The sequence below is a fragment of the Bubalus bubalis genome, chromosome 3 (genome assembly GCF_019923935.1).
Source record: "Bubalus bubalis isolate 160015118507 breed Murrah chromosome 3, NDDB_SH_1, whole genome shotgun sequence".
NCBI classification, from domain to species: domain Eukaryota; kingdom Metazoa; phylum Chordata; class Mammalia; order Artiodactyla; family Bovidae; genus Bubalus; species Bubalus bubalis.
The window spans coordinates 50,666,334-51,794,446 of NC_059159.1; the positions used below are offsets into that span (position 1 = coordinate 50,666,334).

General features: G+C 41.5%; 6 protein-coding genes, 4 long non-coding RNA genes, 2 other non-coding genes and 2 pseudogenes across 28 annotated transcripts; 10 read left to right on the forward strand and 4 right to left on the reverse strand.

The window, feature by feature from the left end:
* Window positions 1–14,376: 14,376 nt before the first annotated feature.
* On the forward strand, window positions 14,377–26,155 carry C3H17orf64 (chromosome 3 C17orf64 homolog). Its single transcript, XM_006065461.3, has 6 exons — window positions 14,377–14,517; window positions 16,642–16,743; window positions 16,990–17,165; window positions 18,805–18,904; window positions 22,466–22,661; window positions 25,899–26,155. Exons 1-6 carry the CDS (start codon window positions 14,440–14,442, stop codon window positions 25,976–25,978), a joined length of 732 nt encoding a protein of 243 aa, XP_006065523.2. The 5' UTR covers window positions 14,377–14,439; the 3' UTR covers window positions 25,979–26,155.
* A 12,389-nt stretch (window positions 26,156–38,544) lies between these two features.
* Window positions 38,545–97,455, reverse strand: APPBP2 (amyloid beta precursor protein binding protein 2). Its single transcript, XM_006065460.4, has 13 exons — window positions 97,012–97,455; window positions 78,862–78,950; window positions 76,503–76,654; window positions 72,374–72,497; window positions 60,289–60,457; window positions 56,289–56,378; window positions 53,881–53,948; window positions 53,695–53,800; window positions 52,700–52,824; window positions 49,585–49,670; window positions 47,773–47,963; window positions 46,313–46,478; window positions 38,545–43,539 (listed from the first exon to the last, which is right to left on the reverse strand). The coding sequence occupies exons 1-13, from the start codon at window positions 97,147–97,149 to the stop codon at window positions 43,286–43,288; spliced, it is 1,758 nt and encodes a 585-aa protein (XP_006065522.2). The 5' UTR covers window positions 97,150–97,455; the 3' UTR covers window positions 38,545–43,285.
* A 53,833-nt stretch (window positions 97,456–151,288) lies between these two features.
* On the forward strand, window positions 151,289–154,542 carry LOC123332392 (annotated as a pseudogene).
* A 31,124-nt stretch (window positions 154,543–185,666) lies between these two features.
* Window positions 185,667–246,915, forward strand: PPM1D (protein phosphatase, Mg2+/Mn2+ dependent 1D). Of its 2 annotated transcripts, none has more exons than XM_025281157.2 (6): window positions 185,667–186,322; window positions 206,088–206,316; window positions 214,877–215,001; window positions 232,518–232,708; window positions 240,556–240,798; window positions 245,139–246,915. In XM_025281157.2, the coding sequence occupies exons 1-6, from the start codon at window positions 185,851–185,853 to the stop codon at window positions 245,694–245,696; spliced, it is 1,818 nt and encodes a 605-aa protein (XP_025136942.1). In that variant the 5' UTR covers window positions 185,667–185,850; the 3' UTR covers window positions 245,697–246,915. The 2 variants fall into 2 exon arrangements, with proteins under 2 accessions (XP_025136942.1, XP_025136943.1); XM_025281158.2 differs by having other exon boundaries at window positions 206,091–206,316.
* A 1,753-nt stretch (window positions 246,916–248,668) lies between these two features.
* On the forward strand, window positions 248,669–254,925 carry LOC123332708. The gene is made up of 2 exons (XR_006549682.2): window positions 248,669–249,780; window positions 254,779–254,925. It is a non-coding gene; the product is annotated as an uncharacterized LOC123332708 (long non-coding RNA).
* A 1,750-nt stretch (window positions 254,926–256,675) lies between these two features.
* Window positions 256,676–256,778, forward strand: LOC112584064. Its single transcript, XR_003108420.1, has one exon. It is a non-coding gene; the product is annotated as a U6 spliceosomal RNA (small nuclear RNA).
* Window positions 256,779–259,526: 2,748 nt separating this feature from the next.
* Window positions 259,527–849,361, forward strand: BCAS3 (BCAS3 microtubule associated cell migration factor). Of its 13 annotated transcripts, none has more exons than XM_044939593.2 (28): window positions 259,527–259,955; window positions 261,354–261,441; window positions 265,868–265,922; window positions 274,084–274,159; window positions 289,174–289,280; window positions 316,782–316,863; window positions 352,505–352,577; window positions 395,155–395,262; window positions 395,973–396,049; window positions 410,186–410,262; window positions 413,686–413,769; window positions 420,809–420,979; window positions 432,230–432,323; window positions 458,907–459,040; window positions 475,438–475,702; window positions 483,455–483,508; window positions 502,434–502,584; window positions 514,062–514,106; window positions 523,587–523,711; window positions 525,908–526,073; window positions 528,881–528,981; window positions 556,327–556,427; window positions 558,835–559,031; window positions 565,007–565,104; window positions 825,520–825,693; window positions 836,821–836,886; window positions 845,301–845,391; window positions 848,558–849,361. In XM_044939593.2, exons 2-28 carry the CDS (start codon window positions 261,371–261,373, stop codon window positions 848,592–848,594), a joined length of 2,880 nt encoding a protein of 959 aa, XP_044795528.2. In that variant the 5' UTR covers window positions 259,527–259,955; window positions 261,354–261,370; the 3' UTR covers window positions 848,595–849,361. The 13 variants fall into 13 exon arrangements, with proteins under 13 accessions (XP_044795528.2, XP_044795529.2, XP_044795534.1 ...); XM_044939594.2 differs by having other exon boundaries at window positions 825,520–825,687; XM_044939587.1 differs by lacking the exon at window positions 845,301–845,391 and having other exon boundaries at window positions 259,528–259,955.
* Window positions 307,489–307,561, reverse strand: TRNAE-UUC. The gene has a single exon. It is a non-coding gene; the product is annotated as a tRNA-Glu (tRNA).
* Window positions 620,826–631,126, forward strand: LOC123332709. Its single transcript, XR_006549683.2, has 2 exons — window positions 620,826–630,791; window positions 630,897–631,126. It is a non-coding gene; the product is annotated as an uncharacterized LOC123332709 (long non-coding RNA).
* Window positions 849,362–856,420: 7,059 nt separating the features above from the next.
* On the forward strand, window positions 856,421–865,976 carry TBX2 (T-box transcription factor 2). Of its 2 annotated transcripts, none has more exons than XM_025279005.3 (7): window positions 856,421–857,138; window positions 858,264–858,531; window positions 859,499–859,645; window positions 860,845–860,921; window positions 861,026–861,189; window positions 861,624–862,264; window positions 864,545–865,976. In XM_025279005.3, exons 1-7 carry the CDS (start codon window positions 856,744–856,746, stop codon window positions 864,998–865,000), a joined length of 2,148 nt encoding a protein of 715 aa, XP_025134790.1. In that variant the 5' UTR covers window positions 856,421–856,743; the 3' UTR covers window positions 865,001–865,976. The 2 variants fall into 2 exon arrangements, with proteins under 2 accessions (XP_025134790.1, XP_044795536.2); XM_044939601.2 differs by lacking the exon at window positions 856,421–857,138 and adding an exon at window positions 857,200–857,827.
* A 39,553-nt stretch (window positions 865,977–905,529) lies between these two features.
* On the forward strand, window positions 905,530–908,671 carry LOC123332393. The gene is made up of 3 exons (XR_006549185.2): window positions 905,530–905,633; window positions 907,233–907,321; window positions 907,607–908,671. It is a non-coding gene; the product is annotated as an uncharacterized LOC123332393 (long non-coding RNA).
* Window positions 908,672–911,305: 2,634 nt separating this feature from the next.
* TBX4 (T-box transcription factor 4) lies at window positions 911,306–944,227 on the forward strand. Of its 3 annotated transcripts, XM_025281161.3 has the most exons (9): window positions 911,306–911,812; window positions 915,611–915,823; window positions 916,588–916,682; window positions 925,017–925,136; window positions 926,696–926,843; window positions 937,881–938,033; window positions 938,978–939,066; window positions 939,193–939,428; window positions 941,605–944,226. In XM_025281161.3, exons 2-9 carry the CDS (start codon window positions 915,614–915,616, stop codon window positions 942,225–942,227), a joined length of 1,674 nt encoding a protein of 557 aa, XP_025136946.1. In that variant the 5' UTR covers window positions 911,306–911,812; window positions 915,611–915,613; the 3' UTR covers window positions 942,228–944,226. The 3 variants fall into 3 exon arrangements, with proteins under 3 accessions (XP_025136946.1, XP_025136944.1, XP_025136945.1); XM_025281159.3 differs by lacking the exon at window positions 911,306–911,812 and having other exon boundaries at window positions 911,854–915,823; window positions 941,605–944,227; XM_025281160.3 differs by lacking the exon at window positions 911,306–911,812 and having other exon boundaries at window positions 911,855–915,823; window positions 941,608–944,225.
* On the reverse strand, window positions 944,214–947,510 carry LOC123332710. Its single transcript, XR_006549684.2, has 2 exons — window positions 946,059–947,510; window positions 944,214–945,416 (listed from the first exon to the last, which is right to left on the reverse strand). It is a non-coding gene; the product is annotated as an uncharacterized LOC123332710 (long non-coding RNA).
* Window positions 947,511–1,045,747: 98,237 nt separating this feature from the next.
* LOC102395999 lies at window positions 1,045,748–1,046,130 on the reverse strand (annotated as a pseudogene).
* Window positions 1,046,131–1,128,113: the final 81,983 nt, after the last annotated feature.

The window sequence follows — 1,128,113 nt, forward strand, 5'->3', positions numbered from 1 at the left end:
TTCTCCTTCTGCCCTCAATCTCTCTTTTTTTTTTTTTTTCTGCCCTCAATCTTTCCTAGCATCAGAGTCTTTACCAATGAGTCAGCTCTTCACATCAGGTGGCCAAAGTATTGAGTTTCAGCTTCAACATCAGTCCCTCCAATGAACACCCAGGACTGATCTCCTTTAGGATGGACTGGTTGGATCTCCTTGCAGTCCAAGGGACTCTCAAGAGTCTTCTCCAACATCACAGTTCAGAAGCATCAATTCTTTGGCGCTCAGCTTTCTTCAAAGTCCAACTCTCACATCCATACATAACCACTGGAAAAACCATAGCCTTGACTAGACGGACCTTTGTTGGCAAAGTAATGTCTCTGCTTTTGAATATGCTATCTAGGTTGGTCATAACTTTCCTTCCAAGGAGCAAGCGTCTTTTAATTTCATGGCCGCAATCACAATCTGCAGTGATTTTGGACCCCCCAAAATAAAGTCAGCCACTGTTTCCCCATCTATTTGCCATGAAGTGATGGGACCAGATGCCATGATCTTCATTTTCTGAATGTTGAGCTTTAAGCCAACTTTTTCACTCTCCTCTTTCACTTTCATCAAGAGGCTCTTTAGTTCTTCTTGGCTTTCTGCCATAAGGGTGGTGTCATCTGCATATCTGAGGTTATTGATATTTCTCCCGGCAATTTGATTCTAGCTTGTGCTTCCTCCAGCCCAGTGTTTCTCATGATATTCTCTGCATATAAGTTAAATAAGCAGGGTGACAATATACAGCCTTGACGTACTCCTTTTCCTATTTGGAACCAGTCTGTTGTTCCATGTCCAGTTCTAACTGTTGCTTCCTGACCTGCATATAGGTTTCTGAAGAGGCAGGTCAGGTGGTCTGGTATTCCCATCTCTTTCAGAATTTTCCACAGTTTATTGTGATCCATACAGTCAAAGGGTTTGGCATAGTCAATAAAGCAGAAATAGATGTTTTTCTGGAACTCTCTTGCTTTTTCTATGATCCAGTGGGTGTTGGCAATTTGATCTCTGGTTCCTCTGCCTTTTCTAAAACCAGCTTGAACATCTGGAAGTTCATGGTTCATGTATTGCTGAAGCCTGGCTTGGAGAATTTTAAGCATTACTTTACTACCATGAGAGATGAGTGCAATTGTGCGGTAGTTTGAGCATTCTTTGGCATTGCCTTTCTTGGAACTGGAATGAAAACTGACCTTTTCCAGTCCTGTGGCCACTGCTGAGTTTTCCAGATTTGCTGGCATATTGAGTGCAGCACTTTCACAGCATCATCTTTCAGGATTTGAAATAGCTCAACTGGAATTCCATCACCTCCACTAGCTTTGTTCGTAGTGATGCTTTCTAAGGCCCACTTGACTTCACATTCAAGGATGTCTGGCTCTAAGTGAGTGATCACACCATCGTGATTATCTGGGTCATGAAGATCTTTTTTGTAGTTCTTTGTGTATTCTTGCCACCTCTTCTTAATATACATATACATATAATATACATATACCATTATACATAGGATGGATAAAAAACAAGTTCCCACTGTATAGCACAGGGAACTATATTCACTCTCCTGGGATAAACCATAATGGAAAAGAATATGAAAAAAGAATGTGTAGGCCTCAGAGCAACTGAGCCCTTGCACCACAACTGCTGAGCTTGTGTTCTAGAGCCCCAGAAGTCTTCCCTGATGGCTCGGCAGGAAAGACTCCTCCTGAAAAGTTCCACAGAGAAGGCTGGTGGACTATCGTCCAAAGTGTTGCAAAGAGTCAGACACAACGGAGCAAGGAAGCTAGGGTCTGGGAACCACAGCTACTGAGCCTATGAGCCCTAGAGCCCGTGCTCCACAAGAGAAGCCACTGCAGTGAGACGCCCACACACTCAAACTACAGAGTTCCCCCCTTTGCCACAACTAGAGAAAAGCCTGTTCAGCAACGAGCACCCAGAGTAGCGAAAAAGAAAAATGAAAAATAAAGAAAGCATGTATAGATATGTATAATTAAGTACAGCAGAGATTGGGACAACACTGTAAATCAACTATACTTCAATTTAAAAAATAAATGTAAGAAATAATATATATATGTATAACTAAATCACTTTGCTGTAAGCAGAAATTAATGCAACATTGTAAATCAACTATATGTCAGTACATTTTTAAAAATCCATTCCTGTTTATGGCTGAATAAAATTCTATTGTATCTGTCTACCACATTTTCTTTGTCCATTCATCTGTTGATGGACACTTGAGTGTTTGCACCTTGTGGCTATTGACGATAATGCTGCTTTGAGTACAAGTATGTATTTGAGTCCCTGCTATCAATTTCATTTAATGTCTGTGTTAAACAAACGGCTGGCAAAATTCCTGGAAATTTACCCATTGGCTCTGGTGAACCTGTTAAGAGTCTGTCAGAGCTGGTTCTAGAACAATGCTGGAGAGCCCATTATTTAACAAATTGGACCCAGCAAGGGTCAATCTGGGATTCAACTCCAGCATTTTTTGAATGTGCCTGATGATCAGAATCACCTGGGGCATCTATTAAAATATTGATTCCCAGGCCCTCATGGGAGATTCTGATTCTTAAGCTCCAAGGTAAAGTATCGTACTCGTCAGAATTTGTCTAAGTCTGGAAAACCTGATATGAACCTCTAGTACAATCAAATCTAGTCCTGAAACCGAGCGGTACAAATATAGTACTCTAAAAAAGAGGAGGTAAGAGTAAGTCGTTTGTGGGGAACTTGCTGGAAATTTGGGGGTGTCATTTTTTTCTTTCCAAAAATCCTTCCCAACTCTAATATTCACTGACCACACAATTCTCTCCTGGTCATCTCCCTGAATCCCATCTTAGGAAAGAACAGCTTCCAGAGACAGCCACGTGGAAGTCATCAGGCCCAGCAATTTATTTTCCTTTCTATAAATTTTTAAAAATTAATTAATATTTAAATTTTTGGCTGTGCTGGGCCTTTCTGCTATGCAGGCTCTTCTCTAGCTGCAGTGAGCAGGGGCTACTTCAGCTGCGGTGCCCGGCCTTCTCCTTGCGGTGCTTCTCTTGTTGTGGAGCACGGGCTCCAGGAACACAGGCTTCCGTAGTTTCAGCTCTTGGGCTCAGTAGTTGTGCCTCAGGAGTTTGGTTGCTTCACAGCATGTGGAATCTTCCTGGAACGGGGATCAAACCCTGTGCTGGCAGGCAGATTCTTATCCACTGGGCCCCCAGGGAAGTCCAGGCCCAGGAATTTGACATGACCACAGAAGCCTACATATCATTCAACTGTTCAGAAAATGCTCTGAAGTTCTCAGGGTGCCGTTCTGCAGTGTTATTTTGATGCCCTGATAGAGATATTCTTAGAGCACATAAAACCCAAAATAAAACATTGCTACAAAAAAAAAAAAGTGAAATTAATCTAGGGTTCCATTAAATGGAAATCTATAGTAAATATCAGATAGGAGTGAAGAGAAAAAATGTACCGAACATTTTTGAGATCTGTTTTTCTGAAAAGAGATGGCGAGATGCAGTGATGTGTCTGGGTCTTCCCAGGGATGGAAGGCAGTCCTGTACTGACTGGCTGTCACCCTTATATTAGTGTGACAGGTGCTTCCTCCCCACTGCTAAAGTCTGGATGTAGGCCCCTGGCAGGGGACACAGAGTTTCAGCTTTACTGCACTTGGTCAAGCCTTCTGTTTCATCCCTGGCTTCTTGGGTTGGGTCTGGAATTGATTAGTTAGGCCTAAAATGGACTTCTCTGGTGGCTCAGTGGTAAAGAATCTGCCTGAAGTTCAGGAGATGCGTGTTCGATTCGTGGGTCAGGAAGATCCCCTGGAGAAGGGAATGGCTACCCACTCCAGTATTCTTGCCTGGAGAATCCCATGGACAGAGGAGCCTGGAGGGCTACAGTCCATGGGATCGCAGAGTCAGACACAACTGAGCAACTAATACTTTCCTTTTTTTTTCAGTCCTAAAAATCCCTTGCCTTCTTCCTCCATGCTGTTTCTCTCCAGACCATGTTTCTAGCATTTCTCAGTATCTATTTGAGTGTTTCCATGAGCTCAGATTTAAAGACCCATCTGAAAAACTACTGCTGAGAAATAGGTCCATACGCTTAGGATAGACCTCTTAGATCACTGGTTCCCAACTTTCTGGGGGCTATCGACTTCTCTGCTTGATGAAGGCTGTGGAGCCTCACATATATTTTACTAGCTAGAATTTCTTTCTTTCTTTTTATATTTATTTATTTGACTGTGCTGGGTCTTAGGTGTGGCTTGCAGGATTTTAGTTGCAGCATGTGAACTCTTAGTTGCAGAATGTGGGCTCTAGTTCCCTGACCAGGGATTAACCCCAGGCCTCCTGCATTGGGAGCATGGAGTCTTAGCCACTGGACCACCAGGGAAGTCCTTCATTAGAGTTTCTAAGGATTTGTTGACTCTTTCAAGACTGTCAGTGAATCCATGTCAAGATACTCCTTCGGGGGACTTCCCTGGTAATCTAGAGGCTAAAACCATGGGCTCCCATCAGGGATATCCTACATGCAGCAAGCAAAGAGTTCACATACTGCAACTAAGATCTGGCACAGCCAAACAAATAAATAAAATTTTTAAGATACTCTTTTGGGCATTAAAATATGCACACTACTATCCATAAAATAGATAACCAACAACGACCGACTGTATAGCACAGGGAACTATACTCAGTATCTTGTAATATCCTATAACGGAAGAGAATGTAAAAAAAGAATGGATATATGTATATACATATATATGATTAACTGAATCACTCTGCTGTACACATGAAACTAACACAATATTGTAAACCAACTATATTCCAATAAAATCTAAAAAAGACTGTGTCTTTGGTGGTGACTCAGACCCTGGTAGCCTTGGAGTACGGATGCTGTGGTCCTCAGCTGGGAACTGTCTCAAGCCTTGCAGACTCAGCACCCAGCTATGACAGGAATTTGAGTGGCCCTCTTTTTCTTGAAGTCTTGATAGAATTCTAATCGGATAATTGGTTATTCAGAGCAAGATCAAGAGGCTTCTTCTGGCAATGCTCAGATGCTCTTGGGCTCTTATCAAAGAGAGGAATAGAGCAGAGTTCTTTGGGGGAAAAAGAAGGCTCTGAGTCACTGTTTAATGAACCGAGAGAGATGGGAAAATCTTCAAGTCTTTGAGAGGAAGTGTAGGCAGTAGACGCTCAAGTCATTTTCCATGTCTACTGAATTCACAGCGTAGAGTTCTGTGACCGCTAGCATGTGCTCCTGGGGTGAAGGGGTGGGGATGGAAAAAGCAGATAGGGTAGGGGGTCCCTGGAGAAAAAGAACCAGTCATGATTTTCTTGACATAAAAAAAAACAGTTAGGCTTAAGCTATTTTGTCATCTAAGCCTGGCTGTGCTTGCCCTTGATCAGGTCTCAGCAATTAATGATCTTAAAACAGGAGAGGGAAAGCAAGGGTAAAGGAAAAGCAGTCAAGAAACAATAGCTTGGACTTCCCTGGTGGTCCAGAGGCTAAGAATCTGCCTGCCAATGCACAGGATACGAGTTCAATTCCTGGTCCAGGAAGATTCCACACGCCTCAGGGCAACTAAGCCCGTGCACCACGACTGAGGCCACATGCCCAGAGCCTGTGCTTTGCAACAAGAGAAGACCACACATTGCAAAGAAAAGCAGCCCCCTCTCTCTGCAACTAGAGAAAGCCCGTGTGCAGCAACAAAGACCCAGGGCAGCAATAAAGCAGAGTCCTGGTTCCCCCTCAAGGGAACCACAGAACAAGTTGATAATTACCTCTGAGTTCCACAGAATCTAAGGCCCCTACCCAAGTAGAAGTTAGAATGATGATGTTGACCTTAATGATCCTCATGTTGCTGTTGTTTAGTCGCTCAGTCATGTCCAACTCTTTGAGACCCTATGGACTGCAGCACACCAGGCTTCCCTATCCATCACCATCTCCCAGGGCTTGCTCAAACTCATGTCCATCAAGTCAGAGATGCCATCCAATCATCTCATCCTCTGTTGTCCCCTTCTCCTCCTGCCGTCAATCTTTCCTAGCATCAGGGTCTTTTCCAATGAGTTGGCTCTTCCCATCAGGTGGTGAAAGTATTGGAGCTTCAGTTTCAGCATCAGTCCTTCCAGTGAGTATTCAAGACTGATTTCCTTTAGGATTGACTGGTTTGATCTCCTTGCAGTCCAAGGGCTTCTCAAGAGTCTTTTTCAACACCACAGTTCAAAAACATTGATTCTTCGGTGCTCAGCCTTCTTTATGGTCCAACTATCACATCCATACATGACTACTGGAAAAACCATAGCTTTGACTAGATGGACATTTGTCAGCAAAGTAATGTCTCTGCTTTTTAATACACTGTCTAGGTTTGTCATAGCTTTCCTTCCAAGGAGCACGCATCTTTTAATTTCATGGCTGCAGTCACCAGCTGCAGTGATTTTGGAGTCCAAGAAGTAAAGTCTGCCACTGTTTCCATTGTTTCCCCTTCTATTTGCCATGAAGTGATGGGATCAGATGCCATGATCTTAGTTTTTTGAATGTTAAGTTTTAAGCCAGCTTTTTCACTCTCCTCTTTCACCTTCATCAAGAGGATCATTAGTTCCTCTTCATTTTCTGCCATAAGGGTGGTGTCATCTGCATATCTGAGGTTATTGATATTTCACCCAGTAATCTTGATTCCAGCTTGTGTTTCAGCCAGCCCAGCATTTCTCATGATGTAAGTTAAATAAGCAGGGTGAAAATATACAGCCTTGACGTACTCCTTTCCCAATGTTGAACCAGTCCATCATTCCATGTCCGGTTCTAACTGTTACCTCTTGACCTACATTCAGGTTTCTCAAGAGGCAGGTAAGGTGGTCTGGTATTCCCACCTCTTTAAGAATTTTCCACAGTTTGCTGTGATCCACACAGTCAAAGGCTTTAGCCTAGTCAATGAAGCAGAAGTAGATGTTTTTTTGGAACTCCCTTGCTTTTCCTATGATCCAAAGGATATTGGCAATTTGATCTCTGGTTCCTCTGCCTTTTCTAAATTCAGCTTGAACATTTGGAATTTCTCAGTTCCCATACTGTTGAAGCCTAACTTGGAGAATTTTGAGCATTACTTTGCTAGTATGTGAAATGAGTGCAATTGTGAGGTAGTTCGAACATTCTTAGGGTTCCCTAGTGGCTCAGTTGGTAAAGAATCTGTGCAATGCAGACCTGGGTCGGGACTGGAGAAGGAAATGACAACCCACTCCAGTATCCTTGCCTGGAGAATTCCATGGACAAAGGAGCCGGAGCTACAGTCCATGGGATTGCAAAGAGCCGGACATAACTGTGTGGCTAACTTTTTTGAACATTTTTGGCATTACCCTTCTTTGGGATTGGAATGAAAACTGACCTTTTCCAGTCCTGATGTTGCAGGAAGCGGGACCCCTTCCAGGGCCCAAAAGTGGGCTCTTGTCTAACACTTGGAAATGAACTGTCTGAGGAGACACATCTGCTGACAAAGCAAGAGACTTTATTGGGAAGGGGTGCTGGGTGGAAAGCAGGAGGGGAAGGGAACCCAGGAGAACTGCTCTGCCACGTGGCTCTCAGTCGCGGTTTTATGGTGATGGGATTAGTTTCCGGGTTGTCTTTAGCCAGTTATTCTGACTCAGGGTCCTTCCTGGTGGTGCACGCCTTGTTCAGCCAAGATGGATGCCAGAGAGAAGGATTCTGGGAGGTGGTCGGACATGTGGTGTCTCCTTTTGACCTTTCCTGAACTCTTCCGGTTGGTGGCAGCTTATTAGTCCTGTGTTCCTTACCAGGACCTCCTGTCATAAAACTACTCATGCAAGTGGTTACTATGCTGCCTGGCCAGGGTGGGCGGTTTCAATCAGTGTGCTTCCCCTAACACTGTGGCCACTGCTGAGTTTTCCAAATTTGCTGGCATATTGAGTGCAGCACTTTCACAGCATCATCTTTTAGGATTTGAAGTAGCCCAGCTGGAATTCCATCGCCTCCACTAGCTTTGTTCGTAGGGATGCTTCCTAAGGCCCACTTGACTTCACACTCCAGGATGTCTGGCTCTAGGTGAGTAGTCACACCATCGTGGTTATCTGGGTCATTAAGATCTTTTTTGTATAGTTCTGTGTATTCTTGCTACCCCTTCTTAATCTCTTCTGCTTCTGTTAAGTCCATACCATTTCTGTTCTTTATTGTGCCCATCTTTGCATGAAATGTTCCCTTGGTATCTCTAATTTTCTTGAAGAGATCTCTAGTTTTTCCCATTCTATTTTTTCATTATGACCCTCTACAACATCGATCAAGGGAAGCATGGACTCTGTCGACCTTTGCCCCAGTTCTATGCTGAATTCCTCTCTAACTCCTGATCCGTATCATCAAGGAACATGCTAGCCTGCAGAAAGTCAAGGGTTAACATGCTCACTTCCACCCTTCTCCACACCCAGCCCCTCCTGCTTAAAGTATGTGGCACTAAGGATTTTTTTTAATTAAATATTGGAGGAATGACTCTATTGAAAGAGTTGTCCTGCTCCTCATTTTATGCTGACCAATTGGATTTTAAAGAGTGTCTCCCAAAGGCAATGGAGTTTTGCTTTGTCTTAGTTAATGCTGAGCATTGAGCATTCGTGGCTGCTGTTAGATTTAATTGTCTCTTCAGGCTACTTCCTACGGTTTATAATAAAACCATTATGAAAATAGGGCAGTCATCCAGAGTATAGGATTTGCTGGCGGCTGTGGGAGGGAAGAGGAGGGGTAAGAGTAGGGAGCAGGCAGAGACAAACAAGCTTTGGGGTTCTGATACTTACCTCCCCCTTCTGAATTTTAGATATTGTTTGGGGCTGGTGGAGGAATAAATGTACAGATATTCTTTGTTTCTTTGTGTGTGCGTGTTTTCTACCAGTCTTGGTCCATATTCATATCCACTTACCTAAGTTTGAGTTATAATGTGACAATCTTTTGTGTAGTTTTTCTTTTTTTTTGGCCACGCTGTGTAGCACGTGAGATTTCATAGTTGCCCAACCAGGAATCAAACCTACATCCCCTGCATTGGAAGCACAGAGTCTTAACCAGCAGACTACCAGTGAAGTTCCCACGTTCTGGTTTTAAACTTGGCGTTATATTACATTTTTAATGATGTTACTTATTCCTCATGCTGTGCTGTGTGCTGTGTACTCAGTCATGTCCTACTCTTTGCCACCCCATGGACTGTAGTCTGTCAGGCTCCTCTGTCCATGGGATTTTCCAGCCAAGAATACTGGAGCAGGTTGCCATTTCCTCCTCCAGGGGATCATCCCAACGCAGGGATCGAACTTCCTGCGTCTCCTACATTGCAGGCAGATTCTTTACCACTGAACCACTAGGGAAGTTTCCTTATTCCTTATGAGTAGTTTTTAAAAACATACACAGCTTTCCTTTCTTTCTGACTGCAATTGTAAAGTATATTCATCATTCTTAAAAATGCAGACAATATGCAAAGAAAGTGAAAAATCACCCTCAATATTTTGGAGTGTATCCTTCAAAACTTTTTTCTATATATATAGTGATAGTGAAGTCGCTCAGTCGTGTCTGACTCTTTGTGACCCCATGGGCAGTAGCCAACCAATCTCCTCCATCTATGGGATATTCCAGGCAAGAGTACTGGACTGGGTTGCCACTTCCTTCTCTCTATATATAAATACAAAAATGGGATCATACCACCCTGCCAAATTACCCATGACATTTTTCACAGAACTAGAACAAATAATCCTAAAATGTATATGGAATCATAAAAGATCCAAATTGCCAAAGCAATCATGAGGAAAAAGAAGAAAGTAGGAGGCCTAACTCTCCCAGACTTAAGACAATACTACAAAGCTACAGTATCAGAATAGCATGGTATTGGCACAAAAACTGACATATGGATCAATAGAATAGAATAGAGAAATAAAGCCACACACCTACAGCCAATTAGTATTCAACAAAGGAGGTAAGAATATACAAATGGAAAAAAAAAAAAAAGCATTTCTCCAAGCGGTGCTGGGAAAGCTGGAGAGCCACAAGCAAACCAATGAAGTTAGAACACACTCGCACACTGTACACAAAAATAAACTCAAAATGGCTTAAAGACTTAAATACAAGACATGACACTGTAAAAACCTCTAGAAGAGAATATAAGCAAAACATTCTCTGACATAATCATACCAATACTTTCTTAGATCTGTCTCCCAAGGCAATAGAAATAAAAGCAAAAATAAACAAATGGAACCTAATCAAACTTAGAAGCTTTTGCACAGCAAAGGAAACCATAAAGAAAATGAAAAGACAACCACGAACTGGGAGAAAATATTTGCAAATACTGTGACCAACAAGGGCTTAATGTCCAAAAGAAACAAACAGCTCATACAACTTGATAAGAAAATAACAAACAACTCAATCAAAAAATGGGCAGAACATCTAAATAGACATTTCTCCAAAGAAGACATACAGATGGCCAACGGGCACATGAAAAGATACTCACATCACTAATTATTATAGAAATGCAAACCGAAATCACAGTCAGCTACCACCTCACACTGGTCAGAATGGTCATTATTATTATTTTTTAATCTACAAATAAAAAGTGCTGGGGAGGATGTGGAGAAAAGGGAACCCGCCTACACTGTTAGTGGGAATGTAAATTGGTGGAAATGGAAAACAGTATGGAAGTTCCTCAAAAATGAAAAATAGAGTTGCCACATGATTCAGCAATCCAACTCCTGGGCGTATATCCAAACAAAAACCATAATTCAAAAAGACACATGCACCCCTACGTTTATATCAGCAGTATTCAGAAAGCCAAGACATGGAACAACCCAAATATCAATTGACAGATGAGTGGTTAAAGAAGATATGACACATATATATACAATGGAACACTACTCAGCCATAAAAAGGAAAGAATGCCATTTGCAGCAATATGGATGGACCTAGAGATACTAAGTGAAGTAAGTCAGAAAAAGTAAGACAAATGCCATATAATATTGTTTATAAGTGGAATCTAAAATATGGCACAGGGGCTTCCCTGGTGGCTCAAGTAAAGAATCCACCTGCCAATGCAGGAGACATGGGTTCCGTCCCTGATCTGGGAAGATCCCACATGCCACGGAGCCATTAAGCCCATGTGCCACAACTATTGAGCCTGTGTTCTAGAGCCTGAGAGCCAGAAATACTGAGCTCACGTGCTGCAACTCTTGAAGCCTGAGCACCCTAGAGCCCATGCTCCAAAACAAGAAAAGCCACCAAAATGAGAAGCCCGTGTACCACAATTAGAGAGTGGCCCCACTCTCCGCAAATAGAGAAAAGCCTGTGTGCAACAGCAAAGATTCAGCACAGCCAAAAAAAAGAAAAAACTAAGCTAAAAATAGATACAATAAAATTTAAAATTTTTTTAATAATAAATGTATTTAATAATAAATAATAAATTTAAATTTTAAATAATAAATAATAAAATATGACACAAAGGAACTTATCTACGAAACAGGAATAGACTCACAGAGCAGACTTGTTGCCGTCAGAGAGGGGTTGTGGGGGAAGGGTGGCTTAGGGGTTTGGGATTAATAGATGCAAACTATTACACAGAGCATGGTAAATAGGGAGCTATATTCCATATCCTGTGATAAAGCATAATGGAAAAGAATGAGAGAAAGACTATATGTCTATGTATAACTGATCACTTTACTGTACAGTAAAAATCAGCATAACATTGTAAATCAACTATACATACACCAATAAAATAAATTTTAAAATAAATGGGATCATACCATACACGGTGTTTTAGTTTGTTTTCCACGTCATTAAATATAGAGTAGTAATTTAAAATTTTAAAAATTTAATTCATATTTAATCTAAATTATTCATATAAATTTAATTTGTATAGTGAAAATCAGTCATATTTTAATAACTGGGCTTCTTCCTTCATGGCTCACATGGCCAAGAATCTGCCAGCAATGCAAGAAACTCGCATTGGATCTCTGGGTGGGAAAGATCCCCTGGAGAAGATCCAGTATTTTTGCCTGGAGAATTCCATGGACAGTGGAGGCTGGCGGGCTATAGTCCATGGAGTCACAGAATCAGACATGTATTTTAATAATCAGTACTATTTTAGTAGTGAAGTAGTTTTTAATTGATTTTAACTTTAATATTAGTATAGTATTTTTTAAAGTATTGACGTGCCACAGTTTATTTACCCTTTCCTATCCATGACAGCTGTTTCCAAACTGTTACCACCGTAACTCCTCATTTACATCTCTGCTGCTGCTGCTGCTGCTAAGTTGCTTCAGTCGTGTCCGACTCTGTGCGACCCTATGGTCAGCAGCCCTCCAGGCTCCTCTGTCCATAAGAATACTGGACTGGGTTGCCATTTCCTTCTCCTACATCTTCTCTCCATAGGGCTAATTCCTCTAAGTAGAATTGGGAAAGAATCTGCCTGCAATGCAGGAGACACAGGCTTGACCCCTGGGTTGGGAAGATCTCCTGAAGAAGGAAATGACAAGCCACTCCAGTATTCTTGCCTGGAGAGAATTCCATGGACAGAGGAGCCTGGCAGGCTACAGTCCATGGAGTCTCAAAGAGTCAGAGATGACCGAGCGCCTACACTTTCAGAATTTATGGGTCAAAGCAAATGCCTATTTAACATTTTGTAATACATTTTTTTAAACTAATTACCACTTCCAATAGAAGTGTGCCAAAGAGGTCCTCTCCCCTAACTCTTGCCAATATAATTACCCTTCTTAAAACAGCCGAAAAATAATCTTGAATTAATGTTCAGAGAACACACCTTCCAGTCTGGAAACAAACCTACCTTGTCCTCTAGGAAAGTCAAAGTGCAGTCGCTCAGTTGCGTCCAACTCTTTGCAACCCCATGGACTGTGGCCCACCAGGCTCCTCTGTCCATGGGATGCTCCAGGCAAAGAATATTGGAGTGGGTTGCCATTTCCTTCTCCAGGGGATCTTCCCGACCCAGGGATCGAGCCTGGGACTCCCTCATTGCAGGCAGATTCTTGACCATCTGAGCCACCCGGGAAGCTTACAACCGCTAGTTAAATATTCCTGTCACTCGCAGGTACCGCCGCCAGATGGCGAGAGAGAGGCCTGGGAAGACCGTGCGGCAGCAAGTGTTGGCAGACGGCGCGCTGACCCCTGCCGTCGAAGGCGGGGGAGAGAGAGGACCAAACCGAGTGGAGAAAACCGGACCCGGGCCCAGAAAACAGGAAGGGACCGGCCAGGAGAGGGTGTCCAGCGATCCAAAGAAGATGCTGGTTAGGTGAGGGGACCGGGGCCGCAAGGTCTTACCACCGCCCTGACCCGCACGGCGAGCTGATGGGGGATGCAAGGGGCCGCGTAAGAGACGAGGGGGTGGCGTAGCCCCGCACCCTGGAGCGCCTCCAGGACAAGCCCGCTGGAGAGACGCGGGGACCCCACCAGCCCCCTCTACGCCTGTGGCCTGGCTTCCCCCGAGGGCGACGCAGGAGGGAAAAGCCAGGCCGGACGGACTCCTACCCGAACCTCGGCGCTGCCCCTCGTGGCGGCTGAGCCAAGGCAAATGACGGGAATTCTGTGCTTCTCGGCTGGTGTTCCAGGAAATAGGATCACGACTGAGACCTGGGGCTTCCCAGTCGTGATCCCGGGGCTTCCCTCGTGGCACGGTCGGTAAAGAATCCAGCTGCAATGCAGGAGATGTAAGAGACCTGGGTTCGATCCCTGGGTCAGGAAGATCCCTTGCAGAAGGAAATGGCAACCCACTCCAGTATTCTTGCCTGGAGAATCCGATGGACAAGGAACCTGGCAGACAACAGTCCGTGGGGTCACAAGTATCGGATACGACTGAGACTAAACCACCACCACCCCTGGGACCTACCCCGGGGAAGAGGTATGAGGGTTAATTGAGGTAATACTTGGTGGCTAGTATTTTTGTATACTCCCTAAAAACACCACAACCATCCACCCATCATCCAACACAGTGGGCTCCCTCCCTCCTGGAGGCTACGGACGATGGAAGAGACGATGCATCCCGGGAGAGCTTGACGATGCTACGTTCTCCCTGCATCCTCTACCGCATTGTCCCCGGTCCTAAAAGGACGGCTAGGAAACCTCTTCTCGCTCTCCTCTAGAGGGAAGCCCACAGGGTAGCCCACTCTGTAACCAAGGGGGCTTGAATGGTACGCAGGCAGGAGAATTATTCCTAAAGCCTTACCCACGTTCAAAATCGAGAGCACCCGACAGTTCTCTTGGGAGAAGGGGTGCCCGCCCCTCTTGGGCAGCTGTGTGCCCCGACAAAATCCGGGGTGTGCCTGGCCCAAGCTGCTGGCTTGCAGGGCAAGCTCCAGGGCACCCCGAGGACCCCGGGCCGCGTGGGGGAGGGGCGCTGGGCTCTGTGTTGGCCGTTGCCATGGTTTTGCCCCGAGTTCCGAGTGCCACTCCCTGAGTCACCGGGGACAAGGGGACCCGGGGAGTGCCGCTATGAAGCCCATCAGCGCTCCTGTTGAGATGGAAGCCTCTGATGGGCAGGCGTACGAAAGGGAGAAGCCACTAGAGCAGGTGAAGTGGGGCTGGGGGTGTGAGGGGGGAAGGAAAGGAGGGCCCTGCAGGGGCTGGCTTGGGAAGGCAGAGAAGATAAGTGTCAAGGAAGAAGAGAGGGGGAAAAAATGGTGAGGTTCACCAGTTGGTAAGAGACTGAAAGAACAAGAGAAGGTTAACTCATCCAGATGTTTATCCAGGACATAGATACCTGGCAAGATGATGGGGGGGATTCCTGGCAAGATGATTGTCAGTTATGAAGACTCACAGGCTGGTGTGTGTGTGTGTATGTACATGTGTCATGGTCTGTGTAGTTTGTATGGAGTGTTTATCCAGTTGACCAGCCAGGGTTCCCTCTCTCTGGAGTCTGGAGAAGCCTGTCCTGGAACTTCCCCGTGCCCCCTGAACACAGGCAGGACTTAATGCCCACTTGTGTTTTGACTCCCCCACGAGGCATGCAGGATCTTAGTTCCTTGACCAAGGATTGAACCTGTGTCCCCTGCAGTGGAAACTTGGAGTCTTAACCACTACGCCACCAGGGAAGTCCCTACGCTCCCTTTTCTGGGAGGCTTTTTAAAAGGCAGGTGTAAATCTCATGTCAATCTAATCCTGTGCTCTGACTTCAAGTGTTATTCTGAAGTCACCTCATTGTGATTCATTTTCAACTTCTTTTGCCCCAGCTTGCTGCCAGAAAGTTCCTTCTCATCATCACCATTACTGTCAGCCACTTTCCTGAGTGCCTGTTAGCCTGGCAAGAAGCTAAAGATTAGGAATACAAAGAAGTGGACCTGGGACTTAGGAACTCAATAAGTGTTTGCTGAATGAGCAAGTAAATGAAAGATGATCATTCTGCCATGGAGTTACTTAAGCATCTCGGGTACCCTCTGCTCATCTGTAACCAAAAATAAAGAGTTCTAGCCTTACAGAATCTGTGGGAGAATAAAATGAGTTAATGTTGGTACTTCCTTGATGGTCCAGTGGTTAAGAATCCTCCTTGCAAATCAGGGGACATAGGTTCCATCCTTGGTCCAGGAATATCCCACATGCCTCAGAGCAACTAAGCCCCTGAGCCTATGAAGCCTGCAAGCCCTAGAGCCATGCTTCACAGGGGAAGCCATTGCAAGGAGAAGGCTTCATACCCTAACAAAGAGTGGCTCCTGCTTGCCACAACTAAACAAAGCCTACATGCAGCAATGAAGACCCACTATGGTCAAAAAAGTAAATAAATAAAAATTTTTTTTAAAAAAGAATCCACCGTCCAATGCAGGGGACCCAGGTTCCATCCCTGGTTGGGGAACTAAGATCGCATGTGCTGTGAAGTAACTAAGCATGCTCACTGCAGCTAGAGAGCCCAAGCTCTGCAACTAGAGAGAAAGCCCACAAGCCACAGTGAAGACCCAGTGCAGTCCTCCCCGCAAAAAAAAAAAGAAGTTAACCATACACAGAAAGAGTTCAGTTTAGTCACTCAGTTGTGTCCAACTCTTTGCAACCCCATGCACTGCAGCACACCAGGCTTCCCTGTCCATCACCAACTGCCAGAGTCTCCCCAAACCCATGTCCATTGAGTCGGTGATACCATCCAACCATCTCATCCTCTGTCATCCCCTTCTCCTCCTGCCTTCAATCTTTCCCAGCATCAGAGTCTTTTCCAATGAATCAGTTCTTCCCATCAGGTGGCCAAAGTTATTGGAGCTTCAGCTTCAGCATGAGTCCTTCTAATAAATATTCAGGACTGATCTCCTTTAGGATGGACTGGTTGGAAATCCTTGCAGTCCAAGAGACTCTCTCAAGAGTCTTCTCCATCACCACAGTTCTAAAGCAGCCATTCTTTGGCACTCAGCTTTCTTTATGATCCAAAACAAAAAGAGTTAATGTTTGTCAAGTGCTTTGCAAAGTTAGTTAGTATACAGAGCTATAATATTATAAAAGAAATGGATTAGGTGTTCTTGGTTTTCTAAGCAGGGAGTCTCAGAGATGGGTTTCCTTTGCCCAGGGCTCACTGGCCTGAGAGCTGGGTCAAAGAGGAGGTCACTGGGAAAATGGAGAAGGGCTTTGGCTGGCATCTGGATCAGTGATTGCCCAGCACTGCCTCTCAGGAGCAGTAGCCCTAGGCCCTCAGCTGACTGCTGCCCCTGCCTCCTCCAGGGGACGAACGCACCCAGTTTAGAGAGGCGCTCCAGTACTGCCCCAGCCAAAGACTCCCTTGTGCGCCATGCCAAGGGCCTCGACCGGGACACCTTCAAAATTGTGAGTAAGGGGCCAGCCTGGGACCCGTACCCTGTTCCCCACAGGTCAGGAGACCTGGGTCAGAAGCTGGAAGACCTTAGATCCATAGTTCCTGGCCCCACTGGACACCCTCTTGGGAAGGAAGTGGCCTTCTCACATAACACTGGGTCGGAAGGGCTGCAGCTGGGCCACCTGCTGGCTATGTGGGGCTGTCCAACTTTCTCTTCTTTCTCCTATGGCCCCTCACTTCCCCTGTTGCCTCCTCAGTGTAAAGAATATCTAAGGCCACTGAAGAAGTTCCTGCGTAAGCTGCACCTGCCAAAGGACCTTCCCCAGAAGAAAAAACTGAAGTACATGAAGCAGAGCCTGGTGGTCCTAGGGGACCACATCAACACCTTTCTGCAGCACTACTGCCGAGCCTGGGAAATCAAGCACTGGAAGAAGTAGGACAGCCTCCCTACCCTGACCATGACCCTCTATCCTGGGCAACTCCCTCCAGAATCGAGGTCACTCCTTAGGGAAAATCTCCTAGTCCTTCATCTTAGTGTGGAAGGGTCAGGATCCTGGAGTGAGTGCGGTGAAGAGAGGTGGAGAGAACAGCACCCTCTAGTGACTCAGGGCAGCACTGAATGGATAAAGGACTCTCCTCACCCGGGGATAGTTCAGTTCAGTTGGGTTGCTCAGTGGTCTCTTTGCAACCCCATGGACTGCAGCACGCCAGGCCTCCCTGTCCATCACCAACTCCTGGAGTTTACTCAAACTCGTGTACATTGAGTCGCTGATGCCATCCAACCATCTCATCCTCTGTCATCCCCTTCCCCTCCCACCTTCAATCTTTCCCAGCATCAGGGTCTTTTCAAATGAGCCAGCTCTTTGCATCACATGGCCAAAGTATTGGAGTATTTCAGCTTCAGCATCAGTCCTTCCAATAAACATTCAGGACTAATCTCCTTTACGATGGACTGGTTAGATCTCCTTGCAGTCCAAGGGACTCTCAAGAATCTCCAACACCATAGTTCAAAAGCATCAATTCTTCGGCACTCAGCTTTCTTTATGGTCCAACTGTCACATCCATACATGAGCACTGGAAAAATCATAGCCTTGACTAGACGGACCTTTGTTGGCAAAGTAATGTCTCTGCTTTTGAATATGCTGTCTAGGTTGGTCATAACTTTTCTTCCAAGGAGAAAGCGTCTTTTAATTTCATGGCTGCAGTCACCGTCTGCCGTGATTTTGAAGGTGTTAGCTGCTCAGTCATGTCTGACTCTGTGTAACCCATTGGCTGTAGCCCTCCAGGCTCCTCTGTCCATGGGATTTCCCAGGCAAGAATACTGGAGTGGATTGCCATTCTCTCCTCCAGGAGATCTTCCAACCCAGGGATTGAACCCAGGTCACCTGCATTGCAGGCAGATTCTTTACTATCTGAGCCACCAGGGAAGCCCAAACAGTGATTTTGGAGCCCAAAAAAATAAAGTCTGACACTGTTTCCACTGTTTCCCCATCTATTTGCCATGAAGGGATGGGACCGGATGCCAAGATCTTAGTTTTCTGAATGTTGAGCTTTAAGCCAAGTTTTTCACTCTCCTCTTTCATTTTCATCAAAAGGCCCTTTAGTTCCTCTTCACTTTCTGCCATAAGGGTGGTGTCATCTGCATATCTGAGGTTATTGATATTTCTCCCGGCAATCTTGATTCCAGCTTGTGCTTCCTCCAGCCCAGCGTTTCTAATGATGTACTCTGCATAGAAGTTAAATAAGCAGGGTGACAATATACAGGCTTGACGTACTCCTTTCCCTATTTTGAATCGGGGTGGGAGGAGTGGGGGAAAGAACTCTGATAGAATAACTGCTGTGTGCTGTGGGGGCTCATCACCAAATACAGGGGATTCAAGCCCTGGAGAATCCTGCCCTCCATGCGCCCAACCAAAAATTCAGGGGGCAGGGGTGGTCCATATCTCCGGGGGTGGTCCTGGCCATAAGGCAGGTGCGGGAGGGAGAGGGGCTGGGCTCCTCCCCGCTCAGCCTCGGCCCCGCCCCCTCAGCCTCGGCCCCGCCCCCTCAGCCTCGGTTCCCCTCCCTTGCAGGATGCTCTGGCGGTTTGTCTCCCTCTTCTCAGAGCTGGAGGCGAAGCAGCTTCGCAAACTCTACAAGTATACCAAGAACAACCAGACCACCAAGTTCCTGGTGAGCCTCCTCCCTGGCCGGCAGAGGGCTGGGCGGCGTGTTCTTGAATTGTAGGGGGAGGTCTGAGCCTGAAGGGCTGTGTTTTTTTTTTTTTTTTTTTTTGGCCACAGCATGTGGCATGAGGGATCTTAGTTCGCTGACCAGGGATGGAATCTGGTCCCCCAGGGGTGAAAGTGCGGAATCCTCAACACTGGACTGGCAGGAAATTTCCTTAAGAGCCCTCTGATAGAACAAGTACTCTTTAGTCCTTCCCATGCTCATTGCCTGAGGAAAACTCCACTGCCTCCGGGGTGGGCACAGAGTGGGCTCACGAGGCCAGAGACTCAGCTTCACCCTCCACCTCCACACCCTGAGCAGGAGCAGGGACGTTCCTGAGGAGCCGTGGGTGGGGACGACCCAGGCCAGGCAGAGAGGCATAGCCAGCTTGGGGGAGGCTATGGAGACCATTGCAAAGGCCCAGGATAAATATCCCGGGGAGGCTTTGCCCCAAAACAGTGATTCTCAAACATTATAGTCTCAGATCACTTCTCCCGTCTTAATTTTTATGGTGCTTAGTTGCTAAGTTGCATCTGACTCTTTGCAACCCCATGGACTGTAGCCTGACAGACTCCTTGGTCCATGGGATTTCCCAGGAAGGAGTGCTGGAGTGGGTTGCCATTGCCTTCTCCAGGGGATCTTCCGACCCACGAATCAAACCTGTGTCTCCTGCATTGGCATGCATGTTCTTTACCACTGGGCCACCAGGGAATCCCATAACCCCCCAAAATGTGTTCATATAGTTTACATCTGTTGATATTTGCCCTACTAGAAATTAAAGCTAAAGAAAAAATTCAAAATATGTACCTGCTAATCATTTAAAATCAAGGAGCCCATTATATGTTAACATAATTTTTATGAGAGATAACTGTATTTTCCAAAACAAATTTAGTGAGAGGAGTGACATTGCTTTCTATTTTTGCAGATCTCTTTAGTGTCTAGCTTAATAGAAGACACTTGGCTTCTCATATCTGCTTTTGCTCAGTCTCTTATGATATAATGATTTGGTACATAAGAAAATCCAGCCTCCTACTGATATATATATATATATATAATTATTAATAGAAAGGAGAGTAGTATTTTATTAGCGTTTTCAGATAAAGGTGAATATTTTTTGACACCAAAACTCAGCAAGTGGCAGTTACTTAACTGCAATGTTGACTCTGAAACCATATCAATGAATGTTGTCTATTAAGCTGTTTGTTTTCGTTTTTTTTACCACATCACACAGCTGGATCTTAGTTCCCTGACCAGGACTGAACCCATGCTTCCTGCAGAGCAAGTGCAGAGTCCTAACCACTGGACCGTCAGGGAATTCCTTCAATGAATGTTTTAAAATAGACTTTTTTTCAAAAAGCAGTTTTAGGTTTATAGAATAATTGAGGGTAAAGCACAGAGTTCCCATATTTACCCTTTCCTGTTTTCCTTATTGGGGCTTCCCTGGTGCATTGGAGAGGCACATTCGTATCTTTGATGAGCCAATATGGATACACTGTTAATAAATAATGTCCATGGTTTACATTAAGGTGCATTCCTTGTTTTGTACATTCTGTAGGTTTTGACAAATATACAGTAACATGTATCCACCATTACAGTGGACAAAGGAAGTTTCATTGCCCTAAAAATCCCCAGTGCTCTGCCTATTCATCCCCTCCTCCCCTCACGGAGAAGGCAATGGCACCCTGCTCCAGTACTCTTGCCTGGAAAATCCCATGGATGGAGGAGCCTGGAAGGCTGCAGTCCATGGGGTCACGGAGAGTCAGACACGACTGAGCGACTTCACTTTCTCTTTTCACTTTCACACATTGGAGAAGGAAATGGCAACCCACTCCAGTGTTCTTGCCTGGAGAATCCCAGGGATGGGGGAGCCTGTTGGGCTGCCGTCTATGGGGTCGCACAGAGTCAGACACGACTGAAGTGACTTCACTTTCTCCCCTCAAGGCCCTTGGCAACCACTGATCTTTTTACTGTCTCCATAGTTTTTCTTTTTCTGGACTGTATAATTGGAAGGTATAGTTGGAATCATACAGAATGTAGCCTTTTCAGATTTGTTATCAATGAACTTTTCACACTAGGTTACATTAGAACCCATTGATTTCTCTCCTGCACTCTGACTGGATCCCACTTTTCAGGCAGTCTGTGAGGTTAGAATATTTCACAGAGCACCCTTTGAGAAGCACTGTCCAAAAGAATAATTACAGGGAACAGTTTTTATGTACTGGGAAACTTTTTGTTCCTTCATGTCATTCTTCAAAAGTAACCCTAGGTGGTAATTAGAATTGTTGTCCACAGTGTATAAATGAGGGTGCCAGATCTAGGGAGGTGAAGGAACTTGATCCAGACCATGCAGCAAATGGGAAGGACAGAGCTGGGTTCAAACATAATCTCATTCAAAGGAGAGCCCTGCTCTGACCTTATCCTGCCCATTGCTCCAGCTGGGCAGCTATAATGGCATCCTCCATTGGTAAAGAATCCTCCTGCAATGGAGGAGACCCCAGTTTAATTCCTGGGTCAGGAAGATCCCCTGGAGAAGGGATAGGCTACCCACTCCAGTATTCTTGGGCTTCCCTTGTGGCTCAGCTGGGAAAGAACTGCCTACAATGCAGGAGACCTGGGTTCAATCCCTGGGTTGGGAAGATCCCCTGGAGAAGAGAAAGGCTACCCACACCAGTATTCTGGCCTGGAGAATTCCATGGACTGTATGGTCTATGGGGTCACAAAGAGTTGGATGTGACTTTCACTTTCTCTGAGGGTCTTTGTTTCACTCTCTGAACATGAATGTGGGGATAGATTCAGTGATTCCTTTTAAGACTATGAGGAGCTGCCATTTTAGTCATTCCTAGATTTCAGCAGCCAAGGAATTTTCAAAAGATGTTTCCAGGCTCTCGATTTCAATTTTGCAAAGGACTTTCAAAAATAAGCACCAGGATTTCCCTGGGGGTCCAGTGGCTAAGACTCTGCCCAATGCAGGGGAGCCGGGTTCAATCCCTGGTCAGGGAATTACATCCCACATGCAGCAACTAACTAAGAGTTCTCATGCCACAACTAAAGATCCCACACGCTACAGCTAAAACCCAGCACAGCCACGCATGCCTAGGTACTTCAGTCGTTCGTGTCTGATTCTTTGTGACCCAACGGACTGCAGTCCGCCAGGCTCCTCCATCCATGGGGTTCTCCAGGCAAGAATACTGGAGTGGGTTGCCATGCCCTCCCCCACCTAGCACAGCCAAATAAATATTTTTTTTAAGTCCCATTGTTTCATTACAAACACATAAGACACTATGCTCAAAAACCAGAGGGAGGAGATACTGCAAAGAAAGAACCACCCAAGAAGACAGAGTTGGCAGCCTGACCTCAAGATCCCCATGGTCCCCCCTCTGCCCCCCAACATCTGTGGTCCTCACTCCATCCTGGCTGTCCAAGCATGAGGTGCAGCCTGGCTGCAGCAGCTTCCTAACACGGGCAGGGCTTGGGCTCTGGCAGGCGGGCCCCTCTCTCCTCCTCAACACTCTGGTCCCCTTGCAGATGGCCTTCTGCCCCTTGGACGCCCCGGAGAGCTCCTTGCTGGTTGACCAGGAGGACAGTCTGCCCAAGCTCTGCACTGCCTGGGGGCTCCGCAGCCACCTCAACGGCATGAAGGAGAGGCTGTCCAAGCTGCAGGCCCCGGGCCACCCGGCCTGCCTGCTGAAGGAGCTGAGAGCCAGGAGCCCCTGCAGGAGAGGTATGCCCGGAGGAGCGGCTCGTCTGCCCCCGGGAGCGCCTGACCTGGTCCTCTTCCGGCCGCCCCATCTTCTCTTCTGCCCTGCATTTCTCTTTGTCCATTTTCCTTCCCCTTCTCCACTTTTTCTTTTCTCTTTTTTCCCTCCTTCTCTTAGGTCGGCCCGCTGTAGGAAATTTGAAATGTTTCTGCATGCACGCTCAGTCATGCCCGACCCCATAGACTGTCGCCTGCCAGGCGCCTCTCTCCCTGGAATTTGCCAGATAGGATAAAACAGAAAAGTCACCCATCACCCACAGGCAGGACTAATAATCATATTTAGGTGTGTTTCCTTCCTGTTCCATCTCAGTTTCCCCCTGGAGGTCTCGGGAAATGTGCCTTTTCTAGCTAACAGGTAAACAAAGGCATGCTCCTGTATGATCAGAAGCAGAGCCATTTCTAGTGGCCAAGAGCAGGGACTCCCGGGAAGTGGCCAAGCAGCAGGCTGTGCCCTCTTGGTGTTGGGTGGGCCGTGGGTGGAAGGAAGGGGTCACTCCCCCAAGAAGGAGGCCGTCCAGCCAGATGGCCTGGGAACAGCCTTCCCAGTGACCATGGCCCTTGGACAGAGGCTGTGGGCTTAAAGGACAGAGTCTTCAGTGAGGGCGACCCAGCAAGGCTGGAATCTGTGAAGGCCTGTTCCGGGCACTAAGGGTCAGAGAAATGTTAGACCTCCTACCTCTCACCCTTCTGGAACTGGTTTCTGGGGCCACATGTAGCTGTTCTTGCTTAGCTCCTGTGGGAGAAAATGAAGGCGCACAGGGAAACCTAGGACCCCAGAGCGTGGTCCTAAACTGGACCCAGGGTGTGTCTCTGAAGGCCGGGCCGTCCAGGGCCGCGCTCAGGGCCTTTTCAGCGGCTACAGCTGGACCAGAGGGAGCAGGGAAGTGAGAATGGGTCAGTGAAGAGAGCCCAGGGCCCTGAACCCAGATCTGTGCCTGAGCTCTGTGGGGGCCCGTGGCCCTGGTGCCTACTGCTTAGATTGAGGAAGTGAAACATACGGTGGAATGAAGGGCAGTCGGTATCATTAAGATGATTTGGATCAGGCAGTCCATGAATCAGATGAGGAAAGTGAGGTTCAGGCTTCGGAGCCAGCATCTCCCTGTACCACGTGCATCGTGTCTCTTAATTTCACCCACCCCTGCAGCACCCGGAAGAGCTGGGCATGACCATCCCCCTTTCACTAATGATCAATCTCAGGTCATAGGGCAAAGGGTAGGTCCGGAGGTTTGGAAGGAGGTAGGTTTGGGACAGGCTTTAGAGAAAGGAAAAAGGAGAGAGACGGGGGAGACAAAGAGGTGGAAGGGAGGTCTGTGTGGAGGTGAGGCAGTGAGCACACAGGCCCTGCTTGGAGGTGAAGGGTGGAGGGAGAGGGGTAGAGTGGCAGGGAACAGGGAAAAGCTGCAGATGGCGTGTTAAGTTGGGCTTGAAACTGTGCTTCTTTTTTTAAGTGTTTTTTAAAAAACGGCTTCTTTATTTGGGTCTTCGTTTCGGCACTCAGGACCCTCAGTCTTTGTTGCAGCATGCGGGACCTTTAGTTACAGCATGTGAATTCTGTAGAGGCATGTGGGTTGCAAGTGGAATCTAGTTCCCTGACCAGGGATGGAACCCTGGCCTCCGCCACTGGGAGTGCACAGTCCTAGCCACTGGGCCACAAGGGATGCCCCTGAAATTGTAATTCTTAAAATAACAGTTGATTACAAACACAAGCATACCCTAGAAAATTAGATAATACAGGTTAACAAAAAATAAGAAAATATAAACATCACATTGTCCACCACTTTCCAGATGCTTTTCATGTGTATAAACACCTGTATTAAACCAAAATGAGACCATGCTGAATGCGTGGTTTTGACTTGAACTTACTTTTTTCAGATAATTATAGAAGCCTTCCATGTCAACATCTTCATTGAATTAAATACTCCATTTTCAAATTTTCCCAATAGTCAGATCCCTTTTGCACTTAATTTCCCAAACCATGCATTTCACCTGGTTATGTCTCTTAGGTGAGGTGAAGTTACTCAGTTGTGTCCGACTCTTTGCGACCCCACGGACGGTAGCCTACCAGGCTCTTCCATCCATGGGATTTTCCAGGCAAGAATACTGGAGTGGGTTGCCATTTCCTTCTCCAGAGGATCTTCCCGACCCAGGGATCGAACCAAGGTCTCCCGCATTGTAGACAGACGCTTTACCATCTGAGCCACCAGGGAAAAGTCTCTTTTAACCTGAGTCTCCCTTTTCTTCCACCCCGACATGTTGAAGAGATCAGGTTACTGTTCTGCAGACTGTTCCACCTCCTGCTCTTTTCTTGTTGCTTCCATTTGGCATCTTTGAAGCTTGTTTCTCTCGGAGCAGGATTGTAGGTCAAGGGTCCCATGGATTCGTGTTAAACACATTTCTGACTGGCATACGTTTCAGATGAGGTGCTATTCTTCCTACTGTGTTACATGAGAAAACGCATACTACCAGGTGGGGCCTCCACGACCGGGTGAATCACTGAGTCTATCATGAAATTAAAAGTGACCTGTGCGGGGGCTCCCCTGGCAGTCCAGTGGTTAAGAATCCACCTTCCAACGCAGGGACTGCAAGTTCGATCCCTGGTTGGGGAACTAAGATTTCACATGGCTCAGGGCAACTAAACTCTCACACCCACAGGGGCAACCAAGATCCCACATGCTGCAACGAAGCGACACAGCCAAAAATAAATATATATTTCTTTTTTAAAAAAGAAAAGATCAGTGAAATTGACACCATCCCCCCAAATAGGACCTTCATGGTGTTCCTTGGGCACTGTGTTCATGAATCAGTTCTTTACTTTTTTCATGAGTCAGTTCTTAAGTGAAAAGATGGCAGTGGTGTTTGCAAACAACCCAGCAGCAAAGTACTGGAAACAGGGGGGTGAATGGAGACAGGAGTGGAGAGGAATCACAGAAGCCGGAGGTCTGTCCTGACTGTACCCCTGGCTTAGACTTTGAGCAGCCCATTTCCTTACTCTGCGTCTGCGTGCGATCCCTCAGCTGTAGACTGGGGTGATTCCATCTCCCTACCCAACAGGGTTTCTGTGAGAAAAGGGTAAGGGACTTAGGTTGAAAGCAAGGTAAGCTTTTGCTGCTCTTCCCACCATAGCCGGCAAATGTTACAGGCTGAGACTCTCTTACTATTTGTGATGTCATCAGCGCTGTCTCCGACCTTCCTCTTTTTCAGGTTCTAAGCTTCCTCGAGAGCCGAAACTCAAGAGAAGGAGGATTAAGGAAGCCCCAGACACTCCAGAGACCTGTCTGTAGAAGACCCAGTTGGGGCTGAGGGCCAGCTTGCCCTGGATCCTAGAGCACTTGCACTTGAGGGGAGGGGGATATGAGGGACCAGTGAGGGGGAAGAAGAAGCTGTCTTTATCAAAAGGATGCTCAGTCTTAATTGTGTATAAATGGGACAAGAAAATAAACATCCTTTAGACAGTTCAACTTGGCTAATCATCATCGTTCATTTTTTAAAAGTCATTTATTTGGTTGCACTGGGGCTTCACTGCTCTCTGCGGGCTCTCTCTAGTTGCAGAGAGCAGGGGAGGTCTCATTCTTTTTTTTTAATTAAAAATAAATATTTGCCAGCCACCTTCTAAATAGCAAATGGCCCCCATATACACAGGTGAGTAAGATGCAGTTGCTGTGTCAAGGACCGTCACAGTCTGGGGGAAACACACACACATATAGGCGTTATAACAGGGTAATGCCGGTGTCTGGGGAGGGCCTTAAGGGAGGTGACGGAGGCCTGATATGTGTCTGCCAGGAGAGAGCACAGGTGGGAGGAGAGTGGGCCAGGAGTCAGTCGGAGGGTGACAAGTCTGGTCACTTCTTAAATCGTCTGCCCTTGATCCTGTGGGAACTTAGAGGGGACAGTGACAAGGGAGATGCCAGGCGGGGGAAGGAGTTGATGTGACGTGGGTATCAAAAAAGTACGTGGAAGTGAGAGAGGGTAGAGTCAGGAGACCAAAGAAGGAACTGTATTAATCGCCCCAAGGGACTTACCTGGCTGTCCAGTGGCTAAGATTACACGCTCCCAATGCAGGGGGCCCAGGTTGGACCCTTGGTTGGGGAACGAGATCCCACATGCCATAACTAAGAGCTCACATGCTGCCACTAAAGATTCTGCATGCCACATCCAAGACCTGGCTCAGCCACAAAACAATTTTTTTTTAAAGGCAGCTGCACTTCTCTGGAGAAGGCAATGGCATCCCACTCCAGTGCTCTTGCCTGGAAAATCCCATGGACGGAGGAGCCTGGTGGGCTGCAGTCCATGGGGTCGCTAGGAGTCGGACACGACTGAGCAACTTCACTTTCAGTTTTCACTTTCATGCATTGGAGAAGGAAATGGCAACCTGCTCCAGTGTTCTTGCCTGGAGAATCCCAGGGATGGGGGAGCCTGGTGGGCTGCCATCTCTGGGGTTGCACAGAGTCGGACACAACTGAAGCGACTTAGCAGCAGCAGCAGCAGCACTTCTCTAGGGCATTTTGAATGACTAAAGTAGAACTTCTTTTAAAAAGTCAGTTGCCAATATTAACTCGGTACATTTCACATTAGAAATAACAACAGTTTGAAAAAACTGGCCACGCTCCAGGCAGAGCATCTGGCGCCCATGAAGGGTGGAGGGCGGGGTGGGGGTGGGAAACCAGAATAAATGTGTGTGACCCTTTTTCCTCTCCTCCTTCAATTTGTATTCAGGAGTAAATATTATCAAAGGTTTTAAATGGTAAAATGAACATCAGTCTAGACCTGAAGGCCAAGGACAGGAACGCACCAGTGGGGAGGGAGGCAGCCACCCCATCTCTTTGGTCCTCCCACCCACTGCCTCCTAGAGGCGAGATGAGAGACGTTAAGGCAGGGGCCAGGGGTCAGCCTCATTGGGTGGTCCCCACCAGTCCTGACAAAGCAGGGAGGGTTTGTGAGAGAAGAGCAGCAGGTCGGGGGGTGTCTCAGGCAACTGGGGGCTCTCCACTTTTCTCCCAAGCGATGTCACTGACAAGGTCGCAGGGGAAAAGCTGGGTGTTTAGGGAAGAGACCAAAATAAGGAAGTGACCTCTGTGTGTGAGGCAACACTGCCCCCTACAGGAATTCTGGAACTCTACAGCCTTCTCCTGTGCAAAGAGCCGGAGACCAGGAGCCAGTGTGGGAGATTCCTACCAGCCTCGAGGACAATCGGGAAGCCTGGAGGTAAAATGTACAAGAGGTGAGCTTGGATTTGGAGGCTTTCTTTTTTTTTTTTTTTGGCTGCATCAGGTCTTAGCTGTGGCAGGTGGGCTTAATTGCCTTGAGGCATGTGGGACCTTAGTTGCCTGACCAGGGATTGAACCTACATACGCTGCATTGGAAGGTAGATTCTTAACCAGTGGACCACCAGGGAAGTCCCTTTTTGGGAGGGTGGGGGAGGCCTCTTAACTCTTTCCTTAAACTCAGTAGGTCTCAGAATTCTAAAAAGACAGATCACATGACATTGCTCTGCTCAAAATACTCCAATAGCACAGAGGAATTTTAGAGCAGTGAAAATACCCTGTGTGATACCAGAGTGGTGGATACATGCCATCATACATTGGCCCAGACCCATAGGATGTGTGACACCAAGAGCAACCCTAATGTAAACTGTGGACTCTGGGTGATAATTCTCTCTCAATATAAGTCCATCGGTTGTAATCAATAACCGCTCTGGTGGAGGATGTGGGTGTCGGGGGAGGCCGTGCACGTGGAGGAGAGCAGTATACAGGAAATCTCTGCACTGTCTGCTCAGTTTTTCTGTGAACCTAAAACTGCCCTAAAAATAACAAACAAACATATACAAACCCTCCAACAAACAAAACCCTCCAACAGCTCTTTATCTCCTGCAGATTAAAAGCCAAAGTTTTTGCAAGAGCCTACAAAGCCTTATATGATTTATCCCTGTCCATTCTGGGACCTCTTTGCCCTCATCCTTGCTTTTCTCATACCAGTCAAGCATACTGCTGGGGACTTCTCTGATGGTCCAGTGGCTGAAACTTCATGATCCCAACACAGGGGGCCCATCTCTGGTTTGATCTCTGGTCAGGGAACTGGATCCCACATGCCGCAACCAAAAATCTCATGTGCTCCAACTAAGGCCCGGCATAGCCAAATAAAAATAAAATAAAATAATTTAAAATATACTCCTGCATCAGCCAAATAAATAAAAAAAAATTAAAGTATACTCCTGCCTCAGGTCCTTTTCACTGGCTATTTCCTTTGTCTGGAATATTCCTTTATTTTAAAAATAGCCATTTATTTATTTATTCCACATGCCGCACCTTTAGGCATGTGGATATCTTGGTTCCAGGATCAGACAGGGGGTGGAACCCATGCCCCCTGCAGTGGGAGCGTAGGGTCTCAACCACTGGACCGCCAGGGAAGGCCCTGTCTGGAATGTTCTTTACCAAAATATCCACTTGGTCATTTCTTCTTTCCCTTGAAATCTTTGTTCAAGTATCACCTCCTGAGGGTAGCCTACTGTAATCCCCTATTTTAAAGTCCAACAACCTCTGCACCCCAAATATCCTTTACTGTTTTTATTTTCCTAAAGTACTAATACCTCTCAAATATTACATAATTTAGTTAATGATTATATTTCTTGTTTATTGATGTTCTCCTCCCATTAAAATAGAAGTTCCACAAAGACAGAGCTTTTTGTCTGTTTTGCTCACTGCTGTATCCCAGGACAACAGGCCCAGCACACAGGAGGCACTTAACACACATTTGGGGTCCTTGTCTTTAATTTTTGCTATACCCAGTGGCATCGGGACCTTAGTTCCTCAGCCAGGGATCAAACCGCTTCCCCTGCATTGGAAGGCAGAGTCTTAACCATTGGACTGCTGGGAAAATCCCTTAACATATTTGTAGAATGAATGATTGGATTCCATGACTCGGGAGATGGCAAAGTGCTTTCTTTGTATCCATCCTCCTTGGATCTTCATGTCAAACTCGTCAGGGAGATTCTGCCGCATTACGGAGAAGAAAACAGAGGCTTAGGGGCTGCCACAGCTGAGTTGAGAGACGGACTTCCCAGGTCTCCTGGCTCCACATCCAATGCTCCTTAGTTTTGACTTTATGATTTTTCCTTCATGCATGCAGACATTTTTTGTTTTTATAAAGTAAAATTATCAATCTTTTCTTAAATGGTTTCTTCATGACTTTGAAAGATCTTCCTCACTCAGAGAATATTTAAAATTCTATCTTTCGGGCTTCCCTGGTGGTCCAATGTTCTTAACCCAATGTTAAAAATTCACCTTGCAATGCAGGAGTCACCGGTTCTACCCCTGGTCCGGGAAGGTACCCCATGCCACAGAGCAACTAAGCCCACGCACCACAATTACTGAGCCTGTGCTCTAGAGCCTATGAGCCGCCGCTACCGAAGCCCGAACACCCTAGAGCCTGCTCTCCACAACAAGAGAAGCCGCTGCAATGAGAAGCCTGCCACCACAGCCAGAGAGTAGCCCCATTCGCCGCATCTAGAGAATAGGCTGGAGGTAGCAACGAAGATCTAATGAAACCGAAAATAAATTTAAAAAATTCTATCTTTCCTTCTTCTAGCACCAAGATTTGAGTTTCTACATTTAAATCTTTGATCTATCTGGAATTTAAAGTTGTGTAATTGGATTCCAATATTTTTTTTTCAGATAGCTAAATGGTTATCCTTGCACAAGTGGGAGTGTATTGATAGGATATAATATATAGGGGAAAAAAACCATTTTCTACAGTTTTGAAATGTCATCCTTATTATATATTAAGTTCCTGATTTATTTGGGTCTATTTCTGAACTTTTTGTTCTGGGCTATTGATCTGCCTGCTCATGTAGAGTTGGGTTTTACTGAAAAAGGAGAAAAAGACACTACAATAATGAAACTGGATATGATAGGAAAAGAGTATTCAGTTTCTAAAAAGAACCAAATGAAATTTCAAAAATAAAAAATAATCATTGGTATTGAAACCCTAATGGTCAAGTTAAACAGGAGACAACATCTGAATTCACAGATCAATCTTAATATCATAAAGCAAAATAACCAGACATTTATGGGCCTCCAGCCTAAGCAGTATGTTGGCAAAAAATTCAAACCTGAATCTGATCAAATTTCTAGATCTAATTACCAGCTCATAAGAAATACAAGGGACTGGGGAGCATATTAAATGATACCATGGGGACAGAATCAGCAAACTTCTGTCAAAAATTTTTTATTATTTATTTGTTTTTGCCTGCACTGGGTCTTCATTTCTTAGCTCAGGCTTCCTCTGGTTGCGGGCTTCTCACTGTGTTGGCTCCTCCTGTTGTGGAGTATAGGCTCTGGACACTCAGGCTCAGTGGTTGTGGCCCTGGGCTTAGCTGCCCTGCGACATGTGGGATCTTCCCAGACCAGGGATCAAACCTGTGTACCCTGCATTGGCCAGGAAAGCCCTCAGCAAACTCTTGACTATGTGAAGATCCACAGAGTAAACAAACCAGTTACTTTAATAAATAAACTTCAAAGGGGGAAAAAAAGAGGGAGAAGAAATCTAAAAATTAAGAGATTGAAGAGATATGACCAAAGGACATGGGAGGACTATGTTTGCACCTCAATTAGAACAAACCAGTTCTACAAAAACGTTTAGGAAACATTCAGGGAACTTGAACGTGGACTGACGATTTGATGATGTAAAGGAATGTTAGTAGTTCTTGAGTTTAGTAATAGTATTTTGGATTTTTATATATATATATATATATATATATATATATAAGTCTTTATGTTTTAGAGATAAACAGTAAAATATTTGTGGATAAAACTATGATTCTGGGATTTGATTTAAAATATCCAGTGGAGTGGTGATCATTTGGGAATGTATAGAAACATCGAATCGCTGCGTTGTGTAAGAGGAACTAACACAGTGTTGTATGTCAACTATACTTCAAAACCCAAATAAACCTGTAGAAAAAGAGGTCAGACTTGTGGTTATCAGAGGCAGGGCTAGGAGGAAAGAGGAACCAGAGAAAGGTGGTCAAAAGACACAAACTTCCAGTTATCAGATAAACTAAGTATTTGGAATATAACATTCAACATAATTAGTATAATTAACACTGCTGTATATTCCATATGAAAGTGAAGAGAGTAAATACTAAGTGTTCTCATTGTAAGGAAAAATTTCTCTTCTTTTTCTTTTACATGAGATAATGGATGTTTACTCATTGTGGCAATCATTTCATGATGTATGTAGGTCAAATATGATTGCTGTTCATCTTAAACTTACACAGTGCTGTATTATTTTATCGGTTAATCTCAATAAAACTGAAATAAGATATTTGGGTCACAAGGGCAGGGTGCATGGTGGCTGAGAGAACAGTCGTAATGAGACTGGCCGCGTATTTATAAGCTGGATGAAAGCTGTAAGGGAGTTCCTTTTACTAGTCTCTCTACTTTTGCATGCTTACAAGTTTCCAAGACAGAAAGTTTCAAAAGATTAGCCAAACCATTGCCTCTTTCCTAGTTCCCAAAGAGCCATAATTCTTTTGGCTTAAAACAGGATAGTCTTGGGATTTCCCTGGTGGTCCCATGGCTCAGACTCCACGCTCTCAATGTAGGGGGCCTGGGTTTGATCCCTGATCGGGGAATTAGACCCTATATGCCATAACTTAAGAAGAAGGCAATGGCACCCCACTCCAGTACTCTTGCCTGGAAATCCCATGGGTGGAGGAGCCTGGTGGGCTGCAGTCCATGGGGTCGCTGAGTCGGACACGAATGAGCCACTTCATTTTCACTTTTCACTTTAATGCATTGGAGAAGGAAATGGCAACCCACTCCAGTGTTCTTGCCTGGAGAATCCCAGGGACGGGGGAGCCTGGTGGGCTGCTGTCTATGGGGTTGCGCAGAGTCAGACACGACTGAAGCGACTCAGCAGCAGCAGCAGCATAACTTAAAAATCCTGCATGCTGCACCTAAGACCCAATGAAGCCAAATAAATTTATTTTTTAAAAGATATAGAATTAAAACAAGCAAGGTAGTCTTCAGCCTTGATATTTGGTCTAGAAGCTTATTCTACCCAGACCTCTTCCCCAGGATTCACTTTCTGCAAGGAGATGGGATGAAGGTCCAGACTGGAGTTCAAATCAAGTCTTGATTTCTGATAGCTGGTAAGTTTCCAGAGAAGAGAGACAGGAGGCTCAGAGCCTTAGGAGATGGTCTGTAATAAGAAATGTTCTTCATGCAGACAGAACTGAGTTAGGGATGCTCCTTACCAGCAGGAAGATCCTGACAGTTAAGACCCTGAAAAGTCAACCAGTCACAGACCCCCAAATGCATAGCCTTATTACTAATCCAAGAAATGCAAATGAAAAGAATAATTCTGTCTTTGTATCATATTAGTAATAAAAAAAAATCATAAAGGCCCCGTGTGGATGTGAATGTGGAAAAAGAAGCATTCTGATACATTACAACCTGAATGGAAACTGATACAACCCAGCAACTCCACGACTAGGGATTTATTTCTAAGACAAGAATCTAAGATGTGCTCAAAGCTTCATTGTCAAGGATAATATCAGGGAGAAAATTTACAATGGGGAGAAACTGGAAGCAATTTAAATATCCAGTGTGGAGGTTTGAAAATACATCCACAAATACTTGGACTTCCCTGGTGGTCCAGTGGTAAAGAATCTGCCTGGTAATTCAGGGACACAGGTTTGATCCCTGGTCCAGGAAGATCCCACATGCCTCAGTGAGCCCCAGATACTGAGCTCGAGAGCCTATGTTCTGCAACGAGAAGTCACTGCAATGAGTAGCCGCTGCTCACCACAAAAAGAGAAAGCCCCCACGCAGCAACAAAGACCCAAAGCAGCCATAAGTAAACAAACAAAAATACATATACTCACAAATTCTGATATTCCTTCTTTCAGGACAAGGGTTTTAATTCCCCTTCCCTTGTGAGCTGTTCTTGGGGAGGACCAACTTCCAATGAATAGAGTATGGTGAAAATGAGGAGTTATGACTTCCTGGGGTAGGTCATAAAAGATACTGTGGCTCTTTCTGTTGGAATGATTTGTCCTGGGGTAAGTCAGTGGCTGTGTCAAAAAGACTCACAGCCCCATCAAGCGGCCCACACGAGGAGGAACTGAGACCTCTTGCCAACAGCCGTGTATGTGAGCCAGCTTGGAAGCAGATTCTCCAGCAGCAGCCAAGTCTAAGGTTGCCATAATTACCGTCTCATGAGGTCCGCTGAGCTAGAACAACTCGGTGAAGCCACTCCTGAACTCCAGTTCCACAGGAGCTGTTCATTAATATTTTTGGTTTATGCCAATTAAGATTTGGTATAACGTGGCACTGTTAACCAAACTTTTAGAAACAAGGGACCAAACTGAAATAAAAAGGTGTGTATTTGGGATTTGTTAGGACTGCAGCCTCAGAGACACAGATTCAAGAAGCACTTGAATTGTCTTCCACTGGCCTACAAAACGGGGGCGGCTTATAAAGGCAAAAACTGCAAGGTTAGTTACATGGGTTTTTTATCATGAATTTTTTTATTATATGTATTAATTATATTGGAAAATACTATACAGTACTTTTTTAACACCTGCCACTCTACTAATAAAGAGGTAACCATATTTAACATATTGGCATATATGCTCTTTTTTCTGTTTCATTCATATTTTGTATTGATTTACATTTTGACCTCCAGCTTTATTTCTGTCATGACCTTTTCCCCATACTATTATATATGGTAAGTGTAATTTTTAATGACTATGCACGCCACTGGGTGGATGGGCCATAATTTAATGCATCCTCTATTGCTGGAATTATTATCTATTGCTGTATAATGATAACAAACTGAAATTATAATGGAGCAATCACAGTTCATGTGTGTGTACTAAGTCACTCAGTCGTGTCTGACTCTTTGCGACCCTATGGACTGTAGTCTACCAGGCTTTTCTGTCCATGGGAGTCTCCAAGCAAGAATACTGGTGTGGGTTGCCATGCCCTCTTCCAGGGGATCTTCCTGACTCAGGGATTGAACCCCTGTCTGTTGCATCTCCTGATTGGTAGGCACGTCCTTTACCACTAGCACCACCTGGGAAGCCCCACTTACAGTTCATGTGTGAAAGTCGCTCAGTTGTGTCCGACTCTTTGCAACCCAATGGACTATACAGTCCATGGAATTCTCCAGGCCAGAATACTGGAGTGGGTAGCCTTTCCCTTCTCCAGGGGATCTTCCCAACTCAGGGATCGAACCCAGGCCTCCCACATTGCAAGCAGATTCTTTACCAGCTGAGCCGCAAGGGAAGCCCAAGAATAACTGGAGTGGGTACCCACTCCCAGTCCAGGCACACAGAAATGGAGTGGGTGACCACTGAGGATTTGGTCTCAGCCACATCCCTGCATCACTGAAAACCTTGAGCTTTCTTTGAACTGCACCAGACCCCAGGTCATTGCCAGCACCTGCTGCTGTAACCCTATGATCTCACGGTCTCCCCTTGTAAATATGCAGCCATTTGGATCCCAACCGGTTCTAACCAAGCACTCTTACTTCTGTCCAGCTCCATTTCTAATTCTTCATTTTTATCATAAGCACCTTGGCTCCCTGGAACTCTCACCTTCTGATAAGATTTATCTAAAGCAGCTTTTAGTTCTAAAAAGTTAAAGATTTGATTTGTCTGATCAAATACATACTAGGTAAACTTCCTCCTGGTCAAAAAGTGCCAAGGGTGGTTTTTTAAATAACTAGTCTTTTTTTTTTTCCTTTTTCATCTTGTATAGAGATCTGTGATGACCCTAACAGCAACACAACAGTTGTAGAATGTGGACTGGCGGCGGGCCACAGCCACTGACAGACCAGAATACTCAAAACTATTTAAGTAGCCACAGCCACTGACAGACCAGAATACTCAAAACTATTTAAGTAGCAGCATGAGTGAAAATAAAGCAGAAATGGATGTTTTCTGGAACTCTCTTGCTTTTTCGATGATCCAGCGGATGGTGGCAATTTGATCTCTGGTTCCTGTGCCTTTTCTAAAACCAGCTTGAACATCTGGAAGTTCACGGTTTACGTATTGCTGAAGCCTGGCTTGGAGAATTTTGAGCATTACTTTACTAGCGTGTGAGATGAGTGCAATTGTGCGGTAGTTTGAGCATTCTTTGGCATTGTCTTTCTTTGGGATTGGAATGAAGATTGACATTTTCCAGTCCTGTGGCCACTGCTGAGTTTTCCAAATGACTGTGTGGATCACAATAAACTGTGGAAAATTCTGAAAGAGATGGGAATATCAGACCACCTGACCTGCCTCTTGAGAAACCTATATGTAGGTCAGGAAGCAACAGTTAGAACTGGACATGGAACAACAGACTGGTTCCAAATAGGAAAAGGAGTACGTCAAGGCTGTATATTGTCACCCTGCTTATTTAACTTATATGCAGAGTACATCATGAGAAACGCTGGGCTGGAAGAAACACAAGCTGGAATCAAGATTGCCGGGAGAAATATCAATAACCTCAGATATGCAGATGATACCACCCTTATGGCAGAAAGTGAAGAGGAACTAAAAAGCCTCTTGATGAAAGTGGAAGAGGAGAGTAAAAAAGTTGGCTTAAAGCTCAACATTCAGAAAACAAAGACCATGGCATCTGGTCCCATCACTTCATGGGAAATGGGGAAACAGTGGAAACAGTGTCAGGCTTTATTTTTGGGGGCTCCAAAATCATTGCTGATGGTGACTGCAGCCATGAAATTAAAAGACGCTTACTCCTTGGAAGAAAAGTTATGACCAACCTAGATAACATATTGAAAAGCAGAGACATTACTTTGCCAACAAAGGTCCGTCTAGTCAAGGCTATGGTTTTTCCTGTGGTCATGTATGGATGTGAGTTGGACTGTGAAGAAAGCTGAGCACCAAAGAATTGATGCTTTTGAACTGTGGTGTTGGAGAAGACTCCTGAGAGTCCCTTGGACTGCAAGGAGATCCAACCAGTCCATTCTAAAGGAGATCAGCCCTGGGTGTTTTTTGGAAGGAATGATACTAAAGCTGAAAACTCCAGTACTTTGGGCACCTCATGAGAAGAGTTGACTCATTGGAAAAGACTCTGATGCTGGGAGGGATTGGGGGCAGGAGGAGAAGGGGACGACCGAGGATGAGATGGCTGGATGGCATCACTGACTCGATGGACGTTGAGTGTGAGTGAACTCCGGGAGTTGGTGATGGACAGGGAGGCCTGGCGTGCTGCGATTCATGGGGTCGCAAAGAGTCAGACACAACTGAGCAACTGAACTGAACTGATGAGTGAAAAACCACCTGAGTCTGTGCTAAGCAGGAAGTTAAATGCCAATCTATTTTGACATGTTACATCAATGTTCTAATTCACAAATGTATCTCACAAGGCTTATCAATATACTGTCTGGAAGAGTACACTCACACTCTTTTCAAACTTCATATATCATGCCTGACTTAACTGCTTTATGCAGTTATCCAGAAACTTTAAAAAATTATAGTAACTCATAAAATTTACCATTTTAACTATTTGTAAGTGTGGTGTTAATTATGCAACTGATCTCCAGAACACTGTTATCTTGCAAAACTGAAACTCTACACCCATGAAGCAGCCACTCCCCATTTTCCTCCTCCCCAGCCTGACAACTATCATGCCATTTTCTGAGCATGACTAGCCTAGATACCTCATGTGAATAGAATCATAAACACCATTTACTTGCTTTCCCCTTTGTGACTGGCTTATACAAACATAATGCCCTCAAAGTTCATCCAAATTGTAGCAGGAGTCAGAATTTCCTTCCTGTTTAAGGCTGAAGAACATTATGCTGTGTGTATGGGCTACCTTTTGTTGCTTTCACCTTTTGGTTATGGTGAGTAATGCTGCTGTGAACACGGGTGTACATACGATCATACGACAATGGCTTTAACAAAACTTCAAATAAAATGCTGCATAACTAAGCACCAAGTGGCAACTCAAGCTTCCCTTGTCCTTTCAGCCTGATGAGAGAGTTTATGCAAGAAATGGCATTTTCAGCAATAGAAGAGCATGTTCAGAGTCATGGAGATGGAAAAGGAAATAAATTTAAATTCAGTAACACCAGGGAATTCCCTGGTGGTCCAGTTGTTAGGACTCTGCCCTTTCACTGCTGAAGATGCAGGTTCAATCCCAGGTCAGGGAATTAAGATCTCGAAGCTACATGGCTCGGCCAAAAAAAAAAAAAAAAACAAACTGGTGATATATATATATCACCAAAGGTGGCAGGTGATGGAAGTCAATGCTGACCATTCCAAATGAAGGTGGGGCTTTGCCTAACATTCATCAGTTTTCTTCATAATCTGGTTTCATTTCCTGTCATTGTTTTCAGTGCTTTAGATTCATGCTGTTTCATGGTGGATTTTGAAAAAGACCTAAGCTGACCCCACCTTTCATACGAGGAAATGAAACACAAAGAGGCTTATAATGACACATCTCAAATTCCTAGCGTTAAGAGGCAGGGCTGGAAGCATAACCCATGCCCAGGGTACTCGCCCCTGACAGACACCCAGCAGAGCTTTATCTGTCTCATCACCCTTCCTCAGCCTTTGCGTGAGCCGAGGGAAAAGAAGGGTGTGATTACTTTTGTAAAGTCCCCAAAGCCCTCTGCATTCATGCAGTGCGTGTGTTTCCAAAGTACTTTCATAAGCGCCGTCTTAGGTGCTGTTACCAAGCGTCTCCCCTGCCACACGTCTCACCAGAAAGAGGGCACCGCTGCTCTAGTTCTGGCCGTTTCTCTCGTGTTGTTCACTAACAAAAGAGTCTGTGATGTTTAAACAGTCCCAAGTCCCAACCAAAAGTAAGCACAACTAAACTGGAAACAGATACACTGTGAGTGCAGGAACACTATATTTATTAAGTCGATAATTCATTTTTAGCAATACAAGTACAGAATATATCACAATGCTGGTTACAAACATACTTAGTATGGTATTAATGGTTACAAATAATGGTGGGCACTACAAGTTTGTGGTAAGGGTGATATGAAAGGTCATTCTGACACAATGAAGAATTGTCTTTAAAAAACCCATCGATGACCTTAGATATTTCTATAGAAATTACTGTGGCACTGTTAGTGGGGATTTTCATGTAAAGAATTGATAGTGATTTGCTTTTGTTTCCGTAAGAGCTTTTTGAGTCTATTAAACTAAAATCCCCGGTTGCTTAATAAAGTATAAAAATAGTACTGACCTGGTAATATTTAATAAAACATAGCATTCATTCACATCATAAAAGTAGAACTAAAGTGAAAAGTTTTTAGTTACCATGGCAACAGATCTTCCCATAAAAGGAATCGACAGAAATGAGTCATGTTACAGAAACGGTACCTGCAGTTATTTAGTGATCCAACACGTGTGCACCACAAACCAAGTTTTCTAGATATCTATATAGAGCATATATTTTTAATCTTAAATTTTACTTTTGAAAGAAAAATGTGCACTTCAACAAACTCACTAAGGCCACTCATGCTATAGATGCCTAGGATTGCAATTAAAGAACAGCAACTATTTTAACAAATCCTCAAGCACACTCCTTCAGGTCACCAACAGGGTAAAACCAGTTTTCTGCCTAAAACATTCCTGAGATTTGTGGACAACTACTAATGTTCAAGCTGGAGATGAATTAAAATGTCAGATTAAAAAAAAAGGAATTTTCTAGCAAGAACTGAGGTCCTCCAAGAGGTGAAATATATATGCTAATTCTTAGAGCAAAAATAAAAGTCTTAGAGACGCTTTTACTTATAAATATTTTTCCAGTAGTAACTTTGCCATCCAGAAAAAGAACAGTTTGGAAGTAGCCAGGCTACAGATTCAGGGGGAAAAAAAATAGAGTGACAGTTTAATACAAGTATCCTCCTCTTTCTGAAAGTTCACTTTATCCTACTTTGCTTTTATCAAAGACCTGCATTAGCGCCTGTTTTTACTAACCGAAAACAGATCCAAAAACCATCACTTTCACAAATAAAGGTGAACAGCAAAAATGGCGTTCTGCGTGTGTCTGCACACGCATGGCTGTTGAGGAGGCAGCAGCAGCGAGCAGTGGGAGGGCACCGCCACGCTCCTCTCTTGGAACTGCGTTCAGCACCTCAGCTTCAAGCCGCCACAGCTTTGCCCGTGTGAGCTTCTGTGCTTTCTGTGTGTATTTTGTGCATCGACTGGCAAGATGTGCCCTAAACTAACTGCCACTCTGCTGTTCACCTATTTTGGCTTACAGAGGTTTCATGGGAACACTCTACTTTTGGATAGTGGGGAAAGCCTGCTGTCCCTCCTCCTACTTAGCAGACCATTCTTTCTGTCTGTAAAGTATGGTCCAAAGTTTCCATCATGTTCTAGGCGTGTGTTTACTGTTCAGCATTCTGTCTGCACTGTCAGGGGCAGCCAAATGGCACGCTATTTATAAGACTGCAGCTGCTTGATCTGGTTTTCTCAAAATTATGAACTCTAACAGGCTAAGAGTGTTACAAAGGTCTTTGTCCAATCTTTCATTTTCACAAAACAAAGCACACCTGTGTGGAGGCTATTCCAAAGCAACAGCCAGCTGTTTCTGCTGAACAGAGACAGAGCTTTGATAATGTAAGGGTCCTAATGCTTTGGGCAAAGTCAGCTTTGGCGACCCATAAAAATTATGGTCTAAAAAACCCTCAACTGGCTCTCTGAAACTGAAGAAAGGAGTGACTGGCCACCTGTGTGGTACAGGAGTGTTACAGGGCTCCCTGATGCACCCAACTTGAGCAGCACCAAACTTTAGGGGAAAAAACCCGAGTACAAGAGAGAACAAAGCCAGGAAAGGACAAGACCAAAGGCCTCTTACTTAATATTACTTTGTTGAACTGCCAGAAAAATCTTTTAAGTTGGTCTATGCTTTCTTATACACAACCCCACCATATACGAAAAATCTGTTCAAGCAATTGGTTATTGTGAAGTAAATTTTACTCTCTTTGAGACTGTTTTCCCCTACCCCCATAAATCATGATGATATTCACCTCTCTAACTTATCCTAAGCATTCCAACTAAAAGGATAAAACCCACACTTAAAATTATTAGGGTATTATTCTTCATTAGAACCAGAAATAATAGCATATTAAGTTATATCACTATCAGAAACTGGCAATCTCTTTTCTCAATCTAGAGTGTCTGCATTAAGTATATGGATTTATAGAAAACTACATTAAAGCAGTGGCAATATGGCAAACTATTAACAATGATTTTTTTTTTTTTTTTTTAAGAAAAACTGGCTGTCATTTAACATCACCCTGTGATCCTAGGCTTCTAAATATCATGTTGCTTTATCACTGAGTGTGATCTGAGTTCAAACTGAATTAGAGAAGATGAGGCCTTAAGTCATTTGCTGGATTTTATCCTAGGAAATGCTGTATATGCACAAAACCAAAAATACAGATTAAAAAAAAAAAAACTTCATATGAAAACATAAGTTTCAAAATATTTATTGAAAAACAATTTACCATGACATTCCTATACCACAAACATACCACAGGACTCTAAATAACCAACAAAAGTATACAAAGCCTATCCTTAAAATCTTTGGAGGTATTAAATATATAGGCCCATGAGGATAGAGCTGAGTAACTTAAAAATGTTAGTCCTTGGTCACACAGACTATTTGGTAATTAATAAAGAGGTGCCTCTTGGCATTAGATTGCAATTAACTGGGAGGGGGAGGGGAAGGTGTGCCAATGCGCTCTTTTCAATTCAAAATAATTCAGTATGAGCATTAAACCCAGCGTTCGAAATCACACAGCTATCATCTTAAAGACATCTGGGCTTGTTTCATTTCTTCTACCTCCCCTAGGGAATCCTCTCCTGGGAACTTAAAAACGGTGGGATCATAACTAACAAGATGGCAAATAACAGCTTTAAACAAGGTTATATTTGGGAAGGCCAAAAAAGTGTTTAAAATTGAATTGATCTGAAATTTCCAATTACTTCTTCTGCACTCCACGTGGTGGGCAGTCTAGATTTCCCCCCCTCCCATCCCAACACGCCTGTTAGACAGAAAACCTAAATTCAGCACACATCCACCCACCCACAGACCACTCCAAGCATTAGCCAGGAGCAACAACTCTTAACAGCCAAGTCATGAACCCCTGAAAATAGGGGGGAAAACCCTGATTCTTAACTATAGAGGCACCAAACAGGCCACTATAATAAGAACTGAGGTAAGGGCAACAGACCTTTTTTGTTTCTTGAATTGCTACATGTTACAACTTCTCAAATTTGAATATCACCTCAACATTAAACAACTTGACTGGCTTAAATGAAAAATCAAAACCCAATAAACAGAAAGAGGAGTTAGTGAAATAGATATATCATTAGGGGAAATCTTTACATTTGACTCTTGAATTTCATATAAAATGATCTATTGCTTGCATTTTTTTTTTATCATAAACATGAAGGATTTCTAAGAATTGCTTATTAGGCGGCATTTGTTTTTCCATTAATCCCCATAAACCAAACATTGACCTAAAATTCCCATCTGGACATGAGCTATTTCATGACTCAGCCAATATACTTGCACACTGCGTTATTAGGGTAGCATATAAAATGAGAGGGATGGCTGCAGCAGATATTTATAGACTTGCTTAGGGCACTGCCGTCTGTGTGCCTTGACTGAAGATATGCCACTGAAACGGCCAAATTTCCCTAATCTGGTGTCTATTACATGAATACAATTTTTGTATTATCAGTTTTCATAATACATCTAAATGAAATCATTCTACGATAAAAGTAAAGGCAGGGGCTAAAATAATCATCTAAAACCTCTGGTCCAAATAACCCCTTTCTACATTAGGCTGGTCCTTTTCAGATCCTCCTGGTCCTGTTAGCAAAAGCGATCAGAGCATCTTGCCTTTTTGTACCCCCCAAAAACACAACAAAACCAAAACAACCAAAGAGTTAAAACTGCTGGTTTATCAGCTTTTCTATTACTTACAGGTCAACACTGGTCCAGTTCAGATGAATCTGACAGTCCTTCCCCCTTGTCATACAGCCCTGGAGTGGCTGTATGCATTTCTCTAGGTAAGGTTGCCAAACCTAAGTCAGGATGTCCCTCTGCTCTTAATAGTTGTGTTAACTTTTCTATACTGTGTATAAAGATTTTCCCCATAAAATTTCTTTACAGTACAGTATTGAATACCTCCTCAAGGAAGAATTATATGTTAAAAAGTTGTTAAAATCATCCTTACATAATAAGAATGCAATTCTTTTAAACTCTTAAATAGTTTTATTTAGGGGTTCTTTTTTTCTTTCAGGCTTTCTGCAAAATGAATTACTTTTTTTTAAAAAGAGAAAACAAAAAATTCCTGTTGTTTGTTCTACGAGGTTGAAAATATGGGCCAGACTACTTATACATGCGGTACATGCTGAATATAACTGAATATATGCTTATTCCTACGGACACTCTGCAAGAAAGGGATCACCCAAATAGGGTCAAAGGACTGGACCAGTGTTTCAATGCAAATTCCAGCCCCCTAAAAAACACGGTTTTGATTTCACAGTATGAATTCCCTGGAATCTGGGAAAAGGTAAGTTAGTGAACTGAGGTCTTCCCTCAGCAGCTCGGTCCCTCGACATTCTGCGCAATCAGGAAGGACTGCACCACTTCTTCAGTGGACTGGGGGCTGGTGTTGACGTCCTCAAGAGCATCGGTCACGGAATACTGCCGATCTCGTAACCGGTTCCAGTTAGACAGAACATTGTGATACTCAAACACTTTCTCATAATTTCCAATGGAGTTGTAAAGTTTAATGAGACCTCGGTAATCATATTCCAGTCCACTGTAGCCTTCACCAAAAAGTTTCTTCCCTGAAAGTAAACAGAAAAAGAAAGGAAGCTCAAATAATGAAATAACAAGTAGTTTCTACAATACAAGCTTAGTTCTTTAAAATAGGGTGTCTTTGTTTTATTCCTTTTAAAAGGAATAGATTCAATTAAAAAAAATTTTACTGGAATACAGTTGCTTTACAACATTGTGCTAGTTTCTTGCTATACAGCAAAGTGAATCAGCCATGCATACATGCTGTGTAATGCTGATCACTTCAGTCGTGTCCGACTCTGCGCGACCCGAGACGGCAGCCCACCAGGCTCCCGCGTCCCTGGGATTCTCCAGGCAAGAACACTGGAGTGGGTTGCCATTTCCTTCTCCAATGCATGAAAGTGAAAAGTGAAAGTGAAGTTGCTCAGTCGTGTCCAATTCCTAGCGACCCCATGGACTGCAGCCTCCCAGGCTCCTCCATCCATGGGATTTTCCAGGCAAGAGTACTGGAGTGGGCTGCCACTGCCTTCTTCGATATATATATGTCTCCACCCTTTTTTATATTTCCTTCCCATTTAGGTCACCACAGAACATCGAGCAGTGGGTTCTCACTAGTTATCTGTTTTATACTCAGCAGTGTGTTTATATCAGTCCCAAACTCCCAATCATTCCACCCTCAAGTTGAAAGAGATTCAATTCTTTTATCAGGGTTTACGGACACAGTCTTACTCACAGCCTACTTCTAAGACTTAAAAAAAATTCTCTTGTCTAAGGTCATTGGTCTCTCTAGAATAAAATTATAAAATTTCAGTTTGAAGGGAGTTTATGAAGACCTCCTAGCTCATTTACAGGGCATACTGTTTTTAAAAAAGCAAAGTATCTGGAGTATGCCACCTTTTATGTAAAGTAAAATATTTATGTCTCTGAACTCTTATGCCAGAAAATATACAGAAGCGCGACACTGGTAGTCCAGTGGTTAAGAATCCACCTGCCAATGCAGGGAAAACAGGTTCGCTCTCTGGTCTGGGGGGATCCCACATGCCTTGGGGCAACTAAGCCAGCGAGCCACAACCACTCTACCGAGTCCAAGCTCTAGCGCTGAGAGACACAACTACGAGGCCACGTGCCCCAACTACCAGAGCCTGCATGCCGAGAGCCCGTGCTCAGCAACGAGAAGCTGTGCACAGCAACAAGACCCAGCACAGTCAAAAATAAAAAACAAAAACAAAAAACACAGGAAAAATAGATGAGAAACTAACAAGACCAGTTACTCACAGGAATGACTGGCGAGGAGAAATTAAGGGCAGTCACACTTCTGTGAGAAGACCTTTCTGCATAGCTGACTATTTTTTTTGGTTATGCCGTGTGGCTTGTGGGATCTTAGTTCCCTGACTACGGATCAAACCCAGGCCCTCAGCAGTGACAGTGAGGAGTTTTAACCACTGGACTGCCAGGGAACTCCACAGTTCTAACTTTTCAGAGTATTAATATTTCACAGTCAAATAATTTAGCAGACTAAATAAAAACAGGGGAATGTTACACAAACATAAGCAAATGAACCTAGTTCTCTCCTAAATGAGTAACTTAACTGATAGCAGGTGGCAGGGAGATAAGCAACCTAAGTAAATTCTGAATACAGTATTCTGAGTATATACCTTCAGGTTAAGGACAAGGTAAAATGTAAATGAATTATTAGGCTCTAAGCAGTAACTCTGGTGTTCATAGTACTATGGGTTAACAATTCTAAAACTACTTTTTGTGTATTGTAGGGTTAAGCAAGATACTCTATTATGGATAATGAGGAATCTTCACATACACGGATATATGATTTGAGGCAAAGGTAGCACAGCAGAGGGGAAAGACAGTGTTTTGAAAAAACGGTCCTGGTCAACTGTATATCCATACAGAAGGGAAAAAGGAAGAGGGGAAGAAATTTGATCGCTACCTCACAAATTTCCAGAAGATAATCTCCCGAAAGAGTATCTTCTGACTTTGGGGTAGAAAAATATTTCCAAAACACAATTTAAAAAGTGTCAACCATAAAATAAAAGAGCAATAATTACAATATTATATGTAATTAATATTACATTAAATTTTAAGAACGTTTGTTCTTTGAAAGGCACCGTTAAGAAACAAGCAGTACAGGGACAGTTATCTGCAACACGTTTAACTAACAAAGGGCTTGTTACATCTAAAGTATATAAGGAACTTCCATAAACCAAGAAGAAAGTGACAGACAAATTCAATAAAAACATGAGAAGAGTTTTAACAGGCACAACATTAGATGATGACCACAGTACTTTATTTTGTGATCGGTCTGAACTGAAAACAATTCAAATATCAACTAATAGTAGAATGGATAAATAATGACATATTAATTCAATACAATATTACAAGGCACTGGAAATTAACAAGCAACAGGGATATGAACAACACTGATGTATTTTACAATTGATGTTCACCAAAAGAAACAAAGCATATAAAAAGATACATTGTATTTCATTTATATCAAGTTCTAAAACAGCTAAACTTTGTCTAATTTAAAATCAGGAGAAGGGTGAGGATGGGCTAGAGGTAGTGTTTATACAAATTTTTAAAATGACTATTCTCGCCTTTACTTGACACGCTACTGTCATATTTCTTATTCCTGGCTTCAATTATCGGTAAATAATCTTTAGCAAAATGTTTTAGAAGACTTCTCAGTGGCTCCTGGAGATCCTGAGCAGCTCTAAACTCATTTAAGTCTTAATAATAACACTTCCCTATACAACATATAAGACATGTTGATCTCTCATCAATTAAAACAATTTTAAAGTAACATACCAATTGCTATAGATCGCAAATAAAGTTTCTCAGCATTTTCATACTGATTCATGTCATAATTATATAAAGAAGCCAGATGTCCCACCGAAAGGGCTACTTCATAATCTTCTTGACCAAGAAGTTGTTCTTTAATCTGAATTGCTTTGATGTGCATTTCTTCAGCTTCCTGAAAAATAATCAAGCTGTATTAACCATTAGGTTATACTTTTTACTATGTCAACAACTCTTATCCAATTAGTAACATTCTTCTAAATGCCAAAAACAGCTTATGGATGGCGTAAGGTAATCCGATCAGAGAAGACACTACATTGTTCCAAAAGCTGCCTATGGGAAGCATCACTGGCTTCGGGAAGCTATGCACATGAGCTGACAAAACACTGAAACACACCAAAAGGACAAGAGAAAACGTGTCCATGTAATGAAAAGCTGTTAGAAGAAATTAATATCAAAATATTCTAAAATGAAAACTTCTTTCAATTTAACACACTTCAAAATTTAATTGAACTGTGTTAAGAAACTATATTATTTTACATAGAAGTATATTTTATTATTTCATTTTTTGGAGTTTTGACAATTTTTATCTCAATAAACAGGTTAACTGAGGAATGTGTAAACTGATTTTCAGATAAAAATGAATGTCTTAGATAGCAACTCTCATTCCTTTCTTACTGTGACTCTATAAGAATTGATGCTTTTGAACTGTGGTGTTGCAGAAGACTCTCGCGAGTCCCTTGGACTGCAAGGAGATCCAACCAGTCCATCCGAAAGGACATCAGTCCTGGGTGTTCACTGGAAGGACTGACGCTGAAGCTGAAACTCCAATACTTTGGCCACCTCATGCGAAGAGTTGACTCATTGGAAAAGACCCTGATGCTGGGAGGGATTGGGGGCAGGAGGAGAAGGGGACGACAGAGGATGAGATGGCTAGATGGCATCACCGACTCGATGGACATGAGTGTGAGTGAACTCCGGGAGTTGGTGATGGACAGGGAGGCCTGGCGTGCTGCGATTCATGGGGTCACAAAGAGTCGGACACAACTGAGCGACTGAACCGAATGAACAGTAATAAGAATTTATAACCTAAAGTTCTAAAAGGAAACTAAATTCAGTATATTTTTACCACTACAATTATACAATACTTGCATTATCTTACATTTCTTGCACATCTAACTATGTGTCAGGCATTCTAAGTGTTCAATTTAAACTATTAGCTAAGAGCTATGTTTTAAGTCTGATATATATTTTTTTCTATGGTTTGTATTTTTGAATTTTATTTATATTTTGACTGTTTTATACTAGCTATTTTCTCAATTCTTATGTGAAATAATATGGAAGTACAATAAATGTATACTTCATAATTTAAGATTACTGAGGAAGCATTACTTAAGATTTATTATTCACATTATACTTTATTACCTAAGATTACTTAGACAGAAAAATACAGTAAAATGTGCTCCTACCTTAAATTTTCTCATTGACTGATAAAGTCTTCCAAGGTTTCCATAGTGTTTTGCAGTCTGTACATTAAATTCTCCAAAAGCTTTTTTAGCTAGTTGGAGTGAAGACAGGTGCAAATCATGAGCTTCTTGAAGCAGCCTCTGTTCAGTTTCTTTATTATGACAGTCAATAGCAATCTCCTCTAAAATAAGTGCTATGAATAAGAAGGCAATAAAATCAGTGCACTTTCAAACCATGTATCAAAGCTCATCAGAACATAAACTTTAGAATTGAATTTTATAAATGTTACTTGTATACACTTATATATGTTTATGGTTTAGAACCATAAACCATATAACATACCAAAGAACTGGTAAAGATGAGCGTATTCCATTTTAATGAAAAAACAAAACAAAACACTTTTGGGGTCATTCTATTTTGCATAGTATAATGGATTTCAAATGTAAGAAAAACAACAGTATACAACAAATTATTTTGCAGAATTACTATTTTACCAGATCGGTTTGCTCTGCTGACGTGAAATTGTTTTTTAAGCAAACAGAAGAAAGACAAGAATGAAAAGGCAAATTTTTTTAAATTGTGAAACTGTGTCAAGGACTACCTAACCACTCTTGAAAACTGTGAAACCACATTTGCAAACTATATAACCTTTAACCAAATAGAAGTAAAAGAACTGGTTTCCTCCTAACTCACTTGACCAGTCAATCAGATAAGAAGATAATTTAACTTCAAAGTCCTATTTGAGACCCTCAAACTCCATTTAAAGTCTTACAAATACATATTCTTTAACCGTGCAATTTTATTGCTAGGAAAATTGTTCATATGCACAAAAAGTAAGAGATTTAGCTCACTGTAGCATTTTTAAAGAACAAAAGATTAAAAAAAATTTAGAGGTCCAATAAGACATGTGCAGTTAAAAACATTAGAAAACTAGAAAAAACATCAGAAAAAAGGATATATACCTACATGTATTGAAATGAGAAAATGTTTGTACTACATCGAGTGAACAAAGCAGATTACAGAACTAAAAAAAAAATTATTCACTCATTTCAGTCTTCGAAGAAAGAAAAGCCTAAAAAAAATATTTGTCCACATGTTGATTCTGGATTGATGAGATTTCGATTAACTTAACTTTTTCTCTTTTAATTCTTGACATCATGTATTACTTGCATGACTTCAAAAATGCAAACCTAAAGGGGAGGTAAAGCCTAGTTCCAGAATTAAGGTAAAAGTTCTTCATCATGCAAGGAATTACCACATGGGTGACCCAATCGTCAGCAAAATGAAAGGCCCTTGGTAAGTGACTGCAGAAGAGTTAAAAAGTAAAGAAGAAAGTGGCATGTGGTACGAGCCTTGCAACACTGAAGGTAACCTGATATGGAACCGAGTTTCAGAGTCTTGCACAATAAAGGTGAAGGCGTGTGAAAACCCATCTGCAGTGTCATGTGATTCTTCAATCCTCCCCTCAAAAGAAAGGCATGAATGAATGAAAGGAAAGAGAAAAAGGAGGGAAGAGGCAAGTAGAAGGAAGGAAGAAAGAAGGGTACTCCAGCTTACTAACAATGTTGTATGAGAGAAGCAAACAACTTTTCATTATGAACCACTGGAAAGTCTTAGAGATGTGGGCAAATATGTTAAATCAGTGATTGTCTGTTTTAGTAATATACAGTCTAATTCTGAGGAAACAAACAAATATTCCTATTTTAATCAATTTTAAAATGTCAGAGAGTAGGCATCTATTATAATTGACAGCTAAAGAAGTCTTAAAATACATCTATCTATCTATCTATAGGAGACTAGATTACAAAGGGTACCTTTCACCCTCTTTGAAGAAGCCAAAAGAAGATGATCTTCAGGTAGGATGTGGGTAATGATACCAATAGCTCTTTCTGCATGAAACCTGCAATACAGAAGATAAATCCTGGCATTTCTTTTATGTTACAAATAATTTAGGCATTAAAAACCCCCATAATTTATAACATAATACTGGTAGAATTTCTAAAACTAGCTGTGGTAAAGGACAAGTTTTTTGCTTTAACATTCCAATCTTTTGTACACTGAGTTTTTTTCCCTCCTTTATTTTTATTTGAAGGATAATTAAATGAACTTTTAAACACCCAGTGGATTCCCATCTATCTCCCTCATAACCAACTGTGAAATTACTATCACAGCCTACAAGGCTTAATACAATATGATCTTTCACTGGGTTACCTCTCTGACCACATCTCCTACCATTATCAGAAGTAATTCCTTCTTTCCCTTCTAGCCACATAGGAACAGCAGTTTTCTGAACATGTAAAGCAGTTCTAGCCCAGGATTCTTGCATTTGTTTTATTGTCTCTCTGGAATGGTTGTTCCCTGAATATCCACATGGTTTACCCTCAATGAACTCTTTCCAGATCAGCCTATACAGAAGACCCTAAAAAAATCTACCATCACTCTCTAAACTCTTAGCTTATTTTATTCTTCTTCACAGCATGTATTCTCATCTGACATGTTTGGTTATTGTTTCATGGCTCATCCTGTCAAACAGAAGGCAAGTTATTTGTCTATTTTATCTACCAGTTCCTTTCAAACAACTCTACACTTTCTATTCCCATCTTTCTTGGACTGCAAGGAGATCAAACCAGTCAATCCTCAAGGACATCAGTCCTGAATATCACTGGAAGGCCTGATGCTGAAGCTGAAACTCCAATACTTTGGCCACCTGATGTGGAGAACTGACTCATTGGAAAAGACCCTGATGCTGGGAAAGATTGAAGGCAGGAGGAGAAGGGGACGACAGAGGATAAGATGGTTGGATGATATCACCAACTCGATGGACAGGAGTTTGAGTAAACTCCAGGAGTTGGTGATGGACAGGGAGGCCTGGCATGCTGCAGTCCATGGGGTCGCAACGAGTCGGACATGACTGAGCTACTGAACTGAAGCGATCATCAATTTTCTCAGATCTATCTTCCAATCTGCTGTCTCTTTAGTTGTATCTAATGCTATTTAATTTGTCTACTGAGTTTTAATGTCAATGACTATTTTCTAATTCTAGCTATTATAATTTGTTTTCATAATAAGTGTTTATTAACATAATTCATACCACCACTATTTAAAGTGTACAACAGAAGGTTTTTGGCATATTTCACAGTTATGCACATATCACTATTAATTTCAGAATATTTTCATCCCCCCCCAATAGAAACTTTGTGCCCATTAGCAGTCACTTCATTTTCCTCCAACTTCCCCAACTCTAGGCAACCACCAATTTACTTTCTGTTTCTACAGGCTTGCCTAGTCTAGACATTTCATACAAATGAAATTATATAATATGCGGTCCTCTGTGGCTGGCTTCTTTCACCTACACATTGTTTTAAAGATTCATTCAAGCTGCAGCATGTATCGGTCATTTTATGTTACTGTGTATTTCTGGCTGCTCCAAGCGGCATGTAGGATATTAGTTCCCCAACCAGAAATAACTCAAGCTCCCTGTGGTGCAAGTGTAGAGTCTTAACCACTGAACCGCCAGGAAAGTCCCATTTATTTGTGTTATTGAAGTATACTTGATTTACTGTGTGTGTAAGCGTTAGGTATATTGCAAAGTGACTCAGACATACATATAGTTCCTCAGTTTATTTTTATATCTGCCTTTTTTCCTTAAGTTTCCCTCTAAAGCATTATTGATTCCTTCTTTTATATCAGTGTCAGCAATTTTTTTTTTCCTGTACAGGGCCATACAGTAAACATCTCAAGATTATGCGGTACACACTCTGTCCCAACTATTCAACTCTGCTGTTGTAGCATAAAAGCAACCACACCCAAAACAGGAGTGCATGAGCACTGCCAGGTTCCAATTAACCTTTATTTTGCCTTCAGGCCATAGTTTGCCAACCCATTTATACCCTTAGTCATCTAAGAATCCTTACTTTATAGCATCAACCAAAACATTCTGTTAACTGATATTTTTAGTGTTCTAATCTTGTTCATCATGCCTTCTGACTCACTCACAGAGAAAATGTTCCCTTATTTAAAAACATTTTTTATGGTGAGTTCATCTTAGTTAGAGTTAGGTCTAAGGGAAGTCTGTATGGCTTGGACTGAAGGTTAACTATTACCAAGAGCTTTGTATTTTCTCCTTAAAAGCATCCTAAAAGAAATCAGCAGTCTCAAAGTACTTCTTAATGTTTTCCTTGGTTTGGGGTTTCCTGTATGCATGATGCCCAAATACAAGGGAGAAGTCGATAGCCTGTAAATTCCCCCATGAGGCTCGTTTTGTTCAACTGAGAGCTCAGCCTAAGATGGACAAACTTCCATGTCACCTCTCTTGCTAGTGGGCAGTTTTTTCCCTGGTCTACCCTTTCCCTGAGGGTGTAGCTTTGATCTTGGCTTCAGTTTTAAGTCACAGCCTCCTGTGGGCTAAATGCCTTATCTCTTAAAACCAGGACTGGTATTCAACCAAGGTTACAGAAACTTCTAAGGCCTTCCAAGCCTTACCACCCCAGAACAGTTACACCATAGTTCATGCCTACCCTTTTGGGTTTTAGTCCATTATTGGCCATTGGGAATTTCCTCTCTCTCTCTTACAAGCTCAGTTATGCATTAAAAAAGATGACTGTCAGTCAGTATTTCTGCATGTTATGATCAGGTTTGTACACCACTGTATTAGTCAAGGAAAAATTACTGAAGGGGATACTTAAAAAAAAGACATTTTATATGATGATATAAAAGTCTCAATGTCAAACCACATACGATCTAAATGAATGGCTTATAAATTGGGATGATTTAAATGACTTAAAGAACATTTTAGGGATCTTGTTAAAGTTCCAGGACAACTTTAGTCCATTAATTTATACATTAAATAGTACTGTGTTAGGGAAAAAGCAAAACAAAACAAAATAGCAATAGCATTTAATTCCTCATGAAAAGGAAAGTAGAACTTACAGCGCATTGTCAAATTTCCCAGAGCTATACTGGTGAACATAAGAAGAATACGCCAAGTCTTCATGAGCTGTTGCTACGTGAATATTTTTGCCACCAAACACTGACTGCCGAATGTCAAGGGCTGCCTGAAAGAGTCAAGAAAATAACTGATAATACTGTGAATGCTTAGAAAACACTACCTAGTTAAACTAAGCAGTCTAGTGACCTAAATATATATTTTATATACTCAACCCCATCAGTTTTGGAAAAAGTTCTGCTGTAGTTAGATCACATGTATGCTTAGTGGCTTCAGTCGTGTCCGACTCTCTGCGACCCCATGGACCATGGCCTGCTAGGCTCCTCTGTCCATGGGATTCTCCAGGCAAGAATATTGGAGTGGGTTGCCATTTCCTTCTCCAAATTTAGGTCACAACAGAACATAAAAGTCACTCACGGCTTGATTTTCTGAAGAGTAAGTCTGAATTAAAAGGCAATGGCTTACTAATAAAAGTCATTCACATGTCTTAGGAATTACATTAGTGTTTTTTCTCTATATCCTCCTCAGAAATAAACTATAAAATCAGGGATACCTTGTCCAGAGTGATGGCATAACAAATCATGTACCTAAGATTGACTAAGGCCTAAAATAACTGTTATCTACCCTTCTTGCTACTACAAGGGCACTATAATGATTTGTGCTCAAGTAACAACAAAGACATCATCTGGGTAAATGAAAAAATTGAAAACTACTCCTAAATACTGACCCACAACTCCAAACTTTTTCCCTAGATGAGCCTCTTTAATTCCTAAAACAGTAAGTCTTAAGAAGTTTTACTTCTTTAATTCCTAAAGAAGTTAAGTTTTACTTCTGTTATTATTTAGTAAAATAATGGTGTGCCATATATGAGAAAGGGCTCCGAAAAAGTTATTTTTAGAGAGTAGTTTATACACCATAAACAAATTATAGGTCAGCAAGTCAATTTAGGTTGAAAGAAAAAGTGTAACTATTAACATACCTGATAAATTGCAACAGACTGACAGATATTATCTACATTGAGTAAGTAGAACCCATAATCTAGCAGTGTATCAGAATATTTTGGGTGTTTGGATCCAAAATGATCCCTATAAAAAGATACAAAACTATTAGGATATAAAGTAGAGAGAGACAATTTTAAATGGTATTTTTAATAACAATCACGTACCGTGCCAAATACACTGCATGTTTAATTAACTGCTCTGCTTTCTTAAATTCACGTTTTACAACACAAGCCTAAAGATGAAATGAAAAATTGTTAAATAACTCACAAACAGTTAATGAATGTGTTAAAACAAATACGATTTATATATTCAAACTACAATGGTTAAAAAGAAAAAAACATCTTCAAACATAAATAGAATGGATCTATTTGTAATTTCTTTCCTTCCAAGTATTTGAAAATTCCATTATAAACAGATGTGTACATATCCTGAGTAATTATAAAACTTAAAATTTTCAGTCATGCCCAGAACTAAACTGTTATAACAAAGGTATCTTAAAAAGCTCATATATTCCCATTCTTACATGTTATTAAAATAGTGGGGGGGGGGGGGGTTGCGTGTGTATTTTTGAGATTAATTGTCAGTTGCTTCATTTGCTATTATTTTCTCCCATTCTGAAGGCTGTCTTTTCACCTTGCTTATAGTTTCCTTTGTTGTACAAAAGCTTTTAAGTTTAATTAAGTTCCATTTGCTTATTTTTGGTTTTATTTCCATTACTCTGGGAGGTGGGTCATAGAGGATCCTGCTATGATTTACATCAGAGAGTGTTTTCCCTGTTTTCCTCTAGGAGCTCTATACTTTCAGGTCTTACATTTAGATCTTTAATCCACTTTGAGTTTATTTTTGTGTATGGTATTAGAACGTGTTCTAGTTTCATTCTTTTACAAGTGGTTGACCAGTTTTCCCAGGACCACTTGTTAAAGAGATTGTCCTTTCTCCATTGTATATTCTTGCCTCCTTTGTCAAAGATAAGGTGTCCATAGGTGCGTGGATTTATCTCTGGGCTTTCTATTTTGTTCCACTGATCTATATTTCTGTCTTTGTGCCAGTACCATACTGTCTTGATGACTAGCTTTGTAGTATAGGAAAAAAAAAAAAGAAAAACAACTAAATGAAATATATTGCTTAGCTCTACTAAGCAATGTCCTGGGTGTTTTACATGCTCTGCTTCATTTAACTGAAAGGAAAAATCTACAAGTAAGGTCTCTTCAAAATTCCCATTTTAAAGAGAATGAAACTGAGGCACAGAGACATTAATGAAGTTAATAGTATTTCAAAGAGATGCTTTTTTGGTGAGCGTATTTATCTACACTTAGAAAACTTCATGGGAAAGGGCATTTTCCATCTAGATTGTTGGGGAACAAACCCGCTTTCAATTCTATCTATTAAAAAAATTAAATATGTTATTTACATCCAAAAATAAATAAATAAAATAAAATAGTGGGGGTGTGGTGGGGGGAGACGGTTCACCGTTATTTCCTAAAGTACTTATTTATATCCCAGTGGCTTAAAACTATTTGGAAGTTTTCCATCTAATAATCTTTAAATGTACAGAATTCCAAGTATTCCTATTACTTCTTAAAATGTTCTGATTCATGGGAAAGTCAGTAGACTTTAACTAAGTATCATTTAAATACAGAAATATAAATCTTGCACATAAATTAAGCTGTCTTTATACTAAATGCATATTCAATGTTTTAAATTAAAAAACATATTACTGTCTCTTCTAGCTCTAATGATTACCTGAATATTTATGCTATTTACTTGCTCTAAAATGACTTAATAAATTTTACAGAAATCTTAAGACTCTTCTAAATCTGTCATTTTAGAAAAATTCTTCTAACTGAAATTTCCGTATATAAAACCAGCCAAAGTGGAATATTCAAAATGGAAAAGCTCTGGGAAATACTGTATCTGAAAATGGTATCAATGCTTTAAAGCTTCAGTTTACTAAAGCAGCAATTTAAAAATATTACTAAATGATTTCAAAGACTTAATTCATTCTGTTTTTTTTACCCAGTAAGAAGAAACATCATGTAAGTATTGCCTATCAGGTCAAGAACAGAAAGCTATCACACTGTGAGACTGCAATACTGTGACTGAAAGATTTAATACTAGGCTATCCTTTAGGAGAAAAGTGACCAAAGCCCATACAATCACGGCATAAGGAATTCAGGTTGCTGTAAAGGTTTAAGAAGAAGCCAGATTCCTGAAACTGAGCATAAAAATTTAGAAAATAGATGTTGGTATCCATGAGTATGCAACACTTAATTTTTTAAATAGCAGGTGGTGGTTGTTGCTGTTCAGTCACTCAGTTGTGTCTGATTCTTTGCGACCCCATGGACTACAGCCCACCAAGGCTCGTCTGTCCTTGGGATTCTCCAGGCAAGAATACTGGAGTGAGCTGCCATTTCTTTCTTCAAAAGATCTTCCCAGATCAGGGATTAAATCTGTGTCTCCTGCACTGGCAGGCAGAGCCACCAGGGAAGCCCCCAAACAGTAGGTTAATTAACACAAATTTGAAGCTTATTAAACTCTATAATCCATTTAATAATTTTAACATTATATTTACCTTAGAAGCTTGTCTTAAAACATCCACCACGACTTTGACTGGTAAGCTTGTTGTGATTTCTTTCATTGCCTCAATGCACCATTTGTATGCCTAAAAAAATTTACAGAAGAGCAAACCCTGTGATGTATCAAATTGACAGTATTCAATGAAATGCTTAAGAATTTTTCCCGCAAGCTTTCAAGTACCTGAATAAGGAAGACACACAAAATATTTACACTTAAAATTTCCTCTCAGAGGCTGAGTTTTCTTTAAAGTATGCTCGTTACATTTTTCTTTGGATATGTGACACATATTCAGGACATCAGAAGCATGTTCTTTCTGTCCCAGAGCCTCTGCACATACCATTTCCTCTGCCCTAAGATACATTCCCCTCCTTCCTCTAACCCCCTAAACCACCTAAGCTGTCCTTCAGGTTTCCGCTCCAGACAAGGTTTCCTGTACTTTCCTCCCCCTACTGTAACACTTCTTTGTGATATTGTTCTACTACAATCGCTTGTGTAGTTGGGTGCTCACTTTGTGCTAGCTCTTGTTCTAAGCTTTTTATGTGCAGTGATACAGTTAACCAACACAACACCTCTTTGAGACAGTGTCACACAATGTGCTAGGGCCTAGGTATCTAGTAGGGGACAAAAATAGAATGGCGTTCATCTCCTAGTGCTTAGTAGGGTGGAGGGTGGGGAAGCAAAATGAATTATTCTGGATAGTAAGAACTGCTTCAAGGAAACAAAAAATATTACAAAAGGATCATAAAAATGTGGGGAAAACCACCTGAAAATTAGAAAGTAAACATTTGTTTTCTTCTATAAGCTTCCACCTCTTTCATTCCACCTAAAAGATGTTAACTCTTCAGAAGCAATTTTGATGCAAAAATGAAACAGGAAAAAATAAGAAAAAATGATTTGGGTTAAAAAAAACCTGGTTTGTAAGATACTAAATAAGCTGATTTTGCCCCAGTAAGAATGTAAAATCTGTGGTAAATTGTAATACTGCTTTTAAAATATTTACTGCCCCTCTTTGAGGAAAGATACGGAGAAGGCAGTGGCACCCCACTCCAGCACTCTTGCCTGGAAAATCCCATGGACAGAGGAGCCTGGTAGGCTCCAGTCCATGGGGTCGCTAAGAGTTGGACACGACTGAGCGACTTCACTTTCACTTTTCACTTTCATGCATAGGAGAAGGAAATGGCAACCCACTCCAGTGTTCTTGCCTGGAGAGCCCCAGGGATGGAGGAGCCTGGTGGGCTGCCATCTATGGGGTCGCATGGAGTAGGGCATGACTGGAGCGACTTGGCAGCAGCAGCTTGAGGAAAGATAAACTTCCCTTTCACATTAAAGATTTCCTTTAGCCAAAATATTAATTAAAATATAAGCAGAGTTCATGTGAAATGTGCCATTTCCAGGAGAAAGCTTCAAGAACCAGTAATTCCTTCCCCATACTGTTTTTGCCTTTGCTCCAATGCTGGTAAAGTTCTAGACAGAGGCCGCTCCACAACATGCGGGTTTTGATCAACGTGTAGATATGATGTGAAGCAGAGCCACAGAGAGACCAAGACAGGAAGCAACATGAGCAAGAAATCAACTGGTGTTATTCCAAGTCAGTGCTGTTTGGAAGTTGGTATTATCTTGGTATATCCTAGACTATATGGACTCAGAGCAGAATATGGTGATATTTCATCAAACTATATCCTCAAGATTTGTGTACTTTTCTGTAGGTATCAATGACAAATTTATAAACTATCAGAATTACACAAGAAACATCTCTAGACTTAAATGTTCCTCATGAATGTGCAGTGAATTCCAAAGATTATGAATAAAATATAGTATGTTGCTGTTGATTGCCATTTAGTTGCTAAGTCGTGAATGATTCTTTTGCAGCCCCATGGATTGTAGCCCATTAGGTTCCTCTGTTTATGGTATTTTCCAGGCAAGAATACTGGGGTAGGTTGCCATTTCCTTCTCCAGTATAACACCCCCCAATTCAAATGTTCAGAAAGAAAAAAACTGTCACTTAAACAGTAACTGCTGGTAAATAAAGTGGGAACTGGTGAATAAAAGATATTTCTGTTCCACTGAATACACTGGTGAGTCTGGACAGAAGAAGATGGGCCTGGAGCTGAGTACAGGAGTAAAAAATGGCAAGACATGATTTACTTTACAGAACAGAAAGAAGGATGCAGGGGAGTATGAGAAACAGATGAAAAGAAACAATGAAAGAGCAATCAGAGACGGCCAAGATGAGGAGGACATATGTGGAGAGATAAAGGAGGGTCATGGTGGAGCACCTAAAGAACTTTTTTTTTTAGCCATGCCTCATGGCTTGCAGGATCTTAGTTCCCCCACCAGGGACTAAACTTGGGTCCTCTGCAGTGAAAATGCCAAAGTTCTAACCACCAGACGCCAGGGAATTCCCAGAACTTTTCAGGCAGGCAAATACCATTGCTGTTTACTTCATTCTCATTTCCATAAAGGCTGTCCACACAAAGGCCTTTTGTGAATGGGGTTCTTTGTTTTTGGTGTGTAAAACAACAGAAAAGGGCCAAATTCTATATCTAGACTGACATGCTTTGGAACAGTTACTGCATAAAGGGGGCAGCAAAACAATTCATCAACAGAACTAATTCAGCAGACACAAGAATTCAGCATCAAAAAGAACCAGAAAAAAAAATATAAACCTCCTGAGAAAATGCAGGCATGCCAATTAGTATTTTAGATTTTAACAAATAAGCTTGATGACTAAAAAAAGTTTCCCCCCAACTTTACTGAAGTATAGTTGACAAAAATTGTATATATTTAAATTGTACAAGATTTGATATACATACACACTGTGAAATGAGTATCACAATCAATCCAATTAACACATGCATCACCTCAGTGTTCTCTTTTTTTATGTGTGATGAGCACATTTAAGAGCTATTCTTAGCAAAGTTCAAATATACATATAGTATTAACTACAGTCAGCATGCTATAATTAGATCCTCAGCACTTACTCATCTTAGAATGAAATATTAAGCTTTGAAAAATAGTTAATGTAAACAATGAGGCATGCCTCTTTAGAACAGCCAAAATCTACAACACTGACAACATCAAATGCTGGCAAGGGTATGGAGTAACAGGAGCTCTCACTTCTTCCTGGTGGGAACGTATGCTGGTAGAGACAATCTGGCAGTTTCTTAAAAAACTTAACAAACTCTCACCATACACTTCAACATGTTCAACACTTCCAACATTTTCTGATAATGCCTTCTTTGATAAATATTAAAAGCGGGATGATCCTAGCTTTGGGGTTGTAAACATCACTTTACAGTTATTCTAGAATTCTCTAATTTCACTTCTAATGGTCACTTTCCTTTAAATGTGGAACATATACATATATATTTACATTGCAGGGCAAAAATTGATATTAGGGCAATTTTAAAATATTAAAGCTAAATGACAGCTATCTGACAGTGCAAAATAATTATGATACTCTTCCATAAATAAAGTAACCTTGTAAAAGAGTTAGGCCCACACAGCTCACTTTTCAACTATGTATTCATTAGCACCAAAGCCTTAATTTAATAGTATAAAGCCAAAATGGAGGCTACTACTTTCTGATAACTCAGAGATAGAAGCAAAACAATGCAATTAAAGTATAAATAAAATCTAGGTTCCCAATGAAATGAATGCCTTCAAGTTATGCGAGTTCACCCAGAGCTACACAACCAATAATAAAGCACCCACTAAAGGTTCATTTAACTGAGCACGCTGTCAAAATAATTTAGGCAGAAGTACATTTAGTCAAATTAAAAACAAACGTAAAATTGTACACGTGTATGTTTAAAATCCATCTCACAGAATACTCCTTTTGCCTATTTAAAATATTCCATTACAAATGTATATTGCTTTAAGTAAACGCATTATGTGAAAATGAGATCTATTAAGACAAATATGAGGTTATATGACTTATTTTCAGTTTAACAGATACTTACTGGTTATAATGAAATATACTTCAAAACACTCACCTCATCATAGTGACTTTTTGCAAACAGGAGTGCACACAGTTCTCCATAGAGTGCAGCTTTGTTTGCTTGCTGGCCATGTTTTGAGAGTTTATCCATATATGTCTGAGCTAACTTAAACGTTTCTTCACCCAAATGGTATTTGCAGTTTCCATTTCGTACATGAAGCAATCTGCAATTGCACAAATAATATGAGCCTATTTCTGATAGCTATTTTCTATATGGTAGACTTGGTAACCTCTTACAGATGGCTACATAGCACCCAAATGAGTTAAGGTCACCAGACAGAAGAAACGAGGCAGTACTGGAAAACAACTGTCTGGCCCAAGCTGGGACTGACTAACACACAGAAAGAAGTGTATGTTCATCCCAGAAAGCTACCGGTGATTAATCTGATCCAACGTTGATTCCTTATCCTCTCTAAATATTTTGTATACTTTGTGCACTTGTCATGTACTACATGTATTACTTAACTCTCTTTGTTCCAAATCCCAAAGTAATACAGTTTTATTATAAGAAATCTGGAAAATAATGAAGACAATAAAGATCAACATGAAATCCTATTACCTATCATTACTTTCCATTCTTTTTTCTAGTATAGTCTGCAACCTTTGATCAGCTGCTGCTCATTTTATGTTGCTTTATAAAAATGCTAATTCAATTATCTTTCTAGTAAGACAAGTTCACTGAAAACTGTGGTACTGCCAGTTCTTTCTTTCATAACCTTTATCCTCTATGATGGAAAAATACAGAATTTTTTACACACAAGTATCTGCAAAACCATGCTGATTATCAAGTGATATGTAAGAGTAGTAAAATGCTTTAGGTCAGACTGAGGTCAAGATAGCAACAGGCTATACATCTGTACGAACCACATATGAGACAGAACACTGTGAGGAGCTGACATATATTTAAGAATCTATTATGATGTTGGCTAAAACATTATGTCCATATATCATGCCAATATAATTTTATGAAAATGCTCAGCTCTGAGAGGGAACAAGGTATAAACATCATTTAAAAGAAAAACAAGTGGAAAATAAATAAATGAATGAAAATCAAGTTAAAAAAAAAGAAAAAGAAAACCAAGTATGGAGAGGTTAGGAAGCATTCTTCAGGAGTATTAAATGAAACCCAGATACTTAATATCTAACTTTTATATCTATTCCAAAAATACTAACATATCAATGACCCAAGATGAGAGAGATGGTAACAATCTTCTGATCTCTAGCTTTCTGTTGTATAGTCAGGAAAAAAGAGAGTAATTTTATTATTGTTTTTTAAAAAGTGAAGTATAGTTGATTTACTATATTGTATTAACATAATTCCCTATGCTATACAGTAAGACCTGTTGTTTATCCATTCCATATATACCAGTTTGCATCTGTCAATACCAAACTCCCAATTCATCCCTCTCCCTCCCCCTAGGCAATCACCAATCTATTCTAAAAGAGAGTACTTTGGGGGACTTTCCTGGTGGTCCAGTGGTTAAGACTGTGTGTGCTCCCAAGGCAGGGGGCCCAGGTTTGATGCCTGGCCAGGGAACTAGATCCCATATGCTGCAAAGAAAGATCCGACATACCACAAGTAAGACCCAGCGCAGGCAAAAATAAAAAGAGTAATTTTAAATCATCAGGATTATTCAATAAGGTGGAACATTACACAATGTGCATCCTTCCAACACTCACCATACAATTAACTGCTTTTAGAAAAGACTAAAACCCTCATATAAAACAACACAGTATATCACTCTAATGGCAGAAAACAAAGAGGAACTAAACAGCCTCTTGATGAAGGTTAAAGAGGAAAGTGAAAAAGATGGCTTTAAAACTCAACATTCAAAAAACTGAATCATGGCATTCAGTCCCATCACTTCATGGCAAATAGATGGGGGACAAGCTGAAACAGTGATAGATTTTATTTTCTTGTGCTCCCAAATCACTGTGACTATAGCCACAAAATTAAAAGATGCTTGCTCCTTGGAAGAAAAGCTATGATAAACCTAGACAGTGTATCAAAAAGCAGAGACATCACTTTGCTGACAAAGGTCTATATGTATAGTCAAAGCTATGGTTTTTCCAGTAGTCGTGTATAGATTGGAGACTTGGACCATAAAGAAAGTTGAGTGCCGAAGAACTGATGCTTTTGAACTGTGATGGTGGAGAAGACTCTTGAGAGTCCCTTAGACTGCAAGGAGATCAAACGAGTCAATCCTAAAAGAAATCAACCCTGAATACTCACTGTTAGGACTGATGCTAAAGCTGAAGCTACATTACTTTGGCCACCTGATACTAAGAGTCAAATAAGACCCTGATATGGGGAAAGACTGAGAGAAAGAGGAGAAAGGGGTAGCAGAGGATGAGACGGTTAGAAAGCATCAATGACCCAATGGATATGAGTCTGAGCAAACTCTGGGAGATAGTGAAGAACAGGGAGGCCTGACCTGATGCAGTTCATGGGGTCGCAAAGAGATAGTGATGACTAAGCAACTGAACAACAGCAACAAGGTTAATCAAACATTCTAAATTAAGTATTTTTCATGATACCAAATTTCTTTTTTTTTCCCCCATTTATTTATCTTAGTATTTATTTGGCTGAACAGGTCTGAGTTGCAGTATGTGGGATGTTTACTTGTGGCATGCAGGATTTTTTTTTTTTCTCTTAGCTGTGGTGTGCAGGATCCAGTACCCTGACCAGGGACCGAACCTGGGCCTCCTGTACTGGCAGCATGGAGTCTTACCCGCTGATCACCAGGGAAACCCCAAAATTTCAACTTGAAGAAAAAATATATGTAATTATCAGATGAGTTGATTGGATTTATATTTTAAACCAGAAATATAAAAGTAGAAAAACATATGTTTTGGTATACAGACTTTTCATGCTAAAGTAATACAAAATAAAGAGACACTGTCACTTGACAAATTGCTCATTTAATAACCCAGAGTTTGCAATGATCCCTGCCACAATGAAAAAAAAGTGAAATTTAGTAAAGAGAGAAAGAATCTATGACCATCAGGAGCTTCATTCTAACTATGCAGGCAATATATAATGGGGAAGACAGCCTTTTCAATAAATGGTGTTGAGAAAATTGGACAGTAACCTACAAAAGAATCAAACTGGACGACCTGCTCACACTATACACAAAACTAAATTCAAAACAGATTAAAGGCCTAAGTGTAAGACCTGAAACCATAAAACTTCTAGAAGAAAACATAGGTAGTAAGCTCTCTAACATCAATCTTAGTAATTTTTTTTGTTACTATGTCTCCTCAGGCAAGGGAAACAAGAGCAGAAGTAAATACAAGGGAACACATAAAACTAAAAAGCTTTTGCACAGCAAGGAAATTATCAAAAACCAATTCAGATCACCTAGGGAATTGGAGACGATACTTGCAAACAATGTATCTGATAAGGGGTTAATATCCAAAATATACAAAGAATCCACACATCACCAAAACAAAGAACCTGATTAAAAAATGGACAGAAGTTCCTGGGTATTCATCCAAACAAAAACATTAATTAGAAAAGAGGTATGCACCCCTATGCTCACTGCAGCATTATTTACAATAGCCAAAATATGGGCACTACCAAAGCGCCCATCAATAGATGAATGGATAAAGAAGATGTGGTATATATACACAATAGAGTATTAGTCATAAAAAGGAATGAAACCTTGCCATCTACAATAACACAGATGGACCTAGAGGGTATTATGTTAAGTGAAATGAATCAGAGTGAAAGACAAATACTGAATGACTTCACTTATACTTGCAATCTAAAAAACAAATGACCATTACAAACAGAAACAGAGTTAGACACAGAGAAGGAGCAGGTGGCTGCCAGAGGGGAATGGGGTACAGAAAGAAACAAGTGAAGCAGGTTGAGAGGTACAAACTTCTGGCTGCAGGAGTCACAGGTATGTCATATACAATATGGAGACTATTGTCAATAAGTTTGTAAAATCTCTGTATGGTGACACATTATAACTATAGACTTATCTGGTGATCATTTTGAGTTATATAGAAATATTGAATCACTATGTTGTGTAACAGGAACTAACAGAGTATTGTGGATCAATTATACGTTAAAAACAAACCCATGGAAAAAGAGATCAGATTTGCGATTAGCAAAGGTGGGAGGTAGGGGGAGAGGAAGTGGACGAAGGCAGACAAAAGTTACTATTTCCAGTCATAAGTATGAGGAATGTTAATTTAATGATAAAAGAACATTACTGTATGTTAAACCTATAAAAGTTGTTAAGTGTCAATCCCAAGAATTTTCATCACAAGGAAAAAATTATTTATGCTGTAGGGACAACACAGTCTAATAAAACCAACTGAAATGTTCCATATCTGCTCTACTCAATTTAGTAGCCACAAGTGGCTAATGAGTATCTGAAATATGCCCAGTGTGACTTAGGACTGACTTTTAATTCTTAATGTTAAATAGTCACATGTGGTTAATGGTTACCATATTAAATAGTGAAATTTTAGAAAGACAGCTGTGGTTATAGCATGCAGAATGGATTACAGTAAAGCCAAGACTGGAGGTAAGGCACCCACAACAGAAGAGATTACAACAGTCCAGGAAAAAAAAAACCCTTGAGAAAAAAGGACTGGTATAAGAAAATACAGATTTGATAGTTATCCAAATGGCTGAACGAGGAAAAAAAATTAAATTTAGAGAATGAAACATGCTCACCAGTCATTTCTACAATACTAGTAACTGCATTTCCAGCAAACTTCACTGTAGGTAGTCTCCCTAAAAGTAAGTTTCTGAAAATTAGTAATTGGAATATGATGGGGGTAGCAAACTAAGTATTTCATGCTAGAAAAAGCACAGCTTGATCTCTTCTCCAGTCTCTGCTGATTATCTATTGAAACAAAAGGGCAAATTCAACATATGTAGACTCTTCAGGGTCTGTGTGTTCATCTGGGCTTACAAATGAGCAGGATGCAGGATCCAAGAAACTTCTGGTGCAACCAAGGATCTAATTCTATCTCAGTGTTCAGCCTAAGGAAAAGGCAGGCTCTCAAGGTTCTCCAAACGTGGCATTACCATTAAGCACAGTCTTTATTTTAATATTTTTTAAAGATAGATTTTATTTTTTAGAGCCGTTTTAGGTTCACAGCAAAACTGAGAAGATAAACAGACTTCCCGTATACCCACAGTCCCACAGTATTTTATTTTTATGACAACATAAAATCATAGCTACTTGATCAATAGCTATTATCAAAAGCAACCATTTAATTAATTAAGTTACTCATTGTTTGAAGTGGAAAATATACAAATCTAAAAGCCACACTACTTCCCTGATAGCTCAGTTGGTAAAGAATCTGCTTGCAATGCAGAAGACCCCGGTTCGATCCCTGGGTCAGGAAGATCCCCTGGAGAAGGGAAAGGCTACCCACTCCAGTAGTCTAGCCTGGAGAATTCCATGGACAGTATATGGGGTCGCAAAGAGTCAGACACGACTGAGCGACTTTCACTTCACAACCCCTGGTCAAAGGCCACTAGTTTATAAATATATTTACTATAAGATTGAGCAAGATAACTAGTTTTAGACAGACATGACCAAAGTATGTTAAAAGTAAACGTGAAGGGGAAAAAAAATTCTCTCCCGCTTATCCAAGTGTATTTTTTAATGAATCATCTTGCATTTCCATAACATTTTCATCACCCCAGACACTCTATAATATACAATAGCTTCCCATTCTCTCTGTACATCCCCCAGCTGCTGGTAACCTCAATCTACCTGTTTCTATAAATTTATCTATTCTAGATATTTAAGTAAAATCATACAGTATTTGTGGTTTTGTATCTGTCATATTTCACTTAGAATATTACTTTCGAAACTCACCTATATTGTAGCATATATCAAAGTTGGTTGAATATTATTTTGCTGTATATCCACAACTGACTCTTGAACAATTTGGAGGTTGGGGCACTGACCCTTTAGGCCAGTAAAGAAAAAAAAAATTCTCATATAAGTTTACAGTCAGGCCTTTGTATCCATGGATTCAACCAACAGTAGACCATGTAGTACTGTATTATGCATGTACTGAAAAAAAATCTGTGTATTAAGTGGACACTCAACAGTTCAAACCCACGTTGCTCAAGGGTTCTTTTGTCGGCGGATACTTGAGTCATTTCTACGTTCTGACCAGTGTGAAACATTCTGCAATGATCACTAGCATACACTTACCTGTTTGCATCCCAGTTTTCAATTCTTTGGGATATATATATCTAGGGCTGAAACTGCTGGGTTATATGGTAATTTTTGTGTTCATCTTTTTAAAAAACCACCAAACTATTCCATAGCAGCTGCTCCGTTTTACATTTTCATTAGCAATGCATGAGGATTCTAGTTTTGCCACATTTTTTAAAAAATTATTTAAAAAATTTTCCTTCTGGTCCTGGACTTTTCTGATTTCTGATTCTATCAATTTGCTCTAGATTTCATTAAGAATTTCTATTTTTTTCTTGGGTCAGTTTAGGTAACTCTGTATTTCTAATAAATAACCTATCTGGTGTGGTTTTAATTTTAAATGGGGGAGCAAAGCACTGTGCGAGGAGACAGATACTGCTGGTTCCCTAACCAAGGCATTTTCCTCATCTCATGCTTATTGGTAGAACCCTGATTTTGTGAGGCACTGACTCCTTTCTTATAGGACTCATGAGTAAATCATTAGTTTAAGCCAATCATTTAAGCCAATCCTAACATAGTGATCCTATTCAGATTGCCAGTGACTGATTCAGAGGTAAACAAATGATCTAGCTCTGCCTAATGAGACACAAGGGTAGGTCAGCTTGGTGGTTTCCAAGAAAGGCTCTTTTGTCATCAGAGATAAAATACAGTCTGTCTTCTGCTGGACAATGCGGAATCTGCATGGGATACCTCAAACCACAGGAGCATTCTTACAGCCACTGGAGATTAGAGGAGTGAAAAGATGGGGAAAACCTAGTACCCTGATAACCTCTATGAATTCTGAATTAACCTACTTTGGAGATACTTGACTTTTACATATATTTTTAAAATCAAATTCTTTGTATTTTTACAGTGTACTGCTTACGTGCCCATGTGTGTGCATGCTCAGTCAGGTCTGACTCTCGGTGACCCCATGGACAGTAGCCCGCCAAACTCCTCTGTCCAAGCCATAGAGGGCTGATACCTGGGTTTGTGACCTTTTAGTTTGTGGATTGTACGTTTTATTATCAACATCCTTTTTAATTAACTAATGGGTTTTTTATACTGAATTCTGCTTTTATTGTTGATATTACTGTTTGAGGCTATTTTCTTTTAACAGTATATAGCCGGGTTTCATTTTTTCACCTTCTTGGCAGTCACTGTCTCTAGATAGGGGAATTGAACCCATTTACATGTACTGTAATGACACTTGTATTTGATTTTGTTTCACATTTTTCATTGATCATACTTAGTTATGTCCTCTATTCTCTTTGCTTGTATCTTGCTTGGACACGTCTTCAATCATTCTTACCACTCTACTCTCACTATTCTAATTTGGAATGTCTATCATGTTTTTCCATTAATCAATTTATTATATACCCCTCCCTAAGCACTGACAATGTTTGAACATTAAATAATGACAGCCATTCATATTCCCTGCACCAAGATGAGACTGTTATAATACTTCCTTATAGTACTACATTTTTCCAAATACATACTTTTAAAATAGGCTATCATATATGCCCAGTATAAAGCAACCTGAACATAATAACATCAGCCTCCACCTTCTATCCAAAAAGGTTTTCTGCCAACTTGAACATACTAAGTTTTAGGGATATATATGATAAAATTTTGAAATCTCTAATATTTAAATCATCTTTATGTTATAAATATTTTAAACCTAAAATTTTAAAACTTTTCTTCCTTGCAATTTATGAAATGTTAGTAAACTGTTCACATGCATCTTAAAACATTTATTTTCATCATCAAACTACTTTTTGAATCACCTAACAGTTTTTCAGAGTAAAACATTTTCACTTGTTTGAAAATTAGCACTTTTGAGCCTGGTATAATGTCACTAGAAATTTTATCCAAAGGTACCATCAACCATTTGCAAAGAATTAAGACCACTGGGCTTTCTCCTTCTGCCTAAGACAAGTGGACATCCATAATTTCTGCAACCAAGTCACTTAATCCATTACATTTCAAAGAAATATTCAAGAAGCCAGTTAATAAAGATATCTAACACATCTATAAGGCTATGATTTCCAGAGTAATTCTTAACATATTAAATTCCAATACTTTCTTTCTTTCTTTTTGGCTGCATGGGGTCTTCCTTGCTTGCAGGCTTTCTGTAGCCGCAGTGCGCAGGCATCTCACTGCAGTAGCTCCTCTCATTGTGGAGCACGGGCTCCAGAGCACACAGGCTTCAGGAGTTAGAGCACATGGTTTCAGGAGTTCTGACACTTCAGCTTCAGTAGTTGCCTCACATGAACTATAGAGCACAGGCTCTGTAGTTGTGGAGCATGGGCTTAACTGCCCCAGGGCATGTGGAATCTTCCCAGACTAGGGATCAAACCCATTTCCCCTGCATTGGCAGGCAGATTCTTAACCACCGGACCACCAGGGAAGTTCTTCATTACTTTCTTAAAAAGAAAATTGGGGCAGGTGATCTCTATGAGTTTCCCAATGCTGGCACAGGCTAAGTTTTCAGGTTAACATTTCTTTCCCAAATAGTATTTTGTTGTTTAAAACAACAGACTTGAAAGAACATCACATAATAAGAGGGGCTTTGTAAGGCAACTCTTCAATTTTCAGGTGGAAAAAGAAAATCATCTTACATTTAGGTGGTAACTGAGAATTTATTTCCTTATTTTAAAAAACACTTATTTCTTTGGCTATACCAGGTCTTGGCTGAGGCACTAAGATCTTTGACCTTCCTTGTGGTACGCTGGATCTTTCAGTTGCAGCATGTGGGATCTATTTCCCAACCAGGGACTGAACCCACACTTCCTGCACTGGGAGCTTGGAGTCTTAGCCACTGAACCACTAGGGAAATCCCTGTTTTTTCATTTCTATAATTTCCTTTTCATTTCCAGTTTGAAAAAAAAAAATCCTTATATAAGACATATTACAAATTCACAATTTGTTCTTCATGCTCTTTCTACTCCATTATGTCTAGTATATATTACAATACTCACTATTTATCACTGTTTCTACACTACCTTCCCCTACCTTGAGATTTGCTATTACTGAACTTTTATCTGGTTAGAGAAATTTCTTGACTGTTTTCCTTAGGAAAAAGACATGGAGGTATATTTGGTCTCTATACACTTGAAAAATTTGAATTTTATCCTAAATGTTGTATAGTATTTTCAGAGTAATTGAGATACTGCTATTGTCTCCTAGCTTCTAATTTCTACTTATTCTTAGATTTCAAGAAATTCATCTTCCTAGGGCTCAGGGTTCTTTCTTCAATCTAGATTCAAGTCTTTTCCTCTCGGTTTGGCAAGTTCAATTTTTCACTTAAAATCCCCCAAATATACCAAAATAATAACTGTGGTTATTTCTGGGCAGCAGGGTTACAGATCATATTTATTTTCTTCTTCATAGATTTCTGAATGTTTTCGATTTGTTTGGTAATTGACACAGGCATACGCAGAACAAAGTTATTAAATAGAAAAATTAAAGTAAGAGAAACTAAGTCGTGTCTTCAAGGAAAAAAACAAAGACTGAGAAATGGTACCAGGTTTAACAAGATGATTCTCCAACATCTGCTCTATACTGCTTTCATTCCATCCCAATTAGAAACTGATTTTGTGCTATTAAATTTAAAAACACACTCTTAGATTAGGCTCAAAACTCCTGGGGCTGGCTAAAGGATTTCATTAGCATCTGTTCTCCAAAACAGAGTTTTCCCAACTCAAAAGCTAAGAATAATTTAATCTTTTTTTCAAACAATACTACTATAATACTAAAAACTTTATGTATGCCTATCATGACCAAGAATTTATCAAGTATAGCTGTGCAGAAGCCAATTTTATTCTGAAATTTCAAATTCTTAAGAACAAGATGTCTAGGTATACAGGCAGTAAGCTAGTATTATAAACAGATGTTTCTTGGCACAGGCATTTTTCTATTCATATGTGTTTGTTCTAAAGACAGCCAAAACAGTAACTGAATTAAAGTAACCTATCCAATATTTTCCTCTCTCCTCCTTCCTTAATGTAGACCCATGAGTTCATTTGGAGCAGTAAAATGCACAATTAAAAACGTTCTGCTCCCCAGACCACGTTATACTGGTTGGGGGATATGCAGAGTCTGTCCAGCTTTCTAGTTTCGAAGAGAGGTAAGCAAAGAAGACAGGCCTAGGCTTCTAGGAAAACTATTTTTTCTGTCTGAAAAAAAGAACTCAGCTGGCATGAGCCTTTTGCCCTTCTCCTTGCCTGTAACATTTACCAACATAGTGAGCTACATGCTAAAGTTAATAAAAGACAGGAAAGAGAAGAGGAGCCCTAGTCCTGGGAGAAAACAAAATCTTTTGGTTATATTGATGTAAAATTTATATAAGAGCCTTAAAATCAGACAGACAAGAGAAATGTTAGCTATCCAAAAGAAATAAATCTGACTTCATGAGTAAAAAGCAAGCATATATAAGAAGAAAATGTTATACCTGTAGGTCAAAAGACTGCCTGCTATGAAAGAGGAATCTACAATGACATCATACAAAATGGATTGTTAAAATTCTAAGTTAACTAGTTCATACACAAAGAAACATTTAGCTAGCCCCTAAAATCCCATGATATATAGTCAAGTTTCCTATTCCTAGGCAGAAGTGGAGAGGAAAGATGACACAGATTATTTTTTATCAGTACTACAAAGTATAGGCCCAATAACCAATCCTTTTATAGCTTCTGCACACAATTATTATTATTATTATTATTGGAGCTTCCCTGGTGGCTCAGATGGTAAAGAATCTGCCTGCAATGCTGGAGACTAGAGTTCGATCCCTGGGTCAGGAAGATTCCACTGAAGAAGGGAATGGCTACCCACTCCAGTATTCTTGCCTGGAGAACTCCACGGACAGAAGAACTTGGTGGGCTACAATTATTGGGGTTGCAATTATTACTATAATTTATCATAAAATATCTCTGGGCAATTGTCCTAAGCTTCTAAAATATTATTTATAACTAAGTTTCTACATTATACTTCAGGATTTGAAGTTCTGTCTAACACAAGTGAGCCCTGTATAAAACAGTATAATAACCTCAAAAGACTGAGCAGAGAGCATTAGTAAATGTTAATATAAATCAACAATGGTTTTATGTAAAAGAACCTATATTCCAGCTCTCAAGAGGTTCAGATTTAATTAACTCATTTCTAAGATACACAAGAAATATCATCACTTATTCAGTAAAAATATAATAAATTCAGTAAATTGACCAGACTCTGGTTAACTTATGACAAAGAATTTCTTCATTATTTTTTAAACTTTATTTCAACTTTCCTTTAGTTTTATATATTAAAAAAATTCTTTTAAAGAAATGTCAAATCAAATTGGGGGGGGACACAGAGAAAACCTACATGAAAACAGCTAAAACTAAATGCTACATGTACAAAAAAATAAAGATCATAAAAGCACCGAGTCCTTCTGAATTTGCTCGCCTTTAAGTATATCTGTTAAAAAATGAATTTTCAAGAAGTTATTTATAAGTAAAATATTAATCAGGTTATGTACGATTCCAGAAATGTAAACAAACATTTCTGTTTGTTACAAGCAAACAAAAAAACACCCAAGAAAAAAGTATATTTCTTCTCCAAGCATCCAGTGCCTAGTGCAGCATTCTATAAATATTTGTTGAATGAATGAACAAACGAGGTCTATGACAAAGAAAAGAGATATATATAAAACACAGTCTGGTTCATAATACTTCAATCTAAGCTGTCTGTAGCAAGATAACTGTGTTTTGGAGATGAGAGACAGGAGACCAGACTAGTGAAACTGACACATGAATGTCATCTCAGAAGGTTAATCAAATGTTGGCGTTTGCTTAGATGAGCTAGAACTAGAAAAGCCACTAACACCATTACAGCATGTAACACAGGACCACTCCAACTTACCTCACACAACATTCTACTGCACGAAACCAATGAGGCATCTCATCGTGTAGAGTACACAACTGAAGGCAAGACAGAAAAACCTTCTCGGCATCACTGTACCAGCCTGCGTCTGAAAGAAAGCCACCTGAGGACAAGAGAAACCAAAATCTTCAGATAATTTAACAATCACCTGAAAGCATGCTTACCATGAACGTTATCTAAAATGGAAAAAACCTCTGTGCTTTCTAGTCCAAAACAAAGACACCAACTATGAAATTTAAAAAAAACTTTCAAACAAACTAGCGGCATTAGATCCAAGTTGACACCCTGAATAAGGAATCAAGAGTTTTAACCCTCTAAAAATATTCCACTGACATTTTCCAGTTAATTAGCCACTATATTTAGTGATTTTTCTAACATTTTCATCATGCAGGGTTAATGTTAACTTTTCAAATAAACTTCATCTTCTTACAATAAACCACATTACAGAGGACACACAGATTAAAAGAAACAGTAGTGCTAGATCATCTCAATTTTTTTTTTTTTTTTAGCAAAAAATCAAATCGCTGTCCTTCAACAGTCCTAATGCACTGAGCATCTGGGCATCACCTCCTTAGAATAATACTGTCCATCTTTTTTGAGGCTCATGACCGCCTCCTAGTGGTTTAATACATTTTTTGATTGTACCAACTAGTCTTAATAGTGTCAACAGGAGCTGGGTTGAAGAAAAAATATTTTGCTCAGTCTGGTGTTTTATGTTTAATTGTGTGTAATGAAACAAATATTTTAAATGGAGAGAAGTGTTCTTTAGAATATTTCTTCCCCTAAATATGATTATTATTTTAGGGTGCTCACTAAATGACTGGATTAATGAGATTGTAATATTCATATTAAGCAATCTCCTACTCACCCTCTCAACATACTGGGCATTGTGCTGGTTATTAGGCTATCATGTTTTTCAGCTTCAAACCAACCCTTCTAGGCTTTGATGACACAGGGCTAGGACTCTATTATCACATTTCTCCTTTGCCAGTTGGTTCCCTGGTAGTCTCTACCAAAGAAGGCATTAGAGAGAAGGCTGCAAGACTGCAGGAGTAAGAGACACTCCCCAGTACCTTCCGGTTTCTGTCAGAAAGGGCTCTGCTGACAGTGCCCACAGGTAACGCTTCTTTACTCGGGCAGTGCAAATCATCTCTGGAAGTCAATTCCAGTTGCAGATTTCCAACACTTACAGCTCTAGATGCACAGTATCCCATCAAACAACTAGTCACTGAGGTGCCCCTCCTCGAGGTCACGATTCTAGACCCACGGGCCCTCTTCTCAGAACTCTGAGGCACCCGCACCAGTGGAGCAGGGGCCCAGCTTTGCGATGACCGTGCAGCTTGTGGGATCTTAAGTTTAAAAACCTTTGAACTGTATACTTTGACTGGGTAAACTGCGTGGCCCATGAAGTACATCTCAATAAAGCTGCAATTTTAAAAAAAGTATACATCACACAGACTTCTGGTATGAAGTTTTTTCACTGTTTCAGTAATTTTAGGATCAAGACTGATAATATAGTTGTTCAATCTGGCTCCTTAAAGAGGGCAGATTGGTATGAGTGTAGAGACAACAGAAGAGCTCAGTGAATATTAGCCTTCCTGCCTTTCATCTTCCTTGATACTAAAAATCTACCACACAGATATTTACAAGACCATCTAGGACTAAATGGATGTCAATATTAACATTCATCAAGATCACAAACAGTCTACTGTTAACAGACATTCTTAAGTCATAATTCTGTGTTGCAATTTATAGTCCATGGGACTATCAAAGGATAAATGCTGAAAATTCTTTTTGGAAAAGAATGTTGAATTCCTCCAGCAAACTGTCTATGACCACTACAAAAATTTTTCTCTAATATTGAAGGAAATGATCATGAAAACTTGTTGATGAAGAATATATGTGGACATGCAAGAGAGAAAGAGACATACACGTTAATGTGAGAAGTTAAAAATGAATGGTAGACATATGTAAAATACACGACCAGGGCAAGTTTGATGCATGAAGCAGAGCATCCAAAGTTGGTGCTCTGCGACAACCCAGAGGGACAGGGTGGGGAGGGAGGTGGGAGGGAGGTTCAGGATGGGGGGGATGACACATGTATACCTGTGGCAGATTCATGTTGATGTATGGCAAAAACCATCACAATATTGTAAAGCAATTATCCTCCAATTAAAATAAATAAATAATTTTTTAAAAAAAGAATGGTAGAATGTGATGATGGGACAGTCCTGTATCCTGATGGTAATGGTGGTTATATAAATACTTACATGGAATCAACTGCATAGAAAAAGCACACACGACAACTCAAAAATCAAACACTCCAGTTAAAAATGGACAGAGAACCTGAACAGACATTTTTCCAAAAAAGACTTACAGATGACCAACAGATACATGAAAAGATGCTTCTCATCACTAAATATCAGGGAAATGCATATCAAAACCGCAATGAGATATCACCTCCTACCTGTCAGGATGGCTATTACCACAAAACAACAATTAACAAGTATTCATGAGAAGGATCCTCCTGCACTGTTTGTAGGATTGTAAATTGGCACAGCTACTATGGAAAACAGTATGAAGGTTGCTCAAAAAATAACAAATAGAACTGCTATATGATTCAGCAGTCTCACTTCTTAGTATTTACCCAAAAAAAGGCAAACACACTAATTTAAAAAGATACATGCACCCCAATGTTCACTGCAGCATTATTTATAACAGCCAAGATATGGAAGCAACCTAAATATCCATCAATAGATGAATGGATAAAAAAGGTATGAGATACATTTATACACACATAGAGTACTATCCAATCACAATTTTTTTGAAAAGGAGAAATCTTGCAACAACACAGATAAATCTAAAGGTTATCACGCTAAATGAATTAAGTCAGAGAAAGAAAAATATCATATTACCTCACTTATATGTAGAATCTAAAACCAAAACAAAACGAAAATAGAGTCATAAATACACCAACCAAACAGCTGGTTGCCAGGGAAAGGAGGTAGGGATGGGGTGAAATAGGTGAAGGGGATTAAGAGGTATGAACCTCCAGTGAGAAAATAAATAAGCCACAGGAATGTAACATACAGCCTAAGAAACATGGTCAATATTACTGTAATAACTTTGTATGGGGACTATACTTGTCATGCAATCATTTCATAATGTACACAAATTCCAAATCATTGTGCAGTATGCCTGAAACCAACATAATATTGTAGGTCAACTACATTTAAATTAAACACACAAATGAGTATATATAAAAATCAATGAATGTTAAATATTGGATTGGTCAGAAAGTTCCTTTGAGTATTTCTGTAAGATGTTACAGAAAAACTCGAACAGACGTTTTGGTTGACCTAATAGGTTTGTAGTCTAGGTAAAACTATTAAACCAGTATCAATTTCCTGGTTTTGATAGTGTCAGTGAATCCACAATCATTTCAAAATATTTGACAAAAAAGGGTAGCAATAACTTCAATAATAAGTGCCTGAAACATATTTACCTATGTAAATAATTTATAAAAGGCATATTAAAATGTTATGCAAAAGGTAAACAATAGTTTTCTGTACGTGTAGCATAAAAATCTTTTTAGAATCCTTTTCCATTTATGTTTTCAATATTCTTGAATATGCCCACAAGAAATGCAGATTTACCCTCATTTTAGAGATGGGAAAGCTCAGGTCCCAAAAGAACTTTGCCCCATGTCACAGCTATGAAAGAGGTTTGGTAGCAGTTTGACACAGTGGGAAGGTAAGTGGTTGGAATCACAAACCCACAGGGCTCTAAACTTAGCTCCATTACTATGTGACTTGAGCAAGTTACTCAACTTTTCTGAGTCTATTTCCTCATTTGTAAAATGCTATTAATACCATCACATCACTGGAATTTCACGAGGGTTTTTTTTGAAAGATAGTATTTAAATGCATAGTATAGCCCGTAGCACAAAGTTAATGTTCAATGTATCACACCTAGTTCTTCTGATGTTTCTCTCATAACCTCCTTATGTTGACTTTGGGAATGTACTGGGAGAATCCTTTAATGCCAGCAGGTTTAATTCTGAGTCATGTCACAGGACAAAACACTCCTCTATTTCACCATCACCTACCTAAGACAAAGCCAACCTGAATGGCTTTCTCCTTTACTGCAGCATCTGATTCTGCTATGTAAGAGCACCGTCTACTGAATGAGTAGGCTAAGACTGAAGCAACTTTCACACCATGATCCATCAAAGCCTGGAAACAATGATGAAGCAAATGTCTGAAAGAGAAGGAAAAGGTCATTATTGTTATTATAAAGGTAACATATTTTGTCCTTTTTGAAAACACGTGCCTTTTTGAAGTAATAATACCATTATTTTCAAAGATGGGATAAGATAAAAAGCAGCTTTTTGCCTATGATGCCATAATAATTCACAGTTAGCCTAGTATTTTTCACTCAGTGGATCCAGTGATTCTGTATGTGTACACTGATGACTGTGAAGGATAAAATGAACTTCTAACATCAATTTTAAAAACCAAATTATCTTGTAGTTCAACAATGACCCAATTTAAAAATGGGCACTAGATTTTAACAGAGATTTCCAATGGCCAATAACCACAAGAAAAGATACTCAATATCATTAGTCATTAGGGAAATGCAAATCAACTCACAAATGAGATACCACTTCACACCATCTAAGATGGCTATAATACTACTTAAAAAAAAAGTGATGGCAAGGATATGGAAAAATTTGAACCTTCATACATGGGTGCGTGTATGAGTGCTAAGTCATACTAGTTGTGTCCGACTCTTGCGACCCTATGGGCTGTAGCCCACCAGGCTCCTCTGTCCGTGGGGATTCTCCAGGCAAGAATACTGGAGTGGGTTGCCAAGCCCTCCTCCAGGGGATCTTCCCGACCCAGGGATCAAACTTGGTCCTCTTGCATTGGCAGGTGGGTTCTTTACCACTAGCGCCCCCTGGGAAGCCCTCATACATGGTAGCAGGGACATAAAATGGTGCAGCCGCCATGGAAAACAATTTAGGGGTTACTCAACCTAGTTACATATGCACACAAGACAACGCTATGTCCACACAAAGTCTTGTCCATGAGCACTCACAGCAGCATTATTCATAATAGCCAAAAAGTAGAAACAACCCAAATGTTCATCAACAGATGACTAAATAATCAAAACACAGTACATCCACATGACGGAAAATTATTCATAAAAAGGAATGAAGTACTGAAACAACCACGAATGAATCTTGAAAACATTATAAGTAAAATTCAGTCACAGAAGAGCATATATTATATGATTCCATTTATATGAAATGTCTAGAGTACATACATCCAGAGACAGAAAGTAGATTACGGGTCAGCCAGGGACTAGGGGTAAGGGGAAACAGAGTGACTGTTAATGGGTACCACATTTCTTTTTGGGATGATGAAAATGTTCCAGAATTAAACAGTGGTGATAGTTGCAAAAACTTGTGAAAATACTAAAAACCACTGAATTGTACAATTCAAAATGGTGAGTTTATGGTATGTGAATCATCTCAATAAAAAAAATTGTTTTAAACAAAACTGTAAATAACCAAGTCACTGCTTTGGATAAAGGGGAGGAAAAGTCAAACTACATGCTTTTAGTTTCACAAATACATTAAACACTTACCAAGGGATTTGGACTTGGTGAAAGATAACCTGAGAGATGAAAGAGAGGTAGTCCACTAAATCTTTACAATGGCCATCTTTAGAACTGCACAGAGAAATTCAAATCCCAGAAAACTAACCTTTTCTTAAGGGATTTTTTAGGCAAGTTTTCCTATAGCCTTCTTGTCCCAAAATGAAGTTCTCATCTGTTATTTTTCTATAGACTAATTTTAATTAATCAACTAACCAAGAAATTTCTCTTAGGCTAAGTACACAGGCCTCATTCCCAAGGCATCCCTAAACAGTGAAAAAATGTGATTTACTTGTTGATTACTGTATTATCCCTTTCTAAAATACAAACTCCATGAGGAAGAGACCTTGAGGAACTTAATCACTGCTGTAACCAACATCTAAAACAGTATCTGCACATACAGGGATTCTAACAAGTATTTACTTAATTTTTTGAACAAATGAAACAACTTGCCAATGTTCATACTAGAGATTATAGAGTATTTTGTAAAACTATATTCTTATTTTCCTAGAAATGTAGGTTAGGAAAAAGAAATGCCATTTAAATTTAGGGAAGAATAACAGCAAGAACAATCAAAGGCCATGTCACCTACACCTTCATATAACTCCTACCACATAATAGCCAGAACACGGAAGATGAATTCATTTTTGTTTTTTGAACGCAGAAAGCAAGGGTGGTATTGATGGTTTCAAAACAAAATGAATGTAGTTAAGGCTACTGAATTGTAAACTTAAAAAATGATCACAATGGTAAAATTCAGAATATGTATAGTATAGTTTACCACAATTGTTACAAAATGAATTTACCTTTTATCCAAAGCTCTCAATACTTTACCAAAAACTTCCAATTCACAAAATTCACTGCCCAATTGACACAAGCGTCCCTGTTGGTATAGCTGAAATTAAAAACAAACAAAAAATAGATCACTGAATAAAATTTAATGCCAATTTCTACTTAAATGATACTTATGAATATAATTTCATGGACTTAATATTTCATGAATTATGAATACTGCTCAAAGTTACAATTACACAGTAATATCAGAAAATATGCTTATGCTAAGAGAAATGTAATACAAAACTAACAAATCTCTGTAATTCACATAATAGCTAGATATTAATATTTATAAAAGAGTATCTGGTAAACACTAAGTAACAAAAAGTCCTATATACTGTAATTATCTATTAAACATTAAAACAGTTATAGTCAAGAAACAACTTTTTTCCTTAAAACTGGATAAAGTAAAATTATCAAAATAATAGCAAAGATAATGTTCAGAAGCCAGAACTAGGCACTATGCCCCATTAAAGGCTCTTCAGAACACAAGAATCTCAGATCAGTACTGGGCATGAAACTTCACAAGCAGACTAACAGTACATCATGTCTAAAGCAATCCAGTATGGCACAATTTCTAATCATGTCACTCATTTATTCCTTTTGCCTGACTTTCTAAAACTTCCATTTAAAACAGTATTTAAATAAATGTATTAAATGTTTATCCCAAATAATACATACACACAGTTAAAAAAAATACTATTGTCCCTCTTTCCCGTGCCTCAACTTCACATGTTACTCAATTTATATTTGCTATACAGCGCCTTATGGAAGGCAGAGATTTTGCTCCATCTACTCACTTTTTACATTATAAGCACTTAACACTTAGCTCATTTGACAAAAACATGGGTTTCAGAAAGAGGACATACTTCTGAATTCATTATCCAAATAGGCTAGTTAACTTGGTGCAGGGAAAACATACTTCAAACTCAGCCAGCAAACTCGGGGATAAATCACTAGTCATGATGGTGGTGGAGAGTGTGTGTGTGTGTTGGTGGGGGGATGTATGGGGGGGGGGGTGTTAGTCGCTCAGTCGTATCTGACTCTTTGCAACTCCATAGATTGGGGCCCGCCCAGCTCCCCCACCCATGGGAATTTCCAGGCAAGAATACTAGAGTGGGTTGCCATTCCCTTCTCCAGGGGATCTTTCCAACCCAGGGATCAAACCCTGGCCTCCTGCCTTGTAGGCAGACTCTTTACTGTCTGAGCCACTAGGGAAGACTGCCAGTCATATTAGGTAGATATAGGACTACCATGCAACAATGACCACTTTGCAGGGACTTCCCTGGTGGTCCAGTGGTTGGAATCCTCATTCCAGTGCTGGGGATGAGGTTCGAACCCTGGTCAGGGAACCAATATCCCACATGCCACAGGGCAACTAAGCCCGTACCACGACTACTGAGCCTGCATGCTCCAGAGCCCATGCTTCCCAGGAGAAGGCCACGTAAAACAACCAAGACTCATCACAGCACGCACGTCCCCCACCCACCGCCCCGAAGACGTCTGTGAACCATCCATGATGACTGCTGGGGGGGAGAGAGGGTAAGAACTACCTCCCACATGCTCAGGAAGGGGAGGCAGAAATGTTACCTTCACACAGTGGTTGGGTACTCATATTAACCATAAACCTTCCTAAGAAAAATTTGCTATTTTTGGACATGATTATGTTTTCTGTGGTAAAAATAAATAATAAAAGAGCTTCTGGGAATGCATATGATAAAATTCACTACCATCACATACATCTTCACGATTAACCAACAAAGGAAAAACTCAGGAAAAATAAAGCTGAGAATCTATAATCAAACCCCTATTTTGGGACTTACCAGTATGATAAATTTCTGATTTAGGACAGAAAAATGCAGTTAACAAAATACATACATATACACACTTCAAAAAGAGTTTAGGACAAAAAAACCTTAGTCTCTTATCAAAATAACCCATTAGTAAACGTAATGCTTAGAATTTCTTTTATAAAATATAAGAAATGAAAGTTATACCACTTTTTTGCCTTTCACTAGTCAAATAAACAATTAAACTGTATGTTCTATAACTATATGTTCTATAACTCATAATATCCCTTTAATTCTGAAAATTTCCTAACAAAAGGGGTTTGAAGGAAAGCCATAAGCTTAGTTACCATTTTAAATATATTAAAAGTATGCCTATTGATAAACACAAGCTTTTTTTCTTTTTTAATCTCTCAGCAGTTCACTTTTTCTAGCTACAAATGGGTCCACATTTAAATTGGAGGTAAAGAATAGTGATTTAACTGTTTCAAATCATCCAATTATCTTTTCATGCACAGCAGCCATACTTCAGTTAAAAAACAAAACAAAACACCTTATCAGGCTTCTCCCCCCAAATGCAAATTTATACATTATATGAACAGGACTTTTGAATACCAATCCAAAATAAACAGCATTTACTGTGCCAGGTACTGTTCTAAGCACTTTTCCTAAGCAACTCATTCTGTCCTTCCACAGATAAGGAAACTGAGGCATATAAAGTTAAATAACTTGCTCAAAATCATACAATTAAGAAGAAGCAGGGTGACAATCTGGCTCCAGGCAGTCTGTCTTTACATCCATGTTCTTTATAACTTATACTATAATACTTTTCAAAGGTATTATATCAGGAAGTAAGAAAGAGTATAAAACAAGCAATTTAAAACATTTTTATAGAAATAATAGAAGACAAATCCCTTCATAGATTCATGTATCTTATAGAGTAGAGCTAAGAAGAAAACTGAGGCTCTAGGTTCTTTGATAATGAGTCTTACATCAGATTTTAAAAAATTTGACTTATTTTAGTTCATTATTACATAATGTATTTTAATATTAAATTCTCTACCCACTGAGTAAGGAGGTTATAGACTAGCAACTACTTTTAGCTATTGATACCTTAAAGAAAATAAGAAAGAACAAATTTATTTTTTAGAAGTATGTAAACTATCTCCCAACAGGTACGAAAACAGACAATAAAAATACAACTAAAACAATATTGTACAAGTATGAAGATAGACCAATCAATGGAACAAAATGCAGAGTTCAAAAGCAGATCTTAGTATACATAAAAACTTAACATTTGATAAAGGGAGCATTTTAAAATCATTAAAAGAAAAAAATAGTTAATAAAGAATGCATAAAAATGCAGAAACAAAGTAAGGTACCTCCTGATAGAACAAAAATAAATCCCAGTCTTATCCAAGTTCTAAATATTAATATTAAACAATTAAGTAACATCCATGTTAAAAGTTATCTTGTAACACTGCCCTTCTAAAAGCATTATATACTACAGGTAAAATCATAAAGGAAGAAGAGATATGTGATTTCATAAACACCGAAAATGTCCATGAGTATAAAATACTGTAAACAAAAATTAAAAATATAACAAAAGTAAAATATTAGGAACACACTTATGTAGGATTTAATATCTTGAATACATAAAGAGGTGAAACTCCTGGTGATGTTTCAGAAGCAAGGGCTTTCAGACACTAAACATTTTTTCTATAAAAACTGAGGGCAGCTATTGCAAGGGTAATGCAAGACAGCCTCAAACCCAGAGAACTTTTTGGAAGATAAAGATGGAGATGAAAGCCTTCCTTAGCCCAAGACATTCTGAACTGACATACCTGCTTTCTCAGCCAATCCAAAATTAGCAGGCTGAGTGAACAGTTTAGCGTTAATATCAAATAAGCAAACAAAATAATCTAGGCTAATTCCCAACAACAAAAACTTCAGAAAAGTTTAGAAAAAGACATACAAGAAACAGCCCAAAACTATGGTCTAAGAATAACTATGAAGTCACAAACACACTCACCCACACATACTCTATGAAACTCATGCATCTCACTCACGTTTGTTGGAACAGTTACCCCTCTCTTTCAGTCACTGAAGAACTGCTGATATTGCGCTTATGGTAGAAGCACCAAGCGGAACGAAAAAAGAGAGAAGGCAGGACGCAACAGTCCAATAATCCCTGAGCATCTATGGTACAGGATTTGTATTTCACATCTTTTACCGGATTACTGCAAATGTTTCGTAAAACTAGTCTTTCCATCAAACCAGTCAATCCTAAAGGAAATCAGTCCTGAATATTCATTGGAAGGGCTGAAGCTGAAGCTCCAATACTGTGGCCACCTGATGCGAAGACCTGACTCACTGGAAAAGACCCTGATTCTGGGAAAGACTGAAGGCAGGAGAAGGGGACGACAGAGGATGAGACGGTTGGATGGCATCACCGACTCAATGGACACGAGTTTGAGCAAGCTCCGGGATTGGTGGACTGGAGCCCACGGGGTTGCAAAGAGTCAGACATGACTGAGCGACTGAACTGAACTGAGTCTTTCCATTACCGTTCTTGTTCTCCTCTAATCAATGTCCACATAGCAGGCAGAATGAACTTCTGAAAAAGTGAATCATTTCATGCCATTACTGTTTGAAAGCATGCACCTTCAATGTGTACGTAATCCAAAATTGTTAATGTGGTCTACGAGTCTCTAAAAGTCATCTAACGCCTACTAGTTTTCAAACCTCATCTTTCACCATTCTTTCTCCCTGATCCCCTACACATTTCTGCCATACTAACTTTCTTTTATTCCACCTCCTGACTTTTTGTACACAAACCTACTGCCTGCACATGGAACACTGATGCCATGATTCTTTATTTGGTTAATTTGTAACCATCCTATTGGTCTCAGCTAACACGTCACTTTTTCGGAGACCTTCCCTTGACTCCCCAAACTAAGTTCTGTTCCCTGTTATATTTGCTCATAACACGTATTTTTCTTCCACAGGTGCACCAAGGCAGGCATACACACATTCACTTAAGTGATAATTTGTTGAACATGTCATTCCATTCCATTCTACACTCTGACCACTTTCACCACTATATTCTCAATGCCCAACACAATGCCTAGGAATAGACATATATTCAATATTATCTGAATGCAAAATCCAAACTGGCAGCAATCTGCTCTGGGTAGAACTCAGAATCTTAGAGGAAAAAACAAACAAAAAATCAAAAACATACTCTCTACCTCTGGAGCTTATCATTTAGAGAATAAAGTATTTAATACTGCTATTCTATAATTTTTTATTGAAATTGCCCAAATTCATCTGATGAATCTGACATTAAGGGAAAAACCCTGATTTTACAGTTATTTACTGTCTCCTCAGTCAGACTGTAAGCATCTTAAAGCGACATCTGCTAGGCTCCCGTCCTGTCCTCTACTGTACTGACACACCGTGCCCATAAATAAACTCTGAGAGCAAATCTGAATGCAAACTTAATAAACTACAGTGCAGAACATAAGGTGCTAGTATCTGAATGTAAAAATCAAGAACAAATTGTAATAGCTCCTTAAATTTATAGACAAAAATAGGTGTTCCCTAATTTGACATCTGATCTTTTACCAAGTACCTGGTGCATTCATTGTATTAAACTCTCAGCTTACTGAACCTGTTTAACCTTTGTAATTTTCATATCAAAATCAAGATTATTATAGCTAGGAACATTCTACTTACTTTTTAAAATTAACTTAATAAATATCACGAACATTTGTGTACGGCAGATTGTCCTAGGTCTGGAGAATATAGTGGTGACTATGGTCACCACATACAAAGACAGTGAGAACCGCTGTGTGATTTCAGGGACGTCCCTGGTGGTCCAATGATTAAGACTCTGCACTTCCACTGCAGGGGTGCGGGAAGCGTGGGCTCGATCCCTAGCTGGGGAGCTAAGATCCCACATCTTAGTTCCCACATCCCACGCGTCATGTAGTGTGGCCAAAATTTAAAAAAAAAAAAAAAAAAAAAAGAACTGTGATTTAAAATTCAGAGGCTGTCAGGTAGGAAAATAAATGATGTTCAGATTATACAACCCAGACAGGCAGTGTTTTAGGAACACAAATAAAAAACCCAGACCAATGAAGAAAGCACTTTGGCAGAGATTTGAAAAGGAATGGGAGTCAAGCTTCTGGCAATATGGCAGATAGCACCGACAAACAGATAGAAACTTTGCAGCCTCTTTCCAAACAGAGCAATGCTGGATAAAACATCACAAAACAACTTGGGGATAAATAGCCGAGTTTGAAATTAAGAGCAGAAACTTCACAGCTGCCCCAAATTAAGGAGACATGAACTCAAGAACAGCTGAAAAGAAAAACAGAATAGTTTTATAGCTCCAAGTGGTTGTGGACCAGAGTGCAATGACCAGATAGATAGGAAGGATTAAGGGCAGCAGATCCTTTTAAGCAAAGGAATCTGGCACTGAACTGACTCACTAAACCCAGGAATAAAAGTCTAGAACATCTCCCACAGCCTTGGCAAAGTCTGCTGTGAAAAACTAAAACTAGCCTAGGACATTTGTAAGTATGCAGTCCAAATTCATACTACCTAGATAATCTACAGCCCCCAAATCCTGAATTTGGCTTTAAAAACTGGTCTGAAACCAGTGAAACCTATGAAGTATTCACAAGCAAAAAGGCTGAAACATCTACAAGGGATGATGAAAATGTTTTAGAGGTCTATCACTGGAATCTCACAACCAAAGGAAACTCTGTAGAGTCTAAAGGAAAATGGATCCTGTTTCTTCAAGAAATAAGTTGCAAAGATAAGAAAACAGATGGATAGGGAATCTACAGACCAACAGAGCCTTAAGAGATATATCAGCCAACACCCAAGGCACAGATCTTACCTGGATTCTGATCCAAACAAACAAACTGTAAAACTATATACATATTTGACATTTAAAAACCGAAAATTTGAATGACTGGCAATTTAATAAAGAATTACTATTAATTTTTCTTTGGTGTTATAATAGTATGATGACAACTAAGATATTTACAGATGAAATTAAATGATGTGCTTCTAAATACTATATGAAAGGGGATTGGAGAAAATAGATTCAGCAGTAAAACTGGCCAAGAATTGGTAACTGTTGAAGCTCAGCGATGGACGCATGGAGATCCATTCTATTCCATCTACTCTTGTGTTTAATTTTTCCATAATAAAACGTTTTCTAAAAATAATGCATCCATTACCGCTAAACAAGTACATCCTTTACCTCTAAGGTAAATAAAAGTAGCAATATTTTGTTTTGTTTAACACACGTAAGATACATTTATTCTTGTTCTCTAATCTCAAAGTTCATTTGAAATTTAGCTCTAAATAAATTCACTTTGGAATATAATTTAAATTTCTTTATTCTATTTTCATATTACACTGTATATTACATGTAATGTCCTTTACCTGTTGCTTGAGTGCACTGTGATCTCAGATTATACATTCATGGATTAAAGCAAGTACTATAGAAGTATCTTAATATAATGCACATTTAATTAAAAAAGAAATGCTTTCTTCTGGAGGTAAACCAACATTTAAATTTCTTACTTCTTATGGGATTTCCCTGGTGGTCCAGGGGTTAAGAATCCACCTTACAATACAGATGAGGTGGGTTCGATTCCCAGTCAGGGAACTAAGATCCCACACGCCTCAGAGCAACTAAGTCCATGAGCTACAGCCATTGCGTCCGTGAAGCTCAACGAAAGATTGCACAGGATACAAAGAAAATCCCACGTGCTGCCACTAAGACCTGATGCAGCCAAGCAAACAAATTTATTATTGCTTTTTATAACATTTTAATTTCTCAGCTGCTCCACACTCATTGGTTCCATTATACTTAAAAAATATATATATACAACTGACCAACATATGATTATTTGCATCTTGCAGGGCAAAGTGCTCTGTTTACTGATAAGTGAGCTAAGTAGACATATTCACATTATTTAAAGTACAAGGAATAGTTAACCCTCAAATGGGAATGTAACCCTTTCCTAACTTTAAATATACTGTCCACATATATGATACTAGATTCACCATCCATTAAAAGAGAAATTAAAGAGTTTTTTCCCCAATCATTACAAGAATGAACTTACTTCTAGAACCCATATTCTCTAATTCTCTCATTTGGTGGGTCAATGGAACATTTTCAAGATAACATGATTGTGTTAACGGTGGAAGATGCTATCATGATACAAATGGAAAGTCAAAACAAAAGTCTGAAACTGAAAGTGACACGCTCAGTCATATCCAACTCTTTGGGACCCCATGGAATATACAGACCGTGGAATCTCCAGGCCAGAATACTGGAGTAGCCTTTCCCTTCTCCAGTGGATCTTCCCAACCCATGGATTGAACCCAGGTCTCCTGCATTGGAGGCGGATTCTTTACCAGCTGAGCCACAAGAGAAGTCCAAGAATCCTGGAGTAGGTAGCCTATCCCTTCTCCAGTGGATCTCTCCAACCCAGGAATTGAACCAGGGTCTCCTGCATTGCAGGTAGATTCTCTACCAACTGATATGAGGAAAGCCCCAAAAGTCTAGTTAGATGAAAAATCTAGCCAACAATGATAACCAGTCATATATAACCAAATAGGTATCAGGGATCTCTGTATGTAGGTAAGAAGTTTCTTGACTTCTCTTCTTAAAGCATCACTACCAACCTTGGTGAAAATCAGGAGTGTATCCATGAGGCAGTAGAAAGAAGACAGTATGGTTTTAAGAGGGGCTTCCCTGGTAGTTCAGATGGTAAGGAATCTGCCTGCAATGTGGGAGACCCAGGTTCGATCCCTGGGTCGGGAAGATCCACTGGAGGAGGAAATGGCAACCCACTCCAGTATTCTTGCCTGGAGAATCCCATGGACAGAGCAGCCTGGCAGGCTACAGTCCATGGCTATAAGAAAACATCTGTCTCTATATGAGATGTCATTCCCTGTACTTGAAACACTGTAAATTAACTACACTGCAATTTTTTAAAAATTAGGGGAAAAAACCTTAAAAACAAAAAACCTCATTCTGTATTCTAGATAGCCAACTTTAAAACATTTGTTTTGGGGACTTCTGTGGTGATTCAGTGGTTAAGACTCCTCCCTTTAATCCCTGATCAGGGAACTAAGGGAACTGAGATCCCATATGCCATGTAGGCAAAAAATAGAAACAAATATTGTTTCCTTTGATTCCAGCAGAGATGCCCTTTTTTTTTTTTTTTTTTTTTTTTTTAAATTAGAAAACATAGAAAGGAACTTATAAAAAAGAAAACCAGGGCTCCCCTGGTGGCTCGGTGGTAAAGAAACTGCATGCCAATACAGGAGATGCAGGATACTCTGGTTCGATCTCTGGATCGGAAAGATCCCTCAGAGGAGGGCATGGCAACCCATTCCAGTATTCTTGCCTGGAGAATTCCATGGACAGAGGAGCCTGACAGACTCCAGTTCATAGGTCACACAGAGTCAGGCACAACTGAAGCAACTTCGCTCACATGCAGACATAAGCACCCTAGAGCCAGTGCTCTGCAACAAGAGAAGCCACCGCAGTAAGAAGCTCTTTGACCTCTTTGCTGAAAACAGAGGAGCCCCCGCTCACTACAACTAGAGAAGTCCTACAATCAGCAATGAAGACTCAGTACAGACAAAAATAAATCTTTAAAAAAGTATCAATAGTATCAACTATTCTTTGACTATACCCAAGATAGTTTAATAATGTGGGAGTTTCGTCTGCTGTGGAGGCACGTGGACAAAGGGGAAAATATAATTTAACTTCTTTTATGGTTTTAGTCTATCAACTTCTCTTTGGTTATTTGTACTTTCCTAGTCGGAAAGATCCTCTGTAAGAGGAAATGGCAACCCACTCCAGCATTCTTGCCTGGAGAATCCAATGGACAGAGGACCCTGATGGGCTACAGTCCACAGGGTTGCACAGAATCAGACACAACTGAAGCAACTTAGCATGCATGCATACAAGCTATGCTACATCTAAAGCGAATGATGCTACAACTTAAAAGACTATTTTCCCCCTTTCCATTGTATCCATGGTTATTTTTACTTTCTCATTCCTAGTTTTGAGAATGTAAGCTTTCTCTCACATTTCTTGATGTGGCTAACTAGTGAATTAATGTGGCCAATTAACTACTTAATTAGTTGACTTATTTTTCTTTTAAACCAATCACCTTGACCTACTTATGTGAAAGTAAAAGTGTTTAGTCGTTCAGTCGAGTCCGACTCTTTGCGAACCCATGGACTGCAGCCCACTAGGCATCTCTGTCCATGGAATTCTCAAGGCAAGAATAGTGGAGTGGGTTGCCATTCCCCTCTCCAGGGGATCTTCCTGACCCAGGGCTTGAACCTGGGTCTCCCACATTGCAGGCAGATTCTTTACCACCTGAGCCATCAAGGAAACCCCTGAAAACAGAAGACCCAAGGATCAAACCCAGGTCTCCTGCATTGCAGGCAGATTCTTTGCTGTGCCATCTGACTTCTTAGTCACACTAATATTTTAGAGTATCAGCTTTTAGGCTATTCCCCTCTTAGTACAACTTCATGTGACAGATAGGTTGTTCTTAAAAATTCAATTTTACTTATTTTATACAATAAAATAAATCATAAAAATTCTAGTATAAAAATATACAGAGAATATATGTACAAAGTTAAAAACAACTACAATTCTTTCCCTTGAACAAATATTAATGAAATTTTGTGCTCCTCTAGGTTTTTTTTCAACATGTACTCAAATGTACACATATATTCGCTCATTTAAAAACAACAAACATGATTGTTATTCATACAACTTTGTGACAAGCTTTTATTCTCCCCGTGTACTCTTTACACCAATATATCCAGCATTCTCATTCTTTCTAAATGATGTACAATATTCCATTCCTGATTGATGAGCAAACAGTTGTTTTCAATTTTTGCCACCATAAACAATACTGTACTTAACATTCCTGAACAGAATTTCCTGTACAGTCAACAAGCATTCCTACAGGAAAATTTCATGGTATTGTAGATTAAAGGATAAGAGTTATTTGAATCATTAAACCATGCTAATCTGGCAAGTGAAGAGGAATGGTAATTTTTAAACCTTTTTACTGAAATATGACATATACACAGATGAGTGCACAACTTATATTTAAAATGTAAAGCTCTAAGAAGTACAAACTATTACGTATAAAATAAGCTACAGGAACATACTGTACAACACAGGGAACACAGCCAATATTTTACAATAATATAAATGGAGTATAACCTTTGAAAATTGTGAATCACTATATTGTATATCTGTAACATATATAATATTGTACATCAATTATACTTCAATAAAAAATACATAATTTTAAAAAGAAAAATAAAAGAATGCAAAGTTCAATAAATTTTCACAAAGTGAACATGCCCAGATACCAACATGCAGATGCCATTAACGAAACCGAGCACCACCAGAATCCCAGACATCTCCCTTGGTGCCCTGCTCTGTCACTATCCGCCAAGGGCAGCCTCTCCAGACTTAAAACACTTTTAATTTTTTAAGCCTGTTTTTGAACCTTATGTAAATGGAATCACACATTATATATCCACATTTTCCAAGCTGCACCAAAATGTCCTGGGGCACTGTAAGATATTTTAAATTTGAAAGGTACAATATTCAACATTTATATTAAACCATGCCAAATACTAGACTGCTATATTCCTTTCAATGACATCTTATCTTTGTGAAGCAGCATTTTCAGTGGTTGTTATGATAAAAGGAACGTGCAAAACTCACATAACAGAAAATAAGAATGGTAGTTTCCAATTCAATTTCAAGATCTGAGAAGTTGTACAGTGTCTGACACATACACACATTTCAGTAGTAAGTAATCATGCTTATTTAAGAATGGAGTAAAATACTCTTTCAATTTCTGTTTATTCATTTTTTTTTAATGGTTCTTGTGTTGTTAGGACCTAAGCATTATTCAGTTTTTTATATCTAACTACTTAACTAACAGAGCTGTCAGGTATTTCTTTTAACCTAAAGGTGCTGTGAAGGGAGAAAGTTTGGGAGCCTCTGGTATATACTCCTTTGCTGATCTCTTTCACTTAATGTCACCTGTGAGATATATCCATATGGTTTCGCAACTGCAATTCATTCATTTTCACTGTAAAATATTCCTCTACATGACTATTTCACAATTTATAACTCTCCTACTGATGGCTATTGGGATAGTTTCCATTTTTTTGGTTATTATGAACAGTGTTGCTATGAACATTACTGTTATAATCTTGAGGAGGAATTACTGGGTTATACGGTGTGTGTATACACACACACACACTTTATAGCAGATAATGTGAGTTTTCCAAAATGGTATATCAATTAACACTTCCACTAACAGTTTATGAGAGTTCTGATTGCTCCATATCCTTACCAACACTTCTTTTTCATTTAGTCATTCTGAAGAGAGTATAGTAGAATAGCAATTTCCCTGAAGACAAAATGAGGTTGAGCATCTTTCCAAAATGTTTCACTGGACCTTTGAATGTCCTCTTTTTGGATGTCTATTGAAATTATTTTCTCATTTTAAAAAAATTAGCTATTTCTTGTTTATTTCTAGTCTTTTAGATGCAGGATGAATCTTTTATGAGATAATATGTGCTGCAACTCTGTGGCTTTGCTTTGCACTCTTTTAATGGTATCTTTTAATAAACAGATGTTCTTAATCTTAAAATAGGCCAATATACCAAATTACATTTAGCTCATTTTTTGTATCCTATTTAATATATTTTTGCTGACACAGTGAAAACTTTTTCCTAAAACACCGTTTTCCACATTTAGATCAGCAATCCACCGAAAATGGTAATTGTGTATAAGATCATGATCTTTCTCCCTCTACATGGATATCCAATGGACCAGCACTATTTATTTGGTCTTCCTTTCCCCACTGTACCACTATGTCACCTTTGTCATAAACCAGGTGACAGTACAGGTGTCAGTCTGTTACTGGACTGAACTCTTCCACTGGGCTATTTGTCTATTTATATGGCAATCCCGTATTATCCTATCTGTTACAGCTCCATATTGGACGGTGTAAGTTCTCCAGATTTCTTCTTCATGATTGGCTTGGCTTGACATTGCACTTTAATTTGCATTTCATTTGATGTTTATTAGCCATTCATATTTTCGTGTTCTGTGAGCTAGCTCTTCAGGTCTTCTGGAAATCAGTTGGTTGTACTTTATATACTGATGAACATCAGATCTTTCTGTATTAGGAAATTCATCTCTTACCTGACAAATGTCATTTGCATCAATTCAGTTCAGTTCAGTTGCCCAATGTCTGACTCTTTGCGACCCCATGGACTGCAATACGCCAGGCCTCCCTGTCCATGACCAACTACTGGACCTTGCTCAAACTCATGTCCTTTGAGTCGGTGATGCCATCCAACCATCTCATCCTCTGTCGTCCCCTTCTCCTCCAGCCTTCAATCTTTCCCAGCATCAGGGTCTTTTCAAATGAGTCAGCTCTCCGCATCAGGTGGCTGAAGTATTGCAGTTTCAGCTTCAACATGAGTCCTTCCAATAAACATTCAGGACTGATCTCCATTAGGATGGACTGGTTGGATCTCCCTGCAGTCCAAGGGACTCTCAAGAGTCTTCTCCAACACCACAGTTCAAAAGCATCAATTCTTCGGCGCTCAGCTTTCTTTATAGTCCAACTCTCACATCTAAACACAACTATTTGAAAACCCATAGCTTTGACTCTAGGACCTTTGTTGGCAAAGTAATGTCTCTGCTTTTTAATATGCTGTCTCTATGCTCATTTGCATAGTCTTTTTAAAAAAATGTGCTTTCAATTTCCCCCCTAATTTTTAATGTATTCAACAGAATCCAGTTCTTTTTTTCATCCTGGGTTTTGGTTTCATGCTTAGAGAAGCCTTCGCTAAGCCAGGACAGTATCACAGTGTTGGCAAGATGAATAACAGAGGACTTCACATTCTACATTACTCATTTTTGTAACATTTGACACTTTTTAAATTTGTAAATTATTTTAAAAATAATTTCTTTAAAGAAGAATTTCAGTCATCCCCACTGTAAGATACTGACCCAGTAATTTATTTTGGTGCTTTTAAGATATCATTTGCCATATTTAAATCTTTAATTTGCTTGGAATTCATTTTGGTGTAAAGTGTTAAGTAGAGACCCAACACTCCCTCCAGATAACCAACTTCCTCCCAACTGTTTAAATACAGCATTGCCCTATAACTTTAGTATATAAACAAATTCTTATATATGCTTTAGCTTCCACGTAGACTGTCTACTATGTCCTAGAAATCAATTTCCTTCTTTGCTCTTCTTTTGCCAATACTATATTGTTTTAAAATATATATGGTCTTCTAATATACTTGACTATCCTAAATGTTGTACATTTAACTTTTTCCTTGGCTCATTTATTCTCAGGTAATTAATTCCTCCATGTAAGCATCATATTTAGTAAGTTTCCTATATCTAGTAAAATCCTGAGATTCTGATTCAACTTGCAATAAATTCAAAGCTTAAACTGACATGAGCTGACAAATTTATAACATTATTACCTTTCCATCCATATACAGGGTGTGGCTGCTGTATGTTCTTTTATGCCCCACTCCCACTAAAGTTTTTGCTATTTATTTATTTATCTTTGGCCACACCATAGGACTTGGCGATTCCCCAACCAGGGATCAAACCTCGGTCCTTGACTGTGAAAGTGCAGAATCCCAACTAATGGATCACCAGAGAATTTCCTGTTCTCAATTTATTAATCCTAAGAGCTTTCTAATGTGAAAAAACATTAACTCATTGGTTGTCAAATATGTTGCAAGAAATTTTTTTGCAATTTGTTACCAGCCAATTTAAAAAGATTATGAGAATATTAGTTGAGAGTGACGATAACTAAGAATAGAAATAAACACAAAAAAATGAAGAAAAAATACAATTCTAATACTAAATCAGGAATTCATTCATATGTTTTTTAGCAGAAGACTTACAATAATAATTTTTAAAACCCCCAAATTACTAAGTTAAAGACTGAAAACAAAAAATAAAACACATTACTGACACACTTCACCTGGTCAAAAGTTAACTCTATGGCAAATTCTGTCACTGGAACAGGATACAAAACAGACCATTCAGCAGTTACAATAAAAAGATTACAAACTTCATCTTTGAGGAACCCAGCCCTTCACTCTATTTGCTTTCACTTGGTATATAATTTCACAATTCTTTCTATTCGCTTTATCTACTTCTGTTCCCAAATCGTTGAGTGCCCTTAGCGAAACATCGATCTGAGTCAGAGACATTATTCAGTACTGTTTTATTGAACCATCTATATCTTCTGTCAATGTTTTAAAAAACATATTTTTAGTGAGCGTCCCTTTCTATCACCTTAGCAGCCATTCCAACTTCTGTTTAGCCTTTCTACATAAAAGCTGCCACTCCTGTCCCTTACTGCCAGCAAGCGATCTTATCCTAATTCCTTACAACCATTCTTCGCAATCTTACTTATGTTTATACTTCATGTCTTTACCTCTTTCCATCTGATCTTAGAGGAAGAAGAAGTATTCCCCAACTCCAATGTAAGACTGGTACCTTAATTTATGGATGGTGAAAGAAGGGGCAAAGCTCATTCAATTAACGTCTCTATTCAGGGTCTCTGCTCCATAACTTATTTCCTGCCTCACTTGTATATTCAACCTCTCATTCTGTTTTGATGTCTGTCATTCAGACAAGAAGTATATTTTAACATCTCCCATCCTTAAACTTTAACAACAACAACTTTCACATTTTACCCTTCTACAGATCATCCCTCTCTCTCCCTTTCCTTCTTAGGAGCAGTCAGCACCCCTGCTTCTTCGTCTCCTATTTATTCCATAACCCCATTTTCTAAAGCTGCACCTGAAGCTACTGACAAACACTAATCGAGTGACAGTGAACTACAGTGAATCAGGATGGGGGAATTTTTGATGCACAAACACTATAATTTTGTCTGTGACTATGCCTATTGATGGAAGTTGGGGCAACTGGAGGGATCTGATTATGGGTTCTCCTTGGAAACTATAAACTGGAGAAAACTGGAAACAGTCAACAGTAAGCAAGAAAGCAAGGTAAAGAGAATACTGGGTATGCTGCTGCTGCTAAGTCGCTTCAGTCGTGTCGGACTCTGTGCAACCCCATAGACGGCAGCCCACCAGGCTCCCCCATCTCTGGGATTCTCCAGGCAAAAACACTGGAGTGGGTTGCCATTTCCTTCTCCAATGCATGAAAGTGAAAAGTGAAAGTGAAGTTGCTCAGTTGTGTCCCACTCATAGCGACCCCATGGACTGCAGCCCACCAGGCTCCTCCGTCCATGGGATTTTCCAGGCAAGAGTACTGGAGTGGGGTGCCACTGCTTTCTCCATACTGGATATGAGACCCTGACTAAATTACTTCACTTTCTCACCTATAAAACAAGTTAATACCCTAATTTAGTTTAATTGTGAGGCTTAAAATAACTGTGTAAGAGCACTTACAGTTTCAGGCATATGTTAAGTACCTTCCTTTCCACATTCCCAACAGGCAGACAACTATTAAGGAATAAAAAGTGTACCCAAAAGACGCCATATTAAAACTCTGTGGACTATATGAAACACAAAATGTGGCCACAAGCACCATCTGTTCATTCACTATTAATAATGCTCAAATGAAAAGCTTCAATTAGAAATGAAAGTTACTAGAAAGATATCCAAGTACTTTGAAGAAATTCAACCACTGAATGTACTTTGATTAAATTTCCAATGATTTTCTCTAAAAAGTGTAAAAGGTTACAACATAGGATTTAATAAAATGGATACAGTTAGCATACACACAAAGTTACAGTTTCCCAGGCTGCGAAAGAACTCTTAACTCATCCTTCCTGCGAGGAATACATTGTAAACACACAAAACTTCCTTAGACACACACAAAAGCAAATCAATGTATCAAAGGGATCTGGAATAAAGGGAGATTTTTCCTTAACCCCCAAATAATAATATAAATGACCAAAATGAATATTCTCCAAATATCTAGGGGGTAAAAATTGTTAAACTGGTGTAAAGCAGCTGTATTTAGTAGATAGAATGTAGCAAGTCAGCAGCTATCTGAAAAAATATTCTGGGGTGGAGAAAGCGGGCAACCTTCCCAGTGAAACAACTGCCATAAAACACCATATATATGTAAGAACATATACATCTGTTAAATCTTAGTTTACAATGTTCCAGCCAACTTACAAATCAAGAGGAAGTGTTTAGATCTAAAAAATAAATCATACTTTTACTTCTGGTCAAATTCTGCGTGGGTGGCTACTGGAGAAGAGATATCCACGCCGATTCAAGGCAAAGAGGACTGAATAATAAGGCCACTGTTCACATTCAAATGTGGGGGGAGAGGAAAAGGGAGGCTCCGAGTCCATAAAGTTCTCCTCCCTCTCTAAACACTGCAAGACTGTCCACGTCTAAAGATACTTACCCTTGAACCTCCTTGGAGACTGAACTTGGAGGCTTTTTGTTCAGATTTTTGAGGGGGAGCGATTTAGGAATGCTGCAAGATTACAACTTTCAACTACAGGAACATGATTTAAATTCTCAAGTGTTTTTTGTTTTTTAAAAAAAGAAAGACTTTCTTCCTTTCAGGTAGTTTATCACCATTCCCGTATTAATAAAACCGCCTATTCAACCGCAAAGATCAATATAAACAAAAACCACAGCTTCAAAGGATACGCGAATAAGGCACACCATTACTTCCAATAATTCCCCAACTTCCTCCCAATGACCGACGAGAAAGGTGACACGAAGCAAGAAAAGAAAAATACTTGCAAAGGAGGGAGGCGAGAGGAGAAGGCAGAAAGGAGGGGGAAAGACCAAAACAAAAGTCCAGCTGATGCTGACACTTAATTGGGGAAGAGAGGGCAGAAAATATTCCAGAAGTCACAGGCTGGAAGGCAAGGGCTGAGGGGGACAAGGGCGCAATAGAGGAAGTCCACGCAAAAGAGGCCTACCCCAAAGGGGCCCCGAGGTACGAGGGAACACCAAAAGCCGAGGGGGGGAAAGTCTCACTGCGAAGAGGTATCCCATCCATCAAGGCCCGAGAGTTGGAGACACAGAAGATAGCAGATGGAGCGTTTCTACACCGGACAGCCCAGCACCGCCCCAGAGGTCTCGGGGCGCCGATCCCACTACGAGGGGTGAAGGGTTAAACGCGGGGGTTCGTGGACGTGGAAGGGGGTGCGGCCCCAGGGGCTGCGGCGGGAAGAGCGGGTCCACGGCCCGTACCTTGTAGTACACGTCGAACTGGATGTTCTCCGGCAAGGAGCGGATGTCGCGGCGAGAGCGGATGTAGTTATCCACCACAGCGGAGATGGCGGTGTTATAGAGAGTCTCTGGGATCCACTCGAGCTCCACGGCCGCCATCTTCCTTCTCTCCGCCTCCTCCGCCTCCTCCGCCTCCTCCTCCCGAAGGCCCCCGCCTCCCTCCGTAGCGAACTCCTCAGCGGCCCCGGAGGATTCCGAGGGGCGGCGGCGGCGGCGGCCACGCGGGCACACGGCAGAAGGGCGCGGCCGCCCTGACTCCTCCCGGCTAAGCTGCGGGCGGCGGGCGCAGGCCCGGAGGGGAGAGCTCGCCAGAGAAACGGGGCCAACCGCTCCAAGGCCTCACATTCCGGGTCTGCGAGCACCCCGGGCTCCGTCCCAGCGCTGAGCTCTGCAGGGGCAGGACTGCGCGCGCGCGGCGTCATGACATCAGCGCACGCCGACACACCGGAGGGCAGGAATGCGGCAGGCGACTCGGGAAGGAAAGATCCCGCCCACGGGATACAGAGTTTTTCCATGGGGACCGGGGCTGGGTGGTTGAGGGGGAACTTTTTTTCGCTGGGGCGAGTTATGACAGGTTTTTACCAGCTGCTGCCGAGTCTCCAGCTTCATCTCTCCTTTCAGCCAGTCCTTCTTCGGGAGTTCTCAGGACCTTTTCGAGGTGCAGGCAAAAGTTTGGATGCACAATTATCAGTCCACTGAAGATCGCACGTTCAGAGAATCCACATTGCTCTGGCAACATTCCCTTAGGCTCCGGTTCCTAAATCGAGTTAGGAACCTTCGGCCTAGAACTAGGGATCAGGATGAAAGGGAGACTTGCGTTGTGTAACCATTTGCACTGTTTCAACTTTACTGTTTCTTTTTCCTGATGAAATTTACCAGAAAAAAACACACAGAAAACAAAAAGAACCACTTTAGAAAAATCTGGTGGGGCGGTTAGCCTGATTATGGAATTACAAATAGTGGTGAGAGAAAAAGGGCTAAGTGGTGGCCGTGATATGACTTACTGGTAAAACAGAAAGGAAGATTTCAACTTTCTCCCGTAGTTCTAGTCCCAGCCTCAGGGGAGAAATAATTGAGAGTTGTTGTTACAGCTCTCTTCCATCCTCAGCCTGAACATCTGCTAACTTATGTAACTTAATTTCCCGTGTCTTAGATTTCAAGAACTTCATGCAACATCTTTCTGCTCTAGTTTAAGGAAATTGTCGTAATTAGTGACACTGTCGGTCTCAGAGTCATGCTGTAGCAATGTAAAACCTGAAAACAACGACGATAATAATGTGCTGACACTTAAGAGCTAAAAGAACTGGAAGCTGCTCTTCCAGTTCACCCCGGTATGTCAATGTTAAAAGGTTAAATAGTTTGGTAAGAAAGAAGGAAACAAACACACTTAGTCCTCTTCTCAGTCTACACCAGTATTTACTCTGTAATCAATGAACCAAGGAAAGCTGTGGTTGGCCTTAAATAGGGTTACCAGAAGTGGCAAGTAAAAGAATACCCAGTTATTTTAATTTCATATAAACAACCAATCCTTACCTTAAGGTGCTAATTCCAGAATTGGAATCCATTTGCAGGCCCTTGTGAACTGGCTGAACAGAGGAGAAAGTGGAAAACTAGGCCATTTTTGTTGCAGTCTGCCCTCAATTGAAGGAAGAAAGCCTTTCAGTTGTACTCTAGAAAATTAATGAGTCCCAGCAGAGCTGGTATTTGAACTCAATAATTATATAAATGCTGCCTTTCATATTTTGGATGATAGCATAGCATCTGAGTTTTCAGTGGTCAAGGTCAGATCATGAACGTGCTAATGTGATGCTGATGACCTTGGACTTTATCTTAGAGATGATAGGGAATCCTTAAAAGATTGTAAGGTAGTAAAAGAATCAGATTTGTGTGTCAGCAAGAAGACAGTAATCATCTATGACCAGCAGAGCCAGAAGAAGATCTTAAATCATGCACTCCTGGCTACAGAAGGATAGAAGACAGAGGAGGCCTGCTAAGCTGTCATGGCCACTGATACATTTGGGTGGACGAGGTCCTTTGTATCACAAGGGTATCCCCACAGTCCACCAAATCTCCTTTAAGCCTTGACTACTGGTAGCCTCAAATTTGGCAGAAAGCCTTCCACTCTACAGAGCTATATGAAACAGGAACTTGGTCCAAAAATCCTGAGAATTCTAAGAGGCAATACACATTGTAACTTTTTTTTCTTTGGCTGAGCCCTGCAGAATGTGGACTCTTAGTTCCCCAACCAGGGGTTGAACCCACGTCCTCTGTGTTGGAAGCCCAAAATCTTAACCACTGGACAGCTAGAGAAGACTCTGTAACCCTTTTTAACTTGCAGTTATCTCCCTTCATTGAGATGTTGGAGGGGGCGTCTAAGTACCTTGCTCTTGAATCTGATTGGCTTATGTCTGCTTCAATAAATGGAGTACAGCAGAAATGATGCTAAGCCAGAAAAGGCCATACAGAGTCTACCTTCTTCTCTGGAATACTCCTGGATTCCTGAGCCAGCTTGTAAAAAGATGAACTACTCTGAGGCAACAGTGCTCTGAGTAAGCCCAAGCCACATGGAGAGGCTACATGTAAGCACTCCTGGTCAACAATCCCAGCTGAATGCAGCCTTTGAGTCATCCCTGCTCAGGTATCAGTTGTTTCTGTGAAGAAGCCTCCACATGATTTCTCAATCCTAAGACGTGAGTTGGGCTTCCCTCATAGCTCAGCTGATAAAGAATCTGCCTGCAATGGAGGAGACCTGGACTCGATTCCTGGGTCAGGAAGATCCCCTGGAGATGGAAATAGCAACCCACTTGAGTATTCTTGCATGGAGATTCCCAGGGACAGAAGAGCCTGGTCGGCTACAGTCCACAGGTATGCAAGAGTTGGACATAGCTGAGCAACTAAACCACCACCACCAAGACATTTGCGTTACCCTCTGCCTTTCCTGCAGAGAAGACAATGGCACCCCACTCCAGTACTCTTGCCTGGAAAATCCCATGGACGGAGGAGCCTGGTAGGCTGCAGTCCATGAGGTGGCTAAGAGTCGGACACAACTGAAGCGACTTAGCAGCTGCAGTAGCAGCAGCCTTTCCTGTGGAAAATTCTGAAAGAGATGGGAATACCAGACCACCTGAACTGCCTCTTGAGAAACCTGTATGCAGGTTAGGAAGCAACAGTTAGAACTGGACATGGAACAACAGACTGGTTCCAAATAGGAAAAGGAGTACGTCAACCCTGCTTATTTAACTTATATGCAGAGTACATCATGAGAAACACTGGGCTGGAAGAAGCACTAGCTGGAGTCAAGATTGCCGGGAGAAATAAAAGTAACCTCAGATATGCAGATGACACCACCCTTATGGCAGAAAGTGAGGAAGAGCTAAAGAGCCTCTTGATGAAAGTGAAAGAAGACAGTGAAAAGTTGGCTTAAAGCTCAACATTCAGAAAACTAAGATCATGGCATCCAGTCCCATCACTTCATGGCAAATAGATTGGGAAACAGTGGAAACAGTGGCTGACTTTATTTTTCCGGGCTCCAAAATCACTGCGGATGGTGATTGCAGCCATGAAATTAAAAGATGCTTGCTCCTTGGAAGGAAAGTTATTACCAACCTAGACAGCATATTGAAAAGCAGAGACATTACTTTGCCAACAAAGGTCCGTCTAGTCAAGGCTATGGTTTTTCCAGTGGTCATGTATGGATGTGACAGTTGGCCTATAAAGAAAGCTGAGCACCGAAGAATTGATGCTTTTGAACTGTGATGCTGGAGAAGACTCTTGAGACTCCCTTGGACTTCAAGGAGATCCAACCAGTCCATCCTAAAGGAGATCAGTCCTGAATGTTTATTGGAAGGACTGATGTTGAAGCTGAAACTGCAATACTTCGGCCACCTGATGCGGAGAGCTGACTCATTTGAAAAGACCCTGATGCTGGGAAAGATTGAAGGCGGGAGGAGGAGGGGATGACAGAGGATGAGATGGTTGGATGGCATCACCGACACAATGGACATGGTTTTGGGTGGACTCCGGGAGTTGGTGATGGACAGGGAGGCCTGGCGTGCTGCAGTTCCTGGGGTCTCAAAGAGTCGGACATGACTGAGCGACTGAACTGAACACTCTTGCCAGATGAGGGTCCAAGCATCAGTAAGCTAAGTGAGACAAGTGTCCTTACTCTGCTCTGAAATCCTGACCCACAGAAACATAATAAGATGGTTCTTCATTTATATCACTAAGGTTGTAGTGGTTATGCCACAGCAGGTCACTGGAACACCCCATTCCAATCCCCTATAGTTCCCAGGAACCCATCACTTAATAGACTCCATAATCAACCTATTCCCTCTCTGAACTATACATTACTAAACATATGAATTCATTCATGAGAATGAGACAATTCATATCCTGTGTTGGACAATTTTCTTAATTTTCTGACAATGGCTATGCTGCTGCTGCTGCTGCTAAGTCGCTTCAGTCGTGTCCGACTCCATGCGACACCATAGACGGCAGCCCACCAGGCTCCCCCATGCCTGGGATTCTCCAGGCAAGAACACTGGAGTGGGTTGCCATTTCCTTCTCCAATGCATGAAAGTGAAAAGTGAAAGTGAAGTCACTCAGTCGTGCCCGACTCTTAGCGACCCCATGGACTGGAGCCTACCAGGCTCCTCCGTCCATGGGATTTTCCAGGCAAGAGTACTGGAGTGGGGTGCCATTGCCTTCTCCAATGGCTATGCTACACTACCTATAAGAGTGAACCGCCTAACCATAGGTATCAGAATGGAGAAAAGGATTTTTTCCTTTTTTTTTTTTTTAGATTATTTATTTTTGGGTGCGCTGGGTCTTCGTTGCTGCATGCAGGCTTTCTCTGGTTACGGCCAGCAGGGGCAGTCTCCAGATGCGGTGTGTGGGCTTCTTGTTGCCTGGGCTTCTCATTGCGGATCACTGCTCTAGGTTCGCAAGTCCAGTAGTTGTGGCTCTTGGGCTTAGTTGCTCCGTGGCGCGTGGTATCTTCCCGGACCAGGGATTGCACCTGTGTCCTCTGCATTGGCAGGTGAATTCTTAATCACTTGACCACCAGGGAAGCCTGAGATAATGACTCTTGTGCTAAATTTGTAGAGGCTTTTTCAGAGACCTTCAAGCCTAAATCCACATAGTCAACACCCATCAACCACAGACCAACAATCACATGGTCCTCATAAATAGTCATCAAGACACACCTATGGCATCACACATCACAGAGGCAAAATGACTGGATCCTATAACTTGCAACCACCAAAGAACAGAGCAAGGCTTTCCAACAAGTTATCATCACTTGGGGACACAATGCAGGTAGGAAATTCTGCCCCGTTCTCATCTTTTAGTACCATTACCCGTATCTGCAGAAAACTCAAAAGCTTTTTTCTGTACATGTTCATGGTTACGATCCATCTTGTCTGGACCTCTTTAAATTCATCCTGCTTGCTACATGTGGCTTCTTGTCTCCAAAATTAATCCAAACTGCTACTTGCTAGGATGCTCCCCCAATCTTGTTCTCTACTGTCTTCATTAATATTGACCCTAAGACCAATAGCAAATATAATCTATCATTTGCCAGTCCTTATTTTGAGGAAGCTCCCTTAAAACCTACCCTGCACAAAGTCTACCTACTTACCCTGACAATCAGAAGTAGAGAATCACATGTTGATGTTTGGCAGAAACCTACCCAATATTGTAAAGCAATTATTCTTCAATTAAAAATGAATCAATTTAATTATTAAAAAAATTAAATGTAAAAAGAAAGGAAGTACAGAGTCAGCATAGAAGGTCTGAGTGGTTTTGTATTTTGCTGCTAATGCTGGTCCAATACAGAATAAATGTTTAAGGGTCATTCTTGAAAAGACAGACATATAATCCATAATCACAATACAATGTGAGAAACACTGTGATAGAGTTTCCTTGGGATGTTATAAGAGTAGTAAGGAGATAATGAGTTGGTTTTGGATATAATAGTTACATAAAAGTTCTAAAACAGGTCAATTAAAGCATTTTCAGTTGCAGTGAAGTTCATAGGATAATAAACAGATTTACTTGAGCAATTATAGGTGAGTTCATTTCACCTTGACACTATATCTCCAATTTCTAGGAAATTTTCTAATTATCAGAATGCTTAAAATACATGCAAAAATTTGAAACAGAGTTATGGTTCTTTATGTGAAACAGTAAAAAGTTTTAACTTTTTCAATAAGATAGAAAATAGGAACAAAGTAAACTATATGCAAAGTGATATAGTCATGTAACCACCTCATGTAGCCATCTGATTCGGGTATTAGCCTACCTAAGTGCATTCCAACCACATCCAACTCCCCACCAAACTGTTTAGTCCAAATATACAAATGATACAGATTTTTAACTTAGAAGACAAAATATGTGGTGAGATCATCTACTGAGCTTAACAACATACTGACAGTTTGGGTCCAGTTTTGAATTTTTTAAGGATAAGGTTTCTATAACATACACAGGCAGACTTGGGATAGGTTTCAAGACTGGGGGGAAAACCTGAGTTTTTGAAGATAGTCAAGTATGAGAGAGTAAAAAGAGTATATCAAAAGAGAAGAAGAATGTATAATTCAAGAGAAAAGCAAAATTGAAAGATCACAATTATAAACTGCCATGTAACATCCCTTATAATGATATGTTACAATTTAATTATATCATGGGTGGATGCCATCTCCCCAGCAGGCCTGTAAGCTTCTTGAGGACTAGACAATATCATGTATTTCAGATACCAAGTCTACTGAAGACAGAGGGTGAGCATTCAGTAATTGTATTAATAAATGAATAGGTCTTCCTACTTCTCTTTTGGAGGGAAAAAACACAGAGTTCACTGCTTCCAAAAATTTACTTCCTTTAAACTCATACTTTGAAAAGCACACACTTTAAAATAGTTAATTTTTCCTTTTAAAAAAATGTTGTGAAATATACAAAACATTAAACTTAACTATTTTAACCATTTTAATGTACAATGTCTTGGCAATAAGTACACTAAGATTATTTTGCAACCATCAACATTGTCCATCCAGAACTTTTTCATCCTCTCAAAAACTCTGTACCAATTAAACAATAATCCCCCAATTTCCTCCTCTTCTCAGCCTCTGGTAACTTCTAATCTGCTTTCTGTCTCTATGAGTTCACATAGTCTAGATACCTCATATAGGTAGAATCATACAATTTTTGTCCTTTTGTGTCTGGCTTATTTCATTTAGCATGTTTTCAAGGTTCATCCATGTTGTAGCTTGTATCAGAATTCAGTTCCTTTTTAAGATTAAATAACACTCAATTGTATGTATATACCACATTTGTTTATCCATTCATTAGTTCATAGACATCTGGGTTGTTTTCACATTTTGGCAATTATGAATAATGCTATGAACAGAGTATACAAACATCTGTTTGAGTCATTGTTTTCAATTCTTTTGGGTGTATACCTAGGAGTAGAATTGCTGGGTCATATGGTAATTCTCCCCTTCATGGATCACTGCCTTGTCGTGGCCCTTGCATAACTCGGTGAAGCTATGAGCCATGCTGTACAGAGCCATCCAAGACGGATGGGTCATAGCGGAGAGTTCTGACCAAATGTGGTCCACTGGAGGAGGGAATGGCAAACCACTCCAGTATTCTTGCCACCAGAACCCCATGAACAGTATAAAAAGGCAAAAAGATATGACGCCAAACGATGAGCCCCCCAGGATGGAAGGTGTCCAATATGCTTCTGGGGAAGAGCGGAGGGCAATTAATAGCTCCAGAATGAATGAGGCAGCTGGGCCAAAGCGGAAACGACACTCAGTTGTGGATGTGTCTGGTGGTGAAAGTAAAATCCCATGCTCTAAAGAACAATATTTCATAGGAACCTGGAATGTTAGGTCCACAAATCAAGGTAAATTGGTCGTGGTCAAGCAGGAGATGGCAAGTGTAAACATCGACATTTTAGGAATCAGTGAACTAAAATGGACAGCAATGGGTGAATTTAATTCAGATGACCATTATATCTACTACTGTGGGCAAGAATCCCTTAGAAGAAATGAGTAGCCCTCATAATCAAGTCCAAAATGCAGTACTTGGGTGCAACCTCAAAAACAACAGAATGATCTCAGTAATATCAAAGGTACATTTCAGCAAGGAGGGGAAGGTTAAAGGATGGAAACGGCAAGGACCTAACAGAAGCAGAAGAGATTAAGACATGGTAAGAAAACACAGAAGAACTGTACAAAAAAGATCTTGATGACCTGAAAACCATGACGGTGTGATCACTCACCTAGAGTCAGACATCCTGGAATGTAAAGTCAAATGGGCCTTAGGAAGCATTACTACCAACAAAACTAGTGGAGGTGATGGAATTCCAGCTGAACTACTTAAATCCTAAAAGATGATGCTGTTAAAGTGCTTCACTCAATGTGTCAGCAAATTTGGAAAACCCAGCAGTGGCCATAGGACTGGAAAACGCCATAGGACTGGAAAACGCCATCCCAATTCCAAAGAAGAGGAGTTCAAAAGAATGTTCAAACTACTGGGCACTTGTGCTCACTTCCCATGCTAGTAAGGTTATGCTCAAAATCCTTCAAGCTAGGCTTCAGCAGTACTTGAATTGAGAACTTGCAGATGTACAAGCTGGGTTTAGAAAAGGCAGAGGAATCAGAGATCAAATTGCCAATATTTGTTAGATCATAGAGAAAGCAAGGGAATTCCAGAAAAACATCTACTTCTGTTTCATTGACTACACAAAAGCCTTTGACTGTGTGTTTCACAACAAACTGTGGACAATTTTTAGAGATGGGAATACCAGACCATCTTACCTGTTTCCTGAGAAACCTATATGCTGGTCAAGAAGCAACAGTTATAACCTTACATGGAAATACCGACTGGTTCCAAATTGGGAAAGGAATATAACAAGGCGGTATATTGTCACCCTGCTTATTTAATTTATATGCTAAATGCCAGGCTGGATGAGTTACAAGCTGGAATCAAGATTGATGGGAGAATATCAACAACCTCAGCTATACAGATAAAACCACTCTACTGGCAGAAAGCAAAGAATTAAAGAACCTCTTGATGAGGGTAAAAGAGGAGAGTGAAAAAGCTGACTTAAAACTCAACGTTCAAAAAACTAAGATCCTACATCCAGTCCCATCACTTTATGGCAAATATGAGGGGGAAAAGTGGAAGCAGTGACAGATTTTCTCTTCCTGGAGAGATCCCAGAAGCATTGCAGCCATGAAATTAGAAGTTGCTTGCTTCTTGAAAGGAAAGCAATGACAAACCTAGGCAGTGTATTAAAAAGCAGAGGCATTACGTTGCCAGCAAAGATCCATCTAGTCAAAGCTATGGTTTTTCCAGTAGTCACGTATGGATGTGAGAGTTGGACCATAAAGAAAGCTGAGTGCCGAAGAACTGATGCTTTTGAATTGTGATGCTGGAGAAGACTCTTGAGAGTCCCTTGGACAGCAAGGAGATCAAACCAGTCAATTCTAGAGGAAATCAATTCTGAATATTCATTGAAAGGATTGATGCTGAAGCTGAAGCTCCAATATTTTGGCCACCTACCTACCAATGGCACCCCTCCCTCTCCAGTACTCTTGCCTGGAAAATCCCATGGACGGAGGAGCCTGGTAGGCTGCTGTCCATGGGGTCGCTAAGGGTCGGACACGACTGAGTGACTTCACTTTCACTTTTCACTTTCATGCATTGGAGAAGGAAATGGCAGCCTACTCCAGTGTTCTTGCCTGGAGAATCCCAGGGACGGGGGAGCCTGGTGGGCTGCCGTCTATGGGGTCGCACAGAGTCGGACACAACTGAAGCGACTTAGCAGCAGCAGCAATGTGAATAGCCCACTCATTGGAAAAGACACTCATGCTGGGAAGGATTGAAGGCAAATGGAGAAGAGAGCAGCAGAGGATGAGATGGTTGGATAGCATCACAGATTCAATGGACACGAACTTGGGCAAACTCCAGGAGACAGTGAGGGACTGGGAGGCCTGGCATGCTGCAGTCCAAGGGGTCGCAAAGAGTAGAACATGACTTAGCGACTAAATAACAACAACATGGTAATTCTATTTTAAACAAATAATTATCTATTTATTTGGCTGCTTTTAAGTCTTATTAATAGTGTGTCATGCGCGATCTTTCATTGCAGCACACAGGCTCTCTAGTTGTGGTGCTTGAACTTAGTTGCTCTGCAGCATGTAGGCGCTTAGTTCCCTGATCAGGGATCAAACCTGGATCCCCTGCATTGCTAGGTGAATTCCTAACCCTGGACCTGCACAATGGTTCCAATTTTCCCACATCTTCACTCTTGTTATTTTCCACTTTTGATAGTCATCCTAATGAGTGTAGGAACATCTTTATACATATATCTATTTAAACAGGTGAGGAAACATCTATAAATTAAGGTGCAATTTTTACTTTTTTAAGGCTCTAGATATGTATTGCCTAAACATTTTTTCCAACATAACTTTATTGTCTTCAGCTGTATATTTAATACACTGCCTTCTTATTGGGCTAGCTGATCACTGTGTTGTGAATTTTTGTGAAATACAAAAATGTTTTAATACCAGTTCACACTCATTGAATATTAAATAGGTAGCTGAAGACTTTCACCACCAAACCCCTGCATGGATCCCAGAGTAAAAATGAAATATTTGAGGGGGCTTCAGTACAGAGGGTCTACTTTCCTTTTTATTTATTCTTTATTTTTGGCCATGCTGCTCGGCTTGTGGAATCTTCCCTATCGGGTCGAACCCAGGCCCTCGGCAGTGAGAGCACAGAACCCTAAGCACTGGGTGAATGCGTGCTCATTCGCCTCAGTCGTGTCTGACTCTTTGTGACCCCATGGAGTGTAGCCCGCCAGGCTCCTCTGTCCGTGGGATTTTCCAGGCAAGAATACTGGAGCATGTTGCCATGCCCTCCTTCAGGGGATCTTCCCAACCCAGGGACTGAATCCATGTCTCCTGTGTCTCTTGTACCACAGGCGGATTCTTTACTGTTGAGCCACACCAGGGAAGCCCCCCTAACCACTGGACCACCAGGGAATTTCCCAGAGGGTCTGCATTCATAAGTCGCATCCAGAAAGCAAGTAAGAACACAGAGTAGGAACTGCGGTTTGATAGACCCAGGGAGATGGGTCTTAGAGAACATCACAGGGCACCCCAGCCTGACATGGGAGCGGCATGTTGTCATTCAGTCCCTCAGTCGTGTCCAACTCTTTGTGACCCCTGGGCAACCCAAGAGTTGCTCAGAACAACAGAATGATTCTATGTACCCAAGAGCCTGGAACAGCCTCCCAGAACTGGCCACTGGCAGCCTGTGACACAAAGAGGTAGACAATTCCACTGTAGCAGAGAGGGCCCATGAAGGAAGAGAGAGAGAAATCTGAGATCCAAAAGTAGTGATGGGCATGGACCATCTCGCAGAGGCTGATCACTAGCAGGATAAAACAGCTCCCACTGTTTTTTGGTCCTTGGATCACATGACTCAATAGTAAAATTCCAAGGGCAGAAAGTCATACTGGCTAACTTGGGTCACGTGTCCAACTTTGGTCAGAGGGGACAAGGCGATACATATGACTGTTCATCAAGATTACGCCAAGTAGGAAACCAGTAACTATGTGAGAAAGTAATGTCAGATGAAAATACCAAAGATGAGGTCAGAGAGATCTGGCAAGCAAAAACTACAGATGTCTAAGTGAAGTCACCAAGTAGATTTACCCTTCAAAGATATAGTAAGCTTTGGAAAATGGCAACTTTATTAAGGCATAATTTGTATACAATAGAAGTGAAATATCTTAAGTTGATGACTTTTGACAAATGTACACATGTATGTAATCACCACTCCCAAAAAGTGTACATTTTCATCTCCCCAGAAGTTCCTTGATGCCCCATTTGCAGTCAATCTCTCCAACTGCTCCACTCCTGGAACCCATTGATATGATCTTCTCGTACTATTGATTAGTTCTGTTTTAGAATTTCTTATAAATGGAATAATAATCTAATATTTAAAATTTTTCATTTTATTTCTTACTAGCTTAACTATAAGCTTTTTTAAATTACTTTTTTAGTGTTTCCTCTAAGGCTAATAATATTATTATTTTTTTAAAGATTGATTTATTTATTTGGTGGTGCCAGGTCTTAGTTGCAGCACGCAGGATCTTTTAGCTGTGGCATGTGGGATCTAGTTCCTTGACCAGGGATTGAACCTGGGCCCTCTGCGTTGGGAGTGCAGAGTCTTAGGTCCTGGATCACCAAGGAAGTGCCTAATAATCTATATTCTTAACTTATCAATCTATTTAGAGTCAGTACGATAGTTCTCCACACTTCCCACTTTGAACTTTCTATTCAGTCCTTATCCCTACTTATCTGACACTTCCTACTTCACAATGAAGCAACTTTACAATAAAAATTTACCAATAAATTCACCTGCTCTTCTATACTGAATCTGATTGTTGTCATATCCTTCCCTGGGACACTTATTATAGGCCCATCCTTAACATTTATTTTGTTCTGTTGTAACAGTTATTGTCTTTTAAGCAAGTTACAAAAAAGGAAACAGTCTTTTATATTTTCCTGCTTACTAACAACTCCTGACGCTCTTATCTTCCTTCCTGTAGATTTGACTATCTGGAAAGTATTTAATACTCTATTTAAATTTACGTTCCTGCCAGTAGTAGCAGTGACTTTCCTGTATACAAACTATAGCAAGTTAGGAAATAAAGTGGAAAGAAAGATTATAAAACCACGGAAAACATAAACTACTGAATAAAGATTAAGAGTAAGGAATAAGAACAGGACTTCCCTGGTGGTACAGTGGTTAAGAATCCATCTGCCAATGCAGGGGACGTGGGTTCCAGCCCTGGTCTGGGAGGATTCCCCGTGCCTGGGAGCAACTAAGTCCATGTACCACAACTACTAAGCCTATGCTCTTGAGCCTAGGAGCCACAGCTCCTGAAGCCTGCAAGCCTGAGCCTGTGCTCCACAGCCAGAGAAGCCACCGCGATTGGGAGACCTGTGCACAGCGGCCAGAGTGCAGCACTCCACTCGCCGCAACTAGGGAAACCCAAGCAAAGCAACGCAGACCCAGCATAGCCAAAAAGCACATTAATAAATTGGTTAACTAGTTTAAAAAATAATATATTCTTTATTCATTAAAATGTATAACTTACATAACTGTAAAGTTAATAAGAAATATGAATGGCCTATGTCAGAAAAGCCGCAAAACACTAAAGATGCAAAAGAGGCTTTTAATGAAAGGAAGGACATGTTTTATTCCTAGAGAGAAAGACGGTCATGTAGAGATGTGATTTCTACTTTGTTCTCAACAATTCTATGTCATTTTTGTGGTCAATATAACATATATACTAGAATTTACCTTTAAAAAGAATTCATGTATTAATTACTGGTATATCTGATTTTGCTCCAGCAATCAAGTTTTACATTTTCCTTCGTATATTCTTATTTTCTTTCTTTTCTCTGTGACTTTGGCTATATAGGTTTTTTAAAAATGTACTGTTATTTTTCCAGCACTGCATTCTATTTTCATACTTCCAGTGGCAAACTTTGTCTTTTATAAAAAAAAAATAGTTTTTATTTTCTGATTATAAAAGTAAGACATACCCGTGAAAGAAAACTTGGAATAAATAGGAAACTAGGAAAAATTTTACTATAATTCTACCATGCAGAGATAACCACTGTTAATGCTTTAAACTTGTTTTGTCTTGAAATTACTTTTTTCCCTAAAAGCAAAGTACACTTCCTGTAACAATTTCAAGTAACACAGAGGCACTATAGTTGACATCTTTTATTTTGTCTTGTCCAGTATCTATTCCTTCTTCTTCTGATAACAATACCCTGATTTTGGGGAGGGAACCTGTATCTCCCCCACTTTCAGCTCATGTGTCTCAGATGGTACTGACCCAGCCCCTCAGCTCTAAGGGCTGGTACAAGACCCAGGTTTGATCAGAGTGATAATGACCCAGGCAAGCTGACACGAAATAATCCTGCAGCTTTGGTTGAAATTACATATCGGGAAAAAGAGTTTCTTTTCTACTGTGCCTCACATCTAACAAGCAGAATATGATGACAGAGATGCTATGTGACTTCAAGGGACACAGTTTCTACTCTGCCCTCTCCCTCTTGAGTCAGCCATTCATGAGGAAGCCAGTCACCATGTTGTGTGGATACCCAAGCAGCCTCGTGGAAAGGACCCTGAAGAAAGGAACTGAGGCATCAGCCATGTGAGTGAGTCACCTTGGGAAGGAATGCTCCCGCCTCAGTTGAGCTTTCAGAGGACTGCCCCTGCACCTCACTGCTTGGCTGAATCTTCATGTGAGATCCTGAGCTCCCAGCACAGCTCAGCTAAGCTGCTCCTGACCCACAGAAACCTTGAGAGATCATAAATATTTATTGTTCTTTTAAGCCATGAAGTTTAAGGGTAATTTGTTATGTGGCAATAGATAACTAATACAAGATTGGTTTAGGAATATAGAGCTAAGCCAGTCAGAATGTGGCATTCCCAGTAAGCTTTATTGATTTAGGAATAGGCAATTTACTAAACTGTCTGAATTAGACCAAAGGGATGGGCTTCCTTTTTTACAAAACAAAGAAAGAAAAAAGAAAAACAAAACAGTTGGGTAAGCCACTCTCTTCCACTGCCCATAGACATGAAAATCCATATTCAGATTGTAGTTGGCAGCCATCTTGTTGTCATAAAAGCCAACTTTAGGATAAATACAATATTTCACGCAAAGATGGGCTCGATAAAGGACAGAAATGGTATGGACCTAACAGAAGCAGAAGATATTAAGATGAGGTGGCAAAAATACACAGAAGAACTGTACAAAAAAGAGCTTCACGACCCAGATAATCATGATGATGTGATCACTGACCTAAAGCCAGACATCCTGGAATGTGAAGTCAAGTGGGCCTTAGAAAGCATCACTACGAACAAAGCTAGTGGAGGTGATGGAATTCCAGTTGAGCTATTCCAAATCCTGAAAGATGATGCTGTGAAAGTGCTGCACTCAATATGCCAGCAAATTTGGAAAACTCAGCAGTGGCCACAGGACTGGAAGAGGTCCGTTTTCATTCCAACCCCAAAGAAAGGCAATACCAAAGAATGCTCAAACTACCGCACAATTGCACTCATCTCACATGCTAGTAAAGTAATGCTCAAAATTCTCCAAGCCAGGCTTCAGCAATATGTGAACCGTGAACTTCCAGATGTTCAAGCTGGTTTTAGAAAAGGCAGAGGAACCAGAGATCAAATTGCCAACATCCGCTGGATCATGGAAAAAGCAAGAGAATTCCAGAAAAGCATCTATTTCTGCTTTATTGACTATGCCAAAGCCTTTGACTGTGTGGATCACAATAAACTGTGGAAAATTCTGAAAGAGATGGGAATACCAGACCACCTGATCTGCCTCTTGAGACATTTGTATGCAGGTCAGGAAGCAACAGTTAGAACTGGACATGGAACAACAGACTGGTTCCAAATAGGAAAAGGGGTTCGTCAAGGCTGTATATTGTCACCCTGTTTATTTAACTTATATGTAGAATACATCATGAGAAACACTGGACTGGAAGAAACACAAGCTGGAATCAAGATTGCCGGGAGAATTATCAATAACCTCAGATATGCAGATGATACCACCCTTATGGCAGAAAGTGAAGAGGAACTCAAAAGCCTCTTGATGAAAGTGAAAGAGGAGAGTGAAAAAGTTGGCTTAAAGCTCAACATTCAGAAAACGAAGATCATGGCATCTGGTCCCATCACTTCATGGGAAATAGATGGGGAAACAGTGGAAACAGTGTCAGACTTTATTTTTCTGGACTCCAAAATCACTACAGATGGTGACTGCAGCCATGAAATTAAAAGACGCTTACTCCTTGGAAGGAAAGTTATGACCAACCTAGATAGCATATTCAAAAGCAGGGACGTTACTTTGCCAACAAAAGTCAAGGCTATGGTTTTTCCAGTGGTCAGGTATGGACGTGAGAGTTGGACTGTGAAGAAGGCTCAGCGCCGAAGAATTGATGTGTTTGAACTGTGGTGTTGGAGAAGACTCTTGAGAGTCCCTTGGACTGCAAGGAGATCCAACCAGTCCATACTGAAGGAGATCAGCCCTGGGATTTCTTTGGAAGGAATGATGCTAAAGCTGAAACTCCAGTACTTTGGCCACCTCATGCGAAGAGTTGACTCATTGGAAAAGACTCTGATGTTGGGAGGGATTGGGGGCAAGAGGAGAAGGGGACAACAGAGGATGAGATGGCTGGATGGCATCACTGACTTGATGGACATGAGTCTGAGTGAACTCCGGGAGTTGATGATGGACAGGGAGGCCTGGTGTGCTGCGATTCATGGGGTCGCGAAGAGTTGGACACGACTGGGCGACTGATCTGATCTGATCTGATCTGTGGATGGCAAATCAGATAGACCATATAATTTGGGTCTTTGATAAAATTATTGAGCTACAGAAACAAATAACCATAAACTCCACCTTAACTTGATTTCTTTATTTTTAAAATATTTATTTATTTATTTGGCTGCACCGCGTCTTAGCCTCGGCAGGCAGGATCTTTGAGCTTCAGTTGCATCATGTGGGCTCTTAGCTGCTGCATGTTAGGATCTAGTTCCCTGACCAGGGATCAAACCTGGGCTCCCTGCATTGGGAGTGCACAGTCTTAGACACTGGGCTATCAAGGAAGTCCCCCCACCTTAAATTTAGTCTCCAGTTATATGAGCCCATGCATTTCCTTATCATTTTAGTCATAAAAGCCATCCTTTGGTTAGCACATGCTTTGAAATGAACATCTCCCTTTACTTTCAAGGTTTCTTAGTCATGTTGTTTGAGGTGCCTCCTTAGGTGGTGTTTTTTCTTATCTCAACCTGTCTTTGCCTTTGGAAGAATTTATTATGTTTGTTTTTATAGTGATTAGTTACATATTTGTTTCTTATTCTGACTCATGCATTCTGTGTATTTTCTTTTATTCTTGAGTAATTTTGAAGTCCTATATCAGAGGTTGCAAATGATATAGCTTTATATCCAACCCACAGATATGGTTGGGATGTTTGTCTCATAGGGTATTTAATTTTTTTTAATCAACATTGAAAAAATCTGGATTTCTTATACAGAAATTGAAATATTTTTCTAGCCACACTTGAACAATCAGGTCTATAACATGGGGTCCCTAGCCTTATGTGGCAACAATCGCCTGGAACTGAATGGCGGCTGGACCCCCTAGAGGAGGTGTGTCTCCTCTGGTCCACTAGAGCCCCTATTTTGTGTTCTTTTTCCAAACTGGTGAGCGAATTGCATTTTATATTTATAATCTTTGCTTTTACTATTGTTTTCTTGTGGTAGAATATGCTCCTGTTTGCATGGTGCTGTCAGTTTTATTGAAGACCTAAGGACTGTTGTTGTTATGGACTGAAATGTTTCCCTATCCCCAAAATTCATCTGATGGAGTCTTAACCCCCTCCCCTTCTCCGCCCCCTCCCCCCGAAATGATGGTAGATGGTATTTGGAGATGATGCCTTCGGAGATAATCAGGTTTAGATGAAGTCCTGAGATTGGGGCTCTCTTGATGGGATTAGTGTCCTTATAAGAAGAGAAGAAAAAAAGAGATAGGGACTTCACTGGTGGTCCAGTGGTTAAGACTACATGCTCCTAATGCAGGGGGCCTGGGTTCAATCCCTGGCCAGGGAACTAGGTCCCACACGTCACAACTAAAGATCCTGCATGCCAAAACAAAGACCTGGCACAGCCAAATAAAGTAATTTTTTAAAAAAGGAGAGATACCCCAGAGCCCTCCCACCTGACTGCAATCCCTGTCTTCTTCACAATATGAGGATACATCAAGAAGACAGCTGTCTACAAGTCAGGAAGACTGCTCTCACAGAACCTGATGATGCGGGCACCCTGATCTCAGACTTCCAGCCTCTAGAACCATAAGGAAATACATTTCTGTTGTTTAAGCCAACCAGTCTATGGCATTTCGTCATGTCAGCTCAAGCTAACTATAGTATACTGTTTTCAAACAAAAAGAAGTAAGAATGTCTACTTCTATATTACCTCTCTGGCCCCTGTGGACATTTGGGTTTGCGATTTCTGTTTAAATCCTTTTCAGTTTTACTTGTGGTGGCCCACAATCTGTTAAGAATTATGATCTGATCTAATATTTTTATGACCATCAAGATCTGTTATCTATAATTTTGCTGCCCTACCCAGGATAGTTGGAACAAGATTTCATTCCCCATTACCTTATGCCTCCACTTTTATTGTGATTTAGTTCAAGATTGTTATTACTTTTTCTTATTTTGTCTCTTCAGTTTTAAGATCTCTTCTGAAGAATTGGATTAAATTTCAAAATCACTTTATCAATGATGATTTATACTTAACTGTCAGCTTCATTGGTTTTTTGGCCTATCATGGTTTCTAATAAATCATGCTTCCCTTTTACGATGTTTTAATTGTGATTTGTGTTTTATTTTGCTGCAATCCTTCCTCAAAGGAGAAAGAAATCTCTGTTGATAGATGGTCTGCACTCCCTCAGAACACGTGTCAGTCACTCTTTCCACCAAGGAAGGCCTCCTGCTCCAAGGCTACATCATCCTGTTGCAGGCTTTACCCTGGGAGGAGAGCCCTGGGCATGGAGCAGGCCCACAGGTGAACACCCTCCCAGAGCAAGAAAGTAAGGGAAGTGCTGGAGTCTTGAGGAATTTCACTGATGTGATTTGATTGAGCTTTTTTTTTTTTTTAATTTTTTCTTTCTCTGTTTGTTGTAGTTGACAAAAATTAGTCGAATTTCAGGCAGTTAATCTGACTGCCAAGGTAAATTGCCATGTCAGAGGGAGCCAGGTATAGCAGTCTAGAATCATGATCCTCTTCCCTTACAATAGCCAATGCTGGACTTCCCTGGTGGTCCAGTGGTTAAAAATCCACCTGCCAATGCAGGAGACACCGGTTCGATCCCTGGTCCCAGAAGATCCCACATGGGGCAACTAAGCCCATGTGCCACAACTACTGAGCCTGCGTGCCGTGGCTACTGAACGAAGCTCGCGGGGTCCTTAACAAGAGAAGCCACCACAATGAGAGGCCCGTGCACCACAAGTAGAGAAAGCCCCTGCACAACAACGAAGACCCAGTGCAGCCAAAAATAAATAAAACAAAAAACAGCTAATGTGCTCCATTGTCACTCTGCATCTACTGTTGAAGATGAGAAAGCATGGAAAGTTATGAGTTTCTCTTATCTTTGGAATACAGAAAACTCACCAGGAGTCACTTGGCATCATCTTTGATTCCTTTCTTTCTCACATCCCCACATCCTACCCACCAAGAAATCTCATTGGTCCTGCCTTTAAAATAATTAAAATCTGATCACCCTTTACCATGTCTATTGCAACCACCCCAGTCTAACCCTCTATCATCTCTCATCTGGATGACTGAGATAGTCTCCTAAAACAATCGTACTGCATTCACTCAAAGTAAAAACAAAATTCCTCACATTGGCCACCGTGACTCCATACGATCCGAAGCTCCCTCCACCCCATGTCACCGCCATGACCTGATCTCCTACTGTTTACCTCCTCATTCTATTCCAGCCACAGTGGTCACCTTGCTCTACTGTTCTCTCTTCCTGGAACACTCTTCCCACAAATAATTTTACTATTAACTCTCTTGCCTTCTTTAAGTCTTTGCTCGAATGATGCCTTTCAAATGAGACTTTCCCTAATCACCCTAAATAATGTTGTAAGTAGCCCTCCAACCCATTTGCTTCTGATCCTCTCCATTATCTGCTTAGCACTTACCATCTTCCAACGTACTAGTAATTATTATGTCGATTACCTCTCCTCCTGCTGGAATGTCACTTCTACTAGTGTGGAGATTTTGCCTGTTTTGTTCACGGTTTTATCTCCAATGTCTAGAAGAGTACTCAACAAACACAATTAGGTGCTAAATGAATATTTGTTGAATATAATGAGTCATATACATTTTTAAAAATTTATTATCTGTTTTAATCTTTGGCGTACCGAGTGGCATGTGGATCTTATTTCCCAGATCAGGGATCAAACCCAGGCCTTCAGCATTGGAAGTGCGGACTCTTAACCACTGGACCACCAGGGAAGTCCCTATACTTTTTTAGATTAAAATATTTTTCATGGAACTCTGCTCAATGTTATGTGGCAGCCTGGAGGGGAGGGGAGTTTGGGGGAGAACCGATACATGTATATGTATGGCTGAGTCCCTTCGCCGTTTACCTGAAACTATCACAACATTGTTAACCAGCTATCCCCCAGTGCAAAATAAAAAGTTTTAAAAATAAATAAAATAAGAATTTTATCATGTGATTTAAAAAAAAACCCAGAAAACAAAAACATAATAAATTGCCACTTATACATTATCCAGCTACAATTATTATTGACATTTTGCAATATTGTTGAGTACACTATATTTAGATGTGGCTTATCTTTCAGTAACCTAAAATAAAGACGATATCAGCTAACATTTTTCCCCAAATTAATCTGTGGGAAAGCCTTATTTTTCATTCTAAAATGAGATAATCCTAAACTTTAAAAAATTACTTATATAAGAAATTGCCTCTTCTAATTCATGTTGATGTTTGGCAGAAACCAACACAATACTGAAAGCAATTATCCTTCACTTAAAAATAAATGCATTTATTTAAAAAAAAAATTGCCTTTTTCCAAACCTGTCATGTAACTCAGCTCCAATGGGAATTATTTGAAGAATATATAAAAGGAGTTCTTCTTCAGTTTTCAGACACAAGCTAAAATTTTTCCTTTTCACAACTCTTGAATCATTTTATCAAGAAGTTGGAGAGATAGGAAGTAGAATATGTGTGATTCATTGACTATCTTAGCCAATTCAATATCTGCTTTATACTAATTTTTCTAACAGTATTTAAAATATTCCTGACTTCTAGTTAAAAAGGTAGCTTGGAAAAAAAAAAGATAGCTTGAAGAACTGTGGTGGGTTGTTTTTTGTTTTTTTGGGTTTTTTTTGGTCAAAATGTTCCCTCTTGCCAACACTCCATTACAGCAACAGTAAACTTTTTTAAAAATATATATTTATTTGGTCGCCTTGGGTCTTAGTTGCAACGTGTGGGATCTAGTTCCCTGACCAGGGATTGGACCCACATCCCCGCATTGCAAGGTGCGTTCTCAACCACTGGACCACCAGGAAAGTCCCTAAACTTTTTGTTTTTTTTAAGAAGCATAGACTGATAAGAATAAAGAAAACAAGAATGGAGGCAATAGCAACAATGTTTTGGCAACTGGAATGTAGATGAGATGGATGGGTATTATCTGACTTAGTAGATCTAAGAAAGCACAATCTTCAATCAGCAATGGAGAAAATAGAGAATTAATCTGATTTGTGTCAGAGAACTCACAAAAGACTCAGGAATTGTTGGCACCAGATGCCTCTGGAATTGGGGGGAAAGGAGTGGATAAAAACAGGAAGATTGACTGAAAATCTGACTAGGAAATGTTAGGCTCCTACGTGCTCACTTCCACACATGCTGACAAACAGCTCTGCTTGTTCTTAGAAGCAGAGAATGGAATCTTATTCTTTCCAGAGGGTAAAACACAGGGTGTCTGGTCTAGGGGATACCAGGTTCAGCTGAAGGTAGGAGTTTCATGCTAAAAACAGGTTCGATGAGTGAAAAACATTTTATTATAAATGTTCAGATGCTTCTACTACCCACTAGCCTTCTTCTGCTTTCCCAGAATGCTGACAGCCAGGTCTGTACCCTTCATGCAGGAGAAGGGGCTTCTCTAGGGAGTCTGATTAGCCCAAAAGAACTACAGAGAGCAACATCAACAGAGTTCCCTGGTGGTTCAGTGGCTGAGACTCCACATTCTCCATGCAGGGGACCTGGGTTCGATCCCTGGTCAGGGAACTAGATCCCACATGCTGCAATTACGAGTCTGCATGCTGCCACTAAAGAACCTGTGTGCTGCTACTAAGACCTGGCGCAGCCAAATAAATACATATTTTAAAAAAGAAAGTGACATCAGGGTTCCTCAGCAAAGGTCAGTAAAGGCCCAGAGTGAACAAGTCCCACCTGCAGACAGAGCCTGGTGGCATCTCAATTAAATATGAGCATGCAGCCATGCATCTAATATAAAACACAGTAACCAGAGCAAACAGAAAAAGCAACTTGGAGGAAACCTATGTATTGAGGAAGGACAAAACATGCAAAAACTATGTCTCATATCTTCAGATATACTTTATCTGTAAAACAAGAGTAAGATGTAATTTTAAAAGGGACTTTAAATTCTAAACTTTAGAGAGCAATAAGCATAGGCAGCATATTAAAAAGCAGAGACATCACTTTGCTGAAAAAGGTCCGTGTAGTCAAAGCTACGGTTTTTCCAGTAGTCAGGTATGGATGTGAGAGTTGGACCATAAAGCAGACTGCATGCCGAAGAATTAATGCTTTTGAAAAATGTGGTGTTGGAGAAAACTCTTGAGAGTCCCTTGGAATGCAAAGAGATCAAACCAGTTAATCCTAAAGGAAATCAACACTGACTATTCATTAGAAGGACTGATACTGACGCTGAAGCTCCAATACCCTGGCCACCTAGTAAAGCTGACTCACTGGAAAAGCCCCTGATGCTGGGAGAGATTGAAGGCAAAAGGGGAAGGGGGTGGCAGAGGATGAGATGGTTAGATAACATCACTGACTCAATAAACATGAATTTGATCAAACTCTGGGAGATAATGAGGGACAGTGAGGCCTGCTGTGTTGCAATCCATGGGGTCACAAAGAGTTGAACACGACTTGGTGACAGAACATCAACAAATATCTTGGAAATTAAACAGATGATCCCAGAAGTTAAAATCGCAATAGTAGTTTTGGAAGTGAAAATTGAGGAAATCTCCCAGGAAGCTGAAAAAAACTCATAGGAAATAGAAAAGAAAAAAATAGGGAATCAGGCTGAGAGGAATGACATTTTCAAATATTAGGAAGTAGAAAAAAGAGAAGAAAATATAGAGAAAAATAGAGGGGAGAAAATAATCCAGATATAATTTAGGATTGTTTTTCCAAAATATAGGACATGAGTTTCTAGACAAAAAGGGCCTACCAATGGCCTAGAAAAAATGAATGAAAATGAACATCCACCAAGGCTCATCACCATGATATTTTAGAACATCAAGGACAAAGAATAAATCTTTCCAGGAAGATTTTGAAAAACAATCAAAGTGACATCAAACTTATCAACAGCAATACCAGTGTGAATATTTTTATTAGTGTATGGTGTCAGAAAATTCCTTTGAGGGAAAATTATTTCCAACATATAATTCAGTGTATCAATTAAGTGTAAAAGTAAAGGAAAAATATTTTCAGACATAGAACATCTCAAAAAAAATTGTTCCTCACTTACCTGTCCTCATAAAACAGCTAAAGAATGGACTCCACCAAAATGAAGGAATAAACCAAGAAAGAGAAAAGAATAGGAAACAGAACTGAAAAATTGAGGAACCAACCAAAACAGAGCTAAGGTAAAGCCTTAGAATGATAGTAATAGTAAAGGCAGAAACCAACGGATCAGTGGCAGAGCCCTAGAGAGGAACCGGTATAGACTAGAGCCCATCAGAAGACTCTGGAAAAGGGACTTCCCTGAGGTTCAGTGGCTGAGACTCCGAGCTCCCAATGCAGGGGGTCCGGGTTCGATCTTCTCAGTCAGGAAACTAGATCCTGCCTACCACTAGATTCCACACACTGCAACTCAAACAATCCTGCATGCAGCAACTAAGAACCAATGCAGTCAAATAAATAAATATTAAAAAAAACTTTCCCTCTAGAAAAGATGTCTAAAATAAGGTTAAATTGGAAGAATATTATTGCTAGAATACTACTATTTTTAAATGTTTCAAGAGGAGATTTACATAACCAGAGGAAGTTTGGGATTTAATTAATAAATAAGTAGAAAGTTAAATAAACTAAAATCAACAGTATAACCCCACAAAAGGCAAAACATGTAAGAAAAAAAGAGAAATCACAGTGTAATACTAAACTTGAAAAAAATAGCATTTACATGTTGATCTATTGAAATTATAAACTAACTATATGGGAAGGATAAGGAAATGGGAAGGGTACCTAAAATGAAGTCGCTCAGTCGTGTCCGACTCTTTGCAACCCCATGGACTGTAGCCTACCAGGCTCCTCTCTCCATGGGATTTTCCAGGCAATAGTACTGGAGTGGATTGCCATTTCCTTCTCCAGGGGATCTTCCCAAACCAGGGATTGAACCCGGGTCTCCCACATTGTAGACAGACAGTTTGCTGTCTGAGCCACCAGGGAAGTCTGGTAGAGATGGTAGACGAGTTAAATCCTGGGACTTAGCTGGTGGTCCAGTGGCTAAGACACTGCACTCCCAATGCTGGAGGGCTGGGTTCGATCCCTGGCCAGGGAATTAGATCCCACATGCTGCAACTACAGATCCTGTGTGCCACAAAAGAGGCCTGGTGCAGCCAAATATATAATTTAAAAAAAAATTTGCTAATTTAAAAAAAGAGTTAAATCCTCATCTTCCATGAAAGGAAGACAATAGCTAATGCCTGAATTTGAAAAAAAGAAGCACCAGTGTAGGTTATTTTAGAGATAAGATGAATTCCAAAAAGAAAATCATTTGGGAAGGTGAAAATTGGTGGCCAATTGGGAAAATATTTCATAAAAGAGTAGACGGATAACAAGAGCATCAAATTTCCCTATAGGAACACTGTTGTTGGCCAAGTCTTAATTAGTGTATAGACTCGGTACATGACCTAGAGGGAAAAAGTAGTTTCCAATCTTAAACAATCTGAGAACAGAAAACTGAAAGGAGGATTGCTGTTTTACATAATAAAACTATAATAGAACTATTTGACTCTTAAGTGAATGCATAACTTTAAAAAAACTAATTACAAAACACACAATTCTATTAGGGGTACTAAGTTAAAAATTAAGTAACTCATATGGCTAAATTAGTTGGTGTATTATTATTCTTAAATGGAAATTAAAAGCCAGTCTTTCTCCTTGATAAAGTAACTAACAAATTATTAAGTTAAAACATGAAAATGTTGGCCTTCCCTGGTGGTCCAGTGGTGAAGAATCTGCCTGCCAATGCAGGGAACAGGGGTTTGATCCCTGGTCAGGGAAGATCCCATATGCCATGCTGCAGTTAAACCTGTGAACCACAACGACTGAGCCCATGCATTGCCACTACTGAGCCTCCGTGCCTAGAGCCTGGCTCTGTGACAAGGGAAGCCCAAGCTCTGCAAGGAAAAGACGTTCCTGCTCACTGCAACTAGAGAAAGCCTGCATGCAGCAACAAAGACCCAGCACAATCAAAAATAAATCAAGTAATCTAAAAAATAAAATGTTTACTGCTGAATGAATTCAGTGAACTTCTTTGACCCAGTTAAAGAAAAGAATATAATGTTCATGAAGTAATAACTGAAAAACCTTCAAAAGAGCTGTTGTGTAGTTCCACATTAATTTAGCTTTTCTTTTTTAATATGCCTTCATTACAAGAAAAAACATCTGTCAAGCCTGAGAAAAAGGAATGAACTCTTTGGTCTTCAGGCAATCCCTGCCCCCCTCCTCCTGCCCCCCATGTGCTGAGGCCATATAAGTGGTTGGAGTTTAGTGGAAGCTGGGAAGGGTTGATAATGTCTGCCTAACCAAAGGTATCTTTTCTACCTGGCTGTCAAGATGTCAGAAGAAAGTAATAAGCATCTTCATGCTTATTACTCTTTTATATGTGGACATGTGGGCCTCCTGTTAAAATGAAAATAGTTTAACTGGGAGTGAATCTACGAAGTCATCATCACCTATTAACAATTTAGTTTATCTCTTAGCATACTCCAGGCATTAAAGAACACAGAAATAGGGACTTCCCTGGTGGTCCAGTGGTTAAGACTCCACACTTCTAATGCAGGAGGTTAGAAGTGTGGAGTCATAAAATCCCATATGCCTGCCACAGAGCGAGGTGCCCCAAAAAAGGACATAGAAATAGTAAGCATTGAACAGGAGAGAAGAATGATCTGAATCAGCACTGTCCGATAGAAACATAATACCATCCACATATGCTATTATGAAATTTTCCAGTAACCAATAAAAAGAAACAAACCAACAAAGACCTACAGTATAACCCAGGGAACTACACTCAATATCTTGTAATAATCTATAATGGAAAAAATCTAAAAAAGATTTTATATTTTAGTATTTTGCTGTACACCTGGAACTAACACATTATAAAGCAAATGTATTTCAGGAAAAAAATTTAAAAAGTAAAAAGAAATGGGTGAAATTATTTTTAATGTATTTTCTTTAACCCAATACATATATAAATGTTATGATTTCAACATAGAATCAATTAAAAAATTACTAAGGAGATATTTTACATTCTTTATTTTTCTACGTCTTTAAAATTCAGTGTGTGTTTTACACTTACAGCAAGTCTCAGTTTGTACTAGACACACCTGAAGTGCTTAATAATCACCTGTGGCTAATGGCTCTCCTATTAGACCAAAAAGGTTTAAATCAGTGGTTTTCAAAGTGTGGTCCCTGGACCAGCAATATCACCATCACCCTAAAACTTGTTAGAAATAAAAATTCTCAGTCCTTGCCCCAGATCTACTTCATGCGGGCTTCCCTTGTAGCTCAGTGGTAGAGAATCTGCTTGCCAATGCAGAGACACAGTTTCGATACCTGATTCTGGAGGATCCCATATGCCCTGGAGCAACTAAGCCCCGGCACCGTGACTACGGAGCCTGTGCTCTGGGAGCCGCACCTACGGAACCCCGCACACCCTACAGCCTGTTCCACGTAACAGGAGAAGCCTCTACAATGAGAAACCCTTGCACCTCATACAACTAGAGAGCAGCCTGAGCAGCAGTGAAGACCCAGCACAGCCAAAAATAAAAATAAATAAATAAAATTTAAAAAGAAAGAAAGAAACGTATAATAGGCTTCAGTTTCTTCCACCTCATTAGCTCTGATTCAAACGCATTCTTCTTAATAGCTGAGTAAAATACTCCATTGTGTATACGTACCACAGCTTTCTTATCCGTTCTTCTACAATGGACATCTAGGTTGCTTCCACGTCCTGGCTATTGTAAACAGTGCTGTGATGAACACTGGGGTACACGAGTCTCTTTCAGTTCTGGTTTCCTCAGTGTGTATGCCCAGCAGTGGGATTGCTGGGTCGTATGGCAGTTCTGTGTCCACTTTTGTAAGGAATCTCCACACTGTTCTCCATAGTGGCTGTACTGTTTGCATTCCCCCCAACAGTGTAAGAGGGTTCCCTTTTCCTGCACCCTCTCCAACATTTATTGTTTGTTGACTTTTTGATAGCAGCCATTCTGACCGGCATGAGATAGTACCTCATTGTGGTTTTGATTTGCATTTCTCTGATAATGAGTGATGTTGAGCGTCTTTTCATGTGTTTGTTAGGCATTTATATGTCTTCTTTGGAGAAATGTCTGTTTAGTTCTTTGGCCAATTTTTTGATTGGGTCATTTATTTTTCTGGAACTGAGCTGCATGAGCTGCTTGTATATTTTTGAGATTAGTTCTTTGTCAGTCACTTTGTTTGCTATTATTTCTCTTACTCTGAAGGCTGTCTTTTCACCTTGCTTACAGTTTCCTTCATTGTGCCAAAGCTTTTAAGTTTAATTAGGTCCCATTTGTTTATTTTTGCTTTTATTTCCATTACTCTGGGAGGTGGGGATCATAGAGGATCTTGCTGTGATTTATGTCAGTGTGTTTTGCCTATGTTTTCCTCTAGGAGGTTTATAGTTACTGGTTTTACATTTAGATCTTTAATCTATTTTGAGTTTATATTTGTGTATGGTGTTAGAAAGTGTTCTAGTTTCATTCTTTTACTGGTGGATGAAACTGGAGCCTATTACACAGAGTGAAGTAAGTCAGAAAGAAAAACACCAATACAGTATATTAATACACATATATGGAATTTAGAAAGATGGTAATGACAACCCTATATGCGAGACACCAAAAGAGACACAGAGATAAAGAACAGACTTTTGGACTCTGTGGGAGAAGGCGAGGGTGTGATGATTTGAGAGAATAGCATCGAAACATGTTTATTACCATATGTGAAATAGATCGCCAGTCCAAGTTCGATGCATGAAACAGGGCACTCAAAGCCGGTGCACTGGGACAACCCAGAGGGATGGGATGGGGAGGGAGGTGGGGGGCGGGTTTGGGATGGGGGACATGTGTACACCTGTGGCTGATTCGTGTCAGTGTATGGCAGAAACCACCACAATATTGTAAAGTAATTAGCCTCCAATTAAAATAAATTAATTTTAAAAAATAAAAATAACAAGATTTAGCAACAAATGTATTTTTCTAAAGTAGTCATCACAGTTGATAAACTCTGGGTACACGTTTAGTTTATTGACATATTTTGCATTCATTGTATATTCATTTTGGTTTAAAATATACTCCATGAAGTTCTTGAGAAGTGAATAATTAAGTCAATAAACAGGTATACTCCTATTTATAGAACTAAATAATAAATGAAACTGTTTTAAATGCTTTCCCTTATTTTCACAAACCAGGTTCTTATTGAAATGCTTATTCAATGATTTATGTACTGAGTTAAATACCACACTAGTCTATTTCATTTTGTAATTAGTTCTTTCAAAATATAGCCTAACCAGAGAGTCATGGATATTTGTTCATTTACCAAAAATCTTATCCTATAATAAATACTACTTATTTTGGCCAAAAAAAAAAAAATATGATGGTGTGGGCCCACAATCTGTTTTAACAAGCCTTTCAGATGATTCTGAAACATGCTAAATTTGAGAGCTAGCAGTCTAAATCATGGGGAGCTGATAGGAGAATTTTTTTCCTTAACTCTGTTAAATACATAATCTGCTCAATGTGGGTCAAAATTTTTAAAGTACAAAAGCATACACAGGGAGAAGCCTCCTTTGCTGCTCCGGCCCAAACCAGCTCTAGAAACAATCAAGATAGTCTGTTTGTAAATAGCCTCCAAAATGACCCTCAGGGATCCCTGCCTCCTAGTAGCTACTCCTCTGACATTGTGATACAAGTCTAAATTTGGGTTTTCATCCCTAGCCCTTTGGTCAGAGCAATTTTTTTTTTTTGGAAGTTGCTTTACACTGCCGCATCACTTTCTACTGTACAGCAAAGAGAATCAACTATACATATACGTACATGCCCCTTTTTTTGGATTTCCTTTCCATTTATGTCACCAGAGAACGCCAAGTAGAGTTCCCCGTGCTATACTGTGGGTTCTCACTATTTTATACATAGTCGTGTATATAACATCAATCCCAGTCTCCCAATCCATCCCACCCACCCCCCCTTCCCCTTTGGTATCCATATGTTTGTTCTCTATCTCTGTGTCTTTATTTCCGCTTTGCAAATAAGATCATCTTTATCATTTTTCTAGATTCCACATGTATGCATTAATATACAATATTTGTTTTTCTCTTTCTGACTTACTTCACTCTGTGTGACAGTCTCTATGTCCATTCATGTTTCTGCAAATGACACAATTCTGTTCCTTTTTATGGTTGAGTAATATTCCATGTATAAATGTACCATATCTTCTTTATCCATTACTCTGTTGGTGGACATTTAGGTTGCTTCCATGTCTTGGCTATTGTAAATAGTGTTGCAATAAACATTGGGGTGCCTGTATCTTTTTGAATTTTCTCAGGGTATATGCCCAGTAGTGGGATTGCTGGGTCATGCGGTGAAAGTGAAGTCGCTCAGTCATGTCTGACTCTTTGTGACCCCGTGGGCTGTAGCCCACCAGGCTCCTCCAGGCAAGAGTACTGGAGTGGGTTGCCATTTCCTTCTCCAGGAGATCTTCCCAACCCAGGGATTGAACCCAGGTCTCCCTCATTGCAGGCGGACGCTTTAACCTTTGAGCCACCAGGGAAGCCCATGGGTCATTTGGTAGTTCTATTTTTAGTTTTTAAGGAACCTCCTTCCTCTTCTTCATAGTAGATGTACCAATATACATTCCCACCAACAGTGTAAGAGGGTTCCTGGACAGAGCTATTAAAACCTTTGTAATTTTCTAAGTGATAAAGGTGCTAGGAACATTTTTTCTTTTAAAACTTAGTCTTTGACCCTGATTCTTGACACAGAGCTCCTCAATCCCTGGAGGTTGGATGGCAGGAGCATCTTTTGCTCTAATGAGGTGACTCTTGGTCGGATTCAGATGGGAGCTGGTCACCTTACAGGCTAAGCCATCATTAGAAGCTTGGAACTTCCAGCCTTACCTCCTACCTGAGGAGGGGAGATGGATTGGAGATCGAGTTACTAACCAATCATGTGTGTGTGATGAAGCCGCTATAAAAATTCCACAACTACAGGGTTCAAGGAGCTTCTGGGGTGGTGAACACATACACGTGCTGGGAAGGAGGCACACCCCAACTCCACAGGGAGAAACTCCTGCACTCCAGGACCCTTCCAGACCTTCGCCTATGCACCCCTTCCTCTAGCTGTTCATCTGGGTCCTTTATCATATTCTTTGCGTGTATGCGTGCGCTCAGTCATGTCCGATTCTTTGAGACCCCATGGACTGTAGCCCACCAGGCTCCTCTGTCGATGGAATTTTCCAGGCAAGAATACTGGAGCACATTGCCACTTCCTATTCCAGGGAAACTGCCTGACTTAGGGATGGAAGCTGCATCTCCTGAATTGGTAGATAGATTCTTTACCACTGAGCCTCCAGGGAAGCCCATCATATCCTTTATTATATAATAGCTGGTAAACATAAATAAGTGTTTCCTGAGTTCTGTGAGTTATTCTAGCAAACTGTTAAGCTTGAGGAGAGGGCGATGGGAACCCCAATCTATAACTCATCAGTCACAAGAAGTACAGGTGACAACCTGGGACATGAGATTGGTACGTGGAGTGAGGGCAGTCTTGTGGGATCAAGCTTAACTTATGGTATCTGATATCAGCTCTAGGTAGTGTCAGAACTGAACTGAATTATCGGACACACAGCTGGTGTTGGAATATTGGTCAATGGGGGAAAACCCCACATACTTGGTGACCAGTTAGAGTGTGAGAATAAGGGAAAACAGTTCATTTTCCGAAACAACTCCCTGTATAATCCTCTCTCACATTGGCTCAGGGCTGCTCACACAGACCATAGACTGTTGTAGTAGTGATGGTGTGTCCATGCTGAGGCTGCTGCTGAGTCGCGTCAGTCGCGTCTGACTCTGTGCGACCCATAGACGGCAGCCCGCCAGGCTCCCCCGTCCCTGGGGTTCTCCAGGTAAGAACACTGGAGTGGGTTGCCATTTCCTTCTCCAATGCATGAAAGTGAAAAGTGAAAGTGAAGTCGCTCAGTCGTGCCTGACTCTTAGTGACCCCATGGACTGGAGCCTACCAGGCTCCTCCGTCCATGGGATTTTCCAGGCAAGAGTACTGGAGTGGGGTGCCATTGCTTTCTCCATTCTGAGGCTAGGGTATAATAAGACATGGCAGTTGCCTGCTGTCTCTGATATCAGTCACTGGAAAGGCGGGTTGGAGGGCGGCTACCATGCTGTGAAGACACTCAAGCATTATAGAGAGGTCCACGTCGTCGGGAACCGAGGCCCTCAGCCAAGAGCCCATAAGAAACTGAGGCCTCCGCTAATAGCTGTGTGTGTGAACCACCTTGGCAGTGGATTCTCCAACCCCAACAAGTCTTAAAATGACTGCAGCCCCAACTGACATCTGAATTTCAATATCATGACAGATCCTAAGTCAGAACCACCTAGCAAAGCAGCTTCTGAATTCTTAACCAACACACGCTGTGAAATTACAAATATTTGCTATTTTAAACCATCAAATTTTGGTATATCTTGAGCTGCAGTAATAAATAACTAATCTGCTGCTGCTGCTGCTAAGTCGCTTCAGTCGTGTCTGACTCTTTGCAACCCCATGGACTGCAGCCTACCAGGCTCCTCCATCCATGAGATTTTCCAGGCAAGAGTACTGGAGTGGGGTGCCATTGCCTTCTCCAAATAACTAATCTACCATGTTGTTTAGAAGAATTTTGAAAGAGTTACTTGAGGTCGGTACAAACACTAAAACGGCCTAATGAATCTAAACTGCTGCCTTAAGAATATATTCTTTACGTTAGCTTTTGTATAAACAAAACCAAAAAAAACACAATTATTTCTTAAAGATTTTAAGATTATAAACATAATGAGCCTTTCTTATTACACACACACACACATACACACACAGAGTACAGAATTATGTAAAGTAAATAGGACAACTCCCCCACTTCTATTTCCTTCTTTTTCATGAAATACAGTTTATTTTACGTATATTCTCATTTTCCCTCCAAGCCACCCAAAATCTGTTTCTTTTGCTTGCAATTAGAAGAATTGTAATAGAGTATAAAATATATATATCATAATTTAAGCTGTCTTGTCCTTGGACATTTAAATTACTTCCAGTTTTTATTATTAATAATATTGCAATCAAACATTCCCTACATATCTTTGCCTACCTGTGTATTATCTTTAAGATAAATTCTTAGGGACTTTCCTGGCCATCCAGTGGTTAAGACTCTGTACTTCTAATGCAGGGGGAGTGAGTTCCATATCTGGCTGGGGAACTAAGATCTCACATGCTTTTCAGTGTGGCAAAAATAATAATAATAATAGTAAGTTCTTAGAAATGAAATTGCTGACTGAAAAATGTATGTTCATATAAATACTTGATGTGCTGTGTGCTCAGACCTCAGTTGTGTCTGACTCTTTGTAACCCCATGGACTGTAGCCCACCAGGCTCCTCTGTCCATGGAATTTTCCAAGCAAGAGTACTGGAGTGGATTGCCATCTCCTACTGAAGGGGATCTTCCCGACCCAGAGATCAAACCAGTGTTTCTTGTGTCTCCTGCATTGGCAGGTGGAAAAACTTGATAAATACTGCCAAATTTCCTTCAATAAACATCATACCAATGTACACCTTCATGAATAGTGTTGCTGGGGACTTTGGATGCTCCTTTCCCACCTCCAACTCCAACTCTGATTAATGAAGAACATACACCGAAAAAAAAAAAAAAGGCCAAAAGGGAATAGAAGTACAATTGCATAAATATGGACAAGATCCCAGTGCTCCAATGCTAAGCTGTAATTTTGCTGAGGTCTGAGGCCAAAGTAAAGACTTTTATTGCCAACCTGAATCCAGCCCTTGTGACCCACACACTCTGGCTTTTTTGCAGAGAAAGCAGTCAAAAAGTGAAATTCCCTTCCTCTTATAAATTAAAGTTCCAAAAATCTATCCTTCCCAATTTTCACTGGTCCTGATGAATTTGATTTCCAATAGCAGGACCCCTTTCCCACCCAAAAAAGTGAAGTTCCTTTGAAATATCTTCAAAGTGAGAATTATTCCTCCCAGTAATAGTTGAAAGAGATATCCTATTTGATTCATTATGAGGAAACACTTACTAAGAAGTGGTCCTGAAGGGTTTTTTTTTTGTTGAGGAAGAGAACGGAGGTCTTTCTCTCAGAGTTGGTTTGTAAAATAATTGACTGAGGATTGGAAGGGCTCATCTCTGCCTTACTGTTGGTCTGTTAGCTCATTGGATAGATGGGGAAGCAGACACCTGATTTCTGTGCCAGTGGTTATATTAAGCTGTATTTCTTCAGGGAAATAACTAGCAAGATAGGGTGTTAACTGTTAACATGGCTACTGATTGTATTTCTAAAGTACAAATCTATGATTTTCAGTTCAGTTGGTCAGTCGTGTCCAACTCTTTGCAACCCCATGGACTATAACACGCCAGGCCTCCCTGTCCATCACCAATTCCCGGAGCTTACTCAAACTCATGTCCATCGCGTAGGTGATGCCATCCAACCATCTCATCCTCTGTCGTTCCCTTCTCCTCCTGCCTTCAACATTTCCCTGATTAAAAACTTCTGATGATTCATCATTGCCCAAATCATAAAGTCTATGCTTCCTAATTTGGCTTTTTAAAGCCCTTCACAGTCCAATCCAGGAGTTTCCCTGATGGCTCAGTCGGTAAAGAATCTCCCTGCAAAGCAGGAGACCCGGGTTCGAGTCAGAAAGATCCCCAGGAGAGGGAAATATCACCTACTCTAGCATTCTTGCTAGGGAAATCCCGTGGACAGAGGAGCCTGGTGGACTACAGTCCAAAGGGTTGCAGACAGGACTTAGTGACTAAACCACCACACCCATGATCTAGTCCAAACCTCCATTTTCATCTCTTTCACTGTTCCTACCTGATCTCCTACCCTGCTCCCCTATTTCTTGGAATCTGGTCTTCAATCATGCCAAAAAATCGGCCACTGCCTAATCAGTCAACGCACAATGAGTCATGCGCCCCATGATTTTTTAAAAATAATTTTCTTTATTCATTAATTATTTTTGGCTGTGCTGGGTCTTCGTTGCTGCGCAGGCTCTTCTGTAGTTGCAGTGAGTGGGGGCCACTCTTCGTTGCAGTGCTCGGACTTCTCACTGTGATCACTTCTCTTGTCGCCGAGCAGAGGTTCTAGGTGAGTGAGTGGGCTTAGCAGTTGTACAGGGTTAGCTGCCTTGATCTTCCTGGATTAGGGATCGAACTCGTGTCTTCTGCATTGACAGGTGGATTCGTTACCACCGAGCCACCAAGGAAGTCCCTCCTCACGTTCTTCACACGATTTATCAATATCGAGACCACCTATTTACCCTGAATTAGAATATATCCTGCCTAGGCTATCAGACAGCTCCAAGTTAAATTTGATGCCAACTCACTGAACTCCCATTAGCCTAATTGTCTTTTCCAATTCTTTGGACCAGATCTCTGTCCTTATATATAAGACTTTACTTTATAATTTTCATTTATTTATTTATTTATTATTTTTGGCCACACCATGCAGATTTGAGACTTTAATTCCCTGAGTAGGGATCAAACCCATGTTTCCTCCAATGGAAGTGTGGAGTCTTAACCACTGGACTACCAGGGAAGGCCCAAGATGTTACATTTTTAAATTACAAAATCAATGGAATATAGAGAAGAAATATAGATTTAGTTTGTTAAAAAGAAATAATGCTGTTATTAAAAAAACAAGTACTTAAATGTATAAACTATACAACTCTCCATTCTTCCCTAATCCCACTTCCTTGATATAGCTGTTGTTAAGCATAATAAATATAACTTTGACTTTTAAAATATTTTATTTGGGTGCCCTGGATCTTAGTTGTGGCATGGGGGATCTAGTTCCCTGACTAGGGATTGAACCTGGGCCCCCTGCATAGGGAGCACAGAGTCTTAGCCACTGGACCACCGGGGATTTTTTAATATAAACAACTGATACTCTCATACATTGCTGGTGGGAATATAAATTGGCACAACCATTTTGGAAAACTATTTGGCAGTATCTATCAAAACAATGTACACATAAAAATACAAGAGTTTACTCCTAGGTGTATACCCAACAAAAATGTAGACTTACATGAAAATATATAAAAGGAACTTGCATAGAACATTATTCATAATAACTAAAAACTAGAGACAACCAAGTTGTAGAACAGATAAATAAATTTTGGTATATCTAGTAAAAATATCATGTAGCAACAGAAATTCGGAGAAGGCAATGGCAACCCACTCCAGTACTCTTGCCTGGAGAATCCCAGGGACGGGGGAGCCTGGTGGGCTGCCATCTATGGGGTTACACAGAGTCGGACACTTCAGTCGGACTGAAGTGACTTAGCAGCTTAGCAGCAACAGAAATTAACCAGCTATAGCAACATTTAATATGAATCTATCTCATAACAATGACCAAAGAAGCCACACACAAAAGAAAATATGCTATGGTTACACTTACATGAAGTTCAAAACGGGCAAAACTAATGTATAGCAATAGAAACCAGGATGAAGTTACCTCTAGAGAAGATGCTCGTGACTACACGGGTGCACAAATGGGCATCGGGGCTGTTAACAGGTGTAACTGCTTTGTAATAATTTATTGAGCCAAACATTGATGCAGTTAAAATATATGTTTTTAATGGCTCCAGAGTCTTCCACTGAGTGGATGTTTACTAATTCACTAATTTTCTCTATTAATTGGACATTTACGTTGAACTTCAGGTTTTTATTCCTATTATAATGTGGCAATGAACAAGCTTGTGCATGTACCTTTTTCCATTTGTTTAAGTATGTCTGTAAGATACGTTTCTAGTAGAACAAATGATGCTTTAAAAGGAATTCGTTAGGAATTCCCTGATGGTCCAGTGGTTAGGATTCATCTCTTTCCTTGGTCCAGGAGCCCCAAGACGCAGCCAAAAAAAAAAAGAAAAGAAGGAATACACATCGTGAAGGTTGATGGGCATTGTTTTATAACTCGGCAATAAAGCTCTACCAATTTGCATTTGTACCAACAGGACGTGATGTCTTAATTTTCATAACCTGGAAATTCACTGGGTAGAATTGGACTTTCAGCTGCTGCTTCTCTAGCATGTGAAAACATTTCTTTCTTTTGTAGAATTTTATTTTTATTCATTTTTTTTTTACTTTGGCTGTGCTGGGTCTTCCTTGCGGTGTTCGGGCTCAGTATTGCAGAGTTGCCCTGACGCATGTGGGATCACTGTTCCCTGACCAGGAATTGAACCTGCATCTCCTGTGTTGGAAGGCGGATTCTTAACCATCTTAACCACTTGGACCATCAGGGAAGTCCCAAAACATTTCTTAATTGTTGTGTTCATTTGTACTTTTATTTTATTTAACTTTTTGGGGGAGGTCAAGCCATTTTATTGAGGGGCTTCCAGGGGAGTTGAAGGGATGGGAGGACCGTGAGCTCTGATGTCCTTCTCCCAGCCAGGATTCCCCAGGTTCATAGTCGCTGAAAAGCCATTTTCAGTTCTTTTAAATTATTGGTGAAATTGAAAACTTTTCCACGTTAACCATTTGTTAGTCTGTTTTTCAGCCAACGGTGAGGAATATGGGATCTTAGTTCCCCGACCCGGGATGGAGTCCATGCCTCCTACAGTGGAAGGGAGGAGTCTTAACCACTGGACTGACTGCCAGAGAAGTCCCTGTTTATTATTTTTTATGAGCCGCTTATTTACGTTTTTCTCCTTCTTTTTCCCTTAGGGAGTGCTTTACTTCTAATATATGTGTTCAGAATACTAACACTTAATCAAGTGGTGGAAATTATTTTTCCTGGTTTGTCATTTGGAGTATGTTTTCATTTATGGAGATTTTTGGCCTTAGGAAAACTATTTTAAATTTTCATGTGTCCTGTTTTATGTTTTTAATGTTTTCTAGTATCTTGTCAGACTTGAAGTCTAGCAGGCGAGTTTTTCAGGATATGTCTTGTGTTGACTATTGTATATCAGTTTTTCCTGGAACACAGCGTACTCTGGGATGTTCTAGGGGAGGAGATCAAGGTAATAGACAAGTTCTGCCCACACATCCTGGGCCAGCCTCCCAGACACTGGTCTGGAGTAAATAAGACAGGCAGTCTAGCTCCTCCAGGCCTTCGTGAATGCCTCTTTGATGCTGGCCTCTGAAGCCTTTGAAATGGATCAAGGCACAACATTCACTTTTTAATACAACAGCCTCATTATATACTACATGAGATGTCACACCTTATTTCCGGCTCAGTCGTATTTCCAAATTTAGTTTATTGACTGACATCACCCAAATAACACCATAAATCATCTATTTTTAAAAACTGCCACATTTGGAACTTAACATAGTGATCCTTCTCTCTTATATTTTAAGAGAAATTGATGTACCCAAAGAAGCACTAAAATCCCCAAATTTCCCCTTTCCCAATTCTCCTTATTCAAGGCTTTAGTAGGAGAGGTCTCTTTCTCAGTCAAGCGCCAGCTTATTGTCAGAATTCTTTCTTGGACAACTGCAGCTTTATCCATCTCTCATTGGACGGCAGCGGTTCAACCCACCTCTATACTTTTCCTGAGGTCTAGATGAACATGTGAAAATATTTCAGCATAATCCCCTTGTCCACAAAACTTCACCTCCTTATGCAATAGTGATTTTCCATAATCTAATAGCAATCTAAGTCTATAGGCTGGGAGCCAACCATTGGCTGTAGCAGAATTTTTTGGGGGGGGATAAGAGAGTGGAGGCAATAAGAAAGGGCTTCCCTGTTTCAGATTTGTCTTGAATCTTATCAGTCCATTCCAGATGTTTAGAGCACACCATCTGTGAAAATAAAACTCAACTGGGAGAAGATCCACAATAAGGAGTCATGACCCTGGGACTTCCCCGGTGGTCCAGTGGTTGAGACTGTGCTTCACTGCAGGGGCAGGGAGTCATTCCCTGGTTGCAGAAACTAAGATCCCGTATGCCCTGGGGTGCAGCAAAAAAAAAAAAAGAGTCAAGACACTAATCTTCCGATAGCCTGAAAAGAAAAATTTACCTCGCATGTAAACTTCCAATTCCCATACAGCAGCATTTGAATTACTTTTGTCTCCTTGCAAAAGAAAAAAAAAAAAGGAAGGAAGCTTGTCATGGTTATTCCAAAGACTCACACTAGTGGACTAACCTCCACCATAGTGAAAGAAACTACTTCACCTCCCACTACAGAAACCAAAGAGGCCAATTCTCCCTGCCCTCTTCCCCTTGCCAGCACGAAGACAAATGCTCCTGCCCTGGAATTTGAGTCTTGTGTATAGTTATGAAAAAACGACGTCAGAATTCACTCGCAAGAGGGGTTACGCTGGCAATGCCTTGCCATGGCAGGGTCAGTAAACACTTCTTGATAACAGACAGCCGTGGTGACTTCTGCTTCTTAGGCCAGAGTCACCACAGACAACTCAGTTGTCTTGGCCTCTGCTGGTTTTCTGAGCCTGATTCTCCAGAATTGCATTGATTCTGGGGGCCAATCACAAGACTATCTGAAGTGAAGAAGCCAAGAATGGAGGGACTTTGTTGGGGGTCCAGTGGCTAAGACTCTGCACTATCCAGTTCATGGGGCCCATGTCAGGGAAATAAATCCTGCATGCCGCCATGAAGACTTGGCACAGCCAAATTAGAAAAAATTTTTAAAAAGAAGGAGGATTGATAGTGTACTGTTAAAAATAGTGACACAAGGTTTACTACATCTTCTTTTTGGTTCCTTTGTGTTTAACTCATGCATAAAACCTATGAAGTTCCATTTCATCTTTGGGTCCTATATTCCTGGCACAATGCCAAAGAGAGTCTTACGCTAAGTCCTCCACTTTCCTTTAAGGATATGATTCCATGTTTTAATAAAAGGCATATCTCTGGGACTTCCCTGGTGGTCTAGTGGTTAAGAATCCACCTGCCAATGCAGGGAACATGGGTTTGATCCCTGTACCGGGAAGATTTCCCCTGCCACGGAGCAATTAAGCCCAAGCAACACAACTCCTGAACCTGTGCTATAGAGCCCATGAGCCACAACTATTGAAGCCTAAGAGCCCTAGAGCCTGTGCTCCACAACAAGAGAAGCCACCGCAATGAGAAGCCCTCAGTTCAGTTCAGTCACTCAGTCATGTCTGACTCTTTGGGACCCCATGGACTACAGCACGCCAGGCCTCCCTGTCCAACACCAACTCCCAGAGTTTATTCAAACTCATGTTCATCAAGTCGGTGATGCCATCCAGCCATCTCATCCTCTGTTGTCCCCTTCTCCTTCTGCCTTCAATCTTTCCCAGCATGAGGGTCTTTTCAAATGAGTCAACTCTTCGAATCAGGTGGCCAAAGTATTGCAGTTTCAGCTTCAGCATCAGTCCTTCCAATGAATATTCAGGATTTCCTTCAGGATAGACTGGTTGGATCTCCTTGCAGTCCAAGGGACTCTCAAGAGTCTTCTCCAACACCACAGTTCAAAAACATCAATTTTTTGGTGCTCAGCTTTCTTTATGGTCCAACTCTCACATCCATACATGACTCCTGGAAAAACCATAGCTTTGACTAGAGGGACCTTTGTCAGCAAAGTAATGTTTCTGCTTTTCAATATGCTATCTAGGTTGGTCATAGCTTTTCTTCCAAGAAGCAGGCGTCTTTTAATTTGGTGACTGCAACCATGAAATTAAAAGACGCTTGCTCCTTGGAAGAACAGTGCTTAGCACTTAATAATTGTTCAATTACAAGCCAGACACCAAAAGCTACATACTGCATGCTTGCCTTTATATATAACTATAGGAAAGGCTTCCCTGGCAGCTCAGATGGTAAAGAGTCTACCTAAAATGCTGGAGACCTGGATTCAATGCCTGGGTTGGGAAGATCCCCTGGAAAAGGGAATGACAACCCACTTCAGTATTCTTGCTGGAGAATCCCATGGTCAGAGGAGCCTGGTGGGCTACAGTCAATGGGGTCTCAAAGAGTTGGACACGACTGAGAGCTTATGCTTTTATGTGAGTGAGTGAGTGAAGTCGCTCAGTTGTGTCCGACTCTTTGCGACCCCATGAACTGTAGCCTACCAGGCGCCTCCATCCATGGGATTTTCCAGGCAAGAATACTGGAGTGGGTTGCCATTTAAGGCAAATGTTAAGATATGGTAACAGAAAACAGATCAGTGGGTTTCTGGAGCTGCAGACAGGAGGATTTGCTACACAGGAAGATAAGAGAGCTATTTTGGAGTAGTTAATGGTAATGGTTCCATGGGTATATGCGTGTGTGCCTACTTAGTCAGTCAGCTCTTTCATGACCCCCATAGACTGTAGCCCCCAGGCTCCTCTGTCCATGGAATCCTCCAGGCAAGTAGATTTGGAGTGGGTAGCCGTTCTCTTCTCTAGGGGACCTTCCCAACCCAGGGATCGAACCCAGGTTCTCCTGCATTGCAGGCAGATTCTTTACTGTCTGAGCCACCAAGGAAACCCTCCATGGGTGTATACATTTGTTTAAAAGCACAGAACTGTGTAGTTAAAATGGGTGTATTTTGGGACTTCTCTGGCAGTCCAGTGTTTTAAGATTCCATGCCTCCAATGCAAGGGGCATGAGTTTGATCCCTGGTCGGAAAACTAAGATCCACATGCTGTGTGGCTAAAATATAAAAATAAAATAAAATGGGTGAACTTTATAGTATATAAATTATACCTTAATAAAGCTAATTTTTTTAAACGTTCTAGCACTGAACCACCTATACTTTTTTCTCTACTTTCAGGCATTAATAAGGTTGAATTGTGTCCTCCCCCCAAAAAATTTGTTGAAGTTCTCTTCAGGATGTGACCTTACTTGGAAACAAGGTCTTTGTGATTGTAATCAAATCAAGATAAGTTCATACTGGATTAGAGGGGCTCTAATCCATGGCTGTTATCATAGAAACAAGAAAAGGAAATTTGAACAGAGACATAGACAGGGAAAACATATTCAATAATGGAGGCCAACATTGAGGTTGTGTGTCAGAAAACCCAGAAACGTCAAGGACTGCCACCAATGACCTGCTAGGAAGAGGCAGGGAAGAAGCCTCCTAGAGCCTTCAGGGAGATGATGGCCCTGTTGATGCCTTGACTTTGGACTTCTTGCCTCCAGAACTTCGAGAGAACAAATTTCTCTTGTTTAAAGATATCCAGTTTGGTTCCCTGGTGGTTCAGTGGTTAAGAATCAGCCTACCAATGCAGGGGGCACAGGGTTGATCCCTGGTCCCGGAAGCTCTCACATGTGACAGAACAACTAAGCCCACGCACCACAACTGCTGAGCTCCATGAGCCTAGAGCCTGTTCTTCTCAACAAGAGAAGCCACTGCACTGAGAAGCCCGAGCACCGAGCACCACAAGGGAAAGTAGCCCCCGCTGGCCACAACTAGAGAAAGCCCTTGCACAGAAGTGAAGACCCAGCACAGCCAAAAGGAAATATGTAATATAAATAATATATAAATAACTTTCAAATAATAAAGATATCCAGTTTGTGGTAATTTGCTACCATATCCCTAGGAAGCTATTACCGGAACATAGAATTATTTTCATAATTCTGTCTCCTGCCTTGAGGGGCTCTTCTAAGAGGAAGCTGTGAGTCAGTGAGCTTGAGGTCTGAAAACTTCCTCCTGACCTTGCACAGACTCGGTCAGCCCGCTGTCAGCCCAGCGTCCCTCCCAGTCTCACACGCGACCGTCTGTGGGGCTGTCATGTGTGGAGACGTCTGGCTCCTATTTCATGGGTTTCAACACTTGTGGTTTCCCTCCACTTCGTATCCTAAGCCCAGCTTCATATACAGCCCAAGCACGATACTTGTAACACACGCCATTGTATGTGTGATGGGCTATAATACTCCAAACGTTAATGTGTATTTCCTTACCCTCCAGATCATCTTTTTTTTCTTCTCCTTCCAGAAGAGACTTTTCACAACCTATAATTAGCTCTAAATTTCTGCCGGCTTTCGGGAAATGAGGGTGGAGGGTGAGGATATCACTGTGCAAGGTCAGGAACAAAAATCAATACATTTTTGTTTTTGTTTGTGTTTGTTTTTGTTTTTGACTGCGCCGTGTGGCATGCAGGATCTTAGTTCCCTGACCAGGGATTGAACCTGTACCCACTGCAGTGGAGGTGTGGAGCCCTAACCAATGGACCACCAGGAAGTGCCAATACAGGTTTATTCATAAGCTCAAAAGCTATTTCTGTATTGCAAAGCAAAAAAATATTGAGAAAGGTGATGCAAAGTAGAGGACCAGACAGGTGTGAGTTCTAAGTTGCTTCAGCCATGTCCGACTCTTTGCAAGCAGACAGGTGGAGACTGAGAATTTGACACTCTCTCCTCACTCCCACCCCCATGCACAAGACTCTAAACTCCAAAGGGGAGAAGGACCAAGTAGCAACAAATCTAAACACACTGTATTTTAAACAGGCATTGAGATCTAATCGAATTTGACTGTTTGCTTCAAAAATTGGCAAGGATGGAGACTTGAGATTAGAAATTGCGATTGAATAGTACTTCTATTTTGTACACACCGTATGCTTGTACGGAGAAGACAATGGCAAGCCACTCCAGTACTCTTGCCTAGAAAATCCCATGGACGGAGGAGCCTGGTAGGCTGCAGTCCATGGGGTCGCTAAGAGTCGGACACGACTGAGCGACTTCACTTTCACTTTTCACTTTCATACACTGGAGAAGGAAGTGGCAACCCGCTCCAGTGTTCTGGCCTGGAGAATCCCAGGGAGGGGGAAGCCTGGTGGGCTGCCGTCTATGGGGTCGCACAGAGTCGGACACGACTGAAGCGACTTAGCAGCAGTAGCAGCAGCAGCATATGCTTGTAGGGGGCTTTCCAGGGTGGTAAAGAATCCACCTGCTAATGCAGGAGATCTCTGGGTTGGGAAGATCCCCTGGAGGAGAAAATGGCAATGCACTCCAGTATTTTTGCTGGGAGAATCCCATGGACTGAGGAGCTTGGCAGGCTACAGTCTATGGGGCCGAAAAGAGTTGAACACGACTGAGTGTCTGAGCATGACATCTGTAGGTCCCTAGGACTGAGCACCTTTTTTTATTTAATTAAATTATTTCCCATGGGATCACAGTTTCCTGACTAGGGGTGGAACCCACACCCCCTGCATTGGGAGCACAGGGTCTTAACCACTGGACCACCAGGGAAGTCCCCATGAGCACGTTTTTAACTGCTCACTGTCTCACTTACCTAACCCAAGTACCAGCCCTGTTCTTTGTTTGTTGCTTTTATTGATACCTTTCAATGATTTCCTGAACTTTGGGTTTTTTTTCTGGGGGAGGATTCAGCTACTTGTGGAATTACTACTTGACCACTCCTCTGCCAAATCTTCTGAGGTCCCAAACATCTCTGGGGCCCCTGAAATAGTAAAAGTTGATAGACTGCCTGTTTTCTGAACTTTTATATCTGAGTAAGAGGTTCTTCGTATTTCCCTTTCACTGTAAGAGCACAGCCTTTCTTTCTGATAAGCGCCTCTCTCTCCTGTTGATGACCTATAGTCTACTCTCTGCCTATTCTGTACAAAAACCACTTGTTTCTTTGTTTCAAGTTTCCTGTAAGTGACTCTGCCCTCTGCCAGAGGTCCTTCTTCCACCTCTCTCAACCGAATTCATAAAGCTAAGGATTTCAAATGCAGATTTGCTTCTTCTTTTTAAAAATTGTATTTATTTTTGGCCATGCTGGATCTTCATTGCTGCGGGGGTTACTCTCTAGTTGCAGCCTGCTGGCTTCTCATTGCTGTGGCTTCTCCTGTTATGGAGCACAGGCTCTAGCATGCTTGGACTTCAGTAGTTGCGGCACATGGGCTCAGTAGATGCAGCTCTCAGGCTCTAGGGCACAGGCTCAGGAGTTGTGGCACACGGGCTTAGTTGTGCCTTGACATGTGGGATCTTCCTGGACCAGGGATTGAACCCCTGTCTCCTGCATTGGCACTTGGATTTTTCACCACTGAGCCACCAGGGAAGCCCTTCTCCCACCTTTTTTCAAGAAGCTAAACACACAGTTCCCATAGATTCTTCCTATCTGTTGTGGTTGAACCAACACTGTAGACTTTTAAAATCCACAAATTCAAGGGCTTTTCTAATGACCACTCAGGATTCCTAATCAGCAAAGAATGGGAGGTTGATAGTGGTGTATCAGTCAAATTCCTTTGAATTTATAAACAGAAAAAGGACTGCTACATGCTCAGGGGAGGAAAGAAAAAAGGAAAGGAATTTGATAAAGTAGCTCAGAAATCGTGGAAATAATAGTAGTTTTTTTTTTTTGTTATTGCCATTTTGACCATTTTCAAGTGTACCTCTCAGTGGCACTTAATTAGTGCCAAATCACAATATTGCCCAATTGTTACCACTATTTCCAAAACTTTTTCATCATCCCAGACAGAAACTCTGCACTCATTGAGCAATTGTTCCCCATTCTCCCAAGCCCCTGGTAAACTCTACTCTACTTCCTGTTTTCTACAAATTTGATTAGTCTAGGTACCTCACATAGGTGGAATCATACAATATGTTTTCTTTTGTGGCTGGCTTATTTCACATAGCTTTCAAGGTTCATCCATGCTGTAGTATATATCAGAACTTCATTCCTTTTTAGCTGAATAATATCCCACAGTTTACATACACCACATTTGTTTATCCATTCATCTTTGGATGCACAGTTGGGCTGCTAGATTTTTGGCATTATGAATAAAGCTGCGGTGAACATGGATGTACAAATATCTAAGTCCTTGTTTTCAGTTCTTGTGGTATATACCCAGGACTTGTTGATCATATGCCAATTCTGTGTTTAATTTTTTTGAGAAACCACCATAGTGTTCTCCATAAATTCATTTTTAAGTAATATTTCTTTCTTTCTTTTTTTATACTGATTCTTTATGTGATTTAGAAAGTATTTCTCAAATGTGAGCATATCAGAACACTTAGAATGGATAAAATAATCTTACCCTTCTCCATTTCTGCAAAAAAATTGGGATTTTGCTAGAGATTGCATTGAATCTGTAGATCCCTTTGAGTAGTACCAACATCTTAAACAATAGTAAGTCTTCCAATCCATTAAACAGGATATCTTTCCTCTGAGTTAGGTCTTTAATTTCATCCAGCTTTGTGTATAGTTCTCAGTTTACCAAGTTTTGTACCTCTTTGGTTAAATCTATCCTGAAGTATTTTATTCTTGTTGAGGAGCTATTGTTCCGTGGACTTTTAAGGTTTATTTTCTTAGCAACTTTCAAATATGCAATACAGTATTGATAGGGACAAAGTGGGTGATTAAATGGTTAATCCCAGGAATTGTCTGGTGGTCCAGTGGTTAAGAACCCGTCTGCCAACGCAGAGGACATGGGTTCCATCCCTGGTCTGAGAAGATATCACATGCCTCAGGGAAACTAAGCCCATGCACCACGGCTGCTAAAGCCCAAGTGCTCTAGAGCCCCTGCTCTGCAACAAGAGAAGCTGCTGCAATGAGAACCTTATCACAACTAGAGAGAGTCATCCTGCTTGCTGCAGCTAGAGAAAGCTCACGCACAGCAACGAAGACCCAGTGCAGCCAAAAACAAGTAAGTAAAAAAAAAAATTTAAAGGGGAGAAATTGTTTGAAAAAATAGTTAATATAAGAAAAAGTAGAAAAAAATATGGGAGACCCCTGTGAAGTAATGATTACTTAAGAGAGCAGGTTTGCTTAACTACAAAACCAAGCAGGATTGCTTAGTAACAAAACCATGCAACAGAAACACGAGATACGCCCCCAAACAATGAAACAATGGTGGCATGAGACACATATCCTGCCCAGTGAGCTCAGCAAGTTAATAATCCCTAGGACATGCTCTCTGCACACATAAAAAAACCCAATAATTTATGGACTTAGTTTGACCGCACAGGGACAAGAAAACTCCCCTGCCCAACCTGGAGAAGGAGCTGATGATGGAAGCATGGTGTCTACTCAAGAAAGACAAAGAAGTTCTTCTCTCCCTCCCCACTTTTCCTTTGATTATAAAACGGTAGTCCAGTAAGTTCTTGGAGCATGGCATCCCCTCTCCCACCTGCTTATAAACCTCACAAGTGTCCTATTCTAATAAGTGATTTTTATAATCATCATTTGCCTCTTGCTGAATTCTTTCTGCACTGAGACATAAAGGACTGAGGTACCAGAGCTCTCTGGGGCCCCAAAATAACACCAAATGGTTTCACAAATTCTTGACTATAGTCACCATGCTGTGCATCACATCCCCATGACTTCTTTGGAATTGTTTTCTTAATTTCCTTTTCATATTTTTTATAATTGGTATAGAGAAATACAACTGATTTTTGTGTGTTTACTTTGTATCTTGCAATTTTACTCAAATTACTTATTAGCTCTAACAGTTTTTTAATGTATTTTTTAGCATGTTCTACATAGAAGATCATATCATCTGCAAATAGAGGTCATTTTAATTCTTCTTTTCCAATTTGGATACCTTTTATTTCTTTTTCTTGCCTACTTACTCTCCCTATATGGCAAAGAATTGACATTAGAAGAGTCCAGTCACCTCACAGAACTTCTCTTTAGGATACTGCCATAAGGCATCTCTATCCTAAAGTTTTTTATGTGTCTGCATTCAAGGTTGCAAACCTGGGAGACAGAATTGGCACCCACTCCAGTGTTCCTGCCTGGAGAATCCCAGGGACAGGGGAGTCTGGTGGGCTGCCATCTCTGGGGTCGCACAGAGTCGGACACGACTGAAGCGACTTAGCAGCACCAGCATGACTTTTGGGCCAGTGGCCTCATCCTTGCAGGTGAGATGTTGTAAGATTAGCCTTGCTTGGGCCATAGACCTTCTCTCTGCCTAGAGAGTAAGTCTGACACCAGAAGAAAGCAATGGAAGCGATGCCCAGAGGATAAAACCGATAAGTACTTCGGTACTTGAGAGTCCACAAACAAATCACCAATCTGATCTGCAAAGGTTAATCTCTAGGTGTCTGCTTTCTTATCGATTTGCTGGAGATAAGTAAGAAGTCTGATGTTGGTACTTTCCTGTCCATTCAAAGTGGAAGACGATTTCTGTGAGGCAATAAGCAAATTGTCTGTTTTGGATCAAAGCATTATGTGAAATGTCCAAGAGAGAAGGGGGAGCTCTGGTGCCCCGAACCATACAGAACCTGTCTATGATCCTAAGAAAAATCAGGGTCAGCAAATACTTCCTGTACTGAGACCTGGAACCCAGATGACACTTGAGCTTCTGTAGCTCACCATGGACTGGCAACAGAAATCTCTCTTACTTCCTGACCTTAAGTAATATCTTTCTTGTCTACTTAAAGTATCCTCAAAGGACCTGGTTTCTTAGAAGCGGCACACCCTCTTTGAAACTAGATGTCTTCTTTGTAACTTTGGATCATTCCCCATTTAGGCAAGAGTAAATCTTGCAACATAATTTTATACATATATATGCTATTTTGCAAATGTCCCCTGGTGGACAGAACTAGTATAACAGTTCAGTTCAGTCGCTCAGTTGTGTCCAACTCTTGCGACCCCATGGACTGCAGCACGCCAGGCCTCCCTGTCCATCACCAACTCCTGCAGTTTACTCAAACTCATGTCTATTGAGTCGGTGATGCCATCCAGCCATCTCATCCTCTGTTGTCCCCTTCTCCTCCCGCCTTCAATCTTTCCCAACATCAGGGTCTTTTCCAATGAGTCAGTTCTTCGCATCAGGTGGCCAAAGTATTGGAGCTTCAGTTTCAGCATCAGTCCTTCCAATGAATGTTCAGGACTGATTTCCTTTAGGAAATTAGGGTTGACTGGTTGGATCTCCTTGCAGTCCAAGGGACTCTCAAGAGTCTTCCCTAACACCACAGTTCAAAAGCATCAATTCTTTGGCACTCAGCTTTCTTTATAGTCCAACTCTAACATCCATACATGGCTACTGGAAAATCCATAGCCTTGACTAGATGGACCTTTGTTGGCAAAGTAATGTCTCTGACCAAAATGTCATTTGAGGATAATAGAAAGGACCTGGGGATGAACAAACTCTCCATTTGGGTCTACTCTCAACACAAATCAGCCCTAAAGAGCTTCAGATGACTCCACCATCTTTTCTCTTTGTCTCTTCCGCTCCCCTCCAAGTTAATCACAATACAATCATTAAAAGGAAAGTATTTGTTTTTGCAATTCATCTTGTCCAAGTTCTTGCTTATTGTGATAAGCAAGATATTTGGGAAAAATATATGGAGTAAAGGTTCAGGTGCTGAGCAATGTTGTTGTTGTTTAGTCACTAAGTCATATCTGACTCTTTGGAGACCCCATGGACTGTAGATCACCAGGCTCCTCTGTTCATGGGATTTTCCAAGCATGAATACTAGAGTGGGTTGCCATTTCCTTCTCGAGAGAGTCTTCCTGACCCAGTGATGGAACCCGCATCTCCCGCATCGCGGGCAGATTCTTTTACCGCTGAACCAACTGAGAAGCCCCAGGCAACGATGGGAAGTTAGTAGTGGATAAGTTCACTCTCCAGCAGTATAGAACACTCATACCCAACAGGAAAATCAGTAAACCAAAAATCCCATGTATCATGTGAGAATTCAATAGGTGCCTTATTATTTACAAAATAATGTAAGTCATCACTTTTTCTCCCCATCCATAATAGTAGTAACTAAAACCTCTGAAAACTTTTTAAACAAAGGTAAGAAGTATTCCATGACCTCTGACATAGAACACTTCTAGACAAGATCCTTCAAATCTTCTCTTGAGAAATATCACAGTAACACTGAAGTCCAATTTCTGGACTTAGGCGGAAAACTTATCTGAAACTTACGCAAGTACTTGAAACTCCAAATTATATATAATTTGACCTTTACTGAGCCTTATGGCAGAAAGTGAAGAGGAACTAAAAAGCCTCTTGATGAAAGTGAAAGTGGAGAGTGAAAAAGTTGGCTTAAAGCTCAACATTCAGAAAACTAAGATCATGGCATCTGGTCCCATCACTTCATGGAAAATAGATGGGGAAACAGTAGAAACCATGTCAGACTTTATTTTTTGGGGCTCCAAAATCACTGCAGATGGTTACTGTAGCCATGAAATTAAAAGACGCTTACTCCTTGGAAGGAAAGTTATGACCAACCTAGATAGCATATTCAAAAGCAGAGACATTACTTTGCCAACAAAGGTCCGTCTAGTCAAGGCTATGGTTTTTCCAGTGGTCATGTATGGATGTGAGAATTGGACTGTGAAGAAAGGTGAGAGCCGAAGAATTGATGCTTTTGAACTGTGGTGTTGGAGAAGACTCTTGAGAGTCCCTTGGACTGCAAGGAGATCCAACCAGTCCTTTCTGAAGGAGATCAGCCCTGGGATTTCTTTGGAAGGAATGATGCTAAAGCTGAAACTCCAGTACTTTGGCCACCTCGTGAGAAGAGTTGACTCATTGGAAAAGACTCTGATGCTGGGAGGGATTGGGGGCAGGAGGAGAAGGGGACGAGAGAGGATGAGATGGCTTGATGGCATCACTGACTCGATGGACATGAGTCTGAGTGAACTCCGGGAGTTGGTGATGGACAGGGAGACCTGGCATGCTGCGATTCATGGGGTCGCAAAGAGTCAGACATGACTGAGCAGTGACTGAAATGAACTGAACTGAATTGAGCCATGACAGGACTTCTCCGTGGCTCAGCCATAATGAATCCACCTGCAATGCAGGAGATGCAGGACACTCGGGTTCAGTCCCTAGGTTGGGAAGATCCCCTGGAAAAGGGCATGGCAACCCACTCCAGTATTCTTGCCTGGAGAATCCTATGGACAGAGGAGCCTGGCGGGCTACAGTCCGTGGCGCACAAAGAGTCGGACACGACTGAAGGGACTGAGCACACACACACAAGCCATTACAGACCTTTTCTGTTTCTTTCCCCTGTTGCTGTATCCTAGATTTAGGGAAATTGTACATTTTCTCCCTCTCTGCCAGCCAGAAATTTCACATTTGAATTTCAACTAGAGGAAGTGACACAAATAAACACCCATCTCAAGCTGTGTCATCTATAATGGTTTCTTAATTTTTAAGAAAATTTTTAAAAATTTATTCTTTTTGGCCACACCACATAGCATGCAGGATCTTAAGTTTCCTGACCAGGGATCAAACCTGCACTCCTGCAGTGGAAGCACAAGTCTTAATTAACCACTGGACTGCTGGGAAAGTCCCAACAATGGTTTCTGATGAAAATTTTAAAAAAATTAGAGGAAGGGACTGTATTTATGCATACATGAACATATTATTGTACATAATTCTCAAATTACTAACTACAACATTAAACTTAAAACTGTAACCAAAAAAAAAAGAGAGAGAGAGAGAGAAGGAGACTTGCCTGGTGGTCTGGTGGTTAAGAATCCGGCTGCCAATGTAGGGGACATGGGTTCGATCCCTGAACTAGAAGATCCCACATGCCAGGAGGCAACCGAGTCCATGTACTACAACTGCTGAAGCCCGAGAGCGCTAGGGCCCTTGTTCCACAAGAGAAGCCCCTCAAGGAGAAGCCAGAGCGCCGCAACTAGAGAGTAGCCCCCACCAGCCACAACTGGAGAAAATGAAGTAGCAACAAAGACGCAGCTCAGCCAAAAATCAAAACAAAATCAGAGGAGGGGACCTGGCAGACCCTCTGGGTTCTTACAGTGAGTCCCGTGGACCCGTCTCTGCTTTCAGAGCAGCTGTAGTGCTTAGTTCCGTGTGAGCTCAGGTATACCTAGCACTGACTGACGAGATAGCCCATGACTACATATTCTGCCCCAGGACATTTCCCCGTGCCACAGGAACCTGCTAGACCCATAGACAAAGTGTAGTCTGGAGCAAATTCATCCAAAGGGGAATGGGGGTGGATGCTGATCCAGCCTTCCATCCTTCAGATGCACCATTCTGGGAGGCATGCTATAGTTTCTCGGGAGTAGTTTCTCTGGCTAACTGGAGCCCCTGATGCCCACAGCAACCATCTAGATAATGACCCTTATGTGGCCTCTTCCTTCTCTGTTTCATTCTCCTCAGGCCCTCCTGGGATCATCTTCCAAATAAACTACCTTCACTCAATTCTTTGTCTCAGGCTCTGCTTTCAGATGAACTCAGGAGTCATTATTGGTATTCTCGGTACAGGGACTTAGATATCTTGGCACCTGGTCTCTCTAAGGAACCATGGCTGGGGATGGTTGTGAGTAGGAGAGAAGACCGCAGAGAACAGAGACAGATAAAGCAGAGGACTTCCCCTGGCTGAGACTCCATGTTCCCAACGCAGGGGTCTCCGGTTCGATACCTGGTCAGAGAACTAGATCCCACATGCTTCGACTAAGAATTCACAAGCCACAATGAAGTCTCAGCCACAGTCAAATAAATAAACAAATATTAAAGAAAAAAAGGATGAGGGGGGAGAGAAAAGAATCCAGAACTGGACAAGGCAGAAGAGGAAAGGCTTTGGTGGAATGGGGAAGAGGGTGAATGGAGATCCTGGACCATCCAAAAAAGAAGCACCGACCTTCACTCCAGGGAGGAGCCCAAGACGGTGCTGAGGCTATGGTGACATATGGTGTGCCTCCCTGCTGTCCTAATTCTTACTCTGATAGCTCTAATGATTCTGTGAGTCCCCGACAGAGGCAAAAGCATGCAGTCATGGCTATTGCCTCCACTCCAGAGATGATACATGACAAACACGAAAATTCTAAGGACAGAAGGGCATGCATGGTCCAGGCGCTATGCCCAAGGATCCCTAGTTCATTCCTACTCTTCCTTAGCCCCTTGTTTCCCTGCTTTTCTTGATACTCCCAGCTGCCCATGGGGCTTGCCCAGTAGCTCAGCGGTAAAGAATCCACCTGCAATGCCGGAGACGCAGGAGACATGGGTTCAATCCCTGGGTCGGGAAGATCCCCTGGAGGAGGGCATGGAAATCCACTTCAGTATTCTTGCCTGGAGAATCCCACAGACAGAGGAGCCTGGTGGGCTACAGTCCATGGGGTTGCCAAGAGTCAGACATGACTGAAGGGACTGAGCACCAGCTGGCCATAGGGTAGATTTTCATGGTAAATTAGAGGAAGGCAAAGGCCACTGCACCTCTTCACTTTCCCCCTGTGGATTTGAGTCTCAGGTTTGGGAGTGGGGGCCCAGTCTCAGTGCCAGGGTCACTTTTGAATCTTCGCAGGATCACACTATTGTGTCACTTTCCCTTTTCACCCTCTGGACTTCCCTGGTGACTCAGACGGTAAAGAATCCACCTGCAATGCAGAAGATCCTCTGGAGAAGGGAATGGCTACCCACTCCAGTATTCTTACCAGGAAAATCCCAAGGACAGAGGAGCCCGAAGGGCTACTGTCCATGGGATTGCAAAGAGTTAGACAGGACTGAGCCTCACTTTCATCCTCTAATTTCTCCAGAGGAATAATTCCCCTCTTCTCACACTCCTTGAGAATGAGGTTCTAGATCTTGTTATTCATGCCCTAAGCTTATGAAGAAAAGTTAAAGTTCATTAGGTGAACTTTCCTTGCAGTCCAGGGATTAAGCCTCCAAGCTCCCAATGCAGGGGCCAGGTTCGATCCCTGGTCAGGGAACTAGATCCTGCTTGCTGCAACTAAGAGTTTGCACGCTGGAAAAAAAAAGATCCTGTTTGCCACAACTAAGACCTGGTGCAATCCAATAAAATTTTTTAAATTACTTAGGAACAGGAGGTACCCTTTACCGTGGATATCCGTGTGGCTTTCACCCTTTACCAAAGGAATCTTGTGAGAAGGCATGCCTTCAAACTATAGGCAGTTTACCGGATATCCTTAGCTTTCACTTTTGTTTTGCAAAGAGCCTGAAAGTCAGAAATCAGTGACTAAGACCTTCTCCATTTCCACGTCTCTCCTGTGCAAACCTTGTGCATTCACACAGCCTTTCAGAATCCCTGGAATATGTTAGAGGTTTCCAGAGTGCCCCATGATTATCCAGTTCTCCAAGGTATACTCAGATTCCCAGCCTGCCTCTCGCTAACCTCCCCTGAAAGCAGAGCCTCAGGGAGCTGCTATGTTGCCAGTGGATGGCTATTGTTTTGATAATGCCCTGGGAGCAGGGTTATTTTGTTCTGTTGCGCTGAACTCTGAGTCAAATCAAACAGCCAAAACTACCTAAGAATAGAGATTTTCCAGGGAGCTCCAAGTTCAGACAAAATACTGACTGTGCTCTGGGGGTGTTGCTTTTCAATGAGCTCCACAAGAGGTCAGTCCTCTCCATCGGCTGTGAGACTGCTGGCTTTTTGTGGCTACCACCCACCTGAGCTGGGGAGGGAGGGGATGGAAAGAGTAGCCCATTCACAAATTAAAACACCACTGATCCCATTTTCTAAGCACAGTCCTGTTGTTTCTCTCGGATAGATGATTTTCAGTTTGTTCTGTGGCTTCGGTTAGTTTCCCAATTTCTAAAAAGGTTGATGTTAGTTGTTTTGCTGGTATTTTCACTGTTTTTTTTGTGGGAGAGTTTGTTCCCTGAGGTCCTCACTCTGTCATTCTGGAAGCTGATCTCCAGGCAAGCTCATTCCTAAACATGGTTCGTTCTCACGTATCCTCCACCTCTCAGCAGAGTCTTTACTTAGAGTTTGTCCTGCTTCCATCAAACTCAGAGTCAGTTGTGATTTAAACTTATTCTGGTGTGGACTGTTCCAGTTATCCTTCAGGTGTACAGTTCTCTTAAATGGAACTTCCAGAAGTCATTGTGTTAGGGGAAGCACACTGATTGAAGCCTGCCCACCCTGGCCAGGCATCACAGTAACCATTTGCATGAGTTGTTTTAGGACAGGAGATCCTGGTAGGGAACACAGAACTAATAAGCCACCGCCAACCAGAAGAGTTCAGGAAAGGTCAAAAGGAGACACCACATGTCCGACCACCTCCCGGAATCCTTCTCTCTGGCATCCATCTTGGCTGAACAAGGCGTACACCACCAGGAAGGACTCTGAGTCAGAATGATTGGCTCAAGACAACCTGGAAACTAATCCCATCAACATAAGATCTGAGACTCCAAGCCATGTAGCAGAGCTGTTCTCCTGGGTTCCCTTACCCTGCTGCTGTCCACCTGGGTGCTCTTTCCCTATAAAATCTCTTGCTTTGTCAGCACATGCGTCTCCTCAGACAGTTCATTTCTGAGTGTTAGAGAAGAGCCCGGTTTCGGGCCCTGGAAGGGGTTCTCTTCCTGTAACAATTGGAATGTATTCATCAGATCATCCCACTTCCCTGGCGATCCAGTGGTTAAGAATCTACCTGTCCAAAAAGAAAAAAAGAATCTGCCTTGCCAATGCAGGAGACACAAGTTTGATCCCTGGTCTGGGATCTTCACATGCGAGAAGCAACGAGGCCGGTGTGCTCCAACTACTGAGGCCCAAGTGCCCTAGAGCCTGCACTCAGCAAGAGAGAAGCTACCAGAATGAGAAGCCTGTGTGCCTCAACAAAGAGTAGCCCCTGCCACTAGAGAAAGCCCACGTGCAGCAACAGAGAGGCAGTGAAGCACGCCACCCCCCCGCCCCCACAATAAAATACAATAAAATAAACCATCCCACTAGCCTGCTGCGCAGCAGAAGAATGCTTACTGAAACAGCACCCTGGGCAGAAGGTGATAACTTGAGAACTGTTAAGTTCCCTGTACAAGTGCCCTGGCTGGAACAAATCCCAGTAGCTTCTTCCTGTTCTCGTTTTTACCCGGCTTGTCATCCAGGGTGTGTTCTTGATCCACCATTGCTAACTATGGGGAAGGAAATGCATGGTGGGCTATTTGGGAGGAGGCGCTAATCTCTCCTACTTAGCTCTGGACCTTTTGCCTGGCATTAGTGAAGCCAATCAATAATATCTTATCTCCAGATGTCTCAGTCCTTCCCCTAAGAATCAGTTCAGATTGTTTCCATGCCATTCATGACTTTACTACTGGGACATGAACTGTGCCTTTTTGGGATCCCAGTTGATAATCTGACAAAAGTTTTTTGTCATTAGTGAGTTTTTGTTAACCTCCAATGATTGAGTGTGAGTGAAAGAAATATACACCAACTCCTCTATCTCCATGTAATTGATTTAAATAAAGGAATATTAACATCAATAATGAAAATACACGTCATTGATGGAAGAAGGGAAGGGAGACATGGATATATACCACAATCATTTCTGCTGGATGATTGTCACCTGGGACTCAATTTAAGACTAAAACCTACACCTTTCATTTCCAAGAGATTAGTGTTGTGTCATGAAAATTGAATAGAGGAAATCCTAGCAAATCCTCACTAATACCCACTAAACAGAGAAATATAGTCTCCTAGAAAAAGCAGTTTTTGTGTGTGTGCATGTTTTTGAGAGATGGGGCCATTTCCTACTTGGAATTTCTTTTAATGCAATAGATTAATAGCACCTGTGTATAGCTGAGGAACGAAAAGGAGGCCATGAAAACAGAAAAACCTGTGGAGAGGTGTTTCCCTGACTGTACATCCCATCAAAGCAAGAAGCTCATCTCAGGGCTGAGAGAAGTTCCCTTATATTTAGGGGCAACTGACCCCATGAGGAAATTCAACTTACAAAACAGCCAGGAAGGAAGCCATAAACATGAACCTGAAGCAGAAGCAGAACCAAACGAGAGAATAGATACCAAAAACAATTACCTGGAACAGAAATTTGAACAACAGATAAAAGTCAACCCAGAGGAACTTCTAGACAAGACAACCCATGACTCGAACTTCCTCTCAATTCTGTGCAGGAAACTGACATTCCAAACTTAATATTTTAAACCCACATAATGAAGGACTCCAAGAGCAGCCAGGTAAATAGTGAGAGACCCAAGGAAAATAAATGCAGAATATTTATAGTCAATTATCAAATCTTTCTAAATCAGAGATTGGCAAAATTTTTCTTATAGGGCCAGATGGATAAACATTTTAGGCTTTGTGGGCCAAGAGACACAGTGAAAGCTCTTATTATTTAAAAATATAATCATTAAAATGTAAAAACTATTTTTAACCTGTGGGCTGTTAAAAACAAAATTAGCCACTGGCCAGATATGGCCCACGGGCTGTAGTTTGCTGGTCTAGACTTGTTGATATTGTTTAGTCGCTAAGTTGCATCCGATTCTTTTGTGATCCTATGGACTGCTGCCCACCAGGCTCCTCTGTCCATGGGATTTTCCCAGGCAAGAATACTGGAGTAGGGGCCCTGCCAAAAGGAGTCTGCCCATCTCAGAGTCCATGCACCCACCCTTGCCCACGCAGCTTTAGTCATGGCATCCAGCAACGCTCATATCGGAAAACCCGCCCTGGAATTCCAGGTTCCCCCAGAGGTGGATGGCGCCTTCAAGAAGGTGAAGCTTTCTGAGTACAAAGGAAACTACAGGGCCCGCTTTTTCTCCCATCTGCAATTTACCTCTGTGTGCCCCACGGAGACCATGGCTTTCAGCAATGTGCTGTGGAGTTGCACAAGCTGGACTGCAGGGTGCTGAGCGTCTCCGTGGACTCTTAGTTCATTCACCTGGCTTGGATCAACACCCCCCAGAAGGAGGGAGGCTTCGGCCCTGGAACATCCCCCTGCTGGCCCATGTAACCAGAAACTTCTCCCATGATTATGGTCCCAAGGAAGATGAAGGTATTGCCTACAGGGGCCTCTTTATCATTGATGGCAAGGGTGATCCCTAGATCACCCTCAGTGATTTGTCTGTGGGGTGCTCAGTGGATGAGGCTCTGTGGTTGGTCCAGGTCTTACAGTTCACAGAGGAGCATGAGGAAGTCTGTCCCACTGGCTGGATGCCAGGCAGTCACACAGTCAAGCCCAGTGTGAACCACAACAAGGGAATCTTTCTCTAAACACAACCAGGCTGGCAGATGGGTGGCAATCTTGGGCTCTTGGCCACCATCTGTGCCCCGACCTGTATGTGCCCCTTACTGACCCAGGAAAGGCCAGACCTGCCTCTTTAGACTCGACGGTCCAAGATGGAAGAGGGGCTAAGCCAAAGCCTTCTTAATCTCCTAGCTGAGAGCTAGGTGAATGGTGACCCCCTCTTTGGAGCCCACATAACTGGGAACAGGCCTAGAGGTGATTAATAAAGTATTAGTGTATGTGTGTGTGCTAACTTGCTTCAGTTGTGTCTGACCCTTTGCAACACTATGGACTATAGCCCACCAGGCTCCTCTGTCCACGGGATTCTCCAGGCAAGAGTACTAGACTGGGCCATTTCCTATTCCTGGGGATTTTCCAACTCATGTCTCCTGCACTGGGAGGCTAATTCTTTACCACTGAACCACTAGGGAAGCCCGATCTAGACTTATCCTCACTCAAATATGAAAAATGAGGAAAATCACTGGATCTGTGACTGTTAATGAAACACAGCAGGAAAACGATAGACACAGCATACAGAGAGAGACAGATATTAGCAAAGATACTTTAGGTCATGTCAGAAATCCAATTTAAACTATCTTCAGGGAAAAAGGATTATTAGCTCAAATAACTGAGCAGTGCTGGTGGGTCAAAAGGGGGAGCAAAGTGATCTTTTTCTTCCATCTCTTTTGTCAGCTTTTCTCTATGATTCAGTCGCTTTCAATCTACAGATGTAAAAGAAATATATTGGAAATCTGGATTAAGCAAAAGATTCAGGAAAAATAAAAATAAGTAAAACTGACCAATAAATATCTGTATAGATGCATAACGTGAAAATGACTTAAAAACTGGCGAAGAGAGAATTCCTAGTGGTCCAGTGGGTAGGACTCCGAGATTCCACAGCAGGGGGCTTAGTTCCTGGTGGGAGAACTAAGATCCTGCATGCACTGTGGCACCTTTAAATAAAAGCAAAGAAAAAATAAGTGCCAACATTTAATAGTTAAGGTTGGGGCTGGAATGTTCTGGACTTGTCAGCCAGGCCGCATCAAAAAAGCAGTTTAAAAACTAGTTAAAAAAAAAAAAGCTAATGAGTAGGCTCTGGGTTTGAGAGGGCTTGAGGTGCGTAGGGGAAGCTTGGAAAGGGAGAGAGAATGGAAGAGAAGGAGAATCGACTAAAGACAAGGAAGGAGGTTCTTGAGTATTGTTCTGGGTGTACAGATCCAGAAATTTGAGGCAGTACTTATCCTTGTAGCATTCCTCATCATTCTCGGTACAGGAGCAGAGAAGACAGCACCGGATTTGTTCTCAAGATGGTGTTGGATGTCAATTCATAGCTCAGTTGATAAAGAATGCGCCTGCAATGCAGGAGACCCTGGTTCGATTCCTGGGTCGGGAAGATCCCCTGGCGAAGGGATAGGCTACCCACTCCAGTACTCTTGGGCTTCCCTTGTGTCTCAGCTGGTAAAGAATCCACTTGCAATTTGGGAGACCTGGGTTCGATCCCTGGTTTGGAAGATTCCCCTGGAGAAGGGAAAGGCTACCCACTCCAGTATTCTGGCCTGGAGAATTCCATGGACTACAGTGCATGGGGTCTCAAAGAGTCGGACTCGACTGAGCAACTTTTTCACTTTCCGATAGTAAAACAGAGCAGGACCATATGGTCCTTGCTCACTCGATCCCCTCACTGCCACCCACAGTATCTTCTGCCTGCCTTTTGCCTGTGAAAAACTTCACAGGTTTAATAAGTTTAATCAGAGAAGTGAGAAATACTGAAACAAAGGAAAACAGTCCAAGGAGACTAAATAATAATAATGCAGTCATTAAGCATAGTCAAGGACCTTTAATATTTTCTCAAGGGCTATAGCTAATATTCTGAGCCATACCCTGTGACTTGTCTTATAGCTGTCTTATAGATACCAAAACACCAGGTGGAGAAGTTAACTACATGATGACCAGACTGTGCCCAAGACTTGAGCTGCCACAATTCTGAGAACTGACCGCAAAGAAATGGGAACGAGTGCACCCCACTGAAGATTAACTGTACCTACAACCACCAAGATGATGCTGGTCAGACCACTGATGACCAGTTTGAAGATGACTGTTAGAGATGACTATACTCTTTCTGCCTGTAATCCCCCCCCAACTCTGTCTATAAAAACCTTCACCCCCTGATTGTTGGGCTGGGGGGAGTCAGCCTTTGGACAGGGTCGGCCGCTCTCCCTCCCAGTTGCCGGCATCTGAAATAAAGCAAACTTTCCTTTCCAGCGACCTGGCCTGTTTACCGGCTTTTGAGTGGCAAGCAGACCTGTATACCCCCACACACACCTTTCAGTAACAACAGAAGAAGGAAGGGATGCAGAAAGTGAGAGTGCTCCTGAAGGACTAGTTGAGGTGATAAACCAGGGAGGTCAGACTACAGAGTAAGGGAAGTATGGCAGTAATGGAGCTGATGTGTTGAGAAAAGAAAGATCAAGAACCTACATGTCTCTAGAAATTTACACAACATTGTATATCAACTATACTTCAACAAAATAAAAGAACCCCTATGCCTTTTTTGGGTCGGTCAAACCTCAAAGCTGGCAAAAAAAAAAAGAACCTACAGGACTCTGTACAATATCAAAATAGTAATAAAAGCTAGGGTTTGGAAGAGGTAGAAATAGAGAATGGTAGGTACACTGAAGTCAAAGATCTCCATTTCATTTTATTATTATTTTTACTTAATATTTGGCCACACCTTGCAGCTTGCAGGATCTTAGTTCCCCGACCACAGGGTTGAACCAGGGCCCCTAGAAGTACAGACTCCTAACCACTGGACTGCCAGCTGCTGCTGCTGCTAAGTCGCTTCAGTCGTGTCCGACTCTCTGCAACCCCATGGACTGCAGCCTACCAGGCTTCTCCGTCCATCGGATTCTCCAGGCAAGAACACTGGAGTGGGTTGCCATTTCCTTCTCCAATGTATGAAAGTGGAAAGTGAAAGTGAAGTCGCTCAGTCGTGTCTGACTCTTAGCGGCCCCATGGACTGCAGCCTACCAGGCTCCTCCATCCATGGGATTTTCCGGGCAACAGTACTGGAGTGGGGTGCCATTGCCTTCTCCCAGTGGACTGCCAGGGGATCCCCCAAAGATTTCTAACAGGGAGCAGTTTCTTGCATGGTCATGGGTGAGTCTGCTTGACCTGGAGTGAAACTATATGTCACTTGAGTTGCATAAGTCACTGAAGTGTGGCTCATAACCATGAGGTTTCATGTTTCTTTCAAGGGAAGATGAAGTTATCAGGGTGCTGGCAAGGACGGGGGTTAGCAGTAGACAGGAGCCAGGGGCTACAAGCTCTTATAAATGTAGTCTAGAACCATAAACCGGTGGATGAGAAAGAAGAGTGGTGGAGGAATTTTTACCCATCTGAGAGGAGTACTGGTTTGGTAGTAATGGAAATGAAAAAAAAAAAAAAAGCAGAACTCCCTCCAGCCCCTATGATGTATGGATTGTGGGAGGTCTTGAGCCACCTAACTTCAAAAGAGTAGTCCCAGAAGTAGGATTTTCAAGATAAAACAAAAGGGAGGGAGGGAAGATTATAGAGGAGAAAAGAATGTGGAGGAGTTTGTTTATAATGGGAGTAAATATCCAGAAGGCACAGCAGAAAGATATTTTGGGGAAGGGAGCGTGGGAGGATGAGTCAGGAAAGAGAGAGTAAAGTGGCATTGGCCCGAAAGTACAGGAGAGGAAAAGAAAAGTATGGGAACCCCCCCGGCAGTCCAGTGGTTAAGTCTTCATCTTCCAGTGCAAGCGGTGTGAGTTCCATCCCTGGCCAGGGAGCTAACATCCCACGTACCTCAGGGCCCAAAAAAGAACCCCAAATATATTATAAAAACAGAAGCAGTATTGTAATAAATTCAATAAAGATACTTTTTAAATGGCCCACATCAAAAAAAAAAAAAAAAGGAAAGAGAGGGAGATACAGAAGTTAAAAGATGAGCTGCCCATATTTGGGATAAAACCCAAGAATGATAAGTGAGTTCAGTTGGCTTCTACATGAAACTCTAGTGCCCTGTTCAGGTTCCTCTGATATTCTGAGTATAGCTAGTTTCAGATAAGGTCTCAGTGGATTCTGTATCATGACATGCAGGCTGGGGAGCTGGGTGATCGTGTTGGAGCAGGTCTAGTTTGGCTCTATCGCTCAGTAACTTCCAAGCCATTGTGGACAGTACGTGTTCAACGTGTGTTCATTTCTTGTCCAATGAAAGAGGGACTGGGTGTGACCAAAGAAAGTAGATGAAGTCACCAAAGGACTGAAAAGCCTAGAAGATCTCAGCTATTCTTCCTTCCTTTCCCATTTCAAGAGTCAGAAAACTGGGGGATGGGGTGGGGCTGAGATTCTCCTGCCTCAGAGAACAGGAGGGGCTGAGTGACTATCCTTTCATCTTGAATTGGATAGGAAGGTATGTCTTTTGAAAGGGAGGTGGGAGAGGAACTTCCCTGGTGGTCCAGTGGCTAGGACCTCATCCTCCCAACGCAGGGACCCCAGGTTCGATCCCTGGTCAGGGAACTAGATCCCCCACATGCCCCAACAAAGATTCTGCATACTGCAACTAAAGATCCTTCATGCCTCATCTAAGACCTGGCACCGCCAAATAAATAAGCAAGTGTTTTAAAAAAGAAAAGGAGGTGGGGAGGAGAGGAAGAATTCTTCATCCTCCGTCCCATGGAACATGTCCCAAAAAAGTCACTCACTGAAATGTCTGTATGAGGTTCAAGCTTCTGAAATGAAAGTGGGGAAATCAGTCCATTGACAGATGAGGTGGAGGAAAATGTCTTTCTTTTAAACAGAGACTCTCCCTGGTCCCCCTCACTCCCTACCATCATCTTCATCAAATTACCCAACAGTTCTGACATATCCTCATTTCGCTCCATCTTCTGAATATTTTCTCAGGTCTAATCTCCATGACACTGTCACTGGTCCTTGGGGATTTATGTTTTTGTACTATATTTGTTAACTAATTTGTTTCCTCCTGTCTCTTTACTATTCTTCCCTACTATGACTTCCCTTGTGGCTCAGCTGGTAAAGAATCTGCCTGCAATACAGGGGACCTGGGTTCGATCCCTGGGTTGGGAAAGATCCCCTGGAGGAGGGAAAGGCTACCCACCCCAGTATTCTGGCCTCGAGAATTCCATGGATTGTACAGTTCATGGGATCCTAAAGAGTCAGACAGGACTGAGCAACGTTCACTTTTTCACTTTCTCTTTACTATGCTGCGGTAGAAAAAGTGGTGAATAGGATTACCCTTAACTACTCAGAACTGGATGTTAAATAACACCTCAAAAACTGAAGGTAAAGCCCTGTTAGGGAGATTGATAGATCCCAAAGTCGGGAAGTGTGTGTGTGTGTGTTAGTGGCTCACTCAAGGTTCAGTGTATAATACTTTGTTTAGAAATAATCTTTTTCCATCTAAAATTTGGGAAATAGGGAAACTTTGTTGACCTCAAGCAAAAAAAAAAAATTTTTTTTTTGTTTTCTTTTTTTGGCTGTGCCTAATGGCTTGTGGTGGCTCAGATGGCAAAGCATCTGCCTGCAATGTGGAGGGTTCGATCCCTGGGTTGGGAAGATCTCCTGGAGAAGGAAACAGCAACCCACTCCAGTACTCTTGCCTGGAGAGTTCCACCGACGGAGGAGCCTGGTAGGCTACAGTCCATGGAGTTGCAAAGAATCGGACACAACTGAGCGACTTCATTTTTACTTTCAGTGGCTTGTAGGATCTTAGTTCCTCAGCCAGAGATGGAACCCAAGCCCTGGCAGTGAAAGCGCCAAGTCCTAAGCACTGGTTCGCTAGGGAATTCCTCACTTCAAACAAAATTTTAACTTCAGATTTTTGTCTGTTAAAGGATGTATTACTATTTACCTTTGCAGAGCTATTATATTAACCCTATGGTATATTAGGGATCTAGCATGAAATAGGCCTTCAACAAATAGTAACCATTATTATGGGCTTCCCAGGTGGCTCAGTGGTTAAGAATCTGCCTGCAGGCTTGGCCTTTTCCAAAGCAGATGCTTCTAGTTACCAGCCACAGGAAAATCTTAATAAAATCTTAATCTTTCTTCCACTGCACCACATAACTTTCTGGTCAGCTTGTCTGGATGAAGTAATTGAAAAATGTTCCTTTAATCAGTAACAAAATAAATTGACTTTTTGGGTTACGAGAAGGGCTAATTGGAAAGTCATAAGCCTGCACCTAATATTTACAGCTCCTTATCCCATCAATCGCTCCCTTGCTCTCAGCTGACTTCACTTCTATTTCACTGAGAAGGTATAGGCCAATGGGCACTAAATTCCTCAGCCTCCTGTGCTGTGCTGTGCTTGGTTGCTCAGGTCGTGTCCAACTTTTTACGATCCCATGAACTGTAGCCCACCAGTCTCCTCTGTCCATGGGGATTCTCCAGGCAAGAATACTGGAGTGGGTTGCCACGCCCTCCTCCAGAGGACCTTCCCAACCCAAGGATTGAACCCAGCTCTCCCTCATGGCAGGCGGATTCTTTACCAGCTGAGCCACCAGGGAATCCCAAGAGTACTTGAGTGGACGGCCTATCCCTTCTCCAGTGGATCTTTCTAACCCAGGAATTGAACCAGGGTCTCTGGCATTGCCGGCAGATTCTTTAGCAGCTGAGCTACCAGGGAAACACCTCTCAGCCTCCTACCGTCCCCCAAACCTACAAACTTGTCTGCATTTTCCTTATCTCCTCAATGGTGAAGCTGTCTTGCTTCTAAGGTGATTCTCTTCACTTTTATGCTGAATCGATGGCTCTCAGATATGCTCCCTGGACTGGGAGCATCAGCAGCACCTTGGAGCTTATTATGTGCCCCATTCCAGAAGTACTGAAGCAGAAACTCTGGGAGTGGGTCCCAGAAACCTGTTTTATTAAGCCCACGAGGTGATTCTGATGCACCCTTCAGTCTGAGAACCACTGCTCTAAATTCTTTCTATTCAAAGTGGAGCCCATGATGCATCACTAGCATCACCTGGGAGCTTGTTAGACCCGTTGGTTCAATCCCACGTTTGAGTCCAAGATCCCCAGGTGAATAATAAAGTTTGAGAAACACTGCTGTAGATAGGATTCTCTTCTCAGGGACCACCCACACGCCCTCTCTCTATCACTTTTTACCATCTTTTGGGTATCTCCTGTAGCATTTTTTAAAAAAATTATTTTTATTTATTTTTGCCCATGCTAGGTCTTCATTGCTGCATGAAGACTTCCTCTAGTTGTAGTGAGTGGGGGCTCCTTTCTAGTTTCAGTGAATGTTGTGGGTAGAGCTGATTAACAATGTTGGAATAGTTTCGGGTGAACAGTGAAGGAACTCAGCCATACATATACATGTGTCCATTCTCCCCCAGCACCTATCCTTTGGATCACCACGAACTGTGGAAAATTCTGAAAGAGATGGGAATACCAGACCCCTGACCTGCCTCTTGAGAAATCTGTATGCAGGTCAGAAAGCAACAGTTAGAACTGGACATGGAATAACAGAGTGGTTCCAAATAGGAAAAGGAGTACGTCAAGGCTGTATATTGTCACCCTGCTTATTTAACTTATATGCAGAGTACATCATGAGAAACGCTGGGCTGGATGAAGCACAAGCTGGAATCAAGATTGCTGGGAGAAATATCATTAACCTCAAATATGAAGATGACACCACCCTTATGGTAGAAAGTGAAGAAGAACTAAAGAGCCTCTTGATGAAAGTGAAAGAGGAGAGTGAAGAAGTTGGCTTAAAGTTCAACATTCAGAAAACTAAGATCATGGCATCCAGTCCCATTACTTCATGGCAAATAGATTGGGAAACAGTGGAAACAGTGGCAGACTTTATTTTGGGGGGCTCCAAAATCACTGCAGATGGTGACTGCAGCCAGGAAATTAAAAGACGCTTACTCTTTGGAAGAAAAGCTATGAGCAACCTAGACAATATATTAAAAAGCAGAGACATTACTTTGCCAACAAAGGTCCTATAGTCAAAGCTATGGTTTTTCCAGTAGTCATGTATGGGTGTGAAAGTTGGACTATAAAGAAAGGTGAGCGCCAAAGAATTGATGCTTTCGAACTGTGGTGTTGGAGAAGACTCTTGAAAGTCCTTTGGACTGCAAGGAGATCCAACCAGTCCATCCTAAAGGAGATCAGTCCTAGGTGTTCATTGGAAGGACTGATACTGAAGCTGAAACTGCAATACTTTGGCTCCCTGATGCGAAGAGCTGACTCATTAGAAAAGACCCTGATGCTGGGAAAGATTGAAGGCTGGAGGAGAAGGGGACGACAGAGGATGAGATGGTTGGATGGCATCACCGACTCGATGGACATGAGTTTGAGTAAACTCCGGGAGTTGGTGATAGACAGGGAGGCCTGGTGAGCTGGAGTCCACGGAGTTGCAAAGAGTTGGACATGGCTGAGCATAAGAGCATACGGAACACCTGTTTCTCTGACCACTCATTACCAGCCCTCCCATACCCAGGCTGGATGCTTCAGAGAAGTGAGTCTACTTGGTCTAAAACAGGGTTCCCAGTGTCAACACTCTTGACACTTTGTTTTTATATTTTTGGCTGTGCCTTGGGGCTAGCGGGATCTCAGTTCCCTGACCAGGGATTGAATCCATGTCACTTGCAGTGGAAGTGCAGAGTCCTAACCACGGGGCCATCTTGGAATTCCCCGACACTCTTGACATTTTGGACAGGATAATTCTTTGTTCTGGAGCTTCGGTGGTGGGGGAGGGTGGTGTCCTGTGCATTGCAAGATGTTTAGTAGCATCCCTGATCTCTACCCAACTAGCATTAGATGCCAGTAGCACCCGTTTATCCCAGCTGTGATAACCAGAAATGTCTCGAGATATTGCCCAAAGTCTCCTCAGAGAAAACTGCCTTGTGGTTAAGAACCACTAATCTAAAAGTAATCTCAGACTTCCTCGGTGTTCTAGTGGTTAAGAATCCACCTGCCAATGCAGAGGACACGGGTTCAGTCCCTGGTGCAGGATGATTCCACATACCCAAGGACAACAAAGATGATAAGCCACAATTACTGAAACCCGTATGACCTAGAACTCTGCAACAGTAGAAGCAACCACAATGAGAAGCTGAGCTCTGCAGCCAGAGAGTAGCCCTGGCTCACTGACACTAGAGAAAGCCCTTGCTCAAAGGGCTTTTTTTTGGCAACAAAGACCTAGTACAGGCAGAAATAAATTTAAAAAATTTTTAATATTTATTTATTTTTTAGGCTACATCCGGTCTTTTGTGGCATGTGAACTCTTAGTTGTGGCCTGTGGTAATCTAGTTCCCTGACCAGGGATCAAATCCGAGCCTCCTGTGTTGGGAACAGAGTCTTATCCACTGGACCACCAGGGAAGTCCCCAAATATTTTTTAAATGAAAATTTCTAAAAATAAAAGTTAATCTCACGTAAGCTACTTCAAATGAACACCAAGAGAGGTTTGCTGAGGATTTCTGGGAAAGTTCTTCACTTGAGATGGGGAAGGCAATGGCAACCCACTCCAGTACTCTTGCCTGGAGAATCCCAGGGACGGCGGAGCCTGGTGGGCTGCTGTCTATGGGGTCGTGAAGAGTTGGGCATGACTGAGCGACTTCACTTTCACTTTCACTTTCTTCACTTGAGAAAGAGTTGTGGAAAGTCACTCTTCTTCTCTCACCACACTGGGGAAGCGTGCAATGTGGACTTCCTTATAACTCAGAATGAAGAAAGCGAAGGGTCCCACCACATCACTGAATCACCGGATCAACCAAGCCTAATGTCTGTCCTTCCTCTGGATTTAATTTTGAATAATAAACCTTCTAAATGCGCTTACTCATCTTGTTGACTCTTGTTTGTCTCCTTCCTTTGTATCTGTTTTTTTGTGTGTCTCAGTCTGTTCCCTTTAGCGTGACATTCTGTTTGCACTGTTAGTTTGGTTTTCTACTTCAGTTTCCCAGCAGATACTAACTTTAACTCTTTCTCCACTTAAAAAAAAAATGTATTTATGTCTTTATTTGGCTGTGCTGGATCTTAGTTGCTAAACTCAGAATCTTTGATTTTCATTGTGACATGCAGGATCATTCGTTGTGGCATGTGAGATCTAGCTCTCTTGCCCAGGGATCAAACCCAGGCCCCCTGCGTTGGGATCACGGAGTCTTAGCCACTGGACCACAGGAAAGTCCCTCTCCATGTTTTTCAGGAAGGCTAGTTATCTCACCATGGTCACGATGACTCCCAACTCTAGGCCTTAACCTGAACGACTCTCTGCACACCTGAGGGGCACCTGGAACACAGAAGTCAGAACAGAGGTCTGACTGGGCTCCAGAACGCTCTTTCATGGCTCCTCAGGCTCATTGGTGCCCTCTGCTGATACTAGGTCAGGAGTCTGCACCGCTCCAACCTAAAACCAATTTTCTCTGGAGTTGGAAGACCTTCACTCTAACCTGTAGAAGAAGTGGAATTGAGAAATAGAAACAGGAAGTCCAAAAATTTTGGGCTCTTGGAATCAAAAGAACATGTCAGTTCGAAAGGCTTAGACGAACATTTTGGGGATATGTGTTCTTCTCTAGCCACAGTGCCTTGAACAGCCTTAGTCCAAGGTAAGAATTCAATACATATTTGCTGAGTGACTGTGTGCTGATGAGCAAATGAAGGGCTGGTCTGCGGAGAAAGGCATAGTTGACACACCTTATGCTTCTAGAAAGATAAAAAGAACAATTGTCTTGGTTCCTGACAAGTCCCTATTCAAGGTCCTGCCTTCAGGTTCCACGAGACACTCCTGTATTTGTATAACAAATCTGTAACTGGGCAAGACCCTAGGGGGTCTTCCCAGGACAGATCCCCCACATACCCTCTGCCTGCCTCTTGTCTGTAGAAAACTTCAGCCTTCTAGGTTTTCTCTGAGTTTCAAAGCTTTAATTTAATCAGAGAATTGAGGACTTCCCCAGTGGTTCAGTGGTTAAGAATCTGCCAACCAATGGAGGGGACATCGGTTTGATCCCTGGTCCGGGAAGATTCCATGTGCTGCGGAGCAAATAAGCCTGTGCACCACAATTATTGAAGCCTGCCTACCTAGAGCCTGTGCTCTGCAACAAGAAAAACAGCTGAAATGAGACGCCCAGATACCGCCCCCACTCACCAAAACTAGAGGAAGCCCACGCACAGCACCAAAGACCCTGTGCAGCCAGAAATAAATAAGTAAAAATAATTTTCAAAAATCAGGGAAGTGAGAAAATGCAGAAAGGAAGGAAAACAAGCGAGGCAAAATAATAGTACTTTAGCCATTAAATGAGTCAAGGACTTTTAGTTCCTCCTCAAGGACTATGGATAATATTCTGAGTCATGTCCTTTGAACTATTTTGCAGAGACTGGAACCCCACCCAGCGAAAAAAGTTAACTGTATGCTGCCTACAGGGCTTCCCTGGTAGCTCAGCTGGGAAAGAATCTGCCTCAATTCAGGAGACCCCAGTTCGATTCTTGGCTGGGGAAGATCCCCTGGAGAAGGGATAGGGTTATCTGCTCCAGTATTTATGGGCTTCCCTGCTGGCTCAGACGGTAAAGAATTCCCCCTGCAATGCGGAAGACCTGAGTTCAATCCCTGGGTTGGGAAGATCCTCTGCAGGAGGGCATGGTAACTCACTCCAGTATTCTTGCCTGGAGAATCTCCATGGATAGAGCAGTCTGACGGGCTGCAGCCCATGGGATCCCAAAGAGCTGGACTCGCCTAAGTGACCAAACACAAGCAAATGCTGCCCACAAACATGTAGACAAGACAGGTTAGAATCAAGTTGCTTTTTAATATGCTGTCTAGGTTTGTCATAGCTTTTCTTCTAAGGAGCAAGCGTCTTTTAATTTCCTGGCTGCAGTCACTGTCTGAAGTGATTTTGGAGCCTAAGAAAATCTGTCACTGTTTCCACTTTTTCCCCACCTATTTGCCATGATGTGATGGAACTCAGTGCCGTGATCTTCGTTTTTTGAATGTTGAGTTTTAAGCCAGTTTAGAGGGTAAGGTTTAGAGGCTGGTGATTACTTTCCCAAGGAAATGAGACACATCCCCTACTGCATCTGATCCTCAAACAATCTGGAGGAATTCGGTTGACTTTCCGCAGGCTTAGCTTTGCAAAGAGGATGAGGCACAAAATGAAAGGGTCTCTCGGACACACCCGGCATCTAAGCTCTGAAGTTTCTCCATTAGTTGTTCTCCTCATACAGCCTGTAGAATCATTCACTTTGTCTCTTTGAGAAAAGTTTTTAAATACAGAAAAATATAGAGAGTAATAAAATGAACACCTTGTCCTTACTACCAAGGATTGAAGATTGTTACCATTTTTGTTATACTTTTTTGTTCTGTTTCAAAGAAGAAAAATATCACAGATGAATTTGACGTCCCTTTACCTCTCATTAGGCATTCCAGAGTGTTACGACCTGTCTCCTCTCCTCCAAAAATATCACTGCCTTGATGTGTTTGTACTTTTTCAGTGCACTTTTTAGATTTTAGACTTTAAATTACCTTATATTTTCTGTATATTACCCAAATTATATTACTTTAGCAATGTAAAGTATTGCCTTACATGTGTTCACATTTGTATAACAATGTGCTATGACCATATCAATTTGTTTTCATTTAACATTATTCATTTTATATCTTGTAACATTATTTTTGGTCTTCCCAGGTAATGCAATGGTAAAATCTGCCTGCCAATGCAGGAGACACAGAAGACTCCTGGGTTGGGATGATCCCCTGGTATGTGTGTGTGTGTGTGTGATCACTTGTGTCCAACTCTTTGTGACCCCATGGACTGTAGCCTGCTGAGCTTCTAGGGTAGGAAATGGCAACCCATTCCATTACGGTTGCCTGGAAAATTCCATGGACAGAGGAGCCCCTTGGCAGGCTACAGTCCAGGGGGTTGCAAAGAGTCAGACGTGACAGAGTGACTGAGTACACACGGGACCTTACTTTTGAGATATATCCATATTGTTACAGTGTACTACTTAGTGATGCTTTTGGCTGAGAATAGTGTAAAATCCAACCAAGAATTACTTCCCTGAAGTAACTAGCTCAGTTGGTAAAGAATATGCCTGTAATGCAGGAGACCCCAGTTCGATTCCTGGGTCAGGAAGATCCCTTGGAAAAGGGATAGGCTACCCACTCCAGTATTCTTGGGCTTCCCTTGTGGCTCAGCTGGTAAAGAATTCACCTGCAATGTGGGAGACCTGGGTTTGATCCCTGGGTTGGGAAGATCCCCTGGAAAAGGGAAAGGCTACCTACTCCAGTATTCTGGCCTGGAGAATTCCATGGACGTTATAGTCCATGGGGTCGCAAAGAATTGGACACAACTGAGTGACTTTCACTTTAAAAAAAAAGTTACTTAAACAAGGATTTTTTCCCCCACATAGCAAATACTCTAGAGGTAAAGGGATGTTGGCATTTTTTCCATGGCTCAGTAATGTTAGGACCAGAATCTCTGTATTTCTTTTGGCATTTCCGTTCCTTTCTGATTGTATGCTGGGAGGGAAAGGCAGTGCCAACTACATTTGTCTTCAAAATCTCCCAACAAATTTCCATTTATATTTCATTGATCTTTTAAAAAATATTTATTTATTCATCTCACTGTGCCAGGTCTTATTTGGGGCAGGTGGGATCTAGTTCCTGGTCAGGGATTGAACCTAGGCCCCCTGCATTGGGAGCATAGAGCCTTAGCTACTGGATCACCAGGGAAGTCCCTGTATTTTCTTAATCTTTATTATCCAAAGATCCAGGTGCAATGGAGTTTGGGAAGGGAGTGGTGAGCTTTTATATCTTCTCCAGAGGAGATGGCAAATGGAGACAGGAGTTAGGAATGTCAGTAAGTCAGTCAAATAATGTCTGACATACTGTTCCTGAAAGAACATACCTTCCAACTGCTATCACAGTCATATGAGTACACTACATACTCGTATCTATTCCATTTTTGATGGATGTTTTTTATTTTCGCTATTGCAAACAATTGTGCAATGAATATTCTTGCATTTGTCTTCTAATTTTGTAAAATCTTTATCACCTTCATCAAACACAAAAATTGTTTTAATCGCTAAATCATGTCCAACTCTCTGTGCCTGCATGGACTGTAGCCCTCCAGGCTCCCCTGTCCATGGGATTCTCGAGGCAAGAATACTGGAGGGGGTGGCCATTTCTTTCTCCAGGGGATCTTCCCGACCCAGGGATCGAACCCATATCTCTTGCACTGGCAAATGGTTTCTTTACTACACGGCCACCAGGGAAGCACCCCGCCCTACCCCGCCACGAAAACTGGCTCTAATGAATAATATATTTTTGCTTAGCAAGGATTTTGAAACAAAAAGTTCGCTATTTAACTTTTTTCCTCCTCTAGCCTCACTTTCTTGAGGTATAAACTTGAAGTGAATTTATGAGTTTCTCCTTGGGGTAATAGGAGTTTCTGGGTGTAGAAAGCCAGTAAACATATGAACAATTTCCTGCTACACATAAATCAATAAAGTCTAAGTGTATAAAGACCATAATTTGAATTAGTTAATAAGCAAAGACTAGGATATATCAAAAAGAAACAAAATGAATCAGAAATCTCAGAACAGAACACATGGAATGAAAGTAACACGGCAACACAGAAGAGCACAGGGCGGTTCAGAGCCCAGCAAACAAGGCCAACCACACTGGTTCCGGGCCGTCCCCAGTTCCTTTCAGGAGAGGAACAGGAGATTTCTACTTTTGTCAATGGAGATTCTTCACATTGCAAGTGAAGAAAAATTCAAGAGAAACTGATTTCATTAAAAAGGAAAACTGAAAAGACCATTGGTGGGTCCAGGGATAATCGTAATATTATTCAAAGCTTGATGCCACAATTAATACTCAACACAGCCAAAAATAAATAAATATATTTTTTAAAAACCCATAAAGCTCAAATACTGTGACCAGACCTAGCTCTCAGATCTTCCTCTTAGTGTTAAGCTTCATTTTCAGACTGGTTTCCGTTCAATCCCTGGGAACTAAGATCCCACTTGTCAAGAAGCAATTAAGCCTGGGCGTCGCAACTAGAGAGTCTGTGCCACAACAAAAGCTCTCGCAAAGACGGAATAAAGATCCCGAGTTCGGCAACTAAGACCTGACACAGCCAAATAAATAAATATTTAAAAAAGAGTATTGGAAGATATTTCATTTTTATTGTTTACAATAGTTTATTGCAGTAAGTAAGCAGAGTAAGCTATGTTATTCTGATTACAAAGCCAGTCTCAGTCATTTTTTATGAATTCTTTGACTTTGCCACCTCATTTTTCATGAAAGTTCTTTCAAGAATAATTAGACAATAGAAGCTCTTTCCACCACTTAGCACCACTTACCTGATTAATCAGTGCTCTCCTCTGCCTCCAGAGAGGACACGGATGTCCAGACGCCCACTGCACACTGAATCTTTGGGTTAGACTTTGATTCTGCTAGACATTTCTGCTCCCAGGTGTTGAGTCAACGCTGGTTCACAAACCTGTTTGTTCCAGTTGTTCTAGTTTAATTAAATGTTGCATAACATGATGAAGTATGAGTGGAAGAAAAATAAAGTTCTCTCTATTAAAAATTAAATGGAAAGCTTTATTAATAACAAAGGCAAATCAGTTTTTAAAAACTTGTGAATTAGGTGTGGGTGAGAGAGACACTTGGAAAAGGTGGATGGTGAGTTGGGTAAGTTATAAAACCCAGCAGAATTCTGCATCAAGAGCACTCTGTACCAGTTTTGAAGGTCTTGTTCACTTTAAGGAAGTAAAAACTGAAAGTCATAGGTGATACACTATTGATGTGGTTTATGGCAGAAGGAGGTGTGCTGAACCCCAAACAGTAGACTCATATTCAAAGTAAAGGTCTTGGCCCTACATCAAAAGACTGGCAAATGAATATATGGGAGTGTAAGTTAAAATGTTTAAAGTACATATGTATACGTGTGGCGAAAGCTACAAATCAAGCAGAGAGGTCGATGAGCAAGAGAAATGAAATTGAATTAGTAAGCAGAATTACTTCTTCTTAGCAGGTAAGAAGTAGATGTTTCAGGAAAGTAAAGAGGATGGAGCTCAGATTATAGGAAAGTAAGGTGAAAAAATAAAACCACTGAGAAAATTTAATCAAGAAGCTTGATAGAAATAAATCACTACTAATGATGATAAGAACTAACATTTATTGAGTGCTTATTGTACGCAGGTACTATCCTACCATTTTCTATGCACTATATATATATATTTTTTTTTTACAATTCAGGAGATAGTACTAAGTAACTTGTGCCAGATTAAACCGCAAGAAAGTGAAACTGATTTTTCTGGTAAAGCGCATGCTGGAGGGGAAAAGCTCAGGATTTTTCTGATGAGAGGATATTCCAGAAATAAAAATAAAAGGATTAAATCAAAAGCAAATTATAAGTCTTAAGTGTTCTTGCTAGTTGACCAATATTCCTTAAAAGATACAAGCTTCCTGGACTTGCCTGGTGGCGCAGTGGATAGGAATCAACCTGCCAACACAGGAGACGTGGGTTCCACCCCTGTGCTGGGAAGATTCCACATGCTGTGCAGCAGCTAAGACCGTGCACCACGACTGCTGAGCCCAAGCTCTAGAGGTCGAGAGCTGCGGCTACTGAGCCCACACACCGCAACTTCTGAAGCCCGTGTGTCTAGAGCCTGTGCTCCACAACAAGGCGAAGCCACCAAAAGAGAAGCCCGTGCACTGCAATCAAGAGTAGCCCCTGCTCATGCAACTAGAGAAAGCCTGGGTGCAGCAACAAAGACCCAGTGCAACCAGAAATTAAAAAAAAAAAAAAAAATAAAAAAAGAAAGGATAGACAAGAAGGTCCTGGTGCATAGCACAGGGAACTATATTCAATATCCTACGATAAACCATAATGGAAAAGAATATGTGAAGAATATATATATGTATATGTGTTACTGAATCACTTTCCTGTAGAGTAGAAATTAACACAACACTGTAAATTAACCATACTTCAATGAAATAAATTGTTAAAAATAGCTTACCTTTAAAAATCAACTCTGAACTCCTTTCTAAGTTCACTCAAGTCCCACAGACTGGACAGAAAAAGAAAATCTGGGGGAAAAAATTATGATATACCTTACAAGTTCTGCTCAACACAGAGGAGGCAGTGAGTATTCTAAAATGCTCTGCTCCTGCCATAGCTCAGAAACCAAAATTATGATACTAGCACCTCTAAATAAATCAACTGCTTAATTTTTGCTAGTTTCTATCTTAAAGTGGTCTTCTCTGATTTTGTCTCTAATTATGAAGGGCGCACTATTTGGAGGTTGGAACTTCCAACAGAAGCATAGTAAGCAGTTGTTGTTCAGTCACTCAGTCATGTCTGACTCTTTTCGAGACTGTGGACTGCAGCATGCCAGGCTTCTCTGTCCTTCACCATCTCCCGTAGCTTGCTCAAACTCATGTCCATTGAGTCAGTGATGACATCCAACCATCTCATCCTCTGCTGTCCCCTTCTCCTCCTGCCCTCAGTCTTTCCCAGCATCAGGGTCTTTTCCAATGAGTCAGTTCTTCACATCAGGTGGCCAAAGTATTGGAGTTTCAGCTTCAGCATCAGTCCTTCCAGTGAATATTCAGGGTTGATTTCCTTTAGGATTGACTGTTAACTAAAACTAATAGCACACAGTACTTCAAGGGTAAAATAAAATGCATTCCTCAAAGTATTAAATGACTTTTGTTTAACTTTTCAGAAACTGATAAAATGGAAATTTTCATCAAGGAAAAGCAATAACCAATCCAAGAGTAGGCTACATCTCTTTAGAAGAAAAGCCTAAGTGGGTAAGTAAAGCTATCTAAAGTGAAAAGGTATGACTATTCTTTCCACACTAATGACAGCAAAACCAGTTAACTGCAGAAAACACGACAGATTGAATTTCCATGGCTAATTAAGAACACACACAAGTTTGACACCTTTGGGACTCTGGCAGCCGTGATTCTAATTTTGTGTCTCCTACCAATTTACATTTGCACATGATGAATGAAACAGTGGTAGCCAGATTAGACTGCTTGTTTTGTTAAATGCTGAGTTGCAAAAACAACAGGGTCAGAGTAAAAGCAAGTTTAAGAATTTAACCTCTTGAGACACAGTATCTCATAACTCTAATTACGAAGGGTGACTCTAATAGGTGAGCAATGGACTATTAGCCATAGGAAGAAACAATAGCAAATTAATTAGTGTCTTATTTTTCTTCTAAGATTAATTGTTACAGTATATGTTTGAAGATTTTGAACTCAGTCATTAAAAGCAAGATATGACTCCCAAGTCAACAAATTAGTAAGAATAGGGAATACTGAAATAGATTCAAGTATATGAAAAACTTCCTGTTTTAATAATGGGAATATCACTAACTGATATATCAAAAAATAAGGTCATTGCACAAAAGACATTGGGAAATATACCTAGTTGAAAGAAATTCAAATCTAATTCATGCCAAAATAATTTCAAATAAATGTGAATGTAAAAACACATTTTAAAACATAAAAATACTAGAAGAAAGCATGAAATTTTAATCCCATTTAACTGATCTCAAAAGTGAAAAGGACATTTGAAGCACAAACCCACTGGAAATATAAAAAAGAAAAGCTCAAGGTGTTTTAGTATTTTCTATCCCATCTTTTATTCTAGCATTTAAAAAATATTTATTCCTTCACTGTTATGAGCAATGCTTCTACGAAAATCTTTATATGTGTACCTCTTGCAAACATACTCTATGATGAATTACTAGCAGTGGAGCTTCTAGGTCAAAGCATTGCTGCTGCTGCTGCTGCTTCAGTCGTGTCCAACTCTGTGCGACCCCAGAGACGGCAGCCCACCAGGCTCCCCCGGCCCTGGGATTCTCCAGGCAAGAACACTGGAGTGGGTTGCCATTTCTTTCTCCAATGCATGAAAGTGAAAAGTGAAAGTGAAGTCGCTCAGTCGTGTCTGACTCTTAGCGATCCCATGGACTGCAGCCCACCAGGCTCCTCCGTCCATGGGATTTTCCAGGCAAGAGTACTGGAGTGGGGTGCCATTGCCTTAAATTTCATTTGATATGGACTGAAGCTAGAAATAAACTAAAGGTTTATGAGAGTCTCCACATCTTTCCCACCTCTTATTATCAATCTTAAAAGGATTTTGCCAGTCTGATAGGTAAAAATTTCATTGTTTCTTCTTGCACTTTTACATTTTTTTCCCCTTAATTTAGCTCTTTAATCCACCTGCCATTTTATTTTAGAGTTGGTCTCAGTTAAGGGCTTCACCTTTTCTCCTCTTCAGAGATGGTGAGTTGTCCCAACAAATGGATAGCCAGGTGTCCTAATGTCAGTTCATGAATCATTAGGCCTTTATTCAACTGTTTGAAATGCCACAACTATCATATATTCTCTTCACATATATATATTGATCCTTTTCTGGACTCTCTGTGTTATTGTCTCTTGGTCCATTTACCCTTTCTCTGCCACACCCAACTTTATAGAATATTCAAGTACCTTCAGGACAACTGTTCATTGTAATAGTCTTCATTTTCGATAACATGTTGGCTATTCTTATGTTTTCTCTTTTTGATACATTTTATGTGTATTTTTTAAAACATTTATTTATTTATGGCTGCACTGGGTCTTTGTGGCTGTACTCAGGCTTTCTCTAATTGCAGCGAGCGAGGGCTACTCTCCAGTTGCAATGCTTGGACTTCTCATTGTACTGGCTTCTCTGGTTGCAGAGCACGGACTCTAGAGGGCTTCAGTAGTTGTGACACATGGGCCTAGCTGCCCTGAGGCATGTAGAATCTTCCCACACCAGGGACTGAACCCATGTGCCCTGCACTGGCAGGGGGTTCTCAATCACTGGACCACAAGGAAATCGCTGGATAAATTTTAAAATCAACTTGTCAAGTGAAAAAAAATCCAGTTAGAATTTTGATTAAAATTTATAACAAATGTGTAGAATGAATTATAACAAATTAAGTGTCTCATCTAGGAATATGACATGTTTTTCCACTTATTCAGGGAATTATTTTTTCCTTTGGTAAAGTTTCATTGTTTTCTTCACATAAATTTTACACATTTCTGGCTAAAAGGATGAATTAATCAACTCATATAATGACTTTTTGTTCTAGACTCAGGGGATATAGAAATGAACAAGACAAGTTCTCTGTTCTTCTGGAGTCTGTATTCTAATTGAGAGATGCGGTCAACAGACAAACGAATAAAAAAGATGACATAGAATTTCTCTGCAGAGAATTAGAGTTATATAACAGAGATATAGGGAGGCTAGGGGCTTCCCAGGTGGCACTAGTGGTAAAGAATCCACCTGCCAACGCAGGAGAAATAAGAGATGCAGATTTGATCCTTGGGTTGGGAAGATCCCCTGGAGGAGGGCATGGCACTCACTCCAGTATTCTTGCCTGGAGAATCCAATGGACTGAGGAGCCTGGTGGGTACAGTCCATAGTGTTGCAAAGAGTCTAACACGGCTGAGCAACTTAGTATGCACGCATAGGGAGTCTATTTTAGATAGGATTAGTAAATTGAGATCTGAATAGCAAAAAGAAGCCATCCTTTTGAAGATAGTAGAGGTGGGGGTAGCATTCTAAGGAGATGGAATGCTGCTGCTGCTGCTAAGTCACTTCAGTCATGTCTGACTCTGTACGATCCCCATAGATGGCAGCTCACCAGGCTCCGCTGTCCCTGGGATTCTCCAGGCAAGAACACTGGAGTGGGTTGCCATTTCCTTCTCCAATGGCATGAAAGTGAAAAGTGAAAGTGAAGTCGCTCAGTCATGTCCAACTCTCCGCGACCCCATGGACTGCAGGCTACCAGGCTCCTCCGTCCATGGGATTTTCCAGGCAAGAGTACTGGAATGGGCTGCCATTGCCTAAGGAGATGGAATAGCTAATGCAAAAAGTCTTAAGGCCCTTAGAAACTTGGCTGTTTCAAGGAACAGAAAGGTCACTGAGGCTGTGAGGGTAGTGGGGAAGGGGGAATTAAAAGTTATTAAATGCTCCAAACATTTAGGGACAAAGAAGATCATGTAGACCTTCATAAGGAGTTTGTATTTTATTTTAAATGTGATGGGAAGTCACTGAGTGCAGTGAGTAGGGGAATGACTTGATCTGATTTATGGTTTTGAAAGATCATGATAGTAGCTAGTGGAAAAGGGATTGCAGAGGTGGTTGTGGTTTAGGTGCTAAGTTGTGTCTGACTCTTGGGACTCATGGACTGTAGCCCGCCAGAGTCTTCTGTCCATGGGATTTCTCAGGCAAGAATACTGGAGTGGATTGCCATTTCCTTCTCCAGGGGATCATTCCTGACCCAGGGATCAAACCCACGTCTCCTGTGTTGCAGGTGGTCTCCTGTGTTGCTGGCGGAGTCTTTATAGCTGAGCCACCTGGGAGGCACTTACAGAGGTCCAAGAGTGAAAGAAATTAGACTTGTGAGAAGAGTGATACAGTGGCCTAAGTGAGAGGTAATAGTGGCTTAGAATGGAAAGGTAGTGGTAGATGAAGTGAAAAGTTGTGGGTTTGGTATTGATTTTGAAGATTTAGTCAAATGGATTTGCTGATAAATTAGATAGGAAAGAAGGCTGAATGCCGAAGAACTGATGGTTTTGAATTGTGCTGGAGAAGACTCTTGAGAGTCCCTCGGACTTCAAGGAGATCAAACCAGGCAACCCTAAAGGAAATCAACCCTAAATAGTCATTGGAAGGACTGATGCTGAAGCTGAAGCTCCAATACTTTGGCCACCTGATGCAAAAAGTCGACTCATTGGTAAAGACCCTGATACTGGGAAACACTGAGGGCAAGAGGAGAAGGGGGTGACAGAGGATGAGATAGATAGTATCACTGACTCAGCGGACGTGAATTTGAGCAAACTCTGGGAGATAGTGAAGGACAAGGGAGCCTGGTGTGCTGCAGTCCATGGGGTTTCAAAGAGTCGAACACAACTTAGCAATTGAACAACAACAATAAAAAGGACAGAAAATGGAGGAAAGAGAGGAATAAAAAACTCCAATGTTTTTTGACTTGAACAGCCTGGTGGATGATGATGCTTTTTGATATTGGCAAGACGAGGAGGAGGAGATATGGGGAAGAAATCAAGACTTTGTTATTGCCATGTTAAAATGAAATGCCCATTTGACACTCATGTGGAACTGTCAAGTGTGCAGATGCATTTAGAATCTGGGATTCAGTGTGAAGTTCAGACTGGAGATACACATTTGGGAGTCATCAGTGAATGGTTTGTAGAACATTGGTCCTGAATGCTGTTGCCTGGGAAGTGTGTACAGGAAAAGAAAAGAGCCTGTGACAAAGCCCTGAGTACTCCCAACAACCTGAAGGCTAGCTGGTGTTAAATAAGCAAAGGAAAATGAAAAGGGGGGTCCCTTAATGAGGAAAGAAGAAACCTAGTGTGGTCTCTCACAAGCTAAGAGAACCAAGTTTCCAGAAGGAAGCATATTAAGTTTCAAGAAGGAAATAGTGGCTGCACTTGCTGCTTCAGCTGGAACAGAAGTCAGGAAGTTCAGAACAGGCATCATAAGCTTTGGAAACAGAGAGGTCTGGTTATGACATAAAAACAGTCTTAGCATTAGGGGGATGGTTGCTTAACTGGATTGGGTTAAGGAGGAATTATGAGGTAGGAATTGGAAGTAGACTCTAGAAAAAGACAAATCTTTAAAACTTTTTTTAAGGGAGGGAGCAGAAAAATTGGGTAGAATGAGACAAGGCAGCTTTTGTCATTGTTATTTTTGTTAAAATACAAGCCAGAACATATTTGTACAAAGATGGAAATAATCCGGTAAAAAAAGAGAAACCAATGAGGTAGTAATCTCGGAGAGACAGCAGTGACCGGTCCTGAAGAGTGATCTTAGCTCCTTGTCCAGGGATTGAACCTGGGTAGCCTGTATAAAGGAGAAGGCACTGGCAACCCACTCCAGTACTCTTGCCTGGAGAATCCCATGGACAGAGGAACCTGGTAGGCTGCAGTCCATGGGGTCGCTAAGAGTCTGACAGGACTGAGCGACTTCACTTTCACTTTTCACTTTCATGCATTGGAGAAGGAAATGGCAACCCACTCCAGTGTTCTTGCTTGGAGAATCCCAGGGACGGGGGAGCCTGGTGGGCTGCCGTCTATGGGGTCGCACAGAGTCGGATACGACTGATGTGACTTAGCAGCAGCAGCCTGTATAAAAACCAGGAATCCTAGCCACCATTCCACCAAGAGCTAGAGGCTAGAAGCAAAGTAGCCCTGGCCCTTTCCCACATTTAAAAGTAAGAATGTTTCAAGGAGGCAAAAACTGTAAAAACAGGAAACTTTATTATTAGAGACACAGCACAGTGTGTGGGAGAGCATACAGAGAAACAATTTATGTCAGAAACTAGGCAGAAATACACACCCAGAGAGAAGTCTAGGCATCTCGAATGAGGAGCCCAGGAAAAGCGTAACTTAAATCACTTACATAATACACTCTTTCTGGGTCTTTGTTTGCACAGGCTAATTATCTTGTTTCTTTCTTCACATGTGACCAGTCCTAGGATCCTCCTCAAGATGTGTGCACAACATTTTTTAAGATGGATCCCATTGCAAAGGCCTATGGGTGCATGTCCACACTTATTGTCGGGTGGAATCCTCTCACTTTTCAACCCCCAAGAAAGCCTCCTTGCTCATGTGCAGACTAGTAAGTCTTCCTTGACCTCAGGAGTGGGAACCTTATCACTTTAGCAGAGCTCAGCTTTTGTCACTAGCTTTGTCCTTGGAGTGTCTGGGTGAGAACAAAGCTTGAATTTTACTCCACTTGACAAACACCAGCTGTCCAGCCCAGTTCAGTTCAGTTCAGTTGCTCAGTCCAACTCTTCAGTGTCCAACTCTTTGTGACCCCATGGACTGCAGCATGCCAGGCTTCCCTGTCTATCACCAACTCCCAGGGCTTGCTCAAACTCATGTCCGTCGAGTTGGTGATGACACCCAACCATCTCATCCTCTGCTGTCCCCTTCTCCTCCTGCCCTCAGTCTTTCCCAGCATCAGGGTCTTTTCCAATGAGTCAGTTCTTCATATCAGGTGGCCAAAGTATTGGAGTTTCAGCTTCAGCATCAGTCCTTCCAGTGAATATTCAGGACTGATTTCCTTTAGGATGGACTGGTTGGATCTCCTTGTAGTCCAAGGGACTCTCAAGAGTCTTCTCCAACACCACAGTTCAAAAGCATCAATTCTTCGGTGCTCAGCTTTCTTTACAGTCCAACTCTCACATCCAAACATGACTCCTGGAAAAACCATACCTTTGACTAGACGGACCTTTGTTGGCAAAGTAATATCTCTGCTTTTTAATATGTTGTCTAGTTTTGTCATAGCTTTTCTTCCAAGGAGCAAGCATCTTTTAATTTCGTGGCTGCAGTGACCATCTGCAGTGATTTTGGAGTCCAAGAAAATAAAATCTTTCACTGTTTCTATTGTTTCCCCACCTATTTGTCATGATTTCCCTATCTATTTGCCATCTATTTGTCCAGGCCAGGGGCCCACCTATCTCCTACCTTAGTAAGAGCAAGAAAGAATAATTGGTGGAGCAGAGCTCTTGAGAGTACAGCAAACAGGAACTAGAATACAAATTGAGGGGATGCTTTTAACAGTAACAAGGCCTGTAATGGTAACAAGGAGGATGAGGTATGGAGAAGCCAGGGTGTTGGATGGAAAATTTGATGAATATTTTGAAACATAAAGTGGCTGAGAAGTGATAAGAATAATGGAAGAAGGGAAGACAGTGATCCACGAACAAATGAAGGGAGTTAACAGGGATCAGCTGGTGACAACATCTTGGTGCAGTGGCAGCTGGCATTACCTTTAAAAGAGTTTGTGTAGTGTTGAGTTAAAAAAATAGTCACAACCTAAAAGTTGACAGTTATGTTTTATTTGGTGGGAATTTTTAGGACTTCAAGCCTGGGAGATAGCATTTCAAGTGACCCTGAGAGAACTGCGTTGGGCAGGGGGAGGAGTCAGGTTATATAGAAGTTTGCAACAAAGGGTAGGTAGTATGAACATCAGAAGTATTTTCATGAATTAAAGAAAACCAGATATCTCAAGTTTGGGAACTTAGCACTTTTCTATGTATGGCAAGATGCAAGAGTCTGGGCTCACTTTTCATATTCATCTCCACTATCTGGGGCCAGTATCATGTTTCTCCTCAGTGCTCACCGTAGGGAGTGGCTACAGCCTGAAAGCGGCTGGATGGTAGGTGTTGTTCTCCTTCCTGGTTGCCCTGGAAGGCTGGAATTGCTGATGATTTTGACACCCTTGTTTATTGATACAGGAGGAAATACTCCATTTCTCAGTTGAGACTTCCCTTGTGTTCTAGAGGTTAAGAATTCACCTGCCAATGCAGGGGACGGGGGTTCGATTCCGGATCCAGGAAGATCCCACATGCCACAGGGCAACTAAGCCCATGTACCACAACTACTGAGCTGGAGTGCCCCAACTACTTAGCCTATGCTGCAAATACCAAAGCCCACATGCTTAGACTGACTGCAATGAAAAGTGGCTTGGGGGTTTCAAGGAGAAAGGAAGAGAAATGATGAAATGATTTGGGGCAACATGAGAACCTGGTTCAAATATAAGAATACCTATGAGAGGAATAATATTCTCTTGTACTTGAAATGCTGTAAGGGAGGTGAGAAAAGAGAATTTAAAGACAAAGAAGAAAGGGAAAGATATACGCATCTGAATGCAGAGTTCCAAAGAACAGTAAGGAGAGATAAGAAAGCCTTCCTCAGTGATCAGTGCAAAGAAATAGAGGAAAACAATAGAATGGGAAAGACTAGAGATCTCTTCAAGAAATTAGAGATAACAACAGCACATTTCATGCAAAGATGGGCACAGTAAAGGACAGAAACGGTAAGGACCTAACAAAAGCAGCAGATACTAAGAAAAGGTGGCAAGAATACACAGAAGAACTTACAAAAAAGATCTTAATGACCCAGATAACCACGATGGTGTGATCACTCACCTAGAACCAGACATCCTGGAATGTGAAGTCAAGTGGGCCTTAGGAAGCATCACTACAAACAAAGCTAATGGAGGTGATGGAATTCCAGCTGAGCTAGCTATTTCAAGTCCTAAAATATGATGCTGTTTAAGTAATGCACTCAATATGCCAGCAAATTTGGAAAACTCGGCAGTGGCCACAGGACTGGAAAAGATCAGTTTTCATTCCAATCCCAAAGAAAGGCAATGCTGAAGAATGTTCAAGCTACTGCACAATGGCACTCATCTCACATGCTAGCAAAGTAATACTCAGAATTCTCCAAGTGAGGCTTCAATAGTACATGAACTGAGAAATTCCAGATGTTTAAGCTGGATTTACAAAAGGCAGAGGAATCAGAGATCAAATTGCCAACATCTGTTGGATCATCAAAAAAGCAAGAGAGTTCCAGAAAAAATCTACTTCTGCTTTATTGACTATGCCAAAGTCTTTCACTGTGTGAATCACAACAAACTGTGGAAAATTCTTAAGGAGATGGGAATACCAGACCGCCTGACCTGCCTCTTGAGAAACCTATATGCAGGTCAGGAAGCAATAGTTAGAACTGGACATGGAACAGCAGACTGGTTCCAAATAGGAAAAGGAGTATGTCAAGGCTGTATATTGTCATCCTGCTTATTTAACTTATATGCAGAGTACATACTGCTAAATGCCAGGCTGGATGAAGCACAAGCTGGAATCAAGATTGCTGGGAGAAATATCAATAACCTCAGATATGCAGATAACACCACCCTTATGGCAGAAAGTGAGGAGGAACTGAAGAGCCTCTTGATGAAAGTGAATGAGAAGAGTGAAAAAGTTGGCTTAAAACTTAACATTCAGAAAACTAAGATCATGGCATCTGGTCCCATCACTTCATGGGAAATAGATGGGGAAACAATAGAAACAGTGACAGGCTTTATTATTTTGGGCCCCCAAATCACTGCAGATGGTGACTGCAGCCATGAAATTAAAATATGTTTGCCCCTTGAAAGAAAAGCTATGACCAACCTAGACAGCATATTAAAAAGCAGAGACATTACTTTACCAACAAACGTCCTATAGTGAAAGCTATGGTTTCTCCAGGAGTCATGTATGGATGTGAGAGTTGGACTGTAAAGAAAGCTGAGTGCTGGAGAATTGATGCTTTTGAACTGTGGTGTTGGAGAAGACTCTTGAGAGTCCCTTGGACTGCAAGGAGATCCAACCAGTCCATCCTAAAGGAAATCAGTCCTGAATATTCATTGGAGGGATTGATGCTGAAGATCCAATACTCTGGCCACCTGATTTGAAGAACTGACTTGTTGGAAAAGACCTTGATGCAGGGAAAGATTGAAGGTGGGAGGAGAAGGGGACAGCAGAGGATGAGATGGTTGGATGGCACCACTAACTCAATGGACATGAGTCTGGGCAAGCTCGGGGAATTGGTGATGGACAGGGAAGCCTGGCATGCTGCCGTCCATAGGGTCACAAAGAGTCAGACATGACTGAGCAATTGAACTGAACTAAAGGGAGGTTTCTCATGATGTACTCTGCATATAAGTTAAATAAGCAGGATGACAATATACAGCCTTGATGTACTCCTTTTCCTATTTGGAACCAGTCTGTTGTTCCATGTCCAGTTCTAACTGTTGCTTCCTGACCTGCATATAGGTTTCTCAAGAGGCAGGTCAGGTGGTCTGGTATTCCCATCTTTTTCAGAATTTTCCACAGTTTATTGTGATCCACACAGTCAAAGGCTTTGGCATAGTCAATAAAGCAGAAATAGATGTTTTTCTGGAACTCTCATGCTTTTTCCATGATCCAGCGGATGTTGGCAATTTGATCTCTGGTTCCTCTGCCTTTTCTAAAATCAGCTTGAACATCAGGAAGTTCACGGTTCATGTTTTGCTGAAGCCTGGCTTGGAGAATTTTGAGCATTACTTTACTACCATGAGAGATGAGTGCAATTGTGCGGTAGTTTGAGCATTCTTTGGCATTGCCTTTCTTTGGGATTGGAATGAAAACTGACCTTTTCCAGTCCTGTGGCCACTGCTGAGTTTTCCAAATTTGCTGGCATATTGAGTGCAGCACTTTCACAGCATCATCTTTCAGGATTTGAAATAGCTCAACTGGAATTCCATCACCTCCACTAGCTTTGTTTGTAGTGATGCTTTCTAAGGCCCACTTGACTTCACATTCCAGGATGTCTGGCTCTAGGTGAGTGATCACACCATCGTGATTATCTTGGTCGTAAGGATCTTTTTTGTACAGTTCTTCTGTGTATTCTTGCCACCTCTTCTTAATATCTTCTGCTTCTGTTAGGTCCATACCATTTCTGTCCTTTATCGAGCGCATCTTTGCATGAAATGTTCCTTTGGTATCTCTAATTTTCTTGAAGAGACCTCTAGTCTTTCCCATTCTGTTGTTTTCCTCTATTTCTTTGCATTGATTGCTGAGGAAGGCTTTCTTATCTCTTCTTGCTATTCTTTGGAACTCTGCATTCAGATACTTATATCTTTCCTTTTCTCCTTTGCCATGAGAAACGCTGGGCTGGAAGAAGCACAAGCTGGAATCAAGATTGCTGGGAGAAATATTAATAACGTCAGATATGCAGATGACACCACCCTTATGGCAGAGAGTGAAGAAGAACTAAAGAGTCTCTTGATGAAAGTGAAAGAGGAGAGTGAAAAAGTTGGGTTAAAGCTCAACATTCAGAAAACTAAGATCATGGCATCTGGTCCCATCACTTCATGGGAAATAGATGTGGAAACAGTGGAAACAGTGTCAGATTTTATGTTTTTGGGCTCCAAAATCACTGCAGATGGTGACTGCAGCCATGAAATTAAAAGACGCTTACTCCTTGGAAGGAAAGTCATGATCAACCTAGATAGCATATTCAAAAACAGAGACATTACTTTCCCAACGAAGGTCCGTCTAGTCAAGGCTATGGTTTTCCCAGTGGTCATGTATGGATGTGAGAGTTGGACTATGAAGAAAGCTGAGTACCGAAGAATTGATGCTTTTGAACTGTGGTGTTGGAGAAGACTCTTGAGAGTCCCTTGGACTGCAAGGAGATCCAACCAGTCCTTTCTGAAGGAGATCAGCCCTGGGATTTCTTTGGAAGGAATGATGCTAAAGCTGAAACTCCAGTACTTTGGCCACCTCATGAGAAGAGTTGACTCATTGGAAAAGACTCTGATGCTGGGAAGGATTGGGGGCAGGAGGAGAAGGGGACGACAGAGGATGAGATGGTTGGATGGCATCGCTGACTCGATGGACGTGAGTCTGAGTGAACGCCGGGAGTGGGTGATGGACAGGGAGGCCTGTCGTGCTGCCATTCATGGGGTTGCAAAGAGTCGGACACGACTGGGCGACTGAACTGAACTGAACTGACTGAAGGGAGGTAGTTCTGCTAGGCTATAAACCAGTCTTCCCAGGTGGCTTAGTGGTAAAGAATCTGACTGTTAATGCAGGTGATATAGGTTCAATCTTTGGGTCAGGCAGATCCCCTGGAGTAGGAAATGGCAACTCATTCCAGTATTCCTGCCTGGAAAATCCCATGGACAGAGAAGCCTGCTGGCTTACAGTCCATTGGGTTGCAAAGAGCTGCACACTACTGAACACACACACACAAACCAGCTTTCTGCCGGAACAGGAAGTTGATGGAAGATTTAGAGAAGAGGTGAAGTATAGAGGAAATGGGTGATAACAGATGTTGAAATCTAAAGGGTGGAGTGAAATGGTTTAGGATGGTTGGTGAAGAGCAGGTTACTGAATCAGATGAAAAGAAATAGGGAGTAGCATGGAGATGTTAATCAGGGTAAAGATAGATGACCCTGAGGCTACCCGGTTGTGACTGAGTAAAAAGGATTGTAGAACAGTAGGGATTATCTTTTTTGTAATCTCTTGGAATGGAAAGGAAGGTGGGTAAACTGTTTAAGAAGAGTAGTACAGAGCTATACAAGATGTTCTCTCAGGTGGTGTTGCTGAGGACACCGGTCTAGAATAGTTAATATTTCACTCGGGTTTTTTTCATTTATTAATAGCTATGAAATATAGGCTATCATTTCCTTCCAGTGTTATAATTGTCAGGTTTTGATGACAGGATTATGATCATCTTTCAGAACACGCTGGATTTTTTCCCCGAGTCTTTTTACACTCTGGAACCACCTGGCCTAGTGCATTTTGATGCAGGGTATTATCTTTGAGTATATTTTCAATTTAATTGATCTAGTCAGAGTTGCTACATTTTGAAATGATTTTTACTTATATTTTATTGGTAGAAGGGTTTTTCCTATTTTACGTCTGTGTCACATGTCAAAAAATGAACATTTTCCCCATTCCCAGTGCTAGCATCATTCCACTTGAAAAATCTCCAAGGCTCTACTGGAAAGAACACACAGGAGAGCTGATGGTGAAGCGGTCAAAAACTGACAAAGTGAACTTTAAATTGATTCCCAAGAACGTTCGTTGCTGACAACATGCCAACCTGCCCACTCCGAGGCTTGCTTTAGTGCTGTTGAAATCCGTGCAAAGGTTTTAGCTCACAGATTGTAACTTGCTGGGAGAAGACGCGGGAAGGTTACCGAACTGTTGGAGCTCTGTAGCACTGGGCAGTTTTTGTAATCTATTTTCAAGTGATCCCACCAAAGGAGTAAAATGTTTGCACCCAGGGCTCGTGGGAAAAACTATTTTCAACAAAAGGTGAAAAGATGTTTAAAAAAAAAGTTAAAATATAAGTCTTTTCAGTCTCCGACGTACGTGAAACGCGACTGGGTAGTCGACCAGACGGAAATCGCAAGTTTCTTAACACAGGTTAGATTTGCGCTGTCAACTGCCGGTCGGATCCATCCCACCCAAATCCAGCTCGGCGGTGGCATGCTTTTTTTCCCCCAGCCTGTTCGCAAACCACCTTCCGAAGTGAGGTTTCCCGCCATTTCAGTTCAAGAAATGAAAGGTCTCTTCCCGGCAGATTCTCCGGACTTGCCGGAGGCCCGAGCCCACACGGCTTTCCCCGCAAGTCAAGCAGCGGCACGCCCTGGGCGGCCGCATGCATCGTGATCCCAGGGACTGAGCCAAAAGGTGCCAGCAGACTAACAGATAAAGCGTTTTAGCACCCGCCGAAAAAGCCGGACGGCGAAAACCGCCAGCTGTGGCGAGGCGTAAGCCGGGCATATCGGGCGCGCCCCCAGCGCCCGCGCGGGTCAGGACGGAGGAGCGCGGCCGTTGCAGGGAGGGGCGAGGCTTGGGGGCGGAGGGCGGGCGCGCGCGCCAACTCGACTCCGGATTGGTCGGCTCCGCAGAGCCGAGTGACGTCAGCCGGCGAGAACGTCGGATTTGTGTGGTGGGCACGGGCGGGCGGGGGAGGCCTACTGCGCAGGCGCAGCGGCTGGGCCCCGTCCACCCCCGGCTTTCGGGCCCAGCTCTCGCGGACAAGTCCCGACATCGCGCGCGCCCCCCCTACCTCCGCCCTCCGGGACCGCCCCCTCCTCCGGCTCGGCCTCGTCGGAGATAAACAATAGTTGGCTGGCGAGCGCCGAGGGTGCCTCCCGCCGCTGGGACTCGGCGGGCCGCGCGGGACCGGCGGGATCGCGGCCAGCCGGCCATGGCGGGGCTGTACTCGCTGGGAGTGAGCGTCTTCTCCGACCAGGGCGGGAGGAAGTACATGGAGGACGTTACTCAGATCGTTGTGGAGCCCGAGCCGGCGGCCGAGGAAGAGCTCTCGCCGCGGCGATCGCCCTCGCGGCCGCCGCCTCCGCCGCGGTCACCGCCGCCCCCGGCCAGCGGCGAAGTGGCGGGGAGAGGCGCCGCGGGGGCCGCCCGGGAGGCTCGCGCCGCGCCGTCCGACGCCGGGGCCTCGCCGGCTCCCGGCCGCTGCTGCCGCCGCCGCTCCTCGGTGGCCTTCTTCGCCGTTTGCGACGGGCACGGCGGGCGGGAGGCGGCGCAGTTCGCCCGCGAGCACCTGTGGGGTTTCATTAAGAAGCAGAGGGGCTTCACGTCGTCCGAGCCGGCGAAGGTGTGCGCCGCCATCCGCAAAGGCTTCCTCGCCTGTCATCTCGCCATGTGGAAGAAGCTGGGTGAGTTCCCCGGCTTGCCGCTGCCTCCCCCCTCCTCTGCTCCGGGCAGTTGGGGGCTTTCTGTCGCGCCGGCCCCGCGAGCTCCCCAACCCCCGGCCACCGAGGGCGCTCGGTGTGTCCATCGACGGGAGGGAAGACTCCAGGGTCTCTCAGCGCACTTTCCAGGATGGGGGGCTCCGGGCAAAGGAAAGTGGCTTTTCGGAAGGAGAGGGTTGTGGTCTCCTTTCAGACATCCCTCGCTTTATTCCCCCCCCCCCCCCACCCCGGCCAGGATCGGTGGGGAGCCGTCCCCTCGCCCCTTCGCTACTCCACTCTGATGGCAGCCAGCCGGAAAGCGTGTTTGAAACCTGGCGCCAGATTTTGGCCTAAAGATGCACTGAAGACGGGTTGCTACCCAGGACGCGCGAAGGAAGCGGGAGATGGCGGAAAAAAAAAAAAAAAAGTATCTCCTTCGAATCTGTCATAATTTTGCTCTTGAAGGACTTGTTCCTATCGGTGGCCGCCTACCGGCGGTGTCAGGCCTCCAAAATTGACCCCGGGTGGCTGGTAGTTGGAGTAAGCTGTTGGCTATAGTAGAGAGGCTAAAAAGTTATCATCCAGCGACTTAGTCTTGGGAAAGAATTCGGTATGGTGATCATCAGATGTTTCTAGGATCTTTATGCTTGTACTGCTTATGAAAAACAAAAGCATGGAATGGGTTCTTACCACTTAAACTGGCCCCGTTAGCGGGATGTGTTAAATTCAGTTTAGGGCTTTTCAAAAGCGCACTTTTTTTTTTTTTCAGCCCTTTGGTACTTGCCTTGGCTAATTGATGTCAGAGGTTCTCAACAGTTCCCACGTAAAAGTGCTTGTAAATTGTAGATACCGGTCAAAGTAGGAAGAGATAAGGAATTACTGATGTGCCAAAAGGAATTGGAGATCCTAATTTCTAAAAATTCGATGTAGTTGTAGTTTCATCGAAGCTTTGAATGTGTTCTAAAGCAGCCGATGTTTCTGTACCCAACCTGTGTTATCATACAGAGTTGTAGGTGCTTAGGCATTGCTGTGAATGAATGGCATGAATCTTTTTTTAGAGAAAACACAATACCACTCCTGTTATTTAAGAAAGTCCTCTTGTTTAAGGTAGCATAATGTTGCTTTATTTTCAGCAGAGGAACAGAGACATAGAGAAGAGTGTAAAGGTTAATCAAATACAGAACATTTTAAAAAGGTATTGTCATAGAGTTGTGGACTAGCTTCTTTCAAAGTCTGTTTTCTGTTTGCCTGGATTTCTGCCAAGAATTGTTTGATTGACTCATAGAACCTCCAGTCCGCCTGTGGGAGGCTGTTTCATCCAATCCCAGAGGCCCCTATTATGGATTTGTTTTGTTTTTGTGTAGGCAGAGCACAGCTGAAAGCACCAGCAGCATATTCCAGAAATTTGTCATTTCATTGCTTGTAGGGCAAGTGGGAGTGGACAGCAAAACAAGATAGAGGAAAATTAGACACAGAGAACATTTAGAGTCCTGTGTATTTTGGAGTACACTTGGAGCAACATAAATTTGCCATGTGTTTTCACTGAAAGGATAAAATACAAACCCTGTTACTTGAACATTTTTTAATAAAGCAGAAATCCTGCTGTTAAATGTGAATGTGTATGTCCTTCGACATATATGTACTTTTTGAACCAAGATTTATACACCAAATGTTAAAGCTTACTTTGTTCCCACAGTTAGCCTTATACTCCACCATCAAAACTTGCAGAAAAAAAGAGTAGGCTACATAAATGGAAGTCTTGATAGTCTTCCTGTGTGTCAGGCTATAGTAGTGGGTCTCAAACTTTTTGCTATCAGAACCCTTTGTACTCAAATGATTCAGGGTTCTAAGCAGCTTTTGTTTATGTGGGCTACATCTATCATATTTAACTGTATGAGAAGTTAAAACTGAGAAATTTAGGGGCTTCCCTGGTGTTCCAGTGGTTAAGAATCTGCACTGTAGTGCAAGGGACGCCAGTTCCATCCCTGGTCTGGGGAGATCCCTCATGCCATGGAACAACTAAGCCTGGGAGCCACAACTGCCTGAGCCCCTGTGCTGCAGCTACTGGAGCCTGGATGCCTAGAGCCCGGGCTCTGCAGCAAGAGAAGCCACTGCAATGAGAAACCCAAGAACTGCAATGAAGAAGAGCTCCCTGTCGCTGCAACTAGAGAAAGCCCACATGCAGCAACAGAGACCCACCGCAGCCAAAAAACAAACAAATAAATCTTTTTTTAAAAAAAGAGAGAAATTAATGAAATTTAACCTATTAAAAATAAGCTTATTGTGTGTTGACATTTTAAAGTGAAAAATCACTTTTCCCCCTAAAATAAATATTGAAATAACTATTCTAATCTTTTGCCCATTTTTTGTTTCTTTGAGCTTTGAGAGATCTTAATACATTCTGAATACAAGACGTTAATTAGATATACAATGCGAAAACATTTTCTTCTAGTCTGCACTTTGTCTTTTCATTATTTTAGCATTGTTTTTTAAAGAGAAATTTTTAATTTCGATTAAATCAAATTTATCAAGTTGCTATATATGGCAGTCTCACACACATATGTAGTAGAAAAAGGGAGGAATAGTTTGTCTTTTCAGATAATTGTGGATATTCCACCCCAAAGTGGTAGTTTCTTAAGATTAGTCAAAGTGGAATCTGAAACATCATCAATGAACTTTTCTATTTTAACAGTAAGAGCCATTGGTTTCTCTTGCACTTTGAATCAGCCTTTTACCCACATATGTTCTTGTGGCATGTATATGAGTCATTTGGAAAATAATGGTTCACTGAATTATGTAGATCTTCCAAGTATTGATGCATTTCATTATACAATCCCCACATTTGTTACTATCACTGATCTCATCAGAGAAGTCTTAAGATTGGGAAGTTACCAAGTTTATTGTCATCACTACCAGGTAGTGGACACATATATTCTAAAATAGGAGATTTGGGGACATCCCTGCTGGTCCAGTGGTTTTGAATCTGCCTTGCAATGCAGGGGACTCAGGTTCCATCCCTAGTAGGGGAACTAAGATCCCACTTGCTTCAGAGCAACTAAGCCCACGGGCCTGTAAGTACCGAGCCTGCATGCCACAACTAGAGAGGACATGCCCCGTGAGGAAAGATCCCACGTGACGCAACAAAGATCCCGAGTGTTGCAACTAATGCCCAAAGCAGCCAAATAAATATGAGGTTTTAAGCAGCAGTTCGAAGTTTATCACTGGCAACAAATACTGTCAGCTTTTCTTGAAAAACTTCATTTTGAAAAAAATGTATGCCAGATGCCCAAGTCTTTCTTTTTTTTGGCTGTGCCTTGTGGCTTGCAGCATCTCAGTGTCCTGACCAGGGACACAGCAGTGAAAAATCACAGACCTGGGACTTGCCTAGTGGTCCAGTGGCTAAGCGCCTTCCCAGGGCACGGGGCCCAGGTTTGATCCCTGGTTGGGGAACTAGATTCCACATGCCAAAAACTATGTTCTGGAGACTAAAAAAGATTCCGTATGCTACACTGAAGAGTAAAAATCCCACATGCTTCTACTAAGACTTGGAGTGAAAGTGTGAAAGTTGCTCAGTGTCCAACTCTTTGCGACCCCATGGACTGTATAGTCCATGGAATTCTCCAGGCCATGATACTGGAGTGGGTAGCCTTTCCCTTCTCCAGGGGATCTTCCTAACCCAGGGATCGAACCCAGGTCTCCCACATTCCAGGCAGATTCTTTACCAGCTGAGCCACAAGGGAAGCCCAAGAATACTCGAGTGGGTAGCCTATCCCTTCTCCAGCGGATCTTCTGGACCCAGGAATTGAACCGGGGTCTCCTGCATTGCAGGTGGATTCTTTACCAACTGAGCTATGAAGAATGAATAACTAAATAAGACCTGGAACAGTCAAATAAATAAATATATATAAAAAGAAAGGCAAGAATCCTAACCACTAGACCTCAGGGAATTCCCTGCTCAGGTCTTACTAAGTCATTTTTATCAGTCTTTCAAGTAAAAATGATGGTCTGTGAAAATTGTAGCTACTTCTTTCCATAATTCACTCAATCACAAGTGCTTTCCCTCTTCACAGGCATACTATGCAACAGAAGCCTTTTATGCACCTCCCCTCTTGTTTTACAGAAGGTTAAAGACACGTATTCATGGGTGGAGGTTTAATAAAATTAATTTTTATTGCATCATCAAGGACATTCATAAGTTAAACTGGTTTCCCTTTTTTTTTTGCCAACTGAGCCACAAGGGAAGTCCTCCCTTTTCTTTTTTTAAACTGGAAGTGAGTGGCTATGTTTTGCTGACTTTGAGGCATGTGGGGTCTTTAGTTTCCCAATCAGAGATCAAATCCGACCCCCTGCACTGGAAGTGCAGAGTCAACCACTGGACTGCCAGGGAAGTCCCTGGTTATAGTGCATATAGGACCACTAGTCGGAGAAGGCAATGGCATCCCACTCCAGTACTCTTGCCTGGAAAATCACATGGACGGAGGAGCCTCGTAGGCTGCAGTCCATGGGGTCGCTGAGGGTCGGACACGACTGAGCGACTTCACTTTCACTTTTCACTTTCATGCATTGGAGAAGGAAATGGCAACCCACTCCAGTGTTCTTGCCTGGAGAATCCCAGGGACGGGGGAGCCTGGTGGGCTGCCGTCTATGGGGTTGCACAGAGTCGGACACGACTGAAGCGACTTAGCAGCAGCAGCAGGACCACTAGTTCACTTTGGTACCACTGCCTTGCTTCCTGCTAAGGCAACAGCAGTTTTACTAGCCACCGCTTTTCAACCATCAGTACAGATGTCAACACAGTGAAAAGGGCGAATAAACTTAGAAGTATTATGAAAATGCTTTTGGTCTTGTGGAATCCCTGTAAAGATGATTCGCACCATTGTGAGATAACTGCTGTGTTTTGTCTGTTTCTCGGCTAAATCTTGGGGTCTTCGGGAGCAGAGATGCTGCCTTACACATCTTATAGTTAATCTTCTAGGGCTTTGCCCAAAGTCGCTGCTAGTTTAGTTGAATTTCTGTGGGTGTGGTGGTTAAATGGGTGTTTTTACCTTTTTTTTTAATTAAAAAATTCCCACCTTTAAAAATTATAATGTGTATGCATATGATTTACCATTTTAGGCAGGTTTAGGTGTATAATTCAGTGGCATTAAGTATATTCATAGGATTGTGCAACAATCACCACTCTACATTTTCAGAACTCATCCATTATCCACACGGAAATTCAGTACTCATTAAACAGTAATTTCCCATTATCCTCTTCTCCAGCCCTGGTAAACCTCTATTTTACTTCCAGTTGCTGTTCACCTCTTCTAGCTACCTCATATAAGCAGAACCATACCACATTTGCCCTTTTTGAATTTTATTTCATTTAGCATGATGTCTTTAAGGTTTGTCCAAATTGTAGCACGTGTCAGAATTTTCTTCCTTTTTAAGGCTGAATGATACTCCACTGTATATACACACATTTTATCCATTCATCTATTGATATTTGGGTTGTTTCCATCTTTTAATGCTGCTATGAACTTGAGTGTAGAAGTGCCTGTTAGATTCTCTGTTTTCAGTTCTTTGGGGTCTAAACCTGGAAGTGGACTGGCTGGGTCATTTGGTAATTCTGTGTTTAACTTTCTGAGGAATCACCAAACTGTCTTCACAGCAGTGGTACTGTTTGACATTGCCACTAGCAGTTCTCCAAGGGTCCTGATATCTCCCTATTCTTGCCACCATTTAATATTTTTCTTTTCTTAAAAAATAATAGCCATACCAGTGGGTGGGGAGGGCTTTCTTATATTTTTAAAGAATGCCTTCTTTGTCTTCCTACACCACACCCTCTTATATTTTTTGGCCACTTCTGACCTGCAATGTCTTGGTTTCTCAATCTGGGATGGATCTCACACCCCCTTCAGCAGAGGGTGGAGTCAACCACTGGACCGCCTGGGAAGTCCTCTAAGGCCTTCTTCATTTATTTAATTACCATTAAGGTTGACCTCTCTAGCATTGTTCAAGTACTTATATACCCTTGCCAAATATACAAAGGAAAACTTGAATTATCTAAAAATTTTTATATGACTTATTTTTGTCTTGAGGCAGAGGGACTTGATAAATATAGCATAGAGTGAGAGAGAATGTGAATATATCCTTTTTTTTTTTTTCTTTTGGCCATGCCATGTGGCTTGTGGGGTCTTAGTTCCTCAACCAGGGATTGAACCTGGGTCCCCAGCAGTGGGAAGCTTGGAGTCCTAATCACTGGACTGCTAGGGAATTCCCAGCATATCCTCTTTTTGAAATGTATTTATTTTGGCTGTGCTGGGTCTTGTTGGGGCTCATGGCCTCTGGAGCACACAGACTGAGTAGTTACAGCACAGGCCTAGTTGCAGTGTGTGGGACTTTAATTCCCCCACCAGGGATTGAACCCAGGCCCCCAGCATTGGGAGCATGGAGTCTTATCCATTGGACTACCAGAGAAGTCCCAACATATTCTTTAAAATTTTTTTTTCATTTTATTATTACTTCTTGATCTTAAGTTACAGTATATGTCTAATTTATTTATGTTCCTATGTGTGGATTTACTGTTCCTGTGTTATGCTTGTGTTCTAAGAAATAATGTTTCAAAGTTTATGTGTACTTTTTTGTAGGTTTATTCATTTGAAATAATGTTCTTATTATCCTTTCCAATGCCACTGCAAATGATCTTCAAGAGAATATTAAATGATGGGATGGTTTTTATGATTAAACACTCTCAGAAACTTTTTAAGGCAATGGCACCCCACTCCAGTACTCTTGCCTGGAAAATCCCATGGACAGAGGAGCCTGGTGGGCTGCAGTCCATGGGGTTGCAAAGAGTCAGACACGACTGAGCGACTTCACTTTGACTTTCCACTTTCACGTGCTGGAGAAGGAAATGGCAACCCACTCCAGTGTTCTTGCCTGGAGAATCCCAGGGACGGGGGAGCCTGGTGGGCTGCCGTCTATGGGGTCGCACAGAGTTGGACACGACTGAAGCGACTTAGCAGTAGCAGTTAGATAGTTCAGAGAAGTTAGTGAACAACATGCAGCTTTTATTCCTTTGAATCATAGTTCATTGACTTACGTTATCAAGAGAACCATTAGAAAGGTAACAACATACACTTGAAATGAATGAAGTGTGAGCTCTGATGTGATTACAGGAAGTTTGCCACAGTATTTGTAAAGGACAATGAAATATGGGAAGTTTTATTTTTTTTTTTAATTTGTTCAACTGAAAATCAGAGCATTTACTTAAAAGAATATGGCCAAAGGAATGAATTATGAAGAAACTGGTCTTAATCTAAATTGTTGATTCTGTGTTTGGCAGATAGTTTTCATTATCTTAAATTCAAAGACAGAAACAGAGATGGACAAATGCAGAAGAGGGGCAGAAGGGGTAAAGGGAAACAAGAGAAAGCCAGATAGAACTGGAAAGTGTTTATCGCTCTGTTGTGTCCCACTCTTTTTGACCACATGGACTGTAGCCCACCAGGCTTCTCTGACCATGGCATTCTCCAGGCAAGAATGCTGGAGTGGATTGCCATTCCCTTCTCTAGGGCATCTTCCAGACCCAGGGATTGAGCCTGGGTCTCCTGTATTGCAGGCAGATTCTTTACCATCTGAGCCACCAGAATCTTCCCCAAATTTGAAGAAAACTTTTTTAAATCATGGAATTTAAGCTTGTATCATTAGTTTCATATTTTTCAGTTTTTAGTATCAAGGACCTTCGTTGTCTCGCTCATCACATGTGCTGAATGAATTTGCCATATTTATCAAGTACTGATTTTTTCTATTTTTGTTAATCATTCATTACTTCCCATCAGTATTAGATAATCTCTGCTGCCGCATGTTGCATGTAGTTCATTCCTTTTTTTCCTTCTTGCTGAGTGGTATTCCATTGCCTAGATATACCACAGTTTGTTTATCCATTCACCCATTGATAGGCATTTGGATTGTCCACAGCTTTTACCTGTTACAAATAAAGCTGATGTAAAGCTTTTCTTTACAAGAGTGAATGTAGAAATAATGATGGAACTAGAAAATTTGATTTGGTAACCATCATAATTGTTGATTCAGCCAAGAAACATCAATAAATACTAAAACTAGTAGGTAAAACTTGGAGGAACAGAATTGCTGTAATGAGTTCCCTAGAGGGGTGGTTAGCACACATTGGCTGTCTTAAAAACAACATAAATTTATTCTCTCATGGTTCTGGAGGCCAGAAGTCTGAAATCCAGGTGTCAGTAGGGTTGATCCCCTTTTGGAGGCTCTGAGGGTGAATCTGTTCCATCCTCTCCTCTAGGTTCTGGTGTCTGGCAGCAATTTTTGGCATTTCTTGGCTTGTTCAGTGTCCACTGTCTTTATATCCGCTGTGTCTTCTCCCCTTCTGTCTTAAGGACACTTGTCTTTGGATTTAGGACCCACTCTAATCTGACTGATCGCTTCTTAAGATCTTTAACCTAATTACATTTGCAAAGATCCTTTTCCCGAATTAGGTCACATTCACAGCTTCTGGGTGGGCATATCTTTTATTGGTGTTGGGCGGGGGCACCATTCAATTCACTCCAAAGGATATTAATGTTGTCTCAGATAATCTCCCTGTGAAAGGTATTAATTACAAAAAGAAAAAGATTATAGGGAGAAACCTGGCAGACACCACCTTAATTGAGTGATTCAAGAGTAGCATCACTTTTCATGGGACAAATTGAAATTGTATACTGCCTGCAGGGAGATGATCATATTTCTGTGATGTTCCTGCCAAAAATGCATAATCTGGTTACAAACATGAGGAAACATGAAACAAACCCAAACTGAGAGACATTCTTGAAATGACTGGCCAAGTGTTCCTAAAAAGCATCGAGGAAACACTGAGGTTCCAAGTTGGAAGTGACTAAAGATACATGCTAAGCAAATATAACAAGGGGTCCTGAATTTTATCTTTTATTATAAAGCATATTGTTAGGCTAGTTGATGAAAATGAGTGAGATCTATAGATTAAGTGGTAGTATGCTCTCAATGTTAATTTCCTGATTCTGATGGTATAGGAATTAGGGCTTTCCCAGTGCTTATATTGCAATTCTGTTCCTCAAATTTCACCCTCCAGGCAAGGAATCCGCCTGTAATGCAGGAAACGCAGAGACTCGGGTTCGATCCCTGGGTCTGGAAGAATCCTGGAAAAGGAAATGGCAAAACCATTCCAGTATTGTTGCCTGGGAAATTCCATGGACAGAGGAGCCTGGCAGGCTACAGTCCATGGGGTCGCTGAGTTGGACTTGACTGAGAGACAGGAATTAGATACTATACACAGGAATTAGATACTATAATAGTATTTGGGAGTGATGGTATATTTTGTTGGTGGTTGACTTTCTACTGGTTCAAGAAAAAAGTTCTTTGGATTATTCCTGAGGGGGCGGGGAAGTAAACCTGAAGAAGCAGGTGTCTGATCGGAAGAGGATCTAGGTAGCTGTTTCATCAGAGCCCTGCAGTTGGATGCATACCAGATAACCAAGGTGTGTTTATTTGTTTCGGTAAAGAGGATAAATCAAAACTGCAGCAATATTTGGCATCATCATTTGATTATAATCCCCTGTCATTTTCTAAGAGCTGTCAGACTTTTGTTGTAGTCAAACTATATCAGATCATCCCCTCTGCTCATGCTTTAATGGTGACACAAATCTTTGTGGTTCTTTGGGAGATGTGATAATGCTTTTAACTTGCTGTTTTGGAAGAGAGTGCTATTGGTGGTCTTGCACTTGGCCTTTTCTACCATAATAGACTTTCTGACCAATTACTGAAGAACCATGAGAGGAAGCTGTTAGTTGCTGAGGTTATTTGGGGACCAAAAGCTGTGGGATAGGTTTGGGATTCCAGTGGGTCTCAGGTAGACTGGATTGAAAGTCTTTTTAGAACCTAACCTCCATGGGCCTTAGCTCTTATTTATCAGTGGACTGAGGCTGTATTCTGTAGCTCCAGAATTTTTAACTTAGAGTTGTTGTTCAGTAGTTACTCAATGTTGTGGGTATCTCCTTTACCTCCGTGTTTAGCTGCGTGTGAAAATGGCCACATACCACTTTGAAGATGGTTAACAATTCTTTAAACTTGGAAGATTGTTTTGTTTCTTGTTTTTTGTTGAAAGACCATTCTGGAGATCCAGTTTTTCTTCTCCCCTGTTGTCAGTGAAGTAACCATACCAGATTTTCTTTGGGTAATTAACTGCTCACATCTGATCTCCATCATCTCAGGATTTTCCCACCCACAGAAATCAGGAGACCCATTTTCATGGCAGCCTCTTCCCTTAGTATTTCTTGCTTAGAGAGAGAAGTCAGTAAAATGTGTTTAAAAGATTTTGGTGTACCATATATAAAATAGATAAACAGTAAGCATATCTGTATAGCACAGTGAATGCATTCAATGTCTTGTAATAACCAATAGTGGAAAAGAATAAAAAGAATATATAGGAACTTCTTTGGTAGTCCAGTGTCAAAGACTCCAAGCTCCCAGTGCAAGAGGCCTGGTTCGATTCCTGGTCAGGGAAGTAAGACCCTACATGCCACACAGTGTATCCAAAAAGAAAGAAAGAAAAAAAAATATAAAAAGAGATATAACCAAATCACTTTGCTGAATACCTGAAACTATCACAATATTGTAAATCAGCTATACTTCAATTAAAAAAAGGTTTTGGTGTTAATTACTTTAAGTACTGAAGTTGAAGAGAGTCTTTTCAACTTTTCTTGGGGTGGATAAGTGGGATGCATATTCATATAATAGATTTAATCTAAGGTCCCTATTTCCCTAAATCTTTGAATTGTTTCCTTTATATCATTGTGTTTGTTTTCTGGAACTTCCATAATAAAGTACCAAAAATTGGTTGACTTAACAGAAGTTTCTTGTCTGGAGGCCCAAGCGCAAAATCAGGGTTCTGGCTGGGCCGTGCTGTTTCTGTCTTCTCACAGCTCTCAGAGGAAATCCCTTACCTCTTCTAGCTTCATGTTTACCAGGAATTCCCGCACTCCCTGGCTTGCAGAAGCATCCCTCTAGTCAAACGACTCTTTCCCTTATGTGTTCAGCATCTTTTCTCTGTGTGTTTGTCTGTCTCTATGTTCGTATTTCCCCTTTCTGTAAGAACGCTGGATTAGAGCCCGCCCTCACGACGCTTTAACTTGACGGTCTCTGTAAAGACCCTCTTTCCGAGTAAGAGCATGTTCTGAGGTGCTGAGTATTAGGATTTCAGCATATCTTTTTTGGAAGGACACAGTCCAGCTCCTTAAGAGTCATGTCAAATTGTTTGTTGTTTCTCAGTCATGGAATCTTAGGCCGGAGTTGGATCTGTGTTTGCAGTTTTATTACCGTAATTCTGAGCTAGTATGCTCACCGTAGACTTTCCACTTACTGTTTATTGATAAATTCAGCCCTGTCTCACCACTGGTTACTACCTGGAATATGAACAAGAGACTCAATGTCTTCTATCCCTTATTGGTTCCGTAACTAATTGACATTTTTCTGAGACTCAGTTGCCTGCAGCCTGCTCTGTGGTACTGGTTTTGTGTTACTATTCTTTGAAAACAACACAGTGACTCAGTCTACGATGAGGGAAAAGAGCATGGGAGTTTATTAGAAGGATGTTAGGCAGCTCACAGAATCAGACTAAAGGCTAAACCAGGTTTCACAGTGGACAGAAGCCGGGATCTCTGGGGCTGTAGGTGATAGGAACTAGTGGACATTCATTGAAAGGTTTTAGTTTCTGGGGTGAATCAGCTCCAAAAGTTGGCTTTATGCCTTTCTATCTAAAGATGCAAATATATGAAAGAGTGACACAGGTCATTTGCCTACACCTAGGCCAGGAGCAAGCAGGTTTTCTGTTCCATTCCTAAAGCCTGCATGCAGTGGAGGCTGTGAACTCCAGAACAAAACTGGGATGCTGGTATTAGAAGCGGGAATGTGTGTTAGACACATGTGTACTGTATTTTAATACTGTCAGTAAAGGCTAAAGTAAAAGCAACATAAGGGCTTGCCTGGTGCCTCAGTGGTAAAGTGTCTGCCTACCAATGCAGGAGAGGTGGGTTTGATCCCTGGTCTGGGAAGATCCCCTGGAGAAGGAAATGGCAACTCACTTCAGTATTTTTGCCCAGGAAATCCCATGGGCAGAGGAGCCTGGTGGGCTACAGACCATGGGCTCGCAGAAGAGTTGGACATGACTTAGTGACTAAAGCAACGACAAAAGCAACGTAGCCTTTTCCTCCATTCGGATATTTCCTCAGGAAAAAAAAATTCCGAAAGCTGAATTATTTGGTTGAAGAATATGTTTTATCTTTTGACGACTCTTGATACATGTTTTTCAAATTGCTTCCTGAAGGCTTTTACTGTTCTGTACTATTTTGATGTTAGAATGCTGTAAAAATTCTTAGTGCAGTGATTAGGACTCTGTTGAATTGCCTGGGTTTAAATCCCAGTTTCTCCATTTACTGCCTGTGTGACCTGAGTATCCTCATCTTTAAAATAGAATCAAGATAGTACCCACCTCGGACTTCCCTGGTGGCACAGTGGATAAAGAATCCGCCTGCCAGTGCAGGGGACACAGGTTTGATCACTGGTTCAGGAAAGTCCCACATGTTAAGGAGCAACTAAGCCCGTGTGTGACAGCTACTGAAGCCTTCACGCTTAGAGCCTGTGCTCCACAAAAAGAAGCCACTGCAGTGAGCCCATGTACCACACTGGAGAAAGCCCTGGGGCAGCAACAAACTAAAACACTAGCAGTCAAAACTTAAAAAAAAAAAAAACAGCGCCTACCTCTTGAGAGTTAAATGAGTCTCAGTTCAGTTCAGTTCAGTCGCTCAGTCGTGTCTGACTCTTTGCAACCCCATGAACTGCGGCACACCAGGCCTCCCTGTCCATCACCAACTCCCAGAGTTCACCCAGACTCTTGTCCATCGAGTCAGTGAGGCCATCCAGCCATCTCATCCTCTGTCGTCCCCTTCTCCTCTTGCCTCCAATCCCTCGCAGCATCAGAGTCTTTTCTAATGAGTCAACTCTTCGCATGAGGTGGCCAAAGTACTGGAGTTTCAGCTTCAGCATCAGTCCTTCCAATGAACACCCAGGACTGATCTCCTTTAGGATGGACTGGTTGGATCTCCTTGCAGTCCAAGGGACTCTCAAGAGTCTTCTCCAACACCACAGTTCAAAAGCATCAATTCTTCGGCTCTCACCTTTCTTCACAGTCCAACTCTCACATCCATACATGACCACTGGAAAAACCATAGCCTTGACTAGACGGACCTTTGTTGGCAAAATAATGTCTCTGCTTTTGAATATGCTATCTAGGTTGGTCATAACTTTCCTCCCAAGGAGTAAGCGTCTTTTAATTTCATGGCTGCAATCACCATCTGGAGTGATTTTGGAGCCCCAAAAAATAAAGTCTGACACTGTTTCCACTGTTTCCCCATCTATTTCCCATGAAGTGATGGGACCAGATGCCATGATCTTAGTTTTCTGAATGTTGAGCTTTAAGCCAACTTTTTCACTCTCCTCTTTTTTTCATCAAGAGGCTTTTTGGTTCCTCTTCACTTTCTGCCATAAGGGTGGTGTCATCTGCATATCTGAGGTTATTGATATTTCTCCTGGCAATCTTGATTCTAGTTTGTGCTTCTTCCAGCCCAGCATTTCTCATGATGTACTCTGCATATAAGTTAAATAAGCAGGATGACAATATACAGCCTTGACGTACTCCTTTTCCTATTTGGAACCAGTCTGTTGTTCATGTCTAGTTCTAACTGTTGCTTCCTGACCTGCATACAGATTTCTCAAGAGGCAGGTCAGGTGGTCTGGTATTCCCATCTCTTTCAGAAGTTTCCACAGTTTCTTCTGATCCACACAGTCAAAGGCTTTTGCATATGAGTCTCAGGATATATTAATAGATATTAATACATGTTAAGTATATAAGTACCCCCAAATTTAAACTTATTATAAAGAACATATACTTTCTATACATGTTTATAGTAGCTTTACTTCATCCATAAATTTTACATTCTTGTGTTATAAAATTTATTAGTCTTTGTTTTAATGACTTACGTACATATTCTAAAGGATGCTTAAATCAGAATTCATATACTATCTGATACTGTTTTTAATATGCTCCTAGTTTTAAGTCATTTTTGTTTTTTGATTGAAATGTAAAGTAGAAAACAAGAAAGGCTAAGGAAGACATTATAAAGAGGCAGGTTCCTTAATGCATAAAGTCATTGCAGTTTGAATCAGAACCTCCACAGGGTGGAGGTTACTTCTGAAGTTCATGTGGAAAAATACTTCAGAGAATATTGAGAAAGAAAAATAATTGGAGGACACTTAAACTCCCAATTATTAAAAAGCACCATAAATAGATTAGTAGGATGAGTCTAGAAATAGATCTGAGGCAAGATGTAACATATGATAAAAGGTGACATTTCAAATGAAGAGGGAGAGCAGGAATTATTCAGTATTTTTAGATCATTGCAGAATATCTTTCATAATATATTAGTGCTTTTGACAAAAAACGTGATTTAAACATTAACATTTCTTTGAATACCCTTTTTATTTTTAGCTTTTTTCCTCCCCTTTCATCTCATTTTAGGTGCTTTTTGCCAACAGCTGAATTACTTGTATACTGTAGGTAAATTTTGTTTTTCTGAATGTGCTTAAGAACTCTTTTTTTCTGGGAGTTCACTTTGTTCTCATTATATTTAGCTGCAGAAAACAATCTTTTCCAGTTTCTTTAAAAAAAAAAAAAGGAAAGGTTTTACCTAGAGCCATAAAATAAAGGTCTAAAGAAACATACCATACTCTAGGCTGAGCTTCTAAGGAATGATGTCTATAACCAGACTGCAGAACTGCATGGTCTATAGAGCTGTCTGCTGGGATCTATGTTTGCAGAATTGATGCCTTTTTCCTGCTGCTTTTTTTTTTTCTTTAAACTTAAAAAAAAACCCTGAAATATAGCATGCATACATAAAAGGCCGTAACACATAAATGTACATAATAAATAATCATAAAATGAACACCATCCAGTTAAGAAAGAGAACATTGCCTGCACCCCAGTAGGCCCTTCTGATCTCATATTCCTCGCTTCCCCCAAGGGGCAACCAGGATCTTGACTTAGGTGATTATAGTTCTGTAGTGATTTACTTACTTTTCTTCATAGTTTGCCTGTTGCCTGTAAACATGATATATATATATATATATATTTTTTTTTTCCTGAAGAAAAGCATGCTGTATGTATTCTTTTATCTCATACTTCTTGTGAGATTCTTACCCATGGTGTGTAGTATAATCTATTGTTATCTTGAAGGACATTTGAGTTGCTCCTTTTAAGCCCAGATGAACAGTGCTGCTGTGAGCAGTCATAGGTATTGTGTGCACATGGGCATTAATTTATAGTGTATACCAAAGGGTAATGAACAGAGTATGCCTATCTTCACCTTTACCATATAATGCCTAGATGTTTTCTAAAGTAGTTGTACCAGTTCATACTCCTACCAGTAGTTGATGATAGAACATGTTATTCCACATTCTTAACTTACTATTGTCAAATTTTATGCAGTCTGATAATTATGTGTGTTATCTTGTTGTGGCTTTTAATTTGTATTTCTCTGATGATTAAAGAAGCCAAATATCTCCGCGTGCTTCTTGGCTGTCTGCATGTCCTTGTTTGTCAAAGCCTGTTTAGGCTCTTTATCTGTTTTTCTGTTGAGTAGTCTTATTGATTTGATTTGTGGAGCGTTTTTATGTATTCTGGATACTATTCCTTTGACCCATATATGTTACAAATGTATCCTCTTCCATTCTGTGAGTTGTCTTTTCACTCTAGTATCTTTTAATGAATAGAAAGTCTTGATGGTAGTACAAGTTCACAATCATTTTATTTTATATGGCTAATCCATTTTTTGTCTTTAGGAAATCCTTCTTTACCTTGAGATCATGAATGTAGCTTTTTGTGCATTTTCTGAGCATTTTAACTTTGCTTTTCACGTTAGGTCTTTTTTAAAAATGAGTTTACTTTGGCTTTGCTGGGCCTTCCTTGCCGTACGCAGGCTTTCCCTAGTTGCGGTGAGCAGGGGCTACTCTGTAGTTGCGGTGTGCAGGCTCTCACTGCGGTGGCTTCTCTTGTTGCGGAGCACGGGCTCTAGGGCCCGCAGGCTCAGTCGTTGCGGTGCATGGGATTAGTTGCTCTACTCAGTTCCAGGAGCAGGAATTGAACTCGTGTCCCCCGCATTGTTCAACCTGGATGAACCTGGCGGGACTGTGCCACCAGAGAAGTCCCTCATGTTAGGTCTTTAATGTATCTGGAATTGATTTTTTGTGTTTGGCATCAGGAACTTCGAGTTAGTATTTTTTAAATTTTGTCTCAGTTCCATTTACTGCATGTCTGTCTTTTCTCCACTGTTCATATATCAAGTGTCTAAATATGCATGGATCTGTGCTGTTTTATTTGTTCACTGGTTTTCTACTTTTCCATGAATGTCTTATTAGAGATTTGTTAGCATTGTTCCCAGATATTTCATACCTTTTGCTGTTACTGTGGATGGGATCTTGTTTTTAAAGTTACATTTTGTAATTTTTTCTATTTTACAGAAATAGAATTGATATTTTATATAAGTATTGATATCCATTGACCTTATTGAACCTTATCAATGCCAGTAATCTAGCCACAACTGTTTTCTTTGGGGCTTTTTTTTTTTTTTTGCAACTCCACTTGGTGTCTCTCAGGCTGTTTGCTTTTTTCTTAAATACATAATGGTAATAACAACAACTAGTGTTTTTAAAATTTATTTATTTATTTTATTTTTGGCTCTGCTGGGTCTTTGTAGCTGTGCAGACTTGTTCTCTAGTTGTGGTGAGTGAGGGCTGCTCATTGCAGCGGCTTCTCTTGTGGCTGAACACAGGCTCTCAGGCTTCAGTAGCTGTGGCTTTCAGTTTTCAGAGCACAGGTTCTGTAGCTTAGTTGCTCTGTGGCCTGTGGGGTCTTCCTGGACCAGGAATTGAACCCATGTTCCTGCATTAGCAGACAGATTCTTAACTACAGAGCCACCAGAGAAGCCCGCAAACCAATGTTTATTGACTACTCACTATGTGTCTGGTACTGTTGCAGATGGTTTTACGTGTGTATGTGGCATATGCACATGAATTTCTAGCTTCGTCAGTATTGGTAGCTGTTGTGGTTTCCCTCAGCAGTTGTTTCCTGGGCTGCAAGAAGCCCTCTGTTGTGAGTGACAGGTCACTCTGGAGGATGGATTCCTGTATCATGTGATGGGCCGGGGAGATGCACTGTAAGGTTCAAGAGATGGCTTTCAGCATATATAATTTTGGAAAAGAAAAGAACTAGTCCGTCTAGATATATTAGAGGAGGCTCATGGCTGTAAAAGTTGAGTGGCACCTCATCCACTTGGCGGGGGTGGAATTTATTTCTTCTCCCACATCCCCTTTGAGATCCTGTTGTTCCCATCGGCAGACGCACCACTTTCCTTAAAAGAGAGCAGAACTGAAAGAGACACACGTACCCCAGTATTCATGGCAGCACTATTTACAATAGCTGGGATATGGAAGCAACCTAGATGTCCGTTGCCAGATGAATGGATAAGGAAGTTGTGGTACATATATACAATGGAATATTACTCAGCTGTAAAAAGGAACACATTTGAGTCAGTTCTAATGAGATGGATGAACCTGGAGCCTGTTACACAGAGTGAAGTAAGTCAGAGAAAGGCAAATACTGTATATTAATGCATATATATGGAATTTAGAAAGATGGTACCCATGATCCTACATGCAGGGCAGCAAAGGAGACACAGACGTAAAGAACAGACTTTTAGACTCAGTGGGAGAAGGCGAGGGTGGGATAATTTGAGAGAATAGCTCTGAAACATGCACATTACCACATGTAAAATAGATGACCAGTGCAAGTTTGATGCATGAAGCAGGGCACCCAAAGTCAGTGCTCTGGGACAAGCTAGGAGGATAGGGTAGGGTGGGGAGAGAGGTGGGAGGGGAGGTCAGGATGGGGAGGACACATGTATACCTGTGGTTGATTCATGCTGATGCATGGCAGAACCATCACAATATTGTAATTATCCTCCAATTAAAATAAATTAATTAATTAGAAGAGAAGTATTATAGTTAGTACTGAGGCTTCCCAGCTGGTGCTATTGGTAAAGAATCCACCTGCCAATGCAGGAGACATAAGAGATGGAGGTTTTATGCCTGGATTGGGAAGATCCCCTGGAGGAGGGCACATCAGCTTACTCCAACATTCTTGCCTGGAGAATCCCTGGACGGAGGAGTATGGCGGGCTACAGTCCGTAGGGTCACAAAGAGTTGGACATGGCTGAAGCGACTGGCATGCACGCACTGTCGTTAGTACTGGCATCTTAGGCACGTAAATGTGTCACCTTTTACCATGTGGGGAGTTTAGGCACTCAGTTTAAAACTCCCACAGTTTTAAATGAATCTGCCAAGCTTCCAGCATCCATTCCTTACTTCAGCCTTTGTCACTGCCTCTTTGAACTTTCCTGGAACTCTGTTAACAAGGAATACTGATGTACTGCCTTCTTTACTGACTGCTTTTTCCTCATGTTGAATTACAAATTTTGCATTCTGATTTTTTTCCCCTCAATACAGTTCCATTTGTTTAAAATTTCAGGAATTCCTCAGATTTCTTATGACCCTTCTCTGTGTTTCATGACTGTGTTTCAGGACTTTTTATTATTTGTAATCTGTCCTTTCAGTAGGATTTCCTGGGGAGAATATGTCAGTGTTCAGACTTTGTTTGCTATCTTGAACTGTAATTTGTTGAATGTTATAGAATATTTTATTCTTGTAGCTCAGTCGGTAAAAAATCTAGCCTGTAGTGCAGGAGACCTGGGTTCAATCCCTGGGTTGGGACGATCCCCTGGAGAAGGAAATGGCAACCCACTCCAGTATCCTTGCTTGGAAAATCCCATGGACAGATGAGTCTGGTGGGCTGCAGTCCATGGGGTTGCAAAGATTCAGGCATGACTGAATGACTGCACTTCATTTCATAGAATATTTCAGAAGTTTTAAATGATAGTGAATATAATCAGTATATGTTTTGGAATTAGCTACATGGGATCTTTGCTGCTTAAAATATTTGAGTTATTTTGAGCAACTTTCTTAACCAAAGTTTTGGTTTCTTCATCTGCAAAATTAAAATAATGGAACTGATCTTAGCTTATTGTTAGTGTTATGAGATAATACAGGTAAAGCTCTTAGCACAGGTAAAGCTCTTAGGAAGTGGTATCCAGTAGGTGCTTGGTAAATGTTATTTATTAGGTTATGAATATTCAGCAGAGTTATTTTAAAAACAAATCAAGTGGCTTTTTCTGAAAATCTTTTTGGAGAAAAATTAATATAAACAGATGATAAGCTGCTGCCAGTATGCTATCAAACTTTTAACATATCCTTGCTACTAAATGTAGTTAAGACTAAGACTTATGTGGAATTACTAAACCTATGATGTAACATTTTTCTCCTAAGATTGCCTTGATGGTCACAATATAATTGCATTATCTATAAAATTAATTTATTAATGTAAGAATGAAGGGATTAACATAAGTCCTTCTTTAATAGCTTTCAAAATACGTTTCTTAAATATTTTTGTGTGCTAATTCAGATTTTAATATGCTAACTCAACATAAGTTGCAGTTTTTATTCTGCCACAGTAGTTATGTATACACCTGAAAGTAAAATTTTTTCTTTTCTATTACAGCAGAATGGCCAAAGACTATGACAGGTCTTCCCAGCACGTCAGGGACAACTGCCAGTGTGGTCATCATCCGAGGCTTGAAGATGTATGTTGCTCACGTGGGCGACTCAGGGGTGGTTCTTGGAATTCAGGATGACCCCAAGGATGATTTTATCCGAGCTGTGGAGGTGACACAGGACCATAAGCCAGAACTTCCCAAGGAAAGAGAACGAATTGAAGGACTTGGTGGGAGGTAATGATTGTCCTCTGTCTTTCCTCTCTTGGTTCTATTTAGTCCTTTTCTGCTTTACTTACCACATTGACTTACTTCTCCCTTTTAATGAAGTTACAGATTTTTAGCTTGCCTGGTGAAGTATCCATGTATATTCATAATTATTTTATTATTTTGAATTGACTGATTTATTTCTGATAAATGGCTCCAAAAGGAAATAATATCCTAATGGCACTCAAGTAACAAAACATACAGGGATTTATTTAAAGCCTTTTGTATAAACACTAATCAGCATGCCCTTCAGAATCTGGACAAAGCAGCCCTCAGAGTTTCAGAATAGAACAGTTTGAATCTATTTTGGGGAATAGAATTTTGTTAGAATTAGCCTTCAGTTTTCCCCTTTGATTTGTAAGTTTCGTACGCGGCAAACCTCTGTGTTATGTTCTCAGTGTGTTTTGAGACAGTTTGTAAACTATGAAGTGAATTTGACTTAAGCATAGTATTTTTATGATACAAACTAAAATGCAAGGTTATTCTAAAAGCAGAGGAAGGAATAACGTAAGAAAATTTAAAAATCATTCCAATACTAATTTTTAAAAAATCAAGGATCTGAGGCAAGTTAACAGAATCCAGGTTTTCTAAGTAATCATTTAACTCAAGTCTTACCATAATATTGTTACTTTTTTCTCCTTTCTTGTTTTTATTAAATAAAAATTTTTTTTTTCAGAGAAATAATAAGCTGAAGGAAAGAATTAACATCCTTAAATTACCAAGAGTTCAAAAGATCAGTAAGAGAAACAGTAAAACCCTGCCAGATTCAGATGGCATAAAGGAGAAGTTTGAAAGACAGAAAAAATTAAAAACAGTAGTAGAAACATTTGAAAAATATTTAACATTGAAGCGAGGTTCTATTTTTTGTTATTGAGTTAGCAATATTTTAATTGTAATGGGTATCCTGTTGCTAGGATTATATATTGGTATGACCTATACAAAATACAACATACCACTAACTTTAAATTTATATAGGCTGAGTAATTTCAGGAATCTCCTCTAAAGAAGGAATATGAAAAAAAAAAAAGAAGGAATATGAAATGTGGACCAAAATGTCTAAATAGAGTTACTGATTGCAGCAGTGTTTATTGACTGTTAATTTAGCTGAAAATAACTTGAAGGCCCAACGTCTGGAAAATGGTTAATTACATTTAATTATATTCATAACAGTGGATATGATGTGAACAAAATTTTTAAAAATCATGGTATTATGAAAATTTTCAAACATTAAAGTAAAGGTCGGGGAATTCCCTGGTGGTTCAGTAGTTAAGACTCTGCACTTTCACTGCTGAGGGCCTAGGTTCAGTCCCTCCTCAGGGAACTAAGATCCTGCAAATTGCATGGCACGGCCAGAACAAACAGACAAAAAAGTAGAGGTAGACTAGTATAATGACCTCCAATACATATGAGGAAGTTTTTAAAAAATACCATTTTCTTGCCTGTTGTGCTGAGAGATAATTGACATGTTACTGTGTAGATTTAAGATGTACTACATGATAGTTTGTTTTAATTATATTGTGAAATATTACCACAATAGGTTCAACTAATCTCCATCTTCTCATATAGATACAATTTTTAAAAGGAGAGAAAGAAAAAATAAAGGGAAAAAAGTCTTGTGATGAGAACCCTTAGGATTGATTGTCGTAACAACTTTCCTGTGTATTGTATAGCAGTGTTCACTACACTCATCATGTGGTACATTACATCCATAGTACTTACTTACCTTATAACGGGAAATTTGTACCTTTGACCAGTTCCCCCTTTCCCCTGCCAGGAATTTTTAATAATATAGGAGAATGCTTTTTGGTCACAATATAAGCAGGATATAAAATTACATTGGTAACTATTTGTCTCCATGGAGATTGTACCAGTTTATACTTCTATCAGCAATATATGTGAATGACCCTGACAACATAATTATAGAACTTGTTGATCATCACCAGTTGTAGGTAAAAAAAAAAAAGTCATCTTAGTGATGCTTTCATTTGAATTTATCTTGAGAAAAGTTGAATTTTTTTTTTATTTGTTGAAAAGCCATATAGACTTCGTTTTCTGTGTGTTTTTGTGTATCATCTTTGTTTATTTATGGGGGAGAGTAGTCAGCCTTCTTTTTGTATTAATGTATAGGAGCCACATATACATTAGAGAAATTAGACTTAAGTATGTGATGAATTTCGGATGTTGTTTTCACAGTTTGTCTTTTGATTCTGCTCCTGGAATTTTTTTTCCATGTGGAAGTTTATTTTAATGTAGTTAAATTTATCAGTGTCTACCATTATGACTTTTGGTTTTTGTGCCATATATATAATTCCTTCACTCTGAGATTGTTATAAAGTCTTCTATATTTTCTTCTTATACAACAGTTATAAATACTTTGGTCTTAGGAACACTTTACATTCTTAAAAATTGAGGCCCTCAAAGAATTTTTTTTGTTTATATGGGTCAGATGTATTGACTTAACCGTATTAGGAATTAAAATGAAGATGTTTTCAAATATTTGTTAATTTATTGAAAAATAACAATATTAAGCTCATTATGTGTTAACATAAAGAACTTTTTTCTATGAAAAAATAGCTGTTTCCCCAAAACAAACATTTGAGAGGATTGGCACTGTTGTACAATTTTGTAAGTCTCTTTCTTGTCTGGCTTAGTAGGTGACAGCTAGATTCTTATGTTAGCTTCTGCTTTCAAATTGTTGTGATAAGGTATTTTGGTTGCAGTATCTAAAGTAAAATCATATTTTACATAGATATATAGGTGGAAAAGGGAGACTGTTTTCATTTTTCATATTTTGTGGGCATTTTTCTTTGATACCGTTCTAAAATTCATGAAGAGGGAATTTCTTAAAGATTGATAATGTGGTGTCTGAAATCTTACCAGTAACTTTTTCATATTCTTTCATTGAGAGCCATTGGTGTATCAGTTAAGAGCCATTGGTTAAATAATATCTTTATCCATGCATGATCTTTTTAATAGACTTTTATTTTTTGAGCAGTTTTAGATTCATAGCAAAATTGAGCAGAAAGTACAGGAGTCCCTGCCTCCTTGGTGTGAATAGTCTCTTCCACTGTCAGCTCTCTTCCCCAGAGTGGTCATTTGTTATGATTGATGACCCTACATTAACACATGGTTATCACTCAAAGTCAATAGATTACATTTGGGTTGCTTTTGGTGTTGTACATTCTAGGGTTTGACAGATGTGTAATGACAGATGTCTACCGTTACAGTTTCATATGGAACAGTTTCACTGTCCTGGGAATCCTCTGTGCTCTGCCTCCTTTCCCCTTCCCCCCTTTCTATTCCTGGCAGCCACTGGTCTTTTTATTATCTCCTTAGTTTTACCTTTTCCAGAGTGCCACATAGTTGGAATCATAAAGTATATAGCCCCTGTGCATGATTTTGAAACCTAAGTATTGGTCACTTGTAAAACATTGGTTAGCCGGGTTATGCAGATCATCCAAATATTGACATCTTTTATCATACAATATATCAAGTTCTGTAGCTGTTTAAAAAGTCCACTGTATGCACATGGTCTTAGTATTATTAGGAAAATAATTTTTTGACCTTGCAGATCCCCTGAAATTGTCTGGGGGACTTCCAGGGGGGTTCCTGAACCATGTTTCAAGAGCCACTTTTCTAGTATTTGTATGGTTTTGTCATTTACATTTTAATCTTATAGCTCTGGAATTTTAAAGTTGTGTAGTAGGGATTGAAGTTAATATTTTTTTCTAACTGGCTATCAGTAGCCACTTGAACAATTCCACAGCCATTCCTTGCTGATTAGAAGGCTTACCAGGCATAAAACCCTTCTATAGTGGGAAGATGACCTGGAGTTTATCCTCTTCTAGCACTCTTTCCCTGGTTAAGATAAATATGGAATGTCAGCTCTGTTACAAGGCAACATTGCTCGTTGTAGAAGGATCCTCGAATGGAACTGCAGGTGGATAGGAAAGATTGCTATGGACCACAGATTTCCCTTGGAAAGCAGGGACCTTGGCTGCCCTGTGTGCCTGCAGCTGGACTTGTGTGGGACCGGGAAGTCAGGGGCTCTCGAGACACAGATTCCTGTGGCCTACGAAGCTCACTTGTGGTGGCTGAAAGTTGGCTCCTGGATTTCTGTAAGGGGCAGTGCTGAGGGCGGCGCTACTGGAGCTGCAGTGCTGCAGCCTGTTTCCTGTCCTGTATCCTGCAAAGTCAAGTGAACCTTGTTTCATGCTATAGTTTATTAGGTCCTGTAAGTGTGTAGGTCAGTGTGTATCTGAGACCACTGCTGGTAGTTATGTAAGGTGAGCTTTGCAATCATATTTATTGGGCTGGCCAAAAAAAAAATAATTCCTTCAGGTTTTCCCATATGATGCTATGGCAGAACCTGAACGAACTTTGTGGCCTACCCAAATTTGGGCCTTTTCTGGGTGTCCTTAAATACCGGTACCATACTTTGTTTAAAATTGAGGCTTTATTATAATTTTTAATATTGGTAGGCCTGATTCCTCTCATTAGTCTTGTAAAAAATCTTTTTCTTTACCATTCTTTTTCTCTATGAATTTTTAATATGTATTTATATTTAACTTTAATTTTTGAGTTTATGCTGTTACTTAAAATACCATCTGGACAGCTGGACGAGCTCTTTGCCATTTGAGAGCAGGTGTCTTTTTGCACAAATTGAGCTGTTTTGTTATAAGGTATTTCCTCCTTTCCTTCTGTCCTCACCCTAGGCAGCTGGCCAGTGCTCTGTATTCCCAGCCTTCTGTTGCCTCTCAGTCAGCCCCTGCATATCAGGCTGATGCTTTTGTACGCCTTTTAATCACACAGGACAATGGCAGGAAGTGCAAGAGAAACAGCATCTTTTACAGCATTGCTTTGGGTTTTTGATACTGGGTATAAAACTTTTAGCCAGTGCTCTTATTTTGTCATTTGTTCCTCTGTCGGTGTTTATGCTCAGAGACCATAACAACTTTGAATATTACGTGTCAAGAGAGCTCCCAGGAGTGTTATATTGAAAGCAATGTGGGTAGCTACTGTAATTACTTAATGTTAAGCCTGACTTTGGGGCTTCCCTTGTGGCTCAGTGGTAAAGAACGTGCCTACAATGCAGGAGCCACAGGTTTGATCCCTGGGTCTGGAAGATCCCCTGGAGGGAGGGCATGGCAACCTACTCCAGTATTCTTGCCTGGAGAATCCCATGGACAGAGGAGCCTGGTGGGCTACAGTCCATAGGGTTGCAGAGTTGGACACGACTGAAGTGACTGAACATGGCACACACGCAAGCCTTACTTTTTAGGCAGCAGGTTTAGGAAAGAGCTACAGGGCGTAAGGTGTTAGGAAGGCAGAATGCTGGTGTCTCTTTTCCTGGAACTCTTGTGTTTCATAGTTTCTTGTGAATGGTATTTTGGTTGGATATTAGCAAAGATTTGGACAGCAACAAACACTTTTTGTCTCTCTCTCTTTTTTTTTTGGTCACGCCACACAGCCTGGGGGATCTTAGATCCTGACCAGGGATAGAACCCAGCCTCCCTGCATTGGAAGAGCAGAGTCTGAACCACTGGACTGCCAGGGGAAGTCCACGAATGGTAGATGTAGTCTTGACTGTTTGCTTTTTGAGGGTCAGCTTTGAAGAAAGCATAAAATAAAAAGTAACCATCCCCCAACTCAGCCCTCCATCTCCCCAGGGGCTTCCGTCTGGGCGAGGTTCCCCCAGCCCCAGCCCAACCTGCCTGGGCAGGGGACGGAACCCCTAGCAGCCGGGCTTCTGTGTCTCTAGGACTGACCCGCTTGCTTTGCGGGGGCGGCAGCGAGTCCCTAGTCTCCTGGGCTGCTCAGGAAGCCCCTTCCCCACGGGAGGGCGAGGTCCTCAAGCAGACCCAGCTGGCCCAGGCCGGGCCCCCAGACCCCAGGCCTCTGGCTTCAGCCTTCCAGCCTCAGCTCCCTAGTAAGTGCCCGCTGTGTCCCTCTTCGCACCCCAGGCAGGCCCCAAGGACGCAGACCTGGGGCGGGAGATAGACCCTCCTGGTGAAAGGCTCGCCATTACCCAGCGCTCAGGCGTGCCAGCCAGGTACGGCGGGGCCCCCGTAGGCTTCTGCCCCCCGAGGCCTGCGGGACACCCCTCCCCCGGTGCTGCCTACCTGCCTCTCCCAGGGAGCCTCAGCCCGGCCCGGGACGCTGCCACGCTGCCGGGGCGGTCCAGCCGGTGCCGCAGCTCCTGCTCCCTCGCCCGGGGCCCTGGCGGCTCCGCCCCCGCCTCCTCCGCCCTCGTACTGAGCATCGCCTGTTGCCCTTGCCAGGGGAGGTGGCACGTGGAGGCGCCGGGCTTTGCTGCGGAACACTCACCTGACCACGGCGGGCCTGCCGCGCTCGCCCCAATAAAAGCAATTCCAACCTCAAAAAAAAAGACAACCGCCTTTGCTGACTCTTATATGACCTGGAACAGTGTTTCTTTCAGTACTACAAATTCTCAAAAGGGAGAGTAAATGAGCAACTCTCTTGATATTTCTCTTCTATGTTAACATTGGCCAAATTTTCTACCATGTTCTTTACTTGTTTCATTCCCCTCCTGTTCTGTCTGGTTATTGTAGCCCCATGTGGCTGTTTGAACTTAAATATAAATTAATTAAAGTTAAATTAAAAATTCAGTTCCTCATTTGCCCTAGCCACATTGACAGAAGTCAGTAGCTGGGCATGGCTGGTGGCTGCTACATGTTCGAATGTGCGGAGTGAACGTTTCCATCACTGCTGAAATCTGGTGAGACAGCGCTGCTCAAGGCGCCTGGCCTGCCCTTGTCTCATGAGGTTTGTTTTCTACTTTAGAAAGATGGTTGCGGTTCTTTTCCTTCTGCTATATTCATGTTTTTCTGGACTCAGGGAGATTTTTTCTCATTTGTATATATTTATGCTTTTGTTTGGAGAAGGCAATGGCACCCCATTCCAGTACTCTTGCCTGGAAATTCCCATGGATGGAGGAGCCTGGTAGGCTGCAGTCCATGGGGTTGCTAAGAGTCAGACACGACTGAGCGACTTCACTTTCACTTTTCACTTTTCATGCATTGGAGAAGGAAATGGCAACCCACTCCAGTGTTCTTGCCTGGAGAATCCCAGGACGGGGGAGCCTGGTGGGCTGCCATCTATGGGGTCACACAGAGTCAGACACGACTGAAGTGACTTAGCAGCAGCAGCATAGCATGCCTTTGTTTCTGTTAGAACTTTTATTCCATTTGTTATCTCTAGTATCTTCATTCCTTTGAAGTTAGAGCAGAAGTAGAAAAGCCATAGATGGAGGGGAACTGGCTGGCTGCTGCTAATGTCCACAGCATTTCTTAGCGACATTCCTGTGGAGATGGTCACCATTGTCTGTCCCATTTTCTGTTTAGTTTCTGGGTTCATCACATTTAGGGGGACAGAGTCATGCTACTCACAGTCAACATAGTAAACTATTGAGACTCAGGTTTACATCAGGATGGCATAGTACTCATTAATAAGGAGAAGAGTAACTGACGAGAAGACCACAGATGATTGTCAGCTGACCTGCCATAGACGAAATGAAATTTCAGACTATAATCAGAGGGTTTCAGTGTACACGTGGGACCTGAGTGTAAAGACTTAATTTGATGATCTTAATGTCATCTATCGTTGAGAGTCAGGAATCCGGTCTTGTGCATATATCTCTCTGTCAGGTAAACCTGATATCAGGCAGGCTAATACTTGTTTCTTGGAAATGCTCTTTCCCCTCTTCCCCCCAACTTTTTTAAACCTTCCAGGGAAACATTTTTCTTTCTTTTATTTATTTTTTTAATTGCAGGCAGATTATGGTTAAATTGATTTAAGGGCCAGTTTCCCATTTCAGTCATTCGGGCATAGGTTGAGAGACCATCTCTACTGTGTTTTTAGTATTACTTTTTTGCTGAAATATTTGACCATATTTCAATATGTTAGGCACCCTGGAGTATACTAACTACTCTGTGTATTAATTACAGATTTCTCTTGCTCCTACACCAAATTTCTAGGAGGGTTTTCTTGTTCTCAAACTCCCAGATCTCTCTCTCTACAGCTGATCTGTTTCCATGGTCTAATCTCACATTTCTAAATACAGAAATATCTAAATACATAGGTATTTCTTGTGAGGCATTTCTTATTAATTCCTCAGATCAAAAATACTAACGTGGAAGTTCTGTTTTCAATACCCTTAAATCCTTCAAAAACTATACAACCTTTTTGACTTCTTTTATGCATTTTTCCCTCTTCTTTTATAACTACTTCTTCCTCCCCTCAGTTTTCTAAGTTATCAAATTATCTTGCTTTTATATACATGCTATCTACTCATTTCTTTTCCTTTGTGCTCCCTAAATAATCTCCAAATTCTCATCTTAATCTACCCTGTTTTGTCTTTGCCTTATGAACAGAAACTTTGATTTATGCATCTTCGTGTCTAAAGCAGATGATAATACAATCTGATTGTAATAGTTATTTAACATGTGGAACTACTTGAGTTGATATAGTGTGATCACTTACTGTATTTCTGTGAACTCTGGTCTTTCAGTGTGATGAACAAGTCTGGGGTGAACCGTGTGGTTTGGAAACGGCCTCGGCTCACTCACAATGGACCTGTGAGGAGGAGCACAGTCATTGACCAGATTCCCTTTCTGGCAGTAGCCAGAGCACTTGGTAAGTAGGACTTCGGTTTGGTGAAACTATCTTGGATGTTCTGCAGCATATGGTGGTAAAATAAAAGACAAGACTGAGAATTAAACCCTCATTTGGCACATTCTGAGTGTATAAATAGATACTGTAGTAAATGAAAACCTAATTGAGAGGAAGATTAAAGTATGGATTTCAGTGCCATTTGCTCTTTTATCCTGAGTTGTGTTCAATGTTCTGATAGTTTCCATTTCTTCCTAAAGAAGTAAATGTATGCCTAGGTTTGATGTTAGCCTTAAAACTATTTCTAAATGTCCTTTCCTACTTCAACCCTTCAAATTTCTCTTCAGAGCCTTCAAAGCTCTTTTTTCTTTTTCATTAGCTAGCAGAGTAAATTGTGACAAAATTAACACTTTTTTTCTGTTTCATCTTGTTTTGGAAGGAAGGCTAGAGTATTGTAACTATAGAAATATCTTACTTTGGATATACTAGTTAAATTTTCTTCTAAAGAAAATTTCTCTTAGAAAACACCATTTTTGTTCCTTCTCTCCTTCTTCCTCTAGAGCACTAGAGCTCTTGGTTCCGGGTACTGTATTAGGATTTGGAGTGATGATACAGATACACTCTGCCCTCAGGGAGCAAGAATAAATAGTTGGGGAGATGGGTGATAAAGAAGTAAACCTGTTCTGAACCTAGTATAATATTGCAGGTCAATTATAGTTCAGTTTTTTTAAAAGGTAAGCTTGTGCATTGTAAAAGGTAAGCATATACATTGTAAAAGGTAAGCATATACATTGTAGAAGGTAAGCGTGTACATTGTAAAAGGTAAGCGTGTACATTGTAAAAGGTAAGCATATACATTGTAGAAGGTAAGCGTGTACATTGTAAAAGGTAAGCATATACATTGTAGAAGGTAAGGGTGTACATTGTAGAAGGTAAGCGTGTACATTGTAAAAGGTAAGCGTGTACATTGTAGAAGGTAAGCGTGTACATTGTAAAAGGTAGCTTGTACACTGTACTGTAAACAGTGAGAGACTTTATTTTTTTGGGCTCCAAAATCACTGCAGATGAAAAATTAAAACATAAAATTAATAATAATGCCATAAAATTAAAACACGCTTGCTCCATTGAAGAAAAGCTATAACCAACCTGGACAGCATATTAAAAAGCAGAGAGATTACTTTGCCAACAAAGGTCTGTCTAGTCAAAGCTATGGTTTTTCCAGTAGTCATGTATGGATGTGAGAGTTGGACTATAAAGAAAGCTGAACACCGAAGAATTGATGCTCTTGAACTGTGGTGTTGGAGAAGACTCTTGAGAGTCCCTTGGACTGCGAGGAGCTCAAACCAGGCAACCCTAAAGGAAATCATGCCTGAATATTCATTGGAAGGACTGATGCTAAAGCTGCAAATGCAATACTTTGGCTACCTAATGCGAATAACTGGCTCATTGGAAAAGACACTGATGCTGGGAAAGACTGAAGGCGGAAGGAGAAGGGAATGACAGGATGAGATGGTTGGATGGCATCACCAGCTTGATAGGTATGAGTTTGAGTAAACTCTGGGATTTGGTGATGGACAGGGAAGCCTAGCGTGCTGCAGTCCATGGGGTTGCAAAGAGCTGGACGTGACTGAGCGACTGAACTGAACTGATTTGTACATGAAATAATTACAGATTAGGAAATATGAAAGAAAGAAATCACAGGGGTCCTGTGATAAAGAATAATTTAGAAGGGAAAATCTATCTTAGGTAGTGTGATGAAAATGCTCCTTTTAGGAAGTGTTATTTTAGCTGAGATGTGATGGCTAAGAATCAGATTTTGTGAAGAGCCTGTTGAAGAATAATCCTAGGCATGGATCCTGAATTGGGAAAGAGCTTGGCATGTTCTAGGAATTATCAAAAGTTGGGAGTTAATTGAGGCAAATGTAAACATCAGATATTTTTGTTCTAGACTAAGGTTACTGGGAAACATTGAAGGATATTAAGCTAAAGAGTAATATTATCTCATTTGCATTTTTTAAAACATCATACTACTGTTGCTTGTTCATCTTTGGTATTTGATCAAATACATGTAGTCCCAACCTTCATGGACCCTATAATCTAATGGGGAGAATTGATAATAAGCAAACAAATGATAAAATTCTTTTCAAAAGCATCAAAAAGGAATTAAGCAATATGATATGCCAGTAGTTGGTGGGAGGGATAGGTGGTGGCCAGGAGAAGAGGTACTTTGGAGAGGATGATTAAGGAAGATTCTTTTAAAAAGTGGTGTTTGAATAAGACCTGAAGGAGGAAAAGGGGCTAAGTCAAAGCAAAGGCATAACACTTGCAGAGGCCATTAGGCAATTGGTGGACATTTGATTTGGGAGGAATGGTGGTGGGGGTTGTTCAGCACATATTCTTTTTTCCTATTAAATAATGCCCTGACTCCCTTTTGGGAAACTCTATCTCCCCTACTCTGTGCGGTCTTAGTTTAGACATTCCTGTTCAGGGTCCTTTAGTAAAATATAAATGGTCAGGCATATGACCCCAGCTGGATCGGTTAGATTCCCTGTTCCATGATTTTAAATTGTGAATCCAGTAAGGATCAAAATTAAAAACCAAGAAACCTGGTTGGTATGAATACGTCCAGGTGATAATTGACCTCCTTTGGCAGTGCTCATTGATGTGATTGGGTTTTCCTGCCTAATTGTTTGGAAGTACCCTAAGTTAACCTGAACTGGAAATTGTCATTTGTTTGCAAAGAACCCTAACGCTGGAAGGAAAGGACTCCTTGTCTTTAGTGAGAGAGAGAAGGTAGGGATTTAAAATGACGGTGGAGATGAGGATGCTTGCCTGATTGAGAAAGGTGGTACAGACTAAGGAAGGAAGTGTGATGAAGACATTATGGGTGGTAGGCAAGGACTAAATTCTGCAAGACTTTTTAGAGCATGATAAGGAATTTTATTTAAAATGATTTTGGGAAGGGATTGAAGAGTAGGAGAGGAAATAAACCCCAGTGGTTAAGAGGTAGACTGTGGAGCCACAGTGCCTAGGTTTCTAATCCCAGTGTTGTCCTTTACTGCACAGACTTGGGAAAATTACTTAATATATTGTGACAGTTTTTTCAGCTGTGAAGTGGGGCCTGCTTCATACTGTTGTGGGTATTGGGTAACTTAACACATGCAAAGTGCTTAAAATAGTGCCTGGCACATAGTAAATGCTCTGTAAATGTTGTTGTTATTATTTTTGTTTGTTTTTAAAGGATCATAATGGCTAAAATTATAGGGTAATAACATTGGAGGCCAGGGTGCCATTTAGGGGGCCTGTAGCAGTTTCTAAGCACTTCACCTATTTTATAGATTTTTGTCTTAGTTCCCCAGGCCATTCACTCATAGTATATATGTGATATAATTGACCCTCCAGTTGTTAGCAAGGAAAAAACAGGGGGGAAAGTGATAGCTTCTCTTTACTTTTCAGGTAGATGGCAAATTTCAAGTTAACTATTGCCATTTGTAGCATTAGTGAGCTCCCGAGGGCATGGGAGGCAAGGAATTAATATTACTGAAGAGTAAAGAGGAGTTTCATGGGGAACTCAACATGGACTGAGGGCAAGGTCTTACTGCAGGTTCAAAAGTAAGGTGAACTTCAGTTTAGAAAAGCAGATGCCAGTTTATCTGGTGTATGTGGAGTGTGTGTGCCTTGCTTTTCACGTAAGCCTTGAAACCCTTACGTGACTACAGAAAGGAGGAGAAGGAGCAGGTGAAGGAGCAGCAAAAAGAGCAGAAAAACCAACTGGTGTTCCTGTTTCTAACATTCCTGCTCTGTTCAGGTACAGTGCTGGAGTAATTCAGGTAAGTAATTCAGCACACATGAATATCTTCCGTAATCTTTACTTTATGTTTTTAAGGACAAATTGTTGCATTATTAGACAGTCCATGAGTTAAAATCTGTCTCCATGAAGCTTTCAGACAGGGCAGTGTATTTACCTTTTCTTTTTGCATAATGACAGTCATTTACCTATTCAGAATTGGCTAGCGTGTTTCTCTAGGCTAATTTCAGATCTTCCATTAGTCTTGTCCTATCCCTCTGGATGTTTCTCTCAATAAATGTGATTCCAGACTTGAGAACACTGCAAGATGTGGTCTGATCAGTTTGAAGTACAGTGGAAATATGTACTTCCTGCTCCCTGAGCATTGTACTTGTAATAATGGAGTTTTAGAATTATGACTGCCATTAGCTTTTAGTAATCTTTTCACGTTAGTTGGCTTATTAAGCTCAGATCTCTAGATATTTCTCTTATGAACTGCTACTAAGTCAAGTTTCTCCATTACATACTCTGTTGGTTTTTATTGGGATGGTGTAAGGGTGGGGAAATGGCAGAAAGTGAAGAGGAACTAAAGAGCCTCTTGAGGGTGAAGGAGGGGAGTGAAAAAGCTGGCTTAAAGTTAAATATTAAAAAAACTAAGATCGTGGCACTCCCCACTCTTTCTTGGGCTCTAAGATCTCTGCGGATGGTGACTGCTGCTGTGAAATCAGATGACTGCTTCTTGGCAGGAAAGCTATGACAAAGCTAGACAGTGTGTTGAAAAGCAGAGACATCACTTTGCAGAGAAAGGTTCATATGGTCAAGACTGGTCTTCCCAGTGGTCACATACGGTTGTGAGAGCTGGACCGTAAGAAGGAAGAATGCCCAAGAGTTGATGCCTTCAAACTGTGGTGCTCGAGGACTCCTGAAAGTCCCTTGGACAGTAAGGAGATCAAATCAGTCAACTGATTTGATCCTGGGAATTTAGGATCAAATAAATTCAGGGAAATTAATCCTGAATATTCATTGGGGGGACTGATGCTAAAGCTGAAGCTCCAGTATTTTGGTTATCTGATGCGAATAGCCGACTCACTGGAAAAGTCCCTGATGCTGGGAAAGATTGAGGACAGAAGAAAAAGGGGGTGTCAGAGGATGAGATTGCTGCATGACATCACTGATGCAATGGACATGAAATTGGGCAAACTTCGGGAGATGGTGAGGGACAGAGCAGCCTGACTTTTTGCAGTGCATCGGGGCACAAAGAGTCGGACATGACTGGGCAGCTGAACAACAACAAGGGTGCGAGGTGGAGGCTGAATAATTCCGTTAGATGGGTTTTTTTGCAGGATATATTAATCAATACAAAATTAGTAGATTAGTGTGTAGTTGAAGAGATCTTGAGTGATGTGATTTTTTCCCCCTTAGCTTAGTTTCAACATTTGTTAACTATCTAGAGAAAGAAAGAATGTGTGTAGTTCTCAATTTTGTGTATTATGCATATTCAGAAGTATGTAAGCAACAGAATATTATTAGCATTGTTTAAATACTTTTAGTTGCCAGAGAGAAAAAATAGTAATTAGAGAGTAGAGAAATCAGGCAACACATTGAATGATGAAAATTCCCGTCACTAATGAGGACATTGTCTGCCTCCAGACGTGTGATACACACATCCCCTAGGTAGTACCCTGGTCAAGAGTGCATAGCTACAATCTAGATGAAGGAGGCTAAAGAAATGTTCTAAGCAAGTGCTATTCCGGCTCCTCAGCTGCCTGTAAAGGATATTATTAGGCCATCTAACAATTCAGAATATGAATGGTAGGTGGTATATTAGGTACATATTATATTAATATAAATTTATGAAGCTGGTAACTGCAGTGTCCTTATTCTTAGAAAATACACTTTGAAGTATTTAGGGATGAAAGACCATTATTTAAAACACTTTTGTTGCAAGGTTACATGCACAGAATCTTTATACATATGTAGATCGAAAACAAGCAAATGGGGCAAAATGTCAGCAATAATGAATCTGAGTAAAGATGGGGGTTCTTTGTTATGTTTTTATTTTTATCACTTTATACATTTGAAATGATCTCCAGATGAGATTTTTTTTTTTTTTAATAGGCTGGCAGTAATAATATGAAATTCAATATAAGTAAGTAAAAAGTGCTAGGTTTAAGTTCATAATATGCTTTGGGAGATTATCTGCTTTCATAGCATTTCATTTAAGAGACAATTAGGGTTTTTTGTTTTGCTTTCTTTTTCGTTGATTACTAATGAGCATAAGATAATTCTACAGTGATAAGTGCATGCATACTCAGTTGCTTGGTCATGTACAGTTCTTTGCAACTCCATAGACTGTAGCCTGCCAGGCTTCTCTGTCCATGGGATTTTCCAGGCAGGAAACTGGAGTAGGTTTTCTTCTACGCCATTTCCTTCCCCAAGGTATCTTCCTGACCCAGGGATCGAACTCATGTCTCCTTCATTGGCAGGAGGATTCTTTACCACTGAGCTACCTGGGAAACCCCTAGGTATAGTTTAGCCATAAAAAATTAGTATAGTCTTAGAATGCAGTCATACCGTAGACTGTCCTACTTGTCTTAGAATGCAGTCATACAGTAGACTGTCCTACTTATCAGTTAAGAAACTGCCTTTCCAGATTAGTCAGTCGATCAAGTCTATGTAGGTGGGATTTTGTGTACAGCTTTGTTCAACTTACAAGTATAAGTTTGGACCTTCCCTGGTGGTCCTGTGATTGAGAATCTGCCTTTCAGTGCAGGGGATGCAGGTTCAATCCCTGGTCAGGGAACTAATCCCTCACACTGTAGGGCAACTAAGCCTGCGAGTGTAAATAAGACCTGACGCAGCCATAAATATTTTCCCCACTCTTTCCACTGGAATCTGCTGCCACTCTCTTAAACTTAAACAGGATAATTGGGCAGAATACAGCCTGGAATCAAAATACTGAGGACATTTATAGCTGGGTTAGTATTTGTGAAGTTTTGTCGTCTAGAAGAGAAGTTAACCTGATTTTAAAAAGGTGTTGCGAGTTCCCTGGTGGCCTAGCGTTTAGGATTCTGGGCTTTCACTGCCATGGCCTGGGTTCAGTCCCTGGTTGGGGAACTGACATCCCACAAGTGTGGCTCAGCCAAGTGGGGTAGGGGGTGGGGAGCTTCCAAGTACTGAATGTTTCAAAAAACTGAGCATGCAAAAATGAGAGCAACAAGTGAAAATTCTCAAAAAGAAAAAAGGTGTGATGAACTATAAAAGAGAGAACCATATTTTAGCTCAGTAAAACAGAATTACTACGGATGATAAAAAATAATAAACAACATTATTTTGTGAACTGTAGTGAGCCTTTCCTTCACTTGAAGTGCTTGGGTGGTTGACATAGATGTCTACATTGGCTCAGAAGCTGGAGAATATAAAACTGGGTTTCTTACAGTTCTGAGAGTGCATGGTAATGTTAAAATAGTTGATTCTTGGTAAGCTTTCCATTGTATTCAAAACAGCTTTTCCAACTAGCTATTTTTTCACTGTGCATTGTTTTTCGATTTATCCATGTTTATGTGATTCTAGTTCATGCATTAACTGCTGTACATTCAGTTCCAATATGAAACTATATTTTTTCCCTCTGTGCCCTGATTGGTGGACATTTAGGTTATATGCACACATTTGCTATTATAAAAAATGCTGCAATAAATACCTCCTTGTGTACATATATGAGATTTATTTAAGGCACATAACTAGAAATGGAATTGCTGGGTTATATTACATTACTTACCAACTTTTAAAATACCATGACACACAAATAATAAGATAATATCTTAGAATAAACAGGGAAGGCTGCTCAAGGCTGTGGGCAACTGACCTAGAGGTTCTAGCCACTCAGGACCTACCCTGCTGACCCACAGTCACACTTAAACCATCCACGGCATATCACTTGGAAAGTGCAGTCCAAGATGTATAAAGATATGTATATCTTTAGCATTATTATGTGATGCCAAATTTCTCCCCCAAGTGATTATACCAAGCTATTAAAATCTCACTGTATTAAGAATCTATTGCTGTCTTAACAGAATATTCCCAAACCTAACAGTTCAAAACATTTATCATCTCCCATGGTTTTTGTGGCTTAGGAACCTGGCTTAACTAGGTGGTTTTGGCTCAAGGGTCTCTCGGGTGGTTGGAGTCCAAGTGTCAAGTATGACTGTGTTCTGAAAGCTTGAATGGGGTGGGGCATTCACTTCTAGGACAACCTACTCACATGGCTATTGCCAGGAGGCCTCCATTCCTTGCCCAGCGAGCTTCTCTGTAGGGCTGTTGGCTGCGTCTTCATGCCTTGGCAGCCGCCTTCCTGGAGCGAGAGACGACAGGATAGCAGCCACGATGTGCTTTTATGATCTAGTGTCAAAAACAAGTGACATCTCATTACCTCCTCCATATTTTTTTTTTTTTTTTGGTTAGCTGTGAGTCACTCAGTCTCTCCTGCCCGTAAGTGGAGGGGAATTAAGCTCTACTTCTTAAAATGTATCAGTATGTGCAAATATTCTAAAACCGCACACAGAGTCCCCGCTTCTTCATGATTGTTTATTCATTCACCAAGTATTTATTAAATGCCTGCTATGTTACAGGTACTGCTCTAGGTTTTGAGGATTCTGCAGTGAACGAAACAGGTGAAGATTTCTTGACCCATGGATCTTACTTTATAGTAGGGGGAAACATGATAAACTAAACTAAATAAGTAGAATATATATTGTATGCAGTGAAAAGTGCTGGCATGAAAAATTAAACAGGAAACATTGTGGGAGGCAGGAGTCATAATTTTAAATGGAATGGTCAGAGGAGGTCTGAGAGATGACGCTGGAGTGAAGAGATGACGGCCTGGGGGTGACTGGGGCATGAGAATTCAGGCAGAAGGAGCCGCAGTGTCCTTTTCATGATTTTTTTTTTTTTTTTAAACTGAGGAACTTGAAGAGTTGCCATTAACTGATGTAGCAAAGACCAGAGCGGATTAGTAGAGGGTGGTCAGGAGTTCAGTTTCAGACAAGTTACATTCAAGGTGCTTATCAGGTATTGAAGCGGTGATACCCATTTGGCTTCTGGTTATGAGAATCAGCTAGTGAGAGCTAGGCTAAAGACATCAGTTTGTGGCTGAATCAAGGGATTGAGTGTAGGCAGAAAAGGGGAGGGGAAGAAGCAGGGAAAGGTCCAGGGACTGAGCCCTGAGATACTCTCACTGTTCAGAGGTAGGGGCATGAATGGAGGAATGGGGTCAGACAAGACAGAAAGAGCCACAAGTGAAAAACAAGATAGTTTGGGAGAGTGTCCTAAAAACTAAGAGAATAAAGTATTTCAAGAAGGTGAGTATTTCCTTATATGTCAGTTATACCTCAATTTTAAAAAAAATGTATTTACTGTTGAAAGCTCAGGTAAAGCAAAGACTTGAGAGGTGATGTGAAAGTCATTGGTGACCTTGATAAAGTGGCTTTTGGTTGGATAGTGAGACCACAGTCGTGACTGGAGTTGGTTTAAGAAAGAGCGAGAAGAGGAGATTTTGATATAACAAGTTTTAGACACTCTTCCTAGGAATTTGGGAAGGAGAGCTGGGGCTCTAGCTGGAGTCAAAACCCAGGAGAGGGTTTGCTACTGTTTTTTTAAAAAGGGAAGAAATAGTCAGAGTTTATGGGAAAGATCCACTCACCCGGTGCAAAACACCATGTAGGAGATAAAATACAGTTGTTACAGTGATGTCCTATGACAGTTGCATTAACATAATTTTGTAAACAAATGTATGGAAATAAATGGATCGTTTCATATAAAAAGACATGTGGGAGAGATGATACTGTTTCAGTAATGAAAAACATCAGTTCTGCTTTTTCTCTTGGTTTTATTTTTCTATCCCATATTTTCACCTCAAATACCTTTATTCAGATTTAGCTGACCTACAGTACTGTATATTGAGTTTAAGGTGTACAGCATTAAAAAGATAATATCCTTTAGATTTGAATATTTAAGCTAAAAGAAATGCTTTGTTACAATCACTTTACCTGTCTTTATTCTGGCACATGGGGGAAAATATAAAAAATTAAGTTCTAGCTTTTGTTTTTAAAGTTTAACTTGTTGCATGGTAATTCTTATTGGCCCTTAGTAAAATTAAATTATAGTATTTAGTACCATTCTTATGGTTAATAGTCATTTTTCTTCTAGCTTTTTGGGAGAGAAGTTTGCTTATCAAAATTTGTACTGTTGATCAAAATTACTTGAGTGCAGATGTAGCAAAGGTGCCCCCTAGTGTCTCCCTGGTGGAATTGCATGTGCGTCTTACAAACCATTGATTCATTGTACAGATACCTGAGTGCAGACACCCTGATGCTGGGAAAGACTGAGGACAGGAGTAGAAGGGGGCAGCAGAGGATGAGATGGTTGAATAGCGTCACCGACTCAATGGACATGAGTTTGAGAAAACTCTAGAAGATAGTGAAGGACAGGAAAGCCTGGTGTGCTGCAGTCCATGGGGTTGCAAAGAGTCAGACCTGACTTGGCGACTGAACAACAGTGTGCCAAACACAGGTCTTTGCCCTCATGGAAGCTTATGGTTTAGAGAAGGGGAGAGGCGTTCGTCAAGTGATCACAAAAAGAAGGAGGAGTATTTTACCTAACTGGAGAGCCACTGAAGTGATGTTTGAACTGAGCTTTGAAGAATTATGAAGAGCTAATAGAGAAAGAAAATGTGTTCTTGGCATAAGAACTGCATATGTGAACAGCTCTGTGATAAGAGGAGGCCTGGCGAATATAAGGGACTCTGAATAGGGTATGTGGAACAGAGATATGAGAAGAAGAGGCATTGATCAAGTGAGAAAATACTGCATTTTTCTAGGCTGTGGTTACGAGTTATGCAAGAGTAAACTATTGCAGAGTTAGGGAAGCAACTAGGTTGTGTGTGTGTGTTTTAATTATGGCAAAAGACCTATAACAAAATCTACCATTTTAATCATTTTAAGAATTCAGTTGAAGTATATTAAGTACATTTAAATTGTTGTGCCGCCATTAGCACCATCTGCCTTGCTAAGTCGCTTCAGTCGTGTCTGACTCTGTGCGACCCCATAGACAGCAGCCCACCAGGCTCCCCTGTACCTGGGATTCTCCAGGCAAGAACACTGGAGTGGGTTGCCATTTCCTTCTCCAATGCAGGAAAGTGAAAAGTGAAAGTGAAGTCGCTCAGTCGTGTCCGACTCTTAGCGACCCCATGGACTGCAGCCTACCAGGCTCCTCCGTCCATGGGATTTTCCAGGCAAGAGTACTGGAGTGGGGTGCCATTGCCTTCTCCAACAATCCGCCTTAAATCTGTGTTTTAAAGAGATGATTTTGGTTGAGTTTTGAGGGTGGATTAGGTGAGACAAAAGTTGTTGGGAGCCTCTTCGTGGGAAGCCACTCAAGGAGTGAGGTGATGCTGAAATTCCCTAGGGATAAGGGCTGCTAGGTGTCCTGCACCCTACTGGCCACAGTGTGCCTCAGGAGCAAGCAGAGAACACACTGAACCCCAGAAGAAAGGCCTCGTTCTCATCTGGTATCATTCCAGTGCCCCTAGTGAGAGTAAAAGGGAAATGGCCATTGAACGGGCAACCAGCAACATCTGCCATGATGTATCCCTCCCTTCAATATGTAGAGGAAGAACATTCTGTGCCCATTTAATGGTGTACAAACCCTAGACCAATGATAAAAATACTTAGCTCAATTCTGATTCCTACTCATTTGATCTCAGGTAAAGCCATGGGAAATAATGGAAACAGTGAGAGACTTTATTTTTGGGGGCTCCCAAATCACTGCAGATGGTGACTGCAGCCATAAAATTAAAACACTCTTGCTCCTTGGAAGAAAAGCTATGACCAACTTAGACAGCATATTAAAAAGCAGAGACATTACTTTGCCAACAAAAGTCTGTCTAGTCAAAACTATGGTTTTTCCAGTAGTCATGTATGGATGTGAGAGTTGGACTATAAAGAAAGCTGAGCGCCGAAGAATTGATGCTTTTGAACTGTGGAGTTGGAGAAGACTCTTGAAGGACCCTTGTACTGCAAGGAGATCCAACCAGTCCATCCTAAAGGAAATCAGTCCTGAATATTCATTGAAGGGACTGAGGCTGAAGCTGAAACTGCAATACTTTGGCCACCTGATGCGAAGAGCTGACTCATTTGAAAAGACCCTGATGCTGGCAAAGAGAAGGTGGGAGGAGAAGGGGATGACAGAGGATGAGATGGTTGGATGGCATCACCGACTCGATGGGCATGAGTTTGAATAAGCTTCAGGAGTTGGTGATGGACAGGGAAGCCTGGTGTGCTGCAGTCCATGGGGTCACGAAGAGTCAGACACGACTGAGCGACTGAACCGAACTGAAAGCCATGTAGAAGACTTCTCTGGTGGCTCAGTGTAAAGAGTCCACCTGAAGTGCAGGAGGACTCTTTATTCACCTGAAGTGCAGGAGGACTCTATCCACCTGAAGTGCAGGAGGACTCTTTATCTCTATGGACTCCCTAAGTCCATACTGATACAAAAAGATTATAAAGAAGTAGAAGAATGGAAAGCTTTTCTTTAGACAAGATAACTAGGTAGGGGCTTGCCTGGTGGTCCTGTGGTTAAGAATCCACCTACCAGTGCAGGGGACACAGGTTCGATCCCTGGTCCAGGAAGATTCAACATGTTGCGGAGCACCTAAGCCTGTGTGCCACGACTCCTGAGCCCAGGCTCTAGAGGCTCTGCTCTGCAACAAGAGAAGCCACCGCAATGAGAAGCCCGAGCACTGCAGCTAGAGGCTACACCCACTCGCCGCAGCTAGAGAAAGCCTGTGTGCAGCAACGACCCAGTGCAGCCAAAGATACATAAATAGGGAAAGACAACTAATAGATGTTAGTGTTCTGTCTTCAGTTTACAACTATTACAATAACATGTGATTTGTGCAAGAATCATTAATGGATGCTAAAAGCTGGCATATTTTGGTAAGGAACAGGATATTTTACACAGTCTCCAACCATCACCCTTCAGATTACTTGGGGATACCTTTACAGCGCTGGTGGACAGCAGTTTAACTGAATAATCAAACTCGGCATTGCCAATGGCACAGACTGACACTGTACCTCCTAACGTGATTAGCTGAGAAAGTGGTATTCCGGCCAGAACCAAATTTAACCTGAACACAAGCCTTTATATCTTGCAGAACACAAAGACGCAAACAGAAAGCAAAACCCTAAATCAAGGGTCATTCTGCAAAACAGCTGGCCTGGAGACTTTTGACAATGGTCTGTCAGTGTCATGAAGGACAGAAATCACGAAACCTAGAGAGTTGTTCTGGGTTAAAAACAACTAAAAATATGCCAACTAAATGTAAGGAATGATCCTTGAGTGGATCCTGGACATTAAAAAAGGGGTTGTTGGACTTTCCTCATGGTCCCGTGGTTCAGAATCTGCCTGCCAATGCATGGGACCCAGGCTCGATCCCTGGTCTGGGAAGATCCCACATGCCGGGGAGCGACTAAGCCTGTGTACCACAACTGCTGAGCTCACATGCTGCAGCCACTGAGGCCCGAGAGCTCTAGAGCCCATGCTCTGCAACAAGAGAAGCCACTGCAGTGAGAAGGCCCTGCTTGCTGCAACTAGAGAAAGCAGCGACAGAGACCCAACGCAGCCATAAATGTTTCTTAAAAAAAAAAAAAAAAAGAATTGTTGCGAAATTCCCTGGTGATCCAGTGGTTAGGACTCAGCACTTTTACTGAGGGGGCCCGGGTTTGGTCCTTGGTCAGGACACACAGTGTGGCCAAAGACACTGCAAGACACGCAGTGTAGCCAAAAAAGAGAGACATTATTGAGATAATTGGAAAAATTTGAAGATAGGTTTTATATTACACAATTCTGGATCAGCATGACATTTTCTGACTATGGTTCTATAGAAGAAATACCCTTATGCTCAGATTAAAGAAGAAATACACCATATTGTCAGGTTGGGAAATATAATATTGTTAAGATGGCATTTCTATCCGAATTGATCTATGGGTTCAGTGTTCAGTTCAGTTCAGTCGCTCAGTCGTGTCCTACTCTTTGCGGTCCCATGAACCGCAGCACACCAGGCCTCCCTGTCCATCACCAACTCCCGGAGTCCAACCAAACTCATGTCCATTGAGTCGGTCATGCCATCTAACCATCTCATCCTCTGTCGTCCCCTTTTTCCTCCTGCCCTCCATCCAGTATCAGGGTCTTTTCAAATGAGTCAGCTCTTCGCATCAGGTGGCCAAAGTATTGGAGTTTCAGCTTCAGCATCAGTCCTTCCAATGAATATTCAGGACTGATTTCCTTTAGGATGGACTGGTCCAAGGGATTCTCAGGAGTCTTCTCCCAACACCATAGTTCACAAGCGTTCAATTCTTCGGTGCTCAGCTTTCTTCACAGTCCAACTCTCACATCCATACATGACCACTGGAAAAACCATAGCCTTGACTAGATGTTGTTTGTTGGCAAAGTAATGTCTCTGCTTTTTAATATGCTGTCTTGGTTGGTTCCTTCCAAGGAATAAGCGTCTTTTAATTTCATGGCTGCAGTCACCATCTGCAGTGATTTTGGAGCCCAGAAAAATAAAGTCAGCCACTGTTTGCACATCTATTTGCCATGAAGTGATAGGACCGGATGCCATGATCTTCGTTTTCTGAACGTTGAGCTTTAAGCCAACTTTTTCACTCTCCTCTTTCACTTTCATCAAGAGACTCTAGTTCTTCTTCACTTTCTGCCATAAGGGTGGTGTCATCTGCGTATCTGAGGTTATTGATATGTAGTCCCATTCAAAACCCAGAGTTTGGGACTTCCCTGGTGATCCAGTGGTTAGGACTTCTTGCTTCCATTCTAGGGGGCACAGGTTTGATCCCTCGTGAGGAAACGGAGATCCCACATGCCAAGTTGTTGTTTAGTCGCTCTTTGGTGATGCCAGGCTCCTCTGTGCCTGGGATTTCCCGGGCAAGAATACTGGAGTAGATTGCCATTTCCTTCTCCAGGGGATCTTCCCGACCCAGGGATCAAACCCGTGCCTCCTGCTTTGGCAGGCGGATTCTTTACCTGCTAAGCCACTAGGGAAGCCCTTTCCTCATGCTGCGTGGTATGGCCAAAAACAAAAAAATTAATTAAAAAAAGAAACAGTTTCAGAAATTTAAGGTAAAAGAAATGTATGTTTCTTCTGGAAATGTATTGAGGTTTAGTGAGAAAGAAAAGAGATGAACAGCATATTGGGGACTATGGGAGTTGCAAGCTTGAGAGAACATATTTGGGAGTTGCAAGCTTGAGAGAATGATTTTGTAGAAGGAGTATACATATATACTTGTATATATATCCATAGACATCTCTAGAAGAATACATGAGGACAACAGTTATTCCCTCAGTGGAGAACCAGAAAGCACATGAGTGGGAACAGAGATTTTTGTATCTTTTGGTTTTTGTGCTATGTGAAATAACTTATTTAAAAATATTTTCCAATTTATAAAGATATTGTTAGTTTATATATGAGAAATTGTGACCCTTCTTCAAGGTTATATAGTTTGCATTAGATTGAAAGTTGGAATTTCTTTTTTTTAACCTAGATTTTAATTTTAGACATATTAGGGATTCTGCTGTATGTAAATTTATGTTCTTACTTGCAATGGCAATATAAATTCCAAATATTGGGGGAAAACTACTTTTGAAGGCTTTTAACATCACGTATGAACCCTGTAATTGCTACTTTAATATTTATTTTAACTGTTTTTCTGTCCATGTTCATTTTTATAGTTTCAACCAGGGATTTTTCTTTTACTGGTATAAATTGATGAATGTGTCTTTGTGTGTTGGCCTGGATTATAACTAGCTTTTAGTGGTCACATGTGTTCTCTTTTGTTACTCTGAAGAATGAATTGCCCCTTTCAAGAGGCTGGTTTAGCAGTGAGTTCCTATTTTATATTAGAGTAATTGCTTTGAGCTATTCTTTCCTTCGGCTCTGAGCATAGTTGAAATGGCCAGTATTTCTGATGGGAATGTATGGTAAAGTTTGAATAAGGAGAGGACAGAGAACTTCCTCTTATTTAGCAAAAGTCAGACCTGCTTAGCAACGGCAAACACAATTTATCCTCTTGTCTGAAAACTTTTTGCTCTTAATTTAAGGTCTTTCCCCAAAGAATATCACAGCAAACAAAAGAGGCAGACATTTGTTTTCTCCATTCCGTCCCCCCCTTCCTGTTTCGGGGAGCAGAAGAGTTTATACTGTCCTATGTAGTTATCTTGTGCATCACAGAAGGATAGGTGGTTTCTGTAAATTTCCTTCCTGTTTGTTTTATTGATCTGTTGATGACCTGAGTCAACTAAAGGTTTTTTTATGTTGAACATTCTGAGGTCTTCATCCAGTGGATCCAAAAGGCAGAAGTTGTAGGCGTTGTTTTATGTGGAGCTAATCAAGGAGAGGATAACCATGTAAGAGTCTTCCTTTACTGGCTCACTGGAAGGGTGAACTGTTGATCTCCAAAGACTGGTTAAAACTTTTTAGCTTCCAAAGATAGGTTAAAAGCATAAAGATGCTCATTTTTATCTCTGCAGCTTTCTTCCAAGTGACTGGCACTCATCCTTTCCGATTTGATGTAGGGGGTTACATCAAATTTTCTTGACCTAGGGGGTTAACAGATTTTTGGCTAGCCACTAGAACTCCTACTTATAGAGCAAGTTCTCCCCATTTTATCTTTTCTTCACAATTATCTTAGTTAATCTTGGCCATTTGCTCTTCCCTATACATTTTATTTTTTTTTCTACTTTTCAATGTATTTTTAAAATTTGTTACTGAAATATAGTTGATTTGCAATGTCATGTTAGTTTCTGCTGTACAGCAAAATGAATCAGTTATACATATATCCACTCTTTCTTAGATTCTTTTCTCATCTAGATCATTACAGAGTAGTGCTTCTTTCTCATACAGATCATTACAGACTGTGGAGTAGAGTTCCCTGTGCCATACAGTAGTTCCTTCCTATACATTTTTGAATCAGTTCGTCAAATTCTACAAGAATCCTTTTGGGATTTTAGTTGGAATTACACTGACATTATAGGTTATTTTTGGAAGACTTAACATCTTCATGATCTTCCTATCTTTGCTTATAATTTATTTCTCTGTGTATTTAGATACTGGAATCTAATTGTATAATTTTGTCCATGATAAATTTGCATACCTTTTGTTAAACTTTTCAGTACCTTGCATTTGGTTCATTGTTGTAAATGGAATTGTTTAAAATTTTATATTTTCTGTTTCTTGCTGTTATATAGAGATACTGCTGACTTTTATTTATTATTTAGCAACCTTGCTAAGTGTTCCTGTTCCAGGATAATTTATCTAAGTTCTTTTTGATTTCCTATGTAGAAATAAAATTATCTGCAAGTAATGATAGTTTTATTTTCTCCTTTCTAATACATATATATGATATATTTTTATTTTCTTACTGTGTTGAGAAGGATCCCTCATATAGAACTGGAAGAAAAGTGGTGATAGAAGACATGCTTTTATCAGGTTAATAAGAGAGTTAACTTTTAAAATTTCTAGTTGGCTAAGAATTTTTCTTTTTTAAAATCATGAATGGATTTCGAATGTTATCAAATGCTATTCTGCATCTTTTGAGATGAACATATAGGTTTTCCTCTTTAATCTGTTGATGGGATACTACTCTCTTGGAAATAATGCTTCTGGCTTTTTCTGCCTCCTGCTCCCCAGGTGATTTGTGGAGCTATGATTTCTTCAGTGGCGAGTTTGTGGTGTCACCTGAACCAGACACAAGCGTCCACACTCTTGACCCCCAGAAGCACAAGTATATTATCTTGGGAAGTGATGGACTTTGGAATATGATCCCACCTCAAGACGCCATCTCCATGTGCCAGGACCAAGAGGAGAAAAAATACCTGATGGTGAGAAGTAACTCAATTCAATATGATCACCTACACATTGTTCTGGTGCTTTCGTCAGGAGTCTTGAATATGAGCTAAGCGTGTTCCCGTGGAGTAGGTCTTTGCATTTGCCCTAGCTGGAGAAGAAGTAAGGTATAGATTTCTGCAGCTCATTAGGGGAATGATGGATCCTTGAACTGTTTCCACTTTTTGGCTATTTTGAATGCCGCTGCTATTAACATTCACAGACAAGTTTCTGGACATGTTCTCGGTTCTCTCATATCGACCTGGGAATGGAATTGCTGGGTCATGTGGTAACTCTGTTACCTATACTGCTGTTACCTATACCTACACTTTATTTACCTATAAACCTTGAAACAACCGTCAGTGAGAAAATTCTTTTCTTTCCTTCATGGCTTGCTTGAAAATTGATCTCTTTATTCTGAGCAATGACAAAGGAAGGAGATTTGGGAAAGTGTGATGTTATTGAAAGAAAGGAAAAGAGGGTGTTTTTGGAGCAGTAGCCAGCAATGTCAAATTCTACAAAGTAGAGACAGATGGATGAAAACAGGGTATTGGGTTTTACAGTTAGGATCTTGTAGTTTTGGTGATCTTTAAGGATGCAGAGTTTCAGTTGAAGTGATGGGAGCATTAGCTGGCAGGTTGGAGTGATGATGAAAGAAGACTTTGTGAGCCTAGGAAATAGATGTAGTGAGCGTTCAGCAAGACAAGGGAATTGCCATTGTTACCTTGAAAAGACAGGGTCTTGAAAGCAGTTTTATAGTCTTTACAAGAAAGATTGATAGAATAAGAGAAATAAGAGATGAAGGTCCAAAGCACATGGAAATAACTGGAATCAATGGCTCCTTGGAAGAGATGATCTTTTCCTAAGATGAGAGGATCGGTGAAGCTAAATAAGGAGACAGCATAAAAGAACTTGTATTAAATTGCCTGCATTTATTCCCTCAGCTAGCATGTTAGGCACTAGGTACACAGGATGCAAAGGTAGATAGAATATGGCCCTTGCTCAGCATTTGCCATGTTATCGCAACTAGGACGTATAGATAGCTATCAGTACCATTTGACTGTGAGTTGTTTGATGATAAGTGCATGCGTGCATGCTCAGTCATGTCTAACTCTTTGCAACCCCATGGACTGTAACCTGCCAGGATCCTCTTGTGGAATTTCCCAGGCAGGTATCCTGGAGTGGGTTGCCATTTCCTACTCCAGGGGATCTTCCTGACCCAGCAATCAAAGCTGCATCTCTGGCATCTCCTGCGTTGGCAGGCAGATTCTTCACCATCTAACAGTCATGTGTCTATTCAATTCTACAAACTCGGGTCTAGCATGATGCATTTGGTCAGTGATGTTAGATGTAAACCAAAGATTAAATAAAATAAATATTATTTTGTTTGGCTGTGCTCGCTTGCAGGATCTTAGTTCCCTGGTCAGGGAACCTGGACCCTTGATAGTGAAAGCATGCAGTCCTAGCCACTGAACTGCCAGAGAATTCCCATGTCTGTTGGATTTATAATTCTTTTTTTTCTGGCTGTGTCACCTTTTAGTTGCAGCATGCCAGCTCTCTGGTTGTGCCATGCAGGCTCAGTAGTCATGACGCATGGGCTTAGCTGTCCCGTGTCTTGTGGGATCTTAGTTCCCTGACCAGGAATTGAACCCACGTTCCTTGCATTGCAGGGCAGATTCTTAACCACTGGAACTACCACGGAAATCTCTGGATTTATAATTCTTTAATGATGAGAGAAAAAGAAACATTTCGGTGGCATGATGAGGCCATAAACCAGTTTTATTGGGCTGGAAGAACCTATTCATAAACACCTAAATGAGTATTGAAAGAGCATCTATAGAACAATATTTAGAACAGATGTTGAGAACTGAGAGAGAGAGGATAGGAAACTTGAGGATTGCATAAGGAAGTTTCATGGGTGAGACTCATATTTGAGCAAGTCTTAAAGGTGGAGTTGAATTTACCAGGTTAAGAAATCAAGGGAGGAGAGTGAAGCTTTCCAGACAAAGGAATAGAATGTGTAAAGTCGAAGAGACAAGTCTACAATACATTCAGGTTTCACAAGTAACTTGATGTGATTGGAAAACAAGAGGCAAAAAGGTTTTGAATGGTTTGTTACGAAGTTAGGTCTTTGTAACCAGGCAGTGGAGAGCATTGAAAAGCATTTTAGAAAGCATACTCATTGCAGAGTGGAATATAGAATAGAGGGTAGATGATAATGGATGTGAAGATTGTATTTATTAGGATGTGCAGGAAAACCATCTGACCTCTTAATAAAATTAAACCGGCAAAGTTGGCAATGAAAGAGAATGAGTGTCAGCAGTGATTAGTGAAGAATCCCTGCGAGAAGGTGAATTTCAATGAATAGAGTCATATCTATAAGATCTGTCTTCATCTCTCTTTACATGTTGATTTTTACTGCCAGTGTATTTGATTTGATTTTTCTTAATGAGTTTATTAGGCTTCTTCTATGGAGGCTGCTGTTACGTTCTAAATGAAAATTTTTGCAAGCTTGAATCTAAGGCAGCAATGGAAAAACAAAAAGACTATATACGCTACACACACACAAGCAAAAAAGAAATACATTAAATGATAGGATTGACAGAACTTGGGTTTTAAGAAGGGAGAGTATGATACCTAAATTACTTAGTGATGGCTGGAAGCTGTTTTGAAGAAGAAACACATCATTTTGTGAGGAGGGATGATTAGTTTGTATGTAGGCATGTTGAATAGGAGGTGCCTTTGGTTCATCTAGATAGATATTTTCAGTAGGTAGTTTCTGAAAGGCACTGCCTGGAAATGCTAATTTCAGTGTTAATAGGAGTAAAGTAAAGCCACAACAATTTGTGACCTCATCTAGTGAGACAGTATGGTGGAAGAGAAGGACACAGTATTATGGAGTGGCCCAAGTCAACAGGGGCTTCCCTGATGGCTCAGTTGGTAAAGAATCCACCTGCAATGCAGGTGACCCTGTTTTGACTCCTAGGTCAGGAAGATCTGCTGGAGAAGGGATAGGCTACCTACTCCCAGTATTCTTGGGCTTCCTGTGTGGCTCAGCTGGTAAAGAATCCACCTGCAATGTGGGAGACCTGGGTTCGAGCCCTGGGTTGGGAAGATCTCCTGGAGAAGGGAAACGCTACCCACTCCAGTATTCTGGCCTAGAGAATTCCATGGAGTGTATAGTCCTTGGGGTTGCAAAGAGTCAGACACGACTGAGCGACTTTCAAGTCAACAGAATCAGTGAGTTGAGGGAGAAGGCAAGTAAGTTAGTAGAAATGGCTGATATAGATTCCCTTTTTGTGGAGCTTTGCTGGGAGGGAAACAGGCACACAGAAGTGAAAGGGAGAGTCCTTCAGCGAGTTCTCAGGGCACTGGTGTTTGGCGAGTGGTGCAACATGCACGTACACTGGGGGATGTGATAGACTGATGTTATGTTATGTTAAGTTGCTTCAGTCATGTCCGACTCTGTGTGACCCCCATAGATGACAGCCCGCCAGGCTCCACCGTCCCTGGGATTCTCCAGGCAAGAATACTGGAGTGGGTTGCCATTTCCTTCTCCAATGCATGAAAGAGAAAAGTGAAAGTGAAGTCGCTCAGTCGTGTCCGACTCTTAGCGACCCCATGGACTGCAGCCCACCAGGCTCCTCTGTCCGTGGGATTTTCCAGGCAAGCATACTGGAGTGGGGTGCCATTGCCTTCTCCAGATAGACTGATGAGTTACAGATTAATGCTGCCTTTCATCAACTGAGGTGCGTATTTTTCATATTAGAAGGGGAGCAAGCAGTGTTTTCAAACATCATTACACGCAATGCTTTTCTTAGGAGTGCAAGGATGGCTTAACACTAAGATTTTAAAGCAGCTGAGATGAGTTTTTGCAGTTTGCCATCATTAATGTATTGAATACTGTAATATGACCAAGAGCAGACAACCTCAAATAAAAATGATTACCTGTTTCCCAAGGAGAGAATGAAAAAAAACCCAGTTCTTTATTCAGTTTGAATATATAAACTTTAGGGGTAGAGCTGACAGTTAAATGACATGTGTGTAATATATATTTTAATGAAGTATTTATAGTACTGTAGTAGATTATATATTATTATATAGTATACATTACAGTATGTTAATATTTAATCTTGTAACACATTAATCTATCATATTAAGTAAAATTTTCTTTCAGCTTATAGTTCATGGCACATTTCTTTTTCAAACATTTCTACTTATTTTCATTATTCAGCTGTTTCTAGAGGTACTTTTAAAACAGGAAACTCTTTTCTGGAGCACATCACTTTTCGTTTCTGTTCTTTGAAACTTAACAGTTATAAATCCATTGTATGATGCTTTGGGGGCTTCCCTGGTGGCTCAGTGGTACAGAATGCACCTGCCAGTGCAGGAGATGCGGGGTTGATCAATGGGTCAGGAAGATCCCCTGGAGAAGAAATGGCAACCCACTCCAGTATTCTTGCCTGGGGAAATCCCATGGACAGAGGAGCCTGGCAGGCTACAGTCCATGCGGTTGCAAAGAGTTGGACACAATTAAGCAACTAAACAACAACATAATGCTATTAGTCTTATTCTTTTTTTTTTTCCCCACTCACTCATACTTATTAGTCTTATTCTAAGCCACATTTATTTGTATAACATGAGATTGTTTAATTTGTTTTTTTCCTTTTTTACTGTTTCTGTTGGTATATCAGTTCAGTTAGTTCAATTCAGTTGCTGTTGTGTCCAACTCTTTGTGACCCCATAAACTGCAGCACGCCAGGCCTCCCTGTCCATCACCAACTCCCAGAGTCCACCCAAACCCATATCCATTGAGCCGGTGATGCCATCCAACCATCTCATTCTCTGTCCCCGTCTTCTCCTACCCTCAATCTTTGCCAGCATCAGGTCTTTTCAAATGAGTCAGCTCTTCGCATCAGGTGGCCAAAGTATTGGAGCTTCAGCTTCAACATCAGTCCTTCCAATGAACACCCAGGACTGATCTCCTTTAGAATGGACTGGTTGGATCTCCTTGAAGTCCAAGGGAAGACTTGAAGTCCAAGTCTTGTCCAATATTACAGTTCAAAAGCATCAATTCTTCGGTGTTCAGCTTTCTTTATAGTCCAACTCTCACATCCATACATGACCACTGAAAAAACCATAGCCTTGACTAGACGGACCTTTGTTGGCAAAGTAATATCTCTGCTTTTTAATATGCTGTCTAGGTTGGTCATAACTTTCTTCCAAGGAGTAAGTGTCTTTTGATTTCATGGCTGCAGTCACCATCTGCAGTGATTTTGGAGCCCAGAAAAATAAAGTCAGCCACTGTTTCCACTGTTTCCCCATCTATTTCCCATGAAGTGATGGGACTGGATGCCATGATCTTTGTTTTCTGAATGTTGAGCTTTAAGCCAACTTTTTCACTCTCCTCTTTCACTTTCATCAAGAGGCTCTTTAGTTCTTCACTTTCTGCCATAAGGGTTGTGTCATCTGCATATCTGAGGTTATTGATATTTCTCCTGGCAGTCTTGATTCCAGCTTGTGCTTCCTCCAGCCCAGTGTTTCTCATGATGTACTTTGCATATAAGTTAAATAAGCAGGGTGACAATATACAGCCTTGACATACTCCTTTTCCTATTTGGAACCAGTCTGTTGTTCCATGTCTAGTTCTAACTGTTGCTTCCTGACCTGTATATAGATTTCTCAAGAGGCAGGTTAGGTGGTCTGGTATGCCCATCTCTTTCAGAATTTTCCACAGTTTATTGTGATCCATACAAAGGTTTTGGCATAGTCTGGAACTCTCTTGCTTTTTCCATGATCCAGCGGATGTTGGTAATTTGATCTCTGGTTCCTCTGCCTTTTCTAAAACCAGCTTGAAGATCTGGAAGTTCACGGTTCACATATTGCTGAAGCCTGGCTTGGAGAATTTTGAGCATTAGTATACTAGTGTGTGAGATGAGTGCAATTGTGCAGTAGTTTGAGCATTCTTTGGCATTGCCTTTCTTTGACCTGGAATGAAAACTGACCTTTTCCAGTCCTGTGGCCACTGCTGAGTTTTCCAAATTTGCTGGCATACTGTTGGCATACAAATATATACATACATATATTTGATCTCTGTACTATAATGACTTGTATTGCTTTTTTCTTCATATAAGTGACATTAACCTTTTATGTATGTATATATGTATGTATGTATGTATGTATGTATGTATGTATGTATAAGCCTTTGACTGGGTGGATCACAACAAACTGGAAAATTCTTAAAGAGATGGGAATACCAGAGAACTTTACCTATCTCCTGAGAAACCTATATGCAGGTCAAGAAGCAGTAGTTCGAAATGGACATGGAACAACAGACTGGTTCAAAATTGGGCAAGGAGTACGTCAAGGTTGTATATTGTCACTCTGCTTATTTAACTTATATGCAGAGTGCATCATGTGAAACGCTGGACTGGATGAATCACAAGCTGGAATTAAGATTGCCAGGAGAAATACCAATAACCTCAGATATGCTTTCACCCTAATGGCAGAAAGTGAAGAGGAGCTAAAGAGCTTCTTGGTGAAGGTGAAAAGAGGAGAGGGAAAAGGTGGCTTAAAACTCATCATTCAAGAAACTAAGATCGTGGCATCTGGTTCTACTGCTTTCTGGCAAATAAATGGGGAAAAAAATGGAAACAGTGACAGATTTTATTTTCTTTGGCTCCAAAATCACTGCAGACTGTGACTGCAGCCATGAAATTAAAAGATACTTGCTCCTTGGAAGAAAAGTTATGACTTACCTAGACAGTGTATTAAAAAGCAGAGACATCACTTTGACAAGAAAGGTCCATATAGTCAAAGCTATGGGTTTTCCAGTAGTCACGTATGGATGTGAGTGTTGGACCATAAAGAAGACTGAGCGCCGAAGAATAAATGCTTTCAAACTGTGGTGCTGGAGAAGACTCTGGAGAGTCCCTTGGACAGCACGGAGATCAAACCAGTCAATCCTAAAGAAAATCAACCCTCAATATTCAGTGGAAGGACTTTGATGCTGAAGCTGAAGTTCTTGGCCACCTGATGCAAAGAGCTGACTCATTGGAAAAGACCCTGATGCTGGGAAAGATTGAGGGCAAGAGGAGAAGGGACTGACAGAAGATGAGGTAGTTGGATGGCATCGTCACCTCAGTGGACATGAGTTTGAGCAAACTCCAGGAGATAGTGAAGGAAATGAAAGCTTGGTGTGCTGCAGTCCGTGCGGTTGCAAAGAGTTGGACATGTCTGAGCAACTGAACAGCAACAGTATACATATATATATATATGTATATATAGCTAAGAACCATTTATATTTCTTTGTCTCTATAGTTTGTTCATGTCCTTTGACATTTTTTTATGTTGGGGTTGTCTTTGATTTGCACAATCTCTTATTTTAGGAAATTGGCCCATATGCAGTGTGGGTTTTTTTTTTTTTTGCCATGTATGATTATTTCATTTGTGAATTATTTATTGTAATACTTCTTAAAATTAATTTTTATTGGCGTATAGTTGTTTATCTGTAATATCTTGATGTTTACTTCCCCCTTTTAGATAATTTCTGTTTAACTGTATAACTTTTCTTAACTAAGGTTACAATGGAGACCAAGTTTCTTGCTCCCCAAAAGATAAAAATACAGATGAAATTTAACCACAGGATAAGGCTTTGTTTTATTGATTGATTTTTTAATTTAGAGCAATGCTGTCTTAACATAGTTATAGGAATTGTGGATAAGGTTTGAAATTTTAATTATTTATGTAGGCCTTGTTGAACATTATTAATTTGTATTAATTTGATACAACCATAGTGGTAACGGAGTCTGAGTTATCTTCTTTTCTGTTGTTTTAAATACAGGGTGAGCATGGACAGTCTTGTGCCAAAATGCTTGTGAATCGAGCACTGGGCCGCTGGAGGCAGCGAATGCTTCGAGCAGATAATACTAGTGCCATAGTAATCTGCATCTCTCCAGGAGTGGACAGTCAGGGACATTTCACCAGTGAAGACGAGCTCTATCTGAACCTGACTGATAGCCCTTCCTATAACAGTCAAGAAACCTGCGTGATGACTCCTTCTCCGTGTTCCACACCACCAGTCAAGGTATACAGTTCTCTAGTATTTAAGTTGTAATAGATGGAATTTCTTTGATTAGTATTACATGAAAACAGTTTTCAGATTCTTTATAAAATAGGATTTTGGATTTTGTTGTGTGACTTCTTATCAGTACTTATTTAGTGCTTCTTATTTAGTACCCAGAGGTACTAAAGTGCATGCTGGATCTCCGTAGAACACCTAATAGACAGTGACTAGATGTAGCCCCTGAAGACTATTAACAGTATTAATATTTGGAACATACTGATTCCTTTCTAATATTATGCACATTTGTAAGCATTTAAATTAAAAGCTTGTGATGGACTTTCATATGTGGCATTTCATTTGAACCTCATAACCCTGGAAGCTAAATAGTGCAGATAATTAATTCCATTTTATAGATAATAAGACCGAGATATTAAGCAATTTGAATAAGATACAGAATCAAGGCTGAACTGGACCTTAGGATATCAGCCTTTAGAATTGGTTGTCTATTAACATGAGTTAGAAACATCATTCCTATTTCTTACCCATATTAATATTGAATGAATTTAAGATGTGCTCAGAAATAAGTTTAAATGCTATAGTATTTCCCTTTTTTCTGATTTCATCCCAATTTTTTCCTACTTTTTTCCAATCTTCTACTAATAATTAGTAATATTGATAACCACTGTGATATACCTGGCCTTCTGAGAACGTGCTTTCAGAAGAATGACCATGAAAATGGGAAACACAGTGGAATTTTATGTCATGTATTGGGACAGTTTTTTAAGATGATCAAAGCTACACAGTACAAAGAATTTATTTAATTTTGGGTATTGTGATCCTATATAGAGTACTTGGAAGTTTTCCATTATTAATTTCCTATTTTTACTTCACATATACATGGCAACTTAATTTTCCTTACATGGACTCTTCATTTAGAAATTGACAAATTAATATTTTATGCTTATTTTCCTAAAAGAATTTCTTGTGGAAACTTTCTTTTCTTTGAAAACTCTTGAATAATAATGCAGGTTGAGATCTTTTAAAGTCTCTTCATTCTCTTTTGAGTGTTGTGAAGGAGCTTATGTTCATTTCAGAATTCACCAGTTTCTGTATTTGAAAGTATTCATTACTTTTGTGTTCCCTAAAGTGTTCGTATTTGTAACGGAATTGTAGGTAGTGTAGAGGTGCCATAGGATGGAGGTAAGAATGGGGGGAGAGAAGATACTGTAACAGGACATTCTTAATGTTAATGTATGGATTGGCATTAGTAAAATTGTACAGAAATTACACCAAGGAATAAGTTTAGAACATTTTTTAAAGATTTACTTTCGGCTGTCCTGGGTCTTTGTTGCTGTGCAGGCTTTCTCTAGTTGCAGCGAGCAGGAACTGCTGCTACTCTTCGTTGTAGTGCGTGGGCTTCTCATCGTGGTGGCTTCTCTTGGTGCAGAGCGCAGGCTCTAGGCACGTGGGCTTCAGTAGTTTTGGCTATGGACTTAGTTGCCTTGCAGCATGTGGAATCTTACCAGACCCAGGATGGAACCCTGTCCCCTGCATTGGCAGGCAGGCTCTTAACCACTAGACCACCAGGGAAGCCCTTTAAAACATGTTTTACAATTTTGAAAAATAATGATCTAATAATTATACTAAAGTAAAGATTAGGAGATTTATGTATGGACTAACTTCTGTGTAGGCATGGTTATTTGTTAACCATTTAGCCACACCTAAATATGAAAAAATATTTAGAGCCATTCAGAATAATCACTATTATAGGCTCTGGCCTAACAAGTAAATAAAGACAGATTTCTGCTCAAGAGATTGTGTTTTGTTTTGTTTCTTTTATCTTAGTTAACCATGGCTACTCATAAGTATCTCTGATTTATTTCATTGTTATAATAATAATCCTGTGTTTAGTGGCATCTAGATAAATATAATGACATTTTGGTTGATTTTGAATGGTTTTTAAGACTTACCCATATTTAGATTAGGCACTTGAGACTAGGTTACCTGTCTACATACATGCAAACTTCTGTTTGAATTGTTAGCTAAATCGGTACTCAAATCTTTGTTTTGGGACAAAAATACTAGAAATACTTCTGTTTAAGTGATATATTACTATGGCACACCTTTCTTTCTCCATCTTTCTTTAGGGCAAAATTAATTTTAGCTGTTTTTTAAGTAAGCCAAGAGCTCTAGGAAGGAGGAATGAGGAAGAGAGTTCTTTCAGAGGATTAGCACTTAGTTGCATTCTAGGCACAATTTGTAATTAGCTGTTTACTGTTGGATTGTAAATATATGGAGCTCTCAAAGTGGATCTCTGAAGTGAAACTTTGCAAGTGTGAATTTTTAGGATGTAAGCTCTCAATATCATGTGTTTTATGAACACATAAGAAGGCTTAGCATACAGGTGGTAATTAATCTGAGATGAGTCTCAGAAGTCTAAGCGGTTGGCTGCGCAAACAGATGCAGTATATTTCCACAGAATGCCAATAAAAAGAGAAGGAAATGGAAAAGTTAAAGGAATAAGTAGGGGAAGAAAAGCCAGTGCACCTGTGGTATCAGAATAATAGTTTGTGAGTTTAAAAGAACACAGCACAACAGAAATTACAATAAATTGTGTTAACTCTAAAATCATCCCATTATTTTCCTTTTGTAAAGAAATTCCATCTAATGTCTAAACCTCTTTGTACAAGCTAGAGCAGTTATGTTCTATTCCTATAAGTGGCCTAATTAGTATCTTTTTTTCTTGTCCCTAAATTAGTAATGTGCTTGTTTGGTAGTAGGAAGTCTTCTGTCTACAGAATTTATCTGCTGCCTGGTCTTGTTGCAAATCCTTTTTCTCTATTAAAGCAAGATGAACCTTTAGTCAACAATTACTTATGGTGAGGTATAGTTTTCTGTGATCAGTCAGTACATGCTTGTGATCAGGGTAGACATTGGAATCAACCTAATGCAGAGGGGATAAATTCACAGACAGGTTGTCATTGATATTGCTGAAAGCCACATGTGAATGTTCTAGAATAGAGACTGTTCTGTTATCCATTCTCAACACCGGTACTTCGAAATAAGACTGCTGCCCAACATCTAGTCAGTGTTAAAACAGATAAGAATTGGGCTTTCCATAAACCATGCAATGTAAAATAAATAGATGGACCAGTGACCTCAGAAAGAAAGAAATATACTTAGTTTTTTTTTTTTTTTTTCTTTCTTAAGGGTCTTTCCTGATGGTCCAGTGGCTAAGACTTCAGGTTCCCAGTGGCGGGGACCTGGGTTCAATCCCTGGTCAGGAGACTAAATCCCACATGCTGCAGCTAAGACTTTGCATGTCACAACCATTCTGCACGCTGCAACTGAGACACAGCACAGCCAAATAAACAAATCAATAAAAGCATTTTAAAAAGCATGGCAGTATTCTATTGGGGCAGTACTACGTTAGGAACGTCAGAGTTTCTCCTCTCTAGCCTGCAGTGGACCTAAAGTCGGTTTATTTTTCTTAGGAAAACGTGTTCATGTTTACGGTTAAATTGAAATGCTTTTAGATTCCTACAGTTTCCCTTTTTCTTCTTAATTCTAGAAACATTAAAGGAAACATTACTTTTATAAATATGCTTTTTTATAAAGCACTTTTTCAAAAGGTGTTTATTCCTAGGGGATTTTATATCAGAAGGTGACTAGTAATATATCTTTATTTACCATTCTAAATACAAAAGGATTTACTTAGGCTTTTTGGAAAATATTTTAATAAATTTGATTTGGCTGAAAGAGGAAAGATTGAGGGAAATGATACACATTTGGGGAAGAGGAAGTATTGATGCTTAAAATTTGTCCTTGAGAAAGTTATTAAAATAGTGATTTTATAAGATATTAAAATAGTGGAAGATTTTTATTTGATGGGAAGAATGTCCTCCCATCTCTTGTCTGGAGATGGGAGGATATTCCGAAAACATTTAGCTTCGGGGCACTGCACCTAAAGTAGTGCACAGCTGTGCCTCCCTGTGAAGCTTTTAAGAAACAACCTGCAAGTTCCATATGACTTTCGTTTGTATTTTTGCAAGTTGCCCTAGCCATACTTAGCACAGTCCCATATATCCTATTTTCTCAAATCCCAGAACAGCATCTAGTGTTCAGGAGATGGGTGCAAAGCAGCAGTCTGAATTTCCATTGTGACAGAATTGCTTTAATGTCACACTTTACGTTTTCCACACTACTAAATATTCAGAAATTAAATATAGAAAGTAGGAAATAAACCCCCCAAGTAAACAGTTTTGTCATTTATTCTAATGAAACCCTTTCATTTCCTCAATGGTTGAGCTGAATCCTGGGATAAATTATTTCTCACTTGGTCTTACCTTCCTGTTTTTCAGCCCCTGGAGGAGGACCCATGGCCAAGGCTGAACTCCAAGGACCATATACCTGCCCTTATCCGTAGTAATGCCTTCTCAGAGAATTATTTAGAAGTCCCACCTGAGATAGCTCGAGGGAATGTCCAGGCTGCAGTCATATCCTCAAAAGATCCAGAGCCACTAGAAGAAAATTGCACTAAAGCCCTGACTTTAAGGATACACGATTCTTTGAATAATAGCCTGTCCGTTGGCCTGGTGCCTACCAATTCAACAAACACCATCACGGACCAAAAAAATGTGAAGATACCGAGCCCAGGTCAAATGAAAGCCCAAGATGTTGAAAGAACCCCTCCGGCAAACTTCAAAAGGACATTAGAAGAATCCAACTCTGGCCCTCTAATGAAGAAGCACAGGCGGAATGGTTTAAGCCGTAGTAGCGGTGCTCAGCCTGCAAGCCTCCCCACAGCCTCCCAGCGCAAGAACGCTGTTAAACTTAGCATGCGACGCAGACTCAGGGGCCAGAAGAAAATGGGAAATCCTTTACTTCACCAGCACAGAAAAACTGTTTGTGTTTGCTGAAATATGTCTGGAAATTTTTTCCAAACTTCTTAAGAGGGCTTTTTTGAATTTGGTGCCGAAGTTGAACTTTTTTTAAGGGGACAAAATAAAAATAGTATGAGTTTGACTTTTTGGAATTCAACAATTTTAGCCTGGCCTTGTACTTGCTTGTATTATAAATGTGAATTTTGTAGATGTTAGGGTGTAAGTTGCTGTAAAATGTGTGTAAATTTGTATCCTTCACACAAACTCAGTCGGTTACTCTGATACACAGTAAATGTATCAACAGGGCTAAAGGTTTAAAAAAAAAAGGAATCTATTAGATTTTAGAAATACATTAAAACTTTTAAAAATGCTTATTGAGAAATTTGTATGTCACTTGTGATGAAAACTACACAACTTTTTAAAGTAAATTATTAAGCAAACTGGAAAAGTGATGTATTTTCATAGTGACCTGTGTCCCACTTAATGTTTCTTAGAGACAGCTAGTGTCTTTTTTAAATTATTTTTTATTTCTAATTTCATAATCCAGAACTAAATTTTTCATAGAAGCCGAAGTGTTGAGCCATGCAAAAGTAGCTGGGTGTTAGTCTCCTTGTCCTAATTAAAATACTATGCAGTATCTCTTATTTCATTCAGTAGCATTTTTTCTAAAACATTAACCATCATATTTGCTCACCAGATCTTTGAAGTAGAAGGAGGTATGTTTGCCTAAGGAGATGCCCTTTTCAATCATCCCAGACATTCAGTGGCATTAATAAGTCTTAAAATAGTTATATCCTCTTCTTGTGTTTGCATAAAATATGTGAAGTTTTTCTTGCTATTTCATTAATGGATGGTGCTGCTAATTCCCAACATTTGTTAAATTATTTTATATATCGTACAGTTTTCATTGATTATATGGATATGTTTGTTCATCTAATAAATCAGTGAACTGTTACTGATGTTGCTGAATTATTGTTATTGGTTTGTTTTAATGATATATATTAACTTTGTGTTATGCCATGATCAAGCTTTAGAATAACAACTTAAAATGTATGTAATGTTCATTTTTGCACTCTTTAATTTTAACGGAGAGTACATCAACTCAGGCTAAATATACAACAATAAGAATATGATTAGGTCAGTTATGGTTTATAAGTTATGGTTTGTAAGAATTTGATGAAATATTATGTAGCAATTGAAAGTGAATAAAACTGTATTATTTGAAAAAACTAAAAGGAACTAATACTGAAATACTAAGAGTATGTCGTTTTGGTGTGATGAGTTGCTTTACAGAGAGAACTTTTTAAAATGTATGACTTTAGAATAGGACTCTAAATGAGACATTGAAGAGTTAACTCATGCATTCAACATTGGCTATGTACCAACAGTAGGCTAGGAACTGTGCACTTGGAAGCATACTAGCTGTAAGAGGATTAATTGAGAACAAGTGCTCCAGGTGAAACATTAATTTTGGCTAGTTTTTCAAGACTAGAGATAGATTCTGGTGGCTCAGACAGTAAAGAGTCTGCCTGCAACACAGGAGACCCAGGTTCGATCCCTGGGTTGGGAAGATCCCCTGGAGAAGGAAACGGCAACCCACTCCAGTGTTCTTGCCTGGAGAATCCCGTAGACAGAGGAGCCTGACAAGCTACAGTCGATGGGGTTGCAAAGAGGTGGACGTGACTGAGCGACTAACACTTTCAATTTCTTTTTTCAAGACTACAGTTTGTTTTTCAGATCTTTCCAAGATAATGACAGCAAGTAGCAAACACTTTTGGACTCACTTTTTTGTGAAAGATTTTTTTCATCTTTATTTTTCAGATCAACTTTTTAATGTAAAAATGTCAGAATTTTTCCTAGATTATATTTTTAGTATAATAGAGTCCAGTTTCATACCATACTAGTAGCTATCTAATACGGTAAACATTTTTGGTTTGAGATACATAACTGAAAGGTAAAATTAACTTTTTTTTTTTGGTATGTGTTCCTAGGGCTGTTTTTAGGCCTGTTCTTTAAGGAGGTAAAGATGTCATGCAATTGCAAATAATGTTTTAATGTTTCTATTTTTATTAAATTTTATTTGCTTATCACATATAGATCAGAAGTGTAATGCATGATGGGAACTTCATAATGTATAAAATGGGTACATAATGAATACACCCTCACTTTTGTCCTCAGGGTAGCCGACAAGTCTACACAAAGACCTACAGCTTTACATGTATTTTTCTCTTAATATATATCTTGAAGAGTTTTCCATATCAGGACATCACAGAGCCTCCTCATTCTTTAGTATTCTACCCTGGCTATGTTATTTAACTATGCTACTACTTAACTGGGTCTTCCCAGGTGGTTCTTGTAATGCAGGAGACGAGAGTCTGACTCCTGGGTCGGGAAGATCCAGTGGAGAAGGAAATGACAACCCACTCCAATATTCTTGTCTCAGAAATACCATGGACAGAGGAGCCAGCAGGCTGCAGTCCATGACTTCACAAGAGTCGGACATGACTTAGAGACTAAACAACAACTACTACTTAACCATGTCCGCTGAAAGAAAAACAAACACAATTTCTTCCTTTACTGAAGGTGCCAGATGTGTGGGTTTTCCTATACCAAGGAATGCTCCAATATTCTGCAGATACCAACTGGGTGTCCTACAATTTATTGTGACAGTGTCCATCTGATCCCACAAGGGCTCAGTCTCGTAGTGCTGCCTACACTTAAGATACCAATTGGAAGTCCCAGATTGTCACCTACATTTCTCCTTTGTTGTTCAGTCACTAAGTTGCGTCCAATTCTTTGTGACCCCGTGGACTGCAGCATGCCAGGCTTCCCTGTCCTTTGGTATCTCCTGGACTTTGCTCAAACTCACGTCCATTGATTCGGTGATGCCATCCAACCATCTCATCCTCGTGTCCCCTTCTCCTGCCCTTCATCTTCCCCATCATCAGGGCCTTTTCCAATGAGTCCATTCTTCTCATCGGGCCAAAGTATTGAAGCTTCACCATGTCTTTCCTATGAATATTCAGGACTGATTTACTTTAGGATTGACTCGTTTGAGCTCCTTGCTGTCCAAGGGACTCTAAAGAGTCTTCTCAAGCACTGAAATTCAAAAGCATCATTTCTTCAGTGTGTACCCTTTGTTATGGTCTGACTCACATCCATAATAGCTACTGGAAAAACCATAGCTTTGACTATACGGACCTTTGAAGTGGTTGCGGCACAGGTTGCTGCAAGCTCTTCCTGCGCCAGACGCTTAGTGACCTTTGGAACAAGGAGGGTGAGGGTCCTGGCACCTTTTCCCTTGGTGCCGGTTTTCTCGAAGCCTTTGCTAGCCAGGCCTCGTGGCCGCCTCCATGAAAACCACTGACGGGTGGAGCCCCACGTGGCCGGCTGTACTGTGCTGCTGGGCCAGACGATGGCCAAGAAGCTGCTGCTGAGGGCCCCTTCTCTCCGTGTCCTCTGCTTTCCAAGCCCCCCAAGCCTGCCCTGCTGCCTGCCAGCCCATGAACACCCGCCGCACTGGCTACCAAGTCTTCTCCGTCAGCTCCATGGCCGCCAGAACCGAGATAGACAAGTGTTCTGCTGCTTGCTGCTTGAAAACATACTCAAGAGATTAGTGTTTGTTGGAAAGGAAAAGTTGATTTATTCAGGATGTCAGCAACCTGGGAGAAGGCCGACTGGTGTCTAGTGTCGAAAAGCCAACTCCAAAGATTCTGCTTGACCATGAACGTTTTCAAAGGGAGACTCATTTGAGGAGGAGGGATACGTGTCTTCCTTATCTTCCCCTGTGCAGACTTTCTTCTGATTGGTCAGTGGTGAGGTAGAAGGTTCCAGGAATCTGGTGCTCAGCCTTAAGATACCATTCTCCACCCCGGGTGGGGCCTCATTCCTACTGAAGAACTCAAAGGACATTGTTATACGCCTTGAGGAGGAGCCACGACCCTGCCCCGCAGCTGCACTATTACTTCTTGACTGTTCCTCCTTTGTTTCTGCTTCCCCTCCCTTCCCTGATAATAAGCACCTGTTTAAATCTGCGGAACTCAGGGAAGGTCAGGAGGCTGAATGAACCCTGTTTCCTACAAACAAGAAATGGGGGACACGGAAAGGAGTGTATCAGAGGGTATGTATCAGGTAGTTATATACGCCCCTTGGGGAGGAACTAGGACACTCTCATCACTGAACTATTGTATCTTGACTGCTTTTCTATTGTTCCTGTAGTCCCTTACTTCCTTAAATGTCATTAGTTACTGACACCTGTTCAAGGGCACGCATTGCAGCCAGGCTTAGATTACACAATGGCTTGGGCCAAAACTGCGTCTCTTCTGTCGAGAAAACCAGGCCTGGTTTTCTTTCTCGAGGGACTCCCTACCCTTTCTGTTCTTCTTTGTATCCTCTTTTTTTTGAGATTTTCTTTTTTTTCCATTCATGTCAAGAGTGTTCATAATTGCTTGCAAGAGCATTTGTGTAATTTTGCTTTAAAGTGTCAGATATGATTCTTTGTCATTTAAGTATTGTCATCTGTTGATTTTTGCATGTGAATTGAGATTTTTCCTGGTTCTTTGTATACCACGTGATTTTTAAAAAATCATTGATTTTTGGCTGTGCTGGGTCTTCATTGTTATGCATGGGCTTTCTTTAGTTGCAGCAAACGGGGGCTACCCTTCCTTGTGGTGTGCGGACTTCTCATTGTGGTGGCTTCTCTTGGTTCAGAGCATGAGCGCCAGAGCGCATGGGGCTCAGCAGTTGCTGCATATGGGCTCAGTAGTTGTGGATTGAAGGCTACAGAGCGCAGGCTCAGTAGTTGTGGCACACTGGATCCCAGACCAGGGCTTGAACTGGTGTCTCCTGCATTGCAAGGTGGACTCCCAACCCCTGGGCCACGGAAACCCCTACCATGTAATTTTGGATTATATCCCAGATTCTTGACTAGTATGACACGTTATTTAGCTCTTATGGAGAGCATTGATATTTTTGTTTTAGTAGGCAGTCAATCCGGTTAATTCATGCTGTTACAGGAAAGAAAGTGGGGCACGAGAGAATGGTCACTTGCCACGTCTCAGGCAAGTCCCAACGATGGCTGCTAAACGTGGGTTCTTGGCTTCATGAGGGAAAGGACTCAAGAGCCAGTCATTGTAGATGAAAGGTTTATTCAGGGAGACACTCCACAGACAGAAAACGGGCCATCTCAGAAGGTGGGAGGTTGTCAGTTTTTATTAGGGTAATGAGTGATAGGATTATTCCAACTGTTTTGGGGAAGGGGCAGGGGTTTCCAGGAATTGGGCCACTGCCCACTTTTCGGCCCTTTATGGCCAGCCTTGGAACTGTCATGGTGTCTCTGAGCAAGTCATTTAGCTCACTGATGTATTGTGCGTGTGTGTGTGCTCAGTCGATCAGTTGCTCAGTTGTGTCCAACTCTTTGGGACCCTGTGGACTGTAGCCCACCAGGCTCCTCTGTCCATGGTATTTTCCAGGCAAGAATATTGGAGTGCGTTGCCATTTCCTTCTCCAAGAGATCTTCCTGACCCAGGGATCAAACCAGCATCTCTTGTGTCCTGCATTGGCAGGCAGGCTCTTTACCATTAGCACCACCTGGGAAGACCTGCTGATGTATGACAGTGAGCATATACTGAGGCTCAAGGTCTAGTGGAAGTCAGGCATCCGCCATCTTGGCCCCACCTTGGCTCTTACTAGTCTATATTGGTTCTTCAATGGCTGTCATTCTTTTAAAGGTTGTGCCCTCCCCATTCCTGTCTCAGTGCTGCATATTTTAACACACCTTCCGTGGGTTGTGGTTTCGGTCTCGATTCATTTTTCCAAATCCTTTGCCGTTGTGTAATTTTATCTGTCCCTTGTATGTATCACCCAGAGGCTAGTTTGGGACCTGGGCAGTGATCTATCTGCCAGTTTAGTTCTCAGAGTCTTTGATATGCTGATTAGGATAAGATTCATGCCTAAGGTATTCAGTGGAATCACTTTCCAGAGCTGCCCCCTCTCTAGAGTCTCCATGAGCTTTCCCTTTCTTTGGGGGTTCCTCTTTTTCAGGCAGAAAGCTGAGGTTCAGGGACCATGCAGTTCTGTCATTGTGCCTGCATTTGGTGTTTAAATGGATTAACATCTTTGAGTCTTGGTCCTCACGTGTAAAATGCAGAGCAGCATACTACAATGACTGGTATATACAGCTAAATAAATGTTTCTTAATATTAAATTTTTAGCTTCTCAAAACTGTTACTACAGATTCAGTTTTCACTGATTTAAGCAAACTTTATCCAAGTTTATGTATGGGAAGGGGAAATAAATTATGCCATGGGCATCAAATAAGAGTTGATGAAACTAATTTTTGGTCTTCAATCAATAGTTTTAATTTCTAGTGTCTTTAAGTATAAATGTGTGTGTGTGTGTGTGTTGGTAAGTCATGTCCGACTCTTTTGCGACCCCATGGACTATTGCATGCTAGGCTCTTTTGTCCATGGAATTTCCCAGGCATGAATACTGGAGTGGGTTGCCATTTCCTTCTCCAGGGGATCATCCCACCTCAGGGATCAAACCTGTCTCTCCTGAATTGGCAGGCAAATTCTTTACCACTGAGCCACCTGGGAAGTCCTTAAGTATAAACACCAGCTCCAAATTGTAAGATAAATTGTTGGGGTTCTGACACCTAATTTTTCCTGTTAGTGAATAGAGTCTTAAGGGGAATATAAATGAAACACAAACAATCCCTTCTGTTAAAGAGTTTACATTTTAGCTAAATAGACAATGCGATTATACATTAATCCCGTAGAAAACAGTTACAGAGTAGTACTAATGTGTCAAAGATAAAGGGCAACCATACTTCATGGTTTACCTTATTTTTCTTTGGCTTATTTATTTTTTAAGCCACACCATGTGGCATATGGGACCTTAGTTTTCTGGCCAGGGATCGAATCCATACCCCTGCATTGGAAGCACAGAGTCTCAACCACTGGACCACCAGAGAAGTCTCTGTCTTAATTATTAGTAGAGCCTCACTTCATGAAGCTTTCCTAGCTAGAATGACAAATTACATGACCACTTTATAGATAATAGTTTTAAGAGAATGACAAAGTGAAAGAAAATTATCACTGTATTTTCAGAAAGTTGGCTGGGCCTGAGAATGAGCAGAGTGGGCTAAAAAGATCTGTGGGTTAGGCTGAAGGCACCAAGATAATAAACAAATACTTAGAATTTTGAATAGCAATGTGGGAAATGGTGTTTCAGAAACCACAGTTATCTAGTAATATCCAGGGCAGAAAAATGGCAGGCACTGTTGTAATTAAATAGATATGAAGTGATATAACCTTGGATTATGTCGGTTTTGTAATTCTAAAGTTTCAAATTCTAATTTTTAGAGATTACCACAAACGATAGTGTGCAAAGTTTCAGCCTAATGAACGCATCAGAATGCCCACGGAGTGAATAAGTAATGTACTTGTACTCACAATTGGAGGATTTTAGAGAAATATAATTTCTTATTTTAATTTCATTTACTTTTTAAATGGATTTTTTAATGGGCATGTAATTGTTTGACAATGTTGTATTAGTTTCTGCTGCACAATAGGAATGAGCTATAAGTATACATATATCCTCTCTGTCTTGAGCCTCCCTCTTACCCTCCCCAGAGAAATGTAATTCTTTTAAACATTCATTAATTTTATTTATTTACTTATTATTTTTGGCTGCACTGGGTCTTGGTTGCTGTGCACGGGTTTTCTCTAGCTGTGGCGAGCAGGGGCTACTCCTCTTCAGGGTGCTTTGGCTGCTCATTGCGGTGGCTTCTCTTGTTGCAGAGCACAGGCTCTGGGGTGCGTGGGCTTCAGTAGCTGCAGCACACGACTTAACTGCTCTGTGGAATTTTCCCAGACCAGGGATTGAACCCATATCCTCTTCATTGGCAGGCAGATTCTTAACCACTGGAACACCAGGGAAGTCCAAAATGTAACTTTTTTAATAGACATTTTTAAAGAGCAGTTTCAGGTTTGCAGCAAAATTAGAATGGGAAGGTACAGATTTCCCACATAAGTCCCCTGTTGTTGTTCAGTCACTCAGTCATGTCCGACTCTTTGTGACCCCATGGACTGCAGCACGCCAGGCTTTCCTGACCTTCACCAGCTCCTGGAGCTTGCTCAAACTCATGTCCATTGAGTCGGTGATGCCATCCAGCCATCTCATCCTCTGTCGCCCCCTTCTCCTCCTGCCTTCAATCTTTTCCAACATCAGGGTCTTTTCAAATGAGTCAGCTCTTCACATCAGGTGGCCAAAGTATTGGAGCTTCAGTTTCAGCATCAGTCCTTCCAATGAATATTCAGGACTGATTTCCTTTAGGATTGACTGCTTAGATCTCCTTGCAGTCTAAGGGACTCTCAAGAGTCTTCTCCAACACCACAGTTCAAAAGCATCAATTCTTTGATGCTCAGCTTTCTTTAGGACCAACTCTCACATCCATACATGACCACTGGAAAAACCATAGCTTTCACTATACGACCTTTGTTGGCAAAGTAATGTCTCTGCTTTTTAATAAGTCCTCCACATACAAATTCTGTTCTCAAGGCGTGTTTGTAGGTCCAGTTTGTTCATAACAACTCAACACAGCTGGCTATACAGTACTGTACTATAGTATGTTTATAATGCTTTTCACAAAAATAATACATATAAAACAAACACAAAAAATAAAGACAACATTTTTAAAGTTACAGTACAGTACCTTGAAAAGCACAGTAGTACCAGCTACATCCGCGCTGCTTTCACACTTGTTTCCAGACTTGCTGGGTGTGAAATAAAGATACTGTATTACTGTATTCTATACAATACTGTGCAGTAAAGTACACGAAAGCACAACCACTTGTAGAGGACGCACGCTCATGACAATGTACACCTGATGCATGAACTAACCTACCTTATTAGACATAGAAATGCACATTGGCATCTCTGAACGTTCACAACTTGCGGGTTTGTATGTAGGTGATTTACACTGTATGTCCTGCCTTAACACATGTACAATCACCCTTGCTATCAAAATGCCCAACCAGAGAGAGAAAACTGATGAGCATGATTTTTTTTTTAACCTCTGTGTTTTTCCTTTTTTTTTTTTTGGCCTCTGCTCCAGGCTTACAAGATCCTAGCTCCCCTGTCAGGGACTAAACCCGAGCCCTTGGCAGCGAAATCGTGGAGTCCTAACCGCTGGACTGCCAGGGAATTCCTCCTTTGTTTTTCCTTATATTTGACTGACAATTAAATATTAATGTTCACCATAGTTCTATGTGAAATCAGATTATTTCACCACTGCTTAAATCACATAAGTATTGTCCATGTGTTTTTGTGGCCAAAACAAGGGAGGCAATGGCTCGTTTGAGGCTAAAAAAAGAATTCTAATCCTATCAGACAAAAATAGAGGAGAAAATATTAACTGGTCCTGATGTTTGGTTTGCTTATGGATAGTTCCTTGACAAATCTCAAACTTTTGATTCTGGACTGCAGGGCCACGGGATTTTAGTAATCAGTGATTTATTACAATGGGCCATTATAGCAACTGGAAGAAAACAGGACTCTAGCTTGAAGTTACTTTTACACTGAAAATGAGTTTCCCAGCTGGGATTGCTGAATCCAAAGAAGAGACTATTGAAAAGTTTCTCCATGACCCAGTAACCTGAAATGACTCATGAACTAACAATATGTACTAAGCCTTCCACAAGTCATGTTCATTCAAAAAACGATTACCACAGGACTTACCTGATGGTTGGGTTGGTTGTGAGTCTGCCTGTTAATGCAGGGGACAGGGCTCAATCCCTGGTTTGGGAAGCTTCCACATGTTGTGGGGCAACAAAGCCCATGAGCCACAACTACTGAGCCCGTGTTCTAGAGCCCGAGAGTTGCGACTACTGAAGCCCGAGTGCTTTCGAGTCTGAGCTCCATAACAAGAGAGGCCTGCGTGCTGCAACTAGGGGGCAGGCCCCATTTGCTGCAGCTGGAGAAGGTCCAAGCATAGCGGTGAAGACCCAGCACGGCCAAAAAGTTAAAACATGATCATGACAAATTCAGTTTTCTATTTGAGGCCCATGAGTGAATCGCACACCATCTCTGTGGAGAAAAAAAAAATGGAGTAATTAGAAATAGCTGATTTTTTGTTGTTGTTTTCTCGGTTTACTGTAGCACTTTTATCTGGCAATGACGCATTTCTGGGGCCTAATGTTCTCACATGACAGTGGAAAACCAAGTCTGTTGTCGTCAAAGAATTGAGAATTGCACACCAAAGCCTTACATAAAAGGATGAATAAATATACAGATGTGAATGCAAACTGTTTTCTAGTTCAAAGCAGATAACAAGCCTCTGTGTTCTGGCAGGAAAGCTTCAATAAGAAAGGAAAGTAGGTCCTAAGGCTTGGAACTTTCTAATCCTGTAAGACGGACAGGAACTAGTTAATTTGTACACATTTCTAACTGGTTCTGAGAATTTTAGTTTTTAAAAAAATATTTATTTATTCGGCTGTGTTGGGTCTCAGTTGCAGCACACGGGAGCTTCATTCCATCCTGCAGTGCTCAGGGTCTCTAGTTGTGGTTTGCAGACTTAGCTGCCCTGCAGCATGTGGGGGTCTTAGTTCCCCAAACAGGGATCTAACCCACGTCCCCTGCATTGCAACGAGGATTCTTAACCACTGCACCACCAAGGAAGTCCCAAGAATTTTAAATTTATTTACACCTCATAAAAATCCCATGAGGCTGATGCTTGCTTAGGCAACACATACACTCCAAGTCGGAGAAGGCAATGGCAACCCACTCTAGTACTCTTGCCTGGAAAATCCCATGGACAGAGGAACCTGGTAGGCTGCTGTCTATGGGGTTGCATAGAATCGGACACGACTGAGCGACTTACTTTCACTTTTCACTTTCATGCATTGGAGAAGGAAATGGCAACCCACTCCAGTGTTCTTGCCTGGAGAATCCCAGGGACGGGGGAGCCTGGTGGGCTGCCGTCTCTGGGGTCGCACAGAGTCGGACACGACTCAAGCGCCTTAGCAGCAGTACACTCCAAGTGGAATGATACAGAGGAGTTTAGCATAGCCCCTGCACAAGGATGACATGCAAATTAATGAAGCATTCCATATTTTTCAGTTATTGAATGTGTGTTTTTGTGTATGCGATGTCTTTGCAAAGATGAAGTAGTATAAAACATGATGTAAAATTGTACCAATTGATACAGAAATAAACAGTACCAGCATTAAACTTTTCAAAGTTTTAAAACTTAAAAAAATATATTGGGAATTCCCTGGCAATCCAGTGGTTGGGACTCCTTGCTTCCACTGCAGGAGCACAGGTTCAATCCCTGGTCTAGGAACTAAGATCCCACACGCCAAAAAAACAACCAAAAAAAAAAAAAAACCCAATAAAATAACATACAAAACAAAACACACCTCCTACCAAACCATCACATTACTAAAAAAAAATCTTAGGAGGAGCATAATACTCTTTTTACAGTTTACAAAGGAAGAAACCAAATCACAGAAATTCTCCTCCACTAAAAAATGTATGACTTCAAGAGGGTTCATCAGATCCATAAAATGGCATTCCTCAGTTGCTCAAGCCCAAAACACAGGCAGGATCTTTGATTCTCCTTTGCCCTTCTCTTATACACCCAACCCATTATCAAGTTCTTTCAATTCTGTCTTCCAAAATATTCTGAAATTGATTACTTTTCACCTCTACTGCTTCATTTCTAGCCCCAGGTCTAGATAGCTCTCCCATCCGGTCTCTTGAAATAGCCTCCTTACTTGACCCATTGCTTCCACTCTTGGCCCCTCCCTAAAGACAGTTTATTGTCTGTTTAGCAGGTATAATGGTCTTTTAGACATGTAAGTGTGATCATGACACTTCCTAGCTGGAAGTCTTCCAGTAGATTCCCACCCTAGGATAAAACTAAAACTCCTTATAATTCTATACACTATACTCCATTTGGCCACTGCTTACCTTTCCTAACTAGTTTGCTATCATTTTCTACTTAATCTACTTTGGGGTTTTTTGAACACATTTATTTAGCTATGCTACATCTTAATTGCGGCACGCGAACTCTTAGTTGCAGCCATGTGAACTCTTCGTTGTGGTGTGTGAGCGCCAGCTCTCTGACCAGGGGTTGAGCCGGGGGCCCCTGCATTGTGAGCACAGACTTAGCCACTGGACCACCAGAGAAGTCCCAATCCACTCTGTTTAGCCACACTATTTTTCCCATTCTTCTTCAACATTCATTCCTTTCTTAAGGCCTTCGTACCTGTTGTTTGTTTTGTCTAAACTGCTTTTCACTCAGCTGCTTAAAACCTGCTTCACTGAAATCTTGGTTCAAATGCCATCTCCTTAGAGGCCTTCCTTTACCACATTACCTAAAATAAGCTATCTCTTATCTCTATTTATCTGGCTTATTTTTTTCCCCCATAGCATTTTACACTATTTGAAGTTCCCTCTTTGTCTGTTTATTTCTGTCTTCCTATCAGAGTGCAAATTCTTTGGTTGAAGAAAGACACATTGGTTGACTTATTTATTGCTGTATCTCCAGAGTCTAGAACATGACTGACACTTAGTAGGTGTTCAGATATTTATTGATTGAATGAGTTTGTGTTTATCATATTTGTCTCCTTGTTTCTCCCATAACTGAAGAGGAATAGTGAAAGAGTTACGGAGTTTAAAAATGCATATACAACAGTTAGACTGAAACACTTTATACAAATACTAGTTACTCTACTTGTGATTGTTACCTATTGGTCTCTGGATTTCGTCTTTATTCCTTTTTGTGGGTCAGAGACAACATGAGAATAATAATGATTTAATTAACTAACTCTGAATTTTGAACTATCTGTTGTATTCAGGCCTGTTAGGTGTTAAGGGGAATTCAACAATATGAAAGCCTTAAGTCTACTCATGCCTAGGTGGAGTTTAACTTTCTGTGGGAGAAAATAAGACATAATTTAGGGAAATAACCAAAAAAAAAAAAAAAAAAACAAAACATTTTCAGAGACAAGTAAGCCAGGGACAGTAAAAGATCAAAAAGAATTCAAAATATTGGGAAAGATTCCTTCCTTATAGGGTTTTGTGTAGGAAGCAAATCATAAAAGACTGATGGTGCTGGGCATTTGTGTAGTGGAAGAAGATAAATTTTCTCAAAATCTTTCATTAGCCTAATGTTCAAACATTGGGCTGATAAATATCACTTTGGGTGTCCTTTTTTACTGGCACTAATTGAGCGTCATAATCAAATGGGTGGCTTCTTGGCTATATCTATATTTATCTCTCCAACACCTGATTAACTGCATATTTCCGGTGAGACAGTTTCACGACTAAACTTGTTCCTTCTCACGGTGCTAAAACCTTTTTAAAATTTTTATTGAGGTATCAACACCTCTGTTACAAACCCCATGGCTATTAATGATCCATAGTCTCAGGGGACTGTCAGAGGTATTAAATTTGATAGTGCTTATGAAGTGCTTAGGTCTTAAACAGAACAATAAATGTTATCATTATTATAAAAAAAGATGTCACTGACGGAATGACACCAGGGAGATCTCCATCTGTTCCTTACGGGAAATGTAAACAAGTGAGGAAGGAGTCAGGCGTGGTCCACCACCTAGGTCAAACAGACAACATGACAGCCGCACCCCTCATTCAGATCACCACCCCGGCTCGGGAGCCCACCGGGGGAAAACCAGCCTCAGCTCCCGGAAGGTAAACACATCGAAAAAGGCGGGGCAGAAGGCGGGTTCGGAATGGCTGAGTGGCCAGCGAAAAGTGATTGGCAGCTGCCATGTCCACGTGCTTTGAGCTTCGAACCAGCTGTCGCGAGAATTCGATGTAAACACACCCGTCCCGGTGTCGAATCTGACTGCTAGCCTGCGACGCCCAAGTGAGGGGTACGGGCTTCTGCAGCATGACGCTTTGTGACTGGGCCACGAAGGCGCTGGGCACAGAGGAAAACAGACGTGTTTGTAATTCCCCGCCACCTGCCTGCGTTCGCAACCGAACCTGACACCTCGGCTTCACTCGAACTCGACATACTGTTTTGTTTTCCCTCGAGCCCCACCGGATTGGGTCAATTCAGGAGGCGGGCCCGCCTCTTTCCTACTTGCTGGTTGGCGAAGCTGACCCCTGAGGGCGGTGCCCGGCCGCGGCCGGTGTGCTTCTGGGATTGGCTGGAGAGGTAGTTCCGCTGAGGCGTGGTAGGAAGTGGTAACCGTCAATCACGAGGGGGCGACTCCAAACACTGAGCCCTGAGCTGGAGAGCAGCGTTTACCGGCGGGGCGGCCGGTGAGAGGGCTGGCGGTGCCGTGTGGCTCGGGGGAGGCTGGGCGAGGACCAGGGCCGGGCAGCGTGAGGGCAGGGGGTTTGGCTGGCGGGGATTCGGCGAGGAGGGGCTGTGGAGGTCGAAGGGGGAGGGGAGGCAGGGCCAGGGGCCAGAGGGCGGCCGGGGGCAGCGGCGGCTCGGTGTTGGAGGTTAAGTGGGTAGCGCCGTGCTGATGTCTTTCAGGAGAGTGGGGCCTGAGGGGCTGGCGAGGGTCGTTCTCGGGAGACAGGGTCCTTAAGGACAGTTTCTTGGGAGGCTGTGTTTCGAAAAATAAAGGGTGGAATGGAAATGAGAGGGCTGAGAGGCTCGAGGTGAAGGTCCCTTCTGAGGAAGGGGTCCCTGGGCTAGCTGGGGCAGAGGGTCTTTTGCTTGTAGCAGATGGGAATCGTCTGTGGGCGAGATTTCCATTAAGGTGATAGAATGCCCCTTGCTTAAAAGAGGTGGCTTTAGGTGCTTTCAAGCATGATTAGCTCCAGGCTATGTGCTGTCTCCTAAGATCTTTCACATTGCTGTCTCTTTTAACCTTAACCAAGTGTGTTCCATGCTTTTAAAACCTCCCAAGTGATTCAGATGCTTGTTAGACATTCAAGAATCAGGATGAAGTGATGGGACTGGAAAGGATAAAGGGCTTCTAATGTCATATAAGTTTTTATTACTTACTTAGACTCTGGTGATTAGGTTACAATAGCAAAGGGGTTAACATATGATTTTGAAAATCTTGTTAAATTGTGACCATGCAGTCTCTTTTTAAATATATAATTGACATAAAGTATTAGTTTCAGGTGTACCCATAATGATTGATATTTGTATATATTGTGAAATGATCACCACAATAAGACTAGAAAACACCCATTAGGATACATATGAAGTCTTACTCATAGATTACCAAAGATCTTAGTTGGAAGGTGATACCTCACTGCTCCATTTGGTCTGAAAATACTGTACCTTGTATATTTTTTATTATCTCAACATTAGAGTTCAGTAAATTCTCTAATTTTGGCTCACAAAGGTAGCACATTTGTTTGTATAAAGTGATCCTCTGCTAGACTTTCCATCCCTTCCTAGTTGATGTTAACAGGAGCTCAGCGGGTCCTACAAGAATCTTAACTAGTTTTGTGGTTCTGAGGCTTGGTCCAAATAAGAAGACCTCACAGTAGTTTGAAAAGTACTTTTGTCTATTTCTTCCTATTCTGCCCTCTGCCCTTTCAGGTATAAGAGGAATTGCTGGGAAATTTTCCTATATTTTATGTATTTTTTGACAACGGATCTCTAGCGAGCAATCATATATCTTTCTTGTTATCCTGAACAGTAATGACCCTTTTTTTCTTTTTTTTTTGGCTGTCTGTTCATTCTGGAAACAGGTTTTGTGAATGAAGAAATGGCTACAGACTCCCCCAGAAGACCCAGTCGTTGTACTGGTGGAGTTGTGGTTCGCCCTCAGGCCGTCACGTAAGCGAATTTCAGATGAACCTGATAGGTGAAAGAAAGATTACTCAGAATAGTAACTAACAACCAGCTTTCTTTCCTGAGCAGTGCTTGCTTTTGAAAATCTGTTTAACTTGGCTTTACAGGATGACAAATATCATTGATTGCCAAAGCCAAATAAAAGCAATAATTGGAGGGTCAAGTTGATGTGTTTAGCACATTTATAGAGTACATGAAAAACACATGAGTACTGTTTTTTCAGACCTCAGTTTTAACAATTAGTGGGTCATTAAATCAGTTTAGTCGATCAGGACCATTTAAAAAATAGAATATAATAGAAAATATAATTGGGGGTTAGTAATGTGTTCTGACAAGCACATAGATGTATTCATTCACATGTATGTGTATGTTTACTACGTGTGTGGATGTGCTCAGTTGTGTCCAACTCTTTGTGACCCTGTGGACTGTAACCCACCTGGCTCCTCTGTCCATGGGATTTTCCTGGCAAGAATACTATATTGTGATGTAAAATATATCACTCTAGGTCTCAGTCAGAAAGTTTCAAAGTCAATGTCAGAGTACATTTCTATATTTTAAGCATTTTTTGACAAAGCATGTCTACTTTCTAGGAGCTTATAATCTAATGTAGTTTAAGACGTGTATACTTGTAAGCACTGTAATGAATAAAAAAAGATGCCAGCAAAACAGCATGAGAATTTAGAGGGAATATTTTAGGGAAAGTATTTAGTTGGAGTACTTTAGATCTGAAAAGGTTTTGTTAAGAAGCTAACATTTATAATGTACTTTAAAAGTAGAATATAATTTGGGCAGTTAGAATCAAGGGCTCATTTTCAGCAAAGGGGATAGAGTGAGCAGATATGGGAAAGGGAAGCTGTTTTCATAAATGAAATCTTAGGGAAGTTGACCTATTTAAAGGAGGTTGGGGTGGACAATCAAGACCCTTGAATAGCTGGCTAAGGAGATGAAATTTGTTTTCTGTCTTTCAAAAATGTTCGTAAGGGAATTGTAGCATTTTGGATTATTTCCCATGGACAGTTTAGCATGTTACATAAAGATTCCCTTTGTAGATTAACAGAAATACATACATACTATGATAACTTACCATTAAACTTCCCTTATTTTCCTCTTGTATTTCCCAGGGCTGTATATTCCTTCACTAACTAAGGACCATGGCGATAGGTTAAGCATATTATTAGCTATGAGTTAGGTACTATTTCAGTCTTCGTTTTACAGGTGAGGAAACCAAAGCAGAGAGATACCAGTTTTCCTTGATAACAGCCAAGAAAGGAAACCTGGATCAAACCCAGGCAGTTTGTGTCCAGAGTCTGTGCGCTTTATGCACTGTTCTATGCTGCCTCACCATATGGTATTCCACATATATTGCTTTCGTTATGCAACATGTAATTTTAGTGTTTTTTTGAAGTTCTTTAATTTATTCAGTGTTCTCTTAACAACTAATGCTTGAGCATCTACTCTGTGCCTAAATATTGACTTATGGATTCTGGAGATAAAAAGTAAATATGAGAGAGGGATTCCTTTCTGTAATAAGAGTTTACATTCCAGTGGGGGACACAGTCCATAAAGTAATTACAGGCTGTGATCAGTGCCCAGTGTGCTCTGATGGAGAGTGACATCGGAGAGTGTGATTTAAGGCTGTCAGGGAGGACCTCTCTGAGGAGGCAACTCTAAGGCTGGAGATCTGAAAGAGAAGAGTTTGAGAAGGAATCCATGGAGAACAAAAGCTGATGTAAAGGTCTTGATTCAAAGAAGAGCTTGGTGTGGTCTAGGAATTGAAGTTGCATGTGACTGAAGCAGGCTAAGGAGAGGGGGAGAAAAATGAGGTTGGAGAGGAAGGCCTAATCAGTTTTTATAGGTATCTAAGGCCCAGGGACGGGGGAGCCTGGTGGGCTGCCATCTATGGGGTCGCATAGAGTCGGACACGACTGAAGTGACTTAGCAGCAGCAGCAGCAAGGCATATTGCCTTTTTTAAAAATAGGATTTAGAATAACTCACATTGTTTCCTCTAAATGTGATTTTTCACATTTCTCTAAAATGAAGTTGATTTGGTGTTTTGAATAATTTTTTTTCTCCATTTGCTGATACCCATATATTTCACATTTGAAATATCTTCAGGATCCTTAATATGGGCTTCCATGTGGTTTAGTGGTAAAGAATCTGCCTGCCAATATAGGAGACACAGGAGATGTGGGTTCAATCCCTGGGTTGGGAAGATCGCCTAGAGGAGGGAATGGCAACCCACTAAAGTATCCTTGCCTGCAGAAATCCTATGAACAGAGGAGCCTGGTGGCTGCAGTCCATGGGGTTGCAAAGAGTTGGACATGACGGTGCACACGCGCACACACATGCAGTGTCCTTAATAGTTCTTCACTTTTATGCATTTTGATATTTTCCCATGTCTTACCTATGTCAAGAGTTCTGTGAGGATTTCTTAATAACTCCTAATGCCTGCTGCTGCTGCTGCTAAGTCACTTCAGTCGTGTCCGACTCTGTGAAACCCCATAGATGGCAGCCCACCAGGCTCCCCCGTCCCTGGGATTCTCCAGGCAAGAACATTGGAGTGGGTTGCCATTGCCTTCTCCAATGCATGAAAGTGAAAAGTGAAAGTGAAGTCGCTCAGTCATGTCTGACCCTCAGTGACCCCATGGACTGCAGCCTTCCAGGCTTCTCCATCCATGGGATTTTCCAGGCAAGAGTACTGGAGTGGGGTGCCATTGCCTTCTCCACCTAATGCCTGCACCTGCATCAAAACAGATTCATTTTGCTGTATATAGGTAAGGGATTAGGATTAGGTTCATAACCAATTTAAACAGAAGGTCACTGAATACTGAGTCATCAGCAGTAGTTTTTCTGGCTCTAGGGCATTCTTCTGCTCTGACTTAGGAAGATCCTGCTTTAGTCAAGTCTTCTCTCATCACTCCTTTGGTATGAGTTAAAAGTTGTATCTATTGGGTTGGCTAAAAAGTTCATTTGGGTTATGGAAAAACCCAAATGAACTTTTTGGCCAATCCAGTATATCAATATAAGAGACCATGTGGCCATAAAAATGAATGAGATATTGCCATTTTCAGCAATATTGATGGACCTAAAGGTGATCATACTGAGTGAAGTAAGCCAGGCAGAGAAAGACAGATCTATGATAGCACTTATATGTGGGATCTAAAAACAAATACAGATGAACTTATTTATAACTCACAGATAAAGAAAGCAAACTTATGGTTACCAAAGTGGAAAGAGAAGGGGATTAACAGATATACACTATGCTATGCTATGCTAAGTCGCTTCAGTCGTGTCCAACTCCGTGTGACCCCGTAGACGGCAGCCCACCAGGTTCCCCCGTCCCTGGGATTCTCCAGGCAGGAACACTGGAGTGGGGTGCCATTTCCTTCTCCAGTGCATGAAAGTGAAAAGTGAAAGTGAAGTCGCTCAGTCATGTCCAACTCTTAGCGACCCCATGGACTGCAGCCCACCAGGCTCCTCCGTCCATGGGATTTTCCAGGCAAGAGTACTGGAGTGGGGTGCCATTGCCTTCTCCGCAGATATACACTAGTAGACATAAAGTAAACAATAAGGATTTGCTATTGTTAGCCCAGGGAACTGTATACAATACCTTATAATAACCTATAATGGAAAAGAACTGGGAAAAAATAGAAAACTGAATCACTTTGCTTTGTACACCTGAAACTTACACAGTATTGTGATTCAACTATGAAGTGAAGTGAAGTGAAAGTCACTCAGTTGTGTCCGACTCTTTGCGACCCCATGGACTATACAGTCCATAGAATTCTCCAGGCCAGAATACTGGAGTGGTAGCCTTTCCCTTCTCCAGGCGATCTTCCCAACCGAGGGATCAAACCCACGTCTCCCACATTGCAGGCAGATTCTTCACCAGCTGAGCCAGCAGGGAATCTACTCTTTGCAACCCAGTGTTCTGGAATTCTCCAGGCCAGAATACTGGAATGGGTAGTCTTTCCCTTCTCCAGGGTATCTTCCCAACCCAGGAATGGAACTGGGGTCTACTTCAATTTAAAAAAATGGAGGGACTTCCTTGGTGATCCAGTGGTTAAGACTCTTTGCTTCCATTGCAGGGGGCACAGATTTGATCTCTGGTCAGGGAACTAAAATCCTGCATGCAATATGGCACAGCCAAAAAAAAACCCCAAAAACCAAAAAAACAAAAAACATGACTTTTAAAAAGAGTTAATGTTTGAAAGAAATTTAAAGCTCATTTGCGTTTAAAAACATACTCAGAAAAATTAAGAAAGTAAGTTAGCAGAATTCCCAGGTGATGAAAGTTGTTTTTTTCTTTTTTAAGTATTATGAATAACTGTTAGAGCTTGTATAAAGAGCTTTTCCTTGTTTTATATTTAGCTGTCATGTTAAATTTTCTCCATCTCACTCCTTTTTCAGGGAGCAGTCCTACATGGAAAGTGTTGTGACTTTTCTGCAAGATGTTGTGCCTCAGGTAAGTATCTCTGTGGTTTCGGGAATAGCATGTCTTACTCTTGGCCAGGGAAGTTCTGAAATATTCTGTCCCCTGAGTTTGACACCAGAATCATCAACTTAAGAAAGACTTTTGATGTTTTAGCATCACGAGCACTGGTAGTATGGAACTGTTCCTGCTGTTACTATTAGTTATGCCTTAGTTTTATGCTGATGTTGTCATAAGTATGTTTCTTTAGAACTTGATTTCCTAAGAGGAATCAAGTTGAGGTACTAGTTGAGAGATGGGGCTTGGGACTGCCTATTTGGGTTCTATTTCCAAAATCTTTCTCTTGTCTTAAATGTTGCCTGTTGAAAGTGAAATAAGCAATATGTGCTTTGCATTTGGTTAACAAGATATTATATTAACCAAATACTGAGTGCAGATCTGTATCACTTTCATATTGAACAGTAGTTTTATGCCAGTTAGAGCTTGTCTTGTTACTCTAGGGCTTCCCTGGTGGCTCAGACGGTCAAGAACCTGCCTGCAGTGTGGGAGACCTGGGTTTGATCCTGGGTCAGGATCCCCTAGAGAAGGGAATGGCTGCCTACTTCAGTATTGTTGCCTAGAGAATTCTGTGCACAGAGGAGGCTGGAGGGCTACAGTCCATGGGGTTGCAAAGAGTCGGACACAACTGAGTGACCAACAGTTTGTTACTCTAAGAGAGTAAACCCTTTACTGTTCACTCTGTAACTGTGAGAATAAAGAATGAGAGCAACTCTCCTGGGATCATCTCTAATGCACCGTCACCCAGACTTCAATTAACATAGGTAACACTTGGCACACTAGTTAAAAATAATAATTTCCAGCCCCATCTCCAGGTGAGTTTGTCTTAAGGGAATTGAGGCAGCCTCCAGTAACTTGTGTCTCTAGGAAGAATCTCAGGTGATTCTTGAGAAACAGTATCTTTGGGAAGTTGCTGGTTAGTGGAGTTCCTAAAGGGGGAGGGTTCTGGTTTTCCCTGGTACTGTCAGTGTTCCGACTGGCATGATATCTGTAATTGTAGTGATGAAAAAGGGCATTCATAAATCCAGTGTCCCAGCTTTAGGAGAAGGTCCTGGAAAAGTCTAAAATCCAGATTTCAATTGTATTACACCAATTGTATTCTTCAAGTAAGGGAAAATATTAAGGCATATATGATCTTCCTTTATTATATTCAGTCAACTTTGATGAAAAAATAGGTCATGATGGCAAGATCTCTGGGGCCTGTAAGGCAATATAAATGCTTTGTTTTCTTGAGGAGCTTGGTTAAGTAGGGAAGTCAGTGGCTTGAAACAGTCAGAGATAGTAGTAACATATCAGTAAGTGCTGCACCTGGTAGTAACAGGCTGAATATTTAATTGCTCAGGGAATGCACAGCAAAGGAAGAGTGAAAGAGTCAAGTTCCAAAGGACATTGGGAGTGGGGTCAGTTGAAATGAATGGAAATGTGATGGTGAAGGAAACTGCCCAGCTGGGGATGGTAGGCAGCAGAATTGCTGTGGCTGTAGAGACTCTTGTATAGCCCAGGCTTAGAGAGCGATCAGGGCCAAAATCCAATTTGGTCTTCTACAAACTGTACCTTTCTCTTAACCCCTGAGCCTTGATATGAGGCTAGTTCTAAGGGAGGAGCGTTTGAACATCTTGATAGTCTACCTTCCCATTAGAATGCCCCTTTATAAAATTTTTCAAAGGCACCTTTTGTGCTCATGGAAACCCTGCATAGCAAGCAGTTTTTTGTCAGCTGGAAGAGAGAGGCTGCGATCAGAGGCTTTGAGGGACTAGTTGGAGAGTTTTCTAGAGAAACAAGAATACTGGATTGAGCAATAGATTGAAAATAGGGGGCTGCTAAAACTGATTGGGTTTTAGCCAAGAATGTTATGATGGTGCAAGGTGGAAGATTAACTTAGTTTTTATGAGGATTATACATCAGTAAGGGGATGAGCTATGCAATTGATTGTGAAGATTGGGATCAGAGTTAGGTACCTGTGGAAGTAAAGATGTAGTTATAGATCTAAGAAATAGAATAGTCATTTAAGAAGTTTGCATTGTCTAAGTCATTATTCTAGTGACTATGGAAAGAAAACAAAAATTCAGGCAGCAGACTTTACTCAACAGGCGCCACCAGTCAGGTGCTGTGTTAAGTTAAGGGATGCTCAGTGCCTGTCCTAAAGGCTTCATAGTCTAGAGACCTGCCTGGTTGTCCAGTGGCTAAGACTCCATGGTTCCAATGCAGGGGGCCTGGGTTCTATCCCTGGTCAGGGAACTAGATCCCACATGCTGCAACTGAGTTCATATTCTTCACCTAAAGATCCCATATGCCACAACTAAGACCTGGAGCAGCCAAATTAAAAAAAAAAAAAAGCTTCTTGGTCTTGTGCAGTAGTCAGGCAGACCCTTTTTTTAAAGGGCCAGAGAAGTTTTACAGCTCATACAGTCTTTGCTGCAGCTGCTCAGCACTGCATTTTACATAAAAGAAAGGGTATGGCTGTATTAAAATAGAGCTTGATTTATGAACACAGGTTTAGTAACTAAGTCATGTCCTACTCTTTGACACCTCATGGACTATAGCCTACCAGGCTTCTCTGTCCATGGGATTTCCCAGGCAAGAATACTAGAGTGGGGTGAGATTTCCTTCTCCAGTGAACACAGGTGGTAGACCAGATTCGATGACCCATGGTCCCTTTTTTCCACATTTAATCCAGAATAGAATGGGAAAGACTAGAGATCTCTTTAAGAAAATTGGAGTTACCAAGGTAATGTTTCATACAAAGATAGGCCCAGTAAAGGACGAAAATGTCAAGGACCTAACAGAAGCAGAAGATGTTAAGAAAAGGTGCCAAGAATACACAAAAAAACTGTACAAAAAAGGTCTTAATGACCGAGTTAACCGAGTGATGATGTGGTCACTCACCTAGAGCCAGACATCCTGGAGTGTGAAATCAAGTGAGCCTTAGAGTCTTACTACAAACAAAGCTGGTGGAGGTGATGGAATTCTAGCTGAACTATTTCAGATCTTAAAAGATGATGCTGTCAAAGTGAATGCATTCATTATGCCAGCAAATTTGGAAAACTCAGCAGTGGCCATAGGACAGGAAAAGGTCAGTTTTCATTCCAGTCCCAAAGAAAAGCAATGCCAAATAATGTTCAGGTTACCCCACAACTGCACTCATTTCACAGGCTAGCAAGGTAATGCTGAAAATGCTTCAAGTTAGGCTTCAACAGTACGTGAGCCGAGAACTTCCAGATATACAAGCTGGATTTAGAAAAGGCAGAGGAAACAAGATATCAAATTGCCAACATCCGCAGGATCGTAGAAAAAGAAATGGAATTCCAAAAAAAAAAAAAAAAATCAACTTCTGCATCATTAACTATGCTAAAGCTTTTGACTGTGTGGATCACAACAAACTGTATAATATTCTTAAAGAGATAGAAATGTTAGACCACCTTACCTGCCTCCTGAGAAACCTGTATGCAAGGACAAGAAGCAGCAGTTAGAAGTGGACATGGAACAAAGGACTGGTTCCAGATTGGGAATGGAGTACGTCAAGGGTGTACATTGTCACCCTGCTTATTTAACTTATATGCAGAGTACATCATGTGAAATGCTGGACTGGATGAATCACAAGGTGGAATCAAGATTGCTGGGAGAAATATCAACAACCTCAGATATGCAGATGATACCACTTCAGTGGCAGAAAATGAAGAGGAACTAAGGAGCCTCTTGTTGAAGGTGAAAAAGGAGAGTGAAAAAGCTGGCTTAAAACTCAACATTCAAAAAACAAAGATCATGGCATCCGGTTCCATCGCTTCATGGCAAATAAGTGGGGGATATGTGCAAAAAGTGTCAGATTTCATTTTCTTGGGCTCCAAATTCACTGCAGACAGTGACTGCAGCCACAAAATTAAACGACTCTTACTCCTTGGAAGAATAGCTATGTCAAACCTATACAGTGTTTTAAACAGCTGGAGACATCATTTTGTGGACCAAGGTCTGTCTAGTCAAAGCTATGGTTTTTCCAGTAGTCATGTATGGACCATAAAGAAGACTGAGTGCCGAAGAATTGATGTATTTGAACTGTGGTGCTGGAGAAGACTCCAGAGTCCCTTGGATTGCAAGAGCAAACCAGTTAATTTAAAGGAAATCAGTCCTAAATATTCATTGTAAGGACTGATGCTGAAGTTCCAGTACTTTGGCCATCTAATGCAAAGAGCTGACTCACTGGAAAAGACCCTGATGCTGGGAAAAATTGAGGGCAAGAGGAGAATGGGACAACAGGGAATGAGATGGTTGGATGGCATCACTGACTCGATGGATATGAGTTTGAGGAAACTCTGATAGGGATGGACAGAGAAGCCTGCCTTGCTGCAGTTCATGGGGTTGCAAAGAGTCAGACACAACTTAGCGACTGAACAACAACAAATCCAGAATCTGCCATTTTGCATTCAGCCACTTGGAAAATGATACATCTTTGCTGAGGTTATGTTCCAACTCCTGCTTTATCCTGGGAATCACTGAATTCATGGAACCTAAAAATTATTCTCTGGGTTTCCAAATATCCCTCAGAGGGAGAAAATCTGTTGTCAGACTTATATCTGTTTCTTCAGATGTCACAAATAGTGTGAATTCCCACTGTGTTTAACAGATGTCATTGATGGCTGATAGAAGCCCTAAGCTGTGCCCTTTGATTCAATAATTGTACTTAAGAAAACTTACTAAAAAATTATCAGAAAAAAAAAGTTACAGCCGAGAACTTCTGAGTGAGAAATTTTGACATTTTTCAGTGTGAAAAATTGTAGCCACAGGACTTCCCTGGTGGTCCAGTGGCTAAGACTCCGTGCTCCCAATGTAGGGGGCCAGGGGCCAGGGTGAGATCCCTGGTCAGGGGACCAGATCTCACATGCTGCAATGAAGACCCAGGGCAGCCAAATCAATCTAAATAAAATTATAGCCTGCCCAAATGTCAGTAATAGTCAAGCAGATTATATGTGGTCTCTGTAGAATAATTTGCTATAATTAAAAGTAATACTTTTGACAAAGAGCATACAATGGAAGTTATTTTCTCTCCAGTGAAGAAAAAACATACCTACAGTGATTGTTGCTGTGTTTTTTTAAATTCAGTAATAACTCTGTGCTTATGAATGTGTGTATGTTTTAGAAACCAGATAAGGAATTAAAGGAGAAATAACAAGTCCTGTATCAGTAATGGGATAAAACCTTCAAATCTAAATAAGAGAGCAGTGCTGTTGGATCTTGACTGAAGGAGGGCTAAAAATCAGTGCTGGGGGAGAAATTATGTGTCAGTACACTGACCTCCAGTAAGATAGCAGATAAACCTGAATGGGGGCCTTCCCTGGTGGCATAGTGGGTAGGAAGCTGCCTACCAATTCAGGGGACACCAGTTTGATCCCTGGTCTGGGAAGATCCCACATGCAGTGGAGTAACTGAGCCCGTTCACAGCTGCTGCCGCCTGCACTCTCTAGGGGCCTCCAGCCACAACTAATGAGCCCCTGTGCCTAGAGCCTGTGCTCCGCAGTAAGAGAAGCCACCTCAGCAAGAAGCCTGCGTACTGCAACTAGAGAGTAGATCCACTGTCCACAACTAGAGAAAGCTTGTATGCAGCAACGAAGACCCAGTGCAGCCAAATAGAGCGGTGTGTACAGATCAAAAAAAAAAATCTCAATCGGCACCTGGTGAGTCTATACTTCACTGACAAACGACTCAAACATGAATAAAGGATATCATCAAAAGCTGGGAGGCAAAATGACATGATGTCACTTGCCTTCTAGGATGCCAACCAGCAGGAAGGCAAGCAATATGCTTCAGTCAGCTTCATAGAATTTTCTCAAAAATGCTTAGTAGAGAGCAGTATGTCTGCTGAGGAGAGATGAAAACCTGAAGACGTAGCAAAAGTGTTGCAAGCCTTGTGAAAGTCTTGTTTCTCCCCGAAGGGGAAAGAGAAGTCTTAAGAATCCCAATCCACTGAAAAGCCTCTTTTAACCTTGTTTCGTATTGCATGTTGGCCAGAAGTCAAAGGAGAGCATCATGCAAATGTTGCAGAGGAATTGGGAGAATGTTGATTAAGGAGATGATAAGCTGCCTTAAGGGTTCCCTGGTGGCTCAGCAGTAAAGAATTCGCCTGCAGTGCAGGAGAGGTGGGTCCAATCCCTGGTTCGGGAAGATTCCCTGGAGGAGGAAATGGTAACCCACTCCAGTATTCTTGCCTGGAGAATCCTGTGGACAGAGGAGCCTGGTGGGCTACAGTTCATAGGGTTGCAATGAAACTGAAGTGACTTAGTGCACACGCACACATAAGCAGCCTTATGCTAAATGGAAGAAGATTTGGAAATGTATTACTGCTTTACCAGGTTAATGGAGAGCCTGACATAGGGAAAAAGGGGTCGTCCTAAATGCAGTGTGGTATCCTAGGCTGAGTCCTGGAGCAGAGAAAGGACATTAGTGGAAAAACTGCTGAGATCCCAATAACAACTGGGGCTTAATTAGTAGTAAAGCACCCGTGTTAAGTCACTGGTTTTGACAGAGGTACCATGGTAAGGTAAGATTTGGTTAGATTAGATAGTTAATAGTAGGTGAAATTGGTTGACTGGTATATGAGAGCTCTCGGTGCTATGTTTAATAATCTAAAATTATTCCCAGGTGAGAACTTTATTTTTAATAGGCAAAGCTTTGTTTTGTTTTTTCTAAAGATTTTTTATTTTTGGCTGCACTGAGGCTTAGTTGCTCCTGCAGCATGTGAGATCTTAGTTTCCCAACCAGGGATTGAACCTGCCTCTCCTGCATTGGAAGGTGGTTTCTCAACCACTGGACACGCAGGGAATTTCCAAGAGTTTTCAAGGATAAGAGAGCAAGACAGGAAGAAGAGGAAGAAGATGAGGATGAGATGGTTGAAGATAAAGTAGATGAATTAGTTAGTTCTAGTACAGATTTTCCTTTTCTCCAAAGGAATTAATTGTACTATACATATCTCAGGTTGTTGTTTTTTTTAAACAAAGATAATTGAAATCACATGAATGTGTAAGATAACATTTTCTTTTTGTTTAATAAACCTACTATTAAAATGATCCTGTCTTTTAGTAATATCTTTAGTGGCCATTAACATTGTGTAGTACAGAAAAAGGCTGTAAAGTGACATGGAAATTTAAAGCAAGTCATGTATAACACATTATATATCAGATAGTAGTTTTTGTAAACTTTTGATACAGTTTATATTAAATAACTTATGTGAACTGAGTATCACTGTATAACTGAAAATGTTGCAGCTTTCTGTTGACATGCTCAGTGCTTGCAAGTGTATACAACCTAGAAAACCTAGATACTTTTAAATGAAAGCGTTTGCTTTGTGGAGAGATGACTCCCTTTGAATACTGAGGGAGACTTCCCTGGCCCTCCAGTGGTTAGGACTTCACCTGCCAGTGCAGGCGGCGCAGGTTCAATCCCTGGTCAGGGAGCTAAGATCGCACATACCCCACAACCAACAAACCAAAAGATAAAACAGAAACAATATTGTAACAAATTCAATAAAAACTTTAAAAATGGTTCACTGTAAAAAGAATGCTGGTGGATACTGTTGATTCTTTCCCAGTGACTTCACAGCAGTTTGTGCTTATCTTCGTGACCCTTATGGGCTTGCAAGAAAGCTTATAGGTTGGGTCTAGAGGCAAAAGAGACTGAAAAAGTAATATGTTTTTTCCATCCCCAACTCTGGCCAGCACCCTCCACCTGGAACTGGTGGTTAGTGGAAAGGAATGATCTTGATAATTTTAGGTAGAGTATAATTGCTTGATCCTAAACACTTGGAAACTAAATCAATATATGTGGTGGTTTGGTTTATTTCTTCAGCTTTATTTGTTGACCAGTAAAGGAGATGAGTTTTTTGAGTGTCTTTGAATTATAGTGACACTTCCAGTAGACTCTGATCGTTGTATTTTAGGTTTCTGCAGTTCTTAGGCTAAAAACCCTTTTCCGACCAAGATTATCAGACTCCTAGATAGCTTTCTTTGAAAATAAAAATATTACAAAATGTGCCAGTTCTCAAGATGTAGGATTGGTGAGGTTGGAGGGGTTCAATTACTCTTTGTTTTGAACATCACTAGTATTTGTGCTATAAAACATTCTCATTCAAATATTTCTGTTTACTATACAGGCTTACAGTGGAACACCTCTAACAGAAGAAAAGGAGAAAATAGTCTGGGTCAGATTTGAAAATGCAGATTTAAATGGTATGCTTTTAACTTTTGGTGGGGGGGCATATGAATTAAATGTTTGAGGTTGACCTGATTCCAAAAAGAGAACCCTTACCTTATGTCAGGTTACTTTTAATTAAGAGTTTTTAAGTTTTCAAAAAACATTTATTTTCAACCAGAGAAACTTGATTAGAATTAATATTGTACAAGTCTTAGAGTCACTGTACATGTAGTGCCTAGCCTTAAACTTTAAGTCCAAGTAAGATAACAATTTCTTAGAAAAAAAAGTTTTTCTAATTCAAGTTTGGTCCATTGTATGGGATTTATAACAGCACAATAAAAATTAGTGTTGAACTTTTTAGACTTTGAAATATTTTTCTGGACTTCCCTGGTGGTCCAGTGGCTAAGACTCTGTGCTCCCAGTGCAGGGGGCTCAGATTCAATCCCTGGTTGGTGAACTAGATACCACACGCTGCAACTAAGAGTTCGAGTGTCCCAGCTGAGGATCCTGCATGCTGCAAGCAAGGCTTGGTGGTGGTGCTAGTTTGGTTTAGTCACTAAGTCGTGTCCGACTCTTGCGACCCCATGGACTGTAATTCACCAGGCTCTTCTGTCCATGGAATTCTCCTGGCAAGAATACTAGAGTGGGTTGCCATTTCCTTCTCCAGGGGATCTTCCCGACCCAGGAATTGAACCTGGGCCTCCTGCATTGCAGGCAGATTTTTTACCAACTTGAGCTATGAGGGAAGCCCAGGCTTGGTGTAGCCAAATAAGTAAATAAAAGGGAAATTATTTTTTAAAAACATTATATTCCTGAGCAGAACTTATGCCAGTCCAGGGCCTGTTTGTTCTCAGACACCTTCCTTCCATGTCATGGAAGGACATTGCTCCTTCCTGCTCCCTCTTGCAAAGAGCCGCTCCTTGTCTGTTGTCTTCTGGCTGAGTTTGGGAGGCACTAGTAGGAGATCGGAAGGGAGGATGGGAGCAGGGAGAGTATTATTCCCTCTCCCTCTCGTTTGGCAGCTGCATTTCCTCCGTGCTTCTCTCTTCCCCTGGGCAGCTCCGCTCGCCTTTCTGTGGGGCAACCCCAGCACCCTGCTTTCCTCCCTGTCTTCTGGCTTAGGGGTGGTATTGGCTTCCTGCTGTTGCTAATTCAGTAGGCCACCATCTGTGGAACCAGTTGTCTGTATTTAGTTCCCAATTATGAATACACTGACTTGTTTTCATTTCCTAGTTGGACATTGATAGGTACCTTACTCTTGAGACTTTGTCTCCTCTGGGACGTTTAAGATTCCGCATTTTCCTTTAAAAACTACTGTCCAGAACGCAGGAGGCTGTCACTTCCACAAATCGGTTTCTTTTGGATTTGGATTCTCTGTCAGGTGGTTTGTTTACATGGCAACTTGTTATGCCGTCCGTGCAGAGTAACACATTCGTTTGTATAGGTTGTTATTTATGATACATAACCTCTTCCTACAGTATTGCTCTCTGAAAGGTTTTTATATTCAAAATTTCCTTTCTCTTCACGACTGTCAAATTTCCTTGTTGCTAGTGTATTCTTCCTTTTCTTCTTTCCCTTCTTTATTAAGAACTACTTACGTGTTTGTCATCTTTTGTTTCCTGTCACCATTTCCTCATGAATTCAGACTCTTTTCTCTTCTGCAAGTGTATTTGCTTTGTGGATGTCAATGTATTAGAGGACTTTCTTGATTTAATAAGAAAGGAAATGTGGTCATGGTCTTGAAAATATTAGACAATAGCAAAAAATTATAAAGCTTATGCAGAGTGTTAAAAGTAATTGATTTTTAAAAGGTTTATGTCAGCCGTAAAATGACTTTAGAAAAAATCACGTAATTGGGACATTCCTGGCAGTCTAGAGGTTAGGGCTCTGCACTCTCACTGCCTGGGGCCCAGGTTCAATCCCAGGTCAGGGAACTAAAATCTTACAAGTCTCATGGCATGGTCAAAAAAAAAAAAATTCACAAAATTAACTTTAAAAATGTCATCAAAATAATCTTTAGGAAAGTTTTTTTTTTTTTTTAACAGCAAATAAGAATTGCTGGGGTAATAATGCTTTATAAAGCCTTTGCATTATTGAAGTGCAATGCATTTGCATCTGGAAATGTAAATGGATACCACTTATTTGGGACTTTGTGTTCTATTGAACTTATAATGGTTGTCCTTAAGAGTATCCTGTATCTTAGTTGATTTATTAAACTTTTAAATTTATACATCTTCGTGTTAAATACTTTAGCACACTCCCATATCCTTTGGTCTCTCCTTTCTATGTCATATTGATAGTGTATGAAATTTTGTCCTGGATTTTTATGGATACTCTTTTTATCATCTCTGGCCCTGGGGCTGTGTGTGCATGTGCACACAGGTATGTGTGTGTTTTAAAGCCATAGTAAATATTACCAAGATACTGGATCATCCTTAACTTCCCCAGTCTCTTACAGCATTTCTTGGATTTGCCTCTTATTTGTGTTCTTTCTTTAGGAATGTTTTATTTAGGTGTTTGTATGGCAGACCTTTTGAGATATTTATGATTGAAAGAAAATTTGGCATGGGAAAGGAAAAGTAGGGTTCCCTGGCTGAAAGTCCAGCATCTCTCTGAAGAAGGCTGTGTGTGTGCGTGCTAAGTTGCTTCAGTTATATCCGACTCTTGCAGACTATTTGTACTGGAGCCCTCCAGGCTCCTCTGTCCATGGGTTTCTCCAGGCAAGAATACTGAAGTGGGTTGCCATGCCCTCTTCCAGGGATCTTCCCGACCCACAGTTTGAACGTGGGTTCTTGCGTCTCTGGCGTTTGGCAGGCAGGTTCTTTACCACTAGCTCTGCCACTTTTCCATTGCATTAGAGATTCTTGATCAGCCATCCTGCCCTTCCCTGGTTTTGTCTTCCGCAGCTGGGATGTGATTCCTTGATCATTGTCTTTTGTCTGTCATGACATCGTAAGGGAGACAGTGGAGAGGCTGCTTCTGGCCGCAGCCATAGTACCTCAGCAGCCTGTTTTTTTGTAGAGCAGTTGGGTACCCAGAGATTGTGTTAGGTATTTAGGCTTCTCTTTGCTAGACTTGGAGTTTTTTCTGGCAAAACAATTTAGAAGTCTTTTACCTGTCCATAGATTTAAGTTATTTTATAATATTAATGAAACTCTATTAGCTGTTAATTTAAAACTTGCAGTCATTGAATTGAACTGTGCTCTGGTGATTCCTTTCTGTTTGTTCCAACAGGCCTGAGAACTCTGCTTTTCATCATGAAATTATTAAATGCTGCCACTTGGCCCCTTGCCGCAGGGTTGCAGCCCGTTTGATTACGGGCTTATCAGAGTTGGGGGTGGAGTAGGTAACAGCTTATAGAAGAGATACTTCTGAGGAATCTGGGTTATTGGGATTCTCCTTTCCTGAATCCTTTTAGGTATCTCCGTTCCTAATCTGGACTGCGACTGTTGGAGTTTAATAGAAGGAGGATTAAGGCCCTTTGTGTCATGGTTATCGTTTTGTTTCTGCTTTCAGGGAGTCTCGTTTATACCCAAGATTGTTTTTCTTGAGGCACTCACTGTACTGAAAAAGATATAAGAAGTAGCCAAAGCAGGTTAATATCCTGACATTTTCTGTCACGTTCTCTAAAGGTGAGCATGTAGTGAGAGTCCCAAAACACATCAGGTTTAATCAGCTGGTTTGCTCCAGTATAAGAACTGCCAACTTTCTAGCCTTTGTGGGGGTAATTCTTACTATCCTGAGTTGGTCAGTTCTAATATCAAGGTTTAAGAATACACTTAGATATCAATTTTTCTATTCAACAGGATTTTTTTTTTTAGTTGCATGTGATCAGTTTAAGGGAAAAAAAGGTTTTAATTGTGGTAAAATGTGCTTAACATAAAACTTACTTTCTTAACCATTTTTGAGTGTACTGATCTGTAGTTGTAAATACATTCACATTGTTACACAACCAATCTCCAGAGCTGTTTTTATCTTGTAAAACTGAAACTATACCCGCTAAACAACAACTCTACATTCTCTCCTTCTCACTAACTCCAGGCAAACACCATTCTGCTTTGTCTCTGAATTGGAAGTACTTAAGCCACCTCATAAGCAGCATCATTCAGTGATATCATCAGTTCAGTTCGGTTCAGTCGCTCAGTCATGTCCGACTCTTTGTGACCCTATAAATCACACCATGCCAGGCCTCCCTGTCCATCACCAACTTCCAGAGTTTACTCAGACTCATGTCCATCGAGTTGGTGATGTCATCCAGCCATCTCATCCTCTGTCGTCCCCTTCTCCTGACCCCAATTCCTCCCAGCATCAGGGTCTTTTCCAATAAGTCAGCTCTTCACATGAGGTGGCCAAAGTATTGGAGTTTCAGCTTTAGCATCAGTTCTTCCAATGAATACCCAGGACTGATCTCCTTTAGAATGGACTGGTTGGATCTCCTTGCAGTCCAAGGGACTCTCAAGAGTCTTCTCCAACACCACAGTTCAAAAGCATCAATTCCTCAGTGCTCAGCAGTTCAACTCTCACATCCATACATGACCACTGGAAAAACCACAGCCTTGACTAGATGGACCTTTGTTGGCAAAGTAATATCTCTGCTTTATAATATGCTGTCTAGGTTGGTCATAACTTTCCTTTCAAGGAGTAAGCGTCTTTTAATTTCATGGCTGCAATCACCATCTGCAGTGATTTTGGAGCCCCCAAAAATAAAGTCTGACACTGTTTCCACTGTTTCCCCATCTATTACCCATGAAGTGATGGGATCAGATGCCATGATCTTCGTTTTCTAAATGTTGAGCTTTAAGCCAACTTTTTCACTCTCTTCTTTCACTTTCATGAAGAGGCTTTTAGTTCCTCTTTACTTTCTGCCATAAGAGTGGTGTCATCTGCATATGTGAGGTTATTGATATTTCTCCCGGCAGTCTTGATTCCAGCTTGTGCTTTTTCCAGCCCAGTGTTTCTCATGTGATATCATACATGTGTCTAAATGTCCTTTCTAAGTCTGTGTGATATTCTGTTTTTTTTTTAATCATTTTATCTTTTCATAGGTGATCGTTTGGATTGTTCCCACCATTTGGCTTTACAAAGAATGCTGCTTTTAGCAGTTATTTTTGCAAATACCTCTTTGAGTCCCTGCTTTCAGTTCTTTTTGAGTAATACCCATAAGTGGAATTGTTGGCTCATAAGTTCTTTTTAATTTTTTGAGAAACCACCGTACTGTTTTCCATATGGTATTCTTTTTAAACCTGCTCCCATGGCTGGGAAGCATAGTGGCTTAATCCCTTGAGTCTTTCGCTTCTCACTGCTCCTCTCTGATGCTTACTTCTCTTCTCTGACTTCTCTAACGAGGTTGGAGCAGTGATTGCTCAAAGCTCTCTGTTCATAACTTTATGATCAAAGAGGAAAAAAGAGTCCTTTGGGCAGCCCAGCATGTTCAGTCTGGATTACCTTCCAGTTATGGGAATAGTTGCAGTGGCCAAGGATATGGTACTGGCACTGGCCCAGCTGGTTATGTGCCTGTCCCTGTGCTTGATGCAGGGGGGGTAAGATCAGTAATCAGAAAAGGAGGAGGTGCAGAGCAGGAAGCGTGTGAGGCCGCAGGGAGAGCAGAGGTTGTGAGCCTCTGCTGCCCTAGTGTGCCTGGGTCCCCATTTCAGTGGCCTTCTAGACATCTTCACTTAGATATCCCCAAATGCCTCAAACTCTTAATCGTTTCCCATCTAACTATGACGCTTCAATATCTATACTTTAACCTCACTTGCCTTTCAAAAGTCACTAAAAGCAGAGAACTTTTTATACCTTGGAATCTTTGCACAGGGGATCTTCTGGCTGAAATGAGCATTTCAGCCTTAATCCTCATTCAGCTGTTGTGTGCACGTGTGTGCCCTCAGTCACTCAGTCGTGTGCAGCTCTTTGCGACCCCATGGACTGTAGCCCGCCAGGCTTTTTTGTCCGTGGGATTCTCCAGGCAAGAATTCTGGAGTGGGGTGCCATTCCCTCCTCCGGGGGATCTTCCCGACCCAGGGATCGAATGCACACCACCTGCGTCTCCTGCACTGGCAGCATCTTCATCGTTGCGCCACCTGGGAAGCCCCTCATTCACCTGTTAGCACTACTAAAAGTGAATTTCCAGATTTTAGACTGGGTGTTGGTAGGATATTGCTGCTATCAACATGCATGTGAAATACAGAAGAAGCTGGTTTGGGAGGAAAATTAATTTTACTTTACACCTTGATTTTTGAGGTGAGCAGAAAGTCCAGGATCCGCCTCTCGTCCTCCCAAGTGCAAACAGTTTTCCAAGGAGGGAGAGTATACTGAGTGTGCTAATAGGTGAGGTTAACAAATAAGATAGACTGTAAAAAAATTTTATTGAAATATAGTTGATTTACAGAGTTGTGTTAATATCTTCTGTATAGCAAAGTGATTGTTATACATATCTATACATTCTTTTTCATCTTCTTCTCCATGATGGTTTATCACAGGATATCGAATATAGTTCCCTGTGCTATACAGCAGGACCTTATTGTTTATCCATCCTATATATAATAATTTTATATTATATATAATACTATATATATTTGGCACATCTGCTAGTGCCAAGCTCCCAGTCCTTCTCTCCTCTACCTCCCTTCTCCTTGGCAGCCACAACTGTGTTCTCAGTGAATATAGACATGTTGTTGAAGGATGAGTGAATCAAAGGAAAATGTTGTAGTTATCTAAAACCACAGAGGAAATGCTACATATCTCTATAGGAAAAACTGTAAAGTCCATATTTAGGGGAGAAAAAAGAAACCAGTGAAAAAGGTAAAGAGCAGTTTTAGAATAACCAGTGATGGTATGATAAAAGACATAAAGTCAAAGAATAAGGATTACTTAAAGCTGTAATAGTTCTGAAGAATAACCTAAAGTTTTTACAAAATTAAGAGCTTCACTTAAAAGTAATGAAGTCTGCTCTACCACCATCCAGAGAAAGAAAAAGAGCACAAGTGACTAAGCAGAACCTAAAGTAAGATAAAGGAGATTTTTGTATAATGACCTCAGTGTTTTATATGTGGCATTTGAGGCCTTCTAAAAGTGACAACCTGTGATCAAGGTGGTAGCTGTGGTACAAAGATGACTGAATATCAAGAGTCCTGAGATTGCTCTTCAGCTTTGAGTAAATTATACCCACCTTGTTCTTTATTTTTGGGTGGGGGGGCTTCCCTGATAGCTCAGTTGGTAAAGAATCTGCCTGCAACGCAGGAGGCCCTGGTTCGGTTCCTGGATCAAGAAGATCCTCTGGAGAAGGGATAGGCTACCGCCTCTAGTATTCTTGGGCTTCCCTGGTGGCTCAGCTGGTAAAGAATCTGCCCGCAATGTGGGAGACCTGGGTTTGATCCCTGGGTTGGGAAACTCCCCTGTTCTTTTTAAGTTTTTTTCTTTTAGGCCACACCATATGGCTTGTGGGATGTTTGTTCCCTGACCAGACATTGAACCTGGGCCCTCAGCAGTGAGAGCACAGAGTCCTAGCGGCCGTACAACCAGGGATTCCCCGAACTTGTTCTTGTCAGTGATAAAATGAAATCGGCTCCTGCTCTATGTATAAAACAGGACTTTTGTGCATCAGATTAGATAATGTATATATAAAGCAATGGAATATTATAAAAGAACATTTAAATGTTAGATGTAAAGAGAATTGGGCTTCCCCCGTGGCTAAGTGGTAAAGAGTCTGCCTGTAGTGCAGGAGACGCAGGTATAGTCCCTGGGTTGGGAAGATCCCCTGGAGAAGGAAATGGTAGCCCACTCTAGTATTCTTGTCTAGGAAATTCCCTGGACAGAGGAAGCTGGCAGGCTACAGACCATGGGGTCACAAAGAGTTGGACACGACTGAGTGACTGTTGATGTTCAGTCACTCAGTCATGTCTGACTCTTTGCAATCCCATGGACTGCAGCACACCAGGCTTCCCTGTCCTTCACTATCTCCTGGAGTTTGCTCAAACTCATGCCCATTGAGTTGGTGATGCCATCCAACCATCTCATGCTCTGTCACCCTCTTCTCTTGCCCTCATTCTTTCCCAGCATCAGGGTCTTTTCCAGTGAGTTGGCTTTTTGCATCCGATGGCCAGAGTATTGGAGCTTCAGCTTCAACATCAGTCCTTCTAATGAATATTCAGGGTTGATTTCCTTTAGGATTGACTGGTTTGATCTCCTTACTGTCCAGGAGACTCTCAGAAGTCTTCACCAACACCACAGTTCTTTGGTGCTCAGCCTTCTTTATGGTCCAACTCTCACATCTCTACATGACTACTGAAAAAACCATAGCTTTGACTAGATGGACCTTTGTTGGCAAAGTAATTTCTCTGCTTTTTAATACACTAAGTTTGTCATAGCTTTCCTTCCAGGGAACAAGCGTCTTTTAATTTCATGCTGCAGTCACTGTTCACATCGATTTGAAGCCCAAGAAAATAGTCTGTCACTGTTTCCATTGTTTCCCCATCTCTTTGCCATGAAGTGATGGAACCGGATGCTATGATCATCTTTTGAATGTTGAGTTTTAAGCCCGTATTTTCTCTCTACTCTTTCACGTTCTTCAAGAGGCTCTTTAGTTCCTCTTTGCTTTCTGCCATTAGGGTGGTGTCATCTGCGTATCTGAGGTTACTGATATTTCTCCCGGCTCTCTTGATTTCAGCTTGAGTTTTATCCAGCTCTGCATTTCCCATGATGTACTCTGCGTATAAGTTAAATAAGCAGGGTGACAATATACAGCCTTGTTGTACTCCTTTTCCAAGGTTGAACCAGTCCATTATTGCATGTCCAATTCTAACTGTTGCTTCTTTACCTGCATACAAGCTTCTCAGGAGGCAGGTCAGGTGGTCTGGTATTCCCGTCTCTTGAAGAATTTTCCAGTTTGTTGTGACCCACACAGTAAGAGGCTTTAGTGTAGTCAGTGAAGGAGAAGTAGATGTTTTTCCTGGAATTCCATTTCTTTCTCTATGGTCCTGTGGATATTGACAATTTGATCTCTGGTTCCTCTGCCTATTCTAAATCCAGCTTGTACATCTGGAAGTTCTCGATTCATGTAGTGTTGAAGCCTAGTTTGAAGGATTTTCAGCATTACCTTGCTAGCATGTGAAATGAGTAAAATTGTAGGGTAGCTTGAACATTCTTTGGCATTGCCCTTCTTTGGGATTGGAAAGAAACCGACCTTTTCCAGTCCTGTGGCCCCTACTGAGTTTTCCAAATTTGCTGGCATATTGAGTGCAACACTTTAAGAGCATCGTCTTTTAGGATTTGAAATAACTCAACTGGAATTCCATCACCTCCACTAGCTTTGTTTGTAGTGATGCTTCTAAGGTCCACTTGACTTCACATTCCAGGATGTCTGGCTCTAGGTGAGTGATCACACAATCATGATTATCTGGGTCTTGAAGACCTTTTTTTTAAAGTTCTTCTGTGTATTCTTACCACTTCTTAATCTCTTCTGCTTCTGTTAGGTCCATACTGTTTCAGTCCTTTACTTTGCCCATCTTTGCAAGAAATGTTCTCTTGGTATCTCTAATTTTCTTGAGATTGCTAGTCTTTCCCATTGCATTTTTTCCCTTTATTTCTTTGCATTGCTTGCTTAAGACTGAGGGACTACACAATAACAAAAGAGAATTAATTATGCCCTTAGGTTAAATAAGTTATGATTCTGAATTTTGCTGGATATAGAATCACGTGCTATTAATTTTATGCTAGTGAATTCCTGTCAAAGGAAAATCAGCATAAAAAATAACTGGGACTTCCCCGATGGTCCAGAGCTTAAGACATTGTGCTTCCACTGCAGGGGGCACAGATTTGCTATCTGGTTGAGGAACTAAGATCCCCCATGCTATGCCTTGTAGCCAAAAAATAGGAAGAAAAAATTACTGATTTTGAGCTGTGTTCAAGATTTTGATCTTTATATTTGAGCGATGGGAAGTCACTAATGTCGAGGACAGAAGTGAGTAGGTATGCCATTTTTTGGTTTTTTTTTTTTTTTTCAGCTGTGCCTCTTAGCTTATGGGATTTTAGTTCCCCAGCCAGGGATCGAACTGTGGGCCGATGGCAGTGAGTACAGAATCCTAAATACTGGACTGCCAGGGGATTCCCTAATATGTATATTTTGAAAAGATCGCTCTGACTCTAATACAGAGTTTGGTGGACAGTGGTGGAGGCAGAAAGTCACTCAGGCTTTTGCAATAGATGTTGTAGACAGAGGTGGTGGTGGTGTAAGCAGAGAGCTATTTAGGAAGCTTGCTCATAGATTTATTGCTGGAGGGAAGGAAGAAGGCGGTTCCTGATTTTGCTATCTGGATAGATAATCATGCTGTTCCCCAAAATAGGAAACCCTGGAAGATCATGTTTGGGGAGGAAATCCTGATCTTTAAGTGGAATTTGATCTTCTGTTGAGACATCCAAAACCCATACTGAGGAAGTCACTAGCAGAAAGTAACTGAAGCAATGGTTGGAATGCGGTCACTTAGGGAGGGTTAGTGTAAGAAGAAAAGGGAGTTTAGGAATTTGCTTTGAGTAACTCTAATATTTCAAGAGAAGTTAGAAAAGGATGAGCCAGTGGAGAATATGGTTAGCATTGGTTATAGCTGCTGAATAATCTTAACAAGATGTTCTTAAAAACATATATTGGATTCAACAACTTGGAGGTTACTGATGACCGTAGTAAAAGTCACCTGGGAGGAGTGTTGGGGCAGAAACACGTTCTGAAATAGGTAGGGGTGAATGAGAGATGAAAAACATGGCAGTTATAAACAAAGAATTCAGCTCCTAGAAAGAGAGGAAATAGTGAAGGCAAATAAAGGGAGAGGGATATTACTGGTTTATGATTTTAAAAAAACCCTTATTTAGGGACTTGCCTGGTGGTCCCTGGTGGGTTAAGATTCCAGGGTTCCTTTGCAGGGGTTGTAGGTTTGATCCCTATTCAGGAAACTAGGATTTTCACATGCTGCCTGGAGCAGCCAAAAATACAAAAACAAACCACCTTATTTACTGTGCAAATATATCATGATAAATAGCACAAAAGTATGGATCACTGAATTTTTACACATTGTAAATCTGTGGAGCCATAACTAAGGTAGAAAATAGAATGTTGCTACCTAATTGCCTAGTGATTCTGAATTTCATATAAAGAGAATCAGTCAGTGTGTAGGCTTTTGTGTCTGGCTTCTTTTGCTTATTATGTCTGTGACGTCCATCCATATTATGGTATATGGTAGTAGGTCATTTTTTTCCTGTTGCTGAGTAGTGTTGTATTGTACATTGTATCTGTGTACCACTGTGCTTGTCCATTCTCCTCTTGATGGACTTTGGGTTGATTCCAGCTGTAGTTACTTGAATGCAGTAATATTGTGGTAAGCATTCTTGTCTCTTGGTGTATCTGTGCTGAGGCTTCTAATGAGTTTATACCTAGAGTGGAACTACTTGGTCAAAGGGCATGGGATCTTCAACCTGAGTATATATAGTCTGTTTTCTCAAGTGGTTATACTGATTTACATTTACTAGCACTAAATAAGCAGCCTCTTCACTCCATACCCTGCCAACTCGTGGTTTTGTCATTGTGGTTTTAATTAACACTTCCTTGATTACAAATGAGGTTGAGCCACTTTTCATGTTCACTGATGATTGATTTGAATATCCTATTTTTGAAGTGTTTTTCATGTCTCCTGCCTATTTTTCTAATGACCTACCTTTTTCATATTGATTTTTAATTTGTATATGACTTAGCAACTATATGTATGTATATATGTATGTGAATTAGACAAATCCTTGTGGGGTTATAATTGTCTCTTCTCCCAGGCTCTGGCTTGGCTTTTCACTCTCCCGGTCAGGGTGGCTCATGAGAAACAGAAATTCTCCATTTTAATGTAATAAATTTAATGTAGTAGAATTTGCCAGTTTTTTATACTAGGAATTTTTTTGTGTTCTGTTGTGAAGTTTTTTCCCTGTACCATAATCATGAAAATACATTTCTACAGTGTTCCTCTAGTGTTTTGTTAATTTTAGCTTTGTCATTTATATCTAAGATTCACAGGTATTGATTTATTTGAAAAATTTTAAAAGATAGACACTTTAGCATGTTTAAATACTCATTGGGAGTATACATTACGTGGAAGGAATGGGAGATACAGGAAAGGAAGGGTTAGAAAAAGAGCCCTGAGAAGGTGAGAGAGAATAGGATCCAAAGCAGAGTGATTTACTTTATTTTTGTTTGTTTGGAAAAGTTCTATTCATCCTTCAAACCCTATGTCATTGAGGCTCTATGGAGTCTCTCTGGGTACTCCAACTTTATCATCTCTCCATGATGTTAGTCATCTCTGCCCTAGCACCTCCATTTATTGTTGCCTTTTTCATGCTGTTTCAGAATCATCAGCTTACACATCTGTCTCCCTCGTCAGACTGGAGGTTTCTCACTTTAAAAATTATTGGAGTATAATTGCTTTGCAGTGTTGTGTTAGTTTCTGCTGTATAACACAGTGAATTAGCTGTATGTCTACATGTATCCCCTCTCTCTTGGACCTCCCGCCCACATCTCCCCCCTCTCCACCAACCCTCCCATCCAGGTCATCACGGAGCACCCAGCCGAGCTCCCTGTGATACACGCAGGTTTCCACTAGCTATTTTACACATGGTAATGTATTTATGGGCTTCACTTGTGGCTCAGCTGGTAAAGGATCCGTTTGCAATACAGGAGACCTGGGTTCCATCCCGGGGTTGGGACGATCCCCTGGAGAAGGGCAAGGCTACCCACTCCAGGATTCTGGCCTGGAGAATCCCATGGACTGTATATGTATAGTCTGCGGGGTCGCAAAGAGTCCTAATCTCCTAAATCATCCCACCCTCCCATTCCCCCTCACAGAGTGATTTACTTCAGACAAAAGGAAATAGAATTGTGTGTCATTGAGTGGAATGAGAAGAGAGTGAGTGGTACAGATGCATGTAAGTTTTTGGCAACAAAGTTTCTAGATTCCTTGTGCAGTATATGAGACACATTATCTGCTGAGTAAGGAGAGATTGGGTGGAGTCAGGGCTTGGAGAACAGTTTAAGAAAGTCATTGAAATTGTAGAAGTTTCAGAAAATTGAGTACATTTGTTGTGCAGTTTTGAAGGCTCAGTTGAGGTTTGTGGAGATAATTTATAGTGGTGACGATTGTGTCTCTTGTGATTTTCTCTGGGGCTACTTGGTTGCCATGGAATATACTAGGATAGTGGACTGGTTGGGTTCATCTAGGATTGAGGTTTTGCTGGTTGGGTGCCATGCAAAGATCCCACACAAACGGATAAGAGAATGTAGATGACTGGCAGAAGTTACTGAGATGCCTGATCAAAGACTGTTAAGGCAGGAGGAGAGTAAATATATGCGAGAGGCCTGAAGAGTAGGGAGAAGGCAGGGTTTCAGTGGATTGGAGGTCTTAATGAAGTCAGAGAGCGAATCACAAAGCAAATAGTTAAGCAAACTTGCTGGAAGATAAGGTTGTGATCTGAGAAGAAAAGTCTTGATTAGTGATTTTTGAGGTGTAATAGTTCTGTTTAGTAAGGATGATAAATGCTTAATATTCACTGATGTGAACTGGAAAAGTTGATTAGAAAAGTACACATAATTCTTTTATTGTGAACTGTATGTCCAGTGTGTTCAGATGTGTCAGGATTTACTATCCCCTGTAAGTAAAGGAACATATTTTTCTTCCATTGCTAAATTTATACATATTAGAATTCTAGATGGTTACACATCATATTTGTATTTAGTTAATTTTGCTAAATATTTTACTTTGATTTGCCTTTATAGGTGGTTGTATTCTTGGTATTAGTATTTCCTGGGTATCTAGTGAGAATTTGATTTTTATTTTAAAAAATTTCTTAATTAGAAAAATATTTTTTTAATGTAGCATGATTTTATGACAAGAGTAATCATATTGGCATAGTGCTTTTTGTGCCACCTTAACACAAGCCCTCTAGCTCTTTGCAGAGACCTTTACTCCATCTTTTTTTGGCCCTGCCATGTGGCAGGTGGGATCTTAGTTCCCTGACTGGAGATCCAACCCTCGCCCCTTGCATGAGAGCACAGAATCTTAACAACTGGACCTCCAGGGAAGTTCCCCCACTCCTCCCCATCTTGCATCTTACTCTTCCTTATCCTCTCCCCGTTGTTTCTCACAGTGTCCAGTTACAACGTGTAAACCCACACAGCTTACACTGTCTGCCTCTGCGGGCACTGCTCTGCTGTCCTTCACCCGGTGCTAGCGTCTCCCCTGGGTACTGCTGTCAGTCTGTCAGGTTCTGTAGTCTGCTCTTCATGTGTGATGGAGTGATACTTGGTACTGGTACCCTCCTGAGAGAGTTTGATTTTTAAAACCTACTTGTGCTAATTATATGTACTGTTCCCTGGTGGCTGAGTGGTAAAGAATCCTCCTGCCGATACTGGAGACACTGGTTCTGTCTCTGATCCAGGAAGATCCACTGGAGAAGGAAATGGCAGCCCACTCCAGTATTCCTGCCTGGAAAATCCTGTAGACAGAGGATCCTGGCTGGCTACACAGTAGTCCATGGGGTCACAAAAGAGTCAGAAACGACTTAGCAACGAAACGACCAAAAAAACTACTAGTTTTGTGATTTCAGCTTTCTGTTCACTTTCATTTAAATGTTTTCCAAAACTTCTGAATTTTTAAAGAAAATATTTATTTGGTTGGGTCAGATCATAGCTGTGGCACCCGGGATCTTCATTGCGCCCCGTGGGGCCTTTCATTGCGTTGGACTCTCTACTTGCGGTACTTGGGCTCAGTGGTGGTTGTGCTCAGGCTTGGTTGCCCCTGCAGCATGTGGGATCTTAGGTCCCTGACCAAGGATTGAACCCGTGTCTCCTGCATTGCAGGGCAGATTGTTAACCACTGGACCACCAGGGAAGTCCCGAAACTTCTGAACTTTTTATTGAAAAATAATTGAAGCAATTGTTATGCCAATAGCATTAAAGGAGTGTTGTTATTTTTGTTGATTGACATTGTGACTTTTAAATTTCCTCTTCTGTTATTTAATTCTAATGCAGATACATCAAGGAATCTGGAATTTCATGAAATTCATAGCACAGGGAATGAGCCGCCTTTGCTGATTATGATTGGCTACAGTGATGGAATGCAGGTCTGGAGCATCCCTGTAAGTATGAAGATGCTGACTCCCTGAAATAGAAAACTTTGCAGCGTGCTAGCTGGTGGCCATATTTTCTCTAGGGACTCCTCCATTTATTTTGCAAGCAATTGCTCAGAGACTGCTTTGTGTGGAACCCCATAGGAGGCCCAAGGAGTAAAGGGCACATGGGAACTGAACCATGCGGTAAACGGTTTGTAAAGTAGGCCAGCGATTGTGGGGATCACTTTACATGGAAGATCTCACGTCTCATCATGGTAACCCTACGAAGTAGGTATTATTATTCTCTTTTCCTGCAATTTTTACAAAAGAGTAAAGAGGCTAACCCCTGGAGAAGGAAATGGCAGCCCCCTCCAGGGGTTCTTGCCTGGAAAATCCCTTGGACAGAGGAGCGTGGCACACTACAGTCCGTGGAGTCGCAGAGTTAGCCACAACTTAATGATTAAACAACAACAAATATGCTTATAGAAGGCTTAAAAAAATTAGCGATTATTAAAAGAAAATGTTTTGAGTCCGTTAAAACATCCACGTGGTACAAAATTCAAGAGGTGTGAGTGGATACAAAACTCCCTACTGCTTTGTCCTCAGTTCCCTTATCTTGAGTAGTTTCTAGTTCCGTAGGGTTTCTAGTTTCTTATGTATCCTGATTTTTTAGCAAATAAGAACATATATATTTCTCCCTCCCTGCCCTTCCTTAACAGAAGGGAACATACTATACAACTGTCTGTACTTTGCTGTTTTTTACTTATGAATTAGTATTCCAAGAGCTTCTCTATGGGATATATATATATATATAGCCACATATAATTCTCTTATTTGGACTTTCCTTAATTTACATGACTTGTTTCCAATTATTGGAAACACTTGAGTGCACCCTCCCCTCGCCTTTTCTGATATTAGAAACAATGATGTAATACATGAGCTTGAACTAAGGTCATTTTGTGTCTGTGTATCTGTTTAGGATAAATCACAGTTTTGATAAATGTTTTAAATTGCCTAACACTGGTCCCAGTTTCCATCTTCAGTCCTCCATGTGCTTCTCTGGGATGACCAAAAGTAAATGTACTAGAAGAGGAAGAGGCTTGGTGGGGTCACAGCTCAGTGAAGTGTAGTTGGGACTACATACTTTGGCTTATACTTAGTTATATTCTGGTGTTTGGCGTGGCCTAAATATCATGTCTCTCCTGTAGATTGGGGTTGAAGGCCTAGTTGGCAGGTGGAACATCTATTGTGTAGTTTTTTGGTTTTTTTTGCAGTTGGAGACCCGGGGCCAGTTAATAAATGCATTTACTACATTGTTTGAAGGCTGTTTTGCATGGGTGGTTCAACTAGAATTTTTTTTCTCCCTTTTTGGTTCTTTTGAGTTTTATGGTTACTTTCTAAAAGATTTATAAGCAAATATATATTGCCTCAAATTTAATGAAATGCTAGATGTTCTTGAGTACAGAATTTGGCTTAAGGATTATTGCGTAATGAGTACATTGATCTTCATAATTCTTAAACATTTTAAGTAAAAATATTGTTTATTCTTATAGTATGTAAATCACTGATAATGAACTATAGTTCTTATAGTTCCTCTAATCCTATGGGGGCTTCCCTGGTGACTCAGTTGGTAAAGAATCTGCTTGTAATGCAGGAGACCCAGGTTTGATCCCTGAGATGGGAAGATCCCCTGGAGAAGGGAATGGCAACCCACTCCTGTATTTCTTGGAGAATTCCATGGACAGAGGAGCCTGGCAGGCTATTTAGTCCATGGGGTTGCAAAGAGTTGGGTACGACTGAGCTACTAACACACACACACATACACACACTAATCTTATAATAATTATGTATCATATTATTAAATATTTAGGATTTTAGGCTTTATACTTCTTAAAGATTGGCTTTATTTTGCAGAGATAGAAGAATCCTGTTGGTATGTCATGGATCGAGTGAACTTGTATTTTGCCTTTGGGGATGTGTAGTTGACATTTTTTCAAGACCTTGCAATGTTGTTTGTAATTGAGGTATCATGCCAAAGGCATAGACAAAGGATGTGTTCAGAGGAGAGGATTTTGTAAATGTAACCTTTTCTTATTAATAGAGACTATATTTTGATTCTTAAAAAAATTTATTTTTTAATGATTGAGTGATTGGAGTATAGTTGCTTTATAATGCTGTGTTAGTTTCTACTGTAGAGCAGAGTGAATCAGCTATATATATATAAATGTATATGTATCTTCTTTCTTGGATTCCCTTCCCATTTAGGTCACCACCATTTTGATGCTTTACTCTGTTTGTTGACAGACTTGAAGGCAGAGAGGAAGCTAGAGCTTTAACAGGGTTGGGCCTTGTGGATTAGGGGTGTTGACCAGATTGAGCACATTCCTTTGGTGGTGCTCAGGCTGCCCACTTGCATTGGTTATAATTAGAGGTATCGTTTTTAATAGTTGACTTATGTCTAGCTCTGAGTAACTTAAAGGTCTTCTGAGTAATTTTAATTACGTCTTTGAAGTAATTCTTATGCACAGATTGTATTTTGAGAGAACTAAATAATCTTTTCTTCGTGGAATTTTCATTAGTTGTCAGTTGTTACTATTGTAGTCGTATAGCCCAATAGTATAGCTCCCCTGAGGACTGGTTCAAGAATTAGGAGGCAGTTTGGAAAAATAAGCTCCTTCTGTTGCACTGATGGGGCTCTTACTGTGTTCAGAGCTTTATATACACATTGTCTCGTGTGTTGTATACTGTGAGGGAGAAGCTATCCTATTTTATAGGTGGTAAGGTCACACTACTTAAAGAGGAGGAATTGGAATGCAAACCCAGTTCTGTCTGACTTCACATTCAAAGCCCACTGTCTAAGGGCTCTATTTCCTCTCTGCGGTAGCAGAAGATATGCCATGCAAGTGGTATGGCAGCTTAGTGTTAGTTTTCAGGGTAAAGGTTATGGTGTACCTTCATATGTTCATCCTTTATAGACCAGTGTGAGTTACCCATTGCTCTAACTAAACCCTTCTGAAACTTATCACTAGTTAGCCATTCAGTAATCATTTAAGTGTTACCATGTGTAGATGAGGAGCTTATGTTGGTCAGTCTAGAAATAAACCTGGTTCTAAGGGACCTTTGAGACCGTAAAGCATATTTGCTTTTGAGTTAAGTGAGGGTGGGCAGAAAGTCAATCTTTGTCTGAATTTCAGCTCAGTTTTTGCTTCAAGTTTGTGCCCAAGGTTGACTTTATATAATTGTCCCACCTCTGAGTCTTAGATGAAGAAAATAAACATCCTGGCTAAACATTAAAAAAAATTGTTTATGAAGTTCATTGTTGTTGTTCATTCACTAAGTCATGTGTGACTCTTTGTGATCACGTGGGCTGTAGCAAGCCATGCTCCTCTGTCCAATGCTGTCTCCTAGAGTTTGCTCAAATTCTTGTCCATTGAGTTAGTGATGCTTTCTAACCTTCTCTTCCTCTGACACTCTCTTCTCCTTTTGCATTCAGTCTTTCCCAGCATTAGGATCTTTTCCAGTGAGTCAGATCTTTTCCAGTGAATCGGCATCAGGTGGCCAAAGTATTGGAGATTCATCTTCAGCGACAGTCCTACCAATGAATATTCAGGGTTGATTTCCTTTAGAATTGACTGGTTTGATCTTTCAGTCCAAGGGACTCTCAAAAGTCTTTTCTCCAGCACCACAATTCAAAAGCATCAATTCTTTGGTGCTCAGCCTTTTTAATGAAATGCATAAATGCAGTTGAGGCTTAGATGATATCTCAGAATCTAGCTAAGTTGAGTTAGCTCAAAACTGTGCAGAAGTGGTATCTCTATTGCCCAGTTCCTACGACTTTGTGTATGAGATGCCTGCAGGAAGACACTAGTATTCATAGCTTTCCCAAGCTGTCAGGCGCCTTCTGTCAACACATCTGATGTAACCTGAGAAAAATGATTATTTATGTTGTTGTTCTGGATAAATAGGTCCCTTTCCTACTCATGCCTAGCAGTGTCATTACCTCTTTTTGGTAATGTAAATATCAGTGCTCTTGCTTAAAATTCTTTTTTAAAAAATTTATTTTATTTTCTTTTGGCCATGGTGCGTGGCTTGTGGGATCTTAGTTCCCTAGTCAAGGTTTGAATGTGGCCCTTGGCAGTGAGAGCACAGAGTTCTAACCACTGGACTGCCAGGGAATTCCTTTAAAATTCTTAAAAACTTAAAAAAAAAATTATATTTTTTATTTGAAGGATAATTGCTTTATAGAATTGTTATTTTCTGTCAAACATTAACATGAATCAGTCATAGGTATACATATGTTCCCTCCCTCTTGAACCTCTCTCCCATCTTACCTCTCTAGGTTGTTACAGAGCCCTGTTTGAGTTCCCTCAGTCATACAGCAAATTCCCATTAGCTGTCTATTTTACATATGGTAATGTAAGTTAATTAAAAAAATCAGCAGTACATGGACTAAAGACCAAATAGGTTTATGGGATTTATATGAAAAAACAAAACAAAACAAAAAAACCCCACAGTAATTCTATACTTTTCCTTTAACTCCCATAATTCTTTTAGCTCTTGTTATCTTAGTTATTTATTTTATTTATTTCAGTTATTTTAAAATATCTAGTATTCTTGATATATATATATATATATATATATATATACACACACATATATCCTTTTTTTTTTTTTTTTTTTTTTTCAGCCAGTCTTACACATAGATTGACTGGGTACCCTGAGGAATGAGAACTTAAAAAGTGTTCATTTATTCAACACAAGTCTGTAATAAAGTATGTATTTTGAGCAAAATAGAGTCTTTTCTCTAATGGAGCTAGTAGAAGAACTGGATTTAAATAAAAATAAAGACAAATTGTAATATGAAGAAAAAAGAGATTATAATAAGGAAGTGGCATGGAAGTAATTAAATTTAGCCACAGTATGATTGGAACAGCAAATAGTAAAGTCAGAGGTTCTGAGGTGGAAATGTTCTTTACTCTATAGTTGGACATTGATTGAGATTTCTTAAGTTTTTTTCTTCTTAAGAATATTGAGATAAATATCTTTATGATTATGTAATTTAGAGAGATCAATAAAAGGTATACTAAGGCTCTTGGTAGATTTGCCAAATTGCATTCTTATAAAGCCATGCCATTTATACTTGCCTCGTTCATTCATTAATTCATTCACTCAGCAAAGATTTATTGATTGTCTTTTATATGCCAGACCTTGTTCAAGTTGCTGGGAAAACAACAATGAGCTAAACAAAACCATTATTCTTTTGGAATTTCTATTCTAGGTGGGTGGGTTGAAGAGTGGGGAAGATGATATTAAAACATGTACAATGCTTTGATAATAAATAAACACATACCAAGTGTTATAGTGGGGTGGTTGGTGTTGTTGTGGGTTGCTGTATTATGTAAGGTAGTCTTGGAAAGCCTCTCTCAGTGATTTGCAGAGCAGAAGTGTGGAGGAGTAAGTCTTGTGGGCATTTGAGGAAGGGGTGTTTAAAGGCAGTACTCTCTCATATAGGATTCTGTTTCCTATATTTAAAAATAGCAGGGAGACACTTTGGTGGAGCTTGGTGAGCAGGTGAAAAATGCTGGGTGTCTCAGAAGTGGTGCTGGGCTACAGTTTTGCAAGGTAAAACTTACAAAATGAGCTTTGTACCATTGTAAGAACTTCAAAAAGTCTGAATATAGAGCTAAGTTGTACCAATTTTACGGAAAATATATATACTCACCACCTCGATTATACCATGAAAATTTTTACTGTATTTGCTTAATTTTCTCTCTACCTATAGATCTTATTGGGTGCATTTCAAAGTAAATTGCAAAATCAGCATGGTTTCCCCTAAATACTTTTGCATGGCTTATCATTAAAGTTGAATATTTGATTAGTTTTTAATGTAAAATTTACCCACAGTTAAATACACAAATCTTAATATGTAAACTTCCTGAGCTTTGATAAATACATGGCAGCCCACATCTCTGTCAAGATATAGACCATGATTATCATTCAAGAAATTTCCCTCATGGCTGTTCTCAATTTTCCCTCCATCCCATCTGTGAAACAGCCACTATTGTTATCTTATTTTCCACTGTAGATTAGTTTGCCTGTAGATTAGTTTTGCCTGTTTTAGTTATGGCACTCAGGCTTAGTTGCTCTGCAGCATGTGGAATCTTCCCAGACCAGGAATTAAACCCATGTCCCTTGTATTCGCAAATGGATTCCTATGCACTGCACCACCATGGAAGTCCTCTCATCCTCTTTTGAAGTGCTTAATATCTTAAACAGGTATTGAAAACGTATTCATTACAGTACCTAAAAGATGAGAGTTATATGAAACAGTGTATTTGAGGTTCAATAAGTTAAGATTTATTAGGGAAAATCACTAGACCATTCAGGTATGAGCCCTTATGATTATACAGTGGAAGTGACAAATAGACTCAAGGGATTAGATCTGATAGAGTGCCTAAAGAACTATGGACGAAGGTTCGTAACATTGTAGAAGGCAGTGATCAAAACCATCCCCAAGAAGAAGAAATGCAGAAAGGCAAATGGTTGTCTGAGGAGTCCTTAAAAGTAGCTGAGAAAAGAAGAGAAGTGAAAGGCAAAGGAGAAAAGGAAAGATATCTCCACCTGAATTCCAAAGAATAGCAAGGAGAGAGAAGAAAACCTTCCTAAGTGATCAGTGCAAACAAATAGAGGAAAACAATAGAATGGGAAAGACTAGAGATCTCTTCAAGAAAATTAGAGATACCAAGGGATCATTTCATGCAAAGATGGGCACAGTAAAAGACAGAAACAGTATGAACCTAACAGAAGCAGAAGATATTAAGAAAAGGTGGCAAGAATACACAGAAGAACTGTACAAAAAAGATCTTCATAACCACAGTGGTGTGATCACTCACCTAGAGCCAGCCATCCTGGAATGCGAAGTCAAGTGGGCCTTAGGAAGGATCACTATGAACAAAACTAGTGGAGGTGATGGAATTCCAGTTGAGCTATTTCAAATCCTAAAAGATGATGCTGTGAAAGTGCTGCGCTCAATATGCCAGCAAATTTGGAAAACTCAGCAGTGGCCACAGGGCTGGAAAAGGTCAGTTTTCATTCCAGTCCTAAAGACAATGCCAAAGAATACTCAAAGTACCGCACAGTTGCACTCATCTCACATGCTAGTAAAGTAATGCTCAAAATTCTCCAAGCCAGGCTTCAACAGTGTGTGAACCGAGAACTTCAAGATGTTCAAGCTGGATTTAGAAAAAGCAGAACCAGAGATCAAATTACCAACATCCGCTGGATCATCAAAAAAGCAAGAGAATTCCAGAAAAGCATCTATTTCTGCTTTATAGACTATGCCAAAGCCTTTGACTGTGTGGATCACAACACAACAAACTGTGCAAAATTCTTTAAGAGATGGGAATACCAGATGACCTTACCTGCCTCCTGAGAAATCTGTATGCACATCAAGAAGCAACAGTTAGGACTGGACGTGGAACAATGGACTGGTTCAAAATTGGGAAAGGAGTACATCAAGGCTATATATTGTCACCCTGCTTATTTAACTCATGTGCAGAGTATATAATGGGAAATGCTGGACTGAGTGAAGCACAAGCTGGAATCAAGATTGTGGGGAGGAATATCAATAACTTCAGATATGCAGGTGACACCACCCTTACGGCCAAAAGTGAAGAGGAACTAAAGTGCCTTTTGATGAAAGTGAAAGAGGAGACTGAAAAAGCTGGCTTAAAACTCAACATTCAGAAAACTAAGATCATGGCACCTGGTCCTAACACTTCATGGCAAATAGATGGGGAACAGTGACAGACTTTATTTTCTTGGGCTCCAAAATCACTGCAGATGGTGATTGCAGCCATGAAATTAAAAGAGGCTTATTCTTTGGAAGGAAAGTTATGACCAACCTAGATAGCATATTAAAAAGCAGAGACATTACTTTACCAACAAAGGGCTGTCTAGTCAAAGCTATGGTTTTTCCAGTAGTCATGTATGAATGTGAGAGTTGGACCATAAAGAAAGCTGAATGCTGAAGAATTGATGCTTTTGACCTGTGGTGTTAGAGAAGACTTCTGAGTCCCTTGGACCTCAAGGAGATCCAACCAGTCCATCCTAAAGGAGATCAGTCCTGAATATTCATTGGAAGGACTGATGCGGAAACTGAAACTCCAGTACTTTGGCCACCTGATGGGAAGAGCTGACACACTGGAAAAGACCCTGATCCTGGGAAAGACTGAAGGCAGCAGGAGAAGGGGACAACAGAGGATGAGACGGTTGGATGGCATCACTGACTCGATGGACATGAGTTTGAGCAAGCTCTGGGAGTTGGTGATGGACAGGGAATCCTGGTGTGCTGCAGTCCACGGGGTCACAAAGATTCGGACACGACTGAGCAATTCAAGTTAAGATTCGGAGTGTTTTCTTGGATGTGCTGCAAAGAAGCAACACTAGGTGTCGCTAACACATTGGGCTAAGAAAAGTCCAGCTGTTCCCTTCAAAGAAAATATTTTTGTTAAAGCTTTTAGTGTGGCTTTTACACTTTTTGTCTTGCCTTTACATTGAAAACGTCAGAGAAAACCTGCAAGGACATATTTGAGGTGAATACCAATTAGCTTATTATTTGTTAGAAGATGGGTGCCAACTTTGCCATGTCAAGATTGCTAGCCAGGAAACAATTTTTATGGGTTTCATTTGGGAACAATCTACAGTCAGTGATTTGGGTAACTGGCAAGCAGAGAAAGTTTGAATATGGACCCAAATCAAAAAAATTGCCTTTGTTGAGAGTAGAGCCTTATTTTGTTTGGTTCAGTCTCTTATTACTGGAAAGAGAAGTAATGGATGGCTCTTTAGTCACTTGGCAGTGGACAATCTTCAGGTGTCACAGAGTGAATGAAAGCAGAAATGAAGAATAATATTGAAATAACCTGTGTAATTCTGCCAGGCTCCTCTGTCCATGGGATTTCCCAGGCAAGAATACTGGAGTGGGTTGCGCTTTCCTTCTCCAGGGGATCTTCCTGACCCAGGCATCGAACCCGGGTCTCCTGCATTGCAGGCAGATTCTTTACCATCTGAGCCACCAGAGAAGCCCTAATAAAAGCAGAAGTGAAGAAGAATATTTAAGTAGCTTGTGAAATTCACTCAGATTAGTAGAGGAAAATATTTTCTGTGGAATATGTTTCCTAAGGTATGACTTTAAACAAGTCTATATCTAAAGTTTAGTCTTGGCAGTGTTTAAATAGTGGCTTTCTGTGACCTTTGTTGATTTGAAAAATGAGTTTGAAATTTAGTATTGTAAATCGGAATCTCTTGTTTGAAATATTTTTGATATTTTTCCACTCTGAAATGGAAGCTCTTCTTTGGACACAAGCTGACCAGTGAGTGTGTGGAAGGCAGCTGTTTTTCTTACGAATTTCACTATATTAAATACCATAAAGTGCACAGATCGTCAGTGAGCAGATTGAGTTTTAATGTGTGTGTATAACTTTCTGGGCACCACTCAGATTAAGACACAGACCATTCCCAGCCACTCAGTAGTCCCTCGTGCCACTTGCTTGTCACTACTGCCCTCCTTGTACCTCCAAGTAACCACTATTCTGACTTCTGTCACCAGAGATTAGTGTTTTCTATTCTTGAACTTAAAAAAAAACAGGGTGTGTGTTGGGGGGTGGTCAGAGATAATCCAGTCTACTCTTTTGTGTCTGGCTTCTTTCTCTCAACAGTGTGACTATGAGATTCTTTCATGTTATTATATGTAGCAGTGATTTGCTCTTAATTTTGCTGTATACTATTTTTAGTGTCCTACTCTTTGCAACCCCATGGAAAGGCACCTCTGTCCATGGAATTGTCCAGACAAGAATACTGTAGTGGGTTGCTATTCCCTTCTCCAGGGGATCTTCCTGACCCAAAGATCGAACCTGAATCTCCTACATTGCAGGCAGATTCTTTACCATCTGAGCCACCGGGGAAGCCCTTCCATTATACAACTGATTAACATTTTTGTTGATTCCACTTTTTGAATATTGTGGATAAAGCTGCTCTGGTGTTCTTGTGTGTGTTCCTTGGTGGCTATATGCTGCACCCATTTCTCTGGGATGTAGACCTAGGAATGGATTTGCTGTGTCGAAGTGAACGTGTGTGTTTAACTTTAGTAGATACTGCCAATCAGTTTTCCGAAGTGGTTTTACCAGTGTGTACTCCCACCAGCAATTTATGAAAGTTTCACATGCTGCACGTTCTCATTAGCTCTTGGTATTGTCAGTCTTTCTAATTTTAACCATTCCTGTGTATATGGGTTGGTATCTTATTATAGCTTTAAAGATGCTTTTATTTTGCAATAATTTTTAACTTTCAGAAAATTTTGTACTAATATAAGGAACTCCTGTTACTCATTACCCAGATTTACTAGTGAAGGAGATTTTACTTTTTATTTATCATTCTCTCAATTTTTTCTGTGTTTGCAGATTTTTTTCTGAACCATTTATCAATAGGAGAATTTATACCCCCCTTCCATAAAAAATTCTGTGTATATTTCCTGGGAACAAGCACATTATCTTTTATAACCATAGCACTGTTATCAAAACCAGCACCTTTAAATTTGATACAAATAATAATCCAGTCCATTTTATGATTTCATCATTTATCCTGTTAGTCTTCCTTATAAGGTTTTTAAAATTTTCACTTTTTTAATGTTGTCTTTTGATGAAGGAAATCCAAATCAAATTTTAAGTGGTTTACTCTATTCTTAATGCTTTTTGTATCCTTTATTCTAAGGCCGTGAAAATATTCTGTTATGTTTGCTGCTGCTGCTGCTGCTAAGTTGCTTCAGTCGTGTCCAACTCTGTGCAACCCCATAGACAGAAGCCCACCAGGCTTCCCCATCCCTGGGATTCTCCAGGCAAGAACACTGGAGTGGGTTGCCATTTCCTTCTCCAATGCATGAAAGTGAAAAGTGAAAGTGAAGTCACTCAGTCGTGTCTGACTCTAGCGACCCCATGGACTGCAGCCTGCCAGGCTCCTCCGTCCATGGGATTTTCTAGGCAAAAGTACTGGAGTGGGGTGTTATTGCTTTCTCCATGTTTTCTGCTAGAAGATTGCTTTTATCTTTAGATTTATAATCCTTTTGAAGTTTTTGGTATATGGTTTGACACAGGGGTCAAGGCTTTTTTGAATTGAAAAAATTAAAAAATGTAATTGATTTAGCACCATTTCTTGAAAGGACTGACTTCCCAGGTAGCTCAGTGGTAAAGAATTCACCTGCCAATGCAGGAGACTCAGGAGACGTGGGTTCATTTCCTGGGTCAGGAAGATCCCCTGGAGGAGGAAAGGGCAACCCACTGCAGTGTTCTTGCTTGGAGAATCCCATGGACAGAGGAGCCTGGTGGGCTACAGTCAGTGAGGTCACAAAGAATTGGACATGACTAAGCACGCATGAACTCAGCACTCCTGAAAGGATCATTCTTTGCCCACCAAATATGAGTATGTAATTTTGACCATTTCTATGTTTTTGCTTTTATTTTTAGTCTATTTTCAAATTGATTTTTAAAACCTTTGAATTTTGAAAAAATTACAGACTCATGGGAAATTGCAGAATATTAGAGTCCTGGGTGCATTTCCCTCAATTTCTCCCAGAGGTGACATATAAATTATAGTACCATATCAAAACCAGGAAATAGACATTTACAATGATTAAAATTTTTTTTTATTGTTTGTCTTTTCCAGTTTTATTTAGATTTAGTTGACCTACTACCTTGATCTTTAACACCATGAATTATGGTCATTTTGCCAGTTTTGAACTTTATGTTGATGGATTCATAGTATATGAACTCAATCAGATTTTCATCTACAGACGCAATGATTAATCTTGAGACTAAGTCCCATTTTTTTTTTTCAGTTTGCCATATTTGAATATTCTTCACCTTGGCCTGGGGATTATTTGCAGTTTGACAAGAGTGCATTGATCACACGGTTTTCTCTTATGCCTTTGCTTTTAATCTACTTTCTTTCCTTTTTAAAAATTCATTTAAGTAGATTTATTATTGTATTTATTTATTTATGACCGTTCTGGTCTTTGTTGCTATGCGGACTTTTCTCTAGTTGCATCAAGCGGGGTTACTCTCTAGTTGCCGTGCAGGGGCTCAGAAGTTGCGGCTCTGGGGCCCTAGAGAGCAGGCTCAGGATCAGGGATTGAACCTGTGTCTCCTGCATTGGCAGATGGATTCTTTACCGCTGAGCCACCAGGGAAGCCCTGTCTTCTTTCTTTATGTATATGTTTCTGGTTTAAAAAGTACTGGTCATCTTGATGTGAACTATCAGAAGTGATAACAGAATTAACAAATGATTGTTTTAAAAGGCTGATACTTTTTAAAATAAATTAATTAAAATGAATTTTAATACATAACACATAAAAGTAGGGAAATACAAGTTATATATATTTGTGACTCATTCTTGCCATTATTGGCGTTTTGGACCAGGTGACTCTTTATTATGGGGGGCTGTTCTGTACATTGTAGCATACACAGTCACATCTGTGGCCTCTGTCTACTAAATGCCCAAACCAACTCCCTTAATTATGACAATTAAAGATGTCTCCAGTCATGGCCAAACGTCCTCTGGTTGAGAACCACAACTCCAGAGAAAATTTTGGTCGAAACTACTGGCTTAGATACATGTAATTTGATGGAAAAAGTTGTTGAGTATAGTTAAGCATACCAAAGATTTATTGTACATGTATACGTGTACACACACACACACACACTTTAGTGAGAATTATTTTTAAAATGGAATTGAAATATCTGTATTTTTAAATATTAAAATTAAGTGCTCTCCGTTATAAGCCTGTTCTTTCCCTTAATATTCATTCAGGTTGATTGGTAGTAATCAACTGTGTTCTCATTTTTTTTTCAGATGGGAAGGGTGAGATAATAGAAAATAATAGGTTTCTGGGGACTTTCTTATTGAGTGTACCGGGCGGTATGTGGGATCTGGTTCCCTGACAGGGACCAAACCTGTGCCCCACACGGTAGAAGTATGATGTCTCAACCACCAGACCACCAGAGAATTCCCCTCTGGGGCCTTTAAAAAGGAACTGAACTAGTATTTCTATCTTCTAGATTTTGTTCATAATCAATTTAATGTTTGAATTTTGAACATAGGCCCGAAGGAATGAAGTGAAGAGTTTCTGATTTCATAATTTTTAATTCAGTTTTCCTGTGTGTTTCAGTATTTTCTGGAAATCTTGATTTTACATTAGCAGTTGGGAGAATTCTTTGTAAGTGTCTCTAGAACTATGATCAGGCTTTCATGGTCTATATCTCTGGTGCCAGGTACATTGTCTGGTAGGATACGTGTGTGTGTGTATTTACATATATATTTACATATGTATGTGCACATATATATATGCACATGTATATATGAGTATATATGTTAATAAGTATGTTTCAAGATTTCAGCCTTTAGCTGGATCTTCTAAGTGTGCTAGAGAGTCAGTATCAGAAAGATTCAAAGTCAGTTTTATAATCTTTTGCTGTTTGCTTTCATTCCATTTCCGTTCCCAGTCTATCCCCTTTTCCTAAAATCTCTTTTTAAAAAAGTTAATTAGCAGAACCCTCGTCTTTCCCTTCAGCCACACTGGAACTTTAGGTCGATGCTGCGTATTAGGATGAGTGTAAGCTGAGGGCTGAGCCCTGCCTCGAGGAGATGGTGTTTTACTTGTGTGCTCTGTCACTACATGATTGCCGTCTGTGTCAGTGCTTCCCAAACGGGAGTGATTGTGCCCCCAAGGAAACATTTGTCTGTGTTTGCAGACATTTTTTATTGTCATCATTAGGAGTTGCTACTGGCATCTAGTCAGTAAAAGCCAGAAATGCTGTTAAACATCCTACCGTGTACTGGACAACCTCCCACAACAAAGATTGTTGAGTCCAAAATGTCAGCAGTACTGAGTCTGTGAGATTCATGTCACGATGGGGGTTTGAGCAGAGTGCAGTAGAGCCCTGAGCAGCGTTGGGGTGCTTTGGGGAATTTTGACGCTTGTGCTGCATAGTGAAATTTCACAATACAAATAGTAATAACTGTTAAAAAAATCAGAATGTACCACACACATTATTTTAGGCACATTACCCTTTATCGTCTTATTATCCTATCAATTTGACTAGTTGCTATTATTCCCAGTTTACAGAGAAAAAAATTGAAGTTCGTATTTAACCAGCTCAGCTTCTTTGATAGATAAGAAAAAAAAAAAGTATTTTTCAGAGCAGTTTTAGGTTCATAGCAAAATTGAGCTGAACGTACAGAGTTCCCACATCCTCTTGCCCCCACAAACACATAGCCTCCCTGTTAATCAGCATTGCACATCAGAGTGGTGCCATGTTTGAATTGATGAACCTGTGCTGACCCCACATTATCATTCACAGTCCGAGGTTTACATCAGGTTTGCTTTCAGTGTTGCACATGCTGCGGGTTTTGACAGATGTGTAATGACACGTCCCTACCATTACAGCATCACACAGAGTCTCACTGCGCTAAATGCCCTCTGTGCTCTGCCTGTGCCCTGATCTGAACATCTCGTGTGCTCCCTCCTCTGGCAACCACTGGCTTTTTACTGTCCATGTAGTTTTGCCTTTTCCAGAATGTCCTATACTTGAAATCATACAGTATGTAGCCATTTCAGATCCGCTTCTTTCACTTAGTGATACGCGTTTACGCTTCCCTCACATCTTTTCATGGCTGATAGCACATTTGTTTGCAGTGCTGGATGATACTCCACTGTCTGGAGGTACCACAGTTTCTCTATGACATATACCTTTAAAGATTACCACAAAATGTACAGATGTCAAGTCTATAGTTTGATGACTGTGTGTTTTATGTATGTTTATGTAAGTGTGTATATACGTGTTTACACATGCAAATAAATGGAACTACCATTGAGAACAAAATGTAGAACGTTTTTCTTACTCAGAAAGTTCCCCGGACAGTATTAACCCCAAGGTGATCACTCTTCTGACTGTGGATTAGCTTTGCCGCATTGGACTCTGTATAAGTAGAGGCATGCAGCATGTGCTGTTACACTTTGTGTCTGTTGCACTGTGTCTTTTTAAAAATTCATCCGTGTTGTTAGATTTTGTAGTAGTTTGTATTTTTTATTTTTTTCATGACTGTGTTTCATTCTGTGGATTGAATATACTGCAGTTTGTTTAGCTGTTCTTCTTTTGATGGGCATTTGTGTTTCTGGCTTTTGGTTATAGTGAAGAAGGCTCCTATGAACATCATTGTAGATCTGTGACTAACACTCTGTTTTTGAGTATCTACCTAGGAGTAGAATTGCTGGATCATAGGTTAGACATGTATTTAACTTTATTAGAAATTCCCTGGAGTTTTCCAAAGAGCCTGTACTGTTATACACTTCACATCTGCAATATCTCAGAATTCTAGTAGCTCCATTTCCTGCACCTTTTGGCACTGTAAGTCATTTTTTATCATCCGGTTGATCTTACAAGTTTGTATGATACCTATTTTACAGAAGAAAAACCTTAGCCTTCTCTTTGATGCAATCAGTTTCTCTTTGGTTAGTATCTACTGCAAAACTATCTTCAATCCCCAGATTATATCAGTGTAGGTTTGCAATGCCAATAAAATATGACAAGCTCAGTCTTCTAAAAGTGGAAAAAGGCTATAAGCCAAATTGGCTTATCTGTAGCGTCGTTTTCTCTCGTTCCTTTTCAATTGGACATGTTCTCAGCATGAAATAAAATGACGAGTTAAGGGGAATCCAGTTTGTGTGTCTGAGTGATTATGAAGTGTTTATGACAGCTCCTGGGCTGGCACGCTCTGTAATGGTGTTACATTGACTTCTGAACACCTTCTAGTCTGCCTCCAGGCGTGTGTGTCTGTGTAGTCTGAGTGGTTTTACATTAACATCTACCCGGGGTAAGATCTTTTGACTACAGAAGTGTTACTTGCAAATGGAAGATACCATTAGGGCCGCTTCAAAGCTCCGCGATGGTATTTGGACTGGTGGTGCTGAAGTAATGGCTGGGGTTTTGAAGTGTAATGTCTAAATCTGCGTTGCATAACCGGAGGAACGTGTGAGTTTAAACTGCTTTTCTTTGATCTTCCTTTCAAAAATCAGGATAAAGGGGAAAGGTTAAAGTTTCCTTAAGATACTCCTCTCTCTGTGTGTAAAAAAAATTTGGAAGTATGAAAATATGATTACAAGTTCCATTCATTATTTATGTTCTGCGGTTTTCATATTGTTCTTGAAACTCACTTCCTTCTTGCCTCAAGTTTTGTATTTTGAATTTAGTGTTAAGACCAAAATACAGACTTGGTTGCTGTCTGCTTTATGTGGTTAGCGATTATCTGTTCTATAAGTTGTTAGTCCTCACAAATATGCATTTTAGGTGGTTTTTGTGGTTTGCATTTTTTTCTTGATGGCATGCAGAGTAGGTTACAAAGATACTGACACTGACATTAACTGAATCATTTGTGGTTAGCTAGGCAAAAAGTAAAACAAAAAACTTGTCCCCTATTTCCTCCTACTTTTAGGAGCTTTCAAAAAATTACTTTTTTACCATTAGGAATACTTTGCTCAAAGTGTGCTATCTTAAGTTTTTGAAATTGTTGGAGAAGAGTTGTAGCACATAAAATGACCGGCTGGCAGTGTCTTGTTTGAGGGAAGAAAAAAAAAACAACTCGAGTTTAAAACCTGTTTTTGAATACAGTGTTAACAGGAGATTCTGACGCCTCTTTGATCTGGATGTGTTTTCCTTTGTTTCCGTATAAGATGAAAACACATCATCAGATCGGAGAGAGCGTGCTCTGTAGTTGTGACTGGCACTCGTGTAGCTGGGGCTAGCCTCCTGTTGCTTAGGAACCGAATATGTTAGTGTAAGGTGACACTTCCATCTCCTGCCCTGTCTCCTGTTTTATGTTTTTATTTTTACCCTTTTTCTTTAACTAAAGAAATTTTGTGTGTGTATGTATTTACCTTTCCTCCTCGATTAAAGCAAATTATTGTTGTTACTCTGTCAGTTAAAAAGGCTATTGGGAATTCCCTGGCTGTCCGGTGGGTAGGACTGTGTGCATCTGTTGCAGGGGGCATAAGTTTGATCCCTGATCCCTCAAGGGGCGGGGTTTGACCAAAAAAAAAAAAAAAAGAGAGAAAACACACAACAACAATGCAAAAATTGTCATGAACCAATCTTTATTTTAAAGACTTTGTAAGTTCAGTTGTGCTGTTTGTATGTGAGAGAACTAGCAAAGTGATAACTTATATACTTAATAATAGACCAAGTAAGGGCCTTTTGTTGCCTGAGGAACTGAATTCTTTAGTGTAAGACCTTAACGCCTCTTCATTCCTCTTTTCTGTCTCTATTTTTACCTTTCACCTTTGCAAGACCCAGAGGATTGTTAATGGCAACTGGAGACCTAATTCCCATCAGCTGGCTAAGGGCCATGCTGAAGACCTTTCTCTGTATTTTTACCTTTTATCTCTATTTTTTTCTATTTTTTTTTTTTTTTGGGTGAGGGGCTGGGAGGGTATCAGAGAAGTTTAAAATTTATTTGTGGAATCTCCACATTTTCCATATATATTTGAATAAACATTAATAGACTATTTTCAAAGCAGTTTTCAGTTCAGTTCAGTTCAGTCGCTCAGTTGTGTCTGACTCTTTGCGACCCCATGAATCGCAGCACGCCAGGTCCCCCTGTCTATCATCAACTCCCAGAGTTCACTCAGACTCATGTCCATCGAGTCAGTGATGCCATCCAGCCATCTCATCCTCTGTCGTCCCCTTCTCCTCCCGCCCCCAATCCCTCCCAGCATCAGAGTCTTTTCCAATGAGTCAGCTCTTCGCATGAGGTGGCCAAAGTACTGGAGTTTCAGCTTTAGCATCATTCCTTCCAAAGAAATCCCAGGGCTGATCTCCTTCAGAATGGACTGGTTGGATCTCCTTGCAGTCCAGGGGACTCTCAAGAGTCTTCTCCAACATCACAGTTCAAAAGCATCAGTTCTTCGGCGCTCAGCTTTCTTCACAGTCCAACTCTCACATCCATACATGACCACAGGAAAAACCATAGCCTTGACTAGACGGACCTTTGTTGGCATTAGGTTTACATAAAAGTTGAGGAGAAAGTACAGAGAATTCCCATGTATCCCTCAAACATAACCGCCTCCCCGCCCTGGTTTCTCCTGTTAACATCTTGTATTAATGATGGCAGTGGCTGGCTTACAGGCTCTTAGTTCCCAGACCAGGGATTGAACCTGGACCCACAGCAGTGAAAGTGTGGAGTCCTAACCACTGAACCACCAGGGAATTCCCGAGGTACTTCTTTTAAATTAGTGAACCAATATTGACACTTTATTAACTTAAGTCCATAGTTTACATTTTTCTCCTTAGTGAAAAAATTCTTCTTGGTATTACTTTTAACTCTAAGACTGATGAAGCAATGTATACTTATTAAGGACTTCATTTCGGTTGTGTCTATATGGCTGCTACTGTGAGACAATTAGAAAAGATTGATGTCCACGTTTGTTTATTTAAGTGGGCTGTTTTTACATCATTCTTGGTAAGAAAACCTGTTGCAGGTAAAAACTTTACATAAACACAGAAAGGTTGGAATGAGTGTGGGATGTTTGCCAGGTGGAGTGGCCCCCTGATCTTGAGCAGGAGTGTGAAGACCAGTGTGATGAAACGTGCTGCCCACAGGAGGTGCTGCTCGTCTCTTAGGCATTGGTCCTTCTCTTGAGAGCTGGAAAGCTTAGGAAGTGTTATACCAGTGGGTTCAAGAATGAGTTGTACCCAAATGTGTTTCATGATATGGTATTATAACAAATTTCCAGATATTAAATATTAACAACATGTTTTGAAAACAAGGGGCAAAGGCAACTTATGCTAAGTACCGTTAAGATTGAACGATGAGGCCAGTATAGACCTAGTCAGTTATTAATCAGTTCATTCATCCAACCAGTATCTTTCTTTTTAATATTTATGTATATGTGTAGGGTCTTAGTTGTGGTGTGCAGGTAAGTGTGTGGGCTCTATAGTTGTGGCTTGTGGCCTGTCTAGTTGTCACATGAGGGTTCAGTTGCTCCTTGGCATGTGGAATCTTAGTTCCTCAACCAGGGATCAAACTTCTGCCTCCCCTCCATTGGAAGGCGGATTTTTAACCACTGGACCACCAGGGAAGTTCTGAAAAGCATCTTCTTGATTTAACTCTCTCTGTGTGCCAGCCATGTGTTTTACATAATTTATTAGTTCAGTTAGTTCAGTCGCTGAGTAGTGTCCGACTCTTTGGAACCTGGAGTGCTTCATGGACTGCAGCACGCCAGGCCTCCCTGTCCATCACAGACTCCCAGAGTTTACTCAACCTCATGTCCATTGAGTCGGTGATGGCATCCAACCATCTCATCCTCTGTTGTCCCCTTCTCTTGCCGCCTTTAATCTTTTCCTACATCAGGGTCTTTTCAAATGAGTCAGTTCTTTGCATCAGGGGGCCAAAGTATTGGAATCTCAGCTTCAATATTTTATTGATAAATAAAACATTTTATTAATAACTATGAAATTTAGTACCATTACTTTGTTACATAGATATGTTATTACCCTTATTTTGAAGCCAAACTCAGATTTAGCCCACTTAAATAGTTTATAAACACAAATCCAGTTTATTTTCTACTGTAATAAACTGTTGGATTCCTTGATGTTGTTGATGTGATATTTGTAACTGATGGTCTCTCGTACTGTACTCACGTGGTATTGTTGCCATAGGCCATGATTTCGGAATAAGAATACAACTTCTGGGGTCCTACCTGCTGGGGGCTTTTGAAAGTGCAAGTGTTAGTTGCTCAGTCGTGTCTGAGTCTTTGTGACGCCACGGACTGTAGCCCACCAGGCTCCTCTGTCCATGGAATTCTCCAGGCAAGAATACTGGAGGTGGATGCCATTTCCTTTTCCAGGGTGCTTTTAACTCTTTTAGACTTTCTAGCTGGAACCAGAGGCAATGTTTGGAGAATGCAGGTGTGAAAGATATTTTTGACTGGAAGTCAGGATGTGCTTGAGATAAACACGAGGAATTCTATTTCTGATGTCTTTTATGTCTGATACCTTGGTCTTTTAATTTATATTTCCAGTCTAAAATTGCCCTACTATATATGTTATAGCCATTTTGAAAAATAGGTAAATTAATGCCTCTATTTAAGTTTTTTAGAGATTGAAACTTGCTAAAGTGTTTATCAAAGAAAAAGACTACTAAACATTATTTTTTGTGTTTGAACTGCTTGAGTTATAGGAGGAAGATACAGTAATTTTTTATGTTTCCTATCTTTAATAGGGACTGCATTTACTTTGAGTGTTTGTGTGAATTTTTATAAATCAACATTTTTCCATTTCACTGGCTATCACTTTGTTATAACCCAATCATTTTACCTTATATGGGGAGGAGAGCTTGCTTATTACTGGATTTGAAATTAAAATATGAATTCAATCATGGACCAAAAGCTCTAGTTTTTCCAGAGCTGCTAAAAAGAATCTCATTCATATTTTGTGCTGATTAGCATACATAACACTGGGAATCGAGGGTCCTTCAGGACAGAACTCTTATGTCATGTGCCCTGATAGAGGACCACTATACTAAAGGTGGTTTATTTATTTAGATTGAGACAGCATTGCTTTGCCAGAGAAGACTGATTTATGCCTTTCACTCACTGCTGCGTAATAGAGCGAAATCCATAATTTTTAGAATCAAGCAGCTGTGTTGGGCCAGAGACTTTATCAGGCCATTCATGAAATATTAATATTGAATTTCAATAAGCACATGAAAAGATGTTCAAGCACCTTCTTTGAAGAAAGTGCAAATTAAAACCACAGTGAGAATCCCACTGAACATCCACCAGAGTGATACCAAGTGTTACATGTGGAACAGGTAGAGAACTCTCTTATACTGGTAAGTTGTTCAGTTACTGTTTCATTAAAAATCTCCAAAAATGTGCCCATATTCCTAGTACAAAAGCAGTTTCAGTAGTATGTACTCAAATAAACATGTTCCATAAATGCCATGTGCAAGAATATTCATAGCAGTATTCCTTATGATGTTACCATTTTAAAAATGGTAAAATCATGACACTCATACAACTGTACAATGGACATGTGTCATAGATTTTATTTAACTTGTTAATGAGGTGTTAGGCAAGTTATCGCTGGTTCAAAGGAGAATCTGAAGAACAGTATAAGCAGTTAGGAATGCTGAAATGAACCTGTTCAGAAATGTGAACCTAGCTCATATCCTGTTGGGACAAAAGTGTACTGCTTGGGATCTTTTTTATGAGTGGAGTTCAGTTGCATCTCTGCTAGACAAAGTTCATTTGCATTTCTGTGGGCAATATCAATTGCCTTACTATCAGTTTTCTACAACTTAAAGTATTGTCAGATAGCCCAGTCAAGACAAAGGTGCAGGTTCTTACAGAATCAAATAGCCCCAAAGGATCTACTGTACAATTCTTGATAATCCACTGAAAGAACACACAGTAACCTTTTTCCCCTTTGAAAGTTTGTGCAGTTTTTCCTTATATTTTATGAGCCCCAAACTAGAAACAACTTAGACTTCCATCAGCCAGTGGTAGAATGGATAAACTGTAGTTATTTTTATGCAATGGAAATCTGTGTAGCAACAGAAATAATCATATGCAATAATACAAATGAATTTCACAGGCAGGTGATGTGTAAAAGAAGCCATTCACGGAAGAGTACATACTGTGTGTTTCCATTTACATAAACTTGAACAAGTAAAACTTACGTGTTAGAAAAATCAAGATATTGGTTATTGTAGTGACCCAAGGATGAAAAGAGCAGATAAAACCAAGGAGGGTCTTAGAATGCAGGAATGGAAAAACCAGACCCTTATTGTCTTTCCCTCCCCCATGTTATAACTACTAACAGATTTCAGGTCTTCCTGAGCAGTATAACCTATCTCCCCTCCTATCCCATCAGTTCAGTTCAGTCGCTCAGTTGTGTCTGACTCTTTGCGACCCTGTGGACTGCAGCACGCCAGTCCTCCCTTCCATTGCCAACTCCCAGAGTTTACTCAAACCCATGTCCACTGAGTCAGTGATGCCATCCAGCCATCTCATCCTCTGTCGTCCCCTTCTCCTCCTGCCTTCAATCTTTCCCAGCATCAGGGTTTTTTTTTCAGATGAGTCAGTTCTTCACATCAGGTGGCCAAAGTATTGGAGTTTCAGCTTCAGCATCAGTCCTTCCAATGATATTCAGGACTGATTTCCTTTAGGATGGACTGGTTTGATCTTGCTGTCCAGGGGACTCTTAAGAGTCTTCTCCACCACCACAGTTCAAAAGCATCAATTCTTCGGTGCTCAGATTTCTTTATGGTCCAACTTTCACACCCATACATGACTACTGGAGAAACCATAGCCTTGACTAGATGGACCTTTGTTGGCAAAGTAATGTCTCTGCTTTTTAATATGTTCTCTAGGTTGGTCATAATTTTTCTTCCCAGGAGCAAGCGTCTGTTAATTTCATGGCTGCAGTCACCATCTGCAGTGATTTTGGAGCCCAACAAAATAAAGTCTGTCACTGTTTCCACTGTTTCCCCATCTATTTCCATGAAGTGATGGGACCAGATGCCATGATCTTAGTTTTCTGAATGTTGAGTTTTAAGCCAACTTTTTCACTTTCCTCTTTCACTTTCATCAAGAGGCTGTTAGTTCTTCTTTGCTTTCTGCCATAATGGGTAGGGAGAAGGTATTTGGCTTACTCTTCCCACACCCAGTATATGTGCTTCATCCAATCAGCAAATGACCCGTAAGACCCCTATCTCACTCCTCGTACCTTGGGTATAAAAGTGGACTAAGGACCCCTGTTCAGGGTCGGTTCTCCCTTGAGCTGGCCTGCTGTTCTAACAGTGTCTCCTGCTCTAATAAACTTCATTTCCTTCTCATTCTGTCTCATATCTGGAAATTCTTTTCCATCCCGCACCCAGACCACGAGAGTTATGGTTGTTGTTGCCTTGGGTTCGTGAGTAGGAATGGGTGTGGGGACCTTCTGGGTGTCCGTACTGTTGTTTCTTGATGTCTGTGCTGGTAACAGATGTGTATTAACATTGCAAATTTATTAAGCTGTACATACACCTAAGATTTCTGTATTACTTCTGTGTCTGTCATCTTTCAATAAAATTTGCTAAAAAGAATCAACGGCAGACCATAGTTCTCCATTTGCAGCGTCTCAAAGGGAAGTCGGACTTCCCTGGTGGCTCAGACGGTAAAGTGCCTGTCTACAATGCGGGAGACCTGGGTTCGATCCCTGGGTCGGGAAGATCCCCTGGAGAAGGAAATGGCAATCCACTCCAGTATTATTGCCTGGAAAATCCCATGGACAGAGGAGCCTGGTAGGCTACAGTCCATGGGGTCACAAAGAATCGGACACAACTGAGCGACTTCACTTCACTTCACTTCAAAGGGAAGCTGGGGGTGTAAATATGTATTCCTGTCCTGATTCTTTGTCATTGTAAAGCGTTATTATTGTCCTTTGTGTTTGATTGACTTCTCTATTTTGTAGTCAGATGTCTTTGAAAAGTCATCAGGATTTCAGAGGCAGGTTTGGTTCTGAGGACTAGATGACCTTCGTGTGCTTTTAGGATTCTCTGAAAGCACTTACAAAGCTCCCCCACTACTTTTACAGCCTTTTCTGTGTGTGTGTGATTGTCTTCGGCTGTTATAATTTCCTCTTGCCTTCGATTGAGTTGTGAGATTCTAAACTTGTCCTCCCCTCCACCGCTTTTTGGTTTGGTATGTAATTTGCATATTTTCACCATGCGAAAGCTATTTTCTATGGTTGGAAAAGATTTTTTTCCAACAGTGTGAACAAATCATTCTTTGTTCTCCTTATTGTGCCTCCAAACTGGTACGTCCGGTTTATGCTCCAAACAACAAAAGTCTGTCATCAGAAATTAAAATGCCAGTAAGAACAAAGGCAGAGACCATGAGGAGCTATTGGAGAGGTTTCCTCCCTATTTGCTCCTCTCCCCAAGTTACTGCAGTTGCCAGCAAGTTGGAACTTTGCTTGGTACACACCTTGCTGGTAGTTCTACCCTTGTATTTATTATTAGTGCTGGTTTAAAAGTGAACTTAGAGCCCCTGGTGATTCTTCCCAGGATCAGTTAAAATCCTCATCTGTGAGGATTTTATTCTTTGCTATTTTCAACGATTTTTTTTTTTTTAAAGAAACCTAAAAATCAATTTGACACTCATTTATTTGAGAGCAATATTGCCAGTGAACATGTTGTGTAAAATGATTAGAGGTAATTGAAAACGGCAGCCAAAGTGGAGCCTGTAAGACCATATCCATTTTCTCTGTGTCCTCCCTAAAATGTGCACATCTTATCTGTATCCAAATGATTAGCACTTTTTCTGTTCTGAAATTGTATTCCAGTGTAGAATTTGCCTATATTATTTGGAGGGTTCTCTCCTCCAAGTGTCATGCTTGACATTTGTAACTCAGGAAACTTTAGAATTCTGCTTCTAACAATTTTGATTTAACATGTTCATAAATTTCTATCACTATTTTGTAAATAGTGATAGTGCTTTCCCCACTTCCTTCTCTGATGTTTTAATGAAAGATTCTAGGACCTTAACTTAGGGTTAAGAAGGACGGGGTAATGAATATGGGGATGTATTTTGTAATCAATCCTAATGTTTTTTCTTAACCTGTTGCTGTACATTTAAAGAGGGATTTAGAGTAAAAGCTTAGAATAGAATAAGGCATTTCAGTTTGTTTTAAAAGCTGTTATGCTCAAAAGCATGGTATGTTCAGATTTAAAAATGTTTTTATATATCAAAGTAAGCTCTTGGGTATTAAATCCAATGATAACAATGTGTATCATATTGTGAATGTGGCAGGACAGGTTTGTTATATTCTTTATTCTTTATTATAATTTAGTATAGCAGCTCAGGTAAATATGTTTAGACTTTTTTTAAAACTTTTTTTTTAAGCTTATTTGATAGAACCAAAAACTAAATGCTAGACTTGTGGCATATGGAAATAATATTTCAGAGCGGTGGATTTTGTGTTAGAATACTATGACTTGTTATAGGTATAATAATCCTTATTTGTGAGAAATGGTTTTCATTACTCTGAATTATAACTTCAGTGCAATATCTACGTATTGTTTTACAGTTTATTTTTCATTTCATTCTTGGTAGAAATAGTATGTATATTGAAGAATATTATTTATCCATTGTCCAACAGCAGTTTATTTTCGAAAAGTAAGTGGCTTGGCAGCTTTGGAGATAGCAAGTAATGTACCTATAATGTAATTGGACTGTATTAGCGATATACCTTTCTATGAAAGTGTTCTTAAAATCAAAGAAGTGATGATAATTTTTAAATTTCAGAGAATGTGTGATTATTTGATGGGGTGGGAGATTGGACAAAATGACCCTTTAAGGATTTTTCTAAATTTAAAATTCTGTTCTATAAGAATAAAATGTAGATTTAAAAGCTGTAACTCTAACGGCCTTCGTAGTTCATTTAGAAATTTAATGTTGACAGAGGACTTTGTAGAGAGGTAAACGCTTTAGTTTGCTCTCCTGAGTTTGCAGCTTTTGTGTGTTTAATTGGTGGTAGGTGGTGCTGTTGTTGCATAGTTAGTGGAAGAGCCTAGCGTTCCTCATAGCTTCTGCTTCCCAAGTGCTATAGAGGGATTTGCCACTGTGGCCAATAAATATATTTTAATTATTTTTGTATTATAAATGAATATGATGGCTCTTTGGGCATTACCATAATTTAACATTTATAAGAGACAAAATTATTTACAGTTTGCAGCACTTCAATTCAGGTAGAAGAGAAGCTGAAGATCTAAAAAAAGTGTTGATCTAAAAGGCAGTGCTACAGATTTATTGTCCAATATTGGAAGACTGATAGACCTTTTGTAATATATAAAGTGTTGATATTTTAAATTCCTTGTTTGGCAGGCCTGTTTTTAAAGAAATACCATCCGTGTGTTTACTTTATGGAATGTTTACCATTTTTACATCTGTTGTAAGTTTTTGGGTTTATAGAATGAGTTTTACAGTATTTGCCATTTTCTTGATTTGATGTAACATATTCCATCAAACACTTGGCAATTAAGAAAATTTATTGGGAACTACATTACCACTTACAGTACTCTGGAAAGACTTTCTTAACTAATTATGATTTAATCTGTGCAGTATTTGAATTAGCAACAGATTGTCCTTTTGAACTAGTAATTTTGAAAAGCAATTGTTTCCACACTTGACACATATATCAGTCTACCTCTTTTACTTTTGGATTAATAGACTACCCTTTATATTTGAGGAACAAATCTGATAATGACTCAAAATGAACCGATTCATATAATGTTTGATCTTAGTGTATAATAAAAATGAAATTTAAAGATGCATACATTTTTAATGAATAAAATATTGAAACTAAAAGCATTTTGAGTTTGTTTAACATCTTTATCGTCTCAACTTATAAATGCAAAGAATATAGGCTTAGAGGAGGTAGAGGAAATGTTGGTCAAAAAGTATAAAGGTTCAGTTTTATAAGTTGAGTAAGTCAGGAGACGTAATGTTTAGGCATGGTGACTGTAATTAATTATATTGTATTGAATACTGAAAAAATAGATTTCTTGGCCTTCCTTGGTGGTCCAGTGGTTAAGACTGTGCTTCCACTGCAGGGGCATGTGGAGTTCGATCCCTGGTCAGGGAACTAAGATCCTGCATGTCATGCGACATGGCCATAAAAGAAAGAAAAGAAAACTAGATAACTAGATTTCAGTTGCTTTTATCACATACAGAAGGTTACTCTGAGAAGGTGACATACATATATATATTATATACACACACACAGGTATATGTATATCAAATCTTCGTGTTGTACACCTAAATGCATACAATATTTACTAAAATATATTTAGAGAAGAAAATAAGTAATAAAGGTTTATAGAGGTTAAATGATTTACTCAAGGAGGTTAACTGCTAGGGTTGCAGAACCATAACTGGCACCCAGGTCATTCACCCTCCACCTCAGTGTTCTTTGCAACATGTTTTGCTTTTTCTCATACAGAGCACATTTGTGAACGTTACTATAGCATTTAAGTTCTGCTTTTCAGAATGTTAACAATATTTATTTTCATACATAGAAAGCTGAATACTAATAAAAATCCTAGCTGCTTTGCTCTAAAATGGAAGGCAGTCATGTAGGAACTGAACAAACTTTAACAAACTTGTAGTTTATTAAAGATAAAAATTATAGGCTTCCAAAACAGACCTTTTATTTTCCTATTCATATGAAGTGCATGCTCTTAACATTTTCTAAAAATATTTATGATAATTTAACATATCAACATGCTTAATGTGTATGGTCACCATAAGTGTGTGTGTATGTGTATATATTAACATTTGAGACCAAAAATCTTGGTAAAAATTTAGGAGATCTCTTTTTTGTATAATCATGTTCTGACCTGTGTTTTCGTTTCCTGTGTTTTTTCTGTCTCCTCCTGCAGATCAGTGGGGAAGCACAGGAGCTTTTTTCTGTTCGACATGGCCCAATTCGAGCGGCTAGAATCTTGCCTGCTCCACAGTTTGGTGAGTGTAGCCCTTAAGAAGAAACAAATCATTCACAAAGAGGTTTCTCTTTTATTGGTCTTGGACAACAGACAGCAAGAATGATAACTAAAGCCTGTTTTCCTCCAAGTGTCCATACCCCTTCCCCTCCTCCCTCCAAGATAAAGTCTTAAGTTCTGTCAGTTGAGATGGAAATAGGTAATCTTAACCAATTCAATATGGCCATTCACTTTCTGCTGTGGTTTTGATTTATCTTCCTCCTCTTTGATCTCCATTTAGTCTCTGACTTTGCAGGCTCGCTCTTGAAGGCCTCTTCTCTCTTGGTTTTCATGGCCGCGCTCATCCCAGACCCCTTCCTTGCTGACTGTGCTGCTTTTGTTATGTGGCTCGTTCAGCTTTCTGCTGTGGGTATTCCCCAAGTCTCTGATGTTCTCAGTGTCGTTGCTCTTCTCAGTTTTACTTACTGCCTTGGAGAGCTTGGTTTTCACCATTATCTGGATTGCAGATGAATCTCTTGTCTGTATTTATAGCGATGGCAGAAGTACAACTTTGGACTTTTGGCCTTGAATTTCTGCTTTAATAATGAAAACTTCTTAATGTTGTATGTAAATATTAGGTATTTTTTATTAAAAAAATCAGATATATGGTTAAACTATGTCAGTTGTTCAGAAGCCTAAATAACTCCCAACTCTAATGATCTAGGCTTTCTACAGACTGTCTTTTCTCTTTAATTTGCCAGTGTTCACTCAGTAATGTTTTTGCATGTGTATTAAAAACAATCATTTTAATACCATTTGCATACTTATAAAAGAGAATGTTAAAATATTTAAATTCTGTTATATTTTTAAAGTTTGTACAGAAGTTGGAAATCTTCCTAACACTTTGTACAATTACTTCTCTATATTGGTGAGAATGGTGTTTATTTAAACTTACTATTGTATGCTTAAGTATTATTAGAGATTGATTTAATTATGAAATCTGCTTAATCGAAATGGTAGAGGTAGAGGTAATAAGGCAACAGTATCCTGCAGTCATGTGGAGGTTTTCCCTTGTTATTGAAGAATGTGGCATTATACAGTTACCAGCTCTGTCTCTGCTTCACACACACTGTGTTATACAGTTCTCAGCTCTGTCTCTGCTTCACACACACTGTGTTATACAGTTCTCAGCTCTGTCTCTGCTTCACACACCCTGTGTTCTCTGTTGCATTTGTGTTTTGGTGAAAGTTTTGACAAAGAAGATTGTTTTTGGAATAGCCAGCTTTCTCTTTGGATGGTTGGAATTAAGAACTTCATTACTAAAGGAGTCTGCTGTGTCTTTGTTTCTTTTGTATGTAATTCACAGGGGCAGATTTTTCTCCTTTCATTTATGAAGTTCTTCTCTTTATATCAACTATTTACTATTTATTAAAAAATTTTTTGGTTGCACGGTGTGGCTTGTGGGATCTTGTTTCATGACCAGGGATAGTATCCAGGCCTCCTGCAGTGGAAGCATGGAGTCCTAACCACTGGGCCACCAGGGGATTCCCCTATTTGTGCCAATTATTAATGTTCAACTTTTCTCAAAGTTTTTACTTTGGTCAGAAATACTTCATGGGAGAGTATAAAACTTTAGAAGTTAATATTGCTATTAGGATTTGAGTTTGTTTCATTTACTTTGTCTAATTAAAAGAAAAATTTCTTCATCCACTGTAACTTTTTATACACTTTAATTTTAATATTTAAGATGTAATTTCACAAAGCTAAATGTCTGACTTACACAAAATGCATGTGTTGGTTTTATTATTTAATTTTTTAGATTTGTTTTCATTAAAGCTATACATGCAACTGATCAGATAAATTTTGTAATGGAAAATAGACTACCTAATTCCTCTCTTTTGCCCATTTTGCTTCTGCATGCATTTTGGTGGAATAAGTCTTTAATAGTTTGTGGAAAAAGGATGTGTGGTGGATCTTGTTTGTCTGAAGATGTCTTTATTCTTAATTAATTCTTGATTGTTAATTTGGCTGGATAAGAAATACTTGTAAGTAATGCTACTTCAGAAATTTGAAGGTATTCGTCTAGTGTTGTGGTTGAAGAATCTTAAGTCATTTTGATACCTTTTTCTTTGTAAATGGCTTGTTTATTTCTCTGGGACCTAGTAGAATGTTGGCTTTATCCCCAGTGTTGTGAAATTTTGCAGTGTTGTTTGTTGGTTCATATATTATTCTGGACCTCTTCAGTGTAGAAATGCAAGTATATAGTTTTGAGAAAGTTCCTTAAACTACTTTTTTGATGATTTCCTTTCCTAAATTTTCCATGTTCTCTCTGGTACTTGTGTTTGACTGTTACACCCCCAGAGTGATTAATTAAAAAATAATTTCATCCCTGTTCTCTTTGGGATATTGTCTGAATGTGGCTTGCTAACTCTTCTTGAGTAATTCTTTTCTGTTACCCTTTTTTTTTTAACTTCACCTTCTCATACCCAACACATCCCTCGCTCCCTCTTTCCCTCTCCTTCTTTCCCTCCCTTTGCTTCTGCCTCTCTCTCTCTCCCTTCCTTTGTCTTTCTTTTCTTTTTTCTTCCTCTCTCCTTTCTCCCTCTTTCCCTTTCTCTTTCTTGATGTAATTTGTTTTGCATGTAAATATTATCAAACAGAATCCAGTGATACATAGAAAGAATTATGTCAGGACCAAGTAAAAGATATTCCAGGTATACAAGGTTGGTTAACATTTGAGAATCAATCAGTGTATTTCACCATATTAGTAGAATGAAGAAGAAACACAAATAATCATCTCAATAGAAATGGAAAAAACCTTTAGCAAAATTTAATAACTATTTATGATTAAAAAAACGTTTAGCAAATTAGGAATAGAAAGAAACATCAGTATGCAAAAGAAAGTCTATAAAAAATCTACTGTTAATATTACAATCAATAATGATATATTAAATATTTTCCTTTGGAATTTGGGATGGATTTACCATTGAACTTCTATTTACCATTGAACTCAAGTCCTTGCCATTTCAAGAAGATACGAAAAAGAAAAGATGTAAATATTAGAATGAAAGTTGTAAAATCATCTTTATTCATAGATAATTTGAATGTGTATGTAGAAAATACAAAGAAATCTCCAAATGGTTAGAATTACGAAATCAGTAAGAACTGCTGCACAGCAGAATCATTAGGTCTTTGGTGAACTGATTCCCTTGCGGTGTGTTTTTCCAGCATTGTCTTTGGCCATCACCAGTGTTCCCTATCTCCACCTTCCTCTCCACAACAACACTCCTTTGTGATAGTATTGAGCTTCCATTTCCTAGGATGAGCCCTCTTCTTTCTATCAGGTCTCTCATTTTCTACTTCCTCTTCTAGAATACACATGTCCTAACTTTTGAGTTAGGACGTTATTCAGCTTCTCTTGAGTTAGGACATTATTCAGGGGCAGTAGTATGTGTTCCCATAGGATTTACTGTTTTTTTTTAAATTTTAGTTGCTCATTGCCTCTTACTTGTAGGTTTGTAGGCTGTTTTCAAATCTTTAGTACCTAACAGAGTACTTGATACAAGGTGTTAATATATATTTGAATGTTCCTACATAATATAATCTTTTGAAAGTTATTATCTAGAAGAAAAGCAAGTTTGCTTTCTGTAGGTGTTTCTGTGCAGTCTGTCTCCTAACAAAAGTGAGAAACTGAAAGATTTGGATGTTCTTTTACCCCATAGAAAGTCATTATTATATTTAATTGGCATTTACTCATATCAGCACAGTTTGTGCTTCCCAATTTTTTCATGGTCACTAATAATAATTGATTACTTTCTTAATGAACCTACGCCTGCAGTCTTCCAGGAAGCTATGACCAATCAATTGGTATTTTCATGTCAAATAAAAGCTGTTATTTATTATCTTTCAAATCCATCCTTTTTAGAAATTAATTTCAAGTCAATTCTTATTACTCTCAATGACTCTAGTAGTTTTAAGTGAATCAGTACCTGACTTGTGAAATAAAATATAGCAATATATGTGATTTAATGTATAAGTTAAAAATTTTAGATAGCTGTGGATATTGTGCTAATAATGATTATTTCCAAGGAGTGGGATCAGAGGCCACATTTGCCTTAATATGTTTTAAATTTCTTAATTTAAAGACCATACAATTAATTCTAACCACTTAAAATATTCATTATAAGAATCAAGGAATGCTGAAATGTAGAAAGTGAAAATTCATGTGATTCTATGTTTTTAGTGATAAACCCAGGTTGCCTCTTTACTTCTTTAATTTCTTCACTCAGATACTGAGTGTATATTGAGAGCTTACAGTATGCATTTCCTGTTTTTTTTTCACCCTTGAGCTATTCATACATTCTTGAAATTAACTTGTATTATATACAGTACCTGATTCAAATTCTTTACATGTATTATATGTATTTGCTTTTGGATGTGTGTGTATGTAGAACAGTTTATATTGTGAGCATCTTTCCATTTCAAAAGTTCTTTTTGAATTGCCATTTTGGCAATTGCATTGCCAAAAATTATGTTATTTCATTGTATGAACATTTATATTAATTTTAAACCTTTGCCCTGTAACATGTTACATTGTTACATACTTGTGTGTGTGTGTGTATATATATATATATATATATACACACACACATTTAAAAAGTATACAAGGAATTATTTTTAGGATAACTCCTAGAAGGATAATTACTAGGTAAAAGAATGTATTCATGTAAAAATTTGACAGATATTGTAAAATTGCTTCTCAAAGGAAGTATGCTGTTTATACATGTGAATTCCCTTTTCCCAGTTCTGTGCTTTATTGGCTATTATGCCTATGTGGTGGGGGAAAATCCTATTCTTTAGCAATTTTTTCTGTCTTTGAGTGCTAGGGAGAGTGGATAATCCTCATATTTTTTCTGTTTTTTCTAATAATACCATGCTTGTTTTGTACTACTGATTTCAACTCTTTACTAGATTATTAGTGATAGATTATTAGTGATACATTCTTATGTATGTGTGTCTGTAGATGTCCTGTATTGTTGTTCAGTCTCTAAGTTGTGTCTGACTCTTTCCCACCCCATGAATTGCAGCACACCAGACTTCCCTGTCTTTCACTATCTCCAAGAGTTCGCTCAAACTCATGTCCATTGAGTTGGTGATGCCATCCAGCCATCTCACCCTCTGTCACCCTCTTCTCCTCTTGTCCTCAGTCTTTCCCAGCATCAGGGTCTTTCTAGTGAGTCAGCTCTTTGCATCATATGGCCAAAATATTGGAGCTTCAGCTTCATTATCAGTCAGTTCAGTCGCTCAGTCACGTCCAACTCTTTGCGACCCCATGGACTGCAGCACGCCGGGCTTCCTTGTTCGTCGCCAACTCCTGGAACTTGCTCAAACTCATGTCCATCGAGTCAGTGATGCCATCCTCTGTCGTCCCCTTCTCCTCCTGCCTTCAGTCTCTCCCAGCTTCAGGGTCTTTTCCAGTGAGTCCGTTCTTTCCATCAGGTGGCGGAAGTATTGGAGCTTCAGCTTCAGCATCAGTCCTTCCAATGAATATTCAGGACTGAATATTCCAATGAATATTCCTTTAGGATGGACTGGTTGGATCTGCTTGAAGTCCAAGGGACTCTTAAGAGTCTTCTCCAACACAGTTAGAAAGTTCAAAAGCATTAATTCTTTGCCGCTGAGCCTTCTTTATGGTCCAGCTCTCACATACATGTTTTTAGTTTCATACAAAGAAAATCTTTGCATATCTTTACCATATCTAATTTTAAATCACGACTCTCTTTGAAAGTTGAAGTTTTTCTTTTTCCATTATATCTTCTTGAATGTTTTTTTTTTGCCAACCTCTGATTTTCATAGCTCTTTTGGGGAAATTTCTCCTTTGTTATATCTTACTTTAGAATCACAGGTACAGTTATTTTTAATCATTGCATTCTCTGCAGTGCCTTGTGTAATATGTGGAATATCTATAGGTGGTACCCACCAAATGGATTTATGCAGTATTTTGCCAAAGAAAAACTAAAACTCTGCTTTAGTATAATGTGTTTTTTAAAATCATTTATCACTGACCAAATGGATAGTGCCATTTTTGACTGTAACAGAGCTTGTAATTCTGTCAGGAATTATATTAGCCTTGTGCTTACGCCGTTTGCTTATTGCTTACGGAGTAGATGACCATTTTGGGTTCTCACCTGAACCAGATTTTTTAGAAATCCAGATTGAACCTTATTTATTATCCTTAGGAGTCTAATATACTGGGTGTCTGAATTTTCTTGTTTTAGAGCAAATTCTTATAAACTAGGGCTTTTACTCTGAGAGCAGATGGACTGTGGAGATACGGTTTCCTCAAGTGTCTCTGAGCCAAAATCCTGTTTCTCATCTAAAACACTGGGTAGACAACTTGGCTTATTCCTTTTAGGTTATTTTATTATTACTTACTGCCAGAAAGTTACTATTATTTTTTGTTCTGCTATGCATGGAATTCACAGTTCACATCCTAAAATATTAAAAAGGTTTTTAAAAAAACCCCAAGGTCCAATCCATTTTTCCTTACTGGAGTATAAATGCCTAGTATTTTTTGAAGCTTATAATATTGTAAACAGCCCACCCATGCAGTCAAAAACACTAATTGTAGCTGCTGTTTTATGATATGAATGGCTGAAGCTATTTTCTAGAGACAGATATGAGCAGAACACCTTTAGAATTGTTAAACTTTTTCTCATTTCCTTTTTTCTTTGCAAATTTTTGAATAGGTTGCACTTTCTATGTGTTGAATTTCATTATTTTCTCAATGTGCTGGCTACGTGTTTCATCCTTTTCAAACAAGTTTTGTCACAATCAAGGGAGAGCTGTTTGATATGTTTAGTCATATGAATTCAGAAATTCTGATTAACTTTTCCAGAAGGGTTTGTCATAATTTTTTTTTAAAACTCTAATAACTGTGGTTCAACAAGTAAACCCTCTAAACACACACACTCTCACAGCCTGTTCATCCAAAACACTAGCGCCTTTCCGAAAGTAGGCCAACTGACATTTGCTTACAGTCATCACCAGTATTTTGCAAAGAGGAAACAGGCTTATCGACATTTTAAATGGCCAAACTATGAGATTTAGGGCTTCCCTAATGTTTTCTGCTCTAATTACTTCTCAGTTTGCTTTGTGTATTTTTTTTTTTTTTTTCATAACACCTAGTCCTTATCACTGGGCCCTTTGTCACTTGGGATCATTTAGATTTTTACAAAATTTTGCGAAGCCTGTGATTTAGGTGAATCCTAACTTGGGAATGTATGTTCTGTTCACTTTAAATTTTTTTAATGTTTTTGGTCAGAAAAACAGTGTTTTTAAAAGAGAATGTTTGTTTTAGAAATACTGCTTTTTTAGTTTAAAAATCCTTTTAGTTTTTGGTGATGCCATGGTATTGAGTTAGATAAATTGATCTAAGCGTATTCTCAGTTCACACCTAAATATATGATCCCTATAGTTTGGGACTTTTCCTATGAAGGCCGTAGTGAGTAGGAAGTATACTAAAGAGAAAAGAGAGAAGTAAACGGGCAAATCAAATGTATAATATTGCTTTGATACTCTTCAGATATAATTCTAGGCTGATTATAAACATTATCACCACTTTACCACTATTTTGCAAGGTGAATACCATTACCCTATTTTATAGGTGAGGAAACTAAGCTCAAAGAGGTAGGTGACTAGCATCAAGATACATAGCTGTTAAGTGATCCAGTTGGAATTTGAAGTTTCAAGCTCACCCTTAACCATTTAGGCCTCACTGTCTTCCATTATATGATTTTTCCTTTATTACAGGAAAACAGTTTTAGCAAATCCAGGTGTTTCTAGGCTATGACTCTGACCGCGGAAATCAAACAATTTTGTATTCATTGAAATTTGTAAAAGTAGCTCTGTTTTTCTGTATTTTCATTCACACTTGAAGCTCTAAAGTATCTTCAATTGTGTTTTCATTATATTTGAAGTCCTTGGTTTTTAGTCTGACAGTGAAGAACGATGAAGATAGTCTATATTGGGACCCATATATAGTTAATCTATTTTCCTACATTAAGTACATTGAAAATTTTAAGCTGTTGGGATGAAGTATATCACAAGGACAGCTGTAATCTATTCAAGGTACGCTCACTCTAAATTAAATCAGCCCTTTAAAAGAAATGTTGGTTCCCTTTACAGGACTTGGTATAAACTATTAAAAGTACATCAGAAGGGTTAGTGACGGATATCTCAAATCAGATAAAAAGAAAGGTGTAACATGAAGCAACTAAATTACATGTGAGCTTAATGATTCTGACCCAAATAAACAGACTTGTAATGGAGATGCTGATTCTTATCAGTACAGTTTAAATGCCTTTTTTTTTTAAACTGTAGAACTATAAAGAAGACTGTAGGTGTCTTAGTGAATTGGACAAATTATGGTCTTGGAAATTGTTTGTTTATACTTAACACATTCCTAGGTGTGAAAATGAAAACTCGTAATTTTCTAAATAATAGATATTTTAAAGTAAGTCTTTTAAAGGATTTATCTTTATTGAGAAATAATTTTCATGCCGTGAAACTCATCAATTTTAAGTAGAAAATTTGATGAGTTTTGCCAGATGGATATCGTTACGTAACTATCAAAACACAAAACCTTTTATCACTGTAAGAAGTCCCCCTTTCCACTTCACACCCACTAAAATGGCTATATCCAAAAGAGAGATAATAACAGATATTGGTGGGATGTAGACTAATTGAAACTCTCATACATGGTTTCTGAGAATGTAAGATAGTATAGCCACTGGAAAATAGCTTGACAGTTATTAAACTGTTAAATACAGAGTTGACATATGACCCAGCAATTCCACACCTAGGTGTATAGCTAATAAAAATGAAAACATATGTCTACACAAAAGCTTGTATGTGAATATTTATAGCAGCATTATTCACATTAGCCAAAAACTAGAAACAATCCAGATGTCTGTCAATTTGTAAATAGAATGTGGTTCTAATGAAATATTATTTGGTCATAAATAATTGAAGTTCTGATAAATACTAAACCTGATGAACCTTGAAAACATTATGCTAATTAAAAAAACACAGCTATAAAAGGCTGTGTGTGCCTAGTGACTTAGCACACACATAGTAAGTGTCAATTTAACTTTGCAAGAAAATGCTAAATTGGAATTCCAAAGTGGCTATTCTGATTTTCATTCCCACTTGGCAGTGTTCCAGTTTTCCTAATGACTGATAATATCAATCATCTTTTCTTGTGATTATTTGCTTTTTTATTGTTTTTGTAAAATTGTCTCTCCAAATCTTTTACCCATTTTTAATGGTGTTTTTATTATTGAGGTATAAGAGTCCTGTATATATTCTAGGTAGAATCCCTCCTTTAGATATGTGTGTGTATATGTATATATAATATGTACAAAGATGTGTTCCTTCATGTGACTTACCCTAATGGGCTTTGAAAAAGAAAGACTTTACATTTTAGAGCAGCTTTGGGTTCATAGCAAAATTGAGCAGAAGGTACATATATTTCTCTTATACCTTCCTGACTCCGTACATACTTTTTCTCCCCCATTATCAACATTCCCTCAGAATACAGGTTTTTCAAAAGTTTTTACCGTTCAATTTTAATTCATTTTTATTTACCAATTTGCTGAATTTTGTGTGTGTGTGTGTGTTTTTCTTTTACAGGTTGTGATTTTGGTGTTTCTTTTTTCATTCAGGTTTTTTCCTAGGTTTCCGTGTGATTTTTGTCCTTGAACCATGAATTATTTAGAAGGATGTTGTTTTCTTTTTAAATTTTGAGAGATTTTCCTGGTACCTTTGTATTATTAATTTCTAATTCAGTCCTGTTGTTACTAGAAGGCGTAGTTTATGTGATTCTGGTCCTTTTAAGTGTTCTGAGATAGGTTTTATGTCCCAGAATATTTTCTGTCTTGTTCCTTTCTTCTATATCCCTACATATTGTCTTTCTGCTTATTCTGTCAGTTACAGGAGTTGGTTGTTGAGATCTTCCGCTATTAGTGAATTCTTGTAATTTTATGAGTTTTTGTGTTATGTGTTTTGCCATTCTGTTATTGGGAGCAAAACATTTAGGATAGTAAAGTCTTCTTTATGTATAGATATGTTTTTAATGAAGTCCCTGATACTATTTCTTGCTCTGAAACAGTCCTGCTTTCTTTTGAGTAGTTTTGGCATGGTGTATCTCTTATGGTTGTTTTACTTTTAACCTTTGATTTTCTTTATACCTGAAATGCATTTCTTGTAGGCAGCGTGTACTTGAGTCTTTTTTATCCAATATTGTGTCCTGATTATCATTGTGTTTTAGACCATTTTGTTTAATGTGTGTATTATGGGATTTAAATCATAAAATAATTCCATTTTATCTCCTGTGTTGTATATCTTAGCTATGTCTTTTTGTCTTGTTTTGTTTTTTAGTGCTTCTTTATGATTTATAGTATTTATCTTTAATTCATCACAGCCTACCTTCAAGTAATATTATACCATTTCATGTATTATAAAAAATCAGAAATACTTAACAACAATAGCAAAACAAACCCATTTTGATTGAAAAATGGGCAAAGATTTTGAATAGATGTTTCCCCAAAGAAGATATACAAATGGCTTATAAGCACGTGATGCTCAGCTAAGTCGCTTCCGTCGTGTCTGACTCTGTGCGACCCCACAGACGGCAGCCCATCTGGCTCCACTGTCCCTGGGATTCTCCAGGCAAGAACACTGGAGTGGGTTGCCATTTCCTTCTCCAGTGCATGAAAGTGAAAAGTGAAAATTAAGTCGCTCAGTCATGTCTGACTCTTCGCCACCCCATGAACTGCAGCCTACCAAGCTCTTCTGTCCATGGGATTTTCCAGGCAAGAGTACTGGAGTGGGTTGCCATTGCCTTCTCTGAGCAGCATCATTAGGGAAATGCAAATAAAAACCACAAAAAGAGAACACTTCACATCCATTATATAACACCCATTATAATGGCTAGAATAAAGAAAAGAAAAAAAGCCCCACAGAAAATGAAGTATTGGTGAGGATGGAGTTGGAAAAAATTGGAATTCATGTGCTTTGCTAGTGCAGCCACTGTGAAAAGTGGTATGGTGCTTTCTCAAAAATGTGGATTTGTGAAGAATTTTGGGTATGAAATACTAAAGAAATAAAATACATAGATATATTTGTTTTAATAGACTTGTTTTTAAAAAATTGGGACTTCCCTGATAGCTCATCTGGTAAAGAATCCACCTGCAATGCGGGAGACCTGGGTTTGATCCCTGGGTTGGGGTGATCCCCTGGGGAAGGGAAAGGCTACCTACTCCAGTATTCTGGCCTGGAGAATTCCATGGACTGTATAGTCCGTGGAGTTGCAATAATTAATTGTAACTGGAGGCTAATTACTTTACAGTATTGTGGTGGTTTTTGCCATACGTTGACCTGAATCAGCTACGGGTGTACATGTGTCCCCTCATCCCGAACTCCCCTCCCTCTTCCCTCCCCATCCCATGCCTCTGGGTTGTCCCGGTGCACCGGCTTTGAGTGCCCTGTTTCATGCATTGAACTTGGACTGGTGATCTATTTCACATATGGTAATATACATGTTTCAATGCTATTCTCTCAAATCATCCCACCCTCACCTTGTCCCACAGAGTCCAAAAGTCTGTTCTTTTTATCTGTGTCTCTTTTGCTCTCTTGCATATAGGGTCATCGTTACCATCTTTCTAAATTCCATATATATGTGTTAGTATACTGTATTGGTGTTTTTCTTTCTGGCTTACCTTCACTCTGTATAATAGGCTCCAGTTTCATCCACCTCATTAGAACTGATTCAAATGTATTCTTTTTAATAGCTGAATAATACTCCATTGTGTATATGTACCACAGCTTTCTTATCCATTCATCTGCTGATGGACATCTAGGTTGCTTCCATGTCTTATCTATTGTAAACAGTGCTGCGATGAACATTGGGGTATACGTGTCTCTTTCCCTTCTGGTTTCCTCAGTGTGTATGCCCAGCAGTGGGACTGCTGGATCATAAGGCAGTTCTATTTCCAGTTTTTAAAGGAACCTCCACACTGTTCTCCATAGTGGCTGTACTAGTTTGCATTCCCACCAACAGGAAAAAAAGCAGACATAAATCAATGGGACAGAATAAAGAGCCCAGAAAGAAACCCATGCAGTTTTAGTCAGTTAATATATGACACAGGAGGCAAGTATATACAATGGAGTAGAGACTGTTCAATAAGTGGCTCTGGGAAAACTGGACAGTTACATGTCCAGAGTGAAATTAGAACATTTTCATGTACCATATACAAAAATAAGGTCAAAATGGATTAAAGACCTAAATAGAAGACCAGAAACCATAAATTGTATAATTTTTTTTTTAAATCTGTCTTCTCAAGTAACAGAAATTAAAGCAACAGTAAACAAATGGGACCTAATTAAAGGCTTTTGCACAGCAAAGGAAACAGCAGACACAATGAAAGGCAGTCTACTGAAGGGGAGAAGATGCAGTGATGTGACTGATTCATATCCAAATATATAAACAGCTCATACAACTCAGCATCAAATAAAACAACTCATTTAACAAAATGGGCAGAAGATCTAAATAGACATTTTCCCATAGAAGATGTACAGATGGCCAACAAATACATGAAAAGATACTCAGCGTTATTAATCATCAGAAATGCAGATCAAAACTTCATGCCTCTCAGAATGACTGTCACCGTAAAGGCCACAAATAACAAATGTTGGTGAGGATGTGGAGAAAGGGGAACTCTGGTGGGAGTGTAAATTGTTGGGGCCACATGGAAAATAGTATGGAGGTTCTTCAAAAAACTAACAGTAGAACTACTGTATGATCCAACAATTCCACTCCTATGTATATATCCAGAAAGAAAAGAAGCTGAAGCATTAATTCAAAAAGATACATGTACCCTACTGTTCACAGTATTGTTGTTCAGTCGCTCAGTTATGTCCGATTCTTTGCGACTCCATGGACTGCAACATACCAGGCTTCCCTGTCCTTTACTATCTCCCAGAGTTTGCTCAAACTCATGTCCATTGAGTTGGTGTTGCCATCCAACTATCTCATCCACTGTCATCCCCTTCTCCTCTTGCCCTCAATCATTCCCGGCATCAGAGTCTTTTCCAGTGAGTTGGCTCTTTGCATCAGGTGGCCAAAGTATTGGAGCTTCAGTTTCAGCTTTAGTCCTTCCAATGAATATTCAGGATTGATTTCCTTTAGGATGGACTGGTTTGATCTCCTTGCTGTCCAAGGGACTCTCAAAGAGTCTTCTCCAACACCACAGTTCCAAAGCATCAATTCTTTGGTGTTCAGCCTTCTTTATGGCCCAATTCTCACACCCATATACGACTATTAGAAAAACCATAGATTTGACTAGATGGACCTTTGCCGGCAAATTGATGTCTCTGCTTTTTAATACACTGTCTAGGTTTGTCATAGTTTTTCTTCCAAGGAGCAAGCAAGTTTTACTTTCATGGCTGCAGTCACTGTCTGCAGTGATTTTGGAGAACCCCAAAATAAAGTCTGTTTATAGTAGTCAAGATATGGAAGCAATCTAAGTGTCCATCAACAGATGAATGGATAACGAAGATGTATACACACATACACACACAATGAAATTTTGCCATTTGCATGGTTGGGCTTGGAGGGTTTTATGCTTAGTGATTTAAGTCAGAAAAATAAGTCATACAGAAATATTGTATGGTGTCACTTATATGTGGAATCTAAAAAATGTAGTACACTAGTAAATGTGACAGAAAAGAAGTGGACTTTCAGAGAACAAACTAGTGGTTACCAGTGGAGAGAAGGAAGGGGAGAGGGGCAAGATAGGGTTGGGGACTAAGAGTTATAAACTATTAAGGTATAAAATAAGCTACAAGGAGATACGAACCACTGTATAAAAATCAGATAACAGGGTCTTACTGAATAGCACAGGGAACTATACTCAGTATCTTGTAAAAGAGTATTTGTAAATGGGATCACAAAAAGTTGAACATAACTGAGCAACTGAACAATGTGTGTGTGTGTGTGTGTGTGTGTGTGTGTGTGTATATATGGATATATAATTGAATCACTTTGCTGTACACCAGAAACTAATATTTCAATTAAAAACAAATAAGCTACAAGGATATATGGTACAGCATGGGCAATATAGCCAATATTTTATAATAACTATAAATGGAGTATAGCTTTTAAAAATCATGAATTACTGTATTGTGACCTACTATGTTATATCCCTGAAACACATGTTATATTGTAAGTCAGCTATATATCATTAAAGAAATGTCAATCTGTTCTGTCAATTGATTGCTTTTCTAATTATGAATCAGATTTTCTTGCTTTTGCTTGCCTTGAAACATTCCGTTGGATGCCAAACTTTGTGAATTTTATGTTGCTCAGGGCTGATGTTTTGTATTCCTTTAAATATTTCTGGGCTTGATTCTGGAATATAGTCAAATTACTCAGTTTTTGTTCGGTATGTCCGAAACAGCCTTCAGTCTAAGGCAGGAGTGTGCTAACATTTTCTTGCTGCTAAGTAGCTTCAGTCGTGTCCGACTCTATACGACCCCATAGACGGCAGCCCACCAGGCTCCCCCGTCCCTGGGATTCTCCAGGCAAGAACACTGGAGTGGGTTGCCATCTCCTTCTCCAATGCATTAAAGTGAAAAGTGAAAGTGAAGTCACTCAGTCGTGTCCGACTCTTTGCGACCCCATGGACTGCAGCCTACCAGGTTCCTCCGTCCATGGGATTTTCCAGGCAAGAGTACTGGAGTGGGGTGCCATCGCCTTCTCCGAACATTTTCTTAAAGGGTCAGCAAGAAAATATTTTAGGCTTGTGGGGTAAGAAAAATGGGATTGGATTTTATTTGTAGAATAGTTTAAATATTATGTGTCTTTGGGGAAGTTGAATATCGGATCATTTAAAAGGTGCAAGCATTTTTAGTTATTGTAGTTTTACTTGTGCTTTCTTCTCTCTGGTACTAGATGTAGTAGAAAAAGAAAATGATAAAAACATAAAGGGATTCTTTTTTCCTTTTGATTTCATGAATAGGTAAAGGAGGCTTGAACTTTCTCTCTCGCCTTACTATTGTCAAGGGATTACGATGATTCTTACTTTTTAGAGAATGACATTTTTTCCCTCTTTGTCTGTGATGCTTTTAATCTTAAAAAACAAGATTATTGGGCCTCAGTTGTTATCATTTGAATATCTTCTTGGCACCTCCTGTTTAACCTAGTTTTCACTAAGATTTTCCCTCTTGTCATTTTTAGTCTGTCAGTTTTTATGTATATGTATGTTCCCTCTGGGAATATTTTGGAATTTCCATTATTTCATTTGTGGAACATGGAAAGAATCTAATTTGAGGCCAGGTGACTTTATATAGTTTCACAGTTAACAGCAACAAGCAGGCACACAGACTAATCAAAACTCTCAAATTTTATAATACAAAAATGGAAAGTACAACTGTGCTTGTGTGTGTGTGTGCGCGCGCGCGTGTGTGTGCAAAGGAGTGAAAAGCACAAAATTTAGAAGAGGGGCTACCCAGTAGTGGGTGAGTGACAGGGTTTAGGATGTATGAATCTGTGTTAGTAAATGGAAACTGTTGGTAATGTTTTACTTCTTATCTTGGGTGATGGGTTAATAGGTATTTATTATATTATTAAAATATAAAAATGAAGTCCAAGCATTTAATGTTAGAGTGAACCAAGGGTTGAAAAAGTGAAAGTGTTAGTTGCTCAGCTGTATCCGACTCTGTGACTCCGTGGACTGTAGCCCACCAGGCTCCTCTGCGCATGGAATTCTTTAGGCAGAAATACTGGAGTGAGTTGCCATTCTCTTCTCCAGGGGACCTTTCCTACCCAGGGATCGAACCTGGGTCTCCTGCATTGCAGGCAGATTCTTTACTGTCTGAGCCACCAGAGAAGCCCCCCACCAAGGATTGTTAATGGTCTAATTCTTTGTATTTGGGGCTGTAAGTGGAGAGGAGAAAGGTACAAGCAAGAGAAACCATATTTGGTCAGAAGTAGAAATCAGAAATGAGAACTAAAAGTTTGGAGTGAAGAAATAAGAAGGAGGGATGTTTCTCTTTGTATATATTTTGTCTTGAGAGATTTTCTTTTATAAAAATGTATTCTTTAAAGGTGCTAATGTTTTAAAAATTTAACAGTATTAAGTCACTTCTGCATTTGTAAAGTAGTGTATTTATATATGTTTTCTCTAACCAGAATATGACTGTGGCTAACATCTGTGCTTGGTATTTTTATTCATATTTTGAACAGGCCACTGTAGTATGATTTCAAGTTCATTGTCTATTATATTTTTATACCATAGTTTTGTAGTCTTTCAAGTGTAAATGATATTCTCCTTAAAAATCTTTTTAAAATTGAAGCATAATTGATTTACAGTATTGTGTTAGCTTCTGGTATACAGAAAAGTGATTCAGTTTTATATATGTATATATACATATTCTTTTTGTCAAATTATTTTTCATTATAAAGTGAGTGAGTGAAGTCGCTGAGTCGTGTCCGACTCTGCGACCCCATGGACACCAGGCTCCTCCGTCCATGGGATTTTCTAGGCCAGAGTACTGGAGTGGGTTGCCATTTCCTTCTCCAATATTTTCATTATATTCATTCATATATTCATATATATTCATTAATATATTTCATATATTTTTCATTATCGTTTATTACATAATATTGAATATATTTCTCAGTGCTCTACAGAAGTACCTTATTATTTACCTGTTTTACATATAGCAGTTTGTATCTGCTAATCCCAAATTCCTAATTTATTCCCCATCTCTCTTTCCTCTTTGGTAGTGGTTAAGTTTGTTTTCAGTGTCTGTGAGTCTGTTTTATCTTTTATGTAAGTTCATTTGTATCATTTTTTGTGATTCTACATATAAGTGATATCATACAGTATTTGTCTTTCTCTATCTGACTTTGATTAATATGATAATCTCTAGATCCATGTTGCTGCAAATGGCATTATTTCATTCTTTTTTTTATGGCTGAGTAATATTCTGGGTGGGGGTGTGTGTGTGTGTGTGTGTGTGTGTGTGTGTGTGTGTGTGTGTATGTGTATGTGTATATGTATGTGTCACATCTTCTTTTTCCATTCATCTGTTGATGCACATTTAGGTTGGTTCCATGTCTTAGCTATTGTAAAATACTGCTGCTATGAACATGGGAGTGTTTGTATCTTTTGAATTATAGTTTTCTCTGAATATATGTTCAGGAGTAGGATTGCAGAATCATACGGCAACTCTATTTTTAGTTTTTTGAGGAACCTCCATACTGTTTTCCATAGCGTATTCGGCAAATCTTGTGTATGATGTGAGGGAGTATTCTAACTTCATTGATTCACAAGTGGGTGTCCAGCTTTCCCAGTACCCTTGCTGAAGAGATTTGTCTTTTTTCTGTTGTATACTCTTATCTCTTTTGTCAAAGATTAATTGATTGTAGGCATCAACAATATTTTTCTTTATCCTATCTCACCAGGACGAATGAAGTAAGCTATAATTTTTTTTTTTTTTTTTGAAAATGTCACTGAAAAAGTGCCTAAAATGAGCAGTTGTGAAGAGGGTGCCCCATAACCTCCATTCCACCACTGGCGGGATGGAAACAGTGGCTCTAGAGTTCTGGTGTCTTCTCCCATCTCCCTTTCTCTCCCTCTCATGCTACATTCAGAGTGTTGCTATGGGAACTTCCTTATTTCTTTTATCCTTGTTGACCTTAGTCACCATAAGAAGCCTAAAGATTATCTCTCATCCTTACAGTCTCCTCCATATATTCAGTTGCCAAACTTTTGGAATCTCTCTATGGATTCCCTTCCCCTTGTAGGCTTTTTGAGGGAGTGCTGCTGCTGCTGCTAAGTCGCTTCAGTCATGTCCGACTTTGTGCGACCCCATAGACGGCAGCCCACCAGGCTCCGCCGTCCCTGGGACTCTCCAGGCAAGAACACTGGAGTGGGTTGCCATTTCCTTCTCCAATGAGGGAGTGCCAAGACCTATCAGTGTTTTAATAGGAGAAATCTCATTTAGCACCTAGTTTCAGGCTGGTTGGAAGCCAGACCCCCAGGCAGGATCTTTTAAAGTATAGAAATATATACAGTCCTGTGCATCACATTTGTAATTCCTGCTGGCCTCCAGTCCAGGAGAGCTGTAGTTCCCTGGGTGACAGAAAAATTGAAGCTCTAGACAGTTGTGCAGCTCCTTTCTGGAAGGTCTTTTAGAGCTGTAGTAAGGTCAGAGGAGAAGGTAGGGGTGGTGTCTCATTGGGAGCACCTCTTAGCTCTGGGTGTGCGGGAAACCCGAAACCTGTCCCTCAGGCCGTAGCTCCAGGCTAAGTAAACGGGGCCTTTTCACAGGCAGGCTAGGGTTGAATTTCATTTGACTTTCTATGCAGTGCCCTGGGGGTGGTGGCCTGCCAAGAACTGTCTTTTCAATTGTTATAGTCCCCTAGAGCTCAATAATGTCGGCCTCCTTGTCCAACAGGGCTAGGCAATCAAGGGGGTGGCCTTGTGTGGATTGCACATGCCTGCTGGCTTTAGCAAGTCAGCTGGAGAGTGTCAGTGGCAGGCTGACACTCTGGCTTTCCAGAGACAGTGGGAAAATGTCTTGAGTCCACATGCCCATGGTTTCAGCCGTGCAGCAGGGGAGTGCCTTTCCTGTGTACCCCTGCCAGCTTTGGTCTGGGGGTGGGAGAATGCTGCCCGGCTCACGCTTGTCAGCCTCAGCCAGGGAGTGGCTAAATGTAGTGCTGGAATTTAGCTAGGGAGCAGTAGAGTATTTGTTCTGCTCATCACTCCAACCAGTAAAGAGGGAGTGCTGCAGCCCCCTGAGCTTTCCGGCTTCAGCAGGGCAGAGGTTGCCACCACCTTCCCCTGCCTGACTTAGCAAGGCTGGAGGGAGGCTGCTGCCTCTGATTGAGCCCAGCTCTGCTGGCAGGCTAGCAGGAGAGTGCAGTAACGGTGTCCACCAGCGCTCTCCAAGGCGAGATTCTGCTGTTCCCTGTCCCTCCAGCAGTTGCTCTTAGATGAGCAAATGAATCTCCTTCGCATATAGTCTAGGCACTTTCTAAATTGCTGTTTTTTTTCTTTTCTTGCTTGGTCTTAGTTTGAGTGAGACTGCGTGCAGACCTGTTGAAAGGGGAATTCCAGTTTTCATATAGTGCTTTGGGTCCCTTGGGGATGTCAGCCCCCGTTGGTTTTCTAAGCAAGACGTTTGGGGGGCTTGTCTTTCTAGTGCAGATCCTGAGGGTTGGGGTACCCGATGTGAGGCATCAATCCTGCTCTTCTAGGAGGGGCATTCTAGATTGGTGAGTCTTCCTTATTGGTGTTGTGGAGCCAGGGGTGGGGTTTTTGCTGAGACCTTGTCTCTGCCCCTTTTTTTTTTTTTAATTAAAAAAAATTGGCCACACTGTGCAGCATGTGGTATCTTAGTTTCCCCATCAGGGATTGAACCCTTGGCCCCTGCATTGGAAGTGTGGAGTCTTAACTAGTGGACCACCAAGAAGTCCTGTGTCTGTCCTTTTACTTGTCTGGTTGTGGTCTTTTGTTGTGGGGAAGCAGTTCATCTAGTTTTTAGATCATTTCCTGGTGGAAATGATCTTTGTGTAGCTGTAGATTTGGTATGTCCATGAGAGGAGGTGAATTCAGGATCTTTCCACATGATCTTCTTGGACTCATTTCCCCTACTTTATTTACATACTTTAGACTTTAGTCTTAGTTCATTTGTATTTTCTTGTCTCCATGTTTGATTTTTTTCTTAATTCCTTTATCCTTCTTCTCCAAGGAACCCTAATTCAATTTGACATTCTCCATTTAAGCATTCTTTTCTTCTTCTTTTAAAAAAAAATTACTTTATTTTTGGCTGTACTGTGTCTTCGTTGCAGTGAACAGGAGCATCTCAGGTTTCAAACCTCTCATTGTGGTGGCTTCTCTTGTTCCTCAGCACGGGTTCTGGCACACATGGGTTTCAGTAGTTGTGACACGTGGGCTCTGTAGTTGTGGTGCCTGGGCTTAGTTGCTCCATAGCATGGGGGATATTCCTAGACCAGGGATTGAACCTATGTCCCTCGCATTGGCAGATGGAGGGACATCTTAACCAGGGAAGCACCTCCATTAAACCTTTCTGATCAACCAAGGAAAGGTTATGTATCTGAGCTTTTTGGGTACTTTAAAAGAAAGCTTAATGCCTGTTATTTACTTTGCTTTTTATAATTTCTTACTAGTTTTCTGAGTAGTCTAGAACTTCCTACTCAGGAGAGATGACTATCTGTTTCATCTTTCCAGATGTGGCCCTGTGAGGCTTATATAATTACTACTTAATAATTGCCTGCTGTGTTTAGTTTATGGTTAAAAGTTTATTTTACCACCTTTTTAACATTAGGTCCCACAGAATTCTTTCATTTTAGTCTTACTTTATTATAATAGCTACTATTTTTGATCACTTGCTATGTTCAAGTAAGGTAGAATCTCCAGTTTACAAATGTGGGACTAAAGTTCAGAATTAAGGTCATAAACCTTAAGTCTGTTTGTGTCTGACTTCAAACTGCTCATGTTCAGATTAGTTTTTGTGACTATAAAACACATTGTCTGGTCTTTGGACATTTGAGATTAAGGCTTAACATATTATGCTAGTTAAATTCCTTAAGTGATTATATATTTATTTTTACATACTGTGTACATAAATATGATTTCTAAGCAATTTTAAGATTTTGGTATTATAGTTTTATTCTTCTATTTCAATAATTGCCAGAATTAATTTTCAATTACTTGAGCATATTTGTTCCAAACGAAATGTATTCTTTCCTGGTATATAGAGTTTCCATATTTATAAACTATGAGATAATGCCACATCTATGGTTTGAAACTATTTCTGACTTTATTGTTTCTCATTTTATGTTTGACATCCCTAGGTTTATTTATCATATGATAAAAATTGTATCATGTAAAGTGTGCTCAAACTTGGGGAGGTTGAATGACATGTGGCTGTGTGGACATAGAAATTGAATATAGTATAAAACATATACTTCATAGAACTGGTGTCAGGAAAGTATGTCAACTTCTCAAATGTGGTCAGAATTCTGTACAGAATGCAGTCAAGGCTTATAGTAAGCCAAAGTTCATAGGGTGTTTGGCTTATGTTTGGTTTCCAGACTTAAGATCTTTAATCCATTTGACATTATCTTTGTATATAGTATGAGGAAATGTTCTGAATTGCATTCTTTTACATGTAGTTGTCCAGTTTTCCAGCACCACTTATTGAAGAGATTGTCTTTTTTCCATTGTATATTCTTGCTTTCTTTGTTGTAGATTAATTAACCATGAAGGCGTGGATTTATTTCTGGGCTCTCTATTCTCTTTCTCTGATCTATGTGTCTCTTTTTGTGCCAGTGCCATGCTGTTTTGATTACTGTAGCTTTGTAATATAATCTGAAGTCAGGGAGTGATATCTCCCACTTTGTTCTTTTTTCTCAAGATTGTTTTGTCAATTCAGGATCTTTCATGGTCAAATACAAACTTTAGGATTATTTGTTCCAGTCCTGTGAAGAATGTCATGGGTATTTTGATATGGATTACATTAAATCTGTAGATTGTGCTGGGTAGTATGGACATTTTAACAGTATTAATTCTTCCAGTCCATGAACATAGTATATCATCTTTCCATGGCTTTATGTCATTTTCAGTTTCTTTGATCAGTGTTTTATAGTTTACAGAGTATAAGTCTTTTCACTTTTTTGGTTAAGCTTATTCCTAGGTATTTTGTTCTTTTTGATGTGATTTTAAATGGGATTTTTTTTTTTTTTTTTGCTTTCTCTTTTTGATAGTTTAATATTAGTGTATGGAAAAGTAATAACTTTTAAAATGTATTAATCTTGTATCCTGCAACTTTACTGAAGTCATTTTTTAGTTCTAATAGTGGTTTTTTTTGTGTGTGTGTGTGGCATCTTTAGGATTTTCTGTATGTAATACCATGCCATTTCAGATAGTGACAGTTTTACTTCTTCCCTTCCAATTTGGATGCCTTTTATATCTTTTCTTTGATTGCTGTGGCTGGGACTTCCATTGCTATAAATAGAAGTGGCAAGAGTGGACATCCTTGCCTTGTTCCTGATATCAGAGGGAAGGCTTTCAGCTTCTCACCATTGAGCATGCTATTAGTTGTGGGCTTGTTGTAAGTGGCCTTTATTATGTTCAGATATGTTGCTGTGTAAACGGTTTGATGAGAGTTTTTATCATGAATGAATGTTGAATTTTGTCAAATGCTGAATCCCATAGATATTAGAAAGCTGTGTTTCCATTTTCATTTGTCTTGAGCTGTTTTCTGATTTCTTCCTCGATTTGTTCATTGACCCATTTTGGTTTTTTAGTAGCACATTGTTTTAATTTTCCCCATTTTTCTTCCTATAATTGCTTTCTAGTTTTATACTATAGTGGTTGGAGAAACTGCTCAATACAATTCCCATTCTTTTAAGTTTGTTGAGAGTTATTTTTGGTTTAACATATGATCTATCCTGGAGAACATTCCATGTGTACTTGATAAGAATGTGTATTCTGATCTTTTGGGATGGAATGTCCTGTAGATATCTATTAAGATTAATTGGTCTAGTGTGTCATTTAAGATCTCTGTTTCCTTCTTGATTTTCTGTTTGGATGATTTGTCCATTGATGTAACTGAGGTGTTAAAGTCCCCTACTATGAATGTATTATTGTCAATCTCTCCTTTTGTGTCCATGTTTATATTTGCTTTAAATATTTAGATGCTCGTATGTCAAGTGCATATATTTTAAAATATTATATCCTCTTCTTATATTAATCCTTTTATTATTAATGTTCTTCTTTGTTATTTTTTATAGACCTTGCTTTAAAGTCTATTTTGTCTGATATGAATATTGCTACCACCACCCTTGTTGTTTCCATTTGCATGAAATTTCTTTTTACTTCTCCTCACTTTCAATTTGTGCATGTCTTTAGTTCTTTTAAGTAGAATATAGATGAGTCTTGTTTTTTAATCCAGTCCACCCCCCACCCCCACCCCGCAGCTGTGTCTTTTGATTGAAGCATTTATTCCACTGACATTTAGAAGTGTTTGTGCTTATTGCCATTTTGTTCCTTTTATTCTGGTTATTTTTATAGTTCTTCTCTGTACTTCTTTTAGCTTCTTCCATTGTGATTTGATTTTTTTTTTTTTTTTTTTTTTTTAGTGGTATGCTTGTGTTACTTTCTCTCTAGTTTTTGTGTATTTATTTTAGGCTTTTGATTTGTTACTACCGTTGGGTTCATAAATTTTGATCTTTAACTCTATCTCCTTGCTTTAAATTGGTAATGATTTAAGTTCTAACACCTAGAAGGTCTACATTTTAACTCCCCTCCCTCACATTTTGTGTTTTTGATACCGTACTTTACATCTTCATGTTAATCCTTTTATTCTAATACACTGTTGCTGTTGTTCAGTTGCCAAGTTGTGTCTGACTCAGTGACCCCATGGACGTAGCATGCCAGGCTAATACTTACTAGAATGCATATTCCAACTTGTTTCTGCAAAAAACATAAAACTTGCAGAATGGTGAAATGAATATGACAGTAAACTCATGTATACCCTTCCCCTAGACTAACTACTGATATTTTGGTCACATTTTAGATGAAAAAGAGGGAAAAGCCAACCTCTGTTCACCAGTCTAATCAACCATTATTCATGTCTTGCACACAGTTTATTTCCTTTGCTGCTGAACAACTTGCTTATTTGCTTTAATTTCTTAATGTAGGTGTAATTTACGGTAGAGAAGTGCAGAGATTTACCTGTTACAGCTTGAATTTTGACAAATGCATGCACTTATGTAACCCATACTTCTATAAAGATATTTCTGTTACCACAGAAGGTCCTTACATGCCCTTTCCCAGTCATCCTCACACCCTCGGAAGCCTCTCTTGTTCCACTTTCACTTTAGAGGAGTCGTTTTCCCTGTTCTTGACAATGTTGCATGTATCAGTACATCTTTTCTTTCTATTACTTAATCGTATTCCATTTTATGACTATATTTTTCATTTTCTATTGAGTTGAATTCATATATTTTGAGCTGTTATGAGTAAAGCTGTTGTGAACTTTGCCATAGATGTCTTCTTGTGTCATGGAGTTTGAGTCACCATTTGAGTGTGTTGTAATAGGTAAATCAATTAAATGTGTGTAATACGAGGCTCTGTTCAGTTCTTTAAAGAAAAGCAAGTCAAAATAAGGAGTGGAAGCATGATAGAGGATGATCTTTTTGATTGGAAAGTATTTTAGCAATGACCTAAAAAAAGTGTGTAAGACAACTATGGAGGTGACTAGAGTATAACTTGATAGTTCTAAGGAGATAGCTGAAAATGGAGTGTTCCTGAGGCAGAAGTGTCCTTGGCACATTCCAGTGTGGGTTAGCAGGGCAGAGAGTTAGGTCAGAGAGACACCGACAACATGGTAGAGGAGCACGGAAGGAGTTAAGGTTGTGAACAGTATTTTTTTTACCAGGAAAGTAGATGAATGGCTTCACAATATGACATTTGCTGGCAACAGTAATAACTGCATAAAGTTTATTGAGTTCTTTCTTATCACAGCACCTTGTTTAGGCCATTCCATTTATTATCTTTTTAAATCCTCACAACAATCCTATGTGAGGTACGGGTACTTACCTCCACTTTGCAGATGAGAGAATTAAAGCACTAAGCGATTATATACATTAGCCTTTATCAGTAATTTTATTTATTTTCCAGTGGAGTTCTTCTCAACCGTAACTTTCTGGCAGTGATTTTTTCAGTGAGCAAGAGAAACAGAGGAACAAATTCTGGGCTCTCTTTCTGGTTCACATGGAGTTTAGTACCACAGCAACTTGGGAAAATGATTTAGCCTCTCAAAGTCTCGTTTTACTCCTTTGTCACATGTATGATTTGTGTTTGGTGTTTGTTAAAAGGTCTGGCAAGTCAAATCTGGGAAAGAACATAAAGGGCCTGATCAGTCCTTGAAGAGAAATAATGTGACGCTATTGTATATTAAGGGATACTTCATATACTGAAGAGTTTACAGAGGAAGATAACAAAGCCAGGAAGAACTAAAAAATGTTGCCCTTAACATTTTAATGTTTTTGTGTCACTGTGGAGTCTAAAATGTATATGCGTGTTTTGGATATTTGAGGCAAACGCAGAGATGTACTTGGTGATCATGTTTTGATAAAACATATTTAAGGCAATAAGATTTCTCTTCTGTTTTTCTTGTGGTTGGTTGATGGTAGCTGCAACCTGTGTACCTGTTTCCCAGTTTCTCCCTCTTCATCGCATCTTCCATTTTATCTTTGTCTTCTTTGTACTAAAATATTCCTTACATTTTTCTCTTTTAGGTGAGAAGTAAGCATGAGGAGTAATCTAGTTCATAATGGAGATTGTTTTATAGCACAAAATAGAACATTGTCTAATAAAATAAAACTTTTTGTGGGAAAATATCTACCCAAATCTGAAATTACATACAATAAGATATACTGACTACAAACTGAATAGGATCATACTTTCTACCTAAAGTTTATATCTGCAAAATATGACTACAGCTTGAAGCTCACACTGAGAGAATCTATAAGGAAAATGGGTTTGGACAACCCCGTTGAGTTAAATATTTTCTGAAAGGATTATTTCCATAAAATAACAAATGGAATGGAAGACTTGGAAACAGTTTAACTGATAAAATGAATTAAATTGTTCAGTTTCTGCAGCAGACAATCTCAGTTAAAATTCCTTAGTGCCTACTTAACATACTTTTACGTAAAAATCTCTCTTTTCCAGGTATCATCCTCAACATCACAGAGTAGAGTTAGAGTCTTAATATCAGTTGGATGTTGATTTGCCTCTGAATATGCTTTTGGATCCATGCAGAACTGGTTTCTGTTTGGTATCTTGAAATTCTTAAGACTGATTAACGAACTTACACGCTTCAGTTTAAGTGAGTTCACAATGGTGTGTGTGGTAGGGGGTATCATTTAACATTTTCTGACATGAAAACTGTTGAATTTTGTTGAGGGGGAAGGAGTTTGGTGACTTGGTGGGCAGGCCCATTTTCATTACTTTAATTGTGCGATTTATTAGGATTTTAAGCTTTTTTATAAATGTTTTAGTGTTATAGGACAGAATTAAAAGGATTTAGAATAAAAGGAGTTTAACAAAAGGACTTTGCAACAGGATTGCAATAGTTTTTATATTTGATGGATTTAGCTAACCGCTTTTCATTTCAATCATCATGCTACATTCTGTTAAATGCTGTAGAACAGGTGTGTGTAACGTCATTCTCTCTATTGTACATGCAAATAAACACAATTTTATATATAAAAAGTTAATCCTCTACAATTTGGAGGATTACATTATGGGAGGGTGATGACTCCATTAGGCATCATGGAGAGTACATGCTATTTATATTGCAAGAAAAATCAGGTTAATAGCTACAGTGTTCATGAGATTGTAGAATTTTTATACCAACACTTTAAAAAATTGTGTTTAGTCAAACTGTCCACAACAGCATTATTTAAGGCAGAGTAAAGGTTATGTTATATAGTTTTCCAACTTTGAAAAAAATTCAGTGGACAGTGTGCCTCAAAGAAATTTGAAGGCTTTGTTATGATTTGTGTGCTTTTTGTAGACTAGTCTTTCCTATTTCTGGACAGTTTTGCTGGTACAGTGGGTGCTTTTGTCTTTATGTTGTTCTTTAGTGAGGGCTTTATTTTGTACTGTAAATTTTTTGCTTGGTTACCTTTTCTAAATATCCATGAAGAGTATAAATCTTTACTGTCAGGTGACTGACCTGGAGAGCAAATTCGGTAGGACTGTTGTAACCCAGTGTATTTTAGTCGCTCAGTCGTGTCCGACTCTTTATGACCCCATGGACTATAGCCTGCCAGGGTCTTCTGTCCATGGAATTCTTCAGGCAAGAATACTGGAGTGGGTGGCTATTCCCTTCTCCATTTGTAACCCAGTAGTTCAATGGAAACCAATGAGGTTCTTCAGGTTTGAAAAACACAAAGACAATCAAACCTTTCTTGCCAGTATTATTTGCACTTTAAAGACATGATGTGACACTCATCAAAATAGCAAATTGGTGTGTATAATACCAGGTACAAACCATAAAGACCTTGTCAAAACACCAGGAGGCAGAGGCAAAGTAGGTATTGTTAAAGGTGAAGGTGAAGAATGTAGGAGTGAAGAATTGGCCTTGTGTAGCTGAAATTCAGTTATAATTAATTTGAAGCATAAATATCCTGGGCTTTGGACTAGTTAATTTTTAACTTGTGCTTCATTTGAAAGTCATATTGTTAATTGTGAAATCTGATTTATTTGTTTAGCAGGGGGAAAAGCACACAATCCATAGTAAATTAATGTTTAGTGAAAATGTAGACACTAATTGTTCTAAGCTTCTCATAATTTAAATTGGTTATGGGGAACTGTATTCATCAATAATGTGTTTATAGTTTTGATCTTTTTAAGGTGTGATAATGCAGTCTGTGAATGGATCATATAACTTGTCTTAACCTATTTTGTATAATTATTATCACGATTTAAAAGTATATTATGTCAGAGCACAATATAAATGTGTAGCCACATTTAAACCTCATTATTTTTGGAGGGATCCATTAATGTGGATTATTAACATTTACATTACACTTGGTGTATGCGTGCATGCTAAGTCACTTCAGTCGTGTCCAACTCTTTGTGACCCTATGGACTATATAGCCTGCCAGTCTCCTCTTTCCATGGGATTCTTCAGGCAAGAATACTGGAGTGGGTTGCCATACCCTTCTCCAGGGGATCTTTCCGACCCAGGGATCGAACCTGCGTCTCCTGTGTCTCTTGCATTGGCAGGGATGTTCTTTACCGCTAGTGCCGCTTGGGAAGCCCCACACTTGGTGGATACCATCTAGCAAAGAAATGGAACACTGTTAAGAGTGCCTAAGCTCCCTGTCTACCCCTCCCCGAAATTCTCTCCATCCTAAACCCCAAAGAAGACTACCCTATCCTGAAATTGATGTTTATGTGTTTTTGTTTTTAGCACTTAAGGTTACTAAATATCTGTCTGTATATCTGCCTAATGACACATAGCCAATAGGCACACACTTGTGCAACCACACAATTTCTTTGTACCTTTTTCAAAACTGTGGTAAAAATCATAAAAGATTTACTGTTTATAAATCTTTACAAACTTCTTTTTGGTGGGAGGCGTGCAATGTGACATGCTGAATCTTAGTTCCCTGATCAGGAATTGAACTCATATCCCCTGAAGTGGCAGTGCAGAGCCCTAACTACTGGACTACCAGGGAATTCCTGGTAAACTTAATTGTAAAGCTTGGCGGTGTTAAGTACATTCAAAGAACTCCATATCCATTGAACAGCCGCTCTCTATTTCTCCCTCCATCCCTCTATCCCAGGCCCTGGTAATCACATTTTTCTTTCTGTTTCTAGGATTTGACTACTTTCAGTTCAGTTTGGTTGCTCAGTCGTGTCCAACTCTTTGTGACCCCATGGACTGCAGCACGCCAGGATTCTCTGTCCATCACCAACTCCCAGAGTTTACTCAGACTCATGTCCATCGAGTTGGTGATGCCATCCAGCCATCTCATCCTCTGTCATCCCCTTCTCCCGCCTGCAGTCTTTCCTAGCATCAGGGTCTTTTCCAGTGAGTCAGCTCTTCGCATTAGGTGGCCAGAGTATTGGAGCTTCAGCATCAGTCCTTCCAGTACATATTCAGGGTTGATTTCCTTTGGGATTGATTTGTTTGATCTCCTTGCTGTCCAAGGGACTCTCAAGAGTCTTCTCCAGCACAACAGTTCAAAAGCATCAATTCTTGGGCACTCAGCCTTGTTTATGATTGAACTCTCACATCCATACATGACGACTGGAAAAACCATAGCTTTAACTATACATAATTTTATTGGCAAAGTGATGTATCTGATTTTTAATACTCTGTCTATGTTTGTCACAACTTTTCTTCCAAGGAGCAAGTATCTTTTAGTTTCATGGCTGCAGTCACCAGTCTGCAGTGATTTTGGAGTCCAAGAAAATAAAGTCTGTCACTGTTTGCATTTTTTCCCCATCTGTTTGCCTTAAATTTATGGACCAGGTACCATGATCTTAGTTTTTTGAATGTTGAGGTTTAAGCCAGCTTTTTCACTCACCTCTTTCACCTTCATCAGGAGGCTCTTTAGCTCCTTTTCGCTTTCTGCCATTAGGGTAATGTCATCTGCATATCTGAGGTTATTGACACTTTTGGCAATTTTGATTCCAGCTTATTCTTCATCCTGCCTGGCATTTCGCATGATGTACTCTGCATAGAAGTTAAGCAAGCAGGGTGACAATATACAGCCTTGACATACTCCTTTCCCAGTTTGGAACCACTTCATTGTTCCATGTCTGGTTCTAACTGTTGCTTCTTGACTGCATACAGGTTTCTCAGGAGGCAGGTCGTTTGGTCTGGTATTCCCATCCCTTTAAGAATTTTCTAGTTTGTTGTGATCCACATAGTCAAAGGCTTTAGCATAGTCAGTAAAGCAGAAGTAAACGTTTTTCTGGAATTCCCTTGCTTTTTCTATGATCCATCAGTTCAGTTCAGTCTCTCAGTTGTGTCTGACTCTTTGCAACCCTGTGGACTGCAGCACACCAGGCCTCCCTGTCCATCACCAGCTCCCGGAGTTTACCCAAACTCATGTGCATCAAGTTGGTGATGCCATCCAACCATCTCATCCTCTGTCATCCCCTTCTACTTCTGCCCTTAATCTTTCCCAGCATCAGGGTCTTTTCAAATGAGTCAGTTCTTCGCATCATGTGGCCAAAGTATTGGAGTTTCAGCTTCAGCAACAGTCCTTCCAATTAATATTCAGGATTTTTTTCCTTTAGGGTGTACTGGTTGGATCTCCTTGCAGTCCAAGGGACTCTCAAGAGTCTTCTCCAACACCACAGTTCAAAAGCTTCAATTCTTCTGAGCTCAGTTTTCTTTACAGTCCAACTCTCACATCCATCCATGACCACGGAAAAGCCGTAGCCTTGATTAGACAGATCTTTGTCAGCAAAGTAATGTCTCTGCTTTTTAATATGCTGTCTAGGTTGGTCATAACGTTCCTTCCAAGGAGCAAGCGTCTTTTAATTTCATGGCTGCAGTCACCATCTGCAGTGACTTTCAGTTCAGTTCAGTCTCTCAGTCGTGTCCGACTCTTTGCCACCCCATGAATTGCAGCACGCCAGGCCTCCCTGTCCATCACCAACTCCCAGAGTTCACTCAGACTCACGTCTATCGAGTCAGTGATGCCATCCAGCCATCTCATCCTCTGTTGTCCCCTTCTCCTCCTGCCCCCAATCCCTCCCAGCATCAGAGTCTTTTCCAATGAGTCAACTCTTCGCATGAGGTGGCCAAAGTACTGGAGTTTCAGCTTTAGCATCATTCCTTCCAAAGAAATCCCAGGGCTGATCTCCTTCAGAATGGACTGGTTGGATCTCCTTGCAGTCCAAGGGACTCTCAAGAGTCTTCTCCAACACCACAGTTCAAAAGCATCAATTCTTTGGTGCTCAGCCTTCTTCACAGTCCAACTCTCACATCCATACATGACCACAGGAAAAACCATAGCCTTGACTAGTCGGACCTTTGTTGGCAAAGTAATGTCTCTGCTTTTGATCTAGGTTGGTCATAACTTTCCTTCCAAGGAGTAAGCGTCTTTTAATTTCATGGCTGCAGTCACCATCTGTAGTGATTTTGGAGCCCAGAAAAATAAAGTCTGACACTGTTTCCCCATCTATTTCCCATGAAGTGATGGGACCGGATGCCGTGATCTTCGTTTTCTGAATGTTGAGCTTTAAGCCAACTTTTTCACTCTCCACTTTCACTTTCATGAAGAGGCTTTTTAGTTCCTCTTCACTTTCTGCCATAAGGGTGGTGTCATCTGCATATCTGAGTTTATTGATATTTCTCCCAGCAATCTTGATTCCAGCTTGTGCTTCCTCCGGTCCAGCGTTTCTCATGCAGTCACCATCGGCAGTGACTTTGGAGCCCCCCAAAATAAAGTCAGCCACTGTTTCCACTGTTTCCCCAGAGGGCAGACTGACTGGAACCACAATCACAGAAAACTAGCCAATCTGATCACATGGACCACAGCCTTGTCTAACTCAGTGAAACTAAGCCATGCCGTGTACAGGGCCACCCAAGACGAACGGATCATGGTGGAGAGTTCTGACAAAATGTGGTCCACCGGAGATGGGAATGGCAAACCACTTCAATATTATTGCCTTGAGAACCCCATGAGCAGTATGATCCATCAGATGTTGGCAATTTGATCTCTGGTTCCTCTGCCTTTTCTAAATCCAGCTCGTATATCTAGAATTTCTCAGTTTATGTACTGTTGACATCTAGCTTGAAAGATTTTGAGCATGACTCTGCTAGCATGTGAAATGAGTTGCAATTGTGCTGTAGTTTGAACATTGTTTGGCATTACCCTTTTTTGGGATTGAAATGAAAACTGACCTTTTCCACCACTGTTGTGTCCCTATAGTTTGTCTGCCTTAAACATCTGTGCTCTACTAATTCATGCCTCCCTCCTTTTAAACTCCTGAACACCACTGATATTTTTACTGTCTCAATATTAAAAACTGACTTTTGCCTTTTCCAGAGCCATGCAATATATATTTAAGCCTCCCCTGTGTTTTTTCATGGCTTTCTAGCTAATTTTTTTTTAATCCTGAGTCATATTTCATTGTCCGGAGGCACTATATTTATTTATTTTTAATTTAATTTAATTTATTTTATTTATTTATTTTAAATTGGAGGATTTTACAGTATTTTATTGGTTTCTGTCATATTATCACATGAATGAGCCATAGATACACATATGTCCCCTCCCTCCTGATCTTCCTCCCACCCCTCTTAGTTGTCACAGAGCACAAGATTCGAGCTCTCTGAGTCATACAGCAGATTCTGGAGGTGCTGTCATTTATTTATCCAGCCATCTACTGAAGGGCATCTTGATTGCTTCCAAGTTTTGGCAACTGTGAACGAAGCTGATGTCCATATCCATGTGCAAGTTTCTGTGTGAGCAAGGTTCTCCGCTCCTTTGGGTAAATACCAAGAAGCATGATTGCTGGATCTTGTAGTAAGAGTACATTTAGTTTTGTAAGAAACTGTCCACTGTTTTCCAGCGTGACCATACCATTTTGCGTTCCCTCTGGTGATGGTGGAGAGTTCTTGTTGTTCCTCCTCCTTGTCAGCATCTGGTATTGTTGTTGTTTTACATTTTGGGCAGTGTGATGCTTGTGGAATGGTGTCTTATTGTTTTGATTTGAATTTCCCTGATGACCTTTGATGTGGAGCATTTTTTCATCTGCTTATTGCCCATTTCTATATTTACTTTAAGTGTCGGTTCAGATCTTTTCCTCATTTTTATATTAAAAATTTTAAAGATATATTTACTCGTTTAATTGGCTGCATTGGAGTCTAGTTGTGGCACGCTGGATCTTCATTGCATCATGCGGCATCATTTGTTGCGGCACCTTAGTTCCCTGACCAGGCATGTGTCCCCTGCTTTGCAAGGTGGATTCTTAACCATTGGACTACCAGGGAAGTCCCTAGAAATACAGTTGATTTTTGTATGTTGATCTTGACTCTGGTAACCTTGTTGAGCTAACTCATGAGCTCTAGGAGTTTTTGTTGTTGTTGATTCCTTGGGATTTTAGATGTATAAGTTGTGTTGTCTGCAAAGATGTGTGTGTGTGTGTGTGTGTGTGTATCTATAAAAAATCACTCAGTTGAGTCTGACTCTTTGTGACCCCATAAACTGTAGCTCTACAGGCTCCTCTTGTCCATGGGATTTACCAATACTGGAGTGGGTTGCCATTTCCTCCTCCAGGGGATCTTCCTGACCCAGGGATCGAACCCAGGCCTCCTGTAGTGCAGGCACCTTCTTTACCGTCTGAGCCACCAGGGAAGTCCTGCAAATTGGGAGTTTTATTTATTCCTTTCTTATCCATATGATTTTCCTCCCCATTCTTTTCTTTTTATCCTTGTTCTTTAATTCTACTACTTCCTTTTTTTTTTTTTTTTTTTTTTAGAGTTATTACTTTTTAAGCTTGTTTTTGGTTGTGCCTGGCCTTTGCTGTGCACGGGGGCTTTCTCTGGCTGCCGTGAGCAGGGGCTGCCCTCTCCTTGCGGTGCGCGGGTGTCTCATCGTGGTGGTTTCTCTCGCTGTGGAGCGCAGGCGCCAGGCGCGCGGGTGTCTCATCGTGGTGGTGTTTCTCGCTGTGGAGCGCAGGCGCCAGGCGCGCGGGTGTCTCATCGTGGTGGTTTCTCTCGCTGTGGAGCACAGGCGCCAGGCGCGCGGGTGTCTCATCGTGGTGGTGTTTCTCGCTGTGGAGCGCAGGCGCCAGGCGCGCGGGTGTCTCATCGTGGTGGTTTCTCTCGCTGTGGAGCGCAGGCGCCAGGCGCGCGGGTGTCTCATCGTGGTGGTTTCTCTCGCTGTGGAGCGCAGGCGCCAGGCGCGCGGGTGTCTCATCGTGGTGGTGTCTCTCGCTGTGGAGCGCAGGCGCCAGGCGCGCGGGTGTCTCATCGTGGTGGTGTCTCTCGCTGTGGAGCGCAGGCGCCAGGCGCGCGGGTGTCTCATCGTGGTGGTGTCTCTCGCTGTGGAGCGCAGGCGCCAGGCGCGCGGGTGTCTCATCGTGGTGGTGTCTCTCGCTGTGGAGCGCAGGCGCCAGGCGCGCGGGTGTCTCTTCGTGGTGGTGTCTCTCGCTGTGGAGCGCAGGCGCCAGGCGCGCGGGTGTCTCTTCGTGGTGGTGTCTCTCGCTGTGGAGCGCAGGCGCCAGGCGCGCGGGTGTCTCATCGTGGTGGTTTCTCTCGCTGTGGAGCGCAGGCGCCAGGCGCGCGGGTGTCTCATCGTGGTGGTTTCTCTCGCTGTGGAGCGCAGGCGCAGGTGCGCAGTCTGCTGTGGTTGCAGCATGGGCTCAGTTGTTGCGCCTCTCAGAGTCTAGAGCTTGGGTTCGGTAGTTGTGGCGCTTAGTTGCTTTGTGGCCTGTGGAATCTTCCTGGACCAGGGATCGAACCTGTGTCCCCTGCATTGGCAGGTGGATTCCAGTGTACCACCAGGGAAGTCCCCCGCTTTCTTTTCTGTCTTGTCTAGAACTTCCAGTACTGTGTTGAATAGCAGTGGTGAGAGTGGAGACCTTGCCTTGTTCTTGACCTTAGGGGTATGGTTCATGATGTTAGCTGTAGGTTTTTGGATAAGTAGTGTAGTAAGTATCTAGAGCAATCATTTAAATTCCTGATCCTGTCAGCAACCTTTTTTATTTTCCCTGGAGCTTCTATAGAAAATTCTTTTTAGGACTCAGTATCCTGAAATGATGGACATGTGGTTCAGCTATTGAATTTATTGTATTAGACCTGCAGGGGGCTTATAGACTCATATTTGTTTGTTCTATGAAAAATTTTGAAACAATTCATGGATTCTTTCCTCTATTTTTCTCTGTTCTTTTTGGAATTCCTGTCTATATGTTGGAACTTTGAGACGGTCCTTTAACAGTTCTCTTGTGTGTGTTTGTGTTCAGTCGCTTGGTGGTGTCTCACTCTTTGCAATCCCATGGACTGTAGCCTGCCAGGCTCCTCTCTGGGTAAGAACACTAGAGTGGGTTGCTATTTCCTCCTCCAGGGGATCTTCCTGACCCAGGGATCGAACCTACCTTTCCTGCATCAGCAGGTGAATTCTTTACCATTGAGCCACCTGGGAAGCCTGTTTATGTGTATATAAATTAATGCTGTTTTTCTCTTTTTTTGCAGGTGGGTTTTTTTTTTTTTTTTTTGACTCTGTTCTCTAGAAAATTTTCTCATATTCGGGCATTGAGTTTTTAAATAATATCTACCATCTTTTTAATTTCCCAGATCTCTCTTTCATTTCTAAGCATCAGTTTTTCTTTGCATTGTTATTTTGTTTCATGCTTAAAATATCTTCTTATATTTTTAAAAAATTATTAATGATAGTTTCAAATTTTGGGGTTTTTTTTTTAGCCACATTTCCAGGTGATTTTACCTATTTGTAAGCAGCAAACTAAAAAGTTGGTTGCAAGTGATGTATGTTTGCATCCTCTGACTTCATTCAGGGTGCTTTTCTTGTGCTGTTTCTTGGAGCTCTTTACTTGACAGTGTCTTTCATTCATTCTTCATGGTCTGACTGATTTTTATTTTCTAATACATTGCTACTCAGTTTACTAGTCTTTTTTTAGGATTTTACACTGTTGTACATTGAGAATGGCCTGAAATTTTGAGGTTTTTAAAGTTTCTGTTGTGACCTTCCTTTATTTAATTTTGACATCAAAATTATACAACTCAGGTAATTAGTTGGTGGAATTGGGGGTGGCTTTCTGATTGCATGGAGAACATGTGTAAAATGGAGGTTGTTGTTGCCAATTATAAAAAAAGATTTTAAATGTTGGTTCATTTTAGAAGCAGTTATAGGTTTATTTATAGCTTTTCTATTTTTTGTTCAATTGTATAAATATATTGAATTAAATGAATGTTTTGCTGTCTCTTTAGCCATAAATATTTTGAGAGGATGAAAATAATGGAAATATACAAGAATACTTTTTGAAGTTTTGTTTTACATTTTACTTCATGTTCCTTATCAGGTGCTCAAAAGTGTGACAACTTTGCTGAAAAAAGGCCCCTCCTTGGTGTTTGTAAGAGCACTGGATCTTCTGGGTAAGGAATTAAAAAAAAGTTTTTTGAACCACTATTAAAATTTTGTGTTATTTCAGAGGGGGAACTTTAGTGTCTTCAAGTCTTTGTTTACCATAAGACTGTGCTTTTACAGAAGGGATGGGACAGGACTTAATAACATATTTAAGGTTTTTGCCACACAGGCCACTTTATTTTTCTGCTCAACTGTTTTCTCTCAAATGTAGGATGATAGCAGGACATGAAAGAAAGCCAGCAGTATATCAGAATTCAGTCATAAAAGAGTAGCATCATTAAGAAAATATGTTTCATTTTGTTTATTTATATTTTTAGTATTTATAATGGCCTTCTACAGTGGATTAGAAGTTACTGTTAGGACATCATCATCATCAACTGTTATTAACATTTATATTTTACATTGTTTTGAGGATCTTTTAAAAAATTTTATTTTATATTGGAGTATAGTTAATTAACAATGTTGTGTTAGTTTCAAGTGTAGAGCAAAGTGATTCAGTTATATATATATACATATATCTTTTCTTTTTCAGATTCTTTTCCCATATAGGTTATTACAGAGTATTGAGTAGAGTTCCTCCTTTGCTATACAGTAGATCCTTGTTGATTATCTATTTTCTGTATAGTAGTGTGTATTCCATCATGCTTTTATAGTTATATTAGAATATCTATTATGATCCTTAGGTAAGATGTTAATAGAAGATAATTTAATATATCTTAATGGTAATAATATATAGCATAGTGTATATTGTGTATTAGCCAACAATTTATTGTTGCTGTAGCATGTGCCTAACACTGTTCTAAAGGCATTACATGAATTTTCTCTTTTTTTTCTGTTAGCAATACTTTGAAGTAGATACTGTTCTTATTCCTATTTGGTAGTTTAGAGAAACTCAGGCACTGAATTCTCACAGTGTAACTGGATTCGAACCCAAGCAACCATACTTTTTTTAAAAAATTTTTATTGAGTATAGTTGATTTTTAGTGTTTAGTTTCAGATGTACAGCAAAGTGAATCAATAATACATCTACATATATCCACTCTTTTTCTAGATTCTTCAAGCAGGCATACTCTTAGTTCCATGCTCATTGCATTTGGGACAGTAAGAGGCTTACTGACTAAGATGATTAATTGGTATTGCTCATGAAGTCAAGTTTTCCCTACTTTCTCTATATATTAAATGAGAACAATATTCTTCATAATGGCTTATAGTGATTTAGATATCACTATGTAATTCCAGTTAGGAATTGTTTTCAACTGCTGGTAAAGTTCCAATGGCCTAGATAAACCCTGGAATTGAATGACTGGGTAGGCAGTCCAGGGCCAGTGAAATGTTTCTGCCATGTGTCATTAATGATCTAGATTCTTTCCATTTCTAGCTTTGACATCTTTTAGAATATGACCCCTTCCCCTTATGATCTCAAGAAGGCTACTGTCTTACCAGTTAGTATCTCATCTTGAACTCCTAGCTACAAGGAAATCAGGGATATTACTGTGGTTTTGTTAGTAGGTAGAGGATCAAAATGAGTATTAGGCTTGGCAACCAGTAGTCCTTGCCATGTGCTTTCAGCTGATAGTGTCTGGGTCATGGATGCAGTGCACAAGGAAAGAATGTGCTAATGGTGTAACATGATTGATCTTGGAGTCTTAATTGTTGCTTTCTGGGGAAATGGTTTGACTCCATGTGTTACAAGGCAATTTTCTTCCAGTGTAAAGTTTTGGGTTGAAGTGAGCAAAAATTTACTGTGTACTCAACCCTTTGCTAGGTATGGGATAAGGATACAAAACGTGAAAACCTAATTCTGTGTCCCAAAGATTTAAGAATGTTGTTGAAAGCAAAAACATAGCACATAGAAGATGATTATGGGATAATGACATCTGTGTGCGTGTGCATGTGTGCTCCGTCATGCTTGACTCTGTGTGACCACATGGACTGTAACCTGCCAGACTCCTCTGTCCATGGAATTTTCCAGGCAAGAAAACTGAAGTGGGTTGCCATTTCCTATGCCAGGGAATCTTCCTGCCCAGAAATTGACCCCTCATCTCCTGCACTGGAAGGCAGATTCTTTACCACTGCCCCACCTGCAAAGCCCAGGGATGTCTAATTGGAATTCAAAGAAGGTAGAGGTCAGTGTACCTGGATTGATAGGAGAAAGCCTCATGAAGAAGGCACAGCATGTGCTGAACCTAAAGGAATAAGAAAGTTTGGCAGTGTTATAGAAGACTAAGAACTTCCAGAGTAGGTTATAAAGCTATAGCTGGGGAACAGAAACTGGTAGAAATATTCTTAGGAAAGATGGAGGTTTGTGACTTACAGTGAAGTTCATCTGCAAGATAGGTAATAACAACCATTTCGTTTCTCTAGAACTCAACCAAAGGCTTCCAACAATGTGAAAAGTGTTTATGTTTGAGAGACTGGTAAATATTAAGTCATAGCTGTGGGAATCTGTGGCATTCATGCCTGGAGCTGCTTGAGTCACACTCCACCCCTTCTGTTTCCAACTTGGTTGATTCATGGCCATGACATTGGTGGGGAATGTCATGGCCATGCTCAGCAGCATTGTCCATGGAACTTATGGTCATGGGGTTGTGTGGGCCCATGGCTCTTTTAGCCTAAAATCATGATCAGCTAAAGCTTCATGTATGTGCAAAGGAGCCATGAAAGCATCCTATGAAACTAAAACCTGGGAGACTTGAAAATGTCTGACCTCTGCACCCAGAGATCCTTTTGGAAAGAATGACAACCTTTATTGACTCAGGGTGGTTGAATAAATTCTCTGTGGAACCTTTGGCTAATCACTAAGCTACATAGACACAGGGGCAGCCCCCGGGGAAAGCAGGCTTTAAAATGAAAGCAAGAATTAAAAATAAAATCCAGCAGAGGCATTAGTAACTATATATCATGGAGCAAAGTAGCTTTCCAGAATTCTCATACCATATTATAAAACATGTCTAATTTCCAACATAAAATTATGACACATGCCAAGAAATAGCAAAGTATGATATGTTGAGAAAGGAAGTAGGTGATAGAAACTGTTGCTGATTGCTTCCATTGTTAAATTTTAGAGACAAGGCTTTTAAAGCAGCTGTTATACATATGTTCTAAAAACTAAATGAACCGTGTTTATGGAATGAAAGGAAAGCTTGGTAACAATGACTGAACATGTAGAGAATCTCAGTTAGAAATAAGAAGTTATAGAAAAACCAATCGGAAATTCTAGAGTTGAGGAGATAAAAAAAGGTGAAACAATAAGCTTGCTAGAAGAACACAACACTATATTCAGGTCAGCACATGGATCAGAGACCTGTTATGTTAACATGAGAGGTGAAAGGGAATTGGGGGGGCTTCCTTGGTGGTACAGTGGTTAAGAATCCATCTGCCAATGCAGGGGGCAGGGGTTCAATCCCTGGTCCAGGAGAATCCCACATGCCACAGAGCAGCTAAGCCTGTGTGCCACAACTGCTGAGCCTACACACTATAACTACTGAACCTACGTGGTACAACTACTGAACCTACGTGCTGCAACTACTGAAACTTGTACTCCACAACAAGAAAAGCCACCACAGTGAGAAGCTACCATGTGCAATGTAATTTACTAGAGAGTAGCCCCTGCTCTCAGCACCTGGAGAAAGCCCATGCAGCAACAAAGACCCAACACAGCCAAAAATAAATAAATAAATCTTTAAAGGAAAAAAAAAAAGGGAATGGAAACCGCGGAGAAGAGTTGAAGAAGTATCTGTGGTGAAAGAAACCTTCCTTGACTTCACTTTTCCTGATGTTTATTAAACCTCTGCGATTCAGGCACACCCAGTCCTGTTGAAGCCCCGCAAAAAGATGTGTTTGTGGAAGATAGTCAACTATTTGCTGAGTTTGGTTTGCAAGTATTGAAAGATTTTCCATTCCTTAGCAACCCTGCTTAACTGTATGATTAAGATTTTTTTTTTTTGCCTCCCTGTGTGGCATGTGTGATCTTACTTCCTTGACTAGGAACTGAACGTATACTCCCTGTAGTGGGAACGTGATATCTTAACCACCAGACAACCGGGAAGTCCCAAGGAGATTATTTTTATTTTTACAGGATTCATTTATTGAGGTGTCACTTGAATATATATAGTAGGTGATGAGATTATTTATTGAGAGATGACTCTGATGGTATGTGGGTTATATTAGTCTAATCCAGAGAATTAGAACCAGTGGGAAGTGGGATTATATATATGAGGAGAGAGGAAGAAGGGAATGGGGGTGTTGATTTTGAGAAATTGACTCACATGATTGTGAAGCCTAAACATCCAGAATCTGCAGACTGAGGAAAGAATTGCAATTTCTAATCCTCTTCCTCCAAGGAAGTCAATTTTTTGAAGATTTTATTAAGACTTTCAGCTGATTGGATGAGTCCCATTCAAGTTATGAAGCATCACCTGCTTTACTCAAATTCTGCTAATTTAAATATTATTTTACGTAAAAAAGTATGCTCACAGAAATATCTAGAATAGTATTTGACCAAATCTGATTATTGTGGCCTAGCCAAGTTGACACATTAATCACCACAGGGGCGATGAATATAGTTCTGATTAAAATAGCATTTGCCTACTGAAAAAAATCTATTGTAGACACTCACTTCCCCTCTCCCATGTATGCTCCTTATATTTATTTCATAGTAGGAGAATCATTCTGCAGAGAGATGGGTCTATGTCTGTATCTTTTGCTGGATTGTTTTAAGAATTGTTATTGATAAATGAATGCGAAGATATTTCCTTCTTGGTTTTAAGCATAGCACCTTCTAACTAGCACGGCCCCAAACTATTTGTTTTTTGCTAAATGAATTTTAATAAGTTTTCTGTACAGTCATGCTCATCCTTTATTTAAATATTAGTAACACTTTTTTTTAATGGTTGAGAAAGTGTCTTAATCTGAGGAACCACATGTCCTGAACCTGGGTGTTGATGTCTTCTTCAAAGGCCTGTGGTGCACAAAATCTTAGGACCCCCCTTAACCGTTTGGGACATACAAGACATGTCTGTTGCCATTCATTTCCATGAGAAATGCTTTATTGAGCACAAGGTGCTTTGGACACTTGTCAGTTGCTTATATTCACAATTAATACTGCCTAGTAAGTTTATCTTAGGGAAGTTCAGTAAAATTTCCTTTTGATGTATAAATTTTCTTAATTATAAATGTATATAGCATCACTGACTCAATGGACGTGAATGAGTAAACACCAAGAGATAGGGGAGGATGGAAGAGCCTGGCATGCTGTAGTCCACGAGGTCACAGAGTTGGACGCGACTTAGTGACTGAACAACAATCCCTTTTCAAAGAAAGGGGGGAATTTGCTATGGAAATAATCCTGATCGTTCCTCATATTTTATCCTTTAGATATTTACACATTGCAAACTGAGCCCACAGTTTTTAATACAGAGTCTTACTACATTCATGACAGTCTTTAAATGCCATTTATTTTTATATTGTATTATAGTGATGTTTTCTTTCTTCATGTTGATATGTCTATGTAGAGGGAGAAGAAGAGGGAGGGAGGAGAGAGAAACACACACACTGTTCCATCATCGCTTCAGATAAGCCATTTAAGGTCTAGGTGGGAGATAATGTTGCGTTACTGATCCAGGAATTAAGTCAGTGTCTTGTGTAATAATTTGAGGGAGGGAGGGGAAGTATGGACAACGCATTAAGGAATGTACACTTTCTTAGGAAATGAACACGTGTTGTATATTACATGCTAACCTGCTGCAGTAATGAAGTTGTTCATGGTTAGGATTTTGTTGGGTATTATGAATAACTGCAAAAGAGTATGATTATTCAGCAGCTGACTGCAGACCTTGAAGAATGTTTAATCCAGTATAATATCATCACATTATACACATTATTGGAGTGGAGATGTGATCTTTACATCTCAGAATGTTAGAATAGAAAAAACGTGAAGATCATATAAGATAAAGAAAGTCTTATCTGGAGACTCATACCATACATCTGTTTGGTGGTGGGAAATTCTTGTAAGAGTGAGAAAATTTTCCCCAGAAACAGACTCACGTATACAGAGAACAGGTTAGTGATTACCAAAGGGGAGCAGGATGGAAGGAGGGGTTGAAATAGATGAAGAGGATTGAGAGGTACAGACGTTGTAAATAAAATAAATAAGATACAGGGCTGTAATAGACAACACAGAGTATATAGTCCATACTTTATAATAATAACTTTGTATGGTATATAATCTATAGAAGTACCAAATCTCTATGTTGTACTCCTGAAACTAACCTTATAAGCCAGCTATACTTCAATTAAAAGAGTGAGAAAATGTCTTTATTTCAGTTAGTTAGGAATCTCTTATCTCTTGTTAAATATGCACTCGATGGCCGTATTTCCAAGATTGAATTTTAATAATTAGAAAGATGAAAATTTTGGCAAACCACAGACATCTTAAATTTACCTTGAAAAAAGCAAAATAATTTTAATAGTTGAACAGGAATAAAGACTTGATTTCAAAATTAAGGGCTGTTTATCAAAGAAAATACACTTAGTTCACAGCATTAATGGTTTTGCATTTTTGCTACAGATTGCTAACAAAGGTCATGTTGGACTGACAGAATTCTGTGAGACTGGTGTTTGCTAGCCACTGAGCTAAAGCAGCAGTTATTTAGGTGGAGGTTAAGCACAGTTTCACCACCCTGAAGTGTTATTGAAGAGGATTTATTTCAACTTGTGTCTAAAATAAATAAGGGTTATGTTAAATAGAACCAAAAGGGAGGCTGCTTGGGATACTGGGTATACAACAGTTCTTTTTGTCATGAAATGTCACAGAACCCTTACATGTGATGCTAACTATTTTATTTGTTTATTTTCTTGTTGGCTGTGCTGGTTCTTGGTGTGGTGCATGGGCTGTCGTCGCCATATGCAGGCTTTCTCTGGTGGCAGTGAGCGGGGGATACTCTTCATTGCGGTGCTCGGGTTTGTCACTGCGATGTGTCACTGGTTGCAGAACGTGGTTTCTAGGCTGCACAGACTCAGTAGTTGTGGCACGTGGATTAAGTATAGCCCTACGACATGTGGAATCGTAGTTCCCAGAGCAGGGATGGAACCGGTGTCACCTGTATTGGCAGGCAGATCCGTAACTGCTGGACCACCAGGGAAGTCCCTAAATATTTTGTTTTAACGTCTTTTCTTCCTGCTGTGTTGTGAGATCTGATGGAATCACAGTTTGAGCTGGCATTACTTGTGCAGATCCAAAAAGAGATTTAGGCCATTCTTCCAGTGTTCGATGCTCTATGACCTGGGCTTTTTGAGCTATTCCTTAGCCTTCCTTCAGGCACCCAGTCTTTTCACTTGCTCATCTCTCTGGTCTTTTACATTTCTGTGGGTGTTCTGCATTTTCTTCTAGCTTTCTGCCTGGCTTTTGACTCTCTTTACTGCTTTCAAAGACTGGGCTTTTCCATCTTCGATATACCATTTATGTGAGACCTGCCTCTCTGGCACAGAGATTTTTCATGAGATGGGCTGTCCGATATCATGGATTGTTCATGGACCTCTTGACTTCTAGTATTATCTTTGGACCATCAGAGCCCTCAGAGCTTGTCCTGTTTATCTGATTATGGGTGAAACAAAACCTTACAGAAATAAGATGACATTACTGTAACAGGGGAAAGTTTTTTAGTGTATTTATTTTAAAATATAATACCTGAACTATGGATGCCCTTTGGTAGTTTGCTATAAGATCATCTTTATAGACGTTGTATATTTCCTTGCAAGCCTTGAAATTGGTACAAATCTCAAATAGCCCACCAAAATGTTTATATGTAGGTGACCAAACCAAAGGAATCCTGGTTTAAATTTTCAAAGAACTGTCTTTCTTGCTATTACATGATATATGTATTCCTGAAAACCTGTGCTGTTAGGGTCCTGGCACAAATAGAAGACATATTCCAACTGGGTAATTTGAGAAGAGTTTAAGTAAAGTGAAGAGGGCCTGAGACCGTTTACCGTTTCTCAGCAAGGGGTGAGAGCCATTAGCAGAACCTGCAGTGAGAGCCGCATCAGGAGGTTACCTGGTGGAGGCCGCTGGTGGAGGCACTCGGTGTATCTGCTCTAACCTGACAGCAGAGCGGCCACCCGATGGCCCCTCAGGCTGAACCCGGCCAGAAGCTGGAGGCTGCGCTCTGAGGGGTTCGGGAGCCCACTGCTGCAGTCTGTTTGATACAGGCCAGCCAGTCTCCCAACGGCAAGGAGCCGGGTGCAGTGGAGGCAGAGTGTATTTACAGGGGACAGCATGCTTATATTCTGCAAAATTTCACACTAAAACTGAGGTTATGGGGAAAACAGATATGGAGGAAATAATATGCAAAGTAATCAGAGCAATAATCCTGATTAAAATTTTTAAAAAACGTTCATACTGATAAAAAGTTTACTAGTAAATATGGAATTTCACCTTAAAAAGAAGGTGAAGGAGCCTTGGTGGAATAGGGGTATAAGGAAGAGTTGAGACTGTTAAGTTAGAGAGGAAGGAACAAGATAAACAAAGACCAGGGAGGAATAAGCTATAACATTTATTGTTGCCTACACGCATGGTCAGACTGAGCCACGATCAGCCTGATTCCTTCTGTATTCAACTGAGCTAATGAACTCTGTGTTCAAAATATACTTTGTGGGGCTCCCCTGATGGTCCAGTGGTTGAGTATCCACCTTTCAATGCAGGGGACACAGGTTCAATCCCTGGTCAGGGAACTAAGATCCTACATGCTGCAGGGCAACTAAGCCTGTGCTCTAGAGCAAGATAAGCCTGCATGCCACATTGAAGGTTCAGCGTGACCAAAATAAAAAAATCATACCCGGAAAACAAACAAAAAACAAAATATACTTTGTATGCTGTGTTGTAGCATGAAAAACTGATCTTATTTCTGTCACTGTATATTAATTTGCATATTCTAGAGTTTTATATAAGTGGAATCATAAATACACAAAGTATATTTGTTATACTTACAAAGTATATTTGTAAGTATATCTGTTACAAAGTATCTTTATTTTGAGATCCATTCATATTGTTGCATTTATCATTTGCTTTTTTGTCGACTAGTTTCATACTGCATGAATGTACCACAGTTTGGTTGTTAAGTTCACCTGTTGAGGGATATTTTGGTTGTTTCTAGACTTTGGATTTGCAGATAATGCTGCTTTGAACCTAATGCTCAAGTCTTCATATAGACATGTGCTTTCTTTTCTCTTGGTCAAATATCTGCAAGTAGAATGACTGAATCATATATTAGATGTCTGTTTTTCAAAGTGACTGTCTCATTTTATACTCCTACCATCAGTGTATGAGGTTTCTAATTCCTTTACTTCCTTACTTGACTTTATCAGACTTTTAAATTTTAGCCACTGTAATATAAATACATAATGCTTTCTCATTGTAGTTCTAATTTGCACATGTCCTGTTATTCTATTCTCTCAACCGTCAATTGAATTCACTCTTCTTTCGTGAGAAATAAAGTGGGACTTCCCTGATGGCTCAGCAGGTGAAGAATCCTCCTGCCATTCAGGAGACACAGGTTCAATCCCTGGGTCAGGAAGATCCCCTGGAGGAGGAAATGGCAATTCACTCCAGTATTCTTGCCTGAAAAATCCCCATGGAAGGAGCCTGGCAGGCTACAATCCAGAGGGTTGCAAAGAGTTGGACATGACTAAACAAGTAGTACCTTTTTTATTGTCCCAAGCCAGTATGATTTCTAGTGGTTTGACATACAGCAGTAGATGCATGAACCGTATTATCTGTTCCTTTGTATACCTAGTGAAAAGGATGATGTGGCAGTACTTTTAATGACTGTAGTTTCTTGTTTACGGTCACTACTGTGTGTGTTTTGTAGTATTCTTGGTTTTAGTTTTTATTTGTCTCAACCAGTTTTTTTCTGTGAGAGCTTATGGTGAACCGTGTCAGATTTGTGATCTCCAGAGGAGATAATTTCACTTTGGGACCAAAGATGCAGCTTCAGTCACTCAGAGTTTCTTGTAGCAAAAGTTTTATTAAAGTGAAAAGGAATAGAGAAAACTTCTGACATAGAGGGGGCAGAGATTGTCCCACTAGTCTTATCAAGGCCTTACATACTTTTTCAGTTGGTTACTAACAATAGAAAAATCTTACCAGACCCACTCCCACAACATACATCTTAAGATAACAGGATTAGTCAGAAGGTTCTTGTTAAGAAGGAGAAACATGTCCTCGAGCAAGATACAGGGTTGTTATATAATCATTAGTACAGAGCTTAAAGAAAAACACGCAAACATCTCTGGTCCTGCACACACTCTCATCCCCCTGTTTGTGTGCATGCTCAGTCACAGTCCAGCTCTTTGCAAACCTGTGGGCGGTAGCCCGCCAGGCTCCTCTATCCATGGAGTTTTCCAGGCAAGAATACTGGAGTGGGTTGCCATTTCCTCCTCCAGGGGATCTTCTTACCCAGGGATCGAACCTGTGTCTCCTACATGGGCAGGCAGATTCTTTACCACTCACGCCACCTGGGAAGCCCCTCATCGCCCTGTTTGACTCATTAGTAACCAAGGGTGTGAGCCAACTGATCTCAGACCTGTTTGTGGCATTTCCCTACTCAGGATGAGACCCCTTTGCTTCTGAGAGCAAATCCTGGGTGGTTTAACTGTGCTCCACCATCGTAGGACTATTGCATTCTCTCCTTGTTTTGCAAGTAATCCCCCTCTGCTCTCCGTCAGCAGAGAAGGCACTTTCTTTGCTTGAACGCATGCATCCTGCGGTGGAAGCATGGAGTCCTATTCACTGGACCGCAGGAAATTCCCGGCTCTGCCAGTATTGAATCAGGATCTCCTTTTCGTCCCTTGCTCCTCTGCCTCAGTCAGTTCAGTTCAGTTCAGTCACTCAGTCGTGTCCGACTCTTTGCGACCCCGTGAATCGCAGCACGCCAGGCCTCCCTGTCCATCACCAACTTCCAGAGTTTACTCAGACTCATGTCCATCGAGTCGGTGATGCCATTCAGCTATTTCATCCTCTGTCGTCCCCTTCTCCTCCTGCCCCCAATACCTCCCAGCATCAGGGTCTTTTCCAATGAGTCAACTCTTTGCATGAGGTGGCCAAAGTACTGGAGTTTCAGCTTCAGCATCAGTCCTTCCAATGAACACCCAGGACTGATGTCCTTTAGTATGGACTGGTTGGATCTCCTTGCAGTCCAAGGGACTCTCAAGAGTCTTCTCCAACACCACAGTTCAAAAGCATCAATTCTTCGGTGCTCAGCTTTCTTCACAGTCCAACTCTCACATCCATACATGACCCCTGGAAAAACTGTAGCCTTGACTAGACAGACCTTTGTTAGCAAAGTAATGTCTCTGCTTTTTAATATGCTATCTAGGTTGGTCATAACTTTCCTTCCAAGGAGTAAGCGTCTTTTAATTTCATGGCTGCAGTCACCATCTGCAGTGGTTTTGGAGCCTGCAGAAATAAAGTCTGACACTGTTTCCCCATCTATTTCCCATGAAGTGATGGGACCAGGTGCCATGATCTTAGTTTTCTGAATGTTGAGCTTTAAGCCAACTTTTTCACTGTCCTCTTTCACTTTCATCAAGAGGCTTTTTAGTTCCTCTTCACTTTCTGCCATAAGGTAAATATTATTTAAAGTTCTTAGCTTTTCTCTCTCATCCCTCTCGTGCTTATGCTGTAGTGTGATTTCAGGGTGATTCATTTGCCTTATTTGTTGACAGGTGGTGTTTTTCAAAGGCCTTTGGTGATTCAAAGTTAGGTGGTGTTATCAAGTCAAGTCAAGTGTTAGTTGCTCAGTTGTGTCCGACCCTTTGCGACCGCATGGAGTGTAGCCTGCCAGGCTCCTCTGTCCATGGAATTCTCCAGGCAAGAATACTGGAGTGGGTTGCCATTTCCTTCTCCTAAGGATCTTCCTGACCCAGGGATCAAACCTGGGTCTTCTGCATTGCAGGCAGATTCTTTACCATCTGAGCCACCAGAGAAGCCCAGGTGGTGTTATATACTTGCACAAATGCGTTTCTAAAAATATTTGGATTGTATTGTTCTCATCTGCACCTTGCTTTTTCTTGCCTCTTGTTAATATATTATGGCATGTTTTATTTAATGATGAATATTGGTGCTACCTTATATATATTATCCTACTTAATGCATATTCCTTAATATGAAATATTAATATACACATTTAATATACACAGTTTAAAATATTAGTCACAAATGGAAAGAGCTTAAAGCTTTAAATAGGCCATCATATGCTGCCACCAGATTTAAAACTTTCTTCTTTGGCTTTTTAAGATTTTGTGTCAGAGAGTGATGTAATCAGAGAAGAAGAAAGCACTCGTGAAAGGTTTGTTTCCTATACTATCTGATTTGAAACTTGTTGAGAACAGAAATGAGCCACAGATTTTATTTAAAATGGGACCATCTCTCCCTTCATTTAACTGCTGCTTGCATTTCCTGTGGCCACGTTGCAAAGAGCTACATCTAATTCTTGTTCTGTGGTTCTACCTGATTTTAATAGAGGTTCTTGGGGAATGCATCCACATCAATTTTTGAACCTTTATTCAGAAAGTAAGTATTGAAATGCTGTCATTACAGTGAATTGGGAACATGGTGATAACTCTTTCTTTGGGATGTGTTTTGTGTGTTACCACTTCTCTTTAGGATTTATACACCTAAATTATTAGCTGGTTAGATATTCTCTTCATGTACTCTTCAAGCAGATTTGGCTATTGAGCAATTGAAACATGGTTGGTGCCAATGAAAGTGCTGATATTGTGGATATATTACATTAAATGTATTAAAATTGATTTCACTTATTTCTTATTTTTACTGTGGCTACTAGAAAATTTAAAATTACATAGCTCAATGTGTCTTTCTATTGGACTCTGTTCTCGGCTTCCTAGATGGCTCAGGGGTTAAGAATCCACTTGCAATGCAGGAGATGCAGATTTGATCCCTGGGTCAGGAAGATCCCTTGGAGAAGGAAATGGCAGTCCACTCCAGTACTCTTGCCTGGGAAATCCCGTGGACTGAGGAGCCTAGCGGGCTATAGTCTGTGGGGTTGCAAAAGAATTGGACACAACTTAGCAACTAAACAGCAATAACAAAGTTGTTCTTACCTTGCTTTGGGCTTACAGGTATACATTTCTGACTACCTCTGAGTGGAAAACCATCATGGTTTCTTATTACTTGTACAGATCTATAGATTAATCAATCCAGAGCTGTTAGCCAGGAAATTTTAGTTTTGACAAATGACAGATTTTGACATTATGATATCCTGGATGACAGTGGGTGTTCAGTGGCAGCTTCTGTAGTGCTAATCTAATAGGAACTCTATCTATAGTGATATTTATGTTTAATGGATCTGATTTTCATTTTGGGCTCTCTAATATTCTTTGCGTATGCATTTAGCCTAAGGTTGGTACCCTGTAATATTCACTGATACCCCTGAATCCATGGATAAGTATAGAGTAATGGAAAGAGCAGAGGATTGGGGTCACACAGACCTAGATATGAATTACTAGACTGAAATTATTCAATAGTTCTCAGTCTCAGTTTCCATAAGTGTAAGATGGTGTTCATTTATACCTCCTAGGCTGTGTCTTTGTGAGGCTTAAATAAGGCAGTATTTTCAGGTGTTCAGTACAATGTCAGGCCCCTATTAGATGCACCTTGTATTATTTGGTTAGAAAGATTGTAAGGGCACCCAAGGAAAACTCTTTACTAGGAATTTCTTTTCATATACATATAAAGAAATATATACATAATATATATTTATGCATAGATTGAAAGTATTGTCTGTATGACTGTTGGAAGCATGTGGCTGTGCCCAGTTTGTCCAGAATTTGTGCTACAGGTTTGTAGGCTTCATGTCCTAAGCCAGTACTGTGTCTATTAGTATCTCTGATGAACTGGAGCCCTTTATGTTCATTGGAAAATGGTAATTTGTTTATATTCCCCAAGAAAGCCCATGTTACTTATATCTTTATTGAGGTATAATTGAAACATAACAAATGGCACGTATTTAAAGTGTATGTTATGATAAATTTTGACGTATGTGCACACCCATGAAACCATCGTTCTGGTGGAGGTAGTGAGCATGTCCCCCACCCACAATGGCTTTCTCATGCCTCTTTATAATGCGGCCCTGCTGCCCCTCCCAGCGCTCAGTAGAAGCACATTTCTCTGTACTAAGTCTCTTCGAGTATCCTTGAGGTCTTTTTTGAGGGGAGATAACTTTGCTGTCATGTTGTTTAATGTGACTGTTTTATTACGTAGTTCAAAACAAAAGATGGGAACCTTGAATGCAAAGTTGTTTTTTCTTCTGCTCTGTATCTTAAACTAAAGGCCCTTTAAAAGAAGCATTTTCACTCTAGAACTGGTTCACAAAACAACTAAAGGGGTTGCAGTTTTCTGTGTAATCATTTCAAAACAACAGTTTTTTCAGCCACCAAAAGGATGCAGTCTTGACATATAAATAGAAAACAGATTGAGTTTTTGGCTGCTATTGCTGTACTGGTTTAAATGTTGGTTCAGTCAACTTCAGGCTTAGATTACAAGATTTGTAAATTAAAGGAAAACCAAAAGGAAAAGAACATCTGCATAGATTCTGACTCTGTGGAATTCCGTCCAGGCATGCTTCCTCCTGGTGGAACAGGGCATGTGCACAGTGAACAAGCCTTGAAAAGAGATCACTGTTGTGTTTATCCCAAAGACAAAATTGTTGCTGAAAACTAGGTAATTCATCATGAAGAACCATGTTAGTTTTCAAATCAAGTATTTCACAATTCTGGTGGAAATAGTTTGGTGATGTAGTTGTATGGTATTTAGCCAGAATAAAAATGTTGCTAAATCTCATAGTTCTATTACTTGAATCAAAGTACTGGGAATTGAGACAGGTAATTTGCTTTAACTAAAACTTAAATATGTTATTGTCAAAGAGTAAGCTAATTAATTGATAATAAATTTACTGCATGCCTCTGTAAGGTGTAAGGAATCCTTGTTTGCTACTACATAAATCATACCTGTGTGTATGATTTTAAAATGTTTGCTATAGATTACCTATGCTGCTATCTCAAAAAGTGCTTTAATGTTTTTCCCCCTTTTGTTCTAAGCAGGTATTTTATTCTTTGAAGAAATGTTTATGGGTACTTACATTATGGGTCCCTACTATATTTCAGCAGCTTTTATAGTACAGTAATAATCCAAGGCAGTGGCTTTGAGGTGAGAAGGAGATGAGAGGGGTGGTTTTGACCCCCAGGAGACACTTGCCAATGCCTGGGGCACTTTTGGATGTCATATCTAAGGACTGGGATGTGCTAGTGTTATGGTAGAGTCAAGGTTGCTGCTAAACATCCTATAAAGTACAGATCAACTCCTGACAACAGAGAATTTTCCAGCCTGTAATGTCAATAGGGCTAAGGTTGAGCCACTTGGATCTAAGGAGACAAAAGATCTATGTACTGACCGAGCTGACTTTCTAACAGGGAGACAGAAACAAATAAATAAAATATATATTATGGTGGCAAGTGATGTGTAAAAAATACTAGAGAACGTGGTTAGAGAGTGTTAGGGCAGTGTTCTGTGTTGATGGACATTTGGATAATTTGCTGCTTTGGTCTGTAGCGAACATTGCTGATATGAACATTTGTACATATGTGTGTACAATTTTTGGTGTCTATTTCTCTTTGGTATATGTACCTAGTAGTGGAATTGCATGGTCATAAGTTATGCTTTGCTTGATATTACCAAGCAGGTTTCTAAAGTGGCTATACCAGTTACCTTCATAAGCCTTCCAGTTGCAGTACTTTGTGTGAGAGCTTGGCCTTGATAGGCTTCATTTTAGCCATCTTGGTGAATATGCATTAGCATCTCAGGTGGTTTTTGTTTTAATTTTAATGACAGCTATGAAATTTGAATACTTTTATATATATTTTAATCTATTTCAGCATCCTCTGAAGTGCATGACCAAATTTTAAGCCTCTTTTTCTTTTGTGTTAAATGACCTTTTTTAACTCATTTGTTGGAGTAGATTTAATACATGCCCTGTCCATGCTTTTAGGATTAGTATATCTTATATTCTGTTTACCTCAAGGTCATGAATCTGACTCCAGAATGCATATGATTATCAATACAGAGGCCCAGGAATAGCCCAGATAGTTTTAAAGAACAATGTTGATAGGGTTACACTACTTGATATTTATGAAGCAAGGTGCATTGGCATAAGGGGAGACCGTTAGATTAGTGGAATATCTAGGGAGTCCAGAAACAGATTCACATATTTTTATAATAAAAAATGGCTCTGTAGTACAGAGATGATTTATGTATGGTTTTGGGTCATTTGGGTATTCATATGGAAAATGAAGAAACTTGTTTCCTATCACGTATCAAGCAAAAATCAACTTAAGATGTATTGTAGGCCTAAAGGTCAGAGAAAAAAGGAACAAAATATTTTGAAGATGAAGAAAATATCCTCATGATTTTAAGGTGGGCAGATATTCCCTAAACAGAATATAATATGTACTCACCATAAAGGAAAGCATTTATATTCTTTTGGTTTCAATATTATATAGAGAATTGCTTCATTATTGATATATGACTTATATATGATATCCTGTTATGTAAATGCAATGAAAAGCCAGAATTTTATTATTTTATGAACCTTTACTTAATGTCAGTATATGGAGAGGGGATATATGTATAATTATGGCTGATTTGTTGTTTAATGGTGGAAACCAACATGACATTGTAAAGCCATTTTCCTCTAATTAAAAAATAAATTTAAAAAGAAATAATTAGGATTTGAAATCTTAAGGTTTGATTTTTCTCCTTTGGTATTCATTTAAAAGTTCTTCTGTTTCTTAATTTATTTTCCTAGTTTAATTCCAATTATAGAATACCTTTAAACAGATCTTTAATGTTCAAGAAATGTAAATCAACTGTAATGGTACAAAGCATGATATTGTTCTATAAGTCTAGTTGGAAAACTTCCCCCAAAGATGGCAGAAATTCTTGAAGCCATCCATATCATGATCGGGGGCAGGGAAGGATGGACAAATAGGAAGTCCTGAATAGTGTGGGAAAGTAAAATAGTAGAACAGATTGGTTAATTTTTTTTTTAAGATGTGATAAGATCCTGGATTTATATTCTGTGTGAGATATTACAGAGGGCCACAATTTTCTTCTTTATTTCAGTTTGTAAAGCTGAATATACCTGTGGATATGGAGGAGCAATATACAGAAACTCCTTTGGACTTACACTCTGCCGAGAAACTTAAAATTACAGATGACTTGAAGTATTATTTTATGTTTAGAAGCAGATTACTGTTATTTAAAAAATAAATCTGGCCTAAAGGTAGTTGTCACAAACAGTATATTATTCTAGAAGCAAGATATTTTTTTTTAAGTATTTTGAATGTGTTATGTCTTAATGTTAAGTGATTTTGTCTTTGTTAGTAACTTTTGGTATAACAAGTCTTTTTTATTGGCATTCAAGTAATTTTACTAACATCTTATTTTTCAAACACAGTATCCAAAGGTTAAAACAGTTATTATTATACAATAACTGGTATGTTAATTAGAGCCTCCTGGTGTGGGGGTGGATCAATGTGCTTGTGGATAGGAATGAACAAGAGACAGAATTTTGAGTGTCCCTTTTGGAGTGTCCTCTTTAAAATTTTTTTAAAATATATTTTTAAATTTATTTTTTAATTGAAGGATAATTCAGTTCAGTTCAGTTCAGTCGCTCAGTCGTGTCCGACTCTTGCTTTACAGAATTTCGTTCTTTCCTGTCAAACCGCAACACGAATGAGCCATAGGTATACGTACATCCCCTCCCTTTTGAACCTCCCTCCTTAAAGTTTTAAGTGTTTAAATGTGTGATACATTTCGGTTTTATCACTTATTTAAGTGTAACAGTTTTTATTTATCTCTGTGGAAATAATGAAATATAATAAATTTGTGTTAAAGTAACATATATTCCCATATTAGTCTTCATTTCCCTGAAAAATTTCAGTGAACATACTGAACGCATCTGTTGTCAGTTTCGTCCATGCACCTTTTTCAAACAAGGAAATAAAAGTAAAGTTTATGATGACCAGAGAGCTTGAGGAAAACAGCTGCACTGCATACTTCTGTGAGTCACTTGTCCAATGAAGCCGCAGTATAGGAAAAATGATAATGCACCCCTCCAGTGTTAAAAACTGCTGCGATGGGGGGACGTTTTAAATTATTAAACACTGTAAACGCCATAACGTTAATTAGAAGAGGAACAAACTCCACAAAGATAAATGTGTTTTCAATATGATTCTTAGGGAGGGTACAGTAGAAACCAGTGAATAGAGAGGAAATTTATTTCTGGCAGGACTCTAGACATGGAACTGTGGCTGAACTTTTTACCCTAATTACCTCCTGCTAATGCCTGCAGCGGTCTGGAATCAAAGTGGTGCTTCAGGCCCTGGAAATTCTCTGATGTGGCAAACGTTTGTTGTGTGAGGAGGGTTTCTTAAGAAAAAGCAGAATATTGTGACAGGATTTTAAAAAAATTTCTCAGTTACCACCCACCTCACTTGTTGCCTACAAAAATAGAGTAATTGTTTGCATCTGTGTGTGCTTTTTCCCCCTAAGAAATAACTGTTATAAATCAATGTGACATAGATCCAGTGAACTGAGGCTTGCCCGAGGTACGGTCTTTTTTTTTTTTTTTTTTTTTTTTAAGTCTCTCCTTTATTTAAAAATCTAGGTTCAAAATGTAAAGAAGTTTTTTATTGATAAGTGAGAAGAAACATTCTGCCCATTTCTTAGGAGAAGTTAGATATTAAAATATACTTTTCAATATAAAGCCTTTTGGAGGCTTATAAACTTTTGGAGCATCAGACTGATGGCTATTAAACTGCTTAATCCTGGAAGCTGAAATGGGAATTTCCAGTTTCCATTTTTAGCTCGGACCAGAACCTTAGAGATACTTCCCTTTAATTTCTCTGAAGCTTTACTGGGTTCCATTCATCTGTCACCACCTGCTTTTCATCCTTTTCTTTTAAAATCGGTGTTGGTATACTATATATAGGATAAATACTTTGACCTTGTATTTTATGTATTCTGAAAGAATCTAAATTTCAATCAGTCTGCCTTTGTGTCATATGAATGTCTGTGCTAACTTTTGTCTCCTAGTCTTCTTAAATATCTTTTATATAATTTTTAAAAAATCTAATTGCACTGTTGTTTTGTAATGCAAATATATTCATGGTTTCACTTGGGAAGAAATTTATTTTGGCAGCTTTTATTTAGGTATTGTGTAGATAGCATTAGTTTGTGAAGGTAGTATATTATTAGTTTTCTTGATCCTGGGCAATAAGGACATTTTTATTCTTCATAATGAAATCTAAATCTAAGATTTCTTACAAGGTTGGATCAAAAATTCACATCTTGCTGTGGTTAAGCTGTGGTTACAAATTGCTCCAATATAACCTTAGTATTTTGTATTTTGTATAAGTGCATCTGTGGCCATTCATATAGTAGTTTTCTTTGTGAACTGTGACTAAGGATTGTTCCTCTGAATTACCCGAGTTTCAAAATTATATTACAAATAATTTATTTTCACTTTCTTCCCTATAGATGTTTATAAAAACTTTTTAATTAGTGGAAGGCAGTTATACATTTCACTTCTAAAATATTGTTTCAAATTTATGATTAGCCCCTTTGGGTGTAATATGTGTATTTCACAGCTTTGGTTTGTTTTGTGTTCCCTCTCAACCACTCCTGGTTCTGCCTACTTTTATAAGAGCAGTCAAATTAGAAAAACATTTTTCTTCTAACTACTGAAAAAAAAGTAATCTTTCATAGAAATAATGCTGTTCAAAATGGAAAATGACTCTTAATTTTTAACCATATCTGTATCTTAGGCATTTGGTGTTGCAATTTAGTTTATACTTCACTATAAAATAACTTCGCATGTTATTATAAGTATGTAAAGCATCATCGGTTTATTTTCTAAACCTGATACCATAGGAACAGAAAGGACAATCTGTGGCTTTATCAGGTATTACAGATTGTGACTATTCTTCATAGGTTTCAAACAAACATACTCTATAGTGTACAAATAATGATTTTCTTGTGTTTTAGTAAGTCAAATTAGAAGAATTGAACAATATAGTTGTGCTCTGAAAGTGTGTGTGTGTGTGTATGTATAGTGTTCTCATTTCAAGTATCTTACATTTTTCAGTTAAACTGCAGTTATATTTATCTGTTGATATGCAAAATGATTTTGTATACACTTTATCATGACAGATGAGCATTTAACAAATTAGCTTGCTTTCTGAGGAAATAAATTCAAGCAAGATTTTGCTTTGTTGGAGTGTTACTGCTTGTACCTTAAAGAACACACAAATTTTTCTAAGTGTATTTTTCTAGTATTCAAAGTTTCTTTATAATATCATGACTCAAAATTAACTTCTTTCGTTAGGGAACTGTCTTATAATCCATTTCTTAATCATTAAGTAAAATTTTAATTTTTAAATTACCCTTTTTCCTCTGTTGTTTGGTATCCCTCTGCCAATGATTTACCTTATGTTGTCCATGAAAAGGAAAAAAAAAATAGATCATAGTAGAATTTAGACTCCCCAAGTTCATATATCTTCAAAATTTATAAAATAGTAAGCAATTTTTTAACATTTCTGCTGTTATCAAGAAAAACTGATTTTCTTCTACATTGGGATTTACAAAGTAAGATTTTATTTTTTTTTAAATTTTATTGAAGTGTAGCAGATTTACAATGTTGTGTTAATTTCTGCTGTGCTACAAGTTTATTCACATGAATATTTCTTTTTCATCACGATTTATCACAGATTGTTGAATATAGTTCCCTGTGCTGGATAGCACCTTCTTTATTCATCGTATGTGTAATAGCTTGCGTCTGCTAATCCCAAACTCCCAGTCCTTCCCTGTTCCATACCCAAAGTAAGATTTTAGTATCCTGAATGATTAATTTAAAAGAATACAGTATAACACTTACACTGTAATTATGACTAATTATAATATTTACTGTGTGGATACCAGAGGCAGATTTATTTGTTTTCTGTTTGATTTTTTGGAAACTTGATGCTAGTGAGCCGTGTTTACAGCTTTCAGTCTTTGTTTTCTTTGTATCCTGTTTCTGTAAATCATTTCCCTAATCAATTAGTAAATTAATATGATAAATTTAAAACATTAACTATTCAATATTTGAAGTCTTTGCTGTTGATAGAAACGTTTTCCTGTGATCATTCATTGTTGAAAAGGCTTAATGAAAAACCTTCCTCTGTAAATAGATCACATAAGGGTTAAAGGAAATAATACATTACATTATCTTTATAACAATGGCTGGTACTTATCAAATGCACAATAATAAAAATTACAGAGCAGCCACAGCGTGGCACTTTCTTTTAGAAAAGTGAGAGTCAAAAGATAAGAGTGTCAAGCATTTTCATATCTTCATAAATGGAATTTTACCAAGTATCTCTCTTGAGTTTGTTCAGTAATGCATTGTACTTTCTATGGTTTTGGACATCTATCTATCTATCTATATATATATTTATATAAATATATATTTGGACAAACCTATGTTCTGTGGTTTTGGATAAACATGTATACACCATTATAGTATCAAAGAATCGTAGAGCATTGTTAATTGATAGCAAGTAGTTAATATTCTTCTCTTAATAGATTCTTTTAACCAGTAGTGTTATGTTCACTGTGCAGTGATAAAGTGTATTTTCTGCCCTTTAGAAGTCTTCTAGTTCTTTTGAGTGAAAGGGCATGTAAGTTCATGAAATGTATAGATGACATTTACTAGATTTGTTTAGTACCTTTGTTTGTATTCCTTCATTAAGAATGTTTTAATATCTCCCAATGATTTAAAAAAAATCATGGAAAATATTTTGGCAGAATTAATGGACAGTTCTTTTCCTTATTTGTTAGTGAAATTCATTATATGTTTTAAATGTTATTGTCATTGTCCTTGGACTAGTTGGAATTTATTAATATGGTTCATTGTTATTTATAAATATCTCATGTGTATTATTATGAATTGTCATATATTATTTTTGGGGTTTGAAATGCAGTGTTTTCTATGTGTTAAGGTTTTAGTTTTGTAACCTCAGCATTGTAATGTACTACTTCGTGTTAGATCATGTTAGTTCAGTTCAGTCACTCAGTCGTGTCTGACTCTTTGCAGCCCCATGAACCGCAGCATGCCAGGCCTCCCTGTCCATCACCAACTCCCGGAGTTCACCTAAACCCATGTCCATTCAGTTGGTGATGCCATCCAACCATCTCATCCTCTGTCATCCCCTTCTCCTCCTGTCCTCAATCTTTCCCAGCATCAGGGTCTTTTCCAGTGAGTCAACTCTTTGCATCAGGTGGCCAAAATATTGGAGTTTCAGCTTCAACATCAGTCCTTCCAATGAACACCCAGGACTGATCTCCTTTAGGATGGACTGGTTGGCTCTCCTTGCAGTCCAAGGGAGTCTGAAGAGTCTTCTCCAACACCACAGTTCAAAAGCATCAATTCTTCAGTGTTCAGCTTTCTTTATAGTCCAACTCTCACATCCATACATGACCACTGGAAAAACCATAGCCTTGACTAGATGGACCTTTGTTGACAAAGTAATGTCTCTGCTTTTCAATATGCTATCTAGGTTGGTCATAACTTTCCTTCCAAGGAGTAAGCATCTTAATTTCATGGCTGCAGTCACCATCTTCAGTGATTTTGGAGCCCCCCAAAATAAAGTCCGACACTGTTTCCACTGTTTCCCCATCTATTTGCCATGAAGTGATGGGACCAGATGCCATGATCTTCGTTTTCTGAATGTTGAGCTTTAAGCCAAGCTTTTCACTCTCCTCTTTCACTTTCATCAAGAGGCTTTTTAGTTCCTCTTCACTTTTCTGCCATAAGGGTGGTGTCATCTGCATATCTGAGGTTATTGATATTTCTCCTAGCAATCTTGATTCTAGCTTGTTGCTTCTTCAAGCCCAGCGTTTCTCATGATGTACTCTTCATAGAAGTTAAATAAGCAGGGTGACAGTATACAGCCTTGATGTACTCCTTTTCTTATTTGGAACCAGTCTGTTGTTCCATGTCCAGGTCGAACTGCTGCTTCCTGACCTGCATATAGGTTTCTCAAGAGGCAGGTCAGGTGGTCTGATATTCCCATCTCTTTGAGAATTTTCCACAGTTTATTGTGATAATCAAGTCAAAGGCTTTGGCATACTTAAATACTATAAAATGGGCTTCCTCGGTGACTCAGATGGTACAGAATCTGCCTGCAGTGTGGGAGACCTGGCTTCGATCCCTGGTCAGGAAGATACCCTGGAGAAGGGAATATAAACCCACTCCAGTATTCTTGTCTGCAGAATTCCATGGACAGAGGAGCCTGGCCGAGTATAGTCCATAGTGTCACAAAGAGTCAGATAGTACTGAATGACTAACACACTATATACTATAAAAATACCTACTCATGTGTAATGAGTATTTTATTATTTAATATTTATTTCTTTAGTTGTGATGACTGACATATATTTATTTGTTCTTCCTGGAATATGTTCAGTCTTTTAAAAAATGACTTTTCAATTATGTTTTAAAATACATGAAGCAATATTACAGCTGAAAGGCAAATAGCGAAACAATTAAAGTTAGAGATGAGCAATCCTCTTTTAGCAAATGGTGGAACTAGGAGATAGGAAATCAGTCAGAATATAGAAGACATCAACTTTTAGTACAACATCAATTTGACTCACCTGATATGTGTAGAATACTACATCCACATATTGTACATAGAACATTGACCAAGACTGATCATATGCTGGATGTTACAGCAAGTCTCAGAGTATTTTTTATAACCACCATGCAATTAAGTTAGAATTCAGTAATAAGCATGTGTCTGTAAAACCTGTACAATGTTTAGAAATTAAAAAATGGTCAAACAGAGATCAGGAGAAAATAGAGCAGATTTTGATCTGAAGGAATGAAAAACACAGCATATGGGATGTAACTAAAAAAGGGACGGGGATATTTATAGCACTAAATGCTCATGTTTGGCATGAAGAAAGGTCTAAACCTTTCACCTTAAGCATCTAAAAAAGAGGAGCAAGTTTACCTAAAATAAGTAGAAGGAAGGAAATGATAAATGGAAATTAATGAAAAGAAATGGACAAACAGCAGAAAATCAGTTAAGTGAAAAACTAGTCTTTTTAAAATACTAATATAATTGATAACCTTTTAGTATGACAATCAAGAAAAATAGAACATACCAATTATAAACATCAAGAGTAAATGAAAGGGCATTACTACAGATCTTATGGTATGATAAAGATAATAAGCAGTATTAGGAACAACTTTGGGCTTCCCTGGTGGCTCAGATGATAAAGAATCTACCAGCAGTGCAGGAGACCTGGGTTCAGTTCCTGGGTTGGGAAGATTCCCCTGGAGAAGGGAATCTACCCATTCCAGTATTTTTGCCTGGAGAATCCCATGGACAGAAGAGCCTGGCAGGCTAGAGTCCATGGGGTTTGCAAAGAGTCAAAGACTACTGATCTTGGAAAACTTAACATGAAATGTACAAATGGAAAGTCCTTAGAGAATAGTTATTGGTAAATGAAGACCAGTCAATAGAATAATGTTGCCATGGAGTAGTTCATAGTTGCAAATAGATATTTCACAATCATTGCTATACAGAGCACAAAGCAGAAATACAAGAACTTTGGGAAGGCAGGGTGAGATAATATGAGAGACATGACCTATAGGAAGAAACAGAAGGAAAAAGCCTCACAAATTCATCACAGAACTGATAAAAGGAGTTACAAAGTAGAGAAGGAAGACTAGATAGAAAGCTGAGTAAAATGAGAGCTTGGGGAAAATGGGAATAAAATTAGAATATTTGTATAGTTCCCAAATAAAGAAAAGTGAAGTAATGCAGTGGAGGAAATGTCAGGCATCAAAATGGTTAATCCCAAAATATATCATTGTAGAGTTCTATATTTCAGGAACTCAGGCTCACCTTATATTTGTCCTCTACTGAGGTGTATACTTAAAAGACCCTGAGAAAGGTCTTCTCCACACTAGAAATGGAGAACTGTGTTGCAGGGGTCAGTAAAGATTTTTTTTTTCTGTATAGGAAGCACTCAGAGAACCATATAATTTCTGTGGCAACTACTCAACTTAGCCATAGCAAATAAATAAATGTGTGTGGCTGTATTCTGGTGAAACTGGCAGTGGGGGTTGGATTTGGAATATAAATTTGTTTATCTGTACCACACTCTATAAAGTTTTGAAAATTTTTCCTAAACAAAATTTTAAGTATTGTATTTAGGAGTAGTGTTTAGTGGACAAAAATTGTTTAGGCTTAAATGAAAAACAGTATCATAAATGTGTAAATTATATAATGTTTACATTGTTTGTATATGGATATATGAACTAATCTGCAGACTTTTTTGTTCCCTATAACATCTCTCCTATAGTTTGAATTTTCATTGCACTTTTCTCCACCTTGGTATATTAAACATATTTCCTTGTGTTAAAACTATTTTCTGTCCTTAAAAACAAACCAGTTAATTGTTTTTGAAATCTCCCTGAAGGTAGAATATTTCTAACTAATCTTTGTATTTAATTGCAAACAATAGAAACTTACTTAAAAATATATATATATAGTGTGTTACGTCTTTGCTTCTTATTTAGTGTGTGACCCTATTGAAGAGCATCTGATTCCAAGCCAAATTTTACATTGCCTCCTGTTTTTGTATGGAGACTTACTCCTTCTTGCCTGGGTACCGCCCCATGTAAAAGCATCATTAATACCACTCTCTCAACTTGTAGTAGTGTTGGAAGGTTTAATTATCCAGTGTTTATTCTGAACTTTGCAGAAGAAAAAATGTTGTTATTAACTAGGCTAATCAAAAATTTAGCCTTTAATATGGTTCAGTTTCCATTTACTTGGCTTTTTCTTTTTAATTACTTAATAAATAAATGCCGCCAACTGGCTTTTGTTCTTTAGGAGCAGAATAAGAATACAAATAATGTAATACCATCAAAATTTTTCCTCTTATATTTAAAGGATTAGATTCAGTAACACATGTTGAAGGTTGTGCAGCTTTTTCCCATTTAAAAATAAGTGTTTCCATGCTTCTTGCAATTTGTGGTAGATTTAAAATGTCTTTGCTATTTTGTGTTTCACTTATACATGCACATTCTTGGAAAATGTCACTTTTTCAAATACTTTGTTCCGCTTTTCCTAATTTTGGTTCAATCTGTTAAATATAATGAATAAAAACAATAAAAGTTTTTGTAAAGGAAAATGATATTAATATTTAGAACTTTCAAATCATGAAAGCCATATCTCACATTGCCTTAACGTGATGCTCATTGTATCGCATTATAAAAAAACTTTTTAAAACATTGTCCAGAGTAAGAGATGGCTATAATTCTAATAATATATATGAATATTAAGAAAAAATATTGTTAAGAAACTTCAAAAGTAGACTCTGAGACTCAAAATTTAAGTATTTTTGATAGAAAATTATAAGTTTAGAGGCTTAATATATATTATTTGTGATTCTTATTTCTGTCAGGCATAAAAAATAGTTTGCACCTAGGTAATATATTATTTTCAGTTGTTTTAAATTTCAGCAATATAAGTCTTGGATCACCATCATCATTCTTCTGTGTGTTAAATATATATATATTAAGTGTATATATGTTTATTGTATAATTACTAATTTTATAAGTAAAAAGAAGCTCAATTACTCAGCATTATTCTAAGTCTTCACAGAAAGCCCAAGATACCTAGGTCATTCCTCATTTTCTAGATGATATTGACTGAGTATTTGACATTAGAGAAGGAATTATTGATTCTTCTTTGAAAAGATGTACTTCGATAGGAATACTTAACTAGGAATACTTAACTACACATACCTAAAACTCTTACTTAATTCCTGTTCTTTGACCAATACATGCTCCTTGCTCTGTTTAATGGTGCTTTTAATTAGGCCTCACTGTATTGCTGACTTTTGCCTTAAATAGCAATTGTTGCATTTGAAACAGACTGTCAGAATATTTCACCATGTTCACAACGTGTATAGCATTATCTGTATATAAAACTAACTGAAAAGGATACCAACAATTGTAGTGTGTTATGGAAGAACATGAGAAATGGAAGCCCACTCAGATTTGGTTCAGAATAGTTTATAATAGTAAAAATTTATTTACATGTGTGTTAATTTAACATAATTGTCCATATATGACTTAAAGAAATTAGATTGAAAGCTTAAACAGTAAATCATTACTCTAGATTGCTGAAATTTAATATTCAAATAAGTAAGTGAAAAGGCAACTGAATGTTATTTTGAAGTAGTAGTACATCTTTTTACTGTCCCCACACATTGGCCTTTTCTAGAGCGTCATATGGTTGGAACTTCATTCTTTTTAAGGCACCATAATTTTGCATTGTATGTGGATACTACAGTTTGTTAATGCACTCATCATTTAAAATGACATATGGGTTGTTTCCACTTTGTGGTTATTATGAACAGGGCTGATATGAATGTTCATATACATGTTTTTGTGTCGACACATGCTTTCATTTCTTGGTATATACCTAGGAGTGGAATTGTTGGGTCATATGGTAATTCTGTCTTCAGCTTTTTGAGGAACCACCAAACCGTGTTTCACAGCAACTGTACCATTTTGTACTTTCACCAGTAATGGACCAGGATTCTCCTTTTTGTGTGTCCTTACAAACACCTCCTCCTTTTCGGTTGTTTTGTTACGACCAACCTAGAGGGTTGTGAAGTAATATCTCATTGTGGTTTTGATCTGCCTTTCACCACTAATCAATGATTTTGATAATCTTTTCACATACTTGGCTGTTTGTATATCTTCTTTGGAGAAACATCTGTTTGTGTCCTCTGCTTATTTTGTAATTGAGTTGTTTGTCTTCTAAATGTTGAATAGCAAGAGTTCTCAATACAGTCTGGATACTAGACCCTTATCTGATACACAATTTGTAAATATTTTCTATTTTTTGATTGTTTTTTCATTTTTAAGGCAATGTCTGTGATACACAACAGTTTTAAATAGTAGTATAACATAATTTTTTCTTTGTTACTTGTGCTTTTGGTGTCATGAAAATATTGTCAAATCGAAGATCATGATTTGGTTTACCCTTATATTTTCTTCTTGTATAGTTTTAGCTCTTATACATAGGTCTTTAATACATTTTGAGTTAATTTTTTTTTTTAGTTAATTTTAATATATGATTTAAGATAGCAGTACTTCCCTGGTGGTCCAGTGGTTAAGACTTAACGCTTCCAATGCAGAGAAAGTGGGTTTGATTCCTGGTCAGGGAACTAACGTCCCATATGCCTCATGATGCAGCCAAAGTAAATAAGATAGTAGTCCAGATTTTGCACATAAACTTCAGTTTTCCCAGCCCATTTACTAAAGATATTTGGTATCTTTTTGAAAAATTAATAGATCATACATATATGGGTTTATTTTTGGACTCTGAATTTTATTCCATTGATTTATGTGTCTAATGTCAGTATCACAGTGTTTTGATTAATATAGCTTTGTTGTAATTTTTTTAATCAGATAATGTGAGTTCAATTTTTTTCTTTTTTCTTTTGTTTGGCTTTTTGGGGCCTCTTGCAATTTTGTTTCCTTTTAGGTTGACTTTTCATTTCTGCAAAGCATTGGAATGTTGGTGGAGATTGTATTGTTATTGTAACTAGAACTGCTTTCTTTTATTTTAGGTTGGTAATTACTGGTTTATATATGCTGATCTGTACACTGAAATTTTCCTGAATTTATCATTTCTAGTACTATTCTGTGACTTCTTAAGAATTTTCTATATATAGATCATGTCTGTGAATAGAGTTTTATTTCTTCTACAACTTAGGAGTTTTCAGTTTCTTTTTCTTGCCTAATTGCTTTGGTTAGATCTTTCAATAAAGTGTTGACTATAGGCATCCATTTTTTGTTTCAGATATTAGAGGAAAAACATTCAGTCTTTTGTCCCTGAGTGCAGTGTTTTGCAAATGCTCTTTATCATATTTGGATCAGATCAGATCAGTCGCTCAGTCGTGTCCGACTCGTTGCGACCCCATGAATCGCAGCATGCCAGGCCTCCCTGTCCATCACCAACTCCCGGAGTTTGACCCTTCTATTCCTAGTTTCCTGTATGTTTTTTATCATGAAAGGGTGTTGAATTTTGGCAGTTGTTTTTTCTGTATCAGTTGAGATGATCATGTTGTTTCTCCCCCTTTCATTCTGTTAATGTGATATTGACTGTTAAGAGTTTATTATTTAATTCCACATATTTGTGACATGGTGATTGTTTGAAATGCCATGTTTAATGTCACATATTTGTGAATTTCCAGTTTTCCTTTTGCTTTTGATTTGTAACTTCATTCCAGCTTGGTTAGAGAGATTGTTTTCATTGTTTTTAAATTTAGGGAAACTTGTTTTGTGGCTAACATAAAACAATGTGTATTCTGTCATTATTGGGTGGAGTCTTCTATAGGTTGGTTAAGTTTAGTTGGTATATATTGTTAAACTTAAGCTGTGTTTATTTTTGTTTGTTTTCATTCTGCAACTCTGATGTATAATTTCCCTCATCTTATTTTCAAGTTTGGAAATTCTTTATTTTGCCTATTCTGTTCTTCAGGTGTTCTTTGAAACCTTCGGTGCCTTTTTCATTTTAGTTTTTGGGCTTCCCTGGTGGCTTAATGGTAAAGAATTCGCCTGCCAATGCAGAAGATGTAGGTTTGATCCCTGGGTTGGGAAGATCCTTTAGAGAAGGAAATGGCAACCCACTCCAGTATTCTTACCTGGAAAATCCCATGGACAGAGGACCATGGTGGTCTATAGTTGCAAAAGAGTCAGATGCAACTTAGCGACTAAACAACAATAAAGTGTTCTGTTCCATTATTTCTTTGTGATTCCTTTGTCCTAATGTACCAATATCTTATTGATAGTCTTAATTTGTGAATTCATTTTTCTCCTTTATTCTTGGTCTGTGATTTCTTTCAGCTCTTTGAGCTTATTTATGACAATTGATTTAAATTCTTTGTGTAGGTTCTTCAATGTCATTTCCTCACAGTTTATTTTTGTTCTTTGGATGGGCCATACCTTCCTGTTTCTTTGTGTGCATTGCAATTCTTTATGTAACAGTGGACATTTTGAATATGGTAATGTGGCAACTTTGAACATCATATTGTGCCCCTTTCCCAGGGTTTGCTCTTTTGCTTTTTGAGGTCGATAGCCGCGCATCCTTTATTGACTTTTTCAAGCACCTTTTGTAAAGACTGTATTTGGGGCAGCCCTTTGAATGTGTCATGATACCACCTACCATTGTGCCTTAGCCTTTACCTCTGGCTTGTGAAGTCAAAAGTTTGGCCAGGGATGTAAGACTAATATCTTCACAGTTCTTTGTTGAGAAAGCATTGACTCTGGTCATATGTGCTATATTCTAGATTCCACAGCATATCATTTAGTATGCACACACACACAAACACATGTGATTTTCATTTCAAGGAATTGGCTTCCGTGATTGGGCTTGTAGAAGAAGCAGAGAAGGCTAGCTTGCTGAAAACTATCAGGTAGAGATTGACACTGCATTCTTGAGGATTATGAATTTTTATAAGTCGAATCTCTATGTTCAGTTCTTTTAATCTGCTGTCTTTCACTTCATCTTTTATTTGTTTCTTCATTCTGGAAAATTTTCTGAGGTTTTTCCTGTACAGATTCAATTTTCTGAATAAAACTTGCTGCTGCTACTGCTGCTGCTAAGTCCCTTCAGTCGTATCCGACTCTGTGTGACCCCACAGATGGCAGCCCACCAGGCTTCCCCATCCCTGGGATTCTCCAGGCAAGAACACTGGAGTGGGTTGCCATTTCCTTCTCCAAGGCATGAAAGTGAAAAGTGAAAGTGAAGTCGCTCAGTCATGTCTGACTCTTCACGACCCCATGGACCGCAGCCTACCAAGCTCCTCTGTCCATGGGATTCTCCAGGCGAGAGTACTGGAGTGGGGTGCCATTGCCTTCTCCGGAATAAAACTTGGACTTCATTAAAATTACATACTCCTATTCTTCTAAAACACAGACTGGGAAAAAGCACTTGAAAAACACATATCTGATAAAGGACTGTAATCCAAAATACACAAAGCTCTTAAAACTCAAAAATAAGAAAATGAACAGCCTGATTAAAAATTGGGCAAAAGACCTCATCTGAAGGACAATATACAAATGTCAAATAAAGATATGAAAAGGTGCTCCATATCTGTCATCAGGAAAACAACAAGGATATACTACTACACACCTGGCCAAAATTTAGTAAACTGACAATATCAAATGCTAATAAAGGGCAACAGTAGGAACTATCATTAATTTCTGGTAGGTAAAAACCACTTTGGAAGACAGTTTGGCAGTTTTGTATAACCAAGCATACTTTTACTATACAATCCAACAGTTGTCTTACATGGTATTTACCCAAAGGAGTTACATCGGTACAAAAGACTACACATAGGTGTTTCTATATACTTTCCTGATAATTGCTAGAATTTGGAAGCAACCAAGATGTCCTTCCCATCAGGAAGCTTCCATAAGCCTCTTATCTTTCTCCATCAGAGGGCAGACAGAATGAAAACCACAATCACAGAAAACTAACCAATCTGACCACATGGACCACAGCCTTGTCTAATTCAATGAAACTAGGAGCCGTGCCATGTAGAGCCACCAAAGACGGACAGGTCATGGTGGAGAGTTCTGACAAAACGTGGTCCACTGGGGAAGGGAATGGCAAACCACTTCAGTATTCTTGCCTTGAAAACCCCATGAACAGCACGAAAAGGCAAAAAAAATAGGACACTGAAAGGTGAACTCCCCAGGTAGGTAGGTGCCCAATATGCTACTAGAGAGAGTGGAGAAATAACTCCAAAAGAATGAAGAGACAGAGCCAAAGCAAAAGCAACACACAGTTGTGGATGTGACTGGTGATGGAAGTAAAGTCCGATGCTGTAAAGAGCAGTATTGCGTAGGAACCTGGAATGTTAGGTCCATGAATCAAGGCAAATTCAGTTCAGTTCAGTTCAGTCGCTCAGTCATGTCTGACTCTTTGCGACCCCATGGAGTGCAGCACGCCAGGCCTCCCTGTCTATCACCAACTCCTGGAGCTTACTCAAACACATGTCCATTGAGTCGTTGATGCCATCCAACCATCTCATCCTCTGTCATCCCCTTCTCCTCCCACCCTCAATCTTTCTCAGCATCGGGGTCTTTTCAAATGAGTCAGTTCTTCGCATCAGGTGGCCAAAGTATTGGAATTTCAGCTTCAGCATCAGTCCTTCCCGTGAATATTCAGGACTGATTTCCTTTAGGGTGGATTGGTTGGATCTCCTTACAGTCCAAGGGACTCTCAAGAGTCTTCTCCAACAAAACAGTTCAAAAGCATCAATTCTTTGGTGCTTAGCTTTCTTTATAGTCCAACTCTCACATCCATACATGACCACTGGAAAAACCATAGCCTTGACTAGACAGACCTTTGTTGGTAAAGTTATGTCTCTGTTTTTTTAATATGCTGTCTAGGTTGGTCATCAGAGAAGGCAATGGCAACCCACTCCAGTACTCTTGCCTGGAAAATCCCATGGACGGAGGTGCCTGGTAGGCTGCAGTCCATGGGGTCCCGAAGAGTTGGACATGACTGAGCAACTTGACTTTCACTTTTCACTTTCATGCATTGGAGTAGGAAATGGCAACCCACTCCAGTGTTCTTGCCTGGAGAATCCCAGGGACGGGGGAGCCTGGTGGGCTGCCGTCTGTGGGGTCACACAGAGTCGGACACAACTGACACGACCTAGCAGCAGCAGCAGCAGGTTGGTGATACCTTTTCTTCCAAGGAGTAAGGGTCTTTTAATTTCATGGCTATAGTCACCATCTGCAGTGATTTTGGAGCCCCCAAAAATAAAGTCTGTCACTGTTTCCATTGTGGTCAAACAGGAGATGATAAGAGTGAGCATCGACATTTTAGAAATCAGCGAACTAAAATGGACTGGAATGGGTGAATTTAACTCAGATGACCATTATATCTACTACTGTGGGCAAGAATCCCTTAGAAGAAATGGAGTAGCCATCATAGTCAACAGAAGAGTCTGAAATGCAGTACTTGAATGCAATCTCAAAAACAACAGAATGATCTCTGTTTGTTTCCAAGGCAAACCATTCAGTATCACAGTAATCCAAGTCTATGCCCCAACTAGTAATGCTGAAGAAGCTGAAGTTGAATGGTTCTATGAAGACCTACAAGACCTTCTAGAACTACCACCCAAAAACATGTCCTTTTCAATATAGGGGACTGGAATGCAGAAGTAGGCAGTCATAGATACCTGGCTGCTAAGCTGCTAAGTCACTTCAGTCGTGTCTGACTCTGTGTGACCCCATAGATGGCAGCCCAACAGGCTCCCCCGTCCCTGGGATTCTCCAGGCAAGAACACTGGAGTGGGTTGCCATTTCCTTCTCCAAGGCATGAAAGTGGAAAGTGAAAGTGAAGTCGCTCAGTTGTGTCCGACCCTCAGTAACCCCATGGACGGCAGCCTTCCAGGCTCCTCCATCCATGGGATTTTCCAGGCAAGAGTACTGGAGTGGGGTGCCATTGCCTTCTCCGATAGATACCTGGAGTAACAGGCAAATTTGGCTTTGGAGTACAAAACGAAGTAGGTCAAAGGCTAATAAGAGTTTTGCCAAGAGAATGCACTGATCATAGCAAATACCCTTTTCCAACAACACAAGAGAAGACTCTGCACATGGACATCACCAGATGGTCAAAAGTGAAATCAGATTGATTATATTTATTCTTTGCAGCCACAGATGGAGAAGCTCTATACAGTCAGCAAAAACAAGACCGGGAGCTGACCGTGGCTCAGATCATGAGCTCCTTGTTGCCAAATTCAGACTTAAATTGAAGAAAGTAGGGAAAACCACTAGACCATTCAGGTATGACCTAAATCAAATCCCTTACGATTATACAGTGGAAGTGAGAAATAGATTCAAGGGATTAGAGCTGATAGACAGAGTGCCTGAAGAACTATGGAAGGAGGTTACATTGTACAGGAGGCAGTGATCAAGACCATCCCCCCAAAAAAGAAATTCAAAAAGGCAGAATGGTTTTCTGAGGAGGCCTTACAAATAGCTGAGAAGAGAAAGGACGTGAAAGGCAAAGGAGAAAAGGAAAGATATACCCGTTTGAATGCAGAGTTCCAAAGAATAGCGGAGAGATAAGAAAGCCTTTCTCAGTGATCAGTGCAAAGAAATAGAGGAAAACAATAGAATGGGAAAGACTAGAGATCTCTTCAAGAAAATTAGGTATATCAAGGGATCATTCCATGCAAAGATGGGCACAGTAAAGGACAGAAACAGTATGAACCTAACAGAAGCAGAAGATATTAAGAAGAGGTGGCAAGAATACTCAGAAGAACTATACAAAAAAGATCTTCATGACCCAGATAACCACTATGGTATGATTACTCACCTAGAGCCAGCCATCCTGGAATGTGAAATCAAGTGGGCCTTAGGAAGCATCACTACGAACAAAGCTAGTGAAGGTGATGGAATTCCAGTTGAGCTATTTCAAATCCTAAAAGATGATGCTGTGAAAATGCTACACTCAATATGCCAGCAAATTTGGAAAACTCAGGAGTGGTCAAAGGACTAGAAAAGGTCAGTTTTCATTCCAGTCCCCAAGGAAGGCAATACCACAGAATGTTCAAACAGTTGCACAATTGCACTCATCTCATTCGCTAGCAAAGTAATGCCTAAAATTCCCCAAGTGAGGCTTCAGTAGTACATGAACCATTAACTGTCAGTAATGCCTAACGCGGTTCCTCATTCCGCAGGCATGGTCCCGGGATGAAGGAATTAACTTCCAGATGTTCAAGCTGGTTTTAAAAAAGGCAGAAGAACCAGAGATCAAACTGCCAAAATCTGTTGGCTCATTGAAAAAGCAAGAGAGTTCCAGAAAAACATCTACTTCTGCTTTATTGACTACACCAAAGCCTTTGACTGTGTGGATCACAACAAACTGGAAAATTCTTCAAAAGATGGGAATACCAGACCACCTACTGCCTCCTGAGAAATCTGTATGCAGGTCAGGAAGCAACACTTAGAACTGGACATGGAACAACAGACTGGTTCCATGTACAGAAAGGAGTATAGGAAGGCTGTATATTGTCACCCTGCTTATTCAACTTATATGCAGAATAAATCATGAGAAATGGTGGGCTGGATGAGGCACAAGCTGGAATTAAGATTGCCAGGAAAAATATCAGTAACCTCAGATACGCAGCTGATACCACCCATATGGCAGAAAATGAAGAGGAACTAAAGAGCCTCTTGATGAAAGTGAAAGAGGAGAGTGAAAAAGTTGGCTTAAAACTCAACATTCAGAAAACTAAGATCATGGCATCCAGTCCCATCACTTCATGGCAAATAGGTGGGGAAACAATGGAAACAGTGACAGACTTTGTTTTTTTTGGGCTCCAAAATCACTGCAGATGGTGAAATTAAAAGATGGTTACTCCTTGGAAGAAAAGTTATGACCAACCTAAACAGCATGGTAAAAATACTTAACCAACAAAAGTCTGTCTAGTCAAGGCTATGGTTTTTCCAGTGGTTATGTATGGGTGTGAGAGTTGGACTATAAAGAAAGCTGAGCGCTGAAGAATTGATGCTTTTGAACTGTGTTGTTGGAGAATACTGTTGAGAGTCCCTTGGACTGCAAGGAGATCCAACCAGTCCATCCTAAAGGAAGTCAGTCCTGAATATTCATTGGAAGGACTGATGCTGAAGCTGAAACTCCAAATACTTTTGGCCACCTGATGCGAAGAAGTGACCTATTTGAAAATACCCTGATGCTGGGAAAGATTGAAGGTGGGATGAAAAGGGGACAACAGAGGATGAGATGGTTGGATGGCATCACCAACTTGCTGGACATGAGTTTGAGTAAGCTCCGGGAGTTGGTGATGAACAGGGAAGCCTGGCGTGCTGTAGTCCATGAGGTTGCAAAGAGACAGACATGACTGAGTGACTGAACTGAACTGAAGATGTCCTTCAGTGGGTCAAAGGATAAATAAAATGTGGTACATCCAGATCATGGAATATTATTTAGGACTAAAACCAGTACATCTAAAGGAAATCAGTCCTGAATATTCATTGGAAGAACTGATGCTGAAACTCCAATACTTTGGCAACCTGATGCGAAGAACTGACTAACTGGAAATGACCCTGATGCTGGGAAAGATTGAGGGCAGGAGGAGATGGAGGGACAGAGGATGATATGGTTGGATGGCATCAGGGACTGAATGGGCATGAGTTTGAGCAAACTCCAGGAAATACTGGAGAAGAGAGGAGCTTGGTGTGCTGCAGTCCAGGAAGTCCCAAAGAGTCAGACCTGACACGGTGATTTAGAAGCAACAACCTTTCAATCTTTTGAAATCTTTTCAAAAATTTCAAAGAAAAGAAAGGGGCTGGGGTCCTTTAAGAGCATATTAGTAAGTGAAAGAAGCCAGTTTAAAAAGGTTACATACTGTGTGGTTCCAAGTAAACAACATTCTGGAAAAGACAGAAACAGCAAGACGGTAAGAAGGTGAGTGTTAGGAGAGATGCATAGGAAGACAAAAAACGGCTTTTAGGGCAGTGAGACTGTTACGTATGCCGCTATAACGTTGGATATATGTCATTGTAAATTTGTCCCAAACCCATACAATGCCTAACACCAAGAGTGAAGCGTCCTGTAAACTGTGGAGATAGGGTGACTATGTGTCATTACAGGTTGGAGCAAGTATCCCACTCCGGTAGGGGACGTTGGTGATGGAGTAGACTGTGCACGAACGGGAGCAGAGACTACATGGGAAAATCCGTGCTTTCTGTTCAGTTTTGTTGTGAGCCAAAAACTGCTCTAAAACATCAAGCACGTTAAAAAATTTTTAAATCTGATGAGAAAGATTACAGAGAAATTAAGAAATAATAAAATAAGCCACATATTTAAACGAAAATCCTTAGTGTTTTCCTCTTGGTGTTTATCTTCTGTATATTTTCAGGATTTGCTTTTAAAAAATCCAATTTAGCTATTTTATATTATATAATTGCTTAATTTATCCCTTTCATTTTGAGTAATGGAAGTTTTAAAAATTTATTCTTTCAATAATTGAAGGAAACTCTCTTCACTGAAATGAATTAAATGTGTAAATTCCATACCTTTGGCTCTGAGAGGACTAGGCCCTTGCTAATAAAGGCTTTATAACTTCCTTTTTGTGTATAGGTCATGCGTATAGCAGGTAACAGATTGCTCCAGTGCAAAAAATTTTAATGTATGTCCTGGTTACTCACTGTAAAACAAGTTACTTAGGTAAAGGAAAGGTCAGTTAAGCAGAATTTGCATTCATTTCTATTTTATATTTCATTAAAAGTACTAGATAACTTTATGTTACCCCTGTTGATTATTTATGTGTTGGAAAGGCAGTGGTTCCTGGGCACAGTTTAGAGTCCTTTAACCAATCATTTAATAAGACAAATTACATCATTTCTGCTTTTCTTTCCCACTCTGGATTTGCTTACAATAGGTTCAGTTATGTTCTGAATTAGATTCTCTACACTTCTGTGTGAACTTTTTCTCCTTAAGATATTAATTAGGTTTATCTTAAAGTGAAGTCACAACTTTAGGTTTAAATGTCAGATGCAAACCAATAAAAATGTTAACCCATTTGAGCTCCAGAAATCTAATGAAGACTTCTGTGTACAGCTTTTGACACTGCTTGGTGCACGGTAGTAATAAAGTGAAAGCTTATTTTCTTACCAGTATATTGTAGCACAACACACATCCTTTCTGTTATGGGGCTTGCATACTGCTGATGTTATGGAAAGCTTTCTCATCAGCCTACCCATGAGGAAAATTAAGATTGTCTTGCTGTGTCCCAGGGAAATAGTCAAGGCTTTTAAAAAGAGAGAAAATAGAGAACAAAAGGATATGTCAGGCGTGTACGCAACTGTCTTATTGGCAGATAGCGTGACTCCTTTATGAATGTGTGACTTTCTGAAAACTGATTTTAAATGAATTATCTTTTTCTATTAGGCATTGAAGAAGAGGTTTTTTTCCATATATAAATAGAATTTTTAGCTCTACCACGTCTTGTTCACTCAACTCTAAACTGAACCTTCATAGCATTTGTTTTGTCTACTATTGAAGGCTTTCTGCAGGAAGACTCTCAGTTGTGACATTGTATGGATGCCAGCAAAATGATCAGAATTCAAGTTTCTAGTGTACCATGGCTCTAATGAGCTGCTAATTGAAGGTGACAAGCTGTTTTTTCCTTCCCAGTTGGTCTGGCAAAATGTTAAATTTCATTCATTATTAACTCATTGCTTCTCAGCAGAGGACTGGATTAATTAGTTGGGAACATTAAGAAAAGAATTTTTGCCTTGTGTCCGTTTTGGAGTTGGGAGTTTAGGTTTTACAAGATGCTCCCCATCTTCAGTTTTGCCACTTCTGTGCAGTTGTGTGAATCTCTAGCAGAATCAATACCCAGCACCATTTCTGCCATCCTGTAAGTGGGCACCCATCATGCTGCTTTTCTGTAGCTCCCCTCCTCCTCTGGCCGCTGGCAACCACTGATCGGCCTCCTATTATTACAGTTTTACCTTTCTGGCTTTTCATTGAAAGGGACCCATAGAGTATGTAGACTTTTGTGTTTGACCTTTTTTCCCCCAAGAACTTGATGATGGTTTTGAAATTCATCTGTGCTGTTAGGTGGATAGTTTGCTCTGTTATTAATATTCTGTTGCTCGAATATATCACAATACATTTAGCCATTCACCTGTTGAGGAACATTTAACTGTGCAAAAACAAAATTATGAATAACAAAGTCCCACAGCATGACTTAGATATGTTTATGTGAAGCTGCGAAACCACTTTTCAAAGTGACTACCTTTTTGCATTCCCAGTGGCAATGTATGAAAGTCTTGCAATCTTGAATTAGCAGTCTTGTAAAATCTTAGTCGTTCTCATAGTGGTATCCCTTAGTGGTTTTAATTTGTATTTTCCTGATAATTAGTGATATTTAACATTTTTTCAAGCCCTTAGTTACTATATATGTATCTTCCATGGTAAAGTATCTTTTAAAACATTATGGCCAGGGACTTCCTTGGCAATCAAATGGTTGAGACTTCGACCAGGGCATAAAAATCAGAAGCCAGTTGATCCCTGGGTGGGAAAGAGCCCCTGAGGGGGAAAATGGCAACTCAGTCCACTGTTCTTGCCTAAAACATTCCATGGCCAAGAGGAGCCTGGCAGACTATAGTCCATGGGGTCGCAAACAGTTGGCGCACACGCCTGAGCACCTACACACATTGTTAACTGTAGTCACCGTGACGTACATTACATTCTCAGGACTTACTGATCTTATAACTGCATGTTTGTACCTTTCTACTATCTTCACCTGTTTCATACCTCCCCACCTGACCTGGGCTCTGGCATCTACTAATCTGTTCTTTTTTATTAAAATTTTTTAAATTGGATTAAAAAAAAACTTCATTTGTTTTCTTTGGTCATGCTTCGTGGCATGTGGGATGTAGGTATCAAACCCATACCCCCTGCATTGGAAGCTCAGAGCCTTAACCACGGGACCTCCAGGGAAGCCCCTGTTCTTTTTTCTATGAGTTGAGTTTTTGTTTAAATTCACTATATAAATTATATCATAGAGTATTTTTCTTGTATTTAACCTAGCATAATGCCCTCAACCTATGTTGTTGTCAAGTGGCAGGATTTCCTCTTTTCTTATACATTTAAAGTACCCCAAACTATGTTTTATGAATTTTCATAAAGATTTAAAAATTAGGTTGTTATTGTTGAACAGGAGTGGTAAGAGTAGGTCAGTACAGTTCAGTCACTCAGTCGTGTCCGACTCTTTGCAACCTCATGCACTGCAGCACGCCAGGCCTCCCTGTCCATCCCCAACTCCTGGAGCTTACTCAAACTCATGTCTGTCAAGTCAGTGATGCTATCCAACCATTTCCTCTGTCGTTCCCTTCTCCTGCCTTCAGTCTTTCCCAGCATCAGGGTCTTTTCAAATGAGTCAGTTCTTCACATCAGGTGGCCAAAGTATTGGAGTTGAACTTCAGCATCAGTCCTTCCAATGAATATTCAGGACTGATTTCCTTTAGGATGGACTGGTTGGATCTCCTTGCAGTCCGAGGGACTCTCAAGAGTCTTCTCCAGCATCACAGTTGAAAAGCATCAATTCTTCGGTGCTCAGCTTTCTTTATAGTCCAACTCTCACATCCATACATGACTACTGAAAAAACCCTAGCTTCGATTAGATGGACCTTTATTGGCAAAGTAATGTCTCTCCTTTTTAATATGCTGTCTAGGTTCGTCATAGCTTTTCTTCCAAGGAGCAAGCATCTTTTAATTTCATGGCTATAGTCATCATCTGCAGTGATTTTGGAGCCCCCCAAAATAAAAGTCTGTCACGGTTTCCAATGTTTCCCCATCTATTTGCCGTGAAGTGATGGGACCAGATGCCATGATCTTAGTTTTCTGAATGTTGAGTTTTAAGCCAACTCTTTCACTCTCCTCTTTCACTTTCGTCAAGAGGCTCTTTAGTTCCTCTTCACTTTCTGCCATAAGGGTAGTGTCATCTGCGTATCTGTGGTTATTGAAGTTAAGAGTAGGTGATTTTGCTTTGTTCCTCATCTTTCAGGAAAGTGTTGATCTTCTATCTGTGGGTTTTTTGTCGATGCCCCTCATCAAGTTGAAGAAGTTCTCTTCTATTCAACAGTCTTTTATTTCTAGGAAGAATCTCATCTAGTTTTGTATTGCTAGATTTGACTTATTTATATTTTGTTGAGAATTCTTGATGTATATTCATGAGACATTATAAATGTATATATAGTTTCTTGTGAAGTATTTGTTTATTTTGGGAATCAGGTGTTACGGCCTCATAAAATAAGTTGGTGACTTCTCTTCTACCTTTAAAAGAATTTGTGTAGGATATCTAAACTAGTTTCAAGAATTGGTAAAATTTTCAAATGAAGCCATTTTTAAGAAATTCTTTGTAAGGAATTTTAAGTTATGAGTTCAATTCCTTTGTAGATACTGGAATATTCAAATTAGCTGTTTCAAGGAATTAGGTTTAGTTTCATTCATTTTCTTCTTTTGCTTTCCCGAGTTTTATTTCGTTGATTTGTTGTTAATTCCTCCATTTCACTTTGATTTGATTTAACTTGCTCTTTTCATACTTTATTAAGGTGGAAACATTGATCTCATCATCTGTTTTAGTGTCTGGAGCACACTGTGTTTATCGTTTAAATCTTATTTTGAATGTTTATTTATGTACATTTTAGGATGAGATCTCATTTCTGGTAGATTCTTGATTAGGCTTGAATTGTATCTGTTTAGAAAGGGTCAGCCTATGGTGTATACATCCATTCACTTTGGCCTTTTTGTTTTGTTTGCTTTGTTCCTTTTCCTGTAAATGTATTGAAATCTTTCCTTTAGAAATTGAATTATTTGAGATATTCAAATACTTGTATCTTTGATCTCACTTCATAATTGTTTATCCTTAGTTTATAATAGTAGAGGTGATGTTTTATCTAGTGACCTTGATAAATCCATATATTAATTGATAATCCATAGTAATAATCAGTTTACAAATTAATGCATACATTAATGGTTAGTCTTTTATTATTATCAGGCTTGTCTGTATATATATTGCACTTTGTGTTACTAGGTTTTATACAATCAAGTTCTCAGCAAATAATGGTAGCTTTATTCCTTTCTTGTAGTAATTTCTTTTTTTTTTTTTTTTTTGTAGTAATTTCTTATGCATAGACTTTCCATACTATATGGGGTACAGTGCTATAGTATTCAAATATTCTTTTCTAATTCCTCATTTTGGGGTGAAACGTTTCAGTATTTCACATTTTTGTTGATTAGTTTTAAGGTTGGTATCCTTTATCAGATTAATGAAATATTTTTTATGAACTGGTTTTAATTCTCTCAAATGCTTTACTTCATTTATTGAGATCATCTTACAATTTTCCTGTTCTACAGTATTAATTGAGTGATGTTTCATTATTTGTTTTCATTTGGCATTCCTGAGATAAATTGATTGGAACATATATATATATAATCAGTTCGGAGAAGGCGGTGGCACCCCACTCCAGTACTGTTGCCTGGAAAATCCCATGGATGGAGGAGCCTGGCAGGCTGCAGTCCATGGGGTCGCTATAGTCGGACACGACTGAGCGACTTCACTTTCAGTTTTCACTTTCATGCATTGGAGAAGGAAATGGCAACCCACTCCAGTGTTCTTGCCTGGAGAATCCCAGGGACGGGGAAGCCTGGTGGGCTGCCATCTATGGGGTGGCACAGAGTCGGACACGACTGAAGTGACTTAGCAGCAGCAGCAGCAGCATAATCAGTTTGCGTGTATTGTTAACAAGAAAAGTTACTGGCCTTCCCACCTTTTAAAGCATAATGACTCTTGTCTTTTTTGTTTGTTTGTTTTTGTAGCACAAGTCCACCTTACTGTTGTGTGGATTTATATTCACTTCGTACTGGGGAGATGGTCAAGTCCATTCAGTTTAAAACGCCTATCTATGATCTCCATTGCAACAAAAGGTAAAGCAGTATTTCATGTGTTTTTCGTACAAGATAGCATGTAGCAATACTCTAAAGTAGCTTCATTTTGGATGCAGTTTAGTTTTGAAAACTTGTAACTTTTTCCTAGTTATTTTTAAATCTTGGACTTTGGGAAAAATACAAATTCTGATTAATTTTAATATATCCTTAATCAGAAATACCTCATTTACACTGAATAACAGTTGTCTGAGTTTTATTCCTTCCTCAGTCCTTTCCTTCCTTCTTTCCTCTTTCTTCCTTCCTGTTTTCCTTCCCTCCCTCTCTTCTTTGGCTCTTGTGTTGGGAAATTCCATAGTCATTTTAAGTGACAGGTTGTATAAATCCATTTTATGTTTAATTCCATGACTTTGAGCCAGCAGTGGAAAAACACTTTTAGTAAATAGCCAGCATTTTTTTGATCTCATACATTCTTAATGAAGATAGGTTCATTTGATTTATAATGAATTAAAATATTATAAAAAATTTTTTTATTTTGAGGTGTAGTTCTCCTATCACTTTTCTTCCTCTAATCTTGTCTGTATTGGTCATATTAAGGATTTTGTGGTTATATTTTTATATCTAAGAAGCAGATGTTTCTAGCTTATATGTTATAAGATGTGTTTGATTTTTAAAAATTGCTATGGTAGATACTGATTTAACTTATTTATGATTCGGTTTATAGTTTATGATTTTTTTCCCTCTGATTTTAGGATCCTTGTTGTAGTATTGCAGGAGAAAATTGCTGCCTTTGATAGCTGTACTTTCACGAAAAAATTTTTTGTCACAAGTATGTATCAACTTGATTTATTTCCTATTATGTGCCTTTGAGTTTATATTATTTACTTGATAGAATCAACAGACTAATTGGAATCATAGCATCAATATTTCATGCTTCTTCCGTTACTGTATTTCTCTGTTTCTGTGCACGCCTTATTTAGTAATATAATTTTATGGCATATGTGTTCAGCCCACAGCATGTTTTCTTCATGTTATTGTAGACGCTTTGTTGTACACTCAGTTTTTCCTTGTATATTCTGCTTGAGTAGTTGTGACTAATTTAGGTCTGTGTAACTATGTTGTTAAATTATTTAATTAACATAACATACTTGTGGATGTAACTGTATTATCATTCATGAGGGAAGTGTGTCAGTCTTTCACTCTTTCTTTTCCCTACCCCTCACGATTCTGCCTGGATTTGCAGAAATAAGCCCAGATTCTGGATCCAAATACACATACACACACACACACAGACACACACACACACGTAGGGCAGTCCAGCAGGGTGGAAATTCCAAGGGCTGAGTCTGTAGGAAGTCTGGAGTTAGATTTTTTTTTTTCAAATACAGTGTAGTGAAGCAACAGTTTTCCCTCGTTTATGTTTTAATGTCTTAACACTCACCATCAAAGGTATAGCTGTTTTTTCAGAGACTGTTTTGTGTATGCTGCAGAAATAGTTCTTTTGGAATAGAGCTCAATTTTGTTATGTATAGGGAATCCCAGTCATACTACTGCATCTCCTGAAATATCAAAACTGTTTACACACTTACTTATCAGATGTTTATCCGTATATTAAGCCCTGGTAGTAGACATTATTCCTTTCTGATAAGAGCTCATATTCTTGATAATACCTTGTAGTCTGTATGTAATTGCATAGATTATATAATATATATTATACATAACAATACATAATAATTCATTGTAACGTATAGTTTGTCATTTTGTAGACTATGAAGAAGAATACAGTATATAACTCATCTCCTTAATCTTGTAGTCATTTCTCTCAGAGATCTACAGAGATAATACTAGAGATCATGTTCATAGAGATATTTTTTGTTTTATGACAAGGTGAAATGTACACCATTTACCAATTTACATGAGTGTTTCCAGCACCTAGGACATTAGCTGGCACAGTGAAGGCTCTCATTAAATATTTCTTGAATGATGAATACATTGACCTACTTATCAGTCAGTTATATTGTGCTGATCAGAAATTTACTGATGTCTTAATAATTATTAAATATAGATTCCTAGGAAGGATCTTTTATTGTTTCATCTATAAATTAAAAGCTTTGGGGGAGCATAGCTTTGTTACTAACATCTTCATTCACAAATGCTGTATGTACATAATACAGTAAGCTTTGGATATTACATGGCCTGTCTTAGCATATTAATTCTTTGTTCCTATACAAACCTTATGCATTAACATATTACTTTATAATCATGTCACTCATTGTTAGAATTAAAACAAGTAGAGAAATAGAGGAATCATGTATAAATCTTTCCATCCTTCCAAGTTTGTGGGCTACAGAGGAGTAATTTGGAATGAAATATGAATATTACAGCCAGATTAAGATGCCAGTTTTTCCTGAGCATTTGTCTTTACATCTTATCAGTAGTTTTCTGTTGTTTATCGTTGATTAAAGATACATGTGCTTTGGCTTCTGAAAAGTTAGATATCTCTCTTGTGGATCCATTTTAATTTTATACTTATGGATAGCTCTTGCTGTCTCAGCTGAGTATTAAATTGGGGAGAACTCTTCAATAATTATTTGTTAAAATAGTTTATTTAAATGACAATGTATGTGTTGAAATTTAAGCCTTATTTAAACACTGTGCCTACTGCGTTTTGTATGTTGAAAGTAATATTACACTTGTCAATAGATTTCAGTTTCCTTCTTTGTAATAAATGCTAGGCTACTAAGTCAGTTGTCACAATGACTAGAGAGAAATTAATATATGTAAGTAAGTTAATAATGGAGAGTTCAGTCAGTTCAGGTCAGTCACTTAGTCGTGTCCGACTCTTTGTAATCCCATGGACTGCAGCATGCCAGGCTTCCCTGTCCATTACCAACTCCTGGAGCTTGTTCAAACTCATGTCCATCAAGTCGGTGATGCCATCCAACCATCTCATCCTCTCTTGTCCCCTTCTCCTCCTGCCTTCAGTCTTTCCCAGCATCAGGGTCTTTTCAAAAGAGTCAGTTCTTTGCATCAGGTGGCCAAATATTGGAGTTTCAGCTTCAGCATCAGTCCTTCCGATGAATATACTGGTTTCCTTTAGGATGGACTGGTTGGATCTCCTTGCAGTCCAAGGGACTCTCCAGAGTCTTTTCCAACACCACAGTTCAGCAGCATTCCATATTTATGCTGGTTTTTTTTAGTGGATAAGTAAACTATATAGATTTTTCATTGATTAGTTTAATATCCACTATAGAATTTTAAAAGAAAAAATTAAATTTTATAATAAAGAGATAGTTAAAATAATTAGATTTGTGTGTTTCATAGTTAGATTCAAAGGATAGGCTTTGTAATAATTTTGATACATTAGAATCAGTAGGCTTTTCATAGTACTCTGTTTAATTGGAGAAAATATGTAAAATTTATCAGTAATTTTTAAGCTTAGATGTTCTAATTGAATTTTGCATATAATCATGTACATATAGCCTGTATCTTTAATTGTATATATCTAAATATGAGTGAAATTTGTTTCAACTGACATGTGTCTGTTATTTACTAATGAGTGATAGAAATGCATAAGGATTTATAAATAAGATTTAAACAAAATCCTACCTCACTGTAGGCTGTAGTTACAGTTTTTAAAAAAAAAAGTTTTGTTTTTGCACATTAATGATATTTGCAGCTTTACTGGGGGAGTGTTTTGCAGTCTGAGATTTTACAGTAGGAGAGTTTGTTTTTGGAATATCCTTATTTGGGTCATCTTACATCAGATACGTAAAGCTCTTGAATCAGTTGGCAGGATCAATATAGAAACTGGCACATTAAAGAAATTCCATATTTTCATGGGGTTTTACTGTGCTTTCTCAATTAAACCATTTATAGTAGAAATAAGAGCAAAAATACCTTTAAGCAGAAAAAGATAGAGTATAATATGTATTCTTTTTCTTACTTGAAATTATGCCGTTCTTGCAGAAAGGTGAATTTTTAGTCACTTTTGATTTTCAGTAAGTTTGCATATTTGATAAATGTAGTCATTTAGTGATATGGCAAAATATTGCATTTTATTAAATTACTGAAGTCATAGATTTACCATTTCATTTCCTTTGAGTGTTTTTTTTTTTTTTTCAAAGTTTTATTTCAGGAAATATATACAGTTGTTTAAAGACAGTAGTGTAATGAACCACCATGTACTTATGATCTGGTTTCAATAAGTACTAACTTGTGGACAATCTTTTTCATTTATACCCTTCCCAAATTATTTCGAAGCATATCCCTGACATACAATTTAATCTATCATCTATGTTTAAATGACAAGAATTTGTAGAATCGTTATTTCTCTGTTGCCAAATGATCAAGTACCTTGTCGTCTAAACTGAGGTCTTTTGATTTGAACAAAGGCCATAGTTGATTTAGCTTTGGTCAACAAGTGTAAACTTGTGCATCCCTTCCAACTGAACTCCCAAGGTTTCTGACATAGATAAATGTTCTTTACCAAAATCCAGTGTCCTTGCTACATCTTTTATTTCTACAATCCTTTTTCATGCTGCTTATGCTACCTTTACTTTGAGTCACTCATGAATCTCAGCTTTTGGAGAGGCTTTGTTGCTTTGCTTCCCTGCCTGAAATGGCCTTTTCACTACCATCTGTTTCCTCATAGTGACTTAATCCCATGTGTCTTTCTAGCCCCAGTGTGCATATTAGTTCTTATATGAAGTATTTCTTGATCCCCTTAGTTTAAAGTAGCCTCTCCTCCTAAATCCCCGAAGATAGCAATTCCCAAATCTGACTGCAGAACAGTAGACCTTCAGCATGCTGTGTAAATCGGGATGCCCTGGTAAAACAGACTTAGGAAATGCTGCCTTCTGTTGGAGGATACCAGTGGTGATTAACATTTTAATCTGTTTAAATTTATTTACTACATTTCAGTATTTCCCAGATTTATCTGATTAGAGATCTCTTTTGTTACCCAGTACCCTTTGGGAATGCTCTTATAGTATTATCTCTCCCTCTGTTAAGACACTTACCTTCTGTCTTATTGTATGTGTTTTCTGTCTACTCCTTCTTTCTTTGACACCCTATAGTAATCTTCTTGCATCTTGATTTGGTTTAAGAAAATAAGGTCCATCATGCAAGGTAAAATATATCCATTATGTTCTGGCTAACTTAAAAATATTTCTGATGCTTATTTTTGCTCCTTATAATATGAAAACATTTATCACAACTGTTTCAAGTTTCGAAGCATCAGTGGTTCTTTTCCAGAATGTTTAGTTAGCCAAAATGGTTGAGAACGTAGTGCAGCACTATCAAAAGTAGTCAGATGAGAAGGAAAATTATTCGTAGAAGATCAGTACTCGTCTCTAGAGAAAGTGATACAGGTTTGATCTGGGAATTATAAATTTGGCAAGTATTTAAAGGAATGAATACATGAATGCATAGGTGAATGAGGTTTCTCCCTCTGGTCAGAATAAGGACAAAACTTTTTTAAAGTATGAGTTTATTTGAAAATTTATATCTTTGTAATGATCAGCTCTTGAGTCTCTAACCTTAGATATGCAGATGACACCACCCTTATGGCAGAAAGTGAAGAGGAACTAAAAAGTTTCTTAATGAAAGTGAAAGAGGAGAGTGAAAAAGTTGGCTTAAAGCTCAACATTCAGAAAACTAAGATCATGGAATCCGGTCCCATCACTTCATGGGAAATAGATGGGGAAACAGTGGAAACAGTGGCTGACTTTATTTTTTTGGGCTCCAAAATCACTGCAGATGGTGATTGCAGCCATGAAATTAAAAGATGCTTGCTCCTTGGAAGAAAAGCTATGACCAACCTAGATAGCATATTCAAAAGCAGAGACATTACTTTGCCAACAAAGGTCCATCTAGTCAAGGCTATGGTTTTTCCAGTGGTCATGTATGGATGTGAGAGTTGGACTGTGAAGAAAGCTGAGTGCCGAAGAATTGATGCTTTTGAACTGTGGTGTTAGAGAAGACTCTTGAGAGTCCCTTGGACTGCAAGGAGATCCAACCAGTCCATTCTGAAGGAGATCAGTCCTGGGTTTTCATTGGAAGGACTGATGCTGAAGCTGAAACGCCAATACTTTGGCCACCTGATGTGAAGCACTGACTCATTGGAAAAGACCCTGATGCTGGGAAAGATTGAGGGCAGGAGGAGAAGGGGACGACAGAGGATGAGTGGCTGGATGGCATCACCGACTCAATGGACATGAGTTTGGATAAACTCCAGGAGTTGGTGATGGACAGGGAGGCCTGGCATGCTGCGATTCATGGGGTCACAAAGAGTTGGACACGACAGCGACTGAACTGAACTGAATGATCAGCTCTTGAGTCTCTCTCCCGTATCTGGAGTATTGCTTCCCCTTTCAGGAATAGGAGCTTCTGTTTTAGAAGCCTTTGTTGTTGTTCTAGTCTCTAAGTTGTGTCTGACTCTTTTGCAACCTCCTGGACTGACAGGCTCCTCTGTCTATGGGATTTCCCAGGCAAGAATATCAGAGTAGATTGCCATTTCCTTCTCCAGGGTATCTTTCAGACCCAGGGGTTGAACCCATGTCTCCTGCATTAGCAGGCAGATTCTTTACCACTGAGCCCCCTGAGAAGCCCTTATAAGCCTTTTGGAAACACAAAATATCAGTTGATTTTGATAAAAATGAATGGGAGACTGAGATGTTATTACTTTCTTAACTTTTATTCTTTTTATTTAGTTAATGTTTTTTTAGAATCTTTGTTATATAGTCCTAAATGCTTCCCTCTGTATTGCTGGACCACTGAACAAGTATTATTAAAATATTACTTGAACAAGTGTTATTAAACTATTAGTCTCTCTTGTATTCCATGAATTGTTCATGATGGGAAGAAGAGATATGGAAGGATCACCAGATTTTTTTAGTGTTGCAGTCAGATGCTTTTTAAGTGGCATGCAGCTTATAAGTAAGTCCTGGTCAAGCAGGGTAGAGGCTCCAGTAGTGAATTTTCAATTATTTCAGATCCATTAGGATTATCATGTCTTCTGTTTGTGAAATGGCGCTCAGTTTGAAGATGCCATGAAGTCTGTTTAGTCTGCTTTGTTGCTGAGTTGTGTTCGACTCTTTGCAACCCCATGGACTGTAGCCCACCAGGCTCCTCTGTCCATGGAATTCTCCAGGCAAGAATCTGGAGTGGTGGATTTCTTTAAATCTGAAATGTATGTTACGTGTTGCAAAGTGGGGTAGTATAAAAGTACAGCTGCCATTTCTTGGTGATAAATGATGGATATAATGTAATAAATTGTGTACTAAAACCTGCTCGGTAGGCAGATTCTTTACCATCTGATCCACCAGGGGAGCCCCAACTAGTTGTCAGAATGCAGAATGCTGCATAACCTGGAAAGAGGGGGTGTGAGAAGGGGCTTTTGGGATTCTATAATATCCTGTCTCTTTTGTTTTGAGTACTGCTTATGTGTATGCATATGTTTACTTGGTTTACTTGGGTACTTCTTTATATCGTATTTATGTGTTGTAGTTTATATATAAAAAAAAGACTTCAGAAAGCATCAAAAATGGCAAAAGTTTGTGATTTCTTTCCTCACACTCTGATTGCTATTTATTGTAGCATTTCATAACAGATCCCCCCAAACCTTGCATATCGAATACTCTGGCCAGTAGTAGTTATATACCTCATTTCATACTTCCATTAAGAAGTGTTGCACTCTTGGTTACATGTTATTTTATTTTAGTTGAAAACCCTGTAGACCAGATTTATTCGAGTAATGTTAGGTTTGTAAGATTGATGATATTTGACTCATGTTTGTCTGAAGAAATTTAGCTTCTTTTCTTTGAAATGCAACTGCACCTTAAGAAATTCTTATCAATATTTTGAGCAGAATTGAGCAAGACTTAATATTTAAAATCAAGAAACAAATGGAGCCATTTTCTGACTTTAAAGAAGTTTGTTTTCCCCCAATTTTTGCAGTTTCCCCTCTCCCCCATTCCTTTAAGCAGACTGAAACTTTTGGCAGGTCGAAAGAAGCATGGTATAGGTTATGTGTATTTCTCCAAATTTGGGTTGTTCATGCCTGTAAGCCAGGGTGTAGGGGCTGGGGGACAGCGAGCTGACAGGCACACTGAGAATAGCATATGTGGTGGTCCATTTGCCTGTGCCGTGTAGTCCTCTCCCCCAACCCCCATTGACTGGTTTCTAGTTCTTAAAGAGCTAGTACTAAAGGCCATGTAGAGCGACACATTCTTAATGAGGATATTGTTTTGTTCATGCAAGCATTTAATTTCTCGAAGAGTTTGAAAAGCTCTTGTGTAATACAATCGTGATTGCCTGAGTTGGGTATGAATACAATGATGAGTCTGTAAAATAAGTAGACACAACTGTGTTCATCAGAGAAAGCATCATGGGGATTTGTGCCAAAGGGTGGAAGGGTCAGCTAAAGAGAGCCGATAAAGAGCTAGAAAGGGAGTGCAGCCAATGTGATGAGAAAGGAGACGCCTTTGTATTTGGCTCAACAGAAAAGGTGGCCTTGAGCAGCTGTCTGATGTGGAAATCCAAAACCCATGTATGATTAAGAAAACAAAAGACAAAGACTGATAGATGTCATTAGCAGTCATTTCCAGTGTGCTTAAATTTAAACTCAGATACGAAGTCTCCAGAGAGACCAGAGTATTGTGTAGTAAGTAACTCTTTCCATTGGCTTCTGTTTTTGCTTTGAGGAGGAAAATTTATTCCTTACAATCCTATTGTTATTTCTTAGTGTTACAGTGTATATTCTTCATTTATATTAGTGGTGAATAATAAAGAATGTATTTAAAGGATCTTTAAAATGCAAAATTATTTTTAATATTGAGAAGAGGGGCCTTTCTTTTTATGCTTCTAAAGAAGCTTGTAACTTCCGTAAGGAGAGATGGGCAGGTTAATGTGGCATCTAAGACCAGTTCAAGTTAAAACGCTATTCTTTTGGGTTCCCATAAATATATGAAAGACTAGGCTGCCATGATGTTTTTGTAGCCCAGGCAGGTATGCAGTATGAAGTGGATTCTAAACATGTGTGCCATGAAATAACATGCTTTCCCTATTCTCTGCACATATTAATAATTTTCACCCATTGAGCCTTTCAATGGCATTACTGTTTTATATACATAAAAAACAAAGCAAAAATGAAATCAAGATTTAAATTCAAAGCTCATGGAATCTTAAGAGGGTCATTAATCATCAGTAAGATGGTCAAATAAATCTCTGAAGTGGCATTTAATATTTTATGTCCTAATGTCTTTCTGGAGAGGTTTTTATAGTCCTTTCTGAACTTCATTCAGTGTATGGTCTTTTGTGACTCTGTGTCCTTCACTGAACATAGTAGAATATTACATTTTTAGAGTGGTTTTACATTTGCAGCAAATTGGGCAGGTGGCACAGACATTTCCCGTATGCCCCCAGCTCCACACGTGCACAGTCTCCCCCATTGTCAGCGTCCCTCACCAGAGTAGCATATTTGTTGCACTTGATGAACCTACACTGACACAAAATTATCACTCAAGTCCATTGTTTATCTTAGGACACACTCTTGGTGTTGTACGTCACTGGGCTTCGATCAATGCATAATGGCACATGTGGCTCCCCAGGTGGCCCCAGTGGTAAAGAATCCGCCTGCCAATGCAGGAGAAACAAGAGATGTGGGTTCAGTCTCTGAGCCAGGAAGATCCCTTGGAGGAGGAAAATGGCAACCCACTCCAGTACTCTTGCCTGGAAAATTCCATGGACAGAGGAGCCTGGTGGGCTATAGTCCATGGGGTTGCAGAGTCAGACACGACTGAACACACATGTGCATGCATATTGCTGTATATCCATCATTGTAATATCATGCAGGATATTTTCAGTGTCTTAAAAATCTTCTGTGCTCTGCCTGTTCATCGCTGCCCTCCCCAACCCGCACCACCCACCCACCCCGTCCCCAGCAACCATTGGATTTCCTAGAATGTCATATAGATGGAATGATAGTATATAGCCTTCTCAGATTGGCTTATTTCATTTAATAATACCAAGTTTCCTCTGTGTTGCTACCTAACTTTAGGATTTACTATAAAACTACAGTAATCAAGACAGTGTGGTATTGGCAAAAGGACAGATAAATAGATCAACAGAACAGAATAGAAAGCCCCCAGAAATAAATATTTGATGAAGGAGCAAAGGTAGCATAATAGAGCAAAGATAGTCTCTTCAGCAGATGGTGCTGAGCAACTGGACATTCATAGGCATGAAACTGAATCTAGACTCAGACTATTCATCCTTCACAATAATTAACTCAAAAAGAATCACAGACCTAAATGTAATAGGCTCAGATGGTAAAGAATCTATCTAAAATACAGGAGACCTGGGTTCAATCCTTGGGTCAGGAAGATCCTCTGGAGAAGGGAGTGGCAACCCATTCCAGTATTCTTGCCTGAGAATCCCATGGACAGAGAGCCTGGCTGGCTGCAGTCCATAGGTTTGCAATGAGTCGGACATGACTGAGCAGGCTTGCACTAGGAAAGGATTGCCTGTGGTTATGAAGATTTACCATGGTTTTGTTCCAAGCTTTAGCTTTAGTCTTCTGTTCATTTCCAGTTTGTATGCAGTGCGACATCAGGGTTCAGTTTCATTTGTTTGCATGTGGATATCCAGTTGGCCCATCATCATTTGTTGGAAGGACTATTCTTTGCCCATTGACTTGTCTTGGTAGCCTTGTTGAAAGTCAGTTGATCATAAGTGCAGACATCTGTGTTTTTCCAAAAAGGTGTGAAATCTTTTGAGTTGTTCTTTTCAAGGAAAATAAAGCAGGGTATTACAGAGAGTAGTTAAACCCTTTGTATTTCAAAATGAGTTCAGGCCTTCTCTCCACTAGGGCCCCTGTTCTGCGAGAACGCCATGTAAAATTGCCATCAGTCTTTTAGTTATGGAATCATCTTCATGTTAGCGGGGCTTTTCGTGGATCTTACCTTTATTTAAATTTGTAAACTTGAGGTTTTTTAATATCCAGTTCTCTTTTACTTTGTTCACAAACATTGTAAACTTGTTAGAATTAGTCCTAGTATTGTAGAGATTTAGGTGGTGGTGGTGGTGGTTGTTTTCCTTCACTTTGTTTTCAAAGTTTAGCTGGAGGCAGTGGTTAATGTTTAAAGGAGTCATGCTTATAAAGTTGGGATAGTTCTGAGAGGCTGATGGTCTGCTGATTCTAGCTGTAAAATGTGTTTTGGAGAGCAGAAAAACTTTGCTTTCATTCCAGTACACTCTAATTCTTGAGGTCCACTGGCTTTCTAAAAACATTGACTCAAAAAGTGAAATGACGAATTGTACATTACATTTTCCTTAGTATTCTTTAGTATTTGGAAAGCAAATATACTTATTAGGATCTGTTGAGGCAAAACTTTTATCACAGTTGAGTTAAATGGTGGCTCAGATGGTAAAGAATCTGCCTGCAATGCAGGAGACCTGGGTTCAATCCCTGGGTTGGGAAGATCCTTTGGAGGAGAACATGGCAACCCACTCCAGTGTTCTTGCCTGGAGAATCCCCATCCACCGAGGAGTCTGGTAGGCTACAGTCTGTGGGGTTGCAAAGAATCGGACTTGACTGAGCAACTAAGCACATGTTGACTTTAAAATTCAAGAGACTGCTGCTGCTGCTGCTGCTAAGTCGCTTCGGTCGTGTCTGACTCTGTGCGACCCCATAGACGGACGCCCACCAGGCTCCCCTGTCCCTGGGGTTCTCCAGGCAAGAACACTGGAGTGGGTTGCAATTTCCTTCTTCAATGCATGAAAGTGAAAAGTGAAAGTGAAGTCATTCAGTCGTGTCCGACTCTTAGCGACCCCATGGACTACAGCCTACCAGGCTCCTCCATCCATGGGATTTTCCAGGCAAGAGTACTGGAGTGGGGTGCCATTGCCTTCTCCCAAGAGATTATTCACCTCTAATATAATGCCACAATTCACAGGTATTTATTTCTGGTTTTCATTTGGTTCTTTTTTTACATTACATTTTAAAAGGGGAAATTTTCTTAGAGACCATGTTTATGCTCTTCTCTCCAGTCCTGAAAGTGTATGTGAAATATGTATATTTGTTGTTTAGTCACTAAGTTGTGTCCAACTCTTTGGCAGCCCCATGGACTGTAGCCTGCCAGGCTCCTCTGTCCATGGGACTTTTCAGGCAAGGATACTGGAGTGGGTTGCCATTTTCCTCCTCCAGTGGATCTTCCCAACCCAGGGATCGAACCCATGTCTCCTGTATTGGCAGGCAGATAAAGTACATTTTGGTATGAATTAGGTGGGAGTGTAATAATGAAATCTACTATGTAAATACTGTGTGATATATATGTTAAAGTATGTTGTCTTTGTTTATATTGTATACTAAGTCACTCAGCCATGTCTGAGTCTTTGCAGCCCTTTGGATTGTAGCCCACCAGGCTACTTTGTCCATGGGATTTTTCAGACAAGAATACTGGAGTGGGTTGCCATTTTCCTCTTCCAGGGGATTTTCCTGACCCAGGGATTAAACCAACATCTCCTGTGTCTCCTGTGTTGCAGGTGGGTTGTTTACCCGCTTAGCCAACAGGGAAGTCCTTTTTTCTATGGATATGTCCATAATGTGCATTCAGTGATTATAGTAACATCACAGTTACCCAGAAGCTGATTTTCCGGAAATCCAAGTTTTCCATACACCATCCTTTAAACTCTGAAATACACAGAAAAAATCTCTTTTAACAGTGAGCAGCAAATGATAAAGCTGGTAGTACCTTGTATTTTTGTATGACATATGGACTTTCTCTTAGGATCATATTTTCTTTATAAGTGCCTCATCTTCTTTAAAAATGAAAACTCAGGGAATTCTCTGGGAGTCTAGTGGTTAGGACTTCATGCTTTCACTGCTAAGGGCCCAGATTCAGTCCCTCATCAGGGAATCGAGATCCCACAAGGCACTCAATGTAGCCACACACACAAAAAAGAATAGTAAACTCAAAATTGATGGAGTTGAAGGAGTGGAAATGAAAATTAAAGGGTACCAGAAACAACAGCGACTTGTGCTTGTCTAGTGGTTGTGAAAACAGCAGCATTATCAGTTCAGAAATTGCTACTCAGAAGTCTTCCTGAATTCAGGGAAGCACGAATGTACAATTAAGGAAGATTTCTATTAAAAAATGGCTTTAAAATGAACACAGAAAGCCTAACCTAGAGAGTAGGCAAGCACACTTTTAGAAAAATTTTCTTCAGTAGATGACTTTTTTTTTTTTTGCCTATATGCCTTATAAATATTAAGGTTGGTTAATATTTAGGTACATTGTTTATTCAGCATTTTTATTAAGCTGTTTGTCAGGTATTATTGTAGGCAGTAGAGATTTAGCTGTGAACAAAAGACACAAACGCTTGATCTTTATCAAGTGGGAGGAAGATAGAAAATAAAGCAAAAAGATAGTTAAGTATATTACTGAACATATAAATTATTTTTATTTTTGACAGTACAAGTCAAAGTAGTTAATTACTGTTCATGCCTTGATAGCTCCCTTCCTCTCAGGATCAGTACTAGACCAAGGCTTTCTGCTGGGTCAGAGATTTTCAGGTGTGCTGTTCATGCTATTCCAATCATGCTGTTTTTTTCCAGTTACACTCATGTGTTTCGTGCAGTTTGGCTGTTTTTTTTTTTTTTTGCCATGGTAATAAAAGTTATTTTTTTATAAAAACCTGTCTCATTATATTAATTCAGATTCCAAATAGAGCCCCAAACTATGAAACGGATAACCTCAGTTTGATCTTCTAGTGGCCAACATTTTTGGCACCAGGGACTGGTTTCTTGGAAGACAATTTTTCCACGAACTGGGGAGAGGGGATGGTTTCAGGACGATTTAAGCACATTACACTTATTGTGCACTTTATTTCTATTATTATTACATCAGCTGCACCTCAGATCATCAGGCATTAGATCCCGGAGGTTGGGGGCCCTTGCTCTAGTGTACATTTTAGAGAAAAGTGTTTGTGAAATATTAATGAGATACTTGTGGAATGATAGACCTCAAATTCTTTAGGTTAGGCTTTTGGTGTCCTTTGATTCTCCAGTCTCCTTTGAGTAGTCCTTTAAAAGCAGTTCTGTGAGCCTCTGAAATATTGTCCTGTGTAGCTGATGGATGAGGACATTCTGCCCAGAGACCTTATTGGCGTAGTCAGGAGGGGAGATGAGAGCCTCAAGGATGACACATACCACTTACTTGAATGAATTGTGTTGTGTCTTGTTCAGTGGGGTTCAGGAAGATGGCATTGGTGTTTCCATGGTGTGGGTGTCCACTGTCGGGAATATGGAATTAATTTTTTTTAGGAAAAGAACCGCAAAATAATCCTTTTTACCAGTTTGTTATTGGCTTGGCTGAAAGCAAGAAGAATGAAGTTGGATGCTTAAAGGAAATGCTCAGGATTGTGTAAATTAGTTCCCCAGCATCTATTCACGCATCCTTTGTGGATTTCTTCTCCCCATTGGCCCCATACCTAACTTACTTCTACCTCCTTCCTTCCGTATTTATGTCATTTCATTTAAGGTGTACATCTTCCTTTTCTTTGCCCTTAAATTCCAGAGTCAATTGTATCCTTTTCTTTCTTCTTCAGATGATTTTGCTAGAATTTTGAAACTGTAGGGTTATAAACTTTACATGGTTCTTCTTGGCTTCTCTCTCTTATTCTAGGAGTAACTAAAAATGCCCAATTTTTGCAAAAAGCGAATACCAGTTCTTCCCAGATTTGTTTCTTATTGGAACAGAGTCAAAATCCAAAGGAAACTATCGAGGAGGAAAAAAAAGGAACCTTTTTGAGCTATTAAAATAATAGCTAGGTTATGAGAAATTAAGTGAGATTTGGGGAAAAAAAAGCACTTGATTTTTCTGTTTTTATGGCATAAAAATATGATGTACCAACAGAAAATTCATTAAGAAATTTCTTAATATTGCCCTTTGATAAATTTCAGGCTGCTACCCTTGTCCTGGACCCAACATGAATCCTATTGCTCTTGGGAGTCGCTGGCTTGCTTATGCAGAAAACAAGGTAAGCAGAGCCCATGTTGGAATATTTGTTATGGAGCAAGTGTTGAGTTTTCCAAGGGTAATTCACAACTAGTAATGAATGTGTACCTTACTAGTTTGGTTTTGTTTTAATTGGGCACCACAAAATTGTCCAATAAACTGTACCCATGTACTCTCAACTCAGCTTGTCCTCTGAACCATTTCAGAGTAAGTTGCATGTATCTCAGTGCCTCCAAAATACTTGTTATCAGCCAATTTAATGTTGATAAATTACTTTTATCTGTTATACTGTCCCTGTTCCAATTTTGTCAATTAACCCTATCTTGTCATTTGTAAAAAGCTTCTTTCCTGTGGTGCAGCATCCAGTCTAGGATCAGGTATTATATTTTGTAGGAGTGTCCCTTTCTTGCTTTGTCTTTTACAAGATTGGTAACAACCCTCTACCTCTGCCCCTTATTCTTTTTATTTTAATAGAATGATTTTTCTTTTGAGCTTTTTGATGTTTTCTCTTGATTATAACCGGGTTCTGTATTTCTGGCTGGAACAGTGCACGGGGGTTGTTCCGTAATTCCCACAGCATCACATCTGGAGGTACATGATACACATCTGTTCCTTGTTGGTGATGCTAATTTTGTCAGGGTCTTGTCCAATTTCCATACTGAATAATCACTGTTTTTTTCCTCTTGTTAACCAATAGATAATTTGGAAAGAGCAGGCTTACATCCTACTTTTCATCAATATCTTAGCCTTACCTAAGCTTAGCACCCATCGATGATTCTTGTGTGATCAGTCTTTCCTACAAATATTCCAAGTCAATGATTTTCCAGTTCCACTGTCCACCAGTAGGTATTTGGCTCTTTATTATAATCAAGAACTTCCCCGTCTTTAAAAAAATCTTACTGTATCTGTATTTTTGATATGGGCTCATGGATTCCTTTTTTTTTTCAGTAGTTTTTAATATTTTTCTGTCTGTAATTATTTTGGCTTTCAGATTGTCCCAGAGTCAATCAAAAAGAGCCCCTTTAGTCTGCTTCTTGTGACATTGTGTTGTGGCTTCATCAAAATTAAAAAAGAAATACTCTTTCCTTGCTCACTATCATAAATCTTTGTCCAGATGCATCTTGTACTTGCCCTGTCTCAGGCCTGGAATTGTCTGATTTTACTGGTTCTTTTAAATTGACAGTGATATTAGATACCTAAACTTTGTCCAGTAGACTTGTTTACTGTTTCTGGGGTCTTTTTGCTTCTAGACTCTTTCAGTGGACAGAGTTCACAAACATGCATGTTATACACCCAAACATACTTCCATATATACACATAAATAGGCAAATATACATAGATGCATATTTGTGCACCCATGTATTTCCATATATACATAATACATTTTGGAAATGAAGAGTTTACATTGGCATTTCCACAGGATTCTCTCTGTTTGTCCCCCATTTCCTATTTATATGTCCTTTGTTTCAGATAGGAGACCATGATGACATCAGCACGTTTTCTTCATCTCTTCAGTTCTGTAATACAAAAAGAAATTGTAGAATTGCTTGCTCACACTGCTACAAAAATCAAACCAACTAAAAAGAGTTCAGGATTTTTTTTGCAATTCTCTCTACTTTATTACTTCCTAAGACTGAAGATACAAGATCAAATACTGTGTTCATAGATTGTTTGAGTTAGTTTGTTCTTTGTCCCTTTTTTTTTTTGCATTCCTCCGTTGTTGTTACATTGTATTATTCAATTATGTATTGTGTACCAAATAATACGTAATGTATAAATAATGTATTATTTGGTAGGTAATTGTGTATTTTTTGTTTATATTTTATTTATATGCTTATATATTTTATCATGTGTTTGATATATATTTTTTCTTTCCTAAAAGATAACATTTTATATGTGTGTGTGTGTGTGTATAGATATATAGTGTGTATATATATATATGTTCTTTTGTACACTGCTTTTTTCACTCACCAGTATTTCCTAGAATTTAGTCGTGATAAGAGTTTTGCACTACAGAAATTTCTGATTTATCTTTCATTTTGATGTACCTCAGATGCAAATATAATTTTTGCAATGGGTCTCAGTTTTAAACAGAGTTCCGACTTAGTTATGTTTATGTAGAAATGCTAACTCAGATTTAGTTGAATTGAAGAGGTAATAGTATGGCTTCTTTTCCTTGATTATTTTAATTAGCTGAGACTGGGAGAAGATGGTAGTGTTTCTAAGATAATGTCTTTCCTTGCATGTCCTGCAGGAGGCAGCAGAGGGATAATTTTTATAATTCTTCAAATGTGTATTTGTGAATGAATGAATGAATGAGTGAGTGGGTTAATGAGGGAGATTCTTTTCATTAGCTAAAATGAGCGCCTTTCAGACTCTCTCTTTTCCCATGTGTGGAACTATATTTACCAATTACCTGTGATTTGGGAAATACCTAACCACTCTTGTTTTAAGGGATTGTTTCTTTTTAATGTCAGAGATGAAGAAAATTTTGATTTTAAAATAAAAGAATAAAAGTTCACACATTAGTTTTTATCAGGGGGGTGGTTTTAAATTATCTAAGGCATTTTTTTTTTTTTTTTGTATTTTGGGAGAGGAAGATTTTGATTTCTATAGGCTTGTAATAATTCATATCACAGTGTGGAGTTATTCTAATAGTCTATTGCCATTTTATTTAAAAACCTTTCAGTGTAAAAATATGGCTAATAATTTTTATATTTCACTTTCTTTTTTTTTTAAGCCTAAATTTAGAAAGTGTAAGGGCAGTGGAGGCTTCAGTCCTGGTTTATTGCTCAACACATGAGAGAATCATGCATTGAAACTAGTGATTCATTTTGAAAATTGGCAAGTTACTTATTTACATCAGACACGAATAAGGACATGTCTCTTTCCTTCTGATGTTAAAACTAGTGAGCCCTCTGAAGTGGACAGCTATTATATGTGTCATAGTTGATTTATGCACAATTTCTGCCGCTTTCCCACAAACACAATCGAAAATGGAAATATGGCACACTCTTTTGTCTGTTTTTCAAAGTTTCCTTTTGCTGTCTTTATGTAGGAATTAAAAGGACAAAACCTCCAATTTGCTAGCATGTTAAATATTTAATGTTAGGAAGTCGTGGCTAAGTCCTTTGATTATGTTTCTAAAATTTATTTGTGGAAAGTCTGCCAGATCTCAAATCCTACCATTTCAGTTTATGAATTCTTAAAGACTATTCATCTTGTAATTAAAAATCGTATTTGAGCATGAAACTGCCTGAGTGGCACCGATAGATTATAAAAAGGGGTAAAAGTGTCTCAGCAGGGCTTTTAGCTGTTTGTCGAAAAAGGGCTCATGCAAACATTCCCACCCATCACCATCATTCTATGTGGTAAATAAGCTCTGTCCTAAGAGCCTGTAGAGTTGAACAGTTGAACAGAATGGTCACTCTCTCTCTCTTTCCAGTTGATTCGATGTCACCAGTCCCGTGGGGGAGCCTGTGGAGACAACATTCAGTCTTACACTGCCACAGTCATTAGTGCTGCTAAAGTGAGTAGCCTGCAGTCTCGGGGAGGTTTGATTGCGTGGAGTAATTATCACATTTCTCTCCTGAATTGTATTGAGATTTTCCCTTCCCTTTTCACTCACAAGTGTCGAACAAATTTAGGAAGTAAGTCAGAATTATTTTGTCACCTGAGAATTGGTGCCTAAATGATTAGGTATTTAATCTCTTAAGGTTCCTGAATCACACTTTATTTTCTCTTGTAACGATTTTAAGGTTTGCGTTTGTCCAGTTTAAGATATTTATGTCTGTTTGCTAGGTCGAAGTCTATAATCTAATTACTTGGAAAGAAGCTTTGCACATTTTAAGTAGTGACTTCTGGATTCTATTTGTGTGTGTGTGTGTGTGTGTGTGATTTGAATCATTCTACCCATACTGACATCCCTTTGCATTTTTGAACATTTATGAATCTTCTTGACACAAAAAGAATATTAGTCATTAAGAAAACTTGAGTGAAGGCCCTGGTGCATTCAAAGACCCTTTCATGTCACAGAGCTGCCCCCTGCGTGTTTGTCAAGTGAGTTCTTTTTGTGTATGCGTGAGGGTTCATTTTGATGATGGCTCGTAAACTTTATGCTGATTATAAGGTATCCTTATAATCACCGTTCTTTTGAATTGTGAAGTATACAACAAAACAGTTCTAATAATAGGGATGACATAGTGAATCTGAATGACAGCATGTAATAGAAAGCACAACTATTCAGAAAAGAACAACAGTTTAAAACAAACCACAGGGAGGGAATCAAAGGTCACACTGTTTTATGTAAAACAAATACAGAAATACTTCAAGATTGATCACAAATGCTTCCATGATGGGGTTTGATGAGAGAAGCATTATGTATTTTTCAGTCAAAGGAAAATACTGAATGGCTTTTTGCTTACTGCAGCGTATATTAGATTTCAGAATCTTTGTAAGAATGGCTTACTTTTCTCTATTGGGTATGAAAAAGTTGTGATGGTTAGCTCAGTGAAGAGAAATCTGAAACAGTAAAGGCAGCATCGGTGTTATTTAGTTAATTTACAATATACCAATGAGATCTAGTTCTCAAGTATTCAATTTCTTTCTGACTTATCTGTGTCACACACTTTGGTCAGGATAACTCACTGTATTGTTATTCTGAATAATTTTTAGTTGTGTGACCAGCGATAATTTTCCAGCTCTTCTTTGGTATAATTGTGTGTTTGTGTGCCTACTTAAAAGGAAAGTGACCTGCTTCATTCAGTAACTGTTTAGCTGTTTAACTGTTAGCTGAAAATAGACTTACTGGAACGAGGCTAGACTTGATGTGTTTTGAAAAAAGCAAGTCCAAACTCCCTGATTTTCTGCACCACAGCGTTGTGACCGGCGAGGAGCGCACTCACGTCCCCACTGGGCCCCGCCAGGCGGTGTTGCTGGCAGCCCCGCAGCGGGCAGTGGCCACCAGCACAGCTGGTGTTGCTTGCAGTCCCTGTTGCCTCTGACAAAAGAGAAGTTTCTGCCACTAACTCCTAAATAAAGCGATCAATGTTTAATTTTTCTTTTACCTACTTTACCCTGATTTTAGTGCTTATTCATGTGCTTGCTTATACATTTATAAAACGAAGGAAAAAATATAGCCATGAATGCAAGTCACTCATTTCTTGCTAGTCTTAATTAACACGTCCTGTCATATATTGAACCCTGCTCTTTTAACTCATATTTAGCTTAAATTTCATGAAATATTTAAAAAACATTTTTCTTATATAATCTTTTTCTGTGCATTTATGGATTCCTGAATTAGATGACATGAATATTTTGAGATTTCTTTGAAAATACTGTCGAATTGTTTTCCTAAAATGTTATCAGATCTGGAATGAGTCTTCATTTCAACAAAGTGTGGCTATTTTATACGGGAAAGATTGGAAAGTTGGGATGATTTTTCCCCCAAATGTAATTTCTTCTAGTAAGTTACTCAGTATTAGTAACTGTGGGTAAATTAACCTTCTGAGATATAAGCAGTTCTAGTTTTCCATGGTAAGAACATAAACATTACTGCAATAATTAAGTAGTATAATTTGAAATTTATTATTTTACATTTTCTACATGACAATTCCTGTACTTTGTTGTTTAAGTGGGTATAAAAACTTTACTAAGTAAAACTAAAGATACCTTCAAATCTAGAAACTTTCACCAGAGAATTCTAATGTTTGCAGATGAACAATGGCATAGATAAATAATAAAGATTTACTGTTTAGCACAGGGAACTATATTGAATATCTTATAATAACCTATCATGGAAAATAACTTGAAAAGTGTGTATATGTATAACTAAATCACTTTGCTTTACACCTGAAACTAACACAATATTGTAAATCAACTATACTTCAGTTAGGAAAAGAATAAACAATGGCAATATTGCAAAGACTCATAGAATGAAAAGGTCAGATTATGCCTAATCTTGTTTCATAATGCAAGATCACTTTGATGTTGAAATTTAACAAGAGTGTTATGAAAAAGGAAAGCTACAGTCCTCTCTTACTCATTAAATCATTAACATAGATATGAAAAATCCTAAATAAAATATTAGCAGAAAAAAAATTACACAGAGGGGTAATGTGTCACAATTCATTTGGGATAATTCCATAATATAAGGCTGGTTTATTACTCAGAATTAGTGGGTCTCATTGCCACATTAACATAATACAGGAGAAAATGATAAAAATTACCTCAATCTATGTACCAAAAGGGGTTGATGAAATCGAACATGTGTGTATTGATAAAACATTTTAGTAAATACTGATAGTCTTTCGTTCTCATGAATTCAATTTTTGTCAAATTGCCAGACTATTTAAACACAGTAAACATGCTCTGTTTCTGACCATTCCATTATCTGGCTCCATTTTTGTTGTGTTTTTGTTTACTGTTTCTCTTAGTTCTCATTTATGATGTCTTGACTCTTTGTTTGCTAAAATATATTTAAAAGATCTTTAGAAAAAGTTTTTAGTTTGAGATGATATCAGAGTTCTGTGACGCGCTCAGACTTGGATCATCTTTATCCAATTTCATGGATTGAAAGTACTTAAATTATTTAAATAAAGGTCACCTGAAATAGCTGTGGGATCCTGATTAGTACAAGTTCGCTCTTATTTCTGTTTTGTGTCCCTTTATATTTCACCATGAAGCATGCAGGGAAAGCAGGACATGACAGCCTAGGTCCCACCACAAGTCTTATCAGAAGCACTACTCAGTCTCTTAGTTGTTGTTGTTGAGTCACTCAGTCATGTCCGACTCTTGAGAGTCCATGGACTGTAGCCCGCCAGGCTCCTCTGTCCATGGAATTCTCCTGGCAAGAATACTGGAGTGGGTTGTCATGCCCTCCTCCAAGGATCTTCCCTACTCAAGGATCGAACTTGCGTCTCTTGTGTCTCCTGCATTGCAGGTGGATTCTTTGGTGCTGAGCCACTGGGGAAGCCCATTATCCAGTGCATTTAGGCCTAAATACCAGCTCACATAGCTGAATTTCCCTGTTATCTTGGATTTGGACCTGGTAACTCATCACTGTTTTGTTAAATATTCAGTACCTTCAAGCAGAGTTAAAAAAAAAAAAGACTCTAGTTTTCCTACTTGTTTTCATTGGTAGGATTGATCTGATTTACCTAGCCTATCATATTGAAAATAGAAAATAAAATTTATTATTATTATTCTTACCATTTGAATAATTTCTAGGTAATATGATATTTGTTGAGCTGTAACATGAAAAAATATTTAAAAGCCATGGAGTATGCGCTCCTTAAGAAAATACTAAGTCACTTTCTCCGACAAAAGTAGTCATTGATATTTTTCTCTCTGACGACAGCTTCTTAATGTGGCTTCATAGAGGTTACCCCTTTGTTACATAGAAGGGTTAGTTATTAAACTTTTATTTCTTTTTGATGTCTCACATTACAAATGTAAATATAAATTGTATTAATTGTATGTGTGCTTGGATTGTTTTCAAGGAAATAATCTTTTTTTCCCTCCCTGGATTTTCAAATAGCACTTAAAATTCATCCTTCCAAATAATTTATTTGACTTTCCTTATAAAGAATATAATAATAATAAATTCTCTGAGGTCATGTTGAAAGAAAAATTTTAATATTGAAATTGTTCAAATTGGATTATTTTGAAACATTTATTAAATCTTGGTCCATATATTCTAGTTATCCTGCAACTGTCCTATTTGAGTTTTCCTTTTAATGTGTTTTAAACCCAGCGTGGTGAATTGATTTAATAAAAATGCCTCTGCTTTCTCTGTTATCTGATAACTTCTTAGGACAACTAACAGCTTTTGTGAGAGCAGCACCATTAGTCCTAATGGATAAGGAGGACAACTGATACGGCCTGAGAAAGGTTAAAGATGACTAGTGACCTTTGGCAAATCTCTGTGCAATAGAACAGAATAAGTACCATGTTCATTTGAAGTTTTGGTCACAGTAGATTATCTGACACATACATTATAGTCTTAGGTTTAGCACTTTACAGTCCAGATTAGTTCTGTGAATATTCTTGTAATATTCTTCAGATTGTGAGGATAGTAGTGCTCACTGGTACGTGTGATTCTAACATGGAAACAAACTTCTCCCCAAGGTAAAGGTCCTTACTAATGTAGAAAGCTTTCAGTACCCCTCTTTTACACCCTAAGACCTTATTTTGAAAGTTAATGAGCTATGGGAGTACTGTCGTGTCACTTACTATACAAATTACAGATTTGAGGCTGTTAAATTTGGGCTTTAGATTTTGGTCCACTAATAAGAAGGTGCCACCAGCAGGCCTAAGTTTTTTTTGGGGGGTGAGAAACATCATTAACTCCTCCTGTAATACTTTATTCCCCTTTGACTGTGGAACGTACTACTTTGTTTTCCCCCTCTTTCTGGAGTTTTTTTTTTTCCCAGTTCTCTTGTATTAACTGTTCCCTTTATCTTGTGGTTGCTTTGGGTACATTACTTCCCACTTTCTGTGTGCTCCAGTTATTTTAGTTTTATTCCTTTTCATTGGTATAAGAGCATGAAATAATAAGCTCAAGGGCAAATGGGGAGTATATACAATCAAAGACTTTAAACCTGAAAGGCATTCCTTTGATAAAGGGGGTAGCTCCGTTGAAGTGGGAGCATCTCCATTAGCATTAATGGAGTGAGGACATCAGCTGAGGCATCTCAGAGGTTAATCAGGCTTCCTGGCCAGCTTTTGACATCAATACACTGTGGCGCCTGGTTTTGTTGGTCCTTTGGAGGCTTTCTTGACAACACTCTAACAGACTTTGTGTAAGTCATTTCTTGTGAATTATTGAAACAAATGTTTGGCTGCTAATTGAAGAACACTAATGTGTTTTCTAATCACTGCAGTTTGAGTTTTTAGCACTAAACAAAACTGTTACAATTGATTTGTGGCTTTTTCTTGGTTTCAGTCAGCTGTAAGTTATATCATTTTGCTTGAATTCTGCAAATGGCTTTGCTGGTCATTTTATTGAAGTATTTATTAGGAAACACTATGAGAGTCTTGATTTTCCCTTTTTTCCTTCCCAGTATACATTTGTGTTCTGAATTCATGACGTGTGAGATCACAAGTAGTATCAGGAAAAGATTGCAGGGCATTACTGGATAGTGGTTTGGAGCAAGTCCTGGTTTCGAGTTCTGGCTTTGTTATTGACTGGCTGTTTGAACTGCCATTTTCCTTAACTTCTGTAGCCTCAGTTTTCTCTTCTATAAACCCGAGGTGTTTGAGGTGTTTGAGGAAACCTATCTACATCTTTGTTAAAGAGCCTTGACCAATTCCGAGTTCATAATAAAGGTTCCATGGAATATATTAATAGCTACAGTAAAATATACATATATTATGTGCATTTCCTTTTTTTAAGTTCCATCTTACTGTTGCTTAAATTATATTTAGGCCTTTATAGACAACCTTCTTTGCCTATCATTTGTAAATTAATATTTGATATACTGTGGAAGCAATATACTTTTTAAATTTAGATGTAGCATATGTCAGAATATAGGTGCATAATTATTTTAAAAGAGCAAGTCACATTATTGAAGATTAATTTAAAGTATCTTAATAAAAACTTTTCCTCACAATAATGAGGATGTGTCTGTTATATTGTACATAATTTTTGATATGTCCATGTAGACTGGACAGTTTATTTTGGCTTTAGTGGTTAGAGTTAATGTGTATGAATCATACAGCTTTCTCTTTGTTTTTGCTTTCTTCCCTTTCAGAGAAAAAGAAAAACTCCTGTTACTAAACATGATTGTTAATGGTTATGAGAATAATCAGATGAAATTCACATAAAAGAAAATATACAGATGAGTTAGTTTTTTTATCTGTTTGTTTTGAATGAAATGGAACTAAAATTAATTATGAAACATGTCTTTAATTGAAATAATATATTAGAAATATTGCATTAAATTGTTTTCTGTTTCTGGAGAGAAAAGAACCCTTTTAACTAATTTTATGACATTTCATTCATGTAGTAATTGAAGTATCTTAGATGGAGTCTGCATTACCTACATACCAAATCTTGATGTACAGTATTATGTAGCATCATGTTATAGATTTACATGAGAAAGTCGTTTTCATGTATGGATTCTATCTGTAGCTTAGTCTTTTTTATGCTAAAAAGTAGACTGAAAATTAGGTGTATACAGTTAAAAAAGAATATCACATAGTTCCTATTTCTTAATATTTCACATATTTTAAGTTACATGCATTGAGGAGAGGGAGAAAATAAATATTTTTAATAAATATATAATTGTATTCTCATGTGAAACAAACTCTGTAATTATTTACCTATGGCCTAATTCTCACCATACTGACTTGGGGGTACCTACTGATACCATTTACTCAACCTAATGCTAATTTTCTAGCTAAAATGTAAGATTGTATAAAAAGTCAGACTGAGTTTCTGTGACAGTGCACTGCTACATATGAGCTTATTAGAAAATAAAGAATTTAATCTGAATTATCAAAACACATATTTCTGTTTAGAATCCAAGTATTGATGCAAAATGATACATTTACCTTTCATTGTTTAGACACTGAAAACTGGCTTGACAATGGTTGGGAAAGTGGTGACCCAGCTGACGGGCACGCTCCCTTCAGGTGTGACGGAAGATGATGTTGCCATCCATAGTAACTCAAGGCGGAGTCCTCTGGTCCCAGGAATCATCACAGTAATCGACACTGAAACAGTTGGAGAGGGCCAGGTAAGAGTTTGTGATGCCTGTAATGTTCATTTTGTGCAGAGGATGGAGCAATTAAGAATATCATTTGGGATCAAGATCGTACAAAATGTGTTTGGCCTCAGAGATGTGTTAATTTGGAATTGTAGAAAATTAAGGTTATTTCAGGTTAGAATTTTTTTTTTTTTCTTCAAAAAATGAGTAATTATTGTACAACAGAGAATATAGCCAATATTTTGTAATAATTATAAATGGCATGCATGTGTGCTAAGTCGCTTCAGTCATGTCTGTCTCTTTGCGACCTTAGGTAGCCTTCCAGGTTCCTTTGTCCGTTGGAGTCTCCAGGCAGGAATATTAGAGTGGGTTGCTATTTTCTTCTCCAGGGGATCTTCCCAACACAGGACTCTAACCCACGTCTCTTATGTCTCCTGCATTGGCAGGCAGATTCTTTACCACTAGCACCATCGAGGAAGCCCCATAAGTGGCATTATTGTATTGTTCAGTCACTGTCGTGTCCTACTCTTTGCAACCCTGTGGACTGTAGCTCACCAGGCTCCTCTGTCCTTGGGATTCTCCAGGCAAGAATACTGGAGTGGGTTGCCATTTCCTCCTCTAGGGGATCTTCTGGACCTAGGAATTGAACCCATGTCTCCTGCATTAGCAGGCAGATTCTTTACTGGTAAGCCACTTGGGAAGCCCACTATAATTGGCATAGAAACTTTTAAAAAATGATGTTGCTCTTAGTCGCTAAGTCGTGTCTGACTCTTTTGTGACCCCATGGACTGTAGCCTGCCTGGCTCCTCTGTCTGTGGAATTTCCTAGGCAAGAATACTGGAGAGGGTTGCCATTTCCTTATCTTGGGGATCTTCCCGACCTAGGGATCAAACTTGCGTCTCCTTCTTGGCAGACAGATTCTTTATCACTGAGCCACCTGGGAAGTAACATGTTAAAACCTGTTATTTCAGACATTGTTAATGTATCAAACCTGAAGTTAAAATGGAAGTTTCTTAGAATTCTCCTGTTATCTCATCAGGACATTTGTTCCATAAATAAATAATTATATATCTCTTTTATACTGTTTAATACTGTTTCTTTTTTTTTAAATGACACTTTGTATAAGCTGAATCAGTCTAATTATAACTAATTACGGTTCCCAGGTGGTGCTAGCGGTAAAGAACCCACCTGCCAATGCAAGAGACCCAAGAGATGTGGGTTCGATCCCTGAGTTGGGAAGTTCTCTTGGAGGAGGGCATGGAACCCACTCCATTATTCTTGCCTGGAGAATTCCATGGACAGGGAAGCCTGGCAGGTTACAGTTCACAGTGTGGCAAAAAGTCAGACACAACTGAAGTGACTTAGCATGCATGCACGTGGTGGTTATAAATGACAATTATGTTAATGAATTTTATTACAAATTTTATTACCGATACTTCCTGACAAATACAAAAAAAAAATACACAAAATCTCAAAGAGTATATTAGAATACGTAAATGGTAATAACTTATTATATGTTCAGATAAAAAATAGAATATGTTCAGATTAAAAATAGATCTTATATGTTCATATAAAACAGATTTTTACAGTCTAGGTTTAGAAACATTTAAGAGTGATTATAAACATGGAAAAATATGCTATGCTTATGTAAGTCTTGCTAGAAATAAACCAGTTTGGTTTTGTTTTTGTCCCCCATGCACTCATAAACTCTTTTCTTTTGAATCATGGTTATGGATTTTAAAATACATTTCTTAAAGGAATGTAATTTTAATGGCTTGTGATCTTTGCTGTAAATACACAATCTAAAATTGATTACTAGAATGAGATAGGAGTAGAGCAAGATTTGGAAATACAAATTATTTCAATTTATATTATATTTATTTAAATATTAAATATAAACATAGATCTTATATTTAATTCTGTTTTCAGAACATAATTATGTGATCCATTAAAATATTAATCCTAAATACTGCATTTTTTTTTAGAAATCTGCTTCCAGTATATATGGTTCTGCATCTTGATGAGAGATTACATTTGGCCTGTACTCATATACTAATTCCTATAGTAAGATCAAGTGGCGTTTCAAAAAAATACAGACTGTGCTGCAGTGAAAAGAAAAAAGTCTTTGAAATTCTGGCTATTATTGAATTTGGCTATTATATTTTATTTGAAATATGAATAATATAATTCTCTGCCTTTCCCATCTTAACTTTGTGGTTAACCAGATATGTTACAGGCTTGTATTCCTGTTTAAAAATCTTTTTAATGAAGTGCTAGCAAACTTTTCAGTTGACTGTAATGACTTTTTTTTTTAATGTTGTGTTAATTAGCTCGAGTTGACAGACACATACAGATGTTCTCTTTTTAAATTGGAATTAAATATTTAAACGCTTAGTGTTTTATGAGTGTTAACAAATATTTTCTTTTGTCCTTTGATTCTTAATTAATTCACCTCCAAGGCCACCCACATTTACTAAGTAGTAACAACCCTCCTCAATATTGTCTAGTTTGGCGGGTATACCTAAGTCTGTTAAACATCTAGCATTTGTTGACAGACTGATGTGTGCTGATTTAAAAGTTGAAACTGTTATCTCCTATTATTTTTGATGAAATAGAGCTATAACTAGTTAATTTATATAATGAGTAAAGAGAATTTAATTTATACAAAAAGCATAGCCTTAGGTCTTGTGTTTTCAAATGTGGTTTTTTTTTTTTCCCCCCTAGTCCTTTGTTAACTCTTCATAACTTTCAATTGGAATTCTCACATTTGGAATATGGAAATGGATTGTAGATTATATGAAAGTTTATTTTTTCTGTGAGAAGTGCATTGTTAACATTGGAAACAACTGAAGTAGTTCATTAGGAAATAAGAATAATAAAATGTTAGCTTTTAAAAGTTAAAAAATTGAAAGTGTTGCTCAACCTGAGAAATTTTATCTTTTCTATCATTTGTTCAGAGCATAATCTCTTTTCATTCCTACTTATATTCTGAAATTTTGCTTGATTTAAAAATTCTATTAAAAGACAGGAAATAAATGAGAAGTTGCTATGTACATTTTTAAGGAATCATAAGTGTTTTTTTAAAGCAATAAGATTTCTTCAGTATAATACTGCTTTCTTTTATTAACATGAATCTGTTTTTTGTCAAGAAGACATTTTTGTCTCTGATAAATAGTTCAGTTGGAGTACAGAGCTGTTTTAAAGTTATGCTGGATTGTATTAAAAAGACTGCAGTGATTAATGTCATGGATTTATCACTTTAAGCCCTTTCCCATTGATGCTTGACCTTAACTGTAGTGTTTTTCCCTTGTCCATCTCTGTCTTAGGAACTAAAGCTGACATTATGTTCACTTTTGCTATTTAAATCCACTGAGACTTCAGTAAAGATATTTTCATGTTTACAGGGATAGTATATAAAGTTTGATTCACCATCCTTCTGATGGTGAATTGATTAGTAGTATTTGATGGTGGCAGGATCACTGTATGGTGACTGCATTAAAGAGGGATAGATTTGGTTGACTGTCTGTTTTGTCTGTGTTACTTCCATGTTTTACTTAAAAGCATAAGCAGTATAATTTGCCTTTATAAAGTAACATAATTTAAGTTAGCAGGTGGCAAAGTCTCTAATCAAAGAAAAATGCTCCAGAATGGTGACATAAACTAGAGCTATTCTTACCCTGAGTGTAAATACAAGTGTAATTCATAATAATTTAGTGGTTCCTGTGGTGTTTGTCTCTCTTTTTGTTCATATGGTAAAGCCTTATCCACCTTGTATCACTTAAAGTGCTTTGCTTTAATAATATTGAATTGTTACAGGATTTTAGCCTGTTTAGATAGTGAGTGAAAATAAAGTCTTAGGACAACTGATTTGAGATATCTTTGGTATTAATTTGATGTTTTAGGCAAGGTGATGATGCAGTGAAGACAGTCTTTTCAAAAGTATCTGGTGGTTGTTATATTTGTGAAGCTCATACAGAGAAAATTCAAAGAAGTCTATATATTTTTAGGAGGTTTTGGTACTCACCAAGATTAATGAGCCCTTTTGCTCCATGGCTTCTGTGTTAGCACCATCAAATAGAGTACTCAATACTAATTGTATTGCAAAGAGAGGGTACAGAGTTAAAATACATGAAAGATAAGAGGCTCTTATAAGAGATTGGTTTGACATAGAAAAATGGGCAAGGATAAAATATTTCACAGAAAAAAGCATATACAACTGGCATAAAATCTATAGATTTAACTTGTTATCAGAGAAAGACAAAACTGTACCAAGGTACCACTTGTCACCTATCAGTATGAGAGAAATTAAAAAGCTTGTGGCATACTCTCCATTTTTAACTTTTAATTTTGAAATAATTGTAGACTCACAGTAAGTTGCAGATATATCCATGTGCCCTTCCCCCTGTTTCCTCCAAGTTCTCCCAAACTGTGACATCTTACATAGCGGTCATAAAATGTCAGAACCAGGTTATTGACAATGACACCTTACTGTTAACTAGGCTTCTGACCATATTTAGCTCTCACCATTTGTTTTTACCTGCATTCATTTGTGTGTGTTTTCAGAATATTGAAAGAACTCCTATAGCTGGATAATAAAAAGATAAATAGCCTTATTTTAAAAGGAGCAAAGGATTTGAATAGACATCTTTCTGGAAATAATATACCAATGGCCAGTGAGCAGAAATGAGAGCCCTGGCACACTGCTGGTGGGGACGTAAAATAGTGCAGCTGCTTTGGAAAAGAGTTACCATTTGATTGGGCATTTGTCTCCTAAGAGAACTGCTCTTAGGAGGTATATAACCAAGAAAAATGAAAATATATGTGTGTGTAAAAATTTGTACATGAATGTTTATAGCAGTATTATTCATATAGCTAGAAAATAGGAGCAACCCAAATAAATGTACTTTAACTGATCAATGGACGGGTAAATAGAATGTGACATAGACATACAATGTAATATTATTTAGCAGTAAAAAGAAGTAAAGTATTAATGCTACAAAATGAATGAACCTTGAAAATATTGTGCTTAGTGACAGAACCAGTCGCAAAAGAATACATATTTGTATGAGTCTATTTATATGAAATGTCCAGAACAGGCAAATCTATAGAAAGAGAAAGTAGATTGTTTGCCTAGGGCTGGGAGTTTGAAGAAAACAGGGGGTTGCAGAGTGACTGTTAATGGTATGAAGTTTCTTTTAGGTGATAAAAATGTTCTAATTTGATTGTCATAATGGTTGCACAACTCTATGAATATGCCATGTATCCTAAAGCAAATCCTTAGTATATTTAGCAGACTTTCCTGGAGACTGCTCCTGTAAGACTTCATTTTCTTGTGTTCCTCTCTAACATTTTTGAAAATTGAATGGAAGAATGGAAAAGAGAGATGAGAGAAATAATTTGTAATGCATGTTCCCCCCCACTTGTGGGAAAATATATATAATGTAAAATTTGCCATTTAGCCTTTTTTTTAAGTTTACAATTCAGTGGTATTAAGTACATTCACAATGTTGAATAACCATCATTATCATCCATGTCCAGAATTTTTCATTATCTGTACCCATTAAATAATATCTCCCCACCCCTCTGTTCTCACAGTCCCTTTTTCCCAGATAATAAGTACATATGGACAGAAGTTTCAAAAGTAACTATTTTGGGGGGGAGGGCTCTAGAAATTGATCAGAAAGCTAAGAAAGAAGTGATAAACATAAATTCACATTTCTCTTATCTACATCTGCCAGGGGCTTGGTGAGTGTGGTAGTTTAAGCAGAGCAGAGTAAGCCATATAAACAAGCAGTTCCCTTTTAGAGGATGGATTTATTTGATTTGGAATAGAAGGTTAAAACCGAAGTCCAACAGTGTTTTCATTAGACTTGGTAGGTGATGAATAGGATAATGTGTGCTCTCGTAGTCCGAGCTTGCAATCTCAGTTTGGGGCCCATTCAAAAAGAATAGAGAGGAAGAATTGAGGACATGTAGAGAGTCTCAGAGACCTCTGGGACAGCAGCAAACACACCAACATCTGTATGTATATAATTGGAAGACTGTTTTAGGGAATACGATGCTTCTTAGTTGATAATTGACAAGACAGGAGTATCTCAAAGGAGTGGGAAAAGCAATGGAGCTGTGTTGGAGCAAGGAGCTGTAATTTATCACAAGTCTGAAATTAACCTGTAATCCTGTTTTCTATAAAGCACCTTACAGCCTGTATAGCAAATCACTAAGAAATTGCTCTCCCCAAATCAACAGAAGATAAAAATAGTAAACATTAGGAATAATTGTTTAATACAAAGGAAGAGGATCAGAGCAACAAACACCTGAGACATAAAAGTAAGTGGAAAATGGCAGACCTGAATCCAGTTATCTGTGTAATTGTATTAACTATAAATGGACTCCAGTTAAAAGAGAGTGATTGTCCCACCAGAATCACTTTAGATTCAGAGACATAATTGACTGAAGTAAAAGGTTGTAAGAAATGTACCATGCAAACAGTAACGGTAATAGAATTGGAGTGGTTATATTAATATCCGATAAAAGATTTTAAGTCAAGAAATATTGCAGAGAAAAAGAAGGACATTTTATAATGATGAGAGAGTCAATGTAATAGGTAGATAAAATGATAAACACATAGCAACATAGGGCAACAAACATAAGCCAAATCTGACAGACTGAAAGAAAAGATTCTAGCCAACATTTATAGTTTGAGATTTAAATACTGTGCTTTCAATAATTGATGGAAAAACTATACAAAATTTTTAAGAGATTGGTAGATTTAACGACTTGATTAGCACTATCAACCAAAATGATCTGAAACTCCCCATCCCCCAACCTACAGACTTCACATTCTTTTCAAGAGTATCTGGAATGTTCTCCAAGATAGACCATATGATTGGCCATAAAGCAAATCTAAAGCATGGAAATCAATAATAGAATGAAATTATGATATAAAAGAATCTCAAGAATATTAGAAAATATTTTGCATGCAATGAACATAGAAATAGAACATATCAGAAGTTATAATTGTAGCTATATTATTCCTTAATGGGAAAATTATAGCTTTAAATTCTTATAGTAGAAAAGAAAAATGGTCCTAAATTAATAACCTTAGCTCTCCATCAAGAGAGTTTAAAAACAGCAAATTATAATGAAAGCAAGACAAATGAAGTAAATAATAGAAATATGACCAGCAGTCAACAAAATAGCAGTGAAATGATGGGGAAAATCAATACTGGTTCTGTGAAAATATTAACAAATTTGATACATCTGGTATAGCAAATGAGATTGTTTTCTTAGTTTCTTTTTTTTTTAAATTAGTGTTTGTTAATATATAGAAAAAAGCTGATTTTTAAAAATTCTTAATTTTTTTTAGATTTTATTTTTTTAATATAAATTTATTTATTTTAATTGGAGGCTAATTACTTTACAATATTGTATTGGTTTTGCCATACAATTAAGAGTGTTAATTTTGTATCCTGCAGCTTTGTTGAATTTTGTGTGTGTGTGTGTGTAATCTAGAGAGGGAAGTTTCTTTAACCATTTGTATGCCTTGTATTTCTTTCCCTTTTCCCCCCCTCTCTTTTGAGTTGGTTGCTATGACTAGACCTTACAGTACTGTGTTGAACAGTAGTGCTGAGAGAGGACCTCCTTGCCTTTTTAGTAATCTTAGAGGAAAAACTTCCAGTCTTGCCCCATTTTGTATAATGTTAACTGTGGACTCTGTATACTAAACATGGTAATTTCCCAGAGTGATTTGTCATGAAAGTGGTTGAATTTTGTCAGATGGCTTTTTCCGCACTGATTGAAATCATCATGTGGTTTTTGTTTTTCAGTTTGTTAATGTGATATGTATTACATTGATTGATTTTTGTATGTTGAACCATCCTTGTATTCCAAGTATAAACCTCACTTTTCTTGGTGTATAATCCTTTTAATATGTTGAATTTGGTTTGATCCCATTTTCTTTTAGATGACTGCATCATTATTCTTCAGGGATATTGATTTGTAGTTTCCTTTTTGCCTTTTGGTATCAGGGCAATGAGGGCCTCATAGAAATATCTTATAATCCATTTTATGTCTGTAACATCAGTTTTAATGGCTCCTCTTTCATTTCTAATTTTAACTATTTGAATTTTCTCTCTTGTTTTTGTTAATCTAGTTAAGGGTTTGCCAATTTTGTCTTTTTTTTTTAAGAAAGCAAGCTCTTAGGGACAAACTTAACCAAGGAGATGAGAGACTTTACGTTGTTACAAGACATGAAAGGCATCTTTCAGATACAGAAAAGTGGAAAGACATCTCATGCTTGTGGATTTTAAGACTTAATGTTCTTAAAATATCCATAGTACCCAATGTGACATTAAATGCAGTACCTATCAAAGGCTCTATGACATTTTGTGGTAGTAGTAGAGAAAACAATACTTATGGAATCTGAAGGGACCCTGAAAAGCTGAAACAATTTTGGGGTAAAAAAATACTGCTGCTCCTGCTGCTGCTAAGTCGCTTCAGTCATGTCTGACTCTGTGCGACCCCATAGACCGTAGCCCACCAGGCTTCCCCGTCCCTGGGATTCTCCAGGCAAGAACATTGGAGTGGGTTGCCATTTCCTTCTCCAATGCAGGAAAGTGAAAAGTGAAAGTGAAGTCGCTGCGTCGTGTCCGACTCTAGCGACCCCATAGACTGCAGCCTACCAGGCTCCTCTGTCCATGGGATTTTCTAGGCAAAAGTACTGGAGTAGGGTGCCATTGCCTTCTTTGAAAAAAAAAAAAAAAAACAAACAAACACTGCCTCACTTCAAATCATATTACAAAGCAATAGTAATTAAGATGATGTGATACTGGCATAAAGATAGATATGCAGACCAATGGAAAAGAGTTAGAAAATGTGAAAATAAACCCATGCATATACATCCAAAATATTTTTGACAAGGTTGAAAAAAAATACACAGTGGGGAAACACTGTCAACAAATGAGGTTGGGAAAACTGGATAGCTAATGCAAAAGAATGAAGCTGGGCCCTTACCTTATACCATATACAAAAATGATTTTAGATTCAACCATGAGACTGGAAACTATTAAACTCCTGCAAGAAGACATAGGAGAAAATCTTTAGTACACTGGATCGAGCAATGATTTCTTGCATATAATGCCAAAAGCACAGGTAACAAAGTGAAAAATAGACAAATGGAACTACATCAAACCTTAAAAGTTCTGTGCCTAAAAGGAAATAACCAGCCATGTGAAAGGGCAACCTATGGGGTAGAAGAAAATCATTGTAAATCATATATCTGATAAGGAGTTAATATATAGTATAAATAAGGAATTTCTACAACTCAACAATTAAAATTAACAAATGAGCATAGGACTTGAATCAAGACACTTCTCCAAAGAAGATGTAGGCATGTCTAATAAACATATGAAGAAATGCTCAGAATCACTAATCATTAGTGAATCAAAACCATAGTGAAGTATCACCTCCCGCCTATCAGGTGATGACCACTAGTAACAGAACAGAAAATAACTGTTGTCAAACATGGGGAAAAGTTGGCACCCTTGGGAACTTTTGGTGGGAATACACAATGATATAGCCATTATGGAAATCAGCTTGAAAATTTCTAAAAAAATTGAAAATAGAGTTACTATGTGATCCAGTCATCCTACTTCTGCCTTTATATGCAAAATAATTGAAAGCAGGATCTTGAAGCGATATTTACACACCCATGTTCATTGTAGCATTATTCACAGTACCCAGGAGGTAGAAGCTATCCAGATGTCCACCACCAGGTAAATGGATAAAGAGAAATGTATACACACACACGCGTGCACACACACACACACACACATGCACACAGTGTAATAACATTACACAACCTTTAAAAAGAAGGAAATCTTTTCACATGTTACGGTGTTGATAAACTTTGAGGCCATTGTGCTAAGGGAAATAAGCCAGTCACAAAAGTACAAACACTAAATTCTTCCTTTTATTTTGAATTTCTAAAATAGTCAAAGCATAAAAACAAAGTTGAAAGGTGGTCACTAAGGGTGGGAGGAGGGAAAAAGAAGACTTAGTGTTTAGTGGGTATAGAATTTAAGTTTTGCAAGGTGAAAGAGTTCTAGAAATCTGTTAACAATGTGAATATATTTAACGGTACTGAACTGAATACTTAAAAATGGTTATAGTGGTAATAAAAACAAGACCTGTAGACAAAAATTTGACAGTCTGCAGCTTGACTGAATTGCAGGTTCTAGCCAGAACAATAAGGCAAGAAAATTAAGATAGGAAATTAAGATAGGAATTAAGATAGGAAAAGGATGACAAAAAAGGCATTCCTATAAAATGGATTGTTGTAACAGTTACAGTACTATATAAAAATATTGAATTGTAAACATAAAATAAGTAGTTTTTATGTAAATGATACCTCTGTAAACCTTTTTAAGTCTAAAAGAAAAATTAACCTTGCCAGTGTAGGACTACTTCCTGGATTGCTTCAGGTAAATTCTTTGAATATCATGATCCAATATTGGTATAGTAGGCGTTCCCTTTGTAACATTAGATATGTAAAAGTTTTAATTTCTTGAGCTAATTGCTTGCTTTGCAAAATGAATACATGCTGTTTTAAAACTTTTTTCCCTAGGGATAATTGAATAGTACACTCTCAATAGGCAGATTGTATGGAATGTAAATTGTATTTCAGTATGCTTATAAGAAAATGAAGGGGAATGAATTTGACATACCAAACTGCCTGTTCTACTGGTAGTGTTTTCAAAGAAGTGTTGTGTCCGTCTAAAAACTAGAGGTTAAAGACCACAGTGTTTGTACTTTAAGTATAAAATATTTGGTCATTCCCCTAAATATATATATGTGCCTGTTTGTTTGTATTTAACTTATGGTGTTTTTTTTTTTTTTTTTTTTTTTTTTTGCTGTTCTGTTCCAGTCATGGGCAAGAGTTTTTCAGCAGGCCATAACACAATAAGAACTCCTATTTCTATTTTTAGATAAAGCTGTGTAGAGCTGATTTTAGGCTTTTCATTTTTTCTGAACTGAAGCTTCAAGAAATCAGTGTCATCTGCAGTCAGGTCAACCAGTTGTGTTTAGAGGTTATGTGATTGATTCACTGGGGGCAATTTACGTCTTTTCCCAATTTCTGAAGTGGCATTCTCACCTTGTATCATGAAGAATAATCTTCAAATGTAGCGGAAGCCTGTTACTTGGTCAGGGATGTAGTGGTGTTGTGTATCTTCAAGGTCAGTAATTGGTTAACTTCCATTTGCCTTCTTCCTTTCTGTAAAGGTGCTTGTGAGCGAGGATTCGGACAGTGATGGCATCGTGGCCCATTTCCCTGCTCATGAAAAACCAGTGTGCTGTATGGCTTTTAATACAAGTGGTATGTCCTTCCCCTCACCCTTATTTATATTATGAGTTTTCGATCCAATTTTTTGGAAATAGAAAATATGAAATATATGTGTTAGGGTATATGACCTCAGTAAGTAGTTTTCAGTGATTATTGAATGGATGAATTTATAATAAAAATTTAGAAACCCTATAAAGGTTAATTTTACTGAGTAAAGTTGTGATTGAGTGGTAAAGATAAATAGTAGATGTAGAATAGTACATAAACAGTGCTGTTGAATTACATTTATTTCTGTGTTATAAGGCAAGGACTTTAATATTCAAAACTACTTATGTATGTGAATGGCATTTTCTTTGTAACTGCATGTTCCTTTTAAACAGTACAGTGACAGATGTCATGTTGATTAAACAAGTCTTCCCATTTTATATAATGTGTGTGTATGTATTTTGCTGAAATGTTTGAATGTAAGTTACATATGTGATGACATTTTACCAACTACAAATTAAGCATACATTTTCTAAGAGTAAGGTCCTTCTTGTACTTTGTAACCAAATAGTATATTATATGGAGAAGGCCCTGGCACCCCACTCCAGTACTCTTGCCTGGAAACTCGCATGGACGGAGGACCTGGTAGGCTGCAGTCCATGGGGTCGCTAAGAGTCGGACACGACTGAGCGACTTCCCTTTCACTTTTCACTTTCATGCATTGGAGAAGGAAATGGCAACCCACTCCAGTGTTCTTGCCTGGAGAATCCCAGGGATGGCGGAGCCTGGTGGGCTACCATCTATGGGGTCGCACAGAGTTGGACACGACTGAAGTGACTTAGCAGCAGCAGTATATTATATTCAGAAAAGTAATAGATTGTATTATCTAAAATCCAAGTCATAATTTCAAATTTCCCAACTGTCTCAAAAATGAGTTCTCTAACTGATTCAAATCAAGATCTAATTAAAGTTCACTCCTTATGTTTTATGTCTCTTTGTGAGTGAGTGAGTGAAGTCACTCAGTCGTGTCCGACTCTTTGTGACCCCACAGACAGTAGCCTACCAGACTCCTCCATCCATGGAATTTTCCAGGCAAGAATACTGGAGTGGGTTGCCATTTCCTTCTCCAGTTTATGTCTCTTTAGCTCTTTTTAATCCAGTTTATAGCTTTCACTTTTTCCCCCCTAACTTGCAATGTCCAGACTAGTTACCTTGTCCAAATTCTGCGTTTGTCATGTATATTTTCTTTATAATAATGTTTTCCTTTTTTTCCTTAAAGGCTTTTAAATACATTCAGGCCTGAAGATTATTTTTTTCAAACTTCCTACATATTGCTGTCTGCATCACTTCATCCTAGCAGGGGATACATTATATCAGGCTGTCTTGTCATTTATAATACTACGTTTAATCACATGAGTAAGTTAGTGACCATCAAATGTCTGCATTTTGAAAATAGATTCTCTTGTGGAGATTAGCAAGTGCAGAGTGTTACTTTGGCCTCATTTCTTGCTTTTTTATTTATTTATTTTTTTATAATTTATTTAATTTTTGGCTGTGTTGAGCCTTCGTTGCTGCACAGGCTCTTCTCTAGTTGCAGTGGGTAGGGGCTACTCTCGAGGTGTGGTGCGCGGGTTTCTCATTGCAGTGGCTTCTCTTGTTGCAGAGTACGGGCTCTAGGGCACGTGGACTTCAGTAGTTGCGATTCCCAGGCTCTGGAACACAGGCTCAATAGTTGTGGTGCACTGGCTTAGTTGCTCTGTGGCACGTGGGATCTTCCCAAACCAGGTATCGAACCTGTGTCTCCTGTATCGTCAGGTGGATTCTTTACCATGGAACCAGCAGGGAACCCTTGGTCTCATTTCTGAAACAAGTTTTTACTAAATAGTTTTGTCATTATACATTGAAGGCTATAGAATGGTGGTTTTTCTATCATATTTTCAGCATTGATTAACTTCTGTTAACTCTGTATAAAGAAAGAGTTTTCTCTCATTAACTAGAAATGAGCCACAGTTTTCCTGGATGTAAAAGGCAGGGTAAATATGTAATGCTTCCTCTTTAATTACCAATTTTCATAGTTAGGAATTGGTTTAATACTTCCAGTGGTGAAATCCTGTGGACTTATTTCAAAAATACTTTGATTATGAATAAAAGATAAAATTGCTCTGATGCTTTCAGAGCTTAAATAGTCTTCATTAGTTTGTGGACTTTTCCTTGCTTGGTGGGTCTGAGGAGACTGCCATTTCTTATTCTGCAGAATATTAGTTAAAACTAATGGAAAGACCCATCTTTCTCCTTCTTCTTTTCATCTTCAGATCAAGAATGATCATAAGAGGATAATAAAAGTATTTGAGTAATCTTCCTCCTCTTAATTACTCATTTTCAATAGAGGAAGATTTTGTAGTAATTGTTGGTCAGTGGATAGATTTAATTAATGAAGACAGATTTATTGAAATGCTCTGAATGTTGTGGGATTTAAGTTGAATTTGAAGAAACAATCTGGAAGTTATGTCACTTATAGTACTCTTCTTAGAGTAACCAGTATGACTCACTTTTGATAGTCCATCTGTTATGTCAGATCTGTTATGTCAGATCTCCTTTGTGTTAATATGTGTTTCATATGGCCAGAGTTGGGATGCTTCAGACATTTGAAGCTGTATTTTTTCCTGTCTGTGAATCTCCATTGTTATAAAAACAACTTACATAACTTAAAGGATATTGTAGTTACCTCTGTTGTCATGTAGCAGTCAGTTCTAGAAGACCATAAATTTCTGTGATTTCATAGTTTTGTTTACATTTGCCACTTGATTTATGTTTTAACTCCCAAATTTATGTTTTAATGGAAAGATTAAAGTTGTTTATGTTTATACTTAAAATTTTATTTTTTTTATTGAGGTATAGTTGATTTACAGTGTGTCAGGTACACAGAAAAATGACTCAGTTGTATAATATATATATTCTCTTTCAGCTTCTAGTGTAGGTTACAAGATACTGAATGTAATTCCCTGTGCTGTGTAGTAGGTTCTGTACTTTGGTGTGTTCCCAGCATGTTAATTGTATAACTGTATAATTTATCTTGCAGTAATAATTTCTTTAAATATTATTTTGCTAGCCTGTCTGTTCCACTTTACATTAGGATTCACTCTTGGTCTTATACATTCAAGGTTTTGACAAATAGATAATGGCATGTATCCACCATTATAAGGACTTCCCTGGTGGCTCCGTGGTAAAGAAGCCGCCTACCAATGTAGGAGACGTGGGTTCGCTCCCTGGGTTGGGAAGATCGCCTGGAGAAGGAAATTGCAACCCACCCTAGTACTGGTTTTACCTGGGAATTATACGGACAGAGGAGCCTGGTGGGCAGGAGTCCATTGGGTCGCAAAGAGCTGGACATGACTTAGTGACTAAACAATGACATCAGCAGCAACCCATCACAGCAGTGCTATACAGAATAGTTTGAACAGTCAAACAAAGTCCCTGTTGCTCTGCCTGTTCATTCCTCATTCTCTCAAGTCCTGACAACCACCGATCTTTCTTCTCTTTCCATAGTTTCAGAATGTCATACAGTTGGAATGTTACATAGTTCGCCATTTAACATTGGCTTCTTTCACTTACTAATATGCCTTCAAGTCTCCCATGTCTCTTCATGCCTACATTGCTCATTTCTTTTTAGCATTGAATAATATTCTATTGTATCATACTTTGTTTGTCATCTGTATATATTATTTACTGAGCTGTCTGTATCTTTTGTCCATTTTTAAATTGGTTTGTTGATTTTTTGATTGATCAGTTTTAAGTGTTCTTTGTATGTTTTAGATGACAGTCCTGTATCAGATATGTGTTTTGTAAATATTTTCTCCGAGTCTGTGATTTGTCTTCTCATTCTTTTGAAGTGGTTTTCAAAGATCAAAGTATTTAACTTTAATGAAGTGCAATATCAATTATTTCTTTGATCTTTCCTCTGGTATGTAATGCTTCGACACATGTAAATCGACATTTTATACTGTTGTATCTTTATTCAGTCTCACACCGAATCTTATAATTTCTTGGAAGAAAGAGAATTTTATGAGAATTGTCAACATTTTTTAAAAATTTATTTATTTTGCTGCTCTGTGTGTTGGTTGCTGCGTGTATGCTTTCTTGAGTTGCAGAGAGTGAGGGCTCCCTTCTGGTTGTGGTTGCAGCTTCTCACTGTGGTGGCTTCTCTTGTTGAGGAGGACGGGCTCCGGGGCGTGTGGGCTTCAGTAGTTGTGGCTCACAGGCTCTAGGGTAAGACTCGGTAATTGTGGCACACAGGCATAGTTGCCCCTTGGCGTGTGGAGTCTTCCCAGACCAGGGATTAAACCCATGTTCCCTACATTAGCAGGTGAGTTCTTAACCACTGGACCACCAGGGAAGCCTTGATATTTTATGAGTTTTAGGATCTCTTACATTTCTTCTTGAATCTAAAATACAGCTTCTTAACCTGGGTCTGTGAGGTCCACGGAGAATATTTAGAGAGTATGTGAACTTAGGAAAAAAAATCACATCTTTATTTTCTTTAGTGAAAGTGATAAGTGAAAGTGTTAGTCCCTCAGTCATGTCTGACTTTTTGTGACCCCATGGACTGTAGCCCACCAGGCTTCTCTGTCCATGGCATTCTCCAGACAAGAATACTAGAGTGGGTGGCCATTCCCTTCTCTAGGAGATCTTCCCGGCCCAGGGATCCAACCCAGGTCTGCTGCACTACAGGCGAAATCTTTACTGTGTAAGCTGCTAGGGAAGCCCTCTTTTCTTTAACCTTTAATGAAAATTCTTTCACTTATCAATATGTACAATAAACTACTGAAATATTAGCTTTTTTGTGAATTTGTAATATAAATAATGGATATTTTCATATCTTTTTGATGTTATTTATATAATTCTCTAATTAATGCAATGGTTCAAAATCATGGCAGAGCCTGTATTTTAATGTATTACTATTAATAAAAAATCACATATTCTGCTGCATGTCAATTTTAATAACCCTAAGTATTTTACCTTTAAAAAATATTATTCTGAGAAAGAGGTTCTTAGGCTTCATCATATTGCTGAAAATTTTCATGGCACTAAAATGTTTATGAGCCCATTTATGCTTTCCCTTGTTTCAGCTAAACACATCGGAAGCTAGACTTCATTCGCAGTGCCTGGTTCAGTCCCTACCCATGGAGTCTGCTGGTGGAATAGGGACTTCCAAAAAAAAGAAAAAAGGAAGACAAGTCCTTTGTGGAGCAAGGACAGAATGCTAGGAGATGAATATTAACTTGGTATTTTGCTTTTGGGGAAAGTTCTTCAAAAGAAAGCCAGTTCTAAACAGGAGCCAAAAGATGGTTCGGAAATAATGATTCAGTCCCTAGTAAATAAATAAATATTTGTTGAATGAATGAGGCAAGAAAAATATGGCACGGCTGACGTAGATTTTGAAGCAAGGGCTGTGTACAGTGGGCTCGTCAGTCATTATGTGGAAGATCAATTTTTCAGTGTGTCATCATTTCTGCTCTGTATCTGCTTAAAGTTTGAATGAAATGATGGGTTCATAATTCAGCAAGCACTCGGAAAATTGGTTTACAGGATCTCCTATAGAAGCTGATAGGCACAGATTTCATGCCATTGCTTACAATTCATCTTAATTATTTATTGTTTATTTCTGAGTATTTCTGCTGCTCAGAATATGAATTTTATTGCTTGAATATGAACAAGTGTATGTATAAAATATTCAATTCTCAATGATTTGAAAGTCTTGATTTTGTTTTAGCTATTCAGTAGCTGAACAGCTTCTCAGAGAAAGGCATTGGACTCAGCTGTGACTACCTATTATCCAGCTCCTATCACTAGGTGACATTTTATTTTGCTTGTTTAATTTCTGTATCATATTTCTTGGTTTATTCTAACACTCTCAGACTGAGACATTCATATGTACAAAATATTTGAGTCAAGAGGCTTCTTTGCTATTTGTAAATACCTTAGTAGTTACTGTTTTTCCCTGTAATTATTTTTGTAACACTTAAATATTTTGGGGAGATCAGATGTATTTTCTATCAAGATTTAAGTTCTCTATAAAGAGTTGTAATGACTGAAGTGACTTAGCACACTCAGCATGGACGCACAATGGCATCTAACTTAAATCCCATGCCACACACACATTTTTTTTTAAATTAAATTGGCCGTTTCAAAATATAACTTGTAGATCCTCCAGTAACACCCCAGTTTTTCCTTACATGGATCCAATATATTTCAAAATTTATTTATATTCAGCAAGTTTTAACTGACACTCCAGTAATTCTCTATTTGGTTAAAGATTTTCTCCTTGGGTCTGCACTGTGGCCAATAACAAGAGTAGTACTTGTTGGTACTACTTAGAAAAGTATAGGGAAGTTCACTTAGAAAAGTAAGTGAAACAAAACATATAAGAAAAGTTGATTGCCTGTCTTTTGTTTGTAAATCTGATTTTCTCTAACTAGTTTACCTGTATATATCTCACTGTTAAACATTTTTATTTAGAGAGGCTATCTTTAGATCACAGAGTTACTGAAATGTCCTGGATATCAAAATCCAGGATCAAACCAGGAATGTTGTCCAACTCCTAAGAAATTCTAAAAACAATTTACATGGTGGAAAAACACTGCTAAGGAAATTAAGGAGAAAATGTAGATTGCTTGACTCGGTGGCGTGCAGTTTGGCCTTGTGTGGAACCTATTCAGAAAAGAAATTAAGGGATACCATTAAAGAGAGTTGTGAAACTTTTAGTTCAGCAGCTGTATTCAGTTTGTTTTTCAATTTCTCCTTCCCATTCTTGTTTGTTAGCTGTGACTCTGAGTCCTGAATTAAAACAAATATTTTAACGGCAACATTTATGATTTGTTTAGAAGTGCCAGAGAGACCTCGTGCTTAGATCAGGGCAGCTTCAGTAGGGGTGGTGTAAGTTTGTTGCTTTCAATTATTTAGATATGCAATGAGTAACATTTTCTAGGGAACTTATTTTTTTAATTAATAAGCTTTATTTTTTTAGAGCGCTTTTAGGTCCACAGCAAAATTGAACGGAAAGTACACAACGCGCGCATATTTCTGCCTTCCCCCTCTCTCCGCCCGCGTGCCACACCCACACACATACAGTCTCCCACACTATCCACCCTCCACCTGACAGTGATCTTATTCTTACAAGTGATGAACCCATCCTGACACACTATTATCAACCAAAGTCTATAGTTTACATTAGGGCTCACTCTTGGTGGTGTATATTCTACGGGTTCTGAGAAATGACTGTTGACATGTACCTACCATTATAGCGTCATACAGAAAAGTTTCACTGTCCTAAATGTTTCTCATGAAATTTGGGACCTCTCAGTCGTTGTTTCTTTGTCTCTTTCCCCCTCTTCTTTCCTTCTGGGACTCCCGTAGACTTACCTCCCACAGATCTCAAAGGCTCTGTTCATTTTTCTTCATTTTTTTTTTTCCTCCTCTCATTCTGGATAATTTCAGTTGATTTTTTCCTGCCATTTAAATTTTCTGTTTGGGCCCCTTTATCTAATTTTTCATTTCAGTTACTATACTTTTCAACTCCAGATTTGTGTTTGTTTATTTTTATAATGTTATCTGTCTATTGATGTCCCCTACTTGGTGAGACATTCTTCTCAAACTTCCCTTTAATCCTCTAGACATGGTTTCTCTGCATCCTCATTCTCTGCCAGCATTTGGTTATCTCATCATTTTCTATTTTATGGATCCTCTCTAACATATGTGATGTGGAAATCTTTTTTCCCAGAGAGAAGTTTTTCCTTTTATCTTTTTAATAGGGTCTTTTGCAGAGCAAACTTCTTAGCTTTTTGTCAAATACATTAAAAAAATTTTTTTAGTTGTATTTTTGTGTTCATGTCTAAGAAATGGTCACCAGTCTGGGTGGGATGCAAGGATTTTCTCCTATGTAATTTTCTAACAGGATGTTAGTTTCACATTTATATTTAAATTTATAATTTAAATATTTTTGTGTTATTTTTAATGTATAATGTATCAGGTTTAGGTCATGGTTGGTCCCTGTTTTTGCTACTTCATCATTTTTCCCAAGATATTATCCTTCTTCCTTTGAATTACTTTTGCACTTTACTAAGTAACACACTTCCATTGGCTGTTTCTGGTTTCTGTGATGAAGATGACTTCTTTTAGCATTTTCTGTCAGCATCTGTATTTTGCCCATAATTTTGAGGACTATTTCAACTAGATTTGATAGTTTAGTTTGATGGTTATTTCTTCTTTCAGCTATTGTCAGCTCTCTTTGTTCACAGCTTTTGGCGTTATTAATCTTATCCCTCTTGATTAATTGGGTACAGAGTTGTATTTTTGTGGGGGCAGTGTTCTGATTTGTTACATCAGCTCAAATGGAGCCAATGAAAATTATTTAAAGGGTTACTGAGTTGTCCTTACCCTCACCTGTTTGAACTCTTTTTCCTTCTTCTGTTCTGCTCAATGTGAGAGCAGCTACTTTTAATTGCTTTGTATTGAACTTAGTTTTTAATAGTATTTTTTATAACTTTGATTTGTTTTTTCATCAGTTTCTCATAGAGCAAGAACAACAGCCTCTTTTGATTTTATAAGTCCAGCCCAAAAGACTATTTAGTGGTCATTTGAGCATGTAAAATGCTTTCTATGATACGTGGTTTAGACAATAACCTGTGAACATGTATTAGCTCAGGCTGCCAGAAGGCAGTACCATTGACTCGGTTGCTTAAATAACAGAAATCTCTTTCCTCACAGTGTTTGAAGCTGGAAGACCAGGATCAAGGTTTGGCTGATGGTTTCTCCTGAGGTGTTTCTTCATCACTAACGAATGGCCACCTTCTTAACGTGTCCTCACATGGCCTTTCCTTGATACAAGGGAGCAGGGAGAGAGAGAAAGAAAGCTATCTCTGTGCTGTCTCTTCTTATGAGGACACTAATACTCTCACATCAGGGCTTCACCCATATGACCTCATGTAAACTTAATTACTTCCATAGATACACCACCCTCCCACACCCACTTCACGTATAGCTCCCGCCCCCAACTCCACATATAACCCCAGTAGGTTTCTGGCATTTCATTATAGGAATTTAGGGGCTCTACAGACATTTATTCTATAACCATATGTATGAGAATCATTCAGTTACGCTTGTTTTTAAAAAGTCTTATTTAATCCCAGCCCAATTCTGGGTTATTAGGTTCAACTATGATTGTTGTATCATGTTCCATGTTTACTTCCATTTTAAGATATTCAAATATTTTATAAGAAATGTTAATGATACAAACATCTTTCAACAACCTTTTTATTATTGAGTGTATTGTCTAAAAGTATTACAGCATGGCACAAGCTTACCACTTCAACTTGATCGACATGTTTCCTCCCATATTTAGCCATTCTAGTTATTTTTCAGCTCCTTAAACATGTTACATCATTTTACCTCTGCCTGGAATGTTCATTTCTATGCCTCTTGTTTATCTCTTGAAAGTGTTATTTGCTCAGTTGTGTCTGACTCTTTGGGGTTGCAAAGGAGCCACTAGGCTCCTCTGTCCATGGGATTTCCCAGGCAAGAATACTGGAGTGGGTAGCCATTCCCTTCTCCAGGGCATCTTCCCAACCCAGGGATCCTATCCGGGTTCCCCTGCATAACAGGTAGTTTCTTTACTGTCTGAGCCACCAAGGAAGCCCTAGTGTCTCTTGAGTCCCATCTTAAGTATCATTTTGGGAAAACTTACCTGACCCTATGTAAGATATCATGTCCCCCCTTCACCTGGCTACTTAATAGGGCAAGTTACTTAATCTGCTTGGATCACTCCCAGTACTTTCGTTTCCTCATCAATAAAATGAGGGCTGTACTGTCATCTAAAACAATACCTAAAATATAGTGAAACCTTAATAAATATTAACTGTTGTTTTCTTTGTTGTTAACCTCCCTCATCCTAGTTTTTAATTGATTTATACTCTATCTAGAGTATCCAGTTCTTAAAATCAGTGATAAAAAAGATAACCCAGGAGACCTCCCAGGATGGAAGGAGGCTTTACTAATAGCTCTCCTCCGCATCTGTATTGCCCACAAAGAACAGGTTGGTCTTAGTCCTTATGAGATGTTATGGGAGACCTTTTGTTTATGTCAGTGACCTCTTCCTAGATCCAGAGGTTCAGACCCTCCAGTCTTATACCATGGCCATTGGACAGTCCCAACAGGATATACGCTTGTGGAGTATGAACCAGGACCCAAAATATTCTAAGGAGTCACCACTATATGCTCCAGTGACTCAAGTCCTAATTAAAAAGTCTGGAAAGATGAGTCCCCAAAGGCTCAACTCCAGCCCACATGGAAGGGCCCCTACCCTGTAATACTTTCTACCCCCACAGCAGTCAAGGTACCAGGACATGACTCCTGGATTCACTACTCACGAGTCAAGCTACGGAAGAAAACAGAAGAGGACATTCAATACACCTGTGAGCCCCTGGGAGGTCTCAGATACCTATTCAGGACCAATGAGTGCCATTCTAATGAACACCCCCAAAATCTGGTTTCTGGGAATAAGATTTCTCAAGATATCTCTAAAGAGCCAACACAGCTTGGTAGAGATAGTACTCCAAAACGGACAGGAGATAGATCTTCTGATCCCTGAACAAGGAGTGACTTGAGCCATCCTGGCGATATGAATTTAGAATTGGCTAATAATTCCCCTAATTCCCTGGTGGCTCAGATGGTAAAGCGTCTGCCTGCAATGCGGAAGACCAGGGTTTGATCCCTGAGTCAGGAAGATCCCCTGGAGAAGGAAATGGCAACCCACTCCAGTACTCTTGCCTGGAAAATTCCATGGACGGAGGAGCCTGGTAGGCTACAGTCCATGGCGTTGCAAAGAGTCGGACATGACTGAGCAACTTCACTTCAGAGTATCCTTTCAACATGTTTTCTGTTCAGTTCAGTCGTGTTCGACTCTTTGTGACCCCATGAACCGTAGCACGCCAGGCCTCCCTGTCCATCACCAACTCCTGGAGTGCACCCAAACCCATGTCCATTGAGTCGGTGAGGCCATCCAACCATCTCATCCTCTGTCGTCCCCTTCTCCTCCTACCCTCAATCTTTGCCAGCATCAGGATCTTTTCAAATGAGTCAGCTCTTTGCATGAGGTGGCCAAAGGATTGGAGTTTCAGCTTCAAAATCAGTCCTACCAATGAACACCCGGGACTGATTTCCTTTAGTATGGACTGGTTGGATCTCCTGCAGTCCCAGGGACTCTCAAGAGTCTTTTCCAACACCACAGTTCAAAAACATCAGTTCTTCGGCGCTCAGCTTACTTTATAGTCCAACTCTCACATCCATGCATGACCACTGGAAAAACCATAGCCTTGACTAGATGGACCTTTGTTGACAAAGTAATGTCTCTGCTTTTTAATATGCTGTCTAGGTTGGTCATAATTTTCCTTCCAAGGAGTAAGTGTCTTTTAATTTCATGGCTGCAATCACCATCTGCAGTGATTTTGGAGCCCAGAAAAATAAAGTCAGCCACTGTTTCCACTGTTTCCCCATCTATTTGCCATGAAGTGATGGGACCGGATGCCATGATCTTTGTCTTCTGAATGTTGAGCTTTAAGCCACCTTTTTCACTCTCCTCTTTCACTTTCATCAAGAGGCTCTTTAGTTCTTCACTTTTTGCCATAAGGGTGGTGTTATCTGCATATCTGGGTTATTGATATTTCTCCTGGCAATCTTGATTCCAGCTTGTGCTTCTTTCAGCCCAGTGTTTCTCATGATGTACTCTGCATATAAGTTAAATAAGCAGGGTGACAATATACAGCCTTGACGTACTCCTTTTTCTATTTGGAACCCATCTGTTGTTCCATGTCCAGGTCTAACTGTTGCTTTCTGATCTGCATACAGATTTCTCAAGAGGCAGGTAAGGTGGTCTGATATTCCCATCTCGTTCAGAATTTTCTACAGTTTATTGTGATGCACACAATCAAAGGCTTTGGCATAGTCAATAAAGCAGAAATAGATGTTTTTCTGGAACTCTCTTGCCTTTTTGATGATCCAGAGGATGTTGGCAATTTGATCTCTGGTTCCTCTGGCTTTTCTAAAACCAGCTTGAACATTTGGAAGTTCACAATTCACATATTGCTGAAGCCTGGCTTGGAGAATTTTGAGCATTACTTTGCTAGCGTGTGAGATGAGTGCATTTGTGTGGTAGTTTGAGCATTCTTTGGCATTGCCTTTTTTGGATTGGAATGAAAACTTACCTTTTCCATTCCTGTGGCCACTGCTGAGTTTTCCAAATTTTTTGGCATATTGAGTGCAGCACTTTCACAGCATCATCTTTCAGGATTAGAAATAGCTCAACTGGAATTCCATCATATCCACTAGGTTTGTTCATAGTGATGCTTCCTAAGGCCCACTTGACTTCACCTTACAGGATGTCTGGCTCTAGGTGAGTGATCACACCATCATGATTATCTGGGTCGTGAAGATATTTTTGGTATAGTTCTTCTGTGTATTCTTGCCACCTCTTCTTAATATCTTCTGCTTCTGTTATATCCTTATCATTTCTGTTCTTTATTGAGCCCATCTTTGCTTGACATTTTTCCTTGGTATCTCTGATTCTTGAAGAGATCTCTAGTCTTTCCCAGTCTGTTGTTTTCCTCTATTTCTTTGCATTGATCACTGAGGAAGGCTTTCTTATCTCTACTTGCTATTATGCTTTTATTTTGTTCCCAGATATTATTAGCCTGGTAATTTTCACATAGTTGATAGTAAGTGTACATTGAGTAGTTACATTAATTAGTTGTCTTATCTGTCTTTATAATCTTAGAAGTGTTAGTTGCTCAGTGGTGTTTGACTCTTTGGGACCCCATGGATTGTAGCCCACCAGCTTCACTGTCCATGGACTTCTCTAGTTAAGGATACTGGAGTAGGTAACCATTTCCTTTTCCAGGGTATTTTCCTGACCCAGGAATCAAACCTGGGTCCCCTCGTACAGGCAGATTGTTGTTATAGTCTGAGCCACTAGGTACAGGAGGCGGTGACCAAAATCATCTCAAAGGAAAAGAAATGAAAGAAGGCAAAGTAGTTGTCTGAGGAGGCCTTGCAGATAGCTGAGAAAAGAAGAGAACTGAAAGGCAAAGGAGAAAGGGAAAAATATACCCAACTAACTGTATGTAAAGTTCAAGAGACTAGCAAGGAGAGATAAGAAAGCCTTCTTAGGTGAATAGTGCAAAGAAATAGAGGAAAACAATAGAATGGGAAAGACTAGAGATCTCTTCAAGAAAATTTGAGATACCAAAGGAGCATTTCATGCAAAAATGGGCACAATAAAGGACAGAAATGGCAAGGACCTAACAGAAGCTGAAGAGATTAAGAAGAGGTGGCAAGAAGACACAGAAGAACTGTACAACAGGGGTCTTAATCACCTGGATAACCACAATGGTGTGGTCACTCAACTAGTCATCCTGGAGTGTGACGTCAGTTGGGAATTAGGAAGCATTACTGTGAACAAACCTAGTGGAGGTGATGGAATTCCAGCTGAGCTATTTAAAATCCTGAAAAATGAGGCTATTAAGTGCTCCACTCAATATGCCAGCAAATTTGGAAAACTCAACAGTGGCTACAGGACTGGAAAAGGTCAGTTTTTATTGCAATCTCAAAGAAGGCTAATGCTGAAGAATGGTCAAACTGCTGTATAATAGCACTCATTTCACATGCTAACAAGATAGTGCTCAAACTCCTTCAAGCTAGGCTTCAGCAGTATGTGAACTGACAACTTTGATATGTACAAGCTGGACTTAAAAAAGCAGAGGAATATCCATTGGCTCACCAACATCCAACAGATTATAGAAAAAGCAAGGAATTCCAGAAAAACATCTGCTTCTGCTTCATTGACTACGCTAAAGCCTTTGACTGTATGGATCACAACAAACTGGAAAATTCTTAGAGAGATGGGAATACCAGACCACCTTACCTGCCTGCTGAGAAACCTGTATGCAGGTCAAGAAGTAACAGAACCGGATGTGAAACAACCGACTGGCTAAAAATTGAGAAAGGAGTTCATCAAGGCTGTATATTGTCACCCTGCTTATTTAACTTCAATGCAGAGTACATCATGAGAAATGCTGGGCTGATGAAGCACACGCTGGAATCAAGATTACCGGGAGAAATATCAGCAACCTCAGATAAGCAGATGGTACGACTCTAGTGGCAGAAAGCGAAGAGGAACTAAAGAACCTCTTGATGAGGTGAAAAAGGAGAGTGATAAAGCTGGCTTAAAACTCAACTTTCAGAAAAATAAGATCATGGCATCCAGTCCCATCATTTCATGGCAAATAGATGGGGAAAAAGTAAAAACAGTAGCAGACTCTATTTTCTAGGGCTCCAGAATCACTGCAGATGGTGACTGCAGCCATGAAATTAAAAGACACTTGCTTCTTGGATGAAAAGTTATGACAAATCTAGACAGTGTATTAAAAAGAGACATTAAAATAAATAAATAAATAAATAAATAAAAAGAGACATTACTTTGCCAACAAAGGTCCGTCTAGTCAAAGCTATGGTTTTTCCAGTAGTCACGGATGGATGTGAGAGTTGGCCCATAAGGAAAGCTGAGCATCAAAAAATTGATGCTCTTGAACTGTGGTGTTGGAGAAGACTCTTGAGAGTCCCTTGGACAGTGAGGAGATCAAGCCAGTCAATCCTAAAGGAAATCAGTCCTAAATATTAATTATAAGGAGTGTTACTGAAGCTGCAATACTTTGGTCACCTGAGGCAAAGAGCTGACTCATTACAAAAGACCTTGATGCTGGGAAAGATTGAGGGCAGGAGGAGAAGGGGGCAATAGAGGATGAGATGGCTGGCTGGCATCACAGACTCAGTGGTTTGAAATTTGAATAAACTGAGTGAGATAGTAAAGGACAGGGAAGTCTGACATGCTGCAATCCATGGGTCGCAAAGAGTCGGACACAACTGAGCAAGTGAACAACAGCATAATCAGGGCCATGTTAAGGTATTAATTTAATGTACTTAGTTGTTTGTGAATAAAGCCAACTTTTTCCAGTTTCTGATTTGAACAAAAATTGTATCCCTCCCTCAATTGTGGGATTGTTCCATGATGCAAATTATATTAAATGCAGGTGCATATCACATGTGATTAATATTGAAATTAAAAGTATCTTGTGGAAACTACATTTTTGTGACTTGGTACACTAGATGGGAATATTATTAGTTTCATGATATTTGACATCAAAGAAGATATGTATTTTTTAATTAATTAGATTAGATATTAGAAACATAAGGAAGAAATTCTCAGCTCTCTGCAGTGTGGTCTGATGTTTCTCACACAGACCTGTTGTCTTTAATTCAGTAAATAATTGATCTGCTTTCCAGAGGCGTTACTTCTGCCAGCTGAGTAGCCTAGAGCTGTGAAGGGCAACACATCCACGTCTTAAATAATTACCCTTCCTTGGCAGGGAAATTGCTTTTCCATCCATTAATAAGAGGAAAATGGATGTTGGGTCTCTAGTAAAGTAGATTAAACATGAACCCCTCTGAATGCTTGGCTGCATCTTTAACAGACTTGGCATTTTTCTGGTTATTTAAATGCTGTATATTGAAAGGTGCTGGTGGTCTTGGGTTAATCATTTAAACAGTTGGATTTTTGTTTGTTTGTTTTTTGCAGTTTTCCAGATTGATCATAGCAAGTGGTCAGAAAAATACCTTGTCTTGATTTTTGCTAACGTTTACAAGGTCTTCTCAGTTTGTAGAATCAGGTGGCTTTAGGTTTTCCTCTCCCCTGACGGTTCTGTGTGTCTTAGTGTCAGTCACGCACGCTGTGTCACTAGCAGCGCAAAGGCAGCTGGAAGAGTTTACTGCCTCCTCCCCGACCCTGTCGTGGGGATATTTCCTTTAGAAGTCTGTGGTTACTCTCTTGTTTTTTCATCTTGTAAAGTGATATCTTTTACTCACGTAATGAGTTACTCCTTGAAGAATTTGTTGTGTTCGCTCTACATTCATTGTGGCACTGGGCTTATATATGAGAGTCAGAGGGAATTTTTCAGGTGTGATTTGCCATAAAGTACAGTAGGCAACATGCCCACAGTCATTTTAGGGCCCCACCAAAATGTTTAATTCCTTTAAAATGCAAATATATATATAAAGTTTTAATGGAATGCCTTAATATCCATAATATACATTTAAACCAGCAACTATAGTCATAAAATAGTTTTTTCATGGAAGAGGGGGTCAATGAAGGCAAAAATGTCCAGGGTATGTGAAAGTCCTAATGCAGCCCTGGATCTTGAATGTCCATCAATAAGAAGGAACCCTGCTCCTTTGCTATCACCACTGCCACAGCAAAGGTGCTCAGTTAATACTGAATGAACTAGTGAGAGATGAAGACACCGAATACGTACAATGGCATCTTTCATGCTAGTGAAAAAGATGTGAATATATACAGTGGCACAGTGAATACTGAAGGAGCCAACGAAAGATGTGAATACAAGCAGTGGCCATAGCAAAGGTACTCAGTTAATGCTGAATGGATTAATGAAAGATGTGAATATGTACAGTGGCATACCTACCATGCAAAAATGTGAGGTAAATATAAATGCCCATAACACTGCAGCTGCAAGTATTCTATTAGATCCGGTATTAAATTTTGAAAAAGGTAAAAAAGGATGTCTATGACCAAGTAGATACAGGTGAAGTAGCCAAGGCTGAATTGAACTTTTGCTTATCAGGACAACTTTAAAACGGTTAAGCCTTGACTATCGTTGTCCCTTCTCCTTTCCACTCTGCTCGTATACTCTGGCCCTTCTCCAGCTTCAGGCTTGTTTCAGTTTCCTCGTTCAGATTGGTCTATATTCTTGCCATATATTAAATATGTGTATATACATATTGGAGGCTTCCCTGGTGGCTCAGACGGTAAAGAGTCTGCCTGCAATTCAGGATACTGGGGTTCGATTCCTAGGTTGGGAAAGTCTTCCGGAGAAGGGAATGGCAACCTACTCCAGTATTCTTGCCTGGAGAATCCCATGGACAGAAGAGTTTGGCAGCCTACAGTCCATGAAGTCACACAGAGTTGGACATGACTGAGTGACTAACACTCTATCTATACATATTATATATATATATATTTTTTTAATAGTTTGAACAGTACTCTTAAAATTTTTCAAGGATAAATATATTCAAAGAACATATATTAAATTCAATATGATGTGTATTTATGGTGGGAAAAGGATGGCAGTGGGGAATGGATTTAGGAATGGAAGATGAAAAAGAAAACATAGAAACAGCAGTCTACTCAAACTTAATATATATAATCTAAACAAAGTCTTACCAACAGCATAGAAGAAATAATATTATTATTAAATAAAAAATAGACTAGATTTCCCCCAATCCCATGCCATACCTTTGATTATTTCATGGGAAGATTTTGATTATTCTTGTTGTTGTTGTTAGTCTTTCTTTTCAAATCATATCTTTCTGATGGGCTAAGAAAAATATTTGCTACATTTGCAAATATTCCTAAAGTGAAAGTGCTAAGTGATGACCCAGTTTTATCTTCCATCTAATTGTTACGCGTTACATAGTTTCTGATCTCCCCTGCTAGAATTCTGAATTAAATCTGTTGTATTTTTGTGTCTGCAAAGTGGAATTCATGAGTAATGGTGCTTTGACCATCATTTGGCCAAGTTACACATCTGAGACTTGTAGACCTCTTTCTTGACTCCTTACTCCTATGTATTGTCATTTCGTATACATCCCTCTGTGACTGCTATGTTTTTTTGATGTGTCTTTTTTTCTACTTGTAGGGGTAGAGTTTTAACTTTCTAACTGCTCTATTTACCATCTTATCATCTCTTCTTTCACTCTAGATAAAGCCATAAAAATTATCTTGTTCCCTCATCCTTGTTATTGTTTTGGTTCATCTTCATTTTTCTTGAGATGTAATTATATGATACAGATTGTGTCTACTGATCTTAAGTGTATAGCTTGGTGAATTTCTACACACACATACATACACATGTATCTACCTCTGTATACGTTCCATCCAGAAAATTTAAAGTTTTCTGTTTTCATGCATCTCTGAAGTACATCAAATGGCATTCCTTTGGAAATTCCCAGATTTCCAAATTTACCTTTCAAATTAAATCTTACAATTTTAATATGTAAAATATGTCTTCTAAGCAGACTGATCTACCAAATTCCTGTTAACCTTCATTCAAATTGTATTTTATTATGAACTTGTGGCAATGATTGTCTGTGACATTAAGTTAGTACTGCTTTTGTGTTTGTGTATTTGTATCTGTATAGGACAATAGCACAGAGAAGGTGATGGCACCCCACTCCAGTACTCTTGGCTGGAAAATCCCATGGATGGAGGAGCCTGATAGGCTGCAGTCCATGGGGTCGCGAAGAGTCGGACATGACTGAGCAACTTCACTTTCGCTTTTCACTTTGTTGCATTGGAGAAGGAAATGGCAACCCACTCCAGTGTTCTTGCCTGGAGACTCCCAGAGACGGGGGAGCCTGGTCGGCTGCCATCTATGGGGTCGCACAGAGTCGGACATGCCTGAATCGACTTAGCAGCAGCAGGACAATAGCATTGTTTTGGTACATAATAATGTCCCCAAGATAACTAGTTTATCTAAAAATTGTACATTTTTGCCATCCTAGTGACCTCTATGTTGTGATGATTATAATATTATATGATAAGAAAAATCATATATTTAGTTATGAGAGAAAACCACATTTTCATAAAGATATTTTATCACTTCTGTGCTTTGATATCCTATTAGTGTTTTGTGTTAATATTGTTCACTATTAGTTAACTTTATTAAAAGTGAATGTTTAAACCAGAAATCAACAGAAGCTTATTCTAAAATTATATGGCGATTCAAAGGATATAAAGTAAAATAGTCAAATCAATCTTGAAAAAGATCAATAAATTTAAAAAACTGACTCTGCCTAAATTTCTGACTTACTTAAATATATACTTTTTAAAATAAGTATTTAGTAATGTAGAAAGGATGGTTTTGGGTAAATACAGTCATAGACGGATGGAATAGAATCCAGGAATTGATCAAACTCTTACGATGATTTGATTTTTGACCAAAGTGTTAAGTAATTCACTTTAGGGATAGCGTGATTTTCTCAACAGATGGTCCTAGAACAACTGGAATATCCATTTGGTGAAAAGTAAACTGGTTTCCTCCAGTAATCATGTATGGATGTGAGAAATGGCCCATGAAGAAGCCTGAGTGCTGAAGAATTAATGATTTTTAATTGTGGTGCTGGAGAAGACCCTTGGACAAAAGGAGATCAAATGAGTCAACCCTAAAAGAAATCAACCCTGAATATCATTGGAAAGACTTATGCTGAAGCTGAAACTCCAGTACTTTGGCCACCTGATATGAAGAGCTGACTCATTGGAAACGAGCTTAATACTGGGAATGATTGAGGGCAGGTGGAGAAGAGGGTGGCAGAGGATGAGATGGTTGGATAGCATCACTGACTCAGTGGACATGAATTTGAGCAAACTCTGGGAGATGTTGAAGGACTGAGGAGCCTGGTATGCTCCATGGGGTCACGAAGAGTTAGATACAAGTTAGCTACTGAACAACAGCAAAACTTTTCCTTAACAGCATAGACAAAAATTTAACTCAAAATCAATCATACACTTAATTTAAAACCTAATACTATAAACCTTCAAAAAGAAAATGTAAAGATTCTATCATTATAACCCAGGAGGCATAGAGGACGATTTCTTAGATAGGACACCAAAAAAACAAACCATCAGATTGGTCTTCATTACTTGGAAACTTATGGTTAAGCAAATGAACTGGGATATATAAGCCATGAGTATATATCTGATATATATATACACACACGTATATATATTTTAATATTTTTATGCTGCTGCTAAGTCACTTCAGTCGTGTCCAACTCTGTGCGACCCCAGAGACGGCAGCCCCCCAGGCTCCCCTGTCCCTGGGATTCTCCAGGCAAGAACACTGGAGTGGGTTGCCATTTTCTTCTCCAATGCATCAAAGTGAAAAGTGAAAGGGAAGTCGCTCAGTCGTGTCTGACTCCTAGCAACCCCATGGACTGCAGCCTACCAGGCTCCTCTGTCCATGGGATTTTCCAGGCAAGAGTACTGGAGTGGGGTGCCATTGCCTTCTCCTAATTTTAATGTATATAAAATGAAGACAAAACAATTTAAAATAAGCAAAGGATTTGAACAGTAAAGTCAAGGAAATATGCAAGTAACTGTTTAGCACCCAGCATCACTGATCACCAAGGAGCATAGCATTTTTAAACCATAAGAAACCCACAAAGTACTCACTGAGGTGATTAAATTTAAGAATATCAGCAACACCAAACGTTGCAAAATTATGGAGTTCGTGGGAAAGTAAAATGATACCGCCGGCTTGGAAAAACATTTTCTCAGTTTCTTATCAAATTAAATGTGCCTTAGCTCAGTTCAGTCGCTCAGTCGTGTCTGACTCTTTGCGACTCCATGGACACAGCAGGTTTCTGTGTCCTTTACTATCTCCCAGAGCTTGCTCAAACTCATGTCCATCGAGTTGGTGACCGTTAATTTGTAATGACAGAAAGTCAATCAGTGGTTGCTGGGGCCAGGTGATGGGGAGGGATTGGACTGCAAATAGAAGAGAATTTTTTCACATGTTCTCTATCTTGGTTATGGCCTTTGGATGTGGCCGTTGGATATGGCCAAAGATATCTTCAAACGGTAACAATTTCATGTTATGTAAAGTGAAAGGAAGAAAGTAATTATTTAAATAAAGGTGTTCGAATGTTTGCAAATTACAAACTTTAATAATTTTTAGGTTTTCATCTCTACAGGTGTTGATGAGAAAGTATTAAATTTGCAATGATTAATACTAAAATGTACAGTTATTTATGAGTGATGATAATCTGAATTCCTGTAAAGATTTCCATTTGACCCAACATATCCGTGGTTATGTGTGTTTTTGGAGGAGAGTGTGAATAAGCTGGTAATTTGTCTTCCAGTTCATATGTGTGCATGTGATAAAGAACCATACAATTAGGTAGGTGTTATAAATAGGATATGGCAGAAAAGACATCCCTACTCAAGTTTCCAAGATTTTATAGCATATGCCCAGTCGAGGTTTGCTACTCTTTAATTTTGCCTTTTGGGCTAACCAGCTGACGCCCAGTTGAAAAGACTTATGTTCTTATGAGGCCACAAAAGCCTTAATGTTCAGTCTTCAGCTACCTCAGATTTTGGGGAACGCCATGTACCATCAGCAGCTTTAGTCCCTACCCTCTAATGCTAGCGCTCATCTATCAAACTTAAGGCTGAGAGTGAAGGAAAGGAAGCTTCCAGATAAACATACAGCAGCGCCTAAACAGCTAATCACTCTAGGCTTCCGCTTCCAGGCCCTATAATTAGAAGTCCTTCTTTTCCTTGTATTCCCAGATGACGCAAATGCTTTTTGTGGCTTGGCACCTCATTTGGGGCGTGGGTTTAGTTTATGGCCAGGCTGGAGTCTGGTTTAGTCTTCTGATGCTGCATAAATAGTTCTCAAGCCACAGTCTACTCTGTACAAGTTTTTCCTTTTATGTATATCTGCTTTTTAACTTGTTTTCTAGAAAAAAAAAAAAAAAAGCTTGTCATTTCTTCCTGCAGAATGTGTGCAAAAGAGGAAATTATAAATTCAAAGGAAGCATATTATTGGTATAGTACTACACTAGCTGTTTCCTCCTTTCCTCTCTATAAAATTTTTTTAAAAATTATTTTAAAGTTTTGTCAAAAAGTTGGACTTATTTCTGAGTTATGTAAGCTGTATTTGCATGAATAAGTGGAAGAAAACGTTTTGAGACAGGATACAGGAAGATAATCAGGATAGATTTTCAATGGCTAATTCTCTTAAAATTTGAAGTTGTTTGCATGCCAGTTTGAAAAACTAGGAGCATGTTGAAAAGTTTTTATTTGTGATTATCTTTCATTTGCAAAACAATAAGAGTCTTGATTTGGCTAATCGGGACTACTATGTGAATGCTAATTATGAGTAAATCATTGATATGCTAATAAAAGAAAGTGAAGTTTATGTTTGGGAATGAGTAATATATTTGTGCTATAAATACAAGTGCATCACATTTCCTGTCATAATGATATTTCCACTGAATTGTTTTTCATGTGCAGAAATAATTTTGTTGTGGGAATGTGGAATCAAAACATAGTAGTAGAATTGTGATAATTCAGACTTACTATAACTAAGCAAAAAATGGGAGTCAAGAAATACTGTCCACAAAAAAGAACATGTCCAATCTTTGAAATTTATTGTATGGATAACAACAGTATTTATTGACCTCATGCTGATAGCTATGCACAGAATGGGTGGTAATGTTAAATAAATTGTTATAGATCTCAATAAATGACACAGTTCATCATCTTAAAATGTATTCTCTTGGAAATAGCCAAGATACTGGCATCTAATATGCTATTTTTTAATCAAATATAATGACTGGAGCTGTACCATATGTTAGCCAATAAGTAGAAAACTCATATATACTTCACCTTCCCATATAAAGGCCCACTTTATCTTTCCACAGGTGCTTGATATTCTTTCAACAAAGACATTTTAGGAATTACAAAATACGATTTTGCTTCTGTTTCTCACAGAAAGCAAATATATTCTGGACAAAATATTAACAAACACACAAACATTTTAATATGTATATTTTAATTTCTGGAAAAACCAGTAAAACCAATAGATAAGTTAAATTTTATATTAAAAATAGTGAAATTATCTAAAAAAAGGGAAGGAAGCAAGAGCAGATAAAAGTAAAAACAAGGGTGAAATTTAAAAGAGATAACCAACAAAGACCTACTGTATTACACAGAGACCTCTACTCAATATTCTGTAAAATCCTAAATGGGAAAAGGACTTGAAAAATAATAGATCCATGTATAACTGAATCACTTTGCTATATACTTGAAACTAACATAACATTGTTAATCAACTGTACTCCAATAGCAAGTAAAATTTTTTAAAAAATCAAGGGGAAAAAAACTACAAGGGTACAATCAGAAAAATAATAAAAAGTAGCAAAATGGTAGATGTAAATCCAACCTTACCCACAAGTTACACTAAATGTGAACGATCTATAAACACTAATTAAAAGTTTGAGATAGGAATAAAAAAACCCAAACTGAACCCCAGTTATTATCCAAAACAGAGTCATTTTTTAATTATATTGACTGTGAAAGTAAAATAATAGAAAAGTATATATCATGCATACATCAATCAAAGCAAAGCTGAAGTAGTGATATTAATATCAGAGAAAGTTGGCTTCAGAATAAGAGAGACACTAAGGTCAAAATGGGACATTATGATAAAAGAGGTGATTCACCAAGAAGTTGTAACAATCCTAAATGTGTATGAACCTAAAAAAATAGGGCTCAAATTTAGGAAGCTTATATAACTGAAAAAAATATCCATAATTATGCTCAGAGATGTTAACTTCTACTCAATAATAGAACACAAAAGCAGGCAAACAAGTAAGGATGTTAAAGATCCAATAAGAGTATCAGTTAACTTAATTGACACTGAGAATACACCATGTGTTCAGGTGTACATGGAACACTTAACGAGATACGTTGTTCTGAGATATAAAACAAACTTTAATTTCTTATCATAATGGAATTAAATCTGAAATTAGTATATGAATGATAACTGGAAAATACCCAAACATTTGGAAACTAAACAACATATCTTCTTGACACAGTGATCTAAGCTTCAGCTTTTAAGAAACTTGAAGAAATAGAAAATAAAACTAAAGCAAGGGCAGTGAAGGAAATAGTAATAGATGGTCATGATAGCAAAAGAAGGAAGATAAATCAGTGAAATGGAAAAGAGAAAACCAGTGACACCATAATGGTTTCTTTGAGAAGTTGTAGCTAGACTGACCATTGAAGAAAGGAAATGGCAACCCACTCCAGTGTTCTTGCCTGGAGAATCCCAGGGACGGGGGACCCTGGTGGGCTGCCGTCTGTGGGGTCGCACAGAGTCAGATACGACTGAAGCGACTTAGCGGCGACAGTAGCAGCAGCTAGACTGACCAAGAAAAAAAGAGAAAGGATACAAAATTTCAATATCCTGAATGAAAAAGTGGACATTACTCAAGACCCTACAGACTATTTCCTTGAGTTACAGAGAGTAATTCTTCCAAGAAAAAACATTACAATATATTTTACATTATAAAAATTATGTTACATTTTATATTTATAAAATTTAAAGAGAAGTTAAATTACTATATCTAAAAGTCTTCACACAAACACAAAACCGGCCCACATAGTTTCACTGGAAAATTTTACTGGACATTTATTAAAGTCTAGAAATAAAAGGAACATTATACAACCATACCAGCTTTACCCTAGTACCAGAAACAGACAAACACAGTATTAGAAAAGAAAATTACAAACCAGTATCCCCCAGGAACACATTCACAACAACAAAATAGTAGCTAATTCAGTGCAGCAGCATGTAATAAAGGATTTTGACAAAGTGGCATTTATCCCAGAAATGCAAGATTGTTCCACATTTGATAACCTTTCATTATTAAAATGTACCATACTAATTGACCAAAGAAGAAAAACCACATAATCGTCTCATAGGTGCAGAAAAGCATTAGACAAAATTTGACATCTGTTTATTATTAAAACTCTCAACAAATTAGAAGTAGAAAATAATGTCCTTAAGTTGATACGGAGCATTTACAGAAAATCTACAACTAGCATCATGCTTAAAGATTGAATACTTTCTCTAAAACATGGAACAAGGCGTGAATATTGCCTCTCGTCATTTTTGTTTACCTCAGCAAAAATAGCAGGTCAAGAGAAAAAACAAGGCATGTAGGTCATGTAGTGTGGAAAGAGAAAAATCAAACTATGTCTATTCACATACTGTAGGTTTAGAAAGAAAATTCCATGTAATCTACATAAAAGCTCCTAGAATTTGTAGAGTGTGTAGGTATGCACACAGTTCAGTTCAGTCTCTCAGTTGTGTCTGACTCTTTGCGACCCCATGGACTGCAGCACACCAGGCCTCCCTGTCCATCACCAACTCCCAGAGCTTACTCATACTCGTGTCCATCAAGTCAGTGATGCCATCTAACCATTTCATCCTCTGTCGTCCCCTTCTTGTCCTGCCTTCAATCTTTCCCAGCATCAGGGTCTTTTCTAGTGAGTCAGTTCTTCGCATCAGGTGGCCAAAGTGTTGGGAGTTTCAGCTTCAGCATCAGTCCTTCCAATGAATATTCAGGACTGATTTCCTTTAGGATAGACTGGTTCAATCTCCTTGCATACAGATATTTATATAAATGTCAGTTATATCTCTATATACTGCCAAGGAAAATTTGGTAATTGGAATAGAGTACCAGTGATAGTGACACTAAGAAAATACAATCAATGTGCTAAAAGAAAAAACGCAAGACATATCAAGAAATATGTGATGTTCATAGATCAGATGACTCATTATTGTTAAGATGTTCGTTATCCTCATTATGTAGATATCGAAAAGCTGAATCTGTGTTTGTAAAGACAAAGGAATTGGAGTAGCTAAAACAATCTTGGAAAAGGTCAGAAAAGGCTTGCTCTATGTGATTTCCAAGTAATAGTTAAGAAAATGTGATATTAATGAATGATAGCACAGATATCAATGGAACAGAATAGGACTTCCAGAAAAACACCCATCCTAATATGGCCAGTTGATCTTTGGCATGTTGACATTGAATGTAGAATAAAAGATAAATAAAAGAGGATAAAGATTAGCCTCTTCCCATGGCGGATGCATGTTGATGTATGGCAAAACCAATACAATATTGTAAAGTAAAAAGAAAAAAAAAAAGATTAGCCTCTTCAAGAAATCCTGCTGAGACAATTGAACATGATTTTCAAAAAAGATAATTTCTAATACCTCACACTTTGTACAAAAATTAACACAAAATTGATGAAAGAACTAAATGTAAAATATAAAACAGTGAAATTGAACAGGAAACCAAAATTTTTGTGACCTTGTGTTAGGTGCATAATTCTTAGCGATGACATCTCATCAAAATTTGCTTTGTGAAAGACAGTAGGGAATTTAAATAAATAGGCTAGAGTGGAGACAAGTTTTAAACTGGTGAATTGAGTAGGGTATTATTAGCTCTATGTGAGTAGTACTCAAATTGGAATTTAGAATTCAGGTTTTGAGAAATGGAAAAAGTGAAAGTAGGTTTTAATTCCATGGGGGAAAATCTTTCACATTCTTTATTATCAGATTTGCTATTTTAAAATGCTTGTGAACTCTGTGATTCCAGCATTGTAAACTTTTCTCTACTAGTTGTATGAGAACATCATAAAACCTTGACATGTAAGTATGTCACTATACTTGAATACTGATATGACCTTAAGGTTTTGTGTTCACACAGGAAAAAAGTCCTGTGTTTTAATTTTTTTTTTAATTGTAGGAAGTTCTTATATATTTGGTCACTTTTTCCCTTCAATAATATTTTAAAGTATGATGAGTGCCTTGTGAAAATATTTTATCCACGTACATACTGGTGTTTATTTTTACCCTTTTTTGGTGTGTCCTTCAGGAATGCTTCTAGTCACAACAGATACCCTTGGCCATGACTTCCACGTCTTCCAAATTTTGACTCATCCTTGGTCCTCATCACAAAGTGCTGTCCATCATTTATATACTCTTCACAGGGGAGAAACTGAAGCCAAAGTAAGTTGTATATTTTTTCAGAAGGTGTTTTTGTTGTGTAATATGACATCTAATCCAGAGGTTATTTGTATCATACTGGAGCTTAATATTAATGTTGGTGTGTTCATACAGTTTTTTAGACTGGGTCAGATAATTAAGAACTTTATCCTGTTTTGGCCCAGTTAATAACATAAGCAGTAGGTGAACAATGAATGTTGATAAAACAGAAGTTCAATTTATTCTTCTCTTCCTGTCCTAAAACCATTTTTTTGTTTTCTTCAAGTCCAGTCTATTAGGCATATATTCTGCAATCATGCTGAAGTAGTTATGGGTGAAACGATATGATATGTCTGGTTTGCTTTTGAATATTCTGGCAGAACAAAGTAAACTAAGACATAAGTTGAAAACAATATGCAAAGTGTTAATAATTGTCAAAGCTAGGTGATGTTGATGTTGGTGGTTCATTATAGCAGTCTTTAGATTTAGTGTGTATTAAGAAATTCCTCTAGTAGAAAGTAAAAATAAAGCAGTACCTTTCACCAACATTATGCTGTTTTACTCACTTTTACTGTTTTATAGCAGACTTATTGTTCATTTTTGAAAACATTTTCAGCTATCGAGCATTTTTTCATTGAAATGCATTTTAGTTATGGGGTAATATAAAGAATATTGAGTTATATAAAAATATTTTGAAGTTATATAAAGAATATTTTTAAGTTTTTAATTTGAATTACATTGAAATTACATTTTAATGCAGTTAGAATTTGCATCATTAATTATAGAATTTTTGCATCTAGGAATTATTACATTTTAAAATTATTATTGCTGAGGTATAATAGGCTATATATTGTTTTGTATTAGATTTGTGTTTTCCTGCTTTGCTGCACTCTATTTTGAGATCTAATACTTTTTCAGAAAAATTTTTCTTGTATTTTATATATAGAATGTGAAAGTGAAAGTCGCTCAGTTGTGTCTGACTCTTTGTGACTCCATGGAATGTCCATGGAATTCTCCAGGCCAGAATACTGGAGTGGGTACCCTTTCCCTCCTCCAGGGGATCTTCTCAACCGCATTGCGGGCAGATTTTTAACCAGCTGAGCCACAAGGGAAGCCCAAGAACTCTGGAATGGGTAGCCTATCCCTTCTCCAGGGAATCTTCCTGACCCGGGGAGTCAAACCGGGGTCTCCTGCATTGTGGGTGGATTCTTTACCAACTGAGCTATCAGGGAAGCCCTTATATAGAACATACTTTCTGACAAGTATTATGCTGATTTTGACCATTTTCAGTTTTATTTTTGTTATTGCATTAGTTTGGAACTCTAAAGCGATGTGTAATTAAAAGTAATAATTGTGGTCTTTTCTTTGTTAATAGTACCCCCTATTTTTAAACTTTGTATCATGCTGTTTTGATTACTTTAGCTTTGTAATATAGTTTGACATTGGGAAGCATGATGCTTCCAACTTTGTACTTCTTGGTCATGATTGCTTTTGTTATTGGGGTCTTTTGTGGTTCCTACAAATTTTAGGATTGTTTTCAAGTTCTGTGAAAATGCCATTTGAATTTTGATAGAAATTGCATCGGAGAAGGCAATGGCACCCCACTCCAGTACTCTTGCCTGGAAAATCCCACAGATGGAAGAGCCTGGTAGGCTGCAGTCCATGGGGTCGCTAATGGTCGGACACGACTGAGCGACTTCGCTTTCACTTTTCACTTACATGCATTGGAGAAGGAAATGGCAACACACTCCAGTATTCTTGCCTGGAGAATCCCAGGGACGGGGGAGCCTGGTGGGCTGCCGTCTATGGGGTTGCACAGAGTCGGACATGACTGAAGCGACTTAGCAGCAGCAGCAGCAGAGATTGCATTGAATCTGTAGATTGCTTTTGATAGTGTGGATATTTTAACAGTATTGGTTCTTTTAATTCATGAGTATGGAATATTTTTTCATTTATTTGTGTCTTCAGTTTCTTTCATCACTATCTTATGGTTTTGAGTGCACAGGTCTTTCACTTCCTTGGTTAAATTTTCCTATGTATTTTATTCTTTTTGATGCAATTGTAAATGCTTTTGGCTTATATGAAAGCGCTTTCAGCTCCTCACCATTGAGTATAATGTTAGGTGTGGGCTTGTCATATATGACCTTTATTACGTTGAAATATATTCCCTCTGTACCTACTTTAATGAGTTTTTATCATGAATGATTGTTGAATTTTGTCAAATGCTTTATCTGCATCCATTGGGATGGTCATATGATTTTTATTTTTCATTTTGTTGATGTGGTGTGGATCTCAGCACCTAGATGCAGACTGATTGGGAACTGAGCCTTCAGACTGCAGCTTTTAAAGTATGCAAATATACTGCTTTCAGGGGAAGACTGGGAGAAGGACATTTTTAGTCTGCTGTCTTTGTGCTGTGGCCTGAGTGGATAGTGGGCTAGGAGAAGTCACTTAAAACTATATAAATATCCCATTCCTCATCATACTTTTTATTACATCTTTTATTTACATATATCATTTGGTTGAATAGATTCTTTGTTAAATGAGTTATATTCATTCAAAAATTATTTTAGTACTCAGAACAGTCCGGATTTGGCCTGTTGGAGCCTATTAGTTTGACATCTATTAGCTTGACATCTTTGACATCTATTAGCTTATAATATGTACATTATTCTTTGACAGTGTCCTTACATTCTGGCACAATGAAGTTGCTTTCTCCTGTTTAATAACCATTTGCTGTTACTGCTTTTGTATGGAAGTTTTCAATTAGATGAGCATTTTAGGTAAAGATTTACTATTTCACTATAAAATGTTCTGCTGGGCACATGTTATTTCTTTGAAAAGATTTTTTTCATTGATGTGTAGTTGATGTACAATATTATATAAGTTGCAGGTGTACAGCATAGTGATTCACAGTTTTTGAAGGTTATATTCCATTTATAGTTACCAAAAAATACTGGCCTTATTCCCTGTGTTGTACAATACGGGGCATGTTTTATTTCTTTAAATTTTTTAACAAGTAATTTTATTTGTTTATCTGTGGCTGGGCCCTCATGCTGCGTGGGCTTTTCTCTGGTTGTGGCAGGCGGGGCTGCTGCACTTGTGGTGTGTGGGCTTCTCAGTGCGGTGGCCTCTCCTGCAGAGCACGGGCTCTATGGCACACAGGCTTCTCAGTGCGGTGGCCTCTCCTGCAGAACACGGGCTCTATGGCACACAGGCTTCGGGAGTTGCAGCACGTGGGCTCAGTAGTTGTGGTGCGCGGGCTTAGTTGTTCCATGGCTTGTGAGATTTTCCAAATCAGAGATCCAAACTGTGTCTCCTGCATTAGCCGGCTGATTCTGTACCACTGAGCCACCAGGGAAGCCCCACATTTTATTTCTTTATTGTTTTTTAATCTGCGTCCTATCCTCCCTACTTACTAATATGCTCTCCGTCAACTGTAATCTCCAGTAATTTGAACATTTTAAGCACCCACACCTTTTAAAAAGTTTACATCCATTTTTGATACCTATTTTGCATTAACATTATTTATCATTCAATTTACCTTTATTTCTAACACGGAAACAGAGATCTTGCTTAAGCTTCTTGGCGTCTCTCATCCATAAAACAGTGCACTGCACATGGACAAATGTCGGTGGGTGCTAATATTTGCTGATGCCAATGCTATTCCTATTTAACAGGTAGGAAAACCAAACAGGCATTATTAAAATTGTGTTGTTTATGTCACATCCTATAATTTAGGAGATTGGAAATTTTTAATCCTTAAACATAAAGATCTAAGGAAACACAATTGATAACCATAAAATTAATTTTTATAAGTATATACTGAAATGATTTTGAAATGATATATAAAATTTAATACTGATGATGAAATCTGTATGGCAAGTAATCTGTCTGTCTTTGAGTATTTTAAAATCATGTCATTCTGGAATCTTCCAAGAACTCTGAGGATACTTTAATCATGCAAGGAAAAAAGGATCAAATATGTGGATCTAATTATGTTGAATTAAGTTGTTTTATGATCTATGACTTGGGATATCCTCTGCATCTGACAGTAATTTTCCTCATAAAGTACATGTGTAGTTAGCAAAATATTCTTAGTTTTCATCAGTAAAGTCATATGTAGTAAAACGTTACAGTATTTAAAAATATACTTCTGTAAAGTCTTACCAAAGCTGACACTAGTAGTTTTTGTACTTAACATGCTAATTTTGATAAATGGCACACTTGGTTTGGAAACCTCTGCGTATTAGAAACATGTTACTTCTACTTTATCAGAGCAATCCTGCAAAATGGTATGATTAATATGTTTAATTCTCAAGGAGAAAAGTACCTGTGTGTGAATGCTCAGTTGTGTCTGACTCTTTGCAATCCCATGAACTGTAGCCTGCCAAGCTCCTCTGTCCATGGGATTTCTCAGACAAGAATACTGGAGTGGGTTGCCATTTTCTTCTCCAGGGGATCTTCCCTACCCAGAAATTGAACCCACATCTCTTGTGTCTCCTGGGTTGGCAGGCGGATTCTTTGCGATGGTCAGTTCAGGAAAAAACAGCCTGTGGTACAGGAAAGGGGAACCCAAATGGAGTCTAGACTCCCTTTGTTGATGAGATATTGGTGAGTCTAGGAAGACCAAGATCATGGAGTTCCCAGGACTGAGTATCAGAGAGATGAAAGCTACAAAGAAAAAACCCTTGAGATCTGCCGAGAAATCTGCAACCATGGGAAGAACCACCATCATACCAGTAGGAAGAAGTAAAATTACATTAAAGATGACATACAGAAAATCTAATGAATACCACAAAAAAGCTAGAACTAATGGGTGATTTTAACAAGACTTCTGGGTACCAAAAGCATATACTAGAAACAAACAATTGTCAATTAAAAAAAATTGTTAAGTTAAAAACAATGAGCATATCACATGTAGGACTGTATTCTAAAACTGTGAAACATCACTGAGAGTAAAGATCTGATTAAATAAAGAGTTAAACCATATTCTTGGGCTGCAGTACATAATATTGTTAGAATATAATTTCTCTCTGAACTGATTTGTATATTCAATGCCATCTCCATTAAAATCCCAGCAGTATTAAACATTTTTGATAAAAATTAATAAGCTATTTCTCAAATTTATATACAACTGCATAGGACTTATACTGGGCAAAATAATAGTGAAAAAGAAAAAGTTGGAGCATTACCTGGTAATTAGACTTATTAAAGGTATAGTAACAGGCACATTTCCATACATATGTACAATTGATTTTTGACAAAGGTGCAAAATGAAGACAAGTTAGTCTTTTCAACAGTGGTAATGAACTGACTGGGTATTTATGTGTGAAAAATGAATGTTAGCCCATGTCTCATCCCGTATACAAAAATGAACTCATACTAGACCATAGATTTAAATGTATAAAATCTATGATTGTAAAGCTTTTAGAAGAAAACACAGGAGAAACCCTTTGAGTTAGACTCAAGTTGTCTGGTATCTACACCACATTTTAAGGGAACTCTCAAAAAGTGAATGAGTGGATGAACTGGCTCTTCCACACAGTGCTGTTGGGAATGTATAGTGGTACGGCGACTCTGGAAAACAGTTGGGCAGTTTCTGAAAATCTTAACATAAGCTTGCCATACCACCCAGCAACTTCAGTTATGGGGAGTCCATAACATAAAATTCACATTGTATACAAATTTACTGCACATTTCTTTCCTGTGCTTGTCATAACAAATTACCTTAAAATAACAGAACAAAACCAAATGGCCTTAAAATAACAGAAATCTATTTTCTCTCATTTCTGGAAGCCCAAAGTCCAAAATCAAGGTGTTGGCGAGGCTGCACTCCCTCTAGAGTTCTAACAGAGAATCTGTTCTTTGCCTTTGCCAACTTCTGGTGACTAAACATTTCTTTCCTTATGGCTAGATACCACTCCAGTATTTACCTCTGGAGTCTCATTTCTTCCTCCTCTTCTCTGTGTCTTCTCCTCTTCTTTGTATCTTTTAAGGGTACATTAATTAATTATTTAATATCATTAAATGATTCCATTTAATATTAGCACTGATAATCCATGATAACTTCTGATCTAGATATTAATCATGTATTTGTCATACAAGGTAATAGTCACTCTTTGTACTATAATGTACTCTATGTAGGTCCCACAGATTAGGATCTGGGTATGTCTTGTTTTGAGCACTGTTTACTTCATTACAGTCCACCCTCTCTGAACCCTCAAATTCAGGATAATTTCATGTGCAAAATACGTTTACCCCATACGAACATCCCTGGAAATCTCAGCACATTACAACATCAGTTCTTAACAGTAAAATCTCTTTAAAATATCATCAGACTCAAAGTTCACATCTCATCGAAAGTACCCAAATTCGGTCTAGTTGTCACCCTGTGTATGATCCATCCTGGAGCAAAATTTGTTTTGATCTGTGTAGAAGAAGGTAGAGAGAGAATGAAGCAGAAAAAAATACATGGAGAAATAAAGATGGGAAATGTTCCAGATTTAGTGAAAGACACATTTTGAATATGACAAAGCTGAAGTTTAAGAATGACATAGTAAACTTTCTGAAAACCAAAGCAAATCTTGAAAGTAGCCAGAGGAAAATAACATATACAGAGAAAAAACATTTTCAAACTGTTGACTTCTTATCAGAAACCATGGAAGTCAGAAGGCAGTGGAATATCTTGTTTAAAGGACTGAAAGAAAAAAATACTGGTAATAAAAAATTCTCCATCTAGCAAGAGTATCATTTAAGAACGACGAAGTGAACAGTAAACCTTGCAAATCCACACTGTTGTGCAGGGAGAAAGGATAACCAGAGCAAACTTGGATATTTCGGAAGTAATGAGATATCCGAGGAATGATCAATTTCATATTAAAGAGGATTTCTCCCCTTTCTTAATTCATTTAAAATATAAATGTTAACATTTTAAATTTAATGTTAAGATACTTTTTATATGTGAGAAATTTAAACATTTTCTGGGGCTTGTATTGTATACATGTAGTACATATGATACCTATAGCATAATACCGTTGGTGGTTGGGCGGGAACAGGTATATGGAATTATACTGTTCCAAGGTTCATTTGTGCTGTACCTAAAAAGACAAAACTTCATTTAAAATGGAATTCTAAAAAAATATTTAATTAATTCAAAAGTAATTTTGCCAAAAGGGAAGAACAGAGACACAAGACACAGGATAAACAGAAAACAAAATTAAATAGTACATCAAAATCCAGCCATATAAATCATATACTAAATATTAACATATTTCAGCCTAAAGAACTCCAAACTAAAGGGACAAATTACCTACTAAAGATTGTCTTTGAGTCTTTAATATAATGATAGTAAATACATGTTAAAAGGTATGTCATGCAAATAATAAACATGAATATTAAAAATTTGACTGTATTAATATAAACTAAGAAAGAGGTTAAGACAAAAGATATTACCAGAGATATTTCACAATGTTCAAGAGTCAAATTATCAGGAAGATTTAAATGTCTGTGCACCTAAAACTAAGTTTAATAACACTTCCTAAACATTTGATGTGGCTCAGACGGTAAAGAATCCGCCTGCAATTCAGGAGACCTGGGTTTGCTCCCTGAATTGGGAAGATCCCCTGGAGGAGGGCATGGCAACCCACTCCAGTATTCTTGCCTGGAGAAGCCCCATGGACAGAGGAGCCTGGTGGGCTACAGTCCATGGGGTCGCAAAGAGTCATACATGACTGGACAACTAAATACATAAGGAAAAAAGGGCAAATCTCTGAGCAGTCCTGTTAACTATCTTGTCCTGAACAGCTAACCCCCAACACCTGTAGTATATTTATGCTTTTAAGGTGTGACATCTTGTATACTTTGTATGATAGGAAGCAATGGACAGTAGATGGGCAAAGATGCATGACTGATGAATTTGGATGGAAATCACTATGCAGGGCAGGGCAAAGCGGCTATGATGAGCAGCTTGACTCTAGCCTTCCTCACCAGTGGCTGGATTCACACCTTGGGCCTTAGTGACCCAGATTCTTCTGTTACCAGCCACGATGTATTTGTACAGCTCCTGGTCCTAAAAGAGGGACATCTGCAATCTGCCGGTATATAATCTCCTTCATGGCACACCAGACCATTGGCAAGGCCATTGACAGATGCCCAAGTTTCAGTATAAGTATAGCATTTCTATTAATAGTCCTTAGGGGGATTATCTAAAGCAGGGATCCACAAACTTCTTTAAAAAGCCAGAAAGTAAAATAGCTCTGCATTCTATATGTCCTCTGTATTACTTGTCATTGTAGCACAAAAACGTCCATACAGAAATGAATGGGCATCACTGGCCCGCAGTTATAGTGATTCCTCAATTAAAGCAGAGGCGATAGCTTTCCATTATCCTGCTGCGCTGATTGATCCTTATGTTTGTCTATCCCAAGTTTTTGTTGGTGCTGTGCAGCTACTCTGGGCCTGTGGACACCATCACTATTCATCTTAGCCAAACCATCAGTGAGTCAGGCATTCAAGGGAAACTCTGTGATTCCAGGGCTTATTGAACCACTGGCATTGCTTCAGGCAGTAGAGTAGGTGATAAAGTAGTTGTAAAAACAAGGTGCTCCTGGGGGTGTTCTGGCACACATTCTGGAGTATACCCTTCCCACTTGACTAGCAATCCCTCTTGGAACCTTCTACCACACTCATCGTTGGATTGGAATTGACTTGTCCCAGTACAGGTCTGGAAAAATCACAAATCCTCCATGAGTCAGTTGTTCAGTGACAAGAACCCAGAAGCAGGTTTAGTAGCTGCCATCTAAAAGAGGGAGTGCACTTGGATGCTGGCTCAGGCAGGTGGCGATGTTGTACTGGGATAACACCTCTGCATGCTTTAGCAGCCATTAAGCCTCCACCTTCACTTTTTCCTTGGATTCTGATGTGTCTGTTACATAACGTGGGAAGAAACAGAAAGGCTAGTAGGTGAGCCCCTATGGGCTTCTGTCTTCATGGCAGAGGGTACCCCCCCGACACATAGAAGCATGTAAGTACAATCAATTAAGCCATTAATACTAGTTGTTGAGTTCAGTCACTCAGTTGTGCCCGACTCCTTGTGACCCCATGGACTGCAGCACCCCATGGTCTCCCTGTCCATCACCAACTCCCGGAGTTTACTCAGATTCATGTCCATTGTGTTGGTGATGCCATCCAACCATCTCATCCTCTGTTGTCCCCTTCTCCTCCCTCCTTCAATCTTTCCCAGAATCAGGGTCTTTTCAAATGAGTCAGTTCTTCGTATCAGGTGGCCAAAGTGTTGGAGTTTCAGCTTCAGCATCAGTCCTTCCAATGAAGACTCAGGACTGATCTTCTTTAAGGTGGACAGGTTGGATCTCCTTGCAGTCCAAGAGACTCTCAAGAGTCTTCTCCAACACCACAGTTCAAAAGCATCAGTTCTTTGGTGCTCAGCTTTCTTTATAGTCCAACTCTCACATCCATCCATGACTACTGGAAAAACCATAGCTTTGACTAGACAGACCTTTATTGGCAAAGTAATGTCTCTGCTTTTTAATATGCTATCTAGGTTGGTCATAACTTTTCTTCCAAGGAGCAAGCATGTTTTAATTTCATGACTGCAGTCACCATCTACAGTGATTTTGGAGCCCCCCAAAAATAAAGTCTGTCACTGTTTTCCCTTCTATTTGCCTCGAAGTGATAGGAGCAGATGCTATGATCTTAGTTTTCTGAATGTTGATTTTTAAGCCAAGTTTTTCACTCTCCTCTTTCACTTTCATCAAGAGGCTCTTTAGTTCTTCTTTGCTTTCTGCCACAAGGCAGAAACTGCCACTAGTTATACTCATGAACATAAACTACGATAGTAGACCCGCCTGTGGCTGAGTGGTGAAGAATCTGCCTGCCAATGCAGGAGACGCGGGTTCAGCCCCTACTTTTGGAAGATCTTCTCGAGAAGGAAATGGTGACCCACTCCAGTGTTCTTGCCTGGAGAATCCCATGGACAGTGGAGTGTGGTGGCCTACAGTCCTTGGGGTTACACAGAGTTGGACACGACTGAGCACGTGCACACGCATGCACAAGGTCACTTTAGTTCTCTGTGCTTAGGCTTTGCTCTAGGATATTTTTTACTTCTGCGCAGGTAAGGGCTGTTTCCCCTTACACGAGGACATGGACTAACGTGTTTTAAGGTGCACATGCCAGTTTTTCCAGTGACAGCTGCCAGGTCATCTCATTATCCCCTGTCTCTGCGGCCGGGGAGGCTAGCCTGCAGATACTATGGGCGCAGCCAGGAGTGTCAGCCTTTTTTCCTCATTTGGCCAAGCATTCGTGCCAGTTATTTCTGGATGAGCAGCGGTGCTGCTCACCAGTGTCCAGGGAGGATCCAGGCACAGCAGCCCCTTCCTTTCTGTCCCCACTCTTAGCACTGCCATGGTTCACACTGTAGTCCTTGGCGTTTTAGGGCCGCCCCTCATCCTCGCCTCCACACAAGTTCAAGCTCCAGCAGGAGTCGGCTCCAGGGGCACTGCTGACACCAGGGTGTCACATCCGCGTTTTGTTTGTTTCAGTTTTTATGGAAATAATCATAGATTCATGTGCACTTAAAAGAAATTGTACTAAGAGATCCCATGTACATTTTATCCAGTTAATCCCAGCACTAGCATTTTGCAAAATTAGAATGACAACCAATACACTGACATTGGCACAATGCATTGAACTTGATCAGATTTCACCTGATTTACTTGTGTTCATGTGTGTATATGTGTGTGTAAGTGTATATATTTTAATCACATATGTCGGCAGTATCTTCCACTGCTGTCAAGATACTGAACAGTCCCCTCATATTACCCTTTTGTAAGTAACCTAACTTTCACAGTTTGTATAAACATTCACCTGAACAATTTACAGTTTGCAGTATTACGAATATGTTATGTGAACATACTTTTCATTTCTCTGGCATAGATGCCAAAGAGTTCAGTGTGCTACTTATTTTAGCTCATTTTCAAATTTTTAGCGCCTAGCAGAGTGCAAGCTTTGAAAGGCTTCCCCTGAATATGTTATTGACTACATAAATGAATCTGAAGAATCGATATGGGGAGGCAGTAGGCAGATGAGTTAGATGCTATGTATGGATTATCTGTCTGTACCACATCTCCATGTAAGCAACTTATTCTCACGCCAGCTTATTGCTTTTAACCTTGTTGCTTTGTCAGAGTTAGACCATGTTAAATGAAAGTGTATTTATTAATTTTGAAAGAGAAATCATTGAACTGTTGGGTTGGGAATGTCTATGTTGTTTTTAGTTGCTAAGTTATGTCCAACTTTTTTGGGACCCCATGGACTGTAGCTTACCAAGCTCCTCTGTCTGTGGGATTCTGCAGGCAAGAATACTGGAGTGGGCTGCCATTTCCTTCTCCAGGGGATCTTCCCAGCTCAGGGATTGAACCCACATCTCCTGCATTGGTAGGCAGATTCTTTATCACTGAGCCACCAGGGAATCCCATATTAATATATTGTGTATTAATTAATGTTATATATTCATTCTTGGGCACATAGCTTGTTTTAAATATTTTCCTTTGTTTTCATTAAACATAACCTCATCTGATGGCTTGGACCTTGACCAGTTAGCATTTGTGGTATGGGACTTGTCTTTATGGTTTGATTGCCATTCTTAACAGGCTTCTGAAAGACAGTAGGTACTCTGGGATTTGAGATATTTTATCTGAGTACTCTCTGCTTTCAGGTTTTCTTTCTTTTTACAAGGGAGTTGGAAAGGGAATTGGTAATTGAATCTTTAGGCATATATTTGGCTACAGAAATAAAAACACAGGGTTTATTTTTCTCACCTTACAAGAAGGCTGCTGCTGGTTTTGGTACAGTGTCTCAGTGACTTTCTTTTTCTTGTGATCACTTTGTAATTGCCACTCCATGGGGCATCATTTCTGAATTCAAAGCAGTAAGATGAATTCACACAGTAAGGACAGCTTCAGTGATGTTAATTCCTTTTATCAGGAAAGTGGATACTTTCCCAGAATACTGCAGCAGCATCCTGCTTTTGTCTGGCTGATCATAACTGTGTCAGCGCCTGCTGTAAGAGAGGCTGTGGGCAGTGCATTGGATGCATCTGTAGTGGTGGCAGGTGAGGTTGTGAAGGCAGGAGGTCGGGTGTTCCATGTGCCATCCACTAGTTACATCTGTATAACCATAAATCAAAGTATCGTGCATTTTCATCATCTCAGAAAGTTTCCTCTGGCCCTTTTCAGTCAACCTACTGCCCCACTCACATCCTAGGAAATCATTGCTTTTACTTAATTTTTAAAAAAAGTATCTTTTACATAATTTCTAAGGTTTGGTATGGGGCTACAGGGCTGCTATTTCTGGTCAGTTTATTAATTTTTCTAGCTCCATATTAGAGACTTAAGGTCAGTAGCAGAGTCCTTATCTAAGTGTTCAAAAACTGCAGGTTTCTTGCTCGTGTCTCCCCCAAGACCTCCCAACACCTCCTGAATTGTAATTCTGAACGTGGGATCAAAAATCTGTATTTATTCTAGATAATCTAGGTGCTTCTTAGCACACTAAAGTTAGGGATTTTAGGGTGTTAAAATAACCCTAAAATTTTAAACTGCTCTTACTGGTTAATTGAGACCGTGGAGTAAATTGGTGGCATAAATTTAGAGCCTTGTGTGATGCTGATTGCTGTATGTTAGATTCTTAAATGTAATAACACTTAATTCTTATGCTCAAATACTGTTATTTTATATGTAATTTGAATTCAGCCTGTTCTATGAATGAATATATTCTTGGGGTTTTGTTTTAATAAAATGTTGAACATAATTATTCCATATATGTCTGCTATATTAGACTTTTGTGGCCCCAAATATTGTATGGGTGAGTAAATCAATGGAATTGATTTAGATTGCTGAAAAAATGCTTGTATAAAGTAGAATTACTGAAATACAGCTGTATTAAGTTTTAAGAAAAATTTAGTTTTCTACAGACCTAATTGGTTTCTCATAGCCAAATTTTTCATCATTACAATAAGAGGCAAGTGTGAGATGTTATAAATATGCCAAATAATGCATTTAAAGAGCAATAAATTATGTAACCCAATAGAAATTTGCAAAACAATTAAGCACTGTGTATTTCTCATTTATATCTTGTTAAGCATGATGACATTTGCTTATTTGAAAGCTCAAAACTGATAATAATGAGTGTCTTAATGAGGGTTCCCCATCTTTCTTATTTTTAACAATATGTGAAAAACCACCCAACTTGTTTGATAACATGGACAGTTACATCATTTTGCATTTTGTGGATAGGCGACTTGTTATCTTCTGTAACTTTATTTAAAGGATTAAACTTTCCCTAGTTTCTTGACTGCTGATGTCTTCAGCAACTCGTCTCTGCTCATTTATGTATCCTGATGTGTCTTTAAGGTCATAGAGCAGAATCACTTCTCTAACAGCAGTTTTCTAAGTAAGCATTTAGTGGGATTCTGTCTTCTTGCCTTGGTACTGTTTGTTACCACCACCTCATTGCAGAAGTATTCTTAAAAGAAGGAAACTTCTTTTCCTTGACCAGACCAAGAAGTTGTCTTGATTATAAGTATTTTGGAAAAAGGTTTTAGATAACATGGTTTAGTTCCACTGATGATGGAACATAAGTTACTCAATAAGCCTAAAGATTTTTTTATTTATTTGATTCTGGCTTGTGTTAATGCGTATGGTACAATAATATTAAATTCGTCTGGTGCTGTGTTTCTTCTCTCTTGCTTCTGCTATTTACCCTTTCCTTTGTCATGCTGCTTCCTTTTCTTTTGCTTTTCTGTTATTTGTTTAGCTGAAAGCTACTGTAGGCGAAGAAGACAAATGAGACACTTGAGGAACGACTTTCTATTTGTAATTCTAGACTCGCTGGGAGTTAAATTTCTCAGCATAAAGAATCAGGAGATTCTTTAATTATAACATTAACGTGGCATTTGGATGTGTCACAGTAATTGAAATGGGTGGGTGTGTGGTTCATTTTAGGGTTTATCTGTGTATTGATCATTTTTGCCTATCAGTCATCTTGCAATGAAATATTTGTTTGATGTATAAAACTAAAATTTCTTTTTATTTCAAAGGTTCTAGGCTCTTGTACTTTGATGAATAATTATAGCTTTTATTTATAGGATATTTCTGGAATGTTAGTCAAGATTTTGAGCTGAATTTAGGCTTATCAAAGATTTAATATATTGAAAATTAGCTTCTTAGATTGCTTGAAGAGTTTTACTTAGTTCATGTTGTTATAATGTTAGCTAATATTTTTCATATTCATATATATAGAGACACACGTGCATTTTTCATGTTAAATCCTACTCATCAGCATCTTTAAATTATCATACCTTTGTTGTCTTGTTTATTTTTTAAAATACTGTTTGACAGTTGTTTTATGTGCTGGAAAATTAGTTTATCATTTAGTCAGTGTAGAAATCTTATGTACCTGTGACTTGCCTGTTTTTCAAGAGACTGTGGTTAAAACAGTATTGAATTTTACTTGGCTATCTTTTTAAAGTATAAAAGTAAATAGAGATTTTTGTTTAAATTGTCACCATTAGACTGGTTTCAAGATAAAAGTAATAAATTCAGTTTGTTATTTTTAAAATACTGGAAATTCCATATTAGTGTCTGATAAATGTCATACAATTTAGTGAGTAACTTTACCTGGATCAGGTCTGTGGCCAACCAGTTGTTTCTGTAAAAAAGGTTTTTTTTTTAATGAACATAACTGCATGCATTGATCTATATATATTTTCTATGGTAACTTTGACCCTGGAAGGGCAGAGTTGAGTAGTTGAAATAGCTGAGAGAGAGTATACGGCCTGCAGTGTTTGCCAACCACTGCAATACATAAGTTTTTATGTTTTTAAATTGTTATCATGGCCGAAATCTTCCACTGTGTATATGTATATATCACATCTTTTTTCTCCAGTCATCTGTTGATGGGCATTTGGGTCGTCATTAGAGTGTTTTGAGACATTTTCTCTTCCTACTTCTCTTCAGGGTCCTTTAGCTGCTGTGTTTATTGAAGGAACTCCTACCTAACTTTCCTTCAGCTATCCTTATCTCCACTACACATCCACTCCCCTGCATTTCACTCCCACAGTCATCCTTCAAGAACTGAATGCTCTGTTTTTCTTTGGCTGTGCTGTGCTGATTGTGGGATCTTAGTTCTCCGCCAGGGATGGAACTCGGACCCACGGCAGTGAAAGTGCCGAGTCTTAACCACTGGACCTCTAGGGAGTTGCTCAGAATTGAAATCTTTACTCCACTCTTTTCTAAATAAAATCCAGACACCGCTTGCTCTGACTTTCATGTTGTTTCTGGCATACAGAATTACTTGCCATTCGTTTCCATCTTGAAAGTGAAAGTGTTAGTCTCTCAGTTGTATCTGACTCTGCGACCCCATGGTCTGCCAGACTCCTCTGTCCATGGAATTCTCCAGACAAGGATACTGGAGTGGGTTGCCATTCCTTTCTCCAAGGGATCTTCCTGAACAAGGGATTGAACTTAGGTTTACCATCTGAGCCACCTGGGAAGCCCCTTCCATCTTATGTTTATGCATTTATATCCAAAGTAGAATATCTTAATATGTCTGAATTAGAATGCCCTTCTCTCCTTTCTTTATAAATATATCCTACTTCAAAACTCATTTCCAGAACCCAGAACTATTCAGATCATGTTTTTTGATGCCACTCCTGATCTGTATCTACCCTCTCGAACATCTCCTTTTTGCCTGTCACAAGCAGAGTTTGTATATTCCTTCTCTTTTGTTACCACCATGCCTCATATGTAATAGTTATTTCACTTTTATATGTTATATTTTTGTTAATTTCTTATGTCTTTCCTTCCTTGTAGGCTGTGAGCTCAAGGATGATTTTATCTGCCTCCTGTTCCTAGTATTTATTAGCATGTTACTTAGCATATTTGTTGAACAAATGATTAGATTAATAACTTCACCTTGTATACATTGTATAATGTATGTTTTAATTTTTCTCTTCTATACTTTTTGGAAGGCAGATGCCTTTAAAGAAATGAATATTATCCATGTGTATATATATATATATATATATATTTTTTTTTTTTAAATATAGGTTTATAGAGTGAAACCGCCTAGGTCTTATTTTCTGATTTGGCACTCTATACAACAACAGACAGAATTAATTCCCTTTAGAATATCTAAATCTTATCAAATCCCTGATGTAAAGTTTTGATCACTATTCAGAATGAGTCTAATCTTTAAGATAAGCATTTTGAAAATATAGCCTGATCTGAGATAAATTTGGTAACCAAGCAAGCATTTCTGTTTATATTTGGAAATATGTGTGTGATATTCTTCATTAAATCTGAATAGTTTCGGTCATTTCTGTGTTTTTCCATGTTTCATTTTAGGTGCAAGACATATGCTTCAGCCATGACTGTCGCTGGGTTGTGGTCAGTACACTCCGGGGCACTTCCCATGTTTTCCCAATCAACCCTTATGGTGGCCAGCCTTGTGTTCGAACGCATATGTCACCACGAGTCGTGAATCGTATGAGCCGTTTCCAGAAGAGTGCTGGGCTGGAAGAGATTGAACAGGAACTGACGTCTAAGCAAGGAGGTCGCTGTAGCCCTGTTCCAGGTCTATCCAGCAGCCCCTCTGGATCCCCTCTGCATGGTAAACTCAGTTTTCTCTTCACTGTTCCCAACAGGCCTTCTCCCTTTTACTTTTAATTTTTGAGATCTGGGATAAGATAAACCCGTTGTTCTAATCTGTTCATACAAAGAAAATCTTGGGTTCATTTGAGGACATTCTTAATATATTAAATCATTTAATAAATTTAAATAATGGTGATGATGATCATTACCATGATATTTTAACTCCCTAACTTTTTAACTATATAAGGATTACTTGATGCCATGTATATGGAATATGTGTTCAAGACCGTTTTCATAAATTTAGAGATTGAATTTTTTATCTGTAGATCTTTTCCAGAAAACTCTGGCTTTAACCAAAGTCAGTACTGTAGTTCATTAAGAAATATCTATTGTGGGAGGGGGATAGTCTTGAGTCATACATATTTTAGAGCAGCATTTGCATTTTATTTAAAATACACCTCTGTGGGATTTCTATTAATGTGTTGCACAAAAAGCTCCCCAAATCCCAAAGACACATATAAGTTGTTACTTTATTTTAGAGAAAATACTTGTATAACCATAATCCTAATCAATCAATAAAACATCAGAACTCCATTTTTGTGCCCCCTTTCCATAAAAGCAAACCATGATTCTGGCTTTAGAGTAATCACTTCCTTTTAAAAAAAGTGAACTATAGCTCACTATTGTTTGTGAGATTAATTCATATATTTCTATGTAGGTTTAATTCATTTATTTCCATTTCTCTTACATATTCCATTTGTATAAATATATTTCTACTTATTTGTTTATTCTTTCTCCAACTGTTGATTTATATTTTGGTGGTTTCTTGTGGAGTTCTTATGTATAATGAAGATATGAAAATGTTGGTACTTGTTTTATAGTGCAAATGTGTGCTCATTTTTGTGGAAATACTAGGTTATAACGTATGCAAATCGTGACTTTGGTAGATACTACCAGAGTGGTTGTAGTTATTTTCTTGGACTCCAGAATCACTGAGGATGGTGACTGAAGCCATGAAATTCAAAGATGCTTCCTCCTTGGAAATCTAGCAGAGACATCACTTTGCTGACAAAGGTCTTTACAGTCAAAGCTATGGTTTTTCCAGTAGTCATGCACAGATGTGAGAGTTGGACCATAAAGAAGACTGAGTGCTGAAGAATTGATGCTTTCGAATTGTGGTGCTGGAGAAGACTTTTGAGAGTCCCTTGGACTGCAAGGAGATCAAACCAGTCAATCCTAAAAGAAATCAACCCTGAATACTCATTGGAAGGACTGATACTGAGGCTGAAGCTCCAATACTTTGGCCCTCTGATGGGAAGAGCCAGCTCATTGGAAAAGACCCTAATGTTGGGAAAGATTGAAGACAGGAGGAGAAGGGAGTGACAGAGGATGAGATAGTTGGATGGCATCACTGACTCAATGGACACGAGTCTGAGGAAACTCTGGGAGATAGTGAAGGACAGGGGAGCCTTGTGTGTTGTGGTCCATAGGGTTGCAATGAGTTGGACATGACTTAGCAATTGTACAACAACAACTTCTATCTAGTTCCAAATATATTTTCTTCAATTCAAACAAAAACTGCATATTCTTTAAGAAATTCCTCCCTGCTTTTCTGTGCCCAAGTCCCTAGCAGCCACCAATCTGCTTCCATCCCTGTGGATGTACCTGATATGGATATTTCATATAACTGCAGTCATAAAATATGTCACGTTTTGTCTGGCTTCTTTGAGGTACAGCCACTTTGTAGTATGTATCAGCACTTCATTCCTTTTTATGGTTGAATAGTATTCTGTTATGTGAATGTTCCACAGTATTTTATCCATTCATCCATTGATGGATATTTGGGTTGTTTCTGCCTTCTAGCTTTTGTGGATAGTGGTACTATGAACATGTGTGTACAAATACTTGTTTGAGTGTATCTTTATGGTTCTGGATATATCCTTATCCTTATTTGTTTTAGCTCCTGCTTAAACACATGTGCTTTTGTAATACTTAGTCAATTAAAGATACATGTAATAGATAAATTTAGATATATTTTTTCCTTGGAGGAAATTTTAAGATAGACTGAAAAAATATATTTGTAACTAGAATCCTGGGGAGAAATTCTGCAACTCAGAAAAGTTTGGGCCCTTTGTTGTTTTTAAGATTTTTTTGATGTGGACCATTTTTAAAGTCTTTATTGAATTTGTTACAACGTTGCTTCTGTTTTATGTTGCTTTGGTTTTATGGCCACAAGGCAGGCATGTGGAGATCTTCTCTCCCTGACCAAGGATGGAACCCACAACCCCTGCATGAGGAAGTGAAGTCCTAACTGTTGGACCACCAGGGAAGTCCCAAGCTTGGGATCTTTGTTTTCTACCTAGATGATGTTTTGTGCTTTGGTTCTATTATTTTTTATAAGAACAGTTGTGATTCATTTATATTTAACTAGTGGTCCATGAGGGAGAAGGCAATGGCACCCCACTCCAGTACTCTTGCCTGGGAAATCCCATGGACGGAGGAGCCTGGTAGGCTACAGTCCATGTGGTTGCTAAGAGTCGGACATGACTGAGCGACTTCACTTTCATGCATTGGAGAAGGAAATGGCAACCCACTCCAGTGTTCTTGCCTGGAGAATCCCAGGGACAGGGGAGCCTGGTGGGCTGCGGTCTATGGGGTCTCACAGAGTCGGACACGACTGACACGGCTTAGCAGCAGCAGCAGCAGCAGTGGTCCATGAAAATCTTTTACAATAAGTCTTGGGTGAAAACAGTCATTAAAAAAAGTATTTAGCATGTTTAAAGGTTTAGAAAGCTTTGAGATATTTATTTATTTTTTCAGCTATTTTCAGGACATTTTACTTCAGAAATGATTCCTTACATTTTTGGTGTAACTTTTGTCACATTGGGTTCCCTGTTGGCTCAGTAGTAAAGTCTGCTAATACAGGAGATGTGGGTTTGATCCTTGAGTCAGGAAGATCCCCTGGAGAAGGAAATAGCAACCCACTCCAGTATTCTTGCCTGGGAAATCCCATGGATAGAGGAGTCTGGTGGGCTACAGTCCATGGAGTCACAAAAGAGCTGGACATAACTTGAGCTACTAAACAACAACAATACAACTTTGTTCTATAATTAGGAGGTGGTATAGACTGAGCGCCAAAAAACTAATGCTTTCAAACTGTGGTGCTGGAGAAGACTTTTGAGAGTCCATTGGACAGCAAGGAAATCAAACCAGTCCATCCTAAAGGAAATCAACCCTGAATATTCATTGGAAGGACTGATGGTGAAGCTGAAGCTCCAGTACTTTGGCCACCTGATGTGAAGAGCCGACTCATTGAAAAAGACCCTGATGCTGAGACAGATGGAGGGCAGGAGGAGAAGAGGGCAACAAAGGATGAGATGGTTGGATGGCATCATCGACTCAGTGGACATGAGTGTGAGCAAACTCTGGAGATAGTGAAGGACAGGGAAGCCAGGTATGCTACAGTCCATGGAGTCACATAGTCAGACACAACTTAGCGACTGAACATTGAACAACATAGGTTCTTCAAGGGCTTTGCTTTTTGTGTTGCATATCTTTCTTAACTTCACTTTTACTATAAACTTCATGGAGAGAGATTCAGTGTGCACACTGGCTGGCTAGGTTGACCAGAGAACCAGATGTATTAGTAGAAAAATAGGGAGAATGTATAGTCTTTCCATGTGTGCCTTTTCAGAGAGCGTTCTTCTGAGCTCCTCTTTTCTTCCCACTCTTCCTTCTCTAATAAGGTACCATATACCAGGTTCTGTGTTAGACTTTAGGCATAAGATGCACAGAAAATTGAGGTCATCTCTGCTTTTGTCTAAGGGGAAAAAGCACATACTTGAGTGCTGAACAAGTACCTTTCTGTGTATTTTTGCTGAAGAGTGCGAAGTGCCAACCAGTTAAGGATTTGTCATCTGTAAAAGATCAGACCTTTGAAGAGTAATACTTGAATTCTCTGTCAAAATATATTATTTTCTCTCAGCATTATTGCTTTCACAACTTTCTTAATATTTTTGCATAAAATTAAGAGAAGACATCTCAGAGAGGAGATTATGGGTTATTGGGCAACACAGCTGTTCTTAAATTCCCCTTTGAAAACAAGGAATTCTGGGGACATTTTCCTCCTCATAATGTGTGCTGAAGTTTTATTAAGTTGGAATTTCACCTGCTTACTCTGTCATTTTTTTCTCATTTTTAAAGTGCAGACATTCAAGTGCTGGTCATTTTTCTTTATGTTCTTTTTGTACGGTACATGTCAAAACAAAGTGGGCATTGTTGTTGGCTAGTTCTAAAAATGATGTATTTACAGTTTGTGTGGATAAACAATCTGATGCTAGTCAAAAACAATGTAAACTTTTGAACGGGGAGGGATTCATCTTGAAAATGAATCATGCTTTGGCGGTATTACCGTTGTTTGTCTGTGCTCTTTTTAGCAAAGTAAAGGAAACTGTTAAATAACAGTTGATATAGGGATATTTCCTTTTTACGTTCTGGAGGCAATCCAGTTTAAGTTAGGATTATTTTATCTATTTGCCATTTTTTACTGAACAGAGGATGTTTATTTATTTGAAACATAACTCTCTCTAAATATCTCTTTCATTTCTAATCTTGTCGCCTGGACCTTAGTCTTTGTAAGGCATTCTTAAGATCCATGAACGTGGATAGGAAAATATCTCAACTTTAGGTTTATGATCCCCTACCCAAAGTTAAATGTTTTATTTTACTATGAATGTAGACAACACATGCTAGTAATAGCAGTTCTTGTAACACTGTCACCAATAAAAACACAGATGCTTTTGTATCATATACAAAAAATATATTTTGAAGTGTTTTGAATTGTTGATATATTTTGAAATATGGTTTATGCTCATCATTGCTTGAAAATTTTTATATATTATTAGGTAATATTACTGCTTTTAATATTTATTTACATGTGTTACTATAGCAGAACTTAATTTTTAAAATAAATTGCTAGCTTTACTTCAATATAATAATACAGTTTTCTTTTGTAATTCTGTGTATTGTATCCCACGCATTTGTAAGTATTATTCTGAGAAAGAATCCACAGACTTTTCTGGACTGTTGAAGTAGTCCACGACAGAAACGATTAAGGATCTCTTGTCATCATTTCTTACCTCATCTGTTTCAGTAGACTCTTGCCCTTTTTTTTTCTTTTAACTATTGGAAGCATTTTCTATGTTAACCATAAATACACTCTTCCACTTTCCTACTTTCAGTTTTTCAGTGTTTCACCATGCTTTTGGGATGTTATGGAAGGTTCTATCTTCTTCCCAGCTTCTTGTCCCACCATACCTACATTTCTGTACCCTTCCCTGAAAAGGCCACATATATTCATTTCTTGACATACTCTTCTCGAAATACTTTTTATTCCCTGAATGTTTACTAAAACCCTACTTCATTCTGATCTAGCTAACACTGTCACTTCATCTCTTGCTGCTGCTGCTGCTGCTGCTGCTGCTGCTGCTGCTGCTAAGTCGCTTCAGTCGTGTCAGACTCTGTGCAACCCCATAGACAGGCAGCCCACCAGGCTCCCCCGTCCCTGGGATTCTCTAGGCAAGAACACTGGAGCGGGTTGCCATTTCCTTCTCCAATGCATGAAAGTGAAAAGTAAAAGGGAAGTCGCTCAGTCGTGTCCGACTCTTAGCGACCCCATGGACTGCAGCCTACCAGGCTCCTCCATCCATGGGATTTTCCAGGCAAGAGTACTGGAGTGGGGTGCCATTGCCTTCTTCCCACTTCATCTCTTAAACCTCTTTTAAACATCTCTTGATGTTGTGTCTTCTTTATCAGGCTTGGTATTGGCACTGTGAACATAATTTTATTATATTTTAATATGTTATTTGTTCATTGGCATGCCTGTGTCTCCCAGTGAATTGACCTCTATGAAGAGAGGATCTTTCTTGTTCATATTTGTACCTTGGTGCCTCACATAGTATTTGGTAAAATGTAGATTCTAACTCTTCAAATGAAAGTTTTCAAACATCTATCAAGGTTTTCTAATAAAAACAATTCATTACTTGTCAGAATGAAGAACTTTTCATTCATGGTAATGTTGCTTCTCATTTTAACATCTGTAAGATTCTTTCATTTTATTCAAGAACTTTTCATTAATGTTACTATGTTCCTGAGCTCTAAGGATACAGCAGTGAATAAAAGAGGAAAACATCTCTGACTTTCTAGTGGAGTGATATGTATGATACATAGGATAGATGGTAGGTGGATGGATGGATGAATAGGTAGTTTTATGTGCTATGGAACAAAGTAAAGGAAGGGAAATAGGGTGTACCGGAGAGGACTGCAGTTTGAAATTAGGATGCTTCCGGCAGGCCTTACTGAGAAGATGACATTTGAATAGCGTGATGGAAGTGTAGGAGGAAGTCATGCAGATACCTGCAGAACGTGTGCCAGGCAGAAGAAACAGCCAGTGGAAAACCCCTGAGCTGAGAATGTGTCTGGAGTGTCCCTGGAGAGGCAAGGAGACCCATGTGGCCGAGAAACATCATGCAAGCTGCAGAGTAGAAGATGCGGTCAGAGAGGAAGTGCAGCCAGGTCATGTCAGCCTTTGACTTTTACTCAGAGTGAAATGGGGCAGCTGTGGAGGGTTTTGAGTGACATGGCAAGACTGCAGAATGGAGACGTGTACTGGAAATGCACCGTCTGCCGTCTGGTAAGATTAGAAGCCTTTTGAGACCAGTGAAGAGGGTATCGCAGAAATCCAGGCGAGGAAAGAGAGTAGTCAGGGTGACCAGTAAGGCTTTTGGCCTGAGCACCTGGAAGGGTGGGACTGCTATCACAGGAAATGAGGATCACCGGGGTGAAGCAGGTTTGGGGGTAAAGACAGGATCAGAAGTTTTGGACATGTTTAGTTTAAGAGGCATCTTGACCTAGTGATGCTAGGTAGGTAGTTGGTTTTATGAATCTGGAGTTCAGTGGGAAGGAACAGGCTGAGAATAAATGTTGAGAAGGCATAGATAAAGAAAGCCAAAGCAGGAGGAGATCACCTAATAAATGAATGAGTATGAAAAGATGGAGATGTCCCAGGTCTGAGCCCTAGGGCCCTCCGACTTGAAGTAGTAAGTGGCATAGAAAGAAAGCCACACATGAGAAATCCTAGAGCCCAAACGAAGACATTTTTTTTTTTCTTCTGAGAAAAGAGAGGGAGTGATTAATGTGTTAAATTCTGCCAATAGGACAATTAAGATAAGGACTGAGAAAAAGATAGAATGCCATTGCATTTAGTCAAGAGAGGACATGTGGCTTTGATAAGGGCAATTTTGGTGGAGCCGTGGGGGCCTGATAGGGGTGGATTTTATTAAGGATGGGAAGAGAGAAATTTGAGGCCAGCATTGACAGGCTTTTCAATGAGCATTGATGGAAAATGGGGAAAAGTTAGAGGGCAAAGCTGGAGTAGGAAATGGCAACCTACTACAGTGTTCTTGCCTGGAAAATTCCGTGGATGGGGGAGTCTGGCGGGCCGCAGTCCATGGGGTCCACAGAGAGTCGGACCTGACTGAGCACGCGTGCACTCACACTAGAGGGCAAAGAGAAGACTGCTTCTGTTTTCTCATAGAAACAGGAAGTGAGTATGGTTGCAGGTATTGGGAGCTTCAAGGAGACAGGCAAGTAGTCCTCTGGGAGATGAGGCATTCCCTTTACCAGTTAGGAAGTTTTTGCTGAATGAAGAAACCCTTTGTGCCACTATTATTTATGCTTCAAGCAAATTTAATTACTTGCTTTTGCTTTTCAGCTTCAGTCGGCACCTTGTTTCTGCACCTGAATTGCTTTCTGCTTATTTCTTCAGGTAAATGTTGAATGCATCTTGGCAGCTCAGCTCAGCTCCCAGTGTGCTTTCTCCCTCTTAACCTAAAGTGCCTAACTCCAGTATTTGTTTCTTCTGTAAGTTCTTTATCTGGATTTATTGCTTACTGCTTTCTACCTATTATTTTTGATGATCTCCATTATTAACTGTGACTTCCTTCTGGAGTCAGTTGGAGGACCTGCAGTCGGACTTCCTGTGGTGGAAGCTGGGTAACTTTCTGACTCCTTTAATTTAAACACAGTACTTGCTCTACCTGTGCCTTAATTCTCTATCAGTAAAATGGGGATAATAAAATTACCTCCCTTAGAGAGTTACTGTGAGGATCAAAGCACTTTGAATGGTGTCTGGCACATATGAAATAACTTAGGAAAAGATTAGCTGCTGTGATTAGTTTCATTATTAATTTTGTTTATTACTGATGAGGTATATAGGACCTGTTCACTATTCATATTTTTGTATAGTACCTTATATGCAGAAAAGAGAGTAAATGAAGAAATCATCCAATGATAAGTGACTGAAATATAATTGTGACCGTATTATGTATAGGATCTTATAGCATTATTAGACTCAAAATTGATAAGTTGATTTCTGACATTGTTTCTTAATGTGTCTGAGTCTTTTTGACCCCATGGACTGCAGCATGCCAGGCTTCCCTGTCCTTCACTATCTCCTGGAGTTTGCTTAAACTCATGTCCATTGAGTCAATGATGGCATCCAACCATCTCATCCTCTGTCACCCCCTTCTCCTCCTGCCCTTAATCTTTCCCAGCATCAGGATCTTTTCCAGTGTTCTTCACATCAGGTGGCCAAAGTATTGGAGCTTCAACTTCAGCATCAGTCCTTCCAATGAATATTCAGGGTTGATTTCCTTTAGTATTGACTGGTTTGATCTTCTTGCTGTCCAAGGGACTCTCAAGAGTCTTCTCTAGCACCACAGTTCGAAAGCATCAATTCTTTGGTGCTCAGCTTTCTTTATGTATGTGATACCATACATTAGGAAATATTGTTGAATAAATTAATCCATCCATTCTCTGGCCTTTGCATTTCTTCATTTTGCAAATTAGTTTTCCAGTTTAGGTTCAAGAATATGGCGGTTACTATATGATAGGGCTTTCAAAGAATTTGTTTTTTTCCTGTTTTTTTTTTTTTTTCCGTTGCATCAACAGAGAGGTTTTGGATTCACTTCTGTGGTTCTCAGAGGTGTCTCCTTCCCATTAAGTCATAAGTCCTCAAGGGAATCATAGCTTCAGGCATCTGAATTCCAGATTCTGCTTCTTTCAAATGGAATTAGTTGATAAGACTCTGAGTCCTGTAGATGGGGCCTCCAATTTCTTGGACTTGAAGTCTCCCTATTTTAATAAAGTGCTTCTAAGTAACTGGTAGCATCACTTTTCTTCTTGGCATCTACATGAGGCATTCTTTGTTTCTGTTAGAAACTCTGTTTATAGCCTTCATTTGGTGGTTTATTGTACTTACTTACTTTTGTTGATCGGTAGTTTTCTTGATACAGACCACATCACAATTGTAAATACAAAGCAACCACACGTTTCAGCCTTATATAGTTTCACGTCCTGAAGACAATCAGTAATAATGTGATGTTTCTTGACTTCTCTTTCCACATCACTGTTTACTTGTGGATTGAAGTTTCCATTTGTATGTTTTAATTTTTGCCAAGAAAAATCAATCATGTGCACTGTAGCTCTGCTTTAAATTTTATGCCTCATATGACACAGAGTATATATATAGTGTATACATGTTAAATGGATAAAAATCTTCTTTTAGGCTATCATAGTTTAGTAGTTTTTTTTTTTTAACTGGTTGCATGTACTTTTAACTGGTTGTGTGTACTTTCTTGTAGTTCTGGTGAAGTTTCTAATTTCTTTTTTTAAGTCTATTAGTTTTCCTAGTGAGTTTTTTTTTCCTCATAATTTAGTTGATAATCTTTGTCTTTACATTTCTATGCACAAAAACTATGCATACTTAAAATATTTTCATGTCACTCCCTCTTATTTCTGAGAGGGCAGATGAGTTCTTTAGGGAAAGTAGATTGAAAAGAGAGGCCTTATAATAAATACTGTCTTGAAAACAAAGTGCTTCTATTTCAGAAGCCCTAATTGAAGAAACCATCTACTAAATAAAGATAGCATGATTTTTTAATGGATTATTTTATAGAGCCGTTATAGGTTCATAGCAAAATTGAGAGGGAGTTTAAGATAAGATAGTTTTGAGAAAAATAAAACCACCTATGGAATATATTTCAAAAACTCTTATATTATCTCTAAATTTTACTTTATATTAAATTTAATACAATAAAAACCAGTCTATTTGACTATTTTATCTTTTGTCTATATCATTTGTAATATGGCATATTTTTCTCTTAAAATAAATTCTAGCTAAAGTAGTTATCACTTGAAGCAAAATTGGTACTTTTTATTTTGCTCTTTACTCTTTATGAAATATTTTGTGTTTTCTCTGTATTTTAACTTTGGCACGTCATAGACTGCAGGTTTCAAGTTTTGTTTTAAAATGGTTAATGAGACACGCCTCTAGAGGGCGATCTTTTCTAAACTTTCCCATGATTGCAGTCATGGCCGCCCTGGCATGAACCTGGTGTTCTATGGATATTGAAGCCGTCTAAGATTTTGTAATAACTTAGCTTCCTTTTTATTATGTTTTCTATGATTTATTCCTCAAAGTCTTATTACAGAATTGAATTTTTGAAATAAACTGCTGTCATTTATTATCTAGTTTTAGTATCTCATCCAGGTACCTAGCTCCTATGAATGAATTTAGGGAGTTGAATGAAGGCAAATGTTTTAGTTAATCATTGGAGGGAGTGGTGTCTGTGTGTTCTAGCAGTTCCTTTCTTTGTTTCTCTATATATTGCTACTCAAGGGTCTATCTCTGTACTTTATGGGAGCAGTGATTACACTCAACTACTGAGGCATCATTAGGCCTGATGCTTTTCTGCTGACATTTGGAGTTTTATTTTTGTTTACCTATTCAATAAAATTTTTGTACCAAAGCAGTACATACAATGATATCACAATTTTATAATGAAAAATTGCACTCTCCTGCACCCACTGCTCCTACTCAGAGGCTTCAATTCTTGATAATTTATTTCTTGCTGTTTTGGTTTTTTTTGCCCCTTTCTCAAAATCATTTCAGTTGGATAATGGATCTCCTACACTGAACCCCTAACTTCCTTTTCCATTTTCTATCTCTTTGTCTTTTTGTTTTACTTTAAAAGAATATCCCCAACTTTATCTCCTAACCTGCTTATTGCATTTTAATTTCTACAGTATGTTCTTTTTTTTATTTCTGCAGGTTTTAAAATTTCTGAAATATGCTTTTAATATCCTTTCTGTGAATGTTTCTTTATTATCTCACTCTTTGGTTATTCTATAGATGTAAAATTGTTTATCTCTTTAAAAGGTAGTTATAATTTTTGATCCATTTCTTTGCTGCTTATAAGAGGATTTGGCTTATCAATTTGCAGGTAAGCTTAGCCTTAGTTTTCCAGTGAGGAAGATAACTAAGTAGGAAAATTCTGATACTCAATGACCAGTGTCTGCAGAAGTGACCCAAGTAAACAGATTTGGAAATTATGAGACTTGGGAGTAGCAGCCATGAGCAGTCTTGAACTTAAGAATCTGAGCAGGAAGTAAAAGCCTGACTACTGGCTTGAAGTTTGCAAACTGCAGAAGGGTACAGCGGGTGGGGTCCGTGCTGTGCCAGGCTTACACAGAAATAGAAACCATAATGGTTTCTGTTGAGAAATAGAAACTATAATGGTTCTTAGCATAAAATGACATTTAGAATTTGGAGAAGGATGAGAAAAGGAAGGGGATTTAAGGTTCATTGAAAGAGTTATTAACATTGGATGATGTGTTTTTGCAGGTGAGAATATTGAAGCTAGAATGAAGCACAGGAGTGAAGCTGTTTCAGAATGGATAGAGTGGAGTTCGTGTGGGCATTGCTGTTGTTGGCAGCTTCAGACGAGACAGGCCATTCCCTTTTCAGTGCTGAGAACCTTTCCTAGTCAGGAATTAACAAATGTTCAATAATATTTCACTCCTGTCTAATTTGGAGTGGATTAAAACATGTACACTTTGATAAAATCATGGATGAAAGAAAATATAAAGCGACAGTGCTGTTCATTGAATATGCTTTCCTGGCAGTAATCCAGCTGATTAAGAAAAAGTGTCTCTGCTAAGGCAGCAGAGTCACAAGGAAGGTGGCAGTCTTCATTCTCAGGTCCCAGGTAGGGTCAGGTATCACTCTTCTTTGTGATTTTCTCCCTCAAGGACTTTCTATCAAAAGTAGTTTTTAATGTAAACAGGTAAATTCATGGTTTTTGCTTTTGGAGAAATACATTTAGAAGACAAAGACTTGAACTATTTATTAATGTTCGTAGGGTATACTTTAACTTCTTTTTTTTTCTTTTTTGGTTGGTGAACAGTTCTCTCTCACACATTGTTGATAATTTAGGCAGCTAAATTGAGTATGGGTTTCCTGTTTTCTTCTTGAGCAGAACATGTAAGCATATTTTAGATAGAATGCTATTTAAGTGTTTTTAAGCTGGAAATAAAATATATGTGAGTATAAAAGGTTTTATCTTCCCTTCTGTCAAAAATGCTGATTTGGCTCTTTTGCACAGTACTCCCATCTTTGTATGGTTGTTAAAATCTGTTGCTCTTTCCCATCTGAAGGAAATGCATCTTTGACACTTCTCATGACCTGAGTCATGATGCTGAAGTAGAGCCAGAAAATATCCTTAATGGTCATGAGTTAAAAGAAGGAAGGCTTCTATGGAGTGGGGGTAAGGGAGCGAGAAGGAGGTTGTGGGGAGCATCTTTGCTATTGCTATTTTGAATTATGTCTTTTTTATTATTAGGAAAGTTGCTTCCAGTGTAGTATGATAGTTGTTATTCAGCAGAAAATACTTGGATTTTAATATTTAGTTCTTCCTTCAGTATACGGTGTTTAACGTACTAGAAAAAGACCAGTTCTGCAAATGTTTTAATTATTTCAAGTCCTCCGAGTCTAAGAACATTACACCTTAAATCTGGCAATTTATTCAGTATTTTATCTTGTTACAGTGTTTGTTTTTATTTCAGTGCCAATTCCCATTCTTCCACATCTTATATGTTCAGTTTAAATAATAGCATTTATTTACTGAACGATGCCGATAAGTTTCTATAAGCTTTTTCCTTTGTCAGTTCAGTGCTTCTGTTTACTCTGTTGACATGATACAGAATTCATTGCAAGATATTTAAGTATGAGAGATAGGGGTGTAGTATAGTTTTAAAAGGCATTTCAATGAGGATTTATTTATACTTTGGAGAACTCATTTAATCCCAAATTTGGTTAAAGTGATGTCAGATTATGGGGTTTTTAGTTCTGGGGATTTTTTTTCACTAAGTTTATTAAAAGTCTTCACTTCTAAGACTTACTCCCAAAACTCTGCTTTAGCTCACTTCAGAAGACTGGGAAATTTTGAGGTTGCTTAAATTTGTTAGATTTAGGAATAATGTGAATCTGAAAGCAAAAGTCCCAAGATCTTTTTCTTTTATTCTTCTTATACAAAGAGTTTGCTTTGTTCCCTGTAGTGTTAAGTATAGTCCATTTAGTGTTAAGTATAGTCCGTTTACTGTTTTGATTTTTCATTGTTGAAAGAGTGGTAAACTACAATCCTAATGTTTAAAATGAATTAATAATTGCTGAAACTTCTAAAATATTAAGAGCACCAGCTCTTACAAATGTTCTTCATCTCAAATCTTAGAGTGCTGTAAGAATAATAAACTAAGGTAATGAACTTCCCAATTATGGGGAAAGATTTTAAAAATTCATTTTGTAAATTTGAGTTGGCCCTGTGAACAGATTGTGCCAGAAATAGAGTGGAAAGGAAATGTAGACAAAACATGTTCACACAATATATTTAATTGCCTGTCCCCATACACATTTTATCTCTGAAAATTTCTGGAAATATTTCTATTTCCCCACATTTGTATTTTTATGAATGTTGTTTCTAACTCTTGATCTCATCTCCCTTTCTAGGCTTATTTTTGCATTCCAAGGCTCCTTGTTCTCAGACAGCTTTAGTATCTTTTGAGAGTAGTGTAGACTGATCTTGTTCTACATATAGTTTTAGCAGCAGCTCCTTTTGACTTTAGTTTTTACATATACATTTTCTAAATTTATTGAGTTTTAGATTTAAGGAAAGAAAAACACATTTACATGAAACAGTGGTGAACACATTAAGGTAATAATTAACTGATGAAAAAGTATTCAGATGGAAAAGGAAACCACCTAGCAAATTGTATATTTGATTATTTGTAAATTTATACCTTGATAACTTTAATAATTAGTGCAGTTTTAATTCTCCAGAATATGAAGTTTTAATTCTCCTGACATTTAATAAGCACTAGTGTGAAGGTCCATGCAGCTCCTTTGTATGTGATGGGAAGAGTGATGACAGTATCATTAAAAACCTCAATCACCATCTTGCAAAAAAAAAAATTGGATTCTTCTTTTCAAGTCAATTTTGTGGGGTATTCTCCTATTTTTCTACCCTCCTACCCCTCCCCAGAGTACCTGTAGTTAATGTCTCTTGTGCTGTGTACTTGAAAAAGCAACAAGTGTTTTTGCTTGAAATGCATAAACGTTTTTACAGTATCTTTGCTTCCCCACCTATTACTCTCCAAAAAAGTTACAGGGAGAGCAAGTCAGTACCTAATCAGAATTGGCCTTGAACACTTCCTATCTTGCACTTTGTCACCAAAGCTGTTTGCTTGTTCTGTTAACAGTCTTTTAAAAAATATGGATGCATTATTCATTTTCTCCTAATTGTGTGTGTTCTGCTCGCCTTGGCTCCTGTGAACAAGCATTGCTTCCGCCCAGTTTGGTATGTGGGTCAGAAGGCGCTGTTTCTCACCAGGGCGCTGCTGTTTCCTCTTCCTACTTGAGTAGATTACAGATTATACTGGAATACGCCTGAGAAAAGGTCAAAAAGGAGGTGAAAGTCCTGGAACTGCAGCTGGGAAGCTTGTCATTCTCATCTAGGAAAGGGGAAAAAAAAGAGAAAGAAAAAGAGAAATAGACACTCTCATGTCAACCCCAAGCAGCCCACAGTCAGGAAATTCCCATTTGCACAGGATACTTTTTATATATTCGGAAAGGACTTTATTTGGTTTTGATTAAATAATTAGCGAGTGTTTAGCTGAGAAAGCTTTAATGTTAAATTAGATGGCAAGCCAGAGCTCAGTCGTGTTTTTAACTTTTCAAAGCCTAGATTTCCAGTGATTGTTTCAAAACAAGCTACCATTGTATTCCCTTTGACAGAGTCAAGAAGTTAGGAGCTTTTCAACTACGAAGTTAAACTTGGTTAAACTCATTGGTATATTTTGCATTTTTATCCCTGTCGATTCCACAGCGGGATATTAAAAGCAGACTGGACGTTTTGGTCTTCTGTGGAAAGCCAAAGCACCAAAAAATAAGCCCCATATGAACTTACTGCCAGTTTTTATTTTGGAAAGATGTGATGTTGAGTGTGAACCATTTATCTCCATGAGGTCTTAGAGCAAGGACGTTGTTGGAAGGAGGACAGTCATGGGATGTTCGGTAATAGAGTTCTTCCTGTAGAATTGTCTTCCAGGATTGGCAGCCTGTCACACACTCACTGGTTCTCAGTATGCCTCATTACTCCAGTTGCATAGCATGAGAGTTTAAAATATTAGGGGACCAAGGACGCTGATTGGAAGGCTTGTATCCCAGAACAAGAGTGGGTCCTGTGAATGGGTGATGAGAACAGAATTTGAAACTCTTGTCGGAGTCTCATTTTGTATATGTTTCTGTTGTAAAGTTTCAGGAAAATGGAGTGCCTAAAGGAGATAAGAGTGTGTCCCTGGTAAGGGTCAAAAAGTGAGAGGATAATGCAGACCTCCTAAAGCTATGCTCTCCCCTAGGGCATCATCAACTCTGCCTAGTGTCATTTTGCTTTTTTCCACGTGAATCTCTGCCATTTTTATATTTATCCCTGCATCCCTAATGACAACAAAAGACAATGCTTCTTTATCCTCCCCCCTCTCCATTTGGTCCACTTGTTTCCATTGTAGTTCTTAGTTTCTTATACCTTCTGTTCCTAGAATCTTCCTCGGACCCTCATTAGCAATAATCTGTAGCTTGTGCCTCTAGAAACTTGAAACAAGAAGTTTTCTCTTTCTCACTGATGTGATACTGTTTTAAGGTACTTTCTCATCTACAGCTCTGACCCCCTGATTGCATAATGTTATTTTAACTGCTCGTCGTTCACAGCATGGTAGGGTAGGGAAACTTTTTTAAAGGATGGGAAGGAAGCCTGTAATTGCATCTATGTCTTATTTTTCCTCTTCTGGTTTGCATTTAAGAAGAAATACATGTGTACACACAGATACACTGGTATTAACTTTAATATCGAGCATAATCTGAGATGGTCAGTAATTTCAGCTCTTGCTGCTTTAGAGACTCTCGTGCCTGGCAGTTTGCCACATCCACATGTCCTCACATCGCTGCGTTCAGAAGCTGAGAATACCAGCCTGGCAGCTTGTGGAGGACGGTAAAGATAAAACAGAAAGGAGGCTAGCTTCGCAGCCACATACCTGGGAGTTGTTGCTGATGTCTTTTCCACAAACGTTCAAGTTTGTCAAAGCCCAGTAAATCTTGGAAAGTTTATTTTCCTTGTAGCATCTGTGTTTTATAATGGGTCTTTTAATTTGTTTTTACTTTGTCTGCAGGGATTTCTTTTGTCCGGAGTTTTCAGACTCTGTCTTTTTTTTTTTTTTCCTGTGGAAGTGAGTCCGTTAATGATGACTGGTTTGGGAATATACCTCTGCGAGGCTGACCTGACAGGCTGCCGCTCCAGCGCAGCAACAAAGACCATTGTTATTTTCTGTCTTTACTTTTATCCTCAACTTCATCCATTTCCCCCCTGTGATTTTACAGTGTAGAGTGTGTGGGAAAACATACTTTGGGACCACGCACACATGATAAGGTGGCGTTTTGAAGTTAGCAGCATTTTTTAGTAAACAGAGATCACACCCTGTCCACCTCACACACGGACAGTGGTGCTGTGTACTCGTGAGGAGCCTGAGAGTCCTTTCCCAAAGCACTTGCAGGTATTCTTCATCCAGAAGGCAGAACGGAAGGAAGAAAAGAGCCCACAAGGTTGTTTTCATAATTCCTTTTTCAAAAACGCCAACTGGTACAAGGAAATACAGAAAGTCAGTAGTTAAACCCCAAAGTGAACTGTTCTGGCTTAGGACTTTGTAATGTTAAAAACAATAATAACCATTAACAAATAAACAACTGAAAACAGAATATCATTGCTTTAAACATCAAAGGATGTTTTGAACACTCTGATTTTTAGATGATTTTCTGTTCGCAAGTAGAATTCCTGCTTTGAGAAAACCATTTTATTGGAGCTTGGGATTTTTTTTTCTCCCCCAAGAGAACGCCGTCTATCTTGGGGACTGGTAAACCTCTAAAGGATCAAAGCTCTGGTGGATTTGGTTAAAGACCCGAAAGCCTGAAGGCTTATGGAAGTTTATCTATATAGAGTAAGCCCAAAAAACTGGGATGAGAGTTTTAGAAGAGCTTATTTTCTCATGAGATTTTTGGGACTTCCTCTGTTTGGGATGTGCCAGAAATACTGTGAGAATATCCACTCTCATGGCATTTGTCACTTACAGGTCTTATCCCAGCTGGGGTTTGTAAGTAGAATGGTGTGTGAAATATTACATGTATTTTAAAGTTTTATGAAGCCCACTACTAAAGCTGCCGTTAAACAACCTCTACTGTTTTCATTATGCTTATATAGTAAAGTATAGTAGAGAATGGTTGGTGAAGGTGACATTTAGAATTGACATAGTGACTCTTCACTGACCTCAGACATTTTGAATTTTAAGGTTACTATCGTATGTGTGCTTAGAAGGTGAAATAAAGAAAGGGGCACTGCTCTGCCTCTCCGTCCAAAGGAAAGCTGAAGCATAGGCTGGAGGGACACACTTAAGCCACGTCCAAGGTTTAGGATACTATGAGTTTCTTCTGCTGAATCTCATTATAGTAAGAAGCCTCAGGCTTAATGAAAAATCGTGGCTTGATGTAACCGTAAGGGAGTGACTGAAGATCTATTCTTAAAGTTACCAAACCTATGCTCCTGGTTGAGTCAACCTGAGGCTAAAGCGAGTAGTGAAAGCGATAGATTCCAGCCCCTCGCTATCTTCTGAAGTGCTTTGGGTCCCCTCCAAAATTAATTTTTTTTTTCTATAGATCATAGGGTTGTGTTTTCCTGTACTTCCTGGATATGAGAAAAAATGTATTTCCTTCCTTCATTCAGCAAACATCTGTTGAGATGTCAACAATTAGTAAGATGCTGATACTACTCTGGAGGAGTCTTCAGTTTTTGTGGAGGATAAATCTGGAAGTTTGTTAGATTCTAGCTGCATTTTCCAAGAAAATCCATGATACAGGGAGGTGATAGAATCATCTTTAAATAAAGACTTTGAGCAATTGACAGGGGAAGAAAGGATCATTATACTATTTTTGTGTATTTGATTCAATATGGACTTTCATTTTAAAATTTGGTATATTTTAATGTATAAATCATTACATGTGAGATGATGAGATTTCTTGTCTATGTGAGTTCCCTCATTTTACTAGTTCCTGAATTAATTATTCACACATCTCTCATCCATTATTTTCTAGTTGGAAATTAAAGATGGGAAGATACAAATTCTTGCCTCTGTACTCAAAATTTGAATATTTTCCATTTAAAACAACAATAATAAAAATATCTCCTTCCTTTTTTTCCTGAGACATTTTGAGGATGTCTCTCATAGCATGCTTGCTCCCTTTAAATTCTTTAAAGTCTTTCTATCTTATTATGTTATGAATTTTAGGAGTCCTGGGATTTGTTAAGCCAGGCGTAGAACAGGGCCTCATACCAATAAGGCTCCAAAAGTGTGAACTGAAAGAATGAATGTTGAATGAGTCCTTTGCCTGGTGCATTATCTCATGTTGTTAATGTCTTTTTAGCCTCCAAGTCCTTAAGTCTGTGTTCTGTATCCATTACCGTGATCATTTCCTGTTAGTATACCCATTGCTTATCCCTTTCCAGCAACAACAACAAATCTGATTTTTCGCCTCTTTAGTGAAGCTACCCTATTGAAGATTGCCATGCTGTGCTTAGTCACTCAGTCATGTCCAACTTTGCGACTTCATGAACTGTGGCCTGCCAGGCTCCTCTGTCCGTGGGGATTCTCCAGGCACAAATAGCAGAGTGGGTTCCATGCCCTCCTCCAGGGGATCTTCCCAACCCAGGAATCAAACCCAGGTCTCCTGCATTGCAGGCGGATTCTTTACCGACTGAGCCACAAGGGAAGCTCTTTGAAAAGGTAGTCTTCAACAGAAGATTACCAGAGTTAGCAGCTTTCTCTCTGAGTTTGCCTTTCTGAACCTTGGTGTTGTTTAACACATTTTTTCTTTCATTAAAGCCATTTTAAATAACTTACTTGCCACATAATAAAACATAAGTCAGACACTACCCTATTCTTATGAACATAAAATCTACCCAGCTTACTTTACTCTTTCAGATCACTGGGTTTCAGAGGCTCCATCATGAATACAGACACCAAGAATAAAAGCTCATAAATACTCAGGTGTCCCAGAAAACTGAGAAGAAGGACAGGTGTGATGTACCTTGAGGTTGTTTTTAAGCTGGTGGGGCAGTGAAGGATTTTAAGTCAACCTAACTAAACTAACTAAACCACAAGATTTGCAGCTTCTCAGTGAAAAGCTTCACTTTCTAGACCTCTCATTGTATCTCTTAAGTTCAGTGTTCTCAAAATCTGTGCTGTTCCCTTGCTGAAGAATTTAGGTGCCGAAATTTAGGTACTTCCACCTCAATTGAAATATTTCTTCTAAAACTGAAATATATTTTCTTCCCATTCTTTCCATTATAATTCTTTCTCTAGTTAAGAGATTTCGTACTCTTGCTCACATCTGTGGCATCACTTTACAATCTCTGCTCTTCATGTTATCCTTTATCCTCAGAATATTTCTTCTGTCCTGCTCTTACCCATATTTTATCCATCATTCAAAGCCTAAGTCATGTCCCATCTGCTCCCTGATATCTTCCCCAAATAATTGATCCCATGTGTACTTATCTTTAGTACTAGGCAATTAGCACTTAATTATTCCTGTTTCATGCATATTAGACTGTAAGCTTTGCAACAGCAAAGAATGCAGTCCTCACAGTGTATGATCTTCGGCTGAGGCACTCAACAAATATTTGACTGTTGTTGTGAAATGTGTGTGTTAAACATAGGCCTTGAATTTCATTAGCTTGTGACATATTTCATGTTGTGGCCTTATTTCAGCTCCAAACAGTATTCAAAGAAATTAAAGGATACTTACATAAGTGAGAAGATATCCCATGGTCTTGGCTTGAAAGACTTAATATGCTTAAGATAGCAATACTTCCTATACTGATCAACAGAGTGCAATCTCTATCAAAATGTGAGTTGGCATTTTTGCAGATAAGGACAAAATATAGGTAGAAGCAGAAAGTTTTGCTGGATATGATGATCCATCAAAAATTTGTAACAGACCACTGACTGTCTTAGAATCAAAAACAACTCAACCTGATTTTACTTTTTCCTATCTTAAGTCCCTGTGAAAACAGTTATTTGCTGTGACAGAGATACTTCACAATCCTTATTCTTTCTTGGGAAAAGGTTTCTTGGAACAAGGGTTTTTGGAGTTTTGAAAGTTAAAGTATTATCATCAGTGGGTTCTGTGTGTCTGTATTTAGGCGAGGATTTATGTAATGGCTATTTTAGAAACCATCCCGATATGGCAGAATTTCAAAGCATTACAGAAATCAGAAAAACAAACATACGGATCTAAATTTTCTAATTCCATGTGGCTTGTATCCGAAGAGGACGTTGCCAGTGTTACCCTGACGTCTGCCTTTACATTGCATACTCTTCTCTCCGGGAGATTTGTAGCTTATTTGAATTTTGTAGCAGTAGGCTTACAAGGTGGTGACACCAAATAATATAGAAATAATAAACGCCCAAATGGGTGCTTCTGCTCTGCAGTATAGTATGTTCCCTTCTGATAGTCTCATCTCTTATCGGTGACTAAGTATATTTTATTTTTATTTTCAGATAGCAGAACAAATTGGTATAACATATCAGCTCAACAAAATTTAGCTCAGTTTGTCTTTAGGCCAGGATATCAGTTGAATGGAAAAATGAGAGATTGTGGATCCCGCCTTGCCTCAGACTTAAAGTATCTCAGTATTGAAGTAATGGACATTGCCGGTACTATTTTGAGGACGCTGGTTAAAGAAACAAACAAAAAAAATCGAAATGCATGTTTGTAAGGTTGTAGTAAATGTCAGTTAAACTTCAGAGATTTTGTTTCATTTCCTTTCCTTTGTTTCATTTCATTATTCTGTTTTAAAAAATTGTATTTTCTACCTTACAATAAAGTTAACTATATCATATAAATACTATGAATCATAAAGAAATATATGTATTTCTTTAAGTTGTTTATTTTTGGCTGTGGTCGGTCTTTGTTGCTGCACGGGCTTTTCTCTAGTTGTGGCAAGTGGGGGCTACTCTCTGGTTGCAGTGCGTGGGTTTCTCACTGCAGTGGCTTCTCCTCTTCTTCTTCTTTTCTTCGCGGGCTTCAGTAATTGTGCCCTGTGGGCTCCAGAGTGCATGATCAATAGTTGTGACACACGGGGCTTAATTGCTCTGTGGTATGTGTGATCTTCCCAGATCAGGGATCGAACCTGTGTGTCCTGCATTGGCAGGCAGATTCTTTCCACTGAGCCTCCAGGGAAGTCTCATTATATTTTTGTAAGAGTAAAATATAAAAATTAAAATGTTTTTAGATTGAATTTTTATAATAAGAATGTACAAAACAAATTCATGAAGTGGAATTTATTTTAAAAAAAAATTCCGCTTGTTAAAAGATCTGTAAGAGAACAAAAAGACAAGTCAGAACAGGGTAAGAAAATACTTGAAAATCATATCTAATAAAAGGTTTATATCCAGAATATATAAAGAACTTTTAAAATTTGAGAATAAGATCCATAAATAATTTCTTACATTTTTATAGTCATTTGATTTTCAGCAGGGGTGCCAGGATAATCCTCTGGGTTGGGAAAGAATATCTTTTCAATAAGTGATGCTGAAACAAGTGGATATTCAGCATTCAAAAGAAGTGAAGTTGAACTCCTACCTCACATGATTTATAAAAATTAATTCAAAATTAGAGACCTAAATGCTAGAGCTAAAAATATAAAACTCTTTGCAGAAAACATAGTTATAAATCTTTGTATATTTGGACTGGGCAGTGTTTTTTTTGGTATGAAAACAAAAGCATAAGCAACTAAGGAAAATATAGATAAATTAGACTTCATCAAAGTTAAAAACTTGGATGTTTCAAAGCATACCATGAAGAAAGTGAAAAGATGACATAGGAAGGGGAGAAAATATTTATAAACCATGTTTTTGCTAAGGGATTTACATTCTGAGCATATGCTTAACTCTTATTTATGACTGAACAATAAAAAGACAACTCAATTTTGGGCAAATGTTTTGAATAGACATTTCTCCAAGAAGGTATATAAATTAACTAAAATGCACATGAAAAAGATATTTAAAAAACGCACATCAAAACTACAATGAGATACCTCTTCACACCCACTAGGATGGATAAAATAAAAATGATAGACCATAACAAGTGGTGTTGAGGATGTGGAAAATTTGGGGCCCTCATACACTGGTGTAGCCACAGTTTATCAGTTCCTCAAAAGGTTAAATATAGACCTAACTGTTCCACTCCTAGTCGTATGAACGCTAGAAAATTGGAAGCCCAAGTCCACATAAATACCTATGTACTAATGTTCATAGAAGCATTATTCATAGTAGCCTGTTAAAACAACCCAAATATTCATCAGCTGGTATAAGTGTGGTATATCCATACAGTGCAATATTATTCAGCCATTAAAAGGAATGAACTGTTGATACATGGTACAACATGGATAAACATTGAAAACATAATTGAAAAAAGCACTCACAAAAGGCCACATTGTATGGTTCCATTTATATGAATTATCCAGAATAGACAAATATGCAGAAACTGGACAGATTCCTGTATCAAAAGCTGATGGGTAGGGAAAAAGAAGAGTGACTGCTAAGGGTATGGACTTTCTTTTTTGGGTAATGAAAATGTTCTGAAATTAGATAGCGATCCTAGTATCATTCTGTAGAATATACCAAATACCATAGAACTGTATACTTCAAAAGGATCAATCTTCTGGTGTGTGAATTATATTTCAGCAAAAATATTAACCCAGTTTTTTAAATTGGCAAAAGCTTTACATAGGTATTTTACCAAGGAAAATAAATGGATGGCAGATAAGTTCATGAACCACAACAACAGCAACTTGTTCAGCCCATATTTGGCCAACACCCATATTTGGCCTGGAGAAGGCAGTGGCACCCCACTCCAGTACTCTTGCCTGGAAAATCCCATGGACGGAGGAGCCTGGTAGGCTGCAGTCCATGGGGTCTTGAAGAGTTAGACACGACTGAGCGCCTTCACTTTCACTTTTCACTTTTATGCATTGGAGAAGGAAATGGCAACCCACTCCAGTATTCTTGCCTGGAGAATCCCAGGGACAGAGGAGCCTGGTGGACTGTCAACTATGGGGTCACATAGAGTCGGACACGACTGAAGCAACTTAGCAGCAGCAGCTGCATATTTGACCAGAATAGCTGAAATCAAAATGAGTGACAACACCAAATTCTACTGTGGATACAGAAGAACTGAAAGTGTCACATTTTGCTGGTGGGAATGTGAATGGATCATCTCCTTTGTCAAAGTGTTTTGCATTTTCTCATAATCTTAAACATAAAATTATTATCTCCATGTAAACATTCATGTACTAGGATCAGCAACTCCATTCCTAGATATATATTTTAAAAAACTTCTGTTCAGTCGTCTCCTACTCTTTGCAACCCCATGGACTGCAGCACGCCAGGCCTCCCTATCCATCACCAACTGCTGGAGTTTACTCAGGCTCCTGTCCATTGAGTCACTGATGGCATCCAGTCATCTCATTCTCTGTCGTCCCCTTCCCCTCTCACCTTCAGTCTTTCCCAGCATCAGGGTCTTTTCAAACGAGTCTGCTCTTTGCATCAGGTGGCCAAAGGATTGGAGTTTCAGCTTCAACATCAGTCCTTGCAATGAATGTTCAGGACTGATTTCCTTTAGTATTGACTTGTTTGATCGCCTTGCAGTCCAAGGGACTCTCAAGAGCCTTCTCCAACACCACAGTTCAAAAGCATCAGTTCTTCAGTGCTTAGCTTTCTTTATAGTCCAGCTATCACATCCATCCGTGACTACTGGAAAAACCAGAGCCTTGACTAGATGGACCTTTGTTGGTAGAGTAATGTCTCTGCTTTTTAATATGCTGTCTAGATTGGACATAACTTTTCTTCCAAGGACCAAGCGTCTTTTTATTTCATGGCTGCAGCCACTATCTGCAGTGATTTTGGAGCCCCCTAAAATAAAGTCTGCCACTGTTTCCACTGTTTCTCCATCTATTTGCCATGAAGTGATGAGACCGGATGCCATGGTCTTTGTTTTCTGAACGTTGAGCTTTAAGCCAACTTTTTCACTCTCCTCTTTTACTTTTGTCAAGAGGCTCTTTAGTTCTTCTTCACTTTCTGCCATAAGGGTGGTGTCAATCCGCATATCTGAGGTTATTGATATTTCTCCCAGCAATCTTGATTCCAGCTTGTGCTTCATCCAGCCCAGTGTTTCTCATGATGTACTGTGCATGTAAGTTAAATAAGTAAGGTGACAATATACAGCCTCGATGTACTCCTTTTCCTATTTGGAACCAGTCTGTTGTTCCATGTCCAGGTCTAACTATTGCTTCCTGATCTGCACATAGGTTTCTCAAGAGGCAGGTCAGGTGATCTGGTATTCCCATCTCTTTCAGAATTTTCCACAGTTTATTGTGATGCACACAGTCAAAGGCTTTGGCGTAGTCAATAAAGCAGAAATAGATGTTTTTCTGAAACTCTTTTCCTTCTTCGATGATCTAGCAGATGTTGTCAGTTTGATCTCTGTTTGCTCTGCCTTTTTTAAAACCAGCTTGAACATCTGGAAGTTCACAGTTCACGTATTGTTGAAGCCTGGCTTGGAGAATTTTGAGCATTACTTTACTAGCATATGAGATGAGTGCAATTGTGCGGTAGTTTGAGCATTCTTTGGCATTGCCTTTCTTTGGGATTGAAATGAAAACTGACCTTTTCCATTCCTGTGGCCACTGCTGAGTTTTCCAAATTTGCTGGCATATTGAGTGCAGCACTTTCACACCATCATCTTTCAGGATTTGAAATAGCTGGAATTCCATCACCTCCACTAGCTTTGTTCTTAGTGCTGCCTCCTAAGGCCCACTTGACTTCACATTCCGGGATGTCTGGCTCTAGGTGATTATCTGGGTCGTGAAGATCTTCTTTGTACAGTTCTTGTGTGTATTCTTGCCACCTCTTCTTAATATCTTCTGCTTCTGTTAGGTCCATACCATTTCTGTTCTTTAATGTGCCCATCTTTGCATGAAATGTTCCCTTGGTATCTCTTATTTTGTTGAAGAGATCTCTAGTCTTTCCCATTCTGTTGTTTTCCTCTATTTCTTTGTGCACTGATCGCTGAGGAAGGCTTTCTTATCTCTCCTTGCTATTCTTTGGAACTCTGCATTCAAATGGGTATATCTTTCCTTTTCTCCTTTGAATGTAATAAAGCTTACATTCATACAAAAACTTGTGCAGAAATGTTTATGGCAGCTTTATTTGTAATAACCAAAGCTGGAAACAAATGTCCTTTTGCCAATGACTGGATAAACAAACTGTAGTACTTCCATACAATGAGATTATATTCGGGAATAAAAAGGAAGGAATTGATACCTGTAGGAAAATGTAGAGTGATTGAATCTCAGATGCTTAATGGTAAGTGAAAGAGGTAAGATTCAGTGTAGTACATACTTCATTTATAGAACATTCTGGAAAATGCAGAGCCATGGAATGGGAGAAAAGGTAAGTACCTAAGAGGAATTTTGCTTATTGGTGAGATGAGAGTAATTTCTCTTTATGCAGATCAGATTTTATTTCAGTTTGTTTTTCCTGGTTGTTAGTGAGCCATAGTTCTTATTTTTTTTATTTTTTTATATTAATGTGGTCATAAAATAAAGGGTTGATTCATGATTTTTAATTTTATGGTGGGTAGTGGTACATTTTGGGAGGCAGGCAATGTTTTTGCCTGTTGATTTTGGTCAGTTTCATCCTGTGTCTCTCATGGTATTCTCTGTGGATATACATCCTTATGTCTCATGTTTCTTCTGCCCTCTGGAGGCTTTATAGGTTGCCATGGCTGGAATATTCTTCCCCTCTGACTCCCTAGCTTGTTTAAGGAAACATTCCATGCTTCCTTTAGACTAATTTAGACCTTTTCATTTTTTTTTTCTCTTACTATCTTATATTTCTTTGTAACACCACAAAATTCAGTTTTATACCAATTTGTATAACCATTTAACATCTATCCAATTCTGTATCCTCCAAGCCTCCATCCTCAAAGACTATAGTCTCTGTTCATAGTCAAGTCATGTTTGGTATTACCAGAGTCCTTCCCCCACCCCCACCCCCCCTTCCATAGAGTCTTGATTCTTTTAGAATCATGTCTGCCTTTGATAATTTTCTTAAAAGATTAGTGGAGCCAGTGCAAATCCTGTCAGAGAAGGAATCTCCTCTTGGTGATGCTTTTCTTTTCTATTTTCTCTTTATAGGGAAGCTCAACAGCCAAGACTCCTACAATAATTTTGCCAACAACAACCCTGGCAACCCTCGACTCTCTCCTCTTCCCAGCCTGATGGTGTTGATGCCTCTCGCCCAAATCAAGCAGCCAATGACACTTGGTACCATCACCAAACGAACAGGGTAAGGCCTCAGGCTTGAGACTTTTTAAATAGCTATTTTAGAGGATTAAATACATAAAAATAAAGCATACTTTTTCCTTGGGTGGTTTTGATTATGTTCTTCATTCCCAGCCCACATGAGGCTTAATGTCAGCTGATTAAGTACAAAGTATAGAATGTGCGCAGACACGTTCATGCACAAGCATGTGCACACACATGCATAGAGAAAAACAAAGCAGTGACAAGTTGTGAGAACTCGTATTGGCTAATGAAAACCAGATCCATCTACTCAGTCTTGTAGTTCCTGCCTTGTGGCTTTGTCCGAAAGTAGTACAGTTTCATTTTCTTGATTTTGTGGACATGATTTGGATTTATAATGGCCCCCAAATTTTGACTAAGGAGAGAGAACTTAAATTGACAACCATGCTTCTGGTACTTTGAAAAAGCATCTATATTGAGGTACCACTTACATATAATAATCTGTCATTATTGTTGTGCTAGGTGGTAAAGTGCTGACATGAGATACTTTTGTAAGAAGAAATACTCATTCTCAGGGACCAGGCCTTTGAGCTCCAGATTTCACTGTGACACCGAAATTGACCCTCTGACTAGTGGAGTGGTGTTTTCCTATAAAGTGATCCTATTTTGAATGTAGAAATTGAGTTTGTGGTGTATTAAGGGGGGAAAAAAAAGAAGCTGGGAAACAGAAAACCTAGCTCCAAAATCTGACATCTTGTGATACAAATCATTTGGCTATATTTTTAAAACTTGATTTCCGCTTTTTAACCCTTCAGTAGTAGCTTAAGTAGAATTTTTACTTCCCTTTCCTCTTTTAGTTTCTTAATTTAAAATAAATAAGAGTGACTACGAATAGTAAAGGTGTTACGAACTTAAATTTACAGATAGCTGGCTTTTTTCTTTGGATAATGATACATTTCTGGGATATAGAATCAAATAAAAATGGGACTAAATCTTGAATCATAATCTTAGTATTTTTTCATTCACAGACGTCAGTATATAATTGTACCTTTTTTGGTCTATCTTTCCTGAATATAAGTGAAAGAACACTCAAAATTGTTCCTCATGATTTTAATTTTATTTCTAAGATAGTGACTAAAGTCTGTGCCTGAAATTGTGTGATGTTAGAATTTAATTCAAACTATTTGTGGGGAGGATTAGAAAATGAGTTTCTGGGGGCTTCCCTGGTGGCTCAGATGGTAAAGAATCCACCTGCAGTACAGGAGACCCAAGTTTGATCCCTGGGTTAGGAAGATCCCCTGGAGAAGGGAATGGCTACCCACTCCAGTATTCTTGCCTGGAGAATTCCATGGACAGAGAAGCCTGGTGGGCTATAGGGGGTCTCATAGAGTTGGTCCGTTGGGACTCATAGAGTTGGTTATGACTGAGTGACTAATACACACTTAGAAAGTGAGTTTACTTTTGCATATATTTGAAACTTCCCTTGATAAAAAGATAAACTCCATCACACGTTTTTTACTCTCTCTCTTGCTATTCTTTCTGTGTGTCCTTAGATGGGTAGAAACTATTTATCATCTAGTCTCTTCCTAAGCTACCATACTGTATGAACTTAGATAACTTTTATGTTTCCTTTTCTTTTTAAAAACTTGATTACAGTTCCTAGATTTCTTAGAGCATGTGTATTATGTTCCTTGTATCCTAGATAATTTAATAATTATTAATGAATTAAGTGATAGGAATTTTAATTGTGTTCTTTGAAATTAATATAAGTTTAAGGTACATGTATCATATTTTTTGCTGGGCTTTTATCTCAGTTCTTAAACCCTTTTATTTTTGCCAAATTTTAAAATTCTTTTTAGCACGTCCTTTCTTATAGTGTTTAGAGAGAAAAATTAATATTTGTCCCATAATGAGTACTTGGCTTTTAATTTCCAAAATTTTGATAGAGATTCATTTAGACTTACTGGGGAAAAAAGTGTTATTAGACCCGTAAAAGGAATTCCTGGGGAGGGATGTGGGAGGGAGAGTCAGGTTGGAGGGACACATACGCAACTGAGGGTGATTCATGTTGATGTATGGCAAAAACCACCACAATATTGTAAAGAAATTATCCTCCAATTAAAATAAATCAATTATTTTAATAAAAAAGGGAATTGCTGCATGCCCAGATTTTCCAAATGTTAACAGTTTAATGAATTTGCCTTATTTATCTTTTCTCACTCCATACAGACGCACTCACATACATACACATCCACCAAAAACTCATTTTATTAGTTTTTTTCTTCCATATGTCTGTTGTCTATAATGAATTCTTTACTTGTGGCAGAGCTTTAGTGCTCCGTAAATTACCCCATCCACTCTTTTTTTCCCCTTCCCTCCTACTATTCTTTTTTCCTCTTCCTATTAACACAGATTACCGTGACAAAAAACACTTTGATGATAGTATTCATAACTTATGCAGGTCACTGCTAGATTATAAGACCTAATACTCTTAAACCATTTTCTGAAGGGTTTGTTGACTGTATTCAGAAATTGCTATTGTGACATTACTTATAATTCTTTGTTGTTGTTCAGTCTTTAAGTCATGTCCGACTCTTTGCCATCCCATGGACTGCAGCATGCCAGGCTTCCCTGACCTTGTCTGTATAATTCTTATAGTACTGTTTGGTCATAGAATTTTCAGAGTGTAGTTTGTGGTTTTACTATCTCAACTCTTAGCATTTTCATTGACATACATGTATTTTGACTAACCAAAAGTAGTACTTGTTTTGGGAGAGTAAGGTATTCCTTGAATTTCCATTTTTGACATATGGTGAGATTTGAAGCACATCCCAAAGCACATCTAATGGTTTGAATCATTAGATTTCTTCCATTAGATTTTATTATTTACATTAATTTCATTTTTATTTAAATTTTTCTTTTTTTTTTTTTTTTTTTTACTGTGACCAGTTCTTAAGCTGGAGAAGGCAGAGGCACCCCACTCCAGTACTCTTGCCTGGAGAATCCCAGGGACGGGGGAGCCTGGTGGGCTGCCGTCTATGGGGTCGCACAGAGTCGGACACGACTGAAGCGACTTAGCAGCAACAGCAGCGGCAGTTCTTAAGCTGCAGTTAGCTCACTTGCATTATTTCCATCAAGTTTTATTGTGTTTCCTGAGGATTTTAATTACCACATTAAGGTCACCAGAGTGATGAGCAAATAGTCTTTTAATTTTCCAGGTCATTGTGGAAATCCTAATTTACTCTAACTTTGCTTCAATGAAAGGTGTTTTCTAGCATTTAAAAAATAAAGCTTACAGATATATTTGACAATTATGTAGAAAGAGAACACAGAGCTGACTCATTTATAGGCATAAAGTTCCAATACACCTAATATTATATCTAGTTACAAATACATATTCCGTGTCCTAGATATTTGCCATAATGGCATAAAATAAATATTAAAAAATACATTCTAGCATAGAGATTTCCAAGGATTGCTTAGGATCCTGTATTTAAATAACCGAATTTAGATGGAAACCTCAACCCAAACCTACAGGGGATAGACGTGTGCTTACCACGCTTCACATCTGCCCCCTTATTTATAGAAAGATACATCCCTGAAAGCCTGTGCAGTGTCAGGGACCATCTGTCTTACTCACAGACATTCGCAAGGCCAGTAGAACTGCAAATGGCAGAAGACAGATGTATTTACACCTTCATGTTCTGTACCTTGAAGCAGCACTGGGAGGAAATAAGGCCTATTTTGGCAACAGCTGTTGCTCAGCCCAACTGTGGTATACGCTGATGAAGGTGAAAGATGTGCTAGGAATCGTTTGGTTTAATAGCCGCTCATTCAAACAAAACCCATTTCTTCCAGTCTAAGACTAGAGGATTGGAAAGGCCTCCATCCTGTTTTTATCATGTGTAAATCAGCATAGTTCTCATCTTTTAAAAGTGAAAGTGGGTGCCAAGGGATCGCTCCTTGTTTTGGAGCGTGAATTTTTTGTAGTAGGGACGAAGCAATAGCTCATAGATGTTTGACTGAATTAATGGATCAAATACGTGATGAAGGGTTTTTTTAAAATGCTTCCTATGTAAAAACTTACTAAGTAGACAATTTTTCATCAATATGCTTAATTTTACATACATTAAATCTAAAATTATTGACATGTACATCATTTTGTGGGCACAAGCGGGGAATAGGACATTTCAAAAAGTGGTCAGAGAGATTTCCCTGGTAGTCCAGTGGCTAAGACTCCACATTCCCAGTGCAGGGGCCCGGGTTGGATCCCTAGTCAGGGAACTAGATCCCACATGCTGCAACCAAGAGTTCACAAGCCACAACTAAAGATCCTGCATTCTGCAACCAAGATCGAAGATCTCAGATGCCTCAACTAAGACCCTGCACAGCCAAATAAATAAACAAATAAATTTTTTTTAAGTGGTCTTAGTAATTTCATGGGAATAAAAAATATAGAAATTGGGAATGAAGTTACTTCCTTGCCCTTCACTAGCTGACATGTTTAGTGAAGTAACCTGATACGATTTGTTGTCTTTCACTGGTTTTCTTAAATCAAGCAGCTTCCTGCTACTTCCTCTCTCCACCATGTTTGTATGTATTCATTTTTTTGTGAACAGTTTGAGCTAGGTTAGGAACCTTGGGCCTGACTCTGGAGAAGTAGGCTAGGGAATATAGAGAAACAATACCATCTTAGAAGTCTGAAGCTCCATCTTCTTATCTTGGTTCTGCCATTTCCAGTGTGCCTACGTGAATTTCGTCATTGACATTGGCATATAGTCCTTGAGGGAGGTTTGTTCCTCTTTCTAATTCACTTTGGTCTGCCTTGGCTTATTTAGACACTTTGACCTAAGCCTCAAATCTTATAGGTGAAGTTTGAAGAATTAAATGGGAAAGATTTGGAAAAAGACACCCCTCCACCCCCTGCCCAGTTACAGTGGGGTTTGTTTTTCAGTCACTAAGTTGTGTCCTACACAAAAAGAGTGATGGTCAACTCTGTGACCCAATGGACTGCAACACGCCAGGCTCCCCTGTCCTTCACTATCTCCCAGAGTTTGCTCAAACTTGTATCCACTGACTTGGTGATGCTGTCTAACCATCTGATTCTCTGGCGCCCTCTTCTCCTGTTGCGTTCAGTTTTTCCCAGCATCAGGATCTGTTCCAATGAGTTGGCTCTTTGCATCAGGTGGCCAAAGTAATGGAACTTCAGCATCAGTATCAGTCCTTCCAATGAACATTCAGGGTTGATTTCCTTTAGAATTGACTGGTTTGATCTCCTTGTAGTCCAAATGGTAATTCTCCACTTCCTAGTCCTGTCTTATCCATGTATTATTTCTTGATAACTAAGCTATAAATGTTTCATTCCAGATATAAAATAACTAGTAATGTATATTTTCATTAGGATGGATATTTCTACATGTGCAACATACATGCACAGTTTGAGTTTCCAGTTTTTGTACTAAGTCAGTAGAGTACTTAAGCCATTCCATACTTTGTTCCCTGTTACCATAAATCTGTGAATTTTGGGGAGTGGGAATAGGGAGGAGATTAAGTCTCCTGTATAATGTATTACAAGTCAGCAAGGATTATTTTCTATGGAAATTTGGAAATCTGTGTGTGCTATTCTAGTCTCTCTTCTGCCACATCTGGCAGAAATTGAACTAGAGATTTTTTTTCTGATGAAAATCTTGAGCTTGTAGTTTAAATTTGCATGTTGAATATATCTCAGATTAGAAAATTCACCTGGATATTTCAGCTTGAATTTGCCTTCAGAACAATAATTTGAGAGCCAGTAGTGCCATAGGTCTCTTTAGTAGTTAAATTAATGAAAAATTTAGAGTAATACTTGAAAATGATATGAGGACTAACTTGCTTGTATGCACATGGGGAATGTGAGTCCATCAAAGTTACTGTTTAACACGAGGGGGTTTAGGGTGTAGCACAGTCATTGGGGTTCCTGGAATGTGGTGTTAGACTATATGGCTTTTCTTTACTATTTTACAGATAGTATTGTACAGCCCTTTCTCTGTTCAGTATGTTTAATATTTATATGGGCTCATTCTTATGTCTGTTAAGTGACAGTGCTTGAATTCTCATAGGACATGATTAGTTGGAAAGTGGAACTTTCAGAATTTTTTGTTTGTTTTTAATTGGAGAATAATTGCTTTACATTCTTGTGTTAGTTTCTTTTGTACAACAATGTCAATCAGCTATAAGTATACATATATATATATATATATATATATATATATATATATGGGGAGATATATCTATCTATCTCCCCTCTCCTTGAATCTCCCTTCCACTCCCCCCATCCCACCCGTCTAGGTCATCACAGAGCACAGAGCACCAAGCTGAGCTCCCTGTGTTGTATAGCAAGTCCCCACTAGCTGTCTCTTTTACACATGGTAGTGTATATGTCACTGCTTCTCTCTCAATTCATCCCACCTGCTCCTTTCTTTGCTGTTTTTTAGATGCCAACTATTCTTTAACTCTGAAGATGGTGAAATCTAATTATTACTGCCTTTTAGCCGCAGAGTCAGGTTATAAAGGGTTTTACCATGTTCAAATAAAATCTGATTTTATTTTCCTCTTAACATTTGAACAGTCTTTTTATTAGTCTTATTTTCAGCTAGGAAGACCAAAGCTTATGTGGTACTGTGTGGCCTTTAAAAAAAATGAATCAGAGTTTAAAGAGTTGCATAGTATTAATGATTTGATATGGGACCTCCCAGGTAGCACTAGTGGTAAAGAAACCCACCTGCCAGTTCAGGGGACATAAAAGACACGGGTTCGATCCCTGGGTTGGGAAGATCCCCTGGAGAAGGGCACAGCAACCCACTCCAGTATTCTTGCCTGGAGACTCCCATGGACAGAGGAGTCTGGCGGGCTACAGTCCATAGGGTCAAAAAGAATTGGACACAATTGATGCGACTTAGCACGCAGGCACACAATGATTTGATATATAGCACAATTCTTTCTTGTCTTCTGAGAATCTCCAGAAGAAACACTTTGAGAACCAGTGGCAATGTCACTTAATGCTGGACTAGTATTTCTGATTTGTAGTCTCTTGGCCAACCCTGATGTTTTCCAATCAGAATTCAGCTTCAGAAGGACATAATCATGACTAAGTGGATAGTTTTATATGGATTGCTCAACCTGCTGAAACTTACTAGTGTTTGGAAATATACACATTCTTAACACCTGAATATGATAATTGGAGTTGCATTTGTTAATGCAGACCATTTTAATTCAGCATGCACTCTGACTCACGTGCTGTTTTCCTCCTTCAAACCACCCCTTGTAAAACTACAGCTGCGGGATTCTGAGGGGAAAGCCATAGGTGAAGACAGCTGGATCATGGACTTGGCCTTTGTGACTTTTTATTTTCATTCTTTAACTACTGAGAAAAGATGAGGCGGGCACATTTCAAAAGAACAGCTGACACTCCCCATACCAAGTCAGTGATCACATCAGTCACTCTAATTCTTTGGTGTTTATGGGTCTTCTTTTCCATGTACGTGGCGGAGATCCCGTTTGTAGGAGCGGCTAAGAAGTGGGTGAGTATAGGCTGGGACCATGCCAGAAAGGAGGTCTCACCTGTTTCCCCCTTCCCCTGTCTTCTTCTCCTTGAGCTGGGCCAGTCTCTAGATTCTTCTTTGGCCAAAGAAGGATGACTTTTAATGCATCCAGCTGAATTGTACTGTGAACAGTGAGAGCTGTGTTGTCTTAAAGCTTGACCATGCTGCTGTTCACTGCATGCCCGCTCATTGCAGTGTCTAGAGAGTGAGAGTTAACAGTGCGTTTGGGGATCGTGAAGTTGTGGAAATCGTCTTGTTGGTAACATGCTGCTATTGCCTGGGAAGGAGAATCTAGCAGATTTTTTTTTTTAAGTGTTTAATTTGTTCAGCTAATATGTTACTTTTTATACATAAGGAAATTTAAACTTGGTAGAAGGTATTTACTGGTAAAAGGTATTTACTTGGTAAAAGGTATTTACTGGACAATAAGCTGGTCTTTTGAACTGTAGAAACTTAAAGTTTTGTTTCATTTTTGTTTGTTTGGTTTCGGGGGTCACTCAGAAGCCATTTAAGGCATAAAGGACTAAGATAAAACTTGCAAATTATTTGCAATGAATCAGCATTATTCTGATGTTTGGGTGTTTTTTTTTTTAACTTTTTATTTTATATTGGAGTATGCTGCTGCTGCTGCTAAGTCTCTTCAGTCGTGTCCGACTCTGTGCGACCCCATAGACGGCAGCCCACCAGGCTCCGCCGTCCCTGGGATTCCCCGGGCAAGAACACTGGAGTGGGTTGCCATTTCCTTCTCCAGTGCATGAGAGTGAAAAGTGAAAGTGAAGTCGCTCAGTCGTGTCCAACTCTTAGCGACCCCATGGACTGCAGCCTACCAGGCCCTTCCATCCATGGGATTTTCCAGGCAAGAGAACTGGAGTGGGGTGCCATGGCCTTCTCCAATACTGGAGTATAGCTGATTAACAATGTTGTGATAGTTTCAGGTGGACAGCAAAAGCACTTAGCCATACATATGCATGTATCCATTTTCCCCCAAACTCCCCTCCCTTCCAGGCTGCCTCTTAACATTGAGCAGGCATAGTTAGGGAGTTTGGGGTGGACCTGTATACACTGCTGTATTTAAAATGGATAACCAGGTTCCAATGGGAACCCTGTATTCTGATATTTGGAATGAGATGGGAGACTTATCCAGCTTCTATACAATGTATGGAAAAGAGCAACTCATGCCCAGACGTTCCAGATCACAAAGGCTTCTGTCAGAATTGTTTGGACTGTTTGATTAATTCAGGTGTCTGCCTAAGGAAGAAAATGAAAAGAAGTTGGGTAGTATGTGTCAACAATAACTTCTTATTTAGGCAGTATCTTAGGGGCTTCCCTCATAGCTCAGTTGGTAAAGAATCCGCCTGCAATGCAGGAGGCCCCAGTTCGATTCCTGGATCGGGAAGATCCACTGGAGGAGGGATGGGCTACCCACTCCGGTATTCTTGGGCTTCCCTTGTGGCTCAGCTGGTAAAGAATCTGCCTGCAATGCAGCAGACCTGGGTTCGGAAGATCTCTGAGTTAGGAAGATCCCCTGGAGAAGGGAAAGGCTACCCACTCCAGTATTCTGGCCTGGAGAATTCCATGGACTGTATAGTCCGTGGGGTGGCAGAGTTGGACGTGACTGAGCAACTTTTACTTTCACTTGTGGGCATGTGGAAATGTTTTGAACCTTCTGTTTTCTGATCATTATTTCATGGCATCACAGTGCCATTGAGAGATTGGTGTCTTCACATGGTCACAGTTATTTAAATTGGTGTTGGTCAAAATACAAGATGAGTTCCATTAACATTTTGTTTCTGATGTAATCAGTGAATCATGAAATCAATGGACAGGGGAATCATGGCTAACTTTTTTTTCATTAATGAAATAGAATATAATAAAATGTAATCTTGCTCCTTGTTCTTCAAACTTAACAACCTTATATTATCTAGGAGCTTGTTAGAAATAGAGAATTGAAGGTCCCACCCAGACCTACCTACCTTGTCATAATATGAATTAATCGTCACTGAAACTAAATCCCAGCATTAATGTCTACAAAACATTGAAATGGAAAAAGTAAAATTGATTACAAACACAACTCCCCACATTCATTAAATTATTTCAGTTTGTTGTGTTCAGGTACATATGAGCTTATACTTTAGTACATTTATCCCTCAGTATCCGAGGGGGATCGGTTCCCACCCTGTACTGAAATCTGTGGATGGTCAAGTTCCTTATATGAAATGGCCTAGTATTTGCATAACCTACACACATCTATAGGAGAAGGCAATGGCACCCCACTCCAGTACTCTTGCCTGGAAAATCCCATGGACGGAGGAGCCTGGTAGGCTGCAGTCCATGGGGTCGCAAAGAGTCGGACATGACTGAGCGCCTTCACTTTCACTTTTCACTTTCATGCATTGGAGAAAGAAATGGCAACCCACTCCAGTGTTCTTGCCTGGGGAATCCCAGGGATGGGGGAGCCTGGTGGGCTGCCATCTGTGGGATCGCACAGAGTCGGACACGACTGAAGCGACTTAGTAGCAGCAGTAGCACACACATCTATGCAGATACTTTAAGTCTTTTCTAAGTTGTAAATAGTTGCTGGTGCATAGCAAGTTTTACCTTTTGGAACTTTCTGGAATTTTTTTTTCTGAATATTTTTGATCTATGGCTGGTTGTGGGTATGGGCCTTCTGGATATGGAGGGCCAACTGCATATTTCCGTGGGTCATAGTCAAAACAATTTTGAAATGCATTGTTTTAGATGTGAGTGATGAAATCATATCTCTGGTTGTGGTCTTATCATTAACTGTGGGAGAGATTTCTTTGCTTTGCATTTGAATCATCTCTAAAGTTTTCTAATATCTCTGTCTTCCAACTCACAGTTTCTTCTAATATTAGTAGTCTCTTGCTTTTTTGTTCTCTTCTTCATATCTTCTGTACTTCAGTCCTCAGAACTGTACTCAGTGTTGTGTGTCCACTTCACTGGGAGATTGATGCTAATTAGCATGAGTTTTCTGTTTCAATGTTCTTGGCACCAAAGTTGAAGGAGAGAATTATCAAGTTATGCAGTGCTCTTTCTTTCTCAGTTTGTTATGTCTTCCTTCCAAATGTTAGATGCAACAACAGTATTTTGTTCTGGATATAATTAAGTCAGTCTTCTTTCTGTGCAAGTATGCATAGCATGTCTTAAATGCTATGAACAGAATATTAAGAAGAAATATGTGTAACATGGAAGTCTGCCTTTATATCCCCAGCTATATTTAAAACAAGCAATTGTGGCTTTAGTTTCCTGTATTCCAACCTAGCCTGGTATAGGCCAGATAGAGGAAGCTAACCTCTTCTGTCATTATTAAGAGAAATGCTGATTTCCTGGAATGTGACCCTAAAATGGAAGTAAATCATACCGCAGACTTGTATTTAGTGTTAGTTCCTTTGACCAGCAGTATGCAGTACAACTTACTGTAATTAAGCAGCTTAGAAAATACGTACTTTCTGTGACTCTGAGACAACTGGTGAACAGCAACAATGCTTATCAAATTTTTATCGAGTCCTCTTTCACTAGTGTTAAACATTTCGTGTCGCACAACCACACATGTGTTGCTACTGGTTCCACTCTTTTCTCCGTCCAGTTATTCCATTTAATTTGTACTTTGTTTTAAAGGGCCTCTGAAGTAAATTTTATTTTACCTTAGGAACCCTACAGGGGTGCTCCAGAAAAGGGGGAGAAACAGAGCATTTTGAAATCTGTAACCTTATGAAAATGAAGGGACTTGTTACCACACATCCTTCTGTTCAATGGTTATGTCAGACTTGTTAGTATTGACAGCAGAATTGCAAACGATTACTAATTTTTTTAGCCATTTTATCCATACTCTTTAACAGTATGATCAACATGTATTTGTTAATATTAAATGAATTTTCCTCTAATATTTTTTGTGCATTTTCCCCCCTTTTCCATGAAGGCCTTATCTGTTTGGAGCGGGGTGTTTTTCCATAAAAGCTCCATGGTGAGTCTCAGTTCAGTCCCGCATGCCTAATTCATTTGCTGTACTCTCCGAAAGTAACTCTGTTTTGTACTTTGTTTTCAATTGCATGGCCTGATCACAGATAGATGCACCGAATTACTGAGTCATTGGTAGATGTTGGTATTTATGCCTGAAAAGATTAGTTTTCTTGGTTTCATTTCATTTCTTGAAAATTTGCATTAAAAAATCATAGAATAATATTTAAAAAAAAAGAAAGGAGAAGAATTCTCTCATAATAATGCTGGTATATAAGACATGGCCAACACCCACATTTAAAGCTTTTAGTATTATAGTGATAGAAGATAGAAACTCCCTATATGACATGCTGAACTTCTGAAGACATGATTTATTTTGAAATATAAATATATTTGTTATACTAAAAATACCCTATAAATTTTTACTGCATTTTATTTGGTACCAAAGGCAAAAGAGTCCGTTCTGTTTTGAATAGTTTAGGTAGTTAAAGAGCTAGCTACATGGGGAAATTTGGGTTTTACGTACAAACTCGTAAATTCCTAAATAACTTATTATTTTGAGTTATTAGCACCTACCCACTATAACTCATTTACATTCTTATATGAGTGCATAAAATATAACTTTGTCAGTCTTAGCATGATGATCATAGAAAAGAAACAGTATATTTCATACTTTTATGTAAAGATGTGCAATAGAATGTGTCTAGAGCTTGGTGTAATATGTTTAACAAAATAGTTAAGAGTCAGAGCTCCAGAATCAGACTGTCTAGGTCTTAAATTCCAGGTCACACACTTACTACCCATATGATCTTGGGCACTTTTCTAAAGCCAGTCTATATCTTGGTTTCCTTATCTCTATTAGAGTTACCAGTAGTACCTACCTTATAGGTTCATTATGAGGATTAAATGAACCAACGTATAAATTACTTAGAACAGTCCCTGGCACATAATAAGAGCTCAGTAAATGTTACCTGCCATGCTCTGATTTCTTTTCTGGTTTAAGGGGGAAATTCCATTTTTGAGAAGAAACTTCTTTAAGTTAGATCTTTATTTTGTTTTGGTTCTAGGAATGAGTGAGCCCAAGAGACATTTTGGTTAATTTATATCAATTTTATAAATTTAGTCAGAATACATGTATGTGCAATTCTCATAACTACTTCTGAGACTTGTTTATACTGTCTTATGGTCCTAGGGAAAAGTCTTACAGTCTTTTTTCCTCTTGGACAAAAAGAAACTTAAATAATTTGACACAAACTAATTTCAGTGTTCATACGCTAATAGGAACATCTGAAAATTTCATTATTGCATTAGAGTAGGGTGATAAATCATCGTAAAGATTTACTCTTTAGAATGTAGTATCAAAATTAGTACACAGATTGTGAAACTGTGATAAGCAAATTCAGGCTATACATGAGTAAAAATTCCCTGAAAGTCAATCTTCATTCTTGTGTTAACTAGATTTTCTTCCAAAAACAAATAAGATGCATGGATCTTACTGAGGAGCTTGTAGCAAACAGTGGAGTTTTAAATGCCAGATTCAACATATGACAAGATTTCTTTGTAGACTCAATTTAGAACTGAATTCCATCTCGGGATAAATTTCTCATTTTAAGTACAAAGAAAAGAGTTTTAGTATGTTAATAAAGTTTGAAGTTTTAGCATAGATGTAAAGATGGAATGACAAATGTTGTATGTGAAATAAGAAAAGCCCATGCCTTCAACAGCTTATGTGCTCCTCAAATTTAAGCAAAAGCACTTGTCAACCAGAAATGATTTGAGGTTGAAACAAGATTAAAAGAGCCAGATTAAAGAAAGGGATATATGAAATATAGTAGACTTTTAAATCATTGCCTGTCTTTTAGAAGACTGCTTTGTGGTTTGTTTGATGCCATCGTTAGCTAGCAAGAAACTCGTTTTTAGTCACTTGTACTAGCCTAAAAGATCCTCCTTTAAAATACGTCTCTTTACTGGTGATGCATGTTTTTCCCATTAAGATCTTAATGAAACCTCAAATTAAGGCAGCAAAATGAATATAAATTTGACAACTTCTTCCATGTTGTTTATAAAAAGCTTCTTTGTTTTAAGAGTTTTTACTATTTTTCCATGTTGTTTAGCATTCAACCTGAGAATGTTTTTATTTACTGTTTTAGAATAAATATTATGTTAAATAAAATTATTTATTTCATCAAGTTTTTAGGACTTTCAGTATAGGGTAGGATTTGTATTTTGGAAGAATATGAAACTTTTATAGTTCCTTTTAAAATGTTATATGAATTTCATACAAATTTTTATTATTTTTCAGTTGAAACAGTTATATTTAGCTGAGATTTTGCTTTTGATCGATCACAATTTCTGCTCATTTCTCCATTCTTTGATAAACTGTTTTAATTGTTTAAATGCATGTGGCTTCAGATGAGTCAGTTTATAATAATTTCTTTTCCTTTGACAACCAAATAAGCTTGTTGGAAAGTTAACTATGCAGACCAACTTCAACACTTGAGCCATTTTATACATTCTGAAGATTATGTGTTTTCTAGGATTTGGGAATTTAAATGATGGTATAAATGATGTAAAAGAATCACACACATGATACACTTTTTAAATGCAGAAAATTTAAGAGAAATACAGTGAAATTTTAAAAATGAATTTTGCTTTCAATATTACAAATAAGTAGCAAGTTGTTATGGAGTTCCTAATCTGCATCTAGTAAACTTTCCTAGTTTTTGAATTTCTTAGTGAAAGAAAAAATATATGCAGAACAGTATAGACAAAAGGTAGTTCATTTGAATATATCTTTATAGTATATAAGGGTAATTTTAAAAAAGAGTTAAAACTTACGTATCAAATTATATTTAAAGTTTTAATTAGTGCCAAGTTTTCAATATGTTTATAAATAGTTAATTTAAACTAATCTAGTTATTCTGACACTACTGAAAAAAATATAAATTCATTTTCAGAAGAAAAGATTTATATGGAGAGGAGACTCTTATCTGCCGGGTTCAAAGAAAATCTCTTAGATCTTTAAAAAGAATTTGTGATAGAGTACTTTTAGATACCTGGTTAGTATCTTTTTAAAATATATAGTACTTTCATTTTCCTTCTTAGTTTTTATTTTCGAAAATAAATCTGAGAATGCGGGAAACTTCTAAATTCCTTTTGAAAGGCTAATCACAGTGAGGAATATAAAGAAAAGCTTTTTCTCTTTAACACAAGGTATAACACCACTTGTAATTCTTATATAAATATTGTCTAAGATTTGAACTAAAGTATTGCCTGTACCCTTGTGATTTAGGGAATGAAAGAAACGGTGCTTCTATCTCAGCTGAGCCCTTTTCCATGCTTGTGTCCTAAACAAGGCCCCAGACCTCATTGTTGCTTTTCATGCCATCCACAGATTCACCACTCATATCCTATTTTATAGAACATAGAAAATTATCCAGATGCACATAATTTTGCTATAATTTTAAAGCCTATATCATTAGAGTCTTGCTTTTTTTTTTTTTTGGTCTGTCTGTGGTTAGAGTGTGGAGAAAAAAACAAGCAGAGAAATTTAATATGTTTATCTGACTGAATTACATAATACAGAAGGAGCCAATGGGTAACTTCAATAGTCTTTGTAAATATTTTTAAAGATGTCATCATGTTAGTGTCCCTAGAACATCTGATGGCATTAAAAATGATTCTCTTTCTATGGTTAGATGGTTAGGTCTCCCAGAAGAAATGACGAAATATTAAAATCCTGAGTTTCAATTTAGCACTTTATTTGTTATTGTTTTTTAATCATATATTTATATTAGTTTTGATTTTGTTGTCTCTTAATAAGTTTTGTAAATGTGATGTTTTCTGATATGGTGAAGGTCGAATTCATTCTGTAGTCCATTATGTTTTGCTCACAAGTGAAGGCAAATTTTTCTTTTAATTTTTGACCTTGGAATTATTTATGGCACAGGAGAGTATAGTGCAGGAGTCATTAATGGATAGGAGTCCACCAGCTCTATCAGGATGTTTTGTATTCATTTGTAACGATGACACAATTGAATTTCTGGACCCCCGTATACACATAATTTTTTTTCTATCAACTCATAATTGAGTAAATTAGTTAAGCAGTGAGAGGCATTTGTTTTAAACTTGCAAATGTCTTATAATAGAATTTTTAAAGTCTCTTTCAGAAGATAAAGGGAGATAGATATTGAGAAGAAAGAAAAGAAGGCTAATATTGGAGTGCTTTTCTAAAATGGTTGGAACACCAATCTATAAATAAGCATGAGTTACAAGGCTAGCACTTTTCTCTTTTATTCTTTTCACATATGTATCATTTTTCAATATTTTATCTTTCTGCCAATAAAAGGTAATTTTGCAATAGAAATATTTTGGGTCATTGGGAAAAGTTCAATTCTGCTTCCACCCAATATTCCACCTGGTCTTGGTCTTTTAAAATTTTAGGATAAAGGGGAAATTGAATCAATATTAAATTTTCTTCCTTTGGATATTTCATATAGAAAATACTTTATTAATAATAATATTTTCTTTAGATTATGTCTCTTTTCTATTTTTCTGAAAATCTTGTACACATATACTGCACATATTTAAAATTTCTATTTTGCTTAAATACCATAATCATTCCAAAGGTAGATTGATGATAGGACTAACTTGTTATGACTATGTTCACCAAATATGCTAAGTACCCAATACATTGCCTTGTGTCATGTAGGAGGTGGCAAGTTATTTTCAGGGATAAAAACTTTTAATATTAAATGCGAACTTTTACTAATGTGATTTATGAAGGCCCTATCAGAAGAATAAGAAGAAATGATGAAATATAAGAATAAAAATGATAACTTTTTCATAATTTTAAGAATATTTTTAACATTAAGGTACTTATTCTCTGCAGGAAGTAATGAGTTTATGTAAAATGATACTATATTGATGGATTTTAGTCATGTGTTCAGAAACTGAGTTATGTGTAACATTAAAGAAGTCTGAGACTTCAGCTTTTGACATTGAATAATTAGACTGTAAGCCAGTAAACATACAAAATATATATTTGCTTGACTAAAGACTAAATTGATTATTATATTACAAAGGTAGCCAACTGGCCCAGTAGCAAGTTTTAAAATCTATTTAGTATACATAGCTTAGATGCACCATAGACTCTCTTAAGAAGTGGCATGCTACTTGTTTTCTGTCTTGTTGCTTCAGTTCAGTTCAGTTCAGTCACACAGTCGTTTCCAACTCTTTGTGACGCCATGGATTGCAGCATGCCAGGCCTCCCTGTCCATCACCAACTCCCAGAGTTTACTCAAATTCCGGTGTCCATTGAGTCAGTGATGCCATCCAACCATCTCATCTTCTGTCATCCCCTTCTCCTCCCGCCTTCGATCTTTCCCAGCATCAGGGTATTTTCAAATGAGTCAGTTCTTCACATCAGGTGGCCAAAGTATTGGAGCGTCAGGTTCAGTCTTGTTGCTTACCACATGATTTAAACAACAAAAACAAAAATAACTCAGGAATTTGCAAAGAACTTTGAATTTGTATATTTTGTACTGTCATTGCTCCTTGATGGTGATTCTAGTAAAAAAATAAGTCATACAGTAGAAACACCTTTCAAAAAAATTCTGGAATATTTTTCCCCCCTTCTCTCCTCAGCCTTCCAGCCTCCAGAAACTAGCCAATGGAAGTTAAAAGATGCTATTAATAGTTACAGGAACTTACAGTTCCCTGATAGCAGTTCGATAACAGAAACGAGGGCTCAGTGGTAAAGAATCCACCTGTCAATGCAGGAGACAGAGGAGACGTGGGTTTGATCCCTGGGTCAGGAAGATCCCTTGGAGGAGGAATTGGCAACCCACCCCAGTATTCTTGCTGGGAAAATCCAAGTCCATGGGGTTGCAAAGAATTGGTCATTACTGAGCGCACACACAATGGAAATAAAGACTACGAAGGAACCTTTCAAATAGCTGAGAAAAGAAGAGAAGCGAAAGGCAGAGGTGAAAGGGAAAGAAATACTGAACTGAATGTAGAATTCCAGAGAATAGCAAGGAGAGACAAGAAAGCCTTCTTAAGTGAACAATGCAAAGAAATAGAGGAAAATAATAGAATGGGAAAGACTAGAGATCACTTCAAGAAAATTGAAGATACCAAAGGAACAGTTCATGCAAAGATGAGCACAATAAAAAACAGAAACAGTAAGACCTAACAGAAGCAGAAGAGATGGCAGGGAGGGATACACAGAAGAACTGTACAAAAAAGGTCTTAATGACCTGGATAACCATGATGGTGTGGTCACTCACATTCTGGAGTGTAATGTCAAGTGGGCCTTAAGAAGCATTACTATAAACAAAGCTGGTGGAGATGATGGAATTCCCGCTGAGCTATTTAAAATCCTAAAAGATGTTGCTGTTAAAGTGCTGCACTCAACATACCAGCAAATTTTGAAAACTCAGCAGTGGCCACAGGTCTGGAAGAAGGTCAGTTTTCATTCTAGTCCCAAAGAAGGCCAGTGCCAAAGAATGTTCAAACTACCATACAACTGTGCTCATTTCACATGCTAGCAAGGTAATGCTCAAAATCCTTCAAGCCAGGCTTCTACAGTATGTGAACCAAGAACTTCCAGATGTGTAAGCGGGATTTAGGAAAGGCAGAGGAACCAGAGATCAAATTGTGAACATCGTTGGATCATAGAAAAAGCAAGAGAGTTCCAGGAAACATCTACTTCTTCATTGACTACATGAAAGCCTTTGAGTGTGTGGATCACAACAAACTGGGGAAAATTCTTAAAGAGTTGGGAATACCAAACCACCTTACCTGCCTCCTGAAAGGCCTGTATGCAGGTCAAGAAGCAACAGTTAGAACTGGACATGGAACAGTGGGCTGGTTCAGAATTGGAAAACTACATCAAGGCTGTATACTGTCACCTTGCTTATTTAACTTACATGCAGGTTAAGTATGTCATGCAAAATGCCAGGCTGGATAAATCACAAACTGGAATCAAGATCGCCAGCCTTTGATATGCAGATGATACTACCTGATGGCGGAAAGTGAAGAGGAACTAAAGCGCCGAGGAGCTCAGGTGCTGCTTGGTGAGGGTCAAAGCGGAGAGTGAAAAATTAGGCTTAAAACTCAGCTTTCAAAAAACTAAGATCAGAGCGTTCAGTCCCATCAATTCATGGCAAATAGATGGGAAAAAAGTGGAAGCAGTGACAGATTCTATTTTTGGGGGCTCCAAAATCACTGCAGGTGGTGACTGCAGCCATACTTGCTCCTTGGAGGAAAAGCTATGACAAACCTAGGCAGCGTATTAAAAAGCAGAGGCATCACTTTGCTGACAAAGGTCCATGTAGTTAAAGTTACGGTTTTTCCAGTAATCATGTATGGATATGAGAGTTAGACCATAAAGAAGGCTGAGCACCAAAGAATTGATGCTTTCAAATTGTGGTGCTGGAAGAGACTCTTGAGAGTCCCTTGGATTGCAGGGAGATCAGATCAGTTAGTCCTAAAGGAAATCAACCCTGAGTACTCATTGGAAGGACTGATGCTGAAGCTGAAGCTCCAGTATTTTGGCCACCTGATGTGAAGAGCTAACTCATTGGAAAAGATCCTATGCTGGGAAAGATTGAAGGCTAAAGGAGAAGAGGGTGGCAGACCATGAGGTGGTTATATAGTATCACCAACTCAGTGGACATGAATTTGAGCAAACTCCAGGAGATAGTGAAGGACAGAGAAGCCTGGTGTGCTGCAGTCCATGGGATCACAAAGAGTTGGACGTGACTGAGCGACTGAACAACAACATCGCAGCTGTGGCAGATGCAGCAGAGATATGACATTGTTGGTAGAAACATTCATTTTATCACAGAGTCTTGACACACACACGAAGCTATTATTTTATGCCCTGTCAGTGGAAGTCTTCGGTGTTTTAGGCATGGATGTGATTTTTATGGGTAATAACTTGGAGTGTTTAGAAAATGTTAATGTTGGAAAGAAGAGGCCTTGTCATATATGACAAGGTGCATTGTATGGATTTTGTCAAAGGCACACACCAAAAGCACCAAGCAGAGTGGCTTCTGATCCAGACATTTTGCTTTCCCTACCAGGAAGACATCAAAACAGAGGGCTCAGGAAATCAGATATGTGAGAGACTATTTCAGGTGTCATAACACCTGGAAACTGAGATTACCAAACTGAAGTCTGATCTTTTAAAAACTTAGTTGAAGACTGTGTGCTATTAAGAGATAGTTGGCATTAAGAACTAAGATATGGGAAGGCACTGCCCTGAGCGCTTTCTGCATGTTACAAAATCAGTGGTTCTTAAACCTGAGCGGTTGCCAGAATCTCCTGGAGGGTTTGTTAAAACCGATTGTCAGAGTGGGGCATGGCTTGAAGATTATTTGCATGTCTAAGAACTTCTCAGTGCCAGAGTCCACACTTTGAGAACACATGTAATATGGTAATCCTTAAAATAACCCTACGAGGTAGGCATTATGATCTTTCTATTTTATATATTGGTTGTGTGAGGTCTCAGAGGTTAAGTAACTTAAACGAAATTCACACAGGTGCTTTTGCACCTGGGATTCAGATTCATGTTTTTACCTGACCCTCAAAACCCAATCTTTCTCCATCTAACCTTCATTAAAAGACAAAGAGATAAAGGATAATGAGCAAAGGAAAGTAGAAATAATGTCATTTGACATTGGAGACTGTCTAGCAGAGTTTATAAGGTCCCTGGCGAAATTGCTAAGGAACTCTGGGGGCCGACTTTGACATAGAGAAGAGATACAGGATTGAAAGAAGACAATAGGTTGTTATCAGAAGTTGATTGTACTAGAAGCTGATTTGGGGAAAGCAAAGGGGGAAGCTTGTACTTTTTTATGGTAGTTACGTGAAGTAGCAGAAGTTACTTATTGTATTCTTAAACATTAGAAGAAACAGAACAAAAATAGACCTATCATTTTCACAAATCCACGAAGAAAAAGTACGAAATAGGAAGATCAGTGATTGCATCTAATTGCATCAGATCGGTAGATCTTCTCTCCAGATATTGTCTAACCATAGATCGCATGCGGCTGCGAGCATTGTCAGGGTTCCATTCTGTATCATCTCGTGTTTTCATACATGATGTCTCCATTCAACTGTATTGTCAGCCTCACGTTTTATATTTAACATGAAATGATAAGCTATCCTATTATTATGAGAGGTTTATGCTGGTTTTATTGTTCCACTTTGAAATATCCAGGGAAATATTATCCACTTCAAATAAGTTGACTTGGATTTTGGCAGCACATTCTTCAGAAAGAAGTCAGTTCTTCTTGGTCTTATAAGTTTCTGTTCTGATAATACCCTGAAACTTTGAACTAGTTTTGCTGCCGATCACAGTTCTACTTAAGTCAAAATGCATGTCTACATGGGGCAGAATTTTAAGGGAAATATGTCATTATCTTGAGGACTGTGATTTCATCTTGGTAATTTTTTTTCTATCATTTTATCTTTTAAGCAAAGTTAAACCACCTCCACAAATTTCACCAAGCAAATCAATGGGTGGAGAGTTTTGTGTGGCAGCAACGTTTGGGACATCCCGATCGTGGTTTGCAAATAATGCAGGTCTGAAAAGAGAAAAAGGTATGTGTTTTTACTGAAGTTAAACTTACCATATGTAATTTGTGTTTCTTGAAGAAAACTCATAGCAGTTCTCTTTGAATAAGCTTCAGCCCAATAATAGAATTTTCCCCCCACTCTGTTAGCATTGTCTTTCCTCAACTACTCAAGTCTCATCAACAGGAAAGGCTGTTCTCTCACTATAAATGTGAAATAAATTGCCCACTGAGTGTTTTTATTTTGTTTTGCTGGTGACAATATACAGGTGCTCTCAAAGTTGTCAGTCCCATATCCTTATATGTAGCTTTTACGTTCTTCTCAAACGATTTTCATGCCATTGTCTATGAAGCGTGGAGAGGAAAAATGCTGTTATCCCTATTTTAGAGATGAAGAATTTGAGTTTAGTGAGTTTAAATAATTTAGCTGAAAATGCTAGTTAGTAGGCAATGGTTATCAGTTTGAATCCAGGTTTTCTGATACATCTCTAAGAATAATCAACAACAGCTCTGCCATGTTATAAATTAAGATATAAAAACAGGCTCCCACTCAGAAATAAGGATCATCTTTTATGGTAACCAGTGTCCCTTTGAACTTATATAGTGTTGTTTATTTAAATCCCTTCTTTGACCACCAGAATCAGCTTACAGAAATACTGTATATGATCCCTTATTGTTCTTATGTAGAAAAGAGTCCCTACTTTCCTGGACCAAGTGTTTCATTTTGAATGTTAAAAATTTCCTCTTATTATTGTGATTCTGTTGAAGTAGGTCAGAAACTAAATTGTTAGCGAAGCCCTCTTCTGATGAGTTCCACAGGCTGTATTGTTCTTGGCAAAACGGCTCTCCTTGACGCTTAATACTGGCAGTCAGACATCAGCTCTTTCCCTCGTTATCGCCTTTCAGTGGCCTTTCCTTGGAAATAGGATCCTGGGCACAGCAGGCTCTTTACCTAAGTGGGGGAGGATACTGTGGAGTAGGCCAGCCTTCCATTTTCTTATCCCATCTTTATTTTTTTTGTTACCTCCTTTGCTTTAATGATGCTATCGAAATGACTTTTTGTTACTAGTTAAAACCCTCTGTGAAGCTCCATTTCAAATGCTTCTCCCTTCTGTTCTAATTACCCTTTTAACTTGCTGCTCCTTTGTGTCCCACTGACTGGTCATTAGCCATGTTCTCCAATCAGCTGTAATTGAGTCCTTTGGCAAAGAGATAAGGTGACCCGCCCAGCACTCATGAGGGATTTTATGTGCTCCTAGGTTTACTGTAAAACCCAAGATAGAGGACTAACCCTGTCTTGGTAGTGAGGACATGTGTACTTGTTACAAAGTCATTTGATTAGATCCATATTCAGCAGCTGCCCTCAAAGCATGACTGCCCTTCATTTACTGTGGGGGCCGGTGAGCCCACTGAGAGCAATGAGGGAAGAAGCTTTGGGGGAGGAGGATTTGCTCCTGTTTTTCATTTGTTTGTTTGTTTTAATCCAGAGATTTAAAGGAGAAACTTTTCTGAGAGGGAGTGTGTGAGAAGTTAGGCTGATTTAGGCACATGGAGTCTCTCATGCAGTTGAGTTGGTACCTCTGATATAACTAAATCTTAGTCCTTCCAGGGTTCCTTTTCTGTCAGTCCTTCCCTCTCTCACCTGGTATTCATTTTGCGTGTTGTGGGACAAATTACTACACTGTAGGCAAATGCAAAAGATTGTATAATATTGTTTCAGCATACTAACATTTTGAATATATTTGTGTCATTCTTGAAATAAATTGCTTAAAGATTTAAAAATATTTTGATAGCAAAGACCTTTTCACGTTCATTATTGTTGTGCTCAGTCGCTAAGTCATATCCGACTGTTTGGGACTCCATGGACTGTAGCCCACCAGGCTTCTCTGTCCATGGGATTTGCCTGGCAAGAATACTGGAGTGGGTTGCCATTTCCACCTCCAGGGGATCTTCCCGACCCAGGTATCGAACCTGCATCTCCTGCGTCTCTTGCATTGCAGACATATTCTTTACCTGCTGAGTCACTGAAGAAGCCCTTCATATTTATTAGCATCTACTATAAGAATAACCTTTAGACAAGGAGCGGGCACCACGTGAAAAAGTTTCTGCCGCCTTATTTTTGCAGCCAGCCTCAGGAATAGATTGAAGGGTCAGTAACTTGTAAAAATGAAGCTCTTCTTTTATGCCATTATCACATATCCAGCATCTGTTTTTCTGTTTGTAGATCAGTCCAAACAAGTTGTAGTTGAATCCCTCTACATTATTAGCTGCTATGGGACCTTAGTGGAGCACGTGATGGAGCCACGACCACTAAGCACTGCCCCCAAGATCAGTGATGACACCCCACTGGAAATGATGACCTCTCCTCGAGCCAGCTGGACTCTGGTTAGGTAGTATCTCTTTTTGTTTTTTATTAAAAAAAACTCAACTTTGTTGAGGTATAAAATATTAAAAGTGTACAATTTGGTAAGGTTTGACATATGTATACAGCTGTGAAACATCACCATGATTAACATTATAAATACATTGTTGTTTAGTTGCTAAGTCGTGTCCGACTCTTTGCGATCCCATCGACGGTAGCCCCTCGAGGCTTCTCTGTCCATGGGATTTCCCAGGCAAGAATACTGGAGTGGGTTGCCATTTCCTTCTCTAGGGGATCTTCCCGACTCAGGGATCAAACCCGTGTCTCCCATATCTTCTGCATTGCAAACGGATTCTTTTTTCCCTATGCCATCTCTGAAGCCCCACATTATGAATATATCCTCACCTCAGATATTTTCTTATGCCTCTTTGTAATCTTTCCTCTTGCCCCCCTTCATTCCTACTTCACCCACTGAGCCCTAGGCAACCACTGGTCTGCTCTCTGTCACTGTAGGTCAGTTTATTAATTTCTAGAATTTTATATAAATAGAATCAGAGTGAATACTCTTTTTGTCTTCTTTCTCCCAGCAAAATTATTTTGATTTATCCCTCTTATTGTCTAGTCAAAGCTATGATTTTTCCAGTAGTCACATATGGGTGTGAGAGTTGGATCATAAGGAAGGCTGAGCACCAAAGAATTGATGCTTTTGAACTGTGGTGTTGGAAAAGACTCTTGAGAGTCCCTTGGACTGCAAGGAGATCAAACTAGTCAATCATAAAGAAAATCAACCCTGAATATTCACTGGGAAGACTAATGCTGAAGCTGAAGCTTCATTACTTTGGCTACCTGATGCAAAGAATTGACTCATTGGAAAAGACCCTGATTGCTGGGAAAGATGGACAGCAAGAGAAGAAGGTGGTGACTGAAGATGAGATGGTTGGATGGCATCACGGACTCAATGGACATGAGTTTGAGCAAACTCCGGGAGATAGTGAAGGACAGGGTAGCCTGGCGTGCTGCAGTCCATGGGATCGCAAAGAGTTGGATGCAACTGAGTGACTGAACAACAAATGCCTCTTGTTGCATTTTTTTGATAATTCATTCCTTTTTAAATTGAGATATAGTTTATATTTAATGCATATAATACAATTCAGTCACTTAACGTGAATTTTCACCTGGTTTTGCACCCATCACCACAGTCAATTTTTTGAGGGTGGTGAGGTCTTCATTGCAGCATGAGGGCTTCTCTTGTGGTGCGTGGGCTTGGTTGCCCAGCAGCATGTTGGAGTTTAATTCCTGAACCAGGGATAGAACCCACATCCCCTGCATTGAAAGATGGATTCTTAACTACTGGACCACCGCAATCAGTTTTCATCACCCTCCAAAGAAACCCCATATCTGTTAGTAATCACTCCCCTCCAACCATTTTCCTTCAACCCTTCAGCCCTAGGCAATACCAGTTTACCTCGTGTCTTTGGATTTGCCTACTCTGGACATTCATGTAAATGGAATCATACAAAATGTGACCTATTGCGTCTGACTTCCTTCTCTTAGTGCAGTGTTTTTAATGCCCAGCCATGTTAAGCATGTAGCAGAACTTCATTCCTTTTTTCATGGCCAAGTGATTTATATGGATATACCATGCTTTGTTTATCCATTCATCAGTTGATGGACATTGCCACTGTTTAGCTGTCAAGAATTATGCTCCTGAGAATATTAGCCAAGTAAATAAATATTAAAATAATAATAATAAATAAAGTGATTCCCCAAGATAAAATGGCTCATGACTGTAAAAATGCTTATTAAAATCAGAGTCCTCCTTGAAAGTACATAGTCATTAGAACTTGTATAATCTAGTGTAAAGAGGGAGAAATAAGATATAGGACAAAACCCATTCAATATAGTGTATACTGGTACAGGAGAGACAGAGAAAATTGGTCCTGATGTGTGTGGAAGTATTAGTTGCTCAGTTGTGTCCAGCTCAGAGACCCCATGAACTGTAGCCTCTCTGTCTATGGGATTTCTCAGCAAGAATACTGGAGTGGATTGCCATCGCCTGCTCCAGGGGATCTTCCCGACCCAGGGATTGAACCTGTGTTTCCTGCGTTATAGGCAGATTCTTTACTGTCTGAGCCATCAGGGAAGCTATGTATGGAAGGAAACAGACAAAAATGGATATGAAAATGATCTCACTCTTTTTGACATTTAAAAATATTCTTGTATTGATTTTTGGCGGCTCCAGCACTCTTTCCTACTACTTGACTGCACTGGATTGATCTGATCAATATCTTATGTGTCAAGCTATTTAGGAGTGGGCAGATCTAATTAAAATTAGTGCACCATCATTGAAATAAGTGGCTTATTTTGGAACTCATGATAATCAGGTCTTTAATAAGTCAACCATTAACTGTGTTTTTTTAACCATTGTTTTCTGCTTTATTTTATTTTAAATGTAAATATATTCTAAGAATAGAGGGCGCTAACAATCGTCAGAAACGCTAACAATTGTCAGAAATTAGGTAAAAATTAGTTGTGACATTTGAGTTTCACACTTCCTCTCTGTTCAGTGTTTTGAATGTCTTGTCTATTATGTTGCAGGGTCGTCTGCTATTAAACTAATATTGACTCTATGTAATTTGTATGACTCACTGCCACCTTTTTATTTTTCCTAAGCAGATGGCTTTGTGTTTCAGGTTTCAGCACTCTAACAAGTTCATTTTAATGATTAAAACGATAGCGTGAATTTATATCAGTGTCTATAAGTGGTGACAGTGATAATGATTTATATTCCATCTATTAAGCCTGAATATTAATAATCTTCTGTTATTTCCTTAGAACTCCTCAATGGAATGAATTGCAGCCACCATTTAATGCGAACCACCCTCTGCTCCTCGCTGCAGATGCAGTACAGTATTATCAGTTCCTGCTTGCTGGCTGTGAGTAGTTCTTGATATTTTCCTTCCATACACTATTTTGAGCTTTCATATTAAAATGCTGACTTTTAATGCAACCATGCATATTACCAGTGGTACATAGGCCAGAGGCCATAAACAATCTGATGGAGGCAAGGAAGATATTTTAATGATACATCATGAGCTTTAGCACACATTAATTGTGCCTCTGGTTCCCTGTTCATATTCCCTGGTCATGACATATACCCTTACTTTTATATAAATTGATAGAGAATATCTGGTGGGTATTCCCCAAAAGTTTTTTTTTTAAATAAGGATTCTAGGATATAATAAAGTTTCATAAAATTGGAATCTATTTCTGACATAAAAAGAAGTTACACACTTTTTGCTGTGGAAATTATATTAGCAGGCTTTTTGCTTTGTAGGATTTTTTTGCAACATTGAAGTAGTGATTGCAGCTCCATAAGGATTTTGTTTACTTTTGATCTGGGTTCTGTTTTTACTTAAGGAGAAAAAAGTATACATTGAACTAGTAATAGCCTTCTTTGTAGGTGAGACTGGAAAAGATAATTGAATATTTATTATCCAGCTTACGGTCATAGAACTAAAAATTCTTTACAATTATAGTGCAATTCTGTAGAATTCACTGAATCCTTAATTTAACTAGATGGCTCTGAGTATTGTATGCTTTTAGGAAATTTTCTGTAAATCAACACTGACATGTTTTTAATGGAGTTTTATTCTATCAGACTTATTTTCTTGCCGGGTTGTATTATACAGTATGAAGTAAAAAATTTGTAAAACAATTTTATGTTTATAATGTGTGATATGTTATACTGGAAACAGAGCAAGTGTACTGACTTTTGCACTAAAGTTATGAAGCTCCATAACTGTAACAAGTAATTGGCGGTTTCATTTCTCTTATACGATTGAATTCACTGATTCTTCCAGCATGTATTTATTGAATGACGTCTCTGTGTCAGGAACTCATGGTTTAAATGAGAGTAGTATGTTCCTTCTGTCCTCAGTGAATTCAGTATCTAATTCAGGAGACAGATGTTTTATCAAAAGGTAGAAGAAAGTGAGGCAGGTCATCAGTGAAGGGTTATACATGTAATTGTGAAGGCACTGGCTTAAGTTGATACATTGTTTACAGAGGGATGCTGCTGCTGCTGCTGCTAAGTTGCTTCCGTTGTGTCCGACTCTGTGCGACCCCATAGACGGCAGCCCACCAGGCTCCGCCGTCCCTGGGATTCTGGTTCTCTGGTTTAAGAAGCAGAGTATATAAAAGTTCTTAGGTTCTAGGTTATCTCAGCATATATTTAACTCTATCATATGACTTGGAAAAAACATATATTGATATATAATGTCAGTGTTTATAAGAACATTTTCCCATACCTCTCTACAGAGGTAAAAATAGTTAATTGTTGAATTAAGTATAGTTGACTTTTTCAGCATTAATACCGGTTTTCTTTGTTTAGTTATTTTTAAATATACTTTGTATATATTTACTTTTGGCTGCCCTGGGTCTGCATGGCTGCAGGCGGGCTTCGCCTGGCTGAGATGAGCAGGGGCTACTCGCTCACAGCCGTGTGCAGGTTTCTCGTTGCACTGGCTTCTCTTGTTGCAGAGAACGGGCTCTAGGGCATGCTAGTGTCCTAGGAGTTGTTTCACATGGGCTTAGTTGCCCTGTGGCATATGCGGTCTTCCCAGACTAGGGATTGAACTCGTGTTCCCTGCATTGGCAGGCAGATTCTTTACCATTGGACCACCAGGAAAGTCCTCTTTAGTAATTTTGACAGGTCTCTTATAGTAGACAAATAGTAGCAAGTTCCAAACATGTAGAAAAAAGATACAGGCAAAATCAAAAAAAAAAAAAATGCAGCTATCTCTATTCCTTGACTTTATTTGTTCCAGTGAGTTAAGCTAACTTTGTTTTAACAGCTCTAAACACCTTTGTCCAATTCTTAGAACTACAAACCCCCCAGGTGCACGACGGAAGAACCACCACTGTAGCCCAAGCTGCCAGTCGTTTTCAGACATTGCAACACCACCATCGGAATTTTACCTTAGAAAGAATACACTGGCAGTGTTGTAAGAAGAGGTTCAGGAGTAGGGAAGAGGTGTGGCTGCTACGTGATACTGGAGCAAGATGGGAGGGCGTCAGTTAAGGCTTTTACAGAGAAGACAGAATAAACCTGTGAGATGTTGCACAGTTGGACTAGAACAAAATTAGGCAATTTGAAATAGTCACTGATGATTGTTTGATTTCTAAATAAAGTATATAATATAATGCATGTCATGTTAGATGTTTTGAATTCCAGATGGACTAGCATAGGAATAAGGATGAAAAGGCCAAGTTTCTAGTTCCAGACCACCTCTCATTAACTTGATAAGTATAAAGTATCAATAATAATACTTGCTCTATAAACATGTTACTGTGGTCAATGCAGTGATGCTAAGCATCATTCTGAACCTTTATTTCTTATTTCAGAAATAAATAAGAAATATTTTCAATTAATAGACTTCCAGGACTTAACAATGGAATACCTATTCTGAATCTATGATCTTGACCTTGTTGTCAGATCTGTTGTCTAAGTGACAGACTTAATATGCGTGTCCTATATCTAGGTTACATAATTGTTATGTTTCCTCTTATCTAGTGAAATGTTACTATAGATATAACTTAATTTGTAAAACACCTCAGAGATAGGTAAGTCTGTAATAATTATTATATCACTTCTTTACATTGACAGCAGAGACACAGATTTAGCCTGAATTTTGAAGTCACGTTTTCTTACATAAAGAAAGACTATTGGACATCCCTGGTGGTCCAGGGCTTAAGAATCTGCCTTGCAATTCAGGGAACATAGGTTTGATCCCTGGTTGGGGAAGTAAGATCCCACATGCTGCAGAGCAACTAAGCCCACAGTACCACCACTACTGAGCCTACACTTCACAACCGTAGTCTATGTGCCGCAATGAAAGATCTAGAATGACACAATGAAGATCCCACCTGCCACAGTGCAGCCAAATAAATATTATTTTTTTAAAGAAGAAAAAGGCTGTTTGATTTAGAGTCCTGGACAAACTAGTATATTTCATGACTGAAGAAATTAAACATTCAAGACATGGACATCTGCCTCAGAGGAGTAAAAGCTGAAATATAATTGGTTAAAGCAATGCTGGAGCTGGTTTAGAGAGAATACCTTTACCTGCCCATCTGTTGAGCCCATCTTTATGCAGGTTAGAACCTCCTGAAGAAGACTTTCTTATTACCTTCTTGCCTTCTCTCCATTTCCCTTACTGAAACCATTTGAAAAGATGATATTGTACCTGGCGGCAGGAAGTTTTTGTTTTACTTAACCATGTTGAAAATCTGCAGACTACTGATAATACAGTACTGAAAGTATCTTCAAATATAATCATTTGGAGTAAAACTGTAATGCAAACTTCTCTAGTGTCACCAGCATTTTCATTGGTTGTGTCTGAATCTTTGTATCAAGTGAAGTAGACTTGTACAAACTCCGGAAGTAGTAATAATACTGGACAAAGAATGATGTAAATGGAAATGCAAAAGACACTTTGTCACAGGGAGAAGAGACTAGGAGAGCAGGATGTTTAGCAAGGAATCCCCACCTCCCCTTCCAGCCCTGTAATCATAACAAGTACACCACTAGTTGATAAACAGAAGTTCTGCATATGTGGCCTAAGGGTCACTGATGGGCAGGGAAAGGGAAACGTGCCTGAACATTAAAGACTTCTTACCTAAATATAGTCAAGTAAGTGAAAACTCCAAATTTTGTATTCTTAACTCTAGTCACATTTACTACCCATACTAATTGAATGGAATGATTCAAAATTGAGCAATTTTGGTGTATAAATTGACTCATATGAACCTGCCCCTTACAAGGTCACTTTGGAGGTGGAATTTACTTCTTTGTTATTAGGGTGAGCCATAAGAAATTGCTGTTTAGAATAAGCCAAAAAAGTCCTATGGTTTGAGTAGATTGATTAGTTTATGTGTGTAAAGAAGATATGCAGATGGTAGTCTCATCTTGCTATCTAGCTCAGTGAGGGTAAAAGTTAAGAATCTAATATTAAAAAAAAAAGTTCTGCTTGGGTCATAAGAAATCTTAGGAATCGTTTATAAAAGATTACAGTAGTGATGATTAGTGATTTTTGTGGTAACAGTATTTTTTTTCCTTCAGAAAAAATACATAAGTATAGTTACTTTTTCTAAAATAGGCATTTTATTTCAGTGTATTCCTTTGCCAAAAACAAAAACGAGACTAACAGATATCAACCAGCTTTGAATGTGATCCCAAAATAGATAATACTTTTTCTTTAGTCTGTTTCCGAGCTTCCCAAATTGTAAATTAAAAACAGGGCTTACGGAGTTAAACTGGGGAAGTTTTATTTGGGCAAAAAATAATGTTTCCTCCTTTTCTTTCAGGTGATTTGGCAGCAGCAGTGTTTTTAAGTTGCTGACATTAACTAGCTTTGTTGGGGATAGGTCAGGCTTTGAACTTCTAAGATAATCCGTGGGTATGTGAGAAGTTCCTCCCTAGGTTTACTGAGTTTTCTTTGTTAAATGGTAACAAAGGATCATGCAAGGGAAGTATAGCTTTGATACACAGTGAAAATGGTTAAGGCCTATATATGGGGTTTTTGTTAATTATTTAACTGTCTTTCAAATATAATTGACTGTTAACATAAAAATAGTGTGAATGTACTGTGGTCTTTAAAACACATATGTGTGTGTGACAACAGTAGTATAAAGCCCAGGAGACTGGGAAATGGAGCCACACTACGGTAAGTTTTATTGTAATGGAGCTACACTACGGTAAGGTTTTATTGTATATGTGACTCCAACATTATTTGGAGGCAAATTGTGTTGTTAAAGATGTATGATGAAATGAAAAACAAACCTAAGTGCTGAAAAAGGAAGTAAAATGTTAAGAATAAGCAAGTTGATGTAACCCTAAGCATCATCAGTACTCATGTTAGTTATAAATGGCCTAAATACTGGACAAGTCAGAGATTGTCAAGTTGGGTCAAAAATTAAATATGCTGCTTAGGAGAAACTCATTTTTTTAATCAATATTTTTTTATATTGATATATAGTTGATTTTTATTGACATGTGTTTGCTGCAGGTCATGGGGTTGCAGAGTCAGATATGACTCAGCAACTGAAGAACCGCAACAGCTGTTGCTTTATAATGTTGTGTTAATTTCTGTTTTATTGCAGAGGGATTTGGTTATATTGATACATACATATACATTCCTTTTTAAAATATTCTTTTTCATTATGATTTATCATCGGATACTCAGTATAGTTCTCGGTGCTCTTGAGTAAGACCTTGGTGTTTATGCATTTATATATAAAAGCTTATATCCGCTAACTCCATTCCTGCCTCAGTCCCCACCCCCTTGGCAACCACTAGTCTGGGAAAACCCACTTTAAACTCTCACTTGCTACATTACTATCAGACAAAGTGGAGCACTCCACCCAACAACAGTAGCGTGTGCATTCTTTTCACGTGCACAAGGAACATTGACAAATACAGACCTTCTTCCGGGCCATAAAACAAGTCTCAATAAATTTCAAAGCTTTCAGGTTATACAAAGTATGTATATTCTGCAACCACAATGGAATTAAATTAGAAACGATTAACAGATCTCTGGAAAAATCTACAAATATATGGAAAGTAAACAGTACACTTCTACATGATACATGGTTCATAGGAGAAATCAAAGGGGAAATTAGGATATTTTTAGCTGAATGAAAATAAAAACAGAACACACCCCTATCTGAGACTAGATTCAGGGAGAAAAGAATAATAGGTTGAAGTATAAATACGTGCCACAAGTTGGATGATTCTCAAGGGCATCCTGTAGAGAGACAGAGTATGAGGGAGGGTTGAATATGACCATAAAGAATTCAGTAGATCTTTTATGGAACAGTTCTGTATCTTGATTGAAGCAGAGATTATACAGATAAATGTGTGTGATAAAATGGAATAGAATTACATATAAACACCCCCTCACACTCGCACCACAAAATGAGTGTATGTAAAATTGTATGTGTAAAACTAGTGAAATCTGAATAAGGTCGCTGGGTTGTACCAATGATACTTTCCTGGTTTTGAAACTAGGTGAAGTGTGTGCAAACCTTCGTTGTACTATTTTAGCAACTTGATAGGAATCTATAGTTATTTAAAAATAAAAACTTTGGAGAAAAAAGGAAAAGTTTGTGGGATGGCACTAAAATGGTACTCAGGGTGAAATTGATCAGACTAAATGCACATGTTATAAAATGAAATCAGTGGCGTCCACTTTCATATTTGGAAACTAGCAGAAGTAGAGCGAATTACAGCACAAGAAAGGAAATAGTAAAGATCAGAGTGGAAAAGTAATTAAATCATAAAATTGTGGCATGGTGTTCTTCTCCTTGGAGATTCTTTGATTTGTGGGATTTTAGTTTTCATCAGATTTGAAAATTTTAATGCAGTTATATCTTCACATTTTTTTCTCTCATTCCTCTTTGCTCTTTTTCTGACTGCAGTTATATGTATGTTCACCACTTGATATTTGCTCAGTTAAAAAATTCTCTTTCAGGGAGAGGGTGGGATGATTTGGGAGAATGGCATTGAAATATGTATAATATCATATATGAAACGAGTCGCCAGTCCAGGTTCGATGCACGATACTGGATGCTTGGGGCTGGTGCACTGGGACAACGCTGAGGGATGGTATGGGGAGGGAGGAGGGAGGAGGGTTCAGGATGGGGAACACATGTGTACCTGTGGCGGATTCATTTTGATACATGGCAAAACCAATACAATATTGTAAAGTTAAAAAATAAATGGTTTAATAGTTAAAAAAAAATCTCTTTCCCTCACTCTGTTTGATTTTGTATAGTTTGTATTTCTCTGTATTTTATATGTATATATATATATATATATATATATATATTATCATCTCTTCTGCTCTGTCTAATGTGCTGTTTTATTCAACACATTTGTCATTTCAGATACCATATTTTTCATCCAGTGCCATCTGGATGTTCTTTTATATCTTTCATTTCTTTCTTTGTCATGTACACGTTTGAACATATAGAACATTTATTTTGTAATAGTTGCTTTAGAATCCTTGTGTGCTAACTCTTTTCACCCTGGTATTGCTGGGGAGTTTTTCTATTGACTGATTTTTTTCTTCTTGGTGTGCCTTCCTGCTTCTTTGTGTACCTAATGATTTTTGATAGGATGCTGGGCAGTTTTAGTTTCACATTACTGACTAGTGGATTATTCTCTATTCCTAAGAGGTACTCAAGCTGTTGTTGGTGGTGTTCAGTCAGTAAGTTGTGTCTGACTCTTTGCAGCCCCATGGACTGCAGCACACCAGGCCTCTCTGTCCCTCACCATCTCCTGGAGTTTGCCCAAGTTCATGTCCATTGAATTGGTGATGCCATCCAACCATCTCATCCTCAGCCGCCCTCTTCTCCTTTTGCCTTCTCAAGTTACTTGGAATAAATTTTTGTTCTTTCTTTGTTTATTTTTAAGCTTTGTTATGGATGGTTCAAAAAATAGCCTTTTGCTTAGAGCTGATTAAAGAAGGAAGAAGTTAATTCTTAGTGGGGATGGAGAGAAGTGGCTGAATTTTGGAGAAATTGAACAAGTTGCATCTGTAGGATTTGGGACTATATGAGGTTACTGAAGAAAAGAAGAGAGAAATGGATGACTGGCTTGAACAAAAGGTTATATCATTCACTGAAACATTAAGAGAAATATATTGCCCTGAATAGGAGAAAAAATTGCTGATTACAGCGTTGCCTCTGTTTTGGTGTATGTAGTATATTTGTTGTTGTTCAGTCACTCAGTGACGTCTGACTCTTTGAGACCCCATGGACTGCAGCATGCCAGGCTTCCCTGTCCTTCACTATCTCTGAGAGCTTGCTCAAACTCACGTCCATTGAGTTAGTGATGACATCCAACTATCTCGTCCTCTTCTCCTGCCTTCAGACTTTCCCAGCATCAAGGTCTTTTCCAGTGAGTTGGCTCTTTGTATCAGCTGGCCAAAGTATTGGAGCTTCAGCCTTAGCATCAGTCCTTCCAATGAATATTCAGGACTGATTTCCTTTAGGATGGACTGGTTTGATCTCCTTGCAGTCCAAGGGACTCTCAAGAGTCTTCTCCAACACCACAGTTTAAAAGCATCAATTCTTTGGCACTCAGACTTCTTTATGGTCCAACTCTCACATCCATACATAACTACTGGAAAAACCATAGCTTTGACTATAAGGACCTTTGTTGGCAAAGTAATATAGCGTGGTGGTAATATTCAGTAGGTTCTTGGAGATAACTCAGAAACTCCATCTATATATACTACATATGTGTATTTATAGACTTGAGCTCCTTTCTGAGATTTTTTGGATTATAATCATTCACTGATGTAAACTTTCTCTGAAATAATTTTATCCTAGAGAGAATTTAGAGGGAAGAGATGAGGTTTCATTATGGTATAGACAGCATAACATTTAAAAACTCAATGTAAATCAATCAAAAAATCCACCTGAAATGTTACTTTTGAATAGCTGGACTGTCTATTGATATATTGACTTTTTAAAAATGTTGTTTTACTGATCACTTGGACTTCACTAGCACTTTTGTTTAAGTCTTTATGTATAATGAAGTAGATAATACCTAAAGCTAGTATTGACATTTGTCTTTTACCTAGAACTGATAAGGGCTTGAAGGACTTTCCTGGTGGCTCAGATGGTAAAGAATCTGCCTGCAGTGCAGGAGTGCCAGGTTTGATCCCGGGGTTGGAAAGATCCCCTGAAGAAAGGAATGGCAACCCACTTCAATATTATTGCCTGGAGAAGGCCATGGAGAGAGGAGCCTGGTGGGCTGCAGTCGATGGGGTTGTAAAGAGTCGGACACGACTGAGCAACTTTAGAATTATGAAAAACGCAAGTAGGCAGCATATTTAAGGTTAGATTCTAGAGATCTTGATTCTGACCTAAATTTTGTCCTGCTGGCCTACCAGCTACAACTGTGAGAGTAAAAATGGGAAATGTTTTTCCTTGTAATAAAATCACACTTTTAGGTTTAGAGTGAAGACATTTTTAGAGTATTTTACTATCTCGTTTTATTGGTTTTACAATACAATGGTGATCTATTTTGAAGATACTGGTACAAAAAGGATGAAAAAAGTACTGGTCTCCTCTACCATGGTCATCATCAGTGCCCTGGAAAAGCAATTAAACATGCAGTAATTTTCAGAGCCGCTCTCTTTAGAGTGCCACGTTAGATTTAACCTAACATCCTGGATTGCATCGCTGTTGTGGTATGTACCAAGTATGGTAGAGGTACTCAACAATATTTCCTTGCATTGTCCATAATAAATATTTGCCCAAGAGTTGGTAGGGTGGAAGGGGAAAGAAAGAAATGTTTTTCTCCTGTAGAGGAAACTTGTAATGTAGGACTTATTTATAGAGTATTTATAGTCCATTGTTGGGTCATTGGGTGTGTCATACTGCTCTGTCTAGGTCTGAATATCTGCAGTACTTAAAACACCACTTCATATTGAATTATATTTCGTGGATTCTCTTATTTATACTTAATTTTATCAACTGACATATGTCCTTCCTTAGAGAAATGATTTTAGTGAAATGGTGTTTTTCTCCATGAGACATATTATCTGTTTGAGAAATATTGACCTTGAATTTAGCCATATATATGCTGTATAACTTGAGGAACATTATGAAATTCAATACATTTTCTTCCTCAGTGAAAATATATAGTTTATCAAAACGTTCAGTTTACTTTCTTTCCCCTTGTGTTCATGGGATACATGCTTTTTATTGATACCTATAACTTTACATAGATCTTCATACCTGTGGAATAGTTGGTTGGGTTTCTCTGTCATTATTTATTGTTGAGAGGTTCTAGCATCAAAAGTCCTTTCTATTACAACATAATGACCTAGACTTCATTTTTAATTAAATCTTATTATTTCTGTCATTTGCTTTAGTGTTCATCATATGAGAGGGAAAAAGTTCTTATGTCACACCACCATCCTGTTATAATTGTTTTTTAAAATTGAAATGAAACAAAAGAACAGTTATTACAGAGGGTTGTTTTGTTCTTTTAGATGTCTTTTTTCATTTTACAAAATTATGAGTGTTATTACAACTTACTGTTCCTTTAAGTGGTTTTATGACTTGCTTTTTTTCCCCAGGTACAGTTGAGTATATTTGTTTCCATTTATGCTGTTAATATTCATTGCCATTGAATTGGCAGATTTGGCTGGGGTAGAACATTGCTTCTGATAGATTAAAGAAAAGTAATCTATTGATCATAAAGCCTCTAGTCCAGGAGTACCACTGCTTCTGATGTCATTTACTCTGTCCCACCAGAGTTTAGTGTCTCAGATGGTGAAGAATCTGCCTGCAATGCAGGAAACCCAGGTTCAATCCCTGGGTTGGGAAGATCTCCTGGAGAAGGGAATGGCTACCCACTGCAGTATTCTTGCCAGGAGCATTCCATGAACAGAGGAGCCTGGCAGGCTATAGTCCATGCAGTTGCCAAGAGTTGGACATGACTGAGCGACTAACACTTTCACTTTGCCAGAGTTTAAGGTTCTTCTCTTCAGATACTGATACCTCTGAATGTGCATTTTGTTAATTGGGTAGTGGGGATACAAGATGGAGGGTGTGGGGGGATCTGTTTGCCCTTCTCTCCAAAAATAAGGGGCCAAAAGAGAATGGTCTGTGTCTGCTCACCTGCAGTAATGTAGTGGGTTGATATTGGTGGGAGCTTGTAGTTTGATGCGCCATCACTTCCATCAGGAAGGTAAATTGCTAACAAATGACTAAATGGGAATTTAGGGGGAATGCTACAGCAGTGTGCTGCATTAGTGGTGATGGGAGTTCTGGCGCCATTTCAGGGTCACTATTTGTATCTGTCTATCAGGGTTAGGATACAGTTGTTTCTCCCAGTTTCAGCCTTCTCTATAGAATTTCTGTCAGTTGTTTGACTCCATTAAGTGTGCAGAGGAAATCAAAGCCTGAATGACCAATCCACCAGGGGCTATGGATAGACCCTTTCATTGTCCATACTCGGAGCACTGCATTAGGTCTCATTATCCATTTATAATAAGCGACCTCTGCCCCCTGGGTCATTGAAAAAGATTCAGTGTGCTTTTCTGACACATAGGGCACCTTTCTCAGCAGACACATGGAACAATGGGACGTCTGGTCGTCTGGAGGACTGGTGTACATGGCAGGTTTTAAATACGCAGCCTTGTGTCGAACTGCTCTGCCAGTGTGCTCGCTCATGGTTCATAAATGGGCTGAGGGGAGCCTAATGTCTGGGATGTGAATGCAATAGCCTTTCCTCTTTTCTTTCTTTCTTCTCTTTTTTAAAAAGTTTAGTTTTAATTGGATGATAATTGCTTTACATGTTGTGCTGGTTTCTGTCATACAACAACATGAAATTTTTTTGCCTTGTTTTTCAGTTTTGTGTTCTAGAAAGGATTTGCCTTCATCTCCGCTAGTGTATTTCCTGATAGAGAAATATGGAAAGATTTGGATACAGTGAATGGATAGATTCATCATTTTTGGAAAGTATTTGCCAAACATGCCCATGGAAGTTATCGGTGATACATTGAAAATCCCTCTTCTATTCCCTGCTCTGCCCAAACTGGTAGGGATTGAATATCCCACTAAAAAGTTGGAGAAAGAATTTGATCCTTCCTTCACCTGTCTAACCCAGATTCATTCTATCATATAAATTTGGGCCACCTACTTGAAATCTCTGCTTCTCTTTCTCCAGCCCCCAGTACATAGACAGATGTAGGAAAAAGATGGAGATAACATAGTGACTATTGGATGAAATATATATTTATATCTTATCCAATAATGAAGTAAGAAAACTGTCATGTTCAGAGCATCACACTGTGTGTACTGAAGGTGGCCTTCTAAGAATCTTGACCACTGGTTCCTGTGTGGCCTTAGTACAGTGTCTTGTTAAATACTAATAGGAATCAGTTGTTTACCTGAAGGATATTGGGATAGGAAAAATAAAAGATTGAGAGTCACTTCTTTACCAGTTCATATGAAGAAACATTATAAAAGTATTTTTTAAGTTTAAGATGCATACATTTCATAAATAAAGCCTTGTTCCTCTCTCAGAAGCTTACTTTGCATTTAGTGTCACGTATGTTGGCTTGATCAGTTTTTTAAATATATGAGACACACAGGCACTCAAAGACACCCAGTTTAGTACAGTGAACTGGCAGCTACACTGTCCAGTTGACCCCGGGTGTCTAGTTGAGTGAAGCAGCTTCCCTATTAAGTGATGAACTGTGCCGTGCTTCCTGATGCCCAGACACAGTGTCACCTCTAGAGAGTGACCGTTGAGTTCCAGCACAGATTTTTCACTCCACACCAGCTATGGAAAACCATGTAGATGGCAGAGCTCTCTCCATGCCAAGAATTAATATATTAACTGGATTATAGCACCATTTGACAAATTGCTTACTAAATACATCAAAATTGATTGGACATTCTGTATTTGAATTGACAAATGGCTGCATTAGGAGAAGGAGGGAAATCCATTAATTATAGCCGCTCTCAACCATAGGAAATATAATCATATAAATATAGATTTTGTTAAAACAAAAATGTCTACTTCATGGTGGCATTGCTTATGTGTTTACCTGCACCACTTTGCTGTTAACAGAAGAGCTGCTCTTGGCCACTGCCCTTTAAGTAATAAAAAAATAATAATTGCTGCTGCGCTCTATGTGCCAGGCTTTTATGACTGCATGGTAACTTTTAGTTCTTAGTCCAGAAGAATAGAAAATACAAGAGAAACTAAGCCTTTCTGCTCAGTTCTCAGCTGTACCTCTGTTTGTCTATCTTGCCCTTTGCATTCTCATATTATTTAAGTCAAAAGCTTTACTTTTGCTTTGATGATGTAAAAACCGTGATCATCACTCAACTTCTTTTTAGAAACAAATTTTTTTCTCACGATCTTTCTTACTGAAGGTAACCAACTGAGTGACCAAGGCACAGGGTGGTGGGTGAATGCCCTTGATTGTCCCTTTCCAGTTTGAATCTGTTCTCCTTATTGTTGTCATATGACAGGAAGCTTTCTGCCATGTGATTCTGTGGAAGTTGGTGGAGAGACGAGAAACACTGAACTGCCTTTATTGCCTTTATGCCGTTAGTTTCTTGCCTTTTCTACTGTGCTTTCTTTGTATTTTATAACCACATGAAGAGGCCTCACAACTTCCCTTATGTGATGTCAAGTTTGGGTCAGAGCTGAGATTATAAGGAATATTTGGGGGTTAGGCATTCTGTTGCCTTCCAAGGATGTTTTCTAGGTGCCAGTGGTCCTTCTATGGTTATGCCATCTATACCTTTAAGTATGAAACCAAACCAATATTTTCTAAAATGAAATCTTCGAATTCCTCAGGGGTATTATAGAGAATGTAAAGTGTGGCCCGAAGTACTTTCTTTTCTCTTACTGCATGGAAGCCTTCCTTTAATGTCTGTAACTTGCTTATGTTGAGACTTCTGGTCAAAGTCATTTTTTCCCCATTGTTTGATAGCTTTGTATGGTACCTCTGATCAAGATGCATAGATATTTATTAAGATGAGAAAATTATTAAGATATGGAATAAAGAAATCATGGAGACTAAATCAATGATACAGTTCATATTTGGGGATAAACAACCCTCAAGATGTTTTACATGAAAATTTTAGTTTAAAATACTTACAGGTAAAGACATCATTAATTGGAGACTTCCTTTGTGGTCCAGTGGTTAAGAATCAGCCTTGTGATGCCGGGGACACAGGTTCGATCCCTGGTTGGGAGCTAAGATCCCACAGCAGCTCAGCTCACATGCTGCAATTAGAGTTCATGTGCTGCAGCGAAAGAATTGGTATGCTACAGTGAAGATCCTATGTGCTGTAACTAAGACCCAACGTAGCCAAATAAATAAATAATAATAATAAAAAAGACATCATGAATGGAAGCAGTTCATACTTCAGGTTAAGAACATGGTCTTTGGAGTTTGCAGTTCTAAATTCCATTCCTGCTGTTTGCTAGCTGGATGACGTTGGGCAAATAACTTAGCCCAACGTCTGGGCTTTAGTTTACCTACCATTAACATGGACTTCCCTGGTGGCTCAGACGGTAAAGTGTCTGTCTACGATGTGGGAGACCCGGGTTTGATCCATGGGTTGGGAAGATCCCTTGGAGAAGGAAATGGCAATCCACTCCAGCACTCTTGCCTGGAAAATCCCATGGACAGAGGAGCCTGGTAGGCTACAGTCCATGGGGTTGCAAAGAGTCGGACACGACTGAGTGACTTCATGTTCACCTTATAAAATTGTTTTTAGATTAAATGAGCGAATTCATCCAAAAAGCTTGACACATTACCTTAGATAGAATAAAAAATAACTATAGATTAGCGTTGTGGGTGGCATTTACAGAAATAGTATTTTTGTTCTCCTTTGAGGTCTTTCTTGCCTCTCTGTATTCCAACGGCTTTATGACTGAGATACTGCCAGGTGGCATAGCTTTATTGTTAACAAACAACAGGAACTTTTCTGGTGGTCCAGTGGTTAAGAATCCACCTGCCATTGCAGGGGACACAGGTTCGATTCCTGGACCTGAAAGATTCCGTGTACTGTGGGGCGACTAAGTCCACGAGCCACAGCTACTGAGCCTGTGCACCCCAGCGTCTGTGCTCTGCACAAGAGAAGCCACTTTAATGAGAAGTCCATGTGCAGCAATGAAGATTCAGTGCAGCCAAAAGTGAAAATACATAAATCAATTTTAAACAATGACAGTGGAGAGAAAACATTTGTGGTAAATCCTTTCTCTTCTGTTAAGTGGTCATCCTGACAAGTAAGGTTTTAATGTGAGTATTTTCAAGGCTATAAAAAGCAACTTTACTTAGTAATTCTAATTTGTTGAAGCAAATTGAAAATTTCTCTTAGACCTGTTTGTTTCAAGCATCTTCAATCCCTTAGTAAATTATGGGAATTGGGATATTTCTTGGTGTCCACTGCATTCTGAAAGGCTTTCCTCTGGAAGTTCTTTCTGATAGTTAGTTGCCTTAAGACTCTGAAACCCAATTTCTGACATGCCAGAAGGACATTTGATTTTCTGAGATTATCATTGAAATCATTGTTCACTATTCTGGTGAGCCTTTTGTTTTTTACTCTGTATTTTTTTGAAGTTTATAATGAACCTGTCTGTGTTCCTATGGCAGGTGAATTTCTTAGAAAAGGAATGAGAGAGAGAGGAAGAAAGAGAAGGGAGGGAATAAAGGAAGGAAGAAAAAGGATGAAAGAAGGGAAAATGGAAGGATGAACTATACAGTTTGTTACACGGCACAGAAATTAAATGTTCTACAGTAAACTAAAGTCAGTATGGGCGATTCTCACGTATATGATGCTGTGAGAAAACAACGTAGTCCTGAATACGTCACACATTTCCTAGTCTTGCCATGAAAGAATCAAGGTGACTCTTTGTCCATCTGCAGGTCAAAAAATATTTGCTGTTTTTTCCATTCATGAAATAGTCTTAAGAGTTTTTTATTATGGAAATGTTCAAACACACACAGAAGTACAGTGACTAGTATAATGAATCTACATATTACCCAGCTTGAAGAATTAACAACATTCTGCCACTCTTGTTTCTGATGTTATCTTAAAATTTTATTTATTTATGGCTACACTGGGTTTCAGTGCTGCTGTGGACTCGCTCTCATTGTAGCGAGCGGGAGCTACTCGAGTTGCGGTGCCCGGGCTTCTCACTGTGGTGGCTTCTCTTGTTGCAGAGCATGGGTTCTAAAGCGTGAGGGCTTCAGTAATTGTGGCATGTGGGCTCAGTAGTTGTGGTGCATGGGCTTAGTTGCCCCCCAGCATGTGGAATCTAGTTCCCTGACTAGGGATCGAACCCATGTCCCCTGCATTGGCAGGTGGATTCTTAATCACTGTACCACAAAGGAAGTACAGAAATCTTTTTTGCTGTTGTTGCTTTTTAATGTATGGTAGATAAAGTATTATGAGAAAGCCACCCACTGTTGTATCTTTTTACCTATTTAATGCTTGCATGTATCTGTGTGTGTGTGTGTGTGTGTGTGTGTGTGTGTGTATATATGAAGCTCCAGTACTTTAGCTACTTGATGCAAAGAGCTGACTCATTGGAAAAGCCCCTGATGCTGGTAAAAATTGATGGGAAAAGCAGAAGAGGGTGGTAGAGAATGAGATGGACTGACTCCATTAACATGAATTTGAGCAAACTCCAGGGGATAGTGAAGGGCAGAGGAGCCTGGCCTGCTGCAGTTCATGGGGTCACAAAGAGATGGACATGACTTAGCTACTGAACAATAGCAGCAACACTTGCATGTGTCTAATGACAAAGACTTAATGATAAGGGGATAGCTCTTTCTAGTAGTTGTATGTTGTGCAGTATAGGAAAGAACAAGCCTTCAAAAGTGTTCTCTTGTGTTTGGAAAGAGAGAGAACCCTATGGTGCTTGTAGGGTAGTATTTTCTGTTTCATTCTTTCCCCAGTCCTCTTGGTTCTATGGATTTTCTGATTTATTTAGAGGTAAAAATCTTAATCATTTAATTTCTCTATTTTATGGAACACATCAAGGGTCCTTAATGATTGTTTGAAAAGATTTTAAATTATATTCTAAAGTATAAGTTGAAAATGTTGATGTCTTCCACAACTAAAAGCTTTTAACTCTCCATGCCAAGAGAACTTTGCTCTTCTGCTTAGGCATGGGAAAATGTGCACTTAATTCTTCCTGTTGTATAATGATCTGGTCTTATCAGGAATGTAACTAGATAATAAATAAGGGAAGCATGGAAGAAGCTGCATTAACTCTTTGCAAAAAAAAAAAAAAATGATTTTTGCCATTTTCCCATTTCCAAACAACTCCCCCGCACGCCCCCCCCCCCCCCCCCCCCCCCGCCTTTAAAATACTTTAAAAAATTTGTTTGGCTGTGCTGGGTCTTAGTGGCGGCATGCAAACTCTTACTTGTGGCATGTAGGATCTAGTTCCCTGACCAGAGATTGAACCCAGGTCCCCTGCATTGGGAACATGGAATCTTAGCTACCAGACCACCAGGGACGTCCCACAACTACCTCTCCTTTATTTTTGTTTTGTCGGACTTTGTTGTGGAGGCTAGACTGAGTAGTTAAACTCTTTGCTCTTCAACTGTGCCATTGTAGGTGAGATGGAGAATAATACATTTCCAGTACTTGGCCTCTTGCCTACTTGTGTACATTGGTTATTGAATGCAGTGATTTTTTTTTTTTTTTTACTTTCCAAGACATCAATTCATAATACTTTCTTTATAAGCGCTCCCATCTTAGTCTCTTATAGAGGATATTGTATTTTAGAGTGTTTGAATTCAGAACTGATTATTCCTGAAAGAAATGCGTCTTAACGTACAGAGGTAGCTGTGAGAATACAGTTGCCATTATCAAGAGATTACAGCTCATGATTCTGCCCAGAATTAGCGCCAGCAAGCAGTCATTTCTCTCAATAAAAACATACACTACCATGTGTATTTGATTGGATTGTTTAGTTGCTAAGTCACATCTGATTGCAATCCCAGAGACTGTAGTCCACCAGCCTCCTCTGTCCATGGGATTTCCCAGGCAAGAATACTGGGATGGGATACCATTTTCTTCTCCAGGGGATCTTCCTGACCCAGGGATTGAACCCATATCTCCTGCATTGGGGGCAGATTCTTTATTTACCACTGAGCCACCACAGAAGCCCATGTGTACTTGGGTAGTTGCTAAAAGCTGATAAACAAAGATGCGTACAGTGATTATGAGAGAAAGAGTGTGTAAAACCACTTCCATTTCCCCTTTTAAGGAAAACGTCACAAAACCTAAGGAAATAAACTCACCTTTTCGTTTCATGCATTGGTTTCCATCATTCACTGAAGTGCTTGTGATTTCTCTCTTTTCTTTTCTTGACTTGTTAGATTGATTTCACTAACCATATTACTTGTATTGTGCTTATTCTTCAACTTTTATAATTATCAAATTTTAAGTTGGTACATGAAAGTGAAGTCGCTCAGTCGTGTCCAACTCTTTGTGACCCCGTGGACTGTAGCCTCTCAGGCTCCTCCGTCCATGGGATTTTCCAGGCAAGAGTGCTGGAGTGGATTGCCATTTCCTTCTCCAGGGGATCTTCTCTACCCAGGGATCGAACCTGGATCTCCCGCATTGCAGGCAGGCGCTTTACCATCTGAGTCACCAGGGAAGCCCGGCAATGGCACCCCATTCCAGTACTCTTGCTTGGAGAATCCCATGGACGGAGGAGCCTGTTAGACTGCAGTCCATGGGGTCGCTAAGAGTCAGACACGACTGAGCGACTTCACTTTCACTTTTCACTTTCATGCATTGGAGAGGGAAATGGCAACCCACTCCAGTGTTCTTGCCTGGAGAATCCCAGGGACGGGGGAGCCTGGTGGGCTGCCGTCTATGGGGTCTCACAGAGTCGGACACGACTGAAGCGACTTAGCATAGCATAGCATAGCATAGCATACACAATTTAAATGGTGCCAAGGAATATTTAGTGGAAAATGAGTCATTCCTTCATCCCTTTCTTCCCTGAGGCAACTGTTATGTAAAGGTGAGCTTTGATAAGAATGGTTTTGTTGTTTTTAGACTTATTTTTCTGAGTAGATTATCTAACCCTTGGCAAGACAAACTTAATCTGTAAGCTGCAAGCAAGGTATTATACAGACAGGCTATGTTCCTTTAAAATAGCCAGGGTGGACTTTTCTAGTTATCTTGCTGCAGTTTAATGTATATACAATGGCATCCCACTCCAGTACTCTTGCCTGGAAAATCCCATAGATGGAGGAGCCTGGTAGGCTGCAGTCCATGGGGTAGCGAAGAGTCGGACACGACTGAGTGACTTCACTTTCACTTTTCACTTTCATGCCTTGGAGAAGGAAATGGCAACCCACTCCAGTGTTCTTGCCTGGAGAATCCCAGGGATGGGGGAGCCTGGTGGGCTGCCGTCTATGGGGTCACACAGAGTTGGACACGACTGAAGTGACTTAGCAGCAGCAATGTGGTTGTACTGTGAATTGAGTTGCCATAATACACATTAAATTGTGTGTATCTTTCCAGGTGACCTTAATTGCAAATGTTTTGAAGGGATTGTTGCAGCCTATTCAGTTCTCAGAAGTGTGCTGGGACAGTTTGAACTTTTCAGTGGAGTAGTTGATCTTGCTGATAGCATGAAGCCATTATGTTTTATTCTATCTGTCCATTTTTATGACATTTAGAGTTACATGGATGAGCAAAACTAAACTGTGAACCCTTCCAGACTCCCCCCAGGTATAGCTTGTCCAGATGCAAAATGGCAGTGGACCGTTATGGTAGCAGGAAGAACCAAACGAAAGTACCTTAGTTTATGTCTTCTGTGGGAATATTATATGATGCTTTGGGGGCAGGGCAAGGGAGAAAAGCAGGGTGGAGCAGAGATGCACCCTGTTGTCAGTTACCCAGTGGAATCTGTTATCTCATAGGCAATGAGGATACGTCATTTTTCTAATTATATATTGCCTGTGACTGTTCTTCTGGGAATGTGGAATAAAAGGAAAGTGAAACCAGAGATGTACAATGACTGACTGTTAGAAAACTTTAATAATTAATTAGGGAACATCTATGGTACTGCAGGGTCAGGGTGCAAGGAAGATCATTGATCTGTTTAATATATAGCGTAGGTAAAACCTGTTCCCTTTTATACGTGTTGGAGTGCTTCAGCTGTTGTTGCACTGGTACGAGAGATGGCTCCTAATGAACAGAGTAGCCAGTAATACATCGTGCTATTGCTAGATTATTCTGTGTGTGAAATTCAGCAAATTCCTTTACATTTAAGTGGAAACATTTATAAATTAGAAAACTTCTAGACTTCCATAGAGATAGTTAGGTGTGTTATTTTTGACCTGAAAGCCTTCTCCTTTTTACAAAATTATTTTTAAAAAGTCCAGAGTTTAATTTTTACCAGTTTGATAGTATGAAAGCATAACCTGTAAAAATTTTCAAGTCTCTGATTACTACTATTTTATATGTGTTTGTTGGCTGTTGTATTTCCTCTTCTGTGAATTGATTGTTCCTTAGGAAATGCCTTAGTCCATTTTGCTTTTGGATTACTTGTCTTTGAGCCTTTCTTCTTAAAAGGCAAATATTATTTTCTGAGCTAAGAAACTACCTTTCCAAGCAGAATTTCTTCCTCAGATCCTGAGTGCTTTCTGATCAGAAACAGAGTTTGGTAAAGAGCCTTCTCTTATTGTATGGCTGCTCTATAAATGCTGTTTTTAATAAGTACCAAAAATATATTGAAGTTTGTCCTTGGATGAGGGTTTATCACTGTTGGCCTTTGGGTGAACTTTGAGCCTGAGCTGTTTCATTCAAGGCAGCATGATGTCATTTAACTCACAAATTTCTCTGTTGCTAGAAAAAGGAATGTTGTTCCCCTAAATAACCTGAAGGACTGAATAATGCTGGCACAACATTATTCACCTCTCAGGTCTCCACTAAAGACTTCAGCATGGTAAGGGTTTTATTGTTTGCAGAGGATTTGTGGGGATATGTTAAGGAGTAGGGGCAAGCAAAAACTGAGTCTGGTCCTGAATCTGGAGAATACTTTATTCTGCAGCCCACTCAGCTGCCAGTAAGACCCAGCTCACACTCACTTTTCCAAATAAAAACCTTGGGATCCATTTTTGTTTCTTCATATTGAAAGACTCTCTAAGTTTCTTTCTAGTGCTGTTTGTTCAACATATGAACTCATTTTAGGCTTTGCAACAGCAGTTAAAGCTGAAAGTTGCATCTCAGAAAAAAAGTAGATGCCATTTGGGTCAGCCCTGCTCCACACCCCCTTACTTGAGAAGTAGATCTCTCTGATTCCAGTGGCACTGAGATTTGTTTCAGGAAGTATAGCATTTTTTTTTTTTAGCGTCTCCTAAAGTTGGGAGCTTGGAGTTCACTAGCAGCGGAGCCTGTGCTTGATCAGCAGCTGTGTCCTCTGAAGCTACAAGAATTTATTACTGGGAGTTCAAGAGATGCAGGAAAGACTAGAACAAGAACGTAACAGAATCAGATAGATTGTCCCTTCATTGAGTTTATAAATAAGTGCGGCTCATTGTGCAGCTGTATGCTTTGTGTTGTTTTTAGAAAAACGATGCTTATAACCTGTATGTGGTCAGTCTCTTTTAACTTTGAAATGTATTGTCAGCTCTTTTTCCTTTCATTGCTTTTAAGGATGAATGGTGCTGAGATCAAATAGTTATTCCTTTCATTTCTTTAATAGAGTATCTAGAGCCTCTGTCCCCTGTTGTAAACTCGGTAGTTAGGAGATCTAATTTTTCCTGAATATCCAAACCGTGGCCAATACACTTAAGAAAAGTAATTACCTGTTCTAATATAAAGTGTATAAATATTAATGATAAAAATGTACTTTCTCTCAAAACTGGAAGACTAGATTTGTTGCAGATGAACTTAGGTTATTGAGATCTAGGTGTTAGTTTCAGGGTATTCTAAAAAGAATTTGATTTCTTGGAATTGAGGATATACAGTTATTACTTTGGATAAAACAGCCTGAAATGTCAAGAGAGTCCTACCTTTCTTCAGGACTGGTAATAACTCATTCTTGGAAGCTTGACTCAAACCTATTTTTCCTAACCTTTAAGTAGTCCATTAACTAGTGTTAAAAATGAGATTTCAGAGTATCATTTTAGATATCTGTTAATACAATGTTTATAACTCTTTACTATATTTTATGTGGGTAATTTGTAAAAATTCTATGCTCATTGATCCCCTTCCTAACTTCTTATGGATTTGAGGAGCTATATTATGAATTGACATTTTCTGTTTTCAGACTGAGAATTTTGTTACGGGGCATTCAGCTATAGGGGTATTTTCAGAGGACCATTCAGTGTTTCTGTTCATAATTTTACTTCAGTTGTTCTACTGATTTGGAAATTTTGGGGGGTTTGATTAACGAGACTAACTTGCAAAGGTCAACATTGAAGATTTTTTTTTTTGTTTGCTTTGCACATAAACACGTATAAGTATAAATATATTCATAGGAATACACACATACATACACATACTCATATATCACTGTAAGACATTAAAATACACTTCGTGGTTTTTTTTAGCTTTTATTTACTCACTAGAAGCATGATCTGCTTTCCTGAAAACACAATATAAACAGTCTAGCTCACAGTTACCTCATAATGATCTGCTCAGCCTGCCCTGGGTTGTTGATCTATATTTATCAAATGCCTGTGTGTACAGGCAGTACTTTTGGAGTTGTATTCTGTAAAAAAAATTGACAGTGTACTCTTTGTAGTTAGATGGATAGGCTTGTTTTAAATGACTGTACTAAAAGTAGGGATAGAGCATAGCAGAGATTTTTATTTCAAAATTCCATATCCCTTTTCCTAACCCAGGATCATTAACTATCTAAGAACAGTGCTGCATGCTCAGTCGCGTCCGACTCTCGGTGACCCCATGGACTGCACCCTGCCAGGCTCCTCTGTCCATGGGATTCTCCAGGCAAGAATACTGGAGTCAGTTGCCATTTCTTCCTCCAGGGGATCTTCCCGACCCGGGGATTGAAGCTGCGTCTCCTGCATTGGCAGGCAGATTCGTTACCACTGAACCACCTGGGAAACCCCTAATAATAGTTGGTAAATGTAAAAGATACTATTTTTCTTTAGCTAGAAGGTGCTTATGTTGGTCCATTAAACTCAGGCTTGCAATATATGTAACTGTATTTTTCTATAAATTGTCTTTAGTCCTCTTTTGTACCTCTATCCTAACAAATAGGGAAAAATTAATCTCAATCAATTATAACCTCCTACATAGTTGCATCTAAATTCTGTAGGGCTTACATAGTGCAAAGATATGAGATGGGATTGCTAAAGATATTTTACCTCTATTTTTTCACCACTGAGATGTCCCAGTTCCTTACCAGATTTAATTCTTGGCTGTTGTATTGGTTCACGGGCTTCCCTGATGGCTCCAATGGTGAAGAATTTGCCTGCAATGCAGGAGGCTTGGGTTCAGTCCCTGGGTCAGGAAGATCCCCTGGAAAATGAAATGGCTATCCACTGCAGTATTCTTGCCTGGAGAATTCCGTGGACATAGGAGCCTGGCAGCCTGCAGCCCGCGGAGTTGCAAAGAGTCGGACACGCCTGAGCAACCAGTTAGCACATTGGTTCATATAGGTCTTTGTAGCATCCGTCCTTGCTTCAAAGCCTGTTCAAAGCCTGACAATTGCCTGGACCTTGTCCGTATTACTCTTGAATGTGTAGTAAATATTCATCATCGCATTCACAGGGGACTTGGAGAGGTGGTCACAGGCTCAGCTTTGAAAACACACCATGTGCACACCTTCTCCACTGCAGAAGAGTGAAATCTCCATGCTGCTTCCCAAGTGGACCTCCTGCTACTTCCTGAAACTACCCAAGAATGAAATTAGGGTTTTTCACAGTTGTTCATCCCTAAAACTTTTTGACTTTTGTACCCTTCCTTGGGAACCCTCTTTTTTCCCCTTTCTGTTTGTGGGGCTCTTGTTCCAGTTTCTGCATGTCTTTCCTAATAGCTGCTTGGAAACCATGGGAGCTTTGCTCCTAACTGTCATACTTTTAATCTCTCTTTCTTATCCCAGGGTCAGGGTTTTGAATTCCTCTCTTCTTTGTGACTGGGTATGTCATTGTTTCCACCAGCTAGTAATCATGGAGTTTTCTTCATACCTGGATTGGAGAAAGTTTTAAATGTAAAGAAATGTGAGGGAGAGAGAAAGGATATTTACTTTATGTTGAAAAATATTTTTCCACTACACATATTTTTATATTGTGAATCTTCTGAATTCTTCCAAGCATTTTTAATTGGAATACTGTTTTTTAGTGAACATAAAGTATGGTAACTCTTCTCACAATCTCTATTTAGAAATTTAGGATTCAGATTTAATGGTTCATAGATATATGATTGGTATTTTTACCAGTTCCTTTGGGAAAAAGGTTGGAGAGGAAGAAGAGGAAGAGGAGAAAGAGATTTTTTTTTCCTCCTTGAGAAACTTTTCACTGTGGGAAATCTCAAACATACACAAAATTAGAAAAAAATTGTGTCAGTATAATGACTCTCCATGTACCTGTAATTCTCAAAAGTCATCAACTCATGACTAACGTTTTTTTCAGCTATAATCCTCTTCCTCACCATTCTCTGCCATTGGATTATTTTTAAATTTACCCTTCCACACACATCTTTTTTTTTTTTTGGCTATGCCTTGCAGCTTGCAGGTACTTAGTTTCCTGACCAGGAATTGAACGTAGGCCCTCGGTAGTGAAAGCACAGAATCCTAACCACTGGACCACTAGGGAAGTCCCAAGTTTATCCCCATTTTGATGATGGGTGAATAAGTATCCTACCATCCTGGTATCCTTCATTATTTATTCTAGAATCAAAAGCTCCGTTCATTCATTTATTTATAAAGTGTTTATTCTGCAATAGGTAGTAGGCTGGGCTCAGCACATGTTGGGTATATTACAAACTCTTGGGGGGAAAAATCACATTAGGTACTGGTTAGTAACACAAGGGTATAATTTCTCACTTCTCTTCCAATTTTTCCAGTTATCTGTCTATCCTAGCTTTATTAAAAAAAAAAAAGTCATAAACCATCTACTGACCCTCCCTCCCTGGCTTCTTTGCCCTCCTGATTCATCTTCCACTCTCAGCTTCCCTCACCGCACCTACCATACTGGCTTTCTGACATGACCGAAACATTTCATATTCCCACTTCAAAATCTTTGTAATTGATATTTTCTGTAACTCTTTCTTCTCAGATGTATGCATGGCCTATTCATTCACCTCTTTAAAATTTTCTCTGACCTCAGCTGCATTCCAAAAAGTGCTGACCTCTATTTGTCCTTAGTTGCCTTCTTGATTAGTCTTTAAGGAGAGGGCAGCTTTGAGGCATACTCTTGCTCTGTTCTGTATTAAGAATTTCAACTTTATTTATTAAAAGATTATATGTGATTGGGAAACACCTAACCTTTTGCAAACATAATTACATATCAGTTTTTATTTAAAAGGATGCTTCAACATTATTGATTATTATGATATTCTTTTCTTCATGATATTCAGAATATAGGGAATTGTTTTGCTTTGGTGGTCACTTGTATTTCATGCCAGTTGCCAGCCTGCCTCTCAGCTGCAGAACTAGGATTTTGAAGAACTAACAGCTAATAGTTTTAACCATTGCAAATCTTATATTTTAATACTATTTATCTCCCTCTGATGAGTGATTGACTGGCTTAAGTATCATTTCTCCCCTCCCAGCTAGCTAAGATAAGGTTTTTGTGAGTATATCTTCTTTAAAATCTTGCCCTACGTTCTGCTCTGTCTACCTCACTTACACCAGTTTTGTTAAGATTTAGTTCTTCAAAATACTTGTTCTGGCAAGAGCGTTGTGAGATTGGCTTGTGAGTTACTCCTTGTGGAAATGTATATCTTTTTCTGGGAATATGCATTAAGAAATATAGATATGTTCATATCCTCTGATTTCAATTTTAGAATTGTAGCCTATGGAAAATATACATATTGAAGTATAGAAACATATCTCTGGGTGGTAGAAATTCTGAGATTATTTTCTTTCTGTCATTCTTTTCTGTTTCTTCCAGGTTTCTTTAATGCTCACCATCTTTCCTTCCTCTTTGGTTCTCTTCTTTTTTCTTTTCTCTATTTCCCCTCAGTACTTTATTGTTTTATTTCTCTTAGTATTAAAATGTTTAATGAGGGAGAGAATGTATGAGAAATCTCTGTATTTTCTCTTCCATTTTGTTTTGAACCTAAAATTGTTCTAAAAAATTAAAGTCCTCTTTTATAATAAAAATAAGCAAATAAAAAGTATGAGACTTTAAGTAGAGGAGGCTAAGTAAGTTTTTGTTGGGATAATATTTGTTTCATAGGAACTCAATAAATGTTTACTGAATCATTTTATTGCTTTGACTAAGCAAAGATCTGGAGAAGGCAATGGCATCCCACTCTAGTACTCTTGCCTGGAAAATCCCATGGACGGAGGAACCTGGTGGGCTGCAGTCCATGGGGTCGCTAAGAGTCAGACACGACTGAGCGACTTCACTTTCACATTTCACTTTCATGCACTGGAGAAGGAAATGGCAACCCACTCCAGTATTCTTGCCTGGAGAATCCCAGGGACGGGGGAGCCTGGTGGGCTGCCATCTGTGGGGTTGCACAGAGTCGGACACGACTGAAGTGACTTAGCAGCAGCAAGCAAAGATCAGTCACTCAGTCATGTCCAAGTCTTTGTGACCCCATGGACTGTAGCCCTTCAGGCTCCTCTGTCCATGGAGTACTCCAGGCAAGAATACTGGAGTGGGTAGCCATTCCCTTCTCCACGAGATCTCCCTAACCTAGGCATGTTTAGTATTAGTAAAGAATCTTCCTGCAATGAAGGAGACCCAGGTTCAATCCCTGGGTCAGGAAGATCTCTTGGAGAAGAGAATGGCTACCCACTCCAGTATTCTTGCCTGGAGAATTCCATGGACAGAGGAGCCTGGTGGGCCACAGTCCTTGGGGTCACAGAGACTTGGACACACCTGAGTGACACTAAGCAGAGGTTCTTCTGTGTATGAGAAGCAGGCTGTTTCTCTTTTAAGCCTGTATCCTATGACCTAAAAATCAGGGAAACTATAGAAGCATTAAAAAAAAAAAAGAAACATTTCTTTTGATGAATCATTGTTTTAGGAACTAAAAGTGTTTTAAAATTTAAAATATTTTAATGCCTTCCATTTATGTGAAACTATTAAGTAGACTTTTAAAGAATCTTATATGATACTTGTTTTTAAAACCCCTTCCCAGAGTATAAGAACTGCATCAACTTAATTTCTTTGTTAGGTGGAAGGCTTTGAAGTGTCCTGAGGTGTAGCAGTTACGTTGGTGCACAGGCAATGGAATCGTCACTGCTTCTTCTGTACTTGTGTTGTTAAGATTCAGTTAGGTGTTTATTTCTTCAACAACGATCCATGTCATGATTAGATTCCCACAGATATTTTTTAAGATGTGCTCCTAGTTGGAGATTTTTCTTGCTCCTAAGAAATTTAATCTTTCTTCTTCATTAGTTATTTGAATTGTGTGTTAAATGTCTTATTTTAGCTTTGGTGATTTATAAATCACCATAGTATCCAGGATGGTTATGCCCATATTCATTTTTTTTTTTTTCACGGCATGGATTAAAGTTGTTTAAATATGTTTTCTTTCTCCGTCAGTGGCCCCCCCTGGAAGTCCCGGGCCCATTACTCGGCACGGGTCCTACGACAGTTTGGCTTCTGACCACAGTGGACAGGAAGATGAGGAGTGGCTGTCTCAGGTGAGACTCGGAAACATCGGGTCTATTAAGGTGACAGAAAACAGAGATCCATTTCTCTCTCTTTATTCTCGAAATTAAAAAAAATTTTTTTACCTTAGAGGAAAATGGGCAGAATTCGGATTATTTTTAGGATCATCAAGAATTAATCATCTTTCCATATTAAGAATTTCTCAGAAATACTGCTGCAGGGCTACATATACATATATTTTATACACACATATACATATATGTGTGTGTACATTAGCTTTCATGCAGAGAACATAAAGTACGTATATCTTTCAAACAAGCCATTTATATCCCCCAGAACCCTGGATTTCAGATGGACTGTTTGGATTAAGATAAGAACTGGCCTGGTTAAAATGGTGAAGCCATTCAGCAATCTTCGGGCTTTCTTTTGTGGAGGCAACATTTTCTGAAGACTGGGCCCAGACTTTGATTAGGGAAGTTCTGCCTCCTAATTTGCACAAGTGCTGGGCTGGCCTTCCTTTCCTGAGCTCCTGTAACGTGGCTTTCAAGGGTCTGCAAACCAGTCCTGTAACAGCTTCCACTGACCCTTCCTCCCCCTGCCAGGTGAAGCTGTCTTCATCTCAAGGGCTTTGAAATAAAAGATACTTGGGCAGATTTCAAAATGATGAGATTACAAGTGACTTCATTACAGATGCTGTTATGTCTGTTTCAAGTCTGACATCACTGGGCGAAGTTAATGACCGGGTCTCGGATTACCAAATCCCGCGGCTTTTCAGCAGACAGGTGCCTCCTAGGAGCCCGGGTGCAGTTTCACTGCTTTCTCAGGGAGGAGAGCCCAAACTACTAAAGGGAATCTGGAAACCAGAGAATGAAATTGTTTCTAGGTGACAGACATTTCATCACACTGAAAATACTCACAGGAAAAGCTCCTTTAGGTTGCACATGGAGATGCATCCTTTCTTGAGGATACCACAAACGAAGTTTTTAAAAAAAGGATGCTGGCAGAGAAACCACTGTCCTTCACTTCAACTTTTCAATTAGAAAAAGGGGTAATGTGTGCTGTCAGTGTGAAAGTATACACAATGTGTTTGTACCGCACACAACAGGAGGATGAGCTGGAACATCTGGCCATCGCCTCAGTGAAATTGCACAGGCATCTGTTTACCTCTGGGCTCTGTGACACTGATGTTTTTGAGCTTAAAATACACAGCATGCTTTATCTGTGGCCTCATTTATGTTGCTGAATGCAACTCCTTGAATGAGAAATCACTGTCCTAAATCTGAGTCGTTTTCTCCCCATGATTAGCGGGAATGTGGATATTGTTCCAAGACCATGGTGCTTTTGCCCTTTAGGACTTTACAAACACGGAGCTGCACTCCGAGAACCTTTTCAGTTGTGTTTTGTTAAGAATTAATCACCACAATCCGAGAAATGTGATTAAATATAGAAGAACTCAGGGCAACACTGAGGCCCATGGGAAGTCAGTTCTATGAACTGTGTATATAGAAGTGGATGTAGCAATTATAAGACATTGAGAAATAGTGTCTCACCAAAGGTTTGCATATTTAGTCTCTTATTCAAGTCGCTCGTTTATAAAATCACATGTGTATTTTTAGGTTTTACTGCATGTCCTCCTCTCTGCTTTGTCTAATATTGGCAACATTCCCTGCCTCTTCCATAGAGCATGAAATTCATAAGGCATTTTGGTATTACTGTTCTGCAGCATTTAAAATACCTATGTCAACATTCATGGAAGCTGAGGAAACACTGTAGTTAAGAAATGGTATTTTTGAAGACAAATCTAGTTTGAGAGAAAATTTGTAATCCTGTCTTTCTTTAAAAGTGATTTTGGGGGAATTTTGAGGGAAGTATAGTAAATATTATAATATTTAATTGTGGAAAGAAACTGGCTGTGAGTGTTAAATTATTTCAGACCTTTTCTTATCCTTGGATAGTTCAAGAACAACTTCGCATTTGTTATGAGCTTAGTCCTCAGTGAAGGAATTACTTTTAATATGTGGATTGACAAGTGTAGTATTCATTGCACGCCCACAGAGTGATACGGACTGTCTAGAATGAGTGAAAAAAGTAGTCTTTGGGCAGCTGATGCTAGGTGTATGAGGCAGGCAACTGGGCCTTTTATATTCGTGTGATTTTTGTGTTGTGTATGGGGGGAGGGGTGTGTGTTTATACACATACAGACACTAAATGAATTTTTATTATATTATGACAAAAACCAGTAGATGGGTGTAGTGAATGTCTATACAGGCTGCTGTTGTCACAACTTTCCGATTGTGGATGACACCCTCTCCCTCTCCCACTAGGTTAGGATGGGCTTCTTGGAGAATGTGAGTGTTCAGAGATGAGATGGGGGGATCATGAAAGGCTCTCAGAGGGAGGTCATGATACATCTCAATCATGATTTCTGATCTGTTCCAGGTAGAAATTGTAACGCATACCGGACCCCACAGACGTCTGTGGATGGGTCCACAGTTCCAGTTCAAAACCATCCACCCCTCAGGCCAAACCACAGTCATATCATCCAGTTCATCTGTGTTGCAGTCTCATGGTCCAAGTGATACTCCACAGCCCCTTTCAGATTTTGATACAGATGATCTTGACCTCAATAGTCTCAGGTAAGAAATAAGAACGAGAGAGTGATTTGACCAGATTAATGTTCATTTGTGGCGAACATCTTAGATAATCTTTACATTTCCCCCCTTTTACACTGTCATGTTGCAGAACACGTGCACTGTAACTTGTGATTCATTATTAATCACTGGGGATCTTATGTGAGATCTCATCACCTCCAGTAAATATTTGTGTTCTAAATTGTACTTTCCTGGATCTAATATTCAGTGCACTTTTAAAAGCCATCCTATTTTATGTTGCCTCTCTCGTATTTCTGATTATCCCCTATCTCTGTGTTTTCATCATATATATTCTTTGGTCCTCACTTGTAAGAATCATAATACAAAGTTTACAGAGTATGCTTTTTATTTTTAGGGTTTTTTTTTTTTTTTTTAATGTAATTGAGAACTTTTTGACTTTTGCAACTTAAGTTTGCTTAGCAATTTGATTTGTTAGACCAAGACTTGACATATCAAGGTACAACAGATGATGAAGGGCCCAGTCTAATGCAATATGATTTCCTTTCTTTGTGTTCTTTTCAGAAAAATTTCTACATTATATGTTTATCTCAATCTAAAATAACCCTCTCACTTTTTTCTTGCATCTCTTTTTTAAAAAATTGTTTGAAAAATGTGTTCCAATCATATGTTGGGAATATGTTTTTTATTCTACTTCTTTATCAACATTAGTCACAAATTTTTATACTGTAAGTATACAAATATATAACCAATTTTTATTCTTTGTTAAGGCAAAAGCTGTTGTAGAGGTGAATTAAGACTAGTTTCTTCTTTCTGTTCAGTCGCTAAGTCGTGTCCAAATCTTTGCAACCCCATGGACTGCAGCACACCAGACTTCTCTGTCATTCACTATCTCCCGGAGTTTGCTCAAATTCACATCCATTGAGTTGGTGATGCCATCCCACCATCTCATCCTCTTTAAGAACAACTCATGTAATGCTTCCCGGGTGGCGCTAGTGGTGAAGAACCCACCTGCCAATGCAGGAGACATAAGAGACCCAGGTTCAATCCCTGGAGAAGGAAATGGCACCCTCCTCCAGTATTCTTGCCTGGAGAATCCCATGGACAGTGGAGCCTGGTGGGCTGCAGTTTGTAGGGCTGCAGAGAGTCAGACACGACTGAAGCAACTTAGCACACATGCACAGGGAATGAAACATGTCTCCTGTAATACCTTTTCAAGTATTTTAGTTTTTTATTTTAGTTTGCTTTCGTTTTTTATTTCTTCACTTTTTTTTTTTTTTTTTTTTTTTTTTTTTTGCTCTTTTGGGTCTATTATATTTTCTTCAGCTTTCTAGAAATAGAACTTTTCTTAAGTTGTGAGGCAACTCGGTGGATGCTGGACCATTTTTCGCAGATATCAATTATAAAGTATGATCCATTTTCAGGAAGTCAAGCAGAGTCAGTTCTCAGCTTAGTGATTCAGTGCATATTCATCTGTTTTTGTAGGTTATTCTGTTACTTAAATAGTAATAAAATGGACCTATAAAACTATGTTTATTCTCTTTACTATTTACAAGATTCTCAGTGACCACCCTCCCCCCCTTTTTTTTCTGATGCCTGTCACCTGCTGTTCTGATAAGATCCTGTCCTTTTTCTTTGGAGAACATCTCCAGCTCTGTACACCCAGCTCTGTTCCTTTGAGTTTTTAAAATTTTTATTTATTTGGCTATGCTGGGTCTTAGTTGCTGCATGCAGGATCTTTATTTGCAGCATACACTGAGCTGTGGCATGTAGGATCTAGTTCCCTGAACAGGGATTGAACCCAGGCCCCCCAGGCTGGCCCTGTTCCTTGGTTTTGAACCTCCTCTAGCTTTCTTTGTTACCCCTTATTTCAGATGCAGGTCTTTGTCTAAGAGCTCTCTAACTTGCTGCTTCAGACAGAGCTTTATTCCTGAAGTCCTTCTAGAATTTTCCTCAGGGACTTTTCCTTTTTCTTATACTACAAAGCTCCCGGTATTTATCTTTAAATTGTTTATATTCTATTTGTTGGGCATGTATAAATATTAGAAACCTTTATATTAGTCCCAGGTTTATAATTTTGTTGTATTTTTCTTGCAGTTTATATTTAAAGTTTTGAGCATATAGGCCCTTGGTTAAGATCTTAACCCCATTAGAACACAATTTTGATGAAAAATTCAGATTTATCTCACATTATTTCAATTACGCATCCTGTTTAGTACCATTTCCTGCCCCGCATCCAATTAGAAATCCCACTCCTGATATTCTCCTCATCTCTGTGCACCATCACTTTATCCTGGCTCGTTACGTCTGGTTCTACAATTCTTTCAGTATTATGGCTGCTGATTTTACTTTCTCCTTTAAATTGTGAGGTCTTGTTTAGATCTTTGGGTGCAACCGGCCCTTCACATCCAGTGCCTTCTGCTGTACCCCAGATCACTGAGAATCGGTATGATGCTGTGATAGTCTGCCTTGCTGTACCCTAACCAAAATGGCAACTGTCAGGTGTGCTGTTGGCTGTCATATCCATGAGGGGATCGGCATGGCTAACCTCAGAGTTGTTTCATCACTCAGTTGTGTCTGACTCTTTTATGATCCCATGGGCAATAGCCTGCCAAGATTGTCTGTCCGTGGGATTTGCCAGGCTAGTATACTGGAGTGAGTTGCCATTTCCTTCTCCAGGGTATCGTCCCGACCCAGGGATCGAATCCATGTCTCCTACATTGGCAGGTGAATTCTTTACCACTGAGGCACCAGGGGAGCCTGGCTAATCTTGCAGCAGCTCCTTATTTGGAATAAGGATTTAACATGTAGAAAAAGGTCAATGAATTATTTATGAACAGACCTGAGAAATAGATAATGTAAAAGAATGAGATATAAAACCTAGTTTTCCATTCGAGGTTAGCTCCTGGGAAATCAACTTCATTTCATTTTTTCATCTAGTTAATTAATACATCCATTGTTTGATACATTTTATATATGTATGTTGTGATCTTTCTGTGTGAGAACATTTAACTTCTACTCTTTTAGCAAACTTCTTCAGTATTATCAAAACCATAGTTACTGTGTGATACATTAGATCCTCACACTTTAATCATGTTATTTTAAGTGATATGTAATTAATATAACATAAAACGCAGCGTACAGTTCAGTGGTTTTAGTGTAGTCACTATGTTTTGCTGCATCCTCCTAATTCTGGGACATTTTCATCACCCCTACCAGTTTTTTATTTTTGTATTTTTTTTATGGAAACATTTCAAGCATATATAAAATTTGTAAAATTAAGAAGAATAATAGACTAAACCCCTGTGTATCTGGTGCCTGGTTTCAGTACATCAGTTCTTAGCCAACCTTCTTTCATCTAACCCAAAGCACACTCCACCCACAACCCTGGTTGATTCAGAAACTCCAGTGCTATTAATTGAATTAGTAATAGGAAATTTATTAGCCCACATAAGTTACTTAGACTGGGAGGCAGCTTTAATTTGCATGCACTGAGCATATCTAACAGGCTAGCTCCTTGTTTTTCATTAAGACCCAGAAAACAGCTCTTCTAGAAACTTTAAGTAAACTCTTCCTGTTTTCTTATTGGCCCACATTTGCTTAGACCCACTCATTGCAGACCTAATTAATCTCACCATGAGATGATGGGATCACCACGACTGGCTTGGGAAAAGAAGCTGTTATAGAAGGGCTACTGGGTCCTATACCACTAGAGCAGTGACCAGTATTAGCATACCAGCATTTCCAACTTCCAGTGCTAGGTCAAATGCGCCTGCTATTTCACCTCCCTGCTATTTATTCCTTTCATACAACAAACACATACACATTCCTACTGTGCTCTCAGTGAGGACCCTTTTTCTACAGTCCGTAATTGAAATGTCAGGCTTCTGTAATGTCTCATGGTGCTTATCAACTTCTTATCTTCAACAGGATCCTCTATAAACTCTAGGCATAAGCCAAATCCTGCTCGTCAAGATGACCTGCATTTATCATGCTTGGCCACAAATCCAAGGGTTTGCTTTTTCTACTTATGTCTTTAAAGGGATCTTCTTGCCCCTTTGCATATAAATACATCATCCTAACACTGTATAGGGGTCCAATTTCTGTTCCAGCTCCACAAAATCCTCTCACTCTGCTGTGGACCATGCATTCATTCCCTCATTTCCTCTTTTCGAGCTTTTTTTACCTATTTCATTCATTTTCACACTAGTTTTCCTTTGCATCAGTCTTGAATGCTCATGTGCTATACCATGCATCTGCACACAGACTTTGCATTTTGTGTTTTGTTTCTGCTTGTTCCTTGAATACTACTGACACATAACTAATACTCAACAAATACTTATTGAATGAATGCATTGCCAAAACATACACACTTAGACTATTATGGTAAGTCTTTTTTTCCTTTAAGTTGCCTGGGCCTCTCAGCTCTTTGGGCCATACAGAAATCCTTCCACTGAAGGTGGAATAGTGCAGAAATACAGCTGGAACTAGACTCTTAGCATTAATAGATTTACCATTCCCAAGCAACTTAAACTCATATGTAGTAAATTGCAATTTTGCTGACATTCTAATTGATTCTTACATGCTAATTAGTGATATTGTGAAGGTGACTCAGTTAGAGTGTAGAGATTTTAGCTAACCCCCTGGCAGCCACATCCCAACACAGCTGCGTTATCCTGTGTTGTTTTTCAGTCGCTAAGTCATATCCAACTCTTTGCGACCCCATGGACTGCAGCACGCCAGGCTCCCCTGTCCTTCGCTATCTCCTGAAGTTTGCTCAAACTCATGTCCATTGAGTCGATGATACCATCCAACCATCTCATCCTCTGTCACCCCCTTCTCCTCCTGCCCTCAATCTTTCCCAGCATCAGGGTCTTTTCACATGAGTCAGTTCTTCACATCAGGTGGTCAAAGTATTGGAGTTTCAGCTTCAGCATCAGTCCTTCCAATGAATATTCAGGACTGATTTCCTTTAGGATGGACTGGTTGGATCTCCTTGCAGACCAAGGGACTCTCAAGAGTCTTCTCCAGGACCACATTCATAAGCATCAATTCTTTGGCACTCAGCCTTTTTTATGGTTCACCTCTCACATCGGTACATGACTTCTGGAAACACCATAGCTTTGACTGTATGGTCCTTTGTCAGCAAAGGGATTTCTCTCCTTTTTAATATGCTGTCTAGGTTTGTTATCCTATGCTTGTTGCCATATGTAAAGTAATTTTCTTTAAGGATTTTAAGGGAGTGGCTCAAATTTTTTTATCAATTGATATCTTTTAAGGAAGGCAACGATTCTATTCATGAATTTGAAGATTCTTAAAACTCTTCATCTCCCTTTTTTAACCTTTTATTTTGTATTTGAGTGTAACTAAAATATAGTTGTGATAGTTTCAGGCGCACAGCAGAGCAACCCAGTCATATATATACATGTATCCATTCTCCGCCAAACTCCCCTCCCATCAACTTTGAGCAGTTTCCTGTGCTATACACTAGGTTCTCACTAGTTATCTGCTTTATACATAGTATATATGTTAGCCTCTGTCTCTCAACTCATCCCACTTCTCCTTCCCCACCTTGGTGTCTATATACTTGTTCTCTTCATCTGTTGCTCTACTTCTGCTTTGCAAATAGCTTCCTATGTACCATTTTTCTAGATTCCACATACACTTTTCAGATGCCAAAGGATTCAGCATAATTTGTTTTGTGTCTTCTCTCGTTCCGTTTCATTTGTCCCTTTGTAAATGAATATCCGTTTTTCAACCCCTTGTTTAAAAGCTGTTGAAAACCACACAAAGAGAAGAAGGGGTTCAGAGTGTAGAGAATGCTGTGCTTTAAGTCTTTTGAAAGAACCTTAGGGACTGCAGTTCACCCATTTGCCTTGTTTTAGAGTGAATGGTTCTTTAATGGACTGGGCTATTCCAGCATTGCTAATTTAAGGTCTGTTGTAGCATGGGACAGTTTTGATGCTGGTAACATATGTGAATTAAATTCATTTGCATTGCAGGATCCAGCCAGTCCGCTCTGACCCAGTCAGCATGCCAGGGTCATCCCGTCCAGTGTCTGATCGAAGGGGAATTTCCACCGTGATTGATGCTGCCTCAGGTAGAAGACTGCATACAAAATGTTTAATGGCTTTTTTTCCCATGCCTTTTTAACTTCTTTTCTTGCAAATGTAGATACTGTATATTTCTTGCCATCTTTCTCTTCTCTTGGGGAAGGAGGGTGAGGAGGGATGGCTGCGTGTGAGCGAGCAAGTGTGCGTGCACATGAGTGTGGCAAGTTGTGTGTGTGTTTGTGTATTAAAACAGTACTGTGCCTACATTTGTTGCTAAACAATGCCATGCATTTAAATATTGTTAAGGTTGGTGAATGATACCATGGAGTTGGCACTTGATTAAATGTAATGAACACAGTATTGAAGGCTACAGGGTTGATGACTGTTGTGGCCTTTGATCTCTCAAATGTGGAGAAGCAACCTTGACAGAGAACGTAAATACAATCTATGGATTCAATTTACTCAACCTGTGGAGTATCAAAGTGCCTGATCTGTGGAAGCAGAGAGTCCAACTGCTATAGCCTAAATGGCTTTATTATTGAAAGCATGAAGTTTAGAAATTCATTAACTTAACTCCGTCTAAAACAGTTATTAACTTCCTATCCTTGGAACCAAGCCACGAATATGTATCCTTGGTACCTGGAAATAGGTCTTTGCCTCTATAGGTGATGGTTGCTAAATTAATATTGTAAAATTGTTTTCGGCCCCATCTGCCAAATAACAGAACTGTTTTCCATGATACATTTTCTCATCTCTAAATGCAGTGATAACAAAAGTAAGGACAGTGATGCTTTCTATATGGCACAGCTGTGGCGCATCTGAAACTCGCATACAGCAGGGTTTCATCAAAAAAAAGTCTCTTACAAGTAGAATTATTAAACACCCGGCATTAGTCAAACAGTTGAGTCAGAGAGGATTTTAATCTATAGCAATTTCAAAATCCCTGGAGACAGCTGATCTGATTGAGGCTTAAACTGTGAAAGAAAATGGAAACAAACACAAAACTGATTTGTGAAGGCCACTTTTAAAAGACCAAAGCTTCTGTTTCTGATTCTGTCTCTGGACGTTTCGAAGTTTGAAAGCTAATGGGTTTTGTACTTTGCCTTGGCTTTCTGAGCTGTTTGTCAGTGGATTGCACTTTGTGTCTGAGTGCATGGTCCACACTGAGGGCTGTGCTTCCATCCTTGGTGGAAGCTTGTATTTTAGAGGACTCATACTTGTTCCTCAGCTTTACTTGGCAACCAGGGTTGTCCCCTGGAAACCAGCACAGCAATATCTGAGGTCCCTAGACTTGCACTGCGAGAGATATTGAGATAGGTGACTTAATAAATCTTTTTGGTAGTTTCGGTCTGAGAATGCTTAACAGATCCTGTTCATACGGAATTATCATTTACAACTGTGAATCCTGGAAATGATATGTTTTAACCTGAAGTGTTTTATTCAGGATTACAGTAGCAGGCTTTGTTGATTGGGGGTTTTGTTTTTTTATATTATTAAACTGCCATATTATTTGAGTCAAGTAACTGGCCGTTGGTCAGATGAAATGCACGTCACTAAAGCAGTTGCCATGTGTATTATTAAATGTGCCATATTCAATGCCGTAGTCTGGGGAAAGACTGTATATCTCATATAGCACTATCTCAACTTTAGCTCTTTATAAAGTTCTCTCGTGCCACAGAGAGGAATTTCAATGAACTATTGATTCCATAATTTTGTTTAACTCTGCTGCAAGAAGAGTTTCCTGTTGATGTTTGAGTAAGGAATAGATCTTACGTCTTGATTTATCAACACTTAGGTTTCTATCAGTGAAACACATAGCAGTTTCCCGGATATTGTTCTCCCAGCTCTGAGCCTCTGCTTGACTTGTCTTTACTTCTTGGTGACTAAGTTCCATTATTTTTCTCAGCCTGTTTTCATTGCAGAAAATCATTAGCCCCTTTCAGAATGACAGCCAGAGCAATGAAATGCGTGTGCTTTTTCTAGCTGAGCTAAAGAACACCATAGATGAGGAATTAGACTTCTATGAGTTATTTTCCACCTCTCCAATGGTCTGGATCTCTTTCACTGATCACATTTTTTAAGTGGGCGGATAATATTCTGTTGGCAAAACTTCATCTATTTTGTCTAGTGGGGCCACTATTGTAACAGTGTTACTTTTCTATTGATTTAACAAGATAAACTATAAATGATTTGGGTTCTTTTTTAAAATTTTATTTTATTGAAGTACAGTTGATTTACAATGTAGTGTTAATTTCTGCTCTACAGCAAAGCGATTCAGCTGCACGTTTCTTTTTCGTGTTCTTTCCCACCGCGGCTCATCGCGGGATGCTGACTGCAGTGCCCTGTGCCATGCAGTAGGACTTTGCTGTTTATCCATTCTCTATATAATAGTTTGCATCTGCTAATCTCAAACTCTGATTTGGGTTCTTTATGAAAAGAGGTTTATAGGGAAATTCTGTTTTAGATTCTTCTATTAACAAGAGTCTAGTTGCTCCTGAACCAGGAAATACGTCTCTGATTATGACCCATGCCTTGGAGTCAGCTGCTTGTTATGAAGATGCTAATCTGGAGTTTTGATTGCCTTTGCTTAGAGAGGTATGACCAGTGTGGCGCCTCCTCTTATCAGGGTTCCTTGCTTTGTGTCTTACCTTTAAACAATTTATACAACTAAACATACTGTCTTTTTAATTGTTCCTGTGGCAGACTTTGTAGCGATCCCTTTATTTTAGTGACAGCTCTTGCTCTGTCGAAACTAGTGGTGGTGTAATTATTGTTCATCAAATTACTTTTCACAGGAGTAGAATTTAAAAATACAACTTGATATGATCAGATCTTCTGATGGCTGTGACCATTTTCAAAGTGAAAATATTATTTACGCCTTGGATCTGTATGTTCTGCTTTCAGTATCTGTGTGTCCCGCAGTGTTACTCTACTGAAACGAAAATCAGCAGGACATTGTGCCACTTTTGCTGGCAAATTCTTACAGAGATTCTTGATTAGGTGGTATGTGTGTGCTTCACTCCTTCACACAGAGATGTATTAAACTACAAGTTTTTCACTTATTAACTTAGATGATTTAGGCATAGTGTAAATTCCATACCTTTAGGTACCTGTGAACAAGTTTCTTGCTGTCTCTTTATATATGTATATTTTAGACTCAGCAGATCTATAATTGTTTTATATGTAGATGTTACTTCCCATGTTGTGTTTCCTCTGATCTTTGGAGACTGAAAAAAATACTACCCTGCCTCAGATTTCGAAGTTAATTGTCAGAGGTTCCCTTCTTGTCTAAGGAGAATGCCATTCTGGAAATGGACTTTATAGATTTACCTACACACAGGCTACCCAGAAAAATGAGATCTGAAGGAACTGCTCCATTTTTCCTATCCAGCTGATGAACATCAGCGTCTGAATCAGACAGTATTTCTAGACAACGCGTGTCATGGATTACTTCCTTTTTTCCCCTTTGTACTTTTCTTTTGGTTAGGTATCTAAGAATTTCTTGCTTTTGTTTGTCCTTTGTAACCCGTGTCCTTCTGGTAAAGGTGTAGGGCTGAAAGGGGGGAAAGGTAGAAATAGTGTCAGGGTCCTGTTCAAACTTTGTTTCCCACATTGGTGGCTGTAGTTCTTGTTCCAAGATGTGCAGGCTGCATAACTTGTTGGATAACTTAATAACAGCTCTAATTGCTGGTGAGTCATCCACACAGAGCCTGGAAAGATCTGGTTTGTCCTAAGTTTGTTTGTCCTCGTTTGTAGTTTTACTATGGAAATCGGTGTTTACCAAGAAAGAACTCAAAGCAACTGAGATTCAAAGACAAACTTATGCCCCACTTGTATGAAGAGCAGACATCTTTGTCAGACTCTACTAAAGTAAACATTTTATAGAGAAAATGTTATTAGAAGTGGTGAGAGCAGCTTGGGTGTACATTCCTGAGCAGATGACAGGAGGGGAAGGGAAGCTGTGACAGAGCAGTGAAACAAGTTCCTGTTCTTTCCAGCAGGCTTTGATACATAAGGTATTGGTGCTGCCTCACATACTCCACTAAACAGGGACAGAGTTGCAGATCTGGTATTTGTTGCTGTTCTTGACTCAAGAGAAATGTTCTTTTTTCTGTACAACTGGAGTCATCTAAATGATTTCTAAGGACTTAATTAACTCAGGCTTTCAGCACCCAATTCTTGCAGATATCTAAATAATTTGTTTGCTTGAAGAAAACCCAAACTGGTTTGATTTTATTGATTTTATAATGATAAATTGTGCCTACTTTGTGTATTTGGCATTTTGTGCTGCTGCTGCTGCTAAGTTACTTCAGTCGTGTCCAACTCTGTGCGACCCCACAGATGGCAGCCCACCAGGCTCCCCTGTCCCTGGGATTCTCCAGGCAAGAACCCTGGAGTGGGTTGCCATTTCCTTTAAAAAAAAATTATACCTATTAGAAAAGTATGGTTGGGTAGACAACAAGGATATTATTACAGCAGCCAAATCTCTGCTGGAGAGATATTCTTATGGAGGCATGGTTTTATCTTACAGAGATTTCTCTGATGCACTGGGGCAACTATATTCCTAAGGGCTATATTTCATGTATCTATAGTTGCCATTCCAATCAGAGGCATACAAACTTTGTTATTGTATCTTAAAGCCATCAGGGGCATAAGAGATGCTGGTGGTAAGAGCAAAGGGATTTATAAGAAACACCGTTCAGTCTACCGTGGTGAGGTCACTTAGCTCCATGATTTTCATAACTAGAACAGGTGATAGACACCATGGTATTATAGTCATAGTCTTGAACTCTTGCTAAAACCTTCAACAAGTCATGTTTCCTACCTAGCCATTCTTCTCTGCCTCTGTGAAAAGAATTTAAGGGACTTCCCTCGTGATCCAGTGGTTAAGACCCCCTGTTTCCACTGCAGTGGGCACAGGTTCAATCCCAGATCAGGGAATAAGACCCCACATGCCATGCAGGATGGCCAAAAGACCAAAAAAAAAAAATTTTTTTTTCCCTTTATAAAAATTTGCTGTACCTTTTTGGGCAGGAATATGTTCAAATTATTTCCTAAAATAACTCCCAAATATAAAGGCTATAAAGTTCTTTTGAAATGTTGAGCTATTTCTTTGAATAGATGATACGGTTTTCATTTAATAGAGTTCTAGATAGTCTTTGTGATTATAAGGTGACGAAAACTCCAGGCATACTTGTACCTTGGGTATTCAAAGCCTTTGTGGAATCAGTAAGAGGATTAGGGATGAGGGTGAAATTAAAAGAAGGCTTAGTCCTGACCTGTGAACAGAGTCCCTTAGAGGGGGAAAAAGGAGGTCAGTAATTTTACTGTGACACTATTTATACTTTGAACAGTAAATATTCAAACTAAGGTAATTAAGGTTGGCTTTTTCATTAGAAAAGAGGAAGTCTGTGCCTTATTTCAGCTCTCATCTAGTGAACACCTACTGCCTCTGTAGAATCAAAAGTAAATTATAGAGATTAAGAACATAGGGAAAAGAGTTGATTTCCCATCACAAAAGTGCTCAGTCACATCTCTCTCCTCCTGATTTAAATACTCTTCTCATTCTTCTTTCTAATATTTATAGGATGTTAGAAGATGAAATTCAAGTTAACAGTGTAGAAAATTTTAGCTCAGCACAATTAAGGAAAAAATGATTGCCCCACTTGAAGATGAAAAAACTGTAAACAGAAGTAGAAGAAGCTGTTGGGAAAGTTTTTTTCTGATGATTGCTTCTTTGAATAAATCTTTGTGTCAGCTGAAACCTCGCCTTGGCTTTCTCTGTTGCAAGCACCAAGTCCATGACATGACTTTAAGTCTTTCCTAAGCGTTTGGAGAAGGAATTGATGGAATTCTCCCTACTGTTGATATACCAGGGTACCACATTATTTACATGAGACTTTTGGGCCAAAAGACCCAACTTTTCTTTTTTGTACCGTTATTACTACATCTTTAATACAAGGCTGGACTGTTCATATAGTCTGTTGCCTGAGACTGTGGAGGCAGAGGGACAATATTGGGGGCAGTATTAGAATTTGTTTAAGTCTGAACCGGGGATTCCATTTGTCTTAGTGACATTAGTGTCAAACTGTTAGTGCCACACTATTTTAAATTGTGTCCAAGAGCCTGAGAGGCTTATGCTTATAGGTGCCATCTATGAACTTCGAAACAAACAAAGGAGCCTCTCTCCACTGACTGTGTAAGCCCAGTGAGCAATTAAAAAGCAGCCTGGGACCTCACCCGGGCAACTAGTCGGAACCAGAGCTCGTGGTATTCCCCTGCATATTGTTGAAAACTGTCAGAGAAAAACTAAAGCAAATAATCAAAGTGGAAATAATTGTTCCTGGGAACAGTTTTGTTTTTGAAGCTTGAGGCAGTGGAAGGAATAGTGACTAGTCACTTACAGATCTTTGGTTCTAGTCTCTGCTCTGCCTGGAACTAGCTCTTTAAGAAATGGCTTCAAAACCCAAGGCTTACTTCTATAAAATGAAGAAAAGAATTGAAGTAGGTTATTTGCAAAGTTCCTTCTAGCTTGAAAAATTGATACATCTATATTTTAGATCATCTTTGAAGGATTTTTTTTTAATTAGGGTATGGTTTACATATAGCAAAAATGCACATATCTTAATCATACAGCTTGATCAGTTTTTATACCCAGATAATCACCATTCAGATCAAAGTTAGACTATTTCCATCATTTCAGAAAGTTCCTTTATTCCTCCTCCAGTCAAGACTACCTTTGACCCAGACTATGACTTTTATCATCGTAAATTAGCTTTGTTTATATTGAACTTCAAGTAAAGAGAATCATTCTGTACGTTCTCTTGCATCTGGCTTCTTTTACTTAATTTAATGTTTTTGAGATTCATTCAAGTATTACAAGTGTCACTAGTTCATTTTTTTTTTTTTTTTTACATTGCAGCATAGTTTGAATATAACACAGTTTATGTATCCTTTACTCTGTTGTTTTTAGCTTTTGGCATATTATTAATAAGGCTGCTATAAACTTGGAGAAGGCAATGGCACCCCACTCCAGCACTCTTGCCTGGAAAATCTCATGGACGGGGGAGCCTGGTGGGCCGCAGTCCATGGGGTCACTAGGAGTTGGACAAGACTCAGTGACTTCACTTTTACTTTTCGCTTTCATGCATTGGAGAAGGAAATGGCAACCCACTCCAGTGTTCTTGCCTGGAGAATCCCAGGGACGGGGGAGCCTTGTGGGCTGCCGTCTATGGGGTCGCACAGAGTCGGACACGACTGAAGCGACTTAGCAGCAGCAGCAGTAGCAGCTGCAGCTATAAACTTTGCTGTATAAGTCTTTTTTTGACATAGTCATTCATATCTTCTGGGCATGTACATAGGATTGGAAGCGCTGGCTCAGAAGGTAGGCATGTGTTTAGCTTTATTAGGAACTGTCAAGGAAGTATTCCTAATGACTATACCATTTTTTCATTCTTAACAGCAGTGTGTGAGCCATTCTAGTGAATGTAAACTGTGGTCTTAATTTGCTTTTCTCTGATGAGTACTGATACTGTGCAACTTGCATATACTTACTGGAGATTTAGATACCTTTTCCAATGTATTTGTGAAGTCTTTCACCAGTTTTTATTGGGTCTGTTGTCTGTTGAGTTTCAGGGGTTCTTTATACTGGATGAGGCTTTTTGTTGGATATTTTGCCAGTATGTCCTTTCAATTCATTGCCTTTTCACTTTCTTATTGGTGTTTTTTGACAAGCAGAAATACATTTTTTCCATTATTTTTACTTTATGTGTTTCAGTGCTTTTCCTTAGTAATTATATGGTTTTGGCTTTTGCATTTAGCCTATGAATCTTTTCAAAATATTTTTTATTATGAGATGAGGCAAGGATCAAGGTTCAGTTTCTTCCAGATAAGTGTGTTCCAGTACTATTCATCAAAAAGATCTTTCCCCCAATGAATTTTGACGATGCTTTTTTAAAAAATCATATTTTTCCTGGATTCTCTATTTTCTTCCATATATATATACACACACAAACACACACACACACACTCACCCCTGTCTTTTATACCACTATCATACACTATCTTAATAACTAGCTTTTTAGTAAGTTTTGAAATGTAACAAATTAATGTCTCTACTTTTTCCTTTAGTCATTTCTTGGCTATTCTAGAATATAAAATATAGATTAATGTATGTCTTTACATTTCCATGCACATACATATGCACACACATACCAGCAGATGGTGTGGTCCATGGACCTCTCTGAAAGTGTCCAATACACTTTCAAGGGGTCAGCGAGTAAAAACTATTTTTATAAATATGAATTCATTTTTTGTCTTTTTTTGCCATCTTGACATTTAGTATAGATGGTGCTGAAGCAGTGGTGTATAAACCTGATGGCCTCTTAGCATGGTAAAAAGCAGTGGCACCAAGCTATACTCATAGCAGATGCAACTTGCTCATAGTTTAAAAAAAAGATATAATTACTTAAGGCTTTCTTGATACAGTAAACATTATTAATTTTACTAAATTTTAGAAGCTAATAAATTTTATTAAATTTTCATGTTTGTGTACTTTTTAATGTTCTATATATCGTAATTGAATTAATGCACACTAGTTGTCTTGAGGGAATTGCGCTTGTGTGTCTGTTTTGCACTGAACTAGCAACTGTTTTCATGGAATGCCATTTTACTTAAAAGAAAAACTGAAACTTCATTCATTTAGACATTGATATTTGGTAGAAATGTTCTCAAAAATGAACAAAGTAAACCTGTCATTTCAAAAAAAAAACAAACTGACAAATATTTACTACCAATGATAAAATTCTAGTCTTCAATTGAAAATTAGAAATTTGGAAACCATGTATCCACCAGTCTGCACAACAGGTCCCATATTTAAACACATTTCTGATGAGATAGGTGGTGATATTACCTAGTATGATATTTTATGTCATAAAATAAGTCAACATTTGGAAGATATGCAGTGTTTTCCAAATGACTGGTCTTATAAAATTATGTATGGTAATGGACTCATTTCAAGTGCAAGATAGAACAAAGGATTTTAATACAACAGATTGCATAAGTTAACTGGTATGGTTTCAGATATCATTGTAACTAACACGTTAAGTGTTCTATCAGGGAAGAATATCCCTAGCATCTGAAAAGACTCAGAATATGAACATGCACAATCCTTTTCCAATTCCATTTCTGACTTACAACAATAGATGGAGAAAAAGCCTTTGACGAAAACCAACATTCATTCATGATGGACTCGCATCAAAGTGGGTGTAAGAGAAGCATATTAAAGGCCAGTTTTGAGAAACCCTCCAGTTACATCTATTCAGTGGTAAAAAGCTGAAAGTCTTTCCTTTAAAATCAGGAACAAGACAAGGATCCCCACTCACTCTTACCACTTCTATTTAACATAGTATTGGAAGTCCCAGCCACAGACATCAGACAAGAAAAAGAATTAAAAAGCATCCAAGTTGGAAGGGAAGAAATAAAACTGTCACTGTTTGCAGATTATATGATACTATGTATGAAAAAACTTCGTCTCCATCAAAAAACTATAATAAATGAATTCAGTGAAGTTACAGGATACAAGATGAATATACAGAAATATATTGTTTATTTATAGACTAATAATGAACTATAGAGAAATTAATGAAACAATTTAGAATTGGATTAAAAGTAGTAAAATGCCTAGAAATAAATTTAACCAATGATATGACGATAGTGGTTAATATCCAAAATATATACATAGCGCTTACAACTTAATATAAAAACACAATTAAAAAATGGCAATAATTAGCCTCCAATTAAAATAAATAAATTAGTTTTTTAAAAAAGAAAAAAAAAATGTGCAGAAGACCTGCATAGGCATTTTTCCAAAGAAGACATACAGATAGTCAACAACCACATGAAAAGAAGCTCAGCATTGCTATCAAAGTGTAAGTCGCTCAGTCGTGTCCGACTCTTTGTCGGACCATGAACTGTAGCCCGTCAGCCTTCCCAGTCCATGGGATTCACCAGGCAAGAATACTGGAGTAGGTTGCCATGCCCTTCTCTGGGGATTCCAGACCCAGAGATCGAATCCAGGTCTCCTGCATTGCAGGCAGATTCTTTATTGTCTGAGCCACCAGAAATCAAAGGAGAAATTCAATTCAAAACCACAGTGAGATATCATCTCACAGCTATCAGAAAGGCTATCAATGAAAAATCTAGTCAAAAAGAACAAATGTTGGTGATAATATAGAGAAAAGGGCGCCCAAGTAGACTGCTGGTGGGGTTCTGGTTTGGTACAGCCACTGCAAAAATGGTATATATTCCTGAGAAAACTAAGAAGAGAACTGATCCAGTGGTTCTACTCCTGAGTATATATCTGAAGAAATGAAAATACTAATTCAAAAAGATACATGAACCTCAATGTTCATAGTAGCATTATTCACAGTAACCAAGATAGAGAAGCAGCCTAATTGCCCATCAGTAGATGAATGGATAAAGAAGATGTAGTATGTATGTACAACGGAATGTGCCTCAGCCATAATAAAGAATGAAATTCTGCCATTTGCAGAAATGTAGATGAACCTGGAGAGTATTATGCTTAGTGAAATAAGACAGACAAAGACAAACACTGTATATTATCACTTATATGTGGAATCAAAAAACAAGGCAAATGAGTGTATATAACAAAACAAAATTAAACTCACAGAGATTAAAATAGTGGTTACCAGTAAAGAGAGGGAAAGGGAGATGGGCAAGATAGAGGTAGGTGGGTAGATTAAGAGGCACAAACTACTATGGTGAAATACACAACAAGTATATAGCCATTATTTTGTAATAAGTTTAAATAGAGTATAAAATATTGACTCACCATGTTGTATACCTGAAACTAATATAGTATCATAAATCATCTATACTTCAATAAAAATTTATGTAATATACCTCAAAAAAAGAAAGCATGACTATCGTTATTTGTAATGTTTCAAAATTAAAATTTTAATGGATTAACACATAAATGTTTTCAATATTGATAGATATAATCACATACAAAAACTCTTCGGATTCCTATCTTTAAGTACACAAAACGGTCTTAATTCCCCCAAAACAACAATCATATTTATATAATATATATACATGTATGTATGTATTATATGTATATATCTATATACACACATACTACAGATTAAATGTATATTCATCTCTACAAAAATTTAGATGAGATTTGAGTCATTTTTCATTGAATCTGTGGGTCACAATTAGGAGATTTGACATCCTAACAATATGGACTCTTTCAATAGATGAATCTTGTATAGCTATCCATTTATCTTGTTGTTTAGTCGCCAAGTAATGTCCAACTCTTTTGCATCGTCATGGACTGTAGCCCACCAGGCTTCTCTATTCATGGGATTCCCTAGCCAAGAATACTGGAATGGTTTGCCATTTCCTTCTCCAGGGGATCTTTCCGACCCAGGGATCAAACTCATGTCTCCTGCATTGGCAGGTGGATTCTTTACCACTGAGCCACCAGGGAAGCCCGGTGGTCTTCTTTAATTTCTCCTGACGTTTGTTAACTTTTAATGTAGGAGTCTTACATATTTTGTAACATTTATTTCAGTCATTTGATGCTTTAATGCTATAATGAATAGCAGGCTTTGTTTTTTAGGATTTTTCCATAGTATATAGTATACATTTTGGGGGGGGGGGCGGTATATTGAACTAGTATCCAGAATCCTTTATAAATTCATGTATTAATTTAATAGATCTGTTTGGATTTTTTGCTCAGCAGTCATGTCATCTACAAATAAAGATGGTTATATTTTTTCCCATCTTTACACCTCATTTCTTTCCCCCCTTATTGTATTTGCTTAGATCTCTAGTACGTTGAGTAGAAGTGATGATATTGAAAGTCTTGTCTTCTACGTAATCTTATAGGGAAGTGTTTAACATTTCACTGTTACATATAATGTTAGATGTAGTTGTTGTTTTAAATGAAAACTTAACATTCCTCTATTGTGTCATTCCTATATTGGGACACCTGAATCCTTATATTGTGTTATTCCTACATTGGAATAACAAAAAATGGACAAAATCCATAAAAGAGCTCAACAGACTTTCTAAAATTGAAAAATAAAATTTATTAAAGAAATAAATTATTGAATGGGCTTAGCAGCTGACTGTATGAAGAGGAAGATAGAATCAGAAATTCAAAAACAAGTCAAAACTTACCTAAACTGAAGTGAAGAAAGAAGAAAATGAAATACAACAAAACTCAGTGTGAGAAATGTATGTTGTGGTATTTACCTGCCTAACGTACATGCAGTTGTTAGAGATGGATGGAAAAAAAGCCAGGATAGGGCAAAATAAATAAATGAAGGGCTGAATATTTTCTAAAATTAATTAAAGACATCAACTCCAATTTCAAGGTTAGCTTGCCCCAAGTAGGATAAATACAAAGAAAACCACATCTTGTCATATCAGCACCCTAATAATCCTGAAGTCCACAAATCACAAAGCAATTTTAATTTTCAGCCTACCATGTTTCTTTATTTCTTAGGTTCATATTTGGGTGAGGGTTTAACATTTTGACAAAGTTAGAATTATTTTTAAGTGTCTTTGACAGTTTGAGATACCTGTCTCCCAGTGCTCTATGAGGAATCATCAGGATGTTTACCATTAGATGGAAGTAAGAAAATGGGAAACTAGTATTTATTTATAAACAGCTATGTGCCTAACAACGTGTTAGGTGTTTTCACATGGTTTATCTCATTTAATCATATTTCATTAGGATCACAGATCCATTTCAGAAATATGCAAAGAGTGGGATTTAAGACACCTAGTTCCTGATACTTAGAAATACTTAGAGTGCATTATGGTGACACCTCAGATAAGCCCAAACCTCTTTTTACCCTGCCTGATCAAATATTCATTTCAAAACACTGTATGCTGAAATGAGTCACGTGGGAGTTGAAGAGAATCAACTATTCAGGTGGTGAAAATGTGTGAATGCAGCTGGCAGATGAAGCTCCAGTGTGATGAATTCCCAGCTTGTCCTTATTGCTTCAGGCAACGACTGACAGGCTGACTCGTCATTGGCTTTCCATTTCTGGCACTGATAGGACTGAAAATACTGAGTGTCACAGACACTTAAAAGCTGTCCCTGTTAGAGTGGATACAAACAGTGCTGGAGGGTCCTTCTTGCATAGAGCTGTAATCAATATGGTCTAGGGTTCTTGACCTGAACCTATAATTATCTGGTTGTTGTAAAGGTGGCTTATTGTTACAGAAAATGCTTATATTCAGAACTTTGGGGATAAGTTGTGAATGGAGCGAAGGAAAATAGAGGCTTTGTCCCTCCTTATCTCCTTCCTAGTATTAAGAGGCTATCATAATAACTGCAGATCAGGGCATTCTTAAAGGATTAGAACATTGTATCTCTAGGATTTTGGGGTGCCGAAGTTTGAATTTTACCTCTGCGTGAAAGTCGTGACTTTAGTGTTTGTAGCTTGTGATTTTTCAAATAACAAAATAGAATTTCTTCTCACTGATTCAAATACTTGGATTAGAAGTGCAACTTAAATCATAACACATTTGAACTTGATCTTTTCCTGCAGCTAAGTGTATGCTGACAAAAAAGAAATTGAGTAAGCGGATGTTACAGCATCCATGATCCATGGATGTGAGTTGAAGGTGGGGACACTGATAGCAATTCTTAAGTTACCCTTTGTACCAGTGTATGTAAGTGTATTGTGATCAAGATTAAGTTGCCATGTGAAAATAGCAATAGTGCAGTTAGGAAAGGACTTAACAGTCAATGTGGATCCTGATTGCTGTCACTACTTGGCTTAAGACACCTCTGATGGGCGTTATTGGGGCTTCCTTGGTGGCTCAAGCAGTAAAGAATCTGCCTGCAATGCTGGAGGACCCAGGTTCAATCTCTGGGTCAGGAAGATCCCGTGAGGAAGGAAATGGCTTACCCATTCCAGTATCCTTGCCTGGAAAATTCCGTGGACAAGAGGAACCTGAAGGGCTACAGTCCATGAAGTCGCAGAGTCTGGGTGGGGATGCCTTGAAAAAGAGGGAAAAAGTAATGCCATGTAATAGAGGGCTATTTGAAAACAAGAGTTGTCTTTGTATTTCCACATGCTGGGTATTGGTACCTGCCACAGAGCAGATAATCAATATGTGTTGCATTATTGATTTCTGATGAAACATAAGCCTTTAAATATATCACAAAATATTTAAAACTTAGTAATGTTGCATCTTTGCAGTCTTTGGATTCATTGGAGAGTATATAACTCCATTGCTAACACTAGCAAGTGGGTACTCTTTCTACCCTCTTCTGACGTCGATGTTCAAGGTCAGGAAGGGCAGCCGTGAGGAGACACCCTCATCCAAGGTAAGGAGCAGCAGCTGCGCTTTGCTGGAGCAGCCGTGAAGAGATACCCCATGTCCAAGGTAAGAGAAACCCAAGTAAGACGGTAGGTGTTGCGAGAGGGCATCAGAGGGCAGACACACTGAAACCATAATCACAGAAAACAGGCCAGTCTGATCACATGGACCAGACACAGCCTTGTCTAACTCAATGAAACTAAGCCATGCTGTGTGGGGCCACCCAAGACGGACGGGTCATGGTGGAGAGGTCTGACAGAATGTGGTCCACTGGAGAAAGGAATGGCAAACCACTTCAGTATTCTTGCCTTGAGAACCCCATGAACAGTATGAAAAGGCAAAATGATAGGATACTGAAAGAGGAACTCCCCAGGTCAGTAGCTGCCCAATATGCTACTGGAGATCAGTGGAGAAATAACTCCAGAAAGAATGAAGGGATAGAGCCAAAGCAAAAACAATACCCAGCTGTGGATGGGACTGGTGATAGAGGCAAGGTCCGATGCTGTAAAGAGCAATATTGCATAGGAACCTGGAATGTCAGGTCCATGAATCAAGGCAAGTTGGAAGTGGTCAAACAGGAGATGACAAGAGTGAACGTCAACATTCTAGGAATCAGCGAACTAAAATGGACTGTAATGGGTGAATTTAACTCAGATGATCATTATATCTACTACTGTGGGCAGGAATCCCTTAGAAGAAATGGAGTAGCCATCGTGGTCAACAAAAGAGTCTGAAATGCAGTACTTGAATGCAATCTCAAAAATGACAGAATGATCTCTGTTCGTTTCTAAGGCAAACCATTCAATATCACGGTAATCCAAGCCTATGCCCCAACCAGTAATGCTGAAGAAGCTGAAGTTGAATGGTTCTATGAAGACCTACAAGACCTTCTAGAACGAACACCCAAAAAAGATCCTTTTCATTATAGGGGACTGGAATGCAAAAATAAGAAGTTAAGAAACACCTGGAGTAACAGGCAGATTTGGCCTTGGAGTATGGAATGAAGCAGGGCAAAGGCTAATAGAGTTTTGCCAAGAGAACGCACAGGTCATAGCAAACACCCTCTTCCAACAACACAAGAGAAAACTCTACACATAGACATTACCAGATAGTCAACACCGAAATCAGATTGATTATATTCTTTGCAGCCAAAGATGGAGAAGCTCTATACAGTCAGCAAAAACAAGACCAGGAGCTGACTGTGGCTCAGATCATGAGCTCCTTATTGCCAAATTCAGACTTAAATTGAAGAAAGTAGGGAAAACCACTAGACCATTCAGGTATGACCTAAAGCAAATCCCTTATGATTATACAGTGAAAGTGAGAAATAGATTTAAGGGACTAGATCTGATAGACAGAGTGCCTGATGAACTATGGACTGAGGTTCGTGACATTGTACAGGAGACAGGGATCAAGACCATCCCCATGGAAAAGAAATGCAAAAAAGCAAAATGGCTGTCTGGGGAGGCCTTACAAATAGCTGTGAAAAGAAGAGAAGCGAAAAGCAAAGGAGAAAAGGAAAGATATAAGCATCTGAATGCAGGGTTCTAAAGAATAGCAAGAAAAGATAAGAAAGCCTTCTTCAGCAATCAATGCAATGAAATGGAGGAAAACAACAGAATGGGAAAGGCTAGAGTTCTCTTCATGAAAATTAGAGATACCAAGGGAACATTTCATGCAAAGATGGGCTCAATAAAGGACAGAAATGGTATGGACCTAACAGAAGCAGCAGATATTAAAAAGAGGTGGCAAGAATACATAGAAGAACTGTACAAAAAAGAGCTTCACGACCCAGATAATCACGATGGTGTGATCACTCACCTAGAGCCAGACATCCTGGAATGTGAAGTCAAATGGGCCTTAGAAAGCATCACTACAAACAAAGCTAGTGGAGGTGATGGAATTCCAGTTGAGCTATTTCAAATCCTGAAAAATGATGCTGTGAAAGTGCTGCACTCAATATGCTAGCAAATTTGGAAAAGTCATCAGTCGCCACAGGACTGGAAAAGGTCAGTTTTCATTCCAATCCCAAAGAAAGGCAATGCCAAAAAGAATGCTCAAATTACCACACAATTGCACTCATCTCACACGCTAGTAAAGTAATGCTCAAAATTCTGCAATACATGAACCATGAACTTCCAGATGTTCAAGCTGGTTTTACAAAAGGCAGAGGAACCAGAGATGAAATTGCCAACATCCACTGGATCATCGAAAAAAGCAAGAGAGTTCCAGAAAAACATCTATTTCTGCTTTATTGACTATGCCAAAGCCTTTGACTGTGTGGATCACAATAAACTGTGGAAAATTCTGAAAGAGATGGGAATATCAGACCACCCGATCTGCCTCTTGAGAATTCTATATGCAGGTCAGGAAGCAACAGTTAGAACTGGACATGGAACAACAGACTGGTTCCAAATAGGAAAAGGAGTACGTCAAGGCTGTATACTGTTACCCTGCTTATTTAACTTCTATGCAGAGTACATCATGAGAAACGCGGGCTGAAAGAAGCCCAAGCTGGTCAAGGCTGTATACTGTTACCCTGCTTATATAACTTCTATGCAGAGTACATCATGAGAAACGCGGGCTGGAAGAAGCCCAAGCTGGAATCAAGATTGCCAGGAGAAATATGAAAAACCTCAGATATGCAGATGACACCACCCTTATGGCAGAAAGTGAAGAAGAACTAAAACGCCTCTTGATGAAAGTGATAGACGAGAATGAAAAAGTTGGCTTAAAGCTCAACATTCAGAAAACTAAGATTATGGCATCTGGTCCCATTACTTCATGGCAGATAGATGGGGAAACAGTGGAAACAGTGTCAGAATTTATTTTTGGGGGCTCCAAAATCACTGCGGATGGTGATTGCAGCCATGAAATTAAAAGACGCTTACTCCTTGGAAGGAAAGTTATGACCAACCTAGATAGCATATTAAAAAGCAGAGACATTACTTTGCCAACAAAGGTCCATCTATTCAAGGCTATGGTTTTTCCTGTGGTCATGTATGGATGTGAGAGTTGGACTGTGAAGAAAGCTGAGCACTGAAGAATTGATGCTTTTGAACTGTGGTGTTGAAGAAGACTCTTGAGAGTCCCTTGGACTGCAAGGAGATCCAACCAGTCCATTCTAAAGGATATCAGTCCTGGGTGTTCTTTGGAAGAAATGATGCTAAAGCTGAAACTCCAGTACTCTGGCCACCTCATGCGAAGAGTTGTCTCATTGGAAAAGACCCTGATGCTGAGAGGGATTGGGGGCAGGAGGAGAAGGGGACGACAGAGGATGAGATGGCTGGCTGGCATCACCGACTTGATGGACATGAGTTTGAGTGAACTCTGGGAGTTGGTGATGGACAGGGAGGCCTGGCGTGCTGCGATTCATGGGGTCACAAAGAGTCGGACACGACTGAGTGACTGTACTGAACTAAATGTTGCATCTTTGTGTATGTATTACCTCTTTAAACCCAGAAAAGAGAATCTTGACCTAGAATTCTTTGTTTCAGTTGTTATTATGTTTATGATCACTATTCCTTTGTTTGAGCCCTGGGTAAATTGTGTGATCTGTTGGCGTATTTTATAGAGTGTTTCAAATGATCTTTCATGTCATTTTTTTCTAAAAAAAAAAAAAAAAAAAAAAGTTTGTGTAGCACGTTTCCCCTCTTTGATAGCTTTTACATAACCAAATAATAAAGTATAAGGCGATTATGACCTTCAAGTCAGGTTTGCTTTAGTTTTGTTAGACTGGCACGGAAATTTGTGTTTGAAGGTTATGTTTATAAAACATTAGCTGGCCAATTCCTGCATCCCTAGATCTGTTGTCAGGCGTGTAAACTTGAAAGTAATGGACTCGACTTTTGTCTTCTGGTCATACTAGGCTAACTTCCACATGTGTTGCTGTGGGGGTATTTGGGACTGTCTTTTTAGCTAGCTCCTCTTGTACATGGGCCCAGGATATTCACATATAGGGATTTGACTTAAATTCCATTAAACCAAAAAGGTTTGTTTTGAGTTGCTACCATTTTGCTAATGCCATTGCAGACTTGTGAGTTGTAGTTGAGCTCTCGGCAGTCCTATGAGACATACCATCTTGAGTCTTCAACCTATTTCAATGTTGTTTCTAAGAGTATCGAAGAGACCCTAGTTATTCTGTAAATGCTCGGTGTTGCAATTGTGCAGAATACCGAAAGTTGCACTTGAAACTTGAACTCTCCAGTTAGTCATCCATTACCCTCTTCCTGGGCTGCAAAATCACTGCGGACAGTGACTGCAGCCATGAAATCAGAAGACGATTGCTTCTTGGCAGGAAAGGGATGACAAGCCTACACAGTGTGTTGAAAAGCAGAGACATTACTCTACCGACAAAGGTCTGTTTAGTCAAAGCTATGGTCTTCCCAGTGGTCACATCTGGTTTTGAGAGCTGGACCACAGAGAAGGCAGAGCACCAAAGAATTGATGCCGTCGAACTGTGGTGCTGGAGAAAACACCTGAGAGTCCCCTGGACAGCAAGAAGATCAAACCAGTCAATCTTAATGGATATTAACCCTGAATAGTCTCTGGAAGGCCTCATGCTGAAACTGAACCTCCAGTATTTTGGTCATCTGATGCAAACAGACGACTCATTGGAAAAGTCCCTGATGCTGGGAAAGATCGAAGGCAGAAGGAGAAGAGGGCGAAGGAGGATGAGATGGCTGGATGGCATCACTGATGCGATGAACATGAACTTGGGCAAACTCCAGGAGACGGTGAGGGACAGTGAGGCCTGTTGTGCTGTAGTCCATGGGGTCGCAAAGAGTCAGACATGACTGGGCAACTGAACGACAACACCACCATACAGTTTTCCAATGAAGAATGTATGATGGGAAAAGACTCCTCACCCTTCAGCTTCTTACTACCTAAAGAAGACACTTAGTGCATCTGTGATAACCCCTTTGACATTCCTCGTATCAGGCTGACTTTTCTTATGGCAGAGATTTTTAGTCACGAGTGAATACCTCTAAATAAGAGTTTTTAATCTCCACGGTAGGGTCCTAACTCCTGAATCAGAGGGCCTGTGCCAGAGAGACCTTGGAAAAATGTTGGTATGGTGCCTGAAACTTTTCATTTGCCGTGAAACATGTTCTTAATTATACTTTTTATTCCAGTCCACCTCACTGATTAAATTAATTACTTTCTCCTCTGTTCTTAAACTTTTACTGTTGTGTTTATCACCTCGTATTAAAGGTAGTTGGGAACCATTTCCCTTTCAAAACCGTGAGCTCATCTTTGAACTCCCCACAGCACCCTGAACGGTTCTGACACATAATAGGCACTCAATAAAGGTTAATGAATTCAACGTTTCAGCATGGAATATTGAAACCAAATTTTTGAAGTTGAGTCGACATAGTAGTTGCCTCCTAGGAGGGGGACTAAGTGCCTGGGTAACAGAAGTGAAAAGACGACTTTGTTTTCATTTAGTCTTTTAGACTGCACTCACGCGTTATCCTTGCAAAGCATAAATGAAGCTCTTACCAGCTATCATATTTTTCAGAATTTGACAGGTTACCGTCGCAAGATATTATTGTTTATTTACTTACACAAATAAACTGAGGTTGTTGCTGCTGCTGCTAAGTTGCTTCAGTCGTGTCCAACTCTGTGCGATCCCATAGACGCAGCCCACCGGGCTCCCCCATCCCTGGGATTCTCCAGGCAAGAACACTGGAGTGGGTTGCCATTTCCTTCTCCAATGCATGAAAGTGAAAAGTGAAAGTGGAGTCGCTCAGTCGTGTCCGACTCTTAGCGACCCCATGGACTGCAGCCCACCAGGCTCCTTCATCCATGGGATTTTCCAGGCAACAGTACTGGAGTGGGATGCTATTGCTTTTTCTGAAACTGAGGTTAAATGATGGTTAATAACTTGTATTTTGTTACCTTGTTGGTGATAGTACAAAGATACGACCCTGTGAAACCTTCACTTTTTCCAGGATATTGAACACCATCTTGACCACAGTAGCCTACCCCTTTTATTGAAGTCTAGTTGATTAAAAATTTTTTTTCTTTATTTATGTAATTTTTGACTGTGCTGGGTCGTCATTGCTGCTTACAGGCTTTCTCTAGTTGCAGTGAGCGGGGTGGTTCCCCTTGCGGGGGCTTCTCTTGTTAGGAGCAGCTCTAGGGCACTGGGCTTCGGTGGTTGTGGTGCGTGGGCTTTCATTAAGGCTGGTGGGCTCTAGGGCACAGGCTCAGTAGCTGTTGCACCAGGCTTAGTTGCCCCACGGCATGTGGGATCTTAGTTCCCCGACCAGGGATAGAACCCATGTCCCCTGCATTACAAGGTGGTTTCTTAGCCATTGGATCATGAAGGGAGCCCCAGCACAATAGCCTGCGCTGATTTTGTTCATACAATCAGCAGAAGGTATATATCTGACCTAGGAACCATGTTTCCTTATTGGTATACTGTGTACATCTGAGAAGCCACAGAATACAGCACCTCCAGACTCTTTGAGTGGCTTATCTATTTTAAGAGGCCATGGGTACAACCTCTTTGATAAGGTTTTGTTGGTTGAAAACAATTGTGCTTGTGGTTCACCTAGGTAGCCCTGTAGCTCACAGAGAGACTCTTACCCTTTAAGCAGTAACCATTTATTTTCAGCTAGGAAAGCCACTATCAATCAGGTAATGTTTTCTCAAGCTGAAAAAGGCTTTCACTAAGGCATGGTGATTGCCCACAGTCACATTTCTTTACCCATCTAATTGTGGGAAAATGCAAACTAAAGGAACACTGGTGTTTGTAACTCCCAGTCTATTCTATATTTGTGGGTGAGGGAGAGAGAGGCAAAGGGACTGTATTTCTCCTGGAAATATTGTTAATTGCTTTTTCACAATATAGATTAAAGCATAAAAGAACCCCCCAAAGCTCTGATTCTAAATGGACCTGACACCTTGATCTTCTATCATGGTATAACGTGAGTGGAGATTCCCAATGGACCTTGATACACTACAATATTTATTACTATAAAGCTCTAAGAGTTCTTAGTCACTTTGAAACTTGTAAGAGCTGTTCAAATCCCATACACTGGACTTGTGTTTTCACATGGTAAAGCTTTTCTGATTTGTTTGGTGTAGTGTACTCAGAAGTACCTCCCCCACCCAGTTCTGAACAATAAAATTAGGCTTTTCGATAAACTAAAAAAGTAGTGCTCAGATATGAAAGTATATCTGGGAGAAAAATGTTTTTGCTTTGCTTTGCTTGTCCATTAATATTGAGGGACTACAGAGTCTTCAGCTGACCCATTTTATGCCTTTGTATTTTTATGTGCAAACAGGTACTAAATTTTGCCAGTTGCATTGAGAGGATCAGAATATTGATAAATTGAAAGGTGCTGAGATGATACTTCTATCAGTTCTGCTGTTGATGGTGATATTTTCATTGCAGTGTGCTTTAAAACTATGGTGTCAGGAATCAACAGTGGTTTATTATGGTTTAATTTTAGTAATACTTTTTTGTGTGGGCTGCAGGGAGGCCATGCCACATGGCATGTGGTATCTTCCCGAACCAGGGATCAAACCTGGGCCCTCTGCACTAGGAGCATGGAGTCTTAGCTACTGGAGCACCAGCAAAGTCCCAATCATAGGGTTTTAAAAGTTTAAAAATTACTAAGGAAAACTCTGTAGTAATATTTACATTCACAAAAATAGTAATATGCAAATTAAAAGATGTACTTAGCTGAGACAAAATTATTTTGAGGTTGTGATCATCAAAATTAATGTAAATTAATATAATTTTGAATTATGTGTCTTTACTTATAAAGGAAACCTAACTACTCTATATGAGGAAAGTTATAGAAGTAAAGGGAAATAAATAGGATACTTAGCATCTCTACTTAAATATTGAGTTATATGTAGGCCATTTAGTTTCTGTGCTGCCTATTAAATTCCATGCATAATGAATAATAGTGGTTTTTGGTAACATTTGATTGCTTAACATACTGTGCTAAGCATTTCACGTGCATTACCTTGTTTATTCTTCATAGAGATCTGTTGAGGTACATGTATTGTTAGAATTTCCCTTTTTGAGAGTAAAGGGGTACAGCCCAGAGAAATTATGGGTACTGTACTACTTCCCATTTTGAAAGTGCCATCTGAATTTCTTTATTGTGAACATGGTTTGCATAGATCTTTATTAAAATATGTTTTTGATAAATGCATTTTGGGGATAGACAGTTGTGTAGCAGAAGTGCCTGAACTTAGTGAGCAAATGTGAGTTTGGTGTCATCTCTGTAGCCAGCCAGGTGTATTACCTTCAGGCCCTTTGTCCTTCAGAATTGTTTGAAAATACCTATCTCCTATGGTATCAGAGTCAATAGATGTAACATCCGGATGTCTTCTGACCATGGTTTGAATACATAACAAGGATTCATTAAATATTAGTTCTCTGCTTGTTGCATGCGTAGTCACTCAGTCGTGTCTGACTCTTCGTGACCCCAGGGACTGTAGCCTACCAGGCTCCTCTGTTGGTGGGATTCTCCAGGCAAGAGTACCAGAGTGGGTTGCTGTGCCCTCCCCCAGGGGATCGTCACAACCCAGCGATTGGACCTGGATCTCTTATGTCTCCTGTATTGGCAGGTGGCTTCTTTACCGCTAGTGCCACCTGGGAAACCCCTAGTTCTCCCCTTGTTTCTTTATTTCAATAATAGGAGAAGGAAGAAAGATTTTTACTATATCCCAGTGATTTTGTTTTGCTCTTTAGTATTGGATTGGCCAAAAATGTTCGCTTGGGTTTTTCAGAAATACATTTATGTCTGTTAGTCATGCTTCCTGTGGAGAATGATTATGCTGTTGTCCTTATTTTATACCCAAGGAGGAAGAGAAGTGGTAGATCCCAGCTTGGAGGCCAGGTAGTCTAATTACAGAGCTTGTTTTTTTTTTTAATTGAAGTATAGTTGATTTATAAAGGAGCTTGTATTCTTAGCTAATATATAATTTTCTCGAAGGATATCTATAACAATGTGTTAGATTAGATTCTGGTATCTCAGGTCTTTACCATAGAAATTATTCGCCCACTCCCTCCTTCTCCCTTATCCAGTTCTCCCGTGTTTAGATCGTGACAGTATGACAGTTCATTTCCTGATCTTCAATTGATTCCTGCAGTAAGTTTGTTCAATTAGATGTTCAAAGACTCTTCTGATTCTAAAATCTGTGATCCTGTACTGTATGGCTGCACGCGCCTTATGCTGGGGCAGCTCTGACAGTCCTTTAAGGGAAAGGTACTCATCAGTGCGGCCTAATAGGGAACATGGTGACTCAGGTACTGAAGTGAAATTAACCATTTCATGGGGGCTTTGTTAGAAATGACAGAACACAAATTAACTGCTCAAGCCTCTTCATCTCCTGAACAAAGAAGAACCGCAAAATAGTTCTGCCCAATTGGATTTGACTTGAGTCGTATTTGTTTTTGTGTGCACATACATTTTGCTCAGCCTACAAAAGATGAAGAAACAGAGCCATTTTGTTTTCCTGAGGAGCAGTCATTCTCCTAATTGGGTTAGACTGGCTGTTTACATTTGTTTTGGACTCTGTCTTGATATGTCATTGTCTCCCTTTCCCTCTTTTTTCCCCTTCTGTCTCTGTTTCAGTTTATCTTCTTGTTTTGATAATTCTTTTTTTTTTTTCCTGTAAGTGAAAATCTCTCCCAGGGATGCTGAATAGGTCATTCTTTTTATAACACTCCTTATATGCACAGAAGAATTTAGCTTGGCTGTAAAACTTGTTCTTGGCATAAATTTGGCAGATAGCTTTTAGCCTGGGTGAGACTTTTCACTGGGACCATGAAAGTGTTGGGGCGTCACTGCCTTCCACTCTTCCTTCTTCGAGTATGACATTAGTGGCTTTAGCTCTTGTTGACCCTTCTTTTAACCAAAGCTTTATAGCCTATTAGAGCACAGTGTGGATTTTTTTATGATATGTTGGAGGAAAAGAAAAAACCCTCTAAAGTTACAAATGGTTTCATTTACCAAAATGACTATTACTCTTGGAAAGTTCTGCCTTTTCTTTAAAATTTCCAGGAGTTGGGTGGGCTTGCTGTCCTCTGTCCCACTCCACCTCCCCACCCACACATTCGTGTTGGCCAAGATGCTGAGAGCTTGAAGCATAATTCCAGGCTTCTAGGAGGTAAATCATTTACCAGGGACTAAGCAAGACACACTTTCCTGCTATTATTTTAATCTCACATTTCATCATTTATTGGATCAAATAACAAGTCTCATTTACTTAGGATCCATGTCAGCACCTTGAACTCCAAATCATGTATTACATGTCACCTTGTGAGGGATTCTGTGCATTGTTCATCTGTAGTAGTCCTGCTTCATTAAAGGACTTTATTTAAGCATCTTCATTTTTCTCCAGGGTATCTGAGGGCTTCAATGTAATGAAAAATGTTTGCCCTCTTCATAAAAATAATACAAGAAACCACTGAAGAAACCTAAGGATTTCCTGTCCAAAGCAAGCAGTATCCTTCAGTAGGTTATCTTGTACATAAATTTATATGTAAATGTAGTCATAACTAAGAAGAGGAAAAGTTGTGAATCTTTTATCATCACAGGTTAAATAACACAAACTTCAGGTAACCTCCTTGGGTTTCCTCCATGCTTTTGGCTCAGCTCTGGTTTATATTGGAGCCATATCTGCACCTCCACTCTTTCAACCCTCTCTTTTTATGAGACTAAAAAGTAAATTGGGTGCTATTTAAATATTTCCTACTTATGTTTATTGAAAACTACCCTGCCGCAGGGCATAGCACTCTGAAAAACTGCCTTGCACCAGCCCAGTTTTCCAAACCCACATGGTTTACCCAAAAACCTGGACTTTACTTTCCTCAGACCTTTAATTTCTTTAAACCAAATGATCACACAAAAACTTAGGAGGAGCCTAGTTTCATTTGTGAGGTTTTCAATAAAAGTTAAGTGGAGTGTGGCTAGAAAACCAGACCCTGAAAAGCCATGACTCTGCTGACACTAGAGGAAAAACCTACAGAATTCTTATACTTCCTGCTTTCAGTGTTGGGGAGAAGAGAAAAAACAAGAAAGATGGAAGAGCTTTAGTACTTTGGGGAAAAGGGGGAATGAGGCAAGTTTGGTTGAGTTCATCTGTTACTTATCTGGTATTTTTTTTAAAGTCTGTCCTATTTCTAGAAATTTTTGAAAATTCAGAAGAGTATGAAAAACAAAATTTAAAAACTAATTTCATTCCACAGATATAATTATTCTTAACATTTTGGCATATAACTTCTTAGTGCTTGACCTTTTAAAATTTATATTTTAATATTGACCTAATATTAAATAACATTGAGTAGCTTACCTCATCATCATCAGCAGATTTCCTTCAAGTTGTTCAGTATTTTCCAAAATATAGATATTTTAATGGTTGTAGTCTCTGAATCATTTGTCTGGCTTCTATCCTTAAAGCTTTCAGTTTCTAATTTTTTCTACCATAGTAATTAAGAATAAATAAAATTCCCATATATAGATCTTTGGTTTATATGTTTCTAAACATTTAAAGAAGAAATAATATCAGTACTTCTCAACTATTCCAAAAAATAGAAGAGGAGGAAACACCTCTAAACTCATTTCATGATGTCAGTATTATCCTGATATCAAAACCAGTCAAGGACACAACAGGAAAAGTAAATCAGGCCAGTATCCCTAATGAACAAGAGGTAAAGATCCTTAACAGAATTTAACAAACAAATTCAATAATACATTAAAAGGAGCCCCCACCACAATTAACCGGAATTTATTCTAGGGATGCTAGGATGAGTTAGCATCTATAGATTAATCAATATGCTATACCACATTAACAAAATTAAGGATAAAAATCATAGGATCATCTCAATAGATGTATAAAAAGCATTTCACAGAATTCACCATTCATTTATAATAAAAACTCTTATTAAAAGATGTATACAGGAAACATACCTCAACATAATAACTTGTCCATGTATGATAACTCCATGTATGACAACTCAGCTTGTCCATGTATGACAAGTCCACAGCTAACATCATACTTAGTTGTGGAAAGCTGAAAATTTTTCTTCCAAGATCAGGAAGAAGACAAAGTTGCCCATTCTTGCCATTTTTATTCGGCATAGTATTGGAAGTCCTAGCCAGAGCAATTAGGCAAGACTGCATCAAACTAAAAAATTTCTGTATGGCAGAAGAAACAAAAATAAAAAAGTAGCAGGTATCCTACAGAATGAGAGAAAATATTTGCTAATCATGTATCTGATAAGGGGTAATATCCAAAATATATGAAGAACTCATACAACTCAATAGAGGAAAAAAGTCATTAAAAAAATGAGCAGAGGATCTGAAGAGACATCACATAGAATGCATACAGTTGGCTAATAGGTGCATGAAAATGTGCTCAACACACTAATTATCAGGGAAATGCAAATTAAAAGCACAATGATATACCATCTCATGCCTGTTAGAATGGCTATCATGAAAAAGACAAGAGATAACAAGTGTTGGTAAGAGTGTAGAGAAAAGGGAACCCTTGTGTACTGTACACTGGAATGCCAGACTGCAAACTGGCGCAGCTACCATGGAAAACAGTGTGGCGGTTCCTCAAAAAATTAAAAATAGAACAATCATATGATCTGGCAATACATACTTTTAGAAACACATTAAGTCAGAAAGATATCTATGTCTCCACATTCACTGCAGAATTACTTACAATAGCCAAGACATGGAAACAATCTAAGGGTCCATTGATGGATAAATGGATGAAGGAAATGTCACACACACACACATACACACACACAATGTAATATTCAGACATAAAAAGAAAATTCTGCCACTGATGACCACATCGATAGACCTTGAAGGCATTATGCTAGTCAGATAAAGAGAAGTACCATATGATCTTACTTTGTAAGTGGAATCTAAATAAAAATAAAAACTCATACATGCAGATAACAGGTGGTGGTTGCTGGTGGGGGTGATGTAGGTGGAGGGAGATGGGTGAAATGGGTGAAGGTGGTCAAAAGGTACAAAATTCTCATTTAAAAGTCCGTCAGTCCTGGGAACGTAAAGCATGGTGACTATAGTTAATAATACTGCATTGTATATTTGAAAGCTGCTGAGAGAGTAGATCTTATAAGTTCTCATCGTAGGAAAAAATTTGTAACTGTTTGTGGTGATGGATGTTAACTAGACTATTGTGACATTTCCCAGTATATATGTATGTCAAACATGATGTTGTACATCTGAAACTAATATACGTCAATTATAGTTCAGTGGAAAGTTTTTTCTTCTAGTTGTTGTTGTTTAGTTGCTTAGTGGAGTTCTCTTATTCTCAGTGATTTTAAGATCATGTACTAGTTTTCCGAATTTTACTTTTCATCTGTGCATATCTTTATGTCTTACAATGAATTTCTCATAGACAGCATACAGTCTATGTTTTTGATTCTCTTTGCCAACCTGTCTTTTACTTCATTTTTCTAGGCCATTTACATTGAATGTAATTATTTATATATTAGAGCATAAGTCTTCTAATTTTTTATTCTCTACTTGTTCTGTTTTAGTTGTTTGTTTCCTTTCCCTTGACTTCCTGTGGGTTGCCTGACCATTTGATAAAATTCCATTTTGATATATATATGTTTTTATTATGTTACTTTACATAGCTTTATTAGTGGTTGCTGTAGGTGTGTTACATTAACTATGTATAATTTATCACAGTTTACTGGTATCATTTTACCAGTTTGAGTGAAGTCTCCTCCCTTTATGTCCCTTTACTCTTCATATTTAAAATGCTGCTGCTTAGTCCCTCAGTCATGTCCGACTCTGCAGCCCCATGGACTGTATAGCCCGTCAAGCTCCTCTGCCCATGGAATTTTCTAAGTATGAATACTGGAGTGGGTTGCCATTTCCTACTCCAGGGGATCTTCGTGACCCAGGAAGCATCAAACCTGCGTCTCCTGTGTCTCCTGCATTGGCAGGCATATTCTTTACCACTAGCACCGCCTGGGAAACCCCTTATTTAAAATATAATTCTCTTAAATCTTTCTTCTGTATACATTTAGAACCACATCTGTGGTTGTTACTTTTTGCTTCAACTCTTAAAAATAAAATGTATTTATTTATTTATGGCTGGGCTGGGTCTTTGTTGCTGCACACGTGCTTTCTCTAGTTACAGCGAGTGGAGGCCCAATAGCTGCATTGTGTCTTGTAGAGTGTGGGCTCTAAGGTACGTGAGCTCAGCAGATGCAGCTTGTGGACCCTAGACTGTGGGTTCAGTAATTGTGGCGCATGGTGCCCTGCGGCATGTGGAATCTTCCCGGAGCAGGGATCGAACTCTTGTCCTCTGTTTTGACAGGCAGATTCTTAACCACTGGACCACAAAGGAAGTCCTACTTCAACTCTTAACCATAGTTTAGAAAGTTCAAGAGGAAAAGGACAGCCTATTACATTTACTCACATTTTTGTTCACTGTATTTTTTTCTTCCTTCAGTATTCCAAAGTTCCTTCTTTTACTGTTTTCTTTGTCTTAGCAGAACTTCCTTTAGCTGTCCTTTTAAAGTAAGTCTGCTGGCAACAAGCTCTCCTTGTTGTCGTTCATCTGAGAAAGTCTAGAGAAATATATTTTCTCTGGGTACAGGATTCAGGGTTGACAGTTCTTATCTATCAATACTCAGGAAAAAAAAAGTCAATTTTTTTTCGCCCCCGTGCGTTTTTGATGAGAAATCTGCGCTCATTTGAAGTGTTTTTAGTTAAACTGTTGTTTTTTTTTTCTGGCTGCCTTTAAGTGTTTTTGTCTTTGGTTTTCAGAAGTCACACTATGACGTGTCTTTTCATGGGTGTCTTTGAGAGTGTCCTATTAGGGGTTCATTCAGCTTCTTTGGTGGCTCAGACGGTAAAGAATCCTCCTGCAGTGCACGAGACCCGGGTTTGATCCCTGGGTTGGGAAGATCCCCTGAAAGAAAAGGCTGTACCCACTCCAGTATTCTTGCCTGGAGAATTCAAATCATGGGTAGAGGAGCCTGGTGAGCTACAGTCTATGGGGTCGCAAAGAGTCAGACATGAATGAGCGACTAACACACACAGCTTCTTTAATGTGTAGATTTATGTCTCTTGCAAAATTTGGTTAGTTTTCAATCACTGTTCTTTCAAATACTTTTTCACCCCCATCTTCGTTCCCCTCCTTTTCCGGCGCATTTTTACCCACATGTTAGGTCGTTTAAAAGAATCCCACAGATCCCTGAAATTCTGTTAATTTTTCAGTCTGTTTTCTCTGTGTTGGTCAGACTAGGCAATTTCTGTTGTTCTTTTACAGTTTGCTGATTTGTTTTTACTGTCCCTCCCTTCTGCTATTGAATCCACCCAGTGAACTTTTGATTTTATTGTATTAGATGTTGGCGGTACAGAATTTCCACTTGATTCTTCTTTACATCTTCTTTGCTGAGAGTTTCTCTTTCATTGCTGAAGCTTCTATTTGTTTCTTTTGTTTCTTGGATGGTCTTAAGTGCTCTTTGAGACATTTTTGTCTTGGCATTTAAAAAAAATCTTTCTCAGATCACTTAAATATCTTTGTCATCTTGGTGTTCGTGTCTATTGATTGTCTTTTTTTCATTCAGTTTGATGTCTTCCAGATTCTCGGTATGTCCAGTGATTTTCAATTTGAACCTGGGTATTTTCCTGAGATTTGGATCTTAAACCTGCTTTTGTTCTGTTTTTAAAGATTTCTTTTGATGTGGGCTATTTTAAAACTCTTTGTTGAATTTGTCACAATATTGCTTCTGTTTTATGTTTTGGTTTTTTGGCCGCAAGGCATGTGGGATCTTTGTTCCCAACTAGCAGTCAGACTTGCACCCCCTGCATTGGAAGGCAAAGTCTTAACCACTGGACCTCCAGAGGAGTCCCCGGACCTGTTGTTTTAACTGGCTTTCTTGACACCACTGTGGCAGGGGAAGTTGGCCTTTGCTGGCTTGGGTGGTGGTAGAACCACAGTTTTTTCCTTTGGTGCTTGTCTAGAATAAAGCAGTTATTTTTCTAAAAGTCTCTGCCTTGCAAGGCTGCCCCTTTCCTATTCCCTTGGCTAGAGATCAGGCTTTTGTTCAGACTTCTTTTATTTTTTTTAACATTTCCATTTGAGTTTTCAGGTTGCCGGCTTCTTCACCTCCAAGTCTGAGATATTTGAGGCATAAAGAAACCCCAAGGATTTCTTTTTGTGTTATTCTTTGTGTCGTGAAGGTCCTAGCCATTCTGCTGCCTTTCTTCAGCCCTTCAAAGTCTTATGTTTATTTTGTATATACAGTTGACCCTTGAGCAACGTGGGCGTTAGGGGTACTTACCTCCGCAGAGTTGAAAATCCCTGTCCACAGTTCCCATTCTGCATCCACAGATTCAACTAACGTGGATTGCATAGTGTTATAGTATTTACTGTTGGAAATTTAAAAAATCCTGGTGGAAGTGGACCTGCTTAGTAGAAACATGTGTTTTTCCAGAATCAGCTGTAGTTCATGCCTAGGGTTTTGTGTAGCAGATTGTACAGTATTGTAGTATTTACTGTTGGGGGGAAAAAAAATCCCTGATCAAAAGAATCCACTCCATTCACACTACTGTTACTCAGGGGTTGGCTGTAATTAATATACAAGGGTTTTGGCTTCCCTGGTGGCTCAGCTAGTCAAGAATCCACCTGCAATGTGGGAAACCTGGGTTCGACCCCTGGGTTGAAAAGATCCCCTGGAGAAGGGACTGGCTACCCGCTCCAGTATTCTGGCCTGGAGAATTCCATGACTGTATAGTCCATGGGGTTGCAAAGAGTTGGACACAACTGAGCGACTTTCACTTTCAATTGGTTGTCCTTAGGTAGAGAAATATACATCTACTCTATTTTCCATTAGTTTGTGCAATTTACTCAAATCTCTCAGGAAAAAAAATATATATATGCATATTTCTGTCTGTATGTGAAAATACATTGTACGTCCCTGATTTGGTATCAGGAATCAACAAGCTTTTTCTCTAAAGAGCCAAACAGTAAGTATTTTAGACTTTGAAGGCCATAATATTATGTTAGGTACATTTGAAACTTTCATTTCTTCCTTGCTTCCTTTTACTTTACCAGTATTCTTAGAGCATCATGTTCAGTATGACACAAGTTTAAAGCCAGGCTAGGCATTTTGTGTACATTGAAGTAAGCTAAAATTTTGCCAATGTAGTTTCTCATTTTGAAACATGTTGCAAAAAACTGGGAGGGAAAAACGTTGAAATATGGACAGCCATAGAATGTGCCTTGACTGAGTATGAGGTGGGCCTTTTGTGAGGAACCTTGAGTCTTGCTAAGTCGAGCACAGCTTTGCTTCCCCTCCATCTCTCTTATCTGGCTCCATTCTTTTACAAATAGAATTTGTAGACTAATCTCTTTTCTGGTGAAGACCTTACTAGTAAATCTGTAGAAACCTCAAACTTGGACTTCTCTGGAGCTGGTCTCTACAGAAAGAGGTAAAGATGAGCATGGAGCTCAATAATCTGCTGTGAGTCTCATATGGTAGGTGACGAGTTACTGCCTTCATTTAGTTCCTTTGTGTTCTGAATCTCTTGCAGTAGAAATGTCATCACTCAGGAATAAAGAGTGAAGAGTTCTTATGAAATAAAGAGCCTATGCTTTCTCCAAGTCACTATGTAAATTCTGTCATAAACTGTTGCAAACTAGTACTAAGGACTCCAGAGAGTTATAGAAATGTTCAGTAATATTTACCAATTCAGCACTCGCTTCTCAAGATTCTGGTGCTACAGTTTAGAAATGAATATTATTTGTTTCTAACCTGGCTTTCTTGTTTCTTACTCCATCGTGACATTGCAAAAAAAAAAAAAAAGACCATTTTCAAACTACCTTCCAAAAAGTTGACAGTTTTTATATTTGTCAATTGCTTTAATACTCTATATATTTTTAAATGGCTGCTTGGTTGGGAGTCTCTAGACACAACACTTCACACTAAGGAAGGCTGACAGTTAAGTGATGTGGAAGCCATTATCTCACCTTTGTGCTTGCAGGCTGTGGCCTCCTGCCTTTTCCTATGTCATAATAAATAGCATTAGCATTCAGGAACTTTTTAACACCTATTGAGGACAGGGTTTTTCTAATTCCGTATAAGAGAGAATTTTAAAAATGAATCGCTAAAAGAACGATGTATCATTCTTACATTGAATTTAGGTTTATAAATATCAAGTAAAATACCAACCAACCAAATTGAACATTACAGTAAAAGACTCATCAACTGTGACCCAGTATGAATTATTGTCAAGTTAGAAGATCTATTGTTATAATATAATACTGATTGGTCCAGTAAGAGAATATGATCACCTCAATGGTTGCTGAAAGAGTATTTGATAAAACTCAACATTTATTTATGAGATTTACTCTTTATTTATGAGATTTATGAGATATCTAGTAATAGAAGGGTAAATTCTTTAAATACTAAGGAATAGCTAACTTAAACCAAGCACCAGCATCCTATTCAATGCAGAATACTGTTGGCATTCCTTCTAAAATTATGAAGAAGGCAATCATGCTGTGACCATGATTATTTAAGCACTCTAAAAATTCCAGACAATGCAATAATATATAAAGCATTGTGAAGACATATATTTACAAAATCAGAATTTACAGATAATATAATTTTTTATACAATATGATTTTTTTTAGAGAATTCAAGAACATCAAGTTTTAATGAATTTACTATACTGATCAGAGATTTAAGTAATGTATAAAACATCCATACTCTCTGTGAAAGTGAAAGTTGCTCAGTCATGTCCTACCCTTTGCATCCCCATGGACTGTGTAGTCCATGGAATTCTCCAGGCCAGAATACTGGAGAGGGTAGCTGTTTCCTTCACCAGGGGATCTTCCCAACCCAGGGATCAAACCCAGATCTCCCACGTTGCAGGCAGATTCTTTACCAGCGGAGCCACCAGGGAAGCCCAACTCTTACTCTTTCTGTAAAACAGTAAAAAAAAACAATTGGATAATCTAGTTCTTTAAAAAATTTACTCATGATAATACCAAAAAGCGTAAAATACTTAGGAATAACCCTAAGAAGAAATACAGAAAATGTACAAAAAGAGGGGAAAAAGTGAGACTCTTCAGTGTAATATAATTTACACTAATTACCAGTACATGATGTTTCTGAAGAAGGAAATCGAGTATTGTAGAAAATGCAGTTATTCCAAAATTAGTTCAGAACTTTCTTACAATCCCAGTCAAAATCCCAGTAGTTGTTATTTGAGTTTTAACATTATACTTGAAAATATAAACAGGCAGGAATTGCTAAGATAATTTTTGTGTGTGTGAAAATTTTCTAACTTATAGAAAAAGTTTAAATAAATATATAAATAATGTAGCAAGTATGTTCGTACTGTCACTCGATTCAGCGCTTGCTGATATTGTAATCTCTTGCCACACAAAACTGAACTTTAAATAGAAATGAATCAACCACGAGGCGCATTTTAAAAGCAATATCAGGGCCTTCTGGAGTCCCGTGGTTAAGACTTCAGGCTTCCACTGCAGGGGGTGAGGGTTTGGGCCCTCTTCAGGGACCTAAGATCTCACATGCCATGTGGCGCAGCCAGCCAAAACAATTCTTTTAATAAAATAAAGCAATATTAGCTATAGACCCGTTTCTTTCCTTTAAATTATAACTCCTCAGAAGAATTATCCATCTTTGGTATCATCAATTTCTGTATTTGCATACATGTGTCAGTTCACGTGGAGAAGGAAATGGCAACCCACTCCAGTGTTCTTGCCTGGAGAATCCCAGGGACTGGGGAGCCTGGTGGGCTGCCGTCTGTGGGGTCGCACAGGGTTGGACACGACTGAAGCGACTTAGCAGCAGCAGCAGTCAGTTCACAAACACACACATGCTCTCTCTTCCTTTAATGCTGTATTATACAAAATTTTACATTTATGCAAACACAGAAGGAATAGCATTACAATCCCCCTAACAATCAAATAACTTCAGCAAGTAATAACTTGTGACCAAACTAGTTTCATATCTTACCTCACTACCCCACCAAATTATATTGAAGCAAATTTCACACACTATATTATTTCATCTGTAACTATATCTGCACATATCACCAAAAAATAAACTTTTTTAAAGCAAAGTATTATCACTCCTGAAATAAGTTATCAATAATTCTTTAGTATCAAATTTCCAATTCGTATTAAATTCTCTCATTATCTTGTTTTTAAAAATCCTGTTCCATAAGACCCATATGGTACAATTGGTTGCTATCTCATAAGATTCTCTTAAAATATAAAGTTCTCTTCCATCTCCTTTTGTCACTTCCTTACAGTTTTTAAAGAAACATTTATCCTGTAGTATTTATCTTCCCACAAATAGGATTTTTGCTGATTGTATCCCTGTAGTGTTCTTTTGTCCCTGAAATTTCCTGTAAATTGTTCATTAGATCTAGAAGATTGCTTAGATCGGATTTTTTTTTTTTGGCAAAAGTACTTATTTTTTTATGAGTTTACATTGTTACGGGCACTTGAAAAGGAACATAATCTCCATTTTCAAGATAAAGTTGCATTTATATCAAATTTACCTCATTAATTATGTTTTTGTGTCTTCTGATGCCATACGTGTCCTATCCTAGACTAAAACCTCATGCTACTAATACTTCTTATATTTCTGTAGCTTTGCTATATAATGTCCATGTTACATGACATATAGATAACATATAGACATATGTTAGGGCCTCATTACATATAGATATCCATAACTGTTAGGGCTTCACCGCAAAACAGAGCAGACTAGGTGTCCTTTTGAACATTTTCTAGATTTTTTGCTTTTTTGGTTGTTGTTTAATGCTTTTTGTCTAACTCAGATCGTGACTACTGCTTTTCATTTTGCTATTATAAATGTAAAAGAAGGCAGAGCTGCATTTTATACTTTTGAGAAACTAGAAGGCAAAAGACCAGAATATAAAGAGCATTTAACCTCTCAGTGATGGGATGTGGGGCATTTTTAACTTTCTTCTTTAAAGTGTTTCCAAAGTTTTCTACAGGGAGTTTGTGCCACTTTTATAAGGCTGAAAAATCTATTATTTTTTTTTTTACAAGAAAAAATTTTAAAGAAAGTATGCAAAGGTAGTTTGGTTTTGTTAATGTTCTCAGCCCATTTTTTGGCCACAGCAGAAATAATGAACTACTGGCAGTATTCAACACGCCCCCTGTTTTAATCACAGCCGAAAGTCAAGCGCATGCCTCTTCCAGTGATGGGTTTGAAGTGGGAAATGGTTACATGAGCAAGGAAAATTTCCCAGCATCTCTGATAGAATGGGAGGACAGGGCGTGGAGCAGGGGAGGCCTTCTGAAAATCCGTGTCACATTCGCTTGGGCTCCTCTTGGTTCTGAGCCAGATAACAAACCCTTTGGTTGAATTTTTCTGTCCAGACACTGGCTTCAGTGAAGGTATACTTAACTTGGAAATATCATTTCAGCTTTTGGCTGGAATAGCTGTTGCAGAGGCGCTTCTTCAGATGTGGAGCCATGAGGGAGTTCTCAGAGTACATGCGTTTTCACACATCTGCTAATGCAAGAGCCCCAATGTGAGCATTAGTACCAGGAATGCAGCGCGGATTTAAGGTGATCGCCCCAGGATTTTGGCAGGTCAGGACAAACATTATCTTGCTCCCATATGTTTTTGTAGGGTCTTGAAAGGGAAATCATATACATTTCCTTAAACTGACATGCTGAATTTTCCCACATACACCAAAGAACCCTCTCAGCAAAAATAAATTAAGGAATATGTATATATGACATTCATCTATTTAGCATCTGTTGTCAATACAACAATATAAGCTGATGGCTATTGGGAGTCACAGACATTTTGCATTTACTTTGATTTATGTTTAAATGGCTGATTTCAGAAAACTCGGCCCAATAGATTAAAAAAAAAAATTATGAAAGATCCCATATTTTGAGTAAGTCTTCTGTAGTTTTTTCTACTCTGCTCTTCCTTAGGTGCAGTGTGTTGAACAGGAGGCTCGAGTCCCTATTGTCAGGATTTCCCCACTGATAGCTCTGTTGTCCTATATGCACACCTCCCCCATACATACATATACAGTATGTACATATACAGTATAAAAAACAACCAAGGAACCCTTGTGAAGCTAAGACATTCCAATGTAATCATATTGATAACACATCCTATGTACAAAGATCGTATCTATTTTTTCTCACCCTTGAGCAAACCCAGTCCTGTTTCCTATGGGACTTGACACACGGTAAGCACACATTAAATGTTGACTAACCCTTTTCCTAAGTCTTTCCATTCTTTGGTCTCTACTCCCTCTAGAGAAGGACATATCATCTGCCCAGTAGTTTGGCCCCTTTTCTCAGTGAGTGTATTATTAAAAGTTGAATAAAGTTTGCACCAGTTTCAGCCACGTAATGGCCTCTTGTGCCAAGGATCCTACATTGGTTGGTCCTTATGGGCCCAAAAGCTGATAGGTTTAGTCTTATTTCATTCTGTGTCGCAACTAGACCCTCTCATAGGCTTGAACCTGTGTGTGTGAGAAGGTAATAATCCCTAATCACTGTTTGTTTTCATGTTTTGTCTTAAGTGTTTGGTTGCTGCAGTGTCTTGTACCGAATCAAGTCAGTCCTCTGGTTCTCCTACCTGCTTATCCCACATGATTTTTAAGCTATCAACTTTTATTTGAAAGTAATATCTTGGGACTTCCCTGGTGGTCCAGTGGTTAAGACTTAGCCTTCCAGCGTAGGAGAGTGCAGGTTCAATCCTTGGTTGGGGAGTTAAGATCCCACATGCCTCATAGCCAAAGAACCAGAACATAAAACGGAAGGACTATTGTAGCAAATTCAGTAAAGACTTTAAAAAATGGCTCACATAAAAAAAAAATCTTAAAAAAGTAATAGCTAGGATATATTTCTTCCCCTTCCCCCAACATTTGCAGAGAGGTCACCTATCTTTGACCTCGTTTTTTTTACTTTTGTTTTATGTTTATTTACTACCAGTTGTTTTCCTATTGGATTATTTAACTGGAAAATGATTTCTATATGGAAGTAGATTCTATTTATGTACTGGGATCCTGTTCCACAAAGGGAAACATGTAGAAACAGTGTTTTCAATTGAATGTATTAACAAATAATTTTCCTGGCATCTTGATGAACTACTGAGGTCATGTAGCCTTATTTGGCCTGAATTTATCAGTCGGTTCAGGTAGGGATTATGATAATGTATTTTTAAATTTAGTTTGTTGATCATATTCTATCCTAGAATTGCATATATATATATATATATGTATGTTTTAAGATTTTTGTGACTCATAAAAATGTTGGTGTTGTATCAGTTCTTATTTCATTGCATGTTGGCACTTTGACACTGGTTCTTGTATCCATTGTTGGTTTTTAGGGGAAAGTCATGGAAAACTTGCTCTGTTTTTCACTAGTTTTCCTTGGTGACTTATAAAGTTAATTTCATAAAAAATATTCTTCTTCTAAAATTTGGAACCTTTTCAGTCCTTTGAAAAAATGGTTATAGTCAATTTTCCATACATTACTCAGCATTAAAGATCTGCCTGCCAAATGATCCCAGGTGTGGAATTGCAGCAGGTAATTTCCTGAACTGTATGGTACAGATGATTTTCTGTGTCAGAAGATGCTATCAGCTCACCTGGCCTCTAGTGACAGAGAAATCCTTTGTTTATTCATTTAGTAGGCAGATTAACCCTAATGAATCTTAGCTTCCTGGAAATAGATACAGGTGACAATGGCGAAGTGAGGAGTGGGGAGAAGTAAGACAAATTCCCTTTTCTTTCTTCACTTATAAATAATGGTGGCTTTCATTGGAGAGTGTTTTTTAAATGGGCAAGGAATGCAAAATATTTTAATTTAAAAGCAAAATTTTAATAATCAGCCTTTAATTTTTAGTTTTGAACATTTGTATATGTTTATTCTTTTCAGAAGAAATAAAGATTTTCTAATTGTGGCAACAAGTTAAAAATTTTGTGTCTTTCAGGTTATAGTTAAATGAAAATACTCAATGAAACACTTCATGATGGTTTGGGCAGAACAAGTTGTCTGAACAGGAAAATGCAACTCTAGTATAGTCTTATGTTCAGTTAAAATTTTGTGAATTAAAAAATCATATCATTCATTGGCCTCTCCTAACACAGGGGAGAAAATGTGCACTATGCTGTGTTCATTGCTATAGTCTGTGCAGGCTGTTTCAGTTACACACTTGTTTGTTTTCTCAGGAGCAAATGTGAAGGACTAATATAGCCATTAGAAGATTATTCATACAGTTATACTATAATTGTAAAACATTTGTTGAATTAATCTACTTAAAATTCTTTGTTATAATTTTTAATAGTATTGGCAAGAATCATTTTTGTGATTATACAATCATGGATATTTGGTGAAATTCTCAGTAACATATGGTACAATGAAATGTTTGTGATTGCAACTCTTAAGTTTTGCTTACTGAAGAAAGGAGTGCTTGACAACATTTTTCTGTGAATGGTTTTGAAGATACATTATTCCCAAGACATGAATGTATAGACACAGATGTGAAAATCTCTTAACGTTCTACTGAACTTTTCCAGATCTTACAGCAGTAATTTATTCTGCACTCTCCAAAGACTCCTCAAATGTCTTCTTTTACATAACTTTATTCATTGGAGGAAAAGTTAAAATTCTTCCCCTCCACATGCTGAATGTTCAAGATAGGCTTTTCATGATGCATTTTGTAGCTGACCATAAAAGCTCTAGAATTTCAAGGGAGAAGTGAAAAAGCAGAGTTTATCTTTCTATGAAGTATTACAATTTATGGTTTTTTTCCTAGCGATAGGCTCGATAGTCTGCTCGAATTGTGTTAGGAAGCATTCCGAATAATCTGAGATATATATGAATCAGAGGCAGTAATAAATTCTGAATGAATCTTTGGTTTTTACTTAAGATTACTTTATCCTTAAAACTAATGTTTCTATAACCTCTGACCGAATACTGAGGATCCAAAGTATTTCCAAGGGTGAGAATTTTTCCTGGCCTCGTGCGAGTAGTTAATTCATTCCAATTGTGTGGCATGTGATGGAGCACATCGAGGTATATTTGCAAATCTTAATTTACATACCTCTTTGCCAAAATATGACGCAATGCTTTACTGATTTGTCTGTAATATTTATTTTCAAAAACATTGGAAAAAGAGAAAGCAATCTATGTGTGTCATATTATCTTCACAGGAACTACTGCCTATGTTAACTGGATTTTCCTTTCCTTTTACTGAAAAAACCAAAGGACAACAGTCATTATATGATTTTGTATTTTAAGTATTTTCATAATCCAACATAAATTGGCCCACCCAAGGTTTATGTCTGTCTTATAAAGATGTGTTTACATAGTCATTGGGTGAAAGATTGCAGAAGTTGAACCACTAGTTTTGAAAGTTGAGCCAGACCAGGAAAAATCAGGATACAATTTGGCACTTATGGAGACGAAATGATTTCCTTTTTAGCTGCTGATTTCTACTGGGAAATGTATCCTTGGACTGAAAATTGCATCCGGAAAAATGTTTATGTAGTGTTTTTCAAATGACTGATTATTCTTCTAACCTTTAACATGAACTGTGTCTAATTTTGGTTGCTTTTAACTCTTTCATGACTAGGGGATTTTTCTCTTTGTGGGAAATTTTGTTACTCAGAAATATATTTTTGCTGCTTTGAATACAAAAAATATCTTCCATGGCAACAGCAACATAAAATGTGTTAAAATTTTCACTTGGGTTATTTTTCTGAGCCGTTAGTACAATGTCTTAAGTCATACACCCTCTATCACAGGCTCTTAAATTTTAGATTGTGTTCCACCTTTAAGAGTAGTTTTAGGCTGATTGAGTAGCTGCCTTTCCCCTTCTCATTCCACCACCACCTGCACATGAGAAGCAGGAGCTTCTTGAGCTTTTTGTGGATAATATTTGACCCATACGGTCTTCACAAAGATCAGTTCTTGCCCTCCTTTTTTTCTTGTACATTTTGTGACTTTTCTGGCTAAATTATTGTCCATCAGAGGTTACAGGAGTCCCTGCTTCATGCTGTCCCTACTCTTGGATCTTGATTAACTGAAGCTTCATCATCAAATTATTGCAGGTGACCATGGCAGGGGAAGGGGCATTGGAGGTGCCACCCTGGTCACGTCTGCTCACAGCTCGTGGGTTAGAACTGTGCTATCCAATGCAGTAGCCACTAGCTGCATTTGCTTATTTAAAGTCAAATTGTGTGCTCCATCATGTCCAACTCTTTGTGATCCCATGGACAGTAGCCCGCCAGGCCTCCCTGTCCATGAAATATTCCAAACAAGAGTACTGGAGTGGGTTGCCATTTCGTCCTCCAGGGGATCATCCCAATCCATGGATCAAACACCCACATCTCTTTTGTCTCCTACATTGGCAGGCGGATTCTTTACCAGCTGAGCCACCAAATTAATGAAAATTAAATAAAATTTGCTATTAAGTTCCTCAGTGGCACTAGCCACACTTTAAATCTACTGTACCAGACAACACAAAATGTAGAACATTTCCATTATCACAAAAAGTTCCGAGACTGGTGGATTAGAGTTTTAAGGGGATGGGGAAGTAAAATCCTCTTCTTAGCCCAGAGGTGGGAAAGAAGCAAGTAGTACTAAATTGTGGTAACATCTAACACTGTCAGTAAACGATGTACTTGCAAATATTCCTGATATTCTCTGAATCCATTTTCCCCCCTTGTTTTTTTTTGAGGGTTGGATGAGGTGTGAGGAGGGTGATATAAATATGGCATCATCGACTCAATAGACATGAGTTTTAGCAAACTCTGGGAGACAGTGAAGGACAGGGAAGTCTGGTGTGCTGCAGTTCATGGGGTAGCAAAGAGTTGGCACAACTGAATCCAACATGCATATATATACATACACATATACTGCTTCTAGCTGCATGAAGCTACATTGGAGAAGGACATGGCAACCCCCTCCAGTGTTCTTGCCAGGAGAATCCCAGGGACGGGGGAGCCTGGTGGGCTGCCGTCTGTGGGGTCGCACAGAGTCGGACACGACTGAGCGACTTCACTTTCACTTTTCACTTTCATGCATTGGAGAAGGAAATGGCAACCCACTCCAGTGTTCTTGCCAGGAGAATCCCAGGGATGGTGGAGCCTGGTGGGCTGCCGTCTGTGGGGTCGCACAGAGTCGGACACGACTGAAGCAACTTAGCAGCAGCAGCAGCAGCTGCATGAAACAGACAAGAAGCATGCACTTGAAACTAACATTTTGCCAAGGGGGAGTCTTTATGTTGGATTTCCCTTTGGACAAAGAATCTGTATTACATTTTTGTGGCTCTGGAGAAGATACATAAGAAAGAAACACCACACTTCCCATTGAGCTCGGTTAATGTGATTAAAGAATTTGAATGTAATTACCCAAAGTTTGGCTTTTCTTTTAAGGAACTCATTCATTTGAGACACTTGTGTTTTGTTTTTTTTTTTTTGGATACTGCAAATCTGACAACTAAATCTGGATTTTGAGGGGAAGGCTTCCACCAGGAATAGTGTGAGTCAAGGATGAGTCTATAAAAAGCAGCAGATGCAGCAGGGGCAGGCCAAGTAAGATTCTGTTTTGACATGATTTTATCTATGGCTGATGTACGAAGGGGATATTTGGCAGAATGTGCAGAGCTTTGCTCCAGATTTGTACCTTCTATGATTGGTGTACAAGCTTATTTAAATAAAAGGTATGGCAACAATAAATATGTGTGTGCCTGCTAAGTTGCTTCAGTCATGTCTGACTCTTTGCGACCCCATAGACTAGCCTGCCAGGCTCCTCTGTCCATGGGATTCTTCAAGCAAGAATACTGGAGTGGGTTGCCATGCCCTCCTCCAGGGGATCGAGCCTGCGACTCCTACCATCTCCTGCATTGGCAGGCGGATTCTTTAGCACTAGCACCACCTGGGAAGCCCAACAATAAATATATATTTGAGTAAATAACACTGCAGTTATTTTTGATCACAGTAGTAACAAGAAATTTGGAAAAACTTTTTGTACAGAGAAAAATCTTTGTTCAGAGACAAAGTTCTTTTTACCCAGAGTTAATGGATTAGAATTTGACAAGTAACAAAAAGCCTTTAGTTCTTCTTTATCCTAAACGGTTTGACAGCTGTGTCTAGTCCCCAGAAAGCAAGTAACCAAGCAGAGTTTGTGGCGGAAACTTTTCGCCTTCCTTTTTGGTGTTTCTGCATTATCTTGTCAAACATCTGGAAATCAGCATGTTTGCAGTCGTCTCACAGCATGATTTTGCATTTACATCATTGTGCTAGCTGATAGAAGTTGTTTTTTTCTTTTTTTAAGGAAAAAAATCAGCAACTTTTGGTCTGTCACAAGGTCAAGTGATGATTAGTGATGCCGTCTCTCCTAAACACATGTTTAGCTCAGGAAAGTTAAATCAGTTTCCAAAAATTTGGTAACCATTAGAATACTTCCTAAGTCACTTCCGGATGTCAGACATAAGGTGGAGGGTAGACAGGGCTATATTGAGTTCCCTGCAGTTTTTTTTTTTTTTTTTTTTACCAAAGGGACTTAATTTGGCAGCTGATCCAGCCAAGGAAACACTCACGCAATGGCAGAACTAGACAGGAAACACTTCTGAAAGTGCTGTTTTGATAGAGGATCATGAGATCAGGCAAAGAGCTGTGAACTTACATGTAGCCTAGGCCATGTAGCACCAGGCTAGCCACCTGAGGGTATGGAATGAGAAAGGAAATTAAAGGAGGAGGGCCATGGGACTCGCACGCAGCTTTCTTTTCTCCAGAGAGGAATGCTAAGAATTATGAAATTCTTTGAAGTAGAAGGACGTAATTAATGAATTTTGTTGTCCTTATTGTTTAGGGGTTTTGGTTAAGCGTTCCACCATCGTTATTCACCTTTACATTTCTGACGTGATTGTTAGTTCGGCTACAGGAGCTTACCTCATCAATTCTAACTACCTTTTTATAGCTCTCAGAAGAGCCGTCTTCCAAGCGAAACACTGTGTTGAGCAGAGGTTGTGCTTCTAGAAGATGGACGTTTTATAATGATAAGTTTAGACAACTTGCTCTGGTCGCCATGTGTCTCCCAGGCCTGCTGGTGGGTGGGTATTTGTCAGAAAGGAGAATATATCTGAGAGGGGCTGCTTTTTAGCAGCCAGACTTGCCTTTCGATTTCAAGGCGTTCCTTACAGCACTTCAGTTCCTTACAGAGAAGGAGCTTTGCTCTCTCGGGGGAGGTCTTGTGCAATATAAGGTGCTGATCCTCAGTTCTAGAACCTCTCTCAGACACCTTTCGTTCTCCCGTGAGCTTCTGTATGTTGTGTTCTGCCCATATTTAGAAAACACGCCTTGATTAATTTCTTCTGCCGAGCTAGTCTTCACGGTCTGTAGAAGCCGTTTTTTTGTGGTGGTGGTGTTTTGTCACTAAGTCGTATCCAACTCTTTTGTGATCCGTGGACTGTAGCCCACCAAGCTCCTCTGTCCATGGGATTTCTCAGGCAAGAATACTAGAGTGGGTTGCCATGTCCTCCTCCAGGGGATCTTCCCAACCCGGGTATTGAACCCGTGTCTCCTGCACTGGCAGGCAGAATCTTTACCACCGAGCCCCCAGGGAGGCCCATTTTTGTGTGTAAAGGCAGACTGATTCATTTCTTACAGCGCAGCATTAAATTATATCTGGCTTAATTGCAACATTTGAAAGAAAAATACAATCCTTATCTGTACTTAACAAATCTGCTGATGCTCTTCTTTAGACCCCGAGTGATTCTTGGTCTGTTGTTGTTCGTAAAGGCCATGCTGGATTCCATGGCATTATCACCCATACTCTGCTTCTGTGGCTTAGATAGCTGGCACGTCCCCCAGAGCATGTGGATGATTCCCTCATAGCATCTGCCCAATTGTTCTGATCTCAAATTTGGTAGACAGCTGAAAGACCCACACTCAACTTGACTAAGTTCATAATGACTGATTCTAAATTTACAGTCAATACTTTTTTATCTAAAGCTCTTTCAGATTCTTAACAGTACTTAATAACAATTGCATCAGTATTCCTCTTTATTCTATCATTCATAGCTCCTTAAAAACTAACAAATAGAATATCTTCCCAGTTAACGATAAGAAACGAATCTGTATGATTTCCTTAGCATTAATGCGTTAGGCCTCACTGTGCCTAACGCACAGTGAGGCCAAAAGATACCAAAACAACATCTGAGTTTGGAGCAGAGGAAGGTTTACTGCAGGGCCATGCGAGGAAAATGGGTGGCTAATGCCCCAAAGAACCCTGTAGTCCCCAAAGATGTTTCGAGGAATTATTGTTAAATTAAAGGCAAGATGAGGGGGGGTCTGGTTGGTTGCTGCACACTTCTTGGTGTTGGAATCCTTTGTTCTTGCAGCTGTCTTCATAGGACAGGTCACAATGTTCCTGTAAAACTCCAATAAGACAAATGTTATTCTCTGTTCTTTACCTTTTAAAGTCTATGTGAATGAAAAAATGTTACACCCTTAGAGATCAGAGCCTTGAGAATGGGCTGTCGTATATATTAATATTTCAGACTATAGGCGACATTTTTCGCTTCAAGCAAAAGCAATAGATTATAAAGGTTAAAATAAAAGAAACAGATCTAATATGGAGAGAGAGCTGTTCTTTGCTGTTACAATATCATTAATTCTCTCTGTCCCAGAGAATAGTCAGTACAAGCCTTGTCCCCATCCATCAGAATAACCACAAAACTGATTCTTAATTACCGCTTGCCTGGAGCACTGTGGCCGTGTCCGAATTGGCCCCCTAAATGTTAGTCTCTCTGGCCATGCCACTTCTCCCAGTTTACCTTGTGTGTTTGTGTGTGTGCTCAGTCCTGTCTGACTCTTTGTAACCCCATGGACTGTAGCCTGCGGCTCCTCTGTCCATAAGGTTCTCCAGGCAAGAATACTGGAGTGGGTTGCCACTCCCTTCTCCAGGGGATTTTCCTAACCCAGGGATCCAACCTGGGTCTCCTGTATTGCAGGTAGATTCTTTACTGTCTGAGCCACCAGGGAAGCCCTACATAATGCTGATAGAAACTTACTCCACAAATACTGGTTTTATCATGTCATTATTCCCATTTTACAATATGAAGGCTAGTTTTTTTAATGAAAATTCACAATTCTAGCCATGCTTCTTTATATCCCTTCTGCAAGCACCTGCAGTCTAGTCAGACTGTTCTTCTTTTTTGTTTGGTTGGGCTCCAAGCAGTTCCAATCCTGGCTCCTAAGAGCAGTATCCAGCTGTTTCTCCTGAGGTCTTATGAGAGCTTTTCTTCATAAAGTCAGTGACAAACAAAGTTTCTGGTTTCAAAAGGAAAAGCAGGAGGCTGTTTTATGCAGTTAGATGCAGGAAGCGTTTATCACTTTGAGGGATGCTCATTCATTAGTTATATTTTAATGACATTTGAGTGGAGGAAGACTAGCCCTTTCGGATTGCTATGACTCTGCCTGATAGAGTCGTTGGGGCTCCTCTGTGCCCTGTGTAAGGACAGTATCCATGTCTATCAGGCCATGCTGAGATGACATTATCATGCCTTAGCTTTCACATGCAACAAGCAATAAAATGCCAGCAAAGTTGGAGTGGCACCAGATCTCAGCTCCTCAGCGGGTGTTTGCCTTTGTCGCTGCACAGCGTCATGCAGTAGGCTAGGTGTCGCCTATGATGGCTTTCTGGAGCCCCTGCCATCCTCAGTTTGCCATATAGGCAGGTGGATATAAAGTAGGTCTTAGGTTTGCCATTAGAAAAGTTAGCATCTATTTTGGAAGCCGTGGGCTCAGCTCTTGACTTGCGAATTTGCATGCCACACTGTGGTCTGATTTTATATCTCGGGAGTGATTTCATATCTAAGCTTGTATCCTAGGGTCCTGGAATTATTTGCCAAATCTGGATCTGTCTTCCTCTGAAAAGTGAATTTTCTCAGTTTTACATCTTGTTAGCTCTTAAGTCCATTTAAGCTCTCAGAAAAGTTGTTTATAGTAATTAAATAGTACCTTGTATTGGGTTAGCCAGAAAGTTCTTTTTCTGTAATATCTTATGGAAAAACCCAAATGAAATTTTTGACCAATCCAATGTATATGTTGCAGCAGCCCTATAGTATATTCGGGAAATATATAAACCCCATTTCACAGACAAAGAAATTGAGACTCACAGTGTTCGGTGATTTAACCAAGGAAAGCGATTAAGTGGTGGACATAGGGCTGTAGCCCACATTTCCTGAGTCATATTCTACTTTTCACTTTTCTGTCTCTGTTAACTGGTGTTTTTTTCAGTATTTGAGTCATGCATGAGATCTGTGGTTGTACAAGGTGTTTGGAATCCTGGTTTCTAGAGGAAACTCTGCTACTTACCAGCTCTGGTGACTTTCAGCAACTGCATTTAATCTTTTTTAAGATTATTTCTAAGATCCTTTCCAGAGGAAAAATGTAATATGTTCATAATTTATGATTCTCCTCCCATTTAAGCAAAGTAAAGTCATATTATAGATATTAGAGTTCTCAGCAGGAATTTTTTTTATTTCCTAATGACATCTGTGAATTAGGTATGAAAATCATTGAGCTGGGGGTGCAGATTTGACTTGTTAATAAGCAAACCCATACATAATCTCCCTTACATTGCTGAAACGAAATTATCTTCTAAACTTTTACAACTAAGTGTGAACAATTTGCGTTTGAGATTTTGAAATAAGTCCTAGGCACTGGAGTCCTCGTCCACCTCCACTCATTTATTATTTCCACATTAAGGCCTTTCTTCCTTGAGGCCTGCGAGCCCCCAGGCCTTTTCAGCATCGTGGTCTGCACTTCTCTGTTTTTCTTTCCCTGGGAGTGCTGATTAGTGACTTGCGGTGTGGACTCTGATTTATCGCAGACCAGAGCTGCCCCTTAGGGGCTGAGCAGAAACACTCATGAAGGAGCCCTGATTAAAAAGAGTGGTAATGAAGACAAATGTTTCAGAGGGAGTTGAGAGAAAACCAGTCCTTGGCATTCCCCGTAGCTCCTCTGAGCTTTTGAAAAGGACATAGTGGTAGCCAAAGGAAATATTCCTCCTTTGTTGTTTATTTCTTATGGCACTGGAAACATTTTTCTTTTCCTCCTGGGTGTTCTAATTCTCACTTGTTAACTGCTTTTCATGCAGGGTTGCAATTAACCCCTGGCAGATTCTGCACTGGGTTCCCCTTATAGCCACTCCATTCCCAAAGTAGTTTTAATGCTTTGACCTATAGCCATTTTTAAATTCTTCAGATTTGATGCTTTTGCCTAATTTCTTAGATCATTAAATCACACTTCAGGTTTTTTTATCCAGTGCTTTTTACTAAATTTGATGTTGCTGCTGCTAAGTCGCTTCAGTCGTGTCCGACTCTGCGCGACCCCATAGACAGCAGCCCACCAGGCTCCCCCGTCCCTGGGATTCTCCAGGCAAGAACACTGGAGTGGGTTGCCATTTCCTTCTCCAGTGCATGCAAGTGAAAAGTGAAAGTGAAGTCGCTCAGTTGTGTCCGATTCTTAGCGACCCCATGGACTGCAACCCACCAGGCTCCTCCATCCATGGGATTTTCCAGGCAAGAGTACTGGAGCGGGGTGCCATTGCCTTCTCCAATTTGATGTTAGGTACCTATAATCACCTCCACTTCTTCTTTTTACAAGATAGAATGCCAGTTAGCACAAAGTCCTACTCACTTGCTAATTTTAATTAAAACTAGGTCAAAAGTTCCAAATCTAGGGTTATGTCCATAACTCAAGACACTGTTCCAAAATGACTTGAGCCTAGGTGGAGTTATTGCAAGTAAGTGTCATTGCTTGATCTGGGTCTCTGGTCATCTACCAAATCAGTAATCTTACCCTCTGTGGCCATGTGAGCTGTAATCCACTGCCCTGGTCAAACCCAGCCAAAATTCTATGTCTTTTCAGAAGATCCTATAACACTGGAGTTCATGTTAAGGTTATAGATTGTTTGTGACAGGCCTACACAGTGAGTTTCTGCACTCCATCGACTGGTCAAATATACCATATCCAGAACTAAATTTAGGGAGGGAGAGAGACAAAGTACCCTGGATGCCATGGAGTATTGTGTTAAGAGCAAATCAGTACACATGTAGATGGTTAGTGTGCTGAGTACTTTGTTCAATGCTGAGGAGGCAAGGTGGAGAGGAGGAAAGAAAAAGTAGGAGATACAACCAGAGCCCTGTCCCTGTCAATAAGAAGCTCCAGAGCAGATCTACATGGGTTAACAGGAAAATATCAATTCAAGCAAAGTTCAAAAATGCCACCACCCTGATTTATCTGTCTTTAACTAAAGTTTCTGTTTCCAGAAGTAGGTACTGGTTTCCGATCCAATCAAGTGGATTCCTTTTCGTGGAAAAAGTCTCAGTGTGTTTAGGAACCCGTCAAATATCCAAAGGAAAAGTTAAGTAACATTCAATCAGATGAACAAAGCTGATAAAAAGAATCCTTAAGAGTGAGAGGAGCCTTTCAGGTTACCCTTAGGGCCTTTGTACTTTTGCCTTAAGGCAAAAACGAAAACAAAGAAACAAGAACAACAAATTACAAGCTTCATGTTTCTCAGATACAGGGGCAAATTTGCAGTTATCCTATTCTCTTGAATTTATGAGATTAAAGATCAGTGTTAAAGAGCACTCATTGACAGAAGCTTTGGGTAGAACCATTCACACTTAAGATTGTTTCTGTTGAGGTTTGGTCCCTCTGAACTCTTTCCCAGCTATCAAGGCAAGGTCAAGGGCTGAGTCTAGGCTAAATGGTGTCAAGTGCAAGGGCTGTAAGGCAAGGCCAAAAACTGTTGCAGCTTATCTGGCAACAGATGAAGATTTAGGCTGTTGGAGTAATTGCCAAGTTCCTAGGATGGCTTCAGGAGCATGCTTCAGGGTTGTGGAATTCCATACAGATTTAAGCCATCTGACATGACTTCCATGTTAACCGCAGAAGAAAGACTCTTTCAGTAATTTCCAAGACCGAACCAAATTCCCCCTCAAGTACTGATGGACTCTTCCTGGTCTTAAATATGGGCGTACTGTTCTTTATTTTTTCTGGCTTCAAACAGGCATATTAAAATTTCATGGATATCTGAATCTTTCTTTGAGTATCTGGGAACACATCAGAGAAACCAGATAGAAAAGAGGGAAAAGGAAATAGGTTATTTCCTTAGCCCTTTGAAGCAAATGAATCGGAAAGGTGCTTTCTGTTACATTCACTGGCCCGCAACTGCTTGGAATCTCCAAAAGCACCATCTTTTGTTCCTGATTGTGTAATCTTTAACAAAGCATTTCACAGACATATTTATCAGGTTTTCACATATGTATTCCCAAGATGCATGGAGTGGATTTGGAAAAATTGAAGCTTTGGAAGACTTATTAAAATATTTTGAAGTTGTGGTATATACTAACGAAGGAATCACATAAGGAAAGGAAGAGGTAGTTTGCCTGATTTGGAAAATAAATATTTTAAATGGTCTGCCTCAGTCCGTATGGCCTATCAGTATGGTTAGATAGGAGTCACATTCAAAACAAATATGGGGCAGCTTACACACATTTCTTCATAAGATGGAAAAAAAAAGTACAATTTCATGGTAGGAAGATTAAAATCAATAATAATAGTGAACATTTATTGATTTTAAAAGTATGTGCTGGTCACTGAACTCAGCACCTTACAGCATTATCTTATTTAATCTCCATTTTATAAATTAGGAAATCAAGGTTTTGGCAGAATTAACTGAGCTAATGGGCTGGTGTCACCAGGACTCAAAACCAGGCATGTTCAACTTCAGTCAGTCTATCCACTTGTATGGTATAGAGCTGGATCATGCAATTTCTAGACTGTTTTGGTTCTTGAATTTTTGAGAAGTATTTCAAAATGGGGAGAATTCTGTTGTGGTGAAGCATTTAGACAGAAGCTGAAGTAGTAACAGTAAAATATTTCATATTAATGACACCTAACCTCAGTTAGGGCTTCTCTGGTAGCTCAGGTGGTAAAGAATCTGCCTGCAATGCCGGAGATCCTGGTTCGATCCCTGGGTCAGGAAGATCCACTGGAGAAGGCATAGGCTACCCATTCCAGTATTCTTGGGCTTCCGTGGTGGCTCAGCTGGTAAAGAATCTGCCTGCAATGTGGGAGACCTGGGTTCGATCCCTTGGTTGGGAAGATCCCCTGGAGAAGGGAAAGGCTATCCACTCCAATATTCTGGCCTGGAGTAATTCCATGGACTGTATATAGTTCATAGGGTCACAAAGAGTTGGACACGACTGAGAGACTTTCACTTTCAACCTCAGTGAAGCATATATTATATACCAGGCACTATATAATTAAATTACAAACAAATCAATTAATTCTCAAAACAATCCTTTTGACATATGATTATTGTCCCTAATAAAAATCATAATTATCCATGAGTCAACCACATCAAAGATGTAAATGACAGTTGTTTAGATTTGAAATGACTTTAGTTAGAATAGTACACCATTGTGGCTATTAAAAATCATAAGAAATTGGAATCAGGAAGAAACAAGTTTTTTAAAGAAATATTTCTCCAGGTTATATGTTGTATATTTCTCTTACAGTTTTTTAAATAAAACATTTTTAAATTGAGTAAAAGTGACATATTTTCTTCACAATCGAATCTATGTTATCAGACCTCTCTCTCTTGAAAATTAAAGGTAAGTGATTTCCAGTAGTTTAAAATTTCTAGGATTTGCCTTAGAATAATATCAGGACTAAGATAGTGAGAACTCCTAACCTGTGTTTCAAGTGCCCTGTGTCATACCTCTCATATTGACACTATGAAGTATTTGGGTTTTTTCCTTCAGTATAACAGATGGTTATAAATGTGGGGTTGTTTCTTAATAGCTGGTACTTTTTTGTCACTTAGCCCTAATTCGCTTATTTCAAGGACATACTCTGTCAGTACTGGGGAGTTAGTTTAAGGATGACTTTGCTGCAGTAATCAGATTACATTAGTGTCAAGTGCCCACTAATTACGAAGAAATTTATATCTGCATTAGGTAAATGTCATTTCACCACAGTAGCCTGAGATGAGCTTTTCATTCCTTTAGTTAGCAGACCGCCTCATTGTAAGTATTGCAAACAAGCTGTGGACAAAACTGAGTCCCACATCCATTTGTTCTTTAGCAGGAATGGCTAAAAGATGGTCAGTCCTTCCAGAGATCTCAAGAGAAACTTTCTGTTTCATTTTTTATCGTGTAAGCTGACTTGTCACCTCGAAGCCCTGTGTATTCACTCTAGCAGGACTTGGCAAAACGCTGTCACCGCCTGCTTATGTACAGCCCACAGGTCAAAAATGGTTTTCACAGTTTTATTAGTAGGAAAAAGGAGAAGAATATTTTATTAACCCAGAAAATTATGTAACATTCAAATTTGAGTGCATAAATAAAGTTCTAAAGGAAACCACCTTCATTTGTTAGCCACCTTCATTCGTTTATGTATCATCAATGGCTGCTTTCTCCTCGCTGTGCTTACAGAGCTGAGTAGTTGTAACAGAGACCATGTGGCCTAAAGATATTCCTATCTGGCTCATTACACAAAGTGTGCATTGACCACTGATTAAAAGATCAACTCCAAATTCTTTCCTAGCATGGCATACAAAATCACGAAGATGCGGCTCCTGTGTAATCTTCTGTTCTCTCATTCTCTCCTGAGTTCTCACCATTCTCAACTCCTGGAATCTTCTTAGATTCCAACAAGCTTTCTGCATATAAGCACTATTTCCATCCTGTTCCCTCTGCATGAAAGCCCTCCTTTCCATCCTAAGTGCTCCTGGCAGATTTCTGTTTGTCTTCCAATATGTTTTGACTTAAGCATCCTTTTCTCTCTGCAACCCTAGCATCCTCTGCTCAGTTTCCACCTTGCACTCTTTCACCAGACAGTAAACTTCAAATAGACACTGTCTGTTGTTCATCTTTGTATCCCAACAACAGGTTTCTTAACGTAAATGCTACTGGCATTTTAGACTGGATGATTCTCTATTGTGGGGCTGTCCCACGCGCTGTAGGATGTTCAGCGACATCCCCGACTTTTGATTTTGATAATCAAAAATGTCTCCAAACATTGCCCAGTGTGCCCTGGTGGGCAAACTTGTCCCTGTTTGAGAACCACTACCCTAGAACCTTACGTCGTCACAGCCCTTAAAGGGTGCTGGATAATGTTAAATTATGTATTAGAAGACTTGATGCACATTGATTTATACACTTCAAAAGGATGATTTGTATAATGTGTCAGGTAAAGCTCGATAAAGCTGTCTTTTTAAAAAGAGATCCAGTTTCCTAATAGCCATTATTAGTGGCATTATTATTGTGAGGGTTGTCTTTTTTTTGTCTTCTATAGAAGACAGAATAGAATAGTTGCCAGTGCAACTGACTGTGTCACATACTGTGCTAGTTAAGGCCAAGTACACGTTATCTTGCCTGGAGAGTCCCAGGGACGGGGGAGCCTGGTGGGCTGCCGTCTATGGGGTCGCACAGAGTCGGACACGACTGAAGTGACTTAGCATAGCATAGCATACGTTATCTTCCTGTTTTTAAAAAATTTTTTTGACGTGGACCATTTTTAAAGTCTTTATTGAATTTGTTTACAGTATTGCTTCTGTTTGTTTTGGGTTTTTTGGCTACCGAGGCATGAGGGATTTTAGCTTCTGGACCAGGGATCAATCCACACCCTCTGCATTGAAATGTGAAGTCTTAACCACTGGACTGCCGGGGAAGTCCCATCTTATCTTCTTTGATACTGATCATGATCCCTTGGGAAGTTGACCTGATTTTTGCTTCTTTCTTTTTTTGGAACATTCAGATGCAAAACAATTCAGTAACTTGCTCAAAAGTCATGAAACGGGTGAACGTGTATGAAGGACTACAGGACTCAGCTCTTGTCTGGTTTCAAATCCCATGTTTGTATCACTTGACCATGTTGCGTACACTAGCCAGTTTTTAGCCACAGGAGGTATATCTTCTTGGTGAGGTGAAAATACATGTATCCACTCAAGACAGTATGTTTGTATAGATGTGAGCAGTTTCTAAATAATGGGAGGATTATTTTTGTTCAACATGCCAGTCACTGAGTTTCTCATAGGTAGGACATCCTGCATGCTTTATGGACATGGTGGGGTTTTTGTTTTGTGGTAGTTGTTGTTGTGGTTTTGTTTTCTTTGATTCTGCCAGGGGACCACTTTTTTTTCTTTCTTATCTTTGGATCCAGAGGCAGTGGGAAATCTATCCTGAAACATCATACAGCTTTGATTTTCAGCCTAGAAATAAAAAAAGAAAATTGATTGGTGGCAGTATCAATTTTTTTCACTTTGCCTTAAAACAATGGAACTAAAGCAAATATGACCTGTAAGACTGGTCATCCTTAGACTGGAACTGTACAGTAGAACTTTCTGCGATGATGGAAGAGCACTAGATTCTATGCTGACCACGTGTAGCCTTTGAGCACTGGAGATGTGATAAATGTAACTGAGGAACTTAATTTCAGATTTAATTATGATTAATTGAAATTTAAATAGCCATTTGTGTCTAGTGGCTATCAGATTGGACAGCCCAGCTTTAGAAGTCTTTGCTTTGATTAAAACCACAAACCTAAGCTTAACCCCAGCAAGTATCTTAGGGGTCAGGGACCCCAGTTTCAGATTGAAGAAAGAGAGTCCACTTTCAGATTGAATAATTTACCAGTGTTGAATAATATGGAGAGTATAGGAATATCTACTTTCATGGTACAGTTAAAAAGCCTATTGTTATACTACAGCTGTGTGACTTGCAGAAGGACAAAATTACTGTGTAGGGGATATAATTGGAGTATTACTTCAACATTTATAAACATTTTCTAGTAAGCAGTTTTCAGTTTTTATTTGACTTTATTGTTAATAAATTATCCATCTAGGGGCAATGTTGAGACATTAAGAAATAAAATGGATCGTCTGGTGTATTTGTTTGTTTTAGGTGTTTAAGAATTATTGTTGGAGTAAGAGACTTGCTTTGTTGAAATTCTAGAATTTTTACCATAGTTTTGTTTTTTTGGCTCTTGGTCCAAATGACAGTTATATTTAGGAATACAGCAGGAAACTAATAAAATTTTTCTTCTTTGGGTATATTGCTTTCAGAAGATGCATTGTTTTGGAATACTTTTCATACTCATATTATTTTCATCATGATGTGGTAGTGGTGGTTTAGTCCCTTGGATGTGTCTGACTCTTTGTGACCCAATGGACTGTAGCCCTCAAGGCTCCCCTGTCCATGGGATTTCCCAGACCCAGGTCTCCTGCATTGCAGGCAAATTCTTCATTGACTGTGCCACCAGGAAAGCCCTAATTATGATGTTGAGTATAAAAATATTAAGTTGTAATATTTTCATCAGCAATAAATTCATAAAAAGTAGAGGAACACTTTATTTCAAACACCACCCTAAATTAGCTGTAATTTTTGATAAGTTATATTTAGACTCATCTTTTGCCTATGTATGTTCATTGCATCTATTAAATCTAGGAAAAAAGCAACTCAGTTATAGTGGAGACAGAGATGAGTTTGATTTTTGGACTTTCAAGAGTTATTATTTTCTTTTTTAACTTTTTATTTTATATTGGAGTATAGTTGATTATGGTGGTACAGTGTTTCAGGCGCACAGAAAAGTGATTCAGTTGTACATACACATGTATGTATTCTTTTTCAAATTATTTTCACGTTTGGTTGTTACGTAGTATTGAGCAGAGCTCCCTGTGCTATTCAGTAGGTGCTGTTGGTTATCTGCTTTAAATACAGTAGTGTGTATGTCAATCTCAAGTGCCACTTTGGAACTGTAACTGGGAGGTGGTGACAGAAAGTGGTCCGTGGTGTAGGAAGGACTGAAGCCTGCACATGTGCTTTGGCACATGTGTGTTTATAGTACTAATGCTTCGATTTCCCCCGAGGTTGGTTATATTTTGAAAGTACATACAATATGCATTTCTGCTATATTTAAAAAGGATAACCAACAAGAGTTATGGTTAGTTTTTTATTTACATCTATTTTTCCCTACCGCTGGAGTAGGAAATGGCAACCAACTTCCAGTATTCTTGCCTGGGAAATGCTATGGACAGAGGAACCTGACTGGGCTACAGCCCATGGAGTCACAAAAGAGTTGGACACAGCTAAGTGACTGAGCAGCATGCCCCCACGCACGCATTTTGCCCTAGCACTTACCTCATGTTAATTGCTCGGAGAAGGCAATGGCACCCCACTCCAGTACTCTTGCCTGGAAAATCCCATGGACAGTCCATGGCTGCAGTCCATGGGGTCGCTAAGTCGAAGACTGAGCGACTTCACTTTCACTTTTCACTTTCATACATTGGAGAAGGAAATGGCAACCCACTCCAGTGTTCCTGCCTGGAGAATCCCAGGGAAGGTGGAGCCTGATGGGCTGTCGACTTTGGGGTTGCACAGAGTCGGACATGACTGAAGCGACTTGGCAGCATGTTAATTGCTAGTGGTTGAAGTTTTGAAATCTAGATGCATTCTTCACTTGATACTAGCCAAAAGGGCAAGAAACGTTAGATATGGTCTCAGATATTGTACATTATTCTCAGAGTTACAGATGACCTAATCTACAAATTTGGAAGACTTAAAAAAAAAATAAGCTTAAAGATATTTTTTTTCCTCTTCCCTATTTCCCAACTTGCTCCTTTTAAGGAAGTGTGATGAAATTAAGGATGTCTGTGATCTGGCCAGAAGAGGTTCACAAACACTGTTTCCATGTTTGTGGTTTTGGTGTTTCCTCCTGCACATGTCTTCCTTCTTCAGTTTCTTACTGGGTCAGGAGAGAATTGGCTGCTCTTTTTGGGTAATGTGCATATATCAGATGGGCTCTGTGGGGGCTTAGTCTCTAGCAGAAACCATGAAGCCCAAGAGTTGGTGAGCCAATTAAGAAATTCCCCTTGAAGAATTCCTTGTGTGGACTGCTTATCAGAAAAGATGTAAATGCTATTATTGATGATTTTCTAGATATCAAATATGCAATACAGTTTAGTGTGATTAAAAGTCACCATGCTCCATGCTCTGAGGGGTACAAAAAAAAAAAGTGAAAAGGGGATGATCTTTAGAAACTTGGAATTCAGGGGATAAAGTTGAACTCTAGTGACCGTAGTTCAAGACAGCTCAGTTCCTCTTAGAGTACAAAGAAGGGAAAGATGAGCTCTAACTGGGTTGAACAGAGACAGTTGTATGGAGGAAAAAAATGAGCACTTGAGCTAAAATTTGAGGTATAGGTAGAATTCTGATGGATGAAGACTCAGGAAAGGGGCTCCTATTGACTAGAAACAAAGGTACCAAGGCAGTAGTTTGAGGACAGATTGAAATCTGCTTTGAATATATAGGAAGGGACATATGAAGGGAAGTTTGGAAGCTTCAACTGTCTAGGGAGGTCAGAACCAGACTGAAAGGAAAATGCTGGTGAAAGAGTTGGAATAGAGAGCAAGGAATGAAAAGTTTTTGAGGTGGTGAGTGATACATTTAGGAAGATTATTCTAGCAGCAGGATTAAATAGATGTGGTAAAGACTAAAGAGAAGTAACTCTGTTAAGTGGTTATCACAGTCAGCCATTTACCTGGTAATCATACCAACAGAGGCTTGGTTTGTTAAACCACATAAAAGTCGCTAATCTTCCCCCTCTTTTTTTTCCCCTGAAAAAATTGCGCTCTGGCATTTGCCCATTTTAGCATAACCTTTGTATAACTTTGGAATGCAAAAACACAGAGAGAAAAGCATACACTCACTTAAAAAGTCAGCCTAAAACTTCTAGTTTATGCTTTTTGATTAATAGGTAGAGAGTTCTTACATAAGACGTTGATGTCCATTCTTTTCCTTATTAAATGACTGTGTGACATTGGGCACATTACAGATCATAATGTAGTGATTTGATAGTGCATGATTTAAGATACATTTTTGTCCTGATTTGCAAGTGTCCTGACAAATGTTAAGCAAAAAAGCATGCCTCTCCATGCCCTTTGTTCATCTGAGTGATTTTTTTCAAAAGCGTGATTCTGAAATGGTTCGGGCACGAAGCCAAGTGAGAGACCATTGCCGCCGCCGCTGCTTTCCGCTGCGGGTACTGTCACTTCGTGGCTTTGCTGTGGTTCACCTGAGCGAAGGTGCTGGGCTGGTTCGTTTAGACAAGGCAGCAAGCGTTCATCCCCCTCAATCCTGAGTCCTCACCCTGGTGTATAAATATTACACTCTTCAGCCAAGGCTGTTTACACTTGTGTATGAGACATTTGATTTTTAAAGGATCAACAGTTATAAATAGATTGAAGCACCTTTATTTTAGATTACGAGCTGATTACATGGAAGCTGATTGTTCCCATTAAACAGTTACACTGATATACTGATATACACTGATATACTTAAGTTCTTAAAAGAAGTTTGTTGAGGGTTATGATTTATAAAAATGGAGTATTTTTACTCCACTTCTTCCTTCACTTCCTCCCTTCTACTTTATACATAACCTCCTGTCATTATTGATATTTATCACATGTAAGATTCTCTTGCTTAATTCTTTAAAATGAGCTACCATTTATTAGCTATTCTTGGCTAAGCACTCTACACATATTATTTCATTTAATCTTCTCAACAGTTCTTTGAGGGAGTTATTATTATCCCAGTTTTTGAGATGAGGAGGATAGGGACGCAGAGAGATTAAATAACTTGCCCAAAGATACAAAGCTAGTAATTGGCAGAGCCAAACTTAAAACCAGATCTGGGACTTTCCTGGTGGTCCTGTGGTTAAGAATCCGCCTTGCAATGCAGGGGACACAAGTTAGATCCTTGGCTGCGAAATGAAAATCCCACATGCCACAGGGCAGCTAAGCCTGTGCACAGCAACTACTGAGCCAGCGTACTCCAGAGCCCGTGCGCCTCGGCAGAAGACCCTGCATGATGCAACAAAGATCTCGCGTGCTGCAGCTAAGACGCGATGCTGCCAGATAAATAGATGTTAAAACAAAGTCAGATCTGTTCGATTGAACCTGATGTCTTAACCACTATACTTCCTTGACCACTGTCTTCTTTGGTGCCAGAAGATGATGGGGTCCTAGTTTTGGTAATGGAAGAACACTGGTCCAGAGTGGCTATTTGCATAAAGGAGCCATAGACTTTTAAGAATGGAAGGGTAGGTGAAGGTCACGAGCCCACACATAAAACAAAAGTCTTGTGTATCTTGAGATATGCTGTCTATTCAGCTAGATTCATGTAGTGCTTTGGGTAGTTAGTGTACTAGTAACAGTGTCCTATGGGAAAAGGGAAAGTTTTATCAAAAAAAAAAAAAAAGATTTTGTGGTGGAGGTGAAGGCAGAAAGAGGCATTCAGTGTGGAATAAAGTACTTGAAGGATCTCTGCTTTTTCATGTGCAGTGTCTGATTTGATGACATCTGGAATTTGTCTCAAAATAATACAGGAGGAGAGAAGTGGATGTGGATGGGGCTGGATTGGCCATGGTTTTGATGGTTGTTGGGTTGTGTGAAGGATGCTTGGGTTTTATTATATTTTTCTGTCTATTTTGGTGTATGTTCAAAATCCTCCATAATACAATGTTTTAAAAATGTTACTTGAAAGCCCTGTTTTCATGATTTTGTAGTGGTTAGATTATGTATATGTATTCTTATCCAAAAAGTGTCTCATATGTTTTAGTCAAAAACAGCGTTTTTTTCCGTAGCATTTGGTCCCTCTTAGAATCTCCTTCATCTCTTTTTCTGAATATTTGTGTTAAAAAAAAAAAAACTCAACTTTTTCAGTGCTGAAGGTGAAGTTAACTGTCAGCTGCCTATATGGCTGCAGCATTGGGATAATTTATCTAATTTCTCTTGTGAGTAACTTCTCTTTGACATTATTTTTGAACTCGAAGACTTGCTTGCATTGTTCTTGTTAGTAAAAAAAAAAAAAAAAAAATCGCTAGGATGTACTTAGTAATTGGAGTCAGCTGCACTTAAGACTGTTCAGCCAGACTGTTATTTTAGCCTTCACTAGTAGGGTTTTTAACACCAGTTTGACCTTACTTTGAAACATTCTCAAAATACCATACTTTAATATCGATTTATATACTTTCATACTAAGGCAGGGCAGGGTCCCAGGGGAAAAAAAATAATGAAACTCTGACTTCCCACAAATACAAGAATAAAGGTAGATTTTCCAATTTTGTTTTTGAAAGAAAAATGGGGAAGACTTTGGGTAAAGTTTTCCTTTGGGTAGGGCATAATGTTTGCAAATGCATTCTAAGTGTACAAGTGACAGAAAGCTCAGACACCTATTATACAGCTCGGATTCCCTTGGCCTCTGTGCCTTACAACTGCTTGAGGATGGAGACTGAATCCTCAGTTTATACCCCCAAGCGAATGCTCTGTGATTTGTTTCTGAGTGCTAAATACTAATTTTCCCAGTTTTTATGGCGGTTATACTTTAGGCAAGGAAAGTGCAAATTTTATAAAATTTGCTGAAAATACCCTCCACGTTTTTGTTCATTCCAGAGGAGGACAGTGTTCTGACTCCTTTCTCTTTGCCGTTGTCCCTCCTTTCTTAGCCTCTGGTTAACTCCCATCTAGTAGAATGTCAGAGGCAGAGTAGACTTGGGAGTGCAGATATTCTGTTCTAACATGCGCGCCTAGGGTTATAGTATTCTCAGGACTTCAGTGCTCTCTCTGAGGCTGCGACTATCAGCAGACCCATATAAGGCAGCTGGACTGCCTCCCCTGTCCTCTGAGCCTCCTGCGCGTATGTCTAGATACCGTGATAGATCCAGTGCCTGTGAAGACCTGGAACGTTTCAGACAATAACTCAGACTTGTTTTCTTATGCTATATATAGGAATTGAGCAAGTGTTTTATAATGAAATCTCCCTGCAGGCACTCCACATCTCCTGGTGGAGTGATGCAGAACCCTCAGACACCCAGTAAACAGTCCTTTTCAAGTTTAAAATTCTTTCGGCCGCTTTTTTTCTCTGTTACCTTTCTGAAATATTTGGCCTTATATTTTTCATAAAATAATAAAATCTGTGCGAGATTAAAATTTTCTGATGGTTGATCCTCAGTAGCTAAAAAACAGATTCCGTAACAACGCAACGTTTCTCTGCAGGTTCTGGAGCTTAAGTTCTTGGACTGGTACAGTTGTTCTTATTAACCCTTTATTTCCTTGAGTGCTCCAAGTCAACGATTGGAATTGTTTTCAAGTGACTGAGAAAGCTAAAGGTTAAAGATAATATGGTAGTAAGTTGATTTACATCAAAGAATTATTTCATCTAGATTCACGGAAATGATGATGCTGGTGAGATTTCCAGACCAGAATCAGGCCAGCAGAGTACTTTCTCAGTGGCTCTAAACTTGTTTGGCTTACCCCTGCTCAGGTTTAAAAACAGAAGAAAAAAAAAAAAACCATAAAAGTGTTTAAATTTTTCTTTCTCTTTCCTTATCAGAAATATTCATTTAGACCATAACAACTGTTAGAACAAGATAACAACTCCAGGCCAGCTGTCAAATGTTTACCATTATCAAAACTCTCCCTGGAGGGAGATGCAACTTTGGCTCGCCTCACCGGCAGTAATTTAATTTTTCCTTCATTCTGACTCGGAAATGGCAGCATTTTTCAAAGCTTCCTCCCACTGATGGCTGAAATTTTCCTTGTGAAATGATTTCCACCAGTCTTGAATCTTTCTTGTTTCTGCCGTCTTCACCTTTGCTGATGGTTCTGCAACTCATCACCAGCTATGCAAACTGACAGTTCACATCCTGGGGCAGCAGCGGGGTCTGGCCTGCAGAAAGGAGCAGCCTGGCCGAATTTACGCTCACAAGATCTCTTAATTCACAAAAGCATTTGCTCTAGTTCCTGTTCTCTGCTGCAGGGGCTACGGAGAGGGAGTGGGGGTGGGGGGCAGGACCACTGGGAGAATGTGCTGAAGAAAAGAGAGGCTCTCTTCACACTCTACTGAGTACACAGACTTTGGAGATGAAAAACAGACGGAGAGAGGCATTTCCAACCATCTTGCTGATCTGTGGGGGGTGGGGGGAGTTCACTGAACTGTACAGCATAGCACCAGACCCTCGTGTCATTTAACGTTCCTTCTGAAAATCGCGCTTAAATGTTCAGCACAAATAGCCCTCCCCCTTTGACTGAAGTTGACAAAGAATAGCAAAATTTAAAAGGAAGGAAAAAACAAAATATTGCCATGAGAATGACCAGACATCCCTTTGCTCGCTCCCAAGAGTTCTGCCGAATAGGAAAGTCCTCTTAACGAGAGTGGACAGGGGAAGTTTTAGGTTTGAGCTGAACTTCATGTACATGACAAATTTCATTTTTTTGTTTTCCTTCCCTCACAAACTTCAACCCGGGCCACTTGTTTGCAGAAACTGCCAAATCTTCCCTGGCTGCTGCTAAGACACTCCTGGAATTTGAGATTGCCTTTTATCTTCTCCCCAGTAGAGACATGTTTTTGTCCTTTGCTCTGCAACCCCTCGACTCCTCTACAGAGGACTCACTCCTCCCTGCACAGTGTACCCCAGACAGACAGCTGCTGCGTTACTGTTCGTAGCACAGGATCACTTATGTCCTGTGAACCAGTTTGGGTCTGTCTGAAAATTGCTTGTGAATGCAGATTGTTTATAATGACTGACCTCATCGGCCTTTTCCGACCCACTCCCTCCCCGGCTGTCTGAGACAACCTAATCAAGATGGTGGGTTGTTTTCCTGGCTTTGAGTATGGGACTATAATTAAAGTAAAAATGAGAGAATCCTGCACTAGAGAGGCAGCTTTGAATCCTAAGCTTTGTTCTTCTACTATGTTCTTCAGTTTCTTTCCTTGTAACCCACCCTCTGTGGTTACACCCAGTGAAAGAGTGGTAACACCGTGAAGTTCCTGGTTCAGACCCCACGGATTGGGAATGTATGATGATGTGGAATTGAAATTGACCTGTGAGCTGTCAAGAAGTAAAGTTCATTAAGCAAATTGGTATCTTAAATAGTATTTCAGAGAACATTCTCTTACTGAAGAAACAAAAACATGTCAGACACTTGTCCTCATACAGTTAGTGGTGTCCAGCACTCCTAATTACAGATGTTTCTTCTGTCAAAGAAGATCGAGTAGACGTCTGCATGTGCATGCATGCTCAGTTGTGTCTGAGTCTTTGCGACCCGATAGGGTGTATCCCACACCAGGCTCCTCTGTCCATGGGATTTTCCATGCAAGAATACTGGATTGGGTAGCCATTTCCTCCCCCATGGGATCTTCACCACCCAGGGATCAAAGCCGCACCTCCTGTAGTTCCTATGTTGGCAGGAACTACCAGTGGCTTCTTTTACCACTGAGCCCCCTGGGAAGCCCCAACAGACTTCTACCTCTTAGCAAGTATTCTTCTTAAGTAGCACTCACCTGTTTCCTTGAGACTAGCCATTGCCTGAATTAGAGGTATTTTGATAGTCTCAACATGCTTTGGGAATACATACTTGAGGAGCTTACAATTTGGTTGGGGATGTAGATACAAATACTAGGGTCATGTGTGCTAAATTCCAGAAGAAGCATGATAAGAAAATATGTGCTATAGGAGCTTTAGTCAGCAGAGATATTTAGAAAGTTCTGAAGACAGCACATATACATATATATGCCATTTTCAAAAAGACCTTCCAAATATATATAAAAATAAACCCAGACGTTTTCAGAAATTATTTCTAGGACTTGATATTTTCTCTACCCCATAAAATGTTCAGCTGGTATTTATGAAACCTCTCACAATTTTGGAGTCAATGGATTTTATTTGGTGTAGTAGTTCTTTTATTGAGTGCTTACTGTGTACCAAATATTGTGTCCCAGACACAGTTCCAAATTCTGTTTTAAGATACTCATGGAGGGTTCAAAAACTCAGATGCTTCAACGGCCAGGTTTAAGCCGCAGGGGCTAATCTATAGCAAATTACCTGCATTTAAGGTTCTGTTGCTACTCTGCTCCATGTTGCTGTTGCAGAAATGTGGGCTTGGAGTTGCCAGACCTTCCATTTAGTCGAGAGAGACAGGAAATTCACATTTTTATGGATATTTCCTGATTTTTAAAACAGTATGGGCCAAGTAAAAGTTTGTGACTTGTGCCTTATAGACTCAACTCCACTGTTTCCTCACAGCATCCCTACAAGATACGGATAATCGGTTGTATTTGCCCACTTTCAACACAGCCGATAAGTAGCAAAAGTAGTTTTACCCCGGGTCTGTCTGACTCCAAAAACTACAGCATTACTCTGCCCTCTCTTTTCTCCCCTAGATTCTTGGGAATGGTGCTGGGGATAGTTTTGGCAGAAAAGCACTGTTTGGTTAAAGCCAAACGCTTCATAAAACCATCAATCCTATAGCCTTGTACTGCAGAACGTCATCTTCCAGAGAACAGTGACGTATGGCTTTGGGGGGAGTTAATTATAACATGAAGGTATTGGGTGATTAAATTCCAAACAAAAACTCTATTACCTTTCCTGCACATTTATTATTTCAACCTCATTCTACTTCTAGAAAAGCTGCACAAATACTCTAACCCGTCTGCAGAGTTCTCTGCTTCACAGAGTGGCAGAAGTATTAGCGGCAGTTTTACAAGGCCTGACCTTGCCAGAGACAGAGGAGAAATCCGTCGCTCTCAGGATCTCCGCAATATTCAAGCACTTTTGTTAAAATTCTGACATGAACTTTGTGGCCTGAAGGAGTTAACACACCTCCACAAACCTGCCTTCAGCTGGTAAGATCAGGCCCATGATTATTATTATATACAGCTGTAAAAAGCTGGTTACATAGCATAAATTGCATTGAAACACTTAGGCCACAAGATTACTCAAGAAGAATTGTATTGCTTGTTCAGTCATATATTTTGATCTTTATTGCTGGTAGTTTATTCTCCTGAGAGTTGGGGATTAGCCTTGCTTTTAATGTAAAAAGTGTATCTATGAGGGTAAAAATATAAAATGAAAATAGATTTTTAATGGCAACTTTGGTTCTTAGCATTAATTTTACATGCCGTTTTCATTCTGAACTTTTAAACAGTTTGGAGAAACATATGAGAGATTTGTGAACAGGGGCAAGAGAGGGTCAAATGTATCAAATCCTTGGATTCCAGCAAATGTAGGATTTGTGGACGAGCAGAGAAGCACACATGTGTTGGGAATGTAAATTAAAATAAAACCTCACTTTGTGGAGACTTGGGAGAAGCGAACACACCACGTTATGGCGAAATGTCTGAGGCACATTCGTCTCCTTAATAAATTAACCAAATATTAAAATAAACATTCGTTTTTATCAGTCTGCATTTTTTCCTCTCTGGATGAAAGTGTTTCAGGAAAAATCATAAAAGAATCTATGGTAGCTCAGAGAGGTTAAACTCAACAGTTGTTTTCTTTGAAGTCCCTGGCCATGAGGTTAATTGCCAAAACTGCTTGTGGAAAAGGTGGTAACAATTTAACAAGACTGTACAACTGCAGAGACTTAGATGAATATCAGGTGTTTGCAGATGGTTTTTTTCCTCACAGGAAAGGGGGTGGGGAGGAGAGGAACAGAATGAGAAACAGGGGAAGAGAGAGGCCTGAATGAAGTCCCAGCTAAACAGCCAATAATTCTTTGTTTGCTTAGCCAATCATCCTGTAATTGGCCGGGAGGTTAATAGGACTCTATTGATTGGCCGGGAGGAGTGCTTACTGTGGCTATTTTTACTGTACGCTCCCAGACAGGAGGCTGCAATTACTGGAGCTCTCATTCCCACTTTTTAGGGCCTGATTTATGAAACCCGATCAGGTCACTCTTGGCAGTTTGTGTTTTAAGTGTTGCCTTCTGGGTCTTTGCTGCTTAGGGGTCAGTGAGCTATTTCTCATCATTTATTGTGGTCATTTGAATAGCTAAGCTTCTTTATGACTTATTGAAGGAGGAATACATTAAAAATAATCACTACCACCCACGTGGACTGAAAAGTGGGAACCATGGGACAAGCTGTGTGATAGAGCCCAACCTGTTCTAGAAAGCGAAAATTCTGCCCCTGGCAGAGAGTTCACTGAAGATCACGAGATAAAATGCTGCGGTCCTCTCTTTATCTGCCTTCCACTGACAGGTTTCTCAGCTCTCCCTGTTCCTTGGCCTTTCTTGATTATACTTGGATTTGCTTTTGTAGAATTTCTAATAATTGGATTTGGTGGCTGCTGTTTTGGAGCTCAGAAAACTAAGGCCACATCCAAAATGCCTCGCACCATCCACTTTGTTTCCAGGGCTCCTGACAGGGCCTTTCCGTCTTAACCCATCCTGACCTGGTCCTGACCCGAGCGTTACTAATAAGGTACTTACCTCATCGTTTCATTTCTCACGTGCTAAACGTGACTATAAATCCTTCCGTTACTCAAGATTTTGGTTTTTCCACCCTCACTCAAACCTTCTTTTGTAGTTCAGCATTCCCTGGGAACCCATCTAAGGGGAGTGAATCTCTGCTGTTGATAAGGCCCTGAGCCACAGATTTCTGGAGAGCCACATCTAGACAACTAGAGTTCACCTTTACCGCCAGCTGGTCACTGCAGGCTGTGATGACCCCAATTACTACTGCTACTGCTGCTGCCTCCTGTTTCTCCTACTTCTTTAATTTTACTGCTGTTATTAAAACAACAACAACAACAAAAACATATTAAGGACTCCTGCAGATCCTCGCTTTGCTTCTAAAGCTCTCCATCATTTAGCATCCATGTTTGAACAACCGCCCCATTCTGGGCACCCTTGCAAGTACTGCAGATATAGGGGTGATGACGATAGACCACAGCTTTCCATCCTGATCTCGTTCCGCCAAACATGGCAAACGTTGCTAACAACACCCAGCAAACTTTCTATAAGACGTGTGACAAGCAGCAACCCCACACAGTGACCCAGTGCGAGAAGAGCAAGGGTCCTCTATCTGCCTGTGGAGAGCAGCATTATGACAGGAAGCAGAGGCCATGGCAGAGAATCAGACATGACTTAGTGACTAAACAATGAGAGGCTAAGGTGGGCAGACTAGGTTATCCCCTCCTTGAACTGGGACGAGATACGAGAGAGGATCGAGGGATCCAGTTCAGAATTTCATGTTTCATTTTATTATGAAGAGTGCAAGATCTTGAGATTATGGTTGTTTTTTTTTTTTTAAAGACGACTAGTATCCCAATACTGTGGGGCTTTCCTGGTGGCTTAAATGGTCAAGAATGCAGGAGACACGTGTTCGATTCCTGGGTTGAGATTTCCTCCTCCCTGGAGGAGGAAATGGCAACCCACTCCAGTATTCTTGCCTGGGAAATCCCATGGACAGAGGAGTCTGGTGGGCTACAGCCCATGGGGTCGGGAAAGAGTCAGACACGACTTAGTGACTAAAGAACAACACCCATCCTAAGACTGCAGATTCCTGGTCATTTCCCTTTGGGAGGGTAAGAGGTGCCCTCGAGCTTGGTGGGTACACCTCCCTATAAGAGGCGGTGAAGGATAGGATTTCCCCACCTGTAGCAGAGGAGCTATCCACAGCCTCCCAGAGATGCTTTTTCTATCACTGAACCACCTGTTACTGAATTTTCTTACTTATGATATCTTGACATTGCAGGAGATAGTGCCTTTCCTTTGTCCTTTAAAAAAAATTTTGTTCTATCATCTTACTCTCACAATTATTCTTCTAACCCTCCTGAGTTCGCTAGAGCTCAAAAGAGCCTTGATAGTTTTCTCCCCTGCTTGTCAATTGTCTGTAGAACTCTCTCTGTCTTCCTGTTCCTACTGCAATTAAGAGTGGCCCTTTCCTGTCATGTCCCCTCCTCTACCTCATTACCTCACTTTAGAAGTCTGTTCTGATTAGGATTTCATCTTTTGTGAGTTTTTTCCAACTATTCTGTGTTGTTACCATAATGTTATGAGGTGGGAGAGGGTTCATCTGAGTGAGTTCACACAGTGCTCTCAGTGTGACAGTTACTTGTGTAACTTCTCATAATTGGATTTGGTGGCTGATATTTTAGAGTTAAAGGCAACTGAGTCCATGTTCAAGGGAAGCAAAATGTTAGTGTTAAGTATCCCATAGGGTAGTCTGAAACCAGTTCCACTAGAGTTTAGGAATATTACTCCTTCCTCTCCCCCTGCTTCATGTCTAGGCAAAATTATATTTTCTCTCTGTTTTCTGTTTTCTTGCTGTGTTACACTTTTTACTATGACTCTCACAGGGAAAGAGATGACTTAATGTGCTTAAAAGATCTGACCTCACCAGCCCCCCACCCCCCGCACCATTGTAATGTGACAGCTCTTATTTTCTTAAATTTGGAATTCATAAGAGAAAGTAGCTTGGTACTTTTAGACAGACCACATGTTCTTTATCCTTTGCTTTTACCATAATCCCGAAATCTCAGAGTCCCAGTGAAAGGTCCCTGAAATGCATTCTCTGCACCTTTAGAATCCTTATACTGGCTTTTCTTTCTTCCTTTTTTTTTTTTTTTGGCTAAACTTCACTATTTAACTTCATTATCAACTTTAATATCAGAAATCAGTAGCATTTATAAGATTCTTTAAAACATGGTGATGCCGCAACTCTTATCTTTCTATTTGTGGGTAGAGTCTGCTACTGTTTGTTCCAAAGGAATTAACACACCACCACCAACAGCAAACATTTCAGAACAATCCATGATCTGGCACTCGCCAGTTTACAGATCTCATCATTTAAGTATCCCTTTGCTGGTGATAAAGGAATCATGAGAAAGGAGAATAAACAGATCCATTCTTTTAAAGAATGGAAGCAAGGGCTGAGTAAGTGAGCTTGGTGTTGGTTCCCTGGGACCACGTGGTTCTCGAAGGACCTTTGTCTGTTACACTGCCTGCCTTCTGTTTTGTTTTCTTTTGAGCCAGCCATCTCTTTTGCTAGATAAGGGTTTATAAAAAGGGAAGGGAGGGTGGGAAGGAAGGAAAGAAGGTAGGGAAAAAGGGAGGGAGGGAAGGAGAAAAGGTGAGGAAGAAAACCCATGTAGTGAAGCAGAGATTTTTGAGCTGAGTGTTGGGAGCAAACGCAATATTTGGAGATAGAACTATTTATAAAACTTTGGGCACTGACTCAGCCATGACACATTCACCTTTTGGGGAAAACTCAGGGAGATTTTTTGGCAAAACTCTTTCATTTTGTTTTCATAGTTCCGGTGTTAAACTGGCACCACAGGTTTCTTACATTCTTGAGAACAAAAACATGACTGTTGGTTAATCACCAGAATATTCATTATTTAATGAGTTTAACATAAAAAGGAATAAAATCTATTGTGAATGAAGTTACTGGCTCGAAATATAGTTTTATTTTTAAAATGTAAACTTAAAGTGTTCTTTTGATTAAATGCAACTGTTTCTTTGGCTTTTTTTTTTTTTTTTTTTTTTTGGCTTGCAAAAGGCAAAAGAAATCATTTCAAAAATGTGTTCCTGTCTGGAGTTTTCCTTGAAATTGTCTTTTGAATATAGAAAAGTGACCAGTGTACAACACACAGAACTTGTAATGAGACCTTTCAGGCATCATGGAAGATCTCTGCATGGTTCTCTTATGTGAGATGACCTCAACAAACTCAGTTTTGCTATACAATGGAAAAGAAAAAAGCATGAGATACTTACATATCATAAAAATCTTTCTCCACCCTAGAGCATAGATTAAAGAAATTTTAATAGGGAGTTAAAAAATTGATAAGCATAATCTGATATGAATTTCTGTGAATGTTACCAGAGGCAAGTAGTAGTAGTAAGTCAACTAAATTGTTATCTTTATAGGAGAACTTGAACTTAAATATCTCCTGAGGCTTTGGTGGCATCATCAAGGATGTGTGCTTTATTCTTTGTGATACATTGTTTTTATCAAGAGAAATGAGCATTTGTGTTCAGAAATGGATAATTCACACATCTTGTTTTTCTCTATTTAATCAAACTTAAATTACAGTTTGAGTGGTGGCAAAAAAAAAAAGCTCCAGGAAAAAGTGTACTATTTAACTTGAATTTTAATTTAAATTTGTCACCCAGTGCTGAGGTTTTACATCTGTCTAGGGGCACACGCTGCTGGTATTTGTCAATAAGCAAAAGAAAAACACTGGCTTTCAGATAATAGGCATTTGGTGAACTGGCGACAGTCATGCTAGCGAGAATGCTCAAATGACTTCAGCTCTTTCCAGCTTCATTATGTCAGGCTGGCAGATCACATGTGGCATTATGGAAATCAGCAAATGAAAACCATATTGATCAGCACTGAGAACAAATGTAAAAAAGGTGGTCTCGAGGAGGAGCCGAGGCGAAGAATGCTTTCCTGGTCAACCTGATAGGCTCTTGTTAAGGCCTTTTAATCATTTATTAACGTAACCCTCCTTCCCTTTCCACTCAGATTACCTCAGCCACAGAGCATCCTGCTCCATTTATCTTTTAATGTTTCCTTTATTTAATTTATTTTTAAGCTCTAAGTTATACTCTTATTTCAGAATTGAGTTTTACTTTTCATGGGATTGTTTTAAGTGACTTAAATGACTTTTCCCAACAAGCTCACCAGGCATTCAAAGGAAGAAAAAGCCTTTGCTGAGATTCACCTATCAGCAAATAATTTACTTGGTATGCACCACAACCAAGAGCAGAGAGACAGAGACAGTCAGCTAGACACATTTAAAAAAAAAGAGAGAGAGAGAGAGTGTGTGCAAAATCTGAGTTGTTCCTAAGCCTGATTCTCTGGTTAAGATTTGAGTCAATGTGCCAATTTTAAAGTTTTTGGTTTTTGTTTTCTTTTTTTCCCAGAGTTCGGAATTTAGCTTGATATAATTACTTCAAGCCTAAAACTGAAATCTCAGTCTTCTTTCCTTTCCTTCTCTACCCTGTGACTGAAGTAGGAAGCTGGAGTTGGCATTCATCTTGTTACTTTGGGAGGGAGAATGGGAGTAATACTGGATCTGTGTAAATGAGAGACGGAAATGCACGTCTGGGGTTTGTGGGGGATTCTGTTTGCCTTGAGTTTCCTCAGTGAAGACACTTCTTGGGTTTGCAGGCTTTGCTGTTTTCCTAGATCACATTCAAACCTAGGTTTGACCAGCCTGGCTCCTCTTCCCCACCTCCTCCCTGCCTCCCTCTCTCCTTCCCTCCAGCCCTGACCTCCCCTGACATTTTTATGTGCAGGTTCATCATTTAGTAAGAAATTTCAAAGGTGTTTTCTTATATGGAACCGTGTTCTTTTGTGGTTGATGAGTAACCCGTGGACGTGATCCTTTGGAATACTAATTGCCATATGACAATAGTTGTTTCTATCCCATTTTGGGGCATAAATCACTCCTAAGCAAGACTGACGCACAAAAGAAACGTGGAATATAGATATAATGTAATGCCCTGAAACTGATGTGTTCAAACCAACTCTGTGATGGACTCTTTTCAAGAGTTATTTAGCTAATTGACAAAACTGAATGTTTTCTGTTTTTTTTTTTTTCCTTTCAAAGACACCTTTAAAAGAAAAAAATGACCAGCAGACCCTTTAACATTAAACAATTGAGGTATCACTTTCCTGTAAATTTAACATTGAATTCTGATATGGATATTCATTAAAAATGTGTTTCATCTCTGGGTAATCAGATCACTGAACTTTCTTTTCGTCCTGGACTCCTTGTGTGTAGCCATTTGGGCATCATTCTTTTTATCTTTGCTTTTCTATGTTTCCTTTACTTGCCTGGGCATTTTGAGGGAATATCTCTGACTGATTTGGATATCAAAAAATGTGCCATATGTAGACCTAATTTATCTAAATAGAATCAGAAATTTTATTTTATTTTGGTGGTCCCCTGGGACTCCAAAGATCTATTCAATAATGGATTTGAAAAATCCATGTATAAAATCTATTTTATGTTTTCTTCTTGCATACTCATTGATTCCTAAGTGCTTTTCCTCATAGACTCACATTACTGTCCCACGTTCCTCTCTGGGCTCTACATCAAATAGTGGAGGAATTGCAGCAGGAGTGCTATCTAGGGAAGAGTTACTCCCCTTGTTTGTTGCAGAAGAGCAGAACATTAAACAGTGAGTGGACTATGCAGAAACCTCTCTCTCTCCGGATCTTTTTTTTTTCCTCTGCCTCCCTCCCTTCCTCTTTTTTTTCCACTGTTCCCTCTCCTTCTCTTCCTCCCTTTCTCTCTCTCCCCATTCCCAATGGGAGTGTTGTTTATAGAGCATTATAATTTATAACTGAAGAGAGTGGATTTAATTTCAGTGGAGAGGCTCGCCAGCAGGGCGCCAGCCTGCAATCATATGAATCAGCAAGCTGCAAACTCTATTGAATGGAAAGTATTATCGCTGGCCACAAACGGACACTGTTTCTCCTAAACAACTCCCTTGGTGCAGGAAGACCTTGTCTTCATTCATCTATTTTACATATCTACTTCTGTTTTAATTTTGCCATTTCCTAAAAGTGTTTTCTCTTTAGATTGCAACTTTTCTCTACCTTATTTCCTGACCCAACATTGGAAACTGCTATTGTATATTTCTGGCTGATTTGATATTTCTTCTATCTCCATCCTTACCATGTATGGCTTTAGTTTTCCCTTCCCGTCTCCTTCCTGCATACACGTCTTTTTTCTGTTTGTTTTAATGGGAGCTGTTAAACATGCAAACAAGACTGTGATGAACCATTAGCATTAATATGGTAAAATGCTAGTCAGTTTCATTCACCTAAAATTTTATTTAATCATGGATATTTTGCTTATACTCAGATATTTTTTTCTACATGGAAAGATTTATTTTCTTGTCCTTCAAACATCTGGGAGGTGACTTCTTATTCTTTATATGACCCATCAAAGCTCTTGTAATGTTAGTATCTGCACCTTTATGCCAAGTTTTTTTTAAGTGTTTCAGTCATTTTTCAGAGTGCTGGAATATGTGCATGACTTTTTGTGGTTGGTATTTGTTTTAATCCAACATCGGCTGCTTTCATGTAATTAGGCTAAATCTCTGAGTCATTTTGAAAAATCAAGTTAGACCTACAAGGCTGGTACCTTTTTCAAAAGTATTTTACTGAATTAACGTATTGTAATTGTTGGTAATTTTGGTATTGAATCTTTAGTTGAGATGAAGCAAATTGCATTAATATTGCATCAAATATCAGGCTGTCTTCATCCAGACTTTAGAATAATTTCAACATTCATGTCTTAACAATGAAATTCAAGTTGCACCAATAGCATGATTCTGGTATTTGCTTTAAAGAGAGAAAGAGGAACAGTCCATGAGGCAGTAAGGAAACTGCTGTAAAGGAATTTTATTTAGACATCAGTGGGAAAACCAGACTACATTCATGTAAAATAAAGGTCTTATGTATTTAGAAAATGCTAACAAATGCACAAGTTGCCAAGTAATGGAAATGCTAAAAGCTCAGAAAATTGATATGAAGTTCACATGTTCTACTGTCAGAAATGTATTTGTTTTCTTATAGGTATAAAGGAGAGAAATTATTTATATACCAGCTTGCATATTTTCTTGACTCAATATAACATCAACAAATCAAATATACGTACATAATTTTTCTCATTTAAAGGACAAACTTATGAATCCACGTGTATTCATAAAATTTATCCTTTAAAGCCTGAGAAGAGAGTTATAGTCCTCACTGTCTCAGCTAGGACTTTTTTTTTTTTTTTGCCTTTGATTACTCAATAAGAATTACACATAGAAACAGAAAATCAATATGTCTACTTCTGCTTATTTTCAAAATTGAACATTGCTGTGTATTAATTTCAGAGAAGGTATACCCAAGCGTCAGCTGAAAGAGGTCTAGTTTGGTTTAGTTTTAGATTCCTTGTGATAGTTGTCACCTCTAACAGCAATGAACTATCAAAAAGAGTGAGATTTCTTATCACTCCTTTTTTATTCCGAGAAGTAGTATGTGAAATGAGGGAGAAAACTGTGCATTGCTGGTGAATGTGTTTCTAACTCCTTTTATTCCTGACTTAAAATCAGTTGGTAAACCTGACTCATGATATGTGGATTTTTATTGAATTTAGATTAGAAAAAGTCCAGGCAGCTCCGTAATGAATATCTTTATACAGAGATCTTGCGCAGTTTTCAACATCTTCAAGGAGGTGGGAGGGCTACAGTGAAGCGCAAACATTTGGATAAGGTTGAAATGAGTCAACAACAGTGAAAAGGCCCTTGGCTTCATCCGTTTCTTTTCAGAGTCAGGGAAAGGGAGGGTCTTTGTCTTTTCACTTGAGTCTGGGGTTTGGTTATTCTGTTTTGTTTGTTGTATTTTTACCTAAAAGACGCACCCCTCTACCTGTAATGTAGTGTAAGGTTCAAGACAAACATGGTATAGTCGTGTTTTATTCTGATTAATTCCTACCTTTAAGAAATTCTACCATTAGGGCTCTCAAAACCCAATCCTAGAACAGAAAAGTTCTGTGTGCCTGTATATTACATGCAAAGGATTTGTTTCTGTAAATTAGTGCCCACAGTCAAATTGATTCCTTTGAGAATTTTCTGCAATTTAAGTCAAAGAAGAACAAATGCAGTAGTTATGATTCAAATAAAATATTTATTGACAGTAGATCATCTGTAAATATCTTTGCCCAAAATGCTTATATGCTATTAGAATCAAAAATAGAAATGAAGTGCAGGAAAGTACAGTTCACTGAAAGTTTGTTTTTTATGGTCTAAAGTAGAGTTGTTGTTTGGGTTTGTTTTGTTTTGCACAATTATTGCACGTTATAGTGACCTGACTTCTTAACACATGATTGATTTCTTGATCAGAAAGCCTTTATAAAGTATGCTGAATGGATTTTTTTCAGATGTTACTAGGTGACCTTGTAGAAGTCCCTGCTCTGGTCATACAGGAAATCTGTGGCATTTACGTAATTGCTGTTCGTTTCCTTGATTGTTCCTATCCAAAGTTTCCATGCGTCGCTTTAATAAAGTGCATTCAGGCATCGGGGCCGACAGCTCTGTTTCCCTTCCCTGTAACTCTGCTTCTGGACCGTGTGCTTGGCCGACTTAGCAAAGCTTAGAAGTCAGCTGCATCTGTGTGAGCCAGCTCTGCTTTGACCGGGAGCAATCGAGAACACCATTTGTTTTCTTTTCTAAATATCACAAAAGTTTTATTTTCCATTCACCGAGGCTTTTTTGTTTTTTCCTGCTTTGGGCTAAGGGTGTACCAATTTTTCTAACATCTATACATACTTCCAAAATGTGAAAAAGGTCATGGCCTTCTTACTGATCATAGTGGATAGTGCTGCTGTCTCTCTAGCTGAAACTGTGACCTTGGTTGGGGGACGGGAAAAGGCCCTGCTGGTGGCTGCTTTCCTCACTTTTTGGAGCTTTGATGTATCTCTGCAACTGGTAGAAATGTAGAAGGCTGTTCAGGGAAAGGCAGCTGGCTGGCAGCGTCAGATTAAAATATTTCTGACCCACAAAAGTAACCAAATGCCCATATTTCTTCATTTAACATAATTAATACCTTGTATTTCCAATGACTTTGATAAAGTGGCCTTCCTCCTCCCACACCCTCCCCCTCCCCTGTGTCAACTTTGGGAAGACTGCAAGAGATCTATAGTTAAAACACTCTGTAGATGATGAAGAATAGTGTGTCTTTAAAAAAAAAAAACAACGAACATCAAAAGTCTCAATTAGGTTGCTGCCTAGCAGGAAGCTTATAACCACATTAAAATAGAAAAGTTATTTCATTTTTAGTATACTGTATTTCAGCAGCAAGGGTTGCAATTGAAAAGCAATATGAAACACTTTGGTTTGGCTGCCAAGTAAATCCACATTTTGTTATAAATGTGTAATTACAGGAAATATATGAAAAGAAAAGTGTTAAGCATTTCTTATCAAATACTGGAAAAGAGGAGTTTGGTGCCTTTGGAATTTAGGAAAAACCTGGGATGGATTTTGGTCCTGTTACAAGGCCTGCTTGTTGCATTTAATTTAAAGCAGTTGTTCTTCTATCATTATCCCAGAGCCCAGGGCTTTTCAATACTTTACAAGACAGAGACGGTGCCACCAAACGTGCCTGGGAGTTTAAGCGGTATTTGATCAATCACGTGATTTTATCAGTGACTTTTTCTTTTCTTGCCTTCTGCACCTCAGCGTACACATTTTAGAGTGAAAATACAGACGATGTATTTATTTTAAACAATCTGGCAGTGGTTGAGCTAGCCATCTGGAAAGGTGATGTCAGCCAAGGGCAAGGGTGGTTGCTGGTTGAGGGTAGTCATCTGTCCCTTCCCCCGCAACACACACACACACACCAGCCTCCGCAAATCCAGTTTCAGTTGCTGTTTGGTTGGTTGAACTCATTCTCCTCAGCTGATATTTAACTAGTAGTTTGTACTGGAAGAGTATCACTACTGCTTTCTCTGGCCTTCACAGACACGATGGCTGGACAAAGATGAGCAGCCCTGATCTGCTATGATGGACAGAATTCAATTATATTACTCCCTCTCAGAAAGGAAAAAAAGCACACATTTAATGCCATAGCTAAATTGGATTCCTTCTACTAAGAAATCCTAAATTTGTGCTTAATAGCCAGATAAATGTAGAGCTGATTTACATTTACAGGCTGATTGTAGATTTGGTTCATTGAATATAAAATTTGGTCGGTATGTAGATGGTTTTACTCCCCTCAATGATATGTATGTATCTGGTCCTGCAGTGTTTTTTTCTTAAGTAAAAATTGAAGACCTCTCTTTGGGAAATATCTTGGGTAAATAAACTTGACAGGGACTGCTATGTGTATAGAGCTGCCGCTCTTACAGGAATATGTACGGTTCAGGAAGATTTTGGTTCTCTATGGGATGGGAGTAAGTGAGAGTCTTTCTGGAGGGAGGAATTGCGATAGAATTGTGGAAGTGTTTCTGACACCTAGGTGTTTTTGTTTTTGTTTTTGTTTTAATTCCCAACAGAGAGATGTTTCAAATGTATTTGCCTCCACAGAAAGAAAATTTTCTCCTATTACATGGTTCCAGGGAAAGGACAGATATACGTACTATATTTTATTTGGAGATGTCCTGAGAGAATCCCTCACTGCCTTTTTCCATGCTACAGTCTGTTATACAGCAGCAAGACCAAGATGATCCCAGTAATAAACCTTATTGGTATGGTTCACTGATTTTTTTGGACTCTGCATTTATTTCAGCAGACTTCTCTAATAGCATTTTGCAGTTTTCAGCTTTTTGTTGTTGAAAACAAAAATAATAAGTAAACCAGTTTAGGGCTACACTTGTTTCTCTGAAACTGATTCCTGCCTTAGTGCCCTCCTTGAGGGAGGAACTGGCTCTCTAGCCAAGGCAGAGGAGCCACCCCTGGTGGAATGTGAGAGAGGAGAGGGAATTACTTACATGCTTAAGGTCTTATTATTTGAGACATTCAAGAGGATCAACATGGTATTCTAATTTTTTCCTTAAAAAAATTATATACATACATATCTTGTTCAGGTTGTAAAATAGGTCTGTAAGTTTGGTCTTACTCTGTGAAAGGTCAGGGCAACGTTTTCTTCACATCAGACAGATTTTGGTTGAATACCTTTTGTGTGGTCCAGTATACTTAGAATACTTAGAATGTGTTTGCCACCAGAGTAGATGATGGTGTATCTGTTAAGAGCGAAACAGTGCAACACACATGATAAATATTATTGAACAGGACATTTCTTCTACACTAAAATGTAGGGGGTCAACGTTTCTCAACTCTCAAGAGTCAGGATAGTTTCTTTTAACACTTGACCCTAAGATATTTTATGTTTGAAGGAATAACGACAGTACATTTTTCCAATGCGGAGTCACTCAAATTCTTTAGTAGTTTATTATTTTAATTTAAAAAATTAATTTTAATTAAAATTTATTATTTATTTTTTGCTGCACTGGGTCTTTGTTGCTGCAGGGGCTACATTCTAGGTGCAGTGGTGGGCTTCTCACTATTGCAGAGCACAGGCTCTAGAATGCACAGGCTTTAGTAGATGTGGCTCATAGGCTTCGTTGTTCTGTAGCATGTGGAGTCTTCCCATAGCAGGGATGGAACCTCTGTCCCCTGCATTTATTGGCAAGCAGATTCTTAAACACTGGACCACCAGGGAAATCCTCTTTAGCGATTTAAAGTTTTCATCCCAGAGTCTTTCTGGAATATAGCTTACAGAGTGGTCATATTCCATTTATCCAGGAGTCAGAGAAATAAACAAAACTCAAGTAAGCCAAAGACTTAATTGAAGTGATCCTATTTCAGTTAGTCACTGAAATCAATGATAAAGACATGACTGTTTGGAGGGGGGGTGGTGGTGATGGAAATGTTGATACTGGAAAATTTATAAAACCCTTGAGAGAGAGCAAGCACTCAGAGGACCATGGAGTCATGTATAGAGTAATTCTGCAACAGTGGCAAGATACTGAACTGTCTTCCAAATCAGCAAGGAAATATTGAATTATGTCTGATGTAGTTTTTGTATTAAACTCGGTTCATAATTTTCTAGGTCCTTATAAGTTAGTATCTTACTGGTAGTGTATGATAGCTATGATGCCTCTTCATGGGTAAGAATGTTCCCTTAACCCCAGCATGGGATTTCCTGGTTAGACCACTCTGCTGGACTGTTGTGAGAAGGCGGAACCACAGACCCCACAGGGACATTCAGACTGAAGGACACTGAACCCTAGGTGGTTCTCCATCTGGGTGTCATCCAGGAAGCAGAGCGCCGAGGGGCCTCCTGGGACAGCGCGCGCAGTGACAGTTTCCAGCTGTTCGAATCTAACTCCTCTCAGCACCCTTGCCTCTTAGTTTCTTCAGTTATCCGGTACGTTCCAAAGGAAGCCTTGTTAGGGCCCAGAGTGCTAAGACTTTTCTCTCAGAGGGAGTCCCAGGATCCAAAGGAATTATGGTAAACCCACCTTTGCACCCAGATGCTGTCTAAAATATAGGAACCTTACTGCCCACCATGGTTTAGCGTGACCACACCTACTTCAGGAGTGTCAAGCACTCACAGGGCATTCGTTGTATGATTTTGTAAAAACCATTCTAAGTTCTAGAGGACTCTTCACTTACATAGTTTACATTTCCTTTTTAAAAATAACTTTTATTGGGATATAGTTTATTTACAGTATTGTGTTAGTTTCAGATGTATAGCAAAGTGAATCAGTTATTAATAGATCCACTCTTTTTAAGCATCTTACCCCATATAGGGCATTACAGACTATTGAGTAGAGTTCCCTGTGCTATACAGTAGGTTATTATTAGTTATCTATTTTATATATATGGGCTTCTCAGGTGGCACAGTGGTAGAGAATCCACCTGCAGATAGATGCAGGAAACATGGGTTTGCTCCCTGAGTCAGGAAGATCCCCTGGAGTAGGAAATGGCTACCCACTCCAGTATTCTTGCCTAGAAAATTCCACAGACAGAGGAACCTGGTGAGCTAATGTCCATGGGGTCAGGAAGAATTGGACATGACTAAGCGACTAAGCACGCACACGTATACTTAGATTTTCTTGATTCTTTCTTTTATTCTTTTTTTTAAAATTGTAGTTGACATGCAGTGATGTATAGCAAAGTGATTCAGTTAGTCATATACATGTATATCTATTTTTTTCAGATTCTTTTCCGTTATAGGTTATTTTAATACTTCCCTGTGCTGTCATGTAGGTCCTTGTTTATCTGTTTTATATATAGTAGTGTGTTAATCCCCAATTCCCAATTGATCCCTTCCCCTCTTTCCCCTTTGGTAACCGTAAGTTTGTTTTCTGTGTCTGTGAGCCTGTTTCTGTTTTGTAAAAAAGTTCATTTGTATCATTTTTTAAGATACCACATATAAGTGATATCATAAGGTATTTGTCTTTCTCTTTCTGACTTGCTTCACTTAGTGTGGTCATCCCTAGGTCCATCCATGTTGCTGCTCGATTCTTGAATGGACTCAGGAAGGAGTTGTTATTTTATATTTTATAGATGAGCAAAATGAGACTTAGAGATGTTAAGTAATATCAACACAGTTACCAAGTACTAGAGCTGGAGTCAAAGTACGGTCCTGTAAATCCAGATACTGCCACCATGGGACACACCTAATTCTTTGTGATGGTAATGATCATTGCTAAAGTAGATACTTGCTGCTTGGACTTATCACTGAAAAAAGGAAACCAAGTCTCTTGATAAGTCTTTCCCTGGTGTCTGCTAGTTAGGGTGATACCCCTGCCCAGTTCCTTTTCATCCTTGCAAAACAAAACACCTTTCCGGGTAGCTTCTTTTGGCGGGTTATGGCTAGATGGCATCACCGATACAGTGGACATGAACTTGGGCAAACTTTGGGAGATGGTGAGGGACAGGAAGGCCTGGTGTGCTGCAGTCCATGGGGTCACAAAGAGTCAGACACGACTGTGCGACTGAACAACAAGCAAAAAGCCTTGAATTCCTTCCTGGCATATTTTTGTCCTATAAAGAAGCTCCTGTAACTGATGGCTTCGTCAGTCTTCCTTCCCAATTCCTTCCAGTTAAAAGGCAACTTGTGACGGAGCCTCCAAACACTAGGTGACAGCCCTCTGAGCATTTTCTTAAAGAATCGATTCATTCTATGAAATAGAAATTCATTCTATGAAATAGGCTGGTATTTATTGAATGCTCTCTGTGTCTTTCTGTTCTTAGCAGTGTGGGAGACAAGAAAACTGTGCCTTTCTCGATTCAAGGAGCTGTGGTTGGTAAAGATGAGACATAAATGCATTTGAATTACTTAAAAGATGACGAAATGCCACAAGGCATTCTATGATCAATCACACAATTAATGTACAGATAGTAAATGCTTTGAGTTCAGGGAAGAGAGAATCATAATCTTAGAATGTGTAATCTTGCCACCTTAAGAGAAGGTAGAACTCAGCAAGAATAATATATAGGCATAAATTTATACAGCACAATATTGCCATATCTGGACTTCAAATTCAGATCTTTTCATGGCCAGTCTCTTGCCAAAACTACCCTCTCTCCCAGACATGTAATCAGTTAGATTTTTGAGAGAAAAATGAAACCTCATCATCAGTATTTTTAAGTTTCTGACATGATACAGTGGGTACCTACCCAGCACTCTGGGCTTCCTGGTTGGCTCAGTGGTAAAGGACCCGCTTGCTAATGCAGAAGATGCAGGTTCAGTCCCTGGATCGGGAAGATCCCCTGGAGAAGGAAATGGCAACCCACTCCAGTATTGTTGCTTGGGAAATTCCTATGGACAGAGGAGCCTGGCAAGCTACAGTCCATGGGGTAACAAAAGAGTCAGACAATTTAGCGACTAAACAACAGCCACAACAAACCCAGCAGTCTTTTGTGTCCTGGACATGAGGTACTAGATACTATGAAAAATGATCCTTAACTGAAATTTACAATCTACTGGGATAGAAATATGTATAGTTAACTGGACTGTAAGCTAAATGCCACAGAAGAGCCTTCGATGAATATAATGCTGTAGGTGCCCAGTGGTGGAGGGGGAAATTGGGTTTATGAGGACTAGTCTTTCCCTGGTGGCTCAGATGGTAATCTGCCTGCAGTGACCCAGTTTTGATCCCTGGGTCTGGAAGATTCCCTGGAGAAGGGAACAGCCCAGTATTCTTGCCTGGAGAAGTCCATGGACAGGTGAGCCTGGCAGGCTACAGTCCATGGGATCACGAAGAGTTGGACATGACTGAGTGACTAACATCATCCTCATTGGGTTTCTTGTACGGGGTGTGTTTGAACATATAGCAGTATTTGGACAGCCATTCCATGTAAAGGGAAGTGGCTAGGGTTTGTTTTCTGTTTTTTAGTGTTTTTATAATTAGTTGCAGTTTTCCTTTACTCTTCTCTGTTGCTTTATCTCGTCTGTTTCCCGTGTCTGTTTTTCACCATCCTGGCCACTTCTGCATGGGGTTTTACCTTGCTGCTAAAACGTACTTTGTGATCTTTGCACCAACTATAGGTTTGTTTTCTTTCCTCTCTGGTATGACACTGCCTGTCTCTTAATTCTAGAAGTAATTTGATTTCCCCATTGGCTTTTATCATTCATTGGAAACAACTGAAATTTATGCCTATTGACAAAATTCATGAGGTTATTTTATTTGGAAGATCAAGCTTGACTTTTCTTTTTTCTGATCTATCTCTCTGTGTCTTCCTTTCATTTCTCTAACTCTAAGCTCTTTTCTGTCCTTCCACAGTTTCTCCCATGTAACTTCTATACTCTGGAAGATCACCTTGATGACCCTTAGACACCACCTCCATATCTGTTTACACCTGTCATGTGGAGCTGTCTTGTCCCTTGAGCCTTTTCTCTTTCTTCCTTCTCCTTTGTTTTATGTTTGGCATTTAATTACCATGCTGCAAATGGTTGGACATCGTTTTGTGTTTAAAAAACGCAGTCAAATAAAATTTTATTTTGAACAGCGACTTTGAATATAAATAACCCCATGGAGATTAGGTAATAATTTTCTCACCTTACTCAAATATTCATCTCTGCTTTTTCTCCTGCCAAAGTCTAGAATTCCAAAGTGTCTTTCCTCAGTAATTTAATTAGGCCACAAGTTTGAGGCTTAATGATGGATCAAAAAATGTATGATATGCTTGAGAGATCAAGACGGCAAATTGATTACTGTTGCAGCAGAGGTTGGCCAATGTGGGAGAGGGAGCAGGTACTGCCCTGTGCTACAGGATCTGAGTCAGTGATCAAGGTCAGCCTCAGTTCATTAACTTCTTTTGAGGGCTTATAGTCACTGTAAATATAACTGCTCATACCTTGTATTCTAATTACAATATAGTGTGGTTTTGCAAAGACTTAGGTTCGCATCAGTAATGTCCTAGGATGTTGAAAGATCCAGAGTAGTGAAAACTGATTTCTGGTCATTTCGCCTAGTTTCTTAGTGCCCACAAACAGAAAAATCTCACCTCAAGATACTAGTGTGGATAAATATGCTCCCATCCATGGGCACATTAGGCAGGAGCCTGTTCTTTTCTTAACCATCTGAAACCATCATCTATTTTAAGGAGCAATATAAGGGATTCTTACTGTGCTTTGATCTAACACATTATTTAAAATTGGAATATGTTTCATGGTAATTATTAAGATCTCATAAACAGGAAATGTGTCTGTTCAACAATTCAGATACCCAGTTTCATTCCTGTGTTTAGACAGTGCCTTGTATTGCTAATAAGCCTGTTTTTAAATGACTTTTAAAGTGTTTTACTTGAAGCAAAATAGTAAATCATTTTAAACTTAACAGATTGTGTGTGTGTGTGTGTGTGTGTGTGTGTGTATGTATGAAATCTAGAATGAAGATTAACATGTGTCCAGTCTTTTACACAGAAGTGTAATGACTTAGTTTGGGGTTTTGCAACTGCTGTGAGAGGATTCTTTTAGTTAAGGATTCCTCAGTATACTTTAGAAAATCTTAACACCAATCTTCATAAATAAACACAAAATCAGAAAAATCAGTATATTTTTTCATTTGTTATGTAGATGTTAAAAACCATCTGAGAAGCAGAAATTGGTGTTGGTGATAAGATCATGAATTGGAGTTTAAGCTAAGGATATTTGTGGACATGGATCATTTTTTACTAATTTAATTTAAAGTAGATTTTGTTCAGTTTCTCTCAGTTGATTTTCATAAAGGTGAAATAGTTGGCATTCATTTTCTAAACATTAGTTGGATACACTGTACATGGAATTTTACAAGGCCTGCAATAAATGCATGTATCAGACATATCCTTCCACCTGAAAAAAAATAAGGTAGACAGTTGTATAATACAGTGGTTTTCAAGGTATTGGGTATTAGGCAGTTACCCTGAGAGATGCAAAGCAAATGAAGCGAGTCCTACAGTTGTGCTGGCCCATGAGCAGGACGCAGTGTAACGGGGGGGGGTCCGCATAGAGCACAGCGGTCTTTCTCAGAGGAAAAGAGGAAGCTGGGAGTTTGGGGAGGCCAAGAAGCTTGTATTCACAGAGCTCAGTACTAGAGAACAGAGAGCTGTACAGATAGCTAGCTCTAAAGATCTGCAGAGGACATCCTATAAGCCTTCAGCTGAGTACTGATCAGCACATGAGAAACTACCCAAGACCCAGGAAGGAACCACTTATAAGGGTTAGAGTGAACATTTACCAGTGCCCTCACAGGACTGGGAATCCTCTGTTTCCAGCGGTAATAGTGGAAAATCTCATAATTTATAGGCAAATGGGAATAATACACAGAAAGTTTTTTCCTCCTCAGTGAGGCAAAATTTTTCCTAAACTATTGCAGTTTTGCCTAACAGAACTTAAAAGCATGACATAAGGCACATCATAATTAAATTGCTTTAAGGCTGTGTTAAAAAGTTATAAGGTTTTTATACTGTATGTGAAGTGGTATGATATTCCTTCAAGGTGATCTTTAACGATGAGTTAAAAACATATGCTAAATCCACCACTAAACTTACCAGTTATATAGCTAATAACAAATTAGATAGAATGGAATCCTAAAAATATTCAGTTACTCCAAAAGAAGTCAAGGGGAGAATAAAAGGAACCACCCCTGAAAAAAACATATAGACAAATAGTAAATATACAACATCATGGTGGATTTAAATCCAACATACCAAAAGTCATATTAAATATAAATGGCCTAAAGACCCAATTAAAATTAGACAGAAACTGTCAGATTGGATCAAAGGGGAAGATTCAACCATAGTTTGTCTACAAGAAACCCAATTAAAGATACAAATAGGATAAAAGTAAAGGGATGGAAATAATACACCAGTGAAAACTGAAGAAAGCAGGAACTGTTATATTAATAGACAAAATAGACATCAGAAAAATATTATTATAAAATAAGGGGACATTCATAGCATTAAGGGTATTAATTCCTAAAGAGGACATATCCATTCTAAAGGTCTATGCGTCTGATTATAGTTTCAAACCATATGAAATAAAGCTGACTACAAGTAGAATTAGGCAAACACACAATTATAGTTGAAGATTTCCACATCCCTCTCTCAATAATAAAAAGACAAAGAATTGGCAAGGATATAGAAGACTTGAATAACACTATTAACAACTTAATCTTATAGACATTTATTTAAAAAAAAAAAAAACAAACCAACAACCACCAACAGCAGAACCACCTTTTAAAAAAATGTACATAAAATATTTACTATGATGATTCATATTCTGGGCCATAAAAGAAGCCTCAATAAAGTTAAAAGATTTGAATCCTACAGTTTGTTCTCTGACCACAGTGCAATTACATTAGAAATCAATACCATGAGATATTTGAAAACAATCCCCAAATATTTGAAAATAAACACTTCTAAGTAAGTCATAGTTTTAAGAAAAAATTTTTTAAATTATTTTGAATGGAGTAGAAATTAACACACAATATATCAAAGTTTATGGGATGAATGCTCTAACAGAGTGCTTAGAGGAAAAGTTGTAGCACTAAATACCTAATAAGGAAAGGATTCAGATCAGTGACTTCAATTCTTACCTTCCACTAGGATAAGGATCAAAGTGGAAATAATAAAAACAACAATAACAAAAGATAGAGAAATCAATTTTTTCTTAGTTTTGATAACAAAAGTATGGTCCATTAAAAAAAAGCTATAGTTTCTTTGCTTTGATAACAAAAGTATAGCCTATTAAAGAAAAAATATAGTTTCTTAGTTTTCATAACAAAAGTATGGTCCATAAAAGAAAAATTGACAGAGCAGACTTCATCAAAGTCTAGAATATCTGTTCTTCTACTGATACTGTTAATGGAATGCCACACATTAGGGGAAAATATTTTCAATTCACACAACTGATAAAAGGCTTATGTCCAGGTTATGTGAATATATAAAAACTCTTAATTATATTTGAGACACTACTGTGTACTTATCAGATTGTCTAATATTGACCAAAATATTGTCCTTGTCTTGGCAAGGACATAGAGCAACTGAAGTCCTCATATACCATTGCTGGACGTACAGAATTTTACAAACACTTTGGAAAGCAGTTCAGCAGTTTCTTAATTTTATCATATATCAGAATTCAATAACAGCCATATTTGTAGTAGCTAAGAATTGAAAACAACTCAAATGTTCATCTACAAATAAATCTATAAATAAATTGGTATTTATCCATGAAACTGGATACTACTCAGCACTAAAAATGAATTTTTGATAACACGGATAGATCTCAAAATGTCAGTGGAATCTGGCCAAAAAAAAATATACTATTTGGTTTCATTTATATAAAATTCTAGGAAATGCTAACAAATCCATGGTAATACAAAGCTAGTGAACAGTTTCTGGTATAGAGGTCTGGTGAAGTGAAAAGTAGATTGTCATCTGAGAAAACCTTTGGCAGGGATGGACACATTGTTTGTGGTGATGGTTTCATAGGTATGTACATATGTCATAACATCAAATTGTTCCCTTTAATCTACATAGTTTATTGTATGTCAATTAAACTGTTAACTTCTAATGACAGTTTATACTTCAGGTTACACTTTCGTTCTAAGTTCTATACATTAATTCTATTTTGAGATTTTTGGTTTTGTGTTCAGTTAATCCAGTAGGTCTTTCATCTGAAAGATGAATAATGTGTAGCCGTTGTACTTGACTTAATTTTAAACTAAGGAGTATTTAATGAGGCGACCAACTCTTGATACTGTACTAAACCAATAAAACAAATTTTTATATTACATGAAAACCTGTATAAGAGCTACTAAATGGATAATCTTTTGTCTTATACTTCTGCATCCTAAAATAGAGTAAATATTAGACATTTGTATCTTTGAGTGTTTTGCCTTGGGCTCTGAAATACAAACTAAAATCCTAAACATTTTCTTTTTTTAATTACCTCCCAAATTCACAGATTCTGGCTCTTATATATGTGGTGGGCTATACACACCCAGCCTGCCATCTTATTCCGTGGAAGTCCTGCTTGGACATTATATTTTGAAATCTGTATTACAAAGTCTTTTATCCTTTTATTAGTTTAGTACTTTAAGCCTTAGACATAAGAAAGAAGACTATCAGTGAAAATCAATTGAAATGTGGTTAGATAAAGATCTGTTGCGCTAGCAGAAGGCTTAGTTGCAGCACAATATGATCAATTAGGGCCCTCCAGCTGCATACAGAGTTTTACCCAGCCAATCACTTTTCACACATTTCCTCCATTAGCTTGACTAGAGTTCTTTTTCTTTTTTTTTTTAATGTGAATTATGATGAATGAGATTGTTGTTATGAATATAGAGATAGGTCATTACCCTACAGAAACCAGACTGTGCTGGCGTTTAGTGATTAGGCTTTCTGCTCCTGCTATCAATAAAGTATAAATTTATCTGTCTCAAACTATAACTGGGAAGCTGTAGTCATTGTTATCTAATTCATTTAACAACATTATAATCGTAAATTGTTTTTGTTCATCTGGATAATTTACATAACTTTTAAGTTAGTGGTAAGGATGAAGGGATGTAATTTATCAAATCGAGGTGGGAAATTTTTCATGACTTCAAATCAAATAAATATCCCTTAGGAATTGGTACCCCTAAATTGAACAACCTGATATATATAGCCATTCCAGATGTCAAAAGTAAAAATAATAAATGAAGATGCTGGAGGTTTGCAAAATAATAAGCATTAGCTTATTACAGAAGTCCTATAGTTGTTAAATTCTAGAAATGATGTGACTGTTTTTCCTAGGCTTCAGTTCAGTTCAGTCACTCAGTCATTTCCAACTCTTTATGAGGACGCCATGGACCAGGCTTCCCTGTTCATCACCAACTCGCTGAGTTTTTCTGGGCTTAGGTTGTGGAATTGGAGGGGAAAAGGAGTTGTTGGGTTTTGTTTTAATATACTCAAAGATGGAGGTTCAGTACTGGTAAAGTGGATGCGCAGGGCATCCTGCCAAAAAGGTTGGGGACTGCTGTTCTAGAAGATGGATGCCCCTAGGCCTAGAAGAAGTTGGGCTACAAGAAAAGCGGCCAGGATGCCCTGCACATCCTGGTGCCACAGCACTGCAGCTGCACTGTGGCACAGAGCTGGTGCCCCCTGTGTCCTGTAAGGCAAGCCTGAGTTAGATCCCCAGGCTGTGGTAGGTATTCCTGGTAAATACCTCACATAAGCCTGTCTTATGGAAAAAAAAAAAAAAGAAGAAAGAAAAAAATTAATCCTTAGGACACCTTCCACCTGAGTAGATTAGTGGAGCAGGTCCTGATATAAACCATTGAATTGTAATCAAAATTGGTTTGTCTTTTTTTTTGCTCTGATGTTTCTTTGTTTTTTCTTATTTTAACTTTTTCCTATTACAGTCTCCTGTTCTCACAGAAAAAGGCCTTTTGTGTGTCTGCGTGTGTTAGAAAAAGGCCTTTGGGGAAAAGAAAAAGTCTAGAATATAGTGCTTACAGTACTCAGCCCTCACAGATGTCAATGCATGTATAGAAAGATCTCATCGTCTGCAGGCGTGAATAACTCTAATGTTACATGGAAAAGCAGGGACTGTTGCCTGACCGACAGATACCAAAGAACACTCCAGTAGAGATGCTGTACTTGGAAGCTTAAAGCAGGCCTGCCTTTGAGGTCCATTGATGAAAAGACCTTTGTGATTTGTGCCATGAGGGTGGGGGAGGAGTGCTCAGTACTAGAAGAGTTAATAAACACCAAGAGCTGTGCTCATCTTGTAGCTTTAGTAAGCTTTAATCTGTAAGCTTGATTACCTCCTAACCCCTCTATCTCTTGCCTCCTCCTTCAAGCACTGTGGGGCTTTATGGTGGTATTAGTGGCATTTTGCCCAACACTGGCTTTAGGGAAATCATTCTACAAGAAAGAGAATCAGAAAGACTGGCTCTGTCTGCTGTGTGAGGTCATTAACACAAGAATAACCTGATGGGCTCCAGAGGGCAGGGGGGAATGTCTGTACTTACTAGAAATTTGCAGATGGAATGATACAGTCCTTTTCTTGTAGTCCAATTTCTTCTAGGCCTAGGGGCATCCATCTTCCAGAAAAGTGGTCCCCAACCTTTTTGGCACCAGGGAGTGATTTCATGGAAGACGGACTGGGGTTGAGGGGGATGGTTTGGGGATGATCCAAGCACATTATCTTTAGTGTGCCCTATATTATTATTATTACCTCAGCTCCACTCAGATCATCAGGCGTTAGATCCTGGAGGTTGGGGACCCTTTTTCTACAAAAACTCCCTTTAGATACTTTCAGCAGGATATTCGGTTGTATATCATGGAGAGGCCTTTGTGTTTGCTGTGATATTTCATAAAAACATGTTTATAAGCTCTTGCTCTCTGAGATTTTTTTTTTTAGAGATATATATTAGCATAGAGTTGCTATGTAATTAATTCTCAGTATTAAAGATATTCTAGTGTCTGAGACCAGATTCAGTGCTCTGTGTTTTGCCAAACATCATTAAGTCATTAGTGTAGGGGACTTGTTGTGAAGGATTGATTAAAAGCTCAGAGAAGCCCTTGTACATTTTTATATTAATCCCAAGAGCTTTACAATATTCTCTTTTCTCTTTATAATGAGTAGTTTGAGAAGATGATACATCATTTCATTAAAAATATCTTGGCAGATAAACCAAGACAGAAAATGATTATGGCCATAGATAAGCAATTAAACTATACAGGCAACAAGCTGTGATAAATAAATACTGAGCCCATATTCTGTTAAACTGGAAACTACTGGGTAGAAAATAATTTGGCTTAAATGTTGACCCTGTGTTGTCAGAGGATGTGAGAGAATTACTGAATGTTGTCAGTTGCCTCCAAGGTATCCAAGAGTTGATTGTCAGGTACTTGGGTAACAGGTGTGCCTTACAAGTATGAGGAGACAGCTCAGAGGGACTGTTACAGCAAGTGGTGGACCTTGCTAGCACATGGGGGCTGATACTTGCTGCCTTTATCAGACAGCATTAGCCCCATTCTGTGTGTCTCTGCAGTGGAACAGAAAGCAGCAGTTTACCTTCACAGATGGCATTAACCACAGGAGGCTTTGTTATTCAGGCACATAAATAAAATTCTCCTAGCCATGCTGCACTTGAAAGGAGGAGAAAATAACACAGCTATGTAGAGCCCAGGGATAGAATATAAGCTCCATGAGGCCAGACTTTCTCTTCTGTCATTGAATTTCTAGAAGTTGGCAGAAAATTGGCAATTTGATATAAAATTTTATTTAATTAGTTGATATGACTGGTAACGGACAAGAGATGATTAGATCCTGGCCTGAGCCCATGCTTCTGTGGTAAGGCCTGAAACTCTTCAGGCCCACTGGTTGTGCTCAAATGAAGCAGATCAGAACAGAGTATGGATTTGCTATGTTTGTTTGAGAAAGTCTTTATTCCTCCTTCATTGCTGAAAGACAGCTTCTCCGGGTATAGAATTCTTGGTTGGCAATTCCCCCCCGACCCCCCTGACCCCTAATATTTTGAAGATGTTTATCCTCTTTCTCTTCTAGCCTGAAAAGTTTGTGCTGAGAAATCTATGGATGGTCTTGTGGGACTCTTCTTGTATATAACTTCTCTGTTTTCTCTTGCTGCTTTTAAAATTCTTTCTTTGTCTCTGACTCTTAACAATTTAATTATCACATGTCTCAGTGTAGCCCTATTTGGGTTCAACCTATTTTGGGTCTTTTGGGCCTTATGGATCTGGGTGTTTATTTCTCCTTCCAGGTTTGGAAAATCTTCAGCCATTATTGCTGTAAATGTACTTTCTGTCCCTTTCTCTTTCTCTTCTTCTAGAAAAGAAATACTGTGGGTTTTTTTTTTTTTTTTTTTCATTGTGTCCCATAAGTCCCATGTGTGTGCTGAGTTGCTTCAGTCGTGTCCCACTCTTTGCAACCACATGGACGATAGCCCGCCAGGCTCCTCTGTCCATGGGATTCTCCAAGCAAGAGTACTGGAATGGGTTGCCATGGCCTCCTCCATGGGATATTTCCAACCCAGGGATCAAACCCACATCTCTTTTGTCTCCTGCATTGGTAGGTGGTTCTTTACCACTAGTGCCAGCTGGGAAGCCCCCATAAGTCCCATAGACTTTCTTTACTCTTTTTCATTCTTTTTTCTTTGTGATCCTTTGACTGGATCATTTCCAGTGTCTTATCCTCCAGGTTATTGATTCTGTCTTTTCTGTGGTTGAGTCTGCATTTGAATTCATCATTTTAATTACTGTATTTTTCTCATCTCTAGGATTTCTGATTTCTGTTTGGTTTTGGTGGTTTCTGTTTCTTTGTAAACCTTTTCATTTTGTTATCTATTATTTTCCTAATTTCATTTAGTTGTCTGTGTATTCTCGAAGCTCACTGAACTTCCATAACACGTTATCAACCGGAGACATAGTAACACCATAGGCATTAGTTTCTGCAAAAAATCCACCCACTGTCTGATTACTATTGACTAGGACTGCTGGCTTGGTTTCCTACCCAAGTGAGGCTGTAGGAGGTTCCCTGGTTGCCTGTGTTCTCTGGTCAGGCTTACTAGATGGTTGGAATTGAATACTATATTCAGTAGCTGACAGGACTATGATTGAGTGTCCCTGCTCTGGCAGGGCAACAAGATGGGACCCAGGCTCATTTTGGAGGACCTAGAATCAGGCATGAGTGTACACTGAATTTCCTGATCAAGTGAGGCCACCAGTTTTGCCCTGCAGATGGGGAAAGCCATGGACTGTGCTTCCTTTTCAAGTGCCACCATAAGCAGGCTTTTGGATGGGCTCCACAGCTTCCTGTGTGCTCTGGTTAGGTTCTTTGGTTGGTCAGGTTGAAGGCAATATTTAGCAATGGGCAGGGCTGTGAATTAGTTTCTCTGCCCAGGTGTGGTGGGAGCACAGAAGCATGCGTGCTCAGTTGTGTCCAACTCTTTGCAACCCCAAAGACTGTAGCTTGTTAGGCTCCTCTGTCCATGGGATTGTCCAGGCAAGAATACTGGAGCAGGTTGCCATGCACTCCTCCAGGGTATCTTCCTGACCCAGGGATCTAACCCACATCTCTTGCATCTCCTGCATTGGCAGGCAGATTGTTTACCACTGCTCCCTCTGGGACTGGTGAGAGAAGCAGCTCTAAAGCTGGTAGATCTCTTTATTTGTTGTCTTAACTCAGACTGGTTCCCTGGCTGAACAGAGCCACTGGCTTAGCTCTGCAGACTATCAGTTCTGCCCATTTCTCAGCTCAGGTGTTGCTAGGCTTATGCAACTTCTAGGTTTCTCCTGTCCTTTCTGATCACACAGACTGGGAGACACTCCACAGAGGCATAGTTTCAAAAGGGGACTATGTGTCTAGTTCCCTTGCTTGTGCAAGATGGAGAGGAGCCCCCACAGTTCAGTTCAGTCGCTCAGTTGTGTCCAACTCTTTGTGACCCCATGGACTGCAGCATGCGAGGCCTCCCTGTCCATCACCAACTCCTGGAGTTTACTCAAACTCATGTCCATCGAATCGGTGATGCCATCCAACCATCTCATCCTCTGTTGTCCCCTTCTCTTTCCACCTTCAATCTTTCCTAGCATCAAGGTCTTTTCCAGTGAGTCAGTTCTTCACATCAGGTGGCCAAAGTAGTGGAGTTTCAGCTTCAGCATCAGTCCTTCCAGTGATATTCAGGACTGATTTCCTTTTGGATTGACTGGTTGGATCTCCTTGAAGTCCAAGGGACTCTCAAGAGTCTTCTCCAACACCACAGTTCAAAAGCATCAATTCTTCAGAACTCAGCTTTCTTTATAGTCCAACTCTCACATCCATACATGACTACTATAAAAAACCATAGCTTTGACTAGATGGACCTTTGTTGGCAAGTAATTTCTCTGCTTTTTAGTATGCTGTCTAGGTTGGTCATAGCTTTTCTTCCAAGGAGCAAGCATCTTTTAATTCCATGGCTGCACTGACCATCTGCAGTGACTTTGGAGCCCAAGAAAATAAAGTTTCTCACTGTTTCTATTGTTTCCCCATCTATTTGCCATAAAATGATGGGATCAGATGCCATGATCTTAGTTTTCCAAATGTTGAGTTTTAAGCCAACTTTTTCACTCTCCTCTTCCACTTTAATCAAGAGGCTCTTTAGTTCTTCTTCACTTTCTGCCATAAGGGTGGTATCAGGCCCCACAGGCCTCTCCTAATTTATTTGATGGAAATGTTGTAACCAGAGGCTCACTCTGTTTTTCCCCAGAAAATTTCATTGATTTCATTAATTCATTGTTCATGATGACTTTATAGAATATAAGTACCACAGATAGCAAGAACTGACTCTATTTAATAAAGAAATCGGGGCTTCCCAGGTGGCATTAGTGGTAAAGAACCCACCTGCCAATGCAGGAGACATAAGAGATGCGGGTTTGATCCCTGGGTGGGTAAGATCCCCAGAAGAAGGTATACCAACCCACTCCGGTACTCTTGCCTGGAGAATCCCATGGACAGATGAGCCTGGCAAGCTATAGTCTATAGGGTCACAAAGAGTAAAGACGTGACTGAAGTGACTTAGCTTGCATGCACAGAATAAAGAAATCATGTGCAAAATATGTAAAGAACTCTTATAACTAAATAATGAGAAAAATAACTCAAACTATGGGTATTTGAACAGAAACTTCACCAAAGAAGATAAAAAAATGACAAGTATGTGAAAAGATGTTCTGACATTTGTCATTAGGGAAATGATACTGTAAGTATGGCTGAGTATTATACTGAGTATTAATGTTAATACTAAGTGTTGATGAGGATGTGGAAAAACTGTGGAACCCTTAAACATTGTTTTTGGAAATGCAAATTGGTATAACCACTTTGTAATATAGTTTGGTAGTTTCTTATAAATTTAAACATATACCTACCTTATGATTCCATCATGCCATTCACATATATTTACCCAAGAGAAAAGAAAACATATGTTTATACAAAGACTTGTACTCAAATGTTGTTTATTGCAGCTATATTCATAAGAAACAAAATCTTTAAACAAACCAAATGTTCATCTGTTTATGATGAGAAAAAAATTTGTATTATATCCGTACTTAGCAATAAAAAGAAAGGGGCTACTGACTGATACACATAGCAACATGGATGAATCACAAAAGCATTGTGCTGAGTCAAAAGGCATGTTAAATACTATTACTGCATGGATCTATTTACATAAAATTCTAGAAATGGCAAAACTAGTGCCAGAGTGCAGATCAGTGGTTGCTGAGGACCTGGAGTTGAAGGAAAGAGACTGACTTCCAAGAGGTGTGAATGGACTTTTTGAAGTTATAGAAATGTTGTATATCTTGATTGTGGTGATGATCTTATATGCGTTTTAAAAACCGAAATCTCCTGAAAGGCAACACTTAAAATGGGTATGCTTAATTGAAGGTAAATTAATACCCCTGTACAGCTAATTAAAACAACAAAACATCTTACCAAAACCTGTGAGGCCCAGCATAATAAAACTTCTGCCTACTGTTTCAACATACAGAAACAAAAGTTTTATCATATTTGTATTCCTATGCCTTCAGCGTGACAAAAGCTACTTCTGGAGTTGAATTATCACTGTACAAGCCAGTAATAATTAAAAAAATGCTTTCTTAAAATGGCTAATGGACTAATGGTTTAAATACTTATCCATATTCTGATATGTTCTTCTCATTCATGACCATGCTGTGACCTCTCAAAACAAAAGTTAGAAATCGGAAGTAACTAACTGACAATTACAGTGGTTGATACACTCCAGTTTAAATAGAAGTGTCCTCGGTTAAAATATGGTTCATTCATCGGTCAAACTGTCCTTATTTCCTTTAATTGAATTAAGATGGACAAATGAGAGATGTGTGCAAGACAGAAAAAAATCCTTTTCACAAATCACTGTTATCCTCCTTCTGAGTGTAAAACGAATCAATTAAAAGCATGTCAAAGCATCTCTCACTCTTGAAGAACTTTAAAGCAGGAAACATTTTATAAAAATAAAAAACTTGAGTGAGAAATTGAGAGAAACTGGTTACTTTCTGCAGTTAAATATAATTTAATTTATGAGAATTGTGCGTTATATTATTTTGTATGCTCTTGTTTGGTTACAAATTATAACTGTGCTAAAAAAGCCTTTTTCATTTCATCTTCAAGTTGAAAATTCCTAATAATAAGAAAATACAAAATATAAGAAAGTGTACAATGCAAAACTGTGTGTATACAATTTAGTCTCATCTGTATACTTAACTAAGTAGTATTTCTTTGGGAGAGGTGTGGGGATGGGGTGGAGGATGAAGTATAATTTGTATTTTCCAATTACTTTGAAAAATATAGTTTTCCAGTTCTTTCTACTTGCTTAAATTATTATTTAATTGTACTGTATATTATATGTGGATTCATACACATTCTATACAATCATTTTAAACCTGTGTATTAAGGCTTATTTTATTAAAATTAGTTATGTGTCCCTATATCTGCCTCTATTTTCACTGTTTATACACAGACAAATTTATACTGCTAACTCAGAGCTGGCTTCCCATTTGTAATTCATATCTTTTCAAATTCTTGTGTTTTTTCCTGCTTTCTGAATTTGTTCATAGATATGCTCATAATTTTCATTATTTCTTCATTTGAATTTTTGTGTTACTTTTAACATTTCAAAAATTTTAATAGGTTCAAAATTCAAAACATACAAAAGGGTACGAGAGTGAAAAATCTTTCTCTCCCATAGTCCGTCCATCACCTAATTCCTGTCTTTGGAGGCCAACAATATTATCAGTTTCTTTATCCTTCCCGAAGTGTTTTATACATTATCTATTTGGGTGGAGGGAAAAAAAAAACGGAAGTAAAAGTTAGTTATAAATTGGGTTCAAAATTTCAGAACTATCAAAGTGTTATCACTTTCCATGTGTTGGTTTTTATAGAATCAACTTGCCAACATCAATCAAACCTCAGATTTTAAGTGTTATCAGAACAGATCGGTCCATCACTAAGAGACTCTTAAGAACTTAAAATGCTCTGAATACCAGGCTTTTAGAGTTTCCTATATCTGGACTTTATGTCTGTGACCTGTGTTCTAGCCCAGAATTCTGGAATGTCCGTGAAATGCCTCTTTTACCATTTGTCTTTTAGCATGGACCATGCTAGTTAAAGAGTGTGGATATGAATTATTAAGTAGTGTTGATGATCAGCCCATCTACCCATGTGGTTTTCCCCTTACTGTTATAATCAGTACTTTAAAAAATTTCCTTCTAAAATCCTTAGAGATCAGAATAATAATTTTACCCTCCCTCTTCCATAATAAATAACTAAAAATGTAAAAACACAGGAAACTACAATCTAGAAGAATATTGGCAAACGTTTAGAGTTATTTATTGATGGCTTGGTCATTGGCAGTATAAAGTGTGTGTCACTTGTCATTAGCAGTAACAATTTCAGCACGTTATGTTCTCTTTTTATTTACTCTGGTGGCAACATGTTTCTGAACAGGGCCACTGGCTGTGGGTCAAGAGGTCAGTCTTTGAGGTTAACAGTGGATGGGGTCATTTACTATTAACCTAAGATTAGCAGCTACGTTTTTCCCTCTTTTTTTTTCATTTTAGCAGATTTCCTCCTATTTGTATAACATGCCAAATTAATCTTGCCCACTTTAGAAGACTTTCTCCTTTCTCATTTGAATTTTTTTTTTTAATTTTATAAAATTAAAAAGAAATTCTCTATCCAGATCTCTTTCTGGCCCCTTTTCCTGGTGCATGGAGCAATGTGAACTTTTTCTAAGATTTAAAATATCTTATACATTTAACACTCATTTCCTCATGTGCAAATACAGCTATTTTTTAAAAAATATTTTTGATGTCTTAGGTCTGTTTCCTGCACCAACCCCCCACATATATGCATACCAAAAAATCCAAAACATATGAATCAATACACAGCAGAATTTTAGTATTTCAGGGATGGATTCTTCCCTAAACCATTTTGGCTTTTTTTCTTTTTGCTATTCTTGCTAATAAACAATATCCAACTCTTAAACTAGCAAGTTTTGTTATTGTTGCTTAACTTTCAGGACCTATTTAGTTGGTGCCATATATTTGAAACATTCTTTTTCTCTCTACTCTTCAGCAAAAAGATCACCTCTTATAATGTAGTTTTATTAGTCATAATGTAACAAGTGTTCTCTGTGGAATTTCCCCATGAGAATTTCCACATAATTCCTAGTTTACATTCTGATACGAACCACAAGACTGCTCTGGAAGCTAAGTTGATGTTAGGTCTTCTGTAACAAAGTTGTTTCTCTTATGACATTGCTGATTCAATTACTAGTAGGAAAATTTACTTACTTTTAAAAGCCTATTGCTATAGGTGATTCGCTTTCTTTTTCTCTCTAACCTTAGGAGTCAACCTCAGCCTCTGAATAAGTATATAGTGAATACCCTATAGGTACAAGGTGAAGCAAGCAGAGAGAAGTCCTTAATGCAGACCTCTCAGAGTCCTTAAAGCAGTACCAAGCTTTAATGGGTAAAAGAAGGAGAGGAAAGTAATGTACATACATAGAAAATTTCAAGTATATAAAACCTGTGATAAGGAAGAGATGAAAACTAACTGGATTTTTAATCATATTATACTGTGCATGCTGTGCTAAGTTGCTTCAGTCATGTCTGACTCTTTACGACCCCTATGGACTGTAAACTGCCAGGCTCCTCTGTTCATGGAATTCTCTAGGCAAGAATACTGGAGTGGATTGCCATGCCCTCCCCTAGGGGATCTTCCCAACACAGGGATCGAACCTGTGTCTCTTAAGTCTCCTGCATTGGCAGGCTGATTCATCAGCACCACCTGGAAAGCCCTATATTATACCATAGAGAACAGCAAACTTCAAAGGGTATGATCTTTGTTGCTGAATTCCGTTCCATGCTTGGAGTCAGTTGAGGGAGAGAATATTTAAGGAAAGCTTTTTAGAGGTAGGACACCCCGGATGAGGAGGTAGCAATCCAGGTAGAGAATATAGTGTAAGTGAAGGTATAGAGGCAAGAAAATCCATGGTATCTTTCAAGGGCTCATACAGAGGTTGCCATAATATAAATTCCTAGGCAGGGAGTTGTGAGAGATGAATCCTGAACAGTGTGTGTTAGTTAAGGAGTTTGGACTTCATTTTGTAAGGAATGGACAAGGATTTTAAGCAGAAGATGAGTGATATAGTGAGGCTAGCATTTCAAATACAATTTGGTAGCTGCAGAGAAGGCAGGTTTGGAAAAAAGATTAAGACTGGGGTCAGGGAGAGCACTTAGAGTGTTGACCTGAATTAGGGCAGTGGTAAGTGGAAATGAAAGGAGAAGAATGAAGAGAAGTAGGAAAACAAGTTGAGAAGTGTTGAAGAGTAAAAACTGTCAGGCACGATGATTGGATATGAGGCGTGAGGAAGAGGGAGGAGTTTAATATGAATCCCAGGTTTCTGTCTGTGTTGATTGAATGGAAGAGGCTATAAGAGGAGAGCAGTTTAATGGGGAACTTAATACTTTTAATTTTAGGAAGGTTGAAATTGATGTACTTCTGAGACAGCCAAGGCAGCCCACCTGGCCCTAAGTAAAGATTTGGAAGTTATCAGTGTAGATGAAAGAGAAAGTGTAGGCAGTAAGAAAGATGGTGAGGTCAAGAACCTGAAAATCAGCAAAATATTATAGGCCTACAAAGGATGATTTGTTCAGAAAGGGCTGAGAAAGAATCAAGATTAAAACTCACAAAGTGCAATGCCACCAAAAGTCATGGAGTGGGTGTGGGGTTTTCAATCAGCAATGTCATTAAATATAGGATTGTGCAATGGTCCTGGATGACAAGGATAGAAATATATATTGAATTTAGCAACTGGCAAATCATGAGAGATGTTAGCAAGGGCAGTTTGAATACAGCAGTAAACCTGAGAGCCACACTGTCACAAACTATGGAGTGAATAAGAATTAACAGGAAGTGAGAAAACAGGACATGGGATGTCTCTTTTTTAATGTCATTTTCAAGGGAACATTTGTTTTTTTCCTTTGAAAACCTTAAGTATATTTATGGTCTGAAGGGAAGAATGCAGAAATGAGGAATCAATCAGAAATGGAAGAGAGATTGGATGCCTGACAGAGCAAGATCCCAAACAAGGAGGAGATTGCACTTGATCTTAGCCAAAAGGCTGAGAAAGATCAAGGGGGGAGATTGGATTGGAGGTGTTGAAAAGAAAAAGGAGAGCTCAGATTTGTGTAATAAGAAGAAATAACCCTGGGCAAGTGGGGATATCTTTGCATTTATAGAAAATCAGCTGAGGGATTTAGTTCCTTGGCCTCAAGTTCACTCTTGCCTTCCGTACATTTAGGAGTAATTATACCCCCATCTCTACTTAATTTTTACAGAGATATACATACATAGTCCTATGTCCATAATACCATAACTACAAAAAAAAGAAAATATAGGTTACCCATTAACATATTTCCAGAGATAACATTTTGGTATAACTTTTTGCCTCTCTTTTGTGTATATGGATGCATTTTTAAAGTGACTGTGTAGTATTCCATAACTTACTTAACCAGTCTCATGTTAATGAATCGTTTATCCCTTTGCTTTTCTTTGTTGTGCTATTGTTGGTTTGGTTTTTACTTTTATAAACAAAGAATTCCTTATACATTTTGGTATATATCTGTTATTGTTTCTTCACAAGCAATTTCTGGAAGTAAAAATGCTGTCTATCGAGTATACATTCTCTTTGGGTTTTGTGATATATATTGGCCAAATCACTTTTCAGATGGATTGTTGGGTTTGCACTGCCGTGTAAGAAGTGATTTTTTTTCACTTTCTTAACACGCTCGTAACTCTCTCCTAACTCTAGTAGTTTGACATCACAGCGTTCACAAGTGCTATCTTTTGCTTTAGGTTTGCATTTCTTTGATGTTTCTCATTTCTTTTGATATTTAAGAGAATGTTTTAAAATATTTTCACTCATTACTTTAGTCATTAAGTATAAGAACTTAATTATAATAAAAAACTATAAGAAATCATTTGAATATAAGAAATTTACAGCCTGGCTTCAGTATATAAGTATCTGTGACGTAGCAAAAATAAGGCTGGTTTGGTTAAGGGAAAATCAAAAGGTGGATGACTTAGAGACTACTAACAAGTTGGTTGTGGGAAGTCTTTGAATAAAGATGATGTTACACATCTGTACTTTGATCACAAACTATTGGAAAAATAAAACAGGAAAAATAGAAAAGAAAATTTAGAAGACATGGCAAAGCTAAATAGTAGTAACAATAAAATAATAAAGATATTGAAAACTTAAAGCTCAATAACAGTTTTAGACTATTTTTGGATAGCAGTTCTTAGAAAACAGCAAAGAGATATTTAAAAAGTGAAACAATAGTTAATAAATAATAGCTAAAAAAATAAGGAGTTTAGAAACTCTTAACTAGTAAGAGTTCCAAAATAAAATAGAGAAAATGACCAAGAAGTGATGCTCACATCTAGAATTTGTAGAATAGATGAGATTTAGTCATCAGATTGACAGTATAGCTGAGTGTTGAGCAGAGTATACAAACAAATTCATATCTACATACTTTATAGTAAAATTGAAGACCACTGATTTTTAAAAGTTATCAGAGAGAAAAGATACATTACCTAAATAGGTATGAAAATTAGATAGGTGGTAGACTTCTATTTGAGCACTTTAGCTGCTAGAAGACAATGAAGCAATACACCGAAAGTGCTAGGGAAAAATAACTCTTGAAGTACAATTCTATACCCAGCTAAAATTTTCATTTAGTATTTTCACAGGGTAGTAAGGGTTTGACTTGTTCTTGCTGGAAAAAAATATCCTTTAAAGGTGTACTTCATCATGAAAATGTGAGTGCAGAGTGATGTGCAGGTAACTGTGAATGTTATAATAACAATACCTTTCATGAAACTTAAATGCCAGACAGTAATGACAAACTGTGAGGATGTCCAGTGGCAATTAAAGCAGACTTAGGACAAATGTGATATTGAGTACCTTAGGAATTTTTATATTCGTATATAGTATGATAAAAATTAATGGTAAACCATTAACAGAAATATAATCTATAGCATACAGACGTATAGAGAAAAAATGATTATAAAAAACTATCAGTGTCATAATAAGCAAGGGAGAACAGATCTTACAAAATAAGATGGTAGAATAAGCCCCAATACACCAGTGATCAAAATAAATGTAAAACACAGGGATATAATACTAAACTTAAAAATCTAGTCATACTCTGTTTACAAAATAATATGGAGATTGTTCTGTTAGCTTGTACCAATGGAATGAAAATTTTCAGTCAGAATCTACTGTTAGCAATATATGGTTTTATTTTCTTTTCCCCGTTATTACAAATATATTTGCATGAGAGGAAAAAATATCGCCTTATGATTTCACAGATTTTGTCATTAGTTAATCAGAGTTCATAGAAGCTTCAAATATCCCATCAGTTAATTCCCCCAGCACTTGAAATTTTCATTGTGCTAAAGCTGATTGAAATTCTGAGCTGCCTTTAAAGCAATTCCAGACCTCCAGCTTCTGAGGATTTTTTTTTAAAGATATACTAAGTATGTGATGCTTAAATTCATAGGCTATATTTCCTTTTGGATTGTTTTTCAAAGACTGAAAATGCTTATGTCAGGAAATATTTTTTCTTTCCATCTCCCGGCTTCCCTGTTTGTCAACTAGTCTATTCTGACCTCTAAGATGGGGTTCACATTTTAATTACAGTTATGTATGGCAGACTCCATCTGCCATAGCCAGCCAGCCTGCAGGCTTGCAGAGAGAGGGAACATAATACAGGACTTCTTTCTGACAAGCTAGCTGTCTTGCTGTTCTCTCTTTACAGTTAGACTCTCAAAATAATAATCTGTTGCAATGACTGAGTGACCTATAAATTATCAAATATGAGAAGTCTTCAATTTTTGAAGTGTATCACTTCAAGTATTAAGTCTATTTCTTTTTAATTAAACTTCTTTATTCTTCACATATACGTTTGTGCTTGTGGACAGAAGGACTTAAGAAAATTTATGAAAGTTGTAAAAATTTGCTCTTTATTCTCTTGTTCCCTTTTAGTTGCAGATGAAAACTGGTTGTTCAGGATGCATTATCCTTAATGGAATATTCACCCCTCCTGTCCCTGTGGGGCCCCTCCCCCAACTGTACTCTCCCTAATAATATTTCTAAACTTTCTAGTTTGCTGTGACTACGGTTATCCACAGATTAAACATAGATTTTTTTTTTTTTTTCTGGTCAGTAATGTGCCTAAGAAATGATCAGCTTGGATCTTTAGGAATGATTGTATATGTAGGTCGTAATAATTTCCAAAAGCCCAAACTAATTTTTATCTTCTTGTTCTATTAAGGTACAAGGACCTTTTTTTTTTTTTTTTTATTAAAGTTATGGATGTTAGCATCAGAAGCATTTATACATAGGCTTAAAACTGAAAATATAGCTTTTCTTTTTTGACCTCTCATATAACTATTGCGACCCCTACCTCTGCAGATCTATCTAGGGCACTTCTCAGATTCATACGTGGATAAGAGAAAACTCATTTGTTGCTGCTGATACATCCCTGCTATGATGCTAGCCGAAATCTTTGCAGTCTGAATAACTGAAGAGAAGTTGTTCCATAACACAGTGCATCTCAGAATTTATTTTTTCAACTGCTACTTCCAGCCCTGGATTCTGTGACATTTGCCCAAAGGGAAACACCGGTCCTTGGATTACACTGTGCATCCATTGTCTGAACCGTCACAGCGATAGCGCGTAAAGCTGTTTGCATAGCGTGCTAACTCCATCAGGGTCAGTTCCAGTCTGTGGCCGCTAAAAATGAAAACCATGCCCCAGCCGGGACAAGAGCAGGGTCAACAGCTGGCAAAGGATATGGCAATCATTTATATAAATATGCTTTCTCAAGCCCACAAAAACAAAAAACCCCAACCCAACAGCTGGGAAGGGTTGGAAGTAGCCCCAAGGCTGGTTAGTCCCCTTCCAGATGGGGAGGTTAGACTGGGGCTAGCCAGACTGCTCCACATAGACTTCCGATTCGCATTAGAAATAAAAAGAGGAGAGGAAAGGGGAAAGGAAGAAAGGCTACAAGCATGACTGCTCTGTTTTTCACCTAACTTAATCAAATAAGTGAAGACTTTCCGAGACGGAAGGCTTGCATTTATCGGTATTCACGCTCTGTTTTTTCTGTTTATCATAGTGTCTAATACACTTCTTAACTGCTTAAACAGAAAGCATATATGCTCTAAAGTATAGTTTATATATAATGTCATGGTTATTTGTAGACAGATTGAAGAACCGATCTCAGATTTATGTCCTGTTTACATCTTCCAAACACTTATGTAGAACATTCAATGCTAGGGAAGATAATAATTGTGGTGTTGGCCCATTCCCAGAACTTTATCCAAGGGATAGGGTTCGTTTTTGTAATTTGATTTACTTTATAATACATCGTTATTGCACATCTAATATATCCAACAGAATAACGAATACCATTTTCCCCGAGTTCATCTTAAGGTTGCATACCATGAGACAAAGTATTATTTTTATAACCTGTTGATGCTACAGGAGGCAAAGGTGGAGAGTATAGGACGTTCAGACTAGTATAGGACTTCCAGAGTGACATAGTGAAATGAAAGGCACCAGAATGATGATGAAAAATTTGTCCTCATTATCTAGAAATGGGCAGCCTCCTCCTTAATAATGGAAAGTTCTGCTGACGCCGATTGAATGGCAAACAGTGTTTTCCTACTCTCCAGCCTTCTATTTGCTTAAGAGAAAGCTTACATAATGAATGCATTTTTTTTAGGTGTAGGATTAGCTCATGATATTGGAATCCATAAAGAGACATAAATTAGGGTGCTTTGCCAAAATTGAGACATTGTCTTAGAGAATGTGCTGGTCTGAGACAGAAGTCAAATAACGTGTTTTCTTTCTTGGAATGGTCAAACTGAAATAAACATTTTAGCTTTGCTCATAGAATGTCATATCTAGAAGGAACTTCAGTGAGCCTCTCAGATACCTCTTCTCATCTTCCTGCCAGTGTAGTAGAGATGATCACAGCTGGAGGATGGCAGGGACCGCTCAGCAGGTATGCATTTCCCAGATGCCTTATACAGAAGACCCTATCCTGAGAAGAATAGTGCTAAGCCAAGCTGGATAAAGACCTGCAGAAGACTTGAATTATCAGCTCTGTTGATCCCAGATTTACCCAGATCTGCTGTGTAATTGTACTTACTTCCCACTTTACTCTGGCTCTGCAGTATCAAAGCAAGTGTCACTCAAGCATCAATATTTTATTAGATATTTTGACAGTTTCTAGATTGTTTTACTCAGATATTTCCTTGGAGAAGTAATAAATGTGTGTGTTGGATGTGTTAGGAGTATGTTAGGAGTCTGTCTTTTCTTTGTCATTCTAGATTTTAAAACATTTTGAGGGCAAGAGAGAAAAGAATAAAACTGCGTTTTCTTCACGGTTTTATCCACTGAGTCTTAGACATATGAAAGTAGCAGTAGGTGTTTGCTGATATGAACGTAAATAAAGTGTAGGAAATGCTGATGTACAAATCATAAGTGTAGGAAATGCTGATGTACAAATCATTCAGTCATTTAAATGTTTTCTTCTAAAATATCTGTAGCCATTTTATGCTAAAAGTGTTTTGGGAGGGAGGCACTATTTATTACCTTAGTTTCTGTAGTAGATCAGTCATGTTTTGCAGGATAGCGAGTATGGAAAAGGTGTTTTTGACAAATTATCACTGTATTCCTGTCCCTTTGGTTCCATTAACCTGGCCGCTTTTTCTAGTTTCTGCGCACTTTTGATTTGAATACACTGTTCATCTCGAGCATTTTCTTAGCATTTATCTACAAACATTAAGTACAAAAGCAAGACAGACTTAGAGGTATGCTCTGAATTTAAGAACTGGTGGCTTAATTTCCTGACTCTGAGAGTCTAAATGTTTCCTTAGATTGATGCAGATTAGTTTAACTTAATTGGAAGTTTGAAAGGTGCATGTTTCTAAAGCTTTTAAGATAATGATACTTTGAAATCACTGATTCTTCCCTGATGAGTAATGTCTTTAATATATGTTTACAAGGTCCAAAGACTTTTAATGTATTTTACCATACTCTGATGACTAATAATATATAATTGAAACAAACATTTTCTCTATCTTTTAATTCTTAGTTAAAAAAAGTGTCCGGTAGAGGCTGTCCTTCCTGAATTTAGTTAATGCAGTTCCGCATCTTATTTTTATGTTTCTTAAAACTTTTCCTATCCATAATACGTTGTGGTCTTGCTAGAGTATAGCCCACCAGGCTCCTCTGTCAATGGAATTTCCCAGGCATGAATACTGGAGTGGGTTGCCATGCCCTTCTCCAGTGGGTTGCTATTTTCCCTCTCTAAGGGATCTTCCCGACCCAGGGGTTGAACTCACCTCTCCTTCATCTGCAGGCAGATTCTTTACCACTGAGCCGCCAGGGAAGCCCACAATCACATAATATATATGTGTATTGGTATTCTATTGTATAATACATGCGCAACCAGCCAGTCTTGCTCTGTCCACGCTGCCGCATCTACAACCACTTCCTATCAAATATTAAAGGAAACAGAGAGGAAGCCAGTGTGTGGTGTTACATTAATGATAGTATATTGACTGCATTTTTCCTCTCTTAGTTTAAAGGTGAATACTAGCTATCACAACCAAATTTAGGTTGCAATTAGCACCATTGTTTAGATGTCTATGTGATTCAGTGTGGTTATCTAATCACATATATTTTTCCTTCTAATTTGTAGTCTGACTGTGCCGTATCAAAGGTTTAGGACAATGATGAACAAGTTAAAAGAAGTACTTTCAGGGTAGACAAATGCTCATTATAAACAGCGAATTCAGAGGGTAAAGCTCCTTTCTCCAACAGAGAAAGGTTGATTTTGAATGGATCTCTATAATCTTTGTAAAGGGTATTCATGCCAGTAATCTTGTCCTAAGCATTAGATTCTATCTCTATGGCCTTTCGAAAAGCCCTGTAAAGTTAGTTCCCTGAACGTACCTGAAAACATCTTTCTAGACTTCCCACCTTACTTCAGGGCCCTAGGGTCATAACCTCTTAACCTTACAGGTTATAGGTCTCTTGCTTTTTGATCTTTCTTGGTTCCTTGGTTTTTGGCTACTTCCTCCACAACATTCAAGCCTTGTTATATAAGGAAATTGGAAACACCAATTTTGGATGAGATAAGAGTTACCCTCTCTTGCAGAATAATGCAAAAGGATGATTTTAAGTAGAAACATACTTGGGCAAAAAACTTAACAAAACTAACTACAGCATCCTGTCTAAGCCAGTTTGAACTCGAGCCCCTTCATTTCTTGTTGTCCAGAAAAACAAACAAAAAAAAAAAACAGCAACTTAGAATTGACTGTTGACTTAATAGATAAAATTTTCATTTAGGTCACAACACAGCTTTCAGGAGACATCAGAGGGATTCAAAGAGGTTTGAGTGACTAAAATGTAGATTAATAAAAGCAGCTGGTTAACTTATTATTCTTGCTTCACAAGTGGCTCAGTGGTAAAGAATCCGCTTACTAATGCAAGAGATGCAGGTTCGATTCCTGGGTGGGGAAAATCCCCTGGAGGAGGAAATGGTAACCCACTCCAGTACTCTTGCCTGGAGAATCCCATGGACAGAGGAGCCTGGTGGGCTGCAGTCCATGGGGATGCAGAAAGTCAGATAGGACTGAGCGTGAGCACGAGTGACAAGTGGCTCGTCAGTATGCTGTTTGATAATAGTAATACCAACATCAGCATGGCACTTACTGTTGACAAAGCATTATCGCATTTATCATTTTATAGCCATATTGATTTAGTGAGAGAGAGAGATTGTCTTCAGCTCACAGTAAAGGAACTTGAGCTTCAGCAAAGGTCCTTGACTTGCCCAAGGCCAGGGAGAAAGTACGTGGCGGAGCTAGCGTGCAGTGTGAACCTCTGGGATCACCGTTCTTTGTGCCCAACCCCCCGTCCCTGTTGGAGAGGTTTTAGGAGTGGAGCAATTTCTGTTGCTTGTCAACTAGGGTGGTGGTAAGATATCTCCAGTTGTTTGGCCGCCCAGCTGGCTCTCTCATTTTGTTAATATGTTTTTATTATGATATTGCTTTTGTTTCAGCCTGCATTTGAGTTTAATTTCTTTGCCACGCCCACACTGCCAGGTACGATGAGGCCAAATTTTTATTTCTCCAAATGAAGAAACTTCTCTGAGCCTTATAATCGAGTGCTGAAACTCCAAATAGAATTGGAAAATGCAGTTTTTTGATGGGATATGTCTCCGCACCACGGCCTGAGCCCAGTAATATCTCCATGAGTAAGAAAGGAGAGGACGGGAGGGGAGAGGAAGGGAAGGGAAGAGAGGACGGGAGAAGAAGGAAGGAAAGACAGAAGGAGGGAGGAAGAAAGAAACCCTCACGTAGGATTCTGAAGCCAAGTTAGAAGCTCTGAGTTGATTTTTAACAGGGCACATGTTTATCTTTGATCCTTAGTATCCTTCACCCACCTACCAGACAGTGCAAAAGAGGTAAAAAATGGTTAAAAAAAAATTATAGATCGATATTCAGTTGTCTTTCAGTCCCATTAAAATGATGAGATCTTGCTTTTGAAAATCAGTAAGCTATATTGTAACTTAAACCTAAAATCAAACAGTGACAGCAGTATTTCTTCTCGAAAGCAGACTACCTGACATGGGCAAGCACCTCCTAGTAGCAAAATCAGAACCAGGAGGCCTGTTAATGATAAGCATATCTCCAACCCGTATTAATCACCTACTTGTCTATCTCACAATAGCACTGAAGTGTGTGTGTGTTTTCTGAATTTATTTTTATTTTATCTGGCTTGCCAGCTGAATAAGGGGGCAAAGAATGTAATGTGGAAACCATCCATTGCCACTGGAGACAGGATCCAAGAGGAATTCCTCAAGCTGAGAACATGAGCTGTGAACAACATGTTTAAATAGCTACATATCCAAAGTTTGAGTCAAGGCCATTTATTTTGGGGGGGACACGCTCTTCTTTGAGGCTTAAAAGAGTCCTTTTGACTTAGAGTATAACAAATGTGGTGCAGGAGGAGGTGGGAGCCGGGAGGCCTATGGCGTTTGCACAAGTTCCAGTTGATGGTGAGAGAGAGTGGTGCGGCTCCATGTATGTGACTTATGGTCCATGTGCAATCTAAAAAAAACAGGAACTTTTAAAGGCTTTTGTGTATACTCCAGTGAAATGAGGGGAGAGGTGGGGGGAAGGAAGCTAACATTTTCAATATTTTTATGTGTTGGATGCCATTCCAAGTATGTTCAGAAGTATCACATTTAGCTCTATCAACACTTTTGGTACGTAGTGATTTTTACGGCCATTTTGCGGAGGAGGAAACGGATGAAATGATTGGCCCAGCCCAACAGAGCTGTCAAGGTTGAGGGCAGGATTTGATCCCAGAGCTGGCTCCAAAGCCTATACTTTTCCCAGTTGCCTGGAAACATTACTCAAAGCATTCACTAGCCCTCCCAAGCAAGAGTTTCCGCTCCTTCTGATACTCCTTGTTTTTCTGCCCTAGGCTATCTGGGCTAATCACTCCATTAGTTAGAATAAGAATACATTGGGCCGAAAATCTTGTTTGATCTCTGGATGGGCCAAATGAATTTTTTACAAAGCAAAGCTGAGAATTATATAGCATCACCATTGGCCTGCCATTGCGACAAAAGTGTGAGAGATGAGCTGAGAGTGTGCCTGACTCAGTGCCAAGCCAGAAAAACAACTCAAAAGCGCATGTCCTGTTGCTCTCACAGGGTCTATTTAAAAGGAGTAAAAGTGATGCATCAGTAGTAGAAATAACAGCCTGAATAACTTATATCAGGTCAGTAGCTTTTCAACAGTAAAGCTGACTCTAATGTATCTGTCTTATTTCAATTTAGATAATCAAGGTACCCAATTTTCTCTAAGCAGTTTATATTTATAGCATCAGCATCGTGATGAAGATTTTTTTCATCTTCTATTGTGAATCAAGGTTCATATTAAATTATGTGTAATTGCTGGAGAAGTTTGCTAATGCCTGTGCTTTTTACCTCTTTTTTTCAAAAGGAAATATTTTGGTGCCTCCAAAAGAGGTTTTTGTTTGTTTGTTTACAATTGCAAGACTTCTTTTTTTTTTTTTTCCAAATTAACTTTTAAATGGAAGCACTGTACCTTACTTTGTCCATCTTTGGTCTCTGTTGGTGGTGATCTGGGTGCCTGCTTTTTTCTCTGTCCCACCTTCTTTTCATAGCTCAGTTGGTAAAGAATCCACCTGCAATGCAGGAGACCCCGGTTCAATTCCTGGGTCAGGAAGATCTGCTGGAGAAGGAATAGGCTACCCACTCCTGTGTTCTTGGGCTTCCCTGGTGGCTCAGGTTAAAAATCCACACTGCAGTGTGGGAGACTTGGGTTCGATCCCTGGGTTGGGAAGATCCCTTGGAGAAGGGATAGGCTACCCACTCCAGTATTCTAGCCTGGAGAATTCCATGGACTGTATAGTCCATGGGTTCACAAAGAGTTGGACACGACTGAGCGACTTGCATGTTCACCTTCTTTTCATTCAGTATTTGAAAAATAAACATTTTCATCTATCACCATACTTTTCACTTTAAGAATTTTTAAAAACCATTAATAATTATCCTTCCTTTATTCCATAGTTTAAGTGCATAGTATTAGTCTCTGTGTGGGCAGATAGAGTTTGGTGTAGAGAAGGAATAGGCAGTCTTCAAAAAGTCATTTTTGGAGACTAAAGATGAATGAAGAGGACTAAATGTCAATCCAGCCAAAAAGAACTTTCTGCCCAGAGCAGTTGAGAAGAGTCCTCCAGACTGTATGTTCCCTTCTCTTTCTCCCTTTATTACTATTCTTATTTTATTTTTGTCTTCCTGACTTCTGGGGGACAACGGGGCACAAAAGAGACAGTTTAGGAAGGACTTAACAGTTTCCACATTTTCATCTGTGTAAAATCAGGGAAAGAATAATTAACAGATGTATCACAGAAGAGTAAGGGAGACTAGTGATCAAAAAGGGGCTTGAAAAGAGATTTCGAAATCCATAGAAACTTCCAGCTACATATTTTGCCTCCTGTTTATCTTTGTAAACTTTTTTTTTCCCCCCAGGTTGAGTGTGATTCTTTTTTCCCAGCTGGAACTTTCAGCTTTGTCCCTAGGATCAAAGATTCCATCAGTATCACTGTTTTCAGTGTACCAGGGATCCTCACCTTGGCACTCAATAGGGGATAGTCAGCAGCGCCCTTGACCCCGAGCTAATTAATCGCGGAGCCCTCCAAGCTCTGAAGCCACACGAGGGGAAAGGGCAGAGGATGGAACTGGAGAGATCATGCAAAATGGGGTTCAAGCTGTGAAGCCATGCCGGGCCCCTTCTTTCACAGCTGGGGTTTTGGCTTCGAGTCCCTCGGCTTGTTCAGCATGGTGACCCTGGCTCCTTGTGATTTACTAACTGTTTTACAAACATTTCCTCACTCTGGGAGGTTTGATACACTCTTCATCCTCCTCAGCTCACCAGAGTCACTCAGTGTCTGAGCCAAACCTGCCTTTGTTTACAGCTTTTCCGGAAATTTTCACAGAGGGGGGGAAGAAAAACCCCTCCCTCCTCTTTCAGTGTTTTATTTTTAAGTCAACACTTTCCCCAAGTTTATTTGTGCTAAATCAAGTTCTCCTACAAGGTATTGCTCTATATTCAAATGGGAATTGCTGCACTTCTATAAATAGAAGGAAGGTCATGTGAACGAGTTCAGAAAAATCTAAATATCACATTTTACTGGACCTTTACATTTAGTTCACTGTTTTTTGAAGAGAATATTCCATGTTTGGATTTGTCTTTTTTTCCCACATTCATATTAGACGGACCTTTATGTGAAACACTGAATTTGGGAAACACTGAGTGGAATCTTTTTTAAACGAAAATACCCATGTTAAAAATAACAAAAATTGTTGTTGCTTCGTCACTGTAACTTTCTTTAAAACAGTTTATCGCCCTTACATTAAGTATTTCTGGAATATAATTACCTTTGAAAACACAGTACAAGGGCTTTTTTTTTTCTTTAAATCTGATTCCTCTTGTATTATTCAGTCTTGACATTGGCTGAGAATGAAACAAATGCCTTGGAACTTATTAAATATCAGGAATAATTGGAAGAGAAAGAGTAATAGGATAAAAAATTAAGAAGTCCAGTTCTATCTGAAATCAAAGGCTAACTTCTGATTCACACTAAGAAGAAGTTAAGTAGCAATTTCTGACAAATATGCAGTGGATTTCTCCCACTCTGTTCACTTTTCCAGTCCACTGTTAAAATGAAGAGAGTTTTAAGACTCTCTTATTATTTAAAAAAAAAAAAAACAGCAACATCAGTGACTTTCTTTGGAACTTTCCTCTCTGGAAAGTACAAGAAGTGTGATTGTTCTCCTTTCTACCTGTACAGAAAGGTTGAAAGTAAAAGGGAGTGGGAGTAGTGGGGGATACATTTCTATCCTCCTTTTCTGTCTTCTAGAGGTAGAGCAGGCAATATATCCTAAGTGGGATACAGTCAGAGAGACCAGTTTCCTGATAAAATGTGTTTCAGGAAGGAAAAATTGTTTTATTTCAGCAAATCCAGCTGGACTTCCTGGTGGGCCTCCCACCTTGTCAGCATCAATAATAGCATGTATCTGTTGACCAACAGAAGACCACCAGAATGAGGTATTTCCATTTCTGCGTATGTCTAAGTCTACAGGAAAGATAGCTGTTGAGAGCTAGTGTGGAGGAAATGGCAAACAAACACCATAGGTGATCCTGTGTGACACTCAGGAACTGTTGCAGACGTCCAATGCTCAAGACAGTCTCCTCAGCCATAATGTCATTGACCTTGACATGCTCAGAACAAATTGGTCTTTGTGATTGCTACCACATGCTGTCCAGCTTGCTAACCCCACCATTGGTCTAGAGGGAAGAGGGCAGGAGCAAGGACTGCTCATCGGAGAATGTGCTGCTTTTATATTCTCTAGACCCTTGTTCAGCAGGCTTTTCCCACTCTGCTTGGTCTGAAAATGGCTAATTTAAAGAGGCCTAAGTGGTGGCTCAGGGGTAGAGAATCTGCCTGCAATGCAGGAGACCCGGGTTCGATCCCTGGGTCAGTAAGACCCCCTGGAGAAGGAAATGGCAACCCACTCCAGTATTCTTGCCTGAAAAGTCCCAAGGACAGAGGAGCCTGGTGGGTTACAGTCAATGTGGTTGCAAAGAATCAGAGGCAGCTTAGCAACTAAACAACAAAACTTTGTAGGGCCTGTGGAATGGACCTAGTTTTACGCAAGATCTTAATAAATGAATAGTCTTGGTATTCTTAGGGTGGGAACTATGTCAGGAGCAGATGTGATCGGAAAAACAGCCTTTGTGATCAGTTAGGAAGATAATTTTTGCCCCAAAGCCCTTTATGCTATCTGTACCCATCTGATCAGTAGAATCTGAGCTTTTAAAGGAAAAGCAATTACGTGTGTCTCTTTTCCCACCTAATGAGCCAACTGAGACTAGCTTATTCCTGCATTATACTTCTCCTTTACTTCTGTAAGTTTCTCGTGTATCTGAGGAACATAGATTTTAGCCTAAGTTTTAGAGGACTGTTTCTAGCGCTCTAGTTATAGACACTTAATAAATGTTGTGTGAATGAGTGACTCTTGCATGATTCAGAATGTGTGGGATAAGTCATAATCTTGGAAAAAGCCTTACCTAGTGCAATCATCACCTTTGAAAAAGGAACTTAAACCATGCCTTTGAGTTTTAGCTTCAGACTGATCATTAGCTTTTATAATGCTGTCACCTTGACACATATACTGGAGTGACTGCACATTGGAACAGACAGGGGGCTGGGGGCCTCCTCAGGCCTTCCTGGGGCATCCTATACACAGCCTTCCCTATATTCTGAGTCAGAGCTGTCTAGATGATTCTTGAGTTCTGGGAATAACTTTTTTTTTTTTTTTTTACAATAAGTAAGGCATATTTCATCTTGCTTTGTGTGTGTATGTATATCTGTGTATATATATATATATATAAAATCTATAATTTATGCTAGTTTTTTTGTGACACTGTAACTATCATATTAACTAAAACTACTTTTTTATGTTAGAAAATTATGAGGTGGTTTTCCTCTATGAATATAACAATTTTGCATTGAATCTATCTAGGTCTTTTTTTTTTTTTTTAATTTGAAGAATTCAGTATAGATCCAAGCTAATTTTGTTTTGAAGGAACAGAGGTATTAGGGGAACAACTGATATGTAAGCTACAAAGAAGTGTATTTTTCAAGTCTCTTTTTATTTGAAGACATAGTATTAATATTTGTTCTTAGGCCTTTTGTAGGTTTCATGCACATAAACTCTGGTATAATGCCAAAGATAGCAGAGATATCTCTTTTTATTTTTTAATTATTTTATTAAAAATTTTTTAATTGAAATGTAGTTGATTTACAATGTTAAGTTTGTTTCAGGTGTACAGCAAAGTGATTGAGTAATGTGTGTGTGTGTGTATTCTTTTTCAGATCCTCTTCCATTATAGGTTATTATAAGATATTAAATATAGTTCCCTGTATTATACAGTAGGTCCTTGTTGTTAATATTATACATAGTAGTATGTATCTTTCACAGTATGTGTCTGTTAATCCCAAACTCCCAATTTGTTCCTTCCCACCCACCCTCCTCTTTGGTAACCCTAAGTTTGTTTTTTATGTCTGTGAGTCTGTTTCTGTTTGGGAAATAAATTCATTTGTATCTTTTTTTTTTTATTCCACATATAAGTGATACTGTGTGATATTTGTCTTTGTCCGACTTTCTTCACTTAGTATAACTCTAGGTCCGTCCATGTTGCTGCAAATGGCATTATTTCATTCTTCTCTGTGGCTGAGTAGTATTCCGTTGTGTATATACATTACATCTTTTGTATCCACTCATCTGTCAGTGGAGCAGGGATATTTCTTAAACTTCTGTGTGCTATATGCATGGAAGCATAGAAATTCAGATTTTCTTCCCTGTTCTCATACTACTCAATCTACTGCTCTCCAGTTGGTGTTTTACTCTCACCAATTTCTAACAGATACTGTCTCCCTGTCAGTATATATTACACTTGTAGATTTGCCTTATTCTTTCACTGTCTGTATATTAATAAGGATGGAAACTATTTCTCAAGGCGGATGTGTGTTAATTCACTTAATCCTCACTATAACTTTAGGATATAAGTATTAATAGATGAAGAAACTGATTTAAAGAAACATTAAAGTCGTGCCCAAGATAACAAAGATAGTAAAAGCCAAAGCTAGGGACTTCCCTGGGAGTCCAGTGGCTAACATTGTGCATTGTCAGTGCCAAGAGCCCAGGTTCAATCCCTGGTCAGGGAACTGGAGGAGTTTGCATGCTGCAACTGAAAATCGTGCATGCCACAACCCAGATTGAAGAAGATCCCACATGCCACAACTAAGACCCAGCACAGCCAAATAAATAAATAAGTTTTTAAAAAATAAGACTAAATTCAAACAAAGGTGTTCTGACTCCTTGGCCTCTGCTCCAGTTCCTTGAGCTCTTTCCAGTAGCATTCTGCTCTGTGGAGATGTTATAATCTATTTAACCGCCTCCCTGTAGCAGTTGGTTAAAAATGCTTGCTTCTGCAAGCAAAACTACACTGAACATTTCGGTACACATTTCCTTGTGTACTGGGTAACATCGTAAAAGCATGGATGTAACTGCCCTCTCCAACCACTCCTACACCATGCAATCCCTGTGGTGCTCCAAAACCCAGGAGAGGAGCTCTGCCCTGTCCCAGAGCTCAAAGAAAGTCAGCTGGCAAAAGGTCCATTTTCCAGAGTTTTCCTGGAGCTGTGAGAATTAAGCTGAGACAGAAATAATGCATATACGTATTTATGTCTTGGCCTCCCTGGTGGCTCAGACGGTAAAGAATCTACCTGCAATATGAGAAGACCTGGGTTCGATCCCTGGATTAGGAAGATCCCCTGCACATTAACCCCCTCCAGTATTCTTGCCTGGAGAATCCCCATGGACAGAAGAGCCTGATGGTCTCCAGCCTGTAGGGTCACAAAGAGTTGGACATGACTGAACGACTAAGGACATATTTGTGTCTTGTTTGGTGAAAGTGGTGGGGAGGAATAATGGTTTTGGTTTTGCTGAAATTTTATTAGTAACATGGCTGAACACATTGGCTTTGTAAAATTCTCTGTAGGATTCTTGCATTTAAATGGAATCAGAGAAAGAAAAATATTGGTGATATTATTAATCTCCCTTTTATATAAGAACATGGATGGAGAAAAAAATCTTGGGAATTAATATTGATCACCTCTTTAAATTATCCTTGAAGTGTATAGTAATGATAATAAGGAGGGCTATTTTAAAAATCTTCTTCAAAAAATATATCTAATGACATATACAGAAACTTATAGAGACTGGGATATTTAGGATCTTGAGTTCAAAGAAATTCCTTTCTGAATCTAGGGTAAAAATAGCCTGTTACCTACAGTTTTTACCTCTTACCTAGTTTATCTTAATAAGTAGTTCTTATTTAATATTTTAGAAAATGACGTATGAAAATGTATTGACTTCAACTTATTATTTCAAAATCTCAATTCAAAATGGGGAGGTTTCATGAGCTCTCAGGCTTTCCAGAGGCTGGTAGCTTCCTGTTCGACTCCCCTGCACTTGGTATTTGACTGACTGTATTGCCTATTTACATATATTTGACTTTTTACTGCATTTCATTTCTTCTAAAGTTGAGCTCTCATCTTCCAGGAACAAGAGACCCTTCCTCCTGATGCAGTGCTAACGTCTTGCAAATGCTCTGACTCAGCCTGACTTGAAATCCATAGTTTTGTTTTCTGACAATGCATGTATGCATCCTTAGTCCCTTCAGTCATGTCCGACTCTTTGTGACCACGTGGACTGAAGCCCACCAGGCTCCTCTGTCCATGGGATTCTCCAGGCAAGAATACTGGAGCGGGTTGCTGTGCCCTCCTCTAGGGGATCTTCCCAACCCAGGGATCAAACACAGGTCTCTTACATCTCCTGCACTGGCAGGCAGGTTCTTTACCACTAGCCACAACGTTATTAATGATTAATATTGAAGTCTTGAATTTAAAGGAAATGTGATAATAAGTTTCATGGGAGAGCTGAGATAGTAAGTTTTGTGAAAAGTTCCTCGGTTTAGGACATATCTCATCCTCGGCATGAATTTAAGTTGAATCTCACTAGCCCAACTTCACATGAGAAAGTTCTGAAAACCAAAGCGGGAGAAACACAGCATCTGGTCATCCTGACTGTGAATATCAGAGCCTCCTCTTTTATACATTTGTTAGGTCTGGGCTTCTGGGAAGAAAATAGGTATCCATATTGTTGATGTGCCCTCAGAGGGCCTCAGACACATTTTGTTCCCAAACAGAATTAGAAGGAAAAAGTCTGCTTAGCTGTCTTTTCCTGTTTAAAATACAGCTGCCCCTGAAGCAGAGCCGCACTCAGCTCACCAGTGCTCTCTGCAAACTTGTGGTGCGAGTGTGTGATGTAAGTGGTGTGGAGTGGTTTTGTTGCTAAGGGAAATGCGCTAAAAAAGGAAGGGGAGGGGGTACCATATCTCTTGTATGGCGCGGATCCTTTGGGTATTTAACATACAGTTTCCACAAAGGACACTCAGAATTATACCTCTGGTTCAAAATTGCTTAAATGTTGAAACATATGGTCTCGTGTTCCATTTGTTAGGAAACAACCAGCTGTTCTCAGCCTGCAAAATCCAAGTAAACATCCACTGTGTGGAAGAGTGAGTCTGAAGTGGTTCAGTAAAAACATGAAAGCTGTTTTTGCTGCAGAAGAAGATGGGAAAAAAAAAAAGGGCCACCCCGAAACAACAGCTAGTAAAAAAAAAAAAAAGAAATCCTGTCCTGATAACATGTTTTGCCTGGCTTGGTCGCAGTGGACTAAGGAACAGGAAAGACTCTGGCGACATTTCAATGAAAGAAAGGTTCATAGCCATCCTTGTTGTCTCCTGATGGTAGAAAATTGTGCGACTGTGTCTCAATGCCAGTGATTATTTTAATAAAATGCAGTTATCTGAATAATTAATTTATTTGGCTACTCCACTGTATCCTCCATTCATAGAGGCCAAAATGTCAAAGATCAAGTAGATTGGGAGAATAGGAAAATTCTCATTATAGAGGCGAAGGGAGGAGGGAGAGGATGAAATATTTGGAATTTCAGCGCCGTGGTTTCTATTTATCCGAAATGTCAAGGGCAGTGTAAAATGTATTTTTAAAATGTGTTTCTGTATGGTTTGTGCCCATTCTTGGCGTGGCTGTGGCTCTACAGAGGCCATTGTTCTTTGAAGAGTATGAGGGGGTGTCTTTGTCCAAAGTGACAAAAAGAAGACTTGGAAGACTGGGCTTCCTTTGTTCCTGTGCGGTGCTGTAAAATTTGGTTTGAAATTAGGACCTCAGGGAAGGACCTTCAATAGAGAGCTTTCATTTCCTGCCAGCATTTTAATCACTCTGGGGTTTAAAGTGGATGGCCGGCCAGCATAATGGCCCTATGTTTAATAGAACAGCTCGTATCTTGAAGGGCCAGTTAAGGGATCTGTCACCCGCCCAAATATTCGTCTTTTCTGTTTCCTGTCCATTTACGAAGATCACCCACCCTTTTAGGTGGCCGCCCTGGACCATTTTGTAGGAGAGCTGCTGCCATTGCTTTTTAAAGAGGCTGAACAGAAAGCCAGTTGAATGTGGTCCAGTCTTCACCCTCTACAGGAAAGGTCTGAGGAGTGCTCTAATTAGACACAGAATCCATCAGGTCTGGGAGCCGATTCCATCAGTTGCAGAGAGAAAGTGTCAGGGTTCCCAAAAGGATAGAATATGAAGAAGTTTAAAATCGAGCCAGATCTCATCAAGAATATTGGCACCTGCTGATTTGATGTGTGACTGCCACATCACGTCCATGGAAGTTAATGTCATCCCATCAGGTGGAGGATTCACTCATCCCTTAGAAGGTGAAGTAACCCAGCGGATTTGTTCCTGTTGTGTAATAAGGAAGTTTGTAGCTTTTGTGATGGAGTGGCTTTTTAAGTCCTGAAAGCTCCCTTTAGAGCCATTTAGAGATTTACCTTTATAGTCTATGAGATGCTATCCGGAACTCCTAAAGGAGTGAATATTGGAGTTAAGTCCTGAAAGATAGGGCCAGCATTAAGAAGCAAGTGTCCTGGAATTTCCCTGACGGTCCAGTGGTTAAGACTTAGCCTTCAAATGCAGGGGATGCGGGTTCAATCCCTGGCCAGGGAGCCAAGATCCCCACATGCCTCACGGCCAGAAGAACAAACCAGAAAACAGAACAATATTGTAACAGATTTTAAAAGACTTTAAAAATGATCCACATCAAAAAAACTTTTTTGAAAAGCAAGTGTTCTGAATTTCTTAGCTGATTCATACCTGGTGGCCAGGAAGAATATCGGGGAAAGGCTCATATTCACTAAGTTCTCATCTGGGATCTATCGCTGAAATTGCCCTGTGACCAAGTGCTAAGCATCAAATCCTCACAGTGTGGTAAGAGTACTAGTAAACTACTCAGCAGAGACAATTTCAGGGGCAGCTATTAAATAGGAGCATAAAGTGGTTCCCTAACTGAGAATTAAAACAAACACGAATGGAGAGCGAAAGGAAGGGATTTTTTCAGCTACTAACACGCTCTCCCATCTCAGGGAGTCAGGAATCCTGCAAAAGAAACAGGAAATCTACTCTCCATGGGCATTTGCTTCTTTGCAGGTAGGGATAGGTTTTAATGGGGAAATAAAGGCATGTGTAAGCCTCCTTCAACAACTGAAAGCATCCTGTCTCCAGTCTGTCCCAGGCCAAGCTGGACCCGCACCCCTAGAGATGGTGGAAGTGACCAGAGTCCTAGCTGCCCACAGCCTTCTCGGAGCCAGGGTCTTGGCCCTGGGTGGAAGAAAGGAGAAAAACAACCTGGGGTGAGAGTGGAGCGTAGTCTTACTCCTTCAGAAGAAATGGAATGACATTAACATTCTCTGCCTTCCCCCTTCACAATCGCTAGAACCGGCCCCTGGTCCCCTTTCCCCTCTGTCATCTGTAACCATCGCCTGGTTAGTTCCTACGATAGCTCATCTGGCCTCCAAGTGACTGTGCTTCCTTGTTGACCATACCTGTGCCCTGACAGACTTTTCAAACAAGAAGGTAAACATCCAGCGATTGTCCTGTCCCTTTGAGAGCCATCCTCTCCCTGGGTCCCTTCTGACCTCTTTTGTCCTGTCTCTAGCCGCAGATTTCTTAGCTGCCCGGCTTGATCCCTTTTGAATTGTCCTCCCTTGGATGAGTAGCTGTTTGAAAGGTGATTTAAAGTGAGTGTTGGTCTGTGTAAGAGCTATTGGCTGAAAAGAGCGCTATCTCGAAGCAGCAGAGGTGTCTGCATAAGGCAGGCAGGCTCTCCTGAGGCTAGTATTCCAGATGCGCATTGATCTAGGAGGAATTATGCATCATTAGACTCAGGATCTTTTCCTGCATCCGGGTCATTTCTCCAACGACAAGAGCAAAAAGCCTCTGACGCTTCAGCCAGGGAGCCCTCACTGCACTTGCACCAGGAAGTATTCCTACACAGGAAGTGTTTCGACTCAGCCGCTCAACCAGCTCTTCTGAAGGTCTAGGGTCTGTTTCTTGGGTAAAATTTTTCAGGCATAGATTTGGAAGGAAAGCTGCCCACCAGAGCAGGGCCTTCGCATAAAGTTAGGATCATCAAAGATCTGACTATAATCCTCTTCATTCACTGTAGCAGTTTGTGTGGGTGTATCCACCATGTGGGAACCTCATTTCATTGAAGAATCTGAATATTTTGTAAGGATGTGAAGACTTGCAAACAATCTTTTCTGTAAGGCCGTGAGAGGAACAAAGCAGCTAATGTTAGAAAGAACTGGTACCCTATTGTTTTCTGCCATTTGTAAAACTCAATAGGAATATTCTAGACTTGACAGATTTATATCCTCAACTTGTTGCTTCTTAAAGTGTATACATATCCTGTTTACAAAAAGCCTACCTGTGAAAGAGGTCTGTTCCATTGGAAGGATATCCTCTTGGAGCTCAACTAGTCTAAAAATAAGATGATATATGTACTGTGCCGTGCTTAGTCACTCATTCGTGTCTGACTCTTTGCAACCCCATGGGCTGTAACCTGCCAGGCTCCTCTGTCCATGGGGATATTCCAGGCAAGAATACTGCAGGGGGTTGCCATGCCCTCCTCCAGGGGATCTTTCCAACCCAGGGATCGAACCCAGGTCTTGCGAATTACAGGCAGATTCTTTACCGTCTGAGCCATCAGGGAAGCCCAGTAATTCTGGAGTGGGTAGTCTATCTCTTCTCCAGGGGATCTTCCCCACCTAGGAATCGAACCAGGGTCTCCTGCATTGCATGTGGGTTCTTGACCAGCTGAGCTACCAGGGAAGCCTGATATATGTACTAACCCGCTAAATTACTTGCTTATAGCAAAGGACTTGTCTGCACCTTCAAAGAGCTGTCTGAAGTCTGCAAAAGACAAGGCATGGGATAAAGTTTTATATACATATCCTTTCCTCCCTTGAAATCTTTGATGTTAGTACTTGGATCTGAAGTTCTGTGTCTCTATAGGAGGTTTTCTGAGAGACTGTATCCTTGTATTTAAGGGCTTCCCTGGTGGCTCAGAGTTAAAGCGTCTGCCTCCAATGCAGGAGACCCAGGTTTTATCCCTGGATCGGGAAGATCCCCCTGGAGAAGGAAATGGCAACCCACTCCAGTATTCTTGCCTGGAGAATCCCATGGACGGAGGAGCTTGGTGCGCTACAGTCCATGGGTCACAAAGAGTCGGACATGACTGAGCGACTTCACTTCACTTTACACATATTTTATTTTTATATGTACACCTGAATATATAAAATTATATATAATAATATATTTAAAATAAATAAAATAGATATGAGTGTATAAAATGTAAGTATGTATGTATATGGGCTTCACAGGTGGCTCAGATGGTAAAGAATCCACCTACAATATAGGATCCCCTGGAGAAGGAAATGGTTACCCACTTCACTATTCTCTGGAGAATCCCTGGACAGAGAAGACTGATGGCCTAAATCTACAGGGTCGCAAAGAGTCAGACATGACTGAGTGACTAAGGAAGCAGGCATGCACAATGTGTGTATATGCAAGTCAATGAAAGTGAAAGTGTTCGCTCAGTTGTGTCCGACTCTTTGCAACCCCGTGGACTGTACCCACCAGGCCCCTCTGCCCATGGAATTCTCCAGGCAAGAATACTGGAGTGGGTTGCCATTCCCTTTTCCAGGGGATCTTCCCAACCCAGGTCTCCTGCAGTGCAGGCAGAGAATCTGAGCTACCTGGGAAGCCTATGCAAGTCAATGGATTTAGCCAAGATAGCTTTATATTTGCCTTGCTTTAAGCAGATACTACTCCAACCTTAATTGTAACCAAGGCGATTATTACACTCACTGGTGCTAGTTTCCAATTTCCATTTTTCAACCTATCTTAGAAATCACACTAGAAAATGAAGTGGCCTTTGTGGAGGTCCCATTTTGGGGCAGTGACGTTGGTTAGCAATGTTTCTAAGGGCTTCCTTTGCAAATTTGCCTGTATCTGTGTTCTTCTGGTCCTTTCCTCCAAAAGCCTTTCCTGAGAGTTATTCCCTTATTTAGTTAATACCTCTTTGATTTTTCTGTGTGCAGTTGCTTTTATGTTTTAGAATTGAATCCCCATCAGATAGTTAACTTCTTTGAGGCAGGATCTGTGTCCCACTTTTTCTGTGTTCCTCAGAATTTAGCCAGCTGTTCAGTGCCTTAGAAAGTGTTAGTTTTCTTCCTTTGTTTAATTCTTATGCATAAAATTTTCATAGGACAAAAGTTAGGCATCATGGGAATTTAAAGCAAAATCATACAGTAACCAAGTGGAAAGGGTTGAGTGAGGCCTTCTGCCAGCCAAATGCCTCCTTAAGTGAAAGGCGGAGGATGATTGTCCAGAGTGGTGGTTTGATTTTTTTTAAATGCAGCTCTCTCTTTCTTAAACATTTTATTTATTTTATTTTTGGCCGTGCTGTGAGGGCTTTTCTCTAGTTGTGGCAAGCGGGGCCCTCTCGAGCTGCGGTGTGCAGGCTTCTCGTGGCACTGGCTTCTCGTGTGGAGCGCGGGCTCTAGGACGCACAGGCTGCAGTAACTGTGGCTCCTGGGCTCTAGAGCACACGCTTCACCGTCGTGGCGCAGGCCAGTCTCTCCACAGCAAGCGACACCTTCTCAGAGCAGGGGTCCAGCTTGTGTCTGCTGCCTCGGCAGGCAGCTTCTTCGCTACTGAGCCACCGGGGAAGCCCGGTTACTTGAGTTCAAGTGGGGCCGCAGATACTAACTAACCTCACGGGAGGACTCTGCAGGGCTGGTTTCAAAGAATCGCATTCCAACTAAAGGCATATTTTGTTGGAACTACTTGGAATTAACAGTGACTTTCCTGGAAACTACTGAAAGATAACTATTCAAAAGGGTAGTCTCTGGCTATCAATGAATGTACCATACAGATGCTGAGAATTTTTTAGCAATAACAAGTTATTGGTTTGTTATAACAAGTTATTCTGTTATTGGTTTCATCTCAGAAAATTTGCCACTTGCATAGTTAATGTGCAGACTTACCCTATAAATGCAACCTACATTTCTCTTACATCCATTAGATAAAATATAAGGAACTAATCAATCAGGATCTCTCTTTTGATAGCCGGAGCAGATAAGCAAGAAATGTAACTAACCAGGATTAATTTCACATATTGTCTATTATTATGATTTTTCTTAATCTGTTTCTTGGCTTGGTCTAATAGTTTTCAGTTCAGGGAGCTAGCTTCTTGAGAATAAAAGACCAGGATATATTTCACTGATGTCTAATTCTTTTAACTCTTTTGAGAAAGAAACAGATGTCTGTTGAAACCCATCAGTTAGAGAAAATATTTTAGGCATCAAAGTACCAGAGAAAAGAACTAGCTTAGCTGATTCTTCTTTCTCTGGATGGAGAATTTGGTGGTCTTGGTTTTTATTTGTCTCTATTACTACCTTGGTCTCTTTTCTCCTAACACTTTACCGTTCTCTACCTCAGTTTAGTATTTTGTGAAAGACCTAAACTAGAGACAAGCAGACACTTGAATATGTCTCCTAACTTGTATGCACTGCTCCCTTGCACAGAGTGGAAACCAGTGTCCATCATGCTGCAGACTCCAGAATACAGAGGAGTATATTTGACATATTTTTAAAGCTCCTTAATCTCAAAGTAAATTGTGATTATTTACAAGAAGTGTGAAAGATTAACATTAGTCTTTCCCAATTTCTCTTTCTTTCATATTCACCTCTTCCATTTGCTAACTGTCCCCAGTTCAAGATATCCAGGCTTCATTAGATACGAACACCAGCAACGCTTATGCAGTGATTCTCAACCTTGGCTGCACATTAGAATTCTTTGGGAACCTTTCAAAAACTCCCTCCCTCCAGACTGCACGCTGAGCAGTTGAGTGTGAAGCACAGACATTAGTATTTTTTAAACTCCCTAGATGATTCCAGTGTAGAGCCAAATTTGAGAACCTGTTTGTTTTTTAAAATTTATTTATTTATTTACTTATCTGGCTACTTTGGGTCTTAGTTGGGACATGCAGGCTCTTCATTGCATCATGTGGGATCTTTTGTTGCGTTGCACGGGACTCTCTAGTTGTGGTGTGTAGACTCAATTGTTGCAGGCTGCAGAACACTTGGGCTTCAGTCGTTGTGGCATGCAGCCTCTCTAGTTGTGGCACACGGGCTCTAGAGTGTGCAAACTCAGTCGTTGCAGCACACAGGCTTACTTGCTCCATGGCTTGCGGGTTCTTAGTTCCCAGACCAGGGATCAAACCTGAGTACCCTGCATTACAGGTGGATTCTTAACCCCTGGACCACTAGGGAAGTCCCAGAAAACCTCTATCTTAGTTGAATCTCTTTTGCTTTTATGAGTGTAATATATAAGTCCATTTTTCTAAATTACGAAAATATATATTTATGTTGGTTCTCCTAGCAATAGATCTCTTATATTGCAGAACATTTTGCTGAGTATCTTGCTGATTGTATATTTTATTCCATACTAATCTCTCAGCCATTTCCCTCCCTGTGGAGGTATAGCATCATTTCATATTAGGCAGCTGATGTGAGTTGTCTATTCCCATTTCCTATAAATAAAGTAAGTCAGTGAGGAGAGAAATTCCTAATGTATTGTGGGATGTCCAGAAATTGAGCGTAGTAGATTTAGAGTGATGTCAATATGTGTTTAATTACAACAGAAGATACTCCTATTGGGATTTCTGTCACTCTTTTGTCTGATTTGCCTTAACTCAGGTTTACAGAGTATTGAGGGAGAAGCTGTTTTCTTCTAGAATTCATCCTACCCTCAACAGAAGTTTAAAGTAAAAACAAACAAAAACCTAACTGTTCAGAATGAAAAAATCAAATTAAAACACAGGTAGGATTTAGCCTATGTCATAATGTTGGTAAAGAATCTGCCTGCAATGCAGGAGGCCTGGGTTTGATCCCTGGGTTGGGAAGATTCCCTTGGAGAAAGGAATGGCAACCCAGTCCAGTATTCTTGCCTGGAGAATTCCATGGACAGAAGAGCCTAGCGGGCTACAGTCCATGGACTCGCAAGGAGTCGGACACCACTGAGCAGCTAATTCTTTCTATTTTATACAGTATCTATGAACTAGGCAATTCAATAAATACTTGTTGATTTTATATGAAGTAAGATAATTCTCACATAATAGAAAAGAATATTAAAAGAATATACATATGTATAACTGAGTCACTTTGCTGTATAGCAGAAATTAACACAATAGTGTAAATCTACTACAGTAAAAAATGTTTTTAAAGATAATTTTCAAACCCATTCTTCTAAGACAGCAGAATTGAATGTGCGCTTGTTAACAGTGAGTTTGGACATACTTGTGCAGGTTTTCCTTTATCTAAATATCAAGTCCTTAATCTGCATAGTTGTTTGTCTGCCACAGAGAGTTTAAAGTTAGTGCTGGTTTTAAAGTGTCCTCTGCCTTTTGTGAACCCACTCCAATATTCTTGCCTGGAGAATCTCATGAACAGAGGAGCCTGGTGGGCTGCAGTCCAGTGGGTTGCAAAGAGTCGGACACCACCGAAGCGACTTCATATGCATGCACGCAGGCTGCCTTTTATGATAGTGAAAAATCTGGATTCCTGAAAAGAATAGATTCTTTTCCCACCTGGATGATCTCCAGTCCTTACAATGGTTTGGAAGTATTTGGTGAGGATATTGTGAGCGGGGAATCACTGTGGCTTAGTTTGGCTTGCCTTAGAAATGTAAATTATAGGAAATCTTTCATGAAAAAGATAAACAGGAACTGAGAGCAGAAACACTTTTTTTTCCCCCCCTGTCATGGTTATTTGGAGGGATTGAAGGAATGGACAAATAAAAGCAGGGCATATTCCCAGAACCTAGACACCCTTCAGAATCCCTCTCCCTTTTATCTCATGTTAGGTTTTACAGATCTGGTATCATCAGGCAGATTCCTCTCACTCATTGATTTGCTTGAGAAAGCTTTTTCTTGATCATGTAGTGACTCATACTTGCTCTGCTGAAACTCCTTGAAGCCTTATTTTCTCCCTTCCTCAAAATGGTTTTTAAAAAACTGTCTAATGCCAGGCATAAAATAAACTATGCAAGTAAAGTGTCAGACTTCCTCAGAGTAGTCTGGTTACTGGATTTATGGCTCTGAGATGCCTTTGTGTTTTGAATGAACAGTTATAATTGGCCACTGATGATTTAGGTAGACTAGTGACTGCCAGAAATCTTGAGATTAGCAGACCTTTTCCAAGTAGGTCTTCACTTAATATTGCTTTGCTTCTAGCCTGGTTGGGCTTTCATGGTCTCCAGCCAACTTGACTAAGGAGAACTAAGAAGGTTAAAAGAAGAAATGCTAAGTGTTGGGTCATGAGAAGTTGAATTGAGTGCTTTATCTCTTGTTCCTCGTGGAGCTGGCTGCACTGGCTTTCTCAGTCTGGAGTCCCCTTCCTACCTTCTGTTCTCTAGCGTCTGTCCTTTGGGGCTAGAGAAGAGGACCCGAAGACCAGCATGCTCTTGGCTTCAGGTAAATTTCCTGGAAACATGTTGCTGGCTGTCCCAGGACCCTGCGTGTGAAACTGCAGCGGGTAACTGTGACTGCGTTGTAATCACGTGGTGACGCCCCCGCTCTCTCACCGAGAAGTCAGGGCTGAGTTGGCACGGTTGTCTGCGTGAACAACTGTGGATCAAACAGCCTGATGTTTGTTATTAGGCAAGAAAGACATCCAGCTGGTGGGCTGAGCATCCTCATTCCAGACTGCTGTTCGTTCTGTGAGGAAATAGCCACTTACTCACTTCCTATCCCATCACACAACTTTTCAAGCCTTGGTTTACTGTGAGGACTCAACCTGGCTAACCAGAGGTCCCAGGCTCCCCAGATCCCGCTTGTATGTGTCGGTTTATTTATCAGCGGTGCTCACCGTTTCACCCTTAAAAGTGCACCAGTATGGATGACAGCCTCTCTACTTATCACCCTATGTTGGCCAAAACAAAGAGCCACCAAATGGAATGATACCAGGGTGTGTGCTTCTAAAACAGAGGGATTCACCTCTCTAACCTGCTGTTATCAACTCAGATCCAAAACAGATAGCTGCTTCTTGATATTTGCTGACAAGGAAAGGTACTCTGGAATTATGATTCTGGTCTCTGTAACTAATACTGTTGTAGGAAATCAGAAGCAGGGCAGTGATGTATGAAACCCAGCAGATTCTATAGCCTTTTTGATACAACTGGACTCTTCTCATGAGGAACAAACATGGATGGATGTTGATACAGCAAGTTGTCTTTTGAACATACTAAGACCTCTGAGAAAGGAACCTCATCCAGAAATCCCATGTCTTGACTGGTGCCCAGGGGTGCCCGGGAAAGGACCATTCATTCCAGCAATTCCTTTCTGGGCAAATTTCCTAGGGAGTGTTGTAAGTTCAGTAGTTGTGTGTAGGTTCAGGGCTTTGGGGCCAGATCTGAACACAAAGGTCTATTTTTTTTTTCCCCAGGGTGGTCCACTAGCTTGGTCTCTGTGTGCCCACATGGAGTGCTGCCCGCTGAGGGAGTTTATGAAATTTTGATGTAGAAATTAGGTTGTTGCTTATCTTGTACCTTCTTGCTCATAGTATTGACAGTACCATTGAATTGCTCGAGGCAGATAGCATCTCAGCGATCGCTGTGCTATTTCAGCTCTCTGCTGCTGACAACATCAGAAGTGTTTTAACAGGGTTTTAATGGGCAGCCTCTGAAGCTCCTTGGAGGGTTGCAAATAGCTGCCGTGAGAAACCCTCTCTGCTGCTCTGGGCTGACATGCCCTCTTTTCTCATCCAGCTGCTGCATGTTCAGATGGCCGCCTTCCTGGTGACAAGCACTTCTTATTTGGGCTGAGCCGTAAGAGGACTTGAATTCCAGAGATGAGATTGTGTAATATAAAAAAGGAAAGGTCTCCTAAGGACGTTTTCTTCCCATCCTGTTGGGGGCAGGAAAAACAAGACGGGTTATGGGGGTTAAGGCGAGAGAGGGGGTCTAACCAGGAATAAGTCTGCCATTCCCAGAACCTTTCAGAGAAAAGTCCTGGTGTGTCGTTAAAAGTAAAGTGTTCTCATTTGATGGAGTCATAAGGATCTCTTTGGAGAATGCCATGCCCAGAGTCCCTGTTTTCTAGCTTTCCCACATTTTAGAATTTTATTTCACGGCTGACAGGCACACCAAAGAAGAAAACACCTTTCCACACATGAAGACAATTTTTGACTATTTCATAATACTTGGATTTTTATGAAATACATCTCCAGGGTTAAAGCAGAGCAAATTAATACAGTTTCAACTTGGGTTCCATTACTTGATCTTTGAAAATTAAAAAAAAAGGGAAAGTTTCATTACTTGATCTTTAGATGCAACAAAGTGACTGAATTCCCAACTAGTGACTTAAAACCGCAAATGGTAGGATGAAAGGAGATGTAAATCCACCTCTCCTAGAATTCTTTTAACTAAGACAATGAGTGAAAAATGATATGACTTTGACCTCCTAGCTGTGGCACCAAAGATGGTCCGTGATTATCTGTGCCCGAGGTCAACAGGGTACCCGAAAGAGAACTGGTGATAAAAATGGAAGAAAAATAGGATGGCTGGAATAATAAACTTTTTATTAAAATGCAAGAACCAGTCTTATCAGGAAGGCACACATCCTACCCCTACCCCACCTCCTACCCCTGAAGAAAATGTGTTTCATTTAAAAAGTGTGGTTCGTGGTAGAATCCCAGTGTTTGGAAGTGTCAGTGCTTTGATTGTCCCTCTCCATCAGTTTCCCTTCTGAGGGAGTAGAAACAATAGCTTGCCTGGCTCTTTTTAAAGAAGGTCTAAGAATACTTCCTTCTGATGTCAGAGAGAGACTGCTTTTACTTCGAGCTCTACCTGCTGAGAATTGGTTTTTATCATTATCACCCTCCACGGACTTTTCAGGCTGCCTGCGAAGAATCTCCTATCAGACACTTAAGGCCATTTCACAGCCTTCTCTTCCCAAACCAGATTGATAGTACTAGGCTGTCATCTGTCCCTCAGAGATTTAAGATTCTTAACTTCTTGTCACCAGCAGAGGCATGGCTTTAGCTCTTAAGGGATAAATTTGATTATCAAGGTTGGAAGGGAAAAAAAAGAAGTGCGTCCCTGGGACACATTCAGAAATGGGTTCCTGGGAGGGCCCAGGCCTGCTTTTGCTGTCTTACCGCTAGCTGCCTGTCCCGAAGCTGCTGCCAGCTCTGCTGCTACTGGGGCTGCTCCTCCAGCTAAGGTCACAGAACGGCTTCATTACATGTGCCTGTGTTTGGGGTCTTCAGCAAGGCACTGAATAAAGAAAACTGCACGAGGCTACGTGATATAAAGGGAAAACCACAAGAATATGGCCTATGGGAGAATGTCGTGGCGAAGAGTATAAATTCTAGAGTCAGGGAAAAGCTAATCACATCACTCACCAACAGTGGGTCTACCTCCCTCTGCCTCCTCATTTGTAAAATACAAATTATAATGAGAATTGTAACCTACTCATATTTTGGGGGATTAAATAAGAAAATGTACAATTATAGCACAGAGCCTGGACACAGTTGCAAGTGTTTGGTTAACAGGGATTGATGTTACTATTTCTGTTAAGAATACACATGCCCGGTACTCAATAAATGTATATATAATCCCTGCATACGTTCAAAGTGCCTAGTTTAGGGAATTTATTAGCAGTCATAATATAGTACAAGCAGATATAGATACAAGTGTAGAGGATATAGAATGGCAGAAGGAATCGGTTAGCCAAGATATGAAAGAATGGTGAGGAACTGTAAATAAATGATAAAAATAGTCAGTATAAACCTTTGAGAGAAAGAGCACCCCTAAACTTGTCAAGCTCCAGATTTCAGTTTTGAGAATCTATATTCTCTTTTACAGTCTTAAATCAAGATTGGGGGACTTCTCTGGTGGTTCAGTGGCTAAGACTCTGCTCTCTCAATGCAAGGGGTCCAGGTTTGATCCCAGGTCAGGGAACCAGATCCCACATGCCCCAACTGCCCTGCAAGTGAAAGATCCCACATGCCACAACTAAGACCCATCACAGCCAAATAAATAAGCATTTAAAAAACAATAATAAAATCAAGATTAGGCCTGACTACCTACTGTGGTCTTGGGACGGTTTTTCCTTTATTTAAGGCCACATTTTTCTCTAAAGTGGGAGAGAATCTTCTGTTTTCCTGATGGCTCAGTGGTAAGGAACTCACTTACCAAAGCAGGAGACCCAGGTTCGATCCCTGGGTCAGGAAGATCCCCTGGAGAAGGAAATGGCTCCTGGCCTCAAATTTTAGAGGTTTACTGAAAAAGAAGAGAGTCGTGGAATTCCTATTTTCATAGTTGCTCAACTGTGTTTTCTCCAAGGTAAAGATGTGTTTACCTGATAGATCTTACTGTGAAATTCTGCACTCCTGCCTTACGTGTATAGCTTACCAGTGAGGCAGCGTAGTTAATGTTTTCTGTGTCATGGCTGATTTTGTAAGTTACATCACGTGATCAGCGGTCTTGGTCAAGGTGGGCCGTTGACTGGCCCGCAGGTCGGGTTGATTCCTCTGCCCCGCTGGCTTTGGGGTTTGCTTTGAAATTCCCTTTGGCTTCACTCAGCTGCCTTGAGCAAAGACATGTGCGGCTCCCTGTGCACGCACCTCCTCTGCTTTCCTCCTTGTGCCCTCCCTGAAAAACGGGGACTGAAACTTGTCGGCCGTGTAACCCAAAGCTAGCCCTTCAGGTTTCCCTCAGTGATGATATTACTCCGCCTTGGACTTTTCTCATGTCCTGGTTTGCTGGTCCCAAATTCAGTAGTTTAATCTTCTACATTGGAAGAACACCAATGCAGTATCTCCCTATCCTTAGTCATAACTGTGGATGGTAATTGTGGAATACATTTCTTACGAATGCTTATTTTTGCTTTCCACACGTGACAGGATTCAGAGCTGTTTTTTTTACAAATATTTTTAAATGCTACTTGGTAGAGATACCCCTAATCAGGTCCTGGATGGCTGGCAAGCTGCCTCATCCGGTCATCTCGGGTACTGTCTCTCTTCATGTTCATGCATTTCCTTATTTTATATACCACCTGCCAACATCTCGCTAAAAGATGTCTTTAACCATGAGTCATTTTAAAGGGCTACATAGTGTCTTTTCCGGATGTCAAGTTTTTAAAAATTTAAAACCAACAATTAGGATACACTTGCCAGGAAGAATATCTTGATTTCTTAGAACACAATATGGAGTAATTTATATTTGCATCTCTGAGAGCTGCTGGCAAGGTGGCCATGTGATGATGAAAGAGCACAGGTATTTTCAGAACAGCTGCTTTCCTAAGTCTGGGTTCTTTGTGGTGTGTAAAGTTGTTGCTACAGATGTCAGCCAGGCAGTATGGCTAGAACTCAGTTATAGCCTGATTGTGTCTGAAGGATGTCTGCCAAGTATTGCCATGTGCTAGGATTTGAATAGAAGGAGGTGAGTGAGAGTGAAGTTGCCATTCTTCAATTCCCTTTGGCCTCCTCTAATTGGGGACAGAAAAGCGTTTGCTTTGTATCAGTTGGTTAGTCCATCTTTCCTCCTGTACTTGATTGTACACCTTTCTGAGGATAGAAAGCAGTTTTAGTTTTTATTCTGTATCTTTAAATACTTCAAATATTCATTTACTAAAGGAACTTTGGAGCACCTCTTATGTGATCTCTGGGCTAGGAACCATAGGTGATCTCAGTATGCAGATAGCCAAGTTCTTCTTAGCAAGAAGATAGACTAAATACATCTATGACTAAAAAGTAATACAAGAAAAAGAAATCAGTTTTCACTTGAAGCTCAGGAAAGGCTTCATGGAAGAAGTGTCATGTGAGCTGAGTTTTGTTATATGGGACTAGGAAGAGGGAAGTCGTTCCTGGCAGGGAGAACAGTACCCTGAAGACATGACGTGCAGATGGGGAAAGTAGGTGGTCCTGTTTGCCTGCAGGGGACAGGGTGTGACAAAGAAAGGGGGAAGGAGATACCATCTGAAAAGTAAGTTAGACGGGAGAGTATGGGGTCGTGAATGTTAGTCGGTCAGTTGGCCTTGAATCCTGTTTGCTCAGCTTCTTACCTCTGTGACCTGAAATTCCTTGAACTCTCTGTTCTTCAGTTTGCTGGTGTGCCTAGTATATCTCAAATACCATTTCAAGGCTTAATCGATAAAAGAATGATTACTAGACTATTTGACAGTCTTTTTTCCCTGCCAAGTCTTGGAAATCTGCTGTGCATTTTGTACTTACGGCACATCCCCATTCAGACTAACCATCTTTCAAGCGCTTGACCGCCACACCTTGGCGGCACAGACTGACGACAGGTGGAACCCTTTCTTCTGCTCTTCTGCCTTTGATTTTATGAACACAAAGAGTGAGACGTTTGATTTGAACTCCAAAGCCATGCCATGCTGATAGCCATAGCTACCACCTACAGGTGTTTTTGACATGTCAGAAGTTAATCTGTTCTTAATTGACCTTAAGAAATTTGTCAACAGTGATCTAGAATGAAAGCAGTCACTGGTACCAAGTCCGTCCTGGTGGACATGTGAGTTTTGCTCAGGCATTTGTTTAGAGAAATAAGACTCATCTCTCCTTTTCTTCTTTCTTGACCCAGCCTGCCTTTGTTTTCAGGCCTAACAGTCTTGGAAGAACACAGATTATGTGCTAAATATAATAGTTACCCTTTTTCACTTAATAAGCGACCATCTGAATTCCCAGCACTGATCTAATTCCACTTGCTTCTGAAGTTTACCTTTTTACACTTGTGTTGGTTTTAGCCAGTGGCCACTGTGTCAAAGGTCATGAACTTGTACACTTCCTCCCCAAAGATTCACTGTATCAGTGTTCAGTTTGTGAAGATCCTTCTGGATTCGTTTATTTAATTTTGCCACCGTTGTTTAATTCATGAAATCATTCAGCTCTTTTTTTCTTCTTTCAACTGGATTGCAAGTAAAGGAGGGGAAGGAAAGGAATGAAATTCCTTTCCTCAGCATCTTAATTATCTTAGTTTTAAGTTCTTCTGTAAGTGTGTATTTATGAACGTAGTTTTACTAGCTTAAAGCGTCTAATTGAAACCAGATCCTTAAATCTCTCTGGATCAAGGAGTCCTAATAAGCCCTGAGCATCTTATCCCTACAATCCAGAAACATTTATTTGTGCTTGCACTTGATGCATATGTAATCAGGTTATTCTCCCAGCTTCATTTTCCACCTCAGACTTTAGCAGGATCTAGTATGGTGGTGAAGGGGATATTTATTCCTATTTCCAGTGGGTACAACCAAGGAAGGGAGGGTGAGAGCTTAAGTATTAGTGATTCTTCAATGGATCTATTTTCTTTACATATGGTATTATGGACACTACCCGTATATTTTCAGCTACAGAACGTATGATTGTCCTTTTGCAAATTAAGGTTCACTTTTTTCTCTATTACATGTTGATTCTGATTTAATTCTTTTTTCATAATGGAGTCTTGTTAAAATAATTTTATTATTTATTTTTGGCTGTGCTGGGTCTTCATTGCTGTATGGACTTTTCTCTAGTTGCAGAGAGCAGGGGCTACTCTCTGACTGCAATGCGGGCTTCTCATTGTGGTGGCTTCTCTCGTGGAGCACAGGCTCACTAGTCGTGGTGCACAGGCTTAGTTGCTCCACAGCATGTCGGATCTTCCCAGACCAGGGATTGAACCTGTGTCTCCTGCATTGGCAATCAGATTCTTTTCCACTGAGCCACCAGGGGAGCCCCTGATTCTGATTTAATTCTTGTTGTACATTCAAAAATACAGTGTGATTTCTAAAATGCCTGCTGACCACAGTAGTGTTATTCATATGCATTTTAACGTTCTTGCTGTTTGGTCCATGATCCTTTCTATAGTGGCCAATTGGAGAAAAATTTGTCCTACGATACCTACTTTTTGGGTAACTCCAGCATGTCAGAAAAAAAAAAGGGGGAACCATATTTGAAGCATTTAAATCACATTGACACTTTGTCTTTTTGTGCATATTTGGAGAAGAAAGTGTTCAGATAATTATTTTAAATGTTTTAACCCTTTACATGGAGATTTTCTCAAGGGGATTCATGCTTATTTGCTTCTTGAGGACCCTTTGAGCTATTATACAACCTAGGCATGTAGTTCTTAATTATTGAATAACTCTTTTTTTTCTTTTTATCTATTTTTAATTATGAAATATTCCAAACATATAGAAAAGTATAAAACATAATAGTATCCACATGGACCCTTTGTGCAAGTTTTAAAACTTAATAACAACATGTAGTATTCGTTTTCACCTTTTTCATGAAAGAAACTACTATTACTACTACTAAGTTGCTTCAATCGTGTCCGACTCTGTGCGACCCCATGGACTGCAGCCTACCAGGCTCCTCCATCCATGGGATTTTCCAGGCAACAGTACTGGAGTGGGGTGCCATTGCCTTCTCCCATGAAAGAAACTAGAGCCTCCTAACTACTGCTGCCAGAGGTAATCACTGACCTCAGTTTGGTATATATCATCCTATCTATGCACGATTTTATACTTTTTCTACATTTGCATATATGTATATACAGTTTAGAAATATTGTGTTTAGAGTTGTTGAATGACTCATTGTTATAAGCATATAATGTTGTACTAGGTCATACATCTTAAAGGTTGAGGTTATTTTTAAGTGTCATATTCTTTGCTCAGATGCAGAATAGCTCCAGTACTCATGTGTATTAACTGTGACTTATTTATTTTTCTGCCATCAAAACTGACAGCCTTACTGACTGACAACCAGTCAGTAAGAAACCTTTTACTGACTATGTAATATATGCTAGGTGCACATAACATTACATTGGAAACTTCATTTAATCTTCACACGATCCTCTGAGCAAGCTCTCACTGTATCCATTTTACAGATGAGGGAACTGAGGCTCAGAGAGACCAAGTTTTTTCTTACTGCTATCAGTGCATCTACTTATACCATCTCTTTCCTTTTAAATAAGAAAGAAAGAAAGTGAAGTCGCTCAGTCGTGTCTGACTCTTTGCGATATCATGGACTGTAGTCTACCAAGCTTCTCAGTCAATGGGATTTTCCAGGCAAGAGTACTGGAGTGAGTTGCCATTTCCTTCTCCAGGGGATCTTCCTGACCCAGGGATCGAAACCAGGTCTCCTGCATTGCAGGTAGATGCTTTACCCTCTGAGCTGCCAGGGAAGCCCCCTTTTAAAGACATTGCTTCTAATTCTGAGGACCAGAAATTCAGGTAACTAGATTATGCATGAAATAGAATATGCTTTCCTCTGGGGAAAGAATGATGAAGACTGGGAGAGGGGTTCCAGGCTGGGCATTTATGAGATGTTGTATGTGGGTGCTAGAGCCCCTTTCATATAGGTTAGAGTTACTCTATGTGAAGCTAATGTTACACTGTTAGCCAGGATGGATATAGACTATCTTTGTTTAGGAATAGTGGTTGTTGCTGTTCAGTTGCTAAGTCATGTTAGACTCGTTGCGACCCCCGCGGACTGCAGCACACCAGGCTTCCCTATCCTTCACCATCTCCCAGAGTTTGCTAAAACTCATGGCCATTGAGTCAGTGATGCCATCCAAGCATGTCATCTTCTATCGTCTCCTTCTACTGCCCTCAGTCCTTCCCAGAATCAAAGTCTTTACTAATGAGTCAACCCTTTGTGTCAGGTTGCCAAAGTACTGGACCTTAAGCTTCAGCATCAGTTCTTCCAATGAATATTCAGGGTTGATTTCCTTTAGGATTGACTGGTTTGATCTCCGTGCAGTCCTAAGGATTCTTCAAGGGTCTTCTCGAGTGTCACAGTTTGAAAGCAACAATTCTTCGGCTCTGGGCCTTCTCTGTGGTCCAACTTTCACATCCATACATGACTACTGGAAAAACCATGCTCTATGGACCTTTGTCAGCAAAACAATGTCTCTGCTTTTTAATATGCCGTCTAGGTTTGTCATAGCTTTTCTTCCAAGGAGCAAGCATCTTTTAATTTCATGGCTGCAGTTACCAACCACAGTGATTTTGGAGTCCAAGAAAATAAAGTATGTCACTGTTTCCATTTTTTTCCCCATATATTTGTCATGAAGAGACCGGATGTCATGATCTTCGTGCTTTGAATATTTAATTTTAAGCCAGTTTTTTCACTCTCTTCTTTCACCTTCATCAAGAGGCTCTTTAGTTCCTCTTCACTTTCTGTCATTACAGTGGTGTTATCTGCATATCTGAGAATGTAGTGGAATGACTTCAGTGACTCCTCACAGACTGTTCCAGAGGGTTACAGGTTCCACCACCTTAATCTGGAAAATCTAAGTCAGTGGTTCCTAATATTTTGGGGTCAGAGACAGAGCTGAGAAGCTAATGAAATTTGTGAGTCTGCTCCAGAAGAAGTGTGTGGATACTCTCAGAGACATGATGTTGTATATGTTTTCAGGGACTTCAGGACGCTCAGAGGTCCATTCCTGGACCCCAGATGAAGATAACTGACTTGGCCTCTGCGGGTGGGTGGTAGTCCCTGCCGCTGTGGAAAGCTAAACATGCCCTGCAGGCCAGAGACAATCATGATGGCAGAGGCACCCTTGGAGCGGGGAGATTTGAAACAGAAAAGGGGAGCCCTGTTTGCCCTTGAGGGTTCAAGGTGAGATGAGCAGGTGGACAGTAGCGCCAGTCCTCAACGTGGGGGGAGACCTTGTGTTCTGGTCGCCTGACTGAGAGAAGGACCGGAGGCCGAGAGAGAAGAAAGCAGGCAAAGGTCCCGTGGATTATACGGTTCAGCAGAGCACCTGTGCTGTGTCAGGAAGGCTTCTGCGGCTCTGGGGGAGATTTTCAGAACCTGAAACCTTGGGAAATGCAGCTTTTGATGCTGTTTCTCTTGGGGGAGTGTAATTGCGTCACAGTGTGGTGTGAAGTTCTGCTGTACAGTGAAGTGAATCAGCTCTGCGTGTACACACGCAGGCTCTCGCATGCTCAGTCATGTCCAATTCTTTGTGACTCATGGACTGTAGCCCACCAGGCTCCTATGTCCATGGGATTTCCCAGGCATGAATACTGGAGCAGGTTGCCATTTCCTTCTTCAGGGAATCTTTCTGACCCAGGGATCGAACCGAGGTCTCCTATCTCCTGCATTGGCAGGAGGAGTCTTTCCCCCCTGAGCCACCTGGGAAGCCCATCGCCTCCCTTTGGACCTCCTCCCACCCACCCCCACATCCTGCCTGTTTGGGTCATCACAGAACACCATGTTTATTTTTTCTATAATGATTTTTTTTCTCTCTCAACTTTATGTAAAATTTGCACTGAGGTCAGCGTAGAAAAAGATTTGCAGATAAATCCTTGAGCCTTTATAAAGAGAAGAACAGCTCGTGCAGTGGTGTTAGCATTACTTTTCCTCTTTCTTGAGAGTGAACCCCAGGGAGTAGAGAGCAAGGGCTCAGCCACAGGTGTAGACACAGACTCCTTTCCCACCTGGAGGCTCTCCCTTCAGATTTTCAGTCCTAAAGTTTTTCACATCTTGTTCTACTAAGAATGCCTTTTCTTTTACACTCATTTTGCATCATCCCCCTAGGCCAGTAGAATCCAGCAGCAGAAACTTCCTCATTTTGCCAAGTGTGACTCCCATTAATGGAACCAGCCACCTGGCTCTTCAGTGAAGCCTTGAATGGTTTCAGGAGCCCTTTATTATTTTTCTTTGAGATGCTCTTTTAAGCCCTAGTAGTATTGAGAAATTATGAAGGAGACTGTAAACAAGTTGAACTCTTTAACCAAAGAAGCTGCCTTTGATAAGAAACCACAATTAATAGTGTATTTTTAAAGGATTTCATCACTCACCTAGAGCCAGACATCCTGGAAGGTGAAGTCAAGTGAGCCTTAGAAAGCATCACTACGAACAAAGCTAGTGGAGGTGATGGAATTCCAGTTGAGCTAATTCCAAATCCTGAAAGATGATGCTGTGAAAGTGCTGCACTCAATATGCCAGCAAATTTGGAAAACTCAGCAGTGCCCACAGGACTGGAAAAGGTCAGTTTTCATTCCAATCCCAAAGAAAGGCAATGCCAAAGAATGCTCAAACTACCGCACAATTGCACTCATCTCACACGCTAGTAAAGTAATGCTGAAAATTCTCCAAGCCAGGCTTCAGCAATATGTGAACTGTAAACTTCCAGATGTTCAAGCTGGTTTTAGAAAAGGCATAGGAACCAGAGATCAAATTGGCAACATCCGCTGGATCATCGAAAAAGCAAGAGAGTTCCAGAAAAGCATCTATTTCTGCTTTATTGACTATGCCAAAGCCTTTGACTGTGTGGATCACAATAAACTGTGGAAAATTCTGAAAGAGATGGGAATACCAGACCACCTGACCTGCCTCTTGAGAAACCTATACGCAGGTCAGGAAGCAACAGTTAGAACTGGACATGGAAGAACAGACTGGTTCCAGATAGGAAAAGGAGTACGTCAAGGCTGTATATTGTCACCCTGCTTATTTAACTTCTGTGCAGAGTACATCATGAGAAACGCTGGGCTGGAAGATGCACAAGCTGGAATCAAGACTGCCGGGAGAAATATCAATAACTTCAGATATGCAGATAACACCACCCTTATGGCAGAAAGTGAAGAGGAACTAAAACGCTTCTTGATGAAAGTGAAAGTGGAGAGTGAAAAAGTTGGCTTAAAGCTCAACATTCAGAAAACTAAGATCATGGCATCTGGTCCCATCACTTCATGGCAGATAGATGGGGAAACAGTATCAAACTTTATTTTTGGGGGCTCCAAAATCACTGCAGATGGTGATTGCAGCCATGAAATTAAAAGACACTTACTCCTTGGAAGGAAAGTTATGACCAACCTAGATAGCATATTGAAAAGCAGAGATATTACTTGCCAACAAAGGTCTGTCTAGTCAAGGCTATGGTTTTTCCAGTGGTCATGTATGGATGTAAGAGTTGGACTGTGAAGAAAGCTGAGTGCCGAAGAACTGATGCTTTTGAACTGTGGTATTGGAGAAGACTCTTGAGAGTCCCTTGGACTGCAAGGAGATCCAACCAGTCCATCCTAAAGGAGATCAATCCTGGGTGTTCATTGGAAGGACTGATGTTGAAGCTGAAACTCCAATACTTTGGCCACCTCATGTGAAGAGTTGACTCATTGGAAAAGACCCTGATGCTGGGAGGGATTAGGGGCAGGAGGAGAAGGGGACAACAGAGGATGAGATGGCTGGGTGGCATCACCGACTTGATGGACATGAGTTTGAGTGAACTCCAGGAGTTGGTGATGGACATGGAGGCCTGGCGTGCTGCGATTCATGGGGTCGCAAAGAGTTGGACACGATTGAGCGACTGAACTGAACTGAAAGGATTTCAACGCACTAAAGTAACAGGTCCAATAATTACAGTATTTTCCAAAATCATTGGATGTTATCGTAAAGAATGAAAGTTGTCATCTTTTAAATCGTAGGTCAGTCTTCTGTGTCTAAATTCAACAGTGTTTTTCCTCGACAGCCCCAGTCTCAGTTAGTGAACCCCCTTCTTGTGCTTTCAAAACTTTTCCACTCAAGTACCTTAAAGAGCAGGAGAGAGGTTCTTATGTGACCCCCTTGTTCAGTCCTCGGTTCTGGAGCCACAACCTTGACTGTTACTGTCTTAAAATTTTTCTTGAAGCTACGGCTTTATCCCAAAATTAGTGTTGATATTTTATTCTCATCCACAATATGTATGTTTGTCTTTATATGTGAATTATTTGTCAGTTAAATTCCTTTACTTTTTCCCCTAAAATTTTCAAGCAGTACAGCTCTCCCTGGCCTACCACTGGATAACCCTAGAAATTCTGCAATAACACAAACATTGGCAGAGGGTTTTTTTTTAATTTCTTTTCTTCCATTTTACAGATAAAAAACAGGTTTTGTAAAGTTTAGGCACTCACGCCAAGGTCATTAAGTGGCAAAGCCATTCCTAACCCATGTTAGAAACTTTTTGAGTTCCGAATCTATAATACACAGTCATGCTGAGTGTAAAGGCATCTTATTTTCAAAAGAAGTAAGGAGGTTAGGGTTTTAAAATATTCCGGAAAGTTAGTGACTATGAGTTATTCATGCACAGCATGCTTAGTTTCCCAGATAGCTTGGAAACAATTAATTTTGGATAAGCATGTAGGTTTTATGTAACTGGAGCTACTGGTGGTAATGTTTCATGACTAATGCATTTTGGCAAAAAAAAAAAAAAAAGAGTAGGGGGCTAATTCCCTTCAAAAACACTATCTGGCATGGTAAGGAGGGGTTGTTTTCAGATTCGAACAGAGAAACAAAGGCTCTTGTGGGAATCTTTGTTGCATTTATAGCACTTGGACAGACCCTTGAAGATAAGCAGCTTCATGGCCCATGTGCTAGTTCTGCCCTGAAAATCTTCTTGTTTGTGGTGAACAGCTTTAAAAACCTTAAGTCCCTGAGTTTCATCATGAGGATTCAAGACCCAATTTTCTCTTTCTTAAAAGGAAAAAAAGAACCAGAATGGTGGGAAATTCTTTGTAAGTCCCATTTTATTCTCGGTTGTTGTCTCTCTTCTCCATTGCTGCTTTGTTGGCATCTTCAGCCCCTGTGAATAAGCATGTTGGAAAAAAAATTATTATTATCATTATTAAAATAACTATTTCCTTTATCATCATTTTAGAGTCATCTATCTCTTTAGCAGACCACAGCAGCTAACCCAAGCTAGTATTGTAAGATACAAAATAATGTTGCTTGCATCAGTTGGGAATTTCATGGAATTTGCTTCTATTTGACTATATTTCCAGATAGAACCATGAGCCTAAGTGTTTATTTTAGGCCTCCAAGAAGTCATTCCTTTGCAATGATCTGTAGCCAGACTGCTCTCCCTTGGGACTAACCTGTATGACTAATTTGAGTAGGAGTGTGATAAACTTAGTCACCACTTAAAAAGAGGCTAAAAATACTTCCTTTTTTATTGTTGTTTTTTTTTTTTTTTTTTTTGCCTCCATATTATCTAGCAACACAGGGATAATCAGAAGGAGGTGATGAAGATTAGAGCTGATTGGGAAGGTTCTGAAAGCCCAAGAAGCATTTCAGAAGCTTCACACCTTTAAGCCCCAAGGGAGAAGCTTTGACCCCCAGCTTTTACGGCTTTGTTGTAAAATCCGAGCTGCTGAGAACACTATGTAGCTAATGGCTTTAGCAGAAGTGATTTTGCAACTAAAGATGGCCATCCCCCAGATTTGTCTTACTTCATTGTCCAGATCTAAAAATGATTGTTGATTCGACTTACAGTGCCAGTTAAATATTGCTAAAAAGTATTTCTTTTGAGGTTGCAGTCTTTTGATCCAAACTTAGTGAATGGAAGGAGGGCTTCCCTAAAAGGTATATTGGAGATGGAGTATATATACTGAGCTGGGGGCTGCAGAGGGGTTCTTGTCTTAACCCTGTTCTCCACTCACGGGGCACCTTGGACACAACTTTACTGTCCCCCTGTTTCTTTAACTTTAAGATGAAAGATTGGACCAGCTCTTTGGTTTTCAAACCTTCTTCTTAAACCCTCCTCCTCAACAGCAGAGCCTTTTTTTTTCTAGTGAAATTTTTTAACAGCAGAGCCTTTTATTTTCAAGTGAAATCTTTTCAGGACCCCAATAGAGAAAACAGATCCAAGTGGAGATATTTTGTTCATGGAGTATACATGGAAAATCCTTCTCTGGCCTCACTTCTGGCCCCGAGACGCTTCTACTTCAATTTTTCTTTAAGCGCTCTTTGGCCTATGACATTCTAAAATTCTAATTAATGTGAACTGAGCATTATTAATAACAGTGGGGTGTGGTTTTTTTTTCACGCAATACCCGCAGCAGGGAGGAAAAACATGGTCTTAAATTTCAGCAGGATAAGTGAGTAAAAGATGTAATTCGTGGATGTTAAAGATGAGTACAGTCTACCATGCAACTGTTAGAATTTGTGGGAATTCACAATCGACTTGCTCTTCTTTCCCTTTGAACGCTTGGAGCAAGAATACAGAGAAGTAGATACATGACAGGCTTCCCAGATAACTCAGGGGTAAAAGAGTCCACCTGCCAATGCAGGAGACATGGGTTTGATCCCTGGGTCAGGAGGATCCCCTGGAGAAGGAAATAGCAACCCACTCCAGTATTCTTGTCTGGAGAATTCCATGGACAGAGGAGCTTGGCAGGCTACAGTCCATGAGGGGGGTCACAAAAAAATCGAATATGACTTAGTGACTCAACAACAACAACAGCTGCGTGATAAGCCTTCAAGCAGTGGACGTCACTTCCTGCCATTTTCCGCTGCATGCTAGTGCGCAGCCTCCTCTGTTTCCTCTTCTCCTCTCTCGAATCCTAGATCACCATGTAATTTAGAATTTTGGCCCCAGAAGGAGCTGTTCTTGTTTCCTTGTGTGTGTGTCTCTCTCTGGAGCAGGTCTGAAGTACTCTGATTTCTGCCTGTCATCTCAACTAAGACCTTGAAGATTCAATACCAAACTGTTGTATAGGATTAAATGCTGAGCCTTCCAGGGAAAATTTCAGAAAGCGTTCCTTTGCTGTTGTTAATTGTAAAATAAACAGATCTCCCTCCCAGGGATCGGAGTTTCCTTCCCCTTTGGTGGCCTTCCCTTTAGCAATGTAGGAGCTGCGAGGTCCAGATCTACACCTACAATTCCAGACCAGCTGAGCGCGCCGACGTAAGTTTCCCAGTTTACAGCATTTCACCCACCCATGTACCAATCATCCCAGCCTTTTCTGAGCCATGGTCTTTCCCTGCTAGCAGTTTTCCCACTGATTGCTAGAACTATACCCTCGAGTCAGGATTTCTTCCCCAAAATTCTCTTAGCTGATATTTTCTATCAGCCAGCCTCTGTCCTAAGCACTGTAAATGGTTCAGCGCATTTGGGCTCTTTGAGAATGGCCAGACCAAGGCCCAAGTGACAGGATAGGTACAGAGTTTCCAGAATCCTTCTTGGCTTGTTAGAGCCAAATGACTTGCAGACAGGCGGGGTGGGCAGGTCCCAAGTAAATGTCCTTCAGTTAAAATGTGCAATTTGGAGAATTTGGAATTTTTTTTTTTTAACAAACAAATGAGCCACTTGAGTTACTTAAGTATGAAATGATTGTTTGGCAGGTGAAATTATTATTATTATGTTAAAAATGATTAACAAGGGCTTAATTTCATTCCAAACAGATTGTGTCAAGGGGACTGAGCGCTGCAGAAGTACAGTGAAATATGAGCTTCTTGAGCCTTGAGTAGAGGCTGAGCAAGAGAGACCCCAGTTAGTCCTACCCTTTTCTAAACAGCCACAGCCATGAAACTTTCTTGACCTTTTCACCTTTCAACTTTGGTTGAACTTGGAAAGAAGACTTTTGAATTATTAAAAAAAAAAAAGAGAGAGAGAGAGAAAAGAGAGAAGAAAAAAGAAAGGCAGGAGTGGGGGGGGTGGGGAAGGTTGGAGGAGGAAGGTTGGGGGAGGCTGTGAAAGAGATGTGGAGACTGGGAGAAAAGGGCTGATTATATGTTAGCGTAACAGTAATACTAGGAAAATAATCCTCCTCTTGTGTATGAGTTTCTGCTACTGGGAGCCACAGGGTAATCAGCTCACATGACATACCCAGAGGCTAATGCTAGCCTGGGCTGTTTTTGAACATATTCAAACAAAGACTGATTATCCAAACAAGAATTTGGACTGCAGCAGTCGGACCAGTTAAATTATAGTTAGTAAAACTTGGCGCCTTATGAGCCTGGAATGTTACAATTGCAGCTGGATCTTCGTTTGTCAGGCATTCTCACTAAACAATAAAAACCAGAGATTTTTATCTCCCCAGGACTCAGTTTAACTCCTTGAAGGCAAAGAGCAAAGTGCCAGCGCTCACAGCTTAGGCTCCTGGCATCGTGCATCTCCCATCCTGCCAGAGTTAAGGAGGCAGCGGCATTTTCGTGGGGTTCTGGAGCAAAGTGGGAGGGTGAAGGCAAGTTGCTCCTTTCCTTAGATCTAGCAGAGAGAGAATCGTTGTGACTCCTTTATTCCTCTAATCAACATTTATTAAGTGCTACTGTATGTAAGTATCTAAGCCTTGTGCTAGCTATTCTGTTTATATGCAACTGGCTATAATAGATGGCATAAAATACTCAGTTGTCAGAAGGTAGCAAGATATTATGAGTAATTTAGTGAAGAGGAATGGGGAAGATAAAAAAGGCTGTTTGAAGAAGGTATTATTTGAATGGTAGGCTCGAATCTTTAAAAGTGACTCTAATGGTGATTTTATATGGAGGGAACCACACAGATAAAGGAGTAGATACAGGAAACTTGGATAGTGGCTGTGAAGGGAAGTAAGCAAAGGCTGAAAAAGTTAATTGAGGCTAAAAGTAGTTTGGGAATGTCAGGCCCAAGAGTGTGGACTTTAAACGTTATCTTTTGTTTTTACCTGTCTTTAATAATTTGCTGTTCAGTTGCTAAGTCAGGTCCTACTCTTTGCGACCCTGTGGACTGCAGCATATCAGGCTTCCCTGAGTTAATGCATATTGAAAGTTTACCTTTTTTTGGATGTTGAGTGCTCATAATAATTTTCTGAGGAAACTGCAATTCAGAGAAACTAGTAACTTACCCAAGATCACACAGCCCATAAGTAGCAGAGTCAAGGTCGAATGCAGATGGACTATAAACCCCCACCGCCACCTCTTAATTTCTTTTCTCTCCCACTCTCTATGCCTTTTAAGTCTGCTGAGTTTATGATCACAGTGCAGAATGGATCAGGCATGTTTTTATATGGAGGCAAGAATAGATTATCACTATTCTGGAGTTAGATGGTTCTAGTGAAAAGAGTCGCTTTATGTGGATGATTTTAATATCAGAAGTCAATATACAGTTACCATAATCATCACTCTAAGTTGGTTTAAGCGTATGGGTTATAATTCCAAGCTCACGTGAACTGGAATGTTTTTTCTTGACCAGTCCCATCATAATGAGACAGTCTGCTCTCCTAGCTGTGTCTAACCGTGGTTTTACAGTCGTCCTGGCTGACTTTGGCAGTCAAGGTCCTATGCATTTATGACATTACCTTTACTAATAAACATATTTTAATGCCATGAATATATGGCTCCCTGTTCCCTGCCTCCACAGGGCATCTTGACCGTGTTCTTATCCTCTGCTGACCCTGCCACTGTCTTGTTTTCTTTCCTGTCCTCTTTGATATACTCTGTTATTGTAAGCCAAGCTTGTGGCTTCTGGGAGGGGTGATTGGCAGAGTCAGTCAGACACAAGCGCCGAAACGTGTGTCCCAGGGGTGGAAGCCAGATTTCCTCTCCCCGCCCTCAGGCCAACTCCTGTGATGGCTTCGCTGTTAGAAATAGCAAAAATCGAAATGGATATTGCAGATAGTCCGGACGGGCAAATAAGAAATCCAAATGCTTGGATACTTCGGATTTTTAAATTTACTTGTAGATGTTTTTAACAGTGGAAGCAACATAACCTATTTTTGAGTCAGTTTTTTTCTACATACAGAATAGGCTTACTCTTCTTAGGAAAAGATCAGGTGCTGATTTAGTGAATTTATTTTTGAGACGCAAAAGCAAGAGTGAATTAAATGGGTTACCCTCTTTTAGGTAATGGGAGTTGATTTGGCACCAACATCCTTATTTAGCTTGGGAGCTGAAACTCCAATACTTTGGCCACCTCATTCGAAGAGTTGACTCATTGGAAAAGACTCTGATGCTGGGAGGGGTTGGGGGCAAGAGGAGAAGGGGACGACAGAGGATGAGATGGCTGGATGGCATCACTGACTCGATGGACAGGGAGGCCTGGCGTGCTGCGATTCATGGGGTTGCGAAGAGTCGGACACGATTGAGCGACTGATCTGATCTGATCTGAAAAGTGAATTTGGAGAGGAGATACTAGATTGAACAGAATTATCCTCGAGGATAGTTATATACCCAGGAGGAAAGCCTAGATTTGAAATATTGACAGATTTGAAGGGTGGTTATTCATTTGCTTTATTTTTGTTATTTAATTCAGTTTGCAAAGCCTCTAGTAGATAGCTCTGAAACCTTTGAGAAAACTGTTGAAATTCCAGAGATAAGCTTTCTATAACTTCTAATGCTTCTGGAAATTTGGGTGGCCTAGTGATGAGCAATTCTTCCTTTCTGATGTTAATTATTTGCATTTTTATCAGTGGCTCTAAAATTAATATAAAAAGGGAACTTCATTTACTTTGGGCAGTCATGTTTCAGGAGTAGCAGAGGATAGCATGCTGCAGTTAAGATCTAGATCATGGTAAAAGTATTAAACTTGGCTTTTGGAGATTAGGTTTTCCCTACTTAAAATTAAGAACTTAAAGATTTTAATCAAGATAATCTTAAATTGTCTTAAGGTGCAACTTATTTGGGAGGTGATACTACTTGGAATAGTAAAGACCAGAGGAGAAATTGTGAGTTAATGTTTACTCTTTTATTACTATTTTAATCAAATGGCCTTACAACTTGACCTTTTCAATGTGAATTTTTTTTTTTTTTTTTTTTAAGAACACTCAGGTATGTGAAGGCATAGCTATTGTGTTAAAGTTCACAGGCCTAAAAGTCTTATACTTAAGTTTTAAACGTGTATATGATAAAAATATTTTGATTGGGATTTTCCATTAGGACAGTTACATTCTCCTTGTGACCTACATTTTGATGTGGCTATTTGGATGTTTGGAAACTGTAAGTAACCGTATTACCTCAAATAATAATAATAGTAGGAGTGGTAGTATTCATAGCAAGAAGAATCATTTATTGAATGCCTACTCTGTGATAGACACTGTATATGCATATTTTCTTATCCTCACAACTGTCCTGCCAGGTGGAATAGTATTTTTAAGAGAACTGTGTCTAAGAAAAGATAAGTGATTGGGACAGGCCTCGAACCCAGGTTTCTCTGACCCCCAAAGTCCATATTCTTTCCGCTACATCATGATGTTTAAAAAGGACCGAATTGCAGCTGATGCTCGTTTAAAACTTACTTGTTTTAGTGCACAGCCCCTAAGAAGTTCAAGCCCGATCTTATCTCATTCAGTCGACCACATTCATTTACCTGTGTCACGAGCCCTGAGACTAAATTTTAAATTAAACTCAAACTGAAGAGCATCTTAACTAAAGCCTTCCCCTGAAAGAAGCATTCTTGAAAGGTACCAAGGGTTGTTGTTCTTAAGACGGTTTTGACGAATCCAAGGGCAAAAATAGGCTAGCCATTTGATTAGATTTCAATATGCCACTCTTACTTGGGAATTTTCCTGTATTTGGGCAGGAGAGGATTCTTGCCATGAGAAACCATCAGCTCCCTCCCCCGCAACTCTCACTCGCTGTCTCTCACCCGCCCTTCGGAAGAAGCCAACACGAAATTGCAGTCCTTTCTTTGGGGGCCTCTCAGTACAACAGACGCACTGAATTGGTAGATTTGACCTTGGAGGTTTGACTATTTGGAAATGATTCCAGAAGTCAATGAGGAATTTGCTGTTGCTACTGATTTACAGGTTATGTGTGGAAGCGAGTGGCAGAAGCAGCCTGTTTGACCACTCTGCCTGCACTGCCCTTTGCTCTGCTGTTCTCTGCTTGTCTTGTGTCAAGATTTAATACACACACACACCAGCAACAACAACTTAGCCATCTCTATGCTAATAATAGAAGAGAAAGTAAATAAGCCCAATAAAACAATAGTTTTAAGGTAAAAACAGCTTAAGCATTATACTTTTCCTCCTGCTAATAGTAAATGCATAGGGTTTAAAAAAGATTTCTTGAATAAATGCTTAATTTGGTAAGAAATCTAAGAGCCTTCATGATAATGCAGTAAGATTCAGTGTATGTCTGTGTTTTAATTAAAGGAGAACGCTTTCCCAGTGACAAGTAAATCTAGAACCAGAATGGTTCTTTTTATTCAAGGTTAAGAAGCCAAGAACATGAAGAAGACAGTATAAATGTCAGAATTTGACCTAAGAGACTCTTAGATATGTCCTGAATAGCCCTAAGTCGCTATACCTGTTAACACATAAAGACATTTAAAGTGGTGTTTTAGTAACTTTCATGTCTTTTTGGAATCAGTCCATATTTGGTTAATGTTGCCAGACCCAAGACCCAAGCCCTCCTCCCTTTGTATTTTTGATGCTTTAACCATGATGAGAATTTTCTCACTGACTTGCCCATCATGCTTAGACCCTTCCTCCAATTAGAAAGACATAACTGGGGAACTTGCCTGGCAACCCAGTGGTTAAACTTCAAGCTTCCACTGCAGGGGGCGTGGGTTCTATCCCTGGTCAGGGAACTAAGATCTCACCTGCCTTTTTTTGTGGCCAAAAAGTAAAACAAACAAACAAAAAGTTGGCTCATGTGTATGTTAAGAAAGAGAAAGACATCACTGAACACAAGTCATAGCAAAGAGCAACGGCAGAACCTGGACTTAAAGTCTCATGAGATGAAAAGAGCCTGGGATTCAGAAAGCCAAAGGAAAATTTACCTTCAGAACCTCGCTTCTGCCGGTCAGCCTGCTCTTTCAGAGGTTTATCCCACTTTTTCTGAGCTAATGTTGACGAGAAGGAATAGTTTTGATCTCAGTTCTCCAAAGATTATTGCATCTCTCTCTGTCTTTACAAACTAATCCCTAATCCCAGTTTCTTCCAGACAGATTGAAAACTTTATTTATAATCTCATATAATGGGGTGCATACTATCTCACCATTGGATGTATCAGGATTTATTTTTGCCAGTTCTTTAGAAGGTAGTGTCTTTAGAAGACAAAATCAGTTTTCAGCAGGTTAAAAAAAAAACAAAACTAAGGAAAGTCCATTCAGTTTATAGAAGTCTCATCAGCAAAGGCATCAGTTTAAAAACAGGGTGACTAGAAGTTAGCAAAATATCTGTCATAAAAGAATAAAAAGGTAAAATTCAGATGATTATTTTCATTTAGTATTAAAATTGCCTGATGCTCACAGACTTCTTTGACTCTACATTTTGCAAAACAGGATATACAGGGACAAATGGTGTTTTTTAAGACTTAACTGAAACTCCATTGTATTTGTGGTTTCACTATTTGTCTTCCTAAATGCAGTATAATGGACTATAATTTTAGACAATATTTCAGCAAATATTATTGATAAATCAATAAAATAATTCATTTTAAAAGATGATACTATTGGATATCAATCAGCTTTTCTCTGATTTTCTGATCAAAATGTTGTATGTCCAAATCAGAGTTATAGAAGTCCTCTGACTACTATTCAGTTGGTTAAGACCGTAGACTAATGTTACAACTGTGAGATGTTTGGGCTACCATAAAAGCCATTCCTTACGGAGCACCTAAATTTAGTACTTTTAAAAAATGATAGGGAAAGTCTCATTGAAAGAGGAAAAAAAAAATAGCAGGAGATTTTTAGGCGCCTCTTATTGCCTGGTTGTGAAGGCTGTGAAGGTCATGGGGCCCCTGTTTAGAGTCTAGAGGATCTAGGGTCTTCGTGGACTCAAAGTAACATCAAAACTGGAAGCCCTCCTCCTCTGACTTGTCTAAAGCTCTGAGGGTTCAAGTGATCTACACACAATGACTAACAAGGGTGACATTTAGAATCCCAGCCTTCTAACACCCAGCTTTGATCTGCCTCGCATGCCAACCAGGGGTTCTTTTCCATCCTAGGAGAAGCCTGGACCTACCATGACCCTAACCTGATCAGAAGTGGCGTTGTAGAGATGGTCAAGTCAGAAATAGGTCTAAAATTGGTTGAAATTGGTCCCTGAGTCTCTCCCTCCACTCCCAGCACATCTAAGGATGTTCTAGGAGCCCCAGCAGTAAGGGGTACACTTAGGGTGTGTGTGTACAATTTTCCAGTATTGTCTTAGTTACTTATTGATATATAACAAATCATCCCCAGGTTAAGTGGTAGAAAACAGGCATTTAATACCTTACAGTTTCTGTGGGTAAGGAATCTGAGAGCATCTGGCTGTCTCTAGCTCAATCATGTCCAGCTCTTTGCAACCCCATGAACTATAGCCCACCAGACTCCTCTGTCCATGGAATTCTCCAGATAAGAATACTGGAGTGGATAGCCATTGCCTTCTCCAAGGGACTCTTCCCAATCCAGGGATCAAACCTAGGTGCATTGCAGGCAGATTTTTTTTTTTTTTTTTTTAAACCATCTGAGCCACCAGGGAAGCCCTGGGTTGTGTATCCAATAACATTTTGGACATGGTTCACCTTGCATGGCCTCACTGGAGCTTGCATACCTGAATTACCGTTGCAGGTTAGCTCTCTTGGTTGGCAAGAGCATTTCCTTTTCTTTTTTAAAATGCAAGTCATGCTTTCATTTTAATATAATATCAGCCATTCGGCCTTGACATGATTTAAAATGAATGCGGCTAGTTTCGCCTTTGAGTATGTGTGTGTAGCATAACGTAATTGACAAGCAATCATGACATTCTCTTTGAGGTTGATGTTATCCCATCATTCGGAGGCCCATTTTGGTTAATTTGTTTTTTTCATATAGTTTCTGGTGGGAAAAATGCATTGCTCTGGTACTGAAATTAACTTGATTGAAATATCTTAGACTTTGTCATTTTCCAGTGGCTCGAGAGGTTATTTCCCAAGTGTTTAATTTTTTAAGTACAGTGTATATTAATTTAACTGCTACTTTCTGACATTCATCATTCTGTAGAAAAATTATCAACTGCATGCCTTGAACAGATTTTTATTTACACTCCAAATTCCCACTCTGTGCAGGGTTTATTTAACTTTGAAGGTATCATGTAAATTTGATAAAGATGAGGTTTTTAAAAACGTGTACCGTTTATTGATTTGCTCAATATAATTTTCACATTTTTCTTTATAAAGTATTCTATAATATATCTGCAAAAGGAAACACTTAAAGACTAATGCAATCTACAGGAACTGTTCAATCAGAAATAATGAGTGGAGAGGTCACTTGTCAAGAGCATATTGTTTGAAATACTTACGTTTAAGGGTTTCCAGTCTTTGAGGTAACAGAAGTCCTTCCATGAAAAATAGGGACTGCTTTGGGCTTCTGAATTCTGTACAGCATGTCACGATTTTTGCTCCTGGGCTAAAGATAGAAAGTAAAATAAAATGTTCTTTGTCCATTTAGTTATCCTTGACTCCATGAAATTCTCCAAAGTAATTACTGGTGACCACAATACCACCTACCAGCAAGAACAGCATTGACCCTGTGCCAGCTGCCTTATTGCTGACCACAGCTGCTCTTGAGTATAGCAGATGTTTCTCCTTTTGCCTTGCCAGTAAAATTTTATTGAGCAGTTTTGCAAATGGAGAGCAGCATACTCTGCCTGAAGAGCAGCCAGAGATCTTCGCCACCTAGTACAATAAGGTTAGATTTCTCCTCTGGACCAGGAGGCCCCCACTCCTAGGTTCTGTGCAGCCTACCTCTCAGGCCTTGTAAACTGCAGTCCTCGGGGGTTTGCTTCCCTACCCACCCATGTAATTTTCCCAAAGGAAATAATGTTGGAAGAGCAACCACATTTGTGGTTGCATCTTGCTGCTTTAAAAGGCTGTCACATTAGAACTTTGCTCCTACCCGTTGTGGGTTTGCAAAAAGGAGTTAGGGTACTTTGTCAGGATGTTTTGTTAGGATGCTTTTGTGAATTTTTCCACATCTCTTTGGTTTGGATGTTGACTTGGAAATGTCTTTTGAATTAGCTTCTTTTGGAAAGCTTTCTGCCTTCCTGAGCACTTCTTGAATCCTTGCCCTGTGAAGGCAGCCAAGGGAACTTCTTCTGATCCTTCTTCTTTGTACCTGTCATGGATGACACCCTATTTGAGTCTGAAGTCCTTTAAAGTCCTTTAAAATATTTTCAAGTTCTGTATTTTCCTCTGGATGATTTAATACAATTTTTGTCTGTGCTCCTTGTAAAGGAATAGATTTTGGAGTTGAAGCTGACACTCTTTTTTTTTTTTTTTTTTAATGGAAATCTAAAGTGCCTTCCCTGTAATGATTCCAGCCTATTTCCCATGAACTTTCAAAGAAATCAACTCATAAAGATTATGGCAATTGAGGATCCAAGCGTCAGATTGTCATGAATTCCCACAGAGCCCTGGGCCTGGGGAGGACAGGTAAGATATAAGATCAGAGGGCAAAGGCTATATGGTGAGAATTTGCCTGCCCTGTGCTTTCTTAGCAGGAAGGAGCACTGACCTGAATCCCTTAGTGTTCATTCCAGGAGTGTGTCATTGTGGGAATTTATCTAGCCCGCTCTGTGGCAGATGACCAATCTGATAGCCTGACTTCAAAGCTCCTAACACATATGATACCAAGACTTCATTGAATATTCTATGTGGTCCTTATTAGGATACCTAGGTCAGGTTGAGTGACTGCTCTTAGATCTCTCCGTCAAGAAGTTTGAAGCACATTTAATGCTTTACACCACTTGGAGTAGTTTAAAGTAGTCGTATACTCTCAAAAACTTGTAACAAAACTTGATTCTTCTTTGATCTTAAAAAGAAGAGCTTTTGAAATTCCTTTTGCTACTTTCTCTGCTACTCCTGTAAAAATTTATTTTTAAAATAAGAACCTTGAAAGCAATATCAGCATTGCTAGACTGGTATTTGGCACAAGACTCAGGCTTTTTTTCTTTTTTTTTTTTTTGATGTTCCCAGAGCAGAGTACTCTTTAAACTAGGATGAGAAAAGTTAATTTTAATCCTCCAAAGGCTTATTTGCTAGCACAAAAGGTCATGAAACACACCCAAAAACTATATTGCTGAGATCTTAAGGAGAGAGACAGACTCCAGGATCCCAACATAGAATCATGTCCCTGGCTGAAGAAACAGTTTGTTTTAGGAGCACCGATTAATACAAAAACAACTGAACGGAAGGGCTTCCAACCTGTCTCAAGGAGAACTCTTGGTTTCACATTGTTTCATCTCAGAAGAGAATCCTTTGGAAGCGGTTGTAAAATGGTGGTAGAAGAAGTTATTTCCAAGGATGTTTTTAAGTAGCTGTTCTCTGTCCTGTCTTTTTATAATTATTACCCTTTAATCTGTGATCTGTCTAAAGAGAGAAAGGCCTGCCATATCTAGCTGATAGACCCCTGGAATACTAAAATGTGATGACCCAGTTTTTCAAAGCTTTCTTTTGAGCTGATTTCTTAGAGTATTAAAATGTCACCTGCCCCAAGGATTAAGAATCCAGAAATTGAATGAGGCAGGCTTGAAGAGGATCAAAAAATAAGGTCCTGAATAACAGCATCCATTGTAGAACTAGAAGGAGCTGTGGAATGGCCTGGCTTTCCTGTAAGGAAGGTCGGGTTTGCTTGGTGGGTGTTTTAGGACATTCATGCCCTGGGCCCAACTGATGGCTTTGCCTCCCGGTTGTCAGCGCGCAGCGAGACCTGAGTAGGCCTAGTTGTTTTCTCCCCCTTAGCCCATATATGAAGTAAAAGACTATTGAAGCGAGCGTAGGAAAGAAAACTCCAATTTAAACTTTCAGTTGTGATAGATTTATAAACAACTGCTCCTTCACATTGTGGATTCTGACTGACATATTATGAAAACAGAGCCTGCTAAGCCATTGCAAGAATTCTCCATGTGTTGTGCAAGTTTTGATGGCAAGGAGACTGAGAGAAAGGCTTGTTTTTCATTTAAAAAAAATTGCTTTAGAAGCTAAAGTTGTAACTGAGCACCACTCTGTACTGTATCAAGCCATAATATCCAGTGAGTCATGAAGACATTAGGGAAACACTGGAGACAGAGTAAGAAACATTTGAGTTAATGTTTGAGATAAGAAAGATGACTATCTTTGAAAAGAAACTGAAATTAAAGGGCACAGGCTTCCATTTTCAGATAACTAAAGGGAATTCCTCCTAGTGATGCTTCCTTTACTCAGCAGTGGTCATCCTGTGGTGGGTGAAGAGCCAGGCAAAGAACTAGAAGCCGGGTTTCTGAGCTCACGTAGGCCGTGAGACCTCGGGTAAATAACTTGCCCATCTCGGCTTCAGTTCCCCACCGGAAAATGAGTGATGGACCATATCATCTCTATGAACTGTCTGGTGCAAGCAGTCTCTTTGAATCTGATTTTTGGGAACATCACCTTCCATTGGATGACCCTGGAAAGGCTTTATCAACTGTAGCTGCCGTTGTGGTGCATCACTGAGGACACTTAATACTTGGGCCACTCGGAAGAGCCCTGGCAAATTCTGCCGTTTCCTGCTGGCCAGTAATCCGGGTGGCCCAGTGTCCCCATCCCCCAGCCCTGCTCCAGGAAGCCCTGAGCCGAGAAAGGTCACTTCATTTCCTGTGAGCCTGTGATTCAGGTTTATAGCATTGGTCCATGAGCTGGGCGCTGTTCAGCCAGCTGGAGGGTGGGACAGTGGGCACCTCAGCCCCTTAGACTCTTGTCAAGCCACCTGGTCTTCCTGGGGTTTGTCAGCTGGTGGAGAGGCCAACCCCTCCGTTAATTTCAGGCCTAATTCTAATGAATTTGGGATTCTTTGCTGAAAAACAGACTGGATCTTGGTATGGCCACGACTCTGCCCTTGAAACCTCTGGGCCGATGACGGATATGTTAGTCTCCTGGGACAAGGCTGTACAGTTGAGAAAAGTAGCAAGGGCATCAGATCTCTGTGGGTCATCTGGCCCCCATAAAAAAGCAAGAGCAACTGGGAAAAGACTAGACTGCTCGGTTCCCAGCCCTACTGGATTATTAGACAAAGCCATCCACTCCATCTTTGTTTATAGAACTCATTTTCAGGAACAAGTGTTTTATAGTGAGGTGGAGGTTGTTAAGAAGCTATTTATAATGGAAGATCTCAAATATGTGAGCCCCCTATCAAGCTTGATCTAAGGGAACTTTGCATGGTGGCAGTTCAGGAGAAAAGGGGAGAAAAGGATAAGGGGGAAAAAAACTAATAAAAATAGCTGAGATCACTCAACAGTTATCAAGAAACAGATACTACAGTTTTATAACACAAAGTACTAAAAGTATATGCACTCTTAAAAGGCAATTAAAACGTATGCTCTGAAACTATAAAACATTTTCTTTTCATCTGCAACATAGAGGGCAGATTACAACACATTAATAACGTTTTGTTTAGAGTTCAGTTTCTGATGGTTTCCAAATGTAGTCTGTGTAGATTAACCAGAAGGAGTCCAGTTCCCTTTTTTTAAGAGCGCTTGTAAAGGAAAGCAATGTGGTAAGATTGTTATGAAAAGAGAGTGTATTTAGGAAATAGCACTTAGCAGGGTCTCTCTGAATGGCTGCCAGGTCAGGAAGCTGAAGTGCAAGGCTTGGCCCTTGTTCAGCCCCCCCAGTTCCAGCTCCTTGACCACACAGTACGTCAGGAACATGTCACAGGCCAGCCAGGAAGCCTCGGCCCCGCCCATGGGCCAGCTTGGCACGGCCGCTTTCACATAACCCAGGGCTCCAGAGGGGCCGGAGGCAGGCATTCCAGGGCCACGGGAACATGCAATTTTTTAAAATAGAAATGAAGAACTTTGGGGGAAAAAAAGAGCCTGGGAATCAAACAGTTGCTGAGTCCCTATGGGACATGGTCCCTCATGGAGAATGTCAGAGCTGAAAAGGGCCTGGAAGGTTATCGCTTCCTCTGCCCTTGTCTTATAGACAAGGAAATGGACTTGGCTTAACTGCAGTGGTAGAACCAACACGGCACCCACATGTCCCAGTTCGCAGTCAGCTAAACCCACTGGCGTCGCCTCAGTGGGCTAAATCTTCTGTCTTGGGAGCCCTGTCTTTAGCATCCTGCAGTGTTTTCAGGAGCCCTGTGGTCCCTTCTCCTTGGATCTTGGGGATCCAGTGATTTGTTGCTGTATCATTTGCTCCCTGGTACTCGCCTAACCGCGCTGTGCCTCAGCCTCAGTTTCTTCATCTGCAAAATGGAGACAGATGTCAGGGTTAATTCCTCACAGAGTTGTTACAAGGATCGACTGAATAAATTGTTGTGACATTTCTGGTGCCTGGCCCTTAATAAGAGCTCAATGATGTTAGCTATTATTATCATTCATAATAGCATTCACTGGCCTTAGCTCTATCACCAGGAAACCGTCACACCCAGGACTGACGGGTTGTGAATACCTCTGGTCTAGTGCTTCATGAAGTTCTGTGGTCAGATTTCAGCTGAGGAGCAGAGGTGTAGAAGTGTGTGTATTTGGGGGGTATTGGTGGTACATTTCCTACTTCATTATGTGATTTCAGTTGAAAAGAACTCTGGGTATGACTTAGTGATTATATATTATGGTTCAGTCTCCTCAGTTTACCTGTGGAAAAACCAAGGCTCAGAGAGACCAAGTGATTTGCCTTATGCTTTGCTACCCTAACTTCATAGTTGCCTGGAGCCCTTGTCTTATTTATGTATAAAAGGAAAATAGGAGAAAGAGCCTTAGGATAATACCCATAAGACCTCAATCCCTCAGCTTTTCTACTACATTAGGCCCACTGGGACCCTACTAAAACCCCAGTCACGACCATATTCCTTAGTATAGAAACAACCCTACAAGAAAAATTCGAGAGAGCTGACCCCTTGCTTTGGTATTGCATGCATGCTAAGTCACTTCAGTCATGTCCGACTCTTTGTGACCCCATGGACTGTAGCCCACCAGGCTCCTCTGTCCATGGGATTCTTCAGGCAAGAATACTGGAGTGGGTTGCCATGCCCTCCTCCAGGGGATCTTCCCAACCAGGAATCAAACCTGCATCTCTTAACGTCTCCTGCATTGGCAGGCAGATTCTTTACCATTAATACCATCTGGGAAGCCCCTTTGCTTGACTTAAGGCTCACTGATTTAAAAAGTAAAATTGGTTTCTTAGTTTATACGTCAGTTGTATTTTCATTGTGCTTTTATCTCTCCTTTGCCCTCGTGTCAGATCAGTTTTCCTGTTTTTCTAAAATGTTTGACCAAGTACTTGGTAAGATTAAAAACTTTAACTACACTGCTTTAAATAGCAGATAAGCAGAGTATTTGATTGCTGGAAAGTTCTTGCATCCTTACCAACAGCAATACCACAACAACACTGATCATCATTTATCTCGAAACATCAACCATAAATTCATTCCAACTTTCAATAAGAATATTTTAGCTTTTCCCTTTTAAAATGTTAATTAAGCTCTGGGGTTGCCTTGGCTGTGTTGAAACACCCCTGTCGTGACATCCCACTCTTTGCTGGCACCGTCCTATCTGGAACTCGATCTCAATTCATTCTGAAGGCACTGAACAGCTTTTCTGAGGGCTGTCATCGTCACAGAAGGAGCACAATGACTTATTGAAGTTTCAGATTTTGCTCTGCTTGGGGCTACTGGAGACTGGAACCAATTCCTCATCCTCCTCTCTGCCCCAGATTTGGATGAAAATATCAGAGCTTTCCCTTCTCTGATGGTTGTCAAACATACCCTTCCATCACGTTCCTTGTTTTGCAAAGAGCAAAACTGAATCTCAAGAGGTAACTGTTCATCTCAAGGTCACCTGACAAGGTAGGAAGAGAGCCTGGATGAGTGCACCCAGGTTCCTTCCCCTTCGAGCCCACAGAGACCTCCCTGATGCCCTCTCTTCGGTTTCCACGTCCCATGATGTCTGGAAAATGTCATGGGAAACTGGCGATGACTTCCAGTGGTCAGAGACTTTTGAACACCATCAGCACCCAGGAGTCTTCCCACCCTTCTCTGAAACCCCAGAGGCCACCTCTTGGCACCCAGTGGTGTTCGTAGGGGCCCTGGAATCGGACTCTGAGTTGACTTTTGTGCTTCTTGCTGGTTGGCTGACTTAAGTGCCAGCTGTGGGTATTGAGTGGGGTTTGTCCATCGAACGCTCATTTGGGGAGGACTTTTGTGAACGTTGTTTTGCTTGACCACATTGTGTGTAGCGTTTCGGGACTGAAGGTTTCCTGATTGAGCTGCTCACATGAAGAACCTTACCACAGCTTTCTTTTCCCTGAGCTATTCGTAGTAAAGTCCTGGCGATTTGTTTATGTGTTCAGTGCATAACACCTAATAAAATCATAAGTGGATGGTGTTTGGCTTTCAGGAATTTGGGTCCCTTGCTAGTTTTCTTGCCAGGCGATTCTGTGCAACTTTGTTCCTAGACTTTAGGGATGGGAGATGCCACCTAATCTATTTTCCCCTGAAAATTGAGTCTGCTCAAACCGAGAGATTGTTTTCTGAAGCTCCCAAGTCACAAGTATATCATATTTATTTTCTGACTTTGATCTTCAATTTTTACAGTTAATAAAAAGTTTCCCACCCTTTGTCAACCTCTGCTGGTAGTCATAGGCTAAACGGGCTGATGACTCACTATATAATCGAGGCTTCTTTTTTAACATGAGAGTGCTGTGTTTCCAAGTGCCTTCAGAGTGACCCTGAGCTGCATCAGACAACATGGGTCATTAAGCCTTCCTTTTTCAAGCCACGAGGTAGTTTCTTGTTTTGAAGATTTCTTTAAATGGAATGTCTTTGTGCGTGGAATGCTATGCATTTAAGATTGTTGTTCATGTAATACCTTTAAAACCATTGAGTCAGGGGCCCAGAGAGAGATGAGTAGGAGACCAAGGCGAACAAGAGACAGAGTCCCACAAAAATAACCATTACAAAAGGGACCTAAGTGTTTAGTGCTGTTTGTATCCCATCACACAGGAACCCAAAGTAATTTTCTCGGCCTTAACCCCAGCCCTGCAGATGGTGTTGAGCAGCCTACGAGTAAGGGCTGGGCCTTATTACCACGTGTATGTATGTCTCTGAGTGGTTTCTGGGGGTGAACTCAAATTATGTGTAGGTCTTTTCTCTACCAAATCAAGAATGTTGGATTTTTAAAAAATCTTTTCTCTATGCCGTGTAGTTATAGAGCATTTGTACCCACTTTGTGTGTGTTCTAAATAGAAACCTATGAGACAGATGTTGTCATCCCCATTTTGCCAATAAGACATAGAGAAAGAAACTCATCTGAAGTCATATTGCTATATTCTGGGGCAGCCTGGATGGGGAAGGGAGCTAGGATGAGAATGGATAGGTGTACATGTATGGCTGAGCCCCTTTGCTGTCCACCTGAAACTATCACAGCATTGTTAATTGGCTATATGCCAATATAAAATAAAAGTTAAAAATAAATAAATAAAGATTTAAAAAGAAATCAGTCACATTGCTAATAAAGGCCAGAACCTTGGTCTTCGATCCATGTCCTCAAGTCATTCCTTCAAGAAAACTTTTTTCCACGTTACCTTCCTTCGAATGCGAGACTTCAGTGGTCCAGGAGAGTCTTTCTGTTTCCCCAAATAGCAAATAGTTTGATCCTGTCGAAATATTTTTCCCCTCGGAAACTTGAATGTTGTGTTGCCACCTTCAGATAATAGAAATCCAAGTTCATTAATTTCTTGTGTAAGGTAACACAGTGGTAGTCGGGGTGGTGGGCAACATGAAATTGAGGAGCGATCAAATAATTAAAAAATGTGACTATTCTGCCATAAACATGGGACCTTCACTTAGCCTGTTTCTTCTTCTGTACACATGTGACTAGCAAACCACCTCGAAAGGAGAGCCTGTGAATCTGAATGAGACACCAGCGCCTTGCCTCACAGTCACCGCAAAGCCTCCCTTCCCATTTTCAGACTGAGCTCTTCTATCTGACTGCCCACTCCTTCCTTAGATGCACTGTTTGTGCTGAATTTACTTACTTATCTCTCTTAAACATACCTTCTACCTTGCCACCTTCACTGTTTAAAAATCTTTTGGTCTTGCCACACAGCACATGGAATCTTAGTTCCCTCCAGGAATCAAACCCACTTCCCCTGCATTAGAAGTGTGACGTCTCAGCCACCAGACTGCCAGGAAGTCCCTCCACCATCACATTTTTGTGCATGCGGTCCAGTTTCTCTGAAAAGCCCTCTTGTCATCAGTGTCCCTTTATACATACTCTCAGAGAAGTTCTATTCATCTTTCCAGGTTTAGATCAAATACCACTCCTCCTTGTACCTTTTTGGATGCTCATCCGTTCTGCCATGATTTTCCAACCAGGAGATTTACTACTAATAATTTTAGTGTATTCATCTAATATAACAAGGACTGGTAAACCTACTCTGTAGTTTGTTTGGGAAGCCATGTGTTACTTTTTAAAAGAATCACAGGACACTAGCTAAATATTGACAACTGGCTATCCCATCCCCTTCCAGCATATGGATTTGGATTTGTAATTCCCTCTAGATAAGATTTTGCCATCCCTCCTAATTTTATTAATCCATTCTAAACTGACAGATGTTGCAGCGAGCCTTGAGCTCTTGGGGATTCTTATTTCATTTCTGATTAAAAGATGAGTTTCCTTCTTAAACCCAAGGGTCTAAGTATACAGTGCCCTTCTCTCCTAAACAGTTTATTTGAATGTCAGAAGTAACCTTGTTATTCTCTGTCAGATACTGAAGCTCTCTAGTAGCTGAGCCACTTCTAAAAGGTTTCTTTCTAGCAGGCAGATGAATGGTATGGATTAGCAGTAGTACCTGGTCCTTTGTAGTTGCTTAGTTAATAGTTCTTTACCACTAACAGTAAAGAACCTGTCTGCCAGTGCAGGAGACATAAGGGACACAGGTTCGATCCCTGGGTCAGGAAGATCCCCCGGAGAAGGGAATGTCTACCCACTCCAGTGTTCTTGCCTAGAGAATCCCATGGACAGAGGAGCCTGGCAGGCTATGGTTCTTGGAGCCGCACAGAATCAGACACGACTGAAGCGACTTTACTTTTTATTTACTTTGGAAAAGGCCGAGGGCAGTAAGCAGAACTTCAGAACTAATCTGTGTTGATCTCGCTTCTTCTTGAGGGCACATAGAATTTGAGAACGCTAAAATTCAGCCAGATAACAACCCAGAGTTACGGTTGATGTTCCAGTATGCTTTGTGCTTTGTTCTGATGGGAGTCCAGCTGACTTTTAGAGCACAGCAATTGTCAGTTCCTGTCCATGGGGACTGAGGACATCAGTTCATCTGTTCAACTCTGGAGAAGCCGAGGGTGGCCTAACTTGTGGTCCTTTCTTAGGTTCCTGGCTACTGTGTGAACTGCTACTCCAGAAGGCAAGTTGGTCAGCATAAGAATTTTAATGAAGCCATTTACGTTTCTCCCCATGGGAGCTGGTTCTCTTGTTTATTTCCCTTTCATCAGCCTACCAGCAAGAAGAAGCTCATGTTCTTTCCCAGGGCACCAGCCCTGGGGTGGGCAGCTGTCCATTACTGGCCTGGGACAATCATATTGGAGATCTCCCTGACACCAGACACTTGCTATCACTTCTGCTCTCGCATTGGCTGATCCTCCACGTGCTCTTAGGGGCACTTGAGGTCATCTTTTTCCTTAGGAGGTGTCATTCAGTGGCATCTTTACTATAGATAATTATGAATTTGCCGTCTATCACTTCGGATTGGCAATAGGTAATATTTATTGAACTGCATGACTTCAGCACTGGGCAGCTTGCTTAACCTTGAATGTCATGAGTCCTCCCAGCCTTTAAGAAAGGTGTCATTACACCCATTTTGCAGATAGGTATTGGAGACGTTAAGTAACTCAGCTAAGTTAGTAAGTGCTGAAGCCAAGACGTAACTTCAAAGCCCTGTTTTTCCACTCGGTTTACAAAAAGCTCAAAATAAAAGGCCCCTGAAACTCTGAAATCACTGTAGCGTCTCACACTAACATGACCAGTAGTTCCCAGGACCTTAAGGCAGTGATCAGACTGAATGTGTAGAGGCACTGGCCGGCTGACAACAGTGGATGCCCACCATTTTCTAAGAAAAGCCAGAGAAGCCCAAGTACATTAGACACATTCGAATTGAAAAGCTTAAGTGAAATTCATTTTAAGGTCATCCGTTTATACTGACACGAGGTCTGTGGAAAATGAGGGAGCCAACATCATGTTTCTGAAATATGCAATTGTACAATGGGAACGTGTTATAAAACGCCCTGCCACTGTTGTCTGCCTTGGGATTTAGAGTGAGAGACATGAAGGCTGACAACTCTCTTCCTGTTGTAGGTCAGAGCTTCAAGGAACTCTGTAATCTTCCCACCAGCTTTCCTCTCTCCTGGAACTCACGGGTAAAATTAGATGCTGGCTGGACTTCAGTAGCTGAGTTTGAAAGCTTTCAGAGGCCCCAGTCAGACAACTTCAGCAGATTGCTTTCTCACAGGACCATTCTGAGAGATGCTTTGTACAGACTAACATAGTTTGGTAAACTGATGAGCGTCTGACAATTCTGCCATAAGACACCATTAATAACAATGCCCACAGGAGCAGGGGGAAGAAAATTATCTTTGTGTGGTTAATCTCCTTGGAAACAGGATAAGGCTTTCTCTTTCTTTTATCATGTGGTGCATTTGCCTCTTGATGTTGCTTTAATATATGTATACTGTTAAAGTTTAAAAACAACAACAACAAAAAAACCCCCTCTACTTGAGGATTTAGATACTCTCAAGTTGGAATTCTTTGAGTATACACATTCTAATTGACTCTAGGAGGTGAACATGCTGAACAGGGTGTGGGAAGAAATAAGAGAACGAGAGCACCCCCAAACCAGCATCACACACATTTATCTAATTGGATACATTTTTTGCCTGGAAGTAATATCAGGAGACTGAGGTGCCCCCGTTCAGAATATAAAGAACCAGAGGCTAAAACCAGACTGAAAAGGGCCAACCCATTAGGGAAGTACCTCCCTGGGGAGCGGGTGGATAGGGGAAGGAGGTTAGATAGCAGTTATTAAACCCGGAATCAAAAATATGTTCAGAGAGGCTGCTGCATGGGAAAAAATCCTCCTTCCTGGACTTAGCTGGGCAGGAGACAGTGAAGGAGAAGGAGTCCTGCTTATTCTCTGCTGCAGGATGCTACCCCCTGACCCTTTATAAGTCAGCCTTGCTTGATTACTCCTTTTAATTCAAGACTCAAAACAGCTTGTAAAGTGTTTTTTTTTGCTTTTTTTTTTTATCATTCCTTTCCAGATTGTGTGGGCCACACTGTAGCATGCGTTTTCCTTTGTCCACATCTGTTTTCCAACCTCATTACTCTTCTGTTATTACATTCATTAAAAGAGAGAGAGCACGCTGTTTATTTCTGTTTATTTCTTTTCTGCCTGTTTTCCCCCCAGTTTCAAAAGCTAACATGGTAAAAATCATGCAATGTTTGATGTGATCATCTCCACAGTTTCTGGAATATGAACCGATGGTGGCTTATGCAGGAATTGGTTGAACCTTATTTTGTAAATAAGCTATACCCAAGCCAAGGCTCACAATTCATGTAAGGCTATTTCACTGTAGGCTGTGGTTGTCGAGGCTTGTCATGTCTTTATTAGAATGTTACATCATATGCTCTGAGGCACATGGTAGTCACATGACTCTTTTGGCTAATGTGCCTCCTTTAATTTGTATACAGTTACTTATACAAATGGAAGCTGGGAGGCACAGCTTTAGAATTTATGGTGGTTTTACTCAGTGAAGAGAGAGCAAAGAGAAATGAGACAAGGATGCCCATTAATACCGTTTCTATTCAGCATTATTTGGAAGTACTAGCCAATGCAATAAAGTAAGCACAGCATTAAGAAATGTAAGATTTGGAAGTAAAGAGAGATAACTGACCTTATTTGCAGATGATATGATTTGCTACATAGACAATCCAGGAGAATCAGCAAACTATTAGAACTAATAGAAGAGTTCAGCAAGGATGCTGGATACAGAAATTGCTGGTATTGCTACAGGCCAACAATAACCAATTAAAGAAATGACCCTTTTTACAAATGCAAAGAAGCACAAAGAAGCTAGGAATAATTCTTCTTTTTTTAATTCTATTTTATTTTTAAACTTTACAATATTGTATTGGTTTTGCCAAATATCAAAATGAATCCGCCACAGGTATACATGTGTTCCCCATCCTGAACCCTCCTCCCTCCTCCCTCCCCATACCATCCCTCTGGGTCGTGCCATTGCACCAGCCCCAAGCATCCAGTATCGTGCATTGAACCTGGACTGGCGACTCGTTTCATACATGATATTTTACATGTTTCAATGCCATTCTCCCAAATCTTCCCACCCTCTCCCTCTCCCACAGAGTCTATAAGACTGTTCTATACATCAGTGTCTCTTTTGCTGTCTCGTGCTAGGAATAATTCTTAGAAAAGATATGTAGAATGTTTACAGAAAATCCTTAAAAGTAAATTGAAGGGATGAAGAACGTCCCTGGTGACCAAGTGGTTAAAACTTCACCTTTCAGTGCAAGGGGAGTGGGTCGATCCCTGGTCAGAGAGCCAAGATCCCACATGCCTCAAGGTCATAAAAACCAAAGCATAAAACAGAAGCACCATTGTAAGAAATTCCATAAAGACTTTAAAAATGGTCCACATCAAAAAAAATCTTAAAAAAAAAAAATTGAAGAGATGAAAGAAGACCTAGATAAATGGATACATGTTGATGGATAAGAAGACTCAGAATATTAAAGGTGTTTATCAAATTAATTGAGAAATGAAATTTTAACCAAAATTATAATAGATTTTAAGTCAGTCAAATGATCAAGAAACCAATGGTACACACCAAAGGGTTTGCTGAAGACAGGCAATAATGGGCTTATTTACAAAAGTCCAGACAGAGCTATAGGAATAGCCAGTGGTAATTGTGACCCCTGGCAACAAAGCCAATGAGGGAAGATACCCTGACCTGTTTTCCCTCTTGCTCTTCCTTCTCCTGTCATTGACTCTCAGTGGCTGAGTCCAGGATGAAGGGCCCCAGTTGATGCTGTTTTTCTGGAGGACAGCCTCATGGAGATGGAGCAAGGTGAAAAGTAGAAAGGGAATCTGAAGAAACAATCCGAATATCCAGCACAGATTTCTTTCCATAAAAATTTTCAAGGTGATCTTGAACTTCACGTGGAAAACCCAAGGGTTGAAATTCTGAAAGAACAATTTTGGAGACCAACAGATCTATTATGATTTTCATTAGATTCTCAATTTCTGTCCTACCAGATATTAAAATATGTTTATAAACTGTAATAATTAAGGCAGAATGGTATCGTTACAGAGACAAAGAGTAGAACGGAATCCACATGTGTGTAGCAACTTGAAATATGATAAAGATACCATACAAATCAGTGCTGTAAGATGGACTATTTATTGGTCAATAAATTATGCCAGGAAAAACGGTATAGGAAAAATTTAGTACGTCATGTTTGGATAGCACAAGTTAAAAACTCTGATCACAAGTGTTGCCAAGGATGTTGAAACTCATACACTGATACTGGAAGTATGAATGATATAATCATTTTAGAAAGTGATAATTAGACCTCATGATATATAGTAAAGTTGCATAGATTCTAGAATCAGACTACTTCCCTATCACTGTAAATAGAGATAATAACAGAATCCTTATAAGGTTATCATGAAAATTAAATGACTTAATATATATAAGCCACTTAGAATAATGTTTGGCACAAAATAAGCACTGTTTAAGTATCAGTTATTATCATTATCATTTCTCAGATCCTGCTGTTCCATTCCTAGGTATGTAGTCCAGGGAAAGTTCCGACTTACGTAAAAGAAGACTCGCATAATAATGTTCATTGCAGATGAGCAAAAGAATGGATTTTTAAAGAAATCATGGTATGTTCGTAATATGGAGTAAAAATGAATGAATTGGAGCAACATAGATAAGTCTGAAAAAGCATGTTGAGGAGGGACTTCCCTGGTGGTCCAGTGGTTAAGACTCTATGTTTCCAATGCAGGGGGCATGGGTTTGATCCCTGTTGGGGAAATAATATCCCGCATGCGCATGCCACATGGTTCGACCAAAAACATGTTGAGGAAGAAAACAGATTGCAGAGGAGTAAGAGTAGTGTGACACTGGACTAGAAGGAGACATGGGATTGGGATAAGATACACAGAGATTTCATCTGTATCCATAATAGTTTATATCTTAAAAAACATTTTTAAAACTCTAAATCAAAAAGGAAGAGAAGGCTATATGGTAAGTTATTGTCAGGTTTTAAAAATACAAAAGGGCTAGTGCAAAATCCCATGGACAGAGGACCCTGACAGGCTACAGTCCATGGGGTCACAAAGAGTCAGACACGACTGAAGCAACTTAGCACAGAGAGAGCACGGTAGAATATGGGAGAAAGAAATCACCTTGTAGAGGGAGCTAGTCTTTAGAGGCAGACAGCCCAGTGTTCCATTCCACTTATTTTTTTTTTTTAATTAGCTGTATAACCTCATAGAGCTACTTAACATTAGTTATCTCACTAGGCTATTTTGAGGACTAAATGAGATACTGTGTATAACATAGCATAGGACCTGATAACATAATATTCAATAATCTATTCTTTTCCCTCTTGTACAAGGAAGAAAAATGTCCAATCAATATTTTCCTTGGAAAATATTCTAGACCAAATTTCTGCTTCCGTGGGCCTGGTTTCTATAATCTTTTCTTGGCTTCAGTTCATGTTGACTTTAAGTAAGGATTGCCAAGACATACCCAAACTTAGTGAAACAAGCTCATTTGATAAAGAAATGAACTTCAGGATCTCATTGCATAAAATCATCATTCTTTTTTTTTGTCTTCCATCAAGTGTTCTATTTCCCAGTGTTTGGGTATGCACTGCCGTCTTGGGCTTTGTGTAAAAAAGAGCAAATGACTATGTTCCTTCCCTTTATCCTAAAAAAATATTTAACTATATTTTTGTAATAAGCACTTGTGAACTTACACGTTCTCTTGCTAACTGAACTGGTTATTCCCTCCCACCCCATAAAAGATAAGTGTCTTTTTCTTGTGAAAACCAATATGGATATTAAACTGTTTCCCTTCCTCATCTCTAATGAATTGCTGTTTGATTATTGTTTTTATAAAGATATGAAATTTGTACCAAAGTCCATGTAGTCGGGGTCAGCTTCTACATGGGGGACTTTTGTCCTTACTGTCATTAAAATGTCTCTGGGTAGGCAGACCCTTTTTGACCATTAATGAGCAATTTGATGTTTTTCATATGAACATTTCTATAACAACCAAGACAGCAAATTAGGGATTATGGTTTGGAGTTAGACCTCATTTTTACTCTAGCATTTGAGTTGTGTAATATGAAATTCAGTGCTAAAAATAGAAGCAGTACAATAGGCAGAGGAGACAGATGGCTTTAAAAAGAGAGAGAGAGACAAACAGAAAGAGACAGACCTTAGCCCATTGGGTGGACAGAGAAAATGACTGGTGTGTGAATTTTTAAAGGCAATCTTTCTCACAGGCTTCTCACAGGAAAACTTGCTGTGAGCAAGGCCATTTAAGGAATGATTTAGGAAAGGAGAATTAGTTTCCAAAGGAAAGTGTGAGAAGCACCTTGAGCTTGAATGATTTAACAGCTAAACTAAGACCTGTATCTGAGAAGCACTATCTAAGGCTGGAGAGATGAAACAAGAGGCCTAGGAAAATTTCCCTGTCCGGTGTCCCCAGGGTTTACTAACGTGACCTTGCATGTAGATGCAGCTTTCTGAAACTGACATACTTAGGAAATCTTCTAAAAGATCTAATTGCTACAACAAGTATGACTCATAATCCTTTGCACCTTCTGTTGTGGAGTCCATCCCATGCCGTGTTAGAAATTTTCTGTCATCTAAGCCTATTTAGTCTATTTTCTCCCACTTTGTAAACACCCTTTTTTCCATAGTTGCAAATGTCTCCACCATTATTTGTTTCAATTTGTAAATTGCAGAAAGTCTAGAATAAACAGTGTCCTCACACACGCACATCATCCATCGCTGGAGATTAACTATCTCCGGCCAGAGATGCATTCAAATGGGGACATTCCCTATTTTCTTTATAAAGCCAGAATTCCAAAAGTAAGGTTCTTTTCTTCTTGTCTCCTGTCTACTAGGATAGGAAAGTTAGTTTTTAAATTTCCATTGTGGTTGGTAACTTCAAAGAGAATAAGTAGTGATGCCAAGGCTTTTATTTCTTTGGAAGCTTAAACGAGAGATTGACCAGTCCCTGAAAAACGGGCCCTGACCGACAGCTACCATAGTAGAAATTATCTTAGCCACTGGTGGGTGAGTGAGTGAGCGAGTGAGCGAGTAAATGAGTGAATGCCATATTGCCAAAACGTATTATCTTTGGCAGGTAGCCTGGGCTGCCCACAGGCTTTCAGTCTGATTCTGAATTCAAAGAGGAAGGAGGCAGGCAGGTGAAACACGGAATTTTCCAGAGCAGAGCCAGGAAGGGAGGACTGCTTGACCTGAAACATGACCACGGGGGTTAAAGACTGCTCCCTTTTGCTTTGGTCTCCTCTGTGTCCACAGACCTGTCGGGTATAGTTCTGTGTGTGCTCATAGCTCACTGAAAACCTGGCACCCCCAGCCCCCCCAAAAAACCAGGTCACATCTCTCTTGAATATTTAATATCATGTCCTACATTTTGTGCCTGGAGAGTAACTGCTGTGACTCACTGGTAGATGTCACTCAGGCCGAAGTCACTCACCAAAGAGTCACTATCTCCAGCCATCTATGACCTTGTACACCTGTATTTTTTTTTCATCCCTGCCTCTTCTGCATTCATTCATTCATTCAATACTTTTATTAACTAAAGGTTCTCTTGACCACTCAGTTGAATGAGCCATGAACTCTGTCCTCAAGGTGTATCCTCATTCCACATGGGAGGACAGAATTGTATAGTAGCGTCTATCCGTCCCTCTCCTTTTCTATCACCACCACCACATTTTAAAGTTTTCTTTCGCTTTCCCTTTACCTGATTTAGATGCTTCGTGTACGTGTGGTTTAAAAAGTATGTAACATACAGTTTTCCATTTTAACTATTAAAAAAATGGTTTACCCTGTTTTCTTCTAGTTTTATTGAGATATAATTAACATATGGCACGTATAAGTTTAAGATGTACAGCCTGAGTATCTGACTTATACACATCATGAAATATTCCCACAATAAGTTTAGTAAATATCCATCATCTCACATTGATACAAAATAAAAGAAAATTTCTTTTTTTCTTGTGATGAGAACTCTTAGGATTTACTCTCTTAACAACTTTCATATTTAACATACAGCGGTGTTAATTATGTTTATCATGGGGTACATTATATCCCTAGTATTTATCTTATTACTGGAAGTTTACACCTTTTGACCACCTCCATCCAATTTCTGCCCCCTCCAATTCAGCTATTTTTAAGTGTATAGTACAATATTGTTGACTTTATGCATATTGTTGTACGACAGTTCTAGAAACTTTTCATCTTGCAAAACCGTAACTCTTTACTTGTTGAACAGCAGCACCCCATTTCCCCCTTACTCCCAGCCCCTGCTAATCACATTCTGCTGTTTCTCAGTTTGACTGTTTTACACATCTCATGTAAGTGAAATCATGCAGTGTTTATCTTTTAAATTTTTTAAATTTATTTTTTAGCAGATACCTTTTAGAGCAGTTTTGTTGTTCAGTCTCTAAGTCCAACTCTTTGTGATCCCATGGCCTGTAGCACCCCAGGCTCCTCTGTTCTCCACTGTCTCCCAGAGTTTGCTCCAATTCATGTCCGTTGAGTCAGTGTTGCTGTCTAACCATCTCATTCTCTGCTGCTCACTTCTTTTTTTGCCTTCAGTCTTTGCCAGCATCAGGGTGTTTTCCAATGAGTCTACTCTTCGAATCCAAGTTGGTCAAAGTATTGGAGCTTTAGCTTCAGCATCCATCCTTCCAATGAATATTCAGGGTTGATTTCCTTTAGGATGGACTGATTTGATCTCCTTGCAGACCAAAGGACTCTCAAGAGTCTTCTCCAACACCACAGTTCAAAAGCATCAATTCTTTGGTTCTCAGCCTTCTTTATGATCCAACTCTTACGTCGGTATATGACTACTGGAAAACCCACAGCTTTGACTGTATGGACTTTTATTGGCAAAGTGATGTCTCTGCTTTTTAATACTGTATCGAAGTTTGTCATAGCTTTACTTCCAAGGAGCAAGAGTCTTTTAGGTTCATGGCTACAGTCACCATCCCCAGTGATTTTGGAGTGCAAGAAAATAAAATATGTCACCATTTTCCACTTTGTCCTCTTCTATTTGCCATGAATTGATGGGACCTTAGTTTTTTGAATGTTGAGTTTCAAGCCAGCTTTTTCACTCTCCTCTTTCACTTTCATCAAGAGGCTCTTTAGTTGCTCTTCATTTCCTGCCATCAGAATGGTATCATCTGTATATCTGAGGTTGTTGATATTTTTCCCAGCAATCTTGATTTCAGCTTGTGATTCATCCAGCCTGGCATTTCACATGATGTACTCAACATATAAGTTAAATAAGCAGGGTGACAATATACAGCCTTGACAAACTCCTTTCCCAATTTTGAACCAGTTTGTTGTTCCATGTCTGGTTCTAACTGTTGCTTCTTGACCCTCATACAGGTTTCTCAGGAGACAGATAAGATGGTCTAGTACTTCCATCTCTTAAGAGTTTTCCACAGTTTGTTGTACCCACACAAAGGCTTTAGTGTAGTCAGTGAAGCAGAAGTAGATGTAATTCTCTTGCTTTTTCTATAATCCAGTGGTTGCTGGCAATTTGATCTCTGGTTCCTCTGCCTCTTTGAAACCCAGCTTGTACATCTGGAAGTTCTTGGTTCATGTATTGTTGAAGCCTGGCTTGAAAGATTTTTGAGCGTAACCTTGCTAGCATGTGAAATGAGCACAAATCGTACAGTAGTTTGAGCATTCTTTGAAGCATTGCCCTTCTTTAGGCTTGGAATGCAAACTGTCCTTTTCAGTGCTGTGGCCACTGCTGAGTTTTCCAGATTTGTTGACATATTGAGTGCAGCACTTTAGCAGCAGCATCTTTTAGGATTTTAAAGAGCTCAACTAGAATTCTGTCACCTCCACTACCTTTGTTCATCATAATGCTTCCTCAGGCCTACTTGACTTCACACTCCAGCATGTCCGGTCCTAGGTGAGTGACCACACCATCATGGTTATCTGGGTCATTAAGACCTTTCTTGTATAGTTCTCTGCATTCTTGTCACCTCTTCTTAATCGCTTCTGCTTCTGTTAGGTCCTTACCATTTCTCTCCTTTATCGTGCCCATCCTTGCATGAAATGTTCCTTTGATATCTCCAGTTTTCTTGAAAGATCTCTCCTCTTTCTCATTCTGTTGTTTTCCTCTTTTTCTTGCTTTATTCATTTAAGAAGGCCTTATCTCTCATTGCTATTCCCTGGAACTCTATTCACTTGGGTATATCTTTCCCTTTATCCCTTACCTTTTGCTTCTCTTCTTTCCTCAGCTGTTTGTAAAGCCTCCACAACCACTTTGCCTTTTTGCATTTATTTTTTGGGGGAATGGTTTCGGTCACTGCCCCTTGTACAGTGTTGTGAACCCGCATCCATAGTTCTTCAGACACTCTGCCTACAGGGTCTAGTCTCTTGAATCTATTCGTCACTTCCACTGTGTAATCATAAGGGATTTGATTTCGATCATACCTAATAGCCTAGTGGTTTTCCCTTTCTTCAACTGAAGCCTGTATTTTGCAATAACAAGCTCATGATCTCAGTCACAGTCAACTCCAGGTCTTGTTTTTGCTGACTGTATAGAAAGCGTCTCCATCTTTGGCTACAAAGAACATAATCAGTCTGATTTCAGTATTGACCATCTGGTGATGTCCACGTGTAGAGTCATCTCTTGGGTTGTTGGAAAAGGGTGTTTGCTATGACCAGGGTGTTCGCTTGATAAAACTCTGTTAGCCAGTTAGCTTTTGTCCTTCTTCATCTTATACTCCAAAGCCAAACTTGCCTGTTACTCCAGGTATCTCCTGACTTCTTACTTTTGCATTCCAGTCACCTATAATGAAAAGGACATCTTTTTTTGGTGTTAGTTCTAGAAGATATTGTAAGTCTTCATAGAACTGGTCATCTTGAGCTTCTTCAGCATCAGTGGTTGGGGCACAGGCTTGGATTGCTTTGATATTGAATGGTTTGCCTTGGAAATGAACTGAGACAATTCTGTTGTTTTTGAGATTGCACCCAATCTCAAAAATTGTACTGCATTTCAAACACTTTTGTTGACTATGAGCACTACTTCATTTCTTCTAAGGGATTCTTGCCTACAGTACTAGATATAATGGTCATCTGTATTAAAATGGGTTGCCATTTCCTTCTCAAGTGGACCAAGTTTGGTCAGAACTTTTCACTATGGCCTGTCTGTCTTGGGTGGCCCTACACAGCATGGCTCACACTTCACTGAGTTACACAAGCCCCTGCACCATGACAAGGCTGTGATCCATGAAGGGCTTTCTACACAAGGGTAGCGAGCAAATCGAAAATGAAACTAAGAAGCAGTTCCATTTATAATAGCAACAAAAGATTAAAATATTTAGGAATAAATATAACAAAAGAAGTATAAACTTTATACTCTGAAAAATACAAAGTATTAAAAGAAATTACAGAAGACCTAAATAAATGGAAAGACATGTTATGTTATTGACCGGAAGACAATATCATTAAGATGACAGTACTCCCCAAATTGATCTGTGTATTCAACTAAGTCTCTATAAAAATCCCAACTGATTTTGCAGAAGTCAACAAGCTGGTCCTAAAATTCATGTATAAATTTGAGGAATGCAGAATAGTCAAAACAGTTTTGGGAAAAAAAGAACAAAAGTTATAGGCATCAACTACCCACAGTAATCAAGACAGTCTGCTGCTGCTGCTGCTGCTGCTGCTAAGTCGCTTCAGTCGTGTCCGACTCTGTGCGACCCCATAGACGGCAGCCCACCAGGCTGCCCCGTCCCTGCGATTCTCCAGGCAAGAACACTGGAGTGGGTTGCCATTTCCTTCTCCAATTCATGAAAGTGAAGTTGCTCAGTCGTGTCTGACCCTCAGCGACCCCATGGACTGCAGCCTTCTAGGCTCCTCAGTCCATAGGATTTTCCAGGCAAGAGTACTGGAGTGGGGTGCCATTACGTTCTCTGAATCAAGACAGTCTAGTACTGGCATAAAGATAGACATATAGATCAGTGGAATAGAATTGAGAGTCTAGAAATAGACCCTCATGTATGGTCAATTTATTCTCAATAAGGGTACAAAGACAATTGGGGAAAGAATAGTCTTTTCAACAAACGGTGATGAAACAGTTAAAAGCCCACATGCAAAAGAATGAAAATTGTACCCATATCTTATATTATATACAAAACTTAACTCTAAATGGATCAAAAATTTGAATATAAGAGCTACGCTATAAAACTCCGAGAAGATGACATTGCTGTAAATCTTTGTGAGCTTAGATTAGGCAGTGGTTTGTTAGCTATGGCACCAAAAGCAGAAACACAAAGTAGATAAGCTGGACATCATCAAAATTAAAAACTTTTATGCTTCAAAGGACAGTAGCACAAAATGAAAAGACAACCCATAGAATAGGAAAAAAAATTTGCAAATCATATATCTGAAAAGGAACTTTTATCTATTCTATATAAATAAGTATTACAACTCAACAATAAACTTAAACAGTGGGCAAGGATCTGAATAGACACGTCTCCAAAGAAGATATACTAATGACTGATAATCAAGTGGAAAGATGCTCAACTTTATTAACCATCAGGGAAACACCACTCAAAGCCACAATGATATACCACTCTGCATGCAGTAGCAGGGCTATAATCTCAAAGATGTTGATGAGGATGTAGAGAAATTGGAACTGCCTTTGGGAATGTAAGATGGTACTGCTGCTTTAGCAGACTCTCTGGAAGGTCCTCACATTTTTAAACATAGAGTTCCCATATGATCCAGCAGTTTCACACCTAAGTAAAAGAGAATGAAATGAAAGATAATGAAGTGAAGTGAAAACCTGTACACCAATGTTCGTGGTAACATTCATTTCAAGTAATAATTAATAATCATTAATAGCCAAGAAATAGAAACAGCTATCAACTGATTAATGAATATACCCACAGGACTTGAAAGCAGGGATTCAAACAGATGCTTGTATGCATTATTCACAGTAGCTGAAAGATGCAACAGCCCAACCCTGAACAGATCAATGGATAAACATAATGTAGGATGTCCATACAATGAGATATTATTCAACCATAAAAAGGAATGAAGTTCGTATCCCTTGCGGAGACATAGATGAACCTTGGAAACATTTGTGACTGAAAAAAGCCAGTCACAAAGGACCACAGGTTGTTTCATTCCATTTATATGAAATGTCCAAAATAGGCCAATCTAGAGAGACCGAAAGTAGATTAGTGGTTCCCTGGAACTGGGAGTTGCAAAGTTTAGAAGGCGGTGGTTAAGAGGTACAGGATTTCTTCTGGAAATAATTAAACTTGTAAAATAAATGGTTACCCATTCTATGACTATACTAAAGGCTGTTGAATTGTACCCTTTAAAAGGGTGAAATGTATGATAGGTATATTGTATCTCAGTAAAGCTGTTGTTTTAAAAAGGTGCAACTCTAGAACTGGCCACTCTTCACAGAATAGCAGCTCTTGCTTATTTCTTCTTTTTTCCTCAATCAGTGATTCCCTTTGTGGGCAGGTTTGTGAGCAGATGGGAAGTTCCATTCCATTCCTTATTGTTTGGATTCTTTTTGAATGACAGCTTTTGCCTAGCCTGTTGGGGCTAAAGGATTCTCTAGGCATTGTTTGTATTTTGCAGATTTTCCCTGCAGCCTTGAGGATATGTTTAACAAAAATGTGTGTCTAATGTTGATGTGAGCCCAATGTCTGTTCACTTGTCCCCATCACTGCCATTGGAATATGTTACAGTTGATCTTAATCCCTTCGAAGATACTGAGTTATTCAGTCCATCCTGGTATAGACCACAAACCATGTTTAAAATAGTGGGCCAAGCCATTGAGACTCCTTGATGAGGTGTCTCTGATCCCTCTACTTGAATTTTTAAAAAAAAACAGCCCTCCAGGTAACCACAAGCCATGTTGGGCTTGGCTGACTCAGACCAGCTGGATGTCTGAGGTGGTGTGAGTTTTGTTAAACCTCCTCTGAACTCAACTGTTTCTCCCTCTCCCAGTCCCTGTGCTAATTCTTTGTTTAGCTTAACTGCAGAACTCTGAGTACTTTTTTTAGTTAAATGCTCATCCCTGGAATAATACTCTCCCCACTGTCAGCAGAACTCAAGAAATCCTCTATTTCATTGAAGAGTAGACTTGTAAGGCATCTCAGAGTCCTTGGGAGTCCAAATTCCTTACTCCACCCTTAAACACCATAGATGCCCTGAGAAAGCCAAGTTACAGTCTATGAAAGTCCAGGAGGCCAATGAATATCACAGGATCCAGGGAGTTGTGTAAGCAGAATAATTACTTTGTAGCTTTTAATTGGCACAGTTTGGGAATAGAGGAGGAGTCACTGATTTCTCCTTGGAAGAGAGTGTGAGGTAGTTGACCTGGTAGAAAGAACATGTAATTTGGAATCAGGCAATCTAGGCTGGAGTCACAGATCTGCCACTTAGATTTTGCATCTGAACTTCACTGTACAGACCCATATAACAAAATACCTTTCTTGGAATGTGGTTGTAAAGATTTAGTGAAATGATGGATATGAAAGCTTCTTATAACTTGAAAGGAAGAGTATATTCAGATGAAAAAAGTGATTTCCAGGAAGTCGCTGAGCTGTGTCCGACTCTGTGAGCCCATGGACTATAGAGTACATGGAATTCTCCAGGCCAAGATACTGGAGTGGGTAGCCTTTCCCTTCTCCAGGGGATCTTCCCAACCCAAGGATCAAACCCAGGTCTCCTGTGTTACAGGCGAGTTCTTTACCAGCTGAGCCACAAGGGAAGCCCAAGAATACTGGAGTGGGTAGCCTATCCCTTCTCCAGTGGCTCTTCCAGACCCAGAAATCAAACCAGGGTCTACTACATTGCAGGCAGAGTCTTTACCAACTGAGCTACCAGGGAAGCCCTATTCAGATGAAAAGATGGGTACTATTTGTGTGTGTGTTTCTGTGCCCAGCGTGTATGTGTGTATCTGTGCCTAGCAAGATGTGGCCCCTTCAAGTACATTCTTACGATGGATTAGTGTTTACATGAGCAGTACCAGTGCCGAGGGCTCTGCCAGTTCTTCTCACACATACCTGCTCATTTGGGCAGCAAAGATGGAGCCATATGGGTATCTCTGGACTTTTAACAGGTCAAAGGCTTTTTCCAGCAAGTCTCAATTCATTGGCCTACTTTATTCACATGGTATCTCAGCTTTTTGAGTAGATATTATATACCATGTGATTACAAAAGACAGTTAAGTACAAAATGGTATGTAGTGAGCAGTCTCCCCCCCCACTGTCTTCCAGTGTCTCCCAGAGGTAATCACTGTTACGAGTTTCTGGTGTGTCAACCCAGGGATATTCTGTGCACATACAGACATCCTTTTGTCTTTATATCAAAGGGACACGCTACAAGGCACACCCTTTTGTCCTTTGGTTTTATCATATGTCAATGTGTCTCAGATACTTTTGTTAGTATTTATTGAATTTCTTTATTCTTTTTAGAGACTGCATAATTTTCCATTGCAATAATTTACCATCATTTACTTAGGACCCCTATTGTTGGATGTATCAATGGTTTTCAACCTTTTTTCATTATAAACAAGGCTAAAGTAAATATCCTTTTATATTTTTGAGCATATGTGTAGGTATACAATTAGTGTAGCTATACAATTAGTTCCTAGAAGTAAAATTCCCAAGTCATAGGGCATGTGCATTTGGGGTTTTTTTGTGGGGGGTTGTTTGTTTGTTCTTTCTTTAAAGAAAATGAAATATAATGGGTATACAATGTTGTATTACTTTCAGGTGGGTGCATTTGTAATTTTATTTTCTAAATGCCACATTTTCCATCACAGTTGTAAACTATCTTACATTCCCACTAACAATGTGAGAGTGCTTGCTTTTCTATACCTTTTCAAAAAGCATTTGATCAATTTTTTTGCTAATCAGACAGATTCAATGTAATACTTCACTGTAATTTTAATTTGCACTTCTCTTAGACAGCCATTGAGCATCTTTTCATATATTTACATTCTATATATATATTATTCTCTGTTCATCATTGTTCACTATTCTGTGGTTTTGGGGATTGGTCTTATTTGGATTGATTTGGAGAAACTTTCTTCATACTAAGCAAATTAGCATTTTGTGTATATATTATAAATATTTTCCCATCTTGTCAATATCTTTTAATATATTTGTGACACTTTTGCCATATTTTAAGCTTTTATGTATTTAAATTTATCAGTAATTTTTAACAGTTTTGGGAGTTTGTATCACACTTAGAATAACTTTCTGCACTTCTCAATTAATTAGAAAATTCTCCTATATTTTTTTGGTGATAAATCTTCACATTCTTCTATTACTCCCTGTTTGCAAGAAGGTTGCACACTTAATAGATACTCAATAAAATTTTCCTAAACAACCATTTCCATTTAGGCTGTTGTGTCTAGTGGAAGAAACACTGAATTTGGATTCAGAATACCTCATTGACTCACTGTAACATATAGATACCAGTTATTTACTGTGTACCTGTCTCTCAGATTTGTGTAAATATCTAATACGATCAAAATGAGGTAATATATGAGCAAGTACTTTTTAAACTGTAAAGGAATCATTTGGGTTGGTTTCTTAGTGAACACATTCATACATGCTTTTGTTATTTTTCTCCTTAATGGGTCTCAGGTTTAAAATAAAATGTGTCTCTAGGAAAAAGCAAACCTCATAAATCTGAAATTTCTTTTATTGCTTCTTTGGGAATATCTTATCAATGTGAAGTCTTTACTAAGCTTCCTAGTTGGAAGCTGACAAAGGAGGGGCAGACTTTGTCTTTAGTGAGAGGTTCTCCCCAGATGTCCAGACTGGTGACTTCTGAGCGTTGGATGGTTGGGGAAAGTGGACAGGGCATTTGGTTAATATGCAGAGACAGAGAACCCAGTTCATTGAGGTTGTGCCGAATGAGTTCAAAGGCAAAAAAGTCTTTGCGGAACTAGGGTTGGTTTACTCTTAAATGTGACTTCCTGTGTCAGCAAGGGAAAATTCCCTTGTTTGACCTATGAAGGCTCCAAAGACATATTAAATGCGTAAGTTACAGAAAATTGTGTTTGGATTGGTCCCTGCTAATAAAATAGAAGAGCTGGATCGAATGAAAAAGAAGGAAGCCTGTGAACACAGGGTGCTCTTGACTAAACCCTTCCCAAAGTTACTATACTTCAGTTTGAGAAGAATTTAACACTATTAATTTGGGTTCTTTCCCTGGTTTAATGAATCGGACAAATTGTGTTATCCCTTTATCTACCTAAAATGTGAATTTTTAAAACATTTTTATTGAGGTAAGTTTTATATACGTATATTTGACTGTTATTTTTCCCTCTTTAAAGCCACTCGTGACTTCTTATTTCTGCATAATACTGTGGTGTTGTGATGTTTTAACACTAGAAGTTGTGACGGTTATTCCACTTTGCTTTGATCCTTTATGTGGTGAAAGCCGTTGGGCCACTGGGATGTTCAGTGATGCTGCCCAGTCCCTTCAGAGATTTTCTCATTTTTTAAGACTAAGGGGACCATCTGTGTTGGAAAAGTACCCATGAATCTAATTGGCTCCTACAATTGATCCACCAGATTCTTCTTAAGCACCCACTTCATGCCAGGTACTCTCTATTTATTTCACTCTCCTTGTCTGTCCGTATTTGGCAGAAGGCAGAGCTGACAAAGGAATGGCCAAGTGAATTTAGAGGGGGATGTGTACCAAAATGAGATTTAAAAAATAAGTTGATTTTCTGGTGAGAACTTGAGAACTACAGTTCAGGTTAGAATTTGAACTCCCTCACCTGGGCAGCTTTCATCGTATTTGGTGTTATGAGTTGATCTTGCTGCCTCGGGGCTCCTTGGAATCAGCGATGAAGTCCACAGCTGCATTTCTTTTCTCACTGAATTTCTTTTTTGCTTTCTCCAGCTGAGCTTTGGAGAATACTGTTTAGGCTTCAACTCTACTGACTTTTTTTTTAATTAATTAATTTATTTAATTGGAGGCTAATTACTTTACAGTATTGTAGTGGTTTTTGCCATATATCTACATGAATCAGCCTTGGATGTACATATGTTCCCCATCCTGAACTCCCCTCCCAACTCCCTTCCCATCCCATCCTTCAGGGTCATCCCAGTGCACCAGCCCTGAGCACCCTTTTCAACCCGCCTGGGTGTTGATTGGTTCGCGTAAGGCCAGGTAGACGGCTGTAAACACGGAGAGGAGGAACTCTTAGGTGAGCTGTCAGGGCATCTGCTGGGAGAGCCCCCTTGCCCCTGCTCATCATAAAGCGAGTGGATTTGCCCAGGAAGGACAGGGCACAGCACAGTGAGCTCAGAAAGGGCAGCAGATGTTCCCCCAGCACCTGCTTGTAGAATGGATGGGTGAGCGATGTTCCCAAGGAGTTGTCACCAGGGCCCTCTCCAGGTCATCTCATCTGTGGGCTTCTGGAAGCCTTGTCACCATAAATTCTTGTCCTTAGTCTCTACTCAGACAAAGCTGCTCTGTCATGACCTCGGAGCCTTTTTTGCCCTCTGGTGACTCAGCCAGCTACCCTGAATCTGCCTCCACCAGCAGACCAGGGACCACATGAACCAGAGAAAAGAAAAAAGTATCACCTAAGCGTTGAACTGGGGTCCTTTGCTTTCCCATCCTCCTGGGTCGTGGTTTATCTTGCTAAAGTGCAGGAACAGAGGAGACACTATAACGCTCTTTGGTGCCTGGCAAGGCAGGTGCTAACACGTGTGTGTTAAAAGAGAGAACCCAGTTACTTAGTCTGGCCCAGAGGAGCCCCCAGGTCTGAATACTTGTCTTTGTTTTCTGCTGATTTCCAACAGGTGTCAGTTACACTTTCTTGGCCCTGAAGTGTGGAACTCTGTGTGTTTGGTTCAGTTTTCCCATAGGCACTAGACTAGACTGGGGGATTGAACTCAGTGAAAATGTTTACTTCTCTAATTAAGCAGAATTAAGGTCTGGACTCAAAACTGTGGTGGGCTGTGCTCCGCATAATTGAGATGCATGGGCTTTGTATAAATAATGTCTCTCTAATTGGCTTTGATTAAGTGCAAATTAGGATCACACTTCACTCCACTGTGATTTACATTCCTAAGCCCTTTTACTCACTGAAGTAGTGTGGGTGGCCGATAACGCTGTTTATCCAGGGTGCCCTGAGCGCTGGAGCTGGGGATCTGCAGTTTCCAAGGTGAAGAGCCTGCAGCGCCTGCCCCGCCCAGTTCTTCCATTTTTCCTCCCCATTTCCGGTCCCAGCTTTGGGCGACCTGGCTTAATTCTCTGAATTCTAAAGCTCCACCACCTAATTTTTCATTTTCCAGACCTGGGGAGCTTATCTTAAAAAACAAAAGTCAAATGACTATTGGAGATTGCCTTATGGAATCTCAGACCTAAAACCAGCGCCTGGCGGTAGCTGTCAGAATATTGTGACACCTTGGTTACTCGTTGACCAGGAATGTTTCATAAAAGAGAACACCTGGTGGGAATTGTCTCCAAAGAATTGCCAGTGGTGGATGTGAGTCAACAGATGGCTTATAAAGCAGCTTAGCCCCGCACACATCTTCCTCTTGGATTGCTTTTTTTTTTTATTATGAAAGTATGGTAACACCTTCTCCTGGATCCCTTTGCCATGGTCAAAGGGAAGGTCTTTGCCACTTCTCCTTGGTGAGCCTGGATAGGGCATGCGACACATTCCTCTTACTCATAGATCTACCGAATCTACCTTTGAAAGTCATCACAGGAGGTGGAGCAATGGTCTCTGGGGTTTGGCTTGATGTTGGCTCCTCCTGCAGGGCGGGTGAAGTCTGGCAGGTACAGGAAAGGTCTCTGGTTAGAGCCAGCCTGGCAAGTGGGCACCTGAGAACTGTGCTGGGTGTTTTGTTTTTGACCCTGTAGGCCAATGACAGTTGGGCCTAGAAGAGGTTTCTCACGTTAGCATGCTGCCACTTGGTGCAGGACCAAAAACTAACACAGCAAAATAGGGCCTTTCACACTCAGTGCTAACCGCGGGCCAGGATCTGGAGCATGCTGCTAAGAGGCGTGATGTGTTAAATGCTCACTTCCCGCAGAGCGACTCCTTGAGCATGTCACCTTCAGAGAAAGTTGGACTGCAAAGATGTTTGGCATCTAAATTCTGCCCTGGGCTCCCATGAGTGAGAAGGCAGCCTATGTAGACAGGCTATACTCTGGCCCAAACAAAGAAAAGCAGAGAAGGCTTTCTGGGCCCTTTAAACTACATTCATTCATTTATTCATCCAATAAACATTTGCGGGCCACCTACTGAGCCAGACGATGGAGATGTGACTAGGAATAAGCTATGGACTCTACCCCACTAGAGCTCTAGCTAGCTGGGGAGCAGATCTGTACAGAACTAAATTACAACCAAATGTGGTATGTCCCGTGGCAGAAATAAGGAAGCATATGGTGGCGGCTGTCGTGGGGAAGTTGTCGGCCATACTGCCTTGGTTCAGAGCAGCTTTGGGCCATGTCCTATTCCAAGAAAGTACACTTCTTATTCTTTTCACTTGGGTGGGAGCAGCACGTGAATTTCCAAAGGGGGGAAAAAAGAAAACCAGTAATAAGAACAACTACTATAAAGAAACCTGACCGCTAAAGATTTGATGTGTTGGAGAAGACTCTTGAGAGTCCCTTGGCCTTCAAGGAGATCCAACCAGTCCGTCCTAAAGGAAATCAGTCCTGAATATTCATTGGAAGCACTGATGCTGAAGCTGAGACGCCAATATTTTGGCCACCTGATGCAAACTGACTCATTGGAAAAGACTGACGCTGGGAAAGATTGAAGGCAGAAGGAGAAGGGGACGACAGAGGATCAGATAGTTGGATGGCATCACCAACTCGATGGACATGAGTTTGAGCAGGCTTCGGGAGTTGGTGATGGACAGGGAAGTCTGGCGTGCTGCAGTCCATGGGGTCGCAAAGAGTTGGACACAACTGAGTGACTAAATTGAAGAACAACTACAATAATTCAGAACATTTTTTCCCAGTATGTGCCATATGCCAGCCAGCATTCTAAAGGCTTTTATTCAATTTTGATTCTCTCTGTTGAATCCTCACAGCAACAGATAAATTATTATTCCCATTTTAAGAGGCGTAAACTGAAGCTTAAGATGAAATCACTTGCCAAAGACAGAAGCTAGGACTTGACCTTTGGGTCTAAGATCTCTACAACCCTTGACCCCTTTTCATCAAGGTGTTGTGGACTGTGAGTCTGGAGCTTTGGCCTTCAGTCCTGATTTCCCCCCACTGGCTTCGAGCTCTTGATCAAGTTGCTTCCAATTTCTGCCTCAGTTCCCTCTCTAGCCTCACTGTCAAGGGAGATGCTCAACTAGCTGCTGCTGCTGCCTTTTTTTTTTTTTTAGTTAACTAATTTGTTTGGCTGTGCCGGGTCTTAGTTACAGCATGTGAGATCTCTCTGAATAGGGACTCCTAGTCAGTTAGATTCCCTGACTAGGGATCGAACCCTGCTTTGGGAGTTTGGAGTCTTAGCCACCGGACCACCAGGAAGTCCCTCAAGCAGCCTCTTAAATCACAGAGAATTTACATTGTCTATGGCTAGCAAATGAGGAAGGTCTTTTGCAGCTTGCCATCGCTCCTGTCATGGTGAATATTGTGTCCTTGCCTTGCCATCTGCCAGCCCTCAAGTAAGGGATATTGATCTTTGTCAGTTGTCTTGACCTGGGTACTTGATTCTAGAAGGCCTCTTAAAGTAGGGCTCTGTCTCTTTCTTTGTCAGGAGTGGCCCAGGCGGCAGGGGCCCAAGATTATGTAGTGTAAGAGCTTTTTCCCAGGGCCGTCTCCACTGCAGACTATCCTGGCTTTAGATCAGCGTGGGCTTTCTACTTCAGATCTCCTGTCAGGCCTTGTTGACAAATACAAGGAGGGGGAGGGGAGTTGGGGGGAGAATGGATATATGCATATATATGGCTGAGTCCCTTTGCTATGACCCTGGAAGTATCACAACATTGTCAATTGGCTATACTCTTATACAAAATAAGAAGTTTAAAGAGAAAAGGTGTGGTTCAGCCCAAGACCTTGACTTGGGTAAGTTCTCCTATACAGCTGAAGTTCTCTGAGTGACAGAGACAGGGAACCAAGCCTGAGGCAACCACAGACTATGGCCTCCCAGAGGAGGACCAAGCTGCAAAAGACCTTCCTTGTTCTCTAGCCATAGACCCTGTGTGTTTTCTGTGATTCAGGAAGCTGCTCGAGGGACTGCTTGGTTCGTCCAGTGGCTAAGACCCTGCACTCCCAATGTAGGGGCCGTGGTTTCGATCCCTAGTCAGGAAGCTAGTCTCCCTTCCTTCGCACCCCTTGGTCCACTTGTTGGATCAGCTCATTTCAACGTTCTTCACGTTGTCTCCCTCCTTCTAATCATACTCTGGAACTTTGACCTTGAGTTATGTTTCCAAGTACTAAGTGTCACATAGGAGAAGATGCCACCATAACAGCCAGCTCACAAAGAATGCTGGGATTGCGGTGCGGACATGACTCCCCGAATTCTCATTCACTCCTGAAAAGGAGCTCCTTTTCTAACCTTTTCCAAACATCTTCAGGGTAACCCAGTTTGGTTTTTAAGCTTCTTTTCTTGCCTTGGCTTAGATTGTCTTAGTATCAGACATCAGTGTTTATCTCCCTGGGCATTACTGCGATATGATATCACTCCATCCTCTGAAAGAAAAAAAAAAAAGAAAAGAAAATGGCTTTATTGCATGTGCTGGCAGCTGGCAGCTAAAGGGTTAAAAGTTTTAGCAGGCAGCCTGGCCAGCAGGAGTTAGTGGTGTGGAGTAAGAGGGACGCCAGGCTGTCTCTAAACTTTTTGGCCCTCCCCAAGCACAGAGATGAAGGAAGAGCCTCTATAAATCACTGGAGATTAGAGACCCTGTTCTTGCCGACTCTCCGGGGTTGCACTGCTTAATGTCAAAGCCTCACGTATTTCTTTAACAGCACTCCTTTTCTTTATTAAATCCACTTTGAAATAAAAAAAAAAAAATGATGATCTTTCCAGTAAGGGGGAGAAGGCTAAAAGGATTTAGAAAGTATCTGCTATGTTACATTACAGAGACTAATAACTGTTTAGGGAGTAAGTAACATTTTTGCACCATCTTAAGCCATAAAAATAAAAAGATGTATAAAGGTCTGTTCCTTAAAAATCAATTTGTTTGAGCATTCATTTTGCCCCGTGTCCTTGCCTTTGGGTTCCTTCTAAGTTGCAAGTACAGAGCCTGGGAATCAGAGGCGTGTGTGCTCACAACCCAAAGGTCTGGGAACGCACTCTTGACGGAATTGTTCAGAAAAGAGGGTATTTCGGGGGGGGGGGGGGGGTGCGTGTGCGTGTGTGTGTGTGTGTGAAGGGAGCATGGGAGGGAGTGGTGGAAAACAGTTCTACTTTTATACTTAAAAGAAAAAATGCAAACGTTGACTGCGTTCCATTGAAGGCTGAGACTAAGCTTATCTCCTTCATCTGACTTTAATGAAGACATATTTTAAGCAGCTGCACCCAAGTCAAATGTCATATTTTGGCTCAAAACTTCCACCTTCTGAGTGGGAGGTTTTTCTCAAAACTAAAGAGTTGGTAGTAATTATAAACTAATTGGGGGAGCTCTAGGCAAAAGTCTGATTGTCACAAAACTTATCTTAAAAAACTAATTTATATACGTGAAATAAGAGGCTGTGAGTTGGTAGTCATTAAAGTTGGTGATGAATATTTAGGGTTCATTATACCAATTTCTCTGCTTATATATTTTTTTAAATTTTATAGTAACAAAAAAATCGGTTTAAATAAAATACTTAGCACTCAGTGTACAGAGAAAAGAATGCTAACCAGAGTGAGCTAAAAGGTTAAGTCACCAATTTCGACATTTTTATGTATACTTTCAGAGAGATCTTAAGATAAAGAGAAGCTGCACGGAGAATTTAGGCGCCTCTAATTTGTTTACTACCCATTAGGGCTTGAAGTGTCTTTCTGTTATTTTCATCTCTAGTCAAATGGCCATTACTTAAATAGAATTATTTCGGGTAGGTAGGATTTCCTCACTAAAAGCCCAACCGAAAGTCTTCCGAATCTTGGGAACAAATGTGATCAAGGGGCTTTTGGGGTTTGCCTAGCACCCACAAGCCAAGTCCATTTTTGTTTTCAGGGCTTCCATGTTTTTTCAGCAAGCATTTTCTGAACGACTGCTACATCCCAGGCCATGATTAAAAAGCTGACTAACCCAGGCTCCCACTCATGAGGCGCTTACAGTCTTAAATGGGAATATAAAAATACAGATCCAGTGTAAAGTAGGTGTGAAACCTTGAAAACCAAGGCCACTTTTAAACGTTGCTGGACTTGACGTGGGAAAGGGAGCCGTGCTTTCTTTCTGAAATTCCCAGGTCACAGCTGGGAAGACGGTGGGGTTTGAGATGAGCAGGGAACCCTCATTGAGCTGATTCCTAGGTTTTGATGGTGGTGTTTCCATCTGCATTTTGAAGTCTGCAAGGAGTTCACACCTTTCAAATACGGCTCATATTGACCAACCAAGCAACCAACAAAAGGCCCAGCTTATTCTGTAGTGCTCCTCTTCCAAAAGCTGACTAGTCGCAGCTTTGCATTCTGACGAACAGCTTGACGGTGTCACCTCTCCTGGCTCCCGACACGATGAATTGTGGCTCCTCGCTTACGGCAGTGTGGGCTTTCTGCATGCTTTCATGTACTTAGGAGGGTCGCCCAGTTTGAAAGAAGCAGCTCGGGAAATAGCTGGAAGTGGACGCGAGTTCAGGCTCGGTTGCATTGGGGTCGGTGGTGCTCGTGTGAACCCGCGCGTGTACTGGTGTGCCGCTGCAGGTCAGCGCTGGAGCAATTTACACAGAGCTCCACTGTGACCAGAAAAGCAAAGGCATGTAGGGCGAGGAGGAAGAGGGAGGGAGCAGTGCATCTAGTGATCCTGGAACAGTTGCTCGGACCAGCCTTTAGTGTTTTATTAGGAGAGAACAACTCTATAAAAGGAACAAGAGGTTCAATCATTACAGAGTGGGGCGACAGCAGGCAGCTGCCAGCGTGACTTTGAAAACCCTTTCAGATCCTACAAGAGTCGCCACATATAACGTGCTGCAGCTGCTGGGATCATTTAGGAGAAATGCAGAACTTGGCACCCACCCACCCCTCCAGGAGATAGGATTCTAGGATCACCCCCGTGTTTTCTTTAGATGGGTTCCAATCCCACCCACCCCCACTTTCCTACTTTGCCTCTGAACCTTCTCAGAGCAGTTCTTAGATTTCTCTCTCTCTCTTTTTTTTTAATCCCCAGGTGGGTCTGCAGGGAATTGAAAGGACAGTTCCTTCGTTTCAAAAGAGACGTGTGGGGGGTGAGGGGGGTCCTGCATGCCTGGGAATTGGGTAGGTGAAGCCAGGGTCGGAGGAGACAGAGGGTCTCTTAATCACACGCCCAGTGTTTGTCCTTGATGAATGAGTTACCGTAGCCTTGCAAACTATCCCCTAAATGATGTCATGCAAGTAACGAAGGATGTGGATTTCGTTTCTAAAAATTGGCCTTGGGATGTCTGTTTTTCATCAGGGCACACAGAATATTTGCAGTGTTGAACCCTTGGTGATTAAAATTCTCCAATTAAATCATAGAAACTTCAGCAATAACCTGTAATCATATGTGCCAGGAAAAAAAAATCATTTATGGGGAGTTATTTTTGACAAATGCATTATTTGATATATGTATGAGATTTTTGATAAAGATTTCCCCAAGTATAAACGCCAATTACCGCTAAATTTTGGCAACCAGAAGAGTTTCTGGGAACTCATGTTCTGTGAGCAAGCTCAGGGACCACCAGCATGTTAGCAAAAAAAATATTACTGATGCAATCTTGAAGGAGATGTGATCCATACCTCACTGGGGAACCAGTGGAGAAAAAATGAGGGGATGTGGAGGTGGGCAAAGTTTTATATTTAGAAAGGATATTAGAAATCCTTTAAGCTGGAAATCTCACAGTTTGAGAAAATTCCCCTGCCCTTCCAATCTGATAACTTTTTTTATTTCTTATCTTGCCTACCCCAATTTAAAAATCATTCCCACTCTTACTCTGAGATATGCATGTCTCTCAGATATGTTGAAAGTGTTAGTCGCTCAATTGTGTCTGACTCCTTTGCAGCCCCATGGACTGTAGCCCGCCAGGCTCCTCTGTCCATAGGATTCTCCAGGCAAGAATACTGGAGTGGGTCGCCACTTCCTCCTCCAGGGGATCTTCCCAACCTAGGGATCGAACTCCGGTCTCCTGCATTGCAGGCAAATTCTTTACCATCTGAGCTACCAGGGAAGCCCATATGTGTTGAGATGGAGGAAAACAAATTAAGAACCACTAATTTAAGCTTCCTGGTATTTTTTTTTTCCAAATATAGTTGATTTACAATGTTGTGTTAGTTTCTCATGTACAGCAAAGTGATTCAGTTATGAGCGTGTGTGTATATATATATATATATACACATATATACTTTTTCAGATTTTTTCCATTATAGATTATTATAAGATATCAAATATGTTCCCTGTGCTATATAGTAGGACTCTGTTGCTTGTAGTATATATCTGTTAATCCAAGCTCCTAATTTATCCTCCTCTCCTGCCCCCTTTCCCCTTTGGTAACTATAAGTTCTGTGTCTATACTGACTCATTTTTAAAATGAGAAAACTAGGGCTCAGAGAACATCTATAGAAAAAACAGAACAAGGTCTTATTCCATCATAACTCGAACCAGGCGTTTCTAAGACATCGTCACAACCGTCATGTAGTTGCCAGGTGACCGGGGATCAGCAATGGTCAAGTAGAAAGGAGAGCCCATGTGCTGTTGAGATGCTGTGAGGAGCAGCATACACTTCAGTTCCATTATGTGCAGCAGGATTTGAGAGGGCTGCTGAAAGTGGCCAGCCGATTCTGCTGGGAAGTAACCTTGTTGTGTCTGCCGTCCAAGGAGCTGAGTAGTAGGTGACAGCATTTCATCCTTGTATCTTCCAGCCTCCAAAATAAGTGGTTATTAAAAAAGAATATGTGTAGAGAGGATGCCCAGTGACTGTAGTTAAACTCGTAATGGAGTTTACTCAGTATGTTTGAAAGGAGGCTGGAGTGGAATGACCCAAGTTTATATTCTGGGCCCGCATGTAGGTAGTAGCGCTGTCGTGTCCCAGTGTTCGCTGATCCTTTGCTTCTCTGTTTGAGGGACATGGAACTTCCCACCAGCCCAGGAAGAATCACCCATCCTGAGAATCTTTAAATGTTTGATTAAGCCATACAAGGAGCAGGCAGAGTTATGCTACCCGCAGCATGGTATTTAGAATTCCTTTTGTTATTAAAAAATTCCACACTGATAGTATGAGTTCAGGAGGCCTGAGGAGGGATAAGAAATAGAGAGCTTTTGTCTAGTGCTGTTTGAACATATTCCTTCAGGTACTAGTGGGCTTCCCTAGTGGCTCAGACAGTAGAGAATCTGCGTGCGATGCAGGAGACCTGGGTTCGATCCCCTGGAGAAGGGAATGGCTACCCTCTCCAGTATTCTCACCTAGAAAATTCCACAGACAGCGAAGTCTGGTAGGCTACAGTCCATGGGGTTGCAAAGAGTCGGACATGACTGAACGACTAACACTTTTACTTTCACTTCAGGTACCAGTGGGTAGATTTTGAATTTGAAAGACCTTGAGTCGAGTTTCAGGCCTCGGCTGGGTGGCAGAACTGTCTGGTCCCATTGGTTAACTCTTCTGCTCCATCTCCCCTGTCCCTCTATTTGTCAGATTTCTCTAGACAGTGTTGTCTCTTAAACACAATTGGACAGCTCCATTCCTTACTGCCAGCCTCCAATCCAGTCCCATTCACTGGAATCGAGCCTACATTTGATAACAATTGGTCTTGGGGATAAGATCAATCTTTTACAACCAGTTTCTCTTGAGACTTCTGGTTCGTTTCTTACCCTGAGGTTCTTTGCCCCCAAGACAATTCTCTCTCCTCGTACTAGAAGTAGGGCAGGGCAGTTCAGCATTTAAACCCTCTCACTAATTTAGAAAACCAGGACTGCCTCCATCTTTAAAGACCAAACCCTTTAATGACATCACTACTCAAGACTGTGGCTGACAGGAAGATCTTGGTGTCACTTTACGGAGGAGACAAGCTGAGAAACCCAGCTTCTAAATAGCCCCTGCTGGGTGATGAAGTCTTGATTGGGGAATGTACTCCCCACCAGAGACTTATCTCTAAACCTTTGGAGGGCACGCTCCCTAATAAGCTGCCTGAGATGAGCAATGCGGACAGGGAACTCCCTTTAAGTGAGTCACAGCATCTGGAACGATCATGCTGGATTACTGGACGGCCTAGCCTGCCACCCCTTCCTCCTTCCCTCAGACTGAATTCTCAAGTCAAGTGGTTTATAAGGAGCAGGTGATGGCGACAGGGAGGTGTTGCTGATGGAGACTTCGGCCAGAGAGCAGTCTGGCTCCCGGGGGGTGGACGGGCTCGAGAACCTCTGTCTCTGAGACTCACAGTGCCCAGCACTGTCCCCAAGGCACAGGGCAGGCAGGGAGAGTCTTTTAGAAGAGGAGCCGCCTGTCTCCAGGATCGTGGAGGTGCTGCTTTCCTGAGAGTTTGCTGCCCCCACGAGCTAAGGCAGTGGCTTCCAGGTGAAGATCCCTTTTTCTAGTTCTTTCTTTGATTACATTGTTGGTGTTGAGTTACTAAGCCGTGCGCGATTCTTTTGTGACCCTATGGACTGTAGCCCGCCAGGCTCCTCTGTCCATGGGAAAAATCTGGAGTGGGTTGCTGTTTCCTCCTCCAGGGGATCTTCCTGACCCAGGGATCGAACCTGCATCTCCTGCATTGGCAGGTGAATTCTTTTCCACTGAGCCACCAGGGAAGCCTCTCCATGCTTCTTTATGGTAAAGCCTATTTCTGCTACCTCTCAGGTCGAGAGGAGTGTGTTGAGATGTCTGTGGTTCACTTGAAATTTCTGAAAATCGTGACAATTTTACCCAGTTACTTAGCTCCTGCACTGGCCCAGGGGGTCAGGAAAAGTTTCCCTTTCTTCTCTGAACATGAGCTTTGTTTTCCTGATGATACTCGTAAAATATTTCCCAAAGTATTTCCTAGGGACCCAGAACCTAGATAGGTTATCATCCCTGTATCTGCCTACACCACTGCTTCCTTCCCCCACTCAGGTTAGGCAGCCACAACCCAGAGGTCATTTGGATATTCCAAGTTCTCCATGGTTACCTTGAGCTAGACTTAACGGCAGTTTGACAGGGCAGTTGCTGGCAATATCAGTGAAGTCACTCACTGTGATTTGCTGATTCCTGATGACTCCAAGGCAGGCAGTGTTGTTGTTCCAGGCTTCAGGTCTTGCGTGAAGAGACTGTTCCTTATGATTCCATCTCACTTTAGAAAAGGTGATTCTGACAAAGGTACTCAAGCAGGATGCCTCTTCCCCTGCCGTGATGATGTTACATTTGGCCAAAGTTCTCATCCTCCAGCCTCCATTCCTTCTTTCCCTCGGTAGTTACTACTGTGCTTCTATAGGAAAGAGATGTGTTTCCCAGAGCATCTTCCTACCATTTTGTTTGGTGTATTCATTTACTCAGTAAATTTATTAAGCACCAACTGGGTGCCAGGGGAAACTTCCCGGAAGAATGATTGCTTGAACCAAGTCTTGAAGAACAAGTTGGAATTAGCCAGGCATCAGTGCAGAGGGACAGAGTCTTAGACAAGGGGCATCGACAAGAGCGTCCAGGGCACAAGCTCCGTTTAGTTCAGGAAGGCCAGGCTATTTGGCATAAATGAGAGATGAGGTGAGAGAAATGGAAAGTGAAATCTGAGGAGTTTGGGTGTCATGATAGAGGCTGAAGGCTTTGGGGAGCTTCTGTGGAATTTTAAGCAAGTCAATATGATCAGATATGTATCTCAGAAAAACCACTTTGACTACAGTGTGGAAAATGGATTCTAGTGGGGTGAGGCTAGATCCAGGAAAACCATCAGGTATAACTGGATTAATCCGAATGATAAGTGAGGAATGCTTGAAGTAAGGTGGGAATTGAGAGGAGGTGCAAAACAGAGAGAGTTCGAGGACTTTATGAGGGTTCATGGCATATTGCGCCCAGAATGCAATTAAGAGGGAAGAGTCCACAGTGATGCTCTAGGTCTGATTGGGCAACTGAGTAGAAAGCAGTACCATTCATACAGAAGGAGGGTGGGGGGAGAGGAGAGAAAATGCGTCTACTTGGAGTTTAAGGAGCTCAAGAAACAGCCAAGAGAAACAGGGCCAAGCCACACTCCTTGCCTTTCTCTTTCCTGGCTCAGAGCGCCTCACTGCCCTTGACGATTGGCTTGTGTGTTTGTGAGTGTGGGGGAGTGGGTCAGCGGGCATGTGGAAACTCTCAACTTCAAGAGAAGTTAGCATAAACCCTCCTGTTGAGATTATGTCCAAAATTTGACCAGATGTTTAAGCAAATTAACAAATGATTAAAGCAGCTTTCGGCAGAGACCTAGACCCCTGTGGGGACAGACAGGGGAGCGGGGCCACAGAGAAAGCCAGGCCCAGGTGTTCTTGCTAGAAAGGTCGGTGAGATGTGGGTCCCAGGGATGGGTGGACAGAGCAAACAAAGCCAGCTAAGTCTGACGGAGAGGGTGAAGTAGGCAAATGGCTAGGCTTTCAAAAATGTTTTATTCTACCCCTTGTTAGTAATATATTCCGCTTTTCTCATCCCCCAAAATGACTGTTTCTAAATAGTCCAGAGAGAATAATTTCAGAGGTGGATTGGTTGGCGTGTTGGACCAGCATCTGGAGACTGACTTGGGTCCAGCTTCGTCAGCAGCTTACTATGAACATCAAGTCCATCACTCACCCAATCTAGATCTTAGCTTTTGCCTCCGGAAATTCAAGTAACACAACCCAGCTGGTTTCTAGAGTCCCTTCTAGCACTAGCAGCCTGTGTTTGCATCCATTTCTAATTTGAAAAGGCCACACACGTGTTGCTTAGAATGGCAGATTCTCCTCACTCACCAAAGACACAGATCTGGACATCAGCAAAATACTTTAGTCAGTGGTACTTTCCAGCACACTCTGTGCCTGGTGTGTAGCAGGGCTGGAAAATTGCCACAGAGACATTCACCATCGTCCTTAAAACACAGCAAGGGTCATTTAGAATGTCAGGTTTAAAAACCATTTTCCCTGCCTCCCTCTCCCTAAACAACGTCAGCTTTTTAGCTAGCCTTATTGAGAATCTTCATTCCTTATCGATCTTCAAGTAACAGCAAAATGAAATGAAAAGGACGTTGAGCTCTCCCAAATGTCCTGATCTTTCTGTCCCCGCTAACATTGGCTCTTCTCAGCATCTTCATTCTCTGAGTTGATTCTCCAGTTGAAATCTCCTACCTTGAGAATGATGATGAAAAAGATCATTGATGATTAGTCCTGCTGCCTTTCTGAACTACTTGCAAAAGAGAGTCTGATCCAGGCCCCCAAAGGGGATGGCACTCAGGCTGCTTCAGTGCCTGTGTCTTGGGCTGCAGCCTCCCACCTTTCCCTGCTGGCTCAGCTGGTAAAGAATCTGCCTGCAATGTGGGAGACCTGGGATTGATCCCTGGGTTGGGAAGATCCCCTGGAAAGGGAACAGCTACCCACTCCAGTATTCTGGCCTGGAGAATTCCATGGACTGGGAGAGCAATGGGACTTGAAGGTTGAGCTTTAAGTCCATGGGTTCACAAAGGGTCAGACACAACTGAGCAACTTTCACTTGCACTCTCACGCCCCTATCAGAACAGAGATTTCAGTGCCCTCAGGTACAGGCTACCTTCCAGGTGAGAGTTGTCACATGTAATTTGACCCTTACATTGCCAGAGATGAGATTCTGATCAAACCTGGGATAGGTATTTGTATGGATTATTTCATGGCAGTTCCGTAGCATTCTTCAGAGGGTTTGGGTTACTTTCCCAAAGGAATCTCAATACGTGTGCCACTTTTGTAGGGCAGTTAGCATCTCTCGAAATGTTTATCTCACATTCAGATATCAGAGAGGTTTAGGTAGGTGCCTGTGGTCACACAATAAGTGAGTGATCAGGGAGAATGAGGAACAACTCAGGTGGTAACGAAACTGAAATGTCTGGGCTCTGACACAACAGTTCAGCAAAAGGATGATCGTCCTAAGACGGGGAATATAGCTCAGCCTTCAAGTCCCATTGCTCTCCCAAGAGAACTGTATTTTCTACTCTCCTGAATTCTATTATGACAGGTTTTTTTAAATGATTTAAAATTTATGTGCATGTATGTGCATGGAAATATGTAGCTGCTCACAGATACGTATATAGAAGATGAAAGAGAAAAATGGACAGCTTATAATTGCAGATATTTTTGTTCATCTGGTATCCAGATGATCTCCCTTGATTCTGACAGTTTTGACAAATCAGTTTATTAAAATTGTAAATGTAACCCAGAGCTGTTTAGTACAGTACTAAGCAGAAGGTGCTTTCTCCTCACATTATATTTTGCTGTTGCTTTATTAGATGTAAATACGACTTATACTTGAAGGACAAAACAGCCTGTCTTCTGTGAGAAGGATGTAACTTGCCATGTGTATTTCCAGTTGGTTTCATTGTTCTGAAACCCTAAGGATATTTTTCTAGAGCTTTGACTTCGATCAGGCACAGAGATGCCTGGTCCCTGTGTCCCCTTCTCCCCTTCAGCTTTCCCATCCCTTCAGTCTTAGGTTTCTAAATGGAAAATTCTAGAGAATTCCTTTGCGGTCCAGTGGTTCAGACTCAGCACACTCACTGCCAGGGGCCTGGGTTCGATCCCTCTTGGGGGAACTAAGATCCTGCGTGCAGAGCAGCATGCCCACCCCCCCTCCCCAAATAAAAACTCCTAAGAAAGCACTTGCTCTCTAATATCTCAGAAGATTTTGTTCAGGTGATATTTGGGGAAAGAAATCATCAGAAAGCAAGTTTCAGTTTGAGATGTATAAACTCATCGTGCTTAAGGAACAGATTTTCACTATAAACACTTCAGAAAAATGCACGACAGCAAGAAGTCGTGGGGAGACAAGATGGGGAGAGTGAGTGCCTCTTAAACGGAGAGAAGAAATGTACAAAAAGTGGAACTCTCTTTATGCAGTCACTGAAAACGGAGAAAAGAATTTATGTTTTTTTTTTTCCTATCACCTGCCACAGAAAGTGCAAGGAAGTTTGGGGTTGTGCAGGGTCTTTGTTGCCGCGTGTGGACTTTCTCTAGTTGTGGCAAGCAAGGGCTTCCCCTTGTTGCCATGAGCAGGCTTCTCATTGTCTTGGCTTCGCTCGTTACAGAGCACAGGTGCTAGGAGAGTGGGCCTCTGCAGCTGCAGCACTCAGTGGTGGGCTCGGCAGTCGTGGCTCACACCTCACTGCTCTGCAGCATGCGGCATCTTCCTGAATCCAGGACGGAACGTGTGTCCTCTGTACTGCAGGCGGGTTCTTATCCACTGCACCACCAGCAAGGTCCCAGGAAGGTTTTTATCTCATATCTGATTAGCTTCAATTGACAATGTCTGCCACATGCTGACTTTGTTTCGCCATCCTTCATCTTCCCCAGTCCTTTTAGTCTTTGCCTAGGAGTCATTTGTAAACAAGCACATTTACCTATGACAAGGCATCTAAATTTTCCTGCCATGGCCTGTTGGTAAGCTGGTAAAGCCTACGGACCCCTTCTCAGGATAGTTTTCAATGCATAAAAAGTAGAAGAACATAATTATTAAAATATTTTATATGCCTCAGATCAGATCAGTCACTCAGTCGTGTCCGACTCTTTGCGACCTCATGAATCACAGCATGCCAGGCCTCCCTGTCCAACACCAACTCCCGAGTTCACTGAGACTCACGTCCATCGAGTCAGTGATGCCATCCAGCCATCTCATCCTCTGTCGTCCCCTTCTCCTCCTGCCCCCAATCCCTCCCAGCATCAGAGTCTTTTCCAATGAGTCAACTCTTCGCATGAGGTGGCCAAAGGACTGGAGTTTCAGCCTCAGCATCATTCCCTCCAAAGAAATCCCAGGGCTGATCTCCTTTAGAATGGACTGGTTGGATCTCCTTGCAGTCCAGGGGACTCTCAAGAGTCTTCTCCAACACCACAGTTCAAAAGCATCAATTCTTCGGCGCTTAGCCTTCTTCACAGTCCAACTCTCACATCCATACATGACCACAGGAAAAACCATAGCCTTGACTAGACGGACCTTTGTTGGCAAAGTAATGTCTCTGCTTTTGAATATGCTATCTAGGTTGGTCATAACTTTCCTTTCAAGGAGTAAGTATCTTTTAATTTCATGGCTGCAGTCACCATCTGTAGTGATTTTGGAGCCCAGAAAAATAAAGTCTGACACTGTTTCCCCATCTATTTCCTATGAAGTGATGGGACCGGATGCCATGATCTTCATTTTCTGAATGTTGAGCTTTAAGCCAACATTTTCACTCTCCTCTTTCACTTTCATCAAGAGGCTTTTTAGTTCCTCTTCACTTTCTGCCATAAGGGTGGTGTCATCTGCATATCTGAGGTTATTGATATTTCTCCCGGCAATCTTTATTCCAGCTTGTGTTTCTTCCAGTCCAGCGTGTCCCATGATGTACTCTGCATATAAGTTAAATAAACAGGGTGACAATATACAGCCTTGACGTACTGCTTTTCCTATTTGGAACCAGTCTGTTGTTCCATGTCCAGTTCTAACTACACATTTATAATAGGGATTCCCTGGTGGCTCAGATGGTAAAGAGTCTGCCTGCAGAACAGGAGACCCGAGTTCAATCCCTGGGTTAGGAAGATCCCCTGGAGAAGGAAATGGCAACCCATTCCAGTATTCTTGCCTGGAAAATCCCATGGACAGAGGAGCCTGGCGGGCCACAGTCCATAGGGTCACAAAGAGTCAGACTCGACTGAGTGACTTCACTTTCACTTTCTTCTCACATTTATAGTATAGTGAAACATACATTTTAGCATATTAAATAACCAAAACTAATTGCTACTATAAAGTCATAATGTACATCAGGGATTAGCAAACCACAGCCCCACAGACTGCTTTGTAAATAAAGTTTTATTGTAACACAGCCTTGCTCATTCGTTTACATGTCCTCTCTGCCTGCTTTTATGCTGCAATGGCCGAGTTGAATAGTTGGAGAGAGATCATATTGCCCCCAAAGTGTAAAATATTGGCCCTCTGGCCCTTGATAGAAAAAGTTTTCCAAACCCTGTGTAAATTGCAATAGTAACATGCAATAAAAATGTGATTTCTGTGGATGACAGTCACAGGCACTGCTAGCTACTGTATATTGCCTACATTCATAATTGTTATAAGTGCCAAATTTCAGTTACAGGTTAGTAAAAATATGGCTGGAATTTTTTTTCCATCCAACTCCACAGATCACCTGAATGTTATCTGTGGATTGCTTGGGGACCTGTGGACCCCAGGTTAGTAACCTCTGAATGGGATTACAATTTAAAAGACCTTTCATCAGAAAGAAATAATTCTTTTGTAGTGTGAATAATCTGCTTCTGGACCTCCCTGGGGGTTCAGTGGTTAAGACCCCTCCCTTCCATTGCAGGGGGCGAGGGTTCCATCTTTGGTTGGGGAACTAAGATCCCACATGCCACACAGAGCAGCCAAAAGGAAAAGAAACATCTGCACCCTTTCTACCCTTCCCACAGATTTGTGTGTTATAATTTCATATTTTTATGTAAGGGGAGTTTTAAGGGGTAAATGAAAAAGAAGCCAGACCATCCCTAGAATTAGGTGACTCAGAGCCACCTTGGCCTCTTAGTACCATTCTGCAAAGACCCAGTGTCCTGCCAAGGAAAGGTTATTTCTGTCAGCTCCTGCTGAGAAACACTTGCAATCTCTGCACAACGAGCTCATAGCCCCTGCCCATCCCACCTGCGCCCTGCCAGGAGGGGAGCCCAGAGTCCTCCCCTGCCCTACTCCATGGTCCTCCTGTCCTCCCTGGTGCACACGTGGGCTTTTCTCATCCTGTCTGTCAATGTCACGTCAAGACACGCCATGGGATCTGACTTCGCCATTTACATGGCCGTGATGTCTTATGCTCCGGAGACAGCTTCAAGTATTCAGCAACAACTCATGTCCACTTAATGTGAAAATTGGTACCATCTAATAGAATCTTCAACATGCTAACCACACCATTCCAATAATGAAATGCAAATTCTTCTTCTTTTTTTTTCCCAGTATGGTCACTTTTAGACTCTTGAGGAATGGAATATCCTCTTTATTATGAATCGAGAAATGGAAATAAAGATGCAGAGTTTTCTGCACTTATTTGAATTTTTTAAATGGAAGTACAGTTGATTTACAGTGTTGTGCTAATTTCTGCCGTCCAGCAGAGCAACACATACACACACTCTTTTTTTATATTCCCTTCCACTATGGTTCATCCCAGGAGATTGGACATAATTCCCTATGTTCTGCAGTAGGGCCTTGTTTACTCATTCTGATTGTAGTAGTTCTCATCTACTAACCCCAAACATCCAGTCCGTCCCTCGCCCTCCCCTCGGCAGCCACGAGTCTGTTCTATGTCTGTGAGTCTGTTTCTGTTCTGTGGATAGGTTCATTTGTGCCGTATTTTAGATTCAACTGAGAAGTCTTACACTTATTTTAAGTAATTTCTTTACCTAGTCATAAGCTCTCATATTTAATCCTTACAACAGACCCAGAAAGTCCGTGTCATTGTTACTCCCATTTTACTGGGAAGACGACTAAGATATAGAGAGTTTAGGTTGCATTGATAAGTGACAGGATTCCAGAATTCATGTATTTTTCCCCCCAACTTTGAGAGAAAAGACAACCTCACTTTATGTGACTCTTCATTTTCAGGATTGGCTGTGGGCCTGGGTGTGTTTTTATCTAAGAGAATTCTGTAGTAGTTCAGACACTGAAAGGCAGTGAAATGGAATAGTTCTGACTGTAGACTTAGGGGATCTAGACTGTAGATCGTTTCCCAGGTTTCTCGTCTGTACCGTCAGGACTTCAAGAGAGGAGCCCATTTTTCAGGCCCCTTCCAGTGTCCTCTAACCATCTGTGTTCTAGAACATTCAGCCCAAAGGATGTTGAGGAAGCGGAGCTCATGAAGAGCCCCCCAGCCTCCTTTCAAGTGGGCCATTCAAGGCAAAGGCGGGTCCGGTAATGAAACCTCGGAGGTGGTTTCATAAGCACTGTGGCCACCGTCCTGTGTGCTGATCCAGCAAGGCAGGGCTATTGTTGATTTTTCAAATAATATCGAAATGTCATCTCATTGGGACAAAATGAAAAGGATATATGGGGACCCAGAGTGCACCCTGCTGCAGGAGGCCTAAAAAAAATAAAAGGGAAAAAATAGCCCCTCATCTATGAGGGCGGGGCCGGGGGGCCGGGCAGTGTAAACACATGCCCGTGTGCGGGGACGCAGCAGGAACCTGGAACTTCTGAACTGCCAGAGAAACATGCAGTGGGTGAGAAGGAACACATGGGCTCCACTGAGCAATTAGTGCCGTAGGCTGGCTGGAGTAGGAGTTCTGATCTGGCCCCGCTCTGATTGAACCCCGACTCTGCTTGGCTTCCAGGACAATGATTTGAACTGACAGCCTTACCACCTGTTGTTAATTGGACTTTGGTGCTTTCTCCTCCTGCTGTCATTTCTCATTTCTGTCCTTGACTTCTTTTTAGAGGTGTGGGGGCAGTGAGGAGTGACCAGCCCGCAGGAAGCGGGCCCAGGTATGGGACGGCGCTCCCCACCATCCACCGCCTGTCTCTGGCTCCACGTGGATTGAGACAGAATCCATGTGTCCCCGTCCTCTTCTGTCCCATCTGTATCCAGCACGTAGCCCAACATGCTGTAGTCTTCTGCTAACGTTTCTGACCCCCTTCTGGACTGGAAGCTCCTGAACAGCGGAGATTGAAGTCACCTCTGTGATCCTAGCACAGAATTCTGTGCCTGGCACTTGATAGATGTTCCGTAATACTTGTTGGCTGGCTGGCTGAAGGGTGGCCATCACTTTTCTAGCCTAACCCATCCTATCCATGCTCCACTCTCAACAGTACCATGGCCACTATTTTCCAGTCCATAGCACCACCATCCTTGGTATCAACAGATCTGGAAATAGGGGGTCATCCTCACCACAGCCTCCTCCTCCACACAGAAAAGTCACCTTCCTGCTGATGTTTTCCTCCAAAAGTTCTCTGATGTGGCCTTTCTTCTTTTTATTCCTGTTAATACCGCCTGGGTCATGGCCTCTTTATTGCCATTGTCTGCTCTTCCAGTCTTCACATTGGCTTCCATTTTTCTGTCCTGAGATACCACCCGTCTGGCCTTGTCACTGTCCTGCCTGGAGTTCTGTCTGCTCCTTGTGTGCTCAGCCGCGTCTGACTTTTTGCGACCCCTTGGACTGTAGCCCACCAGGCTTCTCTATCCATGGGATTTCCCAGGCAAGAATACTGGAGTGGGTTGCCACTTCCTCCTTCAGGGGATCTTACTGACCCAGAGATTGAACCAGCGACTCTTGTCTCCTGCATTGGCAGGCGGGTTCTTTACCATTGTGTCACCTGGGAATTCCGAGGTCTGTCTGAGGCTTCCTGTTTGCCCTCAGCAGATCTTATCACGGTCTGAAGAAAGCCTCTCCTTGCTCTGGCTTCTGCCTGCCTGCACATCCACAGCTCCGACCACTTCCTGCCTTGAATTCCATGTTTCAGCATCACCCAAATTTTTATGGTTCCCCATGTGAGTCACACTGTTTGCTGCCTAGGAAACTTTGGCTTTTACCATTCTCAGTCATACTGTGAAACTCGGGGCATGTGTGACTTCCACTTCTGATCCTATCTCCCACTGGAAGGAAGAGAGTGGGGGAGATGGGGAGAATGGATGGGTACCACGTCCGCTGGGCTTTCACAGAACTCTGTACACACCTCAGTGTCTCGGGTACAGGAAGACACTTCCATGGCATTTGGAACTTCCAGTATGCCTCTTCTAGTTGCTTAACACCCTCAGATCTCACCATTTCCTTCCCAATCCTTTTCTAAAGTTTTTATTCCTATTAGGATCAAAGTGACAGGTATGTGTGACCTTTCTTAGGAGATTGCCTTTTTTTTTTTTAATTTATTTTTATGTATTTGTTTTGGCCGCTCCGGGTGTTAGCTGCCACACGTAGGATCTTTGATCTTTGTTGCGGCATGCAGTATACAGTTCCCCAGCCAGGGATTGAACCTGGCCCCTGCATTGGGAGCGTGGCGTCTTAGTGCTGGGCCATGAGGGAAGCCCTCGATTGCCACGTTTATAGGGCCCTGCTCCTCCCCAGATGGGATCCTGGCCTTTCAGTGAATGAGGAGGCATCTCTTAGGTTTGCCAGATGACCCCAGGAAAATGACAAATCCACTGAACTCTGACCCCGCTGCTCAGTTGGGTTAATAACACTTCCCTTACCACTCGGTATAGGGTGAAGAAGGGAGAATGCAGCTGTGTGCCCATCACACCATGAAGGGGGCCACGAGCCAAAAGCAATGCTAAGCCCAACCAGTAAAAAAGCCTGGCATTCTAGAAAGAGTGTGGTCTCTGAAAAATTGACAAGCCTGGGCTGAAATCCATCGTTCACCACTTTGCAGTATAAAACTGAATGACTTTCTTTAAACCCCTTCCTCGTCTGCATACACACTGAATTGTGGTCAGGATTCAAGGAGTGCCATACTTAGAAGAGTCACCAGCGCTTAGGAGGTGATCAAAAGTGAGGACTGCCTTTGTTGTCATTTTCCCTGTCTTGCTCCCGCCAGAAAGAGGTCACCGTGCAATGAGAATAGCCTAATCCCTGAGGTCTACGTGTGTTCCTCTTGTTTCACCAACCTTGGCCCTGAGGCTTAGCCTTCACATCCACCTCAGTGGGTGGCTTCTGATTCAGACACCCTCATATGGGTTTCCAGTTTTCAGACAGTTGGTAAGAACATTATAAAGCCCCAAATCTTGTATGTGGGAAAGCAGTGTATTTTTTTTAAAAAAGAAGGTACAGTTGAGTTCTGGTCCTGGTTTCTTTTCTTGGCAGCTGTGTGATCTTGGGCAGAACTCTTAGAGTCTCTGCATCTAAGCTGTTGACATATATATGGAACTTTCTGTTATTGTGTGTGCTTTTTTAATGTCCTTATGGACACTTAGAAGCTTCCCAGGTGGTGCATTGGTAAAGAATCCGCCTGCCAATACAGAAGATGTGGGTTCGATTCCTGGGTCCAAAAGGTCTCCTGTAGGAGGAAATGGCAACCCACTCCAGTATTCTTGCCTGGAAAAGCCCATGAACAGAGGAGCCTGGTGGGCTACAGTCCATGAAGTAGCAAAGAGTCAGACACAACTGAGCACAATGAACCCAATGGACACTTGGCTTTACAGCTGAAGTACTTTGGCATTGTAATAGTGGTTTGGTTATGACTAGATAGGAGCCAGACTTCAGGCTTATATATAGTTATTAGAGATGAGCAGGCTTTGCTTTGAGCTTGCCTCGTGGCTCAGTGGTAAAAAAAAAATCCGCCTGCCAACGCAGGAGACCTGATTTTGATCCCTCAGTTGGGGAGATCCCCTGGAGAAGGAAATGACAACCCACTCCAGTATTCTTGCCTCAGAAATCCCATGGACAGAGGAACCTGGAGGGCTACAGGTTACAAAGAGTCGGACACAATTTAGCAACTAAACAACAATAGGCTTTGCTTTGTCTTCAGATGAAAACAAAATTCACCTTGAGAGCCAGAACATAATCAATATTACCAAGTATTCATTTTGAGAGATAATTCAAAAAGCTCTTTTCTTTAAAATAGTTCTTGGAATATAAGCCTGTAGAATCTTCACCTTTCTTATTCATTCCTTAATGGAACTTTGGAGTTTTTCCCCAGGCTTTAGTAGAGTGGTTATTTCTAAGTCTACTATTTCCTGGCATCAGATCTTTCTAGGAACAGCTCCGAGTTTCTTGGCCAATTTGGCATAAGAGTTTCTGGGCCAGTTTCCTCCGCTTCTGTGATTTTCTCAAAGGTCCGACAATGTTCATCAGAGAGCCATTTCTGCTGAGTCTTTGTGGTTTTCGTTCCCCATAAGCCACAGAATTAGAAAAGGAGGGATGAAGATCAGGGCCCCGCCTCCTGTCGGGCGTGGGTTGGCACTTGCTGAATGTTGCTTCTCATCTCGTTTGAAAAGTACACTGCCGTCTACCTCAGCCACGTCATTCCTCTGGGACTGTTCCCAGAAGGAGATTTTTCTGTCAGCTTTTAGTGTGCTTTTTGGAGAACAATCAATACTACCTGTAATTTTTCCCATTTCCCCCTTACTGTTACTAGCATTTACTAGATTTTGATTCGAGTTCTTTGAGAGTAATCTCAGAAAAGAATCTACCCCATCCTTTCTTTCTCTGCCTTGCACGTCCCTGTAAGCTGTAAGCTTATGCTGTAAGCATAAGAAATGTTGAAGCCTCTTTCTTTAGCCTCTAGTCAACATGTGAGTGGCCCTTTTAATTTTTTTCCAGTTTTATGGCAATATAATTGATACCAGCATGTATAAATTTAATTTGTACAGCATAAAGATTTGATACACATACACACTGCAAAATGATTACCACAATAAGATTAACATCCACCATCTCACATAGTTATATTTTTTTTTTCTTGTGTGAGAGCCTTTAAGGTCTACCTCTCTTAGCAACTTTCAAATATACAATACAGTATTGTTAGCTAGAGTTGTGATGTTGTACATTCCTAAGTGGCCCCTTTAAACTATTTTCTGTGTTTGGCATCTACCTGTGCGAAATATCCATAATCCCAATCTTAGCACTGAAACATAAACATTGCTGTGTGTAAAATAGATAGCCAGTGGGAATTTGCTGTATGATGCCAGGAGCTCAAATCCAGGGCTCTGTGACAACGCAGACGGGTGGGAGGTGGGAGGGAGGTTCAAGAGGGTGGGGACTTTGTGAACCTATGGTTGGTTCAAAATAAATTTAATTAAAAATGAAGATATATAAAAAATAATCCCATTCTTTCTCAATGGGATTTTGTCCCCTCAATCCACCAAAAAAATAACATTCAGAGACAAAAGGAATTCTGTAAATCCCAGAAACTGTAGAGAGGGCGCTAACTAATTTAATATCCGAGTACTCCACGTTGAATTACTGTTTTCCACATAAACGGTGCTCTCTAGAAGGGGTTACATGCCTGACTATGAACGTCATGGCCAGCTCATTGGGAAACAACTAAATTAAAAGTATTTAATGCTAACTTTTAACTCAATTTGTGGGGAGCACCTTCTTTAGGCACTTCTGTATGACCTGTGTAAAATGGACAGCAAAGCATCTGACACAGAGTTACAAATATAACACCACAGTTATATGCACATCTCCGAATGAGGTGCCTTTATACCACTGAGACTTGCATTTTCCAAGCGCTAATTAAGGGGGGCAGATAAATACCTATTTCACCCCACCGCCTTCCGTTTTATCTGGTGAGCTGTGTGTGGGCCTCCTGACAAGGAGGACCTGGGAATGAGGGTCAGAAAGGAGAACGGCCAGCAGTGGGATGGGTACAAGTGTGCAAGCCCTGTGAGTGTGGCCGAGTGTGTGGGGACTCCTGGTGTTGTTGTTTATGCCATTTGGCAAATATTTCTCCTCGAGCCATCAGCTAGTTTATAGCATTTCATTTTACAGCCCATCACGATGATAGTAACCAACCCCAGAAAAACATCAACAAGCCGTTAGAAACCATCATGCTGGAAGATGGATGTGGCCTCAGAGACCTCTGTTCCACCCACCACCCATCCCATCCCACCCCCTTGAGCATCCAGTGACTTTCTTGAGCCAAAGTGGTTGCCATGGTTCTTGGGTCATAGGAGGATATTTGGAGGGATTTTTCTAAACACACACATATAAATGTTGAGAAATAGGACTCAAAAAAGTAGGAGTTATACACAGACCCCAGTCCCTCTCAGTGAGTAAGACAAAAGGCAGCGTGATCTATAAATATGGTAAAGTGCCTTCAAATGCTGAGTTTTGGGGGTGGGAGGAGGGGAGGAGAGAGGCAGGGAGCACCGTGTGACACCACGCATGCCGTCTACTCCCTCTGAACACAGCCTCATAAGACATTTTCCATTTTTGAACGAGGAAACAACAATTACATTTTAAGTTGCATTGGTTAAGAGCAGAAAAATATAACTTGGCAAGAGTTCCCATGCTGGCCTCTTAGAGCGGGTTGGTCTGTAACACCATACTAAGTCTGTTTTCTATCAGTGATTCCTAGCCAGCTTATTAAACAGATTTATACAATGAAAGAATCTAATAACAGAAACATTCACCTCCTTTATTACTTGGCATTATTTATGGTTTGAGTTTTTTTTTTTTCCAGCTACTTTTTTATGCACCGGAATCTGGCAACATTGTACTTATAAAGTTTACGTACCAAAGTCTGAGTCGGTTGGGGGAGTATTGTATGTGCCCCCTCCATCCAGTCGTGTAGACTCTTCCAGCAGAGATACCAAGAACCTCTCTGTCCCATCCGCTGAGTGTTTTTAGCATGAAATCCTGTTTCCCTTTGGATTTCATGATGCTTGACCCAAACAAGGGGTTAATTTTTTACCCCTAAAAGGAGTAATGTTCCTTTCAGTCCTGGGTCTGGTAATAGGGGGAAAAAGAGAACCTTAGCCCGTGTGTGAATGTTTATAGGGGAATTAGATAGCTCTCCACCGATGTGCAAACATCTCTCAAATTTTTCAAGATGAAGGAGATATCCAGAGCCTCCTTTTTCCTCCCCATTCATTCTCAGATAATGAGGGATTAGGTAGAGATAGAAATCTTTTGAGGGAACTGGTGTGGGGAGAACCCTGGGGGTACTAAACTCTACAGCATCACTCCTCCGCACGATCCGCTTTTATAGGTAATGTAGCAGGGAACCACTCACAAGGGCGTCAGTGAACCCGAAGTGGGTGTCAGATGGGTCGTGGCGTAGCCAGCCTGACTTCCTCACTTAACCCTCTGCATCTCAGCTTCATCGTGGCACAAAAGAACATTCTGATAGGTTTGTTTTCCCTGTGAAGAACAAGTCCCATCTCAGATAGGCGTCACCTCCTTTCCCTGAGCGACATCCTTCTTCCCAAGGAAACCCATATGTGAAGCACATTGAACAAAATCTGGAGCTGGAGAGGTGACCCAGGCGCTTTTTGGATTGTGAAGCAGCTGCTGGGGAAAGCGATGGCCAGTTTCTGGGTTGAGGGGGAAGGACAGGATGACAAGGGGGAGACCAGGAGGTTCCCGTGGGTCTATACACCCTCGTAAGGAGCAGCTCCTGAAGTCAAATGGCAATTTGTAAAAGGAAGCCATGAACACTGGCAAATGAGAGCATCATGGTTAAAGATGAAGGTATAAAATTAACAGAAAAGCTTAGGCTTAAAGCAGTTTTCCTTATAAAAACTACAGCATTTAGGCTACCACCTTATGTTTCGTTAATAAGGAAGCTGTGTCCCAGCCATATGGTGGGAATTAGTCCTTGCCCTCCATATGGTTAAAAACAGTAAAAATAAGAATTCAGGGGTTAATGAACATGGTCCTGGCTCTCAGTTATCAGTACAAATTGCCATGGGTTTGCCAGGTGAATGGATCAGAAGAGATCACGTTTCTTCCTTCTCCCAGCTTCCAGGTTTCCAGCCCTTCCTCCCTGTTATACATACATGCATAGGGCCTCCCATCTCTTTGAGCCACTCATCCCATCATATTTGATGGGTGTTCTGAATAATCAGAAATGAGACAGTCGAAAGAACTCCCAAATCTCTCTCCAGCCTGCCTGTGAACCATCTCTTGGAAACCAGTACTGCCCCAAGGGCCCAGTTGACGAGCCAAGCTGTGAACCAAAAATTAGAGGTAGGAGAGACATATCAAGGATCTGAGCTCCACACGCTGCCTTCCTGGAGCTCCCAGTCTTGTTCTATATAACAAGATCGTTCTGGTGGCAAATGCTGTGAGAGGAAAAGGACTCCCAATTCCGTTGGCCTGTGTGTGTGTTTGGGGGAGGCAGCTGGGAGGAAGGTGGAATGCAGGAGAGGGAAGGCTGTGTTGCACATGGCTTCAGAGGATCTCCCAGGGCATCAGTGGCAGCTCGGTGGGTTAGAACACGGGCCCTGGAGCAGTGTTCACTGACTTCAGTTCCCAGCTCCGCCTCTGACTAGCTGTGTCACCTTGGACGAGTTACTTAACCTCTCCGTGTCCCATCCATGAAATAGTATACCCACACCTGAGGGTTGTAAGGCTTCAATGAGTTAATATGTGTAGAACACTTAAAATACTGCCTGCCTGCCCACCACACAGAGAATAATGCCTGACAGTAAATGCTGTATATAATAATTAGCTACTATTATTATTATTATGGTCACATATTTTATGTGACTGTATCTAAATGTAACATATGTGTACCTATCCTTTCTTATTTAAGCTCCTGTTATACAGAGAGCCTAACTTGCTTTCCATACCAGTATCTATTTATCTTATGACATTGATTTAAAATCAGCTTTCCTTTTGAGAAAATTTACAGCTAACCCCAGAGATTGGAGATTCTAAGTGGTGGCACCTCGCTTAGGCTGGGTCCTCCTTTGCTTGATGGAAGTACATCCTTCAGTGTTCAAATTTGTGAGCTCTATTCAAACTGGTTAGTGAAGAGTTTAGATATTTGTTTTTTAAATCTACATCCAGACATATTATCCACTATTTGAAGGAGTCAGCATGTACTAAATAAATCCTGCTTGAAGAATTTGTAGGTAAATTGTTGCTCTTAAATCCCCCTGAAATGGAGGGCAGAAAGGAACTTGGCATCCTGTGTTTAAAAGACACATTTTGAAGTTAAATGTTAGGGTGAATAGGTCACTTCACATCTCAGCCTCCTAAGACTTGCACTGCTCCAAGTTGTTGTGGTTTCTGGGAGTTAGAAATGAAGCAGGGGGATCTTTTGATCTCTTGCTGCTCAGATGTGGGTCCTGGATCATCATTAAGATGTGCCAGCCCTTGCAAGTGTTCCTCCTGATTTACTCCCTAGGAATGATGGATCCAAATCTCAGTCAAGGATCCTACTTTTTAAAAAAAATCCATGGTGTATCCATTAGACAAGCCTGTCCAAGGCAATGGAAGGGAGCAAGGAGACCAGTGGTATCAGCCAGGACATGGGCTGGCCCGTCTAGCAGATGCCAGTTCTCCCACAAGGCAGATACCCTGGGTAATTCACATCTGGTACTGAAGAGGCTGGAGTGTTGCCACACCCCAAAATGACACTGACCTTGGCCATGCTGTTGGGGTAATTGGACTTTCAAGATGAACTCCCTGAACAATCCCACCACTGTGGCTGGCACAAACAGGCTTTTCTTTAGCAGCAGACGTTCATGTCTTCTCGCTCCAACTTTTTTTTCTTGAACAAACATATGTATTGTGGCCAATGCAAGGAAAATCCCACTCATCACTTTGTTCTGAGTTGTTTCTGTCCTGGAACAATAGTCCAGTGTACCCGGGGCCCTTGAAAATCTGGTTTCCATGCCCGGGTCTAGTTTTGTGAATCTCCTTGGAAGACCCCAAGGCCAGGAAAGCCATTGGTATTACCGAAGGCCTCCTACAACTCCCATCCATCTGTGACGTCAGTGGTTTTGCATCTGATTGGCTCCTTTTTCTATGGCCAGAGAGTGAGCTTTAGCAAAAGATCCCCAAATCGAAGGGCCTTTTAAGTGCCTGTGTTTTCTCCCACAAGGTGGCCTCGTCCTTACTTCGATGAACATGACCAAGGGCTGTCTTCTTCTCTGAGCACCCACTCCACTCAGTAGAAGGGGTATGTCTCCAGGCACTGCAGAGACCCGGGTATCTGAATAAGCACTTTCTAAGGCCAGGTACAAGGTTAGACACTTCACATCTTTAATCCCGTTGTTAGTTTTTCAGTCGTGTCTGACTCTTTGTGATCCCATGGGCTGTAGCCCACAGGCTTCTCTGTCCATGGGATTCTCCAAGCAAGAATACTGCAGTGGGTTGCCATTCCCTTCTCCAGAGGATGTTCCTGACCCAGGGATTGAACCTGGGTCTTTTGTGTCACAGGCAGATTCTTTACCATCTGAGCCACCAGGAAAGCCATCGGGCTCCTCAAAATCCTGTGAGGTTTTTAATCACAGACTCGATGTGTACTGATTCACAAACGTACTCTATGTGAGGTGTCGAGTATGTCATGATGAACAAATCAGACAGCCTTTGTGCACACGGAGGTTGCTGCTGAGGAGAAGGGAATCCTGTTATTCCCAAAGAAGAGGAAAACAAGCTTCAAAGAAATGGTGGGTTTCTCAGGGCCATGCAGCTGCAAAGGCTGGAGCCCCGATTCAGACGCCGATCTGACTCCCCAAGACCGTCCTCCTTCCGCGGTGCCACACTGCCTTCCTGCAGGAAGCTTAATCTGTGGTTCCACTTAAAATATGAGGAAACATCTGGAATATTAGTTTTCAACCACATTTCAGACACGGAAAGTGGAGTCTAAGGAATAGCCCAGTTGGCTCCTCACTGAGTGTGGGTAAGAGTAGAGAAGAATTGCTGAGCTCAGGCATTTTGTTACCAGAATAACCCCACAGGAGAGGCCTGGCTGAACTGGGATTTGTGTGGGCCAGACAGTGGAGGGGATTTATTTCCAGAGCTGGAGGACGGGGCTGGCATTCTGGTCCAGCCCCGCAGCCTCCCCTGAGCGCCGCTCGCCCGAGGAGGCGCGGCCCCCGAGGAGGCCTTTCCGGCCTGGGTAGAGCCCGGCAGGGCCGAGGCAGTTAACGACGAAACAAGAAGCAGCCTTTGGCTACAGGCCTCACGGTTTGGGTTCCAGGGCGCAGGATAAAAATATACAACTGGGAAGGCAAGCTCCCAATTAAGTGGAAGAGCTCGCGCAAGAGATGTTTCAGTCCGGAGTCGCCAGTGACCACACGCGGGCCTGCTGTCTCCTCAGACGGCCCCGCGCTCCCCGCCCCATACTTAGTGTTGGCTCCAGGAGTTTGTGGGGGACGTCGGCTGGAGTGCACGGGCCTTTTCTCGTTTCCATTCGAAAGAAAAATCTCTGCATGCCTTCAGCCCCGCCATGTATCTTCTTTGGTGTCTGGGGGAGGGCAGGTGGTCAGAACAAGGAGGGTCCTCGCGTTCCAGCCCGTCTGATCCAGCTCCCTGGCATTTTAACGCCAGGTGGAAACTGAGGCCCCAGACTGGGGAAGTGACTTGAGCATAGTGTCTTTGTCCACGAGGTGAGGGGCGAGGAGGAGGTTCAAGTTGAGGTCTTCTGGTGTCCCCTTGTCCACCCTGGCCCCCCCACTCCCGAGTGTCCCAAGCCAGCACAGTGGGCAACCTGCCAGTCCCCCTTCTTTCCTCCCCCCACCCCCACAAACATAAGCATGCTCACCCTCCATTTTTACAGCAAAGGATACTAAGATGGGGAGCGTGAGCAGTGCCCATAGAACCGACAAGAGCAGATGCCAGAAGGGGAACCACAGGATCGCAACCAGCAGGCCCGGGCCTTCTCCACCTGACCACACTCCCTCTCTAAGAACGTGCTGGGGGAGGGCCAGCTTTGGGCTCCTCTGAGCTCTACGATCCCTGGCTCCCTCTGGCCACTGACTTTGCCCTCCGCCGCCACTGCCCGGGACAGCCGTACAACTTAACAGTGACTTCGAGTCTTGCCAAGACAAGCCCAATAGTTAGTTTTCAGACTCCAGTCCTTGCCAAGCCTGAAATAGTAATTGCCTGAAGGATTCCAAGAAGCTGGACTTTATCTGCTGCAGAGACTCAGTAAATCAAAACACAGGTCTTATCTCTCCGTTCTCCCCCTCTCCGTTGTGTGGTCTCCAAAATGAAAAATGTTACCTAATGGCCGAAAACAGCTGGCCTGATGTTTAATTATTTCAACTCACTAACCTGATATTTTGGGCCAATCAGTCGTACTCAGAGAGTGGGTCGGGCTCCTTCCAGCTCGGGGTTTGTCCAGGTGGCCTTTGTCAGAGCGGTTGATTCCAGCCACCAAAGGGGATTCCGGACCCAAACGCTGTCAGCCATCCCCGCGTGCATCTGGTGTTGGAACTCCCCTTCACCCGTCCGTGGAACCGTTGGCTTAGAAAATGCCTTTAATCCTCTCCCAAACATTCCAGTGGCGCGCCCTTCTGCACATCCACCCGTGTCAGCCTGCACTCCCTGTTCCAAGGCCCAGGAGAGGCTCCAGAACCGCCTCAGACCGGACCCTCAGCCTGGGGGTCTGTGCTCTCACCTCAGAGCAGAGAAGCCCGCGGGACGGGCAGCACCACATTGCCCGTTAACGGCAGCGCCAGGATGACAGGCCAGGTGCTCCAGCAAACCTCCCAAAGCCCCACTCTCCAGTCACACCCCCTGCTCCCCCCATGTGGGGCCTGGGTTCGGAACAGGCCAAACTGCTAGTCGTTCCCCTGACTCCAGTCTTCCACCCCTTTGCTGTTGCTCCCGCCAGGATGTCCCCTTCCTCGGCCCCTCACCTTCCTCCTTTTCCTTGCTGTCAGCCAGATGTCACCTGGTCCTCCTCCAAGAGCCGCTTCAGGGAGGTGGGAGGGGGCGTTCAGGACGGAGGGGACATCGGTATACCTGTGGCTGATTCACGTTGATGTTTGGCAGAAACCCACCCAATATGGCTGAGTAATTATCCTTCAGTTTAAAAAAAATAATAATAAATTTTTTTTAAAAAGAAAAATGAGCCACCTCAAGTGGCAGGACTTTTTGCACAACGTTGTCCCTCACCCCTCAGTAAGCTCAGTGGTTCCCATGGCCAGTATCTTTTTCTTTTTTCTTTTGGCCAAACTGTGCAGCTTGCGGGATCATAGTTCCCCAACCAGGGATCAAACCCCTGCAGTGCAGAGTCTTAAGCACCGGGCTACCAAGGAAATCCCTCCCGTGTCCAGTATCCTAACTCCCCCTCCATCATCTCCCCTTCTGTTCCTCTGTCACTTCTTCATGGGTGGGACTTTATCTCTCCATCGGGGATGCTCTGGTGCTTTGAGTCCTGTCTGATCTATAGCAGGTGCTCAGTAAATATGTGCTGAATGGGAGCCATTTGGGAGAGGAGCCTAGGATATCATTCTCAGAGCAGCAATGGTAGGGGCCCAGAGCTGTACATACCTACTGTTTGATCCAGGAAATAAAGGACGGAGAGAGGGAGGGAAGGAAAAGGAGAAAATAAATAGAAAAGGCAAACTCTTCAGAAAAGAAGTCCAGGCAGTGCGAATGGCATGGCCCTCTTCTCAAACACCTACTCAGGCTCACACGCAACCCTGCATGTGCTGTGCTCAATTCCTCAGGGTAATAGCCAACAATTCCTGCCATTTAGGTTTATTAAATTAACAGTTTCGACTTAAATTATGTTTAGCTCTCTTCCCCTAAGGAATTCTTCATGTATTCGATCGATTGGTGTAAGAAGCGAACTCTGGCCATGGCCAGTCCTTTTCTGGAAGTGCTACAGTGGGAACCAAGATTCCTTTCTCACAACACACTTTGATGATGCTATCAGACCCTGGAGACTGGTAGCACAAGTCCAAGATGACTATAGTTTGTGCTCATCTTTCACTGCTTTCTATTCCTAAAAATTTCAGGTTTCTAAAGAGTTATGCCTTCTCTCTGAATTTAATATATGCACATGTATATATTATATCCTGTATTATGTTCAGCTGTCCACCCCCCACCCCTCCACCGCCCAGGTGTTTGATCAGTTTGTGCATTTCATTGCTCGGCTTTTAAAGCCTCTGCTCCACGTTTCCCTGCCACCCTCACTAACCCAGTGAGAGAAAGAACTCTTCTCCAGAACGCACCCCCAGATGCCATATATAATAGGATGTAATAAAATGACATAAAGGCAACACTGCTTAGATAACAGGTCCGGCACTTTCATTCATTCATCTGTGGATGGTGTTATTTTCCTTATCAGCAAATGGCCTTTCTCAAACACCTGCTTGTTCATGGGCCTGTGCTGAGAATTAGTCCTGATCAACTGGATGGTTCTGGTGTTTGGGCCATGGAGCAGGGAGGTGCCACTTCTGGCATCATGGAGTGATGGGGGTTCTAGGAAACAGCCCCATGCAGACGTCTGGGCTGGTGGGACAGCAGCAGCAGCAGGGGCAGCTGGCAGTGGGGCCTCAGTAGCATATTGAGAATCCAGCAAGACTCTGCTGAGTTGGGTGGGGAAACAGTGGGTGGCAGGGTGAGACCCAGTCTTGTTCCTGGACAGCTGACCCTGCTCAAGGCAGGGATCCAGTGCACAAATATCCCTGGGACTCTTTCCTTGGGGAGGGGACAGAAGCCTGGAGCAGGCACAGCCTGCCAGGGGGACCTGAGGCCCATCTCCTCCCCTCCACCTACCTGTGGGCAGACTCGGGCCAAGAACCTGGATGAGGTCTGAAGGTGGGAGGAACCAGGTGGAACATGCCAGATTGCCCTGACCAGGATGGCTCTGCAGGCCTGACAAGTCAAACCCAGTGGTAGAGGGACAGCCTGGGCAGTGTTCGTGTTTGGGGCATCTCGGGATGTATGGGACACCAGGGCAGAGACCGCCCCCCTGTGCTGCCAGAGCTCTGTCCTGCTCCTCTCCTCATCTTCATCCATCATCATACTGGGGACCAGAACACTGGCTGGAAGGGACTAGAATCTGCTAGAAAAAGAATGGACTGTTTCCCTGGTAGGTGGAATCAACCCTTCATTCAAGAGACTCTCTATGGCCAAAAGTTAGCAAGGGTTCTACAGGTGAATTCTGCCCTTTTCTGAGGCAAGAGTAGAGATTCCAGAATGAACTGACCTTTCTACATTGGAACTTCCCTCCTAAGGCTCCAGGATCTGCAGTGTCCAATCTCTATTCATTGGTGGCACCCAGGCAGCAGCTGTCTCCTCTCCTGTAACAAAGATAATAGTCTTTCTTGACGCCAACCCAGCAGCACCATCTCTCTTTCATATTGTCATCGGCAGCGACACCCTCCACTAAATGGCAAACGTGACTGTTTCTAGCGTTAATGAGAAATGAACAGCTTAATAACATGTTGAACCATGGACAGACAGAAGGTTACTTCCCGTATTTCCCCACCCTGTCAGTGAGGCGGCGGCCTTGTGTGGGGTTTCCGCAGAGCACTCCTGCCCCGAGGACGTGTGTGCTATTTCCAGTCCAAGTTGTCCACCTGCAACTTTCTGCTAATGTTAGCAGTTTCATCTCCCATCATTAGAGTCCAGCTGGAGTGCCTTTGAAGTTGGTCCCATAATGTTAAATGTTAACTGTCATTTCTCTTGGCCCTCGCTGGAAAGTGCGTTCATTCTGTTGGTACGATAATAGCTATGGCTATATTGGCCATGTTCTAGCTGACCACCTCGGCAATTGCTTTCTCACCCGGAATAGAGAAAGAGCTTTGTACAGTACATCGTGAACCTTGGGCTTGGACTTGATTCTGCCAGGAAGCCCTGTGACCTTGAGCACGTCCATCCTTTTCTCTGGTTCTCATTGTCCTGCTCTGTGAAATGATGGGTAAGGGCTTCCGCCTCCTAGTCGAGATTCCAGGATCCAGAGCATGCATAGTTGATTGTCCAGTGTTTTGGCCACCTGATACAAAGAACTGACTCATTGGAAAAGACCCAGATTTGGGGAAGGATGAGGGCAGGAGGAGAAGGGGGCGACAGAGGATGAAATGGATAGATGGCATCACCAACTCAGTGGACATGAGTGTGAGCGAACTCTGGGAGATGGTGAAGGACAGGGAAGCCTGGTGTGCTGCAGTTCACGGGGTTGCAAAGAGTCAGTCACGACTGAGCGACTGAACAAACAGCAACAATAGTGATTCTCGGCTCCTGCCTCTGCCTCTGCCTCTAGCCTTCTTCCCTCCCCATAGTTCTCCATGTGTGTATCCCAGTAGGAAGCCATGATTGGGGAATACTAATAACATGTAGAGAACCTGGAGTTGTTCTGACCATTTGAACCTGAAATCCTCAGAGACCTTTTCATTCTAATAAAAAGGCATGATATTGGTGATATGACACCCCCTACATCAAACTCTATCACATTAAGGAAACCTTAGAACTCAGATCTACAGTCTGGCCTGATAATTTACAATTCTTCTGGGATTAGTATGAGGAATAATTAGATCTATTTATTTATTCTGCTGTCAGAATGTTGACGCTAGGTTTTCATATTGTCTCTGTCACTAGAGTTTATAATTAAATAATATGTCAAATGTATTGATCATATGCTTATAAATTTGCCTGCTATGCCGTAGAGGCCTTTTGTCGTTACAGTGTATCACAAGATTAAATTCAAAAGTTTGCTGGGCCATCTAGATCTGTTTAGGAGATCTCCTTTTTTTTTCTTTTCTTAATAAACCACAGATTTTTGATGACTTGTCATTCTGACATTGACTGAAGTAATTTCTTTTTCCTCTCTTGTCTGTACTGTATCTCTGTTTAGTCGTTAGGCAGACTATAAATAGCTATAATTCCATTAAAATGAAAAGTAGTGTGTATCTTTGAAGGTGGATTTCAAATGTCTCTTTCAGACTGAACTCATAATTTTCAGAAAACATTTTTTTCCCTATGCGTTTATTATGAGAAATTTTCCATAGGAAAAAGTATATTTCTGCTGGTTTTCTAGCCTTCAGTTTTATTCTTCCAGTATAGAAGTAGCAAGTAGACATATGTTTATTCATCACCTACTCTAAGAATATTAGAAATGAGAGCTGGTTCAGCTAAGGTGATGGACTTAAGGTCGTCTTATAAGATGATAAGTACGTCAGCTGGGAATTGAGAGAGGAGAGGCATTTTTGGATGAGATTGTGAGAACAGATATGGCAGCAAAGGTGTGTTCAGAGCTGTCCTAGAGCACAAGAGGCCAAGGATGGAGGCAGGAAGAATAGGAAAGGAGAGCAGACGGGACAACATCTGAGGCTCACAAGACACACCTCTATCTCTGATGTTTACTATCTAAATACGCTTGTTACACTCGGTTAAATGTTACACTCTTCTTATACCAAAGCTGTCTCTTATTTTATATCCAAGATTCCAAATGTTTGCCCAAAGAAGAAAAAAACAAGACATTTTCTACGTGATGGGCCAGGAAAAAATAATTGGCCACGTTGGCCACTTTTGTACATATATACCTTTCCACATGGGCCAAAAGAAACAGCAAAGGAAATAGAAAAGTCTATATAACATGTTCATGGTAGCTACACAGGGAAATTTCAGACATAGTGAACTAAAAAGGGATAAAGTGAGGAAATGAATTGTGCCCCGTGACTGATATTTATTGATCCTTTTTTATATGCTTGACATTGTAGAGTTTTTCCTAGTTTGGGTTTTGTAGTCTTTATATAGACAATATAGTACTTTGCCTGTGTTACAGATGAGGGCGTTGGGCTGTTCCCGGCGCATGCTCTCGCAGCTAGTCTCAAACCTTCAAAGCCTGGGTTTTCCACGCTCCCATTCTAGTGTCTTTACGTTCCTTCTCTCATAGCGACCTCCTTCAGCAAGCCAGTAGAATTTTATGACCTTTTAGGAGATATGTAAAATGCAAGATGACTTATACAATGAACGTCTGCTACAGGCCATACAAAATTTGCATACAAAATTCCAAATTCTTATGGCAGCTCTACACAAATAAATATTCTCGTCTTCATTTTTCAGATTAGTATCCAAAGCCTGAAGAGGTTAAGTAAATTGCTCCAGGGTCATGGATAGACTTTGGCAGAGCTCGAACCTGAACTCGGATTGTCATTGTTATTTGTTCAGTCACTAAGTCGTGTTCGACTCCTTGCAACCCTGTGGACGGTTGCCCACCAGGTTCTTCAGTCCTCCACTGTCTCCCAGAGTTTGCTCAGATCCATGTCATTGAGGCAGTGATGCTGTTGACCATCTCATGCTCTCAGGTCACTTTGACTCTAAAACCCAGTTTTTATTTCTGCATCAGTCTCTTCCTAGACAGCTACACTTCAGACTGAAAAGATCTGGGTTCCTCACGTGTCCCTGACTCTCCTCCAGGGCACACTGAAGAAAGAAAATATGTGACTACGGGTTCTTTTTTCAGCCCAGTTCTTTTACTTTTTTTAAGTCATAAGAATTCACCTGCCGTAGTGACAGGACCCAGAGGATATAATTAGACGTTTTCTAATATTTGCTTTGGATGTTTCACATGTTTTCTTAATAGGCAAAGAGGATTTCTTCAGTCTGCTTGAGACGTGTAATAAGCTCTTCAGTCATAATAATAATAATATATCATAGGTGTATAATGCTCTAACATTTACAGAAAGCTGTCAAAGATGTTATCTCAGATGAACCTTAAAGCACGTGGTGATATAGGCAGGGATTATTATTATTAGTTCATTTTAAAGATTAAAAAAAAAAAGGCGTAGAGAATTTAAGATTTTCCCACATTATATGATGGGTAAGTTACAGACTAGAATTTAAGTCTTCTGAATCCTTACATCTAGCCTTTTTTCTTATGAGCTTTAAATACACAACTAAACATGTGGTATTTCCATTTTCCCTTTTCTGCTTATTTGTTTAAAGTAGACTCTCAGCTTCCTTCTAGCGTCCAGTTTTCTGGATAGATGTAGCATGAAATTAAATGGCCGCACTTCACTAATCCAAGGCAGGACCGAGCAGTAGCAGAAAAAGAAAGATGCTGGTTATCACTGAGAGATGAACTTAGATGTCTCCTCGCCCAGCTCCTCTCCCTGTTTGAAACATAGCGTGTGTACGTGCCAATCACAGACCCCCAACCCGTCCACCACCTCCCTTCTCCCCTGGTGACCACAAGTTCATTCGTTGTTGTTGCTCTTGAGTCACTAAATCGTGTCCAACTCTTTGCGACCCCATATAAAATAAACATTTTTTAAAAAGAGTGAGCTCACTTGTGAAGGCGCTTTACTCATTGTAAAACCCAGGCAAATGCAAGGGACTCCCTCTGAGGGAAAATGCTAGTCTCTGGAAGGTTCTGTTTTAGGAGAGCTGCCAAACCGAGCAGTTTATAGGATCAGAAAGAAAGGATTCTTTCCTCTCCTCATTCTCACTGAGGACCAGGACTGCCTCCTGGGGTTACACCCACCCTCCAAGCCTTCGGCCATCCTCTTAAGAGGGAAGTTGTAACTCAGCCACGATTTGGCCGGGACATTTCTGCAGGCCCAAGGCTTGGCCAAGTGCATGGCCTTGCCATGCCTCCCTCCCTGCTTCCCTTTCTCCTCCCTCTCTCTGGCCTCCACTTCATTTCAAACAAGTGAGTTGTGTTGCTTAGCTCTTTAATGAGGTTTTTCCAGCCTCCTGTTTCTTTGTCCTTTGCCATAAAGAACTCCCAGTTACTCAAAGCTGAAAATAAAATTTGGCCAGAAGTAAGCTGAGAATATAGTCTCATTATTGGTGTTGATATTTTTAAGTCTCTGTTTAAAAAAAAAAAAAATGCTCTGGGAGAAAAGGAGGATTTGTCATGGAATGAATATCTGTTTGAGTACTCTAGAGTGAGGACTTTACATCTTTTCCTGAAAACAAGGCGCCTTCCTTTTTTGGGGCGGGGGGAGAGTCGTGGCTATTTTGATGCCTTTTGAAAGCACCACAATTAATTTGATTGAGCTGCTTAGCCGTTGGTTTTTTAAAAAAAAAAAAAAAAAAGAAAAAGGATAATGGTCACATGGATTTAACATCACATGGGGAAATTCACTGTAACCCAGCAGTCTTTTAGACAGCTGATGACCACGGGCCAGATTGTTCATTTCACAAAAGGGAGTCTTTTAAAGATGAGAAGACTTTTGTCTAGAGCCCAAACTTCCCCAGGGGGAAGGACTCATTTATAACCCATTCTGATTATTTTTCCCTCTGAAATCTCACTGGTTAAATATGAATATATGTGGAACCGTCCACTACACATGAAAATAAGTAATGCAGTGAGAATTTGGTGTCAGGGAGTCCTAGCCCTGGGTCCCAGTCTCAGCTCTGCCACTCCCTAGAAAGCCGTAGAGACACTGGCCCTGAACTGCCTCGCGTTTTCCGTTCCTGTAAAATGAAGCAATGAAACAAATCCTTCCTACCTTGGAAGACTGGTGTGGAGGAGAAAGTCAGTTGATAATGTCCAGTGCTTTCAGCAGTATCTTAGGTAATTGCCTGGCGGTCCATTGGTTAAGACGCCATGCTGTGTGGACCCGAGTTCAATCCCTGATGGGGGAACTAAGATCACATAGGCTGCACAGTGTGCCCCGCTCCCCACCAAAAAAAAAAATCTTAGATGTTCTTAAAATTATTCACTTGAGAGTTGTGGAGGGGCTGAGTTTGGGCAGGGACTGGTGAACGCACTCTGCACTTCCTTCCTCCATATGGCTTCTCAGTCAAAAGGTAGGTCGAGGTTTCCTGAGTAGCCCCCTCTTGCCTGTGAGGACCCAGAGACCATTCATCACCACGGTGCAGAATCCCCAGGAAGCAGGCGGGGCCCAGCTGCTGTGCTCCGCTGCTCGTAAGCTATCCAACAGCTCTGCTTTTCCTCGGGCCCCCCAGTCCCCTGTGTGGGTTAGTGGGCTGTCTGTTCCTCCTCTTTCCCAGACTACCTGTTCCCTTCTCATCTGTACGTTCTTCCTGGAGATGATAACTCACTGTCAAGGCTTGGGTGGGAGACAGGATTCGAGCTGCTAGGGTCTGTGAAGTGTTTGGGGGTGCTTTCAGCATGCTCACCCCAGCTTCCAGCAGGAATTCTGACACTGCTTCAGCTCGAGCCTCCTTCCTCTGTGTTCCCAGGGCACGGGCATCTGCTAGAGCACTTAGCACGCGGGGCCTTCTGTGGCCCTCTCTTCCTGTCAGGACTCCTCCTCTCTTTCTTAAAATTAAGTATCTGTTTATCTGGCTGCGTCAGATCTGAGTTGCAGCACATGTGGGAATCTTTGTTGTGCCCGGACTTTCCCCTAGTTGCAGTGCATGATCTTAGTTGCCCTGGGACATATGGCATCTTAGTTTCCCAACCAGGGATCGAACCCGTGTCCCCTGCATTAGAAGGCAGCTTCTTAACCCCTGGACCACCAGGGAAGTCCCGAGTGTTAGTTGCTCAGTTGTGTCCAACTCTTTGTGACCCCATGAACTGTAGTCCACCAGGCTTCTCTGTCCATGGAATTCTCCAGGCAGGAATACAGGAGTGCGTAGCCATTCCCTTCTCCAGGGGATCTTCCCAACCCAGGCATTAAACCCAGGTCTCCTGCTTTGCAGGCAGATTCTTTACCATCTGAGCCACCAGGGGAGTCTGAAGACTCCTCCCTTATCTCTGTGTCCCCAGTGGCTGACTCCTGCTAAGCACTCAGAAAATGTTTCAATGAGTGAAGGAATGAATGAGAGATGAAGGGAGCCTTAGAATACTCACAGCCCCCAACTTCCTTTACTATACACATTGTTGAAACTGAAGCCCACAGCACAGATCCTGTGTGGATTGATCATGTAGAGGAAACTAGCACTGGGATCAAATATGTATGTATAACAAATACATGTATTTATATATTTATGATATACGTAAATAATCTCAGTTCTAATATATCCCAACTCCATATACCACGGGTTCATGAGCACTGTATGTCCTAACTCAGCATTGCCCATGTGTTAAAAAGCAAACTGGAATAGCCCAGAAAGGAAGGCAGCACGGAACAGGAAGGCAGGAACCCAGCTCAGAGTCAGCAGCCTGGCTTCCCGCCCTGCTAGGGACTGACTGTATGATCCTGGCTATGTCACTTCCTCTCCCTCATCTCAGGCACTTCGTGTAGAAAATAAGGATGTAGATGAGATGACCTCTGAAGTCTCTCCGTGTTCAAATGTCTAATATCCTAAGAATTTCTTAAGTTTTTAAAAGTTTGAGCTTCTCGAGAAGAAATTTAAAAACATTTGAAAAATAAGTTAGAGACTGACTGCAAAGGAGGGTTTTTGTTCAAAATTGTTACCTTGAAACTCATTTCCATGGTTTCATGAGCACTTTGCTTGTGCTTTATTTTTTTTGTTTTTTTAATTATTTTTAATTGAAGGATGATTGCTTTACAATATTGGTTTGGTTTCTGCCATACCTCAATTAGCCATAGGTACACATATGTCCCCTCCCTCTGGGATCTCTTCCCACTTCCCACCCTTTCCCTCCCCTCTAGATTGTTACAGAGCCCCAGTTTGAGTTCCCTGAGTCACACAGCAAATTTCCATTGGTTATCTATTTTACAATATTTGTTTGGCTGTGTCAGGTCTTAGCTTCAGCATGTGGGTTTCATTGCAGCACACAGAACTCTCGTTGCGGTGCTCAGGCTCAGTAGTTGGCAGCTTGTGGGTTTAGTTGATCTGCAGCATGTGGGATCTTCCCAGACCAGGGATCAAACCCACGTCCTCTGCATTACAAGGTGAATTCTTAACCACTGGACCACCAGGGAAATCCCTTGCCTGTGCTTTGGAAGCACCCCATCCCTCTTCCCACCACCAACTGTATCACTGTTTAGAGACTCTGAGTGTTTGCGTCTCTGCGGACCACAGCTCAGGACATAGGCTGTAGCTTGGTTGTGTTCAGGGAGGGAGAAAATCCTGGTTTCTGTGCTGTTTGAATAGAGATGACAAGGAACTCTGAGCCATACCTTTTTGTGTCTGTTGGTGCTTCCTCCCAGCCTCCACCCCATCCCACACCTGCCCCAGCAGCTTTGCCCCTCCCCACCCTGCCCTGTTCAGTCCTCGGGTGTCACTGGGGTGGGAAGGGTGACCCTCAGCCTCAGGGCACTGGGCACTGCCCGAGGGTGGTGAGCCATCTCTGGGGAAGACTTGTGTTGGGCTCCCTGTGGGCTATGCCCAGCAAAGGAGGAGCTTTGACACCAATTCATTCTTGGTCAGTGGCAGGCAGATTTCACACTGAATTCCACCCCATGGGGCTGTGTCTAATTGGACAAATTTGAACAGCAGGCAGCATAGCCACTGCAGCAAGGAACATTGATATATGGCCCAAGCAAGGGACTAAAATCTTAAAGTGACAGGGGTTCTTTTTCAAAAAGTGTCTGGCTGGATTCCAGGAGTAACAGGCCTGACTGGTGAGAGAGAGAGAGATGGGCCAACTCCCCAAAGCAAGGGCTCTTTCAAGGAGGTGTTTTTGAAAAGAGCGTCTCCATTTCTGCTGGTCTCTGTAGTAGGATAAACAGTGTAGGGTGGTCCCTAGGGACTGTCATCTGGGAACAGTCAGGCTGAGTGCTTCTCCCACGAAAAGACTCACAGTGTCTGATTAAATCTGGCTAAAATAGCCAGTGAGGAGACCTTGACAGAAAAGAATTGAGAAATCGTGTTGTCAAATGTGCCTGAGCACCCGCCATTCATTAGTTCATCATCCATCAAATGGCTCTTCAATGCCGCTGTGTGTGCTGTCAAATGCACTGAGCTTGGACACAATGGGGCTTGTGAAGTCTATGGTCTAGGGAGGGAAAAAGACATTAATCAAATAGACTCCCAAATAAACATGATTACAAATTGTGTGAAGTCTTACGAAGGAGGCATTCCACGTGGTCGGAGAGCATCTGAAAGAGCTATTTGGGGAGAGATTTTCCTGAGAAGTCACATTGAGGCTAAGCCCTAGGGGGAGGTGAGTTAAGTCAGCCAAGAGGGCAGGGGTATAAGAGGTGAGGGGAGTGGTCAAGGTGAAAGAGGGCCTGTGTGGATATAGAAAACAAACAGGGTTTCCAAGGGAGAAGGCGGGGGGCAGGAATAAGTTGGGAGACTGAAATTGACATATTCACGCTATTATATATTAAATAGATTACTAATGAGGACTTCCTGTGTAGCACAGAGAATTCCGCTCAGCACTCGGTAGTGACTTATATGGGAAAAGAATCTAAAAAGAGTGCCTATGTATAACTGAATCACTTTGTTGTACAGCAGAAACTAACACAACAGTATAAATAAACTCCACTCAAATACAAATTAACTTGAAAAAGAAAGAAAGAGGTCCTGTGTGGCTATAGCTCAGTGTTCAAGGGAGGAGAGGGCGGAAAATAGCATGGGTAAGGCTGTGGGGTCTAGCTGCTCACCGGAAGGATTTGAGTCTCCTCCTAAAAGTGAAAGTGGAAGTCGCTCAGTCGTGTCTGACTCTTTGCGACCCCATGGCAACAGGAAATATATTTTCATCAGAAAGTGATAGGATCATGTATGAGTTTTGAAAAGATCACGCTGGAAAACCGACTTCTACAGGAGTCCAGTAGGAGGTGATGGGATGGATTAGGCTGGTCTCAGTAACAAAATGAAGCAGGCAGACAGCAGTAATATTTAGGACATACAGTCAGAGGACTTTGTGATCGAATCAGTATGAGTGAGAGAAGAAAAGATGTTAAGGATGCTCCCCAGTTTTCATTCACTGAAAGTCGCCAGTCACGTGGAGAAGTCAGCTCCGACTTGAGCTTTTATGGAGATGTCAAGATGTGGACTCCACTTGTGGGGAGTGGAATCTATGGGTCTTCAGCACAGAAGAGATGTTTGGGCTTGGTGTTACTTTGGAGAAGGATGGGGAGAGAGATTGGGAGATGATAAAGAGTGGAAATAGAGGTCTTCTCTCCCTTGAGGCAGGCCCAGATATATTTGGAGAGGCTGGGAGACATTTACAAATTAATATAATAAATGTAAATATTCATGATTTTGGAGAAGTGCGATGAGACTGTGTTGAGAGTTAGATGACAGCCAAGTGTGCAGGGTGTAGCGATGAGGCAGCGGAGCCCATAGAGAATGAGGGAACTGACCCAGGAACTCAGGTGGAGGCGAGGGCCACAGATCCGTTGACAGCAGTTCAGCAGGAGGCACTGACTCTACTTTCTGCTTGCGGTGCTTGTTCAGACCCTGGCAGTGGCATGTAAAGCTGGGTCACCCTTTCTGGAAGGCAGTTTGGTGGTAACCATATACATATTAACAGTTCAGTCGTTTTGACCTAGCCATTTATCTTCTAGGAATTTATCCTATAAAAATATCAGTAAAATTACTAAGGTACAGGAAAAAGTGCCGTTGTAATAGCAAAGAAAATCTATTAATAAGTAACACAGCTGTCGATCAATATACGCGTGGGTAGCAGTAAATTTGAGTGTGCACATATCATAGCAATAGCAGGTAGGTATGAAGAAGAACACTGTTAGACTTTACAAAAAGCAGTTGAAAAGCAGTGTGTGTAATATCATTTTATTGCTAGCAAAGAAACCAAAACTATGTTAATAGTAGTTATCTGGAGAAGTTAAAGAATTTTCACTTTTATGAGGTTTTATGTATATATATTTTGCAGTAAAAACATGTATGACTTTTCTAATTGGAAATGAGAGTGAAGATTTTTTATAAGAAGTGAGGGGCCAGGAGTGCCTACTGGGTGGTGATCAGGAAGATCTCTTCACTCCTACTTTCTCTTCCTCGGGGCTCAGCTGTGTGACTCAGCCACACTTGCTTGTGGATCCTGCAAGTTGTTGTCGTCATCATTTAGTCAAATCCCACTCTTTTGCGACCCCGTGAACCGTAGCCCACCAGGCTCCTCTGTCTGTGGGTTTTCCCAAGCAAGAATTACTGGAGCGGGTTGTCATGCCTTTCTCCAGGGGATCTTCCCAACCCAGGGATCGAACCCACATCTCCTGCATTGGCAGGCAAGTTCTTGGCCACTGAGCCACCAGGGTCCTGCAAGACCGTGCTCAAGTGCCAACTCTTTTAGGAGGCTGCTCCCTGTTATCAAGTTCAGAATGTTGGTTTGATGAGCATTTCTTGACAATCTCCTGTAATCAACCATCATTGGGCCCTGGAGATGCCTAGTGGAGAGAGTGAATAAGATCCTGCCTCTGCCCTGAAGCAACTTACTGTTGAGGGGCAGAAATTGCCAGGGAAACAAAGAAGTGCAGTACAGAATTAGGTCTGGATGCCCGAGGTCTCTTCCCAGTTGCAAAGCCTTCAGTTCAATGGAGGAAGTTCCTGAAATTTCTAGCTTCTTTTCACAAGTTGGGGGGAATGTCCCGTGAGCAGTATTCATTCCTGAATTGTCCTCGGCTCCCAAAGGCACACCTTAATCGAATAGGCAGCAAGCTGTTCCCCTCAGCAGAAGGTGTTATGGGTGGCGGGGGCGGGGGTGGGGGGGGGAGGGCAGAGGCATGAATCTGTGGCCAGTTGGCTGAACCGATGACCCTACAGCTTCTCAAAAGTCAGCCCCAAAGAGAGTCCCCCAGCCTGCCTGGTCAGTCATCAGTAACACAAGCTGATGAGTACCCAGAGGACACCTAACATTCCCTTTCTGGACCTCAGTTTCCTCATTTGCAAGATCTGCAGCTGGTGCTGAGCGGTCTCCGATAGCTTTGACCTGCTACAGTCACGGCTGAAACAATTCTGCCATCTCCCCGATGGTCCCTGAAGCCACGGTGCCAGGCACAGAGTAGGTTTTCCACGTGTGTTTGTCGTTGACAGCCTCCTACAAGTGCTGGGTGTGGTAGAGGTGAGAGAAGCCTGTAAGACTTTATCCTGCCTTCCAGGAGCTTCCAGACTTTCTGAAACGCAAGAGAAATATCCATGGAGCAACAGCAGCCCCTAGAACAACCAGGACAAAGGGGTGGAGATAGTGAAGGCTGGACGTGAGAGGTGGGCTCTTTAGGGAGTTTTCAAAGGTTCCTGCTGATAGAGAAATTGCCTCTTTCTAAAGGTGTTTGACGATCCCACTGGCTTGTTTGGTTACCAGAATGTCCTCTTCTCTGGGTCACTTTCTGACAGCGAACACTGGAGCTTCTGGAATTTCCTGGGGCTGGGGACAGGTTGGAAAGTGTTGAGCGGCCCCTCCCCTTCTATTCTAGAATGCCCTGACTGCCCACCTTGGCAAAAAGGAACGGTCCAAATAATACAACCCTTCTTACATCCCACTCCTCAAGGAAAATGGAAGGGGATTCCTGTCAAGAAACCCATGAACAAGGAGCACATTTCAGCGCCATGTCTGTCATTTCTGTCCCACGTGGGCTTGTCCCACGTGAGCTTGTCATTTCTGTACAGCCTATGTTTATTGACCCGAAGCGACTCCCCTTCTGAACCCTCAGCCCATCACCAGGGCCGACAAGAGCTTTATCTGCCCATAACTTAGCCCACCATGGGCTTGGGTGGTGTACTTTTTTTTTTTTTGGTTTGTACCAAGCCAGCTGTTTCCATGGACCCTCCTGTGCCGGTCTGCCTCGTTTGCACGTCGGTCAGGCTAATCTTCTCCATATGTGTGTCTGGTTTGGCATGTGTGTCTCGACCTCCCATGAGAGGGTGAGGCTGCCTCAGACAAATGCGGTGAGTTGACGCCCAGCCCGCCGGGCCCTGGACCTGGGCCACTAGCCGGCTCTCTGAAGAGGGCAGCCCCTGTGAGGCCTCCTCTTTCTGGAAAGGCTCTGTGAAGAGGAACCTAGATGGGCTTCTCTTTGGAGTCGAGTGGGGTGTGAGAAGAAGCGGTTCTTTGAACAGATACTGACTGGTGACCGCCTGGAGCGGAGTCTCACCAGGACGACGGGCCTGCAGCGTACCGGGCTACTAGCCGCTCCGTGTGGCCCTCACGTCGGGAGCCCTCTAGGCCTCGAGCTCCCTGCTCTGACTACCAGCCTCCTCTTCTCAGCTCCCTTCACCGTCCTAGAAATCTGCTTCCTTCCCCAGCAGGATGGAACCCTTGTGCATTGTGACAGGGCGGGGTTTATATTTGTGTTGGGTAGAGTTCATGGTTGCAGATTGAAGAAAGGGGAACCATTTGACAGTAGAAGAAGAAACTTCATGTGAAAGGCATGCTACAGTTTTACAAAGTTCTTTCAGAGTCAATACCTTTATTACTCCCTACAGCCACCCTCTGAAGTAGGAATTGTGTCCTCGAACTACAGAGAAGTCTTGTTGCTTGGTAAGAGGCAGGGCCAGGACCAAATCCTGGCCTCTTAACTCCAGATTCAGAGCTCTTTTCTAGGATTCTATCCTCCCCCAAACTGCAGGCTGCTGCCTAGGGTCTCCTCAAGCCCTTCTGTGTTAGCCTCATCAAGGTGCTTTTACAAGACTCTTCCTGTCTTCCTGGTGATGCCTCAGGACAATCTCTGGACCTTGGTTGGCCTCTGGGCCAGGAGAGAAGCCCGTTTAAGCAGAAAGATGAAATCCTTGTGAGAAGAACAAGCACAGTCACTGCCCAGGGACCCTCAAAAATTCTGTCAGCCACTGCTGCTCTGAGGACAGAAAAAGCTCTATCTTCAGAGGGGTTTGTACATGACCTGTAGTCTTCAGAGGGTACCCATTCTCATCAGGCAATAGTAGTTGTCTGTGACCTCAAGCCAGACCCTGGTCAAAATGGAGGTATTTTGTGAGCCAGGTGGGCCTCTCAGCCCACACCCTGCTGCCCCCAACCCTCACCAATCCCATGCATACCACACCGTCATGCCAGCTCTTACTTCCTCCCCAAGCCCAGGAGCCCCTTTTATGCCCACTAGAATAGCTATACAACTTTATTGAGTTCCTGAACCTTTCCGGTCCTTGGTTTCCCTGATTGAGATATGAGGTCAGCATGCATGCTCACACTTATCAATTTGTTCCTCTATAAAAATTCAACATGTAAGTTGATGAGTCCTCAAGATTCAGATTCTAGGGCCCTGAAGCCCTAGAGATTCCGAAAGGTAATCAGACACAATCTCACCACCCTTCAGATGCTCATAGTCTAGCAAGGCAGACAGATGTGTAAACAGATGATCATGACGCGGTGGGAACATGGACAAAGGATTTCTCAGCTCCTGTCAAGGCTGTGTCCACTGAGAGCTGTTGAGGGATGGCGAACATGGGCATCCTTCCTTGGAAGTCAGGGAAAGGCATGTGGGAGACAAGAATGAGCTGGATGACCTTGGGCACCTTCTGTAGCTTCTCTGAGCCTCAATTTCCTTATCTATAAAGCAGAATGATAAAGCCCATGTTACAGAGTTTTAGCGTAAGGATAATACAGAGTGTATTCAAGCATCAAGCCAGTGCCTTGCACGTGATAAATCATAGCAGAAGGGCCAGAGAGATTATTGAATTGTCCTTTTTGGAAGCATGAGTGTCACAGGGATGACTTATTGTAGCAGCAAGTAGCATTCACTAGTGCCCAGTAAATGCCTCACCCGATTCTGGACCTCGGCCTCAAGAATGAAGCTCTGATGGCACCGGCGCTCTTCTTACCACAGAAGGTCCTCGAAGGTCGAGGCATTCTCCCTCAGACTCATCACTGCCCGCCTCTTGTAGCCTTGTATCTTTTCAGCCCATTTCTTCTTCTCAGTAAGTCAATCTAGGCAAACCTTCCTTCAGTCAAGTCTGTTTCCATGAAAACCCTGTAAGTTCAGGGCAGCGGATTCCTCTCAGGTGGGGCAGGGACGTTCCCTCCAGCCTCGTGGCTGAGTCCTGCTTTCCAGGGCTGACTTACCATGTGTCCTCAGTCAAGGCACTTGGCTTTTCGGAACGGTCTCTCCTTCATCCCCTGTCACCCAAATCAGCTGTTTTTGCCCCATGTCTTTAGCATAGTGGGGCTTCCTGGCTCAGCAGTAAAGAATCCGCCTGCCAATGCAGGAGGTGCCGGTTTGATCCCTGGGTCAGGAAGATCCCCTGGAGACGGAAATGGCAACCCACTCCAGTATTCTTGCCTGGGAAATCCCATGGACAGAGGAGCCTGGCAGGCTGCAGTCCATGGGGTCCCTGAAGAGTCAGACTTGACTTAGTGACTGAACGACAATTTAGAGTGGTATTGAGTAGCCCAGAAAAAGTTTGTTCAAGGTTTTTCATGCGATCTTGCAAAAAAACCAGAACAAGATGTAAGCAGAGCGGACTCTACTCTTCTTTGCTAGTCATTCAACAGATACTTTCCTCACTGCTTCTCTGAACCCCACACTAGGAGAAATGCAGAGACACAAGGCATAGGGGCCATCTAAGCAGCTGTATCCCTACCAGCAGAGTTCCTATCGCCAAGTAATTAATGTTACACATTGAGGGAAATTTATTTAAATGGTTGTTTTGCTTAATAGACCTCAGTTTTCTCATCTGGAAAGTGGGATAGTAGTAATAGCTCATATAGTTCTCGTTAAGGATTAAACTGTCTTTAGATGAGTTGCCCAGACGAGGTGCTCAGTGCTTGGTAGTTGTTGGTCATCTGCCTTTAGTGCTACCAAATATTTATTGAGGGCCTCCTATGGACTAGATACATCCCGATGATCTGTACTTTTCAAGTTCCCCAGTGGCTCAGCGGTGAAGAATCTTATCTGCAATGCAGGAGACGCAGGTTCAATCGCTGGGTGGGGAAAATCCCCTGGAGGAGGAAATGGCAACCCACTCCGGTGTTCTTGCTGGAGAAAATCCCATGGACAGAGGAGCCTAGAGGGCTACAGCCCATGGGATTGCGGAGAGTCTGACTGAGCACACATATGGACTGGACTGTGCAGGGGGCCCTGGGGATACTTTCATGCAGAGACCTAGGCAATTAGGAAGTCATTAGCCCAGTCTAGGAGGGGAAAGACATTAAACAAAGAATCACATAAATAAATATGGAATTACAAATGTCCCTTCTCTTGCCCTTCAGGGACTAAGGCAGATTGCATCAAGACAGTTTTGGGTGGAAGAGAAAGGAGCATAGCGGCTGTGTTTCCAGGCTGCTGAGGCCAGCTGGGTGTGGAAATGAAGGCGAGGCCAGCCCCCTTTCCCCTGTTCTCTAAGACTGAGCAGTGCCCACAGGACACAACCCCTGCCATCCTTCAGGGCCGCTGCAGACTCAGAAGCAGCAAGGAGTCTGGGCACCTGTGAGCTGGAGCGCGTGCCCCCTGTCTCCTGCCCAGGGCTGCGCCTCCTGCAGAGACTGCCTGGCTTCTGAGAGACACCTTTCTCGTGTTGGGAATTCATGGCCCTTCACAGTGACTAGGAAAAAGGGAGAAAAAAAACAACTCTAGGCTGGATTTTATTCTTAAAAGTCTACAGACTTTAGCCTGGCCCGACTCTGGGCTGGAGAGTGGGCACCTAAGCGGGCACAGCCCGGCTTGGCAGCCCTGGCGGCCTGCAGACTGAAGGGGGCTCTGGTGGCCCCCCGCCTGCCTTCTCCTCAGATTCCGGCCTCGTCGGACTCCCCTGACGCGAGCAAAGCTCCAGAGGTGCTGCCCAACGGTGCTGCTCTGGATTGAGGCCTCACTAAACTCTCAGCTCCCTGGTTTGCAAAGCAAACTTCAGCCTTGTACTATTTACCTTGGCAAGTCCGGGACCAGATTGATGATCTGTAAAGTGGATTTGTTATTTGGCTGTTTGCTTTGGCAGCTCTTGAAAGCGCTTTGCTGATTACAGTCCCAGATGTCATTGCATACATTACCCTGCTCTATAACGGGGCTTTGAACACTTTAATTTGAACTACAAATACTATTAAGCTTTTTGCACCTCTCCTGCCTTTCGTTCTCAGATATTAAATATCAGAACAGACAGCCTGCATTCCCTTAGGCTTCTTTCCCATTGTCTTTGTCAGCCTCCTCCCATAGAGAGCTCCCAGCTTTCCTCCTGTTCTCTCTCTGGGGCTTTCTAGAAACCTTGCCTACCTAGTCTCACCCCCAGCCCAGCTCCCCTGGTGGCACTCCTGTCGATTTTTCCCTAATGGGGCATCTGACTTTCTAGTTTCAAGGTACAGTGTGCTCATTCCAAGCCTGGCTTCCCCGCACTCCCAGTCCTGAGGATTTTGTCCTAATGCTCGGTTCCACTTATCCACAAGGATCTTTTGTTTGTTTCAACATAGTGTGTCTGTGTCTCTGTGTGTGTGTGTGTGTGTGCTCAGTCGTGTCCGACTTTTTGTGACTCCCGTGGACTATGGCCCTCCAGGCTCCCCTGTCCATGGAAGTTTGCAGGCAAGAATTTTGGAGTGGGTTGCCATGCCCTCCTCCAGGGGATCTTCCCAACCCGGGAATAGAACCCACATCTCCTGCATTGCAAGCAGCTCCTTTACCGCCAAGCCACCAGGGAAGCCCTGTTTTAGCATGACCAATGGCATTCTTTGGGGAGAGCTAGATTTGGTGCATGAATGTGTTGTGGCTTTTCCCCCAGACATGATGGGGTCTCACCAAAAAGGCCCAGCATCACACAAAAATGACTTTATACCTTCCCAACTCAAGGCCTGGTGTGTCTGGCCAGGCTCTCTTTCTCCTGCTTGATTCGCAGTCACCTCCCAGGGCAGTGTGGAGAGGAGAGCGGGGGCCGGGTCTTTAAATGGGGCAGTCGCTGCTCCGTGTATCTTTGGGGTTATTGGTGGAGAGTGCCCGTGTTCCTGGCTAGTAGTGGGGTAGATGACTCCGTGTTCTCCAAGGTAATTGCTTCTTCCTGTTGTAAATAAACCATTAGCTAGGTCCTTGCCTCAGGAAGCAATTTAAGGCCCAAGGGAGGTAGCCAAAGAAGTCAGCCTTCAGCCTCCTGGAAGGGAGGCCCAGTCTACCCCTCGAGCAACAAAGTGCCCGGTCACCATTCTGCCAAGCTCCTGATGGGCTTCCCTCGGCCTTGGGTTTGCCAAGCTCTGTGTGAACTGCCTCTGTTTTTTTTTTTTCCCTCTCCAAAGAAAATCACTATTTCTAGTCCACCTAAACTAAGTATTGGTGGGATTTTTCTTTTTTTTTTTTTTTTTTCTTTTGGTAGTGTTATTTTTTTTTCCTTTTTCTCTTTTTCTTTCACTCCTTGGAGATCATTTTCTGTCTGCTCCTTCTCCTCTGGCCTTAAAGAAACCCAAGGCTCTTAGTCGAAGCCTTTCAGCATGTCACAGGGCTTTCGAGATGGAAAAAGTCTCTCTGGTTTCAACCATTAGTGGCGTGCCTGTGTATATTTCTGTTACGCATTGTATTATCCCTGCAAGGAAGCTGGTTCCCTCCTCATTTTACCATTGAGGAGGCCGGGGCTCAGTGGGGGCCTCGTCGGATGACACACAGCTTTGGCAGGGCCAAGGTTTATGAACAGCTAGATCCTGGATCTGTGACTTCAAGCCAGGGCCGTGTTTCTCTCCCCGCTGCTTCCATTCAGTCCCTTCTCCTGTGGAAGCTCTGAGTTCTGGCTTGAAAACCACAGCGTCCCTTCCGTGGTGTAATCACCTCAAAGGTAGGTTGAATGTCACGCTTCATTTTGTATCCCAGTGACTGGTCCCGGACCTTCTTGTGTTTAGATGTCCAATAAATGTTCGTTGGATGGATAACCGTACACCCACTCAAGTGCTTCTGATTTTAAGTGACCCTGTCTTCCCTGTGGACAATCTTTAGGTAGGGGGAGGTGGGACTTTCAACTTTGAAATATTTCAGTTGAAGAAGTTAATTCACTTTGTGAGTTTACTCTAGGAATAGAGATTATGGCAGTATTTTTGGCCACCACTCTCGAATTCTTCTAACCTTTTACTGTAATGAGCAAATCGAGCAGATTAAGGACATACTTAACTGCCAAATGGTGTTCTGAACTGTGTAAAGTTACAGGGTGGCTTCCCCCACCCCCACCCCCGCCCCATATATAAAAGATTGTGTGGGTTCTGTGAACTTCTCTGCCTTTTTTTTTTTTAGTCCTTCCTGTTTTATTGTGTTTGAAGTATCTCTGTGGTGACCTGTTGGGAGTGGATTCTTCCATATGGAAGTGTTTCTTTAACTTTTTAATCATTTCTTTGGGGAAGTGGAGGGTTAGGGGTAGCAGATGTTTTTCTGGCATTGCTGGCTGAGTGGAGGTAGGGGCTTTTCGAACTGTGAGTCAGGCGAAGCCCAGCCTTGAAAGGAGAAGGCCCCTCCCCGGGGCAGGAGGCAGCCTGACGCCACTGGATCTGGAAACTCAGGCCCCTGGGGGAGTAGGTCCCTCCGCCCTCACCCGGACTAGTGCCTTTCCCATTTTCCAGGAAGAAGGCCTTTTTCCCTGTGATGCTGAGAAGAGTTTGTTGTGTGGTGGTGTTGTTTTTTTTTCTTCAGTGTCCTAATGCAAATCCTTTTCAGTCCTTAAATGGGAAGCCTGTCTGGTACCCTTACACCCACACACACACACACACACACACACACAAAGGGAAAATAACAAATAAAATGAACCTTTGATTCTCCTCTTCATGGTAGTCACATCCATCTTCGTATTCAATTTCTTAATAAGGCAGTTTAGCATCTTCGTTCCAAAAACAAAGCTTGCAAAAACCCATCTGATTCTCCCATTCTCTCATGTCCTTTTGGACTCTGTTAGCCAGCCTGTTCAAGAAGCAACACTGACCTCCGGGGAAGGTTGTTCAGTGGAGGTTGCAAAGCCGATGGCTGGCAACCACGTTCTGAAGCGCTCAGCCTAAACACCAAGTCTAACAGTGGCCGCTGCCCTTGCCCTTGGTCTGTTTTACCACCTGTGCCACCAGGGTTCACTCTCCTTCATCCTCAGGTCACACCAGCAAAGCTACTGGAGAAAAGGTTTTGCTGCAGCAAGTGAGAGCCGAGGTGATGAGTACACAGTGGGAGGACAAGGGAGAGCTGTAACGGGGGCTTCCCACGCCCTCGAACCCTTCTTTGAGCAGACTGTAGCTTTGCCTGTGAACTTGAGCATCGTAACATTTAGAGGCTGGAGGGGAGAATAAAGAGACTGACAAGCAACTGCTGGAAAATGGGAGGGAAACCAGGTGAGCGGCATGTCGCAGCCCAAGGAAAAGCGGGATCTAACACGGCAAATGCACACCTGACCCGCTGAGAAGCGGCCGTGGGATTTAGGAACAGGAAGGTCACCACCCTTGGAGGAAACATTTCAGTGGAGAGGTGGGGGCAACCCCTTGATTGGTGTGGGTTCCAAGAGAGAATAGGAAGGAAAGATATTGTAGACAGCAAGTCCAGACCTCTCTTTGAAGGAGTTTTAAGGGAAGGAGAGAAATGAGGGGCCAGCTAGAGGAGGAGGGAGGGTCCTAAGAGTCTGCCTTTCTTTGAATGGAAAAAAAACTAGCAGCATGATGGCAGGAGGGTTTGGGGTCCAGCTCACACATGGAGGGATTGGTCTTGGCTCAGATGCAGGGGGGTGGGGTGGATTCAATTCCCTTCTCATTGCATCCTTTTTCTTAGCAAAGTCATAAGGCTTCAGCTGAAGGTGAAAAAGTTGGAGAAGGTATCGGAGGTTTGAGGCTAGAGGAGCCATTCCCTGCTCCAGGGGATCTTCCCAGCCCAGGAATCGAACCCAGGCCTCCTGCATTGCACACAGATTCTTTACCAGGTGGTAGAAGTAAACTAGCAGTGAGGTGGTTCAGAAGCTGAGAGGCCAAGTTGTTGGAAGGACCATCTGGGTGACTTTTGATGGGGTTTGTGATGGAGAGCATGATGGTGAACCCGGGAAATCTCTGAAGGATGAGGGGTGTGGGGGGAGGGGCGGGACTTGGAGGAGGGGGCAAGGCTGTTTAGTCTAATGGCACCAGAGCCAAAGTGGAGCTCCTGTGAAACAGAGAAGAGATGTCTGCCTCTGGGAAGAGCCAACGATGCTGGCTCCATCCCAGGGGCTGAGGGATGTGGGAGAGAATCAGGAGCGGACTGCTGGATAGGCCAGGTCCTCAGAGGAAAACCTGGCATTTCTCAAATTATATCATCACTTTAGGGGCTTCCCTGGTGGCTCAGTTGTTAAAGAATCTGCCTGCAATGCAGGAGACCCGGGTTTGATTCCTGGGTCTGGAAGATCCCCTGGAAAAGGGCATGGCAACCCGTTCCTGTATTCTTGCCTGGAGCACTCCATGGACAGAGGAGTCTGGAGGGTTATAGTCTGTGGGGTCACAAAGAGTCAGGCACTACTGAGCGACTAACAAACACTTTCTCTTAGAATTTATAGAGAGCATATATACACTTCGAATTTTATTTGATTCTTCCAACAAACCTTCACACGGGGAGGGCAGATATTTCACACTTGAGGACACTGACGTGAAGTGAAGTGTCCTTCGCATGAAGTGTTTGTGCAGTGACACTCTGTCAGCCAGTGATGGGTCCAGGCTTTCTGACTCCAAGTCCAGTTCCTTTTCACCACGTGGTTCTCCCTTCCTTCAGGAGGCCAGCAGTCCTTCCACAGAACCCATAAAAACCCACTTGATCCAAAGTCTTGACTGTTCTTCCCATGCTGTCTCTATAGCCTGAGATTCGGCACCCAGCAAGAGGCTAGGGGAAGTGGTGATCATTTGACCTATACCCTGCCCCCTTGGGTCCACCTAGATATTAAGGACCATTCTCCATACCCAAAATATCTTAAACTTAGCTGCCAGCAATGGGACACAAGTTGGCAGGCCCCTTCCAGGAATGCTTTGGAAGACAATTTCCTATTTAGAAATGACACAGTATTTTAGTTTTAAGGAATTTAGGTGTCCTAAAACATGCTTTTCTAGCAACGATGAACAAAAAATGTTATTGTGAGATAAAGGCAGGCAATGGGCCATGATGGAAATCATAAACTTAGGGTGGTGGTTCAGAGCTTGGTTCTTAAAAATGTTTCCTTCTGGCAGCGGTGGAGACGCAAACATAGAGAACAGATTTGTGGACACGGTGTGGAGCGAGAGAGAGGGATGCAGTGGGGGAGTAGCGTGGAAACATCTACGTTACCATACATAAAACAACCCGCCAGTGGGGGGCTGCTGTGTGGCACAGGGAGCTCACCCCTGTGCTGGGAGTGGTGGGTTAGGGTTGGGAGGTGCGAGGGAGGTTCAAGAGGGAGGGAACATAGGTATACCTGTGACTGATTCGTGGTGGTATATGGGCAAAACCAGAACAATATTGTAAAGCAAATATCGTGCAGTAAAAAAAAAAATAAAAGGAAAATGTTTCCTTCTCAGTTCTCAGTGAGTGGAGCCGTATGGCCACTGAGGAATCTTCCAAACACCAAGATACCCCACCCCTCCTCCCTTAGCAGGCCAGCCACCCACATAGGCAGAGAGCCCAAGGGGAAGACAGTCTCCAGTGTTATCCACTTAGCAAGCCTGTGTTCAGTTCAGTTCAGTTCAGTCGCGCGGTCGTGTCCGACTCTTTGCGACCCCATGAATCGCAGCACGCCAGGCCTCCCTGTCCATCACCAACTCCTGGAGTTCACTCAGACTCACGTCCATCGAGTCAGCGATGCCATCCAGCCATCTCATCCTCTGTAGTCCCCTTCTCCTCCTGCCCCCAATCCCTCCCAGCATCAGAGTCTTTTCCAATGAGTCAACTCTTCACATGAGGTGGCCAAAGTACTGGAGTTTCAGCTTTAGCATCATTCCTTCCAAAGAAATCCCAGGGCTGATCTTCAGAATGGACTGGTTGGATCTCCTTGCAGTCCAAGGGACTCTCAAGAGTCTTCTCCAACACCACAGTTCAAAAGCGTCAATTCTTCGGTGCTCAGCTGTGTTGGTCACCTTCATTTCAGTTTTGAGCATACAGTGAACACTGCACTCCAGAAATAAATGCAGTGGAGGGCTACAGGTTCTTATCCATACAGTGTATGAAGGGCTTTTTCTTCTAAAGGAGAATGAAAATATTCCTGCATACTCCAGTCAGTAATCAGTTCTGAGCCACCTCACCCTAGTTCCCCAGCTTGCGGGGCCGCTGAGGAAGGGTGATTTCCTGGAGGATGGGCACCAAATGCCTCCATCAGTTCCCTCTGCCGTCATGAGCACATTGGCCAAGGCTATTGCCCCACAGGGTGGGGATGGTAGTGTTTCTAAACATGCCAGCTGGGGCACAAGCTCTTCCATGGGCATTCTGTTGGAAATGGCATTAGGGTGGCTTCTGAGAAGAGAGAATTATAGATGTGTGTGCCCTGCTCTCTAGTAATGGTCTCAGGCAGACACACTGACTTAGACAGGAGGAGAGACCTGGCTATGGTTTATGGCAACAGGGAATGCCTCAGAGTCACCTGGGTTAGGGCTCAGATTAGAGTATAGGGTTAGGGGAGCTTTTCAAAGATAAAGATGCCCAGGCCCCCAGTCCTAGGCCCCAGAAATTCAGGTTATGATCTGGGATGGTTCTTGCACCTCCGTATATTTGAAAAGCTCCCCTGTGGATTCTGATGTATAGACCCCGATGAGAAGTACTATTAGAGGAAGTGTATGCAGGGGGTTGTGCCAAACAGCTGGATGGCAAGATAACCAGCAGCCCATGGCCGTTCCTCCACCAGGTCTAAGTGTGATCAAATGTCTCTTCTGACAGTTCCCTTCTCAGCGTTATCCTCCAGGAACTTGTGATTATCCTCAGTCTAAGTCAAAAGCAGCTTAATTCCTCTGAAAACAGTGCCAGTTGGGCATTTTGCCTGGAATGAGACAAGCAAATCTGTGGCAGTATGCTTCGCTCGATTCAGCTCTGCAGCCTCCATGGGGCACCCTTTCTGCATCACTTCCCCACTTTCTCTTCCTGCCACAGAGTCCAGTGCTTTGTTTGGTGCCTGGTTGGTGAAGTCAGGTTGTTCCAGCTGGTTTGAGTGCCTGGTTGGATACAGACTTGGATGGAGTTGGCCTGGTGAAATGTGGTTGGGAGGAAGGTCCCAGGTGGGCTAAGACAGGCAAGGGTCAGTCATAAGATCAAAGAGCAGGAGATAGGGGCCAAGAGCCTGGAGAGCATGCTGAAGGTGCAGACCAGACCAGCACCCAACTCCCATCCCAAAGAGCACTAGGAGAGAGGCTCATTGATACCCGCAAGGAGCTGGAATACGTGAACCCTCTACACAGAGGAGCCTGCGTTCCCTCATCGGCCTTGGCCAGCAGATCCTCTAAGTCTTAAAGGGCCAACCTCCTACCTGTTTCTTCTGCTTCATCAGAGACACGGGCCTCTTTATCCAAGACCCTGAGCTGAAAGTTGGAGCCATTGCACTGGGAAACCAGGCAGCAGTCAACTCTGGGTCTTCTGGTCTAGACTGGTTCCCTCTTTCAGCGTTATTTTCTCTGCGGCTTTCTTTCCCCTTCTATGCACTGATGTTAGTCTTCCCTTAGCCTCCAAAACCCTTGATTCTCAGGGCTCAGTCTCGAGACGTTGGCATAGGTGGATCCTAGGTTTTGAGGATATGGTAAAGAGCAAGACATGATCTCTACACCCTCATGGGCTTACATTGTAGAAAGAGAACAGGCAAACCAGCAGCGCCCGTGGAGTGAATGTGATCAGGTGGGTTCAGGGGGCTCTGCTATGGGAGCACATAGGAGGGGCACCGGACCTGCCCAGTTGTTCAAGCTGTCATCGAGGGGAGGATGTGAAGGCCCAGAGGTGAGAGGGAGGAGTCTACCCGAGGAAGTAAAAGAGGTTCATCACGCGTAACACAAGGGGCAAGGGAGAGAGTCAGGGGACAAGCCTGGGGGAGCGAGCTGGGCTGGGTCACCAAGGAGCTTGGCCACCGTGGCCAGGAGTTGCGGTAACATGCTAGCCTCTTGTTTGCTACCTTGGACAGGTATTTTCCAAATCCGGGGATGACTCTTCAGTGAATATACACACACACTCACAACGCAAATCTCCCCGGAATGATTACTGTTCTGTCCCTCCTCATTCGGAGGCAGCCCCGGGTAATCTGGATTATAAACCACCTGCCCCAGGGCAGGGGCTCACCCGCCGGCTGTCATCAGCTTTCCATCCACCTTAGGATGGCACTCAGCCTCATATGGCACCAACGAGCTGACGGAGAATGGAAGTGACAAGGGCAAAATCAAAAACTCTGCAGAACGCATTCGGTGGGAGAGGAGAGGCAAGGAGAGCTGCGGACTTGTTCCCAGCCGACACCCCCACGCCCACTTTGTCTGTCCAGAGGAGGCTCTGTTTCCACTCTGCCTGACTGGCTGGCTTGATGATTCTTCAGGGGCTGTGTTTTGTGCTTGTCACTCCTGCCCCGGGTCGCTTTTAAGAGGCATGGACTTCTGAATCTTTAAAAGAAAGAACTCAAAAGGAAATCCCAAAGGCAGTGAGTTGGCAGGTCATCTGCTGAGAGTGAGGGAGCGCGTTGTGACAGGATGGAGAAGCTTGAGGAGAGGGGGAAATCCAGGAGGGATCCGACCAGGAACAAATGGGAAAATAAAAAAAAAAATTTAAAGGTTGAGGAGCCAGGGAGAGCCTGCCTGATAAATTTGTCATGGTGCCGGTTGACACAAGTCAACTTTCTGCAGCACAGCTTGGCAGCCCAGGAACAGAGAAATTTGATGGTTGGATGGATCATTCCGGATGCCTCTAGCAAAGCAGGAGGGGCGGATAAACCAGGGGGAGAGGTGGCAGGGGGTCGGCGACGGTGAAGTATCACCAGGAGGGAGCTAGTGGCCTGAGATATTAGGGAGGGCTTCAGGGAATGTCAGACTCCGTGAGGTTGAAAAGCATCATTAGTATTTTGTTGCTCAGTCACTCAGTTGTGTCCAACTCATTGCGAACACATGGACTGCGGCACACCAGGCTTCCCTGTCTTTCGCCATCTCCCAGAGTTTGCTCAGACTCATGTCCATTGAGTCAGTGATACCACCCCACCATCTCATCCTCTGTCACCCCCTTCTCCTGCTGCCCTCAGTCTTTCCCAGCATCAGGGTCTTTTCCAGTGAGTCAGCTCTTCTCATCAGGTAACCAAAGTATTGGAGCTTCAGCATTAGTCCTTCCAGTGAATATTCAGAGTTGATTTCCTTTAGGATGGACTGGTTGGATCTCCTTGCTGTCCAAGGGACTCTCAAGAGTCTTCTCTAGCATCACAATTCTAAAGCATGAATTCTTAGGCGCTCAGCCTTCTTTATGGTCCAACTCTTACATCTGTCCATGACTAGTGGAAAAGCTATAACTGACTATACGGACCCTTGTTGGCTAAGTGATGTCTCTGCTTTTTAAGATGCTGTCTAGGTTTATCATAGCTTTTCTTCCAAGGAGCAGGTATCTTTTAATTTCATGGCTGCAGTCACCGTCTGCAATAATTTTGGAGCCTGGGAAAATAAACTCTGTCACTGTTTCCATTCTTTCCCCATCTGTTTGCCATGAAGTGATAGGGTTGGCCAAAAAGATTATTCAGATTTTTCTGTAAGATGTTATGGAAAAACCCAAATGAACTTTTTGGCCAACCCAGTAGAAATAAGGAAGTGAACGAAATCGACAGTTAGGAAGTTTCATGATCAAAATTGCAGGGTCTCTTGCTTCAAACACTGGGAAGTGCCAATTGCAAGGATCCAGGTGAATGAGTGGCTAGAATGAAGGTAAAGGTCATTTGGTGTGCGGAGGTCAGAGAGTTGTAAGGCCTAGGGGGTCGTTTTGGTCAGGCGCCTGAGCACCCCGCGTTCTCAGCATTTGGCAGGGTTGTTGAGACGGTGACGGGGGTGTAGCACCGTAGTCCTCTCTGAAGTCTCGGGATTGATACTTAAGTCTGGTGAGCCCCGTGGCAAGGATGCAGTGCGCTATTCTAGAGACTGTGTGAGCTCTGAGCTTCTACCCTGGTTGGTCAGATAATTCCTTTGGGAGAGATGATGTCATTCACAAAGAGCATTTGTATTCCCTTGGTGAAGACAGTACTTCCTTTTATTGTCAGATCATTTTAGTATGATTGAAAAACCAAGGAGAAAACTTTCTTTTTAATGCCCGAAAGGAATACTATATGAGATGTCTCAAATCCTGGCCCTGAGGTCAGCTCCTTGGCCTAATACAGAGTGTCTTTATACCACAGCTTCTTTCTGAAACAGAAGAACTTGGCAGGGTCATTTTGATGATCAGTGGGATTGCTGTCCCTTTAAGCATTAATTGTATCAGGCATGTTCGTTTAAGCTTTTGTTGTTCAGTCACTGTCGCGTCCTGCTCTATGCGACCCCATGGACTGCAGCACGCCAGGCTTCCCTGCCCTTCACTGTCTCCCACACTTTGCTCAGACTCATGTCCGTTGAGTCGATGATGCCGTCCAGCCATCTCATCCTCGGTCACCCCCTTCTCCTCCTTCCCAGCCTCAGGGTTTTTTCCAGTGAGTCAGCTCTTTGCATCAGGTACTATTTTTATTTACTCCTGTTTTACAGATGTATACATTGAACCAGGGGCATTACTGATTTGCCCAATATTATATTACTAGTACATACCTAAGCCTTTCACCACTTCCCATCCTTCCTTTGTTAGCCTCTGAATACAAAAATAAGACGAAACACAGTGCAAAGTTGAAGGAAAGACACAGAGCTTACTCGACCACAGCCCCATCACTGGAGGTGTGCATGTGCTGTGGGGACTCAGCTGAGGGACCAGTCCCCAACCACGTGACTCGCCACGTGACCCCAGACAGGCTTCCGGAGGTGCTCGGGCTGGGTCGAGCCTTGTGTCGGCTGCAGGGGGCAGCTTGTTGCGTCAGGTAGCCCCTCCTCTCGAGTTGGTCTGAGACATGCCAACGTGTCGTTTTCTCCCATGGGTCCTGTTTTGCCCCCTGGCCCCAACCCCCACCAAACACACACATCTATTCCCCTTTCTGTAAAACTGCTCCTCAAATGTCTGAATACTAGGATCTCAGCTGTCTGAATCTCTTCTCCAGGCTAAACAACCTCAGTTTCTTCCCTTCCTCTTCCCTGCCAACTGTGGCCCCGTGCTGTGCATTTAGGATTGTTGTTGTTTAGTCGCTCAGTTGTGTCTGACTCTTTGCAACCCTATGGATGGCAGCACACCAGGCTTCTCTGTCCATCACCAACTCCCGGAGCTTGCTCAAACTCATGTCCATCGAATTGGTGATGCCATCCAACCATCTCATCCTCTGTCATCCCCTTCTCCTCCTGCCTGCGTTTGGGATACAGAGATTTTTAAAAAAAGAAGCAGCAGATGCTGTCCTCCAGAAACTTACACCCTATGAGAAAATAGACCAAAAAATATTGTTCTTTTTGTAGGCTGTCACCTTTACCAAATTCCCAGTACTCAGCACAGTGGCTGGACCATAAGTTGAAAGTGTTGGTTGCTCACTAACGCTTGTCTTAGTGTCCAGCTCTTTGCAACTCCATGGATTCTAGCCTGCCAGGCTTCTCTGCCCATGGAATTCTCCAGGCAAGAATACTGGAGTGGGAAGCCATTCCCTTCTCTACAGGATCTTCCTGACTCAGGGATCGAACCTATTACTCCTGCATTGCAGGCAGATTCTTTACCATCTGTCTCCTGGAGTTTACTCAAACTCATGTCCATAGAGTCAGTGATGCCATCCAACCATCCCATCATTGGTCACCCCCTTCTCCTGCCTTCAGTCTTTCCCAGCATCAGGGTCTTTTCCAGTGAGTCAGTTCTTCCCATCAGGTGGTCAAAGGATTGAAGTTTCAGCTTCAGCATCAGTCCTTCCAATGAATATTTACGACTGATTTCCTTTAGGTTGGACTGGTTAGATCTCCTTGCAGTCTAAGGGACTCTCAAGAATCTTCTCCAACACCACAGTTCAAAAGCATCAATTCTTCAGCTCAGCTTTCTTTATAGTCCAACTCTCACATCCATACATGACTATTGGAAAAACCATAGCTTTGACTAGAGGGACCTTTGTTGGCAAAGTAACATCTCTGCTTTTTAATATGCTGTCTAGGTTGGTCATAGCTTTTCTTCCAAAGAACAAGCGTCTTTTAATTTCATTTCTCCAGTCACCATCTGCAGTGATTTTGGAGCCAAAAAAATAAAGTCTGTCACTGTTTCCATTGTTTCCCCATCTATTTGCCATGAAGTGATGGGACTGGATGCCATGATCTTAGTTTTCTGAATGTTGAGTTTTAAGCCAACTTTTCACTGTCCTCTTTCACTTTCATCAAGAGGCTCTTTAGCCACCAGGGAAGCCCCAGTAGACCCCCAAAAGGGTCTGCTGTGTAAGTGACTGCATGTGGGGCTCTGAGGAAGGGAAGCCCAGGGTGCTGGGGGGCCTGTTGGAAGACCTAAGTTCACCCTGGAAGAAGAGTGCTAGGCAAGTCCTCAGCTGATCTGAGTCTTCAGGGGTGAGCAGGACTTGGCATCCCAGGTGGCGCTAGGGGTAAAGAGCTCATCTATTCAGGAGTCATAAGAGACAGGGGTTCGATCCCTGGGTCAGGAAGATTCCCTGGAAGAGTGCATGACAACCCACTCCAGTATTCTTGCCTGGAAAATGCCATGGACAGAGGAGCCTGGAGGGCTTCAGTCCATGGGTCACAAAGAGTCGGACATGACTGAAGCGAGTTAGCACTAGCACTAGGGAAGAACAGTCCAGGCAGCAGGAGCAGCAACTTCCAAGGTACAGGGGGCAGAGTGCCTGGAGGGGGCGGGGGGCCTGTGTACAGAGTGTGAAGAGCGACCAGGGCCAGTGGTGCTGGAGCGATTGGGTTTTATCCCAAGCCTGGGTGAGGCAGATGTCCAGATTTGTATTGTAGACAAAGTGGCACTAAAAATAATTAAAAGAAGGGAAACTCTACACAGAGGCAGGAAGACCAGCGTCAAGTCATTGATGTTTCCCCATGAGACCTGATGAGAGCCTGAGCTCAGTAACTGTGGAGCAGGGGACAGATTCAGGAGAGTTTAAGAAAGGAATCTCTTGGTAGTCCAGTGGTTAGGACTTGGCGCTTTCATTGCTGGGGCCCAGGTTCAATCCCCAGTCAGGGAACTAAGATCCCACAAGCCACACAGTGCGGCCAAAAAAATGAATTAACTAACTAATTTTATAAAAGAGGTTTAAGAAGTAAAACCCAGACAACTTCCTGGTCAGCTGACCGTGGGGATGGGATGAGGAGGGGTTTGGCTGGGGCCACCAAGAAGACTGTGTGCCATTGGTCTGGGGACTAGAGAAGGAAGGCCATGTTCCAGAGCAGTAAGGTGATGGATTTGTTTTGGACGTGACTTGGAGGTGCCCAGGGAATGTGTTCGGTCTGACGCAAGTGGCTTTGGAGGCCAGGAGAGAGCCGAGTCAGAAGCACCGTTTGGAAGTTGGTCATGTGTCTGTGGTAGTTGTGACTGAGAGCTGATAAGCTCGCCCAGGCACAGTGCACAGAAAAGGAAGAGAAGAGGCTTAACGATGAAATCCTGAAAAAGCACCAACATTTGAAGAGCAGAAGGAGCTGAGCAAAGCCTTGTAGAGGCTTGAGGGGTGGTCGGAGAGGAAGGAGGAAAATCAGAGGAAACAGAGAATGCGAGCAGCCTGCAAGGTCCCTTTTGTGCAGTCAGCTTTCCTTTATAGCATCTGACTTGCCGCGTGGCTGTGAGCAAGCTGCCACATGGCTGTGAGTGAGCTACCACGGTCGTGGTGCGGGGTGCAGTCACCTGCTTTTTCAATCTTGAGAGATTCTTAAGGCTAGATTTGAGCCCCGGCTTCTCTAGAGCATTGGTTCCCAAGCTTCCCAGGTAAGAATCAGACCCTCTCCCAGGGTCTCCTAATCTATCTGCTGTCCACTGCATTAGAACATCTTGGAGACAGACCTAAGAATGGGTTTTTTTTAACAATAAGCACCCTGGGGATTCTTCTTATTAGGGAAGTCTGAGAATGATGTTCCAGGTCAGAGGTTCTTCCATCATATAACATGGGCACTCTTCCTGCTATTTATCAACCATGCCCCCACCCTACACACAGACTCTGACCTAAAGCTCCGAAGAATCCCTGTAGTCAGGAGCCGCTGTGACTGGTGGGACTCCTCAGATGTGTGGAAATGGAAGTGCTAACCCACTGATCTGAAGGAGCATTTCTGAACAACTGTCTGAGGATTCGGGAATCCAGTGGAAATCCTGCATTTAAGACAGATAATTGATCCACACCACTTCTCTGAAAGCATTCAGACTGGAACACCCTCACTGCCCTCTGGTGTAGACAGTCTGATTGCCGGTTCCACTTTGTGCAATAATGGATCTGAATGTAATCCAGTATTTGGAAAAAAAAAAAAAAAAAAACACCATTTGTTAAAAAGCTGACCATTAAAGAAGTTTGGAAGAGACACCACATGTAGACAAAGAAGACGTTTTGAAGTTACTGCCATTGCAGGAGCCGACTCTATTCAGTTACAGGCTTAGGGACCAAACCTACTCACTGACTCAGCAGTGAGATCCATGAAATATGCTGAATACACCTATTCTCAACAACGTATAGATTGTTGGATGTATAGACGATTCTACCATTGTTGTTGTTGAGTCACTAAGTCATGTCTGACTCTTTGTGACCCCATCCTGCCAGACTCTTCTGTTCATGGGATTTCCCAGGCAAGAATACTGGAATGGGTTGCCATTTCCTTCTCCAGGGGATCTTCCCAACTCAGGGATCAAACCCACATCTCCTGCACCAGGGAAGCCCTGTCCCTACCATAGGTATTTCTTATGAAGCATAGAAGATGTTTAGAGGGCCTGTGCCCTGTGTATAAAGTTATGAATCTATAAAATTCAAACATCATCTTTAATAAGCAACCAAGATAAATAATCTTTCCTAAACGATTGGCCTTGGGATATGATCTTTCCAGCATAAATAGAGATACTGATTATACTTAGATTGATATTGCAGGCAGAAGGTGGCTACTGAGTCGAGGGTTCAGGAGTGTCCCTCTAAGGAGCATAGGGACCTCTCCTTTTTGGAGTTATTTTAAAAAGAAAGATTGAAGGGTGATGCTGCCTGGAGGTAGGAGGGTGGCTGAGAAATGCCTTTAGGAGCTCCCTTTCAGACCCATGATACATGCATACTTCAGATGGAAAGATAACTAAGCCTTGTCATTTCATCCATTCATTTAATAAACATTTACTGGGCACCTGTTATGTGGCAAGATCTGTGCTGCAGGCTCCTGGCTCTCAGGTATCTCTGGGACATCAGGACAACTGCAGGGTGAGCCCGTTTCATCCTGGAGGGCAGCAGCGGGGGATCTTGTGCAACATGAAAGCTATAATAAAGACGTTATGGTGACTTTTACATTCCTGGTTTAGAAATGAGCGACCCGGCTAAACTATGTGAACGTTCCCACACCACAGGAAGCCACACAGCTCAGACATCCTGCTTATGTCTCAGAGGAGCTGGAGGGAAGTGGTGAAAGCACCAGCCTAAGGCCATCCATCTGACTTCTGAAAGCAGAGTCAGTACTTTGCAAGCCGATTACGCATTATCGTCTTGAAGGTTCTGTCACGTACCTTGTCATTTAAATCTTCACATGATTTTGAAAATTATGAATAACTGGCCATAATAACTAGCATTATTATTCCTCTTTCCCAGCAGAGAAAACTCAGGTGCCCGGAGGTTGAGGGACCTGCACAAAGTCACATACGTATGTGTGTGCTAAGGCGCTTCAGTCGGGTCTGACTCTGTGTGACCCTGTGGGCTGTAGGCGCCTCTGTCCGTGGGATTCTCCAGCCGAGAATACTGAAGTGGGTTGCCGTGCCCTCCTCCAGGAGATCTTCCCGACCCAGGGACTGGACCCTATGTCTCCTGCATCTCCTGCGTCGCAGGAAGATTCTGTACCAGCGAGCCACCAGGGAGGCCCAGAGTCACATAGAGCAGACCAGAGCCAAAGCACTAGCACCCCACGCTTAACCACGCGCGCTCTGCCAGCAGGGTTCAGTGGCCGTATAACCGCCTCACCTGCCCAAAGGGCCTGGCCCCCTGCTCTCATCTCACCGTGCTTTTTTCTTTTAGTTTTTTATTTATTAGTAATTTTTTGGCTGTGCCTGGTCTCATTGCTGCAAGTAGGCTTTCTCTAGTTGAGTGGGGGCTACTCTCTCGTTGCGGTGCACAAGTATCTCATTTTGGGGGCTTCTTGATTGAGAACCACGGGCTCCAGGGCGCATAAGCATCAGTGGTCGAAGCACGTGGGCTCAGTAGTTGTGGTGCTCGGGGTCTAGTTGCTCCCCGGCATGTGGGATCTTCCCCGACCAGGGATCGAACCAGTGTCCCCTGCATCACAGGGTGGACTCGACTACTGGACCACCAGGGAAGCCCCTCCCTGTGGTTTTAAAAATAAGATACAAAGCACTCCATGAAGAGAAGAGATTGCAGCTAGATTCAGAGGGTGCAGGTTACTATTGGGCCTTAAAGATAGACACCACAGGCAGGGGGAGGGGGAGGAGGGCTGGTTCCCCAGTCCATGGGGTACCCCACCATCTTGGCTCTTGAGAACTAGAGAGTCACCCCCCGATTAGGAGATTATCGAGCTCATTAATGACTTGCCCAAGAGGATGGTGGTGAGTTTGCAAGTTCATTGTATTTCTATAAGAAAGATGGCTTGGTTTTTATTTGTTTACTTTTTTCTTAACAGTCCAAGACACATGAGAAAGCTATTCTGGTAACTTTTCTACCCTAAAGGCACTTCTAAAACTCAGATGAAGCACAGTGAGAAATTAATTCTCTCGTTCAGCTGTTAGCTCTGGCTCAAGGGGAGATGACAAGGCCGTGTCTGTCGGACGTGGTAACATGAGGTCTCCAGCCCCCTCCTAAGGGCTTCTTGGTGCCTTGACTTCCCCCGCCACCCTCTCCTTATGATGACCCTGCTGTTCTTCTAATTCACTGTGTACCCTCAGTCCAAAGATGAAAAGATAGGTTTCAACAAACACGCTCATTCTGGGCCGACTCTGTAAACCTGCTCCTTGCGTGAGTGAAGCAGAAACAAAATATGTCGCTTCCTCCTCGTGGGAGAGGTTGGCGTTGCTTACACAGGGAAGGGGCAGAGGAGGCTCTGCTGGCCTTTGTGAACTCGCTTCTCAACTGGGGAAATGAATAACATCCTGATTGGCCCCAGCGGAGCAGAAGTGGAGGAAAAGGAGGGGGAATCCTGGCCCCAGTCTCCAGCCACAGCATACGAATCGCTTTACACACAGGCGCCAAACTTGGCACACAGCGCAACCAATGAGCGGAGGGGAAATCATAACCAGATTAACACACTTTGGGGGGCATTTTCACACTTAGTAATGAAGTAGGTATTTTGCAGAGCATGAGCAGAGCCTCCTTCACAGGCAAACAAGAGTTCCCCAGCCTTCTCCTAGAAGCAGGAAGGCCCAAGGGGGATGGACAGAGACAATCCAAGCATCGATCCTACGTGCCAACACACACACGTACACACGCACACATTCCCACTTGGCTCCTAGACTGAGCACGAGCTACGACCCTCTCTGTTTGCTTTAATAGAGGGTTAACCCCGGGCCTGAGAACTTGTGTCAACACTTAACACAAGACTGGAACCAAGGGGAGAGGCCGAGGGACCAGCCAATGAGGGTGGTCTGGGGGCAGAAGTGTAGGGCGGGGCAGGGGGCAGAAAGGCAAGGGAGACGGTCCTCAGGCATCCGCTGGATGCGAGGGGCCTGGGACGGACCTGCACGACCAAGGCTCTGTCTGCTCCTGCTCCTCTCGGGGCCCAGAACCTGCCCCCTCCCTGGGCCTCGAGGTCTTTGTCTTGAAATGAGTAGCTAGACCCAGACAGGCTCTAGGAGTGGTGGGGAGACAGGGCTGGGCCGGGCGGGGGAAGCGCTGTGCATCACCTGGGGGCCTGACTTAAACCCCAATGCTGGTTAATTCCTCTCTCGGGTGGGGCCTGAGAGCCTCCATTCCTGATGGGCTTCCTGCTGCCCCTGGTCGGGGGCCCACTCTCTGAGTTTGGAAGGTGTGGAGGCCGGTGGTGTGGAGGCCGGTGGTTCCCCAGTCTCCTCTCTGCCGCCCGCTCAGCTCCCTGCGCTTTCCCTCAGCTGTGAAACGGGAACTAGTAACAGTAGCCTTGCCTTCCTGCCTGGGGGTGTTGTGTGATCAGGGTGGGGAAGGGCCTGTGAAAGCACCTTGTAAAGGGCAAGGCAGTGTGAATGTAAGGGATTATCGTCACTGCGCAGATTTCTCTGCCTCATTGCTCCCCGCTGTGTGTTCCTGCAGCCACCCGACTTCTCCCTCTGTCCTCCTTGGTCTCCAGGCCTGGGCTGCTAGTTGTGGTCACCAACAGGCCTGAACAAATCCTTGGACATGTCAAGACAGGAAATGACAGTTCCTGGGCACCTACTGATTCAGATGCAGAACAAGCCGCGAACACACCCTTCTGTGATAAATTCAAGCGATACCAGGCGGAGTTCCACCTCCTCCCCCATGGGCCGCCAGGCCAGGAAATGAGGCCAGAAGTCAAGGACAGGGGACCCCAGCAAAGCCTGAGCCAAGCTTCTGGCAGAGTGGCTCACCAGTCCCCACTTCGATCCCACTTCTGTGCCGGCCGCAGGCAGCCCCAGTGATATTTCTGACGTGTCCGGGCCTGTTCACGGATGACCTGAATGGGTGGCTCCATAGCCACCCTGTGAGCAAGAGACCACGGTGACTGAGGCAAGTCCTCGAGCCACCCTGACCCACAGTTTCCTCCTCTGTAAAATGGGGTCACCACTGTCTGTCCTGTCTACAGTACACACTACAGAATGATCTCAAAATCAAAGTGAAATGATTGTGTGAAAATGGGCAATGATTCTGTGAAATTACATGAGGTTTCATTCTTCATGGGAGACTTCCTACTCCTGTGGAGTTGACTCATGGGCCCCAGTTGAGAAACATCCCTGCTTTTGTTTCTGTGCTCAGACACCACCCCCCACAACCCCTTCTCCACTGTGAGTTGTCCACCACCCGTCTCCACCTCGGATGGAAGGAGTCCCCAGCCACCCCAGCTCCGGTGGGTGTCCTGTGTTGTCCAAACAGTGCTTTTCTCATCTTGCTCCTCTAAGGCCCCGAGGCCAAGTCTTTGTTGAACAGCTTTGTTGCAAGGGCCTGGCAAGTAGAGATCCTGTAATGTAATATAACTGAGCTCATTATCAGAGAAATGCAAATCAAAACCACTATGAGGTACCATTTCACACCAGTCAGAATGGCTGCGATCCAAAAGTCTACAAGTAATAAATGCTGGAGAGGGTGTGGAGAAAAGGGAACCCTCTTACACTGTTGGTGGGAATGCAAACTAGTCCAGCCACTATGGAGAACAGTGTGGAGATTCCTTAAAAAACTGGAAATAGAACTGCCTTATGATCCAGCAATCCCACTGCTGGGCATACACACTGAGGAAACCAGAAGGGAAAGAGACACGAGTACCCCAATGTTCATCGCAGCACTGTTTATAATAGCCAGGACATGGAAGCAACCTAGATGTCCATCAGCAGATGAATGGATAAGAAAGCTGTGGTACATATACACAATGGAGTATTACTCAGCCATTAAAAAGAATACATTTGAATCAGTTCTAATGAGGTGGATGAAACTGGAGCCTATTATACAGAGTGAAGTAAGCCAGAAACAAAAACACCAATACAGTATACTAACGCATATATATGGAATTTAGAAAGATGGTAACAATAACCCTGTGTACGAGACAGCAAAAGAGACACTGATGTATAGAACAGTCTTATGGACTCTGAGAGAGAGGGAGAGGGTGGGAAGATTTGGGAGAATGGCATTGAAACATGTAAAATATCATGTACGAAACGAGTTGCCAGTCCAGGTTCGATGCACGATACTGGATGCTTGGGGCTGGTGCACTGGGACGACCCAGAGGGATGGAATGGGGAGGGAGGAGGGATGAGGGTTCAGGATGGGGAACACATGTATATCTGTGGCGGATTCATTTTGATATTTGGCAAAACTAATACAATTATGTAAAGTTTAAAAATAAAATAAAATTAAAAAAAATATATATATATATAACTGAGCCCACATCAGAATGGCAGGCCAGGCCCAGAGCTTCATCCCAAGGCGCCTGCAGCAGCAAATCTGGTTCACGTTTACCCCATGGAGTGAGGGCTGGTGGGTCTTGGTGGCGGAGGTTGGTAGAACCTGACCATGTATTCCTAATGAAAGTGCCTGTTGCCTGAGCTGGGGGTACCATTTTCAAGGCTGCAGAGTTCAGTGACTACCAGAATACAAAGCAGAAAATGGCCAGGATGTTGAACCAGTCAGCTCCAGGACCCACAGGCGCATTCAGGAGCCTCCTGCAGCACAGGGTGGGGGTGGGCGCTCCCATCCTCTCCCCTCAGCCTCTGCCCTGGGGGTGTGCACATGTGCTTCAGTCGTGTCCCACTCGCTGCAGCCCCACGGACTGTAGCCCGCCAGACTCCTCTGTTCATGAAATTCTCCAGCCAGGAATGCTGGAGTGGGTTGCCATGCCCTCCCCTAGGGGATCTTCCCGACCCAGGGATCAAACCCGTGTCTCTTATGCCCCCTGCACTGGCAGCAGCTTCTTTACCCCGCTTCCAGGAGCAGATGGTGGTAGGACCCACTGCGCACACCCATCCCTCCCCAGCCTTTGAAAAGCCCTGAGGTTAGTAGGACCCAGGCCTACAAAGCTGGGCCTCCATCTACCTCAAGCCAGCTCAGGACACAGAGAAGTCTCGTGTGAGGAAATACGGATCCTCAGGGAGGAGCAAAAAATAACCCAAAGGACAACATTTATCTGAAATCCAGTTGTGGTAAATCTGATGGTTTTGAAACATCACCCTTAATTAATAAAAATAGAGGATGTCTTAGCCCCAGGTTCCGACTTCCAAGTTCTCCTCAGTTGAGAGCCTCAAATTCGGCTTCTTTGTGGAGCACTGTAATCTCTTTTAAGACAAACACAGGATTTTAGTGGGGTTGTTGCCCCCACCCCCACTACAGCTCAATTTCAAGAACCACTTTAAAATTCTGGAATAGGAAGACAGACTCCACTGAAAATACCCTTCTTGTTCCTGCAGCCACGTTTTTAAAATCAAAATTCAGCCTGGATTTTCATGATGAAAGTACAGACGTTGGAGGAAGAATCAGAATCCTGACTGTACCTTTGATATTGTCACCTTGGGCAAAAAGTTACTTCCCTCTGCCTCAGTTTCTTGATCTTTAAAATGGGACTATTAGCACCAACCTCTTAGACTTGTTGGAGCGATGTCTCATCCACGTGAAGTGGCTGATCCCAGACAAAATAGACACGCAACAAATATTTATTCTCTTCCCTTTCCTGATATCTGATCACCAAACTAATTAGATGGAGTCGGGACTGTCCTAGAAAACCTAGTTTGTGTGCTTACTTGTCTTGAGAGATACAGTGACGTGACGTTTTTCCGTTCAAGGAGTTGTTAGGTTTCCCAGGATACCGTTGGTCCTGCGGTGTATTCTGAGCCTTGCCATAAGAGTCCCATGACACTAGGCTGTGTGAGAGCTTTCTCTCCACCCTCAGAAGTGACCCAAGCATCCCAAGGGAATATTTTCATTGCTGTCGAGCTGCAAAATGATTCTTCTCTTCCCACCTGGAAGGGGATGAATCTCGACTGTGCCTCATTTAAAGCAGAGGAGGAGAGGGTCTCTGAGATCCTGTCTGGGAAATGCCATTGTCGGCCTGACTCGGAAAGCTCTGCTGTTGGAGGCACCCCCAGGTCTGGTCCGAGTGTGAAGCCAGTGGAAATTCTCCTTCCTGAGATGACTGAACCCTTCTCCCAGACAAAAGGCAGGGAGGGCCCTGCTCCGTGACCTCTTGATGATGTGTGAGGGGCTCGAACCTTCCTTGGCAGACATGAAAGGGTGTCTCCTAGGAAGCTGCGTCCTCTTCATCCAAAGGATTGGGGGGCAGGGCAGGGTGGGAACGAAAGTGACAGGTAAAGGAACTCTATGTAAAAACCAACTCCTTCCAGGGCGCTCCACTGGCCCTCTCTGATCTGATGTATGAAATTGGTACAGAGGTGGAGTTGTTTGTCATTTGTCACACGCAGGTTGGTGCACATTCCTGATACGAGTTAATAAGAAACATGCCGGAGGTACACAGGATGGGTCAACATCGCATGCAGCCAGCCAGGCCGCTGAGAGAGAAGCCGCGTGTGGGCGGCGGGCCGCAGGCTCAGGTGCCCCCGTGGAGTCAAGGACAGGGCTCGGGAGCCAGCCCAGCGGGCTTCCCGTCCCGTGCGTTTCTCAGGCTCCCTCCCCATCCGGGTCCCAGCACCAGTGCTCCTGCCACGGGCATTGTTTTCTCAGTTTTTTCCTAGTATTTGTGGGCTTGTTTTACGCTGATCATGGAAGTTATAAGATGCATATAGAAAAGGCGTAAAGTAACAGAAGAGTCCCATATAACCCAACTGCCCAGAGGCAGCCACAGTTAATAACACTTTAAATGAATCATGTAAAATGGGGTTTTTTTTTATGACTTCTTTACGTTGTTCTGTAGTACTTACTATACGGTTTTGTTTTACTTTTTAAAACATATTATTTGTTTTTAGGCTGCGCTGGGTGTCTGTTGTGCGTGGGCTTTCTCTCGTCGCAGCTCCGGGGCTTCTCCTGTTGCGGAGTTCAGACTCTAGAGCATGCAGGCTTCAGTAGAAGCGGCACTCCGGCTTAGTTGCCCCAAGGGATGTGAGGTCTTAGCTTCCTGACCAGGGATCGAACGCATGTTGCCTGCATTGCTAGGTGGACTGCCAGAGAAACCCCTGTGTTACTTTTGTAAGAACAATGAATTAAAGTTGATTTACAATCTTTCAGGTGTACAGCAAGGTGATTTCAGATATGTGTGTTGTATACTCTTTTTCAGATTCTTTTCCACTGTAGGTTTTTATAAGATATTGAATAGAGTTCCCTGTGCTCTACAATAGGTCTTGTTGTTTATCTGTTTTATTTCTAGTAGTGTATATCTGTTGATCTCAAATCATTTAGCATCATCTCTTACAGAATTTCTACTATTATAAACATCGTTTTTCAAGACTACCTAGTATTCTTCAGCCGCAATGAAACATAGTTTACTAACAAATACTCTATTTTTAAAGTGGCAGTGAGCATCTGTATGCATGAAGGTTGTTGGCATCTTATTTACTTAGGTTAGGTTTCTGGCAGTAGCATCCCCAGGTCAGTAGTTCAGCATGTTTTTAAAAGGCTCTTTATACTTACTGCCACATTGCCCTTTAGATGGTTTCTATCTGTAGTGTTCCCATTTTGTTGTTGTCGTTTAGTCAGTAAGTCATATCTGACTCTTTGCAACCCTATGGGCTGTAGCCCGCCAGACTCCTCTGCCCATGGGCTTTCCCAAGCAAGAATACTGGAGCGGGTTGCCATTTCCTTTTCCACGTGATCGTCCCGACCCAGGGTTCGAACCATGTCTCCTGCATTGGCAGGCAGATTCTTTACCACTGAGCCACCAGGGAAGCCCACTATTCCCACTAGCAACAGTCTGTCTCATTTCATCCTTATCTATGTTGACTACAATCCTGCTTATCCATTAAAGAATTTAGGATGACGAAGCATCCTATCCCGACCCTCAGATAAGGAGATCAGAGGATGTGAAGGACCTGACCTCGAAGCTAAAAGGCCACCTGTCCTGCTCTCCTGTGCCCCCTGCAGGCATCCTCAGAGAAGCGGGTCACACAGCCGTGTAGAGGCTGTGACTCCCCATCAAAGGCTCTGGCTACGGAATGACATGGATGCACTTCAGTTTCACGATGGAGTTAACCAGACTAGGAACTGATATGGCTGTTTTCCCCTCCCCACCCAGTATCTTCCTCAAGCTGCTTGTCTTCTGGCCTATAAGGACCCCCACTCACTTTCTAAGCATTTCACAGATCCCACCGTCCTTCCAAAGAGCTGCTCACATAGCTCCCGGGTCGTCCGCTGTGTTGGAGTGGCCCGGTGGCCCTGTGCAGTTACACAAAGCACTCTTTCATGTACTGTCCACATTTATTTGTTTCTGGCCGCACTGGGTCTTTGTTGCTCAGGCTTTCTCTCCTGGCGGTATACAGGTTTCTCATCCCAGTGACTTCTCCTGTTGCAGCTCTCAGGCTCTAGAGCACAGGCTCAACAGTGATGTTGCTCAGAAGCTTAGTTGCTTCTTGGCATCTGGGATCAACCAGGACCAAGGATCAAACCCGTGTCCCCTGTGTTGGCAGGCAGATTCTAACCTCTGGACCACCAGGGAATGCCTTTTGTGTCCTACCTGGTCAGATGCTCATGACAGCCCTGGAAGGCAGATATTCATTTCCCTGTTTTATAGGTGTATTATTATTCTAAGTCTGCCATAACAAATTACTACAAATTTGGTGAGTTAAAACAACAGAAGTTTATTCCTTCATATTTCTGGGGCCAGAAGTTCAAAATCAAGGTGTTTGCAGCATTGCGCTCCCACCAAAGTTTCCGTGGGAGAATCCTTCCTTGCTTCTTCCAGGCAAGACTGCTTTACAGGGGTGGTTGATTGATTAATGGAACTGGTTCACAAAAAATGAGGGCTTCCCTGGTAGCTGAGCTGGTAAAGAATCCACCTGCAGTGCAGGAGACCCCAGTTCAATTCCTGGGTTAGGAAGATCCGCTAGAGAAGGGATAGGCTACCCACTTCAGTATTCTGGCCTGGAGAATTCCATGGACTGTATAGTCCATGGGGTCGCAGAGTTGGACACGACTGAGCAACTTTCACTTTTTCACAGAAAATGAAATTTGGCGCCCTTGGATACCCTAGGCATCTCAAACATCATTTCACCATTACTCTGTTAATGCATTACTATGAATTACATTGAAGATATTAGCAGACCCCTTAAATGAGGGTCACTCGTTTATTCTCCATGTGGTAAGTGGGGAAACTAAGGCCTAGAGTAAGCAGAAAAGCTAATGGGAGAATTCCAGTTACAGCCTGGATGTCTGGATTTATCATCCATATTTTAAAGTATGAGTTGTGATCAAACATTGCAGTTGGGCAAGTAGTTGTCAAAATGACTATTTTTTTTTCCTATTCACTAATTTATTTATCTGTTTATTTTTAAACTTTTTATTTTATATTGGAGTATAGCAGATTAACAATGTTGTGATAGTTTCAGATGGACAACAGAGGGACTCAGCCATACATATACATGTGTCCACTCTCCCCCAAACTCCCCTCCCCTGCAGACCGCCACACAGCATTGAACAGAGTTCCCTCTGCTATAAAGTAGGACCTCGTTGGCCATCCATTTCAAATATAGCATTGTGTACATGTCCATCCCGAGCTTCCTAATCATCCCTTCCCACCTCCCTTACCCACTGGCAACTACAAGTTCCTTCTCCAAGTCTGTGTGTCTGTATCTGTAAATAAGTTCATTTGTATCGTTGCTTTTAACTCCTCTATTTTACGTTACAAAGAAATTCTTGGTGTCTCGGTTACTGTTGAACTCCTCTTCCCTGGCTCAGGTGCCTTTGACATGTTGGCCCCTCACAGCTGTCTGTTCACGGACCTCTGATGAGCAGTGAATAGTCCCTTCCTGCTCGTGGCCCCGAGGGCCTGTGAGGACACGTCTGGACGCACCCCCGGCTTTCAGCATCAGCCTAGGTGTTTCTGTGCTTTGTTGGTACCTTTCCCTTCTCTTCCTAAGTTCACTTCTGAACTGGAGAAGTAGAGCCTTTAGAAATGACTTAACTCCCAAATCTGAGCCTCACAGCCAAATGGATGACTGTGGAACACAGGTAGCACCCGGCCACAAGTTTGGTGAACATTCGATAATCTGAGTCCACAAGATTGCTCTGTACTCCGTCAGTGGATGTGGGTTACAGCTAGCTTGGGAAGTGACCTGGAGGATTGAGAGGGACAGGTGGGGTCCTCCTCTGCCCTCAGCCTCCCTTCCCCATGTCTGTTAGCCACCGCATAGCGCATGCTGACATAGTGAAACATGCCCGCGGCCACACCTAATAGCCAGGAAGCTAATATCCGCACCCCAAGCTTATGTGAGAGCACCTGTCATGTAGAGAAAGCACCAGTCTGGAGCTCAGCTTGGAGAGCAGGCTGGGAGACCCTCCAATGGCTGGTCTCATCATGCCTGGGATCATCTCTGAGTTATCATGGATGTCATGATCATCACGCGCTCTCATCCCGAGGGCTTGTGCCTTGAAGAGCATTGTTTAATGACAAGTTTACTCTTGGTACCAGGCCTCCCCGGTGGCTGGAAATCAGATCAGCAGGCTCTCATGAAAGTCCAAAGCGGAGGCTGAGCCACAGTCTCCTAAATAGCGAGGGTGTGATTAGACAGTATCAGCTCCGAGGACACCCCAGCCCCCCCCTGCTGCCTCACCCACTGGTCTTCCCTGCCCCTCGACAGTGGTGCTCGGAAGAGCACGTGTGCCCCCAGCCTCCCCAGGACCTTGCTGGCCCACCAGCTGTCATTGGCAGGCCTTTAATGGGCGTGTGAAACCCAAGAACCTGACCTGTTTCTCCTCTGGGGAGACAGTATAACACAGGATGCCCAGTTGGGATGAAGGATTCAGGTAGCTCACCTGTACGAGCCTGACTCTCTGTTATCATCCAAGGCAGATTGTTTTGGTTCTTCCAGTTCCCAGAATCTGGGCTTTAAAATAAGTGCACAGAAGACAGTAGGAATTGATATTGCAGCATTTTCTGCTCACTTGCTTAGCTTTTTCCTTCCCCTAATTTTAGCTTCTTTTTCTGCCCACCTCCATCTCTTCCCTCACCATGCTGGCCCTAGAGGTATTATCTCTGGGGCAATACGCCCAAAGGGTATATTGACTCCAGAGCGACTGTCAAATTTCTCAGATGGTTGTAATCAGTCAATAAACATGTTCTGAGCAAGCGCAATACACGAAGCCCAGTGTTTATTACAGACTTGTGGCTTCTGGAGGAATCCATGCCCTCAAGCAGCTTCTAAACTAGGTTGAAAAACAGATCGTGTGAATCGTGTCAGGCAGCGTGGGAAAGACGCCATGAAACCGAGTTCATTAACCTGGGAATCTGAGGATGGGCTCCAGGGGCATCTGTCAGTACCCCAGAATGGCCTGTATCATTTCCTGTTTGCCAACACACACACTTGGGGGGGTGGTAAGTTTATTGCTTTCACCAGCTTTACCCTAACAGGTAAAGAACTTTGTAGACAATCAAACTTCGTGGAAGAGAGCTCCTGATTTCAATTATCATTATAACAAGATTTCATTGCACCAGTGGGACTTAAACTGAATCTTAGAAATATTCCAGGAAGAGTAGGGTGGGAGGTGGGCCTGATGGAAGGGGCTCCCAGGAAGTATCAGGGAAGACTGTCACTCCCAGGACCAGTGACCTTCAGTTGTCTCACTCTCAGTCTCAGTAAAATGCAGATCTGTGAAATGGTGATCACAGCTGCTTCCCCAAGCTTTGTGGGCCTTTTTTTGGGGGCGGGGAGGGGGGAGGCTCGCTTTGTATCCCCACTCCTCAGCACAGTGCTTGACTCATATCACAGTGGACACTAATCCATATTTAATGAATGTGTGAGTTCACCAAAATAATCAACGTGAGAGGGCTTGGTAAACAGCAGAGGGTTGCTTCAGCTAAAGATCTGAGTTGCTAAGTACGTGTATTTTGTGCTTTGCAAGCAGCCTGCGCTAAGTGTCTTCTCCCCCTTGAAACTGACCCTTCCCCCCTGTAATGGGGCTCGAAGGGCCAGCCCATCTGATGGAGTGTCTGTGGGCTGGCCAGATGAATGATGGCAGTGTCGACCACGCTGACAAGATATGCAGTTGCTTAAGAGCCCAGAGGTGACCTCACTCTCCCCAGGGCTTGGCCTCTCACCCCAGCGCCTGCTGATGCACGAACACACCTGCAGCCCTTCTCTCGCTCCAGGACGAGGAGACCTTGTGAGCTCCTTTGCTGCCCTCATCTGCACTGGAGGGGTGGAAGGATGGGCAGGAAGGGGCATTGCTGAGCCTCTCTGGGACTCCTCCTCACCCTCTAAGCAGGACCACTAAGTACATCCTCTCCGTGGCCTCTCAGGACAGTAGAAATGACTGGGTGCTCCTTTGCTGAACACTTGCTTGGGAAGGGGATCCCTGGTGGCTCAGCTGGTAAAGAATCTGCCTGCAGTATGGGAGACCTGGGTTGGGAAGATCCTTTGGAGAAGGAAATGGCTACCCACTCCAGTATTCTTGCCTGAAAAATTCCATGGACAGAGGCGCCTGGAGGGCTACAGTCCATGGGGTCGCAAAGAGTCAGACACGGCTGAGTGACTGATACTTCACTTCCCTTTTGTATCCCCAGCCTCCCACCCGCTGCTTCCTCACAGCGCCCCTGCTGAGAGAGAGCAGACTGGATCTCCTGTCAATTTTTCTTTTCTCCTGTGTGCCGTCCAACAGACAGGATGGCTCCTCAGCATAATCGTTATTTGTTTGTTGTTCAGTCACTCAGTCGTGTCTGATTCTTTGTGACCCACCCCATGGACTGCAGCACATCAGGCCTCCCTGACCTTCACCACCTCCCAGAATTTGCTCAAACTCATGTCCATTGAGTCGATGATGCCATCCAACCATCTCATCCTCTGTCATCCCCTTCTCCTCCTGCCCTCAATCTTTCCCAGCATCAGGGTCTTTTCCAGTGAGTCGGCTCTTCCCATCAGGTGGCCAAAGTATTGGAGCTTCAGCTTCAGCATCAGTCCTCCCAATGAATATTCAGGGTCAATTTCCTTTAGGATTGACTGGTTTGATCTCCTTGCAGTCCAAGGGACTCTCAGGAGTCTTCTCCAACACCACAGTTTGAAGGAATCAATTCTTTGGTGCTCAGCCTTCTTTATGGTCCAACACTCACATCTGTACATGACTACTGGGAAAACCATAGCTTTGACTAGATGGACCTTTGTCAGCAAAGTGATGTCTCTACTTTTTAATACACTGTCTAGGTTTGTTATAGCTTTAATCATGATACTCCAAGAAACTTGGGCAGGTTGGGAATGGGAAGCATGTTTAAAAGGCCATGGTTGAAGGTGACAGGAGTTCCCAGAACAAGTTAAGAAAGACAGGGGTGATTTCTCCCTAGAACAGTTCTCCAGGGCAGATGCAGCTGATAGAATGAGCTAGCTAAGGACTAGCAGCCTGTGTTCCAGATCTGTCACTCAGAGACCCTGAGCCTCCCTGAATCTCTCTGCGCTTTCAGCTCCTCTTCCATATGCTGGAGTGGTACCTGTCCTGCCTCTCAGGATCGTCGTGGTAGTCACCATCTATGATGATGCTTCACATGGTACAGACTTGTTATTAACATACACACGCACACCCCTTATGTGCAGAGAACTCACCATATGCCATTTATCTAACACACCCTGCAACACCCCTGTGAGACTGTATTGGTTTTCCACTTTTATGGATGAGGAGTCAGAGGCCCAGAAAGATAATCGGCTTGCCCAGAGCCAGTACACACACAGCTCCTCTGTGTTGGAGCCTATATTTCTGCTTCAATTCTCCACTGTAACACTAACTCCTGATCTTTTTCTCCTGTATCCTGTCACTTTGTCCCTTAAAATATTACAGACTCCACTGGCCTTTACCCTCTGTCACGGCCTCTGTCCTGCACAGTTTTTGCTATAACATCTTGCTGCTTTGTTTTGTTGTCTTCTTGATTTGGCTTCTGATATTCCTCCCGGTCCTGCTCTCAGCTTACCTGCCCTGACTTCCAAACACGGTCCATACAAACCTTAACTGAGCACCTTTCTCAAGGCAGGCACTGTGCTCTTGCAAAGTGAGAAAAGGAGCGATGATTCTCTTTCCTTTCCCTGGCTCTGGGACATCTCTCTCCATTAAAAAAAAGAAAAAGAAGAAGAAGGTGCTGCCTCAGCCCTGAGTGCACAGGGCAGAGGAGTGGGCCCGTGTGTTATTATTAATCTCCTCTTCTGTAAATTACTAGGCACAGACGTCCCAGGCAGACCCTTCAGAGAAACAGTGGTGCTATAGCTCTTGATCTTGTCAACTAAGAGTGGGGCAGTGCTGGAGGAGAGCTGGCAGGAACCTCCCTTAATCTCTCCCCTCCTTTGACACAGGGCAAAGTGTTATTAGCTCCACTTCAGAAATGGAAAAGGGACATGCACGGACCTGCCTCTCCCCACTTAGTGAGTGGACAGTGGAATCGCCGGTCCACTGGGTGTCATCAGTCCTTGCGTGTCCTTGGGGACTGGGCACCTTTGAGTCGTGGTTGATGCTGATACTGAAGGTGGCCTCCAGGGCAAGATGAGCACAGCCCAGGCCTCTTGGGGGGCTGACACTCTGAGCATTCCAGCCCCACTGCCTACTGCCTGGCTCCCCAGGCCCATCACCTGACCCTGCCAAATGGGGAGAGGATGTGGTGCGGGGCAGGTCCCTGTTCCCAGGTGCCACCCAGCAAGCTGATCCCCAGCAACCCCCGCCCCAGGTGGGCCTCTTCCTGGGGAGATGCATTTATAGACGCTGCCCATTCCTCCGGCACCAGGAATCCACCCTCTAACTAGGCAAGAGATAAATCAAAGCCAAACTTGGCTGATGACATTCAGGAGCCAGGAGTGACCCCAGCCACACATAGAAATCCCAGCGGACTGGCCAAGGGCCTTTGTCTGGTCAGGAGAGCCCAGGATTATCTGGCCCTCTTTGCTGATGTATGGAGTCACCGGCTGTTGGAGTGTTTACGAATGGTTATCACCTCGATGCTTGGGCTGTTATCAGAGGCAGGGCCGCCTGCTGGGGCTGGGGCTCGCACCCTCTCTATTACCACCTGTCATTGGCAGAGAGTGTGCGCTGACGCTGCCCAGTCCAGACTGCCGAGGGAAGATAGTTTCTGACGGCTGATCAAAGAAGAGAAGCAAGGCCCGATAAAAAGAGTGTGTGTTGGTGTACTTTTAGCTTGGGGAAACATTGGCATTTGCATTTTTTCCCCATCTTCCTGGTGCTGGCAGGAACCAAGCCCAATAAATGTGGTGGATTCATTACCTAATCACTGGGGAAAGGGTATGTGCTTAAAGTAACAGAGCATGACTGTAATCTTCCAAGAGAGAGCGGCTGAAATAAGCTTCACAGAAGACTTGCTGTATAATAAAGTTGAATCATTTAAAGGTAGCCTTTGAAGTGATCTTGCATGTAAAGTCTAAGCTTGGCGTTCAGCAGAGCACCGTGTACTCTTTGGAACTGGGGTGCAGCTTCCGATGGAGGAAAGGTCTTTGTAGAAGATGCTGTCCCCCAGCCCTCCTACTGCCGCCCCCCCAGATGGTGCCCCGGTGATGCGCATGTCCTGGGGAAGTCTGTGCAATGGAGGAGAATGAGGTGTAGACCGAACTGTCAGGGCATCCAAGTACTTGAACCAAACTGGCCCACAAACCTGCTGTTGGATCTTGGGACATAACTTTTCTGAGCTTCAAATGTAAGACAAGGACATTTGGTACGGGTTAGAGGCTATAGTGGCTTTGAAACCATTTTTTTTTTTTTAATGTGAACTCGGTAAGCCCTTTTAAAAATGAAGCTTTAGGGGAAGCCCTGTTGCATTAACAGAGTCAAGTAGGGTAGTTTTGCTTGAACCTGGGCAAGAATTCCGCTGCACTTGACCTCCAGCCTGAAGTAGTCCCTGAAGACTTCAGAGGAACCCTGTAGGTCCTCTGAAAACAGTTCAAGGAATTCCCTGGCAGTTCAGTGGTTAGGACTCTTTTTTATGTTTTCACTGCTGAGGGCCCAGGTTCGATCCCTAGTCAGGGAATAAAGGTCTTACAGGCCACTCAATAGGAAAAACAAAAAGAAAACAGCTCAAAAACTACTAACCCCACATCGTGGAGATCTCCATGCCCTGAACTGGTGGCATGAGCCATCTCGTTCTGCCCCGTGCATCCATGTTTCATGGTGTTCCTTCCTCCGGCCTCGGGAAGGGCTGAAACAGGCCCCAGGCGGGGACGGGGAGGTGGCGGTGGGCCAGCGGGGAGAACAGCCTGCCCTCTCTGCAAGGTGACTCAGGTCGGATGTCCCCGTGTCTGCTGCAGGTACCTTCGACCGGAGCGTGACCCTGCTGGAGGTGTGCGGGAGCTGGCCAGAGGGCTTTGGGCTGCGGCACATGGCCTCCATGGAACACACCGAGGAGGGCCTGCGGGAGCGGCTGGCCGACGCCATGGCTGAGTCCCCGAGCCGGGACGTGGTGGGACCTGGAACAGGTAAAGGTGGGCTCGCACTCCTAGCCTGACTTGGTCGTGAGCGGCGCCTGTGGGTGTGGAGCTTCTCTGCTGGGAGAGGGTGCGTGTGTTTGTCTTAACCCACCGAGTTTCTCTAGTTAACACTCTGGTTGCCATCCATTCTGGAAGCTTCTGGTATTGGGAAACCCAGTGCAGAGGGGAGTTCCCATGGAACCGACCCCTGCTCCATGGACTGCTGCCTTCAGACTTGCTGTGGTTCCGCCACTGTGCTGTACAGGCGGTGCCCTGAAGGACAACCTTCTCCAGGGAAAGGGACCGCCTTGCCCACTAAGGTTTCAGCAGCCCTTGGGCAACGAACGCTGAGGCAGTGCACCTTCCTCTGCCCTGCTGCAGGCTTTATAGATTGGCGAGTGTCAGTGGGTCCTGCAAGCCCCGAGGGGCAAGGATGAAGCAGGCAGGCTTGGTGTGACCACCGCCCCACCCCTGCCAGACAGCTCTTTCTTATGCTGCCTTTGGCCTTGGTACTGTTGTCTGCCACTGAGTCCAGCAGTTGGGGGCTAGGGCAGTTTCTTGCATCCTTAGATGATTGGGTGAGCCCTGCCCCAGGCAAGCAGCTATAAGCACACACACACACACATATGCACTTAGGAAAGCCATAACCCTTCCATCTCTACAGAATTACAATCCAGCCTGCCTCTCCTTTTTTCGAAAGCTCCTCCTAGACATCTGTGTTGTGAGTGAGGGCTCTAGCTCAGTGTTTATGTCCGAGGAGGACCACCCGATAGGCATCTTCTCGGTGTTCTGAGGTCACCAGGGGATGGAGCACAGATCCTCAGATCCTGGCTGCAGGTCTTCCTGCTCTTGCCCGCCTGACTCCTCTCAAGCCTGTTGTCTTTTACCATGAACCGCTCATCCCCACTCCATGCGCCTGCTTGGAGAGAGGATCCCAGGGAGGAGAAACGGACACACCTGGACAAGAAGCAGGACCAGCAAGACTTAGAGTCAAAGCATTTTTGGCAGAACTCAGAATGCCTGATACTATCACGCAGTCCTGATTCCTTGTGGAACCTCTAGGCCTTTTAGATCTTTGGGTTTAGCGGTTAAGTTTTCCCTCTCTTCTTTCCCATCCCATTCAGTTCCTCTGTTTCTGTCCTAAGAGGATAGAGACATATTATCCTCAACTCTATCTCCACAGCATTAGCTTCATGTCTGCCCATAGTGCTCGTGTGATAATTGGCAAACGAACAGAATAGCAAGAGAGGGAGTTGGCTAGAGATGGAGAGGTGCCTTATCCAGCCACGGGAGACCGCCGTCTCTGAGGACCAGCCCCGCCTCCCCCTGCTCCATGCCTCCTTCTTCCCTGGAAAGGAAGATGCAGGCCTTGGAAGCTGCAACCAACCGTGTTCTACCCTTGAATCCCCCACATACAGGCACACGACCTCTCAGCCCTCCTTGTAAAACCCTCCAACTTGTGAATGGCAGGTCATCACACCGTTGTTCTCCCACCTGGACCTGGAGATGAAGAGCAGAGCCATTATCAAGGGACTTGAACCCATGTGGCTTCCCTGGTGGCTCAGATGGTAAAGAATACGCCTGCAATGCAGGAGACCTGGGTTTGATCCCTGGGTTGGGAAGATCCCCTGGAGGAGGGAATCACTACCCATTCCAATATTCTTGCCTGGAGAATCCCATGGGCAGAGGAGCCTGGCGGGCTACTGTCCATGGAATCGCAGAGTCAGACACGACTGGGGGACTAACACTTACTAACCCCATTTTGCTCAGAAGCTGGCCAACAGGAAGAAAAGCTTTTCCCTTCATGAGCCTCACTTGCAGCCCAGCTTTCCCCTGTACCCCTGGGGCCCCGTCCAGCGCTGCTCACACCAGCAGGGCCAGTGTGACACATGACCAGGAGCCGCTCTTCCAGGGCCAGAGCGGCTCAGAGTCGGCCCTCCTCCCGGCCGCCTTCCTCCGAAGCCCCGGAGAGCCCGGCCGTATCATCCAGCGGATGGGAAGGCGTGCTTAGGCCGGGCTGGGGAACTTCAGCCTGGCACGGACCATTAGTAACCTGAGAGAACCTGGCAGCAGTTCATCTGCCGGACAGCTGAGGGATTCAGGAGTCTTTGTGGCCTTAAGCGGGTTCATGAAATTAAAAAAAGAGAGAGAGGGAGAGAGGAAATTAAAACTGCCTGACCCACAGGTCAGAAAATAGGAGACGCCCTTTGAGAGCTGAGGGATTTCATTTTCCTCCCCAAACTGTCACCAAATGGGATTCATTTGGTTTACTTTGACGTGTGTGTGTGTGTGTGTGTGTGTGTGTGTTTATATATATATATATATATATATATATATATATATATATATAAAACTCTGCCTTGGTTTTTTATTTTTTAAGATTTTTTATTTTTGATGTGGACCATTTTTTAAGTCCTTATTGAATTTGTTATAGCACTGCTTCTCTTCTGTGTTTTGGTATTTGGCCTTGAGATATGTGGGATCCCAGCTCCCTGACCAGGGATTGAACCCCTCACCCTCAGCATTAGAACGCGAAGTCTTAACCACTGGACCGCCAGGGAAGTCCCATCTCTGCCTTGATTTTAAAGGTCACTATGTAAAGCAGATATCGTGGAAGTTGACCTGTTCTCCTCTGCCTTTGTTGAGATTCAGTCTTCACATTTCGCAACTCCAGATAAAGTATCAGCCAAGCAGTGCAGCCGTGGGTCCTAGAAAGGGCAGGCTGACACACCCACAACAGAGTCGGCCTGCTGCCCGGGGATAGCCAGGGAAATACAGTGTGATGTGGGTGAGAATTTCCTGCAAGTCACCCTTTGCTCAAGGAGCCTCCTGGTCCCTGTCTCTTTCCACAACCTGCTTCTCTGGGTGGAAGATAGGGTGACCCAGGCGTCTACCTCTGTTGCTTACTCTGAGGTGGCAGAGATGATCAGTTCCTGTAATGCCTCCAGCAGGTTCTTTGTTGAGTGTACATCCAGGACAGGTGGCCTCTTTATCAAGGTGTGAATGGCACACGCTTTCATGACCCCTGACGCCGAAGTCTACTGTATCCATGTTTCACTGTTATACAGATTTAGCCAGTGATGTGCTAGTAAGTGTTTAACAGCCAGCTCTGCAAAGGGAAGCAAGAAAGTCCTGATTTATAGCATTTGGGCATTTCCATAGCATAGAAGCTCCCATTACAGCCAGTTTCAGGCTGTCAACACGATGTCAGTCATCTAGCAGAATTCCTGAAAGTGTACGAGTCAGCCAGCTCCAGCATTCCACTGGTAAGCTGCACCGTGGTGCCAACCAGCTCTCCCCCAAAGTAAAGCTAAGCCTTTCAAAACCTTACTCTTCCAAGAGTGCTATGTGAACCAGCAGCAACATCTCTATCCGGAAGCTGATTAGAAATGCAGACTCTCAGGCCCCACCGAACCCTGCTGACTCAGCACCTGCAGTTGGACAAGATCTCTGTGCATGGGGCTTCCGTGGTAGCTCAGACGGCGAAGTCTGCCTGGAATGCGGGAGACCCGGGTTTGTTCCCTGGTTGGGAAAGATCCCCTGGAGAAGGAAATGGCAACCCACTATGGTATTCTTGCCTGGAGAATCCCATGGACAGAGGAGCCTGGCAGGCTACAGTCCATGAAGTCACAAAGAGCCAGACACGACTGAGTGACTAACACTTTCACTTTCAGCATGCATATAAAAGTCGGAGAAGATCCATTTTAAAACATGGTTAACTCTGAGGCAGGTGTTGGCTCTGTCCTCCAGGTTGGCTGCTGACCAAGTAGTCTATGAATAATTAGATCACATGTGGGATTTGCAAGTCCAGCTCAAAAATAACTGACTAAATTGCTTTCTCTCTAACATCATCACATCTCCCCATTCAGCAAAGCAAAATTTAGGTCAGGCCAACTCTGCCTGTATACTCAGGTGGCTGAAGAAAAGTCGTGAATTGTTCAGATGGGTCGGTGTCCCTCTGCCAATGTGCGGTCTCTACTCCCCAGTGAGCCCAGGCAGTCTCTCTGCAGTTTTTCCCGATTCTCAGTTTGCACTCATCTTTCACAGGAGACACCAGTGCCTAGAACGGTGTCTGGCACATGACAGATGTGCAGGAACTGCTGGGTGAATGGGATCCTGCACTTAACCTGGATGTTAGCAGCTTTGCTGTAGCCCCTGCTTTACTGCCGTGGCTTCCAGCCTGTTTTCTTTCCCTTGGAGAGTCTCCATGTCTCTGGTCCTCTGAGAGTTTGTATTTTATTATTTTCCCCATGTTACTGCTGTTTATTGAGTATGAATTAGTCTGCTCTTTATTCAGTATGGTACCTGGGCTCCATCCGTCCACCATCTTGAAATCGGTCTCTTTCCTTCTTGATGGACACTATTTCAGATTGCCTGTTCCCCTCAAATCTCTTACCCACCAGCTTGTCTCTCCCACTCAGAAGAGAGTGGTCAGCATTTGAGAAATCCCTTGGCCTCCTGCACCCAGACCCTGAAAACCCCCTTTCCTCCTGTCCAGAGGAGGAGCAGCCCCTGCCCACAGCCTGCTCAACCACAACGCCCATCCTCCCCAGAGTCCCCCCTGAGTATCCATGTTGCCCCAGTGTTGGCCTGGGGAGCCAGGCCTGGTGATGTTGGAGTGAGCTCCCTGTGGTTCCTGCCTCCCCGCACGCCCCTGGTTTCTTCTGCCTCCAGCTACTTCTCCATCCTTTCCCTGAGTTTTGATCCTCTGTCAGCCTTAAATCCATATCTCAAGGGACTATCTCAATCCTTTCTCCCCTCCCTCCATCCATCCAGGGCCATCTCCTCCGCTTCCGTGGCCTCAGTTACTATCCATAAACCGATGGTTTCAAAGCGCCTCCAGGTTGGCTTTCTCTCCTGATCTCCAAGCCCATCATCCAGTCCCCTACCCATGTTTCCATATATCCATACACTGGACTCCTCTGCCCTCAGCTTTGTCCTTCTCCTGGATTCACGGCCTATCGTGCACAAAGTCCTTCGTGACCAGCCACTGCCCTCTCTCCAGACTCCTGTCCCTGCTCTGGGCGAGCCCCAGTCCCGCTGAACTTCCCGGAGGGTCCCTGAGCACACGTGCTCTCTCTGCCTGTAGGGCCTCTGCACATACTTCTCCTTCGGCCTGGAATGCTGTCTCCCGTGGCCCCCTCCTCTCTCCGTCACTCCCCCTCAAAATAACTTGACTAATTCCCGCTTAGCAGACATTCCTTTCAATATTGCCTTTTCTAGAAAAATAGGATTTTTTTTTTTCCATAAGCAAAACATTTACTTATTCCAGTCGTTTTGTGTCTGAGGGAAGATATAACCTGGGCTTCCCTGGCGGCTCAGCCATAAAGAATCCTCCTGCCAACGCAGGAGACGTAAGAGACGCAATATGTAAGAGTTCGATCTCTGGGTCTGGAAGATTCCCCTGGAGGAGGGTACGGCAACCCACTCCAGTATCCTCGCTTGGGAAATCCCATGGACAGAGGAGCCTGGCGGGCTGTCTAGTTCATGGGGTCACAAAGAGTCAAACACAACTTAGCAACTAAACAAAAATGGCAAAGATATAACACACAAAAATTTTCATAAACACCTAGATACATATTAATTTCATTGTCACTTTAGACGTTAACTCTTTCAATCACTATTTAGCTAAACCTTGTCTTTTTTTTTTTTTGGCTTTCTCCCGCCTCCAATAGCAAATGCTCTTAGGCCTAATTCACAGGTCCTGATCAGCTGCTTGAAGTATTCCTGACACGTGTCTGTTACAGGCTGCCTCCCCTGGCTGCTGTTGACTCTTAGGAGCTCACTAAGTCAGCAGTCACGGTCAAGAGTGACCATGTCTTCCCCATGACTGTGGCTTCCCATAGTCCTGGGAACACTGTTTCATTCTCCTGTTTGATCACAGCACTCGGGGTAGGAAAGCTGCAACTTTTTCTGTCTAGCGTCTTTTTCTTTAAAGTATTTTTTTAATTGAAATATAATTGATTACAGTGTTGCTACTTTCCAGTTACAGCAAAGTGATTCAGTTAGACATACATATATAGTTTTTTCAGATTCTTTTCCCATGTAGGTTATTACAAAATACTGAGTATAGTTTGGGATTAACATATACACACTGCTGCTGCTGCTGCTGCTAAGTCACTTCAGTCGTGTCCGACTCTGCGATCCCATAGACGGCAGCCCACCAGGCTCCCCTGTTCCTGGGATTCTCCAGGCAAGAACACTGGAGTGGGTTGCCATTTCCTTCTCCAGTGCATGAAAGGAAAAGTGAAAGTGAAGTTGCTCAGTCATGTCTGACTCTTAGGCACCCCATGGACTGCAGCCTACCAGGCTCCTTCCTCCGTGGGATTTTCCAGGCGAGAGTACTGGAGTGGGTTGCCATTGCCTTCTCCTCATATACACACTGCTGCTGCTGCTGCTGCTAAGTTGCTTCAGTCGTGTCCGACTCTGTGTGACCGCATAGACGGCAGCCCACCAGGCTCCCCCGTCCCTGGGATTCTCCAGGCAAGAACACTGGAGTGGGTTGCCATTTCCTCCTCCAATGCATGAAAGTGAAAAGTGAAAGTGAAGTCACTCAGTCGTGTCCGACTCTCAGCGACCCCATGGACTGCAGCCCACCAGGCTCCTCCATCCATGGGATTTTCCAGGCAAGAGTACTGGATTGGGGTGCTGTTGCCTTCTCCTCATATACACACTACTATATATAAAATAACAAACAAGGACCTACTTTAGTGCGTGGAACTGTGTCCAGCATCTCTTTAACTGACTCTTGTAGTCCAGAAGCAATTACTCTTGGGGATCACACTAGGGGCTCAATCTTTACCTCTTACCTTCCATACACTTACTTCCTTACTCAAATATACTTTCTCTCAAATATTTCTTAGTCAGAACTTCAGAAAACAGTAGTATAGGCAAAGCACTCTAGGATTATTTTATTTCATTTTTTTAATGCAGTCTGGACCCGCTAAATTGATTTTACAACACATTGATGAATTGTAATCTAGTTTGGAAACCAATGCTCTAGTTTATTCTGCTAAATCCTCTGAGTTTTCCTGAATGTATATCAATTACTCAGCTGAAAAGTCTATGAGATTATTTTCAACTAAAGGTCTTCCAAAGATTTCTGTCAGAAATCTTTACCTTTACTCTTTGAAAAGGCGTAAGGTACTTTGAAAAGTACCTTTTTTCCTTCTTAACGTGGAAAGCACATTTTGAACAGTGTGAAGTTTTTAAATGATCACAGGAAGGGTTCAATAAGTGAATTAATAAATATCCATGGACAACCTATGTTTTGCAAAAGATGACTCAAAGTGCTGTGTGTGTGTGTGTGCGTGCGCGCGTGCAGATGCACGCATGCTAATAGCTTTCATTTCAGAACTGAAGGAATTCAGCTCTCAACCAGTGTTAGTTATTGGTACTGGAGTTGACCAGCTAGGCACCCCAAAACACATAACCCAGCATGCTGGCCCCTGCATCCTTCCTCTAAGATTAGCTCTTCCAATGGGCCTAGAACTCCTGCCTGCCTCGCTGCTGAGTCTTGGGGACCTTTTCCTGCTAAGGCAATATCCGCTTGGATATCCCCTTAATATCACCTCCCATCACAGGTGCCACGTGATCACGTGACCATACTTACAGGCATGGGGGCTGAATTAATTCTCTTAGCTTTTAAATTTTTTGTTTATTTGTTTTTTTTGGCTGTGCTGGGTCTTCGTTGCCACGCGGGCTTTTCTCTAAAAAGTTGGGGAGAGCAGTGGCTACTTTCTGGTTGCAGGGCGCGGCTTCTCACTGCCGCGGCTTCTCTGGTTGCGGAGCGCGGACTCTAGGGTGCGTGGGCTCAGTCGTAGCTCAGGGGCTTAGTTGCTTCACAGCACGTGGGAACTTCCCGGATCAGGGATCAGACCCATGTCTTCTGGACTGGGAGGCGGACTCTTCACTGCTGAGCCACCCGCAGAGCCTTCTCTTAGCTATTAAACATCCCTAGTCTCCGGCAAGCACTGTCGTCCAAGCAACTTGGCCAGTCCCGTAGGTCCTTCTCTGCTTTACCTAGTTGGGCCCTAGATTTTCCCCTCCTTTGGTGTCTTTACAAAATGCTTTCAGGGCCTCCTCTCCACTGCCTCCTCTGGAGACCCGTGCCGTCTCTCTGGGGTTCTCCTTGTAGGCAGGCTCTCTGAGGTGCCCCTGGGCACAGTTCCTGCCCTCAGGGAGAGAGAAAGCTTCCCCTGTCTCCTTTCTTCCCCTCTAAGGCCTGGGAGAGGGAAGCCACAAAGTGCAGTAAGCTTTGGCCTCCTGTTGCTTCACATCCTGGCCGCCGCCATTCCCCGTGCTGAGCGCTTCGGTCGCCTCGTTTCCTCCTGTCTCTTGTCCTCAGGGCGCCACCTCCCAAACGGCTTTGATGCCTCAGGCTCCATGCCACCCGTGCAAACGTCCTGTCACCCCACCACGCAGTAGATGTCCCCTATTACGATGGGCAAAGGAGGAGAAAATGAAAGCTTTGATGTGAAATCATAACTCAGCGCTGTGGGATTAAAAGGAGATGTCCAGGAAGAATTTCCGGTTCTTAATATCCTGTCATCTGAGTCATTTCCACCAATTACTCCCGAGACGGGAGCCCCAGAGAAGGAAACCACCCTCATGTTAGGGCCCACTCTCCCTGTCAGCCCTCCTGGGCCCACAGCTGACCGCCTGGGCTCCTGCCGTCATATTTCAGAGTCTCTTTCGTGCTCCTGCTGGAGAAGGCAATGGCACCCCACTCCAGTACTCTTGCCTGGAAAATCCCATGAATGGAGGAGCCTGGTGGGCTGCAGTCCATGGGGTCGCTAAGAGTCGGACACAACTGAGCGACTTCACTTTCACTTTCACTTTCGGGCTCCCGCACCTTTCCAGCCTCTCCCCGACACCCCCTCCACTGTCACCCCCATTCATAGTTCATGCCAACACCCTCGGCCATCATCCCCAGCACGAGCCCTGCTGACCTGTCTCTGTTCAGGGGCCTGCTGCCCTTGCCCCCTACCAAGTTCCCTTTTTAGACCAGACTCTAACCTCCCCTGTCTCTGAACTTATGCATGGCCTGCACACGGGACGCTTGGTCCAGGACAGGCCACGCATGCTGCCTTCAACATTAGTGAGCAGCGGCGTATTCCCTTCTCCAACCCACTGGGGTAAGGCTCAGCTCCGGTGGTCCTTCCAGCCCCTACCTCAGCCAGACTGCCCGTCCGGTGTGTCTTAGCCCAATCCCGGATCCTTGGCCTGAATCCAGTTCATCTTTGTTGCCTCTGACCAGCAGCCTTTTCCCTGCCCCGCATCTAGCACTGGGAGCAGAGCCAGGCTGAATCCCCAGTTAATGTTTGCTGAATGACTGGATGGGTCTTGTGGCTCCTGAGAGGTCAGTGGAAGCCAGTCAGAGCAATGGGAAAAGGGATTGTGTTTAAAAGACACACTTGTTGGTTCCTGGCCCATTCTAGGTAGGTAGTTTCTCCTGCCCCGCCCCCTCTCCCTCTGCCCCCGCCACACCCCACACCCCTCTCTTCTTCTCCCCTAAGGCTGTTGAAAGCCCCAGGCAAAGGCAGAGCTATAATGCAGAACTTTGGGACTGAGAAGCATCTCTGCTCATTTCTCAGTTGCCCAAAGTCGACTCTGGATTCTTTAACCAGAGCACACCGATTCTTATCTATAAGGAGGAAGTGCCCCCATGACCTCACAGGTGAATCTTCAGAGTCCCCTTTCCAGGCGTCGCCTCAACAGGGAAGCAGGGATTCCTGTGGGAAATGGACAGGCTTGGACAGAGGGTGGAGAAGAGCCACTGGACCCCCCAGATAAGGGCCCTTCTCTGAAGACATGAACACAGGTAAATGGTTAACAAAAGGGAGGCTTTCTCTCTGTTCCTCCTCTTCTGCCAGGGAATTCACTTTTAACTGTTGACCTTTCTGCGAAGTGTAAGATCTGAACAAAGTTGAACACAGTCATGGATGGTTAAATACCCATCCTTCTCTTCAGCCCCTACCTCTGCCCTTCTGCCTCAGAAGATGGTCTGAGGTGTTTGGACCACCCCCGAGGTGGGATGGCTGGTGAGGGAGGAAAGACAGACACACAGACAATGAACGTTGGAAATGGCCCTCTGACCCCTTAGGAAACCAGAGCCTGAGCTCTTAAAGCAAAAGAGAGGCCTGTACCGAGAAGGCCAAGCCATGCCCATCAGATTGGGTTTAACAGAAGGAGGCATTTCCAAGCACCCACACCAGAGTCAGCTGTCTACCCTCTGACATTGGGTGATTGTTTCCTGCTCACTTCTCTCTGAACCCCACCCCTGCACCCCCCCACCCCGCAGCCAGACACCTTCAGGCCCACTCCAGAAGGCATTCTAAGATGTGTGGGCAGAATCCCCCAGCCCCAGGCTTCCCGGACCTCCCCCTCACATGTGTTTTATTTCGTGAAGCCCGATAGTTTGCAATCCCACCCCTCTGTGTGCTTAATTGAGTTTGCGGAGAATTGACATCCTGTTGCTTCATTTGTTCAGGATTTGTTTTTCCATTGGGTGCCTGTCCCCGCCCCGGCTGGGGGCCGGGCCTCATCTTCCCAGCCTGTTCCCTTCATCTCCAGTTGGCCAGGACCAGTGGGCACTCTTCACTTTCATGTGTGTGACTGGGGCTGGCCTTAGGGCTCGGTTAGACGGGGGAGCGGGTGGGGCCAGGCCTACCAGGGCCCCCGCCTCCATGCTTGGAGGGTCTTGTTGCCTCCCCAAGCCACTGGGAGCTGAACATAAGCATATGGTTCATGCTTTGGGGCATGTCAGAAGGGCAGCCCTGCCCAGCAGATTGGAACTTCAGGCCTGCTCTCTCCATTCTTAGAGCCCGAGAGAAGGAAGAAAACCTGAGGGGCTGCCCACGTGCTGGCAGGACCTCCACAGCCTTCCCTGCTTCCATCCCCAGGCAGGAACGTCGGCGGGACTGGGAGGAGGAGCAAAGGGGCGAGGACAGACCAGTTTGGGCTGGTGGGAAATAGATGAAGTCCTGCACGCGCCACACAGAACAGACCACAAGCATCCCGCACAGCTCCCAGTGGTCAGACCAGATCCTGATCTCTCCTCCCCTTGATCTCTCTACCGGCTGCTCCCTGCAGGGTCCGTGTTGCAATCCTCTTTAAAGAAATATTTTATTTTCGATACAGACACAGCCTTTGAAGTAGCAGTAAAAACCACCACCCCTGAGAGACACATGGCTGTGAAGTGTGTTGGTATGTAACTTCCTGTCTTTGCCCACGTGCAGGGCTTCATCCCCTGGTCCTTTTTTGTTCCCCCAGAGGTCACCCCCACCCCTGCACCCCCTGGTGCTCAGGCTTTGGGAGGCATCAGAGCAAGGGCAGGAGGTCGACTCAGACAGGGGGTACCTTCTGGCCGTGGCCTGGTTTGGGGTGGGGAGTAGCCGCTCTTGTTCCCCCAACAAGAGTTTCTTTGAGAACCTCACTCCCCGCCCCCCACTTTTAAGATGGAAGTCAAATTTTCGGATTCTGCAGTGCAGAGCAGCGAGGTCACTAGGCTCTAATGCAGTTACCATTGACTGCCCCTCTTGTAGTGCGTCTATTAGTGAGTAATTTGATTTGTACCTATTCATTTGCAGTCCCTGCAGGAGCCTGGAGCTGGCCCCTAGTATAATTGGTGCTGTCTCTATTTTTACATCATTAGATTAGCCCCGACTCCTGGCCACTTGTTGTCTGCGCTTGTCTGTCCATTTATACAACCTAATGTAACACAAAATTCATTACTGATCACATTACTTTCAACTCTGAAGCCAGCCTTGTGATAAACATTTGGTTAACCCCTTCCTGCCCACAGGAGCGGGGGAGCTGACAGAACAGATGCACTTCCACTCGACAGGCAAATCAATATCTTAATACAGCAAAGTGGAATTGCATTTCTAGATTTGTTATTCCTCCTGGAGGAGCAAATGGAAAAGCTCGTCTGAGCGAGCTGAATTGAATAATGAATAGGGCCCCGGCACCAGCAGGCCGTCTGAGCGCAGAGCACAAAGGCTAAGGCAGCGTCTGCCCACCTTCTCCTCTGCCGCAGGCGGCGCCACGGCGATTAATTGCGACTCGTGACTATGGGTTCAGGATCCTAGGCCGGGACCCTAACGGGGGCCACAGAGACCTTGACCCCAGCGCCAATGTCTTGGCTAGGCTTGGCCTAGGACGACTGATCCATGAACTGGGTTTATTTCCTTAAAACCTTCACTGATATGAAGGCACCAGACACATGGCCTTGGCGGTCATGCCACCCAGAAATTAAATTAAATCCATTACTGTTAACCATTTGGAACCAGATATACAAAATTCTTCCTATTTAGAGCCAGGTCAGCAATACTGGGGTTGCTGTGTGTGCTGGGCCCATATCCAGGGTGAGCGTTCTTTGGTGTGGAAATGCCTTGTGAGCCTAAAAGTGGTCTTAGAGCTCAGATAGGGGTATCGGTGAGCAACCTGGCCTAGAGTCGTCAAGGGACCTCTCTTGAATCTGGAAGATTCTCGCTTACCCCCACCAGAGTTATCCCCTCCCCAGCCCCCGTTTGTCTCTGGGGAGCATCCACACCCTCTTGAAGTCATTAACTCACAGGATAGATAGTTTCAAAAAGAATAATACCCCGACTTATTTTATTAAAAAAAAAGTCTCATAAAGCCTATACCACAATGATTAGAAAAATAGACATAGAGGAAGTAGAATGGAACCCATTACCATGAAAGTCATAAATCCCTAAGTAAAAAGAAGCCGTATACTGAAGGTGCTCAGTTGGGAAGGGAAGCTGGAAAAGGCAAGCCTGTCCAGGGAACTGTGCTTGAATTCAGGCAGGGGCCGGACAGGAGGCCAGGAGAGGCACCGACAACTCGGGTGAGTGGGCCTCCTCGCTGTGGAAGGGGCCGCCCTCCATCCCACCAAGGCCCAGCACCTTGGAACCAGCTGCCCCTTAACCCGTTTGGGGCTCTGACAGGCCAGAGGCAACCAGCAAGCCCCTGTGACGTAGCGGCCCCGGGGGATCCCTCCGGCGGGCTCCCAGGCTGCCCCTGGCCATCTTCAACCCTCCTCCATGCATGGCGGGTGGGCAGCTGCCCCCCAACCCTGGGCCTGACGGGGGAGGCTGTGTTGCCCACAGAGGCAGGCCAGAGATGCACGCACATCCTGCTGTGAGGAGCTACAGAGAGGGGAATCCCTCGGCAGGGTGTCACAAGACCCCGCGCATCCAGACACTGGTGCGTCCCCAGGGTGAGCCTGGGTCCCGCAGCTGTCTTCCCAGGGTGGCTCACCTCCCCACCCCGACGAAGCCCGCAGGAGCTCTGGCCTCTGCTGTTCCTCCTTGCGGGGAGGGCCCTGGCCCCTTCAGCCCGAGAAAACAGAGCCGAGCACAGGCCCTTCCTTGGTGGAGCAGGAGGGATCGGCGGCCGGGAGGAGCGCCGGTCAGCCACTGGAGTGCGAGACAATGATTTCTTAACCCTGGTGGAAGGGGGAAAGCCACATCTTACCAAACTCTTCCGCTGCGTCGGAGAGAATTTAATTACGTTTGGACGTTTGAATGGGAACCAGATGTGGCTCGAGCCTATCAGGCCAGCCACGTTTGGGGAGCAGCGTCTCCCCTGCGGTCTGCAAGCCGTGCTGCGCCATCTCACAGCCCCAGAGAGGGTCTTGAGAAGACCCCACTTGAGGAGGCAGGGCGGGTTGAGGCTGGCTGCCGGACACCTGGTTCGCTGGGATAGTTTCTGAGCCCTGGGTCCTCCCTGGAGCCGTGCTGAGCGGCCCATTCATGGGGCGCCACGTGCAGGCGTGCTCAGAGAAGGCTGTTCCCAGAGCCCAGCCAGGCATCCCTTAGCTCCATGTCCCCCTCCACCCCGCCACATCTGTCTCAGGTGCCATCTGCCGAGGCTCTGCCCCCGGGCCGTGCTGCTGGCCTGGGGCTAGAGGGGGCGGTTTGGGCCTTCCTGGGTGAGGACCGCTTCTCGAAGGGGCCTCAGAGATGGCACCCCCAGCTCTCTAGCCAGGACCCCACTGCAGTGAGAGTCCCTGCCACGCCCTCGCGGCTTATCCTGCTTCTCGAAGCACCTTCACATCCTCCTCTATTCAGAGCCTCACACGGCCCGTGAGGTCGCCAGGGCAGCCGCTGCCCTCCTGCCTGACAGGTGGTGAAGTGGAGAAGGGGTGCGGGACTTGCCCAGGTCGTTCAGCACGTCTGCGGCAGAGCGGGGTTTAGGGTGAGTTCTCAGCCGCCTCTTCCTCGTAGCCACTGGGAGGGTCAGCTCCAGGGTGCTCCTCCGTCTGGCTGACCTCAAGCACATTTCAGCCAGATTTATCACATCACTCAAAACCGGGGACCATGAGCCAGGTCGGCTCCGCCCTTGCTGGCCCCATGTATAATACGCCATGACAGGACTCACTCTGCCTGGGTCCAGATTTACAGTTAGACTGATGTAGTGGCCCCGAGAGGGTCCCCGCACACGGGTTGCTGTTGGGCGGCTGGGATGGTGGGTCCTGCCCTCTTCCCCTTAAGCGAAGACTGGAGCGGGCCTGGGTCACGTGGGGTTCCTGGGAGTGGGCCTCTCCCTGCCTGGAGTTGGTGCCGTGTCATGGCTGTGGTGGGAGGGGCCTCAGGGAAAGGCTGCAGCCCCCAGACCCCAGCCCACCTCCTGGGTAACCCCCCGTCTAAGGCTGGGCAGGAGCGGCTCTGCCTGGAACTCAGATGCTCTGCTGCTTTCCCCACCCCCAGCACACACGCATGCCCGCATGCACGTACACAAGCACACATATGTGGATGCATGAACACACCCATGCGCACACACACGTATGCACACGTACACATGCACATACGGGTGCACACGTGTGCACATGTGTACACACACAGACACACCCAGCTCCAGGTGGAGGATAGGATGCCTTTTGAACACTGACCCTTCCTCATTCTTCAGGCCTCCTTCCCCGCCCCCCCCTTTTTCCTCTTTATTTCTTCCCCAGCATTCCAGCATGTGCCTCTTGTGTCATCCCCACTGGGCCCACCAGGAGCTCCAGGATCTAGCTTGCCTCTCTGTCCCTGCCTCATGTATTAATGCCAGACTGGCCTGCTCTCATGAGTAGGGTTTTTCCAGAGGCCTGAGGACCTGTCCTCATGGAGGGAAGGAAGGGTCTGTGTCTTTTCCTCCAGACACAGAGAGGGCTCTCCACCTGATGGTCTCCTTAGTCATCCTTTCCAGGTATTGATCATGACTTTCACCTTCCAGGGGAGGGGCCAGTGGACACCCAGAAGGACTGGGGTCTCCCTTAGGCCCCAAGTCTCCCCTGAGGTTATTAGGCACCCATGTGTGGCCCCAGTGGCCGAGGGAAACAGTTCAAGGGACCCAAGGCAAGAGCAAGTATTTGCCCTTAACGTCTGGAGCTGGGGAAGGGGAGGGGCAAGGGGCAAGGTAGACCATGTGACCTTGGCCTCATCCTGTGATGTTCTGGGTCTCAGTACCTGCAGGACGCCAGGAGAAAAGAGCTGGGCAGGGAGATAAGAAAGCAGGTTTGCAGAAGCACTTGGGTTGGAAGAGACTCCTGCCAGGAAGGAAGGTGTGTACCTGCGCACTGGCTACAGGACTCAGGCCGTTGGCACAAGCTCTCAGGGACCCCAGGCTGAGTGTGCAGTGAGAGGACCGGAAGTAGGTGGCCTCAGTGCTCAGACACAGGTGTGAAGCCCGGGAGAGTCCTAGGCCATCGTTAGCCGTCTTTTCATCCACCTTCATTCCATTGACCAGATCAGGGTTCCCCTTATCTGAACGTGGAAGGGCCTTTTCATCTTCAGCCCCTCAACTGTGGGAAACTGCCCTCCTTCCTTCCACAAGCAAGCCTGGGAGGGGAGCAGAAACCCCTTGCTGGAGGAGAAAGAGGACACCTTCTCAGCCCCACTCAGCCCCCAAGACCTGGTGTGGGTGGGGAAGCGGGTCCCTGGTCGGCTGGCACCTCTGCAGCCTGGTGGGGGCGCCTGAGGGTGGGACCCTGAAGGGCTGGTTGGAGGGGGCAGGAAGAGCCAGGGTGGGTGTGTCCAAGTGGGAAGAAAATCAGGGCCCCCCTGCAGGCTGCCTCCTTCTAACTGCTGCCGTTTTAACCTCCTGAAAAATGCCCTGGGGCTGAGGCCGGCTCCGCCCACAGTGTGGACAGAGCTGTCCGAGTTTCAGGAAGCGATCTCAGCCAACTCCCCCCTCTTTCCCCCTGAAGAGCCCCCCTCACCTCCCAGAGTGACACTCCGGGAGAGAGGGCAGTAGTTTGCACGCGCAGGGCTGGTGTGAGACAAGCAGCCCAGAGCCACATCCGCCAGGACCAACCCCTTGTTGGCATCCAGATCATCTCTTTGGGTTCTTCCCACACCAGAAGCTGAGCCCTGCGGGAGGCGGCCAGCCACCCCCCGACCCTGCACCTCTGTTTCCATGCCTGTCTGCACAGCTGGTCCCAGGCCCTCATTGGAAGGCCCCCTGTGGATAATGTCCATTGCTTGGGACAGAGCCCATTTGGAACCATTTGCTGAGCTCGAAGCCATCCTCTCTGTGGTCCTCTGGTCTCCTCCCTGTATATCCCGGGGGGCTGCAGGAAAGATGCTGAAGATCTGGGTCAGAGGTTCCCTCCTCCTGCCCCCAGCCAAGACCCCTCACCATGGAAGGGAACCCAGATCATTTCTGTTTGCAGACCTCTGAGCTAGGCACTGGGTAGGATAGGGCAGTTTGGCTGGCTGCTCTGTGCTCTGCTTGCACCCCCTCCATCGCTCCCCAGAGGTACCACTGAGCCCAACCCAGGCAGGGGGCTTAACCACAGGTCCTGCTGACAGGGGAGAACTGGGAGGTGCACGCAGGAGGGAAAAATCAATGCACGTCAACAGGGTTGGAAATTTATTTTCCAGCTTGGAAGAGGGTACTTCCAAAGAGGCAAGGAGGGAAATGAAAAGCTGTAAACACATAATCTGCCATCTTCCTCTTCAGGCCATTTCTTGATTAAAAAGAAAGACTCTCCCAGGGTTCCAGTGGGGAAGGGGTGGGAGTGAGGGTCTGGATGGCAGGGACCCCTGCTGGGGGAGGGAAGCCGGAGGGCACCCCCAGCAAGGTCTTGTGGATAATCACAATCACTAATACGATTGCAGCAATGAGAGTAACTCACATTTGCTGACTGGAAGCTTTAAGCACTTTGTGATGCACTCTGCATGCATTATTTAATTCTACAAGCGCACTATGAAACAGACCTTGCTAGCCGCCTGTGCGGGAAACTGAGGCACAGGGGTTGAGGACCTTGCCCCAAGTCTCCCAGGTCGCAGGGCCCAGAGCTGGCTCTCTGAACCACTCGCCTCATCTGCCTCCCCAACCTGGGCCTTGAGGCCAAGGGGCATGGTGGGGGAACCCTCCCTTCTCTCTGCTGGAAGCCTGTGGCCAGTGCTGCCTGAGACTCCGCCCTGAGGCCTCATCCTGCTCCCCGCAGGCTGCCCAGGAGGTTAGCTTGGGAATGGGGTGTGTGGCTGCAGCCGGGGCCCAATAAAAGTGCTCTGCTAATCCCTTTAATGAGCAGCATCGCGAGGCCGAGCTTGCAGAGCTGGGCTGGCTGGAGCCTCTGAGCACACCAGAAGGGCCCTGCAGCAAACGCTGCTCCTTTTGTGGTAGGAGAAGTGCCAGGGGGCCCTGGGGGCTGAACCAGGGGGCCCAGGGACCCTCCTCCCCAAAGCACAGCACTGCCCTCACTGGTCCCCAAAACAGGCCTCCCTCTGAGTCCAGAGACCTGGGCTCCCCACAACACCTCCACCCACCAGAAACCCAAGGGACTTCCCTGGGGGCTCTGATTTTCCAGCCACCCCCACTGCCATCTGGCCTGGAAGAGGCCCAAAGGCCAAGCCCAAGGTAGTGCTTCACTCCTGACCTCCCCCCCCCCCGGGTCCCCTGCCTTCCTGGGTGCCCCAGCTCTCCCTGAAACTCACAGAGGCCCTGTGTCCTCAGTGTTCCATGCCTCCCCGGGGATGGGGGAACCAAGACCACAGCGCTTAGGAAAGTGACTGTTGCTTTGGAGAGACCTGCATCCAGGGTGTCCCCAAAAGTCCCTGCCTTGCCAGGCGTAGAGTGGCCTTGAGAGAGTGAAGGGTCTATACCCTGGAGAGAAGACAGGCCCCGGGGAGTAGGCCCTCCAGGGTGAAGCCGCTTCAGGGACCAGCACTCCAGAGGGAGGGGCTTCCTCATGCCCCACCCCCATGCCGTCTCCGGGGCTGTGGGTCCTCTTCCTGGCTCATCTTCTGCCTCTCCCCGGGTGGAGCCGGCACTGGCCGTCAGCACCCACCCAGAGCTCCCAGGAGCCAGTGTCCACTGCCCCTGCCTTGGCCGAGGGGCCACAGTCTCCTGCTGAAAGTTGAGGGGCCAGGACAGACCGTGTCCCTCATCTGCACAGCCCACCCCAAGAGGGGGGCAGCGTTTGCGGGCAGCCAGGCTCCTGCCTCCTTCCATTCCCCCTGGGTCTCCCTTGGCATACACACCCAGGGAACCAGGGTCGTTTCTCCCTGACAAGGCCAGCCACCTCTTTGGCCCCCACCAAGACCTTTGAAATTTGCCAGGCTCCATATAGAGTGAGGGTGGCGTGAGACCTGAGCTTTCTCGGTCCTTTGCTTATTTCGTGAGAGCTGAGGCTTCTCCTTTGGAGCTGCTGTTCATTCCATCGCCCCTTACCTGCTGTGGCTTACCCCGTCCCGGCCCGTGACCTCGAGGGGCAGCTTGGGTGGCAGGACCATTTTCCAAAAAGAGCCAGCAGCAAGCGGGTGGACACAGCCAGTGGAGGGGATTGGGACTAGTCAGAGTGATGCCTGGAGTTGTCATGTCTCCAGCCCAGTTCTTTCTCGAGGGGTTGTGTTCCCAGAGCCAGTGGCTTCCTGCTCTTTGGTTTAGCTGCCTGCAAAATGGGGAGACCAGCACCTACCTCCCAGGTGCACAGAGGCGCTGGGGAACGTGAGGTCACAGTAAAGATTTTCCGTCTGAGTGCAGTCCGTTATCTTAGAGGCCTGGAGAGCAGCCTCCGTAAGAGCGGGCTCTATCCCACCAGCCAGAATCCACATACTTGTGTTGAGTGGGGAGAGGTCCCCAGCTCGCTCTCCCTTGCAGCCCTGGCAGGTTTCTGGTGGGCTTTCCTTGCAAGTCCAGTGCAGCTGTATGGCTGCCGTTCAGACCCAGGGGTCTTGGAATTGGGTGGAGGAGGGCAGCAGCCCAAGCTGGACCACTGAGTCAGAACACACAGAGGCATCCCTGGAAACCGCAGGCTTTCTCTGTCTCCTGTCCTCTCCTGGGTCCCACCTGCACGGGCACTGCATGGGCCGGCAGGCCCGCCTCTCCCCTCCCCACAGCTGCTCCTCCTGCTCCGGGGATGGACCCTCTCCCCCCACATCGCCCCCTTGACGAAGGGGGTCTCGGCTCTGCCATGACAGTTCCATCTCCGGGGCGCCCAAGACTGGTCCCCAGCCCCCCACACGTGCATGTCACTGCAGAACTCTGCTGCCAGCTTACCCTCCTCCCGGCGTGAGCTCCCCACACCTCCTGGTGCCCTCACCTCCTGCTTGCCGACATCAGTGTACTCCATCATTGTCCGGATCTTTTCCCAAAAGATTCCTCAATGCTTTTCTTTTCAAAAGGGAAAAAAAAAGGAAAAAAAAAACAATGCCAACCGCCCAGCGCCCGCGAACAACCCAACAGTAACAAAGCGTGTGTTCGGGATGGAGGAAGGTAAGGCCGCACACTTCCGTTCGCCGCTTGCTCTGAAGGGCTGGGCGGCCGGGTGGCCTGCGGGGGGCCGTGTGTGCACCCCTCCCCCACGTCCACGTCATCTTCGCACACTCACACGGTCCTGTCTCAGGGAGCAGAAGAGCAAGGGGTTTGACAGGGGCATGTAGGCAACGGCCCAGGAGCACCTGGGCCCCGGGTTCTTACGCTGGTAGCTGAGCTGCAGAAGCAGTGACCCATCCCCTTCCCTCCGCACTCACTCATTCATTCATCCATCCATTCATTCAAGAACTGATTTTTGAACACCAACTATTTTGTAGGCTCTGTGGTTGGCACTAGGGAATCAAACACAGAGCCGGCCTCCAAGGGACTCCCCCCACATGGACGGTGACGCACATGTGAGCAGACGATGCCCAGCGTGCGAGGGGGCCCCAGGCAGGAGTCAATACAGAGCACGGTGGGGCCTGGCCATGCTACCAGGGCGACAGCAGAGACTTGCAGGAGTACTAAGCTTCAAAGATAAGTAGGTGTCCTGGGGCCCACAGGAGCCTGGGAAGGGCTTTTCCCCGGATGAGCACACACCCAGAGGCCTGGAGCAGCCTCGCAAGGCCCCCAGACTGCCCAAGCTCGTTATCTGGATTCCTCAAATCCACTTTAGTCAGGTGGGGTCTTGGAGAGGAGCAGGTCCCGGAAGGCAGTTTGATAGAGGGGAGGAGTTGAGAGACCTCATCCTCAGAACCCTTAGGAGACGGTGAAGGTTTTAAGCAGAGGAAAGGCAAGATGAAGTTTGTGCTGCAGGCAGAACACACTGGCTTTGGGATGCAGTGGCTTGAAGAGGGGGGCTCGGGGGGTCCAGAGACCAGTAGGGAGCTTTGGGAGTTATCCAGTGGGCAGCAGCCACAGGCAAGGACAGGAGGGATGAGGCCGGGGGAGACGCCCAGGACATGAGTCCAGCAGAGCTTGGTCACCCGGCAGGCGGGGGCCACCTCTGTCTCACCCAAGGCCTCGCTGGTGAAGAGAAAACACGAGCAAGACAGCACAGGCTCTCCCTGGCCCTGGGAGCCCCAAAGTCATCTTGAAATATCTGTGGCACCTGTCCCCCCCACTCACAGGATGGGGTGCGGGGCGGCCGTGCAGACTCGGGGGCCGGGGTCCCTGCGCTGCTGGCGGGTGGCTGCAGGCCTGTGTCAGGGCAGTGGGGGCCCCTGCCTGGTCCCAGGCTCCCCACACCTCGGCTTCTGGGGCGGTGTGGACGCACCTGCACCTTGCATCAGGAACGCTGGGCCTGCCCCGGGGCTGCTGCCTCTTCTGCCCCTTCGTCCCGGGCTCTCTTTGGGGCCTGGAGTCCAGCAGCCCCTGCCGCCCTGCTGGGACCTCGCCTCCTCTCTCCCTCCCGGCCTGCTGTCGGCGCCCCCTAGCGCCAGGACGGCCGGCACCGGCACCGGGGCCAGGGCCTCCTGGCTACGCTCGTGAGAAACCAAGGGGATGGGGAGAGCTTTCCTGGAGTGCGAAGCTTCCATGTAGAAACCTGGGGGTCTGCTCCCTGCCTTCCTGTCCTGTACCTCCTGGCACAACGGGCCCCAAATAAGGGGGAGGCTAGAGGCTGAGTGGAGAAGGAGAGAGCCCACGCGGGGGTCTGGGTTTTCCGGAGGCATCTGGATGACTCGACTTAATCTCAGGGTCAGGCCCAACAGGGCAGCCAGTGCATCTTGGCAGTCAGGGCCCGTCGCCAGGCCTGCAGCCCGTGTCCACAGCCCCCCACCTGCTGAGAGGTTCTGGTTTGCAGGCACACCCTTCCAGCCTGGGCCCCGGACACAGCTGGTGCCTCACACCTCACACTGGAACCGGGAGGCGTCTGAAGGAGGCCAGCACAGATGCCCCCAACCCACTCTGGCTGCTGCTGCTGCTGGGCCACCAGCATGCTTCAGGGGTCACCCATGGGGAGTGGGGGTCAGTGGTTACTTCCTGGCTGGCCGGTGGTGGCTAGCCCAGGAGTGAAGGCCGTGACCCATCCCCTAACCAAAGCCAGCTGTGCTGTGCATGGAGGGTGGCAGGGGGCCTAGGCACAGGCTGCAGGCACAGGAGACCAGACACGTGTCACATTTGAGCGCACTTTGCTGTCTCAAATGACCGCTTTGAGAGCCTGGGCTTCCGGGGTGGACAGGGGAGACCCCCTCCCACTCTGTCCCAGGCAGGTGTACCTTGGGGAAGGAGAGACTGCAGGTGCCTCATCTTGGCTTGAGGCCCAGAGTTTGCCAAGGGATATGTGTGCCCACATCTCAGAGCCCACTGTGAGGGAGAGGGGGTAGGAACTGACCACTCTCAGAAAGCCAAGAAGTAATTCTTTCTGCCTTGCATTCAGCATGCCAGGAAGTCTGTTCCTAGCCCACCCACCCCAGTACCTGTCTTGGGTCAAGAGATGGCAGGGCAGTTGAGGAAGGTGCCCATAGTGGAAGGAGATGGAGCCAGGTGCCATCTCCAAGATGGTAGCCTGGCTTGCAGATGCCAGGGGAGGGGCTGGGAGCCTCCTGACCTGACTCCCGGGTGGACCCTGAGCACGTCCCTTCCAGAGGGGTCTCCAGGACACGTGGGAGCCCAGAGGAAGGGGAAGGGAGGCACTCCAGGCAAGTAGGTCCCTCTCAAAGCAGGCACTCCCCCCTACAGGGGGAGGGCACAGGAGGGGCCTGGCAGGCAGGTAGATGGTGTGGGTGAGGACGTGTGAGTAAGTGAGTGGCTGAGCCCGGGTCCCTGGTAAGGGAGGCGAGGGGTGGACGGACCAGACGGGGACGCCTCGGTCCTTCCTGCCTCCTGGCTTCTCCCCTCCTGCCAGAACAGGAGCCTCTCACGATGTTGGGAAGCAAGCTGGCTGAGCAAGAGTCTGCATCAGGCCTGGGCACATGCCCCACGAATGGCAGTGTGGTCCAAATGCATCATCAGGGCGGCCATGCTCCTGGCTAAAGGGGTTCACACGGTGAGGAAGTGATGGGAGCCTGCCAGCCAAGGGGGCTTCTCCTTGGGACCCAGGCTGCCCCCCACCCCCCGCTCCGCAGAAGGATATCAGTGGACCCAGACTGGCCTCGCGGCAGGCAGCCGACCCAGAATGCACACCCACCCGCCTACCCCTGAGAACATCCCCTGACCGGGCCTGGCCCTCTCTCCTGTCTTGCAGAACTCCAGCGAGAGGGAAGCATCGAGACTCTGAGTAACAGCTCGGGCTCCACCAGCGGCAGCATCCCGAGGAACTTCGACGGCTACCGATCTCCGCTGCCCACCAACGAGAGTCAGCCCCTCAGCCTCTTCCCTACCAGCTTCCCGTAGGTCCCAGCAGCCTGCTTCGGGCTGGCCAGCCCACTCTCCTGCCGGAGGGAGAGGGAGACGCCCCCCGTCCGCTCCTACCCTTCAGACTCCGTTCCTCTTTGAACCCACCACCTTCCCCAAGCTCTGTGACGACAGCCGCCCAGCCTCCTTGGATCGAGAAGAGACCCTTCTCCAAAGCACCTCTGCGCGCGCTGACCTCTGCCCCCGTCGTGGGGCGGGCCGTGGCCGAGACTCTGCAGAAGCTCCGTCCCGCCTCCGTTTGCACATGACGTCCCGCATCGGACCCGCTTTTGTATTTTCTAACCCAGCTCCTGCGGGGTGGTGGGGGGAGGGGGTGGCTAGGGTGGAGAGAGGGGTTGGCTCGCGGCATCTTGGCCCCGAGCGGCCAGCCCCGACCCAGGCCTGGCTTCGGCACACACTGCCCAGCGTCCGGCTGGTGCTGAACTGAGGCCCTGAGTATTAGGGGAGGAGGAAGGAAGGAGAAGCCCCGCTTCCTCTTTTCTCTCCCCTTCGGCTCATGGAAAGGATTTGTCTTTCTTGTCTGTAAGCCCTTGTACCCTGATCCTGTACTGTTCAGTGAAGGAAACCGTGGTTTCTGAGGCCCTGTCAAAAAGTGCACGTCTTCTTCAATAAATCACGCTGCAATTGGTGTCCATCCCTGAGTGGCTGGGGTCAGGGTCCTGGGAGCCTCACCGTGCGGCCCTGCGCCCAACGCCCCCACCTGGAGGAGTGCGGGAGTGGGGGAGTCGGGGATCCGGGAGGAAGGTGGAGGAGGATGTTTACTCCAGAACTTGGGTGGCATCTGACAAACCCATCCTTTGACCTTCTTGCCTGTCACTGGAGCCATTGGGTTTTGGAGGGCACCCCAGGCCTCCCTGGCTGTGGCGGTCAGGTCCTTGGAATGTGCTGCTGGGTTGCCGTGGTAAGGAGCCTGATGAAGACTATGGCCTTCTCTTTGGGACAGGCTCCCTGTCATTACCTCTCTCTTTTTTAAGGCATATATCTCTTTTTTTCTTAATTTTTAAATTTTTCTTTGGCTGCGCCCCGAGGCTTGTGAGATCTGAGTTCCCCAACCAGGGATCAAACCCACACCCCTGGCATTGGAAGCTGGGAGTCTTCTGGACCATCAGGGAAGTCCCGTACCTCTCTTTGCAAACTCAGAAGGTGAAGGATGGTCAGAACCTTGGATGACAGGTTCTGGATGCGGTCCCCTCCCCACTCCCAGTTCTGGACCTAAGGTGACAGGCAGGGGCGGAGTGAAGAGGGGGTGCTGAGCGGGAAGGAAATGGGTGCGAGTCCCCATCCTGCCCCCCCAGAGACCCTGGAGAGGCCTGGGGGGACTGAAGGAAACCACTGAGCCAGGCGTACTTTGGGGTGAAGTTTAATGTAACAGCCACAAAAGACGTGTTCACAAACAGGCAGGCCTTGCCTTCCAGCTGTCCAGCCAGAGCAGGGCAGCCCCAGGGCCCCGGCCCTGCTCATATGCACCCCATCCAGCCCTGGCACCTGAGGACAGATTTAATCTTCAGTGCCCAGCCAGTTGGGCATGCTGGGGGAAGACAGGACCCGAACCACGCTCCGCTCCGAAGGCTGAGTGGCCGGCCCTGCAGAGGGTGGCTGAAGCCAGTCCCTCCTGCCCAGGGACCCACGGGCCGAGGATCACATGCCGGGACAGAAGGAGGCCCAGCCGGCGGGGGCTGACAGCGACCAGCAGCTTTCCCCCTTTCTGGCTCAGTTGGATACACTGATACGCCAGGCACAGCCCCACCCCTCCAGAGCCCTGTTTCAGTCAAAAGGGGGCCGGGAGAGAGAGGGGTGCCCCCAGCCTGCCTGTGCCTACTGGCTGGCTCCTTGGGGACGCGTCCAGAGCTCCAGGCAGGATCCAGCTCTCTCACCCACCCTCAGGCACACAGACGCTGGGGCAAAGATGAAGAGCCAGGAGTGCTCCCCAACCACTCAGGGACTGACTGACAGCCTAGAGTCAGGAGTCCTCCCTGGCTCAGCCCGTTCCCTCCAGGGGGTGCAAAAAACAGCTGTGGCCTCCCTCGGTCAGGGAAAGTGGTGGGTGTAGGGCTGGACTTGCTGGCTGAGCTTGCAGGACAATCTGGTTATTCATCTGCTCGCAGCCAGGGCAACTCTTGGAGTATGTGGGGGAAGGGGGAGGATAAGAGAGGCCAGATAAGCTGGCCCCATGGCGGCTGCCACTGGAGCTGGGGTTATCAGAGAGGCCTTGGGTCTGGCCTCCGGCTAATTGGAGAGGTTATAGACCCTGCCACAGCCTGTAATCAGCTGGAAGTGAGACTGGGCCCCAGGGTGGGGGGCCTTACTGCCCACTGGCCCTGGAGCAGCCAGCCTCCTGTCCTCTAGAGATAACTCCCAGGGCAATCTCTGCCTCACCTCCAGCAGCCCCCCCCCCACCGCCCCCCACAGGATGGCATCACCTAGGAGAACATGAATCTAATTATGGCCTGACCAGGTGACCTTGAGGAAGCCATGTGACCTCCCTGGTTCTTACAGTGCTACCCGCTCAACAGGCAAATTACTATGGACTTTCTCCCAATTTGATGGAGGGGAAAAAATACCTTCATGGTTTGCGCAGAGGCTGATGGGAACTGGGGTGGCAGCTCAAGGAGGCAGGGCACTGTCTGGGATTGACTAGAGCCATGGCCCAGTGGCCCCACGGTAAATTCAGGGGCACCAACCTGTGTCCAACACTAGTGTCAACTCCTCTGCAAGCAAGCCGAGGCCAGAGCAGGCAGCTGCCAGCCCGAGATTGGAAATGGTTGCTCGCTGCTGATTTTTCTGATTTTCACAGATCAGAGAATCTCTAAACTGGAAGACACCCCCAGAGAGCTATTCGGTCCTCATTTTGGCAGATGAGAAGCCTGAGCCCTTGTCCCAGGTTAAGAAGTCACACAGCTAATCTGCTGACCCCTGTCTGCTCCCTGCGGCCTCACGTATCCTGGCCAGTTCCCTTAGGGGGCTCTGTTCTGCATCGACCTCCCTGTCCTGGGCCCCCACACAGTCCAAGACTCTGGCTCTGTCTCCCCAATTCCCTACCCCTAAGAGCATCCAGCCCTGGCCTCTGGCTGGCTTTGAAGCTGCTTCGAAGTCCCTGTGTCACTGAGAAAGTAGCCCCCTCCGGCAGACCTAGAGCTGGAAACTCTAGGGGCAAAAGGGAAGAACATCTGGGACTATCTTGGATTCGAAGAACCCAGAGCCCAGCCTGAGGGTTGGGGCCCAGGGGTCTCAGTATTGCCTGGCTGCCCGTGCAGGTGTAGGTAGTGGGCCAGCAACAACATCACTAACTTGCTAAGGAAGTGGCCTTGCTCTCTTTTAAGGTCCATGGGTCCCATCTCAGCTCTGCCACCAGTAGCTGTGTGGCCCCCAGTAAATGACTGCCCCTCTAGGCTCATCTGCAAAATGGGGGGACAGGAACATACCCAGCAGAGACAAGCAACAAGGTCCAAGATCCAAGAGGAAGCTGCAGGTCAAAAAAGCAAAAGATTGGTTGGACGCCTAGAGGCTAATGGGACAGGCCAGGTAGCTCTTTGGAAGGGAGACGGAAGGGCGGGTGAGGCGACGCTGGAACCCGATTGTCACGAACTGCCCTCGAAGCTGCTCCAGGGAATCCGGCAAAGCGTCTCTGCAGAAAGCGAATGGAAAACCTGGTGAGAGCGCTCAGGCCAGCCCCGCCCCTCTCTCGCAGGTGGGCTGGTCGTGGGGGGGGGGGGGGCGGAGGGGGCGGGCACGGGGGTCCTTCCTGTGCTTTGCCCCCTCAAGCCACAGAGCAGCGTGGCCTGTTCACTCTGCCACGATCCCAGGCACCCACACCTGAGAACTCACACCTGTGCAGGTCCACCTCACTTTTACCGACCCCTGCGTCCCAAGCGGACCGCTGCGACCCCGGGACCTCGACCCCAGCGCACAGAATAGTCCCGGGAGCTCCCGGAATGATGGAGTCCCCCAAACTCTGGGGAAGTCGCCCAAAGTCCGGCAGGGACGCGTCCTGGGTGTTGGGGCCCTGCGACCTTGCTTGCCCTCGAAAGTGCGGAGCGACCACCCTCGAGGGCCGGGGCTGTCAGCCCGGGCCTCCCGCCAGCCTGGAAGCCCGGGGACAGGACCCCAGGGGCCGTGCTGCTACCGGGCATCCCCAGAACCTGACCGGAAGAAGGGGCCCGGCCGCCAGGCCTCGCGCAAGACCGGCGGAGAACAGGTCGCGCCTCCCGCGCCCTCCGCCCGGTCCCAGCCACTTGGCCCGACCCTGCGCGCGGTAATTGGGTCGGGAGGGAGGCGACGGGCGGGCGGCGACTCCAGAGAGACTGCGCGCCTGTCAGCCGCAATTTGTCTAAGTGGACGGGACAGGCCGGGCCGCTGCGGGCCGGGGTCATTGAGGCCGCGGCCCCCAGCCTGGGCAGACCCGGGACTGCGGGGGAGCCGGGCCCGGCCACTGAACGGGGCTGGCTGGCGCCAAGGCTCCGGAAGGCGCGGGTCCGGTCGAGGAGACGGGGATGGGAGGCAATGCTGCCCTTCTCTTCCCTCCTTCCTGCGCACACAACAAGCCAAGGCGAGGATGCACGCGCCCCGCGGCACCTCCGCTGCTGGTCACAGGCGCAGGGCCCCGTGCGTCACCCGCGCTCAGCCCGGGCACACTCCTAAACCACCGCGCACTTGGTACCCGCCTCAGGCCAGCGCCCCGCTACCCGCGGGGACGCGTGTCCCCTCTGCCACAGGCCCGTGCCCCCCAGGCCATCACTCCAGGCGGATCCCCGCCCAGGGACACAGCCCGAGACACCGGCGGGACCAACCCCGGGAAGACGCCCTGACCCCACGGAAGGTTAGGGGCCAGGGACCGACGGCAGCCCGCCCAGGCTCAGGGCCGCGGCCACACCCGGCCCAGGCCGCCCCCGCCGGGTTTCCGGGTTGCGGGAGGCGCAGAGCGTCCGGAGCGCGTGCAACGCTCCGGAGGCCGGAGGCCAGAGGCCAGAGGCCCGCGCCCGCCCGACGCCCGGGCCCTGGACGGCCGGGGAGGGGGTGGGGGCGCGGCCGAGCGCGCGTCCCCCGCCCGTCTGCGGGGCTCGACCGATGCGAAGTGACAGGGGCCGGAGCTTTGTTGTGGAGCCTCGGCCGCCTGGCGCCAGCCGCTCCCTCCCGCGCCCTCCCCCTCCAGCCCCGGGCGGCTCGCGAGGCGCCCCCCGGGGCCTCTTAAAGAGACACGCACTCTCAGCCCTGGGGACCCCCCGGAGGCGCCTGTTCCCGGGAAGGGGAAGGGGAGGGGAGACCCAGCGGGGGAGGGGCCGAGCGAGAGCTGAACGCCGCACGGCGCAGCTCCAGGGCTGCCTGGGCCTCCGCTTCGCGGGTTTTCGTTGAGCCAAGGATATTCCTCGCTGGAGAGTTTGGCGGGAGGTGTTGGGTGCGGTGGGGGGAATGGGGACGAAAATTCAGACTATTAAAGAGTGGCTGTAGCGGGACCTCGTGTTGGTTGCGGGATGGCGGGGCAGGGCAGCTGATGGGGTCCGGGCCGAGAAAGAGCCCGCGGCCGCCAGAGGGCAAGTCCGTGGCCCAGTGGCTGTGGCCAGGTGGGATCGTGGTCCCCCAAAGGCAGCCGCTGCACCGTCGCCGCGCGGTTTCTTAGGCAAACAACCTGGGCCAGCGTGTTTCAAATTCTCTGGGTCTTGGACCCCTTTACCAGGTACAGACCTTCCCCAGGAAAATGTTCAAATTGCACACACTTAGGTGTTCTCCACGCCATTCTTAAGTTTGAAAGTACGCGTACACACACGACTTTGCAAATGCATGCGCGGATTCCCAGGCCAGAGCCCGGATTTCTGGCTACGGAACGCTGGCTGTTATCTGGTCACCCCACCAGCTGCGCAATCCTATCCACACACGTCCCTCCCCAGGGGCAACATCTCGCCTAAGATGGAGCCGGCAGGACTTTGCCGGGGCAAAGCAGCAATGTATCTGGCTCCGGCTGCATAGACTGCGCGGCGCAGAGTCAAAGATTCGTTCTAGACAGAGAGGAGGCACTAAGAGAGGAGCGACCCAGTGTAGAGTGAGGTCGGGAAGGAAAACCCTCTGGGGGCGGCGTCCTGTGGCGCGCTGTATAGGGATGTAGCAAGATCTCTGGGGTCGGCTCAGGAAAGTAGAAAAAAGGTCGAGGAGGCCAAACCACTCCGGCCGGTCCCCAAACTGCACTGCCCGGGGTGATCAGACTTTACACGCCAGGTCTGCGTGTGCAGCATAAAGATTCCCTGCGACTGGTGTGCGCAGCGCATGGACACTGTGGGTGTGGGCTGTGCGCGCCCATCACGCCGGGACAGAGTCCGCGCCGGCCGAACTAACTCGCATTGGAATCGGGCGTGCGGGCAGGAGTGCCACCCGTGTCCAGTGCGTGGTCCGTCTGGCCCTCCGACCGCCAGGAATCAGGCAGTGTCAGGGCTCGAGACTGATCCGAGGCAGGTGTGTGGCTGCCCGCCTTAAGTTCGACTCCCGCTGAGCACAGAGGGAACTTCCACCGTGGGCGCGAGACACACACACACACACACACACACACACACACACACTGAGGGCGGGAGAAAACCCTGGTCCTGCGGGAGAACGAAGTCTGGCTGCGGGGCGGGGGGAGGGAGGTTCAACTGCAGGTGCGCACAGACACTCAGACCCCCACACTAGCTAGTCGGCACCACGGAACCTGGGAGACGTGAGCTTTCGAGAGCTGGGAACCAATTCCAGGAAAGTGGCCTAGAGAGGATGCCGGTGTTGAGGATGGGGCATGCTTGTGTCTCTGGTACCGGATGCGACGAAAATTCGTTGGGTCAAGAACCTGGGGGCTGGATCCGCCGGCGTCTTGCCGCCCGGTGCCCGGCGGAAGGTGCGCTCACACCTTCCCGGTCCAGAGGACCGGCTCTCCTGGGAGAGCTCCGACTAGCTCGGGGACGCAAACGGATACTGGGCTGAGTCCAAGGGCTTTCCCGGAACTCCTGGTTCTTCCAGGGGCTTCCTGTGAGGGGGTCGGCGCGGGCTAGGGGGGTCCCCGAGTTCCCCGAGGAAAGGCCGCGTCCGCCTCCCGCCCCCGCCGGCCCCACCAGGGCTCTGCCACCGCCGCACTCACCGGCTCCCGCCACCTGGGTTCCGCTCCGGGACCTCGGCAGCCGGCACCTCCCGCCTCGCCCGCCCACCGGCCTCTCCTTCCAGCACCCGCTGCCTCCCTTCGGAGTGGAGGGGCCCGGGCGGCGCCGCGGCCGGGAGCGGGGTCGGAGGCCAAGCCGGGGCGCGGGCCGGGGCTGCGGGGCCGCCGGGCGTGGGAGAAGGAGGGCGCCCCCTCTCCTCGCGGGGCCATGTCAATGCTTTGTACTTGGGGCGGCTTGGGGCTGGGGGTCCTTCCCCGCGGGCCCTGGCGCCCGAGCGCCCCCCGCCTCAGGCCCTTTCGGCGGGTCGGGTCGGCCCGCCGCGCTTTCCCGTCCGGGCGCAGGCAGCCGTGGGCGCTGGCGGTGGGGTGGGGGCCAGGGCAGTGGGAGGGGTCTCGGGGCCCGCTGGCCCGTCATTGGTTAATATTTTATTCTGTTGACATGTTTTCTTACTGCTGAGGCTTCCGACACCTTCTCCCCGGGCCCCCCCTCCCGCTCTGAGCTTGGCCTGAGCTGTCAAAACCCCGCCCCCGGAGACCCACAATTGGTCCAAAAAGCGTAAAATCAGCAATCAAGGGGGGCCTGGCTCGTTAGCGCAGGGGATCCGAGCAGGGCAGGACATGTGAGATAGTCACAGTTTTCCAGAGATCACGACAAGATCTAACCAGTCGCGCGTGGTCCCCGGCGCCGGAGCGGCCCAGCCCAGCCCAGCCCCGCGCAGAGCCCCCGCCGCCCCCGCGCCCAGCGCCCCGCGTCCCTCGCCGTGCGCCGGACGGGGAACCGGGAGGAGCCGCCACCGCGCTTGTCACTCGGGTCGCCCTTCCTCCGTGCGCGCCGCCGCCCGGGCCGGGGGTCCGAGCCGCGCGCCCCCGGCCCTGGCCCCCGGGCGCCTGGGCCGGATGTCCCGATGAGAGAGCCGGCGCTGGCGGCCAGCGCCATGGCTTACCACCCGTTCCACGCGCCACGGCCGGCCGACTTCCCCATGTCCGCCTTCCTGGCGGCGGCGCAGCCCTCCTTCTTCCCGGCTCTCGCGCTGCCGCCCGGCGCTCTGGCCAAGCCGCTGCCCGACCCGGGCTTGGCGGGGGCGGCGGCGGCGGCGGCTGCGGCGGCGGCGGCGGCCGAGGCGGGGCTGCACGTCTCGGCACTCGGCCCGCATCCGCCCGGCGCTCATCTGCGCTCGCTTAAGAGCTTGGAGCCCGAGGACGAGGTGGAGGACGACCCCAAGGTGACGCTGGAGGCCAAGGAGCTGTGGGACCAGTTCCACAAGCTGGGCACCGAGATGGTCATCACCAAGTCCGGGAGGTAGGGCGGCCGGCTGGCCGAAGGGGGCGCGGGTGGGCGGGAGGGGCACCCGACAGCACCGACCAGCGCCGAGCCCACAGCCCGCGGCTCCCAGGTCCCAGCTCCGGCCCCCGAGCCATGCACAGACGATCGAGTTGACTTTTCTCATTTGGCACCGAACGAATTTTTCTTTAAAAAAAAAAAAAAAACCGAAGCATCGAAGTCTCCCAAATGAAAACGAAAACGTGCTCCTGCAGAACAGTCCCCCAGCGCTCAGAGTTCCAAAGCCGAGGAGGCCTCGCAGCTCGGCCCTGGAGGGTCTCAGCGGTCTCGGCCGCAACTCCTCAGCTCCGAGACCCCTCTCTCCTGCTTCCGAGGCGAGTCTGGCTCGGTGCTCCGCGAAGATGCGACGTCTCCCGCGCTCTCCTCCTACTCCGGAGCCCGGAATGAGACTCTCACCCCCGCTAGGCCCAGCACGGCCCTCCGGTTCCCGCCGGTCGCGGCCCTTCTCCGCCGCGAGCCGGCCCAGCCGCAGCCTGACCCGGCCTGTGAGCCTTGTCCGGGCCGAGGAACCAGGAGCTCCGGAGGCACACGGCTCCCTAGGGCCCGAAGCCGGAAGAAAAGCTACAATCGCCAACCGCTCAAGCTTCTGGCTCGGACGCGGAGAATCCAGGCCTCGGCTCACTCACCCTCTTCGCCCGAACTTCAGGGTCAGGGTCCTTGTTCTGCTGCTGTAACCCAGTTCCTTCCCCCAAACAAACATCCGACTGCACTTCTGAGAGCTTCAGCCCTAAGTGGATATATTCCCACGAACGAATTTCAGGGAAGTTCATGAGAAGCGGGTATATTTGTAAGGGCCTTGGATTTCTTTCTTGGAGCTCGGCTTTCATCTCAGATGAGGGAGAAAAAAGGGGTCACTAGATCTGAGCATAGAGCTGAGGGCAAGCCTCATAACAGGAGAGGGTCTTGACAGGCAGAAATGGGATCTCCTAGGAATAACCACCACAGGTGGGATCTCCCAGACCTTCCTAAGAGGGAAGAGCAAGGGCAACAGAGGAGCATGTGTGGCGAAGCTTAAGGTTGGGGGAGCGGGGTCCTCGAGATCCACTGGCTTCCCTGACCTCTCCCTCTTTCACTTTCTCGCAGGAGGATGTTTCCTCCCTTCAAGGTGCGAGTCAGCGGCCTGGACAAGAAGGCCAAATACATCCTGCTGATGGACATTGTGGCCGCTGATGACTGCCGGTATAAATTCCATAACTCGCGCTGGATGGTGGCAGGCAAGGCCGACCCCGAGATGCCCAAACGGATGTACATCCACCCGGACAGCCCGGCCACGGGGGAGCAGTGGATGGCCAAGCCGGTGGCCTTCCACAAGCTGAAGCTGACCAACAACATCTCGGACAAGCACGGCTTCGTGAGTGCAGGCCAAGTGCTGATGGGGGTCGAAGACTGCAAGTGCACCACAGGGGGTGGTGGGGAGGAGAGGAGACCCCCGGTTCCCCAGAAGGGAGTGCTCGCAGAACCCCCAGAGTGCCCCTGCCCAGATCACTGCCCTGTGGCCTTTGCCGGCTGGGCCTGGGAGCAGAGGCTCTGCTCTGCAAGCCTGGGGAATGTTGGGGTTCGCGGCCACTAAGCTCCAGGCTGCTCACAATTTCACTTCCCAAACTCTCAAAATCTCAGGCCTTCCAAACTCCCTTCTGGAGTCGAGCAGGAGGCAGGTGCAGCTGGGACGGGTTGTGGAGCCAGTGGTCTTTGGGGTCTGAGCTTGGAAGACTGGCCCAGGAGCTCAGTTGGTTCTCACCCTTCCCCAAGACCCGATTTCCATCCCCATCCCCAAAGGAGGAGATTTAAAAGGTCAAACAACTCCTCTCCTTACCTTTCCCTCCTCCTTCAGGCAGATGCCTGACCTGGGAGAAGGGATTTTGGGGTTCTCACCGCTTCTGCCTGAGCCAGGGCCCCAGTGAATGGAAAGGGGCAGTTCACGGGGCTAAAGGGACTACCCCATCCGGAGGTAGGGCAGGTCGGTGAGGCCACAAAGGCCCCAGTCTTCTCTGCCTGGGTTTACTAGGGGCTTAGCCATGAAGAGGAAGAGAAGTTAAGAGTGGAATGGTAGCGAGTTTTGTTTTATTTCGGTTTCCAGCTGGGGTCATTTTTTTTTTTAATGAAAAGAGAAACTGTGATAAAGAAAATCGAGGCGGGTGGAAGAAAAATTAATATGGGGAGGTAAGGAGCAGAGAAGACAGCAGAAAAGGGGGGAAGGTTTGGGGGTGAGGTGGGAAAGACAGAACGTGAGAGAGAAAAATCGCAGGAGGTCCGGTCCCCAGAGAATAGGCTCGGGAGGCAGGCTGAGGGCTGTCGGCTGACCCTCGCCCTCCCTGCAGACCATCTTGAACTCCATGCACAAGTACCAACCGCGCTTCCACATCGTGCGAGCCAACGACATCCTGAAGCTGCCCTACAGCACGTTCCGCACCTACGTGTTCCCCGAGACCGACTTCATCGCGGTCACCGCCTACCAGAACGACAAGGTGCGCGGGTCGGGCGGCCTCCGACCATCCACTCACACCCGCCCGCGGCCCCCTGCACGTCCGCCCCCCCCCCCCCCCCCCCTCGCCGGCACCCTCACGGTCGGCTCCCGGGCCCCCAGTCTCTGTAAGCGCAGCACCCAGCGAAACCCCCCGGGCTCTTTCTCGTAGGCCCGCGACACGTACGCACACGCTCCCCCGGGCGCGCGAACAGCTGGGCGCTCCTTGGGGTGGGGATGTTTACTTAGCAATTAGCAGAGACTCCGGGCCCGCGCTGACATTTTTACATTTTATTCGTTTATTTCTTGGCTCAGGGATGGGAATTTAAATGAAAAGAGGGCGCCCGAGGCAATCTGCCCAGGCTTTCCGGCTGCTGGGAACCCAGGGCCTAGTTTTCCCTCTCCTGGGCGAGCCAGAGGTGGTCGGGGGGGACAGGTGACAGCCACCATCCCTCCCGCCCCCATCCCTCTCTGGGTCAGTTCAGGCCTGGGACCCCTTGGGATGTGCTTGGAGACTTTTCCTTCAAGGGAAAGGGCTTTTCCTGGCTGCTATCTTTCTACACCCTCTCTGTAGAGGGGCAAGGCAATCCCCCTGCTAAGGCCCAAGTCTGTGTGCACCACTCTGGGTTGAAGGACAGTGTCTGAGTGTCCTGCCGGCCGTATTTTTTTTTTTTTTTTTTCTGTCATTGTGAATCGATCTGTCCTGGGCCGGTATATGCGTGCACCATTTGAAGTGCCTTGAATCCGTGTGGAGGCGTGTGAATTCGTTTGATTCCCTGGGCACTTGTTTTACATGTGTGTACTTGCATGTGCGGGGACCGTGCCTGTGATTGTCGACGTGTGTGTCTGCTGACCTGGGTGTGCTCCTGCTCAGGTGCCGGGTTCCCTTAACTCGAATGGCCAGGTGGGCCTGCATGCTCGCTTGGACAGATTTCCACTAGGGGTGCACAGCTTTGGGCTTGTGTGTGCAAGTCGAGGGATTATACCTCGAATATAGTTTTTGGAGGTCGCTTTCTTCGAGGTCCGCCCGCCGACCTCACCTTGCCTTGTGGCTTGGAGCGGCCCAGCCCAGGTGGGCGGGTACCCAGGGTACCCTCCCCGGGGGCTCTCCTCTGGGGCGAGCAGCCTCTGACCTCCAGGTGCCCCGGGCCAGGCTAGACGAGCCCGCAGCCTGACCTGGCACCGCCCCCTTGGTCCCCGCAGATCACGCAGCTTAAGATTGACAACAACCCGTTTGCCAAGGGCTTCCGGGACACCGGGAACGGCCGGCGGGAGAAAAGGTGAGGGTGCGCGGGGCTGCCGGCAGGCGGGTGCCTGGGGGAGCAGGGCGTGGAGGGGCCAGAGGGTGGGCTGCGCTCACACCGCTCCCGCGGCTCATCCCCAGGAAGCAGCTGACGCTGCCGTCGTTGCGCCTGTACGAGGAGCACTGCAAGCCGGAGCGCGACGGCGCGGAGTCGGACGCCTCGTCCTGCGACCCTCCCCCTGCGCGGGAACCGCCACCCTCTCCGGGGACGGCGCCCAGTCCCCTGCGCCTGCACCGGACCAGAGGTGAGGGTGGGGCCGGGAGGAGAAGGGGAGGGTGTCCCCCGGGCGCTGGGTTGGCTCGGTGCTCAGCATCTGGCTAACTGAAGGCCTGGGGAGAGCGTCAGCGGCGAGTCTGGGACAGGCCTCTACCCCAGGCCTCCTCTGAGTGCGGTCCCTGGTGGCCCGCATATCCTTCTGGGCTCTGAGCCTAGGGCCCTGGCGCTGTGTGACTCTGCGGCAGCAAGGCCTCCTCTGCCGGGTTCACTTTCCTCCCCCTCTCCCCCCCACCCCCCGCGTAAATAAGGGATCTTGGATGGGGTGACCCCTACAACCCCGAGCTTCCAGGAGTTCCTCCGACGTGGCCTCCCCGAGAGCAGGCTTGTGCACGTCTCTCCGTCTCGGACTTCGCGCCTGTCTGTCCCCGGGCCGGTAACGCCGCGCATCCTCTCTCCCCACAGCCGAGGAGAAGTCGTGCGCCGCGGACAGTGACCCGGAGCCCGAGCGGCTGGGCGAGGAACGCGCGGGGCCGGCGCTAGGCCGCAGCCCCGCCCTGGACAGCAGCAGCCCCCCTCGCTTGACCGAACCCGATCGCGCCAGGGAGCGGCGCAGCCCCGAGAGGGGCAAGGAGCCGGCCGAGAGCGGCGGGGACGGCCCGTTCGGCCTGCGGAGCCTAGAGAAGGAGCGCGCCGAAGCCCGGCGGAAGGACGAGGGGCGCAAGGAGGCGAGCGAAGGCAAGGAGCCCGGCCTGGCGCCGCTGGTGGTGCAGACGGACAGCGCGTCCCCGCTGGGCGCCGGACACCTGCCGGGCCTGGCCTTCTCCGGCCACCTGCACGGGCAGCAGTTCTTCGGGCCGCTGGGGGCCGGCCAGCCGCTCTTCTTGCACCCGGGACAGTTCGCCATGGGGCCCGGAGCCTTCTCCGCCATGGGCATGGGCCACCTACTAGCCTCGGTGGCCGCCGGCGGCGGCGGCGGTGGTGGAGGCGGCGGGCCAGGGACCGCCACCGGGCTGGACGCGGGCGGGCTGGGTCCCGCGGGCAGTGCGGCCAGCACCGCCGGGCCCTTCCCATTCCACCTCTCCCAGCACATGCTGGCATCTCAGGTAAGGCCTGTGAGCTGGCAGCAGCATGAGGAAGGAAGGGGAATCCGAGGCGGGCAGAGGTGGAAGGCATAGGGCCTGAAGGCGCTCAGGGCTTCCACCGGCAAGGACTCCCTCCTGGGGAGACCCGGTGGACCCTCTGAACCACACCTGGCTTCTGGGGGACCAAGACCAGGTCCAGGATTTGGCCAGGAGATTGCTTCTGACTCCTGTGTGACCTTGGGCAAGTCCCTGACCCTCTCTGGGCCTATTTCCTTCCCTCTAACCCAGAATAGACTGGGACCCATTAGACTCTCTGCCCTGTCAGACGGGGTCTGCCTCCAGCTTTTGTAAGTCCACTTGCCTGGCCTGCCTCAGGACATTTTTCTTGGGAGCTACTATTAGTCCCCAAAAGGCTAAAGTGGCTGGACAAAAAAAGTACGAGAATTTGCAGTGTGTTCTGGATAACTGACCACCAAATTGACCCACCTCCCAGATGTCTCGGGCTCCTTTCAGACCCTCAGGAAGCGACCTGACAAAGGATGGGGCTTTTCCTTCCCCAACACTGAGTCTCCCAACTCCCCCAGCCACACATCTCAGTCCTTCAGGCCCAGGTCGAAATTCTGAGCTCCCAGGGGAGAGCTTATGAAACTGTGGGCAGCAGCAAAATTAGAAGATCCTAAGGGGAGAGTGGCCTCTTTGGTTGCTTGGGTGGAATATTCCCTGTAGAAAGATTTGGAATCTCTACATTCATTTTCTTCCCTCTGAGGTTTCTGGCAAATTGAACCCTTAAGATCTTATCTTAAGGGAAGGAAAATAGGAGTTTAGGTCTGAGAAGGCTCCTTTGGTTCAGAAGCAAATATTTTTAAAGTGGGGGAAGGGATTCTGAAATGAGTTTCAAATAGAGCTCAGCGTCAGGGGTGTGTGGAGTGAACGTTGGAGGCACTGGCATCAGTATCTGGGGCTCTGAGCTGGTAAGGAAGCCTCCAGAAAGTGGAGTTCAGAGCCTGGAGGTTTAATTTGCCTGGAGGTTGACTCTGTGTGTATGTGAATGCCTCCTCCCCAGACAAATTCTGGTGATGAGCATGGGCATCGCAGAGGTCACAGGGAAGTTAGGGCTTCTAGTGCAGCCTGGTTAACAGGTGCAAGGCCAGGGTACAGGCACTCAGCACTCAGGAGGCATCACTAGATTTACTGCTAGTGGTTAACCGCTCACCTATGGCCATCGTACTGTGCGTGCTAAGTCTCTTCAGTCTCTATGATACCCTATGGACTGTAGCCAGTCAGGCTCCTCTGTTCATGGGGATTCTCCAGGGAAGAATACTGGAGTGGGTTGCCATGCCCTCCTCCAGGGGATCTTCCTATGGCCATCAGAAAGAGACAAAACCTTGAAGATCTGAAGCCCCCTCCTTCCTCTGAGATGCCAGGTCTGAATGCTCAGTAGGGCTTGACCTTCTCAGGAAGGGTATTTTGTCATCTCTGACTAAGCTACTTCCCTTCCTTCTCCCTGCCTGAGCCAGGCCTGAGGCTCCCTGGAAGCCCAGCTCAGTCAGCTCCTGCCCTCCTCCCCATATACCCAAGTACTCCGTGGAAGGAACCATGATCTCAAAGGTCAGATAATCCAAAAGTTGGGCCGCAGGCGGTCTTTTGTGCAGGGTTTCCTGGCTACTGGGCTTTCCACAGGCAAAGACTCTGCATTCCTTCTTCAGCTGCCACTAGGGAGCCACTGGGAGTTCTTTGCATTCAGGCCAGTTTATGAACAGACTGGCATCTGGAGCCTTCTCCTGGCCCGGGCAGGAGACCCCTGAGCAGGTGGGCAGAGGGAGGGAGAGTGTACAAAGCTCCTCCCGTCCTATGCGTCCCCAGCCCTTCGGGGCACCTGTGGATCCAAAGGCAGGGCAGGACACTGTTGGAAGCAAGCGGCGCCTCCCTGCCAACACAGCCACAGTTACCTACTGGCCACTTGGCCCCCGGCTGGCCCTGTTTCTTCCCCCAAGGCCCTTTGCTAGGTCAGCCCCCTGTAATGGCCTTCCCTTACTCCTAGAGTAATAGCTGGCACAGAGCTTGGTAGGGCCCGCTCTGAATCATAACCTTAAGTGGGCTCCCCTCTAAGCGGGTTTGGACATAGGCATAATGGCTCATTACTACCTGAGCTCTTTGGGGAGTAAGGTTATGTGAGCACCCGTCTTCCTGAACAGAGTAGGGCCAGGATTCGCAGTTGTCGCCCGGCCACCAGCACCCAGATCACCCCCAGGAACAGCCCAGGCGGGATGCCTAACCCTTGTCTTGTTTTGTTTCTTTCAGGGAATCCCCATGCCCACTTTCGGAGGCCTCTTCCCCTATCCCTACACCTACATGGCGGCCGCTGCGGCAGCGGCCTCGGCTCTGCCAGCCACCAGCGCTGCGGCCGCGGCCGCGGCTGCCGCCGGTTCCCTGTCCCGGAGCCCCTTTCTGGGCAGTGCCCGGCCCCGCCTGCGCTTCAGCCCCTACCAGATCCCGGTCTCCATCCCACCGAGCACTAGCCTCCTCACCACCGGGCTGGCAGCGGAGGGCTCCAAGGCTGCAGGCGGCGGCAACAGCCGGGAGCCCAGCCCGCTGCCGGAGCTGGCCCTCCGCAAAGTGGGGGCCCCGGCCCGCGTGGCCCTGTCGCCCGGCGGCGCGGCCAAAGAGGCGGCCAGTGAACTGCAGAGCATTCAGAGACTGGTGAGTGGGCTGGAGAGCCAGCGAGCCCTCTCCCCCGGCAGGGAGTCGCCCAAGTGAGGGGGCCCGCCCTGCTGCTCCGCTGCCGCAGCCGCCGCCGCCACCGCGCAGGCCTCCTGGGTTGCCTCCCCTGCTGCTTGGGACGTGTACAGCACAGAATGGGTATTTATTTAAATAAAGGAGAGAAAGCGGGCTGCAGCCGGAATGAAACCCTGATCGGCCAGCCGGGGCCTGGGACACTTCCCTGGGCCTCACAAGGAATCCGGAACACAGTCGCTTTGGGGCCACTGGATTTGGTCCAGGTCTGCTCCGGTGTCAAGGTGTCATCGGCGGGGCCTCTCCCGGTTCCTCCAGCGCTGTGGGGGAGGCTTCGTACCCGGCTCAGCCAGGGGCTGGCTGTCTGGGGAGCCAGAAGGTGCAGGGGTCAGGGGAGGAAGCCCCAAAGCCCCCTAGCCTGGAGCCCCGGACCGCTGGAGAATCTGGGGTGAGGGGAACTGAGGTCAGTGAAGATGAAGTCAGTGTAGACTTGAGCTGAGAGGGGCCTGTTCCTTTAGTCCTTCCACTTCTTCTCCCAGACAGGCGCCCCTCCCACCCCTGGGTAAGCGGAAGGAGTTGCATTTCTGTCTTGAGTCCCCAGGGGGCGGGGGAAAAAAAAGATATTTATGAAATAAATGGTAATTTGTGTAAATAAGCTTTAAGGTTCCCAGAATATGCAAATTGGTATTAATTTATTCAAAGGTGTACATTGCTGTGTACAGAATATTTAGAGATTAACTCATAGCCTATAATTTTTTTCCTTTTACATGAGCATCTATATTGTACAGGGCTGGGGCGTGGGGAGGAGGTCCTTGGCTGCGGAGAGGGCCCCCGGCCCCCGGAGAAGCCCCCACCCCGCCAGCCCCTCGGCCCCTGCTCCCGGGCGTTTTTTGCTCGCCCGGCCTGCGGGCTCCACCTCAGGTTTTCACTTTTCGCTCCGGAGCGAGACGAAAACGACAAAAACTCGAGAAAACAATAAAACGCTGCAATGCGAAGTGAACGGCGCAGTGCGCTCTGTGGGCCGCGCGGGGCAGGGGGCGCCGCGAGCGCGTCAGGCGGGACCGGAGGCCGGGACTGCGGGGCGGGCGCCCGGGGCTGGCGGCGGCGGCGGCGGCGCTCCCCCAGGGGCGGCGGGGCGGCGAGCGGAGCCGCGAGGCCAGGCGGCGCCGGCGCGGGCTGCGGGCGGGCGGGGAGGCGCCGCGCCGCCGTGAGCCTCCCGCGCGCGTCCAGCGCCGCCGCCGCCGGGCCGGGGGCCGGGCTCCCTCTGCTGGCCGCTCTCCGCCGTCCGCAGCTCCGCGCCTGGCCTCCCGGCTCCCCGCCTGGGGCGCGCGCCACCGTGGAATTGCATCTCCTTTCGGAGGTTCTGGCTGGGTGGGGCTGATAAGACGGGTGCTCCCTCTCTCCCTCCGGAGGAGGGGTTTGGCCATGGTCCCCCAAATACCGCGAACCTAGAATCCTTTTCCATCCCTCCGTCTCCTGAACCTCAAAAGAACACGTTCTCTCCTATCAGGATTGTTGACCAGAGTGGCAGAGTCTAGACTGAAGGTCCTCCCGTGAAAATCATCTATATCTCTCTCGGGGGTGGGGGACAGTGTTTGAAGACTGGGGCTCCCGAGGCTCTTTTTTCCTCCCCCACTTTCCCCCTGTACAATAGTGGGTTCAGCTGGAGGTCGCGCAGGGAGTCGCACTGTGTCAGTCGCCGTTAGGCCTCGCTCCCAGTCGCCCGAGTCTGCCAGGACAGCTGCTGCCCCAGGAGGGCGGCCTCTCCACCCCTCCTCACCCAGCCGACAGGTGTCTCCAGCCCCAGATCCTAGCAGTGGAAGGGGTGGGAGACCGGCAAGTCATTCCTTCAGACCACCGCGGGGTCTGCCCATCCCTCAGCATCACCCCTTCCCAGCTGCTTCCTCTTTCTGAAGCGTGAGTGTCCATGATGCCCTAGTTTAGCAGGCAGCTCAACCTGGGCACTTCCGAAGCCGAGAGGCGCTGGCTTCCAGTTCACCAGGGACATCGGGGACGGTGAGATGGAGGAAGGGTGAAGGAGAACTGGCCTCCAGGCTCCCTGGACACCTTCGTGGGCTCATCCATTTGCAAAGAAGAGAATCGTGTCCTCCTCTTCCAGGGAGAGAGCCGGGCCCCAGGCCACGCTGAAATCAGGGGAGGGTGTCGGCCTGTGAACCAGTGCGAGGGCGAAGAAGACTGTCCCGGCTCTGGGAAAGGGTGGGCTCGGGTTTCCCTGCCTCTGACCTTCGGGCGTGCAGGAGGGCAGTTCAGGACCAGGGCGGGGCAGAAAGTCCCCTTTCTCGGCTCAAATAAAACCCTGCGTGGAAAGTGTGTCTATTGGAAGAGGGGCGCGTTTGTTTCTTCTGATTTATCACTGTCTAGGGAGAATGGGGAGAAGGAAATGGCAACCCACTCTGGTATTCTTGCCTAAAGAATCCCGTGGACACTTCCACGGGCTGGTGGGCTGCCGTCTAAGGGGTCGCACAGAGTCGGACACGGCTGAAGCGACTTAGCATGCAGGCATGCATTGGAGAACGAAATGGCAACCTGCTCCAGTATTCTTGCCTGGAGAATCCCAGGGACAGAGAAGCCTGGAGGGCTGCCGTCTATGGGGTCGCACAGAGTCGGACACGACTGAAGCGAATTAGCAACAGCAGGGAGAGTGGGGAAGAGGTGCGGAGCGGGCTGCTGGCGCCAGGGGGCAGCACCGAGCTGGCGCCGCGGCCGCGCCCGCGGGGAGACCCGGTTCCCGAGGAGGGTCGTGGTCACTGCCGAGCAGAGCGGCTTGGTGGCGGCCGCCTCCTCGCCGCAGGGCGGCTGCAGCTCCCCGGTGGGATGAAGTGATCCTCCAGGGCTCCAAAGCGCCCCGGGGCCCCGAGCGCAGCCTAGGGAGCCGTTCCCCCATCACCGCCTGCCCCACCTCACTGTCCCCCCCTCCCGGGGTCGCCCTCGCCGCCCTCGCCGCCCTGCGCTGGGTCCCAGCTGCGAGCCTCCTGTGTTCGGCTGCGGAAACCCGCGCGGTCGGGCCTCAGACAAAGGCCAGGCCTCTCTCTGGCCCAATTAAGCCACCCGCCTCCCCGCCTTCATTGTTCTTGGGGTCGCCAATTAGCCCAGGCGCCCCGCGTCCCACCGCTCCGGTGCCCCCAAGGCCTCTTTAACCCTTCAGGGCCTGGCACCGGGGCGGAGGGTGCCCTAGACGGCGTGATCCCCAGCGGACCAGCGAATCTGGGCGTGATGGGCGCTGCTGACCTGATGCGTCGCCGCGGGGCGCTGATCGCTGGCACCGTGGGGGTGTGGGAGGGAGTTGTGCGTGTCGGTGTTGGGATTAGGAGTGTGATTCACAGGGTAGTTTGGAGACTGTGGGGGAGAGGGGCTCGCCATGAGACCTCTAGCGGCTAGGCAGCAAGGATTGCGTGACCTGTGCTGTGCTTAGTCGTTCAGTCGTGTCCGACTCTTCGTGAACCCAATGAACTGTAGCTCGCCAGGCTCCGCTGTCCATGGGGCTTCTCCAAGCAAAAATACTGGAATGGGTTGCCATGCTCTCCTCCAGGGGATCTTCCCCACCCAGGGATCCAGGCCAGGGTCTGCCACATCGCTGGCGGATTCTTTGCCGTCTGAGCCACCCTGGGAAGCTTAAGGGACTTCATTTTCTCTTCTGTCAATCCAAGTCTCCCCAGCCCTCAAGTCATTCTCCTATCTTCGGAGGAAATCTTGAGCACCAGTGGCCCGGCCCTCCCCCAACCCCACCCCATGGGCGCAGAAGTGGGGCCGGCCTCCCCAGGGTACCCCATGCAGGGCAACCCCTTGGAGCCAGAGGGGCGTTCAGTTTGACGCGCCCCCAGGACACCCCACAGGTGAAAGCCCCAGCTCGAGGCCCCTACCCGCCCTCCTCCCCAAGTCCCAGTAAAAGGGACGGTTCAGGGGACAGTCTCGGTGAAACCGAGGTTTAAACTCTGAGCCTGCCTTCCTTCCCGGCTTTCGGAGGTACCCCCAATCCAATCCCACTCTGTCTTCTCCTTTGCCTCGACGCCAAAGTCCTTAGCACCAGCCCGGCATTTACACGGTCCGGCGAGGGGCCGAGGGCTCTGCGCTCCAGGGCCTGGGCAGCAGAGGGGAGACCGGGGGTCAGGGGCCAAGGGGACGGAGCCTGAACTCCGGGTCCTCTCTGGGCACTGCCCTGCGCGTGCCCTCGGCAGTGCAGCTTGGTCACACTCGCTGAATACGTTCCAGTCTCTGTCCGGAACGCTCCGGGGACTTTGGTTTGCACCTAGAGCTCCTTTTGTGTTCTCTGGAGGCGCGGATCCTCTCCCTCTACCCCTCACTCCTTCCTTGAAGCACCTGGTTCCCGGAGCCGACAGCTGCCCCTCTGCCCGGCGCCCCTCTTCCGCAGCTCCGGGCGGAGAACTGACTGGGAGCGGGCCCTGTCTGCAGGCCGTAGCAACCCCCTACATGTCCACCAGATGGCGCTCCAGGCCAGGGGCCGAGCGGCGGCCTGACAGCCCGCCCCCGGGCTGGAGCCTACCTTGGACCCAGAGCCGCGGCAGGATCCGCTCCGAGACTGGGACGCAGGCCCAGGGGGTGGACGCAGGCCGCTGAGAGATCCAGGCGCTCCGCGCACCCGAAGGAAACTCCAGACAGAGGAGGAAGACACAAGGATGGGATTGCCCGAGGCTCGGGATGGGTGGGGGGCTTCTTCCCTTTTCCTGGGACCGCCCTGCCGGGCCAATTCCCTGACCTGCGAAGCCGCACCTGCAAACATCCCCACGCCCGGCCCGGCCCGGCCGCCCTCCGCATGCCCGGCGGGCTGGAGGCTTCGCGTTCCCCCTCGGAGCCGGAGGCCGCCGGACGACCGCCTTCCGGGCGTCCCAAAAGCGGAGCTATGGGCTTGGTCTCGTCGCGGGCTGGACGAACTGCTTTGCCGGGTGGGGGGCCCTCGAAGGTGTGGGGTGAAGGGACGGGTCGGACCCAGGGTGCCTCCTGCCCGGAGGTCCCCCTAGGCGCTTTCCCCAGCTCACCTCCCTCCACTCAGTCTCCAAGGTCGAGGGCGGCGGCGGGCAGGATGCACACACCGCCACCACTACCCTCCCCCCCCCGCCCCCCGCCCGGAAGAACTTTGCAAAGCTTCTCCCCCAGCGTCCTGCCCGCGTAGGCCCGGGTGCCAGACGCCTGGGGAGGCTTCAGGTCTGCTTTGTTTCAGTGGAAAGTGGTGGCGACTGAGGAGGGCCCAGGAGTCAGCCTGACAGTCTCTCCCTTGGGTTTACAAGCCCCCGAGGTTCTGGGTCAGGTTTGAATGGGGAGGAGGGAGTGTGAGGTCCAAGTTGATTCCAGTGGCGGGATTGAAAGGTTGATTCCAGATGATGCTTAAGGTCCCCGGAGGAGCTCTGGTCATCTCACTCCCAGAGATGACCTCCCTTCTTATTAACCAAGGGTCCACAGCTAGAAAGCCAGGACACACCTCGCCAGCTTGTTGTGTGACCCCAGCCGGTGTCTTTCCTGCACTCGGCCTTCAGCTCTTTCCCCTTCAACACAGTGTAACCCAGGAGAGGATGGAACCCTGCAAGTTTAGTGGTTCTCTCCATGTCCATCTACCGCTGAAGCTGGGAGGATAGGTATAAGGTCAAGCTCTGACTCGCTATAGAATGTCCTCCAATGTCTAATGACCTTAGACAATGTGACTTCCTCCTCTGGGCCCCAAATCCTCCTCCCGAAAATAAATGGTTTGGAGTAAAATCAAATTGGTCTGTGAGCGACCAGGTGATCTTGATCTGCCGTTGCCAAGACTCCAACCCCCAGTCGAGGTCTGTAGATAAAAGCTGGGACTCCACTTCCATTTAAGTTTGAGGAACCTAAGCCTGGAGCATGGGTGGGGTCATCCACAGAGGCTGTTGTTGATGAGATTCCTGGGGGTGGGGGCAGGGCTGGTGGCCAGAATGAATTCACAATTAGGAAATCACATTCCAGGTCCTGAACACTTCCGGAACCGGATGGCTCCAGCTGCCTCCAGCATCCTTGTGGGATGTGGTTCCTCCCCCCATCCAAGCCGGATTGCTCCTTGGTACAAGCTGCAGCAGAGGCGTAGCTTGATGGACGGTAGATTGGGCAGCCAGCACCGCGATTTATTCACTGACTGTGACTTCTTAAAAAGAGACAAGGGGATACTCATGGAGGACATTCAGATACTCGTGTTTAAGGGTGCCTCCCAGACCTGGGATACCCAACTGGGCTAATTCCTTAGCAGGAGGAAGGCTTGGGGTGGGGGGTGGGGAGCAGTCAAACACCTTTGTGTATGGGCTTTCACTGAAAGTGAAGTATTAGTCACTCAGTCCTGTCTGACTCTTTGTAACCCCACGGACTCTAGCCCACCAGGACAGAATTCCTCTGTCCATGGAATTCTCCAGGCAAGAATACTGGAGTGGGCTGCCATTCCCTTCTCCAGGGGATCTTCCCAATCCAGGAATCAAACCCAGGTCTCCTGCATTGCAGGTGGATTCTTTGCCATCTGAGGCACCAGAAAAGCCCCCTTTTCTTTTTACTTTTTTTTCACTGGCAGGGTGTTCATGATGATTCCCCATTTCACAGCCGATGACAGTGAGGTTCAGGGAGGTGACGTGACGTGCCCCCAAGCCATCCAGTAAATAAAGGAAGAGTTCTTTCACGATCCCACGGGCCCGCTCCTTGGAAATGTTAGCTGATGAAGTGATGATGGGTGAGAGTCAGCCTTGCGGCTGGGAAAGGGCAAAGGGGCCAGGTGCCCTCTTTGGCCCACCAGGCCACGTGTCCATGGGAGAAGCAGCCTGGCTTGGAGCCCAAGACCAGGACATCAGGGGAAGGGTGGCCACCCTGCTTCATGTCAGCCCAGCAGAGCCCTCCCCCACCCCACCCCCACCCCCCACCCCCCCCCCCCCCCCCCCCCCCCGCCACCCAAGGGGCAGTGACTTCCTCTGGGTAAAATCGTAGCAGAGGTGAAGTCACCCAGCGAGTGCTAAGCTCAGGCACATTTGCCCTCTTCATTGTTGATTTCCATCCCCTAGAGAACAAGGTATCCTCTGGCCCCACCACACCTTCTCCTCAGCCTGAGGGGAGGAGCTGTGGAAAACCCACCGGCCTTTTCTTATTTCATTGTCAGCTGGGCAGTGGATATATGCTCATCCGCATTTTACAGAGGAGAAAAACCAAGGCTTAGACCTGCCCAAGGTTATAGAGCTGCTAAGAAGCAAGTCTCGGGTCATGGCATGGTCTGGCCGACCCCAAGCCTGGGCTCCTTCCTGGAGCCCTGAGAGTTCCTGCCCATCCCACTGGGCACTCGGTCCAGGCCACCCCCCTTCTAATTTAGCCTTGCCCCACTTTGGCGCAGTGATAAAGCATCCACCGTCCACTGCAGGAGATGCAGGAGACGTGGGTTTGATCCCTGGGTCAGGAAGATCCCCTGGAGAATGAAATGGCAACCCACTCCAGTATTCTTTCCTGGAGAATTTCCATGGACAGAGGAAATGGGTAGGCTGCAGTCCATGGGGCCACATATAGTCAGACACAACTGAGCATGCGCACTCTGTTATACTCACTTTGGGTCTTATTTCCTCCTTGGAGGGGCTGTCCACCCTCCCAGCTTTGGCTTCCCACAACTCTGACATGACTGTGTCTCCTAGAGTTCTGACTTTCATACTGCTAGATCAAGTTCTGAGAAACTCTTTAGATCATAGCAAGTCACCCAGGTGGTCACCCTGCCACTCACACACCAACACACACATGCATGCACATACGTGGAGACCCAGATGTAACATGCTAAACCCCCCCACAGACACACAAATGTGTACATATATGGACAGTCCTATGTACACAGGCATGCATTTAACAACCACACACAAACCCATATGGACCTGCACACACACAGAGATGCACAGAGACATACAAACACACTTAGACACACAAATGCCCACAGACGCACACAGACACACCTATAGACATATACCTGTACCTACCTCACACAGACATTTGTGCATGCAAACACATACAGACAAGCCTACACCCCTTGGTGGGGGTGATTTTCCATGGAGAAGGCAGCTCCAGCCTCTCTGAAGTTCTGAGGTTCTCCCCCTACCCCACTTTGCTGGTTCCAAGCCCTTTCCCACTCCACCTTTTGGCCTTGCCACATTTCCTCTGGGAAGGGACACATTTGTTTAGGGTCTCTGTTTCCTAGGAGCTTCCCTGGTGGCTCAGATGGTAAAGAATGCAGGAGACCCAGGTTCCATCCCTGGGTCTGGAAGATCCCCTGGAGAAGGAAATGGCAACCTACTCCAGTATTCTTGCCTGGAGAATTTTCATCAACAGAGGAGCCTGGTGAGCTGCGGTCGGTGGGGCCGCAAAGAGTCGGACATGACTGAGTCGCTGACACACTCCCTATGAGGTCATTGGCTCCTCCAAGGCAGTGCTGGTGTCTGCTTTGCTTATTTCTGGGTCTCCAGACCTAAAACTGCTTAACACGTGGAAGCAGTGCAAGAAACATTTGCTGAATGAGTGACTGAATAAGTGAATGAATGAACTGCCCCCTCCAGAAGCCCATACCTGGTCCTTTCAGGCTGTGTGTGCCCGGCCCTGGATGTTCACTTGTAGTCGACTACAGACAGCCCCTGAGGCCCAGTGGGGCCTCCTCTCTCTTCTGAGGAACTGAGGTCCGGGGGAGGGCAGGTATCTTGCCTAAGGACTTGCCTCTTCAGGAGAAGCCTCCAGGCTGCTGTATGGTCTGAACGTTTGTGTCCCCTTAAAATCCATGTTGAAACTTAACTCCCAAAGTGATGATATTAGGAGGTGGAAACTCTGGGAGCTGCTTAGGTTGTAAGGATCAGGTTCTCTTGAGTGGGAACGGTGATGTCATAAAAGATACCCCGTAAATTATATCTCAATAAAGTTGAAAAAGAAAAGAGACTCTCTCCTCCGCATCTGCGACCCAGAAGAAGGTCCTCATCGGAGCATGCTGGCACCTGGATTTCAGACTTCCAGCCTCCAGGACTGGGAGAAAGAAGTATCTGTTGTTTACAAGGAACCCAGTCTGGAGTTTTGTTACAGTAGCCTGAATGGACTATGTACGGCCCTCCCAGCCCTCATACCCTGCTCTCCAGCCACGCTGGGTGACTCTCTTCCCCAGGGGCTCTGGGGCTGTCTGGCCTCTGGGTCTTTGCTGCCTCTGAACCCCTGCCTTGAGCCAAAAACGTCCCCCATCCCCCAACTCCAGGGCAAGCCCCTCCGCCCAGGACCAGTGGGAGCCTTCCCACATGTCTGCCCACTGATCTTTCCTGCCTGCAGGACCTTCGTGAAATACAGACCAGATAAAGTCACTTGATGCCCTCCAAAGTCTTCCTGTGCTCTTGGGGTCAAGCCTGGGAGAGGGGCTTATATGAGTCCTGCCTACCCACCCCCCCCTGCCCCAGCCCACCTCTCCCCAGCCCCACCCTGCACACCTCCACCCCACTGTCCACCTACCCAGGTCTGGGGCAACCCTTCTGACTTTACCTCAGAGACTTCTCACACTCATGCCCTGCCCTCTGCCTGGAATCACTTCCTTCTCCAAGAACCTTCCCCTCGGCCTTCTCCCTTCTGAATGGGTGTCGCTCACATCATTTTACAGTTGGACGTGAGTTTGAGCAAGCTCCGCAAGTCGGTGATGGACAGGGAGGCCTGGCATGCTGCAGTCCACGGGGTTGCAGAGAGTCGGACACAACTGAGTGACTGAACTGAACTGATTCAATGAACCTGTGATGTGGGCAAATTAGCTTACTCCTCCCCATCGATTCTTCAAACTGGAGATGATAGTATTTAGTTCCCAGGGTTGTTTGAGGCTGAAGTGTGGGGCTGTTTAGAGCAGCACCTGGCGCAGTGAACGCTGGTTTCCTGCCCCTCCTGGGGAGGACTTGCCCCTTGGAGGAGCTTAAGGATGGGACCTGGGGGCCATCTGGGGGCAGGGCAAATTCTCCCCCGGCCTGGGCAGCAGCCAGGGCTGAGCCCACCAGAACTGGGTGACCCCTTCTACCCTGGAGACCAGCTCCGGCCACTGAGACCCTGCCATCTGGGGTGATAGACCACCAAGTCCCTGAGCCAGGGTTACCTGTCCTAGACTTGGATGTCAGGCTAGGGGGTGGGGGGAGGGGGCTGTGTGTTGGAGGGTCTGTGGCTGAGCAGAGCCCCGACATTTGACCAGGCTGCTACAGAGAAATCCGGAGGGCAGTGAAGCCCACTGGTGCCACCTGGTGGGGCCTCCTCTGCCTCCTAAGAGGCCCTCTCTCCTGGGCCTCTCTCACCCCAGGCCCAGACAGGGGTTGTTTGTTGCTGGAGAGTGGGTCGCTGCTGACCTGCCTGGACCTGTCTCACTGAGATGCGTGGTCGGTGAGGCAGTACCCGAATCTCACCACTAGGTGGGGATCTAGAGTCATCCCGGCTTGGAGTCTGGGACCTGGAACCTCTTCCCTTCAGCTCCAGGTTGGTTTCAGGACAGGGGTTTCCAGCCGACCCCCAGGGTGGGGGGTCCAGGCCTAACCTCTGTGCCTCCGTCCTGATTTCTGGCTAGTCCTGCTGCCAGGCGATGACACTGAGGGAAGTGAATACAAGCAAGGACCTTGTGCAGCCACAGAGACCTGAGCTGAATTCCCAGCCACACCTCTAGCTCTGTGGCTTTGACCCCTTGAGCCTCAAGTGTCGGGGTCTCTGATATAGACTCGTCTGTGTATCCTGCAAAGGGCGAGAGGAAACGGGGCCACCCTGGCGGCGTGCACGATGACCTTGGGGCTTGCTAAGTTGCTTCAGTTGTGTCTGAGTCTCTGAGGCCTCGTGTCCTTGCACTTTGACCTCCAAACACCCAGGGTTGTCCAGCCTGCACCCCCTCCCCATCTTTCTGGACAGTGCCTTGTTTTCCAAGTCCTCCCCGTTTTCCCAGATCACTGGTGGAAACTTATTTTTCCCAGGGCTCCCCTGCTGGCAGCTCCCATCAGCACCTGGGGAGCAGATCCTGACCTGGGCCCAGGGCATCGGTTCAGAGGCTCAGAAGTTCCCGCCCACCTCACACAAAGGCATGGTCTCTTCTCATTCCATCCAGCCCCGGGCCAGGGCTGAGGGCTCATTTCCCTTTTCCCCCAATGATGGGCAGGAAAACTGAGGTTCAGAGGGCCCAGCGCAGGTTCCACAAGGGGGAAGAAGTGAAGGACTAGTCCAGTGAAGCAGATCGTGGAGCTTGGGAGGGTTCCTTTCACATTGGGGGTCTTTTCCTGGGATCAGGTGGTCCGTCTGTCCCCTGGAGTGGGAGGGACTGAGTGAGAATCCTCCGCTGTGGAGAAATCTGAACTAACCAGGCCCACAGAGAGCTGTGATCCCTGGTTCTCACCATTTGGGGATCCAGAGGTCTCTTCCCCACAAGGAAAAGATGGAGGCCACAACTGGGTTAATTAGTCTCGCTTTTATGTCGCTTCAACAAATACACACTGAGTGATTTTTAAATAATTTTATTTATTTTTGACTGTGCTAGATCGCCATTGCTGTGGGGGCTTTTCTCTGGCTGCACTGAATAGGAGCTCCTCTCTGGTTGTGGGACGCGGACTTCTAATTGCAACGGCTTGTCTTGTTGCGGAGCACGGGCTCTAGGGCGCGTGGGCTCAGTCGTGGCTCCCGGGCTCTAGAGCACAGACTCAGTAGTTGTGGCCCAAGGGCTCAGCTGCTCCTTGGAATATGGGATCTTCCGGGACCGAGGATCGAACCTGTGTCTCCTGCATTGGCAGGCAGATTCTTTACCAGTGAGCCAGCCCCCTGAGCAAGTTCTACACTGCTGTGTTCCAGACATCATTCTCCCTCTCTCAGAGGCACTGGTCTCCTTATTTCTTAATGTCTTTAAAAAAAATTGAGATTAAAATTTGCATGCTATAAAATTTATCCTTTTAAAGTATGTGATTCCGTGGTTTTAGTACATTCACAAGGTTGTGCCATCATCACCACTATCCAATTCCAGAACATTTTTATCAACCCCAGAAGAAATCCTGACCCATTAGCAGTCATCACCCATGACCCCGGCCCTTGGCACCCACTGAGCTCCTTTGTGTCCCTATGGATTTGCTTAGTCGGGACATTTTATATAAACATAATCATACAACATTTGTTTTTCGGTGACTTAGTTTCTTTTACTTATAATATTTTCAAGGCTTATCCATGTTGTCCTTTGCAGGGATCAGCACGTTTATTCCTTTTTAAGTCTGAATAATATTCCATTGCATGGATATACCACATTTTCTTTATCCATTCGTCCATTGATAGACATTTGGGTTGCTTCCACTTGTTGGCTAGTATGAATAATACTGCTGTGGACATCACGCACATGTCCTTGGGTAGACACATGTTCTCACTTCTCTTGGGTCTATGGCGAGGAGTGGACCTGACTGGTTCAATGGATAACTTTGTTTAACTTTTGGAGGAACGGCTAAAATGTTTTCCAACATGGCTGCACCATTTTCCATTCCCACCAGCAATTCTTTGCCATTTCTTGAACATGCCAGGCACATTCTTCCTCTCTTCCCAATGTCTCTCTTGAGACTGTCCTTGGTCGACCTTTGTAAAAATAGTCACCCACCTTCACCCTCCCCACTGGCTCCCTCCCTCCCTCTGTTTGTTGTCATTTTTAACATCACACATGCTTTGAATTTTTAAACTTGTTTGATTGACCGTCTCCCCTCACTAGAACGTAAGCTTCATTTTGCTCACGGTTGTCACATTGTTCCTAGCACAATGCCGGGCACGCAGCATCTGCTCAGTGTTTGTCGAGTGACACCCGAATAAAGAGATGGAGGGCGCTGTGCTGGGCACCCAGGGCAGAACATGGTGGGGGCTGGGGGGTGGGGGTGCCCCGCGTACGGCCAAGGCCCCGGGCATTTCTCCACCTGTCAAACCTGCCATGGGGGCTCAGCCCAGACTACTCAAGCTCTCACCCTCACCCACCAGGGGCGCAGGGGAACCCAGCCCACCCTCCAAACCAGGCAGGAGGCCGTGCAGTCATTGAAACTGGCCCACCTACCAGATAGCACATGGCTTACAGGCACAGCCACGGTTTACTCAGTGGATCTGAGAGGTGGCAGTTGCAGAGGGCATTCAACTGTGACATCGGTACCCTCCATCGGCCTTATCTGTCCCCCTCCGGGGGGACACCAGATGTGAGACCTGCTTGACAGGAAAGGAAGCCAGCCTTTCCCACGTGGGAGCCAGGCTTGGACTGTCCCAGCCACAGAGCCAACCCACTGGGTCTTTTACGGCCTCACCTCAGCCGGCCTCTGGGTGGGTCAGTCAGGAATCCTTCGCTGGCAAGGGACAGAAATCCAGCTGAAGCTGAAGAAAAAGAGCAGTTTGTTGGCTCGTGCGGTACCTGGAAGAACAGGCGAGGGGGCAGCCCGCCTTTCAGAACACGGGTGGCTGGGCGCATGGCTGTCCCCAGCTCTCACACTCTTGACCTCCTCTGTCATTTCTTCTTTGGGTTGGGTTGGTGTCATTTTCTCCCACCGCAGATGGGCTTCTTTGTGGGACAGGGAGCTTGGCTGTGGGCAACTGTGGTTATAGAAATCCAGTTTTGTGGCCCAAGGGGAGAGGAAATTGCCCCCTGTGCCCCTCAGAACAAGCCAAGGAAATGCTGATTGGCACCGTGGGAATCACATACTCACTTGTCTCAAACACACCATTCCCATCCGCTACTGTTATCCATTATGGTTACAGCAGAAAACCAAGCTTGCTGGGCTCTCCCAAAATGCCTGCCTAAGTGCCAGGTACTTGGCAATATTTCTCCGAATCCACACAACTGCTCTTTGGATTCCTGCTGACAGAAGCCCAACTCAAATTAGCTCAAGCCAAACCTGGAATTTACTTACATAATTGATAAAAGCAGGAGTGGACTTCAGGCATAGCTGGATCCAGGGAGTCAGATTAGTACAGGATGTCTCTCAGGTCTTAACCTGACTCTCTCCTGTATTGGCTCCACTTTCAGGCACATTCTCCCCACAAAACAGGAAAGATGCCCAAAGCACTCGAGGCCCAGATGGCTTTTACATGACTCCATCCCAGGGGAAGAGAGAGGCCTGGCTCTCTGTGTGTCGAGCAGATCACTTGCGGAGACTCTGACTGGCTCCTTTGAGGGTTCCATATCTACTTAGTGGACAAGGGGAAGGCAACCATAATTGGCCAGATCTGCAAGCAAGAGGATGAGGCTGTGGGAGTTGGTGCCCCAAAACTGTCTGGAGGCAGACAGTTTACATATGGTCAGTTACAGTCACTATTATTCTCCCATTGTACAGATTAGGAAACTGAGTCTTGGAGAGATTAAAGTAACTTGCCAGCACTGTATAACTAGAGCCCCAGCTGGGACCTACATCTGTCTGGCCTTCCCAGAACATCACTTTGCCTTCCCTTTTAAAAAATATTTGTTTATTTATGTAGCTGCATCAAGTCTTAGGTACGGCACACAGGATCTTGGTTGCAGCTTGTGGGATCTTCAGCGGCGCCACATGTGGGATTTAGTTTCCTGACCAGGGATGGAACACAGGCCCCTGCAGTGGGAGTGCAGAGTCTTAGCCACTGGATCACCAGGGAAATTCTTCACTCTGCCTCCTTTTATTTATTTATTTTTCTTCCTTTTTCGTTACTCTGCCTCCTTCTAGAGTGGCACTGAAACATCATTTGAAGTAGATTCCTATTGGCAGCCACGTCATTCCCAGCATTCCTTGCAACAGCTGTCACAGAGAAGAGGCTCTGGGAGGAAAAGGGGGCCACACGCTCACACAGGATCTTTTATAAACCCTGCTCCATGACTGAAAGGGTCTCTGGGGTCCTTGACTCCTGTTGCCATACTGAATCAGTCACCCATCACCTGGGCCCTGTTTGGACACTGTCCATGATGCAGAGCTCACCACCTCCCAAGGCAGCAGCTTGTTACAGATTTGAACTGATCTAACAGTGAAAAACTTCACCAATGGTTAGAAACAGGATAGCCTTGACTAACTCCAGATCATTTTTTCGTCCTCATTCATCTGTAAGGGAAGCTTTTGTTTTATAGGCAGAAGAAGAGAGAGAAAGTTTGGGTAGGGTGGGCCATCCAAATATTTGAAAGTTACCATACAACCCCTTCCCAGGTGGCGCTAGTGGTAAAGAATCGGCCTGTCTATGCAGGAGATGTAAGAGAAGCAGGTTTGATCCCTGGGTCAGGAAGATCCCCTGGAGGAGGAAATGGCAACCCACTCCAGTATTCTTGCCTGGGAAATCCCATGGACAGAGGAGCCTGGTGGGCTACAGTCCATACAGTTACAAAGAGTCGCACGTGACTGAGTGACTGAACACACACACACGCACACACACACACACACACACAACCCCTTCCTCTAACTCTACCTGGTCATCTCCCAAGTTTCCTCAGTTGAGGACTGTCCACTGTATATATTATCCTGTCCCTAGAGACAGTATCTGTGGTCTCAAGAGTCCTCTAGAAAAATGTGGGCCTGAGTGGGTGGAGCACAGGCTTCAGGGCCCTCTCTCCTCTTGCACTGGTTTAAACAGAGTCCAAAGTTACTTGGGGCTTCCTTGCCCACTCAGTGGTAAAGAATCTGCCTGCAATGGAGGAGACACAGTTTTGATCTCTGAGCAGGATAGATCCTCTGGAGAAGGAAATGGCAACTCACTCCAGTATCCTTGCCTGGAAAATCCCATGGACAGAAGAACCTGGTGGGCTACAGTCCATGGGATCACAAAGAGTCAGACACGACTGAGTGACTAAACAACAACAGAAATGTCACTCATTCTTTGGCAGCCACGGAGCAGTATTGGCTCAAGTTACTTCTATGCCAGATCCCTTCTCCACTTTCCACTATGGACAGGTGACACTGGTTTTTTTTTAATATCAAAAGTGATGGGTCAACAGTAGTTTTTCCAGAAATGGAGAAATCCATCCTAAAATTCATGTAGAATGTCAAGCAACCCTAAATAGTCCCCTCCCCCAAAACAATTTTTTAAAGAAGAGCAAAGTTTCAGGTTTCCCAATTTCAAATTATAATACAAACCTACAGTAATCAAAACAGTGTGGTATTGACATATAGACATATAGACCAAAGGAACAGATTGAGAGCCACGAAATAGAGCCTCAAATTTATGGTCAATTGATTTTCCACGAAGGAGCTAAAGCCATTCAGTGGGAAAAAGACAGTCTTTTAAAAAAATGGTGCTAGGAAAAGTGGATATTCACATGCAAAAGAACGGACTTAGACTCTTACTTTATATCATATATAAACTCAAAAATGGATAAAAGACCTACGTTTAAAAGCTAAAACTATCATAGAAGAAATTATACAGGAAAATCTTCATGACTTTAGGCTTAGCAATGGTTTCTTAAACGTGATACTGAAAGCATAAGTGACAGGAAAAAAAAAATAGATAAGGTTCACAAAATTAAGTATCTCTGTACCTCAAAAAACATTATCAAGAGAGTGAAAGAACAGCAAACAGAATGGAAAAAACATTTTCCCACTGGGAAAACTCCCTGAGCAGGCAGCGCCCTGCAAGGCCAGTGAGCTGTGGCTGCAGGCGCCTCCAGAGTCTGACCCCCACCACCCTGCGCATCAGCGTGAGCTTTACAGCGTGAGCTGTGCTCCGGCTGCTGGTACCTTCCCATAGCAACCGAGAGCTCTTCCCATAGCAACTGAGAGTTCTTCCCATAGCAACTGATGGTCCAGAAAATCCTCAGTGTCATTTTGGTGCCCTACAGAAATGCTCAGGAACAAAACGTCAGCGGCGTGTGGTAGTTCACGTGTCACCATGGCGAGTAGGAGTGCAGCTTAGCAAGGTGGAGGCCTGCTGGTTGGACCAGCTGGAGAACTCGGTCTTCCTGATCATTGTCTGCAGGGAGGAAATGGATGACATGGAGAAAAATCTGAAGCCATGCTGCCTGCAGATCTAAGCTCCCAAGGTGTCTCCAGGCTCCATGATGGAGTGTGCAACGGGAGATGGTGGCAGGCAGCTAGTATACACCGAAGCCCAGCTCACAGATGCTTTGTGGCCTCCCCACAAATACGTGCCCTAGGTTTCCGACAAGGGGAAATCCATGAAGGAGAAGGACCAGCTAGCTCTTCATCTGCCGGTTGTATGTGGATGATATGTTGGATGTCTGCCAACTAATAGCCAACTCTCCCAAGGATGCTTGCTTCAGTGACAGCTGGTGCCCTGGGAGGGAGCTGATGCAAGAACAAGATCTCACCTGCCCCTAGTTTTCTGATCCTTGACTCAGCAGCCACTGCTTATCATCCAGGTAGTTTCTACATATTCCACGAAACCCACATGCAAAACTCTGCCCTGCCTGAGATCAAGAATCTTGCTCCACTGTGAATGGTGCTACATTAAAAAGAGTTTAATGGACATTTCCAGCTGTTGTAATTTTTAAAAAATGACAAATTTATGTTATGTATATTTTTTTACTCCAATAGAAAAAGGTGAGCCAGCAGGTTGCAAGTTCATAAAATACCTTTGATTTGAATTTTTAAAAGGTTCCTCTCCTTTTGAGCGGAATTAAGTGAAGCGCTGGCTGAATTTCAGCCCCCATTTAGTTTCTCAGCTCAAAGGATTCACTTGGGTAGTCAACAGCCTACACAACCATACATGGCAACCGTGTGCTGGATTTCATATCTAGGTCTCCTTCTGATTGGTCAAAATCACGTTTGGTCCTCATTCTGGTATCTGATGTATTTGCCATCTCCTCCAGTTTGTGACACCTACCGAGCTGATGCTATGTCATTTTCCCTATCATTGAGTAAAAAGTCAAACTGGGTGGACCCCTGTGGCTCCCTGGTGGAGACTTCCTGCCAGTCTCGTACCGGCCTGTTAATCAGCACTCTTCAGGGGTGACTGTCCAGCTGCTGTCGGTCCTACTTGTGCTTCTGGGTTGAAGACACACTGTCCTGTTGTACCAGCCTCCTTTCTCACTGGTCTTCTCATTTGTCCTCAAAGATTTCATGAGAGCTAGAAGAAAGTCTTTACTAAACTCCAGAGACAGGCTATTTCCTTCATCTGTCAGTCTGGACGTCCTACTACAAAAGAACTTCGGCCTGCCCGAATCTTTGAAGAGGGTAGGATACTGCAGGGCAGTTGTTTCCAAACTTATATCAGAATCACCTAGAGGGTGACGGCTGGGCTTTTCCCAAAGAACGTTAGATTCTGGATAGAGCCCCAGCATTCTCATGTCTGGTAAATTCGCAGGTGATGCCAAGGCCACTGGTCCAGGGACCACATTTTGAGAACCACTGATGTATGGGGGGATAAGGGCAAATGTTCTAGAGTCAGGTTGACCTTAACCTGTTTGAACCTCGATTTCTTTGAAATAGAGATAATAATCTTACCTAACAGGGTAACTGTGGGTTAAAAAGGTAATGTATAAGAACACCTTGCTGGAATTTCCCTGGTGGTCCAGTGGTTAAGAATCTGCCTTGCAATGCAGGGGATGCAGGTTCGATCCCTGGTCGGGGAACTAAGATCCCACATGCTGTGGAGCAACTAAGCCTGTGCTCTGCAGTCACTGAGCCCGTGTGCCACAACTAGAGAGCTGGTGCACCACAAAGATCCTGCTCAATGCAACAAAGATATTACCTGTGGCATCTCAGGCCTGACACAGTCATATAAATAAATAACACCTAGCTGCCTAGCACCTAAGTGATAGTGACATGTATATTAATATGCCTGGTAATGAATCTGTGCTGAGTGCTTTTCTAAACTGCTCAACCCCACGCTGGAGCTGGAGATGGTCAGTTACTGGCCTCAGCTTTTCCTGGGTTGGTTTGGGCAATGGGTAGGTTTCAAAATTGATGACCTGAAGAAAGTAGATTGATTATCTAAGGAAAAATGGGGAGAAGAGAATAAAGAAAGGAGGTCTGGCTAAACTGGGAGAGGAGCCCTCTGCCCCCTTGGCCTCTTAGCTTGTCATTGGTGGTACTGCCAGGATTTTGCTTTCCATAGCCTGTTCCTAAATGCCAGGCCAAGAAAGTGGCTGCCTGGCCCACCCAGACCCCCAGGCAGGGCAAATTTCTTCTCCAGTTGGAAGAGACGCCTGAGGCAGCGCTCAGCTGCTGACCAGCCTCCCCCCAAGCACCCTTATGCTTAACCTCTCTGGGTCTCCTGCTCCACTCTTGAGTTGCATGTTTCAAAACCGTCATGTTGCCTTAACTTCTCTTCCCAGATTTTGTGTGGGTCTCTGCCTGGCCCTTCTGACTCAGTGGTGGCTCCCAGGCTCAAGGGTTAAAAGCACTCGTGGGCAAAGCCAGCTGGCAGGAGATTCACTCACCACCTCTGTCCCCTTCCCAAGGGGAAGGATCTCCCGCATCTCAACTCCCCCAAGCCCTGAAAGGAGAAAGATGTCCAAGACCTCCAAGAACTTAAGGGGGAGACCTGCTGCATCACCTGTAAAGTGCTGCAGTGACTCTGGGGATGGACAGACTATCTGTCTGCCGTGCAGCTGTGAGCATGCTAATGAAGTGCCTGGTACCACCCGTGGTCTCCTCCTTCATCGGACTGCAGCCAGTGACCTCACTTCCCTCAGAACGGCCAGGGGCATTAAATGGGAGAATTTGCATCTAGTGTTCAGGACAGATCTTAGTGTGTAGGAAACTCTTAATAATATTGACTTTAGTGGGCTTCCCTTGTGGCTTAGATGGTAAAGAATCCACCTGCAATGCAGGAGACCTGGGTTCAATCCCTGGGTTGGGAAGATTCCCCTGGAGGAGGGAACGGCTACCCACTCCAGTATTCTGGCCTGGAGAATCCCATGGACCATACAGTCCATGGGGTCACAAAGGGTCGGACACAACTGAGTGACTTTCACTTTCATTTTATTACTATTATTTTATTTAGCTTCTGGGCCAGAGTTATTTAAACTCCTGGTAGTTCACCATTTGCAGTGGGTTAAATTGTGCCCTGAGAAAAAGATGACCAAATCTTATCCCCCAGTACCTGTGAAGGTGATCTTACTTGGATAGAGTCTCTGCAGATGCAATCAATTTGGGATTTCAAGGTGACATCATCCTGGATTTAGGGAGGGTCCTAAAGGAAGGAGGGGTAGGAGGGAAGGGGAGGGAGGAAGCCAGAAGGATCTCCCTTAGAACCTCCAGAGGGAGTGTGGTCCCACACAACCATGATTCCAAACTCCGGTCTGTAGAACCATGAGAGAATCCATGTCTTTTGTTTGAGCCACCAAGTTCGTGCTACACGAATATACTTTTCTTTCTGATTGTCCAGAAACCTTATGCAGACTCACTATCCCCAGAGGGGTCTGTCCCCATTTCTTTCTCCTCCCAGTGGAAACTCCCATCTCTTAGGGAAATTTACCTTGGTGTTAAGTGGAAAAAAAATATGATAATTTAATTTAAAAGTCTTTCCCTCAGAGCCATTAAAAAATGTTCCCTCGCACACCTGCATTCCAAATGAAGCCTTCTTGGTGGACTGTGGTCTGAAGATCTTTGAGGCCCTCTTGGCCTCCTTCACTGGGCTGGCCCCCTTCCACAGAGGGCACTTCTGCCACAGTGCTGACCACACAGAAAGGTCATGAGAGGCCTCTTTGTCCTGGCTGTCTTAGTCTGTAGTTCAGGCTTGGCACATCACCATCCTAATAAATGTTTATTGACTTAACAGATGAGGGAGGGCTTTTTCTTGTGTCCCTACTCCTGGCTACCTCTACCCTAGTCCTAGAAAATTCCATGAGAAATGAAAACGTATTTCCACACACAGACTTGTACATGAACGTTTATGGACGTTTTATTTACAACAGCCAAATCTGGAAGCAATCTAAATGCCCATCACCAGGTGACTGAATAAACAAATTGTGGTAATATCCATACAATGGAACACTACTCAGCAATAAAGGTGATACATTTACCCACCAGTATGGATGAATCTAAAATCATTAGATTTTAGAGAGAAGCCAAACACAAAAGAATACATACCATGTGATTCTGTTTACATGTAATTACAGAGAATGCTGACAAAAGTCCATCTAGTCAAAGCTATGGTTTTTCCAGTGGTCATATATGGATGTGAGAGTTGGACTATAAAGAAAGCTGAGCACAGAAGAATTGATGCTTTTGAACTGTGGTGTTGGAGAAGACTTCTAAAGAGTCCCTTGGACAGCAAGGAGATGCAACCAGTCCATCCTAAAGGAAATCAGTCCTGAATATTCTTTGGAAGGACTGATGCTGAAGTGGAAACTCCAATCCTTTGGCCACCTGATGCGAAGAACTGACTCATTGGAAAAGACCCTGATGCTGGGAAAGATTGAAGGTAGGAGGAGAAGGGGATGACAGAGGATGAGATGGTTGAATGGCATCACCAACTCTATGGACATGAGTTTGAGCAAGCTCCTGGGAGTTGGTGATGGACAGGGAGGCCTGGTGTGCTGCAGTCCATGGGGTTCCAAGGAATCAGATACAACTGACTGACTGAACTGAACTGATAGAGAACGCAAACTAATTTATAGTGATAGGAAGTTGCCAGGGAAGAGTTTCCTGGAGCCGACGCAAAAGGGGGACTATCTGCAAAGGGACAAGACAGGACTCTTGGGTATGATGGAATAGTCTTTATCTTGTATTTGTGGTTATATCAATGCTGAACTTGTCACTTGTCAGAACTCATCCAATAGATACTTTAAATGGGTGCCATCTATTGTATGTAAAACTGTATCTCAATGAAGTTGATTAAAAAGAAAATTCTATGAAGTTTGTATCTTAAATACTTCATCCTCTACTCCAATAAAAATAGGATATGGGACTTGCCTGGGAGGAGGTCTATTTGAGAACTTACTTAATCCACAAAAATGTATTGAACTTCCCTCAGTGTAGGCATCTGGTCGACCCTAGAGATGGATAAGTCCCATCCTCAGGAGCCCCAGGTGGTATCAGAACTTGCCAAGTTCTCAAAGAGAGAGAGAAACTAGATGAAAAGAACATGCCAGAGGCAAAGAATACAAATTTGCCTCCTCGGTGTTGCCCAGCTTGCCTGAGGTGCTTGTTGTTGTTGTTCAGATGCTATGTCATGTCCCAGTCTTTGCGAGCCCATGGACTACAGCCCACCAGGCTCTTCTGTTCATGGGACTTCTCAGGCAAGAATACTGGAGTGGGTTGCCATTTCCTCCTCTAGGGGATCTTCCCCACACAGGGATCAAACATGAGTATCCTGCTTAGCAGGCAGATTCTTTACCACTGGGTCACCAGGGAAGCCCATGAGGTGCTTGTTACAGATACTAGAAACATCTGTGCTCAGTCCCTGACCTACTGAGTCAGAATTGCTGAAAGAGCCTGGGAATCTTTATTTTTAACAAGTGCCCAGGTAAATCTTCAGATCAGGTAAGTTTAGAGAAAGTGTTTGACTTGATCTCCGTTTCAGGCACAGGTGGGAATGCTGTACATGGCCAAAGGAAAGAACTTTGAACTGGAAGGGAGGACTGGAAAAGGTCAGTTTTCTTTCCAATCCCAAAGAAAGGCAATGCCAAAGAATGCTCAAGCTACTGCACAGTTGCACTCATCTCACACGCTAATAAAGTAATGCTCAACATTCTCCAAGCCAGGCTTCAGCAATACATGAACCGTAAACTTCCAGATGTTCAAGTTGGATTTAGAAAAGGCAGAGGAGCCAGAGATCAAATTGCCAACATCCACTGGATCATTGAAAAAGCAAGAGAGTTCCAGAAAAACATCTATTTCTGCTTTATTGACTATGCCAAAGCTTTGACTGTGTGGATCACAACAAACTGTGGAAAATTCTGAAAGAGATGGGAATACCAGACCACCTGACCTGCCTCCTGAGAAACGTGTATGCATATCAAGAAGCAACAGTTAGAACCAGACGTGGAACAATGGACTGGTTCCAAATCAGGAAAGGAGTACATCAAGGCTGTATATTGTCACCCTGCTTATTTAACTTGTATGCAGAGTACATCATGTGAATCACCAGGCTGGATGAGTCACAAGCTGGAATCAAGACTGCTGGGAGAAATATCAATAATGTCAGATATGCAGATGACACCACCCTTATGGCAGAAAGTGAAGAGGAACTGAAGAACCACCTGATGAAAGTGAAAGAGGAGAGTGAAAAGTTGGCTTAAAACTCAACATTCAAAAAACGAAGTTCATGGCTTCTGGTCCCATCACTTCATGGCAAATAGATGGGGAAACAGTGGAAACAGTGACAGACTTTATTTTTTTGGGGCTCCAAAATCACTGCAGTTGGTGACTGCAGCCCTGAAATTAAAAGACACTTGCTCCTTGGAAGAAAAGCTATGATGAACCTAGACATCATATTAAAAAGCAGAGACATTACTTTGCCAACAAAGATCCATCTAGTCAAAGCTATGGTTTTTCCAGTAGGCATGTATGGATGTGAGAGTTGGACCTATAAAGAAAGCTGAGTGCCAAAGAACTGATGCTTTTGAACTGTGGTGTTGGAGAAGACTCTTGAGAGAGTCCCTTGGGCTGCAAGGAGATCCAACCAGTCCATCCTAAAGGAAATCAGTCCTGAATATTCATTGGAAAGACTGATGCTGAAGTGGAAACTCCAATCCTTTGGCCACCTGATGCAAAGAACTGACTCATAGGAAAAGACCCTGATGCTGGGAAATATTGAAGGCAGAAGGAGAAGGGGATGACAGAGGATGGATGAGATGGTTGAATGGCATCACCAACTCGATGGACATAAGTTTGAGCAAGCTCCTGGAGTTGGTGATGGACAGGGGAGCCTGGTGTGCTGCAGTCCATGGGGTCACAAAGAGTTGGACACAACTGAGCGGCTGAACTGAACTGAACTACCCACTCAGCCTCTGGTCAATGAGAGTCAAAGTTTACCAACATCTTCTCTCCCTCCATCCCCAGACCTTGCCTGTCTGCCAGAAGTACCCCTGTCTGGTTGACTCTCCCCTTATTGGTGCATCCTGGGAAAAGCAAAAAACAAGGCTCTCTACTTCAATCCCACCATCTTTCAGAAGGGCAAAAGTTTTTTTGAGACTGCAGTATGGACCAAATATATGTATCTTTTGATGAGACAGTGTCTGTTCCTCTGGCCTGAGAACTCAGTGCTAACCTAGGAAACACACTGCCCACCCTGTTTGTGGTGGGGAGGTGGGTGTGTTGGGGGGATATTCCGTCCTGTGCTCACTTAGGCCACAGAAGACTCACCAGGGCTGTGAGCACCCCCTGCTCTGCAAGCTGCCATCCTGCTTTCACGGGCAAAGCCCCTGCTCATCAGGAGGCTGTGTGGTGCAGAGACAACAGTCAGGAAGGGTCTGTGTCACTGTCAGAGATGCCCCAACGCCTCGGGTCAGCAGCTACACCCTTTCCCAAAGCCAGCCGGATTCTTCCCCAGGACACTGGAACTTTGGGTCAAGGATAGGACTTCAAGTCTTAGCTGTAAGATGATTGCTGTCCTTTCTTTGAGAACAGGTCACGGAGACCATAGTTTAAAACCCCCAAATTAGGACATCATGCTCTGATAAAAAATTTGTAAATCGCTGATGTGAAAAGTTGCTTTGTTGTCGTTGTTGTTGTTCAGTGGCCAAGTCGTGTTTGACTCCTTGTGACCCCTTGGACTGCAGCACACCAGGCCTCCCTCTCCTCTGCTGTCTCCTGGAGTTTGCTCAAATTCACATCCACTGAGTCGGTGATGCTATCTAAGCATCTCATCCTCTGCCGCCCTCTCCTTTTGCTTTCAATCTTAAAAGTATACAAATCAAGTCACAGTTGGTTACATATTGAATAAATAGGAATATATTTCTGGAAAAGAATGTAATCAAGGCAGACACTATCCTCAGAACCCAGCGGTTGTCTGTTTAGGCCAGTGTTTCTACATGAGGGTGATTTTTGACCTCCCTCCCAAAGGACAGTGGCAGTGTTTGGAGATATTTGAGGTTTCCATAACCTGCAGTAGGGATGCAAAAGGCCCCTGGAGAGGGACAGGACACTGCTGAGTGTCCCGCAACCACAGGGCAGTCCCACTACAGGCATTATTTGGCTGCAAACGCCAACAGTGTGAGGTTGAGAAACCTTGGTCTAGGCCCCCTGGGGCTGCACGTGCGGACCCCAGGGTGTCTGCCCTGCATGGGTGTTTCCTCCTGACTTTGGTCCTGTCTTTGACTGGTAGGGTCCGAGGGGAGAGGCTGGGGCCCCCCCAGCGCTCCACTGCTTCCTCTTGTGTTGGCAGAAGCAAGAAGACCACCACCCCTGAGGAGCCGCACAGACACCAAGCCGAGCACAGCAAGAGACGGGAAGGTCTTGGGTCAGCATCTCCCATCACAGAAGAGGGTCCAGGGCAGACTCCCCCTGCAGCCAGGGAGCAGGAAGGGGCCCTAGACTAGGAGCGAGATGCTTGGCTTCTAGCCCTGCCTGACTCTGCCTCTGGCTGGCTCCCTTAACCTCTGTGCCTCAGTTTCCCCTCCTCTGGGCCTCGGTTCCTGCCCTTGCTCCCCTCACAGGGTTTTGTTGTGGGAGGTACGTGCAGAGGTCGGGGTGACCAAGGTGGTGGCAGGTGGGAGGAGGGTAGCTCTGGGCAGAGGATGGAGCGTGTAAGCTCTGAGCGTGCCAGCCACCTGCTGGGCTGTGCTGGGACAGCCCCAGGGAGGATGGGGAGTGCCCAGCATCATGGTGCGGGCAGCTGGCAGTCTTTCCTCTGTGGACTCTGTTGTCTTGCACTTTCAGATCAGGGGTGGCGGTGGGGGCAGGGGGTATGGGCGTTGCAGGAGCCCTACGGGAAACCGGAAGTGTGCCCAAGCCACCTGTGCTGTCGGAAGTTATCCGGCAGACGGGAGCCAGCAGGCGGGCTCCAGGTAGCTGGCCCAAAGCATGGCCTTGGAAACGATGAACATATATCCACAGCTGCTGCTTTGAAAGTCCTTGAGTTTTTAGTTGCTTGTGAAGTGGTATTGCAACCTTTAGACGCCTTTAAGCATTTCTGTCCATCTTTTCAAGGAGCATTAAATCTACTTGTTATTTCTAATTTTTATAGCTAATTATTTCTTCTCTGTTACTGCTGCTGCTGCTGCTAAGTCGCTTCAGTCATGTCCGACTCTGTGCGACCCCATAGATGGCAGCCCACCAGGCTCCCCCGTCCCTGGGATTCTCCAGGCAAGAACACTGGAGTGGGTTGCCATTTCCTTCTCCAATGCATGAAAGTGAAAAGTGAAAGTGAAGTCGCTCAGTCGTGTCCGACTCTTAGCAACCCCATGGACTGCAGCCTACCAGGCTCCTCCATCCATGAGATTTTCCAGGCAAGAGTACTGGAGTGGGGTGCCATTGCCTTCTCTGATTTCTTATCTATGTTGTCTATATTAGTATACATTTGAAATAACTGCCATGTCCAACAATATTTATTTATCAAAACAAAGTTAATATATAACCACAAGGATTTGTGGGAAAAACTAGATGTTCACACACACACACACACACACACAAAGTCATGAAAAGGTACCATAGCCAAGATTACTGATTAATAAAAATTGGAAAAATTTTATAAGCAGGGCAAAGTTTATCCAAACTCCAAAATTTCTTAAAACGTGTGTGTGTGTGTTTAGAGGAGACAGTGTTATCTAATGATCATACTGGCTGCCCAGAAGTTAGAAAGAGACCTCTGTTCACCCGCAGTGTGACCCTTCTGCTGAGTCATCTTCTCTCAATTTTATTTTTTTCATCCGTGGAAGGTGGATGATAATGGTGGGATGTCAAAGGGACCCAGGAGCCAGCTGAAAGAACTCCCAATGGCCAATATGCAAAAAAGGTGAGTGACAAAATAAATAACGTAGCGTTGGATCATAATCCAAGGTACGACATGAATGTCTGAGAGGTTATACTGATATAACTAAGTGATTGAATAAATAAATAAACTGAGGAGAATGGGGAAATCTACTGTGAAGAATTTCAAATAACGGATGTAAATGCCCCTCCCTCCAGGAGGGGAGCAGAACGCCCCAGTCTTAAAACGTGGGCTGTGCCCAGCGCCTTCCTTCTTCCCGAAAAAGCAGAGAACGTCACAGCTGAAACCTTGCAAATACTACCTCACCCGAGTGATCAAGGTCAGTATCATCAGTGATAAGTCATCTGGGTAACACGTCCCTCTGATAGGATGTGATGAGAAGGGCACTTCAGAAACCTCTGAGGGTTTCCTCTCTCAAACCCACGATCCTAGTCTAATCACGAGAAACGCATGAGAAAAACCCCAATCACGGGGCAGAATCCACATACCTGACCAGAGGTGGCGCTAGTTTTATTTTTTTATTTTTTTTATTTTTTTTTTATTTTTATTTGTTTTCTTTTTTTTTTTTTTTTTTTAAATTTTATTTTATTTTTAAACTTTACATAACTGTATTAGATTTGCCAAATATCAAAATGAATCCGCCACAGGTATACATGTGTTCCCCATCCTGAACCCTCCTCCCTCCTCCCTCCCCATTCCATCCCTCTGGGTCGTCCCAGTGCACCAGCCCCAAGCCTCCAGTATCGTGCATCGAACCTGGACTGGCAACTCATTTCATACATGATATTTTACAAGTTTCAATGCCATTTAAAGAGCCCCGCCTGCCAATGCAGGAGATGTTGAGATAAGGGTTTAATCCCTGGATTGGGAGGGAGGAGGAAGGCATGGCAACCCACTCCAATACTCTTGCCTGGAGAATCCCACAGACAGAGGAGCCTGGAGGGCCACAGTCCATGGGGTCACAAAGAGATCGACTGAGCACCTCACACACAGTCTTTAAAGCTGGCAGGTCACTGAGCACAGGGAAAGCTGGACTGTCTCAGCCAAGAGGAGCCTCAGGAGGGACGATGACTAAATGTGATGTGATATACTGGATGGGATCCCGGAGCAGAAAAAGGACAGGAAGCAAAAAACTAAGGAAATCTGAATCAAGGAAGGGTAGCCTCTATTTGGTTAACAATGTATAATATTCACTCACTAGTTGGGACGAATATACCATATTCATGTGGTGTAAAAGATGCCAACAGTAGGGGAGACTGGAGGTGAGCTATCTGGGATGTCCATCTTTGCAACTTTGTTTTTCTGACCTCACTGGGTGACTTGCAGGATCTCAGTTTCCTGACCAGGGATTGAAGCCGGGTCACAGCAGTGAAAAAGCCTGGAATCCTAGCCATTAGGCCACCGGGGAACTCCTATTGCAACTTTTCTATAAATCTATTCTGAAATAAAAGTTTATTTTAAAAAGTGGATAACAACGTCTACATTACGCTGATGCACCCACTTAGGGAATTCATAGTTTATGTTTACTTAATGTAATGAGCTAATGGAGATGTGTGCATGCAAGCTCGGTCAGTCTTGTCTGACTCTTTGCGACCCCATGGACTGTAGCCCTGCCAGGCTCCTCTGTCCATGGAATTTTTCGGGCAAGAATACTGGAGCAGATAGCCATTTCCTCCTCCAGGGAATCCTTCCAAGCCAAGGATCGAATCCTCGTCTCTTGTGTTTCCTGTATTGGCAGGCAGATTCTTTATCACTAGAGCCACCTGGGAAGCCGGTATCAAGGATTCAATACACGGGCATACGGTAAGTGTTTAAAGCTAGCTGTTGTTTATCATTATTGTTCTTATTTCTATTTTTGTGATAAAAATAGCAATACATACTCATTATAGAAAAATTTACAGATGAGCCAAAGGAAAACATAACCCACAAAAGAACAAAGTAGAACACCCACAACCCTATCTTCCCTGGGGCAACTACTGGCCACACCTTCCCATGTACTCCTGCTGAGATGTAACTCATTTTTTATAAAACTTGCATCACACCACTCATACAATTTGGTAAGTGGTCATGATTAAGTAACATTTCTATTGTTCCCACTCCTTGCTGTTACAAGTAGCCAAGAGCACAAGTAATGAACTAAATATTAATTGGAAAGGGGATAAAACCCTAAAAACATTAAAAAAAAAAAAAAAAAAAACACCCAGACACCAATGCTTACATGGGCACAAAAGGCACGCAGTGGTTCATTAAAATGATCCTCATCTGAAAAGCTGATGACTGACTTTTCTAGGTCTATTTCATTAAAATTTAATACATTAAAAAAAATTTTTTTTTAAGAACGAAAGGAGTGAAGGGAATATGGTAGAATGTTGACAGTGGTTAGCTCTTCTGTTTCCTCTGCAGCCTGCTGTGACTGGCAGATTTCCTGTAAGGCAGATATTTGATTCTAAAGCAGCAGCACCATGAGTGATGGGATCTCATCTTCTTCAACCAAGTGCTATCCAGCATAAATCCTTGGGTTCACTGATTTTCTTTCAAGTAAATCTATTTACTATGTAGTATTCTAAATGCTTTCCAAATATTTAATGATCTGATTATATAAATGAGTATTATTTTGCTCATCTTATGTCTTCCCTGGCGGTTCAGACAGTAAATAATCTACCTGCAATGCAGGAGACCCAGGTTTGATCTCTGGGTCGAGAAGTTCCCCTGAAGAAGGGAATGGCAACTCACTCCAGTATTCTTGCCTAGAGAATTCCAGGGACAGAGGAGCCTGGTGGGCTACAGTCCCTGGGGTTGCAAAGAGACACAAGTTAGAGACTAAAACTTTTACTTTCTTTCTTTTTTATTTGCTTATTTTACAGATGAGGAAACTGAGGCCCAGAGAGGCTAAATTACCCAAGGTAATACCCAAGGTGCATGAGTCCAGAGGCCAAACTCTTGACCGCTGCACCCAGGACGCCCCAGAGCACCTCCGGCCAAACTGCAGAAGCCAACAGCCTGTGCTGTGCTAGCAGAGACGCGACAATGGCACTCAGTTCAGTTCAGTCGCTCAGTCGTGTCTGACTCTTTGCAACCCCATAAATCACAGCACGCCAGGCCTCCCTGTCCATCACCAACTCCCAGAGTTCACTCAAACTCATGTCCATCGAGTCAGTGATGCCATCCAGCCATCTCATCCTCTGTCGTCCCCTTCTCCTCCTGCCCCCAATCCCTCCCAGCATCAGGGTCTTTTCCAATGAGTCAGCTCTTCGCATGAGGTGGCCAAAGTATTGGAGTTTCAGCTTCAACATCAGTCCCTCCAATGAACACCCAGGATTGATCTCCTTTAGGATGGACTTGTTGGATCTCCTTGCAGTCCAAGGGACTCTCAAGAGTCTTCTCCAACACCACAGTTCAAAAGCATCAGTTCTTCGGCACTCAGCTTTCTTCACAGTCCAACTTTCACAGCCATACGTGACCACTGGAAAAACCATAGCCTTGACTAGACGGACCTTTGTTGGCAAAGTAATATCTCTGCTTTTCAATATGTTATCTAGGTTGGTCATAACTTTCCTTCCAAGGAGTAAGCGTCTTTTAATTTCATGGCTGCAATCACCATCTGCAGTGATTTTGGAGCCCCCCAAAATAAAGTCTGACACTGTTTCCACTGTTTCCCCATCTGTTTCCCAAGAAGTAATGGGACCAGATGCCATGATCTTAGTTTTCTGAATGTTGAGCTTTAAGCCAACTTTTTCACTCTCCTCTTTCATTTTCATCAAGAGGCTTTTTTAGTTCCTCTTCACTTTCTGCCATAAGGGTGCTGTCATCTGCATATCTGAGGTTATTGATATTTCTCCCAGCAGCCTTGATTCCAGCCTGTGCTTCTTCCAGCCCAGCGTTTCTCATGATGTACTCTGCATATAAGTTAAATGTAAAGCAGGGTGACAATATGCAGCCTTGATGTACTCCTTTTCCTATTTGGAACCAGTCTGTTGTTCCATGTCCAGTTCTAACTGTTGCTTCCTGACCTGGATATAGGTTTCTCAAGAGGCAGGTCAGGTGGTCTGGTATTCCCATCTCTTTCAGAATTTTCCTCAGTTTATTGTTATCCACAGTCAAAGGCTTTGGCATAGTCAATAAAGCAGAAATAGATGTTTTTCTGGAACTCTCTTGCTTTTTCCATGATCCAGCAGATGTTGGCAACTTGATCTCTGGTTCCTCTGCCTTTTCTAAAACCAGCTTGAACATCTGGAAGTTCACGGTTCACGTATTGCCAAAGCCTGGCTTGGAGAATGTTGAGCATTACTTTATTAGCGTGTGAGATGAGTGCAATTGTGTGGTAGTTTGAGCATTCTTTGGCATTGCCTTTCTTTGGGATTGGAATGAAAACTGACCTTTTCCAGTCCTGTGGCCACTGCTGAGTTTTCCAAATTTGCTGACATATTGAGTGCAGCACTTTCATACCATCATCTTCCAGGATTTGAAATAGCTCAACTGGAATTCCATCAGCTCCACTAGCTTTGTTCGTAGTGATGCTTTCTAAGGCCCACTTGACTTCACATTACAGGATGTCTGGCTCTAGGTGAGTGATCACACCATCATGATTATCTGGGTCATGAAGATCTTTTTTGTACATTTCTTCTGTGTATTTTTGCCACCTCGTCTTAATATCTTCTGCTTCTGTTAGGTCCATACCATTTCTTGATATCTCTAATTTTCTTGAGGAGATCGCTAGTCTTTCCCATTCTGTTGTTTTCCTCTATTTCTTTGCATTGGCTTCTAGATTCCAGGGCCTGGCTTCTAGAAGGCATCGAATTCCAGAAGTCTCCACAGGCCACTTTCTATTTGTGTGACTTTGGGAAGATCTCTTTACTTCCCTGAGCCTCAGTTTCCTTATTTATAAAAAGGGCGTGATGATCCCACTTCCTCTGTTTCTACTCCTCAGGGCTATTGCCGGCTCAGGTATGGAAACTCTGAAGTGTGCACATAGGCAGGAAGTCAGAGGAGAGAAGGGGTGCCCAGTGAACAAGATGCAGGCAGGCACCGTGGGAGAGCTGTGTTCAGGGGACTTTGGGGTCTGAGAAGCGGGGTGGGGTGGGGATTTGGAGTCAATCTTGGAGGCTTTACTGTCCGCTGGTTGAGTCTGGGCAGCAGCCGCAGTAAGATGGAAGGGTGGGTTGTGAAGGAGAGTCTGCTGCAGGGATCCAGGACCACGGCAGGTTGTCTTCAACTTCTAGGCTGGGCCCTAGGCTCCTCGCTGAGTCTGAGACAGAGTTCCCTAGGACAGGCCCTCCGGGTAGGTGAGGGGTCCAGTGGGGTGTGGGGGACTTACTGGCAAATTTTTGTCAATGTCCACAAGACAGAAGGATGATACAGGAGGCACCCACTAAATTGCTCTTTCCAGAAGCCCCCGGGAAATCAGAGTACCAGCTTCTCATTTGGTGGCCCCCCCAAACCCAATTCACTGCAGCCAGCTCATCTGAGCCTCCAACAGTCTGGAGGGAGGTCGACTCTTCTCTTCCCTACACTCCATCTGCTCTTTCTAACATCCCCAGTCATTTATTCTCCTCTGTAACACTCTGGCCAGTATCTTACACTATACTGACCTCTTCCTTGCTCCAAAAAAGTTCTTTTTCTGCCAGGACCGCACCCCTTCTTGGCCAAACCTTTAACTGATTCTGTAACAGGAGGGAAGGGGGCACGGCACAACTTTTGAAAGACTGGCATAGCCCAAGGACACAACATAAACCCATTAGAATCAAATGCCAATCAGTTGGCAGACAAGATCAGGCCTTGATCCTCCATCAGCAAGTGAAATGACACACCCAGAGGCACCATGACAGTTCCAAGCCACTGTTAAGAGACCAAGGAGTGGGTGGTGGCCCAAATCCTGGAAATCTCCACCCCTTCCCAAAAATAGTTGGAATATTCATGCAAAGATGGGCTCAATAAAGGACAGAAATGGTATGGACCTAACAGAAGCAGAAAATATTAAGAAGAGGTGGCAAGAATACACAGAAGAACTATACAAAAAAGAGTTTCATGACCCAGATAATCACGATGGTGTGATCACTCACCTAGAGCCAGATATCCTAGAATGTGAAGTCAAGTGGGCCTTAGAAAGCATCACTACAAACAAAGCTAGTGGAGCTGATGGAATTCCAGTTGAGCTATTTCAAATCCTGGAAGATGATGGTGTGAAAGTGCTGCACTCAATATGTCAGCACATTTGGAAAACTCAGCAGTGGCCATAGGACTGGAAAAGGTCAGTTTTCATTCCAATCCTAAAGAAAGGCAATGCCAAAGAATGCTCAAACTACTGCACAATTGCACTCATCTCACATGCTAATAAAGTAATGCTCAACATTCTCCAAGCCAGGCTTCGGCAATACGTGAACCGTGAACTTCCAGATGTTCAAGCTGGTTTTAGAAAAGGCAGAGGAACCAGAGATCAAGTTGCCAACATCTGCTGGATCATGGAAAAAGCAAGAGAGTTCCAGAAAAACATCTATTTCTGCTTTATTGACTATGCCAAAGCCTTTGACTGTGGATAACAATAAACTGAGGAAAATTCTGAAAGAGATGGGAATACCAGACCACCTGACCTGCCTCTTGAGAAACCTATATCCAGGTCAGGAAGCAACAGTTAGAACTGGACATGGAACAACAGACTGGTTCCAAATAGGAAAAGGAGTACATCAAGGCTGCATATTGTCACCCTGCTTTACATTTAACTTATATGCAGAGTACATCATGAGAAACGCTGGGCTGGAAGAAGCACAGGCTGGAATCAAGGCTGCTGGGAGAAATATCAATAACCTCAGATATGCAGATGACAGCACCCTTATGGCAGAAAGTGAAGAGGAACTAAAAAAGCCTCTTGATGAAAATGAAAGAGGAGAGTGAAAAAGTTGGCTTAAAGCTCAACATTCAGAAAACTAAGATCATGGCATCTGGTCCCATTACTTCTTGGGAAACAGATGGGGAAACAGTGGAAACAGTGTCAGACTTTATTTTGGGGGGCTCCAAAATCACTGCAGATGGTGATTGCAGCCATGAAATTAAAAGACGCTTACTCCTTGGAAGGAAAGTTATGACCAACCTAGATAACATATTGAAAAGCAGAGATATTACTTTGCCAACAAAGGTCCGTCTAGTCAAGGCTATGGTTTTTCCAGTGGTCACGTATGGCTGTGAAAGTTGGACTGTGAAGAAAGCTGAGTGTCGAAGAATTGATGCTTTTGAACAGTGGTGTTGGAGAAGACTCTTGAGAGTCCCTTGGACTGCAAGGAGATCCAACCAGTCCATTCTAAAGGAGATCAGCCCTGGGTATTCATTGGAAGGACTGATGCTACAGCTGAAACTCCAATACTTTGGCCACCTCATGGGGAGAGTTGACTCATTGGAGAAGACCCTGATACTGGGAGGATTGAGGGCACGAGGAGAAGGGGACGACAGAGGATGAGATGGCTGGATGGCATCACTGACTCGATGCACATGAGTTTGAATGAACTCCGCAAGATGGTGATAGACAGGGAGGCCTGGCGTGCTGCGATTCATGGGGTCGCAAAGAGTCGGACATGACTGAGGGACTGAACTGAACTGAATCCTCCCACTCATTAGCATATGAAATTACCCAGCCTATAAAAACTAACCACACCAAATTTCAGGGCTGCACTCGCTGTCTGCGATGGTCCACACACTGTCTGTGGACACTGTATCTGAATAAATCTACTTCTTACCTATCACTTTGTCTCTCGCTGAATTCTTTCTGCAATGAGACGTCAAGGACCCAAGCTTCATTAGGTCCTGAAAGTAAGTAAGTAGTTTGGGTTTTGGCTGAGTTTGAGTCCCAGCCACATGGGTTCAAGTCCCAAGCACGGTTTTGGCTGGGTTCAAGTCCCAGCCAGTTTCCTATCTTCTTTTCCACACCCTCCAGATTCTCTTCTTGGTCTCCTTCTTTTCTTTTCTTTCTTTTTTCTTTTAAAGAATTCTTGCTTAGTGGTTTTCTCAGCTACAGTGTGAATCCCCACCATGCACTGATGCGTTCTGAATCTTCAGCCCCCCATCCTTCCAACTACAGTCCTGGCACAGCTAAAACTAAACTCATCTCTGCCCACTGCCTCTTCTCTCAATGTCATCACAAACAGATAGGGTTCTGTTTTTGGAGTTGTTGAAATGAACCTTGGCTTAAGCAGAGAGAGGGGATTTATTGGAAGGATGAAGCAACTCATTGACTCAAAGGGAAGACTCAAAATCCAGGCTCAGAAGTGACCGAGGTAGGAGCAGCTATGGGGAGCTGAACAGTGGGTACAGGTGAATGGCTCCTTCAGGGGACGAAGACTGGAGAATGTAGAATAGGAATGTTACCTACCATGCTGCCAAGGGCAAAGCGGGGTGGGGAGGGATGGATTGGGAGTTTGAGATGAGCAGATACATGCTATTAATATTTCATATAAAATGGATAAAGAACAAGGTCCTACTGTATATCACAAGAAACTATATTCAATATCCTCTGAGAAACCATAATGGAAAAGACTATGAAAAATAACACACACACACGCACACACACATACACGGGCTTTCCCAATGCTTCAGTAGTAAAGAACTCACCTGCAATGCAGGAGATGCAGGAGACACGAGTTCAATCTCTGGGTCGGGAAGGATTAAAACCTGTCCTGTGGCTCAGTGGTAAAGAATTTACAGGAGACGTGGGTTTGATCCCTGGTCTAGGACAATCCCCTGGAGAAGGAAATGGCAACCCACTCCAGTATTCTTGCCTGGAAAATCCCCTGAACAGAGGAACCTGGCAGGCTACAGTTCATAGGGTCATAAAGAGTCAGACACGACTGAGCAGTCAAGCACGCATGCATACATACATACCATATAACTGAATCATTTTGCTACACAGTAGAAATAAACACGACATTGTAAGACAACTGTACTTCAATTAAATAAAAGAAGAAGAATGTTACTCACTATGTAGTATTTGTTGAATTTTATTATTATTATTTTTTGCCGTGCCACACAGCATATGGGATCTTAGTTCCTAGACCAGGGATCAAACTCGCGCTCCATGCAGTGGAAGGGCAGAGCATTAACCACTGAACTACCAGGGAAGTCCGTTTGTTGAATCTTAAATGAACTGTACGGTAAGGAAGCTGAGGTCCAAAGAGGATGATTCAATTCCTTTGCCTCTGTTCTTTCTGCCTTGATGCTCAAGATTAGAATTCTAGGAAGAGAGCATCTACTGTCTTGGCTGGGGCTGGGCAGAGCTCCTTCACTGAAACTCTTCTCATCCAACTCTACCCAATGACAATGACTCTTTCCTCTACAATGAAACTGGGATTCTGACCCTGAAAAAGGAGAGTCAACTCTTTGGATACAAAATCACAAATGTCTATCATATCCCTACCCAGAGACATCCTAAACTCCAGCCTCTTTCCTACTCCACGTCTTCTAAACATCTTTTGAATAATTTCCCTGCCTTCATAAATGGTATTCCTGTTACCATTTTTCACCCCTAAATCCACCCACCCTACCAGCAGTCACCTTCTAAAACATAAATCTGATCAGTCCAGGTCTGTTTCCTGCTACAAACCCTTCATGTCTACCCATTGCCCTTCGATCAAGTTTTTTGCCATTGTTTTTGCTTGGGTTTTGGTTTGGGTTTGGGGGAGGGAGTTGTGGGGGTTTTTAGGTCTCAATCCAACTTTTATTACCTTCATCATATACAAGGTGTGTAGACAATAGCTTTTTATCAGCTAACTGTATTGAAAAGATAAACACGGTAATAATTTATGTGATCCGAAATGGAGCTTCCTCTCAATAAGAAAAGTTTCAGACCTAAGAAAAGAACAACAATACTGATTTTTAAAATTGTATTTACTTAGAGGAATTCAGATGGTCAACAAAATTGCTGCAACATTTTGTTTTTGCTGTTACAGAGTGGTATTCAGTAACAGAACAACAATTATTTTGTATTAATATAAACTGCATCAAAGACAACTGAAGATGAGAAGACTACCATCCTCATATATAATTAATTTGTGTGCTGCACCAACAAAAGCCTATTTTATTTTTAAGTACTTTTTATTTTTCACTTATTTATTATTGGCCACAAGACATGTGGAATCTTAGTTCCTTGATCAGGGGTTGAAATTGTGCCCCCTGCAGTGGGAAGTGCAGTCTTAGCCACTGGACCACCAGGAAAGCCCAACAAGAAACTACTTTAAATTTCCATACCAATTTATAACCCTCACACTGTATCAGGTTAGCAGCCATTGAAAATACCACCAGGACAGAGTTAGCTAAAGACACATTTGGCAGAGTAACTATAGGGAAAAAAAAAAGACACTGTACAGTGTAAAAACAAATCTTACCCAGCCTTACATTTTAGTTATTTCTTAAAAAGGAGTTGTGTATGAGGGAGCTAAATGCTTTATGCTGTTTTGTCACTCAGCTGTGTGCAACTCTTTGCGACCCCATGGACTGTAGCCTGCCAGGTTCCTCTGTCCATGGGATTCTCCAGGCAAGAATACTGGAGTGGATTGTCATTTCCTTCTCCATAAATGCTTTAAAGGCAAGAAAAAAAAACAAACTTCAATAGAACCAACTGATTCATCATCATCTTCTTCCTCTTTCTCTTCCTCCCCCTTTTAATCTTCTTTTTCTTGCCTTTTTTTCAGCCTTGATGACTCTCTTTTTTGCTACATCAGCTTCCTTTGGCTCAGTAGACACTAGTATCCTATCCATATTTCTCCTTCTACCTTTTTATAAGGCTGCTTGCTTGTCATCTGCTGCAGTGTTACTCCTCATCTCTCCCAGGTTCTCTGCAACATCACCAATGGATAGGCCCAGATGCTCTCCTTTGAGTTTGGGGTCAAACTCAGAATAAAATAAGAAAAAGGCTGAAGGAAGCCTCTTGGGTACCCTTGAACTTTTTTTCTTCTGTTTGTTTCCCCTTTAAGAGAGATACAGGTTTTCATGTCTCTTTCACAATGGGCCTGGTCTGCCTTTGCTACATCTTCAAATTTTTCTTTCTCCTTATGCTGCTGCTGCTGCTAAGTCGCTTCAGTCGTGTCCGACTCTGTGCGACCCCATAGACGGCAGCCCACTAGGCTCCCGTCCCTGGGATTCTCCAGGCAAGAACACTGGAGTGGGTTGCCATTTCCTTCTCCAAACATGATCTACTGAAAACTCCAAGAAACTGACTAAAGCATCTGGGTGTTTCTTCTTGTGCTTTTCTAATTTTTTTTTTCTGTGAACCATTTTTAACGTCTTTATTGAACCTGTTACAACATTAGATTTGTTTTATCTTTTGGTTTTTTGGGGCATGAGTCATGTGGAATCATAGCTCCCCAACCAGGGATCAAACCTGCACCCCTTGCATTGGAAGGCGAATGGTCCTTAACCACTGGACTGCCAGGGACTTCCCTTCTTGTGCAAATTGGTAAGTCTGCACAAAGAATGCATATGATGACAATTTGCCTCTCAGTTTCTTAGGCTCTCCTTGCTCATGTTGAATTATTTTTCCTCAGTGAGGCTGAGTCACTCAGTACCTGTTGAGCTCTCATTTGCGCTGTCTCTGAGGAGCTCAATGTCCTGCAATCACTATCTAGATAGAGTAATTAACAGGGTTTACAAGGCGGTTCCCAAACTGTACCTTTCTACAAAGCTTCATTTTCTACCACTGCAGTTATGCTGCTCCTCAAACATGCCCTTTGTGCTTTTGTATTGTGCGTGCTTAGTCACTCAGTTGTGTCTGACTCTTTGAGACCCCATGGACTACTGTAGCCCAGGGCTTTCCCAGGCAAGAATACTGGAGTGGGTTGCCATTTCCTTCACCAGTGGATCTTCCCAATCCTGGGACTGAAGCAGCGTCTCCTATGTCTCCTGCACTGCAGGTGGAATCTTTACCGACTGAGCCATCAGGAAAGCCCCTGAACCTTTATATTGCTTTGGCCAAAAAGTTTGTTTTGTTCAGTTCAGTTCAGTTGCTCAGTCATGTCCAACTCTTTGCGACCCCATGAATTGCAGCACACCAGGGCTCCCCATCCATCACCAGCTCCTGGAGTTCACTCAAACTCATGTCCATCGAGTCGGTGATGCCATCCAGCCATCTCATCCTCTGTCGTCCCCTTCTCCTCCTGCCCCCAATCCCTCCCAGCATCAGAGTCTTTTCCAATGAGTCAACTCTTCGTATGAGGTGGCCAAAGTATTGGAGTTTCAGCTATAGCATCAGTCCTTCCAAAGAACACCCAGGACTGATCTCCTTTAGAATGTTAGGGTTTTCATAAGATGGTTAGGAAAAACACGAACAAACGTTTTTTCCAAACTCAATACTTGCCCTTCTGCTCTCCTGGGACTTACTTTTCACATCCTCTACCTCTCAGGATCCTACACATATTCATCTTTCAAAGATGCACTCAGATGTTATCTCCTCATGGAACCTCATGGAACAAGGAAAGATGAGTTAGTTATCTATCCCGTTTTGTACTTTCTTCGCATTTAACATGGAAATAGATCATAGCCCTGAGCCCCTTTTATTACTGGGCACTTGTTTACAAGTCTGTCTCTCCCACTAGACTGGGTGGGAACAAGTAACCAACAAGCACCTAGAACAAGTAATCAACCTGATGGAAATACATTTGGAGGGAAATATGACAAATCAGATTGTGTTTTTCATAGTCTAGGCAGTTTCCCACCCCCCAAAAGGCTGGTAACCACCTACTTAGTCCCCTTGCTCTTTGGGAAAATAGGGCTTAGGGAGAGTTAAGTTAAAGAAGAGGAAGGTCTTCTTGTTCCTGGGTTCTTATAGACAAAAAAGAGAGGTGACTCAGAACGTGTGGATTTGGCCTTTGGAGGCTTTTTAAAAGAAGAGAGACTTCATCAGGAGCAAGCAAGAATTCCTGTTGGAAGTGGCCAAATGGCTAAGCTGACCCCTCAAGAGGTTGCCTCCTGAGAAGGCCTACAAGGAGCAGAGGAACCAGCCAGAGGGCTCCAGTGTCTCCAACCATGTACCCAAGGAGCTCAAGGATGTTTGGGGGAGGGAGCCCTTGCTAATTAAGCCTCTACCCTTGAGCGAATGTGAGGCTAATAAGGCGGCCCCATTCCAGGGCACCTCCACACCAAACCAGCCAGTCTGCCTGTTTATTGCCCGTATGGAGATCATTAATGCCTCCTGACACTGGGGTCACTCCTGGGGTCAATCCCTGAGCCCGTTCTGCAAAACAAGGGGAAATGAACTTCCCAGCACATGTGGCTCAGGCTTGGTGGGGAGGGGGGACTCCCGTCACCCCACACCTCCGCTCTGGGAGAGATCAGCACCCCAGGCTCTTGGATCCCCAACACAATCCCTTCCGCCCAGGTTGGGCCCTTGAGAGAGTGGTTGTGGGAAGGGCAAAAGGGACGCCCTGGTCTGGGCTGGGACAACCCCCACCGAGGTGATCCCAAACGACAGACAGACGGACACTAATCCCCTGGCGACGGGCAGGGGTGGTGTCTGGGAGCTGCAGCTGCAGCTCGACAGGGGCCAGGCTCCGGCCGCAGGTGGCGGGAAGGCGCAGGCCCACGGCCACGTGGGCGCGAGCTGCAGACCCGACCCCACCTCCCCGCTTCCACCACAGTGATTGGGCCCCTTACCCGTCCGGAGTCCAAGATGGCGGACGGGGGCGGGGCTCCTGGCCAAGCAAAGCTGCGATTGGTGAAGCACAGGCCTTTGGAGCTGAAAGACGGCCTCAGTAGCCAGTCAGGGAACTCCTGGCGGGGTTGATGGGTGCTCAGCTGCTTTTACCTCACACTTAAGCCTCACCAATCTGCCTCTCCGAGCCTGGAAGGAGCCAAGGTGGGAACCAGGAACCCCTAGATGGTCCTCCAGGCAGGCCCTTTCCCGTCTGGGGCCTCTTCCTCGGTAATGACCAGAACTGGGAATCAGCCCCTACCGGCCCCGGGAAGAAGTCGAGAAAGCCCCCAACTAGCTTGGAGGAAATCAATAGGATTATGAGGTTAATACCAGAGCAGGCTGAGTGACAGTTACCAAATAAATGATCCCAGGAGGACATGGCTGAGGTTAAATGAGGCCCAATAAATAAAGGAACGTGTTCAAAGGGGAAACTTCAGAAAATGCAGAGACGTGGGGGTCGGGCCTCTGGACGCCTTCCTGCCCTCCCCTTCGAGGGTTTGTTGAATCTAGATGAGCCACGGTCTGGGGCGCTACCTCCCAGGAACGCACAGGCCGGGGTCTGTGCCCTGTTCAGTGCCAGTGTTGGCATGGCTCCTGAGCGCAGGGCTCCTTGGACAGCTCCATCCACCCAGCTTCGGCTGAGGGAATGGAAACTCTTACTATGGAGGTCTGACCAGTTAACAGCCCCAGCGTGCCTCTGACTGCTTAGAAGCAAGAGAATGGACCAAGTGCAGCAAGAGGGGTGAAAGCTTGTGAGCACTTTTATCTATGTGAAATCACTTCGTCCTTTCTACTACCCTATGAGGTGGCAGTTATTATTCAATTCATTTTACAGATGACGAAACAGAGGCTTAAAGGCGATCACGCTCTAGGTCCCTCTGTCAACAGCCTGTTGAGGTTTTTTTAAACTTCAAATTTCAAGGGCTGTCTGATAGCCTAAATACTCTCTTATTCTTGAATTCTGATTTGTTTCAGCCCCTTATTCAGAAAAACCCTTGAGAACCCAAATTAAAAGCTGGTTGTGGATAATCTATGTTTATGAAGGATGGAAGGGAGAAAGAGAAGGAAAGAAGGGGCAGGGGGGTGGAAAAATTAAATAATTTCTCTGAGTTAGATTTTTTTTTTTTAATCTAACACAACCATAGTGCAGATATACCTTCCTCAGACAGATTGTAAAATAAATGTGTGTTTCAGGGAAGTCTTATTGGGGGAAATGGAAAGAAGTGGCAGTTCAGGAGCATGTAGTGTAAGGGGGAAGAAATTAGCTGATTTTCTGCAGTGAATCCACCTACTGTTAAGGACTCTGGAACAGGAGATCTAGGTTGCAAAACCCAGATCTGATGATTCATTCTTTATCTCTGTAGTTCCTCCAGTGAGAGTTTTAGGATGGATCAACCTGTGTTATTGGTGAACCACTGCCTCTGTCCTCAGTCCTGAGGCGGCTCAGAGCAGCCTATCTCACCCAGGTCCAGGATCCAGACAGTCCAGTCCCCAGTTTCTTCTAACTGGAAGTTTCCTAATTCTCTTTGTGGGAGAAGGCCTGGGAGGCCAGGGTGAGAGGTCAGGTGTGCAGACCTACGCCTGTGGCAAGAGGGGAAGCACCTGCACCAGCAGCTGCCACCCACTACCCATTCTCCTTGTTCCGTCCTCCGATTTCCAGAGTGAGCTCAAGCTCCTGCCCCCACCAGTTGTCCTGAGTTTGATAATCCCAGTGGGATGTTGGCTGGGGAATCTGGAACCAAGAATTGGGGCTACTGGGTAACAAGAAAGACACAGGGGACAGGTAAATTCCCTGCTGCCTCACCCATTCTTTTTTCTCTTACCAAGGATCCCAGGCCTTAGATCATAGCACACACAGAATAACGTGGCTGGGAGGAAGTGTGGAGGGATTTTGTTTCCTGGATTGGAATGAGAAGGTATGTGTGTATACACAAGAACACGTAAAGACACTAAAATGTGTATTTTTCATTATGAAACACCAAGGACTCACTCAGCACTGAGCTGGGACCTTCACATATATCTCAGGAGTAAGACTGTAAGTAATAGAGAGTCAAACTAACAATGATGTAAAGAAATAGGGTTTATTTTTTCTCACATTGCAAGAGCAGGTTTACCTGCTCAGTGATGGCCTCAGGAACCCAGGCTCTTTCTTTTTGCTCTGATATCCTTAGCACATTGATCTTCATCCTTTTTGCCTCAAGGTCTCTAGAGCATGAGAACTCCAAGGATCTCATCCACAGGCGAAAAGAAGACTGTCTTCCTTTTTTTTATCAACAAAGCAAAAAATTCCCCACACCCTATCTCCCCTCCAGTCTTTCCCTTGGGCCTCATTGGCCAACATTGGGTCACATGACCACTCCCAGCTATGTAAGAGACTAGGAGAGCCGGAAATAGGATTTCCAGGATTGGCACAACCTTGGCTGTATTCGCAGAGATTCTGACTCAGTTGGTCTGGGGTGGGGCTTGATGTTGGTATTTATTAAATGCTCCAAAACCTAGGATTTTCTAAAAAATTGTAATTATTTTTCACTACCGTATGGTGCCATCTGAAGTAATCATCTTCAACTAAGCCCACCCTAGGCTCTGAACAAGCCACCTTATCGTATTGACTAGGATTCTCCAGATTATCCTGTAGCCCCTGCTCCCTTTGGGACTGATTATATAGGTGATGAATTAGTACATTTTTAGGTTGTTTGTGAATTTGCAGTTAGTAACTGGTTAGCTAAGCAGCTGGCTAACTAATAGAATGCTTAGTTGGCTTTTCCTCTTGTTTATGTGTCTGGCACATAGTAGGTACTTGATAAATATTTCTTTGGGTGGATGAATCCATAAAATGGAGATTAAAAATAGAGTTAATACAGCATCAAATGAGAAAGTAGCTATGGAACCATTTTGTAAATGATAAGACAGTGTACAGATATAAGAATAAACATTTATATGAAAAGCTATTAATACTTTCATGTTTAGGGCCAAGGAAAACTTTCCCCCCATTATTCACCAAGGAAATAGTGTTTCCACATTTCTGAAATGGAGAACTACCATTTTGCCCTGTTGGTAGTAAGCCAGAATTTTCTCTCAATTAGAGCAACTTCTTCAACACTTAGTGATGGCATATATTCTTTCTCCTTTTTCCTCGACCCTACTTTGCCTTTCTACTTGTATTATTATTTTCTTATTTTGGTTATAAATTACCTCAAGCCTTTTTGAGAAAGAGGTGGGATAAAATACATTTTAAAAATACTTGGGAACTAACCTTTATTATCTACTTACTACATGCCAGGCATTTATATGTACTGACTTACCCAAATCTCACAATTTGCTAGTATGTTGGTGTGCAGTGCATGCTCAGTCACTCAGCTATGTCTGACTCTTTGCAGCCCCATGGACTATAGCCTACAGGATCCTCTGTCCATGGCATTTTCCTGGGAAGAATACTGGAGTGGGTTGCCATTTTCTACTCCAGGAGATCCTCCCAACCCAGAGATCCAACCTGGGTCTCCTGTCTCTTGCCATGGCAGGTAGATTCTTTTCTACTGCGCCAGTTGATGTGATTATCCCCTTTTTAATGTGGGTGTCAAGGGACTCGTTCAAGGTCATACAGCTGCTAAATAGTGAGCCAGGACTCACAGCCAGATTTCAAAACCTTGGACAGTCTGACACCAAACCTGAGACTCTTCCCCTGAGTAACCCAAGGTGGTGTTATAGACACTTGGTTATGATCGGCTTAGCTCAGCTAGTTGAGCAGAGTGTTTGTACTTTGAATTCCTCGCATCTGTCTTGGGAGGGAAAAATTGGTCTTTTTCTTTACTCCACAGGCCATTTATCAGCTAATACTATACTTCATCAGTTGTAAACTATTCTATTACTCTATGTACCACTAAGAAAAATAAAACTGCTACTTAAACTATGACACACCATTGATATTAAGATGCATCCTAATTTAAGAGATGTCAAAATGTGAAAAAAAATGTGTTTCTTAGAATCAACAAAATAATGTATTCCATTCTAGTAATGGAGAATTTGTGCATATAACCTCTCCCTTTTTCTTCCTCAGTTGCTGGCTGGTTTGCCCCTTCCTTTTAATCACCAAAACCTAGCCTGTCTCTTCCATATCACATTTCTCCACATCATCATGAACTGGTCAATTTTGATTTAGGTTATTTCTCAGGAGTCTCCAGAAAGCCTTGAACTGCTAGGAAATTTCCACTCTATAGCTTCTCTTAAGAGCTACATTAGATGGTCTCCTTATGAACGTCCTCCATGACTGTCAGGAAACTCTTTCCAGGGTCTGGCCTAACTCTGTTCTTCCCATGGTACTGGTGATTGACTGCCCTCCCTGTTCACCATGCCACACAGTAGTTGCTTGGTTAGTCCAAATGCTATTTACCTGCCAGGGATTTCCCTCCAGGATGTTGGAGAAGACATGGGAGGGGGCTTGGGTGCAGAAGCTGAGGAATGTCATCCAGTTCTCCCTAACACAGGAAACATGACTCCCCAGGCATCTCCTGAAACACCAGGGCCTTCCCTGGCCCTATTCCAGGAGGAGGCACAATTAGAGGAGGATTAAGCTTCTCCACCTCTCTCAGACCTTACTTTCCCTTCCTGGTTTGGGACTCCATGACCAGGGCCTGCTCCATGAGAGAAGTCATGAAGGGAAGATGGGGCAGCAGGCTCTGGTACTGACTGGGGGAGACAGGGATTCTTGGGCAGTGGGCCCACGATGGACCAGCATCACAGGCTCCTGACAAGGGCAGCTGGCTTTTCTTGAGTTGGTGTTCTCCTTCCCGCTATGTGTGCAGGGGGGTGGGGAAAGCCTTGATGCCCCGCTCTCCATCTCCTAGCATTATAAAAGGGACGGAGACATCCAGCAAAGGATTTTCCCTGTCCTGTTCCCATGAATCTGCTTTTGAGGTCAGAATCTGGAAAGGAACAGAGGCTGATTGGAGAGGTTGGAACACCACTGAGGATGCAGCCCATGCTGAGAACGGAGGAGCTTATCTAGGAATTCTATTGACCAAGGACTCGGGGGCCTTTGCACATGAGTGGGCAGGCTGGGCATGGGCTGAGGTCCACATGGGACTGCCTTCCTGCCTGTGCAGCTGTAGGGGCCTGCGGGGAGGCATAGACAGACATGGAGACATGAAGATAAGTGAGACAGAGGCCGGGCAGGGAGGTCTAGGCGGCTGAGGGGCACTCACTTTCGAGACCCAGAGGCCGGCTGGCTCGGTGCGAAGCCGTCTGGGCTTCTTAGACTGGAGCAGGCACTGGGCTTCCTCTTCAGCCCTCCGGGATCTCGGGGAGCTGCTGGCAGAGTCCTGGCCCTCGGCCGCAGTTTCCCCAAGAGGCTCTGCCAAGCGCTGGCACCTCGGAGCCTGGGCCTGGGCTCCGATTCAGGCCGGCGCCGCACCTCCTCGCCGCCGCCGCCGCCGCCGCCGCTGCAGGCCCGGGCCACGGGGCCTCCTCCCCTCCTGGGCGCAGGGCCTGCCCTCACCCGTGACCCCCGCGGCCGACTGCAGCGCCCGCTGCCCGGTGGGCCCGGAAGAGCGCGGGCCGGTGAGCAGCGGGGTCGGTCTCAGACGAGGTCCGGGCCCGGCCGTCGCGACAAGGCCCGGGGCCTGACCCCAGGCGCGAGCGCGGGCCGGCGTGCGGAGGTGTGAGAATGTGTGGCGGGCATGGTCGGGAGCCGCCGTGCGGGCCGGCAGGGCGCGGGTGCGCGGCGGGCACGGCCCCAGGAGCGGGCTCGGACCGCGGCGCGTGCGGGCAGGCGGGCCCTGTGGCCCGCGGCTCCGCGCAGGTCGGCCGTCTGGAAGCGGGCCCCGGCCCCGCTGACCCGGGGTGCGGCGTCCCGGGATGCGGGCCGTGCCGCCACTCCGGGCCGGCCGGCTGGCCGTCCCGGTTGTCGAGCCTCGGGTGGGAGCCGCGCGGCGCGGCCGGGCCGCTCACCCTCTCTTCCTGCCCCCTCTAATCTAAACCATGCGGGGCTCCCAACCCAGCCCCGGCCGGCCGGCGGGGCCCGAGGGCCGCGGAGAGAGCAGCGGGCCGCGCGCTGGGGGAGCCGGCAGCCCGCTTGGAGCTCGGGGTCCTGGGGCCGCGGAGCCCGGAGACCCCGAGCCCCCTCCCCGGGGGGCGGCGGGCGCGGACTGATTGACAGCGGCGACGTCAGCGCGGGGAGGGGGGCGGCCCCGGAGGGAGGGAGCAGGGGAGGGAGCTGAGGCCCCGAAGTGCAGCCTCGGAGATCAAGGGCCCGCTCCAGAACCGGGATGCGTCCGGCCCCGAGGGCGCGGCGGGCAGCGGGACCCTGACCCAGCGGCCCCGAGTCGGAGTCCCGGCTGACCCGGGCTCCTCGGACCCGGGCGTGCAGTGGACCTCGGGCCGCGGGCACCAGCGCTTGCGGCAGAGCAGTTAGGGTGAGTGAGGGTCCCGGCGTGGGTGAGGGTGAGCAGGGTGTTGCGGGACAGGGGCTCACCCCAAACCAGGGTGAGGCTGCAAGGTGGAGGAGGAAGAGCTGGAAAGGGGGCGAGTAACGGGACCGGGGTAAGAACCTCGGGGGCGGTCAAGGCGGCAAGAGGGCGGCGCGAAGTGTTTTCCGATCCGGCTGCCGCCTCGGCCCGACTCCCAGCGATCGTGGCTCAAGACCTCCTCTCCTCCGAGCAGCCGGGCGAATTGGGTCTGAGGACCCAAGAGCATAGGAAGGACAGCGCCAACGCCAAAGGAACAAGGTTAGGATGAGACAAGCAGAGCGGTGGTCTTGAAATTGGTGTTTGCAGAAGAAGAAAGGCCAAGGTTGAGGGCCCGGTACTTGGCGAATATCGATGTGGAAATGTGTGTGATGAGAACACTGGACTTCAGAGCCTTTGATGCAACAGGGTCGTCAAAATTAAAGCAAGGAGCATCATATATAAATAATGATCCATGATCAAGAATTACCAAAATATAAGCCATTACCCAAAAAGCAGGGCTAAACGGCATAACTGAGTACTCGGGACTTTAAAACCACAATAAAATAATAGTCATTCTCAAAACGAAGTGAAAACTATAACCCCAAATTTGAAAGAATCATAGACAAAGTGATGGAACAATGTGAGAAGAATGTTAATATCAATAGTATTAAAATCAATAGCAATAAAATAAGAAAGAGCAACAGTGTCAAAATGATAAAACCGTAGGAAAAAGGTGAACAATGAAAATACTAATAAGGGAAATACTAATATTAGTATTGACAGAATACTATAATATAATTTATTATTGATGCTATAGTGAATTATTAAATGTTAACCAAAATCTTAAGAGCAATAGTACTATAAATAAAGACAGCAACAAGAACTGCTGGAGTATGACAATTTATGACCAAGGTTTTAATAGTCCCAACAACAGTATAAATAATGATAGAGTAATAAGAAGTAGTGTACCAATGTGATGAAAAAGAATCAGAGTATTAAGAGCTACAACAATATGACAAATTATGACAAAGTAACAAGAAGTAATGATGTGATGAAAAATAACTAGCGAATTAAGATCCATAACGTTACAAATAATGACAAAGTAAAGAGATATTGTAACAATGTGATGAAGAATACCTGGAGTATTATGAACAATCCTAACAAAACAAGTAACGGTAAAATAACAAAAAGTATTATACGGATGTGAAGAAAATTAATGTGAATATTGAGAACAATAATATTATGTTATGGTAAAAAATTATGGAAACTGTGACCAAGAACAGAGACTGAAGAACCAGCCACGGAAACATTTTAGGGATACAGAGTAAAAATAATAATAGATTAACATGACCTATTGGAAGACTGTATTTAATGATTGCCTAAGTGTTAGTAGAATACTAATAGAATTACTAACATGCCAGGAGGCCCTAGAATGATGTGACAGGAAAGCCATAACAACATATTTGATAATGATGAATTAACAAATCAAACCAGTACTTTAACCATACAGTATTAAAAATAAAAGCACTAATAACTAGTGTGTGATAGGATAGTTTTAATGTTATTGAACTGGCCAGAATACTACTCTGATAATAAAGATAATTAAAATGCTTAAAATAGTATAAACTATTAACAATTCCCCCGACACAAGAAAAGTATCACCAGTAATCTAGAAATGGAAAGAAAAATGCTATCCTTAGAAAACGAGACAGCTGAAAGTGACGGACCCGAGCGCACAGGGCGCGGAGCCGACCGGCCGCGCCCGCAGAGGGCTCTAGGAGTAGGGCGAGCGCCGGCCGCAGCCCTCGGCTGATGCCGGACCTGCTGGTACCCGCGTCCTAGCGCGCCGGGGCTAGGGGTCCGAGCGGACCGGACCTCGGGTCTGCTCGTGCCGGGCGGGAAGACAAGGAAACGAGCGGGGAGCTCCAGGGAAGGCGAATCGTCGGAATGTCGGGATGTGGCTGCGTGGCTGAGAGACAAGGAAGAGGCGAACCTCGAGTTTGGGAAGGAGAGCCCCGCACAGCACTCGTCCCTCGTTGGGACTGGAGCTCAGTGACCGCGGGCAGCGGATATGCTCCGCACCGGGCAGGACCGAGAGAGCGCGGCGCAAGTCGCGGGGCGTCGCGTGACAAGTGCCCCGCAGGGGTCCTAGCGGCCAGGAGAGCATCTCACCAGGCGGTCCCTCCCGCCCCCGCGGGCCGCCACACCTGGACCAGCTGACCCCGGGGGCCCATCCAGGCTGACCCCAGATATAATCGGAACCAACGCCTTGGGCCAGAGCGCATAACCACCCTCGTTGTAGTGGTGCGGTGTCCCCTTGCGTGGGGTCTCCTGGATTTCCAGGCTCAGTCCCGCAACTCGCCTGTGGGCCAAGGACCGTGGTGGAGTTGGCTATGCCCCGCGGGCCTGCCTCCTCCGTGCCTGTGGCTCAAGGACCGGCAGGGCTGTCAGCCTTATCTTTATGGGCTTTTCCCAGCCCCAACTGGCCCCGGCCCCTTTTTATCTCCTCGGTTGCACTTGGCTTGTTTACTTTGTGAGGCCCTGGGAGCCGATGTCTAGGCCTGGGATGAGGAGGCCAGTGGATGAGAGGCCTGGGCCGTGGAATGCCCAGAGAGATCCTGGGGAGGACAGAAAGAAGGTAGGAGGAGAAAGGGGGAACATTCGGTCACAGAAGAGGCAGCTGGACATTTAGAAAGCCTCCCTAGAGCTTGCCCAGATCCAGATGAAGGGAGAAGAGCTAGGTGGTGGAAAGGAGAAGCAGAGATAATGCAGAGTTGCGCCCACGATAGAGGCAGGTCCTTGCAGGCTGGGCTCTCATCCTGACATCCTGGGACCAGCTTCCAAAAGGAAGCAGGCACATGAGAAGAGGGTGAATAGTCCTAGTCGTTTGGGGAAGGGGCAGGACTAGGCTGTGCTGGTGAACTGGGCCCACCCAGCTGACCTGGTCCTTAGCTGGGAGGGGTCTGGGTCCTTTCCCCAAAGCAGAGCCCTTTGTAACTAAAAATGTGAGTGACTGAGCCAGCCAGTGTGCATGTGAGGGCACAGCTGGAGTGCCCCTGGCTGAGTTTAGGGCCTGAATCAGAGAGACCCTAGGAAAATGTGGCTCCTTGGGTGACTTCCCAGCTGTGTCTGGGTGTGAGTATGTGTGTGCATGCGTGGGTGGGTGCCGCACAGGTGGCGAGGGGAGTGGGAACATGCAGGAGGGAAACCCTTTGGTTCAGGAATCATCTACCTGGCTGCAGTCTGAGGGAAGCGGGTGAGCCAGGGCCTGAGAGGCCACTCCATAGGGAGGTCCTCTCTGCTGGTGTGGAGCCCCGGAACATGGGCCCTACCCTCCAGGCCTGACTCTGGCTCAGAAAGGGTCCTAGCTGCCCTAGGCCAAGAGGGAGCCTGGACCCCAGTGATGAAGGATCAGCCGAAAAAGAACCAGGCTTCAGACTCCACTGGAGCCCAGCAGGAGGAGGGACTCGGGGTGCAGCTGGGGCCATGCCGAGAGGGCGGTCCTTCCCCCAGACCTACTCAACGCACAGCCCCATACCCAGGGGCAGGCAGGACCTTGAACCGCGCACAAACCCTCACAGGTCCAGACCCGGAGGGAGGAGGAAAGGGTCCTGCCCCCCGCGTATTTTCCCTCCTCCAGCTCAGGAGGGGGCGGGGTCCACGTGCGCAGGGCCGAACCCCCCGCCACGGCCAGGTTCCAGAGGGCTGCGGGGTCCCGGGCGAGTGTGGACCGGGGCATGTGACTCGTGTGTGCTGTGCCCACAGGAGATGCTGCAGGATAAAGGCCTGTCGGAGAGCGAGGAGGCCTTCCGGGCCCCGGGAGCCGCGCTCGGCGAGGCCAGCGCCGCCAGCGCCGCCAACGCTGCCAACGCCCCGGAGCCCGCGCTGGCCGCGCCAGGCCTCAGCGGAGCCGCGCTCGCCAGCCCCCCGGGCCCCGGCGCCGACGTCGCCGTCGCCACCGCCGCCGCCGCCGAGCAGGTAAGGGCCCGGACGGCCGTCGCGTGGAGGTCGGGCGTCGATCTGTCTGCAGGGCCTCCAGCGTCTGTCCAACCCGCCCCAGTATGGGCAGGACTGCTGCGCTCCCCCAGGCAGGGCGCCTTCTCTGCCTTTCGTCCTTCCTCCACTTTGCGCCCTCGAGGCTGCTCTGGGACAAGCGACAGGGGGGACCCCGCAGCGCAGCGAGCCCGGGAAAAGGGTCCGGCGCCTCGACCTCGAGAGGACGAGAGGTGAAAGCCTTGGGACCAGGTGGGGAGAGTGGCCCCTGGTCCGGTAGCTGCGGGAATCCGGCTCCAGGGGGACGGATGTCACCGTGACCCTGTGCACGCCCTCTGCCTGTGCGGGTCTGCAGGCCGCGTCTGCGGGTCCTGCGCTGTCGGGGGCAGAGGTGCCCCTCCCGGGTCGGTGTGTCTGCCCGCAAGTCTGGCCGTGTTGGGTAGAGTGTTTATGTTTGTGTAGGAGTGTGTCGTTGACCCAGGCAAGGTCAGTTTGCGTGTCGTCTGTGGGCCCGTCTGTAGGTGCAGCTCCGAAGAAGGGAGATTCACTGATTACATTCACATTTTTAAAAATTCACCAATGGTACAGAACCATTTTGTGAAACGAAATCTGCCAGGACTCCAGGAGCCTGGGCTCCTAGCAGGGCTGGCAGTGTCCTGCTTGGCCCCTTGGGCCTGTGTCCCCCTTTCTGAGGGCTGCGCCTGTAGCCGTGGGCCAGGCCGACATGAGTCCCTCCCTGCCCTCCGTAGACCATCGAGAACATCAAGGTGGGCCTGCATGAGAAGGAGCTCTGGAAGAAGTTCCACGAGGCGGGCACCGAGATGATCATCACCAAGGCCGGCAGGTCAGCGCTGGTTTTCCTTCGGGGTGGGTGACAGACGGGGGCAGTGGGGATCCCCAGGGGCTCTCTTAGCAGCCCCCTAGATCTTCAGCCCAGAGGACAACAACCCAGCCTCCTCCGCCATTCAGGCCTTAGCTCCTGGTCTGCCGGAGCTTCCGAACTGGCCGCGGGCAGCGGGTAGGGAGCTGCACCGCCGGCGAGCGGCGGGGACCGGAGGCAGGGGCGGGGCAGTATTATGCAAATGAAATGCAAATTCGGGTCGCGCCGCCGGAGGTCCCAGGTCCAGAACTTTGGGGCTTTGGGGGCCTGGGGGTGGGGGTGCAGCTTTGTCCTCCTCCTTTTGGGGACCTGCCCAGTTGCTCAGGGTTGCATTGACTGGGGACTCGGAGATGCCCCTCCACAGATGGAGGAAGGGGACTGGACCATGTTTTCCTATTTCCCTAAATTTTGTGGGGTGGGGTGGGGTGGTGGGGAGCGTGAACCCCAAGGCTCTCATCTCACGGTTGCCGCTCGGCCGTTGCCGGTCCCCTTCAGCCAAGGAGAAGGCACCTTTCGGCCCTGTGTGTGTGTGTGTGTGTGTGTGTGTGTGTGTGTGTTGTTCGGGGAGCAGTCCTCGGGTGGCTGCCAGAGAGGGATGATTTATAAAGTGGAAACATCTTTAAAATGCGCTGGTGTCTGTGGGAGAGACCTGGAAGGAGAGGGAGAGAGGAGGAAGCCGAGGACCCGGGCAGGATGGAGACATTCGCTGGGGTGGCGCGGCCCGGGTGGGGCTGGAACCGCGAGGAGGGCGATTATCTGGTGAAGGGGGCTTGCTGCAGACCGAACCTGGAGCAAGTTCAGGTTCAGGAGTCCCTCCCCTCTACTCTGCCTCCTCCACCATCTCACACTCGATTTTGGTCTCCGGGGTACAGTTTAGGTGTGAAAATGTCCCTTTGTCTGGCCGTGGGCCCCTAGCTGAGTTTTCTGAGGAATAAGATGGTGAAGCATCAGGCGCCAGGAATGGGGAATCCGACTTGGGGCTTCCGGTTCCGCTCACCTCCTTCCATCTGTGCAACCCTCCGGCCAGGTATTTTAGGGTCTCTGCTGTCTCCTCATTTCCATCTGTAAAATAAGAGGTCTTTGTACAGTTGCCTGTAAAGCCCTAGCACAGCTCCTGGCACATGTACGCACACGGTAAATCTAGCGAATACCGTTCATCACAATTAGAGAAATGTCTGGCATTTACTCAGCGTTTTTCTTCTCCTTTTTAGAGAACGCGGAACCGCTTAGGGAACGATGCGTCAAAGGACATAAAAAGCTGATGGTTTGCTGTACACAGGGTGGGGGTGCTGGGTCCTTCCAGTCTGCCCACTGACAGGCCTTGCAAATTTTCTTTTGTTTTGTTGGGGATGGGGGTCTGGGCACTTCCCTGCCCTCTTGCCTAAGTCAGGGAGGTGGTATGGCCATCCAGGGCTTCTATCAGGGGAAGGAACAAGATGTCAGGGCTTGAGTTTGCTGCTCTTGGGAATGGGGAGGGAAGATATATTGGGGGACGTGGTGATGGGGGGGGTGCCTCATGGAGCACTCACTGAGGACAGTGGGGGTGTCACAAGCCCTGCCTTATCGTAGCTGTGTGCACTTGGGGTAGTCCCCAAATTTCCTGTGGCTCAGAGGTATTTGTTCAAACCTGCCGTTCTTTCTGAGATTCAAACCAGGGATATTGTGAGCAGTGCTTGGTAAATTGCTAAATGGATTATAGGTGTGACTGGGAGAGGTGGTTATTTCTTGTTACTGCTGGGATGTAGGGAAGGAAAGAAGAGAAAGATCCAGAACTTCCATTTTTAGGCTGCAGAAATAACCTTGTCTCTTGAAAATGAATGGCCAGCATGCTAGTTGGGCATGCCTGGCCCCTGCCTTTTTAAACAAAAGGCATTTGTGATTCTCCTCAGTGGGGTTTCCTGCACCTGCATGAGGCCTCCTCCCTCCCTCTCCCAACACACACACACACACACACACACACACTCACACCCCACATTTCCAGAGGTGACTGGCTTCAGGCAGATATTTGTGCCTGATCCTAATGGAGGCTTAGAGATGGACCTCAGGGAATGATGATAATAATTTTTAAATGGCTGTGATGATGTTGGCCAATTAAGGATCCATCATAGTCTTTCATTTCTCTGGCAGAAAGTTTTCCTTGCACCAGCCTAGTGCTTAGGAAAGTCACTAGCCTCGTCCCCTGCCAGCACGGTTCTCACAGCACCCCCTGCCTAGCTGCCCACTGGCTTCAGAGACCACTTTCACCGCTGGGACCCCTGTGTCCGCCACCTCCTCCCGCCTCCCGCCCACGCAGCCTTGGAAGGCAGCTTGCTTTGCTCGGGCTCCTGGCTCCTCCGCGTTCTGTCCAGTGCCTCTCCGTTTTCTTCTTTGTGCTCTGTACCATCGGCCTTCCTGGGACACTTCTGTTTCTCGATATCTCTCCTGAACCTTGAATCATACAGTCCTAGACTGCCTGAGCTGGAGAACCAAGAGAACGTAAACCCGACCCCTGAGAAGGGGAGGCATTTGGCGCTTGCCCATAGAAGCAGAGTTAGGCAGTTAGCAGGTTCTACACAAGCCAAGAAGTGATGCCCCACCCCCCGAATGAAACCCCAACTTTGAGAAATCCCCTTGGTTGCTTGTTTATGGGTGCCTGCTCAAAGCGGAGTTCTTGCGCTGCCCTAGAGACCCTGGCTGGTTAGGGGCACAACTGCTCTCTGGTTGAAGGAGGGGGGCTGGAGAAAAGGAGCCCAAAAATTCTCAAGCCAGTGTGAGTCCTTAGTTATGCCTTAAGCCCTCGAAGAGCTGATGGCCAAAGGGAAACAGGGTCTCCTTCATCAGACAGTGACTTTAAGTTCTCCGACAACGCAAGAGGGTGAATACCATGCCAGCCACAGTTCAAGACAGCCGATTTCTGAATGCTCATGAAGCCCTGATGTCAAGTGTCAAATGGGGCCAGAGTGTTCTCTAAGCCTCTCAGAAGGCTGCACCCAGAGAGTTTATGCCCTTAACTGCAGAGAGCAGGGCCCTCTCTGCTACCTCACATCTCTGCCAAGCTTGATCCATGTGAGAAACTGCCTTTTCTCCCAAACACAGATAAAAGTGAGCTCCACAAAATTTAAATAAAAACCTCCCCAATATGAAAATTTCCTAACCGTCTGACTGCTCTACTCCTAGGTCATGGTTTTGCCACCAGATAAATCTCCACTATCAGCCTTCATAGCCTGTTGAGTTCAATGTTGCTTGTGTTAGTGACAGTGAATTTGTGTTTGAAAAATGAACTACTGATGAGAACTCCTGTTGAACCTGTATTGTTTGTTATTCTGAGGCAAGGATTTGGCCCGGCTTAATCCGGGGCTTCAAAGCCAATTGCCCTCGCTCTGTATACAGAGCGTCAGAGCCCAGTGGCGTGGGTGATAAGAGAAGTAAGGGTTGAAGACACTGGGAAAGTGGGTTGGGGAGAGAGTGCTTTGATCTCTTTCTAAAGTATTTTCTGAAAGCAAAAGTCTATCAGAAGGAAGTGTCTTCAAAAAAAAAAAAAAAAAAAAAATCTCAGAGAACCAACTGGTCTTCCAAAACAGCATCCATTCCACACACCCTCTTTCCTGCCCCCATCTTAGGGAAAATATTTCTGAAAAATGCTTTGAGTGAAGTAGAAAACTCTGTGCATGTGTGTGTGAGTGTGTGAATGTGTGTGTGTGTGTTAAGTGGAAATAAATTACATTGCTCTGTCCATTGCTCTCAGAAATCATTTGGATACAAAAGCTTTGGTCTCAGTATTAAATGGCACCCCCTACCTCCACCCCCAAACTCAGCCTTAGTTGCTGGGCCCCAGCCTGTTCCCAACACACCCAGAATTCTTCTTTAAGACCCTCAGACACTAGGGACAGAAAATAGATGGGGTTTTCTGTGGACCCCCTACCCTTTTCCTAAAGCCCTTTCCTTTCAAACTCTGGCCTCTGTGTGTGTGTACACATCTTTATGATATATACACACATATATACTTTTTTATGTCAATTTTATTGAAGTGGAACATTCCTGCAGAAAAGTGAACAAGTCTTAATTGTACAGCCCTATGGACTTCTACAAACTGAACACACCGGTGTTACCACCACCCGGATAAAGAAGCAGAACATTACTGACCCCCCAGCATCCCTCATCTGCCCTCCCAGTCACCACTTCTCCCCACCTCAAAAGCCTTCTCCAGGCTTCTCATGCCTTGGATTTGATTTTGCACCTACATAGCTGCTCCTGGGATTCCTGAGCCCAGGAAGCTGGGACTGCAGTGGACTTGGAGTTTGGGGTCCCCACTGATTGGAGAGAATCTGTCCAATCCCCCAGGTCCTCTCTTCCCTGCTACCCCAGATCCTTGCAGGATTGGTGGGGAGGGAACAGGTCAGCACCTTGAATTTGGCCACCCCATTGGGCCCAGACCCGGGCACCCCACAGCTCTCTGAGCCCAGATGAAACTTGTTGGCCCCTCTCTCAGCATTGTTTGTATTTACTGGTTCGTTGCCAAAATCCAAATGCCCCAGACCCTTGCCCCGCGCCCCGAAAGCCTCCAACACTGAGAAACGTCCAAGGAAGCTTGTTTTTAGCAGTTCATTCTAAAACCATTTCCTAGTATGGTAGATAAGGCTCCAGGCCCGCACCCTTCCACAGCCTGTTTCATGATCAGAGGAGAAACCCCCAGGCTTTCATCTCCTCCCGGCCTGGCAGGACAGGCGGCTTGTTTATCCCCTGGCGGAGCGGTTTCCGCGAGGTCCCCCAGAGTGCCCCAAAGGGGCGGGGACCCAGAGCCGGGAGAGGGGGACCTGCCTCGGAGAGGAGGCCCGCGGTGCACGTGCAAGGGGTGTGAAGGGGCGCAGGGAGTGGGCAGGAGAGAAGGCTCGCGGAGCCCGCCTCTGGGTGGCTGCGGGTGCTGGGCACAGGTGAGACAGGGATTCCCTGCCAGCCAGGTGCCAGGGCTGAGCGCCACACGGGCTGCTCAGAGTCACGTCTCCCCTCCCTGTCCCTCTGAGGGGTTCACTTCCCCCAAAGGGGTTGGTTTTCAGGTATCTTTTTTCCATCCTAAATCACAGAAGCAGTTCAGATGGTTTCATCTGTGGTTTCATCTGTTGCAACAGAGAGGACCTGTACAGTACAGGGGGGGGCCCAGGGCAAGTCGCGGCTCCCAGGCCAGCCTGGCCCCTGTGGCCTGAGTCCTGCCCTTCTGGGGCACACTCCCATGCCAGGCCTCTGGGCTCCAAGCTCAGCCCCTCTGGAACCGAAGGGCAGATGCCATCAGCTGGGGCAGGAGGCTGGCAGGCTGGTGTGCCTCACTTTCTTCCTTCGCCTTTTGTACACAGCAGGCCCTTTATCCTTCTGGAGCCCCTTAGGTGGGGAGATGAGGGGGCCCAGGGTCCCCAGTGCCTGCGTCCTCCATGGTCCAGAAACAGCCACCACACCGGACCCTCAGAGAGATGAAGATACCTGTTTCCACGAAGGCAGGGGTGCTCACTGAGCCTGGGCCTGCTCATCCTGGAGCAGAGGACCTTTGAATCCGCCCTGAGACCACCTACCTCATCCTCCCTTCTGACTTCTGAGGGCTGCTGCCCTCGGAAGAGGGGAAAGGGAGGCAGAGCCTAGGAGACACCTTCCTGCCCTGCCCCAACTCACTCAGAACCTCCTGAAGGCTATTATCAGCTGGGAACCCAGTCCACATCCAGCTTCCAGGAGAGGCCAAATCACAGGACAGCGGCCCCAGGCCTTGAGCAGCTGAGCACAGGCTGCTCGCCTGCCTCCTAAAAAGTACCAGTCATGTTAGTCTGGCCTCCTGAGCTGCTGAGATGAACTGTAGTAGGGAGGGACTTCCCTGGCGGTCCAGGGGTGAAGACTTCACCTTCCGATGCGGAGGGTATGGGTTTGATCCCTAGTTGAGGAGCTGGGATCCCACATGCCTTGGGGCCAAAAAACCACAACATAAAACAGAAACAATATTGTAACAAATTCAATAAAGACATCAAGAAAATCTTTTAAAATATGTGGTAGGGAGTAGAAGGGGAAAAATAGGATCTAGCACCCCGCTGCCCGCCGCCACCAACCTAGATTATAAAGACTATGGCAGTGGCTGCCCGCTTTGTGGTCACCGGCCGGGGGGGGGGGGGGTGGGGGGAGGCCGGGTCTGTCCTCTGCTGTTGCCACCTGGAGTGATTGCAGGAGAAACAGGCCAAGTACAGGGCCCTGATGCCAGGAGAGCCCCAAGTCATTCTGTGGCTGTTTCTGTAGCCCTTGCAACATGGTAGCCTGCAGGGGACAGGATTCTTGGCCTTTCCCCAGGGAGTGGGGGGAGCTGAGGCAAGTGCCGCCTCTCTCCCTCCCCTTCAGTCTCAGGCCCAGCCGGGGGAGAGGCTGGGCCAGGAACCAGGGGGGTGCAGGCTCCAGCTGCGCCCCCAGGGTTGGGCAAGGGGCTGGTAAGCAGGAGGCAGGGTTGGGTCCCCGAGTCCTCTGGCTCTGCCCATTCCTGGAGAGGGGGTGGGGTGGACATTCGAAAATGCTTTCAGTTGACATCTGAGACAAATTCTTCCACACAGTTTATAAGTCCCTAGACTTGCAGCGAGAACTTCCCTCCTCCCTTCAGGCACGCACACATGCACGCATGTGCACTCCACCGGGTCCGCAAACTCATGTGCTCGGGCACACACGGGGTCACGCCACTCCCGCACCCCGGGCCCCTGGCAAGGCTCTCAAGGGCCCGTCCTTCAGCCAGGGAGGGTGCAGAGGCCAGGGCACCCTCCGCTTCAGGGTCCTGGGCTTGCTGTAGGGTCTGCAGGCTTGGGGGCGGGCCTTGATCCCTTCTGGAAGCCCTGTGTCGAGGTAAGCTGGTTCCACGTTGATGCAATGGAAGACTCTGGTCATCTGTTCGTGAGGCGCTTAGGACAGCTTCTCTTGAGGGTCCCTGTGCTGTCTCTTGGCTTCGTGAAAGCCAGAGGTCCCCTGTTGGCTTTCCCAGAGTGGACCGCCTGGGCACTCTACTGGCTCTGGGGATCTGGGTCCCAGTTGCCTCGGTTTGTCCTGCTGGATTTGAATCCTGCCTCTCTCGGAGACATCTTTGTAAAAGGTCAGCTAGGAAGCGTGCCAGGTTCTGATGAGGACCGTGAGGAAGTTCCCCTCTGGGGAAGTCCAGGGTCAGGGACCTGGTGACTGGGGGAGGGATAGCCCACAGGTATGTATACATGTTGTTGTAGGTGTGGGTGTGCTGAGCGGTCCGACGTAGTGGCCCTCTCCAAAACGTCCCCTGAGCCTCAGGGTCCTGGACAGTTTCAGCATGGACTGCAGGAACTGGAAGACTTTCTTTTTGATGAGCCTGTTTTCATGGAGGTCGGTCATACCACCGGTCTTCAGAGGAAGGAGAGCAGTCAGGGTCAGTGGTAAGAGCCAAAAGTGGACTCGTTCAATCCACCCAGCAACCTATGAGATGGGTGTATTGATAACGTCCCCACTTTGGAGTGGAGAAGGAAATGGCAACCCACTCCAGTATTCTTGCCTGGAGAACTCCATGGATGAAGGAGCCTGGTGGGCTATAAGCCATAGGGTCACAAAGAGTCAGACATGACTGAGCGATGAACGCTTTCACTTTCTTTCACCACTTTAGAGATAGGGAAACCAAGGTGTAAAAACATCCAAGCCAGTTGCCCAAGGCATCGTGGTTTGTCAGTGGTGGGGCCAGCTGTGGACTGCGGCAGGGTGGTTCTAGAAAACCCTGCTCTTCTCCTCAAGGTTCCTGGACTGACCTTCCCTGAGACCCAGCTAGTGTGCACAGGCCCAGACCAGGCATTCACAGGGATAAACACCTCTTCTCCACACACAGCAGGCATCCAGAGACCCCACAGCACTCTCCTGCAAGTTAGTTTGAGGCTGGGGGTTTGTTTCCATAGAGACATGACCCAGAGGTGGCATCTCATGGACCGTAAAGGAAGCTGCCAGGGATTCCCAGGTCTTCTGCTCTGGTCCCCTGGAATGACCCCCTGGAACTTCTGTTGTGTATGGATGACAGACAGGAGGGAGATGAAGGCAGCCTGGTTGGTGTTGAAGTCCTGAGCAGGGTCTCTGTGCTTCAGCTGCTCACAGCCACAGTCTGACAACTGCAGGGGTTCAGAGGAGCGGCTTGTGCAGCCCTTTCCTTGTAGGGGAGGTGGGAGGGGCCAGCCAGAGAGGGAAGCGGTTTACACAAGATCACGAAGCTCCGACTGGAGCCAAGATCTCGCCTGCCTGCTCTGTGCCGTCCCTCCCTCCCGGTGCTCTGTCCCCGCCCCTGCCTCACCCCTCCGCTTCCCCCAGGAGGATGTTCCCCAGCTACAAGGTAAAAGTCACGGGCATGAACCCCAAGACCAAGTACATCCTGCTGATCGACATCGTCCCAGCGGATGACCACCGCTACAAGTTCTGTGACAACAAATGGTAAGAACTCGGGACCCTCACGTCACCCGCCTTCCCACTCATGCACACTCGTCCCCTGCCTGCCGTGTGGTCTGGGGACTCACCAGTTAGTCCCAATGACTGGCCAGATCCGCAGGCTCAGGCACCGGGCTTGCCGAAGCCACAGGGTCGTCTGCACACCTGCTGCAGATGGGGCGGGGGCTGGAGTGAAAACGAGCCACAGTGTTTGGGTGTCTGATGGATCTCAAGGGTCTGCGCTCTCCCCACGGCTGTGGACACCCAAGGGTGGGTGACTGGGCTGTGGGGTGATGCTTGAGCCCCAGCGCTGGGCGGGTTTAGGCTCTGACAGGGCTGTGCTGGAGGTGGGGGTACAGCAGAAGGTAAGAGCCATTTTCCTTGGGGGCCTTGACAGTCCATACTTAGATCCTGGGCTGTGAATCTCTCTCCTGTCTCTCCACCCCCTTGCTCCTGCTTTTTTTTTATTCTTGTGCTGTGTTTTTGTTTTTTTTTTAAGTAATTTTTATTGGAGTGCAGCTGCTTTACGATGTTGTGTTAGTTTCCACTGTGGAGCAAACTGAGCCAGCCAGACATACACATCTATCCCCTCCCTTTGGACTTCCTTCCTGTTCAGGTCGCCAGAGTACAGTAGAGTTCCCGGTGCCACACAGCATATTCTCATTCATTATCGGTTTTACATATAGCACCAGTAGGGTATAGGTATCACCCCCAATCTCCCAGTTCCTCCCACCCCCACCCACCCCAGGACCCTCCCTCTTAAGCTGCATGTCCACCATCCAAGGAGAGCAGGCAGGTTAAAGGCCGAACCCAAGCTGGGACCCAGTAAATGAAGGCGGTTTTTTCTGGGCCATCCTGTTCATGTTCCCCGTCTGCCCCTGGAGCCTAGGACAGTTCCCGAGGAGAAAGAGGGAGGGATGAATGAATCCGCAGCCCAGCATGTGAGCGCGGCTGTGTGGGGTAAGAAGGTCGCAGAACCCGAGCCCAGGAGGCCAAGTTTGGTGGCCGGGTCCTGCCAAGAGCTCGGTTCTGTTCTCTCTCTGGGCTGGTTTAGCACTCAGGGCAGATTCTCCCTGAGCGGACAGCTACCAGTTAACTTCTCACCATTGTTTTGGGGGCAAGCAGTTTGAAAATCGTCTCTGTTGTCTGAGAAGCTACCTCCAAATAATGTTATTTCTAACATGTAAAAAGTGTAAATACAGCCCAGACACGGAAGTGCCTAAATCTCCCCATGACACACTTGTGATTAGCCCCTTCAAATAAACCATCACGTTTCTCTACAATTTCCCTTTCTCTCTCTACTGCAGTGAGATACGGGAGGTTCAGGACAGCTGTCCCTCCCAGCACCGTCTCCTCTGCCTCCCCGCCTTTTACCCCCAAAGCCCTAAATGGACCGTGCGGTCAGCACCAGCAGTGATGTGGTTCTGGAGAATTTGCTTTTGTGGGGTGCGAGACAGGTTCAGGCCTCTGGGGATTTGCTTTTGTGGGGTGGAAGACAGGAAATCTGGGCTCTCCAAGACCGCAGGGCAATCACCAGCCGCGGCTTCTCCACGCTCTGTTGGCAGGATGGTGGCAGGGAAGGCTGAGCCGGCCATGCCTGGACGGCTGTACGTGCACCCGGATTCTCCTGCCACGGGGGCCCACTGGATGCGGCAGCTGGTCTCCTTCCAGAAGCTGAAGCTGACGAACAACCACCTGGACCCCTTCGGGCATGTAAGCAGGGGGCTGCCTGGCCTCAAGTGTGGGTGCTGGGGCAGGGAGGTGGGGCGCTCAGAGGTGCTCATCTGGAGAATCCATTCTCAGGACCCAGTCCCAGGCGGGTTTATGGGCCAGAGCACAGGGTCTGAGTTCCACAGTAAGCATCCTTCCCCTGGCACTTACTGGCTGGGTAACTTGGGGCAAGTTTTTTAGCCTTTTTGCACCTTAGTTTCCTTGTCCAGAACATGGGGATGACCAGGTGAAAATTAAATGAGATTATGCATAAGGCATGTGGCGTCTAAGAGGCTCTAAATGAATGTCAACTATGATGGTTTCCCTTTACCATTGTAATGAATCTGCCTGCAATGTGGGAGACATGGGTTCAATCCCTGGGTCGGGAAGATCCCCTGTAGAAGGGGATGGCCACCCACTCCAGTATTCTTGCCTGGAGAATCCCACAGACAGAGGAGCCTGGTGGGCTATAGCCTATGGGGTCGCAAAGAGTCGGACACATGACTGAGTAACACTTGATGACAAGGACGACATGGATGGACCCACATCTCACAAATCTCAGCTTCCAGTTTCCCCAAATCTGGCCTTGCTGGGGCCTAAGACCAGGAGATTGTCTTGAGAAAGAGTCACCGATGAGTTCAGAAGCCTCATCCCTGGCATCTGCCTGGCCCCGCAGCCGCCTGCCCTGGAAAGGCAGGCCTCGCACTGGCTCCTGTGTCAGCCCCTTCCTGGCCTTGCCCAGGGCTGGCTCTCATAAGAGCAACTCTGAAACCCCAGGGATGCTGCTGCTGACGCCCCGTCCAGGCTGCTGAAGCTCATTCTTTCCCCAGTCTGGCCCTGGCAGGCCCACAAAAAGCTCTTTATGTGGAAATGTTTAGCTCATACGTGTGGCAAACAGAAGCCTGGGGACCCAGTATCATCTGCCAGGGAGCAAGCCTCGCCCCTCTAGGTTACGCATGGTTACCCTGGAGACACAGGGTGGGGTGTTGATGGAGTGGGTGCCGTCGGCTCCTGGATGCGGTTGCCCCGGCTGCACACTCATAACATCTGTGCGGGGCATGGTGCGGGAAGCAGGGGTGGGGGGCATGCAGGCACGTGCCTCTTTTACGCCTCAGTTCTGTTTCTGGGGAGCTGTATGCAAATCAGCACTCTGTGAATCATAGCTCCTTATGGAGAATGCCAGAGATGCGTCCTTTCTGGTTGATGGGTGTGTAATTGGCAAGCAGCAGCTGCTGCTGCTGCTAAGTCACTTCAGTCGCGTCCGACTCTGTGCGACCCCATAGATGGCAGCCCACCAGGCTTCCCCGTCCCTGGGATTCTCCAGGCAAGAACACTGGAGTGGGTTGCCATTTCCTTCTCCAATGCATGAAAGTGAAAAGTGAAAGTGAAGTCGCTCAGTCGTGCCTGACTCTTCGCGACCCCATGGACTGCAGCCCACCAGGCTCCTCCATCCATGGGATTTTCCAGGCAAGAGTACTGGAGTGGGGTGCCGTTGCCTTCTCCATGTCAAGCGGCTCTTGGTTCTAATTTTCTCAGAGTCTGTTCAGTTCTCTTCCGAGTCATCAGCAATCGATAAACCAACAATTAGGAGAATGCTTAGTTAATATGATCAACTCCTAACTTGTCTGTTTTGCAAGCAGCATGGGGTTTTCCCACACAGGGCAGGCAGATGCTGTTGGGTGTGTGGGCCCCGGGGACATGCGCCCCTGCAGCCTTCCACAGGGGCGTCAACAGGCTGCCCTCCAAGGGGAAGGGTCAGCCAAGCCCCCACCTCTCAGATCACAGGGTCTTTTATGACCAAGGGCCAGAGAGACTGACGTTCTGGCCAAGACTCTGCTCGTGATCAGCTCCTCTCTGGCCTCCTCTGCTTGGCCAGGCTCTGGGATCAACCTCGAAAGATTAGCGAGAGCCTCCATGGTGGGAGGTAGGGAGCCACGTCTCTGCCCACAACTGCACGCACTCACACACTCACACACACAACCCAGGGACCGCCCACTGGGGTGGACAGAGCTGGGCGGGAGGTGGATCCTTGGGTGAGTGACCAGAAATACCCAGGGATCAAAGCTCTGGTGAGAGTTTTAGATACACAGGTCGCTCTCATGGTTCCCAGCTGCAGGAATGTCTCTGAGGACCCTTTCACCTCCCTAGACCCCTGCAGAGAGGGCCAGGGAAGGGAGTCAGGTGGTTAAAAAGTGGGGCTTTTTTGGAAGCAGGAGGGTGTGAGCCGGCTTTCGTTGCCCAGCAGTAGGTTTCTCACCCTGGCTTGCTGCTTCAGTGGCTCCTCTGGGGTCCCGAAAGGGTTTGCAGTGGTCTTGAGCAGCCAGTGGGGCTGGCTTGGTGGGCTTGTGATGTTGGGGGTGGCTATACTCGCCACACCAGCCTGGGGCCCTCCTCTCCTCGGCTGGGGGGCTATTCCCTGTACTAACTCAGCTTCCTCCCCGGAGGGTTGGGGTGTAGAGTATCTTCCTTCTCCCCACCCCCACGTTTTCCCAACACGTGCAGTCTGTTGGTTACTGCACCCTCTGTGAGGCTGGAGGGGCTCATGAAGACAAGGCACTTGTCTCAGGAGCTGGGAGTAACAGAGATGGACCCCTGCCTTCTGATGCCTAGGCCTGTGCTCCTTTGGCTTCTCCCCCCATCTTTCGGTAGCCAGGGCTCCAGCTGTCAGATCTTCAGCAATCTAGAGCATCACTGGAGAGGGCGCAGCCTCTGGCCCTGCAGGGAATGGCTGTGGAGGATGAGCTAACTTCTTAGACATATCAAGGCAAAGTGGCCCATTTGAGCCTTGGCTTTCTGCCCCTTGGTCTGTGCCAACTGGAGCAGTGAGCTCTCCAAGTCACCCTTCTTGGCTTCTCAGTGCAGGAACCTGGGAAAAAGCCATCTTGTACTGTGAACCTGCCCCTGACAAGTCCTCCCACACAGCTCACCTCCACACTTTGCCATTTTTCCTAAAAGCTTCCAAACCTCAAGGAGCTTTCTCCAGCCAGGTGGACGGTGGACTCCCCATTCAGGATCTCAGAGACATCAGCAGCTGTCTCCCACGTGCCACCCAACCACCCAGGAGAAGGGTCCAGGGTCCAGGAGCCCCTCAGGACACGTGTTCAGAAAAGATAGGATTGGCTTCTGATTAGAAAACTCCTGTGGGTTTTTGCTGTGAGTCCAGGAAAGCCCTCTGTTCTTGAGGGGTAGAGTCAGGGTGTGACCTTTAGGTTCTGGGCATAAGCAGGCAGCAGGGGCGAAAAGGGTTGGGGGCCTGGGACCAGGCTGCTCCAGGTCAGCTTCACAGCTGTGGCTCTGCTGGCTAAGAAGACACCTGCCTACCTCGCCTCCTGCTCACTGCCCCCTGTCCCCAGCAGGGTCCTGTGCCAGGTGACCACGGGATGGGAAGAGAAGTTGCTCCGAGCACTTGAGGAGAGCCTTGCTAGGCTGGGGCCTGCATCCTGCAGTGGAAGGTGGAGATGGCTGACACCTGGATCTTGCTTTTCTCCTAATCTGGAGTCAGGGAGGGGATGGCTGCATGGGGTATGTGTGTGTGTGTGTGTGTGTTTAGGGAGATGGCCATCTTCACCATCTCCTGTGTCTTGCTTTTCTCCTAATCTGGAGGCAGGGAGGGGATGGCTGCATGGGTGTGTGTGTGTGTGTGTGTGTGTGTGTGTGTGTGTGTGTGTGTGTGTGTGTTTAGGGAGATGGCCATCTTCACCACCTCCTGTGTGGCTGTGTGTGTTTGTAAGGAGATAGCCATCTTCACCACCTCCTGTGTCTTGCTTTTCGCCTAATCTGGAGGCAGGGAGGGGATGGCTGCGTGGGGTTTGTGTGTGTGTGTATAGGGAGATGGCCATCTTCACCACCTCCTGTGTGTGTGTGTGCGTGTGTGTGTGCGTGTGTGTGTGTGTGTGTGTGTGTGTGTAGGGAGATGGCCATCTTCACCACCTCCTGTGTCTTGCTTTTCTCCTAATCTGGAGGCAGGGAGGGGATGGCTGCGTGGTGGGTGTGTGTGGGTATTTGTGGGTGGGTGTGTGTGTGTGTGTGTGTAGGGAGACAGCCATCTTCTCCACCTCCTCTGTCTCTGGACTCCCACGTTGCCGAGGAGAAAGGTTAGCTTGTGATTGCTCACATAGTCAGTCTGAGCCTTGCAGAGGCTGAGTTAGCCCCAGACTGCAGACGTGGGCTCCCCGGGCCACAGAATGGCACAAGCACCGTCCCCTCAGTCTGCTTCCTCTGCCAGCCGCAGGCCTCTTAGCCTAGTCAGTTACTCCTGAGCCTTGGGATCCAAGCTCAAATGCCACAGCTTCAGGGAGACAGTTTGGGGTCCCCATTATATGCTCTCAGCGCACCACACACTTTTCCATTTGAGTACTTGCCACAGTTATAATTTTATACTTGTTTGTCAACTCTGTTTTTAAATAGGAAATACATTCATATGATTGAAAAATCAATCAGTGAACAAATGAAAAAGGTCTGCAGTGAGACATCTCCCTCCACTGGTTCCCCATCCACCTAGTTTCTTCCAGCTCTGGCCACAAGGAACCAGTGTTACTAATTTCTTTTCTGTGTTTCTTTTTGCACATGCAGGCAGAATACAGCGTCTCAGATCCCTTCTTTTTGACACAGAAGGTACCATGTTGTAAACACTTTGCACCTTGCTATGTAAACCCAGTGTCTCAGAGATCATTTCGTTCATGTAGATCATTTCATCATTCATTCATGCGTCATTCCTTTCACATAGCTGCATAGGATTTCATCCAACGATTGTTCCATTAATCATGTAGCCAGTCCTTATTGAAGGAATTAGATGTTCCCCTGTCTTTGCTGTTTTGATTAAGCTTGTACGTATGTCACTGTATACCTCTGCCAAGTATTCTTTGTGATAAAGTGCCTGTTTGAGGGATATATGGATTTGCAATTTGCCACCCTGTCCTGCATTGGCGTCGCAGCGATGTGTCTTCCCACCATCGCTGTGGCCTCACGAACATGGTGGGAGAGAAAAGTTTTGGATCTTTTCCAGTCTCATGGCTGAAATACAGATATCAGTTTTAGCTTCAGTTTCTATTTCCTTTATTATGAGTAAGCATAAGCATCTTTATATATATATATATCTCCTCTTCTGTGAACGTCTGTCCTTATCCTTTCTCATTCTTAGGTTACTTTTTAAAAAATCACCTATCCATTCTAGAAGCTTTTATAAGCGAGAAAGATTTAGCTCCCATCTGTGATGTCGAGTTGCTTATATGTTTTCCGAGTTTGTCACTTGTCTTTTGAAGGTCCTGCCTGGGGTGGTAATCCTACACAGACGTTTTTGATCGACTGTGTCAGTCTTTTCTCTATGGGTTCTGGATTTTGAGTAATTGAAAAGCCCCGATCCATTCCTTACTTATAAGGGATTTTTCTTGTGTTTTCTTATAGTATTTTATGGATTTATTATTACGTTTAAACCATTGGCCCCTTTTCAGTTTATTCTGGCATCCGATACCAAGTGTGAATCCAACTTTATTTTTTTTTTCTAGAGAGCTATCCAGTGGTCCCAACACCAATAACTGACTGGCCCTCTCCCCTCTCTGGTTTAGGACACTCTCTGGTTCTGTACAGTAAATCCCCTCCTGAATCTGTGTCTGTTCCTATGCCAGCGCTTTAACCGTTGAGACATCATAATAGGTTTTAGTGTCTGGCAGACTCGGTCCTCCCCCATTGCTCTTCTTTTTCAGAGTTTTCTTGGCTGGTCTTGTCTTTTTTTTTTTTTATGAGCTTTAGAATAAGCTTATAGTGTTGAGAAAAAAACTTACTGGTATTTTTGTTAGAATCACTTTAAATTATAAATTTCCTGGGGTGGGGGGGGGAGGTGCATTGATCATGAAGCCTTTCTCTTCACTGAAGTCTGCCTTTTGTCTTTCAAAAGTGTATTCAAGCGTTTTCTTGGAGAGGCCCTTCCCATTTCCTGTCGTCGTGCTTGTTACTGTCATCAATGCAGTCTTTCGTCTGCCACTTTTTCTCACCACTGATTTTTGCTTGATTTTGGATTACCGTGTGACTTTCCCACTAGACGGTAAACCAGGAGTTTTTTTTTTTTTTTTTTTTTTTGCCACCATCGTGTCCTGCTGCCGGGCAGTGTGAATGGCAGTGAGCAGGAGCGAGTGTTACTTCTCTCAGTAACTCAGTAACCTGCCGAAGCGGGGTTTACTTAGAGAAGGCACTTCCTCTGCTGGGAGCTGATGTCCCCGCAAAGCATATGCCAGGGGGGGACCCAGAACTACTGATCTCTTTCTTTTCCTCCCACGTTTGCTGAGCCCTGACGATGTGCCAAGCCTTGCTGGGTGCTTTGGGACACAGACTCCCCACCCAGCTCTGCCCACCCTCCCCGGCCAGGTACAGGGGCAGGTGTGAGCTGAGGCTGGGAGATCAGTGCTGATGCTGGTTCTGCTCCCATCACTGTCTGAGGCTGGGCAGACACCTGCACCCTCTTGAGCCTCAGCTCCTTGTCTGTTACAGTGGGCCGAATACTAACACCTGTTAATACTTTGGGGCTTCCCTGGTGGCTCAGTGGCAAAGAATCCACCTGCTAATTTGGGAGGTGCAAGTTTGATCCCTGGGTCGGGAAGATCCCCTGGAGAAGGAAATGGCAACCCACTCCAGTTGGTGGGCCTTAGTCCACGGGGTTGCAAAGAGTCGAACATGACTTAACAAATGAACAACAGCAACAACAATTAATACTTTACAGGGATGTTGTAAAGCTTAACTGTGTGCTGTGTGGACAGTCCTCAGCACAGGGCCTGGCACAGAGGCTGTGCTCTGTCCACACTGGCTGGCAGAGAAGGCGCCACACCTGCCCTGGGCGTGAGGACTTGGGCCCGCCCGGTCCAGGCCTCTTGAGTCGGCTGACGGGCCGTCCAATTCAGTCCTGGGTTGGGTCTTCTTTGAGCCAATCTTTGGGCCTCTCTGGTCTCAGTTTTGGTTTTCTTCTTCTTTTTAAAACTTTTCTGAGCTGCAGATCCTGTCTCTGTCCCAAACCTCTTTGTGGGGCGGGAGAGGGTAAGAAGGATGATGGAGAAGGTCATCTCAGAAAGTACAAATGTGAGGCAGGAATCAATCTGGTTTTAATATTTGACGGGCAGACGTTAGCCCCACTTGTTGTGTGGCCAGCATTCAGATACCCTGCGCATTCGAGGGGCGACGGGGCCTGGTGGATCCTTGTCTCCCGCCGTGTTTAGTAAAGCTTATCATTAATGACCGAGCTTGTGGTTGAGAGCAGTTCATGCTCTCTCCAGGGCCGTCTGGAGTCTTCTCTGGATCCAGTCTCCCACCAGCTGTGTGTCCTTGGGCACGTCACGTTCCCACTACTCACCTCCTGTTCCTCATCTGTACGATGAGGAGGTGGCACTAGAGTGATCGCTGGGGCCTGCCCTTCCATGCCCTAATGTTCTGTGATTCCAGCGCAGATGAATCTGGGCCTCGTTAAGCCAAGCACGCCATGGTGATCTCTCAAGGAGATGGCTGTTTGGCGCTATCGCAATCGTTAAAATAGAACAGGCTTCTGAATTGTAGCCAGAACATAATGAATCCCATTGCTGTAGAACAGTGATGATGATGGGACCAGCCGTGTAGTGGGGTTTGTTGACGTGGCTGGCCCATTTGGCCCCATGTCCTCTGCAAGAAATATAAATGTGAGACTCTGGCAAAATAGTTTAGTGTGGCGCCCGAGGAACTTCCGAGGAAAGCCAGGTGTGAGTCACCAAGCTGGTTTCCCGTTCTCCCAGGCGGTCAGGGCCGATGCTTCAGCTTGAGTCTGCATTTGTTCAGTGGCTGGAACTTTCTTCCACACACCTGGCCAGGTTCCAGACTGGCAGAATCAGGAAGGGTGTTTGGGACCACATAGTCGAAGGCCTCACTGTACAGATGGGGACCGCGATGACTGGAGGGCGAGTGCTTGCTCAGGACTGGCAGCTGATGGGCAGAGACCCACAGGCACTTCTGGGCCCCTCTTGGCTTCCCTGTGGCTGGGGTTGGGCTCCCCTAGGGGCCCCACCTTCCTTTGCGAGTCTGGCAGTGGCTCTCTCCCCCAGATTTCTCTGCCCGCCTGTCTGGTTCACTCTCCTAGAAGGTGTGTTTGGCAGTGTCTCCACCCTTGTCATTAAGGACCATGTCTGATGGATGGGCTAAGGAGTTTGACCTTTATCCCAAGGGCAAGAGGGAACCATCAAAGGGGGCAATAGGAATAGAAGGGAAGTGGCATGTGAAGTGAAGTCAAGTGTTAGTCTCTCAGTCGTGTCCAGCTCTGCAACCCCATGCTCCTCTGTCATGGGATTCTCCAGTGGGTGGCCATTCCCTTCTCCAGGGGATCTTCCCAACCCAGGGATCGAATCCAGGTCTCCTGCATTGCCAGCAGGTTCTTTATTGTCTGAACCATCAGGGAATCCCAGAAGCCAACTAGTGAGCCTTAAATGTGGCAGGAGTGGTGGTTGGTGGTGGTGGTGGGAAAATGGGAGGCAGATGGAGAAATACAAAGGGCCTTGCCTTCAACCAAGGTGCAGTCTTCCTGGATGAACCAGAAGGTTCTGAACAAGGGAGTGAACTGATCTTTGTTTTACAGGTGGAGTCACAGGGCTTGGTCACTGACCAGACCCGGAGGTGGGGGACAGTGAGGGGCCAGGGGGCCTGGCGATGCCCAGGGCTCTGATGCTTAGGTGGCAGAGGCGCAGGGTGGCTGTGGTCTGTCCCAGGTGGTCCTTACAGCCTCACTGCTTGGGGGCTGCAGCACCTGCTCTGGGTTCTGTCTGCCTCCTGTCTGTGTTCTCCCCTTGGGCCCCCCATCACCCCCACCCCCCACCCAGGCGGGTTGGAGTGACTGAGGCTAGCCCTGCATGCCAGGGGCTGGAGCGTGTAAGTGATCACAGAAGGACTGTCTGTGCACATGTTCAGTCACTACTTTTGCCTGAAACATGCCTTAGAGTTTTTCCTATGGGCAAAGAAAGATGAGGGAGGAGGGGACAGAGAATTTGTGGTTACGGCCCAGGACTTCCTCTTCCCATAACCTGGTCTTGCACTCACTTGTTCCTGCTTTGGAGTAAAGGAGGAGCCTGGAGGTACAAAAGGAATAAAAGATATGGCCCTTTCTCTTGAGTTATAATTTAACCGAAGGGACAAGAAGGAACGGGAAGCCGCTGGAAGCAGCACCATAGCTCAGTAGGCCGTACTGTGGAAAGGAAGCTTCAGAATTGGGAGTTTAGAGCAGGCCTCAGGTAATCTGGGACGACTTCCTGGAAGAGTTGGGCCTAGAAGGTGAGGGAGAATGGGGGCAAAAAGATCAAGACACCAGAGAGAACTACAGGTGCGGAGGTGCGGAGGCAGGAATCCGGCCTCTAGGTCACCTCCCAGGCACTCAGCTGCTGGGTCTCCTGAGACCTTGGCACCACGCGGGGTGACAGAAGAACCTCTGGGGACTGCGCCATGTGTCCCCAGCCCCAGCCACTCTCCCCAGAGCCCCTCCCTGGGCTCCCGGAATGGACAGTCCGGGGAGGCCTCCCTGGCTTCAGCCTCATTCTGAGTGTTTCGCCTGGCAGGCCCCGCATTGGGCAGTGGATTCCCCAGCTGCAGATGGGATCTGGGGCTCGGGGGGCTCTGTGTTTGTCTCAGGAGGCTCTGGAGGTTTGTCACTGAGAGTGGAGCAGGGGAGGGGCCAGTGCAGAAGGTGGAAGAGTTCTTGCTGGAGCCGCCCAGCCAGACCCAGAGGCCAGGGCAGGGCAGAGCCCGCAGCCTGAGTGCCGGACCACCCACTCCCTCAGCTGAGCTTCTCCCTGGGCCGCCTTCCTTCCCAGGGGGTGAGGAGGCCGAGCCCCGCCAGAGGAAGCCAGGCTCTGAACCCTCGCTTGGCAACTCAGTCACTCGGGGGTTAAATCTCCCACTAAGCTTCAGCTGCAGGCCGGTCCCTGGGAACCTGGGGGTGGGGAGAGCCAGCCCAAGAGAGGGGCACTTCCCGGTGGAGAGAAAGGAGCTCCGCCAGGGACCAGCCTCGTCCAGCCAGGAGGGGAGCTGAAGGGTTAACAAAAACCCGTGCGGTGCTGATAAAATGCCCCAAATGCCTGTCCTACCTCCAGTGGGGAGGGTGTCTGGCAAATGTCAACGATAAAAAATACATTTTAATGGCACATGATGCTGCCGCTACCGTGGGGCACGGCCGAAGGAAGAGGCTTTGGGGCCGAAACTACCGTGTGCTGGTCCCAGGGCTCCAGGCTGAGTGTCCCGGGTGCTGGGCCTCTCCCCAGGCACCCGCAAGGGCCAGGGGTGGGGGTGGGGGTGCCCGGGCCTCCGGTCTTCCTCGGCCGTGGTACTGTGAACTTCAGCCCACGATGGCGCTCCCCCGCCCAGGCTGTGGGCTGCCTGGGGCGGGTCTGAAGGCCGGGTGCATCAGGGTGTTCCCAGCCTGTGCTCTGCAAGCCCTCTGCGGATGAAGGGACAGGCGCCCGCCCAGACCAGACAGATCAGAGTTCATCTTCCTTGGCGTCCCCCTCCCCCGTCCTGCAGACTCTGGGCTGAGAAGCAGCTTTCACTGCTGACAGTCGTGAGAGGAGGGGCTGAGCGCCCACCATAGGGCAGGTCCCACATATGTGGGGAGGGGTGAGCCGGAAGAGGCAGCACACAGGGCTGAAGGCTGGGGCTCAAGAGAAGCCCAGGCGTTGCCTGGGGTCACACAGTCAGTGGCACCTGGACTTTTGCCTGCATCTCAACACTGTGTCGAGTCACTGGCGGCCTTTAAACGGTTCCGTCCCCCATTACTACAGTAAAGGGGCTGTCATCTGGGAGGCCCTGGGACCAGGCATTAGTGCTGAAGCAGACAGGCCAACGGGTGCCCCTGAGGTTGAGTTTGGGGCCCAGGGGCCTGGTTCTTCACCCTGCAAGGGAGGTATTTGGACTCTTCTGGGCTCAGTCCCCTGTGGTCAAACCCTGGAGCCTTGGGCGTTCAGGAGAAGGAAATCCAGCCCCGGGCGGCTGGACAAGGCTGAAGACAAGAGGGTGGGGACCTGGAGCTGACAAAATACCCTTCTCTTCCAGATCATCCTCAACTCCATGCACAAGTACCAGCCGCGGCTGCACATCGTGAAGGCCGACGAGAACAACGCTTTTGGCTCCAAAAACACAGCCTTCTGCACCCACGTGTTCCCAGAGACTTCCTTCATCTCTGTGACCTCCTACCAGAATCACAAGGTGCAGCCCACAACCGCCCCCAGCGCAGACACATTTCTGGGCCACCAGGGAGGCAGGCAGTGAAGCCCCAGTGCAAGATGGGCAGGGCAGTCATTTCAGGAACCCGCTCAGTCCTGCAGAGCCATGAGAAATGAAAGACGTGCAGGGGAAGGAGACGAGGCTCCTGATCCCCAGCACAGGGTAGCTGTCTGTGGTCCATGCCGGGGACGGACAGAGGTGGCAACTGGGAATACTGGGAGCGTGGAGCTTGCCTTGTGGCTTCACTGTGGGGCCCTTTTGTTCTGCAGTCTTCTCCCTGGTGGGATTCTGGGCCTGCAGGGAGTAGGGGAGGAGGGTGGGAGAGGAGCCCTTGGGCACTGCCAGCAGCGGGGGAGCAGGTGATTGAGCCATTCAGAAGCCCTTCCCCCCGGCACGCTCCTGGCACATCCTGGCCCACCTCCCGCCCCGGCCCGACCACCCCAGACTGTCTTCTGATCCCCGAATGGGCTATCCCATTTCCTCCTTGCCTGTGCCCAAGCTGCCCTTCCCTGAAGGCTTCTACACCTGTGTTGGGACTGGTTGGGTGTGGGGGAAAGATTTTAGGCAGAAGAGGGACAAGATTGTCCCTCTTGTGTCAGATTGTGTCAGATTGGCGTTTAGGACAGGCAGGCAGAGCCTGATGTGGCAGTTGTGCAGGACGGGGAGATGTGGGTGGGAAGCTGTTACAGGCCCCAGGAGAGAGTGACGAGGGGCTGAATTCAGGAGCGCAGGACATAGAATGGGGGTCTGCCGCTAGGAGAACAGGTAAGAGGTGCGGCGAGAACTTCAAGGCCGGGGAGGCTCCTGCAAGATGCCACTTCCCCAGATGCTGCCCGGGGTTCTGAATGTGCCTGTGCTTGGGGTGGGGGGGCAGGGCCGGCCCAGGCCTCTCTCCCATGACTCCTCTGTGCCTCCTTTCCTGACAGATCACACAGCTGAAAATTGAGAACAACCCTTTCGCCAAGGGCTTCCGGGGCAGTGACGACAGTGACCTGCGTGTGGCCCGGCTGCAGAGGTGGGGGCCGCCCCGGCCAGGGGGCTGGGGCGGGTGGACGGAGTTCAGGCACATGAATGCGGGGACCCTCAAGAGGATCTCCCCTCCCTTCCCATCTCTGGCTGACTGTCTTTCCTTTGCCTCCAGCAAAGAATACCCCGTGATCTCCAAAAGCATCGTGAGGCAGAGGCTCGTCTCGACCCAGCTGTCATCCAAGCCTGACGTCAGCCCCCTGCACGGGGCTCACCAGGCGCTCCAGCACTACCAGTACGAGAACGGGGCTCACATGCAGTTTGCCGCGGCCGAGCCCCAGGACCTTCCCCTCAACACCTTCCCAGCCCAGAGGGACTCCAGCCTCTTCTACCACTGCCTGAAAAGACGAGGTAGCTCACTCCTGGTCTGGATGCCCCGGAGGGTCGGGATGGGGGTGACGCCCTCCCCACAAACACTCCCCACTGCACATGTGAGCATGCGGCCATGCATGGGTGTGGGTGCGCGTACACACTCACACACACACACACACACGCACTGGTTGTTGTGGCCTGGGACAGCGAGCCTAAAGCGTTGGGGACCATGGTCAGGCTCAGTACTTCTTACTTTGCATACAGACAGCTTGTGGCCGGGGTGTCCCCTAGACAAGGATTTTAGGCAGAAGAGGGACAGAGATTGGCATTGAGGACAGGCACGTGGAACCTGCCGCGGCAGCCGTGTGGGACGGGGTGACGGGGAGGGGGTGACGAGGACATAGGCTGTTACAGGCGTCGGGGAGAGAGCAATGGGGGCAGAACTGAGCGCACAGTGGGCGGGGAGCAGAAGCCAGGATCAGAGGGTCTGCCGCAAGCAGTCCCCAGTCCCAGCTGTCCCTTGGCAGCCGCTGCTTTGGGCACCTCCTTGGGGTGGGCAGAGGACAGAGTGAGCCAGGCGCTGCCTCTGGGCATGGGGGAGGCGGAAGCATCCCAGTCCAGAATTTGTCATTTGTAGAAGCGACCTCCACCCTGACCCTGGGAGTCCTGGCTAAGCTTGGAGTCCTGGCCAAGCTCAGTTTCCTCACCCGATCCCGTCAGATCTCCAGAGGCTTCTTGAGAGTGGATGGGGGCTGTTGGGGGATGTAGACTGGGGGCCAGGAAGATAGGCCACGGACCTGTCCGTGCTGGCTTCTTTGTGAGGGAGAGGAGTTCGAGCCAAGAACCAGAACATCTGTGCCCTGGTACAAGGATTCAAGTTTGTCCTCTATAAAATACCAATGATTAGTATTACCGTGTCAGAAGTCCTCACAGGGCCACTGGAATTCTCTTGGGAATGGGTTTGGGGACTTTGCTTGCTGCACAGAATGTTCTCTCAGCCCAGCTCCTAGGAACCACCCTGGAAGACTCCTGAGTAGCCACTGCACCAGTCCTATTAGAACTAGTGACCTCAAACAGGGGCTGGCAAACTGTGGCCTTTGGACCGAATCTGGCCTGCAGTCCATTTTTGTTCGATCTGTGAGTGATACGAAATGGTTTTTACATTTCTAAATAGTTGGAAAAAAAATCAAAAGAAGACTCTTTCGTGATATATGAACATTCTATGAAATTCAAATTTTGGTATCTATAAATACAGTCTTGTTGGAACGCAGCCATACACATTTATTTACCTATTGTCTATGGAGGATTTCCCGTTGAGAATCCCTAGGGAAGATAGAAGGACGAAGGCCAAGACAAGTAACTGGACAAGCGTTCTTAAATTTGTAGAGTGGGCTGCTGCCCAAGTGCTCAGGCCTAGGTTATCCCTGGGTCCCAGGGGTGGATGAGCTCGTCCAGAATCAAGCCTTCGTGCTTGAGGATGTTGAAAGATACACATCCATGGCCTGGGGCACTTAATGTCATCTTTCCCCCCAACAGAGTATATTAGCTTCGCCTTAGAAGTGCAAGTCACCTTTTACTTATTAACAGCTCCATTTCTTAATTGTGTAAACCCTGTTATGTTGGAATCTGCATAATGACAATCTGATGGGACTTCTTTGAACATACATAGGGTTTACCTCCTCTTCTGAAAGCAACAGGAACTTGCCTGTGAGTAGCTTTGGCTTGCTGAGGCCTTCCTGGGAGCGGAGGATGGAGGCAGAAGCACTGTGGCTTTAATTTTCTGGCTAATTCAGACAGATTGTAGACTCTGGGCCTGGTGTGGCCTGGCAGTCGCTTGCACTTTCCTTGGCCAGGGTGGGCCTGGCCTAAGAATGCCAGTGCACATTAAAGCCTCTTACCGTCCCCAAGAGTCAGGGCGGCAAGGGATCAAAGGCATACGCCGCCTGGCTAAACACATCACTCAGTGTCCAGTGATGCGGTGTCCCCCGGTGGCCTTTGAGCGCAGTCCATGATCTGACCACTTCTGGGCTACTGCCACCTTATAAAAGCTGTCACTGATTAAAATGGTCTGGGAGTGCCATCGCAACGTGGGGCACCCCCCTCCCACCAATGACAAGGATAGGCTGTCCTGGCATCCAGCTGGGGGGCGGGGAGGGGGTGTTCTGGGCCCTGGGCTGGTGGACCTGGCTCTTCCTGAGATTTCTTTGTCTTCCAGCAGACAGTGCCCGCCACCTGGACTTACCCTGCAAGCGATCTTATCTGGAAGCACCCTCGGCGGTGGGGGAGGACCATTATTTCCGTTCTCCCCCGCCCTACGACCAGCAGATGCTGAGCCCCTCCTACTGCAGCGAGGTGACCCCACGAGAGGCCTGCATGTACTCAGGGTCGGGGCCCGAGATTGCGGGGGTGTCCGGGGTGGACGACTTGCCCCCGCCCCCGCTGAGCTGTAACATGTGGACGTCCGTGTCCCCTTACACGAGCTACAGCGTTCAGACCATGGAGACTGTGCCTTACCAGTCCTTCCCCACGCACTTCACCGCCACCACGATGATGCCCCGGCTGCCCACCATCTCCGCCCAGGGCTCCCAGCCGCCGGGCAACGCCCACTTCAGCGTCTACAATCAACTCTCCCAGTCTCAGGTCCGAGAGCGGGGCCCCAGCGCCTCCTTCCCCAGAGATCGCGCCCTCCCGGGTGCCGTGTGCGAGCGGAAGCCGCCCTCGCCGCACCTGAACGCGGCCAACGAGTTCCTCTACTCGCAGAGCTTCTCCTTGTCCCGGGAAGCCTCCTTACAATACCATTCAGGCATGGGGACCGTGGAGAACTGGACTGATGGATGACTCCCAGGTCCCCTCCGCAGCCCCTGGACCGTGTTAACCCAGTCTTAACCTCTGAGGGTTGGCCTGCCCCCTAACCAAGAAACCCAGCAAGGTATTTCAAAGGGTGGGGTGCAGTGTGCTACCCGCGCGCCTGTATTTGGAGAGCACCTATCTTCTGACATACAGCTGAGGCCCCGACAAAGCAAAAAAAAAAAAAACACACACACTTATCTAAGAAGAGATTTTTGGCTGCAGGATTTGGATCCAGTCTTTTCTGACATCTCTTGACATGCCCTTGGGTGGGATGGGAGTGGAGTGTTCATGTGAGTCACTTAGAGGTTCTAATAATATAATTTTTGATTAACTCAGGGGCCAGGTGGTGAAGTCTCTCTGGCAGGGCAAGTCGGGAGTACGGGGGTTGGGGGAGGAGGATTCTCCTGACTGGGGAGGTGGGGCTCTCTGCCCATCTTGCAGAGTCCTGGCTCTTGAGAAAGGTGCTGAGCATCTTGTTCAGGGAGGAGGAGGCCCACTCCTTCGGCTTCCGGAGAGTCTGCGAGACTACCTGAGAGGTGGGCTCAGCTAAACCTCCAAGCCCGCTCAGAGAGGAGGGCTGACTGCTCGGTTAGTGGCCTGGAAATTGATCCCTGGAGCTCTGAGGTCTGAGGGACCACTTTTAGAGAGAGAATCATGGGCTAAGCACCAGTTGACAGATATTAAAACCCTGTTTTTTTTTCCGAGAAGTGTGAAAATGCAACCAATAACATCTCTGGCATCATTCAGGTTTTCTTATAAAGGACAGAGCCCTTCTGCCTTGGTCCCCAGCATACAGCCCTCACTCTGATGCGCCAGACTGTCTTCTCAGGCTCCGTCAGCGTCCTACAATCGGCCGTTAGGAAGCGCACTTGACCTGGCCGTGTCCCCAGGAGACCGCGCTGCTCAGCACCTCCAGAGCCTGTTCTGCTCCCAGAAAACCCTCGCCTCTGGCACCTGGAGCCCAACAGAAATAAAAACGAGAATTGAGAAAGCATCCCTTTCTTCCAGTAAATTCAGCCAGTGAGCTCAGAGCAAGGATAACGCTTTTCCAGGAAGGTGGATCCCATGGTCCCGAGCCCAGCTCTTCAGCATTGAATGTCACCAGCCCATCCGTGGGGCTGGTGGGAACTCTGTAATCAAAATTTGGGAAATCACTAAACTCTTTGCATGCTGAATAGCTATTTATATATTATATAAATAAAATAAATAAATAAATAAAATATATAAATATATATATCTCACAAATGCAGGCCACATATCAAATCCAGCTTTGCTTTTTTTTTTTTTTAAACAAACGAATAAACTTAATAAAATGAACATTGGAGAGGGTATTTGGAAAGACGTCTATTTAAATTTTTATTACACATTTGATGTTAAAAACAAAGAATGACTTAGATAAAACGTATAAATAAATAAATATATATAAACACACACACAGTACAGATTACACTTTATTAGAAGACACATTAGCGAACGGGATATGAAACGTCAAGTGTTTTGTTATATAGCATGGACATTTTATTTTACATATTGGAACATAAAGCCATTTTACAACTGTGAAGTGTGTGGATGCTCTTTACTCCTGACTTGTCATTTCTTGGCTCTGCCACAGTCTCTGCTTCCCCTCTTCCTCATTGAGTTTCTCAAGGGCCAGGGGGAGCCCTTAGTGCCTCTGTGCATTTGTAACCTGGAGCCTCTGAGCTTAGAGGGAAGTAATTTAGGACCAAGGGAGCAATCGTACCTTTGATCTCACCCTACTCCCCAGATGATGGGTCTGGATTCCGGGGCCCACGAAAACCCCATAAGGGCAGGGAGACAGTATACAAGAATCTGTCACCTTTGAGTAGTGGACCCACAACCTTGCAATGTGGGGGAAGTATGCTCACAGGTGGGGAGTTCTTGGTGGCATCTGTGTGGCTGCTTCAGACAAGGAACTGAAGAGCTGGTTGGAGTCAGAGCCTGCGGCTTCCTGGAACAACAGTCAATGTGTGTGCCCATCAACCCCCTGCACCTCACCCCCTAGAGGAGGAATTGAGGCTTGGCAGAGACCGCCATTTGTCCAGTCCTCTGCCAAATCCTTGAAGTTTGGTCTTAAGATGGGGTTAAAAAAAGGAGACAAAATCCAGTCCAGGTTCACAGTCCTAAATGAGAAGAGAAACTGATGTCCGAAGGTGTATTGGGTCTCCCTCCTAACAACTCCTCACCTCTTTGGCTCCCTATCCTTCCTGGCTCCTTTTCCAAAACTGCTCACTGTCACCCACCATCTCCAGGAGGGAGCCAGGGAAGAGAAGACAAGGGTAAGGGGTACCCTGTAAATCCTTGTCCTCAGGAGGATTAAGATGAAATTTCCTGCTGGGTAGACATCAACCTTGTCTCCTATTTCCCCAGAGTCCTCTCCTGTGGCCCTGGGATTGTTCTCTGGCAGGACTTCTCCCTGCAGAAGGAAGCCACGCTCCTTCTTCATTTTTGCTGCTGTCTTCCCAGATGGCTCAGTGGTAAAGGATCCACTGGTTAATGCAGGAGATACAGGTTCATTCCCTGGATTGGGAAGGTTCCCTGGAGGAGGAAATGGCAAACCACTCCAGTATTCTTGCCTAAAGAATCCCATGGACAGAGGAGCCTGGCGGGCTACAATCCATAGGGTCGCAAAGAGTTGGACATGACTGAATGCACACATACACACCCACCTTGTTGGTCACAGAGAAAAACTTAACTGAACTTGGCCCAGAGGACAGGGAAGTGGGGGCTCTTCCTAACATACACCTGCTCTGCTCTTTTCTTTCTGGGTGCAGATGGCATTCTGGAATACTCCACACCTTCTAGAGGGCTGGGAGCTTGATGTGTGTTCCCAGGCTCTCTCCAGACACACAGTTGCCTGAGTTTGAGGTAAAGAAAGCCGCTTCTTAAGAGAGATTTTGTCTTTAGGCAGCCCGCAGCTTCCTACCAGCTTTTCTGGGAAGCATGAGGTCCGTGGACTTCCCCACCTGGGCAGGGCTAGAACAGGGCCTGCAGTGGGATTTGTGGAACTTTCCTGCCCCTTTGAATCAACAAGTCAATAAAAAGGGGGCACATGGGATCCCCTGGAACAAAGGGCACCATTCAGTAGCGCCAACAGGTCATACATCATCAGGCCAGAAACCTGCCACATGAAAAGTGGCTGCTGCAGCGGTGCCCTGCCTGGGAAGGGAAAAAAAAAAGAAAAAAAAACGAACGTTCAACTGTGAGCCATAGGCAGGCAGGCTGCCCCCCCAACACCCTGCCCTGCCCTCGGTCAAACTCCCCCCCACTCCCAACAGGGCCCTCTTCTCAGCCCAGGGCCAGGCCCCAGGAGAAACTGGACCAGACTCCCAGCCTCAACTCAGCCATCCAGTTCCCGGCCAACAGCAGAAGAGCCTGGGATCATTGAAGGGAGAACGCAAAGATGAAGCTGGGTCAGGCTGACAAATTGTTAAAAAACCAAACCAACTTGCAGCCTCTGCTGGGCCTCAAGGGGTCAAGAGGCCTCGCCTCTTCCCACTAATGGAGCCTCCTGAAGGAGTAGCAGCCCCAGCCATGCAGTGTCTTATCTTACAACATAAAATTAAAACCCACTTAAAAGGCCGGAGGGCATGTTAACATTCCCCCTGCTGTCTAATTGAAGTAGTTCCCAGCGCAAAGGATTTCACTTGAAAGATGTCTGCCTCCAGGCCAGGTTTCTCCTGCTTGGTGACCAGGGGGAGGGAATGGGGAAGGAGAGAGCTTCATTTCAAAGACTAGGCGGGAAAATCTGGGGTCCCGCGGGCCGAACTCCCCCACCCCCCGCACCCCGCCCCGCCTTACAGGCGGCAGGTGGCAACAGCAAAGTTTTTTTTAATTTACAAATTCATTAGCAGAGATGTCAGCAGAGGCCAGACTCGTGACAAGAAGCCCTGGTAATGATTCAAATATGGCCCCCAGCAAAACCTGGCAGTTCCCGAGGCCTAGAGATCTCTATTGGGTCCGCCCCCCGCCCTCCTATGCAAATACATTACAGGTCTCCAAGGCATACGGAATCAATCACGGACATCCTGTAAAGGTGATGAACTTGCACTGGCCATCCTGAGTAATGGGAACCAGTCAGCCCCAAAGCCGGCTGCGACTGAAAGCCAAGGTGACAGCTATTAAGCAATTGTGTGCAGAACAAAACGGCAAAGGGGCCGGGCAATCAATTCAATTTCGATGGGCAACCCGAGCCACAGCCGCGTCTGTCGCAGCTGATTAGAGAGGGCCCCGCCGGAGCTTTCAGGGCGAGCCCATCAGAGATCAGAAACAGGCCCGGATGAAAAGGGAAAGAACCGTCTCCTGAGAAGCAGGCGATGAAGGACTCTGTTTTATGTGACTGTGTGCTCCCATCTCTCCTTGAAGAAAAGAGTTGGGGGAAGAAAAAAAAAAAGTGAGCAGTTTGGAGATTAGATAGTTTTCTTTTCAGTCATTTATCATGATGAAGGAAAGTAGACAGGGCAGGGGCCGAAAAATCTCCAGTGGGATTTCTGCGAAGTCTCACTAAGAAGGACCAGGTTTATGCTTTGCCGCTCCAGCAGCCCCTGGTTATTACCACAGCCTGACGGGGTCTGCAGAGCGTCCACAGTCCCTCTTCTCTAACAAGAGCAAACAGGCCCTGGTACTCTGAGGATCACAGAAATTCTCCTGCAGAAACCCCAAACCACCAAATTGTATCATTTGAGAAAATTAAAGCCCGAGTTGGAATCATGCAGAGGGCAGGAAAATGGGAAAGATGAGATGAGGTTGTGCAAAGTGCCGGCAGGTTAGGCCCCTGCTGGGCGCCCCTCCCCAGGTACCTGGGTCCCTTGCAGGGCAAGAAGGGCCCTGCTGGGTTTGCCCGCCGTCACCACTGACCCCGGGTTGATGGCGAACCCTGGAAGCCTGCTGGAGAATTCTAGGCTTGTGCTTGGTTCTCTGGTGCCAGGGGTTTAGGGGACTTAGAGCAAGGGCATCCTCGGGCACAGAGGCTGTGAGAGAGACTGGCCATAGGACCGCGGGGGGGACGGGAGAAGCTCGTCAGCAGATGGGATGCAGAAGCTGGATGGGGAGGTCGATCTCAGAGCCCAGGGAGAGGAGTGAACCGCTGGGCCAGGAGGGCTCAGGGCTGGGGCAGGCCTGAGAGAAGGGAGAAAGGACTGGCTTGGAAAATGAGAGCCGTGGGTGCCCATGATCAGATCATTCTTTTTTTTTTTAATTGAAAAATAATTTTATTGGTGTATAATTGCTTTATAGTGTTAGTTGTGTTCATTTCTGCTGTACAACAAAGTGAATCAGCCATGTACGCATATATATCTACTCCCTCTTGAATCTCCCTCCTACCACCTCCACCCATCAGATCGCTCTTAAGTGAAGGACAAATGATTAATGAACTTGAACAAGAAGAACCTCCCTAATAATTGAAAATGCAATTTAAAGTGATAATATACTGCTTTTGTCTAACAAGTAAATCAACATTTAAGAAAAGATGTGGGTAGCCTATTTTAGCCCTTGCTGGCAGGAGAACAGATTGCTATAGTTTTTCTGGAAAAAGCAATTTGGTAGTGTGCACAAAGACTCTAAAAGTGTTCATATCCTAAAGAAAATAACCAGAAATGTGGACATAGCTTAATGTTCTATAATGTTCATTGTGGTTATTATTTTTAATAGCTCTGAATCGGCAGAGAGTAAATTATGGTTAAGTAAATTATGATATACTCAGATTCTGGAATATGATGTAGTAATTGACCCTGTGTTTACAAAATGTGTTTAGTGGCATGGGGAAATGATTTAAAAACTAAGTGAAAAAAGAGGATTGTAATATAGTGTATGAGCTTCCCAGGTGGTGCAGTGGTGAAGAATCTGCCTGCCAATGCAGGAGACACAAGAGATGCCAGGTCGATCCCTGGGTTGAGTAGATTCCCTGGAGGAGGAAATGGCAGCCCACTCCAGGATTCTTGCTGGGATAATCCCACAGACAGAGGAGCCTGGTGGGCTACCATCCATGGGGTCACAAAGAGTCAGACATGATTGAACACTATAGAACAGAATGTAGAATATGATCTCAATAGTACTAGAAAATGAAAAAAATATTGCACAAACTATAGATCATTAAACAACAATCAACAAGATCAAGAAATATATAAATATATACCTCCATGATATATGGACTTCCCTGGTGGCTCAGACCGTAAAGCATCTGCCTACAATGCGGGAGACCCGGGTTCAATCCCTGGGTTGGGAAGATCTCCTGGAGATGGAAATGGTAACCCACTCCAGTATTCTTGCCTGGAAAATCCCATGGACCGAGAAGCCTGGTAGGCTACAGGCCATGGGGTTGCAAAGAGTTGGACACGACTGAACGACTTCACTTTCACTTTTCCATGCTATATTATGTGAAAAAATTTCTGAGTAATATGTATGGCTTCCGATTTGTGTGAAATATAAAACAAAACCTCTGCATATGTGTGCACATATGTGTGTGCAACTTCTGTGTGTGGTATGTGAGTCTATATGCTTGTGAGCGATGTGTGAACCTGTGATATGTATTGGTGTGTATATGTGTGTGTGTGTTTGATGGAGCACAGGAACAATTTAGGAAGGATTGTTTTCTGATAGTTTCTTCATACATCTCTGTTTTGTTTGACTTGTTACAATAAGCATGCACTACTTTCAAAATGAAAAGACTTAGAGAAAAAAGGAAAATGTTAGGGTTATCAAAGTGCCTGAAATAGAAGAGGGAAGAGTGAAAGAAACTGCGCCCAAATACTATGGATGGAAGTCAAGAGGCCTGAGACTGACTTCCAGGCCCTCCCGTCACTCGCTTTCCTCCTGACCCTGGGATCTCCCTCCTAGACACCCCTTCCTCCATCTAGGCCTTTGACGCTGCTCTTGTGCAAGGTCTGGGGCATTCGCCTTCTCATTTATTCATTCATACATCCATTTTTTTTATTGAAGTACAGTTAATTTACAACGTGTCCACTTCAGGTATACAGCAAAGTGATTCAGTTATATCTATGCACACACACATACACACACATATATATACTCAGGTGCTCAGTCGCTAAGTCTTGTCTGACTCTTTTGTGACCCCATGGACTGTAGCCCGCCAGGCTCCTCTGTCCATGGGATTTCCCAGGCAAGGGTACTAGAGTAGATTGCCATTCCTTTCTCCAGGGGATATTCCGACACAGGGACAGGCGCTTCAGTCATGTCTCAGCTGATAAAGAATCTGCCTGCAGTGCAGGAGACCTGGGTTCGTTCCCGGGGTTGGGAAGATCCCCTGGAGAAGGGAATGGCTACCCACTCCAGTATTTTGGCCTGGAGAATTCCATGGACTGTATGGTTCATGGAGTCACAAAGAGTTGGACACGACTGAGTGACTTTCACTTTCATATATGTGTATAATTTTCAGATTCTTTTCCATTACAGATTATTATAAGATATTGAATATAGTAACCTGTGCTACACGGTAGGTCCTTATTGTTTATCAGTTTTATATACCAGCTGGTAGGTGGTAAAGAATCTGCCTGCAATTCAGGAGACCCCGGTTTGATTCCTGGGTCAGGAAGATCTTCTGGAGAAGGGATAGGCTACCCATTCCAGTATTCTTGGGCTTCCCTTGTGGCTCAGATGGTAAAGAATGTGTCTGTCATGTGGGAGACCTGGGTTCAACCTCTGGGTTGGGAAGATCCCCTGGAAAAGGGAATAGCTACCCACTCCAGTATTCTGGCCTGGAGAATTCCAAGGACAGAGGAGTCTGGCGGCCTATAGTCCATGGGGCCGCAAAGAGTCAGACACAACTGTGTAATTTCACTCTCACTTTTCACTCTTCTCACTAACTGCTCTCCCTCAATGATGCTGACTATTTCCACGGCTTCCTTCATCAACAAACACCGATGCATCTCAAGTCTAACCTCACTTCCCTGGATGGTGCTACTTAAGAAATGTCAGGATCTCCGACTCCGCCAGTTCACTCTTGAACCCATTCCCACCCTCCAGGCTCCCCCTCCCCTTCTACTTTTGGGTAAATGGCACCCCCTCAGCTGACTTACCACCTGCCCACCCCAAACATTTGTGGAATTAGGTAGATTCTACTTTGTAAAGAGTGCCTGCTGCTGCTGCTAAGTCACTTCAGTTGTGTCCGACTCTGTGTGACCCCATAGACGGCAGCCACCAGGCTCTCCGTCCCTGGGATTCTCCAGGCAAGAACACTGGAGTGGGTTGCCATTTCCTTCTCCAATGCATGAAAGTGAAAAGTAAAAGTGAAGTCACTCAGTCGTGTCCGACTCTTCGCAACCCCGTGGACTGCAGCCTACCAGGCTCCTCCATCCATGGGATTTTCCAGGCAAGAGTACTGGAGTGGGGTGCCATTGCCTTCTCCGAAAGAGTGCCTACATCCGTGCAATTTTTCTCTCTTCCATTAGGCCTGGCTTGTCTGCCCAGCAGCAAAGCCTTAGGTCTGGGCTGCCAGCTGTGTGAGGCTGCAGAGCTTCAGGCTGTTGTAAAGAGTCCATCTTGGGGTGAAGGCTGTTCAGATACGTGGAGTCAGGGAACTGCCCAAGCAGGAGACAGGAGGCCACTCAAGGAAAGCAATGTTGCCTTCACTGGGGACTCTGCTTGCAGCTTGAAGTGGCTTGAGTCCTCTGCTCCTGGCCACTGTCGTGGGTGAAATGAGAAAGCAGGGCACTCCTGCAGCTCAGGTTCAGGGTCACAGCCCGGCCCCCAGGGTCACAAGCTATCTGAGAACCTCCTGCCTTGACAGGCGGACACCCACAGCGATGCTCTGGCTGGCAGCTCTCTGTCATCTCATCCAGTTACTACCTCGGGGCAAATAAGCGCCTGTAGTACTAGATCCCAGCCTCCACTCTCTGTTGTCTTTACATCTCTTTCTCCTTTGGGGAATTCCAAACTATCCTCTCCCCTAAACTCTTCTGTGAGACCACTCTGCCTCTGCCAAGAAGGGACTGGCCTTGTTTCTCGCTAAAGAAGAGAAAAACCAAACCAAGGTGAGAAGCCCCCAGACATGGCCTCCTACACAAGCCTCTGAGAGAAGGCGCGTGCCTGGGCAGTGACGGTGCTCCTTAGTCCCCCGTGCCCTCACACCCCGTGCCCTCACACCTCGACCTCTGTCCCACGCAGGTGCTGGCGTGAGCAGGGGAGTTGTTCTCACCATCCTGCCTGCACAATCAACTATGGAGCTAGCTTGGCTCCTCACTGTCTTCTGATCGGAAACGTCTCTTTTTTATAGTTGCTTTACAGTCCTGTGCTAGTTTCTAATCTGCATATGTCCATATACTTCCTTCCATTCAGGGCACCTACCATAGTGCATTAAGTAGAGTTCCCTGCGCTATACAATATGTTCTCATTCGTTGTCTATTTCATTTGTTGTTTCTATTGTTGTTTAGTCGTGTCCAACTCTTTGCAACCCCATGGACTACAGCCTAGCAGGCTCCTCTGTCCATGGGATTTCCCAGGCAGCATACTGGAGTGGGGTGTCATTTCCTTCTCCAGGGGATCTCCTCAACCCAGGAATCAAACCCGCATCGCCTGCATTGGCAGGCAGATTCTTTACCACTGAGCTACCTGGGAAGCCCTTATCTATTTTATACACAATATCAATAGTGTACACGTGTCAATCTCAATCTCTTAATTCTTCCCACCCCCCTCCACTTTCCCCGTGGTATCAAGATATTTGTTCTCTATGTCTGTGTCTCTATTCCTGTCTAATTTGAAACTTCTTCAGGCTTGGGTCTAAGGAATTGGGAGACTTTTCTAAATATGATTTACTGAATAATTTGTGGCACTGAAATTTACAATCGTTTCCACCAACCACAACCCCCCACCCACACTGGGCCATGAACTTGGGTTATCTGTTGCCTCCCAGCTGATAAAGGAAGGGGCTGTCATTGCATTAGGCTTCATCTTCTCCACGAGGCTGGGTCAGCTTGGTCCAAACGAACAGTCGGTAAATAATCCAAATACCTTTAAAACAACTGTTTAAAGTGTTTGGGGCGATGGCCCCAAGCCCCACACGGTGTGGGTGGCAAAGTCAGGGTGATTTCCTTGCTTTCCAACTCCTGCTCACAGCATGCTGTCTTGGGATGACCTAGAAGAGAGTCACTTTTTGTTTTGGAGTCGCTTTTCCTTTACACCAAGAATTCCTTGTTAGGGTGCCTGAAGCGAGGGCTGGGTGTCAAATGACATGGCTCCATTAAGAATGATGGAAACTATGTGAGCTGCTTTTAATAGCATCAAATACAGCGCAGCAGTCTTCCTTTTCCTTAGACCCCACGTGCTGAAGGCCCGGTGCACGTGCTCTGTAGCCCAACTAAAAAGTCAGGGGCTGCCTCTTCTGGGCAGTTGATGGACTGAATGTACTCCAAACACAGCACTGAAGGGCAGGCATTAAGCTCCAGGCTGTCACACTGAAGACCCTAATGTAATTTTCTAGCCCAAGAAAAGGAGCTTTTGGCTTCTTTCTACATCAGTGTAGATCTGTGAAAAGGGCTAGGGACCTAGCGTGAGGAGATGTTGGTCCTGGAGTCAGTTTAGTCACATGCGGGCTGTGTGACTTGCTCTCTTTCTGAGCCTCCGTTTCCTTTTTCCACACAGCTCCTCATATCCTTTGCAGCACTGGAAGTCTGTGATTCCATCAATAATGTCTAGAGTCATGAATTTCCTAGTTACACTTAGCACTCTGTCTGAATCTATAGTAGGACTCTCCAAAGTAGGGTAACAGAAGGAAATACTACAACTTTTTTCTTTTCTTTTTTATGGAGGGTAGGGTTTATTTTAGGGTAGGCTCCAATATTTTAAAACAATCATGCAACTATTGTATTTTTTAAAAATAAAGTGCTTCTGTTTAAAGTCTTCTTAAAATATATTTTTAAGATTTTTTTTTGATTAGGATATTTTTTTAAAGTCTCTATGGAATTTATTATGATATTGCTTCTGTTGTCTGTTTGGATTTTTTGGTCATGAGTCATGTGGGATCTTAGTTCTGCAACCAGGGGTTGAATCTGCACCCTCTGCATTGGAAGATGAAGGCTTAAACACTGGACCACTAGAGAGGTCCCTAAATTTATTTTTAATTGGAGGATAATTACTTTGCAATGTTGTATTGGTTTCTACTGTACAGCAATGTGAATCAGCTGAACTTCCTTTTCTATTTATTTTAATCTCATTCTTTTTCAAATATCTACTGTCTACATTATTAAGTCATACACACACACACACACACACACACACACACACACACACATATCAGTTCAGTTCAGTTGCTCAGTCATGTCCGACTCTTTGCGACCCCACGAATCGCAGCATGCCAGGCCTCCCTGTCCATCACCAACTCCCGGAGTTCACTCAAACTCATGTCCATCGAGTTGGTGATGCCATCCAGCCATCTCATCCTCTGTCGTACCCTTCTCCTCCTGTCCCCAATCCCTCCCAGCATCAGGGTCTTTTCCAATGAGCCAACTCTTCACATGAGGTGGCCGAAGTACTGGAGTTTCAGCTTTAGCATCATCCCTTCCAAAGAACACCCAGACTGATCTCCTTTAGAATGGACTGGTTGGATCTCCTTGCAGTCCAAGGGACTCTCAAAGAGCCTTCTCCAATGCTTTTAAATAATAAAGAATATATTGGGAGCATGTGCTTTAAGGCTTTTTGCCTTAAGGTAAGATTAAAAATTATGGTGACTATAGGGTGATAGAAGAGTCGCCATGAAGCTCTGGTTTGTGTAATCTTCCAGGAATGGTTTATCAGAGCTCTGGAATGAGAGGTACAGGAGGTAGTAGAAAGAAGGAGCCTGGATAACCACAACTTATTAGATGTTTGCCTCATCTCCCCACCTGTTGATTAGGACCAATGAAGTACTACCTAACTTCCAAGGTTATAGAAAAGATTAAATAAGATAATAATGATAAAAGTGTGCATATCAACACATGTACGTGGCATCTGAAAAAAATTGGTTTAGATGATCTTATTTACAAAGCAAAAATAGAGACACAGACTTAAAGAACAAATCAAGGGGGAAAAGGAGAGTGGGATGAATTGGGAGATTGGGACTGAGATATATACACATTTTTTTTACTTTAAAAAAATAACATAACCACATTTACTTAAGAATGTATTCCAATATCATATTATATACTATCAATATTATGAATAAATAGATAACTAATGAGAACCTACTGTATAGCACAGGGAACACTACTCAATGCTCGGGGTGACCTAAGTGGGATGGAGATCCAAAAAAGAGGAGACATATATATACGTACAGAGGATTCATTTTGTTGTATGGTAGAGACTAGCACAACTTTACTAGCACAACACAACTATACTCCAATAAAATTTTTTTAGAAAAAGTGTGCTCCCCTTCCCTGACATGGAATGCCAGTCTACACAGATTTCATTTTTGATGCTTAAAAGATGTGAGTGTTTTTTTTTTTTTTCCCTAGGAAATTCCTTTTATTGCCTTTCAGGACTTTATTGCTTCTCCTGTCTCACAGTTAAGCCTCCTTTAACAGATGCCAAAGCCCAGATCTAGGCGCAGTTAGGTACACAGTGCCAGGGGAGTGGGAAAGTGATGCTGGGAAGAATCCTGCTGTCTCTCCAGCCCTCGGAGCACCTCACACTCTCAGGGGTTTGGGGCTCATCCAGGATTCAGGATGACACTCCAGGACAGTTAGGAAAGGGTGGCCCTGCAAAGGAAAAGCCAGCTATCTTTACCAGTGCCTCCAGGAAGGGATGGGCTGGGTTTTCTGCTGGGTTCTTCCTTCAGAACCCATCACCAAACTCAGTGACACTAGGAATTAACCTATTCCTGAAAGAAAGGCCCAGCTCTGCCACTATTTTTTTGGAGGCCTTGGAAAAATCCCTCAGCCTCTCTTGGCTTCAAGGTCCTCATTTACGAAGAGAGATGGGTCATATCTGTGCTGCCAACCTCCTAGGTTCAGTTCATGGGCCAAATGAGATGTTCTGCGTAAGAATACTTCATAAGAAATGAAAGGGCTTGCAATTATGAAGCTTCCTGTTGGTCCAGTGAGTACCAATCCACGCTCATTTTTGCATTTTCATACGAAAAAAAAATCCACCACTGCTTTTTTTTTAAATATAGGTTAAGGAAGGGGAATGGCTGGCGAGGCATTGAGCAATCTCATCAGCTCTGCGGGGTGGATGATTTAGCATCATCACCTGCCTTATCGTTATCCTTGCCTTGCCTGCATCCTCAGCTTTTGACGAGATCAATTTCCGGCACAGGCAGAAAAGCCTGCGGCTGTGGTCAGGAACAATCAGCCACAGTGCTCCTCTCTCCTTGTTGATCCTTTCATTTCCTCCAGCCGACTCCTGCCGGGGACTGAGTTCTAAGCCTTACGTTATTCTTTTTGGACTAATCGTTTACAACAGCCTCAAGCACCCTGCCCCTCTCTCACTTTTGCTGTCCAGCTACTGCTCTGGATGGCAAGATTGCTAATTGGGGTGTGATCCCAGCCAAATGGCAAGAGAGATTCAAGAAGCCTGTTCCCTGGACCTTAAATATCCTGCCCACAACTTTACAACTTAGGCAGCCATGGAGGAAGCATGACTCATACCCGGGAGGTGAGGCTGCAGCTCAGGGAAGGCCTCAGCAATGACATTTTTCACACTTTTAATAAACCGCTGTATTATTAGAACTCACCAAAGCTGAATTTAATGAAAGTCTTAGGCCCTTAGGCCTGAATTTTTCTTTTGTATTGCAAAATGAAACCAACTGGTCCATTCAAATGAACCCCAGCAAATGCATAGACTTTAATTAGGTTTCTTTCATTCTTTTCCTTTTCTTTTTCTCTACCTTTCGTCACTCTCTTATTTTCAAATGTTGCTGGTGATTACAATCTACTGGAAGAAACGGAATGTACAAGGGGAATAAGAAATAACATATGGGAAACATGCGGATAAGTCACAAATTTCTCTACAGGCTTCTTTAAAGAAAGTTCCTGATGAGTGACACAAACTCTTATGAGAAGCTTTTGAAAGGCGGAAAAATACAAGGTCCTCTCGACTGTATCAGAGACATATCTGATTTAAAATTCCATTTTAGGAAAGCTCCTTCCATCAGACCTGCTAAGCATCATTTCCTAACAGGCCGTTCTGCACACAATACTGGTGCCCTGCCCCCTCTCCCTCCCAACAAACAATCTCTCCAGAAATAAGACAAGTCCTTTATTTTTCAAATTTTCTGAGGCTGAGCCCTTGGGAACTACCTTGGGAGCCGCGGGTAATGAAGCGCGCGGCTGTGCACCTGGCCTTCGACTATTCAGAAGCTTGCGCGGCAGGAAATAGCTCTGCAGCGGCTTCCGTATTTGCGGGAGCCGCTGAAAAGACATCTTTTTTCCCCTCACAGCTACGTTCACAAACAAATGTGCTCTCGCCAACCCCCACCCCAAGGGGAGCGTATTTACCCAATTGAGTGGGCCTTCAAATGCCTCCTTGTCCTCTATGGAGCCGGGGACAGCTTCCTGGCCATCTTAGGAAGCACGCCCTTCCAGAAGACTCGTCAGCAGTCCCCCGGGGCCCCACTGAGTTACTGGACTGCAAAGTCCCCCAAGATGTCGGCGAGGGAAACTGTTTGAAATGCTCTGCCTTCAGCATCGAGGGCCAGGCGTTGGGAGCGGGACTGCGAAAGACCCCCCGGCGCAGAACTGGCCTTTGTCTTCGCCAATTCCTCCTTTTGGGGGTCAGGCTCAGCTCCGATTCCTGCAGGGAAGTCCCTGCTTGGCATCAAGGCTGGCCTCAGGCATAAGATCCTAATTATTTGAATGGTATTTGTTTTCATAGCTCGCTCTCTCTCTTTTTTTAAATGTGTCCAGGTCGATGGCATTTTAATGCCTTATTAAACGGGGGTTTTACAGCAGTCTGTCTGTTCAGTCTCTGGGCCCATGGCTGTACTTTGTGTGCACGGATTTTATCTTTCCTGCTGGCAGAAAATATTTTCCGAATTCCCTATAAAAGTTTTCGAGATTTCCTAAGACAAATAGAGCTCCACCAGCTCTAAAATGACCTTGATGCAGTCAGAATTACATTCAGACACATGCTCTCTCCCTTGTTTACACAAAGAACTGAACTTCACTTGTGCTCATTAACTGCCGTTATGAGTGCACCAAATTTGCTCCACAAATGTGCTGCTGCATAAAAACACAACTCTACCTGGGATGGCTCCCCAGAATCCCATCTTTTACTGGTTTCTTCCACCCTCTCAGATGGCCGCCTTGGCTTTGAAGGCGGCCTCAATAAAGCCTGCCCTGGATGAGGGGTTTACATAAGAAGGGGTTTACGCACAGCTGAGGGGGAATGGCCAGCCATGCAACAGAAATATGGCTGCCGTCAAGACCACAGAGCTGCCCAGGAGTGAATCAGCCCAGCCTTTTGTTTCTTTGCCAGGAGTTGCTGTTGTTGTTGTTTAGAAGGAAGTTGGATGTAGCAAGTATTGAAATGAGCCATGAGTCTGGCAACTGAGTATTATGCAAAGAACCTAGAATAGACAGGGGTTCAGATCTCCTTTCAGGCACAATTTAGCATATGATCTTGGGCAAACAAAATGGGGGAAATTAGCTATATCTCTATTTGTCTATTTCTATTCCAGGGTTATTGTGAGGACTGAAATGAAGGGATGTATGTAGGCGTGCATGCTCAGTCGTGTCTGACTCTTTGCGACCCCATGGACTGTAGCCCACCGGGTTCTTCTGTCCATGGGGTTTCCCAGGCAAGAATGGAGTGGGTTGCCATTTTCTCCTCCAGGGGGGTCTTCCCGACCCAGGGATCGAACCTGCATTTTTATTGGCAGGGGGATTCTTCACTGCTGAGCTATCAGGTAACCCTAAAGGGATGAATTGGATTGGCCAAAAAGTTCGTTCTCGTACGCTAACGCCCTTTCTGGCCAACCCAATATATAAAACGTTGGGTGTCCCGGCTGACGTGAGTGTTTGTATACAGCCATCACTGCTCTTGTGAGGGGCCTTAGGACTCAGGTAGGCAGAGCACTATCATGTTCACAGCACTCAGGCTTTGTTACGGGTCCTGAAAGTGGGAGGGGAAGAGAGACCTCAGGGGTTGGATGCCCAACTCTGGGCCAAATACAGGGATTAGACACCCAATTCTGTGACAAAACCCGCACAATTTAAATCCAGATTTGACTCCAAAGCCTGGCTCCACTATCCAGCTTGGGGAAATTAAATATGGAGAATTATGCCAGCTGCCTGCAACACAACCCAAGCCTGAATCAGCCAGATGGCACTTACTTTGCTCATGTGACATTAAAACCCCTCTTCCAACACTAACTACTTAGTCACCAGGAAAGCTTCCTCTGAATTTCTATTTTGCTGGGTCATTTCTGAGCCTTACCCTCTTGGTGGTGTATCACTACAAATGCCACTTTTGACATTTAAGACAAATACTGTGAAGATGAATTAGTAGGGATGCCCAGTCCATTCTGATCATTTCCTGCTTATTCCGTGTCTTCTGGCATTAATCATGTCATAACCAAAGATGAAAGGTTGCTTGATGCCTGCAGTTGGAAAGGACAATAATCGGGGTCATATTTATGCCTCTATGATTAAAACCCATCATTTATTTAACTAAGACTTTCCACCTTCGTGGAATCAGTGAATACGGTCAATTTTAAGGAGTATATATTTCATTCTTTGAAATTCTATGTGATTCTTTTTCAAGTCAGTTTAGTCTTTTGAAAAAATATTGCCTTTTCTGTTTTCTGTTCTCTTCTTTTTATGTATTTAATTATCTTAAACATGCTTTAAAATAATTCTCTAGATGATAATTTTGTTATCTGAGGTTCTTGGGGAGTAAGAGCTAATTCTGCTATTTATTGGGTCTACTGATGTTTCACGAGTTTTTTTTCTTCTGTTGTTTTATAATTTTTTAAGAACTTATCCTAAGCCAGTCTTTATCTCCTGTCAGATCCCTTCAGAACATTTTGGGTTTTGCTTTGAAAGATTACCTTTTATGTTGATTTTTCAGCTTGGGTTCTTAAACTATGCAGGAAGAATAAATTCAGACCCTGACATTGAAAGGAGGGAAAAATTTGTCTTGTTCTGGATGAAAGTTTTTAGGGTTTTATCTATTCCTAAGTCTCAGTATCAACTTCTCTACTTTCCTGTCCTTATATGTCAGTTCAAAGCTCAAGTCCCTTACACTGAAGCAGAACAAAACTGGAGGACTTATACTATAAGGTAAGAACTGCCCTAAAACTAGGACAATTAAAGCAGTATGAGACTGGTACAAAGATGGGTTTCATAGACCAACAGAAGAGAGTCCAGAAACAGACCTATGTGCACATAATACCTGAATGATGAAAAACATGGCATTGCAGTAGAAAATAAAATGGTGCTGTCGATTGGATATCCTTGTAGAACAAAATGATGCTTGACCCGTGACTCACACCATATAGAAAAATAAATTCCAGATGGATTGTGATCAAAATATGAAATAGTAAAATGGAAAGAAAAAAGCAGACATCCCAGTAGATAAATGGGCAAAATACTTGTACAGGGTCTTTGCGAAAAAAGGATATCCAGATTTCCAGGAAATGTATGAAAAAATGCTCAACTTCAGTAGTGATCAGGAAAATGCAATTTCTGACTGTAATGCAATACAACTGTACTCCCATCAGAATGGCTAAAATGAAAAAGACAAGGAAATTCCCTGGCAGTCCAGTGGTTAGGATTGGACACTTTCACTGCTGTGGCCCAGGTTCAATCCCTGATCAGGGAACTAAGATCCCACAAGCCATGCAGTATGGCCAAAAAAAGAGAAAATATCAACAACACAGCGTTGGTAGAGTTTTCATAGGCAGCTGGCGAGAATATAAACTGGCATAGCTGCTTTGGAAAAGTATTGACAGTGTCTACTAAACTGTTTCTCTGTATCCTATAATTACATTTAGTAGGAACATGGGAACATACCTGATGACCAAGCAGTTCCCCTCTTAGGTATATACAGAAAAGAAATGTGTGCGCGTGCTGATAAGAAGGTCTGTGCAGAATGTTAACAGTAGCACTATTCATTATATCTCAAAAGTGAAAGCAACCCAATGGCATCTGCAGTAGGAAAGATAAATGGTCATATATTCATACACTGGACTACTACACAGCGATGAGTATGGATGAATTACAACTTACTGCAAGATTGTAGATATATCTTGCAAAGATAATGTTAAACAAAAAGTCAGACTTAAATGAGTATGTATTTAAATATGTATTGCTGCTGCTGCTGCTAAGTCGCTTCAGTTGTATCCAACTCTGTTCGACCCCATAGACAGCAGCCCACCAGGCTCCCCCGTCCCTGGAATTCTCCAGGCAAGAACACTGGAGTGGGTTGCCATTTCCTTCTCCAATGCATGAAAGTGAAAAGTGAAAGTGAAGTCACTCAGTAGTGTCCGACTTCTAGCGACCCCATGGACTGCAGCTGACCAGGCTCCTCTATCCATGGGATTTTCCAGGCAAGAGTACTGGAGTGGGGTGCCATTGCCTTCTCCTAAGTATGTATTAAGTATATGTATATGCAGGGGCTTCACTGGTGGCTCATATGGTAAAGAATCTCACTGCAATGCGCAAGACCTGTGTTCGATTCCTGAGGCAGGAAGATCCCCTGGAGAAGGAAATGGCAACCCACTCCAGTATTCTTGCCTGGAGAAATCCATGGACAGGGGAGCCTGGAAGGCTACAGTTCATGGGGTCCAAAGAGTCGGACACAACTGAGAGACTAACATTTTCCCTTTTCAATCATACACATTAGTACATAGATAACGCATTTTCATTATACAAAGTCCAAACAGTCACAACTAATCTGATGCTGTTGCAGGTTACGATAGAGGCTTCCTTTGAAGAGGTGGACAGTGATTGGATGGGATACAAGGGAGGTGTCTGGAGTGCCAGTAAAAAAGGGTGGCAACCCACTCCAGTATTCTTGCCTGGAAAATCCCATGGATGGGGCCTGGTAGGCTACCGTCCATGGGGTCACAAAGAGTCGGACACGACTGAGTGGCTTCACTTCACTTGGTGTGGGTACTAGTTTACATGAGGGTGTTCACTTGTTAAAACACATCAAACTGTACAATTATGATTGTGCAAATTTCTGCTATGCAGGTTACACTTCAAAAAAGTGCTAAAAAAAAAAAAAAAGAAAAAATACAATCCTTAATCAATTAAAAAGAGAAAAAAATTCCAGCCCCTGGGTTAGTAAGATAGATTCCTTACCCCAGGTAGTTCAAACAACAACTTAAATTTACAACTGACTGGTCTTTGTTCCTCTTACATTTTTCCTTTTTGAGGATTTTTCTTACTTTCTTGAAAGCTCAGCTGTATACTAAAGTGAAAACTGCTATATATTTCTACTGAGGTGTAGTTGATGCGTAACACTGTATTAGTTTCAGGGGTACAAGCTAATGATTTGATATATGCATACACTGCAAAATGCTCACCACAATCAAGTTTAGTTACTATCCATCACCACATATAGTTATACACTTTTTTGATGAGAACTTTTAAGATCTACTGTCTTAGCAGAAAGTTGCTACATTTTATCCATTTTGCAAAAGGTTTTTGAACAGAAGCATTTTCAGGTTATCTATGTCATGACATTGTCAAAATCGAAAGTCTTCTATGAAAATATGATCAATTTCAGTAGTCATCAGGGAAATGCAAATGATAGCCACAATACAATATTATTACACCCCTGTTTGTTTGAATTTCCGTAAGCATTTTTACTTCTCAAGTGACTCTGTTCTAACTGAAGCAGGGAATCTAGGCTCAGTCAACTGTGAGGTAAATGACTAGTGATTTAGAAGAGACTTTTTTTCACTTTTTTTTTTAAATTTTTATTGGAGTATAGTTGATTTACAATATAGTTTTAGTTTCCAGTGTACAGTAAAGTAGACCAGCTATGCATATACATATATCCACTCTTTTTTAGATTATTTTCCCATATAGGCCATTACAGAGTATTGTATAGAGTCCCCTGTGCTATACAGTAGGTTTTTTATTATTTATCTATTTTATATATGTGTGTGTGCTCAGTCCCTCAGTAGTACCTGACTCTGCAACCTCATGGACGGTAGCCTGCCAGGCTCCTCTGTCCATGGGGTTTCCTAGGCAAGAATACTGGAGTGGGTTGCCATTTCCTACTCCAGGGGCTCTTCCTGATCCAGGGATTGAAACTGCATCTCTTGCATTTCCTGCACGGGCAGGCGGATTCTTTACCACTGCACCACCTGGGAAACCTCATTTTATATATAGTAGTATGCATAAATATATATGCACATATATAGTCAAAGCTATGTTTTTTCTAGTAGTCATGTATGGATGTGAGAGTTGGACTATAAAGAAAACTGAGTGCCGAAGAATTGATGCCTTTGAATTGTGATGTTGATGAAGACTTTTGAGAGTCCTTTGGACTGCAAGGAGATACAACCAGTCAATTCTCAAGGAAATCAGTCCTGAATATTGATTGGAAGGACTGATGCTGAAGCTGAAACTCCAATACTTTGGCCACCTGATGAGAAGAAGTGACTCCCTGGAAATGACCCTGATGCTGGGAAAGATTGAAGGCAGGAGAAGGGGATGACAGAGGATGAGATGGTTGGATGGCATCACCAACTCAATGGAGATGAGTTTGAGTAAGCTCCTGGAGTTGTTGATGGACAGGGAGGCCTGGTGTGCTGCAGTCCATGGGGTTGCAAAGAGTCCAACATGACAGAGTGAATGAACTGAACTGATGCATATGTCAATCCTAATCTTCCAGTTTATCTCTCCCCCATCATCCCCTGGTAACCATAAGTTTGTTTTCTACATCTGTAACTCTATTTCTGTTTTGTAGATAAATTCACTTGTGTCATATTTTAGAATTCCACATAGAAGCAATCAGATCAGATCAGATCAGTCGCTCAGTCGTGTCCGAGTCTTTTCGACCCCATGAATCGCAGCACACCAGGCCTCCCTGTCCATCACCAACTCCCGGAGTTCACTCAGACTCACGTCCATCGAGTCAGTGATGTCATCCAGCCATCTCGTCCTCTGTCATCCCCTTCTCCTCATGCCCCCAATCCCTCCCAGCATCAGAGTCTTTTCCAATGAGTCAACTCTTTGCATGAGGTGGCCAAAGTATTGGAGTTTCAGCTTTAGCATCATTCCTTCCAAAGAAATCCCAGGGCTGATCTCCTTTAGAATGGACTGGTTGGATCTCCTTGCAGTCCAAGGGACTCTCAAGAGTCTTCTCCAACACCACAGTTCAAAAGCATCAATTCTTCAGCGCTCAGCCTTCTTCACAGTCCAACTCTCACATCCTTACGTGACCACAGGAAAAACCATAGCCTTGACTAGACGGACCTTTGTTGGCAAAGTAATGTCTCTGCTTTTGAATATGCTATCTAGGTTGGTCATAACTTTCCTTCCAAGGAGTAAGCGTCTTTTAATTTCATGGCTGCAGTCACCATCTGCAGTGATTTTGGAGCCCAGAAAAATAAAGTCTGACACTGTTTCAACTGTTTCCCCATCTATTTCCCATGAAGTGATGGGACCAGGTGCCATGATCTTCGTTTTCTGAATGTTGAGCTTTAAGCCAACTTTTTCACTCTCCACTTTCACCTTCATCAAGAGGCTTTTTAGTTCCTCTTCACTTTCTGCCATAAGGGTGGTGTCATCTGCATATCTGAGGTTATTGATATTTCTCCCAGCTATCTTGATTCCAGCTTGTGTTTCTTCCAGTCCAATGTTTCTCATGATGTACTCTGCATAGAAGTTAAATAAGCAGGGTGACAATATACAGCCTTGACATACTCCTTTTCCTATTTGGAACCAGTCTGTTGTTCCATGTCCAGTTCTAACTGTTGCTTCCTGACCTGCATACAAATTTCTCAAGAGGCAGATCAGGTGGTCTGGTATTCCCATCTCTTTCATAGTTTTCCACAGTTCATTGTGATCCACACAGTCAAAGGCTTTGGCATAGTCAATAAAGCAGAAATGGATGTTTTTCTGGAACTCTCTTGCTTTTTCCATGATCCAGCAGATGTTGGCAATTTGATCTCTGGTTCCTCTGTCTTTTCTAAAACCAGCTTGAACATCAGGAAGTTCACGGTTCACATATTGCTGAAGCCTGGCTTGGAGAATTTTAAGCATTACTTTACTAGCGTGTGAGATGAGTGCAATTGTGGAGTAGTTTGAGCGTTCTTTGGCATTGCCTTTCTTTGGGATTGCAATGAAAACTGACCTTTTCCAGTCCTGTGGCCACTGCTGAGTTTTCCAAATATGCTGGCATATTGAGTGCAGCACTTTCACAGCATCATCTTTCAGGATTTGGAATAGCTCAACTGGAATTCTATCACCTCCACTAGCTTTGTTCGTAGTGATGCTTTCTAAGGCCCACTTGACTTCACATTCCAGGATGTCTGGCTCTAGGTCAGTGATCACACCATCATGATTATCTGGGTCGTGAAGATCTTTTTTGTACAGTTCTTCTGTGTATTCTTGCCATCTCTTCTTAGAAGCAATATCATATGATATTTGTCTTTTTCCATCTGACTTATGTCACTGAGAATGATAATATTTAGGTTAAGTTAAATGATTCTTCATATATCACCCTGGATTCACATGGATCCCCCACCTCCAGTTTTATTGAGAAATAATTAGCATACAGTACACCACTATGTAAGTTGAAGGCACACAGCATGACGGTTCAATTTACGTACATTGTGAAATAATATCCACAATAAGTTCAGCTAACATTCATCTTCTCATATAGTTACAATTAAAATGAAAAGAAAGAAAAAAGAAGAAAGGAAAAACTTTTCTCCTTGTGATGAGCTTTTAGGGTTTACTCTCAGCCAATTTACAGCAGTGTTAACTCTAGTCATCATGTAATACATTACATTGTAGTACTTATAACAGGAAATTTGTAACTTTGAGCCACCTTTATCCAAATTCTGCCTCCCCTGACCTCTGCCTCTGATAACCACAAGTCAGTCTGGTCTCTTTTTCTACGAGTTTGTCCCCTCCCCAACCTGATCTGGGGCAACTGGCTAGAGCCAGTGGGTGGTGAGGGTGTTGCCTGGATGATGGGTAAAAGCAGGCAGTGTGGACTTCCAGGTGGGAGACCAAGAGTTCTACTTAAGGTTTGAGATGTTAGAAAACACCCAGGTCAAGAGGTGGAATGGCAGTCCAACATGTAGATACTGAGCTGGAAGACAAGTCTGAGCCAGAGATTCGGTGGTAAGACCATGAAAGTGAATGGTGTCCTTAGGGCTAGACTGCATGCATGAAGGACAAGCTACAAATAAATAAATGAATATTTTTAAAATTATTTTTAAAAAAGACTTCAGTGCAGCACATGGTGGGTAAAGTTCATCAATTTGGCATAAGAGGAACAAAGTATGCACTTAAGTTTCAAGTGGCCACCAAAACTACCCAACCTTCAATGATTTGCACGGAATACTGTCTTACAAAGCATACGTGGCATGGACTTCCCTGGTCCTCCAGTGGTTAAGACTCTGTGCTTCCCCTGCAGGGTGTGAGGGCCTGATCCAGTGTCAGGGAACCAAGATCCCATATTGTTCTTAACTTTCTAGATTTCAGATGAGAAGCAGAAGAGTGACAGGTCCTGTGGTCCAGGAGTGTGTGATGTAACTGGGGGCTCAGAGCTAACACATATGCAGCAACAGCAAGAGTGTGGGGTATAATTACCTCCCATAGCATGAACCATAAGAAAGGAGTTCCTTGAACTTCCTTCTTCTCCTCCTTCTTTATTTTTGTTTTTATTATGCATGGCGCTGGTAGTAAAGAATACGCCTGCCAATTCAGGAGCCATTAGAGATGTGGGTTCAAATCCCTGGGTGGAGAAGATCGCTTAGAGGAGGACAAGGCAACCCACTCCAGTATTCTTGCCTGGAGAACCCCATGGGAAGAAGAGCCTGGCAAGCTGCAGTCCATAGGGTGGCACAGAGTTGGACATGACTGAAGCGACTTAGCACAAGCATATTTACTTTAATACTTTTCCATTATATTTTCTAAGTGGTTGTATCTGAGAAATAGGAGGAAAACAGTTTTTATTTTGTAAATAAGTACCTTTACTCTCTTGGTTTTAGTAGTTTTTATTTGGTTCTCTTGGTTTTTATAATTAGACAGTCTTATCATTTGCAAACACTGATCATTTTGTGACCTCTCCCCTCCCTTCCTTCCTCTTTATTAATATCTTGTCGTTGGATAGAATTTACTTTGACAACCATGATAAATGGAGAGATAGTAGACCTTCTTGTCTTGACCCTGACATCTATTGAAATCCTCCTAGTGTTTTATCCTTATGTTTTCTTTTCTTTCTTTTTTCCTTATGTTTTCTTTCATTATATATTTGATTATTGCATCTGATCCCATTTGTTCTAGTCTTCCCAGGAGCATCATGTATCTACTGAGTTCGATATCTGTCAAGTTCTCTCTCATTGTGTTTTCTCTTTTCCTAGAATAATGCTTGACTTCTCTTTTGGCTCAACCAGTGCCCTGTACCCCAGTGATTCCCAAGTCAAGAGATAAATTACTTCTCTTTTGAGGACCAACCTCTGCATCAGTTCAGTTCAGTTCAGTCGCTCAGTTGTCTCCGACTCTTTGCAACCCCATGAATCGCAGCATGCCAGGCCTCCCTGTCCATCACCAACTCCCGGAGTTTACCCAAACTCATGTCCATTGAGTTGGTGATGTCATCCAGCCATCTCATCCTCTGTCGTCCCCTTCTCCTCCTGCCCCCAATCCCTCTCAGCATCAGAGTCTTGTCCAGTGAGTCAACTCTTCATATGAGGTGGCCAAAGTATTGGAGTTTCAGCTTCAGCATCAGTCCTTCCAATGAATACCCAGGACTGATCTCCTTTAGAATGGACTGGTTGGATCTCCTTGCAGTCCAAGGGACTCTTAAGAGTCTTCTCCAACACCACAGTTCAAAAGCATCAATTCTTTGGCACTCAGCTTTCTTCACAGTCCAACTCTCACATCCATACATGACCACTGGCAAAACCATAGCCTTGACTAGACGCACCTTTGTTGGCAAAGTAATGTCTCTGCTTTTTAATATGCTGTCTAGGTTGGTCATAACTTTCCTTCCAAGGAGTAAGTGTCTTTTAATTTCATGGCTGCAATCACCATCTGCAGTGATTTTGGAGCCCCCCAAAATAAAGTCTGACACTGTTTCCACTGTTGCCCCATCTATTTCCCATGAAGTGATGGGACCAGATGCCATGATCTTAGTTTTCTGAATGCTGGGCTTTAAGCCAGCTTTTTCACTCTCCTCTTTCACTTTTATCAAGAGGCTTTTTAGTTCCTCTTCACTTTCTGCCATAAGGGTGGTGTCATCTGCATATCTGAGGTTATTGATATTTCTCCCAGCTATCTTGATTCCAGCTCATGCTTCTTCCAGCCCAGTGTTTCTCATGATGTACTCTGCATAGAAGTTAAATAAGCAGGGTGACAATATACAGCCTTGACATACTCCTTTTCCTATTTGGAACCAGTCTGTCGTTCCATGTCCAGTTCTAACCGTTGCTTCCTGACCCACATATATGTTTCTCAAGGGGCAGGTCAGGTGGTCTGGTATTCCCATCTCTTCCAGAATTTTCTACAGTTTATTGTGATCCACACAGTCAAAGGTTTTGGCATAGTCAATAAAGCAGAAATAGATGTTTTCCTGGAACTCTCTTGCTTTTTCCATGATCCAGCAGATGTTGGCAACTTGATCTCTGGTTCCTCTGTCTTTTCTAAAACCAGCTTGAACATCTGGAAGTTCATGGTTCATGTACTGCTGAAGCCTGGCTTGGAGAATTTTGAGCATTACTATACTAGTGTGTGAGATGAGTGCAATTGTGCGGTAGTTTGAGCATTCTTTGGCATTGCCTTTCTTTGGGATTGGAATGAAAACTGACCTTTTCCAGTCCTGTGGCCACTGCTGAGTTCCCCAAATTTGCTGGCATATTGAGTGCAGCACTTTCACAGCATCATGTTTCAGGATTTGAAATAAGACCGGGAGCTGACTGTGGCTCAGATCATGAACTCCTTATGCCAAATTCAGACTTAAATTGAAGAAAGCAGGGAAAACCACTTGCCCATTCATGTATGACCTAAATCAAATCCCTTATGATTATACAGCAGAAGTGAGAAATAGATTTAAGGGACTAGATCTGATAGACAGAGTGCCTGATGATCTATGGACAGAGGTTTGTGACATTGTACAGGAGACAGGGATCAAGACCATCCCCCTGGAAAAGAAATGCAAAAAAGCAAAATGCTGTCTGGGGAAGCCTTACAAATAGCTATGAAAAGAAGAGAAGCGAAAAGCAAAGGAGAAAAGGAAAGATATAAGCATCTGAATGCAGAGTTCCAAAGAATAGCAAGGAGAGAAAAGAAAGCCTTCCTCAGAGATCAATGCAAAGAAATAGAGGAAAACAACAGAATGGGAAAGACTAGAGATCTCTTCAAGAAAATTAGAGATACCAAGGGAACATTTCATGCAAAGATGGGCTCGATAAAGGACAGAAATGGTATGGACCTAACAAAAGCAGAAGATAGTAAGAATAGGTGGGAAGAGTACACAGAAGAACTGTACAAAAAAGATCTTCACCACCCAGATAATCACGATGGTGTGATCACTGACCTAGAGCCAGACATCCTGGAAGGTGAAGTCAAGTGGGCCTTAGGAAGCATCACTACGAACAAAGCTAGTGGAGGTGATGAAATTCCAGTTGAACATCTGCATAGGTATTGCCATTTGGGTGTTGTTATCTGAGACCAGAATATTTATCTGAATTGTTATCTGATATGATTGTTATGGATATCTAGTGGTAAAGAATCTGCAATAGGGAAGAGCTGAGTTCAATCCTTGGGTTGGGAAGATCCCCTGGAGAAGGGAATGGCAACCCACTCCAGTATTCTTGCCTGGAGAATTCCATGGACGGAGGAGCCTGGCAGGCTACAGTCCATGGGATTGCAGAGAGTTGCACATGACTGAGTGAGTAACACACACACGGATACCTAAAACTTGACATGCTCAAAATTGAACTCTGTGTCCTATGCAGAGGCTGATGACTCACCTAAGCTGGAAAACTTGGAGTAAAGTCATCTCCTTCCTTTTCCTCTCCTTTCCTTTTCACATATAATGGAAATGCAGATGGTTCTGTTAAATAAGGCCAAAAGAGTGAAATAGCAAAATCAGAGCCCCTCGTATGCAAGATGCTATGATGTGTGAAAGATATGGTCCTCACATTTGTAGTGATGTGAAATGATGCTATTTAAAAAACACCTGATTGCAGCCACTTCTACTATAGGGAAGTTGCCAAATTGATTTTCAGGGTACATAACATTCAGTTCAGTTCAGTTCAGTCGCTTAGTCGTGTCCAACTCTCTGCGACCCCATGAATCGCAGCACGCCAGGCCTCCCTGTCCATTGTTTAGGAAAACACTTGGATGGAACTTTTTGGCTGAGAAAGGATTAGCCTAGATAAATGCTCCACACAGAAAGAGCTGAGTTTCTCTGTGAAAGAAAGAGAGATTTTAATTTCTATAGAACATCAGAGTGAAAGAAATGGTGTGGGACCACAAGATAGAGAAGTCTGGAGATATGAAGAGGGAAAAGAGGGCCTAAGAAGACGGCAAGAAATGGGAACCGAAGGAGAGAAAGTTCCTTTCTCTCTGGGAAAAATTCTCTGTAATGGGGATGGCCTGCGGACTTTGGGACAGGGATGTTCACTTCTGAGTTGTGTGCTGTGCTGTGTTGGTAGCCTGTCTATGTCCCCAGTGAAAGTATGCTATCCATAACAGCTTGGCATAAGTGGTCTGCAGGAAGCCAAGGGTGAGGGCAATAAAAAGAAGTGAAGTCTTCTGCACATCACTCCGCTTGAGGCAGGGTGGCTGGTAGACGCAACGAGTGGAAGAAGAACAATTCAAGATTTACCCTTGAAATGAACCCCCCTTTCTTCAGGATCTCAGAAGAAAGCCATCTTTGAAACAGGGCAGGCAGACACTTAGGCTGCACTCACAATCTAGAAGGGAAGATAACACAAGTAAAATCATAACTATGATAGAAAGCAGTGTAAAATTCATGCCGTCAGAGTGGTATGTACAAAGAACAGAATTGGAAAACAGAAACGTTGAAGATCATCATATCAAAGGAGAGCTTTGATATTAATGAAAGTAGAATGAGATAGAACTATCTGAATATATACAGAATAAAAGCACTGTACGTACCAACGATACACAGATTAAATATGCTATGTCTTACTTTAAGCTGTAGCAATGATTTCTGCAATAGTAAATTTAAGAGCACATGAAAAAAAAATTTAATTATCTATTTATTTGTGGCTGCGCTGGGTCTTGGTTTCTGCACGTGGGCTTTCCCTAGTTGCGGCAAGCTGGGGCCACTCTTCGTTGCACTGCGCTGGCTTCTCATTGCAGTGGTTTCTCTTGTTTTGGAGCACCGACTCTAGAGCAGAGGCTCAGCAGCTGTGTCGCATGAGCTTTGTTGCCCATGGCACATGGAATCTTCCTGGACCAGGGGTTGAACCCATGTCCCCTACATTGGTGGAGGCGAACTTTCTTCCACTGGACCTTCAGGGATATCCAAGAGCGCATTTTGTAAAGTAAAATATAACACTCAACATATGTTGATTAAATGAATGAATGAATGAAGAATTTGTTAAAGTAATTCAGAATGGGAAAGTGATGAGTGAACCAGTGCAACTGATCAAGCAGGAAAGATTGTAAAATAAAGGAATGAATGGCTTACAAAAAATATCTGAGATTCTGGGCTGGTACATTTACTAAAAAGTAAACTTGACGAAAGAAAAAATGAGCAGCATACATGCTAGGTCAACTCATTACCATGATCACAAATGCTGGTGCCAGCCAGAGCAGGGTCAGTTAATGAAAAGATTGACCAAAGAGAAAGGTCTTAGAAAGCTTCCTGAATTTTATGATAAAAAGTAGTAAAGATGGAATTGGAAGCTTTTAACTGGAACACTAATGCAACTGCTTCTGAGTCATTCTGATCATAACTGGACAGAGAGAGAGAGAAGACAGACAAAATATGAATGGAAGTCTATGTGGCATTTGTGAGTGAACTTTGAGACTAATAAAATGAAAATCAGACTGTCCAATTGTACTTTGTTGTAAGTGGTCTTCCCTAAGATTCTGCGCTTATAAAAAAAAAAACACCGGCTTTTCATTTGACAAATGTATGAAACACAGTGAGTGTGTTGAGTTGGAACGGTTAAGCACATGGTGCTAATATTCCCGAGCATTTAAAAAATAAGAGAAAAATATCAGAAGTCCCAGCCAACAATTATTTGTCTACTCTAGTTTTAACATAGGCCACATGTACAGGTGCAAGTTTGGGGAGATTTGTGGAGGAAAGGTTTTTGGTCCAAGATCAAAGATGAGCTGAACAGGCTGTCTGCTGTCAAAGGACTAGCCTTCCTAATGTGAAGGGAACACATATTTTTGAGGGCTGTGTGTCATGGAGGCACTTGACCTGTATCAGCTCACTGGGTCTCACAAGGGAGTGAGGCAAGTACAGTCGTCCTCATGTAATAGACAAGAAGACTGAGGGTTTGAGAGCTTACACACGGATAAGGATTGGAACTTGGTTTAAATGCCAGGCTTGTTAGCTCCATGTTGCCACATCACCACCAACCCTAAGTAAGGGTAAGGATTCCTTTTTATAATTTCTCACTGACTTAAAACAGAAAAATCTTTCTGAGACTCGGATGGTTGTTTGACACTAAGCAGAATTCCCCCCAAACAGGTGAAAGTTATCAACAAAAGCCAGTACGTTTTTGAGACCCTCTAGAGACAGGCTCCTGCTTTGGAAAAAAAAAAAAAGTGTAAAATAAACCGAATCAACTCCAGATCCATCCCAACCAATACTACCCAAGAGGGACTAGCGGAGCCATTTACGAAGGGTGAACTGAATTCCAGCTTGTTTTCCCTCCTGTGAGGAGCAATCATGTAAGAAAAGAATAAAGATAGTCATAACAAACTGTATTAAAACTTCCGCTTACCAAAAGTCAGTATAAATAAGTGAAAAGACAAGTCAGTAACATATTTGCAACACATCAAGTGACATAGAAAGAATTTCTCCCAATTAATAAGAAAAAGATAAACAACTGCATAGAAAAACCAGTTCACAGAAAAATAAACATAATTGACGGGTAAATATATCCATCATGTTGAATGAATAAAGTACATTGTGGAAGAAAGATACAATATGACACCATTTTATGAAGCTCAAAAGATGCTTCACCTCATTGAAAATCAGGGAAATGCAAATTAAAATCAAAAGGGATAACATTTCACATTCAAAACTTGAAATGTCAAAAAAACCCCAAGAATTTAAAGGGATACGGAGTGAGTGGAACAAATACACATTGCTAGAGGTTGTATATAAACATTTGGAAGATAATTTGACATTTTTAGGGGATGTTGAAGATGTGAAAACTTTATGAGCTGCCAGGAATAAATTTCTAGAGAAATTCTCATCATGTTCTCCAAGCTGCAGGTATAATAAGGTTCAAAGCAAGATTGTTTGCAATAGCCAACCATTGGAATCAACCCAAACATCTAAAAGAACAATGGTTAGATATTTTTTAGTATGGTCAAACCATGGAATATTATACAACACTGAAAATTAATTTAACCATATATATCAACATGGGTGAATATTGCAAGCATGTTGAATGAATAAATTGTGGAAGAAAGATATGGTATGATACCATTTTTATGAAGCTCAAAAGAAAAAATTGAGAGTATACTTTAGAGATATGTACTCAAATAGCTGAGCCACATGCTAGAGAAAAGTTGAGGAGTAATAAATATGACAACTAGGATATGGTAACCTCCAGGGAAGAGGGAAAAGAATCTGAAACGGGGGAGAGCATACAGGAGTCATTGGGCATATAGGTGGTGTTCTTTTCATAGCCTTGTTTTGAGCACGTGAATGCATGCTAAGTCATTTCAGTCGTGTCTGATTCTTTGCAAATCTAAGGACTGTAGCCCACTAGGCTCCTCTATCCATGGGATTCTCCAGGCAAGAATTCTGGAGTGTTTTGGGTACATCCGCATTTATCTTATTCGTCTTCTGCCTAATACATACTTTATATGTGTTCTGTTAAATGCATAATTTAAAAGAAAGTATTAAGGGCTTAGAAACACATTGATTTTAATAGGAATCTCACTAACTTCCCTTCCTTAATCAGTTAGTATTCACCAAACACTTTTGCTTTGCTTTAATGACTCCCTTTGGAATGGAATTTGCAGTGGATAAAAGGATTAGACAGCAGTAGGTAAAATTGTTAACTGTTGGTCGATCTGAAGTTTGCTTTTGACATCTCAAAAGTAAAAGTTAAACTTCAGGTTTCCCTGACCCCTAAACGGTCCCCAGACATCTCAGTGATGCCTCCATTAATGAAGAAGATGTTTCCAAAAAAATCCCTTTGTTGATAGAAAAACCTGTTTCCAGAGAGAGAAATCATGTTGGCAGCTTGGGATTGGGGCTCAGAGTCATGAATTCCTCCCTTGGTTCCCAAAGCAGGCCCCACAGCCAGACCTTCCCTCTCTCTCCCCTGAGATAAGCCTTGACTCCCCCAGTCTCTCAGAGTGTTTGGGAAGCAGGGCAACCTCCTGCCCAGGGATGGGTGGTCCCGTGTGGTGGCGGCCCTGCTCCCACCCTGCCCTTCGTCCAGCTGTGACATATGGCTCAGTTGCTGTCATTCCTCCTCTTCCTTAGCTGCCAAAAATCTCTGCGCTAGAGAAGACCAGCCTCATCTTCTTCTTTAGTATTTTTAAAATACTTATTTATTTGGCTGTGTTGGGTCTTAGCTGTGGATGTGGGAGCCTCCCTGTGTCACGGGGGATCTTTTGTTGTGGCACAGACTCTCAAGTTGTGGTGCCTGGGCTCAGTCGTTGTGCCACATGGGCCTAGTTGCTCCATGGCATGCAGGACCCTAGTTCCCTGTCCAGGGATCGAACCCACATCCCCTGCATTTCAAGGCAGACTCTCAACCACTGGACCACCAGGGAAGTCCCTAATATTTATATTTATTTAGTTTTATGTATTTGGTTGCATTGGGTCTTCATCGTGGCATGGAGGATCTTTGGTTGTAGAATTGGGATCTAGTTTATGAATCAAGGGTCAAACCTGGGACCTCTGCATTGGGAGTGGAGGAGTGCTAGCCACTGGATCACCAGAGAAGTCCCAAGACCAGCCTCTCCTAACTTCTTTTCAGATCAAGCTGACTATGACAAGGAGCTGGGCTGCCTGCACATCACTTGCAGAGCTGAGTCATCTGATTCAAGCTCTCACAAGTCTCAGAGACCCCTGTCATACCCGTAGAATTATTAACTCCTAGTCTACTTGTCTGATTAATCAAACATTGGAGTTTATAACGTCACTCTTAGGAGCTTTCTCTTGGGAATTTATTTTCAATTTACCTAATATTTTGAATGTCTTCATAGCTTCAGGGGCCAGTGAGAGGTATTAGGGAAAGAGCAGAATGGGTGGACATATTTTTTTTAGTATTTATTGACTTATTTTTCTTTGTGCCACATCTTAGATGCAGCATGTGGGATCTTCACTGTGGCATTCGATATCTTTTCTTTTTTCAGTTGCAGCATTCAAACTTAGTTGCAGTATGGGGGATCTAGTTCCCCAGCTAGGGATTGAACCCAGGCCCTCTGCATTGGGACTGTGGAGGCTCAGTCACTGGACCATCAGGGAAGTCCCTGGAAATCTTAAAATGAAGAGGTTAGAGGACTTTTCAGTAATGACGACCCATATACTTTCCTGAGTTACCATTAAGTTTCTCCTGATAAAAGTCAGTCTGTTATATGTCATACCCTGATGCTGGGGAAGATTGAGGGCAGGAGGAGAAGGGGGTGACAGAGGATGAGATGGTTGGATGGCATCACTGACCCAATGGACATGAGTTTGAGAAAACTCTGAGAGATGGTGAAGGACAGGGAAGCCTGGCGTGCTGCAGACCATGAGGTCACAAAGAGTCAGACACGACCGAGTGACTGAACAGAAAATATGTCAGACTGTGCTGACATATATTATCTTTTCTGTTTGTACCAAACCTTCAAGGGAGGTCTAAATTGAGGTGTAAACACATACCAGTCAAGATCCAATAACCTGTAAAAATTGGAATCAATCACTGACTGCAACCCCCTACAAAGCTGCTCAGTTGAAAATTCAAATGTCTTTTAGGACAAGAACAGTACCAGCCCCTGGTGGTGAGGGGCAGTGAAGGTCACATGACATTTTGCTCGAAATATGCAATAACCTTAGATTCCACTCACTTCCACTGTCTTCGGGCAGTGTGTGGAGAATCCATATTTCTGGTGGGACAACGTTATCTTCTCAAAAGAGATTTTTCACGTATTTATATAAGCAGGCTTTTGCTGCATAAAAGACAACAGCTTAGAAACTCCTTTTTCCCAGATGAAGTTTTGGGGGTACTTCTAGAAGTCCCCCAAAGGTCTGAAACTAGAAATGTCTTTACTTTTGTGCACACAAGAACAGCTAAGTGACGGGTTGCCAAACTCCAGCCTAGAGTGAATTTTTATGACTTGAGCTGTAAGCCTATGAAATTAGGGGTTTAAAATGGAAACGCTGACACAATCTTTGCATTTCGTAGACGGTTGAGTGCTGGTGGGGGGAAGCGCTATTCTCTTGCCGCTGCTGGCCTCTGCGGTGCTAGGAAACTTCCTGTCCAGTTTTCTTTACTTTGGGGCCTCTTGTTTTCCTCTCAGATCTCTCAAACCTCCCTCTGGCCCAGCTCTGAAAGGCAGCTGAGATGCAGGCCCATCCAGAGATGTTCAGTGTGGGGCCTTGACCGGCTGTAGAGCCCAGCCTGTGGAAGCCTTACATGCTTCAAAGCTCTCTGGTGCCGCCTTAGACTGCTGTCTTCCAGGCCCTCCAAGCCTCAAATCTCCCAGGTGGCCCTGAGTTCAAGCTGTTGTCCTGGGGCCAGCCACTGCCTTCCTGTGAACCCTTCTCTTGATGCAGAAAGGTACTATTCCTGAAGCTTCCAGGGCTCCCTCTGATCCACCAGTGGCTTTTGGCTGGTGCTGAGTTTACGTCCTCCCGAAAGAAAACCTCTATCAGAATCTTTTTGCTTCATGGCAGCAAGAATGAATCCTCATCACTTTATGAGTTCACTGCTTAAAAGACTGATCTTAAACTTTTTAAAAGTCTCACTAGGGCTTCCCTGGTGGTTCAGATGGTAAAGAATCTGCCTGCAGTACGGGAGACCCAGGTTCAGTCCCCGGGTTGGGAAGATTCCCTGGAGAAGGGAATGGCTACCCACTCTAGTATTCTTGCCTGGGAAATCCCACGGACAGAGGAGCCTGGTGGGCTATAGCCCATGGGTTACAAAAAGTCAGACATGACTGAATGACTAACACTTTTACTTGGGACTTACTATTTAAAGAAAGCATATAGCATCTCTCTATCACTGAGGACCTCAGAAACTACCTTAGATTGGTACAATCAAGGCTTAAACGAGGGTGTAAACTTTTAAAAGGAATTAAATCAGTTGTCTAACTTAATTCCTTTTTCTTTTATACTTTCTCCTTTTAGTTTTAGTGATTTTCTTGTTCTCACATACTGTTTTATAAAACCTTTTGTTTCATGATCAGAATTAAATGAGAGAACAATACAGTAAAACAACACAAAAACAAAGGAAACAAGTAGGAAATGTTGCATAACTCAGTAAGATATCCTTAGATAGTTGATGCTCCCATACCCGTGGGCCTGAAATATTTAGACAGAACTCTAGTTTGCCACAGCCAGAAAGGGAAGTGTGGTATGACACAGAATATCATTTCTTTTGCACAGTGGAGAAGACTTCTCAAGTTGTTTCAACCTGGAAACTAGTCTCATTCTTAAAAGAAGAAACAGAGAGAGACAATGCAAACAAGTGGGTGAGAGCAAGAGCTATCAAAGCTGCCTGAGATAAGGAGTGGACAGCGGTGGCATGCCTTCTGCAGGGAGCACAGTCATAGGAAATCAGCCTTCACATGTGAGAGCTTTCAGTGGTTCTGCTCGGGAGCAGATGCCGAAGAGCTTTTGCTAGTGCTATGGAAATACAGTTCAAAAGGACTGTAATTAAAGACTAAACTTTGAGCCCCTGCAGACAGAGAAGCTGAAAATTCTCTGTGATTAGTTAAAAGCATTTGGGCACGGTCGAAAAGTGAGGACTACAGACAGCATGGGACACAGAAGACAGGCAGACGGTGTACTGTCCAAGGGAAGATGAGGGTCTGAATTGGACCTAGAGAAAGCCATTCCCCCAGTACTTAATGTTAGAAATGTATTATTTATTACTATAGTTGTATTTATACTTAGGTTTAAATTAACTATTTGATAAAATATAGTTTATTCTGTAATATATAGTTATTCTCCAAAGATCCTTTTAAAAGTCTTTATGAAGACCTGAGTTGAAGCAGACAAAACCCTTTAACTATTTTTTTTTTTGGCCACGGCATGTGGGATCTTAGTGCCCCCACCAGGGACTGAATCCATGCCCCCTGCATTGGGAAAGTAGAGTCTTAACCACTGCACCACCAGAGAAGTCCCCAAACCTTTTAACTATTGATGCTACTCAAACCAATCAAATTCCAGTTCACATGACCATCAAGATTTTATGTGGAAAATTAAAAGAGAGGATAGCTCAGAACAGTGCATGACTAAGAATGCAGCAGGCTTCCCTGGTGGCTCAGCAGTAAAGAATCTGCCTGCAGTGCAGGAAACGCAGGAGATGCAGGTTCGATCCCTGAGTGGGGAAGATCCCCTGAAATAGGGCATGGCGACCCAATCCAGTATTCTTGCCTGGAGAATCCCAGAGGAGCCTGGTGGGGTACAGTCCATATAGTTGCAAAGAGTTGGACATGACTGAGCGACTGAACACACACACATACACACGTACTATGTGTCTAGGACTCCGTTATCTGCTATATATATTTATATATATATATCTTCATTTAATCATCATAATTCTACCATACAGATTTCATCTTCTCTAAAGTTGATAAATCTGAGGTTCAGTGAAATCAAGTAACTTGCCCAAGGTCATATAACTAACAAGTATGAGAGTCAAACATTCCGATTTGGGTTTCCCAAACTCAGATTCTTTCCCCTGTGCAGTTATTTTCTGAAAAGGTTTCTGGATAACCAAGATTTGGGTTACAAAGTATAAGTCCAAAGTAGGTGATGGTGTATTTTACTCACATAAGGAGTGTAAAACCCTCTTGCAGAACTTGGTTGCTCTTGCTCATGATTCTAAGTCATGGTTGCCTGATTCCCAAGTCCAGAGCTGATCAGAGAGAAGTGACGGGTTAAAAGAGGAAGAAAGGTTTCTGTAAGCAAGAGCAGTGATTACAAGGAGAAGGGATAAAAGACTTCTTGATGGCAAGGCCACATTAAAAAGCAGATATAAGATTGGTGCAGCCATCATGGAGAACGGTATGGAGTTTCCTTAAGAAACTAAAGTAGAGCTACCGTATGATCTAGCAATCCCGTTCCTGGACATATACCTGGAAAAGACAAAATCTCTAATTTGAAAAGATGCCTGTACCCCATGTTCATAGCAGTGCTATTGACAATAGCCAAGACATAGAAATAGCCTATATGTCCATTGACAGATACATGGATAAAGAAGACATGCTATATATGCGTGTATATATGTGTGTGTGTGTGTGTGTATGAATTATATATAATGGAATATTACTTAACCATGAGAAAGAATTTTAAAAAGCAACATGGAATGACCTAGAGATTATCATGCTAAGTTATGTCAGACAGAAAAACAAATCTCACACGATATCACTTATACGTGGAATCTTTAAAAAATGATGCAAAGGAACTTATTTACAAAGCAGAAATAGACTCACAGACATAGAAAATAAGCTTATGATTACAGAAAGGGAAAGGGGAGGGGAGAGATAAATTAGGAGTTTGGGGTTAGCAGATACACATTACTGTATGTAAGATGGATAAATAAGAACCTACTGTATAGCACAAGGAACTATATTTAGTATCTTAACCTATAGTGGAAAAGAATCTGAAAAATATATATACATACATACATATGTATGTATGTGTAACTGAATCGCTTTGCTATACACTTGAAATCAATCAATACTGTAAATCAAAGGTACTTCAATTTTTTTAAAAAAGGAGATACAAGAATAGAAGCATTAATATGAATAAAAGCTTCCCATGAAATGAAGACAGTACTAAACTGCTGTTGTTTAAACAAAATCTACTATGTGCCAGGCTCTGTACTAGATGCAGTGACTTTTAAAACTCAAAGCATTTCCACTTTTATTTGTTCCCAATGGGACTCTGCATAAGATATCATTTGCAAGAAGAACTGTGGGGTGAGAAATACTTAAAACCAGTGCATTATATTACTTAATCCTCAAATCAGCCACTGTTAAGTTTCATTCTACCACTCTCATTTTATAAATGCGAAAGTAGAGCTCAAAAACATCAAGAAATGTGCCCAAGGTCACATAGCTCTGAAGAGCAGGAGCCAGTATTTAAAGGCAGGTTTGCAGACTTTAGAGCCTGTGCTTTTTCCACTGTTAATGCTGCCTCCGCGTTCATAGGCCTGGCTCTGAGTCACAAAAAGACGATTAACTTATAACCATGTAAAAAGCCAGGGAAACGGCATTGGTTAAACTCATGGAAAAGTGTACTTAAAGGGCAAGCACCCAGCTACCTGGAAAACTTAACTCTCTGGAACAGGCTCCACCATACCATCGGGCCTCCCTGGTGGCTCAGCGGTAAGGAAATCCAATGCAGGAGACACGGGTTCAATCCCTGAGTCAGGAAGATCCCCTGGAGAAGGAAATGGCAACCCAATCCAGTATTCTTGACTGGGAAATCCCATGGACGGTGGAACCTATCTGGCTACAGTCCATGGGGTCACAAAAGGGTTGGATATGACCTCGCAACTAAACAACAACAACCATACAATCAGAATCCTTATACTTTTCACAACTTTATCTTTACATTAGTGCAATTTTGTAATTTTCTTGTCGGTCTTTCTAGATCTTATACTGTTCTCTAAATGGTCATTTTGAGAGCATCCACTCCAGGAAGGATTTTATCACAGAAATGATGAGAATGGTACATTTTTCAGTTGGTGTGTGGTTTATCCTGCCTTTGGGGCCATGACTTTATTGAACCACTGTTTGTTACAAACAGATAAATCTAATTTATGGATTGTTATTAATAAAAGCTATTTTTCATGAAAAATAAGCTGGGGGCTGCAGAAGCAGTATCTTTCTCAATGTCTTTCTAATGAGATTGTTGGAGGGAAGAAGACTGTAAATCATCCTTCAAATCCCCAAAGGTTGAAAGGTAAGTAGTAACTAGTCATCTTCAGAACTCATTGGATTTACAAGTTTATCCTTGAATAGGTTCATGACTGAGAGGGAGCCTCATTAATCTTAATCATATCAATCTGAGTACCCAGTAAAGTTAGGTCAGAAATGGCTGCTATCAGAGACAGTCAGGACATACTTCAGACAGGAATGCACTCACTTCTTAGACACACATACCCAGGCCAGATAACAGCCAGGGATTTAGGGGAGATTCGCTGGAGACACAAATAGTCTCAATAACGACAATAGCTGGAGAGAGGATCCCAGAGCCAAACACACAGCTAATAAAACCACTGAGGTGCAGGGTCAGACCACAGTTAACCGCAGACTCATCCAGAACATTACTGGCTCTATTAAAAAAAAAAAAAAAGCAACAGAAGCCTTGTGTGCAACAAGTGGCCAATTTGGGGCTCCGACAGGTAAACTCTCATTGTCACAGGAGACAGAGATGGCTATCTTTAAGGTCAGGAAGGACTGTGCTCTGCTCTCCATTTAGATGTGGGGAGATCAACAGGAGACGGTGAAGGAAACGGGGGAGGAAACGAGAAACCACATCACCGAGATGAACTGTTGCATTTGCTGGAGGATCTAAACTGGAAAAGTTTAGATTGACCTGACCAGACACGTGAAAAAGAAACATCCATCACACCGTGTCATGACTGTAACCAGTCCGGTTAGTATTTTTTCAGTTTTTTAACCCTGGGACACATGAAACTTGACAGGAAACTTCAGGATAGATATTCCCTCCTCCCTCCATCTCTCCATCTCAAATAGCTTGATCATTTTTTCTGTCTTCCCTTCTAGAGTTTGCAAGCTCCCGATGGGCAAGGACATAGTATTTTTATTCATCTTTGTGTTTCCTACAAAGCCCAGTACAAAACATACAGTAGGCTTTTAATATGTCTCTCTGTGGATTTCAACCACTGTCTCCATGCCCCCCAGAAAGCATTCTCCTCTTTCCTCATTGTTATCACAACTAAACCCTTTCCTTCTTGTTCAGAAATGTTTTAAATGCGAAGAAACACAGGACCTGGAACTGACAATGGGAACCCTTGTGATTTCTTGAAAGATCTCAACACGTTGAGTGAGAACCTATGTTAGGTGACTTGATTTTAGTCAGCCTTGATCTTGGGATTTTTCAAATTCATACCTCACCTCACTTTTCTTTTCTTTTGAGTTTTAAGGGTCATTTTTTTAAACATTTAGAAAAGTTTTATTTGCTACCTCTTTGTTTGGCCTTGTACTAACAGAAGTGCTCTAATTATAATACCCTCTTTCACTGATGCATTTTTTAAAAGCTTTTTTGAGATATAATTCACGCACCATGTAATTCATCTATTTAAAGTGTGCAACTCAATGATTTTTAGTATGTTCACAGAGTTGTTGACTATTATCATAATCAACCCTTGGACATTTTCAACACCTCAAAAAAAGCTCTGTGTCATCTAGCGATCACCCCGTTATAGCTCAGAGACCCTGTCCTTGCTCTGTCGCTATATTGTGTCCAATTCTTTGTGGCTCCATGAACTGCAGCTCACCAGGCTTCCCCAGCCTTCACTATCTCCTGGAGTTTGCTCAAACTCCTGTCTATAGAGTCGGTGATGCCATCTAACCATCTTATCCTCTGTCGTCCCCTTCTCCTCCCACCTTCAATCTTTCCCAGCATCAGGGTCCTTTCCAATAAGTAGACTCTTCACATGAGGTGGTCAAAGTATTGGAGCTTCAGCTTCAGCATCAGTCCTTTCAATAAATATTCAGGGTTAATTTCCTTTAGGATGGACTGGTTTGATCTCCTTGCAGTCCAAGGGACTCTCAAGAGTCTTCTCCAGACCTTACCCTAGGCAACCACTAAACACTTCCTATCTATAGATTTGCTTCATATAAATGCAATCAGACAGTCCAAACAGGTTCTAACTGCAGCTTTCCTACTTACCAACAGCATGGACTTTGAAAGTCCATTTTCTTTTTCTGGGATTCAGCTTTCCTATTTGTATAAAGAGGACCAATTTAGACCAAAAGACTTCTGAGACAAAAGGTTGATTTTAAATTCCAGTTGTCTCATTAACTTGACTAAATCCTTTAATTTCTCTGAAGCGTTTCCTTATTTCTAAAATGGGGACAATAACATCTTGATTTGCAGAGTTGTCTTAAGAATAGAAAAAGTGAAAGTGAAGTCACTCAGTCGTGTCCGACTCTTTGCGACCCTATGGACTGTAGCCTACCAGTCTCCTCTGTCCATGGGATTTTCCAGGCAATAGTACTAGAGTGGATTGCCATTTCCTTCTCCAGGAGACCTTCCCCACCCAGGGATTGAACCCGGGTCTCCCGCATTGTAGACAGACACTTTACCGTCTGAGCCACCAGGGAAGTCATAAGAATATAATAACGTGCATAATTACTGGCACACGGTAAGCTCTCAAAAAATGAGTTTGTTTTCTAATGATAGTTATCGATTTCTTTTTCTGTGGACCATCAGAGAGATTCAGTAAATCCACTCTGAAGCAAATTCCCTGAAGCTGTTCTAGGAGTTAGTTTGGAATCACCTGACTTTCTCAACGGTTCAGGCCCATCAAAACCCAACAGGCTGAGTTCATCTCACACAAAAACTTCTCTGTTTGTCCGTTGCCCTCCCAAACTACTAACTCATGTTAGGATCCCACATGTCTGACCCTTGGCAATCCCATAGGCTATAGCCAGCCAGGCTCCTCTGTCCATGGGATTTCCCAGGCAAGAATACTGGGAGTGGGTTACCATTTCCTTCTCCCCACATGTATAATATACTGGAAATGAGCTCTCTCACGGTAGCATCAATCTGAGTCTCAGTGAGAATTTCTTATATAATGATATTTACTATTTTGTATTTGATGTCTACTTTCCTCCTTGGCCATCATGATGCTTCCTAATTGTTTGCTTTGCACTTTCTAGGTAGAACTTTTCTTATCTAGAGGGTGTTCAGTCAGTTTTTCTAAGATATGGAAAAGAAGCAGCCAAAGAAACCTGGAATTCAGAGAAATATTGGGACATACTAGGTCCTTAGAACTAGCAAAAAAAAAAAAAAATCCTCTCACTTTAAAAGCTTTGACAGCTAAATTTTTATCAACTTCTTGTCTTTAGTCAATCCTCCTGAGAATGAGGAAAACAAGTAAATTTTGACACTCAGCAGGAAGTAAAATGGAAATTCCTGATCAGACCCTACACAATATGCAGATGGAAAATCTACCATACAATACTATACAATATATGTAAATAAAAAAGCAAAAAAGTGGAAGTGAAAGTTGCTCAGTCATGTCCAATTCTTTGTGACCCCACGGACTGTAGCCCTCCAGGCTCCTCTGTCCATGAAATTCTCTAGGCAAGAATACTGGAGTGGGTAGCCATTCCCTTCTCCAGGGGATCTTCCTGATCCAGGGATCAAACTCTGGTCTCCTGCACTGCAGGTGGATTCTTTACCGTCTGAGCCATCATCAGTTCAGTTCAGTCGCTCAGTTGTATCCAACTCTTTGCAACCCCATGGACTGCAGCATGCCAGGCCTCCCTGTCCATCACCAACTCCCGGAGTTTACTCAAACTCATGTCCATTGAGTTAGTGATGCCATCCAGTCATCTCATCCTCTGTCTCTCCCTTCTCCCACCTTCAATCTTTTCCAGCATCAGGGTCTTTTCCAATGAGTCAGCTCTTCGCATCAGGTGGCCAAAGTATTGGAATTTCACCTTCAACATCAGTCCTTCCAACGAACATTCAGGACTGATTTCCTTTAGGATTGTCGGTTGGATCTTCTTGCAGTCCAAGGGACTCTCAAGAGTCTTCTCTAACACCACAGTTCAAAAGCATCAATTATTCGGTGCTTAGCTTTCTTTATAGTCCAATTCTCACATCCATACATGGATTACTGGAAAAACCATAGCCTTGACTAGACAGATCTTTGTTGGCAAAGTAATGTCTCTGCTTTTTAATATTGCTGTCTAGGTTGGTCATAACTTTTCTTCCAAGTAGCAAGCGTCTTTTTATTTCATGGCTGTAGTCACCATCTGCAGTGATTTTGGAGCCCAAAAAATAAAGTCTGCCACTGTCTCCACTGTTTCTCCATCTGTACAAAGCCATCATACAAAGACTAAAATCTGACAGGACTTAGAGCACCAGATTCACAGATCTTATAAATATGGGGTCTGGGATATGAGGGTGGGGGAAGGCCATTGTCCATCTGGTGCTTAAGATTACCGAGCTATTGATAACAGAAAAATCAAGTTTGAATAGTGACTGCAGCTTATACTGCTTGGTTAGAATTCCTGATGTGGGGTAGAAACTCCTGGTGTGAGATACAATAAGTCCCCTATATACCAAAAGTACACAAAAGCACAACCACTTGTACAGGCTGCACACACATGACAATGTACACCAAATACGTGAACTAACCTACGTGATTGGATATGCAAATGCATGTCTGAGTCTTTGAAAGTTCACAACTTAAACGTTTGTATGTAGGGGACTTACTGCCTCAGGGTAGAGAATGAATAGGAGAGTGGTAGGCATTATTCCAGGTGTTTAAAGTATATTTTCCTGTTAACAACTCCAGTATCACAACTATTACAGCTTTGGGCAATACAGGAAAGCAGTCAAGCATAATTGATTCCTGAGAATTTACCAGGAGGCTACCAGGCATCCCATCCCACATCCCAGAGAACAGCAAATTCACTGGAGAAACTGGCAACGACGGCAAACCTCTCCACTGGACCAGGCCTACAAACGTGTAGCAGCCACAATGCTTTCCTTGGACCAGCCTCCAAGCTTTTATTAGCTTTTTTCTGTTTTTCTAGGTTAAACCCATTGGAAATTGGATTCTCTTTAAAAAGAAGTCTATTTTGGTAGAGAATACCGAGCATGTGGAATAATCAAGTCAGGTAACCCCTGGAGCTTTGGATCAAGGATCCTCTTCCCTGTGATACCTCCTATGTAGCCTTTATTTTTTGTCTAGTCTAGTCTAAGAAATTGTATGGAAAAATAAACAAACAATCACAACTTTTGGAAGATTAGAAATGATGTCTGACTGAGCTCTTCAGTGAATCTTGAGGGTTTTCATTCTGTCCTTTTTCGCTTGTTTTAAGTTGACAGGTGTTTCCAGAAAAGCGAGTTATGTTTGTTTTGGAAGCCAGTAAAAAGGCTGGACTTTTTGGCTCCCAGATACAGTGTGATTTTGGATTTTTCTCTCTACTACATTAACCACGCATTCCTTAAAGAGTACTTAGAGTCCTGGGGAGGATGTAAAATGTCAACACTGAACTAAGATCACAAAATTCCTGGAATCAGAGCACACATGTTGTTAAGGATCAAATTGAAGATGTGCAAATCAAAAACAATACTTTAAACATACTCTCAGCTTTTCAGTTTATCCTAAAAAACTCAACTATAGCTCCCAGTGCGGAGTATGGGTGCCTCCCTCCCTCTCTAGGTACTTCTTTGAAGAGCTCAGAGCGCTTTCCAGACATGACTTCATTCACTCCCAGTAAGTAACGGTGCAGGAGAGGGGAGTGAGAGCTGTTCTCTGTATGTTACACAGTGAGGAAATATGACTGAGAAAAGAAATTGTACTAGAGTCACATAGGCGTATAGGAGAAAAAGTCTGCATGGCTCTCGTGACTCCTGACTCCCAAAGGCAAAGTCCATAAGATGTAAGAGCCAGGAGAAAACTTAGATCCTGTCTGCTGCAGTGGTTTCCAATCTTTTGTATTTTACACAACCAAATTTCAAAAGCAATTTTAAGGATCAATTATCAAAAAAAAAAAAAAAAAAACAGTGATAGTTGCTCAGTTGTGTCCAATGCTTTGCCACCTGTGGGCTGTAGCCCACCAGGATCCTCCATCCATGGGATTCTCCAGGCAAGAATACTGGAGCGGGTTTCCATGCCCTCCTCCAGGAAGGAAGTGGGCCTGCCAGATAAAATGCGGGACACTTGGTTAAGCTGAATCCCACTCAATATCTGGGACATACTCATACTAATTATTCATTGCTTATCTGAAATTCAAATGTAACCGAGTATCCCATATTTTTATTTGCTAAATCTATCAGCCCTAAGAGGAAATGACTTCTAGTGACTTGAAGTAACTGTTGCTTAACGGTAGAATTAGGAGAAATCAGTTTTGACTCCAGTGATACATTTTTTAATACACTCTGCTATCCTGTAATATATCACAGTTTTGCCCTAACCCAACACAATCCATCAACCATACTAATTACTAACATGCTGGTTACTGTTTTCTTTAAATCTCCAAGTTTCTTCCCTGTCTATAGTTTTTGCTTTCAGGACCCTTTACTCTTTAAAAGTTATCGAGAACCCCAAAGACTTCTTATGTATGTAAGTTATATCTATCACTATTTACAGAACTAGAAACTAAAATTGAGAAAATAATATGTATTTATTAATTGATTTAAAGAAAATGTCATTATATGATAATGTATGTTAATAGAAGTAATTTTTTTAAACTATATTTTCCAAAACAAATAAACAAGAAATAGCAGGAAGTGTTGTAATGCTTTATATTTTTTGCGAATCTCTTTAATGTTGGATTTAATAGAAGACAGAGAGATCCTGATACCTCCTTCTGCATTTGATCTGCTGTGAAATGTTTTGATAGAAGTACATGAAGAGAAGCAGCCATACAGACCCATAGTTGAAAAAGTGTCTTACGTAGGATTTGGAGATAGCTGTGGCTATTTCTCTTTGATGCTACCCCTAAAATTGACAAGGAGCAGTTTCTTAAAGGTTAGTTGCCAGGTAGGATCTGCACCCTTATCAGTGAAGTTTTTGTACTCTGTTATACTAAAATCATTGGTCTCTCATGCACTTAGAATGGATCATTTACGCATTTTTTAACATCAATCATTAGCAATTTGGAAAATATTGGCTCACTGAGTTAGGTAGATCTTCCAAATGTTGACACTTTTCATTATACAATACCAAAATATCAACCTTCTTAATATCACTATTGATGTAATTTAAAATATCTGAAGTTTTCCAAAATTTAATTCTTTCTTGGAAGCTGGACTTTTATCATGGTTGACAAATACTATATTAATTGTTGAAATAACTAGTTCCTTTTATTCATCATTAAAAATATATCTGCCAAACCTGAGTAATCACAACTTGTCTGTCGGTAATTTTTTCAAGTAAGAACAAGATTCTGTGCAAAAAGCAGCTAGCTCAACTTTCAACTCAAACAGCTGCACAGCGGTTTTCCTGGAGACACCATCACACCTTAGTACGCAGAAGTGCTCTATTCTTTTTGTTGTTATTGTTACATGGACTATTCAAAAACCCTGTACTTAAGAGTTGAGATTTAATAAAAATAATGTTTATCGCTTCATCAAGAATTTCTCAAATGAAACTGGCAAAAACAAAGCAACAAATAAAGGCAGCCAGTTGCTTTGTTTTTGTGTGCAGTGGTGAAGAATGCATTGATTACTACGTGTCATTAATAGCAGTTTTATCTACCATCATTTTGAGCCATCTGCAAATATTTACGTGGTGGAAAAGGCAAATGATGTTTAGCATTGTTAAGAATGTAGTTTTGCCCTTGTGGGCCCCCTGAAAGGATCTTGGGAACTCCCAGAGCTGCATCCAAATTGAAGTACCCTGCTCTATACTGCCTTTATACTGACACAATCAGAACCAATAGAAATGCTTAGCAAGGAATGGAAATCCAAAACTCATTAAGAAAGCCAACCCCTTCATGCCAACACATCACTACAGTATATAACCTGCAGGGAAGGCTCTGGAAGTCCTTTTCTCTATTAATTATCAAAAGACAGCTGTGGTCTAGAGAAACAGACTGCGAACTCTTCCCAAACACATGTTGCTCCTTGGTCCTGGAGTGTCCTTGGCCTAGCCTAACCCTAACCATGACATATTCTTCAAGTTTCAGCTGAGCATTACCTTTTTAGGGAAGCTTTCTTGAGTCCCCTAAGACCATATTCCCAAAGCACTGTGCCTACCACCAGGAAAAAGGGTTATCATGGGGGCAGCAAAAGAATAACATTATTCCGGACCTTATTTCAGGCATCGTGCAGGATATTTAACATTTAATCCTTACAAATACTTGTGATAGGGGACTTCACTAGTGAAAGAGTGCTTAAGAACCCTCCTGCCATTGCAGGGGACATGGGTTCAATCCCTGTTCTGGGAAGATCTCACATGCCTTGGATTAACTAAGTTCATGCACCACAACTCCCGACTCCAGACTCATCCCAATGAGAGAAAGCCTGTGAGCAGCAACGAAGACCCAGCGTGCTCAAAAAATATTAAGTAAATAAATAATCTTTTAAAAAGTAAACAAAACAAAACAAAACACTTGTGGGATAATTCTACAGATGAGGAAACAAAGTTTAGAGAGGCTGAATAATGTAGCTAGTAAGAGGAACTGCTGAATCCAAAGCAAATGCTCTTTGTACTTAATCATCAGTTAGATTTCTTACCACCTAGAGAAATTTGATTTAGCTAAAGATTTTCTCATCTTCGTGTCATTTACGAAGGGGCTTAAATCAATCATCTAGGATTCCTTTTAGCATTAAAATTTTTAAATAGCATTAAAAGTGTATGAATCTTATATCCTTATAGAGCGAGCAATCATTCATTTGACAATCTGCATAGGGATAACCATTTTTCTTTTTTTTTTTACATTTTTCTGGAAATCAAAACAGGCAGAAGACTGGGATGGAAATGAAGTAGCGAAGGAGCAGAGGAAGGAAAAGATATAATCAGTGCATGTATGGCAATGATCAGAAGTCTAGAAAAGGCTATTCAAAATAAAGTCCTACTATTAGAAAAGCAGTAATAATCACACTTTAAAAATCCAAAGACATACTTTTGAAGAAAAACAAGATGGAGAAAATCTTCTCATCCCAAATTGAGATTTATTATAAAAACTATTGTAATCAAGGCATAAAAAGGAAAAACTAGAAAGAAAAGATGGATATATTTGACTGTTTTCGATACTGAAACTTCAGTTTATCAAATGACACACTACAGAGAAGATGAAAAGAGAAGGCACAGGCTAGAAAAGACCCTTGTAATACACAGAACAAACGAAAGTTAAGTGCTCAGGATATATTACAAATCTGTATAAAAAGACCAATAATCCCTTCCCACCCCCACAAAAAAAGACAAAAGGCATGAGCTTACATTCCACAGAAGATAAAACATGGGTGGCCAACAAAGAAATAGTAAATCTCACTCAGTGATCAGGGAAATGAGTTTCATACCCATCAGATTAACAAAATTTCCAAGCCTTACAGTGTTAAGTGTTGGCGAGACAGTGAAGCAGAACCTGTTGGTGGGAGTTTAAATGGTTCAACCACTTTGGCAAAAAAAATTGGCAATAAGTAGAAAAGAGTGAATATGCATTTACTTTGGGGCTATGTCCTAGAAAAATCCTCATATGTATGTACAAAATATATGGACAAGAATATTCATAGCAGCCATGTTAATACTAGCAAACAATAATAGACTGAATGTCCATTGACAGGAAATGTCTACATAGATTGTGGTTTAACCATCAATATAATACCATACAGCCATGGAAATTAATGAGTCAGAGCCATATGTATCAATGCGGACAAATCTCAGATACAAAGTGTTGAGAGAAAAGAGCAAGTTTCATAAGCAAGTAGGACAACATGCATAGAATATTTAAAAAATGGATATTAATCCTAAATATCAGTTAGGGATACATACATATGCAGTAAAAAAATTTTTACAGAAATGCCTAGAAATGACAAATTCCAGATTCCCTCATCCAGGGGATTGAAAAGAGGATGCAACTAAGGAGATGGGCACACAGAGAACCTCAAATTTATGGCTAATGTTTCATTTCTTAAGTTAGAGCAGAAAGGGGTTTGTTGTATTATTTTCCCCTCAATTTTATACCTGTAACAATAATTTTTGTAAAAACCCTAAAGCAGATGCCTGAAAAAGTCCTTCTTTAGGTATACCAAATAAAGGGACTTCCCTGGTGGTCCAGTGGTTAAGAATCCAATTTCGCCTGCCAATGCAAGGGGCATGAGTTCGATCCCTGGTCCTGGAAGATCCAACATGCCAAGGAGCAACTAAGCCACTCACCACAACTACTGAGTCTGCACGCCTCGAGTCTGTGCTCCACAGCAAAAGAAGCTACCTCTGTGAGAAGCCCAGGCACCCCAACTAGAGAGTAGTCCCCGCTCGCTGCAACCAGAGAAAGCCCCCAGGCAGCAACGAAGACTCAGCATAACCAAAACCAAAACAAACAAAAAACCAAAATACATAATATGTATATGTATATATATATATATATATATATAAAGCCAAGAACTTTTAAAAATTATTCAGGGTATAGGTTTTTAACATTAGATTATTTAAAGAATATTTTTAGACAAAATAACACAGAAACCTCATTCTCATTAGTTTCGTTTCACATTATGTGCCTTCTGGATTAAAATACTGCAATGCAGAACTCAGCTTATGTCATTTGAGGTCGGGGAAGAAAAAATAATGTTACCTGGAAAATAGCACAGGGAAACAGAGCCTAAATGCACACAGTTTATTTGTTCAGGCTTGTACCAAGGAGTAAGGGAAACATGAAAATACCTTGGTCATAAATTGTCATGTAAAAGACAAAGAGAAACTCTGGAATATTATGAAACTATAAATTACTTCTGCTGAAAGGGTAGAATTTGCAGTATCCCCTTAACCGAGGTTTCACCTCCCCACTTTTGACAGAATAACTCCTGTTCTTTGGAGGAAAACACATGAAATAAATGTAAAACCCGAGAGGGAAATCATCTAATATGTACACCACCTGCCTAATAAAATGAGAATAAATTTGGCTTTTTGGCTAAGTAGATTTGCTTATGTTTTAACTTAGTTAGAGGCACACGCCACCTAAATTACATATATATTTTTATTTCAAAAACCCAGAATGAAGGGACAAAAAATAACTTCATAATGTTAAATGACTTTGCTTTCAGAGCGGGCATCGTGCAACAGAATTCACGCTTATAAAATGAATAGGCCACAATCTGCTCTTAGGTTAATGTGGAACCAGGTCCATTTATTAGTAATGCTAATAGGATTTCAATAAAGCTGGAGAAAAAAGAAATTGCAAGATTGAAAGAGGTTAATGAGATTCTAAAATATCACTGCTTCGTCTCCAGCTCAGTCCTGGGACCTCAGACCTGGAGTATAGACACTGACTTTTGCTCCACATCGCCCGCGGTTTAGCTCCTGTGCTAATGGCTACAGGTACCAAACAATGACTTCCCAAAAGTAAACATCTCTACTCTTTTAAAACTCTCTTTCTCCCAAATCTAGACGGTGACAGACCTCATGAAGAGCTACCTGCAAAATCCTTCCTTTGAAGAAATACACAAATGAGTCTATTCCCCGTTAAAGGATTTGCTAAAAACAAAGGTCCAGGAAGCCACGTAAAAATGATTTGTGAGGCTGCTTGAAGCCTGACTTTTTTTTTTTAAACCCTTTCTATGGCCCATTTCAAAAAAAAAAAATGCATCTGCAGGCAACTTGGCTGCTCTTTAAGACTGAATGCTGGTCTCAGATGTATATTTGAGGCGTCTATTCAATCTGGAGTTTACTATAGCCAAGATCTAAGCCATAAAAATGGAGTTGGTAATGAAAACATGGAGGACTTTAACTAGAGTCAGAGCCAGACCCCGATCTCGACTCCTCCAGCACCTTTCAGTGACGAGTAGTTACTGCCAAATGGAGGGCGGGGGACTGCCCCTGAGTCCCGTTTCACTGGCGGATGTGACTTTCAGGCTAATGGAATACGGCAGTGGCTTGGAGCTCTTGGTGTTTGCAGTTGCCTGGATATGTTATGAAGCTAGAACTTCAAAAACCCACTCTGAGGATGTCGCATTGGCTCTATCCTATTCGTTATATTGGGTGGTAGTAGCACAAATGCATTTTCCAACATTTCTACATTCTGTACAGGAGAAAGAATGACTAATATTTGAGTGTCAAAATAGACATCTCTTTCAGATACCAATTAGTAATTATTTTGATTATGGGGTAGAAAAATTACACAAAAATTAATTCAACAAGCACTTACAGTGAACATGATAATAGCTATGATTTTTGAGGACTTGCAAGTTAGTCACTCTGTTTAGCGCTTTTCAGACATCAGCTCGTATAATCCTCTCAGCATTCCTGGCGATATGACTATGATCTCTGTGTTATAAAGGAGGAAGCTGAGACCCTGAGAGATTAAGTAAAATGATCCAGATTAATGACTAAGTGGCAAATTTGTGATTTGAAGCCAATTCTAGTCAAACATTAAAACTCTTCTCACTACACTATAATTCTCCTTCAAAGGTGTTTTGTATGTGACCTACTAAAGATGCTATGAGATCAAAACGCTAGGATACATGAAAACACACCTCATTCCGCTAAAAAATGTACTGCAGGGGTAGGTACCAAAATGTCTGTTCTGTAGTGGGAATCCTAACATGAAGCAGTTAGTTATTTAGTCTAACATTACACTATAAGGAAGAGCTGTGGTCTTGACTTGACCCTTTTGACTTTACTGCCCTAAGAAAGTTATAAAATACTCCTTATATGACTCCTCTTATGCTACTCCTGTGTTTGATCTGACAGTAATAGTTTACAAAACCTGCTTTGTTTCCAAACAAAGTTAAATAATAGAACAGGAAAATCATAATATATTTTTCTTTCCCAAAGTCATGCACAGATAAGTTGGCTAAAAATACAGGGAAAAAAAAAAAAAGTATGAGCTCTTTTTGGAATTAATTCATTGAAAGAACCGTTACAGTATCTATATCCCTTTCCATCAGCCTTCCCATCTGGAATTTATTTTTTAGGCGCTCATTGCTTCTCACAGGTTCAATGTTACCCATTTCACACCATTTAACTATTGAAAGCACTTGAAATTCCGGACCCTAGAAGCAGAGCCAGTGTATTTCCCTGCGATGTAGCTAATGTGTCAGACTTGTAAAATAGCTCTTAGTGGCGGGCCTCCATTTAGAGAAAGACGGAAACTAGCTTTAAATACTTAGAGCTTTAATATCTAGTCCATTATACTGAAGCAGGGTCTTGTAAAGAGTCAATTATGGGATACTTCTGATTTGATCCACATGCAAGGGAAATCCGCTGCTTTGCCTTTAAATCCCTGTTGTAAGTGTCTTGTTTAAATAATTAGTGACACTTTTTCTTTGATCAAATTGATTCATATTGTTATTCTTCTATACTAATTTAAAACTTAATCCATGTAAAAGTCCAAGGCAGATTTTAATCTCTCATGAAGAAAGGCTTTCCCAAAGAATGTAGTTTTTTTTCAGAAAACATTTTAATTTTTTTAAAAACATTGTTAATTGATTGAAAATAAATTAATTTTTCTAGAAGGGAATACGAGAGTCAAGCACAAGCCAAGATGGTAATGTTATTTTTTCGTATGTAGAGCGATGTATTTCATACACACACACACAAACACATAATACTTGCTTAATAGCATGTTTAAGCAACTAATATTACTGAGACTTCTAAAGGCAATCAAATGTAATCTTACTTTATGGCTTGAGGGCTAAAAAGTTTATGTGTTTTTGCAACACACTGTCGAAGGATTAATATCCTTAATATTAAACTTTATTCATAATCAAAGAATTGATTAACACGAATAAAAACAAATGCTAGACTTCATTTTTAAATTCATGTTTTTAAAAATTACAATATCCCAATGTTGATCAGGGCATTGGGAAACTGCTCCTGTCAGGCACTGCTGATGGGTATTAAAGAGTAGTTTACCAAAAGGCTTGTGGAAATACATAGCAAAGGTCTAGAAAATGCACATTGTATCTGATCCAGCAACAATACTTCCAGCAATTTGGGAATCTAGACTGAGGAAATAAAATCACAAATAAAATCACAATGACAAAATTGTCATAGAGGTATTTCAACACTGACAAAAATTGGGAGAAATCTCAAAGTACAACAGAAGATTAATTAATTAAATACATTATACTTGAACTCAATGTTGTATTCCTAGCACTTACTGAACAAACGAAGGAGAATATATCCTTTTAAAAAGGTTGCACACAAACATTTTTATGTTAGTGAAGATGGTCACAATATATACAATGCCATTTCTATTTTAAAATGCATGTATATGAATAAACTAATTTGGCAGGCTAGATATCAAAATATTCATAGTGGATATTTCTTGATTACAGGCTACATTTTATTTTCCTGTTTTCCTCCTCTGACTTCTCTATAATAAACATGCATTGCTTTTATAATAATGGTATCATTTCAAACATTTATGTAAATTTAAAATTTTTATATAAGAAATATAGTCTAATTAAATTTTTAAAAATATGCAAGTAGATAGCATAAATATCAAAAAGTTCTTTCTTTTCATCTCTATTTCCAATTCTACTTCCTCCCTAAGTTGTAACTACTCAATAGTTTTGTGTATCTTTCTTGATTCTTTTCTATATATTTATATCTCATCTATGTTTGTTTATATATTTTCATTTTTTGTCTTGTTTATAAATGAGAACATATTTCATGAATCCATAGAACCCTAGTCTACTTAGCTCCTGGACTATTTATGTTATTTCTCTTTTATTTTTGGCTATTATAAACAATGTTTTGATAAACATCCTCATATATATTTCAACATTCATAGGTGTAAGGAGTTTTCTAGGATAAAAACCAAGAAACTTCAGAGATGAGAATGGCTGATGAGAACTTAAAATCACTTTTCAAACTCCATTAGTTCTCAGTGATTCATACGAGTGTCTACTGTTTACACTCATCAGCAGTAGCGATTACTTATCTTTTTAAAAGTTTTGGCCAGTCAAATGGCAAAAAAGTGGTATTTGTTGCTTACATTGGCGTTTTCCTGATTACTGGTGCATTTGAATATCTTTTCAGATGATAACTGGTCATTTTTATTTCTTCTGTCGATTGTCATATTTACTCTTGGTTTCTAATTTCTCTCATTGCTTTATAGTACTCTGTATCTCAAGTGTTACATTAAATGAATTTGTAACACACGCTGTACACCTATGAAAATAATTGCAGGTTGCAATTATATTGTCCCTGCAGTTTTTCTTACCTTTTTACAAAAATGGAGGTATAATTTATATATGGTAAGTGTAGAGTTCAAAAGTGTTTGTAAATGCTTATGGTTGTGCCATTTTTTAACACTTCATGTGTTTTCAGTTTCATAGTTTTCATTTACTGTCAATCTATTTTGTGGCTTCTAGATTTTTCATTATGCTTAGGAAGGACTTTCACAGACCAAATTTAGAATATTCATTTCTATTTTTCCTGCTATTTTTATTTTAGCTTTCTAATTAATTTATTTAGTTTTGTTTTTGGCGTGAGATTGTGATATGATTTATTTGTCTATATTGACTGTTAATTACCTCACTAGTAATTGATAGCCTGCAACACCCGTTTTTATCATAAACTAAGTTTCTGTACACAAACACGTGTTTTTGAGCTCTGCATTTGTTCTATTAACTGAATTGCTTATTCTTGCATGAGTGTCAGAATGTTTTAATTATCATAGGTTTACAGTATATTTTCATATCTGGTAAGGCAATTCCCCCTCATTGTTCTGTATCTAACAGTTCTCTTATGGTCTCCTTCAGTTTGCCTTCAGTAAATGAGAATCAGCTTGTCAAGTTCCATGAAAAATACTTATTGGGATTTTGATTGGGATTGCATTAAACTTACAGGCAATTTGAGGAGAACTGACGTCTTTACAATGCTGGGTCTACCAATGCAAGAGCATGGTGTTTGTCTCCATTGATTCTTCTTTTATGACTTTCATTGAAGTTCTGTATTTTACTCTATACAGGTCATTTGGATTTCTTGTTAGGTTTATTCCTAGTTTATCTATTACATGTAATTTCTGGGATATGAGAAATCTATTGATTTTTCTATGTTGATCTTTAGTTAGCTACTTTGCTAAATTCTCTTAGTTTTTAGAGCTGTTGATTTTTCTAACCAGACTTTCACGTGGTCTGCAAACAATGACACTTATGTCTCTGTTTCCAATATTTTTCTCATTTCTTTTCCTTTTCATATTGCATTGGCTTTCAATTAACATTAAACAGTAGTTGTAGTGGGCATCATATCTTGTTCTAGATTTTGAAGGAACTGCTAATATATCTCCTGTATATTTCTGATAAACGTCAAGTTAAGGAAGTCACTTTCTATTCCTAATTTACTAAATTTTATATTGCTTTTTGTTTATTTAAGGAGGAATGGTGCTGAATTATATTAAATGTTTCTTTTTTTAAGGTGGGGACTTTGGAGACTACCTTTTTTTCCCTCCATTATTCTGATAATTTACACAATATTAAATTATTTTTGCATTTCTGAGATAAACATTAATTGGACATATTTTTTATTTTATTTTTTAATACATCACTGGGTTTGATTTTTGAATATGTTATTTAAAGTTTTGAATCTTTTATAAACAACAGCAGTGTATATTGGAGTACATACTGACCTCCGCTGGATTTGGGTTCAGCCGAGGAGCTGAGTTAGAAAGCTTGAGCTCATTCTCTATATTCTAGAGCATGTTATCCAACAAAAGAAACAGTTTTCATTAAGGCTTTGTAGAAATCATCTGTAGAAAACTGGGCTTGATGTCTTCTTAGAGGAAGGCTTTTTCACACTTTTAAAATTCCTTTTACTTTTGATATTTAAAATTGTTTATTTTGTGAAGTAGATTTTGCTAAGTTACACTTTTCTAGAAGGTCTTTCATTTATTTTCTTTAAACATGTAAGTTTTTGGGTTTTTTTTTTAATGTGGCCCCTCTGTGAAGTCCTTATTGAATTTGTTATGATATGGCTTCTGTTGTTTTATGTTCTTTTGGCTGAGAGGCATGCAGATCTTATCTCCCCAACCCAGGATGGAACCTGACAAAGTCTTAACCACTGGACCCCCAGAAAAGTCCCTCATTTCATTTAGATTTTCAAATTCGGGGTATATAAATACAACCTTATATCTTTTCCAATGAGTTTATTTGTGCTTTCTTTTTTTCTGGGTCAGATTTGCCTAAGCAAATTACTTTTTACTGGTCTTCAAAAACAAACTCCAATCTTTAGTTTTATTGATTTCTAGTTTGATCTTCCTATTAATTTCTGCTGTCATCTTGACTAGTTATTTCTTCCTTTTAGGGTTATTTTATGTCCCCCCTCCCCAGTTCTCTGAGTTGAATGCTTACTTTATTCATTTTTAATCTTTATTATTTTATAATAAATGCAGGTAATGCTTGAAAATTTCCTCTAAATATCACTTTGTCTGATTCCACCAGATTTTGATATGTTGTGCTTTTATGGGTTTGCATTTCTAAATAGTTTGTGATTTGATACAACAGCATTTAGGACATCGAATTTTTTTTTTTCTGTACAGAGAGGTTTGGGGACATATCTTTAATTATTAATTCCTAATCATCATTTTTTACATTATGGTCAGAGATTTGCAGAACATAGAGAGATTTTTCCATTCTGGTACCTGTTAAAATTTTCTTTGTAATTTAATACATGGCTAAATTCTAAGAATCTTTCATGGATGTTTAAAAAAATAGGTGTATTCTTCTTTGTTGGGTATAATATTCTATGTGTATCATTAAAACAGAGATGCTTCAACCAGAGAGCAGAAACAGAATGAGTGGGGGGAAGGCATGAGAACATCTTTCTTACTTTCCTCATTTTACAGTTACATCTCCTTTAATCCTTTCTTTCACTATTTCCTCCAGTTGGTTCACTTCTCATTTCTCTGATGGCTCATTTTCTGAGAGTTTTGCTATTTGCCAGAGTGCAAATAAGAACAACAATAAAGAGAGTTTTTTGGTGTGTATTTTAAATCCTCTCTATCTATACTTCTTGTGTGTGCACTTGATCATTTGATTTCTGAGAAAAGGTTGCTGGAATCTCCCACTCTAATTGTGGATTTGTCAATTTCTCCTTGTACTTCTATCAAATTTTGCTTAATATTGTATATTTCAAAGTTATGTTCTCAGTTGCTAAAAGTTCAAAAGTCTTATTTCTCCTTGGTGGATTTTCACTTTTTAGATTGAAACTAATATTTTGTCTGAAATTAATATTCCTATGTCTGCTTTATTTCTGTTAGCATTTACATGAGATACATTTTTCCATTTCTTTCTTATAAACTCTTCTTTATCATTTTGTAAAATATGCACACACACACACACACACATATTTAAACAGCATTTAGGAAGATTTGAAAGCCCAATTGGGTGTTTATCCTTTGGTTGGAGAATTTAACCTATTCATATTAATTGTGATTACTGGTATAACTGGACTCAATCCTTATTTTATGTTATTTACCTTAACATAAATACCTTATTTTATGTTATTTACTTACTGTGATTTCTTCTTTTTTCTTATTTATTGCCCTTTGTTGGATTGATTTAGTTCTCTATTTTCCTTTTACTGTTTTGAAAGATATTATTCTACTTTTCTAATGGTTATTTTTACATTTTAAATATTAATTAAAATTTTAAAATATTTTTATCATTTTTCCTATTGGTTAGTTTATATATCAATACACTTTTTGCCCCCTACCACACTGTCTTCAGTTCAATTCAGTTCAGTTCAGTTACTCATTCGTGTCCGACTCTTTGCAACTCCATAAACCACAGCACGCCAGGCCTCCCTGTCCATCACCAACTCTTGGAGTCCACCAAAACCCATGTCCATTGAGTCGGTGATGCTGTCCAACCACTTCATCCTCTGTCATCCCCTTCTCCTCCTGCCCTCAATCTTTCCCAGCATCAGGGTCTTTTCAAATAAGTCAGCTCTTTGCATCAGGTGGCCAAAGGATTAGAGTTTCAGCTTCAGCATCAGTCCTTCCAATGAACACCCAGGACTGATCTCCTTTAGGATGGACTGGTTGGCTCTCCTTGCAATTCAAGCGACTCTCAAGAGTCTTCTCCAACACCACAGTTCAAAAGCATCAATTCTTCGGTGCTCAGCATTCTTTATAGTCTAACTCTCACATCCATACATGACCACAGGAAAAACCGTAGCCTTGACTAGACGAACCTTTGTTGGCAAAGTAATTTCTCTGCTTTTGAATATGCTATCTAGGTTGGTCATAACTTTCCTTTCAAGGAGTAAGCGTCTTTTAATTTCATGGCTGCAGTCACCATCTGCAGTGGTTTAAGACCGCACTGTCTTAGCAAGCACTCATTCATTGCCCTGTACTCTCATCTTTCCCCTCCTATGGCCCATGCTGAAATTATCTGGCGTTTTAGTTCCAGGTTGTTGTTAATTATTTCTAATTGTTCATGAGCATCATTAGACTTACTTAGGTTTTGTTTCTTTGCTGAGCATTTGTTTCTTATATATTTTTTATTCCTATAAATCCTTTTGGGGGAAAACTGGTTGAGTTATATTGTTTAGTAATTCTCTAAAGAGGAAGTTTGTGAGTGATTAACCTCTAAGTCTTAATGTGTCTGAAAATGTCTTAATTTTGCATCGCTCCACCCCCACCTAAATGATACCTTGGCTAGGAATAAGATTTTAGCTTTAAAATAATTTTCCATCTTTAACTTGAGGTATTGTTTTATTATCTTTTGGCATCCAGGCTTACTAATGAAACTGACATCTATTCCTTTGTAGATTGTTTTTCTTCTCCTTATCCTTGGTATTCTGGAATTTCTCTTTGTCCTTGGTATTCTGATGTAGGCTTTTTCTATCTGAAGGCTTCTATTTTCCTTTAGATCTTGGGAACTTTCTTCTATTATTTCTTTGATTATTTTCTTCCTTTTATCCTCTGTAATCTCTTTTAGGGATTCTTCAAAATATCTATCTGATGAAATTTTTCTTCATTTAACATGTTCCCTTACATTTTACATGACTTTTTAAGAGAGGAAGTAGGCACATAATCAGATCATAATTTTAATCTAGTCTCTCTATGCTTATAAGGTAAAAGTGCTAGTTGCTCAGTCATGTCCGACTCTGCGACTCCATGGACTGTAGCCCACCAGGCTCCTCTGTCCATGGGATTCTCTAGGCAAGAATACTGGACTGGGTTGCCGTTCCCTTCTCCAGGATATCTTCCCAACCCAGGGATCAAACCCAGGTCTCTTGCATTGCAGGCAGATTCTTTACCATCTGAGCCTCCAGTTCATGGGGTCCCAAAGAGCTGGATGTGACTAGCGACTAACACATTCAATTTCATGCTTATGAAGAGAATTTTTAAATGAATTTCAAATTACATAGTTGCATGTGATTGAATTTGGGCTCTGGCTATTTTCTCAAAGAATCTTTTCTACCTTTGGAAGAATGCCTTCAGAGAATCCTATGAAATGTTTTACTCATTGAATCCTATTTATTTATTATGTAATTTTGGTTAATATTGTTCTACATCCTGAGAATCCAAAGTTGAGAAAAGACACACATTTACAGTCTGGCAGAGTTTGTCAACCTTGGCAGGGCTGGCATTTTTGATTGAATAATTCTTTGTTGTGAGAGGTTGTCTTGGGCATTATAGGTTGTTAAGCCGTCTCTGTCTCCTAACCAACCAGATGCCAGTAGCCCTGCCTCTGCCCTGTGTGACAATAAAAATGTCTCCACACATTGCCAAATGCTCCCTCTTCCCCTCAGAACCATTGATCTGCAGGCAAAGTAGCTGATATAATATGGGGAGTATGTTAGAGGAAGAATATACATAGTAGAGTATCTGCACAAAGAGGCTAGGAGTAAAACCATGCATGGAGTTCAGGAAATGTTTTTCAAAGCAGTAGAAATTTGGCCTGAGTCTTAAAGAAAAAGCTAGGTGTTTGTCAGGCAAACAAGGAGTGAGAGAAGAAAGTAGTATTAGAACAACAGAACATAAAGACAGAACGGTTGGAATAATTAGATGCATTTGAAGAACTCTAAGTAGCTGAATATATGGTTAGAACATAGATTTGAGGGCTGTGGTGAAGGGAGAAGGAAGCAGTAAAGCTGGTAATATAGTTAGGGACAAGGTTATAAAAGAACTTGTAGGCTATGCTAAGGAAATTTGGGCTTTATTGAGTAGTGATGGAAAACCACTGAAAGCATTAAGCGAGAATATGGCATTTTAGGAAGGTGGTTTTGTAAATATGCAGGGAATGGTTTAGAAGGAGGCAAGACTGGAAATAGGGAGATTAGCATAAAGACAGTTCCAACAGCTAAGTTAAAGGCCTAAACTAGAGCCGTGATGGGAAATGGTGCAAGCCATACACAGGAGATAGAACTGAAAGATATAGTGATTGTTTAGCTATGGAGTGTAAACAATTGGGAGGAATTAAGGACATTGTCGGGCTTCCCCTCGGTGGCTCAGCAGTAAAGAATTCCCTGCAATGCAGGAACCACAGGAGATGTGGGTTTGATCCCTGGGTTGGGAAGATCCCCTGGAGGAGGGCATGGCAACCTACTCCAGTATTCTTGCCTGGAGAATCCCATGGACAGAGGAGCCTGGCGAGTTACAGTCCATGCTGTCGCAAAGAGTAGGACATGACTGAAGCGACTTAGCATGCTTGCAAACAAGGACAATGCCGGGTTTGGGTGAAAAGAAAGGGTATTTGGGGACATTCTCAGTGAATGGTATCTATGGGCAGAAAATTCAAGTTAAAAAAAAACACCCTGAGACAAAAACAAAAACCCCCAAAACCTACCCTCTCCTTCCTCAAGTATCTTGTAGATCCATAGTTCTAAACATAATAGACCATAAGTGAATTGGCAGTTTTAAGAAAACCAAAAAACTGGTAACCCCTAAAACCTCCCCCACCAAATCACTGTTGTCCTTCATCTCAAGAAACTTTAAAGTTTTCTCTAAATAGTTTCTCATGGTCTTTTTATTCCAAAATTTCAAGAAAACGATTTATATATTTTTCAACTATCCCACTATGCAATCAACTCATTTTGACCCATCATTTCAGCTGTCACAAAAGACTGTGAAAATTTAAGCCAAGATCAGGCAATGAGGACTCAAATTTTTTCATTTATTAGCGATGTAAAAATAGACACTAGTATCCACAAAATGACTTAAATTCCACAAGCAACAAAAAATGACAAGTAATTCGAGGATGGGAGAATTTTTCAGTGTTTCCGTTGGAGAGAGAGGTGCAGTGGCACTTGGTTGAAGTGGCGCTGAGGACCTCTACTGGTGAGAATATGAAATGACTTCAACGCTAGGATCAGACATTCGGAAAAACATCAACCAAGCACGTGCAATCTACAGCCTGCTAAAGTTTCGAAATGGTTTGCAGAGGCACATGGGTATCTGTGTCACTGGAGTCTATGCAGACATGCTTATAACGCAGAATCTAGGTTCCATCTTACCTCCTGGAACTACATCTTCACCTTGACCTTCACTGAGCCTGCCCTACTGCTCTCTTCTGGTCTATAAGTCTGTGCTGGGTCTGATTACTGTTGTTTTCTTTTCTTTCTTTCTTTTTTTTTTTTTTTTGAGGCTTACATTTTCCTGAAGCTTTGTCAAGTCACAATTGCAAGCAAATTTAATATTTATACAACTTAAGTCCATTGAATCAAAGAGTTGGAAGTAAACTGTTATCTAATGTCCCCCCAGTCTATGCTTAGATCCTTTTAGAAAGGGGAGAGGGTGTTTTTCTTATGTCCATTCCTGCCTCTCGAGAAAAACTCTCCATCTAAAATGGTTAGTGCTTAGAAATGCAAAATGGTCAATAGAAATAGTCCCCTTTTCAGATAATTTTTCCTTTACTCTACTCAGATGCTGAAACATTGACTGGAAGCATCAGATTCTCCTAAAATTTACTCCCCTACAAAGTCTGAAACCAAAAGATGTTTGATTCTGCCAAGCCATTGAGCCTCTGGCATTCATTTTGCTTTAGGTTTTCTCATAGTTATCTCAGAAGATTTTTAAACATTACAGATAGTTTTTAAAGTGGTGTTTGGTGAAAAGATTTTCTCAAATGCCACAACCTATAGGACTGGGAGAGATTTCTTTTGTGTTTAATATCTGCATGTATACAGCTTTCCTTTTAGGAAGGCCTTAGTTCCACTATTTCCATGATACTCGTTTGAACTAACACAAGGGCCTCTCCTCCAGGTATCAGTTCAGTTCAGTTCAGTTGCTCAGTCATGTTTGACTCTTTGTGACCCCATGGACTGCAGCACGCCAGGCTTCCCTGTCTATCACCAACTCCCAGGGTTTACTCAAACTCACATCCATCAAGTCAGCGATGCCATCCAAGCATCTCATCCTCTTTTGCCCCCTTCTCCTCTTGCTTTCAATCTTTCCCAAAATCAAGGTCTTTTCCAGTGAGTCAGTTCTTTGCATCAGGTGGCCAAAGTATTGGAGCTTTAGCTTCAGCATCAGTTCTTCCAATGAATATTCAGGACTGATTTCCTTGAGGATTGACTGGTTGGATCTCCTTGCAGTCCAAGGCACTCTCAAGAGTCTTCTCCAACATCACAGTTTGAAAGCATCAATTCTTTGGCACTTGGTCTTCTTTATGGTCCAACTCTCACATCCATACATGACTACTGGAAAAACCATAGCTTTGACTAGACAGACCTTTGTTGGTAAAGTAATGTCTCTGCTTTTTAATATACTGTTTAGGTTTGTCATAGCTTTTCTTCCAAGGAGTGAGCTTCTTTTAATTTCATGGTTGCAGTCACCATCTACAGTGATTTTGGAGCCCCCCCAAAATAAAGTCTGTCACTGTTTCCATTGTTCCCCATCTACTTACCTTGAAGAGACGGGACTGGATGCCATGATCTTTGTTTTTCAAATGTTGAGTTTTAAGCCAGTTTTTTCACTCTCCTCTTTTCACCTTCATCAAGAGGCTCTTTAGTTCCTCTTCGCTTTCTGCCATAAATGTAATGTCATCTGCATATCTGAGGTTATTGATGTTTCTCCCTGCAATCTTGATTCCAGCTTGTGCTTCATCCAGCCCAGCATTTCACATGATATAAGTTAAATAAATAAGGTGATAACATATACCCTTGATGTACTCCTTTCCCAATTTGGAACCAGTTGGTATTCCATGTCTGGTTCTAACTTTTGCTTCTTGACCTGCATACAGATTTCTCAGGTGGCAGGTAAGGTGGTCTGGTATTCCCAGCTCTTGAAGAATTTTTTACAGTGTGTTGTGATCCATACAGTCAAAGGCTCTAGCGTAATCAGTGAAGCAGAAGTAGATGTTTTTCTGGAATTCTCTTGCTTTTTCTATGATCCAGCAGATGTTGGGAATTTGATCTCTGGTTCCTCTGCCTTTTCTAAATCCAGCTTGAACATCTGGAAGTTCTCAGTTCATGTACTGTTGAAATCTAGCTTGGAGAATTTTGAGCATTACTTTGCTAGCATGTAAGATGAGTGCAATTGTGCAGTAGTTTGAACATTCTTTGGCATTGTCCTTCTTTGGGATTGGAATAAAAATTGACCTTTTCCAGTCCTGTGGCCACTGCAGAATTTTCCAAATTTGCTGGCAAATTGAGTGCAGCAGTTTTACAGCATCATCTTTTAGGATTTGAAATAGCTCAGCTGGAATTCCATCACCTCCACTAGCTTTGTTCACAGTGATGCGTCCCAAGGCCCACCTGACCTAGCACTCCAGGATGTCTGGCTCTAGGTGAGTGATCACACCATTGTGATTATCTGGGTCATGAAGATCTTTTTTGTACAGTTCTTCTGTGTATTCTTGCCACCTCTTCTTAATATCTTCTGCTTCTGTCAGGTCCATACCATCTGTTAGGTCTCCAGGTATACTTTGGCTTATAACCACCAGACACACTAGGGCTTGAATCTGGGCTCTGCTGTTTATTAGTTCATTACTAAGTAACTGGTTCAAGTTACTTAACCTCTCTGATTCTAAATTTTCTCCTCTGATAAAATGGGAGAAGATAATATTTACCTTGCAGGTTTTATGAGGTTTGAATAAGATAGTATTTACGTAAACATGTATCACCTAGACTGGCACAAAATCAGTGTTCAATATTCTAAGTATTCCTTCTTTTCCTTTCCTTACCTTTATAAACAGCACATTAAATAATTACTTCAAAGTAAGAATTATCTGTAATATTATTTGCCCATTAAAAATAATGGAATGATGCCATTTGTAGCAATGTGGATGGATCTGGAGATTATCGTACTAAGTGAAGTAAATCAGACAAAGACAAATATATCAGTCATATGTGGAATCTAAAAAAAAGGATACAAATGAACTTATTTACAAAACAGAAATAGACTCACAGAATTAGAGAACAAACTTATGGCTCCTGGGGGGGAAGGATGGAGGAAAGATAGATTGGGAGCTTGGGACTGATATATATACACTCTGCTATACTTGATAACCAACAAGGACCTACTGTACAGCACATAGAACTCTGCTTAATATTCTGTAATAATCTATATGGAAAAAGAATTTGAAAATGAATAGATACATGTGTATGTATAACTGAATCACTTTGCTGTACACCTGAAACTAACACAACATTGTTAATCAATGATACTCCAATATAAAATTAAAAAATTTTAAAGTAAGAGTTATCTGGGCTTCCCCAGTGCCTTGGAGAAGGCAATGGCACCCCACTCCAGTACTCTTGCCTGGAAAATCCCATGGGCGGAGGAGCCTGGTGGGCTGCAGTCCATGGGGTCACTGAGGGTCGGACATGACTGAGCGACCTCACTTTCACTTTTCACTTTCATGCATTGGAGAAGGAAATGGCAACCCACTCCAGTGTTCTTGCCTGGAGAATGCCAGGGACGGAGGAGCCTGGTGGGCTGCTGTCTATGGGGTCGCACAGACTTGGACACGACTGAAGCGACTTAGCAGCAGCCCCAGTGCCTTACCAGTAAAGAATCTGCCTGTAATGCAGGAGATATGAGTTTGATCCCTGGATCGGGAAGATGCTCTGGAGAAGGAAATGGCAACCCACTCCAGCATTCTTGCCTAGAAAATCCCATGGACGATAGGAGCCTGGCAGGCTATAGTCCACAGGGTCAAAAAAGAGTCGGACAGAACTTAGCGACTAAACAACAACAACAAAGAATTGTGTTTAAAAATATGCTTATATTTCAGGAAGTAGTCAATTTCACCTGAAAAAAATATGCTTAGGTGGGGTCCTTTATCAACAACATTTTAAAAGTGAAATGTGAGTCAAACCAAATTCTTCTTTTCATCAGAGTGTATTTTTGTAGCTAGAAAGGCTCTAAGACAGATATTGATGTTGACCAAAGGAACTAGGTTTTAGAGGGTTTGGTTGTACATATAAGTACCAAAGGCATAATTCAAATTTTGTATAATGAATTTGATAGAATTACAAAATAGTTCGGTCAGCTCCTATAGTCACATGTGAATGTGAGGTTTGGTTCAGCGGCTGATGAGAGAAAGACTCTAATGAAAGTTCAAAACAAGAGAAACTGAACCTCCAAACATAAAGGGGGCTCACATCACCTCTAATATCATCCAGTCACATTCACAACATGCAACCCGTGGAGCTGAACAGCTTACACAAAGAAAGCTCAACAGCTCCAGGCCTCACCCTTGAAGAATCAGAGTTAGGTCACTCTGTCACAGAGGTTTTTGTTACAAGGTATTCTTGCTCCTTGGAGAAGGCAATGGCACCCCACTCCAGTACTCTTGCCTGGAAGATCCCATGGACGGAGGAGCCTGGTGGGCTGCAGTCCATGGGGTCGCTAAGAGTCGGACACGACTGAGCAACTTCACTTTCACTTTTCACTTTCATGCATTGGAGAAGGAAATGGCAACCCACTCCAGTGTTCTTGCCTGGAGAATCCCAGGGATGGGGGAGCCTGGTGGGCTGCCGTCTATGGGGTCGCACAGGGTCGGACACGACTGAATGACTTAGCAGCATTCTTGCTCCTTGGAAGAAAAACTATGATCAAGCTAGATAGCATATTAAAAAGCAGAGACATTACTTTGCCAACAAAGGTCCATCTAGTCAAAGCTATGGTTTTTCCAGTAGTCATGTATGGATGTGAGAGCTGGACTATAAAGAAGGCTGAGCACCAAAGAATTGATGCTTTTGAACTGTGGTGTTGGATAAGATTGTTGAGAGTCCCTCAGACTGCAAGGAGATCCAACCAGTCAATCCTAAAGGAAATCAGTCCTGACTATGCATTGGAAGAACTGATGCTGAAGCTGAAACTCCAATCCTTTGGCCACCTGATGCGAAGAGCTGACTCATTGGAAAAGACCCTGATGCTGGGAAATATTGAAGGCGGGAGGAGAAGGAGACGACAAAGGATAAGATGGTTGGATGGCATCACTAACTTAATGGATGTGAGTTTGAGTAAACTCTGGGAGCTGGTGATGGACAGGAAGCCTGGCGTGCTGCAATCTACCGGGTCTCGAAGAGTCAGACATGACTGAGCAAATGAACTGAACTGAACTGATGCCAAACCACATGCAGAGAATTGTGTGCTACAATGCAAACTCAAGGTAGTGCATAGACATATTTTTGTTGTTTTCAGTGCTTCAGGTGAAATATAAAAGTCAATAGCTTCTTTGAAAAATGAAGAGGGAGCAGCAATCTGGCCGAAGGAATAGTGGTTTGGCAATCAGGAGATCAACAATAAACCTTGCTTATGCCACTGCCTCTCCGTGGGCCCTAAGACAGGTCCAGCACTTCAGTTTCCCCGCCAGAATGCTCTAAATAACAATTCTGGCTTATACCTCAAAGGGAGGATATAATAAGCATAAAATACTTTGTAATCTTCCTTAAGACAGTGTTACATAAATCCCAGTCATTACTACCACTAATAGGCTGGGATGATAGTACCTGCAGGGAGGTAATCACCACCTTGGAGAGCAGAGAGGGAGAGCTATTAATCACCTTAAATCCCTCAAGCTGTGTGTCAAGTCAAGGGCAACTGAGAGATATATGCCGACTATAATATAGGGTTGGTGTCAGAATGATTTTGTATAGGCCTCAAGGCTTCACTGTGAACAGTAGGCTTCTAAGAAAATGATGCTGAATCGCTGTAAGATATGGCCTTGACTAGTTTAACTCTCCTGAGGCTTTAGATCTTGGCAACGGTGTTGTGAGTCCCAGTTAAGCTGAAGTAAATACATGTGCAGGACAGGGCTGTCAACTTTTCCAGGAGAAAAGATGCTTACACTAACCAAGGGAACCATTTCCAACCAAGGATTATAAAATGTCTTCCTAAATCCAAACGGTAACTTTTGTCTTTGACTTCTCCTCTGACAATATGGTCACCTACAGATCAAATGTCTAGATTGAGAAGCGTGACTTATTTGCGTAAGGGACTCACTCATTGACTGAGCCCAGAATCCAAAGGTGATTAGTCGACTAAAGAGAGGAGATGAGCGCCAGACAACCTTGTTTGTCATTTTGCCACTTAATCACATAAATCCCTTAACACGAAGTGCATCTGCATGGCAGGAAATTAAACACTGACAAAAATAAAACCAAAGCTCCCAGATCAGTTCGGTCACCTGTTTCACAAAGTAAGTGTGATAAGATTGTCTGTAGACAGTCTTAACATTTGAATATTGGCACACATACCTGAGGATTTATTTTCATAAGCATGGCTGCTTTATCTATAATGTCGTGTGAGCTGTGCCTGCGTGTTAAGTCACTTCAGTTGTGTACAACTCTTTGCAACCCTATGGACTGTAGCCGGCCAGGCTCCTCTGTCCGTAGGATTCTCCAGGCAAGAATACTGGAATGGGCAGCCATACCCTCCTCCAGGGGATCTTCCCAACCCAGGGATCAAATCCCAGTCTCCTGCATTGCAGGCGGATTCTTTACCATGAGCGCCACCTGGGAAGCCCAATCTTTAATGTAGATAAGTGTTAAATTCCAGGAAAAAAGCCAACCAGATTCTAATTGAAAATAGAGTATCCTCTAATTGTGGTTACTAATTTATAAGCAATATATTTCCTATTTCAGAAAGAAACCCATTTCGAGATTTCCTCTAACTGCACCAAAAAACGCTAAAAGTGACTTATGTTTCTACACACACACATTTAACCTGTTTGATTTTGATCCAGATTTTCCTCATGATCCTTACAATGTTCAAAAGAATTCTTCAAAGGGGAGACTTGAGCTTCTTAAAATCCTAGTACATGAGAGTATTATTTATAGGTATTTATCCAAATGAAAAATATCAATGTAAAAACCATACTTTTTTTTTTCTTAACACATACAGCCACAGTCTTATACCATAATTTGATAACCATTTCTCTATGTTCCATTTATTAGTTAAAACCACAGGTATAAAACATGTGCAAAGCAGCTAAATCTTTAAGTGAATCATAGCAAAAAAAAAAGTGAAGTAGAAAATACTCTCTTCTGAGGAAAATCTACCATCTACAGGTGGGTTAATGAAAGGTTTTTGAACACTTAAAAATGATTTAAAATAGAAGATCTTTAAACAGAATTAACTTGAAGCAGAAATCAGTTTTTTTTTTAAATGGTGCAAATGAGCAGACAATCCGAGATGTTCAAATGCACGAAGCACCTACAGAGCAACTTCCAAGCAAAAGATAAAACTCAGGAAAAGAGCCACAGAAGGTTTCCATGGCTACTGGAGGGAACTGACAAAGAGGACCACAGTGCCTTTCAAAACATACCAAAGTATGGAAGAAAGCATTCCAAGCACAAAATGAGCACTCGACAAGAGCTGCAAAGGAGTCTTTAACCTAATTAAAAGCTTACATTTACAGAACTTCAGAGCACTGCCGTTTCAGCTTAACTTTGCCAAAATAATCAAAGAGAATGAAGCAAAACAAATAGGAGAAAACAAGCTTCCCACTCTGGTTTTGATTTGCTGCCCATTACAGTTGAGCGGTTTGGCCTGCTTGGGCTAGACGGCTTTCAAACGTCTTCCAAATGCCTTATAATGACACCTAATTTTACATTTAACTCTTGGAGGCAAGAGTTGTTTCTCTTGTGATGATATTTGTTCTATTTGAACTGTTATCAAACTGTTTGTTCTAATCCATTCAAAAAAACCATAATAAGGCTCATCTAGAGGCTTTTCCCAGTTAGGAAGGTGACTGAAAAGATTTAGGTCTTGAGCCTGTCTTTAAATCTTCTAAATGAAAGATGATTTACAATTAAGCTACGAACATGTGAACACTCTCAAGTCTGGAAAGTTTCAGTCTGAATGTAGGTATCCTAAATCAATGCAAAAGACTCTGTCTCACAGAACCAAATTTTGCAAAAATCAGCCTCTGTGCTCAAATCTTGTTAATAAATTATAAAGGGTTCACATACCATGTTTAAGTTCAACTAGTCTCAGCTGAGACACAATCAGTGTTTCTCTATAATGCATCATGAAAAGAATAAAAGGACTTGTATCTAGAGATAAAATGACATAGAGTGCTAGAAAATCGTCACACGAAGATCATTTTCCTTAGGAAAAAATGAGTTCATGTCTTTTTCTTTATTGGTGTATAGTTGCTTTGCAATGTTGTGTTGGTTTCTGCTGTACAGCAAAGTGAATCAGCTATATGTATATATATATTTAGCCGCTAAGTCATGTCCGAATCTTTTGCACCTCCATGGACTGTAGCCTGCCAGGTTCCTCTTCCCTGGGATTTCACAGTTAAGAATACTAGAGTGGGTTGCCATTTCCTTCTCCACAGGATCTTTCCAACCCAGGTCTCCAGCTTTGCAGGAGGATTCTCTACCACTGAGCCACCAGGGAAGTTCCATATATAAACGTATATCCCCTCCTTTTTGGATTTTCTTACCATTTAGGTCACCACAGAGCACTGAGTAGAGTTCCCTGTGCTATACAGCACATTTCTAATAATTTGATTAATTGAAATAGGAAGATAAGATTTGTCAGGCTCTTCAGAAGACTTGTTCAGGTTGCAAATTAGGTCAATCTTAAAAAATTTTAAACAGTTTTGGATTCTTGAGTTTGGAAGCCTCATTAGCAGAAACTCTTGCTCTCCCTTCTTCCCGGCCCCCTGCTCCCCTCCCCCACCCCCCCCCCGCCCCTTCTAGTCAATTATTGCCCTTGTCCCTTTTCAGAGATCTTATTTCCATTCAACAAGCCATGTAAATTGTAGAAGGATCATCGTTAGAATCCTGGATTTGGATCTAGGCTATATAACTTTAGGCAAGTTTTTAAATTTTCATTCTCCTTATCTGGAAAACAAGAGAACTAGACCAAGTATCTCTAATAATTCATTCCAGTTTAAAACTCTTGAATTCTTAGCAACAGAGGAGGACCAGGCAATGTTGCCCACATATCACATCACCCAGGTACGTCTGTAGACCTTTGGGTAAATGTTATAAAACTACCCAACTACCTATGTGAATATTGAAGTAGGAACTAAAGGCCTAGAAAACTAGGAGATTTGAAAAACATGATAAAAGCCACTTGAGAGAGAAAATTGCATAGAAAAAGTTATTGTACCTAGTAAAATTTACATTTCAGGTAGTGAAAGCAGATAAAGAAAAAGAGAATACAAACCCAGGAAGAAGACTGATCCGAACACTAAGATGTACAAAACTGTGTCCAAAATGACAGTTCCCCAAAATGAGTGAATGGAATATCTCAAAAATGAGGGTGATGCCCTCAAAACTCTTTTTGTCCTAGAGGCAATAGGGGTAGTGGCTAGAACTAGGACTCAGAAGACAAATTCTACTGCAGGTTAGACTCTGCCATTTATTAAGAATATGTGACATATCATTGGCAGATGAATGGATAAGAAAATTGTAGCACATATACACAATGGATTATCACTCAGCCATAAAAAGGAACGCATTTGAGTCAGTTCTAATGAGGTGGATCAACCTACAGCCTATTACACAGAGTGAAGTAAGTCAGAAAGAGAAAGACAAATACTGTTTATTAATGCATATAAATGGAATCTAGAAAGATAGTACTGATGATCCTACATGCAGGGCAGCAAAGGAGACACAGATGTAAAGAACAGACTTTTGAACAGAGTGGGGGAAGGAGAGGGTGGGATAATCAGAGAGAATAGCATTGAAAAATATACATTATCATAGGTAAAATAGATAGCTGGTGGGAGTTTGATGTATGATGCAGGGAACCCAAAGGGAGACTTTGGGAGTAGGCTAAAGAGGGTATATGTGTATATATGGCTGATTCATGTTGTTGTACAGCAGAAGCTAACATATTTAAAGCAGTTATACTCCAATTTTTAAAGAAAAGAATATGTGACAGAGAAGCCACTATATCTGTCCAGATATTTTACTCATCTGTAAGAGGAAGGGAAGGACCTTTTAAGGTCCCATGCTGTGTTCTTAGTCATTCAGTCCTGTCTGACTCTCTGCGACCCCATGGATTGTAGCCTGCTAGGCTCCTCTGTCTGTGGGAATTCTCCAGACCAGAATATCGGAGAGGGTAGCTGTTCCTTTCTCCAGGGGATCTTCCCAACTCAGGGACTGAAGCCAGGTCACCCGTATTGTAGGCAGATTCTTTACCATCTGAGCCACCAGGGAAGCCCAAGAATACTGGAGTGGGTAGCCTATCCCTTTTCCAGGGAATCTTCCCAACCCAAGAATTGAACTGGGGTCTGCTGCATTGCAGGTAGATTCTTTAGCAGCTGAGCTACCAGGGAAACCCTTTAAGGTCCCTTAGAGATCTTAAATTTTATAATTAGACATGGTTGAACAAAAACAAGGAAGTCAAACCAGTCAATCCTAAAGGAAAACAAACCCTGAATATTCATTGGAAGGACTGATGCTGAAGTTGAAGCTCCAGTACTTTGGCTACCTCATGCAAACAGCCGACTCATTGGAAAGGACCCTGATGCTGGGAAAGATTGAGGGCAGGAGGAGAAGTGGGTGACAGAGGATGAAGTGGTTGGATGGCATCAGTGACTCAATGGACACGGATTTGAGCATACTCCGGGAGATTGTGAAGGACAGGGAAGCCTGGCGTGCTCCACTCCACAGGGTCACAAAGAGTAGGACACGACTGAGTGACTGAACAACAACAAAAACATTCTTCAGTGAAGTTAGCTAGGAAACTAAGAAATGCCTCAAAAGTTGAGATAATAATATCCACTCCATCCATTTTGGAAATTTTAATGAAATGAGAGAGTTTTGGAAGCTGCAAAATGCTGTACAAACAATGGTGGTAGTGGATATTATTATCAGTATTTTAGAAAAATGATGGGTTCACATTGCTGAAAATTTCAGCAATGCCAGAATAGGTAGTGAACACATACTTTCTGAATAAATAAATGGATTCAAAGTAACATGTCCAATCTCATAGTGAGAACAACTGGTAAACAAATTTGCCGGTGTAAGAAGGAAAGGCCATCTCTATACCATGGAGAATGTGGACAAGCAGGAAGCCTAGTTCAATAGCAAAGCAGGACAAAATGTTTGGAAGGATGCTCCCTGCTCACCAGCATATCTACTTTGAAGATTCTTTGGCTTCAAAACATATTGTCAACCATGTGCAAGTCTTTGTGTTAATTTCTTGAACATGGAGAATAGGTGTTCCACGATGAAGAAGGCAATTCCTGCCTTCAAGCAGCTTACAGTTAATTTGGGAGAATGACAAATACAGACTACCTGTATTATAACCTGATAAGTGCCGTGATAGAAGCAGTACTAGATCCTACAGAACCATGAGTAGGGAGAAGGAATCATTCTGTGGGGAGGAATGGAGGGTGGGAAACAGAGAAGATTCTGTAAGAGATAATATTTAATACTTTAGGGAGCTCCCTGATTGTCCAGTGGCTAAGACTCTGCATTCCCAATTCAGGGAGCCTGGGGTTCGATCCCTGGTCAGGGAACTAGATCCTGCATGCTGCAACTAAAGATCTTGCATGTCATAATGAAGATTGAAAGTCCCAAGTGCCAGAACTAACAGGTGGTGTAGCCAAATTTGAAAATGTGTGTATTCCTCGAAAGATGAACAGGATTTTATTAAGCTAAAAAGGTGAGAAAGGCATTCTAGGCAGACGACTGAAAGTATCCCAGAGCGGAAATATAAGCGAGAACCAAAATCCAAGAGACAAAAATCGAGTGTGAGTGAGTGACCAGACAATGGTTAAAGTTTTAATTGTGTGAGCCACGTAAGAGAAGTCATCATTTTCACAATCATAATCCATTTTAAAAGGGTACTTTTCTTGAGCAGATTTTTTCATATAATAGTATCATTAGCTCCAAAAAGTGTCAGCATAAATACCTGTGTTTTGCTGGCTATTTTACAAAGGAAATTAAAAAGATAAGAAACAGATCCTTTCAGAGTTTAAATTTAGACTAAAGCAGTTTGGAGGGACATCATAAGGGCTTTGTGTGCATGTGTGTGTGTGTGTGTGTGTGTGTGTGTGTGTGTGTGTAAGCAGTGATTAAATTTTAATAATCAAAATAGGAGACCTATGTATGCATAAGGGCTTTTTTTTTTAAAGATGTTATGTCTTAATTAAAACTCTAAAATAGGCTTAAAGGCAACATTGCCTATAATAAATTGCACCAAAAATTATATAGTTAAAGACACAGACTTAAGGCTTGGACTCTGAGTCTTAAGTCAAATCACGTTTAAGAGCTCTCGCTTCTATTTTTAAACAGCATGAAGCAGGCAATGGGGCTAACTTTCTCACCCTGGCTCCAGCACATATCTGACTTATTTCCATCTTTTCCCAGTGCATTTTTTAGCTCCCTTCCAGAGAGGCAGCATATATTTTACTCACTGTTCTGTCACATCTGACTGCTTGCTAATTAGCCTGGTTGAAATATCTTTCCAAACCTATCTTCACCACTAGTTAATCAACCTAAGTAGTCATTTTTGAGTGCTGCCATGTAAGGCATACTCTCCCTGCCACATTCCCAGATCCTACTGGCTTAGGTCCAGAGTTTGGAACTGGAAATTCAATCAGAACCATGCTTTCCTATGGAATTTGACCTTATATTATTTTTAACACGTAGCGTCCAACAGAAACAAACAGCCATGAGAAGGAACTTCACATGTTAAGCACGTAGCAAGCCGCTAGGTAAACATGCCAATATTATATCAAATATATAACTTCTAAGGACAACATTAACCTGTGGGTCTCTCGTGTAGGAGATTCAGTTAGCATTTCTGCTGTTAGAAGATATAAGCCTACCCATCTGAGTAATACTAGAGCAGATGGTTTGCTTGTGAGATCCTTTGGAGAAGATGGTTCTGGAGAGAACCCTGGGGTTTTCTTTCAATCCTTTTACATTTCCCATGTTCCACAAAGGTCAAACTACTTTAGTAAAAAGGAAATTAAATGTTAAAAACCAGCACTAACATGAAATCACTCTATTTTGTCACCCAGCTCCACTAAAGTAAGGGTGTTTGGAACTAATATCCTCTATTTCCATTAAGCAGTGGATCCCAATATAGGATTTTTTTTTTAATGTGTCTGTGGCTATTTTATCTGCTATAATTCTTTAGAAGAGGATATAATGCTGATACTTTTTATTTAAGAAGTAACTAATTAGATAATAAGGAACTACTTAGATTTCTAAATCACAATAGAATTTTTCATTGATTTCCTGCACTAGTTACAACATATGTGTAAGTAATTTAGTATATATGTGATTCTAAATTTAAACACATGCCTTTTAAGAAGATAAGCAAGTTATTTAAAGGTGCCAACCCTGAAAGTCCTCATTTGCAATGACAGATATGTTTCACTTCAGAACACTTCCTTTTGGTTCCAAATGGAATAAACCCAGTTTGATTAAAGCGCATTTAATTTCAGATACATACAATGTAAATGGGAAGATGTATGTGATAAAATTCACCTGTAGGGAGCACACAATGACTGTATTTATAATAACTAACATTTGAGAGGCAGCACAGTGTGGTTTTGATTTGCATTTCTCTGATAATGAGTGATGTTGAGCATCTTTTCATGTGTTTTTTAGCCATCTGTATGTCTTCTTTGGGGCAATGTCTGCTTAGTTCTTTGGCCCATTTTTTTAACTGGGTTGTTCATTTTTCTGGTACTGAGTTGCATGAACTGCTTGTATATTTTTGAGATTAATTCTTTGTCAGTTGCTTCATTTGCTATTATTTTCTCCCATTCTGAAGGCTGTCTTTTCACCTTTCTTATAGTTTCCTTCATTGTGCAAAAGATTTTAAGTTTAATTAGGTCCCATTTATTTATTTTTGCTTTTATTTCCATTACTCTGGGAGGTGGGTCATAGAGGATCTGGCTGTGATTTATGTCAGAGAGGGTTCTGCTTATGTTTTCCTCTAGGAGTTTTATAGTTTCTGGTCTTATATTTAGATCTTTAATCCATTTTGAGTTTATTTTTGTGTATAGTATTAGAAAGTACTCTAGTTTCATTCTTTTACAGGTGGTTTACCAGTTTTCCCAGCACCAATTGTTAAAGAGATTGTCTTTTCTCCAATGTATATTTTTGCCTCCTTTGTCGAAGATAAGGTGTCCATAGGTGTGTAGATTTATTTATGGGCTTTTTATTTTGTTCCATTGATCTGTATTTCTGTCTTTGTGCCAGTACCATACTGTCTCGATGACTGTAGCTTTGTAGTATAGTCTGAAGTCAGGCAGGTTGATTCCTCCAGTTCCATTCTTCTCTCTCAGGATTGCTTTCGCTATTCGAGGTTTTTTGTGTTTCCATACAAATTGTGAAATTATTTGTTCTAGTTCTGTGAAAAATACCGTTGGTAGCTTGATAGGGATTGCTTTGCGTAGTATACTCATTTTCACTACATTGATTCTTCTGATCCATCAACAAAGACCCATCTAGTCAAGGCTATGGTTTTTCCAGTAGTTATGTATGGATGTGAGAGTTGGACTGTATAGAAAGCCAAGTGCCGAAGAATTGATGCTTTTGAACTGTGGTGTTGGAGAAGACTCTTGAGAGTCCCTTGGACTGCAAGGAGAGCCAACCAGTCCATCCTAAAGGAGATCAGTCCTGGGTGTTCATTGGAAGGAATGATGTTGAAGTTGAAATCCAATACTTTGGCCACCTGATGCAAAGAGCTGACTCATTGGAAAAGACCCTGATGCTGGGAAAGATTGAGGGCAGGAGAAGGGGATGACAAAGGATGAGATGGTTGGATGGCATCACCAACTTAATGGACATGGGTCTGGGTGGACTCCAGGAGTTGGTGATGAACAGGGAGGCCTGGCGTGCTGCAGTTCATGGGGTCTCAAAGAGTTGGACACAACTGAGCGGCTGAACTGAACTGAACTGATCCATGAACATGGTATGTCTCTCCAATTATTTGTGTCATCTTTGATTTCTTTCATCAGTGTTTTATAGTTTTCTACATAAAGGTCTTTTGTTTCTTTAGGCAAATTTATTCCTAAGTATTTTATTCTTTTCATTGCAATGGTGAATGGGATTGTTTCCTTAATTTCTCTTTCTGTTGTTTCATTGTTAGTGTATAGGAATGCAAGGGATTTCTCTATATTTTTATATCCTGCAACTTTACTATATTCATTGATTAGCTCTAGTAATTTTCTGGTGGTGTCTTTAGGGTTTTCTATGTAGAGGATCATGTCATCTGCAAATGTAAATGGGTTGAATGCCCCAACCAAAAGACAAAGACTGGCTGAATGGATACAAAAACAAGACTCCTATATATGCTGTCTACAAGAGACCCACCTCAGACCAAGGGACACATACAGATTGAAAGTGAAGGGCTAGAAAAAGATATTTCATGCAAATGGAGACCAAAATAAAGTAGGAGTAGCAATACTCATATCAGATAAAAATAGGCTTTGAAATAAAGACCATGAAAAGAGACAAAGAGGGTCTCTACATAATGATCAAAGGATCAATCCAAGAAGAAGATTTAACAATTATAAATATATATGCACCCAACATAGGAATACATAAGGCAAATGCTAACAAGTATGAAAGAGGAAATTAACAGTAACACAACAATGGTAGGAGATTTTAATACCCTACTCACACTTATGGATAAATCAACCAAACAGAAAATTAGAAAGGAAACACAAGCTTTAAATGATACAATGGACCCATTAGACCTAAGTGATATCTATAGGACATTTTACCCCAAAACAATGAATTTCACCTTTTTCTCAAGTGCACACAGGATATTCTCCAGGATAGATCACATCCTGAACCATAAATCTAGCCTTGGTAAATTCAAAAGACTTGAAATCATTTCAAGCATATTTTCTGATCACAATGCAGTAAGATTAGATGTCAATTACAGGAAAAAAAAAACTATTAAAAACACAAACATATGGAGGCTAAACCACATACCTCTGAATAACCAACAAATCACAGAAGAAATAAAAAAAGGAAATAAAAACATGCATATAAATGAATGAAAATGAAAACACGACAACCTAAACCCATGGGATTCAGCAAAAGCAGTGCTAAGGGGAAGGTTCATAGCAATACAAGCCTACCTCAAGAAACAAGAGAAAAATCAAATAAATAACCTAACTTTACACCTAAAGCAACTAGAAAAAGAAGAAATAAAGAATCTCAAAGTTAGTAGAAGGAAAGAAATCATAAAAATCAGAGCAGAAATAAATGAAAAAGAAACAAAGGAGACTATAGCAAAAATCAACAAAACTAAAACCTGGTTCTTTAAGAAGATAAATGAAATAAACAAATCATTAGCCAGACCCATCAAGAAAAAAAGGGAGAAAAATCAAATCAACAAAATTAGACATGAAGATGGAGAAATCACAACAGACAACACAGAAATACAAAGGATCATAAGAGACTATTATTAGCAACTATATGCCAATAAAATGGACAACTTGGAAGAAATGGACAAATTCTTAGAAAAGTATAACCTTCCAAAACTGAACCAGGAAAAAATAGAAAATCTGAACATACACATCACATGCACAGAAATCGAAACTGTAATAAAAATCTTCAAACAAACAAAAGCCCAGGACCAGACGGCTTCACAGCTGTATTCCACCAAAAATTTAGAGAAGAGCTAACACATATCCTACTCAAACTCTTCCAGAAAATTGCAGAGGAAGGTACACTTCCAAACTCATTCTATGAGGCCACCATCACCCTAATACCAAAACCAGACAAAGATTCCACAAAAAAAGAAAACTACAGGCCAATATCACTGATGAATATAGATGCAAAAACCCTCAACAAAATTCTAGCAAACAGAATCCAACAACATATTAAAAAGATCATACATCATGAACAAGTGGGCTTTATCCCAGGGATGCAAGGATTCTTCAATATTCACAAATCAATCAATGTGATACACCACATTAACAATTTGAAAGATAAAAGCCATATGATTATCTCAATAGATGCAGAGAAAGCCTTTGAAAAAATTCAACACCCATTTATGATAAAAACTCTCCAGAAAGCAGGCACAGAAGGAACATACCTCAACATAATAAAAGCCATATATGATAAACCCACAGCAAACATTATCCTCAATGGTGAAAAATTGAAAGCATTTCCCCCAAAGTCAGGAACAAGACAAGGGTGCCCACTCTCACCACTACTATTCAATATAGTTTTGGAAGTTTTAGCCACAACAATCAAAGAAGAAAAAGAAATAAAAGGAATCCAGATTGGAAAAGAAGTAAAACTCTCACTGTTTGCAGATGACATGATCCTCTACATAGAAAACACTAAAGACAACATATGCTTTTTACAAAGTGTAGTCACGGGCACCTCACTTGGTCCCCTGATTAACCTTGCTCATGTGATATAGCATTGTGAAGCTGTTCAAAGTCTGAATTCTGAAATCTGACTGCTTAAGGCTAGAAGTTCAGCTATTCCACTTACTAACTATGCAAAATGGTTACCTTTCTTTTTCTAATACTTATTTATTTTTGGCGGTGTCAGGAGGATCTTGTGTGAGCTTCTCTCTAGCTGTGGCTCCCTGGGCTCCAGAGTGGGTGAGCTCAGTAGTTGCAATGCACGTGCTTAGTTGCCCCAACATATGGGATCTTAGTTTCCAGACCAGGGATCAAACCAGCATCCCCTGCATTGAAAGGTGGGTTCGTAACCACTGGACCACCAGGGAAGCCCCAAAGTTTCTTTTCTTATGCTTCAGTTCTCTTATGTGTCAAATAAGGATGATAATAGCACCTACCCCACTTTGCACACATGCAAAGTACTTAGAAGAATACCTGCAACATAGCAGAGGCTTAATAAGTGTTAGCAATTATTATCTTCACTTTAAAGATGAAAAAACTGTTACAAAGAGGCAAATTTGCCTAAGCAAATTAGCTAAAAAACAGTAAAGCAATATACAAGAAAGAAAATGCCTACTAAACTATTATACAGTTAGATGGTTACACCAGAAAACACACAACATATGCATTAAGTTTGGTGTTAGGCACTGATGACATAAAAAAGACATATCCTCTCTCCATATGTGTATAAATGCTTTCAACATACATTAGACCCCAAATAGAGATTTCCAGAGGTTGTTATGGGATAATTGAGAAAGGGATTTTCAAGTTCAACCTAAGACCTCAGGAGAAAATGATGCCTGAATTGCAGTCTTAAAAGATGAATAAGAAATTAGATAAGCAAAGACTCACAGAAAGGGCAATCCAGGTAGAGAGAACATAATAAGAAAAAGGCATCAAAGGCCTGAAATAGTATGTGTGTATATGGGACCAAAAAAAGAAAGAAAGTCCAGTATTACTAGAACATAAAAGTCTAGATGGAGAAATGCAGAAGACAGGATGGAGCAATGAGGAGCCAGAAGTCTTACCTGCACATGAAAGAACTTGCGTTTTATTCTGTTGGCAGCGAGGAACTACTGGAGTTTTAAACAAGCATTTGTAGGCAGATCGTTCTGGGTGCAATATGGGTGACAGATTTAGGAGAAGGTAAGAGCAGAGAGAGGCAGGAAATCTATCTTGGAGGCAAGCTAGGATGCAGGTTTGAATTAAAGTATGTGAGGCAGCGATGGAGAGGTTTGGCCTCAGCCTATGTCAATAGGGCTTTGACAAAACATGATGAAAACATTTTGCAGTGTTTTGAGGTGATAACCTCAAAACCTTAATATGTTTTATAGTTTTAAAAATTGTATAGTTTTTTTTTAAAAAAACAACAACAACTTTTCTAATTGCTGACAGTTCGGCTGGCTATTATTTTGGTGTCACGTATAGTTTTAATCCTGAACATACTATGTTAATGTATGTTAATGTCATTCCCTCAGACTATAAGCCTCTTGAAGAGGCTTATAAGTTAAAGACTTATAGTCTTTAACTGCTTCTCAAATTTATCTAACACAGTATATAGTTTAGTCCTAAATATGTAGTAGGAATACTATAAATATTTGATAGTGAACTCGATCATCTAATTATTATTTTATTATTATAATTATTAGTGAAATTCATTATGTTCATATAGTGTGGTCTTATGAAGAAAAGGATAATTCTATCTATATTAAAGCTTAATATCAGTTAATAACAGGACTAATAATAGAAGTTAGTCAATTTATCAAAATAGGAGAGATTCTAAAAGCAGCACATGCTGCTCAATTGTGTCCAACTCTTTGGAACCTCATGGTTTGGAACCTCACGGTTCCTGCCAGGCTCTTCTGTTCATGGAATTTTCCAAATTTTCCAAGCAAGAATACTGGAATGGGTTGCTATTTCCTACTCCATTCTAAAAGTAGAATGGCCAATACTTACTTTCCAAATTACTTTCATGGAGGTTTTCATTTTTATTTTTTTATTATTTTTTTAAACAGAAAGTAATAATGATATCAAGAGATTTCCAGAAAGGAAAGCTATACCTTTAAGAAAAGTTGCTGCAACATATCTGGGAAAGAAAACCTTTTCAGAAACATGATCAAAGGATTACTGTATTCTATTTAAAAGCAACATGCACACCTGCTGAAATATTAGTTTTCTATTAAATGTTTACATGGTACTAGACTATTTAGTCTTTTTCTTAAGCTCCTCTATAGGATGGAAAGTTGACAAAAGGTTATTTCTCTGTACCTTTTGAAAATTCTACTTTTGTCTAGAGACTGAAACTTCTTCTGCGCCTTTCTTTTGTTCTATTGTTCACACTGGTGGGTTTTAGTGTAAGTGACTCACCATTGATGCAACTTGTGAAAAGTTTGGCATAACTGGTAATCAAATGAAGGCATTTTGGAAAACATTACAACTTTTGTGTTAATGGGTGTAACCCAAAAGATGTCTCTAGCGAACATCCTCTTTTATGTATTATGACTCCACCACATTAAAACCAGATGATAAGTAAACACTAAACACACTTTAAAGAGCAAGGTATTATTAGGCAGAAATCATTGATCTTGTACCTAACATGTTAACAATGACCAAACAATATTACCTATGAGTAAGAGAGTGCTGCATTCTATATAAATTGTAAGTTGTTGGAGCTCATTCAAAAGTATTTTCAACTTGCCTTGAATTTCTTTTCACTGGAAACAATTATTATTAAGAACTATTATCTCTGTGAAAACCAACAATGAAATGAAGCAAAAACAAGCTGAAAAGTTCCTCAATGAACTTTTTTTTTTTAAATGGAGTTGGAAGGCTGTATGTTTTAAAGTTAAAGGAAGTTTCAAGGTTATTCTAGGCTGTTCCTAGATTAACACTGAAATTGACTTCTCAACCTGGTTTTGAAATGTGTTGATATTTAAGACAAGAAGCTGCATGCTAGTTAACATGAGTTTCATTTCAACTGGAAGTTCAAAGAAGAAGCACACTTTGGAAGGTATTACAAAGTTATGGTGACTAATTCTACCTGAGAACTATTAAGTATCTTTGTTTCCTTTTAAGTGTTTCATGCGCATATTTGTTACTCAAAAGCCAGTTTTTTCTTCCCTGTCTTGAGCTCATGGTGGGAAACGTTCCCTACCTACCTCCACCTATCTTCTTCTTCTTTTTTTGCTTGCACACTCACTTCTGCTGCTAAGTCGTGTCAGTCGTGTCTGACTCTGTGTGACCCCATAGACGGCAGCCCACCAGGCTCCCCCGTCCCTGGGGTTCTCCAGGCAAGAACACTGGAGTGGGTTGCCATTTCCTTCTCCAATGCATGAAAGTGAAAAGTGAAAGTGAAGTCGCTCAGTCGTGTCCGACTCTTCGCGACCCCATGGACTACAGCCCACCAGGCTCCTCCGCCCATGGGATCTTCCAGGCAAGAGTACTGGAGTGGGGTGCCATTGCCTTCCCCCATGAAAAGAAGCAAGATATAAATATTACAAATGTGCAAGTCATTACTATAAGCACTGAAAATTGAGTGTTTCTACAGGTTTGGATTTAGCTCATTTATCTCCTTTGTGTTTACTTAACCAACCACACCTATGTTGATACAATGACTCACAGAGAAAAATAACTCATATTTAAGCAGAATGATCAACAACAAAAAATACCACCCAGGAAAATGCTGTCATTGAGGGGGATCATGAGTTAGCCATGATCCATCCAGAAAGATGCATAAATGAATTGCCAAACTAACGGCTCCGGTGCTGGAGGATACTAACAGGAGATAAACCTCTGGTCCATCTTTGAGTTCTTGTAGCTCACAGTATGAATACAAAAAGAGGGCAGAATGGGAGAGGGAGGAGAAGCTCAGGGACTTACACAACACTTCATGTCAGAATAAATATCTTTCCTGAGTCAAAAGAATGATTGCTTTTGTCTCATATACAGTTATGAAAAACAGCCAGACTCAAGTGAGGTGTAGGAGTACCTGAAGGATGTATAAAACCATCAAACACCAAAGTTTACCCATTGATAAAATTAGTTTCTCAAAGCAAATGCGGTTGAAGCCTAAGTATTGGTCTGACTATACGCTATTGTAAGTTCTGATCTAAAGATAAAAACAGACAGAGCCACGTGTGTTTGATATTAAATATTGTTATGATCTAGCCCATACTTTTGACCTTATATGGTTATTTGCATAGTTTTATTGCCAAGTTATCTGAATATTTGGAATGTACTTACATTTCTCAGTAATGTTAATTTTTATAAAAACTTGAATTACATATATGGCCAATGTCCTCCAGAAACTGAAATATAATTAAACAAAATTCTTGGGTACTTGCTGTCCCTTTTAAGTATGTTTAAACACTGTAATTTTAGTTTTAACAGAGAAGTATGTATACCATAGTAAAACTATATTTTTGGACCACAGAATTGTCTTGTATTTCATATATTACCTTGATTCATTAGAATTTTCAGCTAATGAAATAGTTAAACAGGGTTGCATGGAGATAGTGGAACACTCAACAGAGGGACACCAAATTAAGTGACATTTGTGACAATCTTTTAATGTCTCAAACTTACCTAAGTTTTGTAATATATTTAAAATGTGGAGGGAATTCCCCAACAGTCCAGTGATTAGAATCCTGTGCTCTCACTGACAAGAGCCTGGGTTCAATCCCTGGTCAGGAAACTAAGATCCCACAGGCCACATGATTTAGCCTAAAATAAAATAAAATGTTGAGTGATAAAAGCAAAATGCAGCTGGATAGGTATGATACTTTTCATATAAAGTTTAAGAATCACATCAAACAACACTACGGAATGCTTGCGGATTCAATGTATAAAAAATAAGTGGGACAGAGTCACTTCACATCTGGTTCAGGACAGTGATTTTCTCTGGAAGCAGGAGGAAGGGAAATGGAATCAAGAAGGGATACAAAAGGGACTTTACCCGTAATATTTTATTTCTTGAGAAGCAAAAATAAAGCCAATCCAGCAAAATAAAGTGGATTTTTAGACTCCACTCACTAGTTGATGGATATTTGGGTTGTTTTCATATTTTAGCTATCATGAATAGTGATGCTTTGAAGATTTGTTTACAAAGTTTTGTATGAACACATTTTTTTCAATGCTTGGGTATATACCTAGGAGTAAACTGCTGGATAATATGGTAATGCTACGCCTTTCTGAGGAACCACCAAACTTCTTTCCACTGCAGCTTCACTCTTTTATATTCACATGAGCAAAGCACAAGATTTCCAATTTCTGCACATCCTTGCCAGCGCGTGGTCCACTGGAGAAGAGAATGGCAAACCACTTCAGTATTCTTGCCTTGAGAATCCCATGAACAGTATGAAAAGGCAAAAAGATAGGATACTGAAAGATGAACTCCCCAGGTCAGTAGGTGCCCAGCGTGCTACTGGAGAAAGTGGAGAAATAACTCCAGAAAGAATGAAGGGATGGAGCCAAAGCAAAAATACCCAGTTGTGGATCTGACTGGTGATGGAAGTAAAGTCCGATGCTGTAGAGAGCAATACTGCATAGGAACCTGGAATGTTAGGTCCATGAATCAAGGTAAATTGGAAATGGTCAATCAGGAGATGGCAAGAGTGAACATTGACATTTTAGGAATCGGTGAACTAAAATGGACTGGAATGGGTGAATTTCATTCAGATGACCATTATATCTACTACTGTGGGCAAGAATCCCTTAGAAGAAATGGAATAACCTTCATAGTCAATAAAAGATGTAGTACTTAGATGCAATCTCAAAAATGACAGAGTGATCTCTATTCGTTTCCAAGGCAAACCATTCAATATCACAGTAATCCAAGTCTATGCCCCAACCAGTAATGCTAAAGAAGCTGAAGTTGAATGGTTCAATGAAAAACTACAAGACCTTCTAGAACTAACACCTCAAAAAGATGTCCTTTTCATTATAGGTGACTGGAATGCAAAAGTAGCAAGTCAACAGATACCCGGAGTAACAGGCAAATTTGGCCTTGGTGTACAAAATGAAGCAGGGCAAAGGCTAACAGAGTTTTGCCAAGAGAACGCACTGGTCATAGCAAACACCCTCTTCCAACAACACAAGAGAAGACTCTACACATGGACATCACCAGATGGTCAATACAGAAATCAGATTGATTATATTCTTTGCAGCCAAGGATGGAGAAGCTCTATATAGTCAGCAAAAACAAGACCAGGAGCTGTGTCTCAGGTCTGAACTCCTTACTGTAAAATTCAGACTTAAATTGAAGAAAGTAGGGAGAACCACTAGATCATTCAGGTTTGACCTTAATCAAATCCCTTATAATTCTACAGTGGAAGTGAAAAATAGATTCAAGGGATTAGATCTGATAGACAGAGTGCCTGAAGAACCATAGACAGAGGTTCGTGACATTGTACAGGAGGCAATGATCAAGACCATCTCCAAGAGAAAAAATGCAAAAAGGCAAAATGGTTGCCTGAGGAGGCCATATAAATAGCTGAGAAAAGAAGAGAAATGAAAGGCAAAAGAGAAAACGAAGGATATACCTATTTGAATGCAGAGTTCCAAAGAATAGCAAGGAGAGATAAGAAAGCCTTCCTCAGAGATCAATGCAAAGAAATAGAGGAAAACAACAGAATGGGAAAGACTAGAGATCTCTTCAAGAAAATTAGAGATACCAAGGGAACACTTCATGCAAATATGGACACAATAAAGGACAGAAATTGCATGGACCTAACAGAAGCAGAAGATATTAAGAAGAGGTGGCAAAAAAAGATCTTAATGACCCAGATAACCACGATGGTGTGATCACTCGCCTAGAGCCAGACATCCTGGAGTGTGAAGTCAAGTGGGCCTTACAAAGCATCACTATACACAAAGCTAGTGGAGGTGATGAAATTCCAGTTGAGTTATTTCAAATCCTAAAAGATGATGCTCTTAAAGTGTGGCACTCAATATGCCAGCAAATTTGGAAAACTCAGCAATGGCCACAGGACTGGAAAAGATTAGTTTTCATTCCAATACCAGAGAAAGGCAATGCCAAAGAATGTTCAGACTACTGCACAATTCACTTATCTCACACTCTAGTAAAGTAATGCTTAAAATTCTCCAAACCAGGCTTCAATAGTACGTGAATCATGAACTTCCATATGTTCAAGGTGGATTTAGAAAAAGGCAGGATCATCAAAAAAGCAAGAGAGTTCCAGGAAAACATCTACTTCTGCTTTATTGACTATGCCAAAGCCTTTGACTGTGTGGATTACAAAAAAACTGTAGAAAATTCTTAAAGAGATGGGATTACCAGACCTGCCTCCTGAGAAATCTGTGTGCAGATCAAGAAGCAACAGTTATAACTGGACATGGAACACCAGGCTGGTTCCAAATTGGGAAAGGAGTATGTCAAGGCTATATACTGTCAGTCTGCTTATTTAACATTTATGCAGAGTGCATCCGGCAAAATGTCAGGCTGGATGAAGCACAAGCTGGAATCAAGATGCCAGCAATATCAATTGGAGAGAAATACCAATATCAATTGGGAGAAATATCAATTACCTCAGATATGCAGATGACACCACCATTATGGCAGACAGCAAAGAACTAAAGAGCCTCTTGATGAAAGTGAAAGAGGAGAGTGAAAAGCCTGGCTTAAAACTCAGCATTCAGAAAACGAAGATCATAGCATCTGGTCCCATCACTTCACGACAAATAGATGGGGAAACAATGGAAACAGTGAGAGACTTTATATTTTGGGGCTCCAAAATCACTGCAGATGGTGACTGCAGCCGTGAAATTAAAAGACGCCTCTTGGAAGAAAAGCTATGACCAACTTTGACAGCGTATTTTAAAGCAGAGACATTACTTTGACAACAAAGGTCCATCTAGTCAAGGCTATGGTTTTACCAGTAGTCATGTATAGATGTGAGAGTTGGACTGTGAAGAAGGCTGAGTGCCGAAGAATTGATGCTTTGGAACTGCAGTATTGGAGAAGACTCTTGAGAGTCCCTTGGAGTGCAAGGAGGTCCAACCAGTCAATCCTCAAGGAAATCAGTCCTGAGTATTCATTGCAAGGACTGATGCTGAAGCTGAAACTCCAATACTTTGGCCACCTCATGCGAAGAGTTGACTCATTGGAAAAGACCCTGATGCGGGGAAATATTGAAGGTGGGAGGAGAAGGGGACGACAGAGGATGAGATGGCTGGATGGCATCACTGACTCAATGGACATGAGTTTGGGTAAACTCCAGGAGTTGGTGATGGACAGGGAGGCCTGGCGTGCTGCTGTTCAAGGGGTCGTGAAGAGTCGGGCATGACTGAGCGACTGAACTGAACTGAATGACAAATGATATTGAGTATATTTTCACACACTGATTGACCATTGCCTTTTCAAGTCCTTTGCCCATTTTTAAATTGAACTGTGTGCCTTCTGTTGAGTTGTAACAGTTTTATACATATTCTAGATAATAGATGCTTATCAGATATATGAGTTGCAGATAACGCTTCCTATGCTTTGGTTGTCTTTTCATGTTCTCATGTCCCTTGATCCAAAAAGTTTTAAATTTTGATGAAGCCCAATTTATCTATTCTTTCTTTTGTTGTCTGCACTTTTGGTGTCATACCTAAGAATCCATTCTCAAATCCAAGGTCATAAGGAATGACATCAAAGTTTTCTCCTAAAGTTATACTGTTTTAATGCTTACAACATTTAGGATCCATTATGAGCTAATTTCTGTACATGCTGTAAGGTAGGAGCCCAACTTTATTCTTTTCCAGTTGTCCCAGCACCGTTTGTTGAAGAGATTATTCTTTCCTCATTGAATAGTCTTGGCACTTTTGTCAAAAATGAGTTGACTGTAGACACATGGGTTTATCTCTGGAGTCTCAGTTCTATTCCACTCATCTGCATGACTGTGTTTATGCTACCATGCTTTCTTAAACATGCTATGCAGAACAAGTTGTAAATACTTTTGTAATGACATGAGATCATTACTCTTCTTATCAATTATATTCTATAATATAATAATAGTGCCACTTCAAGGTTCACCAAAATAAATTGGATGTTTGGCTCCACAGCAAAGTGTCCCAGACTGGTATTTTTTAGTCGTTTATGTGTTATGTGGGGGCTTCCCAGGTGGCGCTAGTGGTAAGAACCCGCCTGCCAGTGCAGGAGATGTGGTTTCTACCTTCCCTTTGCTGAGAGCTGCCATTTTTGCTACAATCACGATGCCTATTGTAACTTATAATCTCATTTTTCCCTTTCTAATTCACTGTTTTTAATGCCTCTGTTAATTTGGATAACTAAGCTTTATTTATTCAATAAACATTCTGAGTGTCCAGTATTTTAGTTTTTGAGGTTCAGCTAATGACTTTCATACTCTACGGTGAGCATGAACACACTCACAATATAACTGGTGTACAGATACACAGCTAATCATCAAATAAAATGCTAAGAGCACTAATCCAGGTGACAATAGTATTGTGAGTGTAAATTTAATCCAGGGAGATGGGAGATGATTTCACAGGGTTGGTAACATTCAAATGTGCTTTGAAGGATGAATTAGATTTTGGCAGATCATATCAGATAGAGAATGATAGAACATTTTAGGGGAAAAGAATATACTATGTTCAGGGAACAATAAAAAACTCCAACGTGACTAGAGTCACGGTAAAAGGAAAGGGGATGAGACCGAGAGAGTAGGAGAGACAGGTGGAGAAGGAAGACAGAGGAAGCAAGAGAGATGGGGAGAGGGAGAAAGAGAGGGAAAGGAAGGGTGGGGAGAGAGAGGGAAGGAGAGAAACACACAGCTGGACAAGCCCAGGGCTAAGTGGAAAACCCTGAATACTGTGCTGAGCTCAAACTTTATGATGAAGGCAACTGGAAGGCAGTAAAGGTTTTCGTTTGGATAAGTGATGTGACTAGCTCTGTTTTAGGAAAATGACTTAAGTGGTATGCAGTGTGGTGCTAGTGGTAAAACTGAGGCAGAAAGAGGAAGTTAATTTTTAATCTCTGTCTGAGATGATGAGCAGTGGGTAATCGAAATAGATTTGCGATTTATGAAAGTAAACCACCTGAGTCAGAGTTCAAGGAACTTTCTTATGGGTAAAGTACATAAGGAAGTTATAGTATAAACACTTTGAGATGCTTAACTTTGGGCTCTTACAAGGAAATAAAGTGACGGAGTTCAGGACATGCTGCCCCTTGACACTGAATATCTTGCGTGCGTGCGTGCTAAGTCGCTTTAGTCGTGTCTGACTCTCTGTGATCCTACGGGCTGTAGCCTGCCAGACTCCTCTGTCCACGGGGATTCTCCAGGACAGCCACCTCCAGGGGATCTTCCTGACCCAGGGACTGAACCCATGTCTCTTATGTCTCCTGCATTGGCAGGCGAGTTCTTTACTGCTAGCGCCGCAGGGAAGCCCATTGAATATCTTACGTTAAAGGAATTTGAGATGCAGCAATTCCAGGTGGAACTTTCTGATGCCTCCCTGAAACAGATCATAAGACTCTCACGTGAGAGCCCTACCCACCCTCGCCCACCGCGCCACCACCCAGACCTGGAGGAGAGGAGCATCCTTATGTCTGAAGACAGAGGGACACCGGGAGGACTCTCACCGAAGAGGCCCTACTAAGTGTCCCTCAGTCTACTACACTTGGCTTATACTCCTTCTGTCCTGTCACTCTCTCCCATGACTTTCTACTCTTCATCACACTTGACTAAAATCATTCTTATGGTCATCGTTTCCTTACAAAAGCTCCCATATTACATAAAACTCATAAATAAATTTGTCTGCTTTACTCTTGTTAATCTGTCTTTTGTTTCAGGGACCCCAGTCAAAATCTTGGAAGGACAGTGGGGGAAAAGATATTTTTCCTTTCCTACAAAAGCATAAAAAGAACTTGGACTTTAGAGTCACCAAACCACCAACTCTGATTTTACCACTTCCTAGCTTGCTGTGGGCAAGTTCCTAAATGTTTTTAAGTCTTAACATAAATGTGCTGTGTTTAGTCACTCGGTTGTGTCTGACTCTTTGTGACCCCTTGGACTGCAGCCCGCCAGGCTCCTCTGTCCATGGGGACTCTCCAGGCAAGAATGCTGGAGTGGGTTGCCATGCCCTCCTTCAAGTAACATAAAATAGGTACATTAATATTAGTATTATAGAGTTAATGTGAAGTGTTGAGACAGCATGAATGGTATTCAATACATGTCAGTCTTCTTATTTTCTTTCCCCTCCTAGGTACTTAACTATATTTTTGATGGTTAAGGTTGTCATGTAAGTGTCCTTGAGATTTAGCATTATTAAAATAGTTTTTAGGCTATAGTAAGGATTGATGAAAAAATAGTGACCCTAGCCCTCTGAACTCAACAATATTATTTCTAAATTCTGCACTTTAGTATTAGAGCTGCTGCTGCTGCTAAGTCTCTTCAGTCGTGTTCGACTCTGTGCGACCCCAGAGACGGCAGCCCACCAGGCTCCCCCATCCCTGGGATTCTCCAGGCAAGAACACTGGAGGGGGTTGCCATTTCCTTCTCCAAGTATTAGAGCTAGATTATGTTATTTAATGTGCTTATCATGCTCTCTTTGATATATGCTACCCCTCTGTATGGAATGCCCTTTCTCCATCCCTTAAAATTGACTACTCCAGCCTATGAAATGCAATTGAAATATCGTCTCCTTCAAGAAGGCTCTCTTCTCCTTACCCCAGGTAAGATTTGCCTTCTCTTTGTTGCCATATTACCACATAAGACAGACAATGTACTAAATGCAATGATAGAGTACACGGTGTTATAATATACTTGTGTGTTAGTCTCTCCCTACAGTCTATGAAAAGGCAAGAACTGTGTATGGTAGACTGTATCAGTGATTCTACAGTTCTTATCCTGGACCTGGAACATACCAGATATTTAATAAGTATTTATTGAACAAAGAAACCAATTTTTAAAATCACCCATCTACCCATCCCAAGCACTTGCTTATAAATGGTGTCCATTTTTCTGTTTTAAATATCTCATGTCTTACTTATCAGTCCATCTTTCTCCTCAGAGAAGCAGCTGGAATGGTTTTGAAGAAACTGATCTGAGGGACTTCCCTGGTGGTCCAGTGGGTAAGACTCCATGCTTCCAATGCAGGAGTCCTGGGTTCAATCCTCGATCAGGCAACTAGATCCCATATGCTAAAAAAGAGCTTGTATGCCACAACTGAGATCCAAGATCCCATGTGCCGCAATCATGACCTGGTGCAGCCAAATAAATATTTAAAAAAGATAAGAAACTGATATGAAAACAAAAAACCTGTATTGCAGCTTGGCTCCTCCACAATTAGTCATGAAATATGGGCAAATCACTGAATTTCTTTGCCCTTGCTTCCATATGAACAAAATAAGAATAACTTGGAAGGACTGATACTGAAGCTGAAACTCCCATACTTTGGCCACCTAATGCAAAGAACTGACTCATTGGAAAAGACCCTGATGCTGGGAAAGATTGAAGTCAGGAGGAGAAGGGGACGACAGAGGATGAGATGGTTGGATGTCATCAATGACTCTATGGACATGAGTTTGAGCACGCTCCGGAAGTTGTTGATGGACAGGGAAGCCTGGAGTGCTGCAGTCCATGGGGTCACCAAGAGTCAGACACGACTGAGTGACGGAACTGAACTGAATAGGCTTGTAACAAGGATTAAACGAAATAAGACACAAAAGAGCCATACATAATATCTGTCACATAGTGAGTTTTTATCATTTACTGGCAACTTATTATTTGCTGTTGTTAAGAATTGAAGTTAGGGACTTCCCTTGTGGTTCAGTGATTGAGAATCTGCCTTCCAATGCAGGGGATGTGGGTTTGATCCCTGGCTGGGGAGCTAAGATTCCACAGGCCTCAGGGCAACTGGGCCTGGACACCGCAACTACTGAGCTGCTGAGCTCTGCAACAAGAGAAGCCTGTATATCATAACGCAGACCCAGCACAGCCAAAATAAATAAATAAACTTAAAAGTTTTTTCAAGTTAGAATATAGTTGAAAGTGAAAAAGGACTTTTGGTGAAAAACGTGGTTCTTTCATGCAATTAGCTAGATTATTCTAATCATCCAGAGAACTCTGAAACTGCCTTTGTTTTAGGCTCTACTCTTACCACTAGCACCAGAATGAACCTGTTAACAAAAATAAAACAAAGTTAAACACCTTAGCCTCAAAGTCATTGCCCGTCATAAATAACTTGAAAGTTATTTAAATGAAGATATATTGCCTCTATAATGGGGTGCTATCTATAAATCAGGAAGAAAAACAAACAACTCAAAGACCCATTAATGCGAAAGGCTGACAAATCTGGGTTTTCAAAGGCCCTACAACTGGTATTTTCAGAAGCCCTAATAAAATACATATTCATTGTGTCTGCCAAACCCCACAACTAAAGGAACACGCTCGAAGCTTTGAGGATGCATCTGAATGTAGTGAATTCAGAGGTGGATGCTTGTAGAATCCAGGGACGTTTTCACCCTCGACAAAGAAAAATTCCAGCTGGTTTTAGTGAATGAACTGCAGTCCCCCAGGCACCAGAGCTCTTAGCATCTTTCTCCCAAATTCACCCTGGAAGGCTTCAGAAAAGCTGTGTTAGTGCAATGCTGCCATCTACAGCCAGAATTTTCCATGTGCTTTGATAAAAGAATGAAAAAGAACAACTCCAGGCCTGTTCAAATTCATACACTGTTCATACAGTTCAAATTACATTTTTGGTCACTTCATGAAATACGTTCATTAGTTCCAAAAAAATGTGTAGCTGAGGTTGCTTCTGATTACCAAAGCAATCTATTTTAGCTTTACTTCAAATTTCATACAAAAGATACGTCTACCTCATACGAGTTTTCCTGAATTCCCACAGCATACATGTCTATCAGATGGAATTACTAGGGAAAAAATCTTTTAAAACGAATTATGTTCATTATTCTTATGATGAGATAAACTCACTTCTTAGTGAAGTTGTAAACTTCACTGATGACTCAGCCCAGGGGGTGCTGATACCAGAATTTTCCAGCACTGCACCTGGACCCCTCTACTCGGGTTCTGCCCTTTCCCTCTTTGTTTTGACAACAAGCAGAGGAAATAACATGACAGCAGAGAGCTGTCTTTTCTCTAGAGAACAATGCTGCCTCAGTAAGTAGCATCCAACTCAGATATAAATCATATTTATAAAATACAGACTCTTCCCAGAAATAACCAACCAATATTACAAAAATTAAAATCATGCCCACTATTTCCAGTCTCTATTGTTTCCAAGTTTGCTTTTTCTCAGCTAAGTATTCAGTCTCTGCTGTCTCACATTTTTTTCTGAATATTTCTTACATCTCATTATGAGTCAGCTATTTTCCTCAAGCTAACTTTGCTTCTCATAGATCTCAATACTCTCCGAAATACAAAAGAACAAAAATCAACATTCACAATGTCTCTGAAATATCGTAAAAAGAGTTAGCTTATTTGTTCCTTTACAATGTTTCAGTGTACTTCAGGTTAAAGAGTTCAACTAGTTCCTCAAATGTGATAAAAAGTATCACAGAAAATTTATAGTCATATTAAAAATATTAGTTTTTAATATCTTCCTGAAGGACAAAATATATATATACATTTGATGCTATACTTTTGATCATCATAAGCAATCACTTAACTAGACCACTCATTTTTAAAAATTAATTTGTATTGGAATATAGCTGCTTTACAATGCTATGTTACTTTCTGTGGTACAGCAAAGTGAGTCAGCTTGTTGCTTACATATATCCCCTCTTTTTGTGGATTTCCTTCTCACCACAGAACACTGAGAAGAGTTCCCTGGCTATACAGTGGATTCGCATTAGCTATCTATTTTACACATAGTATCAATAGTGTATATTGGTAGTCAGCTCCAGTCTCCCAATTCATGCCTTTGCCACCTTGATATCCATATGTTTGTTCTCTAGCCTATGTCTCTACTTCTTCTTTGCAAGGAAGATCATCGCCACCATTTTTCAGATCACTCTTTACTCTCATTTGGTGGGTGATAAATATAAGGCATGTGAGGGTTAAACGACTTATTCAAGGTCATTGCAAGTAATCTGTACAAATTATACCTAAAGAAGAGACTCTTTATCGTTACAACTGCCCTGAGGTCCCAGCAAGAATGTTAGGCCTCTTCTTTTTCATCTCTCTCTCTAGTGAGAGGTTTACTTCAAATTTTCCGCAGGTGTCAATTTCTCAAAGTTAACAATGAGAGAATAATTTATGACAACCCACTCAATTCCTAAAGAGATGGACTGGGGAAGAAAAGTGAGATGCTACATTTGAAAGTTTATATTGGAATATTAAAGAGAAAAGGTTTTATCTACATTTACAAAAGTAGTATTGCATTTTTTACAGCCTCAGTATTAACAGTACAAGTTAAAAAAAAAAAAGTCATTTGATGCAGTAGCAAGTTATTCAGTTTGTTTATACAATAGTTAAGAAAAGATTACAGTAAGTTTACTGCAAAGGCTTAAGTGAAAAAAAACCTAGTTAACTCTTTCATAATTGATTTTGTGAAATGTTTAGGATAAAAATATAAATGTCTCAGTTATTATTTAGCACTTTGAACCACACAGATGCTTTCTCAAAACATAAGCAGGATTTTGGTTTTATTTTTCATGGCTTGAAAAGACCAGATCGTCCCTCTCTCACCTTCAGATGTCCCCTCAACCACCCTCTGGGCTACATGTTTAATCATCCATTAGAATTCTAAGTCAACAAAAGGAGCAAAATGTTTTAAACAACTCTAAATATTTCAAATACATTGAGAAACATGAATTCTCCTCAGTCTCTTATTCACCTTTCATCATATTGCAAAACCATCAAACACATGCCCTATCAATTTTTCTATATTATGTAAACAAAAGATTTCCAAGTAGGATTTGGTAGATGGTCAATTTCAAATTAAATAAAAAATGTGCCCATAACTCAGCAATTATTTCATTAACTCTAAATAGTTTAAATTCTTGCAATTGAACCATGTCTTGAGTGAAAAAAAAAAAAAAACTACACATAATACCAAATCCAATAAACAGAAGCAAGCAATTGGTGTACTGTCCACACACTTTCATTTTGTTTTAAAAACACATTTATGGTGATGGTTTTACAACTCTGTGAATATACTAAAAACCACTGAATTATACACTTTCAAGGGTGAATTTTATGATATGTGAATTATATCTCAGTAAAGCTAATATTTTTTAAAAATCTAACTAAGTGTTCTGTAAGAAAATCCTGCTAGGAAATAAATGATTTTTTTCCTTGTTAGCATCATATTTAAGAGTGTATACAAAAGTGAAATAAACCAACTAAATGCTCACTGCAGCCCAGATAAGGTGTTGCTGTCTATGAGATGGAATATTTACTGTGCTACACTCATGATTCCCAAACTATAATCTGAGAGACCTGCATGAAACTCCACTGAAACCCACCATCACACGATAAAGCGTAGGGCCTCATTTGGCACACTGTGCAGTATACTTATATTTTTCAAGGATTCTTTGTTGTCACTTTCATCTGCTTTTGTTTAACTGACAAAAGGATCAAGCAAAGGTTATGATGAGATCTCATCATGATATTTCTTTAAAGTAAATTTGGATAGAAAGTTACCCCAGTACAAACATATAGTTGTGAACTCACTAAAAGTTTTTGGAAACAATATTTCAGACATTCTCCACTTGGAGTTTGGAAGGAGGAATAGTCAGGAGGGTCATTATTTTCTGGAAAAATGGTTTTGATAGCATCAAAGAATCTTAAGAGTCAGAAACCACTTTAGAGATAATCTGGTTAAATCCACTGCCTTCCTAGATGAAGAAACAAAGACCCAAAGAGGTTAAGTAATTTGTGCAAGGTCATATAGCAAGTTAGTGAAAGAGTAAAACAGAAAGTGGTTCTCTTGATTCTCTAACCCCAAATTTTCATCCTCTCATTCCCTAAACTACTATCATCTAGGGAAAACTAAAATTTGTTAGGTGTTGCCAGTTTAAAAAAAAAATACTTGTATGTAAAATAATCTCATGTACAGTAGGCATTTAAGGAATATTTTAAAATTATGAGTTATTTTCCATTTATTTTTACATTTTGTGTAAAATATACACAAACAGTTTTGTGAGATATTTTGTAATTCATCTCATGATGAAAAAAATTGCACAAGGAGAGATTAGAGAGGTTAAGGAAGGGGCCAGGCAACAGTCACATCTCTTTCCAAATTCCACTGTGCCTCACAAAAATCCCAAGAGGGTTAAAAAAAAAATTAGTCATTTGAATGAACCATGAAAACAAATAATATCACCCTCTGCTAGAAAGACTGTGAAGGGAAACAGTCTTTCTGGAAAACAGTTTCACAGTTTCTATCAAAGGCCTTTGAAATTTTTTATAGTTTAAACTAATAAATCTATATCTGGAAACTAATTATATAAATATAAACCATGATCCAGAAACACAGCTTTGCAAAGAAAGGTTCATTGCAGCCTTATTTATCATGAGAAGAAATGACAAACATGATAGTATTTTCATTTGACAATTGTCATGGTAGCTAATAAAAGAAAATTTAGAATTTAATGTAAAACATGTGATATAGTAAGTTTTAAAAGCAGAATACAAAATTTTATATGCTGTGTATATTTAAAAATATAAAAACTTGTGGATAGAAACATACATTGATTGTCTTTCAGTAGTAAAAATATGGGTGGTTTTGCTTATATCATCCAATTTTTAAATGAAAAATATGTATGGTTTTTATAGTAGAAAACCTTTAATAGGTGCTGTTATTAAAAAACGTAAAATGAGCCAACCAATGAAAAACCAATTCAAAGAATAAAATTATAATCTGCCTTTGGAATGAAGTATTTATAGGCTTTGGGTTCAGATGACTTTCCAGTACATCGCATTATCCAATACCATCATTTCACATGTTGTTGCCAAGTGCTTTCCTTTACAGAATCACGTACGATTAGTATCTATCATAATAAATAGTTCTTTGAGATTCTAAAGAATACCATTCACTCCAGAGCTTATAAATACATCATTCTTTTCATTTGCTTGGTCAGACCGCACCAATTAAAACCAAACCTCACTTGTCTCCCAAACTTGGTTCAGGTGGAGAGGCTCCTGGCTGCTTCATTGAGAAGTTTCCTAATTGAAGTCAGTCCCGCTCTTGCTGCACATGGTAAAGTCCTGTTTTCCCTTTGTACAACTGCAGCATCTGCACTCACACAAAGGCATGAGGGGCCGTAATTCCTCATCTCACAAAAATGCACGCGTTAATCCAAGTTGTCACATAGAGAACCGGAAGAAGAGCAAACACTTTCAAGGTAATAGCTACACGTCAAAAAGGACAATCAAACATTGTTTTAAACAAGAAAACAGGTTCTAGTGATGTTATTCATTCTAAGAAGAGAATTGGTTAAAGGCGATTTCAGAAGTCCTGAGTCTCACCTTTAGAAAAATTCCCCCTGTTGCTTACACTTTGGAATAATAAGGCCAGTTAGAAGGCCCTTTTATTTCTCTTGTCAGTGTAATTCATGCCCCAGCGTTTGAAATGAAGAGGGTCCTTTCCTGACTAGACCTCACTGAGACGCGCTGAAGGCAAGCTGACAACATGGGTTTCTGCTGTCAGAGGTTTGCACGTCAATCAGCAAGACTCCAGATGGCATGTGTTTTCAGTGATCATGTCACTTACCATCAATGTCACATTAAATCCTTGCAGTAAAAATGGGTTCTTTTCCCCATATTCGCAAGCAGATGATCTCTGACTTCATCCTCAGGCCTCTCAGGTTGGGAAGAAAACAGAGCAACTGTGTCTCCTGCTGCCTATTAGCGTGAAGACACATGTGCAGAGGAGGGACTCGTCCAAGTGGGAAGGAATGAAGACTCAATCCTTGGCACTACTTGACTTCGTTCCAGGAGATATTTTCACCTTAGTTTAGGTGGCTCAGTGGTAAAGAATCTGCCTGACCAATGCAGGGGACATGGGTTCGATACCTGGGCTGGGAAGATCCCCCTCTGGAGGAGGAAATGGCAACCTATTCCAGTATTCTTGCCTGGGAAATCCCATGGACAGATGAGCCTGGTGGGCTGTGTCCATGCGGTCGCAGAGAGCTGGACACGACTGAGCATGCAGCATACTTTGTTTACATTCAATTAAACTGTGTTTTGAATTTTGCATTGCTAGTTTCTAAGTGTAAGAATACCATTATCTCTGTTATTAGAACCCTTCTATTATTAAGCAATTTCTCACATTCTTTTGATTTTTCCCAGGTTCACTCCCATACTTGCCTGCTCAGTACTTCTCCCCTCACCTAGCAGAAGCAACTCAAGGGAGAACAGTTCTATCAACAGAAGGATCTGAGTTTTAGATGCCAGAGAGAAATTACTGGTGTCATGATATATCCTTCTTGTTTCACAGGTTTGGCATAATATTCTGTAGGAAATCATTCTGGATGAATGCCACTAAAACCCACACCAATACAAGTTGGCTTTTTTAGTATTATTTCAGATCCCTGATGGAGGGGAAAAATGCATGTCTGGGAGCAATCACACTCAAGCATATATCTTCCCCTGATGCAATTTTGTGAATCCAAAGTGATAAAAAGAAGTTGTGACTTTTGACATGACTGAATAAATTCCAAGGTACTGTTTGAATCGATCAGGTTACTTTCCCCCTGAAATAAATCCAGTATGTTTACACTCTTACCATATGTTAAAAGAATGCATTTGAAAATCTCATGATGAGTTAATTTATTTTTTAAAAAGGCAGTGGGTGGAGGGAGTTCACATAGAAAATGACACAGTGTTGCCCCAACTTTTTTTTTTCTCTCCAAATTTCTGATCACTTTTCTAATTTTGGAGATCTGCTCCTGGGGAAGGGCTAGCTTTTACTGAGCCTTGTTTTGGAAAAATCTGACAGGCATGGCTGCACCCTTATTAGATGCTAAAGTAACTGCCTTTGAGTGCAAGGGTAGTATGTTCCATATGTGTGCAGAGTTAACCGAGGAAGCACAACTACCTTCCTTGCTTTCAATCTAACTACTGAAGTAGTTAGGGCATAAGACAAAATTGTGGTATATTAATTCCTCCTGTTCCTAAAGAGTAGCACAACTCTTTGCTCTAAGATCAGCTACAGGTCTGGCTTCCTCTACTCTGATTCATAGCATTTATTGTCTATTTTGGTAATCATCATTTACAGTCTTGAAGACTCGTTAAATGTTGCAGAAGGGCATACCTTATTTTCAAAACAGAGTTAATTTTAAGGGTGTCTTGAACATGCTCTAGTCCCCTCAACCCAGAGTACACCCACTAAAATGATCTCTTTTCTCTTTGCTTTAGAAATCTCAGGGACAACACTAACAAACTTTATAGAATTTTTAGGACCAATTTGTTGGTCTTTGCGCAGCACTTCAGAAATAGACAGCACTAAATATTGCAGCGGGTAATTAACCAACCCTTTCTAGCTTGAAACTGTTTAAGTATGGACATGTTGAGCTTCTGAATATTTTATTCTTTCTTCCTTTTATCGGCTTAAGCTTAATACTGAACATTCTGATGACTCAATTTGAGTGAAAGAAAAAAAGACATTTTTGGTTTGAATAAGAATTATCTTGCCATTAAATAGCATCGTTTTCTCTCAGTATACAGAATGTTTTTTCATTTTAACACGCAATTTTTTATGCCCTGAGTAGAAAGACTGTCAAAGGTAAACACTTTGAGCTAATCTCTAGTTAGGAAAGCATTTGATCACTAGTTTTGCTTTACTTTTAACAAGGACACTCTCTAAGAAGACAACCAGCCGCTCCCAGGGTGGGAAGTGACTATTCATTTCTGTTGTATACACAGTTAAACCTTCTATTATGTATCCTATTAATAAGTATATTTGCTTTTGTACTGTGTACTGTCTCCTGATCTCTGAGCTCATTACTATTATAATCTTCTCTAAATAAATAACATCTAAGATTCAATCCCCATACATCTCCTGTCAGAGAACACTTCCTTCCATTTTTATAGTATTCTAGGACCCAAGGATAAGATTGTAAAATTATTTTAAAGCAAACATTAAAGTGGAATGACAATTAGGAGTCAGTTAAAACTCATAAAAAGTTTAAATGCATTTTCTGGTCATTTTTTTTTCTTGGCAAATTGTGGTGTTTAAACCATAAATAATTCTTAGCTTAAACTATGCTGAAGACAGGAAACCAGAAAATAATTGAAACAATGATTTCAAATCAATAATGAAAAATAGAGAGAAAACCTTTGATATTAAAATAGAGTTATTGTTTCATTTAACTTGCTGAATATTATTAGGTTTAATGCTATCACTACTATAATATTATTCTTAGAGTTCATTAGGTTTTGTAACCTTAGTTTTAATGCATAATTCTTGGAACGATGAAGGCATTTAATAAATATTTGGCAAATGAGTGAAAGAATGAATGAATGAGTTCATTAATGGCAAATGCACTCTAAATATACACTGCAGTGTATGAATAAGTTTGTATCTCACCTTACCCACTGACGTTCCATGTAGAGATGTATCTCAAACAAAGATCTAGGAGACAAACACAAAGAACCGGAAAACACTTTTAACCTAGACTCCTTGAAACTAATCTTAGACTCTTTTGAGAGTCCGTATTTCAGAGGGAGTTTGGTTGAAGAAGTCATTATGGAAAAGAAGAAAAGCAGAATCCTAGGTGTTTGGCAGGTTCTAAGTAGATTCTTGGGCTTCCCTGGTGGCTCAGTGGTAAAGAATCCGCCTGTCAATGCAAGACACCTGGGTTCAATCACTGGGTCGGGAAGATCTTCTGGAGAAGAAAATGGCAACCCATTCGAGTACTCTCGCCTGGGAAATCCCATGGACAGAGGAGCCTGGTGGGCTACAGTCCATGAGTTGCAAGAGTCTGATATGACTTACCAACTAAACAACCACAACAAGGTAGATTTTTAGGTTAAAGTTGGTGAGGTTTATTGCCAACAATTCTCCAGCTTTTGTTTTAAATAACTTCTAATATTATTTCACAAACCTCATTCAGTCCTATACTATATGCAAATAATATTTCTAAGAAAAGAGTCATATTGTTTCCCTAAAGTATATTTGATTTTTAAAGCCATAACCACAGAGGGGAAAGCACGTGGAAACTGATCGTCTTGCAGAGAGGGAACACGTTCGGAGTTTTCATTGAGATCAGGGTCAAGAACACCCCCAGGAGTGTGTTTATTGAGGGCAATACAAAAAATCTTGGCATGTGTTATCAATTTGGGAACAAGTACGTGCATCTAGATCGGCATCAGGCAATTTGTTAGACCCAGAGGCAAGATAGTAAGTGATGTACTAACAAGGCAAAAATAAGAAAACCATTTAAAAAGCACATCATTAGATTCAGAATAAAAACACGACCCGAATAGTTTATACATAAAACACACCACCTTGTGGAATGAAAGATAAATACTTCGCTGTGTTCTGCCGCTTGTGGATGATGTCATCACTGTGATTACATGAAGAAGAAACTTCTTCACCCCAGATGGTCACCATTCTCTCTCTCGGGTAGCCCTAGGATTCATATGTTAGTGTAATTTTTGTTCAATTCAATTGTACAAAAACACATTGCCTTTTCTCACTGACATGGGTGGATGAGCACACCGTTTTATCTTATTATTCACTTCAGTCTTTGCTAATGTGTTTTCCTATAGGATTTATTCTTTTACTCTAGTCGTCACAAGCTTTGCCTAGATAACCAGAACAGACTTTCAGAAACCTTTTTTTTTTTTTAATTCCTAAGTGGGGTCAGAGATTCTTTTTTTTTAAGGATTATTAAACTCTCAAACATTCAGGCAAAGATACTGCTTTATTTCCTATCTACATTATGAGGTGTACCCATTAACTAATGCAGAAAGAAAAAAGTGGATAATTTGTTAATATTTGTAGACTCAATTATCTCAACCCTCACTATTCCCATGGAATTTAGAAACCATGTGGTTAATATCTTCATTTTTTAAAATTAGGTGACTTCCCTGGAGGTCCAGTGGTTAAGAATCTGCTTTGCAATGTGGGGACATGGGTTCAATTCCTGCTCCGGGAAGATTCCTCACATTGCTGGGCAATGAAAGCCCGAGAACCACAGCTACTGAAGCCTAGTAGCCCATGCTCCTGGAGCCCATGCTCCACAACGAGAGAAGCCACTTTGGTGAGAAGCCCATGTACAACAAAGGCCCATCACGGCCAAAAATAAAAATAAATAAATAAAACTAAAACAAACAAACAAACAAAAAGAATGCACCTTCCAATGCAGGGGATGCGGGTTTGATCCCTGGTCAGGGAGCTAAGATCTCACATGCCTCATGGCCAAAAAATCAAAGCATAAAGCAGAAACTATATTGTAATAAATTCAATAAAGACTTTAAAAATGGTCCACATTTAAAAAAAAAATCTTAAAAATAAATTAAAAATTAGGAAACCAAGGGCTAGAAAGGATAAGCAAATCACCCAAGTTTACATTATCAATTAATGGATGTGCTAAGCCCAAATCCCTGGCCTTTTATACCGTCTACTCTACTATATGACACAATATTGCTTAGAAGTAGAGTGAAGTTTTAAATGGGCTCTCCAGATGGAAAAATTCATTATGCTTAGCAACTAGGCTACTTTATACAAAAATTATCAATTTCTTGTGATTTTTCTACTTCATGTCTTAAAAGTAATGCTAACATTTCACTCTGATGAAAGAAAAGCTAGATTATGTACTTCCTAACTGCAATTAAATATATATATATATATACTTTGAGATTGGGTTTGATGTATATGTATTTTTAAAACCAGGAAAATGGAAACACTGCTGATTTTTCCATTAGCTATAAAATCAATAATATATTTCAAGATGAGAAAGCATTGTAGGTTTTTAATCTGTTGCACATACAAATTCTTCCAGATGCTTGACTGATCCATGTTACATAAATTTGATGACAACTGTCTTGCAATTTCTAATTGAAGGAGCTTTAAGTAATTGTGCTAAAGCCATGTTCAGTGTGTGGAGCACTGAAGAAGCCCAGACACACCAGAGAGGGAACTTACACCAGAGCTGTTAATAGAATCCAAATTCTGGTTTTTAAAGCAGCCAGCTGCAATCCACTTGTGATGGAAGAAGAAACAGATGAATTTGATACAAATGATTTATCTGTGAAAGCAGAAACCTGATATTCAAAATTCACACTAGCTGATCTTTTAAAAAAGCAAATACATCTTTGCTTTGGGACAATCACTTGAAATAAGAACAAGAAACTTCAGGAGTCTTAAAATATGAAACATAACTTCCCTTGGAAGATGGAGTTAGAATACCATTTGTGTCATATCTTTTGTTTTTAAAATCGGGTATAAAATTCAGAAAAAAATGTTTCTTGTATGATCCATAGCTAGTGAACACAATGTTTTACATTCCCAGGTGAGTGTTAAGTATAATATGAATTCAAGTATACCAAGTTTCTTTGGAAGAAAAGGTACATATTTGTTAGTGAGGGGAAAAAAGGATCATATTAAATATCTCTTACTAAATTTGACTTCGACTAGCCTATGTCATGGAGAAGGCAATGGCATCCCACTCCAGTACTCTTGCCTGGAAAATCCCATGGATGGAGGAGCCTTGGAAGGTTGCAGTCCATGGGGTCGCTGAGGGTCGGACACGACTGAGCGACTTCACTTTCACTTTTCACTTTCATGCATTGGAGAAGGAAATGGCAACCCACTCCAGTGTTCTTGCCTGGAGAATCCCAGGGACGGGGGAGCCTGGTGGGCTGTTGTCTATGGGGTCACACAGAGTCGGACACGACTGAAGTGACTTAGCAGCAGCAGCAGCAGCAGCAGCCTATGTCATCATTAACTTATTCCTCTTCCTCCTCCTCTTCTTCTCCCCCTTGGTAGATATGGACAACTTAAAGCAGTGATTATTTTTTCTTCATTCATGAGATATTTATTAAAATAATACATTGAGCAGAAAAAAATCAATACAACATACACATGGTTACTGAAAACCATGTTTTTTAGCCATATTTGTTGTTGTTTAGCCAGTAAGTGGTGTCTGACTTTTTTGTGACCCCATGAACTGTAGCCCGCCAGGCTCCTCTCTCCATGGGATTTCCCAGACGAGAATATTGGAGCAGGTTGCCATTTCCTCCTCCAAGAGATCCTCCCGTGTCTCTTGCATCTCGTTCCTTGGCCGGCAGGTTCTTTACCACCGAGCCACCAGGGAAGCCAAAAACTGTATACCATCGCACCAAAAAAAAAAAAAGGATTTTATTTTGGGAAATTGATTCCTAATTTCTGGCAAGTTTTACTTTCAGAAATAAAACCACAAAACAACACAATCTAATTCAATCTTAAAGGCTGGGCTGCTAAGCAAGGAATGTTCTTATTCTCCTCCTTTACACTGTCAGGTACCTGGGTTCTGCCTTTGGGTGTGATTTGAGCCACCCAGTCATCAACAGTAACGTGTTGTAGTCCTTTTTCTTGAGTTACCTCTTAACAGTGTGACTTCAACTGTGTCCTTTCAGCCACATTCAATTAACTTGGCTTTTAGCAACTCTTTGAAGCATTCTGTTCCCTTCTCCAGGGTATCTTCCCAACCCAGGGATTGAACCCAGGTCTCCCGCATTGCAGGTGGATTGTTTTTAACAGAAGAGCCACCAGGGAAGCCCTCTCTTTCTCCAGTTTCCATCAACTTTTGGTTAATCGCTGCTCTCATCTGTACATCTTTGTGCATCTTGCTAACCACCATCTCTGAGGGTGAGAGCTTCCCAGCTACAAAATGACCCCTGCACTGATGACCATTACCTGACACACTCCTTGGTTGCCCAGAACAGTGATTTTCAAACTATGAATTTTGGCCCAGTTATTAGGTTCTGATCAGAACTTTTTAAAATGAAACAGAAATAGCATCAAAAGTGCACTACACATAGTGAGGGTAACTAACTCTGAGTCTTAAAATAAAATGTATTTATTAATGTGAATCGTGGCTTTAAAAGTCTGAAAGGCCCTGAGTCAGAGTAAGAGAATTATGAAAATTATTGCTAGTTTGCTTCTACATCTTGCACATGTTTCTCTTCTTTGGTTTTCTTCTTAGTAACCCTTGACTCTCTTAGCATGATTATCACACCCTGGAATTTATTTTTCACACTTAAAGCTTTGCAGGAGGAAAAATACATGTACTAACATATAACTATACTAACATATATATTAGTATTCTAACATATAATGATACTGTATGCTAACAGATAACAAAGGAACATGTAGTTAGATCTCCTTAGAAATCAACTTATTTTTAGTAAATAACTAAGTAGAAGTCAGGTCATCTAAATATTATTTCTGTGATTGTCATGAGACCTTGTAAAAGTCTGCTGTGACTTAGTTCCCTAGTATATTTGGTAAGAATAATTCCTGATGCTAACCCTTGGAAACTTAATATTTGCAGACTAATACTACTATAGGTTGTTCCGAGCAAGAGTAGGATAAATATATGGATGGAGAGACCTGCTAAAACAGCAATTTCAAGACCTCTATTAATTAGCTTCATTGCATATTCTTTTTGATTGTTCCTTAAAAAATATTTAGGGATTCCCTGGTAGTTCAGCTAGTAGAGAATCTGCCAGCAATGCGGGAGACCTGGGTTCAATCACTGGGTTGGGAAGATCCCCTGGAGAAGGGAACCCACTTCAGTATTCTGGCCTGGAGAATTCCATGAACTGTACAGTCCATGGGTCACAAAGAGTCAGACATGACTGAGTTACTTTCACTTCACCAAAAAATATTTGTCTTAGGTAAGATTTTTTTTCACATCTGTAACCTTCCCATTACAATCCAAGAAGCCATTTGAGAATACAGAACATGATTTAGAAGGTTCAACATCATTTTAAGGCCCAGAAAAGAGTTCCATGAATGGATGTGACTTAAGAGATGCTTTAATAATTAAATCACGGTGAAGGACAAGTGAAGAGTTAAAATTTATGAGGGGCTAGAAACAGACTCTTAAAATGCCATGAAATCAGTCAGGGATAGAGACAAAAGAAAAACACAAAACAGTGGAGTTAAAGTGTACTAGCTTGTTAATAGGTAAAAATAATTATTTATAGTTTGGTATATATTTGAATGTATTGCTAAATTTTTGACATAAAATTTTACTATCCTTTTCTAATTTCCTTTAGTTGCATGTTTCCTTGTCTTTGGGGGCTAAAGCTTATTGCAACATAGTTTTTTTGCTAATTTTAAGTTAGAAGACAGAGATAATCTGTCATACTATCTACCCAAGACAAATGCTTTTCTTTAAGGGCATCAAGTTAAAAGTGGTAAATTTGGTTCCATCTACATAATGGCATGATCAAGATGGAAATATGACAAAAATGTTATGACAGTCAATGTATTCTGTGGGAGACCGACAGTAGCAAGGTGAACAAACAAGTTGGAGTCTATGCTTGGACAAGGTGTAGATATCAGATTTAGTAATTGGAAATGTCCCATCAACCACCATTCCCATTTCCCATAGAAGACTCAATATCAGGTGGCAAGAAAAATTCCCCACAAAGAAAGATTGATGCATTAGCATTCCATAGGAAGCAAAGATCATGGAAAGTTAGTTTATTTAGGGCAGGTCATATAGGCAGGATCTGAGCCTTAGTAACAACTTTTGCAGAAATGAAGTTAGAAGTTAGGCATAGCTCTTCAAAGACAGTTCCTGAGACCACAATCAGAAAACACTCAACTTTATAGTAAGAAGTTGAGAAAAATATACTCAATAGAAAATTTTTAATACTCGTTTTGAAGAAAGGAGAGTCACCAGAAGACTGAGTCACTGGTGAGAAGATGGGCCACAAAAAGAATTAGAGTGATAGAGGTGGGATTTAAAATGTACCAACTTTGCCTATGATGGTAGCCTTAGCTCATTATGTACTTTGAGTAAAGTGGAAAGAACTGGGTCTTTGGAATTATACAGATCACAGGTTCTCAGTCTAACTCTTCTACTTGCTAGATGTATGATAATGGACAAATTAATCTCTCTTAGCTTTGATTTCTGAAATGAAAAAAAATACTTGTATATTAAGGGCCTAATTTAGCATAGTTTCTGGTATGTAGTAGGGGATCTAAGTGAGATCTATTATTTTTGCTTTTAATAGGGAAGATAGATTTATTTCTGTAGTTCTGTTCTTGCCTATGATTTCCCTTGTGACCAATAATACATATTTTTGAGATGTCTGACCAGAGTCTGAAGGCACCATCTGTGGCTGTTGGTCTCACTCATTAGCTTTAATAAACTGAGCCAACCAAATCTCACAGTGGTTGGTACCCTTGAGAGCTATCTTATTTGGCAAAGGATTATCCTATATTTCATAACTTTTTTTTAAGCTGGGAGAGGTACTTAAAGTAGGTGGGCTAAAGCAGCTTTACTTTGCAGTGCTATGTGGCCAAATTATAGTGATGATTAATTTGTAATTGCTTTGCTCATTATTAAATGTTCACAATAATGGTGATGATAAGTAACATTGACTTCACATTTCTGGGCTGTATCTACTATATCATGCTCTCCCTGAAGCTCTGAGTAAAACTTATACATAGGTAGAAATTGTGTCTAAAGGAAACAAGAATTATTTAATGAGACAAAACATCCCTGACTGTATACATCTAAATGAGCAGTGCCCCCTGCAAAGTAATTCCCTTGGGAAGTTATACAAGCATTCTAACAATCTTGCCATTGCTCAAAACATTTTTGGAACTTCTCTTCTGGAATTGCCTTAAGACCCAGTTTATGAGCCATACAAAAAAGTCAGACTCATTAATTTATAGTCACACATAATTTTTCACCTCTGATAGTGTTACCCAGCATGATTACCCATCTTGGCTCTGAGTGATTTTGCTAATTCCAAAATAAAATCCATCCTCAAAGGGTAAACATTGACTATTTGCCACTATCTAGGGTATTTAGGAGAATATATCACATTTCTGAAGGCAATTCCAAAAAGAACCCCAGAATTCCAGATACTTGAATAACATCTTCCATGTCACTGGGCTCACTAAGTACAATTCTGCTCTGAATATAAAGTTGTAGCATATTTTTTGACTGTTTCATTCAAGTGCTAACTCTTGCCAATTTGTTTACTCATTCACTTGCTCAACAAGTATTTATTGAGTATCACTAGGCACTGGATTATGGATCCAGCAGTGAGTAGGACAAATAAGGCCACTACTCTAATAGAAACTTCATTTAGTCAGGGACACAAATATTAAATAAGTAATTACAGTAAAGAGAAGTGTAATGGGAGCATGTTTCAGGAAGATCTAAGCTAGTCTAGCGACAGGGTTAACTCTCCTGAGGAAATGACTTTAAACTTGAGATTTGAAAAATGAGTAGGAGTGTTCCAGGTAGGGGGAATAGCATGTAAAATCTTGAGGGCAAGGAAGCATGATGTTGTAGGAACTGAAAAAAAAAAAAAAAATCAGCATGGCTAGACTGTTTGGGTAAATAGCAAGACTACTGGTAGGGGCTGGACCATGCAGAGCCTAATAAGCCATTTTACTAATTCAGTTGTACCCACACTGAAGCATGGGAATGCAACTTTAGTTGCAGAGTGACATGCTAAGAAGAGAGACTGGAGGTAGGGAGAACATTTAGTAGGTTATTACAAAAATTAGGAGAGAATGATGGCAGTAAAGATGAAGAGAAGTACATAAATTTGAGAAATACTCAGAAGGTAAAAGGAACAGGACTTGAAGATTCATTGGCTATCACAGATAAGGACAGGAAGAGTTAAGAGCAATTATTAGGTTGTTGGTTTGAAAATAAGGGTGTGATGATGCCACTCACTGAGTTGGGGATACTGGAGAATCAGCTCTACTCATTCATTGGGGGAGAAGTGATTAGTCCATTTTGAATATACTATACTTGAGGTACCAGAGGGGTATCCAAGAAAAGATATTAAGAAGGCAGTTGGGTATATAAGTGTGTGCCTCAAGATGGAGCCTGAACTTGGAATTATAGATTTGTGAGGCATCAGCAACAGGAATGAATCAGATCATTTAAGGTAAGTATACAGTGAAAAAAATACAAAGCTTGGAAAAACCCCTGAGATATTGTTTAAGATCTGGGCAGAAGAGGAGATGCCCACTGAAGAAACTGAGGGGTAAGAAAGAGAGAAAGAAGACCAGGAAAATGTGGTAGCATGGAGACCAGAGAAAGACAGCATTAAAAAAAAAATACATATGTCAATAGTGTCAAATATTGCCAAGAGGTCAAGTAAGGTTGGCATGAAATGCATCTGTGGGATTTAGAGAATATAAGTTACAGATTATCCAGAATACAGTAGAAACTTTTAATTAATGTCTTGTGAGTGGAACCTGGGAATTGGTGGTGGTTTTGTCGCTAAGTTGTGTCTGACTCTTGCAACCCCGTGGACTGTAGCCTGCAAGGCTCCTCTGTCCAGGGGATTCTCCAGGCAAGAATACTGGAGTGGGTTGTCATTTCCCTCTCCAAGGGATCTTCCTGACCCAGGAATCAAACCTAGGTCTCCAATCAGTCAATAGTTAACTTAAAAAGTGATTAAATTGGGTAATCGCAAACAAAATTACTCTTTCACTTATTATTTTAATCTAAAACATACAACTGTACATTTATTTGCCAATTTTTGATATAGGGCTTAAACATTATGATTTGTTATTTGAATCTGTGTATTGAAATCAACCTCAGGTGTCTTGGATAACTAATATACATAAATGCATTGTCTGTATTTCCCTGTTTGGGGGAGTTATTTAAAGTAAATCAAGAATTTAAAGACACTCATGGAGAGGATTCTGAGAAGACAGTGAAGAAGCACAAGGATTCTGTCTCATTTTTTAAACCAATTACACTTGTAGGATCTGTTTGATGTAACTATTTTGGAACTCTAAACTCTCCTGAAGTCTTGAAATCCCAATGGAAGGTTTAGATGGTAAATTGTGGTTAATCTTGATGAATTTCAGCTCTTAGCACAGTAGTTTTTACCCATCTCACCACCTCTCAGTTCAGAGGCAGATAGCTGTGAGCAGATTCCAGGAACAGCTTGCAATGCAGCTTGCAGGAGCCAAGGTAGCAGAGAGAACTCTGTCCATAAAATATCAGGGATCTGTGCTCTGACTGTTGATTACTGGCTCTAAACTCAGAGGTGCAGACCAAGAGATAGGGGCCCATTGTTGTACCTCCCCAATTGTTGCAACCTCCATCCCCTTATCTGAAGTGACCTCAGGGAATTTAAAAGGTTGGTACATTTTTATATTCCCTTCATTTTTCTTTCCCTTTTGGTGAGTAAAGAAAATCAGAAAGTCATCGTGCCTGGCCAGGGAAAAGTACAGGCTCAGAAAAGACCTGAAAAGAACTTAAATTTTACACCTTGGGTTAATCCTTGGCACAAGACACTAATAATAATAATGATAATAATAATAAACAGAAACAAAACTCTTCAAATTCTTGGGAAATAGGAGAATCTGATTTCCAGAGTTACCACATTATTCAAATCAAATGCCCAGTACTGCCCCTGAAAAAGACATGATAGTGATCTACTAGACAAAGACACGGAGAAGGCAATGGCACCCCACTCCAGTACTCTTGCCTGGAATATCCCATGGATGGAGGAGCCTGGTAGGCTGCAGTCCATGGGGTCGCTAAGAGTTGGCTACGACTGAGCGACTTCACTTTCGCTTTTCACTTTCATGCATTGGAGAAGGAAATGGCAATCCACTCCAGTATTCTTGTCTGGAGAATCCCAGGGACGGGGGAGCCTGGTGGGCTGCTGTCTATGGGGTCGCACAGAGTCGGACACGACTGAAGCGACTTAGCAGCAGCAGCAGCAGCAGACAAAGACTTTAAGGGACTTTCCTGGAGGTCCGGTGGTTAGGACTCCATACTTCCACTGCAGGGGGCTTAGGTTCAGTCCCTAATTGGGCAACTAAGATCTCACAAGCCATGCAGAGCTGTCCAAAAAATTAAACAAAAAAACCCTCCTTTAAAGATGCTCAAAGAACTAAAGGAAGATGTGGAGAAAGTCAAGAAAACAATGTATCAATAAAATGGAACTATCAATTAAGAAATAGGAAAATCTAGAAAGAGACCAAAAAGAAATTCTGGAACTGAAAAGAACAATGAATGAAATTAAGAATTCATTAGAGGGGTTCAAAGACAGATTTGAGCCAGCAAAAGAAAAAAATCAATAAACTTGAAGATAGGACAACGTAAATGATTGAGTTTGAGGAAGAGAAAGAAAAAAGATTGAAGAAAAGTGAAGAGAGTCTAAAGGAGCTGTGGGACACAATCAAATGGACCAACACACACTTTGTGGGGATCCCTGTAAGAGAAGAGAAAGAAAGGTGTAGAGAGAGAATATTTGAAAATGATGACTGAAGGTTTTCCCAACTTGATAAAAATACGTAATTAAAAATACGCATCCAAGAAGTTCAAGGAACTCTGAAGAGATGAATTCAAAGAGAATCACAACAAGATACATTATAATTAAACTTTTGATAGACAAATACTAAGAAAGAATCTTGAAAGCAAAAGAGGGAAGTGACTTGTCACATACAAGAGCTTTTCAATAGGATTATCAACAGATTTCTCATTAAATACTTTGTAAGCTGAAAGGTAGTTGGCTGATATATGTAAAGTGCTGAAAGAAAAAACTTAATAAATAAAAGTAAATACCAAAAAAACCCAAACAATTCCATTCAAAAATTGGCAAAGAACATGAACAGCCATTTCTTCAAAGAAGATATACAAATTACTATTAACCACATGAAAAGAGGCTCAACATCATTAATTATTCAGTTCAGTTGTTCAGTCATGTCCAACTCTTTGTGACCCCATGGGTTGCAGCACACCAGGCTTTCCTGTCCATCACCAACTCCTGGAGCTTGAGCAAACTCGCGTCAATTGAGTCAGTGATGCCATCCAACCATCTCATCCTCTGTCATCCCCTTCTTCTCCTTCTTCAATCATTCCCAGCATCAGGGTCTTTTCCAGTGAGTCAGTTCTTCACGTCAGGTGGCCAAAGTATTGGAACTTCAGCTTCAGCCTCAGTCCTTCTGCTGACTTCCTTTAGGATTGACTGGTTGGATCTCCTTACAGTCCAAGGGACTCTCAAGAGTTTTCTCCAACACCACAGTTCAAAAGCATCAGTTCTTCAGCACTCAGCTTTCTTTATGGTCCAACTCTCACATCCATATATGACTACTGGAAAAACCATAGCTTTGACTAGATGGACCTTTGTAGGCAAAGTAATGTCTCTGCTTTTTAATATGCTGTCTAGGTTGGTCATAGCTTTTCTGCCAAAGAGCAAGGGTCTTTTAATTTCATGGCTGCAGTCACCATCTGCAGTGATTTTGGAGCCCAAGAAAATAAAGTCTCTCACTGTTTCCATTGTTTCCCCATCTATTTGCCATGAAGTGATGGGACTGGCAATGGCACCCCACTCCAGTACTCTTGCCTGGAAAATCCCATGGATGGAGGAGCCTGGTAGGCTGCAGACCATGGGGTCGCGAAGAGTCGGACACGACTGAGCAACTTCACTTTCACTTTTCCCTTTCATGCATTGGAGAAAGAAATGGCAACCCACTCCAGTGTTCTTGTCTGGAGAATCCCAGGGACAGGGGAGCCTGGTGGGCTGCTGTCTATGGGGTCGCACAGAGTCGGACATGACTGAAGCGACTTAGCAGTAGCAGCAGCAGATGGGACTGGATGCCATGATCTTCATTTTCTCAATGTTGAGCTTTAAGCCAGCTTTTTCACTCTCCTCTTTAACTTTCATCAAGAGGCTCTTTAGTTCCTCTTCTCTTTCTGCCATAAGGATGGTGCAATCTGCATATCTGAGGTTATTGATATTTCTCCCAGCAATCTTGATTCCAGCTTGTGCTTCATCCAGCCTGGCATTTCACATGGTGTACTCTGCATATAAATTAAATAAGCAGGGTAACAATATACAGCCTTGACATACTCCTTTCCCAATTTGGAACCAGTCTGTTATTCCATGTCCAGTTCTAACTGTTACTTCTTGACCTGCATACAGATTTCTCATGAGGCACATAAGGTGGTCTTATATTCTAATCTCTTTCAGAATTTTCCACAGTTTGTTGTGATCCACACGGTCAAAGGCTTTAGAGTAGCCAATGAAGAGGAAGCAGATGTTTTTCTGGAACTCTCTTGTATTTTCTATAATCCAACAGACAATGGCAATTTGATCTCTAGTTCCTCTGCTTTTTCTAAATCCATTAATTATTAGGGAAATGAAAATCAAAACTACCATGAGATACCACCTTGTATCCCTTACGATGATTGTTTTAATAAGGATGTAGAGAAATTGGAACTTTTGTGCACTGTTGGTGGGAATATAAAATGGTATAGTCACTGTGTAAGACAGTTTGATGATTCTTCAAAAAATTATAAATAGGATTACCATGTGATGCAGCAATTATACTTCTGGGTGTACCTCAAAGAACTAAAAGTAGTATCTCAAAGAAATTTTGTACACTTGTGCTCATAGCAGATTATTCACAATAGCTAAAACATAGAAACAACCCAAATGTCTATTGACAGATGAATGGATAAGTAAATGTGTTATATGCATACCATGGAATATTATTTGGACTTAAAAGGAATGTAGTTCTAACATGCTACAACATAGATGAGCCTTGAGGACATCATGTCAACTGAAATAAGTCAATCACAAAATGAAAAATGCTGTATGAGTCTACTTACATGAGAGAGTAAGCAGTCAAATTCATAGTTACCAGGGACTGGAGGAGAGGAGGGGTTGGGGAGTTAGTATTTAATGGGTATAGAGTTTCAGTCTTAGAAGATGAAAAGAGTTCTGGAGGTGGGTGGTAGCGATGATAGTGCAACATTATGAATGCATTTAGTACCATTGACCTCTACACTTAAAAATGGTTAAGATTTCATGCTCTGTGTTGTTCACTATAATAAAAAAAAAATTGGGAAAAAAGTGCTTGTTCACAATCTGAGTTCAGAACCCTAAATATGATTTTCCCCAATCTATTTTTGTTCACCTCAATCCGATGAAAAAATTTATGCCATTTTCCTTTTATGATTTTTCCAAAATATTTGATTTAATTTTCATAGAAACAAGTATCTTCTTTTTCCTATTTATATTTTGTATAATAATAAATGATGGTTTACATAATTACCAACTTCTATAATTATAGTAACAAGTATACCTCGCATAAACAAATTGAATAGACACATTTAATTTTTTTTTTTTTTTTTTGCCTGCACAGCATGTGGAGTCTTAGTTCCAGGGCCAGGGATTGGAATTGCATCCCTGCATTGGAAGCACTAGACTGCCAGAGATATCTCAACGTAACTGATTCTTGGTAAGCCTACTACATCTAGTGAGAACAAAAACCCATAAATACACTAAGCAGCAACGTATCCCTCATATGTGTTCAGTGTGCTGTACGTATCAGTTGGTATGCTTTATAAAGGTAATGGAGAGTACCAAATAATTTGTATTATGTTGGTTAAATGGAAGTTAGTTATGAGAGTTTCTACTGTAGAGCCTGGAGGTGATCAAGTGGAAGTTATATTGCAGTGGGCTAAAAAGGAAATAGGAGTTGAAGGAATGGGAAAATTGAAATCGACCTCTCTTTCAAGAAGTTTGACCTTGAGGGAGAAGAGTATAGTAACTGAAGACATAATTACAGTTGGTGGATAGATAAATACATATTATTCTTAAGATAGAAGAGACTTTAGCAAGTTTAAATACTAGAAAGAGTAGCTAAGTATAAAGAAAAGAGAGATGATCAACAAAGGCAGGAATGAAAATCCACTGAACACACAGAATAATTAATCTTGAATAATAGGAAAGGCATCTTTTTTGTTGTAATAAGAGAGGAGGAGGAAAAGATGGATATAGGTGCAGGTAGGTTTTAGGTTTGAAGGCATAAAGTTAAAGAAGCTCATGTCTGATAACATCTATTTTTTTTTTTTTTTTCTGAGAACTTAGAGGAATCATCTGCTGAAAATGAGGGGAATGCAAGACAGTTAAAGGTTTATGGACAAAGTAAAATATTTAAAATAAAGTTGTGTAGAAGGGAGGAAAATGATGACTAAAGAGATACAGTAGGATTGTGACTCAGTGTTGAGGTCCTAGTTGAGACAGGTAAACACTATGTTATATGTTGGGTTAAATAGAGTTGGAATGGAAGGAGGATGCAAAAATAGATAAAACATCATTCCTGTTAACCAAATGGGGAAGAGGGACATATAAACAAACAGCTTTAAAAGAAAAGAATGTATAAATTTTGGTATATTGTGAAACAAATTGGCATATGATTCACATAGTAATGGGAACGAATCTTAAAAACTTCATGTTGAGTGCAAAAGGCATGGCACAAAAAATACATATAGTGAAATTCCATTTCTATAAAGTTCAAAAACAGATTAAACTATACATTTTAAGACGGCATACACATAGATGTGATAAAATATGAGAAAAGCAAACAAATGATTACTGTAAGTCAGGTCATGGTTACTTCTGGGAGAAAGGAAACAAATGTGATCAGGAAGGGACATATAGGGGACTTCCCAGGTGCTAGTGATATTCTGTTTCTTGACTTGAATAATGGTATATTTAGTCATAGTTTAATCAAGAAAGCAAATCCACTTTGGCTTAGAGAGAGGAATTTATTACAGAAATTAGACCATAAGTAATTGTAGGAGAAGCTGGAGAAGTGACGTTCTTCAAGAGAGAGTTGGAGGATGGAAGAGTTTGAAGCCCAGCTCATCCAGCTGTTCAACTGTAACAGCAAAGGAATAGCTAGTGGAGAAGTCTATGAGAAGCTACTGCCTCTGTGAGTCTGCAGCCAAACATTTGGTAATCAACCTGGGACTGCTGTTGGGAAGAAGAGCTGCATGAGAAGCAGAGAAGATTGAGGACAAGTTAGAACCAAAGGCCTTCAGAGAGGAATCGCTGCTTCACCTCCATCTCCCAAATCTCACACAATATGTTCTTTTGGCCAACACTAAACCAGAGCCATTCAGGAAACGGGATTCTGGGAAATACAGTTCCCAGGTTATCAATTTGAAAATAAAATGGTCCAGCTCAGGTGGCTACGTGAGTTTCACTTTATAATTATCTGTTCAGTTCAGTTTAGTTTAGTTCAGTTCAGTCGCTCCAACTCTTTGAGACCCCATAGACTGCAGCATGTCAGTCCATCACCAGTCAGTCCATCACTCCCTGTCCATCACCAACTCCCAGAGCTTGCTCAAACTCATGCCCATTGAGTCAGTGATGCCAGTCAACCATCTCATCCTCTGTCGGCCAGTTCTCCTCCTGCCTTCAATCTTTCCCAGCATCAGGGCCTTTTCAAACGATTCAGTTCTTCACATCAGGTGGCCAAAGAATTGGAGTTTCAGCTTCAGCATCAGTCCTTCCAATGAATATTCAGGACGTATTTCCTTGAGAATTGCTGGTTTGATCTCCTTGCCATCCAAGGGACTCTCAAGAGTCTTCTCTAATACCACAGTTCAAAAGCATCAATTCTTCAGCACTCAGCTTTCTTTATGGTCCAAATCTCACATCCATACATGACTACTGGAAAAACCATAGCTTTGATTAGACAGACCTTTGTCAGCAAAGCAATGTCTCTACTTTTTAATATGCTGTCTAAGTTGTTCATAGCTTTTCTTTCAAGGCTCAATTATCTGTTATATTAATACATTTATGGTTAAACATCTTTTGGAAGGTATTATAGTTCACAATGGAAAGACCATCAAGTGATCAATCAAGCAAATAAAGGAACAAGAGTATCATTTCAGGGACCTCCCTGGGGGTCCAGCAGCTAAGATTCCAGAAAACGCAGGGTCTGGGGTCAGAGAATTAGCTCCCACAAGTTCCAACTAAGAGTTCATATGCCACAACTAAAAAGATACCATAGGCCACAACTAAGACTCAGCACAGCCAAATAAATGATACATAAAATATTTTTTAAAAGAGTATCATTTCAAATGTTACATATGATGTGTTCCATAGTGGTATCAGAATATGTATAAAAGTGCTATGAAGTTAAAGGAACAACCCTGTCTGACAGTGCCAGGAATGGTTTCGCAGAAAAGAAAATATTTTAAAATAGTAATAAAAAGAATTAGCTACCATTCATTGGCCATTTACAATATGCTCTTATATCATTTCATACAATTTTCACAACAATCCTATGAGGGAGGCATTATACTTCCCATTTTGCAGATAAAGAAGCTGAGGTAAAGAGAAGTAAATTAACTTGGCCAATGCCACATGAGCTAACCAGATACAGAGCAGTAATTTGAACTCACATCTGGTTCAGTCCAACCACTCTTGACCACTGTACTCTATAATCTTCCATCTGAGTCTTGACAAGTAAACAGAACACGGCAAGCAGAGGGAATGGCATGAGCAAAGAAGCGGCGAGGTCAAAGGGTGTCTTGGCTTGCAGACCACTGAGAAGGTTGGTGCAGCTGACGAATGTTGTTGTGGGGAATGGCGAGGGGACAGGCAAAGCTGTAAAATCTGCTAAAGGTTTATTTATGCTATGATAAAGTATTCTGAACTTATCTTTCAGTCAACAGGGATCCACTGGCATTTAATTAGTGGGAAAATAGCACAATCAGATCTATGTTTTATAACTCTGGCAGTAATTACTTAATAGTTACATATCCCTTTGTATATGTGAAGGCATGGTATATTTGGACACTTCTTACCTCTTTACACAGAATTTTTTTTTTAATGGCTGCACTGGATCTTTGTTGCTGTGTGCTGGGGCTCCTCTAGCTGCAGTGCATGGGCTTCTCGCAGTAGCTTCTTTTCTTGCAGAGCATGGGCTCTAAGTGCACGGTCTTCAGTAGTTGTGGCTTGCGGGCTTAGTTGCCCTGTGGCATGTGGGATATTCCTGGACAAGGGATTGAACCTATGTTCCCTGCATTTACAGGCAAATTCTTAAACACTAGACCACCAGGGAAGTCCTTTACAGAACTGTTAATCACATTATTTCTTTTGATTCTCACAACTGACCAGCCTATGAGGAACGCAGAATAGGTGTTATTATCCCCATTATACAGATTTTAAAGTTGAGTCTCATTAAGGTTAAATAATTTGTCCAATGTCACTTAGCTAATAAGTGACACTCTGGATGAGAAGCCAGGTTTCTTTGACTCCTTGTTTTCTCTTCTTCCTCCATTGTATTGCCTAAGTTGACCCAGGCAAATCAGGTCAACAAAATGAATCTCAATCCCCAGGCATTTTCCAGTGAGCTGTAGCCAGATCTAGTGAATTTTCTATTTCCTGTATTCTAAGAGCTGAATCAAGAAGGCCAAGAGAAATATCAATAACCTCAGATATGCAGATGACACCACCCTTATGGCAGAAAGTGGAGAACTAAAGAGCCTCTTAATGAAAGTGAAAGAGGAGAGTGAAAAAGCTGGCTTAAAGCTCAACATTCAGAAAACTAAGATCATGGCATCTGGTCCCATCACTTCCTGGCAAATAGATGGGAAAACAATGGAAACAGTGAGAGACTTTATTTTCCTGGGCTCCAAAATCACTGCAAATGGTGACTGCAGCCATGAAATTAAAAGACACTTGCTCCTTGGCATAAAAGCTATGACCAACCTAGACAGCATATTAAAAAGTAGAGACATTGCTTTGCCAACAAAGGTCCGTCTAGTCAAAGCTATGGTTTTTCCAGTAGTCATGTATGGATGTGAGAGTTAGAATATAAAGAAAGCTGAGCACTGAAGAATTGATGTTTTGAACTGTGGTTTTGGTGAAAACTCTTGAGAGTCCCTGTACTGCAAGGAGATCCAACCAGTCCATCCTAAAGGAAATCAGTCCTGAATATTCATTGGAAGGACTGATGCTGAAGCTGAAACTCCAATACTTTGGCCACCTGATGAGAATAAGTGACTCTCTGGAAATGACCCTGATGCTGGGAAAGATTGAAGGCAGGAGGAGAACTGGACAACAGAGCATGAGATGGTTGGATGGCATTACCAACTTGATGGACATGAATTTGAGCAACTCCAGTAATTGGTGAAGGACAGGGAAGCCTGGCATGATGCAGTCCATGGGATCGCAAAGAGTTGGACACAACTGAGCATCTGAACTAAAGTGAAGAGCTCAGAGATGATTGGCATCATCATCTTTTGAGAAATTAAATTTTAGTCATGGAATTTCTATTTGATTTAAAATTACATGACTCATAGATATATTTTAATTTAAATATAATGGCAGCAAATTGGTTCATAGTGGGAATATAGTAATTCTGGACAAACACAAATTCTGTGCCTCAAAATCAAACAAAATTGTCTAATTTCAGCAAACAAGAGAATGTAAATTAGTCTCAACTGCCAAATGGACACTGTGCCAGGAATTTCAAGAACAGGAAAAAAAATGAAATTGTATTCAACCTGGATGCCAGGGAAAAAATGCTTCCAGGGAGTTCTCAGACTCTCCAAGGGAAATTAGTTCCTTTTCCTTAAATCTCCATATCCATATCTTTCATCAACATTGAGAATTTCCTCAATTTTCAAATTCCTGGTTTGGAATTCTTATTTGCTTTATTGAAACTCTTGTCAGTCATTGCTCTGAAATCTCCTCCTTAGTTTATAAAGTCTGAATTTATGAAGGTCCCGAAGATTTTGCTTTCCAACGTTTGTTGTCGTTGTTCAGTCACTAAGTCATGTCTGACCCTTTGCAACCCCATGAGCTGCATCACGCCAGGCTTCCCTGCCCTTCACTATCTCCCGGAGTTTGCTCAAACTCATATCCATTGAGTCAGTGATACCATCCAACCATCTCATCCTCTGTTGCCCCCGATACTGTCAAGTTTTTCCCTTTAATGTTACCAGTGAGGAAGAATATCAACAAGGGCTGAACAGAGGTCACCGACATCCAAGGAAATTACACCTTTACTCTTGCTTGTTGCCATCTGGATCTCTGTCTGAGAAAATGTCACAGTTTCTGTCCTGGTAACTTGTTGGGTCTGTAAAGGGACTACTGATGTGAAGCTTTCTAAGAAGGATTACACTTAAGTTCAGAGTCTCACCAGAAGACAATTTTTCTCAATTTGTCACCTTCCAAGGATGTTATGAATGCCTCACTTTCCCAGAGGGAGCCAGAGCAAAGCAATATGGAAAGATGCCACATACAGCTTCTGTCCCGTCCAATTTGTATATTGGTTTTTTTTAGTGAGTGTAAGTTTGCAATGATGATAAAGCTGAAACTCCAGTACTTTGGCCACCTCATGCGAAGAGTTGACACATTGGAAAAGACTCTGATGCTGGGAGGGATTGGGGGCAGGAGGAGAAGTGGATGACAGAGGATGAGATGGCTGGATGGCATCACCGACTCGATGGACGTGAGTCTGAGTGAACTCTGGGAGTTGGTGATGGACAGGGAGGCCTGGCGTGCTGCGATTCATGGGGTTGCAAAGAGTCGGACACGACTGAGTGACTGAACTGAACTGAAGTTTGCATTAATATTATTTCTCCTTGCCAAACTGTGTAAGTCTGAAAATTTAAAAATAAGATAATTTTATTTGTTTTATATGTATTTTTATAAATATATGTATACACATTGCTTAAGTCTGAAGATTTAAAAATAAAAACAAAAATTAATATATGTGTATTTATTTTATTTGGATTCTCAAAGGATTCTTCTCCAAATCCATCAAAGATAAATACAGTTTTTTTCCTATGCACTTAAAAATGGGGGCTAGGGGACTCCCCTGCTGGTACAGTGGGTAGGAATCTGCCTGCCAATGTAGCAGACATGGGTTTGATTCCTGGTCTGGGAAGATTCCACATGCCTCGGAGCGACTAAGCTCATGAGCCACAGCTACTGAGCCCACGTGCTGCAACTGCCGAAGCTCACAAGCCTAGAGCCCGGGCTCCACAACTAGAGAAGTCATTGCAGTGAGAAGTCCGTGCCCTACAGCAAAGAGTAGCCCCCACTATCTGCAACAAAGACCCAACACAGCCAAAAGTAAATAAATACATAAAATTGAAATATGTATAAATAAAAATATTTTTAAAAATATTGGGGTTAGGTGTCAAAGCATCATGGGATTCTAATGTCATTAAAATTGGTGGGTATTTTTTTAACCTATGAAAATTTTCTCTTTCATTATGCTCACTTGATTTGAAAATGTTGGTTTATACTCAGCCAAAAATACTAAGCATTTAAGTATCAAGTATATTGAAGTATGTGATGCTGGCTTCACCAACTACTGGCTCCCATCCATCAGAATTCAAAATGGAAAATGTACCTAATGAAGGTTTATACATAACTGCTGGGAAACCTCTCTGGATTTAATTTTTTTAATTTTAATCCCATTATTCATTTCATATACGTGGTCTCAAAGAGATCTCTGTAAGTGGCCAGCTTTAACTTATAGACCTTTGGGATTTACAGCACTATAAATAGAGGGGCTGGCCCTGGTCTTAAAATGAAAGCCTGCTTGGTTACAGGCAGACTATAGTTTGACATTAGCCAAAATTAACAGAGCTGTATATTCTACCTCCTGCTTATTCAACTACCTGAAAGGTAATTTAAACTGCAGCTGATCACATATTCTAGCTGAATTAGGTTTAATTCATTGTCCAATACCAATTCCTTATGAAGCAATAGATAAATTGTTTAAATGACTTGTCTTCTCTACATATATAAATGGAGATTACTCTCTCACATCCTGTGATGAAATACTAAATTCCGGCTTTTGTTGCCACCACCCAAGGGCTTAAGGCTTCTTCCTGTGTTCACAGCTTGGGAAAATAGCCCTGTTTTCTCTTGTACATCTTGTTTCAAATTGTCTATAACAACACACTCTCAAAATGCGTATCTTCTCTGAATGGGAAAAAATTCTTTACTACTTAGGCAAGATTTATAAAAATAAAAATAAGTATAGGCTGACGTTATAGTAGGTAAAGTAGCTCCATAATCTAGCTTTTTGGAGCACAGGGACTAAACCTATTAAAAGATCTTACTTCTGGGGACTTCTCATCAGCCATGTAGTCCACTCCTCCAATCAGTCTAATCAGATCCTTTACTGGTCTTGAGAAAGAGATAATATCAGTCCAACCTTTCTTTTTTACAGATAAGAAAGAACTTGGGAGTCAGGCTTTTGGGCATTGACTTATGCTCATCCCTCTGTAGTTATATATTAAAATCCTACCTATATCTTTAAAAATGATACTTTACATGAATGAAAATATATGTAAAGCACTTAGAACATACAAGGTACTGTAAAAACTTTTAATATAGTTTTATTCTAACTTCTTTGTGAAATCTTCCTTATCCTCATCTCCGTAAGACCCTGAGTTCCTTGGGCTTGTTTTCCTATTTATACTTACATTGAACTTAATTGTTTATTTTTCCCTCTCCCTCACGAGACAGTAAGCTATTTGAGGCAAGAACCATGAATTCTCTTTGAATCATCCTCCTCCCCAGTCCTTAGCCCTGACGTAAAACAAATACACTGCCAGTTATTTCTCCAGAAAAAAACGGATTCACTTAGGATCAACAAAGAATTAAATTCAGGGTCTGCAGCTGTGGTAAGTCACCTGCAAGTCTCCACACAGCAAGGAGAGAAGATTTCTTTTAAAGAGGGGAAAGGGAAGTTGGGCAGTCTATAGCAAACAGAGTCCATTGGGTGTTTGAGAGTTTGTAGTGGCTTTTCATTGGCTGAGTTGTGAATCTCTTATTCCCTATGCTCTTTCCAGGCAAGAAGAGGTCTTTCTTTCTCCTCTTGGGCTCTGCTATTGTTGTAGGGCATGAGAGCGCCCCCTGTGGCCTCCCTACTCTTTTGTGTGTGTGTGTGTGTGCAAGTAATTATATATATAGATATAGATATATCGGAGAAGGCCCTGGCACCCCACTCCAGTACTCTTGCCTGGAAAATCCCATGGACGGAGGAGCCTGGTGGGCTGCAGTCCATGGGGTTGCTAAGAGTCGGACACGACTGAGCAACTTCGCTTTCACTTTTCACTTTCATGCATTGGAGAAGGCCCTGGCACCCCACTCCAGTACTCTTGCCTGGAGAATCCCAGGGATGGAGGAGCCTGGTGGGCTGCCATCTATGGGGTCACACAAAGTCAGACACGATTGAAGTGACTTAGCAGCAGAGCAGCATATGGATATATGGATATATATGAATATATATATATGAAGTATAGTTGACTTATAATACCTGATTCTATTTTAACTGAGATTTCTGTTTATTAAGTTTTACACTAGCATACTACTTTTCAGGCATTACATCTTTAAAGAAGTGTTCACTGATTTAATTGCAATGATGACCTTCAAAAGCAGTGGGAAGTTTTCAACCACTGTGGGCCTGTTGAAAGTGTTAGTCTCTCAGTCATGTCTGATTCCTTGCGACCCCATGGACTGTAGCCCATCAGGGGCCTCTACCCATGGGATTTCCCAGGCAAGAATCCTGGAGTGGGTTGCCATTTCCTTCTCCAGGGGATCTTCCCGACCCAGGGATAGAACCCACATCTCCTGCACTGGCAGGTGGATTCTTAACCACTGAGCTACCAGGATACTATAATGATGAAAGTGAGAGATGTGAAAGTGTTAGTTGCTCAGTTCTTTCCGACTCTTTGTGACACTATGGACTGTAGCCTTGCAGGCTCCTCTGTCTGTGCAATTCTCCAGACAAGAATACTGGAGTGGGTAACCATTTGCTTTTCCAGGGGATTTTCCCGACTCAGGGATCGAACCTGGGTCTCCTGCATTGCAGGCATCTGACCCATAGATCTGCCAACAAATACCAATAGATACCACATTAGTTTCTTTAGGCAGACAAGTTGGAGTTGCAATAATATTAAGTGAGTGCATGGTCAAATGGCAGGAACCAGGAAAAAGTGATTTCAAAACAATAGCAAAATGCACAAACAACAGGATTAACAATGGGATTAATTTAGACTGGAACTCACTAAAGCAACAGACAGGTTGAGACAAGATTAGGGACAAGGATAGATTTAGGGAAGTGAAAATAGGGCAAGCTGAAGCATGGTTCAGACCCCGTTTACAGGTAGGAAAGAAAAGCTGAATCTTAAGCATCTGAAATGGCTTCCAAGTGTTGCATCAATACTGTGGGATGAGAGATAAAAAGACTGTAGTCTCGTAATTACCAAGGGTAAGTCTTTCACCCCTAGTTGTGCCTACAAGATGTTTGTTAAAGGATCTCAGTTTATTAGAGTGGTTACCATTTACTCGGGTTCATCTTCGTGACAGTACCTTCCATAGTCATGTCCAGATAGTAGTGTCAATTCTTCAAACAGGACCAAAGATACAATCGTGACTTAGAGACCAATTCTAATTTTCTAAGGCTTCCCAGGTGGTGTAGTGGTAAAGAATCTGCCTGCCAATGCAGGAGATCCAAGAGATGTGAGTTTGATCCCTAGGTCGGGAAGATCCCCTGAATGAAAAAAGAGCAACCCACTCCAGTATTCTTGCCTGGGAAATCCCATGGACAGAGTAGTCTGGAGGTCTATAGTCCATGGTGTTGCAGAGTCAGACACAACTGAGCATGCATGCACTCGCACTAATTTTCTAACGACTCCAGGAATTTCCATATGGAACTTGTTCTCTAGAATTCCTAAAGCCTGGGCTTTTGACCAAAGTACTAATACTGTTCCCCCATCGTGCTCACCAAGTGAAATATCAGATGCATAAATTTCTGGATGCTGTTTGGTTGCAAGTAGAAGGTCCCCAAATCTAAAAATTACCCCTCTCAAAAGAGTAGTCCTAAGAAATACTGAATTGTGCAAACCTCAAATTTCACACACTGCTTATTTCAATCAGTGAAGGAAGAAAACGAGAGAGGGAGGACATTGTATAGGAAGGAAAGAAATTTAACATTTGGTTTGGTGTGGCAGAGAAAATAGGAAAACTGTGTAGGTATAAGGGTCACTAGGAAGCTGAAGTTAATTGTTTTGAAAATAGGAGAACTAAAGAAAATGTTTTCCAGTCCTTAAGAGTGTTAAAGAGGACAGGTGGTGGTGGTTTAGTTGCTGAGTTGTGTCCAACTCTTTGCCACCCCATGGACTGTAACCTACCAGGCTCCTCTGTCCCTGGGATTTCCCAGGCAAGAATGCTGGAGTGGGTTGCCGTTTCCTTCCCCAGGAGATCTTCCCAATCCAGGAATCAAACCCAAGTCCTCTGTGTCTCTTGCTTGGCAAGCAGATTCTTTACCACTGAGCCACCTAGGAAGCCTATTAAAGAGGACTATAAGGACCTAACGGAGAAGGCGATGGCACCCCACTCCAGTAACTCTTGCCTGGAAAATCCCATGGACGGAGGAGCCTGGTAGGCTGCAGTCCATGGGGTTGCGAAGAGTCGGACACGACTGAGCAACTTCACTTTCACTTTTCACTTTTCACTTTCATGCATTGGAGAAGGAAATGGCAACCCACTCCAGTATTCTTGCCTGGAGAATCCCAGGGACAGGGGAGCCTGGTGGGCTGCCATCTATGGGGTCGCACAGAGTCAGACACGACTGAAGGGACTTTTATTTTTTATTTATTTATAAGGACCTAAATGGCCTCCAATCATTAATATGCCCTGGGGACTGCAGGTTTATTCCCAAATTTGCTCATTTTTCCATTTGTAGTAGGGTGCTTCTCACCATTTTTATTAAGGGTAGAAAGTCTGCAAAGAGGTCATGTCCCTGGGTGAAGAGGTCTTCTATGTTTCTTTCATTTAGACCCTCTTAATACTTCAAAGAAGATCATCAAAAAACAAAATTCAGCTGAGTAAATCTAAAGATCTAATTGGCTTTATTCAACAGTTAATTCAGGAGTCAAGCAGCATCGCATCAAGCGACTAGAAGGCACTCAGAGAAATGGTACAAAATGGAAAGCTTTTGTAGAAAGGAGGTGGAGCAAGGAAGTAATTAGGAAAGAAAGTAAAAGATTATTTGGGGCCAGAGGTCTTCTTTGTGGGAGAACTGGCAAGAGTTTTTATCATGCAGACTGCCTCTTCTTCCTCTTGAGGGGGTGATGGAGAGGGTCCACATGACAGATTAACCTGGTTGATGCTGACCAGAAAATTTCAAACTGATTAAGATCACATTTCTGGGGAAGGTCAAAACTGCAATTAGGTTAGGTATTAAATCTACGTTTGATAACATGAGTTTTAGCACAAGTAACATCATTTTGTGCCCATGGTCTTTCTCTTTAACCGGATTAATCAGACATTCGTGTTTTTTAAGTCTGAGAAAAGGAGTCATCCCCGATATCTCCCTCTCTGTGGTGGATATTTGATTTTTCTTTGGCTAACCCCAATTCAATTTTCCTTTCTAACCACACCTTAATTTTGTGGGTGGGGAGTAGGTATATCCTTCACTAAATTTTGTGCAATTTTGAGGACTGTAAATCAAGATAATGTGCCTTCCCTGTATGAAAGCTGAAGAAGTTCCCAGATGCAGTTAATGCTTTCTTCCTCTCTTATTGTCTTATATCAAAAGCCAGGCATATAGCTAATGCTCAGCTGGTTAGAGTGCCTTTTCTGGGACTCTGAGTCACAGATGGAGCGATACAAAGATAGAAAAATCAGTTAGACTTCTTGCATTCTGGGGCTGGTATCCTGATAAGGCTTTCAATCAGTTCCTCCTGACCCTACTCCATCATTCCTAATCCTACTTCTCTAACCTTTCAATCAATTTCATGAGTTGTCCATAATCCTTATTTTTAAGCTTCCCTTTTTGTTTAAGTCGGCCAGAGTTGGTTTTTACATCTTGCAGCCAAGAACTATAACTAGCCATGTGATCCTACAATCCCACTCCGGGCATATGTCTGGAGAAAGCTCTAATTGAAAAGATACATGAACCCCATTGTTCATAGCAGCGCTATTGACAATAGCCAAGACATGGAAACAAGGTAAATGCCCACTCAGGTAAATGAGTAAAGAAATGTGGTGCATATATACAAAGAATACTACTCAGACATAAAGAAGAGTCATGCCATTTGAAACAACATGGATGGACGTAAAGATCATTATGCTAAGTGAAGTAAATCAGAGAAAGACAAATACCATATGATATCACTTATATGTAGAATCAAAAATATGACACAAATGAACTTAGCTGCAAAACAAAAACATACTCACAGACAGAGAACAGATTTGTGGTTGCCTCTCTTGAGGGGGAGTAGGGGAAGGATGGATTGGGAGTTTGAGATTAGCAGATACAAACGATTATACATAGAATGGGTATAAAACAAGGTCCTACTATATAGGAAGCTATGTTCAAAATCCTGTGATAAGCCATAATGGACAAGAATATAAAACTGATATTTTTGCTGTACACTATTGCTGTATCACTTTGCTGTACAGTTGAAATTAACACAACATTGTAAATCAACTATACGTCAATATAAAAAAGACCACTTAGATCATTTACTGGGAAACCCTCTCTGAATTGCTGTCTGAGCTAAAATTGTGTGGAAAATGAAATTAAGGAAAAAGGGTCACCTTAAAAAAGACTCTAATTCAATATCCCTTTTTCCACTGCTTTATTCATCACTCAGTCCTGTTAATTCTACTTCAAAGATGGTTCTACATGCATATCTATACAGCTATTCTGACATCACCCCTAATCCAACACACAATCTCTTTTTCCCTTACCCAGGTCACTGCAAGAGCGTTCATGCCTCCACTATGGTCATTCTCAAATCTATTCTTCATATTGCGACAACAGTGATTTTTTTTTTGGCCACGCCGGTGACTTGCAGGACCTTAGTTCCCTGACCAGGGATTGAACCTGTGCCCTTGGCAGTGAAAGTGCTGGAGTCCTAGCCACTGGACCACAAGGGAATTCCCCCACAGTGATCTTTTAAAACTCCAATCTGATCATGTTGGTCATCAGTCTACTTTTCAGTTGTTTCCCTTTTTCCATAGGATAAAATTAATAATCCTTAAGAAAGCTCACATGACCTTTTATAATCTGGACCCTGATGACCACCAATCTTGTTTTATAGAATTGTTCATGGAGCTCCAGCAACTCCGGCTTCCTTTGGTTTCTCAAATACACTAAGCTGTTTATCATCTCAAGAACTTCAAACTTGGGGCTCCCTCAACCTAGACTACTTTCCCTTTCAATTATGTGCCTGGCTGGCCTTTCTTTATCTCCTACTCTAAACTAGTTTTTGCTCTCCTCTTTCAAGGTATTTTGTTCCTTTCTTTCATAGTTGTTACCACAATTTTTATGTCTTTATTTATGCAATTATTTGCCTAATGACTGCTCTCCCCAGTGCCTGTAAGTTTCATGAGGGTAGGAGCCATATCTGTTTTTCTCACCAATGGATCACCAGCACCCAGTGGGGTACCTGACCTGCAGAAGATCTTTAAGAATTATCTTCAGATCCAATGATTAAACGAATGGATGAGAAACATCACACCACAGTCTCTTCTCTTCTCTTCACCATTATTTCCAACCGAAATCAATAGCTAAATCATTAATTCCTTTTAATTAATCCCTAAAATATGCCTCTGGCGACTTCCCTGTTGGTCCAGTGGTTAAAAATCTGCCTTGCAATGCAAGGGGCACAGGTTTGATCCTTGATCAGGGAACTAAGATCCCACATGCCACAGAGCAACTAAGCCTGCACGTGGCAACTACTGAGCCGTCAAGCTCCAGAGCCCATGTACCACGACTAAGACTAGAGGCGGCCAAATAAGTAACTAAACATTTAAAACAAAATAAAATATGCCTCCCTTATCATCGCTACTGGTTTAGTTCAGGCCATCATCATTACTTACCTGAGCCTTTGCAATAACTTCCTAACTAGTCTTCTTGTCTCTAGTCTTGTCCCTCCCTAAACTATCTTCTACACTGCAGCCAGAGTGATCTTCCCAAAACACCAACTTATTACATTAACTCTCTACTTACCATCCTTTGATAGCTTCCCATAATCTGCAGGATAAAGACTAAATTTCTCCTACAAAGCCCCATCTGTCTCTAGCTTTATTTCCCAAATGAAGTTATCTATGCAGAGTACATCAAGCAAAATGCTGGGCTGAATGAATCACAAGCTGGAATCAAGATTGACAGGAGAAATATCAGCCATGTCAGACATGCAGATGCTACCACTCTAATAGCAGAAAGTGAGGACGAACTAAAAGCCTCTTGACGAAGGCGAAAGAGGAGAATGAAAAAGTTGCCTTGGAACTCACTATTCAAAAAACTAAGATCATGGCATCAGGTTCTATCACTTCATGGCAAATATAAAGGGAAAAAGTAGAAGCAGTGACAGATTCTTATTTTCTTGTGCTCCAAAATCACTGTGGACAGTGACCGGGGTCATGGGATTAAAAGATGTTTGCTCCTTGAAAGAAAAGCTACTACAAATCTAGGCAGCATATTAAAAAGCAGAGACATCACCTCTCCAACAAAGGTCTGTAAAACAAAGCTATGTGGTTTTTCCAGGAGTCATGTATAGATGTGAGAGTTGGACCATCAAGAAGGCTGAGCACTGAAGAATTAATGCTTTCAAATTGTGGTGCTGGAGAAGACTCTTGAGAGTCCCTTGGACTACAAAGAGATAAAACCAGTCAATCCTAAAGGAAATCAATCCTAAATATTCGTTGGAAGGTCTGTTGCTGAAGATGAAGCTCCAATACTTTGGCCGCCTGATGCGGTTTTTTCATTGGAAAAAACCCTGATGCTAGGAAAGATTGAAGGCAAAAGGAGAAGGGAGAGGCAGAGAATGAGATGGTTAGATAGCATCAGCAACTCAATGGACATCAGTTTGAACAAACTCTGGGAGATAGTGGAGGACAAAAGAGCCTGGTGTGCTATAGTCCTGAGGTAACAAAGAGTCAGACACAACTTAGTGACTGAACAATAACAAAAAGAAAAAACTATCCCACGTTTTGCTGTCCATCTGAAATGATCACAACATTGTCAATCAGCTATACTGCAATATAAAATTAAAAGTTTTTTAAGAAAGCAATCCCACAGAGAAAACTCTACTTTGATTCCTACCTAACATTTAAGGAAGAAATAATACCAATTCTACACAAACTTCCAGAGAGTGAATAGTAGGTAAAATTTCTCAACTCATTCTATGAGTTCATCACTTGAATATCAAAGACATGAAAAATATCAGAAGAAAAGAAAAGAAAACTAGACCAAACTAGAAAAGTAAACCAATATGACTAACAAACACAGACATAAAAATTATACATAAAATTTTAGCAAATATAATCAATCAGTATATAAAAATGATAATACATGATAGTAAAGTTGGATTTCTCCCAGGAGTGAAAGGTAGGTTTAACATTCAAAAATAAATCAATATGAATCATTTTATTAACACATGAAAAAAGACCTATGTTATCGTCTCATAGACACAGAAAAAGCATTTAACAAAATCCAACAATTATTCCTGATAAATATGCTCAGCAAATGAAAATAAAACTTTTTCAAGTTATTAAAAGGTATTTACCCAAAAATCTATGTCTAACATCAAATGAAGCAGGGCAAAGGCTAACAGAGTTTTGCCAAGAGAACACACTGGTCATAGCAAACACCCTCTTCCAACAACACAAGAGAAGACTCTACACATGGACAGCACCAGATGGTCAATACTGAAAACAGACTGATTATATTCTTTGCAGCTGAAGGTGGAGAAGCTCTACACAGTCAACAAAAACAAGACTGGGAGCTGACTGTGGCCGGAGTCATGACTATGGCCATGAACTCCTTATTGCAAAATTCAGACTTAAATTGAAGAAAGTAGGGAAGACCACTAGGCCATACAAGTATAACCTCAATCAAATCACTATGATTATACAGTGGATGTGACAAATAGATTCAAGAGATTGGATCTGATAAAACAGAGTGCTTGAAGAACTATGGACAGAGCTTCATAACATTATACAGGAGGCAGTGATCAAAACCATCCCCAAGAAAAAAAAGAAATGCAAAAAGGCAAAATGGTTGTCTGATGAGGCCTTACAAATAGCTGAGAAAAGAAGAGAAGTGAAAGGAAAGAGACAAGAGGAAAGATATATCCATCTGAATGCAGAGTTCCAAAGACTAGCAAGGAGAGATAAGAAAGCCTTCCAAAATGAACAATGCAAAGAAATGGAGGAAAACAATAGACTAGGAAAGACTAGAGCTCTCCTCAAGAAAATTGGAGATACCAAGGGAACATTCCATGCAAAAATGGGCACAATAAAGGACCGAGACACTGTGGACTAACAGAAGCAGAAGATGCTAAGAAGAGGTGGCAAGAATACTCAGAAGAACTGTACAAAAAAGATCTTCATGACCCAGATAACCACGATGGTGTGGTCACTCACCTAGAGCCAGACATCTTGGACTGTGAAGTCAAGTGGGTCTTAGGAAGCATCACTATGAACCAAGCTGGTGGTGTGATGGAATTCCAGCTGAGCTATTTCAAATCCTAAAAGATGATGCTGTGAAAGTGCTGCCCTCAATATGCCAGCAAATTTGGAAAACTCAGCAGTGGCCACAGGACTGGAAAAGGTCAGTTTCCATTCCAATCCCTAACAAGGGTAATGCCAAAGAATGTACAAACTACTGCATAATTGCACTCATTTCACATGCCAGCAAAGTCATGCTCAAAATTCTCCAAGCTAGTCTTCAACAGTATGTGAACCGAGAACTTCCAGATGTTCAAGCTGAATTTAGGAAAGGCAGAGGAATCAGAGATCAAATTGCCAACATCCACTGGATCATAGAAAAACCAAGAGAACTCCAGAGAAACATCTACTTCTGCTTCATTGCACAAAAGCCTTTGACTGTGTGGATCACAACAAATTATGGAAAATTCTTCAAAAGATGGGAATACCAGACCACCTTACCTGCCTCCTAAGAAATCTGTATGCAAGTCAAGAAGCAAGAGTTAGAACCAGACATGGAACAACAGACTGGTTCCAAATTGGGAAAGGTGTATGTCAAGGCTGTATATTGTCACCTTGTTTATTTAACTTATATGCAGAGTACATCATGAGAAATGCCAGGCTGGATGATGCACAAGCTGGAATCAAGATTGCCAGGAGATTAATTTTTTTTAATTAAAAAAAAAAAAGATTGCCAGGAGAAATATAAACAACCTCAGATATGCAATGACACCACCCTACTGGCAGGAAGTGAAGAGGAATTAAAGAGCCTCTTGATGAAGGTGAAAGAGGAGCATGAAAAAGCTGGCTTAAAGCTCAACATTCAGAAAACTAAGATCATGGCCTCCGGTCCCATCACTTCATGGCAAATAGATGTGGAAACAGTGACTGACTTTATTTTGGGCGCTCCAAAATCACTGCAGATGGTGATTGCAGCCATGAAATTAAAAGATGCTTGATCCTTGGAAGAAAAGCTTTGACAAACTTAGACATCATATTAAAAAGCAGACATTACTTTGTCAACAAAGGTCCATATAGTCAAAGCTATAGTTTTTCCCATAGTCATGAAAAAATGAATGAAGACTGGGTTGTATGTATCCTTTCAGATCATGTTTTCCTCCAGATATATGCCCAGATATGTCCTGTTCTCCATAGCGGCTACCAATTTACATTCCCACCAACGGTGTAGGAGAGTTCCTTTCTCTCCATATCATCTCCAGCATTTATTGTTTGTGGGTTTTTTGATGATAGCCATTCTGGCTGTGTGAGGTGATGTCTCATGGTAGTTTTGATGTGCATTTCTCTGATGATTAATGATGTTGAACATCTTTTTATGTGCCTTTTGGACATCTGTATGTCTTCTTCGGAGAGATATCTATTTCCGTCTTCTGCCCATTTGTTTATTGGGGTGTTTCTTTTGATGCTGTTAAGCATCACGGGTTGTTTGTAAAGTTTGGAGACAAATACCTTGTTGGTTACATCATTTGCAAATATTTCCTCCTAATCTGTAGATTGCCATTTCATTGTTTCCTTCACTGTGCAAAAGCTTTTGAGTTTATGTAGGTACCTTTTGTTTATATTTGCATTATTCTGGGAGATGGATCAAAAAAGATATTGCTACAATTTATATCAGAGTGTTCTGCCTATGATTTCCTATAGAAGTTTTATAGTGTCTAATTTCACATTTAGGTCTTTAATCCATTTTGAGCTTATTTTTGTGTATGATGTTAAAGAACGATCTAATTTCATTTTTGTTTACATGTAGCTGTCCAGTTTCCCCAACACCATTCGTGGATGAGACTGTCTTTCCAACATTGTGTATTATTGCCTCCTTTGTCATAGATGAATTGACCATAAGTGCATATGTTTGTTTCTGGGTTTTCTATCCTGTTTCATTGATCTCTATTTCTATTTTTGTCCCAATGTCATACTTTTTGATGACTGTTGCTTTGTAGTATAATCTGAAGTCAGGGAGCCCGACTCCTCCTGCTCCATTTTCTTTCTCAAGCTTGCTAAGAAACAACCCAATTTTTTAAAATGGACATAAGATTTGACCAGACATTTCATCAAGTAAAATATATAGGTATCTGAAAACATATGAAAAGATGCTCACCATCATCAGTCATTAAAGAAATGCGAATTAAAACTGCAATAAAATACTACCACACACATACTAAAATGGCTAAATTTTTAAAAACTAATCATACCAAGTATTGGTAAAAATATGGAAAAACTGAAACTTTTATGCCTTGTTGGGAGGAATGTAAAATGGTATAATGGCTTTGGGAACGTTTAGCAGTTTCTCAAAAAGTGAAATATGCACCTACCATAACATTCACTTAGTTGCTTGCTCAGAGAAATGAATGCATATGTCCATGCAAAGGCTTGTACGTGAGTGGTCACAGTAACTTTATTGGTAATAGCCAGAAACTGGAAATAACCCACAGTCTAATGCCACGTGGATAAATAAGCAAATTTAATTATATTCATATAATGAACACTACTCAGCAAAAAAACAGAATGAACTACTGTTATATGGAACAACATTGATGAATCTCAAAATAACTGTGCTAAGTTAAAGAAGCCAAGCAAAAAAGGATACATACTCTACGGTTCCATTCATGTGAAAGTCTAGAAAGTTAAAACTAATCTACAGGACAGAAAGTTGATCAGTAACTGTTTGGGGATGGGGGTGAGAGGTGAGGAATAAAGAGGTGGGGGAAAAGGACTATAAACAGATACGAAACAACTTTTAGGGGTGACAGATATATTCATTATTTTGATCATGCTGATGGTTTCATGGGTTATAAGTATATAAAAACTTGAAATTGTATACCTTAAATATGTGCAACTTATCGTATGTTAATTATATCAGTTTTAAATGACTAGAAAGGAAATAAATGGAATAAACTGTAGAAGCACTAGAATAAAATAAAATATCTTTCATAACCTGGGTGAGGAAGACCTTTCCTAGCATGCACTAAAGCTAGAAACTATCAGTCAAAAGATTAACAAAATGTAATTGACCACAAGCTGACATATAACATCAATCATGTTAAAGGATAAACTTCAATATATGATACACAGAGGGTTAATATCATCACTACAAACCTGTTACTAATCAATAAGAAACAGACAAATACTTAGAAGACTAGGGAAAAAGCATGCACTTCCTGGTACCCCACAAATGAAGAAATCTAAAATCATCAATAAATGTGTAAGATGTGCTACTCCATCCCATCTAATTAGCAAATATTAGGAACATGGACTGTACACAGGGTAGTGGAGAGCACCATACAACTGTTGGCGACACTGTAAATTTATATATTGATCAGCATAGCTCTCAGAGAGCAATTTGATGAGCTGTGTAAAACTTTGAAGCATCTGAACACTTAAATCCAGCAATTTCAATTTTTATAAATCTGTTCCAAGAAAATCATTAAACAATACAACATTGCTTATCAGATCAGATCAGTCTCTCAGTCGTGTCCGACTCTTTGCAACCCCATGAACTGCAGCACGCCAGGCCTCCCTGTCCATTACCAACTCCTGGAGTTCACCCAGACTCATGTCCATTGAGTCAGTGATGCCATCCAGCCATCTCGTCCTCTGTCGTCCCCTTCTCCTCATGCCCCCAATCCCTCCCAGCATCAGAGTCTTTTCCAATGAGTCAACTCTTCGCATGAGGTGGCCAAAGTACTGGAGTTTCAGCTTTAGCATCATTCCTTCCAAAGAAATCCCAGGGCTGATCTCCTTCAGAACGGACTGGTTGGATCTCCTTGCAGTCCAAGGGACTCTCAAGAGTCTTCTCCAACACCACAGTTCAAAAGCATCAATTCTTCAGCGCTCAGCCTTCTTCACAGTCCAACTCTCACATCCATACATGACCACTGGCAAAACCATAGCCTTGACTAGACGAACCTTTGTTGGCAAAGTAATGTCTCTGCTTTTGAATATGCTATCTAGGTTGCTCATAACTTTCCTTCCAAGGAGTAAGCGTCTTTTCATTTCATGGCTGCAGTCACCATCTGCAGTGATTTTGGAGCCCCCAAAAATAAAGTCTGACACTGTTTCCACTGTTTCCCCATCTATTTCCCATGAAATGATAGGACCGGATGCCATGATCTTTGTTTTCTGAATGTTGAGCTTTTAGCCAACTTTTTCATTCTCCACTTTCACCTTCATCAAGAGGCTTTTGAGTTCCTCTTCACTTTCTACCATAAGGGTGGTGTCATCTGCATATCTGAGGTTATTGATATTTCTCCCAGCAATCTTAATTCCAGCTTGTGTTTCTTCCAGTCCAGCGTTTCTCATGATGTACTCTGCATATAAGTTAAATAAACAGGGTGACAATATACAGCCTTGACGTACTCCTTTTCCTATTCAGAACCAGTCTGTTGTCCCATGTCCAGTTCTAACTGTTGCTTCCTGACCTGCATACAAATTTCTCAAGAGGCAGATCAGGTGGTCTGGTATTCCCATCTCTTTCAGAATTTCCCACAGTTTATTGTGATCCACACAGTCAAAGGCTTTGGCATAGTCAATAAAGCAGAAATAGATGCTTTTCTGGAACTCTCTTGCTTTTTCCATGATCCAGCGGATGTTGGCAATTTGATCTCTGATTCCTCTGCCTTTTCTAAAACCCGCTTGAACATCAGGAAATTCACAGTTCACATATTGCTGAAGCCTGGCTTGGAGAATTTTAAGCATTACTTTACTAGCATGTGAGATGAGTGCAATTGTGCGGTAGTTTGAGCATTCTTTGGCATTGCCTTTCTTTGGGATTGGAATGAAAACTGACCTCTTCCAGTCCTGTGGCCACTGCTGAGTTTTCCAAATTTGCTGGCATATTGAGTGCAGCACTTTCACAGCATCATCTTTCAGGATTTGGAATTAGCTCAACTGGAATTCCATCACCTCCACTAGCTTTGTTCGTAGTGATGCTTTCTAAGGTCCACTTGACTTCACATTCCAGGATGTCTGGCTCTAGGTGAGTGATCACACAATCATGATTATCTGGGTCTTGAAGATCTTTTTTGTATAGTTCTTCTGTGTATTCTTGCCATCTCTTCTTAATATCTTCTGCTTCTGTTAGGTCCATACCATTTCTGTCCTTTATCGAGCCCATCTTTGCATGAAATGTTCCTTTGGTATCTCTGATTTTCTTGAGGAGATCTCTAGTCTTTCCCATTCTGTTGTTTTCCTCTATTTCTTTGCATCGATCACTGAAGAAGGCTTTCTTATCTCTTCTTGCTATTCTTTGGAACTCTACATTCAGATGTTTATATCTTTCCTTTTCTCCTTTGCTTTTCGCTTCTCTTGTTTTCACAGCTATTTGTAAGCCCCCCACACACAGCCATTTTGCTTTTTTGCATTTCTTTTCCATGGGGATGGTCTTGATCCCTGTCTCCTGTACAATGTGACGAACCTCATTCCATAGCTCATCAGGCACTCTATCTATCAGATCTAGGCCCTTAAATCTATTTCTCACTTCCACTGTATAATCATAAGGGATTTGATTTAGGTCATACCTGAATGGTCTAGTGGTTTTCCCTACTTTCTTCAATTTCAGTCTGAATTTGGCAATAAGGAGTTCATGATCTGAGCCACAGTCAGCTCCTGGTCTTGTTTTTGCTGCCTGTATAGAGCGTCTCCATCTTTGGCTGCAAAGAATATAATCAATCTGATTTCGGTGTTGACCATCTGGTGATGTCCATGTATAGAGTCTTCTCTTGTGTTGTTGGAAGAGGGTGTTTGTTATGACCAGTGCATTTTCTTGGCAAAACTCCATTAGTCTTTGCCCTGCTTCATTCCGTATTCCAAGGCCAAATTTGCCTGTTACTCCAGGTGTTTCTTGACTTCCTACTTTTGCATTCCAGTCCCCTATAATGAAAAGGACATCTTTTTTGGATGTTAGTTCTAAAAGGTCTTGTAGGTCTTCATAGAACCGTTCAACTTCAGCTTCTTCAGCGTTACTGGTTGGGGCATAGACTTGGATACTGTGATATTGAATGGTTTGCCTTGGAAACGAACAGAGATCATTCTGTCGTTTTTGAGATTGCATCCAAGTACTGCATTTTGGACTCTTGTTGATCACGATGGCTACTCCATTTCTTCTGAGGGATTCCTGCCCACAGTAGTAGATATAATGGTCATCTGAGTTAAATTCACCCATTCCAGTCCATTTCAGTTCACTGATTCCTAGAATGTCGACATTCACTCTTGCCATCTCTTGTTTGACCACTTCCAATTTGCCTTGATTCATGGACCTGACATTCCAGGTTCCTATGCAATATTGCTCTTTATAGCATCAGACCTTGCTTCTGTCACCAGTCACATCCACAGCTGGGTATTCTTTTTTGCTTTGGCTCCATCCCTTCATTCTTTCTGGAGTTATTTCTCCACTGATCTCCAGTAGCATATTGGGCACCTACTGACCTGGGGAGTTTCTCTTTCAGTATCCTTTCATTTTGCCTTTTCATATTGTTCACAGGGTTCTCAAGGCAAGAATACTGAAGTGGTTTGCCATTCCCTTCTCCAGTGGACCACATTCTGTCAGATCTCTCCACCATGACCCGCCCATCTTGGGTGGCCCCACGGGCATGGCTTAGTTTCATTGAGTTAGACAAGGCTGTGGTCCTAGTGTGATTAGATTGACTACTCACAGAAAACATTGCTTATAATAACCTCAAATTGGACACAACCTAAACATCTGTCAATAGATCCATTAAATAAATTCTGACATGAAAAAACCATAATTCAAAAAAACATATATATACCCCCATGTTCATTGTAGCACAACTTACAATAGCTAGGATGTGGAAGCAACCTAGCTCACCATCAAGGGATGAGTGAATAAAGAAGTTGTGGTACATATATGCAATGGAATAGTACTTAGCCATAAAAAGGAATGATTTGAGTCCATTCTAGTGAGCTGAATTAATCTAGAGTGTGTTATACAGAGTGAAGTAAGTCAGAAAGAGGAAAACAAATGTCACGTACTAACACATATATATGGGATCTAGAAAAATGGCATTGATGAACCTATTTGCAGGGCGGGAATAGAGACGCAGACACAGAGAACAGACACAGCGCAGGCAGGAGAGGGTGGGATGAACTGAGAGAATACGTATATTGAAATACGTATATTATCATGTGTAAAACATCTAGTAGGAAGTTGCTGTAAAACACAGGGAGCTCAACCCAGTAGTCTGTGACAACCCAGAAAGGTTGGATGTGTGGGGGTGGGAGGGAGGTTCAACGCGGGGGTCATATATACACTAACGGCTGACTTATGTTGTTGCATGGCAGAAACCAACACAACATTGTAAAGCAATTATCTTCCAAATGAATAAAATAAAAACAAATGAATTATGGTTTACCTATAGGGACTTAACTACGACCAGAATACTATGTCATCATTAAAAATTATCATCACTACCTACATTGAAATGGAAAGATACCCATGATATATGAAGTGAAAACAGCAACTTGCAAAGTACTATGCATAAGTATATTTTTAAAGTATTTGTTCAAATACTTTGAACAAAAGTATTTAAAGTATTTTAAAAGTATTTGTTCAAAAAATATTATAAAAGTATTTTAAAATATTTGTTCAAAAATATCCTGGAAGGATATACAACAGAGTGTTAACAATAGTTTTCTCTGAAAGGTGAGATTATAGGTAAAATTTGCTATCTTGATATTTTTTTATCGCTTGACTTTTACAACAAAAATCTGTTATTTAAAAATGATAATGTATTACTTAAGAGTGTGAAAAATCAGTAAAGTGTTTCTATTTTAGAAAAATTTGTGTTCTAATGTTATTCAATAAGAATTTTATAATAAAATTATGAATAAAATTCACTTCTACCTAGGTTTTTATATGTTCTAATTTGTTCACTGAAAGCTTTTAGAAAGTGTTCCTTCTATCAAAAAATCATGAACAATTTTTTTTGAATAGTGACTTTAAAACATTTATAGGCAATTGTTTCTAAGCAAACAGTTTTGAGCACGAAAAGTACAAGATGTTGGACTTGTATAACCAGTTCTGAGTAAAATACATCTATCATCACTTTGTGAGATGACTTCCCACTAAACAAACACCTGGGGTAAGAAAATTAATGGATAAACCAATATTGCAAGCCTGGGCTACATTCATATATATTGGATTAGTTTTCATTCACATCATTATTTCTTGTTGAAAAGTATCCTATTTAAATAGTTTAAAAATTCACTTTTCACAATACATTGTCACATTTAAATATACACTGAAAATGCTCTGGGTATTGTTACACAAAAGTTATGAAACTCTGTAATCATTGTTAAAAATAATCATATGTGCTATATATTTACACATGAAAATAAAGCATTATGAGGAATACCAGCTGTTAGAACAATGTGCTTAAAATGAACTATCTTCAAATTTTAAAAATTCACATTAAGAAATATTGGGAAGATAAAGGCATAATTAAAGATAATGTTAAGTTATATATCAGATATAAATTGCATTACTTCTTTGCAGCAAATTTTATCACTGCTACCTATGACAATTTAAACAAAACAAACAAACAAAAAATTTAAACACATTATAAATCAATCACCTTTATACACACTATTTTAAGCAAAACACCTACCAGGTATACAAATTAAACATTGGAGAGATTTATTAGCTTATAGACATTCCTAATTATTTGAAAAACTTGTCTTATGTTCAATAGCAACATCATTCAAGAGCACATTTCAGTCTTAGTAGAGGGGATCAAATCATTATAAAAGTGATCGTAGAGAGGTTTATTAAAGTAACATTTTAGGGCAAAGCAAGTATTATGGAGTTTATTCTATAGTAACACAATCGTGTTCAGCCTTTGTTACTATCTAGCAAGATTCCTATGCATAGAAGATAGAATAATACAGAAGGTAGCTGGCGCAGGGGCAACAGAGAGGGAAACGGGGTAAGATTTATTACCTTCAATTATTTTTGTTAAAAACTTTCCTCAGGGCACAGGCACATAATATATTGTACTTTCCATTACTTAGTGCAAATGTAAAACATATCTAAAAAACACATTTCATCCTCATAACATATTAAAATAACAAGTAGGATGTCATGACGTTAATTTGACAGATGGACTGTCATTTAGCAATGTTGTACGACATTAGTTAACAGCAAATTAATATCATCATACCCAATTTTTCTTAACATCTAGAAGCTATCAGATTGGGAAAAGTTCTCTAGTGAGGTATCTTTGATTTGTTTACTAATCTAATAAGACAAAATAGCCAGCTAAAATATGCAAATGTAATCCACATATAATTTTTTTTCACATATAATTTTAAAATAGCTTTCAAAAAATTTAAAAACAAATGCTAGAATAATTGAAAACTCTGATGTTATCCATCCCTCCCAAATTTATCCTTCACTAAGGTATTGATTTTCTTTTTACAAGTTCACATGTACATTATGAATTGACTCATAAAAATTTTCAGCATATTGTACTAGGTTTATTATAACCACCCTTACTATATTTTAAGACCAGTGTCTTTTCATCAACACCAGCTGTTAAACAAACTTGAGTGACATAGTAGATTCATGATTAGTCCACAGAAAAGAAAGCAAAAAGAGTGACATAAATTTAATTTCATTACACTTTGGCATCTAAAACCACATTTTATGCCCCACTGACCACAAATGACTCCTCTATTGTAAAACAGTCTTGATCTGTACAATTCTAGTTAACAACAACATTCACCAAATGGATGTTAATTTTAGTTTAAAGTTTTCATATTAAAAATTGATGTTTTCTGAAATAATTTTAATAGTATTGGAATAAGATGAGGAATTATTTCCTGCAAATGTATCCCCATTGATAATTTAAGTGTTTTTGTGGACACTTTCTGTTAACATTTTTTTCTTGATCTATGCTACAAAGGGGAGGGACAAAAAAGAAAGTAGAACTTGCAGCCTAATATCAGGATTGAATAAAAACATCATCTTAACTCTATCTGGTTCTTGAAGCAGGAACAGGAAAGGTTGCAAAAATGTGGCTTTAAATCTTTAGCAGCTATGTTTTAGAAAAACATAAAATAGTGATGTTTTAGCATTAAAATAGATCTGCTTCTCTGTAAAAGGAACTGTGGTAACCATACTCTTTAGGAAAGATGTTATAATCTCCTAATGAACACAAAGAAGACCTGATTTCAGGAATGTTTGTATAAAACTTCAGGAAGGAATTTACATGCTTTTTGTTTAAAACTTGCAAATTCTACCTCCTTGGTGAAGCTAACTGATTCCACACCACTACCATATAACTTCTATAGTTGTGTTATGCATGCTAATTCAATCCAACTCCCATTGGATTTTACATTCTTTGAAAGCAGAGACCATGTCTTAAACTTCCCCTTCATTCCCTCTATTAGCATAGTGTTGAGTATGTCAGAAATACACTCAGCAAACACTTGATTGTGAAATTCTAGCAATGTTTATCTGTTTTAAAAACTAGATGCATTTGTTAGATATTAAAATTGTAATCAGAATATTATTTTCACGATTCTGCATCAAATAAGTTACCAGTTACAATGGATCTTTAAATCTATTTTAAATGTAGATGTAGAAATTTAAAATTTGCAACTCCCACAAGATGGCGCCAGTGGTAAAGAACCCACCTGCCAGGGCAGGAGACGTAAGAGAGGAAGTTCCATCCCTAAGGAAGATCCCCTGGAGGAAGGCATGGCAGCCCATTCCAGTATTCTTGCCAGAAGAATCCCATGGACAGAGGAGCCTGGCAGGCTACAGTCCATAGTGTCTCAAAGAGTCAGATGCAACTGAAGTGACTTAGCATGCCCACACAAGAAGAGATTTACCCATTGTGATTGATATTAATTTACTGATTATCTTTGCAAGTGACGTTTCATCAGAACTATCTTTTTAAATATCTCTTTGGGTTTTATTGCAATAACTATTTATATTTAATAGTCATTATAATATGGAACTATGATGTAATTAAAACCTATATCTTACCTTTGTCCTTAGTTTTTGGCACAGAGCTTCAAAAACTCTGGAAATTTCCTGAGTGATAGAAATGTCTTTGTTATGCTAAGGAGGTTACTCAATATGGGGCCCATAAAAGCTTCAGGATAAGGCTAGTCATCAGAAAGACCAAACACATGATTTGAAGGTTGAGATTTGGGGCCAGCCCAATCTTTGGGGAAAGGAGACAGACTCGAACATTAAATCAATATTCTATGATTTGCTCAATCTTGCCAATGTAGTGAAACTCTCTGGACATCCAGGCTGGGGGGCTTCCTGGTTGGTGAACATACAGATTTACTGGTGGCAAACCCTGACTCCACAGGGTCAATAGCCCTGAACTACAGGCACTTCCAGACTTTTCTCAGTGTATCTGGAACTTTTGTTTCATTAATATTTTTGTGAAAGTGTCTTTGTTAACTATACAATGTTAATTCTACTATTTAAAATAGAATTTACATTAAACCTTAGATTACAAGCATTCTGCTAATTTTTGCTTTGCAATGAAAGACTCACTGCTGTGAAAAAGATAGGATTACAAATTAAGAGAACCCTATGTAAAAGACTATGCTGAGTTAAAAACCTTTGTAAACATTGGTAAATGCCACATGTTTTAAAGAATTATCAATTTTAGAGACTGATGAGAAACAGATGATGTACACAGCAAAGTTGCACAAGGGCTGAGTAAAAGTCCTCACCACTATTTTTGTCAATGCTTAATAGTCCATAGCTCTTCTTAGAGCTAAATTTATTTGCTAAATTTACTAGAAACTAAAGGATGTGGAGAGTTACTTATAAAGAAGAATGCTAAAGATTCAGGGGGACAATGTCAGTTTCTGTATGATACAATGCATTTCACAATTAAAGCAATTCATTTGGCGGGAAAATTTGAAAAATATATTTTCCAGCACACCTATCCACTTATCATAGTATGGGAAAATACGTGGATTTCAATTTGGTGATTTAATCTATAGCTTTAAATCTTTAATAAACAAACTTGAAATTCCAAGCTTTAATAATGAAAACGCCATAACTGAAATGATGTCAACCCTGGATATGAATCTCTTACCAAAACGATGAAAGCCCCACTTGTAGAGCTGTACTTCTGGTCAGCAGCTGCATTTTTGTTTTAATAAAAGGAGAAAGAGTGCCAGCACACCAATGTGATCCAAGACATGGTTGCTACATAAGCAGTAGGATTAATTGCTTTTCCAGAAAGCCAGAGTAAGCTCTTTCCACTGTCCCAACAGGACCAGCTTCCATAAAATGAGTGTAATAAGATAATGTATTACATACGCCACTAACTCCTACCAGCAGTATTCAACTGAACAAAGCTATCCATATTTATATCAATCAATAAAAACTTCATTGCTACACATATTTCAGACATCATATTCTAGCTGTCTTTTAGGTGGAGATAAGGTAGGCTGTAAAAAAGCAAAAGTATATTTCTTTACTCCCTGAAGAATCTGTCCTTCTTTCCTCTAATATCTTCCTTAGCTAATAAGATGAAGAAAAAGAAATATGTATCAGGGATTTCAGAAAAACACCTCTACCAATATGAAGGATCTGACTCACAAACATTAGAACTACAGACATTTATTAGGCACCAAAATGGTCATACGAATCATAATTAGTATGATTTCATGATCGGTAAGATTTGGAGACATTTGATTATACCACGTGTAGTCATGAGACAGTACATTTAGGTTGTGACGTACCTAGATAACTTGAGGAGGAAGTTATTTCTAAATTTAAGCAAAGCACAGAAGGAAGCATGACAAAGGTCACACTTCAGCCAGAAAAAGAATTCTTTTTCTTCTGCTTCTCCAGTCAGGAGCTTATCCACTAAATCATTTGGATTTCCAGACCACAACCTAAATGTACCTTCTTATGGCTATATATGGGATAATTAAATGACCTTTCCCAAACCCATTAATCATTTTGGAAACTATTGGAGAGTCTAAAACCAATAGACTTAAGTTTGTTTCATAGGCACAAAAGTTCTGAGATCATTTCTTAAATTCTAGCCTATTTATGAAAATGGCACAATATGTTATATTATTGATAGAAATGGAAGGCTTCCCTTGGAGATTTTTGTTTATTAGTTTGATTTTGTTTATTTTTTAAATAAAGGAAGGTCTTTCTTTTTAGGAGAGCATACGGATTATTGTCATCTAATAAAATCTAAACCATCCCAAAGAAATGGATGGTATTTGTTGAAACGATATGAAAATAATTTAGGTCTTTTGAGCAAGAAACAACAATAAAATTATGATTAAACTAAAAATTTTAATCTTTCATGCCTTCTTAACATGCATGTATGTATATGTAGCACTAAAAATAGGCAAAAGCAGAAACCTCTACTTTTACTCAGAAATATTCCATGATAGCTTTAGGAACAATATTATTATTTTCAAAGCAAGCTATTGGCTGCTTAACATGTTTTAACAATATCAACCCAACATTTAAAAAATTCTTAATAATTTTTTGTTGTTGTAGCCTTTACCTATACTGAGAAAAAGCATACAATACTATTATCCTCTATTGTGATGTCTATGATGATTTCCAAATGTTTCTTTGCTATGCAGCAGAGGTATATGATTTCTGATCCAGATGCTTTAAAAAGCAATTCTAACAAAGAAACTAAATCTGAGAAGAACTTGGCACAGATTCTAAAAACCTATAGGATGATGTTTTGGAAGCTGCTCAAACAAAAGTTGAAACAGAAATATGCATCCACAATCATATATCCCTGGCTGGTAGCAATAAATGAAGGATACAGACTTTTTCCATAAGTGTGGGTGAATAGACGTTAATACTTATAAAATACAAAGTACCAAAAGAGTATTTGAGATTGATGCTTCTTTTGTTAAAGCCAAAACATCCATTTAATTCACAGGAAGGTATAAATCAAATAAAGAAAGATTATACTTGCCCTTTGGAAAGCTATTCAAGAGCTTTGGTACTCATCTTAAGTAATGAATTATTTCTGTTATACCATGCAACAAAATTATAGCATGATTGTCTAAAACCATTAACACAGAGAGATGAGGGTATTTCTTCCAGTAAACATGGAATAAGTTGGGTACAAAAATTCTGAGACTTTTTTGAAGGAGTGGAGAGGAAGAATGGGACAGAGAAGTATTTGAAGAGATGTGAAATACTGAATATTGAAATATTGAAGAGATTTGAAAATTCCTGGGAATTTTCCAAAACTCACAAAAGATGTCAAGCCACACATTCAAGAAGTGCTAATATCTGAGGGAAAATAAATATAAAGAAAAAGTGGACTGGGAATATCATAGTCAAAGTGTTGAACACCAAAGACAAATAAAAAATCTTTGAAGTAGCCAGGGGAAAGAAAGGACATATGACATTCCAATGAAAACAATGGAAGTCAGAAGACAATAGATTGCTATTTTCAAAATGGTTGTAGAAAATAATTACAAACTAGAATTCTACATCCAGCAAAAATATCCTTCAAAAATAAATGTGAAAGAAGTGAATTTTCAGACAACCGAATACTGAAGAAATTTATCACTGGCAGACAAATACTGAAAGAAATACTACTATATAAAAATATAATTTTTTTTAAATGATCTTGTATTATAAGACCTCATTAAGCACACTGATTCACTCCAGTAACTTTTTATGATATATTCTTTATGATTTTATACACAGGTGATCTGTGTATAAAAACCGTTTTATACTGTGGATAAAAACAGTTTTACGTATTCCTTTACAATCTGTATGTGTTACTTTTTCCCCCTCTCATTGCACTGGCTTGGGCCTCCCATACAATGTTGAACAGACGTGGTAAGAGGAGATATCCTTTTTTGTTCCTGCTCTTAGAGAAAAGTACTCAATCTTTCACCATAATAAAGTTTACTCCTGGCTGAAGTTATTACTAATATTATTGTTGTTCAGTCACCTAGTCATGTCCAACTCTTTGCAACATCATGGACTGCAGCATCCCAGGCCTCCCTGTCCTTAATTATCTCGTAAACACATCAAACTGTCTTTTAAAGTGACTTTAAAATTTTGCATTCCACCAGCAATGAAAAAGTTCCTGTTACTCCATATCCTTGTCAGCATTTGGTGTTGTCAGTGTTCCACTTTATAGATGTGTGTGGTATCTTATCATTTTAACATACATTTCTCTGATGGGATAGGATGTTGAGTGCCTTTTCATATGCTTATTTGCCATCTGTATATCTTCCATGATGAGGTGTCTGCTAAGGCCTTTGGCCCATTTCAAAATTGAGTTGTTTTCTTTCTTGAGTTTTAAAATTCCTTGTGTATTTTGGATAATGGCCCTTTATCATATGAATCTTCTGTGACTATTTTCTCTGAAATTATGAACTAACTTATCATTCTCTTGATATTATCTTTCACAGAATATAAGTTTTTATTTTAATGAAGCTCACCTTCTCAATTATTTCTTTTATGGTCCTTATCCAAAACATCATCAATACCCGCAAGGTAATCAAAGTTTTCTTTTATGTTATCTTCTAGAAATTTTATGCTCCTTTTACATTTAAATCTGTAGTCCATTTTGAGTCAATTTTTGTATAATGATGATTTTGCATGTGAATGACCAGTTGTTCCAGCACCATTTGTTGAAGAAATTATCTTTGGTCCATTATACTGCTTTTGCTCCTTTGTCAAATATCAGTTGACTATATTTACAGAGGTCTATTTCTGGGCTCTTCTTTCTGTTCTGTTGATCTATGTGTCTATTATTTGCGAATACCACACTGTCTTGATTACTATAGCTTAGTTAGTCTTGAACTTGGGTAGTCTGAGTCTACCATATTGTTCTTCAAGAGACACAGGTTCAATCTCTGGTTCTAGAAGATCCCCTGGAGGAGGGTATGGAAACCCATTTCAGTATTCTTGCCTGGAGAATCCCATGGACAGAGGAGCCTGGCAGGCTACAGTTCATAGGGTAGCAAAGAGTCAGACATGACTGAAGTGACTGAGCACTCATGCATGTATGCATGTATGTATGCAGTGTTGTGTTAGCTATTCTGGATCTCTGAACCTCTTCACATAAACTTTAGAATCAGTTTATTGATATCTGCAAAATAGCTTGCTGGGATTTGATTAAGACTGCACTTGATCTATAGAGATCAAGTTGGTAAGAACTTACATCTTGACAATATTGAGTCTTCCTAACCATAAACATGGAATAGCTCTCTAGTTATTTAATTGTTCTCTGATTTCATTCATCAGCGTTCTATAGTTTTCCTTGTATAGATCTTCTACATATTTTGTTAGATCTATACATAAGTATCTCAATGAACAGTGTTGAAAAGGAGTGATGAAAGAGGACATCCTTGCTTTGTACTGATCTTAGTGGGAAAGTTTGAGGTTTCTCATTAAGTATGAGGATAGCTGAAAGTTTTAAAAAATATTCCTAATTGGGGGTGGGAGGGATAGCATGTGGCCAAGATGCAAGAATAGAAAGACCTTGAGCTCACTTCCCACCAAAATTACAACTGTCTACAGAGCAACAATTAAAGACTAGTAGAAACAATTTTCAACAAATAAAGAAATAAAGAAGGAACCACAACAAGATGGGTAGGAGGAAAGGAAACAGGGTACATTCAAGACCCACATCCCTGGGTAGGCAACTCACAAATGGGAAAACAATCACAATTGAAAAGGTTTTCCCCAAGGAGCAAGGGGTCTAATTTGACTCCCTCATCCAGGGGTCCTGAACTAGGTAGACAAAACCCAAGAACATCTGCTCTTGAAGGCCAGCAGGGCTTGGATATGAGAGAGACAGAGGGCTTCAGGAAAAAGAGAATCCACTCATAAAGTCTCACACAAAGTTTCATATGCCCCGTGTAGAGGCAGTAATTTGAAAGAAGCCTGGGTTAGACCCACTTGCTGATCTGGAAGAGACTCCCAGAGAGACAAAAGACGACTGGGTCTCTCTCTAGTGATATAGATGGTGGAAGCAGCCGTTTGGGGGAGCTTGTTCTACAAAGAGGACCCTAATGTTGGCAACACCATTTTGGACTCCTCCCTCTAGGCTATTAGTTCCAGGGCTTTACCACCTACCAGTTGGTTGATACAAGTCCTGGGATGCCCCCAAGGTCAAGCAGCCAGGCAAACCAGGACCCGGCCACAAGCACCAGTGAGCTGGCATGCCCTGCATGAGGTAGGAACTAACAGCAGCCTGGGCCAAGGGCCAGCGCTGGCTATTAGCATGCCAACACTAGTTGGCCCCACCACAATAGAAGGGCACACGTAGCCCACACAGAGGATGCTTCCAGAGCACATGGTTCTGATAACCAGAAGGAAGGGGCTCCATACGATGTCTCCTACATAAGGATACTTCTTCAATCGTGGGAAATGTAGCCAACCAACTAAATACAAAGAAATAAACAGAGAATTAAGCAAAATGAGGAGACAGAAGACTATATTGCAAATGAAGGAATAAGGTAAAACTCCAGAACAAGAACTAAGTAAAGTAGAGATAAGCAATCTACTCAGCAGCGTTCATGGTAATGATCATAAAGATGCTCATCAAACTTGGGAGAATAATGAAAGAACATAGCAAGAAGTTTAACAGTGAGTTAGAAAATATACAGAAGAATGAAACAGAGCTGAAGAATGCAATAACTGAAATTTTCAAAAAATGCACAAGAAGTAATTAACAGTAGATTTAATGATATAGAAGAATGCAACGGCAATCTGGAAGACAGATTAGGGGAAATCCCCCAAGGTGAAGAGAAAAAAATAAGAATTGTAAAATATGAGGCTAGTTTATGAGAGTTCTACAACATTCAGCATACTAACATTTGCATTATAGGGGTCCCAGAATGAAGAAAGAGAGAGAGAAAGGCAGAGATCTAATTTGAAGAGGTAATAATTGAAAATTTCCCTAACTTGGGGGAAAAAGTTGACACTCATTTGGGGGAAGCAGAGAGTCCCAAATAAGATAAACTCAAATGGATGCACACCAAGACATACTGTGATTAAAATGACAAAAATTAAAGATAAGAGAGAATCTTTAAAACAGAAAGAAAAAAATTCAACTAATTACATGTTGTATGGGATATATGGGGAACACCCATATGACTTTTCTTGAGAAATTTTGCAGGACAGAAGAGGGTGACACAACATACGTAAAACGATGAAAGGAGAAAATCTGCAACCAAATAATTCAACACAGCAAAGCTGTCATTGAGATTTGAAGGAGGGGTAGTTTTACAGACAAGCAAAAGTTATGAGAGTTCAGCACCACCAAACTGGCTTTACAAGAAATGTTAAACAGACTTCTCTAAATGAAAAAAAGAAGATGAAAAAGAAAAAGACTAGACATATGAAAATTATGAAAGGAAAAACAACAAAAATATCCTGCAAGAAATACACATGTGGAGGCTAAACAGTTATGCTACTAAACTTCAAATAGGTCACTGAAGAAATCAAAGAAGAAATAAAAAAAATACTCTGGCGACAAATGAAAATAGAAATGACATGATAGAAAAATCTATGAAACACAGCAAAAGCAGTTCTAAAAAAGTTTGGAGTGACCCAAGCTTAATATAGGAAACAAGAAAATTGCAACCTGGCTTTATGTTTAAATGAACTAGAAAAAAAAGTACAAACAAAACTCAACATTAATACAAAGAAAGAAATAATAAAGATCAGAGCAGAAATCGATAAAATAGAAACTGAAAAAAAAGATCAGTGAAACTAAGAGCTATTTCTTTGAAAAGATAAACAAAACTCATAAACCTTTAGCCAGACTCATCAGGTAAAAAAGAGAGAGAGCCCAAATAAATAAAATCAGAAATGAAAAAGAAGTTACAACTGACACCACAGAAATACAAAGTATCATAAGAGATTAGTACAAACAATTATACACCAATAAAATGGACAACCTAGAAGAAGTGGATAAATTCCTAGAAATCTGCAAGCTCTCAAGACTAAATCAGAAAGAAATAGAAAGTATAAACAGACCAATTAACAATAATGAAATGAAATCAGTAATAAACAAACAAACAAAAAGCAACTCTAAACAACAAAAGTCTAGAACGAGATGGCTTCACAGGTGAATTCTGCCAAATATTTAAAAGAGAGTTAACACCTACTGTTATCAATCTATTCCAAAAAAAGGAAGGAACATTTTCAAACTCATTCTACAAGGCAAAAGTCATGATACTAAAACCAGACAAAGAAACCACACACACACACAGAAAGGCCAATATCACTGATAAACATAGACTCAAAAACCCTCCACAAAATGTCAGCAAACTCAACAACCCATTAAAAGGATCATACACCAAGATCAAGTGGGATTTAGCCCAAGGATGCAAGGATGGTTCAATATTCAAAACCCAATCAATGTGATACACCACATTAACCAGGAAGAATAAAAACTCATATGATCATCTTAATAAATGCAGAAAAATGTTTTGACAAAATTCAACATTCATTTAGGGTAAGATCTCTCAATAACGTGGGTAGAGAGGGAATACACCTCAAAATTAAAAAGGCCACATATGACAAGCACGCGGCTAACATGTGGTGAAAAGCTGAAAGCATCTTCTGTAAGATCATGGATAGGACAAGGATTCCCACTCTCGCCACCTTTCTTCAACATGGTATCAGAAGCCCTAGCCACAGCAGTTTGACAAGGAAAAGAAACAAATGGAATCAAGATTGAAAATGAAAAAGTAAAACTCACGTTTGCAGATGGCATGATTATGTATATGTGTGTGTGTGAGTGTGATCTTTAAGACACACAGAAAAGCTTAAAAACTACTGGAACTAATAGATGAATTCAGTAATACAAAATGAATTCAGAATGTAAAATAAATACACAAAAATCTGTTACATATCTACACACTAACAACAATCAAAAAGATAAATTAGGAAAACAATGTCATTCACAGTTACATCAAAAAGAATAAAATTTGTTTTTATTGGGCTTTCCAGGTGGCTCAGTGGTAAAGAATCCGCCTGCAGTGCTGGAGACATGGGTTTGATCTATGGGTTGGGAAGATTCCTTGGAGAATGAAATGGCAACCCACTCCAGTATTCTTGCCTGGAGAATCCTGTGGACAGAGGAGCCTGGCGGCTACAGTCCATAGGATTGCAAAAGAGTGGACATGACTTAGCAACTAAACAACAACTCAGAAACTGCTAATATATGGATGAAAGGAATTGAAGATGAAACAAACAAATGGAAAAATATACCATACTCATAAATTAAAAGAATCAATAGTGTTAAAATGACCATACTCCCTGAGGCAATCTACAGATTCAATGCAGTTCTTATCAAAATACCAATGGCATTTTTCACAGAACTAGAACAAATAACTCTAAAATCTGTATGGAACTACAAAAAACATTGAACACCTATATCAGTCTTGAAAAAGAAGAACAAAGGTGGAGGTATCATGCTCTGATTTCAAACTATACTACATATCTACAGTAATCAAAAACAGTATGGTACTGGCTCCAAAATAAGCACATAGATCAATGGAAGAGAATAGAAAATCCAGAAGGAAACCCATACGTCTACGTTCAATTAGTCTACAAAAAAGGAGGCAAGAATATACAACGGGGAGTAGACACTATTTTCAATAAATGGTATTGGGAAAACTGGACAGGTACATGCAGAAGAATCAAATTGGACTAATTTGTCACCCCATATACAAAAATAAACTCAGACTTGTTTAGAGACTTTACTGTAAGACCTGTAAGACCATACAACTCCTAGAAAAAACATAGGCAATATAAGTTTTCGTAATATTTGGGGAGGGGGGATTTGTCTCCTCAGGCAAGGGAAACCAAAGCAAAAATAAACAAATAGAACTACATCCAAGTATAAAGCTTTTGCACAGTGAAGGAAACTATCAAGAAAATGAAAAGGCAACCTACAGATTAAGAGAAGATACTTGTAAATTATATATATTTTTAAGAGAAAATATTTGCAAATTATATATATATATATATAGAGAGAGAGAAAGACTGAGAAAGAGAGAGAAAAGTTAACATCCAAAATATACAAATTATATATACAATTCAACATTAAAAAACAAACAAACAACCTGATTAAACAATGGACAGAAAATCTGAATAGACATTTTTCCAAAGGATACATACAGATAGCCAACAGACACTTGAAAAGATACTCAGCATCACTAATTATCAGAGAAATGAGAACCAAAACCATAATGAGATATCCCCTCACACCTGTCAGAATGGCTACTATCAAAAAGACAAAAAAATAGCAAGTATCGATGAGAATATGGAGAAAAGAATTCAAAAGAATTTGTTTAAGGAAGATCAACAAGCAATAAGCAAACACAGACTACTCAACAAAACCAGGGAAAACATACATGAACAAAATTATAAGTTCAAAAAAGAGACACAAATCATAAAAAAACAACCAGACAGAAATTCTGGAGTTAAAGAACACAATAAATAAAATGAAAAATGCAACTGAGAGCATTAATAGCATAGTTGATAAGACAGAAAAAATAATCTATAAACTCAAAATAAATCATTGAAATGATAAAATCAGAGGGGGTGGGAAGAAAAGAATAAAAAAGAATGAAGAAAAACTATGGGATATATGGGAAACCATAAAATACTCATACATGCATTATGAGAATCTCAGAAGGAAAAGACAGAGAAAGGGGGCAGAAAGCTTATTTAAAGGAATAATGGCTAAATGCTTTATTGGGATGCTTAGCTAAGTATCTCAGGATATTGAAGATGTATTGGGGGAAGTAAAAGTAAAACAAATACATATCAGAGAAGCATAGAAATGGAAAAGATAGAACAATAAGAAATGGTAAGTGACTTCTTTTTTAAAAAGTATACTTATATTGAAATAATAATGAATGGAATTCCTTTCCACTCACTGATGATGAACTGTGAGATCACTTTTTAACTACTCTTCAAAGGATCTGGAAATCTAATATAACGTCAAGGTATCTACTGTAAGAAGTGCACACTGACTAAATTGAATATTTTTTCATAAAAGATAAAAAAATAATGGTTGGAAACTTCCCAAACCTTGGAGGGTAGATGGACACTGAGGTACGTGAGATTCAAAGATCCCCAAACAAGTTTGGGGTTGAAAAGTTTAACCCATGGGGTAAACAAGTTTACCCCATGAGGGCTTCATGAGGTCACATTATAGTCAAACTGTCAAAAATCAAAAAGAGAGAATTATTACAGTGGTAAAAGAAGAGACTCATCACATATAAGGGAATCTCCACAAGACTATGAGGTTTTTCAATAGAAACCTTGAAGGTCAGGAGACAATACTCATGTGTTTATGTGTATATTCTGGCTCAGTGTCAAATAATCCACCTGCAATGCTGGAGTCACAGGAGACGTGGGTTTGACTCCTGGGTTGAGAAGAACCCCTGGAGGAGGGAATGGCAAGCCACTCTAGTATTCTTGTTTGCGAAAATCCTATGGACAGAGGACACCGGCAGGCTACGGTCCATAGGGTCACAACCGAAGTGACTGAGCAGGCACGCATGTGTGTATTCAAAGTGCTGAAACAAAAAGACACCCTACCGACCAAAAAATGTGCCCATCAATGCTGTCCTTGAGAAATAAGGAGAGATAAAGTCTCTTATAGACAAACAAAAACTGAGTAAGTTTATCATCATTAAATTTGCCTCCAAGAAATGCTAGAGGGAATTCTCAAGGTTGAAACAAAAGGATGATAATTAGCGATATAAAAAATCATATGGAGGGGTAATCCCCTGGAGATCCAGTGATAGGACTCTGTGCTCTCACTGCCCAGGTTCAGTCCCTGGTTGGGGAACTAAAATACCAAAATTCATGCAACACAATCAAAACCAACCAACCAACGAACCAACAATAAAACTCACTGGTTTCAGAATACTCTAATACTGCAATGGTAGTATGCTCATCACTTTTAACTCCAGTATGAAAGATGAAAGACAAAAGTACTAAAAATAACTATAGCTAAAATTATTAATTAATACACAATTTTAAAAGATGTAAATTGTAACATTAAAAGAGTAAAATACTGGGGGGCAGGAAAAGTGTAGGGTTTTTCTTTGCAACTGAAGTCATCACCTTAAAATAGACTGTTATAACTATAAGATATTTTAGGTAAGCCTCATGGTAACCAAAAACCAAAAACCTATTGTAAATACACAAGGATATAGAAAAGGGAATAAAAGCATACCACTAAGGAATAATCAATAATTTACAAAGGACAGTAGCAATAGAGGAGGGAAGAAAGAAGCTACAAAAACATCCAGAAAACAGTAAGATAGAAATAGATAAAACATAAATGTAACTGGGTTAAATTTTCCAGATGAAAGACATAGAATGACTGAATGGATTTTTTTTTTTAACACAAGATCCAACTATATACTGTCTATAGCAGATTCATTTCAGCCTTAAAGACACACACTGATAGAAAGTGAAGAGATGGAAAGAGATATTTCATGTAAATAGAAACAAAAAGAGACCAGGGGTCAGCTATTTTTAAGTCAGACAGAATGATCTTTAAGTCAAAAAAAGTCACAAGAGACAATGAAGATCACCACATAATGATACAGTGGTAAATTCATCAATAGGATATAGCAATTGTAAATATATACACACCTAACATTACTATACTTAAGTACATAAATCAAATATTAACACACTGTCTGGGAAGAGTAGATTACAATACAATTATAGTAGGAGACTTCATTATTCACTTTCAACAGCTATACATCATCCAGACAGAAAAAATAAAGAAATGTTGAACTTGAATTATACCTCAGGCCAAATAGACCTAACAAAACAATCCATCCAATAGCAGCAGAATATACATTCTTTTCAAGTGCAAGGGCCCACAGAATTTTCCTGGGATAAATTGTAAGGCCACAAAACAAGAATTAAGAAATTTAAGAATCCTGAAGTCTTATCAAATATCTTTTCTGACCCAAATGATATGAAATCAGAAATCAGTAACCGGAGAAAAACTGGAAAATTCAAAAGTATGTGAAAATTAAACCACATATTCCTAAATAACCAGTGGGTAAAAAATGAAATCAAAAGAGAAATAAACTATCTTGAGACAAACAAAAATGGAAGCATAATGTAAATCTTGAGAGACAAAGCATAAGCAGTTCTAAGAGGGAAATGAAAGCAATAAACATCTACAGTAAAAAAAATAAAATGAGGGATTTTCCTGGTGGTTCAGTGGTTAAGACTCTGAGCTTCCACTACAGGGGACATGGATTCCATCTCTCTTTGTGGAACTAAGATTCCACATGCCAGGTGTGGCCAAAAAAAGTAAAATGACTTCGACTAGACAATCTAATTTCACACCTCATAGAAATGGGGGTCGGAGCATGGGGGGGGGGGGGAGGGGAGGAAGCAAACTAAGCTTAAAGTTAGCAAAAGGAAGGAAATAACAAAGATGAGAGCAAAAACAAATGAAATTGAGATTAGAAAAAGAACAGAAAAGATCAAAGACAGAGTTGTTTTTTTAAAAAAAGTAAACAAGTTATATTGACAAGTCTTTAGCTGGACTAATGGGGAAAAAAAGAGAAAGGAAAATAAAATCAGAAATGAAAGTGGGAACATTACTACTGATACCACAGAAGCAGAAAGGATCATAAAAGATTGAAAGTGAAAGTGAAAGTTGCTCAGTCGTGTCCTACTCTTTGTGACCCCATGGACTACACAGTCCATGGAATTCTCCAGGCCAGAATACTTGAGTGGGTAGCCTATTCCTTCTCCAGTGGATCTTTCCGACTCAGGAATTGAACCAGGGTCTCCTGCATTGCAGGCGGATTCTTTACCAACTGAGCTATCTAGGAAGCCTTCATAAAAGATTACTATGAACAAATTGGGTAACCTAGAGGAAATGGATAAATTTCTTCAAACATGCAATCTACCAGTACTAAATCATGAAGAAATAAAAAAACCCAAACAGATGTATTACTATTAAGGAGATTGAAAGTGTATTAGTTGCTCAGTCGTGTCCAACTCTACGGACCCCATGAACTGTATAGCCCACCAGGCTCCTCTGTCCATGGAGTTCTGCAGGCAAGAATACTGGAGTGGGTTGCCATTTCGTTTTCCAGAGGATTTTCCCGACCCAGGAATTGAACCTGGGTCTCTCACATTGCAGGTAGTTTCTTGACCATACGAGCCACCACAGAAGCCTAGAGATTGAAGCAATAATTTAAAAAATGCCCAACAACACCCACAACAAAATTCTAGGACGAGATACTTCATGAGTGAAATACACAAGATATTTAAAGAAGAATTAATATCGATTCTTCTCAAACTCATAAAAATTTAAGTGGAGGGAACACATCCAAACTCATTTTATGGGGCCAGCATTACGCTACTAAGAAAGCCAGACAATGATACTTCAAGGAAAAGAACTACAAGCTAAATCCCTGATGAACATAGATGGAAAAACCCTCAAAAAATATCAGCAAGCTGAATTCAATAGTGCATTAAAAGGATCACATACCATGATCAAGTGGCATTTATCTCTGGAATGCAAGAATGAGTCAACATATGAAAATTAGTAAATGTGATACATAACATTAATAGACAAAAGGATAAAAATCATATGATCACCTTGATAGAAGCAGAAAAAAACATTTGACAAAATTCAACATTCATTATGATATAAACTCAACAAATTCGGTGTAGAAGAACTGTACCTCAACATAATGGTGGCCATCTATGATAAGTATATAGCTAATACCATACCCAATGGTGAAAATCTGAAAAAAGTTTTTCTAAGGTCAGGAGAAAGACAGAGACAGCTATTCTCACCTCTACTATTCAACACAGTACTGGAAGTCCTAGCCCAAACAATTTGGCAGGAAAAAGAAATAAAAGGCATTCAAATTGGAAGTGAATAAGTAAAATTATTCTGTTTGCAGATGACATGATCTTTATAAAACCCTTAAAGACTCCATCAAAAAAAAAACTTTTAGAACTAATAAATAAAGTTAAAAGGCACAAAATCAACATACAAAAATCAGTTGTATTTCTATTCATTAACAATAAGCTATCCAAAAAAGAAACCAATCCCATTTAGAACAAATTTAACCAAGGACACAAAAAATCTTTAAACTGAAAGTTATAAAACATTAATGAGTGAAATTGAAGAAGACACAAACTAATGGAAAGATATCTGTACTAGATTGGGAGAATTATTATTGTTAAAATTCGATACTATACAAAGTGATCCATAAAATCATGCTATCCCCATAACTCTAATGGCATTTTTTAACAGAAATATTTTAAAAACCCTAAAGCTCATATAAAGCTACAAAAGACTCCAAATAGCTAAAGAAATATTGAGAAAGAAGAACAAATATGGGGGCATTACACTTCCTGATTTTAAACTACATTATAAATCTATAGTAGTCAAAACAGTATAGTAGTATGCTATGCTATGCTATGCTAAGTCACTTCAGTCGTGTCTGACTCTGTGTGACCCCAGAGATGGCAGCCCACCAGGCTCCCCCGTCCCTGGGATTCTCCAGGCAAGAACACTGACATAAACAAAAACACACAGCAAATGGAACAGAATAAAGATCCCCCAAATAAACCCAAGCACGTACAGTCGAATAATTCTTTGACAAAAGATCCAAGAATGCACAATGAGAAAAGGATAGCCTCTTTAGGGAATGATGGTGAGAAAACTGGATATCTACATGCAAAAGAATAAAAGTTCATCCTTATTATACATCATGCATGAAAATCAACTCAAAATGGAATAAAGACTCAAATATATGATCTGAAACTGTAAAACTCCTAGAAGAAAACATAAGGGGAAATCCCCTTGACATTCAGTTCAGTTCAGTCACTCAATAGTGTCTGTCCCTTTGCAACCCCATGGACTGCAGCACGCCAGGCCTCCCTGTCCATCACCAACTCCCGGAGTTCACCCAGACTTATGTCCATCGAGTTGGTGATGCCATCCAGCCATCTCATCCTCTGTCATCCCCTCCTCGTCCCACCTTCAATCTTTCCCAGCATCAGGGTTTTTTCAAATGAGTCAGCTCTTCGCATCAGGTGGCCAAAGTATTAGAGTTTCAGCTTTAGCATCAGTCCTTCCAATGAATATTCAGGACTGGCCTCCTTTAGGATGGACTGGTTGGACCTCCATGCAGTCCAAGGTACTCTCAAGAGTCTTCTCCAACACCACAGTTCAAAAGCATCAATTCTTTGGGGCTCAGCTTTCTTTATAGTCCAACTCTCATATCCATACATGACTACTGGAAAAACCATAGCTTTGACTAGATGGACCTTTGTTGGCAAAGTAATGTCTCTGCTTTTTAATATGCTGTCTAGGTTGGTCATAGCTTTTCTTCCAAGGAGCAAACGTCTTTTTATTTCATGGCTGCAGTCACCATCTGCAGTGATTTTGGAGCCTCCAAAAATAAGGTCTGACACTGTTTCCACTGTTTCCACTGTTTCTCCATCTATCTGCTATGAAATGATGGAACCAGAGGCCATGATTTTAGTTTTCTGAATGTTGAGTTTTAAGCCAGCTTTTTCACTCTCCTCTTTCACTTTCATCAAGAGGCTCTTTAGTTCTTCTTCACTTTCTGCCATAAGGGTGGTGTCATCTGCATATCTGAGGTTATTGATATTTTTCCCAGCAATCTTGATTCCAGCTTGTGATTCATCCAGCCCAGCATTTCTCATGGTGTACTCTGCATAGAAATTAAATAAGCAGGGTGACAATATACAGCCTTGATGAACTCCTTTCCCTATTTGGAACCAGTCTGTTGTTCCATATCCAGTTCTAACTGTTGCTTCCTGACCTGCATACAGATTTCTCAAGAGGCATGTAAGGTGGTCTGGTAGTCCCATCTCTTTCAGAATTTTCCACACTTTGTTGTGGTCCACACAGTCAAAGGCTTTGGTATAGTCAATAAAGTAGAAATAGATGTTTTTCTGGAACTTTCTTGCTTTTTCAATGATCCAGTGGATGTTGGCAATTTGATCTCTGGTTCCTCTGCCTTTTCTAAATCCAGCTTGAGGATCTGGAAGTTCATGGTTCACGTATTGTCGAAGCCTGGCTTGGAGAATTTTGAGCATTACTTTGCTAGTGTGTGAGATGAGTGCAATTGTGCGGTAGTTTGAGCATTCTTTGGCATTGCCTTTCTTAGGGATTGGAATGAAAAGTGACTTTTTCCAGTCCTGTGGCCACTGCTGAGTTTTCCAAATTTGCTGGCATATTGAGTGCAGCACTTTGACAGCATTACCTTTTAGGATTTGATAGAAAGCTTTTCTCAGTGATCAGTGCAGAGAAATAGAGGAAAACTATAGAATGGGAAAGACTAGAGATCTCTTCAAGAAAATTAGAGATACCAAGGAAACATTTCATGCAAACATGGGCTCAATAAAGGACAGAAATGGTATGGACCTAACAGAAGCAGAAGATATTAAGAAGAGGTGGCAAGAATACATAGAAGAACTGTACAAAAAAGATCTTCACGACCCTTGATACTAGTCTTGGCAATAATTTTTTGGATATGACAACAAATGCATAGCAAAAGCAAAATAAATAAATGGGACTGCATCAAACCAAAAATCAAAAATAAATAAGTGGGTATGCATCAAACTAAAGAGCTTCTGCATAGCAAAAGAAACAATCATCAGAGTGAAGTGACAACCAATGGAATGGAAGAAAATATTTGGAAAATAAATATCCAAGTATATACGTGTGTGTGTGTGTGTGTGTGTGTATAAGGAACTTGTACTACTAACAGCAAAAAAAAAAAAAAAAATCCAATTTTAAAATGATCAGAGGAACTGAGTAGACATTTTTCCAAAAAAGATATATGAGCAGACAGTGGGTAAATTACAAGGTGCCAAACATTATTTACCATTAGGTAAATGCAAAACAACAATGAGATATCACCTCACATCTGTTGGGGCAGTTATTATTTGGAAAACAAGAGGTAAGTGTTGGAGAGGATGTGGAGAGAAGGAAACCCTTGTACATTACAGCGAAAATGCAAGCTGGAATAGCCAATATGGAAAACAATAAGGAAGTTCCCTTAAAAATTAAAAATAGAACTACCATGTGATCCAGCAATCCCATTTCTGGGTATATATCTAAAGGAAATGAAATCACTACCTTGAAGAGATGTGAGTACTCCCAAGTTTGCTGCTGCTGCTGCTAAGTTGCTTCAGTTGTGTCCGACTGTGCGACCCCATAGACGGCAGCCCACCAGGCTCCCCCGTCCCTGGGATTCTCCAGGCAAGAACACTGGAGTGGGTTGCCATTTCCTTCTTCAGTGCATGAAAGGGAAAAGTGAAAGTGAAGTCGCTCCATCGTGTCCGACCCTCAGTGACCCCCATGGACTGCAGCCCACCAGGCTTCTCTGTCCATGGGATTCTCCAGGCAAGAGCACTGGAGTGGGTGCCATCAAGTTTACTGCAGCATTATTCACGATAGCTGAGACATGAAAACAACCTAAGTGTCAATGAATGAATGGATAAAGGAAATGAATGTGGTGTGTATGTACATGTGTATATGTATATATGTTATATGCATACATATTCAAATGTAATATAAAATATTACTTAGCCTAAAAAAAAAGAGAAAGAAATCCTCCTATTTGCATGTCACAGATGAAACTGGAGGGCATCAAGAGACTGAGTGAAATAAGCCAGACACAAAATATAAATATTGCATGATCTCACTTATATGTGGAATGTAAAAAAGCCTAATTCCTTGAGTAAGAGAGTAAAAAATTGGTTATCAGGGGTAGGGCAGGGAGAAGTGAGAAAATGGAGAGACATTGGACAAAGGGTACATCATACTTTCAGTTAAAAATTCTAGAGACCCAATGTACAACATTGTAACTATGATAAATAATAATGTATATCAGTTCAGTTCAGTTCAGTCCCTCAGTCGTGTCTGACTCTTTGCGACCCCGTGAACCGTAGCACGCCAGGCCTCTCTGTCCATCACCAACTCCCGGAGTTCACTCAAACTCATGTCCATTGAGTTGGTGATGCCATCCAACCATCTCATCCTCTCTCATCCACTTCTCCTCTCACCTTCAATCTTTCCCAGCATCCGGGTCTTTTCAAATGAGTCAGTTCTTTGAATCAGGTGGCCAAAGGATTGGAGTTTCAGCTTCAGCATCAGTCCTTCCAATGAATATTCAGGACTGATTTCTTTTAGGATGGACTGGTTCCATCTCCCTGCAGTCCAAGGGACTCTCAAGAGTCTTCTCCAACAACACAGTTCAAAAGCAGCAATTCTTCAGTGCTCAGCTTTCTTTATAGTCCAACTCTCACATCCATACATGACTACTGGAAAAACCATAGCCTTGACTAGATGGACCTTTGCTGGCAAAGTAATGTCTCTGCTTCTTAATATGCTGTCTAGGTTGGTCATAACTTTTCTTCCAAGGAGCAAGTGTCTTTTTATTTCATGGCTGCAGTCACCATTTACAGTGATTTTGGAGCCCCTAAAAACAGTCTGTCACTGTTTCTACTGTTTCCCCATCTATTTGCCATGAAGTGATGGGAATCAGATGCCATGTACTGTATACTCAAAATTTTCTAACAGAGTAGGTATTAATTGTCTCACCACACACACACACACAAAGGTAACAGTGAGAAGTGATAGGTATATTAATTAGGTTGATGGCAGTAATTACTTCACAATATCAAAACATCACGTCCATTTCAAATATATACAGTTTTATATATTTGTTGATTATATTTCATTGAAGCTAGAAAAAACTTAGATGTATGATAAATCTAAATGAGAATAGTAAAAAAGCAAAGGTACTAGACAATTTTTAAAGTGAATATTTTCACTCAGATACTACAGAAATAAATTTTACAGCCTATAATGATTGCTTTACTTATGCTTGATAATAACTCATTCTTAGTATAATTTGCAATTTATGCATTTGAGAGGATTCAGTTCTTTGATAAAATATAAAATAATAAATATTCTTCCCTAAAAACTCACTGATAGAAAATACAAAAGACCTCTACTTTATTTACTCAAAACTTTTAAACCAGATTATAAAGCTAAGTCCACCTGAACCCTTCACCAGTGAGGATTTCATTTCTAAGGCTGCAATAATTTCATTTGTGGCCAAGTCTTAGCTCCAGAAGCAGACGGATTACCAAAGATTTTCTGAGATCAGTATGAAGCACATTCTGCATAAACCAATTATGAAGAAATTGTCATAACACAGATGACAGCCAATTTCATGCATTTCATAGCCACTGGATTTATGTAATCACAATAGGAATAGAAATTAAACAAGAAAGATGTCACTACATATAATTCATTTGGGAAATCAGGTAGATATTTTTCCAAATAAAATTCTGTGGATAAGCAAGTAAGATTTTAAGAAAAATATGTTGTAGGAAAATGCAGATATATACACATAGTATTTAAAATTATACTTTCATGATTATTTTTTGCTTCCTTCTATCTTATTGATTGGTTTTTAAGAGAAAACCTGTAAGTTTAAATAATTTACTTAATCCTTTTAACCTCTATATTATTTCTTTAGTAAGTTGGATAATAAAATACAAGAGTGGAAGAGCAATGATTACAAATTTCTCACTTTCATACAACTTTTAACCCAAGGATTCTGAATGGTGCAGTATAATACACACAAAAGGAAACAGTTTAATAAACATAATTAGCAATTATTTAATACATCCTTCAATAAAAAAGCCTGTTAGAAACTAAGAAGAATTCATATGAGTTTTCCCTAAGACTGTTATTTATACTGTGTTTGCAATAATAGTAAGACCCAATCTGTTAGAAAACAAGAAAGGACAAATTAAGAAGGTCATTGTTTTGGACTAATGATGCTTAATACAGTTTTAACAATCTGCTCGAGACAAAAGGTGGCCACTCAGACATAGCCAATTATGCATTTGTGTGGCAGCTGAAACCTTTAATGATGAATCTGATTAACAGTCAATAATAAATGTACAGGCTGAGAAAATCACCAAGCTACCACCTGTAAACATCAACTAAGGCTTTGTTCAGATTGAGGTCAGACTGATTCCAGAAAGGCGCATAAAGATAAAAGTTTATCAAATGTGTTAACATGGATTCCCCTAAAAAGGAAAAACACAAAATCCCTACTAGACAAAGGGTACCTTTTTAACTGCTCACTTATCTGATCAGCTAGGAAAATAATAGACCAAACTTATTTATAAGTTTATGTATCATATTTTTTAGAGATGTTTTAAATCAATTTGGTTTGATCTCCAAACACTGAAAACAGAAAAATCATGTCATAGGAGATTTAGCAGTCTCATTGATTAATTTTTTCTACCAATAGTCTTTTCTGAAAAACTTGAAGGGATTGTTTCACTCAGATTTATAATTTCTAAAATACCTTGGATCCAGTGGAGTTTGATAATTGTTTCTTATTTAAATAAACACTAATTAACAAACTGTGTAAAATTCTTAAAGAGATGGGAATAACAGACCGCCTGACCTGTCTCCTGAGAAACCGGTATGCAGGTCAAGAAGGAACACTTAGAACCGGACATGAATCAAAGAACTGGTTCAAAACTGGGAAAGGAGTACGTCAAGGCTGTACATTGTCACCCTGCTTATTTAACTCATATACGGAGTGCATCACGCGAAATGCTAGGCTGGATGAAGCACAAGCTGACTCAAAATCGCTGGCAGAAATATCACCAACTTCAGATATGTGGGTGATACCACTCTAATGGCAGAAAGTGAAGAGGAACTAAAGAGCTTCTTGATGAAAGTGAAAGAGGAGAGTGAAAAAGCTGGCTTAAAACTCAACATTCAAAAAACCATGATCATGGCATCCAATCCAATCACTTCATGGCAAATAGATGGGGAAACAATGGAAACAGTGACGCACTTTATTTTCTTGGGCTCCGGAATCAGTGCAGAGGATGACTTCAGCCATGAAATTAAAAGATATTTGCTTCTTGGAAGGAAAGCTATGACAAACCTAGGCAGCATATTAAAAAGCAGAGATATCACTTTGCTGACAAAGGTCTGTATAGTCAAAGCTATAGTTTTTCCAGAGGTCATGTATGGATGTGAGAGTTGGACCATAAAAAAGGCTTAGTGCTGAAGAATTGATGTTTTTGAACTGTGGTGTTGGAGAAGACTCTAGAGAGTCCCTTAGACTGCAAGGAGATCAAACCAGTCAATCCTAAAGGAAATAAATCTTGAATATTCATTGGAAGGACTGATGCTGAAGCTCCAATACTTTGGCCACCTGATGAGAAGAGCTGACTTGTTAGAAAAGACCCTGATGCTGGGAAAGTTTGAAGGCAGGAGGATAAGGGGATGACAGAGGATGAGATGGTTGGATGGCATCAACGACTCAATGGACATGAGTTTGAGCAAGCTCTGGGAGATGGTGAAGGACAGGGAAGCCTGGTGCCCTGCAGTGCACGGGGTCGCACAGAGTCGGACACAAATGAGCAACTGAACAACAGCAACAGAGCAAACTACAAGAGAAAAACGTTTTTTTTGAAGAGACAGAGCATCAAAAGCAGATTCAGATATGGTAGAGATGTTGAAATTGTCATACTTGTAACTCAAAACATATATGATCAACATGCTAAAATTTCTAACTGAAAGAGTGGACAGCATTCAAGAATGGTTGAATAATATGAAAAATGGAAATTCTAAATATAAGCTAAAGGAAATGCTAGAAATTAAGAACACAATAACAAAAATAAAGACTGCCTTCATGGAATCATCAATAGATTGGAAACACAGGTCAGGAAAGAATCATTGAGCTCAAAGAAATGTCAATAGAAACTTCCGAAAGTAAAATGCAAAGAGAAAAAAAAGAATGAAAGAGAACAGAATATTTAAGAAATGTGCAATTAACAACTACAAAGGGTGTAACATATGGGTAATGAGAATAGCCCAAGGAGGAGAAAAAGAGAAAAAGGAACAGAAGAAATACTTGAAACAATAATGACTGACAATTTCCCAAAATCAGTGATAAACATCAAACCACAGATCCAGGAAGCTCATCCACTACTAAAGAGGAAATCTCCAGAAAACCTGCCCCAAATCATATCATCTTCAAATTTCAGAAAATCAAAGACAAATGAAAAATCTTTAAAGAAGCCGGAGAAAGAAAACACAATACCTATAGAGAAGCAAAGAGAATAAATACACTGGGCTTCTCTTCAAGAAATATCCAAGCAAGAAGAGAGTGGGGTGAAATATTTAGTATTAAAAGAAAAAGGTAACCAACCTAGAATTCTTCAAAAGTGAAGGAAAAATAAATATCTTTCCACACAAACAAAAATGGAGGGTATCTGGACTTCCCTGGTAGCCCAGTGGAGAAGAATTCACCTGCCAGTGCAGGGGGGGCATGGGTTTGACCCCTGATCCAGGAAGACTCCACGTGCCATGGAGCAACTAAGCCCATCTGCCACAATTACTGTCTGTGCTCCCAGCCACAACTACTGAGACCACGACTACTGAAGCCTGCATGCTCTAACGTCCTCAAGTTTCCACTAATGAGCCCTGTGTCACAACCACTGAAGCCCATGCCTAGAGCCTGTGCTCCGCAAGAGAAAGCACCACAATGAGAAGCCTGAGCACCACAGCTCGAGAAAGCCTGCATTCAGCTACAAAGACCCAGAGCAGCCATATATAAGTAAATAGAGCAGTGTCGAAAAAAAAAATTTTAATGGAGAGAATTTGTTGTCAGTAGACAACTTTCATGCTTTGCAAGAAATATTAGCAAAAATTCTTCAGAAAAAAATGAAAAAATTTTGCTCAATGTTATCAGTTAAATTGTATTCTCAAAATTCATATTTTCCCATATTTTTTGAGTTATTTGCTTAGTGGCTGCTCTGGAGATTACAATCACCATCTTAACTTAAAACAATCTATTTCAAATTAACAGTATCTTAATTTTAAGAGTATATGCCATCTTTTCTCTGATATTTCTATTCTCCCCTCCTTTGTACTATTATTTTCACTCAATTCACATCTTTACTATAAGCTCATCGATAGTTTTATAATTGTTATATTACGTTGTTATTGAAAAGAGGTTAGATAAAAAGGGCTACTGAAGAAACATAAATTTACAGTCATAAACATTTATTTCTGTAGTTACTTCTACCAGTGCTGTTTACTTCTTCATGATGATCTGAGTTACCATTCAGAGTGTTTTCATTTAGCCTGGAGGACTCTGGTTAGCATTCCTTGCTGGGAAAGTTTGCTAGTGATGAATTCTCTGTTTTTGTTCACTGGAGACTGTCAGAATTTCTCCTTCATTTAAAGAATTAAACTTTTTATTTTGAGATAATTAGAGGCTGATATGTAAGATATAGTAGTGAGATCCTATGACTTTTTACTCAGTTTCACCAAGTGTAATATCTAGCAGAACTTGAACATGATCTCACAACCAAGATATTGACATTGAAAGAGTCAACATGCAATATTTTCAATGTGACAAGGATCTCTTGTGTTGGCCTGTAACAGCCACACCCACGGGCTCCCATCTGTACTTCCTCCTTAATCCCTCTTTAATTCTCCAGTAGTCCATTCATCATTTGAAACATTTTAGTCATTTCAAGAATTTTTTATAAATGGAATCAAACAGTATGCAATCTTTTGAGATTGACATTTTACTCTACTTAATTTTCTGGAGATTTGTCCAGGTTGTTTTGTGTACTAATAATTCATTCATTTTGTTGCTGGGTAGTATTTCATAGTATGTATACGCTGTTTGTTTACTCACCTATTGAAGAACTTTTGCATAGTTTTCATCTTTTGACTAATATAAATAAAGCTCCTATAAACATTTGTGTGTAGACTTCTGGATGAACACAGTCTTCGTTTCTCTGGGATATATACCTAGGAGTACAACTGCTGTTATATGGGGTGTGCACTATTAGATTTTTTTTTTAATAGTTCAGTCAGTTCAGTCGCTCAGGAGCATCTGACTCTTTGTGACCCCATGGACTGCAGCACGCCAGGCCTCCCAGTTCAACACTAACTCCTGGAGTTTACTCAAACTCATGTCCTTTAAGTCGATGATGCCATCCAACCATCTCATCCTCTGTTGTCCCCTTCTCCTTCTGCCCTCAATCTTTCCCAGCAGCAGGGTCTTTTCCTATGAGTCAGTTCTTTGCATCAGATGGCCAAAGTATTGGAGTTTCAGCTTCAGCATCAGTCCTTCCAATGAATACCCAGGACTGATTTCCTTTAGGATGAACTGGTTGGATCTCCTTGCTGTTCAAGGGACTCTCTCAAGAGTCTTCTCCAAAACCACAGTTCAAAAGCATCAATTCTTTGGTGCTAAGCTTTCTTTATCGTCCAACTCTCACATCCATACATGACTACTGCAAAAACTAAAACTGACTAAATGGACCTTTGTTGGCAAAATAATATCTCTGCTTTTTAATATGCTGTCTATATTGGTCATGACTTTTCTTCCAAGGGGCAAGCGTCTTTTAACTTCATGGCTGCAATCACCATCTGCAGTGATTTTGGAGCCCAAAAAATAAAGTCTGACACTGTTTCCACTGTTTCCCCATCTATTTCCCATGAAGTGATGGGATCAGATGCCATGATCTTCATTTTCTAAATGTTGAGCTTTAAGCCAACTTTTTCACTCTTCTCTTTCACCTTCATCAAGAGGCTTTTTAGTTCTTCTTCGCTTTCTGCCATAAGGGTGGTGTCATCTGCATATCTCAGGTTATTGATATTTCTCCCAGCAATTTTGATTCCAGCTTGTGATTCATCCAGCTCAGCGTTTCTCATGATGTACTCTGCATATAAGTTAAATAAGCAGGGTGACAATATACGGCCTTGACGTACTCCTTTCCCTATTTGGAACCAGTCTGTTGTTCCATGTCCAGTTCTAACTGTTGCTTCCTGACCTGCATACAGGTTTCTCAAGAGGCAGGTAAGGTGGTCTGGTAGTCCCATCTCTTTCAGAATTTTCCACACTTTGTTGTGGTCCACACAGTCAAAGGCTTTGGCATAGTCAATAAAGCAGAAGTAGATGTTTTTCTGGAACTTTCTTGCTTTTTTGATGATCCAGTGGATGTTGGCAATTTGATCTCTGGTTCCTCTGCCTTTTCTAAATCCAGCTTGAACATCTGGAAGTTCATGGTTCACGTACTGTTGAAGCCTGGCTTGGAGAATTTTGAGCATTACTTTACTAGCATGTGAGATGAATGCAATTGTGCGGTAGTTTGAGCATTCTTTGGCATTGCCTTTCTTTGGGATTGGAATGAATACTGACCTTTTCCAGTCCTGTGGCCACTGCTGAGTTTTCTAAATTTGCTGACATACTGAGTGCAGCACTTTCACAGCATCATCTTTTAGGATTTGAAATAGCTCAACTGCAATTCCATCACCTCCTCTTGCTTTGTTAGTTTTGCTTCCTAAGGCCCACTTGACTTCACACTCCAGGATGTCTGGCTCTACGTGAGTGATCACACCATCGTGATTATCTGGGTCATGAAGATCTTTTTTGTATACTTCGTCTGTGTATTCTTGCCACCTCTTCTTAATATCTTCTGCTTCTGTTAGGTCCATACCATTTCTGTCCTTTTTGTGCCCATCTTTGCATGAAATGTTCCCTTGGTATCTCTAATTTTCTTGAACAGATCTCTAGTCTTTCCCATTCTATTGTCTTCCTCTATTTCTTTGCACTGATCACTGAGGAAGGCTTTCTTATCTCTCCTTGCTATTCTTTGGAACTCTGCATTCAAATGGGCATATCTTTCCTTTTCTCCTTTGCCTTTTGCTTCTCTTCTATTCATAGCTATTTGTAAGGTCTCCTCAGACAACTATTTTGCCTTTTTGTATTTCTTTTTCTTGGGGATGGTCTTGATCCCTGCTTCCTGTACAAAGTCATTAACCTCTGTCCATAGTTCTTCAGGCACTCTGTCTATCAGATCTAATCCCTTGTATCTTTCTCACTTCCACTGTATAACCATGAGAGATTTCATCTAATAATTATGACAGAACAATTTTATGGTCACAGAAAAATTGAGAGGAAGGTGCAGAAATTTCACATAGATCACCTGACCCCAGGCATGCATAGCCTCCTTCAATGTTAACATTCCCCACCAGAGTGGTGAATTTCTTGTAAGTGATGAGCTTACATTGATACATCATAATCACACAAATTCCACAGTTTACATTATGGTTTACTTTTGGTGTTGTATTTATGGACAAATGGATAATGATACTGTAATAACTGGGCTTCCCTGGTGGCTCAGCTGGTAGAGAATCCACCTGCAATGTGGAAGACCTGGGTTTGATCCCTGGGTTGGGAAGATCCCCTGGAGAAGGGAATGGCTACCCACTCCAGTATTCTGGCCCGGAGAATTCCATGCACTGTATAGTCCATGGGGTCACAAAGAGTCGGACACAACTGACCATCTTTCACTTTCACTTTTCGCTGTATTAATTACATGTATTCATCACTGGGGCTGCCCGAATGGTGCTAGTGGTAAAGAACCCACCTCCCAGTGAAGGAGACATAAGAGATGTGGGTTCAATCCCTGGCTTAGGAAGATCCCCTGGAGGAGGGCATGGCAACCCACTCCAGTATTGCTGCTTGGAGAATCCCATGGACAGAGGAGCCTGGTGAGCTGTGGCCCATAGGGTTGCAAAGAGTCATACACAATTGAAGGGACTTAGCACAGCATCCGTCTATATAGTTTATGATTATAGTTTACCATTATTCTGCCATCTGATGTTCAGATGGCAAAGAATCTGCCTGCAGTGCAGGAGACCCAGGTTTGATACCTGGGTCAGGAAGATCCCCTGGAAAAGGGAAAGGCTACCCACTCTAGTATTCTTGCCTGGAGAATTCCACGAACAGAGGAGTCTGGTGGGCTGCATCCCACAGGGTCACATAGAGTCAGACACAACCGAGCAAGACTTTCCCTTTTTTCACATTCATCATTATAGTACCTTTTATACTAAAGGTTTCCCTGGTGACTCAGTAGTAAAGAATCCACCTGCCAGTGCAAGAAGACCTGAGTTTGATCAGGAAGAGCCTCTGGAGAAGGAAATGGCAATCCACTCCATTAATCTTGCCTAGGAAATCTCATGGACAGAGGACCCTGGTGGGCTACAGTTGATGGGGTCACAAAATTCAGACACAACGTAGAGACTAAACAAGAACAACAATTATACTATACTGTCATCGTCATAAAATTTCTCTGTGGTCTTCCTATTCATCCTTTCCAACCATTCCCAAACCCTGGCAACTACTGATTTTTTTTATTGTCTCCGTAGCTTTGCCTTTTCCAAAACGTCATATGGTTGGAATCACACAGTAAGTAGCCTTTTCAGATTGACTTCTTTCACTTAGTAATATGTACTTAAAGTTCCTCAGTGTCTTTTAATGGCTTAATAGTTCATTTCTTTTTAGTGCTGAATAATATTCCATTGACCAGATATACCACAATTTATTTATGCATTCACCTATGGAAGGACATCTTTGTTGCTCCTAAGTTTTGGTAATTATGAATAAAGCTGCCATAAACATTCATGTGTGAGTTTTCAGCTTCTTTGAGTAAATAGCAAGCAGTGCAATCGCTGGATTGTACAGTAAAAATATGTTTAGTTTGGTAACAGACTATCAAACTATCTTCCAAAGTGGCTGTACGGTTTACGTTCCACCAGCAATGAATGAATTCCTTGCTCTTCATCAGCACTTGGGGTTGTAAGTATTCCTGATTTTGGCCATTTTAATAGGTATGTGGTTATCTCAGTGCTGTTTAAATATGCATTTTCCCGATGATATAGAATGTTGAACATCTTTTCATGTGCTCATTTGCTGCCTGTATGTCATCTTTGATGATGGATCTGTTAAGGTCTTTGTCCCATTTTTACACTGGGTTGTTTGTTTTCTTCTTGAGTTTTAAGAGGGCTTCATATGTTTTGAATAATGGTTCTTTATCAGATGTGTCTTTTGCCAGTATTTTCTCCCAGGCTGTGGCTTTTCCTCCCATTCTCTTTGACATTGTCTTTCACACAGCTGAAAATTTTCATTTTAGTTAAGTCTAGAATATCAATTATTTCTTTCATGAATTGTGCCTTTGGTATTGTATCTAAAAAGTCATTGTCATGCCTGTGGTCATCTAGGTTTTCTCCTGTGCTATCTCCTAGAAGTTTTATACCTTTGTGTTTTAAATCTGTGATCGATTTTGAGTTAATTTTTGTTAATTTTTGTGAAGAGTGTTAATTTTTGTGAATTTTTTTTTACATGTGGTTGTCCAATTGTTCCAGAGCCATTTCTTGAAGAGACTACCTTTTCTCCATTGTACTGATTTTGCTCCCCTGTCCAGTATCAGTTGGCTATATTTATGGGGGCCTCGGAGAAGGCAATGGCACCCCACTCCAGTACTCTTGCCTGGAAAATCCCATGGACGGAGGAGCCTGGTGGGCTGCAGTCCATGGGGTCGCTGAGGGTCGGACACAATTGAGCGACTTCACTTTCACTTTTCATTTTCATGCACTGGAGAAGGAAATGGCAACCCACTCCAGTGTTCTTGCCTGGAGAATCCCAGGGACGGGGGAGCCTGGTGGGCTGCCATCTATGGGGTCATATAGAGTAGGACCCGACTGAAGTGACTTAGCAATAGCAATGGGGGCCTACTTCCAGGCTCTTATTCTGTAACATTGATCTATTTGTCTGTTATTTCATCAATAGCACACTGTCCTGATTACCATAACTTTACAGCTAAGTCTTGAAGTTGGGTAGTCTTAGCCCTATAATATTGTTCTTCAATGTTGTGTTGGCTTTTCTGGGTCCTTGGACTCTTCTAATAAACTATATATATATATATATATATTTTTTTTTTAAAGGTTTCATTATGTACAGAGGCGTACAGGCTCAGTGCTCCCGGCTGCTGCTTTCCTCACAACTCCCAGGACATTGCTCAGCCCCCTCCCTTCCCCTTGGCACGGATGTGTATCCCCAGCCTTTTTCTGATGAACTTGAGGGCCTGCTCTCCCTTGGAGGCCTTGAGCGGTCCGTGGCCTGCTGCTCATAAGAAGTGAAGCTGCACACCTCTTGAATCATGTTTTCCATGAAACTGCTGTGCTTCAGGACATGCCCTGCAGCAGCGGGGCCTCAGCTTGCTTCTTCGTGGTCCCCCTGTGGCCCCTGATGAGGCCCACAGCAGAGCCACGGCTGCTGCTCTTCAATGGCTGCCTCAGAGGAAGCTCTTCCCATAAACTTTAGCATCAGGTTGGCACTATCCAGAAAATAATTGGCTGGGATTTTGATTGGGACTGCACTGAATCTATATATCAATTAGAGAAGAAATGACCTTGTGTTGAGCCTTCTTAACTATAATCATGGAATATCTATTTCTTCTCTTATTTCCTGCATTAGCTTTACAGTTTTCCTCATATAGATATACACATATTTAGCTTTATACCTTAGGACTTCACTTTGAGGGGTGTTAATGTAAGTGGTATTGTGCTTTTAATGTCAAACTCTACTTGTTCATTGCTTGTAACAGGGAAGGCATTTGACTTTTCTAGATTAACTTTGTATCCCACAATCTTGCTATGAATGGCTTATTAGTTCCTGGAGGATTTTTTGTTGATTCTTTCAGATTTTTTCATAGACTACCATGTGATCTACAGAGTTTTGTGTCTCCCTTTTCAATCCATGTATCTTTTATATCTTACTGTCTTATTGCCTTAGTAAGGACTTACAGTACAATGTTGAAAAGGAGTGTTGGTGTCTGATTTTTGTGTTAAGGTAAATCTGGCCTCATGAGTATTCCTTCTGCCTTTTACCTCTGAAAGAGATTGTGAAGGGTTAGTATAATGCCTTCCTTAAATGTTTAGTATAATTCACCAGTGAACCCATTTGGGCTGAGTACATTCTGTTTTTGAAGGTTATTATTTATTGATCAATTTCTTTAATAGATAAAGACCTGTTAAAATTGCTTATTTCCTTGTGTGAGTTTGGCAGATTATACCTTTCAAGGAATGGGATCTATTTCATCTAGGCTGTCAAATTTGTGGACAGAGATTGTTTGTAGTATTTATTATTCTTTAAAGTTTTAGGTTCTGTACTGATGTCTCCTCTTTCATTTGAATACTAGTAATTTTTGTCCTATTTTTTTCTTAGTTAGTCTGGCTAGAGACTTAGTAATTTTTATTTTCACAGAAGCAGCTTTTGGTTTCATTGACTTTTTCTACTTATTTTCTATTTTTAATTTCATTGATTTCTGCTCTATTATTTTTCTTCTGCCCTTTTCTCTACTTTCCTAAGATCAAAACTTAGATGATCCCCTAGAGTAAGAAATGGCAACCTGCTCTAGTATTCTTGCCTGGGAAATTCCACAGACAGAGGAGCCTGGTGGGCTACAGTTCATGGTGCTAGAAAGAGTTGGACGAGATGGACAGGGAGGCCTGGTGTGCTGCGATTCATGGGGTCGCAAAGAGTCGGACACGACTGAGCGACTGAACTGAACTGAACTGAAGCATTATTACTTCTATTTTAATTCTATTGTGGTCTGAGAGCAGATATTGTATGATTTCTACTCTTATTAATAAATGTAGTCTATTTTGGTGAATGTTCATTCTTGGTTTGTTGTTGTTTTATATAATTTCATTTGTTTTTTGCTGTGCTGAGTCTTTGTGGCTGCCTGGGCTTTTCTTTAGTTGTGACAAGCACAGTTCCGGTGTGCAGGCTTCTCAGTGAAGCTTAGCTGCTCCACAGCCTGTGGGATCCTCCTGGATCAGGGGTCAAACTGTGTCCCCTGCATTGGCAGGTAGATTCTTTACCACTGAACCACCAGGGAAGCTGTCATTCTTGGTTTTTTAAAAAAAATTCCAAATTGTTTTTGAGAATGGTTGTACTATTTTATGCCACCATAGTAATGTATAAATGATGCAGTTTCTTTGTGTTCTCACCCTTTGGTATTGTCACAACTTAAAAATTTTAGTCATTCTGTTAGGTGTGGCGCGATATCACATTTTGGTTTAATCTGCCTCTCTCTAATGGCTAATGCTGTCAGATGTCTTTCCGTGTGCTTCTTTGTCATTTTTATATCTTCCTTGGTGAAATGTCTCATGTCTTCTGCTCATTTTCTAATTGGATTGTTTCTTTTTACTGATTAGTGTTGAGAGTTCACCTATTTGACAGTCCTTGGCCAGAAATGTGGTTTCAGATATTTTCTCCCACTCTGTAGCTTGAATTTTCATTCTAGCGTGTTTTGCAGACCAAAAGTTTTTAATTAGGTCCACTTTATTATTCTTTCCTTTTATGAATCATGCTTTTGGGGTAAAGTCTAAAAAACTCTTTTCCTAGCTTTGAATCTCAAAGATTTTTGTCCTATGACTGTTTCCCAAAAGTTTAATAGGGACTGCCCTGGTGGTCCAGTGGTTAGGAATCTGCCTGCTAATGCAGGGGACATACGTTTGCTGCTTGGTCCGAGAACTAAGGTTCCACGTGCCACAGGCCAAGTAAGCTCGTGAGCCTCAACTATTGAGCCCGCCCATTCAGTGCTACTGAGCACTGGGTTCATTGCTCTAGAGCCTGGGCACCGCTACGATGAGCTTGTGTGCTGCAGCTACTGAAGCTCGTGAGCCCCAGAGCACGTGCGGTGCAACAAGAGAAGTCACTGCGGTGAGAAGCCCATGCACCGCAACCAGAGAAAACCCGCATGCAGCGACGAAGACCTGTCACAGACAAATAGAAATAAAGAATTAATTTAAAAAATAAATAAAAGTTTAGTAACTTTACATTTAAATCCTTGATCAGTTTTGAGCTACATGTTGTGTAAGGTGTGAGGTTTCTGTCAAAGTTTGTTTTATTTTGCCTTGTTGTTCAGTCGCTAAGTCGTGTCCGACTCTTTGAGGCCCCATGAACTGCAGTACGCCAGGCTTCTCTGTCCATCGCTATCTCCCTGAGTTTCCTCAAATTCATGTGCATGGGCCAGTGATGCCATCCACTCATTATTTTGCCCATGGATGTACAGCTGCTGTGGCCCCACCTGTTGAAAGGTAATCTTTCTTCCATTGAATTTTTTTTGCATCTTTGTCAAAACTTAACTGGGCATATTTGCATGGATAAACTTGTGGATTTTCTATGGCATTCCATTGATGTACATGTCTACTCCTCCACAAATACCACAGTCATTTTTAAAATTAATTTATTTTTAATTGGAGGATAATTGCTTTACAATGTTGTGTTGGTTTCTGCCACACAACAATGCGAGTCAGTCATAACTGTTTTTGTCGTTCCTGTCATTGTTCAGCTGCTCAGTCAGGTCTGAGTCTTTGCAACCCTGTGGACTGCAGCACACCAGGCTTCCCTGTCCTTCACTATCTCCAGAGTTTGCTCAAACTCATGTCCATTGAGTTGGTGATGCCATCCAACTATCTCATCTCTCCCCCTTTTCCTCCTGCCTTCAATCTTTCCCAGCATCAGGGTCTTTTCCAATGAGTCAGCTCTTCGCATCAGGTGCGAAGTATTGGAGCTTCAGCTTCAGCATCAGTCCTTCCAATGAATATTCAGGGTTAGTTTCCTGTAGGATTGACTGGTATGTTCCCCTTGCTGTCAAAGGGACTCTCAAGAGTCTTTTCTAGCACCACATTTCGAAAGCATCAATTCTTCGGCACTCAGCCTTCTTTACAGTCCAACTCTCACATCCATACATAACTATTGGAAAAACCATAGCTTTGACTATACAGACCTTTGTCAGCAAAGTGATGTCTCTGCTTTTTTAATATACTGTCTCAGTTTGTAAGAGCTTCCCTTCCAAGGAGCTAGTGTCTTTTAATTTCATGGCTGCAGTCATCATCTACAGTGATTTTGAAGCCCAAGAAAATAAAAATCTGTCACTGTTTCCCCTTTTTCCTCTTCTATTTGCCATGAAGTGATGGGACTAGATGCCATGATCATAGTTTTTTCAATGTTGAGTTTCAAGCCAGCTTTTTCACTCTCTTCTTTCACCTTCATCAAGAGGCTCTTTAGTTCCTCTTCACTTTCTGCCATTAGGGTGGTGTCATCTGCATCTTAGGTTACTGATATTTCTCCTGGCAATCTTGATTTCAGCTTGAGCTTCATCCAGCCCAGCATCTCACATGATGTACTCTGTATATAAGTTAAATAAGCAGGGTGACAATATACAGCCTTGACACTCTTTCCCAGTTTTGAACCAGTTCGTTGTTCCATGTCCAGTTCTAACTATCACTTCTTGACCTGCATACAGATTTCTCAGGAGGCAGGTAAGGTGGTCTGGTGTGTATATATACATCCGTCTCTCTTAAGCCTCCTCCTACTCCCCCACTTCGCACATCCTACCCCTCTAGGTCATCACAGCGCACCAATATGGGCTCCCTATTTTATATAGCAGCTTCCCACTAGCTAACTATTTTAGACATGGTAGTGTATATATGTCAAGGCTGTCACACAGTCTTGATTACTGTAGGTATATACCAAGTCTTGAAATCAAGTAGACTTCTACTTTATTCTTTTTCAAAATTGTTTTAGCTATTCCAGTGCCTTTGCCTTTTCATACACATTTTAAAAACTTTGTCTATATCTGCTGGGATTCTGACTGGAATTTCATTAAACCTGTCTCTCAATTTGGGAATAATTAACATTTTACATCTTCTAATCAATTGACATGTTATATACATTTATTTAGATTTAAGGGCCTAGATTGATAGAGAGAGTGCCTGATGAATTATGGAATGAGGTTCGTGACATTGTATAGGAGACAGGGATCAAGACCATTCCCATAGAAAAGAAATGCAGAAAAGCAAAATGGCTGTCTGGGGAGGCCTTACAAATAGCTGTGAAAAGAAGAGAAGTGAAAAGCATAGCAGAAAAGGAAAGATATAAACATCAAATGCAGAGTTCCAAAGAACAGCAAGAAGAGATAAGAAAGCCTTCTTCAGTGATCAATGCAAAGAAATAGAGGAAAACAACAGAATGGGAAAGACTAGGGATCTCTTCAAGAAAATCAGAGATACCAAAGGAATATTTCATGCAAAGATGAGCTCGATAAAGGACAGAAATGGTATGGACCTAACAGAAGCAGAAGATATTAAGAAGAGATGGCAAGAATACACAGAAGAACTGTACAAAAAAGATCTTCACGACCCAGATAATCACGATGGTGTGATCACTCACCTAGAGCCAGACATCCTGGAGTGTGAAGTCAAGTGGGCCTTAGAAAGCATCACTACGAACAAAGCTAGTGGAGGTGATGGAATTCCAGTTGAGCTATTCCAAATCCTGAAAGATGATGCTGTGAAAGTGCTACACTCAATATGCCAGCAAATTTGGAAAACTCAGCAGTGGCTACAGGACTGGAAAAGGTCAGTTTTCATTCCAATCCCAAAGAAAGGCAATGCCAAAGAATGCTCAAACTACCGCACAATTGCACTCATCTCACACACTAGTAAAGTAATGCTCAAAATTCTCCAAGCCAGGCTTCAGCAATATGTGAACCATGAACTTCCGGATGCTCAAGCTGGTTTTAGAAAAGGCAGAGGAACCAGAGATCAAATTGTCAACATCCACTGGATCATAGAAAAAGCAAGAGAGCTCCAGAAAAACATTTATTTCTGCTTTATTGACTATGCCAAAGCCTTTGACTGTGTGGATCACAATAAACTGGAAAATTCTGAAAGAGATGGGAATACCAGACCACCTGACCTGCCTCTTGAGAAATTTGTATGCAGGTCAGGAAGCAACAGTTAGAACTGGACATGGAACAACAGACTGGTTCCAGATAGGAAAAGGAGTTTGTCAAGGCTGTATATTGTCACCCTGTTTATTTAACTTATATGCAGAGTACATCATGAGAAACGCTGGACTGGAAGAAACACAAGCTGGAATCAAGATTGCTGGGAGAAATATCAATAACCTCAGATATGCAGATGACACCACCCTTATGGCAGAAAGTGAAGAGGAACTCAAAAGCCTCTTGATGAAAGTGAAAGTGGAGAGTGAAAAACTTGGCTTAAAGCTCAACATTCAGAAAATGAAGATCATGGCATCCGGTCCCACCACTTCATGGGAAATATATGGGGAAACAGTGGAAACAGTGTCAGACTTTATTTTTCTGGGCTCCAAAATCACTGCAGCTGGTGACTGCAGCCATGAAATTAAAAGACGCTTACTCCTTGGAAGGAAAGTTATGACCAACCTAGATAGCATATTCAAAAGCAGAGACATTACTTTGCCAACAAAGGTCCGTCTAGTCAAGGCTATGGTTTTTCCTGTGGTCAGGTATGGATGAGTCAGGAGAGTTGGACTGTGAAGAAGGGTGAGCGCTGAAGAATTGATGCTTTTGAACTATGGTGTTGGAGAAGACTCTTGAGAGTCCCTTGGACTGCAAGGAGATCCAACCAGTCCATTCTGAAGGAGATCAGCCCTGGGATTTCTTTGGAAGGAACGATGCTAAAGCTGAAACTCCGGTACTTTGGCCACCTCATGCGAAGAGTTGACTCATTGGAAAAGACTCTGATGCTGGGAGGGATTTGGGGCAGGAGGAGAAGGGGACGACAGAGGATGAGATGGCTGGATGGCATCATTGACTTGATGGACGTATGTCTCAGTGAACTCCAGGAGTTGGTGATGGACAGGGAGGCCTGGCGTGCTGCAATTCATGGGGTCGCAAAGAGTCGGAAACGACTGAGCGACTGATCTGATCTGATACATTTATTTTAATGAAAGTGCAAGTGTTAGTTGCTCAGTCACATTTGACTCTTTGCAATCCCGTGGGCTGTAGCCCGCCAGGCTCCTCTGTTCATGGGATTTCCCAGGGAAGAATATTGGAGTGGGTTGCCGTTCCCTTCTCCAGGGGATCTTCCCAACCCACGGATTGAACACATGTCTCCTACATTGCAGGCAGATTCTTTACCTTCTGAGTCACCAGGGAAGCCCCATTTAAGGAGTACTAGCAACCCACTCCAGTGTTCTTGCCTGGAGAATCCCAGGGACATGGAAGTCTGGTGGGCTGCCGTCTATGTGGTTGCACAGAGTCGGACATGACTGAAGCGACTTAGCAGCAGCAGCAGCAGTATGCAAGTCCTAATTTAGTATAAATAGAAGCCAAAAAAGAGAGAAGGGTTATAAACAGGAATAAGTGAGAGAAATAAGTCAATAAGAAAAAACCGATTTACAGAACTTTCTACAAAACTAATATTCAGTGGATGTTTTAAAGATAAAAGGAAAAAAGGAGATGTTAAAAATCATTAATCAGAGAAAATATGGTTTGTTTACCTTGCATGATTATTAAAATATATCTTCCATAAGCTATTAAGTTACATATGATATATCTGGGTTAAAAATATTAGCATCTCTAGAGCACATTTTATTTTCATCAGTGAGATGCCAACTATAGCTATAAAACCCACCTTCAGTAAAACCAGAAACAGTGGAACTAATCTTTCATTTGCATGTAGTCATTTCAGATTTTAGATCTCCAAATCTCTTCAATACTTAAAAACAATAACTATATTAAAACAAGCAAAAAAATAATATCTGAGTTTTACTGTGTTCAGTTCAGTTGCTCAGTTGTGTCCGACTCTTGGCAACCCCATGAATCGCAGCACGCCAGGCCTCCCTGTCCATCACCAACTCCCGGAGTTTACTCAAACTCATGTCCATTGAGTCAGTGATGCCATCCAGCCATCTCATCCTCTGTCGTCCCCTTCTCCTCCTGCCCCCAATCCCTCCCAGCATCAGGGTCTTTTCCAATGAGTCAACTCTTCGCATCAGGTGGACAAAGTATTGGAGTTTCAGCTTTAGCATCAGTCCTTCCAATGAACACCCAGGACTGATCTCCTTTAGAATGGACTGGTTGGATCTCCTTGCAGTCCAAGGGACTCTCAAGAATCTTCTCCAGCACCACAGTTCAAAAGCATCAATTCATTTACCATGTTACTATTAGGTAAGATTAAACAAGAGAATAAAAAGTTACATCTCAGTAACACAGGTGAAAGTTATGACTAACCTAGACAGCATATTAAAAAGCAGAGACCTTTGCCAACAAAGGTCCGTCTAGTCAAGGCTATGATTTTTCCAGTGGTCATGTATGGATGTGAGAGTTGGACTGTGAAGAAAGCTGAGCATCAAAGAATTGATGCTTTTGAACTGTGACGTTGGAGGAGACTCTTGAGAGTTCCTTGGATTGCAAGGAGATCCAACCAGTCCATCCTAAAGGAGATCAGTCCAGGGTGTTCCCTGGAAGGACTGATGCCGAAGCTGAGACTCTAGTACTCTGGCCACCTCATGCAAAGAGTTGACTCATTGGAAAAGACTCTGATGCTGGGAGGGATTGGGGGCAGGAGGAGGAGGGGATGACAGACGATGAGATGGTTGGATGGCATCACCGACTTGATGGACATAGTTTGGGTAAACTCCGGGAGTTGGTGATGGACAGGGAGGCCTGGCATGCTGCGATTCATGGGGTTGCAAAGAGTCGGACACGACTGAGTGAATGAACTGAACCAAACACAGGTGATGGGAATGTTTGGTTAACACATAATAAATGATACAATTTCCTAACTCACTAATAAACTGTGTAATATGGATAGATATGATATAGAGGCATAACTATACAAGAAAGAGTCATATTTGAAAGATAATCCCCAGTGGTCCCAACCAAAATAAGGTCATGTTTACCCTCCTGTCTAAACTTATCAGACAAGACAATGGAAGAAAACCTTGTTAAAAAAATCTTTATTATATTTCCAACTGGGAAGAGTGAATTAAAAAAAAATAAAACATATAAACCTGCCAGAACTTTTCAATGTTCCCATACTGCCAATTTCACCTTCCTTGGAAGAAAGACAAGCTCTGTTTTTTTTCCCACAGCAAAGTATTAATTGTAAGGCATAATTCACCAGCCCACCAAGGAATAGTACTTAACTATGCTCTTCCTGTGAGCATTCAATTAACTCTATGCTTATAAATGGTATTTCCTCTGAATGTGTATTGAAACTCACCTTATAAAATCCACAGCAGTGGAGCATTTCTTGTTGCTAAGGGACTAGGTTACCATTTCATGATGCAAAAACAGAAATATGATAGCTTAAATTGTTCATATACCTAGCTATCATCAGATAATTTAAAAACTGAAATGGTAAATGTTCTAGTCTCTAATTTTGTTAATGCTAGGATAATGAATGATCCTGTTCTTTCTAATAACTAACTTCTAATGTAATATTAATATTATTAATAATACAGCATTATTATCATTATGATTATTATTGCATGAGCTCTTGCATCATCATTCCAGACAACATTCTAAGTGGTCTTAGGCATTAGGAATTAACTCATTTAATCCTTAAAACAACCATATTAGTTAGGTATTATTATTTCCCCAGTTTTGCACAAAAATAAAGTAAAGCACAGAGAAGATAAGCAACTTGCTCTAGGTCATAGAGCCAATAAAGAGGCAGAAGTAGAATTTGATATCCAACCAGTCTCATTGCAGAGTTCACATTTTAACCTGCCCTACTATATTACACTAAGAAAATATCTTTAAAAATCATACTACACCTGGTTACGTGGGTTTTCATTTTATTTAAGTGATGTTATTCATAGTTCTTTAAGAACATAGTCTTATTCAAAGAATATGTTTGGTGAAAGCACTTCCATCCTCTGATGGAACTGTAAAGTCCATAACCAATTGTTTTCATTACTATTATAACTTTGAATCTGCCTGGTTTAGGATGTGCACGGGTAGTGTACCTTGACTTGGAAATCCAATCCCTAATTTACAAGGCTAATCTTTGCATCATGTTTGATTAAGCATAAATGAACAGATTGAAAACCACACAGAGATAAGAGAGAATTACTTTAACAATGCAAACTTTTAAAGTGGAATTTTACTGCGATGTGAAAGCACAATGTGTCTCATTTTTCTCTGCTGCCGTGCTAAAAGACTTTTTAGTTTTAGCTTTAATACTTATGGTTTAATGCCAAATGCTAAGTTATGCTAGGAATAGTTCATCTTTAATAGCATATCATACTTTGCATTTTTTAATTAAAAGAGAGAATGAGCATTATTAATTGTAGTCATCCTCAGCACACAGTATAGTTATGCATGAGTAGCTCCATATTAAATTTCAAGAACAAATGTAAACTTACCCTTGATTCAGCAAGGTTTCTAGGGTCACTTATTTCAGCACCAATTAAAGGACATGGGAATAGAGACTGGTTGATACAATTTCTACACTGTAAGTAGCTGGTTAAAGAACATTCTTTCATATTCCAGATGGCATTTAAAGATAAACCTTTCTCCATGCGCACAAAAAATTGAAAAAGGCCTTTCATAAACTCTGAACTACCAGATTCAACATCTCAATTTCTCTTATAAAGGTCTAATAGAAAGTGAACTGTACATTAAGACTGGATAATGTTTTTGAAAACCATTAGTTTAACATATTTATTTTAAAAAGGGAAAATTTCAACAATAATCTTTAGTCTAACATAGACAAGTATAGAAAATAAGCTTTAAAAAAGCCATAGCTGACATTTGTTAATGTCTATTGTATAAATTCAAATAAGTTTACTCTTACAGCAACACTGAAGTGTGTATTATTGTCCTCATTTTCCGGATTAGGAAACTGGGTTTCAGGGAGTATAAATTAGAATTTAAAAACAGTAGGCTGGGGTTTAAAATGTCCAAATCCCAACTCATGCTCCAATCCATCTGGCTTAGTGCCCTCCTAAGAATCAAAACTGGTTTTCAAGAGAAAAATGTAATTCCTTGTTTTCAAATAAAACCATGTATAATTGAGAACACTATGAACAAATTTCTGTATTCTACAGTAAGAAAAACTTGCTTATATTAATTAAATGTGGAATGGTACCCTTAAAAACTTTAACACTAGTATAATCCGGAAAATGAGGACAATAATACACACTTATTGTTGCTGTGAGAGTAAACTTATTTGAATTTACACAATAGACATTAGCAAATGTCAGCTATGGCTTTTTTAAAGCTTATTTTCTATACTTGTCTATGTTAGACTAATTTGATTATCACGTAAAAATATGAGAATGTAATCTGTCTCATAATAGAAGCTGTAATAGATAATATATGAAGATTCATAATCTAAGAGAAGACTATTTAAAAAGAATACTACTTTAAATGCAAATAGTTCCTCAGTAATTAGAAAAACTAAAGTAATTCTGTTCAACCTTCTACCCTGGAATATGTCTGTGGGAGCAACATTCTTCCTTTTACAGTACACATTCATAACAACAATAGGTATCATCATTATATATCTGCTTTTAGAACAAAAAGTTTCTCCATATTGTTCAATTGAGTAATCCACCAGACAAATCTCTAATATGTAAAGACAATCTTTATGTTGGACTGGCCTTTTAATTAAGTGAGTTAAACTCCAGATTTTCATGAAGAAAGTGAGAGCTCCAGGGATTCAATGAGCACTTGTTATCTTTAGTAGGAATTAATGGTCCTCTGCAACAGAGGTGTTCAGTAACGTCAGAGAGAAGATAATAGATCAAGAACGTCTACTACACACTCCACCCTCCCAACCTCTTTTGGGATTGAATTGTATTTGTGCCTGGAAGTTACTTAAAAAGCAGGAATGGAAACTTAGAATAAGGAGACGTTACATGATGTAGTTAAAAAAAATTAACAACATAGCCTTTCACTTCAAGCTCAAGGGTATACAGATGAAATGGGAAGGATCTGTGTAATAATAAAGACTATGAATCTGTGCAGATTTGTAGTTCTCAAAAAAACTTCTTACAGTCTTCCATATTGCACTAAGCCCAAAAGTTCTTAACAACCACATATTCATTTTTTGATAAATGAGTACATTCCCACAAGAAAGAATTTCCAATTCCAGAAAAAATATTGAAATTGGTCAAAGCTGCAAAGTACTAAAGGGAACATTATTAGAACCATATGATCTGACCATATGTTTCTGCAGACATTTGTAACCAAAGTAAACATTCAGACTTGTCATGAATGGTCTACCTCTGAGGGAGAAGCAGCAGGGAAAATCCCAAGTCATAGTTTTAAGTGTCTTTTATGCTTAAGTATTGAATGAACTGGTATTATCATAGAACTTAAGACTCTCAGTTTTTAAATGGGTATAAAAGAGAGTTTGGATGAATCCACTGATGTTGAAAATGGGTAAATAATAGATGCTTGGTTATTTTAAGTCAGGATTTTGGAATAAAAGTAGTATGTTTCTGCTTGGCCATACTGCTTTGAGCAATGAGCAGAGTTTAGGATTATTTCTGGTTGAGTGCAGGGCCTGGGATAAATCATAATGTGTGGCCTAGTCCCTTCTATCTAACATTAAAAACAGGTATAGGCAGGAAAAAAAAAAAATGAATATGATGAACAGCTTTGCAAGTGGCTGGGAAATTGTAAAAGGGCAGTAGGCACCCTGAGACTTATTTATGGAAAGGAGAAAGGGCTTGGGTTTATGTGTCATTTGTTTGTATATAATAAGCATCCATCCCATTGTTTTTAGGAAGAGCTGTGGAACTGAGTCCCTTTTATCCTGAAGGTTGTTTCCATGAGTTATTGCCCATCCTTTTCCCAGGTCAAGCCTGTCAAAGCACGCATGAGATCTGGATTTGTATGCCTTGGGAATATTTGGGTGGAGGGAGTCATTATTAGACACAGATAGATCAATGCCTCCTCTGTCCCAAAGTGGTATTTCTTATTTATATATTTTTGTTTTGAATAGAGTTTGAGATTCTATTTCTTCTCCCTTCACAATTCTTGAGACAGTGGAAATTGCTTTTTGTTTCAGAAGTCACATTAAAATGAAAAAAAAAAAGTGCCTTATTTATACTTGAAGACTTTAGAAAAAGACCAGGAAGCAACGCAGTCATTAAGTTTACCTTCATTGTTTACTTAAGTCTGATAAACCATTTAAGTGGCTTTTAAATGTTTAAGGGCAGCTATGGCACGAGTGGCATAAAATACATTTTTTTCTTCTCATCTGTACTCAATTCAGTTAAGCAATGGCAAAGGGATTTTGTACAATTTAATGTTCAGAAAGATTATTTGGATATTTATCAGGGCAGTATTCTTTGAAAAAGTGTCTCAAAAAACTTCCTGAGAAAAGACAAAGGTGAAAAATATTTAGGAAAGGCATAGCACACTAACGATGATACTGGTTTCCAAAAAAATACAGACGACTGGATGCAGTAATTTATTAAGGTATGTTTGTACACATATGTTAGTCAATCAGAAGACAACTCAGTGGAGAATTATTGCACATAGTGTAACAGCAAAACAAGTATATTATCATTAAAGCCTATTATCACCAAGATATACTGCTTCTCATAAAAACTCTACAGTTAGATGAAGTCCAAAGAATGTGTTTGAATGGCTTCATAATTAGTATCTTAATTTTAAAATTTTTAGTAATCTAAAATCGTACCTTTCTCATAGAGTGCCTTGAGAAAGAGGCTAAGTTAATACGAACTAAACTACACTAATAACAGTGTGGGGTGTTGCTATCAGTGACCTTGGTTTAGGTACTAAATCTCTCTGGGCCTCAGTTGCCTCTTGTTTAACACAAGGGAAGGAGATGATTTCTAAACTTCTGGTCTATCTAAAATACCAAAACAGTAGCAAAAGTGTAATAAACAAATAAAAGCAATACCTAACTAAAAGTTGCCAGTCTCAGGATAACACGGTTCAGTTCAGTTTATGGAACTAAACAGTGCCATAAATCAGGTACTTACTATTTTAAAGCATGTACCACATGCAAGAGTGACAAAGACAAACAAGGTCTTAATTTGTACAAACATAAGTCTGGTACAAAAGGCCAAAGCAAAAATAAACAATGCTGAAAATACAATTAATATGTTGAAGTTATGCACTGCAGAGGGGCAGAAAGAAAGTTAGATGAAGTATACGTAGCGCAGTTGGGAGGGCAGGGTGAGTTTTCAGAAGACTAATGCCTTAGCTGAACTTCTCAAGATGAGTATGAGTTTGTCCCGTAAAGGGGAGGGGAACTCTGCATAGGTGGAAGAGCACCAGCACGGGCAGTGGATGCGAAACGGCATGGTTTGTTTTAAATACTATTCTTTAGTATAAAGTTAGCACAGGGTGGCAAGAGATGAGGTTGAGATGCTGGCAAAGACCAGATCACAAAAAAGTCTGATATGTCTTGGAAAACAAACTTATGGTTACCAAAGGGGAAAGAGAGGGGAGATAAACTAGGAGGTTTGGATGAACACATACACGCTATTATATATAAAAGAACATCATTATATATAAAACAGATAACCAACAAGGACATATTGTATAGCA

Coding starts and splice junctions, on each gene's coding strand:
- C3H17orf64 (XM_006065461.3), top strand. CDS start 14,440: ATGAAGCCCATCAGCGCTCCTGTTGAGATGGAAGCCTCTGATGGGCAG. Junction 17,166..18,804: donor GAAATCAAGCACTGGAAGAA/GTAGGACAGCCT, acceptor CCTCCCTTGCAG/GATGCTCTGGCGGTTTGTCT. Junction 18,905..22,465: donor ACCAGACCACCAAGTTCCTG/GTGAGCCTCCTC, acceptor GTCCCCTTGCAG/ATGGCCTTCTGCCCCTTGGA.
- BCAS3 (XM_044939587.1), top strand. CDS start 261,371: ATGGCTACAGACTCCCCCAGAAGACCCAGTCGTTGTACTGGTGGAGTT. Junction 352,578..395,154: donor AAGAGCACTGGATCTTCTGG/GTAAGGAATTAA, acceptor TTGTTTTTGTAG/CACAAGTCCACCTTACTGTT. Junction 396,050..410,185: donor GAAAAAATTTTTTGTCACAA/GTATGTATCAAC, acceptor GATAAATTTCAG/GCTGCTACCCTTGTCCTGGA.
- TBX4 (XM_025281159.3), top strand. CDS start 915,332: ATGCCGAGAGGGCGGTCCTTCCCCCAGACCTACTCAACGCACAGCCCC. Junction 925,137..926,695: donor AAGTTCTGTGACAACAAATG/GTAAGAACTCGG, acceptor CTCTGTTGGCAG/GATGGTGGCAGGGAAGGCTG. Junction 938,034..938,977: donor CCTCCTACCAGAATCACAAG/GTGCAGCCCACA, acceptor CTTTCCTGACAG/ATCACACAGCTGAAAATTGA.
- PPM1D (XM_025281157.2), top strand. CDS start 185,851: ATGGCGGGGCTGTACTCGCTGGGAGTGAGCGTCTTCTCCGACCAGGGC. Junction 215,002..232,517: donor GGCAGTAGCCAGAGCACTTG/GTAAGTAGGACT, acceptor CCTGCTCCCCAG/GTGATTTGTGGAGCTATGAT. Junction 232,709..240,555: donor AGGAGAAAAAATACCTGATG/GTGAGAAGTAAC, acceptor TTTTAAATACAG/GGTGAGCATGGACAGTCTTG.
- TBX2 (XM_025279005.3), top strand. CDS start 856,744: ATGAGAGAGCCGGCGCTGGCGGCCAGCGCCATGGCTTACCACCCGTTC. Junction 861,190..861,623: donor GCGCCTGCACCGGACCAGAG/GTGAGGGTGGGG, acceptor CTCTCCCCACAG/CCGAGGAGAAGTCGTGCGCC. Junction 862,265..864,544: donor AGCACATGCTGGCATCTCAG/GTAAGGCCTGTG, acceptor TGTTTCTTTCAG/GGAATCCCCATGCCCACTTT.
- APPBP2 (XM_006065460.4), bottom strand. CDS start 97,149: ATGGCGGCCGTGGAGCTCGAGTGGATCCCAGAGACTCTCTATAACACC. Junction 78,951..97,011: donor AGTTCGACGTGTACTACAAG/GTACGGGCCGTG, acceptor TTTTAATTTCAG/CTATACCAACAGGGACGCTT. Junction 76,655..78,861: donor TTGAGAGCTTTGGATAAAAG/GTAAATTCATTT, acceptor CTTCTCTTTCAG/ACATTTGCTTCATCATTGTT.